Source organism: Schistocerca cancellata, chromosome 11 (genome assembly GCF_023864275.1).
Source record: "Schistocerca cancellata isolate TAMUIC-IGC-003103 chromosome 11, iqSchCanc2.1, whole genome shotgun sequence".
NCBI classification, from domain to species: domain Eukaryota; kingdom Metazoa; phylum Arthropoda; class Insecta; order Orthoptera; family Acrididae; genus Schistocerca; species Schistocerca cancellata.
In genome coordinates this window covers 98,317,734-99,471,166 of record NC_064636.1, presented here as the reverse complement: position 1 = coordinate 99,471,166, position 1,153,433 = coordinate 98,317,734, and the positions used below count along the sequence as shown (strand labels likewise).

Sequence of the window (1,153,433 nt, the reverse complement as noted above, 5' to 3'; positions counted from 1 at the left end):
GAACCACAGGTGTCTGTCCACAGGACATGTGGCCTATAATTGAAAAGTGGTATGATGACTCCTCCATTAGCGAAATATTCCGCACTAGTCGCACATTCGGATCTCTGGGAGGAAACTGGCAAGTGCCAGGTGTCCCAATGAGATATGTTTCCTGTATAGCTCCTTGTCTGGCACACCATGCTTCTTTTGTCACTGTAAATCTTACTCAACAGCATATCTCCATCTGCCTCGGTAACTTCACCTCTTAGTGTAGCCTCTGTTACATCAAAATCACTTATGTTAAAAACTCAAGGAATTATTACAAGAAATACTACCAATCATTTCTCTCTCCCTAACTTCCACCATGGCACACATAAACATGACTGTGTGGTGGTACTCTCTTCAAAGGTGAGCTGGTTCGAATCCAGGCGATGGAAGTAATTTGCATTGCTGGTATTTCCCCAGTAATGGGAGGGGGAATTGAAGCATAAAGTTTCTCATCACCAGACCTCGTGTCAGTGTTCTACATTACATTACCTCTCCTCAGTGTATCATGATACACTGATGCCTGTGACACTGTTGAAGGTGACACGTGTGGTGTCGACGATAATCGCCTGCAGCAAATCGTCAATCGAACGCAGAGATGCTGTACACCTAAGCAGCATCGCCACCGCCTATGAGAAAGAAGCAGTAAGCCACTCCTGCTGTAGCTTCGTGGCGCCACACACGACAAGTATTTCCAGCTCTGCCAGTGCCTGGTACGAGTTCTGCCAGAGTCCAGTCTGAGTTCTGTTCTGTCTACGAGGGTATCAACAGTTCCATGACGACTGCAGAGAAGCGACGAATTTCTGCCTTCAGAGTGCAGTGTCGGCGTAACGTCACTCAGTCAAGCCTAGGCCAAGCATGCACGTACAGAGAGTCGAGGGCCAACAACAGACACATATTTGGCACAGTTGTAGTAAACGTTCAGTGCTCATCATGTGGAGACTTGCACTGTAATGCCGCTCAGTGTTTTCAGCAGCTCCTGTGTATTTGGACCCCAATTAATACCACACGTGCTCACGCAGCCACAACCACGAGGAGCTAAAGATAAGTGTATTGCTTTCCAAACAATAAGGCGTTCTGATCATTGACTGTTTCATTTATCTACTTGTAAATTTATTAAAAGCATGAGACAACAAAATGTGTGTCAGATGTGGATGTTAAGCTCTTAACGCATCCATTGCAGTCACGTACACTCAACAGATGACTCCGAGTCACAGTTCTCTCACAATGCAAGGACAGTGCCCAATTATGTGGAGGAAGATAAGCGCTTGCAGTAAGGCGGTGGACCTGCTGCTCCTCATTCCTCTTTGCTGACATGGGCAGAGGACTCTCACTTTCTCATATCTTGGAATAATGACGCATCCCCAGCTTACAACAAACTAAAATTAAGAAAACAGCAAACTCGACAATGTGGGGATTCCATCATCCAGCCATCCTCTGTACTTGGGTAAAACCCACTGAACGAGGCGATGCTGTGGTAAGCTGGTGGCTACAAACTTGATTTTCGACCATATTTAGTTTCTCTGTGATGTCCCTACACAGCTTAAGGTGAATGACACGACGGTTCCTATGGATGGACGCAGCTGTCCTGCTTCCCCGTTCTTCCCAATTCTGGGTTATGCTCTAATAGCTGTTTCACCAACAGGACGTTAACCCCTGATCTTGTTTCTTCCTTCGTATTTCCAAAAACCTTAATTTCCCCAGTGTTACTTCGGCCAATATAGCTTGGATCTCAGCTCTCTCAAAAATTTACCAGTCCTTACAGTCTTAGAACACCTTGCACTCTGTATCATCTTTCCCGTCTCAGACGCAACCTCTACCAGCTGATTACATTGCCCTCTCTTCTGAAGTTCCTCAGACTTTGTCACAAATTGTAAACGTTCCATAAACGTGGGGAACAAAAGCAATATTTCTCGCCTATCCTCTGGATACCTAGGCTTCTGGTGCGCCTATACCAACGTGTCATATCCACCCTGCACTTGCCACCCTTCTGTATCCTATTCGAGCGGAACTTCAGCTGGCTGGTTCTTCCTGTTCCAGAATAGTATGTAGACACTTACTCCTCCAACCAGCTATAATCCTAGCGTCTACGCCCCTTCAATATGTAGATGATCCCGCTTCCAGCCTCCTGACCACTGTCATCCCTCCCTCACACCTCCCTCTACCCACATCAACTTGTCAATCATACTTCCCACCCCACTCCAACACCTTGAATACATATACCCTTTCTGGCCGGCACCTGCATCATACTGTATTACCCTCGTAGTAGTTATTGGGAACTAACTGCCAGTGACTTGCCAGAAGCACGAGCCTTATCTTCACCATAGCACCATCATCAACTTCAATGTACATGTGTTTATGTAGAGACGCTATGGCTTTTATTTTTTTGAAACCTGTCATTTTATTCTTTCTCCCATAGAAGCTATACTGGCCTAACTTCGATAGGCTGAAGAGCAGCAAAGTGTCCGAAGCTTGCGCACCACACGATAATGTGGTGGGAGTGGAATGAATAACAAAGAAAATGGAGTGTCTACGACAATGTCGTGCATTCGGCCTTTCACAGAATGTGCCTGTGTATAAGAATCTTTCACAACTTATTCGTCTTACTGGGTATACATTTGCGCTCAGCACGCCAATGAACCTTACAGGGTGAGTCACCTAACATTACCGCTGGATATATTTCGTAAACCACATCAAATACTGACGAATCGATTCCACAGACCGAACGTGAGGAGAGGGGCTAGTGTAATTGGTTAATACAAACCATTAAAAAATGCACGGAAGTATGTTTTTTAACACAAACCTACGTTTTTTTAAAATGGGACCACGTTAGTTTTGTTAGCACATCTGAACATATAAACAAATACGTAATCAGTGCCGTTTGTTGCATTGTAAAATGTTAATTACATCCGGAGATATTGTAACCTAAAGTTGACGCTTGAGTACCACTCCTCCGCTGTTCAATCGTGTGTATCGGAGAGCACCGAATTATGTAGGGATCCAAAGGGAACGGTGATGGACCTTAGGTACAGAAGAGACTGGAACAGCACATTACGTCCACATGCTAACACATTTTTATTGGTCTCTTTCACTGAAGCACATGTACATTACAATGAGGGGTGAGGTACACGTACACACGTGGTTTCCGTTTTCAATTACGGAATGGAATAGAGTGTGTCCCGACATGTCAGGCCAATAGATGTTCAATGTGGTGGCCATCATTTGCTGCACACAATTGCAATCTCTGGCGTAATCAATGTCGTTCACGCCGCAGTACATCTGGTGTAATGTCGCCGCTGGCTGCCACAGTACGTTGTTTCATATCCTCTGGGGTTGCAGGCACATCACGGTACACATTCTCCTTTAACGTACCCCACAGAAAGAAGTCCAGAGGTGTAAGATCAGGAGAACGGGCTGGCCAATTTATGCGTCCTCCACGTCCTATGAAACGCCCGTCGAACATCCTGTCAAGGGTCAGCCTAGTGTTAATTGCGGAATGTGCAGGCGCACCATCATGCTGATACCACATACGTCGACGCGTTTCCAGTGGGACATTTTCGAGCAACGTTGGCAGATCATTCTGTAGAAACGCGATGTATGTTGCAGCTGTTTGGGCCCCTGCAATGAAGTGAGGAGCAATAATGTGGTCGCCAATGATTCCGCACCATACATTTACAGTCCACGGTCGCTGTCGCTCTATCTGTCTGTGCCAGCGAGGATTGTCCACGGACCAGTAATGCATGTTCCGTAGATTCACTGCCCCGTGGTTTGTGAAACCCGCTTCATCGGTAAACAGGTAGAACTGCAACGCATTCTCTGTTAATGCCCATTGACAGAATTGCACTCGATGATTAAAGTCATCACCATGTAATTGCTGATGTAGCGACACATGAAACGGGTGAAAGCGATGACGATGCAGTATGCGCATGACACTACTTTGACTCAGTCCACCGGCTCTCGCAATGTCCCGTGTACTCATGTGTGGGTTCATGGCAACAGCAGCTAACACACCAACTGCACCCGCTTCTCCTGTGACGGGCCTGTTACGGACCCGTTTGCGTGCTACGACCATACCTGTTGCATACAGTTGGCGGTAGATGTTTTGCAATGTGCGGCACGATGGATGCTCTCTGTCCGGGTACCGTTCTGCATACACCCTGCAGGCTTCAGCTGCATTTCGTCGACACTCGCCATAGATGAGTATCATCTCCGCCTTTTCAGAGTTCGTATACACCATGGTCACAGTTCCTACAACACTACACTATCACAGACGTCTGGTAACACGGTGTACTACAGTTGGTCTGCGTGCGGAGACGAATGCAGAATAACAATAGCAGCAAGCGCTACATGCGGACACTGCGACAGCTAGACCAAACCACAACAGTGCACTACAGCCACACTCGTAAACACGGTCGTCATCGTAAACATGTCCCTGCAGATGCTGCTCGCCAACCGTGGCCCGTGTTTGTTACAAGACGCAACTGAACGTCGGAGGTTCCAAATGTCAACTTTAGGTTACAATATCTCCGGATGTAATTAACATTTTACAATGCAACAAATTACGTATTTGTTTATATGTTCAGATGTGCTAACAAAACTAACGTGGCTCCATTTAAGAAAACGTAGGTTTGTGTAAAAAAACATACTTCCGTGCATTTTCGTATGGTTTGTATTAAACAGTTACACTAGCCCCTCTCCTCACGTTCGGTCTGTGGAATCGGTTCGTCAGTATTTGATGTGGTTTACGAAATATATCCATCGGTAACATTAGATGACTCATCTTGTATACATTGGATGATGTGTAGCATATCAGTATCATTCTCCTTTGATTTGTTCTCTGAACAGGAATAGTGCTCGAGGAAAACGACCATCAGGACTTCTCAGAATGCAGTAGGTAAATCCGTCATCAAGCTGAAGCCTGGTTTGGTCACCACAGTGCTTCGTGAGCCATTGTCCTACTGCAGGTTGTGGTCACTCGCCGTCTTCCTACTTTTGAGCTAACTTACCCAGTCAATAATTGTGGGACAAAGTTAATTATTGGGTCTCCGAACAATTCTACAGTTCCAAAATTTTCGATTTCCATAAATCAGAGGTGAAAGAAGAGATAAGTGACAGAAGGAATCTCGGGAGCAATGCCTCAATCCCAAATCTCTGGAGTTGTAATCCCACATTCATCCACTCAGCAGCTGAGGCATATATGTCCCAATTGCATTTATTGCTGCATCATTATCATTACACAAGGTACGAATGAGACAAAGTAATTACATTTTTTGCGTGTTTTTGAATGTATGCAAACAGAGTATTAACAGTAAATCGTTCATTGTGGTAAAAGTACTTCCAAAATCGTCAGTTACTGTATTTTGTTGTGCTATTTCTCGACTATCTCGTGCTAACGAAACAAACTGGTGACAAATATGCTCCATCACTTTTTTTTACGCTCCGTGATGGGGTCACTAAGTTCACAGAGGAAAGTGAAATATCACAAAGACGAGAATTCAGCCTGCATCCTATTTCTTTGTACACGACGCCTATGGAGTTATGTCAAAACAGTATATTCTATATGGACGTAGTTAGATATAAAAGAAAATACGTATCCAACGTATCAGTGTATGGACGATCACACCTTCCTCAGATATCTATGTGTCTCGCTGTCCCCCTTGCTTTATTGCGGATCGTTCTAGTAATTCTGCTTAGAAAGACTTCCTCAACAATTGTGTCAATTTTCTATTAATCTTTCAACGTTGAGCCACATGAGGCTTTATTATTCTTCATATTCAGTTATTTGCGTGTTAAGATCAAAAGTTTGTCATGACGATTTCAAAAGGTTGTTGAGGTGGTAATGTTGGGATTTCGTGGTAACCATTTTAATGTGGCTTTAAATGCTGCAGAACCAAATACAATCCGATAATAAGTTGTTCATTAAGAAACCCACACATCTGAACAACAAAACGAGACTCAAGCTCCTTCCTTCTACAACCACACAAGATCCGTGATTGCCTTGTCATGGAGCTGAGAAACTGAAAACTTCTATTGTACTGAGAAATGGAAGTTCCCATTCATGTAAGCTTCAAAAGAATGTGGTCCTAACAGGTATTCTGATCACACAATGGCCCACATAAGGTGAGGTAGGTTCCTTTCCAACTCTTGGTAATATGGGTACTTTCCTTAGACAAGAAAACAATTTTTTCCTGAGCAAACAGTGGTATATGGCACATTTATACGTAAACAACACTCTTGAGCGAGACATGGCAGAAGTCGCCACAACAAAGTACGGTAGGTTACAAATCGTTGCTCCACACTACTGTCAGATAATTCAGTAACAAACATGGGCCTAAATCCTTTCGTATTCATATTTTTTCAATATGCTCGTGCATTGTTGAACAAGATGCTTGAAGTCGAACTGCTCTTTTGCAAGTGGTTTTCATTGGAGACTGCTCATATGATTGAGACTGGGTGACACACTTTACTGTCACTTTTTGTTGCTTCCAATATGTGGTCTGAGACAGCCTGAAACTACAGGACATTTATCTCAATCAGGCATGGCTACTTTACGAGGTGGACTGAGGCAAATGGTCTCATCATGCCTTACATAGTTTTTCCTATCTGCAGATGTTCATGCACCCACGAACCCTCCACTAATCTCTCCTTTACAAGATAACTGTTGGTCCATGGATTCGGATCTCAAAGACTGCAGTGGTGAAACAAAAATATAATTCTGATAACATTGTTTTTTTAACATCTTCAGTGCAGGACTGTCAATGAAACCTATTTACTTCCTCATTTTTACTGTGTCACAAGCGATACAGGGACTTGTTGGACACCCTGTAGATGAAATAGACGTGCATAGTAACAGTGATACCTGTCTTTGTTAATACTCTTACTTTGTGTTCACGTGCCGCCTTACATAGCTCTGGGTAACTGAACCTGGATAATGTGGGTAAACAACGGCCAGGCTCGTCATCCAGAGAAGACTTTGGATTCAGCTGCCTGCAGTGTACGGCCACCACCTACTTGCTGTCGTTTTCTTGCAGACGAGGAGTGGCAGCTGGAGGACAGAAGCCACGCTACGCTCTCCGTGGGCTCTGACTGCGTGCAGCTGTTGGTGAACGCCCTGGACCACCCCACGTGTCCGCTGGAAGACCTGCCACTGGAAGCCGTGAAGCAGCGCGAGCAGTGCCGCGAGCAGCTGTGGGACGACGTGGTGCAGAGGTCGCCCCACATACCCGTCACCAGCTACCTGGCCTACACGCAGAGGGTAAACGTCAACCTCTGTCTGCTGGCCTGGATGGCTGTCAACTCGTACGGCATTTGTCAGGACGTTCCGTTTAGTCTGATACAGTCCGTGCACGATGCTCGCTGCTATTTCGATAGTCCTGACGATCAATCATGTCTGCAATCGAACGCTACAGACGCCATCTGCTCTGTTTCCAGAGCTATTCTGTTGCTAAAGTGTCGCGACTTTTCCTCCATTAGGACAGCCCATAATTGTACGTTCACTAATTCCGTATTTGGATTATACCATAGTAGTCGCAGTCTACTGTATCAAAAGGTAACAGAACAAACACTGAACTACAAAAACAGTTTAACCAACGCCACCTTGAAATACAAGGATTTCAAAATCGACAGCTTGAAGCCTTTAGAAATCTCATTTGTATTGGTAAATATAATTTTCCGTTTTTCGACTGCCGGAGTATACATGTACCTTCCCCAGTTACGCAACTTGCCTGGAAAGATACTCTTGTCCTTTCAGATCACGTGCATAACCCAGATCCTGTGTTCTGAGGTCGTGTATCGTATGGCAGGCGTCCCTGACTTACCTACAGCAGTGCTGATAGACAGCGCCCTCACACTTCTCAGCTGTATCTGGCTGAACTCATTCTGCTACCAGATGTATGCTTGTGTTCGCCATCTCAGGCTTCCTGACCAGCTACTACCTGCTGAAGTAAGCCAGTTATTCCGTCGTGAGGTGCTGTGTGTGTTTATACCGTGGAGTATAGTATGTGTGGCAGCTGTTGCTTTGGAAAAGACGAGTAAACATTACCTCATCCACAGTCGCATAGTAGTCCTTGAAGGGATTTCAGTGTCTGTGGCATTCAACTTGGTTTGTCTCGGACTGATTGGATACATGTACCTACGTACTCGGTGCTCCATGCGGCAACTCGAAATTGTTGATAACAAGAAATTTGCCTCAAAGAAGCAATGTCTTTTTATGTCAGTTAAAGCCATTATATTAAGTGGAACGGGAATTATTATTAGAATTGGGTTCCACCAAGCTCAGGGAATAGCGCAGATAGTGTACTATATACATCTAGCTACGATGGTGCAAGGACCAGTGCTCTTCGTCTTTTTCGTTTGCAATGGAACGACGCTCCCCATACTGAAGAACAGGATACTTCTTTGGTGGAACCCAACCAACATCCCTGCAGGTCTAGAGCTGTGTTCGGCAGCCGAGAGGAATCTGGCCAGGAGAAACAATGAACAGTCTCCCTTTTCAGAATCCTCGCTGTAGCCTCCTTCAGTATTTTTCGCAAATAACTGTCTCCACACTACACTGCATTAAACCCAGAAATAAAAATGGACTCTACCTGGTATGACAATATTAAATGTCATTAAATCTGATATCGTACAGCCAGTACTTCTCTTTCCTAACGTCTCCTTCATTTATAACTGTGTGCTTACTTGTGAGTGGTAGCCTCTGTCTACCTATTCTAATGCACTGAGACTATTTACTAAAATGGTTGGGAAATGATTTCTGTATACAACAGGCTGCGTCAATCACACGGCCTGTTATATAAAAGGAAAACGCAGCACGTTGTCGGAGGAATTCCTGTTCGTCAGTGTCATCTACCGTGGCGATGGTGCATTTCTGGACACATGTTCGTAGGACGTTTTTTCTCCGTTTTCCTTCGAGGATCTCTCTTTGCAGTTTGTCAGTTTTATTAATGTATAATGTATGATATTAGTATATAACATTATGTCTGAAACAAGGAAATTTTCCATATGTGTGTGAAAGATGTACTTTTACATGATTTGTATATAAGTATGTCAAGTACCACGACAAGAGACATTCAGATACTTATAAAATCAAAAGAGAGGGGCCAATGGCTGAAGTGGTGTGTGCATGAAAGTGTAAATGGGTTTGTTGAGCTTATTAGTGGTTCGATTACATAGAGTGGCTCAAACAGGTATGGTGATAAAGTAACAGATGACTTGTTGTGTGAAATGTGGCTTGAAGTGAACGCAAAGTGTCGAATGGCAGAGTTATATGAGATTAGCATTATTGGGTTTGTGAGACAAGATGGTGATTTGTTAAGCTAGAGGTTTGTAAGGGGACTATGGCAGATGTTAAAAGTTAATGTTCCATGTGCCACTCTTGAGCAAGGAAGAACATTACTTAAAGACGTATTTACAGAAATAGTACTGTGGAAGGATAAACTTGTGCCAGTACTGTGAGTCCTGGAAAACATGTGCCATAGTAGCTTCACTAGAAGCACACAGTGCGCCGAAATTGTTGTGATTCGTAATCAATAGACGATCTCCAATTTGTTCAAATAAAACTTGAGTGTGCAAAGTAAAGGAGTGTTTGTGTGAATTTAGTATCCAGCCCAACTGAAAATCCTGTGATAAATAGTATTACGTGGAGTGATTTTCGTGAATTGTGCATTTACCACGCACCCGCAGTGTTAACTGCGATTTTCGAACTGGACACAGTGGAACCAGAGGCCGCAGCGCCACGAGGGAGGCAGGTGCCGCGTGCAGCCCGCCTGGCCGCAGGGGGGCGCCGGCAGCTCAACACATTCTGTAAAACCGTTTGACGAAGATTTGCAGGCCGTGCGCCTCGGTTCTGTCAGCGCAGCGCCAAGCCAACCCTGGCCCGCTTTGCGTGACGTCACAATAGCGCGCCGCGGCCTTCTCTTTAGGTGGTGGCGGCCAGAGCCGACACGGGGCCCACCCAGACAAGCGTGCTGCACCACCGGTACACGCGTAAAGTCAGCCCGACACAGTGGTCGCCAGCCGAGCCTCGACCCGCTGGAAAGTATCGAACCTCATCGCTCGAAAGCCAGTAGTTAACGGCCCTCGTGCTGCCTACTTACCCCCAGGCAGGATCCCGAGTTCCGACTGCAGTACTGGGAACATTCACAGCCAAGTCCAGGAAATTACTTTCGACTGGCTGTACGAAATACACAGTTCAAAATCAACAGGAAGACGGTCACTCAAAAAACATTACTCCCAGATTTGGATAACAAACTGAGATTATCGCTATCCAATTACCCCAGCCAAGTCAGTCTGAGTCGGAGAACCACTGCCACTTAGCTGACATCACCGAGTTTTCCCTGAGCTACAATTCGCCGTAAACGCCCACACTAATTACTATGCAACATTCGCAGATAATGGTAGCAAAGTTCTTAGGCGGTAATGGATGCGCGCAAACGAGAAGGCGTTTGGAAACTCGAGAACACTGTGCGTCGCGACACAGAACTCCGCTCCAGAGCGCCCGCGACCCGCCACGTCGGCCACACGGGCGCCGACGGCCAGCTCTCGATTCCCCGAGCTCCGAGCCTCTCCACGAAATCCTTCTACACGTGGGCCTTTCGGCCAATCAGGAGCAGCAGAGGACTGCAAGCCCCACCACTGGCCACTCCCTGCTGCTGCTTACAGCCGCTGCTGTCACGTTCTGGTCTTCAAAAAGGCCAACCAGCGAGCAGATATGGGTGGTCAGGGAACTACCTGTTACAACCCTTTCACTCGTGGGGTATCAAGCATTAACTTCTGCAACCGATATACCTACTAAGGGCTTTCCTCTGATATATCTGGAGACAAGCATTCTCGCAGCCGAAACTGCTTGAACTCTTGTTACATGTACGTAGTTGTTCGACAGCACACGTGTTACTCAGACGATGTCCCCTGCAAAGTACATCATGCGTAACTCGCGCCACTGTCGGCAAATGCAGCGTTGTCAGAGCGATTCAGACTTGGGATCGGCAGTCTGCACAACCGCCACACTCTGAGACAGGGACGACCAACTCGCATCTGCCGAGGCTAAAGGCACGGAACTCAACGCTGACTGCGACCGTTCTCAAGTAGGGCGTGCGGACTATGGATCGTCCAGTTTCCGATATGCAACAACAGTTTTCAGCGCACCAGACTGAAGTAGAGAACTCTGTCTCCAGCAGATCTCCAGAAACGCAACGCTACGCGAACCAGCCGAAAACCCAGACAAGAAACCCGAAGTAAACAGGCAAAACCGCCACAAACACGATACTCCAATTACAAAAAGTTTACACTCATCCAAATACATCTCACGAAGAACAAGGTTTACAACTGGTTGGATGCAGATGGAATTAAAGCACATCTAACACAACTTATGGCACTTTAGCAAACCCTACAATAAACTATAAACTAAGAAGATGGCAAAGAAACCGCCAAATCGTTGTAACCTGCACTAAAACAGTTGCCTGGGCCACCAAGCCGTTCACAAAAAAATCCGAAAAAATTTGCCAACATCACAACACACCCATCAGATATCTAAACCCGAGAGAACAGTTTGAGTTACTTACCGATCTGAAGCAACAGTAACAGAAATCACACCGCACGCCAAACACTAAGCAGAAGAGAAACCACACAGACTCACGCTCGCCTTTGTGATAACCAATTTTGACCGTGATACAACAAACGAAAAAACTGAAGGGGACCTAAAGGTACCGGGAAACTAAATCAAAATTCCCCGCTATTCCTTCCAGTCACGTATAGTTACACAGAACCAACTAACAAGCTGCTTGTTCACCATTTCAGAATGCACTGTGTACCTCACAAGGTTGGACTATTTAAACACTACCTCCTCAATAACAGCAACGTCCATATTGCAACACTTTCCAATAAGTCACGAAAAGCTGCGATATAAATTGAAATGTGAAGAACGGAGTCGAGCACATCCAATTTTTAATTGCAAAATAGACCCGAAACAAGAAGCACCAAAATGCAGGAGCTGCAACACTGATAACGTTAATAGTTATGAGAGTTGCAAAGAAAGACCAAAACAGCCTGTCTCAGCAAACAACACTGAAAACATTAAGCGCACTGATCAAACTATCACGGTCTTCGTCCAAGAATGACACGAAAACAATCAAACGGAAAACATACTCTGAGTCTTCACTACAGCCCCTCCCAACACGATATTTGGAAGAAGGGAAATAATAACAGCAGCTTCTAAAAAGCTCCTACTACGTTCTTTGGCGAACACGGATCCACGTCTATATCGCCATATTGATAGACAAGGAGGCCTATGCCCAACCTAGCCTGAGATACCAGGAAACAAGAATTAACCTTCACATTCAAGCCTAAGAAAGATATTGCCACTATCTGCATTGTCAACACACTGGGTTTCTGCTCTAAAAACAAACTCCCTAAAGGCATAGTAAGAGAAACAAAAGTTGGTATTATTGTCACAGCACATACCTCATGAGCAGGTGGAGAAATCAATCTACATAAGTGTATCTGTCAGCGACCTGATTAACCCAAACCAAACCGTAGTAGAATCTGAGATAGATGCTTCAGCATCTTTCATATAAAACACCACAACGATGTATCCTGCCGAGGAACTGCCAACTGATCTCGTTAATTACATACCCTCATTCTGCCCAGCTAAAGGAACACGAGACTCAGTGGTGGATCTACGATATTTGCTGAAAAATTGAACAAGAAAAACATTAAACTTGTTGTAGCCATTTTGAATCACGCAAGACTCAGAAATGACTCGCCGCCTTTTATCAATCACTATGGCACTTCTATCTTAGAACATATACTACGTACAACATAGCTACTTAGATTCTGAAGCTACACTGAATTTGGCGACTGCATAACTAACGAATACCTCACATTTATTATGCTGTGAACCACAAAAACTTGGAAAAAACTTAAAACGATCATAAACTCACGAAATCGGATAGTCCAAAAATTCAGATTGATACGTTTTAACACAAAACCTAACGAATCAACTATTCAAACCACTCCTTAAGACTCCTGACGCACATAAGAAACAAAATTAAACAGTAGGGAAATTCTATAGACCAAACGGCACTAACCAAATGGATATGCTACGATTGGATTGAACGTTTTCAATGACTTAATAAGAAGAGAAACCCACCAAATGATGCGCGAGGTAGTCACAAGAATTAGGTCCCAGAATAGCAGTAGTTTTTGGAAAAAAGTTCCAAGAGTCATAGCACACCATTTGCGAACAGCCATCCTTAATAGATGAGAACGTCATTCATTACTGACGACCTCAGAAAAGTTCCTCAAAGTGCTACAAAAACATTCACGGTCATCCACGGTATACAAAATTCGATGAAACCGACGAAGAAATAATACTCGAAAATCCGAATGCAACCGCTTAACATCCACTACTTTATAAGATTGACGAATATGAAATGGAAAGAAAGCAGCTCAGAGACTGGAGGCACTGGAAGATAACAAAATAAATCACTCCTTTCACAAGACACCTGCCTCAAACACATCAGACGTTTCTTCATCGCGGCCATGAAACTGAAAATAGTCTCTCTAAAATAGAAGCAAGATAAAATCAAGATGATTTCCCAACCCGAAAGACCGAAAAACAACACCAAATCACAGGTTACCGTGCTCTCAGTGACAGGGAAAGCTTCCATTGGTTGTGGCATGCTGGGCTGCTCTTTGAAACGTTACTTTTGAACTTTCACGCCAAAGTGTGCAGTTTACTAAAAACGTTGCTGGAAACAGGTAAGTACGAGCGCTGCTTGGTGATCACCATTCGGCAAGTATTAAGCCAGAAGCAGAGACGCCACGTGGGACAGTCACGTCTCCACTGCTACACACCAACAACACGGCTGACATCGCTGAAGATCGAGGAACGAAACAACAGCCCTGTACACAGACGACACTGCGTACTGTTGTCAGGGCCCGACATGCGGCAGAATTAACGAGCAGGTCAGCCCCTTCACAAACAAGCAGGAATCATCGCTAAGCAAGTCGAGTAGATTAAAATACAGTGGATCCACGAAATCTATCCTTCATCGCCAACCTGTGGTCTTCAACTACCCCTACTTTAAATAAATATGTATTCCTCACGTCATCTTCAGAGGTACTTTGACAGTCAGTTATAAACAATGAAGAAATACGCCAACTGGAAAATAAGATGTTATAACACAGAGAGATGTTCCTGCGCCCCTCAGAGTGAAGACTGGTTTTAAAAATAGCTCTCCATTCTACTGTATAACTTGGAGGCCTCTTCATCTCCAAGTACATACTGCAGCCCACATCCATCCCAATCTCCTTACTGTATTCACCACCTGGTGTTCCTCTACGATTATCACCCACACTTCACTTCAAAACTAAATTGGTTACCTGTCGACGTTCCGGAACGTGTCCTACCAACCGACCCTCCATTTGGTCAGGTTGCGCCTCGCATGTTCCCACGTTTCTCGGGAATATAAACTTATCTTCCCTGAGGTCGGCGTCTACCAGTTTTTTATTCTTCTGTAAAGAATTTGTTTTAGTATTTTAGAACGATAAGTTATTAAACCGAAAGTTCAGTAATTTTCACACCTACCAGCAACCGCTTTCTTTGGAATTGATAACATTACATTCTTCTTAAGGTCTGTGGGTGCTTCGCCTGTCTCATACGCCGGGCACAACAGGTGGGAGAGCTCCGCCGTGGCCGGCTCTCCTGAGGCTGCCTGTAATCCTGCCAGAAGACTGTTTACTCCCCGGGCCTCGTTTCGACTTAGATATTTCAGAACACTGTCAAATTTGATCTCGTACTGTTACATCTCCCACCTCATTTACATCCATGACCCCTTCCCTATCTGTAATAGTAGCTTCAGTGAGATACAACTGACATAACTACATTTGCTGAAAACAAAACCTATGTAATGTCATGACAGCTGAAATTATAAATATGATGTAGCTATGCTATTGACTATACAAAGACATAGATCACTACACCATTCAGACAGCAGTTTCTCCTACATAACATAGCAATTACCTCCGACTTACAAAGTTGTCTTACAAATCCCTTCGTATCATACTAGAGATTAGTTTCTAAGCATTTGTCTTAAAGACTAACAATACAATGTAACAGGAAACAAAATGCCTTAACGATGGACAAATAAACGCAGGTGCTGCTTTTTTAAAGGAAGGTTTTAACCCACTCATAAGGCGAATGCCAGGACTCAGCTGTAAGAATAACATCGTCCTCCAATCCGCCAGGATCACACGCTGCGTCCAAATCAAATAAGAGCCTCAGATTAAAGATGAACACCGTCACCACATCATTAAGCACAAAAAAATTGTTCAAATGGCTCTGAGCACTATGGGACTCAACATCTGAGGTCATCAGTCCCCTAGAACTTAGAACTACTTAAACCTAACTAACCTAAGGACATCACATACATCCATGCCCGAGGCAGGATTCGAACCTGCGACTGCATTAGTCGCGCGGCCCCAGACTGAAGCGCCTAGAACCACTCAGCCACACAGGCCAGCTCATTAAGCACATTTCCATTCAAAGAGTAACACGTTTGGTAAGCCACATTACTGCTTCTACTAAACTTAAACATTTTCATTTTCACCTCTCCTGTCAACTGTGACTGTAATTGGGATCAGAAAATCAGAAACAGATATTTTTTAACAAAGTCAGTCTGAAGTAGTCGACGAATGATCTTGACCATAATCACATGTTATTAAGATCTGACTTCTCAGGTCCTGGAGATAAGTGATCTTATGTATTACTAAAAGATTAAAACTAAATTATGAAACCTTTTTAATTTTCTTGATCGCAAAAACACATTGCTTTACCATTCATTACACGTTTTGGTTGCCAATCAACTATTGTCAGGCTTGTAAAAGAAACAAGAAACAGGTAATTGCCTTAGATTTAACCAAATTTAATAAAGTTACTTAGTATTGCGTGATGATTTGCCAATCATGGTAAATACTACCTGGCTAAGAATTCTGTAGGCTTGAGCCCCATCATCTAATAGCATTTCCTGGAGCTGTGTAAGTAATTCGAAAGTACCCATCGGGTGAATGTGAATAGTAAACTGTTTTCAGACATTAAAGAAATAAGCAAATAGAAATAATGAAAACATACCATTCTGACTAATGAGCCATGTTTTCTATAGACTGTTGGTTACACCAACGAAGTTACAGAGTGCAACTCACAACATATAGTAACAATCAAAACACACACTTTCGTTAAAAACAAAGGCTTAAGAAGCGAAAGTAATTTAAGGAAGAGACACCCTCTCTAGTTACTTATATCGAAAATGAGTATGAGCAGAAATTAATAAGTGTAGCTGCCTTTTTGGCCCTATCAGCTCTTTATGACTCCGCTTGGTGAGAAGCACTTCTTTAGAAATTTACGATTGTGTCGTAAATTTAAGGACTTACTTAAAAACATGCTCAGCAATAGAGCATTTCATATCCATTCTCACAATGACAGATGCAGGGTACTTAAAACAAATGATAGTTTACTTCAAATGTCTGTTCTGAGTCCACTACCTCTTTGGTAGCTTACCAAAACCTCTTCAAAACAACTGATTTATGCGGATATTTGCTTCGTGGCTCATATCTTCAACGTTTCTGATGCTGAAACCTCTTTATCCACTGACATGGACGTCTTGGATGTATACATCAAGAAATAGTGGCTCCACCTAAATCCGCAGAAAATAATTGTATCTACATTACGTCTATGCAGAAGACAGTCAGAGTGCACACCAGAAGACAGATTCAGAGACCAAGTCTCGTTGTACTGCATTATACCATAATACATAGGAACAGCGCTAGATAGAACTCTTGACTTACAAGTAGCACCTAGTCAAAACGAGAAACCACAGTCTTCAAAAATTTGGTGCTATCTTATGCGGAGCTAATGCTCGTATTTTGAGATCCATAGCTCTAACCCTATCATAGGTGCTCTGTTGCTGAAGATTACTGTTCGATCAGGATCAATAGTGCTCGTACTAAGAAGATAGATGCCCAACTGAATCAGGCCTTACGAGATGTATTCAGAGTGCAATCACTGTTCTCAGCATCATCCCACCTCCACCTCTAAGAAGACCAGCTCTCCTAAAGGTCTGGAAAAACATTCTGAAGAATCCTCAGCTAGCCAGTCATCGAGATGCTGCACAGCCAGAACATCAACACTTGAGATCAAGGAAACCCTCATCATGCACAGCAGAAAACCTCATTGTGTCCTCTTTGATTGTCTACCATTCACGGAAAATTCAGTGGAATCCGTCATAATAGTCAATAAGCATCTAGTCAAGGACCCATATCTCCCGAGACATCAGTAGAGGATATTGAAATGGATTAGCAGCGGAGAACGCTGATGTGTTTATCTTAAGTATGAGGTAAGTGTTCTTTTTACAGACAATTCAATGTCGCTTTCTAAATATTGCAGTTTCAATGTCCTCAGTATTATCATAACAGAAACAGGGTCACATGTTGCAACACGCTTGAGGCAGCTACATGTCCTGCCCGCAGCTGTGACGTCACATGATGATCAAATCGTGCTAATTCCAGAGATCTTTTATCATCAAACGTGCTGATTCGATTATATGCATGCTTAATTATCAAGATATGTAATTACCCTGGGGCTGTCTTCTGGATCCTGAGATGTATATCATAATTTCATTAAATAATTACATATGATTTATCAGTTATGCTTCTCCCATGGTCTTGGTCTCTGTATCCTGAAGTGAATTGGGCTGTGGATACTGAAATAGTACTTACCGACGAGAGTCGTGGCACAGTGTCATTTTCACTATGTCTTCACTGCTCAGAAAGTGTGTTAACTCCCCTGCCATTGTGCTACATAATTCTTACATTTTACTGCTTTAAGGCTTGCGATTTCGAGGTCATCTAGACTGCAGAGAGGTATATAAACCATACAGCTCTCTTACATTGTCAGTTCATTTCAGAATGCAACTCTTTACCAGTACATACATGTTAGCTTATGGTTCAAAACATGTAAATGTAGGATTAAGTTGTGATCGTGAGTGTAGAGCTATAGTAGAAACTGTGGATGTCCGTCGTAATGTAAAACACAATTTACAGGTATGAATTAGGGCGAGCAATGTTGGCCGATGAAGCACACTGAGAGGTTGATGACAACACACTACGATCCATTTCAACTTCCTCTTGACATGAACATCTGTAGCAATAAGGCAACCATCATCGGCCTGTATAAAACTCCTAATTAAAGTTCTCATCGTCAGCAGAGGACTCTTCACAGTGTGTTTATTTAAAACTTTGAAGTGTCGTGAAGTTGTATTGGTTATGCAGTGCTCTATGCAGTGCAACAGACAAATACGGTGGCAACTATATGTGAAAGCGTTATTAAACGATGTTGTATGTTATGTAAGTGAATGTTGCATATAAGATGATTTAGAACAATATGTAAATATATGTATGCTTGCTGCACCGATGCCCTATAAATATTGAAACTGTAGAGCCTTGTTTACAGAGAGAGAACGGAAATGCGTCGTTGCTCCTGTTGGTTTGAACACAATGGAAGCAGAATTTATAGCGTAAAAAGAAAAGTTATTTAAAGAATAATGTAGGGATATAAGATAGAATGAATAATAAGAAATGTGTCAACAATTATTATTTTATTTGCTGCATGTACAAACGTATTTACAATGTGTACTTGTCTTTCATTATAAGAGCACCAGTGCAAAACAAATATTATGCAAGGTGTTCACTGATATGATAAACACGTCATACTATTCCGAAAACCCGCAATCATATATACAGTAAATATATTCACTCATTGAGTGAATAGAGCCACTATGGTACACTGTCAATAAATGTCGACGATATAAACACACATTTAAAACAGCTTATAAAGGGTTCAAGTTACTTGCAAATACCCACATACTTAAAACTGATATATGAGCAACCGAAGACGGTATTGACTTTGTAAATGGAGGTCCAATAATACTACCTTCAGGCTTTCTGTTAGGACAATGCTTAGCATTAGATGCTGAAAAGGTTTGCAAATCTGATCTGCCTGTAGATACACACATCAAAATGTATTACATCACCTCGGTTCCGAGAGATCCAGAACCTGTACAGAAAACTGGAATAGAATCAAGATAAACATCATTTCCGCTCTTTATATTGGTCATGAAAACCAAACATTGCATATGGTTCCACCATACAGCGTGACCTTCAGAGGTGGTGGTCTAGATTGCTGTGCACAACGGTATCTCTAATACGCAGTAGCACGTCCTCTTACAATGATGCATGCCTGTATTCATCGTGGCATACTATCCACAAGTTCATCAAGGCGCTGTTGGTCCAGATTGTCCCACTCGTCAACAGCGATTCGGCGTAGATCCCTCAGAGTGGTTGGTGGGTCACGTCATGTTCGATAGGGCTTATGTCTGGAGAACATGCTGGCCGTGAATACAGGAGAATTCCAGTTACATTATGTTATAGTCAGGCAGAGGTTCAGAAATCAGGTATTGGATTGTAACGCATACCCAGGAGCAGTTATAGCACAATTTAATAGTGGTGAAGAGTAGACTGAAGTTTGAAACATTAGTCAGGAAGAAACAATACGCAAAAAAGTGGAATACGTAAGTACTAAGTAATGGAGAGGCAAGCTTAAATGTCTCTGAAGCTACTAATACTGCAATATAGCGCATTATCCAGTTCAGTAGAATAAGAATGGACACTTCTATAAAGGGCGATCAGGGAGAAACGGTCCAGTAAACGAAGTTATAAAATGCATACCTTATGAGCTATGAGCACTTTTTCACGTTCGATACTGGGGAACGAGCACTAAATAGTTTACCTCTCGTTCTTTTTGACGTGTCAGTCCTTTTGCATTTCGTTCTTTGTACCTTACGAATATGTCTATAGTAGTGGAAAAGGCCAGTTACTCGTGTGCTGATAGCAAAGTTTAATCATCCTCCGCTCGACCGTCATTTCAGCATCGTCAGAGTTCTGAGGTGCAGCGATCATGGTTCATTAAGTTACTTCCTCAGTTTGCACACATACCTGCAAATCCATCGCCATCTTCCGGTGCAAATGATGCCCACTACGCGTGGGCATTATCGAGGCATTTCGAGCCATGGAACAGAGAATAATTTTAGGAACTGGAAAATATATTTTAGAAAATGCTGCTTGTTACGGATATAGGCACAGAAGCTCAGGACGACTCACGAGAAATATGCACAGACAGTCCAGTTACGCTGGATTCCCTGAAAAATTACAGCAATCTTAGATAAATAAGGGCATAAATGAGAACTGCGCAAGGGGAAGTGGCACCTCATCTTGGAATGATCAGAAGTAAAAGTCTGCAGTCCTGTGAATGAATTAGGACACAAGCTGGCCAAAGAGCGAGAAAGTGCAACACGAAACTAGAGTGGAAATTTTGTGTCAGTGAGGAAATGACAAATGCAGTGCGAAAGAGAAGTGAGAAAGAGTGGTCTGAAACCATGAAAGAGACTATGACAAAAAAATTTTTTTTCAGTTGTTCAACATCGCCATCTACCATTTACCACTGTCGCCTAGTCTTACAGCTGTGTCGGCTGTGCAGGGGAGATTAAAGGCTCTCTCCAGCTTGCTGAGACAGTTGAGTCTGGTGGGCCTGGAAACCGAGGGACACTCGACGAATTCTCCTCGGGTTATCAGCCGAGTGGTGGCGTCGTCTCGTCCCAACACTCTCTTATACAATGGCTAGCAACGTTTAGAAACCGTTCTTTTAGTGGTACCCACATAAACATCACCACAGCTGCATGGGATCCTATACACTCCAGCTTTTTCCAATGGTGTGCGAGCGTCCTTGGCTTAAGGTATTCCTGTATCTTCCTGGTGGGCTTGTAAATTACGGTAATATTCCGCTTCGTCAAGATCTTCCCTATTCTTTCCGTTACATTTTTAACAAACGGCAGGAAAACCTTAGATTTTGCAGTAGTCTGTACGTCAGTATGATTTCTGCGTGGCTGCCTCAACGCACGTTTTATTTCGGCGGACGAATATCCGTTCTTCATTAGTGCATTGTGGAGATGTTTCATCTTATCGTCGAGCAACTCAGGTTCACAAATGTTTCTAGCTCTGTCCGCTAACGTCTTGATAACACCCCGCTTCTGTTGTGGGTGGTGTAAGTTAATGTCTCTCCATATTACGATCAGTAATAAACTGTGCAGCGGTGACTGGGATAAAATTGATAGACTACTGCATGATACTATGGGGAAGCGTATGTTGACGACGTCTAGTAGACAGAAGAAGAAGTTTGATAATTTGCTACCTAATCAGACTGTTCGGCATTTAGACGTTTCCCGGACCGTTATCAATTTGTCCAAACGTTCGTTATCTGACGATAAGACATCTGTGCTTGCCAAGGGAGGAAATTTTGCTGTTAGTCAGCGTTTTGTGCCCACGGAAGAAATTATAGCCAGTGTAGAAGCAGGAATTCGCAGTGTGGATTCTGTAACAGCTGAAGAAATCCGTATAGAAACAGTGAGAATATTAGCCAATGCAAAACCGCCGAAAAGTAATATAACTGTGGGTGAGAGAAGAGCTCTAAAACTCCTGAATGACGACGATAGTATTTTGGTTCTCCCAGCTGACAAAGGAAGCGCAACGGTGGTTATGGATGTGGCCGACTATCAGAGTAAAATTACTGATCTACTGGATCCGCAAGCATATAGGAAGCTGAATAAGGACCCCACTAACAACGTTCTCAGAACTGTGTCACGGTTAATAAAAAAGTAAAATTACTGATCTACTGGATCCGCAAGCATATAGGAAGCTGAATAAGGACCCCACTAACAACGTTCTCAGAACTGTGTCACGGTTAATAAAAAAGTCCTCCATTGAAGAGAGTGTACAGAAAGGTCTCTGCAATTCGGTTGCGCTACCACAGAGGCTTTATGGATTGCCCAAAATTCATAATGAAAATGTGCCGTTAAGACCGATACCAAGTGCCATTGGTTCGCCCACCTACTCGTTAGCCAAGTTTTTGACTACGCTGTTACAACCACATGTGGGCCGTTCGGACTCTTATATAAAGAATTCGACACATTTCATCAGCAGATTGAATGGCATAGTGGTCCAGCCGGAGGACATTTGGTCAGCTTCGATGTGGTACCGCTGTTTACTATGGTTCCACTTAATGATGTATTGGAACAGCTGGATCGAATTTTTCCTGCCGACATTTCAGAACTGTTTAAGTGTTGTTTGACGACCACGTATTTCAAGTGGAATGAACAGTTTTATGAGCAAACGGATGACGTGACTATGGGAAGCCCCCTAAGTCCCGTAATTGCAAACTTCTTTATCGAGAAATTCGAAGAACAGGCCTTAGGTACTGCCAGCAAAAAACCAAATGTATGGTTTCGATACGTGGATGACACGTTTGTGCTGTGGAGACATGGTAGGGAGGAACTAAGCCTGTTCCACGAACATCTGAATAGTATAAACACGAGAATTCAGTTTACAATGGAGGAGGAGGTAGACGGCAAATTACATTTCCTCGATGTGCTTGTTTTTAGACACGAAAATGGTAGTTTGGGCCACTCAGTGTACCGCAAACCCACGCACACGGACCGTTATTTGCACCGGGATTCGAACCACCACCCACAACAGAAGCGCGGTGTTATCAAGTTAGCGGACAGAGCTAAAACATTTGTGAACCTGAGTTGCTCGACGCTGATATGGAACATCTCCACAATGCACTAATGAAGAACGGATATTCGTCCGCCGAAATAAAACGTGCGTTGAGGCAGCCACGCAGAAATCATACTGACGTACAGGCTACTGCAAAATCTAAGGTTTTCCTGCCGTTTGTTAAAAATGTAACGGAAAGAATAGGGAGGATCTTGACGAAGCGGAATATTACCGTAATTTACAAGCCCACCAGGAAGATACAGGAATACCTTAAGCCTGCCAAGGACGCTCGCAAACCATTGGAAAAAGCTGGAGTGTATAGGATCCCATGCAGCTGTGGTGATGTTTATGTGGGTACCACTAAAAGAACTGTTTCTAAACGTTTGGAAGAGCACAAGGGAAATTGTAGAAGAGGAGAAACGGAACGATCAGCTGTTGCGGAGCATGCTTTCCAGCCAGGGAACCACAATATTCGTTTCGAGGAGACGCAAGTACTAGCGGCCACATGCGGATATTGCGAAAGGCTTTACAGGGAGTCAATAGAAATCGCTAAACACCCAAATAATTTCAACCGATAGGAGGAGGGCGTGAAATTAAACGGTATATGGATGCCGGTGTTAAAGAAGATGTGTACCACCCGTTCACTACTGGGTGATGGCAACGGCGATCGACGGCGACGGACAGCGGCCAATTGCACTGACGTTTTCAAAACACGTGATGTCACGCCGCGGCGCGGGGTGGGCGGACACGGAATTTAGCGGCAGTCAGTAGCGAGCCAGTGGGTGTGTTGGACCTTCCGTCGAGCTACGGACCCCCTTGAAGATGTCTCCCGCAGTCGGAGACGAAACGTTGGGAATCGACACAGAATTCATCAACCGACCACGGCATAACAGCCCGGATAATTATAATGGACATGAAACTGAATGGTGCTTAGAGAATGCCAGCTCGGAAGACCATTTCCAATACACTACTACAACAACAGTACGCCATGATGAAAGACATTGTGAGAGTCAAAATTAATTCTGCGGAAGTGGTTGTGCTGACAATGGATGGGTGCACCTCAGCCACAGATGAGAGTTATTTGTCGGTGACAGCACACTACGTTAAAGACCTGGAGCTGGCGTCTTCCCTCTTAGAGTGCTTTAAATACGACGAAAGGCACACGTCAGAAAAACTCTCCGAAGAACTGTGTCGTGTCACAAGGGAATGGGGCATTCAAGAAAAAGTCGTGTATGTTCTTAGCTACAATGCTGCTAATATTGTGGCAGCTATAAGACTCACAGTCTGGAAACACAACCCCTGCTTTCCACGCACAATCAATTTAAGTGTTCAGAATGGGCTTTCGCACATTCAACCCATTCTGAATAAAGTAAAAACAAATTGTTCAATTTTTAAAAGAAGTTCACAGGCCTGCACGAAACTGAAAAAGATGCAGGAACAGTTGAAAGAGCCAGTTCTGACACTAAGACAGGACACTGTTACAAGATGGAATTCAACCTATGATATGCTGCGAAGAATAATCGAGGTTAAGAATTCCCTAATGACAGTTATCACTCTGAATTATCCGGATCTTCCAAGTCTGACTGCAGAGGACATTGCAAGTGCAACACAGGCCTGTGACCTGTGGAAAGTTTTCAAAGACTGCAGGAAGGAAAAGTCAAGTGAAAATGTTGTCACTGCTTCTAAAGTTATACTCCTTAGTCGCTCATTGGAAAAATGGTGTTGCAGGTTTGTTAATAACACTGAAATTCATGTAGACGTGCAGCAAATGGCCGAAAAGCTAGCTAAGGACCTAAAATGACGGTTTCGAAATATAGAGGGAAATTCCATTTTCGCAGAAGCAACTTCATTAAATCCCCAGTTCAAAGTACTGGTTTTCCTGATAAAAATTCTGCTGAGAAGGTGAAATTAAACCTGATCAGGCACTGTGAGAAATTTGTGACGAACACATGCACTGCTACTGCAACAATCTCAGTGCCAACCACTGAATCTACTTCTAGTCTCTGTCTCGAATTTGACGAAGTGTTTTCCAGGCTGCAGAGTAGTCCACACCCGAGAGCTGCTGCAATGGTGGAAGTGGGCAAATATTTACAAGAGCCCTGCTACAGAGACAAGGCTGTCAGTATACCCCTCGCTCTTTGAACTTGGAAAAATACGACTGTGTATTGTTGCAACCCTCACGCCGTTTGAAAGAGTGTCGAAGGCAGGACACCTTATAACTGACAGAAGAAATCACCTGACAGGAAAAAGTGGAACAAATCATGTAATCAAACGGAAATCTCTGAACATTCGCCAAATCCGTTGATGTTCATTCATAAATATATATGTATTTTTTAAATATAATTAGGACAACCCTTAAATTGACATTTAGTGTAATTATTTCAATAATGTGTACGAGATAAACAATCCAACATGAACGATTATCTTTCAGCGTGGATTCGACTCATGCTTCAGTTCCAGACTCAGAAGGTAAGCATTTTACTTTCATATTGGCTGTGCGTGCTCACACAGCCAGCCTCTTCGTTTGTATCTTTAATTCATTTGTCTGCAAGCGCTGCCAACGGTAGGCTACCCGTAGACGCGAAGTATAACTGCACAAATAGTCACGGGTAATGTTGTCAGCACTGCAAGAAGCAGCTGACGCTGCCTTCCCCTCGCCCCTCACTTCCCCAACCCCTCCTAAACCTGTCGTTCCCTACAAACACCGCGCGATTCGTCGACAGGCAGTAGAGGGAGGACTGAAGTGAAGGGAGGATGAGTGACGTAGCGCCGATGTAGTGGAAGAGGCAGAGGGGAAGAGAGTGAGTGAACTAGAGAAAAGTGTGGAGTGTGCTATCTGTGAAGAGTTTGAAGTACCAGATCATTGAAATTGAATGGTTAGTTCACACTTCACTGGAGTGTAGCGTTCATTTGAACGACTCATTCACGAGCTCCCCATCACTAGCCGGCAGTCCACTATTTTGCGATGGCGATCTACCTGCCCAGTCGTCAACCGGTCAGACTTTCGTGTCCTACATGAGACTTCAACCTTGAACCTTGACCCTAACTTCTTACCGGATGAGAAAACCGGACACATCTAACGACACTGGTCAAAACACATCTAGACGTGGAATGTTTACCTCTCATCTCTATGTGAAACGATTCTGAACTGCGCCACGTCGGTTGTAGTTCACTGACGCTTTTAACAGGTTGCCAGAGTACAGACACGCTTCTACAACTATGACTGGTGCCGTTTTTACTTTGACCAACGCTTGCCCTTAACAGGTAATTTTATATAGTCAAACTCTGCTATCTACTATTTGTAGAATTTTTGCCCTACTTCGTTTTCTGAGGCTAAAGTGTCAGTTTTTATGTAAGAGGACTAATCTGAGCAAATCCTCACTTTGCTTTTGTTTCCATTCCATCACCTGGTAGCAAGGTGAACTGATGCGACGAAAATGACGTCAATAAAGTAACATCCTATGTTCTCCTACATTTTGAAATCACTAAAGGATTCTTTTACACATCAAAATGAGTAAATATATAGCATTGTGAAATTCGCCTGTACTCCGCCTCTCCATACACTGATGTCAATAGCGTTAGCAGATTTTTGTGAATCGAGCTTACACACTCCATGGTTAGCGGCGCCATCTGGTAGTCGGCGCTTTCGTGTAGTAAAAACATACATACATATATATACATTACATACGCGGCCAGTTCCCTGACGGCCGTAGTACAGCCACTCCCTGGTTCCTGCAGCGTTGCGAGTGACGGGCCATATCTACTTCCGCACATGGGACTCTGTCAGAGTCTGTGCATTCGAACACAATAGTGGCATTATGAGCAGTGGACCTGTATGGCTGACGTTGCACACTGCGTATCCAGTACGACCTACTTTTGGCAAGTTCAGTGCCTGATTTGTGACGGTACGCATAGGTACTCCCCACTGGCGTCTCGGTTTTGGGAAAAAAAAGAATCGATACTGCAAATTTTGAGATGTGGTATGATAGAACATTATCTTCTTAGTAGTAAAGATGTTGTACTGTCACTTTTGAAATGCGCAGAAAAGCGTTAAAATACCGTCTTAAGAGGTCAGTTGCAGAAACACACACCTGACCCCCCCCCCAGGCGCTGCCACCCTGGAAGGTCACCACAGTATCGGAACCTGTTTTTTACAAATCAAGCACTAGCTGGGGTTAAAGCTGTACACCACTTACCAAATGCACTTCATGTCATTATTTTTGTCACGGTATATAAAATTTTTCAGTGTGTGCATGGCAACAACAGCGATTCAGCTCAACGGATTATGGCGCTGTGTACTGCCTGGTGGCTGATACGTACCAATAAATATTACTACTTGTGTGTGTGAATGGAATCTTAAGCATAAAACGTATTATGCTATAGTTGCCCTCTTTTTGTATTTTAGATCTGAAGAAGTCTCGTCAATGATCTGAAACTAGTAATCAGTAGAGGAGTTTTAGCGATCTTGAAATACGACTTTTATCCACACATTTTAACATAACAGATCGCCCATCATCCCTTTTGAAAATGGGAAATAATAACGAAAAAAAACTTTAACTTTTGCGCCCAAGGGCATATTTTGCACTGGGTTGACGCCACCTGCGACCGTTATTCTAATTCGGTCTAAATTTCATTTGGCAACCCAGAATGCCAGTTTGATGGCGCATTGTTGAATGTCTAGTTGCTTAGTTTCATTTTCATGGTTGATTTATAGACTAACCATTATTATTAGCAGATTGTCACAGTTGAGCAAACGTGTTTCTTTTGAGGAAGATTTTCTACAATGAGTCATAGAGGCCTGAACGAAGCGGAAATTTTCGCTTAACATCTAATAGACGAACAAGTATCCGAGTTACGGGATTTCGAGTCGAATTATATAGACATTGAAGAGAATACAAATAAAGAAGATACGGGGGGGGGGGGGCAATGAAGAAACAATGCACACAGACAACACTCCCAAAATGCTACAAGTTCTGGTAGAGCGCATCCAGAAGCAGCTCCAAGAATATGTAAAAGTGGTTCTGCGAACTTGGCCCATAAACCTCAGCGAAGAAGTACACCTGGGAAAGAAGTATCTGAATCAATCAAAAAAATTTTCACTCCTGAAAACAGAAAAACAACTGACGATACAATTGTATCATGCGAATGGAAAAAATGGATCTCTTGTTAGCGATTCTGAACTACACGCTGTACAGTAACACATACTACAATATACTGCCCTACTTAACGTAATCTGTTACATTAGTTTGCTTTTAGCATCTAAGATGTACGTACTCACTTTGCATTTGACGATGTATTCATTGTGACGCCTGATTTGAAACCAAAAATCTGCAGAAATCGAATGTTTGAAAATCATAGTTACCTCCCCAAATAATCAACAAAAAAAAACTAACATTCGATCTTAGAGCTGATCCATTTGTCCTAAAATGGAATAAAAATACGTAGTTTTTATGGGTAAGTTGCAAAAAGAGACGTCCTAAGGGACTTCATAAATACAGCGTTCATATAGGGTTTAGATGGGACCATTAGATTCCTCTGTTATAGCCTAAATACAGCATTGATGTAGGGTTTAGATAGAACCATTAGATGTCGATGTTATAGCCAATAAGTCGTTAAAAGTGATGTCGCTATGAACGGTCTCGACTGAATGTATCCATAGGACGTGGGGCCTGTAATTGAAAGAGTGGCGTGCCAACGCGTCTCCTCGAGGCTTTCAGGCTTGCAGCGAAATGGCCACGACGAGAGAAATTGAGGAATTGCAGCCAATATAAGAGGCCCTGCCGACGATCGCCCCAGCCACGCGACATTCGCGAGCGGAACAGGAGTAGGCGGGTGACAGTGTGAGGAGAAACGTTGCTGAGAATAGGCTCTGGGTTCGAACCCCAGTCCAACACAAAGCTTCACGTCACGGCATTTCTAATAAGTTACATGTGAAGAAGCAATATTTAACACCTCTCGTAGTTCCTTAACAAGGACAATAGATGCTGGGTAGGAATCCGCGTCCGTTAAAAATGTTTACGTTATGCAATTTAAAGTTGATATTTGCTAACTGATACTGTCCAAAATCGAGGTATATCACTCTCTGTACGCCTAGTCAGGAATGACTGTTGGTTTCCGTCAGTCACGAAATCTTTGCACCCATATGCAGAACGAGACGGTTCGTCGTGTCATTTGAAGATCATAGATATTCTCAACTAGCTGCTCGTGAATAACTTAAATTTTTAATGTCGTTTTGCGTTAAATAATAAGTACGGTATGTTACTTTGAAGAAAAAATCATGAATATGACGAACTTACTACGTGCATTACCTATCCGACGTAACAATGAGAGTGGTAACATTTGAGGTATGTCATTTATTGTAATAAATGTGAGGTTACACGCGTTAAGGACAGTTTATATGTGATAGGGGGTTCCCTGATATTTGTAGTGTCGTGGTATTACTTTACATCTTGAGTTACTGCGATACAGAGCAGTGTTTCCTAGTGGTGGCTTGTTGGAACCATTTTCAACAGTCAAACGACTGTACTGAGAGGCTATTAGAGGACCTGCTAAACAGCTGCGTTATGCGGGTTGCATGCGATTCAGGCAAAATGCAATTCGATTCGTTCGGATACTTTTGAGCATGACTGTACGTACATAAGTTGTGTAACAGAAAGGAGTATTATGGGTCCGATACAAGTAGGCATATTCTCGCCATTTACGTACGTAATCGTTCATTGCTTACGGAAAGATTCCGGCAGTAACGTACACAGTGTAAGTACTGGCATCAGAGGCGGTACCTTCAGTGTCGGCGCTGTGTGGTCAGGAAGGGGCAAAGTGCGAGCACGTTCTGTGAAAGAAATATTAGGCGCTGCTGTGATTAATAGTAAGGGCAAAGAAGTATTCTGTTTGTAAACACTGTCGGGGGTGTTCTTGGAGGCAGATTATCTGTAAAAATATTCCTACGTTATTCAAAGAATTCGTAAATACAATATTGTCAACCGATCTGACTAAAAATTGAACTAATTTTTGGCATCACATAAAACCAGCAAGCGGATCGAAAGCATGAGCTGTGTCGCTCAGTGACCATACTACCACAGAAGCGGAAGATGACCGACAGAAGGCGAAAAACACAGCTGCCATGAATCATTCACTAGTATCCAGAATTCTAAATTTTCGGAAATATTGCTTGTACAAATGTGATTGGAGCATGAATATAACAGCAAACTCAGCGAGTTTAAACTGTGCTGACCACCTCACAATAACAATGCGGCGCCTTGCCAAAATGCCGACAACGCGAGATAAGAGTTTTCTCGTGTTGCAATATGCGAGATATTTGACCAAATGTGGCAGCTGCAACCGTGTAGGGGGGTGAACGAGATTTCTGTACGCGGTCCAAAGAAGTCAACAGCAGGCGCAAGCCGCGATCTCTGAACACCGCAGCAAAGTGTGTGGAACACCGTGCGTCGGCGGTCACACATCGAACCGCGCCGTCTGCATTTCTCACAACTATTAAAAGCAGAAGGCTGCGGCCGGCGCCTTCAGATTCGCGCCACTACGCACGGACCGGTTGAGGATGGACATTTCGTCTCCATGCTCATACTTAGCAACGAAGCAACCTCGCATTTATCCGAAAATGTTTATCTCCGCCATGTGAGAGTGTGGCGTACTGAGGATCGTCGTAGTTCCTTCACAGAATAAAAACGGCCCATTCAAGCTTTGTCTGTGACACTGGACAGAAAACATTAACCATGTGCGAATCTGGTTGATGCGCCGCAATTTCATGAGGATTTTCAGTAGCCCACACTCACATTGCGGAGGTTAAGTTTTCAGATAAATTCTAGGTTGCTCCGTCGCTGAAGATCAGCATGGAGGTTCATCGTCCAGTGCTCCCTCCGTTGTGGCGCGAATCTGAATGCGCCGGCCGCAACCCTCTGCTTTTAATTGTTGTACGGGCTGCAGACGGTACGGTTCGAAGTGTAACAGCCGACGCACGGTCTTCCACACACCTTGCTGCGGTATTCAGAGTTCGCGGCTTGTCGCTGCTTTTGACTTCTTTGTACAAAAATCTCGCTCACCCTCCTCCACGGCCGCAGCTGCCACATTTGGTCAAATATCCCGCACATTCCAACAAACGAAAACTCTTCTCTCGCTTTGTCGGGATTTTCGCAAGGCGCTGCATTGTTAATATGAGATGGTCGGCACAGTCTTAACTCGCCGAGGCGAAAAATATTTCGGAAAATGTAGAATTCTGGAAACCAGTGAATGATTCATTGGTAGCCCTGTAGTTCGCCTCCTGTGTCGTCTTCCGTTGCTGTGACGGTATGGTCACTGAGCGACTCAACTCATGATTTCGATCCCGTTGTTGTTTTCGTGTGACGCTAAATGTTCTCTTAATTATTAGTCGGGAAGGTTGACAATGTTGTATTTAGAAATTCTTTTAATAATATAGATAATATTTGCGCACAAAACCTGCCTCCAAGGATTCTCCTGACAATGTTAAGAATCAAAGTACTTCTGTGCATCTCCAATTAATCACCGCAGCGCCTAATATTTCATTCAGAAAATGTACTAGCACTTCCGTACTAACTAATCACAGTGCCAAAACTATGTAGTGACTTTAATGCTACTACCTATACTGCGTACATTACCATCTGCCATCTTGCCGTAAGCAATCAACGATGACGTACGTAAATGGTGAGTATATGCCTACGTGTATCCGACTTTTATTACTCCTTTGCAGTACACTATTCAGTAAGTACAAACATGCAACCCAACGCAGTTTCGCACCTGACTGACGTACTCATAGACCAAGACACAGGTATCGTTAATAGGTAGCGTGTGTTTGAATTCCGCAATTAAATCTGGAACTTCTTTCTGTGCAGCTTCAAGAATGAAAAAGTAATACCCCATTGGCTTTATTCTTCCTGCAAAACAATGCTGAGAAATTTATGTATGATAGTGTTTTCTAACACGTATGGTGAGCTATCAGTGCTGCTATTCATTAACTTTAAATTCACGTCTTACTGACAATTTACTTATAGAATCGAGTGGCTGCTTTCCTTACCTGAAATACCGATTACAAGATACGAAGTGCCACAGTAACTGACCTAACGTTCTTTACAGGGCAGATGGATCTCTACTATATCACTGGCTTGTACCGATAATGTACATCATTTTCGTTACCACTCACGAATGATCATGCTTCCTGTTTGTTTTTCATTTAAGGCATACTGAATCTGTAGCTGATTTCACTGTTGCCTTTCATCTAGTAATGTAGTGTCCGAACACAAGGCTCCGACGTCATTTGCATGGGAAAATTTAGTCGATAATTTCACATCTCCAGAGAAAAACCGATCGTGAAGGTTTGATATTTTGCACAGAAACGAATATTCTTTTAAATGGCGGTTAACGCAAGTACTGATCAGCTTTTGAAAGCCACCTAACACCTTATTTTTGAAAATTGGCAACCGGCAATGGTTTTGTGTAAATAAACTTTGCATATCCTATTCGTGATTGACTGCTCTAATTAACTTGTAATCTTTATAATTTTACTACAGCCTAGTTTCTCATGCTGTTTTCGAGAATGGAGCGATAGATAGCAGGCACTATATACTGTGTCTCAAATCAACATGAATATTATTCAAAAGGCCATTCATAATTGATACGCGTTACCACTGCATTGGAAAGCACGTTTCCTCATAACATTAGCAGTAAAAAATTCAACTCGATTATCCATTATATCATTCAGAAGCCATACTGGGTGTTACCGGTAACTCCCGTCATAAGTATGCACGATAATATTCTTCAGATCCATTTGTTCCTTTTTAGGCCACTCGGCCAATGGGTTAACAAAAATTTGAAAGCGCACGAAAGACTAGAACTTAATAGTGCGACGCAGCAAAACGGAGCAAACGAAACAAAACCGTGGACGGGACAGCAAGGTCTGTATTCGCCTGGGACGTGTTGACTGCCCGCGCCCACGTGTCAACAGGCGTACGAGGCTGGCTGCACCGATGCCTCTTTGTGCAAAGGCTGCGTCCGTCATGTGCACACGCAAATTTACACAGGTTTAAACGTACGTTTACGCTAGCTACGAACTGTTCCCTTACTCTAGGTACGAACTGTGCCCAATACTGAAAAATACTGAACCTGCCGTTACAACTGTATTTCGATCCATGACGTCATCAAAACGGACATAAAACACTCGTTGAAATCTAACGTGCATAAAATATCTGACACAGCAATAATTATCGTTACTGTAACACTCCATTTCTTTGGCTCCGCTAACTGACAACCGTACTGTAACCTGTCAACCCAGCCTAGACCTCTGGCTATGCAACACATCACTTTTCCACCACAACCTATATTAGAAAAAAAAACGTAATATAGGAACCATTTAAACATCACCGCGTTCTATTGTATCCGTAAGTATATATGACGTCACAGAGTACATCATTACGCCACGGGGCAATGTCGACGCCCCCTATCGGTAGCTGCGACCTGCTCCAGTTTAGACAGTCGCCGGTACTGGGAAGACGGGTATTTTGCAGAACCTAAGGAGTGTTGATGCTTCAAAAAGGTGAAACAAAACGGAAGTCAGACAACTGCAAACTTTTTTTAACTGGCTAATAAATGGTTTATGACCAAATGGGCCACAAATGCGACAGCGAAATTTTCACAAGTCGCTTTTTTCGTCAGCAGAGCCATAGAAGTACCGGATGGTCGTAAGTGAAATGTAGCCATTCGCCGAGGTTCACTGTGGTCTGTAATTCTCGTATGGCAACGAAACTTGGCAGGTATGTTAAGGCGTTAATGCGAAACTATTTTGCGCCGGAGGAAATCAGTTCCGATTTTAGTTACCAGGTGCGAATCTGTCGTGCAACGTCTCGCCGAAGTCTTCGGTGCTCATACTGAACAAATTGTGCAGCTGGCGGTTAATAACAAGATCTACATTCTGCCTTTCTCACTTGTTTGACCCTTCCTGCCCACGTTCCGTTGCCAATCCATTACATATGGAAACATTTCTATACGTCTTTCTTCCGTTGATAGAGCCATTTGGTGGCCAAAATCGAAAATTCCTTTCCAGTGTAAATCGGTTTCGCAAGGGGGCTTTAGTATACCAAGTTTCGCTGCCATACAATAGTTACAGTCCACACTGGACGCCTGTGAGTGGCTCAACTTCAGATTATGAGCACCCAGTGGTACAGCACCGTTACTGCCAGCCCAAGTACCGTGTGAGACACCACACTGTCAAATATTCTGCTGGTGGACAGAACACGTGAAGAATTAAAAGCACCCAGAAACATTGTACACATTCGTAAGTCACCAGCGATCTTACTCCGTTATTATGGGCAATCGATGTGTGCCACAGAGAGCGAATTCCACACATTCTCGATTCAATGGCGGCCTTTTTCTGAAACTGTTTTGGCTGCGGCCACTCTTCATCCGTCAACGTCACATTTCCCGACAATTCAGCCAACTGATTTCGCTACACACGAGACGTTTGGGACAGGTCTTCAATTCGGTGCATCAATTGCGTTGCACATTTTGTGACAGCCGAGTATAAGAACGGAAACCACCACACACACACACACACACACTACAGTGTCACGAAAGTGAGAACCAGTTGGAGCTCAGATTTCGGGTTACGCATTATTCATAAAATTCGTGGAACTTGTATTTAATCATCCTGTCCCTCACGTGTGAAGTCAGTCACTCTAATGTGACATCACGCGTCCTGTGCTGCGATTGGATGCGGGGAGCAAACTGGACAGTTGCTGTGCTGATCTACCTGTTTGCGAAGTTAAAGTTAGCAGTTTCATAGCTTTGGTACTCAAATTTGCTTTTTATGACTATATGTAGTCTAAATGATACACGACATTTCAGAAGTCTTCAGGATTTTCAGTACTTTATCATGCTAAAATGTCGGTAAATCTGACGTCAGTGGCTACCGATAATTCCCAAACAGTGACTTACCGTCAGTAAAGGGTAAGGCTTCTGTAGCAGTATCTGCCTAAACGAAATAATATTTGCTATAGGTTTCAGTCAAATATAATTAGCAAATGCCGCCACAAATGTAATTCCGACGTGATTCAGAGCTCTGACGGAAACTAATAACAAATCTACCTCGATTCTCGCAAATATTGCACTGGAAATGGTACAAATTAATTCTAGATTCTGCCGTCGTTATAGGCCGCATATAAAAATTTACACTGCACTTTAATTGTGTCACTTGAACGTCAGATAAAGAAGTTGGCAAGTGACAGTCAATCACCATCATTCATTCTTTGGTCACGTAAGACACGACTAATGCGCAAGCACGATTGCGACAACTTTTCTGCACAACAAGCCGCAGAGAACACGACGCGTCTCAAAGACCTCTCATGCGTTGCTTTGTCTCTTATCAGGCAAATAATAACACGTGACAGCCAGACAAAGCACTGCAGAGTTGGGTTCAAATGGCTCTGAGCACTATGGGATTTTACTTCTGTGGTCATCAGTCTCCTAGAACTTACAACTACTTAAACCTAGCTAACCTAAGGACATCACACACATCCACGCCCGAGGGAGGATTCGAACCTGCGACCGCACCGGTCGCGCGGTTCCAGACTGTAGCGCCTAGAACCGCTCGGCCACTCCGGCCGGCGCTGCAGACTTGTATAGAGCAAAAAAATTGTGGTGTGTAATCGCTTCTCATTCATCAGCAAATCACAAACGAAACGTGACGTCACACAACGATAAAAGAGAATAAGAAAGTTTTATTTCATGAAACGCAAACATTACGATAAATTTTCAAGAATTTGCAACAAGCAACCAGATCTTCGCCTCAGTCTAACGTAGGTTGGGGAAAGCAACAGATCGCTCGTGCATCACAACCTAAATTCCAGAAAATTGTAAAAATACTGAAATAAACACTAGTGCTGCGTTTCATCGTCAGAAACATGTCGGCATGACGCCACGAGTTCTGATTCGCGAGTGGAGTACAGAATTCGGAATGGCTATGCACTAAACAACTTCGGACGTCTGATTACTTTGCTGACGAGTTAACGTCCGTAATATCTGACGCTAAGCATGTAAGCTAGAAAAAGTTTAGAAACGGTTAGAAATTATTCCTAACGTGTGTTCGAAGTCACCAAGTGCTCAGTCTCAAATGGTGGGTGTATAACGTTCGCGTATTTCAGCGCCGTGCGTTACGTTACCTCGCGACACGCCTTAAGTTTACAACTGTGATACTTTTCTTAGTGTGTGAAAGCCGTAACGTCAGGTTATACCTTTGAATGAGTACCTTACAACATTTCAGATGTTCAAATTCGGCCAAATTAAGCGAAATATTGAAAAATAAGCTTCGGTCAGCCCTGCAAGCCGCAACAGAGGCAACCTGCTGTTAGTCTCGGATGGCGGTCCAGAATTACAGACAACCACGGCTGCTGGAATCAGTGGCGGAAGACGCCGTGTCGCACTAAAACTCACTCAGTCCGAGGTGCTGACTGTTTGATGGTGTTCGCATACTTTATGTAACGTCCCCTTAGAACAATTTATACACGACTGTGCTTAAACTGACACACAATATATTTAGCGCAACGCAATCTGACTATCAAAGATCCCTGCAAAAGAATGGCCCTGAGTAACATTAAACTATACCTTTCACAAATCACTTACCTCACAAAAATCTTCGCTGCTCGAACTACTGCAATACAGCGAGTGCCACTACTGCCAGCTAAATAAAAGATTCAAACTACTGAAGGCACTAACTACTGATAGGGATAGTTAGCAAATGAAAGATATTAATAGAGAACAAACACTGTATTTACCTTAATATTCATAATTGACATTCAGTCTTACAGATTATCAAAAATCCGCCATCTCTCTCCCCACATCCACCACTGCTGGCGGCTCACCTCCAACTGCCCAGCGCTACGCGCTGTTCGCATCCAGCTATAGCAGTTCATGACAACAATGGCAGACAACAATGCAAACTAGCCACATACTGCACACAGCACAGCATACAGAGTGCTATGTAAAAAACATAAACAGCAAACTTACATAAAGAAAACATAAACAGCCTACTTACATAGCCCCCATGCTCCCCACAAAAAATTTTACAAAGGGTGTTGGGCACTGGCCAATACAGATTTGAAAAAATTTTTCATAATTACAATCACAAAGATATCAAATGCACACACTTATTAATACAATGTTGGTCAAAAGCTAAAATTTTCTCACAGTCAATAAAGACAGTCCTGATCATTCACCACAGTAAAACTGCCGTTTCTTTTATCAAAGTCTGAGCAATAAAGACAATGCACACGGAAGTAGTGGATGTCCATGCAGTCTTGAAGAAGTAGTGTTGTCCTTCCAACAGAAAGACAGTGCTGACTCTTGAAATGCTGACAGGTAATGGGCCACAACGGAGCAAACCCACAGCAGAGTCAGTCGACGTGTTGAAGAATATTGGTAGGTAGGTCATCACAGAGCAGACCCACTGCAGTCCTGGTAGAGAGTATTGGTGTTGGTGGGCCACCAGAGATGCAGACCCACAGTAGTCCTTGTAGAGATAATTGTATTGGTGGGCCATCAAAGATGCAGACCCACTGTAGTCCTTGTAGAGATGGCTAGCAGCCATCCGTTGCGACTGTGCAGATGCACAATCAGCATTGAAGAGTCTTGCGGGTAATAGAGCAAGTCCATGAACCACCACTTGTGCACTCACAAAGTTTTTGGAATTGTCCTTAGAACCAGCAATGCTGTTATCCAGTCCCTTGCTGAATTATTAACACACGTTCAAACACTAACAGTCCCTACTTCTCACATATTGTCCATATACTATGACCAACAGAAACGTGTGCAGTGAAATGTAACGTACAGGTTACTTAATTTGATGAACTGGTGTCAATTACAATATTATAACATGAGAATACAATTACAAAGGTACAAAATACATCATTAAAAACATAACAATACAGATAACATTTGTAGTAATACAGGCTTTACAAAAGAATAGAAATAACATATACATCAGTGTTACAGGAATTATGACATGAGTACATACATAAAAGATCAGAATAACTTGCGAAACATCAACTTCACACATGAGCATTAAAACAAAACAGAATAAATAATGTCTAAGCATCTTTACAAAGTAAATAACAGAGTATTAGAAAAATTCTACAACATAGCTCTCATCAGCTAAACACATAAAGACAGGAAAAACACAAATACACAACGGTACATAAACATATAGAGGGATGACACAAAAGGAAAGGACAACACACAATTACATATTGGGAAAAAGCAGCAAAGAGGAAAGGACAGGGTTTGTTTTACTGCAGTATTTTGCATGGAGATCTCCCTTGGTTCATCACTATTCCCAAAAGTCCTACCTATACCTGCTTTCTGTACTCTATTCATATCTCTTTCAAAATAAGTATTTCTGATTGTACAATACTCATTTCGGCCCAAATCTTTTTCATATAACTTCTCAATGCATTCTTTCCCTACTGTCCATAGTCAGTTTCTTATATAGTCTACCCTTCTTACGCTAACTTAAATCTACAGAGCTCAGATGCTAAACTAAGGGACGAGACAATGCAGCAGCACATAACAAATTAACACAAACCACAAGGACAAAAAATTCAAATTGGCAAAGCAATTGCAATATTACAACTAATATAAGGCAATGAGCAGCAAACAAGAAACATAAATTAGTAGTAAAACTGGCTTAACAGCGTAATACAAAGACAAATTCAGTAACATTATGCCTGGCAAACAGCTGCAGCAAATGCACTTATATCTAAACATGACAAAGCTCAAGCAGAAAAAATATTACAGTAAAAATGGCCATGTTTAATACCTATGTCACATCTTAACACTAGAGTGATGCATCACGAGAACATACACTAGCAGATAAGTTACCAACTCGTAAAGAAATTATTTATGCAATTCCTGTGATGGGAAATGTCTATTTGTGCTCCCCCATTTTTTTTTTTTGGATAGATCATAAAATTATTTACTGGATCTGTAGGCATAAAATATCTATATTAGTACATATATTAAATTTTATTTTAACCAATGCTGCAGTGCAGCTACAAACTAGATATTAAAGAAAATGAGCAAATATGTACAAAGTAAAGCATAAGAACATCATTCAGTAGTCATGAGGCATTTCATAAGTTAATAGAAAAATCTCTCAACTAGAGAGACAGTAGTATTAATCAGGTGTATAGACATAAAAATATCTCTCATCATTTCATTAGGCATTGCTGTAAATATCATAAATTAAGAGCTCCACAGTGTAATCATATGTTTTCAAGTTCGACCATGTCGTTTTTGCGATGCTTTCCACAAAGGAACGTCAATAGCGAGGATAATGGCCTCCCCTTTTTTTTCTCCACCTAATGGCTTTTTCTCAAGGCGGCTGGCACACCTAGCCGCCCACAATGCATTGCGTCACGGTCACTTACCTTTCTTACGGAAATATTTACGACAGTAGTTTCCGCTACAGTGACAGTCTCATATAAAAATATTTCACAGGTCAAGAATTTGCGTTGCAAATGTGTAGAAGCAAAATCTTACAGCATAATACACATCGTCGTAGTAAAAATATCATAACATCTCAGTCAATTCCCAAAATCATTGTAGCTTCCTCCAATAATTTCAAAACCTAAAAAAATTCTCTGCTCATGACAAAAGTGTCATCTGCCTCAAACATACTTTAAAAATCGTGATCCCATACCAAATATATCATTCAAAGCTCTCATAGTATCACAATGGTTCCAAAAAAATCTGAACAGTGCACAAAGTACAGACAAAATACAATTTCGTAAATGTGAAGTAATCCAACTCTGTAATTGAGTAAACATGTGTCACTGACATAGTAAAAAGATGTTTGTTTCTCTGTTAAATGATCAGATAGCTGTGTAATTTATGTGTTAGAGAAATATGGTACCGATGTGTTAAATTGTATAAGCAAATACCATATTAGCTAGGGCTCCTTGTGCTTGCCAAACACATGATACACAAAGTAGGCGTGTACCCCCCTGAGGTTTATTGTAATTATACCCTCAGGTGTTACAGATTACAGCAATGGAATGAAATGTATCACGGAAAACTTTCTTTGTAATTCAAAAATCTTTAAAAATAAATGTTTTAAGTACAAAATTAATCACTCAAATACGTGTCCTGTAGCGCTAAATGTGCGTCTTGCTGTAACATAATCTCTGTGGAAGTGTCGTAGTTATTGTCCTCCAAAAGCTAAGTTCTGCAGAAGTCAATGTACTTACCTCATGATAAACAAAGGTGAAATGCTTTGCGTATAGATATCTTACTTATTACGCTTATTGCCGTGCTGAAGAAAGTACTGTGCTGTAACGTATTGTTGTGCTACATAAAAGGCTGTCTCCTTGTAGCTATACCACAAAAGTTACTACTAAAACATGTCTCACTTCACAGAAGAATTCTGAAAAACTGTGCAGATATAAAACAGAAACACTGCAAAAGCAACATTGTAAATTGTCACTCATTAGTAGCGTCATGATAAAATCATGTAGCTGTTACATTAACTAACCACTGTGTCATCTGGTATTTCCCAGAAAGTACTTTAATTCAGAATGTATTTTCAAGTACACCAAAATGTTGCATTAAAATCTCATTAGCAGTACTGGTAAATGTTCTAAGTATGTGAGCCTTATAGTCGTTACGTAATCGTGCAACTAACAAGCAAGAATGTACACACACAATAACACTGTGTCGTCTGTTCGCAATAACAATGCATTCGTAATTTCTGTTTGAATAAGTTCTCTTGGTTCTTGACTGGATATTTAACTTCAAATATTGTTGCATGGTAACAGTTTCTAAAGCATACTAGTAACGTGAAGTGAAACGTTTTATGGCAAAGACAAAGTTAAAAAGCAGATTATCTTTCAATAAACGGTTTTACATGTGAAATGTGGTGTAAACCTTTACTCTTCCTAGTACGCAGAATTTCAACTTGAATGCAATTATCATGTGGTATTCATCCGTAAAGAATACTGGAATTTTGCTCAAGGTTAGCGTCAATGTTATTTTTCCCTGAGCCGGCGGGCGCAGGTGGCTGCTTGCGGTGCGAGTCATTGTCTGTTTCTTTGTTGGCGCGCGCCGTTACTGGGATTTGGAGACCTAACTTCTACAAATTCACGTTGCCCAGAGGGCCCAGCCCTGTTTAAACCCCACCAGTTCTGATGCAATTCAGGTCTGTCGTTACGATCATATCGTCTGTCGTCATGTTGGTAGATTCCATAGTTTCTTTCTTGTCGGTCACGTGGTGGAGAATTTCTCCCTGAGTCGTAACTGCGCACTGGACCGTTGCGTCTGAAGTTACTCTGTCTCCCTTGATAATAATTGTTCTGATTGCCGTATTGTCTGTTTCTCTGATTGCCTCTGTGATAGTCATTACCGCGGAGAGGTGATCTTTCCCTGTAATTATTACTCTGCCAGTGGTTGTCATACGGGTGGTGTCTGTTTTGGTCACGATTTACGTTGTAAGAATAGGCTTGTCATGGCCAGTTATTGTTTCTGCCGTCACGGAATTGTGACAGATGTGACCTGTAGTGATTGTTTTCCTGTTTTCGCATCCCGCGACTGTCTGTGTCAGTTTCTAATTCTTGTAAGAGTCCCTGAAAAGCTTCAATGGCGTCTTTGCAACGTCCTGCCAAAATAATATGCCGTAAATGTTCAGGTAATTTGATTAAGCAAATGCGGATGAGTTCTGAGAGGCTGTATGGGTTTGACAGGTACTGATTCTTGTGCAACATGTCTTCAAAATATTTCACAAGACTGGAAAATTCAGATTGTTCAAAGTGTTTCATTATCATGATGTTATGTTTTACTCGGTCTTGTGTAGCTTGTGACCAATATGCTGAGAGGAACGCATGGTAAAATTCTCCTTCACTGTGACAATCGTGAATGACCGATCGCATTCTTACAGCTGGTTCATTCTCCAAGTAGCCACACATAAATTCTAACCTGTGCTCCAATGACCAGTTGGGAGGAAAACAATGAGAGAATTGATGGAGCCGCGATTGTGGATGAATGTCGTTGGCAGAATTCTTAAACGTTTTGAATTTACGTGTAGTAATGAACAGCTTATAGTCAAAATCATCGTGTCGGCGAGTAGCATGTCGGTCATTGTTACGTCGTGTCGGCGGTTCGATCTCAAAATTCGGTGCACATTGCCAATTTCTTTCATCACTTCCGAAGTGCCCTGTGTTATTATTTTGTGGCTGTTCCGTATTTCTATGTCCCTCTTCCCGTATTGGAGCGCGAGTGTCCTCTGAAATACGTAATTCTTGTATTATCTGTGTCAGCTGATCTTGTACTTCCCGGATTTCTCTTTGATGTTGCGTATCAATTTGATTCAGATTTTGTTTCAGTTTCCTAATTTGTTCGCTCTCTTCTGTGTCATTAAAGACTACCGGTTTTGCGTCATTCAGATTATCATCCACCTTCGTAGATAAATTATTTAGCTGATCCGAAAGTTCAACTACTTTCTCTGATAATGAACTAATTTCCTCCATGTGTCTTTCTACTGTGTCCTTTAAGTTTTCCTGAATTTTTGCAAGTTGCGTAACCGAATCGGTAGATGCAACTGAGTCAATTTTAGCCCACAAGGTCTCATGATTTTCATGAACAATAGTTTGCAGTTCTTTTATGGCTGCTTCATGATTCTGTAATGCATTTTCATGACGCGAAAAAATAGGTTGAAAATGCTTACAAATTTGTGTTTTTACGTCATTACACACTTTCTGACATTTCGATTCAGTGTCATGTAATTCAGCAGATAAATCTTCACGTGTTTGTTCGAGAGTTTGTTCCAATGAGTCTAACCTTTGAAGCTTTTGCTGTGTTTGTCTCTGATTTTGTTCCATTGTGTGTAACTGTTGCTGTGTTTGTCTCTGGTGTTGTTCCATTGTGTCTAACTTTTGAAGATTTTGTTCCATTGTGTCTAACTTTTGAAGCTTTTGCTGTGTTTGTCTCTGATTTTGTTCCATTGTGTCTAACTTTAGAAGATTCTGTTCCATTGTGTCTAACTTTTGAAGATTTTGTCCCATTTGTCTCTGATTTTGTTCCATTTGTTGCATTAATTGCAATAATAATGTATTAGTGTCTAGAATCTGTTTCTCTATGCTTTTTGGCAGTGCATTTTCACCGACAACATTCACATATTGACAAGCAGAAAATGTGTCTTGACTCATCTGAGAAAACGGTGAGGACGCACAACCTGAATCTACAGTATTTGCAAAATTGTGTCCTATCATTTCGGATTCCTGAGGCGAGCTGTTGCCGACCGATCGATCGATAATGCTTCCCTGTTCACTACCTTCGTAGATAAATTATTTAGCTGATCCGAAAGTTCAACTACTTTCTCTGATAATGAACTAATTTCCTCCATGTGTCTTTCTACTGTGTACTTTAAGTTTACAGTAAAACAGTTGTGGCATGCATGTAGATTTGCACCATTATTTGCCGCCCGCTCCATCTCCCTATGCACAATTACCAAATTACTACTTCGAATGTCTGTTAATTCACTACCCAGTGGTGCTGATAAGCTACGCTCTTCGACACTATTATTTCTCAGTTTACTTTGAAGCCTAGTGTTACGTTTTTCACACGTCATTATTGTCACAATATTTCACACGATAACACAGAAAAGCACAATTTGAAGAGCAAAAATAAGAGAACACATTAACATAGAACTGAAAATAATATCTAGTTAATTGCAGCTGCGAAATACTTGGTGCAAATCTACATGCATGCCACAACTGTTTTACTGTACAACAATGAAAGGCTGCAACTACAAAGGAGATTCTCTCTACAATTACGCGCTAGCAATAAACAAAATCTACACTAATTACACAAACTACAAGAAAAAATCAGAAGATTCCAGTGAGGTATCCTCGGCTAAGGGTCGACATATGAAACGTCCCCTTAGAACAATTGTACAAGACTATGCTTAAACTGACACACAATATTTTTAGCGCAACGCAATCTGACTATTAAAGATCCCTGCAAAAGAATGGCCCTGAGTAACATTAAACTATACCTTTCACAAATAACTTACCTCACAAAAATCTTCATTACTCGAACTACTGCAATACAGCGAGCGCCATTATTGCCAGATAAATAAAAGATTCAAACTACAGAAGTCACTAACTACTGATAGGGATAGTTAGCAAATGAAAGATTTTAATAAAGAACAAACACTGTATTTACCTTAATAATCATAATATATATAGCAGTTCAATTTTAAAACTTCCGCCATCTCTCTCCCCACATCCACCACTGCTGGCGGCTCACCTCCAACTGCCCAACGCTATGCGCTGTTCACATCCAGCTGCCGCTGCCCAACACTACAATGGCAGACAACAATGCAAACTAGCCACAGGCTGCACACAGCACAGCCAGTGATTTTCATATAGAGCGCTACGTGACGTTGCCAATAAGAAAACATAAACAGCCTACTTACAACTTGCGTCCTCTACGAACATTGGTTATTTCGTTGCAGTGACGTAACCAGGAACGCGTGGTTTTCGTTTCCAACCACTGTGGTACGAGAAATCTGCAGAAATCGACAATGGTACATCGAAACACTGCCCGACTGAATGTGGCGCTATTTTCCGTTCGTTGCACGGTATTCTCGCTCAAGGTATCAGCGGTTAAACGACTGAAACAAGGCGATAAATAACGAGTAACAAATTATTAAACACTCGACGCTCTAATTTAACAAACTATTCGCCATCCCTAATGTTCATATCGATCCTAATTGTTAAAGTAAGACAATGTATTAAACAGGAGCAGTTCCGTCATGAGTTACGCGACAAGACACACAAAAGCGAGCAGAACGACAGCCGCAGCTTCCAAGTACCCCAATGGAGGCCGGCTGCCCGCCTCGCCCGCCTCTGGTGTTCTCGCCGAGAGGTTGGACTGCGCCGCACGCCGCCACACGCCTGGCCGCTCCGCCACAGCTGGGCCGCACAGACAGCCGGGGCGCAGGCAACACCTGAAACCCAACAAGCGTCGGTACCAACACCTATGCCCCCAAACAACACGACCCCACTCCCGGAAATCACGTGCTGCGAAGAAACGCACCATTTACAGGAAAACACATCCACACAAGAACCCCCCGAACCCCAAGCCCAGAGGAGGAATAGACGTACACGCAAACACAGGGCGGGGAACACGAAATCACCACAACAGGCCACGCAGCAACAACAGAACAGCAGCACACAGGAAAACAGTCAACAAGACACCGAGACTGTAACTCACACTACCATCCCCCTCACCACAGAAGTAACACAGGCGCCACAACCTCTGTCACAAAGCACAAATGCCGCTCCTAACAACACACCAATACCCGCACAAGCGGCCGCTAACTCCACAACAGCACCTCAGGCTGCCACACCCAACACCAACACACCACCTGGGGGAATACTGGAAACACTATTCCCCCGACACACGACCGTTCAAATCCTTACCAAGGTGCTGATGGCCGTCACTACACTCATCACCCAGCTCATGAGCGCCGAACCTGGGCAATACTGGGCTGTCATACACACTGCCATCACAACACTCTTTCACACTCTTACATGAATAATATGCCACACCCGGCCCATAACGCAGACCTGCACACACTATCACAGATCCTGTTCTGGAATGCAGACTCGATCCACAACAAAAGGGCAGAATTTGCCGCGTTCATGGAGCGCAAGGGAATCCTTGTCGCGCTACTGAGCGAGACTAAACTTAAACCGCACAAACAATTAAACTTTCCAGGCTACTGTGTCTATCGTACCGACCGACCGGACGACGCCGTCGCAGGTGGAACTGCAATCGTCATACACAAAGACATTGAGCACACAAACATAGAGCTCCCTGAACTGGAAAAAATCGAGGCTACGGCCGTCAGAGTCAAGTTCGACGGAGCCTACACCACACTGATATCGGTATACAACAGCCCTGTAGGCATCTCAACACGCGATATCAGCACATTACTCAACATTTCACCGCGAGTAATAGTCGCTGGAGATCTGAACGCAAAACACCCAGAATGGAATTCACGCATACGAAATCCCAACGGCAAAAAACTGTACGAACATTCTCTAGGCAGAAACTACATTATACTAGCGCCGACAGAACCGACGCACATTCCCTGTCAGAGGGGACACAGGCCAGACTTGATAGACATGGCCCTCATCGAGGGCATTACAGCGACGCTCAACGTCGCCGTTGAAAACGATCTGCCTTCAAACCACCAACCTGTAATACTATACATTGAGGAAACACTGCAGCACACGGAACAACACAAGATGTTGGACTACGGGCAAACGCTTGATAGCCACATCCCACCTATACACGAAATTAACGAAACAGCACAAATTGACGAGGCAGTAGAAACCCTCACCAACGCCGTCCGGAACGCAATGGCAGGCACCATACCTGATCGCACCTCACAACAACGCAGTGCGGCCCTGCCCCAGGAAATCCTGGGCCTAATCTCAATGAGGAATCGCCTCAGGAGACAATGACAGCACACCAGGTGCCCGTACTTCAAACAGCACATTAACAAACTACAGGGAATCATACACGATAAAATACAAACACAACAGATGAACCAAAAACTCGAAGGGCTGGACACCACACGATCTGGCGTGTGGCAACTAGCCCGACACTTCACCAGGGAGAAAATATACACCCCAACGCTTCAAGGGCCTGACGGACCTGCATACTCAGCGGAAGAGAAAGCAGAACTAATGGCCCCAACACTCGCAGCGTCATTCACACCGAACCTGGTACCATCAGATCCAGCGTTCACACTTGCTACTGACCAAGAGGTTACACGCATTCTAGCCCAACCATCGCGCGACGACATTCGACATGCTAGCACAGCCGAAGTCTCCTGGGCTATAATGCATTCCGCTGCTAGGAAAGCCCCTGGTCATGATGGCATTCAAAACCGTGTCCTCCAGGAGTTCACGGATAAAGCAACTGAGTACCTAACACACGTAACGAATGCCATACTAAAACACCAACACTTCCCCGCCTTTTGGAAGACGGCCAGGGTCCTGATGTTCAGGAAGCCGGGGAAAGACCACAGCCTCCCACAAAATTACCGACCCATCAGCCTTCTGAGCTCGCTCAGTAAGGTTGTTGAGAAGGTGATTCTCAAACGCATCACTAGGCACTGCATAACAAATGACGTCCTGAGACCGGAGCAATTCGGCTTCAGGAATCACCACTCCACAACACAACAGCTCCTACTGGTCGTTGAACATATAACACATGGCTTCAACATAAGCAAAGCTACAGGGGCAGTGTTCCTGGACATCGAAAAGGCTTTCGACCGCCTATGGCACAACGGCCTCATCCGCAAACTCAGCGACGCGGGATTCCCCGACGGGCTGCTGCGTCTAATACACTCATACCTCACAGACAGGAGTTTCAACACTGACGTGCAGGGAAAACAATCAACACGACACGGTATACACTCGGGAGTACCCCAGGGAAGCATCCTAGGGCCCCTACTGTTTAACCTCTACATAAACGATCTCCCAACCACACACAGCACAATGATGGCAATCTACGCGGATGACACAGCCATCCTTGCGCAAGATTGGAAACCATCAAACATTACGTCACGCCTACAGACTGCACTCAGAGTGGCCGAGCCTTGGTTGGAGAAATGGCTTGTTAGAGTAAACGTCGACAAGTGCGAAGCTGTTCTGTTCACTAGAAGACCGAAGCAACTGCGCAAACACCGCTACTGCAGACCAATAACTCTACATGCACGTTCAATACGTTTACGCGAGAAAGTCAAATACCTCGGTGTCTGGCTGGACCGGAAATTACTCTGGGGGGACCACATACAACACGTGACCAACCGAGCTAGCGCGAGGCTCAAACAGCTCTATCCTATGCTCAACAGGCGTAGCACACTGAACAGAAGGGTGTCGAGGTCCATGTACATGACACTTGTCCGACCCCTGATGACGTACGCAGCTCCTGTCTGGGGATACGCCGCGCCTACACGCCTGCGCCGTCTGCAGCTCATACAAAACAAGGTACTCAAAATCATAAGCAATGCTCCACGATACACGCATCGCGGACCTTCACCGGGAATACCGACTTGAGACTCTCACGGAGGTAATCCACAAACTCACCACAAGACTACACAGAAACTCCAGACATTAGCAGAACCCGTTTATTCTGAATCTGGGGAACTACGACCACAACCATAGATGGAAACATAAAAGACCAAAAGACATACTTGCAAGGACATAACATCTATGGCCAAGCATACGCAAACATAACGGCACAGGCGGGCCACTGTTAATCAGACGCCATTACTAGATATCCAGCTGAAATACACTGACGAATAACTGGCACCACACAGGGAAGCCGTACCGTACACTGCATGCAAACAAGCTCCACACATCCCGCACACAGTGAGATGATCTATGGCCGATCTCCCACTATTGTATAACGATCTTGATTGTTCCAGGAATGTGGCAGCTGCAGCAACTGGGACACATCGCCATCGCTTGTCACGGTAATGATGCATGATACCTATACTAACAAATCCAGTCTTGCATGAGCTATCGCAGCTAGTAAGCCACTACTGCTCTTACTACCCATCCCACTGTCGCAGAGGTTTCTTCCCACGGCACGAGCCATGGCACTTTTTTCCCTCTGCTCTTCAAATCGCTACCCTCACTCGCGTTTCGTCCACTTTCTATCACCTGATGGACCGTGTTAATGCGTAGCCTTACCCAGACGCACGGACAACATCACAGCCCAGCATCCTGTGATCCACTTACTAGACAACTAACATGTTTACGGAGGTGACAGTAGAACTTTTGGTTTGGTCACCACGTTGGTGCAGGCGTGGAGGGGCCCCATCCCTTCCGTCTGTAACGCCGCCACATGAGGGCCACAGAAGCGCTTGTTCAGAATGCAGTCTGCCACTTTAGTCACACATGCACGCACGGGGACGCCAAGTCTAATTCTATCACAGCAGACAGGGAAATGAGTGTTCCATGTGGTCTGCTTCCAAAACGCCTACAGAGACGCAAAAGTGCACTTTGGAAAATTGCTGTATATATCCACTGTTAGCTCCATGTCTCATGCGATTTAGTATAACTCTCTGAGAGATGGTAGTTTGTTTTGTAAGAGGAGCATGCAGGTGTGTGGGGAAGGAATGATTTTAGGTGGTTCTCTAATTCTCTTTATTTGAAGGTGAGCTGGCAAGACGGCTGCAGATGGTGTGAGCATGATGTGGTGTATGCACTGCTACCAATGTGACGTTGCAATTAAGCACGAAAAGTACTTGTGCAGTGCAGGCACAGAAGTGAATTGAGTGTGAGGTCGCAAGCGAAGATACATTCTGAACAAACAGCTCATGTGGCAGTAATTTGAGTATGGTGCGGTTTGCACTGGTTGAACACAGCACCATAGAGGCTGCTAGCAAATTGTTTGCAGTAATTATGTAATGTGGCGGACTGGTGCAAAGAACTAACGTTAATACAGGTGGGTGACGTGAGTATTGGGGCAAAACCAGTATAGTCCGACTTCACATTGTTCCCAGACATACCCAAGATGGCGGTGATAACGTCATCCAAGATGGCGGCTGTGACATAATCCAAGATGGCGGATTTTGGTGGGTGGGGAGTTTGAATTTTGCCTGGAAGAAGGTCAATTGGGCTACCTCCTCTAAGCTAACCCCCTTCTCTCCCCAAGAAAAATGGCGGGAAGTTCAAATTCCAACAGGCCAATGCATCACACCTAAGAAAATGCCAGGAAAGAAAGGTCATTTGGGCTACCTCCACTAACCTAAGTCACCCAACCGACACCTCTTCCTAGAGATTGGTGAGAAAAGGACTCAGCCTGCACTGGGCTGTTCGAGAGAATAAGGAAGGAGTGTACTTTATTTATTTTGGAACAATTTATTTAGGTATGGAGTATATTTAACACAGTGATACAGAACACACGGTCTGACATGCTTGGGGTCGCGCCACACAGCCTACAGACATGCAAACCACTAAAAGACTCTGCAAAAATGCATGTTAATCGTCAGCTGTTGAAATCGTGCACCAGTCTTTATTTAAACAATTTGAGCCACTAACGCCATCCAGTGTGGGTGTTTGCCATGAGGTCCAGAGCCCAACTGACTTAGTACACAGTACCACCACGAGAGGGCTCTGTCGTCCATCCCGTGACGTAATCCAAGATGTAGGAAATGATGTCAGCTGATGACGCAAGCACTGTTAGGCCTGTGACATCACAGACACACTGATAGGGTTCCCACCCCAATTCCAAGATAGCGGCGGTGGCAAATTCAAAAAGTACCATGCCTCCCACCCAGGTGGCAAATTCAAAAAGTATTTTACTGTACGACAGAAGCAGTTCAAATATGACCGTGACTGTACCTCGATTCACGGTACTGCCTATGAGGACATGTAAGCCTTTATTACTATGCATTTACTTTTCCGGTACTACGCCTTTACCTCCTGAGTTGAGTATCGTACTAAACCAATGTTGTAGTTGAAATGTTAGTATTAGTAAAGGCTAACCATCCCTCCTGCATGTATTTTCAGATGAGAACTCTGCTTCTCAACAGCGTATTTGGATTCTACACCTGAATATATGTACTGTTCCTCGTTTGTCGTAGATGGTGATAAAGTCACCTAATATGAAGTGTCCATGTTCTTGCAGTTAACAACTGACCCATTTGATCCTACATTTTATTTATGTAGTAAATAAAAAGCTTTCTGTTGTGAAGGTTGACATTTATGTTCGAAATTTGCTTTAATGATTCAAATATGATTATACAATGTAATAAATATGTCTAGCCATTTATATTTCTCGCAAATAATCTACTTGTAAGGATTTAGAAGCATACATCACCAACGGAAAGATCGATACCGCCCACAGGAAAATTAACGACGGCTTTGAAGCGAAAAGAAGCAGCTGTATGAATATCAAGAGCTCAGATGGAAAACCAGTCCTAAGGAAAGAACGTAAAGCTGAAGGAGTATATAGAGGGCCTCTACAAGTGAGGTGTATTGAAGGCAATATAACAAAAAGTCATACCTGCAAAATACTAACACTTTATTCTTTAGAGTAGAATGGAAAAACTGGCTGAAGCAGATCTCGGGGAAGATCAGTCTGGATTCCGGAGAAATATGGGAACACTGGAGGCAATACGGACCCTACAACTTCTGTTAGAAGAAAAGGCACGCTTACCTTTATGGTATTTGTAGACTTAGAGAAAGTTTCTTGCAGTGTCGACTGGGATATTTTCTTCGGAATTATGAAGCCATCAGTGGTAAAATATAGCGATCGAAAAGCTGTTTACAACTTGTACAGAAATCAGAGGGTAGTTTACGAATCGAGGTGCATGAAAAGGGAAGCTGTAGTTCTGAATGGCTTGAGACAGGGTTGTAGCTTATCCCCGATGTTATTCAATTTCTACGCTGAGAAAGGAGTAATTGATACGAAACATAAATTTAGGGTGGGAATTAAAGTCGAGAGAGAAGAAATAAATGCTTTGAGGTTGGGGTTAAACATCGCAGAGGGAAAACAAGAGGTGAATACAGTAAGCAGAGGCAGTTGGATGTAAGCTGCAGTAGTTATTCAGAGTCTTGCACAGTATAGAGTAGCATGTGGAGCTGTATCAAACCAGTCTTCACACCGAAGACCACAACAGCAGCAAGCTACTTGTGTGGTGACGCAGCTTTCTGTTGCTACGGGGCTGACTGTAGTGAGACCATCAGAATGCTCGACTTCGGTGGCCACCCTCGAACACCGCATCACAGTCGCTGACTCCGGTGCGAGTTTCCGTCCAACCGGCGTCACCCGCACGCTGACCGCCACGCGGCTACTGGTGGAATACAAACCGCAGCCGCTGTGTTATGGCGAAACGTGGCTGAGGCGACGGTGGATGGCGCATCTGGCACGGATGTTCACAGAAGTCAGGCGCCGCATTGGGGACAGACAAGGCGACTCACCGAAATCAAGCATCCACATGGGAACAGAAAACTACCACATCCACGTCGTTTTTCTGGATTACGCTATACGTGTTTCTAAACAAACATTGAAACGACTAATTTTTCCCGAGGGCATGCAGCTTTACTGTATGATTAAATGATGATGGCGTCCTCTTGGGTAAAATATTCCGCAGGCAAAATAGTCCCCCATTCGGATCTCCAGGCGGGGACTACTCAGGAGGACGTCGTTATCAGGAGAAAGAAAACTGGTATTCTACGGATCGGAGCGTGGAATGTCAGATCCCTTAATCGGCAAGGTAGGTTAGAAAATTTAAAAAGGGAAATGGATAGGTTAAAGTTAGATATAGTGGGAATTAGTGAAGTTTGGTGGCAGGAGGAACAAAACTTCTGGTCAGGTGAATACAGGGTTATAAATACAAAATCAAATAGGGGTAATGCAGGAGTAGGTTTCATAATGAATAAAAAAATAGGAGCGCGGGTAAGCTACTACAAACAGCATAGTGAACGTATTATAGTGGCCAAGATAGACACGAAGCCCATGCCTACTACAGTAGTACAAGTAGTGCAAGCAGATGTTGAAGAAATGTATGATGAGATAAAAGAAATTATTCAGGTAGTGAAGGCAGACGAAAATTTGAGTCATGGGTGACTGGAATTCGACAGTAGGAAAAGGGAGAGAAGGAAACATAGTAGGTGGATATGGATTGGGGCTAAGAAATGCAAGAGGAAGCCGCCTGGTAGAATTTTGCACAGAGCACAAATTAATAATAGTAGCTACCACTTGGTTCAAGAATCATAAAAGACGGTTGTATACATGGAAGAAGCCTGGAGGTACTGACAGTTTTCAGATAGATTATATAATGGTAAGACAGAGATTTAGGAACCAGGTTTTAAATTGTAGGACATTTCCAGGGGCAGATGTGGACTCTGACCACAATCTATTGGTTATGAACTGTAGATTAAAACTGAAGAAACTGAAAAAAGGTGGGAATTTAAGGAGATGGGACCTGGATAAACTGACTAAACCAGAGGTTGTACAGAGTTTCAGGAACAGCATAAGGGAACAATTGACAGGAATGGGGGAAAGAAATACAGTAGAAGACTAATGGGTACCTCTGACGGATGAAGTAGTGAAGGCAGCAGAGGATCAAGTAGATAAAAAGTCGAGGGCTAGTAGAAATCCTTGGGTAACAGAAGAAATATTGAATTTAATTGATGAAAGGAGAAAATATAAAAATGCAGTAAATGAAGCAGGCAAAAAGGAGTACAAACGTCTCAAAAATGAGACCGACAGGAAGTGCAAAATGCCTAAGGAGGCATGGCTAGAGGACAAATGTAAGGATGTAGAGGCTTATCTCACTAGGGATAAGATAGATACAGCCTACAGGAAAATTAGAGAGACCTTTGGAGAAAAGAGAGCCACTTGTATTAATATCAAGAGCACAGATGGAAACCCAGTTCTAAGCAAAGAGGGGAAAGCAGAAAGGTGGAAGGAGTATATAGAGGGTCTATACAAGGGCCATGTTCTTGAGGACAATATTATGGAAATGGAAGAGGATGTAGATGAAAATGAAATGGGAGATACGATACTGCGTGAAGAGTTTGACAGAGCACTGAAAGACATGAGTCGAAACAAGGCCCCAGGAGTAGACAACGTTCCATTAGAACTACTGACGGCCTTGGGACAGCCAGTCCTGACAAAACTCTACCATCTGGTGAGCAAGATGTACGAGACAGGCGAAATACCCTCAGACTTCAAGAAGAATATAATAATTCCAATCCCAAAGAAAGCAGGTGTTGACAGATGTGAAAATTACCGAATTATCAGTTTAATAAGTCACAGCTGCAAAATACTAACGCGAATTCTTTACAGACGAATGGAAAAACTAGTAGAAGCCGACCTCGGGGAAGATAAGTTTGGATTACGGTGAAATATTGGAATACGTGAGGCAATACTGACCTTACGACTTATCTTAGAAGAAAGATTAACGAAAGGCAAACCTACGTTTCTAGCATTTGTAGACTTAGAGAAAGCTTTTGACAATGTTGACTGTAATACTCTCTTTCAAATTCTAAAGGTGGCAGGGGTAAAATACAGGGAGCAAAAGGCTATTTACAATTTGTACAGAAACCAGGTGGCAGTTATAAGAGTCGACGGGTATGAAAGGGGAGCAGTGGTTGGGAAGGGAGTGAGATAGGGTTGTAGCCTGTCCCCGATGTTATTCAATCTGTATATTGAGCAAGCAGTAAAGGAAACAAAAGAAAAATTTGGAGTAGGTATTAAAATCCATGGAGAAGAAATAAAAACTTCGAGGTTCGCCGATGACATTGTAATTCTGTCAGAGACAGCAAAGGACTTGGATGAGCTGTTGAACGGAATGGACAGTGTCTTGAAAGGAGGATATAAGATGAACATCAACAGAAGCAAAACGAGGATAATGGAATGTAGTCGAATTAAGTCGGGTGATGCTGAGGGAATTAGATTAGGAAATGAGACACTTAAAGTACACTCCTGGAAATGGAAAAAAGAACACATTGACACCGGTGTGTCAGACCCACCATACTTGCTCCGGAAACTGCGAGAGGGCTGTACAAGCAATGATCACACGCACGGCACAGCGGACACACCAGGAACCGCGGTGTTGGCCGTCGAATGGCGCTAGCTGCGCAGCATTTGTGCACCGCCGCCGTCAGTGTCAGCCAGTTTGCCGTGGCATACGGAGCTCCATCGCAGTCTTTAACACTGGTAGCATTACGCGACAGCGTGGACGTGAACCGTATGTGCAGTTGACGGACTTTGAGCGAGGGCGTATAGTGGGCATGCGGGAGCCCGGGTGGACGTACCGCCGAATTGCTCAACACGTGGGGCGTGAGGTCTCCACAGTACATCGATGTTGTCGCCAGTGGTCAGCGGAAGGTGCACGTGCCCGTCGATCTGGGACCGGACCGCAGCGACGCACGGATGCACGCCAAGACCGTAGGATCCTACGCAGTGCCTTAGGGGACCGCACCGCCACTTCCCAGCAAATTAGGGACACTGTTGCTCCTAGGGTATCGGCGAGGACCATTCGCAACCGTCTCCATGAAGCTGGGCTACGGTCCCGCACACCGTTAGGCCGTCTTCTGCTCACACCCCAACATCGTGCAGCCCGCCTCCAGTGGTGTCGCGACAGGCGTGAATGGAGGGACGAATGGAGACGTGTCGTCTTCAGCGATGAGAGTCGCTTCTGCCTTGGTGCCAATGATGGTCGTATGCGTGTTTGGCGCCGTGCAGGTGAGCGCCACAATCAGGACTGTATACGACCGAGGCACACAGGGCCAACACCCGACATCATGGTGTGGGGAGCGATCTCCTACACTGGCCGTACACCACTGGTGATCGTCGAGGGGACACTGAATAGTGCACGGTACATCCAAACCGTCATCGAACCCATCGTTCTACCATTCCTAGACCGGCAAGGGAACTTGCTGTTCCAACAGGACAATGCACGTCCGCATGTATCCCGTGCCACCCAACGTGCTCTAGAAGGTGTAAGTCAACTACCCTGGCCAGCAAGATCTCCGGATCTGTCCCCCATTGAGCATGTTTGGGACTGGATGAAGCGTCGTCTCACGCGGTCTGCACGTCCAGCACGAACGCTGGTCCAACTGAGGCGCCAGGTGGAAATGGCATGGCAAGCCGTTCCACAGGACTACATCCAGCATCTCTACGATCGTCTCCATGGGAGAATAGCAGCCTGCATTGCTGCGAAAGGTGGATATACACTGTACTAGTGCCGACATTGTGCATGCTCTGTTGCCTGTGTCTATGTGCCTGTGGTTCTGTCAGTGTGATCATGTGATGTATCTGACCCCAGGAATGTGTCACTAAAGTTTCCCCTTCCTGGGACAATGAATTCAAAGTGTTCTTATTTCAATTTCCAGGAGTGTAGTAAAGGAGTTTTGTTATTTGGGGAACAAAATAACTGATGATGGTCGAAGTAGAGAGTATATATAATGTAGACTGGCAATGGCAAGGAAAGCGTTTCTGAAGAAGAGAAATTTGTTAACATCGAGTATAGACTTAAATGTCAGAAAGTCGTTTCTGAAAGTATTTTTATGGAAGTGAAACATGGACAATAAATAATTTGGACGAGAAGAGAATAGAAGCTTTCGAAATGTGGTGCTACAGAAGAATGTTGAAGATTAGGTGGGTAGATCACGCAACAAATGAGGAGGTATTGAATAGGATTAGGGAGAAGAGAAGTTTGTGGCACAACTTAACTAGAAGAAGGGATCGATTGGTAGGACATATCCTGAGGCATCAAGGGATCACAAATTTAGCATTGGAGGGCAGCGTGGAGGGTAAAAATCATAGAGGGAGACCAAGAGATGAATACACTAAACAGATTCAGAAGGATGTAGGTTGCAGTAGGTACTGGGAGATGAAGGAGCTTGCACAGGATAGATTAGCATGGAGAGCTGCATCAAACCAGTCTCAGGACTGAAAACCACAACAACAACAAGTATATTGTACTGTACAAATAGATCTGCAACACTAACGAAAATGTCTAACCTAAATATCAGCCGTTGGAGGGCAAGGGTTTACACTTACACCGTACATGAAATGTACAGGGTAAATCACAATGTTTTGACAATTTCAAATTTCAGCAACACGTAAAGTAATCACGAAACATAGTTTAACATTCTACACATGATGCAACTTTCCTTATGAAATGCTACATTCGCAGCTATACAATACTCGACCCATTTCACTCAGCTTTTTAACCCATATTTCATACGAGAATGCTGAAGGAATTCCGGAATTCTCATCGTGAATTCGAACAATTAACTGTTGCGAGTTTCTCGGCCCGTCGGAGTACGCTCTCGCCTTCAAAGAAGGTAACAGTCTGGCACACTCAAATCAGGCGAAAAAGGCGGTTGTTAGAGTTAAGCGCGTTTGGGAGTAATGTGGTTACCAAAGTCTTCACGGGGAACTCGCAAGATCTCGTTAGATGTGTGGCATGTCGCGATGTCTTGTTGGAATCAAGCTGAATGGTCGCGTCTACGACTGCGAGACGTGTGGATCAGGAGCGTCTGCAACACGTCTGCACACCGTGTAGTGATCGCACTTCCTTCGACCACTACGACGGGATTACTTGATGTCTCCAAGGCGAGCGCCTGCATCTTCGGCTACCCGCAGAACGGACCTGTAAAGCGGGCCGCGGACAGAGTGGGGGTTAGCTTTGCCGCTCCCCGGTCTAAGCCAACTCTAATCGGCGCCCACTACGGGAATCCCGCTTCTCAACTGCGTATTCGGATTCTACTTCAGAATATACGTACTGTTTACTCAAATCATTGTTTCTCGTTCGTCGTCGATGGCGCTGTAGTCGAAAAATATCAAGTGTGTCTGTTCCTGCAATTAAGAACCGACGCATTTCATTCTACGATTTATTTACGTGGTAAATAGAAACCTTCGTGTTCTGACTGTTGATACCTATGTTCGAAATTTGTTTTAATGTTGCCAGTATGATTGTACAGTATAAATAATATGGTTAACTATTTATATTTCTAGCAAATAAGCTACTTATAAGGATTTAGAAGCATACATCACTAGGGAAAGACAGATACCGCCTACAGGAAAACTAAAGAGGCCTTTGGAGAATAAAGAAGCAGTTGCATGCATATCTAGAGCTCTGATGGAAAACCTGTCCTAAGACAAGAAGGTAAAGGTGAAATGTGGGAAGAGTATGCAGAAGGTCTCTACAAGAGCTCGCGGTATTTACGGTTCCACTATCTTTGGCACATCATGTGACGGAACATAGTTAACAATGTAACCTGGAGTGGCCGTAGTTTATTTTAAATTTTCAAAACATTGTGAAACACTCTGTAGAAGCAAATGCGTCGGACGTTATTTGAGAAAACAGGCTCAGTTGGTATTTGTCGATTAGAGCGCCGTCTATGTTAGGCGGAAAGCAATCGTTTGAGTAAACTTTACCTATATTTTAATGTAGAATCCGCATATAAAATAAAAATTGGAGGAAGTGGTACGGCGAGGTGTCACATTTGGAAATGCAAAGTTGACATTACCCACGCAGGAGGGGTGGTTAGGAGGTGGCTAGTTTGTGCCACCGACAGATAGCCCCTTTACTAATACCAACTTTTCACACGGAACGTTTTTCTCGTACAACATGTCATTTCTGAGATACGTAGTTGTCTCAAGTTAAAACAAGTTCCATGCATGTAATAAAATCAAATGATTGACACTTGCTCTTCAAACACACAATAAAGTTTTTTTATTTCCTGAGAGCAACCATTGTTCGGTTACATTTAATCATTATTTACTTTAATATTCCGGACAGTCTACCTCTTTCAACCACATTCACTACAGATAAAACTTACGAACAAATAATCTTTGAGGAAAAAAGGGGCTGTAATTACACGAAAGGTGCACTTTTGTTTTTCCACAGGAAATCTGTTTATTACTCACATGCGCAAAGTTCTACTAAGATTGCGCCTTGACCGTACTTCAGATATCTGCAACGTGGTGTGATAAAGGTTATGGACATCTCTTGAATGCTGGCTTGTTGTTCTGCTAATCACGCAAGTTACCTGGCGACTGGTAAGGAACATGATTCACAGGCAACCACGTAATTCCTTTCTGTTCTACACTGAAGAGCCAAAGGAACTGGTACACCTGCCTAATATCGTGTAGGGCCCCCGCAGGCACGCAGAAGTGCTGCAGCGCGATGTGTTATGGATTCGACTATCATCTGAAGTAGTGCTGGAGGGAATTCACACTGTGAAACCTGCAGAGCTGACCATAAATCTGTAATAGTTCGAGTGGCTGGAAATCTTTTCTGAACGACACGTTGCAAGCAATCCCAAATATCCTGAATAATGTTCATACCTCGCGAGTATGGTGGCCAGCGGAAGTGTTTAAATTGAACAGAGTGTTCCTGGAGTCACTCTGCAGCAATTCTGGACGTGTGGGGTGTCACATTGTCCCGCTGGAATTGCCCAAGTCCGTCGGAATGAACAGCGGACACGAATGGATGTAGGCGCTCATAGAGGATGCTTACGTACGTGTCACTTGTCAGAGTCGTATCTAGACGTTTAAGGGAACCATACAACTAAGCCGACCGGAGTGGCCTAGCGGTTCTAGGAGCTACAGTCTGGAACCGCGTGACCGCTACGGTCGCAGGTTCGAATCCTACCTCGGGCACGGATCTGTGTGATGTCTTAGGTTAGCTAGGTTTAAGTAGTTCTAAGTTCTAGGGGACTGATGACCTCAGATGTTAAGTTCCATAGTGCTCAGAGCCATTTGAACGATACAAATGCCGTCGCCCCACACCATTACTCAGCGTCCACCAGCTTGAACAGTCCCCGGCTGACATGCAGGGTCCACGAATTCATGAGGTTGTGTCCATACCCATACGCATACATCCGCTCGATACAATTTGAAACGAGACTCGTGCAACCAGCCAACATGTTTCCAGTCACAACAATGCATTGTCGGTGTTGACGGTCGCAGGCGAGGCATAAGGCTTTGTGTCGTGGTGTCATGAATGGTACAGGAGTGGGCCTTAGGCTCCGAAAGCCCATATCGATGATGTTTTGTTGAATGGTTCACATACTGGCACTTGTTGATGGCCCAGCATTGAAATCTGCAACAATTTGTGGAAGAGTTGTACTTTTGTGACGCTGAACAATTCTCTTCAGTGTCGTTGGTCTCGTTCATGCATGATCTTTTCCGGCCGCAGCGATGTCGGAGATTTGATGTTTTACCGGACTCCTGATACTCACGGTTTACTCGTGAAATGGTCGTACGGGAAAATCCCCACTTCGTCGCTACCTCGGAGATGCTGTATCCCATCGCTTGTGCGCCGTCTGTAACACCACGTTCAAACTGACTTAAATCTTGATAACCTGCCATTGTGACTGCAGTAACCGATGTGGCAACTGCGCCAGACACTTGTTGTCTTATACAGGCGTTGCCGACCGCATCGCCGCTTTCTGCCCGTTTACATGTCACTGTATTTGAATACGCATCCCTATGCCAGTTTCTTTTTCGTTTCAGTGTATTTACGTGCTAAATAAAAACCTTCGAAATTTGCTTAAATGATGCAAATAGGATTATACAATGTAAATAATATGGGTATCCATTGATATTTCTGACAATTAAACTACTTGTAAGGGTTTAGGGGCATACATCGCTAGAGAAAGACAGATACCGCCTACAGTAAAATTAAAGAGGCCTGTGGAGAGAAAACAGAAACAGCTGTATGAATACCAAGAGCTCCGATGGAAAATCTGGCCTAAGAAAAGAAGGGAAAGCCGAAATGTGGAAGGAGCATGCAGAAGGTCTCCACAAGAGGTCGCGATATCTAGGGTTCCACTTTCTTCGGCACACCACGTAACGGGAAATAGTTAGCAATGTATCCTGGAGCGGCCGTAGAGTATTTTCAAACGTTAAAAAATTATGAAAACCCTGTAGAAGCAAATGCGTCTGTCGTTATTTGCGAAAACAGTAGATATTTGCTGATTAGAGTGCCATCTACGACGAAGGGAAAACAATGGTTTGAGTAAACTTTACGTATTTCTGACGCAGAATCCATATATACAATAAAAATTGGTGGGAGGGTTAGGCAGAGGGGAAAATTGGGTGGAAGGTGTAGGAGAAGTGGTCACATTACGGAACGCAAAGTTAACACTGCCCCTGCAGGACTGGGTGTTTTTGAGGTGGCTAGTTGCAGCACAGACAGATGGCCTGCTTGCTAACAATAATAGTTTACCTATGTAATGTCTCCACGGAATGTAATATCAATATAATATTACGGCTGCGAGTAGCAACGACGATGCGCTACCGTAATAGAGACGATAACGCACTTTGCTGTTGCAACAACGTTCTTTGCTGTGAAAAAAAGTATGTAGCTTTTTTGCAATTGTTGGAGATAAGGAATGCCGATTGCACATTGCGTTTTTTTATGTCAGATAAATTTGCATATAGTCGTATTTTGGAGCGCAGAGGTCAACTTGTAATTGCAGGTATCAAGAATAAAAACTTTCTATTATGAAAAATAAGGTAAATATCGTACACCTATTCGGTGTTGGATCCCCGGACCTTCATAAAAACTATTAGTGTGTTTAACAATACAGTGCATTGTGATACTGGGCGAATCTGCTACTATCACGGTCCGAACGACGCGCAGTATTTCGCCGTCAGCTTGCGTGTTCAAGACGTTCCCTAAGGGGGGACAGTTTGTTAGTCAGAAGGTACCACACTGCCACTGTTGTTCAACCTTCTCATTCTGAGAGTGTTTCCAGAAAATCTCACGGCGGCTGTGAGTACTTTAGCTGCCAAGGGAGACGGAGTCTTCATCGCGAGTTGTAGCAGTTTTCTCCGACTTTGTCCGGCGTTCTCTGGGAACCGGAGAAACGAAAACCTCCGACCGCCAACTCGTCCTGTACCTAACCCGTTATCTCCTTACAGGAGCCACGAAGAAAACACAATCATCTAAAATCAGTTTCTTGCACAGATTTTAATCTTAGACAGATAAAAAGTTTTAGAATGTATGCCTCTAGGCAAAAAAAAAAAAAAAAAGATCAAAAAGAGTTTAAATGCGGTACCTTTCTTATCTATGTCAAAGTCAAAGATCAAGTTACCTAATTAATTAACTTATTTTTTAGAATGTAGCAGATAATTATACCTGGAACATTTTCCTCTACAAAACGTAGTTTTTGAGATGTGTAGTTGGGTCAAGTTAAAACAAACTCCGTGTATATATTACAATCAAATATCTGACGCTTGCTCTTCCAACACAGAATTATGTTTCTTATTTCCTGAGATTAACGATTCTTCTATTACATTTAATTTTTACTTGCTTTAATATTGCGGTTCGTCTACCTTTCTCAGCCACATTTGCTATATACAAAAACTTAGGAGTAAATACTCTTTGACATAAGAAGAGGCCGTAATTGCACAACAGCTGCACTTGAGTTTTTCCACAGGAAATTTGTTTATCCATCACATGCGTAACATTCTAGAAAGATTGCGCCTTGTCCGTACTTGAGATATCTGCAGCGTGGTGTGATAAAGGTTATGGACGTCTCTTGACTGTTGGCTTGTTTGTTTGCTAATCGCACAAGTCACCTGACGATTGATAAGGAACATGATTCACAGGCAACCGCGTAATTCCTTCCTGTTCTACACTGAAGAACAAAAGAAATTGGCACACCTGCCTAATATCACGTAGGGCCCCCACGATGATGACGAAGTGCAACTCGACGTGGCATGGACTCGACGGACGTCTGAAGTATTGCTGGAGGGAACTGACACCGTGAATCCTACAGGGCTGCCCATAAATCCGGAAGAGTAAGAGGGGGTGGAGATCTCTGAACAGCACGTTGCGAGGCGTTCGTGATATGTTGAATACTGTTCATGTCTCCGGAGTTTGGTGGCCAGCGGAAGTGTTTAAACTCAGAAGAGTGTCCCTGGAGTACTCTGCAGCAATGCTCGGCGTGTGGGGTGTCACATTGTCCTGCTGTATTTGCCCAAATGCGTCGGAATGCTCAGTGGACACGAATGGATGTAGGTGACCAGATGGCATGCTGCCGTACATGTCAGGTGTCAGAGTCGTATCTAGACGTGTCAGGGGTCCCATATCGTTCCAGCCGCACACGCCCCACACCATAACAGAGCCTCCACGATCTTGAACAGTCCCCTGCTGACATGCAGAGCCCACGGATTCATGAGGTTGTCTCCATACCTGTACTTTTCCATCTGATCGCTACAATTTGAAACGAGCCTCGGTCCGACCAGGGAACATGTTCGCAGTCATCAACAGTCCAATGTCAATGTTGACAGGTTGTGGCAAGGTGTAAAGCTTTGTGTCATGCAGTCTCGAGAGTACACGAGTGGGCGCTAGACTCCAAAAGCCCATACCGATGATGTTTCGTCGAATGGTTCACACGCTGACACTTTTTGATGGCCCAGCATTCAAATCTGCAGCAATTTGCGGAAGGGTTGTACTTCTGTCGCTTTCAACGATTCTGTTCAGTCATCGTTGGTCCCGTTCTTGCAGAATCTTTTTCCGGCCGCAGTGATGTCAGAGATTCGACTTTTTACGGGATTCGTGATATTCACGGTACACTCGTGGAATGCTCGTATGCGAAAAACCCCACTTCATCACTACATCGTAAATGCTGTGTCTCATCGCTCGTTCGCCGACTATAACACAACGGTCAGACTCACTTAAATCGTGATGACGTGCCACTGTAGCAGCAGGAACCGATCTAACGACTGCGCCGGAGACTTGTCGTCTTATATATTCTGCATGTTTACACATCTCTGTATTTGGATACGCATGCCTGTAGCTGTTAGTTTAGCACTTCAGTGTATGTGATTTCGAATGTTCTGGACCTTGACACAGGTAATGTTATTTCCCTCTCTCTCCCTTGGGTGGTTTCAACCAAGAGGCACAGCCAGTGCTCCCGAGTACAGGACTCTCTGCTCTGTGGCTCTCTTGGCGGGAACAGTATTCTAGGACGTGGCTGGCAGCTCGTGCTGGGCTGTGGACGCCCGCTGCAGCTGGCTGGCTGGGTCGGTGTGCTGGAAAACGCGCCCAGCGGAGAACGCGCCCAGAGAGATTAGCGCCCAGAAAGCGTCCAGGACGGGTCCGCCAATCCCCTTGCCCGGCAGACAAAACAGCTGAGCGACGCTGCCTGGAGGTTTCCCAGCTGGAGTTTGCAGCCGTCACACAGAGAGAGAGAGAGACAGAGAGAATTAAGTTTCTACCACACACCACTTCAAACTGCAGTAAATACAAGAGATTACATTCTTTTGCTTCACTTGCAGTACCATTCAGCAGTCATTACCAATATCATTTTCATTATAACAACTACACTTCTTGAACACTCAGAAATATCAAGTGACTCTATACTTCGCGATTAGTAATGTCACTTAATTTTAACTCTTAATTTATAAAAACTAGCGACGAATTGTGGTGGTGACTCTTGAATGAGAAGTACAATTGCAAAGGGTTGTCTTTGAAAAGGGTTCGCCTTTGTTTCGGTGTATTGTAAAACACATATACTGTATTTTAAAAATAATCTGATTTCCGTAACACTTTATCCAGGCTTTGGATTGGCTAAAAGATCGAAAGTCATTTAGGGGTGTTTAAAATCAGCTTATAAACATCGTCAATATTTTTTTTTAATTTTTATTATTTTTTATATAAGTTGCTATTTACATTTGAACACTATTGTATCTATATACATCTTCTGATAAATTCAGTCAAGTTTCTGTAGGTAGGATATGGCTTTCAAGCAATCCTTGATCTCACAATCCTCTTCGTATTTTTTTACTATTTTTCCCAACCTTTCATCGCGTTTCATGTAGACTGTTTTTTCCGTTTACCTTCCATACTCAGTTCTGCCCTCATTAAGGCGCTCGCTGAATTTTCTGCTTCTCTTTCAACACACCTAAATCGTCGTTACTTTTCCGATTTGGTTTAGCAAGCATGTTATTAATTTTTTGGTGCCAACCTTCTACAGCGCTGGTTGTTCGGTGGCCCGTTTGTAGCAACTCCAAAGGTTGATAGTGGTTTCTTCATTTTCCAACCATCTATCTACGAAGTAGTCAAAAAATTCAGAAAGTTTGGGGGTTTCCGGTGCATGTGAATGTATCTCCAGCCAACCATCACATACATCTTCAGGCCGTAGAAACGCCAGTGCAGCACACATGCGAACGTGTTGTCTCACTTCTTCGTTTTCTCTGTATTCACGAATAAGTCGTAGCTCTTGAACTTTTCTCCAGAGAAACTTTTTCATGTGGAAATAACATACACGCACTTCGGCTGTCGGAAATACAACTTTAATTGCTGAAATCGCAGCTGATTTGAAGTCTACAGTCTCGTTTGAAGGTTCCATTCTGGAATTCTTTCCATCAAATTTCGGAAAAGACGGACTTACGTCTTCTTTCTTTTGTTTGGCAGTAGTGCAAAGGCCACCGGATAGACGTTTGTCTCATTATTTGTACTCCCAAAGTGGGCGTGAATGGTGTATATTTGCGAAAACTGTTTGCCGCAGCACTTGAACGTACCATCCATAAAAAAGTCTTGTTTACTCCTTAGAGCCTCTCTTCCTGCCCTTCCACAAAAACTATTATCCTCTCTCCTAGTTTGTAGTCGCTTAACAGAAGACTGCTGCCACCGTTCATAGCTAGTAAATCTGCCTTTAGGTCAAGTTCTTCTCTTGTCGGTGGATCTCTCTCATTTCCCTGTGATTTTGCCCGCTGGTAGTACAAAGCTCTCTTCGTTGTTTGCTGCTCTGGCATTTCAGTGACAAAATCATAGCCTCGATTATACAGGCAACCTGGCCCCTCTGAATATATTTCTTTAAATAGACGTCTCTTCGTCTCTTGCCCTCTTCTTTGCGTGGTTCAAAGTCTTCCTTACTTGCAACTGAGCGATACCTGGAGGTCCACATTGATGCTCGAATGAAAAAAGCACTGTCGAATCCTTTGTTTTCAGCACTCCGCAGCAGCGGTTTGCTCTCTGTCTTGAACAGCGCCACGTTACTGTTCCATCTTCTTTAGTTCTCTTCACTATGTAACAACAACCCTCGTAGTGGAAAATGGCTTACCGTGATTAGAGGTTGAAAATTCCATATCTGAACTACTGTGTCGAAAATGCACGAATTGCGCGATGTGAACTCTTCGACAGCCAGCATGGCGCTAAGGCTGTGTTTGTGTATCAGACAGCCGGCTGCTGTGCCTAGTACCGGGGGGGCAGGTCCCTGTGTCCGAGGTTCAAAAAATGGCTCTGAGAACTATGGGACTTAACTTCTGAGGTCATCAGTCCCCAAGAACTTAGAACTACTTAAACCTAACTAACCTAAGGACATCACACACATCCATGCCCGAGGCAGGATTCGAACCTGCGACCGTAGCGGTCGCACGGATCCAGACTGTAGCGCCTAGAACCGCTCGGCCACTTCGGCTGGCCCTGTGTCCGAGGAGCAGGTAGTTTAGGGTGATTAGGACGGCCCAGGCAAACGTAAGCCCGACACAAAAGGAGCGAATCTCACACATTTCTGGTCGGGCGGGAATCTCACTGGGCGCGATTTTCATAGATTCGGCTGGGTCAGGTGAGAGGCGGGCGGGGGGCGAGGCCACGCCCAGCAGACAAAGCCCTGCAGGGCTCCGGGCTCAGCCCAGAAGGGCTCACTCTCAGAGGCCCTTCACTGAGGCCCTGCAGTGGAGGGGCGTGGCGCTGGGCACTCCTCCTGGAGAACAGCTGACACGCTGCACGCTGCGCTGTTCTCCACTTCCAGTGGTGCTCCGTCCAGCTACCACGTACGTGTCCCAGTTGCCTCGGTCTGACACACAAGACCTAAACCTGGTGCCAATGAGGAAATAACTCACACCTAAAACACCTTCTGTGTCTGTTAATGGATCGTTGACATGTGCATCATCAATGTAGTGTATTTTGCAACACGTAATCTTGCAGGAGTGCAGCCCAGTATTATCTACTTACATCATGCCTCTCCTCAGACATCACGTACAAGGGTGTCGCAGGAGTGGTGGTGAGTATTCGAGAAAGTGACAGGAACGATTACTTGAAGCAAACAAATCATATCAACATGGGCTATAAAATGCTTTCCTTAACAGATATTAGCAAATCTTCATCCTAGATACTATGAACCAAATCTCTTGTAGCTTTCGGTATTTTGATCGGTGCTAGTACCGACCACATTAAGAAAAATTCTCCAGCAATCATTGGATCTAACGTGCATACTAAGGTATAACCACTCGTCCAGCTGAGATACTGTAAAACGCACCACTTCTAATGATGAAGTGCTCATAATTTGAACCATACATTTTAGAGCACACGTTTACCGGACTTTTGTTTATCTGCTCAATAATAAAAAAAATAATAAAAAAGCACCCCGTCTTCAGGCCAAAAGTGGCCCATCGGGACCATCCGACCGCCGTTTCACATTCAGTTGAGGATGCGGATAGAAGGGGCGTGTGGTCAGCACACCGCTCTCCCCGTCGTTACGATGGTTTTCTATGACCGGAGCTGCTACTATGCGGTCGAGTAGCTCCTCAATTGGCATCACGAGGCTGAATGCACCCCGAAAAATGGCCACAGCGCATGACGGCAGGATGGTCCCCCATCGAAGAGCCGGCCACGCCCGACAGCACTTAACTTTGGCGATCTCGGAACTGGTGTATCCACTGCGGCAAGGCCGTTACCTGCTAAATAATACCTCCTCCCAAAAGAAGGAAAGTAAAGAGTTCATAGTAGAACATATTTGTTTCGCACTCTTGAGCTTGAAGAAGTGCTCGTACCTCTTAGGTGTGCATTTTAGAGCCGTTGTTTACTAGACCTGTTCTCTGGATGACCGTTCCTATCATATCCCTGACAACAGACCATTTGTCCTGGCACACGATATATATTTCCTAGCTCTGTCGCTGTGGAGTTTACGAATAATTTTGTGTGTCATCTTGCAGCGAACAGCAGCATATATTACTGAAATGTAAATAAAGCATACTCTTTCTTCGTCGCCACAAGACCATCGACGCGCCATGTTTCGACTGAACACTGTGTCGCCCCTCATCTACCATGCTAGTCTCATCAACCACAGATACCCAGAATGAAGTCTTGCTCTGCTACGAAATGTGCGCCGACGTGAAACGTCCTGGCTGACTAAAACGGTGAGCTAGACTGGGGCCCGAATCTGGGACTCTTCGTTGCCAGCGCCCCACCGACTTAGCTACGCAAGTGCGACTCATGACCCCTCGCCTCACCTCTACTTCCCCCCAGTACCGCACCTCCCACGTTCGAGTCTGTGTCCGGCACGCAGTTCTAAACTACCAGGACATTGCCAACTCACGACACTTCAAACATTGCGTGAACTGCTCTGTCCGTTTGCAGACTTCGTGTAGGCCATTTTTAGGTGTGTCAAAATTGAAGTTCCGCTGCCCCCATTTTGACTCCATAATTTCACATTTATAAATGTTCTCCTCACTTTTATGTAAGACATGTACTGCCTAGTTTAGTAACCAAGTATTAGTGGCACACATGCTGCCACAGATCATGACAAATAATTATATAAATACAAGTAAGCAAATACATGGCTGTAGGGCGAAAGTTGACCTGTAAAGCATTGTGTTTCAGTTCTCGCAACGTAAAAGACTCACGATTTTCCAGCTAAACAATGCACCATACACTATTTACGGAGGTACTCTCCTGAACCCTCACGTGTGTTCCTCAGCACCTTCCATGTGACCCAAAACAACGCATCTGCTTACCACACTGTAGGTACGATAATCTTTCACGTCTGCAAAGTCCCATTCTTTACTTATAATGTTACACGTTTCAAGCCTCGCCAACCTCGGATGTTTTACTGCAGAACTCATGAATAATTTCGGCCCAGTATTGTAAGGAACACTTTTACACATTAACCCCTTCAGTTTGTTCTGTGATCATTGAAGTGAGCAATAAAAATAAAGCCCATTCCGATTTTGTTAACACAACTGCGACAAATAATCTTCAGGGTACACCATGCTCCATTATTAATGAAAATGTTAGTCCTGTCCATCATCATTATGATTATTCGCCTCGCTTACTTTGATTTACAGTAGAACCATCAGCTACCATGCTGTGAGGAACAGAAGCCTAAAACAGTCTGCTGTGTTTGTTGAGTAAACTTTGAGTTGTATTGTGCAAACAAACCACGTTTCGCTTCCGTTCCTACATTGTCAGTGACACGTGCCTTTCCAGGTGAACAATGCACCATTAATTGACTACAGTGTTTCACTTCTCAATCCCCAAGTATGCTCCTCAGGTACCTGACTATTAAAATAATACCACCTTGCGACAAGCAAGATGTATGGAGGGGTAAACTCAAAATAAATTCAATTGATTGCTAATCAAACAATGAATATTCTCCTCACTGTTCAACCCGTTTTCCACAACCATTTCTGACAGGTGCTGAACCTTTTTGAGTACCATTATAAAGGGATCAGTGACCTACTGTAACTTGGTGTAGATAGCTAAGGGATACTTGAAGGGCAAAGCGAGTCTGAAGCATATTGTGCTATTGTACCTGAAACTTCAGTGAACTTGACTCTAGCTGAACAATCCACCATTTACAAAGTTACTCTTCAAAATCCCGCGAAAGTTCCCCAGCGCCTGTGCTGTACTGTACAGAATCAGCATGAGGTACCAAGCTGTAGTTAAAAATAACATAGAAGAACTCTCAATAATGGCGAGCAAGACGTTTAAGCTTAACACTGCTTCATTTCTTACTCACTACTATACTCTTCTAAATTTTAGTTACTATATCATGGTTAACAAGTCTTTCCAACTGAACAATGCACTGTTGGTTACTTTTTACGGTAATATTCAGCTCAGTCGTATGCCTCGTTACCCAGTTTCATTATAGTGACACACAGGTCCAGATTACAGTATCGTGTTGTAAGGAACAGTGGCCTAGAGCAGTCTGTGGAGTTCGTTGAGAGAATGATGACGTAAGCAGCGTGAGGAAGACCACATTGTTTCAATGTTTTCAAAATTACTGAGAGAGACCATTCCAACTGGACAATGCCCCATTACCTGCTACTGCAGTTATTCACAACAGTCCGTCCTTACATTCCACAGTATCATTACAGTGAGACACTCGATCTGCTTTCGATGTCATGTTGACTGGAATAGTAACTTAAATATGGTTGTTGCGAGAACGTTGAAGTGAATATTGTGAACCAAACACAATCTGCTTCCGTTTTATAGCTTCTGCATATGTATTTGTCAGGAACATTTTAATATTTGTTACGAATTGAGGAACAGTGTGGCTCTGTCTAATGTGATAACTAGTGAAACAGAAAATTAGTGGTACGGAATACAAGACTGTTAATTCTACGAAATGTTACTTTGGAGAAAACTAGTGACAATAGAGACTTGATATAATGTTCTACGAAACAGTGTATTTGTATCTGTAAGCCTTACAGTTTGGTGTATATATAAAAAAAGACACTGCGGCAGCGTCTCTCTCCCCGACGTTCTCTCTCTGGCGCTCTTTCTCTGTCTCTGTCGTCGTTATAAGATGGCTCCGCGTCTTCCAGGTCTGTACGACTGTACAGTACGTTATTAATTGTGAAATACATTTTTGACTTCAACTGCTATGTAACGCCTTCATTTCGTGGTCGTAATCGCCCTGTGTCAAATAACGAAGCGTTTGCAGCACTGCCAGCACGCTGGCAGTCGAGACAACGTAGCATCGCAGGAGCTACCAGACAGCCGCCATTACGCTGCAAATTAGAACTGTAATGCTTTTATTTACAGTTGCACAACTGCTCACACAATTAGTGTAACATTTCTATTTCACAGGAGCCTCTGTACCTGGAGGGGATTTTATTTACATCGAAACAGCTAGGAGTAGAATAAGTGATTGATTTTTCAGATGGCCTGGGTACAAACCAATAAAGACGTAATTTAAAGTCACGTTATAAAGAAAAGGTGTGGGTATGTGCACTGGTAAACCATTATGATGAGAAATATTTACAGTCGTAGTCATTTACAGTGGCACAGCTCATTTTGAGGTGGTTACGGACTTTTATCGTAACGAGATTGTTCTAACTTCATCATTGGTTTTTATAGTATTTACGTCGCGCAGCCATGACAATTAAACGGAAGCCTCAGTTCACGATTATTAAAATAAATGTGGCTAAGAATTGTTGTGTAATTTACGACGCAAACGAAAGTGCTTGTCTCAGAATGCATGCAATATTTTACGACCAAATTTGCAAAGTATTTTATCCATCTTCAGCAACTGTAGTTATGTACACTGAAGCGCCAAAGAAACAGGTACAGGCGTGCGTATTCAAATACAGAGAAATGTAAACAGGGAGAATACGACGCTGCGGTCGGCAACTCCTAGATAAGAGAAAAGTGTGTGGAACGGTTGTTAGATCGGTGGCTATTGCTGCAATGGCGGGTTATCAAGATTTAAGTGGGTTTGATCGTGGTGTTATAGTCGGCGCACGAGCGATGGGACGCAGCATCTCCGAGGTAATCATGAAGTGGCGACTTTCCCGTACGAGCATATCACGAGTGTACCGTGAATATCAGGAATCCGGTAAAACATCGCTGCAGCCAGAGAAAGATCCTGCAAGAGAGGGACCAACGGCGACTGAAGAGAATTGTTCAACGTGACACATGTGCAACTCTCACGGTACAACGCAGTCCTTGCTATGAATTTTTTCGCTTACTTAACACATGAAACTGTTTGTATACGATGTGTTGTCTAGTGTAAAGATGTATTGTAAATACTATGTTTAAATTATGTAATATTCAACACTGGCAAGTCAGGGCATATTTAGTTAACGTTGAAGTCAGAGAGATTGTTTTGTCGTGCCGCTGGGTGCGGGAGCGCGCCAGCGGGCCGTAGTAGCAGTGACGCCGTGCTCGGAGTAAGGAGTACAGCCGAGGGCTGCTGGTCCTAGCTGTGTTACATCTAACGGCTGGTGTGTACATCTAAGTACGACGGGAAAGTGATGGTCGGCGTATCTGGAAGCATGGCCGGGCAAGTTATTGTGGATTAATGGGCACAGTGCTGAAGAAACGAGGGCTTAACTGTGAAGCGCACTGTGGGCCCGAGTCGCGACAGGAAAAGCCCGCTGCCACATTGTGTCGCCGCCGTCGACTTCCGTCGATCCACCGACAACGAGGGAAGTAAGATCTACGTAATTTTCGTAGGATAAAATTGTAGAAGGCTTGCCAGTGACTGAGCTTTTCTCTGAAGTTGAACAATTAATAATAAGCACTTTATAATCGAAGTGTTGCAGTTACATTCCACCGGACAATAACACCAAGTAGGTTCCTTCCGATCCTTACCTTACTGAACCGAGTGTGTCACGCCATTATCAAGAGAAAATATGTTAATTTTCAAATTATTTGCATAGACGGTGAAGAGTAAATTTCAGACTGTTTTGAACGATTGGTTATCGTAGTTAATTGTTGCACTTAATAAGCTTACGCCAACCGTAGCAACTTAATAATAGACTGAAGTAATAAATTTCATTATTAAGATTTATTTCAATGCATATTCAGCTGAAGTTAGTTCAAGGATATTTCATGAAACTACAAAGCTCATTCCACCTGACTGTTCCCCAATTAATGAATTATCATCATTCAAAACATAATTAATCAATTATTGGCAATATATTTCATTATCAGTAGATTAAACTGTGCAAAGTACCTAATTTGAAAGACAGAATGACAGTCCATTATTCAAAATCTCGATAGATAATTATCTGACTTGTCAGCATTACACTTAGCTGACAAATTATGAACAAAATAGTTATCAAAATACTTATTAAAAATTAACCATTAATGTTTAAGTGTAGTTAGATTGTTATGACATTATTTTATATGACTGCTGAGCCGGACACAGCACTTACGTAAATGTTCACGTTTCACCTGCTGCTCTACAGACAGGAAAACTTTTCTTTTGACACAATTATTCACGTAATAAACAGTACTGTCGCTCATCGGTTGAGCTGGCGACCGATTTTTTAATTGCTTTTACAACTTAATCATTTCTTTCGACAAAATTTCTACTGGCAAAATTTATTTCCAAATTATTTCCATTATTTCAATTACCGATCGTTATTGAATGAAATTACCCATTCAATGACGATGAAGTTATAACGTGTCCTGTTTCCCGCGGAATAATCATTATTTACTTCGGATTCTGATGCCTTATCCCAAGGCGGGTCAAAATTCAGAATTCACGGTCATTGTTAACTTGTAATTTCGCAAATCCCGGGAAGCAGGGGGGATGTTATAGTCTGAATCTATTTTGACTATCGGCAGTGAAGACAAATGGCAGACTTATTGCAGCAGAATATCGTTGTCTTTAGTGAAAAACGGGGTATAGTGAAAGGCTACGTGTAATTTAGAAGTGTACCCACACAGTACATATTGCTAAAGTTTTTATCCTATACCTTGGTGTGGTGTCACCGCCAGACACCACACTTGCTAGGTGGTAGCTTAAATCGGCCGCGGTCCATTAGTACGTGTCGGACCCGCATGTCGCCACTGTCAGTACTTGCAGACCTAGCGCCACCACATGGCAGGTCTAGGAAGACGGACTAGCACTCGCCACAGTTGTACGGACGACATTGCTAGCGACTAGACGTACGAAGCCTTCCTCTCATTTGCCGAGAGACAGTTAGAATAGCCTTCAGCTAAGTCCATAGCTACGACCTAGCAAGGCGCAGTTAACCATATCTGGAGAGAGTCTTACTTGTATTCACCATAAACGAAGTATACCACAAGGATAATAAAGTTAAGTAAACCGACATTACGTTCTTTTCTTATTAGCCTTCATTGCGCATCCTGTTTCAGACTTCACGATATTCTGGGGGAGCTGATAGAGTGCCCATTCGGCCATTCAAAATAACACTGTGTCGGCACTTCTGTCGACACATAACATTGGCGACGCGGATTAACGGATTGTTCTTTTTTTTCCTTGCTTTGCTCTAATTTGCTTGTGTCATGGCTTCTCCACATTCTCCAGATGTACTGTCCGAATTTTATCGCTTGCAGAATCAACAGACGCAGGCGTTATTGGATGCCCTGGGACAGCTCGTCCAGGGTCAACGTGCGCTGCAAAACGATGCGGCCGCCGCCGTTTCCTCACAGCTGCCGCAGCCACAACACGCAGTTGCACCGCAGTTTCGCCAGTTTGACCAAAATCAGGAAACGTGGACCGAATACTCCCGCCAGTTTGGATTTCATCTCGCCGCCTACAGAATTCAAGGTAACGAGCGGCAGCCTCACTTATTGTCTTGTGTCGGCGTGCAAACGTACCGTGTGATAGTGAAATTGTTTCCCCGACGCGACGTAGCTACACTGTCCTACGAAGAAATTGTGTCGGCTTTAGATGCCTATTTCAAAGAAACAGTCAATGTAGTTGCAAAAAGGTATACGTTCTTTCGTACCAAACGTACGGCCGGTCAAACTAATCGGGAGTGGGTTGCAACTTTGCAAGGCCTTACTAGGGACTGCGCATTTGAATGTGACGGTGGCCTTCCTTATTCAGATACTATGGTGCGTGATGCAATAGCACAGAACGTTTCTGATGTTCGCATGAGGGAACAGATTTTGAAACTGGTCAATCCTTCCCTTCAACAAGTGATAGACATATTGGATAGGCAAGACACACTTGACTTTGCTCAGGAATCATTTGCAACTTCGCCAGCTGTGTGTCGCATTAACCGGCCCGCCGGGCGCGCTCCAAGGAACTGTAAACAGCCTTCGCGCACGCCAAGCGCACCATCACGTGCCCCGCGAAAGCAAGCAAATGCAGTGCTGAAATCATGCCCGCGGTGTGCAACTAGACATTCGCGTGAGAATTGCCCGTCACGCATAGCTATTTGCTTTTTCTGTAATAGGAAAGGACATGTTCAAAGTGTTTGCCAGAAAAGGCTCCGATCGGACACTACCAACTATTCCAGGCCCTTTGCTTCGCGCCGGAATCGAACCAAGGACACTCAGGCTCGGGAACCTACGCCCATGGACATTCATGTAGTTAATGCCACTCCGCCCAGTGTTCCTCTCTCTGACTGTGACTGTGTTAGTCCCACAAAAAGTGTGCGTCGACGTCGACGGCAATCCCGTCACGTCGCAAGTGATTCTATCCCAGTGTCTGTTCAAGTTGCACAAAACAGTCGCTCTTGTCGTCAGAAGGACAATAAACTTTTTGTGGATTTGGACTTTGACGGACAAGTGATACCATTCCAGCTCGATACCGGAGCTGCAGTTTCATTGCTCAATCACGCCACGTACAAACAACTGGGCGCCCCGCCGTTGCGTGCCGCAAAAGTTCGGCTCACTAGTTATTCAGGACAGCATATCCCTGTGTTAGGACAGTGCAGCCTTCTTGCAACATACAAGGGACAAACCAAACTTGTGTCATTTTACGTTCTTCGTTCTTCTGCTGCAGTGAACTTGTTTGGTTTAGATTTATTTCAATTGTTTAACTTGTCTATCGTGAATCAGGTCCTATCAGTGAACCAGACTGTGCCTTCAGCCAGTGTTTCTCGTCTATGTGAGGAATTTGCAGACATTTTTGCACCGGGCCTTGGTTGCGCTAAGAACTATGAAGCACATTTGGAACTCAAAGTCAACGCGCAACCGAAATTTTTCAGAGCGCGCAATGTTCCCCACGCATTGCGTGATGAGGTCGCACAAACATTAAACGATTTAGAATCCCAAGGTGTAATTGAACGTGTGCAGGCTTCTCTCTGGGCCTCACCCTTAGTAATTTTGCAAAAACCTTCCGGCAAATTGAGACTTTGCGTGGACTTCAAAGCAACAGTGAATCCACCACTAGTGGCTGCTACTTTTCCTTTGCCCCGCCCGGAAGATCTTTTTGACAAACTGTGCCCGGGAAGATATTTTTCAAAGTTGGACCTAGCAGATGCGTACTTGCAAATACCGGTGGACGCAGAATCCCAGCGCGTATTAGTGGTTAACACGCATCTTGGACTATACAGATTCAAAAGACTGCCATTCGGGTGTGCTTCCGCCCCTGGATTGTTTCAGCAATATTTAAAAACTATTTGTGCGTCGGTCCCTACTGCAGCAAACTATCTGGACGATATAGTGATCTCCGGAAAGACAGAAGCGGAACATTTACAAAATCTCCGAACATTATTTCAGGTCTTGCGACAGAATGGTCTTCGCTTGAGGAAGGACAAATGTGTGTTTTTTGCTAGTGACTTGCCGTATCTGGGAAATGACATAAATGCCCCAGGCATACATCCGAGTCCAGAGCACCTCCGTGCCATACAGGACTTGCCTTCGCCGCAGAATTTGAAGCAGCTACAGAGTGTGTTGGGAAAAATAAATTACTACCATAACTTCATTCCGCATGCCTCTTCCATTTCAGCTCCGCTTCATCGCTTACGCCGTAAAGGTGTTCCGTTCGTCTGGTCGACGGAATGCGAACGCGCCTTTCGCCAGTTGAAATCGGCATTGCTTTCAAATACTTGCCTTACGCCATTCGATCCCCAGAAACCCCTTTTGTTGATGGTAGATGCCTCGGATTTCGGGATCGGTGCTGTGCTTGCGCACAAAGATGGTTCGCATGATCGCCCTATTGCCTTTGCGTCCAAATTGCTCTCGTCAGCGCAACGAAATTATTCCCAGATAGAGAAAGAAGCTTTGGCTCTCGTGTTTGGTGTTACGAAGTTCCACGATTTCTTGTATGGTCGTCACTTTACCATCATCGCAGACCACAAACCTTTGACATCGCTTTTTCATCCGAACACGCCTGTACCTCCACGTACAGCGCAGAAATTCATTCGCTGGTCTATTTTCCTCTCGCAGTACCGCTACGATATCTTGTATCGGTCCACTGCTAAGCACGGAAACGCAGATGCGTTGTCCCGTTTGCCAGTTGCTGAGGATAAAGCATTCGATTCTTCCGAACTTGCTTGCATGTTCATTGATGCGGAAACCGATGACGTGGTCGACTCGTTTCCGATTGATTTTCGTCGTGTAGCTACAGCAACTGCTGCTGACCCTGTCCTTGTTACCGTTTTGCGTTTTGTTGCTACGCAATGGCCCTTGTCGAAGTCGCGGATCGAGGATCCGATGGTTCGCCGATTTTTTGCTCACAAGGAGAGACTTTTTGTACGACGTGGTGTTTTGTTGTTGCGTTCTGATAATGATCAGTCTAGGGTCGTGGTCCCACGTTCGTTACCGTCATCTGTCTTCAAGCTTCTCCACCAAGGACATTGGGGTATAGTGCGTACGAAACAACTTGCTCGTCAGCACTGTACTTGGTTCGGAATCGATGCTGCGATTACGAATATGTGCTCTTCTTGCATGGCGTGTGCCGAACAACAATCCGCACCGCCACGGAAATTCTTTGCTTGGCCGAAAGCCACTTCCCCTTGGCAACGCTTACACATAGATTTTGCTGGTCCATTCTGGAATGCTCGATGGTTGGTTGTTGTCGATTCCTTCAGTAATTTTCCTTTTGTTGTCCGGATGTCTTCCACGACGTCATCTGCCACCATCCAAGCGTTGTCTGCTATCTTTTGCATTGAAGGTCTTCCACAGACTATTGTTTCCGACAATGGTCCACAATTCATGTCCGCAGAATTTCAGTCATTCTGCCAGGCCAATGGTATTCAACATCTGACATCCGCGCCGTTTTCGCCTCAGTCAAACGGTGCCGCTGAACGTTTGGTCCGGACTTTCAAGTCACAGATGTTTAAGTTGAAAGAGTCGCATTCTCGGGAGGACGCGTTGTTGCTCTTTTTGTCTTCGTATCGCTCTCAGCCCCGCGATGGTCGCTCGCCGGCTGAGTTGCTTCACGGTCGTCCTCATCGAACCTTGATGTCTTTGCTGCATCCGCCGCATCAGGTTCCTGTGCAGCGGCAGACTCCTGCTTTTGCTCCAGGCGACGTTGTATTCTATCGCAACTATCGCGGTTCACGGCGTTGGCTCGCAGGGCGCATTCTTCGCTGCCTCGGCCGCGCGATGTATTTGGTTATGGGGGCCTCTGGTGAGGTGCGTCGGCATCTCCATCAGCTGCGCCTCTGTCGTCGCCTGGGTTCTGCCGCTCCCCGTCTGCTTTCAGCGACGGAGCCGTCCGGTCAGCGCCCTGGGGACCCATCTACTGGCTCGCCTCATCCCCAGGTGTTACCGACGATGCCTTCCATTTTGCCCCATGGCGTCGCGCCGCCGCCGCCGCCGCCGCCGCCGCCGGCGCAGCCCGCAGAGGACGCTTCGCTGCAGCCGTCATCCGCCTCCCTGGGTCACGCGCCGCCGATCGCTTCCCGTGACCAGCTGTCGTCCGCCCTGGACCTCTTGCCCGCTCCGGACCACATGGCGTCATCGCGCGTCGGATACCCCGACGCAATGGAGGTCGACCCTTCGGCCACTCCTGTCTCTTTACGGGCGCATACGCCGCATGTTGACGTGCACCCTGGACTAGGTTTCCAGGCGTTTCCTAGCTCCCCTCGGACCGAATGGCCGGGTGCGGGTGGCACAGCCTCGCCTGTTGTTAGGCTTCCCACCTCATCGCCTCCGTCAACATGTGGCCCTCCCCACGGCGGGCGGAAGCCTTATAACACGACCGTTCGCCGATTTGCGAGGGAGGAATGTGGTGTCACCGCCAGACACCACACTTGCTAGGTGGTAGCTTAAATCGGCCGCGGTCCATTAGTACGTGTCGGACCCGCGTGTCGCCACTGTCAGTACTTGCAGACCTAGCGCCACCACATGGCAGGTCTAGGAAGACGGACTAGCACTCGCCACAGTTGTACGGACGACATTGCTAGCGACTAGACGTACGAAGCCTTCCTCTCATTTGCCGAGAGACAGTTAGAATAGCCTTCAGCTAAGTCCATAGCTACGACCTAGAAAGGCGCAGTTAACCATATCTGGAGAGAGTCTTACTTGTATTCACCATAAACGAAGTATACCACAAGGATAATAAAGTTAAGTAAACCGACATTACGTTCTTTTCTTATTAGCCTTCATTGCGCATCCTGTTTCAGACTTCACGATATTCTGGGGGAGCTGATAGCGTGCCTATTCGGCCATTCAAAATAACACTGTGTCGGCACTTCTGTCGACACATAACACTTGGCGACTTCGACGATCCGTCGATGAAGAATTGCTACGAATATTGGATTGGAAGTTGACTGAGCCATCAACAAGCCCATACTGTAGTCTTTTATTCGTTGTCCCTAAACCAGAGGGCAAAGGAGTCGAAGTTCGACTAGTTTTGGACGCAAGACTGATAGATAAGATTATAGTTGAAACTTCCTGGCAGATTAAAAATGTTTGACGGACCGAGACTAGAACTCAGGACCTGTTGTCTTTCATGGGCAAGTGCTGTACCGTCTCACCTACCCAAGCAGGACTCACGACCCGCTACAGAGTGAATATCTCATTCTGGAAGATTATAGTTCCTGTCCTCACTCATCCTCATAATATTGATGGGCTTATACAGAAGTTTCATGGCAAAAAATTATTTTCGACTGGTGATCTTAGAAGTTCTTACTGGCAGATAATGCCAAGTCCTGAATCGAGGAAGTACACAGCATTTGGTTATACAGAGAGAAGCTATCATTTTAAGGTTCTTCCATTTCGCCTGAATGTTAGCTCTGATGTGTTTATCCAGGCATTGGATGCCGCTTTAGGACCTGAACTGCAAATTCAACTTGGGAAGAACACATTAACCTCTTGGCCAGAGTCATAAATGCATTTAGTAAAGCAGGCGTCACAGCTAACCTGCGAAAATCTCATTTTGCACTCGAACGGATCTGTTTCGTCGGGCATATAACAGACAATAAGGGAACAATGCCGGATTCAGCGAAGGTGAGCGCCATCAAGGATTTTCCCACACCATAAAACAAGAAGCAGTTAAAACCTTGCACAGGAATGGTGACCTTCTATAGGCGATTTTTAAATAAACAGGTGATGAATGCAGAGCCCTTACACCAGCTTCTACGAGAAAAACATGCCGTGGAGATGGACAAATGACTCTGAAGTTCCAGCTTATCAAAGACGCTCTTGCGGATGCAAAATTCTTACACCACCCGGATATGACTTTGGAGTTTCTTTTGATGACTGATTCATAGAGCGTTCATTTAGGTTGCTGTTTGATTCAAATCAAGGACATCAATAATCAACCAACGTTCTGTCCCATAAGTTACGCAAGTCGCGTGTTGTCATGTTGCAACCGCTCCTAAACCATAGAATTGGAAGCTTTGGCGGCTGTGTGGGTGTTTCGAAAATTCCATTGTTACTTGTTTGGAGCACTCACTACCGTGTACTACGATCATCAAGCTCTCACATTCTTGCAACAAGCCAAACTACATCAAGCTCGTCTATCACGCTGGACTTTACAAGAATATAATGTCAGAGGTATATACATAAAGGGACAACGTAACCAGGTCGTAGACGCTTTTTCTAGACTACCTGAAGATTTGGAGAACATTAGCACAGAGGAAGATGAGGAGAAGCAACATGGGAACTTGCTGATGCAGGATTTGGAATCCAGGAAGTATTATTTATACATGTGTAGTAACCTATCTGTCCTCCAGCAACGAGATGGTCATTGGTCTATAATTTTCAATAAACTGAGCCAGCCAGACCAAGGGCAGCTCCCTAGTCGATACTGTTTTGTTCTACAGGAGGTCTGATACTTCAGATAAATGGTGTGTATGTATACCAGAAGATTACGTGGAAAAGCTCATACTGCACACTCACTATGTTTGCGGACATTTTGGTGTACTTAAATGTTCAAGCAAGATAGGTAGCTATTATTACTATCATAATATTAGGAGAAGAGTTCAGCAGGTTTGGAAGGAATGCCGAGTTTGTCAGCTGACTAAGCCTTATAACAACGGTACACAAGATGAGATGCACTCCATCATTCCACATAAGCCCTGAGATCTAATCTCTGTGGACATCTCTGGGCCAGTTCCGCGGGCAAGAGGAGGTAATAAATACATAGTGGGAGTTTTGGATACTTTTCTAAGTATGTAATGTTGTACCCAATTCGATCACACACCACCAAATCCGTTATCAAGGAATTGTGTTCTGATTTTATTCTGTCTGTTGGGAATCCAAGAACGATTGTAACGGGACAAAGCAACGATTTGCACGTGTTTTACTTGAAAGAAGGCTTTACAGGAAGCAGATATTACAGATGTCAAAACGTCATTTACAATCCCGGCGCATGTGCCATCGAACGTGTATTTAGAGAGTTAAATCGTTTTATGAGAACCTACTGCTCAACGAAGCAATCCAAGTGGACTCATCGTTTTTAAGAATTCACTACAATCGTAAATAACCTACCACATACAGCTACCGGTTATACCCCGGAAGAATTACTCGTAAATACCGAAGAAAATAATGAGTGGGTGCAAGCATTACCGAAGATACCACGAAATAGCATCTCACGAGAAGAAAGGATTAGTGATGCTTACCTCAACATAAATGAGAAAGTTGTTATGAGAAAGAAGAAACACGGCGATGGAGTAAAGGGAAAACAATATTATAAAGCTGGAGGTGTAGTGTACATACATATATATATCCAGAAAAGAGATGGGATACCCTATTCAGACGAGATAGTCGAAGAAACTCACTTAACGCTAAGACACGAAATCAGAAGCTTGCAAAACGACACTGAGCACTAAACTTCTGAGGTCTTCAGCCCCTAGAACTTAGCACTACTTAAACCTAACTAACCTAAGGACATCACACACATCCATGCTCGAGGCAGGATTCGAACCTGCGACCGTAGCGGCCGCGCGGTTCCAGGCCGAAGCGCCTACAACCGCTCGTCCACAGCGGCCGGCCAGAAGCTTGCGAGAAATATATAAAACACAATACATAATATTACAGAACAATTACATGTATATAATAATAATAATATTTTCAAGTTTTACCTTTGCAGTCAAGCAGCAACAATGTTCCCATCTGTGAGGACAGGTAAAACTTGAAAATATTATTAGGTACATGTACTTGTTCTGTGACATTATGTGTTGCGCATTATCGCGATTACTGTGTCTCATGCCAACTATTCACTGTTCTGGGCAGTAATCTTCGGAATTGTGTGAAATCACCTTCAGCGATATAACGAGGCACTTTGTTCCTGTGAGTTGTTTGAAGCCTGTGTCTTGTCTGACAGTGAAGCTTCAATGGAAGTGTTGTCGATTGACAATGATGTTGTTTTTCTGGTGTTAGACCGACTAGTGTTATTATGCAAAGACAGTGATCTATCCTGCTCAGTCGCTAGCACACAAGTGACTGTTTGCACCAATCTTGTCTGAGGAGTTCTAGTGTCATTTTTGAATGTAGCTGTGGTGTGGATAACGTATCTGGTGTTGCCATGGTACCTCAGTGCACATTGTTTCCACCGTGCTGTGACCTTTTTTTTTTTTTTTTTTTGTACACACTCCGGAGTGCAAGTACAAATACGAACCGAAGGACTGTTTATACACAGGAGCAAATTGGGTAGAGTTGAACGCTAACCCGTTTTCCTTCATATATGTGCTGTAGTTAGCCGTTTTGTCCTTGCTCATTCTTTTGTGCCTTGTATGTAGTGAGAACTTCTATCTTTGCGCTGTGAGGCCTTAGTGGTTCCATCCCAGCCTCCAGTCCTTCGCAACCAACCACCTGACCAGCCATCAGCACCGACCACCAGTCCATCCCGTTGTCTTGCAGATTCTCACCATTCTTCTGTACCATCGGCATCGCACCGTCGACATCGTACCATTATCACCGCAACGTCGACACAATATCCAGAACACGATTGTCTGTTAAATAAATCTTGTATTGTGTGAATAACTCCGTTTTCAAAAACTCTAAAGAGTTCTGGGAACATTTAAACGATTTTCTACTTTTTTTTTTGTTCCATACATACTTAGTAATATTTCTTCCCCAATATTCATGCTGAAAACCTATATGTTTGATTCAACGTTCTGGTGTTTTTTGCTAAATATGATAATAACTACCGATCTGGTTAGGCCCATTGGGGAGTTCTGATCTCCAGTTTCCTCCGCCAACAGCACCCGGATGGGTGGGTCTCATTTCCATTGCAAAATCCATTCCCGAAAGGGTTAGTACGATTATTTATACCAGTTGGTAATGAGAGTTGTCTGTGACATCACGTACGATTCAATAATTTATGTCTTGTGCTCATGTTAATATTTTAGAAGAAACGTTTTCATGACCACAAGAAGGATCACGTGATGTCCATACGTAATGCAATATGACTGTAATATTCCGGCTGCGAGTACCAGTGATGACGCGCAACCATAATTGAGACGATAACGCTCTTTGCTGTGAATAAAAACCATGTGGTTTTTTTGCAATGTTTGTAGATAAGAAACGCCGATTGGACACTGTGCTTCTTTTTCTTTTTTTTTAGGTCAGATAAGTATGCGTATAGACGTAACTTGAAGTGCAGAGGTCAACTTGTAATCGCAATTGTCAAGAGTAACAAAAATTCTATTATGAAAAGAAGGTAAATGCCACGTACGAACTTATATTCGGTGTTGGATCCCCGGACCTTCATAAAAACTGTTAGTGTGTTTAACAGTACAGTGCAAAGTGATTTCTTCGCAAATTAACAATACTGGGCGAATCTGCTACTATCATGGTCCGAACGACGGGCAATATTTCGCCGTCAGCTTGTGTGTTCAAGACGTCTTCTAAGCGACCAGTTTGTTAGTCAGAAGGTAACACGCTGCCACTGTTGTCCAACCTTCTCATTCTGAAAGTGTTTCCAGAGAATCTTAACGGTGGCTGTGAGTACTTTAGCTGCCAAGGGAGACGGAGTCTTCATCGCGCGTTGTTGCTGTTTCCTCCGACTTTGCCCGGCGTCCTCTGAGAATCGGAGAAAGGAAAACCTCCGACCGCCAACTCGTCCTGTACCTAACTCGTTTTCTCATTACAGCAGCCATGAAGAAAACATAATCATCTAAAATCAGTTTTTTGCACAGATTTTAATCTTAGACAGATAAAAAGTTTTAGAATGTATGCGTCTAGGCAAAAAAAAAAGATCAAAAAGAGTTTAAATGCAGTACCTTTCTTATCTGTATTAAAGTCGTCAAGTTAGCTAATTAATTAATTTATTTTTTACAATGTAGCAGTTCATTATATCTAGAACATTTTCCTGTACAAAACGTCGTTTTTGAGATATGTAGTTGAATCAAGTTAAAACAAACTCCGTGTAAACATTACAATCAAGTAACTGACGCTTGCTCCTCAAACACAGAATTAAGTTTCTTATCTCCTGAGATTAACGATTATTCTATAAAATTTAATTTTTATTTGCTTTAATATTGCGGTCAGTCTAACTTTTGCAACCACATTTGCTATAGATAAAACTTATGACCAAAAACTCTTTGACATAAGAAGAGGCCGTAATTGCACAAAAGATATACTTCATTTTTTAGACAGGAAATCTGTTTCTCGCTCACATGCGTAACATTCTAGAAACATTGCACCTTGCCCGTACTTCAGATATCTGCAGCGTGCTGTGATAAAGGTAATGGATATCTCTTGACTGTTGGCTTGTTTATTTGCTAATTGCACAAGTCACCTGACGATTGATAAGCAACATGGTTCACAGGAAACTACGTTAATCCTTTCTGTTCTACACAAAAGAACAAAAGAAACTTGGACACCTGCCTAATATTGTATAGGGCCCCCTCGAGGATGTTAGGAGAGCCGCAACACGACGTGGCGTGGACTCGGCTAATGTCTGAAGTAGTGCTGGAGGGAACAGACGCCGTGAATCCCACAGGGCTGTCCATAAATCCGTGAGAGTGCGAGGAGTGGTGATCTCTTCTGAACGGCGCGATGCAAGGCTTCCAAGATATGCTCAATAATGTACACTTCTGGGGAGTTTGGTGGCCAGCGGAAGTTTTTAAAAGTCAGAAGAGTGTTCCTGGAGCCACTCTGTAGCAGTTCTGGACGTTTAGGGGTTTGCATTGTCCTGCTGGAATTGCCCAAGTCCATCAACTTGCAGAATGCATGTGAATGGATGCAGGTGACCAGACATAATGTTTACTTACGTGGCACCTGTCACATCTAGTAGACACATCAGGTGTCCCATATCGCTCAAACTGCACACGCCCCACACCATTACAGAGCCTCCACCAGCTTGAACAGTCCCCTGCTGACATTCAGGCTCCATGGTTTCATATGACTGTCACCATACATGTACATGCCCATCCGCTTGATACAATTTGAAATGAGACTCGTCCGACCAGGCAACAGGTTCATAGTCATCAACAGTCCAATATCGGTGTTGAAGGGCCGAGGCATGGTGTAAAGCTGTGTGTCACGCAGTCATCCAGGGTACACGAGTGGGCCCTCGGCTTCGAAAGCCCATATCGATGATGTTTCGTCGAATGGTTCACACGCTGACACTTTTTGATGGCCCAGCATCGAAATCTGCACCAATCTGCGGAAGGGTTGCACTTTTGTCACATTGAACGATTCCCTTCAGTCGTCGTTCGTCCCATTCTTGCAGGATATTTTCCGGCCGCAGTGACGTCAGAGAATTGAGTTTTTAGAGGATTCCTGATATTCATGGTACACACGTGGAATGGTCATAAGGGAAAATCCCCACTTCATCGCTATCTCGAAGATGATGTGTGTCATGGCTCGTACGCTGCACTGTTCTCCGGAAAAAGATCCTGCAAGAATAGGACCTACAGGGTAACCACTGTTGCTGTCCAACTACCACGTATGTGTCCCAGTTCCCTCAGTGTGACACACGGGACCTAAAACTAGTGCCACTGAGTAAGTAACCTAAACCTAAAACACCTTCTGTGTCTGGTAATGGATCGTTGACATGTGCATCATCAATATAGTGTATTTGCAACACGTAATCTTCCAGCAGTGCAGCCCAGTATTATCTACTTACATCATGCCTCTCCTCAGACATCACGTAGAAGGTGTCACAGGAGCAGTGGTCAGTATTCGAGAACGTGACAGGAACGATCACTTGAAGCAAACAAATCTAGTCAACATGGGCTATAAAATGCTTTCCTTAACAGAGATTAGCAAATCTTCATCCCAGATACTATGAATCAAATCTCTTGTAGTGCGATCTCTTAGCTTTCGGTATTTTGATCGGTGGTAGTATCGACCACATTAAGAAAAATTCTCCAGCAATCATTGGATCCAACGTGCATACTAAGGTATAACCACTCGTTCATCTGAGCTACTGTAAAACGCACCACTTCTAATGAAGAAGTACACATAATTTGAACTATCCATTTCAGAGCACATGTTTACTGGACTTTTATCTGCTCAATAATAAAAAAAAAAGCACCCCGTCTTCAGGCCACAAGTGGCTCACCGGGACCATCCGACCGCCGTTTCAGTGGAGGATACGGATAGGTGGGCCGTGTGGTCAGCACACCGCTCTCCCCGTCGTTATGATGGTTTTCTTTGACCGGAGCCGCTACTATTCGGTCGAGTAGCTCCTCAGTTGGCATCACGAGCCTGAGTGCACCCCGAAAATTGGCAGCAGCGCATGGCGGCAGGATGGTCACCCATCCAAGTGCCGACCACGCCCGACAGCGCTTAACTTCGGTGATCTCACGGGAACCGGTGTATCCACTGCGGCAAGGCCGTTGCCTGCTAAATTATACCTCCTCCCTAAATAAGAAAAGCAAAGAGTTCATAGTAGAAGAGATTTGTTTCGCACTGTCGAGCATGTAGAAGTGCTCGTAACTCTTAGATATGCATTTTAGAAACGTTGTTTACTAGACCTGTTCTTTGGATGACCGTTCCTATCACATCCGTGACAACCGACGATTTCTCTTTGCACACGACATATATTTCGCAGCTCCGTCGCTGTGAAGTTTACGAATAACTTTGTGTACTATGCTGCAGCGAACAGCATGTAATAATTTCTTCTGGAAGACGAGAGAACACTGAAATGTAAATAAAGCATACTCTTTCTTCGTCGCCACAAGACCATCGACGCGCCGTGTTTCGACCGAAAACTGCGTCGTGCGTCACTTACAATGCTAGTCTCATCAACCACAGATACCCAGAATGAAGTCTTGCTCTGCAACGAAATGTGCGCCGACGTGAAACGTCCTGGCTGTCCAAAACGGTGTGCTAGACTGGGGCCCGAATCTGGGACTCTTCGTTGCCAGCGCCCCACCGACTTAGCCACGCAAGTGCGACTCATGACTCCTCGCCTCACCTCTACTTCCCCCCAGTACCGCTCCTCCCACGTTCGAGTCTGTGTCCGGCACGCAGTTTTAAACTACCAGGACATTGCCCTCTCACGACACTTCAAACATTGAGTCAATTGCGCTGTCCGTTTGCAGACTTCGTGTAGGCCACTTTTAGGTGTCTCAGAATCAAAGTTGCGCCGCCCCCATATTCATATTCCATCATGGGAATAGTTCTAGAAGATGCTGACTCGTTCAGAACAAACTGCAACAACCAATCATTGAACATTATACAGAATGCGACATAGACTTGAATAACACTACCTCCAGCTTTGTGCACAAAGGCGTACAGTATTCAGCAGGTTTCATTTACAGTAGGCTCCCACCAGAACGCGAAATGTTAAGTGATAAACCCAGCTATTCAAATAGAAGAGAAATGGTTCCCTCGTGGCACATTGTGGCTGTTCCATATGGGATTTCCTAACTGTGGCTGAGAATTCTTCTTGTATATCTCTTGTTTTTCGTGTTTTATTGACTCCTTAATCCCGCTTTCAGTTTTCTGTAAGCTATGCACTGCCTAGTTTCGTGACCAAGTATCAGTGGCACACATGCTGCCGCAGGATAAATAACTATATAAATACAAGTAAGCAAATACACGCTGCAGGGCGAACGTTGAACTGTAAAGCATTCTGTTTCAGTTCTCGCAACGTAAAAGACTCGCGATTTTCCAGCTAAACAATGCACCATGCACTATTTATGGAGGTACTCTCCTGAACCCTCACGTGTGTTCCTCAGCACCTTCCATGTGACATAAAACAACGCATCTGTTTGCCACACCGTAGGTACGATAACCTTTCACGTCTGCAAACTCCCATTCTTTATTTATAATATTACACGTTTCAAGCCTCGCCATCCACGGATGTTTTACTGCAGAACTCATGAATAATTTCGGCCCAGTGTTGTAAGGAACACTTTTACAAAATAACCTCTTCAGTTTGCTCTCTGATCATTGAGGTGAGCAATAAAAAGAAAGCCCATTCTCGTTTTCTTAACACAACTGCGATAAATACTTTTCAAGATACAGCATACCCCATTATTAATGAAAATGTTTCTCTTGTCCATCAACATTATAATTATTCAGCTCGCTTACTTTGATTAATAGTAGCACCATGAGCTACCATGCTGCGAGGTACAGTAGCCTAAAACAGTCTGCTGTGTTTGTTGAGTAAACTTTGAGTTGTGTAGTGCGAACAAACCACGTTTTGCTTCAGTTCCTATATTGCGAGTGACACGTGACTTTCCAGGTGGAGAACGCATCATTCACTAACTACAGTGTTTTACTTCTCAGCCTCCATGTATTTTCCTGAGCTACCTGACTATTAAAATAGTACCACCTTGGGGGAACCACGATATATGGAGGGGTAAACTTTAAAAAAATTCAGTTCGTTGCTAATCAAACAATGAACTGTACTCTATTAATAAAACACAATTAACTTTCATTACCACATCAAGGGCATCTCATCTCCCAGCGGGACAGTCAACGATTCTTCTGTCAAATTGTTATTCTCCTCAGTGTTCAACACGTTTTCCACCACCACTCCTGTCAGGTGCTGAACCTTTTTGGGTAACATTATGAAGGAATCAATGACCTACTGTAACTTGGTGTAGATAGCTAAGGAATCCTTGAAGGGCAAAGCGAGTATGGAGCATATTGTGCTATTGTACCTGAAACTTCAGTGAACTTGACTCTAGCTGTACAATCCACCATTTATAAAGTTAGTCTTCAAAATTCCGCCAAAATTCCTCGGCGCCTGTGCTGTTCTGTACAGAATCAGCATGAGGTACCAAGCTGTAGTTAAAAACAACATAGAAGAACTCTCGTTTTCTAGGAGAATATTCAATAATAGCGAAGCATAATGTTTAAGCTTAACATTGCTCCATTACTTACTCACTACTATACACTTCTCAATTTTAGTTACTATACCATGGTTAAGACGTTTTTCCACTGAACAATGCACTGTTGATTGCTTACGGTAATATTCAGCTCAGTCGTATGCCTCATTACCCAGTTTCATTATAGTGACACACAGGTCCAGATTACAGTACCGTGTTGTAAGGAACAGTGGCCCACAACAGTCTGTGGAGTTCGTTGAGAGAATGATGACGTGAGCAGCGTGAGGAAGACCACATTGTTTCAATGTTTTCGAAATTACAGAGAAAGAATATTCCAACTGGATAATGCCCATTCCTTGCTACTGCATATATTCACAACAGTCCGTCCTTACATTCCACAGTATCACTACACTGAGACACTCGATCTGCTTTCGATGTCATGTTGACTGGAATAGTAACTTAAATATGGTTGATGCGAGAACACTGAAGTGAATATTGTGAACCAAACACAATCTGCTTCCTGTTTATAGCGTCAGCATATGTATTTGTCAGGAACATTTCAATATTTGTTGCGAATTGAGGAACAGTGTGACTCTGTCTAATGTGATAACTAGTGAAACAGAAAATCAGTGGTACGGAATACAAGACTGTTAATTCTACGCAATGTTACTCTGGAGAAAACCAGTGACAATAGAGATATAACGTGCTACGACTCAGTGTATTTGTATCTGTAAGCCTTACAGTTTGGTGTATACATAAAAGAGACACTGCGGCAGCGTCTCTCTCCACGACGCTCTCTCTCTGGCGCTCTTTCTGTCTCTGTCGTCGTTATAAGGTGGCTCCGCGTCTTCCAGGTCTGTACGACTGTACAGTTCGTTATTAATTGTGAAATACATTTTCGACTTTATCCGTTATGTAAGGTCTTCATTTCGTGGTCGTAGTCACCCTGTGTCAAATAACGAAGCGTTTGCACCACTACCAGCACGCTAGCAGTCGAGACAACGTAGCATCGCAGGAGCTACCAGACAGCCGCCATTACGCGGCAAATTAGAACTGTAATGCTTTTATTTACAGTTGCACAACTACTCGCACAATGAGTGTGGTATTTTTATTTCACAGGAGCCTGTGAACCTGGAGGGGATTTTATTTACATCGAAAGAACTAGATGTACAACAACTGATTGATTTTTCAGCTGGCCTGGGTACAAACCAACTAAGACGTAATTTAAAGTCACGTTATATAGAAAAGGTGTGGGTATGTGCACTGGTAAACCATTATGATGAGAAATATTTACAGTCATCGTCATTTACAGTGGCACAGCTCATTTTGAGGTGGTTACGGACTTTTATCGTAACGAGACTGTTCTAACTTCATCATTGGTTTTTATAGTATTTACGTCACGCAGTCATGACAATTAAACGGAAGCCTCAGTTCATGATTATTAAAATAAATGTGGCTAAGAACTGTTCTGTAATTTACGACACAAACGAAAGTGCTTGTCTCAGAATGCATGCAATATTTTACGACCTAATTTGCAAAGTATTTTATCCATCTTCAGCAACTGTAGTTATGTACACTGAAGCGCCAAAGAAACAGGTACAGGCATGCGTATTCAAATACAGAGCTATGTAAACAGGCAGAATACGACGCTGCGGTCGGCAACGCCTATGTAAGAGAAAAGTGTGTGGAACAGTTGTTAGATCCGTTGCTATTGCTGCAAAGGCGGGTTATCAAGATTTAAGTGGGTTTGATCGTGGTGTTATAGTCGGCGCGCGAGCGATGGGACGCAGCATCTCCGAGGTAACCATGCAGTGGCGACTTTCCCGTACGAGCATATCACGAGTGTACCGTGAATATCAGGAATCCGGTAAAACATCGCTGCAGCCAGATAAAGATCCTGCAAGACCGGGACCAACGGCGACTGAAGAGAATTGTTCAACGTGACACAAGCGCAACTCTGACGGTACAATGCAATCCTTGCTATGAATTTTTTCGCTTCCTTAACACATGAAACTGTTTGTATACGATGTGTTGCCTAGTGTAAAGATGTATTGTAAATATTATGTTTAAATTATGTAATATTCAACACAGGCAAGTCAGGGCATATTTAGTTAACGTTGAAGTCAAGAGAGATTGTTTTGTCGTGCCGCTGGGTGCGGGAGCGCGCCAGCGGGCAGTAGTAGCAGTGACGCCGTGCTCCGAGTAAAGGCCGGTTCCCACTAGAGCGCGGCAGCGCGGCGTGCGGCAACGGCAGCGGCAAGCGTTTTCCGCGTTGACGCGGTGGCTCGCGGAATTGGCGTTCCCATCTGGAAGCGGCAGACGTTAGCGGTAGCCAATGACGGACAGCCACTGAGGTACGGGGCAGGACCCACTGAAATGCGCGGTGCGTTTGATTAACTGTATCTTACACCTACATGAAGGAAAGACGAAGTTGGGTGAAGACATACCAATTTTTCATTTTCTGTACAATGTACTCTTTCACATATTTCATTATTCATGTTTTCTCATTTCACCATGAACAGATTTCATGACTACCGTTCACGATTGTTCACTATCTCCTAACACATTGAAACAATGTACGACAAAAGAAATTATTCAGATAGTTAAGCGAGACAAAAATTTAAAATGTGATACGGTAGCAGGTACACGAAACAGTAAGAACACAAAGGCTAGGGGAAAGGGATGAAAGTGGAAGCCACCTGATAGAATTCCCCACAGAGCATAATGTAATCATCGCCAGCACCTTGCTTAAGAATCACGAAAGAATAATATATATTTCGAACAGTTTTCGAAACCAGATTTTAAATTGTAAGGCATTTCCTGGTGCAGACGCAAACCTGACTGAAGACTGTCAATAGCAAGAAAAGCGTTCTGAAAAAGAAAATTTGTTCACGCCGAATATAAATTCTAATTGTTGGATACTACTTTACAAAGGTATTTGTGTGGAGTGCAGCCTTGTACGTAAGTGAAACGTGGATGATGAACAGTTCTGTCAAAAAGACAATAGACGCTTTCAAAACGTGGTGATTCATAAGAATGCTGAACATTAGATACGAGGATCGTGTGACTAAAGAAGAGGTACGGAATTAGAGGAGGAAGAGGAAATTACGGCACAACTTTGTCAACAATAGGGGTTAGTTGACAGGACATATTATGGGGCGTCAAAGAGTGAGGACAAAGGGGTTGGTTGATAGTATTCTGATAATAATCATCTGTTGAAATACTATTCTACTATTTTATCTGTTAATGTAAGCAGTGAATTTACTCTTCCATGCACTCCTCCACAAAACATTTAAACCAAAACTGAAATCAGCTGAACACCAAATCTTTCAACCACTGTCTGACAACTACTGGATTCACTTTCAACTTTCTATAACTATCACTGGCTAGCCACACACACATACAGATATAAGGAGAACAAAAATAAACAAACATTAGTTTTCAGCATATAATTCTGCAGTTTGGCAACATGTACATAAACAAACCAGACAGGAAGGGACATGAGGTGAACACACTGTAGTTACGACGTCAAATCAGAGTTTTCAGTAAAACGTCTACTGCTAGTGACAGAAGAAAAAAGAGCGAACATGAAAATGTGCTTATGTTCCATAATCTAAGTTTTAGTTCAACCTCCAGCATGTGACCAGGTGAGGGGAAACGTATATGTCCGCCAAAAACTCGATTCACTGTAAGTAATCAGTCATTCACGTAAAAAAAGATGTGAACTGTTTTATAATCTGCAAGTATCACATATCAAAACAAAACTGAATCCTAGATTCCACCGAAGATGCCTTAAAGTAAAAGGCGAAACGCGTCTTGAATCAGTAAAGTACACTGGATAAAGAAAAAAGAAAGGAAATAATCAATAGCTCTACATATTTAGTAAATTACATCTTATGACATACCAGCAAATTAGTTTCGGTTTAACTTCTCATTCGACATGCTATTAATGCCGTTTAAAAAAATTCATCTATCCCTTCTGAAAAACTGTACTTTCATATCTCGGTAGATAAACAGATTTAGGATATTTATCATGCGACGAAATACATGACTTTTCACAAGTTATCGTTTGCAAAAACACACGTTTCGATTTCTTGAAACGTTTACGAAATTTGCGGTTGATACAACCACATGGTTTACGACGAGCAGGACGAAGTATCGGTCGCGTCGCGAGCGAGCCGCGGTCGGTCACGGCACAGCCCGTCCGCCGACATATCATACAATATCTCGAGAACGGTGATAGCTATCGATCTGCTCTCAGCTTTAAAAACAATTTCGATATGTTGACTAAATTTCATACGCAATAATGTATAACCTAAAATGAACTGTACGCAAAGTCCACGCAATGCGTTTTCACCTCTGCACACTCATTAAAATTTCGTGTAAAGGTTTACGTAAATGCGATACAGCAAGTAACTGCGACGAATAACGAAAAGAAATTCGGTCCTTTATCGAGAGAAGATATCAGGCTGTAACATGCCCAAGAATCAAATTTTTCTACCGAATAGTTTCCTTGGAATCGGATGATATGTTTTTCATAGCTGCCGCCGCGTCCGCGCCAGCGCTTCGGCGGAAGTTCGTGTGGTCCGGGGTGCCGTACCTGACGTCACACTCAGCGCGGTCTGTGATTGGCGGCGCGCACCTGGGGCGCGTCACGCGGCAGCGCAAGCGGTTCGACATGGGCAAACCGCGAAGCAGAGCCCGCCGCGCCGTGCCGCTGACGCCGTTTCCATGGCAACCACGCCGCTGACGCGCGGTTTTGACGCGCGACAGCCCTAGTGGGAACCGGCCTTAACAAGTACAGCCGAGGGCTGCTGGTCCTAGCTGTGTTACATCTAACGGCTGGTGTGTGGATCTAAGCACGACGGGAAAGTGATGGTCGGCATATCTGGAAGCATGGCCGGGCAAGTTATTATGGATTAATGGGCACAGAGCTGAAGAAACGAGGGCTTAAATGTGAAGCGCACTGTGGGCCCGAGTCGCAACAGTAAAAGCCCGCTGCCACATTGTGTCGCCGCCGTGGACTTCCGTCGATCCACCGACAACGAGGGAAGTAAGATCTACGTAATTTCCGTAGGATAAAATTGTAGAAGGCTTGCCAGTGACTGTGCTTTTCTCTGAAGTTGAACAATTAATAATAAGCACTTTATAATCGAAGTGTTGCAGTTACATTCCACCGGACAATAACACCAAGTAGGTTCCTTCCGATCCTTACCTTACTGAACCGAGTGTGTCACGCCATTATCAAGAGAAAATATGTTAATTTTCAAATTATTTGCATAGACGGTGAAGAGTAAATTTCACACTGTTTTGAACGATTGGTTATCGTAGTTAATTGTTGCACTTAATAAGCTTACGCCAATCGTAGCAACTTAATAATAGACTGAAGTAATAAATTTCGTTATTAAGATATATTTCAATGCATATTCAGCTAAAGTTAGTTCAAGGATATTTCATGAAACTATAAAGCTTATTTCACCTGACAGTTCCCCCATTAATAAATTATTATCATTCAAAACATAGTTAATCAATTATTGGCAATATATTTCATTATCAGTAGATTAAACTGTGCAAAGTACCTAATTTGAAAGACAGAATGACAGTCCATTATTCAAAATCTCGATAGATAATTATCTGACTTGTCAGCATTACACTTAGCTGACAAATTATGAACAAAATAATTATCAAAATACTTATTAAAAGTTAACCATTAATGTTTAAGTGTAGTTAGATTGTTATGACATTATTTTATATGACTGCTGAGCCTGACACAGCACTTACGTAAATGTTCCCGTTCCACCTGCTGCTCTACAAACAGGTAAACTTTACTTTTGACACAATTATTCACGTAATAAACAGTACTGTCGCTCATCGGTTGGGCTGGCGACCGATTTTTTAATTGCTTTTACAACTTAAATCATTTCTTTCGACAAAATTTCTACTGGCAAAATTTATTTCCAAATTATTTCCATTATTTCAATTACCGATCGTTATTGAATGAAATTACCCATTCAGTAACGATCAAGTTATAACGTGTCCCGTTTCCCGCGGAATAATCATTATTTACTTCGGATTCTGATGCCTTATCCCGAGGCGGGTCAAAATTCAGAATTCACGGTCATTGTTAACTTGTAATTTCGCAAATCCCGAGAAGCAGGGGGGATGTTATAGTCTGAATCTATGAATCTATTTTGACTATCGGCAGTGAAGACAAATGGCAGACTTATTGCAGCAGAATATCGTTGTCTTTAGTGAAAAACGAGGTATAGTGAAAGGCTACGTGTAATTTAGAAGTGTACCCACACAGTACATATTGCTAAAGTTTTTATCCTATACCTTGGCGACTTCGACGGTCCGTCGATGAAGAATTGCTACGAATATTGGATTGGAAGTTGACTGAGCCATCAACAAGCCCATACTGTAGTCTTTTATTCGTTGTCCCTAAACCAGAGGGCAAAGGAGTCAAAGTTCCACTAGTTTTGGACGCAAGACTGATAGATAAGATTATAGTTGAAACTTCCTGGCAGATTAAAAATGTTTGACGGACCGAGACTAGAACTCGGGACCTGTTGTCTTTCATGGGCAAGTGCTCTACCGTCTCATCTACCCAAGCAGGCCTCACGACCCGCTACAGAGTGAATTTCTCATTCTGGAAGATTATAGTTCCTGTCACTCATCCAGATAATATTGATGGACTTATACAGAAGTTTCATGGCAAAAAATTATTTTCGACTGGTGATCTTAGAAGTTCTTACTGGCAGATAATGCCAAGTCCTGAATCGAGGAAGTACACAGCATTTGGTTATACAGAGAGAAGCTATCATTTTAAGGTTCTTCCATTTCGCCTGAATGTTAGCTCTGATGTGTTTATCCAGGCATTGGATGCCGCTTTAGGACCTGAACTGCAAATTCAACTTGGGAAGAACACATTAACCTCTTGGCCAGAGTCATAAATGCATTTAGTAAAGCAGGCGTCACAGCTAACCTGCGAATATCTCATTTTGCACTCGAACGGATCTGTTTCGTCGGGCATATAACAGACAATAAGGGAACAATGCCGGATTCAGCGAAGGTGAGCGCCATCAAGGATTTTCCCACACCATAAAACAAGAAGCAGTTAAAACCTTGCACATGAATGGCGACCTTCTATAGGCGATTTTTAAATAAACAGGTGATGAATGCAGAGCCCTTACACCAGCTTCTACGAAAAAAACATACCGTGGAGATGGGCAAATGACTCTGAAGTTCCAGCTTATCAAAGACGCTCTTGCGGATGCAAAATTGTTACACCACCCGGATATGACTTTGTAGTTTGTTTTGATGACTGATTCATAGAGCGTTGATTTAGGTTGCTGTTTGTTTCAAATCAAGGACATCAATAATCAACCAACGTTCTGTCCAATAGCTTACGCAAGTCGTGTGTTGTCATGTTGCAACCGCTCCTACACAACCACAGAATTGGAAGCTTTGGTGGCTGTGTGGGTGTTTCGAAAATTCCACTGTTACTTGTTTGGAGCACTCACTACCGTGTACTGCGATCATCAAGCTCTCACATTCTTGCAACAAGTCAAACTACATCAAGCTCGTCTATCACGCTGGACTTCACAAGAATATAATGTCAGAGGTATATACATAAAGGGACAACATAACCAGGTCGTAGACGCTTTTTCTAGACTACCTGAAGATTTGGAGAACATTAGCACAGAGGAAGATTAGCAGAAGCAACATGGGAATTTGCTGATGCAAGATTTGGAATCCAGGAAGTATTATTTATACATGTGTAGTAACCTATCTGTCCTCCAGCAACGAGATGGTCATTGGTCTATAATTTTCAATAAACTGAGCCAGCCAGACCAAGGGCAGCTCCGTAGTCGATACTGTTTTGTTCTACAGGAGGTCTGATACTTCAGATAAATGGTGTGTATGTATACCAGAAGATTACGTGGAAAAGCTCATACTGCACACTCACTATGTTTGCGGACATTTTGGTGTACTTAAATGTTCAAGAAAGCTAGGTAGCTATTATTACTTTCCGAATATTAGGAGAAGAGTTCAGCAGGTTTGGAAGGAATGCCGAGTTTGTCAGCTGACTAAGCCTTATAACAACGGTACACAAGATGAGATGCACTCCATCATTCCACATAAGCCCTGAGATCTAATCTCTGTGGACATCTGTGGGCCAGTTCCGCGGGCAAGAGGAGCTAATAAATACATAGTGGGAGTTTTGGATACTTTTCTAAGTATGTAATGTTGTACCCAATTCGATCACACACCACCAAATCCGTTATCAAGGAATTGTGTTCTGATTTTATTCTGTCTGTTGGGAATCCAAGAACGATTGTAACGGGACAAAGCAACGATTTGCACGTGTTTTACTTGAAAGAAGGCTTTACACGAAGCAGATATTACAGATGTCAAAACGTCATTTACAATCCCGGCGCATGTGCCATCGAACGTGTATTTAGAGAGTTAAATCGTTTTATGAGAACCTACTGCTCAACGAAGCAATCCAAGTGGACTCTTCTTTTTTAAGAATTCACTACAATCGTAAATAACCTACCACATACAGCTACCGGCTATACCCCGGAAGAATTACTCGTAAATACCGAAGAAAATAATGAGTGGGTGCAAGCATTACCGAAGATACCACGAAATAGCATCTCACGAGAAGAAAGGATTAGTGATGCTTACCTCAACATAAATGAGAAAGTTGTTATGAGAAAGAAGAAACACGGCGATGGAGTAAAGGGAAAACAATATTATAATGCTGGAGATTTAGTGTACATACATATATATATCCAGAAAAGAGATGGGATACCCTATTCAGACGAGATAGTCGAAGAAACTCACTTAACGCTAAGACACGAAATCAGAAGCTTGCAAAATGGCACTGAGCACTAAACTTCTGAGGTCATCAGCCCCTAGAACTTAGCACTACTTAAACCTAACTAGCCTAAGGACATCACACACATCCATACCAAAGGCAGGATTCGAACCTGCGACCGTAGCGGCCGCGCGGTTCCAGGCCGAAGCGCCTACAACCGCTCGACCACAGCGGCCGGCCAGAAGATTGCGAGAAATATATAAAACACAATACATAATATTACAGAACAATTACATGTATATAATAATAATAATATTTTCAAGTTTTACCTTTGCAGTCAAGCAGCAACAATGTTCCCATCTGTGAGGACAGGTAAAACTTGAAAATATTGTTAGGTACATGTACTTGTTCTGTGACATTATGTGTTGCGCATTATCGCGATTACTGTGTCTCATGCCAACTATTCACTGTTCTGGGCAGTAATCTTCGGAATTGTGTGAAATCACCTTCAGCGATATAAAGATAGTGTACTTTGCTCCTGTGAGTTGTTTGAAGCCTGTGTCTTGTCTGACAATGAAGCTTCAATGGATTCCTGTTTATAGCGTCAGCATATGTATTTGTCAGGAACATTTTAATATTTGTTGCGAATTGAGGAACAGTGTGACTCTGTCTAATGTGATAACTAGTGAAACAGAAAATCAGTGGTATGGAATGTAAGACTGTTAATTCTACGAAATGTTACTCTGGAGAAAACCAGTGACAATGCAGACTTGATATAACGTGCTACGACTCAGTGTGTTTACATCTGTAAGCCTTACAGTTTGGTGTATACATAAAAGAGACACTGCGACAGCGCCTCTCTCCACGACGTTCTCTCTCTGGCGCTCTTTCTCTGCCTCTGTCGTCGTTATAAGATGGCTCCGCGTCTTCCAGGTCTGTACGACTGTACAGTACGTTATTCATTGTGAAATACATTTTCGACTTGAACTGCTATGTAACGCCTTCATTTCGTGGTCGTAATCGCCCTGTCTCAAATAACGAATCGTTTGCAGCACTGCCAGCACGTAGCATCGCAGGAGCTACCAGACAGCCGCCATTACGCGGCAAATTACAACTGTAATGCATTTATTTACAGCTGCACAACTACTCGCACAATGAGTGTGGTATTTGTATTTCACAGGAGCCTGTGTACCTGGAGGGGATTTTATCTACATCGAAACAGCTAGGAGTAGAATAAATGATTGATTTTTCAGCTGGCCTGGGTACGAACCAACAAAGACATAATTTAATGTTATAAAGGAAAGGTATGGGTCTGTGGACTGGTAAACCATTATAATTAAAAGTCACGCTCTCTACAGGCCCCAAGAGGCCCATCGGTACCATCCGGCCGCCGTGTCATCCTCAGCTGCGGACAGGAGGGGCGTGTGGTCAGCACTCCGCTCTCCCCACTTTTATGGTGGTTTCCTTTGACCGGAGGCGCTACTATTCTGTCGAGTAGCTCCTCAATTGGCATCACGAGGCTGAGTGCATCCAGAAAAATGGTAACAGCGCATGGTGGCCGAATGGTTACCCATCCACGTGCCTGCCACGCCCGGCAGCGCTTAACTTCAGCGACCTCACCAGAACCTGTGTATCCACTGCGGCAAGGCCGTTGTCGGTAAACCATTACACTGCGATGTCATTTTCAGTGGCATAGTTGATTGTGTGATGCGAAAATAGACGTAGTTACGGACGTTTTATCGTCAAGAGATTGCTTTTTTTTCCTTGGTCATTGCTTATAACAGCATTCACGCCACGCAACCACAATAATTTGGTGCAAGGCTCAGTTCAGTATTATTAAAGTAAATGTGCCTCATAATTGTCTGTAATTTAAGCCGCAATCGAAACTGATAAGCTCAGAACCCATGCAATATTTTGCGAACTGATTTCCAAACAATACCTGGATTTATTAAAAAATACCAGCATTTAATTACAAAAAATGTAAATAATTTTCGAAATCGAGACACCACAGTTTGCAGAATATTAGTCGGACACAATCGGCCAGTTAGATAACGCTTCAATTCGTACTTATGGTGTAATTCAACTCGTCCCTTCCTTTGGTTCCTGTGCTTCCTTAATGTAATACGTTGTATCACATTTGGTTTCCTGTTGCTGGTAACATCTGAACGAAATAACTACATGGTAGTTGAAAAAATATTGTAGCGAGTAGCAGAAGTGCATCCCGATTTCTGATTCTGTGACGTGAGACATGATCTTCTAGCGCGAAAATACCGCTTCCTTTACATCCTCTATTAACCGAGCTCCATATTTCTCTGTGTCCCTCAGCTTCCTTATGGTGAGATTCAGTGCCCCAACTTTGTTTAATGTTGTGGGTGACAGTGGCATGAAAATACGTTTACGTCTGTTGAAGATGTGGGCGTATAAAACAAGTTAATTCTGATGCCGTTCTTACAACTTGTGATATAATCTCGGAGCTTACAGTGTCCCAGTCCTTACTTACCCCAAGAATCAGGTTAGCACCTTCATCATTATCCTCAGTTCCATTACAGTGCCAATCGATAACGCATTTGTGTACCATGTTGCGGTGAGAAGTGGCATAGAATGCTCAAAGTGTTTGTTGAGGAAACGTTGAAGTGAAGGAAATAAATCAAGCCTTTTCGGTTTGGGTTCACAGACCATTTGTTGGCCATGACCTTATAGAGGAAAAATCCCACAACCCTCACTTTCACTCTAATTTAGCTCAGTCCTTCGAAATGGTTCAAATGGCTCTGAGCACTATGGGACTTAGCAGCTGAGATCATCAGTCCCCTAGAACTTAGAACTACTTAAACCTAACTAACCTAAGGACATCACAAACATCCATGACCGAAGCAGGATTCGAACCTGCGACGTACCGGCCGCGCGGTTCCAGACTGAAGCGCCTAGAACCGCTTGGCCAGCTCAGTCCTTCCTTATCGTCCCCAGAATCTCTGTTGCAGCAAGACTGAAATCAGAAGAATATGGTAATTCCATTCTGCTTCCGATTCTACATTGTCTGTTATATATGGTCGTCTAGCTGGACATTATCCCAATTATTAATTACGCTGCCATTGAGCCTAATCCTACCTCACAAGTTCTGCTTCCTTATAGTGATATGCAATACCATATTTGCTATAGTGATGTGGAAAACAGTGACATAAAACATTCTCTGTGTTCAGAGAACAATGAGTCAACATGATGAACCAAGCCAATTCTGCTTCCACATCAACGAGTTACATGATCATCCACTTGGAAAATGCCATATTCCTTACCTACGTTGTAATTAAGATGAGTAGCTTCTTATGTTCCTCAGTTTGCTATCTGTGACATACCATACCTAATTTGGGTATCGTCTTCAAGGGAAATATGGCAGAAAATAGATAGAGTGTTTGTTCAGGAAACATCGAAGTCAGCTGTTTTTACATCATTAGCTAGATGTGAACTTCCAGATAGCAGTGTCCCATTCCTTATTTATGCTAAAATTCAATTCAGTACTTCATGTTCCTCAGCTTCGTAACAGGGACACACAAAATGACATCTGAATACAATGTTGAGAGAGCAATTCCTTGTTGTTAGTAGAGGAAGCATTAGAGTGAGCAGTATTAACCAAGAACATTCTACTTCCACTTCTACGTCAATAGTTACACATGACCTCCCATCTTGACAATGCCCCATTTCTTAGTTGTACTGTTATTCACCTCAGCCCCTTATGTATCTCAACAGTCTCAAGTGGAACCCTCAGTCTTCCCAAGTTACCCTCACCCATCTCACAGTGACTGTCACTCCTGCAAAATGACCCTTAGTCCTCCCAAAGTGACCCTAACTGCTCCAAAAGGGACCCTCAACTGTCCAAAAGTTACCCTCACAATTTCTATAGCTGACACCACTCCTGCCTCAGTGACCCTCTCAAAGACCCCCACTATTGTCAGTGCAATTCTTACTCTTCCCAAACTGACTCTGACTCATATAAACTTACATCTAAACTCTGCAAACGATTGTGAGGGGCAAGGAGTGGATACATACACGGTACCAGTTGCTAGGACTTTCTCCAATTCCATTCACAAGTGGGAGTGCGTGAAGAATGGTTGGATAAGTGCCTGTATGTGTACAGTAGTTAGTCTAAACTTGTCTGCGTCATCTCTTTGAGAGCAATACATACTGGGTTGTAACGTATCCCTAGATTCATGGTCTGAGGTTAGTTCTACAGACTTCCTAAATGTGTTGTAATGGGATATTTTGTGTCTCCTCCAAAAGTGACCCACACTCAGAGTAATCCTTCGTGCCTCACAAAGCATGCAGAATGGAAAATATCTGGGCTGATTTAATGGGTGAGGCATTCCAATGGAGCCAATTCGACTATCAGGTTATCGCCTGTGTCGAGGCTCCAAACTTTAGTGACTGTTTGCTTTCTGCATTACTGGGTCCTACGTAGAGCTGGCCCCCTCAGACTGCGCCCCCCACGCCAGCCCCCTTCTGCTGCCAGGAGCACAGCCAATGTGAGGAGGTGGCCTGACCCCACACCAGTGTGAGGAGGTGGAAAACTGAATAAATGAGTAAACAATTGATTAGCCAATCAGTGGTTAAAACCAGTCAGGTGTACAACCACTAGTCTTGAAGGAATACAAAAGTCTGTGGGACGCAACCAGCCTGCGATGCTGCTTTTACCAGGACATGAGTCAGATGTAGTCTTCCAACAAAACAATGCTTCGCTATTGCCAAACCTCCTTAGAACCTCCGCTCTTATAAAATATCCTAATTTTCGTTATCAGTGGCTTATGGGCCCCATAATAGTTAATATATTACAAGGAATTTTATTGTAAAATAACTACCAGTTTTTGTAATGATCTGAAACATCTTATTCTGCTTGGCTGCCAATCACTCACCTCCAGTGAGACACGGACTTTCAACACGACCACACCCCTCACTTACTTCGTTACGCAGCAATGTTCTCCAAGGCATTCCATAGCTCACCCGACAATTCTACAAAGGACGAAATTATGTTAGCTTCTTGCGGTGTACCATCACCTAAAATTTTGCTGAAATACTTCAGAGAAGACACCAATGTGTACCATGTACATAGATTGTTGCAGTGCTCCTCCCACAACACGAATGGAACACTAACATCCAACGGGACCACGGGCTATTACCAACTATTCACCTTAGCACCTCAAAAGGACCTTAAGTGTCTCCACCATCGACATTGTGGTCCATACCAAGTGATATGTATCAAGGAATGTTTACCAAAAATAAATTTCATTGTACTTTAATGAACACCCAGTTATTTAGCATACACATTACCAGTGAAACTTTCAACACGACAACACCCCTCATTCACTTACACCATTGTATAGTGTTAGTGTTCAAGGTGTTATTTACCTCAGCTCACCAAAATACAGTATACCAATGCTGCTCTTATCTTCTGGTGTACTATGATCCAAAGTAATCGCTGCAGTATCTTGAAGGAATGCAGTAGTGTGTAGGGTTAGCTGATGTTCCCAGAACATGGATGGAACGTTGTCTTCCTGCAGGACAACTCCCCTTTAATCTCCTTACAAACTGGATTTCCCCATATATTCCCAAGCTTCGTTACAGGTGACCTCCAGGACTCTACTGGGTGGCAAGTTATGGGAAATTGTAACGTGTAGGTCGCCTAGTGACTGGCGTTTAAAAAATATTTTATTTTTTATTTTTTAATATCCTTCTGTAACGTTCCAGAGGAATTCACTGCGGCGCATGTGCAGTGTAGGAGAGGCTCTTGTAGTAACACTTTTGCGCAATATCCATGTCTACTGATGGTGAAAGTGATTACCGACACGACATTTGCAGCTTACAGCACCCACTAGTTTATTACTCGACCGTGGACTGTCTCTACCGTTCTACTCGCTCTCAGGTTCGCTCATGTTTCCTACTCAGTACTTTCTTGCCGCCAGAAGTGTCCCCCCACATCATCGCTCTGCAAGAAGCCGCACCTTGGGCCCAGGTCAACGCCTCGCCTTGCACTGTGTGATGAAATACGTGTCACATTTCTGGAGTACCTGTGACGATTAAACAGAGTAAACAAGATATAAAATCGATCAGTACGATGACTGACGGTTCTTAGCTTTTTGATCTCCGCCCCGACACGTTATCATTCAGTACTTGAGACGCGAGATTAAGCTGAGCCACGCTGGCGCCACCAGGTAGACGGGTCGCGGCCTGTGGGGGAGCGCTACTGCAGCGGGGGCGGCGCCCACACAGCGGCGTCCCTCCAGTGGTGCCACTTTGTTTGCCCTCGCTGCCTGTAAGCTTCTAGGGGCACAGCCGCATTTAGAGGAATGCTCACACGAATATTCAGAACACCTGTGTATATATAATACCAGATAAATTGTCCTCACCTGTAACAACAAGCTTTAGTCCTAGTTTTGCCCAAGAAAAATGACTATTAAAATTCTGCTACTAGCATCACACCGAAAAATCTAAAATGTGAGCGAATAATTGTGTTCTTCTTAGTTTCAGATTGAGGTGTTGACATAGGAAATAATTTAAGTCTCAAAGAAATCGAAAACACCTTCATTTCCGTAAAACATGGAACACTCAAGCCACTGGCACGGTGAACCCAGTAACCGCCTAGACGGAAAACACTACTGGCCATTAAAATAGCTACACTAAGAAGAAATGCAGATGATAAACGGGTATTCATTGGACAAATATATTATACTAGAACTGACATGTGATTACATTTACACGCAATTTGGGTGCATAGATCCTGAGAAATTAGTACCCAGAACAACCACCTCTGGCCGTAATAACGGCCTTGATACGCATGGACATTGAATGAAACAGAGCTCGGATGGCGTGTACAGGTACAGCTGCCCGTGCAGCTTCAACACGATACCACAGTTCTTCAAGAGTAGTGACTGGCGTATTGTGACGAGCCAGTTGCTCAGCCAGCATTGACCAGACGTTTTCAATTGGTGAGAGATCTGGAGAATATGCTGGCCAGGGCAGCAGTCGAACATTTTCTGTATCCAGAAAGGTCCGTACAGGACATGCAACATGTGGTCGCGCATTATCCTGCTGAAATGTAGGGTTTCGCAGGGATCAATGAAGGGTAGAGCGACGGGTCGTAACACATCTGAAATATAACGTCCACTGTTCAAAGTGCTGTCAATGCGAACAAGAGGTGACCGAGGCGTGTAACCGATGGCACCCTATACCATCACGCAGGGTGATACGCCAGTATGGCGATGACGAATACACGCTTCCAATGTGCGTTCACCGCGATGTCGCCAAACACAGATGCGACCATCACGATGCTGTAAACAGAATCTGGATTCATCCGGAAACATAACGTTTTGCCATTCTATCATTGTAATCTTTTAATAGGCATACGATAACCGGTGATATATATATATATATATATATATATATATATATATATATATATAAGAGAATTTAAATAAAAAGAAATAAATCAGTTTATATTTGGAAATTTATTTTAACATTGATCATTAAAATTTCAGTATATTAAACGTGAGTCATAACTAAGCTGGAGTCTTATTTAGGACTGTGAAAATGTGGGTTTGTAATCTTACGTAACACATCAAATATGGAGCCAAGATTGGGAGACTGCATACAACACTGCATTCATAAAACAACACACGAAGAACGTTGAAACATATGCAAGAGGAAATTAACCACAACCAACCGATTCAATTTTCACCCAAAGAAATTACGTTCGTAGCACAATCCTGTCCGTCAGGTAATTACCACACACTGGTATACTAAATTCATACTAACTCTCTGTGAAATCTTCCAAAAAAGAATAGCTGAGGGCTACTTTGATGATTACACCACATACTTCACGTGGTCAACTTGGTTTACACAAAGAGTGTAACTCCACAATAATTTTGATAATTAAACTAAATTAGATCGAAAAGCAATTTACAAAAGAAAAACCTCGAACAGGTTACTAACGTCTTACTCTTAACCTGATGGGTCAAACAATAATATAAGCACGTGGTAGTGGTCCCACAAAGTACACCCCACGTGGGTTGAACATAAAGAAAAGTTGCTATATTGAAAAATATTGTCAAGACGAGACGTTATAATCTCACACACATTCGCATTTAAGATTGATGATCTTAGTTACAGTTACTGATCAACACGTGGTTCCACTTTACTCACAAAGTAGTAACAAAGCAACTACCGGAAGATATTCTGAACTTCACACGCGAATTAAACTGCGTTGCAATTTAAGATAACATTAGATATTTTAGAGCTAAACCTGAAATAAAGGTGATTAAATTTTCAGTTAGGCTGAACTTAAGAAATCCATTGTCCTACGGACTTAGCAGACACGTGCTTAGCCGGAGATCTTACCACTTCAGACGCTCGCCACGGACAGACTGCCCTGGTCCCTTCCGGAGGGGTGGCTCACAAATACAAACGGAAGTGGCCAGAGAGGCAGCTTCCTGTACGAACATGACAAAGGACAGACAGGACCATACTAAGGATAGAAACCTCTTTGCTTTTAGAAAGCGTAGCTACCTGTTCCGACGTTGGTCCTACTGTTCTCTAGCAGACAGGCTTGTCTGCTACCCTGAGGCATGCAACTAGAAATACATTTGCTCATCCATCCTCTCACACAGAAGGGAAGGGGGTTGACAGTATTTTATCATATACAGTATATAAAAGAAAGCGGATGTAGGTTCCGTATGAGACTCTGTGACATGAATTACATAAAAACTGTGTTTTAAAGTGTAGTAGTGTGACAGATCGTTCTTGTTTATGTGTAAAAGTAACACGTTCCACTACTCAGTCTCCTCCCAGATAGTCAGAAACGCCACAGTAAATTTAGAAGAGGAATTTATGACCTAAAAGACAACAGATTTAAGAAATTAACATGAAAGGAATCCAACATAGACCTTCCACGCTGTCTTATCACTGGGATACATGCGTTCTTTGAACTTTACATCAAAGGACCTGCCTGTCTGTCCAATATAGGTTCCTTTCGCATTCGTGACATGATATTTTCTACACCCCCGATTTACTATATTTATTAGTTTTCCATGGCAAGTTACGAAGTACTAGTCTTTCAAAATTATCGCATGTCCTAAATGCAATTTAACCCCGTTTCTTTGGAATATGTTTCCGATTTTATCTGATGTTTTGCATATATATTTCACAGTGGTGTACTTATCCTGCTCGGATCTCGCTTTTACGTGCCGTTCCTCGCTCCTTCTTATCTTCTTTTTAATTTTGCTATGTATATCTCGGTCGTAATCATTTGCAAGGGCGCCCTGTCTTATTATGTCAAGCTTCTTTTTCACTTCAATATCATATAATGGTAGTCTTACTATTCTGTATAATACTGAATAAAAATATGCATGTTTCTGACTTACCGGGCGTTGATAATCTCGCCCCTACATGTTGGTTTCCTAAATATTTGGAACGTATGTCTACCACTTTTGTTATGAATCGTCAGATCTAGGAAGTTTATCTTTTTGGCTACTTCAGTTTCTGTCGTGAATTTTATCTTGGAGCCCATACTGCTTATCTTCTATGCCACATCTTCTATTTGTGTTTTGCTACCTCTACAAAGAATAATTGAGTCATCGACATATTTTCTGTAATATAATACATTCGTCAGAATCTAGGGATTCGTCTCGAAGAAATTCTTTTCTAGCTGGTTAACAAAAATTTCTGCTGTTGTTCCTGCTAAGCAGTTTGTCATAGCGAGTCCATCGCCTTGTCTGTAACATTTATTGTTAAATAGAAAGTAGTTACACAATAGAACAAACTGAAATATTTCAATCAGTTCTACAACTTCAGGTTTGCCTAGACGCCCGATACGTGATGCATTAGTTTCTATTACCTCTAACGCTTCATCGATGGGAATATTTGTACATAAGTTCTCGATATCCATTCGTGTGAATATGGCATCCTCCGGTATCTCGATATCTTTTACTTCCTGCGCAAAGGCCACACTGCTTTTAACACGTGCGATTCTTCCTAAACAAAATTAGTTTTCAAAATTTTGTTCAGTTCCCTATTAATCTTATATGTCGGACAATCTGTATTATTAATCACTGGCCAATGGGTTTTTCTTGTTTATGAAACTTTATTTGCGCTCTTAGGTTTGGTGTACATGCGTTCATTACCTTTAGGTACCTTTTTTTCTTTATGTTAAAACAAGAAATTCAAATTATCTATCCTTTTGTTTAATTCTTTCTGGAAACTCTTTGTCGGGTCGTTTTAACTTCGACAGTGTTATTTTTCTTAAAGAAATCTTCTGTCTTTTTTATGTAATCAGTGTCATGAACAAAACGGCTGTGTTGCCTTTATCTGCTTTGGTGACGAGAACTTTTCGATCTTTAAGTTTATTATTGAGCTTTGTAATAACTTTATCCTCGGTGATATGCTTTCGTGAAAGATTTTTCGATCTTTTTAATAGCTTTTCACTTTTGGTTGCAATAATAAACTGTTCACCTCTGGTTAGTTTTCCTATCTCACATGCCATTTTAATCTCAGCTGTGTCTTGCTTCTTTCTTATATTATATTGTAATCACCTGTTTAAAAGGTGTTCTTCGACAGTGTTTAAAATCAGAGTAGACAAATTTTCAACACGGTTAAAATTTTTTTCGCTGGTTGTACTTTACTTTTTTGCTGTCCCAAACGGCTGGAATTTAAATTAAAACTTTTCTTCTCGTGTCTCGTCTTAAAGCTCTTTATGTACGTGACCTTCAGTCATATTCCACACGTCAGGAAACTGTACTGGTAAAAGCATATTACTGAGCGATAGATGTCCTTTAATTATTTTATCATTTAAAAGCTGTTCTATCTTGTAATCCTCCTTCAGTTCGAACTGTATCCATCTTAACTCTCTTTCGCGTTTACCTTTTCTGGGCAATTTGGGAGGAATTATTTATCTTAACTCTCGCATGTTTAGGAACTATTCCCAATTCCAAACATCTCTTATTCAAGTGAATTTTAGCTCAGATTCTAAGTTCGAGTGTTTCACTGCCCTGTGCGGCCCGCAGCGGACGAGAACAACCTCTGGGGCGGAGGAGCGTCGCAGACACCTGCCCCCGCCGTCCCTGCCCTACCGGTGGACGACGGCTCAGACGGGCGCCACAAGTACACCCTACAAGGGCTAGCGCTATTTGCGTCTACAGCAATGTTTCCTCTTTGTTCTGAAATGTCACTTCACTGATTTAACTATCTGTTCTGTAATTTTTGAATTTTATATACATTTGACCTAAATATTATTAGTAAATTTGTCATATTTTAGACATCTGAAAAATAAAGACCATCTTATAGAAGACGCGCGCATCTAGCGCAAAGAGGGTGAATAAAATCTACAAAATTTTTATACCTATATAAGACCGATGTTTTACATTTTGTAGCTAGTTTGACAACGAACGAACCTGTGTTCAATGTTAGGTATCAACTACATCTATTTCGCATAAATTCAGTTACATTGCTAATAAGCCTCTTTAAATATTGCACTTATTTTTAGGTTTTAATATAAATTTTCTTTTGCATTGTTCTATAATCTGAAGATAGTCATTGTATGGCTGAAACCGGTTATGACTGTGTCATTAGAATGTGACTGCGTCTATAAGTAAACAAAAAAATTTTTGCGAAATAATCAATCGCTCACTGCGTTGACAAAACGTTGTTTTTCGTGGTGTTGCTGTCGAAGTGATTTAGCTGTTTCATTGACTGTGGAGAATGCCAAACAAAATTATTCTCCTCAAAGCCGTTAAGGAGGCGCCCCTTGTTGCAGTGTACAGTATGCTCTTCAGAACGGCTACATTTTTAATGTCGATTTTACGTCACCTTCAAGTGTTGCAATGTAAAAATATTCATTCCATATAAACTGTATCGCTTTTTTGAAAGTAACTGTCAAAACTTTCTGTTTAGGCTAATAAAACGTTTTGACGACAAGGAGGACAACATTTTCGTCTTACGTTTACTTAACAATCACCATAAATGCTTAAATTTTCATATATATGCTGTGACACTTCTTACTGAAGTTTAGGTGAAATGGAACGGGAGTTCTGTTGGACATGTTGGAAACAACAGAGACTCGGCATTCATATAACTGATTCGCCTCGAAGGGCAGTGAATGCACGACCTTCAGTGTGGATGCACGTTTACGTTCGACCTCCAGTGGGAATCTTAAACTAGCGAGCAAGGGCTCTGAGGACAGATGGCGCTGCATGGGGATGTGGGTTGCCCTGGCAACCTGCCGAGGGAGAGTGTGTACTCGAGAAGAGCACCGTGACCGCGTGGCGCCGGGGTAGACACAGCGGCCCACTCTCCTTTCCTTTCTCCACCCTCCACCCCCACCTCCATAGTACCATCATAGGGAGATAGGACAACGCTGGACACAGCAAATATGGGCGGCATCGGATCTCAGTAAGCAAGATACGATGTACGAAACTCCGTGTTGCTATTTACAACCTCACATCAGATAGAGGGAAACACCCTCTAGCAGAGGTCGGAGAACAACAGTGTCTACGACCATTGTGACGCTGCTCCCTGTATGAGCGATGTTAGTAATGCAAGACGCTGGTATTGTGTGGCTTGTGTAGGATACAGGCTAGACATGTAGGCCCCTAACTCCACCGTAGCCCTGATACATTACAGTAATGAAATTTGCGACAATGAAGCTAATGTCCAATAGTTGACAATTGCTCAAAAGTACATCGTGTGAATTTCCACGGTATCAAACAAAATCAAACCTAAAGAATAGCGTACATTTTATTGCATATCGGTTTGCCTCGTCTTACATGGAATCCTATTATCTGTTTAATATTATGTTAACAGTGACATAATAACTTTCCTCTCAGTTAATAATGCATTACAAGTATTCCTGTTTCGTGTTTGTATAACAAAGTTGTTATGCAGGACATACTATCAACGGACACTAGGTGTTGATTAAAGAAGGCCGTGACGTAGGAGTCTGCTACATGTCTAAAGATTTACGGGGATATTCCACCAAAATAAATAGAAAACACGGCGAAAACAACCTTTGAACCCACCATTAATTTTACTTCTACAATTTTAAACCAAGAATATGCACAATGATTAGAAGCAGACTGATATAAGCCATTGCTTTTTTGTTATCTTTCGGAATCAAATGCATTTCACTGTTTCATTAAATTTGGAGAATCGTGCAGCGTGCGCTGTACGTACAGTGCATCCAGAAGTGCAGACCACGGCTGCATCAAGTCGTGCAGAAGGCGGTGTCCACTGTGGACACGCGATGCCACAGATGGAATCCAGTGGACTTCCAGCAAGCGGTGGGGCAGCCAGAGGGCGTAAAGCTGCGTCTCGAGCTCCCTGGATATGACTTTTCTCGTGCTGGGAACAATAACTTCGTTCACAATGTAGGCCACTACAGGTTCCTTGGTATGATGCAATAAAGGCACGGTATATCGCACATTATGTTTAAGGCATGTTACATTGTTACATCGCTGGTGGAATGAAGAGGATGGCCTTTAATATACACTCCTGGAAATTGAAATAAGAACACCGTGAATTCATTGTCATCGGAAGGGGAAACTTTATTGACACATTCCTGGGGTCAGATACATCACATGATCACACTGACAGAACCACAGGCACATAGACACAGGCAACAGAGCATGCACAATGTCGGCACTAGTACAGTGTATATCCACCTTTCGCAGCAATGCAGGCTGCTATTCTCCCATGGAGACGATCGTAGAGATGCTGGATGTAGTCCTGTGGAACGGCTTGCCATGCCATTTCCACCTGGCGCCTCAGTTGGACCAGCGTTCGTGCTGGACGTGCAGACCGCGTGAGACGACGCTTCATCCAGTCCCAAACATGCTCAATGGGGGACAGATCCGGAGATCTTGCTGGCCAGGGTAGTTGACTTACACCTTCTAGAGCACGTTGGGTGGCACGGGATACATGCGGACGTGCATTGTCCTGTTGGAACAGCAAGTTCCCTTGCCGGTCTAGGAATGGTAGAACGATGGGTTCGATGACGGTTTGGATGTACCGTGCACTATTCAGTGTCCCCTCGACGATCACCAGTGGTGTACGGCCAGTGTAGGAGATCGCTGCTGGCCAGGGTAGTTGACTTACACCTTCTAGAGCACGTTGGGTGGCACGGGATACATGTGGACGTGCATTGTCCTGTTGGAACAGCAAGTTCCCTTGCCGGTCTAGGAATGGTAGAACGATGGGTTCGATGACGGTTTGGATGTACCGTGCACTATTCAGTGTCCCCTCGACGATCACCAGTGGTGTACGGCCAGTGTAGGAGATCGCTCCCCACACCATGATGCCGGGTGTTGGCCCTGTGTGCCTCGGTCGTATGCAGTCCTGATTGTGGCGCTCACCTGCACGGCGCCAAACACGCACACGACCATCATTGGCACCAAGGCAGAAGCGACTCTCATCGCTGAAGACGACACGTCTCCATTCGTCCCTCCATTCACGCCTGTCGCGACACCACTGGAGGCGGGCTGCACGATGTTGGGGCGTGAGCGGAAGACGGCCTAACGGTGTGCGGGACCGTAGCCCAGCTTCATGGAGACGGTTGCGAATGGTTCTCGCCGATACCCCAGGAGCAACAGTGTCCCTAATTTGCTGAGAAGTGGCGGTGCGGTCCCCTACGGCACTGCGTAGGATCCTACGGTCTTGGCGTGCATCCGTGCGTCGCTGCGGTCCGGTCCGAGGTCGACGGGCACGTGCACCTTCCGCCGACCACTGGCGACAACATCGATGTACTGTGGAGACCTCACGCCCCACGTGTTGAGCAATTCGGCGTTACGTCCACCCGGCCTCCCGCATGCCCACTATACGCCCTCGCTCAAAGTCCGTCAACTGCACATACGTTTCACGTCCACGCTGTCGCGGCATGCTACCAGTGTTAAAGACTGCGATGGAGCTCCGTATGCCACGGCAAACTGGCTGACACTGACGGCGGCGGTGCACAAATGCTGCGCAGCTAGTGCCATATATATATATATATATATATATATATATGTGTGTGTGTGTGTGTGTGTGTGTGTGTGTGTGTGTGTGTGTGTGTGTGTGAGTGTGTGTGTGTTTACCATCAATGATTGGCTTTTAGCTGTGAGAATGCCTTTTTATCAAACAGCACAGATCTTCTTTGCTGCTTTTATTAGCTTATGCATAAGTCTAAGTTACTTACTAAATTGTCATTCGATGCAAAACTTGGTTAAATGTTGCTTTAGGTATGTGTCGTAACTCCTCTACTCTTAATAGATCAATGAAGAATGTCGTGTGACTAGGGCCTCCCGTCGGGTAGACCATTCGCCGGGTGCAAGTCTTTCGATCTGACGCCACTTCGGCGACTTGCGCGTCGATGGGGATGAAACGATGATGATTGGGACAACACAACACCCAGTCCGACCCACCCAACCGGGAATCGAACCCGGCCCCTTAGGATTGAGATTCTGTCGAGCTGACCACTCAGCTACAGCTACTGACAATCAACGTCTTTTGAAAGTTTGCAACACTTTTGAGTACACTCCGCGCAACATGAATTATTGTCTTGCAGCGTACAGCTGTACAGGGCATCTCAAGAGGAATAGTAGATAGTTTAAGTGGTGGTAGTATAAACTAATATGCATAAAACTTTTCATATAACACGTGTCCAGTTTGTATTGGCTACAGAAAGATAGACGGTTATTGAGATAAGTTTTCATTTCAAGTGCTCATATCGAATTTGCTGTGGGTTTACTTTGGGGGCCAGTTTGTGAAGTTTCGCTTGGTTTTGCATAAATGAACTTTTCAACCGCGATTCTGATTTGTTGACCAATACTACCATATCGTTTTAACGTGCACCCCATATTCACAAATGCTGAGTAAGCCGATATGGTGTTTGTGTATGGGTCTTGTAATGCAAACGCTGCTTGTAGGTAACATGCTAGAGGATTTCCTAACCACAGACTGCCAGATTCAAGGTGGTTCAATCCAGTTTTCTCTGAACTGTGTGAGACTGGCGAAGTACACGGCAGTCACACCTCACCTGAACAGAGTGTGGATGAAGGGGGAGGCAGCGGATGTTACCTATGCTCAAGGCAATCGTAAAATGCGTTTTAGACAGGTACGTGCCGAGTAAAACTGTGAGGGACGGGAAAAACCCACCGTGGTAAAACAAAAAAGTTATGAAACTACGGCGAAAGCAAAGAGAGATTCACTGCAAGTTTAAACGCAGCCAAAACCTCTCAGACAAACAGAAGCTAAGCGATGTCAAAGTTAGCGTAAGGAGGGCTATGTGTGAAGCGATCAGTGAATTCGAAAGTAAAATTCTATGTACCGACTTGACAGAAAACCCTAGGAAGTTCTGGTCTTACGTTAAATCAGTAAGTGGCTCGAAACAGCATATCCAGACACTCCGGGATGATGATGGCATTGAAACAGGGTATGACACGCGTAAAGCTAAAATACTAAACACCTTTTTCCAAAGCTGTTTCACATAGGAAGACCGCACAGCAGTTCCTTATCTAGTTCCTCGCACAAAAGAAAAAATGGCTGACATCGAAATAAGTGTCCAAGGAATAGAAAAGGAACTGATATCACTTAGGAGAGGAAAGTCCACTGGGCCTGACGGGATACCAATTCGATTGTACACAGAGTACTCAAAAGAACTTGCCCCCTTCTAACAGCCGTGTACCGCAAGTCTCTAGAGGAACGGAAGGTTCCAAATGATTGGAAAAGAGCACTGATAGTCCCAGTCTTCAAGAAGGATCGTCGAGCAGATGCGCAAAACTATAGACCTATATCTCTGACTTCGATCTGGTGTAGAACTTTAGAACATGTTTTTTGCTCGAGAATCATGTCGTTTCTGGAAACCCAGAATCTACTCTGTAGGAATCAACATGGATTCCGGAAACAGCGATCGCGTGAGACCCAACTCGCTTTATTTGTTCATGAGACCCAGAAAATATTAGATACAGGCTCCCAGGTAGATGCTATTTTCCTTGACTTCCGAAAGGCGTTCGATACAGTTCCGCACTGTCGCCTGATAAACAAAGTAAGAGGCTACGGAATATCACACTGTAGACGTTAAAGTAACCTTTGACGTGCCACAGGGGAGTATTATGGGACCATTGCTTTTCACAATATATACACTCCTGGAAATTGAAATAAGAACACCGTGAATTCATTGTCCCAGGAAGGGGAAACTTTATTGACACATTCCTGGGGTCAGATACATCACATGATCACACTGACAGAACCACAGGCACATAGACACAGGCAACAGAGCATGCACAATGTCAGCACTAGTACAGTGTATATCCACCTTTCGCAGCAATGCAGGCTGCTATTCTCCCATGGAGACGATCGTAGAGATGCTGGATGTAGTCCTGTGGAACGGCTTGCTATGCCATTTCCACCTGGCGCCTCAGTTGGACCAGCGTTCGTGCTGGACGTGCAGACTGCGTGAGACGACGCTTCATCCAGTCCCAAACATGCTCAATGGGGGACAGATCCGGAGATCTTGCTGGCCACGGTAGTTGACTTACACGTTGGGTGGCACGGGATACATGCGGACGTGCATTGTCCTGTTGGAACAGCAAGTTCCCTTGCCGGTCTAGGAATGGTAGAACGATGGGTTCGATGACGGTTTGGATGTACCGTGCACTATTCAGTGTCCCCTCGACGATCACCAGTGGTGTACGGCCAGTGTAGGAGATCGCTCCCCACACCATGATGCCGGGTGTTGGCCCTGTGTGCCTCGGTCGTATGCAGTCCTGATTGTGGCGCTCACCTGCACGGCGCCAAACACGCATACGACCATCATTGGCACCAAGGCAGAAGCGACTCTCATCGCTGAAGACGACACGTCTCCATTCGTCCCTCCATTCACGCCTGTCGCGACACCACTGGAGGCGGGCTGCACGATGTTGGGGCGTGAGCGGAAGACGGCCTAACGGTGTGCGGGACCGTAGCCCAGCTTCATGGAGACGGTTGCGAATGGTCCTCGCCGATACCCCAGGAGCAACAGTGTCCCTAATTTGCTGGGAAGTGGCGGTGCGGTCCCCTACGGCACTGCGTAGGATCCTACGGTCTTGGCGTGCATCCGTGCGTCGCTGCGGTCCGGTCCCAGGTCGACGGGCACGTGCACCTTCCGCCGACCACTGGCGACAACATCGATGTACTGTGGAGACCTCACGCCCCACGTGTTGAGCAATTCGGCGGTACGTCCACCCGGCCTCCCGCATGCCCACTATACGCCCTCGCTCAAAGTCCGTCAACTGCACATACGTTCCACGTCCACGCTGTCGCGGCATGCTACCAGTGTTAAAGACTGCGATGGAGCTCCGTATGCCACGGCAAACTGGCTGACACTGACGGCGGCGGTGCACAAATGCTGCGCAGCTAGCGCCATTCGACGGCCAACACCGCGGTTCCTGGTGTGTCCGCTGTGCCGTGCGTGTGATCATTGCTTGTACAGCCCTCTCGCAGTGTCCGGAGCAAGTATGGTGGGTCTGACACACCGGTGTCAATGTGTTCTTTTTTCCATTTCCAGGAGTGTATAAACGACCGAGTATACAGTGTCGGAAGTTCCATGCGGCTTTTCGCGGATGATGCTGTAGTATACAGAGAAGCTGCAGCATTAGAAAATTGTAGCGAAATGCAGGAAGATCTGCAGCGGATAGGCACTTGGTGCAGGGAGTGGCAACTGACCCGTAACATAGACAAATGTAATGTATTGCAAATACATAGAAACAAGGATCTTTTATTGTATGATTATATGATAGCGGAACAAACACTGGTAGCAGTTACTTCTGTAAAATATCTGGGGGTATGCGTGCGGAACGATTTGAACTGGAATGGCCATTTAAATTAATTGTTGGTAAGGCGGGTACGAGGTTGAGATTCATTGGGAGAGTCCTTAGAAAATGTAGTCCATCAACAAAGGAGGTGGCTTACAAAACACTCGTTCGACCTATACTCGAGTATTGCTCATCAGTGTGGGATCCGTACCAGATCGGGTTGACGGAGGAGATAGAGAACATCCAAAGAAGAGCGGTGCGTTTCGTCACAGGGTTATTTGGTAAGCGTGATAGCGTTACGGAGATGTTTAGCAAACTCGAGTGGCAGACTCTGCAAGAGAGAAGCTCTGCATCGCGGTGTAGCTTGCTGTCCAGGTTTCGAGAGGGTGCATTTCTGGATGAGGTATCGAATATATTGCTTCCCCCTACTTATACCTCCCGAGGAGATCACGAATGTAAAATTAGAGAGATTCGAGCGCGCACGGTGGCTTTCCGGCAGTCGTTCTTCCCGCGAACCATACGCGACTGGAACAGGACAGGGAGGTAATGACAGTGGCACGTAAAGTGCCCTCCGCCACACACCGTTGGGTGGCTTGCGGAGTATAAATGTAGATGTAAATGTAGATGAAGGTTAGTTCTCAAAACTTCAACAAAAGCCCGTACCGAGCTACTGAGCGTATCTCTTGCCGAGTCTTCCACTGGGGTTTATCTATCATCCCCATAATGCTTTCGCGATTACTAAATGATCCTGTAACGAAGCGCGCTGCTCTTCGTTGGATCTTCTTTATTTCTTCTATCAACCCTATCTGGTACGGATCCCACACCGGTGAGCAGTATTCGAGCAGTGGGCGAACAAGTGTACTGTAGCCTACGTCCTTTGTTTTCGGACAGCATTTCCTTAGGATTCTTCCAATGAATCTCAGTCTGGCATCTGCTTTAACGACGATCAACTTTATATGATCATTCCATTTTAAATCACTCCTAATGCGTACTCCCAGATAATTTATGGTGTTAACTGCTTCCAGTCGCTGACTTGCTATATTGTAGCTAAATGATAAAGGATCTTTCTTTCTATGTATTCGCAGCACATTACACTTGTCTACATTGAGATTCAATTGCCATTCCCTGCACCATGCGTCAATTCGTTGCAGATCCTTCTGCATTTCAGTACAATTTTCCATTATTACAACGTCTCGACATACTACAGCAGCATCTGCAAAAAGCATAAGTGAACTTCCGATGTTATCCACAAGGTTATTTATATACAGGGTGGTCCATTGATAGTGACCTGGCCAAATATCTCACGAAATAAGCATCGAACGAAAAACCTACAAAGAACGAAACTTCTGTAGCTTGAAGGAGAAAACCTGATGGCGCTATGGTTGGCCCGCCAGATAGCGCTGCCATAGGTCAAACAAATATCAATTGCGTTTTTCTAATAGGAATCCCCATTTTCATTAAATATTCGTGTAGTACGTAAAGAAAAATGAATGTTTTAGTTGGACCACTTTTTTCGCTTTGTGATAGATGGCGCTGTAATAGTCACAAATGTATAAGTACGTGGTATCACCTAACATTCCTACAGTGCGGACGGCATTTGCTTCGTGATACATTACCCGTGTTAAAATGGACAGTTTACCAATTGCGGAAAAGGTCGATATCGTGTTGATGTATGGCTATTGTGATCAAAATGCCCAACGGGCGTGTGCTATGTATGCTGCTCGGTATCCTGGACGACATCATCCAAGTGTCCGGACCGTTCGCCGGATAGTTACGTTATTTAAGGAAACAGGAAGTGAAACGTCAACCTCGACCTGCAACAAATGATGATGCCCAAGTAGGTGTTTTAGCTGCTGTCGCGGCTAATCCGCACATCAGTAGCAGACAAACTGCCCGAGAATCGGGAATCTCAAAAACGTCGGTGTTGAGAATGCTACATCAACATCAATTGCACGCGTACCATATTTCTATGCAGCAAGAATTGCATGGCGACGACTTTGAACGTCGTGTATAGTTCTGCCACTGGGCACAAGAGAAATTACGGGACGATGACAGATTTTTTGCACGCGTTCTATTTAGCGACGAAGCGTCATTCACCAACAGGGGTAACGTAAACCGCCATAATATGCACTATAGGGCAACGGAAAATTCACGATGGCTGCGAGAAGTGGAACATCAGCGACCTCGGTGGGTTAATGTATGGTGCGACAATATGGGAGGAAGGATAATTGGCCCACATTTTATCGATAGGAATCTAAATGATGCAATGTATGCTGATTTCCTACATAATGTTCTACCGATGTTACTACAAGATGTTTCACTGCATGACAGAATGGCGATGTACTTGTAACATGATGGATGTCCAGCACACAGCTCGCGTGCGGTTGAAGCGGTATTGAATGGGACATTTCATGACAGGTGGGTTGGTCGTCGAAGCACCATACCATGGCCCGCTCGTTCACCGGATCTGACGTCCCCGGATTTCTTTCTGTGGGAAAAGTTGAAGGATATTTGCTATCATGATCCACCGACAACGCCTGACAGTATGCGTCAGCGCATTGTCAATGCATGTGCGAACATGACGGAAGGCGAACTACTTTTGAGAGGAATGTCGTTACACGTATTGCCAATCGCATTGAGGTTGACGGACATCATTTTCAGCATTTATTGCATTAATGTGGTATTGACAGGTAATCACACTGCAACAGCATGCGTTCTCAGAAATGATAAGTTTACAAAGGTGCATGTATCACATTGGAACAACCGAAATAAAATGTTCAATGTTTCTACGTTCTGTATTTTAATTTAAAGAACTTACCTGTTACCAAGTGTTCGTCTAAAATTGTGAGCCACACGTCTGTGACTATTATAGCACCATCTATCACAAATCGAGAAAAGTGGTCCAACTAAAACATTTATTTTTCTTTACGTACTACACGAATAAGAAATAAAAAATGGGGGTTCCGGTTTAGAAAAACGCAGTTGTTAACCGTTTGATCTATGGCAGCGCCATCTAGAGGACCAACCATAGCGGCATCTGGTTTCCACTTTCAAGCTATACGAGTTTCGTTCTTTGTAGTTTTTTCGTTTGATGCTTATTTCGTGAGATATTTGGCCCGGTCACGATCAATGGACCACCCTGTATATTGTGAATAGCAACGGTCCTACGACACTCCCCTGCGGCACACCTAAAATCACTCGTACTTCGGAAGACTTCTCTCCATTGACAATGACATGCTGCATTCTTTTATCTAGGAACTCTTCAATCCAATCACACAATCGGTCTGATAGTCCATATGCTCTTACTTTATTCATTAAACAACTGTTTGGAACTGTATCAAACGCCTTGCAGAAGTTAAGAAACACGGCATCTACCTGGGAACCCTACGTCTACGGCTCTCTGAGTCTCGTGGACGAATAGCGCGAGCTGGGTTTCACGCGATCGTCTTTTTCGAAACCCGTGCTGATTCCTAAGGAGTGGATTTCTAGTCTCCAAGAAAGTCATTGTACTCGAACATAATACGTTCTGAGGTGTGGGGTTGGTCTGTTATTCTGCACAACGGATTAATCTGAGATGCACCCTTTACCCTGTGGCTCCTGCAAGATGCAATTTCCACCCCCACACTACTACAGAAGTCAGACATACGGTCCTAACGTTCTAAACAGAAATGCCTGATAAAGTTTCAGCAATAAATATCTTCTGGAGTCGTCTGCTGTAAGAAAATGACACAAAAATTTCTTACGTAACTAGTGGGATTCTTGGGTACTGGAGTAGTGCTACTTAATGCAGGAAAAACGTGAAACTAACGAATATTATTATTTATTTTTCATAAATTCTGAAAAATCACAATGGCACTTTTAGTTATGAATTGAACATCCTGGTTCTTTTCGGAATGTGAGGTTACCTCTCAAGGATAGCATTCGCTAATGAAATTTCTATACAGAGTTTAATTTGGTTGTTGACTTGGCAGAATGGCTGAGAGGCGCACCTATTCAACTTGAATAATTATCCTTTAGAATGTTGCTAGGTACTGTCTCAGCTGTCGCGTGTGAAATGCAGTGAAGTGTACTGTTGTGGAGGAAATATGGGGCTCGCAAGAACTGTAGTGCACAATACTCTAAGCTGCGATGACTGCTGTCTGCGCCGCTCGCTGCTGACAAATAACTCTCGTTTTATCTGGATTGACCTTCGTCAATCAAACTCTCCCTACACCTTGATGAACTCAGACTTCTATTCGCCCCTAGTCTAACTATTGGCATGGTACACCGGTCAGATAACCAGTCCACCATGATGCCACTCAAAATTCGCTCGCAGGCATTTAACTAGAACTCTGTCCTTTCACACCGCACAATAAGTGTGTCGGCCAACACAGTGAACAACGCTTAATCACAAGGACTCAATATAGATTCGCACTTCAATTCGTTCTCGACAGAGGTGCTCTCCCAGTGAAGTACTGAGGAGAGACTTGTTCCTCGCTCAAAGAGCGGCAACGGAACAGCACCTCTCCACGCCAGACGTGAAGGGGTATATCTTTCGGTCTCTTCCATTGCTCCTGCAGCTCAAGGCATCAGAAATATCGTCTGCCAATCAGCACTGCTCTTCTAAAACGGGAGAATGACGTTTCGTTTAAGGCGACCAATCTGGGAATCTGTAGTATCGGCGTTTGGCGTTTGCTGTCTCCCTGTGAAAATCTCTGAAACTGCGTGCTATGTGTAAAGAATACGTAGGCTGGCCGCTCCCACATAATGTAGCGCAATTTGCTTTTAAGCCGAACACGGGGTCGTTCCCCCCTTTCACTCTGGCCCACGCTGTCCGCTACACGGGCGGTCACCGGCCGACATAGGCTGGGTCGTTCTCTGAAGGGATTGGCGTCCCGTTGTGCGGTTTCTCTCCCGAACTAAAAGTTTCTGTGCCGTCGTGTCTGGAATGTACGTGTGCACGCCAGCCTCGAGTATTTGAACCACGGTGCACTTACTTGTTAACTGCGTATCGTTTACATGAATTCATACAACATTGACTTTATCTTATCCAGTTTGGGTCCGAATGAAGCGTCTTGATGTGCGGAATATGATTGTGAGGGCAGAATATGTAAGCAATGAAGGTCAGGAGACCACGGTGTCTTACATCGTGTTCCAAAATTCTACAACTGATCGACGTTAGAGATATAGGTCTATAGTTCTGCACATCTGTTCGACGTCCCTTCTTCAAAACGGGAATGACCTGTGCCCCTTTCCAATCTTTTGGAACGCTACACTATTCTAGAGACCTACGGTACACTGCTGCAAGAAGGGGGCAAGTTCCTTCGCGTTCTCTGTGTAAAATCAAGACTGTATCCTTACCATTTAGAGCGGATTCAACACTTTCACTGATGGTGAAGGATTGGACTTTTGTCGCTGGCTAATTGCAAATCACCGAGCAATCGCATTAACAATGTCTTCCGGTGAAGCCAGCTTAAGTCGATATAGTATCAATGTCTCAGATCCATGGTCAGACGAAAACCATAACAGCTTTGTGGAGAAATATTTTCAAGTACGGTTGTCTGCAGAAGCATGGTGCACTGTGGTAGACAACCAGCCGACTGGCCCTGTCGTGTTGCCGCACCGTCTTAAAGGAAAATCGGCTTGCAGGAGCGTTCTGAGAGGTTGCTCCGCCTGTGAGGACGGGTGTGTTGTGCCAGCATGTCGGCACCCCTGTCTGCTGAGACATCAGCTAAACCTGGCATTTCCTGAACAGTGGATTGGTACAAATTGTCACTTTCCTCAGTCACCAAGGTTCCGGGAGCACATCCCTTTATGTTTATTGCCTGTAGGGGGTGTTGAAAGGCGGAGTCTAGAGGTTTAGAATGAAGACACAAGACGAGCTGATCGTTTGCTTTATCAGAAGCGGTAGCAAAGAACCCTACCAGGGTCTCAAAACAGCTATGCACACGCCATGCCGGGAGAATTCAAAATTGCTTTGAAGTCAGAGGTGGAATTTGCGAATGGCAACATTGAGCTTAAACAGTTGGCTTTGCTTAAGACCTTCAGTGAGTATTGCGTTGGCTTTCATTCCAATAGCTGTGGCTCTGAAACATTTAGACTTGCAGACGCGTTATATGGAATGTTTTATTCGCAACAGTCGCTAGTAACACCTACTAAAACACTTACTATCCCCACTGAAGATCCAGTACGCATTGCACGTAAGTTTCGTGCGTCTGTTTCTGACAGAGGCTGAGAAACAAGCTAGCAATGGCAACACGGTGCACTGTATTCTCGCAGCCGTTTTGGTTTCCACAGTTCGTGCTTTCAGCTGACCCAGGGCAGTGAGCGGTGGGCGGCAGTGAGCGGCAGGTCGTTGCGACAGGGGCTACTCCCCCACACGGGAGGGGGACATCAGTGTTTATCGCCCCGTCGATAGCTAGGTCACTAGAGACGGGGCACAGGTGCGGATAGGGAAAGATGGCGAAGAAAATCAGCCGTATCCTTTCAAAGGAAACATCCCGGCGTTTGTCAATAGGGAAATCACGGGAATCCTAAATTAGTATGGCCAGACACAGGTTCGAACTGTCATCCTCCAAAATGTGAGTCCAGTGTGCTAACCATTGTGCAAAGTTAAAAAGACTTCTGTAAAGCACATTTTTCACATATAGCGTAACACACGAACGAAAGTATTTGAAGACGCATTAAATTATTTAATCATGTATTGTTTCCCAGTTAAGTCTTCTCGCCTGTAATCGTTCACGCAGGACGTACAGAAATGTGGAATCCTAACTATCTCGTCGCATTTCGAGGGCTCTCCAGACAGCAGGTAATCTTGTCGCTGGAGGCTCCAGATAGCGACAGTACATCGGCGTCAGGTATCTGTTGACAGAACGCTTCTTCATGGAGCCGCCGGCAGTTTGCAGCCCAGCCTGTAGGACCGCCGGGCCGTTGTCCGAGTGTCGGCCTCCCCTGCAGGACTCCCCACAGTCGCTCCCTGCCGTGCCGCCTCCTGGCCACGCCCCCCCGGCTGCCGGCTGTTTGTAGTTGTTTAACTAAAGACTAATGTCGAGAGGTGAATGAGTGCATGTAATAAAGATATTAAAGGGCTGGGAAACTGATATCTAATTTAAATAAATTTAAATAAATATATAGAAATTTAAAGAAATTTAAAGAAATTTATACAAATTTAAACAAATTTAGAGAAATTATATTCGAATTAAATGAGGAGCCTCTAGTGGGGGCGACACCGTACCAACTCTCCTCAGCAAAATTTTCCAAGAGCATGGTCAACACAGTTGATGGTGGTACTGCTTGTAATTGTTTAAATAAAGACCTATGTCCAGTTGCTAGGAAGAGGTGGCTTAGGTTAGTGTAGGTAGCCCGAGTGCTGTTTCTTCTGCAGCGTTTTCTTGCGTTGGCAGAGGTAGCCCAATTGACCTATCCCCCCATTGAAATTCAAACTCCCGTCCAGTTCCTAGGACGATGTGACTTAGGTTGGTAGAGGTAGTCAAACTGCACTATCTTCCCGCCATCTTGAATGACGTCAATCGCGTCATCAACTGACGTCACGTGATGTCAAGAACTTGCGTCACGGTCGCCATCTTGGATAACAGTGATGGCAGCCCTTGGGGTGACCTACATTCAGGCCACTCTCTTCTTGTCCCATTATTCACAATTTCTTTCGATTTGGTCTGCAGCGTAGCATTTGGTGGTGCAATATTTTACTATAAGCTGTCATATACTGTACAAATACTGTGTTGGGTAAATTTTGTTAAATTCTCTTTGCACTTGTCTCAATCCCAATGGATTTGTTATTTTAACGATTGTTTAATATATTAAAAACATGGATAGTTTCCACTCACCAGTAGTCACTCACAAACAGAGCGTGCCACTGGTGTGTCTTGAGCGCCACCTGACGGCGGTCGAGTAGTTAAGCCCCTTGCCGTTGACCGTGCCGCTGCCGGTACACACCCACACCTGGAGCAGACACGTGCTGTCTGACAATGCACGCTGCACTTGTATTATGTTATAAAGTATTTGGCATGTATTACACAAGTATATTACTCTATTTGTAATATATTTAATGTTAGCACTTTTTATTTTGTGATTTAATGAAATACTGTGCATTCTATCGATATTTTCTGCTCCTGAGAAAAATATTTAGTAATATATGAGAACAAGTCAATATCCCATATTTTTACTTGTTACCTCATGACGGCTCCGATGGTAACACTTAGCCGAAACGTGTAATCAAAATAAGAAATAATAAAGGATGATGAAGACATAAAAATGTTATTTATTTCTGTATGATTATGACCGATGATTTTTGCAAAGACGTCATGTCTGCTGTTTGCATTAGCGCCTGTCACGTGACCACAGACAGTACTTCCAACATGGCCGACATACACATTTCCTTCCCTCATCATGCTCTTATTTACGGACTCCAGTAGATCCAGCAGTAAATCTGCTCGTGATTTAACGACAGGGATGCTAATACGGAATCGATGGCTTCAGGAGGTCCATTGTCAACGCCACGCAGGATGTAATGGCCCCATACGTCTAGGGCCTGAGAGGAGTTTGCTCTTTTCTGTAAAATGGTACAGCAAAGTCACCAACCATGCCTGAGCTAGGAAACAGGCTAATTAGCAGCAAGCCAAGTAACCATACAGACGACTACGTGTCAAGTGGGTGGGGTTCTACTGCTTAACCTCAAAGACCACCTTCCCTTATCTAATTATAAAAGGTTTTAACTCGACTAGAACAATTACTATACTACAGGTATTCATTATTTACAATATCCCACCATTAAAAACTACCCAAGGATAAACATACTTCATTACATGTATGTTGACTTCGGCATATCGCTGGATTTCCCTAGATGAGCAAGACTTCCCCCTCCACCATTGCTTACCTCTGTAATTTTCCTAGACACTACTAAACCCAGACCAAAGGATGACCGACTCGAACCAGAGGCCGGCGACGTCGCCCCTGGCGTAGAACACAGGACAACGCCGCTTCCTCCTCACAGCACACACCTGGCTTTTCTCTCCCATCTGTCGCCATGCCGCAGCACTTCCCTTTGGTGTATCTGCCGGGTGTGGGCTGAAATATTCTCTGTTAAATCAATTAACCTCTTAATCTGTTTTTCATCACGCAAGCCTTCCTATATATCTTACCCTGTTATGATTTACCTCTCCTCGAAGACAACTTGTGTCCTGGGCGTCCCAACATGACATGATCTGGGATGTCTGTTTCTGCTTACAGGCTGTACTTGACCTCTGCCGTATTCGGTGCAAACCTATCAGATGTACCGTAATGTGTCAAGACCTGCACAGTTGGAGTGAAGGTTGGGAACCGTGTAACCTACGTGCTGTTTCTGATGCAGCCTTCTCGCAGTGCCAAGTCTCCCTTGCATTACCACTGGCATAATTGTCTCGACTCTTTTCAGCCAATATATGACCCCACGGTGGTCAAATCAACTATGCATATTATGGTTAACAAAGAAAAACACTCAACTCTAAAAATACCATACTAATTATCATAACAAGTATAAAAATTTAAAAAGTCAAGATTGCTGAAATTTCTTCAAAAGCCTTATAGCTTTATGAAGGTGCTTTATTCGTAAGCACCAGTTTAACGTTAGCATGGATGCATCTTCAGATTTATAATGGTTGTCTTATCGTAATTTGCATGGGCGGTTATGGGGTCCCAGCCTCCAGGAAGTTATCCATGTTAAGAGTCAAACCTCACTGAGTACACCCAGAAGATGCTTGTCAAAATATAGAAAGCATGACAGCTGAATGAGCCAGGCCTGATAGTGTCCCGTAGAGTATACTAGAGGTTCTGGCAGACACAGGCTCTATAAAACCAATGTAACTAATATTTTAAACCCTATGTCATATGCATACCTCCAGCGTATTGCTAATAGGACGATGTGGTAAGCAGCCCATGGACGCTACCGATACATGCACAGCGTCTCTGAACTGAGGTTGCCCTTCCCAGAAAGTTGTTTCTAAAGCCCATTATTACCGCCACCTGGTCTGCAGATGAGGTACCGAACGCCCCACCTGACCTGATGACAGTATCCCTGTGTCCTCAGCAAGGGCCCGCTGACGGATTGACCAGTCTGAGTCTGTGGTTCCGGACTGTTATTTGGTTTGTTGATGGAGAATGGAATCGTATTTTCTAATACACCAGCTGGAGTAAAAAGTTATGAACACCATTTAAATGTAATTGAAGATGAACATTTTTTCAAATCACTTTATGCCATACCAATAACCAAAAACGCGGAAGTTTAGAAGGATATCGCTAAAATGCTTGAGTGATGAGTAACAGAACGTAGCAATAGTCCATATAACAACTCCTTGGTTCACGTAGGTCAGAAAGACGGTAGTGTGCATGTAGTTATCGACGCTGGGGCATTAAATAGGAATGTAAAAAGACAGACAGGTCGTCCTAAAGATCTGGTCAAACTTCTCTAAAAATTTGAAGAGATCAGTATGTGAGCTGTCTTGATTTAACTGCTGGCTATTGGCAGACAGCGTTAGACGAGATGGGCACTGTACCTGCAACAAAACGACGTAGAGGTCAAATACGTAAAAGGCGCTGAAAAGTGTATGCCTCGTGCTTTATCACAGTTACCCGAAAATGCAGAGATACTAAATAAAGTGGTAGAGAATGATGTTACATTCAGGATTAGCTACATTAGAGATGTGGAACGTAAAAATGTAATAAGAGATGTTTGCAAAAATAAATGTCGATCAAGCATTCAAATCGGTAAATATCAAATTTGACGATGCTGGTGCCACTAATATTAGGGCTTGATACGGAATATATAAAGGAGTATTGTACAGGGCTATTACAAATGATTGAAGCGATTTCATAAATTCACTGTAGCTCCATTCATTGACATATGGTCACGACACACTACAGATACGTAGAAAAACTCATAAAGTTTTGTTCGGCTGAAGCCGCACTTCAGGTTTCTGCCGCCATAGCGCTCGAGAGCGCAGTGAGACAAAATGGCGACAGGAGCCGAGAAAGCGTATGTTGTCGTGAATCACAATAGAGCATCGATTAGCAGTCCAACAACACTTTATTCCATAGTCACAGAACATACAATACAACAAGTCAAAGATACATTGTCCAAAGAGTAAACAAACAGTCTCTCACTTGCGAGAAGTACATCACTCTGTGACATATGTCGTGCTTGAAATGCACTCACATCAGTCAGTCATAACAGTGCAACGACACTTAAGAACGAAGTTCAACAAAGATCCACCAACTGCTAACTCCATTCGGCGATGGTATGCGCAGTTTAAAGCTTCTGGATGCCTCTGTAAGGGGAAATCAACGGGTCGGCCTGCAGTGAGCGAAGAAACGGTTGAACGCGTGGGGGCAAGTTTCACGCGTAGCCCGCGGAAAATTGGCTCATGCCACAACTGGAGACCGACAGCGCCGACTTCATCTTTCAACAGGATGGTGCTCCACCGCACTTCCATCATGATGTTCGGCATTTCTTAAACAGGAGATTGGAAAACCGATGGATCGGTCGTGGTGGAGATCACGATCAGCAATTCATGTCATGGCCTCCACGCTCTCCCGACTTAACCCCATGCGATTTCTTTCTGTGGGGTTATGTGAAAGATTCCGTGTTTAAACCTCCTCTATCAAGAAACGTGCCAGAACTGCGAGCTCGCATCAACGATGCTTTCGAACTCATTGATGGGGACATGCTGCGCCTAGTGTGGAAGGAACTTGATTATCGGCTTGATGTCTGCCGAATCACTAAAGGGGCACATATCGAACATTTGTGAATGCCTAAAAAAACTTTTTGAGTTTTTGTATGTGTGTGCAAAGCATTGTGAAAATATCTCAAATAATAAAGTTATTGTAGAGCTGTGAAATCGCTTCAATCATTTGTAATAACCCTGTACTTACAGAAGCCAGCCATCCCAGGAGTATGGCGAGTATGGCGGACTGGGCAATTTATAGAAGAGACTATAGATTACTTTCATTTGGTTTATGGTCATTGCGGAGCCAAAAAGGTGTATAGAAAAATAGTTAGAATGCATCGCTTTCAATAATCTCGTAAGGAGAGTGTCACAAACAATAAATTTGTGTGATATATGGCAGAGAGCAAAAGTGACAAATGCTACAAGCAGAAGTCTTATGCCGACTATTGAACCCAATGATATGTTAAATATAGTCGCAATATTTTGGTGGTGGTGGAACTTTTCTCAAAATTTATCAAACTGTATCCATTGACGAAGGTAACAATAAGACCTGTATATAATATACTGGTTCTCTACTATTTTCCGAATGTAGGTAAACCGAAATATAGTTTATGCATATAACCACATATCATGTGTGAAGTAATTCAGCTGAGAGGTATATGCGAGAGATTGCGTGATTATGTCGAACTTACTAGCACAAAAACCACCGAGCACATGGAAAGTACGTAACCTAATCCAAGGAGATAATGAACACATTAAACTGTGAAAGTATGAGATTCACTCCTGAGGAAATTTTGGAATAAGAGAAAAAGAGATTGGTGGGAAAATTATTAGTTTCCCCCTTGTGAAGAGTTGACAATGTACAAGAAGAAAGAATTACTGAGAAACAAGACGGCAAAGTAATCTGAGAAACGATTTGTTGACATGACGAAAACTTAAACCTTCTAAAATTTAAAGTAGGCAATTTGGTTCTCATGAAAGCTTACGACAAATCTAATGAGATTAACCATGAGATAAAAAAATTTAAGTTTGTGTATAATAAACCAAACAGGATAGCAAATATACCATACATCAATGCTTATTACTTAGAATACCTGATATCAAAAATATGAGCGATTTGAAAAGGTATGAACCAAGGGTTCAAAATGACAATGGTCAGATGTAAAATATGGTCTTGAAATAAAGCAGTAGAAAAAGGACAAAATGAATATACAAGGTGGTCCATTGATAGTGACCGGGCCAAATACCTCACGAAATAAGCGTCAAACGAAAAAACTACAAAGAACGGAACTTGTCTAGCTTGAAGGGGGAAACCAGATGGCGCTGTGGTTGGCCCGCTAAATGGCGCTGCCATAGGTCAAACCCATATCAACTGCGTTTTTTTTAAATAGGAACCCCCATTTTTTATTACTTATTCGTGTAGTACGTAAAGAAAAATGAATGTTTTAGTTGGACCATTTTTTTCACTTTGTGATAGATGGCGCTGTAATAGTCACAAATGTATAAGTATGTGGTAATACCTAACATTCCGCCAGTGCGGACGGTATTTGCTTCGTGATACATTACCCGTGTGAAAATGGACCGTTTACCAAATAATGTGGAAAAGGCGATACCGTGTAGATGTATGGCTATTGTGATCAAAATGCCCAACGGGCGTGTGCTATGTATGCTGCTCGGTATCCTGGACGACATCATCCAAGTGTCCGGACCGTTCGCCGGATAGTTACGCTATTTAAGGAAACAGGAAGTGTTCAGCCACATGTGAAACGTCAACCACGACCTGCAACAAATGATGATGCCCAAGTAGGTGTTTTAGCTGCCGTCGCGGCTAATCCACACATCAGCAGCAGACAAATTGCGACAGAATCGCGAATCTCAAAAACGTCGGTGTTGAGAATGCTACATCAACATCGATTGCACCCGTACCATATTTCTATGCACCAGGAATTTCATGGCGACGACTTTTGAACGTCGTCTACAGTTCTACCACTGGGCACAAGAGAAATAACGGGACGATGACAGATTTTTTGCACGCGTTCTATTTAGCGACGAAGCGTCATTCACCAACAGCGGTAACGTAAACCGGCATAATATGCACTATTGGGCAACGGAAAATCCACGATGGCTGCGACAAGTGGAACATCAGCGACCCTGGCGGGTTAATGTATGATGCGGCATTATGGGAGGAAGGATAATTGCCCCCATTTTATCGATGGCAATCTAAATGGTGCAATGTATGCTGATTTCCCACGTAATGTTCTACCGATGTTACTACAAGATGTTTCATTGCATGAAAGAATGGCGATGTACTTCCCACTTGATGGATGTCCGGCACATAGCTCGCGTGCGATTAAAGCCGTATTGAATAGCATATTTCGTGACAGGTGGATTGGTCGCCGAAGCACCATACCATGGCCCGCACGTTCACCGGATCTGACGTCCCCGGATTTCTTTCTGTGGGGGTAGTTGGATGATATTTGCTATCGTGATCCACCGACAACGCCTGACAACATGCGTCAGCGCATTGTCAATGCATGTGCGAACACAACGGAAGGTGAACTACTCACTGTTGAGAGGAATGTAGTTACACGTATTGCCAAATGCATTGCGGTTAGCGGACATCATTTTGAGCATTTATTGCATTAATGTGGTATTTACAGGTAAACACGTTGTAACAGCATGCGTTCTTAGAAATGAAAAGTTGACAAAGATACATGTATCACATTGGAACAATCGAAATAAAATGTAGAAACGTACCTACGTTCTGTATTTTAATTTAAAAAACTTACCTGTTACCAACTCTTCGTCTACAATTGTGAACCATATGTTTGTGACTATTACAGCGGCATCTATCACAAAGCGAAAAAAGTGGTCCAATTAAAACATTCATATTTCTTTACGTACTTCACGAATATGTAATAAAAAATGGGGGTTCCTGTTTAAAAAAAACGCAGTTGATATCGGTTTGACCTATGGCAGCGCCATCTAGCGGGCCAACCATAGCGCCATCTGGTTTCCCCCTTCAAGCCAGACAAGTTTCGTTCTTTGTAGTTTTTCGTTTGACGCTTATTTCGTGAGATAGGTGGCCCGGTCACGATCAATGGACCAGCCTGTATAATTAATTATTGTAGAATTATGTTGAAGTGCATATGTGTTAATGGCAGTGAATAATGTGTAAAGTAATTTTCAAAGTTTCAGGGAGACCAAATGTTATATAAAGATATTGTAGAAAGGACTAAGCTTCTATGATGGAGCCTAGAAACAAAGTAAAACACTAAGTTGTAAGTTATGAGAAAGGACTCACAATGAATTGATAAAGTGAAAGTCATGGGAAATGAAGAAGAACTCACTTAGTTGCCCATAAACATAATGAAAGAAATGAAAATGTAGTCCGCAAGAGACGCTCCACGGCACACTGCTGTCTATGGTGCACTGACCTCTTTATTGTTCTGTTTCAATATCTTTTACACATGTATGGTGTAGTTGGTAGACGTATTAGTGCTCAGTAGGAAGTACAAAATAGTAACCTATAAATAAGTTGAAACGTCCCCTTAGAACAACTTATACAAGACTGTGCTTGACCTGGCACACAATAATTTTTAGCGCAACGCAATCTGACTTTCAATAATCCCTACAAAACAATGGCCCTGACTAACTTTAACCTATACCTTTCACAAATCACTTACCTCACAAAAATCTTCGTTACTGGAACTACTGCAATACAGCGAGCGCCACTACTGCCAGCTAAATAAAAGATTCAAACTACTGAAGGTACTAACTACTGATAGGGATAGTTAGCAAATGAAAGATTTTAATAGAGAACAAACACTGTATTTACCTTAATAGTCATAATATATATATCATTTCATGACAAATTACAAAACTCCTCCATCTCTTCCCCACATCCACCACTGCTGGCGGCTCACCTCCAACTGCGTAACGCTACGCGCTGTTAACATCCAGCTATAGCAGTTCATGACAACAATGGCAGACAACAATGCGATTTTCATACAGAGCGCTACGTAACGTTGCCAATAAGAAAACATAAACAGCAAACTTACATAAAGAAAACATAAACAGCCTACTTACATAGCCCCCATGCTCCCCACAAAAAATTTTACAAATTTTTTGTGGCCAGTGGCCAATACAGATTTGAAAAATTTTTTCATAATTACAGTAAGAAAGATATCAAATGCACACACTGATTAATACAATGTTGGTCAAAAGCTAAAATTTTCTCACAGTCCATAAAGACAGTCCTGATCATTCATCATAATAGTAATTACAGTTTTTTTTCACTAAGTCTCATTAGTAAAAAAATTTCACACAGAAGTAGTGGATTTCCATGCAGTCTTGAAGAAGTAGTGGAGTCCTTCCAACGGAAAGACAGTGCTGACTCTTGACGTGCTGACAGGTAATGGGCCACAACAGAGCAAACCCACAGCAGAGTCAGTCGAAGTTGATGAATTTTGGTAGGTAGGTCATCACAGAGTAGACCCACTGTAGTCCTGGTAGAGATTGTGGTATTGGTGGGCCACCAGAGGCGCAGACCCACTGCAGTCCTTGTAGAAATTGTGGTATTGGTGAGTCATCATAGATGCAGACCCACTGCAGTCCTTGTAGAGATGGCCAGCAGCGATCTGTTGTGACTGTGCAGGTGCACAATCACCATTGAAGAGTCTTGCAGATAATATAGCAAGCCCATAACCACCACTTGTGCACTCACAAAGTTTTTGGAATTGTCCTTAGAACCAGCAATGCTGTTATCCAGTCCCTTGCTGAATTAGTAACACACGTGCAAACACTAACAGTCCCAACTTCTCACATAGTGTCCATATACTATGACCAACAGAAATGTGTGCAGTGAAATGAATGCTTACAAGTTACTTAATTTGATTAACTGGCGTCAATTACAATTATATAACATAAGAATACAATTACAAAGATACAAAATACATCATTAAAAACATAACAATACAGATAATATTTGTAGTAATAGGGGCTTTACAAAAGAATAGAAATAAACATATACATCAGTGTTACAGGAATGATGACATGAGTACAAAAATAAAAGATCAGAATCACTTTTGAAACGTCAACTTCACACATGAGCATTAAAACAACACAGAATAAATAATGTCTAAGCATCTTTACAAAGAAAATAACAGAGTATTAGAAAAATTCTACAACATAGCTCTCATCAGCTAAACACATAAAGACAGGAAAAACACAAATACACAAGGGTACACAAACATATAGCGGAATAATAGAAGGAAAGGACAGGGTTTGTTTTACTGCAGTATTTTGCATGGAGATCTCCCTTCGTTCATCATTATTCCCAAAAAGTCCTATCTATACCTCCTTCCTGTATTCTATTCATATTTCTTTCAAAATAATTATTTCTGATTGTACAATACTCATTTGGGCCCAAATCTTTTTCATATAACTTCGCATTGCATTCTTTACCTATTCTCCATAGTCAGTTTCTTATATAGTCTACCCCCTCTTAAGCTAACTTAAATCTACTGAGCTCAGATGCTAAACTAAGGGACGAGGCAATGCAGCATCACATAAAACAGTTAATATAAACAGCAATAAAAAAACGCAGATTTGCGAAGCAAGCAGCATTAAGAAATTAGCAAAAGTCAAATTCAATAACACTATGCCTGGCAAACAGCAGCAGCAGAAGTATTAACTTATATCTATACATGACATAGCTCAAGCAGAAAAAATATTACAGTAAAGACAACAATGCAGAAAAGGGAAATGTCTATTCACATCTTAATGTCTATGTAATTAAAGTGGTGCACCACAACAACTTATTGTAAAAAAAATATTACCATGTACTTGAAAAGAAAATTATGTGTTACTGTTACTAGTTCCTTCTTATTGTTCTTTCCTTTCCAAGTGCTCCTTTTTTAAAGAATGTGGATCATAAAATAATTATTTAATAGATCTGTTGACAGAAAGAGTTCACATTAGCAAATGCATCTAAGTTTATTTTATAAAACTAATGCTGCAACACAGCTGGAAACCAGATATCAAATGAAATAAGCAACTACGAAAAGCAAAGCATAAAAATATCATTCAATAGTCATGTGGCATTTCGTAAGTCAGTAGCACTCAACTCTCGGAGAAAGACACTTGTCATAATCAGGTGTGCAGATGTACGAATATTTCCCATCAATTCATAAGCATTTCAGTAATTAGCACAAAGTGCGAGTAATCATATGTTTTTAAGTAACGAGGGTGTCGCATTAGCGATGAAAGGCACACCCTAATGGCTTGTTCTCCAGGTGTTTGACACAGCTGTGTGCCCACAACGCATTACAAAAATCATATGGTTTCAAGTAACGAGCGTGTCGCATTAGCGATGCCCTCTACAAAGGAATGTCATTAGCGGGTATAGGCTTCCGGAAAGGCACACCCTAATGGCTAGTTCTCCAGGTGTCTGACACAGCTGTGTGCCGACGATGCACGTGCAGGTGGTCACTTTCTTACGGAAATATTTAGGACACCAGTTTCCGCTACAGTGACAGTCTCATATGAAAATTTCACAGGTCGAAAATTTACGTCACAAGTGTGTAGAAACAAAATCCTATGAATATAACAGTGTCCAAAAAATTTTCGCCGGCATTGTGATACATTCACGCATTTACACACATTTCATAACTCTTAAAGTACGATTCTCGGTTTCCAACATCCTTTTTTTACAAATCAAGAGTCCCTAACTTCTATTCATTATTCATATACATATAAACACGTAATCACATTCCTCATATATGGTAGCATCATCTTATTGACATAAACATACCTCAACAGCATAATACACATCGTTGTCATAAAAATAACATCATAACACCTCAGTCAAATCTCAAAAAAGTCGTACCTTTCTGCAATAATTTCAAAATCTAAAAAAAATTCTCTGCTCATTTAAATAGCGTCATCTACCTCAAACGTACTTTAAAATCATTCTCCCTTACCAAATACATCATTCAAAGCTCTCATAGTATCACAATGGTTCTGAAAAAATATGAACAATTCACAAAGTACAGACAAAATACAATTTCTTAAGTGTGAAGTTATCCAACGGTGTAATCACGTAAACATCTGTCACTGACGTAATAAAAAAGTTTGTCTCTCTCAGTTAAATGATCAGATAGCTGTGTAATTTATGTGTTAGAGAAATATGGTACCGATGTGTTAAATTGTATAAGCAAATACCATATTAGCTAGGGGTCCTTGTGCTTGCCAAACACATGATACACAAAGTAGGCGTGTACCCCCCTGAGGTTTATTGTAATTATACCCTCAGGTGTTACAGATTACAGCAATGGAATGAAATGTATCACGGAAAATTTTATTTGTAATTCAAAAATCTTTAAAAATAAATGTTTTAAGTACAAAATTAATCACTCAAATACGTGTCCTGTAGCGCTAAATATGCGTCTTGCTGTAAAATAATCTCTGGGAAGTGTCGTAGTTATTGTCCTCCGAAAGCTAAGTTCTGCAAAAGTCAATGTACTTACCTCATGATACACAAAAGTGAAATGCTTTGCGTATTGATATCATACTTATTACGCTTATTGCCGTGATGAAGAAAGTACTGTGCTGTAACGTATCGTTGTGCTACAGAAAAGGCTGTCTCCTTGTAGCTATACCACAAAAGTTACTACTAAAACATGTTTTACTTTCCAGAAGAATTCAGAAAAAACTGTGCAGATATAAAACAGATACACCGCAAAAGCAACATTGTAAATTGTCACTCATTAGTAGCGTCGTGATATAATCGTGTAGCTGTCACATTACCTAACCACTGTGTCATCTGTTCGCAATAACAATGCATTCGTAATTTCTGTTTGAATAAGTTCTCTTGGTTCTTGACTGGATATTTAACTTTAAACATTGTTGCATGGTAACTGTTTCTCAGTGTGGCAAATTGTACAAGTAGCGTGAAGTGAAAATTGCAAAGACTAAGTAAGAAGCAGATTATCTGTCAATAAATGGTTTTACATGTGAAATGTGGTGTAGCCCTTTGCTCTTCCTAGTACGCAGAGTTTCAACTTTAACGCAATTATCATGTGGTATACGTCGGTAAAGAATTTTTCTCAAGGTTAGCGTCTAAGTTATTTTTCTCGGAGCCAGCCGGCGCACGCGGCAGCCTGCGGTGCGAGTCATTGTCTGTTTCTTTGTTGGCGCGCGTCGTTACTGGGATTGGGAGGCCTAACTTCCACAAATTCGCCTTGCCGAGAGGGCCCAGCTCTGTTTAAAGATCGCCAATTCTGATAGAATTCAGGTCTATCGTTTTGCCGGTAGTTTACATAGTTTCTTGTTTGTCGGTCATGTGGTGGAGAATTTCTCCCGGAATCGTAACTGCGTGCTGAACTGTTGCGTCTGAAGTTATTCTGTCTCCCTTGATAATAATTGTTTTGGTTTCCATATTGTCTGTTTCTATGGTAATCTCTGTCATATTCATTACTATGGAAATGCGATCTTTCTCTGTAACTATTATTACTCTGCCAGTGGTTGTCATATGGGTGGTGTCTGTTTTGATCACGATTTGCGTTGTAAGAATAGCCTTGTCGTGTCCAGTTATTATTTCTGTCGTCACGGAATTGTGACGGATGTGCCCTGTAGTGATTGTTTTCCCGTTTTCGCATCCCGCGACTGTCTGTGTCAATTTCTAATTCTTGTAAGAGTCCCTGAAAAGCTTCAATGTCGTCTTTGCAACGTCCTGCTAAAATAATATGCCGTAAATGTTCAGGTAATTTGATTAAGCAAATGTGGATGAGTTCTGAGGGGCTGTATGGGTTTGACAGGTACTGATTCTTGAGCAACATGTCTTCAAAATATTTCACAAGACTGGAAAATTCAGATTGTTCAAAGTGTTTCATCATCATGATGCTATGTTTTACCCGGTCTTGTGTGGCTTGAGACCAATATGCTGAGAGGAAGGCATGGTAAAATTCTCCTTCACTGTGACAATCGTGAATGACCGATCGCATTCTTACACCTGGTTCATTCTCTAAGTAGCCACACATAAATTCTAACCTGTGCTCCAATGACCAGTTGGGAGGGAAACAATGAGAGAATTGATGGAGCCACGCTTGTGGATGAATGTCGTTGGCAGAAGTCTTAAACGTTTTGAATTTACGTGTAGTAATGAACAGCTTATAGTCAAAAATCATCGTGTCGGCGAGTAGCATGTCGGTCATTGTTACGTCGTGTCGGCGGCTCGATCTCAAAATTCGGTGCACATTGCCAATTTCTTTCATAACTTCCGAAATGCCCTGTGTTATTATTTTGTGGCTGTTCCGTATTTCTATGTCCCTCTTCCCGTATTGGGGCGCGAGTGTCCTCTGAAATACGTAATTCTTGTATTACCTGTGTCAGCTGTTCTTGTACTTCCCGGATTTCTCTTTGGTGTTGCGTATTAATTTGATTCAGATTTTGTTTCAGTTTCCTAATTTGTTCGCACTCTTCTGTGTCATTAAAGACTACCGGTTTTGTGTCATTCAGATTATCATCTACCTTCGTAGATAAGTTAGTGACCTGATCCGAAAGTTCGGCTACTTTCTCTGATAATGAACTAATTTCCTCCATGTGTCTTTCTGAACCAATTTTCAGAGTATCTACTGTGCCCTTTAAGTTTTCCTGAGTTTTTGCAAGTTGCGTAACCGAATCGGTAGATGCAACTGAGTCCAATTTAGCTTGCAAGGTCTCATGATTTTCATGAACAATAGTTTGCAGTTCTTTTATGGCTGCTTCATGATTCTATAATGCATTTTCATGACGCGAAAAAATAGGTTGGAAATGCTCACAAATTTGTGGTTTTACGTCATTACACACTTTCTGACATTTCGATTCAATGTTATGTAACTCAGTAGTTAAATCTTCACGTGTTTGTTCGAGAGTTTGTTCCAATGAGTCTAGCTTTTGAAGCTTTTGCTGTGTTTGTCTCTGATTGTGTTCCATTATATGTAACTGTTGCTGTGTTTGTCTCTGGTGTTGTTCCATTGTGTCTAACTTTTGAAGATTTTGTCCCATTTGTCTTTGATTTTGTTCCATTTGTTGCATTAATTGCAATAATAATGTATTAGTGTCTGGAATCTGTTTCTCTATGCTTTTTGGCAGTGCATTTTCACCGGCAACATTCACATTTTGACAAGCAGAAAATGTGTCTTGACTCATTTGAGAAAACGGTGAGGACGCAAAACCTGAATCTACAGTATTAGTAAAATTGTGTCCTGTCATTTCGGATTCCTGAGGCGAGCTGTTGCCGACCGATCGATCGATAATGCTTCCCTGTTCACTACCTGTTTCACTGCCTACGCCATTGTTTGACGCCCGCTCCATTTCCCTATGCACAGTTACCAAATTACTACTTTGAATATTAGTTAATTCGTTACATGGTGGGGCCAACACACTGCTTTCGTCTTCACTGTCATTTCGCAGTTTACTTTGGAGCCGAGTGTTACGTTTTTCACACGCCATTATCGTGACAATATTTCACACGATAACACAGAAAAGTACAATTTGAATAGCAAAAATAAGAGAACACATTAACATAGCACTGAAAATAATATGTAGTTAATTACAAGCGCAGCTGCGAAATACTTGGTGCAAATCTACATGCATGCCACAACTGTTTTACAGTACAACAATGAAAGACTGCAACTACAGAGGAGATTCTTTCTACAATTACACGCTAGCAATAAACAAAAGCTACACTAAATACACAAACTACAAGAAAAAATCAGAAGATTCCAGTGAGGTATCCTAGGCAAGGGTCGACATATGAAACTTCCCCTTAGAACAACTTATACAAGACTGTGCTTAACCTGGTACACAATAATTTTTAGCGCAACGCAATCTGACTTTCAATAATCCCTACAAAACAATGGCCCTGACTAACTTTAACCTATACCTTTCACAAATCACTTACCTCACAAAAATCTTCGTTACTGGAACTACTGCAATACAGCGAGCGCCACTACTGCCAGCTAAATAAAAGATTCAAACTACTGAAGGTACTAACTACTGATAGGGATAGTTAGCAAATGAAAGATTTTAATAGAGAACAAACACTGTATTTACCTTAATAGTCATAATATATATATCATTTCATGACAAATTACAAAACTCCTCCATCTCTCTCCCCACATCCACCACTGCTGGCGGCTCACCTCCAACTGCGCAACGCTACGCGCTGTTAACATCCAGCTATAGCAGTTCATGACAACAATGGCAGACAACAATGCGATTTTCATACAGAGCGCTACGTAACGTTGCCAATAAGAAAACATAAACAGCAAACTTACATAAAGAAAACATAAACAGCCTACTTACAAAGTGTTGAGTCAGTGGTGCACTTGGCAAGGGTCTTTTCTGAAAGCAAATGATACACAATTTATATTGTGATAAATGTATACTGTATGGGTACCAAATTTTGAATTAAAACTGAAAATGTGTTGTAGAATAGGTATTTCCTTTATGTGTTGGTGTAAGGTAAACTTTGTTTTCCAATGTGTAGTATCCTGAAGGAAAACCTATAAATTTTCTGAAGTACGTTATGAGTTCATCCTTTTAGGACGATTCAGCGAAATGTGGTCCGTATGTGATGCTACAGTTAAATTCAAATTGAAATATCTAAATCATTTTTATTTAAACAGTATCGAATGAAAATCGACTCTGTAAAATCATCGATTTTATATGAAAGGTCACTGTTAAGGAAACCTCTATAACTAGTCAAGATGAAAAAATTTATTTCTGTGATAAATGTTCGTTGGAAAGAGAGTGTATTTTGTGAAAACATAATTAATGTAATGGAAAATAAAATGTGGAAATTAATATAATTTATAAATGCTCTGACTGTAACATTCTAAGTGTATTAGGATATTATTTCATTCAAACAAGCTGAAATTATAAAAGTAGGAAACGCGCTGTGAGTTTTCGACCGTCAGTCTTTTGGATGACATTTGCGTGAACGGCGCAGGGGAGGAACATAACGGGGAAAAAATGTTCAATTGTGTGTGTGTTCCTAAGGTACCAAACTGCTGAGGTCATCGCTCGGTACACTTACACACTGCTTGAGCTGATTCAAACTGACTTCCACTAAAAACAACACACACACACATTCCCGAGGGCGGACTGGAACCTCCGGCGGGAGGGGCCGCGCAATCCATGGCATGGCGCCTCAAACCGCGCGGCCACCCCACGCGGCAGTCGAGCCTTCGCAGCCATGTCTGGCGACGTGAGGCTTCAACAGCAAAATTCCAGTGTGAAAGTGCTTAATGTTTATTGTGGCAGTGGCCTACAGGTGCAGAAGTTGTCTCCAGTTTATTTGGTGTCGGGCAGCAAGAATATCCAGCTGGTATTATATGATGGAATATGGAGTCTAAGATACAGCAAGTTAACGTGGCTACTGCATGTGCGTGGTAGTTATAAATTAATTCCATCACTGGAGACGTGAAGAGCCTATCCAAAGTTGCATTCAGCAAGCAACAGCTTCAACACCAGTACGACTGAAGCCGGCAATGGCTCAAAAAATGGTTCGAATGGCTCTGAGCACTATGGGACTTAACTTCTGAGGTCATCAGTCCCCTAGAACTTAGAACTACTTAAACCTAACTAATCTAAGGACATCACACACATCCATGTCCGAGGCAGGATTCGAACCTGCGACCGCAGCAGTTGCGCAGTTCCAGACTGTAGCGCTAGAACCGCTCGGCCACTCCGGCCGGCAAGCCAGCAATGCAAGACATTTTCGTGTTAACCGTATTTAGCAGCGTATCAGGATGTTACAGTCAGCCCCATAGTTTGCCAGAATTGTAATATAGTATTGTCAAAAGTATTTGGTAGAATCTTTGTCCCAAAGTCATATATCGATCCAAAGCTCCCTGTCCATGTTGTTAAATATAAATCTTGTGCCATACTGTAAGGCCAAAAGACCGGAATTAATTAATTTTGATATTACGACAATCTTTCTGTGTCATATAAAAGTAATTTCCAATAATTATTGTTTACCTTCGTTTTGTAGAGTAGTAAGTGTGGTCGATTTGGTATGTCATTGTAAAGTTCAATTTTATGAGATTTGTTACGTTTAAATTTGCTTTATCAGAATTTTAACTCTATGCAATTATTCAGAGTAAAGATGGCAGGCATTAAGTTGCGTAGGGTGATCTTAGTCGGTCTCCATCTTGTTTCCCTGAAAAATAGTTGCCACAAAAGTAATTAACGTGAAATAACTTTTGGCACATCCAAGAACATAAACTGAAAGAGGGTATGTAAACTGCTCGTTCAGTGTTGGCGACCAAAACGATGTTTGTACACATGGCTATTCTTCCAGTGGACCTGTCGTATGGTAAGGCCACACAGCAGTAAGCCGCGTGCTGCGGGGCTGCCGTATAAAGGCCGTATAAAGCGTTGTGTGTGTGCTGATTGGTGTGGCGGAACAATTCTGAAAATCGAGCCCCACTGTCCACACCTCGCTTTGGAGCGAAGTTTAAATCATAGGTATGTGCCTTGCTAGTTCTGTTACTTTCGAATGGCTCTGAGCACTATGGGACTTCACATCTGAGGTCATCAGTCCCCTAGAACTTAGAACTACTTAAACCTAACTAACCTAAGGAGATCACACACATCCATGCCCAGGGCAGGATTCTAACCTGCGACCGTAGCAGTTGCGCGGACTGAAACGCCTAGAACCGCTCGGCCACCGGTGCCGGCAGTCCGGCAGTTACGTAACACGTGGCAAAATTTTTGTTAGAGATTGTTGTTAATGTTAGTAAAAACAATGTAGCGTTGTGCAGTATTAATGAAAATGCTGTACTGGGAGAAGTAAAACTGTACTTTTCTGAGAAGTGAGAGGCCCCGATGGGCAGCGCTTGTGGGGGGGGGGGGGGGGATGCGGGGAGGGGGGGGGCAAAGTGGCGACAGGGTTCGATTTCCGTAGCGCGGTCAACGCCTTATTCTCATTTCTGGAGACATGCAAAAGTTATTCTGCGCATTATTAATTCCATTTTAAACAATATTAGCGCATAGCACGGCTAAATATTGTCACGTTCATAGTTACAAACTATTCCTTTCCCTGCTGCGCAAAGTTAAGAAACGCTGCGATTACTAGCGGTTCGGACATTTAAAATACAAAGGCGAATTGGTCACACGTGGAATCGGCTGGTTCGGTTACAAACTCATCAGAAGATTGAAAGCAATTAAAAATCAATTTACATTAGATATCTGTAAGGAGCGAAAATTGGCAATTGACCCTAAATAATGAAAAGTGTCAGATCATTCACATGAATGATAAAAGGAATTCGTTAAACTTCAGTTCCACGACAAATCAGTAAAAATCTAAAGGCCGTAATTCAACTAAATACCAAGGAGATACAATTAGGAATTACTTAAATTGGAAAGACCGCATAGAAAATGTTGTGGACAAGATGAACCAAAGACTGCATTATATTGGCAGAGTAATTAGAAGATGCAACAGATCCAGTAAAAAGACTTCCTACACACTTGCCTTGTTCGTCCTCTTTCGCAGTACTTCTGCATGGTGTGGGATCCTTACCAGATGGGATTAACGGAGTAAGTCGAGAAAGTTGAAAGAGGGTCAGCGCGTTTTGTATTATCGAGTAATACAGCAGAGAGTGTCATAGACACGAATCTGGATTTGGCGCGGACAGCAGTAAAACAAAGGCGTTTCTCGTTACGGTGGGATCTTCTCATGGAATTTCTGTCACCAACTTTTTCCTCCAAATCCGAAAAAATTTTTGCTGACGCCGACCTACATAGGGAGAAATGAACATTATAATAAAATAAGGGAAATCAGAGCTCACACACAAAGATGTAAGATTTGGTTTTTTCCACGCACAGTTCGAGAACCGATTAATAGAGGCACTTATCTGTGATTCGCTGAGTGGCCATGCAGATGTAGATTTAGATGTAGATACTTCGTGGTGAAGAGCGTATTAGCCTTGGAGCGTAAAAGTTTTACGTTGCTAACAAGTGAACTGAAATGGCCATATTGATATTACCGCACTGTCATCGTAATGTAATCTTATTTCGTTGTACACATATAGCTATAATCTGATCTTCTTTACTACACGACACACTGCAGACACCAGATGGCGAATTCTATATTGCTGAATAATGGCTTATCAGATCACGTTGAGCCTTTTTTATGTATTTTCTTGATCATTATAACAAAGTCAGCTAAATCTGTCACTGTTACACAATCACTTTTTGTCTATTTTACTGTCTTCGCTTGAGCATGAGCGTCACGTACAAGTGTGTAAAGATCTCAGTGATTCGAAATACAAGTCCAGGCAAATTGACTCTCAAGTAGTTTAGCACAAAAAAGAGCTGTTGCACCCAGACTGATGTATCGGAATAAATGGTACGGGAACGGGGAGATGGTATCAAACTGTATTCGCTACTACTAGCTTAAAAAATTTCCAAGCATAAAACCTAAAATCGTTTTCCTCGTACTAAAATGAAACAAAGGATTCTTTTCTTCCTGACTGTTTCCGTTGTTTCCGAGACACTGATCTCTCTGACTGATCTTTCGTTTATACTGCTGATTGTTGGAAATGAACACTGCTTTGCGGGAAACTGTTTGTTATGATGTAATAGGAATGGCGTTTGTTTTACGCGATTAAAATACAAGTGTTCCTTTTGTGGGACTTGGGAGATCTATTTCTTGTTATAAACTATAGGCCATTGGATTCCACTTTGGAATATCGGCTAATTGTGTGTACCACACACAGTCCGGTGGCCGATTTTCTGGTTGTGGCCGTCATTAACGGCAGATGTGTAGAGGTTGTAGCACAAGGGGCGACCGACAAGTTTCCATTAGAAGGCCATACAGTCCAGAGTCGGTACGCCATTCAGGCAAAACCGCCGTGAGCACTGAGGCACCAGGCTGAAGACACCCGTCTGGTAAAACGCCAGGTCGTGCAGTCCGAAAATGCCTGCTGCACATCGCCTTGCGACAGGAATAGTCGGCCCTTAAAGGGCCTTTTTTTAAGGGACTGGCGGCGTGATGACAGCGTGTGGAGAGACCTGAACTACAGTACGGCTGCCCAACCGTCTCCCACGAGTCGTAGTGCAGGGAGCTGGCCTCCCAGATGAGACCGGAGTCTCGTGTGGAATCGCGACCACCACGGAACTTGGCGCACCATTCCACAGAGGGGGTTTCCCACAGACATGCTGACCCGTACGCATTCTTCATTCTCCGACGGACGTCTACTGGCGATTCTCCTTCGGCAGCCAGGAAGAGAGAATGACAGCACGTTGGTTCTGTTTCGACGCATTTCATAATAACATCTCCATAGTTCCCGTTTCCACATATACAGCACGCACTTCGGAAAGACACGAATACCACATGAATCCCTTGGATATATGTCGGTGCTTATATTCCTGAAATGGAGTGTTGCGCTACGTTGCATGTATGCTGCAACGGTGCTCTCACTCTGAAACTTTTGGATCGCCCCTTATAGTTTAGACGATTGTTTTCGTTGCAACATATCCTTATAGACTGAAAACAGTTCACAGCATTTTTCTGCCGAACGATTATTTTGTAAGCCACTTCTTTCGTGTATGAACAAAGTCCATTCACATTGTTTGCACTGAAACTCAGCTAGGCATCTGCTTTCCCTACAGAACATCCTATGTCTGAATCTCATCTCTGGGTGGTTATTGCCGGCTGTTCGTCGTATTTACTCGCTCTACCTGTGTATCGCTACTAGCGTAATCGAACAGTAATTGACTTAATCACCTGCTAACGTGTAACACGTTACATTCGGCGCCAGTCCGTTCACCAGACTTCCTTGAAACAGACAACACTTGCGACGGCGTGCTGGACAGCAACCAGTCGACGAGGACGAGGGACGCCGTCTGTGTCAGTGTCATTACTGTCGGCAGTCAACAAGTTGACTTTGCTGCCACCGTAACTTGTTCATAGCTGTGTGACTGCACTCGCGATTTCGCCTAATAACTTTGTGAAAAAAACTGTTTCAAAAAATTGGTGTCTGCAGTTTTCTAGCTTACTTCCCATTGGTAATCCATGTCCTTTGCGCCAACTGTTAATTTAGTTCACTTGTGCTTGTACGACATTGAAAAGAAAACTCAGGGGAAAGAGGGAGGACGCAACTCGTGTGGACGTTAGTAGGTAGTGTGGTATTGTCCCGCTGGAATATGATACCTTGGCAACGATCCAGAAAGAATATGAATGGGCCTCATTCCTGAACTCACGTCAAAATTTCCGCAAAGTGCCATGAACTGAGGAAAAATGGCCAGATGGAAGACCAGTTCCCATTACTGTTCTCTGAACACAAACCGCATTGACATTATTCACAAGGTTCACTTCAGTGTTCCCTCAGTACAAGCAACGTTTCTCTTAGAACACTTTCCTTACAACGTAATATCAGAGGGCGACTACGTATGACACAGTAGGAATGGTTGAGTTGAATAATGTCGTTGGTAAGGAATGGGCCTTTGTCCAGCTGGAAGTTCATCACTTAAAAATGTTGTACGTTGTATGAACAGAGTATAAGCGATCCTTAATCATCATATTAATACTACCTGAACACTGCCATAGCATTGTTGGCAGTAAAGTTCTGTCATCAGCATGAGCCTTTTTTTATGTGTGTTGTCATCTTACAGCTGATACAACCGTGCTTGTTATATTTCGCTCACATCAGCATCAGGACCAACATGTCCTTATCTCCAGGCTGGCTCCAGGAACAGCATCGGTCCACGTGTTGACGCCGTGGAGGGGGAGAACCCTCCATGCCAGCAACCCCGCTCGCCGTCCAGTGCTGTGCAGTTTTTAACTCGCGCGCGAGTTGTCGTATGGTGTCTGGCATGAAGCAGCATAATAATGTCGTGTGACGAGGGCCTCCCGTCGGGTAGACCGTTCGCCTGGTGCGAGTCTTTCGATTTGGCGCCACTTCGGCGTCTTGCGCGTCGATGGGTATGCAGTGATGATGATTGCCCACAGCCTTCAGTCGACTGCAGTTTACACATGAGGGACACGTCTGCACGTGCTGTTACGTTTGCGCTTTTGTGTGAGTGAGAGCGGACCCATGTTCACAAGTGCATGCTATCGCCGCTCGTTCTCACGTAATGCTTACAACTCAGAATATGATGCGCCCCCCCTCCCCTCCCCCTCCTACACCCTGCTGTCTGACCCGAGCTCACCCCTGCTCAGCAGCCAACTGCACGCAAAGCAGTAGAGAAGCTGTGATCTGGGGACGTCACGCACAGTTTTGTATATAAGAGACTTGTTGCGGGACATTATAAGTAGGAAAGCATTAATGTTTAAACGATCACACTGCGTCACACACATGTGTCACGTCAAAGTCCACAACTGCTCACGTAAGACGCATAATGTCGTCATTCCATTACTGCATGTACGTCTGGGTCCCACGTGTTCAATTGACGAGACACCTTCGTTGAGCAAAGAAGAATTTGACAAGGCTCTTTGACGTAAACATCTGTCAGAGAAACGTACTCACAGCTTTCTGCGTGAAGACTGGATGGGCACGATAGCGGAGGAGCATACGACCTAGCTATGCGCCAGAATGGCTGGAAGATGCATCGCACGATTGAGTCCACCTCAACAATATGCTGTGTGTGTTGGAATTGTTTACCATCTTGCACCACACAAGATGCGTAGGCCATCACGGTAAATAGTCACTATCTTTCCTCTTTTTTTTTCAGTTTTATTGACCAACAACGATCACGTTAACAACTTCAGTTCCTCTCCTTCCGTTGTTGTTGTTTCCTATTTCTCCAGTATTCCCTCATTATCTCCCCACGAAGTCTCTTCCTTTCTTCTCTACATGACGTTCCCGATTTTTTATTTCTTCTCCTTTGAAGCGTTCCAAATTTAGTATTTTACTTTTAAAACGGTTTCTTCCTGCTAATTCTGATTCCTCGAGGTTGTTTCTGTCTAGGTCGTTCCTTACTTCTGCAGCCCATGCTGTTGTCGATTTCATCTTCCAGAAATATAGGAGTATTTTTGTTGGTCTGTTTCCATCTATTAGGTAGAGATGTCCAAAAAAGGTTAATCTGCGTTTGGCCATTACTGCAGAGATTTTCTCTGCATTTTTATAGATCTGCTCATTACTCAGTTTTTATTGCACCCATCATTCTTTCCAGCACCCCTAATCTGTCCATCTTACAGTTCATCGTTAAGCATTCAGATGCATATAAACATTCTGGTCGTACCACAGTGGTGTAGTGTCTTAGTTCTGTTTTTTCTAGCTATACATTTATTGTTGTAAATATTTTTGGTCAAACCATATGCTCTTTCCGTTATGTTAATTCTTACACCTATTGCTGATTTTTCTAGTCCATTCTGTTGTATAGTCTCTCCAAAATATTTAAATTTGTTTACTTACACTATTTTATCTATTTGTGTTTCTATGAATTTGGCGCATTTCTTTATATTTGTCTTGTATTTTGTTTTATCAGCTGAAACTTTTAGACCAGTTCTGTTTGCTATTTTTTTCAGAAGGTTGATCTGGATAACTGCTTCTGTCAGGTTTTCTGAAAGTATTGCTAAATCATCCGCAAAAGCCAAGCAGTTTACCTTAGTTCCATCTGTTTCCCTTCCCAGACTTATTGGTTCAATTTTTGTGATTTTTTAACTCCGAATTCCAGTACTTACAATTTTTTCTAGAACACAATTAAACAGTAAAGGTGATAAACCATCACCTTGCCTAACACCAGTTTTTCTTTCAAATGGCAGAGATACTTCTCCCATAAATTTGACTTTAGAGATTGTACCTGTTAATGTTTCACGAATTGTATTTGCTAATTTTGATTTAACACCAAATTTTCTAATAACCTTACCTATCGTTTCTCTGTGTATACAATCAAATCCTTTCTTGAAGTCAATAAATGACACTGTTATTGGTTTCCTGGTTAACATTGTATGGCGAATTATTGACTATAACTTAAAAATTTCTTCTGCACAGGATCTTCCCGTTCGAAAACCACCCTGATATTCCGCCAGTTGTTTGTCTAAAGTATGTACCACTCTGTGTAAGAGTATTTTTGATAATATTTTGTATGCCACTGGCAGAAGTTACACTGCTCTGTAATTATTGATAGTTTGTTTGTCTTAAGGTTTTGTAACGGTTGGATTAATGCTGTTTTCCATTCAACTGGAATTTTTTCTGTTTTCCATATGTTCTCAAGAAGCAGTTGCAGATCCTTTATGAGTTTTGGTTCTGACCACTTCACCCTAATTCTGCTGTAGTGGAGTCATCACCACTTGCTTTATTGTTACTGAGTGTTTTGATGGTTTCATGAATTTCTAACTCTGTTGGTGGGAAACCATCCTCTAGATTTTGAGGTGTCACTGGAAATTCAAATTTATCTGTTGAAACTGGATAGTTTAACAGCTTTCCAAAACATTTTGTTAAATTTCACAATTTTCTTTGTTATTTAATCCCATTTTCATCTTTGAAACAAATAGTAGGTGCCTGATATCCTTGAAGTATGTGTTTAAATGTTTGGTAAAAATTTCCAGTATTATTTTTGGTGAAAGTTTCTTCTATTTCAATAAGCTGAGAATTTTCAAAGTTTCTTTTGAGTTTCCGGATTATTTTTGTTCTTTCTTTTCCTTGTTGTCTGAATTGTTCAGGGCCCTCCTCTTTTTTCGTACTTCTCCATTTTTGAGTTCTTTGTATCAGTGCTTCTTCACACTCCTCATTCCACCATGCCTTCTGTTTATTCTTGGCCAATCTGAAAGTTTTCTCTGCTGCTTGAGTTATTTGCATCTGGAGTTCACTCCGATGACCTTCTTCACTTGTCTCAACTTCTTCTCTAAATTTTTCTATATTTTCATTTGTAATATTGGCTGTAGTCGTATTGTATCCCATCACTTTCTTAGTCGCTTTTTTTCATTAGGTGGGAGAAATTTTATTGTAATCTTAGAGAGATAATTATCCGAGTAGAATTCCCCATTTCTGACTATTTTAACATTCATAATTTCCGTGATATACCTTTTACATATCGCTATCTGATCCAGTCGAAATTCTCCTAGGTTTCGATTTGGATGTCTCCAAGTTTATGCTTTTCTTGGTAGTTTGCGGAAATGTTTGGATATGAGTATTAACTGGAACATTTCACACATACCGATCAGTCTTTCACGATATAACTACGTTTCTATGACCTTATACTTGGGGTTTTTTGTGCCGTTGCAGCGTTAGTGTCGGTATTCGCAGCAGAATCATGACGAATATTGTAAATAAATGCGTCCTACTCGCTCGCAGTTCTTAAACTTTAAATGTAAAGGGGCAGGCGCTGAGGCACGCATCAGCCACGCAATGCGAAATTCATTACGTCATCGTTACAGACGAGACTTCAGCACGCCGGCTATAATACCATCCTATATGTGTTAACCACTCGTCCACCGACACAGGTAACTGTAAATTCAGTACCAAACATAATATTAATGAGAGTAAAGGTTGCGAACGTCGTAAATATTTACAGCGATCAGTAAACAGTTAACTTACTTGCGTCAGAAACGTCAAAGTGTGAGGACATCAACACGCATATCAACACTCCCTGGTGCAAGGCGGTGTAAGTCTTAACGCTTGGGGCATAGACGAAACAAAAAGCTAGCTTAACTAACTTGCCTCGCAGATTCCAGCAGCAAACACCTGACGTGGACATAAAGTTGTTACACTAAACCTCCTGTCCTCACACTAACAGGTGTAAGGATGTCAGTGCCTGTATGCTACCGCACTGGGAGCTCTACCCAGTGGTAGCATTTGAAGTTCGTCGCGTTTGTAACATCAGAGCAACGTCACACGAGGACGAACGGCGCCGACTCGGCGGCACGTCAGTGCAGATTTCGGCCTCGTTCCACAGTTACGTCCACTCACTGTCTGTGGTGCTGAGTGGTCGTACGTTCTGTGTAGGGGAGTTCCCTGGAACAGTCAAGCCACGGAACAACAGAGAGAGCACATATCTACATGAGCAGACGTTTAAGACTCTAACATATGCGAGTTACACAATACAGCGTGAGTTAGAATATCGACTAAGGTGGCAATCATATGTTTACTGGTTCTGTGAGACATTGTGGAGCAATCTGCTATAGTTATTTCGCCAAACTCTCCCGCTGTTGGAAGGAACCATAGCTCAAGTCGACGATGCATGCTGTGCATCGACGGAGGTGGAGATGTATAGTTCAACTATACCAGATGTGGGCATAGGAACGACGGTCCTATTTATGTATGTTTGTATCTCCAGCTATATGTGAGAGTATAAAAAGTTTGGGAGCCACACATTTGTTATCTTATTCCTCTATAAAATCCCCTGCACCCTAATGTAGGCGAACAGTTACCACCATGACCGAGAGGACGTAACAACCTCAACGAAAGGGTCTTGTAGTAGGCGATTGGTCCTACAGTGGTGATGCTTGAAACCGTAAGGAGAACGTAAATGGCCCATAGCTTCCCAGTAATATAGTGCTTTATTTATCAGGTCTTCAGTTGCGGGAAGGCTAATCTTCTAATACTGTTAACACATCCTGAGGGTGTCTCCTTCGAGCATGCATATATTTTTGCAGGAAATTTTGGTATTGCACTGAAGGAATAATATACCAGACGTTCAGGAAAAGCAGTAATATTACACCGTCTGAATAAGCAAAGCCAATTAGTGAATCCGCGTTTGACGACATGGCAGAGGAAAATCAGGATGATATCCAAGGATATTTCTGCTTTGGCAGCCATATTTTATTTGAGCCAAACAATACTCAAGGATACAGGTGCAAGTGGACTGGAATAATGCAGACCTTATTGTCGCTTTCAAACAACACAATCTGAATATAAACCGTATTTACCAAGCAGCCGTAGGAGCCGAATTGTCATTCAGTGAATTCGTCACCACATGTGTAGGCAGCTGGAGTTGTAGACAATAACAGGTAATTCAGTGAGGGCTGATACAGACGAAAATTCATGAGAGTGCGCACAAAAGACAGTGTATCGAAACGTGACTGTATCAGTATATTGTGGACTATGGACAAATCTGGGCGTGTTGTACACTGGTTTGGAGGGTGCAAAGCACATACGTCTATATGCTGACAGAAAAATGGAAGCAGTCAGCGCTAAGTTAAATGGAAATTATCATTGAAGTCAGTGGCTAGAAGTGGCGTGGAGTTGAATTCTAGAGTACAGAAACACGAGCTACATGTCAAAGAGAAAACTGAAGAAGTCAACGCGAAATAACAGACACACGTGCGTGTGCCAAGGCGATAGCTGAAACTCCTGACTGCCATCATCAGCAATAATCTTAGAGTTGTGTGACATCTCAGACACAGGAATGGTTTGGCATGCAGCATCAAGTCATCAACAACGCGTAAAGTTATTGAAGTGCGTAAGGTTATTCGATGAAATTACGATTGTTGAAGTTACGACAGCTGCAACTGGATCCATCTCTCGCTGACACGAGATACTTAAGAAAGCAACTTAAGAGTTTGATTCAAATAGGTAAGAGAAATTGTTGACTGCTTAAGTGAAGGCGTGGTTTGTCTCTTTGGACTCCGGTCGTGGAAAGCAACTTACGAGTTTGATTCAAATAGGTAAGAGAAATTGTTGACTGCTTAAGTGAAGGCGTGGTTTGTCTCTTTGGACTCTGGTCGTGGAGTAAGCTTTTACGTGCGCAACCTTTGTCCAGGGGGCCTGTGTAGGCACTCTCCCATTTTTGTCAGTTATAGGCGACGTATTTTACTCATCCTTTACTCTTTTCTTTATAAACAAAGTGAAATGTTTAAGTTCAGTGTTATTTAAGTACAAAGAGGTGTCGCAGACTGTTTCGGTCTACGCAAGCCACCACAAGGTGTTGTCAGCTCTCATCTGTTTCTCGCTTGCTGCTCTTATTGCTCGCTCTTGTTGCTAATTTACGGTTACTGGTTTGATGTCTGGCGTTTTCATTGAGAATGCAGTAAAAGTTTTATTTACCTGTGCTGTATAAGGAAAGTATTGCAAATACAAAAGAGTTTATTTTAACCAGTGTACTTCCTTTAACAAAAGACTTCTCCGCACCAAGTCGGCGTTAATTACATCCTAGGAAATAATTACTTCTCAAAGTTCAAACTATGGAGGAGAAATATTAATTAACTGTTTATTAAAGGAAAATTCATTAAATAGTAACTTCCAGCTAAATAGGCTGTAGCAGTTTAAAAAGTGATTGTATTCAGAATTTTTTAGTGTGAACAGTTTGCTACGAACCTCAAAGATATTAATGGTGACAGTCGGATGTAAACTTTAAAGTACAATACGACGCAGATAACAAAATCTCAGCACAAATTTTACGTGAGCTAACCGGAACTTTTTCTGATACTTAATTAAATCAGGTTTCAAGGCCTTGCATGTCAGAAAAGACTATATAGTTTAAAATCATAAAATTATTTAACTGACTCTTGACGCAGGCCAGCCGGAATAATCGACGCAGTCCGTTATACACGGTGGTCCATTGATAGTGAGCGGTCCAAATATCTCACGAAATAAGCATCAAACGAAAAAACTACAAAGAACGAAACTCGTTTAGCTTGAAGAGGGAAACCAGATGGCGGTATGGTTGGCCCGCTAGATGGCGCTGCCATAGGCCAAACGGATACCAACTGCGTTTTTTAAATAGGAACCCCCATTTTTATTACATATTCGTGTAGTACGTGAAGAAATACGAATGTTTTAATTGGACCGTTTTTTCGCTTTGTGATAGATGGCGCTGTAATAGTCACAAACGTATGAGTACGTGGTATCACGTAACATTGCGCCAATGCGGACGGTATTTGCTTCGTGATACATTACCCGTGTTAAAATGGACCGTTTACCAATTGCGGAAAAGGTCGATATCGTGTTGATGTATGGCTGTTGTGATCAAAATGCCCAACGGGCGTCTGCTATGTATGCTGCTCGGTAACCTGGACGGCATCATCCAAGTGTCCGGACCGTTCGCCGGATAGTTACGTTATTTAAGGAAACAGGAAGTGTTCAGCCACACGTGAAACGTCAACCATGACCTGCAACAAATAATGATGCCCAAGTAGGTGTTTTAGCTGCTGTCGCGGCTAATCCGCACATCAGTAGCAGACAAACTGCGCGAGAATCGGGAATCTCAAAAACGTCGGTGTTGAGAATGCACCCGTACCATATTTCTATGTACCAAGAATTGCATGGCGACGACTTTGAACGTCGTGTACAGTTGTGCCACTGGGCACAAGAGAAATTACGGGACGATGACAGATTTTTTGCACGCGTTCTATTTAGCGACGAAGTGTCATTCACCAACAGCGGTAACGTAAACCGGCATAATATTAACTACTAGGCAACGGAAAATCCACGATGGCTGCGACAAGTGGAACAATAGCGACCTTGGATGGTTAATGTATGGTGCGGCATTATGACAAACTAAATGGTGCAATGTATGCTGATTTCATACGTAATGTTCTACCGATGTTACTACAAGATGTTTCACTGCATGACAGAATGGCGATGTACTTCCAACATGATGGATGTCCGGCACATAGCTCGCGTGCGGTTGAAGCGGTATTGAATAGCATATTTCATGACAGGGGGATTGGTCGTCGAAGCACCTTCACCGGATCTGACGCCCCCGGATTTCTTTCTGTGGGGAAAGTTGAAGGATATTTGCTATCGTGAGCCACCGACAACGGTTGACAACATGCGTCAGCGCATTGTCAATGCATGTGCGAACATTACGGAAGGCGAACTACTCGCTGCTGAGAGGAATGTCGTTACACGTATTGCCAAACGCATTGAGGTTGACAGACATCATTTTCAGCATTTATTGCATTAATGTGGTATTTACAGATAATCACGCTTTAACAGCATGCGTTCTCAGAAATGATAAGTTCACAAAGGTACATGTATCACATTGTAACAACCGAAATAAAATGTTCAAATGTACCTACGTTCTGTATTTTAATTTAAAAAAGCTACCTGTTACCAGCTGTTCGTCTAAAATTGTGAGCCATATGTTTGTGACTATTACAGCGCCATCTATCACAAAGCGAAAAAAGTGGGTCCAACTAATACATTCATATTTCTTTACGTAGTACACGGATATGTAATAAAAATGGGGGTTCCTATTTTAAAAAAACGCAGTTGATATCCGTTTGACCTATGGCAGCGCCATCTAGCGGGCCAACCATAGCACCATCTGGTTTCCCCTTTTCAAGCTACACGAGTTTCGTTCTTTGTAGTTTTTTCGTTTGGTGCTTATTTCGTGAGATATTTGGCCCGGTCACGATCAATGGACCATCCCGTATAGCGTGTGAATGAATAGTGCATTAGTAGCTATGCCACTATTAAAACTACATATAATAACGAAGTGTGATCCTTGGGGCCAAGTTGTGTATCTTGTCAATGTCTAAATACGACCATAATGAAATATTCGCAAAATAGCGTCGTCCTTACGACGTAAAACTATAGCGCAAGTTCTTTTCTATCAAAGTGATGCGTCAAGATCACTGCGCCTTGCTACACTTCTACTAAGAAAAGAACCGGGAAAATTCCGACAAACAAAGTAAAAGTCTTACCAACAAGTGTGGCAGGACGGAATGGCGCGAGTATTGAGCGTAACGGGCAGCGTGCACTCCGCCGGCAGCGTGTGGGTGGGTCGAGCGTTTGGGCGTGGCGGGGGGCGTGGCCAGGGCGGCGGCACCACAACTTTGAACGACAACAAAAAGCCCTAAGAAAGCATTCTGATCATTGTTACGAAGATGTACGTGTGTGTTTGTGTGTGTGTGTGTGTGTGTGTGTGTGTGTAAGAAAACAGCTTCTGAATGGAGTGACCGACAGAAATGAGATTCGCGGCGTTTCAAGTGTTTTCACTAGATTTCACTTAAATTACTTGAAAAGTTGGAATAAATTTTGAGAAAATACGAAAATGATAATTTAAAATAACGGCTCAAGAGACTGACTCCAATATGTAGTCAGAACTTTTTCTCAACAAACAACGTCAAATGCCGTGTATCCGAAACAAATAGCTTCCTTCAGCCAAAAGTTACGGCCGTTTAAAAATTTACAATAAACTGTTTCTTTCAGAATAACTTTGCGATTTCCTAACCAACGTAAATATCTGTAAGGACACAATGTCTAGTACTTAACTGAGGAAATTCGACGTGGTATGTTAATTCATCTGGAAGATATTGCTACCAAAAGTTTTAAAAAAAAGTTCCTTTTCAAAGTAACCTTTAAATATCTTTATGGAAGAATATTTTTAAGAGATTATTTCTTGTGCTAAAAAACAGCATAGATAGCCACAATTCAGTTAATCCCTAGGTAAATATGCTTTTAAAAATCACAAAAAGCGCCATTATTATTTCCCGAATCACAGCAGCCCGATAGTTAACGAAAAAGTCCAATCTCTGAGCCGGACAAGAAATATTTTTGAGCGCTCTGAGCTCGAAAATAACGGAAAGTTTCAGAGTTGGTCTCAGGGTCCACGATTTTTCATATTTGTCTCTCTCATTTCTCTCTATTAGTCTGTACCTCACATGCGTGTCATAAGCCAGGGGGCAGGCAGGGTAGGGGGACGACGCCCACGCAGGGTGGGACCCGGCTGGGGAGCGCCGCCTCCGCCATACGGCCAGTCCGGGCCTGGCTACACACACACGTGAATTTCTTCTGTGTCCGGTTGTATCTGGCAATGCACGGGTGTCACGTGGAAGTGGATCGTGATTTCAGCTATTCGCGATGTAACGAAAGGAAATCGATTTCTTAACTCCTCCAGTACAACAGAGAAGTGCTGGAACCTGACAGATAATTATATAGATCATAAATACTATAGAGATGTGGAAAGATTTTCAAAGCTTGTCGATTGCGATGAACTGCAATGGTAAATATCCGTACAGACAAATTAAAATCGATGCCGTCTCTCTGAAATGAAACAAAAGACACTATACTGGACTGGTTTCGTTTCTTCCAAGATATCGGATTATGTGAATTATCTTCCATTAGTTCTGCCGATGGTTGGACGTAGACACGGCTTTCCAGCAGAGTCATTCATACTACGCTATTAAAATATGAAGCCATACAGGTATGGAGTTAGCTTTACGCTGTTAAAACACAGTGCAATTCTTCCTTTAGTGGGACTTACGAAATCCATTTCTTGTTGCAGACAATAGCCGACTACATTCCACCTTGCGAACTCACCCAGTTCTACATCCCACACACAGTCTCCCAAAAACACGGCCGACAGTTTTCTCGTTGTACCCACCTTCGCAGCTGGCGTGTGTAGACTGTAGCAGTCTACACGATTTTCTTCATAGTTACGAACTCGTTTTGGACTTGAATCTGATCGCGGAAATTTTTTGCCTACCAAGTCTTTTGTAAGCCGTTTCTTTCACGGGTTAATTAAGTTTGCTTCCATTTTTTCGACTCACCGTGATAGCTGTTTTCCCCGCAGGTTGTTTTATATCGTCACTCCATCTCAGGTTTACCTGCACGGTTACTCCAGGCTACAGATGAAACTTGTGACAGCGTGCTGGACAGCGGTCAGTCGGCGAACGGGGGGAGGGGGGCGCCATCTGCGTCAGTGTCATTACTGCCGGCGGGCGACACGTCGGCTTTGCCGCCAACACACCTCGCTCAGAGTCGCATGAGACTGACTATCTGACTCGCCAGTTCACTTGATACCTGTCTGAAAGAATACACATACATCGACAATTACAAATAAATTGTTTATACGATTTTCCTATTTCTTACCCATTCGTAATTGATGTCCTTCGTGCTAGTCGCTAATTTCGTTCATTTGTGTTTGTTCGATGTTGAGAAGAAATCACAGGAGAAAGAGGAAGGGTGGGACTCGTTTGGACGCCAGCAAGTAGCGTAGCGTTGTCCCGCTGGAACGTCGTATCTCGGTGACGGTGCAGGAACAGAACCTGAATGGGCCTTATTTGGGCACTCACTTAAAAATTCCCGCATCTTGCCCCGAACTGAGGAAAAATGGTCAACTGGAAGACCAGTTCCCACTAACGTTCTCGGAACGTTAGCTGAATTGGCATTATTCGTGCACTCAACTTCAGTTTCTCCTCAGTGCCAACAGAGCTCTTTTAGGCGACATTCCTTGCAACATAATGTCAGGGCATGGTCATGTATGAAACTGTAGGGAAGCTAAGAGAGTTAAGAAATGGCTGAGGTGAATAACAGCACAAGTAAGAATTGGGGATTTCTTCAGTTGTAAGAGAAGGATGGCTGAGCTCAATATTAGCATAAGTAAGAAATGGGGATTTCTTCAGTTGTAAGAGACAGAGACCTGATGATTTTGTACAAATGGAATCTGAAGAGACCTTAAATTTCATTCTCACTTCAATGATTCTTCAACAAGGTCAAAAGTTATTTTAGACTACTGCTCCTCACACAGCTGGGAGATTAGTTCACATTTATGTTTTGGAAACAGAAGCTGAATGATTAATTAGTGATTCTATACTCTTCAGTATTCCCATAACACATCCAGCGGTTGTTTTAGACCATGTCCCTAAAACACATTACCAGGAGGTATTACTGACATGACCACAAAGGCTAGTTCCATCCGGTTGTTTCATTCAACTGAAAAACTGAATGAATGGATAAAGAATTGATTAGCCAAACAGTTGTTGAAACCAGTTGGGTGTACCGTCACTAGTCTTTGAGGAATGCTGCAGTGCGTGGCACAAAACCAGCCCGTGACGCTGCCTACACCACGACATGAGTCGGACGTAGTCTTCCAGCAAGACAACACAGCGCTGCTCCCAAACGCCCCCACACGCTCCTCTCTTATATATTGTCCAAATTTTCGTTGGCAATGGCATACGGGCTGCATGATAGTTAATGTGTTACAAGGAATTTTGTTCTGAAATGTTGTTGTTGTTGTGGTCTTCAGTGCTGAGACTGGTTTGATACAGTTCTCCATGCTACTCTATCCTGTGCAATCTTCTTCATCTCCCAGTTCCTACTGCAACCTACATCCTTCTGAATCTACTTAGTGTATTCATCTAAGACTTTTACCCTCCACGCTGCCCTCCAATACTAAATTGGTGATTCCTTGATGCCTCAGAACATGTCCTACCAATATTATATATGCTGCTAATGCTGTAGGAACTCAAGAGGAATTCGCTATATTTATATGGTTCACTTCAGTGTTCACTCAAAAATTTCGAAACGCTACTGTATAATACTGTATACAGGAGTAATGGAGGTGAGGAACTCGATGACGATCGAGAATAGCTATGTGGTAACTTAGGAATGGGGTATCGTGCAGCTGGATACTTGTGTGGTCACTGATGGTGTCAGAATGGAAGTAAAGTACACTTACCCTGCACACTTCATTGTTCCCTTACAGAACAGAAGACTTTGTGCCAGATTATTGTTCGCTGCAGTATGGTAACCGCAGCTGCTCCAGTGTGTCACAGCAAAGGAGGTGAGGAACAGGCGTGAGGGCTGAAAGGAGTAACGAGGGAAGCGTGGTCCATCTGGAAGATGACGCGCCACTGACTCACGTATGGACGTCACGTCTGCCACCACACCACGTTCTGTGTGCTGCGGAATGTTTCCTCCGGACAGCTGCTCGACGTCATCAGGAGGTGGCGGCTGGCTACAGCTGGCAAGTAGCAACTGACCACATCCACACAGCGATGGTCTGACCTCTATGAATTCTGTACGAAATGTGAATACAGAGACTGAGCTTTTTTTCCAATTGATTACTACCTGCATCTGGATCCAAGGTATATCGTTCTGCATTCCGAGTCTAATGATGATTTTTGCGGTTGATGAGCTATTTATATAATCCTTATACACAAATGACCATTAAAATTGCTACACCACGAAGATCACGTGCTACAGACGCGAAATTTAACCTACTGGAAGAAGATGCTGTGATATGCAAATGATTAGCTTCTCAGAGCATTCACACAAGGTTGCCGCTGGCGGCGACACTTACAACGTGCTGACATGAGGAAAGTTTCCAACCGATTTCTCATACACAAACAGCAGCTGACAGGCGTTGCCTGGTGAAACGTTGTTGCGATGCTTCGTGTAAGGAGGAGAAATGCGTACCATCACGTTTCCGACTTTGATAAAGTTTGGATTGTAGCCTATCGTGATTGCGGTTTATCGTATCGCGACATTGCTGCTCACGTTAGTCGAGATCCAATGACTGTTAGCAGAATATGGAATCGGTGGGTTCAGGAGGTTAATACGGAACGCCGTGCTGGATCCCAACGGCCTCGTATCACTAGCAGTCGAGATGACAGCCATCTCATCCGGATGGCTGTAAGGAATCGTGCAGCCACGTCTCGATCCCTTAGTCAACAGATGGGGACTTTTGCAAGACAACAACCATCTGCACGAACAGTTCGACGTTTGCAGCAGCATGGACTATCAGCTCAGAGACCGTGACTGCAGTTACCCTTGGCGCTGCATCACAGACAGGAGCGCCTGCGATGGTGTACTCGACGACGAACCTGGGTGCATAAATGGCAAAACGTCATTATTTCGGATGAATCCAGGTTCTGTTTACAGCATCGTGATGGTCGCATCCGTGTTTGGCTACATCGCGGTGAACGCACATTGGAAGCGTGTATTCGTCATCGCCATACTGACGTATCACCCGGCGTGATGGTATGGGGTGTCATTGGTTACACGTCTCGGTCACCTCTTGTTCGCATTGACGGCACTTTCAACAGTGGACGTTACATTTCTGATGTGTTACGACCCGTGGCTCTAACCTTCATTCGATCCCTGCGAAACCTTACATTTCAGAAGGATAATGCACGACCGCATGTTGCAGGTCCTGTACGGGCCTTTCTGGGTACAAAAAATGTTCGACTTCTGCCCTGGCCAGCACATTCTCCAGATCTCTCACCAACTGAAAACGCCTGGTCAATGGTGGCCGAGCAACTGGCTCGTCACAATACGCCAGTCACTGCTCTTGATGAACTGTGGTATCGTGTTGAAGCTGCGTGGGCAGCTGTACCTGTACACGCCATCCGAGCTCTGTTTGACTCAATGCCCAGGCGTATCAAGGCCGTTATTACTGCCAGAGGTGGTTGTTCTGGATACTGATTTCTCAGGATGTATGCACCCAAGTTGCATGAAAATGTAATCACGTGTGAGTTCTATTATATTTGTCCAATGAATACCCGTTTATCATCTGCAGTTCTTCTTGGTGTAGCAATTTTAAGGGCCAGTAGTGTACTTCTAAGTCTGAAAGCTTTCTATGATTTAAAGTTGAGATTGTTTATAAGTAATCAGAGTTTTCTGTTCAAAGATGATTAAAAGGACTAATAATTGAAATTTAAGTTTAATGTTAACAAGAAGCGTTTAAAAGAACGTAATGTGGCAAAATTCATTAATTTATTGTTTTATTTAAGATTATTAATATATTTTTGGCCTTGTTTATGTATATCTCTTGGCTACTGCAGTGCAGCATAGAAAAAGTGTTTCATTGTCTATTTATGCGCCATATTATTACATTAAAACAATGTTGTTAATGATATTCAGGTATCTGAAAAGTGTATTAGAGAGTTAAGCAGTTACAGTGGAAGCGAGGTTACACAGTTCATTATCATGTTGTATACGTCAATTACTCTTTCGATTATCGATCTACTAATTTCCACATAAAACGAAACGAAGTAAATGCTTCAAAGTTTTCACCTAACTGAATTTTAATATTTCACAAGGACAAAGATTTTCTCTGTATGTGTGGGGACTGACACATTCAGAACGAGGACACACTGTTTGTGTACATAATTGTAATTATAGTTGATTAATTCAGAAACAGATTATGTGCACTAGGTTCGGCAACTATTTTGTTTTATTATTTGATTTTCAATTGGAATAAGAATAATAGTCAACCTTACTTTCAGCTAATGAATAGTTATGAACCATTATCCCAGGTAACCAATGAAAGCTGAACTTAGTAATTATAGTTATTTTACCTAAGTGTCGTCAAAGACAGTACAATAAATAACCATTTTGGCCATTAGTTGCGTACTTTCTGATATCGTTTTGTTCCAAATAACTTGCAAATGCTGCCATACCGAATTACTCTGTGTACATAATCACAGCGAAACTTAAGTAAGCCTAAGTGGGCGGGCTAGAGCCAGGCTACTGTCAGGTCTGTTCCCGTGCTGGGGACTCAGCTTCCAGTTCGGCGAGCAGCAGAGCCTCAGCTGGAACGCCCACGCGGCCAGAGCTCTGCTGGAGAGGGAGGCCACGCTGCTGGGCCCCTCCCCCCTCCACCTGCCCGTATTGTCTTCTGCCGTACGAGGCTTGAAAAACGGGGGCGCAGAAACTGCTTACAAGCAGCACCTGTTAACTTGTGCAGCGACGTGCATGGCCCGGGGAGTCTTTGTAATAGAGTGCTGCTTCCATTAGCACTAGAGGATTTACACCTGCCCAAACTCGGTTATTGTGGTTATTTATTGTCTCACCTGTACGTAAACCACTCCTCATGCGGAAATAAAATGCAAGTTGTGAACTTTCGATCTTCAGTGCACGGTCTTAGCATCGAGTGGGAGAATTCCAATCTAGCACACCAGTCTCATCAGTCGAGAGCTCATGCTGTAAGTGATACGGATCAAGTAACTCTCTACACAGAACTGACCATCCAAGTGCGTGCATAGCTCCCTCAACAACTCCAGTTATTCACACACTGTTTGAAGGACCATCTTCTGGTCGTTGCAACCTTCGCCACCCCCACGACCCCCTCCCCCACTGTATGTGACACGTGACCTGTGCGAGGTCTACCACGATCTGTTGTCCTTGCTGCGAGTGATCTAATGTCCCAAAGTCGCCGGAACAACCTGCTCAAAGCTGATGCAGTGCGGTGTTAAAAGATGTCGCTCTGCACACGTGACGACTGCCTGTCGGCTAATGCCACAGCACAGCGCCACGTCCGACATTTGCCGGCTGGGGTAACAGAATCTAATTTCACTGTTTACACCGATCTCACAGCACAGAGTCAGCAGTTCTGCCCTGAGGCCAGCAGCACCTCAAAACGGTACGTGGGGAACGACTCGTGGAAGAGACACTTGTAAGTGTTGTGTCTGAGACGATGGCAGCACAGTGAGAGGGAATAGGCGCAAACAGCAGCAACAGGAGACGGGCGACGGACGTCTACAGGGAGTCTGCCCGGACTACTGAGTACTGGGTCTAAACTATGAGGTGGGTAGTATACAGTATGTATGAGGACCAAGAGGCAGAGAATGAGACCATATACGAAGTGCTCCAATTATAAAAGTAATAAGAGAGGGATATATTGTGTAGTCTTATTGTTCCGGGTACACATCACTTAATGACAGCAATGAAAGAGAGGTTCAGGACTGTGATTAAAATTCAGGATGAAATGATGTCTATAACAAGATTCGCAAATGACATTGCTATTGTCAGCGGAAGAATTGCGAGAGATGTTAAATGGAATGAACGCTCTGCTAACCACACAGTGTGGGTTGAAAGGAAAACAGAAAAAGTACGTAAGAAATAATGTGTATCAGTTGTGAAATTGGCGATAAACTTAATATGAAAATTAGGAGGAGTGAAATGGGACAGGCAACAAATTAGACAAAGTAAATCAGTTTCGCTACATTAGAAGCAAACTGACAGACCACGGAAGCAGACTCACACGAAGAAAGAAGTCTACTACCGTCCAACTCCAACCTTCATTTGAAGAGGAGATTTCTGTGGAAGTGAATCATGCAGTGTGGAATAAATCGGAAAAAACAGAATGTACGCGCTTCTGGCGGGGTGCCGTAAACAAGTTCTGAAAATCGAATGGACTTGTAAGAAAAAAGGGGGTTCTGAGTTGGAATGCTGAGAAATGCAACAGGTGGGAAATATTGGCAAAATGAGTGGACAGGACGAGGGGACATTTGTTAAGACATCGACGAATAAAGGCCGTGCCACATGAAGGAGATGTAGAGGGTAAAAACTGTAGAGGAAGACCGAGATTGGAATATACACAACGAATAACTGACGATGTTGATCGCAAGTGCTACTCCGAGATAAAGAAGTTCCCACAGGAGAGCATTTCGTGGAGACGCACATCGAACCAGCCGCAAGTCTCACGGCCAAAAAAAACGTACAGCTACACGAAAGTAAAGAATTATATTATGCACGTGCCGGCCGGGGTGGCCGAGCGGTTCTAGGCGCAACAGTCCGGAACCGGGCGACCGCTACGGTTCCTGCCTCGGGCGTGAATGTGTGTGATGTCTTTATGTTAGTTCTATGGGACTGATGACCTGAAAAGTTAAGTCTCATAGTGGTCAGAGCCATTTGAACCAACCATATTATGCATGTACAAATTTGCAAGCGTCGGTATTTGGTGCGTCACAGATTCATTTGGGCTTGTTTCAGCTGATGTGCCAGTCTACTGACTGGTTTGATGCGGACCGCCACGAATTCCTTTCCTGTGATAACCTCTTCATCTCAGAGTAGCACTTGCAACCTACGTCCTCAATTATTTGCTTGACGTATTCCAATCTCTGTCTTCCTCTACAGTTTTTGCCCTCTACAGCTCTCTCTAATACCATGGAAGTCATTGCCTCATGTCTTAGCAGATGTCCTATCATCCTGTCCCTTCTCCTTATCAGTGTTTTTCCCATATCCCTTTCCTCTCCGATTCTGCGTAGAAGCTCCTCATTCCTTACCTTATCAGTCCACCTAATTTTCAACATTCGTCTATAGCACCACATCTCAAATGTTTCGATTCTCTTCTGTTCCGGTTTTCCCACAGTCCATGTTTCACTACCATACAATGCTGTACTCCAGACGTACATCCTCAGAAATTTCTTCCTCAAATTAAGGCCGGTATTTGATATTAGTAGACTTCTCTTGGCCAGAAATGCCTTTTTTGCCATAGCGAGTCTGCTTTTGATGTCCTTGCTCCGTCCGTCATTGGTTATTTTACTGCCTAGGTAGCAGAATTCCTTAACTTCATTGACTTCGTGACCATCAATCCTGATGTTAAGTTTCTCGCTGTTCTCATTTCCACTACTTCCCATTACCATCGTCTTTCTCCGATTTACTCTCTAGCCGTACTGTCTACTCATTAGACTGTTCATTCCGTTCAGCAGATCATTTAATTCTTCTTCAATTTCACTCAGGATAGCAATGTCATCAGCGAATCGTATCATTGATATCCTTTCCTCTTGTATTTTAATTCCACTCCTGAACCTTTCTTTTATTCCCATCATTGCTTCCTCGATGTACAGATTGAAGAGTAAGGGCGAAAGGCTACAGCCTTGTCTCACACCCTTCTTAATACGAGCACTTCGTTCTTGATCGTCCACTCTTATTATTCCCTCTTGGTTGTTGTACATATTGTATATGACCCGTCTCTCCCTATAGCTTACCCCTACTTTTTTCAGAACCTCGAACAGCTTGCACCATTTTATATTGTCGAACGCTTTTTCCAGGTCGACAAATCCAATGAAAGTGTCTTGATTTTTCTTTAGCCTTGCTTCCATTATTAGCTGTAACGTCAGAATTGCCTCTCTCGTACCTATACTTTTCCTAAAGCCAAACTGATCGTCACCTAGCGCTATCCCGCCGTTAATTTCGAGGCTGCTGTGACTTGTTACTATTACTGTTCGCCACGTTGCAGCACGGTTTATTTCGGTGTGCAGCACGTCCGACACATCCCAGTGCGACGTGGTCCAGAGACGCGTCGTCACCTCGGCGTTCACTGCGTGTGGCAGCGGCCGCCCCTCCCCCCTCCTCAGGAGCGCAGGCAGGCGTGCGCGCCGCACCCCTGTTGGGACAGGTGTTGTCGCGCGTCCCCTCACAAGGCGTGGTGCGCTGGACTCGAGCGAATGTCAGCCGGGTTCTCAGCCGCGATACTTGTCACTGCTCCAGTCTCGTACACCACGGCATTTGCTGTGAAAAAATTCTAAATTATTTAGGGAAAGGGGTGACCCATTTTCTCTGATTGATATCAGTCTGTACTGTCGCGTTAAAACGCGTTTATCTAGAAATGTTGAGTGAGCTGACAACAAGCGATAAGCTAAAATGCGAGGCCACCTTATCGGAATTCCCGACTTCTGTGAACGCCAGACCGGCGACGTGTCGTCGTGCACGTTCTGAGGCGCGTGAAGGTCGCTTCGCACGGCGTGAGGAACTGCCGTCTACGGTAGGGTCGTCAGAGACGGAACACGGGCTACGGTCAGAGGAGTGTGGGGAAGGAAACAACACGTGCTCTTTTAAAAGGAGCTGTAGTGGCATTCACGATAATTGGTGCCATATTTCCGGATGCGCGTGTCAGAATTCGTGGCAGTATACCAGCAGGAGTCGTCAACTTGAGCCGATCTGCGAGAAACCGAGGGAAGTCTTAACATGGGAACCCGACAGGGAGTCGAACCACTGTCCTCCCGAATGTGAGTCCAGAGTGTCTCCCCGCTTCGCCCTTCATAAGCGGTCCACTACCTGCACGTCACACACGTTTCTCACTCGGTTATACGGCGCAGGTGCGGAGGAAGATTGTCTCTCCCAAATGCGCTAAAGGTATTCGAGACCATAGCTCGCTGTCCACTAATAACTCGATCGCGCTCAGTGTCTTGGGAGATTTGTCACTAGCTCGAGAAACGTTTGAGTGATCTAGTACGTTACACCGCGAAAGCTCAATGTAAACAACAGTCACACTCCGACCCTGATCTATAAAAGGCAGTACATAAAAGATTTGTAAGACGCAATCATCTGTTCCTTAGACGAAGAATGTGTCGTTGCTAGAAGACTATATCGAAATGTGAACAGCAATGGAGCTTTTTTCACTTCGTTTACTGACGTGCAGTACCACTTAGATGTAGCCAAATACGGTAACAGTACCTGTAAACAACAGCAAAAAGTCGTTTGTTATGCGATTAGAACGCCAGTCTCCAAAGTTTTAAGCCAATAGCATTGAGTGAATACTTGGAGTGGGGAGGCGAAAAAACCACAAAGCGATGTAAAATGGAAGCAAGTGTACAATTAACTAACGAGGGATGGGGAAGGAAGACTTGGGATGGTCGGGTGGCTTCCAGAAGCCTGCAGTGCACGTGTTGGCCTGCGACCCTGCGCTGACCTCCGGCGCTACGCTCTGTGGAGCACTGCCTCGGCGTCTCCATCCACGTCGAGCGGCCGCCACAGAAGCCTTGGGACGAATTCTCAGGCACTCTGCTAGCACCGTAACGGTCCGGCAGACGTCTTTCGCTGGTGGAATGGAGGTGCTAAGTCGGCACGATTCGAAAAAAGTGGACGCCGTTCTCGCGAAACCCACTTGTCTGAATTTACGAAACCAGTTTACACTGTAGGGTGTGGAACTATTTCACTGACTCCGTCGTTTGCCCCTCATACGACCAGGAGAGTCAAAAGAGTGATGTCGGAGGTGTTACAGATCTTACTTTGGTTCAGCCATGACGTACATGTCATCTAATAACTATCGGAACGTTCTATGGGGCAAAGATACAATATAAACACGCCCACGCCGAAAGGAGATATGTACGAAGAGAAATATGACCGCGCATCCGTATTCTAATATTTCCCTTAAAGCTGCTATCAATTTTTCACTCTTTTTCAACACTTTCTCTGTTTCCATCTGTGATTCTTGGCTGATGTATGTGCAGAAGTTCCACAATACATCTTCTGGAAAGGGACGCACTGTCGTTGATTTCTAAACTGCTCAGCCTGGAAATGATACCTCGGTACACCACAACCTTCAACTTTCGGATAAGACGGCGACATTATTCATGATTGTATTATACAGCATTCTTTACCACGGAGATGGACGCTGCATCTTTTTTTTTTAGAAATAAGACGCAAATGTCAGTCTGTTCAAGGGAGAGATTCTCATCTCCTTACGGCGCCAGTACTGAAATACCTTTATAGAGGCCAGGCCGAGGCGTGCAGACAGACATCTGTCCCTCGATAGCCGCACCACAGGAATAAGACAGGAAGTGGATAAGATTGGTAGAGAGCTCACACATTCCTCCGCCAAACACCAGTCTCTGTCTTGAGGATTCTATAGGCTGTTTGAAACAGTGTTCCATAATCTTAAAACGTTCCCTTAGAAACCCATGGAAACAAACTTATAATATAAACTGCTCATTCCAAAAGTAATGGTATTGAGCATTCGCACGCAAAACAACACGTCCTAGCACGAGAGACATTTGAATGATGACCCGCTCGAGTTATAAGTCAACACTGACAACACCAAGCAACAAATTATCGACATAACAGCACCAAGAACACACACACTTGTATGTCGTGACGTATTGCTATACTCCCCCCTGCTTAAAATAACTACAGCAACTTTTTCAGCTGATCGGAAAGAGTTGAGAGTTGGAAGTTGGGTTTTCAGTGAATTGCTGAACCGTAGTGGAGTAGAACAATTTTGAGATTACAATTTTGTAGTCAGAAATACGAAATTAATTTCCCTTCACTCATAAAATAACAAGTCCTGTCAACATGCGGTATATATCTTTGACCTTAGGGTATCCAACGTTGTTTAAATACTTCCCTTTAAGACAACCATCTGTTACTCTGACATAACTCAGTGGCATATGACCAGTCAATTTATACAGAATATACGTCGTATATTTATTGTTAAAAAGTACCTTTTTAGAAAGTATTGAATTTTAACTGAGCTCATAACTTTAACTAAGTTCGTACTCAGTGGCTCAAACAAAGGAAGAAAAAGTAAGTATTGCGAAATTATTCAAACACAATCAATCACAAACAGTTTGAGATGGATTAAGAAAAACATTTCCATAGTACAATATTGTGTTCATTATACACTTTATCACTTCGTGCCTTTGACTGTGTAGCAAGTGCAGAATGATATCCCTTCGCCAGCCAAGACTTTACATGACGCCCACATTCGTATCTAGCTGCAGGTGGTCGCAGAAGTCTGATGCGTGATGAACTACAAACAGTGCTGATGTAGAGTGAAGATCTCAGTGGTGTCATAATTAAGTTCATTGCAGAAAAGCCACGCTAACGCTCCGCACTCGACGCTGCAATGCTGTTTATTACTGATAAGAATGTTTTGAACATTGGTGGGTGTACAAGACTAGTTGGCGTTTCTCCGCTTAGTACTGGTTTCAGACCCTGTTTGTACTCCCTGAAGTCCTTTATTATTTCACGAGGGCTATTGATCTTAAATATTTCACACATTCGCAAAATCTCGTTTTCTCCGTAAGTGATCGATATGTAATGAGGCCAGAATTTGGAATGAATGACCTTCATGTCATTCATAACAACATCGTAGCTTTCAGATGCATTCACTGTTGATAACAGCCTGTATGACAAATTATTTGCCAAGCTGCGACAAAACTGTTTATCAGAAATCTTAGAAATATTTGTTCTTCCAGGAAGTTCGACATACTGAAAGTTCATATTTTCCATTACAATGTTAGCTACATTTGCATGTTATCCCATTGCATCAACCCGACTTTCAAACACTTTTATGAAAAGTGTAATGTCATAGTGAGCTTGAACAAGGTTTGCACTTGATCTTTGCAGCTGTAGGGATAGATCGGCGAACTCTTCAAAGACATTATACATTACAGCTAGGTTGGAGACTAAAGATGTCGATGACAATGTGTTACAAAGCCCTTTGTAAGTAGGCCGTTGTTTTGAGTCCCGTCACGTGTCCTCTGATGCTTCTAAAATATGATTGTGCAGAGCCCTGTAATCTTTTACTGGCAATAAACTGGAGGCCACCCAACGAGTGTCAAGCACACGATCGATTTTCATAATTTGTTGCTCCAAACCTTTAGCAACAACTGCCAGCTCCCTGCTGTTTTTCGGAGAGCAGCTGAACATATTTCTAACTTTATCCATGAATATTTTATAGTGATTAATTCCCGCCACTGCTTCTATCGTGTCGTGCACGGCGAGTTCTATACGACGATTCAAACAATGCCAGGTGAATAAGTTTGGAAACATTTCCAACACCTGCTTTGCGAAGCCAGCCTTTTTTCCTAACACGACAGAAGCTCCATTGCAAGTCAAATCGATTAAATGGTCTTTGAAAAAGTCATAGCCTAGACCTAGGGATTCCAACTACTTTAAACGTTCTTTCGAGATACCACATGCTGTTTTGTCATGTAGCTCAAAAATCGTCAAAAAATTTTCATAGGGTTTCCCATTCCATTTAACAAGGTTCTAGGGTATACAAAGTGTTCTTGTTTGAAAGAGTAGTGACTTCATCCAAAAGAAGTGAAAATTATGAGTCACTCTTTATTAATTTATTTATTAGATCTGAGGTCATATGGTCAGAAATATGAAGCACTATATTAGAGCAAGCAACATTTTAATGTAGTATTCGTCCCATATCCAAACCATTTTTAATTTGGAGGTCAATTTCTGTCTCAAACTCATAAAGCGGTCTGTTTAACTCTGCTTGCTTATAAGCTGTGCGAAATACACACTTAGTAACTACTTGTTGTTTCTTTACCATTGAAGCAACTGGGTTCAGAATGTGACGTTTTTCTGCGTTAGTCTGGATTTTGTTCGCTAAACCGTGAGCTTGAGATGAGCGGTTATCAAATAGTTTTTTCCTAAGAGACGTTAGTCGATCTTTTTTGTTTGTTCCATATGAGCTTACAGTTCCTAAAATGCATTGCTCACCCAGTTTTAACCCTTTCGTTTTTTCAGCACCTAGTGTAGATACACTTCTACAAACTAGCTTTTTTTTATAATTAACCACGAGTTTTTAGCTTTATAATCTGTACATTGTTCTATAGACCAAGAATCTGGCTTTTCATCATCATTGCAATTTTCATTACTGTCTATAGATGTTTTGCCCATATCCATATCCACCAACTTACAGGATTTATCATTTAGCGACGACGACGTAGGAGAAGAATCGTCTGCTTTGCTGTTTGCATCTTCTTCTCCAGCCATAGCTGAAGACGTGGCTTCTACATCTAAACTGCCGTTTTCGTTGCTCTCACAAACTTTTTGTCTTTTAGGTTTGAAGAAGCCACTTATTTTTTGTAGAGGTACACGTAACTATTGAACTCTCGTGTCCACTCACAGTCACAGTGTGTGAATAAACACTACGAACAGACCGAAACAATGCTGTCGCTTCTGAGCCGATCAGCAACTGAGCTGCAAGCGACCGACGTACATAGAGTGAGTGAGTAATATTGCTGAATGTGAATTCCGAAGGCAGCTGTTGGACTGTTTGTTGGCTTCTCTGTGAGGCAGCGATGGCTTACAAGGCAAACTGATTCGAACAGAAAAAGCCGTGGTCACGACCCGTCTGAATCCTGGACTACAAAGACTGAATTCACAAACAGACACACAGATAGGCCAATATAACTCGAGAACCACTTATGCGATTGACATGTTTCTTTATTTAACTAACAGATATATTATTTTACTATGTATTAGTATATATTTAGCTACTTTAGCTAGCACAAGAAATAAGCTGTGGGTATAATTGCAAGTGAAGTCGCAAGAAAGTCGGCTGCCGTAGCGCTCTCTTGCAGTACGCTGCTTAAACTATTAGAGGAAAAGCATTTGATTTAGTAATGAATTGTAGACCTCAAAAAGAACCACAAAATTCGACGAGAGCATATGTTTGTCTTTCACAGTTGAGTCACAATCACACTTTTTCTGGTTCAAATGGTTCAAATGGCTCTGAGGACTATGGGACTCAACTGCTGTGGTCATCAGTTCCCTAACTAACCTAAGGACATCACACACATCCATGTCCGAGGCAGGATTCGAACCTGCGACCGTAGCGGTCGTACAGTTCCAGACTGTAGCGCATTTAACCGCTCGGCCACTCCGGCCGGCCCACTTTTTCTGCTTTGTAGGTGCAGAAACAGGCGACTTCAGAAGACATAAATCATCATTATCGTTCAACCGTAATCTTTTTATTTACATACATCTTTTTGAGCTCTACAATCTGGTACTACATAACGTGGTGTAGTTCTTATGGACTACGTAAGGTATTTCAAGAGAGCACGCTAGAAAACATTTTTACTTCATGTAGCTGATGAAATTTAAACGGCTGAACAGACTTTCAGAACTATAGGTAAGAACCGTCCAGATGAAACCAGCTTTCAAATTAAAAAAGTGCTTTAAAATTGGAACTTTAATTTGAGAACTATATAGGGGCAGACAGACAGACAGATAGACTTACGGGTCAGACATATACACCTCCGTTCTGCATTGGAAGTTGAAATTTGCCCCCTGTGGGAGCTTAAAGGTCAAGAGTTCTGTGGACAAAGGGACGTATCGTCTCGAAAGGCTGCCAACTTTTAGTTTTATTAGTAGTTATGACATAAATAACGTCACGGAATAAATTGATGTCGTGAAAGCACATTGTACAGACGTTGACATTCAAAAACGGCTTACGTTATTTATTTGTCATTGACACACATAACATGAGACGTCGCCTTGCTACTACACCGCTGAGGTTGTAGGCAGTCGTAAATAAAAGGCGATATGTACCGATCACAACTTTGGAATGATACTCAACGTATCTTGGGTGTATTGTACGTGCGTACACACACACACACACACACACACACACACACATACACACACACGCAGTACCTCTTGCCCATCACAAAACGTTGGTGTCCCATTGTCACGTTCACTTGTAACTTGTAACTTATCGTTACGTTGTGATTTAATACACGCGTCCTATTTCAAATCTCCGGTGCTGAACTGTAAAAGGAAAAAAAAAGGTCTCTGGGAGGTGTCGGAACGCGTTCGGCTGAAATTGAGCCCTGCACCAGTGTGAAGATCCGAAAACATTACGTGGAGAATATGCCTACTGTCCTCCCCCCATGAACCATGGACCTTGCCGTTGGTGGGGAGGCTTGCGTGCCTCAGCGATACAGATAGCCGTACCGTAGGTACAACCACAACGGAGGGGTATCTGTTGAGAGGCCAGGCAAACGTGTGGTTCCTGAAGAGGGGCAGCAGCCTTTTCAGTAGTTGCAGTGGCAACAGTCTGGATGATTGACTGATCTGGCCTTGTAACAATAACCAAAACGGCCTTGCTGTGCTGGTACTGCGAACGGCTGAAAGCAAGGGGAAACTACGGCCGTAATTGTTCCCGAGGGCATGCAGCTTTACTGTATGATTAAATGATGATGGCGTCCTCTTGGGTAAAATATTCCGGAGGTAAAATAGTCCCCCATTCGGATCTCCGGGCGGGGACTACTCAAGAGCATGTCGTTCTCAGGAGAAAGAAAATTGGCGTTCTACGGATCGGAGCGTGGAATGTCAGATCCCTTAATCGGGCAGGTAGGTTAGAAAATTTAAAAAGGGAAATGGATAGGTTAAAGTTAGATATAGCGGGAATTAGTGAAGTTCGGTGGCAGGAGGAACAAGACTTTTGGTCAGGTGACAACAGGGTTATAAACACAAAGTCAAATAGGGGTAATGCAGGAGTAGGTTTAATAATGAATAGGAAAATAGGAATGCGGGTAAGCTACTACAGACAGCATAGTGAACGCATTATTGTGGCCAAGATAGATACGAAGCCGACACCTACTACAGTAGTACAAGTTTATATGCCAACTAGCTCTGCAGATGACGAAGAAATTGAAGAAATGTATGATGAAATAAAAGAAATTATTCAGATAGTGAAGGGAGCCGAAAATTTAATAGTCATGGGTGATTGGAATTCGAGTGTAGGAAAAGGAAAAGAAGGAAACGTAGTAGGTGAATATGGATTGGGGCTAAGAAATGAAAGAGGAAGCCGCCTGGTAGAATTTTGCACAGAGCACAACTTAATCATAGCTAACACTTGGTTTAAGAATCATGATAGAAGGTTGTACACATGGAAGAACCCTGGAGATACTAAAAGGTATCAGATAGATTATATAATGGTAAGACAGAGATTTAGGAACCAGGTTTTAAATTGTAAGACATTTCCAGGGGCAGATGTGGACTCTGACCACAATCTATTGGTTATGACCTGTAGATTAAAACTGAAGAAACTGCAAAAAGGTGGGAATTTAAGGAGATGGGACCTGGATAAACTGAAAGAACCAGAGGTTGTACAGAGTTTCAGGGAGAGCATAAGGGAACAATTGTCACAAATGGGGCAAAGAAATACAGTAGAAGAAGAATGGGTAGCCTTGAGGGATGAAGTAGTGAAGGCAGCAGAGGATCAAGTAGGTAAAAAGACAAGGGCTAGTAGAAATCCTTGGGTAACAGAAGAGATATTGAATTTAATTGATGAAAGGAGAAAATATAAAAGTGCAGTAAATGAAGCAGGCAAAAAGGAATACAAACGTCTCAAAAATGAGATCGACAGGAAGTGCAAAATGGCTAAGCAGGGATGGCTAGAGGACAAATGTAAGGATGTAGAGGCTTATCTTACTAGGGGTAAGATAGATACTGCCTACAGGAAAATTAAAGAGACCTTTGGAGATAAGAGAACCACTTGTATGAACATCAAGAGCTCAGATGGAAACCCAGTTCTAAGCAAAGACGGGAAAGCAGAATGGTGGAAGGAGTATATAGAGGGTCTACACAAGGGCGATGTACTTGAGGACAAGATTATGGAAATGGAAGAGGATGTAGATGAAGATGAAATGGGAGATACGATACTGCGTGAAGAGTTTGACAGAGCACTGAAAGACCTGAGTCGAAACAAAGCCCCCGGAGTAGAGAACATTCCATTGGAACTACTGACGGCCTTTGGAGAGCCAGTCCTGACAAAACTCTACCATCTGGTGAGCAAGATGTATGAAACAGGCGAAATACCCTCAGACTTCAAGAAGAATATAATAATTCCAATCCCAAAGAAAGCAGGTGTTGACAGATGTGAAAATTACCGAACAATCAGTTTAATAAGCCACAGCTGCAAAATACTAACACGAATTCTTTACAGACGAATGGAAAAACTAGTAGAAGCTGACCTCGGCGAAGATCAGCTTGGATTCCGTAGAAATACTGGAACACGTGAGGCAATACTGACCTTACGACTTACCTTAGAAAATAGATTAAGGAAAGGCAAACCTACGTTTCTAGCATTTGTAGACTTAGAGGAAGCTTTTGACAATGTTGACTGGAATACTCTCTTTCAAATTCTAAAGGTGGCAGGGGTAAAATACAGGGAGCGAAATGCTATTTACTATTTGTACAAAAACCAGATGGCAGTTATAAGAGTCGAGGGACATGAAAGGGAAGCAGTGGTTGGGAAGGGAGTGAGACAGGGTTGTAGCCTCTCCCAGATGTTATTCAATCTGTATATTCAGCAAGCAGTAAAGGAAACAAAAGAAAAATTCGGAGTAGGTATTAAAATCCATGGAGAAGAAATAAAAACTTTGAGGTTCGCCGATGACATTGTAATTCTGTCTGACACAGCACAGGACTTGGAAGAGCAGTTGAACGGAATGGATGGTGTCTTGAAGGGAGGATATAAGATGAACATCAACAAAAGCAAAACGAGGATAATGGAATGTAGTCGAATTAAGTCGGGCGATGTTGAGGGTATTAGATTAGGAAATGAGACACTTAAAGTAGTAAAGGAGTTTTGCTATTTGGGGAGCAAAATAACTGATGATGGTCGAAGTAGAGAGGATATAAAATGTAGACTGGCAATGGCAAGGAAAGCGTTTCTGAAGAAGATAAATTTGTTAACATCGAGTATAGATTTAAGTGTCAGGAAGTCATTTCTGAAAGTATTTGTATGGAGTGTAGCCATGTATGGAAGTGAAACATGGACGGTAAATAGTTTGGACAAGAAGAGAATAGAAGCTTTCGAAATGTGGTGCTACAGAAGAATGCTGAAGATTAGATGGGTAGACCACATAACTAATGAGGAGGTATTGAATAGGATTGGGGAGAAGAGAAGTTTGTGGCACAACTTGACCAGAAGAAGGGATCGGTTGGTAGGACATGTTCTGAGGCATCAAGGGATCACCAATTTAGTATTGGAGGGCAGCGTGGAGGGTAAAAATCGGAGGGGGAGACCAAGAGATGAATACACTAAGCAGATTCAGAAGGATGTAGGTTGCAGTAGGTACTGGGAGATGAAGAAGCTTGCACAGGATAGAGTAGCATGGAGAGCTGCATCAAACCAGTCTCATGACTGAAGACCACAACAACAACAACAACATGCCTACTGTGTGGATTTCACTTCCGACTATTCATTCGAATCAAAGAGAACTGACTTGCAACCATCAGGAGTACAGCCGCAGCTGTCCTGCAGACAATGCGAAAATAAACTGTTTGAGTCAGTTCAAACACAGACTGTGTGGAAAGTTATCTCTTAGGAAGTCCCAAGTTTCAATCGGACAAAGAACCCGTGTCCAAATTTTCGATCTCCCAAGGTCAGGGGCGTAACTCGGCAACAGGAGAGTGACTGTACAATATAAGCCCGACGACTCGGCGCACTTTAGATTAGGGATCGCCTGATACGGGCCATCACCAGCCGTCGGTGACGCGTGCAGCAGCAGGCAGGCAGTGACGTCACCCGCCGCCGGCCATATAAGCGGCGGGCAGGCTGTCCGCCCCACACTGCTGCACCAGCGTTCTGCCCGCTGAGACCACTCCGTGACGTCACTTCTCCCCGAGTCCCAGGTGAGTAGAGGCTGTGTTACTCGACTTTTCTCTTCGACAATGTCTTTCTCCTTTAAAAATTGCAAAAAACCAGTTTGCTGCAGCTGCAAGACGTCACAGTCACAAATTGTTGCAAGCATAGAGTTATCAACATGGACAGATGCTTGAAATGAAGCATAAATTGTATACCTTTCAAACGAAAAATGTCCTTCACTTAAGTAGCAGACCCACTTGCAGTGTCTGCCCCGAGCAGGATAAGCCCAGAGGACGTTGCTGTCACTGTTACTCAGAGATCAAATAATTGCTCTCGTGTTATTTACTGTGTTCCGTGCAGATTGCTCAAACTGCATTGCAGGACAGCTCACGCGACACAACAGCTAACAGATATTCGGTAATTCAGTTTCTCAGCTTTGCCTATGCTCACCTACCAGCGCTTCAAAAGTAGGAGTAATACGTGTTGGTCTTGTTACACTGAAGACCCAGAGAAACTGGTACACCCGCCTAATATTGTGTGCCGCCTCCACAAGCACGCAGGAGTGAAGCAACAGGGTGAGGCATGGACTCGACTAATGTCTGAGGTAGTGCTGGAGAGAACTGGCACCAAGAATCGTGCAGGGCTGTCCTTAAATCTGTAAGAGTACGAGGAAGTGGAGATCTCTTCTGAACAGCACGTTGCAAGGCATCCTGGATAAGCTCTATAATGTTAATGTCTGGGGAGTTTGGAGACCAGTGGAAGTGTCTAAACTCAGAAGAGCGTTCCTGGACCCAGTCTGTAGCAATTCTGGACGTCGCACTGCCTTGTTGGAATTGCCAGTCCGTCGGAATGCGGAATGGACACGAATGGATGCAGGAGATCAGAGAGGATGGTTGCGTACGTGTCATGCCTCGAGAGTCGCATCTAGACGTATAAGGGGTCCCATATCTATTGTGTGAAATGTTTTTCAGACGAATTTACATGGAAATCTGTACAGCAGTCAATAAAACATTAAGGTTTCGTGGAATAGGAGAGGCATCTGGGTTTCAAGTTTAATCAAAAATGGTTCAAATGGCTCTGAGCACTATGGGACTTGACATCGGAGGTCAGCACTCACCCCGCAACATTACAGACCTTCCGCCAGCTTCAACAGTCCCCTGCTGACACACATGGTATACCGATTGAAGAGGTTGTCTTCATACACATACTCGACCAACTGCGCGATACAAATTCAAACGACGCTCGTCCGACCAGACAACTTGTTTCCAGTCATCAACAGTCCACTGTCGGTGCTGACGGGCTCAAGCGAGGCCTGAGGCTTCGTGTCGTGCAGTCACAAAAGTGCTCCGAAAGCCCGTATGGATGATGTTTCACTGAACGTTTCACACGCAGATACTTGTTGATGGCCCAGCAATGATATCTGCTGCAATTTGCCGAAGGGTTGCACTTCTGTCACCTTCAACGATTCTCTTCGGTCGTCGTTCGTCCCGTTCCTGCAGGATCTTTTTCCGGTGCAACGATGTCGGAGATCTGATGTTTTACTGGATTCCTAATATTCGAGGTACACCCGTGAAATGGACGTACGGGAATATCCCCACTTCACCTCCACCTCGGAGATGCTGTATTCCATTGCTCGTGCGCCGACTATAACACCACGTTCAAGCTCACTTAAATGTTCGTAACCTGCCGTTGTAGCATCAGTAACCGATCCAACAACTGCGCCACACACTTGTGTTACATACAAGTTGCCGACCGCAGCGCCGTTTTCTGACTGCGTATCTCTGTATTTCAATACGCAAGTCTATACCAGGTTCTTTGGCGCTTCAGTGTATGATCCTAGATGGAAACATAAACCGTGAAACATAAACCTGTCCGTCTCGTCAGCATTCCTAGTTTGCCCCCTTTAAGGAAATAGTACCTGATTACAGCAGCAGCTACTCACGGGGCATTCTATTGTGTGAAATGTTTTTGAGACGAATTTACATGGAAATCTGTACAGCAGTCAATAAAACATTAAGGTTTCGTGGAATAGGAGAGGCATCTTGGTTTCAAGTTTAATCAAAAATGGTTCAAATGGCTCTGAGCACTATGGGACTTGACGTCGGAGGTCATCAGTCCAATAGAACTTAGAACTACTGTAAGCAGGCTGTCTATGTTTTCTTATTGGCAACGTTACGTAGCACTCTGTATGAAAATCACTGGCTGTGCTGTGTGCAGTCTGAGGCTAGTGTGCATTGTTGTCTGCCATTGTAGTGTTGGGCAGCGGCAGGTAGAGGTGAACAGCGCGTAGCGTTGCGCAGTTGGAGGTGAGCCGCCAGCAATGGTGGATGTGGGGAGAGAGATGGCGGAGTTTTGAAATTTTTAAGACTGGATGTCATGAACTGCTATGTATATTATGATTTTTCAACACTATTAAGGTAAATATATTGTTTGTTCTCTACTAAAATCTTTCATTTCCTAACTATGCCCATCAGTAGTTAGTGACTTCCGTAGTTTGAATCTTTTATTTAGCTGGCAGTAGTGGCGCTCGCTGTTTTGCAGTAGTTCGAGTAACGAAGATTTTTGGTGTAAGTGATTTGTGAAAGGTATAGGTTAATGTTAGTCAGGGCCATTATTTTGTAGGGATTTTTGAAAGTCAGATTGCGTTGCGCTAAAAATATTGTGTGTCAGGTTAAGGACAGTCTTGTATAATTGTTCTAAGGGGACGTTTCATATGTCGACCCTTAGCCTAGGATACCTCATTGGAATCTTCTGATTTTTTTCTTGTAGTTTGTGTAATTAGTGTAGCTATTGTTTATTGCTAGCGCGTAATTATAGAGAGAATTTCCTTTGTAGTTGCAGTCTTTCATTGTTGTACAGTAAAACAGGTGTGGCACGCATGTAGATTTGCACCAAGTATTTCGCAGCTGCAATTAACTAGATATCATTTTCAGTGCTATGTTAATGTGTTCTCTTATTTTTGCTCTTCATATTGTGCTTTTCTGTGTTGTCGTGTGAAATATTGTGACAATAATGGCGTGTGAAAAACGTAATACTAGGCTCCAAAGTAAACTGAGAAATGACAGTGAAGACGAAAGCAGTGTGTTGGCCCCACCATGTAATGAATTAACTAATATTCAAAGTCGTAATTTGGTAACTGTGGGTAGGGAAATGGAGTGGGCGTCAAATAATGGTGTAGACACTGAAACAGGTAGTGAACAGGGAAGCATTATCGATCGATCGGTCGGCAACAGCTCGCCTCAGGAATCGGAAATGACAGAACACAATATTGCAAATACTGTAGACTCAGGTTTTGGGTTCTCACCGTTTTCTCAAATGAATCAAGACACATTTTCCGCTTGTCAAAATGTGAATGTTGCCGGTGCAAATTCACTGCCGAAAATCACTGAGGAACATGTTTCAGACACCAGTGCATTGTTATTACAATTAATGCAACAAATGGGACAAAACCTTAAAAAGTTAGACACAATGGAACAAAATCTTCAAAAGTTAGACACAATGGAACAACACCAGAGGCAAACACAGCAACAGTTAGACACAATGGAACAAAAGCTTCAAAAGTTATACTTAGTGGAACATAAGCTTGAACAAACACGTGAAGATTTAACTACTGAGTTACATAACATTGAATCGAAATGTCAAAAAGTCTGTAATGACATAAAAACACAAATTTGTGAGCATTTTCAACCTATTTTTTCGCGGCATGAAAATGCATTACAGAATCACGAAGCAGCCATAAAAGAACTGCAAACTATTGTTCATGAAAATCATGAGACCTTGCAAGCTAAAATTGACACAGTTGCATCTACCGATTTGGTTACGCAACTCTCAAAAACTCAAGAAAACTTAAAGGACACAGTAGATACTCTGAAAATTGGTTCAGAAAGGCACAAGGAGGAAATTAGTTCATTATCAGAGAAAGTAGTTGAACTTTCGGATCAGCTAAATAATTTATCTATGAAGGTAGATGATAATCTGAATGACACAAAACCAGTAGTCTTTAATGACACAGAAGAGTGCGAACAAATTAGGAAATTCAAACAAAATCAGAATCAAATTAATACGCAACACCAAAGAGAAATCCGGGAAGTACAAGATCAGCTGACACAGGTAATACAAGAATTACGTATTTCAGAGGACACTCGCGCCCCAATATGGGAAGAGGGACATAGAAATACGGAAAAGCCACAAAATAATAACACAGGGCATTTCGGAAGTTATGAAAGAAATTGGCAATGTGCACCGAATTTTGAGATGGAACAGCCGACACGACGTAACAATGACCGACATGCGACTCGCCGACATGATGATTTTGACTATAAGCTGTTCATTACTACACGTAAATTTAAAACGTTTAAGAATTCTGGCAATGACATTCATCCACAAGTGTGGCTCCATCAATTCTCTCATTGTTTTCCTCCCAACTGGTCATTAGAGCACAGATTAGAATTTATGTGTGGCTATTTAGAGAATGAACCAGCTGTAAGAATGCGATCGGTCATTCACGATTGTCACAGTGAAGGAGATTTTTATCATGCCTTCCTCTCAGCATATTGGTCTCAAGCTACACAAGACCGAGTAAAACATAGCATCGTAATGATGTAACATTTCGAACAATCTGAATTTTCCAGTCTTGTGAAATATTTTGAAGACATGTTGCACAAGGATCAGTACCTGTCAAACCCATACAGCCCCTCAGAGCTCATCCACATTTGCTTAATCAAATTGCCTGAACATTTACGACATATTATTTTGGCAGGACGTTGCAAAGACGACATTGAAGCTTTTCAGGGACTCTTACAAGAATTAGAAATTGACACAGACAGTCGCAGGTTGCGAAAACAGGAACACAACAATTACAGGTCACATCCGTCTCAATTCCGTGATGAAAGAAATAATAAATGGACGCGACAAGGCTATTCTCACAACACAAATCGTGACCAAAACAGACACCACCCGTTTGACAACCGTTGGCAGAGTAGTAATAATTACATGGAAAGATCACCTCTCCGCAGTAATGACTATCACAGAGACAATCAGAGAAACAGACAATATAGGAACTAAAATAAATATTATCAGGGGAGACGAATAACTTTAGACGCAACAGTCCAGCGCTCAGTTATGATTCAGGAAGAAATTCTCCACCACATGAGCGACAAGAAAGAAGTTATGAAATCTACCGACATGACGACAGATGAGATAATCGTAACGACAGACCTGAATTGCATCAGAACTGGCGGGATTCAAACAGAGCAGGGCACTTTCGACAACGTGAATTTGAAGAAGCTAGGTCTCCTAATCCCAGTAACGACGCGCGCCAACAAAGAAACAGACAATGACTCGCACCACAGGCAGCCACATGCGCCCACTGGCTCAGGGAAAAATAACATAGACGATAACCTTGAGAAAAATTCCAGTATTCCTTACCGACGTATACCACATGATACTAGCGTTAAAGTTGAAACTCTGCGTACTAGGAAGAGTAAAGGTTTACACCACATTTCACATGTAAAACCGTTTATTGAAAGATAATCTGCTTTTTAACTTTGTCTTTGCCATAAAACGTTTCACTTCACGTTACTAGTATGCTTTAGAAACTGTTACCATGCAACAATGTTTGAAGTTAAATATCCAGTCAAGAACCAAGAGAACTTATTTAAACAGAAATTACAAATGCATTGTTATTGCGAACAGACGACACAGTGTTATTGTGTGTGTACATTCTTCCTTGTTAGTTGCACGATTACGTAACGACTATAAGGCTCACATACTTAGAACATTTACCAGTACTGCTAATGAGATTTTAATGCAACATTTTGGTGTACTTGAAAATACATTCTGAATTAAAGTACTTTCTGAGAGATACCAGATGACACAGTGGTTAGTTTATGTGACAGCTACACGATTTTATCATGATGCTACTAATGAGTGACAATTTACAATGTTGCTTTTGCGGTGTTTCTGTTTCATATCTGCACAGTTTTTCTGAATTATTCTGGAAAGTAAAACATGTTTTAGTAGTAACTTTTGTGGTATAGCTACAATGAGACAGCCTTTTCCGTAGCACAACAATACGTTACAGCACAGTAATTTCTTCATCACAACAATAAGCGTAATAACTTAGATATCCATACGCAAAGCATTTCACTTTTGTTTATCATGAGGTAAGTACATTGACTTCTGCAGAACTTAGCTTTCGGAGGACAATAACTACGACACTTCCACAGAGATTATCTTACAGCAAGACGCACATTTAGCGCTACAGGACACGTATTTGAGTGATTAATTTTGTACTTAAATCATTTATTTTTAAAGATATTTAAAGTACAATGATACAAAGGTTTCCCGTAACACATTTCATTCCATTCTTGTAATCTGTAACACCTGAGGGTATAATTACATTAATCCTCAGGGGGGTACACTCTTGCTTTGTGTATCATGTGTTTGGCAAGCACAAGGAGCCCTAGCTAATATGGTATTTGCTTACACAACTTTACATATCGGTACCATATTTCTCTAACACATAATTACACAGCTATCCGATCATTTAACTGAGAGAGACAAACTTTTTTACTACGGCAGTGACAGATGTTTACGTAATGACACTGTTGGATAACTTCACACTTATGAAATTGTATTTTGTCTGTACTTTGTGAACTGTTCATATTTTTTCGGTCCCATGGTGATATTATGAGAACTTTGAATGATATATTTGGTATGGGATCACGATTTTTAAAGTACGTTTGAGGCAGATGACACTTTTGACATGAGCAGAGAATTTTTTTTTAATTTATTGGAGGAAGCTACGACGATTTTGAGAGTTGACTGAGGTGTTATGATGTTATTATTACGATGACTATGTGTATTATGCTGTTGCGGTATGTTTATGATCAATAAGCTGATCCTATATGAGTTATTTGATTATGCTATGTATCTGTTATGATGAAATATTGAAGAAGTGTCAACGAATAAGGTAAGGAATAATGAGTAGTGTTTAGGGACTCTGGTTTGTGAAAAAGGTTGTTGGAAACCGAGAACCGTACTTTAAGGGTTATGAAATGTATGTAAATGCGTGAATGTATTACAATGCCGACGAAAATTTTTTGGACACTGTTATATCAATAGGATTTTGTTTCTATACATTTGCAACGCAAATTCTTGACCTGTGAAATATTTTTATATGAGACTGTCACTGTATCGGAAACTGCTGTCGTAAATATTTCTGTAAGAAAGTTAAGTGACCACCTGCACGTAATGCGTCGTGGGCACCCAGCTGCGTCAGACGCCTGGAGAACAAGCCATTAGTGTGTACCTTTTCAGAGGCACAGGTAGAAAAAAAAAGGGGAGGCCATTATCCTCGCCATTGACATTCCTTTAGAGAAAGCATCGCAAATACGACACGCTCATTACTTGGAAAGATACTTACATCTGCACACCTGATTATGACAAGTGTCTTTCTACGAGAGTTGAGAGAATTTCTACTAACTTATGAAATGTCACATGACTATTGAATGATATTTTTATGCTTTGCTTTTCATAGTTGCTTATTTCATTTGATATCTAGTTTCCAGCTGTGTTGCAGCATTGGTTTTATAAAATAAAATAAAATGCATTTGCTAATGTGAACACTTTCTGTCAACAGATCTATTAAATAATTATTTTATGATCCACATTCTTCGAAACAGGAGCTCTTGGAATGGAAAGCACAATAAGAAGGGACTAATAACAGTAACTGCATATATAATTTTCTTTTCGAGTAATTGGTAATTTTTTGTAGAATTAGTTTTGTGGTGCACCACTTTAATTACATAGACATTAAGATGTGAATATACATTTCCCTTGTCTGCATTATTGTCTTTAGTGTAATGTTTTTTTTCTGCTTGAGCTATGTCATGTTTAGATATAAGTTATGTCTGCTGCTGTTTGCCAGGCATAGTGTTACTGAATTTGACTTTGTGTTACTCTTCTAAGCCAGTTTACTACTGATTTACTTTTCTTGTTTGCTGCACATTGCCTTATATTAGTTGTAATATTGTAATTGTTTTGCTAATTTCTATAATGCTGCTTGCTTTGCAAATCTGCATTTTTTTTATTGCTGTTTGCGTTAATTATTTTGTGCTGCTGCATTGCCTCATCCCTTAGTTTAGCATCTGAGCTCAGTAGATTTAAGTTAGCTTAAGAGGGGGTAGCCTATAAGAGAATGAGTTGCAATGAATTTGAAGAAATGCACTGAGAAGTTATACGAACAAAGTATAGGTATAGGTAGAATTTTGTTGGAAATAAATAATGAGGTAAGAAATATGTGAAATAAATACAGAAAGCATTCTTGGATAGGATTTTTTTGGTGGAAGCAAAGGTTGAAATAAGACGAAAGATCTATGGAATGAAGTTTTGGGTTGGACTGCAGTATCAAATGTTACACTGAAAACAAACCCTGTCCTTTCCTTTTGGTGTTATCCCACTATGTGTTTGTGTACCCTTGTGTATTTGTTTTCTTCCTGTCTCTGTGCAGTTTCATAGAATTTTTTCTTCTTCTAATACTAAGCTACATTCACTATGATGAGGAATACTGTTATCCTCAAATATAATTGGTATTAATAATATGTTATTTACCTTGTAAATATGCTTAGACATTATTTATTCTGTTTTGTTTTAATGCTCATGTGTGAAGTTGATGTTTCAAAATTTATTCTGATCTTTTATGTATGTACTTATGTCATAATTCCTGTAACACTGATGTACATGTTTATTTCTATTCTTTTGTAAAGCCTGTACTACAAATGTTATCTGTATTGTTATGTTCTTTAATGATGTATTTTGTACCTTTGTAATTGTATTCTTATGTTATAAAATTGTAATTGACACCAGTTCATCATATTATTAACTTGTGAAACGTCCCCTAGGAACAACTTATACAAGACTGTGCTTAACCTGGCACACAATAATTTTAGCGCAACGCAATCTGACTATCAAAAATCCCTGCAAAAGAATGGCCCTGAGTAACATTAAACTATACCTTTCAGAAATCACTTACCTCACAAAAATCTTCGTTACTCGAACTACTGCAATACAGCGAGCGCCGCTACTGCCAGCTAAATAAAAGATTCAAACTACGGAAGGCACTAGCTACTGATAGAGATAGTTAGCAAATTAAAGATATTAATAGAGAACAAACAATGTATTTACCTTACTATTCATAATTGACATCCAGTCTTACAGATTATCAAAACTCCGCCATCTCTCTCCCCACATCCACCATTGCTGGCGGCTCACCTCCAACTGCGCAACGGCACGTGCTGTTCACATCCAGCTATAGCAGCTCATGACAACAATGGCAGACAACAATGCAAACCAGCCACAGGCTGCACACAGCACAGCCAGCGACCCTCATACAGAGCGCTATGTAACGTTGCCAATAAGAAAACATAAACAGCAAACTTACATAAAGAAAACATAAACAGCCTACTTACACTTGTAAGTTACATTTCACCGCACATGTTTCTCTTGGTCATACTATATGGACAATATGTGAGAAGTAGGAACTGTTAGTGTTTGCACGTGTGTTAATAATTCAGCAAGGGACTGGATAACAGCATTGCTGGTTCTAAGGACAATTCCAAAAACTTTGTGAGTGCACAAGTGGTGGTTTATGGACTTGCTATATTCTCCGCAAGACTCTTCGATGGTGAATGTGCACCTGCACAGTCGCAACAGATGGCTGCTGGCCGTCTCTACATGGACTACAGTGGGTCTGCATCTTTGATGGCCCACCAATGCCATTATTTCTACAAGGACTGCAGTGGGTCTGCGCCTTTGGTAGCCCACCAATACCATATTCTCTATCAGGACTACAGTGGGTCTGCTCTGTGATGACCTACCTACCAATATTCTTTAAAACGTCGAATGACTCTGCTGTGGGTTTGCTCTGTTGTGGCCCATTACCCGTCAGCATGTCAAGAGTCAGCACTGTCTTTCCGTTGGAAGGACAACACTACTTCTTCAAGACTGCATGGAAATCCACTACTTCCGTGTGCATTGTCTTTTACTGCTCAGACTTTGAGAAAAGAAACGGCAGTTTTACTGTGATGAATGATCAGGACTGTCTTTATGGACTGTGAGAAAATTTTAGCTTTTGACCAACAGTGTATCAATAAGTGTGTGCATTTGATTTCTTTGTTATTGTAATTATGAAAAATTTTATCAAATCATTATTGGCCACTGCCCAAAACAATTTGTAAAATTTTTTGGTGGGGAGCATGGGGGCTATGTAAGTAGGCTGTTTATGTTTTTCTTATTGGCAACGTTACATAGCGCTCTGTATGAAAATCACTGGCTGTGCTGTGTGCAGTCTGAGGCTAGTTAGCATTGTTGTCTGCCATTGTAGTGTTGGGCAGCGGCAGCTGGAGGTGAACAGCGCGTAGCGTTGCGCAGTTGGAGGTGAGCCGCCAGCAGTGGTGGATGTGGGGAGAGAGATGGCGGAGTTTTGAAATTTTTAAGACTGGATGTCATGAACTGCTATGTATATTACGATTTTTCAACACTATTAAGGTAAATACATTGTTTGTTCTCTACTAAAATCTTTCATTTCCTAACTATGCCTATCAGTAGTTAGTGCCTTCCGTAGTTTGAATCTTTTATTTAGCTGGCAGTAGTGGCGCTCGCTGTTTTGCAGTAGTTCGAGTAACGAAGATTTTTGGTGTAAGTGATTTGTGAAAGGTATAGGTTAATGTTAGTCAGGGCCATTATTTTGTAGGGATTTTTGAAAGTCAGATTGCGTTGCGCTAAAAATATTGTGTGTCAGGTTAAGGACAGTCTTGTATAATTATTCTAAGAGGACGTTTCACTACTTAAACCTAACTAACCTAAGGACATCACATACACCCATGCCCGATGCAGGATTCGAACCTGCGACCGTAGCACGTGTGCGGTTCCGGATTGAAGCGCCTAGACCCACTCGGCCAAGGCGGCCCATCAAGTTTAATCGTGCCTACCCTGAGACATTCACCGAGGAAACTGATTTCTGCATTACATGTACATTGCTTCAGATCAGGTGTCACGGATCTGAGGAACTTGAGATAAGGAGGAAGAAAATTTTTCCCAGTTAGAGGTGCCACCAACTTGGATTTATATATAAGTCGTGTAACTTTATGGCTGAAACAAGTTTGTTGTTTTGCCAATTTTTTTGCTATGACATAAATAAATTATCTTTTGACTGAGAACGATAACATTTTTAGAAGGTGAAAGCAGTCTATCATAGCACCACAGTGGTTGTTACAAACCTTAGGTGATCGCCAAGCAGTACGGATGCTTGTCATTTTTAGGAAACGGGTGACATTGCAATTGATTTAGGGTGGACAACACTTTCACAGCTGTTGTTTCATACAGGTCTGCATGCGCCTCGTACAAGTGTTGAGGGTGCAGTGCGAGGGCTGCTCAGTGGCACTGTGTTTCAGGACCACCCACCATGTCGGCAGTTACGGAGGTTCAGAACACCACAACCGAGGCCCTGGCCGCCCTGCTAGACGGGGGTGAAGGCACTCTGGTGACGCTGGTGGCGGGCGAGACGAGGGTGGCGGCTCACAGGGCCGTGTTGGCAGCCGCGAGCCCCGTGTTCGCAGCGATGTTCGCGCACGACATGCTGGAGGACAGCTGCGGCCAGGTGAGCATCGACGACGTGGAGGGCCCGGTGCTGAGGCTCCTGGTGGCCTACACGTATACCCTGCGGGCCCCCCAGCTGCCCGACACGGCCGCCCAGCTGCTCTCGGCGGCCGACAAGTACGGCTTGTCGGCCCTGAAGGCTGCCTGCGAGCGGCAGCTGATTTCGCAGTTGGCCGTCGAGACCGCAGCGGCGACGGCCGTCAGGGCAGTGAGGCACTCGTGCCCGGACGCCACCAGGGCTGCCGTCGCCTTCATAAAGGACCACCTGCAGGTGATGGCCACGCAGGGCTGGGCAGACGCTGTGCTCGAGTACCCGCAAGAAGTCATTGAAGTCAGCAGTATGCTCGGCGAGCCACCAGCAGAAGCCAGGTAAGCACGATTCCCTTTTTGGCAGTGCTAGTGTGAATTTGACGTCGTCCTTGCTTTGTTCGTCCTTGCTTTGTTCGTCCTTGCTTTGTTCGTCCTTGCTTTGTTCGTCCCTGCTTTGTTCGTCCCTGCTTTGTTCGTCCCTGCTTTGTTCGTCCCTGGTTTGTTTGTCCTTGCTTTGTTCGTCCCTGCTTTGTTCGTCCCTGCTTTGTTCGTCCCTGCTTTGTTCGTCGTGTGTTTCTTTGCTGCCTACATAGCATAACACCTTAATGTCATCTACTTCGCATTCGGGAGGACGACGGTTCAATCCCGTCTCCAGCCATCCTGATTTAGGTTTTCCGTGATTTCCCTAAATCGTTTCAGGCAAATGCCGGGATGGTTCCTTTGAAAGGGCACGGCCGATTTCCTTCCCCATCCTTCCCTAACCCGAGCTTGCGCTCCGTCTCTAATGACCTCGTTGTCGACGGTACGTTAAAACAACACTAACCTAACTCATCTAATTACTGATCGTCGGTCACGATGCTAAGTCTCTTGCTGTTTACACTTCTTCTGCTTCTTATCAATTTCGCCTTTCTCTGATTTACTCAGATTCCGTATTCTGTACTAATTAGACTGTTCATTCCATTCAGCAAACCCTGTAATTCTTCTTCACTGCCACTCAGGGAATCAGTCATCAGCAAATCTTACATCATTTCACCCTGAATTTTAATTCCACTCTACAATCTTTCCATTATTTCCATCATCGCTTCTTCGATGTATAGATTGAATAGTAGGGGCGAAGAATTACATCCCTGTCTGACACCCTTTTTAATCCGAATATTTCATTCTTGGTCTTCCACTCTTATTTTACCTTCTTGCCTCTTGTACATATTGCAAATTACTCGTCGTTTCCTATAGCTTACATGTATTTTTGTCAGAATTTCTAACATCTTGCACCACTTGATATTGCCGAACGCTTTCTCCAGGACCACAAATCCTATGAACGTCACGGAACTTCAATTTTCTTATCATTCTCCTGTGAATTATCCTTGTCAGAAACGTGGATACTTCAGCTGTTAAGCTGATTGTGCGATAATTCTCACGCTTCTCTGCTCTTGCAGTCTCCCAAATCGTGATGATTATATTTCTCTCAAAGTCAGATTGTATATTGCCAGACTCATACATTCTACACACCAGTGAGAATAGACCTTTTGCCACCACCCCAATGATTTTAGAACTTCTGATTGAATGTTGTCTATAGCTTATGCCTTCTTTGATCTTAAATTTTCCAAAGCGCTTTTAAATTCTGATTCTAATCACCAATATTTTCCATACCGACTCCTGCTTGTTCTTCTGTCACGCCATCGGACAAGTTGTTCCAATCAGAGAGGCCTTCAGTGTACTCCTTCCAACTATCCGATCTCGCCTCTGTATCTAACACTGGAATTCCCATTGTGCTCTTAATGTTACCACACTTGCTTTTAATTCCGTGGAAGATTTTTCTATATGCTGCGTCAGTCGTCTCAAGAATCATTTCTTCTTTGATTTCTTCACATTTTTCGTGCAGCCAATTCACCTTAGCTTCTCTGCACTTCCTATTCATTTTATCCTTCAGTGACATATTTCTCAATTACTGAATTTTCCTGAATATTTTTGTTCTTTGACTGATCAACTGAAGGATTTCTTATAGTTTCCATGGTTTCTTCGCAGTTAGCTTCTTTGTACCTACGTTTTTCTTTCCAACTTTTCTTACTGTCGTTTTTAAAGATCTCCATTCCTCTTAAACTGAACTACCTTTTGAGCTGCTTATTATCGCAGTATCTGTAGCCTCAGAGAACATAAATCTCATCTCTTTTTTCCTTAGTACTACTGTATTCCACTTCTTTGTACATCGATTGCTCCTGACGAGTCTCGTAAAATTCAGCCTACTCTTCATCACAGCTAAATTGTTATGAGTCTACATGTACTCCTGGGTATGCTTTACAGTCCAGTATCTGATTTCGAAATGTTTGCCTGACAATAAAATAGTGTGACTTTAAAACTCCCATATTTCGGTCCTTTTCCAAGTATACCCCTTGTCTCAATATTCTTGACTAGCCTATAACAGCTATTACTAGGATAAATTTCCTGTAGAACTAAACTAGCCTTTCTTCTCTCCTATTCCTATTATCAAGTACATAATCTCGTGTAACCCTCTTTTCTACTCCTTCCCGTACGGTTGCGTTTCAATCCCTCCATGACTATTACATATGTACCGAATTACCTGTTCAATATCCTCATACTTTCTCTCTCTCCACCTTCAACTTGCGACGTCATCATGTATACCTGAACTATGGATGTTGTTGGTTTGCTTTCGATTCTCACGAGAACATCTATACTCATCCGTTCACAGTATCTCACTTTCTGCCCTGCCTTTCTATTGATACTGAATCCTACTCCTGTTATCTGCTGCTGTTGCTACTACCCTATTCTCATGTGGCCAGAAATCTTTTCCCCTTTCCCCTTTCCACATCACTGACACCCACTATAGCAACATATGTCCTCAGCATTTCCCTTTTCTTATTTTCTGGCTTCTCAACCATATTCGAACTCCTCACTTTCCAGCTCCCGAATCATACAATGTTGGTTACTCAACCTTTTTCTCATGGTCACCTCCCCCGTGGGCCTCCTCGCCTGGAGGTTTGAATGTGGGACTACTCTTTTGCCAATGGAGAGACCGTTATGGCTCTTATTGAATCACATGCCACATGTCATGTTGATGCACGTTACGTATCTTTTTGCAGTGGTTTCCATGACCTTCTGTATCCTCATGTTGTTGATCATTGCCAATTCTTCCTCATTTAGGAGCAGTTTCAGACCTCAAGGGAAAGAGAGTGCCCTGAACCTCTGCCGGCCCCTCCGCCCTCTTTGGAAAGGCTGTTGGCTGAAAGAGGGTGACACCTGATGCTGGAAGTCTTCAGACACCAATGCTGATTATTCTATTCAAAATTTAAGCGATTGTGAGGTTCAAACCCGGGACTGAGGACTTTCCTGATTACTAAAAAAGACGCTACCCCTGGGTGACTGGCCCCAAAGAGCAGGGTATGACTCCCTGAGATATCCAGTAAAGCAGGAGCCATGAGCACTGGGGCTAGTCGTGCACACTGGGGGCAAACAAGAAGAGAATACTCCAGCCAGCACAATAACATTGTCACACTCAAGGCTGTGCCTTACAATCACACTTCTTTCTCGTGTCTGTTCAACTATCGCCCTGAATATTTTCCGTGCATTCTCTTTCACTAAACAGACAGGCAATCTCTGCCCCCCCCCCCCCCCCCGGTCTTGTTTGAAGTTCCCTGTGGCGTTACCAGAGGTCGTCCAGGGAATCCCTATCAGGTTTCCTGCTACTGGCATACAGCAGATTATATTCGCTGTCCACCTACAGGTGTACGACATATCTCCCACAACGTCAGTATTGATGTGACGTTTTCATCCAGCTATCATTTGTTGCCTCTGTCTCTTAGACACATTTACTCCATACAAGTCTATTTCGTTTCCTTTTCAGCTTTTTTAAAATCCATATTCAATAGACTACAGGTTACTTCACAAGTTGGAACCATTGTCCATCAGATAAAATTGCATACACGGCCTAACCCATTTTCTTCTTTTAATAGTGGTCTGTACTGCAAACTGCTCAACAAGAAAATTGTTTAAGAAACACATCACCACTGCTGTCTTTTCAAGGAATTGAATTATGAAGACGTTAGATACATATAGTCCTATTTGCTTTACTGAAATGCAAATTCTGAATATACTCTCGATAACTTTTATAGCATAGCTCTTGTAATTCTTGTCCATCTTCTTCATTCCCTCAGGCTCCACATCAAACAACCCCTGCATATCCATGACCATATAGTTTGAACAGTAAGTTGATGCCCCAACTTATCAGTTTGTTTCCCTATCACTGGCTCCCTCTCTCTCTCTCTCTCTCTCTCTCTCTCTCTCTTCCTCCAGTGATATAAATCAGCATACATATATCAGTTTTCAGATTACCTCACAACCAAAAGTAGCAGACAGTTGACTTTAACTGCTTCTAAATTCTGTCTAATAGTTGTTCTGTCAGGGCAGCAAAATTTTTGGCCGTTATGTTTGGGATTTGGTTTGTGCTTCATTTTGAACAATTTGTTGTTTTGCATCTTAAGCTACGCCAGTGGGGAATATAGCAGAAGTAGTGCAGAAAAAGACCAGTTAATTGGTGGCACAGTCACGTTAAGTGACAGGCTGGTGTTGTTGGCACGGAGTGTTCTGTTGCCCCGGTGGACAGTCCCTCAGCTGTACCGCCTGCAGTGAGCCCCTGTGTGAACACGCCCACCCACACAGTGTTTCTCTGTGCAGCTCGCCGACCCCCAACTCTGACCGTCAACCCCACAGCGGCCACAGCCGGACTCCTGCTGCAGCTGCGCCTCCCACGTCTGCCCGACACACCCCTCCACCCGATGACGCAGCCGTCTCTCGCTACCGGTGAGTTGTGTTGCGATACGTGCCCAAGTCTTACCCTCACAGTACTGCTTATTTTGGCATTAACCAGCCGATATAGTAAATAAAATAAAATACAGATTCCTTCAGTTTTTGGATAGAGGTTACAGTTGCCATTAAACATGACTCCTTTCTCACTTTTTTGGCTATGATATTTTGAAGATTGAGCACATATGCAGAAGTTTTCTCGTTCTCTGTATTTGCAGTGAGAATTACGTTCAGTTCAGAGTCACTCAACTGTAGTTACGTAGGAAGTGTCTCATACAAATGATACCCATTCCCAAAGATTCTTTATATATTGATGTGTTGAATCTAGATTTTGTTTTTAGTGACGATTGTGTGTCTTACAAATTGATTCTGAATTAAATGGGTGTGGAAACAGGATTTTTCACACAATTCCACTCAACAAAACGTATGTGAATGGTTGTAGATATAAGTTGTTGAAGACACTGAGTAAGAAATGGCGAAAATAAGGTAAACAGAAATACAAGTAATAATGACAAAAAGTTAATATTTAGTACAGTAATGAGGATACAGCTTGTTTTGGGTATGTCTTAAAATGTAATTCGAATATTCCTTAAATGGTTCTCTGGTCAGTTACATCTGTAGTGACTATTGGAAATCTGTGCCGCACTGTAACAGGAACCCAGATTTGCTGCTTATTGGAGGCAGTCTCCTTGAGCAGTCGGCTGCCTGAGCACACCTCCACTTCTGACTCGGCTTCTCATCGACACTTGCACTAGAGTTTATCCCGGGGGACTCGTGGGAAGAGTAGCAAAAGGGAAATCGAATCGGTGGGTGTTATCCTACTTCAGAGGGTGTACATGAGAACCTCTGGTGGTAGTGTTAGCAAATCATGGCTAATAAACATCATCCACAATGGCAATTCCAGTTACGCCAGCAAACGCACTCAGCTAATGGTTGAGGTATCTGCTCTCAGGAAGTGGGAAATCCAGTGGGTGTGGCTGAGTGGAGATGCGTACAGCACTGTATGGCTCGTCACTCGTAAACAAACTCCTGCAACTGATGGATGATGGTCACCAGGTGTGATGAGTAGTGGATTTGATTCACCCAGGAGAAGTTTTGTATAATTCCATGGTATAGTTAACTATTATTTTTAGAAAAGGGCAACCGACGTGGGCAAAGATAGTTGGTCCTACTGAAAATATATATATATAACCAACAGCATAGTTTCCACAATGATGGTGGTGCCACTACAGCGGAGTTACTAAATACAGTTTTCCTTAATTCCTTCACGAAAAAACGCAAAGTAACTATTCAAGAATTCGAAACCAGAACAGCTGTTAGCATGAGTGACATAAAAGTACATATTTTAGGTGTTGTGAAGCAACTCAAATTACTTAAGAAAGGCAAGTCTTCTGGTCCAGATGGAATACGAATCAGGTTCCTTTCAGAGTATGCAGACACAATAGTGCCTTTCTTAGCAATCATATACAACCGTTCACTTGGCGAAAGGTCTGTTCCTAAAGACTGGAAAGTAGCACAGGTCACACCAACACTCAAGTAAGGAAATAGGAGTAACCTATTGAATTACAGAAGCATATTACTGACCTCAATTTGCAATAGGATTTTGGAGAATATACTGTACTCGAACATTATGACTCACTTTGAAGAAAATGACTTATTGCAACATAACCAACACGGATTCAGAAAATATCGTTCTTGTGCAACACAGATTTTTATTCCCATGGAGAAATGAGTGCTGTCGACAAGGGATCTCAAATCGATTCCATATTCCTAGATTTCCAGAACGTTTTTGATGCTATTCCTAACAAGAGACTATTACGTGGTGTATACGGCCCGGAAGATCCGGGAAAGCCCCAGGAATTTTTTCATCTGCAAGAAAACCGGGAAAAACAGGGGAATTTTCTAGAATCCCGGGAGTTTTTCATTGATTTAGTTTTCAGTTAATTTTTTGTCATTTTGACTGGTAATAACCGATACTCTAACAAACGACATTACTGTATTCCGCTATTGCAGAATAATACTGCAGCTAAGAAATATGAACGATTGAATGGAATTTAAATTGCAAAGGAAATGGTTCGTATATAAACAAAAAAAACACAGTGTTCATACAAGCGTCTGCCAACAGCAAAATGTGTCAAAGGCTTTAGGAAGACTGTGCAATACTTCATAACAACAAATTCCTTCCGATGACCGTGAAGTCACAACTGTTTACATTACATTCGTGTTAGCAGTTACGAGCGAGCTCATGCGCATGCGCAGTTGAGTCGCGTTTGAGAAGCAGATTCTCCCGCTTCTGGCTACAGGAATGTGGCTCTCCGCTGTGCAAGCAGTCGCAGCAAGCAGCTAGATGGTACCTGGAAAAGGGGGCGCCAAATTCATGTTCTCAAGGAAAAAAACTTGTTTCACAAAGCGCCTAGCATCCAGCGCACGTTGATCTATCGATCATTTATATGATTTTGAAACGCATCCTTGTTGGTTTCTGAACACATTTTAAGTTCATTTCTGAATGAATCGTAAGTTGATTTTTGAATGCGTGCGTAGTGTACGTGATGTCTCTGTCAGGAGAATCCTAATCGCATCTAGAAAATAATCTTTCTGCAGACAAAAGGGGATGGGGCCGTACGAGCTGAGCGGAGTAAAGCCGAACGGATGAATGCCAGTCGCTGTCTGATTATGTGGTTGATTGGGTTTTCGAATGATCAGCTTTGTTATAGTTATTAGCGAAATCCATAGATTCAGTCTACCAGAATGGAAATAAACGACTGCAGGAATAACAAGTGGGTAAGATTACGTATTATCTTCTCGTTGTATCCAAGAAAATGAAATTTTGACAGAAACTTTCTGCCCAGATCGCTACACTAGTAAGGACCAGTTGTACAGCCCCTGGCTAGCAGCCGCTTAAGTTCTGATTCGGAAGTAACGCAGAAAACGTTTTGTACGAATTTGTAACAACGCCTAATGGCAGAACAATCGCGGGGTAACTAAACCGGTGATTCTGGCAGGGTTACTGAAGTTGATCGGCGAACAAATTTTGACAGTGGCAGGAATGTCCACAGAATTGGTGATGACAAGATTGTTAGAACGAAGAAGCAGAATAAACGGGGACATCACACAAATTATGGAAGGACGAGACTATTCCTAATTTATATAAGAATTTCGTAATACTACTTTCCGATCTCATGCTTGAGAAACTGGTGCGTATGAATGAAATGTGAAACTATTTCCTAACATAAAGCTTTTTGCTTGTTGTAGGCCTAATAGGCATTTGATATATGTACTTAGTGAATTATATTCTATCGTGTATTAAAAATGACTATCTGTGCCAATACAGTCTCGCTAATTTGGTGTGTGTGTGTGTGTGTGTGTGTGTGTGTGTGTGTGTGTGTGTGTTATAAAATTTGCTACAATATTAGAAAGGCCCCATTTTGTTTTATTTAGCATACATCGACAAAATAGATTTAATCAGATCCAGAAACCACACCAGTCTTCGGTATTATTTGTATTAACAGCTTTTTCAGTATTAGATAACGAAATTTAGAATTTTCATGCAGCAAAAAGTTTGACCAACTTTGGTGAGGTAATAGATTCTTGTGCAGAAAGCAAAAGCACGCCATTTAAAGCTGTAGCAAGATTAGAGAGAAAAAATGCTAGGAGGTAAGTATTGAAATGTGTACTTTCTTGCTTGTCTCTTGTCTATATTGGTTTTATGCATCCTGTATTTTACTTTTGTCACACAAAACAGGAAGTTATTAGCTATCAGGCAATAAAGAGTCCAAATTTTCTGAAGAGATCTTGTTCTCCTAATTACAAATAATCCCATCCGCTATTAATGGTGAGTTTTTTAAAAAATAAAGAGGGGCAGGCTGTCAAACTGGCTGACTGGGAGCAGGAGAGGCAGCACAGGACATTTCTATTTCCACAGTCCTGAATATAGTTTAATGTCATCGCTTACAAAATATACACGTTTCAATTCCACAGAGTGAAATACAGTGACGTGCGATAGGAGAACGCTGTACGAAGAGGCGTGGCACTGCACTTTGGCACACTTAAGGCCAAATAACATGTCTTATATTTTCTCGAACACGTATGTTTTTGTTTCAAATTTTTCAGAATGATGTGTTTTACAAGATGCACAAAGGGTAATTTTGAAAATTCGTTTTTTTTTAGTATTGACCCGGTTCGCAAATATCGTAGATGCGAGGCTGATGCGCAGAGAAGTCTGAACTACAGTGGGCAGTCTCCACGTGGCCCGTGTTGACGTTCAGTGGTTTTGCTGTTTCTCCTTCGTTTACTCTCGCGTCAAATGAAAGCAAAACGGATATCTTTGGCCGGGAGGTATCAAGTGAATTAAAATACATTCGCATAATTACCGAAGGCTGATATACGTTATTAGTTTCAGATTTTATTTTGTTTCCACCTTTCTGACAGTCAAGCACCAATTGCTTTGCAGAACAATGAAGTTATTTTTGTCTGTTTGCTAAAGAAATTTGGGTTTTATTAACCTTTTCCGCAGAGGCATCCAATGTATTTGAAACGAAATTTTTAATTCCACAGTACTGGCTAGTTTCAAGTGTTCGCTGCGTTTCAGGTGGAAGTTTTTCATCTTCTATCACGTACGGCATTATGCCATAATAAAGAACCAAACATGAGATAATGCAGTACTGGTTCTCCAAGAAAATTTACATCTGAATCTGGACACACGAATGTGCGCTTTAAGTTGCAGTTTAAATGTGCACATTTTAGTACGGTTCACGAAATTACGATCTCTTGGAGTACCCTGTGACATCTTACTGCTTTTACAATGTAATGCAAGATCTTTTAATGTTTTACATGTACGTACATACGGGCTTCCTACGTCCAGCAGGTCGTGGAAAAATATTGCGAATGTTGGTTTGAAAAGCGTTAATTTCAAAGTAAATATCCTTTAACGTAAGTTGGACTATGCGCGAGGATGTACCATGGAATTCTTAAATCACACGGTGTTCGACTCCATTTAAAAATCAACTCTTTGATAACAAGCCATGTAGAAGAATTTCGAACCCTGGAGATCAGACATTTATGTCATTATTAAAAATTTTACTGCCACATTTGTGTGATGTGTCTTAAAGTGTAACACGCGCAAAAAATCAACATTTTATCGAAAGATTAGCTTCTCTTGCAGCTTATTAACCTTTGTGACCAATATTATATATGGAAGCTTTGCTTTTCATGTAGCAACACTATGTATATTAATGTAAGCCATTAACTCGTGTGTTACTGCTGTTTAACAGGGATGTTGCTATTGGCTGACTAAATCACGCGTCCTATGCTCTGAATACTCGCTGTCTTGAGCTGGAGAGATCACGTGACATGAGCTGTGACTGGCTTACAAAAGCGCATCGCAATCTCGATTTCAGTGATTCGGAAAGTAACATGCGGTGTTTGGTGGAATTCCAATGTGTGCTGTCGTAATATGGAAATACGCAAGGTACATGTTGCTGGACATCAAAGATATTTCCAAAACGTGTCTTTTTTCCCGGAGTTTCGTTTTCTAAAGTGCCGGGAAATTCTACGCCCATGTCCAAAACCATAACCATTCAAAGGATTGATAAGTTTTGCACTTCCGAGAGAAAATATACTGTCACTTAAGACGGAAAAAGTGTTTTCACGCGGGAGAAAGTGTATTTTTAAGCGGGAAATCTGGGAAAAATCCGGAAATTTTTTTCCTTGTCCACGTATACATCCAGTATTAACCAAATTTGATACGTATGAAGTATCGTCTCTGTTGTGTGACTGGATTCTTGATTTCCTCGCAGAGACGTCACAGTTCATACTTGAAGTCATATACGGCGTTCTGCAAGGTAGTGTCATAGGCCCTCTGCTGTTCCTCATTACATAAATGATCTAGGTGATAATCTGAGCTGCCCCCTTAGAGTGTTTGCAGATGACGCTGTAATTTACCGTTTAGTAAAATCATCAGACGATCAATTCCAATTACAAAATGATCTAGAGAGAATTTCTTTATGATGCGGGAAGTGGCAATTGGCACCAAACAAAGAAAAGTGCGAGGTCATCTACATGGGTACTAACAGAAATCAGAGTAATTTTGGGTATACGATAAATTGCACAAATTTAAGGGCTGTCAATTCGAGTAAATACCTAGTGATTACAATTACGAGCAACTTAAATTGGAATGACCACATAGATAATATTGTGGGAAAGGCGAAACAAAGACTGCGCTTTGTTGGCAGAAACTTGGAAGATGCGACAAACCTACCAAAGAGAGCCTACATTACACTTGTACGTCCTCTGCTGGAATATTGCTGCGTGGTGTGGGATCCTTACCAGTACGATTGGCGGAGGACAGCTAAAACGTGCAAAGAAGGGCAGTTCGTTGCGCGTTATCGCGCAATATGGTTGAGAGTGTTACTGATACGATACGCGAGTTGGTGTGGCAGTCACTGAAACAAAGGCGGTTTTCTTTGCGACGAGATCTGTTTACGAAATTTCAATTGCCAGCTTTCTTTTCCGATGGAAAATATTTTGTTGACATCCACCTATGTAGGGCGAAATGATCAACATAATAAAATAAGAGAAATCAGAGCTCCAATGGAAAGATTGAGGTGTTTCTTTCTCCCATGCGCCATTCGCCAGTGGAATGGTAGAGAAGTAGCATGAAAATGGTTCATTGAACCCTCTGCCAGGCACTTCAGTGTGAATTTCAGAGTAACCATGTAGATGTAGATGTTGATTCCCTCCTGTATAGAGATTAAAGTACTTCCTGCTTTGATTGACCAAGATAATCTGCTGCAGATATCGACTTTGGAATCCAGTGAACATTTAAAACCCTCCTGCACCTCAGGCAGGCAAGAGAAGCACACCCATTTCGACTGGCAGTCATGGAAGACACAGAGAATTAATGTTGAAATTATATCAGGAGCAGGCAACAAACAGAAACTTTTCAATTTTCGTGCATACAAATCATGCGGGCAATAACGCGTAATTTGGCACAGGAAGTAGATACCTGCAAGCAAAGAAAATTTTAAAAATGCTCAATATAAGATGACACACACCTACATGTGGTACATGCACACTGAAAACATCATCGATAGTGTCGAATTGTATACTTGGTATCCAGGATAATAGTATTAATTATGCAGCACATGCTGATATCAAAATCAGTTTGCTCCATAGAGAACGTGAAACAAAGGAGAAAACAATAGAACGCCAGGATGAGATGCAAGACTTGGAAAGGTAGGAAGTGGGGAAATGTTTGGGATGCAAACACAACAGGTTACGTTACAACGAAAAAAGTGAGAAACTTACTGTTAGAGAAGGAAGCAATGGACTTACAGCACACACAATAACAAACTAGGACAATGACAAACAAAGAATAAAGTTTTGGGGGACGAATCGGTAGCTTTCAGAGAAGGTAGAAAAAGATCAAATAGGTAAAAAACAGGGCCAAATAGAAATCCTTGGTTAATGCAAGAGATACTGAGTTCAACTGTTAAAAGAAGAAACTATAAAAATTCAGCAAATAAAGCAGGCAAAAGGAAATATGAATGTTTAACAAATTATTGACAAGAAGTGGAAAATGGCTAAAGAGGACTGTCTAGAAGGTGTGTGTGTGTGTGTGTGTGTGTGTGTGTGTGTCAGGGAGAGTCGACCTGGTGCCCTTGTTGTATTTGAAATATGTCGACCAACTTATTGTGTACGAAGCAGTGACTTTTATATTTTATGTCGGTATGTCAGGAAATTTCCATGTCACTGGTCTGAATGACTTAGCTGTCTGGTGAGGAAATTGTATTTCAGTACTTACAGATGTGTATGGTTTCTAGTGTTTCCTTCCTAAGTGACAGAAGGAATAGGTACCCAGAGAAGGTAGTTTTAGGGGTGTGTTTGAATGTAGATGAAGGATTGGGTGGCAACTGCATGCCGAGGTGAAAGGAAGCGGATCTGTGGAGTGAATGAGGAAATGTGCCAAATGAATTTGTTAAGAGATGGAGTGCACCTATTTTTAATGGGAGATGGGTGAAGTTTTTGATTATGGGCTAGTGCTGTGGATCTGTCTGTAATACGCTGGTTAACCCGTATCGCAGAAGCGAGATTTCTAGATTTGTGACTTGTCGCTCGGAAGAAGTGTATTCAGAATTGTTGGCAGTTTTGCGGCTGTGACAGTTTCTTTCATTTGGTGTGTGTGTCTCGATAGTAGAGAGTAAGTGTGTCGATGTTTTGTGCAGGAGCCTTTCTGAGGAGGAGCGAGGCATGAGGCTGAGAGAGGTGGCGGGGGAGGGGGCGGTGGAGGAGGTGCGGGCGTTGCTGGCGGCTGGGGCGGACGTGGGGGCGAGGGACGGGGTCGGGTTGACCGCCCTGCACTGGGCTGCATGGAGAGGCCACGCGGCTGTGGTGCGGCTGCTGCTCTCTGCGGCGTCCGACCCCAACGCGAGGACTCTGCTGGGGCGGACGCCGCTGCACTTGGCGGCATACTATGGCCACGCAAAAGCGGCGGCTGCGTTGCTGCAGGCCGGAGCCGACAGGGGGGTGAGGGCTAATGACGGGAACACCCCCCTGGACATCGCCAGGCAGCAAAACCGGCAGCAGCTCGTCGAGATGCTAACAGAGCGTTAATACGTGCCAGTAGTACTTCACTGTATATGATATTAAAATAAGAAATTGAAAAAAAAGATCACTTTCTCTATTCATTTCTACCTTTTGCAGTCCACACAATTTCTCCAGTAACACCACAACTACTGCAACAACAGGAGATATCTGAAAACCAGCGTGACAAACCTTCCTTTGGAGAATTCACTCTGTAAAACATTTCACAAGCAATTTCTGCAAAAGCTCGGCAACAATTGCAAAATACTCCATCATTTATAAACTCCACTTCTCTCTCCCTCTCTGTCTTGTGTTTCTCGTCCCATATACAGTATTCAAACAGCTTACAAGAATACAGCCGACGTCTCTCACAACCGGCTGTATTTCGAAACGTAAACACCCAGTCTCTTCCAAGAGACAAATGCGAGAATACCGGTTGTTCTGCGTTAATGTTAGTTCTTTGCACCAGTCCCCTACATTACCTAATTACTTCAAACTATTTGCTAGCAGTGTCTATGGTGCTACATTACGTCACTGCGAACTGCACCATACTCAAATTACTGCCATATAAGCTGTTCAGTTAGAATGTATCTTCACTTCCATTTCACACTGAATTCACTTCTGTGCGTGCACTGCACAAGTACTTTTCGTGTTTAATTGTGATGTCACATTTGTAGCAGTGCTCACACCACATCATGCTCACACCATCTACAGCCTTCTTGCCCGCTCACCTTCAAATAAAGAGAATTGAAGAACCATCTAAAATCATTAGACTCCCAAACACCTCCCTTGCTGCTCTTACAGAACAAACTACCATGTCTCAAGGAATTATACTCAATCGCGTGAGACATGCAGCCAGTAGTGGAAATATACATCACTTTCAAAAAGTACACTTTTGCGTCTCTGTAGACGTTTTGAAAGCAGACCACATTTGGAACATTCATTCCCTTCTCTGCTGTGATACAATTAGACTTGGCATCCCCATGCGTGCATGTGTGACCAAAGTGGCAGACTGCATTCTGAACAAGACCTTCTGTGGCCCTCATGTGGCGGCGTTACACACGGAAGCTCCTTAACATTCTCTACGAGGAAGCAGCGACGGCAGGAGACAGTATTGACTTGGTGAGTGACCTCCACAGCATTGATGAATACTTCAGGCTCTGCCAGTTGATCCTCAACGTAAATAAATGTAATATACTGCGCATACACAGGAAAAGAAATCCACTACTGTACAATTACAATGCTGATCACAAATTGCTGGAAACAGTAAGTTACGTAGGAGTAAGTATTCAGAGGCACCCTACGTGGAATGACAATACTTACTAAGAAACTGCGGCACGTCTTTTCTCAGCGATTCCATAATCAGATGCTTTGGGCTCCTAAATCCAAATTTAGTCCTTCCTGCCTTGTAGTATGTCGGCTTTACAACAAATGCCTCAAAATTTTCAGACTTTTCACACATTTTCCTTTCTTTGACAAAGAGTATGTGTTTGTCAAAGATGAAAGCCCTACACAAAATTAAATTGGACAAACTCCTCTACAAAATGCAGCACTCAGGCGGTGACGGCGCTACATCCTGCTGGGAAACGGCGACTTCCCAAAATTCGGAACGCGCCTAACGCCATTCATCTGTCGCACTATATTACGACACACTGGAATGGTATGGCAGTCTTCAGCACAGGGAAAAAAGCCCAGAACTCCACCTGCGTTCTTCGCATCATCAATCACAGCGGCATATATTTGAAACGTCTTCGTATTTATTTGAAACGTCTTCGTATTTATTTAAACTCGTTGTTTTAAGTGTGTGGTTGGTATCTGAGAAATGGCTAAAATTTATTTTGATATCGAAATACGTAAATCTCAGTCCAGTGCGACAGAAAAGTCTAAAAACTAAATTTTGTTCTGAAGTATTCGAAGCACACGCTACACGATGCGAAATCCAGGCTAGCCGGTACATCAAACAATTCGCCTGCGAGAGAGGAGGTCGTATTCAATGTAATTTATACATACCATTTATCTGCAAAACAGATAACTCAATTTAAAATATTGGTCCTGAATATTGTAAATCTTTATCTTCAGACTTGTAAACAATAACTGCACCAGATCTGCTATCGTATTTATAGTGCAAATGAAGATAAAATGCAATGCATCCCGTTTTGTGTCAAAACTGGTTGAGAATTCACAAGATAACGCCTTTCTGAAATAACTTACCGATTTGGAAAGTCTGAAATGATAATTTCTCAGATACATTCTGGTGTGTGGCGGAGGACAGTTTGAGTACCACAGCTGTTCCGGCCTTTTCCTGTTGCAGTCGCGGTGTGAAACACTGCCGGTAAGCCACCGTGTGACCTCCGTTCTCCTTAATTTTTACTTTCACGCTCCTTCTACCGAGACGTGCGTAGCAGGTAGCAATATATCGGTTGAGTCAGGTGTAGAGAAACTGAAATAGAGCTCCAGTCTTCTTCATGTCCCTGTTGTATTCTCATAAAAATGTTTGCAATCGACTGAAAAATTTCGCGTCGACAAGAATAAACAGTTTTGATCTGTCTTTGCTCAACTTATCGGTTCCCGTTAAGACTAGCGGAGGGGCCGAGTACGTCTTTCAGACACTGATTGTGAAATTGCATTGTCCTGCTTTTCCTAAAAGCTGCCTCAGAACAGTGGCAGACAGGGTCCTTTCGCACACTAGGCTTACTGTAACTCAGCAAACAATCAAGAACCGAGCTGAAATTTTGCCATTCGAATTGACATGCTTCCCAGATATCAGTGATTTCGGAATGGAGGATTGTAGAATATTAACTAAAAGACCGTCTCAGGTTAGTCCTCACTGACGATTTGAGAAATATCGTCTATGAAGAGCTCTGAATAGAAAGTACGAACATCTGGCGTGCACTTCCTAGTTATTCATAGTTTTAGATGGAACCTTTAACCTGCCACCTCTGCAGTGGGCGACATAGGTGGCTGAGACTGACGGCAGGGCCAGGGAATCGTGAGAAACTGATCCAAGTGCTTCACTCAAAAACTACCTCGGGCCATTAATCTGAGAAACGAGTCGTGAAGACAGCATCTTAGGCTTGCAAGTGACAAATAGACCCGAACTTTTCGAATCTGTTAGGGTAGAACGGGGAATCAGCTACGACAAGAGCGTTACAGTGTCACTGAATACGACCGTAACCATAAATAGAAAATAAGTTGGGAATATTATTGTGCTTAGCAAGAGCGACGAGAAACAGGCTTCAGCTTTCCTTTCCTCTGCAGCACCAACAGCGCGGGTATCAGTGGAAGCAGTGGAAGAGCATTGTGAAATACGCTTCAGACAGGTGTGTACCGACCAAATGCGTCTCAGTCCTGGTTTGACAGACACGAGTTCGTGCCACTTGTTTGCATTTGAGTGCGCGTCTCCGCACGCGACATCACGAGATAACAAAGGAATTTCCGAGATCCGAATTTTATCGATAAAAATGACGCCAAAGAAACAGTTGTTTCTGGAAAGAGCAACGTATCTGTAACCTGTGGCATTACTCTCTACGTAACGAAAGCCCGTGTAAACATTCGGTCTTGTCTGTAAGGCAGAAACGCTTACAGCACTGTTATTCACGTGCAAACAGCAACAGGTGGCGTCAGACTGCCCGCGCAGTCGCCGAGGGGAAACTCGCAGGTGGGGGCGCGACGCAGAATGCGGGCAGCGAATCCGGCAGAGGGCCGCGCATGCGCAGAAGCAGCGGCGGGGCCAGAGCAGGCGGCGGAGGCGGTCCGACCACGGCGGCGAAGAAAGGACCGGCCACACGACAGGGGGACCGAAACTAAATCAGGACGATCACTTCCCACATAAAGTGTGTAATACTGTTTCGCGATTAGAGCTCCAGTTCTGCTCAACAGTTTAAAAATCGGAGATGATCGCAGACCCCACCGTCCGGCTGCCATTTAATGCCCCGGTATTACAAAGACATTTTCACCCGCTCTCGCAGCAATTTCGCAGTTACGTCAGAGCACGCTACATCTATCAAATGGCACCCCACGATGTACTAAAAGTAAACATTACTTCGATAACAACCTCTGTTACAATTAGAGCGCTAGATGATTTAATACAAGATGTCACGTTTGATGTATTATTTTTGCAGCAAGTCTCAACGGCAGCTGCAGGGACATCAGCTGGCTTTCAAGCTGTCATTACTATCGATGCAGAAATGAACAACGCTACGGCAGTTCTTTTGAGGGATGGGTTCACACCTGAAAACGTCCAACTTTATTCCAGCAGACGTGCAATTGCATGTTCTGTCGCTGAGACATTCCGCTTAAATATTTACGCGCCATGCGGGACTCACGTTACACATGCACGATCGGACTATTCCTTAATCAGTATGTCCCACGTCTTTTGGTAAATGTGTGTATGCGAAGCACACGCTACACGATGCGAATTAGAGGCTAGTCAGTACATCGAACAATTCGCCTGCGAGAGAGCAGGACGATTTCAATCTAATTTGTATATGTCATTTGTCTGCAAAACAAATGACTCTGATTAAAATGTTGGCCCTGAATATTGTTCATCTTCATGTTTAGACTTCATTTACCTGTTTGAAACATCTAAAATGATATATTTTCACAGATACATTGTGACAGTCACTGTACCTTACAGTGGACATGAACATTGATGTTAATTAAATTTGTTGGCCTAGCTGTCCGAACGGAACGCTCCTCTGTTCTGGAACCAGTTACTATTAAGATAGTGACGGCACTGTCAAAAACGTACGGTACAGGTCCAGCGCGACAGTGTGGTCACCTCTCTAAACCTCTGCACTCCCTCCGCAACAAATAAGAGAGCTCCAAGGGAAAGATTTTTCAGCCATCGACTCAAAAGGCGCGACACCCTTCTGTGTCTGCCCTGCAAAATCTGACTGCAGGTCTGGACACGGAAGCCGCAGCTGAGCGGCGCGCCGCCACACGCACTCACTGCACGCACGCCTCGCCAGTGTCAGCTTCGAGGCCTGACAGACTCCACACCACAGCGGGCTGTGAGTAACTGTGCAGGATGACGAAGCAGCCCCTGTCAGCTTTTCCGACCACCACCCTGTAATTGTTATTGCAAAATGTCTACACAGTCCCAAAATAATTCGCAGAGGATACTGGAAATTAAATTCTAACCTGCTGCACATAATGTGGATGAATATGGATTTCATTGCTCTCTACAAATTGTGGGTTAACTGGAAACATTTCTTCCGTAAAGCAAATGAGTGGTGGGTGAATCTCCTAAGACCCGGTGTTCGGAAATTAGTTACAAATGTCGCCTACAGGATTGAAGTACAGCGTGAATTTCATTTTGAATTATTTGAAACATGTAAGAATAATTAGTAATTCTCACTGCATCATTCAAAAAAATAACTCGTTCACGTGACATATCAGACTGTAAATAATACAAAACGTGTTGGCAAGTCCTTCGGACGACTCACTTATCTACAGAATTTTCATTTGGGGAATAGTAAAGAGTTACATTATGTATAAAATGCTATACAGGCAACCACGTCCTCCAGATAAACTCATGTGTGTTAACTGGAGAAACGCTGGCCACGATGGCTGGAAAGGAACAAGTGGGGGCGAAGCCTTCGACTGCTGGCGACAGACTAACTGGGCGACATTTTGGAAGAAAATTTCCTCCAACTGAGAGCAAAGCGAGGCCGTGAAGATGGTGTAAAGCGTGTGGTGACAAAGTTAAAAAAGAAACTGGAGAGTGGAAAAGGGAAGAATCAACATACTGTAGTCCAGTGGGTGATGTTGCGCTCTGCATGCCAGAATGCTTTGAATCCTTTCGCACGAAAGCCAATTACGTATAGAAATTATTTACAAAAAAATGTAAATTAATTTAGCTGTGTATTGCGATATTTTTTGATAAATGCATTTCAGTTTGTTTTTTTATAAAACATAAACCAGTCCAATATTCTTTCTACCTACAATAAATACTGCTGTAAAACTTTTTTATTTTTCTTGTTTCAGCTACAAACTTGTAATAACAGTGTAAACTTAAGTGAAGTTGGTTACTATAATGTGTTACTTCATTTTAAAGTTTAATGTACAAGGTTAAAACGAAACAAGTGCGACGATTTATCTCTAACCGTTGGTGAATTTTGATTTTTTAGGAAAACGACAGAAAACCCCAGTCTGACGAGCTAGAATGTCGTTAAGAGTCCCAGACTTCAAAGTGTTGACTTGTTGTTCCGGTGAGAGGCAACAAGGCCAGGCTCACTCGATTACGGGGCCAGCGCGTGTGGGCGGTGGTGTTGTGACGTCACCACAGTGTGTCAGCAAGAGGCGCCTGCCGCGGCCTTCAGTTGATGACAGACTGAGGCAGGGAAACTGCAGGGACACTCACTGAGGTCTTGGTGACGCGACACAAAATTACAAGTTTTTTCTTTTCCAGTATCGTCACAATTATTGTAACATTTTCAATATGTGGAACGTAATATTGACAGTCTAAACCAGATGTAATCACTTACCAAATAAAACAAGGAGGTACTGGTTTCTGTACGTTTAAAAGCGTGCTTTTTGGCAGGGCATCTCCACTTGGCATATAAAACACCGTTGTTGACAGAGGAAATGGTGGCAGCCAAAAGACATTCATGACATGCTCGAAAAGAACAGTGCTATTACTACAATTCATGTGGGTCTCTGTAGAAAACATTTGAGGCAGCAGAATGTAATGTTTAAAACGTTAACCAGATGTTATTTGTTATAAAATAAAAGTAAGAAGTACTCATGATCCCTACTTCTCAAAAAGATTGTTCGAGTAGGGCATTTTCCATTTGCAGATAAAATGCAGTCATCGGCAGAGTAGACTAAAAGACATTCGTTAAACGCTGATAAAGAACAGGAGAGTACCCCTGTTACCACATTCCAAATAGGAAGCTGTAGATAATAGCCTATGACGTTGCAGAGAGTAATATTAAAAAATGTTAACCACATGTAATTACTTACCCAGTGCTAGAAGGAAGTGCTTATTTCTCTTCATTTAAAAGCCTCCTTTCGAGCAGGGGAGGACATTTTTCCTTGGCAAAAAGATAAAAAAAAATGCAGTCGATATCAGAATAAATGGCGGCAGCGACGTGGCGCTCATTAACCTGCTGGTAAGGAACAGGAGACAGCATTTGAGGCAGCAGGGTCTCGTATGAAGAGTGTCTAACCAGGTCTGTTTACCTACCAAGCGGAAGAAGGGAGGAGCAGCTGCGTCGCTGGAGGGTGTCCACGTGTTTGTCGTCGCTGCCGGGGAGAGAGAGGGGCGCTGGAGTTCCAGCGCCAGGGGGGCAGTTGTGAGTTGAGACGCCGAGCAGGGAACTCTGGGCAGTGCAGGCGTAAAGTTAAGAGCAGCTGCGTTTAAGTAAAGTGCTCTGTGTTTGAATGCTGTGAAACAGAGGAGAGAGATACGATTAACGGTTCAGAATGAAATGAGGTGTAAGGATCTCAGAAAAGAGTGTGAAGAGGAATGAAGGGAACATTTTTTTTATTTAGTGGCACTGCAGTCACGTGTAGTTACATTAGTTTCATTGTTAAATTAGACAGTAATATCAAGGAAATTAAGATTTTTCATTAAAGATTGTTTCATTTTCACTGTGAGGGTTTTTTCATGTCTGTCAATTATTTCACTGACGTTTGTGAGAGTAAGATTTTGGTATCGGTGTCTTCCTTTGACAATGTTAATAAATGTTGTAATATGAAGTGCATACAGGTATTAATATATCCGATAATGTAAAAACATTTTGCTAAAGGCGTATTTCACCACACCCTCGGTCCAAGCCATTTTTATTCAAAGCAGTGTCTCACTCAGTGGTGTGTATAAAACAGTTTGCTCGCTGTCTGGAGCATTCCATTAGGCCCTCAGCAACTGGAGTCAGAAATTTGCAACTGGAGCGCAGAGAGCAGCCAAGCACTGTGTTTCCAAGCAATTACATTACGAGGTGAGATGTTTCCATTTCAGGATCTGTTTGCTACGAAAATTATCAACCGACGGGGAACATTTCACGAACAGCATTACTTGCAGACCATTAACACACGGGGACCAGTTTGTTTTTATTAAAGAGATTAATAGTAAAGTTCAGGTTTTAATCAGTTTACAGTTTTTACGGTATCAATACAGTAAGACAACATAGCATTACGTCGGAAGACATAAGAGACACGTTATTGCAGGGAAAAGGACAGCCACAAAAGAATGTGTATCATGCGATTAGAAGCACACCAACTGACTTACATAATTTCACCGCACTGACTGACTATCGATCTCCAGTTACATCGATTAGTGATGCAGCGGGCAATAAACACAATGCGAATAATTCTTGCTCTACAATCCCATTACAAAGGACTAAAGTTAGAGGAGCAGTTTCAGGAAAAAGAATAGATGTAAACACCACACACACACTTAAAATTTGTTGTTCACAGCCACACAATTTACGCAGAATTTTAGATCGTCCCACTTTTAAAAATTGACGCTAAGCTGCGTCTGGGTTTTTTAACAGAACAGGATGCCATTTCGGACTATGAAGATGCATTACACTTTCAGCAGAGCATTTCAATACACGAATGGGAAATTAACAGATTAGAGCTTTCTTCATACACAAAAAATAACCAATGGTACACATCATTTTTAACTGAAACTTATTTTGCCACAGTCAATGCGGATGAAGGATTAAATTTCGACGTTTCGCAGTCAGTCAGACCCAAGGAAGACAGTTGTGAAGCAGCAACAGACGAACCAAACAACACACTCCATTGGACAGATTTTTCAGACCACCACTAATTCAACTGCTATTGATACAACTTTGCTCTTGCCACATTTAATTTTGAAGGATAAAAATCAGCCAGACAAAATAAAAGAACTTGTGACTTTCCGCAAGTCACAGCGTCTACATCATCGTAAACAGACAGACACTGGAACAGTTAATACAAAAGAGGCAGCTGAGAAGAGGAAAACCTTACAACAGAAGGTAAGTCACACTAAAAAATTTCAAGTTGGACAGTAAGTTTTAGTTCAAACACGCCCATCGTCTTAGTAAAGCAAAGAACAGGTGTCACAAATTTGCATTGCCTTATAACGGACCATTTCGGAATCGACGAATCCCACTTCGGAACGTAGGACATCTTGAAACACTCAGAACGAAAGCTTCGAGAGGTCTTCATCACATCACCAATACAAAACCGTTCACTATGTAATTGTTTGACTTTGTACTCCTCATGAAGACAACACCATACCGATATACTACACTTCGTTTCCCTATAACGCCAACCGTTTGTACGTAGTTTCATTGACATGTATGTGTGCATGACAATAACATTTTTATCTCATACAGCACAAGCCATTTCGGATGTTTATTTTCTCTGTTTCATGATTGTTACACAGTATATATTTCATTCCGCATTCTAACATCTGACCCCGATCGTTACAGTACATCATTTTAAAAGCAAAGGTTACGTAAAAGAAGACAAACATTCTTTCGCCAAAGACAAAGGCATCACAAAAGATAAAAGCAACATGAGAAACAATAACATCGAATTTTGCGCGTCATAATGCATTTTCTCTTACAGGCTAACGTACAGAAGTATGCGATAACGGATTCCAGATAGTACTGATAAAACAGGTAGAGTATGAATATTTCACAGGTTCGACACGTACTGTCAACTATCGGAGAAGATATTTAATTTCTTCGTCTTCCACTGGGATACTCTAATCCTGAGCTATAACCAGGGTTTCTTCATTGACTGTAAGAATTTTACTATGTGTCGTATGTGAAGACTTAAGGATTAATTATAGATGGAGCATGTGCAGCAACGACTTATGCATCTTTACAACAAAGATATGGTGAGACAACAGGAAGTGAGGATAGCGAACTTTTCATGATTATTATGCAGACGTTTATGATTTATAATATGAAGTGTGGCACACTGATGTTTGGGAGTGTTAGGTATTACGAGATGATTTAACCTTTGGAGCATGCTTTGTTGATTGTGTTTTGGTGTGTTTCTCTGATGAATAGAATTTCTAATGAAACTCCCCAGCAGATAAAAACTGCGTGCCTGACCGAGACTCGAACTCGGTACCTTTGCCTTTCGCAGGAGAGCTTCTGTGAAGTTTGGAAAGTAGGAGACGAGGTACTGGCAGAAGTAAAGCTGTGAGGACGGGTCGTGAGTCATGCTTGGGCAGCTCAGATGGTAGAGCACTTGCCATCGAAAGGCAAAGGTCCCCAGTTGGAGTCTCGGTCCGGCACACAGTTTTACTCTGCCAGGAAGTTTGATATCGGCGCACACTCCGCTGCAGAGTGAAACTCTCATTCTGGAATGTCTAATGGTTTGCGATCAGGTGTTACAAAGCGGTAAGACAAAACTGTGAATTTACAGGAAGATAAACACTTTCTTTCAAACATATGCCTTTTCTCTTGGGGAATAACAAGCTGAAGGTTTGAAGACGCTTATTACGATTTACTTGCTTTGATGACATTTGTGACTTTGCTCCCACTAATCGATTTTCTTCTCATTCACAGAATAATATCATTTATCATTACTTCTCACCCACATTTAATCGACTTCATCGGAAAGAGATCATTTCTTAATTATTTTTATTCTGCACGTTGACTTTAGTTGTTCGTAAGTATTAAGTACTCTTCTTGATAACACTTAAATTTCGCATTTGGGGTAATTATAAGTAACTGGCACGTGCATAGATTAAGGTTTTGTGGACACATTTTCATTTGCTTTATCTTTTTTTGTGACTGACAGACAACAGAGAATGCAGCAACACATTGTTCCTTTCCTTTAGCCTGTATACTTACGTGCATTTACTCGAGTACATAGAAACACACACTGCAGAAATCACTATTGTACTCTTGCATAACAACACAATGTTTACCTATTGATATTTTCGGAATGCATTATACATGTAATGGTTACTGTATTTTAATGTTTCTTTTCTAGCACAGTGAAAACATTTCGATTATGATTTTTCTGTTTGACATGTTACTACGGACACATCTGTCTAAATTGTAATGTCGATATTCGTGACAAATGCTTGTTAGTCTTTGTCATTTAATCCGAGAATCTACCATACGTAGTTTTAGATAAACGTCTTAGCTTTATTTTCTTTCGCTGTATTGTAACAGAATATACGTACTTTGTAAAACCAGCACATTCATGGACTCCAGTATAGTTATTGTCTGCGCTGTGAGAAAGTTGGAGGTATTATTAACGTTTTCTACACCACGACATGCCGCATCGATTATCGTGATTTTACGTGACTTCACAGACATTTTGTTAAAAGTGACATGGTGGTACCTTTTGTGAGCGGTCTGGCTCTGACTTGTCACTGGATTTGTCGCTGACACGTACGGAGTGCACCAAGTCTGCTCTCAGCCGCCTCCCAGACAGTCACGATACGACGCTCTCACCTGGTGAGGCGTTACAACGTCATGAGTGCTGGAAGACACTCCAACATGTGCTACATAGCGTGCTGGGTACTCTCAGACCAACAGCTGCGTGTGTGAAAACCACGAAAAGACATTCCTTCGATACACATTTGCTACGACTAAAAGACGACGTAATCACAATTAGTCTCACGAGATTTTGTGCAGAATAACGATAAAAAATAAAGTCATGAATGTAATTTTTTCCCTCAATTGATGACTTTATAGCTAATGGACAATAATGGAGTAGACCATTTTCTCAACTTGCTCACACTTCCTTCAAACGAAATGTAACGTATTCTGAGTACACCTGAGCACCAATGTAAACAACATTTGTAACTTGACTTGGCGTTCACCTGAGCACGAAATGGACGAAGCTTTCTGCAAAATAATTTATGAGCGAGTAGGCGCCACTACTTGCAAAACAAGTACGTTATGAGGTGAGATATTTTCATTTCAGGATCAGTTTGCTACGAAAATTATCAACAGACAGGGATCATTTCACCAACAGGAGCATTAACACACGAGGACCACTTCGTTTTTATTAAGTAGATCAATAGTTAAGTTCAGGATTTAATCAGTTTGCACATTTGTACAATATGAACACAGTAACAGAACGTTTATCACGTTGGAAGATATAATAGACACGTTATTGCAGGGAAAAAACAGCCGCAAGAGGTGTATCATGGAATTATAAAGACATCAATTGACTCACATAATTTCACCGCGGTAATTGACAATGGATTTCGAGTTACATTGATTATTTATGCCACATGTAATAAACGCAGTCCCAATAATTCATGCCCTACAGTCCCACTAGAAAAGAGTAAAGATAGAGGAGCAATTTCAGGAAAAGGAGTACATGTAAACCTAAAGACACACACCTATAATTTGCTGTTCAAGTCCACATATTTTATGCAGAAGTGCCGCAACACGACGTGGTATGGACTCGCCTAATGTCTGAAGTAGTGCTGGAGGGAAGTGACACCATGAATCCTGCAGGGCTGTCCACAAATCCGGAAGAGTAAGAGAGGCTGGAGATCTCCTCTGAACAGTATGATGCAAGTTTGACAGCCGGCGGAAGTGTTTAAAATCAGAAGAGTGTTCCTGGAGCCACTCTGTAGCAGTTCTGGACGAGCGGTATGTCGCATTGTCCTGCTGGAATTCCCAAAATCCGTCGTTGTGCACAACGGACGTGAATGGACACAGGTGATCAGACAGTATGGTTACGTACTTGTCACCTGTCAGGGTCGTATCTAGACGTGTCACGGGTCCCATATCACTCCAGCTACACCATTACAGCGCCTCCGCCAGCTGGAACAGTCCCCTGCTGAAATTCAGGGTCCTTAGATTCATGAGGTTGTATCCATACCCGTACACGTCCATCCACTCGATACAATGTGAAACGAGATTCGTCCGACTAAGCAACGTGTTTCCCCATCATCAACAGTCCAGTGATGGTGTTGACGGGCGTAAAGCTTTGTGTCGTGCAGTCATCAAGGGTACACGAGTGGGCCTTCGCATCCGAAACCCCTTTTCGATGATTTTTCGTTGAGTGGTTGACACGCCGACACTTGTCGATGGGCCAGCATTGCAATCTGCAGAAATTTGCGGAAGGGTTGCACTTCTGTCACGTTGAGCGATTCTCTTCAGTCGTTGATGCGCCTGTTTTTGCAGGATGTTTTCCTGTATCCTGATATTGTAGGTACACCACTGAAATGGTCGTCCCGGAGAATCCCCGCTTCATCGCTACCTCGGAGTTGCTGTGTCCCATCGCTGGTGCGCCGACTATAGCACCACGTTCAAACTCACTTAAATCTTGACATGCTGCCATCGTAGCAGCAGTAATCCATCTGTGTAGATGAACTACACTTCGTATAGGAATCTGTAGATATCATTTTTATCAAATTAAAGAAAGGAGTACTCATTTCTCTACCTCTGAAAGCCAGCTTTCGAGCAGGGCATGTTCTGTTTTCAGATAAAATGCAGCCGACTGCAGAGTTAATGGTGGCAGACAGGTGGTACTCGATATGCTGCAGATGAAGTACAGGAGAATAAGCGTATTACTACATGACGTGTATGAATCTGTAATGAGTGTGTGAGATAATGGCATTTAATTTCTAAAAAACCAGCCAGATGTAATTATCTACCAAGGCACAGAAAGTGGTTTTCAGTTGTCCACATGGTAAAGACAACGTTGGTGTAGTTTATCTTCTCTTCGCAGAATAGTAGTAGCGAGGTCTCTAGAGTTGTGGTACCCGTTGTGGATGTCCTGCAGTGTAAGTCGGTGGGTGAACACACGCCGTGGGTTATCGACCATCTGAGTGCAGACCTAAGTGAAGGAGACACGATGAGTGTGGAATTACTTGTAGAAGCACAGGCTGCTCCTGCAGGGGGACCGGAGGTGGAAATTAAATTTTGACTTTTGGTTTGTAAATAGAAACTGCGTGAAAGAATACGGCGAGATTTAATAAAAGAAAGTATCAGAAACATCTGAGTCCAATCCAAGAACTTAAATTATTGTATTGTTACGCGAATGCATTCTTATGTTTAAAATGTTTATTGAAACCAGTTTGTCGCCAGTTTTCTGTTTTGTCTATCAAGAAATGATGCCTGGTTTGCCTACTCCCAGTTCTTTGCGAATAGTATGACCTGCCCCCTCCCGCCACAATTGCTCTAGTTTATGTCGTGGGTACTCCCTTCGATTTCGCATTCATGGGGAGAAATCGTGAGGATAAGGAGTCGTATACATAAAAAGATATCTTTCTCCGGAGAAGATTATCAGAGCAAAAGAATATTCTCTCAGAAAGTTTTCAGTTTCGCATGAATCTAAAATTGGAAGCGTATTCTCCGACGAGAGGGTTTCCTCCCCACTGCCTCCCCACCTCCCTGAGAAGGTTCTCTGTGTGCGTCGTCTGCCGTGTCACGCACAGAACGCACGCGTAACGTCAGACTTCATGCTGCTCGCTCAAACAGGCTAACCGTTCAGTGTACAAAGATGGAACTGGCGTCAGTGTGTCCGGGAAGAGTTGCACTACGTTTAGATTTCAGTTTTATGTGCGGCAGAAAATTGTTAAGACGATTAAAGACCATTTAGAAAAATGCATTTTCTGCGATCGTATTGAATTTACGACATGTGGGGACCTTTTCTGGTACTGAAGTTAGGTTAACACATTATGTGAATGATTTTTCATCTACTGCAAACCGGAACTGTGGCAGAGTTTTCTAAGACAAGGTAATTTTGTTTAAATACGAATGGTGTGCTCGCGTGTCAAGGACGCAAGCGATCGCCCGTGGGGTTCGTTACGAGAAACCGATCGCTAGGTTTGTAATCGACCAGCTGTTAAGTTTTCTGATTGGCCTATATTTCAAACTTAACAAAGCGTAAGATTTACGGTGTGAGAAGACATGATGATGAATATTCGGAAACGTCAGCGGCACAGGTGTTCTGTGCATACCAAAGTCTTCTCGTACATCAGTGTGAAAACTTGAGTCTGCTAAATAGCAACAAAAATATTTTAATTTTCACTTCGTTTGAAAGGTCGCTCATCTCTTCTTTCATGATTTTTTGGAAGGAAATTCGCCATGCAAAAATGTTTTTATTGTAAGGCTCGTAGAAGTTTCTACGGTTCCTCTCTTCTGCATTTCTTCCGGTACGTATACCTTCTTGCCTTCCAGGCAATATAAACTCTGCCTTTACTACCAAAAAGTCTGCAAAAGCTAACGTCAACAGAACTTACTCAGCTCGATGTTATGCTACAGAGCACACTTCAAAAAACGGAGAATGTTCTCGGTTCGTGATCGCTCCTCTAGTTTTATTCATACGAAATAGGAGCATGTTCTTTGTTTCCAGAATGAGATTTTCACTCTGCAGCGGAGAGTGCGCTGATATGAAACTTCCTGGCAGATTAAAACTGTGTGCCCGACCGAGACTCGAACTCGGGACCTTTGCCTTTCGCGGGCAAGTGCTCTTCCAACTGAGCTACGGAAGCACGACTCACACCCGGTACTCACAGCTTTACTTCTGCCAGTACCTTTGGAAGGTAGGAGACGAGGTACTGGCAGAAGTAAAGCTGTGAGTACCGGGCGTGAGTCGTGCTTCGGTAGCTCAGTTGGAAGAGCACTTGCCCGCGAAAGGCAAAGGTCCCGAGTTCGAGTCTCGGTCGGGCACACAGTTTTAATCTGCCAGGAAGTTTCATGTTCTTTGTTTTTAGCGACTTCTTCCACTTATTTACTCAAGCTGAGAAATTTCTCGGGTGAAGTATATTTTCCGACTCGTTTTATTCGCGCGAACCTGGGAATGTTCTATACAATTTCTAGTATAAAGTACATTCTCCGTTTTATTCTTACGATCGAAGGTCGCGATTCTGTAAGTTGCACCAAACCATGATGAAGCGCACTTAGAGAGGTAATGCGGCTCAGAAAGTTTTCGCTCTGGTCGGCGGCAAGTACTGGGCGTCCAGCAGGCTGTTTCAGAAACTGTTACATTATTCACTCTGAAGCTGCAAATCGAAATGTACAAGTGTATCCCAAATACAGCAACACTACTTGTGACGAACGTTTACCCCACAGGAGGCAATGTACTGTTTTTCTACGACGTTAGTACCACATACCTGTCAATTTCTGCGGGCTTTCGGCAGAATCGGGTCGGGCCAAGAGTTATTTCGGTCCTTTCCAATTAATGGCGTCCAACACCGGGTTGCCAATCGCCAGAAACGTTCTATTAGATAGTGTTTCCGTGTTTATTTCTGTTTCCTTTCTCTTTAATCTTCTCTCCTCCCACTTTGGGATTCCGAGATCGACCCCTTTTCCTCTCCCGTTTTCCTCAGCAGCGACGTCCCTGCAACAGTGCCGCTCTCACTCCAGCCTAGCGACTGGAGAACTGAAGTCGGCGTCTGAGCGAGATCTCTGTCACGGCTGGAGTTTAGCGTGGAATACGACTGAGTAAGTGCTGCCACGCTTAGCCCGAATTATGCACAACTTTTCTCCTGTTTTTTAATTTACGATTTCCCAAGACCATTTGAAATTTAATTTTCAAGGTTACTGCGACCCCATGTGGTGATTAAACTACTTTAAAGAGAAAGCGTGTAATCCATTTGGAGTTGTGGATGATGACAAATCGAACACCACATTGCATTCCAGCATTGCTGATGGGGGGCGCCACGAACTTGTAAGTCATTTTCAGCCAGGTATCGCGATATTTTTGACCACATAGTGTATGTGAAGGCATCGTCAAGATCTAAAATGGATGTTCCAGCATCAAGAAAGTGCTTAATGGTCTAAGTCAACGACAGACAGGTAGAAAATATGGTTTCCAGTCATTAAACAGTCGAGCCACAGAATGAACATCAGTACAGTAGTTACATGTGTAATGAATCTGATCTGAAATTATACTATGGAAGATACTGGTTGACATGGCCAAAGATGAATAACATGTCTATGTTGGACAATCCAAGTCCACAGGAAGATCATAGGTACATAAAATCAAACATCTTTGGAAGAACTATGTTATCTGTGAATACATTTATAAATACATCTGTGGAAGGGCAGTGTTATCTGTGAGCACAAGGTGTAAAAAGTATGTTTGTACCACAAAAATATGACATCATGCCGAAAGAAATACTGTAATGACACATTCCGACGCAGAGACATACAGTACCTTAAAAGCTGCGCCAAAGATTAAATTGAGAGGCATTTAGAGTATAATCTTTGTAATGTTCACATTGGATTCTCTTTTGTTTCATACTCCAAGGAGGAGCTAAGGGACACTTTCGATTGTTGCCTCGTGGAGGATGGACGTGATTTTTGGTGTCTGCGGAAAGGCAGCCATATTGTTAGTAATTATGGTTTGTGCGACGAGCAGAGCAAGTCTTATTGTCTTGTGAATAAAAAATAGTGAGAAGTATCGAAGTGTTACGAAAATTATTTAAAGCAACGTAGCATTGTATTCCTTGGTTTCCACCGTCTTCATGAAGTGAACCGATGCCGACTTAGGAAGATACACACGGTCAACAAACAGAAGAACTTCGATGGCGACTGATGAATTAATATTGTGGCAGAAGGACTAATTCTACGTCTAAGGTGAGAACTCTGATTAAATCAACAATGACGTAGAATTCAAAATGTAATTAATTGGAATGGTAAATTATATTACAGGCATATTTCACGCAGCACTGTATTTGTCCGCATTCAAGCCGGTCAATACAATCCGTAAAAAAGCTTTTCAAAAATTCTAAAGTTAAAAAACACAATAAAAATCACATGTTTTTTTATTTATTTCGCCACACTGGCGACCGTGACAGGACAGTGCTGGTGGAACAAAGAGTAAGTACTTCATTGTTGTGCTACAAATGTACTTGTACTAATTACTGTTTCTCTGTTACATGACGCACATGGAAAATGACGAATAAGGTGAAACAATATTAACTGTATAAACGGATGGCACAATAACCAGAAGGAACAAGGACAAGGATTTACAAAACTAACGTAATCGTGAGTGACGCAGCTCAGCCGTAATTAAGGTAGGAAAGAGCAAACGCATGCAGTGGCTGCACCTTGGCTTAGCTCCACTTAAAGCAGAACCTTTTCCTTTCCATATTAAAATCCTGGTAGTGTTTGTGGCAACACACAATTACACTTTGATAATTACTTTTTTATGTTCAACAATCGCAGAATTAGAAGACGTAGTGCGCCATCTTGTAAATTTCCGACGCGCAACAAATAACAATCGCGAGATATTTCTATTAATTCAACTGCGAGAGAATTTAAAGATTTAGATTAACAGTAAAGTACAGATAAAAATAATATCTCCACAATGGATAATATCTCCACAATGGAATCGGAGAACTTTAATTTGACAAATGTTCATGGACACGTTACCCATTCTGACAATAGTGACGTAAATGATGACGCAATTAGTTTTTCAGCACAACATAATGTAGAAGTAAATACGATTCAATTGCACTCCACAGGGATTAACAATAATGAATCACTTGCAAATGAAACCTTGTGCACAGTCGATGAAGCATCGATTACCAGATCAGATGAAAATATTTCGCGTGAAACCAGTGAACCTATCCCGGTTTCGATTCAATCAGATCGTGGTAGAGAAACAATGGCTACAAATAATGGCATAAATACAAACACACAAGCTTCGTCAGTTACGCTTGAGGCATTATATAGTCTGATGTCAAACGTGAGCGAGCAATTATCTGATTTAAAGATCAGTCACAACACAACGAACACAAAACTGGCGAATCTAGAAATCAGCCACAACATGACAAACACAAAATTGTCAAACATGGAAATTGGGTTCCAACAGCAGTTTTCAAGTGTAAACACGCAATTTGAAAATATGCACAAACATTTTGATCAACGCTTAAATAAACTCACCAATGAAATCGATCAAAAGAACGAAGAAAAAGTCATCAAAACAGTCAATAGTGTATACAATGTATTGGCAAATGATTTAGAAAAGAAATTGTCAGATCTCACAAACAAACAGGAACAGGAACTGTCAGAAATAGTAGAAACACACAATCAAACACAAACCGTACAAAAAGAAATACATGAAAACGTACAGGCTATTCAATTAAATTTAACAAGAGTACAGTCCGCATGTGAAGAAATACCTGACCAAGTTAATAAAGTTAACGAAGAAGTCGGTTTTCTGAAACAAGAGACTCAACATATCAACGCGGACATTATCAAAATAAATGAAACTTTAGAAAACGGTAATGTAAATTAATTAATAACTGACCGGGAAACAAAACTTTTTGAAAAATTAGGTAATGAAATCAAAGTAGCCGAGGACAGAATACGCAAGGAAATTGCTAGTAGACTGAATGTTTCAAATGACTTGCCTACGTCAAGCAGCAGGCAGCGCGACACTTATTCGCCCGTGCCAGATTACGATGTCAATAACGCAGAACATCACGCGCCCAGTCCGGCGTATGTGCACCCACCGGCACAGGCAAACAATGGCTATTCGCCAAACGCGGTGCTGCAACAGGCAGTAGGCGTGTCGCCTTGCATCTCGACGATTCTAGTCCATGAGAGCCTGTTGAAACATAGACAGTTTCCAATTTTCTCCACAGAATCCAGAAAAACTCATCCAGTCGTATTCGTAAGAGCATTTAAAAATGTCTTACCAAGAAACTGGACTGAGGCACAGAAGATTAGATATGTAGTAGGCTTCACACAAGGCGACGCACTTTTGTGGGCCACAGACATGGCTGAACAGTGCGTCACCTACGAACAATTTGAACGGGCTTTCTTGGAGAAATATTGGTCTGCTGGGGTCCAAGAAAGACTGCGACGTGAGGTATTCAACCCACAACCGTTCAACCTAAAAAACGGCGGGTTGAGAAAGTATTTCGAAAAGTACTTGAATAAGACGCGCTATTGGAACAATCCAATACCGCACGTAGACGTTCTCAAAATTCTGAAAAACAGACTACCCGCGAATTTACGCGAAAAATTGGTAACCATACCGGAGAACGACCTTGAATACTTTCTTTCCGTGCTTGACTCAATTGATCTAATATACGAAGAAGAGCCGAGCTCAAGTAATCGGAATGAATATTCCGGAACCAATCAAAACAACGGTAACGGATATCATTTTAATGGCAGTGGACAAAACCCACACAGTTGGCATCCGTATGCGACAAGGCCAAATAATGGAACCTGGGATTACGGGAATCGGAGGAATTCGGCGCCACAGAGACGTGAAGACCGAAGGTATAGTACAGATTACGGTCCACGGCGGTATGGAAATGATAGAAATCACGTGAATGATCGGTCAGGCCCGCGTGATGAAAGGCGGCACACAAATGAAAATTACAATAGTTACAGTAATAGGAATGACAGACCAAGGAGGAATAGCGACGGCCGGTCGCAAGAAAATGTTGCACGCAGCGGTCCGGAAACTAATTGGCGACAGAATAACCGCTCAGTACACTTTGTAGAGGTAACGGACAGTACTGAAGCAACGCCTTTGTCTCCCCCGGTAAACAACAATCGGTCGTAATGAGCCCCCACCGGCCGACCGATTTGACAACAGGGGGCACAAACAAGCACACATTACATCTTAGACAATTATTTTTAAGATATGATCATGATGCGACTGTAGAAGATGATCTATGTGAAGAAGAGATGAAAGCACCAGACAAGGTAAGTGACCTCGTGCAGGCTGTAATAACAGCAAAGATAGGAACTATAATTACCAACGTAATTTTAGATACAGGCGCATCTACGAATATTATTTCTAACAGTTTATTTAAAGAAGTTTCGAAAGCATTAAAAGTACCAGTGTTGCCAACGGAAAATTGTAAAATCTTGACAGCTGTAGGTAACAAGTCAAAAAGTATTAAGTGGCAGACGCAAATACCTGTTACCATTAGCGATGTCACGATAAACTGTACATTCTTAATCGTTGACAAGTTAATCGTCAATTGTATTTTAGGTATGGAAGTTTTCCGGCAGCATAAAGTAAACATCGACATAGGCAGTGGAGTTTGCTATTTCCGAGTGGGCAGTCGTAGTGTGAAGGTTAATCTTGTAAAGTCAACAATAGATAGTAATGGCCAATTACAGAAACAAGCTGAAGTAAAATTAGTTTACCCACAAGTTTTATTGATAGATATTACTTTCCCCGAACAATTAGACACGGAAATAATTAACGAACAGGCCGCCCACGAGAAGGTAGGAAAATCCACTTGTCTTTCAGAAACTCAACAAAATGAACTGGCAGATCTTATTTATGAATACCGAGACATTTTTAGAAAACAGCCGACAATAATCAAAAAGTATGAATACAAAATGGAAGTCTACCCACATAAAACGTACTGCCATAAATCATATGCGATACCATGGGCAAAGAAGGAAGCGGTTCGCAAAGAAATAGATAGAATGGTTCTGTGGAAGGTGATAGAACCTTCGCATTCACCGTACTGCAGTCCCATCTTAGCTGTCAGCAAACCTGACGGGTCAGTCAGATTAGTACTTGATGCGCAGGAAATTAATAAGATCATTGTACCAATACGCACTAGACCGGAGAACTTAGATGAGCAATTGCTTAAATTTCATGGAGTGAAGTATTTAACATCCGTTGACATGAAGGCTTCCTATTGGCAAATAGCCCTACATAGTGATAGCAGAAAATATACTGCGTTCATTAATGCTGGCAGAAGCTATCAATTCCAAGTACTGCCATTTGGACTCAACGTGAGTGCTGGGGTGTTTATAGAGGCTTTAGACAGAGTATTGGGTTCAAAAATGGTTCAAATGGCTCTGAGCACTATGGGACTTAACATCTATGGTCATCAGTCCCCTAGAACTTAGAACTACTTAAACCTAACCTAAGGACATCACACACATCCATGCCCGAGGCAGGATTCGAACCTGCGACCGTAGGAGTCGCGCGGCTCCGGACTGAGCGCCTAGAACCGCTAGACCACCGCGGCCGGCCAGAGTATTGGGTCCAGAACTGATTAGCAAAGTGACGTTGTATGTAGACGATCTCTTGATAGCCACGGAGACCTGGCAAGAGCATGTAAAATTGGTACACAAAGTGTTCCAAAGGTTCCGAGAATATGACGTCACAGCAAATTTTAAGAATTCCGAATTCGGAAGGGATCGAATAAAATTTTTAGGCCACATTATTTCACTAGGCGGAATTTTACCAGATAAAAAAAGCTTGATGCCATAAAATATTTCCCCTCACCACAAACACGTAAACAATTGAAAGCTTTTCTGGGGCTCACGTCATTTTTTCGAAAATTCGTGCCCAAACAGTTACTGAATAGTGATTCCCTACTCAACCTTTTAAGGAAAAACCACACATGGTTGTGGACAGAAAAATGTGAGGAAGATATCGTAAAAATCAAACAGGCACTCATAAACGCACTCATTCTGAAGCATCCTAACATGAACTACAACTTTTGTTTGAGCACGGACGCCTCATGTCAGGGATTAGGCTCTTGTCTGTTCCAATTAGTAAATGATAATGGAGAACAGAAAGTAAACATAATTAGTTTTGCCAGTAGAACGTTAACGGAATGTGAAAGAACCTATTCGGCAACTGAACTTGAAGCGTTAGCTGTAGTGTGGGCTTTCCGCAAGTTCCAATACTATCTTTGGGGAAGGCATACACGAGTGTTTTGTGACCATCAAGCATTATCGTTTTTTACTCACATGCAAATTGTTGCACAAACGGATTGCACGTTGGTGTTTATTCCTCCAGGAATTTGATTTCGAAATAGTTTATATCAAGGGTGAACAGAACGTAATTGCCGACGCATTATCGCGCTTGCCACAAGGTTTGAGCGAGTTCAATGAATTGGTCGAACAGACTTCCGATTTTAGAGTTTTTCTGATGCATGATGGCACATTTCAACCATATTACAGAAGGTTGTGTAAAGACATGAGCAAACTACAAAAGGAAGACAATAGATGGAGACAAGTTATACAAAAACTGCAGATAGATGACAATAGTACACTGAAACAATATTACACAATGTCAAACGATGTTCTTTTCTACAGGCGCAATCCACAATCCAACACCTGGTGTGTCTGTATCCCGGAAGAATACATAGACAATTTGATAAGACACACACATAGAGTATGGGGACACTATGGGGTATCAAAATGTACAGCGAAAATATCAACGTATTGTTACTTCCCGAACCTCAGACGCAGGATTGAACAAATAATAAAAAAGTGTACAATATGTCAGAAGGTTAAACATCTTAATAGATCTTGTTTGGACGTATTACACCCTATCATTCCAACTAGACCAAGAGAAGTAGTTTCCGTGGATGCAGCAGGACCATACTCACGAGCTATGGGAGGAGTTAGATATGTGATCGCATTTTATGATGTCTTCACAAAGTACTTAAAAATGTATGCTATAAAAGCAGTACTGTCGGGATCAATAATCAAACGCATGACAGAAGACTACATACCAATAGTGGGAAAACCGAAAATTATATTAACTGATAATGCAACAAACTTCACTAGTAATAAATGGAAAACATTTCTCGAATCTCAAAACATAAAACATATATTGGTATCCAAATTTCACCCAGAATCGAGCCCGGTTGAGAGAAATTTTAAAGAATTTAATCGCTTTATAAGAACTTATAGACCAAATAAACAGACAAAGTGGGTGGAATACATAGCCCCCTTTCAGCATATTGTAAATAATTTAATTCATACTTCAACAGGCTTTATACCTACAGAGTTAATGTTTCAAGGCACAGAACTTGAAGAATGGGCTAAACCTTTACCTAAATTAGCCACAAAGGAAATAACACTAGACGAAAAGGTACGTCAAGCATTACTACAGATGGAAGAACAAGCAGAAATAAGGAAAAAACAATTCAACAAAAAGATAAGAAAGGTTACAGAATTTAACATTGGACAGGAAGTACTATTACGTACCCACCCAAAATCCTCTAAAATTAAGGCATTAAACAAAAAGTGGCAGTTGTTGTATGATGGCCCTTTCATTATAATAGACAAACCTCACCCAGGATGTTATCTGTTAGGTAACACACGAACGGGCAAGGTGAAAGGGCTATACCCCCACAAGGATATCAAGGAATTTTTTCATTAAAGGTTATATATTATTTTAGCAAAATTGAAATTATACAACCTTGGATCATATAGTAAAATTGCTGTCATTAACCTAAGAAACTTGCGAACACGAAAACAAAAGACTGTCAGTTAGTGAAAAACATGCATTAAACTAGCAAACATAACTGAAATTTCAGTTAAACATCGAAACTAGTAACCAACTGGGGGCATATGCCAGCTAAAAAACGCATAGTTAACCACACCTAATGAAACATGTGTTACTGTGAGTCTTAACACTATAAAATAAACCACACGGTACTTTTGTAGTCTAACTCAGTTATTTAAGAGAGAGGAACAATGCCAAATTAACGCGAAGGCCAGAGTTTGTTCGCTTGAGACGAGCAACAAGCCACGCGTCGAAGTTGCAATCCAACGCTCAGCTGATGAACACGCGATAGCTGCATGTCAAGACGAGGTCATTGGCCGCGCTGTAGGCAGCGAGCCGGGGAGAAATCTTCCCCCTTCCCTGTCCGATCAGCTGAGTGTATACAAAGCGCGAAGGCGCATGCGCGGTCGAGTCCAGGCGTCACGTGACTATTACATGATGCTGGCTATCACGAATAATGTTCACCAACAATGCAGAGTTTTCCCCGCGCCTACAGTCCAGTCGTGGTACATAAGCGCGCTTGCGCGGAACGTTTAAAAGTTTTGAGACCACTCTTACTATGAAACACAGTGATGAAAGCCTTTCAAAAACAAGAAAGAAAATGGTACACAAGTCTTGTAAATAGTAGTTTAGAAAATTTAATTATAAGCTGGTACTACGTAATAAAAGTGAACATACAAGTACATACTGGTCATGGACGGTATTGTAATATTATATTATACTGAGTAAAAATCTTAGCTTGTACGGAAGGAGAAAGAAAATAGAAAAAAATAAATAAATAATGCAGATATATAACCGGAAGAAAGGCTATGTACATGAGAACAACACACAACTACATACATGGAAAAAGCAGCAAAGAGGAAAGTAAAGAGATAACGCATACATTTACATTACACAGTAGCTAGCGATTTTCAGAATGAACAACAAGGTAAACGTGTGAATTTTTGTGACTAAGGAAAAGAATGACACAAGCTTTAAAATATGAAAATAATAAACAGATCTATGAAGCGTGAGTAATGAACTGAATCGCTCGCAAAACAAATACCTAGGATTTATAGAGAGAGAAACACAGTAACGTTAGGAAACACCTAAAGCACTCAGCAAACAACTTTGTAGAATATATAAGCTATACACGAGGTTACATGTACGAAGGCTAAAGTGTAAAGGAGGAAAATATGGAATGATTGCGCATTAATGGACCGTAAGGCAGTTATGTATGTAAGAAGAAATATTTAGTTGTAAGTATTATTAATATAAGGGACGATGCTCAGCACACCCTGAATTATTTTGGAATATTGAGGGAATGGTGCAGGGTACCGAAAAAGGGCCCCACCAGCAATGTGTATATTAAGTGGTAGATATTTTTTGTGTGTATAAACGTATGTATGAATGTGTGAAAGGCGAAAGAAGCTCTGTACATGTACGGAACTTAAACAACGTAGAAGTGTATAAGGAAAATTAAACTCTAAGACAACCTCGTATAAACAGGTATACCTAACGTCAAGAAACAATTAAAACCGTAAGACTCTACGAGTTTACGAGAAAATGCGAAAAACCTGATACAAAGTGCAACATTAGCGATGCTTCACTCATGTATGCAGAAGGAAGGTATGAATTACTTCACACACTTGAAACATGAAATGATAAATCATGTCAAAATTATATCTTTCATACATATAACGATTTACGGTCACACAGAATGAAAATGACATCGCCGCTATACGAGAAACAGGTAAGTAGTGTGATCGACGACCTGTAAAAAAAGGAATCGTCTATAAAATAAACTATGAAAAAAAAACGTCATACAGAATTTCATGCCGCACTGAAGCTATGAAAGTCGGATTATTCGTGTACATAGATTTTCATGACAACCGATGCATTAAAAAGTCTGTATTTTTTCTTCCATGATAACACAAGACGCCTATAAGCGCACTTTAACTGAAGATGATACACGCACACAAGGGCGTGACGCTATTATGAAACTCTGTACATATTAATAGTAGCTACATCCTGAACTTCAAGATTTTATGTTTATATGTCTGTGTTAATGTAGGAAATTTTATTAGAGGTAATGATTTACAAGCACACCAGAACGTGCTTAAGCACAAAACACTGTACATATTAGGGTTATGCTGCATATAAATGATTATTTTGTGCATTTTTGGATTTTATACGTAAAAAGCGTAGCATACACGTAGTCGTTGCCATTACCCTAAGTATAAGGTAGAAAATTCCCTTCCCAAGCTTCAGTGGAGCGGCTACAGGTGTGTTCTCTGCATGCTGAGGCATGTCGTTGCGTATGAAGAATACGTAACGAAGGTAAACCTTAACTTACACTCTAGTTCAAGAAAGAAAGCAAAGGACTTGTTCCTTCTAAATGATTAATGGAAAAAGGTGTGTGTGTCAGTAAAATCCAAGACGAAGAAGCCACTACGAGTGGTCAAAATTTTTTTCAATTTTCGTCGATAGTTTTTTCCTGTAATTAATGTAACCAATGTATTGTATGTGTTTTATGTTATTCCATTGTATGTGATGTACTTTGTATTTCATGCCAAATTTGTGAATATTTATGTACCTTGACCAGAAGTATTGAGGGGAATGAATCTCGGTACAATAGGTAAAAGGGGTTAATGCAAAGAAAAAAGTGTAGTGAAAAAGAAAGTTTCGATCGCAATACTCGCGGTTAAAGTGGTGTGTGTAGAAATTAAAACTGTGCAAAGTAGTGCTACGTTGCAAGTGTCAGCGAGCCTAAACAAGTGACATCGAAAATTGAAGCTTTTATCGTCAAACTACCCATGGCGTCACAATAGGAAAGGACAATGCCAAAGAAGTTTGACATGGTACGCTTCTTACCTGGAGCGGCATCGACGGGATCGTCCTCCGCCTCGCACATAGTGTGGTGTGTTCTTCGGGGCACATATTCCAATGTACCTCGTCGTATCCAGTCTAAGTACTGGAAGGAACTACAAAAAGCACACGCATACTGAGGTTCGGAAGTCTCGACGGTACCCGCACGTCGGTGTATATTCAGTGCACTGGCGCGTGCATGCAACCAACGTCGCCCGCTAACGGACGACCAAACAATCAGGCGCGCGTATCACCCGCCCATATTCAACACTGCGGCTAGCGAACAAACCTCGTCGCCCTAGAATAAATACAGAAGGCAATACAAGGACTTTATTTTCACCTCTGATGAGGAAGGAAACATTTGTAAATAACGTTGTATTCATTGTACATTTTATTGTACAAACTTTACCACATGATGTTGTTTTCTCAGTGTTAACCAAAACTTTGTATGTTAGGATTAAGGTTTGTAAATATTAGCATAAGTATACCAAAAAAATGACACACACTCAGTAATACCAAAGAATTCACAGTGCCATGAAAATGAGACAATAAAAATGAAGTTTGTAAATAAAAGACCCCCAAACCTATCAATTGCAAGGTCGACTACTGTATCCTGTCAACCAAATAAAATTTTCTAGTGACAGTATACAGTAGGGGGGCAGTTGTAATGACACATTCCGACACAGAGACATACAATACCTTAAAGGCTGCGCCAAAGATGAAATTGAGAGGCATGTAGGTTATAACTTTGTAATGTTCACATTGGATTCTCTTTTGTTTCATACTCCAAGAAGGAGCTAAGGGACACTTTCGATTGTTGCCTCGTGGAGGATGGACGTAATTTTTGGTGTCTGCGGAAAGGCAGCCATATTGTTAGTAATTATGGTTTGTGCGACGAGCAGAGCAAGTCTTATTGTCTTGTGAATAAAAAATAGTGAGAAGTATCGAAGTGTTACGAAAATTATTTAAAGCAACGTAGCATTGTATTCCTTGGTTTCCACCGTCTTCGTGAAGTGAACCGATGCCGACTTAGGAAGATACACACGGTCAACAAAGAGAAGAACTTCGATGGCGACTGATGAATTAATATTGTGGCAGAAGGACTAATTCTACGTCTAAGGTGAGAACTCTGATTAAATCAACAATGACGTAGAATTCAAAATGTAATTAATCGGAATGGTAAATTATATTACAGGCATATTTCACGCAGCACTGTATTTGTCCGCATTCAAGCCGGTCAATACACTACGTAAAAAAGCCTTTCAAAAATTCAAAAATTGAAAAACACAATAATTTGACAAATGTTTTTTTATTTATTTCGCCACAGCACCGCACGCACCCGGAGGATGCTAAGTTCACCGGACCTGCATACGATGTGACGTCATTATGACGTATACACGCTACATAGAAAACGATAGAAACCGTATATCGACTATTCGACTTTCGAGAGATTGTGACAGGGTAGCGCTGTGCTCTGCGGCATTCGTTTAAATGTGTTTTGCGTTCCTTGCGTTTAAATCGTGTATTGTACTGTGTTTGTGTCCTGTGCGTTGTTTTTCGTTTGCTCGTCTCTAATTATGTGTTCAGCATTCGAGAGACTAATCAGAGAAAACCTTACCACCATGGAATGCTTTGACACTGCATTCAATCATTTCATATGTCAATCAGTACTAGACACTAACCTTTGGTTAAGATTACATTGAGAAATCCACTTCCCCTCGTATTTCATCTCCGGTCGACGATTTTTCTTCAACAATGCCTCATATTTTTCTTTTTAAGTTCAAAATTCAATCATTCTACACACCAGTCATTACTGGACACTAAGGTATCTGTCTTTGCGGTCCCAGTGTAAAATTACTTGGAATTACGGTTGATAAAAGACTATCTTGGGAAGGGCTTATACATTCCTTAGCTAACAAACTTGCACGAGTTCTCTTTCACCTATATAAATTAAGAAAAAAAGGTCAGCAAGAGTATGCTGCTACAATCTATTATGTACTGACAAGACCAATTGTATGAAACCATACTAAAATGTTGATAATAAATAAATATTATTTTCGGCGTAAACATTCAATACAACAATCACACAATCTAATCTGGTCGGGACATAAGAAGACTTCACTTTTTTACGTGGTGTTTTCAAGGCCACGGTCAGGAATATTTCTATTAATATCAAGCTCTTTTACTTTTATTTTGGCGAAATACATATACGCTGCCACACTGAGCTGTTTTCAGAATCGCACGTGTCAAAACAAACCACTAGCTGACGACAGTTTAGAATCTCGAACGCTCGTAAAGTCGATAGGTGTGTTAATCGACTAAAGCGTATATACGTCATAATGACGTCCCATCATATCCAGGTTGGGTGAAGTTAGCATCCTCCCACACACCCGCGTCCCTTGTTAGGCGGCGCCCGCGGTGGCTCCGGTGTCGGTGGACTCCGCCGACGACCGACGTCGGCCGGAGGCGGCCGGCCGATCTTTTCAAATCAGTACGCCGCCGCGTGCGCCGTCACACTACGGCACTTCTTCCCTCCCGAACGTACAGACTTCGGACGACAATCGGTGAAGTTCAGATGAGCTAGTTTTCTTCGGTCAAACCGACCGATTTTCTCACACACTAAATATGGAGCGTCAGAAACTGATAAGAGTGCGTTTCTGGTATCCTGAGGATGAAAATATATCGGGATATAATCCGGAATATATGAACTGCAATCACAGGTTTAATCGAAACCTCATCTAGCAAAATCTTTATTGGAAATATTAGGCATAGATCATAACCTCCAAAAATAATTTATTCGAGTCAAAAGGGTGGCGTATCGTATATAGGATAAACCTTGGTAAGTTGGTGGCATTGCTTATTTCGTGACACTTTGTGGATTCCTCTTCACGGATTTACCAACCACGCCAGAAGTGCAGCCTCTGCCCACACGTAGCAGCACACGGCCCCTACCTGCGGCCTCGGCAGCACAGTCAGTTGTTTCCTCCCGTCGGGGGTAACTGGCTTTCGCTTTCGCACTGCAGAATCCCACGTGCTTTCAAAGTGCTGATTACTCCTCATACTAACAAAGTAACATTTTTTGTTTTTGCACAGTTGTTTATGTGATATAAATAAATTTTTCTGATTAAGGTTTGTGTTTTTGCGTTCGTCAGTTCAGACGTAATAGCCTTAGCTGCGCTAAAGTGCGCGTCATTTACGATGACGGCCGAGTTTAGGTTCGCTCTGCGCATCTGACGTCACACAACACAGCCAGCCAATGAACAGAGAACGACGTTGCCAGAGCTCGACTGCAGTGCAGAGCACGGACGAGTATCTTCAGTTTTAGAAAAGTTCAGTCATAAATAAAGTAATTGAACCAAAGCAAGGTCTTGATAGCAGACTTTCTATAAAAGAAAGTTTGGGAAAAGCATTCTTTATACCAATTGCTTCATATTCTATTAATTAATTAAACCAAACAAGCAATAAGCCTCCTAATTCAGGAGATAGCAAGAACATTCATTCACAATAAAGAACGGCGGTAATTGTTTATTTCCTATTATACTTCGACGAAACGTGAGTAATTCATAGTCATACCAACAGTGTTTGTCGGTATTTTGCGTGCTTCTTTAAAGTCCTCCAGGAAGCCAATTGAACGACAAGCTGCGGTAGCGTAATGGTTAAGGTGTTTGTATTGAAAGCAAAAGGTTCTGAATTCAAACCTTATTCGATGCTTAATATTTTCATTATTTAAAAACAATATGAATTTTATTCGTTTGAATGTAATTTTTTGAAACATATGGTGGCAACTAAAATCGACCATACGTAAAGTATACGCTGTGGACTTTACCTCTGCAAACTCTTCAAAATTTCGTGCAATGGTTTACTACATTTAATGCTGCACAATAACTGCGCTGAACATCGAAACAAAATTAAATCATTTATGGGGGGGGGGAAGGTAATCAGTCAAGAAGATGAGTAAAAATCAAATTTTTGGGCCAAACAGTTTTTGTGAAACCGAATGATAAGTGTTTCAAAGCAGTCGGAACACCGTGAGTCTGCACGGGCGAGCAGTGCAGTGATGACAAAATCGCGCACAGCGCGGAATGCGGGGAGCACGTGTCTGTAGCAGCGAAAGGGTTAATGCGGCCGTGGCGGCTTTACTTCATAAACTGCGCGCTCCCCCCTAAACGTAAGTTTGCGAACTATACTATACTATGGCGCTGCTTCTCTTGGCGCGTGCGTCGTTTGCAACTGGCAACGCAGCAATCTCCCGCGTCTGGGCGGGCATGCGCGAGCCGCCAAGATAAAAGAATTGATCTATAGTAAACATCTTAGCATTTTAACTGCCATCTTGCGCCACCCTAGACAGTCTTTGCAAATACTGGCTAATAAACGTTTTTAAAAGCGGATATTTAATTATTTGTAGCAGCATGCCCATGGTATAGATAGAGCACTTCATTTTAAACCAGATAATATATTAAATTTACATATCACGAATTAACGAAGCTATCACGAACTTAACCTTTTTTTTTCTTCTGCATGTTAGATGCCTCCAAAATATCGCTATTACGCCAACCAAAATATTATTACAGCAGCAAGGTTGGTAAAAGAGGAGAAGTACTCAATTTACAAGGCATCAAAGCAATGTCAAGTGCCGTGGCCTACCCCAAAAGACTTTCTTAGCAGGACTGAAGGTGAATGTGTAGGCGTACCTAAATTAGGGAAACCTCTGCTTTACCTGTACAAATGGAACAAAGAATATGCAATTACATACTTTCCATGCAGGAAATGACTGTAATTCAGATTCGAAACCTGGCATATAAGCTAGCTACAGCCACTGGTAGGAAACATCCCTTCAGTGAAGAAGAACAAGCTGCAGGGGACTGGTGGTGGAAAGATTTTAAAACACGTTATGGGCTTCCCTTAAGAGTGCCTGAAAATATAGCTGCTTATAGGTCTTCAGTGGGAAATAAGTCAATAATTACTGACTTTTATCAAGAATTAGAAGCATTAGTCACAGATCTAGGAGTTGAAAATCGTCCAGATGTAGTATGGAATTGTGGTAAGACAGGGCTCTTATATGTGGTGTACGCATCCAAGATCATTGCAGCAATTGACAAAAAGTATGTATATAGCAGAACTTTTGTTGATCGAGGTGAAAATCACACATTTATTGCCTGTGTCAATGATAGTGGTCACTGGATACCACCTATGGTAATATTTAAGGGTGTTCGAATGTCAGAAAATCTTCTGAAAGACGTAACTCCTGGCACCATTCATCACCAAAAGTGAGGATAAATGGAGAACTTTTTGTGGAATGGACCAATCATTTCATACAATGTATACCTCCTGCAAGACCTATAATTTTACTAATGGATTCCCATGGATCCCATATTTCAGCAGTAGCCCAAACACTTTTAAGTCTAAACTGAAGAGTTTCCTCATGGCTCACTCCTTCTATTCTGTCGAGGAGCTCCTGGAAGAGCTGAAAAATAAAGCAAATTCCAGTGTTACATTGTTGATTTTCTTTATTTAAACTTACGACTTGTCGCCTGAATATGTTTCTTATATTTCATTTTATCTGTGTCTACTATCCTGTTATAATTTCATGTATTGACTCGTTCCATGACCATGGAGACTTCTCTTTCATTTGATCCCACGGAGCGATAAAAAAAAGATAAAAAAAAATAAAATGTCATTGATCTGACCAAGAAGAACCAGATCTTTCTTCTGACATTTTCTTCTCACATTCTGCAATCATTGGATGTAGGGGTATATAGGCAACTTAAAAGATCATGGGGAAAATCTTTAAATAGCTACATGGTCAAGAATCCAGGCCTCAGACCCAACAGATCTGATTTCCACAAATTGTTGAAACCTGCTTACTACAGTGCTTTCAGTCCTGAGATCATCATATCAGCTTTTAGGAAGACGGATATATCCATTTAATCCTGCCGCTGTGACTGATGTGGCAATAGCAACATCAAAGCTGACAGACAAACCTGCAGAAGACAATCTGGAGCCAGCATTAGACGATCCAGAAAGTCATTCAAAGGTGAATGACCTTCGTGCTCTGCCTGTCTTAACAGATGATGGGAACAAATGCAAGCGGAGGAGAAAGACAGACAGCAAGGTAAAATGTCTGACTCCAATTCAAGAAGCAGCTTCCAAAAGGAACCAGAGGTAGGCCTATGCATTTTCTAAAATATTATCCTACGTGCATCATTAACAGAGTTGGCTGTTGTTCCTTTGAGTTGGTGTTTATTTATTTTAATGAAATTCACTGATTTATAGGTAGGCCACGAAAGGAAGATACACTAAATCTACAACCCAGCACCTCTGGAGTGACAAAGAGGAGGACAAAAGATACCAATAAATGTGGATCCTGTGGCCACACTTATCTAGAAGACGTGAGGAAAAAATCAGGGCACTATGGATACAGTGTAGTTTGTGTTTAATGTGGTACCATTCGAAGTGTCAACATACTTTTGAAGAGAGTGAGGACGTTTTTATGTGCAACAAGTGTCGAAACCTTTCTGATGCAGACTAAAATGAGGCTTTCATTTAATTAGTGAATTCAATGCAGTGTTTTTGCTCATTACTTCGTTAGTACTTTATCATTATTATCATAAATAAGCCTTAGTGTCGTAAAATGACAGAATAATATCTTTTATAGAAATACAATGCTTTCATTATTTAATTAATGCATTATCACGAAATTACCCAAGTAATGTCACGAGCTTACTAAGGGGTGTCACGAAATAACCTACAAAATTATTAGTTCATGAAATCATAAGGGAGAGAATGTAGAATCAACTAATCATAACATTGTGCATACTGAGTAATGCATTTACGGACAGGCTTACATATATAATTCAGCAGGCTTTTAAAATATTTTTTATGTACTTTAAATTAAGTTAATACAGAAATCCTCACGAAATTGCCAAGGTTTACCCTACTTACAGCTACTGTACTGGGTCTTTCTTGGGACAGGCTGTCATTAGTTGCGCACAACTTATTATTATTCCTTACTGGTGTTTTATGCCAGGTGGACAGTGATTCTGTTGATATGAAGTGGTTTGCAAAGGTGGTGCACAGTGCGTACTTCGACTTGTAAGTGCTGCAGGTTATCACAGTGTCTTACGCTACACCTTATATTTGTGTTTTACTCGTGTCGTCAGTGACACTCATTGACAGTTAATTGACACATGTCTGCACAACTTTAAACAAACACAGCGAACCAGAGTGTTTACAACTCGCTTTTATCTCGAGTATTAACGAAACGTTTCTCCCGTCATCTCATATATTCGTACAACTTGTCTGGTTCTAGGCGCTACAGTCTAGGCGCTACAGTCTGTAACCGCGCGACCGCTACGGTCGCAGGTTCGAATGTCTCGGGCATGGATGTGTGATGTCCTTACGTTAGTTAGGTTGAAGTAGTTCTAAGTTCTAGGGGACTGATGACTTTAGCAGTTAAGTCCCATAGTGCTCAGAGCCATTTTTTGTATAGTACTCGGCACGTTCTTTACGAGACAGGAAAGCTCATTCCACGGATTCGGCGTCCCTTTAAAAACAGAAGCCGCTATGCAGCACTCGTATCCAATGAGAGAGGCATCGTTACAATCTAACCTACTTGATTCATAGTGTAGTTTCTAAGCTAACCTAACCTCCTTTGGCCCAGTCAGAAAATGACGAAGGAGACCGGGCCCAGCCTGCGCACGCTGTCGGCTGACTCTGTCGGGCGACGTCTGGCGACGGCGTCTGACGGCCGCTGTCGGCGCCACTGCGATGGCAGCCGTACGGCCGGCGACGTCGCTGTCTCAGCAGTTCCGTACCGGTTCTTACGCCGTGTGTTTGTTCCTCGTTTCTGTCGGCGTTGTTAGTAAAATAGCACTGATCGCCTTTCCCATTTTGTATAATAAAGCAATATGTCGAACTGATATTGCGGCTTCTTACTGTGTATTCAGTAAAAAATTAAAAAAAGCGCCTGTTACAACGGAGACCAAAGAAATACCGGAAAATACCGGTTATTCGGAACTAAAATACCGGCATCGGCTTTAACCGGTCGGTTTTTCCCATTCCTGCCAGGCACTTCTGTGCCACCACCCTTCTATTAAAAAAGCTGTGCAGGTAACGTCATCGCTAATCACCCAGGGCTCCGGAATGTCACATTTCGAAACATTTCAGTCCGAGCTTCCTTTATTCTCAGGACAGAGTTAACGATAGCCTGTGCGAACGCGCAGGTGTTGATTATCTAAGTTTAGTGTAACAGAGATGAGCATTTATGTTGTGGCTGTGGACAGAGAGATTTCGCGTAAACGACAACATGACAAACGACGCGAAATCGGCGATTTTTACGAAAAATCGCGAAATTTGTTATTTTCCTCGTTCGAGCTCAAAATCTTATAAGTCCGAAGCCAGTAGTTTACAGACTTTGTAAAGTGGTAGTTACTTAATGTCGACGTTAGAGCTGGATTTTTGTGCTGAAGACTGAGATGCTGACGCCGGCCGCCCTTTGAGGCGACCCTTTCGCGGAGGAGCCCGCGGTCGGCGGGCAGCACAGGCGCTGCCAGGGCGGCCACGCCCCACTCCAGGGTGGGCCGCACGTGTGGTTCGTGAACCAGGCTCGGACCGGCTGCACTCCCTCTGTATCCTACCAACAAATCGATGCCCACCACCTGCTTCACTCACTGCACAGCCTGCGTGCTCACTCCATTCCGTGTCCCTACAACGTGTGACACGGAGCCATTTGTAAATGATTCCAGCTGTGAATCATTGATAATACAGTCACAGGATACTGCGATTTTTTCGTTTTGTGAAGTGCACAATACTGCATTTCCGAACATTTAAAGCAAGATACCGATCTTTGTACACCTTGAAATCTTTTAAAAACCTGACTGAGTATTTTATGCATCTTTTGTCAAACACTGCTTCCATACAGAGAATTGCATCATCTGCAAAATGTTTGAGATTATTATTAATACTGTCTGCATGGTCATTAATGGGACATCACGAATACGAACAGCTACGATCTCAACACACAGTTCCCTGAGGCAAGAAATTACTTCTACATCCGCCGATGGATCTCCAATGCGTGACAACTTTCTTCGTTTTCCTTACCAAAAAATCCTCGATCCAGTCACTAATTTCGCTCGATACACCGTACAATTGTACTTTTGATAATAAGAGTAGACGTGGTACTGATTCAAATGACTTTCGGAAATCGAGAAGTACTGGGTATACCTGACTGCCTCCATTCGTGGCTTTTAGTATGCCGTGAGAGAAATAAGTGAGTTGGGTTTCACGAGATTGACGTTTCCGAAATCCGTGCTACTTGACATACAGGACCTAATTCTGTTCGAGGCACCTCACTATGTTTTAACTCAGATTATCTGCTAAAATTGCACAACAAATCGATGTGAGCCTCGTTGGCGGCAGTTTTATGAATCGCTTTTGCTGTTCTCCTGATCTCCGCTCTCTTCCGACAACTGGGGACGGTTTTCTGTTTGGGACATTATAATTAACAGATTACACCTTATAAAAGAAAATATTATGAAATGCGTCAATGCATAGCAGACGTGACAGAAAAGTCGATAGCGACCCGCTAAAACGTCCAGGTGCGGACTTTTCGCTCATTTTTCTCGACAATAATAGTAAGCAGTGCACGTTAGTCATCAATGTCTACTTTATTGCTGCAAGACTGTTGCATATTTACAATTGAGAGCGAGTCCAAACGTTCCGTAGTGGTCCCACGTCATTCGAATTTGATGGATCATAAGACGAACACTTTAAATTTTGCGATTAAAGTGATTTTTATTTTCTGTTTAAAAAAGTGATGTGGCGACAACTGCTGAACAAACTTTCCTCACCCTACTGTACGACAAATCGCAGAAAACACGTCGCGTTCTGTACAGGTCTCTAGTGCGGTGCATTAATTAAACTGCATATTTTCGTAGTATGCACGTATAGGTCCACCAAATAAGGTACTTTAGCTTTGCAAACACGTAAACAAACGTGGCGGCGCGTCGCTTTGCTTCTTTCAGCCAGCCGCGGTTTCCCACACATCAGGCCGTCACCAGAAGCTTCATTTGACAGGACAGTGAAAATAATGCCGCACGAATACTGCGGTGAACGTCCTCGGTGCTGTGTCGTACCGCCAGAAGCACGTCCGTGTGGCGTCACGTGTCCCGTGTCGTGACCGGCCGACAGGAGAACACGAAGCGGCTGCCGTGTCGATTTAAGATCCGCGCACTTATTTGTCAATCGTGAACCAACGAGTCTGCTAATTTAATCTCGCTTTTGGAGCAGACGCTGTTTGTCTATGCTCCAAATGCAGGTAAAACATTTCTAACATACTCTGGCACTGTCTTTAAAGAAGAAGAAAACAAGATGCTGGTCGAGAGGTGATATAGAACGAGAAATACACGAGCTGTAACCCGTTAAAGGGAAATGTTACACTCGGAACGTGACGGCTACGTCAGCTTTCTGCGAATGGACAGGGAAACTTTGAATAACTTGTTTGGAGCACCTTCCCGCTCGCATTGAAAAAGAAGACACAAGTATGAGAAAATTTATTCTCTTCTACTTGGTATTCTATGACAGATTATTAAGGTACCACAATGTGGGAACATGAAGCCTACATCGCCCTTGGAAGAATTTCGACTTTTTATTTTACCGCGTGTTGTGCGTAGAATGCTGATTTTCTTCTTAACCTTATCCTGCATAAACTATGGCTGGGAAAGGTGCGACACGTTGTAACCTCCCCACACGTAATAATAAAATGAATTTAAATATGAATAATTGAATGTGATTATAATTTAATGTAACCTCTGAACAAAATTGGTTCCCATTTATAATCTCCGTGCAGAAATGCATTCACATTTGATGTACCCTCAAAATTCTTTTCTCATTTAATGTTAAGTCCGAAACAGAAAAATTCCTAAACCCCGAAATAGAAAAATAAAAATTCAGTAACCTGGTAAATTTTAGGACGACAGCAGCGCTGCGCCACGGCCCTGTATTCTGAATAAAAAACCAAAAATTCTTACCTCAATAAAAACGGCGAATATATCTGCTCTTACCTAAAAAATTTTCTGCACAGCTCCGTGCAATGCTGGCCTATACTTTTGTGATTCGTGAAAGGAATGATCAATGGATTGGATAAATTCTTTAAATTGAAGTGAATGCTTTTTTTAAAAACAATTTATATTATAAAAATTAATTTTAGGGCATTTTTTTTAAATTGGATGACAGTTCACATACATTACTAGATATGCACAAGGCTGCTTCTTTACCTTATACAATAATACTCATCCTCCAGAGTCCCGACCAGAGCAGACTGCAGTCACGCGCAGACTACTGCAGACTAGCGACAAGCAACAACTAACTACACACTGCTCTCTGGTCAGAGACTCTCCTATGCCTTGCCTATTGCAGGCAGCCCATACCTCTTACATAACCCTCCACTGGGGGGGGGGGGGGGGGGCAAAAATTTGGCAGCGATGGTGAGTCAATTGGACTTGCCATGAGCAACAAATTTTTCTTAATTAACTAAGTTTACAATCACACAATATATACATATATATAAGTGCAGAACATGAAATAAAATATAGTGCACATACACTGAGTACAGAACATATCAAGCAATGACAAAATGTATACGCAATGAGTACAAATCATATTAACAAATGACATAAAGTGCACACACACTGTAGTACAGAACATATCAGGAAATCACAAAATGTGTACGCAATGAGTACAAATCATATTAACAAGTGACATAAAGTGCACATGCACTGTAGTTTTTTTACTATTTTACAAGAACTAGGATAGGAAAGGGAAGGATTGCATCATGGTTGTACCACATCAGGTTTCACGCAGCTGCACTGAAGGTCCATATCTTTCTACAGAAGCACAACCCCAAGTGAGACAATCTGAAGTTCTTTTCCCTGAAGTATTAATCAGTGTAGCCAAGACACTGAAATGTCGTATTAATATTCCATGTTATCATTTTGGTAGTACATTATGTACACCAAACAGTGGGACCATATTAACATCTCCATCGCTCAAGGTGGTGGACAGCATGTCGTGTCAACACCACGTTCTTGTAAAGTACACCAACGTAGAATTAGTGCAAAAACCAAATATAGTGCTCCATGATCATGAGGATAGACAGGACAAACGGATATTGCAGTAATTTCTGGTAATTAGGTCAGAAGGTGAAGGACATTAAGTCTTATGCCAGTCATCATTGAGAATTACACTAGTCGAACAACTGATTTGAGTAATTGGTCGCACTCATCGCCCAGTTACTGAACATTTCCGTACCATGTATGTAGTATTACAGAATAATGTTCATAAGTCATCTGACTACAGACAACATTGGCACTCATTGACCAGTTACAAACCATCAGAAGTCATCATTCAAAACAGGAGCTAATGAGTGTAGCATCAAGCTACTGGTATTCATATATATAGCATGAAAGTGACATAATAAAAATTTAAAATATAAGAAACAGTGGCATTCGTTGGCCAGCAAGTATTGAATATTACAAAACATTTTTCATCATTCAAGTGACATGCAACATATTTAAAATAATTATTGCCACTTATTGATCAGTTACAAATCATCAGAAGTCATCAGTCAAAACAGGAGCTAATGAGTGTTGCATCAAGCTACTGGTATTCATACATGCAAGTGACATAATATAAATTTAAAATATAAGAAACAGTGGCATTCGTTGGCCAGCAAGTATTGAATATTACAAAACATTTCTCATCATTCAAGTTACATATTTAAAATAATTATTGGCACTCCTTGGTCAGTTACAAAACATCAGAAGTCATCCTTCAAAACAGGAGTTAAAGAGTGTAGAACATGCATGCATTATTACAAAATATCATTCACTATTACTCAGAACTCATCATTCAAGTGACATATGACATATTTAAAATGTAACACACTGTAACTATTACTCAAGGTCTGTGATTAGAAAACATCATTCAGTATTACTCAGAACTCTCTTAAACTGGTAGCATTATTTGGGACTGGTAATACTTTTTTTTGTGCTAGCAATGCATTGCGTTGGGATCAATAATTAATTGCTGGGGCATAACAATATTTGCTTTTGACTTATTGCTGCAAATGAGGATAGGTAACGTCATTCGTCATGAGTCAGCTGTAGCAAGGTTATGAAACAAATAAAGTATATGTGATCACATTCATGAATGACACACACAAATGGGTAAAAAAAATGCAAGTACTAGAACAGGTTTAATGACCAACTGCTTATAGCACATTAATTTCATGAATAGCTTCTCCTGGAAAAAAAAAATACAAAATGGACTATTAAGCTGAAAGAAGAAACGTATATTATGTTGAAAAGTAGTGAACTTCGAATTAACAGGTAATGAAATGTGTATTAAATATATATGTTCTCTAGCTGTCCTTTCCAAAACCTTCAGTCATCATACCATGCGACATAAGACATACTGTCAAGTCGATCTGCAACAAATACTTAAATAACTACATAGCATAAATATATAAACTTCAACATTATCCTCATCTGCAAAGAAAAACTTAAAAGTGGTGTGTTTAGTGGCCATATAAAGTTTATCACTATCAACACCTGTAAACAAAAACTTCATTATTCATATCACCATAACTCCATTATTATCATCACCTTTAAGAAAAACTTCATTATCCATATTAGCGTATTCTTCATCACTATTCATCATCATTCATTATCATCTGCAAAAAGACACTTCATCATACAAATATTCGTAGTATAGAGTTCCTTATTTCTAGTACATTTCATCACTAAAACTAAGATGTGTAGTTCTGTCTGACAGCCTGCATCAGTCGCCTCGTATTCTGAAAGAAAAAATTAGTTAAGACCGCTATCAAACGATGTGTATAGTATATTCTTGTTAATGCTTGTTAATTCTGATCCATTTACTCTTCGTGACGAGGTATTGCATCTTCTTTCGTTAATTCCGAAGGTGAAATTCCCATTTCATAATAATCCACTGTGGTCTGTTTAATTTATTTTTTTTTAGACGTTATTTCTTTCTGAAAATGATAAACAATGATTAATGTCTTGCATTTATATCATATACCCATTAAATAAAAACTGGTTTCTAGTGATATAATTAAGCATACAGCGTAGCATGACAGAAAACGTAATATGTCAAAAACATAGACAGTGTGCAGGTGCAAAAATGTACACAGAGTATTACAATGTAGCAAAAAGAAAAAAAAATGTAAAATAGTCACGATGTTGAGATATCATAAGGCAAAATGTCAAAGTCAACTGGTGTTTGTTATATCTTAAACATTTCGTAGTGCATACAAACAAAACGAGGAAAACAATCATACATACATGAAGAATGGAAAATGTGCATGGTCTGAAGTGTAACGACAAGAAAAGCGACCTGCTAACCTTACCTTGCCGGGCACTTGCCAAGAAAAAATACGATAATCATCAGTAAGTAGTCACATAAATATAATTGCATAAGTGGTCATAAAATGTGTAAGTTTATCTGGAAAATGTGCACGGTCTGAGGTGTAACGACAAGAAAAGCGCCCTGCTAACCTTACCTTGCCGGGCACTTGCCAAGAAAAAATACGATAATCATCAGTAAGTGTTCATGTAAATATAATTGCATAAGTGGTTATATAAAAAATCAGGAAATGGCATTACAGTGTGATAAATCATAAAGTATGTTCATTCAATGAAGGGTTTAATATTGGAGACATGGTGATTGCCTTTACTTTTTCTGGTTCTCAGAGTTTCGACGTGTACTGCATTGGGGTGAGGAATGCTGCGAATTCGATATGGACCTGCATATAGAAGCTCAAATTTACTACATCTACCTTTTCCTCTGTTAGATAAATAATGTGTGCGTACTAATATCTTCTATCCAATGCGAAAGTCACGGCGTGTACAAACCTGTTTTTGCTGTCTTCTCCGGCACTCTACGGCACGTTTGATGTTGTTCAGCGCAATGTCAATTACTTCATGGTGTCGTAGTCGACGAGATGTAGGAAAGGTTACTAATTCTTTACTTTTGTTAGGTGGTTCAACATTTTTCAGTATAACAGTCGGAGATAGCATAGTAGATTCATTTGGTATAGAATTAATTACATCTTGGAATGAGAGTATGTGTGTGTCCCAATCAATATGTCTTTTATGGCGGTATATTCTACATAGTTTACCAATTTCTTTCATTAGTCGTTCACAAGGGTTCGAAGAAGCATGGTACCTGGATATATAGATCGGAGAAATGTTTCTAGCTCGTAACAAACGTGTCCATATAGCAGATCGAAAGTGTGGTCCATTGTCGGAAATTACTTTCAACACATGCCCTACATGGAATAGAAAATGTTTTACAAATGCTTTCGAAACAGTTTTAGCGGTAGCTTTGCGTAACGGAGCGAAGGTAACAAATTTTGAGGTGAGTTCAACAGCGACAAAGATGTAGCAAAAACCTCTATTAGTTCTGGGAATCGGACCAAAAATGTCTACAGCGGCCATGTGTCTCAATTTAACAGGTACAATGGGATGTAATGGAGGAATATGTGAAGTCGTATTTGACTTAGCTTTCTGGCAGATTTTACATGACTCTAAAACTCGTCGAATACGTTTCTCCATGTTGGTAAAATAACAGTTCTGTCTCAGTATAAGAAAACATTTTCTGGCTCCGTAATGCGCGTAACTTAAATGAGTATACCAGATTAATTTGTTAACCAGTTCATCAGGAATGGATAATAACCAATTTTTGCTGTCAGGATGAGAGCAGCGAAACAGAACGTCATTGCGTACAGTGTAATGGTTTCTAATGGTAACATTATTCCTATCTTGCCAAAGGTGTTCAATTTCTTTCCACACGTTGTCTTTACTCTGCTCTTGAGCTATGTCTTGTAATGACGACGAAATGAAATTCTCAAATGCAACTTGTTGAATGTACATGACGCTGAAATTTGCTTTGCAGTAGTTGGTTGCGATGTCTTGTTGATTGTTGCTGAGAGAACGGGATAGTGCGTCTGCTACAATATTTTGTGTACCGGGAATGTGAACAATTGTAAAATTAAATTCCTGCAAATAAAGTTTCCATCTGCTTAATCTGTCGTGTGTAAATTTAGCGGAAAGTAAAAACTGTATAGCTCTATGATCTGTGTAAACGGTCGTATGTCTTCCATAAAGAAAATGCCGAAATCTCGTAAATGCCCATACAACACATAATGTTTCAAGTTCTGTAACAGAATAATTGCGTTCAGCAGGTGACAGAATGCGACTCGCAAAGGCTATGTTTTTAATTACTGTAGTGCCATCTTCTTCAATTTCCTGAAAAATGTGTACGCCTAAAGCGGTGTTAGAACTGTCGGTCGCAATGGAAAAATTTCTGGTAGGATCTGGATGTGATAAAAGTGGTGCATTCAACAAAGCTTGTTTCAGGATCACAAATTCAGAATGTGCTTGGCTATCCCAGGACCAAATAGTGTTTTTACCTGTCAATTGACATAATCTGGGGGTGTCTAAAGCAGAGTAATGAATAAATTTACGAAAAAAGTTAATTAAACCCAAAAAGCTGCGTAGTTGTTTCTTCGTCGTAGGAACAGTAATGTCACGTAAAGCTTGAAGTTTTTCCGGGTCAGGCGCAATGCCCTCTGCTGAAATTACATGTCCAATAAATTTTAGAGAAGTTTTGCCAAAGTGCGATTTACTGAGATTAACTGTGAGTCCTTGTGCACGAAAAGTTCGTAACAGTTGTTCAAGAATCAGATTGTGTTCAGACCAGTTAACTTCTGCAATAAGAATGTCGTCTACATACGTTGTGACCCTGTCTTTAAGTTCTGTCGGAAGTGTTGTATTCAAACCGCGAATAAATGCTGCTGAAGAAATAGTTAAACCGAACGGTAATTTACAAAATTGATAACAGTCACCAAAACAGAGAAAAGCCGTGTACTTTCTGCAGTCCGGATGGAGTTGAATTTGCCAAAATCCCTATTTCAAATCTAATGTGGGATAAATAGCAGTACCATGAAATTTCTGTAGAAGTTCTTCTAGTGTCTGTGGGCGATCCGTTTCATTAATAATAATGTCGTTGATGTGACGCGAATCAAGTACGAGGCGAAGTGAACCATCCTTTTTTCTTAACAATATGGAGCGGGTTTATGTACGGACTAACTGCCGGTTCAATAATTCCTTGGTCAAGCATAGCTTGCAATTCTTTCTTAACTTGTTCGCTGTGAATATACGGAATGGGATAATGCTTGGCTTTAAATGTGTCGTGCTGTTTAACTTGAAACTCATACATAAAACCGGACATAGTACCAGGAACGTTGTCAAAAACCGGAGCTTGCTGTAAAAGAATTCTGCGTAGTTGCGTGCGTTCGTCGTCTGTATTTCCACTGCTCTGTTTAACTTTATCAGAAATCATCTCTATAACGTCATAGTCGGCTTCGTCTCGAGTATTATAGTTGTGTACGTACGTATCAGTTAACAATGTCGAATGACAGTCTATGTTACGTTATGCGGAAATGACCTCTGTACGATTAATTGTTTGTTCTTCTGCAGATAAAGAGTGCTGAAATTCTAAAGCCAGTTGTACATTTTCATCCTTTAACATTAAATACGAGTTTTGAAAATCAATAATTGCGTCGTGTTGTACCAGAAAATTCGTACCTAAAATAACGTCTGTTGTCAATAAGGGAACAATCCAAAAATTTGAATCAAATGTATGACCTGCAATACAAAATGATAAATGTGTCTGTAATTTTTCATCTACTCCTTTACCAGATACTGACTGCTCCTTTTACTTTAATTTTGACTAATGGTAACGTAGGATAGGTATTTTCTTTATTACATTCGTTGAAAGTTTCTTCATTTATGACTGACATAGAAGATCCAGAATCGATTACTGCTGAAAATTTGGACGATCCAATTTTTACTTCGATGACAGGTTGTGAAATGGTTTTTTGAATAACTGGTTTTTCCAGAAAAAGAGTGTCTCGGATGTCGTCAAAAGTAATAACATTTTCGTGAACAAGATTCTGCGTGCCAAAAGTATTGCTTGCGTTGCTGGAAGATGCAACCTGTACTGTATCTAGTCAAATTCTATCTGACGTGCTATTATTTTCTGGATGATGCTGTGGCATTTCAACTATTTGTACGGTTCTGTTATTTCTTCCTGACGTATTACGTTCGGGATGATATCTACTGTCTGGTTCATTCATAATAATTTGTTGCTGTGGATGATTCTGCTGCTGATAAGACGGACTGTTATTAAACGTACGCTGAAAATTGTGCTCGATACTTTTACGTCTGTCATGATAGTCATTTCTATACGGTGCATAGCGATAGGAGTTTAAATGGTGTGTTTTCTGTACGTAGATATTTCCTTGTTGCTGTGCGTTACTATTTGTTGGAGCTGACGCTATACGTGCAGGCGGCGAAACATTAAAGCTTGGTTGACCTTGTACATTACATTGTTGGTTAGGTATGCTAACCGGCTGATTTTGTTGCTGTTGTTGGGAAAAACCTCTATTGTTACCAAAATGTATTTGCGACTGCTGAAAATTTTGTACATACTGATGATTAAATTTTTGTCGGGTATTAAAGTTCTCGTGGTTGTCATTTCTGGAGCGTCTAATGAAAACTGTCACTTTCGGTATAACTTGTATCAGGTTTTCTTTACTCATTCTTAATCATAGATAGATCGATAGTTGAAGAGCTGTTTTGATAGATATAAAGGATAGTAGAAGAGAAGGCAGCAGTGCAGAAAACTAAAGATGAAATAGCACTACTACGGCTCAGGGCCGTGTGCACACTACGGCACATATTCATTAAAGCGTAATGAATCCCCTGAGGTCTATTACGCGCTACAAATAAATTTTAGTTTCTGCGTTACAGGCAATGCAGGTGAAAATTCAAAAGCAAATTGTCGTATCCAATCCAAAGCTTGTTTCTGCGTTACAGACCAATCTGGTGAAAGTACAAAAATAAATCGACGTATCCAGTTCAAAGTGTGTACCTGTGCTCTGTCATTTTCAAATACCTTAGATTTTTTTACGGATAAAAATTGCTTATAATCAACGTTATCGTCTCTGAATTTGTGAACAGGTTCAGGTTTGTGTGAGAATCTGTTTGTCTGTGTCACTTCGTATTCTCAGTGACGAAGTCTCTGTAAATTACCTAAGTTACACTGGCTGTGTGAGTGTGACAAATGTTCGGAATGTGCCGTATGCTGTGATGTGTTAAAGGCTGAAACATTTTTCATTTCTATCACTTTAAAACGTTCGTCAATTTGGCTGTTCTGTTGTTCAAATTTCTTATCGACTTTCGTATCCAGAGCGCGTGAAACTTCTGCTGACACTAATTTAAACTCGTCGCGTATCTGTGTTGCGTTTTCTGAACATTGTTCAGTGACTGCATTAATTTCATCTCTAAGTGATTCTGTTGTGGCTGCATGTGTATTACTTAATTCTTGTGCAACAGATCTAATTTCTTCACTACTGTTACTAGCACAAGCCTTAATTTCCTCACGTAATTGTTCTTTAGTATCGTGACATTGCACGGTAACGGCTGTAATCTGTTCACTAAGTTGATTCTTGTGTTCATTAAGGTTGTGGTGTTTTTCGTTCGACTGTTTGAAACTTTCATTAAATTGATTGCACGATTCATTAAATTGTTTAAAATGGTTGTGTTTTTTATTCAACTGTTTGGAATTGTTGTCTTGTTTTTCATTAAGTTGTGTCGAAATTGTTGTTTAGTTTTTCATTCCACTGTTTGAGAGTTTCATTAAGTTGTTTGAAATGGTTTTTTTTGTGTTTCACTCCACTGTTTGACATCTTCATTGATTTGTAGCAATAACTTTTACGAAAAATGGCGAAATTTGTCATTTGCCTCGTTCGAGCGCAAAATCTTATAAATCGGATGGCAGTAGTTTACAGACTCTGTAAAGTGGTAGTTACTTAATGTCGACGTTAGAGCTGGATTTTTGTCCTGAAGACTGAGATGCTGACGCCGGCCTTTCGCGGAGGAGCCCGCGGTCGGCGGGCAGCACAGGCGCTGCCAGGGCGGCCACGCCCCACTCCAGGGTGGGCCGCACGTGTGGTTCGTGAACCAGGCTCGGACCGGCTGCACTCCCTCTGTATCCTACCAACAAATCGACGCCCACCACCCTCTCCACTCACTGCACAGCCTGCGTGCTCATTCCATTCCGTGTCCCTACAACGTGTGACACGCAGCCATTTGTAAACGATTCCAGCTGTGACTCATCGATAACACAGCCACAGGATACTACGCTTTTTCGTTTTGTGAAGTGCACAACACTACATATCCCAACATTTAAAGCAAGTTACCGATCTTTGTACACCTTGAAATCTTTTAAAAACCTGACTGAGTATTTTATGCATCTTTTGTCAAACACTACTTCCATACAGAGAATTGCATCATCTGCAAAATGTTTGAGCTTACTATTAATACTGTCTGCACGCTCATTAATGGGACATCACGAACACGAACAGCTAAGATCTCAACACAGTTCCCTAAGCCAAGAAGTTACTTCTACATCCGCCGATGAATCTCCGATGCTTGACAACTTTCTTCGTCTTCCCTACCAAAAAATGCTCGATTCAGTCACAAATTTCGCTCGATACACCGTACAATTGTACTTTTGATAATAAGAGTAGACGTGGTACTGATTCAAATGACTTTCGGACATCGAGAAGTACTGGGTCTACCTGACTGCCTCCACTCGTGGCTTTTAGTATGCCGAGAGAGAAGTAAGTGAGTTGGGTTTCACGAGATTGACGTTTCCGAAATGCGTGCTACTTGACATACAGGACCTAATTCTGTTCGAGGCACCTCACTATGTTTTAACTCAGATTATCTGCTAAAATTCCACAACAAATCGATGTGGAGGATAGTTGGCGGCAGTTTTATGAATCGCTTTTGCTGCCCACCTTACCTGCGCTCTCTTCCGACAACTGGCGACGGTTTTCTGTTTGAGACATTATAATTGACAGATTACACCTTATAAAAGAAAAGATTATGAAATGCGTCAATGCATAGCAGACGTGACAGAAAAGTTGATAGCGACCCGCTAAAAACTCCAGGTGTGGACTTTTCGCTCATTTTTCTCGACAATAATAGTAAGCAGTGCACGTTAGTCATCAATGTCTACTTTATTGCTACAAGACTGTTGCATATTTAAAATTGAGAGCAAGTCTAAACGTTCCGTATTGGTCCCACGTCATCCGAATTTGATGGATCATAAGACGAACACTTTAAATTTTGCGATTAAAGTGATTTTCATTTTCTGTTTAAAAAAGTGATGTGGCGACAACTGCTGAACAAACTTTCCTCACCCTACTGTACGACAAATCGCAGAAAAAACGTCGCGTTCTGGACAGGTCTCTAGTGCGGTGCATTAATTAAACTGCATATTTTCGTAGTATGCACGTATAGGTCCACCAAATAAGGTACTTTAGCTTTGCAAACACGTAAACAAACGTGGTGGCGCGTCGCTTTGCTTCTTTCAGCCAGCCGCGGTTTCCCACACATCAGGCCGTCACCAGAAACTTCATTTGACAGGACAGTGAAAATAACACCGCACGAATACTGCGGTGAACGTCCTCGGTGCTGCGTTGTACCGCCAGAAGCACGTCCGTGTGGCGTCACGTGTCCCGTGCCGTGACCGGCCGACAGGAGAACAGGAAGCGGCTGCCGTGTCGATATAAGGTCCGCGCACTTGTTTGTCAATCGTGAACCAACGAGTCTGTTAATTTAATCTCACTTTTGGAGCAGACGCTGTTTGTTCATGCTCCAAATGCAGGTAAAACATTTCTAACATACTCCGGCACTGTCTTTAAAGAAGAAGAAAACAAGATGCTGGTCGAGAGGTGATTTAGAATGAGAAATACACAAGCTGTAACCTGTTAAAGGGAAATGTTACACTCGGAACGTGACCGCTACGTCAGCTTTCTGCTAATGGACAGGGAAACTTAGAATAAATTGTTTGGAGCACCTTCCCGCTCACATTGAAAAAGAAGACACATGTATGAGAAAATTTATTCTCTTCTACTTGGTATTCTATGACAGATTATTAAGGTACCTCAATGTGAGAACATGAAGCCTACATCGCCCTTGGAAGAATTTCGACTTTTTATTTTACTGCGTGTTGTGCGTAGAATGCTGATTTTCTTCTTAACCTTATCCTGCGTAAACTATGGCTGGGAAAGATGCGACACGCCTACTATTTTGGTAACTGCCAGTGCTATTTTACTTTCTTGCTTGATCGTAGCTTGCACTGGTTGTGGTGACTCACGATACGCTCATATATAAATTCTAACAAAAGTATTTCACTAAGCATGTGCGGCAAAACACCATCACTCAAGTCAGCCACGTTTTCAAATTTTCCATCAATCAAAATTTCGCTCAAACACGTCAAACACGCCCCGTGTCAAACAAAACCCTACACGTTCAAATATTTGGCACACAGAGTAAAATTGGGTGCCACTATTTGATTGTGTAGCGGGCCTTTAGGTGTTTTTAAGGATGAATTGCGTATCTGATAGTCTCAGCAGTTATACGTACGCCATACGAAAATGTGCAGCATAACTCACGGGCAGAATTAGAGGTCTCCCCAAAGTGTACAGATTTGGCCACGATTTGCTGTGTAAAAGTTTCGGGAAATATAACTTCAGTAGATTACCCGTGTTGCAAGTAAAACGCTTTTAAGATGGGTTCATTATTACGGGGAAAGCAATTTTTAATTATGAAACTAGCAAACTTTGAAAACTATGGAGAGAATCACTACCGCAGAAGAGGTGAAGGGAAGGCCAGAAGAAATAGAAGGGGGGGGGGGCAACATCCCCGGGCATCAGGCGTCATGGGAGGCCCCACGTCTCTCAAGGCTTCGGCTGCCCTAGAATACAAAGCTGGCAAATATGAGGTTGCCTTTGTAAAATAATTTCTTCATCCTGCACCTGCATAGCCAATCCGGCTCTTTCTTGTCACTTTTACCATTCTTACAGGTGAATTGCACGCAATTCTGTTTCTTGCTTGACTTGAAAGCACGGCTTTTTCTTTAGACACTATACACTGAAACCGCATTACTTGTGATGGAATCTGAAGTGTGCTTCCTTTAAATGCTGTCGGAAAAACTGCCAAAGCATTTGCGTAACAAATGTACGCAGCAACAGCTGTAGAATGTCGCTATGATCTGTTACGATTGCCAGCAACATTAAAATCTAAGGTAATCTGATTGCATCACAAGGTGTTTTTACACGAAATATGCAGAAAATATTTTCATTCGAAAGTGGACACAAAATAAAGTACAGTAAAATTTGATCAATGCAGAACGTGTATAAGTAGGAAATCTGCTCAAACCGTAGAAGTATTTCAGTTCCGACACATTCAATACACTTTAACAAGCTAACTTTTTTTTAAAATATATACAGCGGAACGTGTCTAAAACGGATCGCAAATTCTACGACTTTATTAAGAATTTACTGTGTAATGCCGAAAGTTAATTTTGACACAAAGACAATAATGCCTGACTATCTGCTGAGCGGCGCAAAACGAGAAAAGAGCAGATGTGCTGCGGGTGTGGACATCAGACGCACCGCTCTGTGCAACAACGAACAGGTTAGCTAGTAGTGTCGGTGCATCAAAGGAAATGGTTCGCTCGTGAGCGCTCGGTTTGGCGGGGTCTCTGGTTTTCCATTATTATTGACGCATGGGGGGGAGGAGGGGGGGGGGTGCACGCTGGAACACTGTAGCGCAACTGTGGACGGCTGGTTCAAATGGTTCCAATGGCTCTGAGCACTATGGGACTTAACTTCTAAGGTCGTCCCCGAGAACGTAGAACTACTTAAACCTAACTAACCTAAGGACATCACACACATCCATGCCCGAGGCAGGATTGGAACCTGCGACCGTAGCGGCCGCGCGGTTCCAGACTGTAGCGCCTTTAACCGCTTGGCCATCCCGGCCGGCAACTGTGGACGCTGCTGCAGTCGGTGCAGTGAAGGAGACGAGTGTTGTTCTGATGACGCACTAACAGCATTATGTTCTGTCCGTTTCATTTGACTAGTAGCGCCTTAAGTGATAAAATGATTCGAAGGAAAAGTACAAGTCGCAAACACTTACACTTAATGAAAACAGTAAGATAATCGAGGCGAGTGAGACAGACCAACTCTCTGTGCACGAAATAATGCTGCGTTTCAAATGCGGTAAAAAACAAATTTACTGTGCTTTAAGAAAGAAGAAGAAGATATTGGACGAATGGATGATTGCGAGGGGGCAAATGAAAAGAAAGGCGAAGAAGACGGGAGATGAAGAAACTAACGGAATAATGTGGGAATGGTTCGTAAATGCGTGGGAAAATAACTTACCTTTTTCTGGACCCACGTTGCATAGTGAGCCAAAGAGCTTGGAAACACCGGGTTTATGCATACACGGGAAGACTGTACAGTTTCAGAGCTAGGCACAACATCGTGTGGAATGAAGTGTGTGGGGAAGCTAAGGATGTGCAGCAGACTGTAGCAACAGAACGGAAGACAGTATTGTGCGACATAACTGCGGATTATGATCCGAAAGACGTGTTCGGAGCCGATAAAACGGGTCTGTTTCGTCGCGCACTGTCTTCAGAATCTCTAGCAATTTGAGGTGAAAATACTCTTTCCACAACAGCAGTTGTGACTGTTGCAGCAAGAGCAAAACTCACAAGCGTCTCTCCATTTTTACATGAAGTACCTGTACTTTTAAGGGGGTGGAATACATCACACTATCTCTTAGCTGTTTCCAAATTAGCTGCTTCCCATTCCTCAAGTTTCTGCGACACAATGTTGTTCACACATCCTATCTGAAATGTTGCACATCAGTCTACTGTCTTCAGAATTATCAGAAAATTTAAAAATTCAGCCCAAGAAACAGAATTTTTTAGCGTTGTACAATGAAATGCTTTCAGAGGTTGAAGTGGAGAACTCCATTTTTCCAAATAACTCAGTTGAGTGTCTTAAAATAAATTGATAACAGGCTCGTATTTTGACTGAGTAAAAATACTTCCTTTCCCAAGTTAAATAAAAATGAAAAAATTATTGAAGTTTGAAATTTACCAAACTTTCTGTTAATGGTTTTTTTCTTTAAGCACGCTGAAATCGTGGTTATTTGCAACTTTTGGATTGAATTTAAAAACATTTTGAATTGACATTGTCTGAAATGAAGCCAAATAAGTGACTGTGGGTTTTCGAAAAATTGTTTCAGCAACATAGGACACCTAACCTGAGATAGAAAATAAGATTTCCAAGGTTCATACATATCAACTCCTCTTAAAAACTCCTCTGAACAATGTCAACAATCTAGTTTTAATACTACCTATAACTTTTTTGTATTCAGTATCAACGAAGTCACAGAACGATTTCAGTTCACCCATGTAACAATACTGAAGAAATTAATTCACTGTTGTTTCTGTGTCAGTGGGAAGATCTTATTTCTGCACTTGATCTCCAGTGTGTACCACATGGACTGTACAACAGGTGCCTTCCATGCTCACCTCGAGAACACTGTTCAGTTAGGAACAGACAATGTTTACTCCACGCATCTCGTGGCACCAAAGGTGGTATCACAACTACCTGACTAAACGTGACAATCGTGTCAACCATATTTTTAATTTTTAAAATATGCAGGTTATATCCCAGCTAATAATCCTGCTGTTTCTCCACCGGTGCTCGGGAGACAAATTACTTTGCACTGCACACCTTTCGCAGTAATAACTTTAAGCTTTCGTGATTTCGTGCATCCAACATGACAGACACACATTTAGCATTTTTAAAACGTTCACTAAAATCGACTCCTACTTTGTCTCAGAACATTCAAATTTCTTCTGAAACAGCTCTCTGACGAGAACAGTGGTGCTGTCCATTGAACGGAAAGAAGAATTGTGTTTTGTGGTATGGAAGCCAAACAGGACTTCTTCCGCAGCGATACGTTTCTGTTCCTCTATTTGTAGTATGTGACATAAATTTCATTTTGATACGTCAAACTGTCCCACAGAAAAAGACTCTACAAAGAACGAAATGAAAAACGACTAACGGATAAAAGAAAAACCAAAGTACTTTTTCGGGCTATGTAATTACAGATTAAAAACTCTCCGTTACTTTCCTTTAATGGCACCGTGAAGCATTATTTCTTTCCAAGTCTCATGTCTTCATTGTTATAGGTCAACACAAAGAACGCAACTTCTCTTGGCTGTGCGTCATTTCGACTGTCAAAACGTGTCACATAAGTGGCCGTAAGTTTTCCTTGGCTTCATCTACAAGCACACAACTTTTCCACCGCTAACATTTTCAACTTGATACGCCAAAGTCTTCCTCTGTTTGTAGTTTATCCGTCCTTAAAAAGAAAGTTATGCTGCCAGAAATTCTCGCAGAAACGGCGATCAGTATCTTCTTTTCTTTATGTGTTGCGTTTTGCCGACACGTCCCCCATGTTCAATGAAAAATACTGAACGACACAGCGTACATTGTACCTTCTTATAGTCGTGGTTTACTTCGACAGGGAACTCTCCTTTCATGGTTTTAGAGGAAGAACACTTTCTTCTACTCGTATTAACGGGCACGAGTTTCCCTCACATGCAACACACAACAGACAATGGAGGGCACTAAAGCGAGCCTGCCGAACCCTGTGTTGCAACTGACGGCTACTTCTAACTGTTGTCCCTAACAGTCTGAAGACATAGTGTCGGTTGCATCTGCGCGCCTCCCCCCGTCGGAGGTTCGAGTCCTGCCACGGGCATGGGTGTGTGTGTCGTCCTTGGCTTAACTTAGTGAAGTTGGATTAAGTAGTGTGTAAGCTTAGGGACCGACGAGCTCAGCAGTTTGGTCCGATAGGAACTTAACGCCACCGCCTCGGGTGCATCTACTACAAATTTGTCACACAACAGTGAATAGCGAATCCGTAACTATGAATACAATTGAACACTGATAGCACTTTAACGTTCTTTAACGACAACTTGTTACATCCGTCCTTCACTTCCGGCGTAGCAAATGATCGAGACGAATCTCGACGGAAAATCATCTCTTCACACCCGTCCTCATCCCGTGACCAAAATACAGCGTCTTCTTTTATCTTTGCGTTCTCATGAAGCGGTATTTGGTAATCGGTTACATAATCTGGTTTTGGGAGCCCCATGTAGGAGGGGGTGTGTGTTACCAGCTGTATAGCGCGGGACGAGATGAACGGCCTGTGGCGTGGATGGGACGCAGGCTGCCCGGCCGTGCCGACACCGACGTCGACGCCTCGCCCGCCCTGCCGCAGCCGTTCCCTCGCCTGCCTGGCAACGCCGCCCCGTGACGTCAGAGCCGGGTGGGGGCAGCCGCGCGCCCCGGCTGTCGGTGCGGCCCAGTTCACAGTTGACTGTTGAGGGAGCGGCCGAGAGGAAAGGAGCGTGCGACCTGAGAAAGGTAAGGCGGCCAGCAGGCTACTGGAATTTCTGGACGCTGTCGATGTTCTGCACGCTTTTGTGTGGTTTGTCGCGTAACTTACGAAGGCAACGTCAAGGAACTGCACTTGTCTAATGTATTGTCTTACTTTTAAAAATCACGATGGCTACGAACAAAGGGGTCGCGAACAGGGTGTTAAATTACTGCTTTGAGTGTTCAGTAATTTATTGCTCGTTATTTATCGCCTTGCTCGAGCCTTTTAACCGGTGAAAACTTGAGCAATAATTAGGTACAACGGATGGAAAACCGCCACATTCAGTCGGGTAGTATTTCCATGTGCCAGTGTAGATTTCTCCAGAATTCTCGTACCAAAGGTATTTAATATGAAAACCTCGCGTTATTATGTTCGTAGGACGCAAGTTTTCGAAAACCATCAAACTCGGCACTTGTGACTGGGTGAGTTCTATGGCGGCACGGCGTCTGCTGCCACTGGTTCCAGCAGCCGTGGTTGTCTGTAACACTGGACCGCCAGCCTGGAACAGGAGGTCGGCTACAGGTTGCCTATCTAGCGGTTTGCAGGGATGACAAAAATTTGTTTTTCAATATTTCACTTACTTTTGCCGTCTTTAAACATCTAAAATGTTGTCCTACCGTACTCATTCAGAGGTATAATCTGACATTACGGGGTCCACACAGTAACATAACTACCACAGTTCGTAACTTGGCGTGTCTCGAGGTGACGTATTTCATGCCGCCGAAATACGCGGACGTTATTCAGCCAGTCTTCCAGAATGACGGCAGTTATTCACACACACACACGTGAAGTAGCACATTTCGCCGGTCATGCAGTCACCTTCGGCATCAGACTTAACGTTTTAGTTTATTACTTCATTGGAAATGACCCTGGGATGAGAAGTTCCGCCTTATGCAATACACCTTATTTCTTTTGTTTCACCCATACATGTTTCAGCACTTTGGTGCTATCATGAGTGGGTTCTATTTATTTTTAACTGTAAATTTGTTAACATATTAATATTTTCGTCGTTTACAACATTATGTAAAAGTTGCATTTATAACTTAATTGGCGAAAAGTAACATACCTTACATTATATTATTGTCCTCTTGTTTTGGTAGCTGTTATGCTACACAATATACAACATGTCATCTGCAAACAGCAAAACGTAATTTATTTTCTATTTGTTATGTATTTACGAACGGAAATAAGACTGTATCACGTTTTCTTTCTGTAACTTACAGTTTTGAAGTTGTGGTAGGTTTTCCTGTTTTGTTTTCTTTGCCTGTGTTCGTGTGGCAATGCAGTTTATCGATTATTCAAAACATAGGCGGAGTTTTCGCTGCCATTACGTGTTGATGTGGTTGTGTGGCGTTCATTTGTTTCGTAGCGTGTTCTGTTGGCTGAGGCGCGCGAGTTTGAGTTGTATTTGGTGTCAGTTGTGTGTGGTTTATGTGGGTTTGTCTGTGTGTGATGAGTACTGGGGCAGAGAGGGAGTGTGTGTGTGTGTGTGTGTGTGTGTGAGAGAGAGAGAGAGGAGAGAGAAAGAAAGAAAAGAGAGAGGATTTGTGTGTGTGTGTGTGTGTGTGTGTGTGTGTGTGTGTGTTTTACTTGTACAGTTCTTCTATTGTGGTGAAGACGGTTTTGTTGCACAGTGATGTGTATTCATTGAGTACTTTCTTTCCTTGGGCTATTGATTTTTGGATGTGGTAGTTTTCTTCTATAGCTAATTTTTGGTATAGGCTGCTGCTGGTTTTTAGGATGTGAAGGTCAGTTTCAATGTTTGTTGGGTGATGGTTGTGTGCTACCAGGTGGTCTGCAAATGTTGAGTGTGTGCTATTGCTTTCAAGTGCTCTGAGGTGTTCATTATATCTGGTTCTGAAGGTCCTGCATGTTTGGCCCACATATACAGATTGACAGCAGTTGCAAGTAAGTTGGTAGATGCCAGACTGGCTGTATTTGTCAGTGTTGGTGGTAATTCTTCCAAATCTGCTCTTTATTGTGTTGTTGGTTCTGTATGCTATGTTGAGTCCTTGTTTCTTTAGTATATTAGCCACCCTGTGTGTGACTTTGTTGTTGTAAGTCATTATGTGCCATTTGTTGCTTACTGTCTGCCGATTTGTTGTATGATGAGTTGTGTTTGTATGTATGTGTGTTTCATGGTTATGTGCTGTTTGTTTTTGTATTTTGTGGTTTATTTTGTCTATTCTCTTTGTATCATATCCATTCTCCTGTGCAATTTGTTTTATTGTGTTCAGTTCTTGTGTGTAGTCATGCTTATTCATGGGTATTTTGTTCAGCCTGTGAAGTAAATATCTGAAGCTGGCTTCTTTGTGGGTTATGGGGTGATTGGATTGGTTATGAATAATGGTGCTGGTGAGTGTGGGTTTTCTGTAGATTGTGAATTCATGTTTGTTTCTCTTGTGTATAGTGAGATCTAAGAAGTTAAGTTTTTCATCTGTTTGTGTTTCTATGGTGAATTGTATTTGTGGGTGGATGGAGTTTATGTTATCATGAAGTTCTTTTATGCGGGACAGTGGTTCATCCATTAAGCAAATTATGTCATCTACGTATCTGTACCAATATATTATTTTGTACTGTTTTGGTATTACTATTTTGTCAAAGATTTGTTTTTCTATTTGGTTGAGGAAAATGTCAGCTAGGAGGCCACTGATTGGGGATCCCATGGGTAGTCAATCTTGTTGAGAGTAAAATCTGTCGTTGAATGTGAAGTAGTTCTGTTCTGTGATGAGCCTGAGTATGGCTAATATTTCTTGTATGTTTGTTGTGGGTATGTTTCCTTGCAGTTGGAGGTTTCTTTCTATTATGTTGATGGTTTCTTCTGTTGGGATGTGTGTGTACATTGAAATTATATCAAATGAAACCAATGTTGCTGTGTTTGGTATGTTTTCATTTTTTATTTTTTCTATTAAGTCACTTGAGTTCTTTAGACTTCTGTTGTCAGTGTATTTGTATATTGTCTGTAGCAGAGTGTGTGTGTGTTTGGCTAAGTGGTATGTTGGTGCTTTGGTGAAGTTAATTAATGGACGTATGGGTATTCCGGGTTTGTGAACTTTAGGCAGTGATTTTAGGGTGGGGGCCTTGGGATTTTTCTGTATCATTTTTTTAATCTGTGTTTCTGTGAAAATTGTTTCTATGTTTCTCAGGGTTTTCTGTAACTTGCTTTGGTATCGGTTTGTTGGGTCACTTGTTAATTCTGTGATGTTGTTGCTTTGGATGAATTCTAATGTTTTGTGAATGTATTCCTGTTTGTTTATGACTACTATTGAATTACCAGCAGCAGCTATACCAAAAATTAACTATAGAAGAAAACTACCACATCCAAAAATCAATAGCCCAAGGAAAGAAAGTACTCAATGAATACACATCACTGTGCAATAAAACCATCTTCACCACAATAGAAGAACTGTACAAGTAAAACACACACACACACATAAATCCTCTCTCTTTTCTTTCTTTCTCTCTCCTCTCTCTCTCTCTCTCTCTCTCTCTCTCGATCTCTCTCTCTCTCGATCTCTCTCTCTCTCTCTCTCTCTCACACACACACACACTCCCTCTCTGCCCCAGTACTCATCACACACAGACAAACCCACATAAACCACACACAACTGACACCAAATACAACTCAAACTCGCGCGCCTCAGCCAACAGAACACGCTACGAAACAAATGAACGCCACACAACCACAACAACACGTAATGGCAGCGAAAACTCCGCCTATGTTTTGAATAATCGATAAACTGCATTGCCACACGAACACAGGCAAAGAAGTAAGCCCATTTACTTCGCCAACAAAACAGGAAAACCTACCACAACTTCAAAACTGTAAGTTACAGAAAGAAAACGTGATACAGTCTTATTTCCGTTCGTAAATACATAACAAATAGAAAATAAATTACGTTTTGCTGTTTGCAGATGACATGTTGTATATTGTGTAGCATAACAGCTACCAAAACAAGAGGACAATAATATAATGTAAGGTATGTTACTTTTCGCCAATTAAGTTATAAATGCAACTTTTACATAATGTTGTAAACGACTAAAATATTAATATGTTAACAACAAATTTACAGTTAAAAATAAATAGAACCCACTCATGATAGCACAAAAGTGCTGAAACATGTATGGGTGAAACAAAAGAAATAAGGTGTATTGCATAAGGCGGAACTTCTCATCCCATTTTCTTAGCAAGCACGGAGACAACAAGAAGAACTGCACCAGAAGATGATTAGGAAATGACCCTATATTGCCAACAGTTTGCTGACATTATCCACGCACCCCATACGAAGTGTTGGCAAAATTACATCGTTGTACAGATATGACGTCACACACGTTTAGCCGCGTGAAAAACTTGCTTTTGTTTTGGCGACTTGGAAAACATGTTAAGAATAATTTCAAACTATCTCTAAACTTTTTCTCGCCTACAGGCTTAACATCAAGTCTTACACACGTTAATTCGTCTGGAAAGTAATCAGACGACGGAAGTTGTTTTGCGCATGGGCATTCCGAATACTGTGTAGTCCACTCGCGGATCACACAACACGTGGCGCCATGCCGACGTGCTCCTGGCCATGAAACTCAGCACTCGCGTTCATTTCGCCACTTTTACGATTCTCTGGAGTTAAAGGGTTGCGATGCGCGAGCGATCTGTTGCTTTGCTTAATATACTGGTTAGACTGAGGCGAAGATTTGGTTAGTAGTTGGCGAATTCTTGATAATTCATCGTAATGTTTGCGCCTCTTGAAGTAAACCTTTCGTATTGTTGTTTATCGTTCTGTGACGTCACGTCTCCTAGTATGAGATTACTGATGAAAGGGAAGCGATAACACACCAGAATTTTTCTGCACTACACGACGCTGTCCGTTCTCGTGTTAATATTTGTCTGATAAGAGGGCCTGGTGTGCCGACAAAGCAACGCATCGGCGATCTCTGTGAGGCGCTTCGTGTTCTGCGTGCCTTGTGCTCGCGCATCAGTCGCATCGTAAGTGACGAAAGAATGAATATTACCGATTGTGAAACTGTCACCAACTTCTGTACTTGAGGTTCAAATGACACGATTTAAAGTGCAGTGTAAATTTTTGTGGCTCTGAGCACTATGGGACTCAACTGCTGTGGTCATAAGTCCCCTAGAACTTAGAACTACTTAAACCTAACTAACCTAAGGACAGCACACAACACTCGGCCATCACGAGGCAGAGAAAATCCCTGACCCCGCCGGGAATCGAACCCGGGCGTAAATTTTTGTGTGCAGGCTATTGTCGACGGTAGGGTAGAGATTTAATTTCTCATTTCCAGTGCAATAGTATCGAACGTGGAGGTAGATTTGTTGTCACTTTCCGTCAGAGGAGTAAATCACGTCAGAATGGTAACATTTGTAGAGAAATTTGCTAATTATATTTGACTGAAACCTATAGTAAATACTTCGTTTAGCCACTTACTGTTAATGAAGCCATACCCATTATCGATGTTAAGTCTGTTTCGGAATTACGGGCTGGCACTAACGTCTTACTGACGCAGTGCTAAAAATGTGTATCAGTGCACATCGCCATAAAACGCAAATTTGAGTACCACAACTATATAATTTTCCATTTGGATAATTGGTGTGTTGATGTACCGGTTTTCGAAGTTGTTTCCTTCCCTGTCGCAGGGACAGGATGATTTGATAAAAGTCGCACGAATTCTGTGAATAATAATTACCCCGATATCGGTGCTCCAAATTGCTTTCACTCTTTTGACGTTGAAGTTTGTGTGGTGGTTTTCGTATTTATACTGGTCTATCAGAAAATATACAACGCAATTGATGCACACCGTATTAAAGACCTCTCCAGAACGTCTCGTGTGTAGCCAGATGAGTCGTGTCGAAGTGTGGGGAAATGTGACGGATGAACAGTAGCCGCAGCAGAAAAATAGTTTCATAAAAAGGCCGCCAGTTACTCGCGAATGTGTGGAATCCCCGCTTTGAGTCACACATCGATTGCCCGTAATGGGGCACTAAGATCAGTTACATCTTAGGAGGAGTGTGTACAGTGTTCCTTGGTGCTTCTAATTCTTTAGGTGTTTTGTCCACGGGCAAAGTGTGTGGCAGTTCCGTAACTTTCCTCAGTGCGGTGCTTGACACGGTACTTGGGCCGGCAGTAGCCGTGACTCAGGTGGAGACGGTGGCGAGGCAGCGCCCTGACGCGATGCTGTGGTAATGGGGGGGGGGGGGGGGGGGCTCCCCCACTGGCTGGCCACACTCACACGTTCAGAGGTCCGGCGTGGGCCGTCAGCTGTCCTATGGCCGCGAAGATCGGTAGCTATACTGATGCGTCACTGGGGAACGGATTTACACTGGAAAGAAATTATTTCCAATTTTGGAAATGTTTCTATGAGTAATGGATTGGGAACGGAACGTGGGCAGCAAGGGCGAAACAAGCTGAGGAACGCAGAATGTTGATTTTATTATTAACCGCCACTTGCACAATTCGTTCAGTATGAGCACCGGAGATGTTGCACAGCGAGAGATTGGCGCCTGGTAACCAAAACTGGAACAAATTTTTTCCAGCGCAGACTGGTATCGCATTAACGCGTTAGCGTATCTACCAAGTTTCGTTGCCATACGATAATTACAGACCACAGTGGACATCGGCGAGTGGGTGCAGTTTACTTCCGACCAGCCGCCTCTGTCGAAGAAAAAAGTGATTGGCGAAAATTTCGCTGTCGCCTGTGTGGCCTGTTTGGTCATAAACCACTCAGTAGTCAGTCAGTTAAAAGGAATCTACAGTTGTCTGACTTCCGTCGTGTTTCATTTCTGTTGAAGCACCAACTCTCGGTACGTCCTGTATACACCCGTGTCTTCAGTACAGGCGGCTGTCTGAACTGGAGTAGGTCGCAGCTGCCGATACCGGACTTCCACATGGACTAGTGGCGTAATGATGTGCTGTGTGACGTCACACACACTTACGGACACAACAGAACGCAGTGATGTTCTCATGGTGGCCATATTATTTTTTGTAATGTATGCTGTGCTGGAAAAGTCATCTGTTGCATAGCCCGAGGTCTAGGCTAGCCCGACAGGTTACAGTATCGTTGTAAGTTACTGGAGCCAAAGAAATGTAATGTTATAGTAACAAGAAATTTTGCTGTGGCACATATTTTACGCATGTTAGATTTCGAAGAGTGTTCCATGTCCATTTTGATGTCATGGAGCGAAATACGTTGGAATCGGCACTATTTCTCACTAGTGGGCGCCGTTCGTCCCTAGTGTAAAGGCACGCCGGCCGGTGTGGCCGTGCGGTTCTGGGCGCTTCAGTCTGGAACCGCGTGACCGCTACGGTCGCAGGTTTCGAATCATGCCTCGGGCACGGACGTGTGTGCTGTCCTTAGGTTAGTTAGGTTTAAGTAGTTCTAAGTTCTAGGGGACTGATGACCTAAGCTGTTAAGTCCTACAGTGCTCAGAGCCGTTTAATTTTGGACAAGACGCGCGCAGCCTCTGCACGAAGAGGCGTCGGTGCAGCCAGCCAGCCCCGCACGCGCCTGACACGTGAGCACGGCGCCCCGGGGGAGTCCCCACGTCCCAGGCGAGTACAGCAGAGGTGGGCGAGCTGAAACACGTACCTGTTTCGAAACAAATAAAACAATACAATGTAATGTTTCGATACGCTGTTTCGAAACAGTTTGTGTTTTATAGTCGTGTAGACCTAGCATTGTCATCTTGAATGTGTACTGTATAAATATTTCCGTATAAACACAAATGAGATGTGAGAGTGCTAATTAAATCGGAGAAAGTATGAAACTTTCACGTAGGTGTCTTGACAGATTTATATTTCCTGCAGCAAATGCGCTGCTTTCGTGTCGTGTGACTTTTATACTTTCCAACTGGCTGAGGACAGAGTCGGTATGTTTGACATAGCAGATTTACCCAAACTCGTTTCCCTGTATTGTAGCTCCTAATTTTGATACTTTTATGAGTGAAAATCTGTATGGGCTCTTGAAAAGGCATATCATGAGATGTAATGTATTGAGATAGCGTTCTGGGAAGCGAGGCACTGAAATAACATTTATGAGTGTGCCACTCACTCTTTTCTTACAGTTAAATTTACCATTGTTTGTCTCACAGAGCAGGCCTGCAAAGTGACTGATTCACACAGATCAAAAAATTGCCATAACGGACTGGAGCATATAACGCAGTGGTCAAATATGGCAGTTTTTCATCAAACATTAGTCAGCTGGGTACAGCTCATAATATGTAACCTGATAGAACTCGAAAACATGTTAAAACATTTCAAGGTAACTGAAATGCAGAGATCGGTATGTTTCCTTGAAGTTTAAAATCCAGACTAAGATTTAAATAATGTGTACAGGCAGGTACAGATTCCATCCTCAAGTTTAGCAGTTCCTGTATTAATGGCCTCATTGCTCTAATCTGAGTTTTTAAGTCTGACAGTGACTTTGTAAATGTAAACCTTTGCTTAATAAGACAACTTTTGGCAAGGTTACATTTCTTTCGCTGCTAATTTTGTTGGGACTTGCACAAAAGGAGATGGTATTTCACAAGATTTTTCAATACCTGACCGTTGGACAGTTTTATAAATCCGCACTGAAGATGACGAGGGTGTAAAGGCTGTTTGATTTTCAAAAGCCTGTCAAAAATTTCATACAAGGAGTTCCATCTCGTAGGGCAATGTTGTTTCGTCGTTAAAATAGGGACGCCCATTTGCTTCCGAATATTGTGTAATTTCTCAAATGCTTGAGGACTTCTTTTGAAAAATTCCGTTATTGACTTCACTTTTGCTCTTGTCTCAGTAATCGGTTCAAGGCTTACTTCCACAGTTAAATTCAGTGTATGTGCAAGACAAGGTACGTGCCACCATTTGCACATCATCACTGCCTCCACCAAATTAGATGTATTATCTGTAGTCCAAGCTATAATTTTATTGGTAATACCCAAAGCTGATATCACATTTTGTAATTCACTGGAAATGTTTTTAGCTGTATGCTTGTTATGGAATTTAAAACTAGATGTCAAATATGACTTAAGATTGCAGTTTTCATTAATGAAGTGAGCAGTCACTGCAATATAATTCTCATTGTTCACAGACGTCCACCTATCAGTCGTAATGCAGATGTAGGATGTAGCTTGCACTGCAGATCGTACTCCCGTGTTAGGGTGTTGTCGAACACTTGAGAGAGTAAACTGTTGGGGACGGTTTTTCTACTGGGGGTAAATAGTTTTCATTTATAAATAAGTCATTTTTCTAAACTCTTCACTCTCAACTATACTTTAACAACACGTCTTAACATCTATTCGTCTATTTTGGCTCGTTTGGATGAAGCTACTGCTCTTATTGCAAATCCAACCATCTCTGTGTACCACACCTACCCAGAACTGAATCGGCAGATTCCTGAACAATTGCTGTGGAAGTTTAACTGGCTTCGTCACTTTCCAGACTCATAAAAACTGGTTTCGAACGAGTTTCACTTAAATTGACTGTTGGATGCTAATGTCCCAAAAGTCTGTTTAAGCAAGAGGTTGAACTATTAAACGACAACACTGCCGAACGTTTCCTCAGGATTCATCCTCTTAAAATAATCCCGCACAGTGCTTCATAACGCCATAGCTGAAGACAGTAGAACCACCACGAACGGAACTGGAGGCGGGAGCAAACTGCAGAAAAAACGGATACGCTTCTGGGATTCCCACATTCCGTTAGTACGGGTAATATACCCATACAGCTAGTTTCCATGCACACAAAGGAAATCATTGTGGAGAATAGGCACATTAACTATACTCACAAATAACGCCACGTAATTCGAATATATAACGGAAAATTTTTTGTCCCTTTAGGTGTTTTGAACCATTACCGTATAAATTCACCCCGCTTCCCAGCCCTTCCCGTTCACCAGACCACCACCAGTGATGCATCAAGCAGCTTCCTTGCAATTATACCTACATCTAATTTACATATACGTCTTAAAACTGCCACTCCGCGCCTTTTTTTATTCAAGATATTGTAGGCTTACTTGCGTTTTTCGATATCATTACTGTACATGAACAGAGAAGCGTATGTTATATAAGATGTGTAATTTAAGTGAATGATTTTCACACATTTATTATTTTGAATGTAAGTGAATGATTTTCACACATTTATTATTTTGAATGTGAATAGTGTGCGTTATTTTATTGTTTGGTTAGTGTTTATAAAGTAGGTATTACGCCATTTCGGAATCGGGCAGTCAGCTAGAAACGAAGTTTTATTGTCGGAAGTCTTAAGCTTCATGCTATTGTTCGTGAAAAAGATTTCGACACTCTTGAAAGTGTTTGATGAAGTGATACGCTATGTGTGTTTCAGTATCTGTGTCCGAATCTCGTCCGACACAGAGCGGAATGAAACATCTCTGTTTCGATACAATTAGTCTGTTCCAGGCTTAAGTGGAGAGAAACAGCGTTAATTTGAAACAACGATACAGTTTTTGTGTCTGGCTCGAGATCGAATGTCCGCAGCTCGTGGTCGTGCGGTAGCGTTCTCGTTTCCCACGCCCGGGGTCCCGGGTTCGATTCCCGGCGGGGTCAGGGATTTTCTCTGCCTCGTGATGACTGGGTGTTGTGTGCTGTCCTTAGGTTAGTTAGGTTTAAGTAGTTCTAAGTTCTAGGGGACTGATGACCATAGATGTTAAGTCCCATAGTGCTCAGAGCCATTTAAACCATTTTTCGAGATCGAATCTGGTTCCGTTGTTCGAGACAGGGCAGAATGAAACACCACTGTTTGGAAACACAAAACCGTTTCGAAACACCGAAACAGTTCCACGTATCGATACACTGTATCGAAACATAGAAACAGCGGCCAAGTCTACAGTACATATCGGGCGGGCTGTTCCGTCAACGGTTTTGTTTCGTTTGCTCTGTTTTATTGCGTCTCACTATTAAGTTACCCTTTTTCGTGTGCTTTCAAATTTTCGTTGGATCTGAAGAATATTCCCGCGCATACTTACGACGCGAGTTATCGGTAACGATCAGTATGGCTTCTGAATAATACAATAAATAATAGAGTTAAACTTTTTACTGCTGATGTTACAACGAAACGTGCTTTCCAATATGCAGTGGCAACACACATTGATTACTAATGGCCTTCTGTATAATATTCATGTTGATTCTAGAAACAATATAGTGGAAATAATAGTGCACTGAAGCCCTCTTTCTATCGCTACATTCCGGACAACAAACATCGTTAGAAACTATAGTTAATTCTTTCAACTTGGCGGCTCGCGCATGCCCGCCCAGACGCGGGAGATTGCTGCGTTGCCAGTTGCAAACGACGCACGCGCCAAGAGAAGCAGCGCCATAGTATAGTATATTTCACAAACTTACGTTTAGAGGGGAGCGCGCAGTTTATGAAGTAAAGCCACCACGGCCGCATTAACCCTTCCGCTGCTACAGAGACGTGCTCCCCGCATTCCGCGCTGTGCGCGATTTTGTCATCACTGCACTGCTCGCCTGTGCAGACACATGGTGTTTCGACTGCTTTGACACACTTTATCATTCGATTTCATAAAAACTATTCAGCCAAAAATTTGATTTTTACACATCTTCTTCACTGATACCTTCCCCCCATAAATGACTTAATTTTGTTTCGATGTTCAACGTAGTTATTGTGCAGCATTAAATGTAGTAAACCGTTGCACAAAATTTTAAACAGTTTGCAGAGGTATGGTCGATTTTAGTTGCCACAATGTTGAGAATGAAATCTGTCGAGATACCTAAATTTCGTATAAAATTTATTGTATAACAATATCTCATTTAATTTAGGTACCAGATAGGTATCGTATGTAAAATTGAGAAATATTCCGTCTTTCGCGACTGTAATGAAAGTTTTATTTACACTGGGCGTTTGGCTTTATTTTAAATCACTTCAGTCAATCAAAAGGAAGTAGACAAAATACATTAAACAAAACTTTGGACTTACAAAACCATTAGGACTTGAATATACCGTCTATCAGTGAAGTGCTCGGAGCTATGTCAAATATAATTTTTGTGTGTGGCACACAACGGCCGACACAAACGTTGAATATTGTGTTACCGCAGCGCAAAACTACGGAAGGTGACTTGGCAATGGAGGAGACAAAATACTGTCCACTGAAGATGCTTCAAAAGAGAAGAACGCGTCTGGTCTAAATAAGACGCTTATTACAGTTGCAGAAGAGGAATATGTTTCAATACCATTGTAAAACAGCGACTGTGTAACAAAAACAAGAAAGAACGTGAGTATTATTGTGTATGTGCCTTACCTTTCATTGTTGTCAATCGCTGCGATTGTCATCTGCATCGCTGTAGTCAGTGTCGCGTTCCGAATCATCAGGTCTTAGAGTGATAGCGATGCGTTCAAGCAGCTTGTCAATTACAATTTCCCTTTCCATGTCCTCCTCCTGTAGCCTTTGTGCATGCCAAACACATTCAGCCCACGCTGAAGGAGTAATTCTGTGCAAAAGCCTTTCTGTATCGGCAATTTTAGACGTCGCTTTTCGTTCTGTGGCATACCCTTTCACTTGTGCCCAAATTAACGCTATCGGATTGTATTGACAATGACTAGGTGGCAAACCCAAAACTATATGTCCATCTTCCTGAACAATACAATAGATTTCATAAACTTTTGTGCGAGGCTTATGGAGCGCTACTAGTTTCAACATTTCGGCGCGAGTTTGGTTTGCAGTATGTGGTATATTTTTACTTGCAAGCCACAACATGATATCGGCTTTTTTTGTACTTGTTGTGGGTGTCATGTCAACAACAGCGGAGTGATAACTCGCATTGTCCATTACAATCACCGAGTTTGCAGGCAAGTAGGGGAGAAACTGATTCCTAAACCACAATTTAAATGTCTCTGAGTTCATTTCGGAATGATAATCCCCTGAATTGCTCTTTTTTGCCCGGAACACTAATTTGCTTTCAGGAATGAATCCGGAAGCAGAACCAGCGTGAAGCACAATTATTCGTCCACCTTTACCAACTGGTAATTTAAACCCACCCGAACCATCACTCATTTGCCAACACGCTTTTCTTGTGTGATTTTGGTTTACCAATGTTTCGTCTAAGTAAAAAATGTTCTTATTCCCTGATTTTCTTACTTCAATAATACGTGTTAAAAACTGTGCCCTTGAAGCAGCGATATCACTACGTTCCATTAAAAACTTTATTTAGTCATTTGTATGTACATCTTTGAATCCAATATTTTTAAGTATCTATTCATCGAAGTCATGCTACCTTTAAAATTTATGGTTTCACGCATTTTTACAGTGATGTTTTTTACAGTAGGAAATTCGCCTGTGTTGTACATTGAACTGCGAATTTAAATTTCAAAATCTTTTCTTAAGAATTTACTTTATTTACTAGCGACTCAAGAACAAGAACATTAACACATTTAATCACACTATGTGAGCGTGGAAGTAGTTGCCAATGGGTAACTTATGAAACAAATTAAAAAAAAAAGATTTTTAGTAAATGGAAATTTTATTCCTGAAAGCCCTTTATTTTAAACAAAAATTAAAATTATAATCAGGCAGCGCCCTGTAAATATCAAGTTACAATTTATTCAGAGGCAGAAATAACAATTTTTTTTATAGTATGAGCTTCCAGGCTGAGAACCTTGCCGCTCCCATATAACACGGCCGTAGTCACGACCGCTCACAACCACCTCTGAAAGATACAGTGGTGCAAGTCTGCAACACACCAGATTACTTTGGACAAATTTTAACAACTCACACAAACACATAAACTATGCACCCTGTAAGAGGGATGGAGATGGTAAAAAGCACTCACATTAAAAATTATTTGCTTCCGAAAGTGCAACTTGCTTTTAAAAGAACTCTTACGGTGGAAGGGTGGCAACTTTATATACTAAAATGACCATTTAAATAAAATCCATGAAATGCAGTTTACATAAAATGTACTAACATGCCATACATTACACATGTACCACCTCGCAAGATGATAGGCAATATAAAAACAAATTTCAGGAATTCGGCCTTTACACCTTAAGCAATTAATTCGTTAACACTGAATCCGACAAACATGACAGAGGCAGCTATTAACGTACGGCAGACCGACAGACAGACACTAACTGCCTAACAAATGCGGACGAGACACAAACGAGCAAGCTGGGGACGAGAGACTGAACAAGAAAACAAGTAGAATTTAACAAGTAACTGAAAAATAATATATCACGAGTCATTCCTAATAAGTGCAATTTCTGGCGAAGACTTGGCGCAGCACCCCCGTCTGAACGGTTCTCAAGCTAACGGCTGTCGCTTCTGCAGTGCGTTCCTGAGATCTGGCGACGTCTGTGAGAGGTCCACCGTTTTCTGCTTTGCGCTTGACGAAAAGCATGTATCCTGTGCATAACGTCCCTCACCTGTTTATGGAGAGTTTGTCGCTTACCACCACCATCAGCCATGACAACTTGCAACAAATGCGGTGAAAATTCACCAAGTAATAACTACAATCACATTTAACACTCGCAGTCGCCAAGACATTCACAGCAGACCGCTCAGAAAACTGCTGAACACTTATTGGCTGTCAGCGGATGCGTGACGTCAGGTGCGTAGAACGAGCCTTAAATAGACCGCAGTTGTTCATGGTTCCAGAGTGTTCATTTTAATTGGAGACATTGAAATATCCGAAAATCTACACATCGGATCAAACCGAGGGGGGGGGGGGGGCGAGGACATCCAATGATACCAAATCCGACGAATTTGTGATCAAATTTGTTATAATTGGATGCCACCTTTCGAGAGGAACTAATTTTCATTAGGATTTCTTTTGGCTCTGTGTGTCGTTTTCAAGAAATTTCCTTGTCCCCAGTTAAAATGAACACCCTTTATAACATGAACAGTGTTTATAAATTGGGAAATATTCCATTTTTAGCGACTGTAATAAAACTTTTATTTATACCAGAGTCATTTCGCTTTTTTCTAAAATGTTCTGATTAAAACAAAGTTGGCGAAGTACACAAAACTGAATTGTGGACGGAATAAAACATAGAAACTAAAATATATTGTCAGTGAGGTGCAGTGCCCCAACAATTTGTGTTTGTCACAACGGACTGCAAATACTTGCCAAAACATCGATCAGTCGACGAAAACATTGAATATGATGTTTCAAAGCAGCGAAGCAAAGAATGGCGTCAGACAATCAAGTAGCTCGGCAACGTACGAGCCGAAATTCTGCTCTAAATAATACTTTTAATACTGTCGCAAAAGAATATACCTCAGTATGAATAGTAAAACAGCGGGTGCGGAAGAGAAGATATACAATCAAAACAGATAACTTGAATACTGTATGTGTGCCTTTTCATTGTTTTTAATTGCTGTGGAAAGAAATATTAGAGGACAAAATTAGAAAAACCGAAAACTTATTATGATTATAAAGAAGAGAAGAAAGCACCAGAAATTTCAAAAAATTACATGCAGACGAATAAAATTCATGAAGTAAGACATTTCGATATTGTTTTTAAATAAAGACAATATCAAGCAACCAACAAGGTTTAAACTCAGAACTTTTCGATTAACAGTCGGACACCTTAACCATTACGCTAACAATTTTTTTTCTGTTTTCTCCTTTTGTTGTGTATTGTTCGTTGAATTTGTTCGGGGCGGTCGTCGGATGACACCAGTTCAGGTTCGCTCAGATTTTCACTGCAGAGGGCAGCCGACCCTCTGACTGAGCACGCTCGGCTACCGTGTCGGCAGCTCGTCGTTCAACACAACTCCTGGAGGACTCTGAAATATCACGCAAAATACCGACAAACACTGTTGGTATTTCGTCCAAGTACAATAGGAAATAAACCATTACCGCTGTTCTTTATTGCTAAAAAGCAGTTCGATAGAAGATACAAACACCTTTCCTTGCTATCGCCTGAATTAGGAGGCTTATCGCTTGTTTGGTTTAATTAATTAATAGAATATGAAGCAATTGGTATAAAGAATGCTTTTTCCAAACTTTCTGTAAAGGAAAGTCTGCTATCAAGACACTGCTTTTGTTCAATTCCTTTATTGTTAACCGCCATTTAAAAGAAAATTCGTTTCTGTACAAAATATCTAATCCTCACAATCGAAAGTTCCTGGCAGATTAAAGCTGTGTGCCGGGCCGAGACTCGAACTCGCGATCTTCTGTTAGAGCACTTGCCCGCGAAAGGCAAAGGTCCCGAGTTCGAGTCTCGGTCCGGCACAGTTTTATCTGCCACGAAGTTTCATATCAGTGGACACTCCGCTGCAGAGAGAAAATCGCATTCTGGAAAAGTCCCTTCACAATCGGTTTTTCTCTGGAGATGTGAAATTACCGAGAAGAATTTTCGATGCAAACTGGTACTTCGGAGCTTCGTGTTCGGACACCACACTTCTAGATGGAAGTCAACAGTGAACTAAACTACAGATTCAGTATGTTTTCAGTGAAGAATAAATAAACGAGAGGCAGAATCATTCGTGAGTGGTAACGAAAATTATGTATATAATGTGTAAAAGTCTGCGCTATTGTAGAGGTCCATCTGCTCTTAAAAGAACTTCGGATCAGTTACTGTGGCACTTCGTATGTTGTAATCTAAATTTCAGCTAAGGAAAGGATCCATCCGTGACTGCTACTATAAGGAAACCATAGTGTCAGTACGACGTGAACAACAATGTATAGCGACAATGATAGGTCACCATACGTTCTAGAAAACACTATGATGTATAAACTACTGAGCTTTATTTTGCAGGAAGAGTAAAGCCATTGGTGTATTTATTTTTCGTACTTTGCACTGAATGAAGTTCTAGACAGTAATTTCAGAATTCAAACACACGCTACCTATTAATGATACCTCCGTCTTTGTCTACGAGTACGCTGCAGTGATTAATTGGAGACGCACAGATTTGCTTTGATAACATTGTCACGTGCATCCTTGGAGGCAGGTTATGTGTGCAAATATTATCTATATTAGTCTAAGAACTTGTAAATACAGTATTGCCAACCTGTCTAACTAATAATTAAGAGAACTTTTGGCCTTACATAAAACCAGCAAGCGGGTCGAAATCATGAGTTGAGTCGCTTAGTGACCACACCGGTACGGAAACGGAAGACGACAAACAGAAGGCGAAATACAGGACTACCATAAATGATTCACTCGTTTCCAGAATTCTAAATTTCCAAAGTATGACAACTACAGATACGACGGATGGGTGGATGTAAACTCAGACTCGGCGAGTTTAAACTGTACCGACCACCCCACCGTACGAATGCACTGCCTTTACTAAATGTCGACAAGGCGACGGAAGAGTTTTCCTTTGCTGGAATACGCGAGATATTTGAACAAATGTGGCAGCTACAACCGTGGACGGGAGTGAACGAGAGTTTTGTACGCAGTCCAAATAAGTCAACAGCCGCGAACTCGAAATACAGCAGCAAAGTGTTGGGAAGATCATGTGTCGGCGGTAACACTTCGCACGACAATTAAAAGCGGAAGGTTGCGGCCGGAGCCTTCAGATTCGCGCCACAATGGAGGCAGCACTGGAGGATGAACATGTCGCCCTCGTGCTGAACTTCAGTGACGAAGCAACGTTGCATTTATATGGAAAGGTGGCTTCCTCCTTAGGGGGTGCATCAGGGGCAGCGTTTTCCCACCCCCACTGCCAGAGCTCAGAGAAGGCGTCATTGTTTCTGTGCCGGCCACTGACAGCGTGTTGCTACGCGAGGTGCGGAACGAACTTTACTACCGCTTTTGTGTTTCGTGTCAGAAGTCCCTCACACAAGATTTGTAGTGTGCCAAATGTAAACTTGTTGGGTTTATGCTTCTATTCAAGCACGGATCCTATGTGTACACGCGGTACTTCGTAAAATATGGATCTCTGATAACGAATTAATCGTTTATACTGTTTTCCGAAGTTACTTCACGGTCGAAGACAATCTGCCGGCCGGGGTGGCCGAGCGGTTCTAGGCGCTACAGTCTGGAAACGCGCGACCGCTACGGTCGCAGGTTCGAGTCCTGCCTCGGGCATGGCTCTGTCAGATGTCCTTAGGTTAGTTACGTTTAAGTAGTTCTAAGTTCTAGGGGACTGATGACCTCAGAAGTTAGAGTCCCATAGTGCTCAGAGCCATTTGAACCATTTGAACTCATCTGTTTTCGCACTAACGCCCAAATAATGGCAGATGTGAAGTGGTTGCAGAACATAAAACCACCCAAAAACCCTAAACAGTGGAAAGGCATCTGCACTGGGTGAGGTACCTTCAAGATTCTGCACAAATTTTGAGGAAGAACTTGCTCCCGTCACAGATGCTGTTCATCGCAGACCGCTGGAACGATGAGTGGTACCAAGCGATTGAAAAAATTGCCGTTTTCAAGAAAGGTCAACGGACAAATTAAAACAAGTACGTTAACGAAACCCGCTGCTCGATTATTTTTGGTCGTTGTGGACGTCTTTGTGGTGACGTCTCTCAATGTCGGCATGGAGGCGGAATGTCCATCTTGGACTGCTCCCTCCCTGCCTTGTGGCGCAAATCTGAAGGCGCCTCCGGCCCGTGTGTCTGCTGTTGCGGCTTTCAGTTGTTGCACGCGATGCAGTCGGTGTGGTTGGAACCGTAACCACCGACGCATTACCTTCCACACACTTTCCTCCGGTATTTGGAGTCCGTGGCTTGTGGCTGCTGTTAGGACTGCTTACGAAAATTTCGCTCACCCCCACACAGCGGTTGCAGCTGCCACATTTGATGAAATATTTCGCAAATTCCAACACACGAAAACTCTGCTCTCGCTTTGTCGGCATTTTGGCAAGGCGCTGCATTCTTAATGTCAGGTGGTAGGCACAGTTTAAACTCACTGTGTTTGCCGCCGTTATATTCGTGCTCGAACCATATTTGTACATGTAATGTTTCGAAAAATTTAGAATTCTGGAAACAAATGATTTGTGGTAGCTCTGTATTTCGCCTTCTGTCCGTCGTCTTCCCTTTCTGTGGCAGTAATGTCACTGAGCGACTCAACTTACGGCTTAGATCCGCTTCCTGGTTTTGTATAATGCCAATTTCTTTTTAAAATTTTTATCCAGATCGGTTCAGCAAATTATATTTACGAATTCTTTGAATGACGTAGAAAATATTTGTACACGTCATCTGCCTCCAAGAACACCCCCGACAATGTTTAGAATTCATGTACTTCTGTGCCCTTACTATTAGTCACTGCTGCGCGTGATATTTCTTTCGCAGAAAGTACCAGCACTTCGGTAGCTCCTGACCACTCAGTGCCGACACTCAATGTACTGACTGTAATGCCACAACATGCATGTGTACTTTATTATCCGGAATCTTTCCGTAAGCAATCTACGATTACGTTCATAAATGAATATATGCCTCCTTGTATCACATCCATATTACTCCTTTGTGTTACACAATTTAATTATGTACTTACGTGGAACCAACGCAGTTTCGTGTCTGACTGACGTCGTTGTTGTTGTTGTTGTTGTTGTTGTTGTGGTCTTCAGTCATGAGACTGGTTTGATGCAGCTCTCCATGCTACTCCATCCTGTGCAAGCTTCATTTCCCAGTACCTATTGCAACCTACATCCTTCTGAATCTGCTTAGTGTATCCATCTCTAGGTCTCCCTCTACGATTTTTACCCTCCACGTTGCTCTCCAATACTAAATTGGTGATCCCTTGATGCCTCAGAACATGTCCTACCAACCGATCCCTTCTTCTGGTCAAGTTGTGCCACAAACTTCTCTTCTCCCCAATCCTATTCAATACTTCCTCATTAGTTATGTGATCTACCCATCTAATCTTCAGCATTCTTCTGTAGCACCACATTTCGAAAGCTTCTATTCTCTTCTTGCCCAAACTATTTATCGTCGATGTTTCACTTCCATACATGGCTACACTCCATACAAATACTTTCAGAAAAGAATTCCAGACACTTAAATCTATACTCGATGTTAACAAATTTCTGTTTTTCAGAAACGCTTTCCTTGCCATTGCCAGTCTACATTTTATGTCCTCTGGACTTCGACCATCATCAGTTATTTTGCTCCCCAAATACCAAAACTCCTTTACTTCTTTAAATGTCTCATTTCCTAATCTAATTCCCTCAGCATCACCCAATTTAATTCGACTACATTCCATTATCCTCGTTTTGCTTTTGTTGATGTTTATCTTATACCCTCCTTTCAAGACACTGTCCATTCCATATGACTGACGTATACGTGGACAAAGACCCAGGTATCGTTAACAGGTTGCGTGCAAGTGTTTGAATTCTGACATTAGATCTAGAAGTTTATTGTGTGCAAAGTCACGTACGAGAAACCACTGCACCTATGGCTTCATTCTTCTTGCAAAATAATGCTGAGAAATTTATATATCATATTGTTTTCTAACATGTAGAGTGAGCTATCAGTGTTGCTGTTCGTTAACCTGTAATTCACGTCTTTCTGACAGTTTACTTATATTATCATTAAATCGTGGTTCCTTCCCTTGTGCTAATTCCGAATACAACATACGAAACGTCACAGTAAGTGATGTAACGTTCTTTAAAGCCCAGTTCGACCTCTACAATATTTGACTTATACTGATAATATAATGAATTTTCGTTACCACTCATAAATGATTCCGTTTCTCGTTTATTCACGGTTAAATTGCTGAATACTTTGGAAAATCTAGTGTTTTATAATTTATGTAAATACGCCCTTCGACATTCATTAATCCTTTCTTTCGTCGGGTGAATTTTTCCAATTCCAAGTGGATATGTTAACTGCCAAGTCAGAGATATAATTTTAGTCTCCTTATTTATCAGGTTCAAACAGCTATTTCTCTTCATCTTTTCCTACTATGAAAATAAGTATTGAATATTTCTTTATACCTATCGCCTGTACAAATTATTTCCGCTTTTTACTTCTTTACATAGAACAAAATGCAAATTATCATTACTGCCTAGGTAGACTTAAAACATGCAGATTGTATCTGTGGTCGGTTACTCTGTAACGCGCCTAAAAGAGAATTACTATCGTCTTTGTAATCTCTTTTGTTTGGGGGTCTTCCAGAATATTTTTCTTTGAGACTCAAAATTGATTAGGGAGGAATTCTTACTTGAAATGAGGATGAGGGAATCGATTTTTAATTTTTTATTAATGACATCTTTATCAGCAGTTAATCATCAAATGGCTCTGAGCACTATGGGACTTAACATCTATGGTCATCAGTCCCCTAGAACTTAGAACTACTTAAACCTAACTAACCTAAGGACGTCACACAACACCGTCATCACGAGGCAGAAAAAATCCCTGACCCCGCCGGGAATCGAACCCGGGAAGGTTAATCATCGGGTGTGAACGAATGGCAGCAAAGGTAAATACTCAGACCAACAACGATAGTGAATGATAACCAAAAATGCAAAAAAAAAATAAAAATTCCTAGGCGCGTCCTGTGTGGCCTAACAGATACTGCAGGGCCTTCTGCACCCCGCATTCCTACACACCACGGCGAGGCACGGATTTCTGAGCGGAAGAGAACCCACGACCCCTTACATCGGTGCAGTGCAGTCAGGACTCAGCAGCCGACACGGCAGTCAAATACTGTCCCAACATGTGCACAGGTCACTGAGGAGACCTCGAAGAAACTATAACAACAGGTGTAGCCGTGTCTGTTCTCACAGATGCAGTACCCAGTCTTCACATGACGAATGGCGCAGTTTTTATAAGTTCATGCAAAGCTTTATTAACGAAGTTTTTGTCGAACGAAACTTTCCAGATAGGACTAAACAAAACTACTATGACGTCAACAGTTGTGTGTGGTGACCCACAGTGTTGACCTCACTGTAGTTAAGTTGAAGCGGCAGAAATCAGTTACTGCAGCTTGCAGGCGTGTGTATACCGATATGTCGCCTTGTTATATTGTGAGAAACCGCACAGGTAACGGAGTGTTCGGTGGATTTTTTTATTTGCACGTAAGTTTCGATACAAAGCCACTAAATGTGGCACCAGTGCTCCGGTAGTATAAAAACCGAATATGGCGACTGCTCAGTCTGTTCGGCATCAGCCAATCACAGCCCAGATAACGCCCCTGCGTTACGAACTGTTAAAAATAACTACCGGTTGCTACAAAAACTGCTGCCACAGAACAGCCGTTCAAGCCATCGTACTTGGCGCAGCCCTAGTGAGCAGACAGAATAGTTCGAGCACTCGGATAAATACCAGGGCAGCCAACAGTCAACGGAATCGATAAAATGTTGTGAATGGCCAGCTCATACGAATTAATTACGTTAAAAACTTGCTACATATAAGCTTCTCTGTAAGACTGAAATCAAAATAACTTTGAAAAATACAAGCAGAGACGATTTAGAGTTAAAAGCCCCTGTAATGCTGGAAATGACAGTAAAGTGTTTGTAAGGATACATTCTGAACCTATAATTTGCTCGAGTCTTGACGATTGTATCCCGTCTACACGTATGGCGTAGTGCAGGTAAATTTCTGTACTGTCCAGAAATAAGGTGGACTGCGCAAAGTATTGTTCGCGTTAAACTGCAAAGTAGGGCCTCAGGTATTAAGACAGGGGCTTACAATCGCAGCCGTGTCGTTACTCAGCAATGCTGAGCGGACGTAGAGGCAAGTGGAGGACGGAATTGTTTACTCGGAATGCAGCGTTCTGTAGCAGGAATCGTTGACCGTGCTCGCTTCTTGGAAAAAATAAAATAAGAAACTTACACTAAGCACTACACAAAGGCCACGGCATGCAGCGTTCGTTGCGGCCGTTACTCAAGGGGAAAGGGGGGTGTCACGTGACGTCAGAGCCGCTGCCCCGCCACTTCTGGGACATTTGCTTTCCTACAGCAGGGCGTGTGTGTGTGTGTGTGTGTGTGTGAGAGATTGCCCGCAGTGGCACTGATAATGTCGTACGTGGTTGTGAGTGTTGTATTGTTAAGTAAGTAATTTCGTATGTCGCAGTCTCACTTTCATGTTGTCCGCGGCTCGTGGTCTTGCGGTAGCGTTCTCGCTTCCTGCGCGCGGGGTCCCCGGTTCGATTACCGGCGGTGTCAGGTATTTTCTCTGCCTCGAGGTGACTGGGTGTTGTGTGTCATTCATCGTCATTTTGTCCTCATTCACTCGCAAGTCGCCGTAGTGGCGTCAAAGAACTTGCGGAGCGGCGGCCGAACCGCCCCAGCCACCTGTGCCATACGCTCATTATTTATTGCTTTCATTTTTCACAATGACAGTTATCTTTCAGTTATTTTTCTTTGATTTTACGCTGGGAATTGTCTTAATGCATGCAATCTAAATGTGCCGCTGCTGCCCTATAGAAATGATTTTTAAAGCTGAGTACAGCCGTGTTGCCCTCCCAGTCTCGCCCACACACAGAGTATCGCGTATCCAGCGACGTACTTACCTGTGCGACACGTATCACGTTCTACTGTCTCAAGTGTGGAAGCTTTGTTCACAAAAAATGTCAAAACTGTTGCCGGTAGTAATGTCAGATTCGACATAAAGAGCGGCAAAGTACAGAATAGTATTCTAATTATCAGTATGTTGTCAGTTTTAACCTCAGAGCAAAACAGTTTTCTCATTGTTCTAGTCATGTCAGAAGGCAGCAACATGCAGCTCACAACTTTTACCTAGCTCATTATCTAGAATTTATTCAGCTTGGTACTAAGTGGCAGAACAGATATGAAAGAAAATTACTGATTCCCTTAGAATTGATCTTTTCCAAAACAGACTTTATGTTTAGAAGAGAAGTTCTGACACAGTACTCCCGATGAAGTAGGTAGGATACTTCGGAGTACGTCTCGACTGAATAAAAATTCCCTCGTATCTAATGCATGGGTGTCTGCTGCATCCGATCCCTGAAAAGCAACCAGTGTAATTCTTCCGTAATTACCGGCGGTATAGGGGTCCTGTTTGTTTCGGTTATCATCACAGAGGGCATTAGTACCAACTAAAACACTGTTCTCAATAAGATTTCTGTTCAAAATATTATCTGTTTACACCTGTTCCGCTCGCGAATGCCGCGTGGGTGGCGCAATCGTCGGTAAGGTCTCTTTGACAGCAATTTCTCGATTTTTCTCGTCGCGGTCATTCGACTGCAAGCCTAAAACCTTCGAAGATACGCTTTGGCACGCCACTTTTTCAATTACAGGCCACACGTCCTGTGGATAAATTCAGTCGAGACCGTTTGTAGCGCTCAACTTTTAACGACTTGTCTCCTATAACACCAAAATCTAATGGTTCCATCTAAACCTTACGTGAATGCTGTATTTCGGCTACAGCACCGAAATCTAACAGTCCCATGTAATCCCTATCTGAACGCTACATTTAAAAACTCCCTTAGTACGTCTTTTTCCGACTTACCGAATAAAACTAAGTATTTTTATTCCATTTTCGGAGAAATGCATCGGCTGTAAGGTCCAATATTCGTTTTTTTCTGCATTTTTGTTGCTATTTTATGGACGTAACGCGTATTTTCAAACTCCTTGTGCAGGTTGTTGGTTTCAAATCAAGCATCACAACGAAGACATCGTCAAATGCAAAATGAGTACGCACATCTTAGATGTGAAAAGCAAACAAAGGTAACAGATTACGTCAAGTAGGACAGTGTATTGTAGTAAGCGTTACTGTACAGCATATAGTCCAGAATCTGTAACAAGAGATTCATTTTTTTGCATTCAGATGATACAATTGTATGGTCACTAATTTTCACAACTTTTTCAAGAGCGAAAAATTTTTTGAATGATTCTAAAATATTTCTTTCCCAGCAGCAGTTATTCGCTGATTTTTGTAGACTTCATGGCGGAACCATTTTTACATATTCTTGGAGCTTCTTCTGGACGCACTCTGCTAGATCTTGTGGCATATTTGGAGTGTTGTTACCTGTGTGGATTGTTTCTTCATTGCCCATCACATCTTCTTTATACGAATTATCTTGAAGTTCTATGTAATTTGATTCTCAATATTTTTCGTCCACTAAAAGTCACGCAAGAACTTTTGCTTCATTCAGATGTCTGTAACTCATTGAAAACCTCCTTTAGAAGAAACATCTTTGCTCTCCGTGACAAAGGGCTAACAACAATAATGGGTAGCCTATTACTCGACCACCAACTGAAACTAAACTAGACTCTCCCAATGCGCCATGAAGCTTACATTCCAAGTTGCAAATGAAATGTGGACCCTGTTAGTTATGGCCGCAGATGGCGCCAACCCAGTGCAATGTATACCTTTCAGCATAAAAGTTACCGTTTTCGCTCTTCTGTGTTAAAATGTGTGGATAAAAATCGTAGTTCAAGATCGCTGAAACTCCTTTACTGATTACTAGTTTCAGATCATTGACGAGTCATCTCCCGATCTAAATATACAAAATAGCATAAGAGGTGAACAATAGCATAATACGTTTTATGTTGAAAATTCCATTCTACGATACAGACACATATGTAAGTAGTAATATGTATTGGTATGTATCAGCCACAAGGCATTACACAGCGCCATAATCTGTTGAGATGAACCGCTCTTGCTGTCACGCACACACTGAAAGATGTTATAGACCGTGATAAAAGTAATGACGTACGAAGGGCATTTCGTAAGCGATATACTCCCACCCTTCCAGGGTGGGAGTAAGGGGTGTGCTTCTGAAATTTAGAAGTCTTAATACGTTATTTTAACGCTACAAGAAAAGTAACTGTGGCCACAGCCGAAAGCAGTGCAATATTTTAAGATACAGGAAGGTATGTGCAGTACTGGTGACCACGTGCAGTACGTGAGGCTGGGCGCAGATTCAGGTGCGTATAGCGTGTGTGGCGCGACGCATCGCAGCGCGTGTTTTTGTAACTTGACAGGTTCAGACGGGGCAGCCCGCGAACAAACCCACCCTAACACCGGGGCGGGCCGGAAATGGTTGGGGGGGGGGGGGGGGGAGCAGTCCTGCCGGACGCTCACTTCGCCGTGGCGCACAAGGGCAGTGCAAGTGTTGCCTATCCGAAAAATACGGCCTCACTGTACACTGAATCAGGGTGTATACGACCCAGGAGATCTGGGAAAACCCCGGGAATTTTTCCTTGTTTTAGTTTTCAGTTAAATCTTTGTAACATTTCACTGGTAAGAACCAGTACTCTGACAAAGGATATCACTGTGTCCCGCTGCTGCAGAAAAGCTCTTCAACAATGAAACATTAATTTTTGTCGTCTCTTTCTTATGGTTTCAGACCACCTTCTCGCACTTTTCCTTTCGCACTGCATCTGTAATTCCATCACTGACGCAAAATTTCCGCTCTAGCTATCTACTGCGCTTTCACGGGCTCGCTCATTTGCTGTTACTATATGAAATATTTCTGAACTCGTGTTTCTTCTTCCTCTTTCCTTCTATACGAGGCCCATATGCTGCTGCTACCCTTGCTTCTCCCCACTCCCCCCTAACACCGCATTCCAGTCCGCCATTACTACTATAATCCGTTCATCATAAGAATAAACATGATTTAAACATTGCACTATGTATTCTTCCGCGTTTGCAGGAACAAGCATTTAACTTTGACAGCACTGGCCAGTCAGCTGGTGCAGCCAACCTGCAGTGGCGTGCCCAGCTGCAGTTCACACGTACAGAGAGGCGAGCAGAGGAGCAATACAGCTTCGAATGTCATTCTTAAGCAGGGTGAAATAATACACTACAAATTTCCCACAATACGAACCTTTGGCGACTAGACGAAAACCGCACCACTTTATGGTTTGTAGCTTACGTACGATTGTAACTGAAAACAAGAATGATGAAAATTCCTAACCGCACGGTAATTTTTCTGCATAAGCTGTGTGTAACGCAAAAAGGTATTGAAGGATTTCACCGTGTAGTTAAATATTGTAGCCACTGCCTATCATCATCAGAATCCACAAAGCCAACCAGGCGCAGCATTTTCTCTTCTTTTATGACGAGCCATTCTACACTCCTGGAAATTGAAATAAGAACACCGTGAATTCATTGTCCCACGAAGGGGAAACTTTATTGACACATTCCTGGGGTCAGATACATCACATGATCACACTGACAGAACCACAGGCACATAGACACAGGCAACAGAGCATGCACAATGTCGGCACTAGTACAGTGTATATCCACCTTTCGCAGCAATGTAGGCTGCTATTCTCCCATGGAGACGATCGTAGAGATGCTGGATGTAGTCCTGTGGAACGGCTTGCCATGCCATTTCCACCTGGCGCCTCAGTTGGACCAGCGTTCGTGCTGGACGTGCAGACCGCGTGAGACGACGCTTCATCCAGTCCCAAACATGCTCAATCGGGGACAGATCCGGAGATCTTGCTGGCCAGGGTACTTGACTTACACCTTTTAGAGCACGTTGGGTGGCACGGGATACATGCGGACGTGCATTGTCCTGTTGGAACAGCAAGTTCCCTTGCCGGTCTAGGAATGGTAGAACGATGGGTTCGATGACGGTTTGGATGTACCGTGCACTATTCAGTGTCCCCTCGACGATCACCAGTGGTGTACGGCCAGTGTAGGAGATCGCTCCCCACACCATGATGCCGGGTGTTGGCCCTGTGTGCCTCGGTCGTATGCAGTCCTGATTGTGGCGCTCACCTGCACGGCGCCAAACACGCATACGACCATCATTGGCACCAAGGTAGAAGCGACTCTCATCGCTGAAGACGACACGTCTCCATTCGTCCCTCCATTCACGCCTGTCGCGACACCACTGGAGGCGGGCTGCACGATGTTGGGGCGTGAGCGGAAGACGGCCTAACGGTGTGCGGGACCGTAGCCCAGCTTCATGGAGACGGTTGCGAATGGTCCTCGCCGATACCCCAGGAGCAACAGTGTCCCTAATTTGCTGGGAAGTGGCGGTGCGGTCCCCTACGGCACTGCGTAGGATCCTACGGTCTTGGCGTGCATCCGTGCGTCGCTGCGGTCCGGTCCCAGGTCGACGGGCACGTGCACCTTCCGCCGACCACTGGCGACAACATCGATGTACCGTGGAGACCTCACGCCCCACGTGTTGAGCAATTCGGCGGTACGTCCACCCGGCCTCCCGCATGCCCACTATACGCCCTCGCTCAAAGTCCGTAACTGCACATACGGTTCACGTCCACGCTGTCGCGGCATGCTACCAGTGTTAAAGACTGCGATGGAGCTCCGTATGCCACGGCAAACTGGCTGACACTGACGGCGGCGGTGCACAAATGCTGCGCAGCTAGCGCCATTCGACGGCCAACACCGCGGTTCCTGGTGTGTCCGCTGTGCCGTGCGTGTGATCATTGCTTGTACAGCCCTCTCGCAGTGTCCGGAGCAAGTATGGTGGGTCTGACACACCGGTGTCAATGTGTTCTTTTTTCCATTTCCAGGAGTGTATATCCCGCCAGCGTTCGACAGTGGCGTCCGAAGAAGATGGGTGCGTTAATTCCAGTACAGCAGTCTGGCAGCTTAGCTGTCTCGTTACTTCTCGCGCCAAATCGCGCAGCTTGGCTCCACATCAGTTCTGTTGGGTTCATACTGTAATGGTGCAGAAGCAAATGTAATTGTGCAGCATTTGTATTATGTGCTCGATGCTGTCAAAATGACTGTTTTTCTCGTTTCTGTGATACTACGACTGTGGTATAAAACGATGGACCTAGTCCAAATATAGAGGATTTGGTTTTTATTTTTGCCTTAAAAATTAAATTGTTATGATTTCTTAATTTAAACAACTTGTATGAACAGTCTTTCATCAAACATCGATAATTAAGAATTTTTATTTGAAATGGAAACAGGTATTTCGAGTCCGTTACGTAATTATAAACAAGAAGACGTGCATTATTCATGAAAAATGGTGAGTTTTATAATTAGGAGATGTAGGTATTTCAAACTGAAGAGAGATTTTAACTAGCGAATAACCGCATTTGGTTCATATTCCATTATTCTACGAGCCGCCGGCCGTTGTGGCCGAGCGGTTCTACGCGCTTCAGTCCGGTACCGCGCTGCTGCTACGGTCGCAGGTTTGAACCCTGCCTTGGGCATCAATGTGTCTGATGTCCTTACGTTAGTTAGGTTTAAGTAGTTTTAAGTCTAGGGTACTGCTGACCTCAGATGTTAATTCTCATAGTGCTTAAGAGCCATTTGAACCATTTTCCATTACGCCACCAACTGCGCTATACGTTCAGTAAACATTCGTGACCTGCGTTATACATAACGCTGGAGAAACTTCAAAGCCGATAATCTCCCTAAATTTATGAAAAACATTACCAACAGCCTATTTTTCGGCACTTCTTAGCCGTGTTCCACATGCGTGTTTCACCACGGAATAGAAAGTAGCCTCAGCCATTTTCATACTGCGCATGAAGAGCGCAACAATCAGATCACAACGCTCCAGAGACAGCGACTGTAGACGATTTTTGAAATAAAAACAACGTAGCTAAAGCAAGATTACGAAAAACATTGACGGCTGTTAATATATTAGAATATCTGCGTTTCATTTAACGGAACTTGGTAATAAGATACCTGATACACAAGTAGGACCTACTTCTAGGAGTGTCAACACCACCAGTGTACGTGTGCTACGGCTTCTGACCAATCATCGCCTTTGTTTACATCATCTTTATTCTTATGATGAACGGATTATACATTTTCATCTCCCTTTACATACTGAATCACCGCTTCAGCCCTGAAAACTGCCCTGTCACCGAACGGTTCACAGTAATTCACTCTGTCCTACCTTCCTTTTCATAACAAATCCTACTCCCGTTGTACCATTTTCTGCCGTTGTTGATATTGCCGTATACCTGTGTGACTGAAATCCATGTCTTCTTCCCATTTCGCTTCACTGAACCCCACTGTGTCTATATTGAGCCTTACCATTTGCCATTTCCTGTATCTAGATTGAGCCTTACCATTTGCCATTTCAGATTTTGCACCCTCCCTACCACAAGTTCAAACTTGACATTTCATGCCCCAGGTCATACAACGTAAACCTTTCGTTCGTTTTCCGCCTTTTCCTTTGGTCGCCTCCCCCTAGACAGTCCCCTGAAAAGGATCCGAATGGCTGACCAATCCGGAATCATTTGCCAATGGAGGAATCATCTGGCCACTTTCTCGATTACAGGTCACACGGCCTTGCGTGTACATACATTCGAGACTGTTCATAGCGACATCACTTTTAACGACTTGTTGGCCGTGACACCGGAATCTAATGGTTCCATCTAAAGCCTGTGTCAACAATATATTTAAAAGGTCGCTTAGCACGATATCGCTTTTTGCGACTTATCGCATAAAAGTACGATATTTAATCCAGTTTCGGGGAAACACATCGGCTGTAACGCCCAATGTTCGTTTTTGGTTGTTGCGTATTCGTAGACGCAACGCTTATTTTTGAACTTTCGATTTCAGCAGATTGTTGTCTTCAAATTAGGCCTCACAACGAATACATCGTAAATGCAAAGTGCGTACGCACATCTTAGATGCGAAAAGCAAACAAATATAACAGCATATTGTAGTATGCGTTATTGTACTGGTATGCGTTATTGTACTGCATTTAAAGCAACTGACTTGGCTGCGGTCAGAGAAAACTAGAAAATTAAATCCCAATGTGTGCTGTTTTTTCAAAGAACGGAGATGGAGTAATAGGGTATTCGTCATTCATGTTTTGTGGTTACGTGTGTTAAGTACACGATTGGCCATTAAAATTGCTACAGCAAGAAGATGAAATTTAACCGACGGGAAGAAGATGCTACGAGATGCAAATGATTAGCTTTTCAGAGTATTCACACAAGGTTGGCGCCGGTGGCGACACCTACAATGATCTGACATGAGGTAAGTTTCCAACAGATTTCTCATACACAAACAGCAGTTGACCGGCGTTGCCTGGTAAAACGTTGTTGTGATGCCTCGTGTAAGGATGAGAAATGCGTACCATCACGTTTCCGACTTTGATAAAGGTCGGATTGTAGCCTATCGCGATTGCGGTTTATCGTATCGCGACATTGCTGCTCGCGTTGGTCGAGATCCAATGACTGTTAGCAGAATATGGAATCGGTGGGTTCAGGAGGGTAATACGGAACGCCGTGCTGGATCCCAACGGCCTCGTATCACTAGCAGTCCAGATGACAGGCATCTTATCCGCATGGCTGTAACGGATCGCGCAGCCACGTCTCGATCCCTCAGTCAGCAGGTGGGGACGTTTGCAAAACAACAACCATCTGCACGAACAGTTCGATGACATTTGCAGCAGCACGGACTATCAGCTCGGAGACCATGGCTGCGGTTACCCTTGACGCTGCATCGCAGACACGAGCGCTTGCGATGGTGTACTCAACGACGAACCTGGGTGCACGAATGACAAAGCGTCATTTTTTCTGATGAATCCAGGTTCTGTTTACAGCATCATGATGGTCGCATCCGTGTTTGACGACATGGCGGTGAACGCACATTGGAAGCGTGTATTCGTCATCGCCATACTGGCGTATCACCCGGCGTGATGGTATGGGGTGCCACTGGTTACACGTCTCGGTCACCTCTTGTTCGCAGTGGACGTTGCATTTCAGATGTTACGAACCGTGGCTCTACCCTTCATTCAATCCCTGCGAAACCCTACATTTCAGCAGGATAATGCACGACCGCATGTTGCAGGTCCTGTACGGGCCTTTCTGGATACAGAAAATGTTCGATTGCTGCCCTGGCCAGTACATTCTCCAGATCTTTCACCAGTTGAAAACGTCTGGTCAATGGTGGCCGAGCAACTGGCTCGTCACAATACGTCAGTCACTACTCTTGATGAACTGTGGTGTCGCGTTGAAGCTGCGTGGGCAGCTGTACCTGTACACGCCATCCAAGCTCTGTTTGACTCAATGCCCAGGCGTATCAAGGCCGTTATTGCGGCCAGAAGTGGTTGTTCTGGGTACTGATTTCTCAGGATCTATGGACCCAAATTGCGTGAAAATGTAATCACATCTCAGTTCTAGTGGAACATTTTAACGAGAAACATAGGAGCAAGTGTAGGCCTTCCTGTAATTTATGTACGGAATACTGTCTTACCATTTTGGTACTGTTGATTAAATTTTGTGATTCAGTAACTGAAACGGAGGTGTGTGCTTCCTGGCTGCCCTACCTCACAGCACTCACTGCAAGTTCTAAAAGTGCTCAACACGTTACCTCGTTCAGTCCAAGACCACCTTCAATATGAGTGAACCGTTGACGTCGTTGCTCCTTCTTTCTTCACTTATTGAAGGTTTTTGCATTTTGATGGCATTCTATTGCTGTACGTAGAGGACAAACGTAAGAAAAATTCCTCTTCAGTCCCTCTCCACAAATACCGCATTGTAAAAACTGTATGTAGGTGCACCGTATTTCTGCTGCTTTTCCGAAAGTCAACTCCAAGACAGCCTAAAATTTATAGACTAGGAATTATTATTAAAATCCAAAGCAAAAACCGGTTTGTGCGACTGTCAGCTATAACTACCGTAAACCGTCGGTCCCTTGTACGTCGTTACAACCGGTTTCGACTGTGTGTTGTCTCTGATGCGGTGTACAATATATTAACACAGAAATCAAGAGTTTTGCTCAGTTCAGGCATTCGCCGGAACTAGCGAGGTCATCTCACAAAAAACAGTAACAGAAAAGGATCGTAAAGATTCCCGTTTTCTCTCCTTGTCTTGTTTTTCTGCCATTTTCAATGATTATAATGCTTCTTTTATAAAATCACAGTTAAGTTTTTGCAACAAATACGTACTTTCTCTTTCAAATTTTTGCAATGACAAAATGTTTTACCGCCTATCACAAGTGGTTTCCATTGCGCCCTGCATCCTCGTGCTGTTGATCACTGCTGACTCTTCGACATTTCTGAAGCAGTTTCGCAGCCCCCCTCCGGCCCCTTTGACAAGGCCGCTGGCGGAACGAGTGTGACTTTTTGTGCCAGAAGTCTTTGGCCGCCATTGCTGATTGTTTTTATTCTAGAATTAATCAGTGGCGAGGCTGGAACCGAAGACCAGGGAAATCGTGGTTATTAGTGAAATACGCGACGCGTAGACCACGGGTGCAGTAATCTACACACACACACACACACACACACACAGCGAGGAGGGGGGGGGGGAGGAAGAGAGTGCCGCTCCCAATGGCACGAAAAGTAAACAAAAAAAGGAACGCATCCCACAGTAACAGAACAAACTACACGAAATGGCGCAAGGTGGTAGGGAAAGGGGTGGTGCAGAATGTCCGGCGGCCCCCCTATCACCGAAACGAAAGTATTTACGACGTAGGTACATGTACTGAAATTGAAAGATTTTGATTTCCAATCTCACGACGAAAGAGGGATACGCCCTGTCAGAAGTCAGTTAGGCCAAAGATAGATTGGAGCTGTCTACACATTCGTAGCACTGTCAGCTCTCTGTCGCTCTCTTAGCCAAAAACAAATGTTGACCTTGCTTGAGTTCAGTTTTGTTAACCACTTTAGTTAATTGCAGTTGAATGTAATGTAAGGGCTACCGTTTATTGTTTGTGTGCTGTTGTGATAGTTTATAATTATGAATAAGTTCGTAACAGGGAAGAAGAGGCAAATCGATTTCGATTCGTCCGCCAGTTTTATGGTAAGTTAAAAATATGTACGCACTACTGTCATTGCGTAATTACCTGCCTATAGCAGTTCAATGTTAGCACTGTAGTCGTTGTCGTTACTCGGAGGCTGGTACAACTTCGGGGTTGCCATATTTCAGTATTTCACAAGGCAGGAAAGTGGTAAATATCATAGAAAATAACATTAAATTAAAATCAGTGTATAAAAATACACTCGGATTGAGCTGTGTCGCCCAAAAATCGCGTTCATCAAGAAAACTATTGCCTGAATGGCAATGGCTGTATTCCTTTCAAGAATTTTGCCCAGTCTTTTGTCATTAGTGGACAAAATGCCGAAAGGTCGCCCAATCTTATCACCTGGGTAGTATCAGTTATGAAAGTCAGTTCCGATATGAAACCATTTTTTGGCTGGGGTGGGGGGGGGGGGGTAGGGGGTACAGGATGAGACAGCGCATTCTGTAGTTCGTTCGTTTCCAAAAGCGCGCTGCTTTAATTCCTCAGAGCCGGCAGCGCCCTTCATCCCTCCCTCACCCTTTCGTACGAAATCTATTTCTGCTCTTGTGACACCGCAGTAACTGAAACCAGCAATTCCATGCACAGTTAAATCTTAAAGGATGTGTCCTCATCCATGCAGTGTCAAATGACTAAACATGCACGTGTAAAGGAAAAACAAGCTATGTCAGAATTCAATCGCTTGTTGCGGGGCATTTTATTTTATTGTACAACAACCGGTTTTCCTCGATTCTCCACCGACCCCGGATAGTTCAGCGAGCCGAGCCGCTGAGCTAGCAATCCCTGGATTCGGGAGGTGAGGTGGTTTGAATTTATCTGCCGTCAACGTTGAAAATGATTTTCAGTGGATTCCCATTTTCAGTTTAGTCAAATGCCAGGGTTGGTTCCTTACTATAGCGCACAGCCAGTTGCCTCAGAGTGCCTTTCTTCCCTGAGAGATTCCACTTCCCTTAAAGACGCAGCCCCTCTGCTTAAATGAAAACAGCTGCATCGAGGGCATGCCAAGCATCTCTTTCGAGGCACCCGGCGCTAAAAGCAACATGACTAATAAATGATAACCCAAATGCTCCTCATTTAGCGTCACGCATGTCTGCTGGATTGTTCTGCAAGGCAGAAAATTATCTCCCTTATATTGCAAGAAGAGACAGATGCATACTTAAATGAGAAAATTTGGGAAAGCGTAAGACTGGATAATTCCAAATCGTTTGCATTTTCGCCGCCAGAAATTATTCTACCTTCTCTGTCGAACAGACGTCTCCCTCTTCCTTTACACTCACAAGGGCAGCTCACCTGCTCCCTACAGATTTATGGTCTCTGCAGGACCCGGCCAGAAGCCAATGCGACATAAATGGGGGCTCCAGAAGGCCAAGCGTTTGGCAAATAGCAGGTGTTTTGGCGCGGGTCGGACGAGGAATGAGTCATCTGTCAGCACAGCTCCCAGTCAGCGGTTGGCGCACCACAGAGAGTTCAGAGCGGTAAACCGAGGGTCCTGGGGCCGAGTCCCTACATGTAATCTTTTCAGCTTTTTCCTTTCATTTTGTATGTCACATGCACTACAAATAAAACGGAATAATACTCCTGACATTGTATTTATTAGTATTTTAATAAAAGGCACGAAAACGAATCGGAAAGTAAAATTTGAGATTGCGAATGTAAGGGCTAGCAGAAAAGTAATACCTCAGAAATGTTTTGTCTTAAAGTGCTTTAAATAAATCAAACTTTATTAACGTTCTACATTTCCGCTGGATGGACAACTAGCGTAAATGTTCAGTTATTTCCCATTTGTTTAAAAAATTACTGTATTTTCATTAAAATTTAATCTCCCTTTGTACTGGTTAAAAAAATGCCAATTGGCATTTTCATACATAGCTCAGATATTATAAGGACGTTTTGGAGTACTTGCACACCATTTTTTTACTGGCAAGAGAACTTCGTGTTTAACACGTTTTTATAACTCTTTTCTGTGGCTACAATTATTTGCACCCCCATTATTGGCATTATTACAACTTCATTTCTATTTGGCAACGATTCTAACCAACATAAACCACTGCCACTATCTGCTAAACACTGCACTTCTTCGTTACACACTTGCAGAATACTTACTGGCTGACTCAACACCTTCCTTTCATTGCTGGTGTCAGAACCCTCCTCCAACAAATCGTTCACAGCCTCCCTTCAATCGAAACCTTCTCTGTTTACAGAAATTAGACACATTTTTGCAGAATTACTCTTTTCTCCCTATTCTGTTCACTAAATGAAAGCTCAAATTTTTTCGAGCGCTTCGTCATTCTCCCTTTCCTTTCTGTCTCTCCCTTTTTCCCACAATTAGTTGGCTGACCCCATTTTGGTCACCATTTTCCTGCCTATCCCTTGTAGCCTCACCAACGCCGTCATTTATAGACGCTAGTATTTCTTCTACACTGACATCAGTAATCTCCTGTAATTCTGCACCTTCTGTACTTTCTCCTTCCCCAGGACATGACTCGACTTCAACTTGGTTACTAAAGACTTTCTGGCAGTCATGTTCTGTCAGATTTTCCGCAAATACATCACCCACTTCGTCTGCAACACAGTGCTTATTTTGTGTGTCCGTCCAAAAAATCCCCTAAACCTCCGTTAATGTACAGATTTGTATATAGCGCGTTCCGCCTATTACTACCTTCTTTTGCTCCTCACAATTCCTGGTTGTTTAGTTCTAACAAGTACATAGGGTTTTGCTAGCGGGTTCAAATTACTCACTTCCTATCTTGTAAAAGCTAGCCCTTTAACAGACGGCATTTAGTTTAACGGATTCTCGGATTCTGTACCATTTCTTATGTCCACCACCATTTGCTGTCGCCTTGGCGCAACATCGTCCTGTCACACCGGAGAATACGGTCGATAATAGTGCACCTGCTCCCCATTATTTCGCCTATCATTTGGTGGATAGCGCCACCTCTCGCCACCTCCGCCCCTGCTATTCCCACGGTACTCGCCAATTGTGTTAACGTTTACACTGTGCCGCGGTTCTGCATTGTTTGGTCGTTCGATACAACGTCTACTTCTACGTGATTACACTGCTATTCACAATAAACTGTCTGGCAGAGGGTTCAATGAACCACCTTCGTGCTGTCTCTCTACCGTTCCACTCTCGAACGGCACGCGGGAAAAAGAGCACTTATATTTTTCTTTGTGAGCCCCGATTTCTCTTATTTTATCGTGATGATCATTTCTCGCCATGTAGGTGGGTGGCAACAGAATGTTTTCGCAATCGGAGGAGAAAACTGGTGATTGAAATTTCGTGAGAAGATCCCGTCACAACGAAAAACGCCTTTGTTTTAATGATTGCCACTCAAATTGACGTATCGTGTCTGCGACACTATCTCCCTATTTCACGATAATACAAAACGAGCTGCCCTTCTTTGTACTTTTTCGATGTCATCCGTCAGTCCCGCCTGATACGGATCCCACGCCGCACAGCAATACTCCAGAATAGGGCGGACAAGCGTGGTGTAAGCAGTCTCTTTAGTAGACCTGTTTCTCCTTCTAAGTGTTCTGCCAATGAATCCCAGTATTTGGTTTGCTCTACCCACATTGTTATCTATGTGATCGTTCCAATTTAGGTTATTTGTAATAGTAATCCCTAAGTATTTAGCTGAATTCACAGCCCTCAGTTTTGTGTGACTTATCGCGTAATCGAAATTTAGCTAAATTCGTTTAGTACTCATGTGAATAACGTCAAACTTTTCTTTATTCAGGGTCAATTGCCACTTTTCACACCATACAGCTATCTTACCTAAATCATATTGCGAGTCAAGGCGGCAAATGACAGCATCATCTGCAAACAATCTGTGATGGCTACTCAGATTGTCTCCTATGTCGTTAATCTCGTAGATCAAGAACAATAGAGGGCATATAACACTTCCTAGGGGAACTCCGGATATTACTTCTGTTTTACTCGATGACTTTATGTTACTACGAACTGTGACCTTTCTGACAGGAAATCACGAATCCAGTGGCACAACTGAGGCGATACTCCGTAGGCACGCAGTTTTGTTAGAAGACGCTTGTCAGGAACCGTGTCGCAAGCTTTCTGGAAACCTAATAATATGGAATCAATTTGACATCCTCTGTCGATAGCAGTCATTATTTTATTAGCTTAAAGAGCTAGTTGTGTTTCACAAGAACAATATTTTCTGAATCCGTGCTGACTATGTGTTAATAAATCGTTTCCTTCGAGGTACTTCATAATGTTCGAATACAGTATGTGTTCCAAAACCCTACTGCAAATCGATGTTAATCAGATGGGCCTATAATTCAGCAGATTACTCCTACTTCCCTTTTTGGGTATTGGTGTGAGTTGAGCAATTTTCGAGTCTTTAGGTACGGATCTTTCTGTGAGCGAGTGGTTGTATATAATTGCTAAATATGGAGCTTTTATCAGCATACTCTGAGAGGAATCTGACTGGTATACAATTCGGACCGGAGGCCTTGCCTTTATTAAGTGATTTGAGCTGCTTTGTCACACCGAGGATATCTACTTCTATATTTCTCATCTTGGCAGTTGTTCTTGATTGGAATTCAGGGATATTTACTTCGTCTTCTTAGCTGAAGGAGTTTCGAAAAACCCTGTTTAATAGCTCTGCTTTAGTGGCACTGTCATCAGTGACTTCATCGTTATATCGCGGAGTGAAGGTATTGATTGCGTCTTGCCACTGGTGTGCTTCATGAATGACCAGAATCTCTTTGGGTTTTCTGCCAGATTTCGAGACATAATTTCGTTGTGGCAATTATTAAAAGCATTTCGAATTGAAGTACGCGCTATATTTCGAACTTCTGTAAAACTTTGCCAATCTTGGGGATTTTGAGTTGTTTTAAATTTGGCATTGCAACAACGATCTGACGCGTCTTGTGTACCATGTGGGATCAGTACCATCACTCATTAATTTGTGGTATATATCTCTCAATTGAAAACATACCACAACTTTTCTACACTCGTTACGATTTGCATGCCCCTCCTCATACAACTACTTCTCAGCTCTCTCCAAATAACTAACGAATTTATGGAAGTCATCCCTCAGAGCTGCAATAATTTTGTTTCGCCAGTTCATGGGCAGTTATAATACCTTACAAAATTCTTTTGGATGTGCATTTCCTGTTGGATCAAAACGTAAAAACTGCATGTTAGCGACATATGATATTTCAGACGATTCTGCTACAAAACTACACCCACTAGTGTTAGTTCCATGTCTGAGGTTAGTTTCAACTTGGCATAATCTACTGCTATGCTCACCCGACTTACTTTCAACCTCTTCTACCTGGTTAGTCAGCTGAAGAACATTTTCTTCTGACACACCCACTAGGTCAGACACACTTTTTACTTCATCCATACATCTGGCATATTCTTTTATCACATCTACCCTTCGTTTGCAATAGTAACTTTTTTCAAGGCATCTGTTACTTCAATTTTTACAGTTCTAATGGATTGTTGAGAGTTATTCTCAATTTGAGAAATTTTGCCATCTACTTTACATTCTAACGACCTCAAATCATTTTCTCACTTTTTTTTTAAACCGCAGTTTGCCTTACAAGTGTTTCGTTGATTTTCTGGCCAATTGTTTCGGCAAAATTAGTATGTTCATCTTTTATAGAACCCATTATAGCTGCAAACATTTATTGCATACATCTTGGTTCTATTTTCTGCATTACTGTTTCCTGTTTATGTTGTTCCACCGATACTATACGAAATTTCTATCCAAATTTGACACATTTGATTTAGTTACACTCCCAGCATTGCCATCACAGAACTGGTTGTTACCGATTTCATGCTTCATGCCACTTCCAGGCCCTACATTATCTCCACCAGTTACATTAACTGACGTACTTGAAACAGCTTCTACTCCACAGCCCGTAAATAACAAACATCGTCAAAAATCTCCTCTTTTTACTTTAACATCTACTAGGTCTACTCCTCTCTGTTCAGCCCTGCTGGTTTGTGAAGCACTTATATTCATTGAGGGTCCGTCCTCTTTCTATCGTATTGTAAAATGTTTATCACCTTCCATGTTACTCTTTCAAAACACACACACACACACACACACAAATGCTGCAGCCTCGGCATGCTGAAACGGGAGTGTCAGACCACCTCAGCCTGCCGTACCAGTGTAAGGGTCCCCGCTCATCGTGTAAGTTGGCATCACTGCTCTTATGTACTGCTGCTCGTTGATACCGCTATGACGCCGTCTGCTGCCTCGCTGCGCTCTGTATTACATCTAATTTATTGTCAGTCTGTCCGGCGTCGCGAAATGGGTTGGGTTCAAAATTCCGCGTGTATCGATTTACTAAATTTTTCATTATCGTTCACTATACGGTCTCTCACTAAATTTCCCTCAACCACGGATTCAATGTACCACGGCTTTTTTACTGTTTCCGCGGCATGTGCTCCATGTGCGTCAGCACGGTTCCTGTTGCCTGCACCTACCTGTGAACTCGTTGCAGCAGATCACTGGCAGGAAAGCCGAACAGAATCCTGCCGTACTGCGACTCGCACCAGGCTGCATACAGCGTAACTATTCTGAGAATTGGGAAAGGGTCTTAATTTTGACTGAAAGGTAGAAGTACTGACAAAATTTTGGTATATTCTGAAATTTAGAAATAAAAGTTCGCTGCCAAGTCGGTGCTAATCGTAACACAGTCATGCGCAAACCCTTTCATTCACGTTAGCAAGTCTGTGGTAACGTATTTCCCGGAATCTGAACAGCTGCTAAGCAAGGATTGTTCTCAAACGCAAATGATCGCCACGCTATTAAGTTTATGAGTGTCTAATTAATACAATCAAGTTTTTGGTCATCGATCTTCTCAATGTGCAACGTGATAATTACTTACAAAGACTGTACTTTCTTAAAACGTCTGCATTCAGTGTCTAAAATTTCTCACACAAGTTCGTACAGCGTTTCTCAGTATGACAATGATCTACATATTTACACATTCACGCATATTCACACTGCTGAACGTATACAAAACTATACAAACATAAATAAACAAAAAATCATTCAAGAAATAAACAGAACAATTCACAAAAACATTCTCTTGACCTGTTTGTTGAATGTGTCTGTCCCCTACTTTACTCTGGTGGATGAAAATTAGAACCACGTACTCTGCTGAGCCCGATTCAGACCGTCTGCCACTGTACATGAATGAGTCATTCTCCCGATAAAGTCTTGAGACAGGAGCTCACCCGTAGACCCCCTGTGTGAAACAACTCCTGCAAGGGTACGTGCATAACCGCTAGTTAAATGACGAATAATACAGATTCAGGCCACAAAACAATCTACATCTACATCCATACTCCGCAAGCCAGCCGACGGTGTGTGGCAGAGGGTACCTTGCGTACCTGCGTCGGTTCTCCCTTGTATTCCAATCTTTTATTGTTCGTGGAAAGAAAGATTGTCGGCATGCCCCTGTGTGGGCTCTAATCTCTCTGATTTTATCATCATGGTCTCTTCGCGAGATATACATAGGAGGGAGCAATATACTGCTTGATTCCTCAGTGAAGGTATGTTCTCGAAACTTCAACAAAAGCCCGTACCGAACTACTGAGTGTCTCTCCTGCAGAGTCTTCCACTGGAGTTTATCTATCATCTCCATAACACTTTAGCGATTACTAAATGATCCTGTAACGAAGCACTCTGCTCTCCGTTGGATCTCCTCTATCTCTTCTATCAACCCTATCTGGCACGGATACCACACTGCTGAGCAGTATTCAAGCAATAGGCGAACAAGTGTACTGTAACGTACTTCCTTCGTTTTCGGACTGCATTTGCTTAGGATTCTTCCAATGAATCTGTCTGGCATCTGCTTTACCGATGATCAACTTTATATGATCATTCCATTTTCAATCACTCCTAATGCCTACTCCCAGATAATTTAGGAATTAACAGCTTCCAGTTGCTGACCTGCTGTATTGTAGCTAAATGATAAAGGATCTTTCTTTCCATGCATTCGCAGCACATTACACTTGTCTACATTAAGATTCAATTGCCATTCCCTGCACCATGGGTGAATTCGTTGCAGATCCTCCTGTATTTCAGTAAAATTTTCCATTGTTACAACCTCTCGATATACTACAGCATCATCCACAAAAGGCGTCAGTGAAATTACGATATTATCCACAAGGTCATTTATATGTTGTGAGTAGCAACGGTCCAACGACAACCCCTATGCCGCACTTGAAATCACTCTTACTTTGGAAGGCTCTCCATTGAGAATGACATGCAGCGTTCGTTATCTAGGAACTCTTCGATCCAATCACACAATTTGTCAGATAGTCTGTATTCTCTTACTTTATCCATTAAACGACTGTGGGAATAGAGCATTTACTGAGGAACCCGTGTCTATGACCCTTTGAGTCTCGTGACAGTCATGTTTTCTTGAACAACATGAAATGTAAAGAGAATATCTGGTTGAATAAAGTACTGCTATTGATCATTACAACCATTTTAATATTTTGGTAGATGTCCATTTAGAACCATTTCCAGATCAAGCAACATTTCGCTGTAGAAAAAATTTGGAGATAACATCTTTGCCGCATCTGGAGCTTGTTCTCCAAATGAAATGTGCTGAAAGGAAAGGAACTCTGGAAAATGTTATTACTAAAGATTTGCAGTTATTCACCAATGGCATCAGTCTGACAGAAAGGTTGTGATAGTGTTGAAACTGAGTGATGACAGACAACATGTATCAACTGTCGCTGCAGACAGGTGTGGCTGTCACTCGTAGAAGTGTCAGTAGTCACCTGTATGCTGAAAGGGCTGCTCCGTGTTGCCGTGTTTCAGAATCGTCCGCAATGGAAGCAGTTAAGGACGTGACGGAGACAGTGACTGTGGACCTGGGTGCACTCCTGGACGCCGGGGACGACGCCATGGTGATACTCGAGGCAGGTGACACTCGGCTGATGGCACACAGGGCCGTCCTGGCGGACAGGAGCCCCGTGTTGGCGGCCATGTTCGCCCACGACACCCTCGAGGCCTGCACTAGCGTGGTGAGGATTGCCGACATCGGGGGCCCGGTGCTGAGGCAGCTGGTCTCCTACCTGTACACCCTGCGGGCCCCCCAGCTGCCCGGCACGGCCCCCCAGCTGCTGGCCGCAGCGGATAAGTATGGGGCGTCGGGGCTGAAGGCAGAGTGCGAGCGGCAGGTGGCCGCTCAGCTGACTGTCGAGACCGCGGCGGCCGCAGCCGTCCTCGCAGTCCGCCACTCCTGCAGTGACCTCAGGCGAGCCGCCATCGAATTTATTAAGGCACGTACCCACGAGGTGATGGCCACTCAGGGGTGGGCAGATGCGATGCTTCATCAACCTAAAGACTTGATCGAAGTGAGCCGATTGCTGTATGATCCACCACCAAAAAGCAGGTGAGCGTGAGGAAAACCTCTCATTCCTGTCTCTCAGTTCTGGATGTGTTTGTGTTTCCAAGTCAATAATTTTTGCCACTGAGTTTCTTTACATGTGTCTCTGCTGTAAAGTACACCGTCATAGACAGTCAATTCACGATAGCTCACAGTGCTATCATTGCTTTCTTGTAGCAGTTTCAGTGAATCCCTAAACTGAACCCAGTTCATTATCAGGTATGTTAGCTAACAAAAATCATCAGAGCCAGTTTGTAGACATTATTCTGTTAAATTACATGTATACGTAAAGTGGTTGTTTCGGTTTTAGCATCAACTGTCATGACAGAGGGTACACTCACTGTGTGAATAGAGCATGACCCAGACTGCTGTGGACACAAAGCTGTATTGCCCAGCACAGGCTCACACAGTGATGGGTGTACTTTGCAACTGGCAGCCTGTACTGGTTGCTGTAGACCTGTTCACATAAAATAGTGTTCAAAGTTGTTCAGTGCCTCTGTGGCTGATGACACTGAGACACCTTTGAATAGTGTCACACAGCATTAAGATGACGACAAAGTAAGTCACTTACAATCAACGCCTCGAGCAAGGTAGTGTACTGCAGAATGATTATAGAGGATGGTGGTAACATTTTTACAAATTTAGATTGCTGATGTTGACCTGTGAAATTTTCGTCTGTGGAATTTTCGTCATGTAAAAAAGCAGATTATTAGAGTGTTCACTATTCACACCTCAGTACTACAGCTTTGTCTCTGTTGCATAGTTTGTCTGTCACCTATTTCTGTGTGCAAGCCATGGCAGCAAGTATCCCAACATAATTCTTTGTTCTCTCCAAATCCAAACAGTACATAAGGGATTTTAATTGCCTTAAGGGAATGTTGTTGTTGTTGTTGTTGTGGTCTTCAGTCCTCAGACTGGTTTGATGCAGCTCTCCGTGCTACTCTACCCTGTGCAAGCTTCTTCGTCTCCCAGTACTTACTGCAACCTACACCCTTCTGAATCTGCTTAATGTATGCATCTCTTGGTCTCCCTCTACGATTTTTACCCTCCACGCTGCCCTCCAATGCTTAATTTGTGATCCCTTGATTCCTCAGAACATGTGCTACCAACCGATCCCTTCTTCTGTTCAAGTAGTGCCACAAACTCCTCTTTTCCCCAAATCTATTCAATACCTCCTCCTTAGTTATGTGATCTACCCATCTAATCTTAAGCATTCTTCTGTAGCACCACATTCCGAAAGCTATTCTCTTCTTGTCCAAACTATTTATCGTCCATGTTTCACTTCCATACATGGCTACACTCCATACAGATACTTTCAGAAACGACTTCCTGACACTTAAATGTATACTCGACATTAACAAATTTCTCTTCTTCAGAAACGCTTTCCTTGCCATTGCCAGTCTACATTTTATATCCTCTCTACTTCGACCATCATCAGTTATTTTTCTCCCCAAACAGCAAAACTCATTTACTACTTCAAGCGTCTTGTTTCCTAATCTGATTCCTCAACAACACATGATTTAATTCTACTACATTCCATTATCCTCGTTTTGCTTTTGTTGACGTTCATCTTATATCCTCCTTTCGAGACACTGTCCATTCCGTTCAACTGCTCTTCCAAGTCCTTTGCTGTCTCTGACAGAATTACAATGTCATTGGCGAACCTCAAAGTTTTTATTTCTTCTCCATGGACTTTAATACCTACTCCGAATTTTTCTTTTGTTTCCTTTACTGTTACATAAAAGAATAATCGTCTGCTGTCACGGCTTGTATGGAAGGTGTTCAGAAAACTGGGAGAAGTAAGCATCGGTGCTCCAGTGTATGGCTGCTCACACCTCTCGCACCCTGAGACCACCTCACCAGACAAGCCAGTCCTCGAGGCAGTTCCGGCTGGTTCCCTAAAATTGAGTCTTCTCACCTCATTTTGTCGTCATGCCTATTCAGCCGTTAGATAAAGCTCACACAGTACTTCGATACATTTCCTTCTGTGTGACACAGAATACCATCCTTTACTGCATCTTCAATGAACAGGTATCCGACCCGTCTGCGTGTCTAGATGCTCCATGGCTTTTCGATAGCCACCCAGTGAACACTACAGACTTTCATTCTACTGTGGCACACCTTATGAGATTATCTATCCCATCCACTGTTGTTGCTATTGTGCCTCTGATTTCTGTGAGCATTAAAGTCTCTCTGTGACCAGAGTTACCTTTATTCTTCACCATTTTACAACTGCATATGTCCATAAAAGTCTACTATCTACTAACACTGATAAATGATCATTTATTTTTCATTTAGGATTTAATACTTCTATAGTATTTTATGTGCTATTTGGCATATCAGAAATCTTGTGTTTGAGATGACACTATGTGCGTTCCCTGAACCAATTGTAATGAACTTATAGCCAGTATTGTAAATCATTCAGTGTCCTCCTCTTTTATTCAATAAAGAAATTTATGTTCTTGAAAAAAAAAAATTTGAAATGTAACACGTAAATATATTTCTCTACATTACTCCAAACTCGTTCTGCACACTGTGGTAAATGACCAAGGACAAAGTTTGAAAAAGTTTTTGTTAACGGTAATTTTTTTACTAACAGTATTCTTTGTGTACATTTTACAAATTCTCTTGCTGACGTATATTAGATTCTTGTCGTAATTAGTGATCTTCATCTAGTTCACGACCTCATACTTCCCACACTATTGGGTGTCAGCTGCAGACACATATACATTATTTGGTTCTGGAACTGCCTTGGTCTTTCACTGATTTCACCTATTACTTGCAGTGCGAATGCTACAACTTGAAATCACACAGTGAAAATTTTTGTACCCAACTAGTATTTAAAACCTGACACCTTTGCCTTTCATTGAAACCAGGATGATTATGGAATGTTGCAGACACAACAAAATGATGGAACTGTATCGTCCGAAAAGTGTTCAAAATGGCAGAAAGATACACCTGAGTTAGATTCTCAGTTCAGCACCAACATTTTCAACATTGCAAGTTAAAATAAGTGTGCCGTGACTACATGATCATTGGTTCAGTAATGAAATAAAATTTCTGGTATAGGAAAGGTTGACGGTGAACTTCTAATTGTCGCACTATGTTGTTTAACTGAACTCAACAGAAGCTAAGAGGGTCTTTACATAGTTGTTCAGTGTTCGGCTGATCAGTGACTCGAACACAGAGCTTAATCATATGAAGCTAGAGCCATTTTAACAGACCACCAAACTTTCAGTCCAGTGCCATTGTTTTGTTGTTAGCGGAGGATGCTCCTCACTGGATGAGCGTTTCCTTTTCCTGGAGGTTAATTACAGCCTTTACAAAACATTCTTTTCCTTGTTTACCAATAATCAACTTTCACTAGTGGCCTTACCTACCTAATGTGTACTTTCGAATTGATTTTGTAATCGATGAAATAAAATCACATAATTGTCAGCTGCCTTACTGGAATTATTGTAGCCTATGGAAATTTTTGCAGGAAATGTTTCTCCCACCTGAGCAGCTGTCATCTTCTAAGAGTTTAGGTTGCACCAACACTAGATCATAGAACAAAACTCGGTGACAAGTATCAGTCAAACTTCCAGAACGTTCTCCTGGTACCTTCGTTGTATTAATAGCTGCAGTAGTGTGGCATTGTGTCAAGGAAAGTTAATTATTTTCTAGTTCTTAATTTTTGGGCTAGGGCATATAATTTTACTAAGAGAAGAGATGCATTTGATTTATAAGGAAGTCAATCATAGGCAGTCGCTGTTCTGAGAATGGGTCCATTGTTATTCTCGAAGTGGATTCCTTTTGTTATAATTTCTGAAGAAATTTATTTTTTACTTTGAGGTGGTACTAAGCAGCTTTGTTTATCCAATATAATGTTGTTTTGAAGAGGTCATTCATTATTGTAGTTTCTTCTGTTACTATTAACACAACCGGTCGTTGCAAAGACGAGACTTGTCTTCAGTAAACGTAGCTTACGTAGCACAGATAATCCCTCCAGATAAATTCCAGGTGGTAAAAGGAGGCCTGAAAAAAGTATCGTGCAATTGCGTGAGAAAGTCCATAATTTTTTCTATGTAGCGTACAACATTGATGCATATTGCCTAAAAGGGCCACCCATAATTTTACTGAAACAAGTAGATTCACGCATAAGCTCATAGAGATTTTGTTTTACATGTTCTCATACAGGTTGCAATAAGTTTAGTTATCAGCCATAATTTTTTATTGGAAGTTATAAATTATTCTTGGAGTGACTTACTGAATGTTGTACTCTTGACGGTCATGAAGATTGTTGTTTAAGCCTTTGAAAATGGTGCACAAAGTATTTTGTGCGTGTATGTGGTAATGCGCTGAACAAATCAAATCGGAAAATAATTTTCTAATTTTGAGTTGGTTTGTCTTGATGTGGTGGTTTACCAGTATGGCCGAATTGGTTACTGGCAAACGTCATGAAATGTGACCAGTTAACCATCATGCAACACTTTAATTCAATAGCAAATATTGCGGAAGAAAGAAAGAAGTAACTTAGTGTTAAACATCCTATCGACTGCAAGACCATAAGAGACGAAGCAGAATCTACAGCACTCAAATGTGGGAAAGGAAATAGATAGTGGCATTTCAAGGGAAAGGTCACAGCATTTGCATTGATCAGTTTAAGAAAAAAAAAGAAAATGTAAACCAGGATGGTTGGGTGGACATTTGAGCCATTGGGCCTTAACTTGATAAAATGAACATGTTTGGTCCTTAGAAAAAAATGTACAATCAGAGGCTAATGAGTCCTCAGAATGTAACAATATCCATCTGGTGTGACAAAGGTCTGTTGTGCTAAGACATTGTTCCCAGGGATATGTCCATAGTAGTTAGCATCCTTTGTATTCGTGGTTGTCTGCAAATAATTTCATTGTGTCATTTGAAATAGTAATATGTGCTCATCAAACCAAAGGAGAAAAGTAATATTGATTTTTATCGCCTCTACGTGTCTTTTCAACAATGATGGGTGGTGTTGATTTCAACTGTCACACAAAACTTTTCAAGCCATCATTTCAAGTTAAGACATGTCACTCGTAGCAACTGGCAAAAAGGAATTCGATAATAAACATTTTCTTGTGTGCAGTCAACAACGATGATGTATGCAGGCATGCAGCATGCAGGCTTAGATTCCCACCCCACACAGAAGTTTCCGTTAAGTTATTTCCGTTTCAGACATATGCAAATATCGCTACAGCTAATCTAAGCAGATGTTTAATGTGTATTTGTGGTTGGAAAACAATGATAGGTGCTGGATTCAAATCCCAGTAAAGGTACAAAATACTTTCTCAACATTTCAGATTCACATCTAGCTATATTTGGATATGTAATGTATTATTGCCCTTAGTTAACAATCGTATTACTTGCTGGGTTTCAATCATCTAACACAAAACTTTATGCTAAGTCATTTCAACATTTGCACACACATGCTTACATGTGGCCAAAATGACATTTAAGGTCTTTCATACTTATTTAACAGATGCAATAGTTGCTTAATTGGAATCCTGGATGCTAGTCTAATACAAATGTCTTCGTCATGTAATTTCAAGTTGAAACTTAAGTTTCTGGAATGTCATTTATTGCAATAAACTTGAGTTTACAAGTGTTGAAGACTGTCACCTGATTATACCAGGTTTCGTGATATTTACATTATCGTGACATTAGTCTGATTGTGGACTCAGTATTACAGATCAATTTTTTCAAGTAGTGTCTCGTAGTAACTATATTGTAGAGTGAAATGCCCATAGCGAAAAGAGATCGGAGGGACTGTAAGACTGTAACATTATGTGGGTGCATACAATTTAGGTGGAGTGGAATTCAGGACGTTGGTATAGATTTGATGGTGATAATACCTGAGCTGACCTCTCCAGTAATTCTGTAATTGAGTTTTTGCAAAAGTTGGGCATTGTATGTACCTTCTGGCAGCACTTTGTCTTGATCTACATGTTGTATCGTGTTCGGCGACTGCCGTGGGAGGCTCGGGTGGTGCAGCTGATAGTTACTAGCTTACTGGTCACTCATTTGTATTAACGGGAGCCCTGTCCCCATATGTGGCACATGTCGTCCATATAGTTGCCAGTGTGTGGATGGTCCCTCAGCAGTGCTGGCCATAGGGAGGCACCCCCACATCCCCACGAGGAAACGCCAGCCAGCTCACACCCTGCCTCTCTCTGTATGTGCAGCGCACCAGTCGTTACGGAGCTGAGTACCACAACCAGAACCACCACCACCTCCGCCGCTGCCGCCACCTCTGCCAGCGCACCTTGCCAGACACCTGCTGCTGCGCGGCCCACGACTCCTCCACCTGATGAGGCCACTGTCTCTCAAATGCGGTGAGTTCCCTCAACACACACACACACACACACACACCATTATATGGTAGATCAGACATAAATACTGAAAAGCATCAGAACAATCATTCATGGGTGGTATCCTCAGGACTAGATCATAGTATCATGGGAGAGAGGTTAATTAAGAATAGGTTGGTAGAGAAAATAGCTATTGTCAACAGTTCAGTGACTTATTCTCATCAAGATCAGCGAACCAATGCCAACAATAATTCATGCAATGTCATCCACTGAAAATTTAGTGGCAGGTAGAGTATGAGTGCACTGAATGTGTAACAGTATGTCAAATGAGATAATTGTATGTTATTCTGGATGTATTGGAATGATCTAGCAGAGGTCACACATAGACACACATTTATGAGACCATTTTTGGTTCTCGTCAGGAATGAGACGGGAAAAACAACCCAATAATTTGCTATAAAGTTTCTGTTAGTAACAAAAATTACACTCTGCAAGCACCAGCCAGAAGCAAACGTCAGCAGAGCCTTAGCTTGTCAGGGAGTGGTCCACCTTGGTTGCCCCACTGCTGTAACAGCCAGTTCCAGTAACCACAGACATGCCAAACAGAAACTCTGCCTCCTGTTCACAATGTCCGTCTGTGTGAGCAACAGATTTGCAGTGCCATGAGCACCCAGAATCCAGTCATTTGTGGTACGCATTCCTCTCTGTCTTTCCCTTCAGTTTTTAACCTCAACAAGTACCTCTAGTGCCACAGCAGTTATTCCCTGATGCCTTCAAATATAACTTACTATGCTGACCCTCGTACTTGTCACAGTTTTCCACATACCACACTATCCTCACCTGTTCTGCACAGACATTCCACAGTTCTTCTGTTAAGAGTTCACCTAGTTTAAACGTCCTTCTATAGCACCGAATTTAGAATGCTCCGATTCCCCTCTTTTGTTTTTTTCCATAATCCACGATTAATTTTTATGCAGTACTGTGCTCCAAAGATAGATTAAGGGACATCCAATACAAATTAAGACCTATCCTTGTTATTAGTAACTTTGTTTTACAAGGAATCTCCTGCTTTCCCATGCAACATTACTCCTTATAACAACCACGCTCTGTCCCTCAGTGTAAATTAGCTTGATGTGTAATAGTCACTACAAGCAGTCTGCTGCGTGGTCCTTAATTCCGATGTAAACATTGCCACCAATGTTATTTCTGCTACTCCGCAATACTTTCCTCTTTCGTCCATTCATTAATCCTGATTTAGTGTTCATTCAACTATTTATTACATTCATCAACTCTGGTGATTCATTCGGACTTTCAGTGAACACAGTAATATCACCAGAGAATTTTATTAAACAAAATCGTTTTCACCTTCAGTTTTAATTAAATTCCTGGAAGTTTCTTCAATTCCACCAATGATTCTTCAGTGTTCATCTGAACATTTGTGGAGACTACCTGCATCTTTATCTTTAATCATCTTTGATTCAGAGTACCAATTCTTGTTGATTATTGCTCATATTCTATGTTATCTGCTGTACCATATACGTACCTTTTAGAGAAAAAAAATTCACTGTTTCATGCTGTCAAATGTCATGTAAAGATCTACAAATCCAATAAATATCTCTTGATTTTTCTCACACATTCCTGCCACTATAAGGTTGAAGGTCAAGTTGACCTCCCTGGATCCATTACTCCAAATTTAGCATCCTCAAACAGATCATCAGCTTTGTCTTCCATTCTTCTGGATGTTGTTATTTTTGTCAGTAAGTTGGATTCATGAGCTGTTTGGCTCATTGTGAGTAAGCTATCACACTTACCAGCGCTTGGTCACTTCTGTAGTGTTTGGATGTCTTTTTCTGGCTGTCTGTTGTTATGAATTGTCTCTCATCGATTATATAGACGAACGTGAAAATTCGTTTGATCGCCATTCATTATCACATTATCTAGAGCCTCATAGAAGTTAAAATTCACATTCCATTTCTGTGTACTTCAGTATCTTATTTATTTACACTCTGAATTCACGTAACAATTCTCTTAAAATTTACTTCACTCATTGTCATAACTAAATTGTGATCTGATTGTACATCTGGTCCTGGGTACACCTTAAAATCCAATACCTGATTCTATAATGTGTGTCTGGTTGTGATGTACTCCAGCTGGAAATGTCTTTACCAACTAAAGCTCTGCCTCCCTCCTTAAGAGCTGAAAATGCCAAGATACCGAAGCAGCCATACAAATGTCACAGAACACAGGGCACAGCCTTGCAGCAAGTCAGCCACCCACATGTGGTGGAATGGTGCAGGAGGGCTCCTCCAAAGGGAGTGCTTGTGATGGTAACACAGAGCACCATGAACGGCAGTCAGTGATTACTTTAAACCTCTCTGAGGAATTTTTGAGAAAGTTGTGACCGTGAGGTAACCTAATGGGAACAGTATAATCAATCTGTTTGACTGGGATTCATTTCCAAAACACTCCAGCAGAGTATAACCAACACTAAACAGGTGGGTGAGGAACAGATGTTCTCCAGCACAAAAGCAAGTCGTAATATTACATATTAATATCAGTTGCCAGCCTAATTAGGCATTTTTGTCAAACAATGTAATAAAGTTCAAGGCAGTGCTAGGGCTAACCTAACTTTCCTTAACACCAACTAAACTCTTTCTTGACATCTGTTCGCACTTCAACACAGTAACCTAACATTGCAGATAACTGTGGTACTAACCTGGAAGTCAAGACGATATACCTTGAATGAACTAGATGCAGCAGTTAATACAACCAGTCACCAACACACATGATACTAATAGCATTACTAAACAGGGCAGAGCATGGAATGATCCTGATTTAAATCGGGGTTTATTACGATCATACTCTATAACATCATTGCTTAGTAGAGTTTCTCTATGCCATTACATGAACCAGCTTGCATTAAAATAGCTAACACAGTTAATATTTCTTTCTTGAGCTCAGTTTGAAGCAATTAAACAGAAAGCAAATCTAACTACAGTGGCTCTGGAGGGACCTTTGCTTTGCTTCATTAACCAACTAATCTAGCACATGAGGGCTATTAAACTTTAATGGTTTGATGAACCATGCTCATTAACAAAACTACACAAGTGTGTATGGGAAATGGTGAGTATTGTCATGAATAATTATTTATTAAGTGAAGCACAACAAACTATAACTCTTCAAATAACAAATGTGCTTTGAAAAGCAGTCTTTTAACCTTCTCAAAATACGGTTGACTGTGCAAATGCCAACACAATATTAAATTCAAGTTCAAACACCTACTCATAAAATGAACAGTGATAAAGCTTTGTAATTCTGATCAAAGTGCATAATTAATAATCTTTTTTACTCCTATTCAATATTATTATTCTGTTAACTAACAACTTTACTTTTTACTGGTACCTTTTTAAGTAAGGCAAATTATTTAAGAAAATGATTGCAGTTCGATTTAAAAACGCACTGGCAGTGTAGTATTTCTCAAACTATAAATCTGACTTTCAACACAACTCCACACATTAGAAAGCAATCACAACTACTTTTACAGCTGCTGAATAGTCTTTTCATAATAAATTAGCACACTCGGAATTAAATTCACTAGGATAGGATTACTGGTGAGGTTTGTGATTTGGGATAATCACAATTGCAAGATAGAGCTTTTAGCAATACCGTGATTATTATTAAAATCAACCAAATTTCACAAATACCTGGTCCATTTACAGAGTGCCAAATATAAACATTTTGGTGGAAGGCTGGTGCCACTGGTGGCGTGATTTGCAGTGGCTGTTAACATGGCGGCGATGCAGTCATGGCGGTACTGTTGGCCTCGCCCTGTTATAGATCTTCTGAATTATATTTTTGCAGGGCCAAAAACAATGCCATTATACATGGTATCACCAAATGCAGAATAAAAGGTGCATAAATAACGCTCTTGGCTCCTCTGCCTCAAAACTGCAAGAATATGAGCCACAATGTTCCGCTACTGCTAGCGAGATATTAACCACAGCACTGCTCAAGCCAGACTCCTTAGCCGTCGCAAGGGACGAGTTGCCGCTTGCGTGAACGACACCTTTTCCATTCTGCCAGGCTACTTCTGTAGCTGCAGGGATTCCCCACATTTTTTACATTCAACCCTGCGTTCCCTAACTATGGACCAAGTCATTTACAGTGGATTACATAATAATCATTCCAGTAGTTATTTACATTAACAAGCTTAATTTAAACTTTGTTCCAAAAGTTAACATAACTGAAATATGTATATGTTATCAAAGAATTTCCATGACAGATAAACCACTCTACATATGACAGATACAGCACTACATAATCTACATGATCATTGGTTCAGTAATGAAATAAAATTTCTGGTATAGGAAAGGTTGATGGTGAGCTTCTAATTGTTGGGCTATGTTGTTTAACTGAACTCAACAGAAGCTAAGAGGGTCTTTTCATAGTTGTTTAGTGTTCGGCTGATCAGTGACTCGAACACAGAGCTTAATCATATGAATTTAGAGCCATTTTAACAGACCACCAAACTTTCAGTCCAGTGCCATTGTTTTGTTGTTAATGGAGGATGCCCCTCACTGGATGAGCATTCCCTTTTCCTGGAGGTTAATTACAGCCTTTACAAAACATTCTTTTCCTTGTTTACCAATAATCAACTTTCACTAGTGGCCTTACCTACCTAATGTGTACTTTCGACTTGATTTTGTAATCGATGAAATAAAATCACATAATTGTCAGCTGCCTTAATGGAATTATCGATCGTAGCCTATGGAAATTTTTGCAGCAAATGTTTCTCCCACCTGAGCAGCTGTCATCTTCTAAGAGTTTAGGTTGCACCAACACTAGATCATAGAACAAAACTCGGTGACAAGTATCAATCAAACTTCCAGAACGTTCTCCTGGTACCTTTGTTGTATTAATAACTGCAGTAGTGTGGTATTACGTGAAGGAAAGTTAATTATTTTCTATTTCTTTATTTTTGTGCTAGGGGCATATAATTTTACTAAGAGAAGAGATGCATTTGATTTATAAGGAAGTCAATCATAGGCAGTCGCTGTTCTGAGAATGGGTCCATTGTTATTCTCGAAGTGGATTCCTTTTGTTATAATTTCTGAAGAAATTTATTTTTTACTTTGAGGTGGTACTAAGCAGCTTTGTTTATCCAATATAATGTTTTTTTTGTAGAGGTCATTCATTATTGTAGTTTCTTCTGTTACTATTAACGCCACCGGTCATTGCAAAGACGAGACTTGTCTTCAGTAAACGTAGCTTACGTAGCACAGATAATCCCTCCAGATAAATTCCAGGTGGTAAAAGGAGGCCTAAAAAAAGTATCGTGCAGTTGCGTAAGAAAGTCCATAATTTTTTCTATGTAGCGTACTACATTGATGCATATTGCCTAAGAGGGCCACCCATAATTTTACTGAAACAAGTAGATTCATGCATAAGATCATAGAGATTTTGTTTTACATGTTCTCATACAGGTTGCAATAAGTTTAGTTATCAGCCATAATTTTTTATTGGAAGTTATAAATTATTCTTGGAGTGACTTACTGAATGTTGTGTTCTTGATGGTCATGAAGATTGTTGTTTAAGCCTAGAAAATGGTGCACAAAGTATTTTGTGCGTGTATGTGGTAAGTGCGCTGAACAAATCAAATCAGAAAATAATTTTCTAATTATGAGTTGGTTTGTCTTGATGTGGTGGTTTACCAGTATGGCCCAATTGATTACTGGCAAACGTCATGAAATGTGACCAGTTAACCATCATGCAACACTTTAATTCAATAGCAAATATTGCGAAGAAAGAAAGAAGTAATTTAGTGTTAAACGTCCTATCGACTGCAAGACCATAAGAGACGAAGCAGAATCTACAGCACTCAAATGTGGGAAAGGAAATAGATAGTGGCATTTCAAGGGAAAGGTCACAGCATTTGCATTGATCAGTTTAAGAAAAAAAAGGAAAATTATAAAATAAATAAAATAAAAATATTATTTAAATATTAATTATTCTATCTGTATGATGGTGATTGTGATTGTAATTGTAATAAATATTTGCTTATCTGGAACGTGGACATTTAATTCTTCGGTATCAGACGCTTGACAATGGCTTTCTCATAAAGGCAATGTTACTCGTAGTTGACCGTGAAATAAAACTGAAATAATCGGACTTCGTAAATAAATCGTTTCCAAAGACTGCTGCGGTAGGTGCGGACTCATAATCTAAATCTCAATATTTCAATAATTTGCCAGCCATGCCAATACGTCGTACAGAGGTGATTGTCTACTAAACATAAAAAAAATTACACAGTTAGTTAAATCAGATATATTCAATGTATAAGCCTACAGTTCATAATCCTACTTACTTTTATAAATATAAATTCTTTACAGAATCGAGTGCCTAGTCTGGTTGCAACTCGCAGTATTCTTATATAACATGAAATATGGCGGTGTGCCAGACAATAGAATAAAATACGTGCTTCTCGCACCACTTCTACCAGAGCTCACCCCTTTCTTAATCAAACATAAGAGTAACGTAATTGTGCTTTTGTTTTATCAGCGACACAGCGCTGCAGTTGTGTGCCATAGGCTTTATTTATTTGTCACTGATTATTTATTTAATTAATATTTCGAGTTTCCGAGGAAACTCACGCTCGGCATGCTAATGTGCCTTTATATTGCCCCCTGAATTGCGAGGCGAAAGGACACACCTGCAGGCGAGCAATTCACCTAAAGGCACAAGAAAATCTAAGTTATCTACAACTATTTACATGACTTACATTATACACATTATATACAAAATTTGAATGACGCGGGTGCGCCGTAAAAGTTCTTATGTTGGCAGATAGAGTGCGCGCATGCGCAGAAGCATCTGTGTGACTCCGGCACTGCCGTTATATCGTACAGTTAGATCACACGGCACAGTATTGCAGTTCATATTGTTCGTGTGCGCGCGTTTCTCAGTCGTTGCACAAAGAAAATATTCAACCAAGATTACATATGAAGACTACATTCTATGACAGGTAACTTAGTTTTAAATTTACAATATTTGTTATAACACAATACAACTTAGATTGTTGAATGTTCTTAGTTACATAGTATTGTTTTGAAATACTTCAAAGAAAAATGTCCGTATGTTTCAGGTGCGTTGACCTATACACATCGTGTCGTTATTACAGTTCATATTCATCTGCTGCACAATAATTTTTTACAGGTTAGTATCGTCGTGGTAAAGTTTTTTGATCACAGTAACATCGTTGTATAACAACGTGATTAATACATAAGCGTGTCCATTTCCCATTTCCATTATAGTCGTTGTGATGCAGTTCGTTGTGACTAAAAGCATTGCTTATTACAGATCAGACGTGACCCGTCGAGTAATTGGTCCACGTGCAGTTCGTTTTTTACATTCCGTGGAAGCTTGGTTGCAGAACCTCGGACGGCACATAGCTGGCGTCGATCCTTGGACAGTCCAGGTAAGAGTGTCCGTCACATTTCGAGAACATTTCATTCCCTGAAGTTCCAACCAAAATTCTTCCACCCGTCGTGTTGTTTTCTGGACAGGCAGTTTGTGTCCATTTAATCCAGTTAACATCTTGAAGTTAGGTACTGTGGTAATGTCACTAGACGATGCAGGAATTACGCACTTCACATTTTCAGTTTTTTGCTGAATATAGCTCACCTAAATGTTCGTAGTTATTAATCAAGGAATTCGTTCATCGCGTTTACATAGGTACGATGCATAATGAATGGCATTAACCGTTTCCTTCACATAGGTTTCTGCGTAGTTGCAGAGTTAGTAATGTTCGTTAATGTCCGTGAACAGAGGTTCACTATGCAATGTCTTTTTGGCACTCGTTTTGTTCAAATTTTTACATAGTAACAGTTACATGATACATCAGTTAAAAAAGTAAGTAATTATACATACACACGTCACATATTTTCTTAGCATAAACATAATACAGTTGCACATAAACATGTTTGCATCATCATTACATAGCTATAGGTTATTACATTGTGTCACGTGATGTCATCTGAAATTAAGATAGGTTAGACACAACATTCATTACATCAGTAGGCAAGACCAGGCGTTTTCACTACTCAATAAATATTCAAAATAGTAAGAGAGAGAAAATGTTCGATTCCTCGCGTTTTGTGCGTGTGTGTAGAGTGTCTGTGTGGCCTTGACTACTGATAGATGCTTTTCGTGTTGAGAGATGTGCGTCTAATCTATTTCTCAAAGTAAAAGATCGCTTGACAGATGACGTCTGTCGGTTCGTCAGGTGTCATACTAAGTCAGTGGTACCTACAATAACAAATGTTCCGTGAAAAATTAATATATCATTCACTGCTACGTAATTATTAAATTTTATTTTGATATTCTGTCTTCCAGGTGGTGGCGCGCGCTGAAAGAAGAGTTCTTCTGCCTTCAACTGCGACTCTGGAACCGCTGAAATGAAAATTTCTACACCACTTATTATATGTGTTGTAACAACAGAGTTTTTCGAGTTGCTTAGCAATATTTTGATGGGTATGACTTTGACATTATCCAGCATGAAATGCTCTAAGATCTCGGTGTGCGTATTTTTCTAAAATTCTTTGAAGTGTGCCAACGTGTTCCTTCCAAGACTGTGTAGCTATCAGTATATCATCTACATAGTGTGTGACTGTCTCAACTAAATCATCGCCAAGCACGGTATCCAGGGCTGTAATGAATACCCCAGAACTGACATTCAGTCCGAAGGGTAGAACACAAAACTGATAGGTTCGCCCCCCGAACATAAATGCAGTATATTTCCGTGAATCAGGAGTGGTACCCACCTGCCAAAACGAATTAGCGAGATCTATTGTGGAAAAATATTTTGCATCTAGAAATTTCTGTAATTGCTCTTCTAAATTTTCGGGTTTTGTGTGAACCGGTAAAATTATTTCATTAATTGCTCGTGCGTCTAACACTAACCTAATGCTTCCATTTGATTTTTTGACAACAAGTAGAGGACTACAATAAGGTGAGGTGGATGGTTCAATGACCTTCCAGTCTAACATTTGTTTTAATTCTTGCCACACAGCAGGTCGTTGAGATAACGGTACGTCATATGTCTTGTGGTAGAATATCTTATGAGGCTTAACTTCAATCTTGTATACATACGTGTTGATAACACCTAATCGTTTGGTAAAAACTTGTAAATATTTGGATAACTTTTCCTGTAGTTTTATACGTTCATGTACACTGAGAGCTGTAGCTTCACTTATCTTATGATCAAGCAATGTTTTCAAGTCCATTATCTCTGTGTCAGCTGAGTGTGTTTGCATATCTTGAATGTCATTGTCAAGTACTAACTGAACCTTGTACCCTGTACAGTGTTTGTCATGCTTTAGAGTTCTCCTGTCCAAATCAATAATAATTACACTGCCTTTATCATTTAAAATACATTTACCTTTGGAGAAGTCTATAATAGAGTCCTTCTCGCTCATAATATCTATTCCTAATATGCAATTTGTCACAAGGTTTTGTACAACCAGGAATGGCCATTGTACGGTTCCATTACCTATTTTAATGTTTACAAAAACTTGCTTCGTAACCCTACATGACTTATTACCTAGTGCAGTAGTTATTTTACAGTTTTGGGCAGGAAACTCAGGCACAGGTTCCAATTCACACATCTTTTTATAGAAATTAAAAGACAAAACGCTCACAGCTGCACCTGTATCTAGGATAATAGTAGTTGGAATCCCACCTACTACACCAGTAGTAGATGCTAAAACAATTTCATTTGTGTTTGAACGACATTGTGTACTGTCTTGTAAAAGTTCATCTGATATATTCTCATTGTGGTTGTATCTTATAAATAAAACAGGTAATTTTTGTTTAGAATTATTCGGCATATCATTATTCTGTTGTTCAAGTGTGGTGTCAAATAACTGATTAACATTGCAGCCACGACCTGGGGCATAGAAGTGACTGTTTCTAGTTTGTCGGATTAGCATTTGTACTAGGTACTGACACAGATTGAGGTTGTGCATCAGGTGTCATTTCTATTATATTCACATTTGGATATTGCCTATTATGATCTCCAAACTTTTGCGGTTGTTGTTGCTGTTGCGCATTATAACAGGGTGTATACGACCCGGGACAACCGGGAATTCCGGGAAAAACCCGGGAATTTTTTCATCCGGGAGAAAACCGGGAAAAACCCGGGAATTTTTCGGAATTCCGGGAATTTTTCATTGTTTTAGCTTTCAGTTACATTTTTGTAGTTTTGACTGCAGAATTGATACTCTAGCAAAGAATGTTATTGTATCCTGCTACTGGAGAATGATACTGCAGCAATAAAATATAAACGAGAGGGAAAAAAATAAAACTGTAGTGGCAAAGGAAATGTGCATTTTACGACAACAAAACACCGTGCACGCACAAGCGTCTACAGATAGCAAAAATATGTTAAAGGCCGTAGGGCGCAGACTGTAATTCTTCGTAACAATAAACTGCTTGCTATGAGCATGACGTCACAACTGTTCACATTAGGTTCGTTTGACCAGTTGCCAGCGGTCTGTTGCGCATGCGCATTTGACTCGCGTATAAGCAGTACCTTCTCTCGCTTCCCGCTTCTTGAAGTTTGGCTGTTAGCTGCATCGGTAGTAGCAGCAAGCAGCCAGATGCAAACGAGAAAAATTTTTCTCGCGCGCCCTAGCTGCCAGATTCGCGCTTGCACAGAGTTGTCTGAGTTGCAGTGGGGAGGGGGTTAGTCTCCACGTGACCCGTGTTTACGTTAAGTGATTTCGCTGCTTCTCTTCGTGTACAGCTCCCATATCAAATGAAAACAAAACGGATTTCTGTGGCCGGGAGCTATCAAGTGAATTAAAATGCATTCACATAATTACAGAGGGCAAAAATATATTATTAATTTCAGTTTCTGATTTTATTTTCTTTCCAAGTTAGTAGCAGTCAAGCATTAAGAAATTCCGCTGAGGCAATCATTTTATTTGAAACGAAGTGTTTCATTTAACAATTTTGGATACTTCCAACTGTTCGGTGAATTTCAAGTGCACGTTATCATCTTCTGCCATGTATGGCATTATGCCATAATAAAGAACCAAACATAAGATCGTAGAGTACTGGTACTCCAAGAAAATTTACATCCCAAAAACCACACTGAAAAGCTTAATATCAGATGGGACCTACTTCATTGTGAATCTGGAAAAAAACAATGTGCACTTCAAGCCGAATTATGCATTTTAGTATGATTCACGAAATTTTGATGCCTTTTGGAGTATCCTCTGATGCCCTGTTTCTTTTATGGTGTAGTGTAAGCTCTCTTAGTGCTTTATACACACGAACATGCGGGCTTCCTACACCACTGCAGTTGCACACGCACAATAATTCGTTTTTGGCGCTCTCTGGCAACTGGTAAATCGAACCTATAACTAACAGTATTGCGAACGGTGGTTAGAAAAGCGTTACTTTCAAAGTAAATTTCTTTTTACGCAAGATGAATTATGTTACGTGTGTGAAAGTGGGATGGATATCTAAATCAGAGAGCGTTCGAAACTGAACAGTTTGAGGACCAGCCACTTCAAGAATTTCGAGCCGAGGCATTTATGTCACAATTTTAAATTAACTGGCACATTTGTGTGATGTATCTTGAAGTATATCACACCAAAAAAAGACCAATATTACACGTGAAAGCTTAGCTTTTCTTGTAGATATACGGTACTGTGTACATTAATGTAAACCGTTAACTTTTCCTCTTGTGTGTTCGCGCTATGTAACCAGTAATCTTGCTAGTGGCTGACTATAACACGTGTCCATGGTGTGAATAGCTGCTGTCATCGGCTGGCGAGATCTCGTGGCTTGAGATATGACTCGCTTACAAAAGGACATCACAACCTCGGTTGCAACGCTCCGGAAACTAACAAGCTGTGTTTGGTGCAATTCGAATTTATACTTTCGTAATATGAAAATATGCAGCGTATATGTTGCTGCAAATCAAAGGTCTCTGCCCCGGCTTTTCTTTTTTTTTTCCGGGAAGTTCTAAGCGATTATATAAAACGTTAACCATTCAAAGGATTGATAAGTTTTACAGTTCCGAGGGAACTTTTTCTGTGCTAAGTGACAGTAGGTCGCCCGGGAAAAAGCATATTTTTTAAACGGGATATCCGGGAGAAATCCGGGAATAATCCGGGAATTTTTTTTCCTTGTCCCTGTATACACCCTGTATAACTTACCTGTCGGTCGTAAGGTATGTTCCAATTTTGTCCTGGTGGCTGCTGTGGTAAAGCAGAGTTTGAATGGAAGTACTGATCGTTACGAGTCCAACCTTGATGCTGTCTTGGCTCGTAGTTATTATTATTTCTATTTCTGTTTGTGTTTTTGTTGTTGCCTTTGTATCCGTTGTTACCGTTGTAGTTATTACCGCGGTGCCTTTTGTATGGATTGCCGCATGAAGTGTTATTACTGTTGTAACTCTTGTTTGTATTAGAATACGCGTGTTGATTTTGATTTTCGTATTGAAACGGCATGTGAGTTTGCTGTTTTTGCTGTACCGCGTATCCAACTGTGGGCGCGCCAGAATTGAGTTGGCAAACCTGCATGTTTTGCATACCACTAGTGTAAACATTGTGGCTGCTGTTTTGCCGGGCGAAGCGCTGATCTTCAAGTAACATGTCAACCGAATCTAAGGCTGTTAAAAAATAATCTGAATCGTCATCCGGGATATGTAGGAGTTTTTCTTTAATGTTGAAAGGCAATTTGGCCTTCAACGCACGGAGTATATCACGCGTTGCGACTGGTTCGTCTAAAAAGTGTCCCATGTTCAAGTATTTTTCAAAATATCTGCGTAAGTTGCCATTTTTACTGTTAAAAGTTTCAGGTTCTAAAATTTGTCTTCTGAGTCGCTCCTGGACGGATTGCGACCAGAATTTGTTCAGAAAAGCACGCTCAAACTCACTGTACGTGGTACATACGTCAGCTTGACTGTATGCCCAGACAGCTGCATCGCCTTGGATGTAACCGACAATATATGAAATCTTTTTCCGGTCACTCCAAGTGCGTGGAAATGCGTTACTAAAAGATTTAAGAAAAATCACCGGATGAATGGTTCGTTTTTCTGGGATAAAAATCTGAAATTGCCTGTGTTTCATTAAGCTTTCTTCTTCCTTCGTATTGTGATATGGATTTATTCCACTGTAATTACTGGTATGTTCAGCTGGCGAGTAATTACGATAATGTTGCTGTGGTTTACCATGATAATAGCTTGTGTTTGTGTTTGCACATCGTGGTATGTGTTGTAGTCGTGGTGTGTTTTGTTCATGTGTGTTTGTCGTGTGCGGTATGTGATGATGATGTTTGGTTTGTGGGGCGCTCAACTGCGTGGTTATCAGCGCCGAATGTGTGCGGTATGTGTGTGTCATACTCGAATGTATATTGGTTCCTGAACTGTGCATTTTGACTGATATTTTCGTTACATTCAGACTGTGGTCGATCGGTGAATTGTCTCATGGGTGCAGTGACGGATTGTACTGCGTCACTGATCAGCTGTTTGTTATTAGTAATGTATTGCGCTACGGAGTCGTGCACAATTGTTGGTAAATTTTCACGTAAGCATCTATCAAAATGTTTGTCTTTGTTCACTACCCAATCATGAAATTCTTTATTAATATTTTGAAAATGAGCTGTGGCATCAGATTGTAAGATGTCAGTCAGGTGTTGTTCAACATTGTCAAATTTATTCTGTACGTCAGTAATTCGTTTTTCAAGGTTGTCATGTACTGAAGGATATGTTTGAATTTGTTCAGTAAGAACTTCACACGTGACATTAAGGTTTTTTACTTGTGTCTGTAAAAGTGCTACGTCAGTTGTAATCTTTTCTTGTCTCGTATTAAGCTGGGAAAATTTAGTACTAAGTTCAGTCATCTGTTTGGTCAGTGTGGCGTCTATAAGTTCTACACGTTTACATAAAGTGTCATTACCTGTCTTGATTGCTATGAGATCAGATTTAATTTCGTCATTTTGTGTCTTTAACTGTGTCTTTAAGGTTGCCATGTTTTCCGCGTTCTGTTTCATTAGCATTTGTAACATGTTGGCAATGTTTACTGTTTGCAAGGTCTCTGCCCCCGCCGCGTCATTAGACATGACGTCATGTATTAACATGGGCTCTGACTGAGACTTTGAAATTTTTGTGGTGGACGGCCTATTGTCAAAATTTCCGTTAACACTTGCGTCAATATTTGATGAATCGTCACTACCGGTTGCTGTCGTAAAGTCATTTTCTAACACTTGTCTCTCGTCCGAGTCGGATTGCGTCTGAATAGTATGTCTTTGCTGTTCCATCTTTGCGTATTGTTTTCTAGTTATGACCATGCCACACGTGATATATGTTTCAAGAAAATAATGTTTGACACTGGTTTTAAAATAAAATGCAGTTGAGCATGAATCGCTCGTAGCAACAATGGCTGTTTGTTAATTTAGAAATGTAAACTGAATATGGGATTATTGTTAATGGCTGCTGTCCGTGTTACAACGTATCGTACAGAAGTCGGCCATATTGTACACTCGTGTATTGGTATTGTTGCAGAAGTTATTGTTTAAGGAAAAGTACTGAAAATGAAATTTATCACTGAAAACTGTTATGCACGAAAGAAACACTACAGAATCTACTGAAAAGCTAATACACTGAATTATACGTCTGGTCAAGCCTGCTAATGCAAAGATGCTGCGTCTTACCTTATTTTGCTGGAAGCTTCATTGCGTCTTCCCGCAAAATTTTATAATTGGCAAATATCTTCAGATTTTTGTTATTTCTCATACAGTCAAGTCCAGGTCCAGAAAGTTGATTTTTCACATGAAACAAAGAGAACAATGTAACAAATGCCAAAATAACAAGTCCGACACGCAGTCGCCAATATAAAATAAATAAAATAAAAATATTATTTAAATATTAATTATTCTATCTGTATGATGGTGATTGTGATTGTAATTGTAATAAATATTTGCTTATCTGGAACGTGGACATTTAATCATTCGGTATCAGACGCTTGACAATGGCTTTCTCATAAAGGCAATGTTACTCGTAGTTGACCGTGAAATAAAACTGAAATAATCGGACTTCGTAAATAAATCGTTTCCAAAGACTGCTGCGGTAGGTGCGGACTCATAATCTAAATCTCAATATTTCAATAATTTGCCAGCCATGCCAATACGTCGTACAGAGGTGATTGTCTACTAAACATAAAAAAAATTACACAGTTAGTTAAATCAGATATATTCAATGAATAAGCCTACAGTTCATAATCCTACTTACTTTTATAAATATAAATTCTTTACAGAATCGAGTGCCTAGTCTGGTTGCAACTCGCAGTATTCTTATATAACATGAAATATGGCGGTGTGCCAGACAATAGAATAAAATACGTGCTTCTCGCACCACTTCTACCAGAGCTCACCCCTTTCTTAATCAAACATAAGAGTAACGTAATTGTGCTTTTGTTTTATCAGCGACACAGCGCTGCAGTTGTGTGCCATAGGCTTTATTTATTTGTCACTGATTATTTATTTAATTAATATTTCGAGTTTCCGAGGAAACTCACGCTCGGCATGCAAATGTGCCTTTATAAAATGTAAACCAGGATGGTTGGGTGGACATTTGAGCCATTGGGCCTTAACTTGATAAAATGAAAATGTTTGGTCCTTAGAAAAAATTATACAATCAGAGGCTAATGAGTCCTCAGAATGTAACAGTATGCATCTGGTGTGACAAAGGTCTTTTGTGCTAAGAAATTGTTCCCAGGGATATGTCCATAGTAGTTAGCATCCGTTGTATTCGTGGTTGTCTGCAAATAATTTCATTGTGTCATTTGAAATAGTAATATGTGCTCATCAAACCAAAGGAGAAAAGTAATTTTGATTTTTATCGCCTCTACGTGTCTTTTCAACAATGATGGGTGGTGTTGATTTCAACTGTCACACAAAACATTTCAAGCCATCATTTCAAGTTAAGACATGTCACTCGTAGCAACTGGCAAAAAGGAATTCGATAATAAACATTTTCTTGTGTGCAGTCAACAACGATGATGCATGCAGGCATGCAGCATGCAGGCTTAGATTTCCACTCCACACAGAACTTTCCGTTAAGTTATTTCCGTTTGAGACATGTGCACATCGCGCTACAGCTAAACTAAGCAGATGTTTAATGTGTATTTGTGGTTAGAAAACGGTGATAGGTGCTGGATTTAAATCCCAGTAAAGGTACAAAATACTTTCCCAACATTTCAGATTCTCATCTTGATATATTTGGATATGTAATGTATTATTGCCCTTGGTTAACAATCCTATTGTTTGCTGGGTTTGAATCATCTAACACAAAACTTTATGCTATGTCATTTCAACATTTGCACACACATGCTTACATGTGGCCAAAATGATATTTAAGATCTTTCATACTTACTTAAGAGACAATAGTTGCTTAATTGGAATCCTGGATGCTAGTGTAATACAAATGTCTTAGTCATGTAATTTCAAGTTGAAACTTAAGTTTCTGGAATGTCATTTATTGCAATAAACTTGAGTATACAAGTGCTGAAGACTGTCACCTGATTATACCAGGTTTCGTGATATCTACATTATCGTGACATTAGTCTGATTGTGGACTTAGTATTACAGATCAATTTCTTCAAGTAGTGTCTCGTAGTAACCATATTGTAGAGTGAAATGCCCGTACCGAAAAGAGATCGGAGGGACTGTAAGACTGTAACATTATGTGGGTGCATACAATTTAGGTGGAGTGGAATTCAGGCCGTTGGTATAGATTTGATGGTGATAATACCTGAGCTGACCTCTCCAGTAATTCTGTAATTGAGTTTTTGCAAATCTTGGGCATTGTATGTACCTTCTGGCAGCACTTTGTTTTGAACTACCTGTTGTATCGTGTTCAGCGACTGCCGTGGGAGGCTCGGGTGGTGCAGCTGATAGTTACTAGCTTACTGGTCACTCATTTGTATTAACGGGAGCCCTGTCCCCATACGTGGCACATGTCGTCCATATAGTTGCCAGTGTGTGGATGGTCCCTCAGCAGTGCTGGCCATAGGGAGGCACCCCCACATCCCCACGAGGAAACGCCAGCCAGCTCACACCCTGCCTCTCTCTGTATGTGCAGCGCACCAGTCGTTACGGAGATGAGTACCACAACCAGAACCACCACCACCTCCGCCACTGCCACCACCTCTGCCAGCGCACCTTGCCAGACACCTGCTGCTGCGCGGCCCACGACTCCTCCACCTGATGAGGCCACTGTCTCTCAAATGCGGTGAGTTCCCTCAACACACACACACACACACACACACACACACACACACACACACCATTATATTTTATTTATTCATTCGGACTTCCAGTGAACACAGAAATATCACCAGTGAATTTTATTAAACAAAATTGTTTTCACCTTCAGTTTTAATTAAATTCCTGGAAGTTTCTTCAATTCCACCAATGATTCTTCAGTGTTCATCTGAACATTTGTGGAGACTACCTGCATCTTTATCTATAATCATCTTTGATTCAGAGTACCAATTCTTGTTGATTATTGCTCATATTCTATGTTATCTGTTGTACCATATATGTACCTTTTAGAGAGAAAAAATTCACTGTTTCATGCTGTCAAATGTCATGTAAAGATCTACAAATCCAATAAATATCTCTTGATTTTTCTCACACATTCCTGCCACTATAAGGTTGAAGGTCAAGTTGACCTCCCTGGATCCATTACTCCAAATTTAGCATCCTCAAACAGATCATCAGCTTTGTCTTCCATTCTTCTGGATGTTGTTATTTTTGTCAGTAAGTTGGATTCATGAGCTGTTTGGCTCATTGTGCGTAAGCTATCACACTTACCAGCGCTTGGTCACTTCTGTAGTGTTTGGATGTCTTTTTCTGGCTGTCTGTTGTTATGAATTGTCTCTCATCGATTATATAGACGAACGTGAAAATTCGTTTGATCGCCATTCATTATCACATTATCTAGAGCCTCATAGAAGTTAAAATTCACATTCCATTTCTGTGTACTTCAGTATCTTATTTATTTACACACTGAATTCATGTAACAATTCTCTTAAAATTTACTTCACTGATTGTCATAACTAAATTGTGATCTGATTGTACATCTGGTCCTGGGTACACCTTAAAACCCAATACCTGATTCTATAATGTGTGTCTGGTTGTGATGTACTCCAGCTGGAAATGTCTTTACCAACTAAAGCTCTGCCTCCCTCCTTAAGAGCTGAAAATGCCAAGATACCGAAGCAGCCATACAAATGTCACAGAACACAGGGCACAGCCTTGCAGCAAGTCAGCCACCCACATGTGGTGGAATGGTGCAGGAGGGCTCCTCCAAAGGGAGTGCTTGTGATGGTAACACAGAGCACCATGAACGGCAGTCAGTGATTACATTAAACCTCTCTGAGGAATTTTTGAGAAAGTTGTGACCGTGAGGTAACTTAATGGGAACAGTATAATCAATCTGTTTGACTGGGATTCATTTCCAAAACACTCCAGGAGAGTATAACCAACACTAAACAGGTGGGTGAGGAACAGATGTTCTCCAGCGCAAAAGCAAGTCATAATATTACGTATTAATAACAGTTGCCAGCCTAGTTAGGCATTTTTGTCAAACAACTAACTACAGTGGCTCTGGAGGGACCTTTGCTTTGCCTCATTAACCAAGTAGCCTAGCACATGAGGGCTATTAAACTTTAATGGTTTGATGAACCATGTTCATTAACAAAACTACACAAGTGTGTATGGGAAATGGTGAGTATTGTCATGAATAATTATTTATTAAGTGAAGCACAACAAACTATAACTCTTCAAATAACAAATATGCTTTGAAAAGCAGTCTTTTAACCTTCTCAAAATACGGTTGACTGTGCAAATGCCAACACAATATTAAATTCAAGTTCAAACACCTACTCTTAAAATGAACAGTGATAAAGCTTTGTAATTCTGATCAAAGTGCATAATTAATAATCTTTTTTACTTCTATTCAATATTATTATTCTGTTAACTAACAACTTTACTTTTTACTGGTACCTTTTTAAGTAAGGCAAATTATTTAAGAAAATGATTGCAGTTCGATTTAAAAACGCACTGGCAGTGTAGTATTTCTCAAACTATAAATCTGAACTTTAAACACAACTCCACACATTAGAAAGCAATCACAACTACTTTTACAGCTGCTGAATAGTCTTTTCATAATAAATTAGCACACTCGGAATGAAATTCACTAGGATAGGATTACTGGTGAGGTTTGTGATTTGGGATAATCACAATTGCAAGATAGAGCTTTTAGCAATACCGTGATTATTATTAAAATCAACCAAATTTCACAAATACCTGGTCCATTTACAGAGTGCCAAATATAAACATTTTGGTGGAAGGCTGGTGCCACTGGTGGCGTGATTTGCAGTGGCTGTTAACATGGCGGCGATGCAGTCATGGCAGTACTGTTGGCCTCGCCCTGTTATAGATCTTCTGAATTATATTTTTGCAGGGCCAAAAACAATGCCATTATACATGGTATCACCAAATGCAGAATAAAAGGTGCATAAATAACGCTCTTGGCTCCTCTGCCTCAAAACTGCAAGAATATGAGCCACAATGTTCCGCTACTGCTAGCGAGATATTAACCACAGCACTGCTCAAGCCAGACTCCTTAGCCGTCGCAAGGGACGAGTTGCCGCTTGCGTGAACGACACCTTTTCCATTCTGCCAGGCTACTTCTGTAGCTGCAGGGATTCCCCACATTTTTTACATTCAACCCTGCGTTCCCTAACTATGGACCAAGTCATTTACAGTGGATTACATAATAATCATTCCAGTAGTTATTTACATTAACAAGCTTTATTTAAACTTTGTTCCAAAAGTACACATAACTGAAATATGTATACGTTATCAAAGAATTTCCATGAGAGATAAACCACTCTACATATGACAGATACAGCACTACATAATCTACATGATCATTGGTTCAGTAATGAAATAAAATTTCTGGTATAGGAAAGGTTGATGGTGAGCTTCTAATTGTCGGGCTATGTTGTTTAACTGAACTCAACAGAAGCTAAGAGGGTCTTTTCATAGTTGTTTAGTGTTCGGCTGATCAGTGACTCGAACACAGAGCTTAATCATATGAAGCTAGAGCCATTTTAACAGACCACCAAACTTTCAGTCCAGTGCCGTTGTTTTGTTGTTAACGGAGGATGCTCCTCACTGGATGAGCGTTCCCTTTTCCTGGAGGTTAATTACAGCCTTTACAAAACATTCTTTTCCTTGTTAACCGATAATCAACTTTCACTAGTGGCCTTACCTACCTAATGTGTACTTTCGACTTGATTTTGTAATCGATGAAATAAAATCACATAATTGTCAGCTGCCTTAATGGAATTATCGATCGTAGCCTATGGAAATTTTTGCAGGAAATGTTTCTCCCACCTGAGCAGCTGTGATCTTCTAAGAGTTTAGGTTGCACCAACACTAGATCATAGAACAAAACTCGGTGACAAGTATCAATCAAACTTCCAGGACGTTCTCCTGGTACCTTTGTTGTATTAATAACTGCAGTAGTGTGGTATTGCGTGAAAGAAAGTTAATTATTTTCTAGTTCTTTATTTTTGTGCTAGGGGCATATAATTTTACTAAGAGAAGAGATGCATTTGATTTATAAGGAAGTCAATCATAGGCAGTCGCTGTTCTGAGAATGGGTCCATTGTTATTCTCGAAGTGGATTCCTTTTGTTATAATTTCTGAAGAAATTTATTTTTTACTTTTAGGTGGTACTAAGCAGCTTTGTTTATCCAATATAATGTTTTTTTGAAGAGGTCATTCATTATTGTAGTTTCTTCTGTTACTATTAACGCCACCAGTCATTGCAAAGACGAGACTTGTCTTCAGTAAACGTAGCTTACGTAGCACAGATAATCCCTCCAGATAAATTCCAGGTGGTAAAAGGAGGCCTAAAAAAAGTATCGTGCAATTGCGTAAGAAGGTCCATAATTTTTTCTATGTAGCGTACTACATTGATGCATATTGCCTAAGAGGGCCACCCATAATTTTACTGAAACAAGTAGATTCATGCATAAGATCATAGAGATTTTGTTTTACATGTTCTCATACAGGTTGCAATAAGTTTAGTTATCAGCCATAATTTTTTATTGGAAGTTATAAATTATTCTTGGAGTGACTTACTGAATGTTGTACTCTTGATGGTCATGAAGATTGTTGTTTAAGCCTAGAAAATGGTGCACAAAGTATTTTGTGCGTGTATGTGGTAAGTGCGCTGAACAAATCAAATCAAAAAATAATTTTCTCATTTTGAGTTGGTTTGTCTTGATGTGGTGGTTTACCAGTATGGCCGAATTGGTTACTGGCAAACGTCATGAAATGTGACCAGTTAACCATCATGCAACACTTGAATTCAATAGCAAATATTGTGGAAGAAAGAAAGAAGTAATTTAGTGTTAAATGTCCTATCGACTGCAAGACCATAAGAGACGAAGCAGAATCTACAGCACTCAAATGTGGGAAAGGAAATAGATAGTGGCATTTCAAGGGAAAGGTCACAGCATTTGCATTGATCGGTTTAAGAAAAAAAAGGAAAATGTAAACCAGGATGGTTGGGTGGACATTTGAGCCATTGGGCCTTAACTTGATAAAATGAAAATGTTTGTTTGGTGCTTAGAAAAAAATGTACAATCAGAGGCTAATGAGTCCTCAGAATGTAACAGTGTGACAAAGGTCTTTTGTGCTAAGACATTGTTCCCAGGGATATGTCCATAGTAGTTAGCATTCGTTGTATTCGTGGTTGTCTGCAAATAATTTCATTGTGTCATTTGAAATAGTAATATGTGCTCATCAAACCAAAGGAGAAAAGTAATTTTGATTTTTATCGCCTCTACGTGTCTTTTCAACAATGATGGGTGGTGTGTATTTCAACTGTCACACAAAACTTTTCAAGCCATCATTTCAAGTTAAGACATGTCACTCGTAGCAACTGGCAAAAAGGAATTCGATAATAAACATTTTCTTGTGTGCAGTCAACAACGATGATGCATGCAGGCATGCAGCATGCAGGCTTAGATTCCCACCCCACACAGAAGTTTCCGTCAAGTTATTTCCGTTTCAGACATGTGCACATCTCGCTACAGCTAAACTAAGCAGATGTTTAATGTGTATTTGTGGTTGGAAAACAATGATAGGTCCTGGATTCAAATCCCAGTACTGGTACAAAATACTTTCTCAACATTTCAGATTCTCATCTTGCATATATTTGGATATGTAATGTATTATTGCCCTTGGTTAACAATCCAATTGTTTGCTGGGTTTGAATAATCTAACACAAAACTTTATGCTATGTCATTTCAACATTTGCACACACATGCTTACATGTGGCCAAAATGATATTTAAGATCTTTCATACTTACTTAAGAGACAATAGTTGCTTAATTGGAATCCTGGATGCTAGTGTAATACAAATGTCTTAGTCATGTAATTTCAAGTTGAAACTTAAGTTTCTGGAATGTCATTTATTGCAATAAACTTGAGTTTACAAGTGTTGAAGACTGTCACCTGATTATACCAGGTTTCGTGATATTTACATTATCGTGACATTAGTCTGATTGTGGACTCAGTATTACAGATCAATTTTTTCAAGTAGTGTCTCGTAGTAACTATATTGTAGAGTGAAATGCCCATAGCGAAAAGAGATGGGAGGGACTGTAAGACTAACATTATGTGGGTGCATACAATTTAGGTGGAGTGGAATTCAGGCCGTTGGTATAGATCTGATTGTGATAATACCTGAGCTGACCTCTCCAGTAATTCTGTAATTGAGTTTTTGCAAATGTTGGGCATTGTATGTACCTTCTGGCTGCACTTTGTTTTGAACTACCTGTTGTATCGTGTTCGGCGACTGCCGTGGGAAGCTCAGGTGGTTCAGCTGATAGTTACTAGCTTACTCATTTGTATTAACGGGAGCCCTGTCCCCATATGTGGCACATGTCGTCCATATAGTTGCCAGTGTGTGGATGGTCCCTCAGCAGTGCTGGCCATAGGGAGGCACCCCCACATCCCCACGAGGAAACGCCAGCCAGCTCACACCCTGCCTCTCTCTGTATGTGCAGTGCACCAGTCGTTACGGAGCTGAGTACCACAACCAGAACCACCACCACCTCCGCCACTGCCACCACCTCTGCCAGCGCACCTTGCCAGACACCTGCTGCTGCGCGGCCCACGACTCCTCCACCTGATGAGGCCACTGTCTCTCAAATGCGGTGAGTTCCCTCAACACACACACACACACACACACACACACACACACACACACACACACACACACACACACACCATTATATGGTAGATCAGACATAAATACTGAAAAGCATCAGAACAAACATTCATGGGTGGTATCCTCAGGACTAGATCATAGTATCATGGGAGAGAGGTTAATTAAGAATAGGTTGGTAGAGAAAATAGCTATTGTCAACAGTTCAGTGACTTATTCTCATCAAGATCAGCGAACCAATGCCAACAATAATTCATGCAATGTCATCCACAGAAAATTTAGTGGCAGGTAGAGTATGAGTGCACTGAATGTGTTACACTATGTCAAATGAGATAATTGTATGTTATTCTGGATGTATTGGAATGATCTAGCAGAGGTCACACATAGACACACATTTACGAGACCATTTTTGGTTCTCGTCAGGAATGAGACGGGAAAAAACAACCCAATAATTTGCTATAAAGTTTCTGTTAGTAAGAAAAATTACACTCTGCAAGCACCAGCCAGAAGCAAACGTCAGCAGAGCCTTAGCTTGTCAGGGAGTGGTCCACCTTGGTTGCCCCACTGCTGTAACAGCCAGTTCCAGTAACCACAGACATGCCAAACAGAAACTCTGCCTCCTGTTCACAATGTCCGTCTGTGTGAGCAACAGATTTGCAGTGCCATGAGCCCCCTGAATTCACGGTCAGTTGTGGTACGCATTCCTCTCTGTCTTTCCCTTCAATTTTTAACCTCAACAAGTACCTCTAGTGCCACAGCAGTTATTCCCTGATGCCTTCAAATATAACTTACTATGCTGACCCTCGTACTTGTCACAGTTTTCCACATACCACACTATCCTCACCTGTTCTGCACAGACATTCCACAGTTCTTCTGTTAAGAGTTCATCTACCGTATTTACTCGAATCTAAGCCGCACTTTTTTTCCGGTTTTCGTAATCCAAAAAACCGCCTGCGGCTTAGAATCAAGTGCAAAGCAAGCGGAAGTTATGAAAAATGTTGGTACGTGCCGCCACAACTAACTTCTGCCGTCGAATATATGTAGCCCTACGCAGGCAATTTTGTAGGCAGAAAGATAAATACTGGCGCCAAAACCTCTGCGTCAGTAAATAATTTTTTTAAAAAAAGTGGAAGACGAGGTTTTTTTCTCCGCCGTGACTTTCGACCACTGCATTTTCATACATTATCCAACAAAGTAAATACAAATTCCGTATTGTTCATCTTCGAATGTAGCACAATTTCAGTGTACTACGACAATCTGACTGGCGAGACTGTTTGGGATGTTTGTCAATATGGCCAAGTCTACGTTCTGAATTTTTTCCTATCTGTGAGAAGAGATGGTTGCTAATAGGAACCTGATGAAATTTGAATCACATACAGTATTCTCGTCACCATAAGAATAATACGAATATAAACATTTTGCCATGTATTCTTTCGTGTTTTCTGCTATATCATTTAAATCCTGTCTGCCTAATAAACCACGAAACTAGAGTGAGACAACAGCAAACGCGGAAGAATATACGTATCGTCTCATGTTTATATTCGTAATATTCTTATGCCTAATAGTGATACAGCCAGAAATGAAGCACGGCAAGTGACTTAGATTTTTAAATCTAAGATGACTCTAATTTCTGTGCAGAATTTGATGTAATAAAGAAGCGGCCGCAAAGATTTTCAAACGGAGAAAAATTTTCGCCTAACTCTCGTTCAGAACATGTTCTATCATACGCAGTCTATTATTTGATTCTTGTTGATCATTATCAAAGAAAGCAGCAGTGTAAGTAACAACAAATAGCAGTCTTGTCATTGTTTCGCTTATGAGACGATTCCTCTCTCTTCTTTTTATTGTACGCGGCGGTAGCGCGCACAAAAGCAAGCCATGCCGCGAGCCGCGACAGGCCGTAAACCCGCAATATCAGAATGCGACAAACAATGCATGACACAGTGCAGTAATGCATTTTCAGCTTAAGAGTGACGCAAACACCTATAACAAAGAAAACGGCATTTATCAGATCAAAGCAAAATAAGCAATCGATTCAAACCAGAAGAAGCACGTGAAAAAGGAAGGGTACCCGTATAAATACAGACGGAGCGCCTGACGCATAGCAATGGCTACGTGGTAAAGCTTAACTGCTAAGCTTACGACTGGAACCAAACTACTGTAGCTGTATCGTCATTCATTCGACCTAAATTGTGTCTCATATTACAATGGACCAACTTTATTTCGATTTGGAGGTGCGGCCTAAAACTTTTCTCTTCCCTTGAATTTCGAGTCTCAAATTTCAGGTGCGGCTTAGATTCGGGAAATTTTTTTTTCCTTTATTTCGAGTCAAATTTTTCAGGTGCGGCTTAGATTCGAGTGCGGCTTAGATTCGAGTAAATACGGTAGTTTAAACGTCCTTCTATAGCACCGAATTTAGAATGCTCCGATTCCCCTCTTGTTTTTTTCCATAATCCACGATTAATTTTTATGCAGTACTGTGCTCCAAACATACATTAAGGGACATCCAATACAAATTAAGACCTATCCTTGGTATTAGTAACTTTGTTTTACAAGGAATCTCCTGCTTTCGCATGCAACATTACTCCTTATAACAACCACGCTCTGTCCCTCAGTGTAAATTAGCTTGATGTGTAATAGTCACTACAAGCAGTGTACTGCGTGGTCCTTAATTCCGATGTAAACATTGCCACCAATGTTATTTCTGCTACTCCGCAATACTTTCCTCTTTCTTCTTTCCTCTTTCTTCCATGCATTAATCCTGATTTAGTGTTCATTCAACTATTTATTACATTCATCAACTCTGGTGATTCATTCGGACTTCCAGTGAACACAGAAATATCACCAGTGAATTTTATTAAACAAAATCGTTTTCACCTTCAGTTTTAATTAAATTCCTGGAAGTTTCTTCAATTCCACCAATGATTCTTCAGTGTTCATCTGAACATTTGTGGAGACTACCTGCATCTTTATCTTTAATCATCTTTGATTCAGAGTACCAATTCTTGTTGACTATTGCTCATATTCTATGTTATCTGCTGTACCATATACGTACCTTTTAGAGAAAAAAATTCACTGTTTCATGCTGTCAAATGTCATGTAAAGATCTACAAATCCAATAAATATCTCTTGATTTTTCTCACACATTCCTGCCATTATAAGGTTGAAGGTCAAGTTGACCTCCCTGGATCCATTACTCCAAATTTAGCATCCTCAAACAGATCATCAGCTTTGCTTCCATTCTTCTGGATGTTGTTAATTTTGTCAGTAAGTTGGATTCATGAGCTGTTTGGCTCATTGTGAGTAAGCTATCACACTTACCAGCGCTTGGTCACTTCTGTAGTGTTTGGATGTCTTTTTCTGGCTGTCTGTTGTTATGAATTGTCTCTCATCCATTGTATAGACGATCGTGAAAATTTGTTTGATCGCCATTCATTATCACATTATCTAGAGCCTCATAGAAGTTAAAATTCACATTCCATTCCTGTGTACTTCAGTATCCTATTTATTTACACACTGAATTCACGTAACAATTCTCTTAAAATTTACTTCACTCATTGTCATAACTAAATTGTGATCTGACTGTACATCTGGTCCTGGGTACACCTTAAAACCCAATACCTGATTCTATAATGTGTGTCTGGTTGTGATGTACTCCAGCTGGAAATGTCTTTACCAACTAAAGCTCTGCCTCCCTCCTTAAGAGCTGAAAATGCCAAGATACCGAAGCAGCCATACAAATGTCACAGAACACAGGGCACAGCCTTGCAGCAAGTCAGCCACCCACATGTGGTGGAATGGTGCAGGAGACCTCCTCCGAAGGGAGTGCTTGTGATGGTAACACAGAGCACCATGAACGGCAGTCAGTGATTACATTAAACCTCTCTGAGGAATTTTTGAGAAAGTTGTGACCGTGAGATAACCTAATGGGAACAGAACAAACAATCTGTTTGACTGGGATTCATTTCCAAAACACTCCAGGAGAGTATAACCAACACTAAACAGGTGGGTGAGGAACAGATGTTCTCCAGCACAAAAGCGAGTCGTAATATTACATATTAATAACAGTTGCCAGCCTAGTTAGGCATTTTTGTCAAACAATGTAATAAAGCTCAAGGCAGTGCTAGGGCTAACCTAACTTTGCTTAACACCTACTAAACTCTTTCTTGACATCTGTTCGCACTACAACACAGTAACCTAACCTTGCAGATAACTGTAGTACTAACCTGGAAGTCAAGACGATGTACCTTGAATGAACTAGATGCAGCAGTTAATACAACCAGTCACCAGCACACATGATACTAATAGCATTACTAAACAGGGCAGAGCATGGAATGATCCTGATTTAAATCGGGGTTTATTATGATCATACTCTATAACATCATTGCTTAGTAGAGTTTCTCTATGCCATTACATGAACCAGCTTGCATTAAAATAGCTAACACGGTAAATATTTTTTTGTTGAGCTCAGTTTGAAGCAATTAAACAGAAAGCAAATCTAACTACAGTGGCTCTGGAGGGACCTTTGCTTTGCTTCATTAACCAACTAGCCTAGCACATGAGGGCTATTAAACTTTAATGGTTTGATGAACCATGTTCATTAACAAAACTACACAAGTGTGTATGGGAAATGGTGAGTATTGTCATGAATAATTATTTATTAAGTGAAGCACAACAAACTATAACTCTTCAAATAACAAATGTGCTTTGAAAAGCAGTCTTTTAACCTTCTCAAAATATGGTTGACTGTGCAAATGCCAACACAATATTAAATTCAAGTTCAAACACCTACTCATAAAATGAACAGTGATAAAGCTTTGTAATTCTGATCAAAGTGCATAATTAATGATCTTTTTTACTTCTATTCAATATTATTATTCTGTTAACTAACAACTTTACTTTTTACTGGTAACTTTTTAAGTAAGGCAAATTATTTAAGAAAATGATTGCAGTTCGATTTAAAAACGCACTGGCAGTGTAGTATTTCTCAAACTATAAATCTGAACTTTAAACACAACTCCACACATTAGAAAGCAATCACAACTATTTTTACAGCTGCTGAATAGTCTTTTCATAATAAATTAGCACACTCGGAATGAAATTCACTAGGATAGGATTACTGGTGAGGTTTGTGATTTGGGATAATCACAGGTGCAAGATAGAGCTTTTAGCAATACCGTGATTATTATTAAAATCAACCAAATTTCACAAATACCTGGTCCATTTACAGAGTGCCAAATATAAACATTTTGGTGGAAGGCTGGTGCCACTGGTGGCGTGATTTGCAGTGGCTGTTAACATGGCGGCGATGCAGTCATGGCAGTACTGTTGGCCTCGCCCTGTTATAGATCTTCTGAATTATATTTTTGCAGGGCCAAAAACAATGCCATTATACATGGTATCACCAAATGCAGAATAAAAGGTGCATAAATAACGCTCTTGGCTCCTCTGCCTCAAAACTGCAAGAATATGAGACAAAATGTTCCGCTACTGCTAGCGAGATATTAACCACAGCACTGCTCAAGCCAGACTCCTTAGCCGTCGCAAGGGACGAGTTGCCGCTTGCGTGAACGACACCTTTTCCATTCTGCCAGGCTACTTCTGTAGCTGCAGGGATTCCCCACATTTTTTACATTCAACCCTGCGTTCCCTAACTATGGACCAAGTCATTTACAGTGCATTACATAATAATCATTCCAGTAGTTATTTACATTAACAAGCTTTATTTAAACTTTGTTCCAGAAGTTCACATAACTGACATATGTATACGTTATCAAAGAATTTCCATGACAGATAAAAGACTACATATGACTGATACAGCACTCTACATACTCTACATGATCATTCGTTCAGTAATGAAATAAAATTTCTGGTATAGGAAAGGTTGATGGTGAGCTTCTAATTGTCGGACTATGTTGTTTAACTGAAGTCAACAGAAGCTAAGAGGGTCTTTTCATAGTTGTTTAGTGTTCGGCTGATCAGTGACTCGAACACAGAGCTTAATCATATGAAGCTAGAGCCATTTTAACAGACCACCAAACTTTCAGTTCAGTGCCGTTGTTTTGTTGTTAACGGAGGATGCTCCTCACTGGATGAGCGTTCCCTTTTCCTGGAGGTTAATTACAGCCTTTACAAAACATTCTTTTCCTTGTTAACCGATAATCAACTTTCACTAGTGGCCTTACCTACCTAATGTGTACTTTCGACTTGATTTTGTAATCGATGAAATAAAATCACGTAATTGTCAGCTGCCTTAATGGAATTATCGATCGTAGCCTATGGAAATTTTTGCAGCAAATGTTTCTCCCACCTGAGCAGCTGTGATCTTCTAAGAGTTTAGGTTGCACCAACACTAGATCATAGAACAAAACTCGGTGACAAGTATCAATCAAACTTCCAGAACGTTCTCCTGGTACCTTTGTTGTATTAATAACTGCAGTAGTGTGGTATTGCGTGAAGGAAAGTTAATTATTTTCTAGTTCTTTATTTTTGTGCTAGGGGCATATAATTTTACTAAGAGAAGAGATGCATTTGATTTATAAGGAAGTCAATCATAGGCAGTCGCTGTTCTGAGAATGGGTCCATTGTTATTCTCGAAGTGGATTCCTTTTGTTATAAATTCTGAAGAAATTTATTTTTTACTTTGAGGTGGTACTAAGCAGCTTTGTTTATCCAATATAATGTTTTTTTGAAGAGGTCATTCATTATTGTAGTTTCTTCTGTTACTATTAACGCCACCGGTCATTGCAAAGACGAGACTTGTCTTCAGTAAACGTAGCTTACTTAGCACAGATAATCCCTCCAGATAAATTCCAGGTGGTAAAAGGAGGCCTAAAAAAAGTATCGTGCAGTTGCGTAAGAAGGTCCATAATTTTTTCTATGTAGCGTACTACATTGATGCATATTGCCTAAGAGGGCCACCCATAATTTTACTGAAACAAGTAGATTCATGCATAAGATCATAGAGATTTTGTTTTACATGTTCTCATACAGGTTGCAATAAGTTTAGTTATCAGCCATAATTTTTTATTGGAAGTTATAAATTATTCTTGGAGTGACTTACTGAATGTTGTACTCTTGATGGTCATGAAGATTGTTGTTTAAGCCTAGAAAATGGTGCACAAAGTATTTTGTGCGTGTATGTGGTAAGTGCGCTGAACAAATCAAATCAAAAAATAATTTTCTCATTTTGAGTTGGTTTGTCTTGATGTGGTGGTTTACCAGTATGGCCGAATTGGTTACTGGCAAACGTCATGAAATGTGACCAGTTAACCATCATGCAACACTTGAATTCAATAGCAAATATTGTGGAAGAAAGAAAGAAGTAATTTAGTGTTAAATGTCCTATCGACTGCAAGACCATAAGAGACGAAGCAGAATCTACAGCACTCAAATGTGGGAAAGGAAATAGATAGTGGCATTTCAAGGGAAAGGTCACAGCATTTGCATTGATCGGTTTAAGAAAAAAAAGGAAAATGTAAACCAGGATGGTTGGGTGGACATTTGAGCCATTGGGCCTTAACTTGATAAAATGAAAATGTTTGTTTGGTCCTTAGAAAAAAATGTACAATCAGAGGCTAATGAGTCCTCAGAATGTAACAGTGTGACAAAGGTCTTTTGTGCTAAGACATTGTTCCCAGGGATATGTCCATAGTAGTTAGCATTCGTTGTATTCGTGGTTGTCTGCAAATAATTTCATTGTGTCATTTGAAATAGTAATATGTGCTCATCAAACCAAAGGAGAAAAGTAATTTTGATTTTTATCGCCTCTACGTGTCTTTTCAACAATGATGGGTGGTGTGTATTTCAACTGTCACACAAAACTTTTCAAGTCATCATTTCAAGTTAAGACATGTCACTCGTAGCAACTGGCAAAAAGGAATTCGATAATAAACATTTTCTTGTGTGCAGTCAACAACGATGATGCATGCAGGCATGCAGCATGCAGGCTTAGATTCCCACCCCACACAGAAGTTTCCGTCAAGTTATTTCCGTTTCAGACATGTGCACATCTCGCTACAGCTAAACTAAGCAGATGTTTAATGTGTATTTGTGGTTAGAAAACAATGATAGGTCCTGGATTCAAATCCCAGTAAAGGTACAAAATACTTTCTCAACATTTCAGATTCTCATCTTGCATATATTTGGATATGTAATGTATTATTGCCCTTGGTTAACAATCCAATTGTTTGCTGGGTTTGAATAATCTAACACAAAACTTTATGCTATGTCATTTCAACATTTGCACACACATGCTTACATGTGGCCAAAATGATATTTAAGATCTTTCATACTTACTTAAGAGACAATAGTTGCTTAATTGGAATCCTGGATGCTAGTGTAATACAAATGTCTTAGTCATGTAATTTCAAGTTGAAACTTAAGTTTCTGGAATGTCATTTATTGCAATAAACTTGAGTTTACAAGTGTTGAAGACTGTCACCTGATTATACCAGGTTTCGTGATATTTACATTATCGTGACATTAGTCTGATTGTGGACTCAGTATTACAGATCAATTTTTTCAAGTAGTGTCTCGTAGTAACTATATTGTAGAGTGAAATGCCCATAGCGAAAAGAGATGGGAGGGACTGTAAGACTAACATTATGTGGGTGCATACAATTTAGGTGGAGTGGAATTCAGGCCGTTGGTATAGATCTGATTGTGATAATACCTGAGCTGACCTCTCCAGTAATTCTGTAATTGAGTTTTTGCAAATGTTGGGCATTGTATGTACCTTCTGGCTGCACTTTGTTTTGAACTACCTGTTGTATCGTGTTCGGCGACTGCCGTGGGAAGCTCAGGTGGTTCAGCTGATAGTTACTAGCTTACTCATTTGTATTAACGGGAGCCCTGTCCCCATATGTGGCACATGTCGTCCATATAGTTGCCAGTGTGTGGATGGTCCCTCAGCAGTGCTGGCCATAGGGAGGCACCCCCACATCCCCACGAGGAAACGCCAGCCAGCTCACACCCTGCCTCTCTCTGTATGTGCAGCGCACCAGTCGTTACGGAGATGAGTACCACAACCAGAACCACCACCAGCTCCGCCACTGCCACCACCTCTGCCAGCGCACCTTGCCAGACACCTGCTGCTGCGCGGCCCACGACTCCTCCACCTGATGAGGCCACTGTCTCTCAAATGCGGTGAGTTCCCTCAACACACACACACACACACACACACACACACACACACACACACCATTATATGGTAGATCAGACATAAATACTGAAAAGCATCAGAACAAACATTCATGGGTGGTATCCTCAGGACTAGATCATAGTATCATGGGAGTGAGGTTAATTAAGAATAGGTTGGTAGAGAAAATAGCTATTGTCAACAGTTCAGTGACTTATTCTCATCAAGATCAGCGAACCAATGCCAACAATAATTCATGCAATGTCATCCACAAAAAATTTAGTGGCAGGTAGAGTATGAGTGCACTGAATGTGTTACACTATGTCAAATGAGATAATTGTATGTTATTCTGGATGTATTGGAATGATCTAGCAGAGGTCACACATAGACACACATTTACGAGACCATTTTTGGTTCTCGTCAGGAATGAGACGGGAAAAAACAACCCAATAATTTGCTATAAAGTTTCTGTTAGTAAGAAAAATTACACTCTGCAAGCACCAGCCAGAAGCAAACGTCAGCAGAGCCTTAGCTTGTCAGGGAGTGGTCCACCTTGGTTGCCCCACTGCTGTAACAGCCAGTTCCAGTAACCACAGACATGCCAAACAGAAACTCTGCCTCCTGTTCACAATGTCCGTCTGTGTGAGCAACAGATTTGCAGTGCCATGAGCCCCCTGAATTCACGGTCAGTTGTGGTACGCATTCCTCTCTGTCTTTCCCTTCAATTTTTAACCTCAACAAGTACCTCTAGTGCCACAGCAGTTATTCCCTGATGCCTTCAAATATAACTTACTATGCTGACCCTCGTACTTGTCACAGTTTTCCACATACCACACTATCCTCACCTGTTCTGCACAGACATTCCACAGTTCTTCTGTTAAGAGTTCATCTACCGTATTTACTCGAATCTAAGCCGCACTTTTTTTCCGGTTTTCGTAATCCAAAAAACCGCCTGCGGCTTAGAATCAAGTGCAAAGCAAGCGGAAGTTATGAAAAATGTTGGTACGTGCCGCCACAACTAACTTCTGCCGTCGAATATATGTAGCCCTACGCAGGCAATTTTGTAGGCAGAAAGATAAATACTGGCGCCAAAACCTCTGCGTCAGTAAATAATTTTTTTAAAAAAAGTGGAAGACGAGGTTTTTTTCTCCGCCGTGACTTTCGACCACTGCATTTTCATACATTATCCAACAAAGTAAATACAAATTCCGTATTGTTCATCTTCGAATGTAGCACAATTTCAGTGTACTACGACAATCTGACTGGCGAGACTGTTTGGGATGTTTGTCAATATGGCCAAGTCTACGTTCTGAATTTTTTCCTATCTGTGAGAAGAGATGGTTGCTAATAGGAACCTGATGAAATTTGAATCACATACAGTATTCTCGTCACCATAAGAATAATACGAATATAAACATTTTGCCATGTATTCTTTCGTGTTTTCTGCTATATCATTTAAATCCTGTCTGCCTAATAAACCACGAAACTAGAGTGAGACAACAGCAAACGCGGAAGAATATACGTATCGTCTCATGTTTATATTCGTAATATTCTTATGCCTAATAGTGATACAGCCAGAAATGAAGCACGGCAAGTGACTTAGATTTTTAAATCTAAGATGACTCTAATTTCTGTGCAGAATTTGATGTAATAAAGAAGCGGCCGCAAAGATTTTCAAACGGAGAAAAATTTTCGCCTAACTCTCGTTCAGAACATGTTCTATCATACGCAGTCTATTATTTGATTCTTGTTGATCATTATCAAAGAAAGCAGCAGTGTAAGTAACAACAAATAGCAGTCTTGTCATTGTTTCGCTTATGAGACGATTCCTCTCTCTTCTTTTTATTGTACGCGGCGGTAGCGCGCACAAAAGCAAGCCATGCCGCGAGCCGCGACAGGCCGTAAACCCGCAGTATCAGAATGCGACAAACAATGCATGACACAGTGCAGTAATGCATTTTCAGCTTAAGAGTGACGCAAACACCTATAACAAAGAAAACGGCATTTATCAGATCAAAGCAAAATAAGCAATCGATTCAAACCAGACGAAGCACGTGAAAAAGGAAGGGTACCCGTATAAATACAGACAGAGCGCCTGACGCATAGCAATGGCTACGTGGTAAAGCTTAACTGCTAAGCTTACGACTGGAACCAAACTACTGTAGCTGTATCGTCATTCATTCGACCTAAATTGTGTCTCATATTACAATGGACCAACTTTATTTCGATTTGGAGGTGCGGCCTAAAACTTTTCTCTTCCCTTGAATTTCGAGTCTCAAATTTCAGGTGCGGCTTAGATTCGGGAAATTTTTTTTTCCTTTATTTCGAGTCAAATTTTTCAGGTGCGGCTTAGATTCGAGTGCGGCTTAGATTCGAGTAAATACGGTAGTTTAAACGTCCTTCTATAGCACCGAATTTAGAATGCTCCGATTCCCCTCTTGTTTTTTTCCATAATCCACGATTAATTTTTATGCAGTACTGTGCTCCAAACATACATTAAGGGACATCCAATACAAATTAAGACCTATCCTTGGTATTAGTAACTTTGTTTTACAAGGAATCTCCTGCTTTCGCATGCAACATTACTCCTTATAACAACCACGCTCTGTCCCTCAGTGTAAATTAGCTTGATGTGTAATAGTCACTACAAGCAGTGTACTGCGTGGTCCTTAATTCCGATGTAAACATTGCCACCAATGTTATTTCTGCTACTCCGCAATACTTTCCTCTTTCTTCCATGCATTAATCCTGATTTAGTGTTCATTCAACTATTTATTACATTCATCAACTCTGGTGATTCATTCGGACTTCCAGTGAACACAGAAATATCACCAGTGAATTTTATTAAACAAAATCGTTTTCACCTTCAGTTTTAATTAAATTCCTGGAAGTTTCTTCAATTCCACCAATGATTCTTCAGTGTTCATCTGAACATTTGTGGAGACTACCTGCATCTTTATCTTTAATCATCTTTGATTCAGAGTACCAATTCTTGTTGACTATTGCTCATATTCTATGTTATCTGCTGTACCATATACGTACCTTTTAGAGAAAAAAATTCACTGTTTCATGCTGTCAAATGTCATGTAAAGATCTACAAATCCAATAAATATCTCTTGATTTTTCTCACACATTCCTGCCATTATAAGGTTGAAGGTCAAGTTGACCTCCCTGGATCCATTACTCCAAATTTAGCATCCTCAAACAGATCATCAGCTTTGCTTCCATTCTTCTGGATGTTGTTAATTTTGTCAGTAAGTTGGATTCATGAGCTGTTTGGCTCATTGTGAGTAAGCTATCACACTTACCAGCGCTTGGTCACTTCTGTAGTGTTTGGATGTCTTTTTCTGGCTGTCTGTTGTTATGAATTGTCTCTCATCCATTGTATAGACGATCGTGAAAATTCGTTTGATCGCCATTCATTATCACATTATCTAGAGCCTCATAGAAGTTAAAATTCACATTCCATTCCTGTGTACTTCAGTATCCTATTTATTTACACACTGAATTCACGTAACAATTCTCTTAAAATTTACTTCACTCATTGTCATAACTAAATTGTGATCTGACTGTACATCTGGTCCTGGGTACACCTTAAAACCCAATACCTGATTCTATAATGTGTGTCTGGTTGTGATGTACTCCAGCTGGAAATGTCTTTACCAACTAAAGCTCTGCCTCCCTCCTTAAGAGCTGAAAATGCCAAGATACCGAAGCAGCCATACAAATGTCACAGAACACAGGGCACAGCCTTGCAGCAAGTCAGCCACCCACATGTGGTGGAATGGTGCAGGAGGGCTCCTCCAAAGGGAGTGCTTGTGATGGTAACACAGAGCACCATGAACGGCAGTCAGTGATTACATTAAACCTCTCTGAGGAATTTTTGAGAAAGTTGTGACCGTGAGATAACCTAATGGGAACAGAACAAACAATCTGTTTGACTGGGATTCATTTCCAAAACACTCCAGGAGAGTATAACCAACACTAAACAGGTGGGTGAGGAACAGATGTTCTCCAGCACAAAAGCGAGTCGTAATATTACATATTAATAACAGTTGCCAGCCTAGTTAGGCATTTTTGTCAAACAATGTAATAAAGCTCAAGGCAGTGCTAGGGCTAACCTAACTTTGCTTAACACCTACTAAACTCTTTCTTGACATCTGTTCGCACTACAACACAGTAACCTAACCTTGCAGATAACTGTAGTACTAACCTGGAAGTCAAGACGATGTACCTTGAATGAACTAGATGCAGCAGTTAATACAACCAGTCACCAGCACACATGATACTAATAGCATTACTAAACAGGGCAGAGCATGGAATGATCCTGATTTAAATCGGGGTTTATTATGATCATACTCTATAACATCATTGCTTAGTAGAGTTTCTCTATGCCATTACATGAACCAGCTTGCATTAAAATAGCTAACACGGTAAATATTTTTTTGTTGAGCTCAGTTTGAAGCAATTAAACAGAAAGCAAATCTAACTACAGTGTCTCTGGAGGGACCTTTGCTTTGCTTCATTAACCAACTAGCCTAGCACATGAGGGCTATTAAACTTTAATGGTTTGTTGAACCATGTTCATTAACAGAACTACACAAGTGTGTATGGGAAATGGTGAGTATTGTCATGAATAATTATTTATTAAGTGAAGCACAACAAACTATAACTCTTCAAATAACAAATGTGCTTTGAAAAGCAGTCTTTTAACCTTCTCAAAATATGGTTGACTGTGCAAATGCCAACACAATATTAAATTCAAGTTCAAACACCTACTCATAAAATGAACAGTGATAAAGCTTTGTAATTCTGATCAAAGTCCATAATTAATGATCTTTTTTACTTCTTTTCAATATTATTATTCTGTTAACTAACAACTTTACTTTTTACTGGTACCTTTTTAAGTAAGGCAAATTATTTAAGAAAATGATTGCAGTTCGATTTAAAAACGCACTGGCAGTGTAGTATTTCTCAAACTATAAATCTGAACTTTAAACACAACTCCACACATTAGAAAGCAATCACAACTATTTTTACAGCTGCTGAATAGTCTTTTCATAATAAATTAGCACACTCGGAATTAAATTCACTAGGATAGGATTACTGGTGAGGTTTGTGATTTGGGATAATCACAGGTGCAAGATAGAGCTTTTAGCAATACCGTGATTATTATTAAAATCAACCAAATTTCACAAATACCTGGTCCATTTACAGAGTGCCAAATATAAACATTTTGGTGGAAGGCTGGTGGCACTGGTGGCGTGATTTGCAGTGGCTGTTAACATGGCGGCGATGCAGTCATGGCAGTACTGTTGGCCTCGCCCTGTTATAGATCTTCTGAATTATATTTTTGCAGGGCCAAAAACAATGCCATTATACATGGTATCACCAAATGCAGAATAAAAGGTGCATAAATAACGCTCTTGGCTCCTCTGCCTCAAAACTGCAAGAATATGAGCCACAATGTTCCGCTACTGCTAGCGAGATATTAACCACAGCACTGCTCAAGCCAGACTCCTTAGCCGTCGCAAGGGACGAGTTGCTGCTTGCGTGAACGACACCTTTCCCATTCTGCCAGGCTACTTCTGTAGCTGCAGGGATTCCCCACATTTTTTACATTCAACCCTGCGTTCCCTAACTATGGACCAAGTCATTTACAGTGCATTACATAATAATCATTCCAGTAGTTATTTACATTAACAAGCTTTATTTAAACTTTGTTCCAGAAGTTCACATAACTGAAATATGTATACGTTATCAAAGAATTTCCATGACAGATAAAAGACTACATATGACTGATACAGCACTCTACATACTCTACATGATCATTCGTTCAGTAATGAAATAAAATTTCTGGTATAGGAAAGGTTGATGGTGAGCTTCTAATTGTCGGACTATGTTGTTTAACTGAAGTCAACAGAAGCTAAGAGGGTCTTTACATAGTTGTTCAGTGTTCGGCTGATCAGTGACTCGAACACAGAGCTTAATCATATGAAGCTAGAGCCATTTAAACAGACCACCAAACTTTCAGTCCAGTGCCATTGTTTTGTTGTTAATGGAGGATGCCCCTCACTGGATGAGCGTTCCCTTTTCCTGGAGGTTAATTACAGCCTTTACAAAACATTCTTTTCCTTGTTTACCAATAATCAACTTTCACTAGTGGCCTTACCTACCAAATGTGTACTTTCGACTTGATTTTGTAATCAATGAAATAAAATCACATAATTGTCAGGTGCCTTACTGGAATTATTGAAGCCTATGGAAATTTTTGCAGGAAATGTTTCTCCCACCTGAGCAGCTGTGATCTTCTAAGAGTTTAGGTTGCACCAACACTAGATCATAGAACAAAACTCGGTGACAAGTATCAATCAAACTTCCAGAACGTTCTCCTGGTACCTTTGTTGTATTAATAACTGCAGTAGTGTGGTATTGCGTGAAGGAAAGTTAATTATTTTCTAGTTCTTTATTTTTGTGCTAGGGGCATATAATTTTACTAAGAGAAGAGATGCATTTGATTTATAAGGAAGTCAATCATAGGCAGTCGCTGTTCTGAGAATGGGTCCATTGTTATTCTCGAAGTGGATTCCTTTTGTTATAATTTCTGAAGAAATTTATTTTTTACTTTGAGGTGGTACTAAGCAGCTTTGTTTATCCAATATAATGTTTTTTTGAAGAGGTCATTCATTATTGTAGTTTCTTCTGTTACTATTAACGCCACCGGTCATTGCAAAGACGAGACTTGTCTTCAGTAAACGTAGCTTACTTAGCACAGATAATCCCTCCAGATAAATTCCAGGTGGTAAAAGGAGGCCTAAAAAAAGTATCGTGCAGTTGCGTAAGAAGGTCCATAATTTTTTCTATGTAGCGTACTACATTGATGCATATTGCCTAAGAGGGCCACCCATAATTTTACTGAAACAAGTAGATTCATGCATAAGATCATAGAGATTTTGTTTTACATGTTCTCATACAGGTTGCAATAAGTTTAGTTATCAGCCATAATTTTTTATTGGAAGTTATAAATTATTCTTGGAGTGACTTACTGAATGTTGTACTCTTGATGGTCATGAAGATTGTTGTTTAAGCCTAGAAAATGGTGCACAAAGTATTTTGTGCGTGTATGTGGTAAGTGCGCTGAACAAATCAAATCAAAAAATAATTTTCTCATTTTGAGTTGGTTTGTCTTGATGTGGTGGTTTACCAGTATGGCCGAATTGGTTACTGGCAAACGTCATGAAATGTGACCAGTTAACCATCATGCAACACTTGAATTCAATAGCAAATATTGTGGAAGAAAGAAAGAAGTAATTTAGTGTTAAATGTCCTATCGACTGCAAGACCATAAGAGACGAAGCAGAATCTACAGCACTCAAATGTGGGAAAGGAAATAGATAGTGGCATTTCAAGGGAAAGGTCACAGCATTTGCATTGATCGGTTTAAGAAAAAAAAGGAAAATGTAAACCAGGATGGTTGGGTGGACATTTGAGCCATTGGGCCTTAACTTGATAAAATGAAAATGTTTGTTTGGTGCTTAGAAAAAAATGTACAATCAGAGGCTAATGAGTCCTCAGAATGTAACAGTGTGACAAAGGTCTTTTGTGCTAAGACATTGTTCCCAGGGATATGTCCATAGTAGTTAGCATTCGTTGTATTCGTGGTTGTCTGCAAATAATTTCATTGTGTCATTTGAAATAGTAATATGTGCTCATCAAACCAAAGGAGAAAAGTAATTTTGATTTTTATCGCCTCTACGTGTCTTTTCAACAATGATGGGTGGTGTGTATTTCAACTGTCACACAAAACTTTTCAAGCCATCATTTCAAGTTAAGACATGTCACTCGTAGCAACTGGCAAAAAGGAATTCGATAATAAACATTTTCTTGTGTGCAGTCAACAACGATGATGCATGCAGGCATGCAGCATGCAGGCTTAGATTCCCACCCCACACAGAAGTTTCCGTCAAGTTATTTCCGTTTCAGACATGTGCACATCTCGCTACAGCTAAACTAAGCAGATGTTTAATGTGTATTTGTGGTTGGAAAACAATGATAGGTCCTGGATTCAAATCCCAGTAAAGGTACAAAATACTTTCTCAACATTTCAGATTCTCATCTTGCATATATTTGGATATGTAATGTATTATTGCCCTTGGTTAACAATCCAATTGTTTGCTGGGTTTGAATAATCTAACACAAAACTTTATGCTATGTCATTTCAACATTTGCACACACATGCTTACATGTGGCCAAAATGATATTTAAGATCTTTCATACTTACTTAAGAGACAATAGTTGCTTAATTGGAATCCTGGATGCTAGTGTAATACAAATGTCTTAGTCATGTAATTTCAAGTTGAAACTTAAGTTTCTGGAATGTCATTTATTGCAATAAACTTGAGTTTACAAGTGTTGAAGACTGTCACCTGATTATACCAGGTTTCGTGATATTTACATTATCGTGACATTAGTCTGATTGTGGACTCAGTATTACAGATCAATTTTTTCAAGTAGTGTCTCGTAGTAACTATATTGTAGAGTGAAATGCCCATAGCGAAAAGAGATGGGAGGGACTGTAAGACTAACATTATGTGGGTGCATACAATTTAGGTGGAGTGGAATTCAGGCCGTTGGTATAGATCTGATTGTGATAATACCTGAGCTGACCTCTCCAGTAATTCTGTAATTGAGTTTTTGCAAATGTTGGGCATTGTATGTACCTTCTGGCTGCACTTTGTTTTGAACTACCTGTTGTATCGTGTTCGGCGACTGCCGTGGGAAGCTCAGGTGGTTCAGCTGATAGTTACTAGCTTACTCATTTGTATTAACGGGAGCCCTGTCCCCATATGTGGCACATGTCGTCCATATAGTTGCCAGTGTGTGGATGGTCCCTCAGCAGTGCTGGCCATAGGGAGGCACCCCCACATCCCCACGAGGAAACGCCAGCCAGATCACACCCTGCCTCTCTCTGTAGGTGCAGCGCACCAGTCGTTACGGAGCTGAGTACCACAACCAGAACCACCACCAGCTCCGCCACTGCCACCACCTCTGCCAGCGCACCTTGCCAGACACCTGCTGCTGCGCGGCCCACGACTCCTCCACCTGATGAGGCCACTGTCTCTCAAATGCGGTGAGTTCCCTCAACACACACACACACACACACACACACACACACACACACACACACACACACACACACACACACACACACACACACCATTATATGGTAGATCAGACATAAATACTGAAAAGCATCAGAACAAACATTCATGGGTGGTATCCTCAGGACTAGATCATAGTATCATGGGAGAGAGGTTAATTAAGAATAGGTTGGTAGAGAAAATAGCTATTGTCAACAGTTCAGTGACTTATTCTCATCAAGATCAGCGAACCAATGCCAACAATAATTCATGCAATGTCATCCACAGAAAATTTAGTGGCAGGTAGAGTATGAGTGCACTGAATGTGTAACACTATGTCAAATGAGATAATTGTATGTTATTCTGGATGTATTGGAATGATCTAGCAGAGGTCACACATAGACACACATTTACGAGACCATTTTTGGTTCTCGTCAGGAATGAGACGGGAAAAAACAACCCAATAATTTGCTATAAAGTTTCTGTTAGTAACAAAAATTACACTCTGCAAGCACCAGCCAGAAGCAAACGTCAGCAGAGCCTTAGCTTGTCAGGGAGTGGTCCACCTTGGTTGCCCCACTGCTGTAACAGCCAGTTCCAGTAACCACAGACATGCCAAACAGAAACTCTGCCTCCTGTTCACAATGTCCGTCTGTGTGAGCAACAGATTTGCAGTGCCATGAGCCCCCTGAATTCACGGTCAGTTGTGGTACGCATTCCTCTCTGTCTTTCCCTTCAGTTTTTAACCTCTACAAGTACCTCTAGTGCCACAGCAGTTATTCCCTGATGCCTTCAAATATAACTTACTATGCTGACCCTCGTACTTGTCACAGGTTTCCACATACCACACTATCCTCACCTGTTCTGCACAGACATTCCACAGTTCTTCTGTTAACAGTTCATCTACCGTATTTACTCGAATCTAAGCCGCACTTTTTTTCCGGTTTTCGTAATCCAAAAAACCGCTTGCGGCTTAGAATCAAGTGCAAAGCAAGCGGAAGTTATGAAAAATGTTGGTACGTGCCGCCACAACTAACTTCTGCCGTCGAATATATGTAGCCCTACGCAGGCAATTTTGTAGGCAGAAAGATAAATACTGGCGCCAAAACCTCTGCGTCAGTAAATAATTTTTTTAAAAAAAGTGGAAGACGAGGTTTTTTTCTCCGCCGTGACTTTCGACCACTGCATTTTCATACATTATCCAACAAAGTAAATACAAATTCCGTATTGTTCATCTTCGAATGTAGCACAATTTCAGTGTACTACGACAATCTGACTGGCGAGACTGTTTGGGATGTTTGTCAATATGGCCAAGTCTACGTTCTGAATTTTTTCCTATCTGTGAGAAGAGATGGTTGCTAATAGGAACCTGATGAAATTTGAATCACATACAGTATTCTCGTCACCATAAGAATAATACGAATATAAACATTTTGCCATGTATTCTTTCGTGTTTTCTGCTATATCATTTAAATCCTGTCTGCCTAATAAACCACGAAACTAGAGTGAGACAACAGCAAACGCGGAAGAATATACGTATCGTCTCATGTTTATATTCGTAATATTCTTATGCCTAATAGTGATACAGCCAGAAATGAAGCACGGCAAGTGACTTAGATTTTTAAATCTAAGATGACTCTAATTTCTGTGCAGAATTTGATGTAATAAAGAAGCGGCCGCAAAGATTTTCAAACGGAGAAAAATTTTCGCCTAACTCTCGTTCAGAACATGTTCTATCATACGCAGTCTATTATTTGATTCTTGTTGATCATTATCAAAGAAAGCAGCAGTGTAAGTAACAACAAATAGCAGTCTTGTCATTGTTTCGCTTATGAGACGATTCCTCTCTCTTCTTTTTATTGTACGCGGCGGTAGCGCGCACAAAAGCAAGCCATGCCGCGAGCCGCGACAGGCCGTAAACCCGCAGTATCAGAATGCGACAAACAATGCATGACACAGTGCAGTAATGCATTTTCAGCTTAAGAGTGACGCAAACACCTATAACAAAGAAAACGGCATTTATCAGATCAAAGCAAAATAAGCAATCGATTCAAACCAGACGAAGCACGTGAAAAAGGAAGGGTACCCGTATAAATACAGACGGAGCGCCTGACGCATAGCAATGGCTACGTGGTAAAGCTTAACTGCTAAGCTTACGACTGGAACCAAACTACTGTAGCTGTATCGTCATTCATTCGACCTAAATTGTGTCTCATATTACAATGGACCAACTTTATTTCGATTTGGAGGTGCGGCCTAAAACTTTTCTCTTCCCTTGAATTTCGAGTCTCAAATTTCAGGTGCGGCTTAGATTCGGGAAATTTTTTTTTCCTTTATTTCGAGTCAAATTTTTCAGGTGCGGCTTAGATTCGAGTGCGGCTTAGATTCGAGTAAATACGGTAGTTTAAACGTCCTTCTATAGCACCGAATTTAGAATGCTCCGATTCCCCTCTTGTTTTTTTCCATAATCCACGATTAATTTTTATGCAGTACTGTGCTCCAAACATACATTAAGGGACATCCAATACAAATTAAGACCTATCCTTGGTATTAGTAACTTTGTTTTACAAGGAATCTCCTGCTTTCGCATGCAACATTACTCCTTATAACAACCACGCTCTGTCCCTCAGTGTAAATTAGCTTGATGTGTAATAGTCACTACAAGCAGTGTACTGCGTGGTCCTTAATTCCGATGTAAACATTGCCACCAATGTTATTTCTGCTACTCCGCAATACTTTCCTCTTTCTTCCATGCATTAATCCTGATTTAGTGTTCATTCAACTATTTATTACATTCATCAACTCTGGTGATTCATTCGGACTTCCAGTGAACACAGAAATATCACCAGTGAATTTTATTAAACAAAATCGTTTTCACCTTCAGTTTTAATTAAATTCCTGGAAGTTTCTTCAATTCCACCAATGATTCTTCAGTGTTCATCTGAACATTTGTGGAGACTACCTGCATCTTTATCTTTAATCATCTTTGATTCAGAGTACCAATTCTTGTTGACTATTGCTCATATTCTATGTTATCTGCTGTACCATATACGTACCTTTTAGAGAAAAAAATTCACTGTTTCATGCTGTCAAATGTCATGTAAAGATCTACAAATCCAATAAATATCTCTTGATTTTTCTCACACATTCCTGCCATTATAAGGTTGAAGGTCAAGTTGACCTCCCTGGATCCATTACTCCAAATTTAGCATCCTCAAACAGATCATCAGCTTTGCTTCCATTCTTCTGGATGTTGTTAATTTTGTCAGTAAGTTGGATTCATGAGCTGTTTGGCTCATTGTGAGTAAGCTATCACACTTACCAGCGCTTGGTCACTTCTGTAGTGTTTGGATGTCTTTTTCTGGCTGTCTGTTGTTATGAATTGTCTCTCATCCATTGTATAGACGATCGTGAAAATTCGTTTGATCGCCATTCATTATCACATTATCTAGAGCCTCATAGAAGTTAAAATTCACATTCCATTCCTGTGTACTTCAGTATCCTATTTATTTACACACTGAATTCACGTAACAATTCTCTTAAAATTTACTTCACTCATTGTCATAACTAAATTGTGATCTGACTGTACATCTGGTCCTGGGTACACCTTAAAACCCAATACCTGATTCTATAATGTGTGTCTGGTTGTGATGTACTCCAGCTGGAAATGTCTTTACGAACTAAAGCTCTGCCTCCCTCCTTAAGAGCTGAAAATGCCAAGATACCGAAGCAGCCATACAAATGTCACAGAACACAGGGCACAGCCTTGCAGCAAGTCAGCCACCCACATGTGGTGGAATGGTGCAGGAGACCTCCTCCGAAGGGAGTGCTTGTGATGGTAACACAGAGCACCATGAACGGCAGTCAGTGATTACATTAAACCTCTCTGAGGAATTTTTGAGAAAGTTGTGACTGTGAGATAACCTAATGGGAACAGAACAAACAATCTGTTTGACTGGGATTCATTTCCAAAACACTCCAGGAGAGTATAACCAACACTAAACAGGTGGGTGAGGAACAGATGTTCTCCAGCACAAAAGCGAGTCGTAATATTACATATTAATAACAGTTGCCAGCCTAGTTAGGCATTTTTGTCAAACAATGTAATAAAGCTCAAGGCAGTGCTAGGGCTAACCTAACTTTGCTTAACACCTACTAAACTCTTTCTTGACATCTGTTCGCACTACAACACAGTAACCTAACCTTGCAGATAACTGTAGTACTAACCTGGAAGTCAAGACGATGTACCTTGAATGAACTAGATGCAGCAGTTAATACAACCAGTCACCAGCACACATGATACTAATAGCATTACTAAACAGGGCAGAGCATGGAATGATCCTGATTTAAATCGGGGTTTATTATGATCATACTCTATAACATCATTGCTTAGTAGAGTTTCTCTATGCCATTACATGAACCAGCTTGCATTAAAATAGCTAACACGGTAAATATTTTTTTGTTGAGCTCAGTTTGAAGCAATTAAACAGAAAGCAAATCTAACTACAGTGGCTCTGGAGGGACCTTTGCTTTGCTTCATTAACCAACTAGTCTAGCACATGAGGGCTATTAAACTTTAATGGTTTGATGAACCATGTTCATTAACAAAACTACACAAGTGTGTATGGGAAATGGTGAGTATTGTCATGAATAATTATTTATTAAGTGAAGCACAACAAACTATAACTCTTCAAATAACAAATGTGCTTTGAAAAGCAGTCTTTTAACCTTCTCAAAATATGGTTGACTGTGCAAATGCCAACACAATATTAAATTCAAGTTCAAACACCTACTCATAAAATGAACAGTGATAAAGCTTTGTAATTCTGATCAAAGTGCATAATTAATGATCTTTTTTACTTCTTTTCAATATTATTATTCTGTTAACTAACAACTTTACTTTTTACTGGTACCTTTTTAAGTAAGGCAAATTATTTAAGAAAATGATTGCAGTTCGATTTAAAAACGCACTGGCAGTGTAGTATTTCTCAAACTATAAATCTGAACTTTAAACACAACTCCACACATTAGAAAGCAATCACAACTATTTTTACAGCTGCTGAATGGTCTTTTCATAATAAATTAGCACACTCGGAATTAAATTCACTAGGATAGGATTACTGGTGAGGTTTGTGATTTGGGATAATCACAGGTGCAAGATAGAGCTTTTAGCAATACCGTGATTATTATTAAAATCAACCAAATTTCACAAATACCTGGTCCATTTACAGAGTGCCAAATATAAACATTTTGGTGGAAGGCTGGTGGCACTGGTGGCGTGATTTGCAGTGGCTGTTAACATGGCGGCGATGCAGTCATGGCAGTACTGTTGGCCTCGCCCTGTTATAGATCTTCTGAATTATATTTTTGCAGGGCCAAAAACAATGCCATTATACATGGTATCACCAAATGCAGAATAAAAGGTGCATAAATAACGCTCTTGGCTCCTCTGCCTCAAAACTGCAAGAATATGAGCCACAATGTTCCGCTACTGCTAGCGAGATATTAACCACAGCACTGCTCAAGCCAGACTCCTTAGCTGTCACAAGGGACGAGTTGCCGCTTGCGTGAACGACACCTTTTCCATTCTGCCAGGCTACTTCTGTAGCTGCAGGGATTCCCCACATTTTTTACATTCAACCCTGCGTTCCCTAACTATGGACCAAGTCATTTACAGTGCATTACATAATAATCATTCCAGTAGTTATTTACATTAACAAGCTTTATTTAAACTTTGTTCCAGAAGTTCACATAACTGACATATGTATACGTTATCAAAGAATTTCCATGACAGATAAAAGACTACATATGACTGATACAGCACTCTACATACTCTACATGATCATTCGTTCAGTAATGAAATAAAATTTCTGGTATAGGAAAGGTTGATGGTGAGCTTCTAATTGTCGGACTATGTTGTTTAACTGAAGTCAACAGAAGCTAAGAGGGTCTTTTCATAGTTGTTTAGTGTTCGGCTGATCAGTGACTCGAACACAGAGCTTAATCATATGAAGCTAGAGCCATTTTAACAGACCACCAAACTTTCAGTCCAGTGCCGTTGTTTTGTTGTTAATGGAGGATGCCCCTCACTGGATGAGCGTTCCCTTTTCCTGGAGGTTAATTACAGCCTTTACAAAACATTCTTTTCCTTGTTTACCAATAATCAACTTTCACTAGTGGCCTTACCTACCAAATGTGTACTTTCGACTTGATTTTGTAATCAATGAAATAAAATCACATAATTGTCAGGTGCCTTACTGGAATTATTGTAGCCTATGGAAATTTTTGCAGGAAATGTTTCTCCCACCTGAGCAGCTGTGATCTTCTAAGAGTTTAGGATGCACCAACACTAGATCATAGAACAAAACTTGGTGACAAGTATCAATCAAACTTCCAGAACGTTCTCCTGGTACCTTTGTTGTATTAATAACTGCAGTAGTGTGGTATTGCGTGAAGGAAAGTTAATTATTTTCTAGTTCTTTATTTTTGTGCTAGGGGCATATAATTTTACTAAGAGAAGAGATGCATTTGATTTATAAGGAAGTCAATCATAGGCAGTCGCTGTTCTGAGAATGGGTCCATTGTTATTCTCGAAGTGGATTCCTTTTGTTATAATTTCTGAAGAAATTTATTTTTTACTTTGAGGTGGTACTAAGCAGCTTTGTTTATCCAATATAATGTTTTTTTGAAGAGGTCATTCATTATTGTAGTTTCTTCTGTTACTATTAACGCCACCGGTCATTGCAAAGACGAGACTTGTCTTCAGTAAACGTAGCTTACTTAGCACAGATAATCCCTCCAGATAAATTCCAGGTGGTAAAAGGAGGCCTAAAAAAAGTATCGTGCAGTTGCGTAAGAAGGTCCATAATTTTTTCTATGTAGCGTACTACATTGATGCATATTGCCTAAGAGGGCCACCCATAATTTTACTGAAACAAGTAGATTCATGCATAAGATCATAGAGATTTTGTTTTACATGTTCTCATACAGGTTGCAATAAGTTTAGTTATCAGCCATAATTTTTTATTGGAAGTTATAAATTATTCTTGGAGTGACTTACTGAATGTTGTACTCTTGATGGTCATGAAGATTGTTGTTTAAGCCTAGAAAATGGTGCACAAAGTATTTTGTGCGTGTATGTGGTAAGTGCGCTGAACAAATCAAATCAAAAAATAATTTTCTCATTTTGAGTTGGTTTGTCTTGATGTGGTGGTTTACCAGTATGGCCGAATTGGTTACTGGCAAACGTCATGAAATGTGACCAGTTAACCATCATGCAACACTTGAATTCAATAGCAAATATTGTGGAAGAAAGAAAGAAGTAATTTAGTGTTAAATGTCCTATCGACTGCAAGACCATAAGAGACGAAGCAGAATCTACAGCACTCAAATGTGGGAAAGGAAATAGATAGTGGCATTTCAAGGGAAAGATCACAGCATTTGCATTGATCGGTTTAAGAAAAAAAAGGAAAATGTAAACCAGGATGGTTGGGTGGACATTTGAGCCATTGGGCCTTAACTTGATAAAATGAAAATGTTTGTTTGGTCCTTAGAAAAAAATGTACAATCAGAGGCTAATGAGTCCTCAGAATGTAACAGTGTGACAAAGGTCTTTTGTGCTAAGACATTGTTCCCAGGGATATGTCCATAGTAGTTAGCATTCGTTGTATTCGTGGTTGTCTGCAAATAATTTCATTGTGTCATTTGAAATAGTAATATGTGCTCATCAAACCAAAGGAGAAAAGTAATTTTGATTTTTATCGCCTCTACGTGTCTTTTCAACAATGATGGGTGGTGTGTATTTCAACTGTCACACAAAACTTTTCAAGTCATCATTTCAAGTTAAGACATGTCACTCGTAGCAACTGGCAAAAAGGAATTCGATAATAAACATTTTCTTGTGTGCAGTCAACAACGATGATGCATGCAGGCATGCAGCATGCAGGCTTAGATTCCCACCCCACACAGAAGTTTCCGTCAAGTTATTTCCGTTTCAGACATGTGCACATCTCGCTACAGCTAAACTGAGCAGATGTTTAATGTGTATTTGTGGTTAGAAAACAATGATAGGTCCTGGATTCAAATCCCAGTAAAGGTACAAAATACTTTCTCAACATTTCAGATTCTCATCTTGCATATATTTGGATATGTAATGTATTATTGCCCTTGGTTAACAATCCAATTGTTTGCTGGGTTTGAATAATCTAACACAAAACTTTATGCTATGTCATTTCAACATTTGCACACACATGCTTACATGTGGCCAAAATGATATTTAAGATCTTTCATACTTACTTAAGAGACAATAGTTGCTTAATTGGAATCCTGGATGCTAGTGTAATACAAATGTCTTAGTCATGTAATTTCAAGTTGAAACTTAAGTTTCTGGAATGTCATTTATTGCAATAAACTTGAGTTTACAAGTGTTGAAGACTGTCACCTGATTATACCAGGTTTCGTGATATTTACATTATCGTGACATTAGTCTGATTGTGGACTCAGTATTACAGATCAATTTTTTCAAGTAGTGTCTCGTAGTAACTATATTGTAGAGTGAAATGCCCATAGCGAAAAGAGATGGGAGGGACTGTAAGACTAACATTATGTGGGTGCATACAATTTAGGTGGAGTGGAATTCAGGACGTTGGTATAGATTTGATGGTGATAATACCTGAGCTGACCTCTCCAGTAATTCTGTAATTGAGTTTTTGCAAATGTTGGGCATTGTATGTACCTTCTGGCTGCACTTTGTTTTGAACTACCTGTTGTATCGTGTTCGGCGACTGCCGTGGGAAGCTCAGGTGGTTCAGCTGATAGTTACTAGCTTACTCATTTGTATTAACGGGAGCCCTGTCCCCATATGTGGCACATGTCGTCCATATAGTTGCCAGTGTGTGGATGGTCCCTCAGCAGTGCTGGCCATAGGGAGGCACCCCCACATCCCCACGAGGAAACACCAGCCAGCTCACACCCTGCCTCTCTCTGTAGGTGCAGCGCACCAGTCGTTACGGAGCTGAGTACCACAACCAGAACCACCACCACCTCCGCCGCTGCCGCCACCTCTGCCAGCGCACCTTGCCAGACACCTGCTGCTGCGCGGCCCACGACTCCTCCACCTGATGAGGCCACTGTCTCTCAAATGCGGTGAGTTCCCTCAACACACACACACACACACACACACACACACACACACACACACCATTATATGGTAGATCAGACATAAATACTGAAAAGCATCAGAACAAACATTCATGGGTGGTATCCTCAGGACTAGATCATAGTATCATGGGAGAGAGGTTAATTAAGAATAGGTTGGTAGAGAAAATAGCTATTGTCAACAGTTCAGTGACTTATTCTCATCAAGATCAGCGAACCAATGCCAACAATAATTCATGCAATGTCATCCACAGAAAATTTAGTGGCAGGTAGAGTATGAGTGCACTGAATGTGTTACACTATGTCAAATGAGATAATTGTATGTTATTCTGGATGTATTGGAGTGATCTAGCAGAGGTCACACATAGACACACATTTATGAGACCATTTTTGGTTCTCGTCAGGAATGAGACAGGAAAAACAACCCAATAATTTGCTATATAATTTGTGTTAGTAACAAAAAATACATTCTGCAAGCACCAACCAGAAGCAAACGTCAGCAGAGCCTTAGCTTGTCAGGGTGTGGTCCACCTTGGTTGCCCCACTGCTGTAACAGCCAGTCCCAGTAACCCCAGACATGCAAAGGGGCTGGCCGCAGTGGCCATGCGGTTCTAGGCGCTGCAGTCCAGAACTGCGGGACTGCTAAGTTCGCAGGTTCGAATCCTGCCTCGGGCATGGATGTGTGTGATGTCTTTAGGTTAGTTAGGTTTAAGTAGTTCCAAGTTCTAGGGGACTGATGACCTCAGATGTTAAGTCCCACAGTGCTCAGAGCCATTTGAACCATGCAAAGGGGAAACTCTGCCTCCTGTTGACAATGTGTCTGTCTGTGTGAGCAACAGATTTACAATGCAATGGGCACCCAGAATCCAGTCATTTGTGGTATGCATTCCTCTCTGTCTTTCCCTTCAGTTTTTAACCTCAATAACTACCTCTAGTGCCACAGTAGTTATTCCCTGATGCCTTCAAATATAACTTACAACGCTGACCCTCGTACTTGACAGTTTTCCAAATATCACACTATCCTCACCTGTTCTGCAGAGACGTTCCACAGTTCTTCTGTTCTGAGTTCACCTAGTTTAAACATCCTTCTATAGCACCAAATTTAGAATGCCCCGATTCCCCTCTTGTTTTTTTTCCATAATCCACGATTAATTTTTATGCAGTACTGTGCTCCAAACATACATTAAGGGACATCCAATACAAATTAAGACCTATCCTTGGTATTAGTAACTTTGTTTTACAAGGAATCTCCTGCTTTCCCGTGCAACATTACTCCTTATAACAACCACGCTCTGTCCCTCAGTGTAAATTAGCTTGATGTGTAATAGTCACTACAAGCAGTGTACTGCGTGGTCCTTAATTCCGATGTAAACAATGCCACCAATGTTATTTCTGCTACTCCGCAATACTTTCCTCTTTCTTCCATGCATTAATCCTGATTTAGTGTTCATTCAACTATTTATTACATTCATCAACTCTGGTGATTCATTCGGACTTCCAGTGAGCACAGAAATATCACCAGTGAGTTTTATTACACAAAATCGTTTTCACCTTCAGTTTTAATTAAATTCCTGGAAGTTTCTTCAATTCCACCAATGATTCTTTAGTGTTCATCTGAACATTTGTGGAGACTACCTGCATCCTTATCTTTAATCATCTTTGAGTAACAGTACCAATTCTTGTTGATTATTGCTCATATTCTATGTCATCTGCTGTACCATATGCGTACGTTTTAGAAAAACAATTCACTGTTTCATTCTGTCAAATGTCACATAAAGATCTACGAATCCAATAAATATCTCGATTTTTCTCACACATTCCTGCCACTGTAAAGTTGAAGGTCGAGTTGACCTCCCTGGATCCATTACTCCAAATTTAGCATCCTCAAAGAGATCAACAACTTTTTCTTCCATTCTTCTGGATGTTGTTATTTTTGTCAGTAAGTTGGATTCATGAGCTGTTTGGCTCATTGTGCATAAGCTATCGCACTTACCAGCGCTTGGTCACTTCTGTAGTGTTTGGATGTCTTTTTTGGCTGTCTGTTGTTATGAATTGTCTCTCATCGATTATATAGACGAACGTGAAAATTCGTTTGATCGCCATTCATTATCACATTATCTAGAGCCTCATAGAAGTTAAAATTCACATTCCATTCCTGTGTACTTCAGTATCCTATTTATTTACACACTGAATTCACGTAACAATTCTCTTAAAATTTACTTCACTCATTGTCATAACTAAATTGTGATCTGACTGTACATCTGGTCCTGGGTACACCTTAAAACCCAATACCTGATTCTATAATGTGTGTCTGGTTGTGATGTACTCCAGCTGGAAATGTCTTTACCAACTAAAGCTCTGCCTCCCTCCTTAAGAGCTGAAAATGCCAAGATACCGAAGCAGCCATACAAATGTCACAGAACACAGGGCACAGCCTTGCAGCATGTCAGCCACCCACATGTGGTGAAATGGTGCAGGAGACCTCCTCCGAAGGGAGTGCTTGTGATGGTAACACAGAGCACCATGAACGGCAGTCAGTGATTACATTAAACCTCTCTGAGGAATTTTTGAGAAAGTTGTGACTGTGAGATAACCTAATGGGAACAGAACAAACAATCTGTTTGACTGGGATTCATTTCCAAAACACTCCAGGAGAGTATAACCAACACTAAACAGGTGGGTGAGGAACAGATGTTCTCCAGCACAACAGCAAGTCATAATATTACGTATAAATGTCAGTTGCCAGCCTAATTAGGAATTTTTGTCAAACAATGTAATGAAGCTCAAGGCAGTGCTAAGGCTAACCTAACTTTCCTTAACACCTACTAAACTCTTTCTTGACATCTGTTCGCACTACAACACAATAACCTAACCTTGCAGATAAATGTAGTACTAACTTGGAAGTCAAGACGATCTACCTTGAATGAACTAGATGCAGCAGTTAATACAACCAGTCACCAACACACATGATACTAATAGCATTACTAAACTGGGCAGAGCATTAAATGATTCTGATTTAAATCGGGGTTTATTATGATCATACTCTGTAACATCATTGCTTAGTAGAGTTTCTCTATGCCATTACATGAACCAGCTTGCATTAAAATAGCTAACACGGTAAATATTTCTTTCTTGAGCTCAGTTTGAAGCAATTAAACAGAAAGCAAATCTTAACTACAGTGGTTCTGGAGGGACCTTTGCTTTGCTTCATTAACCAACTAGTCTAGCACATGAGGGCTATTAAACTTTAATGGTTTGATGAACCATGCTCATTAACAAAACTACACAAGTGTGTATGGGAAATGGTGAGTATTCTCATGAATATTTATTCATTAAGTGAAGCACAACAAACTATAACACCTCAAATAACAAATGTGCTTTGAAAAGTAGTCTTTTATTCTTCTCAAAATATAGTTGGCTGGGCAAATGCCAACACCATTAAATTAAAGTTCAAACACCTTCTCATGGAATGAACAGTAATGAAACTTTGTAATTCTGATCAAAGTGCATAAATGCAACAATTAATAATCTTTTTGACTTCTAATAAGTATTATTATTCTTTTAACTAAAACTTTACTATTTTTGGACAGCTATTAAGTAAGGCAAAGTATTTAAGAAAATTAATGCAGATCGGTTTAAAAATGCACTGGAAGTGGTGTATTTCTCAAATTATTAAACTGAACTTGAAACACAATAACTCCACACATTAGAAAGCAATCACAGCTATTTTTACGGCTGCTGAATAGTCTTTTCATAATAAATTAGCACACTCGGAATTAAATTCACTAGGATAGGATTCCTGGTGAGGTTTGTGATTTGGGATAATCACAGGTGTAATATAGAGCGTTTAGTAGCACCACGATTGTTATTAAAATCAACCAAATTTCACAAATACCTGGTCCATTTACAGAGTGCCAAATATAAACAATTTGGTGGAAGGCTGGTGGCACTGGTGGCTGTTAACATGGCAGTGATGCAGTCATGGCAGTACTGTTGGCCTCGCCCTGTTATGGATCTTCTGAATTATATTTTCGCAGGGCCGAAAAAAATGCCATGATAATGGTATCACCAAATGCAGCATCAGAGGTCCATATATAACACTCTTAAGTTCCTCTGCCTCAATACTCCAAGAATATGAACTACAATGTTCCGCTGCTGCTAGTGAGATGTTAACCACAGCACTGGTCAGGTCCGATTCCTTACCCGTTGCAAAGGACACATTTCAGCTTGCGCTAACCACTCCTTTTCCATTCCGCCAGGCTACTTCCGTAGCTGTAGGGCTTCCCCGCATCTTTTACATTCAACCCTGCGTTCCCTAACTATGGACCAAATCATTTACAGTACATTATATAACAATCATTCCAGTAGTTACTTACATTCATAAGCATAAATATAACATTGTTCAAAAAGTTCACATAACTGAAATATGTATACATTGTCAAAGAATTTCCATGAAAGGTAAAACAGTCTACATATGACAGATACAGCACTCTACATAAGCAACTCTACAAATAAATATCAATACAAAGTAGGTCAAAAATGGATGTTACATATGCCCCATGGTTCACTGAAGATTCCTGCTAGGCAAACATCAATAACACCTTAATGGTACCAAGCAGTCTAAAATAATAATCACTTCATCCAGAGTTGAGCATGAAAAGAATGCAACTGAGTTCAGGCTCGTTTACTACCTATTTTGTCACGTGGCTCATCTGTAAAGGGGGTTGGTAGTAAACGGTTGCATTATCGCCCCTATTATTGAGCCTGATATTGGCTGGCTTTTGAAGAGCAGTGAATTGAACTATACACGTTCAGATTGAAACTTATTTATTCAAAAGAAACACTTTAACGTTGTGGCCATGCATTTTTAAGTTCACAAATAATAATCGGTGCAATTCGTACACTGTTTGTCTCACACCCACACACTTTCACTTTGTTCCATCGCATACCCTGGCGTCCATGCTTGCACTCGCGGCACTTTGCCGCTTCCAACTCGCCACCACAACGGTCAACCACAAAAGACCTCGATTTTCCCGCTCACATCCACAGTCCTGAGTTGGGTCACATGACACCACAGTAGTCAAAATAATTGCTAAACATGGCCACAATTCGTTTGCAGTATTTTATATATTTAAATACTTAAATCTAAATACATTATATAATTTTACAAATTATCACCACACTTATATAATTCGTTGCAATTAAAAGAAAACCAAAACACTATCCAACGGAACTACAACGTCCATCAAAACACAAACAAATATTTTCCGGTCTATTTTTGCCCAGCATATTATCTCTGCTGCTGTGCTTTAAATTTTAGATTACTTGAAAGAGTGCCATATTATCCCCTGTTACCTTACATACTTGAAAGAGTTCCATATTATCCCCTGTTACCTTACACACCCCCACTTCATGGAGACATTACCTTAGTAACGGCAACATGAAGTAGCACCAAATGGAGTGAACCCATATTACTTTATGTATTAAACATTTTAATTATAACTATAATGGCACCAAAACATGTAGAACAGTGTTATAGTGGTGAGTTAATCAGTGTAAGTACTGTCATCAGTAAAAATACATACATAATCCAACAATGTATCCAACTCAAATATACAATTAGTCTCCTATTGAGTCTGATTGGGCAGGCAAAATAAATGCCCATGTTAGTCCATATGTAGGTTGCACACTCACTGCACATTAACACTTCCACTTTTTATACAGTTGTTTCTGTAAGTTGAACGAAGTTGTTGTAACCAGATCCTTGTGTTCACAGGTTTTTGCATTGGAATACAGTCTTTCAAAACTTGTCAGCCAGCAGCACTGTGCTTCCTCTCGTTAGCCAAGCCATCCTATCAAAATTTAACCAAATCCTCATGAATCTTGCCTAGACATGCAGACCCACATTTCCCAGGAATCAGGCTATCCAAATCCTCCCCAGAACATCCTGTTTTCACTGATCAGTTCTTATTGAGATTTGTACAAATGACGAACATGCACAAAAATCAAACACAAACATGGCATAGTTAAATATATTCTATTTCACCCTTCAAATGTTCCCAGATCAGGAGCTCCGACACTTCTACCCCCCCACACCAAGAGAATTTATTCCCAGATGCAGATTCTTATTATTTTTTTTTTTAAGCATCCATACAGCTATATCACTGTACATAAATACACTCAATTTTTTTTAAAAATGAATTCCTATATAAATTTTCACATAATATTTGGCAATATCTTGAAACCCATTCTTTTGACATTTCTATGGCTGTCTAGATTCAATCATAAATGGCAAACAAACTCACCACGGTCATAAACTTTTACAAGCATCCACTTAGCCATTAGTGTTCTTTCCCTTACTTCCCTCATGAACATCTTATAATAAGCAAGTTAATTATTCCCCATATGCCTCTACAATTTGCATATTTAGTGACTGCCCTACATGACTGTCCCAGCAACAATCCTACCCCCACGCACCAGTATCAACTCCAGGTGCCACAGATACATTAGAAATTTTAATAAAATCTCAACTATTTTTTTTTTTTAACAAACTATTTGCAGATTTCCTCCCTCCTATATTCTCCACACATTTATACAGAAATAGATTATATGTACAGTAGGTTTCAGTTCCCGTATGACTTTCAACAAGGATTCTATCACACCCACACCAGTTGTGCAAATCCATTGGACAACAGATTCCCTTATTGCAAATACATACAGAATAATGAAGTTTGTTGACCACCAACAATGGCATCGCAACATACACAGTAACACAAATAATACTCCAATTATAAATACACGTATACATAGCCCCCAATAATTTTTTTTTTTTTTTAACTCGACAATAGTGTACATGGGAATCTCACTTCCTTAACCTTTATTCTTTAACCACATATTTTTTCAGCTCCGTTACATTTCTCAGTCCAAATGGCTTTTTGGACACTGGATATACCAACCTATATGCATTAGGGTGTGGACAACCCGTTATCTCAAAGGGTCCGTGGTATAATTCAAATAACTTTTTGATTTTGCCATCAATGTCACTGGATTTTTTCTTGTTCCTCACCAGCACCTTATCTCCCTCCTTGAACTTTGTTGTCTTATACCTTTCTCCATGCCTCCTCTGTCTCTCATGTCCTTTCTTTAACATTTGCTGTCTGGCCACCTGCATCTTCTCTTGACTTGTCAAGTCTTGAGATGGAGGAAAATCTATATGTTCTGCTATTAGATTGTCAGGCTTGATATCTTTCATGAGCTCATAGGGTGAGAATCCTGTTGCACAACTCTTCACTGTGTTCATAAGATCCTCAAACACAGTTATATATTCTGCCCAAGTACTATGCTTTTTACTGCAATATGTCCTACATAGCCTACCCAGCTCCCTCATATACCTCTCAGCAGGGTTTCCCGCAGGGTGATACACTGAAATCCTTATATGCTTCATCCCAGATCTTTGCATAAACTTCCCCCACACACTAGATACAAATTGTGCTCCATTATCAGACAGAACATTCTCTGGTTTTATAACATTCACAAAGTAATCTTTCTCTAGCTTGTTAATTATATTCTGGCTAGTGGCCTTTTTCAGTGGATACAGCCTTACACACTTTGAGAATACATCAACAGCTAAAAGAACATACTTTACACCCCCTCGACCTGTTGGCAGCCTCCCAAATAAATCAATAGCCAGCAGTTCACCATTTCTTTTAGGAACAATATTCTGCATCTCTCCTTGTACTGCAATAGTATTATACTTCACTTTTTGACATTTGTCACAAGAAGCCAACTGTCTCTTTACTCTCCTGGCCATGTTGTTAAAACTAACATAGTCCTGCAGTATTTCCAAACATTTTTGAGCCCCATAATGCCCATGGCTAAGGTGGATGTAATTTATTAATTTTTCCACATGCTCATCTGGAAAACATACCTTCCACTCCTCTTTGTCCAAATTTCTTCGTCTAAATAAAATACCTTTATAAATTCTATAATATTTAGCAATTTTTTCATGTTCTTTACTTCCAAAGTTTGTTTTGATAAACTTCAAGGTTTGGTCCCCATTCTGAAGTCTCCTCATGTCCTTACAGATGGATCTGATTTCCTTCTCTCCACCCACTCCTTTCATATTAAATATCTGTAGTTCTTTCTCGTCTCCATTCGCTTCATGTTCTTCTCCAATGAAAGGTAATCTTGATAAGGCATCAGCCACATTGTTGTCTGTGCCCTTAATATATCTTATCTCATAGTTAAACTGCTGCAAAAACATGGCCCATCTCATGAGTCTATTATTTAACAGCTTACATTCTTGAAAATAGCTCAGAGCCTTATGGTCTGTGTAAACAATCACTTTCCTACCTTCCACATATATCCTGAACTTCTGAAATCCAAAAACTATGGCTAAAAGTTCCTTCTCTGAGATACCATACATCAATTCATGTTTGGATATCATTCTGCTTGCAAAAGCGATTGCCCTGTGCTCGGTCTTCCCATCTACTACCCTCTCCTGAAATAGCACTGCCCTATCCCATAATCTGAGCTGTCTGCCCCAATACAGAAAGGCAAAGACAAATCTGGATAGAACAAAATTTTGCTGTTTTTTAAGCTATTCTTGATGGCTTTAAATTCCCGGTCACAGTCAGATGTCCAGCACCAGGTTACACTTTTCTTTAATAGTCTACATAAGTTGGGTGAATTCAGGCTATAATCACATGTACTTCCTATAGAATGAACATAGTCCTATAAATGATTTCAATTGTTTCCTGTTCGTTGGCACCTTGCAGTCAACAATAGCCTTGATTTTCTCTTTATTGGGTACAATGCCATCAGGAGTTAACTGATGACCGAGAAATAGTAATGTTGCTTGAAAAAATTCACACTTACTTAACTTAAGGGTCATCCCCCCTTTAGATATAGCCTTGAATACATCCTCCAACAGCTGACAGTGCTCTTGCCAATTGCTACTCATAATCAAAATGTCATCTACGTACACGGTCAATTTTCTCATTAGTTCATCACCCAACACATGACTTAAAGCCCTTACAAAAACTGCTACAGATATTGATAAACCAAATCAACACTTGACAGAATTTTAACATTATAAAATTTTTGCAACAGCTCATCCATGTTCTCTGGCTGATCATTTTCTTTGACTATTATTTTGTTTAGCTTTCTTGCATCCAGTACTATTCTTATAGAACCATCCCTCTTTTTCACCACTACTATTGGATTACAATACTCACTCCTCCCCATTTCCAGTATGCCCCACTTCAACATCATCTGTATCCTTGCCCTTACAGCCTCTCTATTAGCTATTGCTATGGGATAAGGTTTGGCCCTTATCACTTCATGTGGCAATACCCTCAAAACATAACTTAAATCTACGACTTTTCCAGGTCTGTCAGAGAACACATGCTTATGCTTACACAACAAACCTGTAAGCTGCATCTTTTGTTCCTCATTTAAATGTCCCATTTCATTCACTTTGTCATGTATCTGCTGTTCAGTGCAGATCTCATCACCTACCTCTTCTATCCCTTGTAAATGAGTAATAGTCTCACCTCCTTTTAATTCCCCTTTAAATTTTATTCTTCGTCTATTTCCACCAGCATCAAATTCTACCATTCTGTCCTTTACAAAAATGCTACAGTCATACTTGTACAAGAAGTCCATACCCAAAATTACATTCAATGCCAAACCCTTCACCACAAAGCAACTAATATCAAAACAATACTCATTACTATTAAATTCCAGTAATACTTCCCTGCTGATGGGCTTGCTACATGTCCCAGTTGCTGTCTTAATTTTGACTCCTGTAACTGGTAATTCTATTAATCCTAAACCTTTAATTTGCTGCCAGAAAGATTCAGAGATTGCAGATAAACTTGAGCCAGAGTCTAATAATGCTATATCTGCAACTCCTCCCACACTGATATCAATTATTGGCTGTATCACCTCTATTTCTACTCTGCTCAGCCCTGATTCCTGTAATAAATCTCTTTCTACTTCACTCCTGCTTTCCTCTTGCATAATGCAAATATCTTCAGGTCTTTCTCCAAAACATACATCAGTATCCCCTTCAAACAGATCCTTAATAGCAAACTCAACATTCTCTTCTTCACTTAATTCTTCCAATTTTCTGGCAATTTTAAATTTTTTTTACCCCATTCTTCAGGCATCAAAGCTTTATGTAATTTTGCATAGGACACCCAATCACTCAAATCATAATCAGCCTCCTCCTTTCCTAACCATCCACAATTAACATCTTTGAGGCTTGCATCATCAGTTAAGAAAACATAGGTTTCAATTTTATCTTCTGGGCAACCTACAGCAACATTCTCCATATCATTACACATTTCCATATCCACACTGAAGTCATTATCACTACCACAGTTAACACCTGCACCCACAAGCACAGTAACCTTATCAGTAGGTGATTTACCAGCATTTTCCACATTGTTAAATACACCACTCATATTAGCCTTTACATCACACTGAATAACCCTCGCCTCACCTTTTCCACAATTCTCCATACTATTTCCAATAGACATCTCTACCCATTCATCACACCCATTATTACTGTGAACATTGCCCCTTAATTCCATATCCACTTCTGTTCCCCCTTTTGATGAAACTACCTCTGTCTCTGATCTTTCAATGAATTTTGCTGCACACAAACCAATATTGTCCTCCTCTGCTTGTAATTTCTCTTCCCTTTTAAACATGTCATCAATGTAAAACTCCCACTGTTCATTGCTGATATTAGCCTTGTTCCCTTTTTTCCTCTTATACCTTTTATCTGTATTTCTATAATTGTTAAAACCCCTCCATAGATTTTCATTTCCTAAGACAGCATCCATATGACATATCCCAATTTCCCTATTTTCCTTGCTGACTTTATTACTCGTCCCATCATGTCCTTGTCTGGCCCTGTTCACATAATTACCAGCCCCCCTGCAGACCTTAAGTGAGGCATCAATTAGTTTTTTGATTGCCTACCCTGTCCATTTGCATCTGGCATTCCTACTCTCATACCTTCTCTATCACTCCTCATCTGATCAAAATTGTCTCTTCTCCCTCCAAAATTTCTGTTATACCTTTGTGGCTTGCTTCTCCAATCTCTATCCTGATTATTCTGATCACTTCTATCTTCTCTCCACCTGTTATGGTTATTACTGTATTCATAATTAATACTGTTTCCCCTTTCGTGATACCTTCCACTCTCCCTATGTTCCATGTATTTAGGTCTGTAACACAATGCCCTGTCCATATTATCCACAAAATTAAGAAATTCTTCCACTGAATTTGTTGCACTGTGAATCAAATCCCATTGCAAATGCTCTGGTAATCTTCTCTTTAGTGTAGATATTTCTGTTAATACGCCCAGTGGCCTATCCAGATGATTTAATTTATTCAGTTCTCTAACACAGAACTCTCTCATACTTTCCTTTCCACTCTTGTAACTGGATCCATTCAAAAAATCGTTTTGCAATTTTAATTGTTTTGCTTGGCCCCAGTATTTGTTCAAGAACAGGTTTTCGAAGGTTTTAAAATCACAAAATTTATCATCATTTTGGTTTGCCCATGTTTGAGCTCCCCCTTCCAACTGCCTCTTAACATATTTAATTTTTGCCTGCTCACTCATCCCTGTCACAAAGTTATCCTTACACGCAGCTAGAAAGTCAACTGCATGGTATTTATTCTCCCCATTAAAAGGTTTTGACTGAAATCCATGCCCCCGAGGATATCCCAACAATAAATTTCCATTCCCTGCTGCCACAGTATTAACTGTTTCCCTCAAGACATTTATTTCCCCTTCTAATTCCTTCTTATTGTCAGTAATTCCCTTATGGCAATCCAGCACTCCTATCTTAATGGATTCAATGTGTGCCTCTGTTTGTCTTTGAAATAATGTGCATTTCTGTTCCTGTACCTGAATCTGCCCCACAAGATTACTTTGCACAGTGTCGACCTTGGCTACTAGGCCTCTTTCAACCTTATCAACTCTCTCAATAATTCCCTCAACAATTTTAACTGTGTTTTCAACTTTATCTGTAATTTGAGTGAATTTGAGATCTAGCTGATCAAATTTTTCACTCACTGTCTTTATTTTATCACTAAGCCTTAATTCCATATCCCCTATTTTCGAATCCATTTCTCCGACTATTGCAGTTTTTATATTCCCTATTTTCGAGTCTATTTCTCCTAATTTACTAGTAAGTTTCACAAAAAATGTGCTGAGGTCACTTCCTGGTATCCAGCCTATTTCTTTTGGCATGCTAGGGCTACTACAGGTACTCCTAACATCCACTGATTCGCCTTCACTTTGAGATTCACGCATCTCATCGGCCATGGCTAATGAAAAGGACACAATTTTGCAATGTAGCTGCTGGCTGTACTTATCTTTTAAATCCTCGTGTGACACGACGTCTGCAGTGAGCTCCGCAGCACAGCTATGCAATGAATCTTAATCGGCGGCGTGGACACACAGCAAACTCAATCAGGAGCGAGAACACGTTGCGTAGGCCCCTGGCAGCATGTAGTCGTGTTGGTCGGTGGCACGGACGATGGCGTTGATAGTCGGCAGCACGTGGATACAGCTTCGACTGCTTTATCCGTAGCAACACATGGACGTGGCACGGACGACGGTTTCTTCTCGCGGCAGCACGTATCGCGGCACGGACGACTGTTTTACCCGCGGCAAACACGTGGTCGACTCATCAGACTGTGTAACTGGCTGCTTCACAATCGTGGTGGCCTTATATCGGCGTAACCACGGGGCAGCGCGTATCTTGTCCAGCACAAACACTCCGGTACTGCTAATGCACCGATTTAGCTCAGAGCCCCCACACTGACTGTTCAAAAGCCTAACATCAGACGGACATTCGATTCCGAAATACTATGGAATATGGAAGAAAGTCCTATCCCGGATGAGCCCCCAATTGCAACTGAACTCAGGCTCGTTTACTACCTATTTTGTCACGTGGCTCATCTGTAAAGGGGGTTGGTAGTAAACGGTTGCATTATCGCCCCTATTATTGAGTCTGATATTGGCTGGCTTTTGAAGAGCAGTGAATTGAACTATACACGTTCAGATTGAAACTTATTTATTCAAAAGAAACACTTTAACGTTGTGGCCATGCATTTTTAAGTTCACAAATAATAATCGGTGCAATTCGTACACTGTTTGTCTCACACCCACACACTTTCACTTTGTTCCATCGCATACCCTGGCGTCCATGCTTGCACTCGCGGCACTTTGCCGCTCCCAACTCGGCACCACAACGGCCAACCACAAAAGACCTCGATTTTCCCGCTCACATCCACAGTCCTGAGTTGGGTCACATGACACCACAGTAGTCAAAATAATTGCTAAACATGGCCACAATTCGTTTACAGTATTTTATAATATTTAAATACTTAAATCTAAATACATTATATAATTTTACAAATTATCACCACACTTATATAATTCGTTGCAATTAAAAGAAAACCAAAACACTATCCAACGGAACTACAACGTCCATCAAAATACAAACAAATATTTTCCGGTCTATTTTTGCCCAGCATATTATCTCTGCTGCTGTGCTTTAAATTTTAGATTACTTGAAAGAGTGCCATATTATCCCCTGTTACCTTACAAGAATACATTGCAAAACACATTAAACCACTATACACTTCATTATCAAAACAAGACACAAGCAACATTATTCAATTATGTACACCTGTCACAACTGACTCTCATTTTGTGAAACAGTAAGTTGAGTAGTAAGCAAAATTTATCTGTATTGCCAAGAATATTGAGTAGCATTTTGTAAGCATTCAAGAAATGTAGGTATACACATACAGGTATACCCCCTACATATATCACAAGCAATCTGACATTGTACATGCAACACATCCTATAGCATGATTTTGAAGTTACAAAGGAGGAAACTATCGATGCTGATTCTAATAATAGTAGTCCATTCTTTGATATTTACATAAACAAACATATTAAAACTGAACCTACTATTCTTTTCTTACTGCCTTTATTTGAAACACAGTCCCTCTTTGAAAACTGTAGCAAAACACATACAACACTAACAGATATGAAAATAAAATAATTTTGCTACCTGCAATAGCAACTTGCACTGCATTTGACAACATTAACAAATTACATATTACATTAATCAATTGGCTGCCCATTTTGGGTTTTGGCAGTCTATTACAGACATAGTTTTTTGCCCCACTTTGGCAAGTCTTCTATGCTGCCCATTCTGTATTTAAAGCATTCCCCATTTGTTTTCAATTTGACAACATTTGCTTGTAGCCCTTTCAGTACAGGGTATCACATATTTTACAACAGTTTTTACAATCTGAAACTTCTAAGATAGTAACAGCAATTTTACATACGTAACATTTTTATAAGAACATAAATTACAGTTAAATACATTATAGTAGCTTCATAAGATAGATACATTATTTCATCTACAGCATAATATACATTTTTAATCTGATATGATTTCTTCATTTATTCATTCCTAGGTACATACAGTTTCAGATCCACTACATTATGGACATCAAGGAGGTTCTTCGACTCTGGGTAGATTAAATTAGTAGGCGTTGTTGTGAGGTGTGTCTTGTCCTGTGAATGGCCCATTATATATACATAAATTTAGAAATTTCGTTGTTAAGTTCACTTGATTATTCATGGGTCTTCAGAAGAACATAGTCTCCAATTTTGAACATGGCAAACTTCAGGTTGCTATTGTGCCTTTTAGATCTCGTTTTGGCTTTGTTTTTTCTTTTACCAATTCTTTCTTCTGGGCTAATCCCAAATCTGTAAACGGTGGGAACTCTAGTTTTTCCTCAATTAAACATTTGCTCTTAGTATTGAGCAGAATTTCCCCAGGTGTGAACTCAGTAAACCCATGGGGCAAGGTCTTCACTAAACTCTCAAATTCACTTACATATCTGCCGTACGCTAAGTGGTTATGGTGACAATAGGTCCTACATAACCATCCTCGCATACCGCTCAACAGGGTTGCTGCCTGGATGGTAGGCCAAAATATATTTAGTTTCTACACAATTCTGCTCAATTCCATCTTTCCAGGTTTTGTAATTAAATTGGGGCCATTATTGGGCAGTACTGCACTGGGTTTTCCAATGGTTCTCAAATACTGAATGATCCTATCGAATATTGACATTGCTGTCACCTTTTTCAGGAGATACAATTTTATAAATTTAGATAATACTTCCGAAACCACTAAAATACATTTACAATTACCAGAAGTTGTGGGAAGGGGTCCATACAGGTCCACAGACAGTAAATCCATGGTATCTTTAGGTAACATGTTCTGCATTGGGCCTTGACTAGTTCTATTGGTTACCTTAGCTATCTGGCAGATGTCACAAGACCTAATACGTTCAGTTACCTTTTGATTCGTATGCGAGGATGGTTATGTAGGACCTATTGTCACCATAACCACTTAGCGTACGGCAGATATGTAAGTGAATTTGAGAGTTTAGTGAAGACCTAATACGTTCAGTTACCTTTCGATTCGTACTATTGGCAATCACTATAACACTAGCCAATTTATCTAGACACTTCTTTGGCCCAATGCTAGTGAAAATAATCTGACATCTGTATCAAATTGGGTAGGCCAACACACCATCCATTCTTCAGTAATGAAGCTTTTCCTCTTATACAAGATACTTTTAAAAATCAAAATTTACTTTAACAGATTTCCAAGTTGGAGGCTCATTTTGATGATATTGCATGGTTTTGCAAATCTGTTCAAATTCATTTTTGCCTGAACTTTTTCATGTAATTAATTTGGAAAGTTCCATCTCCATTGCATTCCTTGGGTACTTCATCAGTACCATTGGGACAATTCATTGCCACATAATTTTTTGTACCCTTTACATAGCAGATTTCATAATTAAATTGTTGCAGGTATAAAGTCCATTGGGTGAGCCTGCCATTTAGAAGGCAACAACCTTTAAGGAATGTTTGAGCTTTGTGGTCAATGTGTGATGATCTTAAAACCCCACCAATCTATAAATTTCTTTAGGTCCCTTAATATGGCCAAGGCTACCTCCTCTGATATGGTGTAGTTCCTTTTGTTTCCTGTCAATGCCCTGCTGGCAAAAGCTATAGTTCTATGTGCTAAATTTCCTGTACCATTTATCTCCTGGAAAATTTCAGTACCAATCCCATAGGTGCTACTGTCAGTATTCATATTGAAAGTCTCTGACAGTACTGGGTGCTGTAAAACATTATCATGTCAAAGTTTAATCTTTAAAGATTCACAATCCTGCCGACTCTCGTCTGTCCAAACAAAAGCACTAAATCTTTTTATAGATTGTTCAAGTGTGGATTATTGAAGGGTTGCCCCTTAGAAATTTTCTGTGAAATCCACACAAACCTAAAAAGGCTTACAACTGTTTCCTATTTTTTGGTGGGGGAAATTTTTCTAAGGCACGTAGCTTTCTCCAGGTCCTTATTAATGCCGGTAGTAGTAATTATATTGCTCAAGAATTTAAATTCTAATTTTACAAGTTCACATTTCTGTATTTTTAAAGTGATGCCTCCTGCTTGAAGAGCAACAGTTTGGAGCCTTTTTGCCAGTTTTCATTGGAGATAAGTAAATCATCTACATAAATAGTTATCCTGGAACTCAACTCCTCCCCTAACACAAAGTCCAGAGCTCTAATAAACACTGCCAGAGAGGTATTCAGTCCAAATGGAACTACTTTGTATCGATAACATTTCCCGGTAAACAGGATTGCTTTATATTCATGCGATTCTAGACTTAATGGGATTTGCCAATAGCCAGCAGTCATGTTGAAGCTGGTTAAATACCTCAGTATGAAATTTTGACAACATTTTGTCCAGATTTTCAGGCCTGTCCACCTCTCTTTTTACTTTGTTTAGAGTTTGTGCATCAATGGCAACATGTACTTCTCCATCCTTGTTGACAATGATAAGTGGACTGATATATTCGCTGTTACTGTGTTATATCACTCCTCATTCCATAATCTTATCTGTTTCATTCTGTACGGCCTGTTTCTTAGAAAAAGGTACCGAATACGGTTCCACAAAGAATGGATCATGATCCAGAGTTGCAATACAGTATCCAAAATTTTGAGCCAGTCCGGGTTAGCCGAAAATGATCAACTGTTGCTTTATAAGATAGTAATAAATTCTGCTTTCTCAGGGCCGGCCAGAAATTCTGCACGCGTGCGGTGCTCCTGCACATGTGCAACTTCCGGGTCACAGCATGCATGCCGCAGCAGTCAGCATTCATGTAGTGCATGTTTCTATGCACAGATGTCGCTTTATGCACTTGCTGGGGTACTCTGTACCAGCGCATTCTAGTGCTCTTACCACAGCTTGCAAGCCAACCATGGGAAGGTATTTTGCGTATTAAAACATTTAAAATACTGTCAGTCTACTCATTGAGACGTCAACTTTTATGTTACCAGTTTAACCCAGTAAGACAAGAAATACAGTGACAGCACGCAAATACGCGTAATGTTTTTGATCTAGTATTTAAGAAAGAGCAGTCAGCGACTTACAGCGAACCTTATTCATGATTTCAAATAACATTAAACTAATGCAAGGTTTCCTATAACTAATTCTCGGTGCCCTCAGTTACACCCACATAATTTCTGTCTCACTGACCTCTGAACAGAATGATAACCGCAGACCTCTCAATCACCTGCTATTTCAATACTTTTATCAGTTCTGTCTAAAATCTGCATAATAACAGACAATTAGATGAAGGTTATTGTTTATCGACTTCAGCTGAGCGTAGCCCTTCACACATTAAAAAAACCCTAAATGTAAGTATACATTGGAACAATCGGTTTAATGAGCAATTTTCGTGATAATGTACCATGGAGCAGAATGATGCAATAATGCACAGTTAGTAAACAATAATTTTTAATTATGAAAGGAATAAATCCAAACACATTTATCACTGGTCATGAGGAATGATATAGTTAATATCAGGCATAAAAGATCAGCTCATTGACGAACGCAAGTAGTTGTGAAGATTTTCATCACTTATGCTTGATAGAAACCTTGATTTATTCATTTTCACAAACATATGTCAACCCGAACATGGACATAAGTCTCGCGGCATCTTTGTGCAGACGTGGAAATTCTTGTTGTGAAAAATTTTCATAGAATTCTTTTGTACTTCGCACTGCAAAGAACTTGTCCTTCAGTCTTGTATTGTACTGTAGGTCGATCAGTTCCATCTGTAGAACATTCGGAGCATCTTCAACTGACGACTAGAACGGTCGGGCAAAGAGGCGAATGGCAGGAGGCAAACTCGTATCATCTGCAAATTGTGCTCGAAATTGTTCCTTAATTTTTACCATTATTGATACGTATTCTTGAAATCTAGCACTTTCATGGACCAGTCCAAGAGTCGGGAAATGTGCAGTGTTTTGTCATTAGCTGGCACTCCCTAAGTGCAAGCTTCCTTTCAAAGGCATTTACTTTTTCACATGTCAGAAATTAAATTATTTTCACCTTGCAAACTGACATTCAGGCTGTTCATGTGAGACGTATGGTCCACAAGAAGTGCAAGGTCTGATATCCAACAAGGGTCTTCCAACGTAGGTTCACTTTCCTCTTCTCATGTAAGAATGTTACTATGACCAAACGTAAATCAAAAAATATTTTCAGCATTTTACCTCAACTGATCCAGCGTACTTCAGTATAGTAAGCTATATCGCCGTACTCCGCTCCTAATTCCTCCAAGAACCACCGAAACTGGCGATGCTTATGCCCATGTGTCTTCAGGTAGTTTATACTATGCACAATAATTTGCATGACGTTTGCTAACATTTCTGATTTTGCACAAAGTGCCTCTCGATGCAGAATGCAGTGATTTCCATACGTCCCATTTGTGCGCCCTAGCTTTTGGCGCATCCGTGCTATGAGTCCTCTCCGGTGGCCTTGCATTGATGGTGCTCCATCTGTAGTCACTGAGACTAACAGATTCCAATCCATACCGACACCATCAATCGCTTGCTCGACAGCTTGAAGTAAGTCCGCACCTGTAGTAGTTCCTTTCAAAGGTACTAAGTCCAAAACGTCCTCTGTTACACAAAGTGCGTTATCGACACCTCGTATGTATATCACAACTTGGGCTGTATCTGTAAGATCTGTTGCTTCATCGAGCATAACAGAGAAAGCAACGAATTCTTTTGCCTTATTTATTAGCTGCCTGTGCACATTGCCGGCCATAGCACTAATACGTCTTTGTCACTGTTTGCTTGGATAGACTGATTTTTGAAACCTGCTAACGTTCGTGGGACACACAAGTTCTGCAGCAATAGTGAGACACCCTTTCACAAACTCCCCTTCGTAAAAGGGTTTCCCAGATTGCGCAATTCTTAATGTAATTTTAAAACTTGCTTGCAGTGAAGATTTAGTGTGGTTGTCATTCTGGAAAATTGAAAACAGTACATTGTACAGCATACAGTAAAATAGACATAAATGTAACACAAGAATCTAAGAAGTATCAGTTACTCTGACATACTGTAAAATCGAGTTGATGTGTCTCATCCATTTTCTTAAGGACATTTAATTTTGCTTGCCGTTCTTCACTGTTGAGTACACTACACTCGTCTTTGTGATATGTATTGTAGTGTCTTTCAACTGAAAACTTACGCTGGCTGCCTATTACTCGGTGGCACAGCATACACTGAGTTTTCACCAATGGCTACAAAAAAGAATTGCATTACCCAGTCATTTTTAAATAACTGAGAACATAGATCTACATCTACATACATACTCCGCAATCCACCATACGGTGCGTGGCGGAGGGTGCCTCGTACCACAAGTAGCATCTTCTCTCCCTGTTCCACTCTCAAACAGAACGAGGGAAAATGACTGCCTATATGCCTCTGTACGAGCCCTAATCTCTCTTATCTTATCTTTGTGGTCTTTCCGCGAAATATAAGTTGGCGGCAGTAAAATTGTACTGCAGTCAGTCTCAAATGCTGGTTCTCTAAATTTCCTCAGTAGCGATTCACGAAAAGAACGCCTCCCTTCCTATAGAGACTCCCACCCGAGCTCCTGAAGCATTTCCGTAACACTCGCGTGATGATCAAACCTACCAGTAACAAATCTAGCAGCCTGCCTCTGAATTGCTTGTATGTCCTCCCTCAATTCGACCTGTTAGGGATCCCAAACGCTCGAGCAGTACTCGAGAATAGGTCGCACCAGCGTTCTATAAGCGGTCTCCTTTACAGATGAACCACATCTTCCCAAAATTCTACCAATCAACCAAAGACGACCATCCGCCTTCCCCACAACTGCCATTACATGCTTGTCCCACTTCATATCACTCTGCCATGTTACCCCTAAATATTTAATCGACGTGACTATCTCAAGCGCTACGTTACTAATGGAGTATTCAAACATTACAGGATTCTTTGTCCTATTCATCTGCATTAATTTACATTCATCTATATTTAGAGTTAGCTGCCATTCTTTACACCAATCACAAATCCTGTCCAAGTCATCTTGTATCCTCCTACAGTCACTCAACGACGACACTTTCCCGTACGCCACAGCATCATTAGCAAACAGCCGCACATTGCTATCCACCCTATCCAAAAGATCATTTATGTAGACAGAAAACAGCGGACCCACCACACTTCCCTGGGGCACTCCAGATGATACCCTCGCCTCCGATGAACACTCACCATTGAGGGCAACATACTGGGTTCTATTATTTAAGAAGTCTTCGAGCCACTCACACATACTTGGGAACCAATCCCATATCCTTATACCTTTGGAGTCTGCAGTGGGGCACTGAGTCAAACGCTTTCTGGCAGTCGAGGAATATGGCATCCGTCTGATACCCTTCATCCATGGTTCGCAAGATTTAATGTGAAAAAAGTGCAAGTTGCGTTTTGCAGGAGCGGTGCTTTCTAACGCCGTGCTGATTCATGGAGAGCAACTTCTGTCTCAAGGAAATTCATTATATTCGAACTGAGAATATGTCCAAGAATCCTGCAATAAACCGACGTTACGGATATTGATCAGCAATTTTGAGGATCTGTCTTTCTATCCTTCTTATATACAGGCGACACCTACGCTTTTTTCCAGTCGCCTGGGACTTTACGTTGGGCAAGACATTTGCGATAAAAGCTAGCTAAGTAAGGAGCCAATGCAGTAGAGTACTCTCTGTAAAACCTGATTGGAATCCCATCAGGACCTGGCAATTTATTTTCAACCCATTCAGCTGCTTCACAACCCCAGGGATGTCTATCACTATGCCCTCCATATGGGAATCTGTATGAGACTCAAACGGTGGTATGTTTGTACGATTCTCTTGCGTGAAAGATTTCTCAAATGCTAAATTTAAAATTTCAGCTTTCGTTTTGCTGTCTCCGGATGTCAGGCCAGACTGATCAGTGAGTAACTGGATGGAAGCCTACGACACGCGTACCGATTTTACGTAAGACTAGAATTTCCTTGGGTTTTTAGCAAGATCTTTTGCTAAGGTATGACGGTGGTAGTGGTTGAATGCTTCGCGCACCGCTCTTTTTACAGCAGCACGAATCTCTACTAACTTTTGCCTGTCCTCATTCTCCCAATCTTTCTTGTACCGCGAGTGCAACTGCCTTTGCTTCCTGAGCATTCTCCGAATTGCGCTGTTAAACCACGGTGGGTCTTTTCCGTCCGTAACCCACATTTTTGGCACATACTTGTGCAATGCGTGATTTATAATGTGTTTAAAATTTGCCCGTAATACTTCCACGTCCATCGTGCCGGAAGTCAATGAAGTTGATTCATTTACTAAGTGGGATGCTAACATCTGCTCTTTCTAGTAAGAATACTCTGCTAGCCTTCTTCACCGAGTTTTTAACTTTCGTAACCATAGTCGTAATGACAACATCATAATCACTAATCCCTGTCTCAACACTGACACCATAGATAAGGTCTGGTCTGTTCCTGGCTACCAGATCTAAAATATTTCCATTACGCATTGGCTGTCGATGTAGCTGCTCAAGACAGTTTTCGGATAATGTGTTCAAAAGTAATTCACACGACGGCTTGTCTGTACCACCTGTAACGAATCCACAGACATCCCAGTCTATACTAGGTAGGTTGAAGTCGCCTCCGACTAATATAGCATGATCTGGGTACTTCTGCGATACAGAATGTAGACACCCTTTGACTGATTCTAGAACTGTGACGGTGGAACCTGGTGGCCAGTAATAACAGCCCACAATTAACTTTATTTTCCCTAGCCCTGTTAAACGTGTCCAGATAACTTCACAATCACACTCTACTTCGACCTCAGTAGACACAATATTTTTGTCAACTGCAATGAAGACACCACCACCTCCTACGGTGTCTAATCTGTCTGTCTGATACACGTTCCAACCCTCACTAAATATTTCAGAACTTCCTATCTCAGGGTTCAGCCAGGTCTCAGTTCCGAGAATAATTTGCACGCCACACGCTTCCTGGTGGGCAGTAAACTTCATTCCGAACACACTGGAAATTTACTGCTAATATCTTGATAGCTGAAGTGTCTTTACACAGAGCGCGTCCTGATTTCTCTGCCTGCACGTCGACTGGCGAGTGTTCATCAGGACACCTCGCACTACTGCCTAGCCTAAAAAAAACCCATGTGTATGCCACAAGTACTCTGCTACCCGAGTAGCCGCTTCCTTTGTGTAGTGTACCCCTGACCTATCTAGGGGCATCCCACAATTTCCCACCCAATAGCGCAAGTCTAGAAATCTGCAGCCGAGACCGTCACAGAGCGGACGAAGTCTCTGGTTGAGACCCTCCACTCGGCTCCAAACCAAAGGACCCCGATCTACTCTGGGAACGATGCTGCAAATAGAGAGCTCTGCTTGCACCCCGTGTGCGAGGCCAGCGGTCTTCACCAAATCCGCCAGCGCCCGTACGAACTGAGGATCGTCTCGGAACCAGAGCGACAGGCATCATTGGTGCTGAAGTGAGCAACTACTTGCAGACGACTGCACCCCGTACACTCGATAGCCGCAGGCAAGGCCGCCTCCACATCTCGGATGAGGCTCCCCGGCAGACAGACAGAGTGCACGTTGGAATTCTTTCCAGCCTTGTACGCTACTCCCCTAAGGGGCTCCTTCACCCGCCTAACGTTGGAGCTCCCAATAACCAGCAAGCCTTTGCCCCCGTGTGGCTGCTCGGGCCCTGCTGAAGGAGCGGCCACCTGCTCACGGACAGGAAGAACGGGCGAGGCCAGCCGGCCACCCTCCACATTGGCGCTCCGCCTCGAGCGACGCGAATGCGTTGCAGTCCGCCACTCACCCTGAGGTGAGTCCTTTGCTTTTTCACAGTACCTGTCATTTCTCAGTACGTCTGTTAAGGTTTCGGACACCAGGGGTAAACGGGACTGGGTATGTTGCCGTCTTGCTTGTACCACATAAACAGGGAAGTGGAGCCGCCGCTGTTCATTTAGGACACATGTCTAATAACAGATGTCACTGTCGTTTGCTGTCGCACATGTGCGCACATGATCAGCACTTCCGCATGTCTGCACATTCATTTCCACTTTGACCTTTTTAATACATGACACATGGTCGTGTGACTGTTTTCATTTCTGAAGAAGTCCTAAGTACGATACATGTGAACGTGATGCTTTCAGTTTATCTTGTTCTCATCGTGAAAGCTGGTTAGTCCAAAGACTGTGTTTATGTATACTTTTTCTGGGAATTACCTTTCATTTTGAGTAAAGAGGTCCACGTGACAGTTTTCGATTATGCTCCGGTAGCGCCGAAAATAAGCTGTTGCGATCCCGCAGTTGTTATACTCAAATTCTTATGTTTCATGCTGTCCATCCACCCTACACTTAGTCAGACTTTTTTTCCCGCGCCCTTTATAATGTTGTTGGATGGAAAACCTCGCTCCACCAGCACTGCTTAAATTATTCATTTCTTAGGTACGTTATGCATTATCACTGAATGACCGCCAACCCGGGCGTCCGCCTATATTCCGCCAAGAGTCAGCAGCTCGTGGTCTTGCCGTAGTGTTCTCGGCTCCCGCGCTCGGAGTCCCGGGTTTGATTTTTCGGCGAGGCCAGGGATTTTCTCTGCCTCGAGACGATGTTGTGTGTCCATCATCAAGTCATCATCATTGGCGTCAACTGAAAAGGATTTGCAATACGGCGGCTGAACTCCCACGCGTGGGGCCTCTCGCCCCACAATGCCAAATGATCATTTCATTTCATTCCGCCATGTCACTAGAATGCCAGCACACTATCTACAAAATCACGAAACCAGCACCATACTTGAATAGTGACACATTACTGATTGTGAGCACATTCAAACATTAATCACAAATTCACGTGGTACTAATGGAGAAGCAGAGTTGACTTTTCCGTTAATTCCCCGTGTAATGCAGCCCACAGACCTTTGTCGCCACCTCAGCGAATGATTGTTGCCGCTAGCGCCGAGGAAAGTTGGAATTTTAAACTCTCCCGCAAGGACCAAAAAAACTCGTAAAGTTAGCACATACTCACAGCAGTGCGTAGGGCGAAGTTCGAACATAATGTAAGAGGTAGGACTGGCAGCTTGCATTACCAAATAAAATTTTTTCTTCTGTTTGACACAGTTGCACTCAAAGATTTTGATTTGTGGGGACAATTTCTACATAACATTGTCCATCTCAAACATGTGCCTGCAAACAATTTATAGCTGTTAATGTTATCTTCACAAAATTTTTCATTCCAGAAAAATTAGACGTTTCCCATTAGTGTAAATAACATTGGACTCTGTCGTTGGAAATGCTAATGTACAAAGCAATTAAGGGCACGCGTATATAATAGCAGTAACTGGTATTTTTATATTTGTACAGATTAGTAACGGTTATTCAGGTTCCAGTAACGTTACTAAGACAACTGGTGTAAGTTTCATCTAAACGTACTTGTTGTACAATATACTGAACACGACATTGCAGAGCCCGTGTTATTCCGAATCACAGTGCGAAGTTCCGCTGGATATGCTTGCGTCTCCAATGGAACAGGCACTACGGCGGCTACAGCGTGTACTCGTACATCTGTACAGGTGAGGCATTTTACCTGACTGCGAATAAATACGATATTGCGACCGGTCGCGATAAGCGGGAAACACGGCTTCGAGTCCCGGTCCGACACAAACTTTCACTGTCGTCATTCCACAGTACATCTGGTGGTTGTCCGTATTCGCGACTGCGGAAGCGTTTCTCGTATTTCATAGTACCTGCAGTCACCGCTTTGCCTGTTCCTTCGGAGGTGCACAAGAACTTTGCATCGTAATTCTGAATACCACAGGCACTGTAATAACGTAAGTAAATTCAATGTTAGTGCGTATCTGTAAAGATAAGATTGTGGCGGTAACTCTGTCATTGACGCAAACTTCCGATTACCCTTCCAGGAAAAAAAGTCAAATGTAAATACAACGCATCGAAAGAAGCAGAGCAATGGGCAATTCCGTTGAGTTTTTAGTACTCAAAGCGACATCAGTGAACCCCTGTATCGTAGATCGTATCTCTGCGTAGCAACGTAAACAGAGATCGCAGTTTGGTTCGCACTGCTAAATAATTTAAAAATATATTTGTATTACGGACAGTTGTACTTTGGACGGTGTCCATTATCGTTCATAGCCTTTCGACAAGCAATTACACAAAAGTTTCGTTTGTCTGGGACCAGAATAGCGGCTTTTGCGGCCGTCCTGACCGGGCGCGCTGTGGCGTTTCTGTTTGGGTTTTACGACTTTACGTTCAGTCTCTGCGTTACAGTGTTGTGTAAAATTGATTCTGGTGATGCAGCATTTTAGTTTCCTTGTTTTCGCGAGCTGTTAACTGCTGACATGGCAACCATGTTTCCCAGAAAGCGTACCCCAAGATTTGGATTTGACAAAGCAGCCCGTAATCTCATGACTGGATAGTTGACGTTATTGGCGTTTCTTCGGATCAGACGCACACTGCTTATTATAACTTGGGGCAATACTGCTTTTTTGTGAAGCTGCTTTTCTCGTTGGTGCTGGAACGGATTTTGCAGGAATTTGAAGGAATAGCTGAATTCCGCCATCGCGATAATTCGGTGAGTAGAGAGTTACCATTTCAAATGCTGATGTTGATTATAAACAAGTCAGAGAATTTAATTTGCCCCCTGAGGTAGAAAACTGCTACTTAAAAGACGTATTATCTAAATATGGTGACATCAGGCAAATTTGTAATGAACGATGGTCAAGCCAGCATAGATTTGTTCTGTCGATATGCATGTCAAACAGAACATTCCATCTCATATTTTGGTTTGTGGCTACAAAGCGCACGTTATATACAATGGGCAGACTTTGACTTCTCACATATGAAAGTGGGCATCTCTGGCAAAACTGTCCAAAAAAAGTGTTTGTATTGCAGAATAATTTACAACTGGCTGATCTTGTGACCGAAAATCAATGACGGGTGGTGAAGTTTCCAGCATTACGGGAAATGTGGACGACGGGCCACAAAATACTCTTGAAGCATTTCCACCTTTACTCAGGAAAGACACTGTAGACAATCCGGCTGGAAAAAGTAGTATAGCCACTAACAAGAGACGTCGAACTTGTAGCGGCAGTAGCACAGATGGAGAAGATATCAGCCTGTCACTGAAAGCTGTAGGTGACATTCAGAAAACAGTACTGGGAACTACTGTTTCAGACAATATTGTCAGCATAGATTCAAACTCTTGAGTCAAGTGCATCAGTAAACAAATCGAATCCGCCACCATCACCCGAACAGGTCAAAGTGACACTACAGCCCCATTCTGTAACGCTGGACGTGCCAGTAGATGGCAATGCGCTCGTCTCGGTGACGCCACAGCCCCGCCCTGCAGTACCCGTACGTCAACCAACGCAGACGGATTCACTTGCAGATGCAACTGAAACCAAACGTGACGAGGTAGCGAGTGATTGTCAACAACAGGCGACGTCACAGCCCAAATCCCAAGACGAAGAAGCGGAGTTTTACAGCAATAACACACAAACAGCAAACGAAAGTGATCATAGAAGTGACGGGGCATTGGAAGAACGTTTGCAAACTGCGTCTGCGCCGCCTTTGGCAGAAGAGACGAGATGGTGGCACACGACTGCCCCTCAGATCCACCGACACCGCCCTCAGTGGAAAACTGCTCAGGGGGTGGGCGGAGCAGACATTCGGTGAAGGCCAGACTCAATGCAAATCGCAAGAAAAGTAAACAGAAAGGTTCTAAAGCAAACCGGGACGGTGGTCTCCAGTCAGATTCTCAGGAAGTATCCGGCATGGAGTGGCATCAAATGATAGACTAGCGGGGAAAAAAGGTCACTCCCCTATGTTAGTCATATACGATTACCACTTTAAACATTAATAGGATACAGTCGGATGTTAAAATAGCTGCTCTGAAACAGTTTCTGTATGGGTCAGCGACGGATATTTCTCTCCTGCAGGAAGTGGTATTCGCGCAATTAAATTTGTCCAATTACGTCGATTTTTACAGTATTTCCACTGAAACGAGTGTTGCACGGCCATTTTAGTTAGAGAGGGCATCCCTGTACATAACGTTGATAAATTAGAATTGGGGTGAGGTATTGGAGTAAACGTAGCAGGAGTCACTATAGTCAATTTATATGCTCCTTCTGGCAGCAGTAATAAAGCTGCAAGAGCCACATTCTTTAACCCTTTCAGACCTGATTTTTTATTTACTTGTAAAAAAAAGTCTGAAATCAATTTTACATTCCGGTGAGTCTCCTTCATACATTAAGGAGGTTAACAGTACGGATCAATTATGCCACACTTTATTTCACTTTAAAACAGAGGAAACAATAAAAATAATTCCATATTACATTCTTGTTTAAACAACCATGGTCAACACTTGATTTTAAGGTTTAGTATGAAACTGCGAAACACAATGTCCTTTTGGAGACACAAATATACTTTACATTTTCTGCACTGAATTCTTGAACGCCCTGTACATTTTGTAAATTTGCAATGACTTGGAGTTTCTACATCATGTAAAGACAAATGGTCAATGAACTCAACCTGTATCTCTGTACCTTCTGTACCTGGTCGTAATTCTCCTCTTTTTTCTTGGTATGACTCATGTCTGAAGCCAGTCCATCATACGGACGCCCTCTCTTCTTTCCAGTCACTTTCTTTTGGCACAGTATCAATACATCTGCTACCCTGATACGAAAGGAAAGAACCTCCATTTGCTTCTTCTTTGGGATAGACAGGTTGTGTGCATCTCGTCTGTATTCCAACCAATTTTTCACAATGGCAAAGTCAACAGCATGAAAAATCATGTGCAAAGGCCATTTTCAAGATCTGATGAAAACTCTGTAGTAGGTTATCAATTGATTAAATAGATCCACACCACCCATTGCATGATTATATCTTCTCACTATTTCAGGTCCTTCTACTTTCACATATTTATGGTGCTTTTTGTCCCAACGCTCGACTTCATCCACTGAGCCTTTACCAACAAAGATTGAACATAATACAACTGGCCTATTGTCTAACCACTTACACATGGTAATGTCATCAGCACTAGTGATTTCTTCACAGTAACCTGTGGTTTGTTTAATTATTGTTTTATCATGTGAAAAAGGCAAGTTCTTTCCAAATCTGTTTTGACAGACAGTACATGCTGCATCGATGCCTTGAGATTTCAGAACTTGAAACAGATGATAAGATGAAAAGGAGTTGTCAAAGTATAATTTATGACCTTTACCTTTTGAGAGTGGAACAGAAAATCCTAAAACAACAGCAGGACCTAATCCAAATTTTTTACAGCATGTGGTATTTAGTTCAGTTGTAGCACCTTGATACAAAAGGAAATGATGCACTGTTCCACTCTTTCCACACAACATGGAGACTCTGATTCCCCATGGACTTGGTTTCCCCTTGACATACTGCTTTGCAGAAAACTTCCCAGTGAAAGGAATAATTCCTTCGTCCACGCAAACATTCTCTTCTATAGGAAGTTCACTGTAGCGTTTTCGAATGTCTGTGTAAACTGGCCTGACTTTGTAAAATTTATCTTTATTTTCAGGTGGCTTCTCCAGATTGTTCAAGTGTAAATTTGTTCGTTATTCTAAAAGTCTGTCTCGTGACATGTTTTCCCAAAACACATTTACCTTCAGGCTTGTATCCCAATACATTCGTAATGTGGGAAATTTCAAAGCGGCAGTCTGTATATGCAAACCAAATAGCGCCTCTGGTTCTTGAGTTATCTGCTTGAATGAGGATTTGCCTTGTCGTAATGCATAAATATTAGTATGTGCTGCCATGATAGTGAACAAATCATCTGGTATATACCTTTTGAAGTATTGTATTGGAGAACACAAGACAGATTCTTCAAAATTTGGAGCTTTGTATGTTTCTGCAATGGTACTTAGAGGCTTGCGTTTCCATTTTATGGATTCTTTAGGTGTCATCATGTTGTCACACAGGTTATTCAATTATGGGTTGTTTTCATTGCATAAAAAGTTCGTTTCAGCATCCATCACATCTCCGTCATCTTCATCTTCAGATATGGTGTTTCTACACACATCATTCACGCCCACTTTATCTGCTCCAACACGTTTCACTATTCGAGGAATTTGCCTTTCAATAAGTGGTACACTGTCATCCTCATCTCCACTCAAACTAATGTCAGAAACTTCACTATTTTCAATTATGTCCATAAACAAGTCCCAATCTTTCTCCACAGAAAGATATTCCTTATCCATATTTGTAAGTCAAAAGGCAGAAATATAAAGTAAAATAATGTGTACTGGTCAGTTATTCTCCTCCTTGCTGCTGGTACTGAAATTACTGAAAAAAATACCACACATAACTACCATCACCATGCAAATATATCTGAGACAAATTTTAGGTTATGTTTCCTATTTTACATCATTAAGGACCTGTTGTACACAAATGTGTACATTAAATTTACCTGATACATAACACAAATATGAACTGAATGAAATTGCTGAAAATTCCAATGAAAGAAAGTCCAATGTTTCCGAAAGAAGGAAACCACACAAAAAATTCATTGACAAAACCCACAATGTGACTATTACAGCAATAGTCAACGAGTAATGGCTTCCCACAGAGAGACAACACCAGAGAGTATATTTTACTATGTAGTTCTCTGACTGCTCACAAGAGAGCAGCAGAAGCTGGAGCATGGCTAAAATAAACCTACACAAATGTGCACAGTCAGTTTTGATGCACCAGAAATTTCTTGTCAGCGAAATATTAGTGAACAAACTTTATGTACACAATTGTGACCACCAGGTCTGAAAGGGTTAATGAAAGCGTAATTTCTTTACTGAGGAAAAACCCCCTCCAACTTAATAGGGGGAAATTTTAATTGTGTATTGAGTCGAAAGGATCAAATCCCCAACTTCAATTACGCAACTGACTTGAGACGTCTCGTTGTTGATTTAAAAGATGCGTGGGAAATAAAATAACCAACAATCGTGAACTTTACTCATACTGTTGCGAATTCATGTAGAAGAATTGACAGAATTTACGTGTCGGAAAATTTAGCAGATTAAAGTACTGAAAACAGAATCTGTTTTAGTTTTTCCGATCACAGTGCGTTGTTGACCTGCGTAAATTTAACACCACAACCTACCAGAAGAGTAAGAAGCCAGTAGAATCTAAATATTTCGTTATTATCAGAAGAAGACTTAGAAGATGCCCGAACCAGAGCTTGGGAAATGTCTCCATTCACTGAACAACTTTCCAAGTGTGATAGAATGGTGGACCCAACGAGCGAAACCGAAGCTAAGGAAAGTTTTAATATCTTTCAGTATAGATATGTCCAGAGAAAGGAAACAGACTGTAGAATTCTACTACAGCGTGCTAAGGGAACTCTACGATCAGACAGATGCAATTCCTACAAGATTAAAAGACATCAAGCAAATAAGAGCAAAATTATCAAGTCTGAAACGTAAGAAACTGGAGGGACTTGAAATGAAATCCAAAGCAGAGTCAGTCACTGAAGATGAGACTGCTGCATTGTACCACCTTGTCAGACACGCCAAGAATAGAAGTAGTTTCGTGGATGAACTTTCCTGCAGACAAAAGGGGATGGGGCTACAGTGAGCTGACTGGTATGCAGATGATTAGCGTATAGCTACGTCGATAGATTCAGACTACCAGAGTAGAAATGAACGACCAACAGCAATAACAGATACGAAATATTAACGTATTATCTTGTCGCTGTATCAAAGAAAATGAAAGTTTGGCAGAAAGTTTTTGACCAGGTCGCTACACTAGAGAGGGCAAGTTGTACATTTCCTTGTTAGCAGCCGCTTAAGTTCCATTGAGGGAGTAGCGCGGAAAACGCGTTGTACGAACACGTAATAACGCCTAACCGGAGAATAATCGCTGGATAATTACTAAACCGGTGATTCTGGCAGAGTTAGTGGAGTTAACTGGAGAATGAGCTTTGACAATGATAGGAATAGTTACAGAATTAGGGATGAGAAGATTTTGTTAGAACGAGGAAGGAGAAGAAACGGGGCGGTTCCAAATTTATACAAAAATTTCGTACTACTACTTTTCTACTTTTCGATCTCATGCTTAAGAAACGGGAGCTTATGAATGAAACATGAAACTATTTCCTGACATAAAGCCTTTTGCTTGTAGTAGGCCATACAGGCATTTCATATTGGTACTTGGCGAGTTATATTCTGCAGTATTATAAAAACGACCATTATTACCAAAACAATCTCGCTTGTTTGGTGTGTGTTGCAGCTGCTGCAATATTAGAAAGGCCTATTTCCTTTCGTCCTGCAAACAGTGAAAGTAGACGTAATGAGATCGAGAAACAACACCAGTCTTTGGTACTATTTGTATTAAAAGCTTTTTGAGTATTAGACAACGACATTTCGATTTTTCATGTAGCAAAATATTTGACGAATTTTGATGAGGTAACAGATTCTTTCGCAGAAAGGAAAGCACGGCATGTAAAGCTAGAGCAAGATTAGTGAGAAAAGAACGCAAGGATTGAAGAAATATGTACTGTCTTGCTTGTCTCATGTCTTACCTGGTTTTATGTATCCTGTATTTCATTTTATGTCACACAGAACAGAAAGTCATTAGCTATTAGGCAATAAAGAATCCAAATTTTCTGAAGAGTTCTTCTTCCGGTTACAAATAATTCCATCCAGTATTAATTGCGAGGTTATTTTGTTTCAAAAACAAAGGACATTTTAATTTCCGCTGCACTTCGGCACATTTAAGACCAAATAACACGTATTAAATTTCCTCGAAGTTGACTTGTAGTGGGGGGGGGGGGGGGGTGATCTGTGTTCACATTTAGTGACTTTGCTGTTTCCTCTTTGTTCACTGCTGTTATGTCAAATGAAAGAGAGTGGTTTCTGTGGCTGGGAGCTATCAAGTGAATTAAAATACATTCACACAATTATGGAAGATTAAAATATGTCATTAGTTCCAGATTTTAATACAATTTCCACCTTTCTGACAGTCAAGCATTAATTAACTTGCAGAACAATTAAGTTACTTTTGTCGCTTTGCTGAAGTAATTCGGCTTTTATTTATCTTTTCCGCTGAGGCAGCCAGTTTGTTTGAAACATAGCGTTCAATTCCACACTATTGGCTTTTTTCAACTGTTCGCTGCATTTCAAGGGCACGTTTTCATCTTCTACAGGGTGTATACGTCCCGGGACAACCGGGAGATCCGGGAAAAACCCGGGAACTTTTTCATCCGGGGGAAAACCAGGAAAAACCCCGGAATTTTTTAGAATTCCGGAAATTTTTCATTGTTTTAGTTTTCAGTTAAATTTTTGTAATTTTGACTGGTAAGAACCGTTATTCTAACAAATGATATTACTGTATCCCGCAACTGCAGAATAATACTGCAACAATGAAACTTAACTAGAGAAAAAACCAAAATAACTTAAAATGCAAAGGAAATGCGCCATATACGACGACGACACAGTCCTCATGCAAGCGTCTGCCAACAGCAAAACGTGTCAAAGGCTTTAGGAAGACTGTGCAATACTTCATAACAACAAATTCCTTCCGATGACCGTGAAGTCACAACTGTTTACATTACATTCGTGTTAGCAGTTACGAGCGAGCTCATGCGCATGCGCAGCTGAGTCGCGTTTGAGAAGCAGATTCTCCCGCTTCTGGCTACAGGAATGTGGCTCTCCGCTGTGCAAGCAGTTGCAGCAAGCAGCTAGATGGTACCGGGAAAAGGGGGCGCCAAATTCATATTCTCAAGGAAAAACTTATTTCACAAAGCGCCTAGCATCCAGCGCACGTTGATCTATCAATCATTTATATGATTTTGAAACGCGTCCTTGTTGGTTTCTGAACACATTTTAAGTTTATTTCTGAATGAATCGTAAGTTGATTTTTGAATGCGTGCGTAGTGTACGTGATGTCTCTGTCAGGAGAATCCTAATCGCATCTAGAAAATAATCTTTCTGCAGACAAAAGGGGATGGGGCCGTACGAGCTGAGTGAGTAAAGCCGAACGGATAAATGCCAGTCGCTGTCTGATTATGTGGTTGATTGGGTTTTCGAATGTTCAGCTTTCTTATAATTCGTAGCGAAATCCATAGATTCAGCCTACCAGAATGGAAATAAACGACTGCAGGAATAACAAGTGGGTAAGATTACGTATTATCTTCTCGTTGTATCCAAGAAAATGAAATTTTGACAGAAACTTTCTGCCCAGATCGCTACACTAGTAAGGACCAGTTGTACAGTCCCCGGCTAGCAGCCGCTTAAGTTGTCATTCGGAAGTAACGCAGAAAACGTTTTGTACGAATTTGTAACAACGCCTAATGGCAGAACAATCGCGGGGTAACTAAACCGGTGATTCTGGCAGTGTTACTGAAGTTGATCGGCGAACAAATTTTGACAGTGGCAGGAATGTCCACAGAATTGGTGATGGCAAGATTGTTAGAACGAGGAAGCAGAATAAACGGGGACATCACACAAATTATGGAAGGACGAGACTATTCCAAATTTATATAAGAATTTAGTAATACTACTTTCCGATCTCATGCTTGAGAAACTGGTGCGTATGAATGAAATGTGAAACTTTTTCCTAACATTAAGCTTTTTGCTGGTTGTAAGCCTAATAGGAATTTGATATATGTACTTAGTGAATTACATTCTATCGTATTTTAAAAATGACTATCTGTGCCAAAACAGTCTCGCTAATTTGGTGTGTAAGTGTGTGTAAGTGTGTGTGTGTGTGTGTGTGTGTGTGTGTGTGTGTGTGTGTGTGTGTGGGTGTGTGTAAGTGTGTGTGTGTAAGTGTGTGTGTGTGTGTGTGTGTGTGTGTGTGTGTGTGTGTGTGTGTGTGTGTAAGTGTGTGTGTGTGTTTGTTTTACAAAATTTGCTACAATATTAGAAAGGCCTGTTTTGTTTTATTTAGCATACAGCGACAAAATAAACGTAATCAGATCCAGAAACCACAACAGTCTTGGGTATTATTTGTATTAACAGCTTTTTCAGTATTAGATAACGAAATTTCGGTTTTTCATGCAGCAAAAAGTTTGACCAACTTTGGTGAGGTAATAGATTCTTGTGCAGAAAGCAAAAGCACGCCATTTAAAGCTCTAGCAAGATTAGAGAGAAAAAATGCTAGGAGGTAAGTATTGAAATGTGTACTATCTTTCTTGTCTATATTGTTTTTATGTATCCTATATTTTGTTACACACAACAGGAAGTTATTAGCTATTAGGCAATAAAGAGTCCAAATTTTCTGAAGAGTTCTTGTTCTCCCGATCACAAATAATCCCATCCGCTATTAATGGTGAGTTTTTTAAAAAATAAAGAGGGGCAGGCTGTCAAACTGGCTGACTGGTAGCAGGACAGGCACCACAGGACATTTCAACTTCAACTGTTCCGAATAAAGTTTGATGGCATCCAGTACAAAATATACACGTTTCAATTCCACAGAGCGAAATACAGTGACGTGCGATAGGAGAAGGCTGTATGAAGAGGTGTGGCACTGCACTTTGGCACACTTAAGGCCAAATAACATGTCTTATATTTTCTCGAACACGTATGTTTTTGTTTCAAATTTTTCAGAATGATGTGTTTTACAAGATGCACATAGGGTAATTTTGAAAATTCGAATTTTTTTTTAGCATTGACCCGGTTCGCAAATATCGTAGATGCGAGGCTGATGCGCAGAGAAGTCTGAGCTACAGTGGGCAGTCTCCACGTGGCCCGTGTTAACGTTCAGTGGTTTTGCTGTTTCTCCTTCGTTTACTCTCGCGTCAAATGAAAGCAAAACAGATATCTTTGGCCGGGAGGTATCGAGTGAATTAAAATACATTCACATAATTACCGAAGGCTGATATACGTTATTAGTTTCAGATTTTATTTTGTTTCCACCTTTCTGACAGTCAAGCACCAATTGCTTTGCAGAACAATGAAGTTATTTTTGTCTGTTTGCTAAAGAAATTTGGCTTTTATTAACCTTTTCCGCAGAGGCATCCAAAGTATTTTAAACGAAATTTTTAATTCCACAGTACTGGCTAGTTTCAAGTGTTCGCTGCGTTTCAGGTGGAAGTTTTTCATCTTCTATCACGTACGGCATTATGCCATAATAAAGAACCAAACATGAGATAATGCAGTACTGGTTCTCCAAGAAAATTTACATCTGAATCTGGACACACGAATGTGCGCTTTAAGTTGCAGTTTAAATGTGCACATTTTAGTACGGTTCGCGAAATTACGATCTCTTGGAGTACCCTGTGACATCTTACTGCTTTTACAATGTAATGCAAGATCTTTTAATGTTTTACATGTACGTACATACGGGCTTCCTACGTCATGTTAGCTGCGCAAGCCCGGGGCGCCTCTTACCTGGCGCTCTCCGGCAGCTGCTGGAACGAACCTGTTTCCAGCAGGTCGTGGAAAAATATTGCGAATGTTGGTTTGAAAAGCGTTACTTTCAAAGTAAATATCCTTTAACGTAAGTTGGACTATGCGCGAGGATGTACCATGGAATTCTTAAATCACACGGTGTTCGACTCCATTTAAAAATCAACTCTTTGATAACAAGCCATGTAGAAGAATTTCGAACCCTGGAGATCAGACATTTATGTCATTAGTAAAAATTTTACTGCCACATTTGTGTGATGTGTCTTAAAGTGTAACACGCGCAAAAAATCAACATTTTATCGAAAGATTAGCTTCTCTTGCAGCTTATTAACCTTTGTGACCAATATTATATGTGGAAGCTTTTCTTTTCTTGTAGCAACACTATGTATATTAATGTAAGCCCTTAACTTGTGTGTTACCGCTGCTTAACAGGGATGTTGCTATTGGCTGACTAAATCACGCATCCTATGCTCTGAATACTCGCTGTCTTGAGCTGGCGAGATCACGTGACATGAGCTGTGACTGGCTTACAAAAGCGCATCGCTATCTCGATTTCAGTGATTCGGAAAGTAACATGCGGTGTTTGGTGGAATTCCAATGTGTGCTGTCGTAATATGGAAATACGCAACGTACGTGTTGCTGCACATCAAAGATATTTCCAAAACGTGTCTTTTTTCCCGGAGTTTCGTTTTCTAAAGTGCCGGGAAATTCTACGCCCATGTCCAAAACCATAACCATTCAAAGGATTGACAAGTTTTGCACTTCCGAGAGAAAATATACTGTCACTTAAGACGGGAAATGTGTTTTCACGCGGGAGAAAGTGTATTTTTAAGCGGGAAATCTGGGAAAAATCCGGGAATTTTTTTCCTTGTCCACGTATACATCCAGTATTAATCAAATTTGATACGTATGAAGTATCGTCTCTGTTGTGTGACTGGATTCTTGATTTCCTCGCAGAGACGTCACAGTTCATACTCGAAGTCATATACGGCGTTCTGCAAGGTAGTGTCATAGGCCCTCTGCTGTTCCTCATTACATAAATGATCTAGGTGATAATCTGAGCTGCCCCCTTAGATTGTTTGCAGATGACGCTGTAATTTACCGTTTAGTAAAATCATCAGACGATCAATTCCAATTACAAAATGATCTAGAGAGAATTTCTTTATGATGCAGGAAGTGGCAAATGGCACCAAACAAAGAAAAGTGCGAGGTCATCTACATGGGTACTAACAGAAATCAGAGTAATTTTGGGTATACGATAAATCGCACAAATCTAAGGGCTGTCAATTCGACTAAATACCTAGGGATTACAATTACGAGCAACTTAAATTGGAATGACCACACAGATAATATTGTGGGAAAGGCGAAACAAAGACTGCGCTTTGTTGGCAGAAACTTGGAAGATGCGACAAACCTACCAAAGAGTGCCTACATTACACTTGTACGTCCTCTGCTGGAATATTCCTGCGCGGTGTGGGATCCTTACCAGGTACGATTGGCGGAGGACAGCGAAAAAGTGCAAAGAAGGGCAGTTCGTTTCTTGTTATCGCGCAATATGGGTGAGAGTGTCACTGATATGATACGCGTGTTGGTGTGGCAGTCACTGAAACAAAGGCGGTTTTCTTTGTGGCGAAATCTGTTTACGAAATTTCAGTTTCCAGCTTTCTCTTCTGATGGAAAATATTTTGTTGACATCCACCTATGTAGGGCGAAATGATCAAGATAATAGAATAAGAGAAATCACAGCTCCAATGGAAAGATTAAGGTGTTCCTTTTTTCTATGCGCCATTCGAGAGTGGAATGGTAGAGAAGTAGCATGAAAATGGTTCATTGAACCCTCTGCGAGGCACTTCAGTGTGAATTGCAGAGTAACCATGTAGATGTAGATGTTGATTCCCTCCTGTATAGAGATTAAAGTACTTCCTGCTTTGATTGAACAAGATAATCAGCTGCAGATATCGACTTTGGAATCCAGTGAACATTTAAAACCCTCCTCCACCTCAGGCAGGCAACAGAAGCACACCCATTTCGACTGGCAGTCATGGAAGACGCAGAGAATTAGTGTTGAAATTATATCAGGAGCAGGCAACAAACAGAAATTTTTCACTTTTCGTGCATACAAATCATGCGGGTAATAGCGCGTAATTTGGCGCAGGAAGTACATACTTACAAGTAAAGAAAATTTTAAAAACGCTCAATATAAGATGACACACACCTACATGTGGTACATGCACACTGAAAACATCATCGATAGTGTCAAATTGTATACTTAGTGTCCAGGTTAATAGTATTATATATGCAGCACATGCTGATATCAAAATCAGTATGCTCCGTAGACAATGTGAAACAAAGCAGAAAACAATAGAACGCCAGGATGAGATGCAAGACTTGGAAAGGTAGGAAGTGGGGAAATGTTTGGGATGCAAACACAACAGGTTACGTTACAACGAAAAAAGTGAGAAACTTACTCTTAGAGAAGGAAGCAATGGACTTAAACAGTACACACAATAACAAACTAGGACAATGACAAACAAAGAATAAAGTTTTGGGGGATGAGTCGGTAGCTTTCAGAGAAGGTAGAAAAAGATCAAATAGGTAAAAAACAGGGCCAAATAGAAATCCTTGGTTAATGCAAGAGATACTGAGTTCGACTGTTAAAAGAAGAAACTATAAAAATTCAGCAAATAAAGCAGGCAAAAGGAAATATGAATGTTTAACTAATTATTGACAAGTGGAAAATGGATAAGGAGGACTGTGTAGAAGGTGTGTGTGTGTGTGTGTGTGTGTGTGTGTGTGTGTGTGTGTGTGTGTGTGTCAGGGAGAGTCGACCTGGTGCCCCTGTTGTATTTGAAATATGTCGACCAACTTATTGTGTACGAAGCAGTGACTTTTATATTTTATGTCGGTATGTCAGAAAATTTCCATGTTACTGGTCTGAATCACTTAGCTGTCTGGTGAGGAAATTGTATTTCAGTACTTACAGATGTGTATGGTTTCTAGTGTTTTCTTCCTAAGGAATAGGTACCCAGAGAAGGTAGTTTTAGGGGTGTGTTTGAATGTAGATGAAGGATTGGGTGGCAACTGCATGCCGGGGTGAAAGGAATCGGATCTGTGGAGTGAACTATGAGGAAATGTGCCAAATGAATTTGTTAGGAGATGGAGTGCACCTATTTTTAATGGCAGATGGCTGAAGTTTTTGATTATGGGCTAGTGCTGTGCATCTGTCTGTAATACGCTGGTTAACCCGTATCGCAGAAGCGAGATTTCTAGATTTGTGACTTGTCGCTCGGAAGAAGTGTATTCAGAATTGTTGGCAGTTTTGCGGCTGTGACAGTTTCTTTCATTTGGTGTGTGTGTCTCGATAGTAGAGAGTAAGTGTGTCGATGTTTTGTGCAGGAGCCTTTCTGATGCAGAGCGAGGCAGGAGGCTGAGAGAGGCGGCTAAGGAGGAGGCGGTGGAGGAGGTGAGGGCGTTGCTGGCGGCTGGGGCGGACGTGGGGGCGGGGGACGAGGTGTACGGGGGGACCGCCCTGCACTGGGCTGCACGGAGAGGCGACGCGGCTGTGGTGCGGCTGCTGCTCTCTGCGGCGTCCGACCCCGACGCCAGGACTCAGGACGGGTGGACGCCGCTGCACTTGGCGGCATACTGTGGCCACGCAGAAGCAGCGGCAGCGTTGCTGCAGGCCGGAGCCGACAGGGGGGTGAGGGATGAAGATGCGGACACCCCCCTGGACATCGCCAGGCAGCAAAACCGGCAGCAGCTCGTCGAGATGCTAACACAGCGTTAGTACGTGCCAGTAGTACTTCATTGTACATCATATTAAAATAAAAAATAGGAAAAAAGATCACTTTCTCTATTCGTTTCTACCTTTTGCAGTCCACACAATTTCTCCAGTAACACCACAACTACTGCAACAACAGGAGATATCTGTAAACCAACGTGACAAACCTTCCTTTCCAGAATTCACTCTGTAAAACATTTCACAAGCAATTTCTGCAAAAGCTCAGCAACAATTGACAAACACTCAATGATTAATAAACTCCACTTCTCTCTCCTTCTCTGTCTTGCGTTTCTCGTCCCACATACAGTATTCAAACAGCTTACAAGAATACAGCCGACGTCTCTCACAACCGGCTGTATTTCAAAACGTAAAAAACCCAATCTCTTCCAAGAGACAAATGCGAGAATACCGGTTGTTGTGCGTTAATGTTAGTTCTTTGCACCAGTCCCCTACATTACCTAATTACTTCAAACTATATGCTAGCACTCTCTATGCTGCTACATTACGTCACTGCGAACTGCACCATACTCAAATTACTGCCATATAAGCTGTTCAGTTAGAATGTATCTTCACTTCCATTTCACACTGAATTCACTTCTGTGCGTGCACTGCACAAGTACTTTTCCTGTTTAACTGCAATGTCACATTGGTAGCAGTGCTCACACCACATCATGCTCACACCATCTGCAGCCGTCTTGCCAGCTCACCTTCAAATAAAGAGAATTGAAGATCCACCTAAAATCATTAGACTCCCAAACACCTCCCTTGCTGCTCTTACAGAACAAACTACCATGTCTCAAGGAATTATACTCAATCGCGTGAGACATGCAGCCATCACTGGAATTATTCGGCAGTTTCCCAAAGTACACTTTTGCGTCTCTGTACACGCTTTGGAAGCAGACACCACTTGGAACAATCATTCCCCTGTCTGCTGTGATACAATTAGACTTCACATCCCCATGCGTGCATGTGTGACCAAAGTGGCAGACTGCATTCTGAACAAGACCTTCTGTGGCCCTCATGTGGCGGCGTTACACACGGAAGCTCCTTAACATTCTCTACGAGGAAGCAGCGACGGCAGGAGACAGTATTGACTTGGTGAGTGACCTCCACGGCATTGATGAATACTTCAGGCTCTGCCAGTTGATCCTCAACGTAAATAAATGTAATATACTGCGCATACACAGGAAAAGAAATCCACTACTGTACAATTACACTGCTGATCACAAATTGCTGGAAACAGTAAGTTACGTAGGAGTAACTATTCAGAGGCACCCTACGTGGAATGACAATACTTACTAAGAAACTGCGGCACGTCTTTTCTCAGCGATTCCATAATCAGATGCTTTGGGCTCCTAAATCCAAATTTAGTCCTTCCTGCCTTGTAGTATGTCGGCTTTACAACAAATGCCTCAAAATTTTCAGACTTTTCACACATTTTCCTTTCTTTGACAAAGACTATGTGTTTGTCAAAGATGAAAGCCCTACACAAAATTAAATTGGACAAACTCCTCTACAAAATGCAGCACTCAGGCGGCGACGGCGCTACATCCTGCTGAGAAACGGCGACTCCCCAAAATTCGGAACGCGCCTAACGCCATTCATCTGTCGCACTCTATTATGACACACTGGAATGGTATGGCAGTCTTCAGCACAGGGAAAACAGCGCAGAACTCCATCTGCGTTCTTCGCATCATCAAACACAGCGGCATATATTTGAAACGTCTTCGTATTTATTTGAAACGTCTTCGTATTTATTTAAACTCGTTGTTTTAAGTGTGTGGTTGGTATCTGAGAAATTGCTAAAATTTATTTTGATGTCGAAATACGTAAATCTCAGTCCAGTGCGACAGAACTGTGTAAAAATTAAACTTTGAATGGAAATATGCGAAGCACATGCTACACGATGCGAAATCCAGGCTAGCCGGTACATCAAACAATTCGCCTGCGAGAGAGGTCGTTTTCAATGTAATTTATACATACCATTTATCTGCAAAACAGATAACTCAATTTAAAATATTGGTCCTGAATATTGTAAATCTTTATCTTCAGACTTGTAAACAATAACTGCACCAGATCTGCTATCGTATTTATAGTGCAAATGAAGATAAAATGCAATGCATCCCGTTTTGTGTCAAAACTGGTTGAGAATTCACAAGATAACGCCTTTCTGAAATAACTTACCGATTTGGAAAGTCTGAAATGATAATTTCTCAGATACATTCTGGTGTGTGGCGGAGGACAGTTTGAGTACCACAGCTGTTTCGGCCTTTTCCTGTTGCAGTCGCGGTGTGAAACACTGCCGGTAAGCCACCGTGCGACCGCCGTTCTCCTTAACTTTTACTTTCACGCTCCCTCCTTAATTTTTACTTTCACGCTCCTTCTACCGAGACGTGCGCAGGAGGTAGCAATATATCGGTTGAGTCAGGTGTAGAGAAACTGAAATAGAGCTCCAGTCTTCATGTCCCTGTTGTACTCTCATAAAAATGTTTGCAATCGACTGAAAAATTTCACGTCGACAAGAATAAACAGTTTTGATCTGTCTTTGCTCAACTTATCGGTTCCCGTTAAGACTAGCGGAGGGGCCGAGTACGTCTTTCAGACACTGATTGTGAAATTGCATTGTCCTGCTTTTCCTAAAAGCTGCCTCAGAACAGTGGCAGACAGGGTCCTTTCGCACACTAGGCTTACTGTAACTCAGCCACCAATCAAGAACCGAGCTGAAATTTTGCCATTCTTATTGACATGCTTCCCAGATATCAGTGATTTCGGAATGGAGGATTGTAGAATATTAAGTAAAAGACCGCCTCAGGTTAGTCCTCACTGACGATGCGAGAAATATCGTCTATGAAGAGCTCTGAATAGAAAGTAAGAAACCCGGAGAACATCTGGTGTGCATTTCCTCGCCATGTTACAGTTTTAGGTGGAACCTTTAACCTGCCACCTCTGCAGTGGGCGACATAGGTGGCTGAGACTGACGGCAGGGCCAGGGAATCGTGAGAAACTGATCCAAGTGCTTTACTCAAAAACTACCTCGGGCCATTAATCTGAGAAATGAGTCGTGAAGACAGCATCTTAGGCTTCCAAGTGACAAATAGACCCGAACTTTTCGAATCTGTTGGGGTAGAACGGGGATTCAGCTATGAGAAGAGCGTTACAGTGTCACTGAATACGACCGTAACCATAAATAGAAAATAAGTTGGGAATGTTACTGTGCTTAGCAAGAGCGACGAGAAACAGGCTTCAGCTTTCCTTTCCTCTGCAGCACCAACAGCGCGGGTATCAGTGGAAGCAGTGGAAGAGCATTGTGAAATACGCTTCAGACAGGTGTGTACCGACCAAATGCATCTCAGTCCCGGTTTGACAGACATGAGTTCACGGCGCTGGTTTTCATTTCAGTGCGCGTCTCCGCACGCCACATCACGAGATAACAAAGGAATTTCCGAGATCCGAATTTCATCGATAAAAATGACGCCAAAGAAACAGTTGTTTCTGGAAAGAGCAACGTATCTGTAACCTGTGGCATTACTCTCTACGTAACGAAAGCCTGTGTAAACATTCGGTCTTGTCTCTTAGGCAGAAACGCTTACAACGCTGTTATTCAATGCAAACAGCAACAGGTGGCGTCAGACTGCCCGCGCAGTCGCCGAGGGGAAACTCGCAGGTGGGGGCGCGACGCAGAATGCGGGCAGCGAATCCGGCAGAGGGCCGCGCATGCGCAGAAGCAGCGGCGGGGCCAGAGCAGGCGGCGGGGGCGGTCCGACCACAGCGGCGGAGAAAGGACCGGCCACACGACAGGGGGGCCGAAACTAAATCAGGACGATCACTTCCCACATAAAGTGTGTAATACTGTTTCGCGATTAGAGCTCCAGTTCTGCTCAACAGTTTAAAAATCGGAGATGATCGCTGACCCCACCGTCCGGCTGCCATTTAATGCCCCGGTATTACAAAGACATTTTCACCCGCTCTCGCAGCAATTTCGCAGTTATGTCAGTTCACGCTACATCTATCAAATGGCACCCCACGATGTACTAAAAGTAAACATTACTTGGATAACAACCTCTGTTACAATTAGTGCGCTAGATGATTTAATACAAGATGTCACGTTTGATGTATTATTTTTGCAGCAAGTCTCAACGGCAGCTATAGGGACATCAGCTGGCTTTCAAGCTGTCATTACTATCGATGCAGAAACAAACAACGCAACGGCAGTTCTTTTAAGGGATGGGTTTACACCTGAAAACGTCCAACTTTATTCCAGCAGACGTGCAATTGCATGTTCTGTCGCTGAGACATTCCGCTTAAATATTTACGCGCCATGCGGGACTCACGTTACACATGCACGATCGGACTATTCCTTAATCAGTATGTCCCACGTCTTTTGGTAAATGTGTGTATGCGAAGCACACGCTACACGATGCGAATTAGAGGCTAGTCAGTACATCGAACAATTCGCCTGCGAGAGAGCAGGACGATTTCAATCTAATTTGTATATGTCATTTGCCTGCAAAACAAATGACTCTGATTAAAATGTTGGCCCTGAATATTGTTCATCTTCATGTTTAGACTTCATTTACCTGTTTGAAACATCTAAAATGATATATTTTCACAGATACATTGTGACAGTCACTGTACCTTACAGTGGACATGAACATTGATGTTAATTAAATTTGTTGGCCTAGCTGTGCGAACGGAACGCTCCTCTGTTCTGGAACCAGTTACTATTAAGAGAGTGACGGCACTGTCAAAAACGTACGGTACAGGTCCAGCGCGACAGTGTGGTCACCTCTCTAAACGTCTGCACTCCCTCCGCAACAAATAAGAGAGCTCCAAGGGAAAGATTTTTCAGCCATCGACTCAAAAGGCGCGACACCCTTCTGTGTCTGCCCTGCAAAATCTGACTGCAGGTCTGGACACGGGAGCCGCAGCTGAGCGGCGCGCCGCCACACGTACTCACTGCACGCACGCCTCGCCAGTGTCAGCTTCGAGGCCTGACAGACTCCACACCACAGCGGGGTGTGAGTAACTGTGCAGGATTACGACGCAGCCCCTGTCAGCTTTTCCGACCACCACCCTGTAATTGTTATTGCAAAATGTCTACACAGTCCCAAAATAATTCGCAGAGGATACTGGAAATTAAATTCTAACCTGCTGCACATAATGTGGATGAATGTGGATTTCATTGCTCTCTACAAATTGTGGGTTAACCGGAAACGTTTGTTCCGTAAAGCAATTGAGTGGTGGGTGAATCTCCTAAGACCCGGTGTTCGGAAATTAGTTACAAATGTCGCCTACAGGATTGAAGTAAAGCGTGAATTTCATTTTGAATTATTTGAAACTTGTAAGAATAATTAGTAATTCTCACTACATCATTCAAAAAAATAATTCGTTCACGTGACATATCAGACTGTAAATAATACAAAACGTGTTGGCAAGTCCTTCGGACGACTCACTTATCTACAGAATTTTCGTTTGGGGAATAGTAAACAGTTATGTATAAAATGCTACACAGGCAACCACGTCCTGCACGTAAACTCATGTGTGTTAACTGGAGAAACGCTGGCCACGATGGCTGGAAAGGAACAAGTGGGGGCGAAGCCTTCGACTGCAGGCGACAGACTAACTGGGCGACATTTTGGAAGAAAATTTCCTCCAACTGAGAGCAAAGCGAGGCCGTGAAGATGGTGTAAAGCGTGTGCTGACAAAGTTAAAAAAGAAACTGGAGAGTGGAAAAGGGAAGAATCAATACACCGTTGTCCAGTGTGTGATGTTGCGCTCTGCATGCCAGAATGCTTTGAATCCTTTCGCACAAAAGCCAATTACGTATAGAAATTATTTACAAAAAAATGTAAATTAATTTAGTTGTGTATTGCGATATTTTTTGATAAATGCATTTCAGTTTGTTTTTTTATAAAACATAAACCAGTCCAATATTCTTTCTACCTACAATAAATACTGCTGTTAAACTTTTTTATTTTTCTTGTTTCAGCTACAAACTTGCAATAACAGTGTAAACTTAAGTGAAGTTGGTTACTATAATGTGTTACTTCATTTTAAAGTTTAATGTACAAGGTTAAAACGGAACAAGTGCGACGATTTATCTCTAACCGTTCGTGAATTTTGATTTTTTAGGAGAACGACAGAAAACCCCAGTCTGGCGTGCTAGTGTGTCATACTGAGTCCCAGACTTCAAAGTGTTGACTTGTTGTTCCGGTGAGAGGCAACAAGGCCAGGCTCACTCGATTACGGGGCCAGCGTGTGTGGGCGGTGGTGTTGTGACGTCACCACAGTGTGTCGGCAAGAGGCGCCTGCCGCGGCCTTCAGTTGATGGCAGACTGAGGCAGAGAAACTGCAGGGACACTCACTGAGGTCTTGGTGACGCGACACAAAATTACAAGTTTTTTCTTTTCCAGTATCGTCACAATTATTGTAACATTTTCAATATGTGGAACGTAATATTGACAGTCTAAACCAGATGTAATCACTTACCAAATAAAACAAGGAGGTACTGGTTTCTGTACGTTTAAAAGCGTGCTTTTTGGCAGGGCATCTCCACTTGGCATATAAAACACCGTTGTTGACAGAGGAAATGGTGGCAGCCAAAAGACATTCATGACATGCTCGAAAAGAACAGTGCTATTACTACAATTCATGTGGGTCTCTGTAGAAAACATTTGAGGCAGCAGAATGTAATGTTTAAAACGTTAACCAGATGTTATTTGTTATAAAATAAAAGTAAGAAGTACTCATGATCCCTACTTCTCAAAAAGATTGTTCGAGAAGGGCATTTTCCATTTGCAGATAAAATGCAGTCATCGGCAGAGTAGACTAAGACATTCGTTAAACGCTGATAAAGAACAGGACAGTACCCCTATCACCACATTCCAAATAGCAAGCTGTAGATAATAGCCTATGACGTTGCAGAGGGTAATATTAAAAAATGTTAACCACATGTAATTACTTACCCAGTGCTAGAAGGAAGTGCTTATTTCTCTTCATTTAAAAGCCTCCTTTCGAGCAGGGGAGGACATTTTTCCTTGGCAAAAAATAAATAAAAAAATGCAGTCGATATCGGAATAAATGGCGGCAGCGACGTGGCGATCATTAACCTGCTGATAAGGAAAAGAAGACAGCATTTGAGGCAGCAGGGTCTCATATGAACAGTGTCTAACCAGGTCTGTTTACCTACCAAGCGGATGAAGGGAGGAGAAGCTGCGTCGCTGGAGGGTGTCCAAGTGTTTGTCGTCGCTGCCGGGGAGAGAGAGGGGCGCTGGAGTTCCAGCGCCAGGGGGGCAGTTGTGAGTTGAGACGCCGAGCAGGGGGCTCTGGGCAGTGCAGGCGTAAAGTTAAGAGCAGCTGCGTTTAAGTAAAGTGCTTTGTGTTTGAATGCTGTGAAACAGAGGAGAGAGATACGATTAACGGTTCAGAATGAAATGAGGTGTAAGGATCTCAGAAAAGAGTATGAAGAGGAATGAAGGGAACATTTTTTTTATTTAGTGGCACTGCAGTCGCGCTAGTTACATTAGTTTCATTGTTAAATTAGACAGCCATATCAAGGAAATTGAGATTTTTCATTAAAGATTGTTTAATTTTCACTGTGAGGGTTTTTTCATGTCTGTCAATTATTTCACTGACGTTTGTGAGAGTAAGATTTTGGTATCGCCGTCTTCCTTTGACAATGTTGATAAATGTTGTAATATGAAGTGCATACGGGTATTAATATATCCGATAATGTAAAAACATTTTGCTAAAGGCGTATTTCACCAATTCCTCGGTCCAAGCCATTTTTATTCAAAGCAGTGCCTCTCTCAGTGGTGTGTGTAAAACAGTTTGCTCGCTGTCTGGAGCACTGCACTGGGCCCTCAGCAACTGGAGTCAGAAATTTGCAACTGGAGCGCAGAGAGCAGCCGAGCACTGTGCTTCCAAGCAATTACATTACGAGGTGAGATGTTTCCATTTCAGGATCTGTTTGCTACGAAAATTATCAACGGACAGGGAACATTTCACGAACAGCATTACTTGCAGGCCATTAACACACGGGGACCGCTTTGCTTTTATTAAAGAGATTAAGAGTAAAGTTCAGGTTTTAATCAGTTTACAGTTTTTACGGTATCAATACAGTAAAACAACATATCATCACGTTGGAACCCATAAGAGACACGTTATTGCAGGGAAAAGAACAGCCACAAAAGAATGTGCATCATGCGATTAGAAGCACACCAACTGACTGACATAATTTCACCGCACTGACTGACTACGGATCTCCAGTTACATCGTATAGTGATGCAGCGGGCAATACACGCAATGCGAATAAATCTTGCTCTACAATCCCATTACAAAGGACTAAAGTTAGAGGAGCAGTTTCAGGAAAAAGAATAGATGGAAAAACCACTCACACACACTCAAAATTTGCTGTTCACAGCCACACAATTTATGCAGATTTTTGGATCGTCCAACTTTTTAAAAACTGAAGCTAAGCTGCGTATGGGTTTTTTAACAGAACATGACGCCATTTCGGACTATGAAGATGCATCACACTTTCAGCAGAGCATTTCAATACAGGAATGGGAAATTAACAGATTACAACTTTTTCATACACAAAAAATAACCAATGGTACACATCATTTTTAACTGACACGTATTTTGCCACAGTCAATGCAGATGAAGGATTAAATTTCGACGTTTCGCAGTCAGTCAGACCCAAGGAAGACGGTTGTGAAGCAGCAACAGACGAACCAAACAACACACTCCATTGGACAGATTTTTCAGACCACCACTAATTCAACTGCTATCGATACAACTTTGCTCTCGCCACATTTAATTTTGAAGGATAAAAATCAGCCAGACAAAATAAAAGAACTTGTGACTTTCCCCAAGTCACAGCGTCTACGTCATCGTTAACAGACATACACTGCAACAGTTAATACAAAAGAGGCAGCTGAGAAGAGGAAAACGCTACAACAGGAGGTAAGTCACACTAAAAAAATTTCAAGTTGGACAGTAAGTTTTAGTTCAAACACGCCCATCGTCTTAGTAAAGCAAAGAACAGATGTCAGAAATTTGCATTGCCTTATAGCGGACCATTTCGGAATCGATGAATCCCACTTCGGAACGTAGGACATCTTGAAACACTCAGAACGAAAGCTTCGACAGGTCTTCATCACATCACCAATACAAAACCATTCACTATGCAATTGTTTGAATTTGTACTCCTCATGAAGACACAACCATACCGATATACTACTACACTTCGTTTCCTTATAACACCAACCGTTTGTACGTAGTAGTTAAACTTTTTCTACAAATTTTCTTTCATTGACATGTATGAGTACATGACAATAACATTTTTATCTCATACAGCACAAGCCATTTCGGATGTTTATTTTCACTGTGTCATGATTGTTACAGAGTATATACCATTCCGTGTTGTAACATAACTGACCCCGATCTTTACAATACATCATTATAAAAGCAAAAGTTACGTAAAAGAAGACAGTAACGACTCCTTCGCCAAAGACAAACGCATCACAAAAGATAAAAGCAACATGTGAAATAGTAACATAGAATTCCGCCCGAGCTAATACATTTTCTCTTACAGGTTAAGGTACAGAAGTATGCAATAACGGATTCCAGATAGTACTGATAAAACAGGTAGACAATGTATATTTGCACAGGTATGACACGTACTGTCAACTATCGCAGAAGATATTAAATTTCTTCGTCTTCCACTGCGATACTCTAATCCTGAGCTATAACCAGGGTTTCTTCATTGACTGTAAGAATTTTACTCTGTGTCGTATGTGAAGACTTAAGGATTAATTATAGATGGAGCATGTGCAGCAACGACTTACGGATTTTTACAACAAAGGTATGGTGAGACAACAGGAAGTGAGGATAGCGAACTTTTCATGATTATTATGCAGACGTTTATGATTTATAATATGAAGTGTGGCACACTGATGTTTGGGAGTGTTAGGTATTACGAGATGATTTAACCTTTGGAGCATTTTTTGTTGATTGTGTTTTCGTGTGTTTCTCTGATGAATAGAATTTCTAATGAAACTTCCGAGCAGATAAAAACTGTGTGCCTGACCGAGACTCGAACTCGGGACCTTTGTCTTTGGCAGGAGAGCTTCTGTGAAGTTTGGAAAGTAGGAGACGAGGTACTGGCGGAAGTAAAGCTGTGAGGACGGGGCGTGAGTCGTGCTTGGGTGGCTCAGATGGTAGAGCACTTGCACGCGAAAGGCAAAGGTCCCGAGTTGGAGTCTCGGTCTGGCGCACAGTTTTACTCTGCCAGAAAGTTTGATATCAGCGCACACTCCGCTGCAGAGTGAAACTCTCATTCTGGAATTTCTAATGGTTTGCGATCAGGTGTTACAAAGCGGTAAGACAAAACTATGAATTTACTTAAAGATAAACACTTTCTTTCAAACATATGCCTTTTTTTTCTTTGGGAATAACAACCTGAAGGTTTGAAGACGCTTATTACGATTTATTTGCTTTGATGAAATTTGTGACTTTGCTTCCACTAATCGATTTTCTTCTCATTCACAGAATAATATCATTTGTCATTCCTTTTCGCCCACATTTAATCGACTTCATCGGAAAGAGATAATTTCTTAATTATTTTTATACTGCACGTTGACTTTAGTTGTTCATAGGTATTAAGTACTCTTCTTGATAACACTTAAATTTCGCATTTGGGGTAATTATAAGTAACTGGCACGTGCATAGGTTAAGGTTTTGTGGACACATTTTCATTTGCTTTATATTTTTTTGTGTGACTGACAGACAACTGAGAAATGCAAAATATTGTTCAGATTCCATTCCATTCCTTTCCTTTAGCCTGTATACTTCTGCGCATTTACTCGAGTACATAGAAACACACACTCTGCATAATTCATTATTGTACTCTTGCATAACAACACAATGTTTACCTATTGATATTTTGATAATGCATTATACATGTAATGATTACTTTATTTTAATGTTTCTTTTCTAGCACAGTGAAAACAAATTTCGATTATGATTTTTCTGTCTGACATGTTACTACGGACACATCTGTCTAAATTGTAATGTCGATATTCGTGAGAAATGTTTGTTAGTCTTTGTCATTTAATCCGAGAATCTACCATACGTAGTTTTAGATAAACGTCTTGGCTTTATTTTCTTTCACTGTATTGTAACAGAATATACGTACTTTGTGCGAGCAGCACATTCGTGGACTCGAGTATAGTTATTCTCTGGACTGTGAGAAAGTTGGAGGTATTATTAACGTTTTCTTTACCACGACATGCCGCATCGATTATCGTGATTTTAGGTGACTTCACAGACATTTTGTTAAAAGTGACTTGGAGGTACCTCGTGTGAGCGGTCTGGCTCTGAGTTGTCACTGGGTTTGTCTCTGACACGTACGGAGTGCACCAGGTCTGCTCTCAGCCGCCCCCCAGACAGTCACGATACGACGCTCTCACCTGGTGAGCTGTTACAACGTCACGAGTGCTGGAAGACACTCCAACATGTGCTACATAGCGTGCTGGGTACTCTCAGGCCAACAGCTGCGTGTGTGAAAACCACGAAAAGTCATTGCTTCGATACATACTTGCTACGACTAAAAGACGACGTAATCACAATTAGTCTCACGAGATTTTGTGCAGAATAACGATAAAAAATGAAGCCATGAATGTAATTTTTGCCTCAATTCATGACTTTATAGCTAGTGCACAATACTAGTGTGGACCATTCTCTTAACTTGTGCACACTTCTTTCAAACGAAATGTAACGTAGTGTGAGTACACCTGAGCACCAATGTAAACAACATTTGTAACTCGACGTGGCGTTCACCTGAGCATGAAATGGACGAAGCTTCCTGCAAAATAATTTATGAGCGAGTAGGCGCCACTACTTGCAAAACAATTACATTACGAGGTGAGATATTTTCATTTCAGGATCTGTTTGCTACGAAAATCGTCAACGGATGGGGACCATTTCACGAACAGCATTTTTTCCAGAGCATTAATACACGGGGACTACTTTGTTTTTATTTAACAGGTTAATAGTAAAGTTCAGGATTTAATCAATTTGCAAACTTTTACAACATGAACACAGTAACAGAACATATTATCACGTTCGAAGACATAAGAGACACGTTATTGCAGGGAAAAGAACAGCCACAAGAGAATGTGTATCTTCCGATTATAAAGATACCAACTGACACACATAATTTCACCGCGGGAATTGACTAAGGATTTCCAGTTACATTGATTACTTATGCAGCATGTAATAAACTCAGTCCGAATAATTCTTGCCCTACAGTCGCATTAGAAAAGACTAAAGTTAGAGGAGCAGTTTCAGAAAAGGGAGTAGATGTAAACCTAAAGACACACACCTATAATTTGCTGTTCAAGTCCACATATTTTATGCAGAAGTGCCGCAACACGACGAGGTATGGACTCGCCTAACATCTGAAGTAGTGCTGGAGGGAACTGACACCGTGAATCCTGCAGGGCTGTCCGTAAATCCGTAAGAGTACGAGGGGGCGGAGATCTCCTCTGAACAGTAAGCTGCAAGTTTGACAGCCGGCGGAAGTGTTTAAAATCAGAAGAGTGTTCCTGGAGCCACTCTGTAGCAGTTCTGGACGTGCGGGATGTCGCATTGTCCTGCTGGAATTGCCCAAGTCCGTCGTTGTGCACAACGGACGTGAATGGACTCAGGTGATGAGACAGGATGGTTACGTACTTGTCACCTGTCAGGGTCGTATCTAGACGTGTCACGGGTCCCATATCACTCCAGCTGCACCATTACAGCGCCTCCAGCAGCTGGAACAGTCCCCTGCTGAAATTCAGGGTCCAGAGATTCATGAGGTTGTATCCACACCCGTACGCGTCCATCCACTCGATACAATGTGGAAGGAGATTCGTCCGACCAGGCAACGTGTTTCCAATCATCAACAGTCCAGTGATGGTGTTGACGGTCGTAAAGCTTTGTGTCGTGCAGTCATCAAGGGTACACGAGTGGGCCTTCGCATCCGAAACCCCTTTTCGATGATTTTTCGATGAGTGGTTGGCACGCCGACACCTGCTGATGGCCCAGCATTGCAATCTGCAGAAATTTGCGGAAGGGTTGCACTTCTGTCACGTTGAGCGATTCTCTTCAGTCGTTGATGCGCCTGTTCTTGCAGGATGTTTTCCTGTATCCTGATATTGTAGGTACACCACTGAAATGGTCGTCCAGTAAAATCCCCACTTCATCGCTACCTCGGAGTTGCTGTGTCCCATCGCTGGTGCGCCGACTATAACACCGCGTTCAGACTCACTTAAATCTTGATAAGCTGCCATGGTAGCAGCAGTAATCCATCTGTGTAGACGAACTACACTTCGTATAGGAATCTGTAGATTTAATTTTTATCAAATTAAAGAAATAGACACATCACTATATCTCAAAGGCAGCTTTCGAGCAGGGCATGTTCTGTTTGCAGATGAAAGGCAGTCGACTGCAGAGTTAATGGTGGCAGGCAGGCGGTACTCGTTATGCTGCTGATGAAGACCAGGAGATAAGCGTATTACTAATCTGTAATGAGTGTGTGATATAATGGCATTTAATTTCTAAAAAAATAGTCATGTAATTACTTACCAAGTAATAGAAAGTGGTTTTCAGTTATCCACATGTTAAAGACAACGTTGGTGTAGTTTATCTTCTCTTCGCAGAATAGTAGTAGCGAGGACTCTAAGAGTTGTGGTACCCGTTGTGGATGCCCAGCAATGTAAGTCGGTGGGTGAACACACGCCATGGGTTATCGACCATCTGAGTCCAGACCTAAGTGGAGGAGACACGATGAGTGTGGAATTACTTGTAGAAGCACAGGCTGCTCCTGCAGGGGGACCGGAGGTAGAAATTAAATTTTGACCTTCGGCTTGTAAGGAAAAATTCGAAAGAAAATGTTCGACCTAAAATGAGAGGAAGTGCTGAAGACGTTCGGTCGTATTACCGTATATCGAATCACTCCCGTCTCCGTTAAGTATTCAGTTTCCCCTGAAAGTATTCCAGCGTTTGCTCTGAACAAGGTACATACCCTGAATACGGGCAAAAGTAGCGCACTGAAATTCCATAAAAACACAGAGTTATTTTAAAAGCTTCACGGTTTTAAGGCGATTGCCATTCAGCTGCACCCGCTGTACAACTGATTGAGGAGACAGTGCGTCTCTGACTCTAAATTAAGTGGTTTATAGGTCGCTGCTCTGTTTCACTAGGGCAAGAACCTTTTCTCTAACATCATAGAAGCATTAAATATTTTGAATACTGTTCCACGGAAACGGTGACTATGGAACGATCCTTCAATACTCTACGAACAGCAAAGACTTGCCTTAGAACCGAATCGAGACAGATACTGGCTGCGTTGTTCCTGCTGAGCGAACACCGAAAATACGTGAAAGAATACGGCGAAATTTAAGAAAAGGAAGTATCAGAAACATCTGAGTCCAATCCAAGAACTTAAATTATTGTATTCTTTCGGGAGTGCATTCTTATGTTTAAAATGTTTATTGAAAGCAGTTTCTCACCAGTTTTCTGTTTTCTCTCTCAAGAAATGATGCCTGGTTTGCCTGCTCCCAGTTCTTTGCGAATAGTATGACCTGCACCCTCCCGCCACAATTCCTCTAGTTTATGTCGTGGGTACTCCCTTCGATTTCGCATTCATCGGGAGAAATCGTGAGGATAAGGAGTCGTATACATAAAATGACATCTTTGTCCGGAGAATATTATCAGAGCAAAAGAATATTCTCTCAGAAAGTTTTCAGTTTCGCATGAATGAAAAATCGGAAGCGTATTCTGTGGCGAGAGAGTTTCCTCCCCACTTCCTCCCCGCCTCCCTGAGAAGGTTCTCTGTGTGTGTCGTCCGCCGTGTGACGCGTAACGTCAGACTTCATTCAGCTCGCTCAAACAGGCAAACCGTTCAGTGTACGAAGATGGAACTGGCGTCAGTGTGTTCTGTAAAGAGTTGCACTACGTTTAGATTTCACTTTTATGTGCGGCAACAAATAGTTAAGACGATTAAAGACAATTTGGAAAAACGCATTTTCTGCGATCGTATTGAATATACGACTCGTACGAACCTTTTCTGTTACTGAAGTTAGGTCAGCACATTATGTGAATGTAATCTTAAAATTACATCATTTTTCATCTACTCCAAACCGTAACTGTGGCAGAGTTTTCTAAGACGAGATAATTTTGTTTAAATACGAATGGTGTGCTCGCGAGTCAAGGACGCAAGCGATCGCCCGTGGGGTTCGTTACGAGAAGCAGATCGCTAGCTTTGTAATCAACCAGCTGTTAAGTTTTCTGCTCCACCTATATTTCTAACTTAACAAAGTGTAAGATTTACGGTGTGAGAAGAGATGATGATGAATATCCGGAAACGTCAGCGCACAGGTGTTCTGTGCATACCAAAGTCTTCTCGTACATCAGTGTGAAAACTTGAGTCTGCTAAATAGCAACAAAAACATTTTAATTTTCTCTTCGTTTGAAAGGTCGCTCATCTCTTCTTTTATGATTATTTGGAAGGAAATTCGCCATGCAAATAATGTTTTTATTGTAAAACTCGTAGAAGTTTTTACGGTTCCTCTCTTCTGTATTTCTTCGGGTACGTATACCTTCTTGCCTTCCAGGCAATATAAACTCTGCCTTTACTACCAAAAAGTCTGTAAAAGCTAACGTCAACAGGACTTACTCAGCTCGATGTTATGCTACAGAGCACACTTCAAAAAACGGAGAATGTTCCCGGTTCGTGATTCGGTCCTCCAGTTTTATTCATACGAAATAGGAGCATGTTCTTTGTTTTTAGCGACTCCCCCCACTTATTTACTCAAGCTGAGAAATTTCTCGGGTGAAGCATATTCTCCGACTCGCTTTATTCGTGCTAACCTGAGAATGTTCTCCTCAATTTCGAGTATAAAGTACATTCTCCGTTTTATTCACACGATCGAAGGTCGCGATTCTGTAAGTTGCACCAAACCATGATGACGCACACTTAGAGAGGTAATTCGCCTCAGAAAGTTTTCACTCTGGTAGGCGGCAAGTACTGGGTGTCCAGCAGGTTGTTTCAGAAACTGTTACATTATTCAATCTGAAGCTGCAAATCGAAATGTACAATTCTGTCCCAAACACAGCAATACTACTTGTGACGAACGTTTACCGCACAGGAGGCAATGTACTGTTTTTCTCCGACGTTAATACCACATACCTGTCAATTTCTGCGGGTTTTCGGCAGAATCGGGTCGGGCCAAATTGGGTTGCCAATCGCCAGAAACGTTGTATTAGATAGTGTTTCCGCGTTTATTTCTGTTTCCCTTCTCTTTACTCTTCTCTCCTCCCACTTTGGGATTCCGAAATCAACCCCTTTTCCTCTTCCACTTTCCTCAGCAGCGACGTCCCTGCAACAGTGCCGCTCTCACTCCAGCCTAGCGACTGGAGAACTGAAGTCGGCGTCTGAACGAGATCTCTGTCACGGCTGGAGTTTAGCGTGGAATACGACTGAGTAAGTGCTGCCAAGCTTAGCCCGAATTATGCACAACTTTTCTCCTGTTTTTTAATTTTACGATTTCCCAAGACCATTTGAAATTTAATTTTCAAGGTTACTGCGACCCCATGTGGTGATTAAAGTACTTTAAAGGGAAAGCGTGTAATCCATTTGGAGTTGTGGATGATAACAAATCGAACACCACATTACATTCCAGCATTGCTGGTGGGGGGCGCCACGGACTTGTAAGTCATTTTCAGCCAGGTATCGCGATACTTTTGACCACATAGTGTATGTGAAGGCATCGTCAAGATCTAAAATGGATGTTTCAGCATCAAGAAAGTGCTTAATGGTGTAAGTCAACGACAGACAGGTAGCAAATATGGTTTCCAGTCATTAAACAATCGAGCCACAGAATGAACATCAGTACAGTAGTTACATGTGTAATGAATCTGATCTGAAATTATACTATGGAAGATACTGGTTGACATGGCCAAAGATGAATAACATGTCTATGTTGGACAATCCAAGTCCACAGGAAGATCATAGACACATAAAATCAAACAACTTTGGAAGAACTATGTTATCTGTGAATACATTTGTAAATACATCTTTGGAAGGGCAGTGTTATCTGTGAGCACAAGGTGTAAAAAGTATGTTTGTAGCACAAAAATATGACATCATGCCGAAAGAAATACCCACATTTTTACTGGTTTAAATGAGAAAAATGTCCATGTGTCATACATAAGCACGGTACAGAAAATTGCGAAAGTTTGCCATTAAAATACTTTACGTTGTAAGCGATATGTCGCAGACCACTACAGTGTAATGCCTATGGCCAGAATGCCAAAGTTGACAGCGACATGAATCAACATACCGGCAGCTCAAATTCGCGCTGTCTCTACTAATTTAGTTCTAGGGAGATGAGGAGCCAAGATAACTTCACAGTACTGCACTGGTGTTTTAAGGATGCGAATTACATTGGCACAAGGATGATAAGGACGCCTCATTTAATGATAAAAAAAACAAAAAAAACAATGAACATATTCTAGTGCGCCGGCCGGTGTAGCCGTGCGGTCTGGGCGCTTCAGTCTGGAACCGCGTGACCGCTCAGGTCACAGGTTCGAATCCTGCCTCGGGCATGGATGTGTGTGATGTCCTTAGGTTGGTTAGGTTCAAGTAGTTCTAAGTTCTAGGGGACTGATGACCACAGAAGTTAAGTCCCATAGTGCTCAGAGCCATTTGAACCATATTCTAGTGCCCGATTCCACCCTCCGCTTTGACCATAGAGTGAGGATTCACATGCACAGAATTTATTTTCTGTTGTCGACACACATTGCCACAGTGGTTGTGTATTCTTGGGTTGGCATAGGTTTGTGCGTCAAACGTCCTATAAATTTTGAATGTCGCCAAATCGTTAGTTCAGATAGATTCCAATCGTATGTGCTGTGTATTAGGGACAGGTGTTTTGTAGACACCATAACAACTTGCATTTGATACCTGCAATAAATTGATCTCACAGTTCTGACGAGCAAAATGAGCAGACATCACGTCGCAGCACCGTCACGTCAGCGTGCATTCACACCGTCTGTCACGTCAGGTAACGTCAATTCGCTTAGTCTGTGTCAGAGTACAGTATTTCAATTGAGGAAGTAAGGTTATGAATGGCCAAAGCAAACCTCATAACTTGTGTTCTTGATCAGTCTTGTTTGCTGAAGTGCTGAGGCGTGAAGCAACACCTCAAAACATCGACATTTCTATGTTATGGGTGAGTGGCCGTCTCTTCTGTTATTGCCAAACCTAAATAATTTTTCGCTTTCAGATATCTCACATTGCTTGTGTGAGAACAGCCAGTGCAAAAAACCTCCAAGTCGGCATCGAACATTTACAATTTGCCACGAAATCAAAGCACAATAATAAAATGAAGAGTAAAAAGTTACAAAAGCACAATATCCACTACTATACAACGAGTTAACTTACGCTGATAGCAGATGACGATACCGTCGACACTTCATTCCCTGGAAACCGTGACCTGCCGTGACGTGACGTGACGTGACGGTCTGTTGTCGACTTGTCTGAATGCCGCCATTTGAAATGCATTGTGGAATGTTTTCACACGACGAGACTTGACGGCATCCCGAGATCATGCGACAATTTCAGCTTAATGTTGACAACATGCACACCACGCAATGCTCACACCAGAGATTTTTCTACTCTATGGCTTTGATCGACGTCATATCTGACTCAAAGATGCTACTTAGAGGCGACATCTAAAGGCAATGAGGTTCAATCCTAAACCAATGAATGTATCACAAAAAAGACAGACAATGTACACACATACAATAAAATTCGATTGCAGCTCATGCGATTAATTACATAGCTATAAGCTATATTGCAAATAAATTGAGCTAACAATAAAGAAAGTAACAACGTAAAAAACCATACATGCATGAAACAAATTATCACAGTTCACGCGTGCAAGTGAAAGCACCATGCATGTCCTTTAATGTCCACTACAATATCACTCGTAGTAAACTCGTAATTTACATCTACATGGACAGTTTGCAAATCACACTTACGTGCTTGGCAAAGTGTTCATCGAACCATTTTTCACAATAATCCTCTATTATTCCAGTCTGAAACAGAATGCGGAAGAAACGAACAGATGTACCTTTCCGAGCGAGACCTGATTTCCTTATTTTATGATGATGATCGTTTCTCCCTGTGGATGTCGGCGAAAAAAAAAAAATGCTTTCGCATTCGGAGGAGAAAGTTAGTAATCGAAATTTCGTGGTAAGGTTCTGCCGCAACGAAACATGCCTGTGTTTTAAATATGGCCGCCCCAAATTCTGTATCATGTGAGTGACACTCCCTCCCCTATTTCTCGACAATACAAAATGTGCTGCTTTTCCCTGAACATTCTCGATGAAGTCCGTTAATTCTACCTGGTAATGATCCCACACTGCACAGCAGTATTCTAGAAGAGGACGGACAACCGTAGTGTAGGCAGTCTCTCTAGTAGATCTGTTGCATCTTCAGGCAATAAAACGCAGTCTTTGGTTCTCCTTCTCCACAACATTTCCTATGTGTTCTTTCCAATTTATGTTGTTCGTAACGGTGATTCCTAGGTATTTAGTTCAATTTCCGGCCTTTAGTTTTGACTGATTTATCGTCTAACCGAAGTCTAACCGATTGCGTTCAGCGCTCATGTGGATGACCTCACACTTTTCATTATTTAGGATCAATTGCCAATTAATACGAATTGTGAACTCTGTGACAGGAAATCACGAATCAAGTCACTCGCCAGCCTGTGACGATATTCCATAACCACGCAATTTGACTACAAGCCGCTTGTGAGGTACAGTGTCAGATGTCTTCTGGAACTCTAGAAAGACGAAATCAATCGGAAATCCCTTGTCAATACCACTCAATACTTTATGTGAATAAAAACTAGTTGTGTTGACTGTGTGTTAATAGCCCGTTCTCTTCGAGATAATTCATAATGTTCGAACACAATATATGTTCCAAAATCCTGCTGCAAATAGACGTTGGTAATATGGCCCTGTAAACTGATGGATTACTCCTACTGCGTTTCGTAAGTATTGGTGTGACCTGTGCAAGTTTCCAGTCTTTGGGTTACGAATCATTCGCCAGGGAGTTTCAACACTCAGTTTCGCTACGACAATCCTCTGTTCACTAATCTCAGTATATGTTTTGGTGCTCGTTATGCGAAAGTGGGTGTTTCTGGCAGGGACAACTTAAAATCAAACACAACAATGGCAAAATGACATAATTAGCAACATATGGGAAACGTATACATACAGACTCCAGACAGAACAACGCAAGGAATTCTAAAAAGTTTTAAAAGCAGTAATAACAGGGTACAAGCAGTTGTACTTCAAAGATTCAAAAGGCAAAATGACTACCTACAACAAACACAACTCTGTATTACTAGCAAAATGCTTCAACAACCTTCTAAAGTGCGAGGAACCAACACGAAGACAATCTTTCAGACAGCCTCTAAAGGAAATCCCGCCTTGAGAGCCATATAACTGCATTAGACTCAACAATGCAGTGGCCAGCCGAAAAACAACAGGGCGCCAGAAGAAGACGGAGTATTGGCTGAGATGTGAAAACTAGGAGGGAGCGGGCAGTTGAAACCTTTTACGAGGTTACGAAATACTGCTGGGAGAAAGGAGTACCGGACGACTGGAAGCAAGCCACAATCCATCCGCCACGTAAGAAGGGGGACAGGACGGGCACACACATGTATCCAACTTCATTTTAGGACCTCTATTGGGTAAGACAGAAGACCAATCAGAAAGCACAACTGGGGTGTACCAAGCGGGATTGAGGAAAAATAGTTTTTGCCCAGAGGAAATTTCTAACTTGAAAAGAATTATCAGGATCAGAACAATTAAGAACCTCAACACAGTCGTTACATTCACTGATTTCAAAAAATCGTACAGTTCTGTAAACAGAGCACAGTATCCTTAACACTGGAAGAAGCAGGTGCTGACAAAATCAGCAGACAGTCAGTCAAACAGACTCTTACAGACACAACTTCATAAGTTAAATTCCTAAGGAAATTCCTGAAGCCTTCAGAAGTAGCACAGGAGTTCGGCAGGGCGACGGTGTCTCACAGATCCTCTTCAGTACGATCTCAGACAAGGTCACGAGAAAGAGGAATAAAGAACTACAAGAGAAAAACATCGACCGAATCCATCTAGTAAAAAGGGCAAGAACTGGCGTGGAATATCTTGTTTTTTTTCTGGCTATATTGCTATGATTTCTAAGGATAAAACAGATGCAAAGATAATGATAGGAACACTGGACAAAATTGCATCTCCAACCTGACTACAAATACCGAAAACGAAAACAGAATGCATTGAACATAAACACAATAGAGAAAAATATATACAAACACAAGATGGAAACGTCCAAAGAGTTGATAAGTTTAAGTATCGAAGAGAATGGGTACAATCAAATGGGTTAGATAACACTACAAGCAAAGAAAGATCGAGGAAAATTGAATTAGCAAACAAACTCACCCAAAACCGATATAATAAAAAATCAGTATCATCTCAGGCAAAAATTAAACACCACGCAACAGTAACTACACCGGATGCACCATGCAGATCTAAATGCCTAACACCGAGTACAAGAGGTGAAGGCGAAGAACTGGAAATGCAGAAGGACTTCAGGGCCACAAAAGGACTAAACTAATAAATAGCTTGACGAAGAGGATAAATGAAGAGCTATAGAGAAATATAGGAACAATCGCAGACTCAATAAGAAAGAGGAGATGAAAGTTTTACGGTCATTGTACGAATGACTACTGGCTATTGGATAAAAATTTTAATCTCGTATTTCCAAATTAAAAAACATCACGAGGTGGCTGGAACAGCCAAGAAAGGATATGACAAAACCGGACGTCACAGAAGACACCAGACAAGACAGGGAAAATTTCAGGCTACAGGTCAGTAGTGCAAAATTTCTTGTCCGACAACAAAACTAGGAGGCTGATGTCAAATGAACAGAGCCAGGCCGCCAGACAATGCATAAAGAGATTCTGGGAAGAAGGAAAACAACTACCATTGTCTTAGGTTCTAAGCTATCTATAGCTGATCAAATTCAATTATAAAAAAAACAGAAAACTTAAAGAGGTCATAAGCAGGAAATAAGGAGAAATAAACACAGAATTCCAAAAAGAAGCACTGCAGAGGTAAGGAAAATTCACAAACAGTGACAAATGTTCTAACCGGTCACGAGAATTGAGTTAGATATTTCAGTTCACCATATCGAGTCCAAGTTTCATTATTTTCAGCGTTTTTGCTATTGGTTAGTGTTGTTCTGTCTCACTGTATTTCTGTTGCTACTGTCGCATTCTGTAGTAATCCGACAAATAAGAAATTCTGGAATCCATAACTAAACTTGATCTAGACAACTCAAGAACAAAAACCAAAAAAAAAAAAAATCCTAAAATGTAATAACAGTAGATACTTAATGAAATGTCAGGGAAAATAACGCACCGTGCAGCAGAGACCTACAATTTACCTGTATAGGCCTGGCTGTCCTCTTATAGTCTCCTGCCTAACCTCACCCTCATAAATCGTGCAGTTTGCGGAAAAATACAGCCAAATATTCGTGGGAATCAAGATTATAAATATGCGTTCTAACCGTTCCATTCGCACCAATTATGCTGTTCTTTCGATTCCTGCCCGACCTCATTTTCGGAAATCATATCTTATTGGGAAATAAGTAGCTAAATATTTTATGAGAACCAAGTATGAAAAATACGATTGCTGCTTCATTCACTGGCATCAGTTTAAGCTGCGCGCTTAGGTTGCGGTGCTGCCTAACCATACTCTCGGAAATCGTAACATATTTACAACAATCGGCACAGTTTACTTCAGGCACTGAGACAACCACAGATAACATTTAATGACGGGACACTTTCATCTTTCGCATCGAAGACCGCTGATGTCACACACGACATCGCTGGTCAACGCTGACGGGTGGGATAGGACACTAGAATTGAACCAAAGTAGTACTGAATGCCTGAAATTCATATCTAGGCTGGTGGAAAATCTTTTAAAAATAAATTATGCCTTACGATAGGTCCATGGAGGACGCGTATCCAAAAGATCGAATGAAGAAAGCACTTGGCATGGTAGCTTTGTAGGAATATTTATAACCTGCAGACGTCCGATCTTCCTGTAATTAAAAGATACATAAAATTAATCTTTCTCGTACAGAGACTGCCTTAGCTAGATTCGTATGAATAATCCGCTCGACTGATTTGTAAAATTATATTATTCTTAATATATAAGTGCTGTGTCTAAGATCTCCATATTTATTAAACATGCATGAGTCGAGAATTAATGTTACGCATGCGCAGGAAGGTGCAGTCATTTCGGTGGCCGTGCTTTGGCAGACATCAGACGCTGGTCGGTGACTCCTCGTAGACCGCTGCCGCTGCTCCGTGCTGTTGCCGCATTTCTCTGTTTCTGCAGACTCTGCTGGCAACGGGGACAGCAACAGCCGCCTTGCTCGCCTTTCGACTCGACTCAGACCGTTGCTGGGATACGGCGTGGGCCGATGAGGAGAGCCGTGTATTGTCGACAACTGCGTCACGTCTTCATTTGTCTTGCTTACTCTAAGAGGGTGCAGTTGATTGAACAATCATTTTTTAAAGGTCGTTAGTCCAAATTTTGACAAAATGAGTTAAGAGCAGTCACAGATCCTATACACACAGATAGATATTTTTGTAAGAAAATGGCTTTATTGCCGATACCTCAAATGTGTTACTGCGACTCAGTTACAATGGCATCGTTTATGAAAGGACTTTACTCCTGGAATAGTGCCCTTTCAATGGTGATTGTATTAGCATGCCATCTACCGAACACTTAAAGCACTTTATCTTACCTTTATCTTTCTGTAGTTGAACCGTTGCTATTTCTGAAGAAGTGTTGTGAAATGTAAAATGTCTCCAAGTATTGTGTTGGAACGTAGTGGGAGTACCAAGAAAAGAAATAAAGAAAGAAAGACGTATTGTTGGAAAACATGAGCAGAACGCTATAAGAACAGCCACAGTAATTTGTCATGAATACACTAACCCTTTCAGCCATGTTGCTTTATACATTTTGAACACAGTAGTTACAATCAGATGTGCCTTCTAAACACACACATTCACGTCCGATTCCAAAGTTGAGGAATTTTTGAAGGCTGTCGCCCTGTTTCCTGTATCTTTTTGTTTTTCGTATTCTGTGCTGTGCTCTACGTTAATTCATCATTACTTGGACACAAATTAGGGTTGCACAGTCTCGTCAGACATGTAGATAGCGGTTGCACAGAACGTATTGTTACAGTAAGTAGAGCAATGCATGACCGATGCGGGTCGACTACTTAAGCCGCATACGTGACGGTGTAGCAATAAATGCGCCGTGAGTGGCAGCGTTAGGCAAGGTGAGGCGCGTACAGCGCGTGTCACGTGACACGGCACTACAGCGCGACACGCACGAGTCGCGCGGCTGCAGCGCGTACTGCGACGCGCACACCACACCTCGCACGCACCGACTGGCGACGCTCTGCGCTGACAGAACCGAAGCGCGCGCAACCTGTTACCTTCCTCAAACGATTTTACAGAAACTATTGACTGAAAATATTTGATTTTTGCCTTACTTGTATCGTTATGTATCAGCTTCCTGTCGAAGTGCCCATCACCTCGCTAATGGTCATTCTTATTGTGATGTACACATTTTGGTAAGGCAATACGCAAAATCAAAAAGTTTGCAATGAAAATTAGGGGTCGCTGTGATTTTGCTGCGTTTGTTGAGTATTACACCATATGTTGCTGCGTATGAAATTTAGCTAACATGTAGAATTTTTGTTTAGATCTCTATCTGCCTCCGATCTCGAGAAAATGGATCCCATGCAGCGCGCTCACTTCCGATCTCACGCCCGCGATAATGAAATACTCGCAACATCTCTCGTATCTCCTAAACAGCTCGAGACATCGAAACGAAAGTTTGGCGAATGATACCACACAAGGAGGAGAGTGTTTTGCCAACTCTTGAGCACACGGAACTTTCTCATCTATGGCGATATATCAGTACTTATACTTCCCTTTCTATTTACTTCACTCCAGTGACTGTAATTTTTTAAGAGTTATTGGCAGCTAGCGAAACAAGAGCTTCCTAGTATGAAAATAAACATGAAATTTGCTCTTGTATGTTACTGCAAACCGACACTATGAGGTTTTTTGTAAGCTATTGTTGCTCTGTGATTGCCAATTACTTGTTTAATGAGGCACTCCGTTTCGGAATTCTGTCGCAATAGCTGCTGTGAGATGAGTTTGGCAAATTACACTGTGACAAAGGACGTACAATTAAACCAGTCATCCAAGAGAAATGTGGCCGTTACTCACGAACGGTAATGTTTCTTCGAAGGAGAAAAGGTTAACTATTAACACAAAAATAGATTGCCAATTCTGTTGGAATTTTGGTGGAATTCCAGTAACCCTCAGTCGTTTAATGATCAAGGTAAGAGCATATCGACTATCAGAGCAATTGTGTGATTGGATTGAAGAGTTCCTAGATAACAGAACGAAGGAATGTCATTCTCAATGGAGAGAAGTCTTCTGAAGTAAGAGTGGTTTCAGGTGTGCCGCAGGGGAGTGTCGTAGGACCGTTGCTATTCACAATAAACATAAATGACCTTGTGGATGACATCGGAAGTTCACTGAGGCTTTTTGCAGATGATGCTGTGATATATCGAGAGGCTGGAACAATGGAAAATTGTACTGAAATGCAGGAGGATCTGCAGCGAATTGACGCATGGTGCAGGGAGTGGCAAATGAATCTCAGTGTAGACAAGTGTAATGTGTTGCGAAGATCCCTTATCATTTAGCTACAATATAGCAGTTAATTCCATAAATTATCTGGCAATAGGCATTAGGAGTGATTTAAAATGGAATGATCATATAAAGTTGATTGTCGGTAAAGCAGATGCCAGACTGAGATTCATTGGAAGAATCCTAACGAAATGCAGTCAGAAAACAAAGGAAGTAGGTTACAGTACGCTTGTTCGCCCACTGCTTGAATACTGCTCAGCAATGTGGGATCCGTACCAGATAGGGTTGATAAAAGAGTTAGAGAAGATCCAACGGAGAGCAGCGCGCTTCGTTACAGGATCATTTAGTAATCGCGAAAGCGTTACAGAGATGATAGATAAACTCCAGTGGAAGACTCTGCAGGACAGACGCTCAGTAGCTCGGTACGGACTTTTGTCGGAGTTTCGAGAACATACCTTCACCGAGAAGTCAAACAGTATATTGCTCCCTCCTACGTCTCGTGAAGAGACCATGAGGATAAAATCAGAGAGATTATAGCCCACACAGAGGCATACCGACAATCCTCCTTTCCACGAACAATACGAGACTGGAATAGAAGGGATAACCGATAGAGGCACTCAAGGTACCCTCCGCCACAGACCGTCAGGTGGCTTGCGGAGTATGGATGTAGCTGTAGACAAAGGCAGGAAAAACGAGTGGAGCGAAATGCACATTCATTTTTAAGTAATATATTACTTAAAATTAATAACGTTATTAAAGTTCTGAAGTATAATTTTCAAAAGAACGCATTTTTACCGCAATATTTTTTAATGAGATTTCGTGTGTCAATTTTCGCATTATTCAGTATTTCGTCCTGTTCGTATCACTCAGTTCTCTACCAGTAGCCAGTTTTCTCGTGTTGTACAATAGGCAGCACATGACAGGCATTGAATTCAATTTCTAGTTTCTGTTTGAACGTAAGGAATACATTTACGAACGAAATGCAGAAGATGTTACAGGCATAGAGAACAATGACTACGTATACAAGTAATGAAAATCCACATAATTATAAAATAACCTCAAAAATTAACTATAATACACAGAAATAGAAAGGGCAGTTTTAAAATGCAGGCAGAGGCATGATTTGAGTTGCTTTTCCTTATACAGGAAGATAAAGCTGCTTGGAGTATTAGTGGCATCTACAGTAAAACTTGAGCAGGATAAAAAAATCAAGAGAAGGTACACGTAACCTACAGGGTGATGCTATTAAGGTTTCTGCTGCTTGGGCGGGCCGCCACGAGAAAGGAAAGGAGCGACCGGAGGACAAAGACACTTTGCGAAAACATTCGTAGGAGACATCTGGCAGATAGCCCAGAGGGATTCTTGTGGCATGTGGATTACACCAGGTGCAAGACACAATCCGTACCTCCCCTGCGTGACGTCAACCGTAATGTTACCGACGACAGTGACACGAGATCGGAGACATTAGACACAGTTTCCCGAAATTCCTTCAGCAAAGAAGACCAACTAAGTATTCCAGCATTCGAGTCAACAACAATTGACATCCTGAGTAACATGGAATTAGATATCCTTCATGTACCGAAGCAGCTTCAAACACTCAATAAGGACAAGTCTTCCGGTCCACATAGCATGTCATTCAGGTTCCTATCGAGAGTGTGCTGGTGTAACAGCTCCGCACTTGAGTCTCTCTACGAATTATCCGTACCAAAGGATATTAAAATACATACAGTCTGTGCCTTTGCACAATCTGAAATTATTCTGTGGAGTGGAGCATATTGTCAAGCAAATGTGATTTGAGTTTGTGTATGGAGTTCATTTCCGTATCTAGATTTGTTTTTCTTCACTCAAGGTTCAAATGGCTCTGCGCACTATGGGACAGAACTGCTGTGGTCATCAGTCCCCTAGAACTTAGAAGTACTTAAACCTAACTAACCTAAGGACATCACACACATCCATGCCCGAGGCAGGATTCGAACCTGCGACCGTACCGGTCGCGCGGTTCCAGACTGAAGCGCCTAGAACCGCTCGGCCACCTCGGCCGGCTTCACTCAAGGTTTATTCGGCTGAATAAGTCATCCCTTTCAGTGTCACTAGATGACGGATAGTGTAAGTCATTCCACATCCTACTATTACACTCATGAAGGCTTTTGTTGCTTCCAGACTGTTGTTAATCGCTGATAACAAACTCCCTAAGTGGATAAGTCTACTGTGAAGGTGTTGACAGAATCCTCAACTACGTAGAAAGCTGGCTAAAAGAGCGCTAATCGACGTATGTACGAAATACTAAATAGTACTAAATTGCTAATATTTACTAAATATACTCTTTCAAGCTAAACAACCGTTAAAGGAGGCCGTACTTACAGACGATGTGAGAGTGCTGTTTGAGGAACCCTGATAAACGTTCTGTTTAACTAGCACTGCTCGCAGAGTAGACGCAGAATGCGTGCTCTCCTCTCCTTCAATCCACGCCAAACACAGTACAGAACGATTCGCTCCTCCCATTTGAATGAGAAATAATTTGTTACGTTCGGTTGTGTACCCCACGTATGCTGCTCTGTAGACCTGTGAGCTTCGCTTTACATTCCTGTCACGGCGTCCACATGTGTAGTACTTTACCAGAGCACTTTGCTTTATCGAGACGCATGGTTCATTTATTAATAGCGCGATAGCTACACATGCGACATAACTCTCTACGTAGTTAAAGTCTACATGCACTGTAGACTTAAAATCTCTATCAGTGCATAAGATCGTTTTTTCTTTCATTAATATACCACACCTTATGTTTACACTTCCAAGTCGTTTCTAGTGGATTCATTTCGCTAAATAATACGCCTAATTTCTGGGGATTGAGTTTAACAGTCGGTGACGTCACATCGGCCGTGTACCCGCGTTGTGTAAAGTTCCCCCCTCGATCTGGGGTGGACCCCCGCAGCACAAAACACTGTTTCTTCCCATACGTCACACTTACGATTTTAAATGACTAGCAATTGGGCGTTGTTCAAATGTTGCAAGCACTCGAGTACCCGCGACACAAAAACTGCGAAACAAACCTCGGACTGGCACAACGTCGCCGTGTTAATTCTGCAGACATTTTGACGCCAGCCGCAGACGCAGGTCGCAGCAAAGCAGAGGACGATTTCACTTCCAGGTCCGCTTCCCGTGTCCTGCCAACCACGCAGCTTTCAAGCTGCTCCCGCGCTTGCTTGTTGCTGCTAAAAGTGAATGGAAACGGAAAGAAGTAGAAAATTCAGAACTATCAGTCAGACTTCGTTTATTACATTTTCAAACGTGAAATTAACTCTCCCGATCTCGGATATGCCAAAGTCGAAAAAGTTTCCTTTCTTCGCACCCGAAATCATGTTCCGTGTTCTTCACAGAGTACTATTACGGACCTCCATTGGACTGGCACTCAGTACAAAATAAACAACACTGTATCTCAGGCAGTAATTAGAGTTAAATTACGTTGAAACAAGCTCAGAGCAATAACAGAAGACGGTTTTACAGTTTCTGGCGATAATATTTACAACGTATCATTTCATCGTCCATAAGCAACACTTTGCAAAAAAAAAAAAAAAAAAAAATGGTTCAAATGGCTCTGAGCACTATGGGACTTGACATCTATGGTCATCCGTCCCCTAGAACTTAGAACCACTTAAACCTAACTAACCTAAGGACAGTACACAACACCCAGTCATCACGAGGCAGAGAAAATCCCTGACCCCGCCGGGAATCGAACCCGGGAACCCGGGCGTGGGAAGCGAGAATCCTACCGCACTACCACGAGCTGCGGACTTAACATCTTAACATCTTAGAACTTAGAACTACTTAAACCTAACTAACCTAAAGACATCACACACGTCGATGCCCGAGGCAGGATTCGAACCTGCGACCGTAGCAGTCGCACGGTTCCGGAATGGAACGGCTAGAACCGCACGGCCACCGCGGCCAGCCAATACTTTGCAGTTTGTTGTGATGAACATTGAGCAATAATTTCAAAACGTAGCAGATAAAACGTTCTTCACAGATTTAGGTAGGCTTTTATTTTCTCTTGCTTTCATACAGTTCTCTTCTAAGTGAACTAACGGAATATTGTTGCTTATTATGAAACAGACAGTTGTAGCTACTGAGATACCATGGTGAAAACAGGAACGAATGTAACGTTATATTTAATGAATCTGGCAAACGTAAGAGGACCAAAGCAAAAGTCTGGAATATTTGCAGAGGCATCTGTCGTTATGACTTTGTAGATTTTTCTGTTTTGTCGGTGACAGTGTGGTGAAGACCGATGACATGAATTTCTTTTCTACTGTAACTTTAAGGTATTTTTATAGGTTTAGATTTCCGTTGCACCATTTTAAACTCAGGGATTTTCAATTACGAGGTTAACAATTCTTTTGGCGTTACTTGTGTCTGCCCAAGCTGTTTGCTCGTCATCTGTTGGAGACTTGTTTTCACTTTAGAGCTGACCGTTCCTTTTCCAGACGGTTGTGTTGTATCTGACAAATACGTAGCATCTGTAATGAGGGTCGTTACGGTAATGGGAAACAAAATGTTGCTAATAATTAATGCTTTTATTAGGTACTGTAATTAGAGCCATTCAGTTTTGATACTATTTCGTGACGCATTCGCATGCGTGACGTGTGGGCCTGCCCGGACACAGTGCCAGAAAGGTGCCGCGGCTGAGGCGCGCCTGCAGAGCCCCTGGCTGCCCCGGAGAGCGGCCGGGGTTTCCCCCGGCAGGGCTGAGCGGTCAGCGGCGGCGGGGCGAGCGGCTCTGCACACTGGCGGGAGCCCGACTCGAGGCAGGCGGGCGTTCTTAAACACGCTACCAGCTGCAGCTGTTCAGGGACAAACGGCGCAGCAAGTGCGATCACATGAAATAATCGCCGCAATGCGCTGCGTCTAATCAAATGTCAACCACGACTGCATCAACAAAAACATACGAGTTAGGTGTTACAGCAAAACTAATAACAATTCAGATATTGAATGCTGTACTCGAGCACCGTCAAACACGTGTCTGACAGCAGCACGATACCCGAGCTATTGTCGCAGCCGCCACTGAGCTGCGCTTTACTGACAGCGTCCTCTCACTGAGTGGACGCGTCCGGCATCGGCAGGTGGTCTCTCTCCACTGCGACGCACCTCAGGTCGCCCCCAAACACTACGTGTTTGTGGTTTTCTGCCGTAAGGCCGCAGATTTGTAGCCTAAATAACACAGTTCAGGCTGCTTTGCTTTCGGTTCCTAAAGGAGCGAACGGAAAAGTACACTGTGATCTGGTGCAGGACACAACAAACGAGCAGCCTTCAAATTGTGGAAAATATGCTGTCCTATGAAAGGGTACAGCACTACCCGACATAGAAAAGTTGTGCCTCATTGTGGACAGTAATACCCATAGTATAACAACATACTCCGTTGTTCTCGTCAGAACAGCTGTTTTATTGTAACACAACTGTATTCACTACACTTAAACCGGTTACTGGTGTAGAAAAAAAGGACAGTTTGTATATTTGCTTATTCGTATGCACACTTCCTTCAAAAATAGATCCCTATATCTAGTTTTGTGATGTTTGAGAAGTGAGTGAATGGTTTGTTGCTTGCTGACCACAGATAGTGGATGTAGAACCTGTAATTATCTTTGACACAGTCCTCTGGTCACCTTCGGGAGAGCCAAAGAAGCATTCCAGACCACTGGAGGGCCTGGAGTGTGTGGCCGGCCAGTACGGTAACAGGACCCTCCCCCACTGGTGAGGGAGCGTGGGGTGGCCTGGTGAACGGCCGTGTCCCGGCACTCTGGCGCTGGTTCCCCAACTTGAAACACCTGTCGTCAGTGCGCTCCGTAGAACCACAGAATACGGGAATGGTATGCGTGTGGAACATTTAAGAGCAGCCAGAAACAATGATTTCCCTTTTCAGAATATATATATATATATATATATATATATATATATATATATATATATATATATATATATAAAATAACGTTATGGTGGGAGATTCATGTAAAGGAAGGTAGGTAACACTCATGGGGAACTTGGGATTTTTTGCAGTGGGCAATGGTCTCAATGACACCACGTGTGGTAATTTTAAGCTGAGATACTTGCGTGTATAAATTTAAGCTGAGAATATTTAAGAATTTTCTTGTACGGAATTTGAATTGGAAACAAGCACTTCCACATGGTGAGTACTGATTGTTTCAATCTGGCGAAGAGACAATGGAAAACAGATGTGCGTGTGCAAACCTTCACTTGAGGACCCGTGTGTGAGATAATTAACTACTCATGGCACCAAAATAACCATTATTAACTACATTCGTGTAAAGCAAGCTAGAAATTTTGATTGAGAGAGAAAAAGGTTAGTTGACCATTTACCCAGCAACACAATGAGGCTTACAGTGCAGTGGGAGATGAGTATAAATCCTCCAGAGTGTGTGGCAGGTCCGTAGGAAAGGTTTCGTCTGAAATTTAATCCGAAGCTCTCTGACTTATTAATCTGCGTAGAAATTTAGTTGTTGGGAAGATTTGATACGTACAGGCTAAAGTCGGTTGTTCTGTTTTACTTACATGTTTAACCTGTGTAATTTGAATGTAGAAACTTAGTTACAAGTACTGTACCAAAAAGCAATAATTATCCTTGAATAACCTGACCGTTAGTAAATTCTCTAGGTTATTAATCAATCAGTATAGGAGAGTGTGTGTGTGTGTGTGTGAGAGAGAGAGAGAGAGAGAGAGAGAGAGAGAAGTAATGGATATCCGTCCCATTCCAGAAAATCCAGAAAGTGCACTATAGTAATAAGGGAAAACAGTAAGAGACCACAGGATATTGAAATGCGTACGTAATATCATGTCCATGGGGCAGACAATTCCTTGTTTTCTCCTATGTTTGAATGTATTGAACGAAATTCTTCACCATTGTGGTGGTAGAATTTCAGAAAATAAAAGATGATTGCAGCTGTCCTTGACGATGTGAACTCACCAGACTTTTTGACAAGTAGTGCAGAGTATGCATTCCTTACGGACGCCTGTGAAATCGTGAGGAGCAGATTGCACGTAGAGGGATGTTCAAGAGTCTCGTGCACGGCCAGTGAAGGCTTCGTAGATGATTTATTAAGCGGCCAGGATTACGCTCGTTGTGCAAAGAAGTGCGGGATGGGAAGTGCTGCAAGCATATTACACCAAAAAAAGACTGGGCGCGTAGGGATGGCGACAAAACTTCTCAAAGAGTAAATTGCAATACAATTACGTAGCAAATTAAAAAAAGACGTAATCGTTTCTTTACATGTCAAAGCCAGCTACCGACTAGGGCACCTTCCCTTTGCCGAAAAAATCCAGTCGATGGCAGGATGAACGGTAGAAATCTCAACGCGCTCATTAACCTGATGAAGTAGAGGAGAAGAACCGTGTTATTACATCCCAAATATGAATCTGGAGATAGTCTTTGACGTAGCAGAATATAATATTAAAATCGTCCACCAGATATAATTACTTACCCAAAGATAGAAGGCTCATTTCTCTACATTTAAAAGCCTCCTCTCAAACACGGTATCTTCCCATTGAAAATAAAAGGCAGTCGATGGCAAAGTAAATGGTGGCAGCTAGAATACACTCGTCAACCTGCTGACAAAGAACAGGAGAACAAACCTGTTACTGGACAGGTCTACTGGGAGTTTGTTATTTGCATTTCTGGATTTTGTACGCACTTCCTTAGCGTATGGCTCAGACACTAAGCGGCAACTGTGAGTCGCTTATTATTCGCGTGCAGTCTTTGGTCAGAGCAGCTGCGTCGCTGGAAGGTGTCCACGTGTTTGTCGTCGCTGCCGGGGAGGGAGAGGGGCGCTGGAGTTCCAGCGTCAGGAGGGTAGTTGTGAGTTAAGACGCCGAGCAGAGGACTCTGGGCAGCGCGGGCGTAAAGTTAAGTGCGCCTGCGTTTAAGTAAAGTGGTTTGTGTGAAACAGAAGAGAAAGATAAGGGTTCAGAAAGAAATGAGATGTAAGGATATTAGAAAAGAGTATGACGGTAACATTTTTTATTTGGTGGCACTGCAGTCAAGCGTAGTTAGATTCATTGTTGAATTAGACGGCCATATCAAGGAAATTCAGTTTTTTTTTAAAAAAGATTGAATGATTTTCACTGTAACGGTTTCTTCATGTCTGTCAATTGTTTGTCCCACATTTTTGACAGTGAGCGTTGTTAACAATATTGCCATTTGTCAATGTTAATGCGTGTTGTAACATGAATATCATACAGTTAATTACATATCAGATAATGTAAAAACAGTTTGTTAGAGGCATATTTCACCTAAGAGCATTTTTATATAAAATCGTGCCGCACTCAGTGGTGTGTATAAAACAGTTTGCTCGCTGTCTGGAGCACTGCACTGGGCCCTCAGCGACTGGAGTCAGAAATTTGCCACTGGAGCGCAGAGAGCAGCAAGGAGCGCGTTTCCAAGAAATTACATTACGAGGTGAGACATTTTCATTTCAAGACCTGTTTGCTACGAAAATCGCCAACGGACAGGGATCATTTCAACAATAGGATTATTTGCAGATCATTAACGCACGGGGACACTTTGTTTTTATTAAAGAGATTAATAGTAAAGTTCAGGATTTAATCAGTTTGCACATTTTTACTATATGAACACAGTAACCGAGAGTGTTATCCCGTTATTGCAGCAAAAACAACAGGCACAATAGAACGTGTACCATCCGGCTGTAAAGACACCAACTGACTCACATAATTTCAGCGCACTGACTGACTATGGCTCTCCGGTTACATCGATTACTGATGCAGCAGGTAGTAAACGCAATGCGAATAATTCTTGCCCTGCAATCCCACTAGAAAAGACTAAAGTTAGAGGAGCAGTTTCAGGAACAGGAGTAGATGTAAACCTACAGAAACATCTAAAATTTGCTCTTCATGGCCACAGATTTTATACAAATTTTTGGATCGACCCACTTTTAACAAATGAAGTTATGCTAGGCATGGACTCCTTGACAGAACATGAACCGATTTTGGTCTTCTAGGACTCTTCTATTGTACTACGCAACAATAACGAGCAAGTTGCATTACAGTTGCAGCAGAGCATTTCAACGGACGAACAGCATATAAACAAATTACAGCTTTTTTCATACTCGAAGAATACACAGTGGTACACACTATTTTTCACTCCCCGTCTTTTGATACTGACACTGGACATGAAGAATTTAATTAGACGTTTCGCAGATAATGGAAGCCAAGGTAGACAATTATGAAGCAGTAACAGAGGAAGACAAACAACACGCTGAATGGGACAGACATATTCAGATTTTTCAGGACAGCATTAATTCAATTCCTAGTGATTCAGCTTTGCTCTCGCCACATTTAGTTTTGAAGAATATAAATCGACCAGACAAAATAAAAGAACTAATTACTTTCCCCAAGTCACATTTTTTACGTCATCGTGAACTGATTGAGATTGCAGTTACTAATATAAAAAAAGCAATTGGGAGGAGGAAAATGCTACAAAAGAAGATAAGTCGCACTAGAAAATTCAGAGTTGGACAAAAAGTTTTAGTTCGAGTGTATCCATTATCTTGTGGGGCAAACAAGTGTCAGAAACTTACACTACTTTATAACGACCGTTTCGGATTCGACGAATTCCACTTCCCAACGTAGTACATCTTGGAAGTCTCAGAATGAAAGCTTGGAGAGGTGTTCATCACATCACCAATACAACATCGTTCATTGAACAATTACTTGACTTTCTACTCCTTAATGACGACAACACCACACCTTTATACAGGGGGACTATAATTAAAGTTAAACTTTCAAAACGCTGTCGAAATAACACCACTCGTGAGAATAACGTCGAATTGCAAGGGAATATTATAGGAGAAGGGGGGAAACGTATGGCAGAAGAAAAAAACACGTCGCCCTGCAGACGTTTCGGACACTGAAGGGTTTGAAAAAAGGCGATGACTGCCGTGGGTCTGGAGAAAAAGATTCCGAAATTCGAAAGACGGATTATTTTGGTGTGCAACCTGGTAGAGGGCGGAAACGAACTGGTTCGACGTCAGTGGAAGCAGCGGCCACAGCAGTGCAGGGGGAGGCGAGTGGAGGAGTGCAAATGCGTGGTGCACGGAGGACTGCCAGAACGTTGGGCGCACCCGAGAGCACGGCGCGTAAAATCCTACGAAACATCGTTCTTTGCTATCCTTTCAGAATTTACCATGTGCACGAGTTGCTTCCTGCTGATCTGCCAGCAAGAGAGACCTTTGATTTAGAATTTTTTGTTCGCACGGAAATGGACAATGATTGACCGTGGAAGATTTTGTGGATAGACGAAGCCCACTTTCATCAGACAGGATATGTCAGTACACAGAATTGTCGAATATGGGCAACGGAAAATCCACACGCAAACCAACCCGTACCACTTCATCCTGAAAAGGTCTCTGTGTGGTGCGGGTTTACGTCATGTTTTTTCATAGCACCATAATTTTTGGAAGAGACAGGTGCTTCCGGTCCCGTTACCTGTACCGTCACTGGAAAGCGCTATCAGTGTCTTTAGCGCAACCACGTCATTCCAGCTCTCCAACAGCGTGGATGTGTGGATGGGATCGTTTTTATGCAAGATGGCGCACCTCCGCACACTGCGAATCCAGTTAAGCAGCTGCTGAAGCGCCATTTCGGAAATGCTAGAATTATCAGCCGCCATTTTCCTACAGCCTGGCCGTCCAGATCACCTGATCTTAATCCGTGTGACTTCTGGCTGTGCGGCTGTCTGAAAGATGTTGCGTTCAGTGTTGAGACTGCGAACTTAGCTGCACTGAAGGCACGCATTGCGCAACACATTCTGAACGTGATCCCGGAACCCACTACGATCAGTTGTGGAACGTGCTGTTTCTCGACTTCAACTTGTTGCGCCGGCCGAAGTGGCCGTGCGGTTAAAGGCGCTGCAGTCTGGAACCGCAAGACCGCTACGGTCGCAGGTTCGAATCCTGCCTCGGGCATGGATGTTTGTGATGTCCTTAGGTTAGTTAGGTTCAACTAGTTCTTAGTTCTAGGGGACTAATGACCTCAGCAGTTGAGTCCCACAGTGCTCAAAGCCATTTGAACCATCAACTTGTTGCACAAAACGGTGGACAGCATATTGAATATGTTTTGCGCCAGTCACAAGGAAATTAATAGTCAGATTTGATTTTGATTGATGCTTTTTATGCTGTTTTTGGCCTCAGGACAATTAAAAACCGATTTTTCCCAATCCATGTGATATGACCTTGCCCCGGTGGATGGGCTTACGTAGCTGACAGTACCACACCGGTACACCCACGCACACTGAGTAGTACAGTTTCTTTGACATCAAACGTACACCTTAGGCATTGTTGTATAATTCATTTGTCATTTGTAGTCGACCACATTAAATTATGATGCCTACAGCGCCATGTATTGCTATATTTTGTAACTATTTATTTTTCTACTGCCATGCGATTTCCCCCTTCTCCGATAATATTCCGTTGCAATTTGACGTCATTCTGCCCAGCGGTGTTATTTCTACAGCACTCTGAAAGTTTGACTTTAATTATAATCACACAGTATATCAGGTACGTTCTGACAACACGAATCTCATTTTTTTCACGACATCAACCCTTTGTACACAGTAGTTAAACTTTTTCTACAGGTTTTCCTTCATTGACATGTAGGTGTACATGACAATAACATTTTTCCCTCATACAGTACCATAAGTACAAGCCATTTCGTATGTTTAATTTCACTGTGTAATGGCTTTTATGTAAATAGATACAACGATTGTTACAGAGCATATACCACATGATGTTCTAAGATAATTAACCCAGATCTTTACAGTCCATTGTTTTACAAGCAAATGCTACGTAAAAGAAGACAGCAATGATTTTTTCGTCAAAGACAAAGGCATCACAAAAGATAAATTCAACATGAGAAACAATAACATCGAATTTTGTGCGTTGTAATGCATTTTCTCTTACAGGCTAACGTACAAAAGTATGCAATAACGGATTCCAGATAGTACTGATACAAGAGGTAGACAGTATATATTTGCACAGGTGTAACACGTACAGTCAACTATCGGAGAAGATATTTAATTTCATCGTCTTGCACCGAGATACTGTAACACCGTGGTAGAATCAGGGTTTCTTCATTGACTGTAAGGATTTTGCTGTAGGTGTCGTATGTGAAGTGAAGACTTAAGGATTAACTATAGGTGAAGTATGTGTAGCAATGATTTATGGATTTTTATAATGAGGATATGGTGAGATAATAGGAAGTGAGGATAGCAAATTTGTTATGATTATTATGCAGACGTTTATGATTTATGATATGAAGTGTGGCATACTGATCTTAGGGATTGTCAGGGATTACGCGATGATTTTACCCTTGGTGTGTGCTTTGTTGATTGTGTTTTGGTGTGTATCTCTGATAAGTACTATTTCTAATGGCTTTTGATAAGGTGTTGCCAAACGATAACACAAGGCTATGAAGTTACATGAATATAAAACTTTCTTTCAAAAATATGAATTTTTTTGTTTGTGAACAACAACATGAAGGATTGAAGACTGTTATTGCCGTGTACTTGCTTCGATTAATTTGTCACTTTGCTTGTGCTAATGAGTCTTTTCTCATTCACAGCATAATACCATTTCTCATAACTTTTCAGCTGTAGTTAACCGATTTCATCGGAAAGACAAAATTTCTTAATTATTTTCATTCTGTACATTCACTTTACTTGTTCATAGTTACTAACTACTCGTCTTGATAATACTTAAATTTTGCATTTGGGGTAATTATAAGTAACTGGCACGTCCGTAGGTTAAGGTTTTGTGAACACATTTTTATTTTCTTTTCTTTGGTGACTGACAGACAACATATAAATGTAACAATTCCTATTTTTCTCTACAGCAATAAAATGTTATTCACACTCGCTCCCTGTCCTTCCCTTTAGCCTGTATTCTTATGCGCATTTACTGGAGTATATAAAAACATACACTGTGCAGAAATCACTATTGTATTCTTGCATAACAACACCAGTGGTCGACTCGTGCTCGTGTAAAAAGTAAGAAGACTGATAACAGTGTTTGCCTGTTGATATTTCCCAATGCACTGTACATGTAATGCATTACTTCATTTTAATGTTTCTTTTCTTTGACAGCGTAAAACAGATTTCGATTATGATTATTCTGTTTGAGATGTCACTACCGGCATATCTGTAATTTCGATATTGGTAAGAAATGTTTGTTATTTTTTGTCATTTAATCTGAGAATTCACCATATTTAGATAAATCTGTATGCTTTATTTTCTTTCACTGTATTGTAACAGAATATAAGTACTTTGTGAAAACAGCACATTTATGGACTTGAGTAGAGTTATTCTGTGCACTGTGAGAAAGTTCGAAATATTATAAATCTTTTCCTTACCACGACATGCCAAGTCGATTATCGTGATTTTAGGTGACTTCATAGACATTTCATTAAAATGACATGGAGGTAACTTTTGTGAGCGGTGTGGCTCTGAGTTGTCACTGGATTAATTATAGACACGTACTGCGCCCACTAAGTGTGCTCTCAGTCGCCTCCCAAACAATCGCGATACGACGCTTTCACACGATGGGATATTACAGCGTCATAAGTGCTGGAAGACACTTCAACATGTGTCACTTCGTTTACTGTGCACACTCGTGTCAACAGCTTCGTGTATGAAAACCACGAAAAGTTATTGCTTCGATACATATTTGCTACGACTAAAAGACAATGTAATCACAATCAGTTACACGAGATTTTGTGCAAAATAACGACAAAGAAAAATGCCATGAATGTCATTTTTCCCACGATTAATGACTTTGCCACTAGCGCACACTAATGTAGTGAACAATTTTTTTTAACCTGTGCAGACTTATTTCAAACGGAACGTGACGTATTGTAAGTAAACCTGAACACCAATATAAACAACATTTGTAACTTTACTTGGAGTGTACTTGAGCACGAAATGTACGAAGATTTTTGCAAATTAATTTATAAGCGACTTAGCACCACTACTTTTTGTCACTTGTTTACAGTGACTATGTGCACGTCACATGTATATTTTGTATATTCCATAATCTTTTTTATGTTTCTTTACAAAATACAATACTACTTCGTGGCTTACTATTATTTTTGTATAATATGACACAGGCGAAAGTTTCAGTACAATCTTTGCCATATGTAAAAATCCTCCTGCAAAATTCTGGCCGGAGAGGCTGTGGAATAGTAAAGAGATCTACTGGGAGTTTGTTATTGGCATTTCAGAAATGTATACGTACTACGTAAGTCTCACTTTTTATTTGTCGTGAGTAGTTCTTTCCCAGGGAAATTTTGAGAAAAATTAACTGACAACCATGTCATACACCATGAAATATGCATAAAGACATATAAGCTCCAATGGCGCAATCCTGAGCCCTTGTTAGGAATGCCGAAACTGCCTTTGTCCCCCACCACTCACTCCAAAAATTAGGGGAGGGTAAAAGGTTGGCAACAGGAAGGAGCATCCCGCGACCCTAAACCACTGACAGATTAACGTACTGACGCCGAGGTAGGGAAAAAAGAAAAAGAGCAGACAGTTTAAATCTCAACACCATTTTAGTTGATATGTTACTGTGTCCAGTCGGTAACATCCCAAAACAACTGCAATGCATTTCAACTCTTGTTTTTCTGCGAGTATTAACCGACATACGAAATTTTGTTAATCACTGCAGATAATTTTCGATAGCAGGTGTTCCAGACGTAGTGACGTTCGAATTACTGATTAAAATTGCTGTATAAATCGCTGGTGTGTTTTGTGACCAATTTCTAGCGACATTGCTAGCGATATATCGCTCGCGTGTGTGCTGCTAGATGAACTCGTCGTCGGCGAACCTGTCACATCGTGGGATACACAACTGTGCAAATGACGCTCAGTGCAATAAGTTACGCATCACCGAAATGAAACACAGCAATAAACAATGACGAGTATAGCTTTAGAATGATATTTCCACCTTCTGACGGTATAAAACTTCCTTATTCTATATTAATATCATGATTTTGGTCTTAAGTCAACAATGTTGGGTAAAATTAGACATTGTTAAGTGATGTCATCGTCAAGATCTATTGTAATGGATGCCCCAGCGTGCAAAAAGTGCAAAATCGTAAAAATCTATGGCAGACTGGTAGCAAATAAGTTTTCCAGTCATTAAACAATCGAGCCACAGAATGAACACCAGGGCAGCAGTTACACGTGTAGTGCGTTTGATCTGAAAATATACTACGGAAAATAATGGTTTACATGGCCAAATATGAAAAGCATAGGTTGTAAGTCCATGATGGACAATCCATGTTCACAGGAATATCATAGGTACATAAAATCATCTGTTAATAGTGACCACAAGGTGTAAATAGCATGCTCATAGCACAAAAATATGACAGCATGCCGAAAGAAATACCCACATCATATACCGGTTTAAATGATAAAAATGTCCATGTGCCATATATAACCATGGTACAGACAATAGCGAAAGTTTGCGATTGCAATATTTTGCGTTGTAAGCGATATGTTGCACACCACTATAGTGTCAGGTCTATGGCCTGAATGGCAAAGCTGACAGCGGAATGAACCAACATATCAGCAACCCGAATTGGCGCAGTCTCTACTGATTAAATTCTAGGGAGGTGAGAGGCCAAGATCATGCGACAGTACTGCACTGGTGTTAAGGATACGAATTACACTGGCACGAGGACGATAAAGACGCCTCATTTAATGATACACAAACAGAAAGAAACAATGAACAAATTCTAGTGTACGATTTCACCGTCGGCCTTAATCACAGAGTGAGCATTCAGATGCACAGAACTGATTTTCTGTTGTCGACACACATTGCCACCGTGGGCACGAGATCTGGGGTCGGCATAGGTTTGCCCGTAAAACGTCCTATAAATTTTGAATGCCGCCATATCGTCAGTACAGATAGATTGCCCTCATATGTGCTGTGTATTTGGGACAGGCGTTTTGTAGACACCATAACAATTGCCATTTGATACCTAGAATAAATTGTTCTCTTAGCTTTGTTGAGCAAAATTAGCGGGCACCACGGCATGGCACCGTCACGTCATTCCGCTTAGTCCGCGTCAGAGTACAGTACTGCAGCTGAGGAACTGAGGTGATTAATGGGTAAAGCAAACCTCATAACTTGCGTTCTTCATCAGTTTTGTTTGTTGAAGTACTGAGATGTGACACAACATTTCAAAACATCGACATTTCTGTGGTTTGGGAAAGCGGACATTTGTTCTGTTATCGTGAAACGTAAATAATTTTTCGCCTTCAGATATCTCACGTTGCTTGTGTAACAATATCCAATGCAATAAACATCCAAGTCGTCATGGTACATCTACAATTTGCCACGAAAACAAAACACAATATCGAAATATAGATTAAGAAGTTACAAAAGCACACAATCCACTACTACAACACGAGTGAGCGCGGCAAAATAGGTTAACTTACGATGTTAGCAGGCGATGATGCCGTCGATACTTCCTTCCCGAGAAACCTTGAGCTGCCGTGACGTGACGTGACGGTCTGTTGACGACTTGTCTGAATGCCGCCGTTTGAAGTGCATTGTGGAATCTATGGATCTGACATGACAGGACCTGACGCCCAAGGTGAACTGGTCTTAAAAAGAGTCATCCCGAGATCACGCGACAATCTCAGCTTAATGTTGACAACTAGCGCAGCACGAAATGTTTACTCCAGAAATTTTTCTACTTTATGGCTTTCACCGACGTCATATCTGAGTCACAGATGCTACTTAGAGGCAATATCTGAAGGCAGAGGGGTTTATTCCTAAACCAAAGAATGTATGACAGAAAAGAAAGATAATAAACATACATATAATAAAATTCCATTGCAGCTCACGTGATTAATTACATAGCTACAAGTTATATCGCAAAAGAAATTGGGGTAACAAAAAAGAAAGTAACAACATAAAAAAAAACACATGCATTAAATGAATTATTACCACAGTTTATGCGAGCAAGTGAAAGAACAATAAACGGCCTTTCAAGTCCACTATAATATCACTCGTAATAAACTCGTAATCTACATCTACGTCTACATGGATACTTTACAAATCACACTTACGTACTTGGCAAAGGGTTCATCGATCCACTTTCACAATAATCCTCTGTTATTTCAATCTCAAACAGCGCGAGAAAAAAACAAACACCTACATCTTCCCGAGCGAGTTTTGATTTCCTTATTTTATTATGATGATAATTTCTCCCTATGGAGATCGGCGTCAACAAAATATTTTCGCATTCGGAGGAGAAAGTTGGTGATCGAAATTTCTTGAGAAGTTTCTGCCGCAACGAAAAACGCCTTTGTTTTAATGATGTCCGCCCCAAATTCTGTAACACGTCAGAGACACTCTCTCTCCTATTTCTCGATAATGCAAAATGTGTTGCCCTCCTTTGAACATTCTGGATGTACTCTGTTAATTCTATGTGGTAGGGATCCCACACCGAGCAGAAATGCTCCAAAACAGGACGGACAAGCATAGTGTAGGCAGTCTCTCTAGCAGATCTGTTGCATCTCCAGCCAATAAATCGCTGTCTTTGGTTCGCCTTCCCCACAACATTTCTTATGTGTTATTTCCATTTTGCGTTGTTCGTAATTGTGATTACTAGGTATTTAGTTCAATTTACTGCCCTGACTGATCTAACCAAAGTTTAACAGATTCCTTATAGCACTCATGTGGATGAACTCACACTTTTCATTATTTAGGTTCAACTGCCAACTTTTGCACCATACAGGTATCTTTTCTAAATAGTTTTGCAATTGGTTTTGATATTCTGATTACTTTACTAGAAGGTAAATGACAGCATCATCTGCAAACAACCTCAGACGCTTCCTCCATTCTCTCCTAAATCGTTTATATAGATAAGGAACAGCATTACTTGGGAAACGCTGGAAATCACTTATGTTTCCTTCGATGATTTTCGTCAATTACTACGAACTGTGAACAATGTGACAGGAATCTTTGTAATAGCTCTGCATCAACTGACAAATAGTCCATTGCTAAGAAACACAACTCCTCTCTCTGTCGAGCTTGTGTTTCTCATGGAATATAAAGTATTCATACTACTTACAAGAATGCAGCCGACATCTTTCACAATCTCGTGTATTTCAAAACTAAAAGCCCAATCTCTTTGAAGGCCAAACGCCGGAATATCAGTGGTTGTCTAGCGCATCACCCAACTCCATTAGCGTTTGTTGTTTGAACCAGTCCCCTACATTACCTGATTACTGGAACCTATTTGCTGGCAGCATGTGTGGTCCTGCCTTAGATTAGTGTAAACTGCACCATACTCAAATTACTGCCATATAAGCTGTGCCGGGGCTAGCAGCGTGTTTAGCACTAAATTCAGCTAGAATTTGCATATGGAAATGATGCTCTAAGACCCACTTTGCTAACTCCGACTTTTTCTGTCGCATATTGATTAAAAAAAGAAACGCAGACTGATTGTTATCGACCCTGCAAGTGGAGTAGAGAAGAATTGGCACCTGCAATAATTTAATTTGATAAAAATTAATTTGACAGTGGAAAGTTTAATTAATGTCATGACAGATGAAAGGATTGCTCTACCTAACTACAGAATGAAATTTCTGTTCAAGATAACAATTGGATTTATTCTGACAAAATTCAGAATGAAAAACACATGAAACAATCACAACACGTCAATTTAATAGGCTTCGGTAGAGTGGCCTTTACTGTGGGAGACCTGCTGTACATGTACCTCTGGTACTTCTCCACAGAAGGGAGTGTCTACAGTGGAGCTGTCAACATTCCACCTGGAGTGTCTAGAGTGGAGCTGTCAACATGCCACCTGGGCGGTCGAACAGTTGGACCGACGTTCTTTTCCCAGATGAGTCCCCATTTGGTCTGCAGAGTGATTCTCGACGCATTCGCATCTAGAGGGAACGTGGAACACGATTTCTCAATCCAAACACTGTGCAAGGAGGCTGATATCGAGGATCCCGGGTAGGGATTCTGGCGACCACTCGAACACCTCTTGATGTAATTGTACCAGTGAATTGGCGAGGTTTAACCGCTGCCAGGTATCGAGGCGAGATCTCGGGACCTGATGTGCGGTTGTTGCGAGGAGAGATGGACCCAGACTTTGTACTGATGGACGACAGTGCTCGACCTCAAAAGGCAGAGGTGTTTCACGTTTTCTTGGAAATCGGAGACCGTGCATGGCGTGGCCTGCTCATTCTCCCGATTTGAATCCCATAGAGCGTGTCTGGGACGCACTGGGGAGACGGGTTGCATCGCGTCATCATCCACGAACCACTCTGCAGGACTTGCGAGCAGCTCTGCAGGAACTGTGGGCGTTATCGCCTCAACAAGAGATTGATAACATCACTGACAGCACGCCCCGCCGTTGTCGGGGCTGTACTGCTGCCAGAGGTGGTCACACCCCGTGCCGAGCACAGTAACCAGTCGTCGCAATGCGTGTGTGGAGATACATTGAGTTGTAAGAAAAGGAACAACGGTTATGCATGGTCCAGTTGTTTACATTCTGTGTTCTTTACATTGTTTGCATTTTACTAACGCCCGTTTACACTATTTTGTGGCAAAATAGATGCAACCTCGCAAAATACCCAACTGTTGCTTCACTTTTGGCCAGCAGGGTATTTGCAGTTTGTACTATCACATTGTGAAGTGTGGTGTTCAGTTGTGACAGTCAGAGAGCAGACATGTTTACACTGAGTGGGCCTCGTGGCTTGATGAGTGGTACACTGAGGAGCTGCTGTGTGATGGACTGAAGTGGATGTAGCTCTTAGAGCGAATTTTTCAGGCTGCAGTGGAGTGTGCGCTGATTTGGAACTTTTTGGCAGATTAAAAAACTGTGTGCAGACTGGGACGTCTGCATTTCTCTGGCAAATGCTCTACAAACTGAGCTACCCGCCACGTCTTGTGACCCGTGTTCAGGGCCTAGCGTGCCCCCTGATTTCCAAACACACCACTGCCAACTGAAACATTCATTCCCGAAATGATCTCCTGCCTTGGCTGAGCCGAGTCCCTGCAATCTTTCAGGAGTGCTAGTCCTGCAAGTTTCACATGAGGATATATGTGGAGTTTGAATGGTAGGAGATTTACTGGTGAAAGTAAGGCTGTGACGACTGGCTGTGAGCCATTCTTGGATAGCTCAGTAGGTAGAACACCTGTCTGTAAGCGGCACAGCTCCCTGGTTTGAGTCCCAGTTCGGCACATTGTTTTACTGATTTCTGAGAACATTTCTCGTGGAGAGCAGTGGTCTGGCAGAAAGTAAAACTGACACGGAAGACAGCAGTCTTTCGCGGTGGGGAAACTTCCAGAACAGCTCTAACCTCTATGGATTAGTATTCTAAGGTAATAATGGTTCGTGCAAGTCCGCACTGAAGCTCAATACGGATTAAATCATTGTCGTCCTTCACTACTGAACGTAAGCCGCTCACATTCTATTAAATGGTATCACCATCAACCAAACCATATTAGAGTATTATTGGGACATGGGATTGCTGCTAGGTACACGATCGCAGAGCTTAAACTGTCTTCGTTTACCTGTATGCAAACATTTTTCGATTGCTTTTAATTAAATTTGTGACTGCAGATCTTCACTGAAATGTCAGCAAGATCAGGTGGAATGTTGCAGTGTGCGCTCTCCCCTGCATGATTTTTACTATTTTTTAATGTACTGATAAGGGAATATTTTCTGTATTGTCAATGCCAGCGTTTCAAATTTATGCAGTGTTTCCCTGCCTCCCCCCCCACCCCCCCTCCTGATCTCAACAGGATTGCGTATGAAGGAAGACTTCGCTAGTCTCACTAAGCATTTGTTTCATATTTGCAAGAACACTGGTAATTTATGTGTATATATGTGGAAATAACCGTGTCTTCCAGTGCCGTGAAAACATTGCTGTAGCCTGACATTAAGGTGGTGAATAGCACAGTTAAACCTAAATTCAATCTTGTTATTAGCGAGAGATATCATTAAGGAATGTATCTATTGGCATGGAAGTGTAAAAATCGCTAGGTCCTTAATGAAGGTTGTGTCAAATGTTTGATTATCCAGCCAAAGGCAAAATATTCTTCCAAGTACTTAACAACAACTTTTCTTTTCCTGCATCAAAAAACCTTTATATCAAATTACATGTTGTACCACCATTGCTAACCTGTTCATGTACATTGTACGTATGTGTTTAATGTAACAAACTTGCAGGAGGATGATACAGTTATTTAATCATCAATTTTAGTAGGAGATCGATATGCCATTTTCTTCATTTATTGTAATGTATGAAAATGGGTTTCTTTGCTTAAGTGTGAGTATATTGTGTGTGTGTGTGTGTGTGTGTGTGTGTGTGTGTGTATGTGTGTGTGTGTGCATATGAGAGAGAGAGACATAGACAGAGAGAGAGATAGACAGAGAGAGAGATAGACAGATAGATAGATAGATAGATAGATAGATAGATAGAGAGAGAGAGAGAGAGAGAGAGAGAGATAGAGAGAGAGAAAGTGACAGTAATGGTACTAATTCAATGTTTCCCATTTTGCTCTAATTTTTAATGATCAGTTCAAAATGGTTGAAATGGCTCTAAGCACTATGGGACTTAACATGTGAGGTCATCAGTCCCCTAGACCTAGAAATACTTAAACCCAACTATCCTAAGGACATCAGACACATCCATGCCCGAGGCAGGATTCGACCCTGCGACCGTAGCAGCAGCGCGGTTCCGGACTGAAGAGCCTAGAGCCGCTCGGCCACTACGGCCGGCGAAGAACGAGTAACAGATAGCATCAGCTTGCGTATGGAAAGGCAGAAGACATATGTAGGCAGTGACAAGTTATGTTGCTTTAAAGGTAAAATTGTCGATGGTATTAAAAATATAAATAATGGAACATAATAATAATAAAGTGCTGCTTACTTTGTGGCAATGTGTGTTACTCATCACGTTGACATCAGTCGTTCCATTCGTTGCAGGTGGGTCCAGAATGGAGCCATCGAGTAATTCTGATGCTCGCTGTATCTAAAAAAGTGTTCTGTCATCAGTTACAACATCGCTCCTCGTCGTCATTTACACATTTATACTCTGCGAATTGGGTCTTCTTATGCGCCACTTACACCGGATCGTAAGAAAGCAAATACGAACGTAAAAGCATCTGCTGACAGTTCGCAACTGTTTGCTTGTATCCGTGAACGTTTGTATACACTCAAGGCAATAGAAGAGAACACGATAAAATAAGCATATATATACACTTTCACTGACTCCCACACAGATTTGACTCAATTGTTACAGCTCTGGTATAAAACTCTGGTATTCACGTAGGATTATTCCGCATGCTGGGTGTGTTGTTCTACATCAAGCAAACTAAATGTAATAGGAAAATAAAAATGTATTATTGGATGTCTCAATTTTTATGCAAGTGTGCAGCACTTTTCACTAAACTGCAGCTTCCTTCCTCGTTCTCACTATTGCAAAGTCTTGCAACTACGTCAGTTGACACTTTAGCTTCTCGTTACAACTAATGAGAAAATTTGAAAGTGGAACACTAATTTCTGATGAGCGACATAACCTGAAGAACAGATAGAATTTACACACTGCAACTGGAGAAATTTATGCCAGCTTCTGTGCCTCTTATAGTTCCTGATGCCTGCAGTGACATATGCAAAGCACAGATTTTATTAAGGTACGCGTAAGGAAGATAATGCCAGTAAAGTACAGTTACTAAAATGTGAAATACACATAAAACCTCTCAATAAGGCTATTTGACAAAATTTACCGCACTGTCGATGGAGCATGAGGCGTAAAACGTCATCCATAGAATGAGATGTTGCTCATCCTTAATAGTCATTGTCCAATGAAAGACGTTCGTGGGTTAAGGTAGTTGGTAAGCAGGCAGCGTTCCACTTTCGGGGGCTTATCTAACGCTTTGTGCAGATCGTGGTCGTGGCGATACTGTGCTGCTAGCGATGCGGGCCGCGGATGGCTCTTCTACCTGCTGGGCGGAGTCGTTTGCCGTGTGAGGCTGTGAGGAAGAGCCGTGGAGTGCACGTGAGCTCCGTGATGCTGGAGGAACTGTCGTGGCACTCATGTTCTGTTTTTATTACACTATTGTTTTGGGTCTCGTGTGGGACTGACGCATGAGAGCGTCCAGCTGGAATATAACGTGTAGGCGATTCATTAAGAGAAGTTAGAGCTGTACGTTGTAGGAAATACACTGAGATGAACTTCTGTGAGAGTGTTATTCCAACGGAACGAGAAAAGTCTCTTTTGGGGTCTTCATTACAGTGGATTGAAGTTCACAGGGGAGAAGCTGTGTCACGGTTCACGGGTGCTGAGCAGCAGCACCACTGCAGCGTCGGTGTTACGCGGCGACACCGAGAGTAGCACGACACCCAGTCAGGTACGGAGACTGCGGGTCTACGACTTGTGGACTGTTTCAGTGGCCTGTTCCTAACACCACCATTAGGGACATAAGAACCAAGCAAACATTCAAAGCAGGGATAACATGACCGAAGGAAACAATATTTTGAGGTATTTGGTTACGACATCAAAAGCGTATAAAACCGGTGACACACCCATTATGTAACTACAGCTGATTTGAACATAGGCCACGAGACTGATAAACTTTTTCATAAATTTTTAATTTTGAATTACTCAGCACTACACATTTTTGTTTTTGTAGACTTGCAGGAAAATTTATTGTGCTGTTCCTCTTTAATAAAAAAAAAAAAAAATACGAAAGCTTGTGGTTCTTCAGACTGTTCTCTCCTAACAGGATGCATCTAATGAATTTATAATCTTTCTTATGTCTCTGGTTGGACTTTTTAGTGTTCCGACTGTTTTCTATTGAGCATGTTTCCCTTATACAGTAGTGTTACATTATCGTCTGACCACTCGACAGCTCACACTAGAAATGCTCAACAATAAAAGTAGTTTCTGTGGAAAACAGCACGCAAACGCAAGTGCAAGTCAAACAATGGTATGAAACTTCCGTGGCAGATTAAAACCTTGTGCTGGACCGAGAGTTGAACGTGGGTGCTCTGCCTTCCTCAGGCTGGGTCTCCATTGACTGAGCTACCCAAGCATGAAGCGTGATCCGTCCTCACAGCTTTACTTCCACCAGTGCCTCATCTCCTACCTTCCAAACTCAACAGCTCTGCTGTGAAACTGAAAGGTGGCTACACTGAGCCACAGCGCCAGAGAGTATTGTTCCGCCGCCTCCACTGGCAGTGCTCATTGAGAAGTAGTGGCAGGCAGTTCTTGCCGAGCAGTTGTGGTGGACACTGCTTGTATCTGAAGTTGGAATGAGATGGGGTAGTAGTGAGTGTTGTTCCATGTTATGCAGTGGTTTGATGGGAGAGATAGCAGATGTTGTTCCAATGGAGATATTGTAATGATCTGAGTGCTTTTCGTCAATATAAATTAAGGTAACTAACTACTGTTCTTTATTTTCTTATTATTTGTGTGTCCTCAATAATGCTTCATTACAGGTTCAGTCAACAAAGCATCTGGCGTGTGTTCTTGTATTAGAGTGTAATTCTGGGTTTCTTGTACAATTATAGTATTTCTAATTTTCTTTTATCACGTCAGTATAAATGATATTTAAAAAAATTCTTGTCTTATTGAAGAAGAACCGTGCCAGATGTGCGTTGAGTCATACTACCACATACAGAACAGCTACACTTGTGCTTTGTTGGTTTCGTAGGTTTTATAGTTGCTGGGGACTTAATTAATTAATTGTATTAACTGAAATTTTCTTACATTCTTTGTTGTCATTCTAAGCAGTCAGATTGCGTAATAATACTAGTCAGGACCAGCCGTTTACGAGACTTGCGTAATCGGACATACAGCTACTAAAATTATTTGCATTTCATATTTTTTATTTAATTAAGCCCCCATGCACGTGGCGACCGCTGCTTCGGATCGTCCCTTTAAATCTTCTGATTGTAAAAATAGTAGACCGTAGTATTGTTGTAGTAATTTGAGTTAGTAATTGTAGTCTATATTGCATGTATAGATTTGGTAATTGGTATTTTTCTAATGGCATTTTTCAAAATTTATTTATTTTTTGTTGTCTTGTCTACGGGTTTGATAATTTAGTGCAATTATTTCAATGGTTCGTTAATCGTGTTTGAGGGAAGCATATCATGTGAATGGTATTGTTGGTGATAACGTGTTAAATTCTCCGTAATTTTCGTATTGTAACGAGTTTTGTATGTTTTGCAAATGATTACGCGATCGGTGAAGAAGGCAAAAATGATGGATAGTGAGAATAACGAAATTGTTAACATGGCGAACTCGCCAACACAGGAGAACAGTGTGATGAATAATGAAGTGGAAAACGATGTAATAAGTCGGGAAAATAGTCCGGAAACAGTTCAAAATTTTTCACAATCGAAAAATTCTCAGAATACGAGATTAACGACAGAAGATATGCAGCGGTTGATGAGTGCAATATTAGAAATGGGATCTGAATTAAGAGCAGTGATAAGAGGGTTTGGCTCACAAATAGGAACAAGTAAAACCGAGATGGAAACAATGGAAACACAGTTAGGCTCACGTACAGGGACATATTTCAACATGAAAGATGAATCAAACAAAGAAATTAGAGAAGAAGTGCAACCAATTTTGAATGCTCACAATAATAGTTTAATTTCAACAGAAATTAGACAAGAGGAACAGGACAGAGAACAGGAAGAAAAAGATCGCGTGATAGTACAAAATTTTTCAGAGTTAAATTTACATCGTGCACACGATAAGGAAGAAATAATTGAAAGAACCGAGGAATCCGTACCAAATGACAGAATAAATAACTTAACGCAACAGTGTGAACAGTTAACTACTAAATGCGTTAATACTGAAACGCGAGTCGCGACACTTACGGAAGACGTAAATAAACAGAAAGAACAATTAGGTGATTTATCGGAAAGAGTTGAGGAGATTTCAGATAGATTGACAAATCTTAGTTTAAATGGGGACAGAGATTCAGATGACACAGCTCCATTGCCATTTTCAGAAACCGAAGAGTACTAGAGCATAAGTAAACATGTTGAAGATCAGGGAAAATTTAATGAACGCGTGAAAAGGAAATTTGAGGCATTAAAAAAGCAAGTCAAACAAATTGAAGGCGAAATCGTAGGAAAAGACGGCAAAAGAAATTTAGAATCACAGATAACAGAGGGGTTTGAAGAAAGTAATTTGTTTCATTTACGGGATGCAACAAGAGAGCGCCAGGCGCGCGAACTTGACAATAATCGACCTTGGGACTGGGACAGACGCGGTAGGTCTTTGTCGCCACGAGGCGAAAACTTTGACTATAAACACTTTTTGACTGTTCGGAAATTTAAGATCTTCCGCAATTCTAAGAATGAGATACATCCATGTCCATGGTTAGCTCAATTTCTGTACGCACTTCCGCTAAATTTGCCACTAAGTCACAAACTGAAATTAATGTGCAGCTATTAAAGTCCTCAGGGGATTCACTACTCTAAGTGAATATGTGCCGTAGCGAGCATAGGGCCCCGAGCTGTAGTGGTGCTATTTCTCTTTTAGTTTTCTGTACCGCTGCCTACTCTTTTACTATTCTTTGCATCTATCGAAACAACTCTTCGACTATCAATCTATCTAGAGAGTAAGTAAACAATAACCGGATTTGACTAATTTACACAAAAGTGATTTCGGAAATTACCATGTGGAGTTACTGTACCTTCAGCAGCATTCATTCGTAGTTTAAATCAAATTTTACCTGTTTATCTTCGTGACAATATTACTTCATATGTTGACGATATTCTTATTGCTAAACGTTCTTGGAGTGAGTACAACAAAATTTTGGATTCATTATTACGTATTTTTGCACGAGTTGGCAGTACAGTGAACTTAGAAAAATCTGAATTTGGTCGTTCACAGGTGAAATTTCTCGGTCACATTATTTCTACAGAAGGTATTCTTCCTGATCCAGAGAAATTAGACGCTTTGCGTAATTATGCTGTTCCTACCACAAAACGTGATGTTCGTAGTTTCCTTGGTGTCTGTAATTTTCTTAGACGCTTTGTTAGATTGGACGATTTGGCCACACCTCGTTTTTACGATCTATCTGGAAAGTTCTTTTTAAACGAAAATCGGTCGACAACTCTGTTTGGTTAGTTTGTATTCCTGATGAGTGGGTTAATAAGCTGATTTGGTATACGCATTTCAGTTATGCACACTTTGGTCCCAGAAAATGCTTTCATAAATTACGAGAAAATTGCTACTTCAATAATATGGAAAAACGTATTCGATTTGTTCTTGCCAAATGCAAATTATGTCAAAAGGCTAAGCCGCCGACAGTTTCTCACAGAGCACCGTTGTTTCCTATCATTCCAGCAAAATTAAAGGACATGGCTGCAGTCGATTTGTTCGGTCCAGTGGTTCGATCTACTAATGGTTTTGCGTACATTTTCATAGCAGTGGAGTTGACATCAAAATATGTGTGTTTTACACCGTTACGCAAAGGAACAGCTCGTTCAGTATCTAACGCTTTCATCAACCATTTTCTTATAGAAGTGGGTCATGTTGATAAGGTTATATCAGATAATGGATCACAGTTTCGTTCTAAAATTTGGCTTCGTACTCTACAGCGTCGTAAAATTAAACCAATTTTCATTTCACTTTTTCACCCTCAATCTAACGCTTCAGAGAGATGGATGAAGGAAATCAATAAATTGTGTCGTCTTTATTGTCATCAGAATCACAGAACTTGGGATCAGTATCTTCATATTTTTCAAAACATTCTGAATGAACTTCCTAACGACTCAACTTCTTTACCGCCTATACTGATATTAAAAAATAAAGCTCCGACAAATCGCATTTCTGAAATCGTTCCTTTTCCGCCTACACGGAAACTGCGGCATTCTGAAGTTGTGAATCTGGCTCTACAAAATATTGCATCTGCGGCTGCTAGAAGAGAGAAATCAGCTAAGCGTCCTGGTCGTTTAAAAATCTTGTCAGTTGGTCAGAAAGTGTTAATTAAGGCTCATCGTTTGTCTCACAAAGGAAAAGGCTTGTGTCGGAAATTTTTTCTGCTTTATAACGGTCCATATAGAATTCGCAAAATTATTCATGATAACACTGTCGAAGTAGAAACTCTTAAATCACGACGCTCTAAGGGAATACATCATATATCTAACGTTAAAATTTTTGTGGAATGATATACTTTTGAGAAAGTTTTGTAGAATGACATACTTTTGAGAAACTAACAGTTGTATGTAAACACACGGAGAGTACAAGGATACCGCGCTGTGTTTTGGCGGCGGTATATACTCAAAGCAACAGTCAAGTCTGCGCGCCGTACAAGGCAGTCGTTGACCGCAAACAATCACTTCCTACGTCACGCGCCTACAGCTGATCGAGCGCTCAGTGCGAATGCACTGACAGCCGTAAATAAATACAGTCAAATATCTCCAACTAAATTCAGTATAAAGCTATAGTGACTTGATGAATTCTGTTATTAACATTCAGTATTTTTCAGGATACGGTTCTATAAAATATTTAAGATCTTCAGGTAAATTCTGTGCGTGTCCGACGTTAAGACGACTTGCTATCGAGAAAATTTCAGGAAAAATGTCATTTCGAAGAAGAAAGTAATAAACTAAAAAAGGTAACTATTAATTGAGTTTATTTTTCAGGTAACATATTTCCACTTAGGTACGTACTTTAGACGTAATTTGCTGCTCGCGATTACGTGATTCATACTTTGTGCTAATTACATGTTCAATGAATTTGCTTGTGAAGCGACGTGCTTGTGTACGTTAACTGATTTGACAATGATTATTAATGAACTAAGTTGTAACTTGTGTATATTATGCATCGCTTGGCTGCACTGCTTTTTCACTGATGTCATATTTTTAATTATGTGCCTGCTGTGCCTATTTATTTAAATTATAATTGTCACCTGATTAATTGTGCTGATGTGGTTAGGTATGTAAGTTATACTTTGTGATTTATCTGCTTGCGCCTTCATATTTACTTATTAAGATACGATGCTAATGACCTGTTTAGTACGTAAGATATATGTTTACTGCTATGCGTATGGATTGCACATTTACACATTTCTGCTTGTTGTCATAACTATACTTTAATTTGGTATATAGCAATGCTGATGTACAGTGTACGGACATGGAGTGTGGGTTACACTATGGTACTAGTTACAGATTGTTTGCTCGGCAGAGCTTCGTTGTAAGATTTGTGCTGCATCCACTTGTTGACATTCTGTTCTCTACTGGTATATTTACTCGCTGTTGCTTGTTTTGCTTACGCTCAGTGCTTTATATTTTAACATAAGGAAATGAACTGCAATAATTCGACGAACGACATTAGTACAAGAAACTTCATAGAAGTCACATGAGCTGGAGGTTTTATGAAAGCTGTATAAATGTATGCCAATAGGAAGGAAGCTATCGACATGACATATCAACGCAGTTATTACACTGCATTTTTCGTGAGCAATTGAAATAGGAAGTGACACAAGAAATACTCCACATGTTTGCTTCTGTTTGCCATAATTCTTGAAGTGGTGTACACACTGTGAAATATTATGATCATTCACACTCCGTAATCGTACTTAATTACTGAGAGTTATTCGAACTAAGTCTGTTAGAGGTCATGTATGCATTCTTTGTTTATAATTCATAATGAGTAGAAGATTTTGGTCAGATGGATTACACAGAGGTTGTGTGTTGACAGTGTGCCTTCGGATTGTATGGGATGAGGAGGTTTGCATTAGGATTTTATCTGTACTCAATCGAGGAGACTGACTTGAGGAAAGAGTTGTTATGGAAGTGAAATGATATTGGTAATAAGGTTTATATGTATTGATGATTGAAGAGGTATTATTGAGGTATTGAGATTGTATGAAGTTGATGATTATTGGAGTTTTTGTGGACAAGAGGTAAGGTAAATGATACTGGCAATAAGGTTTATATGTATCGACGTATTGAAGAGGTATTATTGAAGTATTGAGATTATGTGATGCTAATGATTATTGGAGTTTCGGTGGATAAGAGGTAAAGTAAGTGAGGTGCATATTTTTTTTGTTGTTGGTTTATATGGAACAAGGAGGATGAAGATAGCAGACTAGAACACTAAAATGGAAGGAAGATTGTCTACACACACACTTTGTTAAATCACTAAGCAGTATGTACTTTTTTTTTGGAGAGAGGAAGTTGCATGTCTTGGCACACTGACAGTTGTTCAGCAACCGTACATTTTGATCTGGCTTGGCAAACATTGGTCTTGACATGATGACTATGACGTTGACTTAACTATTATTGACTGTTATACATTGCTGACACTACCACTTGATACACATGATGAACATGAAATTTTGACAGTTAACACTATTCAATTACACAGTAGTACTTAATGTGGATGAAAGGTGAGTGAGTGTGTTTTGTGTATTTTCCTTTCCTAATCCTACCCACCTATCTCCTAAATATTATTTTATTTGTTTGTAGTGGCTTGCACTGACACCCATAAATATTATAGGTTTACTGATGTTTGTGTATTTGTAATAGTAATTATCTGATATCATTTGTGTGTTTGTTATGATTTGTATGTTTAGTGTAAGAGCATTGTAAAAGCATTTGTATGTGCATTCAAACTATTGTTCATGCTTGAACTGTCTGATTAGTGATGATGAAATTATGGACTGTTACTTGTACTTTTTCTACATGATTGGTGCCACTAGGACATGTTTAATTTGTGCTGAGGAACAGTGTGATCAGTGATAGTTGTTTAATGTCATTTGTCGGTGTCTGAACCTACTCAACATTGCTGGGTGCCATTGATGGACTGCTTCTACTGAAATGATGTCACCTGTTGGAGTCTGAACCTACTCCACAATGCTGGGTGCCACTGATGAACTGCTTCTACTGAAATGATGTCACCTGTTGGAGTCTGAACCTACTCAACATTGCTGGGTGCCACTGATGGACTGCTTCTACTGAAATGATGTCACCTGTTGGAGTCTGCACCTGTTCCACAATGCTGGGTGCCACTGATGGACTGCTTCTACTGAAATGATGTCACCTGATGGTGTCTGCACCTACTCGACATTGCTGGGTGCTACTGCTGGAACTGTCAACGACTTGTTAGGAAAGCATTTTATGTGAATATTGTATAAACTGATTTTTTGTGTATTACTGTTTGTGAAAAGTTATAAGACTCTTACCTGCTCATATTCGTCATTGCTGACGCTATCGATTGAATTGTTTAACCACATGATATTTCTGTAAACTATTATGTAAAGTCATATGTATGAAAGAATTTGTATTCCTTACTGTATTTTATATATTAGGCTATTGTAAGGTCAGTGCAAAGCCAAAATTTTATCTAGTTATATGATATTTACGCATTAATTTTATCTTTTATTTTTGTCTGTATTTTTTTTGACGAATTTGGTGGTATTTTCACCACCAATGCTGGCAAAAATACCATCAAATTCTAGCCCCTGGAGGAAGGGCATATGAAAGGTGGCTACACTGAGCCACAGCGCCAGAGAGTATTGTTCCGCCGCCTCCACTGGCAGTGCTCATTGAGAAGTAGTGGCAGGCAGTTCTTGCCGAGCAGTTGTGGTGGACACTGCTTGTATCTGAAGTTGGAATGAGATGGGGTAGTAGTGAGTGTTGTTCCATGTTATGCAGTGGTTTGATGGGAGAGATAGCAGATGTTGTTCCAATGGAGATATTGTAATGATCTGAGTGCTTTTCGTCAATATAAATTAAGGTAACTAACTACTGTTCTTTATTCTCTTATTATTTGTGTGTCCTGAATAATGCTTCATTACAGGTTCAGTCAACAAAGCATCTGGCGTGTGTTCTTGTATTAGAGTGTAATTCTGGGTTTCTTGTACAATTATAGTATTTCTAATTTTCTTTTATCACGTCAGTATAAATGATATTTAAAAAAATTCTTGTCTTGTTGAAGAAGAACCGTGCCAGATGTGCGTTGAGTCATACTACCACATACAGAACAGCTACACTTGTGCTTTGTTGGTTTCGTAGGTTTTATAGTTGCTGGGGACTTAATTAATTAATTGTATTAACTGAAATTTTCTTACATTCTTTGTTGTCATTCTAAGCAGTCAGATTGCGTAATAATACTAGTCAGGGCCAGCCGTTTACGAGACTTGCTTAATCGGACATACAGCTACTAAAATTATTTGCATTTCATTTTTTTTATTTAATTAAGCCCCCATGCAAAACCTGCATGACTAGCTCTCCTAGGAGAAACGATATTGCAGAGACATGGCTTAGCTACAGTGTGGAGGAAGTAGTCAGAATGAATCTTCACTCTGCAGTGGAGTACGCCATGTTCAACCCGCCAGGGCAGCCGAGAGCGCTGACGCTCTGCTTCCTAGGCTCGGGTAGGCCCGCCGGCCTCGGATCGAATCCGACCGGCGGATTAACAACGAGGACAGGTGTGCTGACTGGCCTGGATGTGGTTTTAGGCGGTTTTCCACATCCCGCTAAGTGAATACCGGGCTGGTCCCCACGTTCCGCCTCAGTTACACGGTTCGCAGACATCTCAACACGTTGGCACTATTCCACGGATTACACTAGACGCAGACGGATGTGCTACGCTAATTCCTCCCCGGGGGGGGGGGGGGGAGGAAGGGCATCTGGCAACCTCTTGAAATTAACATGCCACATCTGCTTAACCAGCAGAGCCCGCCAGTCGGGTTTAATGCTTGGAAAAAGAGACAGTGCAGTACGCCGTGTTACACTGTACCCTACCTGTCGTACATCTGATTAACACTGTAGTTCACTAAAATTATACAGAAGAAAGAAGCAACAGAGAAACTTTATCCATAGAAGTGTTTGATATAGTGCTAATTTACTGCATTTCGCATCCCCAGACTCGGCGTTTTTGGAGTCGCATTCAGTGTGGTGCACTGGGAAGTCATGTCACAACACGACTGCAAGCATAGTATTTACTCAAACACAGAAGCTGCAGTCTTACCAGGTGCATTATAAAATCTAAAAATAGCAGTGGCTATACCTATTTTTCCTGTAGCGAAAAGTCGGACGACATATGAGCTGCGACCATTTTTGTAAACAAGCGAAGAGGCCTTCCATTTATCTCTACACAGAATTAATCCAGATACTTTCTGTGAATCAAGTGCAGGTTGTTAACCTCCATTTGACAAGCCTGTACAAAATCTGCCAAACTTCAGAACGGGATTCGACTCTTCCAGCGACGTGATGACATTAAGAATCTGCAGAGGCCTTACTAGTAAACGACACATAGCACCTCAGTGTCACTGTCCGTGTGATTCCTGTACTGCGTATCTGAATGCTGGCTTCTTAGGCATTGCTGTCCTGCGATTATACCTTTACACAGAACCCTGCCTCCCTCCAGTAGCCAACGTACATCTCCTGTCTCCTAACTGCAGATGTGTGAGTACTGCCACCATACAAACTTCGCGTATGTTGTACGAAAACACATAACAATGCAAGCTGGCTGATACAGACACTAATGACGAGAAACCACGAGGAAAGAGAATACATATATGCCTTTCTCCATACCAACTCCCAAATGTAAATAAAGAATTCGAACTCATTATTGCAAACATAAACGAACTCAGTCGGAGAGCCTTGGTGCAGACGCATTCCCAGCTGCTGATTCTCAAACACATCGCTGTGGCAGAACCGACTGGCCAGATGTGTACAGTCATCGTTTCCTGCGAAATACATTAATAGTTTCTCCGTGAATTCGTCGGAAGTCTACGGAACTGATGAATAAACCCTCCACTTGTTTACTCAATGCCGATATTCAGCTTGCGTAATTAAACGACTTACAAGTAGGATCTGAAGAGAGTATTGAGGTGAAGCAAAGTCAGAGCACAGTTTTCAGATTACACTACGAATCGAGTGGGTATTTTTTTTAAAAAAAGAAATAGACTGTGGACTATGCATCTGACTGCAGTTTGTTTACAGGCTGACGAATCCATATCAGGTGAGCGAAGTAAGTTAGTCGACCAAGGTGGCCGAGCGGTTCTAGGCGCTACAGTCTGGAACCGCGCGACCGCTACAGTCTCTGGTTCGAATCCTGCCTCGGGCATGGATGTGTGTGGTGTCCTTAGGTTAGTTAGGTTTAAGTAGTTCTAAGTTCTAAGGGACTGATGACCTCAGAAGTTACGTCCCATAGTGCTCAGAGCCATTTGAACCATTTTTGAAGTAAGTTATTTTTTCCCATAGCTGACCAGAAGACATGGCAGTACTTCTTAATTGCTAAATATGAGTAGGAATTTGATGTAGAACCTAAATTCCTTCGCCTCTTCTCTCTGTCCATCTCCTACTCCCTCTCTCTTTGTCCATCTCCCACTCCTCCCCCCCCTCTCTGTGCATGACCTCCTCCCCACCTCCTTCTCCGCCCTCTATGTCTATTCCCACTTCTCTGTCCTCTTACCCCTCTCTCTGAGCTCAAGACTTGTTTATTGTTATTGAGAACAAAACCTCGATTAGGAACTGAAGCCACTGATGTTTGCCTTAGAAATTAAGGAAGCAAGATAGATTAAGCAGGCGAATAAATAAAGCTAGGATGTTTTAAGTAGAAGGGAGATCCGCTATAATCATATAAATGTGAGAAGTTTCAACAGAATAACTATAAAACTATAGCTATAGCGTATCTCCAAAGAGCGAGTTCAGAGCTCGTCTACTGCGTGTAGTGTAATTAAATTAATCATCTCGCCCAAAATATTTGACTTAGCCACGTCAGACTTTTATTATGATTACTTACTTGTGCGCTGATTGCACAATTAAATTGGAAGGTTCATCGGCCAGCAGCAAAGGAAGCAATGATTTATTCGATAACTTAAAGTGGTGCATTACTAGCCCAGCGGCTAGTCGGGAGAGCGGAATTGATCAGGCGTTCCCTTAGCCGTCCGCACCGCGGCTTTATATATAAGAACGCTGCGCGAGAGAAGAAGGCCCCAGTTCTCTCCAGATGCTGGTTAGCGCACCACCTGTGTCGGGAGTCGCGTCGCGCCGGTATCATTGCTATAAACAGCCTCGGATGCTGTAATAAGTTACTCGGGATACGCGTAACCATGAAATCGTTTTCGAGTGAAGTGTTAATTCTGGGATGACATTAATGATCTAGCTTCAGTTTGCGTATGTCGTATTTTCACGTGCCGTCGCGGGACACACATTCTACCATTATTTAGCATGGCGTTTGATGAACATTATCATCAAATTATGGCGATCATTCACTTAAACATTTAATTTGAACAGTTATAGTTGCATTAGACGGTGAACTTGCCTGGTAGTTGGATTGTGTGGATGCTTTTTGGTCTGTGACTTTCAGAATATAGTGAACATATGAGAGAGAATGGTTTTTCAGAATGGTTTTTGATTATCAATCCCAGACAGTATCCTAATTCCTCAGAGCTATAAGCTGTAGCTATAAATGTATTTCTCAGCTGAAGTGGGCACTAGGAATTCTAATTACAGGCTTCACTTTCTGGTTACCAATATTGTAGTTAGAGAGCCAGTGTTGAGATTGGCAAACAACAGCATTAAATAAATAATAGGAACATTAACAATTATTCCACCCTCTGCCCCACAGTCTGGTAGTGGCATTTTAATCTTCTTCATACCTTGTTTGACAGCTTTCACTCAGAACAAGTTTTCTACATGCATGTAATCAATAAACTGCATGTGCGTTGTCAGACTGTTAGAGATAACATCAGAGAATTCGCATATATCGTTGATGATGAATTTCCCTCTCATGTTTAGTATTGTTTTAACAACACTAAAAGAAACCTTACGAAAATTGTGCACTGTATTATAAGAAATCAAATAAAACTACCCTCAATCCCTACGATGATAGTCTGTTTTGATAAAACTGAGTATCTGTACACAAGCGTGTCTCTGTCGGCACGAATTAATAAAACACTACTCACTTTGATATCGATTAGGTCCGTGTTTAATTGTTATGCTGTGTCATACTCAACAGGTATGCAAATGTGGCATTTCATAAATAAAGTTATGTATTCCTAGGGACCCAAAATTTGTTTGTCAGCAGCGGAAAGAGGCGTTACCTGTTGTGCAGCATTGTGCGTTTTTCACCATTGCACTATTAGCTGAAAATATTTTCTTGTGATTTCCTTATCGATGTTTGAGCTGACTGCTTGTAGCTCTTTCACAGAAGGGATAAAAACGTTACATTCAGCGAGACTGGAACCGTCAACCATAACAGCCACTTTTTCATACGTCAGCGCGTCACCACAGAGCTAGCAAAGAGGTGTGTGTTGCACATTATTCTTACGAGGCCAGTGGTGGCTAGAACTCGTAAACCGCTATTTAAAGGACGAGTTTAGTTGCGATTTCCACATGCAACGACTTTCTTGGGCTGAAAACCGTGAATTTACAATCTTTTGTTACACCTCAAGCGATAATAACTCAGCTGATAATAACTCAGATTATTCAATGGAAATGACAGGAAAAATCAAGTGAAATTTGAGGCTTAATTCCGTGCACACCAGAGTTGCCAAATATACCTTGCCTTGTTGCCAAATCCCAGTTACGGTACCAGCAGGAAGAAGATGAACTGATGTGATCCGACAGCGGGCTGGGAAGTGACCATAGCTGGCGTCTCTATGGCGTCTCTAAGACGCGGCTGCTACGACCTGGAATACGTAATGCGTCTGATTCACATTTCTGTAACTAGGATTAGGGACTGGAGTGTAGTTACTAATAATAATCAGAACTGACTGCCAACTAAGCATCATAAATCAGTAATTCTCCTAGTTGTTTTTATATTTCTTGCGTAACTGTACTCAAAACTGAGAAACTCATTCACGGACGTTTTCGTGCCTCGCCGATAGTCGAGCACACCAAACAAATAAAAACAGAAAAAGAACGTGTGTAGGTGTGTGTGTGTGTGTGTGTGTGTGTAGGTGTGTGTGTGTGTGTGTGTCTGAGAGAGAGAGAGAGAGAGAGAGAGAGAGAGAGAGAAATAAAGATAAAAAAGAATGAGAGAGAGGGTAAAAAATTGTTGTAAAGAAATTGAATGCCTGGTATGTAAAGATCTTTCATTAAAATAACACGTTCCACATCGTTACGAAGTGTCGTATTCATGATCTATGGAACAAGTATTAATCTACTCTAATCTAATCTAATCATATCATTTTGCTGACTAGCCGTGAAGAGTCATGAATTACCGAAATTTTTGCCAATACTAGTGACCAAATCTAAACTTGAAAATAAAAGACGACAGTTTTTGTAATGAACCGGGACTCCTATAAAGACCCTTTCATCCCTGTTAACTAACCACGAAAATTGTCTGATATGCCTGCATTCCGAAGTAACAGAGTGTGTATGCATTTAAAGATGAAGTGCATGATGTGAAGTTCTGTGACGGGGGTACGAACCCAAAAAGTAATCGGATTGTTAGCTAAGTAAAATCAAATGTAACGTATCGCTTTTTCTCACCAGCTGCTAGGTGTTTGAATCTAAAATAAGGATACAAATTTTTGTGCCTGAGCGACAATCGAAATGCACTCCTATCGTTCTTCTTTATCGTGCACGAATGTAGCTTAAGTATCAATTGCTCACTCACGAACAGTAAGATGTGTGCGTGTTTGACCAGAAATTGTTGCAACATATGAACAGACATTAAAAGTACATGTTAATTTTCACTAGCAGGCCGGTGTGCACGTGATAGGGCTTGAAATGAAATTATGAATATTTTTGTAGTAGATCAGGAATCGGATCCACATACTTACCTTTGGAGGAGACCTATAGAAGATTGCAGTCTTGAAAAAAGGAACGAAATTATTGAACTATACTGTTCCGAGAGATTCAGATCCTCGAAAGAGGAGATACAAATTCGAATCACAGTCCAGCACCAAAATTTTTAAACGTCTCTAGTTCAATAAAATACAAGTAAAATAAGAACCCTGTTCCTTTAAATGGCTATCGGTTCATCAAATCAAATAAAATTTTTTAGTGCAAGTAAGTTTACTGGCGACACTATTACTGTTTACATTGACCTCCGCCTATGTCATTTCCCAAAGCAAACCGTCTCTGTCCAGTTGGGAATGAAGGAACGTGATGTTTAATGCGGATTCTGGATTATAATGTCTTTCTCTTGAGGTTACCAGAGGTAAAGTAAATCTGTTTGCGCCTCTTAAAAGTAAATGCCTGAATCCATGCATTTCACTTGTGATAGTTCGTTCCACCAGACCATTGTGGCCACATTTTCCAGCGCCAGGAGTGTGCTGTAACGCAAGATGTGCTTAGCTTACAAAATTAGTCACGGTGGAAAAAATGCGAGTCTATTAAATGTTAGATAGGTAAGTAGAGGCAAGCTTCTGACGCGGAGATTATGCTATTCTCGCGTCAGCAGGATGTAAAGACTCTTCTAGGCATCATAGCCTCGATGTGAAGCCATTTTGAAATTTTCACTGATTCAGGAGATTTCGTAGTTCGACAAAATCCATTGTGAAGTGTGAAGTTACCGGATTATTCGATTATTACCGTCATTATTACTATCATTTTCTTCATACCGCTGCTGGAACACATATGCTTGTAGCTCATTTAATGCCTTTTGGTCATTATGGAAGTAGTTGCCCAAGAACAGGTTCTTTCCCTGTTTACGGAATCCCTTTCATGTTAATATCAAACATCAGCAATTACTCGTAGATTACATTGAAACTCAAGTAATTGATGAAGACGTTAATTGATAACAAAAACGTGCTGCCTTTCTTTATTTACTTGCACCTAGAAATGGCTGTCGAATACTGCCAAACCAAAAGCCAAGGGATCTTACTGCCTTCCAATATATGTCACTGTCAGTTCTTCCATATGATTTGGTCAATGTGACCTGTTTCAAGTTGTGTATGACAGAGAATGTTTTAGAAAATTAATTGTTTTCCTTTCTAATAAACAGAAAGATTTTCATTCGAAGCTATCCAAGTTCAAAATTTTCGCAATATTAGTTCAAATTTAATATTCGCTTCTATAATGTAGGAAAGTATTTCACTGTTGCAAAACCCGCATCCGACTATAATTGTCCTTACTCTTAGTCGCTGACCATAAATTCTAGCTCAGAGTGACACCAGTTTAAGTAATCTAATGTAGCGAAAACTGTTTCCCAGTGCTCTTACTCACTGGAAAATATGCAATTCACTCATTGGGCTCCATAAGTACACTGTAACAGTAATTTCTGTGTGTATGCAGTACATACGGATTGTAGAATTTAGTGGTGCTCTCTCTTCCACTTCTGTATACAATATGACTGACCTAAACGGGCCCTTTATTATTACAGGCCCTGGGCGCTGCAACATCGCACTGACAACAGTAATGTGCTTATACTGACAACCTCACTGTTCGTTTTACCTGATTTCGTAAACATTTAAATAAGACATGATCTTCCAGTGGGAGACATTTCGTCCCCCTTTTCCTCGTGTGAAGTTTGTCAGTAAGCATTTTGCCTTCCAACCAGCGAAATGCGGCAGAGTACGGCCGGTAAACGATTCACAAACCACGATTTAATGCCGTTAAGATGATTTCTTTAAACATTGGCGTAGCTGAATGAGTTTAGTTTCTTCTTAAATCGTCTTACGCAGCAACGTTCACAGATATCTCAAATAGGAAAAGCTCTTTATCCAGGTACGAAGGTTGTAAAACAAACTTCCCACAGTTTGTGTCAGGTTGATCTTTTCGTCTGATAGCACTGCGTAAGTATTTTGTCTAAGAGGTATCAAAAGTAGTGTTCCTGTAGCTGTGGAAACAATCGGTTGAAAACGAGTTTAACACCAATGGGTACAGCACTGCTAAATATTCAAAATAATTATCAATCTAAGTCTGAGTTCATCCACAAACTGAGGCGTATTTATAATATTGAAGCTAGACTGTGTATCCTTGTCTTCCTTGACTTGAGTTGTCATTGGATGGCGTTGACACATACGTATAGAATACAATGAATACTTCGAACGCTATCGTTAACGTTGCTCTCATAAACTAATTTAGTTTTTTTAAAGTCTTCTGGTTCTTAAACGTGCAATATGTGTTGTAGATACAGTCTTAGAGAAGAAAACTGACCGCCGATTGATTCATGTAAGGTGGACAATACAGTCGTGCTCCCCCGAGAATTCTATGTTCGGAAATATTCTCGAATGGCAACCTTGTAGACTGCTATACTTTCCGGAGGAGCTCTTGACTGCAGTCAGAGTACATCACTCTTGTCTACGACTGTAGTCTTGAGGTAAAACGCGAGACTACCTAATACGACGTCTGGTAACCAAAAGCACACGCCGACAAACTTTTTATCGCCCCTTTCCTCGCGGTGCTGAAGCTATGAGTATAATTCAAGCGAACCTACAATATATTTCGCTTTGTGTCACATTGGTAATAACAGTTTGATTCAACAATATTTTAGCGAGAGATTTCTTGGCCGACCACCTGCCTCTGAACACCGCATGCGTCTGAGTTCTCTGGGACCCGTTTGCCGCCCACCGGCGGTGGCTGAGGCACTGCGCTGCCTCGCCTTCTGCCGACAGCGTCTGCTCCACTCCTCACTCTCGACGGTGTAAAAGCTTTACTCTTGTTGAGTGGTGACCCATAAAATCTGTCGACACACACTCGACAGCAATGGAGGCACAAAACCGTTCTTATTTGATGAGCATTGTATTACACCAGTATGCATTACATCAAAGTGGCATGGAATTAATTTCATTGTTTCTGATCCAGTGTACTATAATTAAAGCATATCATGTTCTTTTCGTTTTCACAGGAGATTCTTCAAGTAATTAATTTTTATCATGGATTCATATGTGTTAGTCAAGGCACAGAGAGTAAATGCAATGTAATGTGTTTGGTTTCTTTCTTTGATTCCCTATGGTAAATGGATGCGAAACGTTGTGTCAATACTTTTCAGAACCTGCTCTACAGCTACTAAGGTAAATTGCTTGTTTTGAGATCCATATGTTAAATAATGGAGAAGTGAACGCTGTTCAAAAGTGATATTTAAAATATTCAATTGATTTAAGGAGACGAAATTGCCCATATTTGAAGTTACCCAGAGAAAAAGAAGGTTGCTAGAGCCACTGTTAGCAAATGTCTGCAGAGAGTTTGTAACGTCCCAAAAGTAAAAATAATGATACATCATTGACATTCAGTGTAACCTCACAACAGAAAAAATATGTATAACATTCCGTAACCTCGCAAGAGTTTATTATTTCATAACCTCACAATAATAACGAGGCTAATCTCTCAATAAAATTGTGGCTCACATATAACCTCTCAATAATTAACTGACTGTGAATCTAAACTGGTAATTTGGACGTCAGCAGTGCTGCATCATGGCCCTGAAAAATCATTCTGGATAAATTGAAGATTCTTACCTCTGTGAAGTCACCGGATAATGCGTATATATCTGTTCCTATAAGAAATTTTCTTGGCACAGCCCAGTGCAATGCTGGCCGCTAGATTTGTCATGTATAAAGAGAAACAACTGATTATTCCTTGCAATAATTGGGATGACCTTGAACTGGAGAAATTAGCAAATTCTTTAAATTCAGATGAATCATTGTCAAAAAGTTAATTATATAAAAAAGATTATTATTAAAAGATTGTTTTTGAAATGTTTGCATGGGACTTGATATAACAATAGTACAAATTTATTTTAACAAACTACATATGCATGCGGCTGATTTTACCTTATACTACATCACTCAGGCACCGCCATCGCTCCCCATAACCGGCCCAGCCAACCCCATACACCGGACACCCAGCTACTACTTACTCCTACTGGCACCGCTCTTACTGCAGCCAACACTGCTCTCTGGTCTGAGATTCTCTTATAGCTTACATGTCGCAGGCAGTGCGTGAGCAATCAATCGAAATTACATCTGCTCGAGTGCGCTAGCAATAAATTCCTTAGTCATGGACCTCTTACAAGTCCCTAATTGCTACTGTGGAAATTTAGCATAGAGGCCCTGTAGGTTCCTTTCCTTCATACTTGTCACCCTGGCATGTGAGTCTTAAGTGAAGAACCATATTGAACTTTTTATCGTTGATGGTAGATTCGAATTTCTTCAGAGACGCTTGTATTGTGAAGCAGCTTGACAGTCAGAAAGCCGAGATCTGTGACCATTAACACAACTTACTGTCATCTTCAACTTTTGTAGTCCTGTTTTCCTCAATTGCGTGTAGTATTACAATACACTGATAATTTTTGCTTATGGACCGTCTGATACAAAGAACATATCAGATGTTGGAAGTATGAAACAAACCATTCCACATTTGCAGTGTTCTGCAAATGTGGAATGCTTTGTTTCATACTTCTACTTAAAACAACATAACCATCATCCTACAAATATGGAACAAGAAATGAAAACAATGAGAATAAGCAACCATGACAAACACAAGAAAACTTACACATCCAGAAAGCCATAGCAGAAAAAAACGAACAAGTGATAAATGAACAAACACACATCAGCACAGGCTCCCTACTACACTTAACAAAGGAAATGATAAGATAAAACAAAAGAACTCTTCCCCCTTCACCTTCTGGACACCCACCCACATACACACCCACCCACCCACCCACCCACATACACACACACACACAAACTCACACACAAATGCATACACGAACAGATCACAGTTACTTCAATAATTATACTTGAAAGTTTAGCAATAACATTCGATCTCTGGCAAAAAACATTTGACAGTCGGGAACAGAAACCGAAACATTACATTGAAACAAGTGTTCAGTTCATAGTGCTGTGGAAAAACAGCAAATTGTTATTCATAAGAAGAAGAACAACACCAAAAATGCAACAGGAGCGTAATATGTAAGAAATTGTCCACGCAACCTGTAAGTACAGTTCAAAACATTACTACGTAATAGGAAATACCAACCACCAGAACTGTTTATAACCTATAGGTACAGTGACAAAAATGTAAATTAAATAGTAAACATATGTAGATATTCCAGGCCACTGATGATGCCTTGCAGAAAGTAAAGGCGAAACGCGTATGGCACTAAAATTATGTTTAATTCAGTTGCTGTCAGACGGTCCATAAGTAAAAATTATCAGTATACCGTAATACAACTTACTGTGTCGCGCTACCAAGAGGATTTTATGTGTAAAGGTTTTCTCCTGATTTCATAACAGAATTTTTGTGGAAATTCGCAGCCCCATAACAAATCAGAAAAAAAGCTCGCACACGCTGGCCCCTACCACGGTTAGAACTGACGACTCCTTGAACCGTAGCGACATGAGACATGGGCAGTACCAAGTGGCTACGGACAACCTGTTGTCAGCACGCCACTCTCATCATGGTGTTGGCCGCTCAGCCTCATAACGCATCGTGAAAGATGATAAAAGTTGTCACTTATATGAAGAATAGCATTTCTTTAGCGAAAAAACTGAATTTTCTGTCTCAGTGTCTTAGATGACATGAGGATTATATAGACGAGTCATTGAAATGGAAAGGGAATATCAAGTAAATTTAGCGATTCGATTCAGTTCCATACACGGAAGTGATTGCACTATCACAGTGTTGCCAAATGTTTGTAACGATGTTGCCAATTCTAAAAAAATTGTTCAAATGGCTCTGAGCACTATGGGACTTAACATCTATGGTCATCAGTCCCCTAGAACTTAGAACTACTTAAACCTAACTAACCTAAGGACATCACACACATCCCTGCCCGAGGTAGGGCGTAGCGATCGCGCGGTTCCAGACTGTAGCGCCTAGGACCGCTCGGCCACGCGGGCCGGCTGTAAGGACGTGGGGAAGAGAAAAAGTGAACAAACCATTGAAAGAAACACATTCTAATTTCCTCACGACAGGGAGAAAATTGTCAATTGCATACCATGTTCACATTCCAGGTTACAAACTTCCGTCAATGCGAAGACCGTTTGCATCCACGACTACCTTTAACCGCTCTAGAGATACCATTTCACTGTTGTTCGCAACACTTTGGAGAAGCTGGACAGTGGAATGTTCAGCTGTCACGACAGAGCTCGTGCACTGCCTAAAAGTTCAGTATTCTCAGCCGTGGCAGCAGGAACTTCTTCCACAATTTGTGGCACATTCGTCTGTCGGATTTTCTCTGGAGCACTTCGCAAGTCGCCATTAACTGAATGACTTTCTCAAAGCGCGGTGCGGGAAGGGGGCGCCTCGGTATTCCTCTAAAGGCCGGTTCCCATTAGGGCTGACGCGCGTCAAAACCGCGCGTCAGCGGCGTGGTTGCCATGGAAACGGCGTCAGCGGCAAGGCGCGGCGGGCTCTGCGTCGCGGTTTGCCTATGTCGAACCGCTTCCGCTGCCGCGTGACGCGCTCCAGGTGCGCGCCGCCAATCACAGAACGCGCTGAGCGTGACGTCAGGTACGGCACCCCGGGCCACACGAAGTTCCGCCGAAGCGCTGGCGCGGACGCGGCGGCAGCTATGAAAAACATATCATCCGATTCCAAGGAAACTATTCGGTAGAAAAATTTGATTCCTGGGCATGTTACAGCCTGATATCTTCTCTCGATAAAGGACCTAATTTCTTTTCGTTATTCGTCGTGGTTACTTGCTGTATCGCATTTACGTAAACCTTTACATGAAATTTTAATGAGTGTGCAGAGGTGAAAACGCATTGCGTGGACTTTGCGTACAGTTCATTTTAGGTTATACATTATTGCGTATGAAATTTAGTCAACATATCGAAATTGTTTTTAAAGCTGAGAGCAGATCGATAGCTATCACCGTTCTCGAGATATTGGATGATATGTCGGCGGACGGGCTGTGCCGTGACCGCAGGCGGCTCGCTCGCGACGCGACCGATACTTCGTTCTGCTCGTCGTAAACCATGTGGTTGTATCAACCGCAAATTTCGTAAACGTTTCAAGAAATCGAAACGTGTTTTTTTGCAAATGATAACTTGTGAAAAGTCATGTATTGCGTCGCATGATAAATATCCTAAATCTGTTTATCTACCGAGATATGAAAGTAACTACAGTTTTTCAGAAGGGATAGATGAATTTTTTTAAACGGCATTAATAGCATGTCGAATGAGAAGTTAAACCGAAACTAATTTGCTGGTATGTCATAAGATGTAATTTACTAAATATGTAGAGATATTGATTATTTCCTTTCTTTTTTCTTTATCCAGTGTACTTTACTGATTCAAGACGCGTTTCGCCTTTTACTTTAAGGCATCTTCGGTGGAATCTAGAATGATTCAGTTTTGTTTTGATATGTGATACTTGCAGATTATAAAACAGTTCACATCTTTTTTTACGTGAATGACTGACTACTTACAGTGAATCGAGTTTTTGGCGGACATATACGTTTCCCCTCACCTGGTCACATGCTGGAGGTTGAACTAAAACTTAGATTATGGAACATAAGCACATTTTCATGTTCGCTCTTTTTTCTTCTGTCACTCTAGCAGTAGACGTTTTACTGAAAACTCTGATTTGAAGTCGTAACTACAGTGTGTTCGCCTCATGTCCCTTCCTGTCTGGTTTGTTTATGTACATGTTGCCAAACTGCAGAATTATATGCTGAAAACTAATGTTTGTTTATTTTTGTTCTCCTTATATCTGTATGTGTGTGTGGCTAGCCGGTGATAGTTATAGAAAGTTGAAAGTGAATCCAGTAGTTGTCAGACAGTGGTTGAAAGATTTGGTGTTCAGCTGATTTCAGTTTCGGTTTAAATGTTTTGTGGAGGAGTGCATGGAAGAGTAAATTCACTGCTTACATTAATAGATAAAATAGTAGAATAGTATTTCAACAGATGATTATTATCAGAATAGTATCACCCAACCCCTTTGTCCTCACTCTTTGACGCCCCATAATACGTCTTGTCAACTAACCCCTATTGTGGTCAAAGTTGTGCCGTAATTTCCTCTTCCTCCTCTATTTAATTCCGTACCTCTTCTTTAGTCACACGATCCTCGTATCTAATGTTCAGCATTCTTATGAATCACCACGTTTTGAAAGCGTCTATTGTCTTTTTGACAGAACTGTTCATCATCCAAGTTTCACTTACATACAAGGCTGCACTCCACACAAATACCTTTGTAAAATAGTATCCAACCATTAGAATTTATATTCGGCGTGAACAAATTTTCTTTTTCAGCAAGCTTTTCTTGCTATTGACAGTCTTCAGTCAGGTTTGCGTCTACACCAGGAAATGCCTTACAATTTAAAATCTGGTTTCGAAAACTGTTCCAAATATATATTATTCTTTCGTGATTCTTAAGCAAGGTGCTGGCGATGATTAAATGATGCTCTGTGGGAAATTCTATCAAGTGGCTTCCACTTTCATCCCTTCCACCTAGCCTTTGTGTTCTTACTGTACCTGCTACCGTATCACATTTTAAATTTTTGTCTCGTTTAACTATCTGAATAATTTCTTTTGTCGTACATTGTTTCAATGTGTTAGGAGATAGTGAACAATCGTGAACGGTAGTCATGAAATCTGTTCATGGTGAAATGAGAAAACATGAATAATGAAATATGTGAAAGAGTACATTGTACAGAAAATGAAAAATTGGTATGTCTTCACCCAACTTCGTCTTTCCTTCATGTAGGTGTAAGATATAGTTAATCAAACGCACCGCGCGTTTCAGTGGGTCCTGCCCCGTACCTCAGTGGCTGTCCGTCATTGGCTACCGCTAACGCCTGCCGCTTCCAGATGGGAACGCCAATTCCGCGAGCCGCCGCGTCAACGCGGAAAACGCTTACCGCTGCCGCTGCCGCACGCCGCGCTGCCGCGCTCTAGTGGGAACCGGCCTTAACGCGTCGACAGTGGCGAAGAGCAGCTGCAGCGCCCGCTGTCGCGCGCGTCTCGGGGCGACGTCGCCGCACCAGTGGCGCCGCCTGGAGGCGAGTCAGGCCGCCGACGCTGCTGGCAGCGCACAGTGAGCAGCGCGCGTCCCCAACGTCACTCCCGAAGCTCGGGCACCCGTACCGTAAACAGTTTTAATTACAGGTATTATATATAGGCAGGGTGGTCCATTGATACTGACCGGGCCAAATATCTCACGAAATAAGCATCAAACGAAAACACTGCAAACAATGAAACTCGTCTACCTTCAAGGGGGAAACCAGATGGCGCAATGGTTGGCCCGCTAGATGGCGCTGCCGTACGTCATACGGATATCAACTGCGTTCTTTTTTTTAATAGGAACTCCCATTTTTATTCCATATTCCTGTAGTACGCAAAGAAATATGAATGTTTTAGTTGGACCAGTTTCTTCGCTTTGTTATAGATGGCGCTGTAATAGTCATAAACGTATAAGTACGTCTTATCACGTAATATTCCGCCAGTGCAGACGGTATTTGCTTCGTGCTACACTACCCGCGTTAAAATGGACCGTTTACCAATTGCGGAAAAGGTCGATATCGTGTTGATGTAAGGCTATTGTGATCAAAATGCCCAACGGGTGTGAGCTATTTATGCTGCTCGGTATCCTGGACGACATCATCCAAGTGTCGGGACCGGTCGCCGGATAGTTACATTATTTAAGGAAACAGGAAGTGTTCAGCCACATGTAAAACGTCTGAATCAGAGGCTGAGACGGTTCTGCGACCGTGTGGGCTGCAGATTCCTCGACTTGCGCCATAGGGTGGTGGTGTTTCGGTTTCCGCTGGATAGGTCAGGAGTCCACTACACGCAACAAGCGGCTACACGGGTAGCAGGGGTTGTGTGGCGTGGGCTGGGTGGTTTTTTAGGTTAGATGGCCTCGGGCAAGTACAGAAAGGGCAACAGCCTCAACGGGTGCGGGGCAAAGTCAGGACATGCGGGGACCAAGCAGCAATCGGTATTGTAATTGTAAACTATCGAAGCTGCGTTGGTAAAGTACCGGAACTTCAAGCGCTGATAGAAAGCACCGAAGCTGAAATCGTTATAGGCACAGAAAGCCGGCTGAAGCCAGAGAAAATTCTGCCGAAATTTTTACAAAGGTACAGACGGTGTTTAGAAAGGATAGATTGCATGCAACCGGTGGTGGAGTGTTCGTCGCTGTTAGTAGTAGTTTATCCTGTAGTGAAGTAGAAGTGGATAGTTCCTGTGAATTATTATGGGTGGAGGTTACACTCAACAACCGAGCTAGGTTAATAATTGGCTCCTTTTACCGACCTCCCGACTCAGCAGCATTAGTGGCAGAACAACTGAAAGAAAATTTGGAATACATTTCACATAAATTTTCTCAGCATGTTATAGTCTTACGTGGAGATTTAAATTTACCAGATATAGAATGGGACACTCAGATGTTTAGGACGGGTGGTAGGGACAGAGCATCGAGTGACATTATACTGAGTGCACTATCTGAAAATTACCTCGAGCAATTAAACAGAGAACCGACTCGTGGAGATAACATCTTGGACCTACTGATAACAAACAGACCCGAACTTTTCGACTCTGTAAGCGCAGAACAGGGAATCAGTGATCATAAGGCCGTTGCAGCATCCCTGAATATGGAAGTAAATAGGAATGTAAAAAAAGGGAGGAAGGTTTATCTGTTTAGCAAGGCAGATTTCAGACTACCTAACAGATCAAAACGAAAATTTCTGTTCCGACACTGACAATGTTGAGTGTTTATGGAAAAAGTTCAAGGCAATCGTAAAATGCGTTTTAGACAGGTACGTGCCGAGTAAAACTGTGAGGGACGGGAAAAACCCACCGTGGTACAACAACAAAGTTAGGAAACTACTGCGAAAGCAAAGAGAGCTTCCCTCAAAGTTTAAACGCAGCCAAAACCTCTCAGACAAACAGAAGCTAAACGATGTCAAAGTTAGCGTAAGGAGGGCTATGCGTGAAGCGTTCAGTGAATTCGAAAGTAAAATTCTATGTACCGACTTGACAGAAAACCCTAGGAAGTTCTGGTCTTACGTTAAATCAGTAAGTGGATCGAAACAGCACATCCAGACACTACGGGATGATGAAGGCATTGAAACAGAGGATGACACGCGTAAAGCTGAAATACTAAACACCTTTTTCCAAAGCTGTTTCACAGAGCAGTTCCTTCTCTAAATCCTCGCACAAACGAAAAAATGGCTGACATCGAAATAAGTGTCCAAGGAATAGAAAAGCAACTGGAATCACTCAACAGAGGAAAGTCCACTGGACCTGACGGGATACCAATTCGGTTCTACACAGAGTCCGCGAAAGAACTTGCCCCCCTTCTAACAGCCGTGTACCGCAAGTCTCTAGGGGAACGGAAGGTTCCAAATGATTGGAAAAGAGCACAGGTAGTCCCAGTTTTCAAGAAGGGTCGTCGAGCAGGTGCGCAAAACTATACACCTATATCTCTGACGTCGATCTGTTGTAGAATTTTAGAACATGTTTTTTGCTCGAGTATCATGTCGTTTTTGGAAACCCAGAAAATACTATGTAGGAATCAACATGGATTCCGGAAACAGCGATCGTGTGAGACCCAACTCGCTTTATTTGTTCATGAGACCCAGAAAATATTAGATACAGGCTCCCAGGTAGATGCTATTTTCCTTGACTTCCGGAAGGCGTTCGATACAGTTCCGCACTGTCGCCTGATAAACAAAGTAAGAGCCTACGGAATGTCAGACCAGCTGTGTGGCTGGATTGAAGAGTTTTTAGCAAACAGAACACAGCATGTTGTTATCAATGGAGAGACGTCTACAGCCGTTAAAGTAACCTCTGGCGTGCCACAGGGGAGAGTTATGGGACCATTGCTTTTCACAATATATATAAATGACCTAGTAGATAGTGTCGGAAGTTCCATGCGGCTTTTCGCGGATGATGCTGTAGTATACAGAGAAGTTGCAGCATTAGAAAATTGTAGCGAAATGCAGGATGATCTGCAGCGTATAGGCACTTGGTGCAGGGAGTGGCAACTGACCCTTAACATAGAGAAATGTAATGTATTGCGAATACCTAGAAAGAAGGATCCTTTATTGTATTATTATATGATAGCAGAACAAACACTGGTAGCAGTTACTTCTGTAAAATATCTGGGAGTATGCGTGCGGAACGATTTGAAGTGGAATGATCATATAAAATTAATTGTTGGTAAGGCGGGTACCAGGTTGAGATTCATTGGGAGAGTACTTAGAAAATGTAGTCCATCAACAAAGGAGGTGGCTTACAAAACACTCGTTCGACCTATACTTGAGTATTGCGCATCAGTGTGGGATCCGTACCAGATCGGTTTGACGGAGGAGATAGAGGAGATCCAAAGAAGAGCGACGCGTTTCGTCACAGGGTTATTTGGTAACCGTGATAGCGTTACGGAGATGTTTAACAAACTCAAGTGGCAGACTCTGCAAGAGAGGCGCTCTGCATCGCGGTGTAGCTTGCTCGCCAGGTTTCGAGAGGGTGCGTTTCTGGATGAGGTATCGAATATATTGCTTCCCCCTACTTATGCCTCTCGAGGAGATCACGAATGTAAAATTAGAGAGATTAGAGCGCGCACGGAGGCTTTCAGACAGTCGTTCTTCCCGTGAACCGTACGCGACTGGAACAGGAAAGGGAGGTAATGACAGTGGCACGTAAAGTGCCCTCCGCCACACACCGTTGGGTGGCTTGCGGAGTATAAATGTAGATGTAGATGTAGATGTAGAACCACGACCTGCAACAAATGATGATGCCCAAGTAGGTGTTTTAGCTGCTGTCGCGGTTAATCCGCACATCAGTAGCAGACACATTGCGCGAGAATCGGGAATCTCAAAAACGTCGGTGTTGAGAATGCTACATCAACATAGATTGCATCCGTACGATATTTCTATGCACCACGAATTGCATGGCGACGACTTTGAACGTCGTGTACAGTTCTGCCACTGGGCACAAGAGAAATTACGGGACGATGACATATTTTTTGCACACGTTGTATTCAGCGACGGAGAGTCGTTCACCAACAGCTGTAACGTAAACCACCATAATACGCACTATTGGGCAACGGAAAATCCACGATGGCTGCGACAAGTGGAACATCAGCGACCTTGGCGGGTTAACGTATGGTGCGGTATTATGGGAGGAAGGATAATTGGCCCCCATTGATGGCAATCTACATGGTGCAATGTATGCTGATTTCCTACGTAATGTTCTACTGATGTTACTACGAGATGTTTCAATGCATGACAGAATGGTGATGTACTTCCAAAATGAGGGTGTCCGGCACATAGCTCGCGTGCGGTTGAAGCGGTATTGAATAGCGTGTTTCGTGACAGGTGTATTTGTCGTCGAAGCACTATACCGTGGTCCGCACGTTCACCGGATGTAACGTCCCCGGATTTCTTTCTGTGGGGAAAGTTGAAGGATATTAGCTATCGTGATCCACGGAGAACGCCTGACAACATGCGTCAGCCATTGTCAGTGCATATGCCAACATTAAGGAACGCGAACTACTCGCTGCTGATAGGAATGTCGTTACACGTATTGCCAAATGGATTGAGGTTGACGGACATCATTTTGAGCATTTATTGCATTAATGTGGTATTTACAGGTAATCACGCTGTAACAGCATGCGTTCTCAGAAATGATAAGTTCACAAAGGTACATGTATCACATTGGAAGAACCGAAATAAAATGTTCAAACGTTCCTACGTTCTATATTTTAATTTAAAAAACCTACCTGTTACCAACCCTTTGTCTAAAATCGTGAGCCATATGTTTGTGACTATTACAGTGCCATCTATCACAAAGCGAAAAAAGTGGTCCAACTAACTCATATTTCTTTACATACTACGCAAATATGTAATAAAAAAAGGTGGTTCCTATTTAAGAAAACGCAGTTGATATCTGTTTGACCTATGCAGCGCCATCTAGCGGGGCAACCATAGCGCCATTAGGTTTCCCCCTTCTAGATAGACAAGTTTCGTTAATGGCTCAGGATAGAGATGATATAGCAAAGTGTTTCAGGTGAAAGTTGTAGGTGCCAAACAGGGTCAAGCAATGCTGCTAATGGTCAGGACCTTAAACGTGATTTTGAAGGCGATCCGGAGGTCAAAGTGATTTTTTAAAATAGGAAATCTAATATTTTATTTAAGATTTTCAAAGAGTAGCAAATTCTATGAACAAAATGATACATTAAGCAAGGTTGATCAGTGAAGGTCAAATAAGCTAATATGTTTTTAGTTCTACTAGAGATTAACTCAAAAAAGAGGAAAGATACAGCAAAATTCAATGTTAGGCACAAACTGGAAGGGGCACAAAGTATCATGTATCATTACCAATAACATGGCCTTAAAGGCAATTGTCGAAGGTGATTCTAAAGTTGAATTTTGTTTCACCAAAATCCCAATATGTGACGTTGGTTTGGAAAACGGATGAGAGATCTGACTTTTATGTTTTAATTAACGTGTTTACTGGCGAGAATAAATATATCACAAAATATAAACGATATTTGGACAATTGGAATACAGTACAAGTATAAATAAAGGTCAGATCATTGATTTGTAAGTCGTTGAGAGAGTACCCTCGCCTGTCATTGCTCGCGATGCCGCTTCTAATTTGTATCCAACATTGTATGCTGCTGTATCCTTCCTTTATTTCCAGTTAATCCATTCCATATCTAAAAACATATTTGCTTATTCGACCTGCCCATGATCTTCAATACTATATGATTTTATACGTAAAATTTGGCGCTCCTTTCTAGTCTTAAGTCAGATATTAGGGTTTTGATTTTAAAAATCACTTTAACATCCAGATCACGTGCAAGGTTAGGGCTATTAGTAGCAACGCGTGATCCTCTTTGCCACCCACAACCTGTATCTAAAACATTTTGCTTCATCTCATCTCTGTCCCTAGTTATTCCACATAACGGATTAAAATGCTCCACCCTGTATATAGGAATAAATGGAATACGCGAGTTAAGGGATAACTGGAGCATCTGAGCCCACAGTGCCATTCGAACTGAAGATTCTTACATGAAAAGAGGTTGTACCTCACTAGCACTGCCTAGAGACGGCTTTTACTGCTGGTAATCAGTTGCTCGTTGTAGAGTTACAACAGAGGTGATGTTACCGGAACCGGTCCGGCAGGGGTAGAGCGAATGGTTTGTCAGAGTCACACTCACGTAATCACTGTTTCTGAACAATATTTTGCGTCTGTGCTCGGGTCGTACAATGGGGTGACTTTGCGAGGTGCAGCTGTTTAACAGGGAATGGAATTCGTAAGCACCACTAAACGAACGCTTGCATTGTGTTGTAATAGCTTAATGCGAACGCCATACATATATGGCTGCATATTTAAATGACGTAACAAGAAACAGTCTCCGGCAAAACCGTGTCTACGTCCAACTATCGGCAGAACTAATGAAAGATAATTCACCGACTTCGATGTCTCGGAAGCAACGAAAAATGCCCAGGGAAAAGAAAAGCCTTTTTCTTCATTTCAGAGAGACGACAGCGATTTCACTTTTTCTACATGGATACTCACCACACGATTGAATCGCAAACAACAAGTTTTGAAAATCTTCTCACCTTCCCATAGTATTTATGATCGATATAATTATTTGTCAGGTTCCGGCATCTCTTTGTTGTACTACCGGACTTGGGAGAAATTATTTCTCTGCTGTGACTTTTCGAATAACTAAAATCTTGACGCACTTCTGTGTGACACTCGTGCACAGCCAAGGACAACGAGACACAAAAGAAATACACGTATGTGTGAAATCGTGGGCGGACTGGCCATACAGGGGGGGGGGGGGGGGCGTTCGCCAGCCGGGTCCCAGCCTGGGTGGGCCCCCTATAGAACCTGCCCACCCCCTGGTTTACGATGTACAGAGAAACGAGACGGAAAAATTTGAAAAGTGATTGACCCTGAGTCCATCTCTGAAACGTGCCGCTGTTTTCGAGCTCAAAGAGCTCAGAACATTTCTTGTCATGATTAATGACGTCTTCGAACTCAGAAATAGAATTTCTTTGCTCATTTTCGAGCTATTTGACCTCTGAAAATACTTATGGCGCTTTTTCTGATTTTGAGAAACAATATGAACCTAGTGATTAACTGAAATGTGACACTCGATGTTGCTTTTTAGAACAAGTAACAATGGCTATTCAAAAATATATTCTTCACTCAAGGTACTTGAAAGTTACTTCGGGAAGGCGCTTTTCTTGTAGCATTATCTTCCAAATGAATTGACTGATTTTGACGGCATTAGGTGCGGTATTTTAAGTACTAGAAATTGTGTCCTTACAAAATTTTAGGTTCGCTGGGAAACTGGAAAGTTATTTCGAAAAACCGGATTTTTGGAGTTTTCTGATCGGCGATGATTTTTGACCATTTTTTTCTGACACGCGGAATTTGACGATGTCTGTTGAGAAAGAATTCTGATTGGATTCTCGAGTCAATCAACTGAGCCGTTTAAAAGACATTAAAAATAATTTTTTTTAAATTTTCATATTTGTATTTTCTTAAAAATTATTTCAAAATTTCAAGGAACCTGAGTTTAGTAAACGCCGCGAATGCCATTTCGATAGGTCAGTTCATTCACAGAAGTTTTTCCTTGACGCTATTTTTGTTCTGTTGTTGCAACTACAAAAATGCGTAATTTTTTTTCACCAGACGCTTTTTGGTTTATTGAGGTAAAGCATCATCTGTGGTCTGTAATTGAGTTTTTTATATTTTAATTTGCTTTTAGACTGAAAAACAGTTAGTTAAGAATATATTGATTTGTACTTAATGTACTTAAGTGGTTCTAGGCGCTTCAGTCAGGATCCACGCTGCTGCTACTGTCGCAGGTTCGAATCCTGCCTCGGGCATGGATATGTGTGATGTCCTTAGGTTAGTTAGGTTTAAGTAGTTCCAAGTCTAGGGGCCTGATGACCTGAGACGTTAAGTTCGATTGTGCTCATTGCCATTTGGACCGTTTGACTCAGTGTCATACCACCTTGCGGGACCGAACGGACTCCTCTCATGCCCTAGTCGTACGGCGCCACTGACGTCCTGCACGGCGTTGAGAGTGGCCCTCCTGTTCTCGCCAGTTCCGTATTCGTATCCCAGTTGCGAAATCCCGTGCAGATTTGCTGATGAATGTTCTAGAAAGGAAGTCCCTAGCACAAGAACGTTCGGGTAAGAAATCCTTCTCTTTCACAGACATCTCCCAAAATCTCCAGTACGAGAAACTCAACGACGTTAGACGTTGTGCAAGTGTTTACTGAGCGATGTTCCTCACACACACCGTTAATCGTTCCAGAGGCAGCCCCACTGCAACAAGCATTGTTAGTTAACCGACTTAATGAATGTAGATGCAGATGTAGATGTAGCTGTAGATGACGCCATGACTGTGGTCTTAGACACTCTGGGGACTGCTTCACTGCTGTAGAAGCTCGGCTTCGGGTAGCTCGCACGTTGATTTGGTGCTGGAATATGAGGGACCGTAATAACGAAGCTACTGAGTCCGCACTGGAAGTAATTACCAACTACTTTTAAAAATTCTGATCTCGAGTCTTTGTAGACAAACGAAATACATCCTCTTAATGTACAGACTTGGCGTCACCTGTCGACTTCGTCCACTTCTTTGCTCACATTTCTGCCGATGACACCGACGTACTGGTTACCAGGGAGCATCCAGCGTCTGGTAGCGACGGCGCCGCGTCTGTTGCTCGTCAGAACCGGGGAGGTGGCAGGCAGGCGGCGCCGAGTCGGGGCTGCAGGGGCGATGCGGGGCAGTCCCCCAGCCAGCCGTGCTGCTGGCCTCCCCGGCGACGCGGCCAGTCTGAGGGTCGTCTTGTTTCCGGGACGTTTATGGCGCGATGAATGTCGGAGCTTCAAAAGCGTCTGGCTGTAACGACCGGCATTCCTGAATTGTCCAGTTTCTAGAAAATCAGACAAATATGTCGCTGTTGCTTTCCGCGGAGGCAGTTCGAGGGCGAGCACTACGAGCCACATCTTGGACACTCGAGTCTGCTTCTTTGAAATGTTTCAGCCGTCTCGTAACACTGCTGGCCTCCGTGCACACATCTGCATAAATACGTCGAAGCCTGAGGCGAATTTCAACAGAATAATTTTTGTGTTTAGTAACTTCATGACCAGTGAACGAAATATTGGTTTTGGCAGTACTGCCTGCGATCATGTGATAGACTCTAATGACGTCACATTAGGACAAAAGTCTTTAGATTACGATCTTGCAGTCATTTTGCTTACATTGTTGTTCAAAAATGGTTCAAATGCCTCTGAGCACTACGGCACTTAACTTGTGAGGTCATCAGTCCCCTAGAACTTAGAACTACTTAAACCTAAATAACGAACCCGCGACCACAGAGGTCGTGCTGTTCCAGACCATAGTGCCTAGAACCACTGGGGCACTCCAGCCGGCTACATTGTTGTAATTAACATTTGAACAATTGGTTGCTCACGACTTTCAGTCTGGCCTCCCACACGAGTCACTGACCGCTCTAATAGGAGTAACAAGTAAGAGAGCGCGGCAGTGACCAGCTGCAGGAAGTCCTGTGGGGAAGGGCCTCCCTTGCAAAACAGAGGCCAGACGACGGCCTGGCAGTTCTGCAGCTAGGCTGGAATTACACGGCGACTCGGTAAACGAGCACCGTGTCAACAGCTACTTGACTCTGGCGTACTCTCGGTGTCTGGAGCCTCCAGCGATAAGATTAGCCCCTGTCTGGAGAGTCCTTGCAGTGCGACAAGATAGTAAAGCATGCACACTGGTGTACCTCTTGCCGGAACGAATACAGGTGACGAGACTTGACTGTAAAACAATATACGAGAGCGTGATGAAAAGTAATGCGTCCGAATTTTCTACAATGTTGTCAGTATCGGCTGACGTATTACATACCGTGCACACCACTCGGTCAACTTTCGCACTTGGCTGCCGCTGCAGGGTTCCGGCTAGCAGAGAGTAACACGGCGGTGTGAGGCGTGACTGTGCCGGTGCGTGGGCAACAGCGGGCTGTAGTCGGCTTTCTGACAGCGGAAATCCTGCCTCCAATTGAAACTTTTGAGCGGAAGGGTAATGAAGTCCTTAACAGCATTGTGACAACCGATGAAAGCTGGAATCGCCATTTTAACAACAGAGGATGAATGGAGTTCCGCGACAAAGGAGCAACGACGCGAAAAATGTTTTCTGTCCAGTTCAAGGTGTGACGCGTTTGGAATTCGTGTCTGAAGGCGGCGCCATAAAGTCATTTTCAGAAACCAAATGTTGAGATACAACCCTCGACCAAAATACCTGGGAGTAACGCTTGACCGCATTCTCACCTTCAGAGCCCACCTGAAGAAGACAGCCCGCAAAATATAAGCAAGAAATAACATGATCCAAAAACTGACAGGAAATGGCTGGGGAGCGAATGCGATAACCCTTGTAAGTAGGCTGTTTAGGTTTTTATGTTGGTAACACCACGTAGCGCTCTGTATGAAAATCACTGACTGTGCTGTGTGCAGTCTGTGGCTGGTTGGCATTGTAGAAATACTCTCTACTGTAGTGGGCAGTTGGATGTGAACAGCACATAGCGTTGCGCAGTTGGAGGTGAGCCGTCGGCAGTGGTAGATGTGGCGAGTGAGATGGCGGAGTTTTGACAGCGGAGAGCGGACGATCTCGACGTGTGTCCGCCAGAAAGAGAAAATTTGTAAGACTGGATGTCATGAACTCATATATATATATATATAATGACATTTGAACACTATTAAGGTAAATACATTGTTTGTTCTCTATCAAAATCTTTCATTTTCTAACTATGCGTATCAGTAGTTAGTGACTTCAGTAGTTTGAATCTTTTATTTAGCTGCCAGTATTGGCGCTCGCTGAATTGCAGTAGTTCGAGTAACGAAGATTTTTGTGAGGTAAGTGACCCATGAAAGGTATAGGGCTATTCTTTTGTAGGGATTATTGAAAGTCAGATTGCGTTGCGCTAAAAATATTGTGTGTCAGTTTAGTGTTGATCAGAATAAGTAAAGAGAGTAATGTCTGAGTACGTTCAGTTGTGCTCAGCTGTTTGAAAATCAAATAACGCAGAGGTTTATCAGCACAATCATTCATACATATTTCCAAGGGGACGTTTCACCCTCAGGACATCGGCCCTTTCTCTTGTCTATTCGGCAGCAGAATACAGCAGCTCTACGGGGTTAATTACTACTCATACAAGAGCAGTAGATAGTCAACTCAATAATGCTATGAGGCTGATATCTTTACTCGTGGCCTCCGTGTGAAGCAGAGCCGCTCACCGCTCTCCACCTCTCCCTGCACCTCCTCACTTCAAAGTACAAACTGCGGAGGTTAACAACATTTATAGGTATCACGTTGGTATTGCTCGCTTTGTTGACAGTCTCAGTCAAGAATAGCCTCCGACATTAGTAAAACCGAGAAACTGCAGGGAAGGACTCCTCACTCGAAATGGAGGGGAAAAGGTCTTGTGAACATGTGTCTGGAAGCTGACAGCGTGGGTGCAATGACAACAGATCATCCCGGAACACAGTGCAGAGCTGCATCGCATCCACATCACAACAGGTGTTTGAAGTGGCCTCCATGGGACTGCAGGTGACAGGGACTGCAGCGGCTGCCGTGCAGGACACACGTAATCGTACTTTTGTCTACACAACGTTGCCCGGCTACTTGCCCGTAGTTCGTACTGGGGTTCTTCTCAATACCCTGTAGAACCCGGTCCAGATCTGGTGCACGCAAATTCCGCCGCCTTACAAAGCCCTCCGTGTCATTGTAGCGGGAATGAAGGCAGTACTTCTCAGGTCGCTGTGTCACTAACCTGGAGTCTTGCTGCTTCGGTAGTCCCTCGTCGCATAGTAGTAGCGCTCAGGTGCCAGGTTCCACGTAGGTTGTGATCCTGCTGAAGTCGAGTGTTTCGGGATGCCAGTTGTTAAATGTCAACAACGTTTTGTACTATACTCGTTTTAATAAAGAAGTTACTTTGACACACACTTCACAGAATTTTCAATATGGCGCCTCTGGGCTACGCCATTATATCAAAACATTAACACAGTTCTCACTTTCCATACTCCTTATAGACACTGCCCACGATACGTGGCGTTCTGATAACTAATACCTTCACTTCATATCTTGTTTAATAGTTGGAATATTTACTCGCGACAGTTCTTTTGGAACCGCTCCCAGTTACTCGATCGTGCGCCTCGCTACTTACTCACCCAGTCTTCCCATAGGACATTAGAGACCCCAACTTCCTCCCTCAGCCAATAAGGACACTTCGCTCGTTTCCTAAACACACACGCACGCACACACACACACACACACACACACACAGGGTGGTCAGGAAATGTGTGAAATGCTTGTAGGGATGTTACAGGGCAGGCTGTACTGAGACATAAATGTTAAGAAAGAAATGCGATACGTTGCGCCGTTTCCGGGTTACTTAGCATTGACGTTAGCCAATCAGATCGTCTCGCGCGTATATTCAAGTTTCAGCTGACGAGACAAAGCACTCGTTGGGCAACACTGCCCCTGGCAGGCCGCTTGAATGCGAGCGCGCGACGGACCGATTGGCTAAATTCTATGCTAAATAACTCGGAAACGGAGCAACATATCGAATTTATTTCTTAACATTTATGTCTCAGTACAACCTGCCCTGTAACATCCCTGCAAGCATTTCACACATTTCCAGAGCACCCTATATATACATCCAAACTTTCAGCCAATGGGCGTTCACATCGCTGTTGCTAGGCCGATTTGACGTCACGTTTGCTGATATTGTGACGGAAGTTTGTCTCAGCACGCTGTCTCAGATTGTAAGATGCTTCTCCCAAATAGTTGGATCTTGTCCCTACTAAGGTTGCATAACGTTGCCTCCTACGGTTATCGCATTAATTCTCCCTGCTGCACATGTAGCCTGGCCGCTAGGTACCATTCCCGATCGTATAAATGTGCGCTAGAGTTGGCCTACAAATGTGAAGGGAGTGCACATATACCTTACAGCCCCTTTGCACACTAGTCTGTCTTAAAGGACACACGGTCACAGAAACCCCCAAAAACTACTTGAGATGTTGTACGACGTGGTTGTTGTAGGTGAGGACACTTGTGTCGGCACGGCCGTGCTGCCCCTCGACCTGACCGGACACAGCCTCCACCTCGGCACGACCGCCGGACCACTCCGCTGCTGGCAGCGCGCCGCGTCAGTCGCGCAGCCTGCGGCACACGAGGGGCACACGGCCCGCTGTCAGGCGAGCTCCCATCCGCCAGCGCCGTCTACCGTGGCGGCGATGCACTTCCGGACACGTGTTCGTGGGACCGTTTCTCCAGTCAGGAAACCGTCCCTGCAGTTCATCGGTTTTATTGACGCTCACCCTGTACACAAGGCGTTCAGCTGGGGTAGTAAATATTTTGGCACCTGGTGTAGTAGACTGTTTATAAGAAAACATTCCACACACCATGTGCCCAAGCTTTAATGGTTACTTAGATGCAACTATTGCAATGTAACCCAACACAGTACCCACAGAGTTAAGGAACGTCAAATGATCGAGTTCATTGCTGATATTCGTAAATTCAGTCTACGTCTTGAGTGCTGTTTAGAATTCCCCAGAAAACAGGGCGTGCACGTCTTTTGAGGTCGTCTTGTCGGCTGCACTTTCCATAATGAGAACGATCGGGACGTTCTGGCCAATTCGACTGGTTGTCTATCACAGTACACCACACAGCTGCAGAAAACACTTGGTGAAGATGTTTCTGCATTAAGCCAAAAGTTTTCCGTCTGACTACAGATGTAAGTTAGTAGTGGCGTTGATACCCTCATGAGTGAAAGTGGCTTCATCAGAAAACAGTACTAGTGAGATTGTTCGGTGATTTGCAAACGAGAAAACTCGAATCCTTCACCATCAACTCCTTCTCCAGTGTCTGGAATCTGCTATAAATGATAAAGACACAGTTGAAAAAATTCAGTTATTGTCAGTTGTACTGTGCCAATTCTTCCTGTAGATAGACTGGCGTGGCGAGATGTTACGCTAACCTTTCCAAAGGACAGAGTACTTTCTTTACAATCAGTGACACCTCCACCCCAGTACAAATAGAAGGTTAAATTTCAATTCAGGATCCTTTATTACGTATTCGTTCTATTGGCTGCGCGCAAATAACGGATCTGTCAGAATAACTCAGCCGTATGGCGCTAGTACCTGCATATAATGTCAGCTACCCTAAATCAAATTTACTGTGCTCGTCAGTAACATCACTACACGTGGGATGTGCTGAACAGTTATTACTCGTCAGTGCTTGTATTACCCCTGATAGCCAACGTGAAATGACTGAAATTTGTACTCACGGTATTTTAAAAATGCATCTAAACACGATCTCTAATTCTGTCTCACAGTACCTTGCAAAGGAAATCGATAATCCAATAACTCTTATGGGAATTATATCAACGTAATGTCACGCCTGCTGTGGTGTTATGAGTTAGAGTATTTACCATTCCCAGGGATTACTGAAGAATGGGATACAACCTGTCGACTTTGACAATGATGTCAGAAATTAGCAAAGATTGTGTGTTGCACAGATTTAACGGCAAGATGAATTTAGGATATTTGTGGTAAGTTTCTCTGGGACCGAACTGCCGAGGTCATCTGTCCCTAGGCTTACACACTACTTAATCTAACTTGAACTATCTTATGCTAAGGACAACACACACAGCCATGCACGAGGGAGGACTCGAACCTCCGATGGCGGGAGCCGCGCGAACCATGGCAAGGCGCCCGAGACCGCACAGCTACCCCGCGCAGCTGAGAGAAAAGAGATGGCAGACATATATCACGTACATTCATATTTCGAATATAAAGTATATCGCTTCTTTAAGTCCTAGTATCGCTTCTTTAAGGCCTTGAGCTATATAGCTCAACTGGAGAATAGTGCAAAAAAGAAAGGGAAAACAAGCTACAGATGTAGCGTTAGCAAGGTGTGCCTCGGTTGATGTGCATGAGCTGTATCCCGAACAGCTCGTCTTCATAGCTTAACTGCAGTACAGCATGAAAATTTAGCGTGTGTCGACTTTTTCGCTTTCACTAGCACTAGTATGTTATTCTTCAATTGACCTATGAAGTTCAACTCAAGTATGGGATACAAATGTTACAGGTGTTGCTTTTTTCGCCTCCGTTACTACTAGCATCCTATTCTTGAGTTGATACTAGTTCTAGCAAAGGCGAAAATACCAACATAAGTAAAATTTGTATCCCTGACTTCAGTTGAGCTGTACGGATCAACTGAAGAATGGGATACTAGTGCCAGAGCAGGCGAGAAATAGCGACCTACGTGAGGTTCGTGTCCCGTACTTCAGCTGACCTTCGTACCGCAACTGAGGTGCGGGATGCCAGTATTGCGCACGTCGCTTTTTCCGTCTTTGCTTGCGCCAGTATGCTATTCTTCAGGTGATCTATGTGGGTCGACTGCAGTGCGGGACACAAACTTTCCGTATGTCGGTCTTTTCGCCTTCGATGGTACTAGTATCGATGGAAAAATACCGTACTAATAGTAGCGCTAGCGAAGGCGATAAAAAGCGACGACTGTAAAATTTGTATTCCGTATTGCAGTTGACAGACCCTGCTTCAAGTCTTCCATGTTCACAGGAATAGATAAATCCATACGTACAAACTAAAATCAAAAAATAAAAATTGTCCAGAGTGAAACAGTTCTTCCAAAATATCTCAACTTCAGTAAAAATTAAAATAAGTACTGAATGAATCGGAACGACAGATGATTTAATACAAGCGACAAAAATCTTACACAATGTCTAGCCCTGTCTTTTAAAAAACATTCATTTATTTCAGTTTACTATGATGACGCTACGCCACAAGATAAACGATTTATTATCTACGGCTCGACGACAAACACATTAATATCTATGAGTGAACCATGACGTCATTGTTCAAAGCATCCCATCCTTCAGTTGACCCTATTTCCACTTTCCTTCACGATGTGAGATAACTATGACTACAGCTGATGATTTACCGCAAAACAATGACATAGATCGGTAAAATGCTCTACAGCTGAACGCGGGTTATTACTAAGAAAACCGCAATGCCCATCAACATGCGTCTCAAATATTTAGCGTAGCTACGACTAATTTTACTTACGGTAAGCACTGAACTAAAATCTCTCAGACATTAAATACAAACTCGTCTCTTTTTACGAGAATTCAGATGGTTGCAATCAAAGTTATAGTTTTACTATAAACCAGCGATATAGCGATAGGTACCTCTGTGATAGTATTAACTTCGATAATCTCTGATCTCTCTTCGTTAATACGTCTTTTAGTGTGTGTGTGTGTGTGTGTGTGTGTGTGTCAAATGAAATTCTGATTAAAACTTTTTCTAATATTTACTGAACTTTAACGGTAATTGAATTATAGTTTTTTGTTGCTTGATTTTTTGAATTCGGTTACACATTATTCAGTGATTGCAGCGTAATAATAATATCTTTGTTCACTCAGTATCCGCTTCTTTTAGTGCAGCTTGGCTTGTTCTGTTCCTTATAACTTACTATTAAACCTTACATCTTTATCCGCCCATTACTTTTAAGTTCGATTATCTTCTTGTAGGTTGGGTTCAGATAGCATGGTCCTGACTGACATTCTTTCTGGGATTTTATTTTTGATAAGAATTGCTCAAATCTTGTTCCTCACCTCACCATGTTTTCTGCATTTAAATAGTACACGGTTCGTGTCTCCCTGTGCAGTATCGTCGCAGTCACAGGCTGGTGTTTTGTTTATATGCAGTCAGTATGAATGCTCTGGAAATGTCCCACGATTAAGCCTAATTCTAATTAATGTGGATGTTGCTTGTCGGGGTCCACAAACATGTTCAAACCGAGGTCGTGGCTGTATTTGCACACAGTCGCCTCCCTTGTATCATTAACTCTGCGTCCATTCTTCCTGCCAAAATTGGAGCACCCTCTTCTGAATAAGTTGTCCATATTCCGCACAGTGAAGCTTTATGGCTAGTGCCGTTCCGTTATTCGTACCTTGCTTGCTAACTCATCTGCTTTTTCCTTGGTTGGCTCTGAGCACTATGGGACTCAACTGCTGTGGTCATCAGTCCCCTAGAACTTAGAACTACTTAAACCTAACTAACCTAAGGACATCACACACATCCATGCCCGAGGCAGGATTCGAACCTGCGACCGTAGCGGTCGTGCGGTTCCAGACTGTAGCGCCTTTAACCGCTCGGCCACTCCGGCCGGCTGCTTTTTCCTTGCCAGGGATTCTACAGCGGGCTTTCACCCACATAAAGGCAGTTTGTTCCTGCTTTCTGAGACATTCATAACGCCAATAACGAACTTCGCGTAGGTACTCATTGATGGTTTTTTAGATTTTTTAGCCGACTGGGGTGGCCGAGCGGTTCTAGGCGCTGCAGTCTGGAACCGCGCGACTGCTCCGGTAGCAGGTTCGAATCCTGTCTTGGGCGTGGATGTGTGTGATGTCCTTAGGTTAGTTAGGGTTAAGTAGTTCTAAGTTCTAGGGGACTGATGACCTGAGATGTTAAGTCCCATAGTGCTCAGAGCCCATTTGATTGGATGCTGTGAGCATGATAATTTCTCTACTACGTATTGTTCTATGTGCATCTTCCTCCTCATATGGAGAAGTATCTCTTGCACTTCCACCAAGAGTACATTTGTTGATGTGGATTTCATTACTCCTAAGCAGGTGCGTATACACTGGTACTGCAATCTATCCAGTTTCTCTAATATTCTGCATGTCGCGCACTTGTAGTGTATACATCCATAATCCAGTTTGGATTTAATGAGGGAGTGACGTAGGAACAGCACCATGTTGTAGTAAGAGATGGAATAATATAAAACATTTTCTCACTCGTTTCAATTAAGGTTTTAAATATGTGTCGCCCAAGTAAGCTTGCTGTCCAGTGTCATTCCTAAGAACCGAACAACTGCTTTAACTTGTACTACTTCATCATCTATATGTATTAAACAATTTCTTGGTGTACAACCATTCCTGGTGAACGTGACTACTGACGATTTCTCAGGCGCCGCCATCAGGCCATTCCCACAAAGCCACCTACTCAGGTTCTTTATTGATGATGTACGATTGATCATCATCTCCTGTAATACAACATGGGGAGTAAATACACATATGTCTTCTGCAAACTGTATAATGATTGAGTTGTTGCCCTTTCCATACCATAGGTATATATTGCATGTGGCAGTGGGCTGAGTAACAGTCCTTGTCGTATGCCGTTGTCCACCAAGTGCGGGCCCTTGAATCCAGTACCCTTTTAACGTATACAGTTCGCACACTGATTAATGATGATGTACCTTCTACAATCTGATGTGGAGCCCCTAGAAGTAGTAACTTATCTAATAGTACACTTGTCTGAATATTATCATATGCTTTTGGAATATCCAGAAATGGTGCTGGTGTATATTTGCTGTCACCAGAGCCTGGTTAATACGGAGGAGACTAATACTGAAATGTAGTCCATGCAGCTTCAACCTTTACGGAACCCAAACTGCGACCCAGCTAGTAAGGACGAACATTCTACACATCAATCCAATAGCCTCTTTATTAGTTTTCCTCTATTTTAGCAATACATGAAGACAATGCAATCAGTCTGTAGAAAGTGGTTAGTAATGGATCTTCACCTTTTTCATATATGGGGACTATGATCTGTGTCATCGATTCTGGGACAATTTCCTGATGCATCTAAATTCCATTAGATTAGAAGAAGTGATTCTACAGAATTGTCAGGCATTGTTTCGTATTATGGAATATGTGATCTGATCCATTCCTGTGGCAGTGTTAGGGCTCTCTTTGATGACTGATGTCAACTCATCAGTACTGAACAGTGTAGTTAGGACATGTTGAGTTGCAAGAGTTTACTCCTATTTCCTGATTTGCTTATTGTTAACACTTGGTGGGGTAATAAGGTCCCAAATTCTTCTACCCACTCATATGACTATGTGTTATTAACTACAGGGTCGTTATTCCTAAATCTGTTGACCTTCTGCCATATCTCTGATGATTTAGTATTCTCTGTCAAACTACTACAATGTTTTATCCACCTACTCTTCTTAATGGATTTCGGTATTTTCTTGGTTTTACCTGCTGTCTGTTCATAGAGCAAAAAGCTGTTGACGTTAAGGTAAAAAGGTAAGAGGTAAAAAAAAATGGTTGAAATGGCTCTGAGCACTACGGGACTTAACATCGGAGGTCATCAGTCCCGTAGAACTTAGAATTACTTAAACCTAACTAACCTAAGGACATCACACACATCCATGCCTGTGGCAGGATTCGAACCTGCGACCGTAGCGATCGCGCGGCTCCGGACTGTAGCTCCTAGAACCGCCGGGCCACTCCGGCCGGCTCAAAAGCTTTAATTAACTTCTAGTTTGAATCGCTTCTGCAGAAGGCCATACAACAGATGAGTACCTTGAGAAACAGCTCTGTAGCTCATAAATTTAAATTAGAAGTTGCTGCTCTTCTTCTTCACTATACGCGCTCTCAGAGCTACACATTTGCCTACTGCCGTATTCGTCGCCACTGTTTAAGTTAATAGTTGTCTAGTACGCCCTCCGAAAGTCTTGACAACCTTTGGTTTCAAAAATATCCACGACTCGCGTTATTAATTTCCTGCATTTCTTCATTATCTTCAGTTTCAGTTCACAAACATCACATTGTGACCAGAGTCGCAGCTGGAAATGTATTCGCCGTCTCAAACCTTGAGCCTACTGACCCTGCAACCGGCAATACAGTTGTGCTGTGCGGGCGGGCATCTCGCAGGGGACAGCTCGGCTCTGCAGAGACCAGGGACGGCCGAGCTCCAGCCGGTCACCGAGCGGCAACCAGGCCACCGCCAGTGGTCGCTCCCTTCTCTCCTCCGGGCGGCACTTGACCGAAAGGAGTGCCTGCAGCATCCTGGTGGATGAGCAGTATTTTGACCAGTGCCCACGCTAAGCAGTTCACTCCGAGTTGTCACGAAATGCGGCCAAACAGAATCAACGTGCTGTTATTCTCTTCTTTGCTGCCCAAGGAGAAAGGCCGGTAGACATCCATTGGAGAATGAAGAATGTGTACGGGGCAGCGTGTCTGTGGAAAACAAGTACTGTGGAATGGTGTGCCAAGTTCCACGGTGGTTGCGACTTCGTATAAAACTCCGGTCGATATTGAAGTGCAAATCCGTCCATTACGATATGTGGGAGAGAGTTGATCACCCGCGCTATACACGTGATCTCTCCCCATGCGATTTTCACGGCGCCAGTCCCTCAGAAACGGCCTTCACCAGTTGACTATTGCCGTGGGACGAGGCAGTTTCGGACTTCTTCACACAGCAGGACCTGGTATTTTACCAAACTGTTGTCTTCAGCTTGGTGCGTCGGTGGGATAAATGCCTCAGTGCTCACGGCGGTTTTGCCTGGTGGGCATACCGATTCTGGACTCTGTGACCTTCTTGATCGGCCCTTGTACTACAACTTCTACACATCTGCTGTTAATGATGGCCGCAACGAGAAAATTCGCCACCATATTTTTACCAGACTGTCAGTGGGACAGACAATTAAGCGATATCCGAAAGTGGGATGCTGACGCCTATATGTTATAGCCATAAATAACAGTTCCAAGTCCCACTAAAGGAACACCTGTATTTTAATAGTCTGTAGCAAACGCCATTTCTATATCGTGTGGTAACAAACAGTTTCCCATGAAACAGTGTACATTTCCAACTATCAGCAGTGTAAATGAAACATTAGTCAGAGGGTTCGATGTCTTGGAAACAACGAAGACAGTCCAGACGAAAAGCGTCTTGTTTCATTTCAGAGAGAGGAAAGCGATTTTAGTTTTTGTGCTTGGATACTTTTTTTGAAGTTAGTCGTAGCGAATACACTTTGATACCATGTCCCAGTCCAGTACTATTTATGGTCGATATAGCACTCTGCTTGCAACAGCTCTTTTTCGTACCTAAGTACTTGAAGGCAGGATTTCCTTGACTTGGGTTTCGAATTACTAAGATCTTCACACACTTGTATGTGACGCTCATGCACAACCGAAGACAGTGAAATATAGAAGAACTGAGTGTGTAACAGTGACAAATTATACAAACTTCGTTATAATGATTAAGAAAAAACATAACAAGATCTAAACATGTTCTGATAAGCTATTATTCAGCAACATAGTATTAGTCATCTGGTAAAAGAAGATTATATTGTAGCTATATGTGTACAACGAAATAAGATTACATTATGATGACAGTATGGTAATATCAGTAGCAACGTAAAAGTTTTGCGCTCAAGGCTAATCAGCTCTTCACCACGAAGTATATACGTCAACATCTATATGGCCACTCGTGAAATCACACTTAAGTGCCTGGCAACAGGTTCATCAGACCACTTTCGGGATAAATCGCTATTATTCCCCTCTCGAACTGTGCGTGGAAAAAATGAACTCTTACGTCTTCCTGTCTACGCTCTGATTTCCCTTATTTTATTATGATGGTCATTTCTCCCTCCCCCCATGAACCATGGACCTTGCCGTTGGTGGGGAGGCTTGCGTGCCTCAAGGATACAGATAGCCGTACCGTAGGTGCAACCACAACGGAGGGGTATCTGTTGAGAGGCCAGACAAACGTGTGGTTCCTGAACAGGGGCAGAAGCCTTTTCAGTAGTTTCAGGGGCAACAGTCTGTACGATTGACTGATCTGGCCTTGTAACACTAACCAAAATGGCCTTGCTGTTCTGGTACTGCGAACGGCTGAAAGCAAGGGGAAACTACAGCCGTAATTTTTCCCGAGGGCATGCAGCTTTACTGTATAATTAAATGATGACGGCGTCCTCTTGGGTAAAATATTCCGGAGGTAAAATAGTCCCCCATTTGTATCTCTGGGCGGGGACTACTCAAGAGGACGTCGTTATCAGGAGAAAGAAAACTGGCGTGCTACGGATCGGAGCGTGGAATGTCTGATCTCTTAATCGGGCAGGTAGGTTAGAAAATTTAAAAAGGGAAATGAATAGGTTAAAGTTAGATATAGTGGGAATTAGTAAAGTTCGGTGGCAGGAGGAAGAAGACTTTTGGTCACGTGAATACAGGGTTATAAATACAAAATCAAATAGGGGTAATGCTGGAGTAGCTTTAATGATGAATAAAAAAATAGGAGTACGGGTAAGCTACTACAAACAGCATAGTGAACGCATTATTGTGGCCAAGATAGACACGAAGCCCACGCCTACTACAGTAGTACAAGTTTATATGCCAACTAGCTATGCAGATGACGAAGAAATTGATGATATGTAAGGTGAGATAAAAGTAATTATTCAGGTAGTGAAGGGAGGCGAAAATTTAATAGTCATGGGTGAGTGGAATTCGAGAGTAGGAAAAGGGAGAGAAGGAAACATAGTAGTTGAATATGGATTGGAGCTAAGAAATGGAAGAGGAAGCTGTCTGGTAGAATTTTGCACAGAGCACAACTTAATCATAGCTAACACTTGGTTTAAGAATCATGATAGAAGGTTGTATATATGGAAGAACCCTGGAGATACTAAAAGGTATCAGATAGATTATATAATGGTAAGACAGAGATTTAGGAACCAGGTTTTAAATTGCAAGACATTTCTGGGGGCAGATGTGGACTCTGACCACAATCTACTGGTTATGAACTGTAGACTAAAACAGAAGAAACTGCAAAAAGGTGGGAATTTAAGGAGATGGGACCTAGATAAACTGAAAGAACCAGACGTTGTACAAACTTTCAGGGAGAGCATAAGGGAACAATTGACAGGAATGGGGGAAAGAAATACAGTAGAAGAAGAATGGGTACCTTTGAGGGATAAAATAGTGAAGGCAGCAGAGGATCAAATAGGTAAAAAGATGAGTGCTAGTAGAAACGCTTGGGTAACAGAAAAAATATTGAATTTAATTGATGAAAGGAGAAATATAAAAATGCAGTAAATGAAGCAGGCAAAAAGGAATACAAACGTCTCAAAAATGAGATCGACAGGAAGTGCAAAATGGCTAAGCTAAGATAGAAACCCAGTTCTAAGCAAAGAAGGGAAAGCAGAAAGGTGGAAGGAGTACATAGAGGGTCTATACAAGGACGATATGCTTCAGGACAATATTATGGAAATCGAAGAGGATGTAGGTGAAGATGAAATGGGAGATATGATACTGCGTGAAGAGTTTGACAGAGCACTGAAAGACATAAGCCGAAACAAGGCCCTGGGAGTAGACAACGTTCCATTAGAACTACTGACAGCCTTGGGAGAGCCAGTCCTGACAAAACTCTACCATCTGGTGAGCAAGATGTATGAGACAGGCGAAATACCCTCAGACTTCAAGTAGAATATAAAAATTCCAATCCCAAAGAAAGCAGGTGTTGACAGATGAGAAAATTACTGAACTATCAGTTCAGTTTAATAAGTCACAGCTGCAAAATACTAACGCGAATTCTTTACAGACGAATGGAAAAACTGATAGAAGCCGACCTCGGGGAAGATCAGTTAGGATTCCGCAGAAATGTTGGAACACGTGAGGCAATACTGGCCCTACGACTTATGTTAGAAGAAAGATTAAGGAAAGGCAAAAATACGTTTCTAGCATTTGCAGACTTAGAGAAAGCTTTTGACAATGTTGATTGGAATACTCTCTTCCAAATTCTAAAGGTGGCAGGGGTAAAATACAGGGAGCGAAAGGCTATTTACAATTTGTACAGAAAGCAGATGGCAGTTGTAGGAGTACGAAAGGGAAGCAGTGGTTGGGAAAGGAGTGAGACAGGGTTGTAGCCTATCCCCAATGTTATTCAATGTGTATATTGAGCAAGCAATAAAGGAAACAAAAGAAAAGTTCGGAGTAGGTACTAAAATCCGTGGAGAAGAAATAAAAACTATGAGGTTCGTCGATGACATTGTAATTCCGTCGGAGACAGCAAACGACTTGGAAGAGCAGTTGAACGGAATGGACAGTGTCTTGAAAGGAGGATATAAGATGAACATCAACAAAAGCAAAACGAGGATAATGGAATGTAGTCGAATTAAATCGGGTGATGCTGAGGGAATTAGATTAGCAAATGAGATGCTTAAAGTAGTAAAGGAGTTTTGCTATTTGAGGAGCAAAATAACTGAGGATGGTCGAAGTAGAGAGGATATAAAATGTAGACTGGCAATGGCAAGGAAAGCGTTTCTGAAGAAGAAAAATTTGTTAACACGGGTATAGATTTGAATGCCAGGAATTCGTATCTGAAAGTATTTGTATGGAGTGTAGCCACATATGGAAGTGAAACATGGACGATAAATAGTTTCGACAAGAAGAGAATAGAAGCTTTCGAAATGTGGTGCTACAGAAGAATGCTGAAGATTAGATGGGTAGATCACATAACTAATGAGGAGGTATTGAATAGAATTGCCGAGGAGTTTGTGGCACAACTTGACAAGAAGAAGGGATCGGTTGGTAAGACATGTTCTGAGGCATCAAGGGATGACAAATTTAGCATTGGAGGGCAGCGTGGAGGGTAAAAATGGTAGAGGGAGACCAAGAGATGAATACACTAAGCAGATTCAGAAGGATGTAGGCTGCAGTAGGTACTGGGAGGTGAAGAAGTTTGCACAGGATAAAGTAGCATGGAGAGCTGCATCAAACCAGTCTCAGGACTGAAGACCAGCATAACAACATTTCTCCCTATGTAGATCGGCGTCAACAAACTATTTCGGATTTGGAGGAAAAGTTGCTGATTGAAATTCCGGGGGAAGATCCCACCGCAACGACAGATGGCTTTGTGTTAGCGGTGTCCGCCGCTAATCTTGATTCATTTTCGTGTCACTGTCTCCCCTTTTTCTCGATAATACAAAACATGCTTCCCTTCTTTGAACCGTTATTCCTATCTCGTAATAATGCTACACTACGCAGCAGTACTCCAAAGGAGGGCGGACAAGAGTAATGTATAGGCATTCTCTTTACTAGGTCTGTTGCATCTTCTGATTATTCTGTCAATAAAACGGAGTCTTTGGTTCGCCTTCTCCACAACATTTTCTATGCGTTCCTCCCAATTTAAGTTGTTCATAAGTGTAATTCCTAGGTGTTTAGTTGAATTACGGCCTTTACCTTTATACTGATTCATCGTGTAACTGAAGTTTAACGGATTCCTCTTAGCACTCGTGTGGATGACCTCATACTTTTCAGTATTTAGGTTCAATTTCCAGTTTTCACTCCATGCAAGTATCTCATCTAAATTGGTTTGTAAATGGTTTTGATCTTCTGATGACTTTGTAACCGAGCCCGCAGATTCCACGTGTCACCCTTTCGCCTCTGTCTTTGAAATGTCCGAATCGCGTGTTATCGAACAGTTTCTTAACGTTGCGCAACAGGGAAAGGAATAGTTTGTAAATATGTATGTGACAGTATTTAGTCGTGTTATCCGCTAATATTGTTTAAAATGGAATTAATAATGCGCAGAATAATTTTTGTAATTCTCGAGAAGTGAGAATAAGGAGTTGGCTGCCTTAAACTTCGCTCCAAAGCGCGGTGTGGGTGATGGGGCTCGATTTTCAGGATTGGTACGCCACACAGGCCGTTACACACACAACTCTTTATATGGCCTTCCTTGATTCGGTCTCATCCGTACCCCCGTAGCAGACAGCTTGCTGCTATGTAGCTTTACCATACGACAGGTCCACTGGAACAAGAACTGTATGTACGAACGTCGTTTTGGTTGCCAGTTCTGAAGGAGCAATTTAGATATCTTCTTTCAGTTTATGTTCTTCAATGTTCCAAAAACTTAATTTACGTTATTGACTTGTGTGCTAACAATTTTTCATATGAACAACATGGAGACAACCTAAGATTACTATACGCAGCTTAATGGCTGCCAAATTTGCTTTGAATTATTACATAAACTTAATGTTCTGTTGAAGCAAATTTAAAGGTAATAATTCTCATGAAACTGAACTTTACAATGACACTTTAAAGCGATTATACTTATTATCTCTTCAAAACGAAAGCAAGCAATTCTTCTTGGAAATCACTTTTATATGACACAGAAACATTGTCGTAACATCAAAATTAATGAATTCCGATTTTTGACCGTCCAGAATGACACAATATTTACATTTAACAAAATGTACAGGAACTTAGGATCGATATATAACTTTTTGGTAGTGATTCTAACAAATACTTTTAATAAAACTGTATTAAAACTTTGGAAAACTATTAGGTTGGCTGTAACATCTTGAAACGCTGCTAAATACGGTTAATACAAAAATGACTTGCCTTGCTGGCTGCAGTCGTATCGGTGTTGAAGTTGCTGCTTGCTGAATGGAAATTTGGATAGGCTCTTCACGTTTCCAGTGATGGTTCAAATGGTTCAAATGGCTCTGAGCACTATGCGACTTAACTTCTGAGGTCATCAGTCGCCTAGAACTTAGAACTAATTAAACCTAACTAACCTAAGGACATCACACACATCCATGCCCGAGGCGGGATTCGAACCTGCGACCGTAGCGGTCGCTGGGTTCCAGACTGCAGCGCCTAGAACCGCACGGCCACTCCGGCCGGCTTCCAGTGATGGAATTAATTTCATTCAAAAGACTGGCTGTCGAAAAACCGTAGTGGATTCCTTGCCTACATGATTTCTATTTGTGTAAATGAATTACACCTTCTAATACCCTTACAATGTTACAGTCACAGCATTTATAAATTACATTAACTTCCATATTTTATTTTCCATTAAATTATTAATGATTTCACGAAATACACTCACCTTCCAATGAACATTTATTACAGAAATAACTCTTTTACATCTTGAGATAGATATAAAGGTTTCCTTAACTGTGACCTTTAATATAAGATCCATGATTTCACTCGGTCGATTTTCATTCGATACTATTTCAATACAACTCCCTTAGATATTGAAATTTGAATTTAACTATGGCGTCACATATGCCCCTCATTTTGTTGAATCAATCGTCCTAAAAGGATGAACTCGTAAGGTAATTCAAGAAGGTTATAGGTTTTTCATCAGGATACCACATACTGAGAAAAGTTTACCTTACACTAACATATAAAGGAAATACTTATTTCACAACTCATTTCTAGTTTCAATTTAAAATTCGTTACCCATTAGTATACAATTATCACAATATAAATTGTTCATCTTTGTTTTCAGAAACGTCTCTTGAAAAATTCACCATTCACTCAACACTTATTACTAGGTTATTCTTTTGTAAGTCTACAATCTACACCATACATGTGTAAAATTTACTGCAATAGAACAATAAAGAGTGTAGTGCGCCATAGAGGGCAGTGCGCCATGGAGCATCTCTTGCTAACTTCATTTTCATTTCTTTTATTATGTCCATGGAGAACTAAGTGAGTTCTTCCTAATTCCCCATGGCTTCCACTTTATTATCCATTGCGAGTCCTTTCTCACAATTAACAGCTTACTATATTACTTCGTTCCCAAGGCTGCATCATAGAAGCTTAGTCCTTTCTCCAATATTTTTATATAACATTTGGTTTTCCTGAAACTTGGAAAATTACTTTACAAATTGTTCACTGTTATTAACACATATGCCCTTGAACATAACTCTGCAATACTTCAATTAAGTTCTGATTTTGTACTTTTTCTCCTTCTTTCTTTCAAGACTATATCGATCCGAAAATATCCATTGTGACAGTATTCAACACTTCATTGGGTTCAGTAGTCTGCATAAGACCTCTGCTTGTGACATTTCTCACTTTTGCTCTTTGGGATATATCACAAGGTTTTATTCTTTGTGACACTCTCCTTACGAGAATATTGTAAGTGATGCATTCTGACAATTTTTCTACACACTTTTTGGCTCCGCAGTGACCACGAGCCGAATGAAAGTAATGTATCGCTTCTTCTGAAAACTGCTCAGGCCAAAATACTCGCCATACTCCTGGGATGGCAGCCTTCTGCAATTACGGTACTGCCTTATATATTCCGCATCAAGCCCCAATATTAGTGGCATCGGCAATGTCAAATTTGACCTTTACCGATTTCAGTCGCTCGTCGACACTGTGGTAGTACTTCATATTTTTGCAAACATCTCTTATTACATTTTCACCTTACACATTTTTGAAGTTTATTTGGTACCTCTGTATTTTTTGGTAACTGCGACAATGCATTAGGCAAATTCTTTTCAGTGCCTTTTACGTATCTGTCCTGTATGTCGTACTGTTGGAGGTGCAATGCCCATCTCGTCTGACGCTGCCTGCCAATAGCCAACAGTTAAATCAAGACTGGTCATATATTGATCTCCTGAAATTTTTGGAGATGTTCGACCATATCTTCAGGACGACCTGTCGCTGTTTTACGCTCTTATTTAATGTCCTAGCATCAATAGCTACATGCACACTACCACTACCATCCTTCTTCCCTACCTGAACCAACGGGTTATTCTACGGACTATTGCTACGTTCTCTTACTCCCCCCGCCCCCCCCCCCCCCCATTCAAGCATTCTACCGATCCCACGATCCCGTTGTGAACTTCCGCTTTTTTGGATACTGCAAAGGCATAAAGTGGTTTGAAATAATGTTTATGCTTAATTACATTTAAATGAAGTTTATAAAATATTACTCTAACTGGTATATTAGAAAATACGATTTCATTCGCTGTCAACAAACCAAATAACTATCTGGAGCCAATAGACGACGGCTGGTGAAGCCGTCAGCGGGACATTGCTGAGGACGCAGGAATACTGCGGTAATAATGGGCTTAACAAAGAACTTTGTGGGAAGGGCAACCGCAGTTCAGAGACACTGTGCACGTATCGGTAGCCTCCGTGTTTGTTTACACCACATCGTCCTGTTAGCAATATGTCGGAAGTACGCGTATGACACGGGATTTTAAGTTTTAGTTGCATCGGTTTCATACAGCAGGTGTCTGCCAAAATCTCTAGTATATCCTACAGGACACTATCTGGCCTGGTTCATTCAGACGTCACGCTTTCTATATTGGGACAAGCATCTTCTAGGGTGTACTCGATTTTATTACGACAACCCACCAATATGGTTTGACTTCCTGAAGTCTGGGTTCAATAAATGTCCACGTGCATTATGACAAGATAACTATTATAAAGCTGACGATGCATCTATGCTAACGTTAAACTAGTGCTTCCCAATAAAGCACGCTTTTCAAATACTTCAGCATTATTGACTTTTTAAATTGTTATAATTCTTCTGATATTTTGTATGCTTTTTTGTGTTGAGTGTTTTTTTCTTCAATATACCCATTAGGCTGGACTCTTCACCACTGTGCGGTCATATATTGCCTGAAAAGAGTCGAGAAAACTGTGTGAATGGTAACGCAAGAGAGACTTGGCAGTGCGAGAGGGCTGCATCAGAAACACGGCTTCCTATCTTCTCCAGAACTGTGCAGAGGTTCACAGGTCACGGTACTTATCTGATGTATCTGCACCTAACATGATGATGATGATGATGATGTTTGGTTTGTGGGGCGCTCAACTGCGTGGTTATCAGCGCCCGTGCAATTACCCAATCTTTGCTCAGTCCAATTTCGCCACTTTCCTGGATGATGATGAAATGACAGGCAGAAGCAAGTCCCGCCTGTGAGCAGAGGTAGGCACCCCAGACCTTGTCATGTTCGCATGCCCTGGACACAAGCTGTCCTCGAGGAGAGGTGAATCATAACAGTGCCAGACATATCTGAAGCCTTGGGTGATGTCGAACAGTTTAAGAGGTTAAATGATTTAACAGACACTGTTTCAGCCCACACCCGGCAGATATACCAGAGGGAAGTGCTGCGGCATGGCAAAAGATGGGAGAGAAAAGTCAGGTGTGTGCTGTGAGGAGGAAGTGACGTTGTCCTGTGTTTCACACCAGGGGCGACCTGGCCAGTCTCTGGTTCGAATCGGTCATCCTTTGGTCTGAATTTAATAGCGTCTGTGACCAGAAAGGCTAGAGAGGTAAGGAATGGTGGAGCTGGAAGTCTTGCTCACGTAGCAAAATCTAGGGATAGGCATAGGAAAAGTAATGGTTCAAATTGCTCTGGGCACTATGGGATTTAACATCTGAGGTCATCTAGAACTTAGAGCTACTTAAACCTAACTAACCTAAGGACATCACACACATCCATACCCGAGGCTGGATTTGAACCTGCGAGCGTAGCGGCTGCGGGAAAAGTAATGAAGTGGCCCTGTCCCTAGGTAGTTTTGAAAGGGTGGATATTGTAAATGATGAGCACCTGTAGTATAGTTATTGTTGATTGTTCTAGCCATGTTGAAATCTTTTGTAATTAGAGAAGGTGATCCCGCCCAGCTGACGCGTAGTCTTCTGTTTGGATACTTGTCTTGCTGCTAATTAGCCAGTTTCCTAGCTCAGTCGTGGTTTGTGACTTTGCTGTACCTTTTTGCAGGATCGAGAAAACTCTTCTGGGGCGCTAGACGTATTGGGCCATCGGTATTGAGAGTGACCATCCCGAACCCATCGATTCCACATTAATATCCCTGTCGTGAAATTCCGAGCACATTTACTGTTGGCCCTTCTGGAGTCCGTCAATGAGAGCATGCTGAGGGAACGAAACATCGACGTCGGCCGTATTGAAAGCACTGCCTGTGGTCACGTGACAGGCGCTAATTCAAATAGCAGACATGACGTCTTTGCAAAATTCATCGGCCATTACCATACAGAAACACATAACATTTTTATGTCTTCGCCACCCTTTATTATTTCTTATTTTGATTACACGTTTCGGCTAAGTGCTACCATCGGAGCCGTCATGAGGTAACAAGTAAAAATATGGGATACAGACTTCTTTGCACATATTACTAAATATTTTTCACAGGATGAGAAAATATCCATGGAAGGCACGTTCTTTCAGTAGACCACAAAATGAAAAGTGCTAACATTAAATATACAGGGCTATTACAAATGATTGAAGCGATTTCATAAATTCACTGTAGCTCCATTCATTGACATATGGTCACGACACACTACAGATACGTAGAAAAACTCATAAAGTTTTGTTCTGCTAAAGCCGCACTTCAGGTTTGTGCCGTCAGAGCGCTCGAGAGCGCAGTGGGACAAAATGGCGACAGGAGCCGAGAAAGCGTATGTCGTGCTTGAAATGCACTCACATCAGTCAGTCATAACTTTGCAACGACACTTCAGGACGAAGTTCAACAAAGATCCACCAACTGCTAACTCCATTCGGCGATGGTATGCGCGGTTTAAAGCTTCTGGATGCCTCTGTAAGGGGAAATCAACGGGTCGGCCTGCAGTGAGCGAAGAAACGGTTGAACGCGTGCGGGCAAGTTTCGCGCGTAGCCCGCGGAAAATTGGCTCATGCCACAACTGGAGACCGACAGCGCCGACTTCATCTTTCAACAGGATGGTGCTCCACCGCACTTCCATCATGATGTTCGGCATTTCTTAAACAGGAGATTGGAAAACCGATGGATCGGTCGTGGTGGAGATCATGCTCAGCAATTAATGTCATGGCCTCCACGCTCTCCCGACTCAATCCCACGCGATTTCTTTCTGTGGGGTTATGTGAAAGATTCAGTGTTTAAACCTCCTCTACCAAGAAACGTGCCAGAACTGCGAGCTCGCATCAACGATGCTTTCGAACTCATTGATGGGGACATGCTGCGCTGAGTGTGGGAGGAACTTGATTATCGGCTTGATGTCTGCCGAATCACTAAAGGGGCACATATCGAACATTTGTGAATGACTAAAATAACTTTTTGAGTTTTTGTACGTGTGTGCAAAGCATTTTGAAAATATCTGAAATAATAAAGTTATTGTAGAGCTGCGAAATCGCTTCAATCATTTGTAATAACCCTGAATTACAAATACAGTAATGTACGTGTGTAATACGTGCCAAATACTTTAGAACATCAATACAAGTGCAGCGTGCATTGTCAAACAGCACGTGTCTGTTGCAGGTGTGGGTGTGTACCGGCAGCGGCACGGTCAGTGGCCAGGGGCTTAACGACTCGACCGCCGTCAGGTGGCGCTCCAGACACAGCAGTGGCACGCTCTTCTAAAAATGGTTCAAATGGCTCTGAGCACTATGGGACTTAACTGCTGCGGTCATCAGTCCCCTAGAGAACTAGTTAAACCTAACTAACCTAAGGACATCACACACATCCATGCCCGAGGCAGGATTCGAACCTGCGACCGTAGCGGTCACGCGGTTCCAGACTGTAGCGCCTAGAACCGCACGGCCACTCCGGCCGGCTGGCACGCTCTGATTGAGTGATTACTGGTAAGTGGAAACACCAATCAAATATAAACTGGACTGAAAGCCTAGTTTAAGTAATTATTACAATGAAAAATGCATATACATCGATACATGTCCATGTATACCGCTCTCACGAGATTTTGACAAATTTACATGACGTAAACGTATGACAGCTTACATAAAAATATTTTAGTACCAAATGCAAGGCAGCTGACCAAAATGAGAGAAATCGTGGAGACCTATACCAGCAGAAAACGGTCTGCAAGAGATTATAATAAAAACAACGCCAGAAACGTAGGTAAATGAGTCCAAGTGGACCAGCGGGGGATCCATGTGGAGCCAATAATAGTGAGGCGGAGGTGTGGGGGCTGGTTTTCGGAATGCTCAGAAGCTGTGACAGTTCGTAAAAGATGTGGGAAAATCAATTTTTACTAAAAATGTTGTGCACATTTGTCACTCGTTCTACGAAAACGTATCCCAATTTCTCTCAATTTATATAGGTTCTCCGAGTATGAGTTTAAGGCTTTCTGTAATACGGTGCAGATTATGTTTCCCCAAGGCACACGTTACTGTATATTTATCCTACTTACTGTCGAGGCTTGTCATTTTGGATGTGTTGAAATAATGTGCATGCCATGGATATTTTCCTCTTCTTGAGAAAAATATTTTGTAATATCTGCAAATAATCTTATACCCGACGTTTTTACTTCCTGCTTCATAGCATCGTCAGTGATAGCAGGTAGGTGAAACGCGTACACAAAATAAGCAACAGTAAAGTGCGGCAAGAAAGAAAGAAAAATATTGTTTGTTTATAGACGCTAATGACGTCCCTGTGTTTTAAAGTCTGCTGATTACGGACTTTCAGTCGAATTTGTTACACTGTTGGAATTGGAATTTTAAGAACTGGTCGCTCAGGACTTTCGGCACGGCCTCGCGACCGCCCTAATGGCAGTAACGAGTGAGCCGACAGCAGGGGGGCGTGGCCAGGAGGCGGCCCGGCAGGGAAGGTCTCCCGTCTCGAACCGAAACTCAGTCCTGTAGGCTAGGCTGGAATTTCACCGCGACTCGGTAAGCCAGCGTTGTGTCAACAGCTACTTGACTCCAATGTATTCTCGCTATCTGGAGCCTCCATCGATAAGATTAGCCGCTGTCTGGAGAGCCCTTGTAGCTTGACAAGACAGTGACACTTCCATACAACTGTTTGTCCTGTCTAAACGATTACTGATGAGATGACTTAATTGTAAAACACTATATGATGAAATAATTTTATGTAGCTTCAAATACTTTCGTTTGTGTATTACGGTATGTGTGAAACATGTACTTTACAAGCGGCGTTTTACTTTTGAGCAGTGGTTAGCACAGTGCACTCGCATTTTGGAGGACGACGGTTCGAACCCGCGTTGGGCCATCATGCTTTAGGTTTTCCGTGATTTCCGTAAATCGCTTCAGGCAAATTCCGGGATGGTTCGTTTGGAAAGCTCCCTGGACGGTTTGCTTCCCCATCTTTTCCTAATTCGAGACTGTGCTCAGTCTCTAACGAGCCAGTGTTAGACGGGACGTCGGCCACTAATCTCCTCCATTTCAGCTGCCACTCGCTTGGAGCAGCCGGCGGTCCCCGAGAGGACCCGCCGCTCACTGCTGCCCGCCTCGCGCTGCCCTGGGTCAGCCGAAAGCACGAACTGCGGAAACTGAAACGGCTGGGAGAATAAAGTGTGTCGTGTCGCTATTACTCGCTTGTTTGTCAGCCTCTGTCAGGAAGAACTGCACGAAATTTACGAGCAATATCTACTGCATGTTCAGTGGGGATGGTGAGTAATGTAGGAGGTGGCACTGTCGACTGTCTGGAATAAACGTCTCACGTCACGTTTACCCAAATTTCAAGCCGACACAGACGCAGCTGTCAGAGAGAAACCCGACCCAATACTCGTAGAAGATCTTAAGCTAAGGCAAGTGGTTAAAGTCATTGTTGATATTCCTAAATTCCATCTCTGACTTCGATGCGATTTAGAATTCACCCAACAACAGTGTGTGTAGAGCTCTTTTGACATCGTCTTAGGGTTCTTGCCAGTGTTTTTCATAAAGCAGACGATGGGCTCGTGCTGGGTCTCCACTTTTTATATCTCTCCTTTGCCTTCCGACACCGCTTTAGGCAAGAAACGTAAAGAGGTGCGATCTGGGAACCTTGGTGACCGGGGAGAGTGGTGGTATCTGCCGATCCATTTTCGAGGAAACGCCGGGCTCAGATGGTGTCTCCCCAGACGGCGGTGCCGGCATGCTGGCAGAACACACCCGTCCTCGCAGCCAAAGCAGCCTCTTCCAGTACCGCTGCGAGCCGGCTTCCCTCGTAGTCCAGATAACGGGGCACCTTTAAGACGGTGTGGAGACACGACGGGGCCGGTCAGCTGGTTGTGCATCACAACACATTTTCAGAAAACCATACGTGAAAACATTTCTCCACAAGGCCATGACAGTTTTCGTGTAACCACCGATGCGAGTTACGGGCAACACTGATACCGTCACGAGTCGAGGTGGCTTCACCAGAGGACATTATCAACGGGATTTCTCGGTGATTTGCAATTAGCAAGTGACAAAACTTCAATCCTTGACCAATACGTCCTTCTCGAAAATGCTGGATCCCGTCTAAATAGTAAGGATACAATCCGAGTACACATGAAGTTCACTATACTCTTGCATCCGGAACACAAATACGCGCACAATTTTTGTGTGCGCTAATTAAAGGATTAACCACATAATGCCTTCTTCTTCACCCACGCTCTGTTCAGATGAGGTGTGACTGCTGGGAACTCCACCAGTCTCGCACACTTCAGTGAAAACATGAGTGAACCATACTGAATCTGTCAGTCTGCAGTTAGGAAGGAAATCCTCTAGCATATCACCTACAAGCAGCGTTTCCATTACAAAACTCTTACACAAACACCGTATCGGCGTACTCACCAGTTGTCAATATGCAGTGCGTGGTTAAACGGCGTGGTAGTATAGGTCAACAAACCCAAATCGCAGCTGAAAAGTTCAGTTATGTAAAGCCCAGCAGAATTTCGCAAACTGAACTGCAAAATAAACCACTAGTAAGTTGAGTACGAGTCTCTGAAGTGAAAACTTGTCTCCATAACCATCTCTCTTTCTGTAACCAATACAAACTGGACGTGAGCTGTATGAAATGTATTATCAATAGTTTAGACTGTCACTGCCTAAACTATGTCGTATTTCTGTTGAGGTGCCCCATACACCTGTACACTGGAAGACAATAGAGTGTGTTGCTCTGAGAGTACTATGATGTAAGGCTGTCACAAACTTTCGATAGACGTTTATTGATTTTATTAAGAGCTAAAAAGAGATGATACGTACCTACAGCAACATTTAAACAAATTTTGTGGTGAATCGTGAGCCGTGGTAAATCTGCCGTTTTGAAGAGCGCCCCGCAGCGCGTTGTGTGAAGCAGTCGCCCTCCGTTTCTGGCGGTGGCGTCGCTGTGCCAATCGCAGTTTTGGTCTCTCCCTCTGGTGGGAAAGGGGAAAGGTAGCCTTTCCACGTGCATTTAAGGGGCGCTATGAGCTCGCTAAGGGGTGAGTCGGGTCAGTTGGTCAGACGGGTCAGTGTGGGGCAGTCGTCCGGAGGGCTCGTATATGTTAGGCCGCCAGTCTGCTCGAGTTTGCTCAGGCAGTGGGCAGTGGAGGTTGGATCGGTCGGTTGGTCGGTCGCGCACTGGGACACGAGATGACTTGTCCGCCTTGAGCGTCGGCGCATGTGAGGTCGCCACGTGGGTCCAGTCGGCCGCGCCGTGTAGCGAGGGGTAGTGGCTTCGCGACCGACACGAGAGCAACAGGAGTCAACCCACGACGTCGGTCTGGCCGGGGCGAGCTGAGACGCCGTGAGACGGGAGATCGGCGCGCCTTCCTGCGTCCGTTGAAGCGGCTGGCAGCGGACGATTCGGGAGAGCGTTTTGGGGGTGCTGTGCCGGGTCTTCGCCAGACATCACAGAAGTGATTCGTGAGATGTTTTTTCATTTACTTGTTAAATTCTGCTTGTTTTCTTGGTCAGTCCCTCGTCCCCAGCTTGCTCGTCTGTCTTCCGTCCGTATTTGTTAGGCAGTTAGTGTCCGTCTGTCTGTCTGTCTGTCTGTCTGTCGGTCTGCCGTACGTTAATAGCTGCCTCTGTCATGTTTGCCGGATTCGGTGTTAACGAATTTATTGCTCGAAGTTTAACTGCCAAATTCCTGAAATATGTTTTCATCTCGTTTATCATTTTGAGAGGTGGTATACGTGTAATGTGCCGACCGGAGTGGCCGTGCGGTTCTAGGCGCTACAGTCTGGAGCCGAGCGACCGCTACGGTCGCAGGTTCGAATCCTGCCTCGGACATGGATGTGTGTGATGTCCTTAGGTTAGTTTGGTTTAATTATTTCTAAGTTTTAGGCGACTGATGACGTCAGAAGTTAAGTCGCATAGTGCTCAGAGTCATTTGAACCATTTTTGTGTAATATAGAGCATGTTTGTATTTTATGTAAGACAGCATTTCATGGGTTTTTTATTTAAATGGTCATTTTAGTATATAAAGTTACCACCCTTCCACCGTAAGAGTTTTTTTAAAAAATCAAGTTGCACCTTCAGTGGCGAGTTAATTTTTTTAATGTTAGTGTTTTGTACCATTTCCATCCCTCCTACGGGGTGCATAGTTTACGTGCTTGTGTGAGTTGTTAAAATGTTTAGTTTAAATTAATCTGGTGTGTTGCAGATTTGCACCAGTGTAGTCTTTCAGAGGTTGTTGTGGGCGGTCGTGACTACGGCCGTGTCAAAACGGAGCGGCAAGGTTCTCAGCCCGAAAGCTCATACTGTCAAAATTTGTTCTTTCTGCCTCTGAATAAATTGTAACTTGATATTTAGAGGGTGCTTTCTGATTATAATTTTAAACGTGTTTCAAAAAAAGGGGACTTTTAGGAATAAAATTTCCGTTTGTTGAAAGAAACTTAATGTGTTTTCATCAGTTACCCACTGGCAACTTCTTCCACGCTCACATAGTGTGATTAAATGTGTTTTTGTTCTTGATGAATCGCTAGTAAATAAAGTAAATTCTTAAAAAAGGTTTTTAAAGTACCGGGTGATCAAAAAGTGAGTATGAATTTGAAAACTTAATAAACCACGGAATAATGTAGACAGAGAGGTAAAACTTGAGACAGATGCTTGGAATGACATGGGGTTTTATTAGAAAGAAAATGCAGGATGGCGCTCCAACCCATATTGCTAGACGTGTGAGAGATCTCTTGCGCGCGTCGTTTGGTGATAATCATGTGCTCAGCTGCCACTTTCGTCATGCTTGGCCTCCCACGTCCCCAGACCTCGGTCCGTGCGATTATTGACTTTGGGGTTACCTGAAGTGGCAAGTGTATCGTGATCGACCAACATCTCCAGGTATGCTGAAAGACAACATCCGAGAGCAATGCCCCACCATAACTCCGGACATGCTTTACAGTGCTATTTTGGTAAACATTTTTGGAATACAGTGATCAATAGATTATTATATTTTGACTAAAGTTCAGTCTTGATCACACCATTTATGTTTCAATGACATAGGTAACCGGTTTCGGTTATTTTTACATAACCATCATCAGACCCATGGCTCCCTTAGGATGGTAGGCGGAGCTTGACTTCGTAGCAGCTGAAGACAGCTCCGCCTACCATCCTAAGGGAACCATGGGTCTGATGATGGTTATGTAAAAATAACCGAAACCGGTTACCTATGTCATTGAAACATAAATGGTGTGATCAAGACTGAACTTTAGTCAAAATATAAAAACTTTACAGTGCTGTTCACAACATTATTCCTCGACTACAGCTATTGTTGAGGAATGATGGTGTACATATTGAGCATTTCCTGTAAAGAACGTCATCTTTGCTTTATCTTACTTTGTTATGCTAATTATTGCTATTCTGATCAGATGAAGCGCCATCTGTCGGACATTTTTTGAACGTTTGTATTTTTTGGTTCTAATCAAACCCCTTGTCATTCCAGGCATGTGTGTCAATTTGTACCTCTACATATATATTATTCCGTGATTTATTCAGTTTTCAAATTTATACTGACTTTTTGATCACCTGGTAAATACACAGTTCAAATGGCGTACATCAATCTGCTTCCAATCGTTGTATATATTCTGGGTATAAAATTGCAGAATTGAAATTAATAATGGGTTGTAAGGTTGATTTGCCACGATTTTTATTTTTTTGGTGCACTATCCCTGTCAAACTTTAGGTATATAGAATTCTACTACGTATGTAACGGCTTTCGCTAATGAACCACTAGTGTCCATTTCCAGTATGTCCTTCATAACAACTCTGTTACACAAACACGAAACAAGAATACTTACAACGCGTTATTAAATCTATTGGAAAATTGTAAATACACTGTTAACGTAATATCAAGCAAATACTGGGATTGCAGATTCGATGCTGCAGGCACAAATGGAATAAGATGTGCATAATTTTTCAGGTTTGATTTCGTTCGGTATGATGTAAGTTGACATGACCTTATACTTTTGTGAAACTCTGAACTATAGAACATTGCCTTGATTGTCGCAAGTTTTCCTACCGTAATGTACCACGGATACGTTCGTGCTAGTGGCTTACCTGTCTGTCTTCAGGGATAGCCAGTATCCTTCACAGGCAAGTGTTTGCGTTACTGACATCGCTCATTCAGGCAGCAGAGTCACAACGATCCTAGACGCTGTTGTTCCGCCGGCCTTTGTCGGAGAGTGTTTCCCAGGAACCATTTCCCCTTAGCCGATGTGAGGCCCTGCTTAGCAACACCGAGTTTCCTACATCGTGTATTACTTTGCTGACATCCGACGTCGTCCATATTCGAGGTGTTCGGCTTTGTCGCACTTAACTGTAAATTGTAAATTGAAGGAGGAGGGGGCGGAAGCGGAAGGAAAGGGAAGGAAGTGCAGACGTCTGCTGCACCGAGACTTTACGCGGACTCGGCGGCGACGAGTGGGGACGCGTGAGTGTTGGCTGGGGGTCCCCCTGGTGGCCGGCCGCACCCGGCGCTCAGCTGAGCCGCCCCGGCAGGTTCCCAGGCCGGGCAGCCCGCGTTCCCACGGGGCGCCGCCTGCCGCAGCCCCCCACCACCAGCTCCACGACCGCCGACTTCAGACTCGCGCCGCAGGTCGAACGTAGACACCGCGTCCACACTGGAGGTCGCGGGGTCGTTGTCCATCAGTTACTCGAATCTACGGTGTACGGCTGAATGTTCGGATGTTTGCAAAAGGACTCCTGCTGAATTTCAACAACACTACAGTAAGAATTGTCACAGCATACGTATGGAAATATAAGCATTTATGTTTATTTTTAGTAAAGCTAAGATGAAAATTTTGCCCTCATTCTTGACAGAAGTTTTTATTATCCCAAAGAGAGACTGTCTATGTTTTCGACTATTATTTGTAAAAAAGACGATACAGTTTACACCCACTGAATACTTTTGTGTTACAACGCTTGTAGGGACATTCGAAAGTGAGTTAACGAATGATGATGAGAAACGAAGCTGTTTCGGAAACCGCGCCTTACAGGAGAGAAGCTTTGAGGGGAAGGATTTTGACTGATATCCTGCACAGTTAGTGAAACTACTGAATCACTTTGAGAGCAACACCATAAACAACGCCGTTGACTGTGTGACATCAGCGAAGAGTACCCCGTGACGTGAACGTGACGTGAGTACGAAGAATACCTTCTTAAACGTCGGTCAGGGGCCTGAGGATGGGGTAGTAAAACACTGAAACTGGGTGACAAATAAAATAAGGTTGAAAACTGACGGCCGCGCGGGATTAGCCGAGCGGTCTGAGGCACTCCAGTCATGGACTGTGCGGCTGGTCCCGGCGGAGGTTCGAGTCCTCCCTCGGCGATGGGTGTCTGTGTTTGTGCTTAGGATAATTTAGGTTAAGTAGTGTTGTAACCTTAGGGACTGATGACCTTAGCACTTAAGTCCCATAAGATTTCACACACATTTGAACAATTTTTTTCAAAATTGACGGCCGAAAGGTATTTCGTTTGACATCGTCTATCGAACAATCCAGTCCCGCAACCATTTCTAAAAAGTTGGACGTACACACACGCACTGTTATTGTTTATTCGGGACGAGTTCTGAAGGTTCTTTGACTTGGCGACGTATTCTGACACACCTTCCACATGTGTTAAACTTGCCTCGGTCTGTGCCTCGCAGGATTTTACGTACGTAACCGCGCCGCTGCCGGCCGACTTTGCTGACGTCCGTGGACTGGCGGATCGCGGACGCTGGCGGCTGCGCTGCGCCCTGCAGACACCCAGCGCTGCGATCGCGCTCTGTCTGCGCCGCGCCGCAGACGACGGTGGGCGGGGTACGCGGGTTGTCGCCTGCGAGCGAATCTCTGCAGCCTCAGACGCTCTCCTCTCAGCTTATCCGTACGCAGCCACGCACTGCCTGTACAGCCTCCACTGTCACTTTCACACAGGTCCCGTGCACACGTCTTCAATACACAGCTTGGTTTTACGAGACAACACGCTCGTATCGACGTTTCCACGTAGCCTACAGCGAATTTTGAATACTGCACTGTTTTCTACCAAAACGTGTCCACTCTCCATTACGTACATATTAACAATCACAGTTCCAAGTAACTAACTCGATTTTGGTTTAAAGTACTTGTCAATAACCGAACTGCGGCTAACGTTTACTTTCTACTTCGTTTATGGTCGAGAACACTTTCTTTGTAAACATTGTAAGAAGTCCATGATTAAGGAATTTGTTGTTAGCGCACTCGAGCAGATGAAATTTCGACGGATTGCTCACGCGCTGCCTGCGATATGTAAGCTGTAAGAGAATCTCAGACCAGAGAGCAGTGTTGTCAGCAGTAGGAACTGTGTGGCAGTTGTAGTGGTAGTAGCAAGGAGTCGTGTGGAGCGATGGCGGTGCCTGAGAGTTGTAGTATAAGGTAAAAGCAGCCTCGCGCATATGTAGTATTGTTATATCAAGTCCCATGTAAATTTTTTTAAAAAAATCTCTTAATAATAATCTTTCTTATAAAAATTAACTTTTGACAATTATTCATCTCAATTTAAAGAATTTACTAATTTCTCCAATCCATGGTCATCCCGATTATTGCAAAGAAAAATCAGTTGTTCTTTTTATACATGACAAATCTATCGGCCAGCATTGAACTGGGCTGTGCCAGAAAAATTTCTTATAGGAGCGGATATATATGCGTTATCCGGCGACTTAATTGAGGTAAGAATTTTCAATTTACTCTATATCATCTTTCATGGCCATGACGCAGCACTTGTGACGTCCAAATTTACCGGTTTAGATTCACAGTCACTCAATTATTGAAAGGTTATAAGTGAACCACAATTTTATTGAGAGATTAGTCACATTTTATTATTGGTAGGTTAAGGAATTTTTTGCTGTACGAAAGTTACGCTAAATGTGAATGTTATATTTTTAACTGTGGGCAGGTTACATTGAATGTGAATGATATAAATAATTATATTTTTACTGTTGGGAGGTTTCGGAACTTTTCTGTTGGGAGGTTACAACATAGTATACACAGGTCTGAATTTAGACTTGGGTGCATGAGTGCTTCGTTTCTGTATTCGCCCGTGTCAAACAGCGGACCACTAGAGTGCTGCGGCCTCTCTACAGACCCTGGCCTGTATTTACAGTAATCTTTACCTACAGTCAAATACTAATCGTAATTGCTGCCAGGAGTTAAAGCCTTTCGGAGATTACTTCGTTAGGATGGCAGTATATGTTTCAAATTTAATAACACACGCTCTTCCGGAAACTAAAGAACCGTGGCTACACATCTATCAAATAAAACTTACATTTGCAGCTGTGCGTTGAGAAGACACGCGCACTACCTATGCCGTTTTGCTCTTGTGCAGTACACAGAAGATCTCTGGGTATTAGGATAAAAATCTCTACATACGAGTTTCAAATTCCATTTGTCTCTGCTCAGGTGGCATTCAAACATGATATACACAAAATTAAAATTTTTATGAAACATATTAATTACTGCTCAAGGCACTTTACATCACTTTTCAATTCAATATTTACTTTTATCTGTGGTAGGTTTTGTCTACGGGGTAGACTTTCCTTTGGCAACTTGCTGTACGTTATACCGCTAAAGGTATAGTCTGCAAATGTTCAGTCCAGACTGATGGCCAAGTAACACACATTTACGTGCTAAACACAACATACATTTCACATGGAAATGATCTAACACGTAGCTATACACATGTGATATTCTTCTTATCCTGCATGGCCCTGCATTTAGCAATTGCCACTTGTTTATTTTGTGCGTAATAGATAACTTCAGGTGAGTCCTTAACAACACAACCATTTTAATTTCCTAGCTTGGGCATACTTCGATAAGCTAGTCAAGACTCCTCCATACCTCTGTTCTTCAGATTTTTCTGTTCTTGGTGAGCGAGGCGATGGAACAGTCCATTCCCTACCTATTAACACCTTGGCTAGTGAGTCGCCAGTCACGGCATGCGGTGGATTATCATGAATCTTCTCGAAGACTGACACATAATCCGCCCATTTCCTGTGCTGAATGGGTATCTAGGTTCTTATAAATCTATTGAATTCGTTAAAAGCTCTCTCTACCGGACTTACTTCTGGTGGAAGAGCGATATTAATACTTGCTTAATTCCCTGTTCCCTTAGGAACTGTTTCCATGGGAAACCTGTAGAAGAAGCAGGATTGTCAGACACTACAGACTGCGGTTTGACTACTTTCGGCATGCAGTCCTTTACCATAATTCGAATTATTGGCGATTCTGTGGACGTTTATAGAGTGTACAATTTCACGTATTTTATGAAAGTATCGTACACAGCAAGGAGACACTTGACACCGCCTCTTTCGATGAGTAAGTATCCGCCTATGTAAAATGAAACTGTAAATGACTAGTTGGTTCTACCATATGTAATACGTTCTCACTTGACCTGTTCATGGGATTGGTCTCCTGGCATATTTCTCAAGTTCACATTACACTTTGTACTTGTCTTTTGAAGTTAGTGACGTTCACAGTATGCTTTCATGATTGTCACACACACTTATTAATTCTTACGTGCCCCCCAAGTCATGTGATTATGCCAGATGAAATCCTTCATGCACGACTGTGATATATACACAGACACCACACCTGTGTATATACATCCCTCCTGTGGAACAGAAGTGAATTTTCTATTTTATACCGCTTGCTTAGGGCACACGATGGATCCTGGAACAAGACTGTTATTACCTCATTCCAAGTCAGATCTGAGTTTTGCAATTTGGCCATGCCTTTACACATCCGCAAAAACTTTTGCCTGTGTGCTTGATCCCTAACTAGCAATATAGCAATGTTAGAGCCCACCGGGACAACCTGCGGTGTAAAAGTTTGCACGTAAGCAAAAAGCTCAGAGCTTGATGATCACAATATACTTCCACTGGCATACTGTAGAAGCAAAAATGTAAGTTTTTAGCTGCTCAAACGACCTCTAAGGATTCCCACTCGGTTACTGAGCCGGCCGCTGTGGCCGAGCGGTTCTAGGCGCTTCAGTTTCGAATCGCGCGACCGCTACGGTCGCAGGTTCGAATCCTGCCTCGGGCATGGATGTGTGTGATGTCCTTAGCTTAGTTAGGTTTAAGTAGTTCTGAGTTCTAGGGGACTGATGATGACCTCAGATGTTAAGTCCCATAGTGCTCAGAGGCATTTGAACCATTTTCTTCGGTTACTGAATACGATTGCCCACAACTTGTGAGCACTCCACTTACAAAACCGATCACTCGTATATCTTTGCAGCTGTTCTCTTCTTCTATTTGGGACAGACAACATCCTAGCCCACTTAATTGCTTCTTCGTTCTCGGTTGAGGAAATTCGTCAATCGCTTGCATTTTCCTAGCATCAGGAACGACGCCCAAGGGCGAAATTACGTTTCCTAGAAATTTTATTTGTTGCCTGTCAAACTTCGATTTCACGAAGTTGACAGTAACACCTACTTTTGCGAATTTTCGCAGTACCTTCTGTAAAGTCTCTATATGCTATTCCCATGTTGGGGTGGCAATACGTAAGTCGTCCACGTATAACGTTACTCCGTCCAGGATTTCACGGCCAAGCACTGCACCAAGTGCTGTTTTAAATGTACCTGCACTAACATTCAGGCCAAACGTAGTACTTTGAATTGGTAGCCTCTGCCACAAAATATGAATGCTGTACACTTCTTGAAAGCTTCAGTTAACGGAACCTGCCAGTAAAATACGTATTTGAAATCTATTTATGTTAGATATCTAACACCAAAGAATTTTTGTAAATGTTCTTCCATATTCTCTGGTCAGGTGTGAACTGGTACAGTTATTTATGTCTCTAGTGTCTAAAAACAGACGGATTTTCCCATCGGCTTTAGCTACAGCAACTAAAGGACTACCTTTTGGTGATAAGAAAGGTTATATTATTCCCCATACAACCAACTTCCTAATTTCCTTGGCGACTGGCTCCTTCTCGGCCTACGGTACGTAGTATGTATCATGACAAAATATGTTGTGAGGTATCATCTCTATATTGTATCTCTTTACGATACCTGGTTTGTGAGGAAAGACCTCTATGTAATTACACGGAAGCTGATGTAATCCGACTTCTTGGCCACTAGTAAGGTACTCTGGTTCTCGTGTTTTCTAGATAACCTGCTTTTTGCACCTGAGGTAAATTATTCTCCCCAGTGCAGTTTTGCAACACATGTGGCCCTCTGTACATAATTTGGATGCTTTGGCAATATTTGTCATGTATTTCCTTTGTCCTCAAAAATACCAGTGACACTCCGCGCCCCTGAATGATAAAGCTTATTTCACCTTTGGAGATGACTGTATTTGCTTTCCTCTCATGGATAAACTCGTAACTCAGGATACAGGAAACCGAGAGTCCTCGGACTACGAGGAAGGCGCTTTTAATAGCTTCCTCTCCTACCAGTATCTCAACTTGAAGCTGGTATTTTATCAATAGCAACTAGGCGCCAATGCCACCTGTCACCTTACAGTTTTTCACCGGTAATTTTCGCAGTACCTTCTCTAAAGTCTCTATATGCTATTCCCATGTTGGGATGGCAATACGTAAGTCGTCCACGTTTCTGGACCTGATAAATCCACATCTACATCTACATGGATACTCAGCACATCAGATTTAAGTGCCTGGCAGAGGGTTCATCGAACCATCTTCAATATTATCTATTATTCCAGTCTTGTATAGCGCGCAGAGGATATGAACACGTATATCTTTCCGTATGAGCTCTAATTTCCCTTTTTTTTATCATGGGGATGGGATCTCCATCTGTGTAGGTCGGCGTCAACAAAATATTTTCACATTCGGAGGGGAAAGTTGGTGATTGGAATTTCGTGAGAAGATTTCTCCACGACGAAAAACGCCTTTCTTTTAATGATGTCCATCCCAGGTCCTGTATCATTTTAGTGACGCTCTCTCCCCTATTTCAGAGTAATACAAAACGTGTTGCCCTTCTTTGAACTTTTTGGATGTACACCGTCAATCCTATTTGGTAAGGATCCCACACCGCGCAGCTGTATTCTAAAAGAGGGCGGACAAGCGTAGTGTAGGCAGCATCATTAGTAGGTCTGTTACATTTTCTAAGTGTCCTGCCAATAAAACGCAGCCTCTGGTTAGCCTTCCCCACAACATTTTCTGTGTGTTCCTTCCAATTTAAGTTATTCTTAATTGTAATTCCTGGGTATTTAGTTGAATTTACGGCCTTAAGATCTGATTGATTTATCGTGGAGGTCGTTTCTGAAAGTATTCGTATGGAGTGTAGCCATGTATGGAAGTGAAACATGGACGATAAACAGTTTGGAGAAGAAGAGAATAGAAGCTTTCGAAATGTGGGGCTACAGAAGAATGCTGAAGATTAGATGGGTAGATCACATAACTAATGAGGAGGTATTGAATAGAATTGGGGAGATGAGGAGTTTGTGGCACAGCTAGAAGAAGGGATCGGTTGGTAGGACATGGTCTGAGGCATCAAGTGATCAGCAATTTGGCATTGAAGGGCAGCATGGAGGGTAAAAATCGTAGAGGGAGACCAAGAGATGAATAGACTAAGCAGAAACAGAAGGATGTAGGCTGCAGTACGTACTGGGAGATTAAGAAGCTTGCACAGCATAGAGTAGCATGGAGAGCTGCATCAAACCAGTCTCTGGACTGAAAACCACAAAAAGAATGATAAATATTCTAAAGAAGGCTCTGAGCACTATGGGACTCAACTGCTGAGGTCATTAGTCCCCTAGAACTTAGAACTAGTTAAACCTAACTAACCTAAGGACATCACAAACATCCATGCCCGAGGCAGGATTCGAACCTGCGACCGTAGCGGTCTCGCGGTTCCAGACTGCAGCGCCTTTAACCGCGCGGCCACTTCGGCCGGCCAAATATTCTAAAAATCATGAATCTCTTACAGAACGTTTTGATGCATTGGCTACTCATTTGCAAGCGATTAATCACAAATTCGAAGAGCATAAAAAATTTTTAGATGCGCTGCGTCACCATCAAAAAGCACTGTCTGACGAATTAGAAGACAGATACGAAACATTACCAGGCCGTATAAACAATGCTTCAACCGTGGTTACCAATGTCACATCTCGTTTAAGCGAACTAACTACAGCTAATGACAACCTTAATCAGAGAGTGTGAGACAGAGAAATAGCCGTTGATGAACAACTTAATACCATTTCTAAAGGTCAGCGAGAAGACAAAGCCCTACTTCTTGCTAAAATTAGAAAGTCGGTACCCAGTGAAATTGTTGCTACTCTGCAAAAGAAAGCGCGTAGTCATGCTGTACGGTTACAGTCACTCAAAGACGGTGCTACCGAAATTCACGAGCAGTGCGACACTCTGAAAGCTGAATACGATAAACTCTCCGACGCAGTAGCGCAATTAAAATTAAATCTTCGCAATCACTCTGGAGGTACACAACCGGTACACTTCGCTGACACTGAAGAATACCATTAACCTGAAAACTTTCGACAGGGACAAATGCAAAGTAATCATCGAATCAAACAGTAACATAATAAAGTTAATGCCCGCTTGTCTGGCACTAAAAACGACACCATTTCTCTGGACTGCTCCCTTACTTTTGCCACGCGTTGTACCGATCACAATGAAGAACGTTCTCCGCAACCACAGCTTACTGAACCGGTCAGAGAAAGACACTTTACCACACGACTTCTGCTTGGCCACTGACAGTTCTAAAACGGCTCTTGGTGTCTTTCTGTTTCAAGAGACCGAAGAAGGCGGCATTCTCGTTAAGAAAAGCATTGCTTCCGCTGGCCGCGTTCTGTCTCCTGCTGAACCTAACTACTCCGCAGCCGCAGCCGCGCAGCCGCTCCGTGCTGTTGGCCGCACCGCGGACAGCCCAGCTCTGCTGCAGCGGCAGCGGAGGGCGCGAGCCGCGATGCGGCCTGCAGGCCCGCGGCTCGGCGGGGTGCCCAGGGCGCAAGCACGCCGTAACTGTCGTGGGCATCTTGACGGAGCTTATTGGATTTTAAAACACTGTCATTATTATGTCAGAAAAACACACCGAACAGGAAATATCCTCCCAACTTCCAAAAATTAGAAAACCTGAGGAAGAGAAGAAACTAGTTTCCTTGACACTGGTGGAGGGAGCCTACACTCGTTTGAAGAAATTAGGAGATAGCGTGGTATGGCAAAAGTTTACACAGACTGCAGATTATGGAAATAAGTCAGTAGGCTATGCAGAGTGTAGTGCCTGCCGTAAGGTGTTAGCTTTCTGTGGGGGCAGTACCAGTACCCTGTTGCGACATCTGAACACCTGCAACGCTTCTCTGAATACTCGCGTCAACAGAAGTAGCAACCTTCCAGCGTCAGCAAAATCTGTTGTTCTGGGAAAGTGTGTAAGAATGTGTGCAAGAGATCTGCGGTCGTTCAGCACAGTTGCAGGAGAACGATTTAAAGACCTCGCACAGACGCTGTTAGAAATAGGAGCACGGTACCCCAGTGCAAGTGCAACCGACGTGCTTCCTCATCCTTCAACAGTTTCTAGAAATGTAAAAATGTAGCAGACGAATACCGTGTGGGTATGCTCCCTCAAGTATTGCAGGACACCGAGGATGGTGCATGTTCATGTACGACCGATATGTGGACAGGTGCGTATACTAGAACCCATTATTTGACCGTTACCGCACATTCAATCTCCCGAGAGTTGCAGTGGAAAAATCGGGTTCTGTTCGTTGCAGAGTTCCCGTCTGACGTGGAGAAAAGTGCTACAAATATACGCGAGGAAATCGAAACCAACATGAGCAACTTAGGGATATTTGCAAGTCATTTGTCGAAAGTTACGTTTGTTACTGACCAGGGGGCAAATATGAAAAAGGCACTTGAGAAGTATAGTCGCCTTCCTTGCAACATTCACTGCCTTAGCACTGTTCTGCGCCACACCTTTGAGGACAAATGGTTGAAGGAACATTGTCCCGATGTTTACGCATCGTTGGAAGCAACAAAAAATGTTGTAACTTATTTTAAAAAGGAGTGGCCATGCGAAAGACTCGAGGCTTCAGTTTACCGTAAAGCAACAAGTTGATACTCGCTGGAATACTTTGTGTGTCATTGTCAAATCTGTAATTACGCAGCATGAGCAAATTGCTGAAGTTTTATATGAATTCGGGATAATACACTTCTTTGAGAACTGGAATTACCGGATAGTTGACAACTTAATTCAGTTTCCCGAGGTATTCCGAGATGCTACAGAGGCTATGGATGCTGACAGTGGTCCGACGCTGCAGCTGCTTGTGCCTTGGCTGTACCAGCTACGAGAACACTGTGCTGAGAATGCGGCACTCCCATACTCGTAAAACGATTTTGTTATAAACAAATAAAATTTAAATTCTTGTTTATAAATCTTAAACATCCAGAGCTGAATAAGAGATCATATTTAAAGAAGACGGTGTGGCTCAATAATATCAATCATTTGCAGGAAGTAGCAATGCTGAAAGCACGCGCACAGAAAATCTTAAGAAAAAAAAACCGGAAATAAAGCCAGTGCATTTGATTGCAACATTTCTAGTACCACAGGCGCGACATCTGAAACAACTTTCACCGACTGAGAGAGAGGAAGTTTATACCGCAGTGCGTTCCAGATGTGCTGCACTTGAAAGCAAATGTGGTGTTGTGTACGTCCGCTAAATAAATACTTTATCATGCCCTGAAGAAAAGTTGTGAAACATGCATCAATTTTATTAACACCTACCTCCATGCAGTCATGTTGTATTATTTGCAGAATTTCACACAGAGGACGGAGCCTTGCCATCGACATCTTCAAAACGTGCAAAGAGTGTCTTTACATCGTCGGCGGAGGAGGAGGAAACTGTCGACCACATTTCCATGTATCTCTTAATGGGGAAACCAGACGAAGAGCAGTCACTTCTGGAGTGGTGGAAATGGAGAACAACAACGTATGCCAGACTGTCGCAAGTAGCACGAGAAGTCCTTTGTACACGTGCCTCCAGTGCCTCTAGTGAGAGGGTAGTTAGTAGAGCTGGACTTGTTATTACCGATACACGTAATGGAATATCTACAGAAAATGTGAATGACCGGCTTGTGGTGCACTGCAACGGTATTGTAAGTTTCACATAGGTTTCCATAACATCTTATTTTCGTTACCACAATTCTCTAACGTCTTAATTGCTTGTTTCACGAATGAATTCAGCCAGAAGGTCGTTATAGCGTTACAAGAAGAATGTTGCTTTATTTACACGAAAAAAGAAAATCTCCAATAAACTTCGTTTGTCTTTACTGCCTGCAGTTTGTGTTCCTTCATTGTTTTAACTTTTCATTTTAACAAATACATTTGCATTCAATTGCTAATTGCGTGGCTCTATCGGACAGCTGTGATGTCATTTTTGCAGATACCTTGGAGCAGTCGTTCCTAAACGTTTGGTGATGTGACACCCCGTCACAGAAATCTGATATCTCTGAACTCACATCTTATTAAAAAAAAAGTACTTAGTGTGACATACAAGTAACGGAATTCCAAGCAAATGTTTAAAATCCATAGTGCTTTTTTATGGTTTACATTTCAGTTGTGTCACATCAAGAGGGGTACGTCTAGTATGCAATATTAAAATATTTTACGCTTTTCTCCTGGCCTATAAGATTTTATTATGGAATGAACTGGCTAAACCCTTTCTTGGAATTAACTGAGAAGGATCCGCCTGCTTTGAATGGCACATAAGTTTCAAGACAGGAATCACAGAACTTCAAGACAATTTCCGGTTACTTTCGCCGAAAAGGTTGTTTCTCTGCTTATTTTTTTTATATAAGTGTAAGATGGAAAAGCCTTTACAGACAAACGTTTGGATGAGGCAGGTATCTCGTTACTGCTTTATTTGGTACAATAGGGATTTTCGCCTTTCAGTTTCAGTAGGTACTTTTGCGTGACAAAGATTTATAACATTTCTGTCATTTACAGTCACTGAAAGTTTCCGGGAGCTCCTCATTTTAATTTGCAGTTTATGTGAATTCGAAAATTATTCTCTTTTCTCTCGGTCGGGCACACAGTTTTAATCTGCCAGGAAGTTTCATATCAGCGCACACTCCGCTGCAGAGTGAAAATCTCATTCTGGAAACATCCCCTAGGCTGTGGCTAAGCCATGTCTCCGTAATATCCTTTCTTTCAGGAGTGCTAGTTCTGCAAGGTTCGCAGGAGAGCTTCTGTAAAGTTTGGAAGGTAGGAGACGAGATACTGGCAGAAGTAAAGCTGTGAGTACCGGGCGTGGTTCGTGCTTCGGTAGCTCAGATGGTAGAGCGCTTGCCCGCGAAAGGCAAAGGTCCTGAGTTCGAGTCTCGGTCGGGCACACAGTTTTAATCTGCCAGGAAGTTTCATATCAGCGCACACTCCGCTGCAGAGTGAAAATCTCATTCTGGAAACATCCCCTAGGCTGTGGCTAAGCCATGTCTCCGCAATATCCTTTCTTTCAGGAGTGCTAGTTCTGCAAGGTTCGCAGGAGAGCTTCTGTAAAGTTTGGAAGGTAGGAGACGAGATACTGGCAGAAGTAAAGCTGTGAGACCGGGCGTGAGTCGTGCTTCGGTAGCTCAGATGGTAGAGCGCTTGCCCGCGAAAGGCAAAGGTCCTGAGTTCGAGTCTCGGTCGGGCACACAGTTTTAATCTGCCAGGAAGTTTCATATCAGCGCACACTCCGCTGCAGAGTGAAAATCTCATTCTGGAAACATCCCCTAGGCTGTGGCTAAGCCATGTCTCCGCAATATCCTTTCTTTCAGGAGTGCTAGTTCTGCAAGGTTCGCAGGAGAGCTTCTGTAAAGTTTGGAAGGTAGGAGACGAGATACTGGCAGAAGTAAAGCTGTGAGACCGGGCGTGAGTCGTGCTTCGGTAGCTCAGATGGTAGAGCGCTTGCCCGCGAAAGGCAAAGGTCCCGAGTTCGAGTCTCGGTCGGGCACACAGTTTTAATCTGCCAGGAAGTTTCATATCAGCGCACACTCCGCTGCAGAGTGAAAATCTCATTCTGCAAACATCCCCTAGGCTGTGGCTAAGCCATGTCTCCGCAATATCCTTTCTTTCAGGAGTGCTAGTTCTGCAAGGTTCGCAGGAGAGCTTCTGTAAAGTTTGGAAGGTAGGAGACGAGATACTGGCAGAAGTAAAGCTGTGAGACCGGGCGTGAGTCGTGCTTCGGTAGCTCAGATGGTAGAGCGCTTGCCCGCGAAAGGCAAAGGTCCTGAGTTCGAGTCTCGGTCGGGCACACAGTTTTAATCTGCCAGGAAGTTTCATATCAGCGCACACTCCGCTGCAGAGTGAAAATCTCATTCTGGAAACATCCCCTAGGCTGTGGCTAAGCCATGTCTCCGCAATATCCTTTCTTTCAGGAGTGCTAGTTCTGCAAGGTTCGCAGGAGAGCTTCTGTAAAGTTTGGAAGGTAGGAGACGAGATACTGGCAGAAGTAAAGCTGTGAGACCGGGCGTGAGTCGTGCTTCGGTAGCTCAGATGGTAGAGCGCTTGCCCGCGAAAGGCAAAGGTCCCGAGTTCGAGTCTCGGTCGGGCACACAGTTTTAATCTGCCAGGAAGTTTCATATCAGCGCACACTCCGCTGCAGAGTGAAAATCTCATTCTGGAAACATCCCCTAGGCTGTGGCTAAGCCATGTCTCCGCAATATCCTTTCTTTCAGGAGTGCTAGTTCTGCAAGGTTCGCAGGAGAGCTTCTGTAAAGTTTGGAAGGTAGGAGACGAGATACTGGCAGAAGTAAAGCTGTGAGACCGGGCGTGAGTCGTGCTTCGGTAGCTCAGATGGTAGAGCGCTTGCCCGCGAAAGGCAAAGGTCCTGAGTTAGAGTCTCGGTCGGGCACACAGTTTTAATCTGCCAGGAAGTTTCATATCAGCGCACACTCCGCTGCAGAGTGAAAATCTCATTCTGGAAACATCCCCTAGGCTGTGGCTAAGCCATGTCTCCGTAATATCCTTTCTTTCAGGAGTGCTAGTTCTGCAAGGTTCGCAGGAGAGCTTCTGTAAAGTTTGGAAGGTAGGAGACGAGATACTGGCAGAAGTAAAGCTGTGAGTACCGGGCGTGGTTCGTGCTTCGGTAGCTCAGACGGTAGAGCACTTGCCCGCGAAAGGCAAAGGTCCTGAGTTCGAGTCTCGGTCGGGCACACAGTTTTAATCTGCCAGGAAGTTTCATATCAGCGCACACTCCGCTGCAGAGTGAAAATCTCATTCTGGAAACATCCCCTAGGCTGTGGCTAAGCCATGTCTCCGCAATATCCTTTCTTTCAGGAGTGCTAGTTCTGCAAGGTTCGCAGGAGAGCTTCTGTAAAGTTTGGAAGGTAGGAGACGAGATACTGGCAGAAGTAAAGCTGTGAGTACCGGGCGTGGTTCGTGCTTCGGTAGCTCAGACGGTAGAGCACTTGCCCGCGAAAGGCAAAGGTCCTGAGTTCGAGTCTCGGTCGGGCACACAGTTTTAATCTGCCAGGAAGTTTCATATCAGCGCACACTCCGCTGCAGAGTGAAAATCTCATTCTGGAAACATCCCCTAGGCTGTGGCTAAGCCATGTCTCCGCAATATCCTTTCTTTCAGGAGTGCTAGTTCTGCAAGGTTCGCAGGAGAGCTTCTGTAAAGTTTGGAAGGTAGGAGACGAGATACTGGCAGAAGTAAAGCTGTGAGTACCGGGGGTGAGTCGTGCTTCGGTAGCTCAGACGGTAGAGCACTTGCCCGCGAAAGGCAAAGGTCCTGAGTTCGAGTCTCGGTCGGGCACACAGTTTTAATCTGCCAGGAAGTTTCATATCAGCGCACACTCCGCTGCAGAGTGAAAATCTCATTCTGGAAACATCCCCTAGGCTGTGGCTAAGCCATGTCTCCGCAATATCCTTTCTTTCAGGAGTGCTAGTTCTGCAAGGTTCGCAGGAGAGCTTCTGTAAAGTTTGGAAGGTAGGAGACGAGATACTGGCAGAAGTAAAGGTGTGAGACCGGGCGTGAGTCGTGCTTCGGTAGCTCAGATGGTAGAGCGCTTGCCCGCGAAAGGCAAAGGTCCCGAGTTCGAGTCTCGGTCGGGCACACAGTTTTAATCTGCCAGGAAGTTTCATATCAGCGCACACTCCGCTGCAGAGTGAAAATCTCATTCTGGTAACATCCCCTAGGCTGTGGCTAAGCCATGTCTCCGCAATATCCTTTCTTTCAGGAGTGCTAGTTCTGCAAGGTTCGCAGGAGAGCTTCTGTAAAGTTTGGAAGGTAGGAGACGAGATACTGGCAGAAGTAAAGCTGTGAGACCGGGCGTGAGTCGTGCTTCGGTAACTCAGATGGTAGAGCGCTTGCCCGCGAAAGGCAAAGGTCCCGAGTTCGAGTCTCGGTCGGGCACACAGTTTTAATCTGCCAGGAAGTTTCATATCAGCGCACACTCCGCTGCAGAGTGAAAATCTCATTCTGGAATGTCTTATTTCTTTAATATGGAGAAAAGCATTCGTCGTGTTCTTATGAAGTGAAAATTATGCCAGAAAGTCAAGACAACAACGTCATCCTTTTATGCTCAGTTCTATCCTATCATTCCTGTGAAATTGCGCCATCTATCAGCCGTTGACTTATTCGGTCCTGTTGTTATCAGCAGAAAAGACTGCTCTTATTTTTTCGTAGCCGTAGAGCTCACGTCGATATCACCTTTGCAAAAAGCTAATGGCAAAACTATGTCCGCCGCCTCTGTTAAGGATTTTTTAACAGAAGTTGGTCACGTTGACAAGGTCATTTCAGACAATAGTTCGCAATTTAGGTCAAGTTACTGGACTCGCAACCTCTCGAGCAGGAAAACCAAACGCATTTAAATTTCCCGCTATCATGCTTCTTCAAATCCAGCTAAACGCATTACGAAGGTGGTAGGTAAACTACGCAGATTGTCCTGCCACAAGAAACTCAGAGATTGGGACAAATACATTTACACATTTCAGGATGTTATCAACTCTATTACCAACGCTTCTACCTCACTTTCCTTGTACCTTGTACTGAGAAAAAACTTCCACCTGACAGACGTCATCAAATTGTGGAAATAGCTTTACGAAACATCAAACGAGCTGCAGGAAATGGGATTCCACGCCAGTAGCCTTCTTGAATCATACGTTTCAGGTAGGTCAAAAAGTACTCGTCACATCACGCAGATTGTCTCAAAAAGGAAAACGCTTGTTCAGCAAATTCATTCTTTGCTATAACGGACAAGACAGAATTCGTCGTATTGTCATCCGAATTCTTTGGAAATGGAAAGTTTGTGAACGAAACGTAGTATGGGTGTACACCATGTGACGAATGTCAAAGAATTTCCCAAATAGGACACACTTTTACAAACAACGTACCTGCACTGAGAATTTGTTTACTATTGCATTGGTATGACCGCAACCCACTCTGTACATTCACTGTTTTATAATGTTCGATTTTTACTGATTTTGCGACTTGTCAAAGAGTTCTGTGAATAGGACACACTCACACAGCGTTACAGACAACACACTTATAGTGTCATCTGGATTACTACCAGACTGATGTCACTACAGACTATTTGTCTTTTCTTATTTTATAACGTCAGACTTGCACTTATATTTGGATTTACTTTGCTGTTACTCAAGAGATTTTTTTATCATTTATCTGATGCTATCGACAGCCTGTTGCTTTCATACATTTTTGTCTTCCGTCACAAGGAATATTTGCTTAGAGCTAACATTTCTTTTTTTCAGAAGCTCTTATCATTGCACGTGTTTTGTGTACAGTATTTGGGTGTTTTATACTTTGACCATGACGTGTTTTTCGTGTGGGAGATTACTGATGTAGACAGAACAGGGAATTTAATTTTGGTAGATGTCAGATGTGTTGTATTATAAAGTTCACTGCATATTAGTGAATTTGATGATGATGGTTACCGATGATATTTAAAGAGATTTGTGATTATGATTTATGTGGCTTATGCGTATAACGTTTTATGTGAAGTTTTGATAAGATGAAGATAATGATGATGATGAATATTACTGTGGTAATGGAAAGGGCTTACTGAACCTGTTTTTGCTCTTTAAGGTCTTCCTGTTTTTGCTCCTTAAGGTCTTCTTGTCACACAGCAACTAAGTTTGCGCATTTGTGTGACATGTGGACTTTGTAAATATTTTAAAAAACTGATTATTTCCTTAGTTTTAAGACATTTCGTCAGAGTTAAGATGCAATTAAGACTATAAATACTGTGGGTGTCCCGAGGAGAAATGTTTATAATGAGTGGTTAGGTTCTTGCTACAGTGTGGATGTACTACTTTTTCATCAGATTCTAAGCTTGCTACCTCCGCATTATGGCGAATATCAAATACCTAGCCGCGCGGGATTAGTCGAGCGGCCTAAGGCGCTGCAGTCATGGACTGTGCGGCTGGTCCCGGCGGAGGTTCGAGTCCTCCCTCGGGCATGGGTGTGTGTGATTTTCCTTATTATAATTTAGGTTAAGTAGTGTGTAAGCTTAGGGACTGATGACCTTAGCAGTTAAGTCCCATAACATTTCACACACATCTGAACATTTTAACATGAAATATTTCTGGTGTTGGTGCCAGTGGGACTGCAAGACTGTCCTGCACTGGTCGGTTACATCAAACACTTCTCATGTTGGTGCCAGTGGGACTGCAAGACTGTCCTGCACTGGTCGGTTACATCAAACACTTCTCATGTTGGTGCCAGTGGGACTGCAAGATTGACCTTCACTGATCGGTAATACCAAACACTCCTGCACTGGTCGGTTCCAGTGCATCTGCATGATTGTCTCAGTGAGCTGTTCAAATAGTATTTATACTGTCATTGTCTGTGGGACTGCAAAATTTTCGTTAGTTTGGCTACGCCCTTCTGGTGGCAGTTATTTACAATTTTTACTGCTGTGATGACGCTTTTTGTGCCGCAAGATAGGGTGGTGATAAACATTTTCTTTACACTTAGAACACTACTATGTGCAGTGCATATATGTATTATATCGGCTGTCTGTACTAACAGTCTACACATGTAATGCAGTTTGCACTATAGTGAGGGTGCCCTAGTATTTCGCAAGTACTATGCTTGTAACAATATGTTTATGTCCAGCAATAATTTGTACTTATTTTCTGTCATGTATAGTTTTATTATTACCTGTGTACTCACATTGTACCTTTAAATCCTTTCTGGACCTTAGTATCAGAATATTGGTTCTGCAAAGTAAGATTTCCAAGTCTCAGCACTGTCACTGACATCACCTCGTCTGTGAAATTTTGGTCCACGGGAATGCGGGGTAATGATAGGTATCCTGTATAATTTTGGTATACGAATTTTTGGTATCTGAATCGATTGTGGGCGAGCAGCGATGTAAGCTGCATCACAGAAGTTAAGCTAACATCTGTGAGCTGCGCGAGGGCGCAGTGGAGCAGACAGTGTTTAGCTTTGGCGGAGAGGGCTGTCGAAGTCCAGCTGTGTTAAGAGTCAGGCAAGTGAGGAAGCTATGGCCATATTATGTTTCAAATTTAATGTCTCAGTTTATCAATATGTTCAGTCTACATGATTATGAAACTGATTTGTGAAGGAAGTAATCTAATGGAATGTCAGATAAATGCAATAATGATATTACTTTCTTTCACAATTGCTGCGCCATCGAAATAACTTGGTTATTGTAAATGAAAGTTGTTTGACTTGAGAGACAGGAAAGTGTATTGTTTGAATGTTAAGAAGTTCGTTAAATTTAAAATCTGCCTTGAGCACTTTTGCTCAATACACACACAAAAACACATGCATGTTTTATTTTGTTACCAATCTTTCTCTTACAATTCTTTTTTAGTGGATCATCCAACCAAGTATGTTCAATAAAGAGTTAGATTTGCAATTAACAGACAACTCATTGCGCTTCTCGAGTGTCTCTGTGTAGATGCAGTAATTTGCAGCTATAGCAAAGTGGCGCGCAAGACAGAGCAGAACTGCAACGCGTTATCCAAATTCGTGCAGAATAGAGGTAAGGAGAAAATATTATGATTTCTCTTATTTATTCAGTCAGGGCCAAATTATGTTATTCAGAGACAGTTTTTGTTATCAAATTTTGCAAAGCCAATTACTCTAGGTTTCTTGTCCAAGTCAATTATTCGGGCAGTTTATAATGTTCAAGATTCTTGCAGTCAGATTGCTAACTTTTACAGTATGAAAGACTTCCCTGTACGTTACAACAATTTGTTATTAGAGTGAAGGTTTGCTTTCGCATAACAACAGTTCATTTATTATCACAGCTAAGGCTTACTATCAGAAACAGAGTACTTGAGACACATTTTTATTTGTTTAAATTACTTTGCTATATTTTTATTTATTTAGATAACTCTCAAGATGAACCAGAAGAATTGGAGAAACAGAAAAGCTTCAGGATCACAAAATAGCAAAACTAACAACTTGACGAAGAGGAGAAATGAAGAGCTGTGTAGGAACATAGAAACAATCACAGACACAATAAGGAAGAGAGGATTAAAGTTTTACGCTCATATTTACAGATTGAGTGACAGCATGCTGAAGAAGAAAATTTTTAATTTAATTTCTAAATTAGAAAACACCACGAGATTGCTGGAAGAGACAAGAAATGATCTGAGAAAACTAAACGTCACAGAAGACAATAGGCTACTGATCAACAGTGCAAAATTTCTCATCTGACAACAAAACTCACAACCTAGGATTGTGATGTCAAATGAACTGGGGCAGGGCGTCAGCTAATGCGTAAAGAAAATCTGCGAAGAAGAAAAATAATGTCCCACTGTCTTAAGTTCCAAGCGGTCTATAATTTTCCAAATTCGGTAATAAAAAAAATAGGAAACTTAAGGACATGAGCAGGAAATAAAGAGAAATCGACACAGAAATCCTAAAAGAAAAAGCACTACAAAGGAAACCAAAATTCACGCAAAAGTGACAAATGCTGGAATCGGTAACTACGTCTTAGCGACAGGTACGAGGTGCTACCCAGCGTTGATGATAACCCTGAGCCAGCACAGGATGCCTCTCCTGTTGGGCTAGCGGTCGAGTTTCCTGCGCAGTCCGGAGAAGTACAGGGGGTGGTTATGCTGGTCATTGGGAGCTCCAATGTTAGGCGGGGGACGGAGCCCCTCAGGGAGATAGCAGGCAAGGCGGGAAAGAATTCCAGTGTGCATTCGGTATGTTTGCAGGGAGGTCTCACCCGAGATGTGGAGGAGGCCCTGCCGGCGGCTATCGAGCGCACTGGGTGCAACCGGCTGCACGCAGAGGCACATGTAGGCACGAATGACGCCTGCCGCTTGGATTCTGAGGCCATCCTCGGATCCTTTCGTCGGCTGGCTGATTTGGTGACAGCAAACAGAAACGCACGCGGGGTGCAGGCTAAGCTGTCTGTTTGTAGCATCGTAGCCAGGGCTGATCGCGGTCCTCTAGTTTAGAATAGAGTGGAAGGTTTAAGCCAGAGGCTCAGATGATTCTGCGACGATATCGGATGCGAATTTCTCGACCTCCGCTTTCGGGTACAGAATTGTAGGGATCCCCTTAATAGGCCAAGCGTGCACAACACGCAGGAAGCGGCTACTAGGGTAGCGGAGTACGTGTGGCGTGCTCATGGGGCATTGTTAGGTTAGAGAACTCCTCCGCTGGCAGCAGAGGCGATTTGCCTGTTAAATCAGCCACAGTGACCTCAGAGAATCTTGGTCTTCACAGATCAGATACGGAAAAGATTAGATTTTAGTAAACTGCAGGAGCATCCAAGGAAAGGTTCCAGAATTAGTATCGCTTACTGAAGGTTATAATGCACAGATAGTATTGGGAACAGAAAACTGGTGGCAATCAGACGTCAATGAGAACGCAATCCGAAGTTCAGACCGGAACTTTTATCGTAATGATAGGTTAGTCGCCAACGGTGGCAGCGTGTTTATTGCAGTAAAAAATTCGATGAAATCTGGCGAGTTTGTCACGTGATCTGATGCTTTTGTAGACCACCTGGGTCAGGATCTGTAGTTGTAGAGCGCTTCGGACAGAACTTGCAGAATATCGTTAGTAATTTTCCTGATCATGCCATTGTAATAGGGGGTGACTTCAACTTGCCATGTACAGGTTGGGAGTGTTATGCCATCAAATCTGGTGCCAAGGACTGGGAATCGTGCGACATTGTTCTGGATGTCTTGTCCGAAAATTACCTTTAGCAGGTATTTAGAGAGCCAGCTCGAGAGGGTAACGTCTTAGACGTCCTGGCAACAAACAGACGTGAACTTACCGAATCAGTTAACGTAGAGGAAGGTATCAGTGAACATAACGCTGTGACACCATCTATGACGACAGGTGCTACAAGGTATGTTAAGAAAGGCAGAAGATATATTTGCTCAGCAAGGGTGACAGGATATTGGTTTCAGAATATCTCAGCAGTCAGCATCATACAGGGTGAAAAGTATTTAAACCGACAAACTCTGGGAGGTTGTAGGGGACATCAAAACAAATATTTTCACTAATGTCATTTTTTCCTATGAGGAGTATTTAAACCGGTAGAAGAAGATTTCTCTGGCAGCAAATTAATTAAACCAACAAACACTTTTCCAATTTTTTTATGACCAAGAGACAACACAGTAACACAACCCAATTTGAATTACAGTAGATTTCCAAAAATGCCTCCATTGACACGTAAACAAAGTTTACACCGCCGGATCATGTTCTGTCTGACACGGGTAAAAACCCCAGGGGTATCCTGAATTGTTCCTGCTGGTGCTACTAACTGGGCTACCAGATGCTCTTCTGATGCGACAGCAGTTGTGTAAACAATGTTGCGCATCTCTCGCCACACAAAAAAGTCAAGAGGAGACATATCTGGGGATCGAGCAGGTCACGGTACAGGACCGCCTCTGCCAATCGACGTTTCTGGGAACCGTCGGTCCAGAAATCGACACACACGACGACTGAAATGTGCCGGCGCCCCGTCATGTTGGAGCCACATGCGTCGTCTTGTAGGGAGCGAGACGTCTTCCAGCAAGTCTGAAAATGCTCTGGCGAGAAAATTGTAATAGTGCCTGCCTTTTAATGTCTTAGGTAGCAGATACGGCCCAATTAAACAGTCCCCAACAACACCGACCCACACATTAACGAAGAACCGCACTTGTTGATCAGTCGGCTGTGCGGCTCGTCCGTTGTGGTGCGCTACGTAGTACGCATCGTCCATATCAGTGTACTCACTCCAGGTGTATCGCTCCAACAGTAAACAGAGACAATGCACTGCTACACTGGTGGACAGCACTTGCCTACAACTGAAGAACGTAATACAGCCACTAACAACTGAAGAGCGTAATACGGCCTCCACCGGTTTAAAGAATCCTCATAGGAAGAAATGACATTAGGGAAAAATATTTGTTTTGATGTCCCCTACAACCTCCCAGAGTTTGTCGGTTGAAATACTTTTCACCCTGTATATCCGGTGATGAGAACGAAGATGTGGAGAACAAATGGAAAAAAATTCAAAGGCGTCGTTCATTATGTCCTAGACAAATAAGTTCCGAGTAAGGTTTCAAGGGATGGGAAAGATACACCATCGTTTAATAGCCGTGTTAGAAAAGCGCTACGTAAACAAGGAGTACTTCAACTCAAATTCAAGAGAAGCATAAACATAGCTGACAAACAAAAGCTGAACGAAACGAAAATGAGTGTAAGGAGAGAATGAGAGAATCGTTCAATGATTTTGAAAGTAAGACGTTATCAACCTATCTGAGTAAAAACCCTAAGAGATTTTGGTCGCATCATCAAAACCATCTATTCATTCCCTCAGCGACCACACCGACACCGAAACGGAAGATAACAGAGAGAAGGCCGAAATACTGAACTCGGTCTTCTGAAGTTGTATCACAGTGGAAGATCGTTACACTTCCCCTCCTTTCAATCGTCGTACGAAAGTCGAAATGACAGATATTGAGGTACCCGGTCGCGGAACTCAAAAGGAGCTACAGTCGCTTTGTGGTGGAAAGGCGTCAGGACGAGGTGAGGTACCTGTAAAGTTCTGTAAAGATTATGCGAAGGATCTTGCTCCCCTTCTAACAGTAATTTATCGTAGATCGCTTGAGCAACGAAGAGCACCTAATGACTGGAGAAAAGCGCAGGTCATTCCCATTTTTAAGACCCACACAGTTATATACCTATATCGTTGACGTCAATCTGTTTTAGAATTATGGAAGATGTTTTATGCTCAAGAATTATGAGGTTTGTGGAAAATTAACATCTCTATAAAAATCGACATGGATTCCGCAAACAGAGATCCTGCAAAACTCCGTTCCTCCATGAGATCCACAGCGCAGTGGGCAGCGGCGCTCAGGCTGATGCCGTGTTCCTTGACTTCAGTGAGGCAGCTGACACCGTCCCGCACTGCCCTTTAATGAAACAATGACGAGCCTAAAGAGTATCGGAGCAGACCTGCGATTGCATTCAAGACATTCTTGCGGATAGAACTCAACACGTCGCTCTTAACGGAACTTAATCGGCAGATGTAAATGTAATATCCGGAGTACCGCAGGGAAGTGTGATAGGACCGTTGCTGTATACAATATATACAAATGATCTAGTAGAAAGCCTCGGATCCTCTTTAAGGCTATTCACAGATGATGCAGTTGTCTATATCAAAGTAGCAAGTGATGAAATGGTGCAGACTCTGACAGTTGACCCTGTAACGTAAATAAATCTAACATATTGCACATACATCGGCGAAAGAAGTGGCTTATAACGTGAGTGTTCCCCCGTTTCTTGAGTATTATTCAATCATTCTACGACTGATAGAGGAGATAGAGAACATCCAACGAAGAGCGGCGTGTTTCGTCACGGACTCGTTTAGCTGGCGAGAGAGCGTTACGGAGATGCTAAACAAACTCCACTGGCAGACGTTACAAGGGAGGCGTTGTGAACCACGGAAAAATTTACTACTGAAATTTCGGGACAACACTTTACAGGTGGAGTCGGACAATATATTACCTTCTCCTCCCCCCCCACCACCACCACTTACACCTCGCGTATTAACCACGAGAAGAAAATTCGAGAAATTAGAGCCAATACAGAGGCTTGCCGACAGTGATTCTTTCCGCACACTGTTTGCGAGTGGAACAGGGTTGGAGGGATCAGATGGTACCGAATGCACCCTCCGCCACACATCATTAGGTGGCTTGCGGAGTTTGATGTAGATCTAGCAGGTCAGTGCAGTTCTTTATTACAAGATTTCTGTTGGTGGTGGTGCCTTCTGTACTACTGCCATAAATAAGAATTCATGGAATCGAAAACCAAACTTGACCTCGATAGCTCAAGTACAGAAACAAAAACAAAAAAACCTTAAAAGTAATAACAATACGCACTTAATAAAATGTCAGCATAAGTTACGAACCGTGGATTGGAGGACTATAATTGACCTATATAGCTGTCGTCTTAGGTTCCTCCCTAACCCCACCTCAGAAATAGTCCCATTTTTCGAAAAATACAGACAAATATTCATGATAATGAAGATTATAGATATGGTTGATTGCTAATCGTTCAGTTCGCACAATTTTAAGTTGTCCTCTTAGATTTCTGCCGAACCTCACCGTCGGAAATCATGCCTTATTGAGAAAAACGAGCCAAATATTTTACGAGAACGAAGATTAGAAATAAGATTGCTGCTCGATTCACTATCAGCAGTTTAAGCTTTGCCCTTAGGTTTCTACCTAACCACGCTCTCGGGAATCGTGACATATTTACAATAAACAGCGTAGTTTACGTGCTCTACTGAGACAACCACAGATAACTTTTAATAACAGGACACTTCCATCTTTTGTATCATACACTCATGATGTCACACACCACGTCGCTGGTCAAGGCTGACGGGTGGAACAGGACGCTAGAATTGAACCAAAATAGTACTTAATGCGTGAAATGTTTCTACAATCCTGTAGAAATTCTTGTAAAAATAAATTATCTCTTATGATAGGTCCATAGAAGACGTGTGTTTCAAGAAACCACGACGATGTACTAACCTTGACGAACATTATCCAAACGAGCGAATGAAGAAAACACTTGACGTGGCAGTCTCGTACGAGCGTTTAGCTCGTAATGTAGACTCCCCATCTTACTGTAATTAAAAGACACATAAAGTTAATGTTTCTCTTTCACAAAGTGCCTTAGACAGTTTCGTACAATCAATCCACCCGACTGGTTTGCAAAATTATATTACTCTGAATATAAGTGCTGTGTCGAAGATCTCCATATTTATTAATCTCACAAGAAACGAGAATTAATTTCATGCATCATCAGAATGTGTGTTCAAATTTGTGTGAAATCTTATGGGACTTAACTGCTAATGTCATCAGTCACTAAGCTTACACACTACTGAACCTAAATTATCCTAAGGACAAACACACACACCCATGCCCGAGGGAGGACTCGAACCTCCACCGGGACCAGCCGCACAGTCCATGACCATCAGCAGAAGGGTGCAATCGATTCGGCGCCCGTCCTTTGGCAGAAATCGGACGCTGGTTGATGTCTTACCAGACGTCTCTCTGCTGTCGCTGCTCGCTACTGTTGCCGCACTTCTCTGTTCTCGAGGGCTCTGCTGAGAACGGGGACAGGAACAGTCGTCTTGCTCGCCTTTCTAATCGTCTCAAACCGTTGCTAGGCTACGCCGTGGGCCGTTGAGGAGAGCCGCGTGTTGTTGACAACTGCGCCAAGTCACGATTTGTCTTGCTTTTTCTAACAGGATATATATAGCTGACTGATACAGTCATTTTCGAAAGGGTCTTACTCCAAATTTTGGCAAAATGAGTAACGAAAAGAAACATACCCTGTACAAACAGATACATATTTTTACGTGGAAAGGGCTTTATTCCAAATATTGTAAACGTGTTTTTGCGACTCAGAGTGACGTCATTTATGAAAGGGCTTTACTCCTAGAATAGCGCCCTTTCAATGGTGATCATATTCTCATACCACCTACCGAATACTTAATGCACTATATCTTACGTTTCACTTTTCCAGGTTTAATCGTAGTTATTTATGAATCTGTGTTGTGAAATGAGCTCAAGTACTGAGTTGACCGTAGTTAAAGTAGCAAGAAAAGAAAGAAATCATGAACAGAATGCTATACAAAGAGCAACAGTGAACTGTCATGAGTGTACTACTCGTTTGAGCCATGTTTCGTCATACATTTTAAACAAAATAACTTACAGTCGGTGTCGAGGCTTCTAAGCATGTAGAAGGACTACACAAGCATACATTCGATATTTTATTTCTGGAAGTGTCTTGTTTTTATTTTGATAATATTTACACTGGACAAGTAGACTTTAACAGGAAGAAAATTAAAGACGCTCAGCATTTACTTGATTGATGATAATGATCTATGAAACCATTGTATGACCTTTGCTTAGAGTTATAAAACTGTGAAAATGAACGGGTAAAAAAAGAAACAGTTTAAAGCATTTCTAAAATGTAATTTGGCCGTGCATATGAATTACTTATTTAACAAAAGGACATTATTCGAAGATTTTGGACTTATTTTTTCAAATGGATTGCAAACCGTAGCAACTACACTAATGACAAACTATCCATTTCGTCCTGTTCTTTAAACAGTGGAAAACCCATCCTGCTACATTCCATATACTCACAGAATGTTTTAGTTCGCTCCTGAAAACTTAAGATTTTGGAGTAATGCCTTTCCATGGGTAAAAACAGTAAAATCGATCAGTCGAGGCGAATCCTTCACTAGGTCAAAGTGATGGCTGTCGTTTATGTATTTTTATTTTGTTGCAGACAACTAGGCTATGTAGGAAGTCTCTACGGTGATGCAACGATTCGCTACATCCAGCTAACGTCTGAAACCTTCATAACAGAAAAGATTTACGCGAATAGTATCCAGATGTCAAGCCGCTAATATCTAGCGTAATCAACAATACAAAACATGAATTTGGATAAATTTTATACAAGAAGTCACGTCAGTATACAAAGAGTGAGTCATGAAAATTCTTCAGATTAGACTTGAAAGTGCGTGGATTCTTGACAAGATTTTTTAATTCTGGTGGTAGTTTACAGAAAATGGAGAATACTGCACGTCCGAGTCAAGGAGGTTTGGTCTAAATGCAGGGTGGATTTCAGCCTGGTATTAACTGAGTCAAGGCTGCTAATTCTCGGGGAAAATCACGAATTATTAACAGGAAACGAAGCTGAAATATATTTCTAGAGGCTCGCGTCGGAACTCCCAGACTCCCGAACAGGCGTCGACCACAGTTTCGTGAACTTACACCACATTTTGCTCTAAGGGCCTTAGAGAGTGGGAAAAGCTACACCAGAATATAAGATCGTAAATCATAAGCTAGTCAGAGTAAGGAAAGCAGACTAATTCTCGTGTTGTGCTATCATTTATTTCACATACTCTTTCACTGATAAATACAGTGCTATTACGTTTTTGAACAAGATACTGAACGTGCGCTGTCTGTCAGCTTACCACCTACCTGGACACCTACGAAATAGGATTGTTCGGACTGGCTAATGATATGCCTATTACGTCTGATCAAAATGTCAGTTTTAGATCAGTTGTTCTCCTGAAAGTGTAAAAACAGAGCCTTATTTTGATTTAGCATCAATTTCTTTTCTACAACCCACATACGTACGCCTTCAACTGTCCTACTTGATACAGTGCTTATGTTGCTCTCAGTATCCTTCACCAACAAAAAATCAGTCAAAAAGCAGGGATATCTTAGAAATTGCCGTAATATCGACATCTATATTAATACTCCGCAAGCCAGCTGATGGTTTGTGGCAGAGGGTACTTTTGATATCAATAACTGATGCTCCCTTCCCTGTTCCACTCATGAATGGAGCGTGGGAAGAGTGATTGTCGGTAAGCTTCTATATCGGCTCTAGTTTCTAGAATTCTCTCGTCGTACTCATATCGCGAGATGTATGTGGAAAGAAGTAATATGCTGTCCGACGCTTCCTGGAAAGTGCTCTCTCCAAATTTCGGCAGTAAACCACCCGTGATGCATAACGCCTCTCTTGTACCCTCTGCCACTGGAGCGTGTTGACCACCTCTGTAAGGCTCTCGCGCCGACTTAGCTGTCCAGTGGCGAAACGCCCCACTGTTCGTAGGTTCTTCTCCATCTCTTCTGTCAGTTCTACCTGTAAAGGGACACAGATGCAAGAATCGGTCGAACAAGCGTGTACTCTTGTATCTGCGTTCACTCTTCGTCGCCTCTCGGTATGAACAAAGCGTCCCGTGGTCAGCTGCTGCGGTTCCTCGTGAAGAACACACAGCAGTCCTTTTCGGACTTGTTTTCATACAGTAAGGCTTAAAAGATTACTTCTCCACTATTGCAATTGGGTGACATAATTGATTCATGTGCCCTGTAATTATTCCCTAATGAACCCTCCAATTCTAACAAATTTCGAAACTAAGAAAGCTACATATGCAAAAAAAAAAAAAAAAAAAAAAAAAAAAAAATGCAATATCCGGACACGGATTATGTTTACCTTCATGCGCGAAAACGGGACTGTCATAAAAGTTTCTTTTCTTGATTTCTTGGAAAATACGCGTTTTTAGACAACATATATGATGATGAAAAAGGCTCAGTTTATAATTATCTGTCGATCCAGTTAATTCTGAGTCGATTAGTGTCATGAAATTTAAGTGCGATTTTCTCAAAATCTGGGCGATAATGATCCAAAATATGTTACAACCCTTGCTTTCTGTATATACACAAGAGTCCTGTCAAAAATGAAGCGGTTGGCCGTGCTTAAGATTCTTCCCTTGTATGTGATTGTGGCTGCTTTTCTGTTCCGCGATCGGTTACCTCCATACCTACCATTTCGATGTTCGTGCGATGTTTGAACGGCGGGATCGTATTCCGATCTTCCGCAGTGAAACCATTCCGGAAGACCGAATTCAGTATTTTGGCCTTCTCTCTGTTTTCTTCCGTTTCGGTGCCAGTTTGGTCTCTGAGTGACTGAATAACTGATTTCGAACTGCTGACTGATTGTACGGAGGACCAAAACCTATAAGGGCTTTTAGTCAAATCGGTTGATAAAATTTTACTGTCAAGGTCATTAAACGCCTGTCTAATTGCCCTGCTCATGTTCATTTTCGCTTCGTTCAGTTTCTGTTTCTCAGCTAGATTTTGACTTCTCTTGAGTATGCGATGAAAGTGTCTTTCATTACGTATCAGTTTTCTAATACGGCTATTAAACGACTGTGAGTCTTTCCCATTCCTTAACACTTTGCCCAGAACATACTTGTCTAAGGCGTATTGAACGATGTTTCTGAATTTGTTGCATTTGTGCACCAAATCCTCGTTCACAGAACTGAATATCTAATGTTTGATTACACACACACATTCTACAGTTTGTATCTTGTCATTCTTGCTAAGAAAATATATTTTCCTACCTTTCTCAACTTTCCTTGAGATACCTGTAGTCATAGCGGCTATCACAGCCTTGTACTTTATACCTTCTGCTCCGTTAACTGATTTGAAGAGTTTTGTTACTAGGAGGTTTAAGTCGTTACCTTTGCGATTTAGTTGCCTACTTACCTGCTCGAAGTAATTTTCAGACAAGACGTTCAAAATAACATCAACGAATGCCTCTCTCTGCTACAGTTTTTTACCTTAAGGACGACAGTATATTGTAGTGTGCGTTCCTGCACTGCATTCTAAGTTAAAGCACTGGATAAAAAAGTTAACAACACTGACTTTACTGTGGTCATAGATAACTAGAAAATTAAATCCCAATGCGTGTTATTTTTTCCAAGAACAGAAATCGAGTAATAGTGTATTATTTACTGATGTTTTGCGATTACGTGTGTTACGTATTTTCAGTGTTTTATGTACACTACATCACATTTGCAGAAAATTTGAAAGAGAAACGTAGTAGAAAGAGTAGCAACTGAAGCGGAGGTGTGTCCTTCCTGACCGCTGTACCACACAGCACTCACTGCAAGTTTTAAAAGTGCTCAACACTTTATCTCGTTCACTGTCCAAGACCGTGTCTGACGTGAGTGAACGGTTTACATGGTTTCTACTTCTTTCTTCACTTATTAAAAGTTTTTACATTTTGGTGGCATTATCTTGCTGTGAATACAGCAAAAGCGTTAGAAAATTCCTCTTCTGTCTCTCTTCACAAATACTGCATTGTAAGTACTCTAGGTGTGGTAATCGGCTATATCTACCGTAAACCGTCGGTCGCTTTTACACCGTTATAACCGGTTTCGACTGTATGATTTTGAAGGGAGTCTACTGGAGCACACTTGTATGTGGCACCAGAATATGATAACAATATTAATGTAAACTAAAATGAAACTATTATATTATAAACGATGGGCTTTGTAATGCGGATCGGTGACTGTGCGCGGCTGCAGAACCAAAGATACTGCTTCTCGTCGGGGGTTGTAGTGTGGGAGTAACAGTGGCGCACAGTAGTGCGTGAGCGAAAGAGGATAAAGTAGGCAGTGCTTGTGGTGTGTGTGGTCTGTGAAGCCACCAAATGTAATTACATGTAAGCAGAAGTCTTCTCGCAAGTAAGATAAAGACGTTAAATGTTTGTGACTCTCGTTGTGCCAGCGCGTTAGTGTAGATGAGTTAGCTGGTAATTTGTACTTGTTGAGTAGCCCCAGAATGTACGTAACCTGATTTGATGAAAAAGCTAGTTAGATATTTCCTCTTTGTAATGGTTCTAAAACTTGTTAACACAGGTATATGTAATTTTATGATTTGTATTTATGCCTTTTTAATGAGGTTAGATCATACTTGCTGTACAAATCTCATTGTTTATGGATCAATTAGTAAATAAATGCAATTTTCTTAGTAATGTAATTCCAGTTCTCAGATATTTTTCAAAGGCCAAAGTTAACTGTCAATACAATTTCAAAAAAAAAATCTGTGTTAGTAGTTCACCACTATCGATACCACCTCCCTGTCCAGGTCATATGTTTTTCAAAGTCGTTGGATTTTTCTTAAATGTTTTCACTGATTTGGAAATTTGTGGTACGTGATTCTCGGAACAAACTACTAAGGGCATCGGTCCCTAGGGTTACACACTACTTAATCTCACTAAAACTAACTTACGCTGAGGAAACACACACACCCATGCACAGGACTCGAACCTCCGACGGGGGAAGCCTCGCGAACTGTGGCAAGGCGCTCAGACCGCGCAGCTAGCACGCGCGGCGTTTTCATTCATCAACCCGAAGAATTCCATGTACATTTCAAAGTATTACGGCCAACATTGTACACCGCTTAGCCTGTAGTTCGCATATTTTTATTTTTTTCATGAGAGACCGGAACGTATCGCGTTCCACCGATGCTGCTTAAGAGGTAAGTCAATAGGTATATTCGTCTGCAGAAGCGATCATTCAGTGTGTTACAAAGGAAAGAAAGCATTCCGCCTTCAGGCCACAAGGGCCCGATCCGGCCGCCGTGTCATCCTCAGCTGAGGATGTGGATAGCAGGGGCGTGTGGTCAGCACACCGCTCTCCCGGCCTTTATGATGGTTTTCGGTGACCGGAGCCGCTGCTGTTCGGTCGAGTAGCTCCTCAGTTGGCATCCCGAGGGTGAGTAGACCCAGAAAAACGGCAACAGCACATGGTGGCCCGAATGGTCACCCATCCAAGTGCCGGCCACGCCCGACAGCGCTTAACTTCGGTGCTCTGACGGTGTATCCACTGCGGCAAGGCCGTTGCCACTATTACAAAGAAGAGATATTTGAAAGAATGTTAGCAAGTAAAATCAGTTGTTCAAAAATTTTATTCGTTCATTTATTCATGTACTACTAAGCAGAAACATTTAAAGAACGTTACACTAAAGGAAATTATTTTAAATAACGTTGCACTAGGCGACAGCTCTGGCAGTCGTTCTCTTTGTGAAATCTTTGATATTAAAATAACCAGGTATATATATTCTGTTCTCTCAACCACTCTGCAGCGACAATAGTAATTAGATTTCTTTTTGGTGCAACGCAATTTATTAACTTGTACAAATTTTTTCACAGTTCATCGGCATTCTTATGCTCCACGTTGTTCTCCACTGTTTGATTGTTGAATATTTTTGTCTTTGTCTTTGTACTCTGTATTTGACTTACGATACCGCGCAAAAGTGTCAAGGATACGGCGCGTAGTCTTACAATTAAAACTGCTGTAATGGACGATTTTCCGATTATTGCAACAATGTTGAGAATGATAGTAACCACTCTGCGGTGCAACAGTTGCAAAGCACCACAGAAAACGTGAATTGCGTTTCCCAGCGTAATCTACGGTTCACTGACAGTATGATTTCACCTCGTTCACCATCTGCTCAGACTGTCGATTCCGGCATAGCGGACGACGCCGAGGTAGATACAGTATTGCTATTACGCATGTGTCGGAATAGGATTTTTTTACCAAATTAGGTCAATGAAATTTCCAATTCTTGTACAGTTAATCAGATCGCCAATAGTGTATCATAGGACACCGTACTGCAAATTACTGTTTTAAAAAATCCGTCAGATTACATTAGCAGTAGTTATGCAGATGATGCAACAGACGAGACGTCCACTGTAGTAGACGATGTCTGCACAGCATAAAACAGAACTCAGGTGACGCCCGACGCTTCGGTTGAAAAGAATACCGAAGTGATGATTCAAAATCTCATGCAAATGATGGTTAAAAATATTACTCAGTTCAATGAACAACGTATCCAGTATACGAGAAATACAAGTTGACACCACCACTCAGTTCAATGAACGGTTTAATAAAAATGATGAACAATTTTCCAGTATACGTGACGAGTTTAAATCATACACAAAAGCGACTGATAACCACTTTAAACAGATAGAAACAGATATTAAGGCCAGTGAAAAAGGTCTTTGCGAGAAAATTAAAGCCATTGCCATGCATTGCTCAGATAGCACCAAACCTTTTGACAGATGACATTAATACTTTAAGACATCAGTGTAGTGAAACCTATGAAAAGCTTACAGATGAAGTCCAGTCAGTTAATGCACGGATAGATCAACAACACACTCGATTACATGAACGTCTGAAAGCTTATACTGAGACCTCAGAAACGCAATACAAAAAACTTTGTCTGTAAACTCACAGAGGAAAACAATCAGTTTGTACTGTCAATTGCGGTACAAAGACAGGAAGCTGAACAGCAGTGGGTCACTAGTCCTACAACCCATGTTGACCCTACTATAAATTCCGTTACAGACGAGGTTAACAGAGTGAAACAGTCACAGAACGAATAGCAGACATGTGTAACTGATTGCAAAAGCACCGTCGACACGCGGATCCAGGAAGCTGAAGGAGAGTCCACAGTCGCTAAGCTCCCGTCTTGGACAATGGCAGCTTGTGCAGGACCCTGATACAATTAAAGCAGATTTGAAAAAGATTAAAAGAGCTACATGCAAACTACAGAAGCAAGTCGAGGCTTTAGATTCAAAAACTCCACACATAATTTTACGCTCACAGGAAGATGTGGCGAGCTTTCAGCAAGATTAGAAACACTGGAAAACCCAACTGAGAATAAATCAGATGACACAGCTCACATTCCATTCACTGAATCTCAGGAAGATCAGTCCATGCGCCAAACATTAAACCAGCTTGGTGAGCATAGCAGTTGGCTGCATACAATATGTGATCAAAAGTATCCGGACACCCCCAAAAACATACTTTTTCATATTAGGTGCACTGTGCTGCCACCTACTGCCAGGTACTCCATATCAGCGACCTCAGTAGACACCGTGAGAGAGCTGAATGGGGCGCTCCGCGGAACTCACGGACTTCGGAACTTGGTCAGGTGACTGTGTGTCACTTGTGTCTTACGTCTGTACGCGAGGTTTCCACACTGCTACATATCCCTAGATCCACTGTTTCCGATGGAACAGTGGAAACGTGGAGGGACACGTACAGCACAAAAGCGTACAGGCCGACCTCGTCTGTTGACTGACAGAGACCAGCGACAATTGAAGAGGGTCGTAATGTGTAATAGGCAGATGTCTTTCCAGACCATCACACAGGAATTCCAAGCTGCATCAGGATCCACTGCAAGTACTATGACAGATAGGTGGGAGGTCATAAAACTTGGATTTCACAGTCGAGCGGCTGCTCATAAGCCACACATCACGCCGGTAAATGCCAAACGACGCCTCGCTTGGTGTAAGGAGCTTAAACATTGGACGATTGAACAGTGTAAAAACGTTGTTTGGAGTATAGAGCATATCACTCCTGCCTGTGAATAATTATCATGGCTGCACGCCGGTAATTGCAGAGATTACCACACTCTAGGTCGCCTCTATAGTCTTCTCAGTCATTGCACTCCCTCTTATTGCCGGCCGGGGTGGTCGAGCGGTTCCAGGCGTTATAATCTGGAACCGAGCGACCGCTACGGTCCCGGGTTCTAATGCTGCCTCGGGCATGGATGTGTGTGATGTCCTTAGGCTTGTTAGGTTTAAGTAGTTCTAAGTTCTAGGGGACTGATGACCTCAGAAGTTGTCCCAAAGTGCTCAGAGCTATGTGAACAATTTGAGCTCCCTCTTATTCGATCTTCAACTCTCACACTCTGTTTGAACAGCAGAGCAGAAGTACATGTCGTCAACGAAGTAAAATCCTCTCTGTACCATCAAGTAACACTGCCATGTTTCCTAAATGATTTTCTGCATTAGTAACCCGGTTTTAGAACGATCTTGATTAGAACATCAAAGACATTAAATTCCTTCCAAGCTTCAAAAGAGACGCAACGGGGCACCTTTTACTACAATAGCCATCTATGCCATATAGTAATCTGCAGATCTTTCTCGTGAATCCGCTACCTCAGAACTTCTACATCCCTCTTGTCAGCAGAGTTCCTTTTTTAAAAATTCTGTTCTTTCCTAACAGCCACTGTCACTGCTTCAATTTTCTCCTCCTTCCTTATCCTTTTCTTTTTTGAATATGGCTTCAACTGAGTTAAACAAATCTACATAACCCTTGACATACTGTGGTGTTCAAAAATGGCTCTGAGCACTATAGGACTCAACATCTTAGGTCATCAGTCCCCCAGAACTTAGAACTACTTAAACCCAACTAACCTAAGGACATCACACACATCCATGCCCGACGCAGGATTCGAACCTGCGACCGGAGCTGTCGCGATACTGTGGTGTGTTTCGTGTCGTAGCGTGTAGAATGTCTGTCTCTATGAATCGTGTTATTGTATTAACGTATTGTAAATACAGGCACACTCTGCGAAATCTATCATATGAATCTGATAACGCTTGTTTGCGTAGAGTAAATCTTAGGTTGTGGGTCTAATTTAATATTGTTTGCGGAATATATTACATGAAACTTTCAAAATGTATACTGTGAGGATCTTGAATGTATTAAAATGCGTGTAGCTAGCTTTACCTCTGAAACATCCGTTAAATTGAAACAGCATGCACATACGTAATAGTAGTTCTCTTTGGTGGTAAGATTCTATTCATTGTCTCTCTGCTTTGTCAGAAAATACATCTCACCCACACAAACAAACTACAACCACACGGTATTAGACTATCATTGGTGGGCAGAGCTGTAAGTTCCGGCTAGTAAGCTCTCAGGACTATCTTTTTTTATTAAATACCAAACAGAGTTCTTTAATAAACTATCCAGTTACCGTGGGTTACGTCCTAACATGAAAAACTGTATGCACCATCTCGTAATATGTGGAACTTCTCTCGATAAATATTTTGCTTTCTTTAAGTGTTGATAAAACGTCGTCTTTGCCACAAATTCTATCAGCACACATCAGCACAATGTTTTTACGTAAAATTCCTTGAAATTAAGCAAAATACCTAACCACTCTGAAGGAGTTTTGTTAGAATTACTTTGTTAAACAAGTATGAGTTGAATATTATTAATAAGTTGAGAAATATAGTGAAATAACGTTATCGGTCTTAAGATGGCCGACAACAATATGAAAAGCATCTGCGCCTCTCGGGCATTATTTAAAATATTCACAGACACTTCTTAAAGCGTAGGTCGGTGGGTTTAGCAAATACTACAATAAGAGAGTACGAAATTAGGTAAAATTTTATCTGTTGCTTGAAATTACCAAATTACACTTACGGCAATCACGTATGGCCTCCAACACGCTCAAGATACATCAGAAATCGAAGAAGAAGAAGTGAGAACAAAAAAATCATCAGAACATTTGTTCTAAGAATGACAATGATTGCAGATATTACTTTCCCATATAACAGTTCTTTGTAGGTCATGACACGTTTAATTAATATTTTTCGTAATATTTTTGTAAAGAAATTTCGTCATTATCAGTTTTTGACACTCATTACTCGTAACGAAGTTTTCCATGGTAAATGAAGTTCACTTATACTGAAGTTTATCGCACAAGTGTCTGCTCCAGGAGGCAAGCAGTACAACACATTACTGCCATTGTTATTAGAATCGATAACAATAATAATAATAATATTAATTATTATTATTATTATTATTATAATTATTACTATCGAGGCGTTACTTTCGTTTTACCTCAGGTTACAGTAGGAAGTGATTATGTTTTCTATATCGAGATATAAGTTTTTATTTGACTGCTAGCAGCATCAATACTTCGCTGGGTGAAGGGAATATTTGACGCATTTGTTTATTTCTTTTTATCATTTCACAAAGAGGTCACACGCCGTTTATGTGTATACTCCTTATTCCATCCTTTATGAGAGTGCAGGAGGATGAATGGAAGTCAAATGTAGGGGGAGCTCGGACCGAAGGGAACAGTTTAACGGAATAGCAGTCTTTGCCAACTTTACAAGAATAGCGGCAGGTAGGCCAGAGCAGCAAGCAAAGATGAAAACAGGCATGAGGGTAGGTTACAAAGTTGGTGCGGAGGTGAGGTGAATCTCCCCACCACCGCGTTTCAATAGGAACGTTGGGCGGATTATGGCGCGCGGAGAGCACTGTGGGGCCAGCCGTGAGAGCCTGATAGTCGTTGCTACAAAGAACATGTCAGCATTCAGTTCACCTAACAGTTCGCTGATTAGACCAGAATAAATTCTAAGTATTTCTTACTTTCGCGGTGTTGGAAAGTGAATCCAGTGCATAACCAGTGCCGTGCATCTGGTTGGTAATTGCGTTTCTGCTTGCACGATTTCTTGTTGATACATTTTAAAAGTGATTTTGCATGCCTTAATATGAATTTTTGATTGAAAAGTGAGTGTATTTTTTAGCATTTTTACTGTAGTTGATTTTCGACCACATGGCCAGTGCAGGCATAGAACAATAGATACCTTCCCCTCGCCATGCTGAAACTGAGGTTATCTGTGTTCATTGCATAGTGCTTTCACTTGAACCAGACGGCGGCGTATAAATTATTGTAAAATCTAGAAAATTTTTAGTAACATTTTGCCCAGAATCTTTTCTTTGGTTGAGGTTTTCTATCTTCAGCAGTGGCATACCTTAAATTTCTAGTAGTGTAATTCATGCACGGTGATACGTGAGTTTAAAGGAATGAATGACGATTATCCCGCTAAAGACGGTGTGGCCCACTTACGTATTTTTTTGTGTTATGAGACCATGATGAAATTATTCGAGTAGTGTTTTCCTTTTGTAATTGTTCTACCCATGAGAGGTTTAACGCTCTTTCAGACGTAAGTTTTGTAACTGAAGAGAAATTCTGATGAGTCGTGTTCTACAATATTTACATCAGAGTAGAAAATAAATGTATTAAATGAGAGTCAGCATTTCTATTAAGAAATATTCCCCGAGTCACCTGATAAATGAAATGGATAGGGTATATCTTATTTAGTTCAATTTAACCTGGCAAGCCTTTTCAGTTCGATCTTCCAAATGTAATGAAACATAGAAATAATCTGCAATTTGAACTTAGATAGGCTACCAGCTGCTAGGGTGGCGGCTTTGAGTTCAACCACCACATCACGTGTTATCTTAGAGAAACTCGCACCAGCTTCCGTTGCGCACATGTCTAAAATAATTAATTTGTTTACCAAGTTAATCAAGTAAGGGTCACCAATATAGACACCATTTCTTATGGGCCTGGTATATTAGCAGCCAGGACGCAAAGTCGAGTATAATTCTCTAAGGTAATGCGAGTAGATGGTCACACGGACTCAATAGGAAGAAAATAAATTAAAAATATATAAAGAACCAGCATACAGCCAACGAGTAGTCCTATAGCATTATCATCTTTATTAATATTATTATTGTTATTCTCGTGAATGTGTATTTGGTACGTGTTTTCCTCGACAGCTGTAAGAACAGACATTAAAGCACTAGTCAGTTCAGGCTAAATATGCCATAAATAACACTGACAAGTTATAATCGATGTATCTAGAATGGCACGCCACGGGCAGTGGTTCTTCACCGATGCAGGAAGACGTGTGCAGCCGAAGAAGGCCCGATCAATGTCGGAATAACTTCTTTACTGCAGTTCCTTTACAGTGATTGGGGTAGATCTGCAAGTAACGAGGTGAATACCGCGCCGTTTCCCACCGCGACTGCGTCCAGCTGCCCACTTTGCGTCTCTGCTGCTGCTGCTGCTGCTGCTGCTCCTTAGCCGGACTCCCCAGCTGGGAACGGTGGTTTCTGTGAGAGCGCGCTGCGCAAGGGGTTCCTGTCGACACCCCGATGTGAGAGTGATGGTGGCTCCAGAGTGAGATTCCGACTGTGGGAATGCATCCGTAGCCGGCGCCTGGTCCAGGAAACTTACTCGGAGTGAACTGCTCGAGCCTAGCCTGGCCACTGACCTAAACACTGCTCAGGCACCAGGGCGCTCCAGGCACCACTTTCGATCACGGTGGAGGGAGGGCGTGCGGGGCCAGTGAGCACTGCCGGTGCCCGGGTCGCCGCCTGCTGGCCGGCTGCAGCCCGGCCGTCCCTCGTCTGCTGTCTGCAGAGCCGAGCGTCCCCTGCGAGATGCACGCCCGCACAACACAACTGTGTTGCAGGTTGCCGGTTCAGTAGGCGCACGGCTTGAGACGGCGAATACGTTTCCAGTGGCTACAATTGAATCAGTTATTATGAAAAGGTCGTAAGTCCATAAAACATGATTTTGAGATATTCAAAGAAAACTGTTTTATGTTTCAGTGGTAGAAGATATGAAATACTTGGACTTTTGTGCTCTGGTGCACCTGGAAACCATTAAATCTACATCTACGAATCACCAATTTTTATTTTCACATTTTTCGAATTAATTTTTTTTATCTTGGACTCATGACCTTTTTGAACCAAATTAAAATAAATGATAGTACAACTAGAAAATGTTCATAATTTATTAATAAACACAAATCACAAATAGTATTTCAACAAAATCATCATAACAGATAAGCATTGTTGCAACATTTTCTGTAGGGTTCATACATTTTCATCTTCTTCATCTGTTGCAGACCAAGTGAATAAATCAATATAGTTTTTGTGCTCCTCTGGGATGTACTGTTCCAATTTTTTTATATCGTTTGTTTTAACTTTGCTTATAGGCCATTTCACTCTGTGTGTTCAGATTGTTGGAAGTATGATATTTGCTAGGGGTTTTAAAAGTCTGAAAGAGTTTTGAGTCAGTCCATCAATGAATAATCGGGCTACTAATACCCCTGTGTTGTGGCTGTCATACTGAAACATATTGTACTGCGAAACACTGCAGTTGACTTTCATTGAACTGTCTTTACCATAGTTTATAAACTCTGGGAATTGCATTTCAAATGATCTGGCCGCCAGTCCTTATAGTTCTTAACAATGTTTTCCTCAAGGTAGTTGGCAATGAATGAGTTCTGTTTATTGGCAGATTGAAGAATACGTTCAATAAACACTTTCACAGTGTAAACTCTATCAGTTCGTCGTAACTTTCTTCTTATACCCCCAAACACCTCATGGCAAGGTAGGAAAGAGTGCCACCAGATAGTAAAGAATTGAATTTTTTTTCCAGCACACCAGTTGCAGGAATGCTTTGTCCTTTGTAGTTAATGTACGCTTCTCCTCGATATCTAGCCTTCTTTATTATGATGTCTTTGTATTTATCATAATGCCGTATGCCTTTCGTGTTGTTATGGCTGTTACCTTCTTTATTTGAGTCCATGCTCTCTTTTCTGATTAAATTGCCGCTACTAATGATTAATTAGACAACAACCACACAAGATTTGTCTTACAATGTGGTGCCAACAATAGATCATGAAATCGGTACCGGCAAAATTTGATTGTTGTTTATGTAGGGGCATAAACCATAGGATACTTCCGGTGATTTAAAAAAATATTACACAAAACTTATGAGAAAAAGTACAATCATGCTCATAAATTAAGGATAATGCTGATACACGGTGAAACAACGCTCTGGTGGGCGGTTTTCGGGTGTAAATCACGACGGGGTATGACCATTCGGTGCATTTGACCTGCGATCGTCGCACGGTGGCGCTGGCAGCAGTCCACATACGCAGAGGTGTGTTGGTGCATGTCAGAGTACGGTGCAACAAGTGTGCAGACTTTTCAGACGTGCTAATGGTGATTGTGTGTTGAAAATGGCTCAAAGAACACCTACTGATGACATTATGAGAGGTAGAATACTAGGGCGACTGGAAGCTGGTTAAACACCACAGGTCGTAGCATGGGCCCTCCGTGTGCCACAATGTATGATCTCAAGATTATGGTAACGATTCCAGCAGACGAGGGAATGTGTCCAGGCGCTACAGTACCGGACGTCCACAGTGTACAATACCACGAGAAGACCGATATCTCACCATCAGTGGCCGCAGACGGCCACAGAGTACTGCAGGTAGCCTTGCTCGGGACCTTAACGCAGCCGCTGCAACAGTTGTCGCCAGACACACAATCTACAGCCGACTGAACAGACACGGTTTATTCTCCCAGAGACCTGCAAGGTGCATTTCACTGACCCCTGGTCACAGGAGAGCCCGTAACGCCTGGTGTCAAGAACACAGTACATGGTTATTGGAACAGTGGTAACAGGTTATGTTCACGGACGAGTCCGCCTTTACAGGGGTGAAGTGGGTCCCAACTTATTCCTGATGGATGATAACGCACGGCCCCACCGAGCTGCCATCGTGGAGGAGTACCTTGAAACAGAAGATATCAGGCGAATGGAGTGGCCTGCCTGTTCTCCAGACCTAAACCCCATCGAACAGGTCTGAGATGCTCTCGGCCGACGTATCGCTGTACGTCTTCAAACTCATAGGACACTTCAGGAGCTCCAAGAGGCACTGGTGCAAGAATGGGAGGCTGTACCCCAACAGCTGCTCGACCACCTGATCGAGAGTATGGCAACCCATTGTGCGGCCTGTGTACGAGTGCATGGTGATCATACCCCATACTGATGTCGGGGTTCATGCGCAGGAAACAGTGGGGTTTTGGTGCACATGTATTTTGGGACAGTTTTCTCAGCTTCTCACGAATACCGTGGACTTACAGATCTGTGTCGTGTGTTCCCTTTGTGCCTATGTTATTAGCTCCAGTTTTGTGTAGTGCCAAGTTGTGTGGCACCACATTCTGCAATTATCCTTAATTTATGAGCATGAGTGTTGTACGAGCACGTCATGAGTCTTGGATTCATGACATTTTCATACCAACTAAAAATTTTGGCAGCGACATTCTTGGCTTTAAAGGCAGAAAATCATGACGTTCTCAACATAGATACATGCCTCTACGGATGGAGAATGCAGAAGTACTGAAATCTGAATTTGTGAAACATTGGACTCATGACCTTTTCTTAATAACCGATTCAATTAAATGTTTGTAATTTGAAACTGAAGAAAATGAAGAAATTCAGGAGACTAACAATATGAGTTGTGGATAGTTTGAGACCAGAGGTTGCCAGGACTTTCAGACGGAGTACTGGCAACTATCTGAAACACTGGCGATGAATACGACAGTAGGCAAATTGGCAGCTCTGAGAGCAGGTATAGTGAAGAAGAAGAAGAGGAGTTACTTCCAATTTCAATTTATGAGTTACGAAGCTGTGTCAGAAGGTAATTATCTGGAGTGTGGCCTTGAGCAGAAGCGGTTCAAACTAGAAGATAATTGAAGCTTGTAACCTCCCAACAGATAAATTCCATAACATCGCAGTAATAGGGTGACTAACCTCTCAATAAAAACGTGACTCAAATATAACATTTCAACTGAAATCTCGTAATGTAACCTTCCAATGATTAACTGACTGTTAATCTAAACTGGTAAATCCGGACGTCAGCAGTGCTGCGTCATGGCCCTGAAAAATCTTTCTAAATAAACTGAAAATTCTTACCTCAATGATGTCGCCGGATAACGCGTATACACCTATATATATATATATATATAAAATAATAACGTTCATAAAAAAAGGTTATTTGAAAGTCTTAAAGAGATGAAGATAATAAAAGGCATATTAACAAAGGGAGATCAGAGATTATCGAAGTTAATGTTATTGCTTGTTTATAGTAAAATTATAACTTTGACTGCTACAATCTGAATTCTGGTAAAAAGAGACGATTTTGTATTTGACGTCTGAGAGATTTTAGTTCAGTGCTTACCCTAAGTAAAATTAGTCGTAGCTACGCTAGGTATTTGAGTCGCGTGTTGATGTGCATTGCGCTTTTCGTAGTAATACCCCGTGTTCAACTGTAGAGCATTTTACCGATCGATGTCATTGTTTTAGGGTAAATAATCAGCTGTAGCCCTAGTTCTCTCGCATCGTGAAAGAAAGTGGAAATAGGATCAACTGAAGGATGGGACGCTTTGAACAATGACGTCATAGTTCACTCATTGATATCAATGTTTTCATCGTCGAGCCGTAGATAATAAATCGCTTATCTTCTGTGGCGTAGAGTCATCATTGCAAATTGAAATAAATGAACGTGTTTTCAAAAGACAGGGCTAGACATTTTGTCGCTTGTATTAAATCATTTGTCGTTCCAATTCATTCCGTACTTATTTTCATTTCTGATGAGGTTGAGATATTTTGGAAGAATTGTTTTTCACTATGGTCAATTTTTATTTTTGTATTTTTGTTTGTGGGAATGGATTTATCTATTCGTATGAATATGGAAGACTTGAAGCAGGGTCTGTCAACTGCAATACGGAATACAAATTTTACAGTCGTCGCTTTTTATCGCCTTCGCTAGCGCTACTATTAGTACGGTATTTTTCCATCGATACTAGTACCATCGAAGGCGAAAAGACCGACATACGGAAAGTTTGTGTCCCGTACTGCAGTCGACCCACATAGATCACCTGAAGAAAAGGATTCTGGCGCAAGCAAAGACGGAAAAAGCGACATGCGCAATACTGGCATCCCGCACCTCAGTTGCGGTACGAAGGTCAGCTGAAGTACGGGACACGAACCTCACGTAGGTCGCTATTTCTCGCCTGCTCTGGCACTAGTATCCCATTCTTCAGTTGATCCATACAGGTCAACTGAAGTCAGGGATACAAATTTTACATATGTTGGTATTTTCGCCTTTGCTAGAACTAGTATCAATTCAAGAATAGGATGCTAGTAGTAGCGGAGGCGAAAAAAGCAACACCTGTAACATTTGTATCCCAAACTTCAGTTGAACTACATAGGTCAATTGAAGAATAACATACTAGTGCTAGCGAAACCGAAAAAGTCGACACACGCTAAATTTTCATCCTGTACTGCAGTTAAGCTATGAAGATGAGCTCAAGTTCGGGTACAACTCATGCACATCAACCGAGGCACACCTGCCTAACGCTACATCTGTAGCTTGTTCTCCCTTTCTTTTTTGCACTAGTGTTCAATTCTCCAGTTGAACTATATAGCTCAAGGACTTAAAGAAGCGATACTAGGACTTAAAGAAGCGATATAATTTATGTTCGAAATATGAATGTACGTGATATATGTCTGCAGTCTCTTTTCTCTCGGCTGCGCGGGGTAGCCATGCGGTCTTGGGCGCCTTGCCATGGTTCGCGCGGCTCCCGCCATCGGAGGTTCGAGTCCTCCCTCGTGTATGGCTGTGTGTGTTGTCCTTAGCATAAGATACTTCAAGTTAGATTAAGTAGTGTGTAAGCCTAGGGACAGATGACCTCGGCAGTTCGGTCCCGTAGAAACTTACCACAAAGATCCTAAATTCATCTTGCCGTTAAATCTGTGCAACACACAATCTTTGCTAATTTCTGACATCATTGTCAAAGTCGACAGGTTGTACCCCATTCTTCAGTAATCCCTGGGAATGGTAAATACTCTAACTCATAACACCACAGCAGGCGTGACATTACGTTGATATAATTCCCATAAGAGTTATTGGATTATCGATTTCCTTTGCAAGATACTGTGAGACAGAATTAGAGATCGTGTTTAGATGTATTTTTAAAATACCGTGAGTACAAATTTCAGTCATTTCACGTTGGCTATCAGGGGTAATACAAGCACTGACGAGTAATAACTGTTCAGCACATCCCACGTGTAGTGATGTTACTGACGAGCACAGTAAACTGGATTTAGGGTAGCTGACATTATATGCAGGTACTAGCGCCATACGGCTGAGTTATTCTGACTGATCCGTTATTTGCGCGCAGCCAATAGAACGAATACGTAATAAAGGATCCTGAATTGAAATTTAACCTTCTATTTGTACTGGGGTGGAGGTGTCACTGATTGTAAAGAAAGTACTCTGTCCTTTGGAAAGGTTAGCGTAACATCTCGCCACGCCAGTCTATCTAAAGGAAGAATTGGCACAGTACAACTGACAATAACTGAATTTGTTCAACTGTGTCTTTATCATTTATAGCAGATTCCAGACACTGGAGAAGGAGTTGGTGGTGAAGGATTGGAGTTTTCTCGTTTGCAAATCACCGAACAATCTCACTAGTACTGTTTTCTGATGAAGCCACTTTCACTCATGACCGTATCAACGTCACTCGTAACTCACATCTGTGGTCAGACGGAAAACTTTTGGCTTAGTGCAGAAACATCTTCACCAAGTGTTTTCTGCAGCTGTGTGGGGTGCTGTGATAGACAACCAGTCGAATTGGCCAGAACGTCCCGATCGTTCTCATTATGGAAAGTGCAGCCGACAAGACGACCTCAAAAGACGTGCACGCCCTGTTTTCTGGGGAATTCTAAACAGCACTCAAGACGTAGACTGAATTTACGAATATCAGCAATGAACTCGATCATTTGACGTTCCTTAACTCTGTGGGTACTGTGTTGGGTTACATTGCAGTAGTTGCATCTAAGTAGCCATTAGAGCTTGGGCACATGGTGTGTGGAATGTTTTGTTACAAACAGTCTACTGCAGCAGCTCCCAACATATTTACTACCCCAACTGAACGCCTTGTGTACAGGGTGAGCGTCAATAAAACCGATGAACTGCAGGGACGGTTTCCTGACTGGAGAAACGGTCCCACGAACACGTGTCCGGAAGTGCATCGCCGCCACGGTAGACGGCGCTGGCGGATGGGAGCTCGCCTGACAGCGGGCCGTGTGCCCCTCGTGTGCCGCAGGCTGCGCGACTGACGCGGCGCGCTGCGAGCAGCGGAGTGGTCCGGCGGTCGTGCCGAGGTGGAGGCTGTGTCCGGTCAGGCCGAGGGGCAGCACGGCTGTGCCGACACAAGTGTCCTCACCGACAACAACCACGTCGTACAACATCTCAAGTTGTTTTTGGGTGTTTCTGTGATCGTGTGTCCTTTAAGACAGACTAGCCTGCAAAGGGGCTGTAAGGTATATGTGCATTCCCTTCATATGTGTAGGCCAACTATAACGCACATTTATGCGATCGGGAATGGTCCCTAGCAGCCAGGCTACATGTGCAGCACGGAGCATTAATACGATAACCGTAGGAGGCAACGTTGTGCAACCTTAGTAGGGACAAGATCCAACTATTGGGGAGTAGCATCTTACAATCTGAGACAGTGTGCTGAGACAAACGTGCGTCACAATGTCCACAAACGTGACGTCAAATCGGCCTAGCAACAGCGATCTGAACGCCCATTGGCTGAAAGTGTGGATGTATATATAGGGTGCTCAGAAAATGTGTGAAATGCTTGTAGGGATGTTACAGGGCAGGTTGTAGTGAGACATAAATGTTAAGAAATAAATTCGATGCGTCGCTCCGTTTCCGAGTTATTTAGCATAGAATTTAGCCAATCGGGCCGTCGCGCGCTCCCTTTCAAGCGGCCTGCCAGGGGCGGTGTTGCCCAACGGCAGCGCAACGTATCGCATTTCTTTCTTAACATTTATGTCTCAGTACAGCCTGCCCTAAAAGCATTTCACACATTTCCTGACCACCCTGTGTGTGTGTGTGTGTGTGTGTGTGTGTGTGTGTGTGTGTGTGTGTGCGTGTGTGTGTTTGTGTGCGTGTGTGTGTGGGAAACGAGCGAAGTCTCCTTATTGGCTGAGGGAGGAAGTTGGGGTCTCTTATGCCCTTTGGGAAGACAGGGTGAGTTAGTAGCGAGGCGCCACTGAAAACGCACGGTCGAGTAACTGGGAGCGGTTCCAAAAGAACGGTCGCGAGTAAATATTCCAACTATTAAACAAGATATGAAGTGAAGGTATTAGTTATCAGAACGCCACGTATCGTGGGCAGTGTCTATAAGGAGTATGGAAAGTGAGAACTGTGTTAATGTGTTGATACAATGGCGTAGCCCAGAGCCGCCATATTGAAAATTCTGTGACGTGTGTGTCAAAGTAACTTCTTTATTAAAACGAGTATAGTACAAAACGTTGTTGACATTTAACAACTGGCATCCCGAAACACTCGACTTCAGCAGGATCACAACCTACGTGGAACCTGGCACCTGAGCGCTACTACTGTGCGACGAGGGACTACCGAAGCAGCAAGACTCCAGGTTAGTGACACAGCGACCTGAGAAGTACTGCCTTCATTCCCGCTGCAATGACACGGAGGGCTTTGTAAGGCGGCGGAATTTGCGTGCACCAGGTCTGGACCGGGTTCTAGAGGGTATTGAGAAGAACCCCAGTACGAACTACGGGCAAATAGCCGGCCGACATTGTGAACACAAAAGCACGATTAGGTGTGTCCTGCACGGCAGCCGCTGCAGTCCCTGTCACCTGCAGTCCCATGAAGGCCACTTCAAACACCTGTTGTGATGTGGATGCGATGCTGGGAGAGGCAGCTGCACGTGTGGACCAACTCTCCGTCTCACACTACCTTGCAGAGCTAATGGTTCTTTTTAATTTCGTACGGCTTTAAATACAGCATCAGATGACATCAGTAACACAGCATCAGACTACATCTGGTACAGTTTGAGATAAAAGATAAATGTACAGTACATACATGTATGTAATATCAAGTCTCATAGAATGCAATAATAAGTGATGTATAATTCCATAAGGTGACCATGTGGTTGGCATTACGGTACTGCTCAAGGATGGATGTCCAGTCCTTTGAGCCAGGAATTAGCTTCTCCTTTAAGCAAATGAAGGTCCTCGAGGTTGCCTTGGAATTTCCTTGAAGGGCATTCAGTGGCGATGTGCTGTAGCGTCCGTGTGTTGTGTCCACAAGCGCAGTCAGGTCTATCTACCACGCCCCACTTATGCCTCCAGTACTGACAATTTCCGTAGCTTGTTCGGAACCAGTTGAGTGACGTTCAGGATTTCCTTGGTAGCTCAAATCCGACAAGTCGTCGGCTCGGATCTTTGACTAGATTATTGGAATCTGAGTTGGAGAAAGACCATTTGTCTGCGCCAACCATCAACAATGTTAAAATTGTCTCTTACTAAACCCTCTTCCACCTCCTATGAGTGTTTACGAGACCTTAGTCGAGACTGGGAGATGAGGTCTTGATGGATAGGAAGATGACGGTTGTCTAAGCAGTTTTGCCACTCTTTTTCATAAGTGTGGAGGATGGATGTTGGACAGAACAGGGAGCGACTGGGTTGGTGTTGACTTGAAGTTTCCCGATATCAGTCTCATAGTGTTATTGAGTTGACTATCTACTGCTCTTGTATGAGTAGTAATTATCCCCGCAGAGCTGCTGTATTCTGCTGCCGAATAGGCAAGAGAAAGGGTCGATGTCCTGAGGGTGAAACGTCCCCTTAGAAATATTTATGAATGATTGTGCTGATAAACGTCTGCGTTATTCGATTTTCAAACAGCTGAGCAAAACTGAACGTACTCAGACATTACTCTCTTTACTTATTCTGATCAACACTAAACTGACACACAATATTTTTAGCGCTACGCAATCTGAGTTTCAATAATTCCTACAAAAGAATAGCCCTGACTAACAATACCCTATACCTTTCATGAGTTACCTACCTCACAAAAATCTTCGTTACTCGAACTACTGCAATGAGTTCATGACATCCAGTCTCACAAATTCACACTTTCTGGCGGACACACGTCCAGATGGTCCGCTCTCCGCTCTCAAAACTCGGCCATCTCACTCCCCACATCCACCACTGCCGACGGCTCACCTATAACTGCGCAACGGTATGTGCTGTTCACATCCAACTGCCCACTACAATAGAGATTATTTCAAGAATGCCAACCAGCCACAGACTGCACACAGTACAGTCAGAGATTTTCGTACATAGCGCTACGTGGTGTTACCAACATAAAAACCTAAACAGCCTACTTACAAGGGTTATCACATTCGCTCCCCAGCTACTTCCTGTCAGTTTTTGGATTATGTTATTTCTTGTTTTTATTTTGCGGGCTTTCTTCTCCAGGTGGGCTCTGAAGGTGAGAATGCGGTCAAGCGTTACTCCCAGGTATTCTGGTTGAGGGTTGTATCTCAACATTTGGTTTCTGAAAGTGACTTTATGGCGCCGCCTTCAGACACGAATTGCAAACACGTCACACCTTGAACTGGCCAGAAAACTTTTTTCGCGTCGTAGCTCCTTTGTCGCGGAACTCCATTCATCCTCTGTTGTTAAAATGGCGAATCCAGCTTTCATCGGCTGTCACAATTCTGTTAAGGACTTCATTACCCTTCCGCTCAAAAATTTCAATTGGAGGCAGGATTTCCGCTGTCAGAAAGCCGACTACAGCCCGCTGTTGCTCACGCACCGGCACAGTCACGCCTCACACCGCCGTGTTACTCTCTGCTAGCCGGAACCCTGCAGCGGCAGCCAAGTGCGAAAGTTGACCGAGTGGTGTGCATGATATGTAATACCTCAGCCGGTACTGACAACATTGTAGAAAATGCGGACGCATTACTTTTCATCGCGCTCTCGTATATTGTTTTACAGTCAAGTCTCGTCACCTGTATTCGTTCTGGCAAGAGGCACACCAGTGTGCATGCTTTACTATCTTGTCGCACTGCAAGGACTCTCCAGACAGGGGCTAATCTTATCGCTGGAGGCTCCAGACAGCGAGAGTACGCCAGAGTCAAGTAGCTGTTGACACGGTGCTCGTTTACCGAGTCGCCGTGTAATTCCAGCCTAGCTGCAGAACTGCCAGGCGGTCGTCTGGCCTCTGTTTTGCAAGGGAGGCCCTTCCCCACAGGAATGTTAATTACAAGAATGTAGCCGGCTGGAGTGGCCCAGTGGTTCTAGGCACTACGGTCTGGAACCGCGCGACCTCTGTGGTCGCGGGTTCGTTATTTAGGTTTAAGTAGTTCTAAGTTCTAGGGGACTGACGACCTCGGAAATCCGTTACTGCTCAGAGCCATTTGCACCATTTGAACCGCGTCCTTACGAATGTTTCAACATTTTCATTGCTCTACGATCACTCGCTTTTCATGATTGGGGCCTCTCATGATGCACTGAAAGCTTAACTACAAAAACCCATACACACACACACACACACACACACACATATATATATATATATATATATATATATATATATATATATATATATATATATAAAACTTCAAATAACTTACATCTGCAGTTGAAACATTAAATAAAGATTATTATTTCCTGAGATTAACGATTCTTCCGTTCATTTGACTTTTATTTGTCTCAACATTGTGCCTCGTGTAGTTTCTTCAGTGACATTCATTATACAGAGAAACTAACGACGAAACACTCTGTGACAAGAAAAGGCAAAGTCAGTAGGGTAAAAAACAAGTCCTAAGTTGCAAATTTTTACTTTTTATTCATTCGCGGACTAATTTCGGGTCGAGATTCATTTTCAAATCATCATGACATAGTCGAAAACAGCATTCGGGAACATGTTAGAAATGTGCAATTAACATTTACAGTGCATAAGGATGGTATGCGCTGTAAATGTTCATTGTACATGTTTTATATTTTCGGAAATGCCGTTTCCGATTATCTTATGACGATTTCAAAATGAGTCTCGGCCCGAAACTAGTCATCTAACGAATATAAAGTAAAAATTGGGAACTTGTTTTTTTTATGCTACTGATTAACAGAAGTTGCTGACCAAAGCTCCTTCAGCATGCTGGAATCTCGTAAATGAAAATGTGTTTGTAAGGTGCGATAGCTGCTGTTAATTTTTTCCATAGGAAATATATGTGTTTCTCACATGTACAACATTGCAGAGTAATTGCAGCTTGCCCGTACTTCAGATATTTGCTGGGTGATCTGATAAAGGTAATCGATACCTCTCGACTTTTCACTTCACTTTTCCACTCAACTGATGCAAGCCACTCGAGGGCACTTAACTGATAAGGGATCTGACTTGGAGACACGTACACAGCTTTAAGGCGGTTCATTAAGGACTGCATGGTTTTAGACGGTTGGCGGTTTGAATGGGGAAGCAGAGCCACGTTGCCCAAGGACAGGACAATCTCGCGTGTGTATTTTTTTCGGCAGGAAAGGCGCCCCGCTTTAAGTCAGCCGAAGAGTCTCTTATTTTGCTTACAGTTCAGTACTCTTGCACAAACGCAGGTCCCCAACTACGTGCATAATGAAATTCATCGTATGTGTCAATGTGAGTACTGACTCTATTGTGAGTAGATCTCTTCATTGATCACATCACGATGTGTCCATACAGAAAAAAAAATGACGATAACTGACGTTTGATAGACACACAGCCGTCCAGTTACGGGGCTTCACTGTCGTATTTTTTTGCGCTGATTTCGTGATGGCGTTCAGCGGGGCCACATGGCGGTCATAAGGACTCAGAATGCGACACCCCATGAGTTTCTTCCAGCATTTACTGACTGGTAAGTTCTAAGTTTTCCTTTCAGCTCTGGCGGCATCTTCAATGCAGTAATGTAAAGTCTATAGATAACACTGATGGAACATGTATTGTTAATAATGGCAGACTCTTAACCAATTACACGAGTTCTTTATATGTGAGAGCATGATAGCAGCAAGGCCCTTACATTTATTGGAGGAACCAATCACTTGCAGCCCCTTAAACGTTTCCCAGTGTGATTCTAGCTCCTCCCAAAGTGACTCTCTCTTATCTACTCCTAGATGTACACTTTTGAAACCAGTGTGAAGTGCATCACAGTGGGTGCATCCATCGTATATATTATTAGGACTTTCTCATGTTCCATTCATGTGCGGGTGTGTGTGAAGAATGATTATTGTTGAAGTGTCTGTGTGTGTGCAGTAATCAGTCTAGACTCATCTTAATGATCTCTGCGATACCAATACGTATGGAGTACTCCCAGAGTCATGATTTGGCGTTGGAAGTACAGACTTCCTACATGTGTTTTTATGGGATATTTTGCCATTGCTCCGGAAGTGACATGGACTCATTGCAGTCCTACTGGAAAAGCATGCAGAATGGCGAAATTCTGGGCTGATTTAAGTGTGGCATTCCAATAAACCCTGAAAGAAAAAGTCAGTGAAATCACAGAGACGCAGTGTAGAAACATCCATTTAATAGACATAACCTTCGGAGACTTATCACTGGGTTTTTCTCACATTAAATGAACCTGCGTTGGGGCAGCTTGCTCTCTCACTATCCTCTAAACAGTCAGTCCGCCTACCTGGATAGGTTTCTGGTTGTCCGCCCCTTCACTCAGCCATGGCAGATACTGGTTTAGGAGACAAAGGCAGCGTTGCCGAAAATTCGACACAAAAGCCTCATAACTTAAGCCCATGTGCAGAGCTGAAAGTTAGTTAAACTGTCGAGCGTTCTGGATTCCTGCATGACATGTTGAAAAAATGTCTAAAATTTTCTTTCAGTTGGTTTATTGTCTTTAAAACTGAGAAAATCGCCATCAAGTCCGTATTTACTATCTAAACATCAATTATGGAATGTTACTGACTGTCTCTCTTACAAGTTCACACGCAAAAGCAGCCAGAAGCTATTTAGGTCGACCTAAACAGTCACTGACCTACAGCTATTTGCGAGTTGACACACTCAGTCGTTCAGTAGGCTTCTTGTAAAGAAGTGCTCGCCATGATGTTTCGTAATCTGCACGAAACACGCCGCGCAGAGTTCGTGTACGACATGAAATGTTCACATGCGAATATCTCCTAAAATAAACCACTCACACAGCTCAAACTTTCACAGAATACTCAGTACTATAGTCGCTCTTTGTCAACGACAAGAGAACGAAATAGAAGTGTTTATTTTTTCATGTTGGTACACATTTGATCAGCACGATTTAACACAGGTGTTCACCAGAAGACGACTACCGAGCAACTGTGTCGACTCATAGATCTAAGGCACAAATCCCTACTCAAACGCGCGGGAAATGCTGAAGTGTAGGATGCAACCCGCCCGTGACGTTGCTTTTACCACTACATGAGTGGGACGTATCCGGACACCCCCAAAACATACTTTTTTCATATTAGGTGCATTGTGCTGCCACCTACTGCCAGGTACTCCATATCAGCAACCTCAGTAGTCATTAGACATCGTGAGAGAGCAGAATTGGGCGGTCCGTGGAACTGACGGACTTTGAACGTGGTCAGGTGACTGGGTGTCACTTGTGTCTTACGTCGGTACGCGAGATTTCCACAGTCCTAAACATCCATAGGTCCACTGTTTCCGATATGATAGTGAAGTGGAAACGTGAAGGGACACGTATAGCACAAAAGCGTATAGCCCGACCTCGTCTGTTGACTGACATGGACCGCCGACAGTTGAAGAGGGTCGTAATGTGTAGTAGGCGGACATCTATCCAGACCATCACGCAGGAATTCTAAACTCCATCAGGGTCCACTGCAAGGGCTATTACAGATAGGCGGGAGGTGAGAAAACTTGGATTTCATTGTAGAGCGGCTACCCATAAGCCAAACATCACGCCTGTAAATGCCAAACGACGTCTCCTTCGCTTTAAGGACCGTAAACATCGGACGATTGAACAGTGGAAAAACGTTGTGCGGAGTGACGAATCACGGTACACAATGTGGCGATCCGATGCCAGGGTGTGGGTATGCCGAATGCCAGGTGAACGTCATCTGCCAGCTTGTGTAGAGCCAACAGTAAAATCCGGAGGCAGTGGTGTTATGGTGTGGTCGTGTTTTCCATGGAGGGGGCTTGCATACCTTGTTGTTTTGCATGTCACTAACACAGCACAGGCCTACACTTACGTTTTAAGCACCTTCTTGCTTCCCACTGTTGAAGAGCAATTCGGGGATGGCGATTGCATCTTTCAACACTATGAACGATAATGGACTGACCTGCACAGAGTCCTGGCCTGAACCACGTAGGACTCCTTTAGGATGTTTTGGAATGCCGACTTCGTGCTAGACCTCACAGACCGATATCGATCCTCAGTGCAGCATTCCGTGAAGAATGGGCTGCCATTCCCCAAGAAACCTTCCAGCATCTGATTGAAGTTCCTCTGCTACGAAACCGGCAAGGCGGGAATAGAAGAGGTGCGGCTGGCGGCAGAACCCCAGAGAATCTTTGCGGCTCAGTCGGTCGGTGGCTAACATGCAGACTGTTCACATCTTGTGTGCTGAATGTCGCTAGAAAAATGGCGACAATGATTTTATAATGTTGAAGGTTACTGGCTTATTATTCATGACAGTTATTGGTCATCTTTGTATCACTGAAATCTGGCACCAGAAAAAATAATTTTCAGAGCCTTTATACACGAAGAGCCGTGAGTACGTCTGTGGCCTTTTCTTTGGCCGCAGAAGATGTGCAAAGCCATCACACATGTGTCATATATGAGTTTAGTGTTATTTTTACTTGCGTGTACCTACTATTTGTTTTATTTGCTAATAGTCATTGTTTTTAGTTCAAGTTAGTACCGAAAACCTTGGAGTACTGATTTGCTGTGTTATCTTGACAGGATCCTTTCCCGTTTTATTGAACTGCAGATTATTTATTCCTTTAATAGCGTTCATTAAGGCTTGTAGAGTAGAAATTTTCTCAAGTGTACAGTAGTTTTGTTTCTGAAATACTCGACGTAAATCTGTGTACGTGAATAGTTCAAGTTTGGCAAAAGTGTACATGGAAACGAGCTAACTACTTTGTTTAAATTTCAGTCTTACCAGAAGCCTAATTCAGTATTAAAAACAACTGAACAGAGTAGTAATAATAACAAATAGTTATTGTTCATAGCAGCCTAGGGGCGTCTTTATGAGTAGCTGCTTCACAAGTTTGTAATAGTGTTCATATTATTTTATTTCTGCTTTAAAGTGTTTTCACATTATGTCTTGCCAGAAGTGTTCAGTTCTGACCTGAGTCAACTGGCTGAACAGTTTCTTGGCCGCCATGCTAAAAATGTAGTTATGCTCAAAAGTATCCGAACGACCTGAATTGCATTTCACCCGATTCACATGCAACCCACATAACACAGCTGTCAAGCAGGTCCTCTAATCGCTCCTTGGTACAGTCGTTTGACTATTGAAAATAGCTCCAACAAGTCACCACTAAAAAACTCTGCTCTGTATCGCAATAACTCAAGATGTAAAGTAATACCACGATACTACAAATATCTGTCCATAAGGCTTCTAAGCTCACATTTACTGCAATAAATGACATACCTGAAATGTTACCACTCTCAATGTTGCGTCAGATAGGTAATGCACGTCGTAAGTTCGTCATATTCATGATTTCCTCTTCAAAGTAACATACCGTACTTGTTATTTAACACAAAATGACATTAAGAAGCAAGTAATTCACGGGCAGCTAGTTGAGAGTATGTATGAACTTCAACTGACACGAGGAACCGTCTCGTTCTTGCATATGGATTGAAACCCAGGTCATGCAGACTAAGATTTCGTGACTGACGGAAACTAACATTCATTCCTGACTAGGCATACAGAGAGTGATATACCTCGATTTTAGACAGTATCAGTTAGCAAATATCAATTTTAAATTAGATAACGTAAACATTTTTAACGAATGCGAATTCCTACACATCATCTATTGTCCCTGTTAATGAACTACGAGAGATGTTAAATATTGCTTCTTCACAAGTAACTTACTTGATATGCCGTGAGTTAAAGCTTAGTGTTGGACAGGGATTCGAACCCAGAACATAATCGGATTGTTAGCGAAGCACAATCAACTGTGACATATCGGATTTTCTCGGCAGTAGCTAGATGTTTTAATTGAAATGGCGAGACGAAACCTTATTTTTTTCCTTCCCAGGAATCCAACACGGAACCTATCGCTGTTATATTCTAGAGAAAACGAACATTAAATATGGGTTTGTTACATCAGCAGCGACATGTGAGCATTTTTGAACTAGAAGTAATAAGACGAAGAGTTCAGTGCTGACTGGGAATCGAACCAAACATATACCATTGTTGACTACGCACAATGAGACGTCAGCTACCGAATTTTTTCTCCACCAGCAGTTTGGAAGAACATCCTTGAACTTACAGTGATCTCTCAAATAGTCCTGTGTCTCACTGGGAGTCAAAACGTCAGATACCGTTAGTGTTGACAACGAATGAAAATCCATTAAAAATAAAAATTATTATCCACCAGCAGATAGGTGTTCTCATGCTAGAGCTTGATAATACATAATGAAAACTTTAGTGCCGGGCCAGCAGTCGAACCCATTCACGCGCAATATGTGGAGATGTTGAGGAATCTGCAGTTTTGAACGAACAACAAATTGTAGTCGAGCTGTATTGTCAGGAAGGGATCAAATTCCGCGTTAAGCGCTGTCTGAGATGCATTCCAAGTTCAGAACCAATTTTATCGACATACAGAACCTCAAATAAATGATGGAATAATGGTCCTGTGACCCTACATAGCGCTTGTTTCGTCATTAGAAATAAATAACTAGTATAAGAAAGGTTACTGGTGACAGAGTTCCCACATTTCAACACTACTGACTTTATTGTGGTTCAACCTAACGACTACTTGGTAGAGAAGGAATATCATGTTTAATGTGAATTTCAGACCACAATGCCATTATACCTTCTTCACTTGGCGTAGCCTGATGACTGGGTGTTGTGTGGTGTCCTTAGGTTAGTTAGGATTAAGTAGTTCTAAGTTCTAGGGGACTGATGACCATAGATGTTAAGTCCCATAGCGCTCAGAGCCATTTTTGGCGTAGACGGAAGAGAATAGAATCTGTCTCTCCCTATTAAAAATCATGGGCAGAAGTTGGAATCGAACCCAGACCATCACCATAGGGACCTAGCATTAATCCAACAGACCGCCAAATCCTCTTCTGTATGAGTCATTTTTCTATCCTAACACCGTTGCGGCACACTCGATGAGAATTCTCACACACAGGCGCCCTGTAGTGGTTTGCAGCATGTTCAGTACATTCATTTACTTGGTTGACCGAATCGCCATGAACCAGCTGCCTCAGCTACCCAGTGCATTCATTCGACTCTATTTTGTAATCACCGAAATACAATCACGTAACTGCCACCTACACAGAACTGCTAACAGTGTAGGATGCAGAAATTTAAATACTAAGTGTTCCTTTCCATCTGAGCTCATCTATTGCGCTATCTGTTTGTTGAAAACGTCCTGCAATGCAAAAGAAAAACTGTAACTGTCTGTCTCTCAGAAGTCTAGATGCGACCATACGCATTATCTCACAGCACTGTGGAATGCGGAAGTCCGGAGGAACTGCTGTTGACTTCTGGAGGTGCTGTAGCTAGGTGACAGCTAGCAGCGTCACGGTAAGTGTCGCACACTGTAGATAAACTGTCGCGAGTTCTATTACATTCGCTGCTACATCTTTTACAACGCAATTCTGCTGTCTGCTAAAGTTACCAATTTAATGAAACTTTGAACATAATTCCCTTCACTTCTCAACCCAAAATAACCGCATGTGGAAAAAGGGCTAACTTCTGTGACATTTTGTTCTCTTCAGGTTTAATAGGCAACCAGGCAGCTGATGCATCTCGAAGCTTTTGTATTATGTATGGGGAGAGCGCATCATGCCAAAATAGTCACAAAAGTATTTTCTACATTAACTGTCGTCTGGTAGTGGCATTTTATTCTTCTTCCGACCTTGTTTGATAGCTTAAACTCAGAAAAAGTTTTCTACATGCATGTAATCAATAAACTGCATGTGCATTGTCAGACTATTAGAGATAAGATCAGAGAAGTCGCATATATCGTTGATGATGAATTTCTCTCTTATGTTTAGTATTGTTTTAACAACACTAATAGAAATCTTACGAAAATTGTGCACTGTATTATAAGAAATCAAATAAAACTACCCACGATAACCTTACGACGAAAGTCTGTTTTGATAAAACTGAGTATCTGTACACAAGCGTGTCTCTGTCGGCACGAATTAGTAAAATACTACTCACTTTGATTTCGACTGGGTCTGTGTCATATTCAACAGTTACGCACATGTGGCATTTCATAAATAAAGTTATGTATTCCTAGAGACCCAAAATTATTTGTCAGCAGCGGAAAGAGGCGTTACCTGTTGTGCAGCATTGTGAGTTTTTCACCATTGCACTATTAGCTGAAAATATTTTCTTGTGATTTCCTTATCGATGTTTGAGTTGACTGCTTGTAGCTCTTTCACAGAAGGTATAAAAACGTTACATTCAGCAGGACTGGAACCGTCAACCATAACAACCACTTTTTCATAGGTCAGCGCGTCACCACAGAGCTAGCGAAGAGGTGTGTGTTGCGCATTATTCTTACGAGGCCAATGGTGGCTAGAACTCGTAAACCGCTATTTAAAGGACGAGTTTAGTTGCGATTTCCACATGCAACGACTTTGCTGGGCTCAAAACCGTGAATTTACAATCTTTTGTTACACCTCAGGCGATAATAACTCAGATTATTCAATGGAAATGAGAGAAAAAGTCAAGTGAAATTTGAGGCTTAATTCCGTGCACACCAGGAAGTAACTCGTCGATCACAGAGTTGCCAAATATACCTTGCCTTGTTGCCAAATCCCAGTTACGGTACCAGCAGGAAGAAGACGAGCTGATGTGATCCGACAGCGGGCTGGGAAGTGACCATAGCTGGCGTCTCTAAGACGCGGCTGCTACGACCTGGAATACGTAATGCGTCTGATTCACATTTCTGTAACTAGGATTAGGGAATGGAGTGTAGTTACTAATAATAATCAGAACTGACTGCCAACTAAGCATCATAAATCAGTAATTCTCCTAGTTGTTTTTATATTTCTTGCGTAACTGTACTCAAAACTAAGAAACTCATTCACGGACGTTTTCGTGCCTCGCCGATAGTCGAGCACACCAAACAAATAAAAACAGAAAAAGAACGTGTGTAGATGTGCGTGTGTGTGTGTGTGTGTGTAGGTGTGTGTGTGTGTGTGTGTGTGTCTGAGAGAGAGAGAGAGAGAGAGAGAGAGAGAGAGAGAGAGAGAGAGAGAGAAATAAAGATAAAAAAGAATGAGAGAGAGGGTAAAAAATTGTTGTAAAGAAATTGAATGCTGGTATGTAAAGATCTTTCATTAAAATAACACGTTCCACATCGTTACGAAGTGTCGTATTCATGATCTATGGAACAAGTATTAATCTACTCTAATCTAATCTAATCATATCATTTTGCTGACTAGCCGTGAAGAGTCATGAATTACCGAAATTTTTGCCAATACTAGTGACCAAATCTAAACTTGAAAATAAAAGACGACAGTTTTTGTAATGAACCGGGACTCCTATAAAGACCCTTTCATCCCTGTTAACTAACCACGAAAATTGTCTGATATGCCTGCATTCCGAAGTAACAGAGTGTGTATGCATTTAAAGATGAAGTGCATGATGTGAAGTTCTGTGACGGGGGTACGAACCCAAAAAGTAATCGGATTGTTAGCTAAGTAAAATCAAATGTAACGTATCGCTTTTTCTCACCAGCTGCTAGGTGTTTGAATCTAAAATAAGGATACAAATTTTTGTGCCTGAGCGACAATCGAAATGCACTCCTATCGTTCTTCTTTATCGTGCACGAATGTAGCTTAAGTATCAATTGCTCACTCACGAACAGTAAGATGTGTGCGTGTTTGACCAGAAATTGTTGCAACATATGAACAGACATTAAAAGTACATGTTAATTTTCACTAGCAGGCCGGTGTGCACGTGATAGGGCTTGAAATGAAATTATGAATATTTTTGTAGTAGATCAGGAATCGGACCCACATACTTACCTTTGGAGGAGACCTATAGAAGATTGCAGTCTTGAAAAAAGGAACGAAATTATTGAACTATACTGTTCCGAGAGATTCAGATCCTCGAAAGAGGAGATACAAATTCGAATCACAGTCCAGCACCAAAATTTTTAAACGTCTCTAGTTCAATAAAATACAAGTAAAATAAGAACCCTGTTCCTTTAAATGGCTATCGGTTCATCAAATCAAATAAAATTTTTTAGTGCAAGTAAGTTTACTGGCGACACTATTACTGTTTACATTGACCTCCGCCTACGTCATTTCCCAAAGCAAACCGTCTCTGTCCAGTTGGGAATGAAGGAACGTGATGTTTAATGCGGATTCTGGATTATAATGTCTTTCTCTTGAGGTTACCAGAGGTAAAGTAAATCTGTTTGCGCCTCTTAAAAGTAAATGCCTGAATCCATGCATTTCACTTGTGATAGTTCGTTCCACCAGACCATTGTGGCCACATTTCCCAGCGCCAGGAGTGTGCTGTAACGCATGATGTGCTTAGCTTACAAAATTAGTCACGGTGGAAAAAATGCGAGTCTATTAAATGTTAGATGGGTAAGTAGAAGCAAGCTTCTGACGCGGAGATTGTGCTATTCTCGCGTCGGCAGGATGTAAAGACTCTTCTAGGCATCATAGCCTCGATGTGAAGCCATTTTGAAATTTTCACTAATTCAGGAGATTTCGTAGTTCGAGAAAATCCATTGTGAAGTGTGAAGTTACCGGATTATTCGATTATTACCGTCATTATTACTATCATTTTCTTCATACCGCTGCTGGAACACATATGCTTGAAGCTCATTTAATGCCTTTTGGTCATTATGGAAGTAGTTGCCCAAGAACAGGTTCTTTCCCTGTCTACGGAATCCCTTTCATGTTAATATCAAACATCAGCAGTTACTCGTAGATTACATTGAAACTAAAGTAATTGATGAGGACGTTACTTGATAACAAAAACGTGCTGCCTTTCTTAATTTACTTGCGCCTAGAAATGGCTGTCGAATACTACCAAACCAAAAGCCAAGGGATCTTACTGCCTTCCAATATATGTCGCTGTCAATTCTTCCATATGATTTGGTCAATGTGACCTGTTTCAAGTTGTGTATGACAGAGAATGTTTTAGAAAATTAATTGCTTTCCTTTCTAATAAACAGAAAGATTTTCATTCGAAGCTATCCAAGTTCAAAATTTTCGTAATATTAGTTCAAATTTAATATTCGCTTCTATAATGTAGGAAAGTATTTCACAGTTGCAAAACCCGCATCCGACTAATTGTCCTTACACTTAGTCGCTGGCCATAAATTCTAGCTCAGAGTGACACCAGTTTAAGTAACCTAATGTAGGGAAGACTGTTTGCCAGTGCTCTTTCTCACTGGAAAATACGCAATTCACTCATTGGGCTCCATAAGTACACTGTAACAGTAATTTCTGTGTGTATGCAATGCATTCGGATTGCAGAATTTAGTGGTGCTCTCTCTTCCACTTCTGTATACAATATGACTGACCTAAACAGGCCCTTTATTATTACAGGCCCTGGACGCTGCAACATCGTACTGACAACAGTAATGTGCTTATACTGACAACCTCACTGTTCGTTTTACCTGATTTCGTAAACATTTAAATAAAACATGACCTTCCAGTGGGAGACATTTCGTACCCCTTTTCCTCGTGTGAAATTTGTCAGTAAGCATTTTGCCTTCCAACCAGCGAAATGCGACAGAGTACGGCCGGTAAACGATTCACAAACCACGATTTAATGCCGTTAAGGCGATTTCTTTAAACATTGGCGTAGCTGAATGAGTTTAGTTTCTTCTTAAATCGTCTTATGCAGCAACGTTCACAGATATCTCAAATAGGAAAAACTCTTTATCCAGGTACGAAGGTTGTAAAACAAACTTCCCACAGTTTGTGTCAGGTTGATCTTTTCGTCTGATAGCACTGCGTAAGTATTTTGTCTAAGAGGTATCACAAGTAGTGTTCCTGTAGCTGTGGGAATAATCGGTTGAAAACGAGTTTAACACCAATGGGTACAGCACTGCTAAATATTCAAAATAGTTATCAATCTGAGTTCATCCACAAACTGAGGCGTATTTATAATATTGAAGCTAGACTGTGTATCCTTGTCTTCCTTGACTTGAGTTGTCATTAGATGGCGTTGACACACACGTATAGAATACAATGAATACTTCGAACGCTATCGTTAACGTTGCTCTCATAAACTAATTTAGTTTTTTTTAAAAAGTCTTCTGGTTCTTAAACGTGCAATATGTGTTGCAGATACAGTCTTAGAGAAGAAAACTGACCGCCGATTAATTCATGTAAGGTGGACAATACAGTCGTGCTCCCCTGAGTATTCTATGTTCGGAAATATTCTCGAATGGCAACCTTGTAGACTGCTATACTTTCCGGAGGAACTCTTGACTGCAGTCAGAGTACATCACTCTTGTCTACGACTGTAGTCTTGAGGTAAAACGCGAGACTAGCTAATACGACGTCTGGTAACCAAAAGCACACGCCGACAAACTTTTTATCGCCCCTTTCCTCACGGTGCTGAAGCTATAATTCAACCGAACCTACAATATATTTCGCTGTCTGTCACATTGGTAATAACAGTTTGATTCAACATTATTTTAGCGAGAGATTTCTTGGCCGACCACCTGCCTCTGAACACCGCATGCGTCTGAGTTCTCTGGGACCCGTTTGCCGCCCACCGGCGGTGGCTGAGGCACTGCGCTGCCTCGCCTTCTGCCGACAGCGTCTGCTCCACTCCTCACTCTCGACGGTGTAAAAGCTTTACTCTTGTTGAGTGGTGACCCATAAAATCTGTCGACGATTTGTGTTTCACACTCGACAGCAATGGAGGCACAAAACCGTTCTTATTTCGTGAGCATTTTATTACACTAGTATGCATTACATCAAAGTGGCATGGAATTAATTTCATTGTTTCTGATCCAGTGCACTATAATGAAAGCATCACATCCTGTTATTTTTCCATTCACAGGAGATTCTTCAAGTAATTTATTTTTGTCATGGATTCATATGTGTTAGTCAAGGCACAGAGAGTAAATGCAATGTAATGTGTTTGGTTTCTTTCTTTGATTCCCTATGGTAAATGGATGCGAAACATTGTGTCAATACCTTTCAGAACCTGCTCTACAGCTACTAAGGTAAATTGCTTGTTTTGAGGTCCATATGTTAAATAATGGAGAAGTGAACGCTGTTCAAAAGTGATATTTAAAATATTTAATTGGATTTAAGGAGACAAAATTGCCCATATTTGAAGTTACCCAGAGAAAAAGAAAGTAGCTAGAACCACTGTTAGCAAATGTCTGCAGAGAGTTTGTAACCTCCCAACAGTAAAAATAATTATTTATCATTGACATTCCGTGTAACCTCACAACAGGAAAAATATGTATAACACTCCGTAACCTCGCAAGAGTTTATTATTCCATAACCTCACAATAATAACGAGGCTAATCTCTCAATAAACTTGAGGCTCACTTATAACCTTTCAATAATTAACTGACTGTGAATCTAAACTGGTAAATTTGGACGTCAGCAGTGCTGCGTCATGGCCCTGAAAGATCATTCTGGATAAATTGAAGATTCTTACCTCAGTGAAGTCGTCGGATAACGCGTATATATCTGCTCCAATAAGAAATTTTCTTGGCACAGCCCAGTACAATGCTGGCCGCTAGATTTGTCATGTATAAAGAGAAACAACTTTTTTTTCCTTGCGATAATTGGGATGACCTTGAACTGGAGAAATTAGCAAATTCTTTAAATTCAGATGAATCATTGTCAAAAAGTTAATTATACAAAAAAGGGTATTATTAAAAGATTGTTTTTGAAAGGTTTGCATGGGACTTGATATAACAATAGTACAAATTTATTTTAACAAACTACATATGCATGCGGCTGATTTTACCTTATACTACATCTCTCAGGCACCGCCATCGCTCCCCATAACCAGCCCAGCCAACTCCATACACCAGACAGCCAGCTACTACTTACTCCTACTGGCACTGCTCTTACTGCAGCCAACACTGCTCTCTGGTCTGAGACTCTCTTATAGCTTACATATCGCAGGCAGCGCATGAGCAATCAATTGAAATTACATCTGCTCGAGTGCGCTAGCAATAATTTCCTTAGTCATGGACCTCTTACAAGTCCCTAATTGCTACTGTGGAAATTTAGCATAGAGACCCTGTAGTAACCAAGAGGTTCCTTTCCTTCGTACTGATCACCCTGGCATGTGAGTCTTAAGTGAAGAACAGTATTGAACTTCTTATCGTTGATGGTAGATTCGAATTTCTTCAGAGACGCTTGTATTGTGAAGCAGCTTGACAGTCAGAAAGCCGAGATCTGTGACCATTAACACAACTTACTGTCATCTTCAACTTTTGTAGTCCTGTTTTCCTCAATTGCGTGTAATATTATGGTACACTGATAATTTTTACTTATGGACCGTCTGATACAAAGAACATATCAGATGTTGGAAGTATGAAACAAACCATTCCACATTTGCAGTGTTCTGCAAATGTGGAATGCTTTGTTTCGTACTTCCACTTACAACACCATAACCATCATCCTACAAACATGGAACAAGAAATGAAAATAATGAGAATAAGCAACCATGACAAACACAAGAAAACTTACACATCCAGAAAGCCATAGCAGAAAAAAACGAACAAGTGATAAATGAACAAACACACATCAGCACAGGCTCCCTACTACACTTAAGAAAAGAAATGATAAGATAAAACAAAAGAACTCTTCCCCCTTCACCTTCTGGACACCCACCCACACACCCACCCACCCACTGTGATATTATTGGATTTCAGACATTTTGCATATGAGAAAAGGACAGCCACCAAGCTGTAGTTTGCAGTGATACTAAGCATGACAACACGAGAGTAAAAAAAAAACGAAATCTGTTTATAACGTTCACCTACACCAAGACGCGCGGCCAGCGTTTAAAAGGTACTTTTAAACACTATGACTCGCTGGGCGCAGATATTTAAAATCATTGCCGCAGCGCTTGATAGCAAGAAGCTGCGAAACAGAAGAAAGAACAATTTATCATTTGTTAGGAAAATTCTAGAGTCTTTATAGTTAGTTGTACTTCTGGTCGCCGATATGTTAACATGTACTTCATTACCTTTGATGTTTGGTTGCCGACTTGTTAAGACGTGTTGTGTAGCACCGCTACAAGTTATATTTCTTTTGGTGTGAAAAACCACGTTATCACCAAGAAAACAAAAACGCTTTTGTAAACCTTGTGACGATAAAAAATACTTACGCGCACGCCAGGACATTTAATTTTTACAAAATATCACACATACAGAAGCAGCGATTGTTGGACTGCTCCATGTATGAGAAAAACATAAAAATGTAAGTTTTGTATTCATTGTAAATTTGGTAATGTTTATAGTTTAACGCCTTTCATCTTTGAGAATATACTTTTCCTCCACTGTACAGAAAATCTATGCTTATTCTTTTCTTTAAATTAACCACAAATAATGTTTATGTTTAAATGAACTTTGTTACAGGTTCGCTCTTTATCGCGGTGTCTCGATTGTATTTGGGAGACCATTAACGTGTTCAATTTCCGATCTGACAACTTTTCTTACAAAATTTCACTGTTTTGCATTCATTTCCAATTTTTTTTTATTATTCAAATAGGTCCCTTAGGTAATTTCATTGAAGAGTCTGATTGCGTGAAAGCAATCCGGGTTAAGAGGTCATTTGAGAAACTATTTTCACGCAATCAATCCGTACGTCTCCTAAACACAATCGAGAACCGACGCATCGTCGATCATTCATTAATTTTTCTCTTTTTCCAAGTCGTACCAAGAAACGGCCAAGGAGAACTGCCCTGAGTACGCAATCTAGTGTTAAAAGGTTGCATTCTTTATCTTGTCGGCAAACATTGCCATGAATTATCAACATCAATGTTATATTTGGTTAAATATGAAAAGCCAAGACAACAAAAAAAAAAAACCTTTTAACGCTAGATGTGGCGCCCGAACAGGGACTCGACTAAAAAACTAATTTGTTCTTTTATTTTCATGCTACCATCTGGAGAAAATTGGAAGCCAAAACCAGTGATAAAAAAAGGACGCATATGCAGAAAATCGCAGCAAGAATCCACAACAGCAATAAATAGCAGCGCGCAAGACAACTAATGTGAGTACGATTTTTCATTACGTTTGAAGCTTTGCGTACCGAGCATTCAGTCGGCTCGTGACATTCACTCTTTACGTTTTTTTCCTTTTCCTCAAGCAATTTAATTTCCAAATTTCTGTTTCTTTTTTTCTATTAGACCCGCCTCTATCACATCATTTCGCTTACAATAGTTAGAAATAGTTAGCAAGAATTTCCATTGTTGTGCATTTTAGTGAATCACAATGGCCGCTATCTGTGCCAGTTTCAGTGCTCTATAAGTGTTTTTCATTTATTTTATCTCTCTCGTTGCCATATTGGCATTTTCGTGTGTCAGAGTTTCAATTGTTTATAACGCGCAAGCAATATCTGAGAAATCAGGACGCGAAATCCTTGGCGCACCTGACAAGTGAAAATCATAATTTAAAAAAAAAAAAAAAATTATCTTTTCTAGCTCGTGCAGTGTAACTACTTTAAATTTACGATGGCTGATGAGCAACCAAGGCAACTTAGACCGCGCGCGGGTGTAAACAAACCTGAATCTCGTAGTGAGGGAACAACAGACGACGAAGCGACACGTGAGCTGTCGGCGCCACAGACCGCGTCGCAGTCACATGAATGCTCGCTGTCAGATATACTAAAATTGTTTGCTGATATGAAAACCAGTTTTGAAGCAAATATGGGTAATCTTGACACTCGAATGGCACAGTTAACAAACCAAAGTGACAATATTGAAACGCAAATCAGTCAGTTAGCAAACCAAAGTGACAGCAGGTTCAACAGTTTAGAATCAAGGGTAGAGGACACTCAAGTGCGAATGAACAATATAAATTCTGCTATTACCGACATCCAAGCACAAATCAAAAAATCGAATGACACCATGGAGGAAAAAATTAAAGCCATTACCACTGCTTACGCAAGCGAGCTAAACGCAAGCGTACACGCAAAAATTGATAGTGTTCTTTCGATGGTGGAATCCGCCGAGACCAATATTGGTAGCAAGTTCATAGATATGCAGGCCCAAATAGATGTGTGTAAATCAACTGCGAGTGACTCTTTGAAACATTACAGTGATGTTTCAAAGAGAGTAAGCCAATTGACAGAAAGTGTCAACCACGTTGGCGAGCGAGTCGAAGACCTTGCTCAGCAAATATCCGATGTCAATATTGACAAAAAGATCGCAGATGTCAACACCGGTATAAGCAATACACTTAATAGGGAATTTGAAGAGTGGATGGAATCCAAAGAACAGTACATTGTCAGCAAGGTACACGCTGAACTAAAGGGTACGGTTAAATCTGCTACAGCAGAAATCTTAACCGCTCCCGGTACTTCTGGTGACACTTTAACCAGTGAATTAGGTGAAATCAGACGAGCATTTAGCCACGATCTTCCGCAATGGAAACGTCAGCTAAGTAATGATATAGATAAACTAAAACGACAGGTTACGGAATTGCAAGGTGACAATCAAAGTGAGTATTCGCTACAGCCAGAACACGATAATCGTCAATATCCCGAGTGTCAGGTACAATTCTCACCAACAGTAAATAATACGCGTGGCGAAACTTCTACGTCACGTAGTCATGCCGATCAACTAACACTCGTTGAACTAATGCGAGACGAGAGTGTGCTAAAACACAGAGTTTTTCAGCCTTTTATACCTGAAAAACGAAATATACATCCCATGGTATTTCTAAAATCATTCACAGGTGCTTTTCCGGAATCATGGAACGACAGGCAGCGGATACAGTTCATCTTAGGCTATGTACACGGTGAAGGATCAATTTGGGGTACAGAAATAATAGACAAATGTCACACCTATGCAGATTTTGAAAAGCATTTTTTGAATAAATTCTGGAGTTCAGGTATACAACAAAGACTCCGAAAGGAGGTTTACAACGCCGAACCTTTCAACACCAAAGGAGGAGGTTTGAGACGTTATTTTGAAAAATATCTACGTAAAATTCAGTATTGGGACACGCCCATTTCAACCAAAGATGTAATCATGATCTTAAAGTCAAAACTTCCTGTGTCAATAAGAGAAAAACTAGTTAATGTGAGTGAAGAAGACCTAGAAGCCTTTCTTTCTGTTCTGGACAATTTGGATATGATCTATGAGGATGTGCGTGCGAGCGCGCGGAATAATTATAATAATGGACCGCCCGCTCCGCAGCAGCACATAACAAACTGTGTCAATGGAATGTCGTACCAACATAACACGGGACAACCAAACGCTCAGCCTTACGGCAATCATAACAGTTTCAAACGCCGTAATGGAAAACAATACAACAAACATCCACACCAGAATAGGTACAATCCGATTTATCAAAACACACAGCAACAATACGGTAATTCACCGATAAATCATAACGGTAATTACCAGTACCAGAACAACAAGACGAATAATGGAAATCGTCACAAGGGAAAGAAATGGAACAATTATAACAGACCACAACAGTACAGTCAGCCGAGTCACTTCACTCCCTCTCACCAAATGAATTTTGCACAGCCGAAAAATGCATTTTCTCACCAACCCAACCGACAGTTCAGGAACAATAGTCAAGACAATTCGTCGCATGCTTTTCCTGACACCGCCGGTTATAATAGCCAAGGAAATCCGACTATTTTTTACACACAGGCGAACCAAACACCAAACGCGATGTCAAATAACACGCAATCAACAGATGCACAAGTCGTATGGGATACGAACGCGAATTTTCGACCTGGCAGGTCGCAAAATACTAGTCAAGTAAAAATAACTGACATTTCAGCTCCACCCCAGTCGGAAAACCATTAGCAGCTTCTTTAGGCCTCCACGGGGAAGCTGTGGAACCAATAAGCTCTCATATCTTTAACAACTCGTGCCAACCTAAGAAAAAAGGCGCATGACAAACACATTAGCAAAGTCTTATCGTATCGTATAAATGAACGAGTGCTATTAAAGACCCACTTCAAACCATCTTTGATTCATCATAAGAATCGCAAGTGGCAGCACTTGTATGAAGGACCATATATTATCTTAAGAAAGCCGCACATTGGTTGCTATCTATTAGCTGACCCTGTATCTGGACGAATAAAAGGATTGTTTCATCACGCAGACTTGAAGAAATACCGAGTCAACCATTGAAAATATCTGTTAAGTTAAGCTGCTAAAAGAAAATATACACACACACTATAAGTTGTCATACTATGTGTGAAGTACCAACGTATGTAAGAGTAATGCACAGGACAAACACCCTGTCGACCTGCCACAACAAGATAAGTAATTTATATGAGCACCTTAAGTAAAACACATTTATTGTAGGAGAGCAAGATTTGCCTTAGATGTAAGTTAGTTTTAAGTTAATTGAGCCATGAACGGCCACAGCCGAAAGAGCTGACATATATCATAGTAGGGACGTGCTAAGTGCCACCTGCTACCACTAGTTTTAAGTATAGCAAAGCTCTCTCCTCTTGAATGAAATAAATTAAAATGATCATTCAGACCAGAATGATTGCTCGTAGGTAAAAAAAAAAAAAAAATAAATGAATAAATAAATAAATAAATAAAAATTATCAAGGTCGCTTACTCTAATGAGGTAAATGTTATGTTATGCATAAGGAGTGTGTGACAACAAATTTTATGAGACCACCTATGAAACGCAGCAGGCAAAAAGCAGCAGCTTAGCATATAAGAATCAAGTAAGTCAATAACGATCCAGGTAGCAGGAAAGAAGTGCGCAACTCAATTATTTTATTACAATACGGAGAAAACCGTATACGCTCATAACAATTTTACAGCACAGTGCAGCTGAAATACAAAGATCATTTATAAATAAATTAGTTTAGTACTAGAAATATCTATTTCAGGTCCTCGAGATACGACGATTTTTTTTTAGAAAACCAATTTTTACGATACATGGAACAGAAGATAGTTAACAGACACAGTTCACTGCTAATGCATGGTTTAAGTAATTTTAGATATGCATAGAAAATTGTTTAGAGAGCTGGATCAGACGACACTGAAACTACTGTATCGATTTAATTATACTATTTGTTATGAAAAACTAAGGTGATAATAATTTATGTGAAGCTCATCATATCATACGTCATTAACACTGTGTCTTCAAATCTCTTCACTCCATAAAAGTCTTTTGTGTTTTTCTCTAACCAGTATCCTTACCATCCTACCTTATCCAGTAGAGAAGTGAATTTTACGAGCTGGTTGCATGATTGATACATACAGGCTATACGAATGGATAGTCGTGACACATTGGTTGTCGACGGGCTATGCTTATTCTTCGCAAATTGCGAGTTCAATTAAGATTTGTTATGTGCAATTGCACGACAGGGAACACCAAGCTTCCCAATTTCCCAATGGTAGTTTGAACACGAACTGTTCATCACGTAAACGAAGCCACATTGACTATGTCTTAAAACTAACGACGTAATAGAGAGAAAATAAAAGAGCTGAACTTGCGAAAAGAGTAACTATTGTAAAAAGAAAAGAATAACAAGATTTCGAACAAAGTGTAAACCTAAAGTGCCTTGGAAGCACAAACTACGAACAAGAGACACGCTTTTCGTCAGGGCTTGTAGTCACAGAGACTAAATATTTCTTTGTAAATAATTTTTAGACATGATATGTATACTAAATGTTAACTGTACTTTGTAGTAATAATGCAGTAAGTAATAAATGGACACGTATATGCTGCTGCGTGTGAACCGACTATAGACAAGTAATTAATGGACACGTATAAAAGTGGTGCGTGTGAACCTTAACATGACGACCAAATAAATGTTAACACGAATTAATAATAACGTGTGAACTGAAAAGGTGATAACTCCAAGGGCACGCGTGAAATACCGCGTGTGAAGTAATGTTATAAGTACTTGTACCACGAAACCACGATGTAGAAAGCCGAAGAGTGAAAGTGAATAAGTGTTGTACTTACCACAAACGGTACTGTACGCCTTTCCACGGACACATTCTTCGAAACAGCTGCGGGAGTCGCCGCATCTGGCTGCTTCCGTAATCCAGAGTCGATGAAAAACTGTGTAAAAACTCACACCACGGCTAGTAGACACCTAACGCTCTGCTTCTCGCAGAATACTGCTGCTAGCGTTGTGGAACTGTCAAGTTATTGTCACGTGATTGTGACCAACGGACGTAACACTGTGTATGCTGAGCGCTCAACAATCAATTTTTCTTTGCACAACGAGCGCGGATGCCACATGTGTTTGAAATGCATTCAAAATAAAATATGATAAAGCAATGAATTAAGCACTCATGTACCTTGTGAAATTATAAAGACACTAATCGGAAGAGTCTTAAGCTCGATTTTCACAATTGCTACCGAATTTACTGACCAGGCCGAGTAATGACGAAAACGTGTCGAACCAAATAAAACCAGGAAAATAGATAAATATGAGAACTAAGCATTCCTAAGAGAATGAGACCTTATGTACATAAACAATTGTTATCCTTACCTAACCAATTTTCTTTTAGACTAAGTTATTAGTAAGTAAGCACATTCTAATACAGATTTTTTTTCTGTATTTTTCATGTACGAAAACATAAATGGAAGCACGGACAAGTGTCAAGTGAAATAGAGACCGCCACCATACGGCTCAACATGTTGCAGAACCAGTCTTCCAGTTCCTGACCCACGACGTATTTCCAACGCAACATCACACCCCGACAACTACTCCAACTTCCACAGTGAAAGTGATGCCCTACTTTTCCTCCACTGTGAAAGTGTAATCAATTTCCCCACTCAAGTGCAGTGCTATCATTTATACCCGAAGTTCTACCACTCCCAGTGCAACTCATACCTACCCAAGTGTAGTGAAACATTTTTTTTTTGCAGGTCATAAAAGCAACAAATAAGTAAAGTGCTACGTATTTACTGCAAGAAATCTTCGACGAAACAACGACAAAAATATTCCTGTAGTATGTCACTGTAAAACAAGAACGTCAATTTTTTGTAACATATTTTTTCCACGAGTGCACACAGCACCCAGACTTCCTGCGAAGTCAAGTAATTTATTTCTTTGTTATTTTTCTTATATTTATTATGCCATGTATAATGTATCTATGTATGTGTATCTTTATCGTAATTTCATTATCTTTTACCGAGAAATTAACATTACTTATCCTTGTACAATACATTAGAAAGAGCACAGTTCAATTGTCATGTAGTTACCCTATGGACAAATTACTATCAATTTCAGTCGTACGAATATACTTACCTGATACTCTGTATGTTAACCACTTTGCTTGATGTAATGTGTAAAATCTATTGTAAAGAATTTTTGCAAGTAATACTAACTCGTTTCACGAAAGCAATAATATCACGACTACGCGTGAGTCTCGATGATCCTGACGGAGTCATCGCTCCTCACGCGGGAAGCAATGTGATATTATTGGATTTCAGACATTTTGCATATGAGAAAAGGACAGCCACCAAGCTGTAGTTTGCAGTGATACTAAGCATGACAACACGAGAGTAAAAAAAAAAAAACGAAATCTGTTTATAACGTTCGCCTACACCAAGACGCGCGGCCAGCGTTTAAAAGGTACTTTTAAATACTATGACTCGCTGGGCGCAGATATTTAAAATCATTGCCGCAGCGCTTGATAGCAAGAAGCTGCGAAACAGAAGAAAGAACAATTTATCATTTGTTAGGAAAATTCTAGAGTCTTTATAGTTAGTTGTACTTCTGGTCGCCGATATGTTAACATGTACTTCATTACCTTTGATGTTTGGTTGCTGACTTGTTAAGACGTGTTGTGTAGCACCGCTACAAGTTATATTTCTTTTGGTGTGAAAAACCACGTTATCACCAAGAAAACAAAAACGCTTTTATAAACTTTGTGACGATAAAAAATACTTACGCGCACGCCAGGACATTTAATTTTTACAAAATATCACACATACAGAAGCAGCGATTGTTGGACTGCTCCATGTAGGAGAAAAACATAAAAATGTAAGTTTTGTATACATTGTAAATTTGGTAATGTTTATAGTTTAACGCCTTTGTTCTTTACGAATATATTGAAGCTTCACTATACAGAAAATCTATGCTTATTCTTTTCTTTAAATCAACCACAAATAATGTTTATGTTTAAATGAACTTTGTTACAGGTTCGCTCTTTATCGCGGTGTCTCGATTGTATTTGGGAGACCATTAACGTGTTCAATTTCCGATCTGACAACTTTTCTTACAAAATTTCACTGTTTTGCATTCATTTCCAATTTTTTTTTATTATTCAAATAGGTCCCTTAGGTAATTTCATTGAAGAGTCTGATTGCGTGAAAGCAATCCGGGTTAAGAGGTCATTTGAGAAACTATTTTCACGCAATCAATCCGTACGTCTCCTAAACACAATCGAGAACCGACGCATCGTCGATCATTCATTAATTTTTCTCTTTTTCCAAGTCGTACCAAGAAACGGCCAAGGAGAACTGCCCTGAGTACGCAATCTAGTGTTAAAAGGTTGCATCCTTATCTTGTCGGCAAACATTGCCATGAATTATCAACATCAATGTTATATTTGGTTAAATATGAAAAGCCAAGACAACAAAAAAAAAAACCTTTTAACGCTAGACTGGGCAAATGAGAATAATGATTCTTGGAATACTTTTGAAGAGTTTGAAGCTAAATTTATTTGCAAATTTTGGTCACAATCCATACAAGCCAGATTAAAGTCAGAATTTCTAAATGGACCAGTGTATAGAGGGAAAGTAGGGGGAATGCAAAAATTTTGCAGAGATCAATTGAAAAAGCTTGCTCACTTGAATAACTCTTTTGATATTATGACACAAATTGATGTTTTAAAAAGAAGGTTACCAGAGAGACTGCAGTGGGAATTAGTCCATGGACCAGACGATTCAATGGAAGAGTTCCTGAAATTTGTAGATAGATTAGATAGGGCTTTGGAAAGAGAAAATAACCAAAGTTTTGGCTCTGGCAACAACCAGTATGGGGGTGGAACAGGAATGTAAATAGAGATTATTATGGGAGGAGAGACTTTGAAAATTCTGGAAATAATGCTCCAAATAGGGGAGATAGGAGATATGAAAATGATTTCAGAAACAATACACAGGAGGGAGGATGGAGGAGAGATAACAGGAATGATAGAAGTAGGTATTGGGGAAGAGAACAAGATAGAAGGGGGTTTGCTGAAACTAGTGAACAAAACGACAACTACAAACGGACAGACTGAGGGACCCAGCCAGGAAACGGTGGACAGTCCCACTAGATGTCCGTAGTTTTGGGGCTAGACAATATTATGATAGGACAACACATAACCGAAACTGGAAAAGGAGAGGATACAATGTAAAGAGTAAGTACCATGAAAACTCCGATGTTGTTAGAATGAATAAATTAGAATTAAATAAAAGGTTTTGGGATACTATGAGTAAAAGTGATACAGTTAATAAAAACCGTGTTCAAGCACATGTAGTTAGTGAAAGTGCAGAAGTTGAAGGTATTGCAGAGTTCCATAGTTGGGCTGAAAAAGATACTGGTGTTAATATCAAGTCAGACACACCACAAATAGAATCTATTTTGGGGGGTTTATTTGATAAGAAGGGGGATGACGAAGTGTTTAATGGAGCCAAAGACTCAATTGCTGAGATTCAGATACATAGGGGGGAAACTGAAGATGGGGTTGTTGCGGAGGAGGAGGAAGAAGTAATAGAGGGACATTTAGATAATGATCCTAAATCAAGTGAGGTTGTTGATGAGAGTGTGGAGGAAGAAATAAAAGTATTTGTAGAATTGAAAAGTGATGATGAGGTAAAGGTAAGTGGTGTGACAAACATGGGTCATAATGAGGTTAATGTAAGTGAAACGCAGACTAGGGAATGTGTATCTGAGGACAAGCTATTGCCTATTGGGAACTATGAAACACTAATCTATGAGAATGGTAATAATAATAATATTAAAGAAAATATAAAGGGATGGAATGTAAATGTGTGTTTTCAAGAGAAAGGGGAAAAGTTTTTAGAAGTTTTGTGGAACAACTATGGAAACTGTATAAACAAAGATGCCTTTTGGAAAGAATTAGTAAAGGTAAGTGCAACCTTGTATCCTACATGGTGGACAAGAATCCATAGTGGACTTTATAAAAAAGGGGGTGAAAACAGTAGTTTGTTAAGTGACAACACAGTGTTAAAAGGAACAGGTGAAAACAAAGGTTTATGTTTAATTCTGAATGCTTTGCAAACAGAGAGGGGTGTGTCTAAGTGTAGGAAAGAGACATTAGACTTAGGAACTAAAGAAATTGAAAATGATCTATTGTTTGAAAATACTGAAATAGACAAAGATGTTGAGCTAGGTTGTCCATATGTTAAAGTAAACATTGACATTTGTACATTTGAAATAAAAGAAAGCCCACATCCTAATGCGTATAGACTTATCTTTCCCAGATCAAGAAGGTTATTTGGATTAAGAAACATCACTGAATTGAAACCATGTAAACATGATTAAGCACATTTCCCTGTTTGAATACAGTTACTTACCCATTTTCCATAAAGCATGTTATCAGCAAAGTTTTTACTGGGTGTGTCCAATAGCAACTACCACTCTTCCTACAGACCCTGGAGAAGTTCCAGATCTCTGAGAGAATGTTTTTATATTTATATTGTCACTATTGAATATTAAATTTTGAGACATCTTCTTTACTTGCAATGGGCAAGAAGGTGACAAACATTTATTACTTTCCTTTTGTATTGTTGAATATGGGACATACTTGCACCAAATAAAAGACAATGAAAAAATTGTTGTGCAAGACCCATCATTTTGTTACTATTGTGTTCTTAGGCATAAGATTTGTGTACAATTTTCTACAGTTAATCAGATGTTCACCAAGTTTGATGTTTGTGTTATGTTGTGACCAATTTAAGTGTCCAATTTTAGTATTAGAATGTTCTTGTACTGTCTTCACTATGCGTCTCAATGGGAGACAAGTTTTTTAAATATTTACTTTTTTTGCAAGTGCATATTATATTCATACATGTGACTTCTCTAGTGTTTGTGTTTATATATCATGTCCATACTTATATTTTTGTCCTTTGTTTTCATTTCTTTTATGTGGCTCAAAAAGAGCAGACAGTTGCAATATTTTCCTATGGACATATGACCTGTCCATCTATGTAATATATTTATGTTCCTTCTATTATCTTGATTAATCTGTGACTCAATGAGAACTGACTTTGAAATAATTTACATATATTTTTGATATATCTTAAAATCGCATGTGATATATTTGTGTCTGTTTTTAATCATTTTCCATGTGGCTCACTGGGAGCAAAGATTAACATTTTTTTTACTTTCATATATTACTAATTATTTTTATTAGGCTGTCATACTGAATGACATAACACAAAGTGCATTTGAAACAACACAACTAAAATATTTGCGGGAAAAAGTCATTTTGGAACGGTGTAACGGTCATTGCATACATTCACATTATGCATAGTAAAACAAACAAAAAAAATTTTTATTAAAGTAGTACTTTTCCAAATTTTAACCATTTGACACATTTGTCCTAGTCGGCTAATATCATTAACATTCTGTAAATGATATTATCCGAGGGGGGTATTGTAACGGAACATATTAAAGGCTTTACTGTACCGAAGTATGTGATACCCTCCAAATTCAACCAGTTTAATGAGTATTTATGATTATAGAAAAGTTATTGTGTATGTTAACAATGATTGCGTAACATGTCTCCATAAACAGTCAACCCATTAAATTATACTGAATAACTAACCCACACAAAAGTTAATATCACTTGATCACTGATACAGCAAATGTCATCATGTAAAAACACTGAGTTCATCTTAAATAATTAATATGAAGTACGAAAAATAGTGTACAACTTAGGTATTTTGGATCTCCTTAAATAAAAATCACCCAGTGAAACCTATTTGTTCACTAGGAGCGCTTTCACTTAGTATTCACGAAATCAATCCTGTTTTAGACGAAAACCAATGATTTCTTAATAATTCATGTTAATTACTTATTTATGCAAATTAGAGAAGTCAATTGACAAACTTCTAAAAAACGGACTTTTTGTAACAAAGAATTATTCTGTCAAATCAACAAATCTGTCTGTCATTTTAATAACATGTTAAATTATGTCACTCGATGCAAATTAATAACTTTTCTGCACAAATTATGATAACAGATGCACATGTGACTTGTAAACTATATCTCTTTTTAGTAGTTCTTTGACAATGTTATAAATACGAGCAGCAAGAAGGGTCGAGAGGCAGTCGGAATGTCACTTTGGTACAGTGTGTTTGTGTGTTATTGTTTGAGGTGGATAAACAATGCAAAGAACATGTAAAGGAAGTTGTGTTGTGTCATAGTCTTTGGTGGACAGTGGACTTAAGATGGCCACCAGAGAAATAAATATTGGAAGTTTACATATTTGTTGGTTTCGTTCATCCTTTATCATCAAAAGCACATAAAACAAAACACGGGACCTCATGTTTTTAACCCTAGACAACCAGATTTAGAGCCAGCATCAACATCGAGACACAGCAGCGATCCAGCAAGCAGCAGTGATTACTACAATGCATTGTAATGGCGCCAACCTAACATCAAGTGCTAACAAGCTCCGTAAATGGGAGTGAAATAGTGCGATTATAGCAATTAGCAGTATCTGCGACCAGGCGACCATTACACAGTCTACATTTTATATCCTCTCTACTTCGACCATCCTCAGTTATTTTGCTCCCCAAATAGCAAGACTCCGTTACTACTTTAAGCATCTCATTTCCTAATCTAATTCCCTCAGCATCACCTGATTTAATTCGACTACATTCCATTATCCTCGTTTTGCTTTTGTTGATGTTCATCTTATATCCTCCTTTCAAGACACTGTCCATTCCGTTCAACTGCTCTTCCAAGTCGTTTCCTGTCTCCGATGAATTAATGTCATCGACGAACCTCATAGTCCTTATTTCTTCTCCACGGATTTTAGTACCTACTGCGAACTTTTCTTTTGTTTCCTTTATTGCTTGCTCAATATACAGATTGAATAACATTGGGGATAGGCTACAACCCTGTCTCACGCCTTTCCCAACCACTGCTTCACTTTCATACCCCTCGACTCTTACAACTGCCATCTGCTTTCTGTACAAATTGTAAATAGCCTTTCGCTCCCTGTATTTTACCCCTGCCACCTTCAGAATTTGAAAGAGAGTATTCCAACCAACATTGTCAAAAGTCGTAGGATCAGTATCACCTCACGTGTTAGAACATTTCTGCGGAATCCAAACTGATCTTCCCCGAGGTCGGCTTCTATCAGTTTTTCCATTCGTCTGTAAAGAATTCGCGTTAGTATTGTGCAGCTGTGACTTATTAAACTGATAGTTCGGTAATTTTCACTTCTGTCAACACCTGCTTTCTTTAGGATTGGAATTTTTATATTCTTCTTGAAGTCTGAGGGTATTTCGCCTGTCTCATACATCTTGCTCAACAGATGGTAGAGTTTTGTCAGGACTGGCTCTCACAAGGCTGTCAGTAGTTCTAATGGAATGTTGTCTACTCCCAGGGCCTTGTTTCGGCTTATGTCTTTCAGTGCTCTGTCAAACTCTTCACGCAGTATCATATCTCCCATTTCATCTTCACCTACATCCTCTTCCATTTCCATAATATTGTCCTCAAGTATATCGCCCTTGTATAGATCCTCTATGTACTCCTTCCACCTTTCTGCTTTCCCTTCTTTGCTTAGAACTGGGTTTCTATCTGAGCTCTTGATATTCACGCAAGTGGTTCTCCTTTCTCCAAAGGTCTCTTTAATTTTCCTGTAGGCGGCATCTATCTTACCCCTAGCGAGATAAGCCTCTACATCCTTACATTTGTCCTCTAGCCATCCCTGCTTAGCCATTTTGCACTTCCTGTCGATCACATTTTTGAGACGTTTGTATTCGTTTTTGCCTGCTTCATTTACTGCATTTTTATATTTCTCCTTTCATCAATTAAATTCAATATTTCTTCTGTTACCCAAGCGTTCTACTAGCACTCGTCTTTTTACCTATTTGATCCTCTGCTGCCTTCACTATTTTATCCCTCAAAGCTACCCATTCTTCTTCTACTGTATTTCTTTCCCCCATTCCTGTCAATTGTTCCCTTATGCTCTCCCTGAAAGTCTGTACAACGTCTGGTTCTTTCAGTTTATCTAGGTCCCATCTCCTTAAATTCCCACCTTTTGCGGTTTCTTCAGTTTTAGTCTACAGTTCATAACCAATAGATTGTGGTCAGAGTCCACATCTGCCCCTCGAAATGTCTTGCAATTTAAAACCTGGTTCCTAAATCTCTGTCTTACCATTATATAATCTAACTGATACCTTTTAGTATCTCCAGGGTTCTTCCATGTATACAACCTTCTTTTATGATTCTTGAACCGTTAGCTATGATTAAGTTGTGCTCTGTGCAAAATTCTACCAGGCAGCTTCCTCTTCCATTTCTTAGCTCCAATCCATATTCACCTACTATGTTTCCTTCTCTCCCTTTTCCTACTCTCGAATTCCAGTCACCCATGATTATTAAATTTTCGCCTCACTTCACTACCTGAATAATTACTTTTATCTCACCTTACATATCATCAATTTCTTCGTCATCTGCATAGCTAGTTGGCATATAAACTTGTACTGCTGTAGTAGGCGTGGGCTTCGTGTCTATCTTGGCCACAATAATGCGTTCACTATGCTGTTTGTAGTAGCTTACCTGTACTCCTATTATTTTATTCATCATTAAACCTACTCCAGCATTACCCCTATTTGATTTTGTATTTATAACCCTGTATTCACGTGACCAAAAGTCTTGTTCCTCCTGCCACCGAACTTTACTAATTCCCACTATATCTAACTTTAACCTATTCATTTCCCTTTTCAAATTTTCTAAGCTACCTGCTCGATTAAGGGATCTGACATTCCACGCTCCTATCTGTAGAACGCCAGTTTTCTTTCTCCTGATAACGACGTCCTCTTGAGTAGTCACCGCCCGGAGATCCGAATGGGGGACTATTTTACCTCCGGAATATTTTACCCAAGAGGACGCCGTCATCATTTAATTATACAGTAAAGCTGCATGCCTTCGGGAAAAATTACGGCTGTAGTTCCCCCTTGCTTTCAGCCGTTTGCAGTACCACAACAGCAAAGCCATTTTGGTTAGTGTTACAAGGCCAGATCAGTCAATCATCCACACTGTTGCCCGTGAAACTATTGAAGAGGCTGCTGCCCCTCTTCAGGAACCGCACGTTTGTCTTGCCTCTCAACAGATACCCCTCCGTTGTGGTTGCACCTACGGTACGGCTATCTATATCGTTGAGGCACGCATGCCTCCCCACCAACAGCAAGGTCCATGGTTCATGGGGGGAGGGAGAAATGACCATCATAATAAAATAAGGGAAATCAGAGCGTAGAAGATGTAAGAGTTCATTTTTTCCACGCACAGTTCGAGAGGGGAATAATAGCGATTTATCCCGAAAGTGGTCTGATGAACCTGTTGCCAGGCACTTAAGTGTGATTTGACGAGTGGCCATATAGATGTCGATGTAGATACTTCGTGGTGAAGAGCTTATTAGCCTTGAGCGCAAAACTTTTACGTTGCTACTGATATTACCATACTGTCATCATAATGTAATCTTACTTTGTTGTACACATATAGCTACAATATAATCTTCTTTTACCAGATGCCTAATTCTATGTTGCTGAATAATAGCTTATCAGAACATGTTTAGATCTTTTTATGTTTTTTCTTAATCATTATAACGAAGTTTGTATAATTTGTCACTGTTACACACTCAGTTCTTCTATATTTCACTGTCTTCGTTTGTGCATGAGCGTCACATACAAGTGTGTAAAGATCTTAGTGATTCGAAACCCAAGCAAGGAAAACCTGCCCTCAAGTACTTTGGTACGAAAAAGAGCTGTTGCAAGCAGAGTGCTATATCGACCATAAATAGTACGGGACTGGGAGATGGTACCAAAGTGTATTCACTACGACTAACTTCAAGAAAAGTATCCAAGCACAAAAACTAAAATCGCTTTCCTTTCTCTGAAATGAAACAAGACGCTTTTCGTCTGGACTGTCTTCGTTGTTTCCAAGACATCGAACCCTCTGACTAATCTTTCATTTACACTGCTGATAGTTGGAAATGTACACTGTTTCGTGGGCAACTGTTTGTTACCACACAATATAGAAATGGCGTTTGCTACAGACTATTAAAATACAGGTGTTCCTTTAGTGGGACTTGGAACTGTTATTTATGGCTATAACATATAGGCGTCAGCATCCCACTTTCGGATATCGCTTAATTGTCTGTCCCACTGACAGTCTGCTAAAAATATGCTGGCGAATTTTCTTGTTGCGGCCATCATTAACAGCAGATGTGTAGAAGTTGTAGTACAAGGGCCGATCAAGAAGTTACTGCTCGAAGGTCACAGAGTCCAGAATCAGTATGCCCACCAGGCAAAACCACCGTGAGCACTGAGGCATTTATCCCACCGACGCACCAAGCTGAAGACAACAGTTTGGTAAAATACCAGGTCCTGCTGTGTGAAGAAGTCCGAAACTGTCTCGTCCCACGGCAATAGTCAACTGGTAAAGGCCGTTTCTAAGGGACTGGCGGCGTGAAAATCGCATGGGGAGAGATCATGTGTATAGCGCGGGTGATCAACTCTCTCCCACATGTCGTAATGGACGGATTTGCCCGTCAGGATCGACCGGAGTTTTATACGAAGTCGCAACCACCGTGGAACTTGGCACACCATTCCACAGTACTTGTTTTCCACAGACACGCTGCCCCGTACACATTCTTCATTCTCCAATGGATGTCTACCGGCCTTTCTCCTTGGGCAGCAAAGAAGAGAATAACAGCACGTTGATTCTGTTTGGCCGCATTTCGTGACAACTCGGCGTGAACTGCTGAGCCTGGGCATTGGTCAAAATACTGCTCATCCACCAGGATGCTGCAGGCACTCCTTTCGGTCAAGTGCCGCACGGAGGAGAGAAGGGAGCAAGCACTGGCGGTGCCCTGGTTGCCGCTCGGTGACCGGCCGGAGCTCGGCCGTCCCTGGTCTCTGCAGAGCCGAGCTGTCCCCTGCGAGATGCCCGCCCGCACAACACAACTGTATTGCCGGTTGGAGGGTCAGTAGGCTCAAGGTTTGAGACAGCGAATACATTTCCAGCTGCAGACGTCGACTCTGGTCACAATGTGATGTTTGTGAACTGAAACTGAAGATAATGAAGAAATGCAGGAAATTAATAACGCGAGTCGTGGATATTTTTGAAACCAAAGGTTGTCAAGACTTTCGGAGGGCGTACTAGGCAACTATTAACTTGAACAGTGGCGACGAATACGGCAGTAGGCAAATGTGTAGCTCTCAGAACGCGTATAGTGAAGAAGAAGAGCAGCAACTTCTAATTTAAATTTATGAGCTACAGAGCTGTTTCTCAAGGTACTCATCTGTTGTATGGCCTTGTGCAGAAGCGATTCAAACTAGAGGTTAATTGAAGCTTTTGAGCCGGCCGGAGGGGCCGAGCGGTTCTAGAAGCTACCGTCTGGAACCGCGCGATCCCTACGGTCGCAGGTTCGAATCCTTCCTCGGGCATGGCTGTGTGTGATGTCCTTAGGTTAGTTAGGGTTAAGTAGTTCTAAGCTCTACGGGACTGATGACCTCCGATGTTAAGTCCCGTAGTGCTCAGAGCCATTTGAACCAATTTTTTTTTTTTACCTCTTACCTTTTTACCTTAACGTCAACAGCTTTTTGCTCTATGAACAGACAGCAGGTAAAACCAAGAAAATACCGAAATCCATTAAGAAGAGTAGGTGGATAAAACATTGTAGTAGTTTGACAGAGAATACTAAATCATCAGAGATATGGCAGAAGGTCAACAGATTTAGGAATATCGACCCTGTAGTTAATAATACATAATCATATGAGTGGATAGAAGAATTTGGGACCTTATTGCCCCACCAAGTGTTAACAATAAGCAAATCGAGCCCTAACACTGCCATAGGAATGGATCAGATCACATATTCCACAATACGAAACAATGCCTGACAATTCTGTAGAATCACTTCTTCTAATCTAATGGAATTTAGATGCATCAGGAAATGGTCCCAGAATCGATGACACAGATCATAGTCCCCATATATGAAAAAGGTAAAGATCCATTACTAACCACTTTCTACAGACTGATTGCATTGTCTTCATGTATTGCTAAAATAGAGGAAAACTAATAAAGAGGCTATTGGATTGATGGGTAGAATGTTCGTCCTTACTAGCTGGGTCGCAGTTTGGGTTCCGTAAAGGTTGAAGCTGCATGGACTACATTTCACTATTAGTCTCCTCCGTATTAGCCAGGCTCTGGTGACAGCAAATATACACCAGCACCATTTCTGGATATTCCAAAAGCATATGATAATATTCAGACAAGTGTACTATTAGATAAGTTACTACTTCTAGGGGCTCCACATCAGCTTGTAGAAGGTACATCATCATTAATCAGTGTGCGAACTGTATACGTTAAAAGGGTACTGGATTCAAGGGCCTGCACTTGGTGGACAACGGCATACGACAAGGACTGTTACTCAGCCCACTGTTACATGCAATATATACCTATGGTATGGAAAGGGCAACAACTCAATCATTATAAAGTTTGCAGAAGACATATGTGTTTTTACTCCCCATGTTGTAATACAGGAGATGATGATCAATCGTACATCATCAATAAAGAACCTGAGTAGGTGGCTTTGTGGGAATGGCCTGATGGCGGCGCCTGAGAAATCGTCAGTAGTCACGTTTACCAGGAATGGTTGTACACCAAGAAATTGTTTAATACATGTGGATGATGAAGTAGTACAAGTTAAAGCAATTGTTCGGTTCTTAGGAATGACACTGGACAGCAAGCTTACTTGGGCGACACATATTTAAAACCTTAATTGAAACGAGTGAGAAAATGTTTTATATTATTCCATCTCTTACTACAACATGGTGCTGTTCCTACGTCACTCCCTCATTAAATCCAAATTGGATTATGGATGTATACACTACAAGTGCGCGACATGCAGAATATTAGAGAAACTGGATAGATTGCAGTACCAGTGTATACGCACCTGCTTAGGAGTAATGAAATCCACATCAACAAATGTACTCTTGGTGGAAGTGCAAGAGATGCTTCTCCATATGAGGAGGAAAATGCACATAGAACAATACGTAGTAGAGAAATTATCATGCTCACTGCATCCAATCAAATGGGCTCTGAGCACTATGGAACTTAACATCTCAGGTCATCAGTCCCCTAGAACTTAGCTTAACCCTAACTAACCTAAGGACATCACACACATCCACGCCCAAGACAGGATTCGAACCTGCTACCGGAGCAGTCGCGCGGTTCTAGACTGCAGCGCCTAGAACCGCTCGGCCACCCCAGTCGGCTAAAATATCTAAAAAACCATCAATGAGTACCTACTCCAAGTTCGTTATTGGCGTTATGAATGTCTCAGAAGGCAGGAACAAGCTGCCTTTATGTGGGTGAAAGCCCGCTGTGGAATCCCAGGCAAGGAAAAAGCAGATGAGTTAGCAAGCAAGATACGAATAACGGAACGGCATTAGACATAAAGCTTCACTGTGCGGAATATGGACCACTTATTCAGAAGAGGGTGCTCCAATTTTGGCAGGAAGAATGGACGCAGAGTTAATGATACAAGGGAGGCGACTGTGTGCAAATACAGCCACGACCTCGGTTTGAACATGTTTGTGGACCCCGACAAGCAACATCCACATTAAGTAGAATTAGGCTTAATCGTGGGACATTTCCAGAGCTTTCGTACTGACTGCATATAAACAAAACACCGGCCTGTGACTGCGACGATACTGCACAGGGAGACACGAACCGTGTACTATTTAAATGCAGAAAACATGATGAGGTGAGGAACAAGATTTGAGCAATTCTTATCAAAAATAAAATCCCACAAAGAATGTCAGTCAAGACCTTGCTATCTGAACCCAACCTACAAGAAGATAATCGAACTTAAAAGTAATGGGCAGATAGAGATGTAAGGTTTAATAGTAAGCTATAAGGAACAGGATAAGCCAAGCTGCACTAAAAGAAGCGGATACTGAGTGAACAAAGATATTATTATTACGCTGCAATCACTGAATAATGTGTAACCGAAGTCAAAAAATCAAGCAACAAACACCTATAATTCAATTACCGTCAAAGTTCAGTAAATATTAGAAAAAGTTTTAATCAGAATTTCATTTGACACACACACACACACAATAAAAGGCGTATTAACGAAGAGAGATCAGAGATTATCGAAGTTAATACTATCACAGAGGTACCTATCGCTATATCGCTGGTTTATAGTAAAACTATAACTTTGATTGCTACCATCTGAATTCTCGTAAAATGAGACGAGGTTGTATTTAATGTCTGAGAGATTTTAGTTCAGTGCTTACCGTAAGTAAAATTATTCGTAGCTACGCTAAATATTTGAGACGCATGTTGATGGGCAATGCGGTTTTCTTAGTAATAACCCGCGTTCAGTTGTAGAGCATTTTACCGATCAATGTCATTGTTTTGAGGTAAATAATCAGCTGCAGTCATAGTTATCTCGCATCATGAAGGAAAGTGGAAATAGGGTCAACTGAAGGATGACATGCTTTGAACAATGACGTCATGGTTCACTCATAGATATTAACGTCTTTGTCGTCGAGCCGTAGATAATAAATTGTTTATCTTGTGGCGTAGCGTCATCATAGTAAACTGAAATAAATGAATGTTTTGTAAAAGACAGGGCTAGACATCGTGTACGATTTTTGTCGCTTGTATTAAATCATCTGTCGTTCCGATTCATTCAGTACTTATTTTAATTTTTACTGAAGTTGAGATATTTTGGAAGAACTGTTTCACTCTGGACACTTTTAATTTTTTGATTTTTGTTTGTACGTATGGATTTATCTATTCCTGTGAACATGGAAGACTTGAAACAGGGTCTGTCAACTGCAGTACGGAATACAAATTTTACAGTAGTCGCTTTTTATCGCCTTCGCTAGCGGTACTATTAGTACGGTATTTTTCCATCGATACTAGTACCATCGAAGGCGAAAAGACCGACATACGGAAAGTTTGTATCCCGTACTGCAGTCGACCTACATAGATCACCAGGAGAATAGGATTCTGGCGCAAGCAAAGACGGAAAAAGCGACATGCGCAATACTGGCATCCCGCACCTCAGTTGCGGTACGAAGGTCAGCTGAAGTACGGGACACGAACCTCACGTAGGTCGCTATTTCTCGCCTGCTCTGGCACTAGTATCCCAATCTTCAGTTGACCCATACAGGTCAACTGAAGTCAGGGATACAAATTTCACTTATGTCGGTATTTTCGCCTTTGCTAGAACTAGTATCAACTCAAGAATAGGATGCTAGTAGTAGCGGAGGCGAAAAAAGCAACACCTGTAACATTTGTATCCCATACTTGAGTTGAACTTCATAGGTCAATTGAAGAATAACATACTAGTGCTAGCGAAAGCGAAAAAGTCGACACACGCTAAATTTTCATGCTGCACTGCAGTTAAGCTATGAAGACGAGTGTTCGGGATACAACTCATGCACATCAACCGAGGCACACCTTGCTAACGCTACATCTGTAGCTTGTTTTCCCTTTCTTTTTTGCACTATTCTCCAGTTGAGCTATATAGCTCAAGGCCTTAAAGAAGCGATACTAGGACTTAAAGAAGCGATATACCTTATATTCGAAATATGAATGTACGTGATATATGTCTGCCATCTCTTTTCTCTCAGCTGCGCGGGGTAGCTGTGCGGTCTTGGGCGCCTTGCCATGGTTCGCGCGGCTCCCGCCATCGGAGGTTCGAGTCCTCCCTCGTGTATGGCTGTGTGTGTTGTCCTTAGCATAAGATAGTTCAAGTTAGATTAAGTAGTGTGTAAGCCTAGGGACAGATGACCTCGGCAGTTCGGTCCCAGAGAAACTTACCACAAATATCCTAAATTCATCTTGCCGTTAAATCTGTGCAACACACAATCTTTGCTAATTTCTGACATCATTGTCAAAGTCGACAGGTTGTACCCCATTCTTCAGTAATCCCTGGGAATGGTAAATACTCTAACTCATAACACCACAGCAGGCGTGACATTACGTTGATATAATTCCCATAAGAGTTATTGGATTATCGATTTCCTTTGCAAGGTACTGTGAGACAGAATTAGAGATCGTGTTTAGATGCATTTTTAAAATACCGTGAGTACAAATTTCAGTCATTTCACGTTGGCTATCAGGGGTAATACAAGCACTGACGAGTAATAACTGTTCAGCACATCCCACGTGTAGTGATGTTACTGACGAGCACAGTAAATTTGATTTAGGGTAGCTGACATTATATGCAGGTACTAGCGCCATACGGCTGAGTTATTCTGACTGATCCGTTATTTGCGCGCAGCCAATAGAACGAATACGTAATAAAGGATCCTGGATTGAAATTTAACCTTCTATTTGTACTGGGGTGGAGGTGTCACTGATTGTAAAGAAAGTACTCTGTCCTTTGGAAAGGTTAGCGTAACATCTCGCCACGCCAGTCTATCTACAGGAAGAATTGGCACAGTACAACTGACAATAACTGAATTTTTTCAACTGTGTCTTTATCATTTATAGCAGATTCCAGACACTGGAGAAGGAGTTGATGGTGAAGGATTCGAGTTTTCTCGTTTGCAAATCACCGAACAATCTCACTAGTACTGTTTTCTGATGAAGCCACTTTCACTCATGAGGGTATCAACGCCACTACTAACTTACATCTGTAGTCAGACGGAAAACTTTTGGCTTAGTGCAGAAACATCTTCACCAAGTGTTTTCTGCAGCTGTGTGGTGTGCTGTGATAGACAACCAGTCGAATTGGCCAGAACGTCCCGATCGTTCTCGTTATGGAAAGTGCAGCCGACAAGACGACCTCAAAAGACGTGCACGCCCTGTTTTCTGGGGAATTCTAAACAGCACTCAAGACGTAGACTGAATTTACGAATATCAGCAATGAACTCGATCATTTGACCTTCCTTAACTCTGTGGGTACTGTGTTGGGTTACATTGCAGTAGTTGCATCTAAGTAGCCATTAGAGCTTGGGCACATGGTGTGTGGAATGTTTTGTTACAAACAGTCTACTGCAGCAGCTCCCAACATATTTACTACCCCAACTGAACGCCTTGTGTACAGGGTGAGCGTCAATAAAACCGATGAACTGCAGGGACGGTTTCCTGACTGGAGAAACGGTCCCACGAACACGTGTCCGGAAGTGCATCGCCGCCACGGTAGACGGCGCTGGCGGATGGGAGCTCGCCTGACAGCGGGCCGTGTGCCCCTCGTGTGCCGCAGGCTGCGCGACTGACGCGGCGCGCTGCGAGCAGCGGAGTGGTCCGGCGGTCGTGCCGAGGTGGAGGCTGTGTCCGGTCAGGTCTAGGGGCAGCACGGCTGTGCCGACACAAGTGTCCTCACCGACAACAACCACGTCGTACAACATCTCAAGTAGTTTTTGGGTGTTTTTGTGATCGTGTGTCCTTTAAGACAGAATAGCGTGCAAAGGGGCTGTAAGGTATATGTGCATTCCCTTCACATGTGTAGGCCAACATAGCGCACATTTATGCGATCGGGAATGGTACCTAGCAGCCAGGCTACATGTGCAGCACGGAGCATTAATACGATAACCGTAGGAGGCAACGTTGTGCAACCTTAGTAGGGACAAGATCCAACTATTGGGGAGTAGCATCTTACAATCTGAGACAGTGTGCTGAGACAAACGTGCGTCACAATGTCCACAAACGTGACGTCAAATCGGCCTAGCAACAGCGATCTGAACGCCCATTGGCTGAAAGTGTGGATGTATATATAGGGTGCTCAGAAAATGTGTGAAATGCTTGTAGGGATGTTACAGGGCAGGTTGTAGTGAGACATAAATGTTAAGAAATAAATTCGATGCGTCGCTCCGTTTCCGAGTTATTTAGCATAGAATTTAGCCAATCGGGCGGTCGCGCGCTCGCATTCAAGCGACCTGCCAGGGGCGGTGTTGCCCAACGGCGGCGCAACGTATCGCATTTCTTTCTTAACATTTATGTCTCAGTACAGCCTGCCCTAAAAGCATTTCACACATTTCCTGACCACCCTGTGTGTGTGTGTGTGTGTGTGTGTGTGTGTGTGTGTGTGTGTGTGTGTGTGTGTGTGTGTGCGTGTGTGTGTTTGTGTGCGTGTGTGTGTGGGAAACGAGCGAAGTCTCCTTATTGGCTGAGGGAGGAAGTTGGGGTCTCTTATGCCCTTTGGGAAGACAGGGTGAGTAAGTAGCGAGGCGCCACTGAAAACGCACGGTCGAGTAACTGGGAGCGGTTCCAAAAGAATGGTGGCGAGTCAATATTCCAACTGTTAAACAAGATATAAAGTGAAGGTATTAGTTATCAGAACGCCACGTATCGTGGGCAGTGTCTATCAAGTGGCTTTGTAAGGCGGCGGAATTTGCGTGCACCAGATCTGGAGGACCGCGTTCTACAGGGTATTGAGAAGAACCCCAGTACGAACTACGGGCAATTAGCCGGCCGACATTGCGTACACAAAAGTATGATTACGTGTGTCCTGCACGGCAGCCGCTGCAGTCCCTGTCACCTGCAGTCCCATGGAGGCCACTTCAAACACCTGTTGTGATGTGGATGCGATGCAGCTCTGCACTGTGTTCCGGGATGATCTGTTGTCATTGCACCCACGCTGTCAGCTTCCAGACACATGTTCACAAGACCTTTTCTCCTCCATTTCGAGTGAGGAGTCGTTCCCTGCAGTTTATCGGTTTTACTAATGTCGGAGGCTGTTCTTGACTGAGACTGGCAACAAAGCGAGCAATACCAACGTGATACCTATAAATGGTTTTAACCTCCACAGTTTGTACTTTGAACTGAGGAGGTGCAGTGAGAGGTGGACAGCGGTGAGCGGCTCTGCTTCACACGGAGGTCACGAGTAGAGAGACGTCTGCACAGCGTGTCTGTCACTCGTTCTCGTAATGCACGAACAAAAGTTAAATCATTATAACATACTAGGGCGTACTGAAAAGTAATGTCTCCGAACTCTTCTACACAAAACCGCTTCAAGCTTTTTAAACAAAACAAAGTTTACTAACGTTGTACATCTTTCTTCTTGAGGTCTACGTATTTATTTCTCAACACAGTCATCCCGGTGGCGCACACATTTCTCCTAAAGAGAGATCACTTTGTGTATACCGTCACTCTAGAATGTTTGATTTTGTTGACAGAGCCACCACCTCATCTATGCTTGTATCGCTTCAACACTATCAAAGTCAAGTCCTCGCACGTGTTCTTTAACATTGGGAAACGGACGACAGTCGGATGTGGCCCAGTTGGGACTGCACGGGAGGTGACAGTGAACCCAGAGCTCCGGACTGTAGCACATGTCGCAGCGGCCGCGTCTGTCGTCTGGAATCGTCGCTCTGAAGGAGAGGCAGCTGCACGTGTGGACCAACTCTCCGTCTCACACTACCTTGCAGAGCTAATGGTTCTTTTTAATTTCGTAATGCTTTAAATACAGCATCAGATGACATCAGTAACACAGCATCAGACTACATCCGGTACATTTTGAGATAAAAGATAAATGTACAGTACATACATGTATGTAATATCAAGTCTCATAGAATGAAATAATAAGTGATGTATAATTCCATAAGGTGACCATGTGGTTGGCATTACGGTACTGCTCAAGGATGGATGTCCAGTCCTTTCAGCCAGGAATTAGCTTCTCCCTTTAGCAAATGAAGGTCCTGGAGGGTGCCTTGGAATTTCCGTGAAGGGCATTCAGTGGCGATGTGCTGTAGCGTCCGTGTGTTGTGTCCACAAGCGCAGTCAGGTCTATCTACCACGCCCCACTTACGCCTGCAGTACTGACAATTTCCGTAGCTTGTTCGGAACCAGTTGAGTGATGTCCAGGATTTCCTTGGTAGCTCAAATCCGACAGGTCGTTGGCTCGGATCTTTGACTAGATTATTGGAATCTTAGTTTCTAGAAAGACGACTGTCTGCGCCAAGCATCAACAATGTTGAAGTTGTCTCTTACTAAACCCTCTTCCACCTCTTATGAGTGTTTACGAGACCTTAGTCGAGATTGGGAGATGAGGTCTTGATGGATAGGAAGATGACGGTTGTCTAAGCATTTTTGCCACTCTTTTTCATAAGTGTGGAGGATGGATGTTGGACAGAACAGGGAGCGACTGGGTTGGTGTTGACTTGAAGGTTCCCGATATCAGCCTCATAGTATTATTGAGTTGACTATCTACTGCTCTTGTACGAGTACTAATTAACCCCGTAGAGCTGCTGTATTCTGCTCCCGAATAGACAAGAGAAAGGGCCGATGTCCTGAGGGTGAAACGTCCCCTTGGAAATATGTATGAATGATTGTGCTGATAAACCTCTGCGTTATTTGATTTTCAAACAGCTGAGCAAAACTGAACGTACTCAGACATTACTCTCTTTACTTATTCTGATCAACACTAAACTGATACACAATATTTTTAGCGCAACGCAATCTGACTTTCAATAATCCCTACAAAAGAATAGCCCTATACCTTTCATGGGTCACTTACCTCACAAAAATCTTCGTTACTCGAACTACTGCAATTCAGCGAGCGCCAATACTGGCAGCTAAATAAAAGATTCAAACTACTGAAGTCACTAACTACTGATAGGCATAGTTAGCAAATGAAAGATTTTGATAGAGAACAAACAATGTATTTACCTTAATAGTGTTCAAATGTCATTATATATATATATATATATATATATATATATATATATCAGTTCATGACATCCAGTCTTACAAATTTACTCTTTCTGGCGGACACACGTCGAGATCGTCCGCTCTCCGCTCTCAAAACTCCGCCATCTCACTCGCCACATCTACCACTGCCGACGGCTCACCTCCAACTGCGCAACGCTATGTGCTGTTCACATCCAACTGCCCACTACAATAGAGAATATTTCTACAATGCCAACCAGCCACAGACTGCACACAGCACAGTCAGTGATTTTCATACAGAGCGCTACGTGGTGTTACCAACATAAAAACCTAAACAGCCTACTTACAAGGGTTATCGCATTCGCTCCCCAGCCATTTCCTGTCAGTTTTTGGATCATGTTATTTTTTGCTTATATTTTGCGGGCTGTCTTCTCCAGGTGGGCTCTGAAGGTGACAATGCGGTCAAGCGTTACTCCCAGGTATTGTGGTTGAGGGTTGTATCTCAACATTTGGTTTCTGAAAATAACTTTATGGCGCCGCCTTCAGACGCGAATTCCAAACGCGTCACACCTTGAACTGGCCGGAAAACATTTTTCGCGTCGTTGCTCGTTTGTCGCGGAACTCCATTCATCCTCTGTTGTTAAATGGCGAATCCAGCTTTCATCGGCTGTCACAATGCTGTTAAGGACTTCATTACCCTTCCGCTCAAAAATTTCAATTGGAGGCAGGATTTCTGCTGTCAGAAAGCCGACTACAGCCCGCTGTTCCTCACGCACCGGCACAGTCACGCCTCACACCGCCGTGTTACTCTCTGCTAGCCGGAACCCTGCAGCGGCAGCCAAGTGCGAAAGTTGACCGAGTGGTGTGCACGATATGTAATACCTCAGCCGATACTGACAACAGTGTAGAAAATTCGGACGCATTACTTTTCATCACGCTCTCGTATATTGTTTTACAGTCGAGTCTCGTCACCTGTATTCGTTCTGGCAAGAGGTACACCAGTGTGCATGCTTTACTATCTTGTCGCACTGCAAGGACTCTCCAGACAGGGGCTAATCTTATCGCTGGAGGCTCCAGACAGCGAGAGTACGCCAGAGTCAAGTAGCTGTTGACACGGTGCTCGTTTACCGAGTCGCCGTTTAATTCCAGCCTAGCTGCAGAACTGCCAGGCCGTCGTCTGGCCTCTGTTTTACAAGGGACGCCCTTCCCCACAGGACTTCTAGCAGCTGGTCACTGCCGCGCTCTCTTACTTGTTACTCCTATTAGAGCGGTCAGTGACTCGTGTGGGAGGCCAGACTGAAAGTCGTGAGCGGCCAATTGTTCAAATGTTAATTACAAGAATGTAGCCGGCCGGAGTGGCCCAGTGGTTCTAGGCACTACGGTCTGGAACCGCGCGACCTCTGCGGTCGCAGGTTGGAATCCTGCCTCGGGCATGGATGTGTGTGATGTCCTTAGATTAGTTAGGTTTAAGTAGTTCTAAGTTCTGGGGGACTGATGACCTCAGAAGTTAAGTGCCATAGTGTTCAGAACCATTTGGACCATTTTTGAACAACAATGTAAGCAAAACGACTGCAAGATCGTAATCTAAAGACTTTTGTCCTAATGTGACGTCATTAGAGTCTATCACATGGTCGCAGGCAGTACTGCCAAAACCAATATTTCGTTTACTGGTTACGAAGTTACTAAACACAAAAATTATTCTGTTGAAATTCGCCTCAGGCTTCGACGTATTTATGCAGATGTGTGCACGGAGGCCAGCAGTGTTACGAGACGGCTGAAACATTTCAAAGAAGCAGACTCGAGCGTCCAAGTTGTGGCTCGTAGTGCTCGCCCTCGAACTGCCTCCGCGGAAAGCAAGAGGGACATATTTCTCTGATTTTCTAGAAACTGGACAATTCAGGAATGCCGGTCGTTACAGCCAGACGCTTTTGAAGCTCCGACATTCATCGCGCCATAAACGTCCCGGAAACAAGACGACCCTCAGACTGGCCGCGTCGCCGGGGAGGCCAGCAGCACGGCTGGCTGGGGGACTGCCCCGCATCGCCCCTGCAGCCCCGACTCGGCGCCGCCTGCCTGCCACCTCCCCGGTTCTGACGAGGAACAGTCGCGGCGCCGTCGCTACCAGACCCTGGATGCTCCCTGGTAACCAGTAGGTCGGTTTCATCGGCAGAAATGTGAGCAAAGAAATGGACGAAGTCGACAGGTGACACCAAGTCTGTACATTAAGAGGATGTATTTCGTTTGTCTACAAAGACTCGAGATCAGAATTTTTAAAAGTAGTTGCTACGGACTCAATACCTTCGTTATTACGCTCCCTCATATTCCAGCACCAAATCAAAGTGCGAGCTACCCGAAGCCGAGCTTCCACAGCAGTGAAGCAGGTCCCAGAGTGTCTAAGATCACAGCTGTGGCGTCATCTACAGCTACATCTACATCTGCATCTACATTCATTAAGTCGATTAACTAACAATGCTTGTTGGGATGGGGCTGCCTCTGGAACGATTAACTATGTGTGCGAGGAACATCGCTCAGTAAACACTTGCACAACGTCTAACGTCGTTGAGTTTCTCGTACTGGAGATTTTGGGAGATGTCTGCGAATGAGAAGGATTTCTTACTCAAACGTTCTTGTTCTCGGAACTTCCATTCTAGACCATTCACCAGCAAGTCTGCTCGGAATATCGCAACTGGGATGCGAATACGGAACTGGCGAGAACAGGAGGGCCACTCTCAACGCCGTGCAGGACGTCAGTGGCGCCGTACGACTACGGCATGAGAGGAGTCCGTTCGGTCCCGCAAGGTGGTATGACACTGAGTCAAATGGTCCAAATGGCTCTGAGCACTATGCGACTTAACGTCTGAGGTCATCAGGTCCCTAGACGTAGAACTACTTAAACCTAACTAACCTAAGGACATCACACACATATCCATGCCCGAGGCAGGATTCGAACCTGCGACGGTAGCAGCAGCGTGGTTACGGACTGAAGCGCCTAGAACCACTCGGCCACCGCGGCCGGCCCATTAAGTACAAATCAATATCTTCTTAACTAACTGTTTTTCGGTCTAAAAGAAAATTAAAATGTAAATAACTTAATTAAAGACTACAGTCATGCTCTACCTCAATAAAGCAAAAGCGACTGGTGAAAAAAAATCACGCATTTTTGTAGTTGCAACAACAGAACAAAAATAGTGTCAAGAAAAAACTTCTGTGAATGGACTGACCGATCGAAATGGCATTCGCGGCGCTTGAAGCGTGTTTAGTAAACTCAGGTTTCTTCAAATTTTAAAATAATTTTTAAGAAAATACAAATATGAAAACTTAAAAAAATATATTTTTAATATCTTTTAAACGCCTCAACTGATTGACTCGAGAATCCAATCAAAAATCCTTCTCAACAAATAACGTCAAATTCCGCGTATCAGAAAAAAACCGATGAAAAATCATCGCCGATCAGAAAACTCCAAAAATCTGTTTTTTTTTTTCGAAATAACTTTGCAGTTTCCCGACGAACCTAAATTTTTGTAAGGCCACAATTTCTAGTACTTAAAATACCGCACCTAATGCTGTCAAAATCAGTTAATTCATTTGGAAGATACTGCTACAAAAAAAGCGCCTTCCCGAAATAACTTTCAAGCACCTTGAGTGAAGAATATATTTTTGAATAGCCATTGTTACTTGTACTAAAAAGCAACATCGAGTGCCACATTTCAGTTAATCTCTAGGTTAATATTGTTTTTCAAAATCAGAAAAATCCCCATAAGTATTTTCAGAGGTCAAGTCCCTCGAAAATGAGCAAAGAAATTCTGAGTTCGAAGACATCATTAATTATGACAAGAAATGTTCTGAGCTCTTTGAGCTCGAAAACAGCGGCAAGTTTCAAAGATGGACTCAGGGTCAATTACTTTTCAAATTTTTCTGTCTCGTTTCTCTGTACATCGTAAACCAGGGGGTGGGCAGGTTCTATAGGGGGCCCACCCAGGCTGGGACCCGGCTGGCGAACGGCACCCGCACTGTATGGCCAATCCGCCCACGATTACACACATACGTGTATTTCTTTTGTGTCTCGTTGTCCTTGGCTGTGCACAAGTGTCACACAGAAGTGCGTCAAGATTTTAGTTATTCGAAAAGTGACCGCAGAGAAATAATTTCTCCCAAGTCCGGTAGTACAACAAAGAGATGCTGGAACCTGACAAGTAATTATATCGATCATAAATACTATGGGGAGGTGAGAAGATTTTCAAAGCCTGTTGTTTGCGATTGAATCGTGTGGTCAGTATCCACGTAGAAAAAGTGAAATCGCTGTCGTCTCTCTGAAATGAAGAAAAAGGCTTTTCTTTTCCCTGGGCATTTTTCGTTGCTTCCGAGACATCGAATTATATGAATTATCTTTCATTAGTTCTGCCGATAGTTGGACGTAGACACGGTTTTGTCGGAGACTGTTTCTTATTACGTCATTTAAATATGCAGCCATATATGTATGCCGTTCGCTTTACGCTATTACAACACAATGCAAGCGTTCGTTTAGTGGTGCTTACGAATTCCATTCCCTGTTAAACAGCTGCACCTCGCAAAGTCACCTCATTGTACGACCCGAGCACAGACGCAAAAATATACTTCAGAAACAGTGATTACGTGAGTGTGACTCTGAAAAACCATTCGCTCTACCCCTGCCGGACCGGTTCCGGTAACATCACCTCTGTTGTATCTCTACAACGACCAACTGATTACCAGCAGTAAAAGCCGTCTCTAGGCAGTGCTAGTGAGGTACAACCTCTTTACATGCTAGAATCTTCAGTTCGAATGGCACTGTGGGCTCAGAAGCTCCAGTTATCCCTTAACTCGCGTCTTCCATTTATTCCTATATACAGGGTGGAGCATTTTAATCCGTTATGTGGAATAACTAGGGACAGAGATGAGATGAAGCAAAATATTTTAGATACAGGTTGTGGATGGCAAAAACGATCACGCGTTGCTACTAATGGCCCTAACCTTGCACGTGATCTGGATGTTAAAGTGATTTTTAAAATCAAAACCCAAATATTTGACTTAAGACTAGAAAGGAGAGCCAAATTTTACGTACAAAATCATACATTATTGAAGATCATGGGAAGGATAATGCAGGCCGAATAAGCAAATATGTTTTTAGATCTAGCATGGATTAACTGGAAATAAAGGAAGGATAGAGCACCATACAATGTTGGGTGCAAATTAGAAGCGGCATCGCGAGCAATGACAGGCGAGGGTACTCTCTTAACGACTTGCAAATCAATGATCTGACCTTTATTTATACTTATTCTGTATTACAATTGTCCAAATAACGTTTATACTTCGTGATGTATTTATTCTCGCCAGTAAACGCATTAATTAAAACATAAAAGTCAGATCTCTCATCCGTTTTCCAAATCCAACGTCACAGATAGGGATTTTGGTGAAACAAAACTCAACTTTAGAATCACCTTCGACAATTGCCTTTAAGACCGTGTTATTGGTAATGATACACGATACTTTGTGCCCCTGCCAGTTTGTTCCTAACATTGAATTTTGCTGTATCTTTCCTCTTTTTTGAGTTAATCTCTAGTAGAACTAAAAACATATTAGTTTGTTTGACCTTCACTGAACAACCTTCCTTAATGTATCATTTTGTTCATAGAATTTGCTACTCTTTGAAAATCTTAAATTAAATATTAGATTTCCTATTTAAAAAAATCACTTTGACCTCCGGATCGCCTTTAAAATCACGTTTACGGTCCTGACCATTAGCAGCATTGCTTGACCCTGTTTGGCACCTACAACTTTCACCTACACTATCCTGAGCCGTTAACGAAACTTGTCTATCTAGAAGGGGGAAACCAAATGGCGCTATGGTTGCCCCAGTAGATGGCGCTGCATAGGTCAAACAGATATCAACTGCGTTTTCTTAAATAGGAACCACCATTTTTTATTACATATTTGTGTAGTATGTAAAGAAATATGAGTGTTTTAGTTGGACCACTTTTTTCTCTTTGTGATAGATGGCGCTGTAATAGTCACAAACATATGGCTCACAAATTCAGACAAACAGCTAGTAACAGGTAGGTTTTTTATATTAAAATACAGAGCGTAGGTACGTTTGACCATTTTATTTCGGTTGTTCCAATGTGATACATGTACCTTTGTGAACTTATCATTTCTGAGAACGCATGTTTTTGTCATACATTGAAACATCTCGTAGTAACATCGGTAGAACATTACGTAGGTTCAAATGGTTCAAATGGCTCTGAGCACTATGCGACTAAACTTCTGAGGTCATCAGTCGCCTAGAACTTAGAACTAATTAAACCTAACCAACCTAAGGACATCACACACATCCATGCCCGAGGCAGGATTCGAACCTGCGACCGTAGCGGTCGCTCGGCTCCAGACTTTAGCGCCTAGAACCGCACGGCCACTCCGGCCGGCTCATTACGTAGGAAATCAGCATACATTGTTCCATGTAGATTGCCATCGATGGGGGCCAATTATCCTTGCTCCCATAGTCCTGCACCACACATTAACCCGCCGAGGTCGCTGATGGTCCACTTGTCGCAGGCATCGTGGATTTTCCGTTGCCGAATAGTGCATGTTATGCCGGTTTACGTTACCGCGGTTGGTGAATGACGCTTCACCGCTAAATAGAATTTGTGCAAAAAATCCGTAATTTTTCTTGTGCCCAGTGGCAGAACTGTACACGACGTTCAAAGTCGCCGCCATGCAATTCGTGGTGCATAGAAATATCGTATGGGTGCAATGGATGTTGATGTAGCATTCTCAACACCGACGTTTTTGAAATTCCCGATTCTCGCGCAATGTGTCTGCTACTGATGTGCGGATTAGCCGCGACAGCAGCTAAAACACCTACTTGGGCATCATCCTTTTTTGCAGGTCGTGGTTGACGTTTCAAATGTGGCTGAGCACTTCCTGTTTCCTTAAATTACGTAACTATCCGGCAAACGGTCCCGACACTACGGTCCCGACACTACGGTCCCGACACTACATAGCTGACACCCGTTGGGCATTTTGATCACAACACCCTTACATCAGCACGATATCGACCTTTTCCGCAATTGGTAAACGGTCCATTTTAACGCGGGTAATGTATCACGAAGCAAATACCGTCTGCACTGGCGGAATATTACGTGATAACACGTACTTATACGTTTATGACTATTACAGCACCATCTATAACAAAGCGAAAAAAGTGGTCCAACTAAAACATTCATACTTCTTTGCGTACTACAGGAATATGTAATAAAAATGGGAGTTCCTATTTAAAAAAAAAAACGCAGTTGATATCCGTATGACGTACGGCAGCACCATCTAGCGGGCCAACCATAGCGCCATCTGGTTTCCCCCTTGAAGCTAGACGAGTTTCATTGTTTGCAGTGTTTTCGTTTGATGCTTATTTCGTGAGATATTTGGCCCGGTCAGTATCAATGGACCACCCTGCCTATATATAATACCTGTAATTAAAACTGTTTACGGTACGGGTGCCCGAGCTTCGGGAGTGACGTTGGGGACGCGCGCTGCTCACTGTGCGCTGCCAGCAGCGTCGGCGGCCTGACTCGCCTCCAGGCGGCGCCACTGGTGCGGCGACGTCGCCCCGAGACGCGCGCGACAGCGGGCGCTGCAGCCGCAGGCGGCAGGCGCCGGTCTGCGCAGGGTGGGCACGGAGAGCCGTCTTCTCGAGGCTTCAGCAGTGGTGCAGCTGCTCTTTGCCACTGTCGACGCGTTAGAGGAATACCGAGGCGCCCCCTTCCCGCACCGCGCTGGGAGAAAGTCATTCAGTTAATGGCGACTTGCGAAGTGCTCCAGAGAAAATCCGACAGACAAATGTGCCACAAATTATGGAAGACGTTCCTGCTGCCACGGCTGAGAATACTGAACTTTTAGGCAGTGCACGAGCTCTGTCGTGACAGCTGAACATTCCACGGTCCAGCGTCTGCAAAGTGCTGCGAACAACAGTGAAATGGTATCTCTAGAGCGGTTAAAGGCAGTCGTCGATGCAAACGGTCTTCGCATTGACGGAAGTTTGTAACCTGGAATGTGAACATGATATGCAATTGACAATTTTTTCCCTGTCGTGAGGAAATTAGAATGTGTTTCTTTCAATGGTTTGTTCACTTTTTCTCTTCCCCACGTCCTTACAGCCGGCCCGGGTGGCCGAGCGGTTCTAGGCGCTACAGTCCGGAACCGCGCGATCGCTACGCCCTACCTCTGGCAGGGATGTGTGTGATGTCCTTAGGTTAGTTAGGTTTAAGTAGTTCTAATTTCTAGGGGACTGATGACCTCAGAAGTCCAATAGTGCTCACAAGCATTTGAACCATTTGAACCGTGTCCTTACGAATGTTTCCCCGCTGCCAAAAGGTTGGCAGCATCAAAGTCCGGACGCCGTCCGCATAAGCAGCGCCAGCGATACAGGAAATCGCCTCAAGTCTGCGCGCGCCACCGCTGGTTTCTGGCTTCTTAAGCGCTGGAGTCGCGAGCGCCAGGAGTTCACTTCTGTGTTCGCCGCTCAGTGGGACACTCGCCACCGATTTGTGTACTGGCTAGTACGTTGTGTGTTCATCGCAGCAGAGTTGCTGTTTGTCGTCAGCCGACGCTGACCTAGCCGCTCCGACTCGATCTAGACAGATTTCTGTAGACACGGAGTTCACTGCTGTGTTTCTGTATCTTCGTTAATAAAGATAAGTACCGACTGTTATTTAATCAGTGTGTTTGGGTTTTCCTCTTTCTGTTCACTGTTCCAGCGGACCGGTCGGCCCGCTATTAAAAGTGTGGCGGTGACTTCGTAAGCCGTTTTTACAGCGAAGTGTTTGTCGCGGCACCACCGCCATAAAAGTTTCAACATTTTCATTGCCCTACGATCACTCACTTTTCATGATGGGGGCTATATATATATAAACAGTTATTTGCTATATTAGCAGAACCTTTGCCTCTCCATTTTCTGCGATCCATTGCATCCTTCTTAAGGCTGCTGTATGTTGTACCGTCCATCATGTCATCCAGTATCTTCCTTCTTCGCTTCCTTTTCCCCTTCTACATAACCTTCTAAAACTGTTTTTATCAGTCCGTCATTCTTTCTCAATATATACCCAATCCAATTTTTTTCTTCTCTTTATTACATCTAGTAACTGTCTTTTCTCTCCCACTCTTCTCAGTACCTCTTCATTATTTGCTGTGTCCATCCAGCTTATTCTTTCCATCTTCCGCCATGTCCCGATCTCAAAAGCCTCCAGCCTTTCTCTGTCTTTTTTCCTCATAGTCCATGTTTCAGCGCCATATAGAAGAACACTCCATACAAGACATTTTATGATCACTTTCTGAGTTCTCTGTCCAGACCGCTGCAGAAAATTCTCCTTTTCTTATAAAATGCCTCTTTTCCTATCGCTATCCTTGCTTTAATTTCTGTGGTGCACTTATATTACACTCCAAATAACTGACATCGTCAGTTGAAACATTAAATAAAGATTATTATTTCCTGAGATTAACGATTCTTCCGTTCATTTGACTTTTATTTGTCTTAACATTGTGCCTCGTGTAATTTCTTCAGTAACATTGATTATACAGAGAAACTTAACGACGAAACACTCTGTGACAAGAAAAGACAAAGTCAGTAGGGTGAAAAACCAGTCCAAGTTGCAAATTTTTGCTTTTTATTCATTTGAGGATTAATTTCGGGCCGAGATTCATTTTCAAATCATCATGACATAGTCGAAAACAGCATTTGGGAAAATGTTAGAGATGTGCAATTAACGTTTACAGTGCATACGGATGGTATGCGCTGTAAATGTTCGTTGTATATGTTTTATATATTCGGAAATGCCGTTTCCGATTATGTTATCACGATTTCAAAATGAGTCTCGGTCCGAAACTACTCATCGAACGAATATAAAGTAAAAATTGGCAACTTGTTTTTTATGCTACTGATTAACAGAAGTTGCTGACCAAAGCTCCTTCGGCATGCTGGAAGTTCGTGAAAGAAAATGTGTTTGTAAGGTGGAGTAGCTGCTGTTAATTTTTTCCATAGGAAATATATGTGTTTATCAGACGTACAACATTGCAGAGTGATTGCAGCTTGCCCGTACTTCAGATATTTGCTGGGTGATCTGATAAAGGTAATCGATACCTCTCGACTTTTCACTTCACTTTTCCACTCAACTGATGCAAGCCACTCGAGGGCACTTAACTGATAAGGGATCTGACTTGGAGACACAAACAGGTTTTAAGCAGTCCTTTAAGGACTGCATGGCTTTAGACGGTTGGCGGTTTGAATGGGGAAGCAGAGCCACGTTGCCCGAGGAATGGAGAATTTCGCGTGTGTATTTTTCCAGCAGGAAGGGCGCCCCTCTTTAAGTCAGGCGAAGAGTCTCTTATTTTGCTTACAGTTCAGTACTCTTGCACAAACGCAGATGCCCAACTACGTGCATAATGAAATTCATCGTATATGTCAATGTGAGCACTGACTCTATTGTGAGTAGATCTCTTCATTGATCACCTCACGATGTGTCCATACAGAAAAGAAAAAAACAAATGACGATAACTGACTTTTTGATAGACACACAGCCGTCCAGTTACGGGGCTTCACTGTCGTATTTTTTTGAGCTGATTACGTGATGGCGTTCAGCGGGGGCACATGGCGGTAATAAGGACTCAGAAAGCGACACCCCATGAGTTTTCTTCCAGTATTTACCGACTGATAAGTTCTTAATTTTCCTTTCAGCTCTGGCGGCATCTTCAATACAGTAATGTAAAGTCTGTAGATAACACTGATGCATGATGTATTGCTAATAATTGCAGACTCTTAACCAATTACACGAGTTCTTTACATGTGAGAGCATGAGAGCCGCAAGGCCCTTACATTTATTGGAGGAACCAATCACTTGCAGCCCCCTAAAAAATTCAATACTGCCGGCACGGTAGCTCAGCGTGTTCGGTCAGAGGGTTAGCTGCCCTCTGTAATAAAGAAAAACTGAGTTAATCGATCAACAACGAACTTAAACGGATGTCTTACGACGTCCGCCCCGAGTAGATATAACGAACAAAAGCGAACAAAATGAGATTAACAAAAAAAAGGGGGTAGCGTCTTTGTTTCATAATCAAAACGTCTTCGGTCCCGGGTTCGATCCCCGCCACTGCCTATATTTTGATAAATAATCAGCATTGGCGGCCGAAGACTTCCGGCATAAGAAGTCAGCCTCATTCTGCCAACGGCATTGTCAAAGAGGGCGGAGGAGCGGATAGAGGTTCAGGGCACTCTCTTGTTCCAGGGGTGGGAAATTGCCCCTAAAGGCGGAAGAATCAGCAATGATCAACGACATGAGGATGCAGAAGACAATGGAAACCACTGCATTAAAGACACGTAACGTGTATCCACAGGACATCTGGCCTGTATTTGAAGACGTGTCATGATGATCTCTCCATTAGCAAAAGAATTCCGGAATAGTCCCCCATTCGGATCTGCGGGATGGGACTGCCAAGGGGGAGGTTACCATGAGAAAAAGATTGAATAATCAACGAAAGGATAACGTTCTACGAGTCGGGGCGTGGAATGTCAGAAGCTTGAACGTGGTAGGGAAACTAGAAAATCTGAAAAGGGAAATGCAGAGGCTCAACACAGATATAGTAGGGGTCAGTGAAGTGAAGTGGAAGGAAGACAAGGATTTCTGGTCAGATGAGTATCGGGTAATATCAACAGCAACAGAAAATGGTATAACAGGTGTAGGATTCGTTATGAATAGGAAGGTAAGGCAGAGGGTGTGTTACTGTGAACAGTTCAGTGACCGGGTTGTTCTAATCAGAATCGACAGCAGACCAACACCGAAAACGATAGTTCAGGTATACATGCCGACGTCGCAAGCTGAAGATGAACAGATAGTGAAAGTGTATGAGGATATTGAAAGGGTAATGCAGTATGTAAAGGGGGACGAAAATCTAATAGTCATGGGCGACTGGAATGCAGTTGTAGGGGAAGGAGTAGAAGAAAAGGTTACAGGAGAATATGGGCTTCGGACAAGGAATGAAAGAGGAGAAAGACTAATTGAGTTCTGTAACAAGTTTCAACTAGTAATAGCGAATACCCTGTTCAAGAATCACAAGAGGAGGAGGTATACTTGGAAAAGGCCAGGAGATACGGGAAGATTTCAATTAGATTACATCATGGTCAGACAGAGATTCCGAAATCAGATACTGGATTGTAAGGCGTACCCAGGAGCAGATATAGACTCAGATCACAATATAGTAGTGATGAAGAGTAGGCTCAAGTTCAAGACATTAGTCAGGAAGAATCAATACGCAAAGAAGTGGGATACGGAAGTACTAAGGAATGACGAGATACGTTTGAAGTTCTCTAACGGTATAGATACAGCAATAAGGAATAGAGCAGTAGGCAGTATAGGTGAAGAGGAATGGACATCTCTAAAAAGGGGCATCACAGAAGTTGGGAAGGAAAACATAGGTACAAAGAAGGTAGCTGTGAAGAAACCATGGGTAACAAAGAAATACTTCAGTTGATTGATGAAAGGAGGAAGTACAAACATGTTCCGGGAAAATCAGGAATACAGAAATACAAGTCGCTGAGGAATGAAATAAATAGGAAGTGCAGGGAAGCTAAGACGAAATGGCTGCAGGAAAAATGTGAAGACATCGAAAAAGATATGATCGTCGGAAGGACAGACTGAGCATACAGGAAAGTCAAAACAACCTTTGGTGACATTAAAAGCAACGGTGTTAACATTAAGAGTGCAACGGGAATTCCACTGTTAAATGCAGAGGAGAGAGCAGATAGGTGGAAAGGATACATTGAAAGTCTCTATCAGGGTGAAGATTTGTCAGATGTGATGGAAGAAGAAACAGGAGTCGATTTAGAAGAGATAGGGGATCCAGTATTAGAATCGGAATTTAAAAGAGCTTTGGAGGACTTACGGTCAAATAAGGCAGAAGGGATAGATAACATTTCATCAGAATTTCTAAAATCATTGGGGGAAGTGGCAACAAAACGACTATTCGCGTTGGTGTGTAGAATATATGAGTCTGGCGATATACCATCTGACTTTCGGAAAAGCATCATCCACACAATTCCGAAGACGGCAAGAGCTGACAAGTGCGAGAATTATCGCACAATCAGCTTAACAGCTCATGCATCGAAGCTGCTTACAGGAATAATATACAGAAGAATGGAAAAGAAAACTGAGAATGCGCTAGGTGACGATCAGTTTGGCTTTAGGAAAAGTAAAGGGACGAGAGAGGCAATTCTGACGTTACGGCTAATAATGGAAGCAAGGCTAAAGAAAAATCAAGACACTTTCATAGGATTTGTCGACCTGGAAAAAGCGTTCGACAATATAAAATGGTGCAAGCTGTTTGAGATTCTGAAAAAAGTAGGGGTAAGCTATAGGGAGAGAGGGAACAATAAGAGTGGACGATCAAGAACGAAGTGCTCGTATTGAGAAGGGTGTAAGACAAGGCTGTAGCCTCTCGCCCCTACTCTTCAATCTGTACATCGAGGAAGCAATGATGGAAATAAAAGAAAGGTTCAGGAGTGGAATTAAAATACAAGGGAAAAGGTTATCAATGATATGATTCGCTTATGACATTGCTATCCTGAGTGAAAGTGAAGAAGAATTAAATGATCTGCTGAACGGAATGAACAGTCTAATGAGTACACAGTATGGTTTGAGAATAAATCTGAGAAAGACAAAGGTAATGAGAAGTAGTAGAAATGAGAACATCGAGAAACTTAAGATCAGGATTGATGGTCACAAAGTCAATGAAGTTAAGGAATTCTGCTACCTAGGCAGTAAAATAACCAATGACGGACGGAGCAAAGAGGACATCAAAAGCAGACTCGCTATGGCAAAAAAGGCATTTCTGGCCAAGAGAAGTCCACTAATATCAAATACCGGCCTTAATTTGAGGAAGAAATTTCTGAGGATGTACGTCTGGAGTACAGCATTGTATGGTAGTGAAACATGGACTGTGGGAAAACCGGAACAGAAGAGAATCGAAGCATTTGAGATGTGGTGCTATAGACGAATGTTGAAAATTAGGTGGACTGATAAGGTAAGGAATGGGGAGGTTCTACGCAGAATCGGAGAGAAAAGGAATATGTGGAAAACACTGATAAGGAGAAGGGACAGGATGATAGGACATCTGCTAAGACATGAGGGAATGACTTCCATGGTACTAGAGGGAGCTGTAGAGGGCGAAAACTGTAGAAGAAGACAGAGATTGGAATACGTCAAGCAAATAATTGAGGACGTAGGTTGCAAGTGCTACTCTGAGATGAAGAGGTTGGCACAGGAAAGGAATTCTTGGCGGGCCGCATCAAACCAGTCAGTAGACTGATGACAAAAAAAAAAAGATTCCCTGTGTGATTCTAGCTCCTTCCAAACTGACTCTCATTTATCTACACCTACATCTGCACTCTTGAAACCACTGTGAAGTGGATCGCAGTGGGTGCATCCATCGTATCTATTATTAGGATTTTCTCGTGTTCCGTTCATGTGCAGGTGTGTGTCAAGAATGATTTTTGAAGTGGCTCTGTGTGTGCAGTAATCAGTCTAGACTTAGCTTAGTGATCTCTGCGATACCAATACGTATGGAGTTATGGAGTATTCCCAGGTTCATGGTTTGACGTTTGTTGTACAGACTTCCTACATGTGTTTTTATGGGATATTTTGCCACTGCTCCGGAAGTCACATGAACTCAATGCAGTCCTCGTCGGAAAGCATGCAGAATGGCGAAATTCTGGGCTGATTTAAGTGTGGAATTCCAATAAACCTTCAAAGAAAAAGTCAGTGAAATCACTCGAACACAGAGACTCAGAGTAGAAACATCCATGTAATGGACATAACAGTGGGAGACTCGTCAGTCGGTTTTTTCCACATTAATGCGGCGGGGCGGCTTGCTCTCTCACTATCCTCTAAACAGTCAGTCCGCCGACCTGGATAGGTTTCTGGTTGTCCGCCCCTTCACTCAGCCATGGCAGATACTGGTTTAGCCGACAAAGGCAGCGTTGCCGAAAAATCGACTAAATACATACCTCACAAAAGCCACATAAATTCAGCTCATGTGCAGAGCTGAAAGTTAGTTTAACTGTCGAGCGTTCTGCATTCCTGCATGACATGTTGAAAAAAATGTCTAAAATTTTCTTTGTGTTGGTTTATTGTCTTTAAAACTGAGAAAATCGCCATCAAGTCCGTATTTACTATCCAAACCTCAATTATGCAATGTTACTGACTGTCTCTCTTACAACTTCACACGCAAAAGCAGCCAGAAGGTATTTAGGTCGACCTAATATTTTGAACCATCTAAATAGTCACTGACCTACAGCTATTTGCGAGTTGACACAATCAGTCGTTCAGTAGGCTTCTTGTAAAGAAGTGCTCGCCATGATGTTTCGTAATCTGCACGAAACACGCCGCGCAGAGTTCGTGTACGACATGAAATGTTCACATGCGAATATCTCCTAAAATAAACCACTCACACAGCTCAAACTTTCACAAAATACTCAGTACTATAGTCGCTCTTTGTCAATGACACGAGAACGAATTAAACGTGTTTATTTTTTCACGTTGGTACACATTTGATCAGCACGATTTAACATAGGTGTTCACCAGAAGACGACTACCGAGCAACTGTGTCGACTCATAGATCTGAGGCACAAATCCCTACTCAAACGCGCGGGAAATGCTGAAGTGTAGGATGCAACCCGCCCGTGACGTTGCTTTTACCACTACATGAGTGGGACGTATCCGGACACCCCCAAAACATACTTTTTTCATATTAGGTGCATTGTGTTGCCACCTACTGCCAGGTACTCCATATCAGCGACCTCAGTAGTCATTAGACAACGTGAGAGAGCAGAATGGGGCGCTCCGTGGAACTGACGGACTTTGAATGTGGTCAGGTGACTGGGTGTCACTTGTGTCATACGTCGGTACGCGAGATTTCCACAGACCTAAACATCCATAGGTCCACTGTTTCCGATATGATAGTGAAGTGGAAACGTGAAGGGACACGTACAGAACAAAAGCGTATAGGCCGACCTCGTCTGTTGACTGACATGGACCGCCGACAGCTGAAGAGAGTCGTAATGTGTAATAGGAGGACATCTATCCAGACCATCACGCAGGAATTCCAAACTCCATCAGGGTCCACTGAAGGGCTATTACAGATAGGCGGGAGGTGAGAAAACTTGGATTTCATTGTAGAGCGGCTACTCATAAGCCAAACATCACGCCTGTAAATGCCAAACGACGTCTCCTTCGCTTTAAGGATCGTAAACATCGGACGATTGAACAGTGGAAAAACGTTGTGTGGAGTGACGAATCACCGTACACAATGTGGCGATCCGATGGCAAGGTGTGGGTATGGCGAATGCCCCGTGAACGTCATCTGCCAGCGTGAGTAGCGCCAGCAGTAAAATTCGGAGGCAGTGGTGTTATGGTGTGGTCGTGTTTTCCATGGAGGGGGCTTGCATACCTTGTTGTTTTGCATGTCACTAACACAGCACAGGCCTACACTTACGTTTTAAGCACCTTCTTGCTTCCCACTGTTGAAGAGCAATTCGGGGATGGCGATTGCATCTCTCAACACTATGGACGATAATGGACTGACCTGCACAGAGTCCTGGCCTGAACCACGTAGAACACCTTTAGGATCTTTTGGAATGCCGACTTCGTGCTAGACCTCACAGAGCGATATCGATTCCTCTCCTCAGTGGAGCACTCCGTGAAGAATGGGCTGCCATTCCCCAAGAAACCTTCCAGCATCTGATTGAAGTTCCTCTGCTACGAAAACGGCAAGGCGGGAATAGAAGAGGTGCGGCTGGCGGCAGAACCCCAAAGAATCTTTGCGGCTCAGTCGGTCGGTGGCTAACATGCAGACTGTTCACATCTTGTGTGCTGAATGTCGCTAGAAAAGTGGCGACATTGATTTTATAATGTTGGAGGTTACTGGCTAATTATTAATGACAGTTATTGGTCATCTTTGTATCACTGAAACCTGGCACCAGAAAAAATAATTTTCAGAGCCTTTATACACGAAGAGCCGTGAGTACGTCTGTCGCCTTTTCTTTAGCCGCAGAAGATCTCGTTTTATTTGCTAATAGTATTTGTTTTTAGTTCAAGTAAGTATCGTATACCTTGGAGTACTGATTTGCTGTGTTATCTTGACAGGATCCTTTCCCGTTTTATCGAACTGCAGAGTATTTATTCCTTTAATAGTGTTCATTAGGGTTTGTAGAGTAGAAATTTTCTCAAGTGTACAGTTAGTTATGTTTCTGAAATACTCGACGTAAACCTGTGTACGTGAATAGTTCAAGTTTGGCAAAAGCGTACATGGAAAAGAGCAAACTTCTTTGTTTAAATTTCAGTCTTACCAGAAGCCTAATTCGGTATTAAAAGCAACTGAACAGAGCAGTAATAATAACAAGTAGTTATTGTTCATAGCCCTCAAGGGGCATCTTTATGAGTAGCTGCTTCACAAGTCTGTAAAAGTGTTCATATTATTTTATTTCTGCTTTAAAGTGTTTTCACATTATGTCTTGCCAGGAATGTTCAGTTCTGACCAGAGTCAACTGACTGAACAGTTTCTTGGCCGCCATGCTAAAAATGTACTGTTATGCTCAAAAGTATCCGAACGACCTGAATTGCTTTTCGCCTGATTCACATGCAACCCACATAACGCAGCTGTCTAGCAGGTCCTCTAATCGCTCCTTGGTACAGTCGTTTGACTATTGAAAATAGCTCCAGCAAGTCACCACTAGAAAACTCTGCTCTGTATCGCAATAGCTCAAGATGTAAAGTAATGCCACGATACTGTAAATATCAGGGAACACCTTATCACAGATAAGACTGTCCATAAGGCTTCTAAGCTCACATTTACTGCAATAAATGACATACCTGAAATGTTACCACTCTCAATATTGCGTCAGATTGGTAATGCACGTAGTAAGTTCGTCATATTCATGATTTCCTCTTCAAAGTAACATACCGTACTTGTTATTTAACACAAAATGACATTAAGAAGTTAGTAATTCACGAGCAGCTAGTTGCGAGTATGTATGAACTTCAACTGACACGACGAACCATCTCGTTCTTGCATATGGATTCAAACCCAGGTCATGCAGACTAAGATTTCGTGACTGACGGAAACTAACAGTCATTCCTGACTAGGCATAGAGAGAGTGATATACCTCGATTTTAGGCAGTATCAGTTAGCAAATATCAACTTTAAATTACATAACGTAAACATTTTTAACGGATGCGAGTTCCTACCCAGCATCTATTGTCCCCGTTAATGAACTACGAGAGATGTTAAATATTGCTTCCTCACAAGTAACTTACTTGAAATGCCGTGAGGTAAAGCTTTGTGTTGGACAGGGATTCGAACCCAGAACCTAATCGGATTGTTATCGAAGCACAATCAACTGTGACATATCGGATTTTCTCGGCAGTAGCTAGATGTTTTAACTGAAATGACGAGACGAAACATTATTTTTTTCCTTCGCAGGACTCCAACCGGGAATCTATCGCTGTTATATTCTAGAGAAAACGAACGTTAAATATGGGCTTGTTACATCAGCAGCGACATGTCATCATGTTTCAACTAGAAATAATATGACGAAGAGTTCAGTGCTGACTGGGAATCGAACCTCATAATAACGTTGTTGACTACACACAAAGAGACGTCAGCTACTGAATTTTTTCTCCACCAACAGTTTGGAAGAACATCCTTGAACTTACAGTGATCTCTCAAATAGTTCTGTGTCTCACTGGGAGTCAAAAACGTCAGATATCGTTAGTGTTGACAACCAATGAAATTGCATTAAAAAATGGTTCAAATGGCTCTGAGCACTATGGGACTTAACTTCTAAGGTCATCAGTCCCCTAGAACTTAGAACTACTTAAACCTAACTAACCTAAGGACATCACACACATCCATGCCCGAGGCAGGATTCGAACCTGCGACCGTTGCGGCCGCGCGGTTCCAGACTGTAGCGCCTTTAACCGCTTGGCCACCACGGCAAATTGCATTAAAAATCAAAATTATTATCCACCAGCAGATAGGTGTTCTCATGCTAGAGCTTGATAATACATCATGAAAACTTTAGTGCCGGGCGAGCTTTCGAACCCATTCACGCGCATTATGTGGAGATGTTGAGGAATCTGCAGTTTTGGACAAACAACAAATTGTAGTCGAGCTGTATTGTCACGAAGGGATCAAATTCCGCGTTAAGCGCTGTCTGAGTTGCATTCCAAGTCCAAAACCAATTTTATCGACATACAGAACCTCAAATAAAAGATGGAATAAGGGTCCTGTGACCCTGCATAGCGTTTGTTTCGTCATTAGAAATAAATAACTAGTATAAGAAAGGTTACTGGTGATAGAGTTCCTACATTTCAACACTCCTGACTTTATTGTGGTTCAACCTAACGCCTGCATGGTAGAGATGGAATATCATGTTTAATATGAATTTCAGATCACAATGCCATTATATCTTCTTCAGAAGAGAATAGAATCTATCTCCCCCTATTGAAAATCATCGGCAGAAGTTGGAATCGAACGCAGACCATCATTGTAGGCACCTAGTATTAATCCAACGGACCACCAAATCCTCTTCTGTATGAGTCATTTTTCTATCCTAACACCGTTGCGGCACACTCGATGAGAATTCTGACACACAGACTCCCTGTAGTGGTTTGCAGCATGTTCAGTACATTCATTTACTTGGTTGACCGAATCGCCATGAACTAGCTGCCTCGGCTACCCAGTGCATACATTACACTCTATTTTGTAATCACCGAAATAAAATCACGTAACTGCCACCTACACAGAACTGCTAACAGTGTAGGATGCAGAAATTTAAGTAGGAAGTGTTCCTTTCCATCTGAGCTACTCTATTGCGCTATCTGTTTGTTGAAAACGTCCTGCAGTGCAAAAGAAAAGCTGTAACTGTCTGTCTCTCAGAAGTATAGATGCGGCCATATGCATTATCTCACAGCACTGTGGAATTTATTATCAAGCTCTAGCATGAGAACACCTATCTGCTGGTGGATAATAATTTTGATTTTTAATGCATTTTCATTCGTTGTCAACACTAACGATATCTGACGTTTTTGACTCCCAGTGAGACACAGAAGTATTTGAGAGATCACTGTAAGTTCAAGGATGTTATTCCAAACTGCTGGTGGAGAAAAAATTCAGTAGCTGATGTCTCTTTGTGTGTAGTCAACAACGTTATTATGAGGTTCGATTCCCAGTCAGCACTGAACTCTTCGTCATATATCATGCTCACATGTCGCTGCTGATGTAACAAACCTATATTTAACGTTCGTTTTCTCTAGAATATAACAGCGATAGATTCCGGGTTGGAGTCCTGCGAAGGAAAAAAAAATAATGTTTCGTCTCGTCGTTTCAATTAAAACATCTAGCTACTGCCGAGAAAATCCGATATGTCACAGTTGATTGTGCTTCGATAACAATCCGATTAGGTTCTGGGTTCGAATCCCTGTCTAACACAAAGCTTTACCTCACGGCATTTCAAATGAGTTACTTGTGAAGAAGCAATATTTAACATCTCTCGTAGTTCGTTAACAGGGACAATAGATGCTGGGTAGGAATTCGCGTCGGTTAAAAATGTTTACGTTATGTAATTTAAAGTTGATATTTGCTAACCGATACTGTCTAAAATCGAGGTATATCACTCTCTCCATGCCTACTCTGGAATGACTGTTAGTTTCCGTCAGTCACGAAATCTTAGTCCGCATGACCTGGGTTTGAATCCATATGCAGAACGAGATGGTTCGTCATGTCAGTTGAAGTTCATACATATTCGCAACTAGCTGCTCGTGAATTACTTAATTTTTAATGTCATTTTGTGTTAAATAACAAGTACGGTATGTTACTTCGAAGAGGAAATCATGAATACGACGAACGTACTACGTGAATTACGTACCTGACGTAATAATGAGAGTGGTACAATTTCAGGTATGTCATTTATTGCAATAAATGTGAGCTTAGAAGCCTTAAGGACAGTCTTATCTGTGATAAGGTGTTCCCTGATATTTGCAGCATCGTGGTATTACTTCACATCTTGAGCTATTGCGATACAGAGCAGAGTTATCTAGTGGTTATTTGTTGGAACCATTTTCAATAGTCAAACGACTGTACCAAGGATTGATTAGAGGACCTGCTAGACAGCTGCGTTATGTGGGTTGCATGCGAATCAGGCGAAATGCAATTCAGGTTGTTTGGATACCTTTGAGCACAACTGTACCTATGATATTACTTTGAATATGGATTGTCCAACATGGGCTTACAACCTACGCTATTCATCTTTGGCCATGTCAACCAGTATCTTAATAGTATATTTTCAGATCAAACCCACTACATATGTAACTATTGCACTAATGTTCATTCTGTGGCTCGATTGTTTAACGACTGGAAACTATATTTGCTACTTGTCTGTCATAGATGATTTTGCACTTTCTGCACGCTGGGGCATCCATTTCAATAGATCCTGACGATGACATCACTTAAAAATGTCTAATTATACCAAACATTGTAAACTTGTTAATGACTTACGGCCAAACTCTCGATATTAATATAAAGTAGGGAAGTTTCTACAGTCCGATGGCAGAAATATCATCCCAAAAGCTATGTTTGTCATTGTTTAATGCTGTGTTTCATTTCGGTTATATGTAACTTATAGCAGTGACCATCGCTTACGCACTGTATGTGCCATGATCTGTCAGGTTCGCTGACAATGAGTTCGTCTAGCAGCCCACGTATGAGGGATATATCGCTGGCAATGTCGTGAGCAATAATTGCTGGCCATTGCTTACAAAACACACCAGCCATCTATATAGGAATTTTAATCAGTAATTCGAACGCCACTACGTCTGGAATACCTGCTACCGAAAATTATCTGCAGGGATTAGTAAAACTTCATATGTCGATTAATACTCGCAGAAAAACAAGAGCTGATATGTATTACAGCTTTTTGGTATGTTTCCGACTGCAAACTGTAACATATCAGCAAGGTCTTGTTCAGATTTAAATTATCTGCTCTTCTTCCTTTTTCCTTAGGGTCAGTACGTTAATATGTCAAAGGTAGAGGGTCACGGGATGCTCCTTCCTATTGCCAACCCTTCACCCTTCCCTTATTCTTTTGGAGTGAGTGGTGGGGGCGAAGGCAGTTTCGGCATTCCTAACATGGGCACAGAATTACGCCATTGCAGCTTATATGTCTTTATGGCATATTTCATGGTGTATGACATTACTGTCAGTTGATTTTTCTCAAAATTGCCCGGGGAAAGAACTACTCACGACAACTCAAATGCATTCGCGATAAATGTGTGTTTTTTCAAACTCATACTAACTTTTAAGGCATAAGGGAGAGAAGAAAATCGCAGATGCAAGTTTGTAGAAAATTTTATGCTCTACAAAATTTATTCAGGCTACTTTAAGCGAAATCTCCACTGGAAAGTAGGTGGATGGGGAAAAAGATTTTGTCGTGATTTCGGCAGGTCTTTTGAAAGTGGCCACATGCACACGTGCGTTCCAATGTCGAGACCTTTAATTTGACGTCACGGGGAAGGGGGGTGGGGAGGGAGTTCATATAACATACTAAAAAACTGGAACTAACGGAATAATTGCTGTCGCTGATTAATAATTGTACTGAACTACAGGGTGTTCGGAAATTTCCATTAGAAACTTCTAGGATTTGTAGAGGGGACTGAGTACATAATACACTCCTGGAAATGGAAAAAAGAACACATTGACACCGGTGTGTCAGACCCACCATACTTGCTCCGGACACTGCGAGAGGGCTGTACAAGCAATGATCACACGCACGGCACAGCGGACACACCAGGAACCGCGGTGTTGGCCGTCGAATGGCGCTAGCTGCGCAGCATTTGTGCACCGCCGCCGTCAGTGTCAGCCAGTTTGCCGTGGCATACGGAGCTCCATCGCAGTCTTTAACACTGGTAGCATGCCGCGACAGCGTGGACGTGAATCGTATGTGCAGTTGACGGACTTTGAGCGAGGGCGTATAGTGGGCATGCGGGAGGCCGGGTGGACGTACCGCCAAATTGCTCAACACGTGGGGCGTGAGGTCTCCACAGTACATCGATGTTGTCGCCAGTGGTCGGCGGAAGGTGCACGTGCCCGTCGACCTGGGACCGGACCGCAGCGACGCACGGATGCACGCCAAGACCGTAGGATCCTACGCAGTGCCGTAGGGGACCGCACCGCCACTTCCCAGCAAATTAGGGACACTGTTGCTCCTGGGGCATCGGCGAGGACCATTCGCAACCGTCTCCATGAAGCTGGGCTACGGTCCCGCACACCGTTAGGCCGTCTTCCGCTCACGCCCCAACATCGTGCAGCCCGCCTCCAGTGGTGTCGCGACAGGCGTGAATAGAGGGACGAATGGAGACGTGTCGTCTTCAGCGATGAGAGTCGCTTCTGCCTTGGTGCCAATGATGGTCGTATGCGTGTTTGGCGCCGTGCAGGCGAGCGCCACAATCAGGACTGCATACGACCGAGGCACACAGGGCCAACACCCGGAATCATGGTGTGGGGAGCGATCTCCTACACTGGCCGTACACCACTGGTGATCGTCGAGGGGACACTGAATAGTGCACGGTACATCCAAACCGTCATCGAACCCATCGTTCTACCATTCCTAGACCGGCAAGGGAACTTGCTGTTCCAACAGGACAATGCACGTCCGCATGAATCCCGTGCCACCCAACGTGCTCTAGAAGGTGTAAGTCAACTACCCTGGCCAGCAAGATCTCCGGATCTGTCCCCCATTGAGCATGTTTGGGACTGGATGAAGCGTCGTCTCACGCGATCTGCACGTCCAGCACGAACGCTGGTCCAACTGAGGCGCCAGGTGGAAATGGCATGGCAAGCCGTTCCACAGGACTACATCCAGCATCTCTACGATCGTCTCCATGGGAGAATAGCAGCCTGCATTGCTGCGAAAGGTGGATATACACTGTACTAGTGCCGACATTGTGCATGCTCTGTTGCCTGTGTCTATGTGCCTGTGGTTCTGTCAGTGTGATCATGTGATGTATCTGACCCCAGGAATGTGTCAATAAAGTTTTTCCTTCCTGGGACAATGAATTCACGGTGTTCTTATTTCAATTTCCAGGAGTGTATTTTGAATAGGAACTCATGTCCGGGAACGTTCCCTTTCCATTCTACGCCACTTTCAGTACAGGTCTTTTAACACACCCACTTCTGCTTGAGGAACTGAATTGAGAGTGACGCGGTACAGTTCAAAAATGTTTCAAATGGCTCTGAGCACTATGGGACTTAACTGCTGAGGGCATGAGTACCCTAGAACTTAGAACTACTTAAACCTAACTAACCTAAGGACATCACACACATCCATGCCCAAGGCAGGATTCGAATCTGAAACCGTAGCGGTCGCGCGGTTTCAGAGTGTAGCGCCTAGAACCCTCGCAGTACAGTTATGAGGTAACAGTTCGAAAGGAAACATAACGAAACATCCACTGATCACTTCAATATGTTTGTTTGTATTAAGACACTACACTCTCGTCTGCACGTCGGTGATTATATATAAGCATCGGAGTTGCATATACGTTGCAGAAACAAACTCATGCTGAAACTTTTTCATCGCTATTTACACCTCCTCTCAAAATATGGAAAGCAAAGAACTCGCAGTAGAAGCGATTTGCTCCACAGTATCGAAGATGAAAAAGCGGTCAAAGTTCTTCGGGTATGAGTTTTAGAGGACGCGTTTGTTAGGGCTGTTTTGGTTCCGTCGGGTAGCAGCGCAATGATCCAACGCAGACAGCAACCTGGTGGAGTCATTTCGGGGTTTGGAATGCGGTTGGCGGTTCTGTTGCACCGACTAGTTGTCACCAGCCAGACACCACAGCTGTCGTTTCGTTCCCTGTAGTGTTTTCGCAACCAGATCGTTAGTGAGTCACACAGTGCGACATGAACATAAAACTGTTGTGAGCGTCAAAGTAGATGCCATCAAATCCTTACCACGTATTTTCTGATTCGCACATCGGAAAAACCCAAGCCACGGAAGGTATTCGAAATGACTAGAAAGCCACGCTGTTCTGGCAGATCCCTTTTTTCTACTTGTTGCGAATGGTTGCTCTATCGGTTCCGCCTGTGAGTGATTGTAATGGATAGCAAGTCTTGTGGAAGACGGAGAAGGAGAGAGAGAGAGAGACAGAACGCTAAAAACGTCCTGCTTTTCTAGCACATACGCAAGTCATACATCTTAACTGGCACAAGACAAATGTTGCGAACAACATACGAACATTTCAGCACATTTCCCAGGTGATCTGGAAGCGAGTAACTCATAGCGCAAAAATTCACAACTGCGACTGGTCACCATCGCAACTGTCTACTCTCTCCTACTGACTGGTGAATTATTCTTACCTTTGAGCCGAGTGTTGTTCTGATGGGCTAGACAGCCGATGCTATTCGATTGCGGATGTTGTAATGATCAGAGTGTATGTTTCGTCAATATATATGAAGGTACAGAAAATTTTTTTTATTTCAAATGTCCTAACTAACACTGTCTCTTGGTCACAGGTTCAGTCAACAAAGCATCTGGCTTGTGTTCATGTATTAGAGTGTAATTCTGGTTTCTATGTGCAATTATAGTATTTCGTTTTTTTTTAATTACTTCAGTGTAAATGGTGCTTAAAATACCTTGTCGTATTGAGGAAGAACCGTGCCAGATGTGTACGTTGAATCACACTTCCACACACAGAACAGTTACACTTGTGTTTTGTTGTTTCGTAGGTTTTATAGTTGCTGGGGACTTAATTAATTAATTGTGTTAACAGAAGTTTTCTTTCAATCTTTGTTGTTATTCTATGCAGTCAGATTGCGTACTATTACTGGTCAGGGCCAACCGGTTACGAGACTTGCGTAATCGGACAGTCAGCTACTAAAATTAAAAGTATTTGCATTATATTTAATTAAGCCCCCATGCACGTGGCGACCGCTGCTTCGGATCGTCCCTTGGAATCTTCTGATAGTAAAAATAGCAGACAGTAGTATTGTTGTAGTAATTTCTAGTTTAGTAATTGTAGTCTATATTGCATGTGTAGATTTTGTAATTGAACATTTGCAGTTGTCTTGTCATTCTTCTGACGGTTTTGTTGTGGAATTTAATTTTTGATGAGTCGTATACGGGTTTGACAATTTGTGCAATTGTGAAGGTTTTAATTGTTCGTTAGGCGTGTTGTCGGGAAGCCATTCGTGTGAATGGTATTGTTGGTGGTAAAGTGTCATTGTGTGTAATTTTCGCATAGTGACGAGTTTTGTATGTTTTGTAAATGATTACCCGATCGATGAAAAAGGCAAAAATGATGGATAGTGAGAATGACGAAATTGTTAACATGGCGAACTCGCCAACACATGAGAACGGTATGATGAATAATGAAGTAGAAAACAATTTAATAAGTCGGGAAAGTAGTCCGGAACCAGTTCAAAATTTTTCACAATCAAAAAATTTTCAGAATTCGAGATTAACGACAGAAGATTCTGGAATAGTATCGAACACAGATAACTTTACGGCTATTTCGAAGGAAGTTAGTTTTGCGGGAAATGTTAGGGGTGAATAGAATTTCGAACCAGTTAATATGGAGCGGTTGATGAGTGCAATATTTAATTTGGGATCTGAATTAAAAACAGTGGGATCACGGATGGGAACAATGGAAACACGGTTAGACTCACTGGGTTCGCAGTTAGGATCTGAATTAAAAACAGAGATGGGAACTTTGGCAACACGGTTAGACTCACAAATAGGAACAATTAAAACAGAGATAGGAACAATTAAAACTGATATGGGAACAATGGAAACACGGTTAGACTCACGAATAGGGACATGTTTCAAAAACATGAAAGATGAATTAAAGAAAGAAATTAGAGAAGAAGTACAACCGATTTTTAATGCTCACGATAATAGATTAATTTCAATAGAAATCAGACAAAAGGAACAGGTTAGAGAACAGGAAGAAAGAGATCGCGTAATAGTACAAAAATTTTCAGAGTTAAATTTACAACGTGCACATGATAAGGAAGAAATATTTGAAAGAATAGAGGAATCCGTGCCAAATGACAGAATAAATAACCTAACACAACAGTATAACAGTATGAACAGTTAACTACTAAATGTGTCAATACTGAAACCCGAGTCGCGACACTTACGGAAGATGTAAATAAACAGAAAGAAAAAAAATAGGTGACTTATTGGAAAGAGTTGAGGAGATTTCAGATAAATTGACAAGTCTTAGTTTAAATAGGGACAGAGATTCAGATGATACAGCTCCATTGCCATTTGCAGAAACCGAAGAGTACCAGAAAATAAATAAGCATATTGAAAATCAGGGAAAATTTAATGAACGCGTCAAAAGGGAATTTGAGGCATTACGAAAGCAAGTCAAACAAATTGAAGGCGAAATCGTAGGAAAAGACAGCAGAAGAAGTTTAGAATCACAGATAGCAGAGGGGTTTGAAGAAAATAATTTGTTTCATTTACGGGATGCAACAAGAGAGCGCCAGGCGCGCGAACTTGACAATAATCGACATTGGGACTGGGACAGACGCGGTAGGTCTTTGTCGCCACGAGGAGAAAACTTTGACTATGAATACTTCTTAACTGTTCGGAAATTTAAGATCTTTCGCTGTTCTAAGAACGACATACATCCATGTTCATGGTTAGATCAATTTATGTACGCACTTCCACCAAATTGGCCACTAAATCACAAACTGGAATTTATGTGTGGATATTTAGAAAACGAACCGGCGACGCGCATACGCGCACTTATTAGAGATTGTAATGATCTAAATGATTTTTATCATGCATTTCTATCGGCATATTGGTCAGAAAACACGCAAGACAGAGTCAAACATAGTCTTATTGTGCAGCGTAATTTCAAACAGTCTGAGTTCCGCACGCCGGCAGAATACTTTGAAGACATGATTCGAAAGAATAAATTCCTGTTCAACCCTTATAGCCCGACTGAATTAATTCGCATTTGTTTAACTAAGCTGCCACAATCCATAAGACAAATTGCTTTAGCTGGAAGATGTAAAGACGACACTGAGACTTTTAAGACGTTGCTTCAAGAACTAGAGTATGACAACGACGACGGGACTTCTTGCAATTTTTTCAGTAACAGTAATTACAATAGATTTTCAGAGAAAAAGGATAATGATCGGAACGGACGTTATATGGGTAATTTTGAGAGTGACAGACGAAACAGACAGGACAATAGATACCAGCCTTATGACAATAACAGACGGTCTAACAGAAATTACACAGACAATTATAATAACGGAAATTCCTACCGGAATGATCAATCATACGCAAACAGTAATAGGTATCATCAAGACAGAAATTATTCATACAATAATAGAAATTCTTACTACAGAAATAACCAGGGTAGTGAGATCTAACAGTAATTTCAGAAGTGACAGTCGAAATTACACAAGAAGTAGTCATGCAGATAGCCAGGAAAACAGAAATTTTAATAACAGACGCAACCAAGAATTCACATGTAACAGACAGGAGGAACCTAATTGGCATCCTCCACGTGACAGAAATTCAGAGAGACAAGTGCAAATAGTAGAAATTTATCCGCGAAATGACGCGAATAATCAAAGACGTGACGCAAACAACCGACAATGACTTTTAGCAACTGGCAGCAATATATACGGTTCAGAAAGTAATGACACTACGACTTTACACTACGTACGCCTGGAAGACATGAGAGACATTTTGCTAGACGAAAAGGAAAATAATGTAGACGCATTTTTACATCCTGTTATTGAAGTATGTGTGGGTAAGAATAAGTTCACTGCAGTTTTAGATTCTGGGAGCCCACTGAATGTCATTAGTGAATCAGTTTTTCGTGTATGTGTAAGAACTATTGCTTGTCCTGTGTTACCTGTTTCTGAAACTACAATTCGAGGCGCTATTTCTGGAAAAAGTGTGGAAGTCAAACAACAAACCAACTTAAATTTCATTATCAAGGATACGAATTTTCTGCTAATTTTATTATTGTTCCGTTACTCAGTACACAAATTATATTAGGTATGGAGTTTCTTAACGCAAATAAGGCAATTTTAAACTTTAAAGAAGGAAGTGTGAATTTGACTGTTGCCGGAATGCTGAAAAGTTTGAAATTTTTCGAGTGTTTAACTAGATGTGAATCAGATGCAAAATGTTTAAGGTTTCTTACTTCTGATGTTTTCGTTGAGCATTATGACGACGGTGTGTTTATTCATGACAATGACAATAGATACAGAGACGCGATGGATGATATAATTAATAGTGAAGAATTAATTAATGAAAAGGTTAAGAAAGCTGAAGTGCCGGATGACGTTGCAAGAGAAGAGCTGCACCACATTTTGACTTCACATGCTACAGTATTTAGTCAACACACAGGGACTATACAAGGCTTACAATATTTATTTAAAGTAAAAGAACACACACCATTTCAGGGGAAAACGTACGCTATTCCTTTGGCTTACAGAGACAAGGTTAAGAGTGAACTTCAATACATGTTAGATCAAGGCATTATTGAGCCAGCTGTCAGTCCTTATACCAGCCCATTACACGTCGTTCTTAAAAAGGATGGGTCAATTCGTTTGGTTCTGGATTCCAGACAGATAAATAATATCATCATTCCTGAAACTGACCGTCCACAAAATTTAGATGGAATTAAAGTTTTATCCACGATTGACATGCGCGCAAGTTTTTGGCAAATAGAACTCCACCCGGATTTTAGAAAATACACTGCCTTTTTAGCCTTTGGTAACTGTTATCAATTTCGGAAATTACCGTTTGGACTTACTGTATGTTCTGCAGCATTCATTCGTAGTTTAAACGAAATTTTACCTGTTTATCTTCGTGACAATATTACTTCATATGTTGACGATATTCTTATTGCTAAACGTTCTTGGAGTGAGCACAACAAAATTTTGGATTCATTATTACGTATTTTTGCAAGAGTTGGCATTACAGTGAACTTGAAAAAATCTGAATTTGGTCGTTCTCAGGTGAAATTTCTTGGTCATATTATTTCTACAGAAGGTATTCTTCCTGATCCAGAGAAACTAGACGCTATTCGTAATTATGCTGTTCCTACTACAAAACGTGATGTTCGTAGTTTCCTTGGTGTCTGTAATTTTCTTAGACGCTTTGTTAGATTGGACAATTTGGCCACACCTCGTTTATGTGAACTATCTGGAAAGAAATCTAATTGGTGTTGGGATGAGGAAGCTCAATCAGAATTTGAACAACTTCGTGATGCTTTAGTTGCTGCTCCACTTCTTTCACACCCGGATTTATCTAAAGATTTTTGTTTGGCGACGGACTCATAATACAAAGGCCTAGGTGCACACTTATTTCAAGAGATAGAAGAAAACGGCGTTGTAGTACAGAAAACTATTGCATTTGGAAGCCGTGTTCTCTCTAAATCAGAAAAGAATGATTCGATAACGGAACTTGAAGCTTTGGCTGTTGTATGGGCTTTCACAAAATTTCGCATATTTTTGTATGGCAGACATACTAAGGTTTACACCGATCACCGAGCTCTGGAATTTCTTATGTCAACAAAATTAACACATGGAAGATTGTCACGATGGGCGCTGTATCTACAGGAATTTGACTTTAGTATTGTTTACATACAGGGTTCTTCAAATATTATTGCTGATGCTTTATCACGTGCACCTATGGGTTTGAAACAAAGTGCTGAAGAGGATTGCAAAGAAAATAATTATTGTTTGATGTATATTCAAGGTGTTGCGTTTGAGAATTTTATTTTGTCTTCGCTCCAGGACATCGCTAAGGAGTAAAAGAAGGATCCAATCTGGAAGGACATTAAGGAGAAGTGGAGGAGAAAGGAAAGCGTAGCAATCAGACAGTATTATTTAGTTCGCAATGATATTCTTTTTAAACGAAAATCGGTCGACAACTCTGTTTGGTTAGTTTGCATTCCTGATGAGTGGGTCAATAAATTGATTTGGTATACACATTTCAGTTATGCACACTTTGGTCCCAGAAAATGCTTTCATAAATTACGAGAAAATTGCTACTTCAGTAATATGGAAAAACGTATTCCATCTGTTCTTGCTAAATGCAAATTATGTCAAAAGGCTAAGCCGCCAACTATTTCTCACAGAGCACCGTTGTTTCCTATCATTCCAGCGAAATTAAAGGAGATGGCTGCAGTCGATTTGTTCGGTCCAGTGGTTCGTTCTACTAATGGTTTTGCGTACATTTTGGTAGCAGTGGAATTGACATCACAATATGTTTGTTTTACACCTTCACGCAAAGCAACAGCTCGTTCAGTATCTAATGCTTTCATCAAACATTTTCTTAAAGAAGTAGGTCATGTTGATAAGGTTATATCAGATAATGTATCACAGTTTCGATCTAAAATTTGGCTTCGTGCTCTACGGCGTCGTTAGATTAAACCAATTTTCATTTCACTTTTTCACCCTCAATCTAACGGTTCAGAGAGATGGATGAAGGAAGTCAATAAATTGTGTCGACTTTATTGTCATCAGAATCACGGAACTTGGGATCAGTATCTTCATATTTTTCAAAACATTCTGAATGAACTCCCTAATGATTCAACTTCTTTACCGCCGATATTGATATTAAAAAACAAAGCACCGACAAATCGCATTTCAGAAATCGTTCCTTTTCCACCTAAACGGAAGCTGCGGCATTCTGAAGTTGTCAACCTGGCTCTACAAAATATTGCATCTGCGGCTGCTAGAAGAGAGAAATCAGCTAAACGTCGTTTAAAAACTTTGTCAGTTGGTCAAAAGGTGTTAATTAAGTCTCATCGTTTGTCTCACAAAGGAAAAGGCTTGTGTCGCAAATTTTTTCTGCTTTATAAAGGTCCATATAGGATTCGCAAAATTATTCATGATAACACTGTCGAAGTAGAAACTCTTAAATTTCGACGCTCTAAGGGAATACATCATATATCAAATGGCTCTGAGCACTATGGGACTCAACTGCTGAGGTCATTAGTCCCCTAGAACTTAGAACTAGTTAAACCTAACTAACCTAAGGACATCACAAACATCCATGCCCGAGGCAGGATTCGAACCTGCGACCGTAGCGGTCTTGCGGTTCCAGACTGCAGCGCCTTTAACCGCACGGCCACTTCGGCCGGCCATCATATATCGAACGTTAAAATTTTTGTGGAATGACATAATTTTGAGAAACTAACAGTTATACGTAAACATGCAGAGAATACAAGGATACCGCGCTGTGTTTTGGCGGCGGCATATACTCAAAGCAACAGTCAAGTCTGCGCGCCGCACAGGGCAGTCGTTGACCGCAAACAATTACTTCCTACGTCACGCGTACCTACAGCTGATCGAGCGCTCAGTGCGAATGCACTGACAGCCGTAAACAAATACACAGTGTAATTTCTCCGAATAAATTCAGTATAAAGCTATGGTGACTTGATAAATTATGTTATTAACATTCAGTATTTTTCAGGATACGGTTGTATAAAATATTTAAGACCTTCAGGTAAATTCTGTGTGTGTCCGACGTTAAGAGGACTTGCTATCGAGAAATTTCCAGGAAGAATGTAATTTCGAAGAAGAAACTAATAAACTAAAAAGGTAACTATTAATTTAGTTTATTTTTCAGGTAACATATTTCCACTTAGGTACGTACTTTAGACGTAATTTGCTGCTCGCGATTACGTGATTTATACTTTGTGTTAACTGATTTTGTCAATGATTGATTAATGAACAGGGTTGTTAATTATGTATATTATGGATTGCTTGGCTGTACTGCTTTTTCACTGATGTCACATTTTTTTTATTATGTGTCTGCTGTGCTTATTTATTTAAATTATAATTGTCATCTGATTAATTGTACTGATATGGTTATTTATGTAAGTTATACTTAGTGATTTATCTGCTTGCGCCTTCGTGTTTCTTATTAAGATTACATATGAATATTTATTTGCTTATGCTGATATGATGCTAATGACCTGTTTATTATGTAAGATACATATTTGCTGCTTTGCGTATGGATTGAATATTTACAAATTTCTGTTTTATTATCATAACTACTCTTTAATTTGGTATATAGAAATGCTGATATACTGTGTACAAACATGGAGCTTAGGTCACACTATGGTATTAATTATAGATTGTTCGCTTGGCAGAGCCTCGTTGTAGGGATTGTGCTACATCCACTTGTTGACATTCTGTTCTCTACTGGTATATTTACTCGCTATTGCATGTTTTGCTTACGCTCAGTGCTTTATATTTTAAGATAAGAAAATGAACTGCTATAATTCTACGAACGACATTGGTACAAGAAACTTCATTGAAGTCACATGAGCCGGAGGTTCTATGAAAGCTGTATAAATTTATGCTAATAGAAGGGAAGCTAACGACATGACATACCAACACTAGGTTTAGACCATTGACAGTTATTACACTGCATTCTTCGTGAGCAATTGAAATAGCAAGTGAAACTTGACACAAGAAATACTCCACATGTTTGCTTCTGTTTTGCCATGATTCTTGAAGTGGTATACACACTGTGAAATATTACGATCATTCACACTCCGTACTCGCACCTACTTATTCAAACTGAAGGCTGTTAGAGGTCATGTATGCATTTCTTTTATTTTATGATGGACAAGGTAACCAAAATGTATTTTATAATTCATAATGAGTAGAAGATTTGGGTCAGATGGATTACACAGAGGTTGTGTGTGGACATTGTGTCTTCGGATTGCATGGGATGATAAATTGAAGTTTGCACTAGGATTTTGTCTGTACTTGTTCGAGGAGACTGACTAGAGGAAAGAGTTGTTATGGAAGAGAAATGATATTGGTAATAAGGTTTATATGTATCGACGTATTGAAGAAGCATTATTGATGTATTGAGATTGTGTGAAGTTGATGATTATTGAAGTTTTGGTAGACAAGAGGTTAGGTAAATGATATTGATGATAAGGTTTATATGTATCGATGTAAGAGGTACTATTGAAGTATTAAGATTTTGTGATGATGATGATTATTAGAGTTTTGGTGGATAAGAGGTAAAGTAAGTGAGGAGCATATTTTTGTTTGTTGGTCTATATGGAACAAGGAGGATGAAGATAGCAGACGAGAACACTCAAGTGGAAAGAAGACTGTCTACACACACACTTTGTTAAATCACTAAGCAGTATATACCTTTTTTTGGAGAGAGGAAGTAATTGCATATCTTGGCACACTGACAGTTGTTCAGCAACCGTACATTTTGATCCGGCTTGGCAAATGTTGGTCTTGACATGATGACTACGACGTTGACTAACTATTATTGACTGTTATACACTGTTACCACTACCACTTGATACACATGTTGAACATCAAATTTTGACAGAATTGCATTTACACAGTTAACACTATTCAATTACACAGTAGTACTTAAATGTGGATGAAAGGTGAGTGTGTGTTTTGTGTGTTTTCCTTTCCTAATCCCAAATAATTGGTACCGACCTATCTCCTAAATATTATTTTACTTGTTTGTTTTGGCTTGCACTGACAGCCATAAATATTATAGGTTTACAGATATTTGTGTATTTGTAATATTTAATATGACAATTATCTTATATCATTTGTGTGTTTATTATAATTTGTATGTTTAGTGTAAGAGCATTGAAAATAATTTTGTAAAAGCAATTGTGTGTGCCTTCAAACTGTTGTTTGTGCTTGCACCTATTCAACATTGCTGGGTGCCACTTGGAAATGTTTAATTTCTGCTGATAAACTCTGATGAACTGTCTAATTAGTGATAGTGAGTATTATGGACTGTTACCTGCACTTGTTCAACATGATGGGTGCCACTAGGAGATGTTTAATTTCTGCTGATGAACTCTGATGAACTGTCTAGTGATAGTGAATATTATGGACTGTTACCTGCACCTGTTCAACATTGCTGGGTGCCACTGTTGGAACTGCTTCTACTGAGATAATGTCACTTGTTGGTGTCTGCACCTGCTCAACATTGCTGGGTGCCACTGTTGGAACTGCTTCTACTGGGATAATGTCACTTGTTGGTGTCTGCACATGTGCCACTGATGGACTGCTTCTACTGACATAATGTCACTTGTTGGTGTCTGCACCTGTTCAACATTATGGATGCCACTGATGGACTCCTTCTACTGAGATAATGTCACTTGTTGGTGTCTGCACCTGCTCAACATTGCTGGATGCCAGTGGTGGAACTGCTTCTACTGAAATTATGTCACTTGTTGGTGTCTGCACCTGTTCAACATTACTGGGTGCCACTGATGGACTGCTTCTACTGAAATGATGTCACTTGTTGGTGTCTGCACCTGTTCAACATTGCTGGATGCCACTGATGGACTGCTTCTACTGACATAATGTCACTTGTTGGTGTCTGCACCTGCTCAACATTGCTGGGTGCCACTGATGGAACTGCTTCTACTGAAATGTCACTTGTTGGTGTCTGCACCTATTCAATATTACTGGGTGCCACTGATGGACTGCTTCTACTGAGATAATGTCACTTGTTGGTGTCTGCACCTGTTCAACATTGCTGGGTGCCACTGGTGGAACTGCTTCTACTGAAATGATGTCACTTGTTGGTGTCTGCACCTGTTCAACATTACTGGGTGCCACTGATGGACTGCTTCTGCTGAAATAATGTCACTTGTTGGTATCAGCGCCTGCTCACCATTATTGGGTGCCACTGTTGAAGCTGTTTAAATACTGCTGATGAAATGTTATGAGACTGCTATTTGCACCTGTTGAACATTGCTGGATGCTACTGTTGGAATTGTCAACTACTCTGAGGAGTTCTACTTGTTTATTGAACTATTGAAAGGATTTTATATGAATATTTGTATAAACTGATTTTTTGTATGTTTACTGTTTATGAGATGTTATGAGACTCTTACCTGCACCTATTCGTCATTGCTGACGCTATTGATTGAATTGTTTAACCACATGATACTTGTGTAAACTATTATGTAAAATCATATGTATGCAAGCATTTGTATTCCTTACTGTATTTTATATATTAGGTTATTGAAGGGTCAGTGCAAAGCCAAAATTTATTTAGTTATGTGATATTTATTTATTAATATTACTTTTTAATTTTTGTCTGTATTTTTTGGACGAATTTGGTGGTATTTTCACCACCAATGCTGGCAAAAATACCATCAAATTCTAGCCCGTGGAGGAGGGGCATATGAAAGGTGGCTACACTGAGACACAGCGCCAGAGATTGCGCCAAACAGTATTATTCAGCCGCCTCCACTGGCAGTAGTTGTTCAGAAGCGGTGGTAGGCAGTGCTTGTTGAGAAGTCGTAGTGGAGAGTGCTTGTTGAGAAGTCGTCGTGGAGAGTGCTTATTGAGAAGTGGGCAGTAGGAGTTCTGATGTAGCTGTGATTAGTTGTGAGCATGTTATATGCAATTGTTCTGATGGGCTAGACAGCCGATGCTGCTCGATTGCGGATGTTGTAATGATCAGAGTGTATGTTTCGTCAATATATATGAAGGTAAAGAAAATCTTTTATTTTTTATTTCAAATGTGCTAAATAACAATGCCTCTTGGTCACAGGTTCAGTCAACAAAGCATCTGGCTTGTGTTCATGTATTAGAGTGTAATTCTGGTTTCTATGTTCGGTTATAGTATTTCTGTTTTTTTTTTAAATTAATTCAGTGTAAATGGTATTTAAAATATCTTGTATTATTGGGGAAGAACCGTGCCGGATGTGTACGTTGAATCAAACTTCCACACACAGAACAGTTACATTTGTGTTTTGTTGTTCGTAGGTTTTATAGTTGCTGGGGACTTAATTAATTAATTGTGTTAACGGAAGTTTTGTTTCATTTCTTGTTGTTATTCTATGCAGTCAGATTGCGTACTAATACTGGTCAGGACCAACCGGTTACGAGGCTGCGTAACCGGACAGACAGTAAAATTATTTGCATAATATTTAAATATTTAATTAAGCCCCCATGCAACTTCTCACACGGCTGTCAGCAAACCGCCGGCTCACAGCACGCCACCCTCGCACACCTTACGGGCTGGCTCGCCGCCTCCTTGATGAACTGCGTAGCCTTTCGTTAATGCTCCCAGTTATTGCGATACTTCGATATTAGTAAACTACTGCAAGAAACTCTTCAAGTTTGCAGTGGAAAGTAAGAGCCGCTATGAATTTGCATTGTGTGCATGTAACTTCATATGGTTGCTTCGTACGAAACGTAGAAAACATACTGAATTATTCTTTAAAATGGAAGGGATCTGTCTGCAGTCTCGAGAAAATGGAAAGTACCTAAACCACTCCGTCATGAAAGCACGCGCCAGCGAAAAAGCCAGAAAGAAAGTAAAAAATCCGAAATATCTCTTAAATCGTTCTGGGTAGCGAATCAAGATTTTGGCAAATGCTAGCACACAAAGAGCAGAGTATTTTGGTATACGATTAGTATGCGAAACTTTCGTACCTGCCATGATAATCAAGCAGTTACAATTTTTTTCAATGCAATCATGTAATTTTTAAGGACCATCGATAGCTGGTGAAACGAGAATTGCTGTGGATTTTGTGAAAATATAAGTGAAGAGGTTGCACGTTTATTTTATTCTGAGAATGAGCTGTTTCATAAACTATTGACCTGACTTGCAAACATTTACTTGCCACACACTATTCTAGATCTACATCTACATCTACATCCATACTACGCAAGCCACCTGACGGTGTGTGGTGGAGGATACCTTGAGTACCTCTATCGGTTCTCCCTGCTATTCCAGTCTCGTATTGTTCGTGGATAGAAGGATTGTCGGTATGCTTCTGTGTGGGCTCTAATCTCTCTGATTTTATCCTCATGGTCTCTTCGCGAGATATACGTAGGAGGGAGCAATATACTGCTTGACTCTTCGGTGAAGGTATGTTCTCGAAACTTTAACAAAAGCCCGTACCGAGCTACTGAGCGTCTCTCCTGCAGAGTCTTCCACTGGAGTTTATCTATCATCTCCGTAACGCTTTCGCGATTACTAAATGATCCTGTAACGAAGCGCGCTGCTGTCCGTTGGATCTCCTCTATCTCTTCTGTCAACCCTATCTGGTACGGATCCCACACTGCTGAGCAGTATTCAAGCAGTGGGCGAACAAGTGTACTGTAACCTACTTCCTTTGTTTTCGGATTGCGTTTCCTTAGGATTTTTCCAATGAATCTCAGTCTGGCATCTGCTTTACCGACGATAAACTTTAGGTGATCATTCCATTTTAAATCACTTCTAATACCTACTCCCAGATAATTTATGGAATTAACTGCTTCCAGTTGCTGACCTGCTATTTTGTAGCTTAATGATAAGGAATCTATCTCTCTACGTATTCGCAGCACATTACATTTGTCTACATTGAGATTCAATTGCCATTCCCTGCACCGTGCGTCAATTCGCTGCAGATCCTCCCGCATTTCAGTACAATTTTCCATTGTCACAACCTCTCGATACACCACAGCATCATCTGCAAAAAGCAAGAAATGGTTCAAATGGCTATGAGCACTATGGGACTCAACTGCTGAGGTCATTAGTCCCCTAGAACTTAGAACTAGTTAAACCTAACTAACCTAAGGACATCACAAACATCCATGCCCGAGGCAGGATTCGAACCTGCGACCGTAGCGGTCTTGCGGTTCCAGACTGCAGCGCCTTTAACCGCACGGCCACTTCGGCCGGCCTTGCAAAAAGCCTCAGTGAACTTCCGATGTTATCCACAAGGTCATTTATGTATATTGTGAATAGCTACGGTCCTACGCCACTCCCCTGCGGCACGCCTGAAATCACTCTTACTTCGGAAGACTTCTCTCCATTGAGAATGACATGCTGCGTTCTGTTATCTAGGAACTTTTCAATCCAATTACACAATTGGTCTGATGGTCGATATGCTCTTACTTTGTTCATTAAACGACTGTGGGGAACTGTATCGAACGCCTTGCGGAAGTCAAGAAACACGGCGTCTACCTGGGAACCCCTGTCTATGGCCCTCTGAGTCTCGTGGACGAATAGCGCGAGCTGCGTTTCACACGACCGTCTTTTTCTAAACCCATGCTGATTCCTACAGAGTAGATTTCTAATGTCCAGAAAAGTCATTATACTCGTACATAATACGTGTTCCAAAATTCTACAACTGATCGACGTTAGAGATATAGGTCTACAGTTCTGCACATCTGTTCGACGCCCCTTCTTGAAAACGGGGATGACCTGTGCCATATTCCATGATTATGTCGAAATTTCAGCTGTATTAGAATGTTAATGAGATGAATGTTTGTAAACTATGCTCTGTTTTGACGCAAGTAGGAGATTTTAACACGGCAACAAGAGAAGTTACGTATTAATCAATACTCGCCGTAGTCCTTTGTGAATTTATCTCTCGTCAACTCCCTTCTTGGTCCGGCTGACAACTCGAAACCTGTCCTGTGGTGTGACATTTCCAATGGCTTCTTCTTTCAGCAATTTAGCTTCACTGCGCATATTCTCAGTCGGATTTAAATCAGCGTGGTACGAACCAAGTCTGATTAAACTATGTCCTTTAGTGTCGGCAAGTTTGTCGACCTGGTACCGTGGGGTTTTTCTTTTGTACAGCGCTTCAATCTCCAATAACTTGGCCTTATACATGCTACGTTCAGCTTTATTCGCTGGAACCTTTTTGTACCCAGAAGCCAATATCCACTTCCATCCGCCGCATTATACATCACAACAGAGTGGTGTGACGCAATTTCCATTATTATTGTCGAATTCGGAGGAATATTTTGTAGCATAATACAATTTTCACAGCCAATGAATCTGTTCCTCAACCTCCAGTTTGATTGTGAATCTTGTGCTTCAAGAGGTACTGCACTGTTATTATTACCGCAGCGCCAACGCGAAACACTCGTTCACAACACCCGCCTACTGCAGAACACTTCAACGCCAGAAAATTTCACTTCTCAACGAGGGCGAATGAACGTAGACGCCTCTGATGCCCGACACCACGACGCTCTGTCCACCCACGACGTGGCGACAGCGGCGCTTTACCAGCCGAACCGCTGGCGGCCTGGGAGGGAGAGCCGGCTCGCCACAGGCGTTACCTGGGCGCGGGCCTCACGTGCCCTGCGGTGGGCCAAACGTCGAAAGCGGCGACTAATTTTAAACGCACTACAGTTCGTGTAATTTTGCGATGGCGGCGGCAAATGTGTGCGAGCGTGCGTCAGGAGTCGCGGCACGCATCTTGCAGACAGTTTTTCCATTTCTAGTTCTTCAGTTAAAATATGATATACCCTTTCAGATGACATCTGGCAGCCGTGAGCAATTTCATGCACTTTCAATGGGCTATCCTCCGTGACCGGTTTGTGCACTTTTGCAACGATTTCTGGAGTAGTGGCACATCTTGGCCGACCACTGCGCATATCTTCAGCTAATGTCTGTCGACCGAATTAAATTCATTTGTCCTCTTGGCAACAGTTGAATATGAAGGAGTAGAGTCCCCCAATTTATTCTGGAAATCGGTGTGAATGTCCTTTGCTTCCATACCTTTCTTTATGAAGTACTTAATCACTGCTCGAATCTCGATTTTTTCCATCTTCGCAAATCATTGCGCCGGAACAACAACAGAGCCACGTCATGTCCGCAGCTCTCTTCCAAGAGCGCTGACGTGGCCCGTGTTTACAGGCGACAGCAACGCTAGCGCTGACCTCTCGTGGTGGTTACGAGAACTTTTCAAACCACCCTCGTGCAAAAACGTGCTGCTCTCCTTTGAACTTTATCGATTTACTCCATTAGTCCTGTCCGGTAAGGATCCCAGTCAGCGCAGCAGTACTCCAGAAGAGAAGAGACAAGCATGGTGTAGCCAGCCTCTTCACCAGATCTGTCGCATTTTCTAAGTGCCCTGCCAATAAATCGCTGATTTGCCTTCTCCACAACATTTTCTGTGCGTCCTTTCCAGTTGATATTGTTCGTAATCGTAATTCATAGGTACTTAGTTGAAATTACGGCCCTTGGATTAGATTGATTTATCGTGTAACTGAGGCTTAACATAGATTTTTTAGCACTCGTGTTGATGACCTCACACTTCTCATTATTTAGGGTCAATTGCGAATTTTCGCAGCATTCAGAAATCTTTTCTAGATCCTTTTGCTATTTGTTTTGATGTTCAGATGAGTTTATTAGACCATGAATTACAGCATCATCTGCAAACAACCTAAGACAGCTGCTCAGGTTTTCTCCTAAATCGTTTACAAGTATGTAGGTAAGGAACAGCAGACGGCCTGACACTACCTTGGGGAACGCCAGAAACCACTTCTGTTCTACTGGATGGCTTTCCGTCAGCTACCACGAACTCTGACCTGTCTGACAGGAAATCACGAATCCAGGCATATAAATGAGACGATATTCAATAAGCACGCAATTTCGCTACAAGCCGCTTGTGTGGCACAGTGTCAAAAGCCTTTTGGTAATCTAGAAGTACGGAATCAATATGAAAACCCCTTGTCAATAGCACTCAACACTTCGTCTGTGGAAAGGTTTAGTTGTGTTAGACGTTTTCTACATGCGTGTTGAATGTGTGTCAATAGACCGTTCCCTTCGATGCAATTAATAATGTTTCAGCGGAAAATATGCTCCAAAATCCTGCTGGATGTCGACGTTAATGATATGGACCTGTAATTTACTGGATTATTCCTACTACCTTTCTTGAATATTGGTGTGATCTCTGCAACTTTCCAGTCTTTGGGTACGGATCTTTCGCCGAGCGAGCCGTTGTCTATGATCGTAAAGTTTGAAGCTATTGCATCAGCATACTCTGAAAGGAACGTAATTGGTATACAGTCTGCACCAGAAGACTTGCTCTTATTGAGTGATTTAAGTTGCTTCACTACTCCGAGGATATCTACTACTAAGTTACTCATGTTCGCAGCCGTTAATGTTTCGAATTCTGGAATATTTACTTCGTGCTACTTGGTGAAGGAATTTCGGAAGGCTGTGTTTAGTAACTCCGCTTTCGCAGCACTGTCGTCGATAGTATTTCCATCGCTTGACTCTGCCTTACCGCTAGCATACTTTACATACGACCAAAATCTCTTTGGTTTTCTACCAGGTTTCGAGATAAAGTTTCGTTGTGGAAACTATCATAAGTATCTCACATTGAAGCGCACGCAAAATTTCAAGCTTCTGTAAGAGATCGCCAATCTAGGGGATTTTGCATTCATTTGAATTTGGCATGCTTTTTTCGTTGGTTGTGCAACAGTGTTATGACTCGTTTTGTGCGACAAGGGGGATCAACTGCTTATTTTGCTATATTATTTGGTATTAATCTCTCAATTGCTGTCGATACTATTTCTTTGAATTTAAGCCACATCTAGTCTACAATTACGTTGTTAATTTGAGAGGCGAGGAAATTGTCTCTCAGGAAAACGTTAAGTGACTACAGAAAAGCTCAGAATGCCAGTTACGTAGTAGATAATTTGTGTACGGTGACGCGACGTGTTTCGTTCTGCTACTGCTTCTCATGTGTCATTCCACTTTAAATAACTTAAGAGCGATGAACCGGGTCTCTGGCAATAGTTTCCGAGTCGTATCTTCACTGAAGTGTTTTTAGGCCAGACATTTACTGAAGGTCATTCACTCGTTCGCAGTGGAGCCGCTTACGCAATTCTGAATGTCAATCTAGAATCTAGACAAATTGTAGGCGTCGGCGCCGTTGTCTGTAAAAGAATAAGCGGAAATGTGTCAACCAAACAAGTGTTCAGGAAATGGAAGTCAAGGGGGTAGACAGGAATAGCAAAGCCGTCTTGGGGGAAGTAACAGACAGTTCCTTTGTGTGCAAATATTACGTCCTGCGGCATGGCTTTAGTTATATACATCAGTATTATATCGTGGCATCCACTGTTAAGAGAGACAGTGTTGGAACGAAATAGAAAACATGAAATACAGGGCGACACAGAATAACGGGAATGTTTGTAGTGTGTAGTGGCATCCATGGGCAGGTGGCAGCACTGCGGGTTCGTGACAGTTGGCGAGTAAACAGTCCGCCATCTCAGTAGTCAGAGATCTGAGGAAAGGACGACAGCGTGCGTTAGGCATAGAAATGTTTTATGAAAACAATGATAGTTCGGTAGCGGACCAGAGTGAGTTTCGACGTTTTTATAATTTAGGACGCATGATGCCATTCCGTCGAAACACGCGATAAAATGTTGGATTAATAATTAAGGGACCGGATCCGCCCTCAAGAAGAAACCAACAGGACGACCAGGGAGTGTGCGTTCTCCAGCGGACGTTGATGTTGTGCGCGGGTCTGTGACACGGAGCCCGCGGCGTTCAGCTCGCAAGCAGGCAGCAGTGGTCGGGGTGTCCCGGGATAGTGTTCGCAGAACTCTTCATCTCGATTTAAAATTTCATCCGTACAAACTACAGATGGTGCAACAATTGAAGGACATCGATTAAGATTCTGTCAACAAATGACAACAGAAATAAACAATGACGATAAATTTCTAAACAAATTGTGGGTGTCATCTCACAAGTTATGTGAATAAACAGAACTACCGTTACTGGGCAAACGCAAATGCTAATGACATTTAAGAGAGCCCCTTGTACGCTATTAAAGTGACAGTATGGAGTGGTATTTGACCACATGGGATTATCGGACCGTATTTTTTCACAAACGAACAGGGAAGCACAATAATTGTGACTGCCGATCGTTTCGTGGAGATGTTACGAAGTTTAGTTACACCTGCATTGAGCAACTTTCCAAACGTTCCAGGAGCGTCGTTTCAACAGGACGGAGCAACATCACACACTGCACGGTAATCGACGGCATGTGCGCGAGAATTGTTTGGCAACCGTATGATCTCACGATTCAGTAACATACCCTGGCCCCCTAGCTCCCCAGATTTATCCGTTTGGGATTTTTTCTTGTGGAGTTACCTCAAGAGTAAAGTTTGCACGACTTGACCAAGAACCCTGGATGAGTTCAAACAGGGAATTCGGGATGCAATTCACAGTATCCCAGCTGAGATGATGCAGTGGTCAATGAGGAATCTCAACGGTAGATTTCACGAATGCGTTCGTTCAGAAGGACGCTATCTAAAGGGCGTAATTTTTTTAAAAAAAATGATAAATGCCGTCAATGTTTCGTAAATGGCAAAATTTTAAGGTTTCAATTACTTCTAGTTTTATTGGATTGCGGAAATGTTCCCGTTTTCCTGTGTCACACTGTACCATATTGTTACCGCCAGACAGTCATCATATTGCAATCTTACTTTGTTTTACCCAGATAGTTATGCAGTAGTCCAACGTAATCTTGCTTACTCCATGACGGACTGCAGGTACCAGAAAATTAGCTCTCTATTGCTGGATAAAGAGTTGTCAGGCTACACTTATGTCTTTGTTTTTTTTCTGTTGGTCATGATATACAGGGTAGGTCTGGGCTGGAAGGAGCCAGGTGTTTCCCACAAGCCTGGGGTAGGGATAGGTGGGATACTATCCGATAATAGTAATACGTACAACATATTAACTATCGGTGATACAATGTATTACTAGGTAAATATAGTTCCAATTACTTATAATATAACAAATCAGAAGCTAGCCAACCAAAAACTGTTTTTAAAAGAATAGAAGCTTCAGTTAAGCTGTCAATAACTCGATCACGAAAGCTCCTGCTCACGTAATCCCTGATTGGATCCGATTCTCTTTTCAGATAATCAACGAATCCAACAGTTCTCGTCGCACTAATGACCTAAATCTCGTCTTAACGCGCTCCAGTGCACAGAAAATGGTCTCTCACAAGTCACTTGCGTGACCGACATTGTCAGGATTACACAATAAGGTATAGGCTGCAGAACATACTGATGTGCTGTGTTATACTCTGACCAAAGTACTCACGCACGTCGTATGCAACTTCGCCAGGCGCCCGAACTGCTTCGGGAAAAACAAATGACATCCTTTGCAGTTCGGTCCGAGACACCTTCGTTACGTTCGCCGTCTTCTGCCTCACTCTGAGAATACGCGACATTCACGTCTTGTTGCCTCGGTAGAATGTGTACTTCACGAAGAGTTTTAGACAATTCATTAAAGCTTTTTGGAAAAGTTTCTAATTCACTTGATAGAAATTCTCGATCGACGTTTGCAACTCATGAGAGAAAATTTAATGCGGCATTAGAAATCCAATTTTTTTTAATTTCATCGAAGTTTTTCGGGTCCAAACAAGATCCTTCATTAAATGTTCGTTGCAATTGAATTTTGCACCTGTTTTAACTAAAGTTGCTTTAATAATGACTTTGTAGACGGAAATAGAACAGATTCCCTTTCGGTCCGCAGATACTAATGTCACTTCGTCTTGGCACAGCTCACAGTGTTTTTCGTTTTTTTTTTTTTTTTTTTAAGATATTCTTCGTAATGGCAGCGTGGCTTGTATGTCGATACCATTATCTTCAGCTTGCATTAGTCCTTGAAGTTGGGATATACACGGAACTCTAACTCTGAAAAGTCTTCAAAATTACCTGATTCCTTTCGCTAAACATTTGATACAACACCAAGCTTTACGATAGTCTAATGAAGGAATTTGGAGATATTGGCTTGCCGGGGTTGATAGGTCAAAACGTTATGAACGAGAAGGCTGTTAGGACAGATTTGTGTTTCAAAAAGGGATCCATCAGCCCACCATCCCGTATTTCCGATGTTCTGCAATCGTTTCAGTTTGTCTTGATCAACTGTTATTTCCGAAATTTTGACCACGCGTCAGGATATGTGCTTAAATGATTCGTGCATAAATACACTGGTAGACACCAAGGACCGAAGCAAACTCTTCGCTTCAGTGAGACTTGAAGTCGCGCCTACCAGTACTAAATTTAAAACAAGCGCGTGACAACGCGCAAGAATTAATTCTGGTGCTTCCTCCTTCAGTGCTGCTGAAGACCAATATACTTGCTGTCATCTTCCCAGCGCCATCAAAAGATGCGCCAATTAGGCCACGCAAATTTAAGCCTAACCGGGCTAATTCGTAAGTTACAAGAACTCGGTAAGCTTCTGCTATCGATTTCCGAACAGGGAACATACTGATCGCTCGTTCTTGTGGGATTCCATTGCTAACATAGCGCACGCAATTTACAGCATGATCGACAACGCCAACATCTTGGCAATAATCTGCATTGAAACTGAAAGATTTCGCTGTCTGGATTTGTTTGGCGATCTCTTCTTTAGCTTGAAGTACACATATATTTATTAATTTATTTATAATGAGTTTTGACCAAAAGGTAATAAGACTATCTCTACCCTTACGTTTTCCTTTCTTTTTTCTTTTCTTTTTGCTTTCAATAACTGCCTCGAACATGTGGCTTTTAGGAACTGGATCTGACTTCAATAATAGGAGAAGTACACTTAGAAACTCACAGCTCTCTTCTGTTTCTCGCTTGCTCCTTGTTGCTTTTGTTGCCATTTACGGTTACTGATTTGATTTCTGCCGTTTTTATTGAGATTGCAGTAAAATTTTCATTAATTTGTGCTGTGTAAAAGAAATATTAAAAATACAACAAAGTTTATTTTAAACAGTGTAAGCCCTATAACCAGAGATAGCCCTGCGGCAAGTCGGTGCTAATTACATCCTACGAAATAATTATTTCTTAATTCTGAAACTTGGATAGAGGGAGAGAAATATTAACTGTTCCTTAAATGAGAATTAATTAAGACGTGACTTTTTTCCTAAATAGGCTGCGAGAATTTTAAAAGTGATTTTAATCAGAAATTTTTAGAGTGAACAGTTTGCTACGAACCACAAAGATATTAACAGTGCCAGTCGTATGTTATCTTTAAACCAATAGGACGCAGAAAATAAAATCTCCGGTCTAGCTGGAACTTTCTCTTGTAATTAGTTAAATCACATTTTTGGACCCTGCATGTTAGGAAAGATTAGAAAGTTTAACATAACAAAATTATTTAACTGTACCTTAACACAGGTCGTCTTAAATAATCGATGTAGTTCGTTACATAGCGTGTGAATAAACAGTGCATTATTTACGTATCCCACGCAGTGCGTATTAAAAGCTATTTAAAAAATATATAATAAGGAACTGTATTGCTCTGCGGCAGATTGTGTATCTTGTCAATGTCTAAATACGACCTGAGAAAAATATTTCCAAGACAGCATCGTCGTTACCAAGTGGGTCGTAAGCCAGGGGGCAGGCATAGTACGGGGGCCGCGCAGGCTGGGACCCGGCTGCCGAACGCCACCCCCGCTACATGGCCAGTCCGACCCTGATTATGCACATACGTACATTGCTTCTGTTCCTCGTTGCCTTCGGCTATGCATGAGTGTCCCATAGAAGTGCACCAAGATTTCAGTTATTCGAAATGTAGCTACAAACAAAACGATTTCTCAAGTTCTCCAGTACAACGAAGAGGTTCTGGAACTTGAGGGATTATTACACTATGTCATCGCAATTAACCGGACACCTGGCTGAAAGTGACTTGTAAGTTCGTGGCGCCCTCCATTGGTAATGCTGGCATTCAGTACGGTGTTGGCCCACCCTTAGCCTTGGTGACAGCTACCACTCTCCCAAGCATACTTTCAGTTAGGTGCTGGAACGTTTTTCGGCGAATGGTACCCCATTCTTCACGGAGTGCTCCACTGAAGGGAGGTGTCGATGTCGGTCGGTGAGGCCTGGCACGAAGTCGGCGTTTCAAAACATCCCAAAGCAGCTGTTGGTGCAGGCCAGTCCATCACAGGGATGTTATTGTCATGTATCCACTCCGCCACAGGCCGTGCATTATGATCAAGTGTTCGATCGTGTTGAAAGATGCAGTCGCCATCCCCAAATTGCTCTTCAACAGTGGGAGGAAAGAAGGTGCTTAAAACATCAATGTAGGCTTGTGATAATGGCCCGAAAATCAAGGGATGCAAGCCCCCTCCATGAAAAACACGACCACACGGCAACACCACCGCCTCCGAATTTTACTGTTGCCACTTACAGATGCTCTCAGATGACGTTCTCCGGGCATTCGCCATACCTACACCCAGCCACCGGATCGCCCCATTGTGTACCGTGATTCGTCACTCCACACAACGTTTCTCCACCGTTCAGTCGTCCAACGTCTACGCTCCTTACACTGAGAGAAGCGTCGTTTGGCATTTAATAGCGTGATGTGTGGCTCAGGAGCAGCTGGTCGACCATGAAATCCAAGTTTTATCACCTCCCGCCTAACTGTCATCGTACTTGCAGAGTTTGGAATCGCTGTGAGATGGCCTGGATTCATGTCAGCCTATTACAGATTACGACGCTCTTAGTTGGCGGTGTCTGTCAGTCAACAAACGAGGTCGGCCTGTACGCTTTTGTGCTGTACGTGTCCGTTCACTTTTCCACTTCACTGTCACATCGGAAGCAATGGACCTAGGGATGTTTACGAGTGTGAAAATCTCGCGTACCGACGTATTACACAAGTGACACCGAATCACCTGACCACGTTCGAAGTCCGTTAGTTCCGCGGAGCGCTCCATTCTGTTCTCTCACGATGTCTAATGACTACTGAGGTCGCTGACATGGAGTACCTGGCAGTAGGTGGCAGCACAATGGACCTAATATGAAAAACCGTATGTTCTTGGGTATGTGCAGATACCTTTGTTCACATAGTGCATATCGATCATATATAGTGCGGGAATATGAAAAGATTTTGAAAGGTTGGTTGTGATTAACTACAATGGTGAATATCGATGTAGAAAAAATGAAATCTTTCTCGTCTCTCTGAAATGAAACAAAAGACACTTTTTCTTCCTGTACCGTTTTCGTTGCTTGCAAGACATCGAAGAATGTGAATTATCTTTCATTAGTTCTGCCGATAGTTGGATACAGACAGGGTTTTGCACGAGACTGTTGTTTCCTATTACGAGATTTACGTATGCAACCTTATACTAATGGCGTTCGCTTTGCGCTATTAAAACACAATGCAAGCGTTCCTTTAGCGGGACTTATGAAATCCATTTCCTGTGGCAGCTGATTGGCGGCTGCGTTCCACCTCCCAAAGTGACTCCATTGTGCGTCCCGCGCACAGCCTGGCAAGAGCACTGCAGCCGATTTCTTTATTGTGGCCGTCATTCGCTGCTGATGTATATAAAGTGTAGTAGTTTATACGGTGTTTTCCGTTGTTACATACTGCTTATAGACTTAAAACAGCTCACCGAAATTTTTCTGCTGAGCGAGTGTTTTGTAAGCCACCTTTCTCGTGGGTGAATTATCTTTTCTCCTTATTTTTATCCCACTCAGCCTGGTAACTGTTTTCGCCGCAGACTCTGTTATGTCGTCATTCCAGCTGAGATTTATCCGGACGGTTAGTCCAGGCTACAGATAAGACTTGGGACAGCGTGCTGGACAGCGGTCAGTCGGTGAGCGCGAGGGGCGCCGTCTGCGTCAGTGTCGTTACTGCCGGCAGGTAACACGTCGCCTCTGCCGCCGACACGCCTCGCTCACAGTCGCGTGAGACTGACTGCTCTGGCCAGTTCACTTAATAGCTGTGCGACAGTCTCAAATAAATTGTGTGTACGATTTTGGTATTTATTCCCCACTCGTAATTCATGTCCTTTGTGCCAGTTGTTAACTCCGTTCATTTGTGTTTGTACGACGTTGAGAAGAAAATTCAGGTGAAAGGGGGAGCGTGTGACTGGTTTGGACGCCAGCAAGTAGCGCAGAGTTGTCCCACTGGAACGTCGTATCTCGGTGACGATGCGGGAACACAATCTGAATGGGCATTGTTCGCGCACTCACTTCAAAATTTTCGCATCTTGCCTGGAACTAAGGGAAACTGGCCAGCTCGAAGGCGAGTTCCCGTCAGCGTTCTGGTAGCACAAGCTGAATCGGCGTTATTCGTGCAGTCCACTTCAGTTTGTCCTCAGCGCAAGCAGAGCTCTTCTTAGGCGACACTCCTCACAACACAGTGTCAGAGGGCGGTCACGGGTCAAGCCGGAGGGAAGCTCAGACAGACAAGAAGTGGCCCAGCTGGATAATAACGTGAGTAAGGCACGGGGATTTGCCCAGTTGGAAGATAATGACCTACTGATTTTCTACCAACGGAGTGTGAAGCCTCATCCATCCTGCTCACTTTAATATTTCATAAAGAATGCCAAATATTATTCTAGAGCACTACTCGTCAGATCTGGACGTCTAAAGACAGCTGGCAGACCAGTTCACACTGATGTTTTGGCAACGGAGTCTGAATGGGAATTACTCGAGCTACCCACTTCAGTACTCCCACAACACGCCCAGACGTCATCTTAGGCCACGTCGCGTGCAGCGTGATACCAGGAGGTGGCCTCGCATGTCACTACAGGGGACCTGCGAAAGATAAGGAATGGCTGAACAGAATAACTGCTTAAGGAACGGGTCCCTGTCCAGCTACAAGATTATGACCTAAAAATGTTGTGTACTGTGTGAACGAAACACAAACAAGACTTAATCATGCTACTCACATTAATGTTCCCTTAAAAATCCCGTATGTTATTTTACAACACTTCCCTCTCAAAATAATACCACAAGGCCACCTTCTACGTGACTCTACGTAGCCTCTGAAAGCTAAGGAATGGCCCTGCTAAATGTGTCCGTAAGTTAGGGAAGTGATTTTGTCTACCTCTTATACTGCGTCTGATAACGTGTAGGAACGCAATCTGAATAAGCGTTATTCAGGCTGCTCACTTCAATGTTACCTCGCAATATCCAAGTAAACATTTTACACTACCATTACTTACAACATGATTCAGAAAGGAGATCCAGTATATCACCCCTAGAGAACTGAAGAACACAGGGAAATGATCAGGTGGGTAGCGTAGTAGGGGAGGAAGAATGTGTTCTGCAGCTGGAAAACCGATTCCCTCTGATGTCGTAGGAGCGACATCACTCATGCTGTCCACATCAATATTCTCTCAACACATCCAGATCATTCTTGGCCACTTTACTTACAACATGATAGCAGAAAGTGACCTTCCGTTCTACTGCAGATAAGCAGAAGATAAGCTGAAGGGGATGCAGAATGAGTGAGCTCAATCAATTTTTCTCGACTCCTTGTGTTGCCATTGTCCGGTATCTACGCGGGGTCGGCGCGGTTATTCTTGGGAAGCGGCCTTGTTGATCTGACTGGTGGCGGGATGCCTTTGCTGTCGCCACCTCGTTCTCCCCCCAAAGGGGCATCTGCGTACCCAGCTGCCTGCACGTTAGAAAGTAAACGAATGTTCCTTACATAGCGTTAACTTGGGTACCAACCTGGCATTCACCCAGTCGGACGTGGAAAACCGCCTAAAAACTATATCCAGGCTGGCCAGAAAGCCGACCCCCTTCGTTAATCCTCGAGGCTGATTCGAACTGGGGCCAATGCGCACTCCATCCTGGAAGCGGTCACAGCTATTTGGGCAGGCAACGGTTGAGGTGAATAAAACTTACAAAACGCTTTGGGTAAAATCCGGCTGGAAGATCACGTCTCGATAATATTGTAGGAATGGAATCTCAATGGGCTATTCTCCACGCTGCAGTTTTCAACGTTCTCCCTACAACCCCAGAAGTTATTAGGATGGTGCGTCGGTTCGTTGTGTTTTTGTTTTGCATGTTTGTATTCCAGTTGCTATGGGCTTATTTCACGATTTGCAGCTTTTATTTGTAGATCACTTTTGGTATTCGAATTTACATACTGTCATTTTTTGTAATTTGGAGATAGTGACTGGAGCTGTGGGCGCTACGGAATATAAAGTCGAGTGGAGAAACCGGAACATATCGGCATATTCTTCTGTTTGAGTCCAACAGAAGGGTGAGGGCAGGGGAGGCGGCCAGAAACATTTGCGCCGTGTCTGCGGATGGCGATACTGGACAGAGCACGGCAATAAAATGGTTGTCTCGCTCCAAGGAGGATCGTTTCGACATTAGTGACACTCCATATCCAGGAAGATCTTCGGGGTTTGATGAAAATAGTTTAAACGGATTAATCCAAATGATCAACGCCATTGTTTTGACTTTCCTGACTGCTAAACCAGTCATTCCGACAATTGTATTGTTTCCGATTTCCTTGCACATTTTCCTAGTCATTTAGTCTTGGTTTCTTTGCGCTTCCTATGTACTGCATTCCAAAACGACTTCTATTGCCGTATTCCTGTCCTTTCCTGAACAGTTTTGTAGTTTCTTCTTTCGTCGCTCATTAGAAATAATTCTTGCATTTCATGCCTTTATACATAAAGAGCCATGATTACGTCTGTCGCCTTTACTTTAGGCACAGAAAGTCTCCAAAGACACCACCCATATATCAAGTAACAGTTTAGTGTTGTATTTACTAGCGTGGTCCTACTATTTGCTTTATTTGCAAATAGTTTTTGTTTTTGGTTCAAGTTAGTATCGAAAACCTTGGATTACTGATTTGTTATGTCACCTTGACAGGATCTTTTTCCTGGTAATGCGCTATATGCTACTATCCCGTTTTTCTTTTTAGCTACAGAGTATTTTTTCGTTTAATAGTGTTCATTAACGTTTGTGGAGTAGAAATTTTCTCAAGTGTACAGTTAGTTTGGTTTCTGAAATACTCGACGTAAACCTGTGAAGGTGAATAGTTCATGTTTTGAAAAAGTGTAAATACATGGAACAGAACTAACTACTTTGTTTAAATTTCAGCCTTGCTGGAAACTTAATTCAGTATTAAAAGCAACTGAACAGAGCAGCAATACTGACAAGTGATTATTTTTCATTGCAGTCTAAAGGCCGACTTTATGAACAGCTGCTGCATTGATTTGTAAAAGTGTTTATATTATTGTACCTTTACTTCAAAGTGTTTTCATTTTATGACCAGGCAGAAGTGTTCAGTTCTGACCTGTAATACTGTCTCAACGTTTAGCATAGCGCCGGCCGGGGCGGCTGAACGGTTCTGGGCGCTTCAGTCTGGTACCGCGCGACTGCTACAGTCGTAGGTTGGAATCCAGCCTCGGGCATGGATGTGAGCGATGTCCTTAGGTTAGTTAGGCTTAAGTAGTTCTAAGTTCTAGGGGACTGATGACCTCAGATGTTAAGTCCTATAGTGCTCAGAGCCATTTGAATCTTTTTAGCATAGCGGGCCGGAAACTGTGCAGTCATTATAACATTACATGTACTTATAAAGTGCAACAATCATTTTAATAGCATTTGTTTGTTGAGCGACTACAACTGTTCAAACTGCAACTAATTGAAGGACCTCTTCTTTTATTGTCCTCTATTTGATACAAAGAAATGCTGCCAAAGAAACCGTATAGTAACCATTTCAGTTAAGATAACAGTTAATAGATCTTTGCTACATCAGTGTTTCTAATTAGTTAATCAGTTAAAGCTCCTCATGTGCATATTTGTTGTGCTAATCCATTGGTAAATGATTTTGATCAGTGAACATTAGGATTCTCACTTTAAACAGAGATGGTAAGAGATAGTGAGAGTCGTTTGGCTGCCAAAATATTTTGAGATTCCATATCTGTTATTCAGGACGTACCTCCGTTCGAAGGCTTGCTACGTTGTGCTACTGTTTCGTGTCCTGTTTGCGATACAGGCGTTCCTACCAAGTTAAGTCACATACAGCAGTTAATGATCAGTGAACCACTTGGTTGCAGTTTTCCTAGTTAGGTTGGAGACCTTCCTTTTCATTTACGTAGTTAGAGATTAATACAGTATTAACCTACTGTAACACTGGTTCGATTCCTGCTATTTCAGCAACTGGGCTCTAACAAAATGTGATCTTTCGTTTAGCGACAAATAGCCTGATACCTTTTTAGTTGCGCACGATCACGGTCAAAACTAAATTCATTCTATAGAAGTAACGGTAATGTGCTCTTATGGTGTGAGAGGGAAAGCTGTACTTCTGTTTATGCATAAGACGAGCGTCAGTGACCGACAGTGCTACACACTTGGGCAGACATTCCTTTGCCACTGTGGAGCGTGACCCGCTGCAGACACAGCCGCCCCGTCCTGGCCCCCGGCTGCCAGCTGGGGCCATGGGGGGCGTGGGGACGTGGGGGGTGGGCGTGGGGGCGTGGGGGGCGTGGGGATCATGGGGGGCGTGGGAGGCATGGGGGGCGTGGGGGCGTGGGGGCGTGGGGGCGTGAGGGGCGTGGGGGGCGTGGGGGGCGCCGCCCCTGGGACCGACCCCCATTCTGATGCCATCCTCCCGGATTTTACCCCGACACTGAAATTAACGAGACTGGCTAAAGAGTCCAGAAACTTACCTGGGTGAGCCCATTCCTGTTCTGAACAAGAAATAAACTTTCTTTTAGGACCTTATAATTGAAAGGCCCCCAAAGAATGCTAACACAGTGTCTATCCTGTCTAGCTCCCTTCTCCATCCGTACTGAATTAACTTCATCTTTATTTTGAAGTAGCACTGAATTACTGCATACGTGCTATTCAATTTCGTGTCGTTAGTACATCTTTGTGATACGCTTCTCAGTTTCTTACCACTCTCCAAGATGTTCCTCAGCTTTTATGGTTCTGACGTACAATACTAAGATATGTCTTTACCATGTTATGGTGAATGTGAGAGCATGCATGATACACTCAAGCCATTTCGGTATTGTTCTGACGACATTATCAGCACATATCTTCCAGTAGGACAACGCTCTGTTACTGCGCCATTAAGCTCCTCTCCTCCTCTCCTTTTACAGTGGCGCACTGGAACAGCTTCAGTAATGGTATGGTGGCGAACTGAATTGTAAAATAAACAGTGTGTCCCGAGTGGGTGGTTATGGCAGACTCGTGGCTGCAGGGAACGCGTTCCCCGTTCTGCAGCCGACCCGTCGTAAGGGCGGGATTTCTTTGAAACGGACATCGCCTCACTCGTCACTACAGCACTGCTTCCTGGGGCGCTCGCGGAGAAACTTTGCGCCTGCTGGACAGGGTAACCGTGCTGAGCTGCCACAGCAGTGTCCAGGGGTCGTCCAACGTGGTCTGCCACCTCGTGTATAGCCATGACAGATGTTTGACCTCAGGGTGGAGGCAGAGTGTCGTTACTCACCACGAGTGTTACACAGCTCCATCCCTCCATGAGGAGCCCGGCTTCGTTATCAGCAGCATACTGAACGTTACCCATTTTGTCGTTCATGTTTAGGGGAGTTATGGCATAAAATAATCGTTTTCGTTTGTTGAGGGTAAACTCAAATGTGGAGGAGGAACCCAACCCAGTCTTCTATTGCCTCTGCAACTCTGTAATTACGTTACGTACCAGCAAGACCACGTGCATCACGCACACTGTCTTATACAGCTCCACTACCGCTGACGTACCTCACCTCACCTCACCTGGCCATGACACGCAGGGGCACACTCCTATGTCATGTTGTGTCAAACTGCAGCCCAAGATACCCCCACCTGTTCCGTAATGGAGCAATAAAACTTGCTAGATAATTCACCTGGAAAGTGCCTGGCAGAGGGTTCATTGAACCACATTCACACTAATCCTCTATTACTCCACTCTCGCACAGAGCGCCGAAAAAACTATCACTTATATCTCTCCGTGCGATCTCTGATTTCCCTTATTTTATTGTGATGATCGTTTCTCCCTTAGTAGGTCGGCGTCAACAGAATATTTTCGTATTCGGCGTAGACAGTTGGTGAATGAAATTACGTGAGAAGGTCTCGCCGCAACGAGAAACGCCCTTTGTTTTAATGTCGCCCACCTCAAATCCTGTATCACACGCACGACACTCTTTGCCCTTTCTCTCGGCAGTACAAAACGTGCTTCTCTTCTTTGAACTTTCTCTACGTCCTCCGTTAATCCTACCTGGTAACGGTCCCACACTGTGCAGCAGTACTCCAAAAGAGGACGCACAACCGTAGTGTGGGCAGTCTCTTTAGTAGATCTGTTGCATCTTCCAAGTATTCTGCCAATAAAACACACTCTTTGGTGTGCTTTCCCCGCAACGTTTTTTGTGTGTTCGTAATTGTAAGTCTTACGTATTTAGTTGAATTTACGGGCTTCACATCTTACACTGAAGTCCGTGCTAAATTTCGAGCTTGCGTTCGTTTATATTTGGCCTGGTTTTTTCGTTGTTTCTGTGACAGTCTTCCGAACTGTTTTGCGTACATTGGGCGATCCCAGTTCCGCCTTTTGTTAATTTATTTGCTACAAATCTCTCAATTTCTGGCTACACTATTTCTTTGAATTCAAGCCATATCTGATCTACACTTGCAATATTAATTTGGAACAATGGAGATTGTGTCTCAGGAAGGCTGCATGGGGGCTTAATTAAATAAAAATGCAAATATTTTTAGTAGCTGTATGTCCGATTACGCAAGTCTCGTAAACGGCTGGCCCTGACTAGTAATTGTACGCAATCTGACTGCATGGAACAACAACAAAGAATGAAATGAAAATTTTCTGTTAACACAATTAATTAATTTAGTCCCCAGCAACTATAAAACCTACGGAACCAAAGCACAAGTGTAATTGTTCTGTGTGTGGGTGTGTGACTCAACGTACATCTGGCACGGTTCTTCTTCAACAAGACAACAATTTTCAAATACCATTTATACTGACGTGATAAAAAAAAGTTAGAAATACTATAATTGCGCAAGAAACCCAGAATTACACTCTAATACAAGAACACACGCCAGATGCTTTGTTGACCAAACCTGTAATGATGCATTATTGGAGACACATAAATAATAAAAGAACATAGTGTTTTGTTACCTTCATATATATTGACGAAATGCACTCTGATCATTACAATATCTCCATTAGAATAACATATGCTATCTCTCCCATCAAATAACTGCATAAAACATGGAACAAACACTCCCTACTACCACATCTCCACTCCGACTTTACGACAAGCAGTGTCCACCACAACTTCTCGGCAAGAACTGCCCGCCGCTACTTCTCAATAATCACTGCCAGTGGAGGCGGCGGAACAAAACTCTCTGGCGCGATCTCTGGCGCTGTGGCTCAGTGTAGCCACCTTTCATATGCCCTTCCTCCACGGGCTAGAATTTGATGGTATTTTTGCCAGCATTGGTGGTGAAAATATCACCAAATTCGTCAAAAAACATACAGACAAAAATAAAAGATACTATTAATACGTAAATATCATATAACTAGATAAAATTTTGGCTTTGCACTGACCTTACAATAGCCTAATATATAAAATACAGTAAGGAATACAAATTCTTTCATACATATTGTGGGGCGACGAGTAACTTGTGAAAATAAATATTGCTGTATAAATGCTTGCATGTTGAATCAGTTTCTGGCTTTTAGAATGTTGTTAATGCTGTCTTTCGCCGTTCTCAACACTGGCTCTCTATTTACTTTTTAGCACCCAGAAAGTGATTTAACAAAACGTGAAGCCTGTAATTAGAGTTCCTAGTGCCCACTTCATCTGAGAATACCATTATAGCTGCAGCTTATAGCTCTGAGGAATTAGGAGATTGTCCGGGATTTCTAATCAAAAACGATTTTCCAAAATAGTTTTTGTATATTCTGAAATTCACTGATAAAAAACACTAGTATCCCTACAACCTAACTAACAGAGCAGTTCAGAGTCTAATGTGCTGATGCAACTATAAGTGTCCAAATTAAATGTTAAAAAGAATGCTCGCCATAATTTGATGAGAGTATTTCATCAAACGCCACGCTAAATAATTGGTAGAATGTCTGTCCTGCGACGGCACGTGAAAATACGACAATACGCAAACTGAAGCTAGATAATGAAAATCATCCCAGAATTAACCCTTCACTTGAAATGATTTCATGGTTCTGCGTATCTCTAGTAACTTAATACGGCACCCGAGGCTGTTTGTAGCAGTGATACCAAAGCGACGTGACTCCCGACACAGATGACGTGCTATTCAGCGTCTGGAGAGAACTGGGGCCTTCCTTCCTCACGCAGCGCTCTTATAATATAGCCGCGGTGCGGACGGCTAAGGGAACGCCTGATCAAATCGGCTCTCCCGACTAGCCGCTGGGCTAGTAACGCACCACCTCAAGTTATATAATAATTTATAGCTTCTTTTGCTGATGGCCGATGAAGCTCTTAATTTAAATGTGCATTCAGCACGCAGATAAGTATTGATAATAAAATTTTGACGTGGCTAAGTTAAATATTTTGGGCGAGAGAATTAATTAAATTACACTGCACGCAGCAGAGGAGCTCTGAACTGGCCCTTTTGAGATCCGCTATCGCTATAATTTTATAGATATTCAAAAGAAACTTTTCACATCTTCACAGTCATAGCGGACCTCCATCCTATTTAAATCTAAACATCCTAGCCTTATTTATTAGCCTACTTAATCTATCTTGCTTCCTTCAGTTTTGAGACGAAAACCAGAAAATCATGAATTTCCACTAAAGTCTTAATTTGTGAAATCCAAAGTACTGTTTTTATTAAATCATTATGAAAGGTGAATCTAAATATAAATTTTGAAGTCTCTAGCTCTTTTCTGTTGCGCCAATGATTTTTCAGAAAAACGTCCAAATTTCGAAAATGGCTGAAGTTATCGAACTGATATTTAACACACATTAATTTAGTATTATTCCTGACATGCTAGAAAAGTTTTAGGTCATTTGCTTGATTTTTAAGGTATTGCGCAACATTTATGACGTCAGAGCTAGTTACAGCAGACTGGCTAGCACACAATGGAAACTGATGTGAATTTACTACAGCGTGAGTAGGCTGCTTCCCTACAATATGACTTTACATAATAGTTTACACAAATATCATGAGGTTAAACAATTCAATCGATAGCATCAGCAATGACGAATATGTGCAGGCAAGAGTCTCATAACTTTTCACAAACAGTAATACACAAAAAATCAGTTTATACAAATATTCACATAAAATGCTTTCACAACAAGTAGTTGACAGTTCCAGCAGTAGCACCCAGCAACGTTGAATAGGTACTACAGCAACAAGTGACATCATCTCAGTAGAAGCAGTCCATCAGTGGCACCCAGCATTGTGGAACAGGTGCAGACACCATCAGGTGACATCATTTCAGTAGAAGCAGTTCATCAGTGGCACCCAGCATTGTAGAACAGGTGCAGACAGCATCAGGTGACATCATTTCAGTAGAAGCAGTCCATCAGTGGCACCCAGCAATGTTGAGTAGGTGCAGACACCAACAGGTGACATCATTTCAGTAGAAGCAGTCTATCAGTGGCACCCAGCAATGTTGAGTAGGTGGAGACACCATCAGGTGACATCATTTCAATAGAAGCAGTCCATCAGTGGCACCCAGCATTGTCGAACAAGTGCAGACTCCAACAGGTGACATCATTTCAGTAGAAGCAGTCCATCAGTGGCACCCAGCAATGTTGAATAGGTGCAGACAGCAGTCCATAATATTCACTATCACTAATCACACTGTTCATCAGAGTTTATAAGCAGAAAGTAAACATGTCCTATCAGCACCAATCATGTAGAAAAAGTACAAGTAACAGTCCATAATATTCACTATCACTAATTCAGACAGTTCAGGCATGAACAATAGTTTGAATCCACATACAAATGCTTTTACACTAAACATACAAATTCTAATAAACACACAAATGATATCAGATAATTGTCATATTAACTATTACAAACACACAAATACCAGTAAACCTATAATATTTATGGGTGTCAGTGCAAGCCACTACAAACAAATAAAATAATATTTAGGAGATAGGTGGGTAGGATTAGGAAAGAAAAACACACAAAACACACTCACTCATCTTTCATCCACATTAAGTACTACTGTGTAATTGAATAGTGTTACTGTGTAAATGCAATTCTGTCAAAATTTGATGTTCATCATGTGTATCAAGTGGTAGTGGCAGCAATGTATAACAGTCAATAATAGTTAAGTCAATGTCATAGTCATCATGTCAAGACCAATGTTTGCCAAGCCAAATAAAAATGTACGGTTGCTGAACAACTGTCAGTGAGCCAAGATATGCAATTACTTCCTCTCTCCAAAAAAAAATTATGTACTGCTTATTGATTTAACAAGTGTATGTAAACAATCTTCCTTCTACTTTAGTGTTCTAGTCTGCTATCTTCATCCTCCTTGTTCCATATAGACCAACAAAAAAAATATGCACCTCACTTACTTTACCTCTTATCCACCAAAACTCCAATAATCATCAGCATAACATAATCTCAATACTTCAATAATACCTCTTACGTCAATACATATAAACCTTATCATTAATAGCATTTACCTTACCTCTTGTCCACAAAAACTCCAATAATCATCAACTTCATATAATCTCAATACCTCAATAATACCTCTTCAATACATCGATACATATAAACCTTATTGCCAATATCATTTCACTTCCATAACAACTCTTTCCTCTAGTCAGTCTCCTCGAACAAGTACAGATAAAATCCTAATGCAAACCTCATCATCCCATACAATCCGAAGACACAATGTCAACACACAACCTCTGTGTAATCCATCTGACCAAAATCTTCTACTCATTATGAATTATAAACAAAATAAATGCATACATGACCTCTAACAGACTTAGTTCGAATAACTCTCAGTAATTAAGTACGATTACGGAGTGTGAATGATCATAATATTTCACAGTGTATACACCACTTCAAGAATTATAGCAAACAGAAGCAAACATGTGGAGTATTTCTTGTGTCAAGTGTCACTTCCTATTTCAGTTGCTCACGAAAAATGCAGTGTAATAACTGTCAATGGTCTAAACCTAGTTTTGGTATGTTATGTCGTTAGCTTCCCTCCTATTAGCATAAATTTATACAGCTTCCATAAAACCTCAGCTCATGTGACTTCTATGAAGTTTCTTGTACTAATCTCATTCGTCGAATTACTGCAGTTCATTTTCTTATCTTAAAAATATAAGGCACTGAGCGTAAGCAAAACAAGCAATAGCGAGTAAATATACCAGTAGAGAACAGAATGTCAACAAGTGGATGCAGCACAATTCCTACAACGAGGCTCTGCCAAGCGAACAATCTGTAACTAATACCATAGTGTAACCTAAACTCTATGTTCGTACACTGTACATCAGCATTGCTATATACCAAATTAAAGAGTAGTTGTGACGACAAACAGAAATGTATAAATATGTAATCCATACGCATAGCAGTAAACATATATCCTATGTACTAAACAGGTCATTAGCATCATATCAGCATAAGCAAATAAATCTTCATATGTAATCTTAATAAATGAACATGAAGGCGCAAGCAGATAAATCACAAAGTATAACTTACATACCTAACCACATCAGCACAATTAATCAGGTGACAATTATAATTTAAATAAATAAGCACAGCAGGCACATAATTAAAAAAAAAATTATGACATCAGCGAAAAAGCAGTGCAGCCAAGCGATGCATAATATACACAAGTTACAACCTAGTTCATTAATAATCATTGTCAAAATCAGTTAACGTACGCAAGCACGTCACTTCACAAGTAAATTCATAGAACATGAAATTAGCACAATGTATGAATCACGTAATCGCGAGCAGCAAATTACGTCAAAAGTACGTACCTAAGTGGAAATATGTTACCTGAAAAATAAACTCAATTAATCGTTACCTTTTTAGTTTATTAGTTTCTTCTTGGAAATTACATTCTTCCTGAAAATTTCTCGATAGCAAGTCCTCTTAATGTCGGAGACACACAGAATTTACCTGAAGTTCTTAAATATTTTATAGAACCGTATCCTGAAAAATACTGAATGTTAATAACAGAATTCATCAAGTCACTATAGCTTTACACTGAATTTAATCACAGAAATTAATCTGTGTATTTGTTTACGGCTGTCAGTGCATTCGCACTGAGCGCTCGATCAGCTGTAGGCGCGTGACGTAGGAAGCAATTGTTTGCGGTCAACGACTGCACTGTGCGGCGCGCAGACTTGACTGTTGCTTTGAGTATGTGCCGCCGCCAAAACATAGCGCGGTATCCTTGTATTCTCTGCATGTTTACGTAAACTGTTGGTTTCTCGAAAGTATGTCATTCCACAAAAATTTTAACGTTTGATATATGATGTATTCCCTTAGAGCGTCGTGATTTAAGAGTTTCTACTTCAACAGTGTTATCATGAATAATTTTGCGAATTCTATATGGGCCGTTATAAAGCAGAAAAAATTTGCGACACAAGCCTTTTCCTTTGTGAGACAAACGATGAGAATTAATTAACACTTTTTGACCAACTGACAAGATTTTTAAACGACCAGGACGCTTAGCTGATTTCTCTCTTCTAGCAGCCGCAGATGCAATATTTTGCAGACCCATGTTCACAACTTCAAAATGCTGCAGTTTCCGTGTAGGCGGAAAAGGAACGATTTCAGATGTGCGATTTGTCGGTGCTTTGTTTTTTAATATCAGTATAGGTGGTAAAGAAGTTGAGTCATTAGGAAGTTCATTCAGAATGTTTTGAAAAATATGAAGATACTGATCCCACGTTCTGTGATTCTGATGACAATAAAGACGACACAATTTATTGATTTCCTTCATCCATCTCTCTAAAGCGTTAGATTGGGGGTGAAAAAGTGAAACGAAAATTGGTTTAATTTTACGACGCCGTAGAGTAAGAAGCCAAATTTTAGAACGAAACTGTGATCCATTATCTGATATAACCTTATCAACATGACACACTTCTTTAAGAAAATGTTTGATGAAAGCGTTAGATACTGAACGAGCTGTTGCTTTGCGTAAAGGTGTAAAACACACATATTTTGATGTCAGTTCCACTGCTACGAAAATGTACGCAAAACCATTAGTAGATCGAACCACTGGACCGAACAAATCAACTGCAGCCATCTCCTTTAATTTCGCTGGAATGATAGGAAACAACGATGCTCTGTGAGAAATTGTTGGCGGCTTAGACTTTTGACATAATTTGCATTTGGCAAGAACAGATCGAATACGTTTTTCCATATTACTGAAGTAACAATTTTCTCGTAATTTATGAAAGCATTTTCTGGGACCAAAGTGTGCATAACCGAAATGCGTATACCAAATTAGCTTATTAACCCACTTATCAGGAATACAAACTAACCAAACAGAGTTGTCGACCGATTTTCGTTCAAAAAGAACTTTCAAGATAGATCGCAGAAACGAGGTGTGGCCAAATTGTCCAATCTAACAAAGCGTCTAGGAAAATTAGAGACACCAAGGAAACTACGAACGTCACGTTTTGTGGTAGGAACAACGTAATTACGAATAGCGTCTAATTTCTCTGGATCAGGAAGAATACCTTCTGTAGAAATAATGTGACCAAGAAATTTCACCTGAGAACGACCAAATTCAAATTTTTCTAAGTTCACTGTAATCCCAACTCGTGCAAAAATACGTAATAATGAATCCAAAATTTTGTTGTGCTCACTCCAAGAATGTTTAGCAATAAGAATATCGTCAACATATGAAGTAATATTGTCAGGAAGATAAACAGGTAAAATTTCGTTCAAACTACGAATGAATGCTGCAGAAGATACGGTAAGTCCAAACGGTAATTTCCGAAGTCACTTTTGGGTAAAATAGTCATATCCGGTTTTTCTTTACACGCTCTCTAGATAGATTGATAGTTGAAGAGTTGTTTCGATAGATGCAAAGAATAGTAAAAGAGTAGGTAGCAGTGCAGAAAACTAAAAGAGAAATAGCACCACTACAGCTCGGGGCCCTATGCTCGCTACGGCACATATTCACTTGGAGTAGTGAATCCCCTGAGGACTTTAATAGCTGCACATAAACTCCAGTTTGTGACTTAGTGGCAAATTTGGCGGAAGTGCGTACGTAAATTGATCTAACCATGAACATGGATGTATGTCATTCTTAGATTTGCGAAAGATCTTAAATTTCCGAACAGTTAAGAAGTGTTTATAGTCAAAGTTTTCGCCTCGTGGCGACAAAGACCTACCGCGTCTGTCCCAGTCCCAAAGTCGATTATTGTCAAGTTCACGCGCCTGGCGCTCTCTTGTTGCATCCCGTAAATGAAACAAATTACTTTCTTCAAACCCCTCTGCTATCTGTGATTCCAAATTTCTTTTGCTGTCTTTTCCTACAATTTCGCCTTCGATTTGTTTGACTTGCTTTCGTAATGCCTCAACTTCCCTTTTAACGCGTTCATTAAATTTTCCCTGATTTTCAACATGTTTATTTATGCTCTGGTACTCTTCGGTTTCTGAAAATGGCAATGGAGCTGTGTCGTCTGAATCTCTGTCCCCATTTAAACTAAGACTTGTCAGTTTATCTGAGATCTCCTCAACTCTTTCCGATGAGTCACCTATTTGTTCTTTCTGTTTATTTACGTCTTCCGTAAGTGTCGCGACTCGGGTTTCGGTATTGTCACATTTAGTAGTTAACTGTTCACACTGTTGCGTTAAGTTATTTATTCTGCCATTTGGTACGGATTCCTCGATTCTCTCAAATATTTCCTCCTTATCGTGTGCACGATGTAAATTTAACTCTGAAAAATTTTGTACTATCACGCGATCTTTTTCTTCCTGTTCTCTGTCCTGTTCCTCTTGTCCGATTTCTGTTGAAATTAAACTATTACTGTGAGCCTTCAAAATCGGTTGTACTTCTTCTCTAATTTCTTTCTTTGATTCATCTTTCATGTTTTTGAAACATGTCCCTGTTCGTGAGCCTAACTGTGTTTCCATTGTTCCCATATCAGTTTCTAATTCAGATCGTAACTGTGATCCCACTGTTTTTAATTCAGATCTTAACTGTGATCCCACTGTTTTTAATTCGGTTTTAATTGTTTCCATCCGTGAGTCCAACCGTGTTTTCAACTCAGATCCCAAATTTAATATTGCGCTCATCAACCGCTGCATATCTTCTGTCGTTAATCTCGTATTCTGAAAATTTTTTGATTGTGAAAAATTTTGAAATGATTCCAGACTATTTTCCCGACTGATTAAATTGTTTTCCACTTCATTATTCATGACACTGTTTTCCTCTGTTGGCGAGTTCCCCATGTTAACAATTTCGTTATTCTGACTATTCATCATTTTTGCCTGTTTCATTGACCGCGTAATCATTTACAAAACATACAAAACTCGTCACTATATGAAAATTACACACAATGACACTTTATCTCCAACAATATCATTCACACGAAATGCTTCCTTCAAACACGATTAACGAACAATAGAAGAATGACAATCACCAAATCTACACATGCAATATAGACTACGATTACTAAACTACAAATTACTACAACAATACTACAGTCTACTATTCTTACAATCAGAAGATTCCAAGGGACGATCCGAAGCAGCGGTCGCCACATGCATGGGGGCTTAATTAAATAAAAATGCAAATATTTTTAGTAGCTGTATGTCCGATTACGCAAGTCTCGTAAACGGCTGGCCCTGACTAGTAATTGTACGCAATCTGACAGCATGGAACAACAACAAAGAATGAAATGAAAATTTTCTGTTAACACAATTAATTAATTAATTAAGTCCCCAGCAACTATAAAACCTACGAAACCAAAGCACAAGCGTAATTGTTCTGTGTGTGGGAGTGTGACTCAATGTACATCTGGCACGGTTCTTCTTCAACAAGACAACAATTTTCAAATACCATTTATACTGACGTGATAAAAAAAAGTTAGAAATACTATAATTGCGCAAGAAACCCAGAATTACACTCTAATACAAGAACACACGCCAGATGCTTTGTTGACCAAACCTGTAATGATGCATTATTGGAGACACATAAATAATAAAAGAACATAGTGTTTTGTTACCTTCATATATATTGACGAAATGCACTCTGATCATTACAATATCTCCATTAGAATAACATATGCTATCTCTCCCATCAAATAACTGCATAAAACATGGAACAAACACTCCCTACTACCACATCTCCACTCCGACTTTACGACAAGCAGTGTCCACCACAACTTCTCGGCAAGAACTGCCCGCCGCTACTTCTCAATAATCACTGCCAGTGCAGGCGGCGGAACAAAACTCTCTGGCGCGATCTCTGGCGCTGTGGTTCAGTGTAGCCACCTTTCAAGGCGTCAAGCAGAATAGATATGTTTTCCGTTTATTTTGGGGGATTTCGGAGCTACGATATTCAGTGTCGCTATGACAACCTTCTGTTACCTAATCCCTGTATCGGTTTTGATGCTCATTAATAGCTCGGGATTATTTGTTGCTAAGAGGCCAACTATGTCTGCACAACTGTTTACCATTAGAATTGGCGTATGAACTAATTGTTCAAAATAATTTTAAGAGAACGCGTTTAGCACAATATCGGGTGATGCTCTGTGTTTACCTCCGGATTTAAACATGTAGTTTCGTCAACATATCGAGGGTAAATTGCTGTCACTACCAACTATAGTCGTGTGAGTCGGGTACGTGTTTTCCAGTAGAACTCTGTTCCTTTATTCACTTTCCTCGTTAGGCATCATGAAGTGCCCAAACGTTCCTCAGCTTGCAGGGCAGTGACAGCACCCACGTACAGTCTTAACCTAAACGTTACTGCCCTCGGAGAACTGTACAGTGAGTAGAATACACCCACGTCTCCTGAGGCCGCCAGCACTACATGAACTTGGTGTGTTCTCCCAGGTGGACAACGCCGACTTAGTCTCTGGCCGGGTTACACAGTGTCACACTCTTACGCACGCCCCAGTTCTCCTGTGCAGTGACAAGCATCACCAGTTGGGTACCATGTTTTGGTGAAGCGTAAGCTGTGGAAACATCTAGTGTTTTATGAGGCAACGGTGAACCGTGGAAAATTAATCCTGCTGTTTCTGCAGCGCTTCTCAGAAGTTCTATGGGACATTTTCTTCCAGCACAGTAATGCACCTTAATTGATTACTGTGTCACACAGGTGCAGAAACCCAGAAGCACTTCAGCGGCATAATCTGCCGACATAGGACATCACGTCGTGGGGAACCGTACACTCTGTTTTTCATTGTTAGCACACCCTCAGAGCAGCCCCTCTCAGAGATCCAAATGTAGAACTAATGTGGAACTATTTGCCGACACAGATTTCGGCATGACGCTTTTTCAATTATTCGTTCTTTGTTCGGAGGGCGCCAGTGTCTTACTCATCTCTGCTGACAGTAAAAGCGTTAAGCGGTGCGACATTTGCAGTTTAAAGGCACGCACTATTTTCTTGCACACCACTGGACCACCTCTACTGTTCTAGTGCCTCTCGCAAGAGGAGTGTTGGGTGGTGTTTTGTACGCAGTATCTTCTTGTTTCAGAAGACTACCTCAGCAAGATCGCTTCGGAAGTGACCACACCCTGGGTTCCTGTCATCGTCCTGCAGTGTGTTTTGTGTTAAGATATCTGCCATATTTCTGCTGCACGTGAACAAGTAAACAAGATATAAAATCCATCAGTATGAAGATCCATAGCGATTAACACTTTGATCTCGGGCCTGACATGTTGTCGTTTAGTTCTCGAGGTACAAGATTAAACTGAACCGCAGTTGGGTAATCAGTTAGGCGTGTCGTACCTTACGGCGGAGCGGTGCAATAGCGAGGGTGCTGTTGACACAGCTAGGTTACAATAACAGCGTCGATTCATTTATTCTCATTTCGTGTAAACATCCCCTCGACTCCAGAGCGGCAGAGAGTCTTCGTCACCGCGAGCTGCTGGATGCCTGTCTGGACACAGCCACAGGGCAGAGGGGCGCGGCTAAGGTGGACACGTAGTGTGCGTACAGGGAGAAAGAACCACCTGGCACTGAACCACGTACACTGTGTTCAGCTCCAATAAAAAGGCGTTCCATCCAGTTTTCTCCGATAACGTTCATCATTAAAATTCTGCAACTAGCATCACTCCATAAACTCCAAAACATGAGCGACTAATTGTTTTCATCTTACTTAAGAAATGAGTGTTGTCATGGGATACCATTTAAAGCACAAAAAAATAGTGAAAATCATGTCAACGCTGGAAAACATGGAAAATACTCAGGCCAGTGGCACGGTAAGGTCAGTAAGCCCCTGGACACAGTAGTTTGGTTTCTGCAGCTCTCAGAAGGTGGCGTTAGCACTAAATGTGAAGGCATTGTCGCGGGGTGGCAGTCCCACGTCATGAGTGGCCTTCATGTTCTTCGTGGATGTCACGCTCTCGACAGCGAACTTCTGGAAGCGATTTAGGTCACTTCATGAAGCTGGCGGCATGTCGACCAAAACGATTCCCGTCAAACTAGTAAGGAGACACTCCTCATTGCTGTGTAGGCCGTGCTCTCCGAAAAAACTTTATTTGACGCCGAATAGCATCATTTGCTAAGCCACCTTCAAATGTCATAAGTGTCGCGGCTAAAATTATTTTATGGACATAAACAGTCTTAGAAATAAACGTCGAAAACACAATATATTCTTTCGGCTAATGAAATCTTCTATTATTAAAGATGGCGACGCTTTCGTCTCAAGTTTACATAAATGCTTATATTTCCAGACATATACTACGACAATTTTTACTGCGGATTTGTGTAGACAAAATAGCAGTTTCTGTGGCGGGAGCATTTGGTACTGTTTCCTGGTGTCTTTCATGCAATTGTTAAAAATGGTTGAAATGGCTCTCAGCACTATGGTACTTGACATCTGAGGTCATCAGTCGCCTAGAACTTAGAACTACTTAAACCTAACTAACCTAAGGACATCACACACATCCGTGCCCGAGGCAGGATTCGAACCTGCGACCGTAGCGATCACGTGGTTCCCGACTGAAGCGTTTGGAACCGCTCGGCCACAATGCAACTGTCAAATCTTCTAGCGGAGCGTCAGTTTGTCGTTGTGGCCGTACAGCTTGTAAGAGGTCCGAGCAGATGTAATTTCGATGTATTGCTCATGCGCTGCCTGCGATATGCAACGTATAAGAGAATCGCTGACCAGAGAGCAGTGTTGACTGAGTAGGAACTGCGTAGCTGTAGCAGTAAGTTGTTGCTGGCTGCAAAATACTAACGCGAATTCTTTACAGACGAATGGAAAAACTGTTAGAAGCCGACCTCGGGGAAGATCAGTTTGGATTCCGTAGAAACGTTGGAACACGTGAGGCAATACTGACCTTACGACTTATCTTAGAAGAAAGATTAAGAAAAGGCAAACCTACGTTTCTAGCATTTGTAGACTTAGAGAAAGCTTTTGACAATGTTAACTGGAATACTCTCTTTCAAATTCTGAAGGTGGCAGGGGTAAAATACAGGGAGCGAAAGGCTATTTACAGTTTGTACAGAAACCAGATGGCAGTTATAAGAGTCGAGGGACATGAAAGGGAAGCAGTGGTTGGGAAAGGAGTAAGACAGGGTTGTAGCCTCTCCCCGATGTTATTCAATCTGTATATTGAGCAAGCAGTAAAAGAAACAAAAGAAAAATTCGGAGTAGGTATTAAAATTCATGGAGAAGAAGTAAAAACTTTGAGGTTCGCCGATGACATTGTAATTCTGTCAGAGACAGCAAAGGACTTGGAAGAGCAGTTGAACGGAATGGACAGTGTCTTGAAAGGAGGATATAAGATGAACATCAACAAAAGCAAAACGAGGATAATGGAATGTAGTCAAATTAAGTCGGGTGATGCTGAGGGAATTAGATTAGGAAATGAGACACTTGAAGTAGTAAAGGAGTTTAGCTATTTAGGGAGTAAAATAACCGATGATGGTCGAAGTAGAGAGGATATAAAATGTAGACTGGCAATGGCAAGGAAAGCGTTTCTCAAGAAGAGGAATTTGTTAACATCGAGTATAGATTTAAGTGTCGGGAAGTCGTTTCTGAAAGTATTTGTATGGAGTGTAGCTATGTATGGAAGTGAAACATGGACGATAACTAGTTTGGACAAGAAGTGAATAGAAGCTTTCGAAATGTGGTGCTACAGAAGAATGCTGAAGATAAGGTGGGTAGATCACGTAACTAATGAGGAGGTATTGAATAGGATTGGGGAGAAGAGAAGTTTGTGGCACAACTTGACTAGAAGAAGGGATCGGTTGGTAGGACATGTTTTGAGGCATCAAGGGATCACAAATTTAGCATTGGAGGGCAGTGTGGAGGGTAAAAATCGTAGAGGGAGACCAAGAGATGAATACACTAAGCAGATTCAGAAGGATGTAGGTTGCAGTAGATACTGGGAGATGAAGAAGCTTGCACAGGATAGAGTAGCATGGAGAGCTGCATCAAACCAGTCTCAGGACTGAAGACCACAACAACAACAGTGGCTAGTCTGCAGTCTGCCCTGGTCTCGTATAGTGTATCGTGTTGGCTGGGCCGGTCGCGGTGCAGCGATGCCGGAGACTGAGTATTATTGTATAAGGTAAAAAGCAGCCTCGCGCATATCTAGTAATGTTATCTGAACTCCCATGAATATGTTTTAAAAAATGTCCTAATAATAATCTTTCTCATATAAAGTAATTTTTAACAAGCATTCATTTCAATTTAAAGAACTTACTAATTTCTCCAATCCATGATCATTCCGATTGTTGCAAAAGAATATCAGTTGCTTCCTTTCATAAATGACAAATCTATCGGCCAGCATTGCAGAGGGCTGTGCTAAAAAGAATTTATTGTAAGAGCAGATATATATGCGTTATCCGGCGACTTTATTGAGGTAAGAATTTTTCTCTTTTTATTCAGAATGATCTTTCAGGGCCATGACGCAGCACTGCTGACGTCCAAAATTTACCAGGTTAAATCCACAGTCAATTATTGAAAAGTTATAAGTGAGCGACAATTTAATTCAGAGGTTTAGGAATTTTTCTGAGGTTGCACTAAAATGGTAACGAAATTTTGTGGGGAGGTAAAATTGGCAATGAATTTTGTTGGGAGGTTACAAACGTGAAAGAGTGGAATTTTGTGGGGAGGTTACAAGCTCACACAGTTCGTAGTTTCTCTCCTAATGCTTACGCTCGTACGGTACTGGTCAGATGACACGTGGCCACTGCAGACTATCGACAAAACGCGAGCGTCGTGTTTGGCGAGCCCTGCTGTCCAGTCTCGAACTCTCTCTCAGCAGACGTCGGCCAGCTGCCACCAGACTTCAGAGTACCCGTGGTACAGCAGCACAGCTGTGCGGCAGTCTGTCGCCACAGTTCTCCGTCTGTCCATTCAGCACGTCGTCAAACCGCCTGCTCTGGTTCGCAATCTTTAATTCCTCCTACATCTGCTGCTTGCACCTGTTACGTCCCACTCGTGAATCTGTCAAAGTTTTTTTCGATGGCTCAGAAAGGACGGCCTGTTGTGTATGTGTGTTTAGTGACGTATGACTTGTCACAGTTAGAGAGCTCCTTGAAGCTTGTCGTGTATGTTTTGAAAGGTTCGCCCAGGCTCTGGAACGTACTCAGCATCGAATTTTAATATTACTGCCATTTAAAAAAGAATGTAATATTAAATTTATTGCTTTTACTGGTGGCAAGCTTCTAAAATGATAAAATGGTGCATAGAAAATTTTTACTTGTGGATAACGGAATTATACATTCCACCAACCAGCATCAGGCCGACGAGAACGTAGGCCGACGGCATTGTTTAGAGGCCAGTGATCGATCTAAAAATTAGGCAGTTTGCGTAATTACGCTGCTCGGATACTGATAGGAAAGACTGGTAAAATAGATCTCAGGGACGCTGAAATAAAAATTTTCGGAAATAGTTGCCGACTGAACACAGATTTCTAAAATGTGGCATAATAATTTGATATGTGGAATTAATTATAAAGGAAAGTACAGTCTTAATTAAAACATGGCTTTTGAAATTAAATTAGCGTAATTATTTGCCAAACGCTACAGAGCGACACTTACATTTTCGAAACAGCCATCGAAAACAAATCAGAGAGACAGAGAGAGAGAGAGAGAGAGAGAGAGAGAGACAGAGAGAGGGGCGGGGCTCACATCCTGCATTTATGTTCAAATCTGTGTGAAATCTTATGGGACTTAATTGCTAAGGTCATCTGTCCCTAAGCTTACACACTACTTAACCTAAATGATCCTAAGGACAAACACACACACCCATGCCCCGGGGGAGGAGTCGAACCTCCGCCGGGACCAGCCGCACAGTCCACGATTGCAGCGCCTGAGACCGCTCGGCTAATCCCGCGCGGCCCTGCTTTTATGTAATCCAAAAACCAATTACGGTGAGTGCCTTCAACTTGCTTTACAGTTTCGATAGATAAACATTTCTCTGGAACTTTGTCTACCAGAACAGCAAAAAAAATACATTCCTTACATTAAATCGTGACCATTTTTTTTCCTTTCCACATTTACTTACACAGAAAAAATAAATTCTTAGTGTATTTTAGCCTTAATTAAAAAATTGGTGCATAGTCTATTAAATATTCCAAAAAGCAACATTTCAGAAAGCTTAACATCAAGTCTGGTATACCCGTCATTTATTAAAGTTGTTCCTTCTGTAAGATATTCGATCGAAAGGCCACCTTAACCATACATGACTTAAGATTATCAGCAGTGTTCTGCGATATGTTTTTTTCCGAATCCCGGAATCGTAAGCAGGTTAACTTCGCGACACGAATGACGCTCCCCTCCCTTCCCTTGTCTGCCTTCACTGCACGCCGCCCGCATTGGGGAGTGCCCCCCGCAGCCGCTGCCTCCCGCCGCCCTCCAGGTTACACTCGCCCCCATCTTGCTGTGCCCGTCGACCACGGCTATACAGTCATCCCAGCACTAAAGGCACTAAAAATTGTCTCCCTGTGGCAGAATTCTTTAGGCTTCACTACGTTCACTACAGCTGTCGCTGTTCTCCACACACTGAAGCCCCGGCCACTATCTTGCCCTCCAATGTTTAGACGACACAGCCAGCGACATTACTAATCTCGTCCTGGACTGGAAATTCTCTCTCCAGTGCGACGCGCCGCATTACTTAACGACATTATGTTGTCATCGGCCGCATGTAATAACAACGTATTTTCGTTCACATAACTAATTTATTCATTAGGCTGAATCTAAGTGCAAATAACTTTCCTCCATCCCATAAACTCACATCTGTATAACCCTCAATATATTGGACCACATGGACAATCCCCTCATTTAAATTTGTAATCAGCTATTACAAGCAATTCATTAAAATTTATAACTACCTCTAGCACCTCGGCAAATCTGGTGGTTTCACACAAGTTCGAGAAAGTTTACTTTTTTAATTTCATTCCTTTCTGTGTGAAGCAAGTATTACGTCCCACGGTAGGGCTTCAGTTATGTACATGAGTATTATTTCATAGCATCCACTGTTATAAAACCTTCTCAGGGTCGGAAAGTAAAACTTGTACGTCGCTAACGTCAGATCAAGAAATACCGTACCGTTATTGCCACACAATCATCGCAATGCAATCTCACTTAGTGGTGCACAGACTGTTATACGGTAATGTAGTCTTGTTTACTGCGTGGCGCACTGCAGTTACCACAATATTAGCTCTGCATTGCTCCATAATGACCTACAGACCACATTTAGATCTTTCTTTTTCTCTTGTTGGTCATCACATCCTGGGCTGGAAGGACCCGGGTGATTCCCCGCAAGCCTGGGATAAGGGTAGGTGCGATACTATGGGATAATAATAACATGAGCAAAATATTAACTTTCAGTGGTTTATATGTATTATTAGGTAAATTTAGTTCAAACTACTTGTATCAACTCAAAAGCTAGCCAATGAAAAATAATTTCTTTAAAAGAGCAGAAGTTTCACCTAAGCTGTCAACAACTCGATCCTGAAAGATTCGATTCCCATTATCCTTGATTAGATCTAATTCTGTGTTTCAAATAATCAACGAATCCAACACTTCTTGCCCCAGTAAAGACCTAAATCTTGTCTTAAAGCGCTTCGGTGCACTGAAAATCGACTTTCAGAAGTCACTTGCGTCAACGAAATTGTCAGCATTACACAGTAAAGCAACGTACAGGTTGGACAACGTACCGCTGTGCTGTGTCATACTGTGACAAAAGTTTACATGCACGTCGTACACAACTTCGCCAGGCGTCAGAACCTCTTCGGGAAAAGCAAATGGCGTCCTTTCCAGTTTGGTCCAAGCCTTGTTCCTCTGAGAATATGAACCATTGTTGCAAGGGCGGAACGTGTTGACCCCAAAGAGTTTGTGAGGGTTCATTAAAACTTTTGGCGAAATATTATAATTCTTTTCACAGAAATTCTCGATCGGCATTTGCAGCTGATGCGAGAGACTTTAATGCGGCATTAGGAAACCCATTTTTGTTAATTTCATCGAAGTTTTTTGGGTACAAAAATGCGAGCGTCTTCATTAAATGTTAGTTGCAACTGAACTTTGCATCTGATTTAACTAAATCTGCGTTAATGATGACTCTGTAGACGGAAACGGAATAGAATCTCTTTGGGTCCGCAGACAGTAATGCCACTTCGTCCTGGCATAACTCACCGTGGTTTTTGATTTTTTAAGATATTCTTCGTAATGGCAGCGTGCGCCGTTTGTCGATATCAATATTTTTGGCTTGCATTAATCCTTGAACTTGGGATCTAAACAGTGTTGGAGCTCTGGAAACGTCGTCAAAAATACCTAATTGGGTTCTTTAAACTTATCTCCAAACATTTGATAAGACCCCAAGCTTTAAGATAGTGTACTGTTGCGGTTTGAGGATACTGGCTTACCGGGGTTCGTATGTGAAAAATTTTGTTGAATGTAAAGGTTGTCAGGATGGTTTCCGATTTCAAAAATGAATCCATCAGTGCCTACGCTTGCAACGACGTCTTTAACTAGAACTCCATTCTCGAAGGTATGACACTTAAAAGTTTTTTGATCAACGCGACGTGTCGAGTTTTCTCCGCAATAGTGCTCAAGGCTCTGTATTGAGCCGACAGTCCCATTTTCCGATGTTCTGTAATCGTCTCAGTTTTTGTTGACCAGTTGTTAATTCCAAAATTTTGTCCAGCCATACAGATGTGCGCTTAAATAATTGGTGCATAAATAGACTCCAAGGACCGAAACACACTCTTTGCTTCAGCGCAGCTTTCAGTCACGCCTCCCAGCACTAAATTTAAAACATGCGCGTAACAAGGCGCGAAAATTAATTCTGGTACTGCTCCCTTCAGTGCCGCTGGAGACCAGCATACTTGGCGCCATGTTTCCAGGGCCATCAAAAGATACGCTAATTAGATCTGGCAAATGTAAGCCCAACTGGGCTGATTCGTAAGATACAAGAACTCGGTAAGCTTCTGCTATCGATTTCCAAACAGGAACCACATTGATGTCCCGTTCTTGCGCGACTGAATTATTAACACAGCGCACGCGGGTTACAGACTGATCAACAACGCCAACGTCTTGGCAAGAACCCGCATTGAAGCCGAAAGATTTTGCTGTCTGGATTTCCTTCACGATCTATTCTTTAACTTGAAGTGGATATATATTTATTAATTTATTTATAATGAGTTTTGACCAAATGGTAATAAGACTATCTCTACCCTTACCTTTTGCTGACTTTTTTTTTTAACTTTCAATAACTGCGTCCAGTATGTGGTCTTTTGCCACTGGATCTTAGTTCAATAACACGACGACTACATTTAGAAAGTCACAAAGAAATTGCAGATATTGTCTGCGAGTGGGCATTGATGAACATCAACGTGGAATATTGTAAATTTCTGCCTGACCGAGATTCGAACCCAAGTCTCCTGCTTGCCAGGACATATCGTCCATGAGAACAGACACCACATGTACGCAGTTAAGGCGAAAACGGCCAGTGATCATTTCGAATGCACACCCGGCTCGAAATCTGCAAAATGTGTAGCTGCTATCAATTTCCGTCAGTTGTAGGTGACATTTTTTAATCTGCCTTTATTGTTTTTTTAGTAATTGAAATAAACATTTAGGTTCAATATTATTTAAACACAAAGTGATCTCTAAGAGTAGCAAGTAAAGGAATAAAAGAATGATGTGCTGTAGATTGTTTCGGTCTGAGTAGTCTACTACACGACATTGTTAGATCTCTTTTGTTGCTCGCTTGCTGGTTGCTGCTTTTGTTGCTAATTTAAGGTTACTGATTTCATTTCTGGCGTTTTCACTGAAACTGCAGTTAAAGTTTTATTTATTTGTGCTGTGTAAATTAAGTATTAAAAATACAACGAAGTTTATTTTAAACAGTCTAAGTCTTTTAACCAGAGATATTCCTGGTCAAGTCGGCGATAACTACATCCTACGAAATAATTACTTCTCGAGGCTGAAACTGTTTCTGACCAGCGCTGCCCTGCACCGTCTAACACCGCCCTTCAGCAGGACGGCTGCCGCCCTTTTATAGTCCCGCTTCGTTCCTCCGTGAAAAGTTCAACTTGTACATCACGTAACGAGTTTCGCAGTCTCGCCAGCCTAATTTACATCTTTTGATACTTAAATAACACTGCAATTCCGACTACATCATTCTCATCCTCTTCGTGCCGTCAAATATTACAACAATTGCAGATACATACGCCTGTGCAGTCAGGAAGAGCGAATGTTCCTTCGGAGATGCACGTACGTCCAACAGAACGTTGCACCGTTCTCCTCGAAAACACAGCCCCTGCAGGATCGCATTCACACGCCAACACCAGGCAGCGACTTTCGATTATAACGTGCCCCTCCCCTACTGTATGGGAAACTTACGCAACGTGTCTACCAGCACAGGTTGTGGTGCAGCAACGCCGACGTGTGATACGGAAGTTCGGGTGTGGCCGTGGGCAGCGCACGGGCGGCCAAAGCGGCGGCGCTGGTGTAAAGCTGGGGACCCGGGTTCGAGTCCCGGCGCGGCAGATATCCTCACTGTCGTCAGTCTATTACACAGCTGACGAGTGTTCCGTACCGGCAGCCGCGAGTACACTCCGTGTATTCCATTGCGCCTCCGCTGTGGCCGTTCGTCTGGAGTGGCGCGCATCTCCGAAGGAATGTTGCGCCGTACGTCTCAACAGCACTGGGGTGTCGAACCTTGTGTTCCAGGAACAGAACGAGGTAATCGAAGCAGCACCACGAATTACAACAGCTTAGCGAATACAGCCACATAGAACCACCAAAACATAACAGAGATAAAAGTGTAACATTCTGTGCATTGGCAGGGTCAGTATATGCGGTGCGTATTTGCCATCCTAAACTAAACGTGCACAAATATGTCAGAGCAATATCTTAAAACTACGTCGAACAACATATTTACGAATTAAAGACGTAATAAATATACTACTTTCGCGTCTCATATTGAAGTAGTCTTTTGAAGTAGTCCACAATTCGTACTCCTTCACAGATTCAGTTAAATTGAATGCACATTTCCACACCACACCATGATATCAAGTGCCGCCCCCATCTACGGTGAAATAATCCATAGGATTGATTTCAGTAAAATTTTACATAATAAGCACACGTACGAATAAAACCTTCAACAACTTCTATCCATATACGAACTGGCTACCAGCTTCTCACCAGCAAGTGAATCTTTCAAACGAATGTGCTTCTTATTTGCGCCAGCGTTCAATACCTGCAACGGTCGTTACCCTAATCTTCATCCTTCCACGAAGGTAGCACCGGACCTTGACTTTTCGTGGTGTTTCTTCAACGGACATAACATTTCTTTTGTATGTGAAAAACCTTAAGGATTCCTTCACACTCCTAGGTAGGCATATGATTTTGGCTCTTGAGAGTAGACGGAGCTCCAGTAATCCCAAACTCAGACGTTTTCAGAATTCTCAGTGACACCTGGACGTGGAAAACTGTATATGACCTGGCCACTGATTCCTGCTGTGTTCAATATCTGGAAAAAACAAATGAGGGCCATCTTCTGGTTCTTCTGGAAATGGAATAATTACTGGCTTCTGGAGAACTGTGTCCACGGCACCTTTGGCGGTATTACAAAAATTTATTAAGTCCGACGTCTGCGTGTGTCTCGATCCAAAATACATCACTCTACATTGTTGATAGCAGCAAATCCCACTTCCCATTCTTTGGTAAATAGGATGCCACAACAATAACATTTCGAAATCCAAAAGCAGAGAACCGGACAGCTTTGCTTGTTCTTATTCATAGGTCCTTTGAATGTCAGTTTCTTCTTCAGCAAACAATCAGCACTAGAGTAAAAGTTTTCACAGGCGAAATATCTGTTTTTCGTATAATATTTTCCAACTATGCATGTACACTTTATGGGGGTGTGCCTGGCTTAATGTACTGTCCTGACTGCATACGCTATAACTTCGCACGTTACCTGTGTAAAAGGATTTTGCGTCACGGAAAGCAAACAAACACCTTCAGGGCACACTTGGCGGGCAAGTTCGGCCGGTACTGAATGAACCCACAGTTTTCTCTGAACTTCACTTGGACGATACGATTCTTTGCAGTTATTCACAAATTGCTCGACAACAAATCGAACTGCTGCGAGTTCGCCAAAACATTTTCTGCCATTTCTCGTTTCCTTTTCATCAACTCTGGTGCAGGTCACAATAAACAGAAGAAATCGTGTAACTCATACAAGCTCGAAACATTTCTATTCCAGTGTCATGAGTGGCCCGTAGCTCGACCAAGTGTTGCGTTTTTGCCTGTCTTCAACGCTTGGCTCGTTTAAAGTACAAACAATACGACGCTCTTCGCAGGACTTGCCACGCATTTACCTAGTACACGTCACATCTCTGGAGTGTTTGTACGTGACTTGTGTCAGCTCTCTGTGGCAATCAGAACAAGTGCTCGCTAACTTTATCGGGCCATCGATCAAGTATGTCGAGCACCAGGAAGGTGGAATTTTATCTTAAGGGACCTTCGCTCGCGCCACAAGGACGGCAGTACGTGGAAAAGTTTGCCGAAGCTTCTGTGCGCTGTAAACTCTTTAGCTGTGTAGGCGCGTTTGATTGTTACAGCTTGATTACTTTTAAATACCACATTAATGCGATAGATTCTCAAAATGATGTCCGTCAACCTCAATGCATTTGGCATTACGTGAAACGACATTCCTCGCAACAGCGAGTAGTTCGCCTTCCGTAATGTTCGCACATGCACTGACAATGCCCTGACAAATGTTGTCAGGCGTTTTCGGTGGATCACGATAGCAAATATCCCTCAACTTTCCCCACAGAAAGAAATCCGGGGACGTCTGTTCCGGTGAACGTGCGAGCCATGGTATGGTGCTTCGACGACCAATCCACCTATCATGAAATATGCTATTCAGTACCGCTTCAACCTCACGGGAGCTATGTGCCGGACATACATCAAGTTGGAAGTACATCACCATTCTGTCACACAGTGAAACATCTTGTAGTAACACCGGTAGAACATTACATAGGAAATCAGCGTACACTGCACCATTTAGATTGCCATCGATAAAATGGGGTCCAATTATCCTTCCTCCCATAATGCCGCACCATACATTAACCCGCCAAGGTCACTGATGTTCCACTTGTCGCAGCCATCGTGGATTTTCCGTTGTCCAATGGTACATATTATGCCGGTTTACATTACCGCTGTTGGTGAACGACGCTTCGTCGCTAAACAGAACGCGTGCAAAAAATCTGTCATCGTCCCGTAATTTCTGTTGTCCCCAGTGGCAGAACTGTACACGACGTTCAAAGTCGTCGCCATGTCATTCCTGGTGCATAGAAATATGGTACGGGTGCAATCGATGTTGATGTAGCATTCTAACACCGACGTTTTTGAGATTCCCGATTCTCGCGCAATTTGTCTGCTACTGATGTGCGGATTAGCCGCGACAGCAGCTAAAACACCTACTTGGACATCATCATTTGTTCCAGGTGATGGCTGACGTTTCACATGTGGCTGAACACTTCCTGTTTCCTTAAATAACTTAACTTTCCGATGAAATGGTCCGTACACTTGCATGATGTCGTCCAGGATACCGAGGGGCATACATAGCACACGCCCGTTGGGCATTTTGCTCACAATACCCACACATCAACACCGTATTACCCTTTTCCGCAATTAGTAAACGGTCCATTTTAACAAGTGTAATGTATGACGAACCAAATACCGTCCGCACTGGCAGAATGTTACGTGATGCCACGTACTTATACGTTTGTGACTATTAGAGGGCCATCTATCACAGAGCGAAAAAAGTTGTTGTTGTTGTTGTGGTCTTCAGTGCTGAGACTGGTTTGATGCAGCTCTCCATGCTACTCTATCCCGTGCAAGCTTTTTCATCTCCCAGTACCTACTGCAACCTACATCCTTCTGAATCTGCTTAGTGTATTCATCTCTTGGTCTCCCTCTACGATTTTTACCCTCCACGCTGCCCTCCAATACTAAATTGGTGATCCCTTGATGCCTCAGAACATGTCCTACCAACCGATCCCTTCTTTTGGTCAAGTTGCGCCACAAACTTCTCTTCTCCCCAATCCTATTCAATACTTCCTCATTAGTTATGTGATCTACCCATCTAATCTTCAGCATTCTTCTGTAGCACCACATTGGTCCAACTAAAACATTCATATTTCTTTACGTACTACACGAAGATGTAATAAAAATGGGGGTTCCTATTTTAAAAAACGCAGTTGATATCCGTTTGACCTATGGCAGCGCCATCTAGCGGGCCAACCATAGCACCAACTGGTTTCCGCCTTCAAGCTAGACGAGTTTCCTTCTTTGTAGCTTTTTCGTTTGATGCGTATTTCGTGAGATATTTGGCGAGATCACTATCATTGGACCACCCTGTATACTTACGCGAAATTTCTCGAAATGGTCTAATTTGTAATAAATGTACGTCCCGCTGAAGTACGTTTATATTTGACAGATCTTGCATGATATATACAAATGTGTCCTGCCTCGCACGGCTGTTTGATTCGGCGTGCCGTGTCGAAAGCATCGAGACCCAGACTCGCGGCCTGTGCAGTTACTGTGAAGACGTCAGGAAGGAAGACAAAAACCCTCTGTCTGGGTTTTCGCGACTGGATTTTGAGACGTGAAGACTTGAGTACCCACAGTCAATGTCGCAAATAGGACACTGGTGCGACCTACACTTGTATACTGCTGGAGGCTTTGGGATCCCTACCAGGTCGGACTGAAAGAAGACATGGAAGCAATTCAGAGGCGGGCTGCTAGGTTTGTCACCGCTAGGCTCGAACTACACGTGTTACGGAGATGCTCTGGGGACACAAATGGGAATCCCAGGAGGGAAAGCGACGTTATTTTCGAGAAATACTATTTGGAGAACCGGTATTTGAAGCTGACTGCCTATCGATTCTAGAGCCAGCAGTACACACTGCACGTAAGGACCACAAAGATAAATTACGAGAAGTCAGGGCTCACACGGAGGCATACAGGCAGTCGTGTTTCCCTCGCTCTCTGTGCGAGTCGAACTGGAAAGGAAACGACAAGTAGTGGTGCGTAGTACCCTCCGCCACGCACCGTACGTTGGCTTGCGGAGTATCTGTGTAGATGTAGGTGTACGCTGTGAGCTACATAGCGGATAGACACGGGAAACCATAGCAGTGTCAAGCATTTTTCATTCCGAATTTTGCCTCTCGATCAGTTCGAGGGGTGAACTTAAAGTTATTAGAGAAAATGGTTCAAATTGCTGTGAGCACCATGGGACTTAACTTCTGAGGTCATCAGTCCCCTAGAACTTAGAACTACTTAAACCTAACTAACCTAAGGACATCACACACGTCCATGCCCGAGGCAGGATTCGAACCTGCGACCGTAGCGCCTAGAACCGCTCGGCCAGTCCGGCCGGCACGTGTTCAGTCTCGCACCTCCAACGTGGGAATGGCCAGTGGAAGCCTTCCGACGTTTCGCTTTCCTAGAAAGGAGAGGTGGTCTAGGGCTGCGATACGTGGGTGGGATGACATGCGACAATAAGTTGGTAAATACTTAAGATGTCGCATTTAGTGTGAAAACGTTCTACGTTGTTTATACGTAAAGAGAGGAGCATTCTTTGCAGGTCGCAGAGACCTTGATCTCAAGCTGAGCGGCCGGCACTTATCTGGAAACGTGAGTGGGCACCTGGCAGTCAACACTCCAGACATGTGATGAGCTGATAAGCGAGTCGCCGTTATCGGGTGTCGACACTTGCGCAATGGGGCTGGTAATCTGCGATTCTGCGCCGTTCGGAAATAGTGAGGGCCCAACTGGAGAGAAACGGCTCCATTTCGGGCGGTTTGGGAGACGGAGCAGCTGAGGGGTGTGTGTGCGTGCAGGAGGTCTGCGTGTGGAGGCTGCGTGGGGGGGGCGGGAGGGTGTGGGATATGGGGGAGGGGGACTGGGGGCGGGGGGGGGGGCAGGCTCTGCAGGGAGGTCTGCAGTCTGACGTGGAGACCCTCCAGCGGGACTAAATCCCCCTCTGAGACACGGCAAACGTCAACAGAGTAACAGTCACGTGAGACATCGTCCCCTTGTACCACACACGACGGGTGGCTAATAACACACGCAGGTCAACGTATACACCTTGTTACACTACAGAAATGTATTAGCTAGGGTAGCTCATTGTAGGTTGTTTATTATCAGAAAGTAATACGGTGTATCTTCTCAGGCATGGGCCTGGCTCAGAGAATTTTCGACTTGCTGAACACAGCACGATGTGCTGAAGGCGAAAACTCTATAGGAACTACAGTGCCCACGTGTCCTCCCCGAGAAGGCACAATAGGTCGCTGATATCCTCGACACACTAAACACTCTAGCGGAGAACACCGGCTGCATTCTCAGACGATGAAGTGGCCTACAGGGAAGGGCAACTTCAGGATGACTGCGAGGAAACCTGGAACAAATCTGACGGTAATTTTTTGCTTCATTTGCAAACAGAAACCTGTCTTTAAATAGGTATCAATGCAATAATAATATCTAGTAATTACATAAAGAGTGTCATGTTGGCGTGTTGCTGAATTCCACGTTTGCATGAGAAGCTATAGTATGTGCAGAGATACATTATAAAACTACGCGTACATCACTAGTTGGCAAGCCACGTGACTAAGTGCGCTGGAGAGAGTTTCTGGGCGCACGAACTGAGCCGCCCCTCCCCTCTTCCAGTCGCGGATGCCGCATGGGAAGAGCGGTCGTGGCTGAGACACGCACTGGCTCTGATTTCCAGAATTTTCGCGCGCGCTGATATCGCGAGATGTACGTGACAGGCAGTGAGGCGTTGTCCGACTCTTCCCATACAGTACTCTCTCGACATGTCAGTAGTAAACCTCTGCGAGATAGACAACACCTATCCTGTAGCGTCTGCCCCTGGAGTCTGTTGATGATATCTGTAGCTCTCTTGCGCCGACTAAACCATCACCTGACGAAGCACACCGATGTTTGTAGCATACTCTCTCTCTCGTCTCTCAGACCTACCTCGTAAGCGCAGCACACTAACAACACTCAACAATGGGCCAAACAAGCGCCATATAAATCTGGTTCTTCGTGTATGAGTTACACTTCCTTAAGATTCTTCCTCTCAATCTGCCGTCTGCTGTTCAAAAAATGTTGAAATGTGTGTGAAATCATATGGGAGTTAACTGCGAAAGTCATCAGTCGCTAAGCTTACACTCTACTTAACCTAAATTATGCTAAGGCCAAACACACACACACCCATGCCCGAGGGAGGACTCGAACCTCCGCCGGGGCCAGCGGCACAGTCCTTGACTGCAACGCCTCAGACCGCTCGGCTAATCCCACGCGGCTTGGCGTCTGCTTTTCCTGCTATTTGTTTCGTGAGGTCGTTCCAAAAAAAATGGTTCAAGTGGCTCTGAGCACTATGGGACTTAAAATCTATGGTCATCAGTCCCCTAGAACTTAGAACAACTTAAACGTAACTAACCTAAGGACATCACACACATCTGTGCCCGAGGCAGGATTCGAACCTGCGACCGTAGGCGTCGCGCGGTTCCAGACTGTAGCGCCTAGAACCGCTCGGCCACCAAGGCCACTATGGAGTATTATACGCCGATTTTTTTATCACAGTATATATATATATATATATATATATATATATATATATATATATATATATATATATATATATATATATATATATATATATAGTGTTGTTATTGTTGGAAGATTCTCTTCAGAAGTGGAAAACGTTGAGCAAATAACTCGATCAATTATTCTTTGAGTTCTTCTTGTTCTTTCAATACGCATTCATTCTTTCCGAAAAGACGTGTTTACGCTCATTCGATCCCTTTGGTCTGTATTATTTTTCTTTTGGTTCCTCTGATGTAACTTCCTGTTTGTCTTCTTTGTGTCTGAAAGTGTCTCTTTCTTGAAGTCAGCTAGTCTTATGTTTCCATTATTTAGGTCCTTTCGAATTTCATCTAGCCAAGGTGCGGAATTCTTGTGTGGATACATAATCTATTATTCTCTTCGTCAATCGATTTTATGGTAGTCGGCTGAGATGACCAAAAAATTTCATTCGCCTTCTGCTGATATCATTTTCGATGTTTGAAAACTTTTCTGTTGTATTAATGGATTGTAGCATGTAATCGCCTTTGTTACGTCTTCCTGCTAGAATTTTGCTGATTATCTTTCTCTTTTCTTTTCTGATGTCTTCAAGTTGTTGTTTCCTGTTAAGAGTTAGTGTTTCGCTTGCATAGCAGATTGCTGGTTTTATGACAGTACTGTAGTGTCGAATTTTTCTCCCTCTTGACATTGATTTTTAGTTGCAGAGGTTTTGGATTAACCCTAATCCTTTTTTAATTTTGTTGAGGCTATTTTGATGTGAACTGTTTCAACATCTGTCAGTTCAATGAATTCTCTAAGGTATTTAAAATGTCGGGCCCTGTTAATTTTACAGAATTTTGTTTTCATGCTTGCAATTTCTGTTTTTCAACAAAAGAATTCAGTTTTCTCAAATGAAACTTATAAAGCTAGTTTTTCTGCACATTCTTTGAGTATTTCCAGCTGTTTCACTGCACTCTGCTCATTCTCTGTTAGTGTTGCCAGGTATTCCGCAAATGCAAGATCTGGTATGTAGACATTGTCTTTGGCAACGCCCAGTCGTATTGGCTTCGAAACCCCACATTTCTTGAGTTCTTTCTCGCATTCTTCCATAACTTTGTCCAGAACTACGTTGAACACCTGTTTGAATGTCGAAGGGTTCTGAGATCTCTCCCATATATGTTACTTTAGATTTCGTGCCAATGAGTGTTTGTTTTATGATTTCTCGTGTTTTAGGATCTAATCGCCTCTCTTCTAAAATCTGGAGTAGTGAGGGCGTGTCTCCTGAATTGTACGCTGTTTGAAATGTACAAATGTGCTTACTACACTTTTTGTCTGAGACCTCAGTTTTTGAGTATGGTTTGGAGGTTGAAAATTTGCTCCAGACATGATCTGTTTGATCTGAATCCTGCTTGATATTCTGCTACTTTGGGTTGTAATTGGTGTTGTGTTCTGTTCAAGAGACAGAGGATCGACACTTGCTTGCAGGGAGTGGCCATTGACCCTCGAGATAAGCAGATGTAATTTATTACGCATAAATAGGAATAATGACTGACTACTGCATGATTGTAGGATTGCAGAACAACCAGTGGAAGCAATTACATCCATAAAATATCTACATGTATGTGTACAGAGCGATCTGAAACTAATGGCAGGTAAACTTAAAAACCATACAAGGTAATTGGAAGGACTGCTCGTCAGTCTGGGATCCAGAACAGGTAGGATTGATAGAAGAATTGGTTCAAATGGTTCAAATGGCTCTGAGCACTATGGGAGTTAACATCTTAGGTCATCAGTCCCCTAGAACTTAGAACTACTTAAAGCTAACTAACCTAAGTACATCACGCACATCCATGCCTAAGGCAGGATTCGAACCTGCGACCGTAGCAGTCACGCGGTTCCGGACTGAAGCGCCTAGAACCGCACGGCCACCACGGCCGGCGACAGAGGAATTAACGGAGATCCAAAGAAGAGCAGCACATTTCGTTACGCAAGCATCACGGCGACGCTCAGGCAGGTGTGCTGGCAGACGCTGCAAGAGACACAGTCCACAGCACTGTGTGGTTTACTGTCGAAGTCCCTAGAATGTACAAACAGTCATCTCGCAAAAGACTGTGAAGGCAGAATTGGAGAGAGTCGAACACGCATGGAGGCCTGCTCACAGCCATTGCTCATTTGAAGCATTCTCGAGTGGAACAGGAAGAGGGGAAGGGTCGGTGTTTCACAATGTATCGCCCACCAGGCACCATAAGGTTGCTGTGAGGCTGGGACGCCACCACCTGGCAGCCACTGCGGCGGCCTCTGGCTCACAGCTGCAGCACCGTGGAGGCAAAGTGCCGCACCTGTCGCCTGAGCTGGGCTCAGCTTGCTGGCCAGCCACAGCAGAGCGACTGCTGACGGCAGAGGTGGCAGCTCCGTGTACTGAATGTGGCGCCCTGCACACCCCAAACCACCTACAAACTTTAATCGTGTATCCCCGTTATTACGCAGTAGATCCACAATAACTGTCCTTAATCGCTGTTCTTCCAGCTGTAGAAATTCCATCAGCAGGCAGTGTCAAAGTATTCAGTCTTATGTAAAAAAAAAAAAAAAAAAAAAAAACTATAATACAGGATGATTCAAAAAGAATACCACAACTTTAGGAATTTAAAACTCTGCAACGACAAAAGGCAGAGCTAAGCACTATCTGTCGGCGAATTAAGGGAGCTATAAAGTTTCATTTAGTTGTACATTTGTTCGCTTGAGGCGCTGTTGACTAGGCGTCAGCGTCAGTTGATGCTAAGATGGCGACCGCTCAACAGAAAGCTTTTTGTGTTATTGAGTACGGCAGAAGTGAATCAACGACAGTTGTTCAGCGTGCATTTCGAACGAAGTATGGTGTTAAACCTCCTGATAGGTGGCGTATTAAACGTTGGTATAAACAGTTTACAGAGAATGGGTGTTTGTGCGATGGATCGGCCGCCAGGCAGCCCGTGACAGAGCACTTCATCACTGGCCTCCAAGAAGCCCTGATCTTACCCCCTGCGATTTATTCTTATGGGGCTATGTTAAGGATATGGTGTTGCGGCCACCTCTCCCAGCCACCATTGATGATTTGAAACGAGAAATAACAGCAGCTATCCAAACTGTTACGCCTGATATGCTACAGAGAGTGTGGAACGAGTTGGAGTATCGGGTTGATATTGATCGAGTGTCTGGAGGGGGCCATATTGAACATCTCTGAACTTGTTTTTGAGTGAAAAAAAAACCTTTTTAAATACTCTTTGTAATGATGTACAACAGAAGGTTATATTATGTTTCTTTCATTAAATACACATTTTTAAAGTTGTGGTATTCTTTTTGAATCACCCTGTATATTTGAGGAGTCCATTTCGTGGCATGATACTCACTGGAATCAGACAGAACTGACTCACAATCATTTGTGATACAACTGCGGCCATTCTACATCTAGTCTGCGGCCAGAATGGCTGAGCGGTTCTAGACGCTACAGTCAGGAACTGCGCGACTCCTCCGGTCGCAGGTTCGAATCCTGCCTCGGGCATGGATGTGTGTGATGTCCTTAGATCGGTTAGGTTTAAGTAGTTCCAAGTTCTAGTGGACTGATGACCTCAGAAGTTAAGTCCCATACTGCTCAGAGCCATTTGAAACATTTTCTACATCGAGTGCCAAAAGGTTCTGTTTGACGTCGTTCAAACTGAAACGGAAACAACATTTTCAATCTCAAGCGTGTCGAGTTTAATCCAGTTATCGGGTGTATTGCGACATATGACACCCCGTGGGAATGGAACGTGCCTCTGGGATCCGAAGGGCGGATTGCGCAAGCGTGCTCACGCGGCAGATAAGCCGGCCGGCGTGACGTCACGCGGCAGGTGTATAAGAGCGGCTGCCGCCAGCTGCGCTGCCTCGCTCCGCGTCGCTCTGCTCCGCTCCGCCTGCAGGGTGAGTAGCGCCGCTGCTGCCGCCTGCCAGCCGGTCGCGCGTCTGCAGAAATGTCCAAATGTGTGTCAAATCTTACGGGAGTTAACGGCTAAGGTCGTCAGTCCATAAGCTTACACTCTACTTCACCTAAATTATCCTAAGGACAAACACACACACCCATGTCCGAGGGAGAATTCGAACATCCGCCGGGACCAGCCGCACAGTCCACGACTGCAGCGTCCCAGACCGCTCGGCTAATCCCGCGCGGCGGTGCGCCTGCCGGTGTGCGGACGTTTGCCACGAGTTTACCTGCTCCGAAGGTTTTGGTCCCTTGTCTCCCCCTCCTCATCCTCCCCATCGCTTACTGACCCTTTCCGCTGGTTTACTTAACATAGAACCAGAATCTCTTAGGGTTCTCCGCCACATTTCTAGAGAGAGTTTCGTTGTGGAAACTATTAAATGCATCTCGCATTGAAATCCGCACCAAAGTTCGAGCCTCAGTAAAGCTTCGCCAGTCTGGGAGATTTTGCGTTCGTTTAAATTATACTTGCCTTTTTCGGTGCTCCTGGAGCAGCATTCTGTCGTGTTTTGTGTACCATGTGGGATCAATTCCGTCTCTTATTAATTTATTTGATATGAATCTCTCGAGTGCTGTTGATACTATTTTTTTCAACTTCAGCCATATATGGTCTTCACTTACATATTTTGGAAGGATTGGAGACTAAGAAGTCAACCGAATGTTTAGTTGCTTTTATAAATAGATATATCTCGCGTTTTCTTTTGGCGAATTTCTTTGTTACGGAATTGAGCCTCGCTACGACTGTGTGTTCACTAATTCCTGTATCCATCGTGATGCTCGGGATTATTTGTAGCTAAGAGTTCAAGTGTGTTTTCGTAACCATTGACAATTTGAATGGCCTCGTGAACTAATTGTTCAAAATAATTTTAAAAAAGCATTTAGAACAGTTACGGAAGTTGTTTTATATCTACAATGTGGTCTGGAAATGTATTTTTGTCAACATACAGAAGGTAGATTGAAGTCACTGCCAACTATAATTGTATGAGTAGCGTACCTGTTTGTGGTGAGACTCAAGTTTTCTTTGAACTCTTCAGCAACTGTTTCATCTGAGACCGGCGGTCAGTAAAAGGAGCCAGTTATTAATTTATTCCGGTTGTCGAATATAACCTCTGTCCATACTAAGTCACAGGAACTACCTGCTTCAATGTCACTTGTGAGCTGGAACGCACATTACATTATTTTTCCTTAAGTTGTGCTTCTTGTTTCTGTTGTAGTGGAGATCATTACAATTACGGCTTTTCCCTCCAAAACCTAGGATGCTTTCTCTGTGACCCTGTAAATACCAGAGCTAAAGAATGTAGAACAACAATGTACGTTACAAGCATAGCGTTCTGTATTACTTCATTTCCTTCAAAAATGGTTCAAATGGCTCTCAGCACTATGGGACTTAACATCTGAGGTCATCAGTCCCCTAGAACTTAGAACTACTTAAACCTAACCAACCTGAGGACATCACACACATCCATGCCCGAGGCAGGATTCGAACCTGCGACCGTAGCGGTCTCGCGGTTCCAGACTGACGCGCCTAGAACCGCTCGGCCACACCGGCCGGTTCATTTCCTTATTTCTAACATTTTAAAAATGTACGTCGGCTTTAGATGACATGTCAATCATAGATGTTCTTATCTCTATTTAGTGAACGTATTTTCAGTCATGTTTTGAACTTTGTCCCCCCACACTTCATTAAGTAATGTTTCGCCGCAAGGGATATCGCATTTTAGAGAGTAAATTAATATGGAGTGTGTCGTTCTTCTTTTCCCACATTCACATACCCATTTCTTCTTTACTTATTGTCTTTCGGGCATGCAGTTGTAGTAATTAAAGTACGCACAAATGCAGTGATCAAAAAGAAATGATTAGCGTACATTTGCATTCTCTTTACATCGTTTCTTTCTTGTTGCTCCCCTGCCGATCGACTGTTTATATCGCGATCAGTAAGCGTGAAAGGAAGCTACCGTACAGACAGAGGAATCTATAGTTATACTTGGCAGAACTAATTACGTACTGACATTATCGTCGGTATTGCTTTCGTTTCCCAAAAGTTATAAATATTTCGATTTCGGAAAAGAAGCTCTGTATTTGGCCGAGATGTCGAAGAAGAAGGTCCCTTACGTACTGGTTGTATGGAGTAAGATGTGGAGGCGGCGGTTTGAAAGCGGACAGATGAAGTACGAGGAGGGACGACCCTTACCTGAGATCTCGCTACCTGGCTAAGGGGCGAGTGCGGCAAATGCCCGGCGTGGCAAATGTCCGGCATTCGCGCCATCCAGCGCCACGCTGGAGCCCTCCACACGGGAGAGTACGGCCAACCTGCCGGCCGCCGCCATTTTAGGCCTACTGCGCAGGGGCAGCCCTGTCGACGGAACTGTAAAATTCGCCTGAATACGACAGTGCGTCAAGTGAACAAATAACTATCGTTATTAATCGTTACATCCTTGATAACTCGGCGTCTACTGTGAAAATAAGTGAAAATTTGCTACTCTCTCACTGACAAGGGAACCTCCCCATCGCACCCCCCTCAGATTTAGTTATAAGTTGGCACAGTGGATAGGCCTTGAAAAACTGAACACACATCAATCGAGAAAACAGCAATAAGTTTGTGGAACTATGAAAAAATAAGCAAAATATACAAACTGAGTAGTCCATGCGCAAGGTAGGCAACATCAAGGATAATACGAGCTCAGGAGCGCAGTGGTCCCGTGGTTAGCGTGAGCAGCTGCGGAACGAGAGGTCCTTGGTTCAAGTCTTCCCTCGAGTGAAAACTTTAATTTTTTATTTTCATACAGTTATCAAAGTTCAGGCAGTCACACATAATCAACTTCGCTCTCCAAAATTCCAGGACATGTTCATATTTGCTTGGACATATGCAGGATTTGACGGTCTACACACGGAAAAATTTGAAAACGTTAAAAACATATGTTTTGACAGAGCACAGAGAAAACTGTGCGACTGTGGAAGTGTTGCATTCATTTGTTGCAGTTTATGTGACACACTCTTATGTTTTCATCACTTTTTTGGAAGTGATTATCACGTCCACATGAAAACCTAAATCGGGCAAGGTAGAAGAATCTTTCTACCCATTCGCAAAGTGTGCAAGTTAGGTGGGTCGACTACATATTGCTATCATGTGACTCACATGCCGTCACCAGTGTCGTATAGAATATATCAGACGTGTTTTCCCGTGGAGGAATCGGTTGACCTATGACCTTGCGATCAAATGTTTTCTGTTCCCATTGGAGAGGCACGTCCTTTCGTCTACTAATCGCACGGTTTTGCGGTGCGGTCGCAAAACACAGACACTAAACTTATTACAGTGAACAGAGACGTCAATGAACGAACGGACAGATCATAACTTTGCGAAAATAAAGAAAGTAAACTTTTCACTCGAGAGAAGACTTGAACTAAGAACCTCTCGTTCCGCAGCTCCTCACGCTAACCACAGGACCACGGCGCTCGTGGGTTCGCATTATCCTTGATGTTGCCAACCTTGCCCATGGACTACTCAGTTTGTATATTTTGCTTGTTTTTCTCATAGTTCCACACAACTTCTTCCTGTTTTCTCGATTGATCTGTGTTCAGTTTTTCAAGGCCTATCCACTGTGCCAAATTATAACTAAATCTGAGGGGGGTGCTATGGGGAGGTTCCCTTGTGAGATATAGACGCTTATAAATATAGTTAGCAGTAATTTTTTTCTCACGCTGACCTTTGTGAAAAGTATTACATGCTTAAACGATAGAGTCCAGTCAACGTCTTTGAGGTACACACATGACTTACAGTACATATTAAATTACAAATGCATATTTCGATTTGCATATTTCCTTTTTTAATGCTTGTTTGTTACAAATGATGGTAGTTACTTGTAATTAAAAATAAAAAAAACACAAAATTACAAATTACCGGTGCATCAATTTAGCTAAAACATGTGAAAGACAATAAATTTCATCCTCTTAAAATACCTTTGCTGCATTTCTCATACCAATACTTCTACTACCGCACTTTGCTGTGGCTTCCTTCTGTACCTGGCAGTTATATTTCCTCAGAAGAACGTAAATTCGAGTCTTCAAAAATTCATCTACAGCTCTGTCCACAACACCGTGAGAAGAAGGAATATTCTGAATGAGTTCCTCGAATGACTTCTGTGCAACTGCCTCCAGTGCTTGGAGGGATAATTTAGCTTTCAGGAACAGTTTTTCATCCACACGAAAGACTTTATCTGTCATCTCAATAATGCGAAATATTTCTTGGGAAATGCATTCCAAGCTGTCTTGAGCTGTATAATTTTTTACTTCAGTAAGTCTTCGTACTGCTTCACATTCAGACTTCTCCTTTGGTGAAAGTGATTCTCGGCACGCTTCACAAAGGAAATACTTCTTCTGCACTTGCTTTGTTGTTCTGCCTGCTAAATAATGTAGAGACTGTGCTTCCTCAGGTGGCACTTCTTCAACATCGCTTACGTCTGAATTCGCACTTGCAAGCAAGCCTGCATCGTCTGTGCCTTCTGCTTCGTCGTACGTCCGTCTGTGTTCCAAGTAGTCGACAAGAAATTCACCATCTTCTGTCTGATAATTTCCACGGCGACTGGGACGAAAGTACTGCGACACAGCAATAAGCCGCAGTATCATCTTGAAACTGAGACAATCTGGAACAGGATTACTGGCTCGAACCATACTGAAAAGGTTTTCCAGAGCGTCCTGTGACAGCCTGCACAACAGAACACACTGGAAACCTTTTTCGTTCAGAAGATAATCCTGGACATTAGTAGCTGTGCACGTTGCTAAAATAACTCCAGATTTTACAGGTTTCCAAAAACCCTGTTTCCAATCTTCAAATTTTCAGACAGCGAGATGACACTCTTAAGGAACTGTACAACATCATTGTGTATGTCCTCAACGGTTCTACTCACGGCAGTTTTCCTGTTCCTTGAGGTCATTAATTTAAACCAACGGAAAATTGTGGCTATGAAAAACGCCGTTGATGTGGCAGAATCTTCAAGTACATGTTCCTCTATTGCATAACGTAACACTGCTGCAACGCTGTCATTTATAAGTGCGTAAGCAGGACCAACCTTAATTTTATCATAATGCCCTGGCCTTATGACATTATTTTTTAAATCCCAAGCAATATTTAATTTCTTTTCCTTGTCAAACTCGTACAGTTTCTTGATAGGCTCTATCGAGACTACCGGTCCCGTCAAATTATTGTCTGCAATTGCTTGCCGTGGTAGGATAATGTGGTCGGAATTAGTTAGGTGTTCCTCACATTCTTCAAGATATGAGCTACGTGAGGCATGAAGTACATATTCCGCTCTGGAGAAAATGGATGTTGGCAGAAATTCTTTGTTTCATTATGACGGCCAGCAATAATACCACATTCACCCCACAGTGCCTGATTTTGTCCACCCATATCTGATACAATAACTTCTACCATCAGACCAATCACTTCACACTTCGCAATTAATTGCCACAGGAAAGACTTAAGTTCTTTACCTGAAATTTAGTTCCTGGTGAAATGGTAACCAATTATTTGTTTCCATCGCGTACTTAGACCACCAAGCATATATACCAAGGCGTGACAAGCATGTTTTTCATACGAACCATTAGCTGCTGGAAGTGTTGGATAGCCAATTACGAATTTCGATGAAATGTCGTAATTTAGGACTGGCGTGAGACTCATCTCATCCATCATTATTGCAACATGTCTTTCAAAAGGATTCGTGGTGTCTACCTTCACTTTAAGAGCGGATACGAAATCCTCCAAAATACCTGGACTGAATGCCAGAGACTCAAGTTTCCTTTGTAGAGTTCGTTCGCTTGGTAATGGTTGTCCCAGTTCTCTTACCGCATTATATCCAACGCTTCCACAAGCTAATCGAATTATGAAAGCCTTCTTAATAGTTTCAGGTTAGCACTTTGTCCCTCGCATAGTTTTTTTTTCTGCAGTGCCGAGATATGATCGTCGTTTAAAAAAGGTTTCACAGATGCAGCCATTGTATCAATTTTACCATTCGCACTGTGTAGTTGCTTCTGCAACAAGTGGACTTTCCTTTTCAAACTTTCTAGTTCTGTTTCAGTGTCATTCTCAGGAGGTAATCCGACGTCAGAACTGTGAACATCCGGCAAAACGTCTTGAGGAAGTACGCAAACTTGCTCATTGCCTGAAAAGAAATAGTATTAATAATAATAACAAAAAAATGTTTTGTCGAACGACAACGCGAGAAATTTAAGTTTCATAAAAAGTTAGTAGTGAATAAGATAGATAAGTTACTCTTTAGTTACATATATTTAAACAGTACCTGGCTCTCTCTGAGTAGTGTAAGTGCACTCAGGTTCCCTTTGCACAGCCCTGTCCTTTGGTGGCTTTCGTCCCTTAATTTGAGGACGATGGCTAAATATAGTGGGTACCGCATTAGGTTTCAGTTTTTAAGACCATCCTTACGATTTGCTTCATACTGATCAGATGTGAAGTGAAGCTAAAAATGACAATCCAAATTATACTGTTAAATAAAGTTCAAAACTAATACCTGTAAAGAAGTAAAGATGGCACTATGAATAACTAACAAAATAAACCTTTTCAAATTTCATATACATGAAGTACATTCGTATTTGAAGATTTGATTTTCGGGTTCTGTCTCTTATTCAACGATGATCGTAGGCATTATTGTAAAAATGATGTGGATGTAGCTTTTTTAATGCATTTAGAGCTATTTCTACATAACTATTACAACAAAAATGTATAAAGTGAAAAAAAATTTTTGGTTTTTAGGTGGAACTGAACCCAGGAACCACACATCATAAATCAAATGCTATACCGACTTTTTTTTAACTAAATCTCTTTTTTCTTTTGTTCGTCTTCGTTCGGTGCATCTGTTCGGGGCGGACGTCCTAAAACACCCGTTTATGTTCACCGTTGATCCATCAACTCAGTTTTTTCTTATTACAGAGGGGAGCTAACCCTCTGACCGAACACACTGAGTTACCATGCCGGCGACTGAGGTATACTTGCACTCTTCCATTGTGCTTTGTAATATGTGATTCACATAATTATCTGCTGCAAAGATAAGTTTCCTTATCTCACACAATTTAGCTGTTTCGTATGGAAATGTATCTTTTCTTCCAATACGGTGTAGCCACAGTTCGCGTCTTTTCGCATTCCTTTCGCGCCCTGTGGAATGCGGAAAAGCTTGCTACCTCGGACTGGTTTCGTATAACAATTTACAGCACAGGATTGCGGCATTTTCACTACAGAACAGTGGAAAATGCTACCTTAAGATCTTAATTTAATACACAAAGGGTATATATATTTCCAACACTTGTAAATACTAAAATATCGGCTAGTTAATTCAGATTTGCCACTTACGCTCACACATTGCTTAAGCTCAAAATAGCTGCCTCCCTCCGCTCGCCTCAGCCGACCAATAGCAGCCGCCGATTGTCGGCAATCCGCACATAAGAGGTTGGTGGCGCTCTCTCGCATACCCAAGGTGGCTTCCACCGACTCCCCCTCCCTGATGATGCCTTCCTCCCCTCCATCTACCCCTCCTACCAACTTTGAAAATCCCCATCCTCCCCCCACCCCCGCACGCCGGGGTGGCCGAGCGGTTCTAGGCGCTTCATCTGGAACCCCGATACTGTTACGCTCGCAGGTTCGAATCCTCCGTCGGGCATGGATGTGTGTGATGTCCTTAGGTTAATTAGGTTTAAGTAGTTCTAAGTTCTAGGGGACTGATGGCCTCAGGTGTTAAGTCCCAAAGTGCTCAGAGCCCACTCCCCCCCCCCCCCGTGCTTTTTCCCCAAGGGCACACTCTCTCCATTCCTCCCTCCCTCCCTCCTCTCCCCTGGGCCTCCCCTACCTCCCTACCTTGTTTCCTCCCCCTCCCATCTCCTCTGCCACTGGCATCTACACCCTCCCCTCTCCCTCCTCCCCCACCTTTTCCACTTTTTGGCAGCTCCCCAGACCCGTACACGTATAGAGAACTTTTGTGGGCCGGAGATCGTCGCCAGTGTTTCATCGTTTGTGCTCCATACTTCGCGTGTGTCTTCTCTGTGCGTGTCCACGTTTCTGAACATTTTTAGTTTGAACACTGTGGCCGTGTACGGCTCCGTGTGTTTTAATTTTGTATGCCTACGTTTTTTATATCCACCATGTCTGTTCTGCAATTGTCTCCTTTTGTATCATTAGTCATATGTGTGGCCGAAGAGCGGCGTAGTATGCCGCTGCTGGCCTACCTGTATCAGGTGTCAAAATAACAATAAAGGAAAAAAAAACCACTCTCATACAGGTCTCTACCCCACGCTCACGAGGGCGGCTCGACGTGTGTAGTCTGTGCGGCGCTCGGCCGCAAGTGAAAATGACGTAAATGGGGGCTGCAACACATCAAGCGTTTAGCAAACGTTAGGTTTTATGGCGCGGGTCAGACGATGAGTGAGTCATTTATGTCAGCAAAATTCCCAGAAAGCAATTGGCGCACTAGAAAGAGATCAGAGCGATAATCCGAAGGTCCTGGTGTCGAGTCTCTACTTGCAGTGTTTTTAGTTTTGTTGATTTTGTATGTCACTTACACTGCAAATAGACCGGGATAATACTCCAGACATTGTATTTATTAATACCTTAATAAGACGCATGAAAACGAATGGGAAAGTAAAATTTGAGATTGCGAATATTAGTGCTAGCCATAAGGTAATGCCTCTGAATTTTTTTATCTGAAAACTCTTAAGGTGCTTTAAGTAAATCAAAACTTTACTAACATTCTACATATCTATATGCATGTCTACATATCTATTAATCAACACGGCCACCCTTGTGACAAATACATTTCTCCCAACAAGAGACCAGTTTCTCGATGGCGTCATTGTCGAATATTTGAGTCTGTTGACGAACCCACAGCCTCACTTCTCCACGCACTGCCTCACCACTATCAGAGACTGCAGCTCGTGGTCTAATGGCTAGCGTTGCTGCCTCTGGATCACGGGGACCCGGGCTCGATTCCCGACCGGGTTGGGAACTTCCTCTGCCTGGGGGCTTTGTGTTCGTGTTGCCCTCGTCACTTCATAATCAACATCATTCGTGACAGTGGCTGAGTAAAGGAATTGGACTGTGTGAAATATTGGGACTTTGCACGGGCGCTGATGACCGAGCAGTTGAGGGCCCAACACAGCCCAACCTCAACACCAGACACCACTATCAGAGCAAAGATCTTGACGCCGTTTCTTTAAATTTCGCCAACAGCTGAAAATCGGATGGCGCCAAGTCGGGACTGTACGGAGTGAACTCGTGGCATGGCTCGTGTGAGGTGTGGCGTCGCCACCCTGAAGGAGAGCTCGCTCCGCGTGTGGGCAGACTCTTCTGCAGTCAGACACTCAACTACAGCACACCGTCTCTCACGCACTAGCATAGTTAGGTTGCACTGCGCCGTGTCACACGCTGCAAGTCAGAGCCCTCTAGCCCCAGAGGCCTGTAACATTCAGTCATTATAAAGAATCCGCCTCGATTGCAAACAGAAACCGGATTCTATTTGCCTTCGAGGCGCATTCTTTATAATCATTAAATTATTCACGATTGCTGATGCGCTGCAGTGTTAAAAGTTGGAAAGTTGTCATGTTCCTCAGCGAGGCAGGAAAGTCGGGCGAGGGACATCTTTGTCGTGTCATACCTCAGCCGATGTTGAGAACAGATGAAAAAATTCGGAGGTGTTGCTTTTCAGCACGGTCTCATAAATTTCCTGGAATTGATTGTAAGGCATGTGCGAGAAATTTGTATATAAAATTTCATACCTGTATCGTTTTACAGTTGACGATTTATACGGGCTGGGGTGATATTAATCAGTGATAGTCTCAGCGTCTTACATATGCTGCAAACACAGAACTTTTTCAATTGCATAATTATTTTAAGTATTCCCGAGAAAAACAAGCTTGATTTAGATACTGTGCCTTACACACATTGTCGAAATAAGTCTGGACTGTAGAATGAGTCATACTGTAGAACAGTCGAAAAGTGACACCAAATCGATAAGACAGCTCACAATCACTCTGTCAGTTTACCCACTTGCAAACATTCCAGTGTTCCAGATACATGTGTGGGTTGTCTTGGTGTAATCACAATCCTAGATCGAAGCATTAACTGCGCAAGTGTAGAAAAAAAGAAAAGAAAATGTCGGACATAAACAAACCCCTCAGGTAGCATGACTCTGGCTCTGTGAAGGAAGTCACACGAGATGGACAGCAAAGTTATAAACTGGTACAATACCTGCTAGTCATCTCTCAGAACTAGTTTTGTTTGTGTATTATGTCTATGTGGCACAACTATCTTAATTGGAAATTAGTGCAACATGGCATTAAACGCCAAGGTCCCGTGCTAATAGAACTAATGGTACCTCCAGTAAACTAAACCACACATTCTAACGTCCAGTCGATGAACTGGGTCCTGCGTTACAGCAGTAGTGTTGCTCAACAGGCATAGCCCGTCACTAGAAACTGTGAGATACTGAGACAGAAAATTATCATCGGTCGCAAGTTTGCGAGTTCCTTATGAGTGTCTTGAAGAGCATGTGATCTGACACTGAGACAGAAACAGTTTCCTATGTTTATAATTTTTTTGCTGTTATGTTAATTACCCACATGGAGAACAAGGAGTAAAATTTTGCAAGATGAAAGCAGCGTCCATTTAATATATATATATATGTGTGTGTGTGTGTGTGTGTGTGTGTGTGTGTGTGTGTGTGTGTGTGTGTGTGTAATGTGCAGTCCAGAGATTGTTTGACAGTGGATCTCCAGTCTCCATGTCTCTCTCATTCCAACCGCTGTGTTTCTCTGGTCCTTTCCCCATGGACAGATTCGCCAGTTATGGTTTCCAGGAGCCCTTTATGTCTCAACACATAAGAGAACTAACATTCCTCCTGAGATTCTGTTTTGTCTGCAGCTATAGGAGGTGGTTACCAGGTCGACGTTTTAAACCAAAGGCACAAAGACATGCGGTTGCGTGGGTAAAATTCACACACTTTTCTTTCCAGTGATCATGTAGTCAAGTTGGCAGAACTACCAACGTAAGGTATTTATCATCATCCCCTGTCAAGTTGACATTTGTTCATCTACCTGGACAAATCTGCAGATTCAGAGCCTCATAGCTTCTTGTACCCTGATGACATGGTGCCTCTGTGACGCTTTGACGGCAGTCTTCCTGTATTGGTCGCACCTCCTCTGTCTAGTTTTCTGCGTCCGTCGACGTTTAAACAGTCGCGGATGAACACTTTCGGCTGTGTTAAGGGCGTGGCCGCTTCTGGCGACCCCTGCTTGTGTACGTGGCGGCTGCTGTTCTCCAGTCTGGAGGTACTCGGTTGTCGCTGGAGCAGTGTGATGGCACTGCGATGTGTGTGTGTGTGTGTGTGTGTGTGTGTGTGTGTGTGTGTGTGTTCCATGTAACCACCACCAGCCCCGCACTTTTTTATAAATCCAGACTGAGTTTCTTAAAATGTGGCTTGACCTTTTTGAGGAAATAAAGTTACTATATCCGCTGGACAACTACCTTAAATGTTCAGTACTTTCTCTCTTTTTAAGTCATTCTTCTTTCTATGGATGAAAATTCAAATGTCTCTTTCAAGATTTGTGGACAGTTTTGCTCGTTCATTTATATAACACATAAGAGTATACAGGCAACCTTTCACATTCATTGCTCCCACACCGAGAAGATGAGCAGGAACATTGTCGGTACATGGCTCATGTTGATTCTCCACTTCTACAAAACTATTTCGAATTGCTGTTTTAAAATGGATTCTTCAGCGACTGTTACTAATGAAACAACGTAAATCCAATAAGCAGATAGTGATTTCCCATTTTATTCAAAGGTTCAGTCTCGGCATCTAATGCACACAGTCTACACAGTCAATGTAAGGACGAACTGAGAAATTCTTCAGCGAAAATTAGACCTCGTTGTCCAGAATCTGTATCATCGTGTGGTTATCTACTATTATCAGTACCATCTGCAATGCGGAGGTTCAGTGACTTCTGCTACAAAATAATAGTATACGTGTTAGTTGAAGGGAAAGTATATGCTCTGTGGCTGGCTCTGACATATCGTGCTGCGTGTGGTCGTCGGATGTTGTTCTGTTGGACTATTTGAGAAGTGTTGAGAATGAGTGGCAGGCTGAGTAGGCCTGCTTCCCATAGGCAATGTTTCCCAGAAGCACCCTCCAGGTTTTAGTAGACCTGTGTGAAACAACTCCTGCAAGGCTACATGCACAATTATTGGTTAAATGGCGAATAATATAGATTCCAGCCATAAAATAATGTTGTTTCCTTGAAGGAAAGAAGTGAACAGAATATCTCGTTGAATAAAGTACTGCTATAGTTCTTTACAACCTTCTTAGTATTTTGGTAGATGTCCACTTCTAACGATTGCCGGTTCAAGTAAAATCGCCGTGTAGAAAAAATTATGGAAATAAAGCCTCCCCCCCTTCTGGAGCTTGTCGCGCAAATAAAATGTGCTGAAAGGAAACCGTAACTATTTAAAAAGGTATTATTATAGATGTGCAGGTATTCACCAATGGCATCAGTCTAACACAGCAAAGATGTGACGATACTGCCACTGGCTGGTGATGGACCACTTTTATGAACTGTCACTCGAGACCGGTCTGCCTGTCAGTTGCAGAAGTATCAGTAGTGACCTGTAAGCTGAAAGGGCTGCCCGGTGATGCAGTGTTTCAGAATCGTCCGCAATGGAAGCAGTTAAGGACATCACGGAGACGGCTACCTCTGACCTGGGGGACCTGCTGGACGCCGGGGACGGCGCCGTGGTGACGCTGACGGCGGGCGACACGCAGCTGTTGGTGCACAGGGCCGTCCTGGCGGACAGGAGCCCAGTGTTGGCAGCCATGTTCGCCCACGACACCCTCGAGGCCAGCAGCGGCGCGGTGAGCATCCTGGACGTGGGGGGCCCGGTGCTGAGGCAGCTGGTCTCCTACCTGTACACCCTGCGGGCCCCCCAGCTGCCCAGCATGGCCCCCCAGCTGCTGGCCGCAGCGGATAAATACGGGGTGTCGCGGCTGAAGGAGGAGTGCGAGCGGCAGGTGGCCGCTCAGCTGACCGTCGAGACTGCGGCAGCCGCAGCCGTCCTCGCAGTCCGCCACTCCTGCAGTGACCTCACGTGCACTGCCATCGAATTCATTAAGACCTGTCCCTTCGAGGTGATGGCCACTCAGGGGTGGGCAGATGCGATGCGGAAGCAGCCGGAAGACTTGATCGAAGTGAGCCGGTTGCTGTACAATCCACCACCAAAAAGCAGGTAAGTGCCAGACAACCCACTCATTCGTGTCCCTCAGTTATGGATGTGTGTGTGTGTGTGTGTGTGTGTGTGTGTGTTTGTGTTTGTGTGTGTATTTCCATGACTATAATTTTTGTCACTGAGTTTCCTTAGATGTGTCACTGCTGTAAGATACACAATCATAGATCATCATTTCCTTGTAGCTCGTGATGCTATCATTGTCCTCTTGTAGCAGGTTAGCTGAATCCCTAATCTGAGTCCACTTCATTAACAGGTATGTTTTCTAGCAAAAATCATCAGACAACTAATTTGTAGACATTTATCTGTCGAACTACATGTGTAGGAAAAGTGGTTCTTTAGGTTTTGGCATCAAGTTTCTAGGATACATTCACTGTGTGAATGCAGCATGACGCATTCTGATGTACACACAAAGCTGTACTGCCCAACCCAGCCTCAAACACAGAGATGTGTGTAGTTTGCAGCCGGCAGCCCTTAGGGTCACTGTAAGGCTGTCCGCATAAAGCAGTGTTTAAAGTTGTTCAGTTCCTCTGTGGCTGATGACAATGAGACACCTCTGAATAGTGTCACGCTGCATGAAGACGACGACCAAGTACGTCACTTCTGGCCGACACCTGGAGCTCGGAAGTGTACTGCACAACGGTTCGAGGAGGGTGGCAACATATTTACAGTTTTCGACAGCTGGTGTTGATCTGCGGAATTTTCTTCGTGTAGTAAAGGAGAATATGAGAGTAATCGCTGTTCACACCTCAGTACTACAGCTTTGTTCTCTGTCACTTTCTTTCTTCATGCAAGCCATATGCCAGTAACCTCCCCAACATAATTCTTTGTTCTCTCCAAATCCAGGCAGTACATGGAAGATTTTGAATTGCTCTAAAGGAACATTATATGACAGAATAATGGTTCGCTGTCAGGTCTTGTATGGAAGATGATCAGAAAACCTGTTCAAGTAAGCATCGGTGCTCCAGTGTATGGCTGCTCACACCTCTCACAGCCGAAGACCACCTCACAGGAACACAAACCAATCCTCGTGACGGTTCTGGCAGGTCACATAAAATTGAGTCTTCCCACCTCACTTCCTTCTCCTCTCTATTCAGCCGCTATATGAAGCTCACACAGTACTTGGATACATTCCCTTTAGTGCCATGCTCTACTGTGTCTTTGATGAACCAGTACCCCACGCCTCTCTGCCTGTTCCAAATGCTCTATGGATTTCTATAGGCACCCAGTGAACACCACAGACTTGCATTCCACTGTGGCACTACCTATGATATTATCTACCCCATCTATTACTGTTGCTATTCCATCTCTCATAGTCAGAACATGAAAGAGTTTCTGAGACCAAAATTCCCTTTTTTCTGCACCATCTTACAGTTACATATGTCCATACGCACCTAGTAGCCATTAACACTGATAAACCGTCATTTATTTTTCAGCTGTATTCTAATACTTAGGTAATATTTTGTGTGGTATTTGACATCCTGGTAAGCTTGTGTTTGAGATGTCGCTAAATGCATTCTCTCAAACAACTGCAATGAACTTATAGCCTGTATTGTAAACCATTAAGTGTGTTCATCTTTTGTTCAATAGACATCAACATGAAAATGCATGTTTGAAACATCGATCATATTACAATCTTTAGTTGTGTTCTTGAAAAAAAAAATTAATACATCACACCTAAATATATTTTCCTACATTACTCCAAACTCCTTTTTCACACTATGGGAAATGACACAAGGTCTTAAGTTTGAGAAAGGTTTTACTGACAGTAATCCTTGTGTACATTTTACAAATTCGCTTGATGTATATTAGATCCTTGTAATTCCTGATCTTCACCTAGTTCACTGCCGCATACTGCACACACTATGGGCGTCAGTTGCAGACAGAGATATCCTGTTCCTTTCTGGGGCTACCACGGTCTTTTGCTGTATGACTCCCTTCTTCTCCCCCAATTGCCCCTCACACTCAAATTTTATACATCACAGACGCCTAGGATTTTAATAATAATTAAAATAAGATGTATAAAAGTGTTGCATATAAGCAGAATAATTTTTTACTTCAATAATACAGTGCTTTGGCATTTTTTGGGGAGGATGTCTCATTACCTCATGTTTATCCTCCTCTCCTTGTATCCATGCCAGGACCTTGTAGACATAAGTTTCTCATAGAATTTACCAGTCATGTCTCCTGTATGTGGAGGACAAACTTCACTTTGTTTCAGTAGTGAGTTCACAGCACAGCTTACAGACCACAATATCATCAGTCACAAACACTGAGCACCGCCCCAGCCCCCACCTAACCCCACCTAACCCTCCCTCCCACACACACACACACTCTTTGTTTTCCATCATGGGGAAATGACACAGCTTACTTTGAGCGACTCATCATTTTGTGTGTGCTTATAAAGTGAGGTGGCTCGTTTGAAAAATACTTCAGTTTCTGTTAATTATGTTTCTTGGATGAAATTTAGTTTTATATGGTAACTCTGTTATGCCAAGTAAATTTCGCGTTGCCACATCCTCTCACCTTCCCACACTTCCCACTGTACTGAATTTCTTCTCCGGCTCAGTTCGAAACGCGCTGTCGACCTTTTCATTATATGTACCTCCCAAAACCCAGTCTTTAATACATGCTTTGAAGACTGATGATTGAAGTATCCTGTTAATTAAATTAAGATATCCTTCACAACCAGAAGAGTGCCGTGGCTGTCTAGTTGGTTTGTTTCACCACTAGCGAGATATGCTCGTGTCTGAACTAGAAATTACGTGAGGAAAAGTTCTTTGCTGACTGGGATTCTAACCCCATACATACTGTCACCGCTCATGACTACATATGAATACATGTTGACTGTCAAATAGTTTTTCACCGGCAATTAGAAGTGGAATTTATAAACCTAAAATGATGTGATAAAAAGTTCTGTGCCTGATTGAGAGTCGAAACCGGCATCAATCGTTATTGTTGACAATGCATGTAGAGATGTAAAAAAATTATTATTGCCTTTCACCTATGATTTGCAATGCAAATGCTACGACTTGAAGTGACCCGATGAAAATTTGTACACCTGTCCACTATTTAAAACCAGACTTGCACTTTTCTTGGAAAACCTGAAGAGTTGGTAATGTTGGGGAAGCAACAAAACGATGGAACTGTATAGTCCAAAAAGGGTGAAAAACTGCGGAAAGGGATATCTGTGTTAAACTCCCAGCTCAGCAGCAACATTTTGAACATCTTAACCTCAAATACCTACGCTGTGAAATGTATAATTTCGACTTGATTTTGTAATCGCTGAAATAAATAACGGTCAGCTGCATTATTGGCATTATGGAATGATGCAGAAATTTCTGTAGGAAGTGTTGGCCCCTAACTGAGCAGCTGTGACTTTGTACGAGTCTATGGTTACACTAACACTCGATCATACAAAATTTACTCGGCGACAAGTATCAATCGAATTTCCAGAAAGTTCTCCAGACAGTGTTGTCGCATTTATAGCTGCCGTATGTGTCACTGTGTCAAAGCAGTTAATTATTTTGTAGTGCTTTATTTTTGTGCTAGAGGTTTATAATTTTACTAAAAGAAGAGATGTATTTGGTTTATAAGGACGTCATTCGTAGACAGTCATTATTCTGTTCAGACACTGAGTCCATTGTTATTCTGAAAGTGTTGTGCTTTTATTACAATTTCAAAAGGAATTTATTTTTTACCATGAGGTGGTATTAAGCTACAAAGCAACTTTGTTTATCCAATATAACAGTTTTTGGAGGAGGTCATTCATTATTATTCTGTTATTATTCACACCATTGATCTTGGCAAAGACGATGCATGTCTTCAGTAAAAGTAGCCTATGTAGCGCAGGACTAAAAAAAGTATCATGCAACTGCATAGTAAAGTGCATACTCTTTCTCACATAACATTCAACATTGATGCATATAGCCTTAAAGGGCATAATTAACTGAAACAAGTAGATTCATGCATAAGATGGTAGAGATATTATTTGATGTGTTGTTACACAGGTTGCTATAAATTCGTTTATCTATTGTCATTTTTATTTGAAGGTATAAACTGTTTATGCAGTGATGTATTCAACGTTATACATTTGAAGGTTATAAGGATTATTGTTTAAGCATTCTAAAACGGTGTTTAACGAGTATTTGTAGCTATAAAACAATGATAGGTGCTGGAAGCAAATCCCAGTAAATCGTTAACGGTTCTATTAGGTTCTGTGTTCAAATTGGCATCCAATGCAAAACTTTATGGAACGTCATTTCAAGATTTCTACCTGTTGTATGGTGTTGTGATCAACTGCTGTAGGGAGCTCAGGCGTGCATCAGAATGTCATTAACTCAACAGCAATTCATTTGTATTAACCGGACCGCTATTGCAGCATTCGGCACCTGTTGTCTGCCAGTTGCCAGTGTGTGCACGGCCCCTCAGCAGGGCTGGCTGTAGTGAGCCACCCCCACATCCTCACATGGATACGCCAGCCAGCTCACACTCTGCTCTCTCTGTATGTGCAGCACACCAGCCGCCACCGCCACTACCGCCACTGCCACCACCACCACTGACGCCACCACCGCCACCACCACCGCCACCACTGCCAACGCACCCCGCCAGACACCTGCTGCAGCTGCACTTCCCATATCTCCTCCATCTGGAGAAGCCACTGTCTCTCACATGCGGTGAGTTCCCTCACTACACACACATGCACGCACTTATTAGCACTACATTGTACAGAAGGTAGAAAAACAGAGAAAGGAGATGTAAAGGATCAGTCTAGATTCAGTGAGGGTTCTGGTATGTTTTTTTTTTAGTTATTTAATTGAAAGCTTTGTTGCTTTGGTAAAAATAAAATTGGTTCTTTTTGTCGTGACAGAAAAAATTACTATTAATCACACCAGATTTGTCGGAGAACAGCAGCAACATGTGTAATTGATCCAGCTTTAAGAAATTCTATTACCTTTTAGCGGAAAATTCGTGCGGTACTCTCCGACGTTAGAAAAGTCGTGGTGTTCCGTTCGGAGCAGGAGGCGGCTGTCTTTTCTCATTCGCGATATCGAAAATTACTAAAAAATGAACAAATTTTTTTTCGGAGGAAGATCGCGCGGAGAAAACAGACAGAAGTTACATGAAAGAAACCTAAGGGACCAACTAATTGGATTTGTACGAACATATAAACGGAACTGAAAGAACTTGGAATAAATACTATAACGAAGTCGTCACGACAGCCTCCTGTTCCGACAGAACACACGCTGGATCATAAGCTGCATAAATCTTTTAAACAGAAAAGATTATCATAAGTATAATTAATGAAAATAAGGTTGAGAGATTTTCTTTGAAATTAAATAAACTTCAAGGCTTCTAGTATTATATTATGAAACGGAAACTTACATTAACATGGCCACCCATTGTGGCGGTGGAGCGAATTTTCATGATACACATTCTCGCCCGCTTGTGGCTACATATATTTTTAATCACTTAAACTCTCAAATTTACAATAAAATGACTATATCAGTATGGAGCACAATACTTTTGCGTCCGACTCGCAACACATTCACAGAAGAACAGATGGAGAGCGGCTCGGCTCCCTGCAAAAGTAAAAATTGGCAATTGTTATTTTGAAACATAGGTACATCGTTTTTTTTACTGATCGATAGCAGCGTATAACAGTTTATAGCTATCGTGATATTTTGCGCTTTTCAGGAGCGCGGCAAAGATATCTGGTTACAACATTCATTGGTATATGTTAAAAGTTCGCACATACTGACGCGAATACAGAAAAAAAACTTTTACATGTTAAAAGTCGCAGTGATAAAGGCTGTAATGTCACAGGGTCAGGAAAATGAAATGGAAGGAAAATCATAACATATGGTCAGATGAATAATGGGGCAGTATCCGCAGAATGAGGAAGTTGTATTATGCAAGAAAGGTCAATTAAAAATGGGTTGGTAGGGAAAAAAGTGATCTGTTGTGAACATTTCAGTGATATATTCCCATCAGAACCAGTAAACCAATCCAACAATAACTCTGGCATGTAAGGCGACTTCACACATAGAGAATCCAGACACAGAGAGGGATTATGAGAGCACATGATGTGTAACACTATATTTAAAGAGAGATAAACATCTAAAAATCACGGTGTATTGGAATGCAGTAGCAGGGGACGAGTAAAGACAGATTTATTTATGAGACTGTTTAGGGTCGTTGGTACAAACAAAAGAGGAGAAAGGATCCTAGACCCCTGGATTAAACTTGTCCAAGTAACAAGAATTACTCTGTTCAAGGATCAAAACAAAAGCATGTTTGTACCACTTTATTTTGGTGTAACAGGTAGTCAAAGTAACAACAGACATGCAAAGCAGAAACTCTGCCAACTGTAGATCATATTTCTGTCTGTCAACACACTTAGAGGGCTGAGATCCCATCATTTATTTCTGGGAAGAGGGGGTGCTGGGTCGGACTCACCACAGAGCAGTATTTGCATCCAAAGTCTTCAGTTATTTGTTGGATGTAGTACAATCTTTGTCTTTGTCTACAATTTTTACTCTGCTCCTTCCACCAGTATCATAGCAGTTATTCCGTGATGCCTTCAGATATACCCCACTTTGCACAGTTCCTTTCTTATCAATTCACCTAATTCTGAACATCTTTTTATTGCATCCCAATTTGAATGCTCCAAGTCACTTCTCTTCCTCACTTCTCTTCGTATCTCCCATAATCCATTATTCATTTTCATACAATACTGTGCTCCAAATGTACATTTTCAGAAATTCCATCACAAAATTGAGGCCTATCTTTGGCAGCAGTAGCCTTGTTTTGCCTGGAATGATCTGTTTTCCTCTGTTACATTACTTCATATAACAATCTCGCTCTGTCCCTCAGTGTAAATTGGCTTCCCAGGTAGCAGAATCGCTTAAATTCATTTACTTTGTAGTCCCTAATGCTTACATTATGTTTGACACTGATCTTATTTCTGTTACTTCCCAATACTTGCGTCTTTCTTTAGTTTAAATCATAATTCTGTGCTCATCCAACTGTTTATTGCATTCAACCACTCGGGTACTTCTTTCTCACTTTCAGTGAACATGGTAATAACACCAGTGAATTTTATCAATGAAATACCTTCACCATCAATTTTAATTAAATTCCTAGAAGTTTATTCAATTCTGCGAACGATTCCTTAATGTTAAACTGAACCCTTGGCGATACTAACTCGGTCCCCGTTTTGCACCTTTTTAATGACAGTATTTCTTGCTTCAGTTTTAGCTGTTCCATGTTGATTACTGTACATACAGTACTTTATATAATCTGCCTGTATTGTATATCTCACTCGTATTTTTTGAGATTTCACACGTGTCGCACTACTTTACATTGTCAATATTTTTAAAGGTGGCCTAATGCAATGAGGGCTACGTCATTTTCTTTAAACTTTGCTTCCCTTTTGAAGTGTAAGATTAGATCTGCCTCTCTGGAGCTTTTACCTTTGTTAAATCCAAACTCACTTTCTTGTACATATTAATCTTGCCAGCAATTAGGATTCATAAGCTATTTGGCTCATTGTGCGAAATCGTTCGTATTTAGTGGCCCTTACTCACATGTGGAGTGTGTAGATGATATTTTTCTGGAAATTTTTTTGCTATGTCTATAGTCCCATAGATTCTACAGATGAAGTTGAATAGTTGTTTCATTGCAGCCTTCTGCAAGCATCATATAAACTGCAAGGGAATGTTATGTAACCATTCGCTTTGTTTTTGCACAAGTCATCCTGAGCTTTGTTAAACTCTGTGTCTAACGACCAATCCGCTATGTTTTCCAGCTCGACTTTCAGTTTTTCTTCCATCATGTCATTCAATAGTCCCTCCCCTCATGGAGGTGCTCAGTGTATTTTTGTCAGCCATCTCTTTCTCCCCCCTCCCCCCTGCACTTAGCAGCGGAATTCTTTTCTAAAGTCTTACACCCAAACCTGCAGATGTCAGACACTCAGATCAGTACCAAAAGTTACAAGTCGATAGCTTATCAACAAAAACTGCTATTTAGTTCGTGCTGTCTGCTGTTGTCCAGCAGAGAGTACATAAACGTTAATTAAAAGTAACACCAGGACTACAGAGCACTTCACAAGCGTAACTGTGAGTAGGTAACGTATGTTGCTTTCATGTGGAAGTTGATAGAGCCTAAGATTCCTGTATCAAAGATCATGGGTTCACAACCCAACTACCCTAATTTTTTTACCGTATTATGTGTGAAAGTGCTATATGGGACGACGCGCTTTTTTTTTGGGGTCATCAGTCTTCTAACTGGTTTGATGCGGTCCATCACTAATTCCTCTCTTGTGCCAACAACCTCTTCATGACAGAGTAGCACTTGCAACCTATGTCCTCAATTATTCGGTGTATGTATCCCAGTCTCTGTCCTTCTCTGCAGTCCTTGGCCTCTGTAACTCCCTCTGCTACCATGGAAGTCATTCGCAGATTTCTTAGCAGATGTGCTATCATTCTGCCCCTTCACGTTGTCAGTGTTTCCCATATATTCCTTTCCTCTCCGATTCTACACAGAATGACTTCATTCCTTACCTCGTCAGTCCACATAATTTTCAACATTCGCCAGTAGCACCACAGCTCAAATGCTTAGATTCTCTATTCCAGTTTTCCCACAGCCCATGTTTCACTACCACACAGTCCTGTACTCCATATGTACATTCTTAGAAATTTCTTTCGCAAATTACAGCCTATTTTTTATATCGGTAGAATTCTCTTGGTCAGAGCTAGTCCGTTTTTGATGTCCTCCTCCGTCCATCCGTCTGGGTATTTTGCTGCCCAGGTAGCAGAATTCTTTAACTTCATCTACTTCATGACCATCAATCCTGATGCTAATTCAGTTTCACTCAGGATAGGAATGTCAGCAGCATATCATATCCTTGATATCCTTTCATCTTGAATTTTAATTCTGATCCTTTCCTTTCTTTCATTGCTTCTTCTTTGTACAGATTGAACAGTAGGGTGGAAGGGTACATCCCCACCTTACACTCTTTTTAATCCAAGCACTTCGTTCTTGGTCGTTCACAGTTATTATTCCTTCTTGGCTCTTGTACATATTGTATACCACACATCTCTAACTATAGCTTAGCCCCATTTGTCTCAGAATTTCGAACACCTTGCACCACTTTACATTGTCAAACACTTTGTCCAGGTCATCAAATCCTATGAACGTGTCTTGATTTTTCTTTAGTCTTGATTCCATTATCAACCACAATGTCAGAATTGCCTCTCTAGTGCCTCTACCTTTTCTAAAGCCAAACTAATTGTCATCTAGCACATCCTCAATTTTCTTTTCCATTCTTCTGTATATTATTCTTGTCAGTAACTTGGATGCATGTGCTGCTGAGCTGATTCTGCGGTAATTCTCGCACTTGTCAGCTCTAACAGTCTTTGTATTGGGTTGATGGTATTTTTCCGAAGTCCTAAGACACATACATTCTACACACCGACGTGAATAGCCGTTTTGTTGCCATTTCTCCCAATGATTTTAGAAATTATGATGGAATTTTATCTATATGTTCTGCCTTATGGGATCTTAAGTCTTCCAAAGCTCTCTTATATTCTGATTCTAATACTGGACGTGCTCATGACATGTAAAATGTCTGTTTGGAGTCCACAGCAATGTTCTCTTGGTAGTCCGCTTTCGGTTCGTTTCACTGAAAGCAGTAAAGCTGTAGAGTGCTTTAGTAGTTTCACAGAATATACAACCAGAACAGAAAATAAAGATACAATTGCATTGCACATGTGGAAATAACAGCAATAACAATAATCAATAATACACAACATAACAAGATCAATGATAAGTACATGGTGTTCAACTAATGAAGCAAAAGAAGCAGACTGTCAAAAGAACATTGCTACAAACTCCAAAAAGTCTTTGTACATGTCAGGAAAATGTTGTCCCATGTAACAGCTTCGTGCCAACGCAGTTGTCACTAGTGGTATTTGAACGTTATACCTTCTCATCCACGCGAGATCTAGGATGCAGTTACTCACTGATACGCTCTTCCCGTGCTCAGTAGCTCTCGTGATACTTTTAACTACCGTTTACACGTGCCCTGTTTTGGTTCATGCTCCATCGACATAACGGCTTTTGACACCAATCTGAGAGTTTGACATCTGGAAGGTTGGGTGTTGGTGTTGTCATCCTGGCATTTAATTTCACTGAAGGATCTTTAGGCTTTTCTATGTGCTGAATGTGTGCATCCTACGATCACTTTTTATTTATTTATCCTGAAACTTACTGCTGTCATTCTACTTCATCATCCCTCGAAATTAGAGTTACCTTCCTTAGCGGCCTGTAATACTTTATTCCTGGCTTTCTCTGACTATTGTTGTACTTCTTCCTTTCATCAATCATTTTATGTATTTTTTCCATTTGCTAAGATTTCTTCAGAGTTGCCTCCCTTGCTCCAACATTTGTCCGCTCAATTTTCGTGTTTCGCGTTGTCAGAGACATCAGCTGCTATTCACCTGAAATTCCAGCTGAGACATTCATTATCGTGTTATCTACAGTCTCACAGAAGTTGAAAAACCCATTCCATTCGCCAGCTCTTTAGTATCCCGTTTATCTACACACTGATTGCTCCTAACAGTTCTTTTAGGTTTCAGTTTGTTCACCACCATAACTAACTGACCCTACGTCTACTCCTGGGTACATCTTACAATTCATCGGATTTTCTGTCTGGTAATGATATAATACATCTGGAACCTTCCAATACTTCCAGGTCTGTCTTATACACCAAGTATACACCACCACCTTCCTCCTTAAACTTCTTGATAGCCAGAAACGCTGAGGCGCTGAAGCAATCATACAAATATCACAGAACAGAGAGTGTAGACTTGAAGTAATTCCGCCACACAGAGCAGAGGGTCTCTTACACAGGGAGCGATGTGGACAGAACCAGCTGCAAACTGATGAGCAAGTCCCACAGAGGACTGTTCAGTAATGACTGCACATGGTAAGCCAAATGTCTTGAAATTTTTTCTGGAGCTGCTGTCCTACAGGTCATACATATTTCAAAAGTGGTTGTTAAATAAGGAAATTTAGAAGTAGCTCGAAGTGTTAATCATGATATTTTTCAAAGTTAGGAAGTGCCACTTGTCCTTAACATTTGACTGTCTGTTACCATTATAACAGCTATAAAGACAGACAGACTTACAAATGCCTCTACCTGAAGAACATACTTTGGTCTGTACTGATCTCAGATGCCACACTTCATGGATTGGTACCCAACCAGTCCTAGGACGTTTATTATGTATAGTAAAACGACAATATCTAAAAGGGTGTACATGAAATGCGAGGCAGTTATGTGGGTCACGTACAAAGAGGCACAATCCAGTTCAGCTCATTCAGATACCTTTGAGAACGATAGTACCAGAGCTGGCCTGTACCGTGGCTCTGTAATTAAGTTTCGTGTAAGTGTCAGGCACTGTATGTACGTTTTCTTCATGCTTGATTTTGAACCATCTGTTGTGTGGTATGGTGAGCAACTGCTGTGGGGAACTCAGGTGGTGCAACTGAACGTGATTACCACACTGGTAATTCATTTGTATTTACTGGACCACTACTCCTGTTGTCGGCGTGTGTTCTGCGTGTGTGTGTGAGTGTGTGTGTGTGTGCGCGCTGCAGTGAGCCGTCCCCAGGACACCACGGGGACACGCCTGCTCACACTGTGCCTCTCTCTCTGTGTGCAGCCCACCAGCCGCTACACAGCTGAGGCCCGCCACCACCACCACCACCGCCGCCGTCGCCACTGAGGCCACCACCTCCACTACCACCACCACCAACACCGCCACAGCTGCCACCACAACCACTGCCAGCACAACCCGCCAGACTCCTACTGCTGCTGCTGCACCGCCCACGACTCCTGCGCCTGATCACACCACTGCCTCTCACTTGCGGTGAGTTCCCTCAACACACACACACACACACACCCACACATACACACACACACACACACACACACACACACACACACGACTGTTAAGTGGTAGGTAAGATATAAATACCAAAAAGCGAAATGTAAATGCTCAGTATGGATTTAATGAGGCTCAGCAAAGTGAACTGGGAATGAAATCAGAACAATACAGTCAGATGAATAACGGGGATGTAACCACAGGTTTAGGATGTTGTATCATGAGAGAGAGTTTAATTAAGAATAGGTTGGTAGGGAAAATAGTGAGTTATTGTTAACAGTTCAATGATTTATACTCATCTAACCAATGTCAGCAATAATTCAGGAACATATGCCAACGTCAAACACAGAAAATCTAGTGGCAGGGAGCGACTGTGACTGCACTGAATGTGTATCTCTCTATGTCAAAAGAGATAAACGTCCAGTACTCTTGGCATATTGGAATGGTCTAGCAGGGGTCAGATAAAGACATGTTTGTGAGACCATCTGGGGTGGTTGGCAGGAATGAGAGAGGACTAAAAACCCAACAATTTGCCATAAAATTTCCGCTAATAACAACAAATATGCTCGTCAAGCTCCAAAGAGAAGCAAATGTCGGCAGAGATTCAGCTTCTCAGGGTGTGGACCTCTTTGGTCGCCCCACCGCAGTATGGTGCAACAGCCAGTCCCAGTAACAGCATATATGCAAAGCAGACACTCTGTCTGTCTGACCAACAAGTTTAGAGTGCTGTGACCGCCCAGAATCCACAATCACTTGTGTTATGCATTCCTATCTCTGTCTTGCGCTACAGTTTTTACCCTCTACAGCTACCTCTAGTGCCATTGCAGTTGACCTCTGATGACTTCACCTGTTACGCTGACCCTTGTACATGTCACGCTTTTCCACATATCGCTATCCTCACCTATTCTGGAGGGACGTTTCAGGGTTCTTCTGTTATGAGTTCACCTAATTTCGACATCCTCCTATAGCTCCGCATTTAGGTTGCTCCTTCTTTTTTTCCCGTAATCCACCATTCATTTTCATACAGTACTGTGTTACAAACGTACATTCAGGTGTTTCTTCCCCGATTAAGGCCTATCTTTTGTACCAGTAGCCCTGTTTTGTGAGGAATGTCCTGTTTTCGTGTGCTAGATAACTTTTTATAAGCTCGTTTTGTCCCTCACTGTAAATTGGCATCGCAGGTAGAAGAATCCCTGCAATTTGTCTACTTTGTGTTCCATAATTCTGATGTAAACTATGCCATCAATGTTGTTTCTGCCACTTCCCAATACTTTTCTCTTTCTTCTGTTCATTAATCCTATTTCAGTGCTCATTCGACTGTTTATTACATTCACCAACTCTAGTGATACTTTCTCACTTTCAGTGAACACAGAAATATCGCCAGGAAAACTTATCAATGAAATGCTTTTTACCCTTAGTTTTAATTAAATTTCTGGACTTTTCTTCAGCACCACCAGCGATTCCTTCGTGTGCAGTCTGAACATTTGTGGAGACTACCTGCATCCCTGTCTTTCACCATCTTTAATGAGAGCACCAATCCTTCCTGATTACTGTATGTATTCTGTTTTATCTGCTGTTCCCTATGTCTTATACCTATTTTTTTAAAGTTTCGCTCATTTCCACTGTTACACGTTGTGAAACATCATTTAGAGATATACAAATCCAATAAAGATCTCGATTTTTCTGATACATTCCTTCCACTATCAGGTCGAAGGTCTGATCGGTCTCTGTGGATCCTTTACTCCAAATTTAGCGTCCTCGAACATATCCTCAGTTTTGTCTTCCATTCTTCTGCATGTTATAATTATTCTTGTTAGTAATTTGGATTTATGACCTGTTTAGCTCTCTGTGAGAAAGCTGTCACAATATCGACCCTTGCTCGCCTCTATAGTGTCTGGGTGGTGTGTTTCTGGCAGTCCGTTGTTATGATTCCTGTTTCATGGATTCTGCAGACAAATTTGAATTGTCATTTTTGTCATTTGAATAAGCCAGCCAGAGTGGCCATGCGGTTCTAGGCGCTACAGTCTGGAACTGAGTGACCGCTACAGTCGCCGGTTCGAATCCTGCCTCGGGCATGGATGTGTGTGACGTCCTTAGGTTAGTTAGGTTTAATTAGTTCTAAGTTCTAGGCGACTGATCACCTCAGAAATTAAGTCGCATAGTGCTCAGAACCATTTGAACCATTTGAGCCATTTGAATTTCAACTTCCCTAACGATCATGTAAGTTCTGAAGGAATGTTAACTAACCATTCCACCTTCTTTGTATGCAAGTTTTTCAGAGCTTTGTGAAATTATGAGTTTAATTGTCAGTCCCCACGTTCTCCAATTCTGCTTCCATCTCTTCTTCTGCCACTCATCTGATAGTCCTTCCCTGACATAGAAGTCTTTAACGTACTGTGTTCTTACGTCTGCCCTCTCCTGCGTGTTTAACACAAGGATTCGTTTCGAACTCTTTGTGTAGTCATACTTGCATTTAATTTCACTGGAGATTGTTGCCACTTATCTACGTGCTGAATGCATCCCTCCTATGATCCTTTCCTTTTCGATTTGTTCTAGTTCTTCCTGCAGTCATCATACTTCTACATCCGTCAAATTTCCGACTGATTTCATTTCACCACTGTGAACTCCGACTTGGTTCCTGGAGTGCCAGGGACTCGTCCTGACAGATCCACTTGATATTTTCCTATCATTTTCATCAAACATTCTGAATAGTTGTTAAATAAGGGATGGTATAGATTAGAAGATTTATGTTTACGAGTCCAGAAAGCTCGTTCAAGCTTAAACTACAATCACTTTAACTTATTACACAGCAAATTATCCAACTTGGCCATGACAGGGTCAAGGAGAGAGCTATATGAGAGCGGTTGTCCGATAGCTCGGGGGAGAAGCGTTAGTCGAACAAAGGGGTGACTGTGGTAGATGTAGGCTGAAGTCTCGCTGGAAAGATGTTTTTATTTCTTCTGTGGCAGAGTTACCCTCAGGTAGATCCACAAGTAGTTAAAAAGTCCTTAGAAAACTTCTCCCACATAAGCTTTTTTCCTGTCTTGATTCAGTGCACTGTAGGTCTAAAAGTGAAAAACCTAAGGATATGAAAACGTAGTTGCTGCTGTTTCGTCTTGTACAGAGATGATTTTTATTTTTTTATGCAGAAAAAAGTGTAGAGATTTAGTTGGGGCACTGAATAACTTGTTAACTTGATTTCGTTATGTGTCTGCACACACTGCTAGTATTCCATACATACTTTCGTGGTAGTTCTACAACGCATCTTCATTATGACTGTGGGCTGCACTTAAATACAGCCTGTTTTTGCGCAGGAAGGGCACAATATCTCGCCAACTCATGATGATTTATGGGCGTTTGTGTTATGGAAACCTTGTTTTATTGTAGAATGTTTTTCTTGTAAGGTTAACATGGTAAGTCGCAATTCATTTGTGTTAGTACGGCGTATGCATCATTGTCTTTTTTGTTTTTTGTTTTGTTGGTTGATTGAACACGACAGCTAAACATAAGGAATATTATTCGATATGTAGTCTCCCATATTATCTAACGCTTTCGAACTTGCATAGTATTGATTCGATTATTTCATTTTCTTAACACCTTTTTGAATGAGTTTTCTTTGGTCGTTGATAAGATTTTCTTGTACTGTTTGCTTTTATGATTGGAAGCAGTGTGTTATTCGCGACTTATGAAAAATCTTTGTGGGTGTTCATCTTTTCTAATCGGTGTTACGCTGTCGTTATGTGATGCCAATGTACGTATCTGTAAGGAAAAGCGCTTTAAGCGAATAATATTAAAAATAAAGTTATTGAGTCATAATGTAAATAGTGTCAGGTGGTGCTAAAAAAGCGAATCACTCCTGGTGAATGAGCTTCTTCTCTACAGCACATGTAAGACATAGATAAAATAAGAAATAGATACAATAGCTACTGAAGAGTACGACTATCTGAATAATTACCTCTGCTCTCTATTTAAGACGTTAGATTTGCCGTCGGTGAGTCTGGATATTATTCGTAACAGTGCTTTGGATGAAAATATGTTAGAGAAATGCAAATGAAACTCAGGGAAAAACTTCATGTATTGTGGCCCCTGGTCAGTACTGCAGCAGACAGTGTCTTCGCGTCTTCACGAGGCAAAATCACCAAGTGATCATAGCATCAGCTGAGCCAACGTATTCTCCGTCTCGCTAATCTAACCCAGAATTGGCAACGTCACAGAATTCATTTGGCAACCACGTGATCATTGATTTACTTCTTGGTGTGGTTGAGATTTGGTCAATTCAGATGATATTTTGTTGTCACTTCCGATAAGTAACATGGCAGATTGTCACTTCAGGTTGAACATAGAGGTGTCAAATTGGTTCCTTGATTCCAGAAAGACCTTTCCGCACAGAACACGTAAGTAATCTCATATTTTAACGATACTGAGCCTCTCTATTGACAAAGTATACCGCAGTGGGAACGCACTAGTAGTTGCTGTGACTCGCCAGCAAAATGGTGCTCGGTTGCCCTGTGCGGGGAGCGCTGCATTAGCCGTAGGTTCTAGTCGCGCTAGCACCCCAGTACTGCACTAGCCGTAGGTTCTAGTAGCGCTAGCACCCCAGTACTGCACTAGCCGTAGGTTCTAATCACGCTAGGAGCCCAGCACTGTATTAGCCGTAGGTTCTAGTCGCGCTGTCAGCCCAGTACTGCATTAGCCATAGGTTCTAGTTGCGCTAGGAGCCCAGTACTGCATTAGCCGTAGGTTCTAGTCACGCTAGGAGCCAAGTAGCCATTCTGTCTCGTTCCTACACCTTTTCTTACAGGGTTGCAGGCTTCCAGATCGAAAACCATCGAGCACGTCGTACCGCCACCACCTTAAGCCTCATCACAATTTCAGTTTACTACCCAGTTGATCCAAAGGTCAATAATTCAAGAAATTGTGAATGTGTACCCTTTTAGAAATTATGTTTTCCTCCTTATACCACACACATCTCAATTTTTTTGAATACACAATTCCATTGATTACGTGTGGCAGTGAGTAATTCCTTAGCTGTATTTCTTTCTCCATTTATGGCGCTTGTTCTTGCCCACAGAGTAAAAATGATAAGGCATGAAGTAACTGGCTCGTATCAAACTAGTGTGTGTAAAGAGACATCAATGATCCAAACTGTCTGTGAATATGCATGGCACGTGTTCCCAGGATTCAGCTGGTTGCAATGCAGCTCGATTTCGAGAAGACTCTCTACAGGGTGAGCCACCAGTGCCTTCTGAAAACAATGGATTTTCCCCAGTGTTTTGCTGACATCACAGGTAAAATTTCGAAGAACTGCCCTTCGAAAATCATGATCAATGGTCAGCTAACCAGGCAACTTGCGTTCACAGGTTCGGTGGGACAACATGGTCCTGTGTGGAGGGCCTCATTCGCCACTGCCACTGAGCCCCTGCTAGCCGCTCTGCAGAAACAGCTACGAGGGCCACACACACACACACACACACACACACACACACACTCACGGCCAGAACATCGTGTGTAGGGGACACGCAGGTGACGTGGGTCTCGTGGTCACCGACGAAAGCGACTCTGAGAAGACATTGCAGGTACAAAACAAAGTAAACAACTACTACAGTGCGTGTCATATATCTTGGTGGCCGAGTTTAGGTTCGAAAAAAAATGGCTCTGAGCACTATGGGACTTAACATCTGTGGTCATCAGTCCCCTAGAACTTAGAACTACTTAAACCTAACTAACCTAAGGACATCACACACATCCATGCCCGAGACAGGATTCGAACCTGCGACCGTAGCAGTCGCGCGGTTCCCGACTGCGCGCCTAGAACCGCTAGACCACCGCGGCCGGCCGAGTTTAGGTTCGTTCTGCGCATCTGACGTCACAAAACACAGCCAGCCAACGAACAGAGAACGACGTTGCCAGAGCTCGACTGCAGTGCAGAGCACGGACGAGTGTCTTCAGTTTTAGAAACGTTCAGTCATAAGCAAAGTAACTGAACAAAAGCAATGCCTTGATAGAAGACTTTATTTCATAGCAAGTTTGGAAAAAGCATTCTTTCTACCAATTGCTTTATATTCTATTAATTAATTAAACCAAACAAGCAGTAAGCCTCCTAATTCAGGCGATAGCAAGGAAAGGTGTTTGTATCATTCTCACGAACCGCTTTTTCGCAATAAAGAACAGCGGTAATTGTTTATTTCCTATTGTACTTCGACGAAACGTGAGTAATTCATAGTCATACCAACAGTGTGTGGCGATATTTTGCATGTTATTTTAGAGTCCTCCAGTAGTTCTGTTCAAAGATAGGCTGTGTTAGCATAATGGTTAAGATGTTTGACTGCTAAGCAAAAGGTTCTGAGTTAAAACCTTCTTCGATGCTTATATTTTCTTTATTTAAAAACAATATCTAAGTGTGTTACTTCATTATTCGTTTGAATGTAATTTTTTGAAATTTCTAGTGCTTTGTCTCTTCATTATAATCATAATAAGTTTTCGGGTTTTCTAATTTTGTCTCCAATATTTCTTTTCACAGCAATTAAAAACAATGAAGAGGAACACATACAGTATTCATGTTATCTGTTTTGTTTGTATACCTTCTCTTGCACAGTCGCTGTTTTACTATTCATATTGAGATATATTCTTTTGCGAGAGTATAAAAAGTATTATTTACAGCAGAATTTCGGCTCGTACGTTGCCGAGCTACTTGATTGTCTGACGCTATTCTTTGCTTCACTGCTTTGGCAACATCATCATATTCAATGTTTTCATCGACTGATCTATGTTTTGGCAAGTATTTACTGTCCCTTGTGACAATAACAAATTGTTTGCACATTGCGCCTCACAATATTTTAGTTTCTATGTTTTATTATGCCCACAGTTCAGTTTTGTGTACTTCGCCAATTTTGTTTTAATCAGAAGTTTTTAGAAAAAAGCGAAATGACTCTGGTATAAATAAAACTTTTATTACAGTCGCTAAAGACGGAATATTTCTCAATATTACATACGACACCTATCTGGTACTTAAATTAAATGAGATATTGTTATAGAGTAAATTTTATATGAAACTTAGGTATGTTGTCCACATTTCATTCTCTACATTGTGGCAACTAAAATCGACCCTATGGAAAGTATACTCTATGGACTTTTACCTCTGCAAACTCTTCAAGATTTCGTGCAATCGTTTACTACATTTAATGCTGCACAATAACTGCGTTGAACATCGAAACAGAATTAAGTCATTTATGGGGGGAAGGTATCAGTCAAGAAGATGTGTAAAAATCAGATTTTTGGGCCAAATAGTTTTTGTGGAATCTAATGATAAAATGTGTCAAAGCAGTCGGAACACCATGTGTCAGCACAGGCGAGCAGTGCAGTGATGACAAAATTGCGCACAGCACGGAATGCGGGGAGCACGTCTCTGTAGCAGCGAAAGGGTTAATGCAACCGTGGTGGCTTTACTTCATGAAGTTCGCGCTCCCCCCTAAACGTAAGTATGCCAACTATACTATATTGGGGGGGGGGGGGGGGGGCATGCGCGAACCGCCAAGACTTGAACTATAGACACTCTGCAGAAACAGCTACGAGGGCTGCACACATGCAGACACACACATATCGACAGAATATCGTGTGTAGGGCATACACAGGTGATCTGGGTCTCGTGATCAGCGGCGAGAGCGAGTCGCAGAAGGCATTTCAGGTCACCAGCAAATACGAACTTGCATCAGGTGCGAATCTAAGCAACATAAGATCACGCAGCCTCAATGCAGGGTGTCGATATGCGAAACACGCGAGACCTCAGTCCAAGTTCTGGCTCTGGACTATAGGTCTAATATAAATCGTACTGCTAATATAAATCGTACTGCAAACTCTAAGAAAGTGCTTGCCAGGGAGCCAGCTGGAGTCAAAGAACATAGCGGGAGAAGACATGACATCCAAAGGCCACACTTTGCAGATATGTACATGGTCTGTAAAGTCAACTGCGTAGCACAATTTTTACCCATACCAGGTGAAACAGCAGCAAGATTTCTGTCACCTTTGAGTGATTTTCTAACTCGTGGTAATATTTTTAAGATAAAGTTTGACACGTTGACCATCTCAGGCGGAAACGGGGGGGGGGGGGGGGGGATTAAATCTTACCGACTTTGGGAGAAAGTCAGAAACTATATTCGTGTGTTCCACACACGACATGCGGAAGAAGACACACACGACTCTCACGTCGCACTTACCAGACGAAATTACTCCCACTGTCTCGAACCGACCCACAGATGTACGGCACGTCGACAATGGCTTTTATCATTTCGAACAATTTTGATTCCAACTCAGTTATACTCAAACCAGAGTTGGCCGTCCAATATGGTAAAAGTCAAGAACGTGTACGTGGAATTAAGGAGAAGCAAAAGCGGAAACGTGACTGTACACAAGTAGCCGCACTACAGCTGGAGGGCCATTTCGACAAACATCGGCACCCCTCACCTACCAACAAGTGTGAAAACTACTCTGTAGAGGGCAGTAAACAGGAAAGTAGCAACCAAAGCGAAACTTGGGGCAGTCCACCTGGGTGGTCGGCAGCACGTGAGAGAATCACGACCTGACAGCAGGCGAGGTTGGTACGCGCTCAAGTGAAGGACATCTGGTGAGTTATCATACAATTGTTAGCCACAATAACACGAACTCTGCTCCCCATACCTTGCCTTCCAATTTTTTTGAATCGTAGCGACGTGCCGTGTGAATGAAGGAATGCTGTAAACTGGCTAAGAGGACAGACAACGTACCACCTGCCAGCAGAGGGAAGCGAGACGGGCGGGCGCTGGGTGGGTCGCCGCACGCACGCCGGCCACAAGCGGGCCACGGGGCGGCGCGTGCGTCGCTGAGGCGGGAAACTGCGAGAGGAACTTCGCAATATGTTTCAGTGCATACAGTTACGTGGAGCAGTGTGCAAAGTGAATAGAAAAAGGCGTAACGCAAGAACATCATAATGACTCGTCCTTAAGCTCTTTTGTGTTAAACGGTGTTTCTTACTGCCTTATTTATTTTTAAGGAAACAGAAATCTAATTTAAAATACTTAGCTCAGAAGCATATTTTGTGTTGACGGAATCTCGGAGGAAAAGCTGGTCCTCACGACAGAACACGTGGTACTTTTTAGTACACTTTATTTTACTTCATTCCGTATGTCGAAACTCCTTTTAACCAGAAGCGACTGCGCTGATTTCTGCTGTTCTGCGTTACATTCATCGTCACCCGCTGTATCAGGAATCGCAGCACGGAGCTTCCAGGGCGTGCAGTGCTCAGCGATGGCAGAAGACCAACTTGCCAAACGAGCCTCGGGAACTGAGGCATTGGGCGAGTTACAAGATGTTGCGAAATAAATCGGAAAGCAAACCATCGTGAACACAGAGCTTGGAAGGCGTCGCTCTCCGCTGAGTTAGTTTGTGTGCTAACATGGTCTTTCAGATGAAGTGCTAAAAATAAAAAAAAATATACGCGAAAATAGCGCAGCGACTCTGTGACAGGTATGGGGGAGGCGTCGTGGCCAGACCTCGGAATGGTTAAAAAATTAAATGAAAGAAAAGTGGTTAACGGCGCGAGCTTCTAGTGTGCACGTAGTGTGTTCGAATCCCGCAACTTACATGAATATAAATTCGTGATAAAGGTTGCTAGTTAAAATAAAAAGTTGAAATGAGTCTAGGTATCTATGCTGAAGGTCTGGGTTCGTTTCTCACATCCGGCAATCATTTTCATCCAACAGAAGTAGCAGCTCTCCCACCTCTGGTAATCTGGAGGAGAGTCGGCACAGGCTGGGCCCTGACAGAGGAGGAAGTCATGCCGGGTCGAAACTCTGTCACCAGTCACCTTTCTGATGCCAGCTTTTTTTGTTTTATGAATGAGCCAATCGCTGTGCCAGGTCACAGGGGACGTGACTCTATCAGAGCCTGAGATGTAGAAAATATTGGTGGTGCACTCAAAGATCCCTTTTCGTCACGTTTGATCGGTGTGAAATGATGCATTTCCACTGCTTCATTGATTCCACTTGCCTGCAAAGCTATAAAGACGTTCACAAAAGACATGTCTGTGGGGTTCGAATCCTGGTATGGCACTTTAAGTTGCAACACATGGGCACCAAAATACATGTGAGATATTATTACGATTTTTAATGCCTTTCTGCGCTTTATCAACAATAATGGTGGGTTCTGGATTCGACTCCCCAGTCAGACACGCAGCTTTTCGTCCTATCATGTCAGTTTCAAACATGCCACTCACAGCTACTCGTGAAAGGGGATAGTACAGTCAACGTGTCTCTCTATGTAGTCAACAACTGTGTGTCCAGGGTTCGATTGCTAGTCAGCAGAAAATTTTCATAATTGTATTTACAATAAAGACATGCGCACATTTCGCTGCTAATGAAGTAAATGAGTATATAACGTCTACGCGTGACTAGAGGTCAGTGTCGATAGGTACTGGGTTTGAGTGCGCATAACGCAAAACACTTTCGTCTCCTGGTTTTACTTTGTCATCTCGTTGCTGGTTAAAAATAACGATTTCTAACGTTTGATTGCGCTTAGTTAACCATGCGATTAAGTGCTGCGTTCAAATGTCCTGGAAACACACAACTTTATGGCAGATCATTTCGAGTTTGAACTTGCACACTCTTTGTTACTTGTGACTGAAACCATACTTGAGATATTTCGTCTTTAATTGCTGGATTGCATTCCTGGATAGTAGCGCAGTGAGAAAACTTTCGTCGTGTCATTTAAAGGAGGATGCTGCTTTCTGAGGTTTCATTTATTACAATAAATTTGAATATGCAAGCGTAATGGCTGTGTAATGTCCAATAACACGTTTCCTGGTATTTGCATTACCGAAGTGTCAGTTTGCATGTAAACCGATAATCACACAGAGCAGTTGTCTCTTGTGGTCTGATGGAGTGAACATTTTGTACAGGCAAAGACTGTACCGAAAACAGAGCAGAGGAACAATGTTACGAGGACTGATTACAAATCAGGCGAAACACAATTCAGATCGTTCCGTAAAGTTTCTGGCATGCAGCCGCATAAATTCAGCCTCTTCTCCTAACATTTCGGCCGAACACCGTCCCGCCATCTCCAGAGTGAGCCGAGGTGACTGACGCTGCCGCACTTGGTCCGTCCTTTTAAACCCGAGGACCGAACCACTGAATTTATGCGGCTGCACGCCAGAAACTTCATGGAACAGACCTTACGCCGCAAAAACATTAAGATGGACGACAACTGAGGTCGTTCGGATGATTTTGAGCATGGCAGTACTTGTTAAATACATGTGCATATGCTATGCAGTTTTTTGCCTGCATAGCAGGAAAGTGTCTGTTTGAAAACCAGGAGATGGGCTTCTTCTTGTGTGTGACGTCTGGCAGTGAAGCTGCAGACAGAGGCCAGTATCAGCTGCAAGAAGCCTGTTCTGTGGTGGAGGTGACCGACTGGTTAGGTGTAGCGTCCCGAGAGCAAAGGAACTGACTTGCAGGAATGAGTGAGACAAAATGTGGTAATGAAATTCTTTAAGAGGTTGTATAATGCTATTTGTAATGGACGATGAATGAAGATTTTCTTATGAGGGGGATAGAACAGATTTGCTGTAATTTAAGACATACACACAATTGCGCACTGTTTTGTACTGTGGGAGGGGGAATACAGTAGGTTTGTTTCAGGACAGATTTGTATTCGCAACAGTTGTTTCCTCGTGTGGCTGTTTTCCCCGTTCTGTGTGTTGTGTGTTAGCAGCAGAGAGTGGCAGTTTGTGTGTTTTGTGCCAGGAGGCTGGTCCAGGCGGCGGCTGAGGAGGGGGCAGTGGGGGAGCTGAGGGCGCTGATCGCCGCAGGGGCCGACGTGGGGGCAGGGGGCTGGGATGGGCGGACCGCCCTGCACTGTGCAGCGTGGAGGGGACACGTCGAGGCGGCGAGGCTGCTGGTGGGGGCGGGGGCGGCGGTGGACGCCAGGGACAGGAGGGGGTGGACGCCGCTGCATTACGCGGCAGCCAGTGGCCGCGCAGAAGTGGCGGCTGCGCTGCTCGTCGCGGGGGCCGACAGGGGGGCCACAACTCGTGGTGGGGAGACAGCGCTGGACATCGCCAGGCAGTACAAAAGGAGGCGGCTGGTGGAGATGCTGTCATGAGGCAGACAGTCCAGCGAACTCTGTGCAAAAAAACAGGAACTGAAAGAGTTTGTAAGATAGCAATATTCATAATTTTTTAAATAAGGATCCAAAAACCTCAATCATATTGTGACTCTCTAATTGCAGGCCTCCTCAAGTAACATACAGCACACAAATACTCTAAGCAATGCTGTAGCAAAACTGAGACAGCGCCAGATAAAAGTAAAATAATTCATATAACAACGGACAATCTTTCTCTCAAGAAAAACGTCACGAGTACACTTCCAGACTAAACATGGCAAAAGTCAACAGTTCATTGTGAACAAACACAACTGCTCTATGATATCTGATCGCTGAAAAGTATTTCACACCAGTCAGCAAGGTGCTACATCAGACTACTCTAATTTGCAACATACCGAGATTAACGCTATACAGTTCTATCACCAGAATTTTCGCTCCTGATATCAGACTCAATTTACTTCTCCATATTCAGCAAACGTTCTACTCTACCGTACCTGTTGTGTTTAATATTAATGAGATATTAGTAGCAGTATTCACACCACATAATGAGACTATCATCTGGAACCATACAGTCAGTCCACATTTAACTAAACACAATGAGACCACAACATGACACGCATACAAAATGTGAAGGAAATCCTCTCTATCTGGTACTGTTGTCTCTACTTGACGTAAAAGATTGCAACAAGCAAAGTAATTCTAGTTGTATTCGAGACAGAACACCGAGGCCCGAGTTTCAGCACACGAAAGCAATTTCGCAACGACACACACGAGTCTCCACACTCATCGGTCACAACAGCACAGCTGAGACGGTGACGCAAGTCGTGCAACTACAGGTAATAAAATTACACTTACCTTCACTCGCACATCGAGTAAATAAGTGTAGTGGAGAGTGCACGCCTGTCAACTCAGCTGCTGTCACCTCACTTCACTCCCTGCGGCCGCAGCTGACGCAGCTCGCCGCTCCCTGCCAGTCCGTGGCTCCTGCCACAACTGTCAGCGGCCTCTCTGCTTGTGAGGCGCCAGCAGGCAAACGGCAGAACAGTCCGTGAGGCCGTCACTCAAACTTCACCCACAAAGAGTACTGACAAGGCGCAGAAGAAATGCTCGGACACAACATTGCCTTCACGAATCTTTTCAACAGTAAAATTTCTTCCCCGAGACGTCGTTATTAACGTCTACACTGTAGCAAGATTCATCGTTTCCCACAAGCTCTTGGACCGGAGAATCGTTTTCGCTTACGTAGTTCCACGGGAAACGGAATGTCTCCGTGTTGCACGTGGCTGCACGCGGTACAGTCAAGTTCCCTACAGCTGTCTACTAATGTGGCAAACATTTAGCTGAAAACTGTTCCTCGAGCTATGGTTTAAATCGTCCCCTGCTGCTTGATCAACAAAGCGTTTTCTTCTGCCGTGCCGTTTCTCTCCGTCATCAATCATTACATTCAGTTCAGGTGATATTCCAATATTTTCTGCTACTTTGCAACTTTCTGCGTAGTGTCCCAACATTTCTCAGCTGATTTAATTCTTCCGCGAGACTCTTATTACTACTACTTGAAACATATGTTTCTCCGGTTTGAAGTACAACATTACGTATGTTTATTGCACGTAATAATTTCAAATACTTATGAATGCTCCTTAGTTCAATGTGTTGCTCCCGCAGTCCAAGTTATTAGCAAGTTGAACCGCCCATTGTAATCCTGGCAAATTCTCGGCAAATGGATGCATGGCACCTACCCACACAGACCCTCTCGTGCCGATATTTTCTTTTTAAAACTTTCCTTAGCTGCCACTTTCATTTTAAATGAGTTTCTTAGAAACAGCAGTTGTACTGGAGACAGAGGAGAAACGTCATGCAGAAGTATCGCAGTTAACTCGAGTGCTTCTTTTTGCCGCATCTTCCCCACATGTGGCTCATGTAAGCTGACGTTTCGTTGCTCTGTGTGCAACTATGACTTCCACATCAGACACAATCTTACACGCCTCCGCCGCGATATTCAACGCTCTTAGTGGAGGTAACAGAGAGCCGTGTTATGCATCTCGCCGAAAGTTCGGCACGCGCCTGACGCCCTCCACCTGGTGCTGCCTGCTGCTGCGGCTCACTGGAACGGCACAGCACGCTACAGCAGAGGGGAAACAGCCCAGAACTCCGTCCCCTTTCCTCGCATCGTCAAACACGCCGGAATTCACTGCCCATACCGCTCTACAACCGGACGCCAAATAGTCTGAAACGTGTTCCTGTTTAAACTCGTGCATGTAAATGTGTGGTTGGTATCTGAGAAATTGGTAAAACTTACGTTGATATGTAAATAGGTTAATCTCAGAGCAGGGCAGCAGAACTGTTTTAAAATTAAATTTTGATCGGAAGTATGTGAAGCACACGCTACACGATGCGAAATCCAGTCGAGCCACCACGTCGAAGAACTCGCCTGCGAGAGAGCATGGCGTTTTCAATGAAACTTACAAGTGCTATTTGATCGCAAAACAAATGACTCAGGTTAAAATGTTGGCCCTGAATGTTGTTAATGTTTATCTTTAGCCTTGCAAAAATCACTGAACCAGCAGTTTTATGGTAATTACAGAGCAAATGAACACAAAATTTTACGCATCCAACTTTGTGTAAAACTGTTCCAAATCTCACAAGGTAACACCTGTCTCAGATCATCTACCGATTTGAAACCTCTGAAATGATGTACTTTCACAGATATATCCCGACAATTACACTACCTGACAGTGGGCAATGGTAATTAAATATGTTGGCCTATCTGTGAGAACGGAAGGTTCGTTTCTTCTGCAACCTATTTACTATTAATATGACAGAACTGTCAAAAACCAAAAAAGAGAAACTGAAGTTAACGACTGACAAATGAGAGAAAGTTTCCAAGTGTAACTATGCTTCACTAAGCCACAACAGCAACACACCCTTCCGTGAATTACTCACAACCACACATGTCAGCACACTCACTGGTGCGACGCGCTTACACACTACAAGTAAAATACTTGAAACGACTCACCACGCGGGAACTGGAGAATTTATTGTGATTTCGCGCGCTGCGTTGATGGCTGCGGTGCTGTGCTATAATGCAAAACACATTGCCCTCCTTGCCACCATGATTGTTTACATCGTTTCATATTTGAAATATTTTGTGTTATGTTATTAGTTTTGGGGTAATTTCTACATTTCGTGTTTCTACTGATACGTCTGTGGCTGACACACTCCAGCTGTTCCAGCACAATATGTCTCCAGAACTGAGTCTGAATGCTGTGCTGGACGGCCCACACCCTACATGAGAAAATCATTACGAAATATTATCAGCCCTGTATATGTTTACTTACAGCTGCACAGTAAAGGCTGATATTAGGAAAAATACTTTGTTTTTCTCGCATCTCCAGTTATAGAACAGTTCTAACAGGTGGCGATAATCTCTAGGAGACTACGGAACAATCAGGTGAAAAAAGGTTCATCCGTAATTTCGAAAATGTAATTCAAACGATGCAACGGATGTCTGATTGTGCAAAAAATGTCTTACAGCTGAAGTGGAAAATAATTAACATAATCGGTGTTGAGCACACCGCTATCGAAGAAAATGGAAAAATCTACAAAGTAATGGAGTTAAATAACTACAAATATTAGAGAGTTTAGTTTTAGACCTCTTTCCTTTGGCAGATTCTTAAAATACAACGTTGTCTGTACGTCTGCTTTCACCTCTGCAACTGAATGAAGCGCAGAAAACTGGAGGTTGTCCCATAACGAAAGAGCGGAACATAATTTCTCAGCGGTTCTATAATTACGTGTTTTGTGATGCTAAATCCAAATTTCGTGTTTTGGTGCATTCTAGGAGATCGGCTTCACAACGAAAGATCCCACAAATTTTCACTCTCTTCTCAGATTTTCGTTCGTTTCACGAAGACTATGCGTTTCTCGGAGTTGAAAACCCAGCACAAAATTACAGTAGCCATAGCTCTTTTACAAAACGCACCAATCAGGTCTGATTTTCTGACAGCGAGCGGTGACGGCGCTAGAGCGCGCTGAAGAACGGCGACTGCCGAAAATTCGGAACGCTCCTTTAACGGCCTTCGTCTGTTGTTCTCTGCTATTACTGCGCACTGCAACGGTACGGCACGCTAAGCAGAGGGGAAACAACCCAGAACTCCATCTGCGTTCTTTCCATCACCAAACACAACGGCATTCACCGCATATATGTTGTGATAAAAGTAAGGTGATATCTTTTGAAACGTGTTCGTATTTATTTACACTCGTCTTTTAAAATGTGACTGGTATCTGAGTAATTGTTGAAATTTGATACCGAAATACCTAAATCTCAATACAGTGCAGCAGAACTGTATAAAAATGTATGTGAAGGACACGCTACACGATGCGAAATACCCTGTAGCCAGTAGAGATGGGGGATCCGCTCTTGAAGTAATTCATAGAGTTGAATCTTTCAAAGGAGTGAACAATCAGTGATTCAGAAAAAAAGAACGGTAGCTCCAAACGTTTCCCACGGCAGAGAGAGAGAGAGAGAGAGAGAGAGAGAGAGAGACGGAGCATATCAGCGGCGCCTCTGCTGGTCAGAGCGCAGTGCACGCCACACAACACAGCCAGCGCCGGCCTCTGCCCTGCTTCTACTTTGGCTGCCTGCATTGTGCAGTGCCCCATTGGATTTTGTGTTTCACATATGCCGTGCCGTCTCTGTGCGTCGTCTGCCGCGTGCAGTGTCGCACTCTGTCGGCGATCGTTTCAGTCGCACGTCCTGCCTCTGGGCAGCTGATGCGAGCAACAGGACAGAGAGCCACCTAGCGGATAACATAGGAACTACTTGCAACAACCTGCTCGCAAGGGAACGGACCATTTGTCTCGGAGCGGGTGAGTTCACCGCTCCCCCCCACCCTCGGAACTCGCCCGCTCAACGCTCACCCCACCGTCTCGACTCTAGCCAGAGCGTCGAGCAAAGCGACTCAGGTGTCACTCTGGTCTCTGCGGTCTCAGCTCACGCAGTAATACAGCTCGCGGCTCGACCTGCTCGACTCAGCGCCTCTGCACCGTAGTTCGTCCCCACTGGATATTGTTCTTCGTAGTAATACCGCTATGTATATTATATTATTATGTTATGTATACATCAATTGTTTTTATTTTATTTTTATTTGTTTAAACTGATTAGATTAGGTTCCTGACGACTCCTCTTACTATAGGATTTTTATTATGGACACTCGAATTTACGCTTTAATTACGAGCGAACCAATAAATGTATCGCAATATGTGATACACCAATATTTTCCTTGTTTTATTCTGCGTAAGGCTATATGCAGCACTTTCGCTTTACAGTCAAATTTATATTTTGCGATTTTAGGCGTCTTCGGAAGGAAACGTTCACTTTAAAAATATATGGCTTGCGATGTATTTGTATGAGGTTAATGAAATTTTAATACATTATTGCCAAATATATTGTTAATGTAAATCTCAAGTTACGAAATTTTCCGATCACCCAAAAAACCACGATAGTGCAAAATAAATCAATAATCAAAAACTTTGTCATATCATGGAAATTTCAATAAACAATACAAAATTCTTACTCATTATCTGTGTTCAAGATCAAAATACAGGTATAGTACTGGAATAAACCAAGTTTAAAGGGCAATGTGCCTTCCATTTATTTTCTACTGTAAATGAGTGGTGAGTCATGAAAAAGAGTTAATTCATTTCAGGGAGTGAACAGTTCTGATCCAATCTCTGAAAAGAACAGTTTTGCCCATCTCTAGTAGCCAGTTCATCAAACAATTTGCCTGCGAGAGAGCAGGCTGTTTTGAATGTAATTTATATACGCAACTTGTCTACAAAACTAATGACTTAGATTAAAATGTTGGCCCTGGATACTGTTAATCCTTATCTTTAGACATGGAAACAATGACTGTACCAGAACTGCTTTTGTATTTATAATGCAAATGAACATAGAATTTAACGCATCTGAGTTTGTGTGAAACTGCTTAAAAATTGACAAATAACACCTTTCTGTAACAATTTACCGATGTGAAACGTCTGAAATGATACGATATCTTCACAGATGCATTCTGGTGTGTGGCGGAGGATACTCTGAGTACCACAGGTGTTTCAGCCTTTTCCTGTTGCATTCGCGAATGTGTTGTACTCTCATCAAAAAGTTTGAAATAGACTGAAAAACTTTACGCCCACAAGAGTTAACAGCTTTCATAAGTTTTAGCTCAAAGTATCAGTTCCAATAACGATTAGCAGAAGTACCGAGCGCATCCTTCACGTACTTCCGATCAAAATTTAATTTTTATACAGTTCTATTGAACTGTATTGAGATCATGAAATTGCATTGTCCTCCTCTTCCAAAAAGCTCCTTCACAACTGTAGTGGACAAGGTTCATTCTCACACTGGGCTTACCGTAACTGAGGAACCAATCGAGAACGGAGCTGAAATTGTGCCGTTTGTATTGACGTGCTTCCCACGTATCAATGATTCGGAACGGAGGACTCTAGAATATTCGGTAAGTGAAAGGCCGTGCCAGGTTAGTCCTCAGGGATGGTGCGAGAAACATCTTCGGACTACTCGTCTGTTAAGAGCTCTGTCTGGTTTTTCGTCCTTTGGCGACAGATCGACGTTGGGCGGCCATTGCTCCCAGAATCCGCGCAACTCGTGACGTGTTTATTGCAACCGATCCAGCGCCGTCACGCATGCAGCACGCTATAATCTGGAGAACTTGGCCTTGAATTGTTCTCACTGTCTCTACATGGTATTAGTTAACTGCAGGAGCGTCTACGGAAAGTTCTCAGGACTAATCTCGCTTATAAGCAGTAACAATGTCCACACAGCAGTAGGGACGGACAGCTGGGTGAAACGCGAAGTCAGTAGCAACGAGATTCTAAATTCCGGTCGCAACGTAGGTCGTAAAGAGAGGTCGACCGCTGGTGTTTAAAGCAGTGAAAAGTAGGATTGCATTAGAGAGATCAGTGGAGATCCCGAATGTAAAATGATTTGTGTCAAGACAAGCGTTAAAGTTGGATCAAACGTGGTAATGGGACGCTATGGACTCAGCAGAAACAGTGGCGCAACAGTTTGAGCGGAAGCTGGAGAATATTTCGCGTGAATTTGCTGGCCATGTTATAGTTTTAGGTGGAAACTTTATGCTGCCATCTATACAGGGAGAGTCAGGTGGCTAAAACTGGTGGTAGAGCCAGAAAATCATAATAAATTAATCCAAGTGCTTTACCCAAAAACTAACTCGAGCCATTAATCTGAGAACCGACTGGTGAAGATAACGTCTTAGACCTGCCGGTAACAAAGAGACTCGAACTTTTCGAATCTGTTGGGGTAGAACAGGGAATCGGCGATCACAAGGCCGTTACAGCATCACTGAAGACGACTCTAAACAGGAATACAAAGAAAGGTGGGAAGTTCGTTCTGCTCTGCAAGAGCGACGAGAAACAGGCTTCAGACTACCTGAGCAGTCAACACCAAAATTTCCTCTGCAGCACAAACAGCGTGGGTGTCAGTGGAAGTAGTTGAAGAGCATCGTACAGTACGCTGTAGGATCAGAGCGATGAGTTTAAGGCACCGATTTCCATACACGTGCGCCTCGGCGCACGCCGGAACACGAGAGAACAGTACAGAAATGACAGAGATCCGAATGTCAACATGGAACTCTAGCCAAAGAAAGAGTTCTTTGTGGGAAGCGATCCACACCTGTAACATGCTGCGTTACTCTCTACGCGACGAAAACCTGCGTAAACATTCGGTCTGGTGGTTTAGGCGAAAACGTTTACAGCACTGTTATCCACGTACAAGTAGCCTCAGGGGGCGACATTTACGCCGCGGGGAAAGTCGTTGGTGGGGGCGCGACGCGGAATGTGGGCAGCGAATCCGGCCGAGGGCTGCGCATGCGCAGAAGCGGCGGGCGGGGCGGGAACAGGCGGTAGGGGCGCTGCGAGCAGAGAGAGGGAGAGGGAGAGAGAGAGAGAGAGAGAGAGAGAGAGAGAGAAGACCGGCCACGCGACGGGGAGGCCGAAACTAAATCGGGATTATCACTTCGCGTATAAAATCTGTAACATTGTCTAGCGATTAGAGCTCCAGTTCTACTCAACAGCTTAAAATTCAACCGTTGTCGCAGACACCAGCGTCCGGTTGGCAGTTAATGTTATGATATTACAAAGATATTTTCTTCTGCAGCTTAGATCTACCTAATGGCAGTCCACAGTGTACTAACACTAAACACTATTTCGATAACAGTTGGTTCACTTATGAGACAAAACGTTGCATTATAAAATTTCTGCTACAAACTTCAGCCATACACAGTGTCATAACAATAACAAACTACACAGTTACAAGTATGTGAAATACGGACATGTTTCCATCACTCGAAGTATGTCGCTACAAAGTCCCCCTGAGCTGACGCTGTGTCCAGCACACGGCAGGCCAGCTTCCAGCCGAGTACACAGCCAGACCGCCCGACACACACACTGCCTGCCGCTGCCGTGAAAGGAAGCAACACCCGTGCTGTCGGCAACAGACCTACAAAGAATATGGTTGTACCGATACTACAGAAGTTGAGTGCATTTATCAAATTCACAGGTTCATTCAGATTTATGGCCCAAAGTACTTGAAAATTGACACAGCAAATAGGACACCCCGTTTCCATTTCTCATTCAAGTGCCAACACGAGATATTTCTGCATTATGGGCATTATCCAAAAAGCGTGAGAATCCAGTTTAATGGCAATATCATCTCCGGAATCCAATCGAGGGTGGAACGGAATAGCGTACACTAGAAACAGACCAACATTTCACCACCACTTACACACGTAATTTCATTGCCGCATCCTACACAATGCAGAAAGGCCATCCTTGCATAAAATATTGCCCGGTTTCGGCCGACAGCTGTGAATTCTGTATGTCTGGAGAGACGCCCACACGGCCGTACCTCTTTAATACACCGATTCTCGTGCGCCGACACAAGTTTTGGTTTTTCGCGTCCTCTGCTATTTGTACCCAATATTGCGGTAGTAACTGCTTTAATCATTTCGCATCACCTCGCACACAATCTTCCACACCGTCGCCGTGGTGCTGAACACCCTGTGTAGACTTAGTCTAGACGCCAACTGAATGCATCAAAATGAAACACTCATCAAAGGCAAACACCTGTAAGGACTGTGTGAAGAACAAAACTGTTCTTAACCTCCCAGATGAGCGTTTAAGTAGTGCAGTATGTGGTTTCTTGGGACTGAAATGCTCGATAAAACAGACTGCTGGTTCTCCGAAGCGAAGAAACCGTACGCAGTTACTCTCGTAAAGAAACGGCCAACGATAGTGACGTAGATGACCAACAAATGTCTCCGAAATAATTTTAAGAGCTAAAATTTCTATGCCGCAAGTACGGAAAGCGTTGGTGTATGGGATGAAAGAACGTGCTGAGAACTGGGTGTTAAGGAATGCTTACATATTGGTAGCCCTGATGGAAAGCAATCTGATGAATAGGGAGATGCAGCATAACGTGAAATCCGGTCGTCAGTAGTCGCGACGTTTAGTATACACACTTTGGAACTATTCCTATGAAGCAATAGAAAAGTCAATCAGTGACAGAAACACCATCTTGCATGACATTGTTTCTGATATTGCTAACAATATAAGGAGCGAAAGAATTTGTGCTTGACGAAGTTGGACTACCCGCTTCCAAAACATCGCAGAAAATCACGTCTAGAAAGATAATAAAGAAGGCACCGAAAAGGTCTTAAAAGTGCATAATTCATATTTAGGTGTTGGTACGTTTTGTCTGATATGTAAAGAATAGGACCGCTGTTCACAGTGACTCTACCGTGAACAATGAAACCAGTCTGTGAATTTGCGATAAAAGGACGCTTTCATTGAGAGGCGTGAAGAGGCGGATTTGGAGTCAGTATCTGCACCCACATTTCTATACAGGGTAATATACATTATCACTCTGGGTGGCTCAGTGTCCATTGTTAGCTGTGTCAATCGTCTGGAAAGTGCAGGACTTGTGCAAAGGTCAACGTCACCCACACACAAAGTAGTGACAGACTCATCGACATCTGGAAAAATGCAAACATGAGTGTTGTTACAGTTGTAATGCGTCACGCTTTTCCTCCGCTTTCAGGAAGCAAATCCCTCTTCTTTGCAGATATGTGTTTAGCTGAACGGAATGAAACTAAAAAGCTACCGCCATTCACAACCAAAATTAACCACCGAAGTGTTGCCAGAAAACAGTTCCACTCTTCCGCTAAACAGCTACTTTGTACATTCCGCGTCATACGTTGATAAATTAAGTTCAGCCTGTGTCACATCTGTAACGAAAAAAGTATTTTCTATTTCTGGTGAAAATTTTTTGGGGCCTTTCGTCTTGCTACGGCTGCTTACGTCCGTCTGAGCAGCTGCCAGGGAGCGCCAGGAAACAGGCGTCACTGCGCACGCGCGGCGGCGACTGCGTAGGAAGCCCGAGGTTCCTGTGAGCAGTTGCCAGCGCGTTCGTGCGCATGCGCAGTGCTGAATTCGCGTATGAGCAGTGGCTTCTCCCGCTCCTGGCTACTTGACACGCGGCTGTTTGCCGTATGAGCAGCAGCAGCGAGTAGCCAGATGCTACCCAGAAATTTTTTTTAATAACGCCAGATATGCGCACAGCAAGCTGAGTTACAGTGCGGAGTCATTCTCCACGTGACCCGTGTGTATGTTTCGTGATATTGCCGGTCTCTCTTCCTTTACAGCTTCCACATCAAATGAAAACAAAACGGATTTCTGTGTCTGGCAGCCATCAAGTGAATTAATATACATTCTCATAATAATGAAAGACTAAAATAAGTCAGTAGTTTCAGTTTTCTGGTTTTATATTATTTCCACGTTATTAACAATCAACCATTAATGTCTTAATGAAGCCATTTCTGTCAGTTCTGTGGAGAACTTTGCTTCTATTAATTTTTTTCCGTTGAGGCAGTTAGTTTGTTTGAAACGAAGTCTTTCGTTCCGCACTATTGGCGATAACAGGTATGAAGCTGACTAAGCAGGCAAATTTGGTCAGTAGTTTTGAACTAAATGTTTTGTTTCAAGTACACACATCAAAAAAAGTTTTGCATCACCCCGCTTCTCAGATTTCCTGAAGACAGACGTCGACTGTGGATATTGTATCACAGACACGGTCCCTTTGACTGTTCAGAGATGTCACTAAACCGTCCCAAAAGATCTAAACAACCATGCATGAGCAGCGGCAATTAGATGGAGCGGGTCCGACAGCTGATCAGTTTGAAATGTCTCTTGCAGCGGTCTCTCCGCGATATTTTCAGAAATTTTATAAATTGTATAACTCAGTACATATCTCGAAATATCTCTTCTTATCTTACCGCTAAACTTTAATATACGATGATTATCAATGCAAAGTAGTTTCAAGTCCTATTATTCCTTGGAGCGTGCATTTACTCCATGGAATAGCTCCTCTGCTGTCTACGTTTTCTCTTATGAAAAGAAGGATTCAGATCTTGCCGATTAGCCGTGAAAGAACGAAGATGTATATGTATGTATTGTTGAGCTAGTCGCCATCTTGATGAGATTCTGTACGAGAAGGAATTTAATACACGAACTAAACTAAAGTAAGTGTGTTCGCGTATTATTTAACTGATTACTATTGACAGTGTCTGCTTACTACGCTGTGTTGCACGGGATCAGTTGGGAACGTCTGAGTTACACTGGACGAACCTGCCGTTTTGTACGCTCAAGATATCCAGTCTATTACTTTCAATAAATGGGCCAACACAGTCTTACCAGCAGATCTCCGGTCTTCCCCATGTGGTCACCGAAAGTTAATAATTATTACAAATGTTTTCGGGAGATCGACTGACAATTTTCGTCGCACCGAGACTTCGAAATTGCTTCATTGCCTTATGCAATTTAATTTAAGCTCAATTTAATCAGGACAGAACAGTACTGAACTGTGTGAATGTGATAAGCCTGCTTTGTGAATGAAAATTCCCTTAATATACGCATGTTTTTTACTATCCTGATCAGTGAAGCTAAATCAGGCCGGTGTGAGAGAGGTTTTTAAATTTCAGATCCCACAAAAAATATTAAAAGTTCCAGTCATTCCACCAGGAAGGAGGTACACGGCTCGTGTTGTCTGTAGTTCAACCACGCCCAGACGGTCAATATTGCGGTTCGATCGCGTCCGCATTGTTACTTTGTGCCAGGAAGGGCTCTCAACAAGGAAAGTGTCCAGGCGTCTCGGAGCGAACCAAAGCGATGTTGTTCGGACATGGAGGAACTGTCGATGTCATGCCTCGCTCAGGGCGCCCGAGGGCTACTACTGCAGTGGATGACCGCTGTCTATGAATTTTGGTTGACAGCAACGCCACCATGTTGAACAATGCTTTTCGTACAGCCACAGGACGTTGTGTTGCGACTCAAACTGTGCGCAATAGGCTGTAAGATGCGCAACATCACTCCCAACATCCCTGGCGATTTCCATCTTTGCAACCACGACACCGTGCAGGGCGGTACAGATGGGCCCACAAACATGCCGAATGGACCGCTCAGCATTGGCATCACGTTCTCTTCACCGATGAGTGTCGCATATGCCTTCAACTGGACAATCGTCTGAGACGTGTTTGGAGGCAACCCGGTCAGGCTGAACGCCTTAGACACACCGTCCAGCGAGTGCAGCAAGGTGGAGGTTCCCTGCTGTTTTGGGGCGGCATTATGTGGGGCCGACGTACGCCACTGGTTGTCACGGAAGACGCCGTAACGGAGGTACGAAACGTGAATGCCGTCCTCCGACCGACAGTGCAACAACATCGGCGGCATATTGGCGAGGCATTCGTCTTCGTGGACGACAAATTCGCGCTCCCATCGTGCACATCTTTTGAATGGCTTCCTTCAGCATAACATCATCAGTCGACTAGAGTGGCCAGCATGTTCTCCAGACATGAACCCTATCGAACATACCTGGCATAGACTGAAAAGGGCTGCTTATGGACGACGTGACCCACCAACCACTCTGAGGGTCTACGCCGAATCGCCGTTTAGGAGTGCTACAATCTGGACCGACAGTGCCTTGATGAACTTGTGGAAAGTATGCCACGACGAATACAGGCAGGCATCAATGCAAGAGGACGTGCTGCTGGGTATTAGAGGTAGCGGTGTGTACAGCAATCTGGACCACCACCTCTGCAGGTCTCGCTGTATGGTGGCACAACATGCATATATGTGGTTTTCGTGAGCAATAAAAAGGGCGGAAATGTACAGTTTCCGGAACTCTCAGAACCGAGGTGATGCTTTTAATATACAGAACGTAATAGTAAAAATGTTAACTAGATGTAACTACTTACCAAATGGAAGAAGGAGGTACTGATTCCTGTGTGTTTAAAAGTGTTCTTTCGGGCAGAGCATCTTCATTTTGAAATAAAATACAGTTGTTGACAGAAAAAATAGTGACAGCCAGAATAAATTCATAAATGTGCTGAAAAACAACAGGAGAGCAATGCTAGTAGTGCAGTTCATAAGGGAATCTGTAGACAGCATTTGAGATAGCTGAATGTAATGTTAAAAACGTAGCCAGATGTAACTACTTACAAGAGTAAAGAAGGACGTAATCATTTCTCTACATTTGAAAGCCAGCTTTGCAAATAAAACGCAGTCGATGGCAGAGTAAGTGGCGGCACGCATAAGATGCTCATTAACCTGCTGATAAAAAGAAGGCGAACAAACCCATTGCTACATTTCATATAGGAATCTGTAGACAGCATTCGAGGTTCCAGGATGTAATATTAAAATCGTTAATAAGATGTAATCACTTACCAGATGAAAGACGGAAGTACTTATTTGGCCATATGTCAACACCAGTTTTCCAGTAGCTCATCTTTATTTGGGGTTAAAGCCCAGCAGGTGGCAGAGTAAACGGAGGCAGCCAGAACACACAGCTTAACCTGCCGAGAAAGAGCAGGAGAACAAACCTGTCACTGGACAGGTCTACTGGGAGTCTGTTATTTGCACTTCTGGATTTTGTACGTACTATGTGTGACTCAGACGCTAAGAGACACTTCTGATTCGCTTATTATTCGCTCGCAGTCTTGGCTCAGAGCAACTGTGTCGCTGGAAGGTGTGCTCGTGTTGGTCATCGCTGCTGGGATGAAGGAAACATTTTTTTATTTGGTGGCACTGCAGTCGCGCGTAGTTAGATTCATTGTTGAATCAGACAGCCACGTGAAGAAAATTGAGATTTTTCATTAAAGATTGTTTAATTTTCACTGTAGGGGTCTGTCAATTACTTTTCTAACAATTGTGAGAGTAAGCATTTGACATAAATGTTGTCCTTTTTCAATGTTAGTGCATGTTGTAACATAAATTTCATACAATTAACAATGTAACAGATAATGTAAAAAGGCATATTTCACCTAAGAGCATTGTGCACATCCTCGGTCCAAGTCATTTTTGTTTAAAGGAGTCTCTCACTCAGTGGTGTGTACAACACAGTTTACTTGCTGTCTGGAGCATCGGCAGTAAGCTCTCAGCAACTGCAGTCAGAAATTTGCAACTGGCGCGCGGAGAGCAGCAAGCACTGCGTTTCCAAGCAACTACATTACGAGGTGAGACATTTTGATTTCAATATCAATTTTCTACGAAAATGATCAGCGCACAGGGGCAATTTCACGAACAGCATTATTTGGCAGATCATTAAAGCACAGGGACAACTTTGTTTAATTCAAGAGATTAACAGTAAAGTTTCAGCAGAGCATTTCCTTCGAGCAACAGGAAATTAACAGATTGGAGCTTTTTCCACACACAAACAATACACAATGGTATACACAATTTTTCACTGACACATCTTTTGCTCTCGACAACACGGTGAAGAATCAAAGCCAAGGTAGACACTTGTGAAGCAGCAACAGACGAACCAAACAACACACTGAATGGGACAGATATTTCAGCACACTGTTAATAGAATTGCTAACGATTCAACTTTGCTCTCGCTACATTTAGTTTTGAAGAATAAAAGTCCGCCAGACAAAATAAAAGAACTTGTTTCTCTCCGCAAGTCACAATGTTTACGTCATCGTGAATTGATTGACATTGGAATTACTAATACAAAAAAGGCAGCTGAGAAAAGGAAAATGCTAAAAAAGAAGGTAAGTCACAACAGAAAATTCAAAGTTGGACAAAACGTTTTAGTTCGAGCACACCCTTTGTCTTCTAAAGCAAAGAACAGGTGTGAAATATTTGTATTTCTGTACAATGGACGATTTCGGAGTCGACGAATCCCACTTCTGAACGTAGTACATCTTGAAACACTCAGAACGAAACTTTCCAGAAGTTTCCATCACCTCACCAATATAAAACCTTTCATTGCATAATTATTTGACTTTCTACTCTTCCTTGAGATACTACACCATACCAATATATAACACTTATGTTCTGACAACACGTATTTCATTTTCTTATGACGTCAACCGTTTGCGAGTAGTAGTTAAGCTTTTTCTACAGGTTTTCTTTCACTGACATGTATGTGTACATGAAAATAACAATTTCTTCTCATACGGTGCTATAAGTACAAGCCACTTTGTATGTTAATTTTCACTGTCATTATTTTTGTGTAATAGATACAACAGAGCACATATCACGTCATGCTCTAACATAACTCACTCCGATCTTTACATTACATCATTTTACAAGCAGAGATTACGTAAAAGAAGAGAGCAATGATTTTTTTCGTCAATGACAAAGGCATCACACAAGATAAAAGCAACACGAGAAACAATAAATCGAATTTTGCGCGTCGTAAAGCATTTTCTCTTATAGGCTAACGTACAGAAGTATGCAACAACGGATTCCAGACAGTACTGATAAAACAGGTAGAGTATATATTTTTTCACAGGTATAACACGTACTGTCAGTAATCGGAGGAGATATTCAATTTAAGCGTCTTGCACTGAGATACTCTGAGATATAACCAGGATTTCTTCATTCACTGTTGGAATTTTATTGTAGGTGTCGTACGTGAAGTGAAGACTTAAGGCTTCATTATAGATTAAGTATGTGTAGCAATGATTTATAGATTTTTATAATGAGAATACGATGAGATAATAGGAAGTGAGAATAGCGAACTTTTTATGATTATTATGCAGGCGTTTGTTATTTATGACATGAAGTGGCATATCGATGTTAGGGATTGTCACAGAGTACGTGATGATTTCGCCCTTGTTGCATGCTTTGTTGATTATGTTTTGGTGTGTATCTCTGACGAGTAGCACTTCTAATGGTTTGAGAAAAGGTGTTGCAAAACGATAATACAAGGCTGTGAATTTACAGGAAGATAAAAACATTGTTTCAAAAATATGCATTTTTTTGTGAACAGCAATGAGAAGGTTTGAAGACGCTTATTACGATGTACTTGTTTTGATGAATTTCTGACTTTGCTTGGGCTAGCGTATTTTTTCCTCATTTACAGGATAATACCATTTCTCACTCTTTTTCACCTCTAGATAACAAACTTAATCGGAAAGAGATAAATTCTTAATTGTTTTCGTTCTGCACCTTGACTTTACTTGTTCGTAGATATTAAGTACCCTTCCTGATTCCACTTAAATTTTGCATTTGGGGCAGTTGTAAGTAATCGGCACGTGCATAGGTTAAGGTTTCGTGAACACATTTTCATTTGCTTTATGTTTTGTGACTCAGAGGCAAAAGACAGATGTAATAATTATTTTTTTTCTCTGCAGAAGTAAAATATTGTTCACATTCCATTCCTTTGCTTCCCTTTAGCCTGTATCCTTATGGGCATCTACTCGAGTATATAAAAAGATACACGCTGCAGAAATCAGTATTGTACGCTTGCATAACAACACGGGTGGCAGACGCATGCTCGTGTGAAAAGTAAGAAGACAGACGACAATGTTTGCCTATTGATACTCTCGCAACGCATTGTACATGTAGAGGTTACTATATTTTAATGTTTCTTTTCTCTCACAGCGTGAAACCGATTTTGATTATGATTATTCTGTCTGACATGTCACTGCCGACACAGCAGTGTGTATCGTAATTTGAATATTCGTAAGAAATGCTTGTTATTCTTTGTTTTTTAATCTGAGAATTCACCATAATTTATGTAGTTTTAGATAAATGTAAAAGATTTATTTTCTTTCACTGTGTTGTAACAGGATACACTTACTTTGCGAAAACAGCACATTGATGAACTCGAGTAGAGTTATTCTCTGCACTGTGAGACAGTTGGACGTATTATGGACGTTTCCTTTACGACGGCATGCCAAATCGATTATCGTGATTTTAGATGGCTTCACAGACATTTTGTTAAAGTGACGTGGAAGTACCTTTTGTGAGCGGTCTGGCTCTGAGTTGTCACTGGGTTTATTGTGGACAGGTGCAGCATCCACTAAGTCTGCTCTCAGCCGCCTCCCACACAGTCACGGTACGAAGCTCTCACCTGGTCAGATATTACAACGTTGTGAGTGCTGGGAGACACTTCAGCATGATCTGCATAGCGTACTGTGTACACTCGTGCCAGCAGCTTCGTGTATGAAAACCACGAAAAGACAAAATTCAAATGGCTCTGAGCACTATGGGACTTAACATCTCAGGTCATCAGTCCCCTAGAACTTAGAACTACTTAAACCTAACTAACCTAAGGACGTCACACAACACCCAGTCATCACGAGGCAGAGAAAATCCCTGACCCCGCCGGGATCGAAAAGACATTGCTTCGATACACATTTGATACGACAAACAGACGACGTAATCACAGCCAGTCTCACGACATTTTGTGCAAAATAACGACAAAGAAAAATGCTGTCAGTGTCATTTTTTCCCACAGTTAATGACTTTAGAAACAGTGTACACTAATGTAGTGGACAATTTTCTTTAACTTGTGCACACTGCCTTCAAACGGAATGTAGCGCATTCTAAATACACCTGAACGCCAGTGTAATCAACATTTGTAACTTTACTTGGAGTGCACCTGAGCAAGAAATGGACGATGATTTTTGCAAATTAATTCATCAGCGACGGCGCACTGCCACTTACAAAACAAAAAAGTTTTTCATCACTTGTTTACACTGCATATACAATATACTACACTACTTCCTAGTTTAATACTATTTTTGTGTAATATTACGCAGACGAAGTTTTCAGTATAATATTTGGCATGTGTAAAACTCCTCCTGCAAAATTCTGCCCAGAGAGAGCGTGAGATAGTCAAATAGATAGTGAAATAGATCTACTATGAGTTTCTTCTTCTTCTTTCGAATTACCTATTTGGAGGGTACGATGAATCAACTTTGGCTATTCTACATTGTATTAGATTTCCCTAGTTTCCAAATTTCCTTCCTCCTTTTAGTGAGTTATTCCCTTTCTTGTCGAGTCCACTCTCGTCTAGTTGTTTTATTTCCCTCCTGAAATTCTGCCTTTTGTGCTGACTTTCTGAAATGTATTCTGTTTTCTGTTGTGTGTATTGTAATTGCAGCGTTTTCCGTGTCCTTTCCACTCTCTATGAACCATGCGGGTTTGGATTGGTAGCTACAGAGTAATGTGATTCTACGTTTGGTTAGTCTGTTCTTATCCATTCCGAATATACCTCCAAAAAACTGTAGTCTTCTCTTCCACACTACATCAGTTAGTTTTTCAGTTTTCAGGTACAGCACTCTGGTCTTAACCTATATTCAGTATTATCGTCTCTTTTAGCTCCCAGTATTTTCCTTAAAATTCTTCTTCCGACCTTCAGTGAGTTCGTCATTTGCATTTCAGTATTTTATACGTACTATGTGTGTCTGAGACGCCAAACCACAATCTTGAGTCTCTTATTCTTCACGGGCAGTTGTGTCGTGAGAGGAGCGCGGGAGTTGTGACGTCAGAGGGGTAGCGAGGGAAGCGCCGAGCAGCGGACTCGTGGCAGAGTAGCCGTGGAGGTGGGCGCGTCTGAGTTAAAGTGAACTGTGTCTGGATATTGTGAGACAGGGGGGGGGGGGGGATGATTTGACTAGTGATTTGGAATGAAATTAGAGCAGAAAAAGAGTATGAAGAAGAATGAAGGCAACATTCCTTATTTAGTGACACCACAGTCATGTGTAGTTAGATTCACTGTTGAATGAGACATCCACATCAGGGAACTTCAGGTTTTTCATTAAAGATTCTGTGATTTTCACTGTGAGGTATTTTTCATGTTTATTGATTATCTGTCTAACGTTTTTGAGAGTTGGAGTTTGCTATCTGTGTCGTCCTTTGTCAGCGTTAATAAATGTTGTAATATGCATACGAGTAATAATATATCAAATAATTTTAAAAGGAGGTGCTTAAAGAGACATTTCATCTACGAGCATTGTCCACAACCTCGATCCAAGTCATTTTCATTTAAGGACTGCCTCACTCAGTGATGTGTGTGAAATAGTTTACTTGCTGTCTGGAGCATTGCACTGCGATCTCAGCAAATGTAGTCAGAAATTCGCAACTGGCGTGCAGAGAGCACCAAGCAAACAATTACATTACCAGGTGAGATATTTTCATTTCACGATCTGTTTGCTACGAAAATTATCAGCGCACACAGAGACCATTTCATGAACAGGATTATTTGGCAGATCATTAACGCATAGGGACAACTTTACTTCATTAAAAAGATTGATAGTAAAGTTCACATTTTTAGAACGATTATGCAACATGTCACATTCTGGCAGACAATTATAATACGTTTCTCTCTCTGTTGGAAATGCAGCCAAGGCTAAACAACAGGAAATTAGTACGAAATCTCAAATAAAATGAAAGGAATTATTTTAAAGGAAACTTTAAATATTACATTTCACATAGGAATCTGTAGATATTATTTGACGTAGCAGAATGTAATATTAAAAATTTTAACCAGATCTAATTACTTAACAGCCGATAGAAGGAAGTACTCATTTTTCTACATTTGAAAGCCAGATTTCGTGTAACGCATCTCATCTTCGCAAGAAAAAGGCTGTCGATTGCTGAGTAAATATTGGCAGTCAAAAGGAGGTCGTTAACCTGCTGATTCGTACAGGAATCTGTAGATTGCATTAATGCAATTTTATAAATGCTAACCAGACGTTATTACTTACCAAACGAATCAAGGAAGTACTCATTTCCCTACCTCCCAAACCTATCTTTTGAGTAGGGCATGTTCACTTTCCAAATAAAATGAACTCGATATAATAGTTCTTTTGGAGAAACACTATTGAGAAAATTTAGAAAACAGGCATTTGGCGCTGACAGCCGAACGATTCTAATGCGACCAACATGCATTGTGCGTAACGTCCACGAAGAGAAGATACGAGAAATTAGGGCTCATAAATAGGTATATGGAGAGTCGTTTTTGCCTCGCTCTGTTTGCAAGTGGAACAGGAAAGCAAATGACAAGTAGTGGTACAGGGTACCCTCTGCCACGCACCATACGGTGGCTTCAGGGGTACCTATTTAGATGTACTACATTTCTTATAGGAATCTGTAGATATCTTTTTTATCAAATGAAAGAAAGAAGTACTCATTTCTCTACCTCTCGAAGCCAGCTTTCGAGTATCGCATGTTCTGTTTGCAGACAAAAAGCAGCCGATGGGAGAGTAAATGGCGGCAGCCAGAAGACGCTTGGTAACCTGCTGTGGTAAATCAGTGGAGGACAACTCTGTTACTACATTCATGTATGAATCAGTAGAGAGCATTTTAGATAGCAGAATATAATACACACAACAGCCAGAGAAACTGGTACACCTGCCTAAAGTCGTGTAAGGCCCCCACGAGCACGCAGAAGTGCCGCAACACGACGTGGCATGGCCTTGACTAATGTCTGGAGTAGTACTGGAGGGAACTGACACCATGGATCCTCCAGGGCTGTCCATAAACCCGTTAGAGTACGAGGGGGTGGAGATCTCTTCTGAACAGAACGTTGGAAGGCATCCCAGATATGCTCACTAAGGGGCGTTTGGTGCCCAGCGGAAGTGCTTAGACTCAGAAAAGTGTTCTTGCAACCGCTCTGTAGTGATATTGGACGTGTGGGGTGTCGCACTGACCTGCTGGAATTGGCCAAGTCCGTCGAAATGCACAATGGATATGAATGGATGCAGGCGATAAGGCAGGATGCTTGTTTATGTGTCACCTGTCAGAGTCATATGTAGACGTATCAGGGGTTCCATGTTACTCCAAGTGCACACGCCGCAAACCAATGCAGAGCCTCCACCAGCTTGAAGAGTCCACTGCTGACACGCAGCGTCCACACCTGTACACGTCAATCCGCTCGATCAATTTAATGGAGACTCATCCAACCAGGCAACATGTTTCGAGCCATCAACAGTCCAATGTCTGTGTTGACGGGCCCAGGCCAGGCGTAAAGGTTTGTGGGCCTTCGGCTCCAAATGCTCATATTATGATGACAAACTGAGAAGGTGGTTAAGATAGAACCCGGGGAAATATGTTATGTTGCGGCAAATCTCATCCTACGTGTTTGCTGCCAACATGAGAACTGCAATGAACTGATTTCAGAAGACTGGTGTTTGTCCAACGATCCTCGACGTCTTTTCAGGCGGTGACTTGCGACCAGCCGCGACGACTGGTATTCCGCAGCCACCCACAAGCCTTCAGCCGACCGTTCAGCAAAACCCACGCACTGACGCTCCCACTGACTCCCCCGACGCACCTCGTGGACTCGTGCAAGCTGACTGCAGCGCCAGATTACAAAATACTGAGCTGGAACAAAGGCGTCAGAGTTCTTTGACGCCTAACGCTCCAAATTCGTCCATAAGTAACTCCACTGGGTCAACCGTCCCTGGTTTTAGCCCGGAAAATGTCACGCCAGTATTCAGAGCACCTGAGAATGACGACAAAGACAGGTCGAACCGCTATTGTCACATCATCTGCCTACGAGAATGAGGTACAACAAGCGACCAAGAAACCACTTAAGCTAAAGAATCTGAACAGAATAGAGCAGAGATCAGGCTGCTGGCTGGAGAAGAGAAGAAGAAAGGAAAAGAAACATATCTTCCCTTACAGGAGAGGAACACAAAAGAAAAACAAATTGACTCTACAGAAAATGAAACATACGAAGATGCGGCACGAACATATCGCAAGGAATTGTACTGGACTCCAACTGAGGGACGGATTGCCTGACAGAAGAGCAAACACAGTGGGCTGGTGACTCGTCTGCTGGCACAGGCAGCGAGGACGATGGATCCCAGCTCACCTCTAAGACGTGCCATCGAAGAAACTTAAAAAAAAAGAGGAAAAGTCGAGGTCCATTCCACCCTGTGTTTGGAGCGGAACGGCCTTGAAAACACTTTCCTAGTTGGCTGGTACAACAAAATAATGTGTGTTATTAACCACTCTAGCGGGTGGCCTACCCATGTGGCCCACAAGCGCTTGCGCTGTTCGAGCGAGCACGCGGATGCGCTTTGTGAATGCTAGCAGAAGTTGCCGAAGAGAACCGGTGCTAATGGCAGCCGCATGGGCGTATGCACACCGGCCACGCGTCTGACTCGTTATTATCGAACAACAAATATATTCTGAACATCATTCTCCTACACGAATAACAACATTTAGTCGTTCTCTGTGAATAAAAAGTGGCAAGAAAAATAATAAATCTGAAATCCAGTTCCAGTTATTGCCCCAGTCCTGCGTCAATTATCATACAGATGTACTTTCTACTTCTTTTGAACTAGTTTTTAGAACAACTATTCTTTTCAAACATGTGATCACAAGATTTACTTAGTTTTTTAAGGTTTGCCATTGTGACACTAAAGAAAATACTCTCTACACATGCATAGAGGTTATTGATGCATTATGTCTCAAGAATTCGTTTTTATTTCATTATAATGATACATGTCTTGCTCAACACAGTATTTGTCAGCACAAATTCGGAAATCATCTATTCTGCTGCAGTTTTTGGCAAATACTTCGTTCTGCTGCCGCATCAGTTTCACTTCTCGAATCACACTCCAATTTTCCTTCTATGTGTAATATAATTCTAAACTTGTGATCAAATTTCTTTGACTTCTTTCAGCTGTTATTTGTCTCTGGTTCGTTGTAATCCTCCGATGGTTATGGATAGCAAAATGATGAACTTCTTCTTTTTAAACCTTTGGTGACAGATTGCAGCAGTAACTGCAGTTGGTGTGGAAAGGCGAAAAAACGTCTTACAGTCGTCAATTGTTTCTCACACGATATAAAAGTTTTGAACAGAAAATAAGTTTATGTACCGAGTTTGTCATATTTTTTCATGATTTGCAGCAGAATCTATGAGACCTAGATAGTGATGTCATCGAAGACAGACTGGTGTCCAAAATTAAAGCAACAAACGGAAATTTTGCAAGGTTGCGCTTATTTTGCCACAAAACAGTATAAACAGGTGATAGTAAAGTGGAAACAATGTAAAGAATACAGAACGCAAACAATTGCCACTTGCATAACGGTAGACGAAAATCTTATTCGTTCTTTCAAATGTTACAGATAAGCGTACACATTCTGACAAGTGGTTAATGTGCTCAGTATGGATGTTACCATCTCTGGCAATGCAGGCCTGACAACGACAGAGCATGGTGTGAATGATGTCGTCACTCTTATGTCGGGCAGTGACGCCAAACCTTTCTGCAGAGATGCTCGCAGTCAGGGAGACTGGTTGATGGATGTTGACTCCCTGGTGCAATCCAGTCATGCAGGTGCCGTGCGGTACTAAAGTGGTAATATCGTATCCTTACAGCCAAATAGCGATACTCTCTTCTGAAGTCACACGTGATCGGCACTGCCCTCTGGTCTTTGGGATATAGTTTCGGTTTTTATGAACTGTCGTCACACGGGAGGGTCAGTAGAACGATTCACATTAAGCCATCTGGCGAAATAAGTTGGCTACGGTCCCGATTTCTTGCTTTGTGCGGCTCTCCACCGCAGACGACCTGGTAGGCATCTTCTCCATGCCATACTGCACCGTCTGTGGCTCTGTACACAGCGAGTGTGGATGTAGGACTACCCAGCAAACACTACCTCGTTTCATACATGCCCTGACTTTATCGTTGGGATGGTTGCCTGTAGATCAGAAAGCCATCTTCTATGCGCAACGCGATTGTGTGGACATCTGGTTGACAGTTTGTATGATTATATCGTGAATTAGACACAGAATGGGGAAACTGCGGTTTCTTGCTTTCATTTTGGACACCAATGTATTTAAATGATCAAATGCTATACAACACTCGTCATTTCTTCCAAGTTCAGTAGAAATTGCCATTTTATAAAACAAACATAGCGACACTGTCTCATTTTTAATCATTTTTGATCAGTAAAACAAAGTAAATGCGGTTACGAGGTGGATCCCGTTTGGGTTCTCTTTCTGGTGGACAAGGTGGCCTTGCACCACAGAGCCGTGTGCAAAGCGAGGGAATGTGTAACTGATGGCAGACGAGTCATGGATGCGGACGTGAGTCGAGATCTGATGTGATTGAGAGATGTTGAGAGTTCTGAATTCTGAAGTAACGACCCATGCTGATATTTAGAAATGGCAGCAATAGATGTGATGGGAAAAAGTGGTCTCTGTTCTTGAAATTGTGGAACGCAAGAGTTTCCGAACTTAAATTGATGGCAACGTTGTTTGCGGCTACGAAGGGCATAATGGCAGCGACAAGAACATTAATGGACTCCCACACTGAAACGTTGAGACGTCGTTCATGGCAACGGTAGCAACTCATCACCTAGATGGGCCTATATGAGCCCAGGAAAATCTTGTACTTATTAACAGCTTCAGAATTGCTGTAGTGAGCTCAAGCTTTAATTCAGAAAATGTGGTGCAGCTTGGAAAACAGAATAATATAAACTAATTGCTTTAAAATGTTATTTGCTTTAAAAAGTTCCAGGTTCTCCTATTCAAGTAAAAGTACGTAATATGTTCGGGTGTATAAATGTTTTTTTTCTGCAGTCTACAATCAACACAATTTACTTATCATCATAAACATCGCAAGAATACGATTTTGAACGCTCCCTCAGAGCCAAAGAATTACTAACGTATTCAAAGGCTACTTTTATTATTTAAATTTTCTGAGAATATGTTTCGGTTTGAGTACCGTCATTTTACAGACTTTTACAAAGTGATATTTGAGCCGATACGGCTTGCTATTTAAATTGCGAGTAGGGGAAACCAATGAGTTTGATAGCGGAAAACGCGTGTCTGACGACAAAGGGGTTTGTATCGGAGTCCGAGGTCTACGTCAGTATGGAATTGAACATTCCGGTTATGAGTTGGCGAAACCCACTACCGTGATACCCAATATTGTGCCCCTGACGAGAGACTGGTCTGCAACGTAGACTTAGGTATACGTTAGTTTACATTTTAACAGTTTCGGTGTGAAATGGCGAAGTTATCATAGCTAGAAATCTACTTTATGCAACAGTTTTCGTGTGAGCTGTCAAAGCCAAAGTATGTGATAGCGAAAATTTGTCTATGGTGACATACTGACCTGTAAATAGCCCGACGTTTAGACTAGGTTGGAAGGCTACAGTTTGGTTGTGAGATACTGGAGCCAAATCTTTACAGCGGAAAAGGCGTCTGCAGAGTCTGTCTGTTCTGTATCGTAGGCCTAGGTTTAGATTCGTTCGGAATGTAACAGTCTTTTAGTGAATTGGCGGAGACAACGAATGTGATAGAAAAATATCTGTATGTGCTGACAGTTTGTGTCGTACCACGAGGTCTAGATTAGGTTGGGATGAAACGGTTTGGTTGTGAGTATGCGAATATAATAAATGTGATAACAAAAAAAAGCGTCTGTAGCATCAGACAGTTGTGTACCGTAGCTAGGGAACTAGATTAGATTGGAGAACGACAGTATGCTTCACGTAGTGGAGCCAATGGATTCGATAGGGAAATACGTGTCTGAAATGACAGATTCGATTTATTGTAACCCGAGGTCTACGTATTGTTGCAATGCTACAATTTGGTTGCCAGTCTGTGAAATCAAGGAATGTTACAAAGCTGTCTGTTCCATAGGCAAGGATTAAAGTTAGGCTGCAATGCGACAGACTGGTTATGAAATGGCGAAATCAACGAATGTGATGCCAAAAAACGTGTATGTGGAAACCGAATGGTCTGCAGTTTAGCTCAAGGTCTAAGTTAGGCTTGAATGCGACGGTTCGGTTGCGAGATAGCGAATCCAAATAATGTGATAGGGAAAAAGTATCTTTGATGACAGACTGCGCTGCAGCGTAGCGCTAGGGCTAGGTCAAGTGAAAGGATGAGGAATGCTTGCTAGTTGGGTTAAGGCAAAGAATGTGATGGCGAAGAGCTTATCTGTGTAACAGATTGATCTATTGAGTTGAATTCACCAATTTGGTTTTGAAATGGCGAAACCATTGATGTGATGCCGAAATACATGTCTGTGGCAACTGAATGGTCTGTAACTTAGCACATGGTCTACGTAAGGTTCAAATACAAGAGCGCAGTAGTTAGTTGGTGTAGCCAACGAATGTATGACGAAAATCTTGTCTATGTAGACAAAGTGGTCTGTAGCACTTTTCGAGCACTATGTCGGATTGAATGCAACAGTGTGGTTGTGAGTTGGTGAGAACAGTTATGTGATACTGACAAAAGTGCCTTGGGTGTATCACTGCCCAAGGTCTAGGTTAGCCTGTAATGCGACAGACTGGTTGTGAAATTGCGAAAGAACAAACGTGTGGGTTCAAAAATGGTTCAAATGGATCTGAGCACTATGGGACTTAACATATCAGGTCATCAGTCCCCTAGAACTTAGAACTACTTAAACCTAACTAACCTAAGGACATCACAAACATCCATGCCCGAGGCAGGATTCGAACCTGCGACCGTAGCGGTCGCGCGGTTCCAGACTGTAGCGCCTAGAACCGCTCGTCCACCAGCGACCGGCAAACGTGTGGGTAAAAACATGTTGCGACGAATGTCTGATCTGTAGCATCGCCCGAGGTCTAGGTTGGGTTTGAATGGAATACCTCGTGTGTGAGTAGGGGAATTCAACGAATATCGCAGCGAAATATGCGTCTGTTGCGGCAGTGTCTCCTGTATTGTATCTGGAGTTCTAGATTATATTGGACTGCAACAGTTTGGTTGTCAATTGGCGAAGTTCACGAATGTGATAGCTTAATGTACGTCTGCCATGACTGAAACCTTTGTATCAAAGCCTGAGGTCTATCTTATATTGGACTGCCACAGACTGGTTGTGGGATGGTGATACCAACGAATGTGATAGCGAAGAACCTGTGGCTGTTGGCAGACTGGTTTGTATCTTAGACCGAAGTCTACATTAGTTCTATTTGGGAAAGTAACAGGTTCACTGTGAGTTGGCGAAGCCAACTATGTGATAGCGAAGAACTTGTCTGTGTTCTGACACTTGTATGTACCGTCGCCTGATGTCTAATTTACGTCTGGTTGTGAGTTGGCGAAGCCAACGGGTGTGTTACATACAAAAGTGTCTGTGGCGAGAGACTTTTCTGTAGCGTAGCCAAAGGTGTAAGTGCGGCTGGAATGCAACAGTGTAGTTGTGAGTTAGCGAAGCCAGGGAATGTGGTAGCAAAAAACGTGGCTACAGTGGCAGATTGGTCCCGTCGTGTACCTGGGTCTAGGTCAGGTTGAAATGCGACAGTCATATTGTGTGTTGGTGGAACCAATGGACGTGATAGCTAAAGATGTGTGGCTGGTGACAGACTGGTATGTATCATAACCTGAGGTCTACATCTGTTGTGGATGCAACAATCTTTTGAATTGGCGAATCTATTGCATGTGGTGGTTAAGGTCGTGTTGGCGGCGATAGACTGGTTTGTAGTGTTGAGCGAACTTGAGAAAACTTGTGGTGGCATCAGTTACGTTATGAGTTGGCATAGCCAAGGTATGTGAAAGCAAGGGTGTTTTCTGAGGTGACCCGTTTGACTTATCGTAGCCTAATGTCTTCGATGGAATGGACCAGTTTGTTTTTGAATTGGCGAAGTCGACGTAAGTGATAGTGAAAAACGTGTCTGTGGTGATAAGACAGGTCATTATCGTAGCCCAATGTCTACGTTATGTTGGAATGCCAGAGGTTGGTTGTGAGCTGAATGAATGTGATACCGATAAACGTTGCAGTGGTGGCAGGCTGGTCTGCATCGCAGTGCGAGGTCTATATTGGGTTGGAATGAGACATTTACGTAGTGAACTGGCGTAGTCTACGAATGTGCACATGCTCTGTCTCGTTACCCGAAGTCTACGTTAATTTGGCGTGCTAGTCTGAGTAGTCTGATTGGCGAATCCATAGCATATTATAGGAAAAAACATCTCCTTCGTGGCAGTCTGATGTCAATCGTGCCTCGAAGTCTAGGTAAGTGTGAAATGCTACAGTTACGTTGCCAGTTTGCGAAGTTAACGAATCTTACAGCGGAAAACGTGTCTGCGGTGACAGACTGGTCTGTTTATTTTCCCGAGGTCTGTGGTGGTTCTGAATGCAAAAGTTTGGTAGTGGAATGGCGAATCTAACGATTGTGATAGTGAAAAATATATATTTCGTGACAGAGAAATCTGTTTCGTAGCCGCAGATCTACATTACGTTGGAAAGCAGGGTGTGGTTGTTAGTTTGCAAAGTAAAGGCATGTGATAGCGAAAAACATGTCTGTGCTGACAGATTGGTCTGCATAATAGCCTGAGATCTTGGTTAGGGTGAATTCAACACTTTGGTTCTGATTACGCGAGGTCCACAAATATCGCAGCAAAAAAACGTGTCTCTGATTACAGACAGTTCTATATCACACTGGAATGCAACAGGTATGTAGTGAGTTGGTGAAGTCAACAAATACGATAGTGGAAGACATGTCTGTAGTGACAGACTGATCTGTCCCATAGCTTGACGTCAACGTTAGTTTGTAAGTCAACAGTTTGGTTGCGAAATGGTGGAACGTAGGTATGTGATAGCGAGAAACATGTCACTGGTGAAAGATTGCCACTATCGTAGACCAAGGTGCGAGTTAAGTGGGAAGGAACTTGTTTACTTGACAAATAGAATGAATAATATAGCGAAAGATCCGTCTGTGGTGACAATTTGATATGTAGCTTACCCCAACATATACATTATCATGGATTGCAACAGTTTCGTTATGAATTGGCAAAACTGACAATACATTAGCGACAAAAGTATCTTTGGTAACACACTGATTTGTGGTGTAGCCCATGGTGTAGAATATGTGTAGGCATGTAATGGTTCGATTGAGAGTTTTTGAAGCGAAAGAATTTGATAGCATAAAACTTGTCTACAGTGGCAGTCTGGTCTCTGCCGTAGCCTGAGAACTAGGTTGAAATCAATACAACAGATCATTCTGAATTGGCGAAGCCAATGATTGTGATATTGAAAAACGTGTCTGTGGTAACGCAGCTTTTGCAGCGTGTGGTCTGGGTTAGGGTGAACTGCGAAACGTTTGTTGTGACTTGTCAAAGCCAGCGTATGTGATAATCTAAGACTGATCTGTATTACACCCTAGGAGTGCATTAGGTCGTAATGTAACAGTTTGGTAGTGAGCTCACGAAGCCTGCGGATGCGTTAGTCAGAAACGTGTCTTTGGTGACAGACTCTCCGTAATCTACCCCAAAGTCTAAGACAGGGTGAAAAGTAGCTGTTTGGTTCTGCAATTGCAAAGTCACGAATATGATGGTAAAAAACAAATCTGCGGTGACGTTCTGGTCTGTATCATAGCCCGAGGACAAAGGTCTAGGTTAGTTTGGAATGCTACAGTTTGGTTGTAAGCTAGCAAAGACAAAAAATGGGCTAGGGACAAAACCGTGTTTCGGTTGACAGAAGGGTCTCTGACGTAGACTGAGGTCTAAGTGTGGTTGGAGTGCTAAAATCTGTTTGTGAGCTGGCAAAAAGTGGTTCAAATGGCTCTAAGGACTACGGGACTTAACAGCTGAGGTAATCAGTCCCCTAGATTTAGAACTACTTAAACCTAACTTACCTAAGGACATCACACACATTCATGTCCGAGGCAGGACTCGAACCTGCGACTGTAGCAGCAGTGCGGTTCCAGACTGAAGTGTGAGCTGGCAAATGTAAGGAATGTGATAATGATAAACGTGTCTATTTGGACTGTCTGACTTGTATCGTACACCGAGGTTCATTTTAGTTTGGAATGCAACAGATGGTTGCGAGTTGATGTAGTCAACGGTATGATAGCGAGAAATATTCTGTGGTGACATAGTTGCCTTTATCATAGCACGAAGTAGAGATTAGGTTATAATGAAAGTGTGTTGTTGAAGGTGGCAAACTGGTCGGAAGCGCAGGCCGAGGTCTGGGTTAGGTTGGAGTGCTGCAGGTCGCTTGTGAGCTGCCGAAGACAACTAATCTGGTGGCAAAAATGTGTCTGTTGTGACAGACTGGCCTGTATCGTTGCCCGAGGTCTGCGTTCGGTTGGATGCTACATATTGATTGTGAGTTAACGACACCAACGAATGTGACAGCGAGAAATGTGCCTCTTGTAACAGAGCAGTGTGTAGCGTAGTCCGAAGTCTAGGTGTGATGGCGATAAACGTGTTGTGGAGACAGACTGGCCTGTTGCTTATCACGAGTTCCAACTTAGGGTTTAGAGTAACAGGGTGGTTGTGAGCTGGTGAGGACATCGAATCTGAAGGCGAAAAACGAGTCTGTGGTGACAGCGTAGTCTGTATAATAGCTGAGTTGTAGATTAGATTGGAATGTACCAATTTGGTTGTGAATTGGTGATGGCAACTAGTGCGATAGCGAAAAGCAGGTCTTTTGTGAGAGACTGGTTTGCATCGTAGATCGAGCTCTATGTTACGTTGTACTGTAGCAGTTCCGTTGTGAGATGACGAATTATAGCCGCTCTTTTAATTGAGAATAATATTATCAAGCTAATTCCCTTACATGGCAGAGGTGATCGATAATATCGGAAATATTTAATAGCATTGAAAATGTTCTAATTGAAATTATCGCGGAATAACGCCCGCAGCAAAGTAGCGCTTCAGGGAAATTAAAGAGTGTTCAGCGCGGCTACTTTTGTTACTAAATTCTACTATCTCAACCATGCACGGGTATTTCTAGCTCTCTTGTCTTGCTTTCTGCGCTCTGAATAAGTCTACATAGATGCGGCGTGCGGCATTTCGGTGTGTTATGCCACGGAAAGGATCAGGTCACTTTTGCTAAATTGCAATAAAATGTATGCAGGACTGACTTTTGCCGTAAGGTCATGGACTAAGAATATCTGAAGAACTGTGTGCGCGAGAAAAAGTAGCGCTCTATATTAAATTCTATTACTTGCCGAATAACCGATAATAGGATCTGTGGACTAAACAAAGGGACATTTAATTGAATATAAGAATGGAAGTGGACACTTAGCTTTGTGAAAGTAATAGCGTACTAATTTTGAATGACTGTATCGAAGTGCAGTAAGGGACCACAGTCCTTGCTATAATATCTTTGACTGACGAACTGTACAAAAGTCATGGTTACCAGAATTGCTGAGAGTAATTGTTGGATCAATCCCCCTTCTCCCTATATACAAAATGTAATCATTGATAAACATTTAGTTATTATTTAACGTTGTGATTTCCACAATAGCGTGTGTATTAGTCAACGATAATCGTAGGTAAGCTGCACACTGTATCTCTGGACGACGGAAGATTCGATTATGAAATATTACGAAGCGTAAATTGTGACTTAAAAGCTATTTAACATTTCATTTCCAATCGAACAGGAATAATTCAAAATCAGAAACAGTGCGAATAAGTAGTAACGTTGGAAATAGGAAGTTGAAATAATAACTAACATCTAAAGAAGTTATAACTATCTTGCCTTCCATAAAGCAACAACACATGATGGTAGATCGACTGTGAAAAAAAGTAACATTAATTATTATTGTTATTACTACTATGAAAACCAGAAATTTAGTCGCCGTTACAGTGAAGATGTTTGTGGCTGCTCCTTCTGATATGTAGATATAATGAAAAGTCGGGCATATACAGCAGATAACAACATCAACATCTTACATCAGACAAGTCGATGACAGCAGATCGATGGAGGGCGGCTACAGAATGTAACGAATGTGACAGCTGAAAACGCGTCTGATCTGACAGTCTGATCTATAGTTTGGCCTGAGCTATGCATAACAATGGAGTACAACAGTTAGGTTGTGAGTTGGGCAGCCGATAAATCTGATTGCTAAAACGTCTGTGTGGTGACGGACTCGTGTGTAGGGGAGCACAATGTGTACTTTTGCCTGGAATTCAACAATACGGCTGTGAACTGGCGAAGCGAACGGATATGATTGTGAAAAATCTGTCTGTGGCAACAGACTGGACTGCCGTGTAGCCCGAGGTCTTGGTCAGTTTTGAAGGCAACAGTTTGACTGTGAGTGGGGGAACCCAAACAACTTGATGGAGAAAAACGTGTCTGTGGCGACAGAATGGTCTGTTGGATAGCCCTAGGTATAGGTTAACTTGAACTGCAAGTGTTCCTGAGTTGGCGAAACCATTGAATGTGGTAGTGAAAAACGTGTCTGTGTGCTTGACTGTGTGTGTATCATAGCACCAAGTCTAGATTAGGTTTCAATGCGACAGTCTGGGTGAGAATTGGCGCAGCCATGGAAAGTAATTAGGATAAACATGTCTGTGGTAACAGACTGACCTGTATCATACCCCGTCGGCTAGGTAACGTTGGGATGTAATACTTAGTGTTTTTGTAGGCAAATGCATGTAATGTATTAGTGAAAAACGTGTCTGCGGTGATGGAATTTCAAGACTTATTATATCAGAGTAACTTAGCAAATCATAATAGTTTTACTGCGAGAATCTTTCATCTTTTATCTGAATGTATCAGGCATTTGATGGAGAAAAACGTGTCTGTGGCGACAGAATGGTCTGTTGGATAGCCCTAGGTATAGGTTAACTTGAACTGCAAGTGTTCCTGAGTTGGCGAAACCATTGAATGTGGTAGTGAAAAACGTGTCTGTGTGCTTGACTGTGTGTGTATCATAGCACCAAGTCTAGATTAGGTTTCAATGCGACAGTCTGGGTGAGAATTGGCGCAGCCATGGAAAGTAATTAGGATAAACATGTCTGTGGTAACAGACTGACCTGTATCATACCCCGTCGGCTAGGTAACGTTGGGATGTAATACTTAGTGTTTTTGTAGGCAAATGCATGTAATGTATTAGTGAAAAACGTGTCTGCGGTGATGGAATTTCAAGACTTATTATATCAGAGTAACTTAGCAAATCATAATAGTTTTACTGCGAGAATCTTTCATCTTTTATCTGAATGTATCAGGCATTTGATGGAGAAAAACGTGTCTGTGGCGACAGAATGGTCTGTTGGATAGCCCTAGGTATAGGTTAACTTGAACTGCAAGTGTTCCTGAGTTGGCGAAACCATTGAATGTGGTAGTGAAAAACGTGTCTGTGTGCTTGACTGTGTGTGTATCATAGCACCAAGTCTAGATTAGGTTTCAATGCGACAGTCTGGGTGAGAATTGGCGCAGCCATGGAAAGTAATTAGGATAAACATGTCTGTGGTAACAGACTGACCTGTATCATACCCCGTCGGCTAGGTAACGTTGGGATGTAATACTTAGTGTTTTTGTAGGCAAATGCATGTAATGTATTAGTGAAAAACGTGTCTGCGGTGATGGAATTTCAAGACTTATTATATTAGAGTAACTTAGCAAATCATAATAGTTTTACTGCGAGAATCTTTCATCTTTTATCTGAATGTATCAGGCATTTGATGGAGAAAAACGTGTCTGTGGCGACAGAATGGTCTGTTGGATAGCCCTAGGTATAGGTTAACTTGAACTGCAAGTGTTCCTGAGTTGGCGAAACCATTGAATGTGGTATTCCCTTTCGGTTAATATTTTCACCTCTTCTCGGTCTTTCTAAAGACATTATGCGAACTGCATAATATTTCATCGTTAATTTGTGTATTCCGTCAGCTTCCATTCTTGTGACATCGTCTAACCAGTTTTTTCTTTATTTCTCAATCTGCTCATTCCAGCTTTTCACTCCTTGTACTTCTCCGACGTCAGCATTAATGCTCCTGTCCCATAGTGTGTAAACAGCTACTACTGTTTTTGTTACAGTTCACGAGTCACTTTCAAATGTCGCAGCTGGTTATGACATCATTCTGTACCCTTTCTTACTTTAGTTCTGAAGGTTCTATACACTGTTCTGTTAATGTGATTAAATATTCCAACTTTATTTTGTATGTCCATTTCCGCATTAAAGAGACAGTATTTCCCAAGAAAAGAACATTTATTATTATTTTGCTGCAAACTGGTTTATGCCCCTTGAATATGTAATTTCTGTATTCTTTGAAGACACAAACAAATTATATCCCTTAACGGTTGTGGATAAGACATTAACAGCTGTCTGGAGTGCGTTCTGAGCTCCAAGGAAGTCATGGTCTGGGACGTGTGTTGATTGTCGAACTACACAAATATTTAAAATGGTTGAAATGGAACTGAGACTATGGGACTTAACATCTGAAGTCATCAGTCCCTTGGAACTTGGAACTACTTAAACCTAACTAACCTAAGGACATCACACGCATCCATGCCCGAGGCAGGATTTGCACCTGCGACCGTTGCCGTCGCGCGGTTCGCGATTGAAGCGCCTAGAAACGCTCGGACATAGCGGCCGACTCACAAATATTTATGTGGGCCATATTTGCCTGAAGTATTGATCCCTTAAAGTAGTTGGAAACCAGAAAATTCCTTTATCCAACGCTGTACCAATTGGTTCTGAAAATATGGGGTATCCAAGGTATGTCAGTGTCCTGTGAGTATATTTTTCCGAAAGCGGGAAAAACATGAACAAAGAAAGAGACTGACTCACTTAGAGTAAACTGGATGAAATTCTGAAACTTCCTGGCAGATTAAAACTGTGTGCCCGACCGAGACTCGAACTCGGGACCTTTGCCTCATATCAGCGCACACTCCGCTGCAGAGTGAAAATCTCATTCTGGAAACATCCCCCAGGCTGTGGCTAAGCCATGTCTCCGCAATATCCTTTCTTTCAGGAGTGCTAGTTCTGCAAGGTTCGCAGGAGAGCTTCTGTAAAGTTTGGAAGGTAGGAGACGAGGTACTGGCAGAAGTAAAGCTGTGAGTACCGGGCGTGAGTCGTGCTTCGGTAGCTCAGACGGTAGAGCACTTGCCCGCGAAAGGCAAAGGTCCTGAGTTCGAGTCTCGGTCGGGCACACAGTTTTAATCTGCCAGGAAGTTTCATATCAGCGCACACTCCGCTGCAGAGTGAAAATCTCATTCTGGATGAAATTCTGTTTGTAAATAATGACACTGATTAAGTTTCCCTTCTTGAGTACATTGACTGATAAGCCAAAACATTATGACCACCTTCTTAATAGCTAGTCTTTGGAACGAAGTAAATCGCTGATTATATCAGGGATCCCATAGTTTGTTGGTAGTTTTGTAGAGGTATGTGCCGTTAGATGTCAAGGCACAGGCATGTTATTCGCGTAAATAACGGAGCACTGATATGCGTACGCGGTGATGGTGCCAAATAGCGACCCAGTTTGGTTCCACTGATCTACGTCAGGCGAATTTGATCGCCTAGATATCAACGTGAGTTAACTATAATGCTCCTCAAGCCACTGTAGCATGGTTCTGGCTCTGAAACATGGACAGTTACACTGCTGAAAGCTGACACCGCCATCTGAGGAGACATCAGCCGAGAAGGGATGCAGATGGTCCCGAGCTGTCAGCGTGTCTCCAACTACTGCCACCGGTCTCACGCAAGCAGAGGAGAATGTCTCCCATAGCGTACTGTTGCTCCCACCAGTCTGTGTCCGTGGCGCGCTGCACGTTTCGAGCTTCCGTTCACCTCATTGGTGGTGTAAGCGGAGACGACGAGCCACCTAATGTAGCGAAAATGTGATTCAACTGAAGAGCTGACACGTTCCCATTAGTCGACTGTAGAATTTCGATGGTCCCGCGCCCAGTGCAATGGTAACTGACGATGTCGTTGGGTCAACTTGTGGACACGTAGGGGTGGTCTACTCCACGTTCTGTGGAGGACCGTGGACGTCCAACCATTTAGCACTTCTTGATAGTTTCACTGTCTTTCTACCAGTATCTGTAGATGCTCACAATAGCAGCACGTGAACTTTTGAGCAGCTTAGCCCTGCCATCTGCCCGTAGTAATAGCCGCTTACCTCCATGGACTTTTCCATTTGCCGACCGTATTTTCGCTCGGTGAATCCCCCGTCAGTGTCTGCTTCGATTAAGCAGCTTCGTTAGTGCGTCAGGCGTCCGCAGTGTCGTTGTGGGCAGTGGTCATAATGTTTTGGCTTATTAGGAAAACAGTCATACTGATTGTAAACGTTGACTATAGATACTTTCATTACTTAAAATTGAGCTAAATTCCTTGTAACCTATTTAGTCTCCAGTAAAAGTATGAGAACTTAATAAGAAACAATTTACTTTTAAAATATTACCACTTGTTAAAAAATTAGAATAGCATTGTAATATTTTCAATTTTTATAGTAGATGTACAGTCTTAGACATAAAAATTGACCGCCGGCCGGCCGCCACAGAGTCGTTCACTTAATGTGGCCAATAAATCTGACCGCCCCTGACAACCCTAAGTCCAGCCATCTGCACAATTTGGCAGCACTGTAAGATGCGGAAGTGTTAGGAGGAAGTGTTGTCTCCTTCCGAGCTGCTATGGACGGAGTGAGCTCGTGGTCTTGCGGTAATCGTCATGCATTCTAAACTTGGAGTCGCTTGTTAGCGTCCAACTGTATTTTTTTTCTTTTTTACTACATTTCGGTCTAAAGTTATGATTCTGATTGAACATCGTAGACAATTCGTTTTACATTCTACCCACCAGCAATAACAAGTATTCCAGAAACAATTCCGCAGTACAGCTCGTAGCTGCATAGCGATCATAACAGCTTACGCTCGAGCGTTTCCTCGCGCTGCAGCGGCTACCGGCCACCGGCCAGACGCCACCCGATGCCTGAAATCCGGCGACGCCTTCACATGTGAAGGCGACGCCACGCTGTCAGTGTATGTATCAATGCCATTTTCGAATTTGTAGTTATCATCTTGGAATTTAGCAATGGATTTTGCATACTTGAAAATCATGAACTACAGTTAAGCATTGTAAAATTGAGTCGCAAGTGGAAAATGTTGTAAAATCTGCAACACAACGTTTACTTTTGTTGTAACAGAGGGGTGAATGCAGAGGAGGCAGCTAGAAAGATTTTAACTGTGTGTGGAACGAGTGCTTTTGGGAAAAATACGCCAGAAAAATATATTCTTGTACCAAGAAAGATCGTTCTGGCATGAATGACTTTCCACATTAAGGTAGTCTCGACTACTGATATATGTGACAGATTAACATCATGCAACATTTGCATTCAACAGGCAAAGTTCAGAAGTCTGGTGTAGGAGTACTGCATGCTCTAATTCGAAACAACAAAAATCAACGGAGTGACTTATTGAACGTCATCAGATCGCTCATTGAGCATTCCGTTGCAGTACTGTTACTGGTGACGTGTTATGATGCCTTTATCGTTAACTTCCTAAGAACAAATGAAAGGCTGAGCCCCACAAAAAGACGTAGACTAGAGCAAAGAGTAGTGTGAACATAATATTTTACATCTGACAGCTTCAAAAGTGTGTTTTGGGTTACGAATTCTGCCCCAAGGGGTGTGTGCAACACAGCAGGAATTTGTAGTCAACGACTGAGACACCTTTCGGTCCCAGTATAACAAAGCCGAGCAACAAAACTACATCACCTGTGCTACTGCATGATAACTCACTCTGTTGATTTGAGAAACAAAACTATCCAGGAGATTGATAGGAAAGTCGCCTCTCAGACACTCATATTGTTAGGGAAGTCTTCTCTCAAGCACTTGTCCCTCTCGTCATATATTCGTAAAATTTTACCTTTCCTGCTCTTGATCGAACAACCGTCAAGGCAATTCATTTCTAGACGAAAATACTCTTAAAACTACTATGGTTCAATTACATCGTTAAAACAAATAGGTTTCTACGGGCGTAGAATTTGTAAACAATTGTACCACTGTCAGATTGTTTTAGATATCGTGAAAGAAAATTCAGCTGCTGATTAATTTCTCTTTGATGATTACTGTTGCGTTTAGTAAACTAATGGAAAATGCAAGTAAAATATTAACTTTACTAATACAAATTAAAATCAGCTTACTATAGAAACATCGCGATGGCAGTCTATCTTAATAAAGCATTAAGTTCAAAAATGGTTCAAAGGGCTCTGAGCACTATGGGACTTAACTTCTGAGGTCATCAATCCCCGAGAACGTAGAACTAGTTAAACCTAACTAACCTAAAGACATCACACGCATCAATACCCGAGGCAGGATTCGAACCTGCAACCGTAGTGGTCACGCGGTTCCAGACTGTAGCGATGCATTAAGTGTCTGTAAGACGATTGATCCTATTTTAACACGAATTAATAGGATATTACCGACTTTTGACTTCGAAAAGACCTATATTTACTTCATTATCTGTATCATTCGCAAGTATTATGAATATGTGGCATTTCATAGATAAAATTATGTATTCACAACAACAAAAAATATCTCGGCGGAATACAAAAGTGGCATTATGAAATTAGTAGTACCGTAAGGTTTTTCTCTGACAGTAAGGGTTACTGACAGTACCAAGACGAATTTTGATCGAGCGCTGTTTTACGATTCCCTTATTGAGATTGTATCTGCCTGCTTGTAGCTCTACTACAAAAGAATTAAAAAACTGGCTTTCAGCGAGTCTAGAAAGGCGAACGACAGCAGCTGGCACCTGGTAGCCAAGCATATTACGTGAGAAAAGGCATTTTCCTAAGGTGAGAAGACGTCCTTTTATGGTTGAATTGTTGGCAAATATCAGTCAGACGTGTGCCGTTGGTCTAAGGGTTTCGGTGTGTTGAATTTGTACCAATGATTTTTCTAGAGTTTTTTTTTTTGTCCCAAATAGAGAGTTTAAGTGTCCCATTAGTATTTTCACGTCATCTTGGTGAATTTTGCTCATAGTATTTTCGAGAGTGTTCCAGAATTTTTCGACGTTTTCGGTGTTTTTCTGGGGCCATGTGCATTGATGAGTGTAAATTTTTTAGTGGGGCTCTGTATGAGCATAATCATAAGTCGATTGTTGATGTGATTTCTTTGACAGAATTGATGATAGATCTGTGTTGGAGAAATGCCATGCCCAAGATTGGTACCCCTTTCGCTACCTTTTGTTGCATTTTGCTCTTGAAGATGCAATGGTATCCGTAACGCAAGGTTTCATTGTCAATTAATCGTGGTTCTTGAAGAGCAAGTGATGAGAATTTTTCGTCGGTCGATTTATGATGTGAGATTATTTAGTTTTCGTATTTGGATCAATGTATCGATGTTAAGTTATATAAAAAAAAGTTCTTATGTGTGTGAAATCTTATGGGACATAACTGTTAAGGTCATCATCGGTCCCTAAGCTTACACACTACTTAACCTAAATTATCCTAAGGACAAAGACACACATACCTATGCAAGAGGGAGGACTCGAACCTCCGCCGAGACCAGCCGAACAGTCCCTGACTGCCGCGCCTTAGAATGCTCACTAATCCCACGCGGTGTGTAGTTTTCAAATGCATGTCTTCTGCTTGAAGGGAAATTTACCAGAGATCTTCTATATTCCCTGCCGTGCTAACCTCGACTCCCCAGAATCCGAAAATCCAACTGCCGCCTGTCGACAGCCTGGTTGAGTACCACCTGGCGTAAAGTTGACTTTGTTTCCACAGTTCATGTTTACTTGTGTTTCATTGGTTTGGCCTGGATGATACCAGGACCAGTCAGAACCAGAGGGTGTTGAAACCTTTGGAAGCAAATATTTTAAGCCGAGCTCATTGAGCCAACAGACGGTCACCAGAGTAGCAGTGATTTTCACTCAAATGGGTCTGGATTTTGGGTTCAACGGATTGAGTAGCCGTTCAGGATTATGTTAGTATTTGGTTAACCCCAAGTATTTGATTTCCTCGGTACCACCCATATGGGGAAGGGTTTCCCCTATCGGCCCCACGGGATTTTTTTATTATTATTTCTATTATTATTATTGTCATCATATCATGAGCAAATCCGGTATGGTGCATCTTCCCACCACTGAAATACACTCCTGGAAATTGAAATAAGAACACCGTGAATTCATTGTCCCAGGAAGGGGAAACTTTATTGACACATTCCTGGGGTCAGATACATCACATGATCACACTGACAGAACCACAGGCACATAGACACAGGCAACAGAGCATGCACAATGTCGGCACTAGTACAGTGTATATCCACCTTTCGCAGCAATGCAGCCTGCTATTCTCCCATGGAGACGATCGTAGAGATGCTGGATGTAGTCCTGTGGAACGGCTTGCCATGCCATTTCCACCTGGCGCCTCAGTTGGACCAGCGTTCGTGCTGGACGTGCAGACCGCGTAAGACGACGCTTCATCCAGTCCCAAACATGCTCAATGGGGGACAGATCCGGAGATCTTGCTGGCCAGGGTAGTTGACTTACACCTTCTAGAGCACGTTGGGTGGCACGGGATACATGCGGACGTGCATTGTCCTGTTGGAACAGCAAGTTCCCTTGCCGGTCTAGGAATGGTAGAACGATGGGTTCGATGACGGTTTGGATGTACCGTGCACTATTCAGTGTCCCCTCGACGGTCACCAGTGGTGTACGGCCAGTGTAGGAGATCGCTCCCCACACCATGATGCCGGGTGTTGGCCCTGTGTGCCTCGGTCGTATGCAGTCCTGATTGTGGCGCTCACCTGCACGGCGCCAAACACGCATGCGACCATCATTGGCACCAAGGCAGAAGCGACTCTCATCGCTGAAGACGACACGTCTCCATTCGTCCCTCCATTCACGCCTGTCGCGACACCACTGGAGGCGGGCTGCACGATGTTGGGGCGTGAGCGGAAGACGGCCTAACGGTGTGTGGGACCGTAGCCCAGCTTCATGGAGACGGTTGCGAATGGTCCTCACCGATACCCCAGGAGCAACAGTGTCCCTAATTTGCTGGGAAGTGGCGGTGCGGTCCCCTAGGGCACTGCGTAGGATCCTACGGTCTTGGCGTGCATCCGTGCGTCGCTGCGGTCCGGTCCCAGGTCGACGGGCACGTGCACCTTCCGCCGACCACTGGCGACAACATCGATGTACTGTGGAGACCTCACGCCCCACGTGTTGAGCAATTCGGCGGTACGTCCACCCGGCCTCCCGCATGCCCACTATACGCCCTCGCTCAAAGTCCGTCAACTGCACATACGGTTCACGTCCACGCTGTCGCGGCATGCTACCAGTGTTAAAGACGGCGATGGAGCTCCGTATGCCACGGCAAACTGGCTGACACTGACGGCGGCGGTGCACAAATGCTGCGCAGCTAGCGCCATTCGACGGCCAACACCGCGGCTCCTGGTGTGTCCGCTGTCCCGTGCGTGTGATCATTTGCTTGTACAGCCCTCTCGCAGTGTCCGGAGCAAGTATGGTGGGTCTGACACACCGGTGTCAATGTGTTCTTTTTTCCATTTCCAGGAGTGTAGATGTGCATTGTACGATTCAGTATTTCCATCACATAAAAATGGGTTATAATTACGTTACATTGCTGCTAGTAGACATATTTCTCACTTTTTGTTAGGCATTTGCTACCTGATACTCTATCATAGGAATTTATGTGCGCAGCATTGCTGCAATACAGACGTTCAAATTATCAGATTTTTGTAATTTCATTACGATACCTGATCGTTCTAATCGGGTTCAGCTAGTCAGCCTTAATGTGGATATCCGAATACGACTCTCATCATTTGATAGACTGGGTAAACCACATTCTTAATCGTACTGTTGAATCTAGATCACTTATTTATGACAGTGTCTGAATTCTTAAACACTGTGGAAAATAGTAAGACAATGTGCTTATTACTAATATGTTACTTAAATATAAATATATGAACGAACGAGATAACAGTTCATTTTCAGGAGCAGAGCCCCATCCATCATAGCAGAGGAGTGCGAGATTGGTTTCAGGGCCAAGAGAGGATAAAGCTGTTGCCGTTTGTTCCACGATCACCGAACGTCAACCAGATAGAGAATATGTGGGCAGAGGTAACAAGGTCATTGCCATATGGACCTACAAATGCAAGCGACCTTTGAACGAATATCGAAAAAGTATGGTGGGAAGTAAACCATCACGCTACACTGTCGACGACTTAATGAAATCAATTGCCCTACGCCTTCGAGAAATCTTACGTAATGATCGTGGGTGGGTTGATTACTAAAAGTATACTCGTCCACAAAACCCATGTGGACAATTATCTGATAGTCGGTCAAGATTCGCTTTGTCGCAACTCTTTAGATACAACAAGTCCATTTACTTTCAGTCTCCTCCTTACAATTCTTGCAATCCATGGTAATTGAAAAATCTCATCCACTCGACGCCAACGGAGGAATTGCCTGGTGCATGTGTTGTTCAACACACAGTAGTTGTCACCCTCACTGGAATCAATGCCTGTTTGTGTGTGTGTGTGTGTGTGTGTGTGTGTGTGTGTGTGTGTGTGTGTGTGTGTGTGTGAGTGTGTGTATGTGCGTGTGTGTGTGTGTGTGTGTGTTTTCGTGTTCACGCACTATCTGAATCAATACTATTAACATTAGAGAGACAACCAACAATAAACATTGCATCAAACATGACTGTAAAGTATTTTAATGCGATGTGAAGTTACAAACTGAATTTTTACCCAACCCACGTCCGGCATATTACGTTAAGTAAGATGTATTAACTCCATGCCATTAGTCATCAGAATATTAACCAGTGATGAAATGTCCACTCTATTTGAATCCCAAGAAAATAGGAACCTTCTCACAAAGGAATGTGAGGTGATATCAAAATTTATCCAACACACAAAAATTAACTGTTGGGCTTTCATGTATGCAGTAGTAGCACACAACGAAATATTATGTCTTGGAAGCGTATATTTCATTTCCTCTTCTCATATTAACTCCCTTGGTTTAGTATGAAGTGAGAAAATGAACACGAAAAACTGAAGTTCCTGAGAACCATATGAGTCATTTCCTCTTCTCATATCATTACTTTCGTTTTAGTATGAAGTAATAAAATAAAGAGTTAAGGGTTCTGAAGCATAATATGACACCAGATTCTTATCGTAGGCGCTATCGGAAACGCAAAACGCAGGGAGCTGTCCATTCTTTTGTCCAACAGTCTGTTTCCTTTCATGCATTACTCCCGCTAGGAGATTCTTATTTAAGGACTTGTGGGCATCAAGTTCTTCAGCAGAACAAACCTTATGTTATTGTGCTAATTACCGTATGGAAAAAATGCAACAAAGACGAGTTCCTCTAGAGCAGTGAGGATATTTGCACATACCTGTATTCAGCAATGACTGCCAGCTGCCACAACACTGCACAGAATCCTTGCGGTAGGCAACACAACTGTGCGTGCACTTCAGACTTCATTCGGTAAGACGTCAGGAGATGGATGGAAACGTCAAATTAACGTCGCTTTCCGAGTCGTATTCAATCCGGAATGAGGTGTTATTAAGGTAGTTGAGGGTTCTAGCAATTACACTTTTATAATTCCCATATGTGTATTCCGATAGCCAAAAGAACCTGTTAGTGAGAAACCATCGGGAACTGCATTAATATCAAACTGCAAGAACTAGAGTAAGATCATAATGGTTGAGGTTGTCAGTAGTTATGGTGGTGTTATGCTGTCGAACTGCTTACAATAACGTTAATGGTGGCGTTCATAATTTAGCGCTGACTACCTACTTAAGTAAAGATAGTGTTGTGGCGTCGTCGCTTGTCTTTATTCGGCCTCAGCTTGAGTAATCCGATTTAACGAACATAGTACTACATTTCGGGCTACTAATGATACAGTATGACTACAGAGATCATCGTGCGAGTATTACATTAATTATGCAATGAATTGCTTAACAAATATTATCCTCAGCTATGCAGCTGGAATGACTCATTACACAGGTACTCTATGTTGTACTTCGTTAAGTGATCAGTTCGCTGCAATCCTGCTTCTACTGTTCGTAAATACATGTATACTTCAAAAATGGTTCAAATGGCTTTAAGCACTATCGGACTTAACTTCTGAGGTCATCGGTTCGCTAGAACTTAGAACTAGTTAAACCTAACTAACCTAAGGACATTAGACACATCCATGCCCGAGACAGAATTCGAACCTGCGACCGGAGCGGTCACGCAGTTCCAGACTGTAGCGCCTAGAACCGCTCGGCCACTCCGGCCGGCATAGAAAATTTGTGACCGACTGAGCTTCGAACCTAGACCTGCTGCTTACTAGACAGACGTGCTGACCACTGAACTACTATTTTTTTTTAAAGTTTGAGAAGAATTTCAGCACCAGGTAGGCGGAGGCAAAGAGGGCAGGGGTTGAAGATCCGAGGCCTGACCACAATGCCTCTCCCATACCTGTCACTGAGCAGCTGCATTATTCCCATGTATTTCGTGTTTGCACGCGTATATTCCTTTAAATTGTAGAACAAAATTGAAGTAGTAATTAAGGTAAAATAAATTAGACTGCCACCTCGGATGGCCTGTGTTCCTTGTGGAACATAACTTGTAACAGTGAAAATGGTGACGGAAAAATACATAACAAACATTCCTTCAGAAATATATTCACAATTTAAGTTATTATGCACTGGATGCATATGAGCTCTGTAAGGAAGCCATATATTTTTCAACAAATGAAAGAAATTTCGGAGACGGAGGGGTTTCGCCAAATTAGAACAGTTCTGGTTTTAGAACCAACGTAAAAGAATATTCCAGATAAAAAAAGTGAAAGAATAGTATTCTGCTTCTAATCAATAAAACTGTCCACATCTTTGTAGCCCACATAAAGCAACACATAAAAAATTTAAACCATTCCTTATATTTGTTATTCTTCTTTAGCTTAAAATGTTCTTCTGCAATATAGAACATGTACTCTACTAAGTTTCGTTTGTTACGACGTAAAATACAAACTGTTCCAGAAGCCACGAATAATAGTTATTCTTTGCGGATGGGTAACATTTTCAGTCGGGTTGTAAAGCTTAAGTTATCGGTATATGACTTACTGCGGTTCTGTTGATAGTGCTAAATTCTTCCTAGTCCAGTTCCACATTCTGATTCTATTTTCACATAGGAAGATGTGCGCTACAGTTTCTACAAGCCGACATTTGTCGCAGTATGGATATAGTCTCAAGTTGATTTTCCATAATCGTTCCGCTGTGGGTATGGTTTCGTTTACAAAGTCGCACCATACGGCACTGACTCTAATTGGTATAATTTTATTGTTGATATTTTTTCAGACGTTCCTCCAGGTTAATTTACCGGAATTGGTTTGTGAAGACGATGTCTGGTAATATAATCATAGACGGTTCTAGTGTTGGTTATGTGCTGGTGGAAGTCTTATACAGCTCCAATCGCCATAGTACTTTCGGACGTAATCTGGGCTGGCGTGCTACATTAACAGGATCGTTCCTGTCCGCAGTATCTAACGAGAGGAACAGACGTTTCGTGATGCCTGTCTCAGTGGCGTGTATTAGTTTAAAAGCACGTCTTTAATTCCAAGTCCACCGTTTTGCCTCTGCAAAGTCGCCGTGTGGAAGGATACTTTGAAGATATATTGTTTCCATACGTACCAAGAGGCTACAGCTAATATTATATGTGCATTGGGCACTGCTAACCGCTGCACTTGTCGCGATCCTCGACAGCAAGAGCGCACTGTCTCTGCTAACGATAGTACGGAGTTAATACATTTTACTTATCGTAATATGCCGGACGTGGGTTGGGTAAAAATTTAGTTTGTAACTTCCCATCGCATTAAAATTCTTTACAGTCATATTTGATGCAATATTTATTGTTGGTTGTCTCTCTAATGTTAATAGTATTGATTCAGATAGTGCGTGAACACGAAAACACACAGACACACACACACACGCACGCACGCACACAGTCATTGATTCCAGTGAGGGTGACAACTACTGTGATGATGATGATGATGTTTGGTTTGTGGGGCGCTCAACTGCGTGGTTATCAGCGCCCGTACAATTATCCAATCTTTGCTCAGTCCAATTTCGCCACTTTCCTGGATGATGATGAAATGATGAGGACAACACAAACACCCAGTCATGTCGAGGCAGGTGAAAATCCCTGACCCCGCCGGGAATCGAACCCGGGACCCCGTGCTCGGGAAGCGAGAACGCTACCGCGAGACCACGAGCGGCGGACCCAACTACTGTGTGTTGGACTAACATGCACCAGTCAGTTCCTCCGTTGGCGTCGAGTGGATGAGATTTTTCAATTACCTTGCATTGCAAGAATTGTAAGGAGGGGACTAAAAGGAAATGGACTTGTATGCTAGAGAGCTGCGACAAAGCAAATCTTGACTGATATCAGATAATTGCCCACATGGGTTTTGTGGACGAGCATACTTTTAGTAACCAACCCACCCACGATCATTACGTAAGATTTCTCGAAGGCGTAGGGGCATTGATTTCATTAAGTCGTCGACAATGTAGCGTGATGGTTCACTTTCCATCATGCGTTTTCAATATTCGTCCAAAGGTCGTTTGCATTTGTAGGTCCACATTGCAATGACTTTGTTACCTCTGCCCACATATTCTCTATCTGGTTGATGTTCGGTGATCGTGGAACAAACGGCAACAGCTTTATCCTCTCTTGGCTCTGAAACCAATCTCGCACTGCTCTGCTATGATGGATGGGGCTCTGCTCCTGTAAATTAACTGTTATCTCGTTAGTTCATATATTTGTATTTAAATAACGTATTTGTAATAAGCACATTCGATTGTTATTTTCCACAGTGTTTAAGAATTCAGGCCCTGTCATAGATAAGTGATCTAGATTCAACAGTACGATTAAGAATGTGGTTTACCCAGTCGATCATATGATGAGAGTCGTAGTCGGATATCCACATTAAGACTGACTGGCTGAATCCAGTTAGAACGATCAGTTATCGAAATGAAATTACATAAATCGGATAATTGGAACGTCTGTATTGCAACAATGCTGCTCACATAAATTCCTATGATGGAGTAACAGGTAGCAACTGTCTAAGAAAAAGTGAGAAAAATGTCTACTAACAGCAATGTAACGTAATTATAACCCATTTTTATGTAATGGAAAGACTGAATCGAACAATATACATCTATTTCAGTGGTGGGAAGATACACCATATCAGATTTGCTGATGACATAATGTCAATAATAATAATAATTATAAAAATCCCGTGGGGCCGATAGGGGAAACCCTCCCCCAGATGGGTGTTACCGAGGAAATCAAATACTTGGGGTGAACCAAATTCTAACATAATCCTGAACGGCTATTCAATCCGTTGAACCCAAAATCCAGACCCATCTGAGTGAAAATCACCGTTACTCTGGTCACTGTCTGTTGGCTCAATGAGCTCGGCTGAAAGTATTTGCTTCCAAAGGCTTAAACACCCTCTGGTTCTGACTGGTCCTGGTATCACCCAGGCCAAACCAATGAAACACAAACAAACATGAACTGTGCAACCAAAGTCAACTTTACGCCAGGTGGTACAACCCGCCTGTCGACAGGCGGTAGTTGGATTTTCGGATTCTGGGGAGTCGAGGTTAGCACGGCAGAGAATATCGAAGATCTCTGGTAAATTTCCCTACAAGCAGAGAACATGCATTTGAAAACTGGACATCGATACATTGATCCAAACACGAAAACTAAATAATCTCATAAACGAAATCGACCGACTAAAATTTCTCATCCTTGCTCTTCAAGAACCACAACTAATTGACAATGAAACCTTGCATTACGGAAACCATTGCATCTTCAAGAGCAAAATACAACAAAAGGTAGCGAAAGGCGTACCAATATTCGGCATTGCATTTCTCGAACACAGATCTTATCATCAACTCTGTCAAAGAAATCACACCCATCAACAATCGACTTATGACTATGCTCATTCAGAACCCCAGTAATAAATATACACTCATCAATGCACATGCCCCCACCAACATCGAAAATAAGAAAAACACCGAAAATGTCAAAAATTCTGGAAGACACTCGAAAATACTATGAGCAAAATTCACCAAGATGACGTGAAAATACTAATGGGAGACTTCAGCTCTCTATTTGGGACAGAAAAAACCTGTAGAGAAATCATTGGTACAAATTCAACACCCAGAAACGCTTAGAGCAACGGCACACGTCTCACTAACATTTGACAACAATTCAACCACAAAAGGATGTCATCCCACTTTAGGGAAAAAACAGTTCCCAGGTAACAAACATGCTTGGCTATCAGGTGCCAGCTGCTGTCGTTCGCCTTTCTAGACTCGCTGAAAGCCAGATTTTTAATTCTTTTGTAGCAGAGCTACAAGCAGGCAGATACAAACTCAATAAGGGAATCGTAAGACAACAGTCGAGCAAAATTCGTCTTTCTACTTTCAGTAACCCTTATTGTCAGAGCGAAAACCTTACGGTACTGCCAAATTCGTAATGCCACTTTTGTTTCTGCCGACATATTTTTTGTTGTTGTGAATACATAATTTTATCATGAAGTGTCACATATTCATAATACAGGGTGATTCAAAGAGAATACCACAACTTTAAAAATGTGTATTTAATGAAAGAAACATAATATAACCTTCTGTTATACATCATTACAAAGAGTATTTAAAAAGGTTTTTTTTTTCACTCAAAAACAAGTTCAGAGATGTTCAATATAGCCCCCTCCAGACACACGAGCAATGTCAACCCGATACTCCAACTCGTTCCACACTCTCTGTAGCATATCAAGCGTAACAGTTTGGATAGCTGCTGTTATTTCTCGTTTCAAATCATCAATGGTGGCTGGGAGAGGTGGCCGAAACACCATATCCTTAACATGCCCCCATAAGAAAAAATCACAGGGGGTAAGATCAGGGCTTCTTGGAGGCCAGTGATGAAGTGCTTTGTCACGGGCTGCCTGGCGGCCGATCCATCGCCTCGGGTAGTTGACGTTCAGGTAGTTACGGACAGATAAGTGCCAATGTGGTGGCGCTCCATCCTGCTGAAATATGATTTGTTGTGCTTCTTGTTCGAGCGGAGGGAACAGCCAATTCTCTAACATTGCTGGATGCGTGCTACATTTTCATCACTCGTCCTTGGCCTTCCAGAACTTTTCCCTTTGCACAAACACCCATTCTCTGTAAACTGGTTATACCAACGTTTAATACACTACCTATAAGGAGGTTTAACACCATACTTCGTTCGAAATGCACGCTGAACAACTGTCGTCGATTCACTTCTCCTGTACTAAATAACACAAAAAGCTTTCTGTTGAGCAGTCGCCATCTTAGCATCAACTGACGCTGACGCCTAATCAACAGCGCCTCAAGCGAACAAATGTACAACTAAATGAAACTTTATAGCTCCCTTAATGCGCCGACAGATAGTGCTTAACTCTGCCTTTTGTCGTTGCAGAGTTTTAAATTCCTAAAGTTGTGGTATTCATTTTGAATCACCCTGTACTTACGAATAATACAGGAAATGAAGTAAAAACAGATTTTTCGAATTCAAAAGTTGGTAATATCCTACTAATTCGTGTTAAAATAGGCTCAATCGTCTTACAGACACTTAATGCTTCATTCAGGTAGACTGCCGTCGTTAAGTTTCTGTAGTAAGCTGAATTTAATTTGTATTAGTACAGTTGAAACGCGTACGCAGCGATGGTGAGGCATAACAATCTTTGACCAGAGAGTAATAGCGAGCCGCGAGAGTAAGCAGTTTGTTGCGAGATGCAGTAGTAGTGAGTAGCGAGCCGCGAGAGGAGGCAGTCGGTTGAGAGTTTGCAGTGCAGCTGCATGTAGGCAGTCTGTCGGTAGTAGCAGCCCAGTGCAGTTGTGTGTGAGGAGTCGGCGGGCGTCGACATGGCATTCTGGTCAAGATTCAGGACAAGGTATATATTTAAATAACACAATAAGCAGCTTTGCGCTCAGCTAATAATGTATTGTAATGTATCGTAAATATGTTTAATTGTTCACAAGAATCGCCCCAATAATAATTTTGTTTTCAAACTAAGCATTTTTAACAAACAATCCTCTTTTGCAATAATATTTCCCTTGTATTTCCTTAAAGAAAAGTTTTTACTTAAGTTCAAAGAATTTTTACGAAGCATTTCCTCCAAGCTATGGAAAACAATAAGAGCAGATGCAGTTTTACTGAGGTAAGAATTTGAGTTTAATCAGGGCCCAAAGACCGATATTTCGGTTTAATTGAAATTTCATTATCACTGAGATTTTCTTATCACTGAATTGACTTTGATTTTTCTTTGTTTGTGAGGAACTTATACTTGGGTGAGATTGCTAATTTTTGTCTAATGGTCATTGTCATTGAATTTATTTGCTGGGAGGTTTATGTTAGGTTGTATTCTTGTTAACATTCAAATTATAGTCTTTCAACATTTTTGTGGGAAGGTTACACTTGGCTCCATTTATATTAAATAATTGTCTTACGAAATTTTTCTTGGGAGGTTACACTGTGAGTCCTTGCGCATGAAAAGTTTGCAACAGTCGTTCTAGAATCAGATTGTGTTCAGTCCAGTTAGCTTCTGCGATTAGAATGTCATCTACGTACGTCGTAATTCTGTCTTTAAGTTCTGTCGGAAGTATTGTGTTCAAACCGCGAATAAAAGCTGCAGATGAAATAGTTAAGCCGAATGGTAATTTGCAAAATTGATAGCAGTCGCCAAAACAGAGAAAAGCTGTATACTTTCTGCAATTCGGATGAAGCTGAATTTGCCAAAACCCCGATTTCAAATCTAATGTAGAATAAATAGCAGTACCGTGAAATTTCTGTAGTAGTTCTTCCAGTGTCTGTGGTCGATCTGTTTCATTAATAATTATGTCATTAATGTGACGTGAATCAAGTACAAGGCGAAGTGAGCCATCCTTTTTCTTAACAATATGTAGCGGGTTTATGTACGGACTAACTGCTGGTTCAATAATTCCTTGGTCTAGCATATCCTGCAACTCTTTTTTAACCTGTTCTCTGTGTATATATGGAATGGGATAATGTTTGGATTTAAATGTATCGTGCGGTTTGACTTGAAATTCATACATAAAACCGGACATAGTACCAGGAATGTTGTCAAAAACGGGAGCATGCTGAAAAAGAATTTTGTGTAGTTGCGTGCGTTCGTCGTCTGTATTTGCACAACTCTGTTTAACCTTATCAGAAATCATCTGCATTACATCATAGTCAGCTTCGTCTGGGGTGTTGTAGTTATGTACGTACGTATCCGTGAACAATGTGGAATTACAGTCTATGCCACGCGTTACGGAAATGACCTCTGTGCAATTAATTGTCTGTTCTTCCGCAGATAAAGAGTGCTGGAATTCTAAAGCCAATTGTACATCTTCATCCTTTAGCATTAAATATGAATTTTGAAAATCAACCACTGCGTCGTGTTGTACGAGAAAATTGGTACCTAAAATAACGTCTGTTGTCAATAAAGGAACAATCCAAAAATTAGAGTGAAATGTGTGACCTGCAATACTAAATGATAAATGTGTCTGTAATTTAACGTCTACTCCTTTACTCGATACTGCTCCTTTTACTTTCGTTTTGCCTAGTGGTAATGTAGGATACGTATTCTCTTTATTACACTTGTTGAAAGTTTCTTCATTAATAACTGACATAGGTGAGCCAGAATCGATTACTGCTGAAAATTTCGATGAACCAATTTTAATTTCAATGACAGGGTGTGAAATGGTTTTCTGAACAACTGGTTTTTCCTGTAAAAGAGTGTCTCTGATGTCGTCAAAAGTAATTACATTTTCGTGAACAATATTCTGCGTTTCTAAAGTAGTGCTTGTGTTACTGGAAGATGTGGCCTGTACAGTATCTAGTCATATTCTATCTGACGTGTTATTATTTTCAGGACGATTCTGTGGCATTTCGATTATTTGAACTGTTCTATTACTTCTTCCAGACGTGTTACGCTCTGGATGATACCTACTGTCGGGTTCATTCATGAGAACATGTTCTTGTGGATAATTTTGCTGCTGATATGACCGACTGTTAGATGTGCGCTGAAAATTGCACTCATCGTTTCTACGTCTGTCGTGATAGTCATTCCTATACGGTGCATTGCGATAGGAATTGTAATACTGTCTTCTCTGTACATAATTATTTCCTTGCTGCCGTGCGCTACTATTTGTTGTATCAGGGACTATACGCGCACGCGGCGAAACATTAAAGCCTGGTTGACCTTGTGCATTCCATTGTTGGTTAGGTATTCTAACCGGTTGGTTTTGTTGCAGTTGTTGTGAAAAACCTCTATTGTTACTAAAATGTGGTTCTTCCTGCTGATAATTCTCTCGATACTGATAGTTAGAATTTTGACTGTTATTAAAGTTCTGTTGGTTGTCATTCCTGAACCGTCTATTACCTTTGCTATTGAAATTACGTGACTGATCGTAATTACTGTAAGTTTGTTGGCCATGATTATTATATGAAAAATTTTTGTTTACAAAGGAATAATCAGATTGTTGTACTTCCAAGAGCTGTAACAGATCTCTGAATGCCGAAATGTTTTCTTTTTGCTGACCCGTTAGAAGTGACACTCTTAATGATCGTGGTAATTTAGAAATGCATAATTGTATAAGTGCAGATTCACTGTACGGTTCACTTAGGTACTGGTTTTGTTGCACCATGTGTTCAAAAAATTGCGTGACGCTGGGAAAATTTGTGTTCTCATAATTTGGTAAGCTAATTAACTGATCTTTAATTCCGCGCTGTGTCGTCTTCGACCAGTATGCTGACAGAAAAGCATTCTGGAATTCTTCTACCGAGTAACATTGCCTCGCGATCGGTCTCATACGAGTTGCCGGCTCGCCTTCCAAAAAACTGCAAATAAATTCAAGTTTGTGCGTTACGGGCCAAGTCGGTGGAAAAGCAAAACTAAACTGTTGTATCCAATCCAGTGGGTGAATCTGTGTTCTGTCATTCTTAAACTCTTTAAATTTTCTCACTGACAGAAAATGTTTGTAATCAAAGTTATCGTCTCTATGTGATGGAACAGGTTCAGGATTGTAAGAGAATCTGTTGAACTGTGGTTGTTCGGAATCTAAGTCCCGTACTCTCTGTAGATTACCCAAATTATACGCGCTGCGTGAGTCTGGCAAATGTTCGAAAAGTGGCGCCTGCTGTGATGTGTTATTAACTGAAATATTTTTAATCTCTGTTACTTCTTGCTGTAAACTCGACAGTTTTCTACGCAACGTGTTGTTAGACGAGTCGATCTCATTAATTGTCTGCTGCAAATTTTGAAATTCAGGTGTTTGGTTAAATGAAACCGGTGCAGTATCGTCTGATTTGCTGTCATTATTACTTTCAATAGCGTCAATACGACTGGCCAATTCATCACATTTTTCAGTCAGTATTTTTGCCTGATCATCGTTTTTACTGTCAGAAGCATTAATCTGTTTTTGTAACTTATGTGTAGTTTCGTTCAGTTTTTTAACGTCAGCTTTGACGACACCGGAATCCTGTGTTAGTTCTAATTGTTCGAGTCTGTCGGTCACTGTTTGAAAATCGGTTGTGTATGTGTCTGTTTTCGATTTAAGATCAGAAATTTCGTCACGTAATTCTGTGTTCGACTGTTTGATGGAATTAATTTCGTCGGACACTGTAGCAATATTGTTGTCTACGTATGTCTTCGCTTTCGCGAACAATTTACGTTTGTCTTCCTGTCTCTGTGCAGTGATTGTTTCCATTACCTGACGTTTTACTTTATTTTGATCCTGAATAAATTTGCGGAAACGCGTATTACTGTTTTCTATGTGGTGATTAAAACGCTCGTCAATTTGAGTGTTCTGTTGGTCCAATTTCGCGTCAATCTTTTCATCCATTGTGCGCGAAAGTTCTGTTGTCATTGCTTTAAACTCATCGCGTAATTGTGTAGCTTTTTCAGAGCATTGTTTAGCGACTCCGCTAATTTCCTCTCTGAGTGTTTCTGTTGCAGCAGTCTGCATTTCCCTTAACTCCTGAGCAACAGACCTAATTTCTTCGCTACTTTTCTTTGAACAAGCCTCAATTTCCTCGCGTAAATGCTCCCTAGTATCATGACACTGCGCGGCAACGGCTCTAATTTGTTCACTTAACTGTCTGGAATTGTTGTCTAATTTTTCATTAAACTGTTCGTTCTGTTCACTAAGTTGTTGTTTGAAATCTTCACTCTGTTGTCTGACCTGTTCACTAAGTTGTTTGGAATTTTCATCAAGGTTCTCTAATTTTTCGCTCTGTTGTTTGACCTGTTCACTAAGTTGTTTGGAATTTTCATCAAGGTTCTCTAATTTTTCGCTCTGTTGTCTGAACTGTTCACTAAGTTGTTTGGAATTTTCATCAAGGTTCTCTAATTTTTCGCTCTGTTGTTTGACCTGTTCACTAAGTTGTTTGAAATTTTCTTTACTTTGTTGTAGCAATAGTGCCATCATTTGCTCCAAGCCAATATTACCAGCTCTATTCTCTGTGCTGTTTGATGATGTACCTGTAATTGTCACGTTTTGTGTATCCATTTGGATATTCTGTGACTCATAAAAAGGTCTGCTTATCGAATCTCCACTGTGCGTCGCTATTTCGGAATTAAATGTATCCTTCGTACTTTCAGTACACTGTCCATTTTCGTTAGAGAAATTTGTCTGTATGTTACTTGAATTTTTCAAACCGGGTGTGTTAAGCTGTGTAGAGCTCATTACAATAGAGCGTCCCAAATCATCAATTGTCGTCAAACTAACAGAAGAGACAATTGAGTTCGTTTGTTCATCGTTAAGATAAAAGTCATCATTAGTGGTTGGAATGCACTGATTGTTAGTGAACGCAGGATTGTCATCATTACACTGCGTGTCACAATTACTATCGGTTAAGTTGTTTGAGTCGGTAATTTCGTTCACAATACATCGCGCTACACTATTCACAGTCTTTCGCGGCATTTTTACAATAGTCACAAATATTCACAAAACAAATAAGCACAAATGCAGAAAGGCAACAAACACAAATACAACAGAGCAACGAATTGCCGTTGACCTGTAGAGAGAAAGTCACAAGATTAGTAAAAGCGTTGCGCCAAATCCTAATTATATCTAAGCAAATAAGAGCAGAATCTGACTACTTTTCAGAAGATTCTCAACGAAATACGATCCTGGCAGGGTCGCCAAGTGTAACCTCCCCAGAAAATTTCATATGACAATTATTTCCCAGAAAATTTCGTAAGACAATTATTTAATATAAATGGAGCCAAGTGAAACCTTCCCACAAAAATGTAGAAAGACTATAATTTGAATGTTAACAAGAATACAACCTAACGTAACCTCCCAGCAAATAAATTCAATGACAATGACCATTAGACAAAAATTAGCAATCTGACCCAAGTATAAGTTCCTCACAAACAAAGAAAAATCAAAGTCAATTCAGTGATAAGAAAATCTCAGTGATAATGAAATTTCAATTAAACCGAAATATCGGTCTTTGGCCCTGCTGATTAAACTCAAATTCTTACCTCAGTAAAACTGCATCTGCTCTTATTGTTGCCCACGGCTTGGAGGAAATGCATCGCAAGTATTTTTTTTTTTTTTTTTTTTTTAATATAAGGGAAACTTTTCTTTAAGGAAATGCAAGGGAAATATTATTGCAAAAAAAGGATTGTTTGTTAAAAATGCTTGGTTTGAAATCAAATTATTATTGGGGCGATTCTTGTGAACAAATCAAACAGGTTTACGATACATTACAATACATTATTAGCTGAGCGCAAAGCTGCTTATTGTGTTATTTAAAAAATATACCTTGTCCTGAATCTTGACCAGAATGCCATGTCGACGCCCGCCGACTCCTCACACACAACTGCACTGGGCTGCTACTACCGACAGACTGTCTACATGCAGCTGCACTGCAAACTCTCAACCGACTGCCTCCTCTCGCGGCTCGCTACTCACTACAACTGCATCTCGCAACAAACAGCTTACTCTCGCGCGCTATTACTCTCTGGTCACAGATTGTTATGCCTCACCATCGCTGCGTACGCGTTTCAACATAGTCCATCGCCTGATATCTTGTTTGAAGGAGATCGAATATGTTTACAATAAAAACAAAGAACGTTGTCGGTAGGTTTCGAATAATTAAGCCATTTACGATCATTGTTTTTCTCAATTTGGTAAACTTCTTATGTTAAAAATGAGTTGAAAATTTTCTTCCATTCTCGTTTAAAGGATACTCAAAACTTACAATTTTAGTAGGGCCTTTATGTAAAATTTCATTTACCATTGTGGATGTTAAGCTATTAGGCCAAGTGCCTGGGTCCAAACTCGTGATTGCTTCACAACTGCTAGCAGTAGGCCTACCCGAATGTGGGACAGCGGGAGGTCCGTATTCCAGTGCTTGTGTTCACTTGCATCTGAAGCACCACACGATGAGAGGCTGCTGTTAACGACATGGCCTTTTAAGCACGCTTAAGTCTCGCTGTCTGACGTTGTTGGTAGGAGAAATTTTCCGGGAGCGCCTTTTTGTGAGTTCAAAAACTGTTCAGTTGTAGCTTTTTCTTGATCTTTTGAATGCCTGAATCGTATCTTTTAAATCTGTCCCTTTCATGAAAGGTTTCCCTTTTGGCTCTTTGAACTCCACAGGACAGGGAAAAACACTGTATCTTGACACAGAGTGCACACACAACACGTAAAGTGGGAAAGTACGGCAGGCATATGTTTCAACTGACGACAGTAAAGCAATCATTCTGTGGGAAACAATCTGCTGACGAGTGGGATGTAATGCTTCATTGTTATCCACAGCAATGAGTAGAAATGACGCGAACAGGGGCTGAGAAGCAATGAACCGAATATATGTATGGGCAACAGCCATGTGTTGACAGTAAACAGTACTGTAGCGCGTCAGTATCACAAAAACCCTGGTTCCCTCGACTCCGGTGCGGGCATAATTTTCTGACAAGGGAACCTCCCCATCGCACCCCCCTCAGATTTAGTTATAAATTGGCACAGTGGATAGGCCTTGAAAAACTGAACACAGATCAATCGAGGAAACAGGAAGAAGTTGTGTGGAATTTTAAAGAAATAAACAAAATATACCAACTGAGTAGTCCATGTGTAAGATAGGCAACAACAAGGATCATCTGACCTTAGGAGCGCCGTGGTCCCGTGGTTAGCGTGAGCAGCTGCGGATTGAGAGGTCCTTGGTTCAAGTCTTCCCTCGAGTGAAAAGTTTCCGTTTTTATTTTCGCAAAGTTATGACCTGTCCGTTCGTTCATTGAAGTCTCTGTTCACTGTAATAAGTTTAGTGTCTGTGTTTTGCGACCGCACCGCAAAACCGTGCGATTGTTATTGAAATCGTGAGCTATATTCGCTGGATTCATGTTGCCCACGGAATACATCTCACGTATTTAATGCACTCTCGTCCAAAGTAGCGAACAGTCAACTGCCAGCCAGGGAGCCTAGTTAGCAGGAATACTCTCTCCTCCGTGCGCTCAAGTCGACTGGCGTCGTGTGTTTCGATGTTTGTTTAGGTGTAGCGTCCCCATACTACGGCGCAGTTACCTCGCATCGGACGGACAGATAATAATTGTCTAAAAATAAAAAAATTAAACTTTTCACTCGAGGGAAGACTTGAACCAAGGACCTCTCATTCCGCAGCTGGTCACGCTAACCACGGGACCACGGCGCTCCTGAGCTCACGTTCTCCTTGATGTTTCCTATCTTGTGCATGGACTACTCAGTTTGTATATTTTGCTTATTTTTTCATAGTTCCATACAACTTCTGCCTGTTTTCTCGATTGATTTGTGTTCAGTTTTTCAAGGCCTATCCCCTGTGCCAACTTATAACTAAATCTGAGGGGGGTGCGATGGGGAGGTTCCCTTGTGAGAGGTACTCAAGTGGCCACAGCAGTGTCACAGTGAGCGTAGAATTGGATTACATTACGTTAAAAGTACATTCAGAAACATGTTACTTTATTTTTTTCAGCTTGTCCGCAATAACAAAATTAGGACGACAGTCTTCGTATTACATTCGCCTGTTCTGCGCGCGGCCCCTGGAAGCGCTGCCCCCTGTCCGAGGCCCCCGTAGCAGACTGCAGTTGGTACCTGCCGGCCTCGCAGCCGTTGGCAGCACTGACTGCGTGCCACAGCCCAGGCGTCTGTCGCATTTGTAGCGAGTCGTGTCCCGTGTGACGTTCTGCGTAGTGATTTCGTGCTGCTGTTTCTGCGCCGAGAATTTCTTCTGCTACATCCACACCCTTGATAAGGTAAGGACGACTGTTTTCATGCGTTCCTGTAGTGTTGAATTATTTTCTTTGTTTTCTTTTGGTTTGTTTTTGCAAAGTCACGGTAGCTGTAAGGTTTCATTCACGTTCACTATGGAGACTATCGCTTATAAAGCAAACCGCGTTCGGTTATTACGCTCTCAAAATACTAACGAATTTCGTATTACAAATCTTGTTATTTTAAAGTCGTACCGACATTCCTATTAATTGTGCTGTTCTACGGACTTTAGGCATGAGTGAAAAGCATAGGCTCGGACGAGATTTCTACTCGTATTCGCACCATTTTGTTGAATTTTTTTTTCCCGAAATATAGGTTCGTATTTGTACACATGTGATCCATAAAAGGATTATTCTGCGTGTTAGGAATAACAGAAGAGAATGGCAGAAAACTGCTTCTGCAAGTAGATAAGATGCTATGGCAACTTCGACTATTGAGGAATTAAACAATTACTTTACGTCAGGATAGTGCGTAGACCTTGGGACAGTCTGATCCTACTCCTTATGGTTTGAAATCAAACCAAGCTAGACGCATTTTGACAGTTCGATAGTGGACCATTGAATCCGCTATTTCCCGAAGCAGTCGGCTCCACGAAAACTGCCGAATTTAGTGCAACTAATCTGTTCGCGTCTTTCCCCCAGTCCTGCATTAGCAATCGTCAGCACGTTAAGTCACGCAAATGTGTTTTAATACAGAACGCTGTTCCATTGAATTTCGATATCTTCACTTTTCTAGAGTAATGTTTTTGGTGACAAGGTAATCTGTTGGGTAGTCAGTAAGACTATATGTGTAAGTGCAGAAATTAATGAATTCTTACGTTGACCTAAAATTGATCCTCTTGCTAGAAAAGTTGTCAAAATTCCCGGCGTCACGGGCTTAGTCTTCACTTCTGTTAATAATCGTGCATCTCCAGGCAGTGACTGTGCCGTACACTTACCAAAAATGTAGTCGGTTTTCTGCTGAGGGGGTATCTGGATGCGTGAAGCAGTGCTCCATGTAAAGGACCAGCACTGAAACACTTTGGCAGTAAAAGCAGCCATCCTCAGAATCTTTTCTGATAAGTGTTTGTCAGTGCTCAGAACGATATCAAAATACAGAGTATCAGTTACAAATCTCACTGCAGAACTCAACTATCATATATATTCTTGATGGAACAGTCCATAGCTGTACTTTCGGTTCATAGCGTGCCCGCTGGACACTACGAACAGGCATTTCACCTGTGGACTGTTCCATCAAAACATAAGCTGGGAGAAACTGAAGATTCACATACATGTTCTTGTCAAACCAAACGGGTGCTGCTGAGTAATACTTTATTAGGACGAATAAAGAATTATTCAACTGTTGCGGCTTCAAGAAGAACGCATTGTTACATCTGTAGTTGCCTACAGTATAAAGTGTGTTGCTGTTGCGTAGAGAAAGGAATACACAGTTTATATCACAGCAAGCGGATCTCTTGTCATTAATAAGTTGGGAGTAATTTCATCGTCTTTTGTGTAAGTAAATGAAAAATAGCAATGCAGGTGGTTGTAGACAAACTTCCACAAAGAAGGGCTGATAAGATAGCCACCTCCCTGAAATATGAGTTGTGTTGACAAATTGGTCTGCATCCATACATACATACGTACATACATACATACATCCTTGTTGCATAGAGCATTAATACATTTCGTAATGATGCTGGATGTGTCACTTTAACGTAAGTTTTCTTTACACAAAATAGTAAGTATTTTTATAGTTAATACTTCATGTCTAAAGATTCATCTATTCAGTAGGAGCTGTCATTCAGGAATACTTTCATTTTCTTTTAAATGTTGTTTAGATATCTGCCGGATTTTTAATGCTATTTGGCAAATGACCAAATATTTTTGTCGCAGCATAATTCACACCTTTTTGTGACAAAGTGAGATCTAATCCAGAGTAGCGAAGATCTTCGTTTCTTCTAGTGTTGTAGCTATGCACTTTGCTGTTATTTTTGAACTGGGGTGGGTCATTGACAAATGTCATAAATGAATATATGTACTGCGAAGGTACTGTGAATATCGCGAGTTCATTAGATAAATGTTCACAAGGTCATCTTCGGTGGGCTCTAGCTGTTAGCCTGATGCTATGAATACTTTTTCTCTTAGTGACGAATTGCCCCCAAATACGATACCATGTGTAAGCAGTGAATGAAAATAGGCATAGTAGGCTAATTTAATGATGTTCATCACCAATATTTTGCAATAACCGCAGTAGCGTAAGTAGCTCAACCTAACTATTTCAGCAGATCACCGATGTTTCTTCAAACTCAATTTCTCATCAGTGTACACATCCAGAAATTTTGAATACCCTGCCTTAGCAACAGACTTGCGATCATAGCCTATATTTATCAGTGTTATGCCATTACTGCACATAATTATATTCACTGTTTTTTCTCAAAATTTAATAAGTGTCCACTTGCAGAGAACCACTTAGTAATTTTGTGAAAGACATTATTTACAATTTCCTTGTGTGATTACTGTACTTGTATCATTAGCAAAAAGAACTAGCTTTCTATCTTCATGAATATAGAGTGGCGAGACATTAATGTATATTAAGACCAATAAGGAAACAGACTGAACTCTGTGGGACACCTTTCTTGATAGCTCCCCAGTTAAAGGACTCTGCTGGTTTTCGCAGACTATTTGTACTCTTAATTTCAGCCTTCTGATTTCTTCCAGTTAAATATGAATTAAACCATTTGTGCACTGTCCCACTCATGCCACAATACTTAGCTTGTCCAGAAGAAATTCATGATTCACACCATCAAAAGCCTTTGAGAGGTCACAAAATATTCCAATGGATGAAGTTCAGTTATTCAGTGCATTTAATTTTCGATCAGTGAAAGCACATATATAGCATTTTCTGTTGAAAAGTCTTTCTGAAAACCAAATTGACATTTAATTAGTACGCCATTTTTACAGATAGGAGATTCTGCTCGTGAATACATGACATTTTTTATGCCGTTGTTGGACAACAGCGTATTTGTCTATCTGGAGAAATTCATATGTGGCTGAGAATCCTACTTATTTGTTGGGAACAAGCTTTCAGTACTCCGTAGCACAGCAAGAGGTGTAGGTTGGTGTGGAATAAGAAGATACGGTTGAGAGACGGATAAGAGAATAAACGTGAATGCGAAATAAAGGGTGGGGCTACGGGGTTCGTATGTAGCATGTACTTCATCATAAGAGCAAACCAGATGTAAACAAACGCAAGCGCGCTGACTGATCAGCAGCCGTAGCTCTCTTACCACTGGTGGTGCTCCGCTCTTGGAAGTAGGTCCAACTTAAGTGTTCGGTAGCTCATTAATATGTCAGTGCGGAAGAACCTTTCAGACATTCTGACGTATTAACAGCCATCAACGTCTATCATAATCGTACTTTACCTACGTAACTTTTATCTTAAATTGTGTACAGTCAGTGTCCCTGTAACCAGTACTTGTGCTCTGATTGTCTCGCTGTTCATACGTACCGCGAAAATGGACGACACTGCTTCCTGCTTCGTAGTGAAACACGCGCGTGGAACACCGTTAATGGCGAGAAACAAGTAGTTAATGTTCTTCACAAGATTACAGACAAAAATCAGCTTTTGACATTTTTCGAGTAGGACTATGTATCAGAAATAAGGGAGGTGTTAACTGTATGCGTGGCGTGATGGACAGGGTCGTAGACTGACCATCGTGTGTGCCGGCGGGCGGTGGTTCTACGCTCCACGTGGTGCGTAATTTTCTTTGTTCGGTTTGAATACCTAAAGCATATAAATATGAAACTCATCACATCTACATATACATCTATATGGTTACTCTGCAATTCACACTCAAGTGCTGGGCAGAGGGTTCATCGAACCATTTTCATACTACTACTACTCTACCATTCCACTCTCGAATGGCGCGTGGGAAAAAGGAACATCTATATCTTTCCGTTCGAGCTCTGATTTCTCTTATTTTATCATCATAATTTCTTGCTACGTATTTGGGTGTCGACAAAATATTTACACATTCGGGAGAGAAAGTTGGAGATTGAAATTTCGTAAATAGATCTCTCCTCAGTCAAGACTGCCTTTGATTCAGTGACTCTCAGCCCAACTCGCGTATCATATCAGTTACACTCTCACCCCTATTTCGCGATAACACGAAATGGGCTGCCCTTCCTTGAACTTTTTCGATGTCCTCCGTCAATCCTACCTGGTAAGGATCCCATACCGCGCAGCAATATTCCAGCAGAGGATGGACAAGGGTGATGTAGGCTGTCTCTTTAGTGTTCTGCCAACAAAGCGCAGTCTTTGATTCGCCTTCCCCACAATATTATCTGTGTGATCTTTCCAATTTAAGTCGCTCGTAATTGTAATTCCTAGGTATTTAGTCGAATTGACAGCCCTAAGATTTGTGCGATTTATCGTATACCCAAAATTACTCGGATTTCTTTTAGTACCCATGTGGATGACCCCTCTCACTTTTCTTTGTTTAGTGCCAATTGCCACTTTTCGCACCATACAGAAATTCTCTCTAGGTCATTTTGTAGTAGGAATTGATCGTCTGATGACTTTACTAGACTGTAAATTACAGCGTCATCTGCAGACAATCTAAGGGGGCTGCTCAGATATCTCCTAGATCATGTATGTAAATCAGGAACAGCAGAGGGCCTATGACACTACCTTGCGGAACGCCTGATATCACTTCTGTTCTACTCGATGATTTACCGTCTATCGCCACGAACTGTGACCTCTCTCGGAGAGGAAATCACGAATCCAATCACACAACTGATTAATAGTCGCTTGTGAGGAACGGTATCGAAAACCTTATGGAAATCTAGGAATATCGAATCGATATGAGATCCCTTGTCGACAGCACTCATTACTTGATGGGAATAAAGAACGATATTTTCTGAAGCCGTGTTGGTTATGTATCAATAAGTCATTTTCGTCAAAGTGATTCATAATATTATACAGTATGTGCTCCAAAATCGTACTGCAAATTGAGGTCATTGATTTGGGTCTGTAATTAAATGGGTTACTCCTATTTCCTTTCTTGAAAATTGGTGTGACCTTTGCTACTTTCCAGTCTTCAGGAACAGACCCTTCGTCAAGTGAGCGGTTGTATATGATTCATAAGAAAGGCGGTGTTGTCTGCATACTCTGAAGGGAACCTGATTGCTATATCATCTGTACCTGAAGACTTGCCTTAGTAAAGTGATTTGAGTTGTTTCGCAACACAAATCTACTTTTGTCACTCACGCTAACAACTGTTCTGGTTTCGAATTCTGGAATATGTACGTCGTCTTCTTTCGTGAAGGAATTACGGAAAACTGTATTTAGTAACTCCGCTTCAGTGGCGCCACCGTCGGTAACTTCTCCATCGCTATCGCGCAGTGGCGGTGTTGACTGTTTTCTGCCACTGGTGTACTTTACATACGACCAGAATGTCTTTGGGTTTTCTACCATACTTTGAGACCATATTTCATTGTGGAAACTATTAAAAGCATCTAGCATTGACCGTCCGCACTATTTCGAGCTTCCCTGAATCTTAGCCAGTCCTCGAGATTTTGCGTTCCTCTGAATTTGGCATGCGTTTTTCGTTGCTTATGCAACAGTGATCTGACGTGTTTTGTGTACCATGGTGGATCAGTCCCGTCTCTTAACTTAGGCGGTATGAATCTATTGCTGTCGATACTGTATCTGTGAATTTGAGCCATATCTTCTCTACACTTACATAATTAGCTTGGAAGGAATGGAGACACTCTTAGGAAAGCATCAAGCAGAATTTTTATCTGCTGTTGTAAATAGTTATATTTTGCGTTTGTTTTTAGTGGTTTTGGTTGATATGGTTTTGCGCCATATATGGCAATTAACTCATGAGTCACCAATTTTAAGAAAAATGCAGATCTTGTAGTTCACAATTACATATCACACGAAGATTTCTGGTTTTCATTGCAACTATACATTCTCAATTACCGATATTTTATAAAAGATTGTAAAAGATGGTTGAAGATAAAACGTTATATAAATAAGTTTCTTGGAGAAAAATTGTAAAGTCAAGGACGCTCTTCGCATATGCCCATTGTTTTGTAGGACAGATGTGATCTAACATGAGCCAGAGTGATAAATGGCTCAGAAACATGGAAGACAATTTTGACGCCGTCGAGCACGCTATACAAATGGATTATTTTTAGAGTTGTGGTCGTAACACTGCAGTCTGAACCCGGCAGAATTGATATGGAGCCAAGTTAAGGGATTTGTCGCGAGAAATAACAAGACATTACGCCGTCAAACGTACTGCAACTAATGCGCGAAGCTTTGTGACACGTCACTGCCAAACGATGGCGAACTGCAGAACAGCACGTCACGAAAGAGGAGGAGGAGGCGGAGGAAATGCGGACATTTTTGTGGCTTGGGGGTTCTGTCTCTAATAGACTCGTTATCAACCTAGCTGTACTGAAGTGTGTTCTGTGCTGTCCGATGTGGAAGGAGTTCAGAGATTACCAGACAACTGACTCAGATACCTTCAGTGGCTTAGTATTTGACTACATTGCGCTTTTACGCTACACACAGCTCATGTAGAAAAATTACTCTCGTTAGTCAAGAATTTTCATCACTCCTGCTTTTAATTAAAATACTATGTTCGCTAATATCGATGGCATGTTATATTTTCCGTCCGGTCACCTGAGGAGAAAATCACCCGAGTTTTACCATATATTATTTCCTTCTGTTTAAAAATTCACATCCAGAGCTATGTTGTCCTCTGCTCGTCTCTTTCTACGCCTGAACCGCCACTGCTCACACCAGAGCACGTTAGCTGCACCACTTGCCCGGCCAGCGCTGTCAAAGCTAAACGCGCCGGTAAAGCTGTTGCCCCGTATTACAGCACAAGTCGATAGGCACAGCATAAAACGAAACCTCATTATCGTACTTGATTGCACTTGTGACCGCTTGGCATCTGCTCCACCTGAAACTAAATCCAAAGAGTTTCCAGCAAACGGCGGAAGAGTACATAGTGTAATGTTTACATGAAGTTTATTGTGATGAACGGAGTATATTCCGATGTCCAGATTTGCAATACATTCAACGCACTTTGCCGTATATATCATGCCTTCCAAATTAAAATCTTAAACTGCTAGGGCGCAACCACGTACCGTAAGACAAGACTCCCCACCGAGTGTCCTAGCGATGCCACACACTGGCTTTGACCTGTGCCATAGTTTCACGTGACTCTCTCTACTCTCAGTACAGAGGCAGAACACAATACTGACGTTTGTTTCCCTCCCACATTGTTGCTTAGATGGTAGGGTGTGATGACACGTTTCTGCAGCTGAGACTGAAAGGGCAGTTTGTGATTTGGTGAAGTGTGTGAATGTGCTGTGATGGAAACAAACTAAATAGTCCTTTTTACTAGATGTATTTTACGCTTACTGCATTTTGGTGAGTGGCTTATCCGGCGTTTTCGTCATCGGTCAAAGAAGATCGGCAGCGGTAGCAACAGGTGCGGTATTTTCTTATTCCTAGTGTGGACACATCTCGTAGAGTACTGCTCCGTATTTCCTTTCACGAAATTCGGGCAGCAAGAATCGTCATGTGCTGTTAAATGTGCATTCAGGCTGCGTCGGAAAACAATATCTTTACTATTCACTCTTTAGGTGTCTCTGATGATGTGATCTTCTGATGCAAACCTGTAAAGTGTTATATGGAACCCAGAATTCAAATGATGGTTCACTCATCAGTATGCAAATAAGCAGACAGTAATAAATTTGTCATCTGGACGGAAATTTCATTTTTAGCTACGTAATGCATTCCCATGACTTCAGTTGTGTCGTATTGTGGTTGGTTGGAAACAGCAGTCGCAGTAGACAGGTTACATTCAGTTTCCGCGAAGCTTGACTGGTCCATTTCGTAGTCCTTACTTACTAAATTGCACGCCACGAAACTCTTAGTGACACGTCTTAGGGTACATAGATATTGGAAAACGGAAACGTCCTTCGCAATTGTGCAGGCCAGGCATGCAGTACGGAGCATTGGACAGCGTCTCCAGTACTTGGAGCTGGAACAACGGTTCTGCTCGCTTGGTCGGCTGTGTTCCTGTGAAGACGAAGGAAATGGCGGAAGACCAGACTTCATGTGGGCCGTCAAGAATGGTTAAAAAAAAGAAACTTATCACACTGTTACCCCGTGAGTTGACGACATTTGCACGTGACCGTAATAATTATTTATCCATCAAAAAAGTAGTCATTTGTCATGGCTGCTGCTGGATATGAGATCCTAAATTCCGTATTATCAAACAGCACCGTTTCAAGGCAACTGCACATGGAAGATTCTTTAAAACACGTCACTTTCTTTCTGATGCGTTATAATCAGACGTCATGTAAGGACGTATCGGCTGCTAAAGCCTTCATTACATTCAGTTTACGGTGCGGGGGCTGATCTTCCAGCGGTTGATTGTGAGGCAGCGGTTGTAAGCGTTGAGTTACAGAGCAGAGAGTAGCTACGGACGTGACTCGCGTCCTACCATCTCACCTTCACGTTTGCAGAGGTTCCGGGACTTCTTTATTAAGTTAATTGCAGTTAGTTCTTAAATACTCGATATTGTGTACACACACTAATTCCCTCTCTCTGGAGGTGTGCGTATCAGGTCTGGGTTGTCATTACAACGATTACAAGGATTACAACGAAAAGCTCCTAAGTACCATAAACACACTTCACACAAAATTCAAAACAGACATCAAAGACGACACTGTTTAATAAAGCAAGCAACAACGCGGATCAACCACAATGAAGAAATTCTGTGAGATCTGTAGAAAATAAAATTTACATGTTAGTGCACCCTAACAATGTCACAGCATCAACATAAGATCCCTGGGGTGACCGAAATCCTGTCCAAAAGGGTCTCGCCATTATGAACGCTACCTGTTCTCCGCAAAATTCAGATTTAATGGCAAAGTCGGTGTTCCGAATGAAACCTGTTCCTGACTTCAAATACCAACAGCCACCAGGCAAACAGAGGTTATTTTCGTTTCATTGAGCACGCACCAGACACACAAACTTAGATTGCGGCTGAAATTCGTTCATGTACTGGAAAAATAGCAGAGAAAACCACCACCTGTCAGGCTGTTGTATGAGCTAAGGAATGAAATATCCTCGTACTGGATACACAAGACAACATATTACAATTTTATTGATCGCTATTAAGGGAGGATAAGAACTGAATGATTTTAGGGATCTTGACTAGGAAGCAGAGTGGTGCTGTGAGGTGGTATGTAAAGAGCCACTCGACGTTTACGTCTGAATTAAAACACACGAAAATATTAAATGGTGCTTAAACTTCGACATATGGTACGTCTCTCTCGAATGCAGCCTCCAAATGCGGAACCCAATCTGCCAAATATGGGGTAGGATTTACTTGATGCAGACACTGACCATCCATACATTATATAGTTTTGAAGAATGCTTGCTTATTCTGCTTTTAAGTACACTGGGACAGAGAGCAAAATACTTTCGACAGTCAAGTTCTGAGGACAAAGGCCCGTTGCAAGAATTCACTATAAATCCAATAATTAGTCAGTACAGTTACCGAATAAGAGCACCTCTACTCTGTACTTGACAAAGAATTTTATGTTCGGATTTGGCCTCTAATATGAGACACACAACACCTGTGGGGAAGGAAGTGGATCTAGCACTACACATTCCGCCCTCAATTGAAAATGTTCTTTCCACAACAATATTTATGTCTGGTACAGCAGGAGCAAAATTCACAAGCGTGTCTATATTTATACATGAAGTACCTGTACTTTTAAGTGTATTGAATACATCGTACAGTCTCTCATCTGTTTCCAAATTAGCTCTTTCCAATTCCTCAAGTTTCTGGGATACAATGTTGTTCACGCATCCTTCTCGTCTGAAATGTTGCACATGAGTCTACTGCCTTAAGAATTATCAGAAAATTTAGAAGTTCAGCCCAAGAAACAGTATTTTTTTGTGTTATTCAGTGAAATGATTTCAGAGGTTGAAGTGGAGAACTCTACTTTTCCAAACAAGTCTTAGAATTGGTAAAAGGCTCGTATTTGACTGAGTGAAAGTACCTTCTTTTCCAAGTTAATTAAAATGGTATTATTTCTTGAAGCAAGTTGAAACCGTGGTTATTTCCATCTTTTGGACTGAATTTAAAAAACATTTTCAATGGGCATTGTGTGAAATGAAGCCAAAGAAGTCACTGTGTGTTCTCGAAAATTTGTTTCAGCAACGTGGGACACCTACTCTGAGATAGAAAACAAGATTTCAAAGGTTCATACATATCAATAACTTTTGTAACTCCTGGCAACAATGACAACCATTTAGTTTTAATACTACCCAGAACTTTGCCGTATCCGGTATCAACGAAATCACAGAATGATTTCAGTTGGTCCACACGTTGAGGGTAAATGTGTGTCGTGCTCAGTGTAACTTATTTTAAGTTAGAGTAAGTAGTACGTGAGCCCAGGCACCGATGATCTCAGCATTGATATCCCTGTAACGTTCTTTAACGAAAACTTGTCACACTCGTCCGTCATTTCTGGAGTAGCAAATGATCGATACGAATCGCGAAGCTCGCGCGTAAGTCACTGGCACCCAGCACGATGACGAGAGATGTTGTGTTCACACCTCTCCTCATCCCGTGACCAAAATGCAGCGTCTTTGTTCCAACTTTGCGTTCTCCAAAAGCGGTACTGGGAAATCGGTTGACGAAATCCGGTTTTTGGGGCGCCAGGCGAAGGGGGTGTGTGTTGGCAGCTGTATAGTGCGGCTCGAGATAACTGACTGTGGCGTGGATGGGACGCAGGCGGTCCGGCAGTGCCGACACAGACGTAGACGCCCTGCTGCAGCCGTTCCCTCGCCTGCCGCACGAGCTGGCAACGCCGCCCCATGACGTCAGCGCTGGGTGGGGCAGCCGGCTGTTTGTGCGGCCCAGTTGTGACGCAGCAGCCTGGAGGGAAGCAGCGTGCCACGTTGTCCTGCCTGCCCAGACAGAGCTTGTGTATCTTGTGTCTGCACGCGAATACCTCAGAAAGGTAAGGCGGCAATTTATGGGAGCGGCGGATGTTATGCACGCTTTTGTGTGGTTTTTGTCGCGTAACTCACTGCTCTTGTCTAATACATTGTCTTTGAAAATTTACGACAGCTACGAACAAAGGGGGTGGCTAACAGTGTGTTAAATTACCGTTTTAAGTGTTCAGTGATTATTGGTCGTTACTTATGGCCTTGCTCCAGTCTATGAAAACTTGAGCGAGAATAACGTGGAACGAATGGAAAATAACGCCACATTCAGTCGGCTAGTGTTTCGATGTGCCAGTGTAGATTTTCACGGAATTCACGTACAACAGGCATTTAAAATGAAAACCGCGCGTTCTTGATTATGTTCGTAGGACGCAAGTTTACGAAAACCATCAAACGCAGAACTTTGGAGTAAGCGAGTTTTTAGTGCGACAAGGCCAGTAGCGGCTTGCAGGCGTGGCAGAAATTTATTTTTTAATGTTTCGCGTAATGTGGCCGAATTCAGACATCTAAAATGTCGTGATGTACTCATTCAAAAGTATAATCTTAAATTACGGCTTTCACACAGTAAGAGAAGTACCGAAGTTGGAAACATTGCGCGTCGCGTGGTAACGTGACTAAGGGCGCTGAAATACGCGGACGTTATTCAGCCAGTATTTCAGAATGAGGGCAGTTATCGACTTCGAAGAAACTGCACGCAAGACTACGAGAACTGACCACGTTGTCGCTGTTCATGGAGTCAACTTTGGCATCAGACGTATCGTTGTAGTTTATCGGTACCTAGCTATTCGCGACGCAGTTTGCAGACAGTATCCCCACACCCCGTAGGGTACCTGCAAAAATTACATCGTCATACGGCCCACACATCAATCAGTAGACATGACGTGTCAAAAATTTAGACGCGCGATAAACGGGATTTTCTTTAAAAAGGAGCGCAAATTAAGCAGACTGTATTCACCCAGTATTTCAGAATGAGCACTTGCTTTCGAACACACATTAAGAACAATTTCAAACCGTTTGTAAACTTTTATCTCGCTTACATGCTTAACGTCAGATGTTACACACGTAAACTCGTCTGCAAAGTAATCAGACGTAGGAAGCTGTTTCGTGCGTGGGCGTTGCGGATCCTGAAATCCGTTCGCGAATCACAACTCGTGGCGTCACGCCGACAGCTTGTGGCGATGAGACGCAGCACTCGCGTTCATTTCCGTATTTTTCACAATTTTCTGGAATTAAGGTTATGATCTCAATGAGCAATCTGCAGCTTTCCCCAACACCCTCATTACAAACAGGCGACCATCTACGTAGTAGTTGGCGAATTCTTGAGAATTTATCGTAATGTTTGTGCTTCACGAAATAAACATTTCGTATTTTTTATCGCTCTGTCACGTCTCCTCGTTTGTAATTTGCTGATGAAGTTTTTTTTTTTTTTTTTTTTTGACACTCTACAACGCTGCATCGCTTTGTTGGGCTGTTCTCGTGTTACTATTTGCCTGATGAGAGAGCCCGGTGTGTCGACAAAGCAACGCGTCAGCGACCTGTGAGGCGCGCCGTGTTCTGTGCGGCCTGCGCTTCAGTCGTATATTATGTGAGGGAGGAACGAATGTCGGTGATTCTGACGCCGTCACTTACCAGCTTCTTCATTTCACGTTCAAATTACACGATTAAAGTGCAGTGTAGATTTCTATGTGCAGCCTGTAACGGCGGCAGAATCTAGATTTAATTTGTGCCATTTCCAGTGCACCAATTGAGAGAATCGAGGTAGATTTGTTCTTAGTTTCCGTCAGAGGGCTGAATCACGTCAAAATTATAACATTTGTGGGGGCATTTGCTAATTATGTTTGACAGAAACCTACAGTAAACATTATTTCGTTTAGCCAGATACTGTTACAGAAGCCTTACCCGTTATTGACGGTAAGTCACAGTTTCGGAATCGTGGGTGGCCACTGACGTCGCATTTACAGACACTTGGGCGTGACAAAGTACTGAAGACGACCCGTCTTGAAGAGTTCAGAAATGTCGTGTATCAGGCAGACTGCACATCGTCGTAAAACCCAAATTCCACTATCAAAACTATGAAACTGACAATTTTAACTTCGCAAACATGTAGATCAACACGACTGTTCAGTGTGCTCCCCCTCATCCACTGCCAGCAAAGAACGCGTGACGTCACGGAAAAGTGACTGTCGTCACACGTGAGGGACAGGATAATTTGATAAAAGTTGCGCGAATTTTATGTATGATAAGTAACCCGGAATCGGTGCTCTAAATGCCCTTCACTTTCGTGTCGTGGAACTATGTGTGGTGGCTTTCGTATTTATACTCGCCTATCACAAAATGTACAACGCAATTGATGCACGCCGTATGAAAGACCTGTTCAAAACGTGTCGTGTGTAGCGAGATAAGATTTGCTGAATTGTAGAAAACTGTGGCGTTCACGGATGAACAGTAGCGGCAGCCAAAACAGTTCCCTAAGAAGGCCTCCACTTACTCGCGAGTGTGTGGAATCAGCTCTTTAGGTCACACAGATATCCAGTAATAAGGGAGTAAGGTCACTCGTGACTTGGGAATGTGTAAAATGTTTCCGGGTGCTTTCAATTCATTAGGTGTTCTGTCCACCAGTAAAATGTGATAGCTGCATAAAACTTCACACTGTGGTGTCTCACATGATACTTGGGCTGGCAGTCAACGTGGAGACGGTGGCGAGGTGTCGCCCTGACACGTGGCTGAGGGTAACCTGCGTGCAGGAGGAACTGTGCTCTACCACTGTGTGCTTGCAGTCTGAAGTTGAGCCACTCGCAGAGGTCCATCGTGGGCTGTAACTGCTGTATGGCGGCGAAACTTGGTATGCTAATGCGCCCTTGCGGAACCGATTTACACTGGAAAGAAATGTTCCCATATCTAATGCATTGGGAACGGAATGTGGACAGGAAGGGACAAACATGTGAGGAAGGCAGAATGTCGATATTGTTAACCGCCACTTGCAGAACTTGTTCAGTATCAGCACCGGAGACTGCCGCGAGGTGTTGCACAGTGACAGATTCGCACCTGCTAACCAACATTGGAACTGATTTCCTCCGGCGCCAACTGGTTTCGCGTTAACGCATTAGCATGTCTACAGTGTTTCGCTGCCTTACCATACTCACAGACCACAGTGGACTTGGGTCAGTAGCTGCATTTTACTTATGAGCACCCGGTACTTGAGTGTCTCAGATGAAGAGAGAAAAAAAACGGTTCGCGAAAATTTCGCTGTCATCATGGTGGTCCATTTGGTGATACACCATTCTGTAGTTAATCAGTTAAAAAAATCTGCAGTTTTCTCAGACTTCCGTCGTGTGTTTCACTTTTCTTAAAGCATCAAGGTTCTGCAAATACCCGTATTTCCAGTACAGGCGGCTGCCTAAACTGGAGCAGCTCGCAGCTGCTGATAGCGGCCGTCGACATTGACCCGTGGCGTAATGGTGCGCTGCGTGACGTCACACACACTCACGGATACAACAGAACGCGTGGCTGCTATATTATTTTCTGTAAAGTGTTGTGGTGGAAAAGTGATACGATGCTTGGGCAGAGTTCTGGTACAGGTTGTCAGGTTACAGTATGGTTGTCACTCAGCGGAGCTAAAGAAATGGAATGCTACAGTAACAATTTTTGTGTGGCACGTATTTCACGCATGTTAGCTTTCGGAGAGCGTCGTATGTCCGTTTCGGTGACGCACAGTTGGAATCGGCAGGTTCAGTGCTGGGCACCGCTTGCCCCTGGTGTGGGGGCAGTGGAGGTCCACACCTGTGCGGCCGGCCGGCCAGCCGACACGTGAGCACGGCAGACAGCGGCAGCCCCCACTCTCCGGACGAGCGCAGACCGCTCTCTCTCGTCCACCGTGATTTTTGTCTGTTTTTTGTACTGCGTCTCACTGTTACGTTCCTGTGTTTCGCGCCCTTTCAAATTTTCGCAAGCCCATTGGCCGAGTGGTCTGAAAAGAAACAAAATGGCTCTGAAGATCATCGTCCATACATACCTATGACGCTAGTTCTCGGTAACATCCATTATGGCCTCTACTTTGTGTAATCAGTGATCGAGTGGCCTTCTGCTAATATTTGAAGTTCATTTGAGTCAGCCACAGTGCAATGAAACCCTATTTTAATCGCTAGATTTTCGAAAATAAATATTGAGAGAAACAGAGCTGTAGTAGAAGTATAAAGATTATGACTTAAATATAGGAGACAACCGCAGTTACGACACACACACAGTTTAATTACACAAACCCGTGACCAGTTTCAGATTTTCAAACATCCATTGTTAAGTGCTTTTGCAAGCTGATCAGTACTTGCGTTAACCGCCTACGGCCAATCCAGCGATGCCAAATTTCGTCGTTTAGGTAGCAACAAACATCGATGCTCCCTGAAGGAATGAGTAGTCGAAACAACCACAGCTGCAACATATCGAGGTAAGATGTACCCGCCACAGTTGTCTCACAGTATTAAAACGGCCCATTCAGCTTCGCCTGTCACACGGCACAGGATACATTAACCCTCGGCGAATCTCCTTCATGCGCCGAAATTACGTGAGGATTTTCAGTACGGCACACTCTCACATTGCGGAGATAAACTTTTTCAGAAAAGTGTTAGTTGCTTTGTCGCTGAATATCAGCGTGGGGGCGAAATGTCCATCCTCAATTGATCCCTGCAATTTGACGCAAATCTGAAGGCGCCGGCCGTAACAGTCCGCTTTTAATTGTTGTTAGGGATCCGGACGGTACGGTTTGGAGTGTAACCGCCGACGCACTGTCTTCCACACACTTTGCTGCGGTGTTCAGAGTTCGTGGCTTTTGCGTGCTGTTGACTTGTGTGGACTGCGTACAGAAATCTCGTTCAGCCCCCCCACCCCTTACACGGTTTTTTGCAGCTGCCACATTTGGTCAAATACCTCGCATGTTCCAACACATGAAAAGTCTTGCCTCGTCGGCATTTTGGCAAGGCGCTGAATTCGTAATGGCACGCAATCAATTCGTACACTTAATACTTCGGAAAAATTCGAATTCTGGAAACGAGTGAATCGTTGGTGGTAGCCCTCTGTCTCGCCTTTTACCCGTCGTCCTTAGTTTCTGCACCAGTACGGTACTGAGCAGCCCAACTCATGGTCTCGATCCCCTTGCTCATTTTACACAAGGCCAAGAATTCTTTAAATTCTTAGTCTGGTTGACAATATTGCATTTACGGATTTCAGTAACGTACGTAATATCTGTACACGTAATGTGCCTCCAAGAACACGTGCGAAATGTTAACCATCAAAGTACTTATGTGCCCTTACAATTAATCACTGCAGCGCCTAATATTTAATTCACAGAATCTGGTACTTTCTGAACACGCTTGGTTACACTTCACGCGCTGACTTTAATCCCAGTACATACACTGTGTACCTTAGTGTCGGGAATCTTTCCGTAAGCAATGAAAGGTAATGTACGTAAATGATGAGTATATGCCTACTTCTACTGAACCCATATTACTCCTCTGTTGTACACAATTTAATTCTGTACGTACATGTAACCGATGCAGTTCCGCGTGTAATCGACGTATACAAAGACGCTGGTATCGTTAATACGTTGAGTGTAAGTGTTTGAATTCTAAAATTGGTTGTAGAAGTTCGTTATGTGGAGAGCCAAGTACGGAAAACCACTGCATCAATGGCTTTATTCTTCTTTCAAAATAATGCTGAGAAATTTATACACAAGTGCTTTCTAACACGTAAATACCTAGTGTATGGTGAGCTGTCAGTGTTGCTGTTCATTAACTTGTAATCCACGCCCTGCCTACCCTTAGTTCACTTACAGTGTCACTGAAGCGTCGTTCCTTTCCGTACGTAAAACTGCGATTACAAGTTACGAAATGCCACAGTAGGTGAAGTAACGTCCTCTATAAAGCACTGCAGGACCTTTGCTTGTCTCTGAGTTGCACAGCTGATACAATGAATTTTCGTTACCACTCACGAATAATTCCGTCTCTCGTTTATTGACGATTAAAATGCTTAATACTTGGGCAAATCTGCTGATAGCAATTATCGTTCTCCTTACTGTTTATCTAAATATGTCCCCGACCTTCATGCCTTCTTTCTTCTGTCGTGTAAATTTTGCCAACTCCAAGGAAACAAGACGACCGGCAAGTCAGGGATTTTTGTCTCCTTATCTATGAGTTTCAAACAGCTGTTTCTTTCTTTTTCTTCTACAGAAATTAGTATTGCGTATTTCTTTCTACTTACTGCGTGTACAAATTATTTCCTCTTTTTTACTTATTTACATAAAAATATGCGAATAATGATTACCACCTAGATGGATGTAAAAGATGAAAATTATATCTATGGACGGTTAGTCTCTAATTTGGCTAAAAGACAATTACTACCATCTTTGTAGCCTCTTTCATGTAGGTGCTTCAAAAACATATTCATTACGTGATGAACGGTGCGGTTTTTAAAAAAACTCACGCAAAGCTTTATTAACGTGACTTTTCTCGACCGAAATATTTCAGACAGGACTAAAGAAAACGATGGCGTCAACTCTTGACAGTTTTTGTGTGGTGATCCACAGTGCGGACCCTACTGTAGTTAGTTTCTTTACTGTGCTTAGTTTGAAGCGTCAGAAATTAAACTTCGTATTTGAATGTAAAGTGCAGCTTGCGGGGATGACGTCATACAGCGATATTCTGCGCGGTTATATTGTAATAATTCGTACCTGTAACTAAGAGATTTAGAGGGATTTTTTCCTTGCTCTTTGTTCAATACAAAGCCACTAAATGTGGCACCAGTGCTCCGGTAGTATAAAACGGAATGCGGCGACCGGTCAGTCTCTTCTGCACCAACGAATCAGAGCGCAGACAACAGCCACTTACTGGGAACTGTTGAAAGTGACCAGCGCAAATATATAAGGGTTACTGCAAAAAACAGCCGCCATAAAATAAGTTCTGGCCATCGTACTCGGCGCAGCACAAGGGAACAGACAGGAAAAATTTAGGTTCCTCTTCTGCCCACGAATGGCGCGGGGGTAGGATGATCCTCCGTAAGGCGTCTTTATTGGCCGCAGTGTCTCGATTTTTCTCGTCGTCGTCATTTCGCTGCAAGCCTGGAAGCTTCGAGGAGACGCGCTGGCGCTGCGGAGCAGCGGTTTGTGGGCGGGAAGCGGGCGTCCGCGCAGTGCAGACAACTCCCGAGTCGCCAGTCCAGGGTCAGCGGGTGACGTCACGCGGCGAGGCTGGTGGAGACCGGCTGCAGTGGGAAACACAGCGCAACGAAGGGATGGCGGGGGGGGGGGGGGGGGGGGGCGGCAGCAGCGAGACTGACGTCACGGCGCAGCGAAGAACGGCTTCGGTGAACAAAGTACCTTCTTCCATATTCCGCAAAGTCGTGTGAGGTTTGAATCTGTAGGTGGTTACTTAGTTTTACTGCATGCCCCATCAAGACATTAATTTTGTGGTGCTTCAGGTTTAGATTTGATTGATACGCGAGAAGTGTGTTGGAAAAGAGCACTGTAACGTATTACGGTTATGCACATGAGGGTATACAGGTACATTAATGGCGGTGCATTTAGTGTGGTTCATATCGTTTGAAAGATGTTTCACGCTGATACGGAAAACACTGGGGCGTAAAATGTGTACGCCACAGGAAGAACGTTTCCTTCAGCTTGTATAAATCATACAGAAGTGTACATGTTGGCATAATTTGACAACAGTAATTGTATAAATTTTTCGTTCCTGTTTAGATATAGTAAAAGTTGTCTGTGGACTGGCGCGGACACACACACACACACACACACACACACACACACACACACACACAGTTTCATGCAGCTCTCCATGCTACTCTACCCTGTGCAACCTTCTTCATCTCCCAGTACCTACTGCAACCTACATCCTTCTGAATCTGCTTAGTGTATTCATCTCTTGGTGTCCCTGTACGATTTTTACCCTACACGCTGCCCTCCAACACTAAATTGGTGATACCTCGATGTCTCAGCACACTGGACTCGCATTCGGGAGGACGACGGTTCAATCCCGTCTCCGGCCATCCTGATTTAGGTTTTCCGTGATTTCCCTAAATCGCTTCAGGCAAATGCCGGGATGGTTCCTTTGAAAGGGCACGGCCGATTTCCTTCCCCATCCTTCCCTCACCCGAGCTTGCGCTCCGTCTCTAATGACCTCGTTGTCGACGGGACGTTAAACACTAATATCCTCCATCCTCGATGTCTCAGAACATGCCCTACCAACTGATCCCTTCTTCTGGTCAAGTTCTGCCACAAACTCCTCTTCTCCCCAAATCTATTCAATACCTCCTCATTAGTTATATGATCTACCCATCTAATCTTCAGCATTCTTCTGTAGCACCACATTTCGAAAGCTTCTGTTCTCTTCTTGTCCATACTGCTTATCATCCATGTTTCACTTCCATACATGGCTACACTCCATACAAATACTTTGACAAACGACTTCCTGACACTTCAAACTATACTCGATGTTAACAAATCTCTCTTCTTCAGAAACGCTCTCCTTGCCATTGCCAGTCTACATTTTATATCCTACTTCGACCATCATCAGTTATTTTGCTCCTTCACTACTTTAAGTGTCTCATTTCCTAATCCGATTCCCTCAGCATCACCTGACTTAATTCGACTACTTTCCATTATCCTTGTTTTGCTTTTGTTGATGTTCATCTTATATCCTCCCTTCAAGACACTGTCCATTCCATTAAACTGCTCTTCCATGTCCTTTGCTGTCCGTGACAGATTTACTACGTCATCGGCGAACCTCAAAGATTTTGTTTATTCTCCATGGATTTTAATACCTACTCCGAATTTTCCTTTTGTTTCCTTTACTGCTTGCTCAATATACAGATTGAATAACATTGGGGAGAGGCTACAACCCTGTCTCACTCCCTTCCCAACCACTGATTCCCTTTCAGGCCCCTCGACTCTTATAACCCCTCGACTCTTATAACTGCCATCTGATTTCTGTATAAATTGTAAATAGCCTTCCGCTCCCTGTATTTTACCCCTGCCACCTTTAGAATTTGAAAGAGAGTATACCAGCCAACATTGTCAAAGTCTTTCTGTAAGTCTACAAATGCTAGAACCGTAGGTTTGCCTTTTCTTAATCTAGCTTCTAAAATAAGTCATAAGGTCAGTATTGCCTCACATGTTCCAACATTTCTACGGAATCCAAACTGATCTTCCCCGAGGTTGGCTTCTACCAGTTTTTCCATTCGTCTGTAAAGAATTCGCGTTAGTATTTTGCAGCTGTGACTTATTAAACTGATAGTTCGGTAATTTTCACATGTCAACAGCTGCATTCTTTGGAATTGTAATTATTATATTCTTCTTGAAGTCTGACGGTATTTCGCCTGGCTCGTACATCTTGCTCACCAGATGGTAGAGTTTTGTCAGGACTGGCTCTCCCAAGGCCGTCAATCGTTATAATGGAATGTTGTGATTCTTGAGTTTCTCCCGGCGTATTTGATAATCAAAATATCCACGGGTATGCTGCCGGTCTATAGTGTCCAACGGGCACAATATTTCGGCGATCAAACATGTCGCCATCATCAGGTGAACTGACGGACTGAGCTCCTGTGAACGTGCCGGCACGGAGATCCGTACGCTATGGCTGCTCAGAGGGAACTGGGTTCGGTCGCGGCGGCGGCCGATTTAAATACCCTCCGCCCGCGGCGCGCTCCCTCCGCCGTCCGCGCCCAGCGCCACGGTCGCGCGGTGGAACAGATTGTGACGGCGTCTGAGATGACGTCGGTGTGATGGCTCTGTCCGCCGTGGTCGTCACAACTATACGTCTGCTCGATTTACTCTTGATTAACCCGATCGCTGGTTCCCAAGCCTTGCTAAGATTATAGCCACAGTCCCGGTTTATGAGGTCGTCATTGGTGCGAATTTCGATGGCCTCTCTAACAACGCTGTCCCAGTATCTCGACGTCTGTACCAGAATCCTCGTGCGGTCATACTCCATGGCGTGATTTTCCGACAAACAATGTTCAGCGACCGCCGACTTGCTCGGATACATCAGTCGAGTGTGCCTCTGGTGTTCACGGCATCGATCCTCGACGGTACGCATCGTCTGACCAATATACGACTTGCCACATTGACACGGAATCTGGTACACGCCGGCCTTCCTCAAACCGAGGTCATCTTTGGCGCTCCCCACCAGTGCACGAGTTTTATTTGGAGGACAAAACACAGTTCCGACCCGGTGTTTCTTCAGAATGCGGGCGATTTTCCCCGAGAGTGCGCCTGTGTATGGAATAAATGCAGTGCCTACCTCCTCCCTCGTGACTTCGTCCATCTCAACAGGTTGTGCTGCAGTGGTTGGACGGAGAGCACGTTGAATCTGCCACTCTGAGTACCCATTTTTTCGAAATACAGTTCTCAGATGTTCCAATTCCTGGGGTAGACTCTCTGCGTCAGAGATAGTGCGCGCCCTATGTACTAGAGTTTTAAGTACCCCATTCCTCTGTGAAGGGTGGTGGCAGCTGTCTGCATGCAAATACAGATCAGTGTGCGTAGCCTTCCGATACACCCCATGACCTAGGGTGCCGTCAGCCCTTCTCTTGACCAAGACGTCAAGGAAAGGTAATTTACCCTCCGTTTCAGTCTCCATAGTGAATTTGATGTTGGGGTGTATGGAGTTTAGATGTGTAAGGAAATCAAGGAGTTTATCCATACCATGTGGCCAGATGACGAACGTGTCGTCCACGTAACGGAAAAAGCAAGTAGGTTTCCATACGGATGACGACAGGGCTTCCTCCTCGAAGTTCTCCATGTACAAATTCGCTACGACCGGTGAGAGTGGGCTACCCATGGCGACTCCCTCCGTTTGCTCGTAGTATTCTCCATTAAAAAGAAAATACGTGGAAGTCAAGACATGCCTAAAAAGTTCAGTGGTCTTCTCATCAAACTTCTGACTAATCAATTCTAGTGACTCTCGCAGGGGTACCCTCGTAAACAAGGAAACGACGTCAAAACTCACCATGATATCTGACTCATCCAACCTGAAGCTATCAAGGCGTTTAACAAAATCCACGGAATTACGGATGTGATGAGGGCATTTACCCACATAAGGACTTAATATTCCCGTCAGGTATTTGGCCAACAAATATGTAGGTGCCCTGATGTTGCTGACAATGGGGCGTAATGGTACCCCCTCTTTGTGAACCTTCGGGAGTCCATATAGTCTAGGCGGTACCGGACCTTGGGGTAACAATTTCTTAGCGTCACCCTCCGGTAAATCTGCGTCTTTGAGAAGCGCCCTCGTCTTGTTCTCCACCTTCTTTGTAGGGTCAACGCTGATCTTCCGGTAGGAATCGTCATTTAGCAGGCTCTGCATCTTATCAGTGTAGTCCTTATGGGAGACAACAACTGTAGCATTGCCTTTGTCAGCTGGTAAGACAACAATTTCAGAGCGCTCCCTCAGATCACGAATGGCCGCCCTCTCTTTACTGCTGATATTTGACTTCATCGGCTTGGATTTCGTCAACGCACGACAAGTTTCACGACGTATTTCCTCGGCTGATTCTGGCGGAAGTCGAGCTGCAACCTGTTCAACAGCACTAACAATTTCTGCGACCGGAGTGAACTTGGGGGTGGGAGCGAAGTTGAGACCTCTCTGCAAAACCGAGACCGCATCATCACTCAACACCATGCCACTCAAATTGATGACAGTCTTGCACGGAACCTGCAGGGGTGGTTTGTCAAGGAGACGTGAGAACTTAGCTGTTTGACGTCCTGTAGCCTTCTTATGGGCGGAATCAGCTGACACCCAGGTGACACCATCAATCCAATCCCAGGAACAAGAAGTGAACTTACTAGCCAGTTGCAAATGTAATTTGAGTAATTCCTGTGAGATAAACTCAAGGCTCCGGCGGGTGAATTGCACTCTCTCACGTACCAATGCGAGGCTGGCTCGTTTCTTGATTCTTTTAGCTGCTGCAGAATCGATGTGATGCATAACCTTAGCAAAATTTGGAACAACATTCTCGGAACGACATCTCTTTAGAAAGGCAAGAGTACTTAGCAAACGACATCTACGGTGGCGCAACTTTTCAAATTTCTTCATGCTGCGATACATCTCCTCCCCGTAAAGGTTCATACACCTTTACGGGGAGGAGATGTATCGCAGCATGAAGAAATTTGAAAAGTTGCGCCACCGTAGATGTCGTTTGCTAAGTACTCTTGCCTTTCTAAAGAGATGTCGTTCCGAGAATGTTGTTCCAAATTTTGCTAAGGTTATGCATCACATCGATTCTGCAGCAGCTAAAAGAATCAAGAAACGAGCCAGCCTCGCATTGGTACGTGAGAGAGTGCAATTCACCCGCCGGAGCCTTGAGTTTATCTCACAGGAATTACTCAAATTACATTTGCAACTGGCTAGTAAGTTCACTTCTTGTTCCTGGGATTGGATTGATGGTGTCACCTGGGTGTCAGCTGATTCCGCCCATAAGAAGGCTACAGGACGTCAAACAGCTAAGTTCTCACGTCTCCTTGACAAACCACCCCTGCAGGTTCCGTGCAAGACTGTCATCAATTTGAGTGGCATGGTGTTGAGAGATGATGCGGTCTCGGTTTTGCAGAGAGGTCTCAACTTCGCTCCCACCCCCAAGTTCACTCCGGTCGCAGAAATTGTTAGTGCTGTTGAACAGGTTGCAGCTCGACTTCCGCCAGAATCAGCCGAGGAAATACGTCGTGAAACTTGTCGTGCGTTGACGAAATCCAAGCCGATGAAGTCAAATATCAGCAGTAAAGAGAGGGCGGCCATTCGTGATCTGAGGGAGCGCTCTGAAATTGTTGTCTTACCAGCTGACAAAGGCAATGCTACAGTTGTTGTCTCCCATAAGGACTACACTGATAAGATGCAGAGCCTGCTAAATGACGATTCCTACCGGAAGATCAGCGTTGACCCTACAAAGAAGGTGGAGAACAAGACGAGGGCGCTTCTCAAAGACGCAGATTTACCGGAGGGTGACGCTAAGAAATTGTTACCCCAAGGTCCGGTACCGCCTAGACTATATGGACTCCCGAAGGTTCACAAAGAGGGGGTACCATTACGCCCCATTGTCAGCAACATCAGGGCACCTACATATTTGTTGGCCAAATACCTGACGGGAATATTAAGTCCTTATGTGGGTAAATGCCCTCATCACATCCGTAATTCCGTGGATTTTGTTAAACGCCTTGATAGCTTCAGGTTGGATGAGTCAGATATCATGGTGAGTTTTGACGTCGTTTCCTTGTTTACGAGGGTACCCCTGCGAGAGTCACTAGAATTGATTAGTCAGAAGTTTGATGAGAAGACCACTGAACTTTTTAGGCATGTCTTGACTTCCACGTATTTTCTTTTTAATGGAGAATACTACGAGCAAACGGAGGGAGTCGCCATGGGTAGCCCACTCTCACCGGTCGTAGCGAATTTGTACATGGAGAACTTCGAGGAGGAAGCCCTGTCGTCATCCGTATGGAAACCTACTTGCTTTTTCCGTTACGTGGACGACACGTTCGTCATCTGGCCACATGGTATGGATAAACTCCTTGATTTCCTTACACATCTAAACTCCATACACCCCAACATCAAATTCACTATGGAGACTGAAACGGAGGGTAAATTACCTTTCCTTGACGTCTTGGTCAAGAGAAGGGCTGACGGCACCCTAGGTCATGGGGTGTATCGGAAGGCTACGCACACTGATCTGTATTTGCATGCAGACAGCTGCCACCACCCTTCACAGAGGAATGGGGTACTTAAAACTCTAGTACATAGGGCGCGCACTATCTCTGACGCAGAGAGTCTACCCCAGGAATTGGAACATCTGAGAACTGTATTTCGAAAAAATGGGTACTCAGAGTGGCAGATTCAACGTGCTCTCCGTCCAACCACTGCAGCACAACCTGTTGAGATGGACGAAGTCACGAGGGAGGAGGTAGGCACTGCATTTATTCCATACACAGGCGCACTCTCGGGGAAAATCGCCCGCATTCTGAAGAAACACCGGGTCGGAACTGTGTTTTGTCCTCCAAATAAAACTCGTGCACTGGTGGGGAGCGCCAAAGATGACCTCGGTTTGAGGAAGGCCGGCGTGTACCAGATTCCGTGTCAATGTGGCAAGTCGTGTATTGGTCAGACGATGCGTACCGTCGAGGATCGATGCCGTGAACACCAGAGGCACACTCGACTGATGTATCCGAGCAAGTCGGCGGTCGCTGAACATTGTTTGTCGGAAAATCACGCCATGGAGTATGACCGCACGAGGATTCTGGTACAGACGTCGAGATACTGGGACAGCGTTGTTAGAGAGGCCATCGAAATTCGCACCAATGACGACCTCATAAACCGGGACTGTGGCTATAATCTTAGCAAGGCTTGGGAACCAGCGATCGGGTTAATCAAGAGTAAATCGAGCAGACGTATAGTTGTGACGACCACGGCGGACAGAGCCATCACACCGACGTCATCTCAGACGCCGTCACAATCTGTTCCACCGCGCGACCGTGGCGCTGGGCGCGGACGGCGGAGGGAGCGCGCCGCGGGCGGAGGGTATTTAAATCGGCCGCCGCCGCGACCGAACCCAGTTCCCTCTGAGCAGCCATAGCGTACGGATCTCCGTGCCGGCACGTTCACAGGAGCTCAGTCCGTCAGTTCACCTGATGATGGCGACATGTTTGATCGCCGAAATATTGTGCCCGTTGGACACTATAGACCGGCAGCATACCCGTGGATATTTTGATTATAATGGAATGTTGTCTACTCCCGGGGCCTTGTTTCGAGTTAGGTCTTTCAGTGCTCTGTCAAACTCTTCACGCAGTATTGTATCTCCCATTTCGTCTTCATCTACAGTCTCTTCTATTTCCAGAATATTGTCCTCAAGTACGTATAGACCCTCTATATACTCCTTCCACCTTCCTGCTTTCACCTCTTTGCTTAGAACTGGGTTTCCATCAGCTCTTGATGTTCATACAAGTGGTTCCCTTTTCTCCAGAGGTCTCTTTAATTTTCCTGTAGGCAGTGTCTATCTTACCCCTCGTGAGATAAGCCTCTACATCCTTACATTTGTCCTCTAGCCATCCCTGCTTAGCCATTTTGCACTTCCTGTGGATCTCATTTTTGAGACGTTTGTATTCCTTTTTGCCTGCTTCGCTTACTGCATTTTTATATTTTCTCCTTTCATCAATTCAATATTTCTTCTGTTACTCTAGGTTTCCACTAACCCTCGTCTTTTTACCTGCTTGGTCCTCTGCTGCCTTCACTACTTCATCCCTCAGAGCTACCCATTCTTCTTCTACTGTATATCTTTCCCCCATTCCTGTCTTTGTTCCCTTATGCTCTCCCTGAAACTGTCTGCAACATCTGGTTTAGTCGGTTTATGCAGGTCCCATCTCCTTAAATTCCCACCTTTCTGCAGTTTCTTCAGTTTTAATCTATAGTTCATAACCAATAGCTTACGGTCAGAGTCCACAACTGCTCCTGGAAATGTCTTACAGTTTAAAATCTGGTTCCTAAATCTCTGTCTTACCATTATATTATCTATCTGATACCTTCTAGTATCTCCAGGATTCTTCTATGTATACAACCTTCTTCATTTCAGTATTTTCACAATTTTATGGAACTAAGGCTGTGCTGAGCGAGAGACCTGCTGCGCTCCCCTGCACCTCGGTAAGACTGAGGCGAAGGCTGGATTAGCAGCAGGCGAATTCTCGAAGTGTTGTCGTGATGTTTTGCTTCGTGAAATCAAATGTTGCATACTTCTCTTTCCATCTGTGACGTCACGTCTCCTGCTTTGAGATTAGCTGATGAAAGGGAAGCTATCAGACACAACACTTTTTTTGTACTATGCAACGCTGCAGTGCTTTGTTTTGGCTGTTCTTGTGTTAAAATTTGCGTGAGAAGTCCAAGGCGTGTTGACAAAGCAAAGCACAAGGGATCTCTCCGAAACGCCTCGAGTTCTGTGTGGCTTTTGTGCAAAAAATTTGCCGCAGTCGTGCTTCGGCGTTAATAGCGTCCTTTGTTACGAAAGAATGGGCGACTGTGACGCTGTCACTTACAAACTTCTTTACTTGAGGTTCAAATGACACGATTAAAGAGCAGTGTACATTTTCACGTCCAGCCTACAACGACGGTAGAATTTTGTCATTTCCAGTGCAATAACGGCAAGACTAGGCGTAGACTACTCTGTTATTAGTTTTCCTGAAGGGACTGAATGGCGTCAGAATTAAAACATTTGCGCACATATTTGCTACACATGTTCGAGATAAATCTATAGCAAATTTCATTTTTTTTTAGCCCTCTAAGGCTTATCCGTTGACGGTCAGTCACTGTTTTGGAAACATGGGCAGCCGCTGACATTACATATCTTGAGACTTAGGCAAGACAAAAAGTAATGAAAATGACCCATTTTGAAGAGTTCAGAAATATCGTGTACGAGTTAAACTGCATATCATCGTAATACGCAAGTGAGAGTAACAGAAGTATTAAATACGAAGTTATAGCTTCGCAAGCAGGTAGATAAACCCAGAGACTGCCCAGTCTGCTCCCCACATCCAATCGTGGCAATATTCAGAACATGGTACCTCTACTTCAGCAGAAGCACCGTCCTCCGGGTTTTGTGCGTAAAACGTGCTTGGTGGTGCGTAGAGCTGGCCGCATCTTCGTCGTAAGTAGTTACAGAGTACACAGCAGGCAGGCGCCGCATTCTGCGTATTTTCTGTATCGATTTTTAAAGGACTGGAATGTGGAAGAGAGAGTCGGAAACACGTTTTCCACAGTTCTTCGACAACGGGATAGGGGATAATTGCAAACCACCTTCTCACAATCTAGTACCTTGAGACTAAAGGAATCAATACAATCGTCCTTACGCAGAAGCATCTCTCCTGCAAAAACATACGGCAATTTGTGACCTACGACACAAGATTCACACGGTATTTTTAACTTTTCTCCGGTTTGTTGCAAAATACTGTGTTTCGCACAACGCCACCATCAGGTATCCCGTCATTGGTTCCAAAGCCTCCATAGTGAACTCGTAATTTGCGTTTACTGTTGCAAGCAGCACCATGTTACAGTAGCCATTGTAGTTGCCACTCTCCAGGAGCAGGGAGGATTAATGCGCACGTGTTCGCCGTCGATATGATCAAGACATTTCGGAACTCTTTTGCATTGTAAATCCATCCCTCTTGAGACCTTGGGAACTGTAACATAGGAAGGAAAAACACAGCTACATATAACGTCAACTTTTTTTTTTAATTTACACCTACCTCCATGTGTTCATTTATCAAAGCATAGAAAATAGCGGCACAAGTATCTGGCATAATTTTCGAGAGACCCAGTTGTGAAATAGCAACACTGTGCTGCAGATGACGGTATGTAGGGCCAGTAGCTAAGTACCTTAATGTTGGTGCTGATTTCTCATGCGGTGCCGCAGCTCTCCCCATATGTGAGCGAGGTGGCGCAGTGGTTAGCACACTGGACTCGCATTCGGGAGGACGACGGTTCAATCCCGTCTCCGGCCATCCTGATTTAGGTTTTCCGTGATTTCCCTAAATCGCTTCAAGCAAATGCCGGGATGGTTCCTTTGAAAGGGCACGGCCGATTTCCTTCCCCATCCTTCCCTCATCCGAGCTTGCGCTCCGTCTCTAATGACCTCGTTGTCGACGGGACGTTAAACACTCATCTGCTCCTCTCCCCATATGTGTCTCCTGTCTTTGTAGTAAAGGGCTCACGAAGGGGAAGCAAGTGCTGGTAAGTTTCTCCATCCATTCTTAGGTAATTGTAGAAATCACCACACTCTAAAATTGGCAACATTTGTAGGTGAGAGACTCTCCTCTCTTCTTTGCAGCCATTTCTTCGTCGAAAATTTTGGTGTCCTCCTCCTCTTCTTGCTCGAGCAGCCGTATAGTTTGAGAACCGGAAGTGCGCACAGCGACAGCCAAAGGACGTCCTCGTCCACCCTGCCCCGCTCCACACAGCAGGCTGACAGTCGGTGCGCGAGCAGCCGCGGTCGAGCGGTTCTGCCACCGAAAATCCGCGCGTTTTCTCCCGGGAGAAAGTGTCCTGTGGAACAGCGCTTCGTACGAACAATTTACCCGCGGCGGGAAATGCGCGCGCTCCCGCCTACGCCCTAACAGCTTCCCCCGCGGTAAAACGCCGTGTCGCATAGCGCCGACGCTGCCCGGGACGCTGAGCGCAGAGACGTGCTCTGGGGGGGGAGGGAGGGAGGGAGAGAGGGAGTGGGAGCCGCTCCACGCCCTCAGGAGTGGAGGGACGGCAGCCGGGCTGGCAGAGGCCGAACCACGCAGTGGGGTGGCGAGTGCCAGTTTGTTCAGCTCTTCCAGGCGAATTGCGCTGCTGAACTCACGGATAGTAATATTCCCGTGTCACGACAGGGTGGCGAGCGAGAATATTACCGGATCGCTGCTGAATGGCTGTTTCTGAGACACTCGCCATTGGCCAATCTCTATTCTCAGAGTGCGTGTGTCCGTGACGTCCACAAATGCGCCAATACAGTAATGACAGTGGCACGTAAAGTGCCCTCCGCCACACACCGTTGGGTGGCTTGCGGAGTATAAATGTAGATGTAGAATACTTTGTCAGTTGTCAGTTTATTGTATGATTATATGATAGCAGAACAAACACTGGTAGCAGTTACTTCTGTAAAATATCTGGGAGTATGCGTGCGGAACGATTTGAAGTGGAATGATCATATAAAATTAATTGTTGGTAAGGCAGGTACCAGGTTGAGATTCATTGGGAGAGTCCTTAGAAAATGTAGTCCATCAACAAAGGAGGTGGCTTACAAAACACTCGTTCGACCTGTACTTGAGTATTGCGCATCAGTGTGGGATCCGTACCAGATCGGGTTGACGGAGGAGATAGAGAAGATCCAAAGAAGAGCGGCGCGTTTTGTCACAGGGTTATTTGGTAACCGTGATAGCGTTACGGAGATGTTTAACAAACTCAAGTGGCAGACTCTGCAAGAGAGGCGCTCTGCATCGCGGTGTAGCTTGCTCGCCAGGTTTCGAGAAAGTGCGTTTCTGGATGAGGTATCGAATATATTGTTTCCCCCTACTTATACCTCCCGAGGAGATCACGAATGTAAAATTAGAGAGATTAGAGCGCGCACGGAGGGTTTCAGACAGTCGTTCTTCCCGCGAACCATAAGAGACTGGAACAGGAAAGGGAGGTAATGACAGTGGCACGTAAAGTGCCCTCCGCCACACACCGTTGGGTGGCTTGCGGAGTATAGATGTAGATGTAGAATACTTTGTCAGTTGATTTTGATTCATATATTCTGTTAGGAAAACATTATATCATCTCTTCTTCATTAGCGTTCATATATAAGCAACTTACTTTCTGGAGTTGAGGTTTAAGAGTGCCGTTGGCGGCTGCTCCACACGTGGTACACCTTCGGTCGTACAGGGCGGCGCGAGGCGCACACAGACTGTTTCTGCAGCGTCGTGGCGTATCCCCAGTCCAGACCAAACGCTGCCGAAGCTGCCGACACAGGCTGCTCGTAACACTGCAACCGGTTGTACGTAGCGTGTGCAATCAGATACCAAATTTGGTATATTACGTACTGTGCCCCGAAAGAGCAAATAGTCCTGTCCCAGAAAAGCCACGTATAACACTTTTTTCAAATACAGCTACTGTTATGGTATAACCTCAAAACTGGAGGCAGTTCGTATAATGAAATTATTTTTATTCAAGCAGTTATAGTATAAAGTAGCAGAGCAGTGTTACCCTCTGACAGGAATTTTGTTATGTTGACCGTGTTGTACCTAACGGAGGTGGTTTATCGGAAGTGAAACACAAAATTACGTAAATATTTAAACAGTAACAAACAATATCTTACCGATCTACACTGTTCAAAGAATAAAGAAAACGGTCACCAGCCTAATTAGGCAAGAGAATGATTGACATTCTTGTTCGACAAAATAGGTGTGAGTAACTGTAACGGACCAACACAATATATACTTTGCCACACGCGAGTGCAATGAACTCTGGCACCTGAATATAGCATGTTCACGTTAGGGCTGGAGCTACCAAATCAGAACAAACTATTTGCATAAATATAACACATAACAAAACACACTATTACCTTGAAGACTTAGTCCTCTCAATATCGTTACTACTAATATTCACTGTAGAATCGTAAATTGGACACAGATTTAATATTACTTTTCAAACAAATTCCTATCTGACATGAAATATGGATATGGTCCACAGAAAATTTAGGTACTGTGCGTAGATTAAGTCTTTCGCTACTAAGCACCTTTCTACTTAAAATGAAAATTAAATGGAATTAACCAACAGATTACTCCTCACTGTCTTTTGAATAAAGAAATTATTGTTTTCATAGATAGTGGTCTTTCTATGAATCGTTATCTAGCATGAGCACAATAGACAAACTGTTGCCCCTGTTACACCATTAATCGTCACTTTTAATACACAAGAGGAACCCAATATTGTACAGAATTTCACTTGAATAGCAAGAATAGTAGAAACTACTTTGAGTGCATACTAAACACAATTTCAATACGCTAAAGAAACAAGGCCTTAACAAGTACGAACATGTAACCTTCAATAGTATTAGTTCTCAACTCTTACTGCAGTAGAACACAACTCGATGTGGTTATAAGACAACAGCTCGCCTTTGGTTGATTTTCAACAGACTGCACTGTCATCATTTACTAAGCAAACTTCATAAGCCTCAGTTTTGAGGACTTTCACTTTAGAAGTTGGCAATAAAATTTTAATAAGCAGTTTTAATAGAGAAATTACTTTCAGCAAGCATTATTTACTATATTACTCAGTTCTGCTCAAACACTGAGCTTTAATGTTCTTTCAGTAAAGACACTCAGTAATCACTTTAGCATGGGAAGGACCCTAAGTGGTTGTGTGACTAAGGATAAAAAAATCAAGGTAGGTATAAGAGTTCGAGTATAAGTTACCTTGTATTTGTCCGCACTAAAACATCCAATGAGCTGATCCTTCACCATACACTTCTACTATTCCTTGGTTCCTTTTCAGTGGCTGCGCAATGTGGTGGCGATTGCATGTAGGTAGGTGGATTTGCAGGTCGAACTGCTGGACCCTGTCATTTCTTGGTGGAGACGATAGATATCAATTCAAGAATAGTTCCAGCTCTTTATCCACCCATCCGAGGCATTGGAAAGCGCCACGGAAAGCCTCTCTCGGTACCAGCACAGAACACAACTTTTACGTGAGCAGTTGACAGTTTGGTAGCTCGGCCCCGACTGACTCTTGGTTCCACCTTTCTGTCCATGCCCACCACGTTTAGCGCGTGCTACGAAGTTCCGTTCCCGAGGGGAACCACAACACCTTTTGCATATGAAATAACTTAAGAACCCTAAGTGAAGCTCAGCAGTTTACATAACAGCAAACAAACATTTAAAAAAAACAGAACATTAGCATATATTGACATTTCTACAAAAAATTATTTAAACAAAATTACAATTATATACATTGTTTCGTCTCCCTCCGAATGAGACAAAGAATTTAAATGATAGATACACTACATTGCATAGAATCAAACCATGACATCAGAGTTTTTACAAAGAAAGGACTATACAATTTTGTCATCGATTCAATCAACCATCATTTACAGAAACTCAACGATCTGACATTAAATAAAACAAAAGGCAAAATGAATCAGTAGAGCATTAGAGCTGTGGTGTTACATGCTGCATATCGGCGGGCACATTTCTCTGTACGACATGCAGCCCGTCTTGTTCTCTCTAGTGTGTCAACTTTATTCACAAAAACGTGATACCTCTTTTCGGTAGTTATATGCAGACATCAGTTTAAATACGTACAAGCAGAGACGAATTTCAAAATTATCGACATGTGCTGTGTTTTACCTATAAGGAAGACGCCGTTTTCACATCGTTTAAGTGCCATCAGAAGACATCAATGTGTACGACACTCTCCTGCTAACGTCATTCACGAGTGCAGTTTGCTACTGAGCTCGGAATGGAAATGAAATCTGCGTCCTTCTGTGCAAGAAATGAGAGTTGAAACTACCGCTCGCGAAGCAGACAGCGTAATTTCGAAGTAGAGACAAATCGTTATCAAAGTATAAGTGGGCCACGTCACAGATGTATGCGCTTGTTCGCGCCCTGACAAGACTGCTGTGGGAAATCTTAACCCAATAGTCTCCGTCTCCGTCAATGCACGATAGTTCCAACTGCATATTCCAATGTATTCAACTAGATCCTTAATCGAGCTAAAGTAACGCCTAGATATTCTGAAACAAATAGAACTCGATGGTTACAATGGCTGTGTCAATACCATCTCTGTATCTCATTACACTGCCCTTGGGAGGTGCATACACTCTCTCTCGTCTCACGATTACAGCTGCGTAAATAAAGCGAAATGGATTCGCATTTCACGAATCTGGATTTACGTGAGCCGTTTGTGGCACATGGAAGTTTGTGCGGGATTCGGGTTCGAGTCCCACTCCGGCAAAACGTTTCATGTTTCGCAAATAGCGGACGTCAATTCGGATTCGCGAAATGGGAATAAATTTCACAATAAATGTAAAACTCTTTCCAAGCTAGATGAACCACAGATCGGTGGTAACGTTTCTACTGGGGTTATGTTTCTCACACGCAAACAGATTGTCTATCGGAAAAACATCACAAATTGCAATTTTGTAAGTTTTTTTAGTGTGTCAGATGTGACGCTTGCATATCTTCCGTATAAAGGAGGTAACAGAATGAACCGTGAACGCTTCGGGGTTGCGTATACTGTTGTAAAACTTGCTGACATTTTAATTTTGTGACGCACGACAGATGAAGCTTGCGCATCTGGACATGTTTAAAGTTGTGTCGTAAGGCGTGGGCGGCTAGCTCAGCTGGCAAGAGTGAAGCTTCCGCGCTGGAAGCCTCTTTCGGGGCACAAACGACACAACAGCCAGAATACTCGTGTGCGGCTGGCGTCCTGTTGTTGACAGACAGGCGCGGAAGTAAACACTGTGTCTGCAAGCCTGGACACTGGGGAGACACACAGCACAGCCGCCAGGAGAGAGCGGTCTGCCGCCGGTGGAGACATCTGCGTCCGCTGCGGCCAGCCCGGGCTGCACAGAGGCCGGGACTTCCCCGAGCAGCTGACGCAGTGCGGCCACACCCGCGGAAAAGTACTGGCAGTAGCGGGTGAAGGAGGGTGGGAGGGGGGGGGGGGCGGGGAATGTGCGGCAGAGAAGGCGGCGCGCCGGCAGAGCGCAGAAAGGCCCTGGTCTGAAAGTACCCTCCACCACACACCGTAAAGCGGCTGGAAGTAGGTTACTTTCTCCTTTTGGATCACACCCCAGCTGTGCCGTGGGATTAGAGTTTTCTCAGGTACTTGGCAAAGTGAGTTACGACGTGGAAGTTGTATGCTTTGGATTTTCCGCAATTTTGTGATTAAACCGCCCTTAATTCACTCACTCGGCTCGTACTGCCTCAGAGAGCAATTTCCAATTATTTTACACCTTGTCTATAATTCTTTCACGTCCATCATATCGAAATTAAATGATGCCTATTGATTGTCTTAAGATACTAATACCTGCCTATCTACTATATCCATCATAGATATTCTCCTAGGGTTCGTGAAGCATGTGTTAGCTTCAGTAACCATCGTCCCTACGTTGAAATAGAGATCATAAATTCCTGTCCTTATAGTTACAGTATCTATATAGTCAGGGCACTTTGTAGTTTCATCGTCTAAAACATTCCCAATGTGTGTGGGTTCCCGAAATAGCGGCTCAAGACAATTCTCAGAAAAAGCGCAGTAGCACTTTCTCTTGCGATTCCACTTGGTTTTCTATCACATGGTCGCATCTTTCGATATCAGCTATTTTGACGTTTGCGCGATTATTAAAGGCGAAACTACGGACCAATATTCGCCAGTGAAACAGTTTTGGGAAAAGACGTTTAGTATTTGGGGCTTTTCTCTGTAATCCAAGGTTTTGAGGTTTTCTGAGGAATTGGAAGAGAAGTTTAACGTAATGGACAGTGTGGTGGAAGGAAGATACAAGATCATCAACAAAAGCGATACAATGTAGCCAGATTATATTAGGCGATTCTGACGAAATTAGATTAGGAAAAGAGACGCTAAAAGTAGTAGGTGACCTTTGCTAGATATGCTTAACTGATGGTAGACAAAGTAGAGAAGATATAAAATGCACCCTGGTAAGGGCGGGAAAAGCGTTTCCGAAGAAGAGAAATGTTTAAAATTCGAATATAAATATTAAGAAGTCTTTCCTGACACTATTAGTGTGTAGCCTTTTCTGGAAGTGAAATGTCGACGATAAAAAGTTCAGACAGGAAAGGAACAAAGGTTTTAGATTGCAGTGCTACAGAAGAATGCACAAGAATTGATGTGTAGATCACGTAAGTAATGATATATTGAATAGAATTGCCGCGCAAAGAAATTTGTGACACAACCTGACTAGAAGAAGGAATCAGTTGACAGGACACATTCTCAGACAGCAAGGGATCCCCAATTTAGTAGTGGAGGGAAGTGTAAAACAGGGGGGTTGGTGTGGACAGATGGTTTCGACCTATTTATTGACTTAAAGTGGGACTAAAACTTCCTGGTACCAGTACATCCTGTGAAGTTGGTAGACAGGATTTCACTTATAAATTCGTTGAATGCTGCACATAAGGCTCTCCTTACTCTAATTTAGTTCTGCTGTGGGGTTTTGGCCGCGCGTAGTTTTGCAGTGGAGCTGTGTCTGCCTCCTAACGCTGGTGCGGAGCCACGGCGGGTGTCGGCCCTCCTCCCTCACCACTCTGGCCGGCGCAGCCGTGCCGGAAGCGTGTCGCACAGTACTGCTGAACTCTGCCCACTGGAGCTCAAGACAGCCACTGGTGGTATTTTCATGCTGAGCCCCCACATAACCTGCCGGCCTCTGTATGCGTATTTCCAGCCGTACTGAGTGATGCTGAAAGATACAGTTACCAGTTTGATCTCATGCTTCAGACGTTGTTGTGGAACATAACAGTGCAGTGATACTTTAGAGGTGATTAATCTTCTACTTGTTGAATATTCTACTTTGGCAAAGTAAATAGTCAGCATCAAGGCTCGTCCGATGGACCCCGTACAACCACTCACACGAAGAAACATATGTAGCTAAAGACAGGAAAGTCGCACGGGTCACACCAATACTCAAGAAAGGAAATGGGAGTAATGCGATGAAAGACAGCCTCACATCACTGGAATCAATCTGCAGAATAATTTCGGAATATATACCCCGTTCGAAAATGAGTTACCTCAAAGAAAGCGATTTGTTCAGAAAAAATTTCTTGTAAAGCACAACTAGCTCTTTTTTCACACCAAATAACGAGCGTTGTCGGCAGAGGATCTCAAATCTATTCCATATTTATGAATTTCGAGAAGGCTCTTGACAGAGGTGCTCACATGCAACTTGTAATCGAACTGCGTGTCGCCGGCCGCTGTGACCGATCGGTTCTAGGCACTTCAGTCCGGAACCGCGTTGCTGCTACGCTGCTACGTTCGAATCCTGCATCGGGCACGGATGTGTGTGGTGTCCTTAGGTTAGTTAGGTTTAAGTAGTTCTAAGCCTAGGGCACTGATGACCTCCGATGTTAAGTCCCATAGTGCTTAGAGGCATTTGAACAATTTGAAACGGCGTGTCCAGGGAGTGCCTTCCCAGTTGTGCGACTAGATTCGTCATTTCCTCGCAGAAAGGTCGCAGTTCGTAGTCATTCGAGGAAAGTCATCGAGTAAAACAGAAGGTGCATCTATGGTGCTCCGAGGAAGTGTTGAAGGTCCTCTGCCGTTCCTGACGTACGTAATTGCTTTACTAGATATCTGAGCAGCCATTTTAGACTGTATAAAATGACATTTACCGTCCGGTAAGGTCAGCAGAACATCGAAACCAAATGCAAAATGATTTGGAGACGGTAACTTGTTTGTACGAATACTCGCAACTGATCCTACATAATGACGTGTTAAGCTATATGCAAAACCGACTGAAATTACCATTACGGACAACTTAAATTGGAAAGAACACATAGAAAATGTTGTGAAGGCGAACCAAAGAGCGCATTTTATTGGCAGAACACTTAGTAGATACAATAGAGCTACTGGAGAGACGGCCGACACCACGCTTGTACCAAATTACTAAATTGGTGATCCCTTGACGTCTCCTCGTTCGGAATGTTTGCTGTGGAGAAGGGATGCTTACCATATGCGATTGACTGAGAACATCGAAAAAGTCCAAAGGAGGACAGTTTGTTTTGTTTTATTACTAAGTAGGGGAGAAAGTGCCACGGATATGACACGCGAGTTGCGATGACAATAAGTGAAAGGCTATTTCGTCGGGGCGAGATCTTTTCACGAAATTTCAGTCACCAGTTTTGTCCTACCAATACGAGAATATTTCGCTGCATAGAGTGAAAAGATCATCGCAATAAAACAGGAGAATTAAAGTTGTCGTGGAACGTCTTGAAGTGTGCATTTTTCTCGCGCTCTCTTGGCAAAGTATAACGGGAAAGAATTAGTCGCAGGGTAATTCGATGAACCTTCTGCCAGGCTCTTAAGAGTGAATCGCGCCGTAATCATGTACACGGTGAAAATGTGTGGCATAAATTATATGAATGATTCATCTGGAAAACTTTGTTGCATATTGCATGGTGAAATGTAAGTAAGTTCTTGATGCGAAATTGGACGAGAAGCGTATCTATATTTTAGGGGTATCTTCGATGTACATCACCTGCGGAAGTACGCAGTCTTACCTGTCGTCTCAGAATTAATTGGGGTGAAAGTCTGTCTACTTGATATGAGAATAAGGAGCGGATTTTTTATATTTTTATTAATCAAATTTTTATTTGATGTTTATTATCTTTGTAGGAGTTTACCGTCGGCCGAGAACGAGTGGCAGCAAAGCTAAATACTCGAACCAACAACGATAGTGAACAATAATGAAAAATGCAAAAATAATTCCCAGGCCCGTCCTGTGTGGCCGCGGTCCAGCAGATACCGCCACGTTCTGACACACCACGGCGGGGCGCGGATTTCTGAGCAGGAAAGCAACTGCTGGGAGAGAACCCACGACCCCTTACGTCGGTCCAGTAGTCAGGACTCAGTAGAGGACACGGCAGTCAAATACTGTCTCAACACGAGCAGAGGTCACTGGGAAGGTCTTGAAAAAAGTGTAGTAATTGGTGTGGTAGGGTCTTCTCTCGCATTATGAGATGCAGTACCCACTCTTTACATGACGAATAGTACAGTGTTTCCAGCTGATGCAAAAGTTTATGAACGTGGCTTTTCTGGAACGAAATTTTTCAGACAGGAGTGTACAAAACTACTATGACGTCAACAGTTTTGTGCGGTGATCCACAGTGTTGGCCTTACACTGAAGCGGCGGAAATTAAACTTGGTATTTGACCCTAAAGTAACTGCAGCTTAGGGGGATGACGTTTTGGTATTGCGTTATTTTGCGCCGTTGTATTGTAAGAAATTCCGCAGGTATATCGAGTGTTCGGTGGACGTTTTTGCTTTGGACGTAAGTTTCAATACAAAGTGAGCAAATGTGGCACCAAAGCGTGGATAGTATGATACCGGATACGGCGACTGGTCAGTGTGTTCTGCCTCAGCCAATCACAGCACAGATGACACTCTCTTATTACGAACTGTTAAAAATTACTGCCGCTTACTGCAAAAGCTGCTGCTGCAAAATAAACATTTCGACCGTCGTACTTTGCGCAGTACATAGGAGCAGACAGAAAATTTTAAGCTCTTGCATGGACACCAGGACAGCAGGCAGTCAACTGAATCGCTATAAGATGAATGGCCAGATCATGCGAATTAATTACGTTATGTACTTGTGACCTATGAGCTTCTCGGTTAAGACTGAAACCAAAATAACTACGGAAAATACAGGCGATGACGTAGGGAGAAGCGAGCGACGGAGTTGTTTATTCGTTAGGCAGCGTTCTGTCGCAGTAAGCGTTGCGTGTGCTCGCTTCTCGGAAAAAGCAATGAAACGCTGCACGAAGCGCCAAGGTCGTGGCTTTCGGCTTTCGTTGCTGGCTAAGGGGGGGAGGGGGGTCACGTGACCTGAGAGCCGCTGCCCCGGCCCGCCGGCTGTGGGACAGCGAGGCGGCGCTCAGTCGCTTTCCCACGGCAGGGCGGGCGAGTGTGCGTGTGGGCGCAGCAGCAGCAGGTAGGGACGACGCGCAATCGCCCCGTGCTGTCGGAAGAGTGTAAGATTTGTTCGCAAAAAATGTTGCAACTATTGCCGGTACTAATAGTTGAATTCAGTATAAATAGCGGCAAAGTACAGACAGCTGTTATAATTGACAGTATGTACTCAGTTTAATCTCAAAACAAAAAAATTTTTTCGTTGTAGTGATCTGAAAAGGCGGCAACATGCATTTCGCAACTCATTTAGGTACAATAAACTCTGCTTGCTACTAAGTGACAGAATAGAAATGAAAGAAAATTACTTGCTCCCTCAGACACGGCCTCTCGCGAAACAAATTTTATTGCACGCAACTTCCTGGCAGATTAAAACTGTGTGCCGGTCCGAGAGTCCAGAACTCGGGTCATTTGCCTTTCGCAGGCAAGTGCTCTGCGGCGGAAGTAGAGCTATGAGGCGGTGTTTAGAGTTGTGCTTCGGCAGCTCAGGTAAGCCGGCACGGTAGCTCAGCGTGTTCGGTCAGAGAGCTGTTTGGCCTCTGCAATAAAAAAAACTCAGTCCAAGGATCAACAAACGAACCTGACCGAATGTCATGTGACGTAGTGACGTACACAACGATCAACAACGAACAAAATGCAAAAAAAAAAAGTGGTAGAGCACTTGCTCGCGAAAGGCAAAGGTCGGGAGTTCGAGCCTCGGTCGGGCACCCAGTTTTAATCTTCCAAGAAGTTCAATATCAGTGCACACTCCGCTGCAGAGCGAAAATTTCACTCTGGAAATTTTATTCCATGTTTAGAAGTGAAACTGTGACTGAAAGTACTCTGGTGAAGCAAGCAGGATACTTCGGACTCCGTCTTGACTAAATAAAATTCGTTTATATCGACAAGCCTACATCAAACTAGAAATGGCCCACGTCGTCTGTACAAGCCTCTTACAAATATCACGTAGGTGAACCTATGGCGTTAACTAAGCCGCCTCAAACGACTTCTGGAGGCAACAAAAATTTTATTCTCAGTATTTCACGCTGTTATCGGGCGAATTTAAAAGTTATGTCGTAAACTGCTCGCTCGGTCTTCAGCAAGGTCCTGGAATCTATCCTCACCCGCCGCATCCACCAGCATCTCCGCCAGCACCGCCTCCTCCCCGTTACCCAGTGTGGCTTTCGGCCGTCCTTCTCTTCCGACGATCTTCTCCTTCACCTCACTCATCTCCTTTCCGAACAGCTCAATTCCCGACGCTCCGCAATCTTCCTCTCTCTTGACCTCGAACGCGCATATGACCGCGTATGGCATTCCGGTCTCCTCTTCAAGCTCCAAACCTTCGCCCTTCCCATTAACTACGTTCGTCTGATCGGTTCCTTTCTCTCCCGCCGTCCTTCCCATGTCACCATCCATAACACCGATTCCTACACCTTTTTCCCCTCCGCCGGTGTGCCCCAAGGCTCCGTCCTCTCCCCCCTTCTGTACTTGTTGTACACGGCGGACATGCCGCCGCCGTCACCCCCCGTCCACCTTCTCCAGTTTGCCGATGACACCGCCTTCCTTGCCCTTGCCCCCACCCTGCGACGCTCCCAACACCTTCTCCAATCCCATCTTGACCGGTTCACCGCTTGGTGCAACCAGTGGTTGCTCAAGGTCAATCCTTCCAAAACCCAGGCGATCATTGTAGGCAAAACCACTCCCTCCTTCCGCCTCCTTGATTTCTATCTCACCGTTTATGGCCGTCCCATCGCTCTCACCCCCACCCTTAAGTACCTTGGCGTCACCCTCGACCGTCGCCTCTCCTGGACTCCCCATCTCCAGACAATCCAAGCCAAGGCACGCTCCCGACTCCGTCTCCTCAAGCTCCTTTCCGGCCGAACGTGGGGTCTGGACCCCTCCACCATCCTCCACACCTATAAGTCCCTCATCCGCCCTATCCTCTGTTACGCCCATCCAGCCTGGATCTCCGCCCCCCCTTACTTTTATAAATCCCTCCAAATCCTTGAACGCCATGCTCTCCGCCTTGCCTATCGCATCCGTCTCCCTTCCCCCACGCGGATCCTGTATGACCTTATCCCCTTCCCCCACCTCCTCCTTTTCCTCGAAAGGATACGAATCCTATACACCTCCCGTAAACTCGATCCTCCTCACCCGCTCGTCTCCCCGATCCTCTCCCAACCCCGCCCGCTGCCGCGCCTGTACTCCCATGTCCCACCCGGTCTCCATCTCTCCACCCTCCTTACCCTCTCCCAAGGTGGCTTCCGCCAGCTCCCCCTCCCTGATGATGCCCTCCTCCCCTCCATCTACCCCTCCTACCAACTTTGATCCTCCCGCCCTCCTCCTGTGCTTGCTCCTCAGGGCACCCTCCCTCCCTTCTCTCCCTTTTCCCTCCCTCCTCCTTTTCTCGTCCCTCGTCCCTCGTCCCCCGGGCCCCCCCTCCCCTGTCCCTATCCTCCTGTCCCCGTCTCCTCAGCCATGGCATCCTCTTTTCCTCCCCTCTCCCCTTCCTCATCCCTGTTGCCCTCTTGGCAGGTCCCCGGACTCGCACACGCTAAGTGGACATTCGCGCGCCGGAGATCACCGCCATCAGTGTATCGTGTGTGCCGTCATGTTTAGTGTTCCGATTCGCCGTCACGCTCCATTGTTCACCTGTGACATCGTCTTCTTCAGTGTTTGTGCGTCGGGTCTCCAGTTCCTAGTGTGGATTGTCATCAAGTGTGAACGGCTTCTTGTGCTTTTATATTCTTGTGTCTCCTGTGTTTTCCCGCCGTTTTTCTATGTAATGTCTCTTCTTTGTTTATCTCCATGTACTCTCTTCGGCTGAAGAGCGGCGTATTGTGCTGCTGCCAGCCTACCTGTTTGTTCAGGTTTCAAAATTACAATAAAGTAAAAAAAAAAAAACTGCTCGCTAAGAGGTACAAATTTGTGTTTAAAGCCCTCTTACAGCGAGACAAGTATTACGCTGAACGAGACAGATACGGAGATTGCCATCGCATCTCGTGGAGCCCAAATAACCCACGATACGTTCCTCCATCGTCTGGGAATGACAGCACTTGGCAACTTGCAACAAAGTCTGAACATTATCTCAAACCTTCTCAAAAGTTTCTCTCGCTTCCATGCATAACGTCAAATATTCGAGACAGTGGCGCATTTGTAAAGTAATCGATTACACGTGTAGTACAAGTGCGAGTTGTAGTCTTGACAGAATCGGGCGTGGGGTGGGGTTTATACTGGTTGTGACTTGTGAGACCTCTGCACTGTACCTCATGCCGCTGTAGGACTTTCAGCAAACTTGCAAGTCTAGCACCTAAGTCTGTATGTACGTGCCGGCAAGCCGCGTGGCAGTGTGTGGCAGAGGGTACTCTGGTACCACTGACTGCTCCCATCCGCCTTGGCTGTGCCGCTCGCGAGTGGTACGTGGCTGGCCGTGTGTAGGCTGCAGTTTCTCGTCTCGCTCATTTCGCTGCAGGCCTGAAAGCGTAGAGGAGACACGCTTGCACTGCGGCACTGCGGTTTGTCGGCAGGAAGCGGGCGTCCGCGCGGTGGGTGCAGGTAAGTGCGTGTCGCCAGTCCAGGGTCGGCAGCGGCGGGAGGTGACGTCACGCGGCCACGCTGGTGATGGTCGGCGGGGGTGGGCGGGAAGCCAACGAGGCGCAGAGTAGAATGGCCTCGGTGCACGAAATACCCTCCACCACACACCGTAAAGTGCAGGTGGTAACTCATTCCTGCTACATTATGCATCGCAATATTAGTTTTTAGTACTTCATGTTTAGATTTGATTGCTACGCGTAAGGGGCGATGTAACGAATTAACAATTATGCAGATGAGAGTGTACCGGTACATTCGTAACAGGAAACACTGGGACCACTTAAAATTTACGGTTTACGGGCGGAACAACAGTTTCCTTCAGATCGTATAAATAATGTAATTGTTCACATGCAGGCGTACTTTGACAACACAGATTGTACGGTTTTGTGGTGAATGTGGTTCGTCGATTGGCAGTCAGCGTCCTCTTTCCTGCTCCACGCTTCCGCAGTGCGTTCCTGCCGCCGCTGAGTTCGCGACACTCCCACCAGAGCCCCGCTGGTGCCAGCCCTCCCGTTGCTGAGGAAGGGCCGTCTTAAGGCTAGGCGCGGACTGAGGCGCGACACGACGCTACAGCGCGACGCGCACGAATCACGCGTGGCGCGCGTGTCCAACGCATGTCGAGACGCGTGCACGTGTTTTGCACGCGCCGGCTGACGGCGCTCTCCGCTGACAGAAACGAAGCGCGCGCGCACTGTAATCTTTCTCAAACGATTTTACAGAAACTACTCAGTAAAAATATTTCATTTTGTACTTGCTTGCAGCGTTATATGGCAGCTTCGTGGCCAAGTGCCCATCATCTCGCTAATGGTCATACTTATTGCGGTATACACATTATAGTAAGACGCTACGCAAACTTCGAAAAGCCTGCAATGAAAAATAAGGGTCGCTACGATTTTGCGTTTGGTTACACCATATGTTGTTGCGTTTGAAATTTAGCCAACATGTTGAATTTTTGTTTAGACTTGGGAGGAGGTCTCTATCTGCCTCCGATCTCGAGAAAACGGATCCTACGTAGCGCGCTCACTTCCGATCTCACGCCCGCGAGAATGAAATACTCGCAACATCTCTCGTATCTCCTAAACCGCTCGAGACATCGAAACGAAAGATTGGCGAATGATAGCACACAAGGAGAGTATTTTGCTAATTCGTAAACACAAGGAACTTTATGTTTGGCGATATATCAGTACTTATATATCCCTTCTTATTTTTTTGACTCCATTGGTACTAATTTCTTGAGTTACCGACAGCTAGCGAAACAAGATTTTGCTAGTTGTTGTTGTTGTTGTTGTTGTTGTTGTGGTCTTCAGTCCTGAGACGGGTTTGATGCAGCTCTCCATGCTATTCTATCCTGTGCAAGCTTCTTCATCTCCCAGTACCTACTGCAGCCTACATCCTTGTGAATCTGCTTAGTGTATTCATCTCTTGGTCTCCCTCTACGATTTTTACCCTCCACGCTGCCCTCCAATACTAAATTGGTGATCCCTCGATGTGTCAGAACATGTCCTACCAACCGGTCCCATCTTCTAATCAAGTTGTACCACAAACTCCTCTTCTCCCCTATTCTATTCAGTATCTCCTCATTAGTTACGTGATCTACCCATCTAATCTTCAGCATTCTTCTGTAGCACCACATTTTGAAAGCTTCTATTCTCTTCTTGTCTAAACTGTTTATCGTCCACGTTTCACTTCGATACGTGACTACACTCCATACAAATACTTTGAGAAACGACTTCCTGACACTTAACATTAACAAATTTCTGTTCTTCAGAAACGCTTTCCTTGCCATTGCCAGTCTACATTTTATATCCTCTCTACTTCGACCATCATCAGTTATTTTGCTCCCCAAATAGCAAAACTCCTTTACGACTTTAAGTCTCTCATTTCCTAATCTAATTCCCTCAGCATCACCCGACTTAATTCGGCTACATCCTATTATCCTCGTTTTGCTTTTGTTGATGTTCGTCTTATACCCTCCTTTCAAGACACTGTCCATTCCGTTCAACTGCTCTTCCAAGTCCTTTGCTGTCTCTGACAGAATTACAATGTCATCAGCGAACCTCAAAGTTTTTATTTCTTCTCCATGGATTTTAATACCTACTCCGAACTTTTCTTTTGTTTCATTTATTGCTTGCTCAATATACAGATTGAATAACATCGGGGATAGGCTACAACCCTGTCTCATTTTATTTTCCTAGTATGAAAATGAAAATGAAATTTCTTCTTTTATGTTACTACAAACCGACACTGAGGTTTTCGTAAGCTATTGACCTCTGTGATTGCCAGTTACTTGTTTTCTGAGGCACTCTGTTTCAGGATTCTGCCGCAGTAGCTGCTGTGAGATGAGTTTGCGCAAATTACGGTGTGTTTTGTCAAAGTACAATTAAAATTGTCAACAAGAGAAATGTGGCCATTACTCATAAATGGTGATGCTTCTTCGAATGAGAAAAGGTTAACAACTCACGCAAAAATTAATTACCAATTATGTTGGAGTTTTGGTCGAATGCCCGTAACCCATTGGTGACTAACACTGAGGGACTAGAATGGAAACTTACGAAAGGATTTTGTTCCTTCTCTTGTCTGAGCAGTATTAAAATAATGACGACCATTGCTTCAGGCGGAATAATACGCACCTGCCGGATGCTGGTTACTCACCTACGGCTGGGCAAACTGTGTGATTGCGAATGAAATAGTTGTTACTGAGAAAAGGAAGGAATTGATCTGTCGCACAACACACTGGTCAGTGTATTGTCAGCAGCGGAGGATAATACGAGCGACAGGAATGCAGACGCTGGCCATGTGTGCCTTGTGAGCTGCAGTTCGAAGAACATTGTCATCAAAGTAGATCTGCCTTTGTCAGCAGTACATTTCAACAAATTAAATATATCTAAGCACCACACTCTTTTAGGATATTCCTACTTTCGTAATAATACCGACCATTTTTTTTCATTTGTATAATTAGTTTATTAATGCTGAATAATGTGCATGCAACAATTGAAATGCTGTTTCTCATCTTGGCGAGCCAGTTGAAACATTGTTATTTCTGACTGCTTTTCGAGTGTTTCTAGCTTGCAGTGGAAATATAATGTCCACAGGTACATACTACAATGTCTCTTATTACACCTATATCCAAGTAACGACAGTGAAAGCTACGTACTTCATATCTTCGTTTCATCAGAAGCAGAAAGAGGTCATACCTGTGGAAATAACGCCTTTCCGACTTCTTGCAGCACATCGTAGAGATACGTCAGCATTACAGGCAGCAAGTAGCTACCCTTATTTTAATTTGCTGCCTCGTTTCTAAATCACTTGATTTTATAATTATTCCTTAGTTCCTTATTCACTAATCTCAGGATGAATCGTCTATCCCTTCTTACGATCTGAAAACATGGCGGAGGCAGAAGATAATAATGCCATTGGCTAAGGGCTCACCAGTTACTGAACTGTCCATTGTTCTTGACAAAAGAAGAAACAAACCAAAAGAACTGTAGAGATATTTGCAACTGAAAACTATTATGTAGTAACGTAAATAGATGGAGCGCTTGAACGGCGAAAGACGAAACACTACTCAGTGTTAATAAAATTCGGTTTACCGTAAGGCTGTATTTTTGGGACGGCCAATACTTCCACTGCCCATACGCGCCATGCCGGGGTGAGCACACGGCAGGACTGCCTTCCTCCTCCCACCCCCTCCCTCACCCCCTCCCGCTGTGCTCGCGTGACGCGCGTCGCCAGAAACTGTGTCGCAACCACAACGCCGCGCGACCTGGCGCAGGCGCGCGTCGCGTCCCAGTCGCGTCGCGTCGCGTCGCGTCGCAGTTTGCGCGGCCCCATTTGAACCTGAAGTTAGGAAAACGCGCGCTGCGCTGCGTCGCGCCACACGCGCTATATGCGTCTCAATTTGCGCCTAGCCTGGAACCCTAAAAATGAAGTGAACTGACCGGGAGATGATCCCGTTTGGGGTTGCCCGGCCGGTAGGAGAAAGACCTCCTGTTTGACTCGAATTTGTCGGTTTGCGCGGCGGTGAAACCGACCGGCAATGATGGTGGCTGAACAAACACAGAGACCCGTAGAGAGGGAAAACACCGACTCGGCCGGGAATCGAACTTGGGACACTAACCACGAGACCATGGACTGCGGAAACTGCTGCAAAAATCGTGAATGCGAGTCTCTGTAGGACACGCTGTGTCACATGCTGTGTGTTAAAGCGGTAACGGACGGCAGAATTTCGAAATATTGACAACGTGTAGCAGATATGAGATGAACTACAGTGTCACATTTTGTCTGTGTGTGTGTGGGAGGGGGGGAGGGGAGTGAAGATGATGTGAAAAAAAAACAGTGGATCAAGTAACGCAGACAAGTAGGAGCAGAACGCCCATTCTGCTGCCTTTACTTGTGTAATGTCGCACCCAACATGCGTATCTGATTAGGGAGCTTTCCTGCATAATAACAAATAATAAAATGAGAAATAAAATGTATGTAGCCAACGTCGAATTTTCTACCCAAATTGGAAGTTACTAAAAGTCCATGTCGATGAAACTTCTTTTCGTGTCGTCTGTGGCTGAAATAAATCCGATCCGATCCGTGAGCGGTACGTGATGCCTGACTCCTTTTGGCGAGCCAGCTGACCGGCGCTGCGCATGCGCACACACTCCGCCCCCAGCACAGCCGGCTGCCCTGCCGCTCCCTCTGGGCTGACGCGATGCACGCCGTCTGACACTGCCGGAAAACCGTAACAGCAGTGCAGCGACGTTTTAGAGATCGTTAATCTCTGAAAGTTCTCTTGATAAATGCTCGAAAAACTCGTTCTCTGCTCCAGATGCCACACATAGTTCGGTTACGGTTCTTCACAGCGGTTGCATGACTGTGTTAGATCACCCGAAATAGACGCAGAATGACTGAACATGCGTCGAGGTGCGGCTTGCGCTAAACTGTAACTACGCAAGTTATAACGGAGCTGGACTTCCGTTTAATTAGGATGTTTACATGAGGAGTGCACCTAAATTTCCCTGTTACTTTGGGAACGCGTATGTTCCGAGGAATAATGAAAATACGAAAAAATCCAGATACACTTGTAAGCGAATTGTTACTGTGCGACTGCTTTTACACAGTAACGAAAGATAAAAGTATGGAATAAATAAACGGCATCAGCCATAAGCTTAGACGGAAAATAACTCGAGATCGGTCACCAGGTCAGTTCGTGAGCAAAAATTACTGTATGATTATTAATTAATAATCTCTCTGCATAAAAGGGAATGTCCTGCCCGTCTGACCCATCATGTCCCAGCCCAAACCGAAACTGGAAATCTCCAGGAGGTGCGTGTAAGAAGATTGCGCGAAATTTCAACCCTAAGGGGGTGAAATTCGGATGAAGGATTTTTGAGAAATGTCTCTATTAAGGTAATTTTGGAGCTAGAACTACAAAAACTAGTGTTTGCTTTCTCAGTCAGAAAATAAAAAAAATACGTGTTTGAGTGTTTCTGGAAATTCAGCCCCTAAGGGAGTGGAATAGGGGATGAAAATTTTTAAGAAAATATTTCGTTGCATTAAAAAGTTTCAAAGCTGCATTTATGAAAGTTGCTGTTTCACCTCTGGGTTAGGTATAAAAAAATATTTGTCACGGTATGGAACTTGCTATGGAAATATCTACAGAGCAACGCAGAAGGCACGATAAAGAAAAACTCTGGACTCCAGCTACCGGCATCGCATTTTGGTCAAAACTACATTCGGAAGAGACCATGCTTACACGGCCTTAATTAGCGTGAAAACCTGTAACGGTGTTGCAGTTTGTGCAAAACGTAAAAATCTGATTAAGTTAGAACAAAAAGTTTTCTGCCGGCCGTACAGACCACGCGATCGAAGCGGCAGTCGTTTCTGGACTGCAGTTACGAACCACTCAGGCGAGAACCGAACCAGGAGCTCAGACTTCGAAACACGATTAATACCACGAGAGAGAAAGTCGGCCGTCAGAAAACCAGGAGAACAGTTTGTGCCGAACATGCGTGTAAAAGTCGACGGTTTGCGAAACTGTTAGCGCATTGAACAACTTTGCGTTACCCACTGTGATGATAGGTGCTACCGATGTCATACATGAAAATGTTCAGAAGTACTCGTTTTCTGTTACAGTAAGTTATTTGTGGAAAGCTCGTAATGTTTCCTGTAGGAAGAATCAGTAATTTTACAGGATCGCACTCCCTTGCCTCTAGTGCACTGTACTGCTGCGCCTATTTTAAATAAGCTACCACAAGAATTCAAACATCTTAGCAGTAACCCAAGCGCTTTCCAATCGAAACTGAAGAGTTTCTCATGGGTGAGTCCTTCTACTCTGCCGCAGGGTTCGTTGAAAAAATTCAGCTGATTCGTGTGTTACGTTGTTGTTTGCGTTTACATAATCTTATGGCGTGCCTTTTTTGGGGTTCATAAACATTATATTTTATCTGTTGGTCGGAAACGTTACACACATTCTCACAATAGGTCTGGACTGTAGAATGACTCACACTAAGGAACAGTAGAAACGTAAGACCAAAATGATGAAAGTACTCACAGTCCGTCAGTTGACTCCCTTGCAAACCTTCCAGCGTTTCAGATACATATGCAGCTTGTCTTGGTGTAACCACAATCCTAGATTGAAGCTTTAATTCTACAAGTGTAGAAAAAAAGGCAGCGTCAAACATAAACAAACACCTCAAATATCATGACTTTGGCTCTATGAAGGAAGTCGCACGAGCTGGAGTACAAAGTTATAAACTGATGTTGAAGAACGAGTGATCTGACACTCTCCAGTCCTGCAAGCGCAGAATCACCTCCTCTACCTTCGAGGTGACCCCTTCTTTCATCTTCCTTTTCTTACGATGGCACTTATTCACTGGAATATTCGCAGCATTCGCTCCAACCGAGAGGACTTGAAGTTGCTGCTCCGCTTGCACCGTCCGCTCGTCGTAGCCCTCCAGGAAACGAAGCTACGCCCATGCGATCAAATTGCCTTGGCACACTACACCTCTTTGCGTTTTGACCTATCCCCTGTGGTAGGTATCCCAGCTCATGGAGGGGTTATGTTGCTGGTCCGGGATGATATTTACTACGATCCCATCACGTTGCACACCGGCCTGCAGGCAGTTGCCATCCGCATTACTCTCCCCACTTTTACGTTTTCCATTTGTACCGTTTACACTCCATCGTCATCTGCCGTTACCAGGGCAGACATGATGCAACTTATTGCTCAGCTACCTGCACCATTTTTGTTAACTGGAGACTTCAATGCCCACCATCCCCTTTGGGGCTCTCCAGCATCCTGCCCGAGGGGCTCCTTGTTAGCAGACCTTTTCAACCAGCTCAATCTTGTCTGCCTCAATACTGGCGCCCCTACTTTTCTTTCGGACACATCTCACACCTATTCCCATTTAGACCTCTCTATATGTACTCCCCAACTTGCACGCCGGTTTGAGTGGTATGCACTTTCTGATACATATTCGAGCGACCACTTTCCGTGTGTTATCCATCTCCTGCAGCATACCCCCTCTCCGTGCTCCTCTAGTTGGGCAATCTCCAAGGCAGACTGGGGGCTCTTCTCTTCCAGGGCGACCTTTCAGGATCAAACCTTCACAAGCTGCGATCGTCAGGTCGCACACCTCACGGAAGTCATTCTCGCTGCTGCTGAATATTCCATCCCTCACCCTACTTCTTCTCCACGTCGCGTACCGGTCCCCTGGTGGACCGCAGCATGTAGAGACGCTTTACGTGCTCGTCGACGTGCTTTACGCACATTTAAACGCCACCCTACAGTGGCGAATTGTATCAATTATAAACGATTACGTGCTCAGTGTCGTCGTATTATCAAAGAAAGCAAGAAAGCCAGCTGGGCTGCTTTCACAAGCACCTTCAACAGTTTTACTCCTTCTTCTGTTGTCTGGGGTAGCCTGCGCCGGCTATCTGGCACTAAGGTCCACTCACCAGTTTCTGGCTTGAAGGTCGCGAATGACGTCCTTGTGGCCCCTGAGGCTGTCTCCAATGCCTTCGGCCGCTTTTTCGCAGAGGTTTCGAGCTCCGCTCATTACCACCCTGCCTTCCTCCCCCGCAAACAGGCAGAGGAGGCTAGGCCACCTAACTTCCGCTCCTCGCATTGTGAAAGTTATAATGCCCCATTCACCATGCGGGAACTCGAAAACGCACTTGGCCGATCACGGTCCTCCGCTCCAGGGCCTGATTCTATTCATATTCAGATGCTGAAGAACCTTTCTCCTGCGGGTAAAGGTTTTCTTCTTCGTACATACAATCGCATCTGGATTGAGGGACATGTTCCCGCATGCTGGCGCGAGTCTATTGTTGTCCCGATTCCTAAGCCGGGGAAGGACAAGCACTTGCCTTGCAGTTATCGACCTATCTCGCTTACCAGCTGTGTCTGTAAAGTGATGGAGCGAATGGTTAACTCTCGATTGGTTTGGCTGCTCGAGTCTCGACGCCTACTTACCAATGTACAATGTGGATTTCGTAGGCGCCGCTCTGCTGTTGACCATCTGGGTACCTTGTCGACCTTCATTATGAATAACTTCTTGCGGAAGCGCCCGACCGCGGCTGTGTTCTTTGATTTGGAGAAGGCTTACGACACCTGTTGGAGGGCGGGCATTCTCCGCACCATGCATACATGGCGCCTTCGCGGTCGCCTCCCTCTTTTTATTCGTTCCTTTTTCATGGATCGACAGTTCAGGGTACGTGTGGGTTCTGTCCTGTCCGACACCTTTCGCCAGGAGAATGGGGTGCCACAAGGCTCAGTTTTGAGCGTCGCTCTCTTCGCCATCGCGATCAATCCAATAATGGATTGCCTCCCAGCTGATGTATCAGGCTCCCTTTTCGTGGACGATTTTACCATCTATTGCAGCGCGCAGTGTACACGTGTCCTGGAGCGCTGTCTTCAGCGTTCTCTTGACCGTCTTTACTCCTGGAGTGTCGCCAATGGCTTCCGTTTTTCTGCCGAGAAGACGGTCTGTATTAGCTTCTGGCGCTACAAAGAGTTTCTCCCACCGTCCTTACGACTCGGTCCCGTTGCTCTCCCAATCGTGGAGACAACCAAATTCTTAGGCCTTATATTTGACAGGAAACTTAGCTGGTCTCCACATGTGTCATATTTGGCCGCCCGTTGTACCCGTTCTTTGAATGTCCTCCGTGTTCTCAGTGGTATGTCGTGGGGAGCGGATCGAACCGTCCTACTTCGTCTATATCGGTCGATCGTCTGCTCCAAGCTGGATTATGGGAGCTTCGTATACTCCTCTGCACGGCCATCCATCTTACGCCGCCTCAACTCCATACAACATCGGGGCTTACGACTTGCGATCGGAGCATTTATACTAGTCCCGTAGAGAGTCTTCATGCTGACGCTGGCGAATTGCCACTCACCTACCGGCGCGATATACTGCTTTGTCGGTATGCCTGTCGGCTACTGTCAATGCCCGACCATCCGTCTTATCGTTCCTTTTTTGACGACTCTCTCGACCGTCAGTACGGGTTGTATGTCTCTGCCCTGCTACCCCCTGGAGTTCGCTTTCGTCGCCTCCTTCAACACCTTAATGTTTCACTCCCTGCAACCTTTCGAGTGGGCGAGAGCCACACGCCACCTTGGCTCCAGGCTCAGGTCCGCGTTCACCTTGACCTCAGCTCGCTCCCAAAAGAGGTTACCCCCGGTTCGGTCTACCACTCCCGTTTTTTGGAACTTCGTTCGAAGTTCATCAATATGACTTTCATTTATACAGATGGCTCTAAGACCAATGACGGGGTCGGGTGTTCCTTTATTGTCGGAGCACAAAGTTTCAAATACCGGCTCCATGGCCATTGTTCGGTCTTCACAGCTGAGCTCTTTGCCCTCTACCAGGCTGTTCTTTACATCTGCCGCCACCGACATTCTGCTTATGTCATCTGCTCCGACTCCCTGAGCGCCATCCAGAGCCTCAGTGATCCGTACCCGGTTCACCCTTTCGTACACCGGATCCAACGCTCTCTTCAGCAGCTGGTGGACGTCGGTTCTCCGGTTAGCTTTATGTGGGTTCCTGGCCATGTCGGTATCCCTGGGAACGAAGCTGCAGATGCCGCGGCCGAGGCTGCGGTCCTCCAGCCTCGGACAGCTTCTTGTTGTGTCCCTTCGTCAGATTTTAGCAGGGTCATTTGTCGGCGCATCTTATCGCTGTGGCATGCCGATTGGGCTGCACTTACCGACAACAAGCTTCGGGCCTTAAAACCTCTTCCCGTGGCTTGGACGTCCTCCTCACGCCCTTCTCGGCGGGAGGAGGTAGTTTTGGCCCGGTTAAGAATTGGACACTGCCGGTTCAGCCATCGCCATCTGCTGACGGCTGCGCCGGCGCCGTTCTGCCCATGTGGGCACTTGCTGAGGGTTAGACACATTTTAATGTCCTGTCCAGATTTTAACACACTGCGTCTAGATCTTAACCTGCCAAGTACTTTCGATGCCATTTTAGCGGATGACCCACGAGCAGCTGCTCGTGTTCTTTGTTTTATCAATTTGGCAACTTCTCTAAGGAGATTTGATGATGCTGTTTTTTAATCCTATGCCTGTCAGTCTGTCTTTTATCGTGTTTTCCGTTTTAGTTGTTGTTGTCAACTTGTGCCTCGCGGTGCATTCTTAGAATAGTCAGGGCGCTAATGACCATTGAAGTTGTGCGCCCTAAAACCACAAAAAAAAAAAATCACCTCCTCTAATTATTGCTACAGTGGCTGGCTCTGAGCACTATGGGACTCAACTGCTGTGGTCATAAGTCCCCTAGAACTTAGAACTACTTAAACCTAACTAACCTAAGGACAGCACACAACACCCAACCATCACGAGGCAGGGAAAATCCCTGACCCCGCCGGGAATCGAACCCGGGAACCCGGGCGTGGGAAGCGAGAACGCTACCGCACGACCACGAGATGCGGGCTATTGCTACAGTAATCCAATAATTACTAGCAACTACTTCTGTAGTAGTACAAGAAAAATTGATCTTGCACCCTACAAAGACAACAGGCCCTTCCAGTAGTTGCTGTTGTGCTGTATTCTTTGGTGTAAGATTAAATCTATCCACACTCTGGTAAACAGGCAGTCTTGATCTTCTTGCATATCTTCTCCTGCAGTACGGCGTGGCTGTCTGTACCGTGCGGCTGCCTCGAGTCGAATAACGTGCAGCTGCCTCATATGCAGTGACGTAACTACTGATAAGATGGGCGCGGCAGGAAGTAAGCGCGCTGATAAATGCAATGGCGGCGCCGGAAGTAGGCTTTCTCAGCGGATCGCGCTCTGTTAGAACTAGAGCGCGATCCCTCGTGCCCTGGTGGCAGCCAGGCGAACCTCGTTCAAGGTCACCCGCCTTTCCGAGCTGCAGCGGTTAAGTGAAGACAGCCATGCCTGGGACCGTTGCTGTTCACAATATACATAAATGACCTGGGAAGTTCACTGAGGCTTTTTGCAGATGATGCTGTGGTGTATCGAGAGGTTGTAACAATGGAAAATTGTACTAATATGCAGGAGGATCTGCAGCGAATTGACGCATGGTGCAGGGAATGGCAATTGAATCTCATTGTAGACAAGTGTAATGTGCTGCGAATACATAGAAAGATAGATCCCTTATCATTTAGCTACAAAATAGCAGGTCAGCAACTGGAAGCAGTTAATTCCATAAATTATCTGGGAGTACGCATTAGGAGTGATTTAAAATGGAATGATCACATAAAGTTGATCGTCGGTAAAGCAGATGCCAGACTGAGATTCATTGGAAGAATCCTAAGGAAATGCAATCCGAAAACAAAGGAAGTAGGTTACAGTACGCTTGTTCGCCCACTGCTTGAATACTGCTCAGCAGTGTGGGATCCGTACCAGATAGGGTTGATAGAAGAGAGAGAGAAGATCCAATGGAGAGCAGTGCGCTTCGTTACAGGATCATTTAGTAATCGCGAAAGCGTTACGGAGATGATAGATAAACTCCAGTGGAAGACTCTGCAGGAGAGACGCTCAGTAGCTCGGTACGGGCTTTTTTTAAAGTTTCGAGAATATACCTTCACCGAAGAGTCCAGCAGTATATTGCTCCATCCTACGTATATCTCGCGAAGAGACCGTGAGGATAAAATCAAATAGATTAGAGCCCACACAGAAGCATACCGACAATCCTTCTTTCCACGAGCAATACGAGACTGGAATAGAAGGGAGAACCGATAGAGGTACTCAGGGTACCCTCCGCCACACACCGTCAGGTGGCTTGCGGAGTATGGATGTAGATGTAGAAAGAATTTTCTACGCGTATCATTTTTATCTGTTACGCAAATTAGCCATGTGGAAAACAAGGAGTAAAATTGTACAGAACGAAAGCAACATTCATTTAACGCTAAGTGTGTGTGTGTGTGGGGGGGGGGGGGGTGGCTCAGCGTAAACACCAGCAGTCCTGCACATTTGTTTTTTTTTTCCTTTTTTAGTCCAAAGTGAGTTTGTGAAAATGTGCCTTCACATTTTTGAGGAAATAAAATTACTATTTCCGCTGGATGGGCAACTAGTTTAAATGTTCAGTTATTTTCTATTACTTTCAAAAAATACATTTTCATTAAAACTTAATCTCCCTTTGTACTGGTTAAAGAAATCTACGCCAATTGGCATTTTTATACATAGATCAGGGATTATAAGGAAGTCATGGAGTGCACCATTTATTTTTAATCGCAACAGAACTTCCTGTTTAACAGGTTTTTAACTTTTCGTGTAGCTACAATTATCCGCAGCCCCGTTACTGCCATTGTTACAACTTCATTTCTATTTGGCAACGATCCTAACAAACTTTTACCCACAGCACGTAAACCACTGCCACTATCTGCCAAACACTGCACTTCTTCGTTACACACTTGCAGACTGATTACTGGCTGACTCAACACCTTCCCTTCATTGCTCGTGTCAGAACCCTGCTCCAAAAAATCGTTCACAACCTCTCTTCTATCGAAATCTTCCCTGTTTCCAGAAATTACACAGATTTTTGCAGAATTACCCACATCACTTTTCTCCCCCATACTATTTATTCTGTTCACTAATGACAGCTCAAAAATTTTTTCCGGCGTTTCGCCATTCTCCGTGTTCTCCTTCCCCACCCCCCAATCTCTCTCTCTCTCTCTCTCTCTCTCTCTCTCTCTCTCTCTCTCTTTCACGATTAGTTGGCTGACCGCCATTTTGGTCACCATTTTCCTGTCTCTCCCTTATAGCCTCACAAATGTCATTTATAGACAATCGTATTTCTTCTATACTGACATCACCAATCTCTTGTAATTCTGCAGCTTCTGTACTTATTCCTTCCCCAGAACATGACTAGACCAACTTGGTTGCTAAGGACGTTCTCCGCTAATTCATCACCCGTTTCGTCTGCAATACAGTGCTTATTTTATGTCTGTCCAAAAAATCTCCTAGACCTCTGTTAAATGTACAGATGTGTGTATATAGGTCGTTTCGTCTGTTGTTACTACCTTCTTCTGCTCCTCACTCACAGTCCCAGCCTGTTTAGTTCTAACACGTACAAAGGGTTTTGCTAGCAGGTTCAAATTACTACTTCCCATCTTGTAAACGCTAGCCCTTTCACAGACGGCATTTAGTTTAACGGATTCTGTACCATTTCTTATGTCTACCACCATTTGCTGTCACCTTGGCGCATCGTCATCCTCTCGCACCGGAGAATACGGCCGATAATTGCGCACCTGCTCCCCATTATTTCGCCTATTATTTGCTGGGTAGCGCCACCTGCCGCTGTTTCCGGGGTACACACCAATGCTGTTAACGTTTGCATTCTGCCGCGGTTCTGCATTATTTGGTGGTCTGATGTTACGATTTGCATGCTCCTCCTCATGGAACAACTTGTCAACTCTCTCCAAATAGCAATGAATTTATAAACATCATCCCTAGGAGCTGCAGTAATTTTGTTTCGCCGGTTCATGGGCAATTTACCTTCCAGGCCCATAACAATTTCTTCTGTCTCGGGTTAAATATGAAAAGTTTGTCGTCCACATTAACGCAAACTTTCTTAAGCTTTCCTTCCTGGGATTAAACGTTTCTCTAGCCCAGAAGTTATTTAGCAACTATATTTGTTTTTGCTTGCCCCAATATTCTTTAAAAAATGGCTCTTTAAATTTATCTAGAGTATCGTACTGTTTAGTAGCGATAACCCCCCAAATTCTAGCCTCTTCCTAGAATTGAGAGGTAATGAACCCTATTTTTTGTCTGACCACAAACTAGGTATGACTCCTTTGAAGTCATTCCAAAATTCTTTTGGATGTACATTTTCTGTTGAATCAAAACGTGAAAACTGCCTGTTAGCGACATATGATATTTCAGATGATGCTGCAACAAAACTACACCCACTACTGTTAGTTCCATGTCTGAGGTTAGTTTCAACTTGGCATAATCTACTGCTGTGCTCACCAGACTTATTTTCAACCTCTTCTACCTGGTTAGTTAGCTGAAGAACATTTTCTTCTGTCACGCCCATTCAGTCGGACACACTTTTTACTTCAGTCATACATTTGGCATATTTAGAACTGATTTTACTGCCTAACAGTTTGTGATCTTAACACACACTCACTCTACCGCCATTATTTTGACCTAGTTTCTGCACTCTTTCTTTTATCACATCTGCCCTTTCTTTGTTTCCAATAGCAACTTTTTTCAAGGCATCTGTTAATTCACTTTCTACAGTTCTAGTGGATTGTTGGCAGTTATTCTCAACTTCAGAAATTTTGCCGTCCACTTCACTTTCTAATGACTTCAGATCATTTTCCCACATATCTTTTAAAACCGCAGTCTGCTTTTCAAGTTTTCCATTGATGTTCTGATCAGTTGTTTCAGCCAAATTAGTATGTCCATCTTTCATAGAATCCATTAATGCTGCAAACATATCTTCTTTGTTCTATTTTCTGCTTTACTGTTCCCTGTTTATCATTTTCCTTCGGTACTATTCCAAATTTGGTATCCACATTTGATTCAGTAACACTACCAATATTGTCATCACGCAATTGATTGTTACCGATTTCATGCGTAATGTGACTTTTTTTCAAATTGCTCTGAGCACTATGGGACTTAACTGCTGTGGTCATCAGTCCCCTAGAACTTAGAACTACTTAAACCTAACTAACCTAAGGACATGACACACATCGATGCCCGAGGCAGCATTCGAACCTGCGACCGTAGCGGTCGCGCGGATCCAGACTGTAGCGCCTAGAACCGCTCGGCCACTCTGGCCGGCTTAATGTGACTTTCAGGATCTTCATTGTCTCCACTAGTTACATCAACTGACGTACTTGAAGCAAAGTCTACTTCACCGTCCGTAAATAACAAAGAAACATCCTCAAAAACCTCCTCTTTTACTTTAACATCTACTCCAGGCTGTTCCAACCGAGCTCCAGGGAGCCGGAGCGCTCACTGCGGCAGCTCGGAGCCCGCGTGGAGGGGGAAAGCGAACTCACTGCCCCCTGGCCGCATGCAGTCGCAACCGACGCAATAATCCGTGTTCAATGACAGCTATGACAGAAGCAGTAGCCCTGTACCTCTGTTGGAGGATATCTTTCTATTCGTTGAGAGGGATGGTCGCCGCAGTGTGTTGTATGTCATTTAAGGTATTTAATTCTGCAAAGAGGTACAATATACAACGACATTATACACGTCTTCACGCAGCGCACTACGATTAGGTAGAAGGCGTTGCACGCAGAGAACTGGTAGCCAGGCTTAAGAACGACCTACCAGGAGAAGTATGTTTAAAAACCGTTTCATAATACGGAGGGTATCAAAACGTGCAACATAGTTCGTGTTCTGTAATGCGTTTATAATTTTCAGGTGAATGAATGCGGAGAAAACACTACTGAATCTGAAATTCGAGCAAGCTACAGGGTCGTTCACATTATTGCGACGAGTGGCAAGCCGTTTTTGGTAGGACCACTCGTAAAATCGTGCATGGTAAATCGTGCATGGTATCAGTTGCAGAATGTCTGTTTCCAAGGGAGTTGCAGGCAATTGAATGGGTAATTGAAGGGGTTTGCCTGTCGAAGCAAACAATGTCTCGTCGAATCCTGGACATGATAGCGGATTTAGAGACACAGCTCAGGAAAAAGGCGGAGAGCTTTGTTGCATTTTCGCTAGCGCTGGACGAAAGCACCGACATATCGGATTGTGCTCAGCTTGCAGTCTTTGTGCGTGGTGTCGACATGGAGCTGCAAGTAACTGAAGAACTCTTGGATGTGGTAGCACTCGATTGCACCGCAACAGGACGTGACATTTTTGAAGCTGTTTGTGAATCAGTGGACAATATGAATTTGCCGTGGGATAAGCTCCATTCTGTAGCGACAGACGGTGCACCAAAAATGATCGGGCGTCACCAAGGTTTTGCTTCTCGTTTGAAAAATAAACTCAGGGACGAATTCGGAAAGACATTTTGACTCTTCATTGTTTTATTCACCAAGAGGCACAATGTGCTGAAACAGTAGAGCTAGGTGGCGTAATGAAAGATGTCGTGAAGTGTGTGAATTTTGTGCGGCGTCACGGTATGAATCATGGCCAATTCAAAGGATTCCTGAAAGATATTGAAGCGGAGTATGAGGATATACCTTACCACAGTACAGTTCGTTGGCTGAGTCGGGGAAAAGTTCTTGATGTTTTCTTTGCCATTCGTGAGGAAATATCCCTTTTTCTCGAAATGAAACGGGAAGAAATTCGTTGTCTGAAAGATATAAAATGGATGTCAGACCTGGCGTTCCTAGCTGACATAACTATGCATCTGAATAATTTAAATCTGTCATTGCAAGGCAAAGAGCAGCTAATCGTTGACATGCACGACCAGATCAAAGCGTTCATGGAAAAGTAACGTTTATTTGAAAGGCAGATGAGTAGTGGACATTTAACGTTCTTCAATCGTCTTGCTTCTTTAAAACTACCTGAAGGTACTACTTTCGGCTATTACCAAGCAAAGTGAAAGCAGCTCATCACGTCGTTTGAAACACGATTCCAAGACCTCACTAGTTTGAAAATGGAACTTAAGGTGTTCAGCACTCCTTTTTCAGTTTCCCCCATGATTTGTCATCGTCACTTCAATTGGAGATTATTGATTTCCAAAATTCAACTTTGTTGAAAGAGAGGTACTACAACACGTTGGATTTGTCACGATGGTATCATTCATTACAGCGAAAAACATTTCCCAAGCTTCACAACAGTACCCCTCAGATCATTTGCATTTTTGGATCTACATATTGTTGTGAGCAGCTTTTCTCAGCAATGAAAAGAGTAAAAAGTAAGGAACGATCGTTTCTTCAGGATGCAACAATGTAGTCCATCCTCCGCATTAACGCTGCGAACACTTTGACGCCTGATATTTTCGACATTGTAATGAAAAGAAAATGTCGAGCTACAGAGGCCCAATAAATTTAATATGCAACTTCTTGTAAAACAGTTCTTTCTTACTTATTTCCTGAACATCGTATTTCCTGGTCTAGCATGTCACCACATCGTAGCAGCTAAGAGTATGAGGTTGTCGATCTTGTAAGACGCAGCTGGCACATCAAAACGCTTGCCGGCGTGCCGGCCCACTGGAATGGTCACAGCGAGCGACACGGCTCCCTGGAGCAGGGAGCGCTCCGCGGCTCACAACGGAGCCGACGAGCGGGAACAGCCTGATCTACTCCTCCTCTCTGTTCAAGTGTGCTAGTTGCTCGGGCGCCCACACACACACACACACACACACACACACACACACACACACACACATAAGTTCTAACAAACTTATCTTTTGTCGAATGCTGCAGCCTCGGCGTGCTGAAACTGAGTGTCAGACCTCCTCCGTCTGCGCCGTCCCAGTTTCAGGGTCCCCGCTTGTCGTGTAAGTTGGCAGCGCTGCCCTGCCGTATTGCTGCTCGTTGATTCCGCTATGAATGAATTTATTTACCTTCACTGTAAGGCACTGTTCAGACATGTAGCACATGTAGACATGAAACTGGCAAACAACTACTTCCTACGGAGCTCATACTACACACGACCGTACCATTGAAAGGTTGGGCTCTGACTTCTTAGATTGGTGTAAGCATTCTCCGTTTGCAAGAGAAGAGATGCGTGAAGAATACTCTGTTCTGATTGCTCAGTCTACATTAAGGCCAAAAAAAAAATATTATTCTCCTGTGTTAGCGCGCTTTTTTCATGACTAACAAATCAATAAACAACACACTCGAACTGTACTTTTTTCCAAAATATTTAACATTCTGGTACTTTATTTATACTTTACATTATTAACTGTTTTCATTTACACTGAAATTAGCTTCCCTTTACCATAAACATACTTGACACACTATAATACAAAATTCCCCGTCGTCTTCATTCACAGTGTATTAAAAATTTCTCACTTTACTTCGTACGGTGTTTGTCACTATAACAATGATCTACATATTTACTTTAGACCACATTCACGCAGCATCCACACTACTAAAAACATACACAAAACTGTACATACATAAAAGAAAAATCCTTCAAGTAATAAACATTACAATTCACAAAAACATTCCCTTGACTGACTGTTTCTTGAATGTGTTTGTCCGCTACTGTACTCTGGTGGATGAAAATTTGAACTACGTACTCGGCTGAACCCACTTCACGATCTTTCACTGTGAACGCACGAGTCAGTCTCCCGACACACAGACTTCATCCGCTGTGTGAAGCAACTCCTGCAAGGGTTCATGCATGACTGCTTGTTAAATGACGAATAATACAGATTCAGGTCATAAAACAGTGTTGTTTTCTTGAATAACAGGAGAAGTAAAGAGAACATCTCGTTGAATAGAGTAATACTATAGTTCTGTACAGCCTATTTAGTATTTTGGTAGACGTCTATTTCAAACCACTTCCACACCAAATAACATTGCACTGTAGAAAAAATGATAGAAATAATGTCCTTGCCACTTCTGGAGCTTGTTCTCCAAATGAAATATGCTGAAAGAAAAGGTAAAGCTTGAAAATGGTATTATTAAAGATCTGCTGTTATTCACCAATGGCATCAGTCGGACAGAAAGGGTGTGATACTGCTGGAACCGACTAAGGATGGACTGTACAGGGTGAGTCACCTAACGTTACCGCTGGATATATTTCGTAAACCACATCAAATACTGACGAACAGATTCCACAGACCGAACGTGAGGAGAGGGGCTAGTGTAATTGTTTAATACAAACCATACAAAAATGCACGGAAGTATGCAGTGCCGTTTGTTGCATTGTAAAATGTTAATTACATCCGGAGATATTGTAACCTAAAGTTGACGCTTGAAACATTGTCCTCACTTCATTGCAGGGGCCCAAACAGCTGTAACATACATCCCTTTTCTACAGAATGATCTGCCAACGTTCCTCGAAAATGTCCCACTGGAAACGCGTCGACGTATGTGGTATCAGCATGATGGTGCACCTGCACATTCCGCAATTAACACTAGGCTGACCCTTGACAGGATGTTCGACGGGCGTTTCATAGGACGTGGAGGACGCATAAGTTGGCCAGCCCATTCTCCTGATCTTACACCTCTGGACTTATTTCTGTAGGGTACGTTAAAGGCGAATGTGTACCGTGATGTGCCTACAACCCCAGAGGATATGAAACAACGTATTGTGGCAGCCTGCGGCGAAATTACACCAGATGTACTGCGGCGTGTACGACATTCATTACGCCAGAGATTGGAATTGTGTGCAGCAAATGATGGCCACCACATTGAACATCTATTGGCCTGATATGTCGGGACACACACTATTCCACTCCGTAATTAAAAACGGAAACCACGTGTGTACGTGTACCTCACCCCTCACGGTAATGTACATGTGCGTCAGTGAAAAAGACCAATAAAAAGGTGTTAGCATGTGGACGTAATGTGCTGTTCCAGTGTCTTCTGTACCTAAGGTCCATCACCGTTCCCTTTGGATCCCTACGTAATTCGGTGCTCTCCGATACACACGATCGAACAGCGGAGGAGTGGTACTAAAGCGTCAACTTTAGGTTACAATATCTCCGGATGTAATGAACATTTTAGAATGCAACAGACGGCACTGATTACGTATTTCTTTATATGTTCAGATGTGCTAACAAAACTAACGGGGTTCCATTTAAAAAAAATGTAGGTTTATGTTAAAAAACATACTTCTGTGCATTTTTTTATGGTTTGTAGTAACCAATTACACTAGCCCCTCTCCTCACGTTCGATCTGTGGAATCGATTCGTCAGTACTTGATGTGGTTTACGAAATATATCCAGCGGTAACGTTAGGTGACTCACCCTGTATTTATCAACTGTCGCTGGAGACAGGTGTGGCTGTCACTCGTAGAAGTATCGTCAGTCACCTGTATGCTGAAACGGCTGCTCTGTGTTTCAGAATCGTCCGCAATGGAAGCACTTAAGGACATCACAGAGACGGTGGCTGTCAACCTGGGTGCACTCCTGGACGCCGGGGACGACGCCATGGTGATACTCGAGGCAGGTGACACTCGGCTCGTGGTGCACAGGGCCGTCCTGGCGGACAGGAGCCCCGTATTCGCGGCCATGTTCGCCCACGACACCCTCGAGGCCTGCACTGGCGTGGTGAGGATTGCCGACATCGATGGCCCGGTGCTGAGGGAGCTGGTCTCCTACCTGTACACCCTGCGGGCCCCCCAGCTGCCCGGCATGGCCCCCCAGCTGCTGACTGCAGCGGATAAGTACGGGGCGTCGGGGCTGAAGGCGGAGTGCGAGCGGCAGGTGGCCGCTCAGCTGACCGTGGAGACCGCGGCGGCCGCAGCCACCCTCGCAGTCCGCCACTCCTGCAGTGACCTCAGGCAAGCAGCCATCGAATTTATTAAGACCTGTCCCTTCGAGGTGATGGCCACTCAGGGGTGGGCAGATGCGATGCGGAAGCAGCCGGAAGACTTGATTGAAGTGAGCCGGTTGCTGTACGATCCACCACCACAAACCAGGTAAGTGTGAGACAACCCACTGATTCGTGTCTCTCGGTTCTAGGTGTGTGTATTTCATACTGTATAATTTTTCCCACTGAATTTTCGTAGATGTGTGTCTGCTGTAAAATACACCATCATAGACAGTCATTTCACGATAGCTCACAATGCTATCATTACCCTCGTGTAGCAGTTTCAGTGAACCCCTAAACTGAACAGTGTTCATTACCAGGTATGGTAGCTAACAAAAATCATCAGAGAGCCAGTTTGTAGGCATTATATTAAACTACATGTATACAGAAAGTGGTTGTTTAGGTTTTAGCATCAACTGTCATGACAGAGGGTACACTCACTGTGTGAATAGAGCATGACCCAGACTGCTGTGGACACAAAGCTGTATTGCCCAGCATAGGCTCTGACACAGTGACGGGTGTAGTTTGCAACCGGCAGCCTGTACTGGTTGCTGTAGGCCTGTTCCCATAAAGTACTCTCTACAGTTGTCCATTGCCTCTGTGGCTGATGACAATGAGACACCTTTGAATAGTGCCACACTGCATAAAGATGACCGAGTAAGTCACTTACAGCCGACACCTCGAGAAAGGTAGTGTACTGCAGAATGATTAGAGGAGGGCGGCAACTTATCTACAATTTTATGTTGCTGATGTTGACCTGTGGAATTTTCTTCATGTAGTAAAGGAGACTATCAGAGTAATCACTATTCACACCTTAGTATTACAGCTTTGGCTGTTACGTAGTTGTCTGTCACTTTCTTTCCACGTGCAAGCCATATGCCAGTAACTATTCCAAGATAATTCTTAGTTCTCTCCAAATCCTGACAGTACACGGAAGATGTTAATTGCTCTAAAGGCACATAATATAAAAGAATGCTCTGCTGTGAGGGCTTGTATGGAAGATGTTCAGAAAACCAGGTGAAGTAAGCATCGGTGCCCCAGTGGCTGACTGCTCACACCTCTTGCAGCCTGAGACCACCTCGCAGGATCACAGGCCAGACCTAGCAGCAGTTCCAGCTGGTCCCATAAAATTGAGTCTTCCCACCTCATTTTGTTCGCCTCTGTACTCAGTATTACATAAAGCTCACGCAGTGCTTGGATACATTCCCTTTTGTGACACACAGAATACCGTGCCTTACTGTGTATTCGACGAACAGGTGTTCACCCCTGTGTGTGTGTGTGTGTGTGTGTGTGTGTGTGTTTCAGTGGATCTATGGCTTTACTATAGCCACCCAGTGAACACTACAGGCCTCCATTCTCCTGTGGCACACCTTAGGACATTATCTATCCCATCCATTGTTGCTGTTCCACCTCTGATAGTCTGTGATGCTTAAAGTGGCTGTGCGACCAGAGTTACCATTTTTCTGCACCATCTTACAGTTACATATGTTCATTCAAGTCTAATAGCCACTAACACTGATGAATGATCATTTATTTTTCATTTAGATTTTAATACTTGTGTAGTATTTCAGTGTCCTGCTCATGGGTGATTCTAACGCCAGGATTGAAATCGAACAGGAGGGTATGAAAAGGTAATGGGTAAATTTGGAGAGGATATGGAGGCCAACAGGAATGGGAAACAACTCTTGGATTTCTGTGCCAGTATGGGCTTAGTAATCACAAACTCCTTTTTTAAACATAAGAACATTCACCGGTATACTTGGGAAGGCAGGGGAACCAGATCTGTCATTGACTATATAATAACAAATCAGGAATTCAGGAAGGCTGTGAGGGACACACGTGTATTCAGGGGATTCTTTGATGACACTGATCATTATTTAATCTGCAGTGAAGTTGGGATTGTGAAGCCAAAAGTGCAGGAGGTCAGGTCCATATGTAGGAGGATAAGAGTGGAGATACTTCAGGATAAGGAAATCGGGCACAAGTACATAACAGTGATCTCAGAAAGGTACCAGTTAGTTGAATGTAGTCAATTACAGTCATTGGATAAGGAATGGACGAGGTACAGGGACACAGTACTAGAAGTGGCTAAAGAATGTCTTGGAACAGTAGTGTGTAAAAGTAGGATGAAGCAAACAGCTTGGTGGAATGATACAGTCAAGGCAGCCTGTAAAAGCAAAAAGAAGGCGTATCAAAAATGGCTACATACTACAACCCTGGTAGACAGAGAATGTTATGTTGAAGAAAGAAACAAAGCCAAAGAGATAATTGCAGCATCCAACAAGAAATCTTGGGAAGACTTTGGAAACAGGTTGGAGACTATGGGTCAAGCTGCTGGAAAACCATTCTGGAGTGTAATTAGCAGTCTTCGAAAGGGAGGTAAGAAGGAAATGACAAGTATTTTGGACAGGTCAGGAAAACTGCTGGTGAATCCTGTGGATGCCTTGGGCAGATGGAGGGAATATTTTGAAGAGTTGCTCAATGTAGGTGAAAATGCGATCAGTAATGTTTCAGATTTCGAGGTAGAATGGGATAGGAATGATGATGGAAGTAGGATCACATTTAAGGAAGTGGAGAAAATGGTCAATAGATTGCAGTGCAATAAAGCGGCTGGGGTGGATGAAATTAAGTCGGAAATCATCAAATACAGTGGAATGTCAGGTCTTAAATGGCTACACAGGATAATTGAAATGGCCTGGGAGTCGGGACAGGTTCCATCAGACTGGACAAAAGCAGTAATCACACCAATCTTTAAACATGGAAACAGAAAAGATTGTAACAACTACAGAGGTATCTCTTTAATCAGCGTTGTGGGTAAAATCTTCTCAGGTATTGTTGAAAGGAAAGTGCGAGTATTAGTTGAGGACCAATTGGATGAAAATCAGTGTGGGTTTAGGCCTCTTAGAGGTTGTCAGGACCAGATCTTTAGCTTACAGAAAATAATGGAGAAGTGTTATGAGTGGAACAGGGAATTGTATCTATGCTTTATAGATCTAGAAAAGGCATATGACCGGGGTCCTAGGAGGAAGTTATTGTCTGTTCTACAAGATTATGGAATAGGAGGCAAACTTTTGCAAGCAATTAAAGTTCTTTACATGGATAGTCAGGCAGCAGTTAGTTGACGGTAAGTTGAGTTCATGGTTCAGAGTAGTTTCAGGGGTAAGACAAGGCTGCAACCTATCTCCACTGTTGTTCTTATTATTTATGGATCATATGTTGAAAACAATAGACTGGCTGGGTGAGATTAAGATATGTGAACACAAAATAAGCAGTCTTGCATATGCGGATGACTTAGTTGTGATGGCAGATTCGATTGAAAGTTTGCAACGTAATATTTCAGAGCTAGATCAGAAATGTAAGGACTATGGTATGAAGATTAGCATCTCCAAAACGAAAGTAATGTCAGTGGGAAAGAAATATAAACGGATTGAGTGCCAAATAGGAGGAACAAAGTTAGAACAGGTGGACGATTTCAAGTACTTAGGATGCATATTCTCACAGGATGGCAACATAGTGAAAGAACTGGAAGCGAGGTGTAGCAAAGCTAATGCAGTGAGCGCTCAGCAACGATCTACTCTCTTCTGCAAGAAGGAAGTCAGTACCAAGACTAAGTTATCTGTGCACCATTCAATCTTTCGACCAACTTTGTTGTATGGGAGCGAAAGCTGGGTGGATTCAATTTACCTTATCAACAAGGTTGAGGTTACGGATATGAAAGTAGCTAGGATGATTGCAGGTACTAGTAGATGGGAACAATGGCAGGAGGGTGTCCACAATGAGGAAATCAAAGAAAAACTGGGAATGAAGTCTATAGATGTAGCAGTCAGGGCGAACAGGCTTAGATGGTGGGGTCATGTTACACACATGGGAGAAGCAAGGTTACCCAAGAGACTCGTGGGTTCAGCAGTAGAGGGTAGGAGGAGTTGGGGCAGACCGAGGAGAAGGTACCTGGATTCGGTTAAGAATGATTTTGAAGTAATAGGTTTAACATCAGAAGAGGCACTAATGTTAGCACTGAATAGGGGATCATGGAGGAACTGTATAAGGGGGGCCAAGCTGCAGACTGAACACTGAAAGGCATAATCAGTCTTAAATGATGATGATGATGATGATGATGATGTAGTATTTTATGTGCTATTTGACATATCAGAAATCTTGTGTTTGAGATGACACTGTGCATTCCCTGAACCAATTATAATGAACATAGAGCCAGTGTTGTAAATCATTCAGTGTCTTTCTCTTTTATTCAATAAAGATTAACATCAAAATTCCTTGTTTAAACAACAAACATATTACAATTGTTTACATTCTTGAAAAAAATTTAAAACATTATATTATTCCAAACTCGTTATGCACGCTGTGGGAAATGACTCAAGCTCTTATGTTTGAAAAAATTTTTGTTAACGGGAATCTTTTTACTAGCAGTAATCTTTGTGTACATTTTAAAAATTATCTTCATGATGTATAATAGATTCTTGTCGTGATCCTCACCTAGTTCACTTCCTCATACTTCCCACACTATTGGGTGTCAGTTACAGACAGATACACAATGTTTGGTTCTGGAACTGCCTCTGTCTTTCACTGATTCCACTCGACCCCCCCCCCCCAACCTCTCAAAATTATACATAGTGTCACACTCAAATTCTATACACCACAGGTGCCTATGATTTTAACAATAATTAAAATAAGATGTATAAAACCACGTGTAAGCAGAGTTATTTTTTACTTCATACAGTGTCCACTTCACACAGTGAAGTGATACAGTGTTTTCCCATTTTTTGGGGAGGATGTCTCACTATCCCATGTTCATCCTACTCCCCCCTTGTATTCATGCCAGCCCTTCTAGATAGACATCAAATTCTCACGGAATTTACCATTCATACCTACTGTATGTGGAGGACAAACTTAATTTTATTTCAGTAGCAAGTTCACAGCACAACTTACATCATCAATCACAAACATTGCTCATCCCCCCCCCCCACACACACACACATTAGTGTGTGTTTTTCCATCACTGGGGAATGACACAGCTTACTTTAACTACCCCATGGTTTCATGTGTGCTTACAAGGTGAGGATGCTCACTTGAAAAATACTTAAATTCCTGTCAACCGTATTTAATGAATGAAATTTAGATGAATGTGGTAATACTGTTATGACACATAACTGTTGCACAACCACAGCCTCTTTCTGTTGTCAAATCACGGGTTTCACCGTGCCTTACTACCCGCTGTACTGAATTCCTTCTCCAGTTCAATTTGAAACACACTGTCAACCATTTAGTTACCTGTACCTTTCAAAGACCAGTTTTAAAACAGGTTTTGAACGATGTCTGATGATCAAAGTATCACATTAATTACAATCGAAATGTTTCACAATCAGAAGAGTGTCGTGCCTGTCAAATTTATATGTGTGTGTTACCATGCTCGGAAGCAGCCAAATTTCCTGAACTGCATTCCACCTGGTTTGTACGCAGCCACATAACTTTCTTGTGCTTTGTCTATTATCGTCCATATGAAAACCAATACCACAGTAATGTAAATATCAGAAAGCGCTTTACCAGAGATGGCGGTCCTCAGTGCTTGTAAACTCAAGTTAACTACAATAAATGACATTTCAAAAAGCAAGATTCAGCTTCAAACTACATGCTTTTGTAATGGACTGGGATCCAGGACTCCAATCCGGTCACTACAGATCTTAACTATCAATTTAACCACGTGTAACATCATATGCACTTTTTCAAACTTGATATGATGGGGCATAAAGTTTTGTTTTGGGCAGGGATTGTGAATGAAGCACAATAAAATGTTATAATTTTATGTATCAAAATTTTTCACCGCTAGAGGGATGATGAAACTGAAATGATTATACAACAAAGTATTCCCCTGTTTTCTAGCCACATATAGATACACAATGTCGGTTTATTTCACCACCAGTGAGATATGCTCATGTCTGAACTAGGAATTATGCGAGGAAAAGTTCTGTGCTGACTGGGACTCTTAACCCTGTATGTGATATCACCACTGGCTACACACCTGTCAAATACTTATCCACTAGCCACTAGGAGTGAAATTTATAAATCTGAAATGATAGGATAAAACGTTCTCTGCCTGTTTCATAGTCAAAATGGGCACCAATTGTTATTGTTGACGTTGCATGCACAAATGCTAAAAATCATTATTGCTTTCCACATATTACTTGCAGTGCGAATGCTACAACTTGAAATCACACAGTGAAAATTTTTGTACCTAACCAGTATTTAAAACCAGACCTTCCCCTTTCATTGAAACCTGGATAACTATGGAATGTTGGGGACCCAACAAATCGATGGAACTGTATTGTCCGAAAAGTGTTCAAAATGGCAGAAAGAGATATCTGAGTTAGATTCCCAGTTCAGCACCAACATTTTCAACATTGCAAGTTCAAATAAGTGTGCCGTGACTTTACATGACAATTGTTTCAGGGATTAAATAAAATTTCTGGTGCAAGAAAGGTTAATGGTAAGCTTCCACTAGCCGGACGTCTGCCTCTGTCATGGCCCAACATACACCGACTCTCCTCCAGCAGGTAGTGAAGGAGCGTCGGCTTTATTGTAGATTAGGAAGGAAAGTGGAACCTTAAGTTGTTCAACAGAAGTCACCGGAGGCAAAGTGGGTCTGTTAATACTTGTTAAGTGTTTGGCTGATCAGTGACGAACACAGAGCTTAAGCAAATGAAGCTAGAGCAATTTTAACAGACCACCAAACTACTTTCAATGCAGTGCCACTGTTTTGTCGTTAACGAAGGATGCTCCTCACTGGATGAGCGTTCCGTTTCCCTGGAGGTTCATTACAGCCTTTACAAAACATTCTTTTCCTTGTTAATCCATATCAATGGTCATTAGTTGCCTCAGCTACCTAATGTGTACTTTAGAGTTGTTTTAGTAATCACTTAAATAATATCACATAATTGTCAGCTGCACTACTGGCATTATTGTAGGCTACAGAAATTTCTGCAGGAAGTGTTTTCTCCCACCTGAGCTGCTGTGATCTGGTAAGAGTTTAGGTTACACCAACGCTAGAGCGTACAAAATAAACTCAGCGACAAGTATCAATCAAACTTCCAGAATGTTCTCCAGGGATCATTGTCACATTTATAACTGCAGTAGTGTGGCATTGTGTCAAGGAACGTTAATTAATTTCTAGCTCTTTATTATTGTGATACAGGCTTATAATTTTACTAAAAGAAGAGATGCATTTGATATATAAGGTAGTCAACCATAGGCAGTGATTGTTGTTTGAGAATGCATCCATTGTTATTCTTGAAGTGGCTTCCCTTTATTATAATTTCAGAAGGAATTTATTTTTTACTTTGAAGTGGTATTAAGCTACTAAGCAGCCATGTTTATCCACTATAATAGTTTTTTGAAGAGATCATTCATTATTATAATTTCTTATGTTATTATTAACACCGTCAATCTTGGCAAAGATGAGGCTTGTCTTCAGTAAATGTAGCTTATGTAGCACAGATAATCCCTCCATATAAATTCCATGTGGAAAAAGGGGGCCTAAAAATGTACCGTGCAAGTGCGTAAGAAAGTCCATCATTTTTCCTCATGTAGCATACTACATTGATGCATGTAGCCTAAAAGGACCACCCATAATTTAACTGAAACAAGTAGATTCATGCATAATATCATAGACTTTTGTCTGACGTGTTCTCATGCAGGTTGGAATAAGTATATTTATCAATCATAATTTTTTATTTGTAGCTATAAAATATTCTTGGAGTGACTTATTGAATATTGTACACTTGAAGGTCATAAGAATTGTTGTTTAAACCTTCGAAAATGCTGCATGAAGTATTTTGTTCATCACAGTATATTGATGATTTTTACTTATGGACCATCTGACAGCAACTGAATAAAACACAATTTTAGTGCCATACGCGTTTCGAGTTTATTTTCTGCAAGGCGTTATCAGTGGCCTGGAATATGTACATATGTTAGCTATTTAATTTACATTTTTGTCACTGTGCCTATAGATTATAAACAGTTCTGGTGGTTGGTATTTCCTATTAAGTAGTAATGTTTTGAACTGTACTTACAGGTTGTGTGGACAATTTCTTACATATTACACTCCCATTGCATTTTTGGTGTTGTTCTTCTTATGAATGCCAATTTGCAGTTTTTTCCCACACTCCACAGCACAATGAACTGAAAGATTGTTTCAATGCATTGTTTTGGTTTCTGTTGCCGACTGTCAAATGTTTTTACCAAAGATCGAATGTTATTGCGAAACTTTAGAGTGTAATTATTTAGGTATCTGTGATCTGTTTGTGTACGCATTTGTGTGTGTGTGTGTGTGTGTGTGTGTGTGTGTGTGTGTGTGTGTGTGTGTGTGTTATGGTGTGGTATTTTTTTTATTTTGGCTCTGCTTATGTGTGTAGGTCATGGTGTACCATCTGGTTCTTTTCTGTGTGGTGTTGTCAGTGTGTGTTTGTAAGTTTTCAGCTTGTGAGTCCTTTTGTATTCTGGAAATGTGTTTGTTCTGTTCTATTATTTTGTGCGTGTATGTGGTAAGTGTGTCAAAGAAATTACGTCAGGAAATAATTTTTTCATTTGCAGTTGGTTTGTTTTGATGTGGTGGTTTACCAGTATGGCTCAATCGATTACTGCCAAATGTCATGAAATGTGACCAATTAGCCATCATGCGGCACTTTAATTCTATAGGAAATGTTGAGGAAGAAAGAAAGAAGTAATTAAGTGTCAAACATCCCATCGACGGCAAGACCATTAGAGACAAAGTAGAATCTACAGCTCTCAAATGTTAGAAAGGAAATATAGTGCCATTTCAAAGGAATGGTCACAGTATTTGCATTGCTTAGTTTAAGAAAATAAAGGAAAACTTAAAACAGGATGGTTGGATGGACATTTGAACTACACTCCTGGAAATTTAAATAAGAACACCGTGAATTCATTGTCCCAGGAAGGGGAAACTTAATTGACACATTCCTGGGGTCAGATACATCACATGATCACACTGACAGAACCACAGGCACATAGACACAGGCAACAGAGCATGCACAATGTCGGCACTAGTACAGTGTATATCCACCTTTCGCAGCAATGCAGGCTGCTATTCTCCCATGGAGACGATCGTAGAGATGCTGGATGTAGTCCTGTGGAACGGCTTGCCATGCCATTTCCCCCTGGCGCCTCAGTTGACCAGCGTTCGTGCTGGACGTGCAGACCGCGTGAGACGACACTTCATCCAGTCCCAAACATGCTCAATGGGGGACAGATCCGGAGATCTTGCTGGCCAGGGTAGTTGATGTACACCTTCTAGAGCACGTTGGGTGGCACGGGATACATGCGGACGTGCATTGTCCTGTTGGAACAGCAAGTTCCCTTGCCGGTCTAGGAATGGTAGAACGATGGGTTCGATGACGGTTTGGATGTACCGTGCACTGTTCAGTGTCCCCTCGACGATCACCAGTGGTGTACGGCCAGTGTAGGAGATCGCTCCCCACACCATGATGCCGGGTGTTGGCCCTGTGTGCCTCGGTCGTATGCAGTCCTGATTGTGGCGCTCACCTGCACGGCGCCAAACACGCATACGACCATCATTGGCACCAAGGCAGAAGCGACTCTCATCGCTGAAGATGACACGTCTCCATTCGTCCCTCCATTCACGCCTGTCGCGACACCACTGGAGGCGGGCTGCACGATGTTGGGGCGTGAGCGGAAGACGGCCTAACGATGTGTGGGACCGTAGCCCAGCTTCATGGAGACGGTTGCGAATGGTCCTCGCCGATACCCCAGGAGCAACAGTGTCCCTAATTTGCTGGGAAGTGGCGGTGCGGTCCCCTACGGCACTGCATAGGATCCTACAGTCTTGGCGTGCATCCGTGCGTCGCTGCGGTCCGGTCCCAGGTCGACGGGCACGTGCACCTTCCGCCGACCACTGGCGACAACATCGATGTACTGTGGAGACCTCACGCCCCACGTGTTGAGCAATTCGGCGGTACGTCCACCCGGCCTCCCGCATGCCCACTATACGCCCTCGCTCAAAGTCCGTCAACTGCACATACGGTTCACATCCACGCTGTCGCGGCATGCGACCAGTGTTAAAGACTGCGATGGAGCTCCGTATGCCACGGCAAACTGGCTGACACTGACAGCGGTGGTGCACAAATGCTGCGCAGCTAGCGCCATTCGACGGCCAACACCGCGGTTCCTGGTGTGTCCGCTGTGCCGTGCGTGTGATCATTGCTTGTACAGCCCTCTCGCAGTGTCCGGAGCAAGTATGGTGGGTCTGACACACTGGTGTCAATGTGTTCTTTTTTCCATTTCCAGGAGTGTATTTGGCTTTACCTTCAAAAAACAAAAATGTTTGGTCCTGACAAAAAACGTAAAATCAAAGGCTAATGTGAATCCTCAGAATGTAACAGTACACATCTGGTGTAATGAAGCTCTTTTGTGTTAAGAAATTCTTCCCATGGATATGTCCATAGTTATTAGCATCCATTGTATTCATGGTTGTCTGCAAAGATTTTCATTGTGTCGTGTACATAAAACCAGAGGAGAAAAGCAAGTTTGATTTTTATCTCCTCTGCATGTCTTGTCAACTATGACACCTGGTGTCGCTTTAAAGTCTGTCACACAAAACTTTAAATGATTGCTTGAAAAGTTAAAACATGTACCTCGTAGCAAGTGGCGAAAAAGAATTCGATAATCAGCATCATCTTGTGTGCAGTCAACAACGATGGTGCATGCAGCACACGGGGTATAGATTCCCAACCTACACAGAATGTTCCGTTAGGTTATTTCCAGTTCATATATGGGCACATCCTGCTACAGCTAAACTAAGCTGATGTTTAACATGTATTTGTGGTTAGAAAACAATGAGAGGTGGTGGATTCAGATCCCAGTAAAGGAACAAAATACTTTTTCTCGACAGTTCAGATTCTCATTTTGCTATATTTGGATATGTAATGTATTATTGCACTTAGTTAACAATCCTATTAGTTGCTAGGTTTGAATCATCGAACACAATGCCAAGTCATTTCAACATACATCCACACACACATACTTACCTGTGGCTGAAATGATATTTAAGATCTTTCGTACTTAGTTAACAGAGACAATAGGTGCTCAATTGGAATCCTGGATGGTAGTCTTAATACAAATGTTTTCGTCACTTAATTTCAAGTTGAAAATTAGTTTCCAAAAAGTCATTTATTGCAATAAACTTGAGTTTACAAGCTGCCATCTAATTATAACAGGTTTCGATATTCACATTATCGTGATATTAGTCTGATTGTGGACTCAGTGTTACAAATCAGTTGCTTCAAGTGGGGTCTTGTAGTAATCATTTTGTAGAATGGAATGTCCATATCGAAAAGAGATCAGACGAACTGCAAGACAGTAACATTATGCGGGTGCATGTGTCATTCCCCTACACTCTGTCAAGGAATATGGGACTTCATCATCATCATACAATTTAGGTGGAGTGGAATTCAGGCTGTTTGGATAGTTTTGATGGCGATAGCACCTGAGCTAACATGTCCAGTAATTCTGTAATTATGTTTTGTGCAAGTATTGGGCATTGTATGTACCTTCTGGCTGCACCTAGATTTGAACTACCTGTTGGACGGGGTTGAGCGACTGCCGTGGAAAACTCAGATGGTACGACTGATTGTTATTAGCTTACTGGTAATTCATTTATTTATTTATTTTATTTATGCATTTATTTTACCTGGCAAGATTAGGGCCTTCAGGCCCTCTCTTACACCTAACCAGGCATACTCAGATTCAACAAATTTCAGTTTCTACAGAACATTAAGGACATATAACATGTTATACAGTATTAATGTTACAGAAAAAAAATTAGAGATTATAAAAGTAGTACAATGATAATTATAACAATAAAAAATAATTATAATAATCAAGAATAATAATAATAGTAATGACTATGTATAGGAAAGTAAACATATTTTTTCTTTTATGAATGTCAGTCCTATTGCTAGTTGGGAATTTTCTCGTTATATTCTTGCAGCTTGTGAGTTATTCTCATCAAGCAGAGACATAAAACGATAGAATGGGGTGAAAGAGATATAGAAGAGGTAGATAGGTTAGAGGAAGAGGAATAGAATGGTAAAATTCGAAGCTATGATGGAGAGGAGAAAGAAAAAGATGAGGGCACGACAATGGTGGCTATACCGTCCCTAATATGTAAGTCTTGAGTTCTCTCTTGAATGTTAAGTGGTTCTGGATAAGACGCAGATCACAGGGGAGCGCGTTCCATAGTCGTATGGCTGTGGAGAATGACACAGAGAAAGATTTTGTATTATGTAAAGGTACAGCCAAGATGCTAGACGTATCCGATCTGGTATTGCGGTTGTGGAATGATGATAGGTGTTTAATGTGAAAAGATAAGTATTGGGGGCACCAGTAGCTAAGAAATTGATGAAGTAAGCACATCGTGTGGAGATCGCGTGCCTTATGTGGGCGTATCCAACCTAGCTATTTGTATTAACTGGAGCCCTATCCCCTGTGTGGGTGGTCCCTCAGCAGTGCTGGCCACAGTGAGCCACCTCCACATCCCCACGAGGACACGCCCAGCCAGCTCACACCCTGCCTCTCTGTATGTGCAGTGCACCAGTCGTTACAGAGCCGAGGACCACCACCACCGGCACCACAACCACAACCAGAACCGCCACCACCACCACTGCCACCGCCACCTCTGCCAGCGCACCTCGCCAGACACCTGCTGCTGCGCGGCCCACGACTCCTCCACCTGATGAGGCCACTGTCTCTCAAATGCGGTGAGTTCCCTCAAAACACACACACACACACACACACACACACACACACACACACACACACACACCATTATATGGTAGATAAGATATAAATACTGAAAAGCAAAGTGTAAATGCTCAGTCTAGATTTAATGAGGGCCAGCAAAGTGAACTGGGAATAAAATCAAAATATACAATCAGAGGTGGTATCCCCACGACTAGATCATAGTATCATGGGAGAGAGGTTAGTTAAGAATAGGTTGGTAGGAAAAATAGTTATTGTCAACAGTTCAGTGTCTTATTTACAAAGACCAGCAAACCAATGCCAACAATATTTCAGACAGATTTTCACTCTGCAGCGGAATGTGCGCCGATATGAAACTTCCTGGCAGATTAAAACTGTCTGCCAGACCGAGACTCGAACTCGGGACCTTTGCCTTGCGTGGGCAAGTGCTCTACCAACTGAGCTACCCGGGCACGAGTCAAGCCCCGTCCTCACAGCTTTACTTTTGCCAGTACCTCGGCTCCTACCCTCCAAACTTTACAGAAGCTCTCCTGCAAACCTTGCAGAACTAGCACTCCTGAAAGAAAGGATATTGCGGAGACACGGCCTAGCGACAGCCTGGGGGAGGTTTCCAGAATGAGAGCCGTGCTTGGGTAGCTCAGTTGGTAGAGCACTTGCCCACGAAAGGCGAAGGTCCCGAGTTCGAGTCTCGGTCCGGCACATAGTTTTAATCTGCCAGGAAGTTTCAATAATTCAGACAATGTCATGCCCAGAAAATTTAGTGATGGGGAGAATATGAGTGCACTGAATGTGTAAACTGTCAGATGAGATAAATGTCTATTACTTTAGATGTATTTTAATGGTCTAGTAGAGGTCACTCATGCACACACATTTATGAGACCATTTTTGGTGCTTGTCAGGAATGAGAGAGGAGAAAGAACCCAGTAATTTGCTATAAAGTTTCTGTTAGTCGCAAGAAATATACTCGGCAATCACCAAACAGAAGCAAACGCCAGCAGAGCCTCAGCTTGCCAGGGTGTGGACCACCTTGGTTGCCCCACTGCTGTAACAGCCAGTCTCGGTAACCACAGACATGTTGACAATGTGTGTCTGTCTGAGCAGCAGATTTGCAGTGCCATGAGCTCCCAGAGTCCACAATTACATGCATTCCTATCTCTGTCTTTCCCTACAGTTTGTAACCTCAGCAACCACCTATAGTTCCACAGCGATTATTCCCTGATGCCTTCAAATATAACTTACTCTGATGACCCTTGTACTTGTCACAGTTTTCTTCATATCACACTATCCTCACCTATTCTGCAGAGATGTTCGATAGTTCTTCTGTTATGAGTTCACCTAGTTTAAACATCCATCAATAGCACCGCATTTACAATTCTCAGATTCCCCTCTTGTTTTTCCATAATCCATGATTAATTTTTATGCAGTACTGTGCTCCAAGCATACATTCAGGTATGTCTAACACAAATTACGGCCTATCTGTGATATTAGTAACTTTGTTTTGCGAGGAATCTCCTGTTATTCCATGCTACATTACTCCTTACAACAACCGTGCTTTGACCCTCAGTGTAAATTAGCATCACGTGTACCAGAGTCCCTACAAGTGGTCTACTGTGTGGTCCTTAATTCTGTTAACTTTGCCACCAATGTTATTTCTGCCACACCCCAATACTTTCCTCTTTCTTCCATTCATTAATCCTAATTTGGCACTCATTCAACTGTTTATTACATTCACCAATTCTGGTGATTCAGTCTGACTTTCAGTGAACACAGAAATATCACCAGTGAATTTTATAAATGATATCCTTTTCACCTTCAGTTTTAATTAAATTGCTATAAGTTTCTTCAGTTCCACCAATGTTTCTTCAGTGTTCATCTGAACATTTGTGGAGATTACATGCATCCTTATCTTTAACCATCTTTAATTCAGAATACCAATTCTTGTTGATTATTGTACATATTCTGTTACCTGCTGTTCCATATATCTTATATGTACCTTTTAAAAAAATTTCATGCACTTTCACTGTTTCATGCTGTCAAATAGTCATGTAAAGATCTGCAAATCCAATAAAGATCTCTTGATTTTTCTTGAACATCCCTTCCACTATCCCTCGATCCTTTACTCCAAATTCTGTTTTCTCAAACAGATTGTCACCTTCGTCTTCCATTCTTCTGCATGTTGTTGTTATTTTTTCAATAAGTTCTATTCATGAGCTGTTTAGTTACTGCACTTATAGGCGCTTGGTTGCTGCTGTAGTGCCTGGATGGTGTTTCTCTGGCAGTCTGTTGTTATGACTCCTGTCTCATGGATTACACAGACAAATGTGAATACTCATGTGATTGCCATTTATTATCGCATATCTAGAGCCTCAAAGAAGTTAAAATTCCTATTCCATTCCTGTGTACTTCAGTATCCTATTATTTACACACGGAATTCTCATAACAATTCTCTTAAAATTTAGTTCACAAACTGGTCCGAGTATGGGGGTCACAACCCGGACCACACGCCACTGTTAAGCACTAATGAAGGACTGGATCTCTTACTTAGATTGCACATAATTCATTAAGGTCAATCCAACGCATTTATTTCAAATACATAAATGAAGTTACATTTGAATCTGTCTGACATTAAACAGCAATAATTAAAAAAAAATTTTCAATATCAGCTGATTTAGTGCGTGAAAAGTGCGAGTTAAGCCAATAACCAGGTAAACAAAATTTGAATCTGTCTGGTATCAAACGGGAATAAAATAATTTTTTTTATATGTTTAAACTACAGGATTAAGGAATTCCAAATCTTTCCCCTTACTAGGCGGAGGCTGAGCCAGAAACACAGAATGCCCCAAAATCTCAGTTTTGCTGTGAAATCTTACAGGACACCCGAAAGCAGTAACAGACAATGGGTCGGCGCCCACAAATAACAAGGCCAAAAGTCAGGCCGGGAGCACATCCCACGAGAACTTGTTCACACTATGCTCACCACAAACTGTACACATTCCGACCAAACATCTGCTTGCGGTGGCTCCCAGAAGGATGAAGCAACAAACAGCCCCACACCGTGCTTCTCACACAAGCACCTCAATTTGTACAAACATCTAGGCCAACTCCGGACTCCCCTCTCACTGCGAGGCTTGGCACAATTTATACGAAATGCCTTCCAGGCAACCAGTAACCGCTGCAGGAGTTTCACTATTCACAAACAGCCCCAGCGTAACAGACATCACACATGTGCTTACGCCCGAGTTACAACTCAGCCAGTCTCACCGGCCGCCCCAAACCGACTGCCTCTCGCCGTCTCGCGCGCCCCAGCCGAAAACGCAAAGATGCTCATGCCCGGGGACGCACCAAAGATAAGCCGATTGCTGATGATCGACCAGCGATCTGGCTCAGTCATTATCATAACTGAATTGTGATCTGAGTGCACATCTGTTCCTGGATACACCTTACAATTCAATACCTGACTCCAGAGTGTGTGTCTGGTTGTGATGTACTCCAGCTGGAAATGTCTTTACCAGCTAAAGCTCTGCCTCCCTCCTTAAGAGCTGAAAATGCTGAGATACCGAAGCAAACGCACAAATGTCACAGAACACAGGGCATAGCCTTGCAGCAAGTCAGCCATCCACATGTGGTGGAATGGTGCAGGAGGGCTCCTCCAAAGGGAGTGCTTGTAATGGTACCACCGACCACCATAAATGGCAGTCAGTGATTGCATTAAACCTCTCTGAGGAATTTTTGAGAAAGTTGTGACCGTGAGATAACCTAATGGGAAGAGAACAAACAGACTGGGATTCGTTTCCGAAACACCCCAGCAGAGTATAACCAACACCAAACATTTGAGTGAGGAACAGATGTTCTCCAGCACAAAAGCAAGTCTTATTAATTAAATATTAGTTAGGTATTAAAATTAGTCACCAGTCAAACAATGTAATAAAGCAGAAGGCAGTGCTAAGGCTAACCTAATTTCCCTTGACACACACACACACAAAACTCTTTCTTTATATCTGTTCACATTACAACAGAGTAACGTAGCCTTGCAGATAAATGTGGTACTAATTTGGAAGTCAAACAAATGGCCAATGAGATAGCGAACAGTAGCATATCCCCACAACAACATGTACCTTGAATCAGGGCTTAATTTCGGTCAGAACACGTTCTGGCACCTCCCAGAAACTCCCTTTCTTCTAATTCTCCCTTTTTTCCCTTTTCTACAGTACAGCACTGGAGATTTGAAACAGTATTAAATCAAAACGTAACTATAATTTAACGCTGCACCAGAACAAGTGAACATGACAATGGGTTGCCAACGTGATGTGATGGGCAGGAGGTACTGTGTGTGTGTGTGTGTGTGTGTGTGTGTGTGTGTGTGTGTGTGTGTGTCAGATAAGTGTAGTATCATTCCAAAGTTGTGATTGGTACATATTGCCTTTTGTTTACAACTGCCAACAACCTCAGCGATGTCGTAGCAAGGCAACGTCTCATGTGTGTCAATGAGAAATAAATAATGTAAGCCATGTTTGAATGTGAATGTCTTTATAATTTGCTTTCATGAAATCATTGCATTCCATGTTGCAATTTATGTCACAGCTAAAAATCAAATGTGCGTATGGAACAGACATGACTAAAAGTGGGCAGTCTTTCGATCCGATGCGTACCTTTGTCCACGGCACTCTTGACCATTGTCTTTATCTGCCCGCACCCTTGTTAGAACATGGTTGACTCTATACAGTAGAGAGGAGCTCGCACAGGGGGCAAATTTGAACTCCCAATGCAGAACGGACATGTATATGTTTGACCCACAAGTCTGTCTGTCTGTCTGTCTGTCTGTCTGCCCCAACATAGTTCTCAAACGAAAGTTCCAATTTTAAAGCCGTTTTTTTACTTGACAGCTGGTTTAATCAGGACGGTTCTTAGATATATTTTTGAAAGTCTGTTCAGCCATTTAAATGTCATGAGCTACATGAAGTAAAAATGTTTTCCGCCAGCATGCTCTCTTAAAATACATTACGTAGTCCATAAGAATTACATCACGTTATGTAGTGCCAAACTGTAGAGCTCAAAAAGATGTACCTAAATAAAAGATTAAGGTTGAAGAATAATGACGATTTTTGTCTTTTGAAATTACCTGTTTCAGCACCCACAAAGCAGAAAAAGGGTGAGTGTGACTCAACTGTGAAAGACAAACATATGCTCTTGCTGACTTTTCGTGGTTCTTTTTGAGGTCTACAATTCCTTAAAAAATTAAATGATTTTCTCTAATAGTTTATGTAGCGTACTGTAAGAGAGCACGAAGGCAGCCCACTTTTTGCGACTTGACTTACAATAATAGCCACAGCTTATTTCTTGTGCTACCTAAAGTAGCGAAATATATACTAATAGATAGTAAATGAATATGTCTGTGAGTTAAAGAAAGAAACATGTAAATCCCATAAGTGGTTCTCACGTTACAATTGCCTATCTGTATGTCTGTCTGTGAATTCAGTCTTTGTAGTCCACAATTAGTCATCCAGGTTGCTATCAACAGTGAATGCATCTGAAAGCTACGATGCTGTTAAGAATTACATGAAGGCCATTCACCTGAAATTCTGGTCTAAAAACATATCGATCACGTACGGAGAAAATGAGATTTTTCGAATGTGTGAAAGATTTAAGATCAATAGCCCTCTGAAGTAATGAAGGACTTCAGGGAGTACAAACGGGGTCTGAAACCAGTACTAAGCGGAGAAATGCCAACTGTTCTTGTACAGCCACCAATGTTCAAAAATTTTGTATCAATAATAAACAGCATTGCAGTGTCGATTGCCAAGTGTGAACGTGGCATTTCTGCAATGAACTTAATTATGACACCACTGAGATCGTCACTCTACATCAGCACTGTTTGTAGTTCATCACGCATCAGACTTCTGGGACCACCTGTAGCTAGATATGAAAATGGGCGTCTAGGATGGTGAAGGGATATCATTCTGCACTTGCTACACAGTCAAAAGCACAAAGTGATAAAGTGTATAATGAGGATAATTCTGTATTATGGAAATGTTTTCCTTAATCCAGCTCCATTGATTGTGTTTAAAATAATTTCACAATGCTTACTTTTTCTTCCTTTATTTGAGCCACTGAGTATGAACTTAGTTAAAACTATGAGTTCAGTTAATAATACATCCGAAAAAGGTACTTTTTATCAATAAATACACAATGTATATTCTGTTTAAACTGACTGCTCATATGCCACTGACTTTTGTCAGGATAACAGATGTTTGTCATTTTAAGTTAATACGCTATGTTGAAAGTGTAATAAAATTTAAAGGAACATATTTAAACAAAGTTGTATACCCTTGGGTCAAAGATATATACTGCATGTTGACAGGACTTGTTATTTTATGAGTGAAGGGAAATTAAATTCATATTTCAACTACAAAACTGTCGTTGGCCGCAGTGGTCTAGCGGTTCTAGGCGCTCAGTCCGAAACCGCACGACTGCTACGGTCACAGGTTCGAATCCTGCCTCAGGCATGGATGTGTGTGATGTCCTTAGGTTAGTTAGGTTTAAGTAGTTCTAAGTTCTAGGGGACTGATGACCACAGATGTTAAGTCCCATAGTGCTCAGAGCCATTTGAACAAAACTGTAATTTCAAAATTAATGCTCGGTACAATTTATTATTAATGTGATATTCTTGATTTGGAATTATTTGTAATTTTATCATAAATGAGTTAACAGATCAATACTCAATCTGACCGATTCAGTTTATTGGTCATTAGAGCTTTAATTGTTGAACGGCAAATCGAGCTAAAAATCTACTGAGATGTGGGATTCTTGAAGTTATGAACTGCTGCTTGAAACAGTATAACACCTTTGTGCAGCTTGCTGAAGTAAAACTCTTTAAATAATGGTTTAATGTACAAACTAATTTTTTTATATACACAGTATGTTATTGGAAATGAAAAAGTAATTTTAACAGAGCTATAGTGGAACTCAAGAAGCTTTGACATTTTTGTAAAATATTCGCCAAAGATGGATGATTGTTAAAAGTGCAACTTTGACTGATATGGTCGACTTCACTGTGAAGCTGATTTTAATATAAGTGCATGTTTATTGTTGTAATACACTCCTGGAAAATGAAATAAGAACACCGTGAATTCATTGTCCCAGGAAGGGGAAACTTTGACACATTCCTGGGGTCAGATACATCACATGATCACACTGACAGAACCACAGGCACATAGACACAGGCAACAGAGCATGCACAATGTTGGCACTAGTACAGTGTATATCCACCTTTCGCAGCAATGCAGGCTGCTATTCTCCCATGGAGACGACCGTAGAGATGCTGGAAATAGTCCTGTGGAACGGCTTGCCATGCCATTTCCACCTGGCGCCTCAGTTGGACCAGCGTTCGTGCTGGACGTGCAGACCGCGTGAGACGACGCTTCATCCAGTCCCAAACATGCTCAATGGGGGACAGATCCGGAGATCTTGCTGGCCAGGGTAGTTGATGTACACCTTCTAGAGCACGTTGGGTGGCACGGGATACATGCGGACGTGCATTGTCCCGTTGGAACAGCAAGTTCCCTTGCCGGTCTAGGAATGGTAGAACAATGGGTTCGATGACGATTTGGATGTACCGTGCACTATTCAGTGTCCCCTCGACGATCACCAGTGGTGTACGGCCAGTGTAGGAGATCGCTCCCCACACCATGATGCCGGGTGTTGGCCCTGTGCGCCTCGGTCGTATGCAGTCCTGATTGTGGTGCTCACCTGCACGGCGCCAAACACGCATACGACCATCATTGGCACCAAGGCAGAAGCGACTCTCATCGCTGAAGACGACACGTCTCCATTCGTCCCTCCATTCACGCCTGTCGCGACACCACTGGAGGCGGGCTGCACGGTGTTGGGGCGTGAGCGGAAGACGGCCTAACGGTGTGCGGGACCGTAGCCCAGCTTCATGGAGACGGTTGCGAATGGTCCTTGCCGATACCCCAGGAGCAACAGTGTCCCTAATTTGCTAGGAAGTGGCGGTGCGGTCCCCTACGGCACTGCGTAGGATCCTACGGTCTTGGCGTGCATCCATGCGTCGCTGCGGTCCGGTCCCAGGTCGACGGGCACGTGCACCTTCCGCCGACCACTGGCGACAACATCGATGTACTGTGGAGACCTCACGCCCCACGTGTTGAGCAATTCGGCGGTACGCCCACCCGGCCTCCCGCATGCCCACTATACGCCCTCGCTCAAAGTCCGTCAACTGCACATACGGTTCACGTCCACGCTGTCGCGGCATGCTACCAGTGTTAAAGACTGCGATGGAGCTCCGTATGCCACGGAAAACTGGCTGACACTGACGGCGGCGGTGCACAAATGCTGCGCAGCTAGCGCCATTCGACGGCCAACACCGCGGTTCCCGGTGTGTCCGCTGTGCCGTGCGTGTGATCATTGCTTGTACAGCCCTCTCGCAGTGTCCGGAGCAAGTATGGTGGGTCGGACACACCGGTGTCAAATGTGTTCTTTTTTCCATTTCCAGGAGTGTAATTTAAAAATATATTTGTATTACGGACAGTTGTACTTTGGGCGGTGTCCATTATCGTTCATAGCCTTTCGACAAGCAATTACACAAAAGTTTCGTTTGTCTGGGACCAGAATAGCGGCTTTTGCGGCCGTCCTGACCGTGCGCGCTGTGGCGTTTCTGTTTGGGTTTTACGACTTTACGTTCTGTCTCTGCGTTACAGTGTTGTGTAAAATTGATTCTGGTGATGCAGCATTTTAGTATCCTTGTTTTCGCGAGCTGTTAACTGCTGATATGGCAACCATGTTTCCCAGAAAGTGTACCCCAAGATTTGGATTTGACAAAGCAGCCCGTAATCTCATGACTGGATCGTTGACGTTATTGGCGTTACTTCGGATCAGACGAACACTGCTTATTATAACTTGGAGCAATACTGCTTTTTTGTGAAGCTGCTTTTCTCGTTGGTGCTGGAACGGATTTTGCAGGAATTTGAAGGAATAGCTGAATTCCGCCATCGCGATAATTTGGTGAGTAGAGAGTTACCATTTCAAATGCTGATGTTGATTATAAACAAGTCAGAGAATTTAATTTGCCCCCTGAGGTAGAAAACTGCTACTTAAAAGACGTATTATCTAAATATGGTGACATCAGACAAATTTGTAATGAACGATGGTCAAGCCAGCACAGATTTGTTCTGTCGATATGCATGTCAAACAGAACATTCCATCTCATATTTTGGTTTGTGGCTACAAAGCGCACGTTATATACAATGGACAGACTTTGACTTCTCACATATGAAAGTGGGCATCTCTGGCAAAACTGTCCAAAAAAAGTGTTTGTATTGCAGAATAATTTACAACTGGCTGATGTTGTGACCGAAAATCAATGACGGGTGGTGAAGTTTCCAGCATTACGGGAAATGTGGACGACGGGCCACAAAATACTCTTGAAGCATTTCCACCTTTACTCAGGAAAGACACTGTAGACAATCCGGCTGGAAAAAGTAGTATAGCCACTAACAAGAGACGTCGAACTTGTAGCGGCAGTAGCACAGATGGAGAAGATATCAGCCTGTCACTGAAAGCTGTAGGTGACATTCAGAAAACAGTACTGGGAACTACTGTTTCAGACAATATTGTCAGCATAGATTCAAACTCTTGAGTCAAGTGCATCAGTAAACAAATCGAATCCGCCACCATCACCCGAACAGGTCAAAGTGACACTACAGCCCCATTCTGTAACGCTGGACGTGCCAGTAGATGGCAATGCGCTCGTCTCGGTGACGCCACAGCCCCGTGCTGCAGTACCCGTACGTCAACCAACGCAGACGGATTCACTCGCAGATGCAACTGAAACCAAACGTGACGAGGTAGAGAGTGATTGTCAACAACAGGCGACGTCACAGCCCAAATCCCAAGACGAAGAAGCGGAGTTTTACAGCAATAACACACAAACAGCAAACGAAAGTGATCATAGAAGTGACGGGGCGTTGGAAGAACGTTTGCAAACTGCGTCTGCGCCGCCTTTGGCAGACGAGACGAGATGGTGGCACACGACTGCCCCTCAGATCCACCGACACCGCCCTCAGTGGAAAACTGCTCAGGGGGTGGGCGGAGCAGACATTCGGTGAAGGCCAGACTCAATGCAAATCGCAAGAAAAGTAAAAAGAAAGGTTCTAAAGCAAACCGGGACGGTGGTCTCCAGTCAGATTCTCAGGAAGTATCCGGCATGGAGTGGCATCAAATGATAGACTAGCGGGGAAAAAAGGTCACTCCCCTATGTTAGTCATATACGATTACCACTTTAAACATTAATAGGATACAGTCGGATGTTAAAATAGCTGCTCTGAAACAGTTTCTGTATGGGTCAGCGACGGATATTTCTCTCCTACAGGAAGTGGTATTCGCGCAATTAAATTTGTCCAGTTAGGTCGATTTTTACAATATTTCCACTGAAACGAGTGTTGCATGGCCATTTTAGTTAGAGAAGGCATCCCCGTACATAACGTTGATAAATTATAATCGGGGTGAGGTATTGGAATAAACGTAGGAGTTACTATAGTCAGTTTATATGCTCCTTCTGGCAGCAGTAATAAAGCTGCAAGAGCCACATTTTTTAACCCTTTCAGACCTGATTTTTTATTTACTTGTAAAAAAAGTCTGACATCAATTTTACATTCCGGTGAGTCTCCTTCATACATTAAAGAGGTTAACAGTACGGATCAATTATGCCACACTTTATTTCACTTTAAAACAGAGGAAACAATAAAAATAATTCCATATTACATTCTTGTTTAAACAACCATGGTCATTTTAAGGTTTAGTATGAAACTGCGAAAAACAATGTCCTTTTGGAGACACAAATATACACTCCTGGAAATTGAAATAAGAACACCGTGAATTCATTGTCCCAGGAAGGGGAAACTTTATTGACACATTCCTGGGGTCAGATACATCACATGATCACACTGACAGAACCACAGGCACATAGACACAGGCAACAGAGCATGCACAATGTCGGCACTAGTACACTGTATATCCACCTTTCGCAGCAATGCAGGCTGCTATTCTCCCATGGAGACGATCGTAGAGATGCTGGATGTAGTCCTGTGGAACAACTTGCCATGCCATTTCCACCTGGCGCCTCAGTTGGACCAGCGTTCGTGCTGGACGTGCAGACCGCGTGAGACGACGCTTCATCCAGTCCCAAACATGCTCAATGGGGGACAGATCCGGAGATCTTGCTGGCCAGGGTAGTTGACTTACACCTTCTAGAGCACGTTGGGTGGCACGGGATACATGCGGATGTGCATTGTCCTGTTGGAACAGCAAGTTCCCTTGCCGGTCTAGGAATGGTAGAACGATGGGTTCGATGACGGTTTGGATGTACCGTGCACTATTCAGTGTCCCCTCGACGATCACCAGTGGTGTACGGCCAGTGTAGGAGATCGCTCCCCACACCATGATGGCGGGTGTTGGCCCTGTGTGCCTCGGTCGTATGCAGTCCTGATTGTGGCGCTCACCTGCACGGCGCCAAACACGCATACGACCATCATTGGCACCAAGGCAGAAGCGACTCTCATCGCTGAAGACGACACGTCTCCATTCGTCCCTCCATTCACGCCTGTCGCGACACCACTGGAGGCGGGCTGCACGATGTTGCGGCGTAAGCGGAAGACGGCCTAACGGTGTGCAGGACCGTAGCCCAGCTTCATGGAGACGGTTGCGAATGGTCCTCGCCGTTACCCCAGGAGCAACAGTGTCCCTAATTTGCTAGGAAGTGGCGGTGCGGTCCCCTACGGCACTGCATAGGATCCTACGGTCTTGGCGTGCATCCGTGCGTCGCTGCGGTCCGGTCCCAGGTCGATGGGCACGTGCACCTTCCGCCGACCACTGGCGACAACATCGATGTACTGTGGAGACCTCACGCCCCACGTGTTGAGCAATTCGGCGGTACGTCCACCCGGCCTCCCGCATGCCCATTATACGCCCTCGCTCAAAGTCCGTCAACTGCACATACGGTTCACGTCCACGCTGTCACGGCATGTTACCAGTGTTAAACACTGCGATGGAGCTCCGTATGCCACGGCAAACTGGCTGACACTGACGGCGGCGGTGCACAAATGCTGCGCAGCTAGCGCCATTCGACGGCCAACACTGCGGTTCCCGGTGTGTCTGCTGTGCCGTGCGTGTGATCATTGCTTGTACAGCCCTCTCGCAGTGTCCGGAGCAAGTATGGTGGGTGTGACACACCGGTGTCAATGCGTTCTTTTTTCCATTTCCAGGAGTGTACTTTACATTTTCTGCACTGAATTCTTGAACGCCCTGTACATTTTGTAAATTTGCAATGACTTGGAGTTCCTACATCATGTAAAGACAAATGGTCAATGAAATCAAACTGTATCTCTGTACCTTCTGTACCTGGTCGTAATTCTCCTCTTTTTTCTTGGTATGACTCATGTCTGAAGCCAGTCCATCATACGGACGCCCTCTCTTCTTTCCAGTCACTTTCTTTTGGCACAGTATCAATACATCTGCTACCCTGATACAAAAGGAAAGAACCTCCATTTGCTTCTTCTTTGGGATAGACAGGTTGTGTGCATGTCGTCTGTATTCCAACCAATTTTTCACAATGGCAAAGTCAACAGCATGAAAAATCATGCGCAAAGGCTATTTTCAAGATCTGATGAAAACTCTGTAGTAGGTTATCAATTGATTAAATAGATCCACACCACCCATTGCATGATTATATCTTCTCACTATTTCAGGTCCTTCTACTTTCACATATTTATGGTGCTTTTTGTCCCAACGCTCGACTTCATCCACTGAGCCTTTACCAACAAAGATTGAACATAATACAACTGGCCTATTTTCTAACCACTTACACATGGTAATGTCATCAGCACTAGTGATTTCTTCACAGTAACCTGTGGTTTGTTTGATTATTGTTTTATCATGTGAAAAAGGCAAGTTCTTCCCAAATCTGTTTTGACAGACAGTACATGCTGCATCGATGCCTTCAGATTTCAGAACTTGAAACAGATGATAAGATGAAAAGAAGTTGTCAAAGTATAATTTATGACCTTTACCTTTTGAGAGTGGAACAGAAAATCCTAAAACAACAGCAGGACCTAATCCAAATTTTTTACAGCATGTGGTATTTAGTTCAGTTGTAGCACCTTGATACAAAAGGAAATGCACTATTCCACTCTTTCCACACAACATGGAGACTCTGTTTCCCTATGGACTTGGTTTCCTTTGACATACTGCTTTGCAGAAAACTTCCCAGTGAAAGGAATAATTCCTTCATCCACGCAAACATTCTCTTCTATAGGAAGTTCACTGTAGCGTTTTCGAATGTCTGTGTAAAGTGGCCTGACTTTGTAAAATTTATCTTTATTTTCAGGTGGATTCTCCAGATTGTTCAAGTGTAAATTTGTTCGTTATTCTAAAAATCTGTCTCGTGACATGTTTTCCCAAAACACATTTACCTTCAGGCTTGTATCCCAATACATTCGTAATGTGGGAAATTTCAAAGCGGCAGTCTGTATATGCAAACCAAATAGCGCCTCTAGTTCTTGAGTTGTCTGCTTGAATGAGGATTTGCCTTGTCGTAATGCATAAATATTAGTATGTGCTGCCATGCTAGTGAACAAATCATCTGGTATATACCTTTTGAAGTACTGTATTGGAGAACACAAGACAGATTCTTCAAAATTTGGAGCTTTGTGTGTTTCTGCAATGGTACTTAGAGGCTTGCGTTTCCATTTTATGGTTTCTTTAGGTGTCACCATGTTGTCACACAGGTTATTCAATTATGGGTTGTTTTCATTGCATAAAAAGTTCGTTTCAGCATCCATCACATCTCCGTCATCTTCATCTTCAGATATGGTGTTTCTACACACATCATTCATGCCCACTTTATCTGCTCCAACACGTTTCACTATTCGAGGAATTTGCCTCTCAATAAGTGGTACACTGTCATCCTCATCTCCACTCAAACTAATGTCAGAAACTTCACCATTTTCAATTATGTCCATAAACAAGTCCCAATCTTTCTCCACAGAAAGATATTCCTTATCCATATTTGTAAGTCAAAAGGCAGAAATATAAAGTAAAATAATGTGTACTGGTCAGTTATTCTCCTCCTTGCTGCTGGTACTGAAATTACTGAAAAAAATACCACACATAACTACCATCACCATGCAAATATATCTGAGACAAATTTTAGGTTATGTTTCCTATTTTACATCATTAAGGACCTGTTGTACACAAATGTGTACATTAAATTTACCTGATACATAACACAAATATGAACTGAATGAAATTGCTGAAAATTCCAATGAAAGAAAGTCCAAAAATTCATTGACAAAACCCACAGTGTGACTATTACAGCAACGAGTAATGGCTTCCCACAGAGAATATATTTTACTATGTAGTTCTCTGACTGCTCACAAGAGAGCAGCAGATGCTGGAGCATGGCTAAAATAAACCTACACAAATGTGCACAGTCAGTTTTGATGCACCAGAAATTTCTTGTCAGCGAAATGTTAGTGAACAAACTTTATGTACACAATTGTGACCACCAGGTCTGAAAGGGTTAATGAAAGCGTAATTTCTTTACTGAGGAAAAACCCCCTCCAACTTAATAGGGGGAAATTTTAATTGTGTATTGAGTCGAAAGGATCAAATCCCCAACTTCAATTACGCAACTGACTTGAGACGTCTCGTTGTTGATTTAAAAGATGCGTGGGAAATAAAATAACCAACAATCGTGAACTTTACTCATATTGTTGCGAATTCATGTAGAAGAATTGACAGAATTTACGTATCGGAAAATTTAGCAGATTAAAGTACTGAAAACAAAAACTGTTTTAGTTTTTCCGATCACAGTGCGTTGTTGACCTGCGTAAATTTAACACCACAACCTACCAGAAGAGTAAGAAGCCAGTGGAATCTAAATATTTCGTTATTATCAGAAGAAGACTTAGAAGATGCCCTAACCAGAGCTTGGGAAATGTCTCCATTCACTGAACAACTTTCCAAGTGTGATAGAATGGTGGACCCAACGAGCGAAACCGAAGCTAAGGAAAGTTTTAATATCTTTCAGTATAGATATGTCCAGAGAAAGGAAACACTGTAGAATTCTACTACAGCGTGCTAAGGGAACTCTACGATCAGACAGATGCAATTCCTACAAGATTAAAAGACATCAAGCAAATAAAAGCAAAATTATCAAGTCTGAAACGTAAGAAACTGGAGGGACTTGAAATGAAATCCAAAGCAGAGTCAGTCACTGGAGATGAGACTGCTGCGTTGTACCACCTTGTCAGACACGCCAAGAATAGAAGTAGTTTCGTGGATGAACTTTCCTGCAGACAAAAGGGGATGGGGCTACAGTGAGCTGACTGGTATGCAGATGATTAGCGTATAGCTACGTCGATAGATTCAGACTACCAGAGTAGAAATGAACGACCAACAGCAATAACAGATACGAAATATTAACGTATTATCTTGTCACTGTATCAAAGAAAATGAAAGTTTGACAGAAAGTTTTTGACCAGGTCGCTACACTAGAGAGGGCAAGTTGTACATTTCCTGGTTAGCAGCCGCTTAAGTTCCATTCTGGGAGTAGCGCGGAAAACGCGTTGTACGAACACGTAGTAACGCCTAACCGGAGAATAATCGCTGGATAATTACTAAACCGGTGATTCTGGCAGAGTTAGTGGAGTTAACTGGAGAATGAGCTTTGACAATGATAGGAATAGTTACAGAATTAGGGATGAGAAGATTTTGTTAGAACGAGGAAGAAGAAGAAACGGAGCGGTTCCAAATTTATACAAAAATTTCGTACTACTACTTTTCTACTTTTCGATCTCATGCTTAAGAAACGGGAGCTTATGAATGAAACATGAAACTATTTCCTAACATAAAGCCTCTTGCTTGTAGTAGGCCATACCGGCATTTCATATTGGTACTTGGCGAGTTATATTCTGCAGTATTATAAAAACGACCATTATTACCAAAACATTGCTGTTTCCTCTTTGTTCACTGCTGTCATGTCAAATGAAAGAGAGTGGTTTCTGTGGCTGGGAGATATCAAGTGAATTAAAATACATTCACCCAATTACGGAAGATTAAAATATGTCATTAGTTCCAGATTTTAATACAATTTCCACCTATCTGACAGTCAAGCATTAATTATCTTGCAGAACAATTAAGTTACTTTTGTCGCTTTGCTGAAGTAATTCGGCTTTTATTGATCTTTTACGCTGTGAGGGAGCCAGTTTGTTTGAAACAAAGTGTTCAAATCCACACTATTGGCTAGTTTCAACTGTTCACTGCATTTCAAGGGCACATTTTCATCTTCTACAGGGTGTATACGACCCGGGACAACCGGGAGATCTAGGAAAAACCCGGGAACTTTTTCATCCGGGAGAAAACCAGGAAAAACCCAGGAATTTTTTAGAATTCTGGGAATTTTCCATTGTTTTAGTTTTCAGTTAAATTTTCGTAATTTTGACTGGCAAGAACCGTTACTCTAACAAATGATATTACTGTACCCCACAACTGCAGAATAATACTGCAACAATGAAACTTAACGAGAAAAAAAACCAAAATAACTTAAAATGCAAAAGAAATGCGCCATATATGACGATGACACAGAGTCCTCATGCAAGCGTCTGCCAGCAGCAAAACGTGTCGAAGGCTTTAGGAAGACTGTGCAATACTTCATAACAACAAATTCCCTCCGATGACCGTGAAGTCACAACTGTTTACATTACATTCGTGTTAGCAGTTACGAGCGAGCTCATGCGCGTGCGCAGTTGAGTCGTGTTTGAGAAGCAGATTCTCCCGCTTCTGGCTACAGGAATGTGGCTCTCCACTGTGCAAGCAGTCGCAGCAAGCAGCTAGATGGTACCGGGAAAAGGGGGCGCCAGATTCATATTGTCAAGGAAAAACTTGTTTCACAAAGCGCCTAGCATCCAGCGCACGTTGATCTATCGATCATTTATATGATTTTGAAACGCGTCCTTGTTGGTTTCTGAACACATTTTAAGTTCATTTCTGAATGAATCGTAAGTTGATTTTTGAATGCGTGCGTAGTGTACGTGATGTCTCTGTCGGGAGAATCCTAATCGCATCTAGAAAATAATCTTTCTGCAGACAAAAGGGGATGGGGCCGTACTAGCTGAGCGGAGTAAAGCCGAACGGATAAATGCCAGTCGCTGTCTGATTATGTGGTTGATTGGGTTTTCGAATGTTCAGCTTTCTTATAATTCGTAGCGAAATCCATAGATTCAGCCTACCAGAATGGAAATAAACGACTGCAGGAATAACAAGTGGGTAAGATTACGTATTATCTTCTCGTTGTATCCAAGAAAATGAAAGTTTGACAGTAACTTTCTGGCCAGATCGCTACACTAGTAAGGACCAGTTGTACAGTCCCCGGCTAGCAGCCGCTTAAGTTGTCATTCGGAAGTAACGCAGAAAACGTTTTGTACGAATTTGTAACAACGCCTAATGGCAGAACAATCGCGGGGTAACTAAACCGGTGATTCTGGCAGTGTTACTGAAGTTGATCGGCGAACAAATTTTGACAGTGGCAGGAATGTCCACAGAATTGGTGATGACAAGATTGTTAGAACGAGGAAGCAGAATAAACGGGGACATCACACAAATTATGGAAGGACGAGACTATTCCAAATTTATATAAGAATTTAGTAATACTACTTTCCGATCTCATGCTTGAGAAACTGGTGCGTATGAGTAAAATGTGAAAGTTTTTCCTAACATAAAGCTTTTTGCTTGTTGTAGGCCTAATAGGCATTTGATATTGGTACTTAGTGAATTATATTCTATCGTGTTTTAAAAATGACCATTTGTGTCAAAACAGTCTCGCTAAATTGGTACAATATTAGAAAGGCCTGTTTTGTTTTATTTAGCATCCAGCGACAAAATAGATGTAATAAGATCCAGAAACCACACCAGTCTTGGGTATTATTTGTATTAACAGCTTTTTCAGTATTAGGTAACGAAATTTCGATTTTTAATGCAGCAAAAAGTTTGACCAACTTTGGTGAGGTAATAGATTCTTGTGCAGAAAGCAAAAGCACGCCATTTAAAGCTGTAGCAAGATTAGAGAGAAAAAATGCCAGGAGATAAGTATTGAAATGTGTACTTTCTTGCTTGTCTCTTGTCTATATTGGTTTTATGTATCCTGTATTCTACTTTGTCACACAAAACAAGAAGTTATTAGCTATTAGGCAATAAAGAGTCCAAATTTTCTGAAGAATTCTTGTTCTCCTGGTTACAAATAATGTCATCCGCTATTAATGGTGAGTTTTTTAAAAAATAAAGAGGGGCAGGCTATCAAACTGGCTGACTGGGAGCAGGAGAGGCAGCACAGGACATTTCTATTTCCACAGTCCTGAATATAGTTTAATGTCATCGCTTACAAAATATACACGTTTCAATTCCACAGAGTGAAATACAGTGACGTGCGATAGAACGCTGTACGAATAGGCGTGGCACTGCACTTTGGCACACTTACGGCCAATTAACATGTCTAATATTTTCTCTAACACGTATGTTTTTGTTTCAAATTTTTCAGAATGATGTGTTTTACAAGATGCACATAGGGTAATTTTGAAAATTCGTTTTTTTTAGTATTGACCCGGTTCGCAAATATCGTAGATGCGAGGCTGATGCGCAGAGAAGTCTGAACTACAGTGGGCAGTCTCCACGTGACCCGTGTTAACGTTCAGTGGCTTTGCTGTTTCTCCTTCGTTTACTCTCGCGTCAAATGAAATCAAAACGGATATCTTTGGCCGGGAGGTATAAAGTGAATTAAAATACATTCACATAATCACCGAAGGCTGATATACATTATTAGTTTCAGATTTTATTTTGTTTCCACCTTTCTGACAGTCAAGCACCAATCGCCTTGCAGAACAATGAAGTTATTTTTGTCTGTTTGCTAAAGATATTTGGGTTTTATTGATCTTTTCCGCAGAGGCATCCAATGTATTTGAAACGAAATTTTTAATTCCACAGTACTGGCTAGTTTCAACTGTTCGCTGCATTTCAAGTGCAAGTTTTCATCTTCTAGCACGTACGGCATTATGCCATAATAATGAACCAAACATGAGATTATGCAGTACTGGTACTCCAAGAAAATTTACATCTGAATCTGGACACACGAATATGCGCTTTAAGTTGCAGTTTAAATGTGCACATTTTAGTATGGTTCACGAAATTCTGATCTCTTGGAGTACCCTGGGACGTCTTACTGCTTTTACAACGTAATGTAAGATCTTTTAATGTTATACGTGTACGTACATACTGGCTTCCTACGTAATGATAGCTGCTCAAGCGCGGGCGCCTTTTACCTGGCGCTCTCCGGCAGCTACTGGAACGAGCCTGTTTCCAGCAGGTCGTGGAAAAATATTGCGGATGCTGGTTTGAAAAGCGTTACTTTCAAAGTAAATATCCTTTAACGTAAATTGGACTATGCGCGAGGGTGTACCATGGAATTCTTAAATCACTGTGTGTTTGACTCCATTCAAAAATCAACTCTTTGATGACAAGCCATTTAGAAGAATTTCAAACCCTGGAGATCAGACATTTATGTCATCATTAAAAATTTTACTGCCACATTTGTGTGATGTATCGTAAAGTGTAACACGCGCAAAAAATCAACATTATATCGAAAGATTAGCTTCTCTTGCAGCTTATTAACCTTTGTGACCAATATTATATGTGGAAGCTTTGCTTTTCTTGTAGCAACACTATGTATATTAATGTAAGCCCTTAACTTGTGTGTTACCGCTGCTTAGCAGGGATGTTGCTATTGGCTGACTACATCACGCGCCCTATGCTCTGAATACTCGCTGTCTCGAGCTGGCGAGATCACGTGACATGAGCTGTGACTGGCTCACAAAAGCGCATCGCAATCTCGATTTCAGTGATTCGGAAAGTAACATGCGGTGTTTGGTGGAATTCCAATGTGTGCTGTCGTAATACGAAAATACGCAACGTACATGTTGCTGCACATCAAAGATATTTCCCAAACGTGTCTTTTTCCCTGAGTTTCGTTTTCTAAAGTGCCGGGAAATCCAAGCCCATGTCCAAAACCATAACCATTCAAAGGATTGATAATTTCTTGCACTTCCGACGGAAAATATACTGTCACTTAAGACGGAAAAAGTGTTTTCACGCGGGAAATCCGGGAAAAATCCGGCAATTTTTTTCCTTGTCCACGTATACATCCAGTATTAATCAAATTTGATACGTATGAAGTATCGTCTCTGTTGTGTGACTGGATTCTTGATTTCCTCGCAGAGATGTCACAGTTCATACTGACAGACGGCAAATCATCGAGTAGAATAGAAGTCATATACGGCGTTCCGCAAGGTACTGTCATAGGCCCTCTGCTGTTCCTGAATTACATAAAGGGTCTAGGTGATAATCTGAGCTGCCCCCTTAGATTGTTTGCAGATGATGCTGTAATTTACCGTCTAGTGAAATCATCAGACGATCAATTCCAATTACAATATGATCTAGAGAGAATTTCTGTATGATGCGGGAAGTGTCAGTTGGCACCAAACAAAGAAAAGTGCGAGGTCATCGACATGCGTACTAAGAGAAATCCGCTAAATTTTGGATATACGATAAATCGCACAAATCTAAGGGCTGTCAATTCGACTAAATACCTAGGGATTACAATTACGAGCAACTTAAATTGGAATGACCACATAGATAATGTTGTGGGAAAGGCGAAACAAAGACTGCGCTTTGTTGGCAGAAACTTGGAAGATGCGACAAACCTACCAAAGAGAGCCTACATTAGACTTGTACGTCCTCTGCTGGAATATTGCTGCGCGGTGTGGGATCCTTGCCAGGTACGATTGGCGGAGGACAGCGAAAAAGTGCAAAGAAGGGCAGTTCGTTTCGTGTTATCGCGCAATATGGGTGAGAGTGTCACTGATATGATACGCGAGTTGGTGTGGCAGTCAATGAAACAAAGGCGTTTTCTTTGCAGCGAGATCTGTTTACGAAATTTCAATTGCCAGCTTTCTCTTCCGATGGAAAATATTTTGTTGACATGCACCTATGTAGGGTGAAATAATCATCATAATAAAATAAGAGAAATCAGAGCTCCAATGGAAAGATTGAGGTGTTTCTTTCTCCCACGCGCCATTCGCCAGTGGAATGGTTGAGAAGTAGTATGAAAATGGTTCATTGAACCCTCTGCCAGGCACTTCAGTGTGAATTGCAGAGTAACCATGTAGATGTAGATGTTGATTCCCTCCTGTATAGAGATTCAAGTACTTCCTCCTTTGATTGACCAAGATATAGACTTCAGAATCCACTGAACATTTAAAACTCTCCTGCACCTCAGGCAGGCAACAGAAGCACACCCATTTCGACTGGCAGTCATGGAAGACACAGAGAATTAGTGCTGAAATTATATCAGGAGCAGGCAACAAACAGAAATTTTTCAATTTTCTTGCATACATATCATGCGAGTAATAGCGCGTAATTTGGCGCAGGAAGTACATACCTACAAGTAAAAAAATTTTAAAAACGCTCAATATAAGATGATACACACGTACATGTGCTACATGCACACCGAAAACATCATCGATAGTGTCGAATTGTATACTTAGTATCCAGGATAATAGTATTAATTATGCAGCACTTGGTGATATCAAAAATCAGTATACTCCGTAGAGAACGTGAAACAAAGCAGAAAAAAATTGAACGCCAGGATGAGATGCAAGACGTGAAAAGGTAGGAAGTGGGGAAATGTTTGGGATGCAAACACGCCGGCCGTGGTGGCCGTGCGGTTCTAGACACTTCAGCCCGGAACAGCGTGACTGCTACGGTCGCAGGTTCGAATCGTGCCTTGGGCATGGATGTGTGTGATGTCCTTACGGTAGTTAGGTATACTTAGTTGTAAGTTCTAGGCAACTGATGACCTCAGAAGTTAAGTCGCATAGTGCTCAGAGCCATTTTGTGATGCAGCGTCAAGGGTAACAGCAGCCATGTCTCAGAGCTGATAGTCCGTGCTGTTGGAAACGACGTCGAACTGTTCGTGCAGATGGTCGTTGTCTTGCAAACGTCCCCATCTGTTGACGCAAGGATCGAGACGTGGCTGCACGATCCGTTACGGCCATGTGGATAAGATGCCTGTGATCTCGACTGTTAGTGCTACGAGGCCGTTGGGATCCAGCACGTCGTTCTGTATCACCCTCTTGAACCCACCGATTCCACATTCCGGTAACACACATTGGATCTCGACCAACGCGAGTAGCAATGTCACGATACGATAAAACGCAATCGCGATAGGCTGCAATCCGACCTTTATCAAAGTTGAAAACGTGATGGTACGCATTTCTCCTCCTTATACGGGGCACCACAACGTTTCACCAGGCAATGCCAGTCAGCCGCTGTTTGTGTATGAGAAATCGGTTGGAAACTTTCCTCATGTCAGCACGTTGTAGGTGTCTCCACCGGCGCCAATCTTGTGTGAATGGTCTGAAAAGCTAATCATTTGGATGTCACAGCATCTTCTTCCTGTCGGTAAGATTTCGCGTCTGTAGCACTTCATCTTCGTGGTTTAGCAATTTTAATGGCCAGTAGTGTATTATTCAGACAACATACTGCATCACTAGAAATACGTCTTCTCCCAACGCCTACTAAAGACAGTCTCTCTAATTTAGATTTTGTCATAGTTTTCGGAAAATATTGAAGTTGCTTTTTTTAATTTGTACTGAGGCATAATTTTAGTTTCACTGTGTCAAGGAGTGTTATCGCTTTTTGAACTTTCATCAGATCCAGTGTTTAATTTTGACTACGTGAGGCAAGTATATGTGACACCCATGGCCCCGTGGGAGGGGCAGTTTGAATGGAATAAGACGATTTCAAATGAGAAGAAACAGGACACCAGTTGCGTTACACAATTTTTATCGAAACTAGTGTGCTCTTTCTTCACATCGACATTTTTGAAAAACAGACGTTGAAAATGAACAAAAATCTAAACGACAAGACTGGTCACTGCAGTGGACTCAGGGAACTGCTGACGTAATCGGCGCCCAGCGCTGCCAACAGAAACGGCAAACTTTCAGATTCGCCTCGCAGTTTTGCCGCTACAGCTGCAGGGTCGCTGGCGTTTGCTGAAATGAATAAACAGGGAAGTCGACGTGAAGTGTTGCGGACAAATCGGATACGTGACGATACCGGACGATGGACCCACGAGATACCTTTCAGTGTGGCACCTACATGCAGTTACCGTAGCTAGCACAGTGGTTGTCGAGAGGCGTGAACATCCGTCGTTTCCCTTTCAGTTCTTGCTCTGAGGGGGATAGCTTGTTGATGTACAGAGTATCGAATAATAAATCAATACTCCAACGTACAGCTCTGAAACCGGCAGCGTACTTCAAACGTGCAGCCCATATTTTTACACGCAGGCACGTTGATGATTTTGCGCTGATATATCCATACTTTCCTCGATACATGGGGAGCAGATAACGGCATTTTATTAAATTTAGATACATCGGATACTGTACATTTTAAAAATATCAAGTCATAAACAAGCTCTATCATTCCGCAATCGACGTCAGTTAAAACCCGTCGTGCGCCCATCAAGACGTCGGAAACCCTTTGCCAGGAGTCACCTCAGTACAGGTGACAGTGCCGCCAACACGCTGCCCTTTTATACCTTGCGTACGCAATACTGCTGCCATCTGTATGTGTAGATATCGCTATCCCATGACCTTCTGTCAGCTCAGCCTGTCTCTGCCTGGAAGCACCCGGGTGGTTGTACAACGCAAAAGACCTGCTGTCAGTTAGAAATTAGAAACTACTCGAAATTGTACGTAGATGGAGTAGATTTTAAATAAGCTAAACATTTATTCAAAATAACTGATGGCTTGTCATCCACAAACTAAATACTTTCCTTAGTGAAGTGTGTTTTTACATTTTAATTAACAATATAGTCAAATTGCACACCATCGACTGCTAGGCACATTTGGAATGGCTGTTTGAGCGAGAGAGATGACCTGGACGAGCTACATTGGGTGATACGTCGTTGTGTGGTCTGGCGCGCATCATCTGACATACCTGGGGTTCATGACAGACTCTATCTTTCAGTGCTCCCCGCAGAAGGAAATCGAGTTGAGTCAGATCAGGGTACCTGGCTGGCCTTTGTACTGCAGCAATCCGTCCGATCCAACAGCCGGGTAACTTTCCATTCATTGGTCGCTTTGGAGCAGGGGAGGGTCTGGGCAGCGGCAGTGTTCGATCCACATACACTGTCGCTTGTCCACGGAACTACCTCTAGAAGGACAGGCTGGATGTTAGTAAGAATATGTGCATACGTATTTCCATTTAATCACCCCGTGGAAGAAGTGAGGTCCCACAATGCAATTTCGTATCGTGCCAATCGATACATTCATAATAAGAGCCTGTTACTTCAGTTCTGATGATTTTCAGAATCGTCTGCCATGCACTGTAGCGCAGGAAGACAATATTTTAAGCCACGTTCGAAATCACGTCCTCAGGAGTTCCCTGTGGAGTGTCAGATGGTAAGGGTGGCATCAATGTAAATGCGAGGTGGGAGTGACTCTAGTCTGCTGACCCCTCATTCCTCGGCTGTACGTCTGCTGCCACTGTGCCAACTGACAGGCATCGCAGCCAGAGCGGCTTCCTCCAGTGCCCTGTCGGCTGCAGCCTTCGCCCTCGTCCTCTGTGTGACGTCGAAGCTGCCTCTTCGCACTGCTGACCTAATAATGCGTGCAAGGGTCCGGCGGGATGAACAACGGGAAGGACAGACATTCCAGTTTAGACAGAATTTCTTTAACATTCGCCATATAAAAGTAGCGGTCCAACTTCGCCTCATTAGTGTACACGTCTGCATGCAACGTAAATTGTACCAGAAATGACCTGCATATAGACGACACAGTTGCTTGGTAGTTCTGCAGTGCAGACAAGTAAACAGTGGAGGGGTCTGGTACAGTGGCGTAGCCTAGCCTGGCCGTGTTTTGTTTACAGCGGAGTACCGTGTGTCTGAAACCTCGTGAGCGAGCGAGCGAGCTAGAGAGTGCCCGCCCTGCCTACCCGGCCACGTCACGAGGTGCTTCTACGGGATGTTCCAAAACGGGGGGGGGGGGGGCACTCAGGCGAAAACGCTTGCTATTGGGCGGAGCGCCGTGACGTCACAGCGAGGACCCTGGCGCGGCACAGCACACGGCAAAAGCGCCGCAGCACAGACTCGGTGCCATGTTACTCGTTCATTTTACTTTTGCTTTCGTTCGATATGCATCTGTACAAGTCAAAACAAGGGGCATGACAGGTTTTGTACACATTAACAGTAAATAGATGATAAATAAGTTGAAAAATAACTCACTTGTTTGATGAAGAAGCAGATATGAATGTAGTTTGTTTCTACTGCCATTTATCAGACGACAATGCAATCCATAACTGCTTCCTCTTTGCGGCACATTTCTTCATTGCTTCCATCTGCTTCTTGATTGAGATGCCTAATCGTTATAAATATTCTCGTTTTTACATAAAGAGTAATAACTGCTTGTTTTGTAATAGACCACAGAGACTTTACGACATTTTTTTGTTTACACAGTCCATTTCCGTGAAAAGTAGCAAATTCTTCTTCAAACAGCAACACTGTTGTTTTCCCATGCTGGCGTTGGAGTGTAAAGACCACCACGAGATGTAATTGATATCCAGTCTGCAGCATGATCTCCTTCACTTTTTGCTGCTGGAAAGCCTAGTGATTTATCAATGTTGTGGCACTTAAATGCAATATAGCCCTCAATGTATTTTACCGCATCTGGAAGAACATTTGAGGTTACAGAGTCGTCCCCCATTGTTACTACATGTCACTAAATTTTCTTCCACATTCACAGTTTCTGGGATTTCTCGTAGCGGCGCTTCGTCAGCAACATACACACAGAGCTCACTGGTAATGAAACTTGGGGATGCAGGATCCGGGTCGACGTCACACTGGGAAGACTCCGTGTTTAATTCTTCAGTAACTGGCGTGTTCCCAGAGAGAGAGAGAGAGAGAGAGAGAGAGAGAGAGAGAGAGAGAGAGAGAGATATATCACTTGCATTACCTGTCAGTATAAGGAGACTTACCCTGTTCCTTACTTAAATAGCTGTAGGATTGTTAAAAAATATATCTAATTCTCGTGTTCTAGAGAAAAAGTTTTCCAGGCAATCTTGATTCAGTCTACAAGTTAATATATAGCTAACTTACACACTTTTCATACTTTCGAGAAGACCAAAGAGAGAGATTTTATTAAAATTGTAAAACCTTTTTGGAAAGGCAACATTCTTACTTTGTCACCAACACGCATTGCTGGACAGATATCTAAGAATCTGTTCAAAGTATTTTCTCAAATTGAGAGATTGATTCCAAACCCACTACGCAGGGATGATCATTCCTATTTTGTAACTCTAAGAGTTCAAGACATCAAAGACGTCGTTAACGAGTTCAATAAAATTACTTTCAACGTCTTTATGGAGAATATAATTCAAAGCCTGAGCTGTTTGTCATGAAAATAGTCGCGCTGCCGTCTGTACATTGTGCCTTGCTTGTCGAGTTACGCTTAAGTGCGCTTCAGTAATGTGGTGTGTCATCGTTAAGTCACTCTTCTGATGCTTTATAAGTTCCTGTATAGCTGCCTTAGATATTTTGGACCCATCGGGTAGCGTAACGCCTGTATCCAAGAAACGGTTCCGTAATAACTTTAACAGGTGTGGTACATCGAAGAAAACCCGTACATTCGTGGTGTCGTCTGCTTGATTTACGAAATAAGTTCTCTCTGTATCGACAGACAGTTCCTTCCAAACTTTTATATTTTTTCCGCCCATCTCACACGTCACAGCAACAACATCGATTCCTGATTCCTCAACTGCCTTAATGATGCTCTGAAGCAAATTGCTGATCATCACAGTGTCGAAGTCATAGTAAACTGGTTGTTTCCACTGCTTGCACAAGCCACGTATCGTGCAAACTTGTACATTGGAATGTGGTCCGACTACTACGTCTTCAGACGAATCGTAACATGTGCGGCCATCAACATTGATTCCGTGAAATGTCAGAACAGCTAGTCTCTCTCGAGTAGTAAAAGTGTGTGACTTGGCTTTCAATACACAGGATATCTTCAAGAATACCAAGTCTGCATTTAAATTCCTTTGTCCATTTCTGAAGGGTTGCCCTGCACGGCAAAGGAATTTTTCGCTTTCGCAAATAAGTGTATGCTTTAGGTGACAGAGCTCTTAAAGTTAATGCATGGGCTATGTCCTCTGAAATCCACTTTACCCTTTCATTTTCGTTTAGTAGACATCTTATTTGCGCCGGTGTAAAACACTTTGACAATACACTATTTACACTTTTGTGCAATTTTACTATTTCTTTCACGTCAGATGACTACTCTACCCGCTTCAGCGAAAGAACACGTTGGAGATCTTTCGTTTTACTTCGTAAGGCTGCATCACATTTTTTGGTGCCGCTTCTTTCTGTGCATTCAATCTCGGCCCTCAGTTCCTTAATTTCCAAATTCTTATTCACTAGTTCAGTGGGTGCATGAACGCAACTGTACATGTGCTTCGGTCGACTTTTTTTTTTTCGGTGACACAGTTTCTAAAGCCGTCAAAGCTCGCTTTTGCAAACTTCTTGCTCCACAGCGTTGTGCACGACTTCCGGATCCCTAAGGAATGAATTTAATTTTAATTTTATTATTGCTAAAATTATTTACTGAGAAGCCCTACTTTCCTAAAATTTTTGACCAAGTACTATGCAATTGCATTAATTTTTCACTAAAAATCTGATCAATTGATAAAAGCGATTAAATATCACCGGCATAAGCGGCTACAATAGCCTAGTTTGATAAAATGTAAAAATACAATGTAATAGGAAATACAGGTATACGAACCCTTAACCTCCAAGATGGGAGTCAGAAACCACACCACTACGCTGCGAAGTCAACTGGTCAGCATCAGCTATTGTTACAGAAGTAAATGTAAACAAATTACGTGAAATATGCTGATTTTGTCATTTGAACTATATACTAGCTTTAAAATAGTCAACATATCGAGAATACTTAAAAAAAACGGCTATTTCTAAGACAAATGTAGCTATTATATCCAGGAGGAAAAGCAAATACACTTGAGCAACATTATTTATTGCCTGTACAATATAGCGAGTCATTCACTCCCGTAAAGCAATATAGTAATGTGTCAAAAAGCATTCCATTTATGTGATTTCGTTTGTATTACGTTAATTTTTCAGTTGCAATTATTGAAGGTGTTACGTATGTGCAGACGTCTTACCCTTTCGTTTGCATCACCGCTTTCCACAATTTCTTGTCCACGCCAGTTCGGAATATTTATGCAGGGGATTGCTGCTGGTGATAACTTCTTCCTTGAAGGTAACCCTAGAAGCTCATTTCTCAAATCCCGTTCATAATCTTCTGGCCGATAGTGACCTGACCACACACGTGCAGTTTCCACATTCACTTTGTCCTTGCGTTTGCATCGAACCATCCATTCACGTCGCAAGTGCCCATCCTTGGGAAACACGTGATAAGTAACGTCCGTCGTCGTCCGAGCACTGTTAATGCAATGTTGCCACGGCACAGTTCCACCGAGCCTTGCTCGTGGCCGTCTCAAAGCTGAATGCTCGGCGCTGCAGCCTCCTCTCCGTGACGTCAAGGCGCGCGAGGGTGTCTGCGAGTTTTTTTACTCGCTTGGTGCCGGAATGGCCGGCCTGCTTTTCCTATACGCCTCGGTTCCGAAATGCCGTGCCGGCGATTCCGCGGCGCGCGCCTTAAATCGGTGGCGACGCACTGTGCAGACCCATCCGGGCAGCGTTCATTTTTAGGTAAATGAGTTGGCACCACTGCGAGACAACAGTCGATAGCCATCTCCCGAAGCACAACATTGTGGAGTAAATTACATCAACACAGGAACAGAAATCAAAAGCCAGGGTTGCTACATCTATTACAAATATACGTCAGAATCGAATGCCTGCTCATCTGAATGCATCTTCGTCTACAATTTCCTCCAAAATGGATGGATATATTCCGAAGCGATTATAAACAAAATGTGGTGTAATTATACTGGAAAATTGAAGACTTGTTCTTCCATTGTGTTTCCTCTAAGAGGTAAAAGTTCCCCTTCATAGCGTGGATTGAAACGCAATCATTCTTGTTATACGGGAAACTCGTCATTTCACGCGTTTTATTACTCAGATTCCTACTTCCTTTTTGTCATTGTGTGTACAACGTTATGCGTATCGGTTACTTAGTGTGTTGTCAGGTGTTAGAAAGGATACTGGTATTTTAAGAGTATCAGCGACTATTTGTTTACTGTAAAAACGGATTACCGCATTTGTATTAAAATTTGCTATGAGAACGGATTAAAATGCATCTTGGTTTTAGAAATATTATATACTGCTTTTGGTGAGTATACTACGAGTGAAATAGGTGTTTACGACTGGTATAAACCTTTAGAAGAAGATGAGGATGACGAGAAGTTCATAATAGAAGACGAACTGAGAGTTAAACCACACGATGCGTAAACTAAAACTCAATCGTCTCGGTGACAGATGGCCGAGACCAGTGAAATGTGAATGTTACGTGTCTGACAGTAATCTTCGGTTTTAACAGTACAGTGCACCACGACTCCTTGTCCCAAGTAGGCAGATCTTCTCACCAGCTCAACCCCGATGGCTTGAAGCAACGCGGAAAGGTGTCCCGCTTTGTGGCGGAACAGTTCATTGCTTCTGCACTGCGATAACGCACCTGCTCACACTTCGTTGCGTGCTTGTGCATGTTTGGCTAGAAACAATACTGTAGTGATGTCCTTGGCCCCACGTTCGCTCCATGAGTGACATTTTGTTCCCAAAAATAAAGACAAACCTTAAAGAGCTGTCTTTTACATAAGAGATGAGATTCAAACTGCACCTCTGAGAGAACTAAACGCTACTGTAAGGATTGTTCCAGAATCGTTTTAAGCATTGGAAGAACCACTGGAATAAATGTATAATATGTAATGGGAAATATCTTGGTGAAGACGACATTGATGTAGACCAATAAATAAACCAAGTATTGGTTTCATCATTCACCGCTGTTGCTTCCACTATCATATTGTCCATTTTGGTGCCAATGTCACGACCCTGTCACCATCTTCTAACAGGAATGTCGTTGGTTCACCACCCAATGTCGTCGATAGAAAAGAGTTCTGTTAATTTCCTGACTTGTATCAAGTATTTGCATCGCCAGTCAGTAATGACTTCTCTCGAGAGAGACCTTTCCTTTCCTTAGAGGTCTGTTGCAAGTAAATCGCATTTCATGCAGTGTCTTACGCTAAACAGCTTTCTTGCAAGGAAAATAATTTTTTTGTTTTTACGGCAACAACTAATTTGTGTAATGTCAGCAGTAGTTTTTAGCCATACAAAAGTCCCTATGGTTGATCAAATTACCTTTTTTGAGAAGCTGCTTGCAATGATGGATTTATACTCCAAATTTCGTAGTGCACTTTCTTGGCAGTTCTGGCAAACTGCGTGGTTTATTTTCGGTCGCCTTTCTGATGCGTCCAATAGCGGCAAGGCTGACTTGTGTGTAAACTACAATCCTTTCTTTTTGAGACGGGCAACATTAGCCCCCAGTTCTTTCTGTGCCGACTCTTTAATACAATCCGTGATTGCAACAGAGGTGACTGAGCCATTTTTACCCCAAATATCGCAATTCTTTGCATTGGGCAGATTTTCCTGTGATGTGCTGCGCTTGTCGATCATCTCTGAATAACATATTCGTACATGTCCACAGAGCATTTCACACGGTGGATTACTGTCGACTGTTGAAGGAGATAGAAACGTGTGGAATAGGTTCCCATGTATGTGAGTGGACCTCAGCTCTTAAGTGACAGAACCCAGTATGTTGTCCTCAGTGGCGAGTGTTCGCCAGAGGCAGGAGTGCTCCAGAAAAGGGTGGTGGGACCGCTGTTACTGTCTGTATACATAAATGGTCTGGTGGACAGGTATCTGCAGCTATTTGCTGACTGTCCCCTAGTGTACAGTAAGATGTGGTCGTTGAGTGAGTGTAAGAGGACACAAGGCGAGTTGGACAAAATTTCTAGTTGGTGTGACGAATGGCAGCCATCTGTAAATGTAGAGAAACGTAAGTTGATGCAGGTGAGTAGGAAAAACAGACATGTAATGTTGAGGTACAGCAGTAGAGGTGTTCCGCTAGACACAGAGGCGTCGCTTAAATGTCTGAGCGAGAGTTCGCAAAGTGATACGAAATGGAACGAGGTTGAGAGGGCTGTGGTAGGGAAGGCAAGGGGGTCGACTTTAGTTTGTTGGGAGAATTTTAGGAAAGTGTGGTTGGCCTGTAGATGAGACTGCATGTAGGCCGCTGGTGCGACCTATTCTCGAGTACTGCTGGAGTGTTTGGTATCGGCAACAGGTAGAATTAAAGGACGACAGCTGTAGGACTGAGAGATGAGCTGCTAGATTTGCTACCGGTAGTTTCGAGTGACGCAGAGGTATTGCGCAGAAGCTTCAGGAACTCGAATCGGAATCACTGGAGGGGAGGCGACGTTCTTTTCGAGGACCTCTGTTGAGAAAATTTAGAGAACTGTTTTTTGACGCTGACTGCAGAACAATTCTAGTTGTGGCAATGTACACTTGAGACAAGGCGTGTGAAGATAGGGTGAGAGGCACTGTTGCTCGTACAGAGTCATACAGGCAGTCGTTTCTCCCTCGCTCTATTTGGGAGCGGAACGGAAAAAGCAGATGACTCCAGTCAGTCCGCCGCTCGTGGTCTCGCGGTAGCGTTCTCGCTTCCCGAACACGGGGTCCCGGGTTCGATTCCCGGCGGGGTCAGGGATTTTCGCCTGCCTCGAGATGACTGGGTGTTTGTGTTCTCCTCATCATTTCATCATCATCCAGGAAAGTGGCGAAATTGGACTGAGCAAAGGTTGGGAAATTGTACGGGCGCTGATAACCACGCAGTTGAGCGCCCCACAAACCAAACATCATCATCATCATCATCACATCATCATCATCAGACTGCAGTCAGTTAAGAACTTTTTATATGTACCAGTTACTACTATTGTTTCATACGGTTGCTGCTCCACCTACATTGATTATTTTGTATTAAATGCACCAGTTTTATTACCTCTGTAGTTTCTAGTTAGTATTTCACTTGCCTTTGGAGCTTCTTACTGGCTCTCTCGCTTGTGATTAGCCTTTAACTTGCATCAGCTGTGGGGAGAGGTTCCCGCGACATTGGTTAAAGTTCAGCAATGCCAGATCTGTACAAGTATTTTGATATTTGTAGGTGAACATGCGATAATGAATCAACACTGTCTCTTTGTATTTCTTACACACACCTGATTTCTTTGTGGCATGATCTAATTTATGCATAGCATTAGATACAGGAAATGCAGTACTTTTTTGAGACTGGTCTAAAGTTACGGCTTAAGTGTTTGTACTACTACTGAAAGAGAAATTTTACTCGGAAGCAGCGTAGGTGGTGTACACTTTAAGTTTACTTAGACCTTTTTAAGTATAAATGTAAAGTTTTACGCCTTCTGTAGTGGTGTGTAACTTATTTTGTGTCCAGAATTTTCAGAAAATGCAAAAAGTTGCAGAAAGTTAACATGACCGAGTATAGTAGTTGTGCAGGATGCCGCCTGCCACAGACCATATGGTGGCTTGCAAAGTGTGTAAGTAGATGGAAATGAATGTTCCAGTGGATGTATCTCTTGTTGCATGCATGATTATATGAGCACATGTGACGATTATTATGCAGCGGGTAGTGTGTGTGTGTGTGTGTGTGTGTGTGTGTGTGTGTGTGTGTGTGTGTGTGTGTGTGTGTGTGTCAGGGAGAGCCGACCTGGTGCCCTTGTTGTATTTGAAATATGTCGACCGACTTATTGTGTACGAAGCAGTGACTTTTATATTTTTTGTCGGTACGTCAGGAAATTTCCATGTTAGTGGTCTGAATCACTTAGCTGTCTGGTGAGGAAATTGTATTTCAGTACTTGCAGATGCATTGAGTTTCTAGTCTTTTCTTGCTAAGTGACTGAAGGAATTGGTACCCAGAGAAGGTAGTTTTGGGGTGTGTTTGAATGTAGATGAAGGATTGGGTAGCAACTGCATGCCGAGGTGAAAGGAGGCGGATATGTGGAGTGAATTATGAGGAAATGTGCCAAATGAATTTGTTAAGAGATGGAGTGGACCTATTTTTAATGGGAGATGGCTGAAGTTTTTGATTATGGGCTAGTGCTGTGGATCTGTCTGTAATACGCTGGTTAACCCGTATCGCAGAAGCGAGATTTCTAGATTTGTGACTTGTCGCTCGGAAGAAGTGTATTCCGAATTGTTGGCAGTTTTGCGGCTGTGACAGTTTCTTTCATTTGGTGTGTGTGTGGCTCGATAGTAGAGAGTAAGTGTGTCGATGTTTTGTGCAGGAGCCTTTCTGAGGAGGAGCGAGGCAGGAGGCTGAGAGAGGCGGCTGAGGAGGGGTCGGTGGAGGAGGTGCGGGCGTTGCTCGCGGCTGGGGCGGACGTGGCGGCGAGGGGCGGGTACGGGCGGACCGCCCTGCACTGGGCTGCACGGAGAGGCGACGCGGCTGTGGTGCGGCTGCTGCTCTCTGCGGCGTCCGACCCCAACGCCAGGGATCTGGGGGGGTGGACGCCGCTGCACTTGGCGGCACAGTATGGCCACGCAGAAGCGGCGGCTGCGTTGCTGCAGGCCGGAGCCGACAGGGGGGTGAGGAGTAATAGTGGGAACACCCCCCTGGACTACGCCAGGCGGCGACACCATCAGCAGCTCGTCGAGATGCTAACAGGGCGTTAATACGTGCCACTAGAGAAAATAACATGTACTTCATTCTACATAACATTAAAATAAAAAATTGAAAAATGAACGCTTTCTCTATTCATTTCTACCTTTTGCAGTCCACACAATTACTCCAGTAACACCACAACTACTGCAACAACAGGAGATAACCAACGTGACAAACCTTCCTTCTCAGAATTCACTCTGTAAATCATTTCACAAGCAATTTCTGCAAAAAGCTCAGCAACAATTGACAAACACTCAATGATTAATAAACTCCACTTCTCTCTCCCTCTCTGCCTTGAGTTTCTCGTCCCACATAGAATATTCAAACAGCTTACAAGAATACAGCCGACGTCTCTCACAACCGCCTGTATTTCGAAACGTAAACACCCAATCTCTTCCAAGAGACAAATGCGAGAATACCGGTTGTTGTGCGTTAACGTTAGTTCTTTGCACCAGTCTCCTACATTACCTAATTACTGCAAACTAATTGCTAGCAGTGTCTATGTTGCTGCATCACATCACTGCAAACTGCACCATACTCAGATTACTGGCATATAAGCTGTTCAGTTAGAATGTATCTTCACTTGCGACCTCACACTGAATTCACTTCTGTGCGTGCACCGCACAAGTACTTTTCGTGTTTAACTGTAATGTCACATTGGTAGCAGTGCTCACACCACATCATGCTCACACCATCTGCAGCATTCTTGCCAGCTCACCTTCAAATAAAGAGAATTGAAAAACCACCTAAAATCATTAGACTCCTAAACACCTCCCTTGCTGCTCTTACAGAACAAACTACCATCTCTCAGGGAATTATACTCAATCACGTGAGACATGCAGCCATCACTGGAATTATACGGCAGTTTCCCAAAGTACACTTTTGCGTCTCCCTAGACGTTTTGAAAGCAGACCACATTTGGAACATTCATTCCCCTGTCTGCTCTGATACAATTAGACTTGGCATCCCCGTGCGTGCATGTGTGACCAAAGTGGCAGACTGCATTCTGAACAAGAGCCTCTGTGGCCCTCATGTGGCGGCGTTACACACGGAAGCTCCTCAACATTCTCTGTGAGGAAGCAGCGGCGCCAGGAGACAGTATTGACTTGGTGAGTGACCTCCACGGCATTGGTGAATACTTCAGGCTCTGCCAGTTGATCCTCAACATAAATAAATGTAATACACTCTGCATACACAGGAAAAGAAATCCACAACTACACTGCTGATCACAAATTGCTGGAAACAGTAAGTCACCTACCGTAAAATATCTAGCAGTAACTATCCAGAGCCACCTTGCGTGCAATGACCAAAAATACCAGTTGGTAAGAAACTGCGGCAGATCTTTCCTCAGCGATTCCATAATCATATGTTTTGGGCTCCTAAATCCAAATGTCGTGCTTCCTGCCCTGTAGTATGTAGGCTTCACAACGAAAGCCTCAAAATTTTCAGTCTTTTCCCAGATTTTCATTTATTTCACAAAGACTACGTGTTTCTCAAAGTTGACAACCCAACACAAAATTAAATTGGACAAACTCTTCTACAACATGCAGCAATCAGCAGTGATTTTCTGACGACGAGTGGTGACCGCGCTAGAGCGTCCTAAAAAAAACGGTGACTCCCCAAAATTCGGATCGCGCCTAACGCCATTCACCTGTTGCACTCTGCTATTACGGCACTTTGGAACGGTACGGCACGCGTCGGCAGACGGAGAACAGCCCAGAACTCCACCTGTGTTCTTCGCATCGTCAAACACAATAGCACTCACGGCAGACATCCGCTGTCGAAACAGACGTCATATATTTTGAAATGTGTTCGCATTTATTTAAACTAGTGCTTCTAAGTGTGTGGTTGGTATCTGAGAAATGGCTAAAATTTATTTTGATATCGAAATACGTAAATATCAGTCCAGTGCGACAGAAAAGTCTAAAAATAAAGTTTGCGAAGCACACGCTACACGATGCGAAATCCAGGCTAGCCGGTACATCAAACAATTCGCCTGCGAGAGAGGAGGTCGTTTTCAATGTAATTTATACATACCATTTGTTTGCAAAACAGATAACTGAAATTAAAATATTGGTCCTGAATACTGTAAATCCTTATCTTCAAACTTGTAAACAGTAACTGCACCAGATCTGCTGTCGTGTCTATTGTGCAAATGAAGATAAAATGTAACGCATCCCGCATTGTGTCAAAACTGCTCCAAAATTCACAAGATAACGCCTTTCTGAAATAATTTACCGATTTGGAAAGTCTGAAATGATAATTTCTCAGATACATTCTGGTGTGTGGCGGAGGACAGTTTGAGTATCACAGCTGTTCCGGCCTTTTCCTGTTGCAGTCGCGATGCTAGAAATATCTTTGAACTACTCGTCTATTAAGAGCTCTGAATGGAAAGTAAGAAACCCGGAAAACATCTGGCGTGCATTTCCTCGCCATGTTACAGTTTTAGGTGGAGCCTTTAACCTGCCATCTCTGCAGTGGGCGACATAGGTGCCCGAGACTGTTGGCAGGGCCAGGGAATCGTGAGAAAGTGATCCAACTGCTTCACTCAGAAACTACCTCGGGCCACTAATCTGAGAAATGAGTCGTGAAGACAGCATCTTAGGCTTGCAAGTGACAAATAGACCCGAACTTTTCGAATCTGTTAGGGTAGAACGGGGAATCAGCTATGACAAGAGCGTTACAGTGTCACTGAATACGACCGTAAAGAGAAATAGAAAATAAGTTGAATATTATTGTGATTAGCAAGAGTGACGAGAAACAGGCTTCAGCTTTCCTTTCCTCTGCAGCACGAACAGCGCGGGTATCAGTGGAAGAAGTTGAAGAGCATTGTGAAATAATTTTCAGACAGGTGTGTACTGACCAAATGCGTTTCAAGACCGGTTTCACAGCGATGAGTTTACGGCACTTTTTTCATTTAAGTACGCGTCTGCGCGCGCCAGATCACGAGGTAACAAAGAAATTTCCGAGATCCGAACTTCATCGATAAAAATGACGCCAAAGAAACAGTTGTTTCTGGAAAGAGCACCATATCTGTAACATGTTGCATTACTCTCTACGTAACGAAAGCCTGTGTAAACATTCGGTCTTGTCTCTTAGGCAGAAACGCTTACAACACTGTTATTCCCGTGCAAACAGCAACAGGTGGCGTCAGACTGCCCGCGCAGTCGCCGAGGGGAAACTCGCAGGTGGGGGCGCGACGCAGAATGCGGGCAGCGAATCCGGCAGAGTGCCGCGCATGCGCAGAAGCAGCGGCGTGGCGGGAGCAGGCGGTAGGGGCGTTCCGACCACGGCGGCAGAGAAAAGACCGGCCACACGACAGGGGGGCCGAAACTAAAGCGGAACGATCACTTCCCGCATAAAATGTGTAATACTGTTTAGCGATTACTGCTCCAGTTGTACTCAACAGTTCCAAAGTCGGTGAAGATCGCAGACAGCAGCGTCCGGCTGCCATTTAACGTCCCAGTATTACAAAGATATTTTCACCCGCTCTCGCAGCAAATTCGCAGTTATGTCACAGCACGCCACATCTATCTAATGGCAGTCCACTATGTACTAACACTAAACATTATTTCGATAACAACCTCTGTTAAAATTAGTGCTATGGATGATTTAATACATGTAATGTATTATTTTTGCAGCAAGTCTCAATGACAGGTATGGGTACATCCGATGACTTTCAAGCTGTCATTACTATCGATCCAGAAATCAACAGCGCAACGGCAGTTCTTTTAAGGGATGGGTTTACACCTGAAAACGTCCAACTTTATCCCAGCAGACGTGCAATTGCATGTTCTGTCGCTGAGACATTCCGCTTAAATATCTACGCGCCATCCGGGACTGACGTTACACATGCACGGTCGGACTATTTTTTTAATCAGGATGTCCCACGTCTTTTGGTAAATGTGTGTATGCGAAGCACACGCTACACGATGCGAATTAGAGACTACTCAGTATATCGAACAATTCGCCTGCGAGAGAGCAGGCCGATTTCAGTGTAATTTGTATATGTCATTTGTCTGCAAAACAAATTACTCTGTTTAAAATGTTGGCCCTGAAGATTGTTCATCTTCATGTTTAGACTTCATTTACCTGTTTGATACATCTAAAATGATATATTTTCACAGATACATTGTGACAATCACAGTACCTTACAGTGGACATGAACGTTGATGCTAATTAAATTTGTTGGCCTAGCTGTGTGAACGGAACGTTCCTCTGTTCCTGAGAGTGACGGAGCTGTCAAAAACGTACGGTACAGGTCCAGCACGACAGCCGTCTGGAGGCAGAAAGGGTGCCAGCATCACAGAACCAGCAGACGGGTTCGATACGCCCGCGCATGCGCAGAAGTACGCCTTCTGCTTCTCGCTCGGGTGGCCACCGGCCAAGTGCAGAGTTTCGTAAGGCAGATTTTGCGCCTTTTGCGGTGAGTAACTCTTCACGAACACAGTAACTAAAAAAGGTAGAAAAAGAGCCGGGAGGACGCATTGTCAAAGGCGTTGCGAATGTGGTCACCTCTCTAAACCTCTGCACTCCCTCCACATCAGACAGGAGAGCTCCAAGGGAAAGGTTTTTCAGCGATCGAGTCCCGTATTTTCTGAGACAGGCAAAAGGCGACTTCGTCAGCGCAGGACATTTTAATTGTATTTTAAGGGAGACTGACTCAGAAGGCGCGACACCCTTCTGTGGCGCCCTGCAAAATCTGACTGCAGGTCTGGACACGGAAGCCGCAGCTGAGCGGCGCGCCGCCACACGCACTCACTGCACGCACGCCTCGCCAGTGTCGGCTTCGAGGCCTGGCAGACTCCACACCACAGCGGGCTGTGAGTAACTGTGCAGGATGACGACGCAGCCCCTGTCAGCTTCTCTGACCGTGACACTGTAAGTGAGAAAGTAAAAGGTCTACCTCGTCCCAAAATAATTGGCAGAGGATACTGGAAATTAAATTGTAACCTCCTCCACATAACATGGGTGAATATGGATTTTATTGCTCGCTACAAATCCTGGATTAACCGCAAACGTTTCTTCAGTAACGCGAGTGAGTGGCGGCTGAACCTTGCAAAACCCGGTGGTCAGAAATTATTTACACATGTCGCCTACAGGATTGAAGTAAAGCGTGAATTTCATTTTGAATTATTTGAAAGTTGTAAGAATAATTAGTAATTGCCACTACATCACTCAAAAAAATAATTCGATAACGTGACATATCAGACTGTAAATAATACAAAACATGTAGGCAAGTCCTAGATACGACTTACTTATTTACAGAATTTTCGTTCGGGGGGTAGTAAGCAGTTATATTATGTATAAAATGCTGCACAGGCAACCATGTCCTGCAGATAAACTCATGTGTGTTTCTGGAGAAACACTGGCCACGATAGCAGGAAAGGAACAAGTATGGGCGGACCCTTCGACTGCAGGCGACAGACTAACTGGGCGACATTTTGGAAAACAATTTCCTCCAACTGACAGCAAAGCGAGGCCGTGGAGATGGTGTAAAGTGTCTGGTAGCAAAGCTAAAAAAGAAACTGGAGTGTGGGAAAGGAAAGAAACAACATACTGTTGTCCAGTGTGTGATGTTGCGCTGTGCATGCCAGAATGCTTTGAACCATTTCACACGAAAGCCAATTACGTATACAAATTATTTGTAAAAAAATAGTAATTTAATTTAGTTGTGTATTAAGATATTTTTTAGTAAATGCCTTTCAGTTTGTTTGTTTCCAGACTTCAAAGTGTTGACTTGTTGTTCCGGTGAGAGGCAACGGGGCCAGTGTGTGTGGCGGTGGTGTTATGACGTCACCACAGTGTGTCAGCAAGAGGCGCATGCCGTGGTCTTCAGTTAACGATAGACAATCGCAAAGAAACAGCAGAGACACTCACCAAGGTCTTGGTAATACGACATTAAATAACAACCTTTTTCTTTTCCGTTATTATCACGAAATTTTAACACTGTTAATGTAGTAAACATTGTGGTATCGACAGCTACGCTGCCACGGCGCAGGTGCAAGTTCCCAAGGTGGCGGCACGCCGGGCAGCGGCCTCTAGCCGGCCGGCGCTGTGCGGCTCTGCTCTGCGAGCTCCGTTTGATCGAGGGCAGGCGGCCAACAGTGCAGATGAGTAATCAAAGACAAGATTGACAGCTTTGAAGCACCAACAGACGGTCCAAACAACACACTGAATGGGACAGATTTTCCAGCACACCGTTAATACACTTCCTACTGAAACAACTTTGCTCTCGCCACATTTAGTTTTGAAGAATAAAAATCCGGCGGTCAAAATAAAAGAACTTGTTTCTTTCCCCTGGTCACAGCGTCTACGTCGTCGTGAACTCATTGACATTGCAATGGCTAATACAAAAGAGGCAGCTGAGAAGAGGAAATGCTACAAAAGAAGGTAAATCACACTGGAATATCTCAAGTTCGACAAACAGTTTTAGTTCGAGCACATCCATTATCTGGTAAAGCAAAGAACAGGTGTCAGAAATTTGTATTACTTTATAACTGACAATTTCGGACTCGACGAATCCCACTTCCGAACGCAGGACATCTTGAAACACTCACAACGAAAGCTTCGAGAGGTCTTCATCACATCACCAATATAAAACCGTTCACTAAATAATTGGTTGACTTCCTACTCCTTAATGATGACACCACCATACCGACATATAACAATTACGTTCTGACAACACGTATTTCATTTTCTTATGACATCAACCGTTTGTACACAGTAGTCAAGCTGTTTCTATGGGTTTTCTTTCATTCGCACGTAAATGACGAAAATAATATTTTTCCTGATACAGTACTACAAGTACAAGCCATTTCGTACGTCTATTTTCACTGCCTTACGACTTTTATGTAACCGATACAATGATTGTTACAGAGCATATACCACGTCATGTTCTAACATAACTGACCCAGATCTTTAGAATACATCATTTTACAAGCAAAGGTTACGTAAAAGAAGACAGCAATGAGTTTTTCGAAGAAGAAAGGGCATCACAGAAGATAAAAGCAACATGAGAAACAGTAACATCGAATTTTGCTCGTCGTAATGCATTTCCTCTTACAGGATAACGTACAGAAGTATGCAGTAACGGATTCCAGACAGTACTGAGAAAACAGGTAGAGTACATTTATTTGCACAGGCATAACACGTACTCTCAACAATCGGAGGAGATATTTAATTTCAGCGTCTTCCACTGAGATACTCTAACACGGAGGTACAATCAGGGTTTCTTCACTGACTGTAAGAGATTTACTATAGATGTCGTATGTGAAGTGAAGACAAGGATTAATTATAGATGAAGTATGTGTAGCAATGAATTATGGAATTTTATATTGAAGATGTGATGAAATAGTAGGAAGTGAGGATAGCGAACTTTTTATGACTATTATGCAGGCGTTTATGATTTATATGAAGTGTGGCATATTGATGCTAGAAGTTGTTAGGGATTGCATGATGTTTTTAGCCTTGGTGCGTGATTTGTTGATTGTGTTTTGCTGCGTATCTCTGACGAGTGCTATTTCTAACGGCCTGTGATAAGGTGTTGCAAAACGATAATACGAGGCTATGAAGTTACGGGAAGATAAACACTTTCATTCAGCAGAATGCATCTTTTTGTGAACGGCAACGTGAAGGATTGAAGACCCTTATAGCCATGCCATGTACTTGCTTTGATCGATTTGTGACTTTGCTTGAGCTAATCGGTTTTCTTCTCATTCACAGGATAATATCATTTCTCATTGTTTTTCGCCTATAGTTAATCGACTTCATCGGTTTTCGCCTATAGTTAATCGACTTCATCGGAAAGAGATAATTTCCTATTTATTGTCATTCTGCACGTTGACTTTGCTTGTTCACAGACATTAAGTACTCGTCTTGATACTACTTAAATTTTGCATTTGGGGTAATTATAAGTAATTGGCGTGTGCATAAGTTAAAGTTTTCGGAATACATTTTCATTTGCTTTATGTTTTATGACTGACAGATGACAGACAAATGTGATAATTTCTTTTTTTCCTCTACAGCAGTAAAATATTGTTCACATTTCTTTCCTGTCCTTCCCTTTAGGCTGTATCCTTCCACGAGTGTACTCAAGTATGTAAAAACACACACTGTGCAGAAATAACTATTGTACTCTTGCATAACAACACGGGTGGTCGACTTACGCACGTGTAAAATGTAGGAAGACTGATAACAATGTTTGCCTATCGATATTTTCACAATGCATTGTACATGTAATGATAACTAAATTTTAATGTTCCTTTTCTCTCGCACAGTATAAACGTCTTAGCTTTATTTTGTTTCACTGTATCGTAACAGAATATACGTACTTAGTGAAAGCGGCACATTCGTGGACTCGAGTATAGTTATTCTCTGGACTGTGAGAAAGTTGGAGGTATTATTAACGTTTCCTTTACCACGACATGCCGCATCGGTTATCGTGATTTTGGGAGACTTGACAGACATTTTGTTAAAAGTGACATGGTGGTACCTTCTGTGAGCGGTCTGGCTCCGAGTTGTCACTGGATTTGTCACTGATACGTACGGAGTGCACCAAGTCTGCTCTCAGCCGCCCCCCACACAGTCACGATACGACGCTCTCACCTGGTGAGGTGTTACAACGTCACTAGTGCTGGAAGACACTCCAACATGTGCTGCATAGCGTGCTGCGTACTCTCAGGCCAACAGCTGCGTGTGTGAAAACCACGAAAAGACATTGCTTCGATACATATTTGCTACAACTAAGAGACAATATAATCACAACAAGTCTCACGAGATTTTGTGCAGCATAACGAGAAAAAATAATGCCATCAATGTAACCATTTTCTTCATTTGTGCACACTTCTTTCAAACGAAATGTAACGTATTCTGAGTACACCTGAACACATATGTAAACAACATTTGTAACTTTACTTGGCGTTCACCTGAGCACGAAATGGACGGAGCGTTCTGCACAATAATTTATGAGCGAGTAGGCGACACTACTTACAAAACAATTACATTACGAGGTGAGATATTTTCATCCCAGGATCTGTTTGCTACGAAAATCGTCAACGGACAGGCATCATTTCACCAACAGGAGCATTAACACACGAGGACCACTTTCTTTTTATTTAGTAGATAAATAGTTAAGTTGAGGATTTAATCAGTTTGCACATTTTTTCAATATGAACACAGTAACAGAACGTATTATCACACTGGAAGATATAATAGACACGTTATTGCTGGGAAAAGAACAACCACAAGAGAATGTGTATCGTGCGATTATCAGCATATCAATTGACTCACGTAATTCCACCGCGGTAACTGACTATGGATCTCCAGTTACATTGATTAGTGACGCAGCATGTAATAAACGCAGTCCGAATAATTCTTGCCCTACAGTCGTATTAGATACGTCTAAAGCTAGAGGAGCAGTTTCAGGAAAAGGAGTAGATGTAAACCTACAGACACACACCTATAGTCTGCTGTTCAAGTCGACATATTTTATGCAGAAGTGTTGCAACACGACGAGGTATCGACTCGCCTAATATCTGAAGTAGTGCTGGAGGGAACTGACACCATGAATCCTGCAGGGCTGTCCGTAAATCCGTAAGAGAACGAGGGGGTGGAGATCTCCTCTGAACAGTAAGCTGCAAGTTTGACAGCCGGCGGAAGTGTTTAAAATCAGAAGAGTGTTCCTGGAGCCACTCTGTAGCAGTTCTGGACGAGCGGGATGTCGCATTGTCCTGCTGGAATTGCCCAAGTCCGTCGTTGTGCACAACGGACGTGAATGGACGCAGGTGATCAGACAGGATGGTTACGTACTTGTCACCTGTCAGGGTCGTATCTAGACGTGTCACGGGTCCCATATCACTCCAGCTGCACCAGTACAGCGCCTCCACCAGCTTGAACAGTCCCCTGCTGAAATGCAGGGTCCACAGATTCATGAGGTTGTATCCACACCCGTACGCGTCCATCCACTCGATACAATGTGGAAGGAGATTCGTCCGACTAAGCAACGTGTTTCCAATCATCAGCAGTCCAGTGATGGTGTTGACGGTCGTAAAGCTCTGTGTCGTGCAGTCATCAAGAGTACACGAGTGGGCCTTCGGATCCGAAACCCCTTTTCGATGATTTTTCGTTGAGTGGTTGACACGCGGACACTTGTCGATGGCCCAGCATTGCAATGTGCAGAAATTTGCGGAAGCGTTGCACTTCTGTCACGTTGAACGGTTCTCTCCAGTCGTCGATGGTCCTGTTCTTGCAGGATGTTTTTTAGACCGCAGCGATGTCGGAGATTTGATGTTTTCCTGTATCCTGATATTGTAGGTACACCACTGAAATGGTCGTCCCGGAAAATCCCCACTTCACCGCTACCTCGGAGTTGCTGTGTCCCATCGCTGGTGCGCCGACTATAACACCGCGTTAAGACTCACTTAAATGTTGATAAGCTGCCATGGTAGCAGCAGTAACCCATCTGTGTAGATGAACTACATGCCGTACAGGAATTTGTAGATATCATTTTTATCAAATTAAAGAAAGAAAGAAAGAAAGACACATCCCTACATCTCAAAGGCAGCTTTCGAGCAGGGCATGTTCTGTTTGCAGATGAAAGGCAGTCGACTGCAGAGTTAATGGTGGCAGACAGGCGGTACTCGTTATGCTGCTGATGAAGACGAGGAGAATAAGCGTATTACTACATGACGTGTATGAATCTGTAATGAGTGAGTGAGATGACGGAAATTAATTTGTAAAAAGCTAATCAGATATAATTACTTACCAAGTAACAGAAAGTGGTTTCCAGTTATCCACATGTTAAAGACAACGTAGGTGTAGTTTATCTTCTTTTCGCAGAATAGTAGTGGCGAGGTCTCCAGAGTTGTGGTACCCGCTGTGGATGTCCTGCAGTGTAAGCCGGTGGGTGAACACACGCCGTGGGTTCTCGACCATCCGAGTGCAGACCTAAGTGAACGAGACACGATGAGTGTGGAATTACTTGTAGAAGCACAGGCTGCTCCTGCAGGGGGACCGGAGGTAGAAATTAAATTTTGACCTTCCGCTTGTAAGGAAAAATTCGAAAGAAAATGTTCGACCTAAAATGACACGAAGTGCTGATGACGTTCGGTCGTATTACCGTATATCGAATCACTCCCGTCTCCGTTAAGTATTCAGTTTCCCCTGAAAGTGTTCCAGCGCTTGCTCTGAACAAGCTACATCCCCTGAATATGTGCAAAAGTAGCGCACTGAACTTCCATAAAAACACCGAGTTGTTTTAAAAGCTTCACGTTTTTATGGCCATTGCCATTCAGCTGCACGCGCAGTACAACTGATCGAGGAGAAAGTGTGTCTCTGACTCTAAATTAAGTGGTTTATAGGTCGCTGCTCTGTTTCACTAGGGTAAGAACCTTTTCTCTAGCATTATAGAAGCAGTAAATATTTTGAGTACTATTCCACGGAAACGGTGGCTATGGAACGATCCTTCAATACCCTACGAACAGCAAAGACTTGGCTCAGAACCGAATCGAGACAGACGAGGGAGACTGGCTGCGTTGTTCCTGCTGAGCGAACACCGAAACTGCGTGAAAGAATACGGCGAGATTTAAGAAAAGGAAGTATCAGAAACATCTCAGTCCAATCCAAGAACTTAAATTATTGTGTTGTTACGCGAATGCATTCTTATGTTTAAAATGTTTATTGAAAGCAGTTTGTCGCCAGTTTTCTGTTTTCTCTATCAAGTAATGATGCCTGGTTTGCCTACTCCCAGTTCTTTGCGAGTGGTATGACCTGCCCCCTCCCTCCACAATCGCTCTAGTTTATGTCGAGGGTACTCCCTTCGATTTCGCATTCATGGGGAGAAATCGTGAGGATAAAGAGTCGTATACATAAAAAGACATCTTTCTCCGCAGAAGATTATCAGAGCCAAAGAATATTCTCTCAGAAAGTTCTCAATTTCGTACGAATCTAAAATTGGAAGCGTATTCTCAGACGAGAGAGTTTCCTTCCCACTTCCTGCCCACCTCTCTGTGTGTGTCGTCTGCCGTGCCACGTACAGAACGCACGCGTAACGTCAGACTTCATTCAGCTCGCTCAAACAGGCAAACCGTTCAGTGTACAAAGATGGAACTGGGATCATTGTGTTCTGTAAAGAGTTGCATTACGTTTAGATTTCACTTTTATGTGCGGCAACAAATAGTTAAGACGATTAAAGACAATTTGCAAAAACGCATTTTCTGCGATCGTATTGAATATAGGACTCGTACGAACCTTTTCTGTTACTGAAGTTAGGTGAACACACTATGTGAATGAAATCTTAAAATTACATCATTTTTCATCGACTCCAAACCGGAACTGTCGCAGAGTTTTCTAAGAAGAGATAATTTTGTTCAAATACGACGCAGAATGGTGTGCTTGCGTGTCAAGGACGCAAGCGATCGCCCGTGGGGTTCGTTACGAGAAGCAGATCGCTAGCTTTGTAATCAGCCAGCTGTTAATTTTTCTGATTCGTCTATATTTCGAACTTAACGAAGTGTATGATTTACGGTGTGAGAAGACATGAATATCCGGAAACGTCAGCGGCACAGGTGTTGTGTGTATACCAAAGTTTTCTCGTACATCAGTGTGAAACTTGAGTGTGCTAAATAGCAACAAAAACATTTTAATTTTCACTTCTTTTGAAAGGTCGCTCATCTCTTCTTTCATGATTTTTTGGAAGGAAATTCGCCATGCAAATAATGTTTTTATTGTAAAACTCGTAGAAGTTTCTACGGTTCCTCTCTTCTGTATTTCTTCGGGTACGTATACCTTCTTGCCGTCCAGGCAATATAAACTCTGCCTTTAATACCAAAAAGTGTGCAAAAGCTAACGTCATCAAAACTTAATCAGTTAGGTGTATGCTACAGAGCACACTTCAAAAAACGGAGAATGTTCTCTGTTCGTGATTCGCCCCTCTACTTTTATTCATACGAAATAGGAGCATGTTCTTTGTTTTTAGCGGCTTCTTCCACACATTTACTCAAGCTGAGAAATTTCTCCGCTGAAGTATATTTTCCGATTCGCTTCATTCGCACGAACCTGGGAATGTTCTCCACAATTTCGAGTATAAAGTACATTCTCCGTTTTATTCATACAACCGAAGGTCGCGATTCTGTAAGTTGCACCAAACCATGATGACGCACACTTAGAGAGGTAATTCGGCTCGAAAGTTTTCCCTCTGGTAGGCGGCAAGTACTGGGCGTCCAGCAGGTTGTTTCAGATACTGTTACATTATTCAATCTGAAGCTGCAAATCGAAATGTACAATTCTGTCCCAAACACAGCGATACTACTTGTGACGAACGTTTACCGCACTGGAGGCAATGTAGTGTTTTTCTCCGACGTTAATACCACATACCTGTCAATTTCTGCGGGTTTTCGGCAGAATCGGGTCGGGCCAAATTGGGTTGCCAATCGCCATAAACTTTGTATTAGATAGTGTTTCCGCGTTTATTTCTGTTTCCTTTCTCTTTAATCTTCTCTCCTCCCACTTTGGGATTCCGAGATGAACCCCTTTTCCTCTTCCACTTTCCTCAGCAGCGACGTCCCTGCAACAGTGCCGCTCTCACTCCAGCCTAGCGACTGGAGAACTGAAGTCGGCGTCTGAGCGAGATCTCTGTCACGGCTGGAGTTTAGCGTGGAATACGACTGAGTAAGTGCTGCCAAGCTTAGCCCGAATTATGCACAACTTTTCTCCTGTTTTTTTTTTAATTTACGATTTCCCAAGACCATTTGAAATTTAATTTTCAAGGTTACTGCGAACCCATGTGGTGATTAAAGTACTTTAAAGAGAAAGCGTGTAATCCATTTGGAGTTGTGGATGATGACAAATCGAACACCACATTGCATTCCGGCATTGCTGATGGGGGGCGCCACGAACTTGTAAGTCATTTTCAGTCAGGTATCGCGATACTTTTGACTACATAATGTATGTGAAGGCATCGTCAAGATCTAAAATGGATGTTCCAGCATCAAGAAAGTGCTTAATGGTCTAAGTCAACGGCAGACAGGTAGCAAATATGGTTTCCAGTCATTAAACAATTGAGCCACAGAATGAACATCAGTACAGTAGTTACATGTGTAATGAATCTGATCTGAAATTATACTATGGAAGATACTGGTTGACGTGGCCAAAGATGAATAACATGTCTATGTTGGACAATCCAGGTTCACAGGAAGATCATAGATACATAAAATCAAACATCTTTGGAAGAACTACGTTATCTGTGAATACATTTATAAATAAATACATATTTGGAAGAAGAGTGTTATCTGTGACCACAAGGTGTACACATGATGGTTATAGCACAAAAATATGACATAATGGCGAAGGAAATACCCACATCATATACTGGTTTAAATGAGAGAAATGTCCATCTGTCATACATAAGCACGGTACAGAAAATTGCGAAAGTTTGCCATTAAAATACTTTACGTTGTAACCGATATGTGGCAGATCACTACAGTGTCAGGCCTATGGCCTGAATGCCAAAGTTGACAGCGACATGAGTCAACTTACCGGCAGCTCAAATTCGCGCAGTGTCTATAATTCAGTTCTAGGGAGATGAGGAGCCAAGGTGACGTGGCAGTACTGCACTGGTGTTAAGGATGCGAATTACATTGGCACATGGATGATAAGGACGCCTCATTTAATGATAAATAAACAGAAAAAAAACAATGAACATATTCTAGTGCTCGATTTCACCCTCCGCTTTGACTATAGAGTGAGGGTTCACATGCACAGAATTTATTTTCTGTTGTCGACACACGTTGCCACATTGGTTGTGTATTCTTGCGGTGGCATAGGTTTGTGCGTAAAACGTCCTATATAAGTCTACAAATGCTAGAAACGTAGGTCTGCCTTTCCTTAATCTTTCTTCTAAGCTAAGTCGTAAGGTCAGTATTGCCTTACGTGTTCCAGTATTTCTACGGAATCCAAACTGATCTTCCCCGAGGTCGGTTTCTACTCGTTTTTCCATTCGTCTGTAAAGAATTCGTGATAGTATTTTGTAGCTGTGGCTTATTAAACTGATAGTTCGGTAATTTTCACATCTGTCAACACCTGCTTTCTTTGGGATTGGAATTACTATATTCTTCTTGAAGTCTGAGGGTATTACGCCTGTTTCATACATCTTGCTCACCAGATGGTAGAGTTTTGTCAGGACTGGCTCTCCCAAGGCCGTCAGTAGTTCCAATGGAATGTTGTCTACTCCGGGGGCCTTGTTTCGACTTAGGTCTTTCAGTGCTCTGTCAAACTCTTCACGCAGTATCTTATCTCCCATTTCGTCTTCATCTACATCCTCTTCCATTTCCATATTATTGTCCTCAAGTACATCGCCCTTGTATCAATCCTCCATATACGCCTTCCACCTTTCTGCTTTCCCTTCTTTGCTTAGAACTGGGTTGCCATCTGAGCTCTTGATGTTCATACAAGTGGTTCTCTTATCTCCAAAGGTCTCTTTAATTTTCCTGTAGGCAGTATCTATCGTACCCCTAGTGAGATAAGCCTCTACATCCTTACATTTGTCCTCTAGCCATCCCTGCTTAGCCATTTTGCACTTCCTGTCTATCTCATTTTTGAGACGTTTGTATTCCTTTTTGCCTGCTTCATTTACTGCGTTTTTATATTTTCTCCCTTCATCAATTAAATTCAATATTTCTTCTGTTACCCAAGGATTTCTACTAGCCATCGTCTTTTGACCTACTTGATCCTCTGCTGCCTTCACTACTTCATCCCTCAAGGCTACCCATTCTTCTTCTACTGTATTTCTTTCCCCCATTCCTGTCAATTGATCCCTTATGCTCTCCCTGAAACTCTGTACAACCTCTGGTTCTTTCAGTTTATCCAGGTCTCATCTCCTCAAATTCCCACCTTTTTGCAGTTTCTTCAGTTTTAATCTACCGGTCATAACCAATAGATTGTGGTCAGAGTCCACATCTGCCCCTGGAAATGTCTTAGAATTTAAAACCTGGATCCTATATCTCTGTCTTACCATTATATAATCTATCTGATACCTTTCAGTATCTCCAGGGTTCTTCCATGTATACAACTTTCTTTCATGATTCTTAAACCAAGTGTTAGCTATGATTAAGTTGTGCTCTGTGCAAAATTCTACCAGGCAGCTTCCTCTTTCATTTCTTAGCCCCAATCTGTATCCACCTACGACGTTTCCTTCTCTCCCTTTTCCTACACTCGAATTCCAGTCACCCATGACTATTAAATTTTCATCTCCCTTCACTATCTGAATAATTTCTTTTATTTCATCATACATTTATTCAATTTCTTCGTCATCTGCAGAGCTAGTTGGCATATAAACTTGTACTATTGTAGTAGGTATGGGCTTCGTATCTATCTTGGCCACAATAATGCGTTCACTATGCTGTTTTTAGTAGCTTACCCGCATTCCTATTTTCCTATTCATTATTAAACCTACTCCTGCATTACCCCTATTTGATTTTGTGTTTATAACCCTGTAGTCACCTGACCAGAAGTCTTGTTCCTCCTGCCACCGAACTTCACTAATTCCCACTATATCTAACTTTAACCTATCCATTTCCCTTTTTAAATTTTCTAACCTACCTGCCCGATTAAGGTATCTGACATTCCACGCTCCGATCCGTAGAACGCCAGTTTTCTTTCTCCTGATAACGACATCCTCTTGAGTAGTCCCCGCCCGGAGATCCGAATGGGGGACTATTTTACCGCCGGAATATTTTACCCAAGAAGACGCCATCATCATTTAATCATACAGTAAAGCTGCATGCCCTCGGGAAAAATTACGGCCGTAGTTTCCCCTTGCTTTCAGCAGTTCGCAGTACCAGCACAGCAAGGCCGTTTTGGTTATTGTTACAAGGCCAGATCAGTCAATCATCCAGACTGTTGCCCTTGCAACTACTGAAAAGGCTGCTGCCCCTCTTCAGGAACCACACGTTTGTCTGGCCTCTCAACAGTTACCCCTCCGTTGTGGTTGTACTTACGGTACGGCTATCTGTATCGCTGAGGCACGCAAGCCTCTCCCACCAACGGCAAGGTCCATGGTTCATGGATAGGGGGGGGGGGGGCTAGAACTTAAAACTAATTAAACCTAACTAACCTAAGGACATCACACACTTCCATGCCCGAGGCAGGATTCGAACCTGCGACCGTAGTGGTCGCTCGGCTCCAGACTGTAGCGCCTAGAACCGCACGGCCACTCCAGCCGGCTGTAAGTTTTTAACATTAACTCGACAGGCAGTACATCATGAACGTAAAACTGACCAGCAACTTACTACGGAGCAGCGACACTAAAGACACACGCAGCTAGTTTTTTACTGTTCCAAGCCACTGGCAAACAAAAGAAACACCATTTCAGTTATCGTAGCGATTTTGCTTATGGGTGATCACGAAGGAAACGACTGTCCCAGAAGCTGCAGAACACGAGAAACTGCGTGCAGTTAGACCACGTATATTTTTCATATATGTTGACATGTCTAATGAAGACGCAAAAACTTTAACATCCTAGAAGAACACCAACATCACACATTTTCGCAACTACCTATGAGCACGATCGCAATTGATTACGCGTCAGCCACGTCTTGTGCTACAAAAGTTGAGTATCTCTTACCTTTTCACCGAGAGAATTTTCTGCTGGACGCTGGAAACCGAAAATAAAAGCTTCTGTTACAGAACTCTGTTATAGAATTCTCCAAGCTTCGAATTCGCGTCGTATGCAACTCTCGAGGGCAGCGCAACAAGACAAGCGTCGCAAACCGACAGCTGCTCGTATAAATACGCCATTCAGAGAGCAATTATTCGTCGCGGGAAAACGCTCAGAGAGTAAATAATACGTGGCGGGAAAAACAATCTCGCAGCGAATATGACTGAAAGATGCGCATCAGTAGTACAGAATTTTGACATGAGCTAAAAATAAAATGTATTAACTGAAGTAATGTATAGTTTTGTAAATAGCACCGCCGATTCCACTACCCTCTGTCAACCTGTATGTTTACAGAAATAATCCTCCAAATTTTTCCAGCCATTGATATGACGCAATTTATACACATGAAAAAAAGTTTTCCATCACCTCGGTTCCGAGAGTTCCGGAACCTGTACAGAAAAATGGAATAGAGATCAACATAAACACCATTTCCGCCCCTTTTTATTGCTCATGAAAACCACACATTGCATGTTGTACCACCGTACAGCGAGACCTTCAAAGGTGGTGGTCCAGATTGCTGTACGCACCGCTACCCAGTAGCACGTCCTCTTGCACTGATGCATGCCTGTATTCGTTGTGGCAAACTATCCACATGTTCATCAAGCCACTGCCGGTCCAGATTGTCCCACTCCTCAACGGTGATTCGGCGGTGATACATCTGAGTGCTTGGTGGATCACGTCGTCCATAAACAGCCCTTTTCAATGTACCCCAGGCATGTTCGATAGAGTTCAAATATGGAGAACATGCTAGCCACTCTAGTGAAATGATGTAGTTATCCTGAAGGGAGTTTTTCACAAGATGTGCACGACGGGGGCGCGAATTGTCGCACGTGAAGACAAATGCCTCGCCAATATGCTGCCGATATGGTTCCACTATCGGTCGGAGGATGGCATTCACGTGTCGTCCAGCCGTTACGGCGCCTTCCGTGACCACCAGTGGCGTACGTCGGCCCCATATAATGCCACCCCAAAACGTCAGGGAACCTCCACCTTGCTGCACTCGCTGAACAGTGTGTCTAATTCGTTCAGCCTGACCGAGTTGCCCCCAAACACGTCTCCGACAATTGAGTGGTTGAAGGCATATGCGACACTCATGAGTGCAGAGAACGTGATACCAAACCTGAGCGGTCCATTCGGCATGTTGTTGGGCCCATCCCTACCGCACTGCACGGTGTCGCGGTTGCAAAGATGGATCTCGCCATGGACATCGCGATTGAAGTTGCGCATCGTGCAGCCTATTGCGCACAGTTTGAGTGGTAACACGACGTCCTGTGGCTGCAGGAAAAGCATTGTTCAACATGGTGGCGTTGCTGGCAGGATTCCTCCGAGCCATAATCCATAGGTAGCGGTCACTGCAGTAGTAGCCCTTGGTCGGCCTGAGCGAGACAAGTCATCGACAGTTCCTGTCTCTCTGTAGCTCCTCCATGTCCGAACAACATCGCTTTGGTTCATTCCGAGACGCCTGGACACTTCCTTTGTTGGGAGCGCTTCCTAGCACAAAGTGACAATGCGGACGCGATCGAACCGCGGTATTGCCCGTCTAGGCATGGTTGAACTACAGACAACACGAGCCGTGTACCTTCTTCTTGATGGAATGTCTGGAACTGATCGGCTGTCGGTCCCCCGACGTCTAATAGGCATGGTTGTTTACACCTTTGGGCGGGTTTAGTCAAGAGGACTGTGTCTGTGATACAATATCCACAGTCAACGTCTATCTTCACGAGTTCTGGGGATCGGGGCATGAGTTAGCAAAAACACATATTTTGCATGAAGAGGTTTGACTTGTCGTGAGCACTTCGTTCCGGCAGTTTTGAGGAAAATTAACTAATGACAATCATCGCAGCACAGCATAAAATTCGTTGTAAGACATATAAGTTGACAGAGGTAATTAATCCTGCCACCTTATACCACTAACAGATTAATATACTGATCCTGTGAAGATATAGGACACAGGCCAGGAGAAAGGAGAGTAAACAAATTAAATTTAAATACCATCATAGTTGATATGTTACGGTTTCCAACCGGAGACATTCCAAAGCATGTTTAACCGATTTATTTTTCATAATGCGGGGCCACAGTCATAATATATTTCCTTAAAGTCAGTACCGCCATTAGACTGTCGTATATTGGCAAAATGGTATAGTCAGTGATGAAACAAAGCAGTAGGCTTTACCAGAAATACCGACCCTTAGACAATGTGTCTAATAGTGTATTTTAAATACGAGAGCATGCCATCTTAGGCACTGTATAACACTTAAAACACTTGATAATGGCACTTTGAAGCCGAAATTTATCTTGTAAGTGTAAATGTAACACCAGATAAACAACAGTCTAATATCGGTACTGACTTTAAAGAAAGGTTTAACAGAATTCAGCACTTGTTTTACTACAAGCAATGACGACTATGGCGTTTGGCACATGGCGCACAGTACGACCTGAATGCGAAATGAATCACCTATCAGCAGCTGGAATTTGAGCGAACGCTACCACTTCATTACAAAGGAGACGAGAAGTCAAGGAAATGTGGGAGCACTAAACTATTATTAAGAATGCGAACTGCACTATCACAAAGGCGATAAAGCACCTCCACCTTAGTTAACGACACTTGAAGGGACCATACCGTGGTTCAGGTCGAAAAAAGTCGATTTTCGGTTTTCATCATATTTCGATAGATTTAGGTTTCATTTAAAAAATCTGAAAAGGATTGTGCTGAAAAAAATTTTTTTCGAGCATTTTCCTACCACGTGTGTTCAAGTGCCACGCCCACTTTTCTGTCACCCAATTTTCTGCATATATTTTAGATCTTTATATCCCCTACATTGCACGTTAGGATCTTTTTTTTACTTCCGAGCGTGTTGGCCATCCTTGGAACGCAACAGTCGGTGTTCTTTTGTTTCTGCTATCTCTAAACAACCCATTTTCAAAAACGCGGTTAGTTTTGTTCAAGTGTGATTGCGAGTAGTTGTTATAGAAAACTTGCAGGTATACTATGGGCAGGCAATTAGGAGAAATAAAGAAAATCTGTAGGCAATGAAGAGAGATGTTTGGGCCACATTCTTCCGTAAGTCCTCTACTGATGATAGGCCATGTCATGGATTGTGTCCATCAGGAGAAAATTCGTGGTGCAGATATAATAGGGCTCAGGCAACTGGAGAGTCTTATTCTCACCAGCATTTTCTTCCTGCTCCTGTTATTACAGCAATTAAACCTATTTTCAGAGACTTGGCTCATCCTGACCTTCTAACGAAATGTCTGCGGGGGCAGACACAGAACCCAATTGAATGTTTCAACAGCATAATTTGGAACCACCTTCCTAAAACTGTATTTGTAGGCATGCATACGATGAAAGTAGGAGTTCATGATGCTGTTATTACATTCAGTTTGGTAATATTGGAAAGTATTGAGTACTGGAAAAGCTGGGAATTAATCCTGGTGAAAATATGATCACTGGGCTGCAACATTGTGATAAAATGAGGATACCCAATGCAGACAGGTCTGCAGCTAATATGGCCAAGAAAGCTAGACAGACATCCAGCAAGGTGAAAAAGAAGCTGGAAGACCTGCTAGAGGCCAAAGAAGGGCCATCATATGCAGCAGGACAGTTTTAATTAGCTGTAAATAACAAATTTCAAAAGTTTTTTTCTTTAAAGTCAATTTTCCGCAAACTAAAATTTTCAGTACATATGCCCCTTATATCTGAAACTGCCATAGATAAATGAATGAAATTTTCAGAGACTCTGCATAACATAAAAAGCCACCTCTGGTACTCCATTCATTAATATTTCCCCATTAGAAAGTTAACAAAAATATATTTTCTGCTGAAAAAACTTAATATTTTTTGTTAATAAATTTAAAAAGTATATCTTGAAGACTATAAAATGGATAAAGTAGATTTTAGTACAGTTGACTCTATTAGCATCATGGAACATACAGTAAAAATATTAACGTCTTGCATCAAATAATTTATTTCAGAAACGGGTCAAATACTTGCCTAAATTAACATGGGTTAGATAGGCAGGGTGTGGTCCCCCTGAACAGAAAAACAATTTCGAAAGGCATTTCCTTCCAGGAACTAGACAGCTATGATTGAAATGGCAAATAAGCGTTCTGTCGAAAATAGAGAATAAATTCTTGCTTCCGTTTCCAACTGTCGGCTTCCACCAATGACGTCATACCTAAGTCAAGGTCGCTACTTACAACGTTAAGTGCCCACCGCACCCCCGTCATAATTAGTGGTAAGATGGCCCAGTGGATAGGATAGCCCATCAAAAACTGCACACAGACCAATCATGAAAACAGGAAGACGCTGTACTGGACAGTGGAAAAAAAAGCAAAATAGAAAGAGTGAACGGTTGAAGAACAAGAAGTGCAACATAGGGCAGCCTGAAACATTGACGGCGCCGTGCGAAGTCATCATGGTGAATGACTGTATGGTGCGAAAACTGGCAGTTGACCCTGAATAACGAAAAGTGTGACGTCATCCACATGAGTGCTAAAGGAAAACCGTTCAACTTCGGTTACACGATAGATCAGTCGAATCCAAGGGCCGTAAATTCAACAAAATACCTAGGAATTACAATTACAAACAACTTAAATTGGAAGGAATACACACAAAATGTAGTGGGGAAGGCTAAACGAAGACTGCGTTTTATTGGCAGGACACGAAATGTAACAGATCTACTAAAGAGACTGCCTACACTACGCTTGTCCGCCGTCTTTTAGAATAGTGTTTCCCGGCGAGGGATCCTTACCAGACAGAATTGACGGAGTACAGGTAAGTCCTAAAAGAACTAGGGACTCACGCCTCCTGAAAATGACGTAATAAAGGAACGTGGAGTCAATAATTAGAGCGACACCGACTTGAAAATTCTAAAAGAGTGCATAGCAGGAGTGTGCAATGGTTTGTTATACGATACCAGTCTCTGGACTGTAGACCACAACAACATCTGTTTTGGTGTTGCTTTCGGTACTACTATTGTTACTGTAGCTGTGTACTGTCCATTCTTTGAGTATTGCCATGTATGGAATCACTTCATTTGTTGATTCCACGTTCTATTATTATTCATGATTTTTATTGGCTGTTAATTATTTCGTCAAGGGTTTCACTTTTTCGTATCGCTTGCTATGCTCTTGGAAGCACGAAAAACATTACTAATTTTGGAATCGACAACTACACTTAACCTAATGTATATCAGACAATAAATAAGTAAATAATCCTAGAAGAAATAACACTTTTGAAAAAACCACAAAAAGTAACGAACCGAGGGATGGAGAACTGCAATTGACCTATGTAACTGTCGTCTTTGGTTGCTGCCACGCCTCACCCTCGGCAATCGTGGCACATTCGGAAAAAAACGGCCAAATATTTGTGAGAAGCAAGACTATAGGTGCAGCTGAGGGTCGCCCCACACGCAGCAATTTCAGCTACACTCTTTAAGTTCCTGTCCAACCCCGCCTTCGGAAATCATGCCGTATTAGGAAAAAATAGCCATATATATTGCATGGGGGCTTAATAATATGTAATGCAAATACTTTTTAATTTTCTGTCGCTGTATGTCCGATTACGCAAGTCTCGTAAACGGCTGGCCCTGACAATTAATTGTTACGCTATCTGACTGCATAGAATGACAACAAAGAATGAAATGGAAATTTTCGTTAACACAATTAATTAATTAAGTCCCCAGCAACTATAAAACCTACGAAACAACAAGCACAAGTGTAGCTTCTGTATGTGGTAGTATGACTCAACGCACATCTGGCACGGTTCTTCTTCAACAAGACCAGAATTTTTAAATATGATTTATACTGACGTGATAAAAGAAAATTAGAAATACTATAATTGTGCAAGAAAACCAAAATTACACTCTAATACAAGAACACAAGCCAGATGCTTTGTTGACTGAACCTGTAATGAAGCATTATTCAGGACATACAAATAATAAGAAAATAAATAACAGTAGTTAGTTACCTTAATTTATATTGACGAAAAGCACTCAGATCATTACAATATCTCCATTAGAATAACATCTGCTATCTCTCCCATCACATAGCTGCACAACATGGAACAACACTCACTACTACCCATCTCATTCCAACTTCCGATAAAAGCAGTGTCCACCACGACTGCTCGGCAAGAACTGCTTGCCGCTACCTCTCAATATGCACTGCCAGTGGAGGCGGCGGAACAATACTCTCTCTGGCGCGATTTTTGGCGCTGTGGCTCAGTGTAGCCTCCTTTCAATATTTACGAGAATACGATTATAAATACGATTGCTACTTGACTGACACGCAGCAACTTAAGCTGTGCACTTAGGTTCTTGACTAACCGCGACCTGGTAAATAGAGATGTGTTTGTAATAAACAGCGTAGTTTACGTCAGACACAGAGACAACCACAGATAAAATTTAATAACAAGCCACTTGAACATCGTAAATTCATGACGTCCTTCACTCGGGATGTCATTGGTCAAAGCTGACAGGTAGAAACGGACACTAGATTTGTTTCAACATAGAATTTAATGCCTGGAATTCATTTAAAATAAGTTAGGAAGTGTTTAAAATACGTTACTTCTTACGATATTGCCATGGAAAGTGTGTGTTTCACGGCAGCACGGTGATGTACTGAACACGTCACGTTGTCTACGCGAGCGAATACAGCAAGCACTTCGCATGGGCGTCTTCGTGGCACCATGTATAATTTGTAGTAATTCCCAGCTTACTCTGATTACAAGATTTATTAAGTTAACGGTTCTCCAACACAAACTGCTTTAGACGAACTGTAATAAACAGTCCGGACGCCTGTTTTGCAAAACTAAATTACCTAGAATATAACTGCTGTGTCGAAGACCGTATTCACCCAACATACGTGATGTGAGAAGTAATGTTATGCGTCCGCGGAATCTTGGAGCGATTTAACGCCTCTGCTTTGGCTGCCAAGGATTGGCGGAAAACAGATGCTGGTTCAAGACTTACCAGAGACGGCTATTGGCGTTGCCCGTGCCGCTACAGCATTTCACGGTTTTTTAAGGTTTTGCTGAACGCGGACAGAACCATTCGTGATGCTCGCCATTCGACTCGTCTCAGACTGTTGCTAAGACACGACACGGGACGTCGAAGAGACTCCTGTATTGTTGAAAACTGCGTCACGTCGCGATTGCTGTTGTTTACTCTAAGAGGGTATGAGGACAATTATCGCCGTATAATTACAGGAGGCGTATATGGGCTGTGGTGTCCGGGGCAATTCCGCCGAAAACAACGCCCGCACAGCCTTACTTCCTGCCCCGTCTAACACTTTCCGAACATCACAGAGGCTCTCCTGCGAAACATGCAAGACCGGCAGTCCTGAAAGAAAGGACACTACGGAGACACGGCGTAGCTCCAGGCTGAAGCCAAGCAACGCCTCCGCAAGTTTCTTTCTTCCAGGAGCGCCGGTCTTGCACGTTTCGCAGGAGAGCCTCTGTGAAGTTTGGAAGGTAGGAGACGAGGTACTGGCAGAAGTACGGCTGTGAGGGCGGGGCGTGAGTCCTACTTGGGTAGTTCAGCTGGTAGACCACTCGCCCGCAAACGGGAAAGGTGCCGAGTTCGATTCTCGGTCCAGCACACCTGCCAGGAATTTCACATCAACGCTCGCTCTGCTCAGAGTAAAAATTACATTCTGGAAAGTAGTTTATTTATTTTTTTATTTTACATGTCTTGCTCATTAGGACCAAGTCTACGAGCAAATGTCCGTGGTCATGGAACGAGACAGTACATGAAATTAACACCAGAAACGTTGACAACAGATAACATCTACACGATGATGAACAAAAAGTAGCATAATCAACAATATAACACACGAATTTTCTTTCTTTTATCCGGGAACTCGCTGACACACTAGAAGGAGTGAGCTATTTTCTTCGCTGCAGCTTACTGAAAATGGATGCACCGGAGTACAACATGCCTTTCTGCACAGTAGTAAGTGAGGTGCGGGCCAAGTGCAGACTGGATCCCTGCCTGGCATTAACCGAGCGGACAGCTGCTGCTCCTCGGCAGTAGGCTCATGTTGTTAGCAGCGAACGGAACTGAAGAAAATGCCTGTTGAGAGGCCAGTGTCAGAATCCCAGGGGTCGACAAGAGGTTCGCCATCGTGTACCACGTTTTGCTCGAACTGCCCATTTCTGAGCCAAAAATACCCTTTGAGAACGGGAAGAGATACCCCAGAGAAAGTAATATTACATGCCATAAATAAATGAACAAAGTAGACTAATTTCCACGTTCGATTACCACTTATTGCAGATACTGTACTAATAGTAAATAAAGCAGCATCATGTTTTTGAACACGGGCTTTCCATGACCGCTTAGTTCTTAGAAATTTGGAGTGTTCAGATTCACTTATTATTTGGCCACGCTGTGTAATCAGAACGACAGTTTTGATTGAACTGTGTGATACAAAGTGTAAAATTTGAGTCTTATTGTGATTTAGCATCAGTTTTGTTTCTACAAGCTATGAACTTAATTCTTGAACTGCACCATTTGATACTTTGCCTATGTTGCACTCAACATCCTTCTCTATGAAGTTAGTGTCATCAGTAAACAGAAATATCTCATAATCACCTGTGATATAAACATACATCATTCACATATATAAGGAACAGGAACGGTCCCAGCACCGACCTCTCAGCCCCTCCCCCCCCCCCCCCCGCCACCACCCTGCTTTACGTAACCGTCTCCCAGTCAGAACCCGTGTTATGCCCGTTCTTATTACTGTGGACACATCATCTTTCGCTGTATGTTCTTAAGATACGAGTAGAACCAGTTGTGTGTTACTCATCTTATTCCATAATGACCCAACTTCTGTAATAACATTTTGTTACCAACACAATCAATCACCTTAGTTAAATCAAAGAACATCCCTGGTGTTCGCGAATTTTTGTTTATTGCGTTAAGTGAGTCACAGAGAAAAAAAATACAGCATTTTTAGTTGTTAAAGCACTTCTAAAATGAAGCTGATCGCTTGACAGCAAATTATGTGAACAAATATGATCAATTAAGCTTATATGTACAGTCTTTCCGACAACTTCAACAAACATCGATGTCATAGAAAAAGGTCTCAAATTGTCGACATTATCCCATTCTTCTTTTTTATAAAGTGGTCTCACTTCTGAGTACTTAAATCGTTCAGGAAACTGACCATTACTAAAGGAAAAATTAGTAGTATAACATACGCATCACAGTGCTTTAGTATTCCGCTACGTACCACGTCATATCTACGAGAGCCCTTAGTCTGCAGCGATCTGATTATTCACTGTCCCCCCTCTGTCAGTATAACTGAAGCGTGTTTCAGAAAGCAGTCTCGAAAAGACGTTTTCTGTGAAAGTTATGTGATTCCCATTTCAAACTAAGTTTTATTTAATTCACCTGCTATATTGCTCATATGGTTTTAATTTTATCCAGAGAATTCGGTATTGTATTTGCATATCACGCTTTTTGCCTCACTAATAACACTTTAAAGCAGTTTACAGTTCCGTCTGTAATGGGCTACTGCAACTCGATTGTGGCTGTTTCTAACATTATAAATTCCCACTAGTCAGCCACCTAGATTGCCTGTTAGTGCTAGCATCCTGTTTTCAGTGTTCTAATGGAAAGCGACTTCCAAACGCCATGAGAAATGCGTTAAGGAAAGCGTTACATTTGTCAGTCACCTATTTTACCAGCAGTATAAACGTCCTGCCACTCTTGTGTTTTAATGAGGTTCGAAAAAACGTCTGTTGGCGCTGGATTAACTTCTCTAAATAGTTTGCGATTATATTTAACATTAGTGAACGCACAGATTCTTTTACCATTAACATTTGTGTGTCATGTTTTGAAGGCAATTCACCCTTTCACAAACAGAATGCCTCTCTAGCAATGAAGAATGAACCAGAATGTTGTCTTTGGTTGTGCTACCGTTCCCCTGCACTCTTGTCACAAAGAATATAATCTGCATTAGATGATGTGAATTTCGGATATCTTTCAGCATTCTTTTTGTTGCACAGTCACTTGTAAAATTAATATTAAAGTCACCACGTAAACTAAAAGGTGTACAACTTTTGTTTCCGCCGTCTTTTTCCACAACATTTGAGGCTTTCATCAGACAAATTGGTCACGCATGTATCATTCAAAGTATTTTCCATCGCTGGCCACCACTTTCTCCCATCTTTCGAGCAGTGAACGAATCCCACGTAGAAAAAATTGTTCATCTTTTGAAGCGATCCACGAACCGATCCAGTTTGGACTTCTTCATGAGACCGGAAGTGTTTTGTCAGCCAGGCCGTGCGCCATTGATCTAAACAGGTGATAGTCAGAGGGAGCAATGTCTGGAGAATACGGCGGCTGGGGTAGGACTTCCCATTTTAACGTTTCCAAGTACGTTTTGACTTCTTTTGCAACGTGGGGTTGAGCGTTGTCGTGCTGCAAAATCACCTTACCGCGCCTCTCGCTGTATTGTGGCCGTTTGTCTTTTAATGCTCTGCTCAGACACATTGATTGTGTTCGATATCGAGCGCCTGTCATTGTCTCACTTGGTTTTAAAACCTCACAGTACACGACGCCGAGCTGGTGCCACCAGATGCACAGCACGATCTTGCAGCCGTGAATATTAGGTTTGGCCGTCGTCGTGGAAGCGTGGCCGGCATATCCCCGTGATTATTTGCGTTTAGGGTTAACGTAATGAATTCATTTTTCGTCCCCGGTCACAATGCGATGCAGAAATCCCTTCCGTTTTTGCCTATGAAGCAACTGTTCACCAACACACAAACGTCGTTCAACGTCTCTCGGTTTCAGCTCACACGGGACCAAACTTCCTTCTTTCTGAACCGTGCACATAGCTTTGAGACGTTTTGAAACGGCTTGCTGTGTCACTTCCACTAATTGTGCCAATTCTTCTTGAGTTTGACGTGAGTCTTCACTCAGCAATGTTCCCAATTCTGCATCTTCGAAAACATTCTCTCTTCCATCAATATGCCGGTCTACGACGTTAAAATCGCCGTTCTTGGGCCGTTGAAACCACTCGCGACCCGTTCTTTCACTAATAGCGTCTCTGCCAGACGTACTTGAGACCAGTCGATGAGACTCAGCAGCTGTTTTCTTCATACTGAAACAGAACAGTAACGCCTCTCGCAAATGACGATGATTATGCTCGTAAACTGACATTTTCAATCAAGAACAACTTTATGATGCAGGCACAAATAGACTAATGTTTGCGTGAGGTTATGCTGACCGAGGTCCAAGCTAGCTGCCTGACGTCTGCGATCTGTTTCTTTCGACCGCTACTTACCGTTGTAGCCACCTATGGACAACCGGCGGAAGCAAAGTTGTACACGTTGTAATTTTTGGTGCTTTCTGTAAAGTGAACCAAGAACTCTCCTTAGCTAGAACGAAAATGTCCTAAAATCAGAGTTAGGGGACCTATCAACAACTGTAATTAAAACTTAAATTTCACTAAATTCGACTGCTTCAGCAGAACACTCGTAGACATAATACGGTGCAGTGCTTTGCTGTGTTAACAGACTGAAATGGAATACCGTTTTTCACGTACATGTCCAGACCCCCCTCCGAGAAGAGCTCCTTGAAAACTAGCCAGCTAATCTGTAAACTGGTAAAGGACGCCTATGAACTTTCACATTATTTAAGTGATGCTCTGATATTCCAGCAATGGCACTATCAACATCTATATGCATTTCACTTATTTTAACCCTATTACTTCTTATATTTGATGAAATGTGCTAATTCCTTCATTACGTAGATACCTGACTTTTTCTAATGGTGAATTCTTGATTAGAGAGACTTCCCTTAAGCTGAGATACCTATCAGCCGACTTCAAAAATGGTTAAAATGGCTCTGAGCACTATGGGACTTAACTTCTGAGGTCATCAGTCCCCTAGAACTTAGAACTACTTAAGCCTAACTAACCTAAGCACATCACACACATCCATGCCCAAGGCAGGATTCGAACCTGCGACCGTAGCAGTCGCGCGGTTCCAGACTGAAGCACCTAGAACCGCTCGGCCACTCCAGCAGGCCAGCCGACTTGAATCCAAAAAAGGCACAGCTCTAGCACCAACAACTATGGGAATTTTCCCATAAGCGATGCCACCCTCCCCCACTACACTGTCACCAACAAGCTTTGCCAACTCCTCATCCCATACCTATCGACACGCAGGCTGTGCCTAGCAAAACCCGATCTGTCGATAGGTTAGATTTGATGAGATTAACTTTCATTCCAATTGATCCGTAGTGAGGAGGTCCTCTAGGAAGTAAAACATCTCAGAAAAGCAATAACATATGACAAATATTTACAACTAAAACAAATAAGCTAGTATACCTTCCGCAGGTCCTAAGTGGAATGATTGTCATTTTATTTTTTATTTTTTTTTAGAAATGAAACTATATGAAACGAGCATTTTACAACACTCATTTACTAAGATCACATTAATGCACTGAATTTAAAATTAAAAAAAATTTTATATATAAGGTAATAAACATATAATAGAACTACAACAATACTTATTTACAGTGAACACATTACTGCACCAAAATGATGCAGAAGTTAGATTGTACTTTATATATATATATATATATATATATATATATATATATATATATATATATATATATATATATATATATATATATATATATACTCAACTGGCAGCATTGTTTTGGAAATCTTTCAGCTGTTAAGGGGACCACATCCGACCTATCTAACCCATGTTAATTTAGGCAATTATTTGACCCATTTATGAAAAAACTAATTCATGCAGGACCTTAATATTTTTACTGTATGTTACATGATGCTAATAGAGTCAACAGTACTAAAATCTACTATATCCATTTTATAGTTTTTAAGAAATTGGGGGAAAGAGCTCAAGAAATGTGGGTTTTGGGAGCCAATCCGACTGGGCGTTGCCAAAAACAACCTCTACATACCATATCTTGCATTTGCGGACGACCTGGCGATACTAACAGAGGATGAGCAGACTGCACTCAAACAGCTGGAAATACTCAAATCATGTGCAGAAAAAGTAGGTTTACAACCTTCATTTGAGAAGACAGAATTTATTTGTTCAAAAACAGAAATTGCGAGCTTGAAAACAAAATATAGTAAACTTAACAGGGTCCCATACTTTAAATACCTTGCAGAATTCATCGAACCGACAGGTATTGAAAACATCTCAGAATAACGCCTCCAAAAAATTAAAAAAGGATTATGGTTGACGCAAAACCACTACAACAAAATGTCAGTGTGAAGAGGGGCAAAAATTCGACACTACAATACTGTCATCAAACCAGCAATCCTCTGTGCAAGTGAAACACTAACCCCTAAGAGAAAACAATAACTTGGAGACATCAAAAAAGAAGAGAGAAAGATCATCAGGAAAATTCTAGGAGGAAGACACACCCAAGACGGTTATAGGCTACAATCAATTAAAACAACAGAAAAGTTTTCAAACATCGAAAGTGATATTAGAAAAAGGAGAATTAAATTCCTTGGGCATCTCAGCCGACTACCAGAAAATCGATTGACGAAGAGAATAGTAGATTATGTAACCGAAGAGAATAATAGATTATGTAACCTTATGAAACATCCCCTTAGAACAATTTATACAAGACTGTGCTTAACCTGACACACAATAATTTTAGCGCAACGCAATCTGACTATCAAAAATCCCTGCAAAAGAATGGCCCTGACTAACTTTAACCTATACCTTTCACAAATCACTTACCTCACAAAAATCTTCGTTACTGGAACTACTGCAATACAGCGAGCGCCACTACTGCCAGCTAAATAGAAGATTCAAACTACTGAAGGCACTAACTATTGATAGGGATAGTTATCAAATGAAAGATTTTAATAGAGAACAAACAATGTATTTACCTTAATAGTCATAATATATGTAACAGTTCATGACAAATTACAAAACTTCGCCATCTCTCTCCTCACATCCACCACTGTTGGCGGCTCACCTCCAACTGCGCAACGCTACGCGCTGTTCACATCCAGCTGCCGCTGCCTAACACTACAATGGCAGACAACAATGCAAACTAGCCACAGGCTGCACACAGCACAGCCAGTGATTTTCATATAGAGCGCTATGTAACGTTGCCAATAAGAAAACATAAACAGCCTACTTACATAAAGGAAACATAAACAGCCTACTTACATAAAGAAAACATAAACAACCTACTTACATAGCCCCCATGCTCCCCACAAAAAATTTTACAAATTGTTTTGGTCAGTGGCCAATAATGATTTGATAAAATTTTTCATAATTACAATACCAAAGATATCAAATGCACACACTTATTTATACAATGTTGGTCAAAAGCTAAAATTTTCTCACAGTCCATAAAGACAGTCCAGATTGTTCATCACAGTAAAACTGCCGTTTCTTTTATCAAAGTCTGAGCAGTAAAAGACAATGCACACGGAAGTAATGGATTTCCATGCAGTCTTGAAGAAGTAGTGTTGTCCTTCCAACTGAAAGACAGTGCTGACTCTTGACATGCTGACAGGTAATGGGCCACAACAGAGCAAACTCACAGCAGAGTCATTCGACGTTTTGAAGAAGATTGTTAGGTAGGTCATCACAGAGCAGACCCACTGTAGTCCTGGTAGAGAATATGGTATTGGTGGGCCACCAGAGGCGCAGACCCACTGCAGTCCTTGTAGAAATAATGGTATTGGTGGACCATCAAAGATGCAGACCCACTGTAGTCCTTGTAGAGATGGCCAGCAGCCATCTGTTGTGACTGTGCAGGTGCACAATCACAAGTCTTGCAGATAATATAGCAAGTCCATAACCACCACTTGTGCACTTACAAATTTTTTGGAATTGTCCTTAGAACCAGCAATGCTGTTATCCAGTCCCTTGCTGAATTATCAACACATGTGCAAACACTAACAGTCCCTACTTCTCACATATTGTCCATATACTATGACCAACAGAAACGTGTGCAGTGAAATGTAACTTACAAGTTACTAATATGATGAACTGGTGTCAATTACCATTTTATAACATGAGAATACAATTACAAAGGTACAAAATACATCATTAAAGAACATAACAATACAGATAACATTTGTAGTACAGGCTTTACAACAGAATAGAAATAAACATATACATCAGTGTTACAGGAATTATAACATGAGTACATACATAAAAGATCAGAATAACTTTTGAAACATCAACTTTACACATGAGCATTAAAACAAAACAGAATAAATAATGTCTAAGCATATTTACAAGGTAAATAACATATTATTAATGCCAATTATGTTTGAGGAGAACAGTATTCCTCATCATAGTGAATGTAGCTTAATATTAAAAGAAGAAAAAATTATATGAAACTACACAGAGACAGGAAGAAAACAAATACACAAGGGTACACAAACACATAGTGGGATAACACAAAAGGAAAGGACAGGGTTTGATTTCAGTGTAACATTTGGTACTGCAGTCCAACCCAAAACTTCATTCCGTACATCTTTCGTCTTATTTCAACTTTTGTTTCCACCAAAAAAATTCTATCTAAGCATGCTTTCCGTATTTATATGTTCACACACTTCTTACCTCATCATTTATTTCCAAGAAAATCCTACCTAAACCTATTTTCTGTACTTTTTTTCGTATAACTTCTCAATGCATTTCTTCCAATTCATCGCAACTCATTCTCTTATATAGTCTACCCCCTCTTAAGCTAACTTAAATCTACTGAGCTCAGATATATATACCAAGGGATGAGGCAATGTAGCATCACATAAAACAATTAACGCAAACAGCAATGACAAAAAAAATGGAAAATCGCAAAGCAAGCTACAGTAAATCTAAATTACCAAGCAATGCAACATTACAAATAATATGAGCCAATGTGCAGCAACAATAAAAATAAATCAATAGTAAAACTAGCTTAACAGAGTAATACAAAGTGAAATTTAGTAGCACTATGCCTGGAAAACAGCAGCAGAAATAACTTATATCTAAACATGACATAGCTCAAGCAGAAAAAAACATTACACTAAAGACAATAATGCAGACAAGGGAAATGCATATTCACATCTTAATGTCTATGTAATTAAAGTGGTGCACCATAACAACTTATTGTAAAAAAATATTACCATGTACTTGTTACTAGTTCCTTCTTATTGTTCTTTCCTTTCCAAGTGCTCCTTTTTTAAAGAATGTGGATCATAAAATAATTATTTAATAGATCTGTTGACAGAAAGTGTTCACATTAGCAAATGCATTTTATTTTATAAAAGCAATGCTGCAACACAGCTGGAAACCAGATATCAAATGAAATAAGCAATTACGCAAACCAAAGCATAAAAATATCATTCAATAGGTATGTGACATTTCATAAGTTAGTAGAAATTCTCTCAACTCTCGTAGAAAGACGCTTGTCGTAATCAGGTGTGCAGATGTAAAAATATTTCTCGCCATTTCATTAGGCATTTCAGTAAATATCATAAATTACGAGCTCCACAGTATGCTTTCAACAAGGAAATGTCAGTAGCGCGGACAATGGCCTCCCCTTTCTTTTTTTTCTACCTGTGCTTCTGACGAGGCACTCACACTAATGGCTTGCTCTCCAGGCGTCTGACACACCTGGGTGCCCACGACGCATTATGTGCAGGTGGTCACTTAACTTTCTTACGGAAATATTTACGACAGCAGTTTCCGCTACAGTGACAGTCTCATATAAAAATATTTCACAGGTCAAGAATTTGCGATGCAAATGTGTAGAAACAAAATCCTATGAATATAACATTGTCCAAAAAATTCTCGCCGGCATTGTGATACATTCACACATTTACATACATTTCATAACTCTTAAAGTACGATTCTTGGTTTCCAACATCCTTTTTCACAAGTCCGCGTCCCTAACCACTATTCATTACTCCTTACCTTATTCGTCGACACTTCTTCAATATTGCATCATAACAGATAAGTAGCATAATCAAATAACTCATATAGCATCAGCCTATTAATCATAAACATACCTCAGCAGCATAATACACATCGTCATCGTAATAATAACATCATAACACCTCAGTCAAATCTCAAAATCGTCATAGCTTCCTCCAATAATTTCAAAACCTAACAAAATTCTCTGCTCATGTCAAAAGTGTCATCTGCCTCAAACGTACTTTAAAATCATGCTACCTTACCAAATACATCATTCAAAGCTCTCATAGTATCACAATGGTACAAAAAAAATATGAACGGTTCACACAGTACAGACAAAATACAATTTCGTAAGTGTGAAGTTACCCAACGGTGTAACTGCGTAAACATGTGTCACTGACGTAGTAAAAAAGTTTGTCTCTCTCAGTTAAATGATCAGATAGCTGTGTAATTTGTGTTAGAGAAATATGGTACCGATGTGTAAAGTTGTATAAGCAAATACCATATTAGCTAGAGCTCCTTGTGCTTGCCAAACACATGGTACACAAAGTAAGCGTGTACCCCCCTGAGGATTATTGTAATTATACCCTCAGGTGTTACAGATTACAGCAATGGAATGAAATGTATCACGAAAAACTTTCTTTGTAATTCAAAAATCTTTAAAAATAAATGTTTTAAGTACAAAATTAATCACTCAAATACGTGTTCTGTAGCGCTAAATGTGCGTCTTGCTGTAAGATAATCTCTGGGAAGTGTCGTAGTTATTGTCCTCCGAAAGCTAAGTTCTGCAGAAGTCAATGTACTTACCTCATGATACACAAAAGTGAAATGCTTTGCGTATAGATAACTTAGTTATTACGCTTATTGCCGTGATGAGGGAAGTACTGTGCTGTAACGTATTGTTGTCCTACGGAAAAGGCTGTCTCCTTGTAGCAATAGCACAAAAGTTACTACTAAAACATGTTTTACTTTACAGAAGAATTCAGAAAAACTGTGCAGATATCAAACAGAAACACCGCAAAAGCAACATTGTAAATTGTCGCTCATTAGTAGCGTCGTGATAAAATCGTGTAGCTGTCACATAAACTAACCACTGTCTCATCTGGTATCTCACTGAAAGTACCTTAAATCCAGAATCCACTCTCAAGCAAACCAAAATGTTGCATGAAAATTTCATTACCAGTGCCGGTATATGTTCCAAGTATGTGAGCCTTATAGTCGTTACATAATCGTGCAACTAACAAGCAAGAATGCACACATACAATAACACTGTGTCGCCTATTCACAATAACAATGCATTCGTAATTTCTGTTTAAATAAGTTCTCTTGGTTCTAGACTGGATATTTAACTTCAAACATTGTTGCATGTTAACAGTTTCTCAGTGTGACAAATTGTACAAGTAGCGTGAAGTGAAAATTGCAAAGACTAAGTTAAAAAGCAGATTATCTGTCAATAAATGGTTTTACATGAGAAATGTGGTGTAAACCTTTACTCTTCCTAGTACGCAGAGTTTCAACTTCAACGCAATTATCATGTGGTATACGTCGGATTCTGTAAGGTCCATTGTAAACTAGAAAGAATTTGTGACTCAAGTGTTTCTTCTTATGTGACAATGAATGAGCCTTAATGAGAACATTCTGACCAATATATAATTTCTTTGCATTTGATTTACCGTGTAGTTTTCTCCTTTTGTCTGCTGCAGATTTTATATTTTTAAGAGCCAAATCAATTATGTCTTTGTGTCGAAGTTTACGTGTATTCGGGAAAGGTACAAGCTCTCTGATTCTGTTCGGAGGTTCTGCATTCTTCAGTACAAGAGTAGGTAGTAAAGCAGTGGAATCATGAGGCATTTCATTCAGCACATTTTGAAATAAGTGTAAATATCTGTCCCAATGCTGATGCTTTCTGTGACAATAAAGTCTGCAAAGCTTATTGATTTCTTTCATAATCCGTTCAGACAGGTTACAATGTGGTGAATACAATGAAATAAAAACAGGTTTGATTTTATGATTCCGAAGCATGCGTGACCAAACAGCAGATCTGAATTGCGGTCCGTTATCTGAAATGACTTTACTAACGTGTCCAACTTCACGCAAGAAATTTTTAACAAAGGCGTTGGATACAGACCGTCCAGTGGCTTTACGTAACGGAGTAAAAGAAATAAATTTTGAAGTAAGTTCAACAGCGACTAGAACGTACGAAAATCCATTCGATGTTCTGACAAGGGGTCCCAAAAGATCAACAGCAGCAAATTCTTTTAATTTAGAAGGAATAATTGGAAACAACGGAGCACGATGTGAGATAGTAGACGGTTTCGCCTTTTGACAAAGTTTATAAATAGACAAGACTCTTCGAATTCGCTTTTCCATATTGTTAAAATAACAAGTCGTTCGAAGAATATGATAACATTTTCGTGGACCAAAATGTGCGTAGCTGAAATGAATGTACCAAATGAGCTTATTAACAAAATCGTCTGGAATGCAAAGTACCCATAGCTTGTCATCAACAGTGCAGCGTTTGAAGAGTATGTTGTTTCTAACAAGGTAATAATGCCGAATCTGAGTGTGTGTCTTTTCATGCCATTTACTTTTGATGTCTTTCCAAATCGGATCTTTATCTTGTTCATGAGCAATGTCCTTTAAAGATGTGGTGATGAAATTTTCAAAGGCGACTTTCTGAATGTAAAGAATACTGAAATTTTTCTCGAGGTTGCCTTCTGTGTTACTTTTCCCAAGCCCAGCCGGTGCGCGTGACAGCGCGTCCGCAACAATGTTCTCCTTGCCGGGAATGTAGACTATTGTGAAGCGGAATTCTTGCAGAAACAATGCCCAACGTTTTAGCCTGTCATGATTTAATTTTGAAGACATAAGAAATTGTAATGCACGATGATCACTGTATACTTTTACGTGCTTACCAGAAAGAAAGAAACGGAATTTGTTAAATGCCCAAACGATAGCTAAAGCTTCTAATTCAGTAACGGAATAATTTTTTTCAGATTTTGTTAGCACTCGGCTAGCAAAAGCAGTGGTTTTCTGAACAGTAGTGTCATTTTCTATGGCTTCTTGAAATAAGTGGGCACCAAGACCGACTTTAGAAGAATCCGTGCTAAGGCAGAAATCTTGTGACAGATCTGGATGAGCTAGTATTGGCGCGTGAAGTAACGCTTCTTTCAAAGAATTGAATTCCAACTGTGCTTGTTCGTCCCAGTTCCAAATAGTATTTTTTCCAGTGAGAGAACAAAGTTTTGGTGTAACTAGAACTTGCATATTCAGAAAACGACGGTAAAAATTTACGAGACCTAGAAAACTGCGGACTTGTTTTTTTGTGGATGGAACTGGAATGGCTCTGATTGCTTCTAACTTTTCAGGATCCGGCTGAATGCCTTCAGAAGAAATAATATGTCCCAAAAACTTCACCTTTGTCCTACCGAATTCAGACTTTTCCGAGTTAACTGTAATTCCAGATTCTGCAAAAATACGTAACAAACTGTTGAGGATGCGGTTATGTTGTTCCCATGAAGCTTCTGCTATTAGGATATCGTCCACATATAAGGTGATGTGACGTTTTAAGATCTCAGGTAATATGGAATTTAACCCACGAATGAATGCTGCCGAAGAAATGTTCAAACCAAAAGGAAGTTTCCGAAACTGATAACAAACGCCGAAACAAAGGAAAGCTGTGTATTTTCTGCATTCTGGATGAAGTTCGATCTGATAAAAGCTGGATCTGAGATCAATGGAAGACAACACTTTTACACCATTAAAATTTTGAAGAAGTTCTTCCATCGTCTGCGGCCTGTCTGTTTCAAGAATAATGATAGTATTGATTTGTCTCGAATCTAAGACAAGTCTGATCGATCCATTTTTCTTCTCAACAACATGTAACGGATTGTTGTATGAGCTTACTGCAGGCTCAATAATGCCCTCGTCAAGCATAGATAGTATTTCTGTTCTAACACGGTCCCTATAATGTGCTGGAATTACGTATGGTCTAACACAAAATTTAGTATGCTCACGAACACGAAATTGGTATTGAAATCCCGTGATTGTTCCTGTTTTGTGAGTAAAAACTGTGGAATGTGCTTGTAAAATCTCAAAAAGGTCCTGCCTATCAGTGTCATTACAATTCTCAATTGTTTGAATTTTATTCTGAATTAACTCATTAATTTCAAATATGCCGTCGATGTCATCCCTGTCAGTACTTGCAGAGTGATTGTTAGTGTCTAGTTCCGTAGAAAATTCCGAACTGTTATCTAACAGAAGGTAAAGCCGATTAATTTCCTCATCATGGTTTGAGAGCCAGTCTTCAAATTTCAAAGCTATTGACTTACCTTCTTTCTCTAAACTTATTTCAGCATCGTGAAAGCTTAAGACTGCTTTGTATTCATTCAAAAAGTCTACTCCCAGTATAATTTCTGTCGACAATAATGGAACAATAAGAAAGTTCATAGAGAAGCTGTGGCTTTGGCAAAAGAATTCTAAATTGGTTTGTTGGCGTACATCTACACTTTTTCCAAAGATTGCACCTTGTAATTTAATCTTACATAACGGAAGTGTGGGGCAATCGTTCGATTTGTTGCATTTCCTAAAAGCTGTTTCACTAATTACTGAAATGGGACTGCCAGCGTCAAGTACTGCCGTAAATTTTACGTCATTTACAGTAATGTGAATCACAGGATATGCAATGTTGTTATGTTTTACGTCGTGTTCCTGGAGTAAGATGTCCCTAATGTCTTCCATTTTTACGTAATTACTAGCTACAGCAGCTGCGTCGTCAGTTTCATAAGTACGTATTGTGGCTGCCAGTGGAGTGAGTCATTGCCTATTGTCTCTTTGTTGGCGCGCGTCGTTATTGGGATTTGGAGACCTAACTTCTACAAATTCATCGTGACGAGAGTGCTCTGCTCTGTTTAAATCTCGCCAGTTCTGATGCAATTCAGGTCTGTCGTTACGATCATATCGTCTGTCGTCATGTCGGTAGATTCGATAGTATCTTTCTTGTCGGTCACGTGGTGGAGAATTTCTCCCTGAATCATAACTGCACGCTGGACCGTTGCGTCTAAAGTTATTCTGTCTCCCTTGATAATAATTGTTTTGGTTCCCATATTGTCTGTTTCTCTGATTGTCTCTGTGATAGTCATTACTGCGGAGAGGTGATCTTTCCCTGTAATTATTACTACTCTGCCAACGGTTGTCATACGGGTGGTGTCTATTTTGGTCACTATTTGTGTGGTGAGAATAGCCTTGTCGCGTCCAGTTATCGTTTCTGTCGTCACGGAATTGTGACGGATGTAACCTGTAGTGATTGTTTTCCTGTTTTTGCATCCCGCGACTGTCTGTGTCAATTTCTAATTCTTGTAAGAGTCCCTGAAAAGCTTCAATGTCGTCTTTGCAACGTCCTGCTAAAATAATATGTCGTAAATGTTCAGGCAGTTTGATTAAGCAAATGCGGATGAGTTCTAAGGGGCTGTATGGGTTTGACAGGTATTGATTCTTGTGCAACATGTCTTCAAAATATTTCACAAGACTGGAAAATTCAGATTGTTCGAAAAGTTTCATCATTATGATGCCATGTTTTACTCGGTCTTGTGTAGCTTGAGACCAATATGCTGAGAGGAAGGCATGATAAAAATCTCCTTCACTGTGACAGTCGTGAATGACCGATCGCATTCTTACACCTGGTTCATTCTCTAAGTAGCCACACATAAATTCTAACCTGTGCTCCAATGACCAGTTGGGAGGGAAACAATGAGAGAATTGATGGAGCCACTCTTGTGGATGAATGTCGTTGGCAGAATTCTTAAACGTTTTGAATTTACGTGTAGTAATGAACAGCTTATAGTCAAAATCATCGTGTCGGCGAGTAGCATATCGGTCATTGTTACGTCGTGTTGGCGGTTCCATCTCAAAATTCGGTGTACCTTGCCAATTTCTTTCATAATTACCGAAATACCCTGTGTTATTATTTTGTGGCTTTTGCGTATTTCTAAGTTCCTCTTCCCGTGTTGGAGCGCGAGTGTCCTCTGAAATACATAATTCTTGTATTACCTGTGTCAGCTGATCTTGTACCTCCCGGATTTCTCTTTGGTGTTGCGTATTAATTTGATTCTGATTTTGTTTGAATTTCCTAATTTGTTCACACTCTTCTGTGTCATTAAAGACTACTGGTTTTGTGTCATTCAGATTATCATCTACCTTCGTAGATATTAGCTGATCCGAAAGTTCAACTACTTTCTCTGATAATGAACTAATTTCCCCCATGTGTCTTTCTACTGTGTCCTTTAAGTTTTCCTGAGTTTTTGCAAGTTGCGTAACCAAATCGGTAGATGCAACTGAGTCCATTTTAGCTTGCAATGTCTCATGATTTTCATGAACAGTAGTCTGCAGTTCTTTTATGGCTGCTTCGTGATTCTGTAACGCATTCTCATGATGCGAAAAAATAGGTTGGAAATGCTCACAAATTTGTGTTTTTACGTCATTACAGACTTTTTGACATTTCGATTCAATGTTATGTAACTCAGTAGTTAAATCTTCACGTGTTTGTTCAAGTGTGGTGTCTAACTTCCGAAGATTTTGTTCCATTGTGTCTAACTTTTGCAGCTTTTGCTGTGTTTGTCTCTGATTTTGTTCCATTGTGTCTAACTTTTGAAGATTTTGTCCCATTTGTTTCTGATTTTGTTCAAGCGTTGTGTCTAACTTTTGTAGCCTTTGTCCCATAATTTGCATTAACTATAATAACAATGCACTGGTGTCTGTAACGTGTTCCTCAGTGCTTTTCGGCAGTGAATTTGCACCGGCAACATTCACATTTTGACAAGCGGAAAATGTGTCTTGACTCATTTGAGAAAACGGTGAGGACGCAAAACTTGAATCTACAGTATTTGCAAAATTGTGTCCTATCATTTCGGATTCCTGAGGCGAGCTGTTGCCGACCGATCGATCGATAATGCTTCCCTGTTCACTACCTGTTTCACTGCCTACGCCATTGTTTGACGCCCGCTCCATTTCCCTATGCACAGTTACCAAATTACTACTTTGAATATTAGTTAATTCATTACATGGTGGGGCCAACACACTACTTTCGTCTTCACTGTCATTTCTCAGTTTACTTTGGAGCCGAGTGTTACGATTTTCAAACGCCATTATTGTCACAATATTTCACACGATAACACAGAAAAGCACAATTTGAATAGCAAAAATAAGAGAACACATTAACATAGCACTGAAAATAATATGTAGTTAATTACAAGCGCAGCTGCGAAATACTTGGTGCAAATCTACATGCATGCCACAACTGTTTTACAGTACAACAATGAAAGACTGCAACTACAAAGGAGATTCTCTCTACAATTACGCGCTAGCAATAAACAAAAGCTACACTAAATACACAAACTACAAGAAAAAATCAGAAGATTCCAGTGAGGTATCCTAGGCTAAGGGTCGACATATGAAACATCCCCTTAGAACAATTTATACAAGACTGTGCTTAACCTGACACACAATAATTTTAGCGCAACGCAATCTGACTATCAAAAATCCCTGTAAAAGAATGGCCCTGACTAACTTTAACCTATACCTTTCACAAATCACTTACCTCACAAAAATCTTCGTTACTGGAACTACTGCAATACAGCGAGCGCCACTACTGCCAGCTAAATAGAAGATTCAAACTACTGAAGGCACTAACTATTGATAGGGATAGTTATCAAATGAAAGATTTTAATAGAGAACAAACAATGTATTTACCTTAATAGTCATAATATATGTAGCAGTTCATGACAAATTACAAAACTTCGCCATCTCTCTCCCCACATCCACCACTGCTGGCGGCTCACCTTCAACTGCGCAACGCTACGCGTTGTTCACATCCAGCTGCCGCTGCCTAACACTACAATGGCAGACAACAATGCAAACTAGCCACAGGCTGCACACAGCACGGCCAGTGATTTTCATATAGAGCGCTACGTAACGTTGCCAATAAGAAAACATAAACAGCCTACTTACATAAAGGAAACATAAACAGCCTACTTACATAAAGAAAACATAAACAGCCTACTTACAACCTCACTTAAAAATTCCACACCTTGGCTAGATGAAATTCGAAAGGACATAAATAATGCAAACATAAGACCAGCTGACATTCTAGAAAGAGACACCTTCAGACACAAAGTAGACGAATGAGAAGTTATATCAGAGCAACCAAAAGAAAAACAGTACAGGCCTAAGTGGTAGGATGAGCCTAAACAAGCATTTTCGGAAAGAATGAAAGCCTATTGGAAGAACAAGAAGAACTCAAAAGAAACATTGATCGAGTTATTTGCTTAACGTCAGCCATTTCTGGGGAGCATTCGTCAATAATAGTAATAGTAATAATAATAATAATAATAATAATGCTCACGATCGGAAGTGAACTCTTGGTTTACAAATTACCAACCATCATTGCTAATATACGGGAAAACAGCATAATACCAGCTTTGGAAAACTGCTTTGATCCAGCCACTACACACAAAGGTGTATGATACAGATCCAAACATTTACCGAGGTATTTCACTTCTAGCAATTGTCTCACATGCTCTGCTTACCAGACTGGAGCAACAGACAGACCATTTGATAGGCAGGCTTCTGACCTGGCTGACCAGATGCGCAACAGATCTGGAACCTCAAGACGATACTGCAAACTGCAAAGTTTCTACTTTTATAGACTTCAAAACAGCGTTGCGTTTCATTTGACCACATCACCCTGTTTAATGTACTTCGTGAATGCGGTGTGCAGAACGAGACGACTATGTTAATCGAACAGGCCCTGACAGGTACAGCTCTAAAGTAACATTAATGGGCGAAATCTCCGAAACTTTTCAAATTAGATCTGGACTATCCCCACGCCTATTCAACAGCACTCAATAAGATCACCAAACTTGGGAGAAAAAAATACCTGCGATAAGTATGGGAACGGAAGGTAAACGAATCAACATCGAGTGCCTTGCTTTTGCTGACGATCTAGCAAGGAAGCCAGCCACGCCATGAGACTGCCATCAACACCGGATTCCAAATCTCTTACGAATAAACGCAATACACAGACTGCAAGAGCCCAAAATTCTTCCCACTTGCAACCAAGTATGGTAACCCACACAAGTAGAAAACTTGAAGTACCTAAAGGAGACTGGTGGAAACACTAGCAACGGAAGAGTAGCTTACAAAACACGTGAACAAAAACTTGCCAAGCCTGCGCAATTACGTGGTATGTGTACAACAAGAAGTCGCTGCCCATCAGAGCCAACCTCTGTCACCACCACACAGTCGGCCTCACAGAAGTACTCCACGTGACGGAGGGGCCAACCGATGTCAAAGACACGGAGAAAATAAAACGACAAAACAGAAAATATTTAGACCCAAAATTCAAATGATATCTGGGAGCGCAAACGCTCGGAAGAACTATATTCGCTGACGGAGTGGTTCGGCTCACTTGCACGGAAAAGGCGCATAGAATTCTACGGTCATATAGTAAGAGTGGACGACTCTCGCTTGATCAAGAAAATCCTCCACATCGTCAACAGGATCCGACTGTCTAAAATACGTTGCCTAGTAGACACCCGAAGTGATTTTACAGGAAATCGGTACTGACCTACTGACAATTACTTGTACAATATACAAGAAGAAAATCAGTGCACATAACTTCATACCAAAGAACTCAATAGGAATGAATTTGAAATTTAAAAACATATGGAGGCAAGGAAGAGGACAAGTCCAAAATGAAAAGATGAGGAACTTTTAATAATTATAAACTACACAAGTCCAAGGGGTGAATAATAGAGCTTTTTTTATTTTATCAAACAGTTTTGCTGCAAATGGCTGTGAAAAAATTGCCGTACGAGTAGATTCTCGACCGACTCTTTTGTGACGACGGAAGTGACGCTGGAGGACGAGACGAATGTGGATGCAACGAAGCAGATGAAGATGACTGTAATTGTACAATTGCATTCGCAATTTGCAACTGCATTTCATTAATATTTAATTATTTACTGTTCCCCAGTTCAGGAGGATTGCGCATAAGTGTAGTACTGCACGGTTAAACAGTCTTGTTTGTATTAATATTTGGCTGTCAGCTTTTGAGCCCCCTCTCTACGAGCGCCCTTGGCGGGTGCTTATCTCACCCCCCCTCCCCCCCCCACCCTCCGCCCCTTCCCCACGCCACAGGTTCCAACGCATCCATATTGGTGTCGAAAACTGAATGATACAGATGTCCAGTGTTTCGAACTTTTCATTCCTGCATTTTCCCTTTTTTTGACACATTTTATTTGCAGTTCTTAGTAATATTAAAACACAACTAGCTCTTTACTCGCATGAAGTGCCGAGTGTTATTGACAAGGGATTTCAAATTGATATAGTATTTCTGGATTTCCAGAAGGCTTTTGACACTGCGTGCTTATGGAATATCGTCTTAGTAATGTGACTGGATTCGTGATTTCCTGTCAGAGAGATCACAGTTTGTAGTAATTGACGGAAAGTCATTGAGTCCAAAAGAAGTGATTTCTGGCGTTCCCCAAGGTAGTGTTATAGGCCATTTGCTGTTCCTTATACGTAAAAAGGATTTGGGAGACGATATGAGCAGCCGTCTTACGAGCGTACTTCCTCCAGATGGAGACTGAGTTATCACTGTAATCAGATCACCTGCAATGGTGTTCTTATTCCCACAAGCTGTCAAAAAATAACGTTTTTTATATAATTTAACGAATATTAAAAGGTGTACTACTTGGCTTCCGCAGTTTTTTCCCCAACGTTTGAGGCTTTCATCAAACAAATTGGTTACACATCTATCATTCAAAGTATTTTCCGTCGCTGGCCACTACTTTCTCCCATCTTTCGGGCAGTGTACGAATCCTGCGTCGAGAAAACATTTCATCTTTTGAAGCGATCCACGAACCGATCCAATTTGTGGCCTCTTCATGAGACCGGAAGTGTTGGTCAGCCAGGCCATGGGCCATTGATCTAAACAGGTGATAGTCAGAGGGAGCAATGTCTGGAGAATACGGCGGCTGGGGTAGGACTTCCCATTTTAACGTTTCCAAGTACGTTTTGACTTCTCTTGTAACGTGGGGTCGAGCGTTTTTGCCTCTGAAGCAACTGTTCACCAACACACAAACGCCTTTCAACGTCTCTCGGTTTCAGCTCATACGGGACTCAAGTTCCTTCTTTCTGAATCGTGCCCATAGCCTTGAGACATCTGAGATGGCTTGCTGTGTCACTTCCACTAATCGTGCCAATTCTTCTTGACGCGAGTCTTCACTCAGCAACGCCTCCAATTCTGCATCTTCGAAAACATTCTCTCTTCCACCACTATGCCGGTCTACGACGTTACAATCACCGTTCTTGAACCGTTGAAACCACTCACGACACTTTCTTTCACTAATAGCGTCTCTCCCAGACGTACTTGAGACCAGTTGATGAGACTCAGCCGCTGTTTCCTTCATACTGAAACAAAAGGGTAACACCTCCCGCAAATGGCGAGGATTAGGATCGTAAACTGACATTTTCAATCAAGAACAACTTTATGATGCAGACACAAATCGACTAATGTTGACCGAGTTCCAAGCTAATTGCCTGACGTCTGCGATCTGTTTCTTCCGACCGCTACTTACCGTTGTCGTCACCTATCGGCAAACCTACCGACAGTTGAAGAGGGTCGTAATGTGGAATAGGCAGACATCTATCCAGACCATCACACGGGATATATGAAGACTGTAACTGTTCTCGAAAGAACAGAATACTGTTGATGACCGTGCAGCTTTTCCCTGGAATAAATGATGACTAACTGACAACCTCAGCTGCCGACAGGTGTTGTTGTTATACCTCGATGTGGACAGCTGAAAATGTGTGCCCCGACTGCGACTCGAACCCGGGATCTCCTGCTTACATGGCACACGCTCTATCCATCTGAGCCACTGGGGACACAGATGAACAGCGCGACTGCAGGGACTTATCCCTTGCACGCTTCCCGTGAGACTCACATTCCCAACTGTCCACAATTCTACGTATGTATTGTACCTTATAGACATTTGCCGACCCACGCATTACTCGCGCACGCTTTACAACACCTGTCGGCAGCTGAGGTTGTCAGTTAGTCATCATTTTATGTTCAATATGTGTTTCAAATGTTAATGTTAACTGAGTCCTCCTCATCAATTCTCACTAAAAAGTGGTGTTTCAATTGTCTTACATCTTCCACCGCCTGCTTACTTGTTAGTGGAGTAAAGTGCGATTGCATTAAGTCATCTTCATCCTGATTTTGGTGTCGGTTTTCGACAGTGTCACCACACCATTCCTGATGAAACTCTTGTACGAATTCATTTATGCTAGTTGATGTACTTTCTGTGAACAGTGCATCATCGATATAGGCATGTCCCTCTGGTCCACCAAATTCCTCTGCTAAAGTGTGAACTTTCGGCTCGTGTCACCTGAGGTTGCTTTCTCGGACACCGTCGTCAGTCGCTGAAGCACAGCCATTAAAAACGAACCCCACCTTCTTGAAACAGCTGCTGAGTGTGGTGGACGTTACTGGTTTGTAAGGTTGAAGAAATTCACAGAATTGCATCCAGTACGGTTATAGATTTTCCAAGTTCATATCCAGGTTCAACGCCGTGCATTCGAGGCGAAATGTGTCTCAGCACTCTCCGCCTGCAAAACGCTTTGAAGTTCTGAACAATCCCCTGGACCAGTGGCTGGCTACGTGGACTTGGACTTGGCGGCAAGGAGGTTGTTTTCATATTTTTTAGTGCAGCATTTCAGTGGGAAGTGGCATTATCCAAAAACGTGCTTACCTTCTTTGTCTGTCCATTCTCCCATCAAATGCCAGCAACCATTCAGTCAGTTATTGCTCAAATCATCCGAGAGCATGTTCAGTTTACTCAAGTCAGTACCCTTCGCGGTGTCGCCAGTAATTAAAGGCTCGTCACATTCGCCCGTTTCATTAACACGCAGTAGAGCAGTGAGTCGTTCTTCTGAAATTTTACTTCCTGAACAGTTTTCACCTTTAGGGGCCACGTTTTACTCGGAAGAGTTCTGAAGGAAAGACCAACCTCGTCACAGTTGAAAACACCTCTTTCTTCATAACCCTCACAAATTCCTGTTATCCTTTTTTGCCAGTCTGACACGGTGTTTTCGTCCACCGGACTGGACTCGCCACACACGGTTAGAAAAGAGATGATGTGTCTACTCCTAAATTTGTCAAACCACCCTACAGGTGCCTTAAAATCGTTAAGACCCAACTCCTTGGCGATTCCGAGTGCTTTTTCGCGGATCAGAAGTCCACAAACTGTCGAGGTATTGCTGCGAGCGCGTCAGAACCATCCGGCTGCCGACTTTTAAGCCTGCTGTGTCGGGGAGACCGCGCTTACTGGTGAGGTCATCGTTCCCAGTCCACGATTTCAGAATGCCACGTTTGTATCTTAAAATGTCACTGCTCGGTGTTTTCCCAGGTCTGGATGGACTTTTAAGTGCGCTTTTGGCCGCTGTTGGATACTACTTTTAAGTCCCCCTTTGAATGAAGTGTTACAGGGTAGAGTAGTGCAGACCTCGTTCAAAATGCGAAAAATTCTTTTAATCCAGAAACGCCCTGACTGGCTTCCCCTGATAGCTTTCGCACAATTACTTTCTTAAACTTTGATTATAAGACTGAAGTGAGGATGTCGGCTCTGATGGAGATGATCGTTGCCAAACATCAAGCTGCGTATCTGGTCGTACCATTGTTACTCCTATAGTCGAGTGTCGTGACGTGGTTTCGGTTCCTGCTGTGACGTTCGTCCCTTGTGCCCTTGCTTTCCTAGGCATTGACAAGGCATTTTGTCGTGTTAATCACGACCTCTTGCTTCGGATTCTGGAGGCAGTTGGTTTTACTGCTGACACACGGCGAGTGCTCTCAACTTTGTGTACAGGTATTTCAGGTTCGGTGGTTGTCAACGGCCAACTGACACCCCCGATAAATATCCGTCGGGATGTGCCCCAAGGAAGCCCGCTGTCAATGACTTTGTGTTGCCTCTGGAGCCCCTACTTCGGAGCTTAGCATCCCAGTTGAAATGTCCGGAGGGACTATATGTGTTGGTGCATACGTAGATGATGTGATGGTTCTACTCCGCAATTCTGCGGAGATACCTCGACGGAAGGCTGTAAGGGATGATTATTGTCGGAGTTCAGGTGCACTACTTAATGAAGGTAAATGCAGGCTTCTTACTTTGCGAGGTTTTGATGACGCAGTTGTTCCATGGGCTACTGCGGTGGATCGGCATACGTCTCTGTTTATCATAGTTGATCGTTGTCCACTCAAAGTGGCGACGCTCAACCTGAAGTCTGATACGGGAAAAATTCAGGGAGCGATACTAGAGCATGAAAGGCGTTCTCTTACTCTGCTCCAGAAAGTCCGAATACGGGATACATACGTTTTATGCAAAGCTTATTACGTGGCACAAGTTTATCCGCTTCCCTCGATGATGGCGAAGAAACTACAGCTGCTGTCTGGTCGTTTCTTATGCAGCAGACAATCTTTCGCCTACGGTATGAGGCGGTTACAAAGCCTCGTTCTTTTGGGGGGGTTGGGCCTGGCTGACATACGACGGAAGACGCACGTGCTGTATGTGCGACGCACTGTTTTGACGATAACTCAAGAAACTCACACATTCACGTCTCGTTTGTAAAAGTTAAACGAATAATTTAATAACAAGGGTTCTGTTCTCAAGCCTGTAATTGATGTAGACGACAGAGAATTGTACTGAATAACTGTTATTCAAGAAAGAACATCTCAGGTAAACGGGAAGTGGTCCAACGATATGCACTTGAAATACAGACAAAAATTACCCTCATCAAATGCAGTAATGTTTTTTTGAGAGCGTTACGATAATGGTAGCCACATCCACGAACTAAACTGTAATCAAAGATAAGCAATACAAGAAATACTCACCAGCTCAAAACAGTTCAGAGTCCAACATGATGATTACAGATTATCACACACGATTCAAAGAATAGTAACTCATACTCTGTCTATCCTCAGTTACGTAAAACAAGTGGAAAAAGCAGCAGTCCTACTCTGGAGCACGTTCAGACCTCTCGACACATAAAGTCCGTTGAGAAGTTTAAGTATGGGAGGGGCCATACAGCGCCCAGAATCAAACACCTGCATCGTCGAATACCGCTCGTTGCCACATCCAGGTTTCTCTCCTTCCAGAACTCGCTCCCTTAAGCTCGAAATGTCCCGATCTCGACTTGACTCCCGCAGTGATGCGCAACTGTCCCCTCTTCGATTGACTGAAAGATGTACAAAAATACATCATTATTTGACTCAAATTCGCCACTTCCCCGACTAAAGTAATACACTGAAGCGCCAAAGAAACTGGTATATGCACGTGTATTCAAATATAGAGATATGTAAACGGGAACAATACGGCGCTTCGGTCGGCAACGCCCGTATAAGAAAACAAGTATCTGGCGGAGTTGTTAGGTCGGTTACTGCCGCTACAACGGCAGGTTATCAAGATTTAAGTGAGTTAGGACTTGGTGTTATAGATGGAGCACGAGCGATGGGACACAGCATATCCTATGTAGCGACGAAGTGGGGCTTTTCCCGTACGACCATTTCACGAGTTTACCGTGATCATCAGGAATCCAGTAAAGCATCAAATCTCCGACATGGATGAGTCCGGAAAAAAGACTTTGCAAGAACGGGACCAACGACGACTGAAAAGAATCGTTCAACGCGATAGAATTGCAAGGCTTCCGCAAATTGCTGCAGATTTCAATGCTGGGCCAGCAACAACTGTCAACGTGCGAACCACTGAACGAAACATCATCGATGTGAGCTTTCAGAGCCGAAAGCCCACTCGAGTACCCCTGATGACTGCACGACACAATGCTTTACGCCTCGCCTGGGCCCGTCAACACCGACTTCGTCAATTCCAGCAGCACAATGCGGCACCCCACTCGTCCGGAATTGCTACAGAGTGCCTCCAGGAGCACTCTTCTGAGTTTAAACACTTCCGCTGGCCACCAGATTCACCAGACACGAACATTACTGAGCATATGCTGGACGCCTTGCAACGTGCTGTTCAGAAGAGATCTCAACCCCTCGTACTGTTAAGAATTTATGGACAGCCCAGCAAGATTCAGCCGGCCGGAGTGGCCGAGCGGTTCTAGGCGCTACAGTCTGGAACCGCGCGACCGCTACGGTCGCAGGTTCGAATCCTGCCCCGGGCATGAATGTGTGTGGTGTCCTTAGGTTAGTTAGGTTTAGGTAGTTCTAAGCTCTAGGGGACTGATGACGTCAGAAGTTAAGTCCCATAGTCCTCAGAGCCATTTGAATCATTTTTTGCCAGATTCATGATTTCAGTTCCCTCCAGCACTACTTGAGACATTAGTCGAGTCAACGCCACGTCGTGCTGCGGATCTTCTGCGTGTTACCAGTTTGGTTCTTCAGTGTATATTACAACAATATTCGATATAGAAATGTAATAAACATTCGGTCACACTCAGACCATTCACAATGCGCGGAATTACCTCAGCGGTCTCGGGCGCTGCAGTCATGGACTGCGCGGCTGGTCCCGGCGGAGGTTCGAGTCCTCCCTCGGGCATGGGTATGTGTGTGTTTGTCCTTAGTATAATTTAGTTTAAGTAGTGTGTAAGCTTAGGGACTGATGACCTTAGCAGTTAAGTCCCATAAGATTTCACACACATTTGGACCATTCACAATAAACAAAGGTTTGTAGAGACATAAGTAAGCCAGTGTTGTTGCGCAAGTACTTTCTCGATAAATGACAACAGATTGTCGTTGGGTATTTTTGAAACAATCATTTAGGCCTCTTTGTGAGAAGCGTCTTTGGCAGTATTTTACAATGTTGGTGTCAGCTAACACATCCGCCTGATCACTTCCTACATTACCACTGTGTTATATTTGTTATTTTAGCTCCGTTACGGAATACGAGGCAAGAATCGGTGACGTACCTCGGATTACCTGCAGCTGTGGGGAATTTCATCTGTGAGGGGACGGGTGTTTTTTCCTCAGTCTGCGTTTCGCTCGCTTTTAAGCGGCGGCTGCACTCGGCCGTGACAGGGCGAGTCTGGGACCTTCCCGGAAGGAGGCGAGCGCAGTGAGTGGAAGCGGCAGAGGGCCCCACGGTCGCACACGGTCCGCCTCTTTAAGTTTCCCCTGCTCCGCGACGGCCAGGCCGCTTCACAGGCCTCTCCCCGCGTTGCTGGCGGCCTCTGTGTGTGTCGGCGGGGCAGAGCGCCGGGCTGCGCTGCTGGCTGTGCCAGAGTTGGCAGAAACCGCCCGCCGGAGGCGCACCCGCAGGCCCACTCGTCCGTCCAGGGCGACACCGGCTGGCGGCCTGCCACGCCTGCCCACGTTCGGGGCCGCTTCTCGGTTTTGGAGGGAACACAGAACGTCTCTTTCTGCGTCACGAATCGTGCCGGTTTTCAGAACGACATTTTCACTCTGCAGCGGAGTTGCGCTGATATAAAGCTTTCTGGCAGATTAAAACTGTGTCCCGGACCGAGACTCGAACTGGGGACCTTTGCCTTTCGCGGGCAAGTCCTCTGCCAACTGAGCTAGCGAAGCACGACTCACGCCCCGTCCTCACATCTTTACTTCTGCGCCGGCAGCGGTGGTCTCGCGGTTCTAGGCGCTCAGTCCGGAGCTGCGCGACTGCTACGGTCGCAGGTTCGAATCCTGCCTCAGGCATGGATGTGTGTGATGTCCTTAGGTTAGTTAGGTTTAAGTAGTTCTAAGTTCTAGGGGACTGATGACCACAGATGTTAAGTTCCATAGTGCTCAGAGCCATTTGAACCATTTTTTCTTTACTTCTGCGAGTACCTCGTCTCCTACCTTCCGAACTTTACAGAAGCTCTCCTGCGAACCTTGCAGAACTAGCACTCCTGAAAGAAAGGATATTGTGGAGACGTGGCTTAGCCACAGCCTGGGGGACGTTTCCAGAATGGGATTTTCACTCTGCAGCGGAGTGTGCGCTTCTGTAAAGTTTGGAAGGTAGGAGACGAGATACTGGCAGAAGTAAAGCTGTGATGACGGGGCGTGAGTCGTGCTTGGGTAGCTCAGTTGGTAGAGCACTTGCCCGCGAAAGGCAAAAGTCCCGAGTTCGAGTCTCGGTCCGGCACACAGTTTTAATCTGGCAGGAACTTACATATCAGCGCACACTGCGCTGCAGATAGAAAATCTCATTCTCCAAACATCCCCCAGGCTGTGGCTAAGCCATGTCTCCACAATATCCTTTCTTTCAGGAGTGCTAGTTCTGCAAGGTACGCAGGACAGCTTCTGTAAAGTTTGGAAGGTAGGAGACGAGGTACTGGCAGAAGTAAAGCTGTGAGGACGGGGCGTGAGTCGTGCTTGGGTAGCTCAGTTGGTAGAGCACTTGCCCGCGAAAGGCAAAGGTCCCGAGTTCGAGTCTCCGTCCGGTAGACAGTTGTAATCTGCTAGGAAGTTTCGCGCCGGTTTTGTTGCTACGGCAGGACTGGCAATTTGCGAGTCGAACGTGGCGTTCTAATATCCTGTGTCAAGATCCTAGTTTTAATTTTTTCCTCACACCTACACTGAAGAGTCAAAGAAACTTGTATTTCCACCTAACATCGTTTAAGGTGGCTCAGAGCACGCAGAAGTGCCGCAACACGACGTGCCGTGGACTCGACTAATGTCCGAAGTAGTGCTGGAGGGAAATGACACCGTGAATCCTGCAGGGCTGTCCGTAAATCCGTAAGAGTACGAGGAGGTGGCGACCCCCTGTGAACAGCACGTTGCAAGGCATCCCTGATAGGTTCTATAATGATCATTTCTGGGGAGATTGGTGGCCAGCGGAAGTGCTTAAACTCAGAAGAGTCACTCTGTAGAAATTCTGGACGTGTGGGGTGCCGCATTGTCCTTATGGAATTGGCCAAGTCCGTCGGAATGCACCATGGACACGAATGGGTGATCAGACAGGGTGCTTACACACGTGTCAGAGTCGTATGTAGACGTATCAGGGGTCCCATATTACTCCATCAGGACACCCCCCATGGCATTACAGAACCTCCATCAGCTTGCACAGTCTCCTGCCGACATGTACAAACGTCTCTTCCAGCCTTCAACAGTTAAATGTCGGTGTCGACGGGCCCAGGTGAGGCATGAAGTTTTGTGTCGTGCAGTCATCAAGGGCACACGCGTCGTCCTTCGGCCCCAAAAGCCCATATCCATGATGTTCCGTTGAATGGTTCGCACACTGACACTTGTTGATGGCCTAGTTTTGAAATCTGCAGCAATTTCCCGGGTGGTTGCACTTCTGTCACGATGAACGATTCTGTTCAATCGTCTTCGGTCCTGTTCTTGCAGAATCTTTTGCCGGATGCAGTGATGTCGGAGATTTAATGTTTTACTGCATTCCTGATATTCACGGTACACTCGCGAAATGGTCGTAGGGGAAAATCTGCACTTCATCGCTACCTCGGAGATGCTGTGTCTCATCGATCGTGCGCCGACTACAACAGCACGTTCAAACTCACTTAAATCTTGATAACCTGCCATTGTGGCAGCAGTAACCGGTCTAAGAACTGCACCAGGTATTCGTTGTCTTATATAGGCGTTACCGACAGCTGCGCCGTATTCTGCCTGTTTGCATATCGCTGTATTTGAATACGCATCCATGTACCAGTGTCTTTTGCGATTCAGTGTATTTAGGAGGGATTGTCTCACAATTTCTGTAGAGATTGTATTTATGGGAAATTTGTCACCTCATCAGTGTATGTACGACAGCCAGAGAAACTATCGTTCGGCACTCCTTGTACCTCAGTATCAGCGTGCATCCTCTCCAGGGTGGTGGATATCACGATTGTTCCCTTTTTAATAATGACAGATATAAGTAAGTCAGCGCCAAATAAAACCCACCAAATGCTAAATTCCGACTCTGAAACAAAATATTCCGTGACAGACGGATATATACATGTGGACCGGTTCCTCGGCGTGCACGCTCTCCAGACGTACCCCCACAAATCTTCCAGCTGTGGGAGCACTGGAAAGCTCTTCTGTGCGGCACCCCGGTACGAGACGTACAGAGTCTCCGTGAACGTACTGTGCACGGCTGTGAAACAATTTGCAGGTGTCTGGGGCAACGTCAGCGGTTCAGGGATTGCGCGTGACAGCGGGTTGATGAATGTATCCCTGCTAACGGTGGCCATTTTGAACACTTAATTTAGGAGAGTGTTTCATACTGTGGCAGTGTGTTCTTTTTGCGAGTGTTTCGAATAATTAATGTGCTGAAAAGCTCTATAAACTGAGCTCTGACTCGAAGCGTTTCCGGGCCAACGTGTGAGGAAAGCTTTCTGAAACTTTGGCCAGTCGATTCTGTGACGCCCTGCAGAGTTGGGCGTCGTCGCCATCTGCCGGAACGAGGCGACAGCTGTGGCCGCCAGAGCGCCGCTGCTCCCCCGAGCTGCGCCACTGAGGGCCGCCGCTGGCGCCGCCCCCAACCCAAGTCTGCTGTCATTTGAGACGCAGCACAACTCGAGGAATATCGGAGATATACAAGCAGTACACGCTGACATGAAATACACGATGAGTATAATTTTTATTAAACACTAAACGTATGTTCGTAAGTGCTGTGTATAGAATCGCACTACACGTTGTACGAGATAATACCGGTGGAATTCGAGTGAACGGTTGTTCTCGGCTTATTTGGTTGAATAAGAGCGCGCAGTGCTATACGAACGTCTATCCCCGAGGACTATCTTGGGCTGCGTCTTGGGTGCAGTGTTATCCTGTTTTATGGTGCCTGTAAACATTCGAGGAAATTATACAGACTGCGACATGTCACTGCACAGATAGTGTGAATTGTCCGCACGCAGAGGACATGAACATAAATACTACTTACAGTAATACAGAGTCTGCAAATGCTTCATTTGTTGTGCAAAAGCCAGTGCTCGTCATTTGGATTTTTGATGCCTACTCTTACCGTGGAAACAATAAACTACTGAGATAAGTTTGTTATTACAAGCTAGAGAATATGAAATTTGATTACTTATTTTCCAGTATTAAAATTGATAACATTTTTTTTTACCAAATTGCGGGAAGACATCTTTCCTAATTATTGAACTGACACTGAAAGTAAAATTTCCTGCCTCCAGTATGCAATTTTTTTCCCAGCACATTTTCTACGTTCACATTCCTGCTTTCCACACACATTTCGCACATTTTCAATCAGAATCTATTTAGGTTGAGGTAGCTACAAATGTAAGTAACATTTATAAATGCATACGTCAAAGTAAACAGCGGCTTCACTTATTGTCATCGCTTCTCAGTTTTGGTTATTCATAACTTGATACCTGTGTCTGAGTTTAATTTGTACATATAAGGTATGTTCTTTCCAACAGTTAGTTTATACTCAGGTGTATTTGTGGTTTTTTGTTTTTACTCACTGATCGCTATGTAAAAAATTTTTAACTTCCAGCACTGAAGATGATCACTATGTGACCGAAAATCGATTCTGCCATCAATAAAACATCAATATTACGGCCAACGCTGACCTTCCTTTTAATTTATAAATGTGTTTGCAATTTTCTTTATATTTAAATATAATGCCGGAAAAAATCAGAACATAATTAATGTAGAGTAATGAAATTTCGAAATCAAATGGCTCTGAGCACTATGGGACTTAACTTCTGAGGTCATCAGTCCCCTAGAACTTAGAACTACTTAAACCTAAATAACCTAAGGACACCACACACATCCATGCCCGAGACAGGATTCGAACCTGCGACAGTAGCAGTCGCGCGGTTCCGGACTGAAGCGCCTAGAACCGGTCGGCCACTCTGGCCTGCAATGAAATTTCGGGAATACGTTTGTCTGGGTAAGATATTTAAGTGATTAATCCTGCAAGCTCACAGGTTGATGTAAGTGCGAGATAAGCCATTGCGAATGTGGAGTGCTGATACATCAATGACCGGTGTAACCGCCAGAATGTTAAATGCAAGCGTGAAAACGTGCATTCGTTGTGTTCTACAGGTGCGGGGCGCCAGTTTGTGGGCTGGAGTTGCATGGCTGCTGCACCTGCTCGGTCAGTGCAGGGACGGTTGACGCTATCTGTGGATGACGCCGCCGTCGGATCCCGCAGGTGTAGGTCCAGTGTGTCGAGCACGCAGACGAGCTGGTCAGAGGTGCTCGACTGCCGCCTCCCAAGCAGCACCCAGCCGCCAGCAGCGCAGAGGCAGAGCCAGCCGTCACAGGGAAACGGAACAGTCCTCCACCTTGCCCTCGCTCCAGGCCTCTGAAGTCGCAAATGGCGGTGGTTTGTGGATCGTGCCGTACAGGGCGTCTGGCTCGGAGCTGTCCTCGAAGTAGCCGACGTCTGGCAGTCAGGCTGGCCGCAAGGTGAGGCGCAGGCCCGTGAGGTGACGCAGGGTGACTCACGGTGAGTTTTTGCGAACCGCACAGCTGAGTGGTGCTGCCCCCGCACGTCAGAGCGCAGCGTGACGTGGCGCAGTTGCTGCGCTCGGTGACCCAGCGGACCGCAGTCTACTGTACGCAGTTTACTGCGGGGCTCTTGGTGGTTCTGGCTGTTGGTAGTTCGAAATGGAGGAAAAGCCGTACGTGTTCGCAAAGTTCTGTATGACAGAAGCCATGAAGATTACTTTAAAACGAAGCTGAAAGAAAGCTGAGAAGTGGGAGGAAGTGGCCAAGGAAACGGACACACGAAATGGTAAGTTGCATTGTAATTCGTTGTTAACATTCTACATTGACATTGTTAAAACTCTGTAGCAAATTTTCGTGATGTGCTCTGTCCTGGTTAAATGTTTGTTTAAAAAAAATGCCTAGGTTCCTTACAATATCATTCCTTACTAGCGTGTAGCCCTTCATTTCTGCCAGTGAAAACGGAATAGATGGATTTAACCACGTCTTTGATATCAATATAGAATCGAGGAAACATAATTACGAAAATCGTGAAAAATTACATGTATATAGGTTATATATAATATATTAAGGAACTAGGTACCCAAAAACCATCCTGTATTAGAATGCAACGTTGTGTCAAAATTTCAAAGCAATCGGTCAAGAGCTTTTGGAGGTTAGTGTCTATACCCAAACCGACAAAACATTTTTATATATAGAGATACATGTTCATCATAATAGCTTACCTTAAAAACCCACCTAGTTTCTCCTTGGTTGCAATGGGCCTTGTAGCGCTGCATCCCTGTCTGTCAATTTCATTCTTGATGAGACCATGCACTTCTTGGAATTGATCACGGTTTAATCTAAAATAGTTCGTGAATTTTTCATCATCAAATTCCTTGGTTAAAGTGAATTCCCCATGACCTAGTCTTCTTTTCATGTACGCACTTTTTTCTGCGTTTTGTTTCATCAATACAATGTAACTCACCGTTTCGAACTCAAACTCAGAATCGGAATCCGATTCTGAACTTGTATCTATTAACACAGCAGAAGTAGTCGGCATCTCTGCCAGAGCCAAAGTTCCTCAGCAAACTGCGTATTGAAACTGCGATCCAGCTTGCGGTGACTGTCGCCGTGAATGACGCTGCCGTGCGGAATTCGGCGTGAGCCCCCCTGCGTCACCCCACGGGCCTGCGCCTCATGTTAGCGGTGTCGCCGCGGCGCCAGCTGCTGCTCAGATGAAGGCCGGTTCCCACTAGGGCTGCCGCGCGTCAAAACCGCGCGTCAGCAGCGTGGTTGCCATGGAAACGGCGTCAGCGGCAAGGCGCGGCGGGCTCTGCGTCGCGGTTTGACCATGTCGAACCGCTTCCGCTGCCGCGTGACGCGCCCCAGGTGCGCGCCGCCAATCACAGAACGCGCTGAGCGTGACGTCAGGTACGCAACCCCGGGCCACAAGAACTTTCGCCGAACCGCTGGCGCGGGCGCGGTGGCAGCTATGAAATACTTATCATCCGATTCCAAGGAAACTATTCGGTAGAAAAATTTGATTCTTGGGCATGTTACAGCCTGATATCTTCTCTCGATAAAGGGCCGAATTTCTTTCCGATATTCGTCGTGGTTACTTGCTGTATCGCATTTACGTAAACCTTTACACGAAATTTTAATGAGTGTGCAGAGGTAAAAACGCATTGCATGGACTTTGCGTACAGTTCATTTTAGGTAATACATTATTGCATATGAAATTTAGTCAACATATCGAAATTGTTTTTGAAGCTGAGAGCAGATCGATAGCTATCACCGTTCTCGAGATATTGAATGATATGTCGGCGGACGGGCTGTGCGGTGACCGCGCGTGGGTCGCTCACGACGCGACCGATACTTCGTCCTGCTCGTTGTAAACCATGTGGTTGTATCAACTGCAAATTTCGTAAACGGTTCAAGAAATGTAAAAGCGTTTTTTTGCAAACGATAACTTGTAAAAAGTCATGTATTTCGTCACATGATAAATGTCCAAAATCTGTTTATCTACCGAGATATGAAAGAAACTACAGTTTTTCAGAAGGGATAGATGATTTATTTTAAACAGCATTTAATAGCGTGTGGAATGAGAAGTTAAACAGAAACTAATTTTCTGGTATGTCATAAGATGTATTTGCTAAGTATCTACAGCTATTGATTATTTCCTTTGGTAAGTAACAAACGTTTTTTTTTCTTTATCGAGTGTACTTTATTGGTTCAAGACGCGTTTCGCCTTTTACTTTAAGGCATTTTCGGTGGAATCTAGAATGATTCAGTTTTGTTTTAAATGCATAACTGATTACTTACAGTGAATCGAGTTTTTGGCGGACATATACGTTTCCCCTCACCTGGTCACATGCTGGAGGTTGAACTAAATCTTAGATTATGGAACATAAGCACATTTTCATGTTCGCTCTTTCTTCTTCTGTCACTAGCTGTAGACATTTTACCGAAAACACTGATTTGAAGTCGTAACTACAGTGTGTTCACCTCATGCCCCTTCCTGTTTGGTTTGTTTATGTACACGTTGCCAACCTAAAGAATTATATGCTGAAATTGTTTGTTTATTTCTGTTCTCCTTATATCTGTATATGTGTGGGGCTAGCCTGTGATAGTTATAGAAAGTTGAAAGTGAATGCAGTAGTTGTCAGACTGGTTGAAAGGTTTGGTGTTCAGCTGATTTCAGTTTTGGTTTAAATGTTTTGTGGAGGAGTGCATGGAAGACTAAATTCACTGCTTACATTAACAGATAAAATAGTAGAATAGCGTTTGAACAAATGATTATTATCAGAATACTATCACCCAACCCCTTTGTCATCACTCTTTGATGCCTCATAATATGACCTGTCAACTTACCCCTCTTGTAGTCAAAGTTGTGCCGTAATTTCCTCTTCCTACTCTATTTAATTCTGTACCTCTTCTTTAGTTACACGATCCTCATATCTAATCCTCAGCATTCTTATTGATCACCACGTTTTGAAAGCGTCCATTGTCTTCCCGACAGAACTGTTCATCGCCCACGTTTCACTTACAAGGCTGCACTCCACACAAATACCTTCGTAAAATAGTACCCAATCATTACAATTTATATTCCATGTGAACAAATTTTTTTTTTCAGAACGCTTTTCTTGTTATTCACAGTCTTCATTTTATATCCTCTCTACTTCTGCCTTCTCAATTACTGCTTCCCTTTCAAGTCATTGAAGTCTTAGAAATGCAGTTTGGTTTCTGTACAAGTTGTAGATAATCTTGTGTCCCTGTGTTTTATCGATGACATCTCCAGAGCTTCAAAGAATGTTTTAATTAAAATTGTCAAAACCTTTCTCTAAACATGCAAATGCTATAAACACAGTTTCGCTGTTCTTCAGTGTGTCTACTTAGTTAAGTGGTAGGATCAGAATTGCCTTGCGTGTTCAGACATCTCACAGGAATCTAACATTGTACTTATGTTAGTTTGTACAACCCCTCCCCCTCTCCTGTCTACATATTCCTTCCACTATGTAGCCTTCTCTTATTTGCTTAGTTCTGGCTTGCCAAATGGGTTCTTAACAGTTGCTTCTCCTTTGAGCAAAGTTTTCTTTGTTCTTTCTCATTTTCATTCCCTTATGTTTTCCAAGTGCAAAATCACGTTGCAGTTTTGGACTTTCTGTCAACGTCATGTTTAGACATTTCTATTTCCAATGGCCTACTTTATTTGTTGCATTTTTATATTTTTCCCTCTTGTCAGATTTAATATTTCACTTTTTATCTAACGATTTCTACTGTACCTTCTTCCCGTTCTCATACTCTGCTGCATTCACCAGTTCTTCTCTCAAAGATATCCATTCGTATTCTAGCGGATTCCTTCCTCTGTTTCAGTCAGTCGTTGCATTACGCTAACTTTAAGATTATCGAAAAACTGTGGGTATTGACTTATTCAAGTTCCATTCCCTTAATTTGCTACCGTTTACTGTCTCTTTAGTTGTAAACTGCAGCTCGTAACTAATAAAGTACTATAGGTTTGCGTCTGCACCGGGAAATGTCTTATAATTTCAAATCTGGTTTCGAAAACTTTGTTTCAAATATGTATTATTCTTTCATGATTCTTAAGCAATGTGCTAGATCGTGAACAACGATGAACGGTAGTCATGAAATCTGTTTATGGTGAAATGAGAAAACATGCATCATGGAATATGTGAAAGAGTACATTGTACAGAAAATGAAAAATTGGTATGTCTTCACCCAACTAGATATAGTTTTTCAAACGCACCGCGCGTTTCAGTGGGTCCTGCCCTGTACCTCAGTGGCTGTCCGTCATTGGCTACCGCTAACGTCTGCCGCTTCCAGATGGGAACGCCAATTCCGCGAGCCGCCGCGTCAACGCGGAAAACGCTTGCCGCTGCCGTTTCCGCACGCCGCGCTGCCGCGCTCTAGTGGGAACCGGCCTTTATTGCTGCAGCTGCAGTCCGAGTCAGCAGAGCCGCACGCCGAACGGCCAGTCTAACACGGCCGCCCGGAGCGCCGCCTTCCTCCAGCCGCACATTCCCGTGGCCGCTGCTGCCAGCAGTCAGCCACGCACAGTGGCTGCATCCCCGCCACGCTTTTCTGCAGCACCGCAGCTTCTCGCCGTCCTCTTACGAGACCTCGTACAAACTCACTGACGTGTCGATAATGGCGCCTTTGTCGCGTTAAAAGCATTCTTGTCTGACATCGACTCACCACCTCTAGTATGGACGACACTAAACCAAACCTGAGTCACATCCTCATTGTGGCGCTACTACTGCCCCTCTTATGCGACTGGCGTGGAATTAGAACACACGTCATCTTTCAAATGTATAAACACTCGCACCAACTTTCCTTTCTGTCCCACAACTCCTTCTCGGCGTTCGGACTTTTTCCTTTTGTGTACAATAATTTCGCAGTGAGAAAGCAGTTTGCAGCACATATGCGTGACTCGCCGTCGCCAAGATCGCGCTCTGAACTCCACACTTGTTCTGCAGGAGAAGACCTTCCGGCACTTTTATTACGACGTACAGTTTCATTCGTCCCAGTACAAGTTCCAATCGACGCATTACTGGACATTGCTTTATTAAGAAAAATGCTTAATTCCACGCCGTCTGTTATTTCAGAAAACTACAAGTAGCTGTCACGATACACCTTGCCTAACGTTCTATTAGAATTAAAATAAAGTGGACAGTAGAGAAACAAAACTTGTCGTAATCCACGTCTCCGATATCCCACTCATCCACACCAATCAGGCGAATCACGAGTGAGTGTGCCAGCGTTAAATACATCGAGAAAGAACACCAGCGCCGTGACTCTTTCGTGGAGAACGAGACTGAATCAGTAGTGATAGGTACTGATTTGAAAAGTAGTGATGAAGACAATTATCAGGAATCAAAGAGCACCACAGCTAGGGAAGTGGATGGCAGCTCGACGGAAACCTGCACGGCAACAGGAAAAGCTGATACGGCTGATGAACTTCCGACTTTGACTTGAGCAGCTACACAGTAACGAATTACTGCAATACGTACGTGCGCCTCATTTAGTTTTATTTCTTAGATTGCTATAATTTACTTTGGCTTCACTTTACAACAAAAGGCTGAGTATTACACATTGAGGAAATGTGCGGTGCCAGTATGGCTGCCGTGTGGAGTGCTGTGTGGCCGCTCGTTCCCTGGCATGCCCACACATTTTAGTAAACAGACAGACATCAGCGCACTCGCAGTGTGTCGTGCAGCAGGTAGCTCACTGTAACGTACTCGCCTGTAACACTGTCAGTGGCGCTTTGCGAGCCTTTCGTTCAGCACATATTTGAATCACCCTATCAAAGTCCAGCGGCCTTGCCAAAGTATGTTCAGTTGCCGAGGTCCCCAGATCTGAGAGACGTTGCTGGTGTATGGTGGGTCTGATACAGTCTTTAACACGAGCCAGAGTGCTCACAGACCTTACTGCTTCAGCTACAGCCATGGAAGAGGGTACGAGATGCGCACAGCTACACATACATTCGGAAATGAACTTGGAATTTTAAGCTCGTGCAACTTATTCGAGAGGTCTAATTGTTTCAAAGGAAGTATAAGCAGTTGGCACTCTGATAGTTTTCAAATATTTAACTTCTTGCTCTACATCTGTCCTGACATCGTTATGGTATTCATTGATAAATAACTTGCATGCCTCGGTGAACTGATCATCAGCCACCTTTGTGTATTTCTATGAAAACCCAAATGCTTCATCTGTAATATTCACTGTTTCACATTGGGTTTTCAAGTTATATACTAGACTGTCAATTATGAAATAAAAACCTTTTATCGTGAATAAATCTTCTGAATTTACATCTGTCACTTCGTACCTGGCTTCATCACAAGATGAGTTTCTCTTCTTAGTGCGTTCCTCCGAAAATTTTGGACCGGTATTAATTGCGCTGGCAACAACTTTAGATTCGGGGAGAATGGTGTCCCAATTAAAAGTTACGTAATAAGCAGTAAAGGCGTCGTGTCTCAATGCCCGTGGTAGTATTTCGAGCTCGTAGTAATTTGAGTCTGCAGTCAGCTTGTGCCACCAACTTTAGCCAACCTGATGTCACGATTAATCACTTGAAAGATGTTCCGTAACGTAAAGAACCCTCTGCCACAGAGTGTGTTTCAGCTGACAGATTCAACTCGACGTTCCGGGGGTTCCAGCAGCAACGGCAGCCTCACCCACGTCAGCTGCAGCCGGCGCCACAGCTTCAAGCCGAGCACGCCAGGCGTGGAGTACGAACAAGTCCCAGCACTCTGTTTCAGAGTACCCCATCATCGTGGACAGCAGCTGAACAGCTCGTCTAGGAGCTGAACCACTCCGAGAAACGTATCTGCTTCGTGACAGCACTCACTTGCAATAGCAACTCCTGTTTTCTGGTTACAATCTACGAATTCCAAAGCCATTCATTTATTTCTTGTATTTACTCGTAAATTTCCTTACTGAAACAAATATAACGCAGGATGAATGTCGCCTGTTCCCCATCATTTGAATCACGAGCTGCATCGACAATAATTGAGTATTACTTCACATTTCCCCTCTGTTTCAAGATGACAGTTCTGACGCAATGGGCACAACTAGAAATAAATTCATTTTGAGTATCATTTGACAGATAACGCACTTGTAGCGCTTTCCAGCTCTTGTGCGTCTCTGACCTGCTAATGTATTTGCGATAAATGAATCGTAGTGACTCAAGAACACTAATAATCCGAGGAAATTTCCATTATGTGGACCTGCAATTTTCTGACATCAATCTCTGAAAGCCAAACTTCTTTGACCAAGAAATAATTTCACATCAAGTAACGTAAAGCTTCCCATGTAAGATGGCTCTTCTGCAAACGAACAAAAGAAGAACATTACGTCTTTACTTCCTACCACTAGCTTGGTCACTGTACCTCTTTTATTTCATTTCATTTCTTCACTTTTAGGGTTCTTCCAGGACAACAGATGTACAGTAAAAATCGCTCAAAACGGAATCACGTGCGACTGAAATACTTTTCCAAAGTGGGCAAACTTCCGCTTTGCTCTGCGGCGCCTGGGACGCGACACTGCGATTTTCCAACGTGTTACCCCTTTACCGAGGAAGCGACGCTCACGAACGGCAGTAATGTAGATTTACGTAACGTGTACTGCTGGCCAGCTCAAAGCCCACGCTGGCCCCGTCACGCACAGCACCGACGACCGTGGAGCGTAAACGCGTGGTGCGGCGCCATAGGAAACTCCACCGTGAGTTCTCACGTCATCGCAGGGCTGTTAAATAGGCACCCTTCCCTACGAACACTCCGTCTCTTCTCCTGGAAGACGGACCGCCGGATAAGAGTCAGCGTACGTGGTTCCGACACGACGGCTGCCCAGCTCGGTGATCCGATAGGAAGCAGTGCTGCACTGCAGTTGCCTGCCGCTCTCGACTGTTCATCTCTGAGGGCAGCGCTGGAAGGTGCAGCCTGTCACGAAGCCCCAGTCACACCAGGCTGTGTGCGCCGTCGCATCCCCACAGTAAGCTACGACGTAACATCCAGTCTACTTTTATCTGTTCATCCTTCTCTCGAACGGCGATTGCCAAGTCTGCAGTCGATGGTAAATGTTGTGTACACAGTTCCGCGTAGTCAGCGCGTACACAACTTTCCCACTAGAGCGCACCCCGCTAAGCACAACAGCGCAGGCGCAGTGCTCGTCCGTCTCCGCACTACGAGATGGCTCTGTCTTAGAGACGGACCAAATTCTCCTTCCGCCGATCCGCGTATTAATATGTAACGCAGCCAATGAGATTGCTGCTAACGTAGAACCTTTTCTCCTCGCGGATCACACTCGCGCAGTGATACCTGAACGCTCGAGGTATTATAACGAGTGTACAGACCTGCGATTAGTCAGTCTGCATCAGTCTGCATTAGTCTGTAGTCAAGTTTCAGTCTGCATATTCCGGTACATAGCCTTGAAGAGAAATGTATAGACACTTTGTCAAGTATCAGAGGCATGTGAGAATAAGATTAACGTACCAAGACCAAAGGAACTTCAGACTTTCAATTGTAAAGAGCATCCAGAATCAAGTTACGTACTATCTATGCTTCTTATTCTTTTAATAAATGTGTGTGAAAACTAATCAAGTTCTGTTTCAAGTTGGTCACCGTCAATCTGCTACTCTAAGCGTGCAAGTGGCATTTCTATCGTCGGACCTAACGGCAGAAGATAAACACGCCACCATAAGACCACGAGACATATTGCTGACACTCGCCTATTTTGTTAGAGTGGCAAGTCAAACAATCCGATGGTGTGGGTACCGAAGGTCTTACAGTTCGCACACCACACTAAACAATTTGAGCACGTAGTTAAGTAAAGTGTAAAACTACGTTTCGTTAAGAAGCATATTTATTTTGTGGGTGGCATCTCATCAGGCATTGTGAATAAAATGTTAATTTAAGTGTCTTTCGACTGATAACAATTTCACGTAGTATCTGTAGACACATTTTGCAACAGCAGGCGTTTTGCCTTTAAGAAGCATTCAGGAGTCTCCTGCGAAAGACGGTCAGGTCTTATTATTATTATTGCGAATAGGCAATCTGGCGATCACATTCCAATTTCAGTTATTCGTTCTTCGTTCTCTTTTTTTTCTTCACGTATGCCTTCATCTGTTCACTATGTTTTAGGATCCTTCCATTTTCAATCCTTTCCCCCTAAGGGCTTCTCTGTTGTTTATATCTTCCAATTTCGTATTGTTGCTTTCTAAATTCTGTTTAACTTCGTTGACCCAACTTGTTGTGGGCTTCCGAAAATCTTATTAGTAATCTACTGTCTTGCATTCGCAGCAGATGTCCAAAAAACATGAGTCTTCTTTTTCTCATTACGTTTGAAATATGTTCTAGGTATACTTTGGTATACTTCAGCATTAATTCATAATTTCCAAGTTTCTGCTGTGTTTTGTGGTCCTAATATTTTCCTTGCAATTCGCCTTTCTGGTACTTCTAATTTATCTACATTGTAGTTTAATGCCCGGTATTCGTTTGCATGTAGGCATTGTGGCTTCACTACCGTGCTCTGATACTTTACTTTTGCATTTTTCGACAGACGCTTCGTATTGTAGATGTCTTTGCGATACCATACCCTTTCCCTATGTCATGCAACCTTTGCCCTGTTGCAGATTCCTCCAAAGCATTTTGTTGCATTATCTCCCCTAGCTATTTGAATTTTCTTACCTTCTCTGTTTGGCCAATATCTGTTTTGAGAAATTTTGGAGCATCTTTGACATCTGTTACAAAATTTGTGTTTTCTGCAGAAATTCTTAAGCCGGTTCTGCTGGCTATTTCTTCCAAGAGATTTATTTGTGTTATAGTAGGCGCCACATTTTCGGAAAGTATAACAAAATCATCTGCAGATGCTAGACAGTTGATATCGATCTATTTGCTTCCTCTTTCTAACCTTATAGGTGATGTGTTGAGTTCAATAAGTTTCTCGTTCCAAATTGTCACTGTTTTCCCTAACACACTATTAAAAAGAATTGGTGACAGGCCGCCACCTTGGAGTACGCCTGTTTTTATTTTGAAAGGCTGTGAAATTTCGCCCGTAAGTTTTACCTTACACACTGTATCTTTAATTGTTTCACGGATTAGGTTTGCCAGTTTAGACTTAACGCCGAATTCTCGAATTATTTTATCTATAGTTTCTCTGTCAAGAGAATCAAAAGCCTTTTTGAAATCCAAGAACATACCTACAATATCTTTTGAATTAAGTAATCTGGAACGCCCCCCATGAACCATGGAGCTTGCTGTTGCCGTTGGTGGGGAGGCTTGCGTGCCTCAGTGATACAGACAGGTGTACCATAGGTGCAACCACAACTGAGGGGTATCTGTTGAGAGGTCGGACAACGTGTGGTTCCTGAAGACGGGCAGCAGCCTTTTCAGTAGTTGCAGGGGCAACAGTCTGGATGATTGACTCATCTGGCCTTGTAACACTAACCGAAACGGCCTTGCTGTGCTGGTACTGTGAACAGCTGAAAGCAAAGGGAAACTACAGCCGTAATTTTTCACAAGGGCATGCAGCATTACTGCATGGTTAAATGGTGATGCGGTCCTCTTGGGTAAAATATTCTGGAGGTAAAAAAGTCCCCTGTCCGGCCTACAAAAGAGGACGCCGTTATCAGGGGAAAGAAAACTGGCGTTCTGCCGATCAGAGTGTGGAATGTCAGATTCCTTAATCGGGCTGGTAGGTTAGAAAATTTAAAAAGGGAAATGGATAGGTTAAAGTTAGATATAGCGGGCATTAGTGAAGTTCGGTGACAGGAGGAACAAGACTTTGGGTCAGGTGAATACAAGATTATAAGTACAAAATTAAGTAGGGGTAATGCAGGAGTAGGTTTAATAATGAATAAAAAGTATGAGTCCGAGTAAGCTACTATGAACAGCATATTGAACACATTATTGTAGCCAAGATACACATGAGGCCCTTTGCCTACCACAGTAGTACAGGTTTATATGCCAACTAGCTCCGCAGATGACGAAGAGGTTGAAGAAATGTATGATGAGATGCAGGAAATAGTTCAGATATTGAAATGAAACGAAAATTTAACAGTCATGGGGGACTGGAATTCAGTAGTAGTAAAAGGAAGAGAAGGAAAAGTAGTAGGTGAATATGGAATGGGGGGTAAGGAATGAAAGAGGAATTTTGCACAGAGCATAACTTCGGTTCAAGAATCATGAAGGAAGGTTGTATACATGGTAGAGGCCTGGAGATACGGGAAGGTTTTAGGTACATTATATAATGGTAAGACAAAGATTTAGGAACCAGGTTTTAAACTGTAATACATTTCCAGGGGCAGATGTGGACTCTAACCACAATTTATTGGTTATGAGCTGTAGATTAAAACTGAAGAAACTGCAAAAAGGTAGGAATTTAAGGAGATGGGACCTGGATAAACTGAAAGAACCAGAGGTTGTAGAGAGCTTTAGGGAACGATTGACAAGAATGGGGGGGGGGGGAATACAGTAGAAGAAGAATGGGCAGCTTTGAGGGATGAAATAGTGAAGACAGCAGAGGATCAAGTAGGTAAAAAGACGAGGGCTACTAGAAATCCTTGGGTAACAGAAGATACATTGAATTTAATTGATGACAGAAGAAAATATAAAAATGTAATAAATGAAGCAGGCAAAATGGAATACAAACGTCAAAAATGAGATCGACAGGAAGTTCAAATTTGCTAAGCAAGCATGGCTATAGGACAACTGTAAGGATGTAGAGGCATATATCACTAAGGGTAAGATTGATACTGCCTACAGGAAGAGACCTTTCAAGAAAACAGAACCACTTGTTTGAATATCAAGAGCTCAGATGGAAAATCAGTTCCAAGCAAAGATAGGAAAGCAGAAAGGTGGAAAGAGTACGTAGAGGGTCTATACAAGGGCGATGTACTGGAGGCAATATTATGGAAATGGGAGAGCACGTGGATGAGGATGAAATGGGAGATATGATAGTGCGTGATGAGTTTGACAGAGCACTGACAGATCTGAGTTGAAACAAGGCCCCAGGGGTAGATAACATTCCATTAGAACTACTGATAGCCTTGGGAGAGCCAGCCCTGACAAAGCTCTACCATCTGGTGAGCAGGATGTACGAGACACGCGAAATACCCTCAGACTTCAAGAAGAATATAATAATTCCAAAGAAAGTAGGTGTTGACATGTATGAAAATTATCGAAGGATTAGTTTAATAAGTCACAGGTGCAAAATACTAACACGTGTCCTTTACAGATGAATGGAAAAACTGGTAGAAGCCGACCTTGGGGAAGATCAGTTTGGATTCCGTAGAAGTGTTGGAACACGTGAGGCTATAGTGACCCTACGACTTACCTTAGATTAAGGAAAGGCGAACCTATGTTTCTAGCATATATAGACTTAGAGAAAAGGACCTGGAAAAGCAGTTGAATGAAATGGACAGTGTCTTGAAAGGAGGATATAAGATGAACATTAACAAAAGAAAAGCGAGGATAAGGGAATGTAGTAGAATTAAATCAGGGGTTGTTGAGCGAATTAGATTAGGGAGTGAGGCACTTAAAGTTGTAAATGAGTTTTGCTATTTGGGGAGCAAAATAACTGATGATGGTCGAAATACAGAGGATATAAAATGTATACTAGCAATGGCAAGGAAAGCGTTTCTGAAGAAGAGAAATTTGTTAACATCGGGTATAGATTTAAGTGTCAGAAGTCGTTTCTGAAAGTATTTGGATGGAGTCTAGCCATGTATGGTAGTGAAACATGGACTATAAATAGTTTTGACAAGAAGAGGATAGAAGCCTTCGAAATGTGGTGCTACAGAAGAATGCTGAAGATTAGATGGGTAGATCACATAACTAATGAGGAGGTACTGAGGAGAGCTGGGGAGAAGAGGAATTTGTGGCACAACTTGACAAGAAGAAGGGATTAGTTGGTAGGACATGTTCCGAGGCATCAAGGAATCACCAATTTTGTATTGGAGGGCAACGTGGAGGGTGAAAATCGTAGAAGACCAAGAGATGAATACACTAAGCAGATTCAGAAGGATGTAGGTTGCAGTAGGTACTGGGAGATGAAGAACTTTGCATGGGATAGGGTAACATGGAGAGCTGCATGACACTAGTCTCTGGACTGAAGAACAAAACAACAAGAACAACAACAACAACAACAGTTTTTAATTGATTCTTACGTTATAGTATGTCTGTATTATATATTATTAATCTTTGTGACTTTCTATGTTCTTAATTCGGTAGGAGTTTGCCTGATTTTGGAGAGGTACTGATGAGAATCAGATTCACTTTTCGGTACTGTTTTCACATTCACAGTTTCCATTGCACTTTTTTGCGAAATAGCCACATGATCTAATTGAAATCGTCCTAACATTCGGTTAGGAGATATCCACGTTTCACCTTTTCTTGGGAGTTTCCTAAATAAGGTTGGTGTTAGTTTCTGATTATACCCTTAACACGAGCTGATTAGCCTCATAACATTTGTGTTGGTTATTCTATGAGCTGGGCAGTGTCCTACTACATTTCTAAATTTCTTTCCTCTGCGTATTTGTGTACTGATGTCGGGTAATAGTAATATGATGTTCATCTTTGGAATTTTAGATATTTCAGTTTCTAAAAGACAGCAGAGTTCCTCTGTTCTTTGTGGATTTTTCTCGTTGTTTTCATTTATTCTATATCTTGTTTTTGCATCTAACTGACAAGAAAGATTGTGCGTCTGAGGTGGATCTAAATTCTGTAACTATTCTAATCACGTTTTCCTGAACACAGAAAGCTGTACCCCATAATGGCATCGGATTCGTAATTTTTATTGCTGGTTTGCCTTTGAAGATTTTGTTGTTACAAGAATCTACTACATTTTCTTCCAGGAACCTTTGTTTCTTGAATTGCTGAAATCTGAATTTGGTTTTTTTTAGGTATTTCCAGTTCTTTTTGTTTGCCATTCTTGATTAGAGAATTCGTTTTTCCGTGAACAGACTGTTTATCACGATGAAGTATGAATGGCATCTCTATTTCGGCACTGATAAGTGAGCAGCATTATGGAGGGTTTCAATGGGAAACTGCGTGACACAACTGTAGTTGTTTCTTAAAAACTGGAAGCGTACATACGCCTGTAATAGTATACTCAAGACCCGTCTGACGCACCAGGAGTCGGCATTCAGCGTAGTTCCGTACACAGAGCTGACAGCTGGCCCTGTGTCTGCGCGGCTACGTGGGGTTTCCTACAAGGGTGCAGCAGGTAGCGAAGCTGTCCCGAGCAACCGGTCCCGTAACGAGGTGCTTGCGAACTGAGCCCCCCCCCCCCCCCCCCGATAGTCATCGCTACCGTATTCACAGGAAAAATGAAGAATATACGAACTGGATGTGCGTCAGTTATGAACGGAGTAGGTGCAAAAGGTCGTTTAAAAATTGGAAATGGTGATATTGTTGCTCAACAGCAACATTCTTGTCCACCTGACAAAACAGATGTGGAGATAAAGAAAAGAATACGTAATTGCAGAAAAAGAATTCATGAAAAGACAGTGCCTGTAGCCCAAATTTTTAAGCAGGAATTTCAAGATTTGAAAGATAAAGGGTTAGAATTCGTGGCAAATATTCCGAATTATGAGAGCTCCAAGACTCAATTGTGTAAGGCGAGAAGAGGAGCTATTGGGACAACCCAGAACCCTGGCTCTAGTTTGGAAATTCACTTTAGCGAAGACCTTTTGAAATTAACGGAAGGTAATAGTTTTTTGAAGATTGATGATGGCTCTGTTCCAGGCAAGAAACTTCTAGTATTTGCTTGTGAAGAAGCAGAGAAAATCCTTTGTGACAATGGAACTGTGCCTATGGATGGGACATTTGACAGCTGTTAGAAACAGTTCAAACAATTGTACACAATCCATGTCGACATAGTACGTACAGAAGAGGCAACTAAGATATTTCGTGTTTTATTTGCTTTGCTGCCAGCCAAAAGTCAAAATTTATACGAAAGACTTTTTTCTGGATTGAAATCTAAGATGCCTGGGTGGTCATCAAAAACTGCTGTGCTAGATTTTGAAATGGCTACAATTAAAGCAATGAATTCAGTGTTCCCTGAAACACAACTTTCCGGTTGTAATTTTCACTTTAACCAGTGTCTGTGGCAAAAGATACAGGAACTGGGATTAACGGAAGACTACAGGGATAGGGAGGAAGTCCGATTGTTTTGTGGCATGTGTGCTGCCATGGCACATCTTCCACTTAACACTGTCAATGAAGTATGGATTTTAATAATGGAACAAATGCCCAGTGGAGAGAAGATCACAGCATTTGCACACTATATGGTTGATCAGTGGATGGAAAATCCTAATATATCTATTGAAATGTGGAATGTTTATAACCAACGACAAAGAACGATGAATGCTGTCAAAGGTTGGCATAGAAAACTGAATTCCTCAATAAATCAGAAACATCCAAATATATACTTTCTGAATCAGAAGCTGAAGGAGGAGGCAGTGAATGCTATTTTTGAAATTAAAAAAGATTCCATTGGCCTACCTCTTCAAAAAAGAAAGAAAAGGTACATAGATCTTGACAAAAGATTAAAAGACATTATGAAAACATATGAAGACTCTGGAGGTTTAAAAAGGTGTTTAAAATCTTTAGCCTTTTTACAAAAAAACGGATAGGAAATTACGACTGATAAGAAAAAAAGGTCTTTAATTTGCTACTGTAATTCTGAACAACAATAACAACAAAAACAAGAAGAAATAAATAAAAAGAAATAAAATGAAAAAAAACATTTAAACATGCCTATGTACTACGTGCATAGCCAGTCCTAAGCCTGGATAAAATGTAAAGGGATGTTCTTATTTTCATGTCAATCGGAAAGTTCACTGTTACGATATTTATTTGTAGTCGGAAATACGAGCGTCACCACGGAGGGGGTCTAGAGACTCGAAAAGTTGGATGATAAAAAATTTACCGTGATGTTCTGTGTGAAAAATTATGGAGCTTGCTGTGGACCTTAAAAATATTGTTGTTTCAAACCGGTATGTGTAAATAAAGCACTCATTTTACCAGCATGAATAATTTCGGAAAGTTAACTTGCCGATTCTGGAGTTTCGTCATATATGTCATACAAAACCAATTATTTGTATTTGGTGGATTTCATTCACAAAAGTACGCTTTTAACGGTATTTCTGAAGTTCTAATACAAAATCTGCTATTTATTGAATTTTTAACTCAACAAAACTGAAATTTTACTTGGTAAATTTCTTACATAACATGGTCACTCGTCCTGCGAAGCTTACAGAATTTTTGGTGAGGAAGGCGGGATGAGGACTCAGACAGCTGGTTGCCCACATTTCTGTCATAGTCTTTTAAACACGAACATATTTGCCTTTATTGTGCTCCAACAGGAGCACTTTTCAGCTGATTATTATGTAGTTCATTTTATAAAGATGAAATTCCAACTAGATGAACTTTGGTGGAGTCATCTGTATTAAGCAACGAATTTTATCATATGTAGACATCAAGAACAACACTCTTAGTTATCGAGACTTTAAACGCCTCATCCAACCATAGGAAAATATTCCGTAATTTCTTTCAGATGAACACGCCCATTGTCGCGTAAATCTTTATCTAATTACTAACAGAAACCCGGCGTTGCCCAGATATTTATTCATCCCAGTTTTATGTCAGTTCATCCCCTCTTCCCTCATCTCTCTCGTCCACTTAGTCCTGCCTCGTCTCTCTATCCACCTCTTCCTTCCGCCCATCCGTCTCCCTTTCCATCTCCTCCATCTGCCCCTCTCTCACAACACATCCTCCTCCTCTCCATCCTCCCCTCCTTTTCCATCCATCTTCCCGTCTCTGTCCACCTCCTCTTCCGCTATTTCTAATAGCACATCGAATTCACAATAACACCCCTAATTTATGTATTTATTACAGTGTTCCATTAGTCATTCACCACCTTCCCCCTTTCTCTGTTTACCTGCTGCTCCCTCTCTCTTTTAATCTGCTTCTCTCACTTCTCTGGATGCACCTCCTCCCCCCTCCCCGCCCCCATCACGTTCTCCGTATATCTCCTCCTCCGCCTGTCATGTCATCTCCTCTTTCCCTGACGAAACGATGTTGAATTTATTTAAAGGTAGGCCAACCCTCCACCATCCAGCATACGTTGGCTTTTATAAATGCTTTCACCACGAAAACATACTTACATGAGCCAACTCCCAAGCTGATCAGTCAAACGGTGTGTAATTATGTTGTAAGGTACCCTCCATCCACCATACACCGTATGAAATTTCACGTAGACGGTGAGGTTCCCCTTGCTTTGAAGATCAAATGTACAAAATTTCATCAAGATCGGAGCAACACTATGGTTTTTGTTCAAATCCGTAAGTAAAGTACCCTCCACCACGCACTGAACGAAGTTTTATGTAGAGAGTGACCTTCCTCTTGGTTTGGGAAATAGGGATTCATTTTTATACGCTCCGCTCCCTCTATGCCGACTTAGTTGCGAAACATAAATAATAGGTTCGAACAACAGAAATCATGTAATGAATTCTGTCGTATAAGAGGCAACATAGCTATTAAATAATAGCAACGAGATTACGAGAGCAGTCACTTTCAGTGTTACGTAAAATAACGTTATACATTGTAAATTATCACGACACAAAATGAAGATGATAAGCAATGTGGGACTTCCTTCCGTTTGCGTTTGAAACTCTCGGAGAACTCATGTGTGGTGAGGAGGGAGGGAGGGGAAAGCAAGGGGAGCCTCAGTTTGTTTTGCCGGCCCGGGCCTCTGGCAGGTTTAGTGCGAAACTGCTCCTAGGAAACCCCACGGTAGGAAACCCTACGACACCGCCTGTACGACGTCCGCAGCTCGTGGTCTAGTACCTGACGTTGCTACCTCTGGATCGCGGGCCCCCGGGTTCGATTCCAGGTCGGGTTGGTGATTTTCTCTGCCCAGGGACTGGGTGTTTGTGTTCTCCTCATCATTCCATCATCATTCGTGAAAGTGGATAGACTGGACTGTGTACAGATTGGGAATGTGTACGGGCGCTGATGGCCGTGCAGTTGAGCGCCCCCCAAACCAAACATCATCATCGTGTCTGTGCGACACACGGGACGAAGAGTATAAAAACAAAGAAAACAAGAGAGAGTCGTGGCGAGCAGTTACTGCAGCCGTTTTGGCAGAAAGGGGGATGGTCTAGATGACAAGCAGAAATCAGATCTTGGCGAGTACTAAAATGTTTTTTAGTATCTATAAACAGTGTACAGATTCATGAATAAAATGCCAACAAGTGAATTGCTACACTAATAAAACTACGTCTTTGTTCGAGGATGTTACCGCAACGATCCTGCAGCGGTACAGATCGATGCCGTGATACAGAAGTAATCAGCAAAACGATCTGTGATACTTTTCCCATTATTATTCCCTTTTGTCTCATGCGCAGGAATACTTTCCATACTGCATGTCAGTGTGTCACCGAAACTGTAGCCATCATGTTTGTGAAGTGCGCAACATGCTTGAATGACAGTATCTGCCACATTCACATTAACTTCGGTTGGACGACGAAAAATTCTCCATTTATTGACTAAAGTGCCAAATGCACGTCCTACATAGCGACGTCATCGTGACATCCTCTAACTGAAGACTTTTTGTTTATTAGTCAGGTTTTTTGTGGGATACGGTCTCATTAAGTTGTTACTCACCGCGAAAACCTCATCAGCTACAGACACGTGACGTATTTTCGGCCACAACGATCACTGAGAAGTGGTGAAGCAGCTGGCAAATTCAAAGTTTGATTCTAAATATTTTTAGCTAATGCAGTAGCTTTGAATATGTTAGAGTCTCCTTGATGACCAAATGACCCAGCGTTTATGAATCTGAAACAATAATTGCTGTCTGCTATGGCCGTCAGTACAACAGAAAAGTACTTCTTGCAGTTGTAATAGCCGCTGCCCTAACTGCACGGTTTAACGATTGTGACGTGTTGTCCGTCTATGGATCCCGGACAGTGACGGAAGTTTGCTGTCTTCTCGTGTTGGTCGCTAATATTCTTCCACTCTTCTGTGGTGAGTTGTTTCATGTATTCCTCTCTTAACATCTGCCAAATGATCGTGCATGTGTGCCCAATAATGCCAGTAACTGTAAATCGGCCGAGCAGAAATTTAAAATGTAGAGAACGCTTCGAATTCGCATGCCCTAGATACCTGTAAAATTTGACTTGATGCATTATAAATGGTTGGCGAAAGACTGCGGATTTTCTTTTTACTAATTTTTTGCACTTTGAGTTTCGGGAAATCAGTTACATTTTAAAGTGTGTTTTCTGTGCGGTATGCCATTTATTTGTGATGATTTACATGTGTGATGTGCTAAGTGATTTGTTGTCTTTACTGTAATGCATAAAAGCAAATGAAATTTTTAATTAATGATCGATCTGAATATAAAGACCAATTAAGAATTGCACTTTTTTTTATACGTTACAGTAAAGACAACAGAACAATGGAGCACTTCACACATGCGAAACATCACGAATAACTGGCGTACCACAGAGAAAAAGCAACTGAAAATAAGAAACGTTCCCCGAAACACGTTGTGGAGAATATAAATAATAAGAACATTGTGTTTCAAGAAAGGGCGTAAGGGAGAATTACACGTTATTGTCGTTGGATGTACAACTCCACTGGTTGAGCTGTAGTAGCTCGTTCAGTTAACATACGAGGTGTACAACCCAGCTTCCGCCGTTTTCCGATAGGTGACTACAACGGTAAGTAGCGGTCGGAAGAAACAGATCGCATACGTCAGGCAGTTAGCTTGGAACTCGGTCAGCGTAACCTCATTCAAACATTAGTCGATTTGTATCTGCATCATAAAGTTGTTCTTGATTGAAAATGTCAGTTTACGAGCCTAATCCTCGTCATTTGCGGGAGGTGTTACTCTTTTGTTTCAATATGAAGGAAACAGCGGCTGAGTCTCATCGAATGCTCTCAAGTAGGTACGGTGAGGGCGCTGTTAGTGAAAGAACGGGTCGCGAGTGGTTTCAACGGCTCAAGAACGGCGATTGTAACGTCGTAGACCGGCATAGTGGTGGAAGAGGGAATGTTTTCGAAGATGCAGAATTGGAGGCGTTGCTGAGTGAAGACTCGCGTCAAACTGAAGAAGAACTGGCACAATTAGTGGGAGTGACACAGCAAGCCATTTCAAATGTCTCATGGTTATGGGCACGATTCAGAAAGAAGGAACTATAGTCCCGTATGAGCTGAAACCGAGAGACGTTGAAAGGCGTTTGTGTGTTGGTGAACAGTTGCTTCAGAGGCAAAAACGGAAGGGATTTCTGCATCGCATTGTGACCGGGGACGAAAAATGAGTTCAATACGTTAACCCTAAACGCAAACAATCACGGGGATATCCCGGCCACGCTTCCACGACGACGGCCAAACCTAATATTCACGGCTCCAAGATCGTGCTCTGCATCTGGTGGCAGCAGCTCGGCGTCGTGTACTGTGAGGTTTTAAAACCAAGTGAGACAATGACAGGTGCTCGATATCGAACGCAATCAATGTGTTTGAGCAGAGCATTAAAAGACAAACGGCCGCAATACAGCGAGAGGCACGATAAGGTGATTTTGCAGCAGGGCAACGCTCGACCCCACGTTGCAAAAGCAGTCGAAACGTACTTGGAAACGTTAAAGTGGGAAGTCCTACCCCAGCCGCCGTATTCTCCAGACACTGCTCCCTCTGACTATCACCTGTTTAGATCAATGGCCCATGGCCTGGCTGACAAACACTTCCGGTGTCATGAAGAGGCCACAAATTGGATCGGTTCGTGGATCGCTTCAAAAGATGAAATATTTTCTCGACTGCCCGAAAGTGGGAGAAAGTAGTGGCCAGCGATGTAAAACACTTTGAATGATAGATGTGTAACCAATTTGTTTCATGAAAGCCTCAAATGTTGGGGAAAAAACGGCGGAGGCCAAGTAGTACACCTTTTAATGTTCGTTAAATTATATATAAAACGTTGTGGGAATAAGAACACCATTGCAGGTGATCTGATTACAGTGATAACTCAGTCTCCATCTGGAGGAAGTACGCTCGTAAGACAAGTGTCCAAAGGAGATTTGGCACACTCTACACCCCGTGTGCCTGACACGGATGACATGTTTCTCGTGTCGCAGCTTCCTGTGATTAGGATACTGAAACTGCAGGTCAATCTTGACTTTCAGTTTAAATTTATTGAGCTTTTAAAATCTTATGTAATGCCCAAGCCTTCCTCTTGACTGTTAGTGCATAAAGTCAGCGCCAGCACGCCAATCGGCAGTGTGTGGGAAGGCTGTGAGGAGAGGACAGCCAATCACACGCTGACCGACCTCCCTCCAGGACGACAACGCTACAGCAGCGGCTCCTACATGAAGGGGACATAAGCGCCGCGCCCGAAAGGTGGGAGCCCACTTCCGTAGCAGCTTCTACATTAGCCACTTCGTTAGGAATCTTTATGTAGCACAGACGAAGAAGACTGGTTGTTTTGTATGTCTCCCTTTGCTTCCCCACATCTATCAAAGTTAAGTATTCTATTTGTTTTGTTGTAATAAAACTCATTAATACGAGTTGTTTGATTGTTTGTCTACCGAACCGAGTATGCAGGATTTCTAGACACGACATCCACCATCTTCACCAAGTGGCACCACAGTTAAACAGCATGCAGTACAACACTACGAAAGCAGCGTATGAAACTGTGAAACGTCCCCTTTGAACAATTATACACGACTGTGCTTAAACTGACACACAGTATTTTTAGCGCAACGCAATCTGACTTTAAAAAAATCCCTACAAAAGAATGGCCCTGAGTAATATTAAACTATACCTTTCAGAAATCACTTACCTCACAAAAATCTTCATTACTCGAACTACTGCAATACAGCGAGCGCCACTACTGCCAGCTAAATGAAAGATTCAAACTACTGAAGGCACTAACTACTGATAGGGATAGTTAGCAAATGAAAGATATTAATAGAGAACAAACAATGTATTTACCTTAATATCATCATATATATATATATATAGCAGTTCATGACAAATTACAAAACTCCGCCATCTCTCTCCCCACATCCACCACTGCTGGCAGCTCACCTCCAACTGCGCAACGCTACGCGCTGTTCACAGTCAGCTGCCTAACACTACAATGGCGAGTATTACAACAATGCAAAGCAGCCACAGACTGCACACAGCACAGCCAGTGATTTTCATACAGAGGTGGCGTTACCAACATAAAAACCTAAACAGCCTACTTACAACTGTACTGAACAAGGTGAACAAGAATGTTCGGTTACTCTTTTTGAGCTTTAATTGAGCTTTAATTGTATTCCGTAAAGAATTTGGGTTCATGGACTTTAACATTATGCACTAATAATAATTAAAATAATTTTTAACGATCATAGACACGGAGATGAGAAAATAAAAAATAAGATATACCTTAAAGCAACTGCGAGTATTTCTTCTGCACTGATACGTCGCCTCATAGACGTAGATGTATTCCTTTTAAATTCCGTCTCTGACCATGCTCAGAAGCATTTCAAATCAGTCAACAGACATGCTGTAGTATTCGAAAAATTTGTCTGGATTTGCCTTCAGTTTTCTGTGTAGAAGCACAAATTTTCCCTTTGTAGATCTCTCGCTTGGCATACGATGAATCCGGTGGTTTTTCTCATTTCGTAGTTTCTGGCGCCTGTGGACAACTATCGCAGCACATCATGCGAGAACCGCATTCTTATTCAATCAGCTTCCACTCACAGCTCCAGGAGGTGTTTCCGCAGCCTGCACCGGCGCGTCGCACTGCTGACGGGGTTTCCCCGGGCTTCACACTGCGTGAGGAGTGCGCCCTGCGGCTACCACAGAACAGTGTTGCGTGAATTACGTCACAGACGCGGGCGAAAAACACGTTTGCGAGGCCGTAGCCTTGGAGCCTGCTATTTTCCTCTATAGTTTTATCTCTCCTTTCTCTGATTATTCCGCACCATTTCTTCTTCGTGCTGCGTCTGAGCAGCATATTCCTAGTTTTAATTTTTACCATTCTTTTGTGCTATATGATTTACTAATCTCAATCTCTTAGCTGCAAGTATGTTGATAAACATTGTAGGTACATATCTACACCTACATCTACATGGATACTCTGCAAGTCACATTTAAGTGTCTGGCAGAGGGTTCAACGAACCACCTTCACAATTCTGCATTATTACAATCTCATATATCGCGCGGAAAGAACGAACACCCATTTCTTTCTGTACGAGCTCTGATTTCCATATTTTATTATGGTGATCGTTTCTCCCTATGTAGGTCGGCGTCAACAAAATATTTTCTCATTCGGAGAAGGAAGTTGGTGATTGAAACTTCACGAGAAGATTCCGCAGCAGCGAAAAACGCCTCTGTTTTAATTATGTCCACCCCAAATACTGTATCATTTCAGTGAATCTCTCACCCCTCTTACGGGATAGTACAAAACGTGGTGCCCTTTTTTTGAACTTTTTCGTTGTGCTCCGTCAGTCCTATCTGGTAAGGATGCCACACCGCGCAGCAGTATTCCAAAAGAGGACAGACAAGCGTAGTGTAGGCAGTCTGTTTAATAGATCTGTTACGTTTTCTATAAAGTGCAGTCTTTGGTTAGCCTTCCCCACAACATTTTATACGTATTCCTTCCAATTTAAGTCGTTCGTAACTGTAATTTCTAGGTATTTGGTTGAATTTACAGCCTTTAGATTCGACTGATGTATCGTGTAGCCGAAGTTTAAGGGATTCCTTTTAGCACTCATGTGGATGACCTCACACTTTTCATTATTTAGGGTGAATTGTCAATTATTGCACGATACAGATATCTATTCTAAATCGTTTTGCAATTTGTCTTGATCTTCAGATGACTTTATTAGTCGATAAATGACAGCGTCGTCTGCAAACAACTTAAGACGGCTGCTTATACGTATAAGGAACAGCAAATGGCCTATAACACTACCTTGGGGAACGCCAGAAATCACTTCTTTTGGACTCAATGACTTTCCGTCAATTACTACGAACTGTGAGCTCTCTGACAGGAAATCACGAATACAGTCACATAACTGAGACGATATCCCATAAGCGCTCAGTGTCAAAAGCCTTCTGGAAAACCAGAAATACGATATCAATTTGAAATAAGTTGTCAGCAGCACTCAGCACTTCAAGCGAGTAAAGAGCCAGTTGTGTTTTAGTATCACTAAGAATTGCAAATAAAAATGTGTCAAGAAAAGGGAAAATCCAGGAATGACAAGTTCGAAAGACTAGACAACTGTATCATTCACTTTCCAACCCCTATTTGGATGCGTTGGAATCTGTGGGAGGGGGTGGGGGGTGAGATAAGCCCCCGCCAAGCGCGCCGGCAGAGAGGGGGCCCAAAAGCTGACAGCCAAATATTAATACAAACAAGACTGTTTAACCGTGCAGTACTACACCTATGCGAAACCGTCCTGAACTGGGAAACAGTTAATAATTAAATATTAATGAAATACAGCTGCAAATTGCGAATGCCATTGTACAATTACAGTCATCTTGGTCTGCTTCGTTGCATCCACATTCGTCTCGTCCTGCAGCGTCACATTCGTCGTCACAAGAAAGTCGGTCGAGAATCTATTCGTACGGTAATTTTTTCACAGCCATTTGCAGCAAAACTGTTTGACAAAATAATAAAAAAACTCTATCATTCATCCCTTGGATTTGTGTAATTTATAATTATTAGAAGTTCCTCAGCTTTTCACTTTGGACTTGTTTTCTTCCTTACGTCCATGTGTTTTTGAATTTCAAATTCATTCCTATTGAGTTCTTGGCTGTGAAGTTATGTGCACTGATTTTCTGCTTGTATGTTGTACATGTAATTGCCAGTAGGTCAACACCGATTTCTTTAAAATCACTTCGGGTGTCTACTAGGCAACGTATTTTAGATTGTCGGATCCTGTTGACGATGTGGAGGATTTTCTTGATCAAGCGAGAGTCGTCCACTCTTGCTATATGACCGTAGAATTCTATGTGTCTTTTCGGTGCAAGTGAGGCGAACCACACAGTCAGCGAATATAGTTCTTCCGAGCTTTTGTCTCCCAGATATCATTTGAATTTTTGTCTAAATATTTTCTGTATTGTCGTTTTATTTTCTCCGTGTCTTTGACATCGGTAGCCGTCTCCGTCGCGTGGAGCACTTCTGTGAGGCGACTGTGTGGTGGTGACAGAGGTTGGCTCTGATGCGCAGCGACTTCTTGTTGTACACATACCACGTAACTGCGCAGGCTTGCGCAGTTTTTGTTCACGTGTTTTGTAAGCTACTCTTCCGTTGCTAGTGTTTCCAGCATTTTCCTCTAGGTACCTCAAGTGTTCTACTTGTGTGGCGTTACCACACTTGGTTGCAAGTGGGGAGAACTTTGGGCTCTTGCAGTCTGTGTATTGCGTTTTTTCGTAAGAGATTTGGAGTCCGGTGTTGATGGCAGTCTCGTGGCGTGGCTGGATTCCTTGCTAGATCATCAGCAAAAGCAAGGCACTTGATGTTCATTTCTTTTACCTTCATTACCATTCTCATTGGAGGTAATTATTTCTCCCGAGTTTTACGATCTTATTGAGTACTGTTGAATAGGAGTGGAGGTAGTCCAGCTCTAATTTGAAAAGTTTCGAAGATTTCACCCATGAATTTTACTTTAGAGATTATCTGTCAAGGCCTGTTCGATTAACATAGTCGTCTCGTTATCCTCACCCTATTCACGAAGTATATTGAACAGGGTGATGCGGTCGAACGAGCCGTATGCTTGTTTGAATCTAAACAAGTGAAAACTTTGCGGTTTGACTTTCGGTGTTGCAGTATCGTCTTGAGGCTCCAGATCTGTTGTGCACATGGTCGGCCAGGTCGGAAGCCTGCCTATCAAATGGTCTGTCTATTGCTCCAGCCCAGTAAGCAGAGCATGTGAGACAATTGCTAGAAGTGAAATACCTCGGTAACTGTTTGCGTCTGTATCATCCACCCTTTTGTGTAGTGGGTGGATCAAAGCAGTTTTCGAAAACTGGTATGATGCTGTTTTCGCATATGTTGGCAATGATGTCTGGTAGACTGTAAACCATGAGTTCGCATGCGATCTTGAGCATTACACTACTTCCCACCTTGTGTATCTTGTGCCTATAGACGCTTTCCTCTGTGATCTCCGCTGAATATACCTGTGCTTTTTCCATATCAATTTTGACTTGTGCCATCAAAGGTGTAGTGGTTTTGAGCCTCCGTATGTATCTGAGTATTCTGTCGGTGAGTCTGGTCTGTGGGAGTCTGCTGATGTGCCCGTCAAATTTTAGTCGCCTTTTTCTGATATCTGCCGCAAGATTGGTCAACTTCTCTGTGGTGTCTCTGGAATGAAGCCTGTATCCTTTGTCTCTCAGTTTTGGTCCAATAATTTTCCTGATAATATTTCTTTCCTCAGTGAGGACCTTCCCTAGGTCGCCCTTGGTGTGTGGCGTCAGAGTCTCGCAGAGGTATAGCACCTCAGGTTTGATTACAGTATTGTAGTGACGAATTTTGATGGAGGTTGGACAGACATTTTTTCTTGTAGATACCCAATGTCTTGTATAAGGCTCTCTTCATCCTCAGTAACCTGTTGTTCTGCGTGATTTTCTCCTTTCTTGTCGGTTCGAGCACTTCCCCTAGGTATTTATATTGTATTATCCTGTTGATCTTGCCAAATTTTGTGTTTAAATTCAGTATGTTGGCTTTCGTGGCGAAGAACTCTGTTTTTTGTAAGGAGATCTGTAGACCTACTTTCTCTGCGCACTCTCTGAGTACTTCTTCCTGCCTGATTGCTGTGGTCTCGTTGTCTGCAAGTAGCGCCAGGTCGTCGACGAAGGCTAGGCAGCCAACTTTCAGTTCACCCTTGGGTCGTCCCAGTCGCACCGGCTTCCAGTATCCTTATAATTTCAGGTCTTTCTCCCATTCCTTAATGACTAGGTTGAAGAGGAGTGGTGAGAGACCATCACCTTGACGCACGCCTGTCCTGATCTCAAAGCGTTCAGGGATTTCCACCCTAAATTGCACTTTTGATGTCGTGTTTGTCAGTGTCTGTTTGACCAGTCACAGTGTCTTGTTGTCCAAACCTTGCTCGTACAGGATGTTGAATAATGACTGGCGGTCAACGGAGTCGTAGGCTTTCTTAAAGTCAACGTAAGTGCATATGACTGGCGTGTTTCTGAGGGCTTTCATTTTCAGCGTAGTTTTCAAGTTGAAGATTTGTTCTGCACAGGAGCGACCAGGCCGGAAGCCCACCTGATACTGGCCGATCTTGTGTTCCAGCTGGTCCTGTGTCCCTTTGAGTAGGAATGCTGAAAGGATCTTGTATGTGACTTGTAGTAGCGAAATGGCCCTGTAATTGGTTACGTCTGTGCGGTCACCTTTTTATATAATGGTTGAATCAGGGCGTATTTCCAGTCATCTGGCAGCTTTTCTGATGTCCAGATGTCTGTGATAATCTGTGTGAGTTCTCTAAGTGAGTTTAGTCCGAGGTTTTTCTGTAGTTGGGACACTATACCGTCTTCACCAGATGTTCTGGTGTTTTTGAGTTCGAGGATGTGTCTGTGGACCTCCTCTTGTGTCGGGGATAGTGAGTCTGTGTTCTTCTCTGTCGGTTCTTCCTCTAAAAATCTCTATGTGGGTTCTGGGCAATCCAGAAGTTCTGAGAAATATTGTGCCAGCACCTTGCAGTTATCCTTATTTGTCAGTGCCAATTTTCCATCACCTTTCTTGAAGTACAGGTTCGGTGGTGTGTATCCTCGGATTTGTTCTGAAAACGTTTTTAGAAATCCCTTGTGTTACGGAAGATATCCTCTATGAAGTCCAACTGTTTTTTCATGAATTTTCTCTTGGCTTGTCTAACAATCTTTGTGGTTGTATTTCGTGTTTCGTTGAAATCCTATTATTATTATTAATTGGAAAACTGGTACAGTTTCATAATGCAGTAAAAAACTACATAAAAACGGAAATTTGGAAAGAAACACTTAACAGCAACACTACGTTGGGATAGGTGGTGTCTGAATAATGCTATATCTGATAGTGAAATACACAACCATTTCAAAAACGTTTGCACCTGCTACTGGGGCGTAACTACGTAAAGTCTTGCGGACCGTCGGGCGATATAACGATATGTTTACGTAATGTGTATACATAAACATACAGTTATAAATGTCCCCGTTCGTTGTCTGATCAGTCGGAAGTTGCATTGCATAGGAGAGTAAATGCCTATTCAAAATATAATTATTTTGGATAGCTCAACATGAATTTCCTAAGGGACCGTAGTTTATCATGCATTTATCAGTAGAATATGACGCGGAGAAAGTATTTCGCCGCATGCAACTTCCGTCCGAACTCGACGAAAGAATTCGTGACTGTGAACTCTCTATTTGGCAGAAACATAAAGAAAATTAAATAACTTCATGAAGGAGTGAGACATAGATTCTATATTAAATAAATAGTCCATACACCAGTTCCATTTAAATCTGAATTTATGGCAATTAATAGACGAACTTACACTGCAATGAAGGATTTAACATGGATGCCGTTTTGACTGGCACTTCTCTTAATGAAAACAATTCCTTCGACGTTTTCACATACACGTCGCACAATAAATCTACTGCTAGGCACTTTTAGTATTACACATTCACTTTTCACTACAACAATATTATTTTTAACAATAATAATACGGCGGCAAGACATGCGCGTCCGACACAAGAGACAAGAGAAGAATGAGTAACTGTTCATCGAGAATATCTCGTACCTCAAAAAAAAAAAAAAAAAAAAAAAGGAATAAAAGTGTTCTTCTTCTGTCCGTTTTTCGCGCCGCGGTTTTCAAAGTCAATAACTCACTGCATCTCTGACGGCGCTTCGACGATAAACAAGTTACGTCACAGGTCGTTCACCTTTTACATTCTCGCAACATTATTTGCTAACTGTAGCTGTTGCCGAGCGACTGCTCGATTAGTGAATGATTTAAAATGATAAGACAATCACATAATGTTACAGCGAATACCCACAGTGAGTACCCCTCTGCCTCCACCCCATTGCCAACTAAACGAAACGTCACACACACATTGTTTCTCGTCTCTGTATCACGTTTAGATAAAAAAAAATTGTAGTTATTCTCAACGGTTTTGAAATACAGCGCTGCTGCTTGCTTCGCCACTGAGACACCGCAGCACCTGTAAAAACTATACTCGGATTGTGACTCTATTCTTCTTTATACACCATTCATGCATGATAAATGCTCCGTCATAGTGTTGGCCAGTCCGCAGCACGTGGTCTAGCGGCTAGCTTTGCTGCCTGTGGATCACGGGACCCGGGGTTCGATTCCCGGCCGGGTTGGGGATTTTCTCTGCCCTGGGGCTGGGTGTTTGTGCTGTCTTCATCATTTCATCCCCATTATCATCATTCGTGACAGTGGATAGATTGGACTGTGTAAAAAAATTTGACTGTGTGAAAATTGGGACTTTGTACGGGCGCTGATGACCGCATACTTGTGCGCTCCACAAACCAAACATCATCATCATTATGTTGGCCAAAAAACTTGTTCGCGTCTTGATCCCCTTCGTTCTATATATTGAGTTAACTGATGTTCGAGGTCGGTTTCTGGCATGGATGTAAGAGGTAAAATTGTGATACTTTAACCGCTGAAAGATATACAAGACAATAGAGCCAGCTGAGTCTATCGATAGATCGGGTTTCGCCAGGCGTAGCGTGCGTCTCGATCGGCATGGGATGAGGAGTTGGCGAAACTTATGGGTGACAGTGTAGTGGAGAGGGAGGGATCACCTATGGGAAAATTCCCGCAGTTGTTGGTGCTAGAGCTTTTTTGGATTGAAATCAGCTGGTAGGTACCTCTGCTTAAGGGAAGTCTCTCTAATGAAGAATTCTCCTTCAGAAAAAGTCAGGTATCTAAGTAATGAAGGGATTAGCACAGTTTATCAAATATAAAAAGTAATAGAGTTAAAATTAGTGAAATGCGTATAGATGATGACTCTGCCATTGTTGGTATATCAGAGCATCGCTTAAATAATGTGACAGTTCATAGGCGTCCTTTACCAGGATACAGATTAGCTGGCTGTTTTTCATGGAGCTCTTCTCGGAGGGGGTGTGGTCATGTAAGTGAAAAACGGTATTCCAGTTGAGTCTGTTGACATGTCAGAGCAATGCACCGTATATGTCTTCGAATGTTGTGTGGAAGTAGTCGAATTTAGTGAAATTTAAGTTTTAACTACAGTTATGGATAGGTCCCCTAACTCTGATTTCAGAACATTTTCGTTCCAGTTAGAGAGAACTCTTGGTTGACTTTACAGAAAGCACCAAATATTAGTTTACGTGGTGACTTTAATATTAATTTTACAAGTGACTGTGCAACAAAAAGAATGCTGAAAGATATCCTAAATTCACATCATCTAATGCAGATTATATTCTTTGTGAGCAGAGTGCAGGGGAACGGTAGCACAACCACAGACATTTTGGTTCATTCTTCATTGCTAGACAGACATTCTGTTGGTGAAAGGGTGAATTGCCTTCCAAAACATGATGCACAAATTTTAATACTAAAAGAAATCTGTGCATACACTAATGTTAAATATAACTGGAAACTATTTAGAGAAGTTAATCCAGCGCCAACAGACGTTTTTTCGAACCTCATTAAAGAACAAGAGTGGCAGGACGTTTATACTGTTGGTAACATAGACGACTGACAAATAAACGCTTTCCTTATCACATTTCTCATGCTGTTTGAAAGTTGCTTTCCATTAGAACATTGAAAACAGGGTACTACCACTAACAGGCAATCTAGGTGGCTGACTAGTGGGAGCTTATAGTGAGAAATAGCCACAATGGAGTTGCAGTAGCACATTACAAACAGAACTGTAAACTGCTTAAAAGTGTTATTAGGGAGACAAAAAGCGAGGTATGCAAATAGAATACCTAATACTCTGGATAAAATTAACACCATATGAGCAATATAGCAGGTGAATTAAACAAAAATTCAGTTTGTATGGGGAATCACATAACTCTCACACAGAAAACGGCTTTCCAAGACTGCTCTCTGAAACACGCCTCAGTGAGACTGACAGAGGGGGTACTTAAGTCAATAATCAGATCGCTGCAGACTAAGGGCTCTGGTACATATGACGCGGTACGTAGCAGAATACTAGAGCACCGTGATGCGTATGTTATCCCAGTAATTTTTCTTTTAAAAATGGTCGGTTTCCTGAACGATTTAAGTACTCAGAAGTGAAACCACTTAATAAAAAAAGAGAAAGGGATGATGTCGACAATCTTAGACCTTTTCTATGCCATCGGTTTATGCTGAAGTTATCGAAAAGACTGTACATATAAGCTTAATTGATCATTTTAGTTCACAAAATTTGCTGTCAAGCCATCAGCTTCATGTGCTTTAACAATTGAAAATGCTGTATTCTTTTTTGTCTGTGACTCACTCGAAGCACTAAACAAAAATTCACGAACACTGGTGATGTTTTTTGATTTAAATAAGGTGTTTGATTGCGTTGGTCACAAAATGGAAAAAAAATGGAAATGCCGTGTGGCTAGAGCCTCCCGTCGGGTAGACCGCTCGCCTGGTGCAGGTCTTTAGAGTTGGCGCCACTCCAGCGACTTGCGCGTCGATGGGGATGAAATAATGATGATAAGGACAAGACAACACCCAGTCCCTGAGCGGAGGAAATCTCCGACCTAGCCGGGAACCGAACCCAGGCCGTTAGGTATGACATTTCGTCGCGCTGACCACTCAGCTACCGGGGGCGGACGGTCACAAAATGTTATTACAGAAGTTGGGCCGTTATGAAATAATATGAATAAAACCCAACTGGTTCACTCATATCTTAAGGACATACAGCGAAAGATGATGTGTCCATAGTAAATAAGAACGGGCATAACACGGACTCTGACTGGGAGATGGTTATGTAAAGCGGGGGCGGAGGGGTGGTGGGGGGTTGAGAGGTCGGTGCTGGGACCGTTCCCGTTTCTTATATATGTGAATGATGTATGTTTATATATGACAGGTGATTATGAGATATTTCTGTTTACTGATGACACTAACTTCATAGAGAAGTTTGTTGAGTGCAACATAGGCAAAGTATCAAATCGTGCAGTTCAAGAGTTGTAGAAATAAAATTGATGCTAAATTACATTAAAACTCAAGTTTTGCAGTTTCTATCACTCAGTTTAATCAAAACTGTCGTTTTGATTTACACAGAATGGGCAAATGATTAGGGAGTCTGAACACTCCAAATTCGTAAGAGATAAGTTGTCATGGAAAGCCCGTCTTCAAAAACGTGATGTTGCTGTATTTACTATTAGTACAGTATCTGCAGTAAGTGGTAGTCGAACGTAGAAATTAGTCTACTTTGTTTATTTTCATTCATTTATGCCATATGTTATTACTTTCTCTGGGGTAACTCCACCCGTTCTCAAAGAGTATTTTTGGCTCAGAAATGGGCAGTTCGAGCAAAACGTGGTACACGATCGCGAACCTCTTGTCGACCCCTGGGATTCTGTCACTGGCCTCTCAACAGGCATTTTCTTCAGTTCCGTCCGCTGTTAACAACATGAGCCTACTGCCGAGGAGCAGCAGCTGTCCGCTCGGTTAATACCAGGCAGGGATCCAGTCTGCACTTGGCCCGCACCTCATTTACTGCTGTGCAGAAAGGCATGTGGTACTCTGGTGCATCCATTTTCAGTAAGCTGCCGCGAAGAAAATAGCTCACTCCTTCTAGTGTGTCAGCGAGTTCCCGGATAAAAGAAAGAAAATTAGTGTGTTATATTGTTGATTATGCTAGTTTTTGTTCATCATCGTGTAGATGTTATCTGTTGTCAACGTTTCTGATGGTAATTTCATGCACGCTCTCGTTCCATGACCACGGAGATTTGCTCGTAGACTTGGTCCTAATGAGCAAAACATGTAAAATAAAAAAATAAATAAACTACTTTCCAGAATGAAATTTTTACTCTGAGCAGAGCGAGCGTTGATGTGAAATTCCTGGCAGATGAAAACTGTGTGCTGGACCGAGAATCGAACTCGGCACCTTTCCCGTTTGCGGGCGAGTGGTCTACCAGCTGAGCTAGCCAAGTAGGACTCACGCCCCGCCCTCACAGCCTTACTTCCGCCAGTACCTCGTCTCCTGCCTTCCAAACTTCACAGAAGCTCTCCTGCGAAACGTGCAAGACCGGTGCTCCTGGAAGAAAGGAACTTGCGGAGGCATTGCTTGGCTTCATCCTGGAGCTATACCGTGTCTCCGCAATATCCTTTCTTTCAGGACTCCCGGTCTTGCATGTTTCGCAGGAGAGCCTCTGTGATGTTCGCAAAGTGTTAGACGAGGCAGGAAGTAAGGCTGTGCGGGCGTTGTTTTCGGCGAAATTGCCCCGGACACCACAGCCCATATACGCCTCCTGTGATTATACGGCGATAATTGTCCTCATACCCTCAGTTTTCAACAATACAGGAGTCTCTTCGACGTCCCGTGTCGTGTCTTAGCAACAGTCTGAGACGAGTCGAATGGCGAGCATCACGAATGGTTCTGTCCGCGTTCAGCAAAACCTTAAAAAACCGTGAAATGCTGTAGCGGCTCGGGCAACGCCAATAACCGTCTCTGGTAAGTCTTGAACCAGCATCTGTTTTCTACCAATCCTTGGCAGCCAAAGCACAAGCGTTAGATCGCTGCACCATTCTGCGAACGCATAACATAAATTATCTCATCACGTGTGTTGAGTTAATATGGAGGTCATCGACACAGCAGTTATATTCGAGGTAATTTAGTTTTGCAAAACAGGCGTCCAGACTGTTTATTACGGTTCGTCTAAAGCAGTTTGTGTTGGAGAACCGTTAACTTAATAACTCTTGTAATCAGAGTAAGCTGGGAATTACTACAAATTATACATGGTGCCACGAAGACGCCCATCCGAAGTGCTTGCTGTATTCGCTCGCGTAGACAACGTGACGTGTTCAGTACATCACCGTGCTGCCGTGAAACACGCATTTTACATGGCAATATCGTAAGAAGTAACGTATTTTAAACACTTTTTAACTTATTTTAAATTATTTCCAGGCATTAAATTCTATGTTGAAACAAATTTAGTGTCCGTTTCTACCTGTCAGCTTTGACCAATGACATCCGGAGTGAAGGACGCCATGAGTTTACGATGTTCAAGTGGCTTGTTATTAAATTTTATCTGTGGTTGTCTTAGTGTCTGACGCAAACTACGCTGTTTATTACAAACATATCTCGATTTACCAGGTCGCGGTTAGTCAAGAACCTAAGTGCACAGCTTAAGTTGCTGCGTGTCAATCAAGTAGTAATCGTATTTATAATCGTATTCTCGTAAATATATATGGCTATTTTTTCCTAATACGGCATGATTTCCGAAGGCGGGGTTAGACAGGAACTTAAAGAGTGTAGCTGAAATTGCTGCGTTTGATGCGATCCTCAGTTGTATCTATAATCTTGCTTCTCACAAATATTTGGCCGTTTTTTTCCGAATGTGCCACGATTGCCAAGGGTGAGGTGTGGCAGCAACCAAAGACGACAGTTACATAGGTCAATTGTAGTTCTCCATCACTCGGTTCGTTATTTTTCGTGGTTTTTCAAAAGTGTTTGTTGTTTCTTCTAGGATTATTTACTTACTTATTGTCTGATATACGCTAGGTTAAGTGTAGTATTCCTTCTAAAGTTAGGAATGTTTTTCATGCTTCCAAGAGCATAGCAAGCGATACGAAAAAGTTAAACCCTTGACGAAATAATTAACAGCCAATAAAAATCATGAATAATAATAGAACGTGGAATCAACAAATGGAGTGATACCATTCATGGCAATACTCAAAGAATGGACAGTACACAGCTACAGTAACAATAGTAGTACCGAAAGCAACACCAAAACAGATGTTGTGATCTACAGTCCAGAGACTGGCATCGTATAACAAACCATTGCACACTCCTGCTGTGCACTCTTTTAAAATTTTCAAGTCGGTGTCGCTCTAATTATTGACTCCACGTTTCTTTATTACGTCATTTTCAGGAGGCGTGAGTCCCTAGTTCTTTTAGGACTTAACTGTACTCCGTCAATTCTCTCTGGTAAGGATCCCACACAGGGCAACACTATTCTAAAAGACGGCGGACAAGCGTAGTGTAGGCAGTCTCTTTAGTAGATCTGTTACATTTCGTGTCCTGCCAATAAAACGCAGTCTTTGGTTAGCCTTTCCCACAACATTTTGTGTGTATTCTTTCCAATTTAAGTTGTTTGTAATTGTAATTCCTAGGAATTTTGTTGAATTTACGGCCCTTGGATTCGACTGATCTATCGTTAACCGAAGTTTAATGTTTTTCCTTTAGCACTCATGAGGATGACGTCACACTTTTCGTTATTCAGGGTCAATTGCCAATATTTGCACCATACATTCATACACCATGATGACTTCGCACGGCGCCGTTAATGTTTCAGGCTGCCCTATATTGCACTTCTTGTTCTTCAACCGTTCACTCTTTCTATTTTGCTTTCTTTTCCACAGTCCAGTACAGCGTCTTCCTGTTTTCATGCTTGGTCTGTGTTCAGTTTTTGACGGGCTATCCTATCCACTGGGCCATCTTACCACTAAATATGACGGGGCAGCGGTGGGCACTTAACGTTGTAAGTAGCGACCGTGACTTAGGTATGACGTCATTGGTGGAAGCCGACAGCTGGAAACGGAAGCGAGAATTTATCCTCTATTTTCGACAGAACGCTTATTTGTCATTTCAATCATAGCTGTCTAGTTCATGGAACGAAATGCCTTTCGAAATTGTTTTTCTGTTCAAGGGGACCACACCTTGCCTATCTAACCCATGTTAATTTAGGCAAGTATTTGACCCATTTCTGAAATAAATTATTTGATGCAAGACGTTAATATTTTTACTGTATGTTACATGATGCTAATAGAGTCAACTGCACGAAAATCTACTTTATCCATTTTATAGTCTTCAAGATATACTTTTTAAATTTATTAACAAAAAATATTAAGTTTTTTCAGCAGAAAATATTTTTTTGTTAATTTTCTAATGGGCAAATATTAATGAATGTTGTGATTCTTAAGTTTCTCCCGGCGTATTTGATAATCAAAATATCCACGGGTGTACTGCCGGTCTACAGTGTCCAACGGGCACAATATTTCGGCGATCATACATGTCGCCATCATCAGGTGAACTGACGGACTGAGCTCCTGTGAACGTGCCGGCACGGAGATCCGTACGCTATGGCTGCTCAGAGGGAACTGGGTTCGGTCGCGGGGGCGGCCGATTTAAATACCCTCCGCCCGCGGCGCGCTCACTCCGCCGTCCGCGCCCCGCGACACGGTCGCGCGGTGGAACAGATTGCGACGGCGTCTGAGATGACGTCGGTGTGATGGCTCTGTCCGCCGTGGTCGTCACAACTATACATTTGCTCGATTTACTCTTGATTAACCCAATCGCTGGTTCCCAAGCCTTGCTAAGATTATAGCCACAGTCACGGTTTATGAGGTCGTCATTGGTGCGAATTTCGATGGCCTCTCTAACAACGCTGTCCCAGTATCTCGACGTCTTTACCAGAATCCTCGTGCATTCATACTCCATAGCGTGATTTTGCGACAAACAATGTTCAGCGACCGCCGACTTGCTCGGATACATCAGTCGAGTGTGCGTCTGGTGTTCACGGCATCGATCCTCGACGGTACGCATCGTCTGACCAATATACGACTTGCCACATTGACACGGAATCTGGTACACGCCGGCCTTCCTCAAACCGAGGTTATCTTTGGCGCTCCCCACCAGTGCACGAGTTTTATTCGGAGGACAAAATACAGTTCCGACCCGGTGTTTCTTCAAAATGCGGGCGATCTTCCCCGAGAGTGCGCCTGTATATGGGATAAACGCAGTGCCTACCTCCTCCCTCGTGATTTCATCCATATCCACAGGTTGTGCTGTAGTGGTTGGGCGGAGAGCACGTTGAATCTGCCACTCTGAGTACCCATTTTTTCGAAATACAGTTCTCAGATGTTCCAATTCCTGGGGTAGACTCTCTGCGTCAGAGATAGTGCGCGCCCTATGTACTAGAGTTTTAAGTACCCCATTCCTCTGTGAAGGGTGGTGGCAGCTGTCTGCGTGCAAATACAGATCAGTGTGCGTTGTCTTCCGATACACCCCATGACCTAGGGTGCCGTCAGGCCTTCTCTTGACCAAGACGTCAAGGAAAGGTAATTTACCCTCCGTTTCAGTCTCCATAGTGAATTTGATGTTGGGGTGTATGGAGTTTAGATGTGTAAGGAAGTCAAGGAGTTTATCCATACCATGTGGCCAGATGACGAACGTGTCGTCCACGTAACGGAAAAAGCAAGTAGGTTTCCATTCGGATGACGACAGGGCTTCCTCCTCGAAGTTCTCCATGTACAAATTCGCTACCACCGGTGAGAGTGGTCTACCCATGGCGACTCCCTCCGTCTGTTTGTAGTATTCTCCATTAAAAAGAAAATACGTGGAAGTCAAGACATGCCTAAAAAGTTCAGTGGTCTTCTCGTCAAACTTCTGACTAATCAATTCCAGTGACTCTCGCAGGGGTACCCTCGTGAACAAGGAAACGACGTCAAAACTCACCATGATATATGACTCATCCAACGTGAAGCTATCAAGGCGTTTAACAAAATCCACGGAATTACGGATGTGATGAGGGCATTTACCCACATAAGGACTTAATATTCCCGTCAGTACCAGAGGTGGCTTTTTATGTTATGCAGAGTCTCTGAAAATTTCATTCATTTATCTATGACAGTTTCAGATATAAAGGGCATATGTACTGAAAATTTTAGTTTGTGGGAAATTGACTTTAAAGAAAAAACTTTTGAAATTTGTTATTTACAGTTAATTAAAACTGTCCTGCTGCATATGATGGCCCCTCTTTGGCCTCTAGCAGGTCTTCCAGCTTCTTTTTCACCTTGCTGGATGTCTGTCTAGCTTTCTTGGCCATATTAGATGCAGACCTGTCTGCATCGGGTATCCTCATTTTATCGCAGTGTTGCAGCCCAGTGATCATATTTTCACCAGGATTAATTGCCAGCTTTTTCAGTAATCAACACTTTCCAATATTACCACAAATGAATGTAATAACAGCATCATGAACTCCTAGTTTCATTGTATGCATGCCTACAAATACAGTTTTAGGAAGGCGGTTCCAAATTATGCTGTTGAAACATTCATTTGGGTTCTGTGTCTGCCCCTGCAGACATTTCGTTAGAAGGTCAGGATGAGCCAAGTCTCTGAAAATAGGTTTAATTGCTGCAATAACAGCAGCAGGAAGAAAATGCTGGTGAGAATAAGATTCTCCAGTTGCCTGAGCCCTATTGTATTTGCACCACGAATTTTCTCCTGATGGACACAATCCATGACATGGCCTATCATCAGTAGAGGACTTACGGAAGAATGTGGCCCAAACATCTCTCTTCATTGCCTACAGATTTTCTTTATTTCTCCTAATTGCCTGCCCATAGTATACCTGCAAGTTTTCTATAACAACTACTCACAATCACACTTGAACAAAAATAATCGCGTTTTTGAAGATGTGTTGTTTACAAACAGCAGAAACAAAAGAACACCGACTGTTGCATTCCAAGGATGGCCAACACACTCGGAAGTAAAAAAAAAATCCTAACGTGCAATGTAGGGGATATAAAGATCTAAAATATATGCAGAAAAGTTGGTGAACACACGTGGTAGGAAAATGCTCGAAAAAAATTTTTTTCAGCACAATCCTTTTCAGATTTTTTAAATAAAACCTAAATCCACCGAAATATGATGAAAACCGAAAATCGACTTTTTTCGACCTGAACCACGGTATGGTCCCTTTAAGTGTCGTTAACTAAGGTGGGGGTGCTTTATCGCCTTTTTGCTAGTGCAGTTCGCATCCTTAATAATAGTTTAGTGCTCCCACATTTCCTTGACTTCTTGTCTCCTTTGTAATGAAGTGGTAGCGTTTGCTCAAATTCCAGCTGCTGATAGGTGATTCATCTCGCATTCAGGTCGTACTGTGCGCCATGTGGCAAACGCCATAGTCGTCATTGCTTGTAGTAAAACAAGAGCTGAAATCTGTTAAACCTTTCTTTAAAGTCAGTATCGATATTAGACTGTTGTTTATCTGGTGTTACATTTACACTTACAAGATAAATTTCGGCTTCAAAGTGCCATTATAAATTGTTTTAAGTGTTATACAGTGCCTAAGATGGCATACTCTCGTATTTAAAATACACTATTAGACACATTGTCTAAGGGTCGATATTTCTGGTAAAGCCTACTGCTTTGTTTCATCACTGAGTATACCATTTTGCAAATAAACGACAGTCTAATGGCGGTACTGACTTTAAGGAAATACATTATGACTGTGGCCCCGCATTATGAAAAATAAATCGGTTAAACATGCTTTGGAATGTCTCCGGTTGGAAACCGTAAAATATAAACTGTGATGGTATTCAAATTTAAGTTATTTACTCTTCTTTCTCCTGGCCTGTGTCCTATATCTTCACAGGGTCAGTATATTAATCTTTTAGTGGTATAAGGTGGCAGGATTAATTACCTCTGCCAACTTATATGTCTTACAACGAATTTTATGCTGTGCTGCGATGATTGTCATTAGTTAATTTTCCTCAAAACTGCCGGAACGAAGTGCTCACGACAAGTCAAACCTCTTCCTGCAAAATATGTGTTTTTGCTAACTCATGCCCCGATCCCCAGAACTCCTGGAGATAGACGCTGACTGCGGATATTGTATCACAGACACAGTCCTTTTGACTAAACCCGACCAAAGGTGTAAACAACCATGCCTATTAGACGTCGGGGGGGGGGGGGGGGGGGGCCGACAGCCGATTAGTTACAGACATTCCATCAAGAAGAAGGTACACGGCTCCTGTTGTCTGTAGTTCAACCATGCCTAGACGGTCAATACCGCGGTTCGATCGCGTCCGCATTGTTACTTTGTGCTGGGAAGGGCTCTCAACAAGGGAAGTGTCCAGGCGTCTCGGAATGAACCAAAACGATGTTGTTCGGACATGGAGGAGCTACAGAGAGACAGGAACTGTCGATGACTTGTCTCGCTCAGGCCGACCAAGGGCTACTACTGCAGTGGGTGACCGCTACCTACGGATTATGGCTCGGAGGAACCCTGACAGCAACGCCACCATGTTGAACAATGCTTTTCGTGCAGTCACAGGACGTCGTGTTACCACACAAACTGTGCGCAATAGGCTGCATGATGCGCAACTTCACTCGCGATGTCCATGGCGAGATCCATCTTTGCAACCACGACACCGTGCAGTGCGGTAGGGATGGGCCCAACAACATGCCGAATGGACCGCTCAGGTTTGGTATCACGTTCTCTGCACTGATGAGTGTCGCATATGCCTTCAACCACACAACTGTCGGAAACGTGTTTGGAGGCAACCCGGTCAGGCTGAACGAATTAGACACACTGTTCAGCGAGTGCAGCAAGGTGGAGGTTCACTGATGTTTTGGGGTGGCACTATATGGGGCCGACGTACGCCACTGGTGGTCACGGAAGGCGCCGTAACGGCTATACGATACGTGAATGCCATCCTCCGACCGATAGTGGAACCGTATCGGCAGCATATTGGCGAGGCATTCGTCTTCACATGCGACAATTCGCGGCCCCGTCGTGCACATCTTGTGAATAACTCCCTTCAGGATGACTACATCATTTGACTAGAGTGGCCAGCATGTTCTCCACCTATGAACTCTATCGAACATGCCTGGGGTACATTGAAAAGGTCTGTTTATGGACGATGTGATCCACCAAGCACTTAGAGGAATCTATGCCAAATAGCCGTTGAGGAGTGGGACAGTCTGGACCGGCAGTGGCTTGATGAACATGTAGGTAGTTTGCCACAACGAATACAGGCATGCATCAGTGCAAGAGGACGTGCTACTGGGTACCGGTGTGTACAGCAATCTGGACCACCACCTCCGAAGGTCTCGCTGTATGGTGGTACAATATGCAATGTGTGGTTTTCATGAGCAATAAAAAGGGCGGAAATGGTGTTTATGTTAATCTCAATTCCAGTTTTCTGTACAGGTTCCGGAACTCTCGGAACCGAGGTGATGCAAAACTTTTTTTGGTGTGTATAAATTGCGTCATATCAATGGCTGGAAAAATTTGGAGGATTATTTCTGTAAACGTACAGGTTGACAGAGGGATAGTGCAATCGGTGGTGCTATTTACCAAAACTATACATTCCCTCAGTTAATATACACTCCTGGAAATGGAAAAAAGAACACATTGACACCGGTGTGTCAGACCCACCATACTTGCTCCGGACACTGCGAGAGGGCTGTACAAGCAATGATCACACGCACGGCACAGCGGACACACCAGGAACCGCGGTGTTGGCCGTCGAATGGCGCTAGCTGCGCAGCATTTGTGCACCGCCGCCGTCAGTGTCAGCCAGTTTGCCGTGGCATACGGAGCTCCATCGCAGTCTTTAACACTGGTAGCATGCCGAGACAGCGTGGACGTGAACCGTATGTGCAGTTCACGGACTTTGAGCGAGGGCGTATAGTGGGCATGCGGGAGGCCGGGTGGACGTACCGCCGAATTGCTCAACACGTGGGGCGTGAGGTCTCCACAGTACATCGATGTTGTCGCCAGTGGTCGGCGGAAGGTGCACGTGCCCGTCCACCTGGGACCGGACCGCAGCGACGCATGGATGCACGCCAAGACCGTAGGATCCTACGCAGTGCCGTAGGGGACCGCACCGCCACTTCCCAGCAAATTAGGGACACTGTTGCTCCTGGGGTATCGGCGAGGACCATTCGCAACCGTCTCCATGAAGCTGGGCTACGGTCCCGCACACCGTTAGGCCGTCTTCCGCTCACGCCCCAACATCGTGCAGCCCGCCTCCAGTGGTGTCGCGACAGGCGTGAATGGAGGGACGAATGGAGACGTGTCGTCTTCAGCGATGAGAGTCGCTTCTGCCTTGGTGCCAATGATGGTCGTATGCGTGTTTGGCGCCGTGCAGGTTAGCGCCACAATCAGGACTGCATACGACCGAGGCACACAGGGCCAACACCCGGCATCATGGTGTGGGGAGCGATCTCCTACACTGGCCGTACACCACTGGTGATCGTCGAGGGGACACTGAATAGTGCACGGTACATCCAAACCGTCATCGAACCCATCGTTCTACCATTTCTAGGCCGGCAAGGGAACTTGCTGTTCCAACAGGACAATGCACGTCCGCATGTATCCCGTGCCACCCAACGTGCTCTAGAAGGTGTAAGTCAACTACCCTGGCCAGCAAGATCTCCGGATCTGTCCCCCATTGAGCATGTTTGGGACTGGATGAAGCGTCGTCTCACGCGGTCTGCACGTCCAGCACGAACGCTGGTCCAACTGAGGCGCCTGGTGGAAATGGCATGGCAAGCCGTTCCACAGGAGTACATCCAGCATCTCTACGATCGTCTCGATGGGAGAATAGCAGCCTGCATTGCTGCGAAAGGTGGATATACACTGTACTAGTGCCGACATTGTGCATGCTGTGTTGCCTGTGTCTATGTGCCTGTGGTTCTGTCAGTGTGATCATGTGATGTATCTGACCCCAGGAATGTGTCAATAAAGTTTCCCCTTCCTGGGACAATGAATTCACGGTGTTCTTATTTCAATTTCGAGGAGTGTATTTTATTTTTAGCTCATGTCAAAACTCTGTACGACTGATGCGCATCTTTCAGTAATATTCGCTGCGAGATTGTTTTTCCCGCCACGTATTATTTACTCTCTGAGCGTTTTCCCGCGACGAATAATTGCTCTCTGAATGGCGTATTAATACGAGCAGCTGTCGGTTTGCGACGCTTGTCTTGTTGCGCTGCCCTCGAGACTTACATACGTCGCGAATTCGAACCTTGCAGAATTCTGTAAAAGAGTTCTGTAACAGAAGCTTTTATTTTCGGTTTCCAGCGTCCAGCAGAAAATTCTCTCGGCGAAAAGGTAAGAGATACTCAACTTTTGTAGCACAAGACGTGGCTGACGCGTAATCAATAGCGATCGTTCTCATAGGTAGTTGCGAAAATGTGTGATGTTAGTGTCGCTGCTCCGTAGTAAGTTCCTGGTCAGTTTTACGTTCATGATCTACTGCCTGTCGAGTTAATGTTCGAAACTTACAAATATTCTGTTGATGGAATGACTGCCTTGTGCGTTTAGTACCACTCAGCTGGTGCTATAGTTCCGTGAGGCGTTTTCTCTAGAATGCGTTTAGTGAGTCTTGGCACTATGTGCAATAATGTAAATTATTTGTTAGCAGGTTGCGTAAAAGTTTCATGAGTTCATTTTTGACAGTGTATTTGAGCGCGCGAACTCGCGCATGCGCACACCTACACGCTCTCATGTGCGGGCACGGACGTGTGTGTGTGTCTCTCAAGATGGGAATTTTGCGCACCTCCCCCCCCCCCCTCAAACCCCCCCTCCCCACCACACAAACAGTCACAGCCCCCTCTTCACGGAGTAACATTAGATGCAACTTCAACGGCATTTAAATGAAAAATTCGTATTCCTCTGTTAGAAGTTTCAGGTCACAAATATAACACGGGTTTCTATCAGTTACGTAGTCTCTTGTCATAATATAATAAATGGTAAATTTCTTACGTTTCGTGATCATTTCTGAGAAGGTATTTGTTAATGTGTGGCTGCAATTGAGGTTTTTCTGTCGAGTTGTAAATTACATCATGAGAACTATTGGGACAAAAATTCTACTTTATCGCCATCCAGACTGTCTACTCTAATCATCCTGATTTAGTGACCGTTTCTTCTCAGCAGTTGTCCGCTGAAGCGTATAACCATTCTGAACGGATATTCAAACACACCCGATCTGTGTTGGTCAGATGGAATCTTTCAATACAGATACAGCAGAGTTCGTATCTCGGCAAGAAGTGCAGAGCGCGCCTATACGCTCATTGTTAACTGCACAATGCAAAGCGTCCCTCTACAGTAATTGCTGACCACAGTCGCAGCGAAATCTTCTTTACGTGACCTGATGAACGTAGAAGAGTTTCTTCTTGATAATTCTAAACTACAGGTTATCAGAAACCTTAGGAGCTCCCGTATTTAAAGCAAACGCAGCAGGGTCCTATGTAAAACAGGCGGCGAAAGGAGCAGTGATCTTTCAGGTAGGAATACGTCCTCTTGGAAGTACAGTCAAAGAACTTTCGCCATTGTGTAAACATCTACAATTGTAAACCTAGTTTACTGTGCGAGGGATAATTGTTTGAAACAGGGTTGTGGCAGCTGTTCCAGAGAGTGAGGACCCGATGCTCGATGGCCTCCAACCACTTTTGAGGAGGCGGGTGTGCGACGCGTTCGGTGAGTGAACTTCGTTTGATAATCGAACGTCTGTCTCGTGTAGGTCATCACGGAATACCCGCCCTATTTTGTCTATGTGCTACAAGTACCCATGGGGCGAAACGTCTCCACACCACGTACACTATGTGATCAAAAGTATCCGGGCACCTGGCTGAAAATGACTTACAAGTACGTGGCACCCTCCATCAGTAATGCTGGAATTCAGTATGGTGTTTGCCCACCCTTAGCCCTGATGACAGCTTCCACTCTCGCAGGCACACGTTCAATCAGGTGCTGGAAGGTTTCTTGGGGAATGGCAGCCCATTCTTCAGGGAGTGCTGTACTGAGGAGAGGTATCGATGTCATTTGGAGAGACCTGACACGAAGTCGGCGTTCCAAAACATCCCAAAGGTGTTCTGTAGGATTCAGGTCAGGACTCTACGCAGGCCAGTCCATTACAGGGATGTTATTGTCGTGGAACCACTCCGCCACGTGGCGTGCATTATGAACAGATGTTCGATCCTGTTGAAGGATACAGTCACCATCCCCAAATTTCTCTTCAACAGTGGGAAGCAAGAAGGTGCTTAAAGCATCAACGTAGCCCTGTGCTGTGATAGTGCCACGCGTAACAACAAAGGGTGCAAACCCCCTCCATGAAAAACACGACACACCACAACACCACTGCCTCCGAATTTTACTGTTGGCACTAAACACGCTGGCAGATGACATTCACCGGGCATTCTCCATACCCACACCATGCCATCAGATCGCCACATTGTGTACCGTGATTCGTCACACCACACAAAGTTTTTCCACTGTTTGATCCATCAGTGTTTACACTCCTTACACCAAGCGAGGCTTTGTTTAGTATTTACTGGCATGATGTGTGGCTTACAAGCAGCTGGTCGACCATGAAATCCAAGTTTTCTCACCTCCCGCCTAACTGCCATAGCGCTTGCAGTGGATCCTGATGGAGTTTGGAATTCCTGTGTTATGGTCTGAATAGATGTCTGCCTATTACACATTACGACACTGTTCGACTGTCGACAGTGTCTGTCAGTCAACAGATGAGGTCGGCCTGTACGCTTTTATGCTGTACGTGTCCCTTCGCATTTCCACTTCACTATTACATCGGAAACAGTGGACCTAGGGATGTTTAGGAGTGTGGTGATCTCGCGTACAGATTTAGGACACAAATGCCACCCAATCACCTGACCACGTTTGAAGTCAGTGAGTTCTGCGGAGCACCCCTTTCTGGTCTCTCACGATGTCTAATGACTGCTGAGGTCGCTGATATGGAGTACAATGCACCTAATATGAAAAACGTATGTTTTAGATATGTCCGTATATTTTTGATGACATAGCGTATGTGCGTGCATTCCAAGTCACAAAATTGCTGAATTCGTGCACAAACATCATATATTTGTTTTCTCCTCGACTAAGGCAACCCAGAAGTCTGAGTGTCAGAATTCACGAAGATTCACGCAGATTTTGGGCAGTCTGTCAGGATCATTTAATACGAGTAATGTCAGCATCACTAACTATGATCATCGTTCTACTGAGAAAGGGAAAATTTGTGACTGGGACTAATTAACCTTAAACGACAGCATTTCAGACGAAAGTGAGACGTATTTATCAATTTAATCCACTAATATTATTCAGTAATAATATTGCAACAGAGTTTCTGTGTTTATCACACCCACATCAAATAATGTCATAGACCATCTTTTTCTTTTCTGTGCAGCAACTGCGCTTTACTTAATATCTGCGTAATCAATGAATACGTGATCGAAATTACAGAGTAACGATATCAAAAACTTCAACTCGCTAAATACAGTGACGGAAAAATATCGCACTACATCTGAAAAAAGGTTGTTGTTGTTGTTGTTGTTGTTGTTGTTGTTGTGGTGGTGGTCTTCAGTCCAGAGACTGGTTTGATGCAGCTCTCCATGCTACTCTATCGTGTGCAAGCTTCTTCATCTCCCAGTACCTACTGCAACCTACGTCCTTCTGAATCTATTTAGTGTATTCATCTCTTGGTCTCCCTCTACGATTTTTACCCTCCACTCTGCCCTCAAATACTAAATTTGTGATCCCTTGATGCCTAAGAATATGTGCTACCAACTGATCCCTTCTTCTAGTCAAGTTGTGCCACAAACTCCTCTTCTCCCCAATTCTATTCAATACCTTGTCATTGGTTATGTGATATCCCACCTAATCTTCAGCATTCTTCTGTATCACCACATCTCGAAAGCTTCTATTCTCTTCTAGACTAAACTATTTATCGTCCACGTTTCACTTCCATACCAGGCTACACTCCATACAAATACTTTCAGAAACGACTTCCTGACACTTAAATCTACACTCGATGTTAACAAATTTCTCTTCTTCAGAAACGCTTTTCTTGCCATTGCCAGTCAACATTTTATTTCCTCTCTACTTCGACAATCCTCATTTTTTTTGCTCTCAAAATACCAAAACTCCTTTACTTCTTTAAGCGTCTCATTTCCTAGCCTAATACCCTCAGCATCCCCCGATTTAATTCTACTACATTGCATTATTCTCGTTTTGCTTTTGTTGATGTTCATCGTATGTCCTCTTTTCAATACACTGTCCATTCTGTTCAGCTGCCCTTCCAGGTCCTTTGCTGTGTCTGACAGAATTACAATGTCACTGGCGAACCTCAAAGTTTTTGTTTCTTGTCGATGGATTTCAATTCCTACTCCAAATTTTTCTTTTGTTTCTTTACTGCTTGCTCAATATACAGATTAAATAACATTGGGGACAGGCTTCAACCCTGTCTCACTCCCTTCCCGACGACTGCTTCCCTTTCGTGTCCCTCAACTCTTATAACTGCCATCTGGTTTCTGTACAAATTGTAAATAGCCTTTCGCTCCCTATATTTTACCCCTGCCACCTTCAGAATATGAAAGAGAGTATTCCAGTCAACATGGTCAAAAGCTTTCTCTAAGTTCACAAATGCTAGAAACGTAGGCTTGCCTTTCCTTAATCTATTCTCTAATATAAGTAGTAGGGTCAGTATTGCCTCATGTGTTCCAACATTTCTACGGAATCCAAACTGATCTTCTCCGAGGTCGGCTTCTTCCAGCTTTTCCATTCGTCTGTAAAGAATTCGTGTTAGTATTTTGCAGCCGTGGCTTATTAAACTGATTGTTCGGTAATTTTCACATCTGTCTGCACCTGCTTTCTTTGGGATTGGAATTATTATATTCTTCTTGAAGTGTGAGGGTATTTCGCCTGTCTCATACATCTGAAAAATGATGTATGTTCCAATTTCTTGCCAGTCGCATAAGAGTGGCGACAGCTGCGCCACTACGAGACAGCAAATCAGGTTTGCTTTAGATACGCGCTGTAACGGTCGTGAGCGTTAGTTACCTTTGAGACTGGACGTGACGTGTTGATGTTAGTCGAGAGTGCCTTTAAGGCGAGAACGACGCCATTAGCAACTGGTGATGCCTGTCCAGGAGACCCTCCACAGTCTTGTCCATTGCTGCCACTGTGTGGTCTCTGTGTGGATCCCGGGTCCTGTCGGCATCCCGGGAAACGGACGTGTCGACGCGCTGGAGAAACGGGCTGTCGGTGCACCGGCCTCGAAGATGGGCCTTTCGGAGAGTGACCTCGGGTCAGTTTTGCGGCAGAAGGTACTTTGCACCTGGGGTGAAGAATGGCGCACCCCTCCTTCACCCGACAAACTTCCGGCCACCGAGGAGGCTACCGGTGCGTGGTGAGAGACCCGCCAGGACTCTGTCGTCCTCTGCCGGCTCTGCATGGGCCACACCAGGATGACACACAGCTATTTATTGAATCGCGAGGATCCGCCTTGATGCCTCTGCGGGTCAGCTTCGGCGGTGGTCCACATCTTGTCGGACTGCCCGCTTTTAACTCCGCTCGGGCTGACGTTTGCGCTGCCCGATACGCTTCCTGCACTTTTATCGGACGATGTTACAATGGCAGATTTAGTTTTGAGTTTCATTCGTGCAGGGTTTTTTTATCGCTCGATCTAAGCGTTTGCCCCTTTTTTTGTCTGGAGTCTGGCCTTTGGCCTACGGTTTTAGACTGGGGTTTTTAGTGCGTTACTTGGTGCTTGGCTTTTCCTTTCTGTCCAATGTTACACTCGGTCTGATTTTACACTACTGGCTATTAGAATTGCTACACCAAGAAGAAATGCAGATGATAAACGGGTATTCATTGGACAAATATATTATAGTACAACTGACATGTGATTTTCACCCAATTTGGTTGCAGAGATCCTGTGAAATCAGTACCCAGAACAACCACCACTGGCCGTAATAGCGGCCCTGGTACGCCTGGGCATTGAGTCAAACAGTGTTTGGATGGCGTGTATAGGTACAGCTGTCCATGCAGCTTCAACTCGATACCACAGATATCAAGAGTAGTGACTGGCGTATTGTGACGAGCCAGTTGCTCGGGCACCATTGACCAGATGTTTTCAATTGGTGAGAGATCTGGAGAATGTACTGTCCAGGGCAGCAGTTGAACATTATCTGTATCCAGAAAGGCCTGTACAGGACCTGCAACATGCGGTCGTGCATCATCCTGCTGAAAAGTAGAGTTTCGCATGCCTGCTCAATCACCATATCTGTCTCGAATGATAGCATCGGACAACAACTTCGGACTCATCCACAAATGGCATTAACCGTCCCTGTTTTGACCACCGAGTGCAACTGGTACGGATCTCCGACCCACAAACTGACATCCGGCACCTGTGCAACACAATGCGTGCAGGTTTCCACGTTTGCATGCAACATTCTGGCGGTTACACCGGTCATTGGAAATGGAAATGAGCGTTTGGCGCCATTGGCCACGAGGCCCCTTACGGGGCAGGTCCGGCCGCCTCGGTGCAGGTCTTATTACATTCGACGGCACGCTGGGCGACCTGCGTGCCTAATGGGGATGAATTGATCATGAAGACAACACAACACCCAGTACCTGAGTGGAGGAAATCCTCGACCCACCCGGGAATCGAACCCGGGCCCCTTAGGACGGCAGTCCGTCATGCTGACCATTCACCTATCGGGGAGGACACACTTGTCGTTAATTTCCTAGCATTTCACATTTGCAATTGCTTATCTCGCACTTACATAACGTGTGGTCTCGCAATTTTAATCACTTACATGTATTACTAGACAAGTGTATTCGCGAAATTTCATTACTCTACATTAGTTATTTTTTGGTGTTGAAGTTTTTTTCCGTCAGTTTATTTTCAGTAGCCTGATGAACCTATGCCCTAGATTGCAACTCTGTTCGACACAAATTTCGAATTACATATAATCAGTGCTTTTTTTAAAAAATAAAAGTTTGAGGGTACTCCGACATGGGATATAATGCAGCGAAAAATAGTTATAACTGAAACATGGGATACCACCGTCAGCTTTTAGCCATGACGTCATCAAAATGTCGAACTACTAAAACAAAAAGTGGTATCTGACTCTTCAGTTGACTTTACAGCTCAAATGAAGTAGGCGATACCGAGAAACATACGAGGGCTATCCACAAAGTACATTACGTTCTGGAGTTAAAAATAAATAAAGTATTGGAAATTTTTTATTATATACAGATCAAAGCCACACTTTTCTACATAGTTGCCATTTAAATTAAGGCACTTATCGTAGCGATTGACGAGCTTGGAAATTCCTTTGTCGTAAAATTCGGCCGCCTGCGCCTTCAACCACGTGGTTAATCAGTAACCCAGTAGAAATACGATTTTTGTGGATTTCCTGGAAAGAGGCACTACAATAGACTCTCAAAGGTATTCCCAAACTCTGCACAATCTCAGAAGAGCAACACAAAACAAGCGCAGGGGAAAGTTGGGCTCAAAGATCTTGCTGATTCACGACAACGCCCGGGTCCACACGGCAAATGCCACTCGTGAAGTTCTCGAATCTTTTAAGTGGGAGTTGTTTCCTCATCCGCCGTACAGTCCCGACCTGGCACCGAGCGACTTCCACTTATTCCCAGAAATGAAGAAGTGGTTGGCTACGCAGCGTTTTGATGACGACGCACAGCTTCAAGACGAGGTAACCACGTAGTTGAAGGCGCAGGCGGCCGAATTTTACGAGGAAGGAATTTCCAAGCTCGTCCATCGCTACGATAAGTGCCTTAATTTAAATGGCAACTATGTAGAAAAGTAGTATTGAAGTGTGGCTTTCATTTTTCCAATATTTTATTTATTTTTAATTCCAAAACGTAATGTACTTTGTGGATAGCCCTCGTACAAGAGAAAGTGGTATCAAACACTTCAGTTTAGATCACCTCAAGTGAAGCATGCAATCTGAGCGTACGCATATCCGTTTAGCACTACCATCGCCCACTATTAACGGGCGAAGGCACTACGTGCTTGTCGAACTGGCTGCCAGCGATTCAGTTGTCGAAAACGGCTGCCGCAGCTTCGAAATGCTTGAAACAGTCAATGATATCGATTTTCCCCCCAAAAACTGCACTGGTATCGTTCGTATTGCAATTTCCAACGCGACAAAAAGAAATAAAAAATTTACGTCCGTGAAATAAATTTTTGGCACTCTTCCAAGTTCTCAACATCTTAAAAAAATTACTTTGTCGACGAAAATGTTTAGGGGTACGCATCCCCCAGCGTTCCCCAGGAAAACAGCACTGCATATAATGTTTACAGGAACAAAGTTCAGTGAAACCCAAATATGATTAAGCCGGCATGGAACAAATATAATGCAAGGAACTTGGCGTGTTAGCGTCACAAGTCCCTTAATGAATGTCGTCGCTTTCTTTATGCTGCCGATAACGCTTTCCGAAAGTTGGAAAAAAAAGAAAAGAAAACTCCATTAAACATCACTGCGTAGACACCTGGGCCTAGTAATAAATATTAGCAGCAAGGGACATTTTATAACATTACCTAGTGAGTAATTCTCGTAACCATCATATTTTATGAACAGCGTTCGTACTCTAATGAAATAATTAGGTATAACTGGAAACACTGAAATCGGTTGTACACTATGTAAATTGAATTTTGGTGTAATATAATATAGACTGTACACTATGTGATCAAAAGTATCCGGATACCCCCCAAAACAGACGTTTTTCACATTAGGTGCATTGTGCTGCCACCTACTGCCAGGTACTCCATATCAGCGACCTGAGTAGTCATTAGACACCGTGAGAGAGCAGTGAGATTTCCGTACTCCTAAACAACCCTACACCACGAAGATGACGTGCTACAGACACGAAATTTAACCGACAGGGAGAAGATGCTCTGATAAGTAAATGATTAGCTTTCAGAGCATTGACACAAGGTTGGCGCCGGTGGCGACACCTACAACGTGCTGACATGAGGAAAGTTTCCAACCGATTTGTCATACACAAACACCGGTCATTGGAAATGGCTGTACATACGGCGAATGCCCAGTGAACGTTATCTGCCAGCGTGTGTAGTGCCAGCAGTAAATTCGGAGGCGGTGGTATTATGGTGTGGTCGTGTTTTTTATGGGAGGGCTTGCACACCCTGTTGTTTTGCGTGGCACTATAACAGCACAGGCCTACATTGATGTTTTAAGCCGGTCACTGTGGCCGAGAGGTTCTAGGCGCTTCAGTCCGGAACCGCACGACTGTTACAGTTGCAGGTTTGAATCTTGCCTCGGGCATGGATGTATGTGATGGCCTTAGTTTGGTTAGGTTTAAGTAGTTCTAAGTTCTAGGGGACTGATGACCTCAGATGTTAAGTCCCATAGTGCTCAGAGCCATTTGAACCATTTTGATGTTTTAAGCACCTTCCACTTTTGAACAATTCGGGGATGGCAATTGCAACACGATCGATCATCTGTTCATATTACACGGCCTGTGGCGGAGTGGTTACACGACAATAGCATCCCTCTAATGGACTGGGCTGCACAGAGTCTTGAATCCTAAAGAACGCCTTTGGGATGTTTTGGAACGGCGCCTTCGCGCCAGGTATCACCAACCGTCATCAATACCTCTCTTCAGTGCAGCACTCCGTGAGGAATGGGTCGCGACGGTCTTGTAAGTCATTTTCAGTCACGTGTCCGGATACTTTTGATCACTTAGTGCATATGCAACGTAGCGCAACTCCGATGCGGGTATATAAGCACCGACTTGTAGGCGAGGGATTAGTGTGGCATTCGTGTTTTTCTCGGGTGGGAGAGGTAAATGCGAAATCGCGACGTTATTACCAAATGTATCCGGATATGACCAACGTGCTGTTGCGATTCCACGCAAGACGCCAGTCGATCTGGGAAGCTGGGCTCATCAATTACGGTCAACGACCGGACCCTGTAGTCCTGATTTCCCCCCGTGCGATTATCACGCCCTCGGTCCATTGAGAAAGGTGCTGACGCGTCGACGACTCCTGTCGGACGAGGGCGTGCGGCAGGCAGCCGCGGTCCTGCCTGCCCACTGCGGCCGCCCTCCGCCGACCTGCTGCCGTCGGCTTCTCTGACGTCACTGAGGTATTGATGTTGGCCTCTGCTGTATATGCCCGACGTTTCGTTATTTCTACATGTCAGACGGAGCAGCGACAAATATCTTCGCTGTAAACGCGATTAAATTTCGGGTTTTCGTACTAATTAATGTTGTCTTTTCGCACAGTCCATCACCATTTGTTGCTGCGTTACCGAAGACAAGGTGGTTAATAACGTATTTGGATATTAGTTATTATTTCAACTTCATATTTCCGACGTTACTACTTATCCGCATTGTTTCTGATTTCGTATTATTTCTGTCCGATTTGGAAATGAAATGTTAAATAACTTTTAAGTCACAGCTTAATATTTCATAATCGAACCTTCCGTCATTCAGAGATAGTGTCTGCAGATTGCCTATCATTATCATTGACCAATACACAGGCTATTGTGGAAATCACTTCATTTTTTATTAACAACATTTAATAATAATTAAATGATCATGAATGATAGCATTTTGTAAATAGAGAAAAGGAGGGTTGATCCTACAATTGCTCTCAGCAATTACGGCGACTAAAATGTGCATGATTTTTATAGTTCGTCACTCAAAGATACTATAACGGGGGTTGTGGTCTCTTACTATACTTCAATACAGTTGTAGGCAACAAATTAAATCCACATACAGCGTTGCACAAATTAATTTATTTTCTTGCAACTCGGAAAAGAAAAAATAACTAACAGTCAAAGAGTAAAAACTTGTATCCAACGTCCGCTGCACTTGCATGGAGTAAACGGTGTACGCATCACTGGCTACTCCCACGTTCCCACACAGCCGCCCCCTTAAGGTGCGGAGCAGCCATGATAAATGGGTAATTAAACTTGACCTGTCTTCCTGCTCTCGCATGGACGACTTGCTGCTGCCAAGATGAGGAGCCGATGTGGGCTGTTGCGTTGTGACTCCATGTCCTCTTGCCATTGGTTCTTCTGCCATATCATGCGTAGTGAGTTCCAAACACTGGTCCTTCTGCTCCTGTTGAGTGTCATCAGAGTCCAGTTCTGGTAAGCCCCATGTTGGTTTTACCCCCTCTGTGGACACACTAATAGTTTTGTCGTTCTGTGAGATGTCCTCAGTAGGGGTACAGCGTCATACTATTTAATAAGGTCCAATATATGGCGGTTGTAGAGGCGCTCTGACTGAATCCGTGCGGAGCATGTCATGTGTACAGTCTGCGAACGCCTTATGCACAAAAACTGGTCGCCCACCATATCTGGATACCGTAGGCCTTCTCATTGTTTCCACATGCTCACGGATTACATGTACAAGTCACGAGACTTTAGTTGGCATTAGTGATGCGGCGGCGGTTAGGTAATATGCCGGGATTCTCAGTAGTTCCCCATACACCAGTCCCGCCACTGAGGCACCGATGCGCGTTTTGTATGCGGTCCGTAATCCAAGGAGAACCAATGGTAGTGATTTCGTCCAGCTTCTCTCATGACACATGAGTGCTGCCTTCAACGTTCTGTGCCACCTCTCCACCACACCATTGCTCTCTGGATGGTAGCTGGTTGTATGGTGGTGCTGGAACCCACATAAATTAGCTAGCTCTTTGAACAGTCTACGTTCGAACTGGCGTCCTTAATCTGTTATGATACAGAGGGGGCACACAAAGCGAGCTAGCCAATGAGACACAAACGGCTTTCTAACGTTTATGCCGCTATGTCAGTGATCGGAATGTCCTCCGCCCATCTCGTGCATCTGTCTACCACTGTTAACGAGTACTTATAGCCATCGGAAACGTGGAGTGGGCGCATTAAGTCCAGATGGACACGGGTAAATCTTGATGGAGACCCTGTGACAATCCCATTTTGCACGTGAACTTGTCGTCCTACTATCAACACAAGATAAAATTCAAAAATACAGTATAACATCCTGACAGCACATGATAACCCCGGCGCCGTTAACTCGGGTGCACTTAACAAGTGCCGGAAGCCAACACACACAAATCTCAAACAATTCTCGCTTCCTAAAACGAAACAATGGAAGTCAGGCGCACATGAATAGTCAAACAACAGTCTCAGAAGTGCCTTAACGGCACCAAACGTGGCTATTCTACCAAGTTAATAATAACACAGTGAAAAAAATACACAACATACCACTAAATTCTGTTACACAACCACATTGACTAGATCGTGTTGTTCAGGTCCCAGAAGACCACATACACTAAGCAGCAGTAATTCACTATGTATATACTGTACATATATGAATGCCGTTGTTGGGGAAGGTAAAGAAGAGGATGTGGCAGGGAATTTTGGATTAGGATTAAGAAATGAAAGAGGGGATAAACTTGTAGAATTCTGCCAAAGAAATAAACTTTGCATTACAAATACCTTCTTTAATCATCATCCAAGAAGAATATATACTTGGAAAATGCCTGGTGACATTAACAGATACCAAATTGACTTCATATTAGTGAAGCAAAGATTTAAAAACCAAGTTAAGGACAGCAGATCATATCCAGGCTGTGATGTGGAAAGTGACCACATACTCGTTATGATGACGACTGAACTAAAGTTCAAGAACATTAAAAGAAGAAGTACATGTAAATGGGATTTGACAAACCTGAAAAACGAAAATACACTGAAGCACTATCAACTAGAAACAGACAAGAAAACAAATACACAGGGCTGCAATGACATCCAAAGCAGCTAGGAAAAAATAAAAACTGGTATTTTAGAAGCAGCAGAAAAAGTAATAGGAAAAGAAAGGACAGAGAAAAGGAAGGAATGGATCACTAATGACCTACTAAACATGATGGAAGAAAGAAGGAAATTAAAAAAATTCTGTGAAGAAGGAAGACCAAGAGAAATACAAGAGGATGAAAAACAGAATCAACAGAGAGGCAAAACAAGCAAGAGAAAAATACCTTGTTGATCTCTGTATTTCAGTTGAGGACAACATGAGCAAGGGAAATATCGACAAGGCCTATAAATGTGTGAGACATTGCTTTGGAGACAGAAGAAACAAGTGTAGGGCTGTGATGGATGAAAATGGCAATATGTTGGATGACGATGATGAAGTTGCAAGAAGATGGAAACAATATATAGGAAAACTGTACAGCGGACCAGACCTGTCTGAAAACATCATGGAAGAAGAAACAGAAGTAGATGCACACAACATAGGTGAACCTATATTAAAGGTAGAGTTTGAACTAGCTCTGAAAAAATTGAAAAACAACAAATCGCCTGGTATAGACAATATCCCAGCCGAACTTCTGAAATCTGGAGGAGCAAAACTGAATCAGGAGTTGTATAATCTTGTTTTCAACATGTACGAGCAGGGTAAAATTCCTACAGACTTTGAGAAAAACGTTATGATCCCCATTCCAAAGAAGGCAAATGCTACAAGATGTGAAAATTATAGGACACTCAGCCTAGTTACTCACGCCTCTAAAATATTAACCTCAATTATCCTAAAACGCATAGAACAAAAAGTCGAAGCTACACTCTCCGAAGACCAGTTTGGATTCCGGAAAGATAGAGGAACCAGAGAAGCAATATTTGCTCTAAAACTAATAATAGAGAAACGACTAGATAAGAACCTGAAAACATACATAGCTTTCGTAGATGTAGAGAAAGCCTTTGATAATGTTAAGTGGGATAAGATGTTTGAGGTACTCAAAAAAGTAGGACTAGACCATACAGATAGAAAAATGATATGGAACCTGTACAAAAACGAGACAGCAGTTATCCGTGGACGGACAAAACAAGAAGAGGTGCAGATAAGGAAAGGTGTCCGACAAGGTTGCGCACTATCCCCTGTTATCTTTAACGTATACATTGAAGAGGCGCTGAAAAAAGTAAGGGAAAATTCACAGACAGTAATTCATGGCCAACGAATAGATATGATAAGATATGCCGATGATATAGCTGTCCTGGCTGAAAGTGAAGAAGATCTTGTAGTCCTACTGAATAGAATGGATAAAGTTATGGGTGAAGAATATAATATGAGAATTAATAAAGCAAAAACAAAAGTAATGGCATGCGACAAAGAAGATCAAGTGAAAGTCCAAGTTCATGTAGGCAATGAACTGCTTGAACAAGTTGATAAATTTACTTATCTGGGCAGTAATATTACCAGGGATGGAAGGAGCAAGGCAGAAGTGAGAAGTAGAATAGCTCAAGCAAAGGCTGCTTTTAACAAGAAGAAAAACATATTAACGTCTAAGAGCATCAGCCTTGAAACCAGGAAAAGATTTTTGAAATCATATGTGTGGAGTGTGGCATGCTATGGGTGTGAAACATGGACTCTCGGGACAGAGGAACAGCAGAAGCTAAATTCTTTTGAAATGTGGTGCTATAGACGCATGCTCAAAATAAAATGGATTGACAAGGTCACCAACGAAGTGGTTCTGGAAAGAGCAGGTGAGAAGAGAAGCTTCCAGAGTTTCATTGTTGAAAGAAGAGTGCAATTTACAGGCCATCTATTACGACATAAAGGACTCCTGAACACAATCATAGAGGGATATGTCGAGGGAAAAAGACCAAGAGGAAGACCACGACTGAGGTACATGGATCAAATCGGGAAAGATGTGGGATGTGACACCTATAAAGAAATGAAGAGAAAAGCTGAAAGACGCACAGAATGGAGACAAGCTGCCATTGTAGCTGTTGCAAACCAATCCTTGGATTGACCACTACAGAAGAAGAAGAAGATACTGTACAAAACCGCCCTTCTTAGGCAGACTTTACCCAACACATCGACTGCCAAATATACCATACATGAACGCAACTCCGGGCTGGACTCCAGTTGAGCAAATAAATTAATACCAACAAATATCGTAACGAGCCACACACACACAGCAAAAAGTTCCAACAACACCGTCCCACATCAGAAAAGTATGGAAACGGCTGCTGGAGCTTCCATGGGAAAATCTGAAGAGCCAACCGAGCCCACACCCTAACCTGGCAGACGACTCCAAAATTCAGCAGCTAGTTGTCTCCGGCCCAGAGTATCACAGGACCCCGCTGGACCTCCACGTCAGACAGGCAGGCAGAACAAGTACGCCGACTCCAATTAATCACCACCGCATGGCCGGCACAGCGGCGAGTCGCCTCCGCCCCAGACCACTCTGCTCGTATTGCGAGGCACAACATCCTTAGCGCTAGTCAGCAGCAGGTCAGGCAGAGCGAACTTCACGTTCAGTGTAGTACCCAGAAAACGACTACCCTCTCGCTTTCCGCCGGCCCCCGCAAACACACGCCAGCGACGTCACAGCAAATCGCCACCGGAGCGCCACCCACTCCAGGACAGCGAACTATAATCGATTACAGTGCGCGCTCTGAACAAGATCACAGGTTAGCGGCGCGTGCCATATCACTTATCGCTAATGTTGCTGAAAGATGACAGTATGAGTTCATGATCAGTGGAAATTGTTACTGGCCTAGCTTCTGTATACGGGCTGAAATGTCTGAGGCTTTCATATATTGCCAACAGCTCTCTGTCATATGCACACCATTTTGCCCGGCGGAGTTGTAGCTTCTTTGAGAAAAAACTAAGATGTGGCCAATGTCCATCGACCTGTCATTGCAAGGCTGCTCCAATTGCGACCTGGCTGGCGTCTACTACAGTGCTCGACGGTGCTGCAGGTATGGGGTGGGCGAGTAATACTGCCTGCTCCAAGCTTCTTTGTAAGTCGCCAAAAGCTTCTGATGTCCATTGCAGCTTTCACTTTCCTGTGGTATTATAGCCAGCCGGTGCATTCGTACGCGGAGACTGTCTTTCAGCGGTAATTGGCAAATGCCGCCGGTAAAAATTTACCATACCCAGAAACGCCTAAGCTGTTTGTAGTTTGTAAGTTTGGGTAGGTTACGTAACTTGTCTATCTTCTCTGGGAATGACTGTACACCGTCGGCTGAGACCATACAGCGTGGTCCATTGATCGTGACCAGGCCAAATATCTCACGATATAAGCGTCAATCGAAAAAACTACAAAGAACGAAACTTGTCTAGCTTGAAGGGGGAAACCAGATGGCGCTATGGTTGGCCCGCTAGATGGCGATGCCATACGTCAAACGGATATCAACTATATTTTTTTAAATAGGAACCCTCATTTTTTATTACATATTCGTGTAGTACGTAAAAAAATATGAATGTTTTAGTTGGACTACTTTTTTGGCTTTGTGATAGATGGCGCTGTTATAGTCACAAACATGTAGCTCACAATTTTAGACGAACAGTTGGTGCCACGTAGGTTTTTTGAATTAAAATACAGAACGTAGGTACGTTTGAACATTTTATTTCGGTTATTCCAATGTGACACATGTACCTTTGTGAACTTATCATTTCTGAGAACACATGCTGTTACAGCGTGATTATCTGTAAATACCACATTAATGCAATAAATTCTCAAAATGATCTCTGTCAACCTGAATGCATTTGGCAATACGTGTAACGACATTCCTCTCAACAACGAGTAGTTTGCCTTCCGTAAAGTTTTTCACGTGCATTAACAGTGCACTGACGCATGTTGTCAGGCGTTGTCGGTGGATCACGATGGCAAATATCCTTCAACTTTCCCCACAGAAAGAAATACGGGGACGTCAGATCCGGTGAACGTGCGGGCCACACTATAATACTTCGACGACTAATCCACCTGTCAGGGTATATGCTATCCAATCCAGCTTCAACCGCGCGCGAGCTATGTGCCGGACATCCATCATGTTGGAAGTACATCACCATACAGTCATGCAGTGAAACATCTTGTAGTAACATTGGTAAAACATTACGTAGGAAATTAGTATACATTGCACCATTTAGACTGTCATCGATAAAATGGGGGCCAATTATCTTCCCTCCCATAATGTCCGACCGTACATTAACCCGCAAAGGTCGTTAATGTTCCACTTGTCACACCCATCGTGGATTTTCCGTTGCCCAATTGTGCATATTATGCTGGATTACGTTACCGCTGTTGGTGAATGAAGCTTCGTCGCTAAATAGAACGGGTGCAAAAAATCTGTCATCGTCTCGTAATTTCTCTTGTGCCCAGTGGCAGAACTGTACACGACGTTCAAAGTCGTCGCCATGCAATTCCTGGTGCATAGAAATATGATACGGGTGCAATCGATGTCGATGTAGCATTCTCAACACCGACGTTTTTGAGATTCCAGATGCTCGCGCAATTTGTCCGCTACTGATGTGCGGATTAGCTACGACAGCAGCTAAAACACTTGCGTGGGCATCATCTTTTGATGCAGGTCGTGGTTGACGTTTCACATGTGGCTGAACACTTCCTGTTTCCTTAAATAACTTAACTATCTGGCGAAACACTGTACCCGTGGTCTAGGTGTAGCGTCCTTGATTAATAATCAAAACGTCTTCGGTCCCGGGTTCTATTCCCGCCACTGCCTAAATTTTGATAAATAATCAGCATTGGCGGCCGAAGACTTCCGGCATAAGAAGTCAGCCTCATTCTGCCAACGGCCTTGTCAAAGAGGGCGTAGGAGCGGATAGAGGTTCAGGGCACTCTCTTGTCCTAGGGGTGGGAAATTGCCCCTAATGGCGGAAGAATCAACAATGATCAACGACATGAGGGTGCAGAAGGCAATGGAAACCACTGCATTAAAAACACGTAACGTGTATCCACAGGACCTGTGGCCTGTAATTGAAGAAGTGTCATGATGATCTCTCCATTGGCAAAAGATTCCGGAATAGTCCCCCATTCGGATCTCCGGGAGGGGACTGCCGAGGGGGAGGTTACCATGAGAAATAGATTGAATAATCAACGAAAGGATAACGTTCTACGAGTCGGGGCGTGGAATGTCAGAAGCTTGAACGTGGTAAGGAAACTAGAAAATCTGAAAAGGGAAATGCAAAGGCTCAATCTAGAAATAGTAGGGGTCAGTGAAGTGAAGTGGAAGGAAGACAAGGATTTCTGGTCAGATGAGTATCGGGTAATATCAACAGCAGCAGAAAATGGTATAGCAGGTGTAGGATTCGTTATGAATAGGAAGGCAGGGCAGAGGGTGTGTTACTGTGAACAGTTCAGTGACCGGGTTGTTCTAATCAGAATCGACAGCAGACCAACACCGACAACTATAGTTCAGGTATACATGCCGACGTCGCAAGCTGAAGATGAACAGATAGAGAAAGTGTATGAGGATATTGAAAGGGTAATGCAGTATGTAAAGGGGGACGAAAATCTAATAGTCATGGGCGACTGGAATGCAGTTGTAGGGGAAGGAGTAGAAGAAAAGGTTACAGGAGAATATGGGCTTGGGACAAGGAATGAAAGAGGAGAAAGACTAATTCTGTAACAACCCAGGAGCAGATATAGATTGAGATCACAATATAGTAGTGATGAAGAGTAGGCTGAAGTTCAAGACATTAGTCAGGAAGAATCAATACGCAAAGAAGTGGGATACGGAAGTACTAAGGAATGACGAGATACGTTTGAAGTTCTCTAACGCTATAGGTATAGCAATAAGGAATAGCGCAGTAGGCAGTACAGTTGAAGAGGAATGGACATCTCTAAAAAGGGCCATCACAGAAGTTGGGAAGGAAAACATAGGTACAAAGAAGGCAGCTGCGAAGAAACCATTTTAACAGAAGAAATACTTCAGTTGATTGATGAAAGGAGGAAGTACAAACATGTTCCGGGAAAATCAGGAATACAGAAATACAAGTCGCTGAGGAATGAAATAAATAGGAAGTGCAGGGAAGCTAAGACGAAATGGCTGCAGGAAAAATGTGAAGACATCGAAAAAGATATGATTGTCGGAAGGACAGACTCAGCATACAGGAAAGTCAAAACAACCTTTGGTGACATTAAAAGCAACGGTGGTAACATTAAGAGTGCAACGGGAATTCCACTGTTAAATGCACAGGAGAGAGCAGATAGGTGGAAAGAATACATTGAAAGCCTCTATGAGGGTGAAGTTTTGTCTCATGTGATAGAAGAAGAAACAGGAGTAGATTTAGAAGAGATAGTGGATCCAGTATTAGAATCGGAATTTAAAAGAGCTTTGGAGGATATACGGTCAAATAAGGCAGAAGGGATAGATAACATTCCATCAGAATTTCTAAAATCATTGGGGGAAGTGGCAACAAAACGACTATTCAAGTTGGTGTGTAGAATATATGAGTCTGGCGATATACCATCTGACTTTCGGAAAAGCATCATCCACACAATTCCAAAGACGGCAATAGTTGACAAGTGCGAGAATTATCGCACAATCAACTTAACAGCTCATGCATCGAAGCTGCTTACAAGAATAATATACAGAAGAATGGAAAAGAAAATTGAGAATGTGCTAGGTGACGATCAGTTTGGCTTTAGGAAAAGTAAAGGGACGAGAGAGGCAATTCTGACGTTACGGCTAATAATGGAAGCAAGGCTAAAGAAAACTCAAGTCACTTTCATAGGATTTGTCGACCTGGAAAATGCGTTCGACAATATAAAATGGTGCAAACTGTTCGAGATTCTGAAAAAAGTAGGGGTAAGCTATAGGGAGAGACGGGTCATACACAATATGTACCACAACCAAGAGGAAATAATAAGAGTGGACGATGAAGAACGAAGTGCTCGTATTAAGAAGGGTGTAAGACAAGGCTGTAGCCTTTCGCCCCTACTCTTCAATCTGTAAATCGAGGAAGCAATGATGGAAATAAAAGGAAGGTTCAGGAGTGGAATTAAAATACAAGGTGAAAGAATATCAATGATACGATTCGCTGATGACATTGCTATCCTAAGTGAAAGTGAAGAAGAATTAAATGATCTGCTGAACGGAATGAACAGTCTAATGAGTACACAGTATGTTTTGAGAGTAAATCGGAGAAAGACGAAGGTAATGAGAAGTAGTAGAAATGAGAACAGCGAGAAACTTAACATGAGGATTGATGGTCACGAAGTCAATGACGTTCAGGAATTCTGCTACCTAGGCAGTAAAATAACCAATGACGGACAGAGCAAGGAGGACATCAAAAGCAGACTCGCTATGGCAAAAAAGGCATTTCTGGCCAAGAAAAGTCTACTAATATCAAATACCGGCCTTAATTTGAGGAAGAAATTTCTGAGGATGTACGTCTGGAGTACAGCATTGTATGGTAGTGAAACATGGACTGTGGGAAAACCGGAACAGAAGATAATCGAAGCAGTTGAGATGTGGTGCTATAGACGAATGTTGAAAATTAGGTGGACTGATAAGGTAAGGAATGAGGAGGTTCTACGCAGAATCGGAGAGGAAAGGAATATGTGGAAAACACTGGTAAGGAGAAGGGACAGGATGATAGGAAATCTGCTAAGACATGAGGGAATGACTTCCATGGTACTAGAGGGAGCTGTAGAGGGCAAAAACTGTAGAGGAAGACAGAGATTGGAATACGTCAAGCAAATAATTGAGGACGTAGGTTGCAAGTGCTATTCTGAGATGAAGAGGTTAGCACAGGAAAGGAATTCGTGGCGGGCCGCATCAAACCAGTCAGTAGACTGATGACCAAAAAAAAAAAAAAAAAAAAAAAATCCTGCGAACGGTCTGGTCACTTGGATGATGTCGTCCAGGACACCAAGCAGCATACATAGCACACGCCCGTTGGGCATTTTGATCACAATAGCCATACATCAACACGATATTGACCTTTTCCGCAGTTGGTAATCGGTCCATTTTAACAAGGGTAGTGTATCACGAAACAAACACTGTCCGCACTGGCGGAATGTTACGGGTTACTACGTACTTATACGTTTGTGACTATTACAGCGCCATCTCTCACAAAGCGAAAAAAGTGGTCCAACTAAAACGTTCGTATTTCTTTACGTACTACACGAATATGTAATAAAAAATCGTGGGTCCCTGTTTGAAAAACGGTGTCGATATCCTTTTGACCGATAGCAGCCCCATCTGGCGTGCCAACCATTGCACCCTCTGGTTTCCCCCTCAAGCTAGACGAGTTTCGTTCTTTGTAGTTTTTTCGTTTTATGCTTATTTCGTGAGATATTTGGCCCGGTCACTATCAATGGACCACTCTGTATAGCTGAGAAAAGTTGTTGTTCATGACGCATTTGCGTTCATTTAACACACTCCATATATATCGAGCGCCTGTCGTACCTCTTGAATATGTCTATCACGTGATTGCATATCCTCTGAAAATACCAAAATATCATCCAGATATGCATAACAGAAAGGTAATCCGTGGAGCACTTCATCAATGAATCTTTGCCAGGATTGGGCCGCATTTTCGAGTCCGAATGGCATAAACAGAAATTCGAATAGCGCAAAGAGTGTAATCACCGGCGTGTTTGCCACGTCAGCTGGAGCTACAGGAATCTGATTGTATGCCTTACGTCAATTCAGTACTGAGAATACTTTCGCACGCGCTAGAGCGTAGGTAAACTCTTGAATGTTTGGTATGGGGTACTTGTCCGGGATCGTTCTCGCGTTCAGTCGGCGGCAGTCGCCACAGGGACGCCATGTGCCGTCTTTCTTGCGTACTAGGTGGAAGAAAGGTTAAGGAAAGGCAAGCCTACGTTTCTAGCATTTGTAAACTTAGAGAAGGCTTTTGACAATGTTGACATGAATACTCTCTTTCAAATTCTGAAGGTGGCAGGGGTAAAATACAGGGAGCGAAAGGCTATTTACAATTTGTACAGAAACCAGATGGCAGTTATAAGAGTCGAGGGACATGAAAGGGAAGCAGTGGTTGGGAAGGGAGTAAGACAGGGTCGTAGCCTCTCCCCGAAGCTATTCAATCTGTATATTGAGCAAGCAGTAAAGGAAACAAAAGAAAAGTTCGGAGTAGGTATTAAAATGCATGGAGAAGAAATAAAAACTTAGAGGTTCACCGATGACATTGTAATTCTGTCAGAGAAAGCAAAGGACTTGGAAGAGCATTTGAACGGAATGGACAGTGTCTTGAAAGGAGGGTATAAGATGAACATCAACAAAAGCAAAACACGGATAATGGAATGTAGTCGAATTAAGTCGGGTGATGCTGAGGGAATCAAGTTAGGAAATGAGACACTTACAGTAGTAAAGGAGTTTTGTTATTTGGGGAGCAAAATAACTGATGATGGTCGAAGTAGAGATGATATAAAATGTAGACTGGCAATGGCAAGGAAAGCGTTTCTGAAGAAGAGAAATTTGTTAACATCGAGAATAGATTGAAGTGTCGGGAAGTCGTTTCTGAAAGTATTTGTATGGAGTGTAGCCATGTATGGAAGTGAAACATGGACGATAAATAGTTTAGACAAGAAGAGAATAGAAGCTTTCGAAATGTGGTGCTACAGAAGAATACTGAAGATTAGATGGGTAGATCACATAACTAATGAGGAGGTATTGAATAGGATTGGGGAGAAGAGGAGTTTGTGGCAGAACTTGACAAGAAGCAGGGACCGGTTGGTAGGACATGTTCTGAGGCATCAAGGGATCACAAATTTAGCATTGGAGGGCATCGTGGAGGGTAGAAATCGTACAGGGAGACCAAGAGATGAATACACTAAGCAGATTCTGAATGATAAAGGTTACAATAAGTACTGGGAGATGAAGAAGCTTGCACAGGATAGAGTAGCATGGAGAGCTGCATCAAACCAGTCTCAGGACTGAAGACAACAACAACAACAGGTGGAGGGGGGACGCCCAAGAACTGTCAGACCTCCTAATTACTCCAGCCTGGAGAATCTCCTCAAATATCGCATTTTCCTCTGCTAATCGCTCTGGGGCTAATCCGCGGACGTGCTTCGATACTGGCGGACCTATTTGATCCGGTTGTAAGAGAGTTATTTGCCAAGTCCACGGTGAGTGCAAAATGAGACAAGAAAACTGCGCCTAAGATTGGGTGTAAAATATCTGCCATTACAAAGTTCCACTTATAATGGGTAGATAAACCAACATCTATCGTGAGCTTTACGTGTTTATACTTGAGAGTATCAACCACTTGTAATCTAATCTGCGCGATGTTAGCTTACACTCCCAGGTTGACGCAGAGTGGCATAAAGGTACAGCATATGGGAAGCCTTCAAGCGCCTCACCTTAACTGTGCGTGTCGCTGCCTGCAACTGTCAGCTGGTTGCTCGTTCGCATACGGCGCCGTTCGTGAGTGCCGCAGCCCGTGGCGCCTAGAGCGGGCTGCCCTCGCCATTTGGGTATCCGCAAGGTTTGGCACACCTCGTAGCTTGTGGCCCGAATCGTCTGTGATACCAGCAAAAACTGTCAGTGTGAGCTTCATCCTGTTTGGAGTGTGACTTCTTGTTACTGGTGGACGTCTGCAGCTCCAAGCTATGTAGCCGAGTAGCCATATTTTCCATCGCGTCTTGCAGTTTCCTGATCCCGTCAGCGATGCCTTGTTTTTGTCTGTAACCTGTGCCTGCACAACTTAACTTCGATTCTTCTAACCATTCCGATGAGTCATCATTGGCTTCCGTTGCAGAAGTGGCAGATGTTGCCACGGACGTTTTGAGCGTCGACTGTAGAGTAGCGGAAGCTCTGTCAGCTGTTTGCAGTTGCTTGTCGAGAGGCTGTCCGTCGTATGCAATCGACGTCAGCTGAACTTGACGAGGAAGCTGATGTCGCCAGGCGTGCAGTAACAGTTCACTGGACATCACGCTTGCGTCGACGATAGTGCGTAAATGTCTCAAAAATTAAGATGGCCTTCTGTCACCGCGTTTCTCATGATGCATCACCTGGGAAGGTCGTGGTTCAAGTAATTTCATGCAGCGAGCGATCAACGCCGTTATAAGTGTGGTGTATGATTGTTGGAGCGGCGGATCTGTGATCATATCAGGGACTATCGCTGTTGCCCTCTGATCCAGGTTGCGAATTGCGAGAGTGAATTTTTCTCTGTCTTCGGTTATGCGTTGTTGCTCGAAGATATTCTCTGCAATCGCAAACAGTACGTCTGGTTCCGCAGGCATGAATGGAGACGCTCTTAAATGCAACCGTGGCGCGGTTGATAGCGGCGCGTTCGTGCGTGACAAACCTTCGGCATCTGAGTGTGCTAGTGTTGTGCCTGCTACTACCGGAGTTTGCAAAATTCATAGATTCCGTTTTGCTATCATTCTTCGGCGTTGCAAGTTCCAAAAGCCCAGTCTCTTGCTTTAGCCGTCGTATCTCGTCGTTTGTTGCTTGCAGAATTTTGTTCGCTTCTTCCATCTTTCGCGAAACTGTCGCACAATATTACGTTTCGAGAGCTTATCTTACATTTCCCGGGGTCACCAATTATGTAGGCAATAAATTAAACCCACACACAGCTTTCCACAAAACGCTTTATATATCCAACTGGGAAAAGAGAAACTGACTGAACTAACAGTGAAATACTAAAAACTTATAACTAACGTCCGCCGCACTTGCATGGAGGCCGGCCGGTGTGGCCGAGCGGTTCTAGGCGCTTCAGTCTGGAACCACTCGACCGCTACGGCCGCTGGTTCGAATCCTGCCTCGAGCATGGATGTGTGTAATGTCCTTAGGTTAATTAGGTTTAAGTATTTCTAAGTTATAGGGGACTGATGACCTCAGATATTAAGTCCCATAGTGCTCAGAGCCATTTGAACCATTTTGAACTTGCATGGAGTAAGCGAAGCACACATCACTGACTACTCGCACGTTCCTACAAGTTTATTAAATCGTTATTTCGCCACAAACAGCACGAAACACCGCTGAAAACTATGAAATTTAGTAACTCTATAACAGCGCACAAATAACTTTGTCAGTACTTAGCTTTATAGCCGCTACAGCTGCAACTGTACGCCGCGGAATATAAACGTACTACTGAGGCGTCAGGCTTGGATGAGCGACGTAAGCACACTCACGACTAACAGACCACTCGAGTCAATAACACAGGAAGAAAGACTGGGGTTAATGAGAATCCACTAATAAGTTATTTTTACAGCAAATATTAACACAAATAAACTTTATAATGAGTAACTGAAGACAAAACCTTTCTAAAATACTGACGAGCAATTTCAACAGCAGTCCAGCACGCGCGACGTCAGACCTAAAATGGTTGCATCTAGCAGGAAATAAGTGAACAGGCGCAACCTATGCAATTCTTTTTATTAAAAATGGAAGCCACAACGGATTTCCTTGACAGTATATGTTTGCGAATACGTATCATTATACTGAATAAAATTAAAAATATACAAGAGATCTGATGGTGCTCGTTGGCTATGTTCATGGTATCTGTAATTACGTGGATGACGTATTACTCTTATCCTACAGATTTTTGATGAGAAAAATCGTCTACCCGGGATCACGCTGTCTGCCCACTAACTAACTATACAGCAGATTTTATCAAGTAGGCAGCGTGTCAGGTCGTACACACATTTCACCTTTCATTAAACTCACACCAGTCACATTTTCTTTTCCTACCCAGTTTCGTCAAAAAGAATTCGTCTGCGACGCAAAATAATGCTCTCTGAATATCTGAGTTCTGCACCGTGTCTGCCTCTGTGATGTTGTGTCGCGTGTGTTGATCATCACCGACAGAAAATAGCGACGCAGCGGTCACAGGCTGTGGTCTGGTCGCTGTTTCGAGTCCTCTTCAGCCCCCGCTTGCGCGCGGCAGTCGCGTGGTAGTGCCACTGGCGAACTGCCTGCATTTCGCGTTCGCCTCCATTCGCCGTGGTGGACAGCTGCTTTGATATCGAAGCGACGGAGACGTGCTCTGCTGCCAGGTACAGGCGTGCGTGACGTCATGGGTCCTTAGCGGCGATTGGTGGAAGGAGCAAATGAGCAGACGACGTAGTGCACTACGTCTTTCTGAAGGTAAATTTCCATATTCATTAAGTTCTGTAATGAAATTCGCATGCTACGAGAATACTGCATTATTAATGAATCTAAATCGCGTCGTTGTTGATACGAAAAGTTGTACGAAGAAAGCCGGGCGACGATCCGCTGCCTGTAATAAAAAGCTGAAATTTTCGATATTGCTGTTTCCATTGGATACTCCTTAAAAGTGTCATCACATTTACATACGTGTTGAATGGAATTCACATCAAAGTCATTGTGAGAAACACAAAAAACACACTGAACGCTTAAGGTACACCTTAACTGATTTATAAGTTCAATTTCCACACTCTTTAGCCACAATTGACTACTCTGTCATTTGTTTGGGACAATCTTAGCAGCAGCCGTCTTGGCTGTTGGAAAACAGCTACAGGCGAACTTTCCCGCCAAGTTCCGCAAAGATTCATGGACGACAACTTGACTTTACGAATGCATTAAATAAACTGACATCTGTATCTAAATCACTACCCGACTACATTCTTAATTGTGAAACAATGCTTTTCAAATCCTTCTAACAAGAAATACAATTCGCTATTTAGATATGTCTGTTTATGTGCACCAGCTCAACTCATTTCCACAACGAAATCTATTCGGTATATCACGTATTTACCTGGGTCCAGTAATTACTGTTAGTTGTGTGTAGTTCACAGGCTAAGTACTAATGATATGCCGTGTTGGCATCGACGTTCTCTGCATAATTATGCTGTACAAATACAGGTGATATTTCAATTTTAACTACTGACGACGCGTTTGGCACGATTGTTTTATGTATCTCCACTGCAGGATGCGATTTTAGTATATTTAGATATACTGAAACCATGGTCTAGGATTTCAATAAATCTTTATCCTGTAACTGTTTGGCTGTTATCATTTACCGTGAAGCGAATTGTCTATAAGTAACGAGAAAAAGGATCTGATGCTAAATGAGCACTAACAGTAATGTCATAGAATCTTGCAGAAAGAAAATAGGAAAATCGATGGAAGAAGCAAATATTATGTGCTTAGAAATACCACATTTGAAATTTACACTGGGCTGTAATGTCTCAATTTAAGCGTCCTGTTCAGCTTCGCTGCTTCGCTACAGCAATAAAGTGCAGACACTCAGCAGTTTCTCAACATAATTACTGTGGTAACTGTGGAAATTAAAATTCTTCGTTTCCATCGCGTGCTAATTGCATTGATTACGAGAATAGTTGGAAGAGTACAGACTTTGATAAACAAAATTCGAACAGTTTGGTTGTGAGCTGGCCAAGCCAAAGATTGTAAATGCGAATCTATCATCGTGGTAACATCTTGATCTGCTGCATAGCCTCATATCTGCGTTCGCGCTATGTTTAACACACTTTTCGTTATAAAAATAAAAAGTCCAAACTGAGTTCAGAAAATCTGTATAATGCAATGAACAAACCTACAACGAGTATTTTGATACATATTACATATGCCTCTAGGACACTAACTACAAAAAATACAAGTAGACAGGGGGCGATGTTACACTTTTACAAAAGGTAGTTAACCTGCTTCTCACAAGGGATTTCAGTCGCTACCTCTTCTCATTCTTTGCTATTTACATTTAACAGATGACGATCTATCGTTTTTTCCATCACATTAGGCCCATCAACATATCGACAATGACTTCGAAAAAAAGTTCGCGGGGGGTATGAATCATTCTGGAACCCACACACACAACGCTTCTTAGTCGTCATTACTGCAGCAAGGCATCTGTGACCAAACAGTAGTTATGGCGCTACTAGAACACGTAATGGGCCTCATAAGAAATTAAAATCACTTCACATCGAAACGAAATGTTTGGTACGCTGTTAACATATCGCAGAACTTTGACGGGTGTGTTATCTGTCGCTCTAGAGCTGTTTCAGTATGAGCGAGAGCACTGCAACTGCTGTTTGCGTACCAGCTGTAACGGTGTCGTTCTGAACTTCATTCTGAGTGCTTCCTGAGGTAATCCGGTCTTCAAATCATTTTCCTCATTTTGTCGGAAGTCTATTTATAGCAATAATAGATTAGAAGCACAAAATATTGAAAATTTTTAGAAACTTTGCGTAACAAAAAATCTGCACGTGTAAGTGTTCATGTTTTTACACGACAATAGCAAGACAGCTGAAAGACGAGGCGATATTGGAGTTGCTCTAGGAGCACTTTCCATCTGGTACTGACGCTCCTATTCCATGAACGAATTTCTGTTTAAAAACTACTAGCATGAGTGTGGTTGCACGAGCGGGACTACAAAATAATGCGTCCATAATTCGTTCCACATCATTGCGATACGAGAATCGTTCAAATGAGCTAACTCTACATCCACACTCCGCAAATCATTGTGATGTGCATGGTAGAGTGTACATCCATTGTACCAGTTACTTCAGCTTCTACACGTTCCATTCATGTATGGGACATGGGAGGAATGGTTATTCAGATACCTCCATCTGTGACATAATTAATCCATTCTAGTCCTAACGATCTCTACGGCAGCAATATGTGGGCGACTGAAAGATGTTCCTAGAGTCATAACTATAACTTCGTTAGTAGGCTTTCTCGAGCGAGTTTGTGTCTGCCAGTTCAGTTTCTGAAGAAGTTCTGTGATGCTGTGCAATAGGCCAAACAAATCCGTGACCATTCAAGCGGCCCTTCTCTGCATGCATTCAATATCCACTGTTAGTGCTATTCGGAACAAGTCCCACACACTTTCACAATATTCCAGAATGGGTCACGCAAGGGATTTGTAAGCATGTCCTTTGTAGACCGATTGCATTTCCATAGTTTTTTTACCAGTGATACGATGTCTGCCACCTGCTCCACAATTGAGACTATGTAATCATTGCCTTTCATATTGCTATAAATTGTTGCATCCACGTATTTCTACTAGTTGACGTATTGTAACTATCAGAGGATTATATGTTTGTACATTTGAAGCAAGTTTCTAATCATTGTACCACTTCAAAATTTTATCAACACCTGACTGAATATTTGTGCATATTTCTTCAGACAGTACCTGATTATGTACAACTGCATTATCTACGAAAAGTCTGAGGTTACTATTGATATTGTATGCAAGGTCGTTAACATACATCATGAACAGCAACGGCTCCAACGAACTTTCCTAGAGCATACCCGAAGTTACGTCTACATGTGTCGGAGACTCTCCATCCAAGACAACTTGCTGCATCCAACTTACCAAAAAATCTCTCTACCCAGTCATAAATTTCGCTTGATAACCAATACGCTTCCACTTTTGATAACAAAAAAAAAAAAAAAAAAAAAACAGAACTGCTGCGACTACCTGACTCCCTTGACCCATGAGTTTCAGGACGTCACGTCAGAAAAGTGTGGGTTGGCTTTCACATGCTCGATGTTTGCGGAATCCGTGCTCGCTGACAAGGTAAAAAGAATTTTGTTCAAGATAACTCACTAAGTTTGAGGTCAGATTTTGCAGCAAATTGGTATCAAGGACATTTGACAATAGTTTTGTTGTAATGGTACTTTGACTTCCGCGCCTCCGCCAATACCAAGATATAATTTACGATCGCGCACGCAGAAGAGCGCCGCGCCAGTGACCGATTTTTATAAATAATTTTGTTCGTCTTTTTACTTTTGTGTAGGTTTTTTGTTTTTAACAACTAATTGATTACACTCTTTCTCTTATCTTCATATGAAAGACGTGTATTTTTTGGCGATGTGTTGAATGTGCTTTTTGGGTGGAAATTAAAATTTCATTACCAAGTGAGGTTGTTTCAATAGTGATTCGAGGTGCTTATCGCCAAATTTGCAAATTGATCATGACAGTGACAACTTGAAGAAGTTTTTCAACAGACGGAGAAAAGTGAAAGACGAGTCGTCCTACAAGAGAAATTAGGAGGACAGCCATGAAGACTATATTGTAATTAATACTGCATATCTAACAAGATTATAAGGTAAAATTCAATTAGTTTTCTGATGTTATTTCCGTACAGTCGCTTTTTGTAGTGTTGCCGACCCGGACTGCCATGCACGGTCAAATTACAGCACGATCTCAATCAATAATAAGTCCGCCTTATCCGTAACTGAAACCACCAAAATTCAAGACATCAATCAGATTTTCTATTTTCTATTTTTCACGGCAGAGCCCCGAGGATAAAAGGGAACACTACAATTGGCGTCCTAGTGACAGGACTTGCAATCTTCGGATTTGATACAAGGGCAGTTATTATAAATTTTGGACATTTTATCTAATTTTAACCACTTAATAGCATCAGAAAATGAATTTGGACTAAGTCTCATTCATTTCAATTGTAATATTACATGCATGAAATTTACAACAATATTGTTTTCCCTGTTATTAACTCGTGTTAATTTTCATTTTCATGCTGAGGAAATTAATTTGGTAAAAAAAAGGGAAAAGGATAACGTTCCATAAAATAATTTGCACGGACACGAAAGAAAAATTTTGGATTGAAAACTGTATATCTGACGCTACATTTGCAACATAAGACTGAAGAACAAAAAAAAAAAAAAAAAAGGTGAGTACAGAAATTTACATTTTTTCCAGTTTCAAGCAGCCATCTGTACTTCCTTTATTCCGATCCATTTATTTCGAAATTATTTTTTCAAGTTGTAGTTAAAATTGATTTACTATTATTGCAAATGTTAAGTGAAGAGCATATTCACAGTCATTTATTTGTGAGAGGGAAATTTCAGTCCCAGTTTAATAATTCAATTTCTAATTAAAAATCATATAGAAATATCCATTTCCATAAGAGAAATTTCAGATTTCAACATATCATATTTTAAAATTTTTTTTGCCATTGGAAAAATTTATTTGCAATTAATTACGAAAATCGTGAGATGGACGCGAGACGCGTAGAAATTGTTTCCGTGGACGAGCTTAGTGAAAGTGACACATTGCAAAACATGTCTGACAGTCAAATGAATATTGAACTTAATTTTGAGGATGTTCTAAACATAATTTTACCGGATCGATTAAGACAACAACCCCTATATTTAAACAGATATACAGGTGAATGGACAGTGAGTACTACGCGACAAAACGTGACATTGACAACGTCAACTTCAGAACCAGACATCAATCAGACACGAAAAAATGACGAAACTAAGACACAGGACTCTGTCTGACATGCTCAACCAGATTCTGAAGTTACTTGGTGACCAAATCAGAAAATTTGACAAAAGATTTGACGCTTTAGACTAGAAAAATGACAATTTAAAACGTGACATTGGGAAATTTGACACTAAATTCGATGAACTGACACGGGACATAAAACAAAATTTTGAAAAACAATCGAGACAAATTTGGACTTGACAGAAACCACCAGTAGTCTTGGAAGGAAATTTACTGACTTATCAGACAAGGTTACGAGACAAGAAAAGGTATTTGTAGAATTGAGTGACGAGACAAAAACTGACTTACAACGATGTGATGAGATATTGTTAACAGTAGTTTTTGAACAGCAGAAAACCAGTACCCAAGTTGACGAATTACGACAGTCACACAATTCCGTAAAAACAAACCAAGAACACTTAGACCTGACGATTATAGACCTTTCAGACAGATTAAATGATGTAACTTTGGAGCAGAAATCCTTACAGGAAAAGTTAGAAAAACTTGAAGACAGAGCAGATGTAGCATCTTTAAAGAATGACACAACTCTAGCAGAGAAACTCGTACATGAATGCAAATTATGTGATGATTATTTAGATGAGAAGTTTGAGACAGTGACACAGATCATTTTAGATAAGACAAAGGAACAAGTAAAGGGAGAAACAGATAATATTCAGAAAGAGGTACGTAAATTTAAAGAAAATGTAATACCAAGTTTGTCAGTGATAACAAAACCCATAACAGGCAACCAAAACACAAATGAGAATCATAATAATGCTAGACCCAGCACACAGCCGAAAATAGAATTACCAATGAGTGATACGAATCCCAATGAACCATTTTCAATGCTACCACAAGATCAAAATTACTATCAGACATCACCACATACTATGCACAGTTTGACACAAAATGCAGGACCCATAATACCATCGGGAGTAGCTGATGAAACATTAGTACGACATGGATACTTTCAGACATTTTCATGTGATGAGAAAGACAAAGTTCATCCGATAGTTTTCATCCGCTCTTTTGATGGTATTTTCCCGAGACATTGGTTAGAAGCCGATAAAATTCGATATGTTACAAATTTGTTACGTGGAAGAGCAGCTAAGTGGTGAGCAGCAATGAAAAGACGATGTTTAATATTTGAACAGTTTGAACAAGTATTTCTTGAGGAATTCTGGTCGATCACAGAACAGCAAAGTTTAAAACGTGAAGTATACAATCCGGAAATTTACAACCCGAAGAAAGAGACTTTACGTCAATACTTTGAACGCTACCTAGACAAAACATTATATTGGACAAAACCAGCTGATTTACCAGACGTAATTAGAACACTTAAAAGCCACTTACCATTTCCTTACCGTGACAAATTAATAGGAGTGTCCGAGAACAACATAAAGAATTTTTTCAGTTATGTTGATGAGATAGATGTTGTTTACAGAGATGAGATCAGGAATTTCAATCAATTTTATCCGATCCATCCAAGCAATTCGCGTATGCACAACAGAAATGACAGAGGCTATTGGAATCTGCCTCCAACACCACAACAAAACACTCAAAGAAACAATTCGCACTACAGTGGGACAAATCCATTCATTATTAGGAGAAACAACTCGCAGCATTGGCAAGGAAACAGTAATTATTACTATAATGGTTATCCGAACAGTAATTACAATCAGAACAATAACAGTTATATTCAAAATAACAACAACAGAAGAAGGAACCGAAATCATAGAGATCAAAGAAGAGAGAATAACAGGTACCATCCAGGATATTTTCAGAGAAACAACATCCAACAACATCCAAACAAGTATTGCAGGAATAACAGTAATGACAATACCAGTTACAGTCATGGGCGAAATAATGTATGGGGAAATCACAACAGACCACCGCCACGACACATGCAATACAGCAACCCTCAATTCCTACCTAACGGAACTCCCAATGTGACGCGAGGTAATGTCAACAACCAAACAGCTGATACTTGGGTGACACGCAACAGAAATGTAAATATTATTGAGTTGGGCAATGACCCCAACCCGCAGCAGCACCAGAATTTGCAGGAAAATGAACGACGACCGAGCTAAGCGCTCGAGTTACGGTCGATAGGGAGCAGAGCGCAACGGAACCGACGATTTGTTTTCTCCGATATGATGACAGTAAAAAAATAGAAAAAGAATTATATAAGGATGTAGATTTTAATAGTACCAGTAAAACAAAGAAGATTATTCAGGCTATAACGCGAGTTATGATCGGTAGTTATGAAGTGGAAGTAATGTTAGATACAGGAGCAGCAGCAAGTGTCATTTCAATATCCTTACATAATGAACTCAAACAAATAATGAACATACAAACATTGCCAGTACAGAATTGTCACATTATAAGTGCCACCGGTAACAAATCAAAGAATGTGAAATTTCAAGCGCTAATTAACTTCACATTTTCAAATATACCACTCAATTACAGTTTTCTGGTAGTAGACAAATTAGTTATGCATTGCATATTAGGAATAGACTTTTTGAATGAATATCAAGCAATCATAGATTTAGGAAAAGGGAAATGTCATTTAACCGTAAACCAACAACAACTGACAATAGAGTTCACACAGGGTAAAAACTTAAACAGTAAACAAGATAAGTTTGAACAGTTACATTTTGTGTATCCACCAGCAACAAACGTATGTGATTTAACTTTTAATGAAGCTGGATCTCAGGGAATTAATGATTTATATGAGAAATGCACAGAATCTGAATATCTGACGAAGGAATAACAACTTGAATTACTTGACGTTTTGCAGCAATTTGCTGAGGTATTTGTGGAGGAACCTGGAATTATTAGAGGCTATACTTATGAGATGAATGTTAAACCACACAACACATACTGTAGAACATATTATAATATTCCTTGGTAAAAGAAACCTGCAGTTTTGAAAGAGATTGAAAAAATGCAAGCTTGGGGTATCATTGAAAGGTCACATTCACCATATTGCAGTCCGATACTAGCAGTTAATAAAGAGGATGGTAGTATAAGGTTAGTGCTGGACGCACGAGAAATTAACAAAGTTATAATCCCAATCAACACACGACCTATAAATTTGGAAGAACAACTTTTAAAATTTCATAATGTACAGTATTTAACCAATATCGACCTCCGCTCATCATTTTGGCAGGTGAACCTCCATAAAAACAGTCGTAAATACACTGCATTTCTATGTGAGGGACGTAGTTTTCAATTTTGTGTTCTACCCTTTGGTCTACGAGTGAGTGCTGGAGTATTTATTGAAGCCTTAGATGCTGTTCTTGGACCACAATTGTTATCGCAAATCACAGTTTATGTTGACGACATTGTCACTGCCACCACTACTTGGGAAGAACATGTTAATCTTTTGAAGCAACTTCTGACTAAATATTCTGATGCAGGTGTCACTATCAATTTATCAAAGACTTAATTAGGGAGGAGAGAAATCAAATTCCTTGGTCACATCATATCAACTGAAGGCATTTATCCAGACTCAAGAAAAATTGATGCAATAAAGAATTTTCCATCCCCACAGAATCGTAAACAACTCAAAGCCTTTCTTGGTCTATCTTCGTTCTTCAGGAAATTTGTACCCTACCACCTTCTTAACAGTCCACATCTTCTACCTTTACTCAAAAGAAATAATATTTGGAAATGGACAGAGTTCTGTCAGACAGATTTTGAAGCGATTAAGAATGCTTTAGTAAATGCATCGTTGTTATGTCATCCTGACATGACGTCAAACTTTTGCCTGGTAACAGATGCAAGTTCCTATGGGCTCGGAGCATTTTTATTCCAAATTCATGTAGAAAATGAACAAACAGTCATCAAACCTATAAGGTTTGCTAGCCGCACGCTCACTGAATGCGAAAAGTCATATTCAGTGACCGAGCGCAAAACACTTGCCATAGTATGGGCATTTCGCAAGTTTCGCTACTTTCTATGGGGAAAACGTACTAAGCTTTATTCTGATCAAGCTCTTTCTTTCCTGCTATCATGCAAGTTATTACATTCACGTCTTGCACGCTGGTGTGCATCACTACAAGAATATGATTTTGATATTATATACATAAAAGGAGAATCCAACATTATAGCCGATGCTCTATCTCGTTTGCCACAAGGTCTACAAGAGTTTTCAGATGTGACAGAACAAACATCAGATTTCAAAATTTTACACATGTATGGTACATTTGCACCTTACTACAAAAACATGTGCAGGAAGTTAGCCATATTGCAGGACAATGATCCCAGGTGGATCCAGATAAAGAATAAATTATGTACAGGAACAGACCCACATCTTGAAAAATATTACGCAGTACACAAAGAAGTATTATTTCACTGACGAAACCCTGAATCACAGCATTGGTGTGTTTGCTTACTTGAAGCTCATGTTGATGATTTTATTTACACACAGAACTTGGGGACACTATGGTGTAACCAAATGTACAGTTAACATTATACAATATTGCTATTTTCCAAATTTAAGGCGAAGACTATTGAGTAATATTAGGAAATGCATCATATGTCAGAAAGCCAAATATTCTAATCGCACAATCATGGATGAATTGGACCAAATCATACCTAAGAGGCCATTACAGCTAATTTCTTTAGATATCGCAGGACCCTATCCACAAGCACGTGGAGGAATTAAATACATCCTTGCTGTGTTAAATGTTTTCACAGAGTATTTAAAATTATATGCTTTACGTTCAGTTTCTACCACTGCTATTACCAGACGTCTATTAACAGATTATTTTGTAAGAATAGGAAAACCTGAAGTTATGATCACGGATAATGCAGCATATTTTACCAGTTTAAAATGGAAGACTTTTATTGAAGAACAGAATGTTAAACATATTTTAATTTCAAGATTTCACGTGGCAGGAAACCCAGTAGAAAGAACATTTCGAGAATTTGGACAGTTTATGAGAACACACATACCAGAAAAACACACAAAATGGGTAGAATACCTAGCACCATTTGAACAAATACTGAACCATTTAACTCACATTTCTACTGTATACACACCAACTGAATTAATTATGGATAAAACAGAAAGAAATGAATGGACAGACCCTCTACCTAAATTTACAGCAACAACAAATCATGTTAGTTTAGAAGAAAAGATAAGACAAGCTTACAAAACATTATGTGACACAGCTAAGGAAAGAAAGCAGAAATATGACAGAGGTGTCAGGAAAGCAAAACCATTTCAAGTTGATGAGTTAGTTTTACTAAGAACACATCCTAAACCCACAAAACTGAAACATTTAAACAGGAAATGGCAGATCTTATACTCTGGACCATACCGAATTGCAAATATTCCACACCCTAGCTGTTATTCATTAGAATATCCATTAACACATAAACCCAGAGGTGTACATCCACACAGACATTTGAAAAAATACATACAGTAGAATGTTAGTTAATGAGAAGAAGATAATTAATATGATATACAGTTATGATGAGCCTACATTTAAGTTATACATATACTTACAATCTAATGAATGCAGGTAAGTCTAGAAAGCAATGTGAACCATCCAATAGCTAATAAGATATTTGGTTATAAGAGGAGTTGCTATTGAGGCATATACACATTAGAGGAGGCATATACACATTAGAGGAGGCAGAGAACTGAAGAGAATTATTTTCTTTAGGAGGCATGTGATAATAGTAATGTTGATATGAGTGACTGAATGAGATGAGTGAATGTAATTTTAGTTTAATAAGAAGATAAATAGTAATATGAAGAGAGGTAAATGGAATATAAGATGAGAAAAGGGTATTATTATTATTATTACTCTTGTTGAAGTAAAAAAAGTACATGATGATGATGAATAAGAGGAATATATATATATATATATATATATATATATAATGCTGAGGAATAAGTATATGTTATTTTGTGAAGAATGAATAATGGATAGGTGAGAATGTTATGAGTAATTGAGAATTTTTGAGAGGAGAGAAACTAGATTTGAACGCTATATCACATGTACTCATGGAATACAGAATGAAAGTAGTGGAAAGAATATTATTTATTGAAAGATTGGTATGCCTGAGATAATAACTTATGTGATGTGTTATACATTCTTATAACTAAAGGTGAAAGTATAGATTTATGTGGAAAGAATTATTTACAACAGCCACTGTTGGAAATATACCAGAAGATTTAAATCTATAACACTTTAACACTAATCTAATGGGAACTTGTAATGAAATTTTGGGAGTTATGTAGGCTTGGCACTTCAGATTGGAAGAATTATTTAAGAGAACATATTTAGCAGTCATCTAATGACATAATTAAACCTCATCTACTGAACTGAACTAATGCACCATTAAATAGAAAGGAGAATAAGGAGAAAACAAAACGTCGGTCCTCTGTTGCGGCTCATACTTTCATCCATCCAATAGAAAAATTTATACATGTTGATGAAATGTTTGACATTATATAATTCATGATTATCTGACAGTATGGAGAGACATACACACATTTATTTATGAATAGAATTTTACAGGTACCATAAGGTAAATACAGAATTGATATACAGCATGGAACGCAGCAGCAATTATCTAAGAAGATTTATTCATTTATGAAGTAAAACATTTATTTATATTGCTTGATACTTGCGAAAGGAAGGAGATGAACTACACAAACTTTATAGGAACTTGATTGACTTGAACTAGATATATATATATATACACTTACCACACTGATGTACATACTTGTAGGATCCTAAGATATTTAGAGGGGCACCGCTCTTAGAAACGGTAATAGAGGGGTACCACTCTTAGAAACAGCAATAGTGGGGACACCCACACTTAAAAACGGTATTAGGTATAGGAACTTTTACATTATATTAAGTTAACATGTATTTTATTCATCATATTTTATTTTGTGTAGTCCACTGTAGGAGATGACTTTACTAGTATTTATGAAGTAGTTAGCAACCATCCCATGAACCTATCCTCCTACAGAGGGCTGTCTTGAAGCTTGAAATACGTGTAAATTTTATTCCAGGAGGCAAAATGAATTTTAAGATGAATATTCTAGCGAGTTGCCACAATTATCTTCAAATGTTGCAAGTGTAACGAAAGGGAAAGGAACAAAAAAAGGAAAGAAATGAAAAAAAGAATGAGCTAAAAAATAAAATGTATATTTCAATCTGAATGTAATGTAATTCACATGTCAGCACAATGATATTGAATGTAACGTAAAAATTTACTATATTTTTCATTTAATTCTGTATATGTACTATATGACAACAATGTAACTATCTTATGTAATGATTAATTGTAAATATTTGTATATTTATATACTTACTATATCATTAAATGTATTTTAAGGAGATATTAATGAACTGCAAAGGACTTGTGCATGTAGCACATGATTCATATAAATGGAACTGAAAATGCAAAGAAGAAACCAACGTGATGGAACACTTGTCAAGAAATATTTACGTAGTGTCAATATGCCTTGAAGTGTATGGTGTAGTGGAAGCTGGCAGGTCTTCAGGTTGGTGTAAAAGACAAGCTCATCACCTGTCATAAGCAGTGAGGTGTTTCCTGTGCCCTCATTGACCATTTATACCCCGGTAGACGCCACCAAAATTCGACTGCTGGAGATCACAATTTCGTGTTGACACATTGAACAAACTTCGGATTTTCTTCAAGTCACACGCAAGAGATCCAGACAGTACACACACACTCAGAATCTGATACCAAGTTAAAGACATTGGAGCAATATAATAGAAACATTTATTGTTCGAATTAATTCCATTGTAAACACGAATCATGTGAACTGAATTCAAACGCTGTGCTAAGCAACGATAATACGTTGCAATTCTATGACATTAATGTTACGACTCCTAAAGAAGATACACACCAAAAAGACTGTATACAAAGACTAATATGCAAAGAGCATTGTGCTCAGAAATGTTTTTTGTAATATGTAAATTTCTTATTTTCTCATATATATGTATCTATGTAAATTTTCTATACTGCCACGCTCACTTGCGGAGCGTGTCAGTAGAGGAGGCATTGTAATGGTACTTTTAACTTCCGCGCCTCCGCCAATACAAAGATATAATTTACGATCGCGCATGCAGAAGAGCGCTGCGCCAGTGACCGATTTTTATAAATAATTTTGTTCGTCTTTATACTTTTGCGTAGGTTTTTTGTTTTTAACAACTAATTGATTACACTCTCTCTCTTGTCTTCATACGAAAGACGCATAACTTTCGGCGATGTGTTGAATGTGCTTTTTGGGTGGAAATTAAAATTACATTACAAAGTGAGGTTGTTTCAATAGTGATTCGAGGTGGTTATTGTCAAATTTGTAAATTGATCATGACAGTGACAACTTGAAGAAATTTTTCAACAGATGGAGAAAAGTGAAAGACGAGTCGTCCTACAAGAGAAATTATGAGGACAGCCATGAAGACTATATTGTAATTAATACTGCGTGCCTAACAAGATTATAAGGTAGATTTCAATTAGTTTTCTGATGCTATTTCCGTACAGTCGCTTTTTGTAGTGTTGCCGACCCGGTCTGCCATGCACGGTCAAATTACAGCATGATCTCAATCAATAATAAGTCCGCCTTATCCATAACTGAAACCACCAAAATTCAAGACATCAATCAGATTTTCTATTTTATATTTTTCACGGCAGAGCCCCGAGGATAAAAGGGAACACTACATTGTGAATCACCTCCACTGGGTGTAGTCTGTGTTTTCTGTCAACAATTGGAGGGATCTTCGACATACTATAGTTAAAACAGACGCTAACTGTCCGAAATTTGGTATTGAATTGGGTAGGGATTCCTATGGGCTCTGGAGCCTTCCTCATCTTAGAACAACTCTAACACTAATATCTGTATGATTCATCTTTGCAATGTGTAATGTGACATCCTTCTCTAGCTTTACTTTTCCTCCATAGCAGTTGTCGATACGAGTACTATTTTTCGAATTTTGGACGTGTCAGGTTTATATGAGTTGCTTTTCTGAAAACTTTCACATAATTTCATACAGAGTATTTTATATTTCAAGCTAAAATGTATGAAAATGAATTACTTTATAGAATGTTTTACTCTATGTTATAACCCATAAGTACTAGTTCTGAGAGCACAGTTAATTTATTTTTTAGAAGCATTTGCAATCACGAAGTATTGGCATACTTAAAATTTATATTATTAACTATGTAATACTGTACTGGATATTATGTTTATTTCTGGATTCATTTATGAAACAGTTATCGAAAGTAATGATGTAACAGAAATTAGTAGAAATGCATTTATTATGAAAACTTGTAAACCCTTTGTACTATAGTTATTTTCCACAGAGTGTGCGAGCCGTAAGCATGCCTCTGATACGATCGGACGTATTTTTGTATTTTGTGCGAACAATGTAATTTCGGCTTTGTCAATGTGACCAAAAAACTGTGTGATAAACCAAAATGTGAGGAAATAGATTTACGTAAAAATAAAAATTCTGCAACAAAAATCTTCAAATTTATTTACATCAATCGAACCGTGAGTACCCAAAATGTGATATTTTCAGCTTCAGAAATCAGACCCCACCCCATAGACAAGACGAATAGGAGCCAACTCTATATGACAAGCTAAGAAAACAGAAAGTTTATAGTATTCTTCGACCCTTTCAGATTTTTCGTAAAAGACTTCGCTTATTGTGGACAATTGCTGCAAGTAAGATAGAGGGGCGTAGATTACAAGTGGGGTGAGAATTAAACTGGATTTTCATTTGCAAATGAACATCTGAAAGAGAAATATTTCTTCTTTTATTTCGCTACTCTCAATTTCAGCCTCTTTATCGTGTATGAGTGGTTGGACTGTAAGTTTGGTACCATTAACAGTCTTTACATGTATGACCAAATTTTTTTTGGATTTTGTGAGAGATCTCTTTCAATGTTCCTCTTCAGTAGGCGTTGAAAGCGTCATGCATTGCCCTCTCGGCAAAAATGTGTTTAATTTAGCAACTCTATCTCTAGACCGAATCTTTGTTTAACGTTTATTATGCAGTAGTCTGTTTCTTTAGACGTTTTTTGCTGGGGATGTATGCTGTGGAGTGCGTTTCCCACGATGAAACGTTATACTAGGTACATATCTATCGAACACATGGTCAAGTAATCTTATAAACGTGAGCCAGAGTGCTTCAACATGCTTAGAATTCCTAATTGAGATACAACGTTGCTATCCCACCAACTGCCAGAGATCGAAAAAGGACCTGAGTACTCAGGTGTTAAACTCCAAAGAAGTCTGCCCTGAATGTGGCGTAACAGTGTTCATGACTCTAACTCTCCAGAGGACCTCAAACACTAATTGGTGGAAAAGAAATGTCACAGCGTTGAAGAGTACTTCCCACATTAAATTTGTGTATATTGTTATTAGTAATCATTGATGTTAGAACATAGTGAAAAAGGTAAGGAAGTACATGATAATGAATGTTTTCTTTTGTGACATAGGCTATATTACGTATACACATTGTAATCCTACAGGATAAAATAAAATTCGATACAATTCAGTCCCCCTCAATGAACCAGGGACCTTGCCGCTGGTGGGGAGGCTTGCGAGCCTCAGTGATACAGATGGCCATACCTTAGGTGCAACCACAACAGAGGGGTATCTGTTGAGAGGCCAGACAAACGTGTGCTTCCTGAAGATGGGCAGCAGCCTTTTCAGTAGTTGCAGGGTCAACAGTCTGGATGATTGACTGATATGGCCTTGTAACAATAACCAAAATGGCCTTGCTGTGCTGGTATACCGAACGGCTGAAAGCAAGGGGAAACTACAGCCGTAACTTTTCCCGAGGGCATGCAGCTTTACTGTATGGTTAAATGACGATGGCATCCTCTTGGGTAAAGTATTCCTGAGATAAAATAGTCACCCATTTGGATCTACGGGCGGGGACTACTCAGGAGGACGTTGTTATCAGGAGGAAGAAAACTGGCGTTCTACGGATCGGAGCGTGGAATGTCAGATTCCTTAATCGAGGGGGTAGGTTAGAAAATTTAAAAAGGGAAATGGATAGGTTAAAGTTAGATAGAGTGGGAATTAGTGAAGTTCGGTGGCAGGAGGAACAAGACTTTTGCTCAGGTGAATACAGGGTTATAAATACAAAATCAAATATGAGTAATGCAGGAGTAGTTTTAATAATGAATAAAAAAATAGGAGTGTGGGTAAGCTACTACAAACAGCATAGTGAACACATTATTGTAGCCAAGATAGACACAAAGGCCAAGCCTACTGCAGTAGTACAAGTTTATATGCCAAGTAGCTCTGCAGATGATGAAGAAATTGATGAAATGTATGATGAGATAAAAGAAATTATTCAGGTAGTGAAGGCAGACGAAAATTTAATAGTCATGGGTGACTGGAATTTGAGAGTAGGAAAAGAGAGAGAAGGAAACAGTAGGTGAATACGGGTTGGTGGTAAGATATGAAAGAGGAAGCCATCTGGTTGAATTTTGCACAGAGCATAAATTAATCATAGCTAACTCTTGGTTCAAGAATCATGAAAGAAGGTTGTATACATGGAAGAACCCTGGAGATAATAAAAGGTATCAGATAGATTACATAATGGTAGGACAGAGATTTAGGAACCAGGTTTTAAATTGTAAGACATTTACCTCGGCAGATGTGGACACTGAAAACAATCTATTGGTTATGAATTGTAGATTAAAACTGAAGAAACTGCAGAAAGGTGGGAATTTAAGGAGATGGGACCTGCATAAACCGACTAAACCAGACGTTGCAGAGAGTTTCAGGGAGAGCATAAGGGAACAATTGACAGGAATGGGGGAAAGAAATACAGTAGAAGAAGAATGGGTAGCTCTGAGGGATGAAGTTGTGAAGGCAGCAGAGGGTCAATTAGGTAAAAAGACGAGGGCTGTTAGAAATCCTTGGGTAACAGAAGAATTATTGAATTTAATTGATGAAAGGAGAAAATATAAAAATGAAGTAAATGAAGCAGGCAAAAAGGAATGCAAACGTCTCAAAAATGAGAGCGACAAAACTGCTAAGCAGGAATGGCTAGAGGACAAGTGTAAGGATGTAGAGGCTTGTTTCACTAGTGGTAAGATAGATACTGCCTACAGGAAAATTAAAGAGACCTTAGGAGAAAAGAGAACCACTTGTATGAATATCAAGAGCTCAGATGGAAACCCAGTCCTAACCAAAGAAGGGAAAGCAGAATGTTGGAAGGAGTATATAGAAGGTATATACAAGGGCGATGTACTTGAGGACAATATTATAGGAATGGAAGAGAATGCAGATGAAGATGAAATGGGAGATACGATACTGCGTGAAGAGTTTTACAGAGCACTGAAAGACCTGAGCCAAAACAAGGCCCCGGGAGTAGACAACATTCCATTAGAACTACTGACAGCCTTGGGCGAGCCAGTCCTGACAAAACTCTACCATCTGGTGAGCAAGATGTATGAGACAGGCGAAGCACCCTCAGACTTCAGGAAGTATATAATAATTCGACTCAGCTCAATTCTGTTCAGATTCATCTCAGCTCAGTTCAGATTCATCTCAGCTCAGTTCAGATCGATCTCAGCTCAGTTCAGATCCATCTCAGCTCAGTTCAGATCCATCTCAGCTCAGTTCAGATCCATCTCAGCTCAGTTCAAATCCATCTCAGCTCAGTTCAGATCCATCTCAGCTCAGTTCAGATCCATCTCAGCTCAGTTCAGATCCATCTCAGCTCAGTTCAGATCCATATCAGCTCAGTTCAGTTTCATCTCAGCTCAGTTCAGATCCATCTCAGCTCAGTTCAGATCCATCTCAGCTCAGTTCAGATCCATCTCAGCTCAGTTCAGATCCATCTCAGCTCAGTTCAGATCCATCTCAGCTCAGTTCAGATTCATCTCAGCTCAGTTCAGATTCATCTCAGCTCAGTTCAGATCCATCTCAGCTCAGTTCAGAAATATACAGCTTCTCTTTCCCTAAATTTAAAAGATTCCCAGCCAGCTGACAGTAGTTGAAACAGTTAAGCCTTTGACATTACAATTGAAACAATTTAACCCACTGCAGTTACCTTAAGTTCAGAACCCAAGAGCTCATTTCTCCAAAGTTTTAAATGGTGAGATGATTCTTATTTCACTTGTTCTAAAATTATAATGGTGAGAAATTCACTTATCCTAAGTGTAATATGACAGAGAGCCCTCTGGTTGTCAGAACTAGATCGCTTATACCATACTGTATAGCTCGCTGGTGCAGCTAGTACAGTTGGCACATGAGACACTATGTTTGGGATGGGGATAGGAGAGGTAGGCACTCACGCCTTTATTTAGACAGCAGGAAGGGCCTCCAGGTCGCAGTCTCGGGATGCATCAGAAGCCACGCTGTGCCCTGTGTGCCCACTGAGTCGTGCCACTCCACTGTTGGAACCTCCCTGACTGTCAAAGGCACCACTCTGACCCCCACCTGTGAGAGGCACCACTCAGGCCAGCTGCCTCTGTGCAACCCAGAGCTGCTGCTGCCACACAGAACCTCCAGCATGCTCTGCAATGCTTCTCATAGTCTACTGGCCAACAGGCAGGAAGGAGTCCTGTGCTAACAGGAGTATCTCTGCAGGCTGCAATGTAGGTAAACACCTGTTTGGGGACAGGCTGAGTATAGTGCCACAGTAGACTACACAACTCAGAATTTCAGATCCAGACAGTTTCTCACCTCTTTTTCCTCTGGAATGCATCGCTTTCAGACACATTTTTTCTGATGTCTCAACCGAGTCTCAGTTTTACAAGTAGTGTGCCACCAGAATTGACGATTATGGCTGCACACTACAGAGCTGCAGCCAAAGAGAGAATCTTCAGCGCTCAAGTGGGTCACATGTCAAGTCGCATAACAATATATCATCTAGGTGACTCACAGTGCCCACATTAGTACACCTATTGTGATGAAGTGGCACCACACACTAACTCTAGGTGCATGCCATGCTCTTAATCCAACTACTTGTCCTTCTGACAGAAACCGTATTAACCTCAAAGAGATTGATTTCAAGTTAGTTTTACATTTTATTTCATACGTTATACTGTCCACCAGCGTTCCATATGAATATTCCAGAAGAATTTGAATATGTTAATACACTTTAGCAACGACTTTCAAGCAGCTATAAACCATGATTTTCGATTGTGAGGCTAGCTCTCCTTCACTCATTCTTTCCATACACCATTCTTGAATGGATCAAAAGAGAGTGTGGGGGCAGTAGCCACCCTAAGTCAGCCTATGCTGACTGTCCCATATGCTGACTCTCCCATCACTACCTTTTCTTCAGTACTACACAATGCCATAGTGCCACTGCACTGCACCTGCTTGTATTACAGGAGTTTCTGCCTGTCAATCTATTGTAGACACCCCTTTAGAAGATAGGCTGTGCCATCATCTCCCAAGTATTTCTCTTTCCCTGAACAGTCCCTAGACCCGATGCTAGCCTCAATGTTTGACAGTGTGAGAAAACTCCATCGTTCCAATGGCCTGACAGTGAAATTATTCATACTTTGCTCTCGTTTCCCAGTACACAGATGAAAAGAACACATTGAAGGCCTCTATGAGGGGTAGGAGTTGTTGGCTGATTAGGTGATAGAAGAAGAAGAAGGAGGAGTTGATATAGAAGAGAGGGGTGATACAATATTAGAATCAGAATTTAAAAGAGCTTTGGAAGATATCTCTAAAATCACTGGGGGAAGTGGCAACAAATCGACTGTTCACACTGGTGTGTAGAATGTATGATACTCAAGATATACTGTCTGACATTCAGAAACCGGTATCCACACCATTTCGAATTTCGCAAGAGTCAGTAACTCCGAGAATTCACCTTAACAGCTCATGTGTCCAAGTTCTCAACAGGAATAGTATAGAGAAGAATGGAAAAGAAAATTCAGGATCTGTTAGATGGTTTATTTTTAGGAAGGATAAAGGCACAAGGGAGGCAATTCTGGTGTTGCAGTTGGTAAGGGAAGTGATACCGAAGAAAAATCGAGACATTTTCATAGGATCTGTTGGCCTAGAACAGGTATTCGACAATGTAAAATGGTGCAACATACTCTCAATTCTCCCAAAAATATGGACAAACTACATAGAATAAAATACAATACGTACAAGAACCAAGATGAAGGCTAAGTCTGGAAGACCTAGAATGACGAAGTACACAAATTAAAAAGGATGTAAGACAGGGTCTAGTATTTCATCGATGCCATTCAATTCATAAATTGAAGAAGTAGTGATGAAATAAAAGAAAGGTTAAAGAGTGGGACTAGAATTCAAAGTGTAAGGATATTGATAATATTTGCTAATAGCAGCGCTATCCTCAGTGAAACTGAAGAATGACAGGATCTGCTGAATGGAATAAACAATCTACTGGACTACAAGATATGAATTGAGACTAAATCGAAGAAACGCGAATACAATGAGAAGAAGCACAGATGACAATAGCAAGAATTGGTTATCACAAAGTACATGAAGTCTAGGAATCTACCATCTAGGCAGAAAAATAACCAATGATGGACATAGCAAGGAGGACATAATAAACAGACCGGCACAGAGAAAAAAAGACATTCCTGGACAAGAGAAGTCTGCTAGTATCAAACATAGATCTTAGTTTGAGGAAGATTTATGAGAACGTACATTTCGAGCGCGACGTTATATGATAGTGAGACATGGACCGTTGGAAAACTAGAACAGGACAGGATCAAAGCATTTGAGATGTGGTGCTACAGAAGAATGTAGAAAATCAGGTGGACTGATAAGGAATGAGGTGGTCATCCCCAGAAAATACAAGCAAAGGAATGTATGAAAAACACTGACAAGATGAAGGGAGAGGATGATAGGACATCTGTCAAGATATCTGCCAGTAATTTTCATGATACTGGAGGGAGCTGCAGAGAGTAAAAACTGTAGAGAAAGGCAGACCTGACTAATCCAGTAGGTTGCAGTTTCTACCTAGTACGTCATAGATTTGATATGGGTACCACTCAGTAAGGGTGTGCAGTTTGAGTGAAGCAAATCAACATTTGTGACTTACTATGTGGAAATTTTTCCAACAGCTTGCTTCAGTTATCTAGTAAAGGAAGATTTCATGTGTAGGACACGCTTAAGGCAAACAGTCAACATAATCCAATTTAGGGACACAAATATCTCAGTCAGTTATTTTACAGTATTTGAGGGAGTGACACTGCACATCGCCATAGACCAGAATGCAGATTTGTGGAATGTAGAGCTGAGCGTGTACAAATAGAGAAAAATTAAACCATCCCACCTAGTCAGATGTTAGCTCTGACATGCCTTACATGCCCATAGCATTCTTGTTGCACATGAAATGTCTCCATCATGGTGATAAAACCATTGTTCATGTAGACTGCCAATAAAACTGTGCCAAGTGATGACTAAACCATCTAGTGCTTCCATCATTCATTTGACGTTCATTTCCTACCCCGCCCATTATTTTGGTTCAGATTAGTTCCTCAAAGTGAATTCTATTAGGCGAGTGTCACAACTGCCCACCCTAACAGACCCCATACAAGCTGAGCTCTCACTAGCAGGGTCCAAGAATCTATCACTGGATAGACTGTTGTAGCTCCTTCGCCACTTAGCACCGTTTTATGAGCAGTCTAAGTGAACAATGCTTTTATCCACATGATGGAGAAATTGCAGATGTTAACTGCTATCCTCTTCAATCGAAAATTCATTTTAAGACCACGTTTAATAAGGAGTCACCATATAACACCCTGGGATGGTTGTAACAAAGCTTTGCTCTCTTAATGAGTCATGAGTTTTGACACTTTAGACGTTCACTTTAGGCTCTAGAATTCAGAGTTAAGCTAATCTGATAACATTTCCATTGGTTATACAATTGATCAGTTTACAACTTCAATGTTGGTATATCCTACATCGTCTCTAGCCTTATGCAGTGTAATTATCACTGTACATTAGACCTATAATGGTGGTTGTGTTGTCTAATAAAAGAACCTCTATACAGCTAATGTGACCCTGAGGCATTTTCATCCCTTATCAGAACAAAATTTTAATCGATATTTAAAATTTTGGAGAATTTCTGTAAATTTCTTTACACTAACAATGTACGAGTATAGCTAAAGCTGTTGTTGCTCCGACTACAAAATATTACGACTCTTCAATATTTGACTCAATGTCCAATGACCAACTACATGAAGGACATCAGTTTGCAGAAATGAGGAAACAATATGGTCGGCAGTCTCGTTTTCTGCAAACTGATTCATTAATTCAGCGCCTAGATTATGATATCATGACAGCATAATACACACATCAAAAAATGTTTTGCATCACCCCAGTTTCCAGAACTCCTTTTGTTTTCTGCAAACTGCCAAGTTCTATCTATCTGCATAGCTATTCCATAAAATGTAACAAGTACAGTTTTCTTCCTTCTTTTGGATTGGGGTGGCATATGTATCTATCGTGAAGTGCTCCTTTTCGTGACCTAGTTGTCTACAGAAGTACGTTACGTTCTGGTATCGGCTGTAGAATTCCTGCAATCTGTAGTTACAAAGACTGCCAACTGGGGCAGTGAGGGTGCTGTCAGCAATGGCGCCTGTCTGTCCAGAGTTGCTACAAGCGCTCATCTGACGATATCTGGATAGGGGAATGCACAGAAGGTTGAAAGAAGGGAAATGTGTAAAGTAGTGAGATTTGCCAAGGCATCCCATACGTGGTGGTATTCAACACTGTCTGTCAGATCGTAACATGTTTCATGTCAGCAGCATTACAGCCAGATGAAGATCATGAGATTTGAGATTGAGCTTTGCTTCTCTGTAGTTAAACAAGAACTGCTTTTACAATTACAGATGACCAGCACATAAGGTAATGCGAATTATGCTACCAGTATGACACAATAATAAAATATATAAACTATTCCATTATTGCAGCAGACGCAGAAATAGATACCGTCTTATATCATAGAAACATATTCTTATCTTTTAATCTGGAAAGTTGGCTGTGTCCTTTTCTTTTATAAGAATTTAACTGATTTTTATTCTATTGACGATGATGCTTCAGCTGCATTATGACATAGGACCATGAACAATTATCATTATAACAGTTGTATGATTGTGCTGTATTCTATCAATGTATAGAATTGCTTGTCTAATCATTTGTGTGTCAAGTCTGTGTGGCAGGCACCTTGCATGAATGCCTGCTTAACCCCAATTGCCTCGCACACCACAGAATACGAAGTCTATGATAATGAGACCACTGTATTTGAGTCCTACTTAAAGGTGAGTACAAATGATGGACTGCAGTATTCATTTTTGCATTCTTTATTTAGAACAATATCACAGACAGATGCAGAGAGTCATTTCAGCATTATTGCAGAGATGTTTGTTGAACTGAATCCTTCACGATAGCATCTCCACGAGCTGCTGCTTGCCGTTCTGCCTGGCGATGACCCAGGGTTCGTGCCCGTGTGCGTCCCTGGCCCCAGTGTCAGCTCCTGCAGCGAGCAGCACGGCCGCCACCTTTGTGTGGCCGCATCTCGCTGCACAGTGCAGCGGCGTCCACCCATACTTATCCCTGGCGTCGGGGTCAGCAGAGGAGTCCAGCAATCGCCGTGTCACAGCCACGTGGCCGCGGTATGCAGCCCAGTGCAGCGGCGTGTTCTGCCTGCTGTCCCCGACATCCACCTCTGCTCCACCTTCCAACAGACATGTTACTGCTTCCAGGTGTCCCCTCTCAGCTGCCCAGTGCAGAGCAGTCCACATGTCCTCGTCCCTCGCCCCCACTTTCGCCCCTGTCGCGAGAAGCACCCTGAGCTCCTCCACCGCCCCCTCCTTAGCTGCCTGGATCAGTCCTCGGCTAATCTTCTTTCCTGGAAGGCTCCTGCACAAAACGTAAAAATTCTCACACCTTCCTGAAAACACACACTTAATAAAGAAAACATACAACCAAAATTGTATACATATGTCCAACAATGACCCTACTATATTCCCCTTCTATGATACGAAACTCGTATATTAAGGTATAGTGGTTCTGTCTTCAACCACTATCCATTAAAAGTTTGTTTATGCAACCTCTCAAGATTTTCATCTGTCAAATTCCGACACGCTGATTGCTGTAACTCACTTTCTTTCAACTTGGGGTGCTGTTTCTTAGCAGTCATTATATCCGCTACAATAGATGCTTCAGGAAGCTTATACTAGTTCTCAGTGAAACTATCAAAGATTACACACAAAACAATTTACATTTACATGTTAAAGACTTTCCTGACGTTAAAGCAAAATCCTTCAAACCTCTTATTGGTATATTTGGTGACCTTTATTAGCAAATTTTGCCAGCTTCTGTTTCACATAAAAGAAATTCATCGAAACATTTTACATGTAACAATGGCACGTAATATACTACTTCTCCATCGTGTGTGTGTGTTTGTGTGTGTGTGTGTGTGTGTGTGTGTGTACAACTGAAGCCTGTAACAGTGTACAGTCTTCTACATGAACATATTTGAAAAAACAGGGAAACACCGACACACACACACATAGTGTCACTTGTATCTGACAAGTTCACTACAGTCATCCTAGAAAAGAATACATATTGTAAAATACGTGTGGCATGTGCTGGTAACTAAAATGTGGCAACTTCTGGACAAACAAAGCAAATAAATGATATGTACTTTTCTTATTCTGCCAAGAGATTTATAACAACTTTTCAACATAATATTCATCTTCCATATGCCCAGATCCATTCTGTTAAAATATCATATGCGCACTAAAATGGTAAGAAGACTGTTCCAGTTAAAATAAATCCATGAAATGGAATGAAAAATTAATGAACTCTTACATACATCATGTACTCTCGATGAATAAGTTTTTTGAAAATTTATGTAACATTCCATAACCTGTCCTATTGAATAATTAGGTAGAGAATATGAATCATGAAAAAGTCTACAATATTTAACAGCCTGCAAATCGTGTTGACCCCCATAGTGCTTTACTAGGTCCACCAATGGTTGTGGTGGTGGTGGTGGTGGTGGTGGTGGTGCTTGTGCTCCACTGCCTACCTCTGTTGTGTCCACTGGTTTACAGGGAACAACAGTGACATTTACTACATAGTAGCAATGTTGCTACTTCATTTTAGAACACAGAGTGCACAGAGATACCAAAATCAAGTTAAAGCATCATGGGACTGTGTATGAATAGACCCTGTTGTTTGGAATCCGAGGCTATGGTAAAGAGCAACTAAGTCGCTTCATCTATGTCTACATGTATACCATAAAATGACATGTCATGAGTAAGGGCAAAACGACTCATTTTTGTCTGATCAACTGACGTAATAAAACCATTTAAAATATTTACAAATACATTGCAATAGCACTACTAATACCATAAAAGAGCTTGGATCCCAATTCCTACCAAATTTTTGCAGTTTGTTAAAATGTTTGTCCGAAAGGCTACATGCCCGTCATGGGATAAATAAGCCATGGAAAGGGCCATCAGTATAGTAAACAAGAATGAAATCGGCTGATTGAGAGCAGCCAGACAATTTGGTGTATCACAGGTGACTTTCAGAAGGCATGCCACAAACGAAGGGTCAGAGGTTTCAGACTACATTTGACGAGGGGTTTATGCAGGATATACTGTCCCAAAGGAACTAGCTTACTAAGCCGCAGAACAAAATAGTATCTCTCAAAAATTTAATAAGGACTGACTGATTGACTGACTGAATGGATTTATGCCACACAATCCTGATTTATCTTTAAGGGAGCTGGAAGCTGCTACTTTGGCTCATGCAATGGTATTTAATAGAGTTCAGGTTAACAGATTTTACATGCTATATGAATGTCCTCAATAAAGAAGGAATTTCACCAGCATGAATTTATCTGTACTTTCATGTGTGGACATGAGGCAAAAAATTTTTGCAATGACTGGAGAAACGAGTGGGGGTACTTACATTGTTGAAAGGAGGTTGCACATTACAACATTAGCGTGCATGAATTCTGCTGCTAACTTTATACCTTTAGCTTTACTCTACCCCAGAAAAAACCGAAAGAGCAATTAACTGATGGAGTACCTATAAGAACTCTAGAAATAGGGCCAGAAAGTGGATGAATGGCTGGAGAAATTTTTCTAGTTTCATTAAGGTAAGCAAAGAGAATAAAGTGTTTATCACTGATGACGATTGTTGGAATCTCAAACATGTTCAAGTGCTGAAATGTGCCAATGAAAATGGAGTTTCTCCATTTTGCCTACTATCCCACTGTAATTGGCAACTTCAGCCAATACACGTTTGCATTTTTGGGCCCAGGAAGACCCATTATAATGAAAGTTTCAAACCTCCTAGAAACACACCCAACGTCACCCAGTGCCAAATGCGTTAGCTCTTTGCCACTGCATAAGGTATAGAAGCATGTGTGGTTAATACTAAGAGTGGATTTCCTAAGGTTGCTTGACTCACTCCAGGTCACACTGTTGCTGCCCTCTCGTTCGCCTGCATCACTTAGCTAGCTGAAATGTCCACACGCAAAAAGGGAGGCTAAGTCAAGGGAAAGTGAAAGTACCACTCAAGCAGGGCTGGGCTTCAGTTCCTAGTCAGCAGAATCCACCCTCTTTTGCGCAAGGCTAAGTATGCAGAGCCTGTGGGTGCCTGGGCACCATTCTACCTCGCCGCCATCACTGAGTACCTAGCAGCTGAGTGCTTGAGCTGGATGGAATCGTAGCCTGCAACAATAAGACATACGTAACCCTGCACCACTTGGACCTGCAATCTGCAACAATAAGATGCGCAACAAGCTACCCTCTGACATCACCACAGAGGCTTTTGTCCTGCCCAACATCCAAGCAATCCTGTTGCCAAAGGAGAGTGACAAGAAGGCATAAATGGCGGCCGCCTCTCTGGCTCATGGGACACACAGTGCTGCATGCTCCCTGTATGCAATGGGCTCGGCCGGCAGCTTGGATGAAAACAATCTTCGCCTGTACATGGTGACCAAAATTCACATCCACCTAAGCGTGACAACAAATATCCCAATTTTCCTGCATGTTCACATGTTTTACAGAATATTTCACCACCTGAAGAGGAATACTTCCACAAACAGCCTTGAGACTTGTAAAAGATAGCTCTAGATGACTCAAGGCACCATTTGATGAAGTATTTCCAGTTTGTGCTGCAGTACAATGCTCATTAAAGAAACGTAAAATAACTCTGGTTTCTTCTGGCTTTCTGAGTAGCTGTACCAACAACAAGCTTCTAGAAGAGAAAGTGCACCAGTGAAAATTAACTGAGGATTGACAGATATTTCGACAAGCTTGCAAAAGAATATAGTTAAGCAGGGTGGAAGCCTATAACTCAGATCTCAGTGCAGATGATGACTGTGTTTGTATGTACTGAACTATCTTCTTCCATTCAAGACCAGGGGAATCGTGCATTAAATATACTAGATGTAAGGTACGAGCTCACGGTATGCTGATATCCCAGGTACAGTTATGAATTTTGTGAGAAATCTTTTCAGACCTTAGAAACATATGCATGGATATGTATTAAACCCTCAAGATGTTTTGTCTTAGGGTGTTTACTTTTCCTGAAAATTGTGCACTATCATTTTGTCCCTATTGTAAGTATAAAATGACACATGAGCATAGTTTCTTGTCTTAATTTTTTCTTAGTATTATAGTTTCATGTTTAATTATTTCTAATAATTTTTGTGGACGTCCTGGATTTTGAAGTGTTTACATAATAAAAAATGATTAAATTTTTGATTAAAAACAAAACATTAAAATAGTGTGTCATTTCTGGAATTGTTCCCTACAGCATTACAGGTCACTAAGGAACCAATGAAAAAGGAAGTTCTGGAAAAACAAAGCAAAATGGTTGCTGGAAAAGTGTGAGCATTCAAGATCAAGAGTAAGAAAGGAATTCTGTTGTTAAAAGCAGAGCAGAGCAAGGTTGGAAACAGTATAGTGAAGACCTCTATGAGTGAAAGGAACTATCAGATGACATGACACAAGAAAAAAATGGTCATCAAATAACAAAACATAGGGGACTCAGTATTAGAACTTAAGAAAAGCTTTGGAATACTTGCACACATACAAGACAATCTGGTTGGATAATATTACTTAGGAATTTCTATAACGTTTGGTGAAAGTGACACCCATATGACTGTTCAAGTTGGTTGCACAACCTATGACAAGGGACATACAAGCAGACCTTCAGAAAAAAATGTCATGCAGATACTATAGAAGCAGGCAAAGGCCAATAAGTGAAGAGTTCCACACAATCAGCTTGACAACTCATGCATCCAAATTTATGACAAGAACAACATACAGTAGAATGGTAGGGAAAGTTTAAGATCTATTATAGTCTGGTAAGTTTGGATTTAGGAAAGATAAAGGTCTCAGAGAGGCACTTGCACTTGGTAATGGAAGCAATATTTACCAAAAATAAAGGAATGTTCATTGGATTAGTCTACCTTTAGGAAGCTTTGGCAGTGTAAAATGGTGCAACTTGTATAAAATCCTTAAAAATAGTTTAATAAATAGGGGAAATGCAGGTAACATGTATTTATATACAATAATCGACAGGGAAAAATAGGAATGGAAGAAAGAGGAACTAATTCAAAATATGCTAGAAATGGTTCACCCTAATCGTTTAAAACGAAAATCGAGGTATCACTGCTGCAACTGAAGAGATTCAGAATGAAAGGATTTCATGATAGGATTCGCTGATGGTATTGTTATCATTAGCAAAAGTGAGAAAGAATTATCAGAGCGGTTGAATGGAATGATCAGTCTAATGAATACAACATTAGGATTTACAATCAAAAGAAAGATAAATGTATTGGGTAGTAGTAGAAATAACATTGATAACAAAGTTATGAAAATTAAGGACCACACTAGCAACAAACATAGACATGAGGGACAATGAAAGTTGCTCCAGCAGGGTAATACGACATTCCTCAGAAAACAAGACTACAAATACCAAACACAGGCCTTAATCTGTAGAAGAAGTATCTGAGAATGTACAACTGGAGCTGAGTAGTGAATGAAAATGAATCGTGCACTGCGAGAAAAGCAAGAAAATAGAATACCACATTCAGAATGGGAGGCTATAGGAAGATGTGAACTGATAAGAAAGGAACTGTGGAAGTTCTCTACAAAATAGGTGAGGATACTCATATGTGGGAAACTGACAAGAAGAAGGGACAGGGTAATAGTATGTGAAGACATCAGGGAATACAGCCATGGTACTACAGGGAGCAGTATTGCTACTCTCGAGTGAAGAAACTCAGTTCCTCCCCCCACCCCCATATCTCACGTAAACGTAGGTGGTGCTATCAACACTAAATTTCTTGGAACAGCCAGAAAAGTAATCTATAACGGTTACAGTTTCTGCTCTGTATGTGTGTCAATGCTGGGACAGGCTGTTATGCAAAACTGCAGCGGCGCGACCAAGGTGCTCCATATCTTGAGGAGCTGAGGCAGAAGAGGCCTTTTCCACTTTCTTCTGATTTGATTCTTTAAGATCGTGTTTATTGTTACCAGTAGGTATTTAATTCAGAATTCTAGGAAACTTTCTCCTCTCTCATTCTTTCCAATAATCTTATATTGTCTCTTAACTATGTCTTTCTACCTTCCCCTATTACAGCAACCCAATGATTATTAGATGTTTCTCTCTTTTTACATACAGAGATACCTATTCACTATTGTTGTATACTCTCTTACTGTCAGTTGATTTTCTGGGAGTGACAATGGGTTCCTAACCCGAATTATTGTTGCTATTGTTTTGCTAATTATGACACAAATAAATCACTGAACTCTTCAAAATTACTCCTGGGTTGCTATTCAGTGCTGACCTTTTCCTCAACTTCCTCATCCTGTTGATATCATCACATTCCTCTAACATGCCATCCTTCTTTCCATTTCAGTTCGCTGGTCACGTTAAATCTAGATTCAGGCATCATATTTTCTTTTTCACATTTCCCAGCCTTTCTACAACTCCCCCCTTTCCCCCTTACCACTCCAATCGAGGATCTTTGGGACTACCTCGAGTGTGCTGTTCATGCCATGGATTCTAAACTGAGAAGCCTAGTGCAGCTGGCCTGTCTGTACCTTCCAGAAACTTATTGACTCTCTAACCACATACGCTGTGCTGCCAAAGGAGCTTATTCAGGCCTTTGACAGGTTGTCACATTAATGTGATGAGATAGTGATGTGTTTCGAAAACAGTTTCTTTAAAAAAAAATGTAGAGCAGTTTTAATATATTTCGTGTTTCAAACATGAATTTTCATGTCATGCTAACCAAACAAGAGAGAATCAGCCTGAATAATTAACAATAGGGGCTAGAAGTTAATTATCAATGATCTAGGGAGTGCAGCCAATTTAACCAAAAAAGAAAATTCCTAGTAAGTAAACAGCACAAAGTATTGCATAAATATTTAAGTCTAGTCAAAAATTTTATTAGCTATCAGAAATTCAGGGGAATATATAATTAAGTGGTGTGGAACAAATGGAAGTTAAATATCAGTGACTCTTCAATGTTCTGGTTATCGGAGAAGGTACGGCAGCAGCAATGGGTAGGGTAGGGAAGGCTGTCAGCAGCACCCTAACTGAAGGAAATCCTGTGGTAGTTACTAGAGAGTTTTGTGAAGATACGGAAAACTTGAAAGACAGGCAGACAAATATGACGCCTTTTCATCAAGGATGCAAGCAAAGCATGTTGACCACTAAACCCCTTCTGTGGGAGTGAGTGTTGCATGTGCTCTCCTGAACAGAGAGAAACAATATGGGGACACTCCACACTGTATGGGAGCACCCAGTGCTGCCGTTAGGCCTGGGTTCTTATCCTTTGAGCTGGTCGCAGGTTGCATGCATAATGATCAACCACACATGGGTGCACAGACGCTCACTTTACCTTTTCTGCGAATCTTCTATACAAGCCATTAATGAGAAACAGTTTCGTCTGCTGTGCCTTAAATGTAGTTAAAAAGTTTTCTTGTACCGTCTAAAAACAGTAAAGGATTGTCCTGAGAAAATTATTTTCAGATTGTAAACACCGAGTTGGGAATAGCAATTGCTCTGAGTATCTACTTTACACGAACTGATTTCCTCTGGTCTATATTAGCTACATCATCAATCGAAAACTGTGCTGCAGTAGGCTACTTTGTACCAGGTGTTGGTTATGAGTGACACACTTAGTCCTCATCTTTTCTTGTGTTTACGCAGCGTGACACTATTGCTAGGTATTTTACTGTGAGTAGCAGTTGCAGAAGACACACTGATCCGCTTTAAACTCTACTTTATGCAAACAGGATTTTAGTGACCTGCACAGTGCACAGAATGAGGCCTGAGGCACAGCTCGTCTTGGCCCCAAACTAGGCACATCACTGCTTCGGCTTATGTGCTGAGCAACGCATCTTTGTGCCCACAGCAAAATGACTGATGCTGTATACAAAGGGTTTGTACCTTTGTTGAGATACCTGATGCAGAAAGCTATAGGGCAACGTTTTGTACACATGCAATTTAACAGTGACAACAAATAAGGAGGGACTGTTTAAAGGTCAAAATTTTTGAAGCTACGAAAACTTGGGCTATTTGATGACATGTGCTGGTAAACACTGTTAAATTTAGAGATATGTCTGAATGTGACAAAACTGCCTATTGGCTTCTGTCGCTGGTTCTTTGGCCGATGTTTGTCTGATGATTTTACTGATGTTACGGCAGCATGAGTGGCTGGCATTGTCAAAGCTTCACCCTCCATTGCCGGTGATGAATTGGAGCCGAGCTCACAGCCACAGACCATATGTACCTGTTGCACCAATGTCTGAGGGCTTTTCCGCGGTCATTTCCGGTGCAGTTGTACTCTTGCTACCTGCGACGGTCGTTCGCTGCATTACAGGAATCCAGGATCCGTTTACCTTAAGGCTTTCCGCTTTCTTGTTGAAGCCATTCACGTGTTTTTATATTTCTACAGCTTCTCTGAATAAGCGGCTGATTTCTCAAGCTGGCCCAACCTGCAATGTCTCTTATGTTCTTTCATCCTGGTAATGATTGATCGTCCAGTCATCCCGTCTGTGGCAGTGAGGTGGGCTCCAGTTCACCACTGGCAGTGGTGAAGCTTTGACAATGTCAGCCACTCGTGCTGGCGAAACGTCAGTAAAATCATCAGACGAACATCGGCCAAAGAACCCGAGATATAAGTCACTAGGCAGTTTGCCAACAAGTGACGACGAAAGCCTTAACAATTCCCTTTTAATCTGCCAGGCAACAAAAGTATTCTGAGGTACCAGCAAATGGCTGTTGTAGGCATCAATGAAGCTGCATTTTACAGGACAGAGACATCTATACAAACTCAGTGGCAACCATTATAGCCTTGAACACACACAAACACACACACACACACACACACACACAGATATGGGGACAGAGTTTCACACTTAACAATGGGAAATGCAGGTGATCATCTTGCGTCGCACTTACCTGGTTTCTGTTAGTGGCCCACCGAGCAACTGACTCACTTTGACCACCTCATCAGGGTGGTTGAGGATAGCATCGGCCCAACTGGCTGTGGCAAACACCTGCGAGTTGGCTTTTATGAAGGCGACAGCGACCTCTGCGAGGCTGGGACAGGAGTGCCTCACTGCCAGCACCGCCGTGCGCGCCGCGTTCTCTGCTGACAGCTGACTGGCCAGCTGCTCCTCACACTGGACCTTCAGCCCCCACACGCCGTACCTGTCTGCAGCTGCCAGGAGTCGTGTGGCCATGCGGGGCACCTCGGGAGCACGGAGGGAGTACATGTAGGCGAGCAGCTGGTGCAGCACCGGGCCCTCCACGTCGGGGACTGCGACCACACTGCTGCTGGCCTCCGGCGTGTCCTGGCAGAGCATGGCGGCCAACACGGGGCTCCCGCCTGCCAGGACGGCCCTGTGCGCCTCCAGCCGCGTGTCGCCGGCCACCAGCGTCACCGTGGCCCCTTCCCCAGCATCCGAAGCAGCAGCCTCTTGCACCTCCTTGGCGGCTGCCATTGCGAATGTTTCTGAAACAAGGCATCACTGAACAGCCATTTGCGCTTACACAGCACCGTAAATTCATGTATTAGGCATAGGTGATCTGTGCTCAGCAGCAGCGGGTAATTATCGCCCATTACATGTCAATCACAACTGCATGACATCCTTCCCTAGCCACAGGTGATAGCCACGTGTCTTCAACAATACAATATCAAACACCTGTACTTCTTACAAGAAGTCGACAGAAAGGGGTGATGACACTATTTCTGTAATTTCTAGTCGCAGTACAGTGTTACAAAACAATGAAGGTTTTAAATATGGAGATCAGGAGCAATACAAACAAGGCCTGCCGAATCTATAGCTCATAATCACTCCAGGTATTTAGGAAACTGCTAGTAATTACCTTTCCTGTTCCACTCCCAAGTAGAGCGACAGTGAAACAAGTACTAAAATGTAGACTTTCACGGCCGGAAATATCATGTCCATTATAATTATCCGGGCTGTTATGCCGTGGTCGGTTGATGAATTCTGTGTCAATTCCCAACGTTTCGTCTCCGACTGCGGGAGGTATCTTCAAGGGGGTCAGTAGCTCGATGGAAGGTCCAACACACCCAGTACAGTCAGTAGCGAGCCAGTGGGTGTGTTGGACCTTCCATCGAGCTACAGACCCCCTTGAAGATATCTCCCGCAGTCGGAGACGAAACGTTGGGAATCGACACAGAATTCATCAATCGACCACGGTATAACAGCCCGGATAATTACATGCCTCCTTATGAGTCCTAATTCCTAGCATCTTATCTTCGGGTTCTTACGATAAATGTACGTTGGTAGCAACAGAATCGTTCTGCTGTCAGCTGCCAAAGCCAATTCTCTACGTATTCTCAATGGTGTTCCTTGAAAGAACATCAGCTTCCCCCCAGGGATTGACATTTGAGTTTCCACAGCAGCTCTGTAACATTTTCTTCAAACCTATTGCTACCAAATGTTAGAAGCCTGCCTCAATTTCTTTGATGCCCTTCCTTCAATCCAACCCGGTGACGACCAACACTCACGCAGTACCCAAGAATAAGTCGCATTACTGTTCCATAGACATCTACTTTATAGGTTATTTACACATTCCTAAAATGTACTCAGTACACGCCTTCCCTTCTACCCTACTTACGTGCTCGTTCTATTTCATATCGCTTTGCAGCGTTACTCCAGGATATTTAATCGACGTGACTGTCAAACAGCACACTTCTAATGCTGTAGTGGAGCACTACTGGGTAGTTTTTCCTAATCATGTGCCACAGCTTACATATTTCTACGTTTAAAGGTAGCTTTCATTCATTATACAAACAAGAAATTTCGTCTAAGTCACCTTGTACATTGCTAAGTCACTCAAAAACACCACCTTTCTGCACCTCAGCATCATCAGCAAATAGCTGCAGACTGCTGCCCACCCTGTATGCCAGCTCATTTATGTATGTGGAGGACCACAGGGGTCCTCTCACACCGCCCTGCCGATACCCCTGACACTGATGAATGCTCTTCATCAAGGACAGCATATTAGATTCTATTATTGAAGAAGTCTTTCAGCCAATCACATCTCTGGGAACCATTTCTGTTGCTATCTCCATTAACTGGCTGCAGTGCGACAGTTGCAGATACTTTCCGGAAATCTAGCAGTATGGACTACCTTTTGCCCTTCAACCAGAGTTCGCAGTATAATCATGTCAAATGACAAAGCGAGATTCACACATGCAATGCTTTCTGAATTTGTGCTGATTTGCACACAGAGGCTCTTAAATAAAGGAAATTTATTTTCTTTGAACTGATAACATGTTCAAGGATTCTACAGCAGACGAATGTTGAGAACATTGATCTGTAATTTTGCAGATTCGTTTTTTTATTCTGGTTATATGGATGCACTTTTTTCCAGTCGCTTGGAGTTTTGTGCTACACAAGAGATTCGTGACAAATGAAAGGTAAATTAGGGGCCTATGCCGTATATCGGGTGTGGCCAAACATTTTAGCCTAATGGTCACACTGGCTGTTCTGCTAAATCCCAAGAGCAAGACCTGGCTACAGCCTCTAAGTTTTCCTGATGCCAGATACAAGTATTTCTCTGCTCACCTCGGTACAATTCAGTTTTTGTGACGCTTATCACTATCGTCATTCTTTACGAGCTGACAGTGGCACTGCAGTTGCCATTACGCAATGAACAGCTATTATTGCTTGAAATCTGGGAGGGAACAAAATGTGTAAGACTCTGTGAGTAATCACACTGAAGTCGGAAACGAAATATCAAGCAAAAATTGGAAACATTAACGGAAAGGTAGAAAAGCTGTTAAAAGTGTTAAAAACAATATAGCAGGTGGCCTTGGCTGGCTGACTGCAGTAATAAAAATGGATGAGCCAGACACTGCCACACACTAAAATACCCAGCCTAAGAGCAAAAGGCGAGAGAAACACAAAAGCTGAAAAGATGAATACCAAGTCGAATAGACAGCACCAGAGGGGGCGGGAATGAGTTAAAATGCAGGTAGGGTGAAGGGATGGAAGACAAGGCCACATGCCAACCCTTAGACTGAATGTTAAAATCCTCCTCTCGAACAAAACTTGAAGCTAGATCGGCTGTTCAGGCACTGCCACCTAACACTGCAGGCAGTGCGTCAGCCAGGTTAAAGGTCCGTCTCAGGGCGGCTAAATCTGGACAGTCTTATTGGACTGTCCAGAACCACAGCGACACTTTGGTGGGTCCTCGCAACTTAGGTGACCGTCAGCCAGCCAAGTATGTCCGATGAGGAGCCAGCAAAGGACGATGTAGTCGTCTCCTTTACCATTCGTAGCTTATTCAGCAAAGTCAGGGAGCAGCATTCTGTATACCAGAGCCCGAAAATTTTGCGGCATAATACTGAACCGAACAACAGATTCCGGTAGGCCGATCTCCAGACTTTACAAGTAGTCTATCTGGCTAGACTTTCAGCAAATTCACTTCCCAGGATTCCGACGTGACCTGGGGTCCACAGAAAGACTGATCGTCCACGTTGTTTGAGGATGTAAACAGACTCTTGGATGACCGTTAGCAAAGGCTGGCGATGATAGCACTGGTGGAGAGCTTGTGAGGTGCTCAAGGTGCTCAAGGGGCCGCCACAAATGAAGGACTTCTGATGCAGGGACAGATATGCTCAAGGGCGCGAGAGGAGGCTACCGGCACTGCAGTGGAGACACTGCGGCCATCTTGCAAGGAGCGCTGTTCAGTATGGCGTGCATGAGCGTAAACGAACCCAACATGACCATCAACCTTCGAGCCATCCGTGTATACTACCACTGAAATGGGTACACTTCAAGAGAAACAGGCGACAGAGAGCCGCGGGGTGAAACGAGACTTTTGGGACTAGTGAGAGGTCTAGAGGAAGCTGCAGCCGTGGTACAGACCTTGGAGGTGTACGTGAGTGGGCCTGGAACGGAGGTGGTAGAGGAGAAGACGAGTTCAGAGAGAAGGCACCGGACACCCAATTTCTGTTCACCTATGGGAAGCATCCAGGTCATTTCATTGCCACGTTGATAGCCGATGCACGTGCTGCGCTTTACACATTGTTACAACTACTTCTGACAGTGTTAAATGTATGGTGGTGACGTCTTCCGAGGAGTACAAAGGTGCAGTAGTATAGCACCATGTTGTATTCAACATGTGCCACCCGAAAAGCAAAATGTAATGGACTATTGTGTTTTGTGACTGCTGTTTCTTAGTGAAGATACAGTGAGTTTAGCACTGAGTAATTTAAATTGCCTTAACGCTAAATTCAATGCAATTGCTAACTCAGAACCCAATTTTTGTATCAGCTCCGCAAACTGTTGATTCGCAATGTAGCGATTTTTATGAAGATGGTTGCTGGAATTTAATTCTTCCACTCACACAGTTTGACCAGCTGCAGAAGTTTGTTCATGTCCTTCCCTTCCGCTTTGTTGACCTGTGAAGAAAAATGCTGCTAAATGAAACAGACAACAATATTTACAGATGTGGATTAAGTGATGAGCAGCATTTGAAGTCCTGCTGATGATTTCCACTAGTAAACTTGATTCACAACCATAGACAATTGTGAGTGGTGGTGGTGGTTTGTTTTTAGGGCGCTCAACATCCATCTTTTTCACATTCCAGTCTCCCCATTTTTCTGAATGATGATGCTGAGGAGAACAGGAACACCCAGTCTCTGGGCAGAAAAAAATCCGCCGATCTAGCCGGTAATCGAACGTGAGACCCTGTGATAGACAGGTTCCAATACTAACCACTAGACCACGAGCTGTGGACAATTGTAAGTGGGATGTTACTATTACATAAATTTTATTAATCATAATTACAATGCTTAATTTCATTATGTTTATTGAATTACGTTACTTAGGCACAGTAAAGTTTCAGGAAGTGTCATAATTAATTACAATTAAAGTGTTCATTTACAAGATATATATGTCAGTAGTTAATTTGCAGTTTAATTGGTGCTAGAATAAAAGTAAATGATTATTTCACGATTAAGTTTCATCGTAACTTCGCTTAATGAGCATGATGCATTTCTAAATCTCACTCAATTAACCCTCTTTAAGTGCAACAGTTTTTCGTAGGAATCCATGAAGAATAGGTCAATACGTTCCATTCCGAAAATATAGGCACCCAAAAAGACATAATACAGTAATATAATTTATTTGTAGTACAGTATATCGTGTTTCAGAAGAATGATGTCTCAAGATATTTGTTAATGACTGTGGCTGAAAACTTGTCGACAAAGGGAAATAGCATGTTCATACTTCGCATAGCTACTGTCTTATGGTTATCTTAAATGAATTCGTGTCAGTTAACGATCAAAAATCCTTGCCCTTGCATCGTAGCAGAAGCAGTCCCAATCTTCGGCGCGAGGCGAATCGCGACCGGTACTTCTGGCTGAACGAAAACAGGCGGCACCGCCGGAGTTTCCATCCACCTCACAGAGCGCGGTGGTCTGCAGGTGCGGCTGCCATCCGCCCCGATACGTCAGGACCGTCACTGGTACGGACCTCCCCCTCCCGACAAGAGGAAATTATGTCCCCATTTTGCAAAATACTCTTAACGAGCTTGGCTGACGTACTGACGCAACACCATCTCTTAGCGCAACACATAAATGCAGCCTCAATTCCTCTCCATGTCAACAAGTTTATGTTGATAAGATCATCTCACAGATGGCGTTGCATGTTCTGTATCCTGTATTGCCGATGCAAGCACCTTCTAGCTGCAGCACTGTCATTCGAGGTAATACCAGAAATCTCCAGTAGTACGGGGCTGCAACTATACAAGCAGCGCCACACGGAAAAATCGGCCAGTTCCCATTTGCAATCTGATAAGACGGTTCTTCCTAAACGTAATACGAACAACGTGTGCAAGTTGGTAATGTATAGTCACGTGTACGGTGACGAAAGTGTTGTCGACTTCTTACCGCCTAATTAGCTTATCACAGCTAAAAAATGTCTGGAAAAAGTGTGTCACTTTTCGAATGATTACACAAAAAAGCGGTCTTTCGTCAAGAAAGGACGTGCAGATCAGGCAGAGCTGAGAGCTTCGTTGCTGTTTCATCTCAGTAACTCACGGAGGTAAGCCAGACGTGAGGCATCCAGCTTTCCACGAAGAATCTTACCAATAGATTCGCGGTAGCATCGACATCAAAGCACATGGCTACATTTATGATGTAAGATGATACTGAGGAAGAATTACTCGTTGCTGCTGCGGAACTAACAGCGGCTTACGAAGTTGTCACGCTTCGTCAGTCTTTCAGTTCTCTTGACTGTGACGTAAAAGTGAATGCCTCAATGTATCCCGACTACAAAGTCGCAGCAAAGCAGTCTACAGCCAGAACCAAAGCTATAGCGATTGTTAAAAATATTATCGCACCACACTCCGTGTATGAACGCACAAAACATTTGCAGACAGTTTCATTTTAGAACACTGGCACCGACGCATCGAACCAGGAGGCCGAAAAGGTGTTTCCTTTAGTTGACCACTACTTAGCTGAAACTGACAGAATCCAAAAGAAGCTGTTCAAGTTTGAGTCACGTAATAACGAAACATCGGAGATAATTGCAAAGTTTTCTTTAGACCCTTAAGGACAACAGCAAATTCCACCAGATAAATTAATCGCTTTACTGGAGGCAATACCAATAACTTCGGAGACCTTCATCGACGCGCTCAGCGGGATGTGTTTCACCAGATGAAGGAGCGACTAGGAGACAATGTAGAGGGAACTGGATGGCCTGCCCGTATTCTCCACAGTACTGGTATCAAGCGCTGCTGCAGTCTTAACTCTAGACATTGAAACAACCGTCGTGAAAATACGTAATTGTGTTTCAATACACTCTGCTGAGGACAAGTTGAGAAAGTTCTGCTTATACGTTGATGTAAATCATCAAACTCTTCTATCTCATTGAAAAGCAAGATGGCTCTTGTTAATGCCCGCAGTTGAGAGAATTCTTAACCTTTGGACAATTTTTTGACGCCAAAGAGGCCACTTAAAATAATTTGATTTTTTCAGTAATCCCATGCGCGAAATTTATTTCACGTTACTACAGTCAAACTTGGCTCTGTTTGAAAAATGTATAAAATACGAGAAGAGTAAAGTCTCGATAATTGAAGTAAGAAATATATTAATTTACACTTAAAGGTGTCTAAATGAAAGGAACACAGCCAATTTTACCGGCATGCAAACAAACATGTATTTGAAGAAATTAAACAATGAGAACCCCAACCAAGAAATAATTTGATTTCAGAATTTGAACTAGACACAATGGCTTTCTGTACCATAACATGGTACAGAAATGGGGTAGTTATCTTCATAAAGATCAGGTATTTGATTGGATGACGCCATCTGAAACCACAGATTGCTTGACGATTGAAAACGCTGCTATGTACCTGAATAAAAATTATGCGAATATTTCAGGCGACAATTGTTTTCGGTAATAACATATGAGAGAGAGGTCTGAAGAGCTTTTCGAAACTCAGGGGAATGAACTGTTAACACTCCGTGGAAGAAAGGTGGATTTACTTTCTTAAGGAAACCCAAAATCCTGAACACAAATGCCGACTACTAGAATCTTGCGAGTATTTTTGTTCTATTCCCGCACACAATGCCACTGTGGAAAGAGCATTTTGGCTGACATCGACCCAGTGCACTGACGAAAGAAGTCGACTGCTGACAGGGACTGTGGAATCAATCTTACAGGTGCCAGTTTAACTACAAGCTGACTTGCATGGAGTTTTATAAATACGTAAAGGGAAAAAAAGATTTGCTGAAAGAGGTGAAATCTTCAAATATATGTGGTGTACCAACTATTTCTCCGCAACAAATTACTTGTAAATGTGTTCTAAATAAAAATAATTATAAGAAGTGAATTTCTTGCTTCATTTCTAGTGCCCTGTATGAAGAGTGTCCCGACGAGTCCCAACTAGATAGAGCAATCCTAATCATACAGGAGATCGAATTTCGTGCAACATACAGATACAGTCATGAATGTAAGTATGCATGATAAGGGATGCTACGTATATACGAAGGACGCACGGGAATAACGATAGAGGTCCATCAAAATCTTAAATTTTATTCGTGATGTCGTCTCAGAAAGGTATGGAAGTACTGCAATATGCCAAAGTTTTTCGTGAAATCGATCAAGTCAACTGAAAATCCGCGTCGAAGTTTTGATGTAGGAAGAACGATCTCTGCCCCCTGTGGTTCGTATTGTGTGCTGCAGCTCCGTGATACTGGCGTAACAATACGTGACAGTCACTCACACAGTGAGAACCGCGTTCGAATTGTCACGTTGTTTAGTAACAAAGCACAGACAAGTGAAGTGAAATGAAAGCGACAGAAACGCAGGAGGATGAAGAACGTTCCGGTCCTGTGCGGAATGCAGGGAAACCAAGTGCTGAGGCGTATTTCTGCTTCTTCAAAGTGATTATGGACCTCGAGTCACGTTACAGTTACGACTGTAATTATTTACGACTGATATCCTTTTAGAATGTTCCACTGATGGAAAGGTATAGATTAACGGGCGCTGGCCGCGGTGGTCTAGCGGTTCTAGGCGCTCAGTCCGGAGCCGCGCGACTCCTACGGTCGCAGGTTCGAATCCTGCCTCGGGCATGGATGTGTGTGATGTCCTTAGGGTAGTTAGGTTTAAGTAGTTCTAAGTACTAGGGGATTCATGACCATAGATGTTAAGTCCCATAGTGCTCAGAGCCATTTGAACCATTAACGGACGAATTCAATCAAATGGCCTCCTATGTTACGGACAACTCACCTGATATTTCCCTGAAGAACTTAATATTCAAGAGTTATGCCTATTATTATATATAAAAATCCTCGAAACCCTGTGTCGTACGAAAGAAACAGACGGATTTTTGTGACAAACTACAGTGTAAGTTTTGTGTACGCCAGAACTGTCATGTTAAGTGTGACAGGTTTAGAGCGACTGTTCTAAGAGTGATTTACAGATAAATAACGAAAAATACACAACTCAGATTCAAAGTCTGAACAAGCAGGAATAGCAAGTTGAAATGAACTACGTAAGTGGAAAGCAGGGAACTTTTGTGAGAGCAAAAAGTTACGGACGTTTGAAATCTAAAAAAAAAAAAAAATCTGGTTACTAAAGCAATGTATGCGGACTACTAGAAGACTCTTCCGTTTCGTAAAATTTGAACCAACAAAGCATATTACAGCAGACAGCTATCATTTTATTCGTTCAATATCCATTTGCTTTCTTCTGGGCAATCAGTTCTACACATTTCTTCACGTGATCAGAATGAGTAGTACACCCATAAACGACGCCATCTGGCATTTTTCATCAGACAACTTTCGCAGTTTTTTTTCTAGCAATTAAGATGGCGGACTTCGGAGGAAGAGGACATGATTGTGTAACGTCACGTCGACAACGCGACCATTAGAGACGGAACAAAAGCTGAGGTGAGGAAACGATGGAGAGGGGAAAATGGTCGTGCCCTTCCGAAGGAACCGTATCGGCATTTGCCTTAAGCGATTTAGGGAAATCACGGAAAACCTAAATCGGGATGGCAGGACGTGAGTTTGAACCAGCGCCCTGCCGACGGCGAGTCCAGTGTGGTAACCACTGCGCTACCTCACTCGATGCTGACGTCTTGACGTTTTGAACGCCATGACAACTCCCTTTATTTTTACCTCTATGCATAATGACAAATTCACAATCACTGAAACTGAAACACCACCTCTGGACACCACCTCTGGATTTTCGCGACGTAATCTACTCTGTAAACGTTAACCATCACAACTGTCAATAAACAACATGTAAAATTATTTAAAGTCCAATAAGGAACGAAAATATGTGGTTCGTAATAACGACACGTTACACCACAGAAAACTCGCTCTAACATGCATTAGAGACGTAATATAACATAGAAATTGCATAGACCCTTATACAGTACAACAATAACATCCCACATAGATGTAAGCACAATCTAATGTAATACTAGGTGGGAAGTACAAACACGTACGTATAGTACAACAATTATCTGAAGAGGAACACTTGAAAATGGCAATTCTGCCGAAACGAGCCCTTTGTGAATCAATGTAATGAACAGGAGTCAAAACAACTGGCAGCTACACTCCTGGAAATTGAAATAAGAACACCGTGAATTCATTGTCCCAGGAAGGGGAAACTTTATTGACACATTCCTGGGGTCAGATACATCACATGATCACACTGACAGAACCACAGGCACATAGACACAGGCAACAGAGCATGCACAATGTCGGCACTAGTACAGTGTATATCCACCTTTCGCAGCAATGCAGGCTGCTATTCTCCCATGGAGACGATCGTAGAGATGCTGGATGTAGTCCTGTGGAACGGCTTGCCATGCCATTTCCACCCGGCGCCTCAGTTGGACCAGCGTTCGTGCTGGACGTGCAGACCGCGTGAGACGACGCTTCATCCAGTCCCAAACATGCTCAATGGGGGACAGATCCGGAGATCTTGCTGGCCAGGGTAGTTGACTTACACCTTCTAGAGCACGTTGGGTGGCACGGGATACATGCGGACGTGCATTGTCCTGTTGGAACAGCAAGTTCCCTTGCCGGTCTAGGAATGGTAAAACGATGGGTTCGATGACGGTTTGAATGTACTGTGCACTATTCAGTGTCCCCTCGACGATCACCAGTGGTGTACGGCCAGTGTAGGAGATCGCTCCCCACACCATGATGCCGGGTGTTGGCCCTGTGTGCCTCGGTCGTATGCAGTCCTGATTGTGGCGCTCACCTGCACGGCGCCAAACACGCATACGACCATCATTGGCACCAAGGCAGAAGCGACTCTCATCGCTGAAGACGACACGTCTCCATTCGTCCCTCCATTCACGCCTGTCGCGACACCACTGGAGGCGGGCTGCACGATGTTGGGGCGTGAGCGGAAGACGGCCTAACGGTGTGCGGGACCGTAGCCCAGCTTCATGGAGACGGTTGCGAATGGTCCTCGCCGATACCCCAGGAGCAACAGTGTCCCTAATTTGCTGGGAAGTGGCGGTGCGGTCCCCTACGGCACTGCGGAGGATCCTACGGTCTTGGCGTGCATCCGTGCGTCGCTGCGGTCCGGTCCCAGGTCGACGGGCACGTGCACCTTCCGCCGACCACTGGCGACAACATCGATGTACTGTGGAGACCTCACGCCCCACGTGTTGAGCAATTCGGCGGTACGTCCACCCGGCCTCCCGCATGCCCACTATACGCCCTCGCTCAAAGTCCGTCAACTGCACATATGGTTCACGTCCACGCTGTCGCGGCATGCTACCAGTGTTAAAGACTGCGATGGAGCTCCGTATGCCACGGCAAACTGGCTGACACTGACGGCGGCGGTGCACAAATGCTGCGCAGCTAGCGCCATTCGACGGCCAACACCGCGGTTCCTGGTGTGTCCGCTGTGCCGTGCGTGTGATCATTGCTTGTACAACCCTCTCGCAGTGTCCGGAGCAAGTATGGTGGGTCTGACACACCGGTGTCAATGTGTTCTTTTTTCCATTTCCAGGAGTGTAATTAGTACAGTCGTAGGAGAATGTCATTTTTACCTCATGTTCAAAAAAATGGCTCTGAGCACTATGTTTACCTCATGTTCGCAGCAGTCCCAGTAGAGATGGTTTTATTCTTGTATCGGTAAAAGCAGGTAACACAAATTCAGTTTAGGGCCTAGTTAAACACACAATTCCAATCATCGTGAGTAAGCGGCCCAGACTCACTGTGCACTACCTCGATTTCCAGCAGTTCCACGTAAACAGTGGGTGACCAAAAACCTACCATTCGCATTGCTGCTACGTGTATGTAACGGAGCGCGACTGCGGTGCACGTGTGTAATAAATAAGCACCAATACTTAGGCAAGGCATCATCAGTGTGGCATTCCTGTCTCTCCGGCGTGCGTTCGGTAAATGCGAAAACGTGGACTATGTCGATGTTGCCAAACGAAACGGGACCAACGCGTTGTTATTCTGTTCTTGGCTGCCGAAGGCCAAACAACAGCAGACATCCACCGGAGAATGAACCCCTGTGTTCAAAGGATCGGATCTGATGTGATCCCTGCCTTTTGTCTGATGATGATGGTAGCGAAATGATGGGATGAAAACATGATTGTGTGTTTGTGTTTAGTGTCTGAGTGTGTGTATTTCGGTGTCTTTAGCTTGTATGATTTGATTAAATGCGTACGTTATAGTTCCTGGTACTTGTCATGATGGGGAATTTGGTTCTGGGGTCAGGTGGATTTTGTCCCAGATTCCTGATGAGTAGGTGGTTGGAGTCTGAGGATTGGTGGAAGAATTTAATGGACTTCTTTTGGATGATTTCTGGATTTTTTTGTATAGTGTGAGCTGTGTAGATATGTGTATGATTGATACCGGCTAGCATCAGCAGCAATTCTGAAGTATTTGTTTTGAAGTCTCTGTACTTTTGCGATATTGGTGTCTGCGGCCATTGACGAGATTTCGGAACCATAGGTGATGGCTGGTTCCATGGTGGTTTTGAGAATCTTCTTTTTGGCTTTCATGTTGGACAGCGGATATATGTACGGGGCGCGCGCTATGCGCCGACATCCCCCTTCCCACCTCACCAACCCCCCCCCCCCCCCCCCCCGTCCTCGCCAGACCGTATTGCACCCGCGCTGCACCCGCCAGTCAGCCCGTACGCCATTCGTTCTTTTTTTTCGACAGTCGACTCGACAATCGAGTTATCGATTACTTTCCTATGTAGCACGCGCGTCCACGTCATCGTATTTTATACGTTTCTCTCTGGCACATAGATAGCCAACACATACCTATGAGAAAAGTCGTGGCCATTCTAGTGATCTAGGTTCGTTATTCTGTCTGGCATTTGTCGACAAAAGTCGCGAATAGTCTATTGTTTTCTTGTACAGAGAACGTTCGATGGGTAGCGTTATAAATACCGACGGTGTAATTATCCAATTTTCCAGGAAGAATAGGCGCACAGAATTCATCATTTAAGAAAGAGAACCACAATAGTAACTTTATTTTATATCATAAGACGGCACTGTCTTGTATATGTGTATACTCAGTTTAAATAAAACCAACTTCGCATGTGACTTTTTTATTGCGGTAAGAGTAAAGGTAGCTCAAGATATGTTTAGGGCCGCTCCTTGAGGTTTCTCTGTGTCCACCACTGGCACCCGCCCTGTATACATCTACATGGATACTCTGCAGATCACATTGAAGTGCCTGGCAGAGAGTTCATCGACCCATCTTCACAACAATTATTTATTATTCCAATTTCGTACAGCGCGCGGAAAAACGAACACCTACGTCTTTCCGTGCCAACTCTGATTTCCCTTATTTTATTGTGATGGTCGTTTCTCCCTATGTAGGTCGGCGTCAATAAAATATTTTCGCATTCGGGGGAGATAGTTGGTGATTGAAATTTCGCGACAATATTCCGTCGCAACGAAAAACTTTCTTTTAATGATGTCCACCTCAAATCATGTATCATTTTAGTGACACTCTCCCCCATTTTTCGCGCTAATACAAAACGCGCTGTCGTCCTTTTAACTTTCAGATGTACTCAGTTATTTCTTTCAGATGTACTCCGTTATTTCTATCTAGTAACAATCCCACACGGCGCAGCAATATTCTAAAAAGGCACCGACAATCGTATCGTAGGCAGTCTCTTTGGTAGATCTATTTCATGTTCTTGGTGTCCTGCCTATAAAACGCTGTCTTTGGTTAGCCTTCCCCACGTTATTTGTATCTGTTCCTTCCAATTTAAGTTGTTCGTAATTGTAATTCATAGGTATTTAGTTCAGATCTGACCTGACTTATCGTGCAAACGAAATTTGACGGATTCCTTTTAGCACTTATGTCGATGACTTCAGACTTTTCGTTAATTAGGGTCCATTTCCGCACCATACAGATATGTTTTCTAAATCGTTTTGCAATTTGTTTTGATCTTCTGACGGATTTATTAGTCGATAAACGACAGCATCATCTGCTAACAACCTAACAAAATTGCTCAGATTGTCTCCTAAATCGTTTATATACATAAGGACATATAAGACTACCTTGGGGAAAGCCAGAAATCATTTCAGTTTTATTCTATGACTTTCCTTCAATTACTACGAACTGTGACCCCTCTGACAGGAAATCACGAATCCAGTCACATAACTGAGACGATATTCCATAAGCACGCAATTTCACTACAAGCCACTTGTGTAGTACAATGTCAAAAGCCTTCAGTAAATCCCGTAATACGGAATCAATTACAAATCCCTTGTCAACAGGACTCAACACTTCATGTGAATAAAGTGTGTTTCACAGGAACGATGTTTCCTAAACACATGTTGACTGTGTGTCAATAGATCGTTTTCTTCGAGGTAATTCATGATGTTGGAACACAATATATGTTCAAAAATCCTGCTGCATATCGACGTTAACAATATGTGCCTGTAATTTAGTGGATTACTCCTACTACCTTTGTTGAATATTGGTGTTAGCTGTGCAACTTTCCAGTCTTTGGGTACGGATCTTTCGTCTAGTGAACGGTTGTATATAATGAAGTATGGGGCTAATGCATCAACATACTCTGAAAGGAAAATAATTGGTGTACAGTCTGGACCAGAAAACTTGTTCTTGTTAAGTGATTTAAGTTGTTTCATTACTCCGACGATATTCACTTCTACGTTGCTCATGTTGGCAGCTGTTCTTGGGTCGAATTCTGGTATATTTACTTCGTCTTCTTTGGGTAAGGAATTTCGGAAGGCTGTGTTTAGTAACTTTGCTTTGGCAGCTCTGTCTTCGATAGTATTTCCATCGCTATCGGCCAGAGAAGGCAATGATTGTGTCTTGACGCTAGCATACTTTACATTGACTAGGATCTCTATTTTGTGCCAGGTATACTTTGTTCACCATAGGAGTAAACCCGGTGTAAACAAACACAAGCTGGACGATCAGTCGGCAGCCGCAGCTCTGCTCTCCCACACTGGCGCTGTCCCGTTCTTTGAAGTGGGTCCAACGCACGAATTACGTATCTCATTACTACGTAACTGTCAATGAAACTAAGACATTCTTATCTATTAACAGCCATCAAAGTTTTTTTCTTAATCACACTTTAACTACGTAATTTTATTTCAAAAACCGTGTTCTCTCACAGTTTCCATAAACGCCACTTGCGCTCTGTTTAGTGAAACACGCACGCAGTGTCGAGAAACAAGTTGTTCTTAATGTTTTTCACGAGCTTACAGAGGAAAACCAGCTCTGACGTTTCTCGAGAAACACTATTTAATAAAAATAAGAAGGTGGCTCATTTATATGCGTGATGTAAACTATAGATTGATGGGTACGTGTACTTGCGGGCGGCGTATCGAAAAACGTAATTTAGAGTGTTTTTCTTTGTTCGGTTTGAAAAACTAAATCACTTTAACATGAAATTCATCAAATGTGTGGTAATTAATTCACACGTAATAACTTTTTCAAGAAAGTGCACATCTAGTTTCCAATTACATATCGCATGAAAAATTCTAGTTTTCTTTGGAAACACACATTCTTAGTTGTCGATATTTTAAAAAAGATTCTTAAATATTGTTGAAGTAAAGAATACATTACACAATTAAAATTTTTCGAGGAATATGAAAAGTCAAATACTCTGAATGTGCCCATCGTTTTGTAGGACAGATGTGATGTCTCGGGAGCCAGACTGGTGAACCTGGTAGACAAATGGCAAGCAACAGTTTTCACGGCGCCGAGCTCACTACAACAATGCTGCAGTTTTGCAGTTGTCACCTTAACGCTGCAGTCTGAACCCAACCGAGCTGATCTGGAGCAGAGGTAATGGATTTATCGCGAGAACTGGCATGACATTTAAGCTTGCAAACGTACCAAAAGCTTTGTGACACGTCACTGCTGAACGATGAAGAAATGCCGATCAGTACCTCATAAAAGAGGGCGAAATGTGGACCTTTTGCTGGCTTTGGATTCTGATGGCGTCCTTATGAACGTAGCAGTACTGAAATTTATTCCTCTGTCTCCGATAAGGAAGGAGTTGGATTACCAGGCGACTCACTGTAATACCATCAGCGGCTTCATTATTTAAATACCTAGGAAATCCTCTGAAAATGTTGAATGATGGTTGGTTGTGTATTTAGGACAGAATGCCGGAAAACTGAAAGCTTCAGGAGTGTTATAACTATTCTGTGGGCCAGTGACTCGATAACGAACATTTGACAAGGGAGATGTAGAGCTGCAGTGGAAGGCGCCATCGCATTAACAGCGTCTCAAAAGCGTGGAAAAGAGGAAGAAATACATTAGCATCTGAAGCTCATCCTGATGTTTACTCATTAGTGAAAAATCTTCGAGAAGATGCACAATACCACGGCCACCTAAATTTTGATGGGAAAAGAAGACAGAAGGGCGTCAGCAATGAAGAATGGCGAGTCGGTTACGAAGGCCAAAGAAACTTCAGACTTGTGTAAACTTAAACCATTTCTGACTTGGGTGGGCTACGCACAGAATTTGCAATGACGAAGAAAACGTCAGAACCATTGAAAAAAATTGTAAATGTTGGAAGGTACTTGAACTGTTTGCTATCTTGTAAACACTGTAAATAATGACTACCGCCTCCTGGCGTTCCCTCGAAACGACACAAAGTCGACTACATGTCTCTTGAAATTTGTAGAATATTCTCCAATGAAGACTGACAAGACTATCTCAAGGACCAAGCCTTTTCTACGCAATAATCGCAGCACTTGCCTTGAGAGGGTCTTTTGAATCAAAATCTGTACGGGCAGACACCGAATAAAAATTCTTTAGAGTGCAAACTTCGGCAATAAACATGGAATTAAATCCATACCTCATCCCTCTGTTAGAAGACGAGCAAACCTGCATGAAACTGGTGAGGACGAAATAATCATAAAAAAGCGACAGGTCGCAGTTTTGCATCCTTTCCACACTTTCTGAAGCTAATTTCCAGTAGCACACGTCGTCGACTGCAGAAGGCCTGTTCAGGATGCGGCTGGGCGCCCGCTCGCCGCAAAATGGGACGATCAGATGACGTTACGCAGCGCATCTTTTGCTTGTAATTTTTGACTTATGTCGTTGAGGGTAATGTGTTTGTTTGCTTTTGTATTTTCACGTTAATTCCTTTTCCACAATTGTTGTTATATTAACTGTTAGTTCATTCCCTTCAGTCAGGAACCGCGCTGCTGCTACTGCTGCTACGGCCGCAGGTTCGAATCCTGCCACGGGCATGGATGTGTGTGATGTCCTTAGGTCAGTTAGGTTTAAGTACCGTAGTTCTAAGTCTAGGGGACTGATGACCTTGGATGTTAAGTCCCATACTGCTTAGAGCCATTTTTGTCGGTTCATTTTGCTTTCTAGTTGACATGCTTGCCATATCGATTGCTACTTTTGTAGTGGCTATTACGAGTATGTGTTTTAAGGAATTTTTGTGTTACTGCAAGTAAACGGTGCAACTGCAATAAAATCTGATAAAGGAAATTTTACAGTTATAATCGACCTCAATGACTACAAGGTTTTGACATTTTTCGAAGCTAACAACATAATAGAACTATCAAATAAACCAACAAATTACAGCATGACTAAAGAAAAGTACTAAAAGTTGTAATGCAATACTAACGGAATACCAAAAGAAATCACGTATTTTAATGAACCCACGCACACTGACGTTATGTGCTTAACCGAAGATACATAAATTCAACTCATACCAGCTCAACTGTCAATCTGATAAATAGCGCAATATATTTGATCAGTAAAAACTGAACAAACTACTAACAGAGCTGTATACATATAACAAGAAATGTACCACAAAAAATTCAGGTACTTTTGCAAAAGCAATAAAAGACATCCAGATTTCACGTAATGCGAAATTTCTCCCTTTTCACGTTGCCAACCTATATACAAAGATACCAGTAAAGGAAAGAATATGAATTATGTAGCAAAATCTATTACGGCAGAGGAAAACGACTGTAGAAACTTATTAAATCAGAGATCTCCTTAAAACGAATTTGTCAAAAAATTATTCTGAATGAAATGGAAAGATCTACACTCAAGCATTGGAGTAGCTATAGGAAATTGTGTAGCTGGCACAATTGTGAACATTTTTCTCAACACATTAGAAGAAAACGTTTTCCGCTAACAGTGGCCAGTAGTTAATAAGATCGTTTACTATTATAGATATGTTTATGACTTGCTAATGTTCATTGATGGAAACAATACAGACAATATTATCCTGAAGTTACTGAACATCCTCCATCCCAATACCAAGTTTACTGTGGAATTGGAAATGGACAATTTAGTAAACTATCTTGACCTAAAAATTAGCAAAGGCAACAACTGCCGCACATTTGACATATACAGAAAACCGACCACCAGAGATAATGTAATAAATGCTAACTCTAAGCATCCCAAAACAGAACAGCATGCCTTCCTCCACGGCACGATTAATATAATTTACTTCCAGAAAAACCAGCTATATAAAAGGAACTGAAAACACTGTTACATACCCTACAAAAATGATTTTGATCCAGATACACCAACCAAAAAAACACAACCGAAACTCACCACGATACATAACATAAATCTTACCAAAGGAAGCTCAACAAAACATAGAACCTACATACTTACAATTAACTCAGGACGAATGTCAAATAAAGACAAATGCACTATTTAAAACCACAAACATAGAACTGGCTTTGCATACAAACAACAATGTTACATCGAAATTTCGTTCAAGTGCAACCAAAATCTCAGAACATGCCACTTCTGGAATATACAAAACTGACGATTGCAACAATTTCTATATTGACTAAACCGCACGAAATTAATACCAGATTTTGAGAACACACTAGAAGCGGTAACAGTGATCCATCACGCTTCAGTTTCCACCTGAAAACTCAACACCACGAAGTGGAGCTAATTGAAACTGTGTTAGAAATATTACACAAAATACTATGAACATTCTGGAAGAACTGAAAATTTATATTCTTACAAGGAAATATCCACACGAAATTCTAACTGAACACAGATTTTAAACAGAAATACTATCTAGAAAACTGACAAAACAGAACACGAAAAGACAGTCAAATGTTAAACAAAATGTACATGCACCATAGATAAACTTTAAAGGAAAATAAGTACACCGATAGGTAATAATCTCCGGTAAGCTGTTATTTATTTTGCAAACACATAGTAAAGAACTGTCAAAACTGAATTGTCAACATATCTGACAAACTTATTTTTACGTTTCGTAAGTACAAGATCTATTACACTTTGTGAGACATGACAAAGACTACTATATATGCAATATAGTCGTCAATTCCGACTAGATGTAATTACCAGTGCTAATGAAAATGCGAATCAGCCACAGTTTATGTACAGTTACTCTTACTGATGTTATTTCACAGGTAAATTGATAGCGGCAATAAGCTGAAACAGACCTGTCGTGAAAAATATTAAAAGACATACCTCATTGCAGCTAGTTTGCAGCATTAGTATCCATAATGTCTTATACTGACGAAATATAAATTTGTGTATTTAAATTTCGTTCTAAAACAACAGCCGTCATAAGGCTGCAACACTTTTAAGAAATACGTTTTCATACTTCCCTTCCCCCCATTCTTTGCCTCTTCAAAATGTTAAAAGAGACATTGAATTTCATTGTCAGTTCTCATTACGCTGAATCTTACTGTCAGTTCTCATTAATACAACAGACCTGAAACTAAAATTCACCACGGGACGTGATGACGAGCCACCCTGAAGCGACACGCGGTTGACCACTGCTCCTGTGACCTCGGGCTGTGGCGTCGCAACTAGTGCGCGATCGCCCATTTGTCTATTAAAAGCTTTACTTCACAATGTATGTGGGCTGCAATGTAAGCCGCTAGAGTATTACACGGTCAGTAACGGACGAGCTGTGTCCTGCAGACTGACGTCACGACCATCTGTTGCAGCTGCGCGTGTGAAAGCAGTGGAGTAACGCTGGCTGGCCACTTATTATACGAAACTAAAAATATTAATAACTAATAAAGGAATAACCCGAGGAACGTCATATTAGATGTACAACCTTCTGTTGTGAAAACAAACAATATGTCAAAGTCTGAGATCGAAAATAGTTGTATTTTGGAAGTTAGTAAAATTCCATAAAAAAACGTAATTTTCGGACAGTCAAGAGTTTAAATACAGTGATGTAATAGTTCACCTTCAGTTGTGACAAATTTGGAAAGTTTTTAGTTTCAGAAAACCTCTGGGACTTTTCTATAATAATAACTTCAAGAATCCTAAGTAAATATGTGTATTGTGTGTTAGGGTGCGTGTGAATGAGAATGCGTGCGTGGGAGTATGTGGGACGTTCGGCATTATTAAAAAATCTTTCATGTAATTCTCTACAGGAACTGGCAAGTGTTCCAACTCTGTAACGTGGGAACGAATCCACTAGTGGTTCCCCTACTAGTGAATGTTGCATGTCCAAGTATGTATGCTTATGTTAAGACAGCCAGAACATTCGCGACTACATAATAAATTTCCAGATATAGAGTAAAGCTCATATTTCATTTTCTTCTGTTTATTTAATTAGACAAGTTTCGTGTTGCTTAATTTGATGACGTCAATGAGCCTAGAGAAGTGCTTGCTAGATTTTGGCGCGAGCCGCGCCCTAGAAGTGAGTTCTCATTGGTCGTAAGTGCTGACAGCCAATGAGAAGCGAGACGGCTGGCCGCCTAGCGAGGAGATATAGTTTTGAGTGTGGGAGAGTGAGAAAGGGGAGTCGCGAGCTACCTTTGATTGGAGGCGGTGACTTTTCGCATTACGTGTAAGATGAAGTCTTGGGATCACTTTGGCGTTATAGTCCAGTGTTAATGGTATCTGGTAGTGACCAGAAACTGTTTATGAAAACTTTAGAGTGTTGTGATAATTCGTTTCGACGAAAATCGCGAGTGAACTTTGAATTATATAGCGTGGCGGTACTGAGTATATTCTTACTGAGTATTTTATAGCGAGCATAAACTTTTACTAAAGACAACCACTGAACATCGTGTGCAGATGTAATTGGCCGATCATTGACTGTGTTACAAGTAATAGGTTTCGGAATTCGGGAAGGTAGAAGTTCTGGCTGTTTTACGTATGGTGATAACTGTGAGCAGAAACTTTAGTAATTTTCGTAAATGTGGGCTGATGATCTTGCTTAACGGCAATAAAGATCTATTGAAGGTTTAAATTTGAGCTTCATGTTTAAAGTACGAGTGTCATCCCCTTTCCGAATCATTTCTTTAAAGTACGTAGACAATTTTCAGCAAATTTTATAGCGGCCTCCGGCGTGTAGCTATGAAGTTACAGTTTCCTCAACACTGCTTTTCTGTGAGCTGGTAAGTAGCTGCAGTCAGGAGTTTACGTGCGAAGATCTACCGCTGTAATGAGATAGGTGAACAAAAATTATAAAAGAAATTGCATTGCAGCAGCAACATATAATCCGTCGCAATTGGTGCATCGCACGCACGCACGTAAAAAAAAAATCCGTCACAGCGCCACATCTGTGCAGAGCCGCTGGACGTGTCAGCCAGTGCGCCTGTTGCTGTGAAGAGCCAGCCAGTGTGTCGCTCCGCGCAGCTGTCGCAACCCCGAGGGAAGTGACAAGACCGTGACTCAGAGAGAACGTTTCACACTTGCATAAGCAATGCTAAGGCAATCGGCAGACCTACATCGACGGATAAGATGGTAACAGATCGCTTCTGCATACAAAAACATTGAGAAACCAGCCAGCGACCGGACACTCTTGCTCACTGACCGATGAAGGTGTCAGGTTTACCGCAAGGGAAATCAAAATTTTAAAATCAGCGTGCCTAGTTTTTCGATACACCAGTTCCCGTGAGATTACCGAAGTTAAGCGCTGTCGGGCGTGGTCGGCACTTGGATGGGTGACCATCCGGGCCGCCATGCGCTGTTGCCATTTTTCGGGGTGCACTCAGCCTCGTGACGCCAACTGAGGAGCTACTCGACCGAACAGTAGCGGCTACGGTCACCGAAAACCATCATGACGACTGGGAGAGCGGTGTGCTGACCACACGCCCCTCCTATCCACATCCTCCACCGAGGATGACACGGCGGTCGGATGGTCCCGGTAGGCCACTCGTGGCCTGAAGACGAACTGCTAATTTATCCGAGGAGTTAGAAGCAGAGGGACGAAACAGTATTTGCCAACACAGAAGTAGAGGTATAATGGCCAGATAGCTCGAAACACATTTTGGGTTTCAACAGAATGCGAAGAAATGTCTGTTTTGCTTGGGAACAAGAATCCAAGAATGCGAACTTCTGAAATACTTATATTTTGTGACGAAGTAAATATAGCACGAACAGACTGGATGGCAGGCAAATAGTGTGGCGTATGAAAACACAGATCTTGCCAAGGAAGCTTGTACACACTGCGAAACATTGTGAGGGTTTGCTGACGGTGTGGTTGCTGCAGGCTGTGAAAACTTGTATTTTATAGAAGGTACAATGGATCAAAACGTGCTTGTATACATCTTAAGAGAATATACTGAAACTACACATCCCTTCTCAGGACACAGACAATACCACTGAATACTTATGGAAACTGCTTGAAGAGAACATCAGCAAAAGGCAAATGTCTAACAACGAAGACGTAAAACAAGCTCTTCAAGAAGAACAGGACAAAATTCCATTCTAGATTCTTTCCAGGGGAATACAGAAGCGTCCGATTCCACTCGTCTGCTTTGACCCATGACGTCACCAGTATGGCGGTAACGACCATTCTCAACGTCTCCAATACAGCGCCTACGATGTCATTGCATAAACACGACAACAGACACGAAAATACATATAAACCAACAAACACATATCCCTCCAAAAATATAATGAAACTAACGGGACCAGCGCGGGAAACTGGGGGTTTTTGGGTGGCGACAAACTAATTATAAATACATACACACACTACGATCCCACACCACACAAAATGACGACATAAAAACACCACAAAATTCCCAAATTCCGCTACACTCACAATATCGACAGGAATCGGTCGCTTCCCTTCACCTACATAGCTCAACCGCAATTGTCGAAACCATAAAATAAAAACCAATTATTCCAAACATTATAATCACACCACAACTCTCCATACCACAAAACCAACACCTAAAACAACAGAAGTTGGACTCGGACACTTCCCTTGACCTATATAGGTGAAGAGCAGCTCACGATAGCAAAAGACATACATAACTACGACACATTGGAATCTGACACTTCCCTTGACCTCTATAGCTCAAATACAACTGACGATACCAAAAAACTAAAATTGAGTACTTTCCCTAGGATACATAAATCAACCACAAGTGCCGATACCAATTCATCAACCACCAACACATGCAGCAAATAACACTGACCCTACAACACATAAAAACCCCACCAAACATCATAACATGCACACAATACACCCAAAAAAACATTACCTACCACAAAACGGTTCCAGCGCTATACACTAGGTCAGCCACCCCAATCACACACACGCACACAGACATACACAAAGAAACAAACACAACCAAAACAAACCCCCAACTCGCATATTCTGCTTGCACACGCCGGATTTCACTATCTCAGCCACAAGCCCAAAAAGCTGCAGAAACTTAATGACGGTCAATATGTCGCACCCCATTTCAGCCCGCATACGTGCACTATCAGACTTAGAAGTCACATCCATACCTAATAAAAGAAGCTCCCGTTGACCCATTTTCAGGCTGTATAGATATATATATAAATTGAGTGGACTAATACTTTATGAAGTAGCTTTTGCATGAAATTTTGTATTTTATTAACTTGATTATCGCTACGAACGTATTCTGTTACTTGTTTTTCAGTAAAATCACTTATCGAAGTGTCCGCCACTGGTAGCTGAGTGGATAGCGTGACGGAATCTCATACGTAACGGCCTTGGTTCGATTCCCAGCTGGGTCGGAGATTTTCTCCGCTAAGAGACTGGGTGTTGTCGTGTCCTAATCATCATTTCATCCCCGCCGACACGCAAGTCGCCGACGTGGCTTCAACTCTGAAGACTTGCACCAGGCGAACCGTCTACCCGACGGGAGGCCCCAGCCACACGGCATTTACATTTACATTTATTGAGGTACTGTTGTTTCCACAGCATTGGCTCTTCAGATTTTGCATTCGCTTCATTTCACGTTCCATAACCTTACTTTTTTTAAAATATACAGCTAGATTACGTCTTGGACTCACTGTACGCTGGTCTGTGTGCTTGCGAAGCTACTATGCCGTATTTCATACTTTTTCATTCACACTTACATATTACGACAATGTGCAGTTTAACTGATACACCACGTTAAGGATACCTTCAAGGTAAGTCAATTTTGTACGTTTCCTTATGCTAGTGTCGGGAAACGGGACCTCATAGGCTGCCCATGTTTCAAAAACCATGACTTAACATCACTAGTACTGCTGACTTCTCGTAAGATTAGCATTTGGCTAAGTAAAATCTACTTAAACGTATTTAACAAATGCCTGTATCAATTTTATAATTCCGACATATTTCAGTCCTCTGATGGAAACTAATAGCAAGAGCCAAGTCAATTCATACAGTTCTCGCAATGGAAATGAATGGGTCGTTTTGGGTTCAAGATGTTTCTATCGTCTGTACAGGGGGGCACAGAAATTTATGCTGCACTTTCATCGTGACATTTTAACGTCGAGGGCACAACTTCGTAACCGACAGCGTCGTGTCCAGTAACATTCGCTGTTTTGCAACGAAATATACGACAAAGGCACAGTCCCGACTGCAACAGCTTGCCTGCGCAAAACGCCACACGGAAACCGACGCCGTTCAGGCGGACCCAACATGCGCTGCGTTACGAGACGTCACGCTTTCCTGTCACGCAGATTTCAGTACAGCAAGAGCCTGGTAAGCGCTGCAAGGTTTATAAAGTTGTAATGCCGCCTCATCCGTTTACTCACATCAGCAAATCACATAACATTTTACGTCACAGAACCGTGAAACACAGTCTACAAAAGGCAAAAAGATCGTAAGGTCGGGTTTGTAACTATGTATTTGTTTACGTTATGGCACAATTAAATCCGAGAATCCAGCTTAATTGTTGTATTTCTCTTTACAACAATTTAATTTAAGCTAGTCCGTTCACTGTTATGTTCGTCTTTCCCAAAAGCGGCGTAAATCTTAATTTGTTTCATATAGAATCTTTCGCACTAGTTGGTTGTTTACGTGCAGTTTGCATACAATGAAGTTACATTTTATTGCGATTAAGATAATTTAGCGGATACTGCAGTTGAGTGAGTGCTTAATTACTGTTGCAAGCGGTAATAACGTTTCACGTTATATCATACAGCTGACGCGCTAACCTGTAGGCCTAATTCTTGCTGCCCATAAGTAACAAAAATTCGTGTAGGGAAAAGTGTGGTAAGTGATTTAATTCTATTTTTAAGCGTGTTTTGACAGATGTGAGAATTACCGAACAATCAGCTTAATAAGCCACAGCTGCAAAATACTAACACGAATTCTTTACAGACGAATGGAAAAACTGGTAGAAGCCGACCTCGGGGAAGATCAGTTTGGATTCCGTAGAAATACTGGAACACGTGAGGCAATACTGACCTTACGACTTATCTTAGAAGAAAGATTAAGGAAAGGCAAACCTACGTTTCTAGCATTTGTAGACTTAGAGAAAGCTTTTGACAATGTTGACTGGAATACTCTCTTTCAAATTCTAAAGGTGGCAGGGGTAAAATACAGGAAGCGAAAGGCTATTTACAATTTGTACAGAAAGCAGATGGCAGTTATAAGAGTCGAGGGACATGAAAGGGAAGCAGTGGTTGGGAAGGGAGTAAGACAGGGTTGTAGCCTCTCCCCGATGTTATTCAATCTGTATATTGAGCAAGCAGTAAAGGAAACAAAAGAAAAATTCGGAGTAGGTATTAAAATCCATGAAGAAATAAAAACTTTGAGGTTCGCCGATGACATTGTAATTCTGTCAGAGACAGCAAAGGACTTGGAAGAGCAGTTGAACGGAATGGATGGTGTCTTGAAGGGAGGATATAAGATGAACATCAACAAAAGCAAAACGAGGATAATGGAATGTAGTCGAATTAAGTCGGGTGATGTTGAGGGTATTAGATTAGGAAATGAGACACTTAAAGTAGTAAAGGAGTTTTGCTATTTGGGGAGCAAAATAACTGATGATGGTCGAAGTAGAGAGGATATAAAATGTAGACTGGCAATGGCAAGGAAAGCATTTCTGAAGAAGAGAAATTTGTTAACATCGAGTATAGATTTAAGTATCAGGAAGTCATTTCTGAAAGTATTTGTATGGAGTGTAGCCATGTATGGAAGTGAAACATGGACGATAAATAGTTTGGACAAGAAGAGAATAGAGCTTTCGAAATGTGGTGCTACAGAAGAATGCTGAAGTGTAGATGGGTAGATCACATAACTAATGAGGAGGTACTGAATAGGATTGGGGAGAAGAGGAGTTTGTGGCACAACTTGACCAGAAGAAGGGATCGTTTGGTAGGTCATGTTCTGAGGCATCAAGGGATCACCAATTTAGTACTGAAGAGCACAACAACAACAAGCGTGTAATCTGTGTTGCCAGGCGTGACAAGTGTGGATGGATACTCCTCAGTGGAAATCACTTAAAATAATTAGTCATTAGAGGGCAAATTGTTTCAGAAATAGCTTACAGAAGATGGCACAGGATGTAATTTATATCAAACCAAATGCTAACAAATAATTTAATGTATTCCATGATAAATTCATATTATTTGAAAACAGCTCTCTACACAAGTTAATCAGAAAGGATACTAAACAGCCACGTAAAAAACCAAGGATCACTACAACGATCGAAGTATCTTTTGAAAGGAAAGGGAAATTTATCTTTTTGCAAGAAGAAGTAGGAATCCTGAGTGGTTGCACGCTAAGAAGATACTTAAAATTACTAAGTAACATTATTAAAAATGAAAGAACATATACATAATGTTAGAAAGAAGACTATATGAAATTTAGTGAAATGAGAGACAGGATAACCAGCCATAAAAAGACATTGCCATTTAACCGAAGGGGTATAAATAATGAGTCACAGGTAGCAAATGTACTTAATAATCATTTTTTATATATAACAGAAATCGGCAGGGCCAGACAGTTAAAGAGCAAAATCAGAGCAGTATCTTGAAAATATAGCTTCCATAAAATTCAATCATATGAATATATTCCAACTTCGCCTTCTGAAATTAATAAAATTACACATCGTCTCGAAAGTAAAAACTCTTCTGATTTTGATGGCATTTCCAACAGAGTACTAAAAATTTTTCCCATTCAATAAGCGCAGTCTTATATGAAATGTGCAATGCATCACCAACTCCAGGTCATTTTTCCGCGCGACTGAAATGTGCAGCTGTTAAACCTCTGTTGGAGGAAGCTAATGAGGCGGATGTCGGTCAGTACCGACCTGTTTCACGGCTGACATTCTCAAAAATTTTTGAGAAGATGACGTATTCTATGACATTGTCTCACCTTAGTGACAATAGTATCCTTGTCAAATTACAGTTTGGGTTTCAACAGGGCTCCTTTACTGAGAATGCCAATTACACGTTCACTCACCAGATTTTACAAGCATTACATAATAAAACAGCGCCAATTAGTATTTTCTGTGATCCCTCTATGGAATTTGACTGCGTGGATCACAGTATTCTCCTAGATAATTTTAAGTCTTATGGGACTGATGGTATAGGCAACCAATGGATAATATACCTACGCAAAAGAATGTAGAAAGCTGTACTTAGTAACTCAAGCAATATAGTCCAGGGACATAATTCTGAATGAGAAGAAATCACTTATGGGTTCAGTCTTATACCACTACTATTCGTAATACATGTAAATGATCGTCCATCGAGTATACAACATCTAGAATTGGTTCTTTTTGCAGATGACACTAGTATCGTAATTAATCCGAGCCCACATACGGAAACAAAAGAAATGGTAAACGAACTCCTCAAAATTACTAACGGCTGGTTTTCTGCTAGTGACAGAAGATATTCAGCTTCACACATCTACAGGTAGTACAGCAAGGATGAGTAACATGGTGAGAAAATATATAGGGAGGAAATTTCAAAATTCTTATGGATCCATACTGATGAGAACTTAAATTGGGAAAAAACACTTCGCAACTCCCAAAACTTAGTTCAGCTACATTTGCACTTAGAATCATTGCAAATTTTGGCAGCAGACATACCAGTAATTTGGCATGCTATGCATATTTTCATTCAATAATTTCCTGCAGAATAATGGTCTTGGTAACGCATCTTTCTTGTAAATAATCCACTATAATTCAAAAGGAACAATGATGTACATAATTACTATACGAAAAGCAAAAATAACTTTACTACCCCACATTCAAAATGGTTCAAATGGCTCTGAGCACTATGGGACGCAACTGCTGAGGTCAATAGTCCCCTAGAACTTAGAACTAGTTAAACCTAACTAACCTAAGGACATCACAAACATCCATGCCCGAGGCAGGATTCGAACCTGCGACCGTAGTGCTACCCCACATTAAGGTTGGTGCAAAATGCTGTGACAAAAACTTTTGATGACTTACACAGTCATATGAAACGTCAGATAGCGAAGTAAAATTTGATAACAAAGTGATAAAGTTTGTCCTTACAAGTCCTACTCCGTAGAAGAATTTCTATTACCGTAATGCGTAAAAGGAACGTAGGAATTACCAACTCGTGTCGGTATATTTAATTTTTTTTAAAAGTAAAAAGGTTATCAAATCTTCAGAATTGAACCTATATACAGATCAATTTGCGATGTAAAAGTACAATGACTCGTTCCCCATCATTAAGACATATCATGGAAAATGATCAATTGAACACTTAAGTAACAGCATATAGAGGGCTCTTTCATAATGCACAAACATTACACAAACTTATTGTGAAATCACGAACTCACAACGTAATTTTCGCCTCTCAACCTAACCATCATATTGAGTAATGCCACAGATCATTCCTTCACAACCTAAACACCACAAAATTTTAGAAGTGTTGAAATAAAGACAACGTGTCGTTTTGCCGCCCGATGCAATGTTATACGTAGCGATTGGCTGACAACCATCAAAGACAACGAATTTGGGTTAAAAATTTTCGAAGACAAAGTATGTAACGAATTTTAAGCATTGCATTGTCAAATAGTTGTATTCCCGTTTTTATTGGGACCAAACGATTTCGGTCCACCATCTGATCGTCTTCGGGTACCCAGTACCGAAAGAAGAGAATCAGGTAAGTGTGTACAATTCTAATATGTAACTAGAATGTGCAAATACATTACATGCAGCCCATCACTCATTATTATAAGATACTTACAAAGTCGAGCTCAGCTATGCACTTTTACAGCTGAAATAACAAACGTAGCTTATGTGATGTTCCATTACTGTTATTAACTGTCTACGAGTAACAGTGGTGTCCTGACAACGAACCAGCGTGCTATGCGCACGGGGTCGCATCGAGGCATGGCTGGCACTACAATTTCGCAGGATGAGACACCTGACACATAGGAACACAAGCCATCTGAATCAGACGCCGTTTTCCGTTCACAACGTTGTTCTCACGTTTTTCAGAGATTAAATATGCGATAACGGGCGACAAATGTCGATCAATAAGTTATCAAAGGCTAGAGATGTAAATCTACCACAGTAAAGTCCCGTTTCTTTTGCTCGAAGTGGTGCTACTTTCTCTTGGGTAAAGCCTAATTTACACATCGACACCGGGTTGCATGCAAATACGCTACTGCCCACTGCGCATGCGCGGCGCGCGTTTGCGCAAGTCGTTGGTGAAACTAAACATTTTCGGCTTCTGCCAGGTTTGGAGATTAGTGACGAGAGTCTGGAAGTTTGGTGTGGCGATAGGGTGTAAAACTGGCGTATGAAGTGAGGAAAGAAGGAAATGGTTCGTTTATTGGATACCTATGCCAGGCATAGGTGTTTGTGGGATTTAAATGGTGTGTACTAAAAAGCAGCCGCGTTGTGCGTGAGACCATCATATGCGATTAGAGCATGAATGGGTTGACAGCGTCTGAGCTGTAGAGCAGAGTTCATTCGATTAGGAGTGGATACACAAAAGAATTAAGAAAAATACAAGCATGGGAAACATCTAGCTGTGGAACAGTTCACTTTTACAAAACTAAACCCCCTTGGTTTGAGTTGGCAGATTCTTTTTTAACGGAAACTGTTAACAGGAGGAAAAGTTACACAAATCGTTATGAATTTATATTCTTTGAGAAACGTAATTGAACTTCGCAATGTTGCCATGATTGTTGTAGCTTTTCATTCATGTCCCTCCTTGTTCCTAACTCAGTTATCGAGACGCTCCTGGTCTGCTAGCTGTGGTGGTACAGACTGTTGAGGAGCTGCTTTTCTCTGACAAACTACCGTATGCAGCACTGACAATTTTGTCAACTGTTTCTAGCAGCGGTGGTATTGGTTCTTCATACAAGCGAGAGTGGGAACCCGAATTCCGAATGCATTTCTCACGACACAGTGAGCTACATGCTTTGTTCGAAAATCAGTGAAGCATGTGCCGAGAAAGGCTAAGTTAAATGTTGTGTTAATGCAAACACGTCACTAGCTATTACATCTGAACCTTCTAGCACGATGAGAGTTCTGGACACCATACAATGTGATTTGTAATTTCACTTCCGGCGTCTTTACTTCACACACTACCATATTTTTGCTCCGTCACTGCAGTACAGACTATTTAGGGGAAACATAACCTATTCTGGTAGCATTCTATGATAAGATAACTGTAAGGGTTTTGCATTACAGTTTGCTTCTGCAAGATCGCTGAGCAACGGAGCTGACGTCTTATCTTTTTTCACTCATGGACCCAAACAGGTTTCTTATTTCTTTTCTCATGCAGTGATTTCACGGAAAGAGGCATTAATTAACTACACCACAACTCGTACAGCTGCCGAAACTTCCAGTTTAGACACGACTACGGCACTCACAAAACTATGAAACTTACGTGAACACAGGTTGCTGATGATGTTTCGTTTGTGGGTCGCTCACCAGAGCGGTTATCGGCGCCCGTACAAATTCCCAATCTTTAGTCAGTCCGATCTCGCCATTTTGATAAAATATGATGATGAAGACGACACAAACGCCCAGTCCCCAAGGGAAGAATAATCCCCAACCCAGCGGGGAATCGAACCCGGGACCCCGTGATGCAGTTGTAGCAACGGTAGCCACTAGAACTCGAGCTACGGACGTGAACACCGGTGTCACCGTGTCTTCTCTCATGTATTATAAAACCACCTGCGTGCGACTCGTTTCACACAAGCGCAATGCCGTAGTGTACACTAGCCTTAACGGAACAACAGCCACACAGACACTAGTAGTTAGCGAATGAGGAAACCAGATCGCTCCGAACAGCGCTCCTCTTAAGACATTCCAGCAGAGTGCAGCTGGCCGCCTTACCTGTCTCTCTCGGGTGCTCCAGCGGACGCCACTGCGCCCCTGGCTGCCGCCCGCCTGCCTTCTCTGTCAGGACTGGGGCGGGCGAGCGGCGCACACAGCAGAGAGCCGCAGCGGCAGCCGGCGCTGACGTCACGGGGCGGCGTTGCCAGCTCTCCCCCCAGCAGCAGGCCGACGGCCGCGACCGCACTGCGCGGCAGAGGGGCGGGGGGCGGCGCGGCGCGGCTGCACTTCGGCCGGACTGCCTAGACGTCGCCAGCTGGGGATCGAGTCTGACGACAGATGAGGAACTGAACCATCTTCTGGACTCAGCTGTACTGTGTAAACGCTATACCTGGATCCACCGGAGCAGGTTCAGGTGTCACCTAAGCTAGCACGTAACACGCTTTGCAACACGGCTCAAGTCGCCCGCCTATCGAGACGAGTACTGCGCTGCCGTGCGGGATTAGCGAAGCGGTCTGAGGCGTTACTGCTACAGATTGTGCGGCTGGTCCCGGCGGAGGTTCGAGTCCTACCTCGGAGATGGGTGTGAGTGTTTGTCCTTAGGATAATTTAGGTTAAGTAGTGTGTAAGCTTAGGGACTGATGACCTTAGCAGTTAAGTCCCATAAGGTTTCACACACGTTTGAACATTTGATTACTGCGCTGCGACCGCATGTACAGGGAGTTTCAAAAAGAATATTCGTATTTTGATTGCATATATTTATTAAACTTTAAGACATACGAATATGAATCATTACACACATATTTACGAACCTCTCAAGTTCAGATTACAGATGTTTCATATGTCCTCCATCAGTGACACGAACATTATCACATCGATACTCAAATTGCTTCCATACTCTGGCTTGTCATTTATCACTGTTGTTATGGCGGTATGCATCCGGTTCTTCAACTCCTCCAGGTTCTGTGGGAATGTTGGAACATAAACGTTGTCTCTAACGAAACCTCACAGGAAAAAGTCAGAGGGTATCAAACCCAGTGACTGTGGAGCCCAGGTGACACATGCCAAGTCGCCAGCTCCTTGACGACCAATCCAACGGTTCGGTAGAGTTTCATTCAGATACTCACGCACTTGGCGACTCCAACGAGGGAGTGCCCCGTCTTGTTGAAAAATGAAGTTGTCTTCGTGCAGCCTCGAAAACAAGCAGTTTTGTAACATAGCGAGATACTGCTGGCTGTTAACTGCGTTTCCATCAATGAAGAATGGGCCATAAACAGATGATCGGGATATCGCACAAAACACATTGACTTTGGGCGAACCTCGTACATGTTCAATGGCTGCTTATAGGTTCTGTAGGCCCCAAATTCGAACGTTGTGTTTGTTTACCTGGCCACTAACATGAAAAGTCGCTTCTTCACTTAACACAATGTGTTATGCGAAAGTGTTATAATTGTCAACAGCATAAAGAATCTCGTTTACAAAATGCCACACTTTTGCGTTTGTCGTCGCGACGCAGAGCTTGTAACGGCTGTAACTTGTATGGCGACACAACCAACCGACGTCTCAAAACACGCCAAGTTGTTGTTGTAGGCAGTTGTAACTCCCGACTGGCACGACGAGTTGATTTTGAACGACTAGATTGCAAAGTAGTATGAATTCGTACAACATTTTCTTCAGGAACATGACGGCGGGCAGGACTCTTTCATTTACATACAAATCCTGTATCTAGAAACTGTCGACGCCATCTGCGAATGTTCCGCCCATTCGGATGGATCAATTTGGTACCTCAGGCTGAAGCGTCTTTTCACTGTAATCACGGAACTGCACTCGAGAACACAAAATGATTTCTGCTGCGGAGTAGCCATTTTAAACATATGTCGGTTATGAAGCAAAACAGAAGACAACTGACATCTAGCGGCTATTAACATAAACTAGACTCTGTATTCCTTGCTAGAATAGCCAAGCCGAGGCGCAGCGATCGATAGTTTGCGCAAAATTATACTTTGTAATATGTATATTCTTTTTGAAACACCCTGTATTCATCGTACATCTTACATACACTGTATTTATTATTGAAGATGTCGAGCTATAACCGTGGAGACAAGCAAACGGAAAAAGATCACCAAACTTTTCCTAAATACAAGCAAGATTTGCTGCTGTAAATTGTGTTAGACCAGTACAGAGATACAAATGGAAAGAAACGAAAACTCAGATTAAACCCATTGCGGCCAACAAGGTAAAGGCATGGAGAGAAGTTGCTGTTGACTTTAATTCTCGTAACATCACGGCAAATGGTGACTTGAAGAGCCTAAAAATGTGTTACCAAAAAGCTAAGAAAAGGATCAACAAAGCATTCGCGCATGACGAGGTCTAACTATGTATGTGATACTTAAACTGGAGCAAAAATGATGGCTTAACTCTTCAAGGCTGAAATGTGTAGAAGAGGAGACAGTAATTTCCTAAGGCTGTAATGGAAAGTGGAGCTCCTGAAGCCACAATTTTTTTGTGCACTGATCTGCAAGTTTTTTGCAACCAATTATGCTGTTTAGAAGATATTTTATAACCCCATTCGTTATGTTCTTGTTCTGATACAGATCTGGATAACACAGGCTGCCGTTCATTCACATCATCAGTAAAAGAGGAGACAGCTGTATCTTCACGCGAAATTATTGCTCTCGTGGATGACAATGAAAACGAAAACGAAGGAAAGGATGTTTAGTCGAGCTGGTTACAACGATACTAAAATAATGTACAAACTTTACTGTAACAGCATAACGCTACGCATTTTGCACTGAAAATAACCTCTAGTTAAATGTAGATGAGCGACACACAAGCCAGTATTCTGTCATACGAGGGTGTGTAGTCTCCTTGGTCCAACGATGTTCCAGTGCCTTCATCACATCTCGAAAATGAGTTTCCTCCAGGCCTGCGAAATAGTTGTCAACTCTGGCTACCAGTTCTTCGTTTGAAGTGAATCTTCATCCTCTGAGACAAATTTTCAGTTTTCAGAAGAGATGGAAGTCTGACGGAGCCATATCAGGTGAATTAGTTCGCGTAATTTAGCCACGGCGACGGCACATGTGAGTGGGCGAGCATTGTCTTGATGGAAGATGATTTCCTTCCTTGCTAAACCTGGCCTTTTTTAGCGTAGCTTTTGTTGCAGTTTCAGCAGGACGTTAGCATAGTATTCTCCAGTAATTGTTTGCCCAGTGGGGAGGTAATCTGCAAACAGAATCCCCTTCGCATCCCAGAACACGGATGCCATAACCTTTCCTGCCAAAGGAATTGTCTTTGCTTTCTTTGGTGGCAGAGAATCAGCATGTTTCCACTGCTTTGACGGTTGTTTTGTCTCTGGGATATAGTAGTGCACCCAGGTTTGATCTGTGATCACAAACCGATGCAAAAAATCTTGTTCGCTTCTCCTGAAATGGGCCAAGCATTGTTCCGATATGCCCATTCTCGTGTGTTTTGGTTCAAATGGTTCAAATGGCTCTGAGCACTATGCGACATATCTTCTGAGGTCATCAGTCCCCTAGAACTTAGAACTAATTAAACCTAACTAACCTCAGGACATCACACACATCCATGCCCGAGGCAGGATTCGAACCTGCGACCGTAGCGGTCACTCGGCTCCAGACTGTAGCGCCTAGAACAGCAAGGCCACTCCGGCCGGCTCGTGCGTTTTTGACCCAGCGTCGAGAGTCGCCGCACCCATTTTACAGATATTTTTTTTTTCATATCTAATTCTTCAATTAATATGTGATATACCCTTTCAGATGATATCTGGCAAGTGTGAGCAATTTCACGCCCTTTCAATCGGCGATCCTCCGTGACCATTTTGTGCACTTTTGCAATGATTTCTGGAGTAGTGACACAATTTGGCCGACCACTGCACGGATCATCATCTAAGCTCTCCCGACCAAATTTAAATTCAGTTTTCCACTTGGCAACAGCTGAATATGAAGCAGCAGAGTCCCTCAGTGTATTCTGGAAATCGGCAAGAATGTCCTTTGCTTTCACACCTTTCTTTAATCACTGCTCGAATCTCGACTTTTTCCATCTTCGCAAATCATTGCGCCGGAACAACAACAGAGCCACGTCGCCGCCACAGCTCTCTTCAGAGAGCGCTGACGTGGCCCGTGTGTACAGGCGACAAACAGTCCAGTCTAAGAATCTTTAACACGTTGCAGCCCTGTCAGCAACTGTGATAAATGTCAAAAATCCACCTCAGTTGCGAAATGTTACTGGTCTTTACCCAGATTTCAGCTAGAGTACTCTAGCCTTCTTCAGAAGCGTAAAATAAACTAACAGATGCCAGAACAAGGCACGGTCAAACATAGAAAGCCACAGTACCGTGGTGCCACGTGAGGCTACGTCACTCAGCTGAGGAACTGCCCCGGCCCCACTTCGTGGAGAGCGGCAGGTTAGCCGCGGACGCTGCGTCGCAACTGGCTGCGGCGCGCGGGTGTGTACCGAGCGAGACGGCGGACCACGCGCATGCGCGCACGGAAAGTCAGAGGTGCCTGCCATTGGCTGTCTTCATGTTATGTACTGGGAAATTACCTACAATCCTCAATAAAATTCTTCAGGGTATCAGACCGCATCGTCATAATTTAAAATGCGCCAACGTTTCGGCCAGCGTTGCAGCTAGCCTTCATCAGGGCCCTGATGAAGGCTAGCTGCAACGCTGGCCGAAACGTTGGCGCATTTTAAATTATGACGATGCGGTCTGATACCCTGAAGAATTTTATTGAAGAAGACAACGGCCGCGGAAGCCTACGCTTACAATTACCTACAATGTTAAACCGTAAATTTGTGAGAGAATAAGGCACTAAGTATATAGAATCCCGATCAGTGTTAACTGTAACCCGACACCTTATTAACTGATAAGAAATTTGCTTAGACGTTAAGTTCAGCTTGTTACATTAAGAACCACATATGATCACCGCTATGTTCTATGGTTCCGCACGATCTCATGCGGGGGATGAGCAAGGTTATATGTCCGTAACGCGAGAACTCACCGTTAGGAGAAGGTGGAAATAAAGTAATTACCATTATACATAGGGCAATAAGTAAATTTGTTAACGCGAAATTTTACTAACGTTATGGCACTACATTACTAAGGATTTGTGACTGACTGGGTGTGTAAAGCTTAGGGCATCATTTCTGTCTTTATGGACAGATGGTCAACGTTGTGTTTAGGAAACCTGTAGTAACTTAACAAAACATTCACTAACTATAAATATAATATATACGACCGCTCACTCTATGTAGTCACAAGGGTGACGTGGAACAAAACTCTTAAGGGAAAAGGTTAGTTATTTACTTAGTAGTGGGTTCAAGACCCCTATGCATTTACATAGGTTATGCCACCCTAATTGTCGAAATGTACACACTAGTGTGTCAGATATTACCTACTTAGGGTATTGCCTGTAAGGCTATTAACTATTTAGGATGAGGATTATTGTGAGTGTGGTGAAATTCTGACATAGACCACCAAGAAATAAGGACCTAATATTTAAAGTAGGGTGTGTCAGGGCGAACAACGCCACTACTTATATACTATTGACCGACATAGGTCAAGCATTTACAAAATATAGTCTGCAACCTAACCTTTGAAATCTCAAAGGTTACATTGTATACAGCGTGACCACGCGGAAAACGCTATAGTTTTCATTAAAAAAGATTTGCTCTTTAGAGCAACAAGGTCAAAGTTATCTGCCTATGGAAGAATAATGTAAACCATATTGCATAAATAGTAAACTTAGCTTAAATTGGCGTCAAGATCTCAGCTTTAATTAAAGGCGGGCATAAGGCTTAATGCCTGTGGGTAGAAAGAAAAGGCAATGTGCGCCAGCCTCGTTAGTAGGTCTGACAACCATATTGTCAGTTCTGTTCGAACTAGAACTATATTTACCGTAAGGAATATTAATTAAACCGTATTATTCAACGTTACCAAATACCTTATACCTCGACGCTTAGAAATTCAACACGACATCGACAGCCCAACGAATATCGCGTGAACAACTCGTTGCGCTAGGGCTGACCTCTCGTGGTGACTCCGAGAACTTTTCAAACCACCCTCGTGGTGTCAGACTCTCGTTGCAATTGCGAAAGAACACAAAATATTCTCGATAAGAAATGCCAGTTTGGGAATCAAAGATTTGCATGCCTCGAGCGTGAACATAAAATCAAAGTACAGTGCTCCCTTGCAGAACATGAAATAAGAGTGGAAACCCTCGAAATACATAAATAAATTAAAGAATTAGAAATTGAAGAAACTAAAAGATTGTCTGACTTTCAAACTGACACACTGTAAATTTCTTCCAGTCTTGTAATGTTCGATACATACCTTGTTAATAAATTCCGCACGCATTGCATTGTGACCGCTGTTACCTTCATTTCCTTGGGGTACGTAGTCTGTTCTAATTTCTTTGTAGACAGATTCTCATCCTGCAATTATATGTGGGGTTTTGTATATATCTTAATACAATCTAATGAATTTTCTGAGACCAATTTGTTATGTAGAAGGCAGTTTTTAGTATTATTCGTGGTGTTCTTCTTCTGATGTGGAATTAAATAACCAGGAGAAAGGGAAGTAACTAGAATTAAAGGAAAGGAAAATCTGCCTTTCAAATTGAAACTTTTCACATTTATTCAGTTTTTTCAAAAACTTTTTACATAAATATATTGTTAATAAACGCCGCCCTCACGCCATAATTGTCTCTGTTGGCTTCGTGTTCTGCAGATCCTGGAATTTCTGCGTACACTCTTCTCTCAGGAAATATGTAGTCATGATCTCAGGTTCCCGCTCTTATGCATTGACAACTATATTGTGGAAGACAAATGTTGCAACTATTATAACTGCTGCACGATTTACTTTCATCATGAGTCCTAAACTCAAACAGAGAAACCGCCTTTTCGCCACTCCAAACATTCTTTCAACTTCTGGTCTCGTCTTCTCGTGGGCACGATTACAGATTCGCTCAGCCGGCGTTTCTGTGCGAAGTACCGGCGTCAGCAAATACCTCCTTCACTGACAGTCACTGTCTCCCAGAAGTATGCCTTCTGAAATTTCTCTTGTTCCTAACTGAACATGTACATGTGAGTTTCCGTAAATGTTGCTGTCATGGGCAGATCATGGTCATCTAACCACGATATTTAAACATCACCGCTGAGCGTCGTACATTTAAAGAAAATCACCCATGACGATTTCTAAATATCTCAGAACTGTCGCCAAAACTTTTTTGGAAATTTTTGGTAAGGTCTTATGTGATTAAACTGCTGAGGACATCAGTCCCTAGGGTTACACACTACTTAACCTAACTTAAGCTAACTTACGCTAAGGACATCACTCACACCCATGCTCGAGGGAGAATTCGAACCTCCGACGAGGGGGAGCCGCGCGAACCGTGACATGGCACCTGAGACCGTGCGGCGATCCTGTGCGGCCACTGTCGCCACCAAGCGATTGATGGAGATGTGAGTGCAGTCAAGAGCACCTAAAACGGCAGGAAAATGCTGTATTTGGCAAAAATCTCCTTCTACATCTACGTATACACTCTGCAAACCACCGTGAGGTGCATGGCAGAGGTTACGTCCCATTCTACCAGTTATCAGGGTTTCTTCCCGCTCCATTCACCTATGGAACACGAGAGGAATGATTGTTTGAATGTCTGTGGGCGTGCTGTAATTATTCTAATCTTATCCACACGACACCCATATGAACAATACGTAGGGGGTTGTAGTATATTCCTAGAGTAATCATTTAAAGCCGGTTCTTGAAGCTTTGTTGATACACTTTCTCAGGATAGTCATCAAGAGCCTTGCAATTCAGAACCTTCGGTGCCCCTGTTACACTCTCCTACGGATTAAACAGACCTGTGACCATTCGTGCTGCCCTCCTCAGTACGGTTCACGCACACACTTAAGCAGTATTCTAGAACTGGTCACACAAGTGATTCGTAAGCGATCTCCTTTGTAGACTGACTGCACCTCCCCAGTATTCTACCAGTAAACCGAAGTCTACCACCTGCCTTATCCACGAATGAACCTATGTGATCATTCCATTTCATCTCCCTACGAAATGTTACACCCAGGTTTTTATATGAGTAGGACTTCAACAGTGACTCATTATATTAGAGTAATAGGACAGTACGGTTCTTCATTTTGTGGTCTGAAATTTTACATTTCTGAACATTTAGAGCAATTTGCCAATCCTTGCACCATGTTGAAATCTTATCACTGCAGCTTCTTTGACATAGTAATTCATTATAGATAACTGCATTATCAGCAAAAAGCCTGATTTTGCTACTAACATTTTTTGTAAGGCCATTAATATACAATATCAACACCAAGGGTTCCAACAAACATCCCTGTGGCGCACTTGAAGTTACTTCCACATCTGACAATAACTCTCCATCGAAGATAACGTGGTGTGTCGTCCCTACCAAAAAGTCCTCAGTCCCATCACAAATTTCACTTGTTACCCCATACGGATGTACTTTTGACAATAAGCGTAGGTGTGGTACTGAGTCAAATGCTTTTCGGAAATCAACAAATACTGCATTTTCCTGCTTGCCTTGATCGAAAGCTTTCAATATGTCATGTGAGAAAAGTGTGAATCAGGTTTCACATGATCGATGTTTTCTAAATACATGCTTGTGGCTTAGAGGTCATTCTGTTCAAGATACCACATTATGTTTGATCTCAGAATATGTTCTACGAGTCTACAACAAATCGATGTTCGTAACGTCATTTTTTACCCATAAGCAGTTTGATTAATGCCTTGTGGACAATTCTGCCTGTCGACAGCTTAGGGTCTTGATTTAATTATCATTTCATTCTAAGAGAGCTGCATGGTCACCGATGGTACCTGTTCTTCAGACATGTCCGAAGGATCAGATACCATCTTCATATAGTTAAGGCTAACCGGCCATTGACCTCCTTCGTCTGTGCTGGATGCACACGCATTGCCCGAACTCTTACGGGACTCGGTAAGATTGTCTACCGAGAAAAATGAGTGTAGTGGGCAGAGACAATACGAATGCAGTGTCTGGACGTTAAGTTGGGAATGTGCGTCTCACGGGGGGAGTGCGAGGGATAAATCCCTGCAGTCCCACTATCCTCTGTGCCCTCGGCGGCCACGTAGGCAGGAGATCCCGGGTTCGAGTCCCTGTCGGGGCAAACATTTTCAACTGCCCACGTTGATGTATATCAACGCGTGCCGACAGCTTAGGGTCTTGATTTAATTATCATTTCAGCTCTGCAAGCTGTTGCTACGTTTAATTTAAACAGGTAACCAACTACCACTGAAAGGTTCCTGTGGCGTGAAATCTTAAAGTTATCAGCAACATGCGCATTGCAGTCAACGGCTGGTTTCGTTTGGTTGGTTTCATCAGATAGTCTCTGAACCTTAGTTGCAACTGCTTTGCAGTGCTTTTGTCCAAGCAAAACGTCAGCATAAACGATTTGTTACTTACCTCCAACGGTGGATTCGTCCTTTCGTGGAACATGTGGGGAGCTAACTGGGTCTCGTCGTCGTCGTCGTTTTCAGTGGACACACCCGAATGCTCAGATATCTGTAAAATGAACGAAATGAAACGATGGAATTCAAATCGTGTAGGGTTGTTGCACACAGAATTTTGCCCAACACTATTTCAGAAAGCTTGGAAAACGGAGAGTATAGTATGGTTTCAATAGTATGGAATGGAATGACATGGTAGTGATGATGTATTTATCGTTACGACCAGTACAGCGGAGAAACTAGCAACAAATGAAGAAAAAGATTCCGAAAAAGCCTGCTAAATGGTACCGCTATGTTGATGACACATTTGTAGTGTGTACTCATGGTGAAGAAGCGTTGGATGTCTTCTTGGTGCATCTGAACAGTATTAACCCGGAGATACAGTTTACGATGGAGAAAGAGAGCAACGGTCAACTCAGTTTCGTGGATGTGTGGGTAATTAAACAGGTGGATGGGACGCTGGGCCACAAGGTATATAGAAACAACACTCACACGGATCGATACCTCCACAAGGAATCTAACCATCATCCAAGGCAAAAAAGAGGTGTCATGAAAACCTTAGTGGACAGAGCCAACAAATTTATGCGAGCTGGCTTACTTACAAAATGAACTAAATCACTAACGGTCAGCCTTCATGAAAAACGGATATACCAGCAAGGAAATTGATCGAGCCCTCCATCAAAGAAGAAAAGAAGCCAGAAGTTTTCCTACCGTTCATTAATAATGTCACGGACCGTATCGGGAAAGTTCTGGCCAAGTATGGGATCGAAACAATCTTCAGGCCCACCAAGAAGATTAAGGAATATTTAAGAACTGCAAAAGACGCCCGACACCCCCTAGCAACACCTGGGGTATACAAAATTCCATGCAGCTGTGGACAAGTATATATTGGAACAACGAAAAGAAGTGTAAACACCCGCTTAGCCGAACATAAAAGAAACTGTCGCTACGGACACATCGAGAAATCGGCCGTAGCTGAGCATGTTTTTCGAAATGGGAATCACGAAATTAAATTTAATGAGACAAGCGTTCTAGCACGAACATCCCATTATCATGCGCGCATGTATAGAGAAGCAATAGAGATTCACAAACACCATAACAATTTTAATAGAAAAGAGGAAGTTTTAAAATTAGACAAAATACGGATATCGACGTTGCGCCAGCAGAATGACAATCGATTACTCTTAATCGAGAATGATGACGCTTCCAAAGATAGGCATATCGTCGGCATCAAGTGACGAATGTTGGTGCCCTCTATGCTCTCTATAAATGCTAGAGTACCAGCAGCCTCAGTGGCAGTAGCCGGACGACCTCAGAAGATGCCTCCCGCAGCTGGAGACGAAACGTCAGGTAGAAATTTATACGTCGACCACGGCCTCTCAGCCCGGAAGTTTTAACTGAAGAAGATTCCGAGAATTGACGTGTGATATTTTGCAGTGCAGTGCATGACGCAACCTCTGATCCAGCGACAAAGCTGAGATATTGGACGTCGTTATTGGCATATCGCTAAATACTTTCTTACGTTCTATTTATCAACACATGTAGTATTGCCATAGCAGTATTCGGTAGTAAAAAATTTGTTACCAACTCCGTAGTTGCTGCCAATCGCGCCAAGAGAGACCATACGTAAGAGATGGTGAATCGTTATTGGTTGCTGTCAGAATTCCCATACTTAACAGCAGAGTAAGAAAGGAAAATTCGAAATATTTGCAGTGAACAGTTAAGTGCTTATGAAATATCTTTGAACTAATCAGCTAAATTGCCAGTCATCTCCCAACAACTATTATGAGATTAACCATTACATACAAACGGTCGCCGGTAATTTCTTTAACTAACCTTCGAGGTCGAGGAGGAAAGTATTTCGGGCATCGGCGAGGTGGGAATGGCGTAGTCATGTATTCACTTACCAATTTTGGTGTTAATAATAATTTTTCATTATTTCTATTCCTTTTTGTTAAAAGCAAAAGCGATGTTTGGCAATGCCACTACACTATAAACTGACAGTTACAGTGGGAGGTGACAGGGTGGAGAAGAGTTTGTAACTCTTTAATTCTGGTGAATTTTGCATGAAAACCAGAAATGCACTCGACCCCTCCTTACCTACCACCTAATTAATTATGTGCACAACGGTAACGAAGGGAGTTGATGGTGGACCCTGCTAGTTGGTAAAATGAGTGCATGCTCACAATAAAAATAGTAATCTACTGATTAAAGAAAGGATTTTTATCATAATAAATGACAGGAAATGGGATTCTGCATTTATCTGCGAAACGCTATGCTGATTAAACGTTAGAGTGAGATTTATTATAAATCAGAACACAAAGGTACTGCACTGGCGATACAAACTGTAGGTTAAACGATAGGGTATACTGAACTATTATGAGAATAAGAGTTGGCTCGAGAACAAGGGGCTCCTACTCTCTGTGATGCAATAGATTGACGATAATGACTGTAGGTTCTAATTAATCAAATATTACTCCCCCGACTATAATGCAGAGTCGCGATTAATAGTGAGAGCTCAAATGGGAACACATGGTGAAATAAGCAAGGTGGACTTGTAGCAAAGCGAGCGCTCGTGCTGCCGAGGACTTCTGTACAGAAACGACAGGTCCTGCAGTGCTGGAGCCGCAAAATACTGTACCAGACCTGAAACCCGCAGCACGTGGTCGGTAGGCAGCGCTCTGATGATGTAGGCGCCGACTCCTGCCGTGCAGCAACTCTGTTTCAAGCCTGACCGAGGTCAGTTGCCCCGCCAGTGTCTCAAGCCCATTGATGTACGACCCTCTCCGTATTTGCGGAAGTGCAGACCCCCCCCCCCCCCCCATGAAAATGCATGCAGTGTGTCGCGTCCTCCGAGAATTCTGTTCTGCTCGCGAAGCAGGGAAACTCCTGGATGCACAAGGATGTATCTCCAAAAAGAGACACAGCAAAGCCGCCTAAACTGGCCCTGTCGGTGCAGGTGCGAAAACGAGGAGTAAGAATCTTCGCCTTAAGGTGCAGAACGAAACTCGAATATGACCGCAGTCATATTCCTCAATGATTCCGAAAGAGTGAGACTAAGTTGCAAGACCGTCCGATTCTCATGAACATCAGATCCCGAATGCCTGCGCCCGTGGAACGCAAGGTCGAATCCAACGTTACTGAGCTCACCACTACCCTCGAAAAGCCGCGAATCAGTACTCAATATTGATTCCAGAATTCCTCCACACTATGTCAGAACATCATTCGTGCCAATTTTGAGCGGTTCTTTCTGACTTCAACTGGCCTCAGTTTAAGTTGAATAATCACGCCTCTGCTATTTAGCTGGGGGCGCTGAACTTGCCGTTTCACCGCCTACAGAAAACAACCTGCCAAGACCACCGGCCATCTGGCGCCAGACAGTCTCGCTCACCAGTGCACCGACCACAAGAATTCTCAGAATCACGAAGACAATACAGTCAGTCAGCGCCAACAACCTTCGTTCCAGACGCACCGGGACGTTAAACACACAAACTAGGGTGACACTCAGACAGCTCGCAGGTCGTTTCGCCGTCCGTACAACAGGCGAAACTCGACCGAGGTCAGTTGCCCCGCCAGTGTCTCAAGCCCATTGATGTACGACCCTCTCCATATTTGCGGAAGTGCAGACCTCCCCCCCTCTCCCCCCCCCCCCCATGAAAACGCATGCAGTGTGTCGCGTACTCCGCTGCCCGCCTCCACACAAGCCACCCAGGGAAGTAGCAGAGGAAACTAAAAGCAAGACCACTACAGTTCCCAACATGCATAGCAATCAAGTGAAAAGTAGTTTCAGCTATGAGTACAAATACTCTCATGAGAATGATCTTATTCGGCCGGCTCCCACCGTGAAATGATGCAAAACATTAATAAAATTTCTGAAAATGAGAGGCGAAATGCAAAACAAGGCATGGGACCTGTCAACAAGTGAACCTGAGTTCGCAGCTCCGATTTTCGCGTCAAGCAGGATCCTGTTTTCAGGTCAAGCTTGATCTGAGGTTGTTTACTGTCTCAACCCAAGGCTAAATGCTTCCTTCATACAACTGGTCGCAGAAGTAGCAAGCGAACTGTATAGCATTGCCCATGGCAAACATGAAGCAAACACTAATCATTCTAGCATATCTATTCAAGGGCGTCGACTTTCGAAAACATCGGTGGGTGTCTATCAATGGCAGAATGTAGTGTATGCTTTCTGGGGAGTCTTGATAGATTTTAAAATGATCCTCTTTCCTTTATAATCTTCTATGAACACTGCCTGTGTCAAAGATCTGTATTGTGATAAAGTAAAGTATACCAGTACTATTAGAGTATGCTGAGACTGCGCTAGCTCAATCGGTAAGGGAGCTGACTTAAATGCAACAGAAACGACATCAAACTCGGGTTCAAATGTATTTGGACGCACCTACAGACTCAAAGGCGAAATATGTACAATATGGGCCCGCCTACAAAAATAAAAATCCTGACCCCCCCTAACATGAAGTGTACAACTTGTCATTAATTAATGTAACTTTGATTACAGCGGTTAAAAATAGAAATTGGAGTGCATTGTAAAATCCCATGTAATATAAACAAAGAGGTCATTCGTTTATTATATTCAAAGTATTAAACAAAAGTTATTAATAGTTATAAATGTTTTTAAAAATTAAATACACTATAGTGATTGGCAGTCACTATCAACAAGCATAGACCTATAGATCTATCTACTGTTTGATTGCTTTTTATGTATAAAACCCGACTGTAATCACATTGACCTCTACAGAAACTGGACCATGGGGTGAACTTTCTGTGATGGAAGGTGTTGACTATTTCACTGGCATCAACAGATCATTTTGAATACTGTGGAGGCTGAGTTCACTAACTCTGTCTTGGGTCATAGAACTCCACAGACTGTTCTTTACGAGTTCCAAAAATAAGCATTCAGCTGAAGAAACAGCAAAAGGAATAGTTAAAAACAGGCAACAATTTATACACTAATCTGGTACGCTATAGCTAAGATTGAATTCTCTGTTACCGACAGTTCTGTTAATTAACTGTCCAGGTTAATGAGGCTATTTCTTATTTCTGAGCTTTTTTTATCTGGGAATTTACTGGATAAATCCTCCTCACATTCATTTCGAAAAATTACTACTGCAGTCTCTTCGTCGGAAACCGAATTTCTGAATTTTGTGAAAACAATTTCGAAGAAATAGTTAACGTTATGCATACCCTGAAATTTGCTCTTTTATTTGCCATTAAAATGTCCCACTTCTTCTTCAAAGTTGTAGCGTATGACACTCCTTCTTAAAAATTTTACTGATAGCAAGATAAATTATCAGCTGCATCTGAACAAGAAAACACGCTTTTTCAAGCTCTACATTTTGCCACTGCAATATTTGAGATGCTAAATTGCAGAGATTTTATCGCGGCGCTATCTGAAAAATGAATTTACATTTCTCTAATTGGTTTTCCGAAACAACCGCTTGTTCTCTTCCTTCTCTTTACTTAAAGCTGCACTAAACTGCGCTCGAACAGGGCTTGGAAGGCCCAACGGTTACCGACCGGCTGCCGTGTCATCCTCAGCTCAAAGGGGTCACTGCATGCGGTTATGGAGGGGCATGTGGTCAGCACACCGCTCTCCCGGCCGTATGTCAGTTTACGAGACCGGAGCCGCTACTCAATCAAGCAGCTCCTCAGTTTGCCTCACAAGGGCTGAGTGCACACCGCTGGCCAACTGCGCTCGGCAGACTGGGTGGTCACCCATCCAAGTGCTAGCACAGCCCGGCAGAGCTGAACTTCAGTCATCTGACGGGAACCGGTGTTACCACTGCGGGAGAACCGTTGGCTTCCCTTTACTTAGATGTCAATATTATTATTTACTGGGCCTTAAGTAGCCTAATAGACGTAAGCATAACGGAGGGCTTTTACAGACTGGTCTCACGAAGACCAACGTGTTGGACGAAGCTTTTTTAAGGTACAAGAAGATACCAGAAGTTTCCATCTTTTAATTGTCTGATCTATTGGACAAAACATATCCTTTTCTGGTCCTAATGCACCTTCATCTTCACGAAAACTCAAAAAGCTTTCATTTATCTTCATGTGACAGGGCTTTCCACTCTAACATATCTAAATATCTGAGTTAACTTCTTTTTGTAGTGTGATATGTTGCATGTGTAATAATATAAAATTATAAGGCATCATTATCATCACTAATAATTTTTTCAACGGCACAGGATAGGATATTCTGAATTGAAGGGCTAAGGTATTTTTGCGTATAGGCCTATTTTCGTTTACATGTTAGATCGAGCAATACCAGATTCTACTTTGCGAGAAATTTGCTGGCTCCTAAACAGCTTACACTGTTGGATTTTCCTGTTTTCTCCCTAAGTCCCCGAAAAGCTATGTTACTCGATTCCATTCATATTCACAATGAGCTCAAGCCCCTATTCACCCGTTCTGACTTTTCGTTAGTCATGAATACATACCGGCCTCAAATGTGATCTTCTTACACCACGAACTGAAAACAACGCATGCCTCCAGATGGGCTGCCTCCCACCTCGGACCACTTCCCTCCAAGCTGAAGGATTTTGTCAGGCAAACAACTTTTTAGTTATAACTGATAATCTGGGCGGTCTTTTGTATAGTCCACCATATTAACAGGCCTAATTACATTTATAGCGATTTTGCTACTATCTTCTTCTTCGCCTTAATACTTCCTGTTATAACTTCTCTCTTCATAATGCCATTGACTTCTGAAACTGCAAATTTCTGTAACCGTTGTTCTAAACTGAGTGGACTTGCCATTATTACATCATTACTTCTTCCCGGATAATTGACAGTGTTGTCGAATAAAGAAATGGCAAAAGTTAAATGTTCAGACACATGTGCATTACACAGTCTCCAGTACACAAAACATCTAAAATGGCTGATTATTTACCTAAATGAGATATCTTAGTATGCATATTGATTGTTGTCGTTGTTTTGTTATAACTAATCTGTGCCATACTTTTGAGAGGTGCAAGGAACATGGTGCAATCAGAGTGGTACGAGAGACGGCAAAGACAAGGATTTTTGGTGTACTCTGTGCTAAAACTTTAGTCTTGACTGATTCTATGAAACAGTGTTGATCTGACCATTTCTATGCGGTTGACTTTACTGTTAATCATATACACATTTCTGTGTTGATATCTGTATATATTTTAATATTTTATTTTCATTTTTAATTCTTAGTGAAATAACAATAATCTTTTACTCATTGGGAGCCGCCAAAGTACCAGGTCTGCCCGCACTGCTGGTCCTAATGTTACAGCCCTGCACAGGCCGTGCGTTTCCGAGCTCTACTCAGTCTAAAATGAGTACATGGGGGGGCAACTTTGGGACAACAGCTACTCACAGACCACGTGTCTGCCCACACAAAGGCCTCTGTGACAGACCCTGGCCTGCAAGGACTACCGTGGTAGTGGGTTTACCTTATAAGGATACGTTACTGTAACGAATATTTTCGAAATATGTCATGGTGACATTAATCGATTCTTCCTCTGTTAAATTTTTTTTTCAACTTTTATTTCACTGACAAGATACCACTTATATCTGTATCAGGCATTGCTGACTTAGAACAACTCACATGCACAGTGGCTGTAAGAGGCAACAATATTATCAACACATTACTAAAAGAATAAAACACATTCATAAAATCAAAATAAAAAAAATCCTTATAAATCAGATAGTTTGAATTTAGTGCAGAAAAAAATATGCAAGGATTTATTTGTGAAAAGAACTACAAAACAACTCCGTTTACGTACCAAATAATAATCAAGACATTTTAACTTTCAGTATACAACATTTTCCTTCTCGGGTCATTTGCACATATGAATTTGTTTGCAATATTGGTACTATAAATATTTTAGTCATTTATTTATCAACATGCGAAAATTGCCCAATCATTCAATCTTTATTTATCATTGTTGACAGAAAAAACGTTTTCAGTCGTGTAAGTGCTGAAAACGAGTGCTCAGAGGTACAAGAAGTAACAGGTATAGTTAAAATTATCCGAACAAACATCACAAATTCTATGAGCATTTCACGCATGTTACCACTCTTTTCCCCACTTAAGATATTTTTAATGTTTGAAACTTGGCCACTTCGTCTTCCTTCATTCTGCACAGATCTAGAAACATGCCCCCTATGCAGTGTTAGCTTATCTTCATCGCAAGTCTGCGCCATAGAACTGCACGATTTGATCAGCACCAATTTGAGCGATGGCAAAAGCTTCAAATTATAAGTTCCAAAACATTTGAGTCAAATATACGATTTAGCGAATCCACATCCACGGCAATTATTTAAAAAAATATTCGTCTGTACATTTCCTCTGGCGTTTGACAAGTATGAGAATCACTATCTTCATCGTAGCATTTTTGGCATCTTCCTTCTTCTGTGCACAACTGGTTTATGAATGTTACATTCGACTCCTTTCCAAATCGTTTCATTCCACAACTCAGAAAATATATTCCTTTTTGAAGGTACACTTGCAGACAGAGTTTCCACCAATGTTTTGATTTCCCAGTATGAGAACTGTTTCTTCTGAAAGGAATATTGAATTTCCTCAATCCTCCCAAAAGCTGAAATTAACATTTTCACGGAAATAAAAAACTAAATTGATGCAAGCCTGAAAATAAATATGGTAGCCATTCCACCGACTTAACTGTTTACTTCTGACACTTCTTCCAATAATTGCGAGATATTGTCATCATTATTTTTCAACCATTTTAGTTGATTGTACACTGACACACCACCTCATATGACAGAATGGTCACAAAGTCAGTCTGAACATTTTCTGCAACACCATTATCATTGTATTCTTGTAGAGACTGAAACACCACTAGTCTTTTTGGCTTATGTCTTACAAATGATATTAATTCACGAAGAATCATCAGAAAGTTTCGCACATCTGGTACTACCAAATTCACATTATGCTGTGAACAATGAACAAACATAGGTCTCGGCTGCAACTGAATAATCCTACTTTGAAATCTAGTTAAACGTCCACTGGCATTGCTTGCGCCATCATAAAATTGCCCACGACTGTATTTTATGCCGAGGGATGAACGTCTTATGACATCCTGGACGATTTCAAATAATTGAACTCTTCACCTTTTGCTTACTAATCCAACGCCTTAACCATTACGCTAACGCAGCTCGGCCTACGACGTAACTCCAGGAGGACTGTAACAACACGTCACGCAAAACACTGACAACCACTGTTGGTATGACTATGAACTACTCACACTTCGTCGAAGTACAATAGGAAATAAACAATTACCGCTGTTCTTTATTGCGATAAAGCGGTTCGTGAAATTGATACACACACCTTTCCTTCCTATAACCTGAATTAGGAGTCTTTAATGCTTGTTTGGTTTAATTAATTAATAGATTATGAAGCAATTGGTATAAAGAATGCTTTTTCCAAACTTTCTGTAAAAGAAAGTCTGCTATCAAGACATTGCTTTTGTTCTCTTACTTTATTTATGACTGAACGTTTCTAAAACTGAAGACACTCGTCCGTGCTCTGCTCTGCAGTCGAGATCTGGCAACGTCGTTCTCTGTTCATTGGCTGACTATGTTTTGTGACGTCAAATGCGCAGAACGAACCTAAACTCGGCCACCAACATAAACGATGCGCTCTTTATTACCTAGCATTCCATCTGGTACTACCAAATTCACATTATGCTGTGAACAATGAACAAATATAGGTCTCGGCTGCAACTGAATAATCCTACTTTGAGATCCAGTTAAACGTCCACTGGCATTGCTTGCGCCATCATAAAATTGACTGCGACTGTATTTCATGCCGAGGGATGAACGTCTTATGACATCCTGGACGATCTCAATCAATGTCCTAGGACTTGCTGAAGCTACCTAATAGAAGCCTGTAATTTCTTTTTTAATTTGAAGATTTTTATCGACATATCTGAAACATTTGGGTAGTTGTTCCTTCACTGATGTGTCGGAAGGCTCATCTACAATAAGAGAAAAGTGTAGTGCCTCCTTATTAGACTTCACGATGTTTTGCTGCACATCGCTGGATAATAACGAGACAACTTCATTCAATATATGGTGAGAGACCCACTTACTTGAAGTTCTCTGGCGCTGAGATTTCAAGTCAGGACCATCTTCTGCTCTAACAGCAGCAACTGATGAATATTTGATGCTTCATTGGAGTGACCACGAATTGATGTTCCTTACTGACTTGAAAACTGCAGGGACGATATTAGCTTCAAAATCGTCTTGCATGCATTTTTCATATCTTCTAATTTAAATGTTGAGTTAAGGGATATCACTTTGGTACCTTGTTCCGCAGTTGCCAGAGCAGTCACAGCCGTTTTTCATGAACTCTGAAACGTTCAATTGCCAGTTTCCACGGGGAAAATTCATTTCGAACAAATGTATTACACTGTCTGCAGAAGTAGCAGCTGGTGACAGAAGCACTACACTGGAATCAAAAGCATTCTTTCAAACACTACTGAACATTTTGTACATTCTTTGCCGTAATAAATCAAAGAAAATGTGTTTTTCCATCCTTCTTGGCATGACCTACCTGACGGTTTTTTTTTTTTAATTTGTTGCTTACTACGGCAACTCTAAGAAGACATATTCTTAGGTTCCTTATTTTTTGGCTGAACATGCCTCTCACTATTATCGGTGTCAGTAATTTCCACTTATGATGAGGACAGCGAAAAACATATGACAAATTTATCATAGCGACAAGGAAACTGTGTGTGTTCGGAAGTGTGTGTAGAAGCAATACTCAGTATTATGTTTCAGCTTTCCACACGCGTCCAGTAATCGCGCAACATTTGGAAACTGTAAAAATTTTTGCCCTACGACGAGCTTTTGCTCCACGCATCCCGTCAGTACACCCTCTCCCTTGTACTAGCTATTGCCCGCATCTCGTGGTAGTGCGGTAGCGTTCTCGCTTCCCACGCCCGGGTTCCCGGGTTCGATTCCCGGCGAGGTCAGGGATTTTCTCTGCCTCGTGATGGCTGGGTGTTGTGTGCTGTCCTTAGGTTAGTTAGGTTTAAGTAGTTCTAAGTTCTAGGGGACTGATGACCATAGATGTTAAGTCCCATAGTGCTCAGAGCCATTTGAACCATTTGTACTAGCTATTAATGCAGTGACACCCCTTCAGTCTACAATTAAAGTTTCCACGTCCTTCAAAGTCATTGTGTCAACAAACGAAGCGATAACAATCCACAGTACCGGTAAACAATTTCGCTGAAATCTTAAACCACAGGGCTGTTACATCAAAAAAATAAAAAAATAAAAACTATTGTGGTGGTTTGCAGCAATCGGCTTCCCTGTGTCTTTATTACTCCTCAATATTGGCAAGCAGACATCTTAAAACAATTGTTGACGAATGAAGTTGGCACATTAAATAGTGTGTCACTGGCAAGTAAACATGAAAGCAAGCAGCCTATAAAGACAATAGCGGAAACTATGGCTGGGTGTGTGACAGCGATTGCAGCATGCCCTCGTGGTTGGTAATGAATACTAACAGGTTGGCGTGTGTAAACAAACGTAGGAGGCCTTACCTGAAGGATAGTTCCTGTTTGTTCATGAGCAGAAAATGGCTGGTAGAGGTGTTATTTGAACCATACATGTTTGCAATGATTATTGCTAACAAAGTGATCGAAAGTCTTTCTACAGATTCCCGAGGAATAAAGCAATGTAAGTATTAATGTAAATTGGTGGTTAGTGTCTTTCAGTGGGTTAGTTCTACTTTTTATATTTGAGAAAGTTATTATATCTAACTTCGCTTTTGTAATTTCTAAATGTAAATAGTGAGTTATTCGTAGCAGGAGGCCATATCTTGGCGGAATATTTATAAAAGAAGGACCAGAGCATTTAAGTGGAAGTCACGTAGTATGCTCTGATCATTTTTTAGAGAAGAACTTAAGGAACAAGAATTTACTAAGCCACGGATAAGGATTGTTTGTAAAGCAATAAAATTGCTATTTTTATTTCTTGTCCAATGATCTTTTACATTAACAATTTTTCTCCTCGTTTCAGTATTTGGCCTGACTCTGTTCCTTCAGTTTTTCCCAATAGAAAGGAAAGTAATTTCAGACCAAGCCCAAAGAGGAGAAAGAGAGAAAAGGAAGTGGAGGAACGAGAATCAGTCGCTGACGTTCAGGCTGAAGTAGACGATAGTGTCATCTCCAAAGTGCAAAAAAGTGTGAAAAATGTTTGCCATTAATTTTAAAGTGGAGAATGTAGCAGAAAAGATTATCGAGACAGAAAGGAGTGATTTGTGCTCTGAGATCCGAGTTATGTATTCTAAAACGCAAAGTAATGAAGTGCAGCGCTGCTAAAAGCAATGTTTCTCATGATGTGGCGGGCAAGTTTATCAACCTACAGGAAATTATGAAAAACGAGAAACATAAGGGAAGAAGGTGTACAGAACAAGACAGGAGATTTGCTTTGGCTCTTCCTTTCTGTTCACCAAAATCGTACAGGTCTTAGACGAAATATTTTTCTTTACGTACGCCAAGGACACTGAGGAGCTTGTTGAAAACTTCAGAGCTTAAGCCAGGTATTAATAGCTTAGTGTTTGATTTGTTACAACTAAAAGCTGAAAAATCTAACCAGAGTAAAAAATTTTGTCAGTAGTATTTGATGAAATGTCACTTAAGTCACTGTTGACCTACAGTGCATAAAATTACTTATTTGAAGGTTTTGACGATACTGGTGTAGAAAGTTGTATGATTCAAAGTTAACTGATTGCCAGTTATGTAACAAAGTCATTGTAGTAATGGTCAAAGCTCTTTAATAGAATTGTAAGCAAATAATAGGTTATTATTTATCCTGAGAAGTCATGTCAGGGCAGATAATAAAAGATATTTTGATTAACATTTTCGTTCAAATTCAGGATAGTGTTCTATAACCTAAAACCGTAGTTTGTGAACAAGGTACAAATAATGTAAAAATGAGAAAACTGTTAGGGATTAACTCTGAAAATCCATTTCTTGAAGTGAATGGAGAAAAATTATTTTTTTTTCCTATGACACTCCTCACTTATTCAAGTCACTGAGGAATAATCTCAAGAAATATGACTTTCAGCGGAAAGCAAAAGTCTGTAGTTGGAGTCACAGTGAAGCATTTTATAAGAAAGACGCCGTAGTTCTATCTAGACTTACTCTCAAGCTCACAAAACTATGCATCACACTCCCTGTATTCACACCAGTGAGCGTGTATTTAGCGATGTGAACCCTCAATCACTCTCTTGGTTGCGGTATTCAAGTACATATGATATTTGGTTCTGTGCCACCCTCAGCTGCTGTTACAGCTTATTTCTTTGAAATGTATGATAATCTGTCTGACAGTTTCAAATCACCAAAATGTAGCAATCCCAAGCAGTATAAAATAACACTTTGCACTGATTCTAAACGTTTACGGAAAGTGTTGCAAATTCAGGAAAATTTAAAGCAGCTATTTATTCTAAATGATGGAAAAAATCCACAGTGGATTAGAGCTTTGATTGGTAATATAACTGCTCTAAAGTCCTTGTGTTCAGAATTAAATGAAAGGTTTAATTGTCCACCGTGGAGGACGGCCACTGTTGTATCAAATATGTCCCGATCTGGGCCAAAAATTGCGACTGTATTTGTCTAGAGTTACGCCAAAGGCGACTGGTGGCGTGTGATTTGTTTATTCTGGCGCCAAAGACTGTGCACCGGGTCGCTTCCGACCACTGAAGTTCAGGAATGCTGGGCCTCATCAGAACTTGGTCCAGTGGGCAGTAGAAACGTTTTGTCCCTGTCTCATGTTGCAGTGTTACCTGTTCAGATAGAGACAATAAACGCCATACTAGATTAAAGTGACAGTCGTCTTATAGAAAGATGCTCACATCTTGAGGATATTCTGTTAGGATACTTTTGTTGTTTCTATTGAAATGCAATTTAGTGTTTTGTGGAACATCCTAAGAAAAGGACCCAAGTCTGACCCATACAGAGGCACTGACAGCGGATAGCGATGACTGAGAGATTAACTAATTGTCATAGCGTCTGTTTACGAGTCACTGATAGATATTATACAATTTTTACTGGTTATAGCTTCTGCATGGAGTGCTTTCTGTGTAGAGGAACATAACATGTTGTGTAACTGCCTACGTAATGGAAGCCTATGTAAACATTCGGTATTCTGGTTTATGCAAGACTTCTAGACCATTTTTTTCACATAGAAATAACAACAGGGGGCGTCATTCGTGCTTCACATTTTCTGTAGTCACACTGCCCGCGCAAATGGCCAGTGCACTCGCCGAGGGGAAAATCGTAGTTGGGGGCACGATGCCTAATGTGGACAGCGAATCCGGCTGAGGGAGGAATCGTTAGCGCCAGGATTTCACTGGGAACAGATCCCGCAAATTCACCCCCCTCCACAGTGAGGAACAAGTACTGGAACAAGTCCCGCCCTTTCACCCCCTCTGCAGCAACTATGCATATTCTTTGGAATCTTCCCATAGTCTTTGGTCTCGATCTCAGGTTTCCAGTTGACCCACGTCGTTTACAGCGTTTGTTTGTTCATTACAGTAGCGAGCAGTGTTCCACGGCCTTGCAGTATCTGTGTCTTTTAACGCATTCCCTTGGCCGCCTTAGCAGTGTCCTTAAGCACTGTAGCAGTATTGGGATTTTTCCGTGTTTTCTCTGTGACTTTCATAGCGTTAGCTTTGTCGCTGTAACACAATTTTACAACACTTGTACTTCTTCGCTGCAGCAGTGTTTTGAAATGAATGCTTTTAGATGACACGTTGGAGGAAACGAGTGCAATTACCGCAGGCCTCTGAAGCGGCATATTTCCATAGCGAACCCACAGAAGCTCTGCGAAACAATGCCTCCTGCTAAAATACGAACGTTCGTCTACCTGTCGGTGCTACTTATGCGATTTTACTTTAAGCAGTTTACAACACCATCAAAAAATATTCCTGGGGAAGGGCAACAGAAACGTTGAACTATACGATGTGTTCATTGAAATTGACTCTAGAGAGTGCTGGATGGATCCTTTCCCATTCGAACATGACTTTGGTGTGAAAAATCATTCCATTCATTGCTAAAACCACACTAGTCTCACTGTATTTTAGGAAAGTGTACCAATAATGAATTTGGCACCCTCAAACAACAGTAATTATTTAATAGCGGTTTTAACTTATTTCAAAATATTTGAAAAAGTTTTAAATTATAGATTAACCTAGAACACATGATTTTATCCTTTGAAATAGTCAAAGTTTCTTTCACTATAGTAAACACTGAAGATGTTTTAATCATCTATTACAGAGTTAGCAGAATAAAATCATACACAACAACTGAACTTTATAATTACTGTTGAGCATATCACACTACCAAAGCCAACTGAAAATTTGACCTATCAGATATCCAATTGTATGTCACCTACAGTTTGTTCCCATTTTTGATTTGTCCCAGTGTGTTACGTAGTTACAACAATTTTACTGAGTCAATAAAAATACGTCATTATAGAATTGGTTGTATTTATTACCTTGCGCATTTCACATATTTGCAAATTACTCACTGTCCTGGAGATTTGAGGTGGAGCCATTAAAATTTCAATTCAGTTTTCTGTTGATAAACAAAGTGAAAGCAGTCTACCTTGTTTCTCTATGTGGGGAGCCTGTCAACACTTAACTGTTGAGTTATTATTGTCTTGGTAACTTATTCATACTGAACTGTAATGTTATGAAATTTCACACAAAACTCCTACTGTATAGTATAAAATTATACAGATGCAGACATGTTTTACTGTGCTGTCATGTGAAAAAGACCTCTAAGATGCAAATTATTACTTCTGCAATAATGTAAAAACTTAGTGATTTTGTTCTGCATAAAAGACAGTAGTAGCTGAAGGCACTGGTAAGTATTGTTATTCTTGATAAAAAATAATTTCATAACCATTTCTTTCTGATTGTCAGTTTCATATGATTGGTATAATACAAGGTGCAGTCATAAAAAAGATATATTAAACTGTTTGGAACGCTTTTGTCCATTTACTCGTGAATTATGAGATGTGATTATTCTTGCACCTGAAGTATACTGCTATAAACAATTAAATGTTTGCTTTCCAAATACTTATCCCCATGGTAGTGTCATCAGCTACTAAAAAATGGAAGTGCTACACAAGACTGTTTATATGGTCTAGGTGATGCTTGATGTACTCCACAGCACAAAACATTTGGATATTCTCGAAATGTTTTACTGACTGCAAATGTACTAATATGTAGTACACTATACTAACCTTTTAGTTTGGCACTAATAAGTAACATATTTTTGGCACCTGGAACATTATGAAAAAGCCCTTTGAGGGAATTGGCAATACATGTGATGTTTGTGTCTGTTAGCTACAATGAATTTAATTGTGAAAAATATAATCATGACAAGTGACTATATCTCCTTTCCTCTGTAGAACCACTGGTAGCCCCTTTGTGGACTGTGTTTCCTCCTCTTCTCCCAGAACTTCATTATTTCTCTTCTTGTCTTCTGCTCTTCTTTCAAGGTCCTCAGTGTCCTTTTCTCCTGTCGGCTCCACTGGCGACACACTAATTTTTTTCTGAATTCTTCTCTATCACTGATCTCTGGAATATTGGTTGCTGTATATTTGTTTCTACAGTTTTCCTTGCATCTGACCCTGATCCCCAATCCCAACCAGTCCTTCTGAAGTTCCACAACCCACTTGGTTCCTATCTTTCCCATTTTCCACCCTGTTGTTTGCCACATTCTTTTCGTCATTCTGTCCATACTCGTCAGTATTACAGGTCCAAAAAACCTTGACCTTTTGAGTCTGATTTTCCCGGATATTGTTCTCACGTTCCAGTACAGTTCTTCCCTAGGATCTGCATCCACCTCTCTCCACCTATTTTAAAACCCAGTATTTTTCTCGGCATTTTTCTCTCTTCTTTCTCTAGTTGTTCTGCGCCATTCCTTCCTAGTGTCATTGTTACTATATATGATTCACATAAACTTCCCACCCACATTCGAATTCCAGGGTGGTGTTCATACTGTCACAATAAACTTTCAGTACAGATAAAAATTAGGATTTTGAACCCACACACTTTTAAACCAGAGCTAATGTCATAAATTGGTACCCACACTTTAAAGTTATCGGTCTGTAGAAGATACTGTTAACTCTAGTTGCAATGTATATATCAGATGAAGAGTGTACTGCTTTTGTATGTATTCACTTGTGCATTTACTGGTATATTTCTATCACCATAGAGCACCTTCCAGTAATTCATTAATACCTTGCAAATCAGCAACTGCTGCAAAAAGTGGTAACTTCTATGAGAGCAACTGTTGACACAACTTTTTAACTTCTAGAGGACTATTTTAGAACAGATGTGCTGGAAATGGATATTTGGCTAAAACTGTTAGGGATGTGATGAGCACACATATCAATGGTTCATTCTATTTCAACAATACAAAAGGTATACATTTTCAATTGAAACATTCAATTTCTTTCACATTTGCTACATTCAGTGATTGTGGTTAGAGATGAAAAACTAAAAGTCTATAGAGTTATAAGACAACTCTGCACAAAGTTAAAAGTCTGCAAAATTTAGAAACAAGTTAACACATCTCAGGATGAATGACTATCCAAATCTATGCACAGAAATTGAACTTCTATTGTAGAAAATAAATTTTCAGGGCCTTATACAAGGCCTCACCTCCTCCAGTTTCTCCTTACTCTTTCTCTCCCTAGTCCTGACCGTTACCAGCCAACAACCAAGATGGACAGAGGTGCAGTGGAACCTCTGTTAATTTCAGTTTGTAGTCCCTGGTTTCCGTTGATAGTGTATGACATCTTTCCCTTCCATTTCCATCAGTACCATAAATGATTATCTTTTCTTGAATTCATCATCTTAAATGCATCAAGGACACACTTAACCATTTGAGTGGTTTCAGTGTTAATTTACAAATACAATTCCAGGAAAATTTGGAAATACATTAGATTTTGCATTCCTGTATGTCAATCAGGAGTCAGAATGTATAATTTCTGAAACTGTACAATGTTCCACACCATATTGAGATATAATTTATATTTCTACTGAAAACAGATTGATGGAGATTAACACAAAGTCGATAATGAATCATGACTTTTGGTATGTTATATTTGGTACAAAATGTTACATTGCTATTTTGTTGTACCAGTAAATCATTTAGAGACCTCCAAAAAATTTCATACAGTATTTGTAAAACGCCTCTTCACATTTTAGAAACAAAAGAGTAAAATAATTTATTTCACTCATTTACTCCCATAATTTTATATTTAACACAGTGACTGTCAACAGCCACAGCAGAGCCTTATGGTGTTTATCCACCACTGTGGTGGTGAAAACCCATCAATGTGCATGCTGCATTCAGTGTTTTGTGAAGGAAACATTATAGTACTCTCCAGATTAATTTCAGTGAGAGTTTGGTTGTTCATCAAGCTAAGGTGAGGAGTGCATACTGAAGTAATGAACAAATCACTATTTACACAGTAATGGCCTACACAGTTACCTTTCCAGTTTCAGTACCCTAGTATCTGATTATCTGCAACATGAGAAGGTAGGTGATTGTGCTTTTAATGAGAAAAAGTACTTCTGGAAAAATAATCTTGAAGTGTTGGAAATATTCTGTGATGGAACCAAAGCATCATGTTTGGCATTGTGTGAAGGTTACACAAACTCTCATTACTGATTGCACATCTTTTGTAAAATGTACAAAATTCCCAACTGGAAGTGACTAAACCGAAGTTCTAGTGGAGGAGATGACAATACCATGTTGACAATACAGATGCGTAGGAGTAATACCAGATCCTTTCAAACACTCAAGTGCAAACTCTCTGAACCATCAGCAAATATACAATTTAAATAAAATCATGATATGGAAATGGCACACACTTCCAGTTCATACTGGATACAAGCCAGAGCGGTCAAGAAGAAACACTCAAATTCTTTCATTGACTGTAGCAGGAGTGAAAACTTTTCATTGTTTAATGAGCAGTGGGTTATCCTTAGACACAATTTTGAAGCACATTTGCACTAATTTCTTGGACTAGCTGCCAAGAAAATCCTACAAAAATTATTTAAACTACTTGTCAAAGAAGGGAATAAATTTGTATGGCCAGAAAAGAATGATAGAAGCAGAGCTGGGAAGAGCTTATCACAGAAACTTGGGAAAGCTTAACTTTTTCTATATTGAAATTAAATGTTTCACACTAAATCTGTTATCTTAATGCTCTTCATTTATTCCTAAATGTGACCTTTCACAATTATATTAACATTTTCAAGTACATAATTCCAGTCCTTCACTGTATGTTAAGTGGAAGTGTCATGACTGTGACATTAAAATTTACATCTGTAACATTTAATCCAGTGACTGCCACGAAGCCATTGCAGAGTTAGTAGTATGAGTTAATTGTCTTATTTTACATTAACCCTTACTTTTTATTTTTTTAAATGGAAGACGAACAGAGACTGGAAATCAAATGTTGATAGTATGTTGTTCATATTAAGATGTATCTATACAAAAATTAGTGGCTATCAGATTTTATTTTTGTGTTAATTCCTCACTTTCAATTTTATAAATGTTATGTACATAAGAATTGAAAGTTAAAATTATTCCACCTAAATCTCCCTCTCAGCTTCTCATCAGCACGTGGTCAGTGAAACTAATTTAATATTGAAGTTGTGGAATATCCAGTGACAGAACGAACTGTGGCAAACAGCTAACATATTACAACATACAACAAAAAACGAAAATTCTTCTTTAGTTATACTGTCATGAAGTAACCACATACAGTGCAATAGTATTTTCAGTTAGTATAAAACTGATTTCAGGTCACAATTGAGAAATTAAAATACATGTAAAAGTTATGCAAGTGTACAGAATTTTAATGCTTTTTGGAGTGAATGTTAAATTAGTATTTTGCTTCAAAACTACAAGACACATTGCTAAGCACCTGCTGAATTGGCCTCAACCGTGCCAGTTACTTCAACGGCTAATGCAGGTGAAGACAGTTTAGTACTGAATTCTGTACTCAGTATTTGGGCGAATATACTATGAAGAAACAGACTCCACAGTGAAAAAAGTCACCCAAAGCTAAAACCTAAAAACGTTGTCTCAATGAATAATTTGAACTTAGAAAAAGTAGAACCACAGCATAGCTAAAAAGTATCATCATTATTCAGACAGTATGTGTGAAACAAACACCAATTTTGACTGTAATTCCAAAAGGCAGCCAAATTTCTTACTTCTTGTTAGATTAAATCAAGCTTTTACGTATAATTCACTGAGCAGTACTACTGAAATGTTTTAAGGTGGGAAAAAGAACTACGATAGCTGGAAGAGCATACATTACAGCCATAAAACACTGTAGCATTTGTTTCCTGCAAGTCCACCCTAGCGTAAACATACACATTGCTGGCTTTCCAGTAAAAATGAAATGTTACCCTCAACTATGTACCCTCAGACTCAGAGTTGAAATATCAAAAGTTTTTGCTGGTTTCGTTGTCTGGGGGGTGGGATACGTAATTGCCGCATTACAAGCCAAATACTGCTGAGTCTACAGTATACAATACGAATATACACATGAATCAAATGGTCGAAGGTTCATATCAGTCGACAATTGCGAATTTTGAATGTAACATAGAAATTTATAAATGAAAGGTTTCATTTAAATAAAATCTGCACATACTATTTAAATAATGAGGACGAAGAATGCCATTTATTACTACAAAACACTTATTGATGTCGATGGTCCAGCAATTAAATAAAATATAATTTGAGTAACAGGGAAACAATAGATTCCTAGTTCACGTCTAAGTAGTTATGAACAACAACATAGCTCCCAATATATTCACTTCTAAATGCATACTACATCTTCAATGCAGAAGCCATGGAAATCTCACAAGTGCACAAGTCGGCACTGAGCTGTGGTTGGTTCGTCTTATGTTTTGCATCAAACCTTGGTTGCTGTTCTCTGTTTTGTCTCCCACGGTTATCACCATTATGCTGTTATCCTCTCTCTCCGCGAGTGGTAGCAGCAGCGTGTATCGATATTCGCACCCTTGTACTACCTTTGGCCTTGCCTCCAGCTGTGCCATGTGTGCAGAGATGGTTGGTAGGCGTGGAGAGGTGAGGAAGCCTCCATGGTGCGTGTCTGTCCGGGGCCGCTGGTAACGTCAACGAGTGGTCGAGGTGTGAGGGGCTGTTCCTGTTGATACGAGGTCCATGGCTAGCTGACCCCAGACACGAAAGATGATTCTTTACTACCAGCCAGCCCCAACTGTTCACATTCTGTCGTTTGAATTTCGTTGTGGGCTGTTGGGACATTCCTGCAAGCAACAAGGTGTGTTTTCAAGTTGGCGAAACTCTAGTCGCCTTCCTGTGGAGTATAACTTAACTTGATTATTTTGAATTAAAGTGCACCAGCGGAATCTCCTACCTTGTGGCCGTTGTCGTTCCGGTTACCTGCCCTGGCAGTTGACGTAAATTCAGGCAGTGTATTCTCCTCGTCGTGTTGTGGCTGTCCAGCACGGAGTGTAGTTTGACAGATGGATGTGTAATTCGTTGTGGGCGCCGATATGTTCTGCGTTGTTCCATTGAACTCCCTGTTGCGTGCTGGTCGGGTGGAGTGGAAGTTATCCTATCGCTTGGTCCATTGACTATCTGTCGGTTGGGTTGCCATCGGATTGAGAATAATGAAGGGGTATGAGAGATATAGTCATAAGCCACATTGAACAAGTTTTGAGATACAGCGAGTTTAAAGTTCCATGGAGGTCTGAAAATGTTTAATAGAAAATACACTCCTGGAAACTGAAATAAGAACACCGTGAATTCATTGTCCCAGGAAGGGGAAACTTTATTGACACTTTCCTGGGGTCAGATACATCACATGATCACACTGACAGAACCACAGGCACACAGACACAGGCAACAGAGCATGCACAATGTCGGCACTAGTACAGTGTATATCCACCTTTCGCAGCAATGCAGGCTGCTATTCTCCCATGGAGACGATCGTAGAGATGCTGGATGTAGTCCTGTGGAACGGCTTGCCATGCCATTTCCACCTAGCGCCTCAGTTGGACCAGCGTTCGTGCTGGACGTGCAGACCGCGTGAGACGACGCTTCATCCAGTCCCAAATATGCTCAATGGGGGACAGATCCGGAGATCTTGCTGGCCAGGGTAGTTGACTTACACCTTTTAGAGCACGTTGGGTGGCACGGGATACATGCGGACGTGCATTGTCCTGTTGGAACAGCAAGTTCCCTTGCCGGTCTAGGAATGGTAGAACGATGGGTTCGATGACGGTTTGGATGTACCGTGCACTATTCAGTGTCCCCTCGACGATCACCAGTGGTGTACGGCCAGTGTAGGAGATCGCTCCCCACACCATGATGCCGGGTGTTGGCCCTGTGTGCCTCGGTCGTATGCAGTCCTGATTGTGGCGCTCACCTGCACGGCGCCAAACACGCATACGACCATCATTGGCACCAAGGCAGAAGCGACTCTCATCGCTGAAGACGACACGTCTCCATTCGTCCCTCCATTCACGCCTGTCGCGACACCACTGGAGGCGGGCTGCACGATGTTGGGGCGTGAGCGGAAGACGGCCTAACGGTGTGCGGGACCGTAGCCCAGCATCATGGAGACGGTTGCGAATGGTCCTCGCCGATACCCCAGGAGCAACAGTGTCCCTAATTTGCTGGGAAGTGGCGGTGCGGTCCCCTACGGCACTGCGTAGGATCCTACGGTCTTGGCGTGCATCCGTGCGTCGCTGCGGTCCGGTCCCAGGTCGACGGGCACGTGCACCTTCCGCCGACCACTGGCGACAACATCGATGTACTGTGGAGACCTCACGCCCCACGTGTTGAGCAATTCGGCGGTACGTCCACCCGGCCTCCCGCATGCCCACTATACGCCCTCGCTCAAAGTCCGTCAACTGCACATACGGTTCACGTCCACGCTGTCGCGGCATGCTACCAGTGTTAAAGACTGCGATGGAGCTCCGTATGCCACGGCAAACTGGCTGACACTGACGGCGGCGGTGCACAAATGCTGCGCAGCTAGCGCCATTCGACGGCCAACACCGCGGTTCCTGGTGTGTCCGCTGTGCCGTGCGTGTGATCATTGCTTGTACAGCCCTCTCGCAGTGTCCGGAGCAAGTATGGTGGGTCTGACACACCGGTGTCAATGTGTTCTTTTTTCCATTTCCAGGAGTGTATGTACATATCAGGTATCTGAGATGTATAAATTACTTTTCCATTAATACAGTTAATCAAGGAACTTCCTCTACCTCATCATTGTACACGTTATTTCCAGTTCATGACCGAAAGAAATTTTGATTTGCTGCAGGTATGTATGGCATAAGAGGTAGTACATCATCGATTTTTTTTCTGGTTAATTGGTAGTGGCTTTCTGTACTTTATTGTCAGCTGATATGGATTTGGTTCAACTAGCCTTCCTTTCTTTTTGACACGAATATCCACTGACATGAAAGCTCCTATGTCTGAATAAGAGTGCTTTACACTTAGCTCGATGGGATCTTCAGACTCAAACTTAAATTGAGTAGCTTCACTGAAATGGTGGGGATCTCCAGACGTGGATTCTGTACGTTTTGAAATCAATGTCTTCAGCCTTTCCAGACTTCTGAAGTCTTTTCTTTCCATTTTAGTTACAATGAAATATTTTGGACTCGTACATTTTATTACTTCTGCCCATTCATCTGGAGTGTACACTATTGGACGTCTGTGTCTTGCATACCGTTCAATGCAACCAAAATCACGATCGCAAGGTATCATGTTGTGACCTACCACTCGGAAGTAATGATGGACAGAATCTAATCTTTTGGTAGCAACAAGGGACGTTTCCGAAGCAATAATAGTCCAATTCTTTGCCTGATCCTTGCAGTTGTTTGTGATTATGTGGAGATGTTTTGTCTGAGGATTAGTTACCTCCAAGTACTTCAATAAGCAGCTCCCAACCTCATCTGAACCCCGTCCTCCATCTTTCTCGCTCCACAGAAACATATAACCCTTATTTGAACCACAGTCGTGGACACCATAGTTGTATGTCCATATTTTCCTCTGGTAAAATTCTGAACCAACTGTTAGTTTAGGTGTGGGGAACGTTTGCTGCATGTCCATTGCTATCACATGATGGTCTTCGAATTTTCTTCAGCCAGAGCAGTTAAAAACGGAATCATATTTTGTCCTCTGCCAGCCTTTTTGAGATGCTGTTCATATTATTGTTTCTTTTCTGTGACTTCTTCTGCACATAATTCTGGGTTATTTATTGCCCTTAGCAATCCATCACATTTTGAACAGGTGTCACTCTTTGTAGTTTGAAGTCTGTGTTAAAGCCAGATACGAAAATTTCTCTGAATTTACTTTCAGATACTGCAGGAACCTGCTTTTCCTTGCAGTACTCTGAGTATTTATCTCGAAATAAGGAAGCAACTTTGAGATCACAATCCAAATACACTTTATTGGTGTTCTGTTGCCTACTGTAATGACTGTTATACTTCGGTATGGCTTTTAGAAATTCTCTAACACTTTGTACAGCTTCGTCTTGAAATTTATGTGGGTAGTTTCCATGTTTTCCTGAAAGAAAAAAAAAGATGAGCTTATATCCTCTTCCTAATAGTACTCAGTTGGAGTACATCCCTAACAGAGTGACATAAAAACCTCTTCCATCTTCTCTTGGCACTGCAAATCCCTGGTTCATTTGATGCTGCAAATTCCCCACTCTTCGCGCATGTATCTGTAAGCCATGAACCCTTAGGAAAGCTCCCTTGCAGATCATGACTTCTATTCCACATACCCTCACATTATAAGAAAATGTAACATCCCTGGATGATATTTTCTTGGAAGTCTTTTTTGGATAGCTGTGAAAGAAATTATGACAAATATAACAAAATGAAATAAATATTCAAAATATGAAACCATTTATATTTAAATAGTGAACAAACCTCCGCTTTTCCGGTTCCATTTTCATACAGCTCTTCAGGTCAGTATTCTGCGCATTAAAGTTTCCTATGTCCCAAAATGAATGAAAAATGATTTTTCTTCGCCAAGCAGTTTGGTGAAGCATTTATTTAAACAAGTACAGGGACCTCCTGTAGTAGCAGCCTGAACAGTATTGTGGGCTTTTAAAGGCTTATACTGCTGACCACCATTTCGTCGACGTTTTGTTTTACATCTTCCACTGATCAATATTTCGCTTTCTTTTCCGTGAAGGCTTTGGTTTCTCGGGTGGTTCTTCATTTACTCTACTTATTTTAAGCTATAATATGATGAGCAAAATAGTCCAAGAATTTGCGTGAGATATAGTCATAAGCCACACAAAACTTTAAAATTCGCTAAAATCACATTAGTGAGAAAATATTTTTTACACATCTTTTGCCTTTGAAACTACATTATTGCATCATTAAGCAGTAATATAAATGTGCCCATCAAGATTCATCATTAACACACAGGATGGCTGAGAAATTCGTTGGCAGTGTTGAGAGAAAGAAAGAAACATGCCACAGGAAGTTAATCTCCAGAAATAAATCGTATTATATACTTTGGAGCTGGAACTGCTGGTCGATGGATGCCAAGATTCATCACTGTCAGGATCCAAAGGGTAAAGCTCTTCACTTCCACTACTGTCTGTGTCAAATATGCGTTGAAGACCCAAAGATGCTTTAGGCGTTCCTGACCCACCTGCCATTTTGCCGTGGCTTGTGACTATGTATCTTCTGAAACTATCACCAGATGGCACAGCATAATACTGCACTCCGTCATAGCCTGCCATCTGTTGCAGTAACACAGAACTTTTTCAACACATTGTGAAGAAGACATTGTTAAGAATGCCGCAACATGAAAAACTCAATTTCGTGAAGGTTGTGGCTTATGACTATATCTCTCCAAGCCCCTAAATTGTTGGGACAACTGCCTGTCTCACCTAAGTGAGCATTACTGTTTGAATTCCGGGCCAACCCTTGGAAACTTCTGAGCACTGTTTGATGTGCTGCCTCTTCTTATTTGTCCTTGTTGTTTTTTTTTTTATGTTTGGCTTAGAGCCGATTTTAAATTAAAGTTGTTTTGTCCTTAGGGCGTGAGAGTGTTCGGGCCTTCAGCCTAATTTAATGTTTTAAGAAAAGGCCTTCTGCCTTGTAAATTCAAATTCCTGTTTTTGAGTCTTAAGTTATTGGCCTTCAGCCGATTTTAAACTAAAGTTGTTTTGCCCTTAAGGTGTGATATTGCTTGGACCTTCAGCCAAATTTGGAGAAATATTTCAAGATGAGGCCTTCTGCTCCTTAAAATTCAAATTCCTGTTTTTGAATATTAAGTTATTGGCCTTCAGACGGTTTTAAATTAGTTTTTCCCTTGAGGCATGAGACTAAATGGCGCATTTAGCCAAGAATTAAGTTCTAAAATTAATGATTGGCCTGCTCTGTTTTTAATGTCTTCTTTACTTTTGTAATGTTTGTCAAATGAATAAAGTAGCAACAGCACATTAGACACTAACTTTTCGCACAGCAACAGCCACAATTCTGTATAATCCCTTAATTAATCTCATTTATAAAGCTCAGGGACGGCAATGGAAGAATTTAGAAGTTAAAATTTACCCATTACAGAAGCAAATAGTAATGAAGTTACTCATATACACAAATATCTTACTGCTTCCATTAGGCATTTCTACTGTACTTCAATCTCATAGTCTTTAGTTTTCATAAGCTGATTGTAGATAGAAAAGCAAATCGACTTTGACTTGTTTGTGTATAATGTTGATTTTAGACAATCGAGTCAATCGTCTGCATCTTTGGCTTACTACCAACATAACAGGAACAAGAGAATTTTTTTCATATTGTATCGCTGGCTGGGTGAGATTAAGATATGTGAACACAGAATAAGCAGTCTTGCATATGCGGGTGACTTAGTTGTGATAGCAGATTCGATTGAAAGTTTGCAAAGTAATATTTCAGAGCTAGATCAGAAATGTAAGGACTATGGGATGAAGATTAGCATCTCCAAAACGAAAGTAATGTCAGTGGGAAAGAAATATAAACGGATTGAGTGCCAAATAGGAGGAACAAAGTTAGAACAGGTGGACGGTTTCAAGTACTTAGGATGCATATTCTCACAGGATGGCAACATAGTGAAAGAACTGGAAGCGAGGTGTAGCAAAGCTAATGCAGTGAGCGCTCAGCTACGATCTACTCTCTTCTGCAAGAAGGAAGTCAGTACCTAGACTAAGTTATCTGTGCACCGTTCGATCTTTCGACCAACTTTGTTGTATGGGAGCGAAAGCTGGGTGGATTCAGGTTATCTTATCAACAAGGTTGAGGTTACGGATATGAAAGTAGCTAGGATGATTGCAGGTACTAGTAGATGGGAACAATGGCAGGAGGGTGTCCACAATGAGGAAATCAAACAAAAACAGGGAATGAACTCTATAGATGTAGCAGTCAGGGCAAACAGGTTTAGATGGTGGGGTCATGTTACACGCATGGGAGAAGCAAGGTTACCCAAGAGACTCATGGATTCAGCAGTAGAGGGTAGGAGGAGTCGGGGCAGACCGAGGAGAAGGTACCTGGATTCGGTTAAGAATGATTTTGAAGTAATAGGTTTAACATCAGAAGAGGCATCAATGTTAGCACTGAATAGGGGATCATGGAGGAACTGTATAAGGGGGGCTATGCTCCAGACTGAACGTTGAAAGGCACAATCAGTCTTAAATGATGATGATGATGATGATGATGATGATCGCTACGTTTACGTGCGATACATCTTCCCAAAAAACGAAAACCGAATTTCGGAAACCTTTCTTCGCTCTCGTGTTTACATGTTAAGATGTGAAGCGGATTTGCTACATCAGTTAAATATGACCCCTGGAAAACAGCTGTTACAGTTTCTGGTTTAGTCAGCACAGTCGCTTTTTCTCTTCAATCAGACGAGATGTGAACAGCTTCGATCTAATATTTCTCATTAACGTTCACTGTACAAAAAGCCACTCCATCCAAATTAGCCGAAAATTTTTAAAAACGGGACAAAGCCCAACAGCCCAAATACGTCTCAAAATCGGTTGCGTTTACATACGATCGAAAATCGATTGCGTAATCGGAAATCCGGCAGAAAGAAACGGATTTCCTGAATCCATTTTGAAGTGGTTACATTACCAACAAAGCGGTAGTGGGAAAGGTATTTATGAAATTCGGTTTTCAGAGCCCCATGTGAACGGGGTGTATGTTGCCTCTGCTGTTTCCATAAAGGAACATATTAAACTACGTTAATGAAAATTTGTCGTTATTGACATTAACTAACACCACATTAATTAAATTTGTCCTTACTGACATTAACTAGCACCACATTAATTTTTTTGTTTCGTGTTGCTGGTAATGTTTTCAGTTCGCTATGGATATTTTCATTTATTGCAATGTATTGTATTGACAAAGTTGAATTTCTTACTTACTTCTGAATATCGCAACAGTCTTTGGGCGAAGTGTCTTCGACTGACATAACTGTAACGCTAAGATTTTTTATGTAGCTTGCGGTGGGTGTAAATGGTGATGGTCAGGGGTGGGGCTTAGACTATGGTATGCATGGAGGGTGAAATCCTGGTGCTAAGGGCTCGTGGGTGAAGGAGGCGCGTGCGCAGAAGCAGCGGGCAGGGTGGGAACAGGCCGTAGGGGCGCTGCGCCCAGAGCCACCAGCGGCGGCAGAGTGGCGGTCCGACCGCGGCGGCGGAACACGGCCGCCGAGAGAGGAGAGACCGACCGCACCACAGAGAGACCGGAACCAAATCAGGACGACCACTTCCCATGCTGTTTAGTGATTCGAGCGCCTGTTGTACTCAACAATTTAATATTCAGCCATGATAGTAGACACCAGCGTCCAGCCGCCAGTTAATGTTACAATATTACAAAGATATCTTCCTCCGCTCTCAGTCGTGTGAAGTTAGCACCCCTTTTTCGAGAAATATATATTTTTTCACAGCTCTAGATAGATGTACCATAGTTCTAGAGTTCTTGGTACAAAATTTCAATAGTTCTGCAGAATTTAGCGACGAAAACAACAATACTCGAAAAAATTTTCGTATCGAAAACATTCTTTGTCAATTTCCGCATAATGTAGATAAGTACAAAAGTTCTGAACACAGTTCTGAACAGAGCTCCAAGAGTTCTTTCGAAAATCCAAGTAACATTTTTTTGTGCAGCTAATAGTTTACGAGATAACTGCATTTTAATGAGAAAATCTTTTCACTTACTGTGGAGTTGGCACCCTTTTTTCAGAAATGTATATTTTTTTGAGAGTTCTTGATAGATATAGCATAGTTCTAGAGTTCTTTGTACAAAATTTGAATAGTTCTGCAGAATTGAACGAAGAAAACAACAATACTCGAAAAAAATTTCGTATAGCAAACATTCTTTATTAATTTTCGCAAAAAGTAAATTCGTACAACAGTTCTGAGGGCAGTTCTGAACAGAACCCCTATGGTTCTATCGAATATCCTAATAACAATTTTTTGTGCAGCTAATAGGTTACGAGACAATTGCAATTTAAGGAGGAAACCTCTTCACTTACTGTGAAGTTGGCACCCTTTTCTTCAGAAATATATATTTTATCAGAGTTCTTGATAGAAATTCCATAGTTCTAGAGTTATTTGTACAAAATTTGAATAGTTCTGCAGAATTTAGCGAAGAAAACAACAATACTCGAAAAAAGTTTTGTATAGAATACATTCCTTGTCAATTTTCGCAAAAAGTAAATTCGTACAACAGTTCTGAACAGAACACCAAGAGCTCTATCGAAAATCCTAATAATATCTTTTTGTGGCGATGATAGTTTATACGGTAACTGCTTTGATGTTAGACCCACTGTCTCCATAGAAAAAAGTAAATTCGTTCAACAGTTTTGATGAACAGTTCAGGTTAACACCCCAAGACTTCTATCGATAATCATAATAACATTTTTTGTGGTTATAATAGTTTGTAAGGTAATTGATTAATTGTGGGGCTCACTTACTCTACAAAAAATTATGTCTATTCGTATGTTCTGGTGACAGCTCTGGATAGCATTGTAAGAGTTCTATCGAAAATACTAGTAACATATTCTGTGCAGGTAATTGTTTACATAGTAACTGCCTTTATTAAGGAATGCTTATGAGCATTTCCCGTGAAATTTGAACCCCTTTTACGATAAATATACATTTTTTCATAGTTCTTGATATATATGCAATAGTTCTAGATTTTCCTGCTCAAAACATGAATAGTTCTGCAGAATTTCGGGAAGAAAACAATAACTCGGCAAAATTTTGGTACGGTAAAAAATTATTTGTCAGTTTGGAAAAAATAAAGTTGTATAACAGTTCTGTTGGCAGTTCTGGAAAGCATCCAAAGAGCTGTATTGAAAATGATAAGAACATTTTCGTGGCCATAATAGTTTATACGATAATTGTTTTAATCTGATACTCACTTTCTCTACGATAGCAAAATTCGTAGAATATTTCTGATGACGGTTCTGAATAGCACCCACAGAGTTCTACCAAAAACTATAATAACCTTATTTGTGACGATGACTCTATATGAGATAATTAATGAGAGACTCACTTTTGTCATGTAAAAGTAATAAATTCGTACGAAAGGTCTGATGGCATTTCTTAATAGGACCCTAAGAGTTGTACCGAAAACTGTAATAACATTTTTGTGGTGATAACAGTAAATGAGATAATTGCATTTTTGAGAGACCCACTTGGTCTACATTATAATAAATTGGCACCACCCTTTTGCTGACAGTTCTGGATATAGCACCGAAAGAGTTCTTTTAAAAACCCTCATAACATTTTTATGCTGCCAGTAGATTATGAAATAGATTGTGTGTACACTCTGCAGTGGGTGTGCCCCGATGTGAAACTTACTGGCAGATAAAAACTTTGTGCCGGACCGGGTCTCTAACCCCAGGCTATGACGAAGGAATATCGTCACAATATCCTTTCGACCGGGAGTGGTACTTCTGCAGTTTTCGTAGGACAACTTCTACGAAATTGGGAACGCAGGAGATGAGGTACTGCTGCAAGTACAGCTATGAGGAGGATCGTAAATTCTCACTTTTATTTCGGAAAACCGAAAACCCGGATATACGAGGGCTGTCCAGAAAGTAAGCTACGATCGGTCGCGAAATGTAAACCACTGGAAAAATCCAGTAAAGCTTTGCACAGATGTGTTGGGCAGTGTCTCTAGTGTGCCCGTCGATCGTGTCGCGTCGCTCGGCCGCACACTGCAGGGGCAATGAAGACGCTCCTGCAGCGTTTCCGATTACAGTCCGTAATTGGCTCCCCCTGAGTCTCATCTCTGCTCACGAGAACCGCTGGCTATGAAGACAAAATTGTCCACATACAACGAGCTGCAGACCAGTGCAGATAACTGGCCGAAAGCACAGGCGGCTGCTTTCAATGAGATAATTGCATTTTTGAGAGACCCACTTGGTCTACATTATAATAAATTGGCACCACCCTTTTGCTGACAGTTCTGGATAGCACCGAAAGAGTTCTTTTTTAAAAAAAAAGTTGATACAACACTACGATAAAACTGGAAGCTGGAGCGGCGACTATGTAGAGAAGTAGGTGGAAGGTGTACCTAACTGTTACAAATTGAACGTTTCTGGTTTTCACTGTGGTTTCCATTTCGCGACCGATCGTAACTTACTTTCTGGACAGCCCTCGTATATTCTACTAAATACAAAAAGTCTAAATGTTCAGCACTATACAAATGCCAGTACACGTTCTTAAGACTGGCTGTAGTAACTGTAGGTGGAAGCATGGGATGTGCACGCTTAAATGATTCAAGGAGAGAAGGCTCGTCAGTGCAAAACAAACAGATGGCTGATAGAGCAGATACATTCAAACGCGCCACTAACCAGATGCTGTCACACCTGTCGCGAATCGCACCAGAGGTACAATGAGCTGTGGTGGAGTGCTGTTGGCGTGGTTACTATGCAACTTACTTCATGGGCACCAATACACCGTTATATTAATGTACAATACTTGAGAAACAGTGTCATTTACACACTCTGAGTTCCTTATCACTGAGTACTAGACTAAATTACCGGCCTAGTGATAAGCAGCCTATGTACCTCACCGACTACACATCTTCGTGTTATAAGAAAAAAAGAGAAAAATACCAAGGGACACGAAATATGAATAAGGATAAACCGGAAATCCGGATTACTGAGGACCAAATAAACGAGGTTCCTGTTTAAAAATTTCGAACTCCTTATTAACGTTAATACTGTATCCCCTCAACATAATAACACCTCTATCAGTCACGTATTGAATTAGGAGTTAAACATACTACTTAGTTCGTTTGTATAATATATTCATTTAAATATACATACATTTCTATACATTGTAAAGACTTTTGACTCTTGCTGTAGTGTAACTCATCAAACTTCTACACTTCCTTTCTAACTAGAACAAATGTTTGCAACAATATTAACGACAGCAATTTCAAATTTATTCGTTACACACAGCACATGTTTTTATGTATCTTAGCGTCTGGTGATGTTGCCACCTAACTTTCATCCATGAGGGTCCTGGGCATATTTTTAGCTGTTAGTGGGTCCTGGCTGTCATGAGAGCTCAAAATAATTACTGTTTTACGTAATAAAATTCATCTGGTTCTTCCTCATTCTAAAAATATACACTTCATGTACAGTACCTCGTAATTCTCGTGTTTAAATATCATTTTGTTTCATTTGGCGTGCCGCGCCGGATTAGCCAAGCGGTCTAGGGCGCTGCAGTCATGGACTGTGCGGCTGGTCCTGGCGGAGGTTCGAGTCCTCCCCCGGGCATGGGTGTGTGTGTTTGTCTTTAGGATAATTTAGGTTAAGTAGTGTGTAAGCTTAGGGACTGATGACCTTAACAGTTAAGTCCCATAAGATTTCACACACATTTGAACATTTCATTTGGGCGCCACAATTTCCGTAGAACCTCGTTTATGAAATGCCTTTGAAGAACCTGTCGACTGTCGTATGTGCAGGAAAAATGTTTACATGGCATAAATCAAAATCAGAATGCGTTTCAACAGTTGCAATACGTTTTAATGGTGTAGTAAAAATGGTTGAAATGGCTCTGAGCACTATGGCACTTAACTTCTGAGGTCATCAGTCCACTAGAACTTAAAACTACTTAAACCTAAGTAACCTGAGGACATCACTCACACTTATCCATGCCCGAGGCAGGATTCGAACCTGCGACCGGAGTGGTCACGTGATTCCAGACTGTGCCGCCTAGAACCGCTCGGCCACTCCGGCCAGCCTGATGGAGTAAAGATTAAAAACAATGAGCAGAACAGGCATCAAAACTAGGAACAACATGAAAATTGTGCTGGTATGGGCAGACAGGCAACATGTCACATAAACTGAAAAAGCTGCTAAAAGCATGAAAAAGGAGGCCAGAATAAGAAAGAAAAGAAGCAAAACTACAGAAAATGAAAAGGACATGAAAGGTATCAACAGGATTATGGAGCAGGAATGGTTTGCAATGTCGTCATTGAGAAGAAAATGACATACAAATCTTTAGTTTCAGTTGTCTGCAATCAATGTGTTTGCATGCAGAGATACTGTTACCGGTATCTCATCCACTATTAAAGCTACATAAACAAAGATATGGATGAATAATAAAATAGTGGTTGCCTATGCACTGAACCGCATTATTCAACAATGGATTAAATATTTTAAGCTGCAGTATGTCATATTGTGTTCTTAAATTATTAGGATAAAAAATTTTCTCTTAAAATATATTGTTTTTAAAATAATCAAAACATGAAACTGAAAAATATTACTGGTTTGCTGTTTCATTAAGGTAATAATTCAAAGAATAAAATTTGTTTTTTATCTTTTATTTGGAATAGTGTATAAGTACGTTACTTAAAATATGAATTACGTGTAATTCTGTATGTAAGAAAAACATCAATATTCACTGCACAATGTATTCCACAGATTTACAATGTATTTCACCTAGAGCTCATAATATACCAATTCTTTGATAAAAGTTTCATTCCTGAATCTATTGACAGTCTTGCATTATTGAATTTCAAAGTACCAGGAAAACTACAGGCCGTGATGTACTGGTCCCCATAACAGCTCTTCTTAAGGATACACTAAAACCTAGAAGGAAAAACATATGTAGGGAATTCAGTAATAAATAAGCATAGAATTTATGAGGTGTGAAACAACTATGAAAAATAAGTACAAAATATATATACGTGAAATTAAGGGCATCAAATGCTCTTATTCTAGTAACTAAAACAAGAGGACTGTGGTTCCAGAAACAAAGATACTAAGAATTAACATAAGAGCTGTATTTGTAATATTTAGATATCAACTTTTAGCAATTGCTTACCTTATAAAGCAAAGTTCCTATGTAGGAACTAGTTTCGTCTCGTCGGTCTTGTAGCTGCCATTTGAAAACTTTCTTGTCTTGACATATATGAACTCGTGTGGAGAAATTATAGTTTCTTTTAAAACTCTCTGTACATCTTTATACAAGTCATCTTACTGCTTCCAGTAGGTTCTATCGAAGACATGTGCCGTGTACTGTTTGATGGAGCTATTATAATGAATGGCACCAACGAGAGTGTACTCTTGATTGTTGACTACGATTTCTTTCGTGATCCTTTGCAACACACATTTCTTCCTTTTATTTGGAGGAAACTGATCTTCAGTTAATGGACAAGTCGTTATACTGGTATCCATCATCAAGTAGCATCCGAATTTCTTCTCTTCGACTGCTTCTTCTTTACATTTATTGCATTTTATGATGGTCTTTAGACCTCTATTTGTTGCATCTACAGCCTCTTGCATGAAATTATAACCAAGTCTGAAAAGCACATACATATCAACGGAAATATAATGTAGTTTCACATAGCGTGAATTTAGGCACGTCAGACACGATATCTTTTTGTTGCAAATCGGGTTATCTTTTAATATTGTCTCGTGCAATTCCCCAACATTCTCCACTGCATTCACAGACAATATTTTTCGAGAGATTACTCTTTTATTTAGGAACGGTATCACATATAAAATATCAAATCTCTTCTTAAAATGCTGGTAGTTTATAATTTTTTTGTCCAAAACATCCAAAGCCAGATCCAAAAATGGATGGCTGACCATTTGAATAATAATTTTGAAATCATCACTGAGTGATATTGCTTGCATTAATAAGGTTATCAAAGAATCGAAACCGCACATTCCCTTCAAGTTGTAGGTTGCAGATTTGAATTTGCTTGAGGACCCATTTGGGGAAAGTGGCAAAATAATGTCTATGAATTTCTTAGTCGAATTCCAGTTTGGGCAATCATCTAAGTAGTTTTTCTTGCTCTTAGTTTGCATGCTCGATGTGACAATGATTTCATTTTGAAGCTTTTTCAGCATTTCACTCTCCTCCATTTTATTGTTACAGGTCTCTCGATTTTCTTCTGTTTTCGAACCACAGGATGAAATTTCATTGATATCCATAGTGGAGCATGATTCTCGATAGTCTTTTGTGGAATGACATATCTCTTTAGAGTCCAAATTCAGCAGTAAATTATTATCTGAAGAACGCTGAAAACACACACTATCACTTTTGACTGAGAGACTATTGTTCTCCGCATTCATAACAAGTGCGCTCGAAGTAGGAGAAAATCTCTATTCAAAACTATTAAAAATTTTGTTTAACTCTGTCTCATTGGCATAATCGAGTTGGGTCTCACTTCATAAGGTATTGTTCAGTGTGCTCTCAGAATTATTAAGGATATGATTGCTTTTGGGGTTTGTTATCTGCAGCTTCTTATTTTTTCCTCTCCAGTTTTCTTCTTCATGTTAAGTCAACGATGCTTCAGTTGGTTTGTGTTTCACAGCTTGCTTTGAATCTTGTTTTTCCATCATAAGTGGCGCTAAAAGTTTTGCTTCCTCACGCAGTCACTTCAGATGTTGAAAAATGAATTTGTCTACTCGTAAAGGCAGCTTGTCAAAGCCCATTGTCTTTAATTTTGAAAATTGTCCTTCAGTCGCTGCTGACGAACGAATAAATAAAGGAATATGGAAAGAAGGATACATGACAGCTGTCCACAGTGGTATATAGTACATTAACTCTTTCAGCATCTCTGCAGCATTAGGAATGTTGTACGGATTCACATCAAAGAGATTGTCATCCTTAGTCTGATTCGGGATGACTTCAGCTTCATTGTAGATACGTTTTGCCCTATCAATCCACGCGTTTGTAGTAGATTCCAAAAGACAGTCATTATTGTTTTCAACATCATCAGTTTTCTTGTCATCATCTCTCTTTTCGTCGATATATGAATGACGTGGAACACCTCTGATAATGTTATCAAGGTGGCGCTGATGTTCCATTGATGCATAATCTTGACCGCACCAAGAAGTTCACTCAATGCAACAACCAAAAGTAAGTGCAAAGCACTTTCAATATCACGAAAATCTGTCATCGTGTAAATATGGGCCAAAACTCGAAGATGAAGTTGTTTAACTTGTGATTTACCTCTCGAGAAGCATTTCCACCTCGAAATCATGATCATAAAATGGTATAAATCTATTCTCAAACAACACGAGGGTATAATTACTCTTTCATGCAAAACAATATGGCTATAACAGCCATTCAAATAATCTGTTAAGTCCGAGCAATTGGCTATTGCTCTAGAAATGGCAGCCAACAAAGCCTTACCAAAATCAGTTACCATGATTTTTGGTCTGGGAGCTCCAGATCCGGCGATTTCTACGAAGAAAAATGACAAGAATGATGCGTCATGCCTAGAGGATATCATCTGATAAGTTGGGCAACTGATTGATGATCGATTGACGATATTTGGATCTTTACTAGTGACGTTTAATTCGCGGATGCACATGTACTGATACAGGTATATGCACTTTGACTTAATTTCCACACATTCAGCCCTGTTTGACAGATCCCCAAATCGTGAAATAACTCAAAATGCAACGCCACCTGTAGCATCTACTGAATCGTATACACTGCTATTGATTTTATGACAATATTTGTGCAACTGACTTTGATCTTTCAGCCAATATATACAGAAGAATGGGTCCAATCCGATTGCGTAAATTTCGGCCCGATAGGTTGTATGTTTTGCAATTTGCAGGTTTTCAACAGGCTTACTGGTTCTTGTACCAAATAGTTTGTCCCTTTCCTCTTCCTCAGCCTTTCTCAAGACATCAGCATTTGGCAAATTTGGAGGACTCATGTCTCTGGAAGACTTATTTTTCGCTTCATAATTTCGCCAAAGAGCTGCAGGCATCCTATTATCAACCAATTTAACAGCTACCTGTTGTCTTCTCGTGCCACGAAGTTGCCTTCTTTTCAGGTGAATACTATCGTCCGAAAAGTTTGAAAGTCTGCAGTTTAGAATAATGTCGTTGTCCTTTTTTGGCTTTTTCAGAGCAATCCCTTCGAAAGTGGCTCCGCATTCCTTTGATCTTCAAGAAATACTTTGAACTTGAACTTTCTCACACTTTCGCGTATTTGAAAGAAAAGGCACATGGAATTTTGTGATGTTCATAAATTTTATCAGCCATCAAATCGGTCCATTTCCCTATTTCCAGTCTTGAAGGCTTTCCAAGTTTCCTCTCTGTTGGTTTTATGGTAGACCATTTTTCTGCTGACAGTAGTAAGTCGAATTGCTTTGTCATGTCCTTGTAGCACGAAGGACCAAAAACATTCCACGACTCATCTTTGCTGTCCTCGTCTTTTTCTTCAACGAAACATTCCAGCCTGAATGTGTTTCTAACAAAAGTAAGCAGATCATGACGATCTGCTTTAATTGTTGTGTAAATATGTTTTGAAGACATTTTCGAGCCGATGTCGACCATGGCGTCGGACATTTTTTGGAAAACTGGATGAGACGGATTGAATTGAATGCCTCTATCATCGATAACTTTAAATTCCTCCATGCTGAGAAGAGGTTTCAATTCTGCTAGATTGTATATTTTTATGGGTATTACGGTTCATAAATATCACTTGCACAACAGGCACCGACTGCACAAGAGCTGTGACTGAACGAGCATAATGATTATTCGCATTAGAGTGAGCAGTATTGTTACGTTTAGTCATTAGGGGCAGATCGAGGAGCGAAATGCAGCGCTGGTGGGCGGCTTCACACGACGCTGCACGCGCCACACAAAAAGTGCAGCTGTTGTTGTCGTTAGCTTTGATGCTACTGCGAGAAGCTTTGATGCTACCTCTATTGTTATTACTACACTGACGTCATTTGCCGATTGTTTAAAAGACGCAGTTCACGTGTTCATTGTTTCCAGATGTAGTGCCACGACATTTGCATTGTTGCTGTACTTTGTTTATTATTTTTTGGTCTTGAGAGGTCTCAGGGACGTATCATAGTTTTCATTATCCTTCCATCGGGCGCAGCTGTTCAGATTGACACATGTCGAAATTGTCTCTAAATTACTTTTCAACAATTTTCAGTATTGGCACTGCTTCGTTAACAGCTTCCCTTCTCCGTATGCTTTTCACTGTTCTGTGATTCTGTAAATTACTTGTCAACAATTGGCAGCACTGGCGCCTTCTCGTTATAGCTTCCTTTCTCTGTATGCCTTTGATTGTTGTATGGTTCAGTATCGAAGTTAATGCTCTCTTGATGAGATATGAGCCGATTGCTCGTTTTTATCCACTGTGCCCTTTCGTATTTCATTTCAGCAATTAATTTATTTGTTTATCAACGTAGTAAGTAGCACAAAGCTAATCCAGAATGTAAACTGCACTTAAATTCTGTTTGAACTGTTTAATCGTCAGTGTCTGCTGTCTGAACGTCAAATATCAGATTAATACACTGCGCCTGGTTGCGTTATTTTATAGGAATTTTATTATTTTAAGTGGGATGTACTAGATCATGTTGAAGAAATGCAAAGCATATTGTTCGTTGAGGATAATAATATTCGAAATTTACCTGGACCAATGGGTGCAGCCAAAGCAGCCTTTGTGATGCTGTAATTACCTCATAGATGATAATATTTGTCTATTGTAGTTTTGTATTCCAATCAGAATTTTGAGAGCGTCAAAGCTTCATTTCAGTATGAGAGAGGGGTAAAATAAATAGATGATATTGAATTGAAAGCCTTCATCAGTCTCTTGTTTTTAATTGTTGTTAACAAAAGTAACAGATAAAGCCTGGAAAATCTGTGTGGAACTGATGGTGATGGCATTGAAAAATTTCACCTCGCAAATGAACATAAAACGTTTCAAATTTATTGTGGAATGCCTTACATTTTACAGTCGCGCTATTCGTGATGAAAGAAGACAATTAGACAAGCTAACAGCTATTAGGGAAATATTTACTGTGTTTGTACGCCTCACTACTTACACCCTTGGAGAAAATGTTACAGGAGACAAGAAGCTGGAAGGATTGTGTGGAAGGTACAGTTTTCGCCAATATGTACCTATGAAAACAAACGAGTGTGGATTCTTAAGTGTGGACTCTTAAGTATTTTACCTGTACAATTTGGAAATATACTCTGTGTTGCAACCAGAACGATTTACCAACTGAGCAATAAACATTTTGATGTTGTTCTGTGACTGTGTAAACCTATATATCAGTCAGGTCGAAATGTGAAAGCGGACAACTGGTTTACTAGTACTGGAATTATAATAGAGCTATGAAGGGAGAATTATTCTTTTGTTGGTATGATGAAGAAAAACAAGCGTGAGATTTCTCTAGAGTTTGCTATCAGTAAAAGAAGGGCTGCCCACATTTCCTTCTTTGGCTTCCACAAGACTGAACTCTAGTTTCCTCCGTACCAAAAAAGGGGAAGTGTGTGATCGAGGCATCACATTTGCATGAAGATAATTCGATAGACACTGACACTGTAGATAAACGGAAGCCATCCATCGTAAATTTTACAATACCATTAAGTGTGGTATTTTCACAGCGGATAAACCGAATGCTTTGTACAACACTGCAGGAAATGTGCGCCGCTGGTCAATGGTTATATTTTTTTAATGATCAGTACAGTTGGAATCTATGCACAAATGATTTATTGTGGCAACAGTAAGATTTGTAAAGAAGGAAAGGGTTCCTGAATCAGTTATGTTATACATTGTTGTTTTCTTTGCTAAATTCTGCACAACTATTGAAATTTTGTACAGAGAACTCTAGAACTATGACTTTTCAAGAACTCTGAAAAAATTTATATTTCTGAAAAAAGGGTGCCAGCTTCACAGTAGGAGCTCTTATGGGGTTCTTAATTAAGTTGCAATTACCTCTTAAACTATTACCTGCACAAAAACATTCTACTAGGATTTTCGATAGAACTCTTCATGTGGTGTCCAGAACTGTCATCAGAACTGTTGTACGAATATATTTATATTTTCCGTAGAGAAAGTGTGTTCCACATTAAATCAATTTACCACATAAACTATTATCGCCATAGAAAAATGTTGTTGGGACTTTCGATAGAGCTCTTGGGTTTCGGTTCAGAACTGTCCTTAGAACTGTTTTACAAGTTCAATTTTTCGAAAACTGACAAAAAATGTTTTCAATACGAAAATGTTTTCGATTATTGTTGGTTTCTTCGCTAAATTCTGTAGAACTATTGAAATTTTGTACAAAGAACTCTAGAACTATGGCATATCTATCACGAACTCTGAAAAAAAATAAACATTTCTGAAAAAAAGTGCGCCACCTTCAAAGTAAGTGAAAAGATTTTCTCCTTAAATTGCAATTATATCGTAAACTATTAGCTTCACAAAAAAGGGTTACTTGGGTTTTCAATAGAAGCCCTGGAATTCTGTTCAGAACTGTGCTCAGAACTGTTGCACTTGTTTAAAATTTGCGAAAATTGACAAAGAATGTTTCTGATACGAACATTTTTTGGAATATTGTTTTCCTCGCTAAATTCTGCAGAACTATTCAAATTATTTACAAAGAACTCTAGAACTATGGCATATCTATCAAGAACTCTGAAAAGAATATACATTTCTGAAAAAAAGAGTGCGAACTTCACAGTAAGTGAAAGGATTTTCTCCTTAAATTGCAATTATCTCGTAAACTATTAGCTGCACAAAAAAGTGTTACTTGGATTTTCGATAGAACTATTGGAGTTCTGTTCAGAACTGTGCTCAAAACCGTTGTACTTATTTACATTACGCGGAAATTGCCAAAGACTGTTTCCGAACCAAAAATTTTTTCGAGTATTGTTGTTTTCTTCGTTAATTTTTGCAGAACTATTGAAATTTTGTGCAAAGAACTCTAGAACTATTGTACATCTAACAAGAACTGTAAAAAAAATGTATAGTACTCGAAAAAGGGGTGCTAACTTCACACGACTTCCGCTCTCCCAGTAATTTCGCAATTATGTCACGTAACACGAATTCCTTACAGACCAATGGAAAAATTGCTAAAAGCCAACCTCGGGGAAGGTCACTTAGGATTCCATAGAAATGTAGGAACACGTGAAGCAATACTGACCCTACGACATACCTTAGAGAATAGATTAAGGAAAGGTAAACCTACGTTTCTAGCATTTGCAGGCTTAGAGAAAGCTTTTGACAATGTTGGCTGGAATACTCTCTTTCAAATTCTGAAGGTAGCAGGGTCAAATACATGGAGCGAAAGGCTATTTACAGTTTGTACGGAAACCAGATGTCAGTTACAGGTGTTGAGGGGTATGAAATGGAAGCAGTGGTTGGGAAGGGAGTGAGGCAGGGTACTAGCCTGTCCCCAATGGTGTTCAATCTATATACTAAGCAAGCAGTAAAGGAAACAAAAGAAAAATTTGGAGTAAGAATTAAAATCCATGGGAAAGAAATAAAAACCTTGAGGTTTGCTGATGACAGCAAAGGACCTGGAAGAAGAGTTGAATGGAATGGACAATGTCTTGAAAGGAGAATATAACATGTACATCAACAAAAGCAAAACGAGGATAACGGAATGTAGTCGCACTAAATCAGGTGACGCTGAGGGGATTAGGAAATGAGACACTTAAAGTAGTAGATGAGTTCTGCTATTTCGGGAGCAAAATAACTGATGATGGTCAGAGAGGATATAAAATGTAGACTGGCACTGGGGAGGAAAGTGTTTATGAAGAAGACAAATTTGTTAACATCGTGTATAGATTTAAATGTCAGGAAGTCTTCTCTGAAAGTATTCTACAATGCCATCTGTGGCATTGTAGCGAGAAGGAAGCGACTCTGCCTTACTTCTCTGGTCGCTGTATCTCTAACAAGGTGTCTTGCTGCTTGTCGAACAGTAGTAGCGCTCAGGTGCCAGGTTCCATATGGGTTGTGATGCTGCTGAAGAGGAGTGTTTTCATATGCCAGTTGTTAAATGTCAACAACGTTTTGTATCATACTCGTTTTAATAAAGAAAATACTTTGACACACATGTCAAAGAATTTGCAATATGGTGGCTCTGGGCTACGCCATTATATTCAACCCTTTACAACACATTAACCCATTTCTCACTTTCCATACTCGTGCTTTACATTGCTCACGACACGTGTCGTTCACTGATAACTAACCCTCACTTTAAATCTTGTGTAACAGCTGGAATATTTACTCGCGACCGTTCTTTCAGAGACGTGCCGGTTACTCGGCCACGCATTTTGAGTGGCGCCCCGCTGCTAACTCGCCCTGTCTTCCCGCAGGACAAGAGAGGCCCCACCTTTCTCCCTCGGCCAATAAGGACACTTCACTCGTATCCTATATATATATATAATAACTTTCAGCCAATGGGCGTTGAGATCGCTGTTGCTAGACGAATTTGACGTCACGTTTGCGGACATTGTGACGGAAGTTTGTCTCAGCACACTGTCTCAGATTGTAAGAGCCTACTCCCTGATAGTCGGATCTTGTCCCTACTAAGGTAGCACAACATTGCCTCCTTTGATATAATCATTAGTGCTCCTTGCTGACGCATAATTGTCAGATGTACGTGTAGCCCGGCTGCTACTGAGCATTCCCGATCCCATAAATGTGGGTGATACTTGGCGTAAACACGTGAAGGGAATGCACGTATGCATTACACATTCCCCCTTTCTCTTATTTTCAAAATTCAATATGCTCGAAGACCTTGTTTAATTTTGAAATATTATGGGTTGGGTGTCTCTTGTTCTCGGTTTACATCTTTTGTCTTTGGTGCTACTTAATCTGGCACATACTCATACTCTGGTATCATTGCTTATCGATTACTGTTTTCATTATTACACTATACTTAGCATGATATAGCTATGCAGATAAGTGTCCTATTAACTTGAGTATGTATTCTATCTTCAAAGTTACTTCTTTATCTGATTTGGCACCTTTCTAGCTTTAATGCTCTCCTGAATAAACCATGAACACTATACAACATGTACCTTATTTAAAATTGAATATTTATCCAGATGTACTTTAGTCTTATTTGAGATGGAACATCTGCTCATATACCACTTCCTTGTAGCTCATCTAAACATTTACGTATTAATTATTACTATGTCCAATACAGAACAGGCTAACCAAAAACTTATAATATTACTATTTGGCTTATTTTATTTTAAAATGACCATTTTCTACTATGTCCAAGAACATGTACCATAATCCTCGGATATGTAACTGCCGTCCTATGAGTCACTCGTTCACTACTTTTTTCTTTTTCGTCAGCGAATGCCGTCCTTTTCACTCTTATAACTTTAAAGCATTGGCCATGTTATGGCCATTCTGTTGGTCATAAATCAACTTGAAATTCACTACACTAGAAATAATTTATGAAACCTACAGTTCGTGATGGGGTGAGCCGGGAGACGAGAAGAAAGTGTGGTGCTGACGCCCCTGTGAATGTGGCAGCAGCGAGCGATGTGGTGTGTAGCCGTTGCTGAGGCTTTGCAGACCGGCTATCTCGCTCCATTGTGCTCAGCGTCTCTCCAGGCCCCATTCATGGGTTACATGTAACAATTTACACATTCACTTAGTCAACAGTTAATACCATTTTACCATACCTTCCAAACTACATTCGACATACTTTTTCTTCAATTTCTATTCTTTGCTTGTTAGTCGATTCTGTGTGATCAAGCAAAGCAGCTGTGGTTTTCAGATCCTGCCTACTGCGCTTTTATTCCTTTATTTCGAGTATGTCTTACTGTTATCTGAGACAGTTTTATTCTTACACTTCCATAAGGGATCAGTTCCCTTTATCGCCCACTCTCTTTGTATTCTTATTTGGTTTCTTTTGGCGAATAATTTAACGTCTCATTCTCTCGACTTGGGTTACGATTTTTACCTAGTATGGATTACCTTCTTCTAATCTTACATTGGAGACCATTCTTTTATATCCTTCACGTGTACATCTCCCAAGGGTTTCACTTGTCATATGTTGTTGTTGTGGTCTTCAGTGCTGAGACTGGTTTGATGCAACTCTCCATGCTACTCTATCCTGTGGAAGCTTCTTCATCTCCCAGTACCTACTGCAGCCTACATCCTTCCGAATCTGCTTAGTGTATTCATCTCTTGGTCTCCGTCTACGATTTTTACCCTCCACTCTGGCCTCCAGTACTAAATTGGTGATCCCTCGATGTCTCAGAACATGTCCTACCTACCGATCCCTTCTTCTAGTCAAGTTGTGCCACAAGCTCCTCTTCTCCCCAATTCTATTCAATACCTTCTCATAAGTTATGTGATCAACCCATCTAATCTTCAGCATTCTTCTGTAGCACCACATTTCAAAAGCTTCTCTTCTCTTCTTGTCTCTTACTTCCATACATGGCTACACTCCATACAAATACTTTCAGAAACGACTTCCTGACATTTAAATCTATACTCGATGTTAACAAATTTTTCTTCTTCAGAAACGCATCCTTGCCATTGCCAGTCTACATTTTACATCCTCTCTACTTCAACCTTCATCAGTTATTTTGCTCCACAAATAGCAAAACTCATTTACTACTTTAAGTGTCTCATTTCCTAATCTAATTCCCTCAGCATCACCCGACTTAATTCGACTACATTCCATTATCCTCGTTTTGCTTTTGTTGATGTTCATCTTATACCCTCCTTTCAAGACACTGTCCATTCCGTTCAGCTGCTCTTCCAAGTCCTTTGCTGTCTCTGACAGAATTACAATGTCATCGGCGAACCTCAAAGTTTTAATTTCGTCTCCGTGGATTTTAATACCTACAGGATGTATCTGTCCTTGTGACGAAAAGCTGTGGAGTTTGCACACCCACAGATACTTGTCATTTCAGACTAGCTGTTGTTTACTTCTATCTTTAACATTTTTGCGGTTTGAACCACGTCTCCAGTCTTGTTTCTGCCTCAACCTGAATAGCATATTCAGATACATTTTTCAAGTCGTTTTCTTGTACCTGCTTTCTTATCTTTTGTAGCTCTAGTGAAGCGCCCCTAAATTGCTTTTGCACTCTTCTTATACACCGTGTACTTTGTCCTTAATTTTCTTAATGTTATCATTCTCTAATACATGCGCCTTTGTGCATTTACCGTTTAGACCATCTACTTGCTTCATTACTTCCATTACATCTATCTCTAATCGGCCTATCTTTGACTCATGTTTTTAATCTCGGCAGAATTCTCACTCAGCTGCCCCACTATCCCACCTAGTCTATCTGTCATGTCAGCTTGGAATTCAGTTTTCATATTTGCAATTTTGCTATTGATAACTTTAGTAAAACTACCCAGGGATTAGTCAACATATCCCTTAATATTATCTTTTTGCTACTGTCTTCAATATTATTATCAAGTTGCTTTGCGAATTCGTCAAACTTCTGGTTATTTGACCTATTGTTATAGTCCCATTTCTGATCAAGAGTTTGAAACTTATCTACCATTAAGGATGGTGTGTACTAATCTTACTCATACTAGGTACCTTTACCTGTGTGCTCTTATTCAGTTCCTGTTGACTACCCACAGGTACAGTGTCTGCTGACGCTACACTATGCAAAACCCTTGAATCTATCATGTCATTTTCATGATCTGTTCCTTGTATTTGCTCATGTGACAAGTACTCCTCCTCCACTATATTACTAGTGTGTTCAGGCTGTAAATGCTGACCCACCTAATGATTATCATCAGCTATATTCGGCTCATTTGCATAAATATCTCTATTCTGATCTGCTAATTCTACAATCTCGAAATTTGCTTCATTCTCCACGGAAGTGTCACTGTTATTAATTTCACTTCTCTCAGGAGAATAAATCACGTCTCTGTGATGCATTTGAATTATTTTATTATCGGTCATGGTGTGTAAACTCCTCCCTTTTAATTCTAGGTTAACATAGGATATAGAACATAATGTCTGCTCTGCTGTGTTTGAGCTCCCCATCCTTTAATTATGTGCTCTGTGAGAACGCTGCTATAGTGGTGCACTGTGCTGCAGATTGCGCCACCCCTAGCTGCTGCGTCCGTTGGTGTCTGCGTCGCTGGCTGACAGATGGCTTAATATTGCGCGCCGTATGTCCTCGCCCAATTGCAGAGTCGCCTTTTCGCTGAGCTCCATGTGCTGCCCCCTCCTCCGCTTGAGGTCGACATTCCTCCGCGTGGGTGGGCGTCAGCTTGTCCCTCCAGCCTCTGGGGTGTGTGTGGCAGCCGGCTGCCTTCGTGCGTGTCTCCTTGATTGACTTCCAAAACTGGTTTCACTCCCTGGCTGCTGCAATGCTGCTCACTCGCTTTCTGCTACGTCACACGTCACCACTGCCCGATATTTCTACAGGTGCCTCTCTGCTGCGAAAAGTTGGTTACACATAAACGTCACGCACTGATTTTTACTTCTCACGTTCTCTGCGGGACTGTTCTCTTAACACCAAGAACATGCCCACTGTCTGCTCACTGTTTACGCTGTCCCAAGTCACTGTTTAAATCTTCGTTCATTTAATTCTTTTTTCCTATCTCACTGTTCATGACCAAGTTCTCTATTAACTGTTCAACCCACAGTTCACCTTCGTATTCTCGCATGCTCTCTGCACTATGCGACTTAACTTCTGAGGTCATCAGTCGCCTAGAAATTAGAACTAATTAAACCTAACTAACCTAAGGACATCACACACATCCATGCCCGAGGCAGGATTCGAACCTGCAACCGTAGCGGTCGCTCGGTTCCAGACTGTAGCGCCTAGAACCGCACGGCCACTCCGGCCGGCCCTTCAGAAGTGATGCCACGTACTATGTCCTCTGTGGTATTGCAGTGAGAAGGAAGAGACTCTGCCTTACTTCTCTGGTTTCTGTATCACTAATCTGGTGTCTTGCTGCTTCGGTAAACCCATCACAGTAGTAGCAGTCAGGCGCCAGGATAAATGTAGGTTGTCTTCCTGCTGAAGTGAAGTGTTGCGGGAAGCCTGTTGTTAAATGTCAACAACGTTTAGCACCATACTCGTTTTCATAAAGAAAATACTTTGACACACACGTTATAGAATTTCCAGTATGGCAGCTCTGGGCTACACCGCTATATTCAACCCTTTACAACACATTAGCACATTTCTCACTTTCCATACTCGTGACTTACATTGCCCACGACACGTGTCGTTTATTGGTAACTAACCTTCACTTTATCTGATGTTTAACAGCTGGAATATTTACTCGCGACCGTTCTTTCAGAGCCACCCCGGTTACTCGACCGTGCATTACAACAATATATATATATATATATATATATATATATATATATATATATATATATATATATATATATATGCAAACTTTCAACCAATGGGTGTTCAGAGCGCTGTTGCTTTCAGCCAATGGGTGTTCAGAGCGCTGTTGTCAGACGGATCTGACGTCAATTTTGCGGACATTGTGACGGACGTTTGTCTAGGAACACTGTCTCAGATTGTAAGTTCCTACTCCCGAATAGTCGGGTCTTGCCCCTACAAAGGTTGCGCAACATAACCTCCTGTGATATTATCATTAATGCTCCTTGCTGACACATAGTTGCCAGATGCCTGGCTTCTACTGAGCATTGCAGATCTCATAAATGTGCATGATAACTGGCCTAAACACGTGAAGGGAATGCACGTATGCATTACAATTAGTATGGAGTGTAGCCATGTATGGGAGTGAAGCCTGGACGATAAATAGTTTAGACGAGAAGAGAATAGAAGCTTTAGAAATATGGTGGTACAAAAGAATGCTGAATATTGGATGGGTAGGTCACGCAACTAATGAGGAGGACTGAATAGAATTGGGGAGTTGAGGAGCTTGTGGCACAACTTGACTGGAAGAAGGGATCGTTTGGTAGAACATGTTCTGAGACATCGAGGGATCACCAATTTAGTACTGGAGGGCAGCATGGAGGGTAAAAATCGTAGAGGGAGACCAAGAGATGAATACACTAAACAGATTCAGAAGGATGTAGTTTGCAGCAGTTCCTTAAATATGAAAAAGCTTGCACAGCATAGAGTAGCATAGAGAGCTGCAACAAACCAGTCTGTGGACTGAAGACAACATACACATACACACACACACACACACACACACACACACACACACACACACACGTCTCTTTCTAAAGGCACTACATTTATTTATACTTTGGACGGTGACTATGATGTTGCTTTTGTTTTCCAGGCAGTTTATATGAAATTACGAGTGACTCAAATGTGTAAATGCTCTCGTTACAAAATCCGCTTGATTGCTTTCAGAACACAAGGCTCAGAAGGCTGGAACAAGATATCGCCTTGGCTCTTATTACCGTATCTACGCCTTTCATCATAAAGAAAAACATCGTAAGAAAGACGCGGCAAAAAAGAAGGTGCTGGGTTCGGCCGTGGCTTCGAAGAAGGGATGCAGAAAGGGACGGTTATTTCTTATTGATGAGGCTGGAGGATCCACTACAGTTTAAAATTTTGTGAGAATCAACGCAGATTGTTTCGACAAGCTGTCATCCTTCGCTAAGCCAAATATTCGCCTAAGAGAGACCGTTATGAGGGAAGCAATTTCGCCAAGAAGAAAGAAAGACTTTGATCTTGTGTACATATTTTTCCTTACGACTGTTCAACTATATTAGCTGAAAATTGTCATATTTAACAGTTAAATTGCGACTTCGGGCGAATCATACAAGAGCTTGTCTTTCGCACATCGTATTTCAGTTTCGAGTCTGCCTAAACCGATAACAGATGTATGCTGTGAAATCCGTAACTCTTTCAAGGACAAGTATTCGAGGTTACTTGTTTCCTGTATTACTAAATCATAAAACAAGTGAGAACTTTCACTTCACTTCTACTTTGTTACAGGCTTCAACAACTGAAGAGGAATGGCTTCGAGCCGGCCGCTATGGCCGAGCGGTTGTAGGCACGTCACTCTGGAACCGCGCGACTGCTACGGTCGCAGGTTCCAATCCTGCCTCGGGCATGGATGTGTGTGATGTCCTTAGGTTAGTTAGGTGTAAGTAGTTCTAAGTTCTAGGTGACTGATGACCTCATATGTTAAGTCCCATAGTGCTCAGAGCCATTTGAACCATTTTTTTGAATGGCTTCGAATAGCAACAGCTTTTGATAAATTGTGTAACCGAGATAAAGCTTAAAATAATATTTACCGAATATTGCAGATACTTCACGCGTTAATTTTTGTGAGACGATCAACCTGCTGTACCAAGTTTCACTGGGCAGGAGCGAGTTACACTGTTCACACAGAACTTGGCTCCGTTTGTCAGCTGTGCTCCCCACTCGGTCGTCTGCGCATGCGCGAAACACCTGCATACCGGTGAGGGTAGCATCCACCCTATTGCGCCTACTGGCGATCGTAAGCGTGAATCTCGTTCAAGTGGCCCCGTCTACACGGTAAGCGCCGGCGGAAAGGGTGCATCATGGGTGAGCTTGCAAGCTCACACGTGTGTGTGTGTGTGTGTGTGTGTGTGTGTGTGTGTGTATGTGCTACGTGGATCTGGAACAACGGATCATGCGTTAGCTAGGTTGGGCTGCTGTGGAAGACAAAGGAAATGGCGGGAAGAGTTCATCTGTGCTGTGAAGACTGTTTATTAAAAAGAAAAAGTTACTCTCAAATTAAGTTACTGTTAGCTGAAGATATATCGACGTGACTGATATAACTATTTATGGATGAATGAAGGAATGCAGTCAGATTTACCACTGGTAATACTGGATACGGGGTCCACCTATTACGCGAACAAGTGTCTTTTATACGTGTAAACCCAAGAAGTTTTCAGCACCCGTTTGCTACTGTCAGTAGGTATTCTTTACTGGTACCTGCAAAATATGGATGTTTCAACCGGCAGTTACGCTACCAGCACAGGGCCATAAGGCCAGTTTGCGGCTGCGGTCGTCGCTACCTCAGTTTCGCCCCACTACTGGGTCACGCAGGGCCCTCGGCAGTCCAGCGCACGCCGGCAGCGCACCACCTCTACCGCTGAGCGGCCCACCCAGGAAGCAGGGCCACTTGCTGGCGGCCCGTCTGACACCTCCCAGAGGCACAAAAAATTTGGTCTTCAGTATTTTGCGTAATGATGGAACGAATTTAAGAACTAAAACTCCAGTCATAGCCACCCATTAAGAGGCATTTTCTTTAAAAGTTCAACACAAACACGTATTAAAGTTAAAAACTATGTTTTAACTCGGGGCTCTGTAACTGATGACGCGCAAAGGTCCCAGTTCCGTCACCAGTATTTGGCGACTTCCAACAAACTTTGCACATAATTCCAAAACCTTTACGAAACTTTCTCTCGCTAACCCCCACCCCTCACCTGTGGTTCCCTCCCCCCCCCCCCCCCACACACACACAAAATTATGGAACCAGAAAAGTTTATGACTTACTACATTTTCGCAGTGAAACTTAAGCAGGAGACACAGTGTCTTTAATTTACTACTTGTCTACTACCTACTCTGTTGGCAGCGCGGTTTCCTGGCAGTATCAAGACACACCAGCCAATGACTTCCAAAATTACATCACTGTATCCCACATTATTAAGGACATATGACGTCATAAATACTGAGGTGCGCGTAAAACCTGCTTTTGCTAAAAATGGAGCTCAAATTCCCCTAGCTTTATCACTAGTGTTTTACAATGAGAGCACTTAACGGCCTCCAACAAACGTTGAGCTTAATTTCAAATCGTTGCCAAACTTTTCCTCACTTCCATGATTAACGCCGAATATTTGAGGTATTAAGTCATTTGCAATGTAATGAGGTGTTTGTAGCTGTTTTATAGTTGAGTGCTCGACTCTTTAAAGAACCGGAGGTTCCCTGGTTACACGTGAAGAGCAGGACAAAGTGGGATGCGTTCGCTGACATGTCTGGCTAATACCATCTCTTGGGATTCCTGCTTAGTGGTGTGCTTGCGGTTGTTCCGTCTACTTGTTTATTTTTTTTTTTTAGCTCATGAAGAAGACGACTGGTTCGGTGGTCGAAATATTGTGCATCAATTGTGAACAACATCGCCGAAGATCTGGAAGCACAGATTGTATGACTGACATTCACAACAAGGCCCGCAGAACGGAAACTACAAACCTATTCACTAAACTATCGACACAATGCTAAACTGTATGTTGACAGGAAAAACGTGTTTAGCGTTACCGCAAAATGGATCGACTTCCAAAACCAGTGCAGGCGACATTTACAAACAGTCAGACGTCGTGGACATTGCTGTTGCAATCTACGTGGTAGGAAATTCGTCAAAAACCCCGCCTCTCAAAAGTCATGACTACATGAACAATATCATCGTGTGCCCTCCTAACGACGACACACACAGGATGAGTGGTTTGTGGGCCCCCACTCGACCATGCCAGATTCTGTTCACATTTTCTGTGCAGGTTTTCTGACCAGCGAAAGGCAGATGAATTCTAATCAGGAACAACTGCCAAGATGAGAAACATAGAAGTAAATATCCTCGGAGTAACGAAGCAGCTTAAATCACTTAATAAAGGCAAAGCCTCCGGTCTAGATTGTATACCAGTCAGCTTCCTCTCAGAACATGCTGATAAAATAGCTCCCTATTTAGCATTTATATGCAACGACTCGCTCATAGAAAGATCCTTACCTAAAGACTCGAAAATTGCTCAAGTCACACCAATACCCAAAGAAGAAAGTAGGAGTAATCCGCTGAATTACAGGCCTATATCACTGAAGTCGATTTGCAGTAGGGTTTTGGAACATATACTGTATTCGAACATTAAGAAGTACCTCGAAGAAAACGATTTATTGACACATATTGAGCACAAATTCAGAAAATATCGTTCTTGTGAAACACAACTAGCTCTTTATACTCATGAAGTAATAAATGCTATCGACAGGGGATGTCAAATTGATTCCATATTTTTAGATTTCCAGAAGGCTTTCGACACCGTTTCTCACAAGCGTCTTCTAACCAAACTGCGTGCCTACAGAGTATCGCCTCAGTTGTGCGACTGGATTCGTGATTTCCTGTCAGAAAGGTCACAGTTCGTAGTAATAGATGGAAAGTCATCGAGTAAAACAGAAGTAATATCCGGCGTTCCCCAAGGAAGTGTTATAGTCCCTGTATTGTTCCTGGTCTATATTAACGACGTAGGAGACAATCTGTGTAGCTGTCTTAGATTGTTTGCAGATGATGCTGCAATTTACCGTCTTGTAAAGTCATCATATGATCAACACGACTTCCAAAATGATTTAGATAAGATATCTGTATGGTGCGAAAAGTGGCAATTGACCCTGAATAAAGAAAAATTTGAAGTTATTCACATGAGTACTAAAACAAATCAGGTAAATTTCGATTACGCGATAAGTCACACAAATCTGAAGGCTGTAAATTTAACTAAATACTTAGGGATTACAATTACGAATAACCTGAATAACCTGAATAGATAATGTTTTGAGTAGAGCAAACCAAAGACTGCGATTCATTGGTAGGACTTAAAAGGTGCAACAGGTCTACCAAAGAGATTGCTTACACCACGCTTGTCCGCCCTATTCTGGAGTATTGCTGCGCGGTGTGGGATCCGCATCAGGTGGGACTGACAGATGACATCGAAAAAGTACAAAGAAGGGCAGCTCGTTTTGTATTATCGCGAAATAAGGGAGACAGTGTCACAGACATGATACGTGAATTGGAGTGGCAATCATTAAAACAAAGGCGTTTTTCGTTGTGACCGGATCTTCCTATGAAATTTCAATCAGCAGTTTTCTCCTCCGATTGCGAAAACACTCTGTTGGCACCCACCTACATAGGGAGAAATGATCATCACGATAAAATAAGTACAATCAGGGCTCGCACAGAAAAATTTAAGTGTTCGTTTTTCCCGCGAGCCGTTCGAGAGTGGAACGGTAGAGACACTGCAGGAAGGTGGTTCATTGAACCCTCTGCCAGGCACTTTATTGTGAATAGCTGAGTAATCACGTAGATGTAGCTGTAGATGTACAAGTTTCTAGCCCACACATGAAGACTAGTAGGTGAACCATGATAAAAAGTAGCGGTGACACCTCAAAAGTTTTGGTTAAGTCTGGAGAGCTGTATTTCTGATAAAACTGCAAAACTTGCCACAATGGTTGGACTGTTTATATTGTGCACACAACCTGTAAGTTTTGTGTAATTTGATTCACTGATTTTGTTCCAAGCGTACTCGTAGATAAATTGTCGCCACAGAGTTTCCCTCATGTGGAGGCGCCTCCCCGCCCCTCCAGCAGTGGCGGAGCAAAACCCGACTGACACGATTGTAGTCGCCGTGCTCTAGAGCCGCCTGCTGGCAGTGGGACTGGAGACTGGAGCAGCTGTCCAGACACTGGAGAGACCGGCTGTCGGCCGTCCTCTGGCTGGCTGACGTCTGGAACCGCAGAAGGCGGCCCCCACACACCTCGTACTGTTTATCTGACCTTGTGTCGTGTATTTATAGGAAAAGCTTCACGATAATGTCTGCATTGGTAGAAGATTGCGGACTCTTCCGCCATTCGATTCTCCATGGAGGGGACTGCCAATAGGGAGGCGAACATGAGAAAAAGATTGGATAGCCAGTGAAAGCATAATGCTCTACGAACAGGGGCGTTAAATGTCAGAAAACTGAGTGTAGTAGGGAAACAGAAAATGTAAAAAGGACATGCTAAGGTTCAGTCTAGATACAGTGGGGGTCAGTGAAGCGAGATAGAAAGAGGGCAAGGATACCCTGTCAGACGAGTGTGGCTGATATCAACAGTAGTATAAAGTAGTATAACAGGGGGAGGATTTATTACAAGCAGGAAGAAGGTAAGGGAGAAAAAGAATTTCTGTGAACATTTCCGTGGTAGGGTTTCTTCTCATCAACGTCGCCAGCAAACCAACACTGACAACAGTCGTCTATTTCCTGGAAGATTAAAACTGTGTGCCGGACCGAGACTCGAACACGGGAACAGTTTTGCAGAAGGGCTTCTGTGAAGTTCGGAAGCTGTGAGGACGGGTCATGAGTAGTGCTTGTGTAGCTCAGTGCTGGAGCACTTGCCTGTGAGAGGCAAAGGTCCCGAGTTCGAGTCTCGGACCAGCACACAGTTTTAATCTTCCTGGAAGTTTCATAACAGTGCACACTCCGCTGCAGTCTGAAAATCTCATTCTGGAAGCAGTCATTCAGGTGTACATGCCGACGTCTCAAGTTGAGGATGAAGATACACAGAATGTCTATGAGGATAAAGAACGAGTAATAGAGTCTGTAAATGGAGATGAAAATCTAATATTCATGGGGAATTTGAATGCGGTTGTAGGGGAAGGAGTAGAAGAAAGTGTTATGGGACAGCTGGCCGCTGGTGGCCGAGCGGTTCTGGCGCTACAGTCTGGAACCGCGCGAGCGCTACGGTCGCAGGTTCGAATCCTGCCTCGGGCATGGATGTGTGTGTTATCCCTAGGTTAGTTGGGTTTAAGTAGTTCTAAGTTCTAGGGGACTTATGACCTCAGCAGTTGAGTCCCATAGTGGTCAGAGCCATTTGAACCATTTTTTTGTTATGGGACAATGTGGGCTTGATACTAGGAACGAGGGAGGAGAAAGAGTAAGTGGGCTGTGCAGTGAATGACTCGTGAAAAACGTCGCTCAGCTTCGTGTCAGACGACGCGGCCCAAAGATGAGGTAAGCATATGGTTGGTTTCTGGGCACAGTATTCGTTCGAAACGTGGTTACCAATAGTGAGCCGTGAACTTTACGGTGCATCAGACGCCGTAGTGAAACACACTGAGACGTGGCAACGCTGTGGCTGTCTGTCACTGGTGCCACACGGGCTGACGTCACAGAGACAGCTGAGCTCAGGGCCAGTGGAGGCCGGGGTTTGGCGCCGTGGAGGGGGAGGGGGCAGTGGCCACCGCAGACATCCGCCTGCGATTAGGTTTTCGTCACCAGTCTGATTCGTACTTTCTTTGTCTTGCAGGGTCGACATAAAACCACTGGATCATCTGTACAGGATAGCAGGTGCGCGCGAAAGTGTAAAACATGTGGCAAATACATGTTGTGTACAGAAGGAAGTTCTTGATTCACTATTCGGGGAAAGCTTCTGACCAAACAGACGCCAATGCAGAGAGATTCACACACTGGCAGGTGGCGAGGCACGAGAGGAGAACCAAGAAACACGCCGGAGGCCACACATATTGAACAAATCAGGCAATTAGACCAAACTATGGTTATATGGCAGTAATACTGTATCTCGCGCGGCCAAAGAGACTTGTGGCACAAGCCGTAATTTTATTTTATCCATTCGCTGCCTTAACGTGTAGATAAGACGTGGGCTGCAGTCGGGCAACACGCTGCTCCTGCGCCGGTGCGCCGCCAGCGGTTCGGCTCGTAGCTCTGCCGACTGGCGACGCACGCTCTGGCGCCTTCGCTTTAGAGGACGTCGCAGCGTTGACTGACGCCACGGGCCTAGAAAAGGTGGCAGCTACTGAGTCACGGCTTCATTCGCACAACGCCCGTTCGTCAATATTCCTACAGTTTTAACGAGCTTAGATGGAACCTGTGCTCTGTATAAATATTTCTTTTACAATTTTGACAAAGTGCTAAGAATTAGCTAATGAATAAAGCTGAAGCATGATAATTGTATAGTACGCAGATCAAGAAGTAAGCAAGTAAATAAACCTGGCAATTACTTACAGATCTTTAAAAATAAAAATTTACTTGATTTTTCTCAATGTGCGTATTGTTCACCAGGATAGGAATTAAAAAAAAAAGTACCTAATACTAGAAGTTAACATGGATGTTCCAGACAATTATGCAAGTCTGTACTCTCAGCCGGCAACGGCCTTGCCGCAGTGGATACAGCGGTTTCCGCGAGGGCGCCGCAGTTAAGCGCTGTCGGGCGTGGCCGGCACTTGGATGGGTGACCATCCAGGCCGGCATGCGCTGTTGCCATTTTTTGGGGTGCACTCAGTCCTGTGATGCTGATTGAGGAGCTACTCGACCGAATAGTAGCCGCTTCGGTCAAAAATACCATCGTGACGACCAGGGGAGCTGTGTCCTGTCCACACGCCCCTCTTATACGCGTCTTCATTTGAGGATGACACGGCGGTCGGATGGTCCCGATGGGCCACTTGTGGCCTGAAGACGGATTGCTTTTTTTGTACTCTCAGCTGGATACATACAAAGATAACTAAAGTAGCACAGAGTTCTTCAGACTTTATGTAATAAGCATTCGAAATGGCTTGCTACACCATACACAAGTGAACACAGGGTAGAAGTAAAGTTTGGAATGGTTCGTTTGTATTTTGCATAGCTGGCTTAGGTTCGGTGCGCTGCGTCGTTACTTGCAGTATTTGTATCATCAACCTCACAGTTCCTTGGGGCGACAAATAAAGACGATATCTTAGAGTAACAGCGCTGTGTTAGAAATAAACACTGCAAAGTTTCACTGACGCGTACGCCCTGCACAGTGCGTGTTATGAAATTAGGAGCAGCCAAGCGCACACTGTACACTTTGTAATGGAACATCTGTTATACCACGCACAGAAGGCGGATACCACTGAACAGTTAAAACCAGGCAGATGACTCTGTTATAAAGGGCGCAAATAACAGTGCACCATAAGAGAGGAAGTAGTGAAATGGCGACGCAACAGTCAGTACACGGTACGTGAAGGTAAGGAACATTAGACGCAGTCACGATACACACAACTTCCGTGCGTCTGGCTTATTCACTTTATTTATTTATTTATTTATTGTTCCGTGGGACCACATTAAGGAGAAGTCTCCATGGTCATGGAACGAGTCAATACATAAAATTATAACATGATTGTAGAAACAGATAAAATGAAATATAAAAAAAACATATTCAGGTGACAAGTTGTATAAATAAAGAAAATCAACAATGTAACACTGGAATTTGCTTAATTTTTTAGCTCTCCCAGGAGCTCCTCGACAGAATAGAAGGAGTGAGCCATGAGGAAACTTTTCAGTTTAGACTTAAAAGTGTTTGGGCTACTGCTAAGATTTTTGAGGTCTTATGGTAGCTTATTGAAAATGGATGAAGCAGAATACTGCACTCCTTTCTGCGCAGGAGTGAAGGAAGTGCATTCCACATGCAGATTTGATTTCTGCCTAGTATTAACTGAGTGAAAGCTGCTAACTCTTGGGAATAAGCTAATATTGCTAACAACAAACGACATTAAAGAAAATATATACTGTGAGGGCAGTGTCAGAATTCCCAGACTATTGAATAGGGGTCGACAAGAGGTTTTCGAACTTACACCACACATAGCTCGAACAGCTCGTTTTTGAGCCGAAAATATCCTTTTTGAATCAGAAGAATTACCCCAAAAAATAATATCATATGACATAAGCGTATGAAAATATGCGAAGTAGACTACTTTTCGTGTTGAAATGTCACTTATTTCAGATACTGTTCTAATGGTAAATAAAGCAGCATTTAGTTTCTGAACAAGATCCTGCACATGGGCTTTCCACAACAGCTTACTATCTACCCGTACAACTAGGAACTTGAACTGTTCCGTCTCGCTTATAACATGCCCATTCTGTCTGATCAAAATATCAGTTCTTGTTGAATTGTGAGTTAGAAACTGTAAAAACCGAATCTTATTGTGATTTAGCATCAAATTATTTTCCACAAGCCACAAACTTATTTCTTGAACTACATTATTTGATAATGTTTCAATATTACACACAAGATCCTTCACTACCAAGCTGGTGTCATCAGCAAACAGAAATATTTTTGAATCACCAGTAATACTAGAAGGCATATCATTTATATAAATAAGAAACAGCAGTGGCCCCAGCACCGACCCTTGGGGAACGCCCCACTTAACAGTGCCCCATTGGGACTGAACATCACTACCACTCTCAATATTGCGGAGAATTACCTTCTGCTTTCTGTTCTTAAAGTAAGAGGCGAACCAATTTTAAGCTACTCCCCTTAATCCATAATGGTCTAACTTCTGCAGTAATATTTTGTGGTCAACACAGTCAAAAGCCTTCGTTAAATCAAAGAAAACATCTAACGTTCGCAACCTTTTATTTAATCCGTCCAAAACCTCACAGAGAAAAGAGAATATAGCATTTTCAGTTGTTAAGTCATTTCTAAAACCAAACGGTACATTTGACAGCAAATTATGTGAATTTAAATGCTCCAGTAACCTTGTATACACAACCCTCTCGATAACTTTACCAAACACCGATGGCATAGAAATAGGTCTGTAATTGTCAACATTATCCCTGTCTCCCTTTTTATAAAGTGGCTTCAATACCGAGTACTTTAATCGGTCAGGAAACCGACCACTCCTAAAGGAAAAGTTACAGATGTGGCTAAGTACTGGGCTAACATACATAGAACAATACTTCAGTATTCTGCTAGCTACCCCATCATATCCATGAGAGTTATTGGTCTTTAGTGATTTAATTATTAGCTCAATCTCCCTCTTGTCAGTATCATGGAGGAGCATTTCAGGTAACAATCTCGGAACACTTTTGTCTACGAGCGCTATACGATTCCCTGTTGGGACTAGATTTGTAATTAGTTCACCTGCTATATTCAGAAATTGATTATTAAATACTGTACATATATGCGACTTATCAGTAACATGGACATTCCCACTGCACACTGATTCTATATCCTCGACCTGTTTCTGCAGACCAGCCACTTCCTTTACGACTGACCATATGGTTTTAATTTTATCCTGAGACTTAGCTGTCCTATCTGCATACCACATACTTTTTGCCTTCCTAATAACTTTTTTAAGTACCTTACAATATTGTTTGTAATAGGCTGTTGCATTTAGATTATGACTGTTTCTAACGTTTTGATATAATTGCCACCTTGTTCTACAACATATTCTTATCCCTTTAGTCAGCCACGCAGGCTGCCTGTTTGTGCTAGTACCCTGTTTTGAACGTTCTAACGGAAAGCAACTTTCAAAGAGCACGAGAAAAGTCTTGAGGTAAGCATTATATTTATCGTCTACTGTATCAGCACTATAAACATCTTGCCACTCTTGTTCCTTAATAAGGTTTACAAAGGTCTCTACAGCAACTGGATCAGCTTTCCTAAAAAGTTGATAAGTATATTTAACATGTGTTGCAGCGTAAAAATCTTTTAGAGTTAAAATTTGTGCATCATGATCTGAAAGGCTATTCACCTTTTTGCTAACAGAATGCCCTTCTAGTAATGAGGAAGGAAGAAAAATATTGTCTATGGTTGTTCTACTGTTCCCTTGCACTCTCGTTGGAAAGCACACGGTTTGCATAAGATTATATGAATTAAGAACGTCTACCAGCATCCTTTTCCTTGCACAATCACTTATACAATTAATATTGAAGTCACCACATATAAATAACCTTTTGTATTTCCTATAAAGTGAACCAAGAACCTCCTCTAGCTTTAGCAAAAATGTTGTGAAATCGGAGTGTGGGGATCAATAAATAACAACAGTAAGAAGTTTAGCTCTACTAAATTTAACCACACCTGCACAACATTCAAACACCTTTTCAGTGCAGTACTTTGAAACATCAATTGACTCAAGTGGGATACCGTTTTTCACATACATGGCTACTCCCCCACACCGCAAAGAGCTCCTCGGAAAGCTGCCAGCTAACCTGTATCCTGGTAAAGGAAGCCTCTGAATTATCTCCTTAGTTAAGAAGTGTTCAGATATACCAATAATTTCAGAGTCAGCATCTATAAGCAGTTCACTAACTTTATCTCTAATACCTTGTATATTTTTATGAAATATACTAATTCCCTCATTAATCGGATACCTAAGCTTTGTCGAAAGTGGTTTCTTTGTTAGAGAGACTTCCCTTAAGCAGGAATACCTATCAGCTAACTTCAATATAAAAAACGTACAGTTCTAACACCCACTACTACAGGAATTTTCCCATGAGTGATCCCACCACCCCCACCTATGCTGTCACCTATAAGCTTTGCCGGCCTCCCCTTCCCATACCTGTTGAGGTGCAGGCCATGTCTAGTGAAACCCGTCCTGCTGATAGACTCCACCGACACCAGTGAAATGTGACTCATGCCTTCTGTCATCAGCGCACCCCAAAGTCTCATGTTATTACGCCTGACGGCTGTATTAAGATGAGGCCGGTCGTGACGCTGAAACAGTCCCACGAAATGCACATTCGTGTTGCCAGTCTCAGTGACTATCTTTTCCAGGTCACCATCCATGTCATACTCCCCATCCCTGTCAATACTATTACCAGCCCCACCCACAATCACTACGTGATCCTCCTTAGTAAAATTCCTACGTAACCCCCTTATGTTAACAGTCACCTGAGCCAATCCTGCATTAGGCTTCACAATGCAGGTGACCTGGTACTCACTCCCCAACACTTCCTGCAACTGCTGGCCTACACGTCTACAATGAGAACTACCTAACAACAGAACCTTCTTCTTTATCTTAGACTTTGCAACTGTCCTAGCCACCGTAACTGCTGAGGTCTGCTGCATACTTCCTACATCTACAGCTACTAGAGATTCCTCTCCACTAGACTCTGACAGCATGAAGGGAAACCACTCACAACGCACCACAGGAGTGTAGGTCAAGGTTACCGTCCGATGTTTGTGGTCTATCGAGCTGGAAAACAGCACATCAGGTGGACCTAAAATAGCGACCTAAGTTAAGGTAGTGTCACACCTGCGTGGCGTATCTCGAGCTACGCCTACACTCGCCGTACGTGGCACGTACCCTGATTCGAGGTACACGTACCCCTAAAACTGAAAGCCACCTATTGTGATCTACGTTTTCTGTCCTGTCTTCGTATTCGCTCATGTGTTGGGACGACGTGCTAACTAGAGTGCAGTTTACGGATGGTTCTGGAAATGGCGTTCAGTGTGCCATTGTGTGAGCCAGGCCTAAGCTCTGGTGTGCCACGGATGGACTGTAGTTCAGGCAGCGGTAGTGACGATGAACTGCTGTTGTTATAGTCGGCAACTGCTGTTGTTGTACTCGGCAACTGCTGTTGTTATACTCGGCATCAAATAGAATTCTGTTCATCCGGTAAATGTTAGAACAACAGTGTATGGGGAATGCCACAACCTAGTGCAAGATTTACACCTTGACGATGGAAGTTTGAAAACTTATTTTAGAATTAATGGAAAACAGTTCAGTGGAGTTTTATCACTCACAGGCAGTGGTATTAAAGAGCAGGACACACATTACAGAAAATCACTACCTCCTGGAGAACGGCTAGCTATTTGTCTAAGGTAAGAATTCCTTGTCCGTAATGTCAAAATTGAAATACAGCCTTTTTGTGAATAATGTTGTAGGTAAGAATTCCTTGTCCGGAATGTCAAATTTGAAATATAGCCTTTTTGTGAATAATGTTGTAGGAAATGGAGTGAAAGTGTATGTTAACTACAATTGAGTTACACGAGTGTATTTGTCCCCTTTTGTGATAAGACAAAATATAAAAAATTATGTAGTATGTTAACAAGCTGCAACCACAAAAGTAGATATTTTCACTTTGAGTTTAAAGTTCGAAATTTGTATTTAGAATATTTAAAGTTTTTCTGTTTTTCTCAATAATTTTGCACTAACAAATCAACATCTGTGTCTTATCATTTTCACGGTGAAGGGTCTTTGCAATAGTTATTACGTGACCCTGATGAGTTGCCAGAGAAGGTACTTGGAGACAACAAGGGAGAGCGAGTCTGACGCAGCATCAGTGTTATAAAAGTCATGAATGAACTGTTTCATGTTCAGCTCGGTTTACTGCTTCTAGAACTTCTTTCTTTACTCCTTTTTATAACCTTAGAGACAATATTTCCCACCCACATTGACGTGCTGCCAAAAAACAAATCTATTTCCTCAGGGACAGAACGAATAGCTTTATTTTCCTGCTTATTTTTCAAAAATTTCAGAACTTTGTCGATTCCTTTGGGTTTGTTCCAGACTGTATTGACATCGTGGTCAGAGCTGACAAATTTAGCAGCGAAAGCTTCAGCATTAACAGTATCGTCATCGTTTGCTTCTCAGCAAGTTGTGAGTCACCCATGACGTCACGAATATTTTTGTCATGCCTGGAAAGAAATAATGTTAACAATCAAATAAATAATCACGTTCGCCGGGCGACATCCCTTCTGTTATTTACTTCCAAAGGTCCCACCAAGGCAGTAATTGCTGCACACTGTACTTTAATGCAAAGACTTCCATACTAATATCAGTTCCATGATGTTAATACTTACGAGTTGTGATCTGGCAATGCGAACAGTAAAAACTCCATTTCTTTCTCTTGCTCCCAGGTTTTCAATTCGTTGCAGTTTGATCACTGTTTGTCTCTCTCTTTACTATGGGCACCTCACAGTTACTTCTACTCTGTTTTTATAACATGTATCTCCCTACTGGGGTCTTGTACGCTGCCATAAGCTTCCGCTACAGGGTCGGCATTAGAGTACTGTACCGTCGATTGTAAACGAAGTGTGCGACATTTGTGGCGTGCAAGGGAACCGTTGTACATGCTTACATCTCCCATCCGGGGCGCAGGTCGCCCAATGTGGCGTCGACTGTAGTAAGACCTGCACCGAGACTGCCGGACCTGCCCCGTAAGGGGCCTCCCGGCCAATGACGCCATTCGCTCATTTCATTTGATAACCCTGTACTCCGGCTTTGCGTGGTCGCAGAGCGCTGGATACTTTCGCTCTTGGTCAATTAATGGAGACATACTGCACAGTGAAGCACGCAGTAGCAGGACTGATTCAAACACGGAGCACGTGGCTTGTGGGGGTGCAGTGTGGTGCGCATGCGCGAGCCCAGACACGCACCTGCGCAGGCGTGGCTGGAGACTGGCGTGTCACGTGTCACGGTCGGACGCGGCGCCAGTCTGATTACTCTGCGAGGCCTTCCGGAGAGGTAGCTCCAG

At 42.2% G+C, this 1,153,433-nt stretch overlaps 4 protein-coding genes and 1 non-coding gene across 5 annotated transcripts; 3 read left to right on the top strand and 2 right to left on the bottom strand.

The window, feature by feature from the left end:
• The first annotated feature begins 186,609 nt into the window (after positions 1-186,609).
• LOC126108261 (speckle-type POZ protein-like) lies at positions 186,610-200,261 on the top strand. The gene is made up of 2 exons (XM_049913489.1): positions 186,610-187,172; positions 200,024-200,261. Exons 1-2 carry the CDS (start codon positions 186,610-186,612, stop codon positions 200,259-200,261), a joined length of 801 nt encoding a protein of 266 aa, XP_049769446.1.
• Positions 200,262-297,375: 97,114 nt separating this feature from the next.
• On the top strand, positions 297,376-891,024 carry LOC126108441 (salivary glue protein Sgs-3-like). Its single transcript, XM_049913655.1, has 7 exons — positions 297,376-297,620; positions 303,815-303,964; positions 321,090-321,239; positions 327,103-327,252; positions 345,383-345,532; positions 354,537-354,686; positions 890,599-891,024. The coding sequence occupies exons 1-7, from the start codon at positions 297,526-297,528 to the stop codon at positions 890,984-890,986; spliced, it is 1,233 nt and encodes a 410-aa protein (XP_049769612.1). The 5' UTR covers positions 297,376-297,525; the 3' UTR covers positions 890,987-891,024.
• Positions 857,479-857,553, bottom strand: Trnaa-cgc (transfer RNA alanine (anticodon CGC)). Its single transcript has one exon. It is a non-coding gene; the product is annotated as a tRNA-Ala (tRNA).
• Positions 891,025-992,371: 101,347 nt separating the features above from the next.
• Positions 992,372-1,034,725, top strand: LOC126108260 (protein SON-like). The gene is made up of 2 exons (XM_049913488.1): positions 992,372-992,423; positions 1,034,256-1,034,725. The coding sequence occupies exons 1-2, from the start codon at positions 992,372-992,374 to the stop codon at positions 1,034,723-1,034,725; spliced, it is 522 nt and encodes a 173-aa protein (XP_049769445.1).
• A 5,318-nt stretch (positions 1,034,726-1,040,043) lies between these two features.
• Positions 1,040,044-1,080,792, bottom strand: LOC126108442 (ankyrin repeat domain-containing protein 65-like). The gene is made up of 4 exons (XM_049913656.1): positions 1,080,730-1,080,792; positions 1,053,517-1,053,667; positions 1,049,185-1,049,740; positions 1,040,044-1,040,598 (listed from the first exon to the last, which is right to left on the bottom strand). The coding sequence occupies exons 3-4, from the start codon at positions 1,049,727-1,049,729 to the stop codon at positions 1,040,118-1,040,120; spliced, it is 1,026 nt and encodes a 341-aa protein (XP_049769613.1). The 5' UTR covers positions 1,049,730-1,049,740; positions 1,053,517-1,053,667; positions 1,080,730-1,080,792; the 3' UTR covers positions 1,040,044-1,040,117.
• Between the last annotated feature and the right edge of the window lie 72,641 nt (positions 1,080,793-1,153,433).

Bases quoted from the DNA above. Each gene is read 5' to 3' on its own strand.
- LOC126108261 (XM_049913489.1), top strand. From the start codon at position 186,610: ATGTCGGCAGTTACGGAGGTTCAGAACACCACAACCGAGGCCCTGGCC. The intron at 187,173-200,023 runs GTAAGCACGATT...GGCTGCATGGAG, and splicing joins GAGCCACCAGCAGAAGCCAG to AGGCCACGCGGCTGTGGTGC.
- LOC126108260 (XM_049913488.1), top strand. From the start codon at position 992,372: ATGCTCGATGGCCTCCAACCACTTTTGAGGAGGCGGGTGTGCGACGCG. The intron at 992,424-1,034,255 runs GTGAGTGAACTT...AATTCTGTTCAG, and splicing joins GCGGGTGTGCGACGCGTTCG to ATTCATCTCAGCTCAGTTCA.
- LOC126108442 (XM_049913656.1), bottom strand. From the start codon at position 1,049,729: ATGGCAGCCGCCAAGGAGGTGCAAGAGGCTGCTGCTTCGGATGCTGGG. The intron at 1,040,599-1,049,184 runs GTAAGTGCGACG...CGTTTTGTGCAG, and splicing joins GGGCCACTAACAGAAACCAG to GAGCCTTCCAGGAAAGAAGA.
- LOC126108441 (XM_049913655.1), top strand. From the start codon at position 297,526: ATGGCCACTCAGGGGTGGGCAGATGCGATGCTTCATCAACCTAAAGAC. The intron at 297,621-303,814 runs GTGAGCGTGAGG...CTGTATGTGCAG, and splicing joins GATCCACCACCAAAAAGCAG to CGCACCAGTCGTTACGGAGC. The intron at 303,965-321,089 runs GTGAGTTCCCTC...CTGTATGTGCAG, and splicing joins GCCACTGTCTCTCAAATGCG to CGCACCAGTCGTTACGGAGA.